We start from the raw sequence: 936,958 nt of genomic DNA on the forward strand, positions 1-936,958 counted from the left end.
TCTGGTGGTTTCCTTTGAGTCATTGCACCCTCAAAGGCCATATTACCAACACAGTATTGCTGCTTTGCTGTTTATTCATTCATATTTTTGGTGTCTGGCTAGCTCAAAATGCCCATATTTTTCCCCCTTTTAATGAGCTGTTTTTTTTCTAATTTTGAGTGATCATTTTCAGTTTTACCCTTTCTAATCTTTCTCTAATAAGTATTTCATTTTGACTAGTCTGCATGTTTAAAAGAAGACCGTTTGAGCCAAGAATCTGTCGGTAATGATATTATTATTTATGCAGAGGAGAGTTGGGATAATCTTAGAGATTGACATTTCCTTAAGCACCCTCCTAGCCATTAAAAATAGCAGAACTGTTGCTGATGATATCTGCCAGACTTGAGTTTAGGAAGAGTGTTTCCCAGTGAAGACCTAACCTTTCATTTTAATTCTCCCCTTAGGTTCATTCACTGTGTAGTCAGAGATGCCAAAATTCCTCTGCTAGTTTTGATCTCCACTTAGGGGATGTAAGCAGCTACCTACCATAACTGACTTGAGATATATGTCAAATCTTTCATCCAGGAGCCACTTTGTCTCAAATCTCACCATTAGTATTTAACTCCTTTGTGTTCATTCCCTCTTTTGGTATGCTTTTAAAAAATAAGCATTCCTTCCATGGATGAGATATTAGGCTAAGATCACTAGAAGATGTTAGTGATTCTCATATTCATGTTTCCTCTAAGAGGCCAGGTAACAAAGGATGTTCACCCTGTATGTGCTGTGTGTGTGCTGGGTTGGGGGGAGTTGTTGGTGGCAGTAGAAGTGATACATCTTTATATTTTTCTTATATTCATTATGAAAACTACTTCAAGAATAGGTACAAAGTCATTCATGGTAAGATGTTAATGTACCAAACGAAATGTGTTAGCCCTTCAAAGACTTTTGCAATGGAATAAGTGCCCCCAAACCCTTAGCCTGAAGGACAGAATCCCTAGCTGGAGTTCCAAGTTTATAGCAAGAGTGTGGGGGCAGTGTATTTTGTTCTCTGGGGTCTTCTGATGGTCGCTTCAGTCACCCTACACAGGTGGTCACTTACCTTGCCTAGGAATAAAGCAATGGGCTGTGAAGTTGCTGCTCCCCCACCACTCCCTGCGCCAGTGACAGGCAATGGGGGCCCTAGCTGCAGAGGAATTACTGAGCTTGCTCTATGGTTCTCTAGTGTCACATGGCCCCACTGGGTCCTTGTGCAGAGAAAGGAATCGAAGCTGACACAGTTCAATAAGGTTTCACTATTTTAAAAATAATTTTGACATCTTATTTGGACTTTGGATTCTTCCAACAGTGTTCAGGGAGGGCCACTATTTTTTGCTGTTTTACGAATAAAGAAACTGAGGGTGAATGAGGCATGCCCTGTTTGGTTGTTGAGACTGGGTCTGCTGGCTCTTTGTCCAGTTCTCTTGGCACTACCTCCTGCTACCTCCATAAAGGATCGTGTCCAGTAATAAAGAACACGACCATAAAACATGTCCTAAAATATCCGCTACCAAGTGGCTCAGATAACTTAATAAATAAAACTGTCACACATACTTCCTAGTTGTAGGTATAGCATTTTCTGTTTACCCGGAACAAATTTTCCTAGGAAAGTATGCTTCCTTTTCATGTGCAGAGAGACTTTTAGACTACGTTCCGATTTAAAAATGTAAAACATGGGGATCTTGCTTAAAATCAGCAAGGTTCATGTTGACTTTTTTTCCATTTAATTTTAAATTTCACATCAGCTTTTGCAGAGGGGTACGAGTGAGGGACTTAAAATGAGAAGAATCATAAGCCTGGTTTTAATTTACTTGTGTACATTTTCAAAATTACTGTGCTTGGAGTCTTCCAAGACTGATGGTTTTAATAAGTGGAATGTCATGTTATCGGGATTTGTGGGGTCTGGCTATCATTTGTCAGATATTTTTCTTTTTTTATGTGTGTGCCGTTTTGTGGTTCCTTTTTGTCTCTGAGCTCTTTTCAAGAAAACCTTGTTGCATCCTGATGGCTTTGTCTCTCCTTTGAGAGGGTCCATAATTCTCTTTCATGCTCCTTTCCTTGTAAACATAAACATATTTTCCCGTGTCAGAACCCCAAGCAGCTTTCTAAATGTCAGTATGTTATTGTTCTTATGAATTGTTTATTTTGCTTGGGAGCTTTTGTTTTTTAAGTACTTCCTGTGACTGACTTTTTCTTTAAACAGAGAGCACATGAAACAAACCTCAGTTTAAGGATTATAGAAAATTTTACCTGGTTTATCTACATGTGAGCGATGCCTTATTGTAGCAGTTGTTGGATGTTCTCACAACCAAAACGATCCTGTTTCTCAAAATCAAAAGTGCCTCTCTTTATGTTCAATGACACTTAACATTGGTTTATTTAGATTTAAGATGATACAACACAATGCAGCGATTCCTAATAAGAGTTACCGAAGGTAACTCTTATTAGGGAAAATTTATGACTTCTGAAAATAAAATAATATGACATTTTCTTTTTGTTACTTGATTCAAATTGAACTTCTGTTCAGTTTAATTCACAGAACTGTATTTTTATAAAGAGTCCCAGCAACCCCCCGCCCCCTGGCCTTTTATGAAGAAAAGTGCCAGCAAATGATTTCCTGTATGGAACAGAGAAAAGGTCCCTGACCCTTTTATCTTCCTCACGCTCTCATCCCTTTCAACATTATCCCAAGGAGGAGAGAATGGGGAAGCCTATTAGTTGTTTTGCAATAGCTTCAAGAGTTCCAGATTCAGGCACTTCTCAACACATTTTGTCAATCACTGGGCCATGCCCTTTCTTCATTTGTTTCCTTTCCTTTTTCTCACACTCTCTCCTGATTCCATGAGTCCAATTTTCACATCTCTGTTTTCAAGAGAAATATTCTGTTGCTGACTCTGCTTGTCTAATTGCTATTTTTCTTTTTAAAGCATGTCTATTTTATTTCTAGCTCTTCTCTCCATGTTTAAGCAGGAACTGTAATCAGCCAGCTAATATAGCACTATTGATAATCTGCTATGTTACAGACTGGGCTGGGCTTTTAATTTATGCCTTTAACCCTTCTGGTGAACTTTCATTTGGTTCTGACTTTTTGGTTCAAGGTTTGTGCTTTGGCTGTTTGGTTTTTGTTTGGTTTACTCCACTACTTACTTATGTGATCTTGGCCAAGTCACTTAACTTTACTGAACCTTAGAAAATAAGGAGCTTTGGCTACATCCATCTTTAAAATTATCTCCTCTTCTTCTAGCTCTGTGTGTGTGTGTGTGTGTGTGTGTGTGTGTGTGTGTGTGTGTGTGTGTGTATTGACCCAAATCCCTTTTAGTAATCCTCTCCTTCACATGTGAATATAATTAATTCTCTACCTAATAATAATTTTTGATGAACATTAAATATCAAAGTTTGTTTAGTGCTTCATATCATTTACTAGGTGCTTTCATATGTTCTATTTGGACCCTCATCTCAGTCCTAAAATGGACATTGATAGATATTTGACTATAATTTTATGTGTTGGGAAACTAAGGTGCAGAGGTTAATGGATCACTCAAGGGTAACCAGCATATCAACAGCAGAATTAGGAATCAAACCCAGATTTTTATGAGTCTTAGGTGCCATGACTCCCTATTTTATTATGAATGTGCATATTTATTTGTTATTTTTATCTGTCTTAGAATTAATTTTTACTTTTCAATCAATCAAAGAGTACTAAAAGCCTTATAACAAAATGTACATCTCCTGCCCTTCTTTCCTATGCCCCAGAGTAAGAAGCTTTCAAATCTTTTCTTCAATGTAGTGTGATTATACTGCTATTTCTGGATTTATCAATTTGGACATATAATGACTTCTTACTAAAAAATTAGGATTTAACATTACTGTTTCCCTGCTTCTATCTTTTAAAAATAGGTAATTCTAATTTTTGGTTAAATCGATGGTCAGTGTTTACCTTATTATGACTATGTAAGGAAGTATTGATCACATCTTGCACATTTTTTTCTAGTCACAATTGCCTTATTTTGTTCATTTTCTCAAATTCTTATATGTTTATTCTATTTCTTCCCCCAATACTCCAAGATCTGTCACATCTTGTTAATCTTCTTTCCAAAAATCCAAACATTCCAAATACTCCTGTATTAATCAGTTCTCACATTGCTATAAAGAAATATGTGAGACTGGATAAATTACAAAGAATAAGGTTTAATTGGCTTACAGTTCTGTAGGCTGAACAGGAAGCACAGTGGCTTCTGCTTCTGGGGAGGCCTCAGACAACTTAACAATTGTGGCAGAAGGGGAAGCAGGCATGTCTTACATGGCTGAAGCAAGAGGAAGAGAGGAGGCAGGGAGGTGCCACACACTTTTAAACAACCAGATCTCATGATAACTCACTCACTCACAATCACAAGAATAGCACTGTTGGGATGGTACTAACCCATTTATGATACCTCCACCCCCATGATCCAATCACCTCCCACTGGTCCCCAACTCCAACACTGGGGATTATAATTCAACATGAGATTTGGTGGGGACAGAGATCCAAATCATATCAACTCATATCTATGATCTTCATGGATACCTTTCTCCCTAGCCCTCTGTTCCAGGTTAGACTGGTTATTCTGTTGGCCTGGGGCACAGCTGTATGTCATCCTGAGATGTCCCTGCACAATTCTCTTCTGTTTTTTGTCTCTTCCTTTATTCTATTTTCTAGTAGTAGCCTAAAAAAGGGCACACTGGGAGATAAATTTTATAAATGCTTGTGTGTCTTTATCCGCATATCTTGCTGATAAATGTCTTTATCCTCATACTTTACTGATAGCTTGGCTGGGTATAGAATTCTAGGTTAAAAATAATTTTCCCTCATATATCTACTTTTTCCCTTATATCTCAGGTTTGTTGTTGAGAATTTTAATGCTATTCTTACATCCAATACATTGCATTTGTCTTTTTCCCCTCAATTTGTGAGTCTTTACTCAGTGTTTTAGGTTGCAGTGGGCCTTTCATCTGAAGGTTCAGTTTAGTTCTGGGAAATTTCCTTATGTTAATACTAGGATGAACTGATATAAACAAATTTTGTCTGCTCCTATATATTTTGTGTATTCTTGAACTTTCACATTAATACATGTATTCATAGTATAAATGCTTAATTTAAAATAGTATATATTAATGAATTCTCTAATTTTCTTAGTTTTTCCTTCATGATAAAGGAGAAACTTTCTTTACCCTTTCTTTATAATGTCTAGGAAATTTCCTACACTTTATTTTCCCAAATTTTATTGCATTTTAAGTTTGGTTACTGTTTATTTATATTTTTATTTCCTGATTGTTCCTTTATCATTTTTTTTTAAAGAATATCCACTTTTGTTTCATGGTGCACAATCTCTCTGTATCATTTGACTTTGTTTCCTTTAATTTCCTTTTCTTTGTTTTTTTTTTTGTTTGTTTATATCTTTTATGTCTAGTGAACATTTATTGACCTTATTTAGGAGGAAATTATGGAAAAAGGGATTGGGCAAAGCTTATTGACTATCAGGCTTCACTGTACAGTGATCCAGAAGCTGGATTTTCATGTGGTTGGAAGACGCCAAATGACAGTATCTTTTGTCTTGGAACCATTAAACTTCTGCAGATAAATATCCTTCAGTTTTCTGTCTGAGGGTTATTCACTTGATTACTGATGTTCTGGGAACAGGAGGAAAAGATGGCAGGGAAATTTTACCATTCAATAGGTAGATTTTCACTCAGTCTCTCAAGTTATACCTGTGTGCCTCACTCCCTCCTTCTACTGTGCCTGGTGCTCCAAGTCTAGAGCCTCCAATTCAATTTCCCAAGAGATTAAACCTCTGTCAGGGCTGGGTTTGGGGTAGTGTTTAGCTTCTTGGGATGAGAGGGAGACTATGGGGTCCTTATTCTGCTCTCAACCCCTCCCCTTGTTTTTATCCTAGAGCCCCACCTCTGGTAGGTGGGGTAACTCTTGCATCTGAGTCCTGAGGCTTTCTGGGTATCTTTTCTGGTAACTCTTGCATCTGAGTCCTGAGGCTTTCTGGGTATCTTTGGGAGAAACAGATTTGTTCCTTGTTGTTACTCATCTTGATGGTGTGTATGTTTTAGTTATTACTTCTCCATTCACTTTCCTCCTTCATTGACACTTCCAAATGCCTTGTCACCTCTCATCTACAAGTTGGCTGTTTTCTCCTTTTCTTTATCATTGTGAGTTTATAACTGAAAAACAAAAAAACAAAAAACAAAAAAACAAAACCTTTCCTGTCATGTTGGTAGAGTTTGCAGAGGGAGCAGAGGTAAATACCCATACTTGATCTACTTTATCAGGAAGTCCTAGCCCATATTTTTATTGTATTAGATTTCACAAAAGACAAGTTTCTGCAATTGGCTATTAGCAATCAACTTTTTTTTAGTGACAAGACTGAATATTTAGGATTAAAACTTTAAGGATGTTCATTTTATTTCCCAGCTTAAAAAAAAAAAAAGTAGTAGCCCAGCATAGTGAATTTATAATCCTTGGATTTATTTCCTTGGATTTACTTATAACAATATGTTTGAAATGTGTTAAGTAGAAAAATTGGCAGAAGTGTATGTGTGTGTTTGCAACTGTGACAGCAAGGGAAACCGATGGAAGAAAAGAATGAATCCAAGAGAAAGCAGAATGTTAGATTTTGATTGGGGGGGTGGTGGTGGTTCAGATCCATAGCCATATAAACATTTTAAATATCATCAATAATTTTTTAATAAGTACCTAAATTTGATTTTTTTTTTTAACTGTCTAATGTTACAGACCATTCATCATCTGTTAGTGTCGTAAGAATACTGCCCCAGTTTCGCTGCGGGTCCCTTTGAGTGAATGCATTTCTAGCTCTTGAGGCCAGGCTATCTGCAGCTCTCATTATCTTGGTTGCTTTCAGAAGCCTCATATAAGCCAAAGGGCGAACAGTAACCAGAGAGCAGAGATTCTTAAATTAAGCAACTGAGAAGAGTCTGCTTTGGTTCATTAACCCAAATAAGATCTTTTACTTTTTGAGTAGCAATCAAAAGATATTGAATCTATCATTTCTCTTGTTCTTTTAAAAAATTATTTAAATTTCCTTTAACAGTCTGGTGATATCAGATTTTTGCCCATCATATTATAACACCATCATTGAGTAGTATGAATGGAAATGAAACATACACCTCAAAATATCTAACGATCCTGATATAAGGCCAAAGAAAACAAATATTTTCTTATCTTTCCCCTTGGATAAATTTAAATAGATAATTCTTAACAGTTTCATCCACTTCAGTAGAATGAATTTTCCCCCACTATGTCTTTGGAGTAAATGTTCACCTTTTTGCTAGATTTATGACTGCTATTACAAATACTATGAATTATTTTAGTGTGATATAGCGCTTCTAGGAGGCTGACTCTACTTTATTGGAAAAAAAGAAAATATCATGTTGGAGCTTTAAAATTTCTTTATCATGGAAGGTACTGAAATATAAGTCATGATTCTAGGCAAGCTTTGCCATTGAGTTTTTGTGTGGCCATTTTAAATCATTTAAGTTTTCTGTGTCTACATTTGTAAAGTATATGACACTCAACTGTATAATGAGCTCACAGTCTAGTGAGCTTGATAGAAGATAAGCTAATCTGGGGTAGAAATCATGCTTTATTCACACTTGTTTTCTCTCGCTTAAATTCATAATAGTAAATGTTGACTAAAAGTGTTTGAGAGAGAAACACAATACAGGGTGAGTGAAAATTCTGAGATCCTTGTGAGAATAATTCATATAAATTTAATATATTCAGCTCGATTCTAAAGGCAATGTTGAGAGGAGGCCTGTGGGGCTGCATGTTCTTCAGTGTAATGTGAAGTACTGAGCTGATTATAGTGGTTATTCAATTAAAAGATATGTATTTTTAAATTGTTATTATACTTTAAGTTCTGGGATACATGTGCAGAACGTGTAGGTTTGTTACATAGGTATACACATGCCATGGTGGTTTGCTGCACCCATCATCCCGTCATCTATATTAGTTATTTCTCCGAATGCTATCTCTCCCCTAGCCCCCCACCCAACAGGCCCTGGTGTGTGATGTTCCCCTCCCTGTGTCCATGTGTTCTCATTGTTCAACTCCCACTTATGAGTATATTTTTAATGGGACAGCTCTGCTCAAATACAGGCTACAGTCTGTGACTGAGCTGTGATCTCTCTTGTCAAAGGGACTACAGCGCACCCTTTGAATTACCTTCACACTCACTGACGGTTTTAAGAGCTTGGTCACTTTCCCCACGCCTGAAAGCAACTCTACCTTAGATGTGAGAAAGATGCGGCTGACTTTGGCTGGCAGATGGAGAAGAATGGAAAAGCAGCAGACAATGTTCATGCATGGCTGACACTAGAAAGAATTCTTCTGGATTTCACAGTCATTGAAATGAAAAGATGTGATCCAGAACAGGATCTTCCTTTTAACTGGTGTCTGCAGTGTTCTCTCCTCTGCTTCTTCACTCATTTCAGGAAGTCTCTAAGGGGCAGCCTGATGTGGAAAAGATGTTAAGGGAAGAAGGGGGCATCCTAATTCTAGGTTTGATAAGGACATTTTTGGTACTGGTAAAACCCTGAAATTATGGAAATTATAATTTGTTCTGTATGCCAATGAGAATCATGGTTTTCCTTTTGCTGTTTTCCTTGCGAAGGAGCCAACTCCTTCTGGATCTTTGTTTTTATTTTTTCCTCCTTAAGTCACTGCTGAGGTATTTGTAAACCAAGCCAGCACGTATATTTTATTCACCAAAGGAAGAACAAAGCATCTGCTAACAGAAGCAGTGGAAAAAGCAAAGCAGTCAGAGGCCTCGTGTCTAAAGCTCAGTTCATTACTCCTAATCTGCCATTGGCCAATATTTCAACCTTTCTGAGTTGCTCTTTTTTATCTGCAAAATGGGGTTAATGGAGGATTTCATCTGCAAGTGGGGATAAGAGACATGAAAAGAACTGACGCGAAATAAACACGAGTTGAATCCTAACAATAATATTTTGACTGTGTAGTTACAACAAACTTTTCTTTCTTTTTTTTTTTTTTCCTGTGAGAAATGCCTTTGGTGGATTTCGAGTTCTTTTTTCATACTGCCTGTTCTTTGGTGGGACTCCAGCAACATTGCTGTAACTCGAGGATATATGGCTACAATGTGTGTTTGGCTTCCTTTCTCAAGGGGGTCAAATAAAAAGGCAACTGTTTAGAGAAGGTACAAAAAGTACAAAACAAAAATCTCAGAATATGCCAGCCAATCTTGGAAAGTCATCTGAAAAAAAAAAGTGCTGCTGAGGAAGGAAAACGGCTCTTTCCTGGTCATCACTTCTGCTCTTCTGAAAAAAAAGCCCCGATGCTGCAATATTTTTCAAGGCAGAATATCGTCCCAGATGGAGGAGAGAGCACTGACAAGCAGAAAAGGAGAGACGTGGGGTTTTGAGGCAGCATCTGCAAGGGGTGGGGAGCGCGGGGCTCGGAGCCTCGCAGTTCTTTGTTGGGGGCGGGGGCCTCGTTATTTCCGAGGCAGCAATGGCTCCCCCTCGGAGGTCCCTCCGCGGAGACCGCCTCGCGCCTCTCGCCGTCCCCAATCCCCGCCCCTCCCAGCCCTCGCTGACCCCACAACGTGGTCGGACTGCGGTGCCTTTAAGGCTTTTGCCTGCTGCACATGCTCAGCTCTTTGTGTGTTGTTGGAGTTTTTCTCTCTTAAGAGAAAAAGAAGAAATAGGCAGGAGGATGGGGCGGAAGAAGGGGGAAGCGCTAGGGAAAAAGCGCTGCACTTTTGCAGCTGCAGACGGCGGACAGGAAGGGCTTCTTTTCTGCTGAAGCTGCGAAGCCCGTGTCGATCTCTCATTTGTGGGACTCCGGGGACGCGGGGTGCGAGTGGGGCCAGGGTGCCCGCACGGGCCGGGGGGACGGGCACGCGGGCCACACCTGGGGGGCCTGTCTCCCGTCAGCGCGCGGGCCAGGCGGGGTGGGCGCGCGCGGGGGGAGTCCCCGGTCCCTGTCAGGGGCGGGGCGAGACCAAGGCGCCGGGCCTGTGGGGGGGAGTGTAGGCGCGCGCGAGGGCGGGGGGCGGCCCCACGCATCGCCGGCTCCAGGCGCTGCCGCCGCTGCGGGCTCGAGGCACCGGAGACAGAATGACTGCTGGGGCGCCGCTGGCCGCCGGGCGGGCGAGGCGGGGCTGACCGCCACCTCCCCGATCGCCCCCTTCCGCGTTGGGCGCGCCCACTTCGGGGCTCCCGCTCGGCCCCCGCCCTCCCGGGCGCGCGGCGCTCGGAGCCGAGGCAGTTGGCGCGGGCCGCGGGCGAGGCGGGGCCGCTCGCGGGGTCCCCTCCTCCTCCTGGTCAGGTCCCCTCAGGAGCGCCGGGCGCAGTGTGCGCCTCCCGCTCCCAGTCTCCGGCCCGGCCCGGGACGCCGCGGGTGTGGGGCCGGCCCGCTAAGGACAAGGTCAGGATACTGGGTGGCGGCGATGCCCGAGTGCGACTGGAGGCAGCCGAGCGGAGGCGACGGCGGTTGGGATCTGTCCCTCTTGACCGGGGAGCGGGACTGGGACGGGCGCCGGTGAGGAGGAGGAGAAGCGGCGGCGGAGAGGTTTTCTGCGGCCGGAATTTCCCTCAACTGCATCCCTGTCGGCGCCCGCGAGCGCAGTCTCGCCGGGCAGGGGCGCCGGGGAAGATGGAGACTGGGGGCCGGGCCCGCACTGGTGCCCCGCAGCCGGCGACCCCGGGGCTGTGGAGGGCTCGGCCGGCGGGCGGCGGCGGGGGCGCCTCCTCCTGGCTGCTGGACGGGAACAGCTGGCTGCTGTGCTATGGCTTCCTCTACCTGGCGCTCTACGCGCAGGTGTCCCAGTCCAAGCCGTGCGAGAGGACCGGCTCCTGCTTCTCTGGCCGCTGTGTCAACTCCACCTGCCTCTGCGACCCGGGCTGGGTGGGGGACCAGTGCCAGCACTGCCAGGGCAGGTTCAAGTAAGTGCCTTCGCCAGACCCCGAACCTCCAGCCCTGCCTCGCTCCCGTCGCGGCCTACCCCGCCCCCGTCGCGGCCTCGGATCCCCTGGCAGGGAGTGAACCGCAGCGCGCGGCGGTAGCGGGCGGGAGTGGGGCCCGCGCCGCGCCCCCTCCAGCCCCGGGGCGCCCCGGGAGCGCTCGGGCCCGTGCGGGAGTCCTGACCGACGGGAGCTAAGCCTTTCTCGAGCGTTCCAGATGTCCACAGCGACTTCTGATCCGCTGCTCAGCACGAACATTTTCACAATCTGTTACGATGCCCAGCACCATTTTCTTAGGAGTATATTTTAAAATCGGAAATTATCTAAGTTACTCATGAAATACACGCGCATTGTGAAAAATTCACAAAAGTGTAAAGGTTCAGTTATGATCCACCAGTACCTCTGTCTTCCCCTATCCTCCTCTTCTCTCTGGAGGTGACCCCTTCTAACATTTATTTAGTCATCATAGTGATCTTAATAAGTAGAGTTTATGATGGGCTTGCTAAGTGCCAGACACTCTTCTAAGCGCTTCATGTCGATTTTCTCATTCATTCCTTACAACTCTATGACTTGCTGAATTATTATGCTGGATTTACGGAGAGAAATCGAGGCGATACATTTAAGTAACTTGGCCAGGATTACACAGTAGTAAGGGCCGAGGTATGATTCCAAATCAGCTGGCACATTCTGGAGCCAGTACACACCCCAGAATGTGTACTTTTAACGAATTTGCTGTGTTGAATTTGCTGGGACAATCTTGAATTGAGAAATACAAAGGTTACTTTAGGTTAGATAGAAGGATGAAATACTCGGACGTTTTTATGTGGTGAGGATAATGGATTTTTTTCTAATCGGTTAATTTACTATCAGCTTTTGTGCGGGAACATCGCTTTGGCTTATCTGAAGCTCAAGGAGCCTAAGAAGTTTGCTTCGCTAAGGTGAAGGTACTTTCTTCGTACTGGTTGATGTTTATTACATTCTTGCCTGATAAAAAAAGCAGTGGGTCAGTGTAGGGGAGTAGCAAAAGTCAGTTAACGTTGGGGCAGGATTCTAACAACATGCGGGTAACAGTCATTAAGAAAGTCAACTTCTTAGTCTTCTAGATACTTAATATGAAGTTTGCTGGCTCGTTTGTGGCTCTTGAATATTGTAGATTACTGATACTGTTAGGCTGATAGCCAAAATCTAGGTGAAATTTCTCTTGGGCTCTAGGGCAAAGGTAAGACTGGTTCACCTTATTAATGTATTCTAGGACTATTTCCTGGAGTTGTAAACACAGCATATTTCCTTTTTTTTTTTTTTTTAAAAAAAACTTACTGTTGCTGATTAAAATAAATGTTCCTTAAAACTCAATGTAAAAATGTATATTTTTAAAATGGCACTTTAAAATTTTAGGTAGTCTATGATTTAAATTAACTAGTAGGTTTTGGAAGTGAAATCTTAAAGTGAAGTTTTATGAAATTTATGCAATAGGTTGAAATTTTTCTAGGGTTTATACTTTAAAGTTAGTATGTAATGTAGTTTTAAAAATACTTTTTAAAAAATTAGGAGAGATGCTGATTAAAAGTTTAAAAAGTGTTTCAAGATGAGGAAAGAGATACTAAATTCTGCTTGTTAGTTGCTTTTTTTTTGCTTGTGTTCTTAAACGTTTGCTATGACACAGTAGCATTCAGCGTCTTTTCCTAGCAAGAGAGAATTTTGAACATAAAAAATGGTCATCAGCAGTGAAAAAGCCTCATCCATTTTTTACATTTTTTTTTACATAAATAGGGAGAGTGCCTGATTTATATGTAATTTAGGGATATTGGCCTTTGTGTGGGTGGGTTTGCTCCGTTTGTCTAGAGAGGACAAAAATTCCTGCAGTCCTGAGAAGCTTCATATTTAGAATACATTTTAAAGTAGCAGAACTTGTTAATCAGCTGGATCAGCAGCCTGTGACCTCACTAGCAGATGTCATCCCAGTTAAAAAGATCACAGATCAAGTTAAAACTAGCTTAAATAACATTGAGAGGTGGTATTCATAAACAAAATACATTAGTGAGTAGAAGAATAGATATTTGATGTAGATATTGTTAAATAATGATAAATCTTGAGCTAATCATTTGAGTATTCGTCATTTCCTTGGAAGCTATTATTTCCTAGGACTCATTGTACTCTACTGGGTAAATGCTTTTGCATTTCTCTGTGGAATACAAGCTATTAATTAGAATAAATATAACTGGTGTAACTATCTGTGTTTTATTATGTATACTCTTAGGGATAAAGAACGCATTGGTATTTAATGTTAAAGCGAAGGATTATATTTAGTAGAAAATAATTCTTCTTGGTAAAGTACATACAAATAAACCTATGAAAGGTTTATTTGAAGATAGTAGCTTGTTTTACCTGGCATTTGAAGTAATAACACAGTGGGAAAGACTTTAACTAGAAAATCTCACTTCACTAATTATCTTGAAAATCTTTTTCTAAACTAAAGTATAGCAACCTTACAAACAGACATCAAAAATGATTGATCAATCTTGGTAAGCAGGTGTCAAAATTAATTGGTTGGCTCCATGGTAACTTAGCTTTTTTTCTACTATAGGGATTTCGCCAGGGAATAAAAGTGTTCTTCAAATGCTTTTTGAGGATAGAAGATTGATAGTTGGGGGAAGAAATACAGAAGCAAATATAGTATCAAAAGTGGTACTTCAGTTCTCTTAGCATTGATTCCAGTCTTCTGTTTTCATTTGAAAAGAATAAAGTACTCAGAATAACAAGTCATTTCTTCCTTACACAGGTAAAACAAAAGGAACATTGATTTTTCAGTCAAAGCTAGACTAAAGGATTTGGGATTGAGAATAGGAAAATATATTTGAAGTATAATAAAGATACAGACTGTAATTCAAATCGTATTTATTTGAATAGTTCAGTGTAATGTTAAGCAAGAAAATATTTTGCTATAATCTATTTGAATGACATTCTCTATTAGAAGGCAGTTCTTGAGAATTAATTTTGTAGAGTAGTTGAGATTTATGTAAATTTATATAAATATAAAGAGTATTGCTCTTTATATTAGTCAAATATTAAGGGGTATATTTTTACCCCTCTTAGGTTAGTCAAATTTGGATACTTCATTTCACACATTTAAAATGGAAGTATGCTGGGTGCTGTGGCTCAGGCCTGTAATCCCAGCACTTTGGGAGGCCAAGATGGGAGGATCCTTTGAGCCCAGAAGTTTGAGACCAGCCTGGGCAAGATAGTGAGACCTCATCTCTACAAAAAATGTTAAAAAAGTAGCTGGGCATGGTGGCACACATCTGTGGTCACAGCTACAAGAGAGAGTGAGGCGGGAGGATTACTTGAACCCAGGAGGTTGAGGCTGCAGTGAGCTGTAATCGTGCCACTGCGCTGCAGCCTGGGTATCAGAGCAAGACTTCTCAAAATTTTATATATACATATATGAAGCATTCTATTTGTAGCTGCAGCAAAATGAAGATATAATGATATAATGTCAGGAATTAGGTTGTTATTGTAAACAAAAAGGGGCAGAATTAAGTGTGTGAACTCTTCCCCCAAGCTGTTAAAAATATATGCATATGGCCTGGCGTGGTGTCTCATGCCTGTAATCCCAATGCTTTGGGAGGCCGAGGCGGCTGGATCCTGAGGTAGGAGATCGAGACCATCCTAGCTAACATGGTGAAACCCCATCTCTACTAAACCTACAGAAATTAGCGGGGTGTGATGGCATGCGTCTGTAGTCCCAGTTACTCAGGAGGCTGAGGCAGGAGAATCACTTGGACCCAGGAGGTGGAGGTTGCAGTGAGCATCGATCGTGCCACTGCACTTCAGCCTGGGCAACAGAGTGAGACTCTGTCTCAAAACAAAAAAACAAAAAACAAAAACAAAACAAAACATATATATGCATATGTAAATACATATATACTTGGAATCCTTTTTACTTGTAAGGAAACTGACAGTAACTATAAACTTAAACTGAATGTTCCCTGTCCCTAAGACTTCCTTATTTCAAAGTTTTATACTAATGGATAATTTATATCCATGGCTTATATTTACATTATTAAAGTATATAATCATACAGTAGGAATTTAAAATAATTTAAATTGAGTGTTTCTTAGATTCTAAATTGATAAGGTAAGTTACTTGTAGTAGCATGGTTTTCAAGAACACGTGTCTGCATGATTTGGCCCCTTTAGCTGATTCGACTCAGGCTTCCCTGCCCTGACTGGTCTTTTAAAGTTCCTTGAAAGTGTCACATTCTTTTTGGCCTCAGTGCATTTTATACACAGTTACTTCTGTGAACTCTTTCCTCTCTGGTCTTTGCTTGGATGATTATTGATCATCCTTCTAATCTTACCTTAAATACTAGTTTCTAAAGGAGGCTTGTCTGACTCTTCACACTGGGTTACCCCTTATATACTGCCCTGATAACACTATTTTTCCATCTTAGTATTGTCAAAAATGAGGTGTTTAATTATAATGTTGATAGTTATTTCAACAAAATTTTTAAGAGATTGAGGTATAATTGTCAAAATAAACAGCACAATTTAAAATGTACAACTTATTTATTTAAATTGTACAATTTGATAAGTTTTGTCATATGTATTTGCATTTGAAACTATCACCACAATCAAAATCATAAAAATATCAATCACACTAGAAAGTTTCCATATGTTTCCCTTGTAAACCCTCCCTTTTCCAGTTGCCTATGCCTGTCCCCGGGCAACTATTGATCTGCTTTCTCTCACTATAGATTTGTTGGCATTTTCTAGAACTTTTTGTAAATAGAATCATACATTATATACTTCTTTTTTGTCTGACTTCTTTTACACAGCATGTTTATTTTGAGAGTCAATCACGGTGTATTAGTAGTTTATTCTACTGCTAAATAGTGTTCCAGTGTCTGGATACACCATAATTTGTTTATCCATTCAACTGCAGAGGGACATTTGGATTGTTTCAAATTTTTGGCTGTTCCTTTTAAAGCTGCTATGAAGTTTCATGTGGAAGTCTATCTTTGTATGGATATATGCTTTCCTTTCTCTTGGGGAAATACCTGAGAATGGCTGGATCATATGGCAAATATATATGTAACCGTTAAAGAAACTGACAAACTGTTTTCCAAAGTAGTTGTATCATTTATGTTCCCATCAGCTGTGAGTCTGTTCTATCTAGTTAATTTCACATCCATACCAATACTTGGTATGGTCTTTTAAATTTTTGTGATTCTAATAAGTGAATGGTATGTTATTGGGTTTTAATTTGCATTTCCCTAATGACTAATGATATTGAGTATCTTCTCATGTGCTTACTTGCCATCTGTATATCTTCTTTAATAGGCATCTATTCAAATCTTTTGCATGTTAAAAAATTTTCTTATTGATTTTTGTGAGTTCTTTACATTTTCTGGATTACTAGCTTCTTATGAGCTATATCATTTGCATATATTTTCTACCAGTCTGGGGCTTGTCTATGAAAACACAATGAAAAGAGAATGAAGTCTCTTGACAGTATTTTTCAAAGAATCTAAGTTTTAAATTGATTAATTCCAGTTTACCATTTTTTTCTTTTATGGATTATGCTTTTCATGTTGTGCCTAAGAAAACTTTGCCTAGGCTGGGTATTGTGGCTTGTGTGTGTAATCCCAGCACTTTGGGAGCCTGAGACAGGAGGATCACTTGAGTCTAGGAGTTTGAGACCAGCATGGGAAACAACGCAAGACTATGCCTCTACAAAAACATTTGAAAAATTAGCTTGTGTGGCGGTGTGCCTATTTAGCCTAGCTACTTGGAAGGCTGAGATGGGAGGATCACTTGAACACAGGAATTGGAGGCTGCAGTGAGCTGAGCTGGGATTGTGTCACCATACTCCAGCCTGGGCAACACAGCAAGACCCTGTCTTTAAAAAATAAAAAAAATAAAAATAAAAATTAAAAAAATAAAAAAGAAAACTGCCTAAACCAAGTTGATAAAGATTTTATTTATTTTTCTTTTCTCTAGAAGTTTTGTAGTTTTAGATTTTACATTTAGATTTATGGTCCATTTTAAGTTAATTTCTATATATGGGGAGAGGTATGGAACTAATTTCAGTTTTTTGACATATAGGTATTTGTTTTAGCACTATTTGTTGAAAAGAGTATTCTTTCTCTGTTAAAGTAGCTTTGTACCTTTGTTGAAACCATTCATATATTTGTGTTTCTATTTCTGAGCTCTGCTTTGTTTCTTGATCTCTTTGTCTGTTTGTATATCAGTACAACAATGTCTTGATTATTGTTTCTTTGTAAGTTTTGAATTCAGGGAGTGTTTTTCAGTTTTGTTATTTTCCAGTTATTTTGGCTACTCTGAGTCCTTTGTATTTCCATATGAATTTTAGAATCAGCTTGTCAGTTTCTATAAAAAACCTACTAGGATTTTGTTTGTAATTATGTTGAGTCTATAGATCAGTTTTGGGGAAAATGAATACCTTGTCAATATTGAGTTTCCTAACATGGTAGATCTGTTTATTTCTTTAGTTCTTTAATCTGTCAGCAGTGTTTTTAAATTTTCAGTGAATAGGTGTTGCAGCTCTTTTGTCAGATTTTTCCCTAAGTACTTAATATTTTTGGATACTATTGTAAATGGCATTTTTTAAACTTTCAGTTTCGATGGTTGCTCTCATACTGAAATACAACTGATTTTTGTATGTTTGATTTTTTATCTTGCAATCTTGCCAAACTTACTTGTAGATTTTTGTAGATTCCTCATGGTTTTCTACTTAGGTGGTTATATTGTTTACAGATAAAGATATGTTGACTCCTTTTTTTGCAGTCTAGATGCCTTTTTTTTTTTCTTGCCTTATTTCACTGGCCAGAACCTCTATTACAGTGGTGAATAGAGGTGATGAGAGTAGTCAATCTTACTCATGATTTAGGGGGAGATATTTGATCTTTAACCATGAAGTATGATGTTATCTGTAAGTTTTTTTTTTTTTAGATGCCTTTTATCACATTGAGAAAGTTCCCTTCTATTCCTAGTTTGCCAAGAGTTTTTACCAGTGATGGAAACTGGATTGTATTAAATGCATTTTCTGTGTCTGTTGAGATAATCATATGATTTTTTCAAGTTTGTTAACATGGTGAATTATGTATATACCTTTTGAATGTTAAACCAACCTTACATTCCTATAAACTTCCTCTGACACAATATGCTTTCCTTTTTGTTTTAGGTTGGATTTGGTTTGTTAAAGTTTTATTTATAATTTTTGTATCTGTGTTCATGAGAGATATTAGTCTGCACTTGTCTTATAATATATGACTAGTTTTGGTGACAAGATAATGCTGGCCTCCTATAACGAACCCCATGGGACTCTTGATCATTTGCTGGAAGAGTTTTTATGGAATTGGGATTATTTTTTCATTAGTGTTTGGTGGAATTCACCATTGAAGCCCTCTAGGCCTAAAGTTTTCTTTAACTCCAAATTTGACTTTTATTAATATAAATTCAACTTATTTAATATACAGAGGCTATATGACTAGAATCCTTTAAAATTTATTGGCCAGAATATTGTCTATCTTGGTATTTTTTTGTGCGTGTGAAAAGATGGAGTGTTGTATACATTTCAGTTAGTTCAACTTGGTTGATAGTCTTGTTCAAGTCTTCTACAACCATTCTGATTTTCTGTCTGTTTTTACCACTTATTGAGAGAAAGGTATCTTCAGTTATAGTTTTGTATTTACCTGTTTGTCCCTACAGTCTTATCTGTTTATCCTTCATGTATTTTGAAACTATGTTATTAGGTGCATAAAATTTTGGATTATGTCCTCCTGATAAACAGAGCCTTTATCATTATCCAATGACCATTTGTTGAAAAGACTATCCTTTTTTCATTAATGTCTTTGCACCTTTATTGAAAGTTAATTGGACATCTTTATGTATATTTATTGTTTGACTCTTTTCTGTTCCATTGATCCATATCTCTATCCTTTTGCAAATTCCTCACTTACTTTATTAGTGTATGTGTGTGTGTATATGTATATATATTTGAGACGGAGTCTCACTCTGTTGCCCAGGCTGGAGTGCAGTGGTGTGATATCGGCTCACTGCCATCTCGCTTCCCGAGTTCAAGTGGTTCTCCTGCCTCAGCCTCCTGAGCAGCTGGGATTACAAGTACGTGCCACCACACCTGGCTAATTTTTGTATTTTTGGTAGAGATGAGGTTTTGCCATGTTGGCCAGGCTGGTCTCTAACTCTTGACCTCAGGTAATCCACCCACCTTGGCCTCCCAAAATGCTGGGATTAGTATATTTTTACAGTAAATCTTGAAGTTAGATAACGAGATTCCCCCAACTTTATTTTTATTTTTGAAAATTTACTTGGTTCATTTTGTTTTTCATACACGTTTTAGAACAATTTGTCAATTAAAAAAGTCTTGCTGGGATTTTTATTGAGATTGTGTTGACTCAGTAAGTCATTTTGAGGAGAATTGACGTGTAAACAATATCGAATTATCTCATTCTTCATTGCAGTATGTTTTTTCATCTATTTGGGTTTTCATTGATTTTTTTACAACATTTTTTGTAGTTATCAGATACAGATTCTGGGTATATATTTTTAGTTAGGTTTTTTTTTTTTTGTTTGTTTTTTTTTTTTTTTTTTTTTTTTGAGATGGAGTTGTGCTCTGTCACTCAGACTGGAGTGCAATGGCATGATCTTGGCTCGCTGCAACCTCCGTCTCCTGGGTTCAAGCGATTCTTGTGTCTCAACCTCCTGAGTAGCTGGGATTATAGGTGCCTGTCATCACGCCTGGCTAATTTTTTGTATTTTTAGTAGAGATGGGATTTCACCATGTTGGCCAGGCTGGTCTTGAACTTCTGACCTCAGGCAATCTGCCTGCCTCAGCCTCCCAAAGTGCTGGGATTACAGATGTGAGCCACTGCGCCTGGCCATATTTTTCGATTTTATACCAAAGTATTTTATGTTCTTTGAGGCTGTTGTAGTTGGCAGTATTTCTTTTAATTTCAATTTCCAGTTTGTAGACTTTAAAAACATAATAAGGGAAGATTATACATGACTTTATGCCCATAAATTTGAAATAAATGAAATGGACCAATTCCCTGTATCATACAGATTAACAAAAGTCACTCATGAGGAGGTAAATGAAAAGAATATTTCTATGTCTGTTGCGTAAATTGAATTCAAATTGCAAAACTTCATACAAGGAAAATGTCAGGCTCAGATGGCATCACTGGTAAATTTTACCAAATGTTTAAGAAACAAGTAATACTAATTCTAGGCAAGTTTTTCTAGAAAACAGAATAAGAGAGAATACTTTGTAACTTATTTTGCAAGGCTGGCATTACCATGATAAGAAAACCAAAAAAAGATATTACCGGGAAAGAGCAGTAACTCTTATGAACACAGAGGCAAAAATCTTTTAACAAAGTATTAGCAAATCATATCCAGCAATACATAAAAAACATAATACATTGTGACCAAGTATGGCTTATCCCAGTAGTACAAGGCTGACTAAACATTTGGAAATCTTTCTTTGGTGATATTTCCTCTCTCATATCTCTTTATTTTTTATATTTGTGGTTACATTATAGCTGTATGTATTTATGGGATACATGAGATATTTTGATACAGGTATACAATGCCTAATAACCACATCAGGGTAAATAGGGTATTCATCACCTCAAGCATTTATCCTTTCTTTGTGTTATACACAATTCATACTAATTATACTTTTTACCCATTAACCATCCCCATTTCCCCCGCCCCAATACCTTTCCCAGCCTCAGGTAACATCCTTCTACTCTCTATCTCCATGAATTCAATTGTTTTAATTTTTAGCTCCCAGAAATAACTGAGAACATGTAATGTTTGTCTTTCTGTGCCTGGCTTATTTCATGTAATGACCTCCACTTCCATCCATGTTGTTGTGAATGGCAGGATATCATTCTTTTTTATGGCTGAATAGTACTCCCTTGTGTATATGTACCACATTTTATTTATCCATTCATTTGTTGATGGACACTTAGGTTGCTTCCAAATTTTGACTATTGTGAATACAGCTGCAGCAAACATTGAAGTACAGCTGTCTCTTCAATATACTGATTTCCTTTCTTTTAGGTATATACTTAGCAGTGGGATTGCTGAATCATGTGGTAGCTCTATTTTTAATTTTTTGAGGAACCTGCAAACTGCTCTCTATAGTAGTTATACTAATTTACCTTCCCACCAATAGTGTAAGAGGGTTCCCTTTTCTCTATATCCTTGCCAGCATTTGTTTTTGCCTGCCTTTTGGATATGAGCTATTTAACTGGAGTGAGATGATATCTCAGTGTAGTTTTGATTTTCATTTCTCTGATGATCAGTGATGTTGAGCACCTTTTAATATACTTTTTGACATTGGTATGTCTTCTTTTGAGAAATGTCTATTCAGATCCTTTGCATATTTTTGAATTGGATTACTAGATTTTTTTTCTTATAGTGTTGTTTGAGCTTATTATATATTCTGGTTATTAATCCCTTGTCAGAATGATAGTTTGCAAATATTTTCTTCCCTTCTGTGGATTGTCTCTTCATGTTGTTGAGTGTTTCCTTTGCTGTGCAGAAACGTTTTAACTCGATGTGATCCCATTTATCCCTTTTTGCTTTGGTTGCCTGTGCTTGTGGGGTACTACTCAATAAATCTTTGCCTAGTCTCCAGGTGTCCTGGAGAGTTTTCCCGATGTTGTAGTAGTTTCATAGTTTGAGGTCTTAGATTTCTAAGTCTTTAATTGTTTATTGTATATGGTGAGATATAGGGGTCCAGCTTCATTATTCTTCATATAGATATCCAGTATTCCCAGCAGAATTTATTGAGGAGACTATTACTTCCCCAGTATATGTGCTTGACACTTTTGTCAAAAATAAGTTCACTGTAAGTATGTATTTATTCTGGGTCACCTATTCTGTAATTGTTCTATGTATCTTTTTTTGCTGCTTTGGTTACTATAGCTCTGTGGTATAATTTAAAGTCAGGTAATATGATAGTTCCAGTATTGTTCTTTTTGCTCAGAATGGCTTTGGCTATTCTGGGTCTTTTTGGTTCCGCATAAATTTTAGGATTTTTTTTTCTATTTCTGTGAAAAATGTCTTTGGCATTTTGATAGGGATTGCATTGAATCTGTAGATTGCTTTGGATAGTATGGACATTTTAACAATATTGATTCTTCCAATCCATGAGCATGAAATACTCCATTTTTTTGGTGTCTTCTTCAATTTCTTTGATTTTTCCCCAGCCTAGAGATTTGTGGAACTTGGAACTTCAGAGAGATGATTTAAGGTATCTGGTAGAATAAATTTCTAAGCAGCAAAGCATTCAAGATGTGACTTGGGTGCTGTTAAAGGCATTCCATTCTAAAAGGGAAACAGAGCATAAAAGTTTGGAAAATGTGCAGCCTGACAATAAGATAGAAAAGAAAATCCCATTTTCTGAGGAGAGATTTAAGCCAGCTGCAGAAATTTGCGCGAGTAATGAGAAGCCAAATATTAATTCCCAAGACAATGGGGAAAATGTCCCCAGGGCATGTCAGAGGCCTTCAGGGCAGCCCCTCTCATCACAGGCCTTGAGGCATAGGAGGAAAAAATGGTTTTGTGGGCCGGGCCTAGGGTTCCTATGCTGTATGCAGCCTAGGGACTTGGTGTCCTGTGTCCCAACTGCTCTAGCTATGACTAAAAGGGGCCAAGGTGTAGTTCAGGCTGTGGCTTCAGAGGGTGCAAGCCCCAAGCCTTGGCAGCTTCCACGTGATATTGAGCCTGTGAGTGCACAGGAGTCAAGAATTGAGGTTTGGGAACCTCTGTCTACATTTCAGAAGATGTGTGGAAATGCCTGGATGTCCAGGTAAAAGTTTGCTTTGGGGTGGGACTCTCATGGAGAACCTCTGTAGGTCAGTGTGGAAGGGAAATGTGGAGTTGGAACCCCCACACAGAGTCCCTACTGGAACATCGCCTGGTGGAGCTGTGAGAAGAGGGCCACTGTCCTGCAGACCCCAGAACCATAAATGCGCCTACAGCTTGCACTGTGTGCCTGGAAAAGCCACAGATGTTCAATGCCAGCCCATGAAAGCAGCCAGGATGAGGCTGTACTCTGCAAAGCCACAGGGTCGGAGCTGCCCAAGACCATGGGAACCCACCTCTTGCATCAGCGTGACCTAGATGTGAGACCTGGAGTCAGAGGAGATCATTTTGAGGCTTTAAAATTTGACTACCCTGTTGGATTTTGGACTTGCATGGGCCCTATAACCCCTTGTTTTGGCCAATTTCTCCCATTTGGAATGGCTGTATTTATCCAATACCTATACCCCCGTTGTATCTAGGAAGTAACTAGCTTGCTTTTGATTTTACAGGCTCATAGATGGAAAAAACTTGCCTTGTTTCAGATGAGACCTTGGAGGTGCTGAAATGAGTTAAGACTTTGGGAAAGCATCATTTGTTTTGAAATGTGAGGATATGAGATTTGGAGGGGCCAGGGGCAGAATGATATGGTTTGGCTGTGTTCCCTTTCAAATCTCAATTTGAATTGTATCTCCTAGAATTCCGATGTGTTATGTGAAGGAATTACCCAGCAGGAGGTAATTGAATCATGGGGAGTGGTCTTTCCCGTGGTATTCTCGTGATAGTGAATAAGTCTCACAAGACCTGATGGGTTTATCAGGGGTTTCTACTTTTGCTTCTTCCTCATTTTTCTCTTGCTGCCACCATGTAAAAAGTGCCTTTCGCCTCCCACCATGATTCTGAGGCCTCTCCAGCCACGTCTGGTTAAATCTCGTGTTCTTCCCAGTTTTGGGTGTGTCTTTATCAGCAGTGTGAAAATGGACTAATACACTTGGTAATTTATAATTATAGAGATATATTGGCTCATGATTCTGGAGGCTGGGAAATCTAAGAGGCTGACATCTTGTAAGGGCTTTCTTGCTGTATCATCCTGTGGCAGAGGGTAAATAGAGGGTCAAGGGGTAGGCAAAAGCATTCAAATCTCATCCTTTTATAAGGAACCCATTCCCCTGATAATGAACTCACTCTTGGGGTAGCAGCGTTAGTGCCCTCGTGGTCTAATCACCTCCTATTATGCCCCACCTCTCAACACTAATCCAGAGTCTTAACTCAGTCCAGCACCAACTCAAAAGTCTGAAGTCTAGGGTCTCTTCTAAATCAGATATGGGTGAGATTCAAGACACAGTTCATCCTGGGGCAAATTCCCTTCTAGCTGTGAGCCTGTGAAATCAAAACAAGTTGCCTACTTCCAGAGTACAATGGTGAGACAGGTATAGGGTATACATTCCTGTTCCAAAAGAAAAAAAAGGAGTAACAGACCCCAAATAAGTCCAGAACCCAACAGAACAAACAATGTTAAATCTGAAAGCTAGAGAATAATCTTTTTATGACTTCATATTTTACCTTCTGGGCACACTGGGATGAGGATTGGGCCCCCAAGACCTCAGGCAGCCCAGCCCTTAGGCTTTGCTGGGTTGAGCCTACATAGCCGCTCTCATGGGTTGGAGGCTTATGCCTGTCGCTCTCTAGTCTGAGGCTGCACATGGGTGACTCTGTAGTTCTGAGGTCTCAGAGGCAGCCCTGCTCCCATGGCCCTATTAGGCATTGCTCTAGCAAGTACTTTATGATGACTCTTGCTGTAGCATCGTTTCAAATCTACATTGAGGTAGCCACACCTCCACAACTTGTGCAGTCGGTGCACCTGCAGAATTGGCACCACATGGATGGAAACCACCAAGGCGTATTTCCTATACTTCCCAGAGCTGCAGCCAGAGACACACCCTGGTTTGCTTGAGCAGTGACTGGGGAGGTTAAGGGGAGCTGTGCCAGAATGCAGGGAGCAGATACTTGAGGCAGCACAGAGCAGTGAATGCTGAGGTCCCATAGATGCCTTTCTGGAAACTTTGATCTCAGGATCCTAGATGGGAGGGGCAGCCCAGAAGACCTCTGAAATGCCTTCAAGATCTCTTTCTATCTTGATGACTAGCACTTGACTTCCTTTTATCCATGCTAATGTCTTTATGCAAGGGTTACTTGGCCACACCCTTGCATGCTTCGCTTTTTTCTTTACATATGCAAACTATGACTTTTCCAAATCCATACTTTCTGCTTCCCTTTTAATAATATGTTTTGTTTTTAAATCATTCTACCCTCTCGCATCTTTACTATATGCAGTTAAAAGTAGCCACGTAGCTCTTTCAATATTTTGCTTAGAAATTTCTTCCACCAGATATCTTAGTGAAGCAGTTACGTTTTCTGGGGCATATACCCTGGGGTTCATCATCATGCACCAGGAAAATTTAGGGCATGGACACATACAAGGGGTTTAGGAGTAGAGGTTTAATTGATAGAAGAGAAGAGAAAGAGAAACAGCTTCCTTTATAAAGGGAGGGGTCTCTGATTGGAAAGGACTGGCTGGTGGCAAATGTGCTGAGTTTTATAGTCCAGTTTGAGGAGGCGGTGTCTGATTTACGTAGGGGTCACAGATTGGTTCTATCAGGTATGACGTTTACTTAGTGCATGGGGAAGGCTGATTGCCCCACCCAAATCTTCTCATGCAAATGGACTTTGCAACTGATCAGGGCCATCTTGTCTGCTCCTTACAATACACGTGGCTGGCAGAGAAGAGAGGATGGAGCCGCCATTTTGAAAATGTCTAGTCCTTGGTTCCTGTCAGCATTCACGCATGCAAGTTCCCAGCTTGCAGGCTGCTCCTTGTTAGAAAATGATTTGGGGCTGCTTTTCATTGAAAAGGAAAGCCTTACCAAGGACTCCCATGCCCTTGTTATCTAAGTAATTCCTTTCTAACTCCCATTATACTAGCTTATTGCTCTTAAATTCTGCCTTCCATGAAGCACTCAGATATGGGCACAATTCAGCTAAGTTATTTGCTGCTTCATATCAAGGATGGCTGTTACTCCAGTTTGCAATATCGCTTTCCTCATTTCTGTCTGAGGTCGCCTCAGAATTGCCTTTACTCTCCGCATTTCTACCAATATTCTGATCACAAGCACTAATGTAATCTCTACGAAGTTTTAGACTTTCCCTGAAGTTCTCTTCTGAGCCCTCATCAGAATCATCCTTAATGTTCTTTTCATGGCAATACAAGCTTTTTCTAGCCTTTTTCTCCAAAGTCTCCCAGCCTCTACTTATTACTGAGTTTCAAAGTGGCTTCCCTATTTTCAGATATTTGATAAAGTGACGTTCTATGCTTCAATACCAGTTTTTTGTCTTACTCAGTTTTGTGCTGCTATAACAGAATACTTGAGACCTAGTGATTTATAATGAAAAAAATTTATTGGCTTATGATTCTCTTGGGAAGTCCAAGATTGAGGGGCCAGAATTTGGCAAGAGCTTTCTCGTTGCATCATTTCATGACAGAAGAGCAAAGAGAGGGTGAAGAGAGAAAGAGAGGAGGGCAAGAGGGGGTGAACTTACCCTTTTATAAGGAATTAATTCCTGCAATAACAAAAGGCATTAATCCATTCATGAGGGCTATGCCCTTATGGCGTAATCACCTCTCATTTATCCCCACATCCCCACACTGTTGCACTGGGGATTAAGTTTTCAACACTTTTTTTGGGGGGCGGGCACATTCAAACCATAGCAGAGACTCTGGTTCATAATTAAATATTCTGTTTTAGGAGGCAATCAACTTGTTTTGGTTCAGCACACATGACCTAGCTCACTTTTCAAAAAACAATTAGAGCTTTACTGAGTTACAATTTACACCTCACCATATTCACCTTTTAAAGATGTACAGTTCACTTATGTTTAGCATATTCAGAGAGTGATACAGCCATCACCATTACCTAATTTTAGGCTGAAGAGCCAAATTATATAAACAAATTGGTATCTGTGACTTGTTAAAAAATAATTTCCAGGGTATCTTATATAGTCAGTATGAAATCAAACTAATCTATACTTTAGATGTATAAAAATGAATTTTTATAATGATGTTTTATTATAACATCATTATTATATCAGTATTTTACCATCCTGAGTTATCAAAGCATATTATAATTTCCAAAAATGTGGAAATAAATTGAGGTAGGCAAAACTTTAAGATGGCCCTTTTGACTTTTATCCCTGGTATTACTGTTATGAGTATGTTATGTCATTTGTCAAAAGGGAGATTATCTGGGTTTTCTTACTCTAATCACATGAGCCCTTTAAAAGCAGAGCGTTTCCCCTGGGTGCTAGCAGAAGAGGAAGCTAAAGACTCAAAGCGTAAACTGGATTTGACATGCTAATGCTGGTTTGAAGATGGAGGGAGCCATGCCTGAAAGTACTAGAGAAAGTGGCCACTGGGTGCTGAGAGCAAGCCCTGGTCAGCAACTGGCAAGAAAGTTGGGACCTCATTCATACAACTGGAAGGAACTGAATTCTACCAGCCGTGAATAAGCCTGGAAGTGGATGCTTTTCTGGAGCCTCGGGATAACAGCCTAGCTCGGCTAACACCCATCTGAGTCTGTAGGGACTTCTGTCCTATAGAACTGTGAGATAATAAATGGATGTTCTTTTAAATTTCTATGTTTATGGTAATTTGTTACCAGCAGTAAAAACAAATTTAGGGGCATATTTAGCAACAAATCATTGAGAAAAGTTATTCTGGCTGAATTTCAGTCAATGATATTAAGTTACCAGAAAATTAATTATTTAAACGTGATGGTCAATTGAGTTTTATTATCTTTTACAGTAATAATACAAGGTGATTGTGATTTATTAATTTAAGCTTTTTATAACACCTTGTGTACCTGTCTTTGATTTCTTTGGTCTGCCATGAATGATTAGAATTAATGCTCAAAATGTTTGGTATAAGGTTACTAATTGCTGTCTGGATCCATGAAAGGAAGATGCTCTGGCATTTTAGATAGTGATTTATTTGACCCTATCTGATGCACAGTATACTCCCAGTCTACCATTTGAGCCAAAAAGGGAAAAGGAGAAATATTTTACAGATAGCATAAAGTTATGAAATGATCAGTAGATGTGATGCAGTTTAGCCAAAAGGGGAAGAGACTGATCTTGTCATTAGATAGTAGATTAATTTGAAAATAATGATTACCATGTGCAAGAGAAGTACTCCATGATTAAAAAATGTTCGAGTTGTATAGTTATCTCAGTAGCTTAAGGGAATGTTGAGGAAAAATGTATTAATGAGCTGGAATCTTATTTGGAAATGTCCTAGTTAGAATTATAGAGCTCAGAATTAGCTGATGTTTTAGTCCATTTGTATTACTATGAAGGAATACTTGAGGCTGGATACTGGATAATGTGTAAAGTAAAAAGATTCGTTTGGCTCATGATTCTTCAGCATGTACAAGAAGTATGGCACCGGCATCTGCTTGTATTGCAGGGCTCAGGCTGCGTCTACTCGTGGCAGAAAGCAAATGGGAACTGGTGTCTGCAGAGATCATATGGCAGGAGAGGAAGCAAGGGGTGGGAGGGGCCAGGCTCTTTTTAATAACCAACTCTCTCAGGAACTAATAGAGCGAGAGCTCACTCTTTACTGTGAGGATGGCACCAAGCCATTCATGAAGGATCTGCCTGAATGATTCAAACACTTCTGGGTAGGCCTCACCTCTGACATTGGGGATCAAATTTCAGTGTAAGGTTTGGAGGAGTCATGTATTCAAACCATAGCAGTTGAGAATTAGACCTCAAAGTCAGATAGATAATGGTTAAAATGTCAGCTATATCAATACTGAATTGGAGAACATGATTTTCTTGTGTGGCCGTAATGGGCTAATACTTCACCTCAAAATTAAATTACCCACTCATTTATGGGCCAAGTTAGGCAACTGCTGGTCTGTATTGCGGGTAGGACAGCAGTAGTGGAATATAGTAGTCAGAATGCATTTCCTGTGCCTAGAATAGTCTGAATGACTATTCAGTGAATGATCTGATAAAGAAGTTAGGAAAAACAGTCCCATTTACAGTAGCATCAAAACAAACAAACAAAACCTTACGATAAGTTTAACCAAAGAGGTAAAAGATCTATATGTAGAAAACTAGAAAACATTAATGAAAGAAATTGAAGATGACACAAATAGATACTTTGTGTATTCATGAAGTGAAAGAATATTGTTAAAATGTCCACATTACCCAAAGTGATACACAGATTCTATGCAATCCTATCAAAATAGAAATATAAAAAAAAGCTATAATTTGTTTGAAACCACAAAAGACCCCAAATAGCTAAAGCAGTGTTGAGCAAAAAGAACAAAGCTAGAGGCATTACACTACCTGATTTGTCTTTAAAAAGTTAATGGAGGCCGGGCGCGGTGGCTCAAGCCTGTAATCCCAGCACTTTGGGAGGCCGAGACGGGCGGATCACGAGGTCAGGAGATCGAGACCATGCTGGTTAACACGGTGAAACCCCGTCTCTACTAAAAAATACAAAAAATTAGCCGGGAGAGGTGGCGGGCGCCTGTAGTCCCAGCTACTCGGGAGGCTGAGGCAGGAGAATGGCGTGAACCCGGGAGGCGGAGCGTGCAGTGAGCTGAGATCCGGCCACTGCACTCCAGCCTGGGTGACAGCGCGAGACTCCGTCTCAAAAAAAAAAAAAAAAAAAAAAAAAAAGTTAATGGAAAATGTGTATTATGAAAAATCTGCATGGATTTCAAATTTTTTTTTGCACCAAAATAAACTCATACCAAATTGTTGTAACAATGGGATCAAGTTTGAGACACTAAGGAGGATAAGACATTGGTTTGAAAAGAGCCCCTGTCAGAGCAACATAAATTCTGCTAAAGTTGAAGCGAGAGCAAACATCAAATTATTTGGTGAAGCTTGGGTGGAAGAAGGTGAAATCATTGATGCTTTGTGAAAAGTTTATGAGGACAGTGCCCGAAAGAAATCAGCAGTTTACAAATGGGTAACTCATTTTAAGAAGGGATGATACGATGTTGAAGATGAAGCCTGCAGCAGCAGACTATTCACATCAGTTTGTGAGGAAAAAATCATCTTGTTCATTCTCTAATTGAAGAGGACTGATGTTTGACAGCAGAAACAATAGCCAACACCATAGACATCTCAATTAATTCAACTTAATTCTGAATGCAAATTAAAGTTGACCAAACTTTCCACTCTATTGGTGCCAAAACCACTCGGACCAGATTAGTTACAGATAAGAGCAGAGGTTTCAGTGGAAATTATAAACAAGTGGGATCAAGATCCTGAAGTATTTCTTTGAAGAATTGTAATAGGTGAAACATGACTTTACCACTACAATTCTGAAGACAAAGCACAATCAAAGCAATGGCTATCAGGAGGTAGAAGGGGTTCAGTCAGAGCAAAAGTAGACTTGGCCCCATGATTGTGGTTTGGCTGTGTCCCTACCCAAATCTCATCTTGAATTCTCGCGTGTTATGGGAGGGATCTGGTGGGAGGTAATTGAATCATGGGGCCAAGTGTTTCCCATGTGGTTCTCATGATAGTGAATAAGTCTCATGAGATCTGATGGTTTTATAAAGAGGAGTTCCCCTGCACAAGCTCTCTCTGCCTGCTGCCATCCATGTAAGACATGACCTGCTCATTCTTGCCTTCCACCATGATTGTGAGTCCTCCCCAGCCATGTGTAACTGTAAGTCCATTAAACCTCTTTCTTTTGTAAATTGCCCAGTCTCGGGTATGTCTTTATCAGCAGTATGAAAATGGACGCTAATACACTAATCTTAAAATGTTTTCTCAGGGCACCTGTTTTTCTTCAGTTAATAATGTAAACAAGACTGCATTGACATGGTTAAATTCACAGGACCTTCAGCTCTTTAGGGATGGACTAAATGACTGATATCATTGCTTACAAAAGCTTCTTGACTTTGATGGAACTTATGTTGAGAAATAAAGTTTATATTTTTTATTTTTATCCATTTATTTTTTCATGAACTTTTAAAGTCATCTCATAGTTATTAAAACGGCATGATACCTACATAAAAACAGACAAATTGTCCAATGGAACAGGATAGAGAGCCCAGAAATAAATTCATACATGTACAGTCCACTGATTTTCAGCAGAGGCTCGAGGAATACACATTGGGGAAAGGACAGTCTTGTCAATAAATGATTCTAAAAAACTAGGTATCCAAATGTACAAGAATGAAATTGAACCCTTATCCTTTATACAAGAATCAACTCAAAATGGATTAAAGATATAAATGGAAGATCTGAAACTAAAACTACTAGAAGGAAGTATAGGAGAAAAGCTATGACTTGGGTCTGAGCAATGACTTCTTGCATGATTCGAAAAGCACAGGCAGCAAAAGCAAAAATAGACAAATGGTATTGAATCAAAAAGCTTCTATACACCAAAGGAAATAACAGAGTGAAGAGACAACCCACACACTGAGAGAAAATATTTGCAAATCATACATCAGATAAGGGACTCATACCCAAGACATAAAAGGAACTCAAATCAATAGCAAGAAAACAAATTATCGTATTTAAACATGGGCAAAGAATCTGAATAGATATTTTTCAAAAGAAAACATACAAAAGGCCAACACATATATGAAAAAATGCTCAACATTATCGATCATCAGGGAAATGCAGATCAAAACCACAATGGGATGTCATCTCATACTTCTTAAAATGGCTCTTATAAAAAAGATGAAAGATAACAAGTGTTGGTGAGGATATGGCAAAAAGGGAACTTTTGTACACTGTTGGCAGGAAGTAAATTAGTACAACCATTTTGAAAAACAGTATGGAGGTTCGTCAAAAAACTGAAAATAGAATTACCATATGATCCAACAGTCTGGGTATATATCCAAAGGAATTGAAATCAGTATGTTGGAGAGATGTTTGTGTTCGCATGTTCATTGCAGCATTATTCATAATAGCCAATATTGGGAAACAACCTAAGTGCCCACCAAGGGATCAATGGATTAAAAAAAGAGGTATATATACATAATGAAATAGTATTCAGCCTATAAAGGGACAAAATCCTGTCATTTGTGACAACATAAATGAAACTAGAGGCCATTAGGCTATGCAAAATAAGCTAGGCTTAGAAAGACAATTATTACCTGATCTCACTTAAATGTGAAATCCAAAAATTTGAATCAATCGAAGTAGAGAGTAGAATGGTGGTTACCAGAAGCTGCGGGTGGTGGTCGGTTGGGCAGGGAAAGGAAAAATATTGGTCAAAGGGTGCAAAGTTTCAATTAGGAAGAATAAGTGTTCTGTTATTCTGTTGTTTTATTGTACAATGAAATGACTAATGTTACTAATTATGCATTGTGTATTTCATATACTACATTGCTAATAGAGTGGATTTTAAATATTTTTGCTGCAAAAAATATGTGTGTGAGGTGATGGGTACGTTAATTAGCCTGATCTGCTCAATCTGCAATATATACATGTATTGAAGCATCACATTTTACCCCATGAATATATACAATTATTATTTGTCAATAAAGATGAAATAAAAAATAAAAAGGAATAAGCTGATAAATAGTATTTTAACTAGAAAGCCTGTTTTAAAAAAGATTTTTGTGTGAAAAAGGCTTACAAAAGCCGCCCTGCATAAAGACTATCCCTGAGTGGATCTGACTATTCCTTCTAGGCTGGTTATGCCAGGACTAAACCTATATTCTGTGATAAACAGGATTTATTGTTTCAGAGATTTTGTAATATTAAAACTGTCACACTTTCTTATTTTTATAATGTGTTAAATTATATATCCATAGTCAGGATACACAACAACATCCCACTAGATTTAATTTTAGTACTGTCTAATATTTGTGCTGGTTTTCCTGCATTTATTAATGGCAAACCTTGTATTATAAACAGCCCAGCATGCTTTTAATTAAGGACTCTGCATTAGGCACTTTCAGCTAGAAAGAGATATTGACAAGGCATATGGATATGTGGCAGGCATCTAGACAAGTGATTGGCAAACTTTTTCTGTAAAGGGCCAGATAGGAGATATTTTAGGCTTTGTTGGCCAGATGGTCTCTGTTGCCAGTACTAAACTCTGTCCTTGTAGTATGTTAGCAATCTTAGATAATATTTAAACAAACTAGTGTAGTTGTGTTCCAATAAAACTTCATTTACACAAACAGACAGTAGGCTAGTAGTGTATGTAGTACTGATCTAGATGAATAAGTCAATATGGTTCTCAGTTCAAGAGGAATGATAGAAAGTTTTAAAACAGTTGTTTGAAACTTAGAATGCATTTTAGAAATAATATTAGAAATAGTAGTTATGTAAGAGCCTATTTTACTTTTTGTAGGGAGTTGAACTATGTGCTACCTAATTTCTGGAGAGCGCCACACAATTGGAATGTAAGGGTATTAGGAGTAAGAAGTAAAAAAAGGAAATAGAAAACTAGGTGTTTATTGTTAGAGTATGGTCCTGGAGTGCAAGACTTATGAATTTTAGAAGGACAGTTCTAGATTGTGAAGAGGTCCAACTTATGTAATGGGAATGCTTTGCCCAAGTGGCATGCAGGCGAAGGTTCTTGGAGTTTAAGAAGAGATCATGAAACTGCAGGAGGAGAATTGTTATTTATTACAGAAGTAGCAGGAGATTTTTCCCCTTTACACATGTCTTGGTGGTGAGAAGGAATTTTCCATTTCTTTTACCTTGATTGGTGACATCCTCCCATGCTTCCAGTGGACTGGAATTGGCAAAGAGGAAACCTTTTTGTAGTAAGTGGAGGAAAAGGTGGGCTCTTGGTAGGATCTTTAGTGCTAAGGATGAGGAATTCGGGGATTGTACTGAGTAGTTTCCTTTTAAGTTTGGGAAATTGTACTACTGAAGTTGAATAGGATGGGACAGGGAGTGTAGTTTTCAGGTACTCCTATTGTTTAGCTTAGGTGGGGAGGCATAACAGTTCCTTCACATCACTTCTTATAAGAGGAGATAAGGATTACTGTGGTAACTCCTACAATATATGTTTCTTTGGAGGAGTGGGGATATGTATTTTTAATTTTTGTGGGTACAGAGTAGGTGTATATGTTTATGGGGTATGTGGGATATTTTGATACAGTCATGCAACACATAATGATCACATCATGGAAGGTAGGGTATTTATCTCAAGCATTTAACCTTTGTGTTACAAATAATCCAATTATACTATCAGTTATTTTAAAATGTACAATTAAATTATTATTGACTATAGTCACCCTGTTGAGCTTTCAAATACTAGTCTTATTCATTCATTCATTCTATTTTTTTTGTACCTCTTAACCATCCCTACCTCCTCCTCACTTTACCACTACCCTTCCCAGCCTGTGATAACCATCTTCCTACTCTGTATCTCCATGGATTCAATTGTTTTGCTTTTAGATCCCACAAATCAGTGAGAACATACAATGTTTTTCTTTCTGTGCCTGGCTTATTTCACGAAACATAATGACATCCAGTTCCATCCATTTTGTTGCAAATGACTGAATCACACTATTTTTATGACTGAATAGTAATTGATTGTGTATATGTACCACATTTCTTTATCTGTTCATCTGTTGATGGACCCATGGGTTGCTTCCAAATCTTGGCTATTGTGAACAGAGCTAGAACAAACATGGGAGTGCATATATTTCAGTATATTGATTTCCTTTCTTTCAAGTATATACCCAAAAGTGGATTGCTGAATTGTATGTTAGTTAAATTTTAACTTTTATGAGGAACCTCCAAAGTGTTCTCCATAGTGGTTGTACTGATTTACATTCCCACCAACAGTGTAAGAGGGTTCCCTTTTCTCCATATCCTCGCCAGCATTTCTTATTACCCGTCTTTTGGATATAAGCCATTTTAACTGGGGTCAGATGGTATCTCAATTGTAGTGTTGCTTTTCATTTCTGTGATGATCAGTGATGTTGAGCACCTTTTCATACATGTGTTTGAAATTTGTATGTCTTCTTTTGAGAAATGTCTATTCAAACTTTAGCCCATTTTTAAAATTGGATTGTTGGTTTTTTTTTTCCTGTTGAGTTGTTTTGAGCACCCTATATATTCTGGTTATTAATCCTTTGTCAGATGGGTAGTTTGTAAATATTTTCTTCCATTCTGTGGGTTGTCTCTTCATGTTGCTGTTTCCTTTGCTGTGCAGAAGCTTTTTAACTTTATGTGATCCCATTTGTCCATTTTTGCTTTGGTTGTCTGTGCTTGTGGGTTATTCCTCAAGAAATCTTTGCCCAGTCCAATATCCTGGAGAGTTTCCCCAGTGTTTTCTTGTCGTAGTTTCATATGCTTAATTGTCTTTTATTATGCTAGACATTTTATTTCAAAATTACTGATAGAAATAATTTGAGGCCCAGGATAATGTTATCTTTCTTTAGAGAGTATCATGTATCTTCTGTTAGGATACTTGGCATATTGGCAGTTCTAGCAGCACCATAAGCCGATTTTAAGACTTGGGAGTTTTCTGTTGCTCAGTTGACTCATAGCTAACCTATAGTTGAGGTAAAGGCTGGTTAACTTCTGGTATACCATTTTTTAATAGCAAGTCATTATGTCCCAAGTCAAAGTGCCCTGTTGTTTCTTTGAGCCCCTATGTTTTGTGGGTTGTTGCTTCCAACTTTTGTCCTCCTCTCTCCTTGAGGCTACCAAGTGCACTCTCAATCTTTTGGCAGTCTCTTCTAAATAAGCAGATCTCTCAGAACAAAAGCATCTCTGAATGCCTGCCTCCTCTTAAAGAATTTGCAACTTCTGGATCTTGGCTTCGTACATTTTATCATTTTTTTACTTGTAAGATTTAAAAATTGTCCTTTAACTTTCAGTGGAGAGTTTTTCTGAATTACTGTACTTGGTATTAATATTATTGGAAGTGAAAAATCAGGGCAAGTTATTTAACTTGTTACTTAAAATGTGCTTCAGACTTCTCATCTATAACATGGAGTTACTAATTACTTACTATCTTATAGGGTTTTTGAGATTCTTAAATGGGACAACACATTGTGTGTTTATAGTGGTACCTGACATGTAGAAAATGCTCGTTATTATTACGTTTATTTGAGAATATAGGAATTTGTTTGTTGCTCTTCAAAGATTTTCTAAGCATCAATTAGCTACTTTATTACTGAAGTAATTTGCAGGGATTATGAAAGACATGCAGATGACATTAACACTGACATTTCTGTCAACCCTGATTTAGGTAAATTAAAGTTTTTCCCCCCTAATGTATTTAAGGCTCTATACTATAAGGCACATTTAATTTTATCTAAAAGTTGATAATGGTCCTGATATATATATGTGTGTGTGTATAGGTATGTTTATGTGAATATGTAAAAACTGATTAGCTGTGATGTGTGTGTATATGCATATATAAGTATAGTATATAAATGTTAAATGGGAAGACATTTTAATTACTTAAAATATGGTCTCTTGATAAAATAATTGGGCTAGAAGTAAGAAAAACAATGAAATAGAATTGAGATTTTTGTTTTAAATATTTTTAATTTCTGAAAATCGAGAGTTTTTCCAAATATCTTTTTCTTTTTATCCATAAAATAGAAGATACAATTTTTTTTTTATTTGTCCTGTTTTAAAAATTGAGTTCTTGGACTAGATGTAATGTAGACAGGAGAAAATGATAATAAAAAATATATTTATAGCAGAACTCTTTTTAAAGTTTGGTGACACCTAGTTTAGCAATACCAGTGCATGAGGAAAAATATAGCTTACATGGTAATTCCCCAAAATGGGACATATGTATACTGTTTCTCTATTCTGTAGGTTTGTATTTGATATTCTTTCTTCTGCCTCAACCTAATTTTTGTGCAGATGAAGTTTAACTTATTCTGTTTTGCATCAACATTGAATCCTTCAGTACCATGTTCAGTCTTTCAGTGCCTTTTTTCGCTTCGTAAATTGAAATGGTCATGATATATTAAGGTTTAAAGAAATCCAAAATAAGTATCTTTTGAGATGCAGAGAAAAATACAGCACTTTGAAATTTTCCAAAGTTGTAAATAAATCCTCCTTTTTGAAAATTGTTATGTCCCATTCCTTTGCCTTAATGACTTTTAAATTTTCTTATCCTGCTATATGTCTTACAGTTAGTTTAAGGTAATTATTTTCATTATTTTGTTTTCTCTTCCAGGTTAACAGAACCTTCTGGATATTTAACAGATGGCCCAATTAACTATAAATATAAAACTAAATGTACATGGCTCATTGAAGGCTAGTAAGTATATAGTCTGGGTCAAATTAATGTATTTTATTCTTAAATGATAAAGGTGATCATATTAATGTCAAAGCATTAAAGTATAATTACTTTGTCATTTAGTTTATTTGTTTATTATTAGATAATATTTACAACTTCTAGACATCACATTTAATGTAAATTAGACTACCTCTTCACTTGTGACAATAGTTTAATTTTTATATATATTTTGTTTTTGAGTTATACTACTGTGGTATTAAATTAAGTAGGCATTTTTTGGGTTTATTTTGAACATCTTGTTATGAAATTTGAAGACTTCATAGAAATTATAAAAATATTTCATGCTGAGTTATGCTATTGATATAATTTAGCATTTTAGTTTTTTTTTTTTTTTTTTTTTTTTTTTGAGACGGAGTCTCGCTCTGTCGCCCAGGCTGGAGTGCAGTGGCCGGATCTCAGCTCACTACAAGCTCCGCCTCCCGAGTTTACGCCATTCTCCTACCTCAGCCTCCTGAGTAGCTGGGACTACATTAGCTGGGACTACGCCCGGCTAGTTTTTTGTATTTTTTAGTAGAGGCGGGGTTTCACCGTGTTAGCCAGGATGATCTCGGTCTCCTGACCTCGTGATCCGCCCGTCTCGGCCTTCCAAAGTGCTGGGATTACAGGCTTGAGCCACCGCGCCCGGCCGCATTTTAGTTCTAAGAGTATTTTTAAAAGAACATTTTGTAGAAGAGAGAGTTAATTATTCATTTAGAGGTATTTTCAGTAATTAGGGCTTGAAACAGAATCTATCTATTTAAGTGTATTGTGAGTGGAGCATAAAAGAATAGATATGAATTATTTTTGAACTGTTTTATAATTTCTAAAGAGTATATTTGGAAAATTTTTTATTTAAATTTTTCTAACTTAAACGCTGTTCATTCTCTGCTGTGCACCTATAGTTAAATTTTATTTGTCAACATTATATCACATTGAGAATTTTGATTAAAATTTAAATAGTTTTTTAGTGCCTCCATTTAAGGGTTCTGTAAAAATAAGAATAGTGGCTTCTTGAGTGTTGATTTTTAAAAATCAACTTTATTTAAGTACCATCTGCATACAACAAAATGCACCCATTTTAAGTGTACAGTTCCACAAGGTTTCAGTGATGTATACAGTTCTATGTAACCTCTACCTTAAATCAAGACATAGAATTTTTTCTTATTTTTTGAGACAGAGTCTCACTCTGTTACCCAAGCTGGAGTGCAGTGTTGTGATCTCGGCTCACTGCAGCCTCTGCCTCCTGAGTTCAAACAGTTCTCCTGCCTCAGCCTCCCGAGTAGCTGGGACTTCTGGCGTGTGCTGCCATGCCCAGCTAATTTTTGTATTTTCAGTAGAGACAGGTTTACCATGTTGGCCAGGATGGTCTTGATCTCCTGACCTCGTGATCCACCTGCCTTGGCCTCCCAAAGTGCTGGGATTGCAGGCAAGAGCCACCGCGCTTGGCTGAACATTTTTTATTGACTACATTTTAAGAAAATAATGATACATACATATGTCCTGTTAATAGATTTTGAAAGTTACATTTTATTTGTACAAATTAGATATGATGGCTTATCAATCTTTCACCCTGATGATATAAGGATTTATAGCAAAATTATCTGTAAACATTTCTAATAAAATAGCGTATCTAAAGTTTCTTCACTTTGTGCTTTGTATATTTATATAATAAATATTATGTATTTATTCACTCTGTGCTTTGTATATTTTTATTTTAAAAATATTTCATATTCATTTTCAGTCCAAATGCAGTGTTAAGATTAAGATTCAATCATTTTGCTACAGAATGTAGCTGGGATCATATGTATGTTTATGATGGAGATTCAATATATGCACCTTTAATAGCTGTACTTAGGTGAGTAATTATATTTAATCAGTTGCAGAAAAGTGACTGTATAATTCCTTAACTTTAAATATATATTGATATGTACTGCAAAATAAATTTAGTAAAGGTATTGATAGTTACATTTCACAGATGATTATAATACTTTGTTATTTGCTGTAACTGTCAATTTAGGTAATAATTATGTAAATATTGATATAACACATAAGTACTATATTGGAAATATAGATTTCTTTCTAAATATTTTTTATTCTCATTGTATTTAGTTTATTCTTTTAAAGTGGATTGAATATGTTTTCAGAACTATCTATTTGGATATATTAGAGTGAGTTCCAGCTGACAAATGAATAGACGTTTTTTTTTTTCAATAGTTGTCTTTTTATTTTAGTGAAATGGTAAAATTTTAAATTCTGCATAAAAGAGTTAAGTTACGCTTTGTGCAATGGTTAATAAAGATGGAGTTTCTACCAATTCTGAAAATACGAGAATTTTGTTTGCTTCAAAATATTTTATTGTTAGTAGTATGGTAGATTATTAATTTTAAAATTATAGCATTGTATCAATTTAAAAATCTTATGTATGTTTACATTATTATAAAAAGTTTCATGAATAGGAGAAAATCTATTAGACACAGAAAAAATTATGAACATGTAGTATAGATTTTGTATACAATTTAACATGATTGTTAAGTTACTCATATTATTTACTTTTGCTATTTATACAATATCTCTTATATGTTCTGTCGTTGAAAATTTAAGTATGGATAAAAGCTTATTGGTCCCTTCAAAATTTTTTCTTTCCAATTTTTCTTTTTACTTTTCATGTGGCAAATGTTCTATTTCATTCCATTCTAATACCTTTTATTTTGTTCTATTTTATCAGGAATGTGAATTATTATTTTGGACAAAAATGTAAGGACTTGTATTTCCTTAGGAGCTTAGGTACTTTTTCTGTGATATTGCTATTGCTTAAATTTTTGAGTTGTTTGAACATTAGAAAAGGGATAGCCATAAGCAGTCCTTCATCTAAGGACAATAGAGAGAAAATAGAGTGGAGCCTTGCAAATAATTAGGTTGTAAGACAATTTATTGTAACAATTAAATTTGATCCTCAGTTCATACATTTATTTTTAGCAATTTAAACATCACTTTGCTATCTTAACTCTATTTTTATGATACCGTTGGCTGACCATCATTTAGGTGTGTGCCTGTTCATTTGTTTATCTAGTAATTCTAATTACTTTGTATTAATACTCATCCATTAGCATTCTTACCAACACTTTCTTGTTACTAAAGGAAGATAATTAGCAGGTGGGATTTAGTATATGGCTGTGAAGATGGAATTAGTGATTTCTCATTAGCAAGTGTTCTTGTTAGCCCTCCTAAGGGAAATGGAAAACTCATGTTTATTGATATTGAATATCCACTTGATGTTAAGCACTAGGCTAGGCAGTTTAAATGTCATCTAATCCTCACAAAGATCTTGTTGGGGAAGTACTAAGTACTATTATCCCCATTTTACAGTTGAGAAAATTGACATTCGAGAAGTTATTTGCTTCTAATAGATGGTAGAGCTAGGATTAGGACTTGAATTTCAATCTCCTGATTTAAAAGCGTATGCTGTTTGTACTCATCTTGCTAAGAATTCAGAATCTAATATGTTTGAATTATTTCAATTGTATAAATATTTATTACTCAACACTTAATTCCAGAGACTGTCACAGGCTTAGAGTACATAGTAAGGAAGAAGGCATAGCTATTGCAGTGACCTTAGATACCAACTACCTGCAGTTGGGCTAGAACAGATTTCCGAGGTTAAGAGCACAGTCCTCTACAACAAGGGTCTCCTCTCCACCCCAGATCCCCTTACCAGTCCTTGGCCTGTTACGAACAGGGCTACACAGTAGGAAGTGAGTGGCAGGCAAGTGAGCAAAGCTTCATCTTTATTTACAGCTGCCCTCATTGCTTGCATTACTGCCTGAGCTCCGCCTCCTGTCAGATCAGCGGCGGCATCAGATTCTCATAGGAGTACAGGCCCTGTTGTGAACTGCGCATGTGAGGGATCTAGGTTGCTCATTCCTTGTGAGGATCTAATGCCTGATGATCTGTCACTGTCTCCCATCACCCCTAGATGGGATCATCTAGTTGCAGGAAATCAAGCTCAGGGCTTCCACTGATTCTACATTATGGTGGGTTGTATAATTATTTCATTACATATTACAATGTAATAATAATAGAAATAAAGTGCATAATAAACGTAATGTGCTTGAATTATCCCAAAATCATCCTCCCCCTGGTCTGTGCAAATTTTGTCTTCCATTAAACTGGTCCCTGGTTCCAAAAAGGTTGGGGACTGCTGCTCTATAACACTGCTGTCGTTTCAGACAATAGCTGCAAGCTTGGTGGTCCCCACCTACCATGACCATCTGGCTACATATTTAGGGGCTCCTACTCTCTCCAAAAATTTTGTAATTCACTAGAATTATCATAGACCTCAGGAAAGTTCTACACTTATGACTATAGTTTTATCATAAAGGATAGAAATCAGAGCCAGCCAAATAAAGAGATGCATAGAGTGAGGTCTAGGAGGATCATAAATGCAAAGCTTCTGGGTCCTCAGAATGTGTTAGCCACCCAGTACATCAACATGTATCACCAACAAGGAAGCTCATCTGAGCTTCAGGTGTCCAGAGTTTTATTGAAGTTTCATTATGTACCCATGAGTGATTGAATCATTGGCCATGAGACTGAACTCAAATCTCTAGCCCCTCCCATCCCCTTCTCTCTTGGGAAGTTAGGCTAATACCATATGGCGCCAACACTTCCATCACATGGTTAGTGTTTCTGGAGTGGCCATCCCCTATTCTCAATTATATCTTTAGCTTAAATTAATTAGGGGCCCACCATGAGTGACCTCATTAGCATAAATTTTCAGGGCTCACCGTGAATAGGAAGATACTCCTATCACTCAGGAAATTTCAAGAATTTAGAGGTTATATCCCAAGAACTGGGGACAAAAGCCAGCCAATTCTTTAGTATGCAGTAGTCCTGCATTAGTGGGGGTATGTAAACAGATTTTTCACACAGCCTAGTTAATGTTACAGTCAGGTTATGAAAGTACTACATAATTTCAAAATAATCCTTCATGTTGACTTTCATCATAAGTAAAAGAATGAAGTAGGAGGGTCAAGTAGGACATTCTAGAGAGAGAAAAGCATATATACAAAGGTATAGACACATTAAAGAGCATTATATTTTAGTGCAATAGTAAAAAGTTTTGAGTAACTTTATTGTAGGAAATGTGAAGGATACGTAGGAGTCTCATTCCTCCAAAACAGCAATCAGTGACATTTACTTAGTGCTCCTTTTGTGCCAGACAATGTGCAGGAGTTCTTTATGAGCATTAGTTTATTTAATCCTCAAAGTAACCTTTAGGTAGGTATTAATATTGCAATTTTACAAATGCAGAATTGAGACAGAATTGAGATTTTCTGTGAGTGGCCCAAAGGTTGCCTAGCTAGTAAGTCAGAAAATGAATCTAGGTTATGTAATTGTAGATCCTAATCCCTTAATCACTCTAATACTGCTTTCTTGTACACCACACTAAAGAAGTTGGACTTTTATTCTGTAGGCAAGACTTTTTAGAATGTGGAGAATGAATGGGAATGGAGAAGTGTTATTTTTTTTCACTGTGTGCCGGACAATTGTGTGTTGGATGTTGTGTTTGGAAAATCATATACAGTAATAATTTGAGGCCTAGAAAGATTATATTCTTGCAGAGACTACCTGGGGACAATAGCAATCCATATTCAATTCAATCCAAACTCAGATATTGGGGTGATTCATACCTCAGCTGCAGTGCAGTCCTTTGGAGGGCCTAACTTTAGGTAGTTTGCTTTTACTTCCAACCATTGAAATCTCAGTTCAACATGAAGGCCCTGGGTTTCACTTGTTGTTTCCCTTACTCTGTGAAATCCTTGAAATCCTTACCACGCAGTTTTTTTTTAGCCCCTCAAGTCTTACCTCCAGCCTTGAAATCAGCAAATGCCAATAGTGTAAGTGGCCTCAATGCCTGGGCAGGCCTTCAAGCTGATTTTTTTGTTTTTATATAATTTGTCATTTTACTAGACTTCAGTTGGTCCAAATTTCCTGGTGTATTATACAATAAGTAGAAACTCTCTTTTATTTATTGTTTTTAAAATATTTGTAAAAAAAAAAAAAAAAACCAAACAGATCTATTCTTTTTTGTTTGTTTGTTTGTTTTTTTGAGATGGAGTCTTGCTTTTCACCAGGCTGGAGTGCAGTGGTGTGATCTTGGCTCACTGCAACCCCCTCCTCTCGGGTTCAAGCGATTCTCCTGCCCCAGCCTCCCCAGTAGCTGGTACTACAGGCGTGTGCCACTACGCCCACCTGATTTTTTTTTGTATTTTTAGTAGAGATGGGGTTTCATTGTGTTGGCCAGGATGGTCTCAATCTCTTGACCTCATGATCTGCCCGCCTCCGCCTCCGCCTCCCAGAGTGCTGGGATTACAAGCGTAAGCCACTGCACCCAGCCCAGACCTATTCTTTTTATCACTTTCAGAGAGCTCTCAGAGACTAGCTGTATCTATTATAAAGATCTATTATTTTTAGTAATACCTTTATATAATTTTATTACAATGAACAATATGTATGTATAACGAAGACTGGTGTCATAGGGTTTGTATTATTTTGAGAGTCTCATTTTAAAATCATTTGTTGCTTCACAAACATAACCTAGTAGATGTAATAATAATTACTAAAGCGTTAAATCAAGAATTGATTACTTTTTAACTTGTCTTTGAGAATGTATTTTCCAAATAAATTATTTGACTATAGTATTTCATTTATGTGTCAAATATGATTTGAATGGGGGAATTCAGTTCTTAGCGGTACCTAGACATAATTTTAACTCTTTCTAAAGGAATTCACTGTGTCGAGTTATGTAATTTGTTTGTTAGCAGCCTCTTTTCTTTCACCTATTGCATGTTTTCATAGATTTAGAGAGGCTAGAACATAAAACTAAATGAAGATAGGTAATTTTTCTCATGAACAAGTAGTCTTAAAACGAAGTACAAGTTACTAGTTTAAAACTATTTTGTACATTTATATCTCCCCCACCCCAAATTTTTGTTTGTGTGCTTATGGGCTTATGTGAGCAATATTCGTTTTGGAATAGTAATATAATAGTAATATATTAATGCAATTTGCATAGGTATGCAAAATTAGAAAAACATAAAAGCATGTATTTTTAAATTTTTAAAAATATTTAATTTTAAATCACCTAGATAAATGTATTGGAAATGTACAGCTATAATTAGAATGTAATTGTAATTGCTTACCTGATGTAGAGTGTCTTCAGCTTCATCGGATTTTTAAACCAATCAGAATAAGTAAAGGTACAGGGTCACTTATTAGAGTAGCCAGGTGACTTTAAGTGAAGTTTTATATGAATTAAGGGAAAGAGTACCCTGTAGTGTTATGACAGGATGGATAGCAGGACAAAAAGGAGAAAGGAGACATTGCCTTACAAATAATGAGAAGAAAAAAAATGGGGTACAGTGGCATGAGAGTAGATTTTAGTGTATTGGCAGCAGTAGTAGAACTAATTTAATGAGAAATGGAGAGGAACTTCTTTCAGATTTATTCTGCTTTTAGTTGCCCATTCTGATGTACAAGCATTTCTGATCCTGGTAAGAATATTTCTGAGTAAATTTTATGTGCTTAACAGTCTTATGTATATCTATACATACAATACTCAGTTTTGTTCTCTTTTAGTGGTTTGATAGTCCCTGAAATAAGGGGCAATGAAACTGTGCCTGAAGTTGTTACTACATCTGGCTATGCACTGTTACATTTTTTTAGCGATGCTGCATATAATCTAACTGGTTTCAACATTTTCTATTCGTAAGTATTTTTTTAAAAATTCTATGTTTTAATGATTCTTGTAATTCAATGTAAAAGAGTTTTTTTTGGTTTATTTTTGTTAATGTCTTATATACCAGAAGCAGACTACTGTGTAAAATTTCAAATTAGTATGTAGGATCCCTTCTTAAGTGACATAAAATCTTAATAGTATGCCACAAAATGTGATCTAAGCCTTTAAGTTTGGTTGAAAATTAATTATGAAATTTACAATTGTTTGTTGGCAAGTGATTAAGTAAACAAATACTAGTGTAACTTTACTGGTAGTAACAGATGTGTGAGACTGCACAGAGTTGTGAAGTGCCTTTCAGTGCTTTAAGGCATATCACTTGTAATTTGAAGAGGATTATGGGAGCTAAGTTTTTGTAGTCTCTATTGCAGAGACTGTACTGAATGCTGTACATACATTATGTCATTTAATTACCTTCAGTTCTGTCAGGTGGGTATATTTCCCATTTACACATGGGGAAATTGTGGCTTAAGAGATACATGGCTGTATACCACTATCTCCTCTAAAATAAGAAAAGTAATATTCATTGTGAATCTATTATATGCCTGACACTTTATAAACATTTTTATATCTAGAAGATTGAGGGTAAAGTAATGAGAGATGCTTTCAGATGCTTTCACAGGAATGGCTAGAGAGGAAGTCTATATATTATTTTTTTTCTTCAGAATGTAAAAATTGATAACCAGAGAATTTTTCACCAGAAATATTCTAAATATCTTTGAATTAACAATTTATTATGGAATTATTTATCTTACAATGTATCCAAGTATGTATGCAAGGGATAACAAATATATAGTAGAATATAATCAGTTAAAGAGTCTTAAAACTAAATATGATAAACATCCCTTTCCTTCCATAAGAGTGTACAGGGGATAGCATGCTCTTTAAATATTATACAGCCAAGTTATGTCTTGACTTCTCATATAGTTTTGAATATTCATGAATTTAATTTTTTTTATGTAAAATATACATTCAAAACATTTGAGTACTTAAGTCTTTACAAAACATTTTGCTTGGAACTGTACAGATCCTGCAGATGTTGAGCATGTAGTCATTAGACATTTGGAGTCTTGGTATCAAAGTAAATCTGTTGAATAAACTAAGACCAACTGCAAATAAATACTAACAATTTCATAAGAGTAAGAGGATACAGAGTAAAGAATTACATTGTGAAATTGTGTTACATTTATAAGTACATAGGACACAGTATAAAAATTATGAAGTTTCTGATGTATCAACCGAAATTCTTTTTCAATTTGAATATATATGAATTATATTTTACAGAATCAATTCTTGTCCTAACAATTGCTCTGGTCATGGGAAGTGTACAACTAGTATCTCTGTTCCAAGTCAAGTATATTGTGATTGTGATAAATACTGGAAGGGTGAAGCTTGTGATATTCCTTACTGTAAAGCCAATTGCGGTAGTCCAGATCATGGTTACTGTGACCTAACGGGAGAAAAATTGTGTGTCTGCAATGATAGTTGGCAAGGTAAGCACATGTGGTGTGATGGCTTTTGAAACATTGATTCATATGTGTAATAGATTAATACAAATTCCACATTTATTTGTTTCGTTATAGTTTGCACACCCAAACCTCATGTATTTACTTTTATTTTTAGAATGTTCAGATTAATAATCAACTTCTTAATTTTTTTGTCACAAATAGAATTAATTGGCAGAGATTTTGTCTCCATACTACTTTGAAGACTAAACGAAGTGATATATGAAACTGAATTGTTAGGTGTGTGATCATTATGGTCTTCTGTAATTTGTTGTTGACTCTCCCCAAATTTGGTGACTTCACTGAATTTAATGTGGTGCATTCAAATTTGATTTATAAGGGTAATATAAATAGTATATTACAAAAATAAATGCCCATCTTACAAGGTACTGCAGTATATGAAACTTATTTCTTAGGAAAGGCTGACATCTTGTGGCTATTTTAAAAAGAACTGGAATATTTTATAAAGTATTTTAGCTGCCTATTGCAAAAGTCAGATTCCTAGGAAAGAATATCTAAGTATTTTTTATAAATATCTATCATCAAAGATTAAGTTTACACTATACTGAAGAATGTTGGCTTACTTGTTTATCTGGACATAAAATAATAAATATTGTCATTATGAAATTAAGAGATATACTTAGTTATACATACACCTGCCCACCTAGAGTTTACTTTTTGCTAGTTGCATTTACATATGAAGAGCTTCCTTTGTGCCAACATATTAATCCTGTTGAAATAGGGAAATTTGACTCAATAATTATATAACCTGAAGTACTTGATTATGTGTTGTTATAATACAGTGTAATAAATAGTAGCAATAGTTCCCAAGTTAAAAACCAAAGAGAACATACTCTTCATGTAGTTGTATTCATTATTGCTGAGATGATGTTTTCAAAAAAGTGTTGTTAAGTATGTTCAGTACTTAGAGGAATTATTTTAGGCTTTGTATAAATTATGCCTGTCTTAAGCTCATGTTAGGTCATAAAAAATATTAGGTATGTCAACTGCACAAAAGATCTATGATATCTTATTAAATCAAATTTGGTTACCAATTACAATTATGACAGATACAAATTTCTAAATGTTCTATAATTACAGGGACATGTATTTTAAGTGACTCTTTTAATCATTTGTGACTTTTCTTCCCCCCAAAAGTGCCTTGAGTTGTAATTTTATTTTCATTTCTGATGTGAAACTAAAATAATTGTCTTTTCTATAGAGACAATGGTCTATCCGTATTATATTTAATTTAAGGCCTGATAAATAGAGATATAGCTCATACACACAGTATTTTTCAAACTGGTCTTCAATTGCCATTAGTCTGCACCTCATTTCAGCAGTCTTAAAAGCAAATGAGGGATACATTTGTATAACATTCTCTGAACAGTTCTGTCCCCTTTTCTGTTTTTTATTTACTTTCATTAGTCCTTCTTTGAAATGCTTTATTTTGTGAGTCTTGTAATATAGATCTGATTCAAAGCGTTATGAGTTTTTTCTGGCCTTTGATTTTTGGCCTTTTCATATCCCATTATTCTCATCAGTAATGTCCCAAATCATAAGAATTCCTGAATCTAATAAGCAAATGGAAATGGGGAAGCAAATACTGGGTATGTTCACTTTAAAAGCAAAGTTATAATAGCAATAATCTAAGAAATGCATCTCTATGTATGTGTATGTGTGAGTGTGTATGCATATATACACATTTATTTATAAATACATATACATTTTTTATGGAGAATAGTGTGAAAGTCCTTTGTAAATTATAAAATGCAGAAATAAGACCAATTTTTATACCATTTTCTTAATAATTAAGGAAATGATTTCTCAATTTATATGTTTGAAGGTAGAGGGCTGGTAAATGAGATAGTATGGTGTTTTCGAGACAAATTATGTGCAGACTGGTTACTTTGTGCCTCAAACCTGATCCTGATTCTGTATTTAAGGAAACATAGCTCCAAAGTAGGTAGGATTGTGAGCAAAATCATTTAGGGGAAAATGATGTTTTTATTTCGGATATATAGAATGGGAAGGAATCAGTGAGGTAAGAAGAGATAGATTTGCTTCTAGGCCAAATGGGGAATGATCAAAGAATGAGAGACATTTGAAAATGCGTACTGCCAAGGCGATCTTTATGAGGTTCAAAATCTGGTAGTTTTATATAAGGTGTTATTTGGAACTGGATTCTTTAGGTTAGAGTAACAGATTGTTGTTATCTCCATTATATTTTATCCCTTGTTGTTGCTTGACTTATTCTGTTTGCCTCTATGCTAATGTATATTTTTAAAAAATGAGTTACCCTCTAGAAACTTGGGTTTTATTAAGATAACACAGAGAAAAAACCTAGCTTTATACTAAGTCTTGAGTTCCTTCCTATCATTTCTCTTTTGCTTAACCTACCTGGTCTCTGTGTGTCATTTTTTTCTTTGGTTTTTCTTTTTCTTTGAGATAGGATCTCACTCTGTGGCTCAGGCTAGAGTGCAGTGGCATGATCACAGCTCTTTGCAGCCTTGACCTTCCATGCTGAAATGATCCTCCCAACTCAGCCTCCTGAGTAGCTGGCACCACAAGTTGCACACCACCATTCCCAGCTAATTAAAATTTTTTTTTTTTTTTTGGTAGATATGAGGTCTTTCTGTGTTGCTCAGGCTGGTCTCAAACTCTTGGGCTCCAGTGATCCTCCCACCTTGGCCTTTAAAGTAGCTGGGACTACTTGAGGGCACACAAGTTTGTTGTATAATATTTAATTTTGTCATAATGTATAGTTGTCAAAGATAATGATATATACATATTAAATATATGACTAAAAGTACAGGGACCTGTGTAGACTCGTCTGCTTCTATGACAGTAAAATAGAAAAAATAGACTTCATTTTTAAGAGTAGTTTTACGTTCACAGGAAGATTGAGCAGAAGGTACAGAGAATTCCCATTTACCTCCTGCCCCAAAGCATACACAGCTTCTCTCATTATCACTATCTCCCACCAGAGTGTATATTTGTTACAGTTCATGAGCTCACATTGACAAATCATTATTAACCAAAGTCATAGTTTACATTAGGGTTCACTGTCAGTGTTGGACGTTCTGTGGGTTTGAACAAATGTATCATTACATGTATCCACCATTATAGTATCATCAACATAATAGTTTTTTTAACCTAAAAATCCCCTATGCTCTGCCTATTCATTCTTTCCTCCCCCTACCCCTGCCAACCACTGATCTTTTTACTGTCTCCATACTATTGCCTTTTCCCAAATATCATATAGTTGTAATCATATAGTATGTAGCTTTTTGTGATTGGTCTTTTTGACTTGACAGGATACATTTAACTTTCCTCCATGTCTTTTTATGGATTGATAGCTAATTCCTTTTCAGCACTGAATAATATTCCATAGTATGGATGTACCAGTTTATCCATTCACCTACTGAAGGACATCTTGGTTGCTTCTGTAAAATTTGTTTAAATTTTAATAAGTCACCTGAGGGAAAAAGGCAACTTTGAAAAGCACTGATCTCTTAAAATGGCTTCCAAACATTGGGATAGATGATCAATTTTTGTAAGACATCAAAAGCAACATATAACAAATTGAATTCATGTTCATGTGTAAAGAATACAATAGAACAGTAGTTTTCAAAGTAGATTCCAAGGTATGATGTTCCTCCCACCAACTGCCTTCCGAGTAGTTGTATGTTTCTCTGTTTTATATAACTTTAAAAAAATTTGAGGAGGCTGAGGCAGGAGAATCACTTGAACCCGGGAGGTGGAGGTTGTGATGAACCAAGATTGTGCCATTGCACTCCAGCCTGGGCAACAAGGTCTTCCTCATCTCCATCTGAGACCACCTCAGCCTGGATTTCATTGTCCATATCATTATCAGCATTTTTGTCAAAGTCATTCAACAAGTCTCTAGGGGGTCCACACTTTCCCACATTTTTCTGTCTTCTTCTGAGCCCTTCAAACTGTTCCAACCGCTGCCTGTTTACCCAGTTCCAAAGTCACTTCTACATTTTCGGGTATCTTTTCAGCAGCGCGCCACTCTACTAGTACCAATTACTGTATTAGTCTGTTTTCACACTGCTGATAAAGACATACTAGAGACCAGGCAATTTACAAAACAAAGAGATTTAATGGATTTACAGTTTCACATGGTTGCGGAGGCCTCACAATCATGGCAGAAGGTGGAAGGCATGTCTCACATGGCAGTAGACAAGATAAAAGAGATTGTGGAGGGAAACTCCCTGTTTTAAAACCATCAGATCTTGTGAGACTTACTTGCTATCACGAGAACAGCACAGGAAAGACCTGCCCCCATGTTTCAGTTACCTCCTGCGGGTCCCTTCCATAACACGTGGGAATTCAAGATGAGATTTGGGTGAGGACACAACCAAACCATATCAGTTACTAAGTTTAGATTGGATAAAATCTGTATGCAAATATTAGATCATTCAGATATTTTCCTGTGGCTGATAAATGACATAAACTATAATAAGTAGCACTGGCCCATTCACCTCTAGAATGTTCATTAGAGAGAAATAAGCTTTCACCTTATTTCAACAACTTAGTTTTGCTTCTCTCAACCTGTTCTCTAAATAATACAAAAGGATATTGAGTAGCTCACAGGAGAAATGAGAAGACTGGATAAACTATTGTTGGAAATAGGCCAGATACAAAGAAAGGCTAGGCCTACAGTAAAGATGAAGCCAAAGGAAAGTTTGAGTAGGACATTCCTGTCATTGCCACAGGATCCTGGGTTACTACCAGTGGCACCCTTAAAGTAGATACTGCATGCTACAGGAATGGAGAGAAAGAATTGTAAATTGTCTTTACAGTTAAGAATGATTATGTTTTGATCATCCTCGCGTTTCCAGAACCTAATATAGTGCATGGCATGTACTAGCCACTGGAATTTGTTTGTTGTTGAATGAATGAATTAGAAATGTATTAGTTTACTAGTATAGTGATATGTAGACATTCAATTAGAGATATTTTATAAGATTATTTCTCTAATAAATTATGTTATTTGCTTCCTGTATAATTACTTCTGAACATTGAGGGAAGCTATTGAATTTGAACATTTAAAATGTTACTTTATCAAGCATTAGTTCTTGGAATCTTGGTCTTATTTTGTTTCAATCTTTTGGCTTTAGATTTTAACATTTGCCATTGGGTGGCAGTATTGACTACCAGAAAACGCAGTTAAACTCTGGCATTCAAATTGTAAAAACTTGGTAGTTTTGTTTGACTTAGAAAAATGTAAAATCTTTCAACTCACATTTATGAATATTTTATCTGAGGTATTTTATCTTGGTTAGTCATATAACATATAAGGACATATTTAGTTATTTTAGGATAGTATGTAAGTACACATGAGATTATAGGTTGCCTTGAAATTCACAAAGTAGCTTACATTTTCCTTTAGAAATATAATAATAATGAACACGGTCAATCTATTTCTTCTCTTTTAACTTTGAGGAGGGAGAAGTGACAGGTAATGCATTTAATTCCAATAAATTCTTCCCACTTAACAAAAACAGCAGATCTGACTTTTTTTGTGAGAGCTAATTAAATTTTTACTCTTAACCTACTAAGAAAGTTGACTGTTTAAAAATAAAAGTAGCATTAAAATGTGTATATGACAGCCCTCTTTCATGAATTCATTTATTTATTTATTTCATTTATTAATGTAAAAAAATTTTTTTTGAGCTCTATTAAGTGCTAGGCACTGCTCTAGGTCCTTGGGATACATCACGGAACAAAGAAGACAAAGATCCTTGTGGAACTTACATGCAAGCTAGAAGAGACAGACCCTAAATAATAAATATAAATTATATAGTATGTTAGATGGTGATAAGTACAATGGAAAATTAAAGTTGAACAGAGAAAGAGGAATAGAAAGATCTGGGGGTTACATTTAAAATGTGATGATATGCTTAGGTTTTATTGAAAAGATGACATGTGAGAAAAGACTTCAAGCAAGTGAGACAGTTCGACCATATAGATATCAAGGGGAAGAACATTCTAGGCAGAGAGAACTGTCAGTTCAAAGACCCTAAGGTAGGAGCAAGCCAGGTGTGCATGAGGACCAGTATAAAGGCCATTGTGGCTAGAATTGAATTACTGATGGGGAGATTAGTCAGATATGAACTCAGAGAAGTTACACAACAAGGGAGATGGTTGGGGATGTGGAATTAAGGGGTTGCTGGAGGGGATGGAGATCAGTGAAGGATGGAGCTATATCAGCTAAATATTCTTAGCTTTGTAGACCATTGTAAGGATTTTGACTCTTACCCTAAGTGAAATGAGGGAGCCATTGAAGGATTTTGAGCAGAAGATTAATATTATATGGCTTAGTTTTATAAAGCTCCTATTAGTTTCTACCAGAGAATAGACTGTAGTAGCAGTGTACCAGTTCAGAGGCTACTACTATAATCTAGGTGAGAGATGATGATGATGGTAGCTTGGACAAGTTGATAGCTGTGGAGGTGGTGACAATTGCTTGAATACTGAATGTGATTTTAAATGCAGGATTAATAGGATTTGCTGATGGTCTAGATGTGGGGGGTGAGGGAAAGAGGAGTCAAAGATGACTAAGGTTTTTTGGTTTGAGCAGATGGAAAGACAGAGTTGTCATCAACTAATATGAGGAAGATTTTAGGAAGAATATTTGGTTATGGTATGCCAAGTTAGAGATGTCTTTGAGATATCAGAAAGGAGACAGTGAGGAGTCAGTTGGATATATGGATCTGGAAATTGATGGAGAGAGATCTGTACTGTAGATATAAATTTGGAGGTTAGTTGGCTTAAATATTAAGTTGGAAACCATTGAGGAAATTGGATGAGATTACCAGGGAAGTTGGCATAGAGAGAGAGAATAGAACCAATGACTGAACTATGGGTCACAACAAAATTCAGAGTATTCTGTGCTAGGCATATAAATTCCTTTCTTAGATAAGTTTGCCTTAGGTTGAACTATTTATAGCCACTTATTTTGTTGCCTCTGACTTTATAAGATTTTGTTGCCTCTGACTGTGTAGGACAATGTAAAATGAGCAAATCCTCCTCTCAATATAGCTAATTCTACGTTTGTCGTTTTCAGCTGATCAGAACCAAGGTCTTAAATCTTTCTTGCAGTTGCTTTTTAAATGCTGTGTATTGCCCTGTCCATATTCTTAACATGGTTTATCAATTTTCTTCAAAGCATAATGTCTTAGCTCAGGCTGTTATAACAAAATACCACAGATTAGGTCACTTAAACAATTGGCATTTATTTCTCACAGTTCTGGAGACCGGAAGTCCAATACCAGGGTGCCATCATGGTGAGGGCCATCTTCCTGGCCCTCTCTCTCTGCCACATAAAGATAGAACAAGATGACTGCCTTTTTGTTCTATCCTTATATGGCAGAGAGAAGGGGAGGAGGAGAGAGCAAGAGCAAGAGAGAGCCAGGGAGAGAGAGAGCGCACGCGAGAGTGCGAACATGTGAGAGCTGGAGCGAGCAGGCTCTCTGGTCTCTCTTCTTAAGGCAATGATCTCACCATGAGGATCCTATCCTGATAATCCTACCCTTATCTAAATCTAATTACCTGTCCACAGCCCCACCTACTAATACTATCACATTGGGAGTCAGGGTTTCAACATGTAAATTTTGAAGGGACACAAGCATTCAGTCCATAACATGAGAAATCTTTTTTTTTTTTTTTTTCTTTGAGACAGAGTCTTGCAATGCTGCCTGGGCTGGAGTGCAGTGGCGCTGTCTCTGCTCACTGCAACTTCCACCTCCCAGGTTCAAGCGATTCTCCTGCCTCAGCCTCCCAAGTAGCTGGGATTACAGGCGCCCGCCACCATGCCCAGCTAATTTTTTGTATTTTCAGTAGACACGAGGTTTCACTACATTGACCAGGCTGGTCTCAATCTCCTGACCTCGTGGTCCGCCCGCCTCAGCCGCCCAAAGTGTTGGGATAACAGATGTGAGCCACCGTGCCCGGGTCATGAAAATTCTTAGAATGAATGTTTCTTAATGTTATTTCAATTTATGGAGGAACTCTTCTCTATTCACAATTAAAGTTATCTTGGGAAAGTCAATTAACTATCTGGTTATAAATTTCATTATTTATACAAAGAGATTATTTGCGCTTGTCTGAGTCTTGGGATGCTAACTGGATCAAAGTGAATTGAAATAGTGTCTTGCTGTATACGCTTGACTGGCTGATATTACAGTAGCAGTTTCCTTTTTAGTAAGTAGACATTTTGTAATAGTTCAATTTAGTAAAATCTTCTCTCTGCAGTGGGGTTCAGTACATTTTATTAATAAAGATTTGAATTTGTAAATAATATTTATACATTAGGCAACCGTTTAGATATTCTGTGAGCATTATACATTCACCAGTCTAATAAAATGGGCAGTTTAACTTTTGTACCTAGAAGAAATTTTGGCATACATGCTTTCATTATTTTATAATTTATTATTTTAGATGTTTTTGAAATATAATTTTGACAGTTATGATTATTCAAAAAAATTGGTCTTCAAAATTTTTGAAGTTAGTCTTTTCTAAGCAGACATATTTTGATAATACCAGGAGTTTTCAAAATGTGTGCTGCAAGGGTTATATAAGGAGATGGGTGGGGATAGGATGGAAGATAAGTGACTCTTTCCTGCCTCATCACTTTGCAATATTTTAAATATTGAGATTCCTTGTAAAACTTTGTTTTAATTCTTCCACAGCCCAAAAAGAGTAAATTGGAAACCACTGATCTTTAAACAAGAGGGCAATTTGTTTCTGTGCTACAATAGCATCATTGACCTAAACTCTAAGAACCAAGTATTCTTGGAACAGATCTAGTATAATGATTACCACTCATACAATTCATTGTCTTATAAAATTAACAGATTGTCAGAATAGTTGTGGATATTTAAAATAGACAAAAGTTAATACCTGGCCTTTGGAGATTGATTTTATGGGTCTAGAACATGTGTAGAATACTTTGGATACTGTAACAAAATCAAAATTTTTAAATGATGTTAGAAGAGAGAACTCTTGCATTGAAATCTGGTTTTGATTTTTATTGGAGAACTTCAGTTTCAGTACACACTAAATCATAAGACTATTTCTTGAATGATTACAATAAGCTACATTTACCCGTCTTGCTCTTTTTTTTTTTTTTTTTTTTTTTTTTTGAGACGGGATTACAGGCTTGAGCCACCGCGCCTGGCCCGTCTTGCTCTTAAAGTCTTTCTTTCCAGCATATCTTCCCCTTCTTATTAATAATCCAGTTTCTTTTGGGAAATTGCCTTTTGCTAACGTAGCATAGTCTTGCTGGGATGAAAAAATCCAGGTACCTGTCTATTCTAAGCGTGATTTTCCTCTTTGAAAAACTCTCTGAATTTCTACATATTTTTTCAATACAGTCCCATTTTCCCTTAAGCTAGCCTAATTAATTTCTGTGACTCGCATGTAAGAAAACTAACTGAAGTACCACCTTAGAGATACTGTTAGAGTATGGTTGTTTTTTTTTTTTCTGGTTATTAGACTTATTTAAAATACCCAAAATCATATCAACAACCTGCATTTGATATAGTTCAAAGTTAGCAATTTATTTAATGTGTTCAGTTGAAAACTGCAAAAAGAAAATATAGTTGGCTCTTTCAACATGTACCACTTTAACAGTAAAATAAATGCTTTTTCATGATAGTATAGATTAAATATAAATTAAGGGTATGAGCCAAAACTGCGCCAAAAAGTCTAAAATCCTGGAGTAAGATTAGTTTTTGCTTACTTTGCCTTTTACTTATTTTTTATCGATACATAATACTTTACATATTTATGGGGTATATGTGAGTATTTGTTATCCGCATAGAATATGTAATGATGACGTCAGGGTATTTGGAGTATTCTTCACTTTGAGTATTTATCATTTCTGTGTTGGGAGTATTTCAAATGCTCTTTTCTAACTACTTAGAAATACACAATACATTGTTGCCAACTATAGTTACCTTACACTGCCATTGAATATTATAATTTGTATCTTCTAACTATATGTTTATATCCATTAGCCAATGTCTGTCCTCCCCACCTACCCACACACACACACCCTGTCCAGCCTCTGGTATCCATCATTCTGTTCTATACCTCTATGAGATCAACTCTTTCAGCTCCCACATGTGAGTGAGAATTTATGATACTTGTCTTTTTGTGGCTGGCTTATTTCACTTAATGACCTCCCGTTCTATCCATGTTACTACAAATGACAGGATTTCATTCTCTTTTTTTGTGTGTCTGAGTAGCATTCCATTATGTATATATACTATATTTTCATTATCCTTTTGTCTGTTGAGGGACACTTAGGTTGATTCCATATCTTTGCTATTGTGAATAGTGCTGCAACAAATATGCAAGTGCAGGTATCTCTCTGTTGTAGTGATTTCGTCTCCTTTGGGTAAATACCCAGTAGTGGGATTGCTGGATCATATGATAGTTCTATTTTAAGTTTTTTGAGACGTTTCCATACTGTTTACCATAGTGGTTGTACTAATTTAAATCCCTACCAACACTGTATTAAGAATTCCCTTTTCTCTGAATCCTTGCCAGCATCTGTTATTTTTAGTCTTTTTAATAATAACCATTTTAACTAAGATAATATCTCATTGTGGTTTTGATTGGCAAATTCCCTGATGATTGGTGATGTTAAACTATTTTTCATGTACCTGTTGGCCATTTGTAAGTCTTTTTTTGAGAAATGACTTCATGACCTTTGCCCACTTTTAAATAGGATTATTTGTTTACTGTTCAGTTGTTTGAGTTCCTTGTATATTCTGGATTTTAGGTCCCTGTCAGTAACATAGTTTTCAAATATTTTCTCCCATCCTGCAGGTTGTCTGTTCACTTTGTGGATTGTTTCCTTTGCTGTGCAGAAGCTTTTTGGTTGAATGTAGTCTCATTTGTCTATTTTTGTTTTTGTTGACTGTGCTTTTGAGGTCTTAGCCAAAATATCTTTGCCTAGATCAATGTCTCGAAGCGTTTTGCCTATGTGTTCTTCTAGTAGTTTGATAGTTCTAAGTCTTTAATCCATTTTGAGTTTATTTTTGTATATGGTGAGAGATAAGGGGTGTAGTCTCATTCTTCTGCATGTGAGTATCCAGTATTCCCAGCAAAATTTATTGAAGAGACTGTGCTTTCTCTAATGTATGTTCTTGGTGTCTTTGAAATCAGTGAGTATAAATTTATAGATTTATTCTTTCACTATTATGTTTCATTGATCTATGTGTCTGTTTTTGTACCAGTACCATGCTGTTTTGGTTACTATAGCCTTATAATATATTTTGAAGTCTGGTGGTATGATACCTTCAGCCTTATTCTTCTTGCTCAGGATTTCTTTGGCTATTGTCCTCCTTTTTGATTCCATGTGAATTTTAGAATTGTTTTTTCTAATTATGTGAAAAATGACTATGGTAGTTTGCATTGACTCTGTAGATTGCTTTGGGTAGTATGGTCATTTTAACAATATTAATTCTCCCAATCCATGTACATGGGATGTCTTTCCATTTGTTTGTGTCCTCTTCAATTTCTTTCTTCTGTGTTTTGTAGTTTTCCTGTAGAGATTGTCCACATGCTTAGTTAAATATATTTCATGGTATTTTATTTTTTTGTAGCTATTGTATTGCCTTCTTGATTTCTTTCTCAGCTAGTTCATTATTTGTGTATAGAAATGCTACAGATTTTTGTACGTTGGTTTTGTAACCTGCAACTTTACTGAATTCATTTATTAGATCTAAGAGTTTTTTGGTGAAGTCTATAGGTTTTCTAGATATAAAATTATATCATCAGCAAGGAGTGGCAATTGACTTCGTCTTTTCCAGTTTGGATGCCTTTTCTTTCTTTCTCTCGCCTAATTTATCTGGCTAGGACTTGAAGTAGGATATTGATTAGGGGGGAAAGTGGACGTCCTTGTCTTCCTCCAGTTCTTAGAGAAAAAGCTTTCAGTTTTTCCCCATTTGGTATTGAAGCGATCTGGGGAAATAGCCGAGGTTTGTTGTCTTGCGCTAAGGAAATCAAAGACGTGGACACACAATGAGTGGGTTTAAGAGTAGAAAGTTTAATAGGCAAAGTAAAGAAGAGAAAAGTTTTACTTCTCCTGAGCAGAGAGAGTGGGGTTCCGAATGGATCTTCCGCTTTGAGGCCAGATGCAGTATTTTTTTTTTTTTTTTTGCAGTCTGACTTTGTCACCTAGACTGGAGTGCAGTAACGTGATCTTGGCTCACTGCGATCTCCGCCTCCCAGGTTCAAGTGATTCTCCTGCCTCAGCCTCCTGAGTAGCTGGGACTACAGGTGGGCGCCACCACACCCAGCTAATTTTTGTATTTTTAGTAGAGACGAGGTTTCGCCATGTTGGCCAGGCTGGTCTCGACCTCATGACCTCAGGTGAACCACCTGCCTTGGCCTCCCAAAGTGCTGGGATTACAGGCGTAAGCCACTGTGCCTGGCTATGGTTGGTTTTATAGAGGGGCTTTCGGAGGCGGTGTCTGATTTACATAGGGCCCAGAGGATTGGTTGGACCAGGTGTGCCATTTACATAGTGCACTAAGAGGCTGGCCATCCCACCCTAATCTTTATTATGCAGTTGGGGTATCTACCTGGCTAGTGTAGACGCCTGCACGCATGGCGACAAAAGGGAAGAGAAAATCTCCATGTTGAATATACCCGGCTTCCAGGTATCCCTTTTCTGTTGGCACAGCTTCCAGCATTCCAGCTTGCTTATCTGTGCTTGCAGCTTGATTTTTCAGGCTGCTTTTTGTTAGAAAGGAAGTGATTTTGGGGCTTTTTATTACAAGGAAATTCCACTGAGAACTCTTTTATCTTTACTAACTGCCTATAAATACTTTCTTTTTAACTCCTGTAACAGTATGATATTAACTGTGGGTTTGTCATATATGGCCTTTTTTATATCTTGGTATGTCCCTTTCATGCTTAGTTTGTTGAGACATTTTTTTGTGAAGGGATGTTGAACTTTATCAAATGCTTTTTCTGCATCTCTTGAGATGATAATACGGTTTTTGTTCTTCATCTTGCTGATATGATATATCACTTTTATTGATTTGCATATATTGAGCCATCATTGCATCCCTGGGATAAATCTTACTTGATCAGGGTTTATTATTTTTTTAATATGCTGCTGGATTTGGTATTTTTTGAGTATCTTTGCATCTGTGTTCATCAGGGATGTTGGCCTGTAGTTTTCCTTTTTTTGTTGCTTTCTTATTTGGGTTTGGTGTTAGGTTAATCCTGGCCATGTAAAATGAATTAGGGAGAATTGTCTCCTTTTCCATGTTTTTTTTTGGACTAACTTGAAGAGAATTGGCATTAATTCTTCTTTGAAAGTTTGGTAGACTTTGGCAGTGAAGCCGTCCTGTCCTGGACTTTCCTTTGTTGGGAGACTTTTTATTACTACTTTGAATCTCTTCAGTTGTTATTGGTCTGTTTCAGTTTTCTAAATATTTCTTCTTGATTCAATCTTGGTAGGATGTGTGTGTCTAGGAATTTGTGGATTTTCTCTATGTTTTCCGGTTTGTTAGTGTGTAGTTATTTATAATAGTCTTTGATAATCTTTTGAATTTCTCTGGTATCAGTTGTAATGTGTCCTTTTTCATTTGTGATTTTGTTGATTTCGGTTTTCTTAATTTTTTTGGTTGTTATTGCTTAATCTAGCAAGTGGTTTATTGGTTTTGTTTATTTTTTAAAAACCTGTCTTTTCATGTTGATCCTTTATATTTTTTTTTCTGCCTCTATTTCATTTAGTTCTGCTTTGATCTTTATTATTTATCTTCTAGTAATTTTGGGTTTGGTTTCTTCTTACTTTTCTAGTTCTTTGAGGTGCACCATTAGTTCATTTTAAACCTTTCTGCTTTTTTGACATGGGTACTTACTGCTGTAAACTTCCTTTTTAGCATTGCTTTTGCTGTATCCCATAGCTTTTAGTTTTTGATTTTCATTCGTTTCAAAATTTTTTTTAATTTTCTCTTTATTCTTTAATCCTTTGATCATTTAGGAACATGTTTTTAAATTTGCATATATTTATACAGTTTCCAAAGTTCTTCTTTTCATTGATTTCTAGTTTTATTTCATTGTGGTTTCACAAGGCATGATTTTGACTTTTAAAATTTTTTTGAGTTTTCTTTTGTGTCCTAACCTATAGTCTATCCTGGAGAACATTTTATGGCTGTTAAGAAGAATGTGTATTTTGTAGCTGTTGATTGAAATGTTCTATAAATGTCTGCTAGGTCCATTGGTCTAATGTGCAGTTTAAATCCAATATTTCTTTTTCTGTCTAGATGATCTGTCTAATGCTGAGAGTAGAGTGTTGAAGCCCCCAACTGTTATTTTATTGGATCAGATAACACTGGTGCCAAGAAACGGTGCCAGGGAGCCCAAGACAGGCACTCTTAGACTGCCACTGTCACTCCGAGACCCAAAGATTGGCCCAGGGCCAATTTCTCCCTTTAAATTTCTACCTTTAAAATTATTAATTTCTCCCTTTAAATTTAATAATATTTACATTATATGTGTATGTGCTCCAGTGATGGCTATGTATTTGTTTAGAATTGTTATATCCTTTTGCTGAATTGATCCCTCTATCATTATAAAATGACCTTTTTTGTCTCTCTCTGTCGTTTTTGACTTAACACCTGTTTTATTTAAGTAGAGTTACTCTTGCTAGTTTCTAGTTTCTGTTTCAATGGATTTTTTTTGTATCCCTTTATTTTCAGCCTCTATACCTTGTTACAGGTGATACAAGTTTCCTGCAGTTGGATCATGTTTTTCTTTGTTTTTCTTTTTTAAAAATCCATTCAGCCAGTCTGTGTCTTTTAAGTGGAAGGTTTAATTTGTTTACAATCAAGGTTAGTATTTATGTATGGGACTTAATTATACTTAATTTCTTTGTATATAAAATGAGAAGGTTGTCTTAATAATAACGATAAAGTTACTATTATGAAGCATTTGTTATAGTATTACATATTAAGCATTTTACATAGAATCTCATTTTATCTTTAGAAAAATTGTATATTCTAGGTGGAAGTTCCACAATTAAACTGAAGCTTAGAGAAATTAAGTAACTTTGTCCAAGGTTTCACAGCTAGTAAGTAGGAAAGCTAGATTTGACTGCATAGCTCATGCTGTTACTCCTTTACAGCTTAAGGTGCTTTTCATTCATCCATCCATTGATTGATTGATTCCGTAAGTGTATACTGAGGCTAATCATGTAGTAATTATTGACTATGTTAAGTACTTTTCATTGTATTTTAATATGATGGGAAGTCACTGAAGGATTATTAGTAGGGGAATGATAGGAGTAGAATTATGTTTTTAATCATTCTGGTTGTATTCTGGATAGTTGAATGTTATAGGAAAGGGATAAGAATGGAAATAAGAAGACCAGTTTGTAGACTATTGCAGTAGTCCAGGTGAGAGTGGATGGTGGCTTGGACTGAAATGGTAGTTGTAGAGAAAGGGATCAGTGGTTGGGGTATGGTGGGGTGCTAGAATTTAAAAATGCTTATAATTAGTAAGGTACAGACCAGACATCAATCAAAATGGATTGTGGCCATTGGACTAGAGTAAGATCTTGATGAGCCATGTTGTGCCAACATTACCCCTCTAGTTATCTATTGTAGGGAGGTCTGAATTATCTCAAGTGAGGAGTCAGGGGAACTAGGACAGCAAGGCTGATACTTGGGTTGCTGAGGTACATCTACTTACCAACAATCATTGAAACATTTATACTTTAACATGTGGAAAGACTGTAATCCCTGCATACCTACTTAATATTCAGTCTGTTTGTGGGTTGCTTGTATGGGGTGTTGGAGAAAGAGGCAACTTAAGAACGGCACCAAAGTTTTTGCCCTGAGCAGCTGGATGAATGGAAGTGCCGTTTATTCAAATGGCAAACACTGGTGAAGGAATCGGTTTGGAAGGAAACTTCCTGATCAAGGTTTTAGTTTTACATATGTAAAGTTTGAGATGACCCTCTATGGATATCCAAGTGGAAATGGCAAGTAGTAGTTTGAATTCATGAGAGATCGTGGGGCTGGACATATACATTTGCGATATATCAGAGTACATTTCTACTCTGATTATGTAGTAGCTTTTTCCCTTCAAAAATCTCTCAGCAGCCCGACACTAACGCTTAAAGTTATAGTGTTAGAAATTCATTTATCCTCTTTGGTTTTTTAAAACTATACATAACCTGTGGAGAATATTCTTTATGAAAAGGGACTATAAGGTGAATTTATTACACCCTTTAAAAAACAGCTGAGATATACTACCTTGAGAAGTTGCCATATTGATTGAGAAAAGTAATGCAAAGAGAGTTATGGGGAGATGTTGCATGAGATACTAAAGTATGAAGTGGTAGAAGATTTTTCATGGATATATTTTTATAAAAAAAGAGTCTTGCACACATGGCATGTTCTCATTCATATGTGGGAGCTAAAAAAGTTGATGTCACGGAGATAGAGTAGAATGATGGTTACCAGAGGCTGGGAAAGGTTTCGGGGAGAGAGGGATGACAAGAGGTTGGTTAATGGGTACAAAAATATAGTCAGACAGAGGGAATACGTTCTAGTGTTCAATAACACAGTAGGGTGACTATAGTTAATAATTTATTATATATTTCATAGCTAGAATATTTGGAATGTTTACAGCACAAGTGTGTTTGTGGCAATAGATATCCTAATTACCTTGTTTTGGTCATTACACATTGTTATAACGTGTATCAAAATATCACATGTAGACCATAAATGTGTATAATTGTTCAGTAGCAGAAATAAAATTAAAAGAAGAGGAGTCTTGCTTAGATGGCCTTAGTGTAGATATTAGTGTTAGATATTTAACACTAAGTGTAGTTGTTTGTGTTTTAAATTAATATTCAGTTTATTAATTTACATTTTAAGTCATTTTGGTTATAGAATACAGAAAGCTTCAAATTAAGACATTTAATTTTTAAAAATGTTTGAGTTATATTTATAAATCTTGTCATTCTATTTATAAACGGATTAATTTAGAGTAAAATAACGACAACATGTAGATTGGGCTACAGACCATTTCTTCTAGTAGTTTCCACAAGTTACATAAAATTTACTAGTAACAAAGATAGGAAGAATTTTGATTATTTTCTTTTTTTGTGTGGAAAATTAAGTATTTTAGAGTACAGAATTGAAATCATTAGAAGCTTATTTTCTGTATTAAATAGCAATATTTTGTTAAATTAAATAAATTTAATTATTAGTGTTAGTATTTTACAGATGCTGTAACAAATTATCACAAATTTGGTATCTTAAAACAAAATACATTTGTTAATCCCTTACCATTCTGGAGGTCACAAATCGGAAATCAGTTTCACTGGGCCAAAATAAAGGTCTTAGCAGGGTTGTACCTCCTTTGGAAGGTAAAGGAGATTATCTGTGTCTTTGATTTTTTTTCCAGCTCCTGGAACTACATTCCCTGCATTCTTTGTCTCCTTGCCTCTTCCTCTATCTTCAAATCCAGGAGTACAACATCTTGCTTTGATAGTCACATTGCTTCCTTCTGCAGTCAAATCTCCCTCTCTTATAAGGACACCTGTAATTATATTTAGAGCCAATTTAGATAATCCATGATAATCTCTCCCAAATTTCAAAATCCTTAATTTAATACATCTGTAAAATTCCTTTTGCCATATAAGGTAAAATCCAAAGCTTCAGGTGATTAAGACCTGGATACCTTTATTCAGCCTACTGGAAACTTGCTCTGCAGTATTTTGCTTTAATGCAGGTTTGATAAATATATTGGTGATTTAAAAATATACCCAATTTTCAAGATTTTTTCATGCCATCGTTCTCTATCAAACTCTTTTCCAAGTAATACCCGTATATTACTTGACTGCTTTCAACTCTGTGCCTTTGGTTGGTGGCCTGTTTTTAATGTTTTATGTAGAAATAATTTTAAAGTTTTAGAAAACTTATTATACAAGAATAAGAATAGTACAGACTATCTGAATGCCCTTTCCCAGATTCACCTATTAACATGTTACTCTATTTGCTTTGTGTGACTTACATGTTAAAATCTATATTTCCTTTTATGAAAATAGATACAAAATTTATACCAATAGATGCATTATATATAATTTCTATATGATTTCATGTCTTTTCAGTTAAATTATAGATTGGCAAACTTTTCTGTAAAAGGCCAGGTAGTAAATATTTTTTACTTTGCAAGTTACATGGCTCTGTTGCAGCCACTCAGCTCTGCTAAAGCAGCCATAGACAATACTTAACTGAATGACCATGGCTGTGTTTTAATAAAACCATTAAATGATTTCTAAGTTATAGTAGTTAAATTAAAAAAGAAGTTCCTTTAATATTTCTAATTACTAAGGAATAGTTCACAGTCTTTTCTCACTCAGAAATAATAGTTTTCTATAGCTGATTTAAAATATTATCATTATCAAAGACATAATCTGAGATACTTCCTAGTTTGTACCTGAAAAATACAGATCCATACAATGTAAGCATTGAAAAAAATCTTGAAGATGAATCAACTAATACCTGGGTGAGTGAACAAATGAAGAAATGAAAACTTTATGGGCCAATATTTCTTAAATCAGACTCTGCTTGGGAGTTTTAAAATTTTGTTATTAAATGATAATCTAAAACTTTTGATATAAGCAAATTGAAGATTCACTGTCTGATCTCATAATTGAGTAGTGCCACTGTATTGTAATGCCAGCAGTTGTGTTGATAATTTAAAGTTGGGATTAAGTATCACTTTAATTATTGTAGGCTAAAAACAATACAACTGAAGTGTACTAATACTTTTGTGACAAGTGAAGAGTAAATGATTATATGCCATAGTATATGAATTTAAAAGATTTGTAAAAAGTGGGTTGAAGAAAAATGGTGGGAGAGTTATGTTGTCAAAATAACATAGGTATGCTAAAATTATATTAAAAGGGCGCTGTGAGAATTAGTATCATTTTTAACTTGGGACCCATTATTTACTTTAAGCAAAACAGTATCATTTATCATATTCAGTAAATATTAGTTTTATAAATTTGCTTATATATAATTTATAAATGTATGTTGGTTTTGTGCTTATAAAAGAAATTTAACCATAGGAATTTATGTCTAGTATTTGAGAATTTTTTAGTTTCATCACGATTAAAATAATTTGTGAGCCCTAAAGTTTGATGAAAATATATTCCTTTAGCAAGCCGGGCACGGTGGCTTACGCCTGTAATCCCAGCACTTTGGGAGGCCGAGGTGGGCGGATCACAAGGTCAGGAGATCGAGACCACGGTGAAACCCCGTCTCTACTAAAAATACAAAAAATTAGCTGGGCGCGGTGGCGGGTGCCTGTAGTCCCAGCTACTCAGGAGGCTGAGGCAGGAGAATGGCGTGAACCTGGTAGGCGGAGCTTGCAGTGAGCCGAGATCGCGCCACTGCACTCCAGCCTGGGCGACAGAGCCAGACTCCGTCTCAAAAAAAAAAAAAAAAAGAAAATATATTCCTTTTAGGAGGATTCCTTCTATTATGTTTGAGAAACACTGATGAGGAAACCAAGACTTATAAGTAACATCATGAATATGGATAGGAAAAAGGCTGTGTTTTCAATTTCATAGGATTTGAAATTATTCTGCACTGATTTAATAATTTTTATCTCATGCATAATTTTTATTTTATGATGGATAATATTTTTTTCTTTTTGAGGACTCTACTGAAGCAGACTTTGGCTGTTCTTAAAAATAATGCTAAGAAAAATTTAATCGTTTTTATATTTGTTTAATAGTTAATAATTTTTAAACTTTAATTTTTAAATGCTTTTACTTCCACTATTTAAAAAAAATAAATATTTATTATAACCCTTGGTAGTAGATTATCATATCCATTTCTGTAGATGGAGGCTTGATGATGAAAGAGGTAAACATACTTGCCTGACAGAACTGATATTTGAGTACACTGTTTTCTATTTTAATACTCTTGTAGCATGCTAAAGTAAATCTGACATTTTATATTATTTAAATAATTCTTTAAAATTGTGAAATTTATTTGAACATCCAAGTTCGATTGTGAGTATATGACTTTTTTTGCCTCCAAGCATTACATTTGCTGTATTACTCTTGTACATTATATTTCAGATAATTTATTATATATATGTTATATTTGTTAATATGATAAACATTGAATTCTTAAATTCTCTTAATCCATATATTGTATTTCTATAATCTGAGGGCTTTGTTTAATCTAGTGTGTTGTTTGATTTTTTTTTAATAGGTCCTGATTGTTCTTTGAATGTTCCCTCTACTGAGTCTTACTGGATTCTGCCAAATGTTAAACCCTTCAGTCCTTCTGTAGGTCGGGCTTCACATAAAGCAGTTTTACATGGGAAATTTATGTGGGTGATTGGTGGATATACTTTTAACTACAGTTCTTTTCAAATGGTCCTAAAGTAAGTATTTATTTTCAGATTCTCGCTATTTTTTAAGCTGGATTTTTATCCAAAATGTCTTTTTTAAAAAAATTGTTGTCCAAGTGTAAAAGTGGTTATTTTTGTGGTAGTATCTATTTGCTAATGAGACTGATTTGTGAATATATGAACTCAATATGTCCATAGCTAAAGATTTGTCATTGTACATAGAAGTTTGCTTCATATAGAAATGTTATTACCTCTCTAGAGTGCTTTTAATAAATTCTGAGTAGAAAATATTAACTTCAAATACAGGCCGGCCTTGCCTATAATGGATAAAATGAATCATGCCATCTTTTTTTTTTAATCAAGTATAATCACATATAAAAAAATCCTCTCAATTTGTTCTGTAAATTTTACTTTACCGGAACTTTTACTTTGTATGTACTTTACAAGCTTTCACTGGGAGAACAGTTCTGGTATTATGAGAGAGATGATTGATTTACTGTTGGCTCAACAGATTGTTCTCTGCATGATTGAATAAGGGGAATCATATAGATGGTAGCTTTATCTAATTTCTTTTTCAGCTAATGATTATTTTTTATGAACTGTTTAGTAATAGAATAAAAAAGGTAATAGGGAGAATCATTTGATGTTTAATGTTCTTTCCGGGGTGGTGTTCGTATTATGTAACAACTGAATAGCTTGGGCAACAAACAATCAAAACTTGCCCTGGACAGTATACCGTAATGGTGTATACCCAATAGGATTGCCAGATTTAGCAGATAAATATACAGGATACCCAGTTAAACTTGAATTTCAGATAAAAAAACAAGTACATTTTTAGTATAAGAAGGCCCTTTTGCTGTATGTATATTTTTGTTTTTTACAAATTTTGCATGGGTCATGCTTCAACAAAAAAATTGTTTGTTGTTTGTCTGAATTCAAATTTAACTGGGTATCTTGTATTTTATCTGCCAACCCTAACCACTGAATATATTAACCCTTGTAATTAGGAAAATTTCAGAAATTCTCTAAGAGGAGATTGCTTTAAAACTATGATTGAATGTGACTGGAATTAAATTAGAAAATCGAATAAATTCTGGAGAGAAGGAGGGAGTTTTATGTAAGTATTTAAGTGACAAATTAGAATTTTTTAACATATGAAGAATAAAATACAGAAGGAAGAATTGAAAGAGAGTTAGTGGGATTAAAATGAATTGTTAAGATAAAAACCTGAAGAAATAATGATATTTAAATGTGAAAATTAAAAGGAAATTAACTATGTTTAAAGAAAATGAAAAGTCTGTGAAAGTAGAGTTGAACTTTGAATTAAATTGTGATTTTCCAAAGCTGAGTTTGTGAAGACAAAGAGCAAAATTGTCAACAAGGAAGTTTGTAAATTTTAAGTTTATGTTCTTTGCAAGATGAGTAGCATATTGAAAATTAAATGATGAATGTTATTTGATATTCTTTTAAATTTGTATATTTTCCACTGGAACCAGATAAACTATTTAAGCCAACCTTTTTTTTGGTCTGAAATCTGGGTATTTTGGTTACAGTGTTTATATAGATTTGTTTATATAAACAAATGAGGTATCAGAGTAGAATAATTGTGTTGCTGTTTTCACAGGTTAGAGAATACTTTTCATCATTCTGAATGTAGTTCAATTGTAGGTAAGGATAACAGCTTTCAGAAGTGATAGGATCAGTCATAACTTGATTTAATCATCTTCTATAGTGGAATTTAATTGGGGTGGAAATGTTACATTTTAAGACAAATTGTTCACTAAATATAAAAGGTCTGTGCTAGTGTCTATTAAATTAGAAAGACTTTTACAGAATATGTATACATTAACATTAATGAAAATTAACATGTATTCATGAGGATAGCAAACTTTTGAAAACACTACCTGCTTGATGCTTGGGATATATCATTGGATATAACAAATGCCCCTGTTTTTGTAAAGTTAGTGAGGAAAGGCTGGCAATGACCAAAAAAAAACCCATAATTACCAAAATAATTTATAGATATGAACATATATACATATAGAGACATAGATGGGATGGATGAATGGATAGATATAGATAGATAGTAGGGGTAGGTAAAGCAGGAGGGCCAAAGAAGAGGGAGTTGCAATTATCAATGTAATAGTTAAGGTAGGCTTCATAACAAAGGTGAGAACTGAGCAAAAACTTGAAGGAGATCAGGGGATTGCAGTTATTTGTAGGCACAGAAAAGAGCCAGATCAAAGACTTAAGATAGGAACTCCTTGAGTTGTTTGAGGAACAACAATCAGGCCCATGCAATTTGCATGGAATATATGAGAGGGATACATTAAATTAGAGTGATAACAGAGGAGAGATACAGATCATGTAGGATGTTGTAGATCTTTTGGGAGTTGTGGGAGGGTTTTGAGCATGTGTTGATCCCTACTTTAAAAGTGTTACCATGGCTGTTTATTGATGATATACTGGGGATTAGGAGGAAGAGTAGAAACAGAATTTGAGTTAAGATGAAATTATCAAGGGAATGCATTCTAGGTAGAGAAAAGGACCAGGAACTGAGCCTGAGGCACCACATCACTAAGAGGTTGTGGAGAACAGGGGAAGCCATCAAAGGAGACTGAAAAAGAATGACTGGTGAGATAGGAAAACCTGGAGTACAGTATCTTCAAAGGCAAGGAAAGACAGTATGTGAGGATTAAGGAATAATTAATAATGTCAAATGCTGACGATTATCCAGGTCAAGGAAAATGAAGACTGAAAACTGGTCATAGATTTAGCTTGGGGAAATTGACCTTAACAAAAGCAGTTTTACTGGAGTGGTGGGGTTAAAAGCATGTCTGGAGTTAGTTTAAGACAGAATGGAAAGTGGGGTGGGGTTGGAGGTAATAAAGAAATGGGGGAGTAGCTTAAGGGAGACTGTGGTCAAGAGTTTTTTCTTTTATTATTAATGGTTTATAACACCATGTTTGTGTGCTGATGGCAAAGATCTAGTAAGACAAAACATGGTGATGTAGGAAAGAGATCTTGTGCTCAAGGAAGAAGAATCACTTGCTATTCTTGGGCTCATCAAACTGCAGAGTAGGGGCTCAGGGCCTGGAAGCTAAGAATTTTTTCTTAGCATTTTTAGTTTTTGCTTTTTTTCTTTTATTTGAGACAGGGTCTTGCTCTGTCATCCAGGTTGGAGTGCAGTGGTGTGATCATGGCTCACTGTAGCCTTGACCTCCTGGGCTCAGGTGATCCTCCCACCTCAGCCTCCTGAGTAGCTGGGATTACAGGCACGCGCCATCATGCCTGGCTGATTTTTAAATTTTTTTTGTAGAGGCAGGGTCTCCCTATATTGCCCTGGCTAGTCTCTAACTCCAGTGCTCAAGTGATCCTCCCACCTTGGCTTCCCAAAATGCTGCGATTTCAGGTGTGAGCTACCATGCCTGGCCTGGATTTTGTACTTTTAATGGGCTGTGAAAAAAATGAAGAATATGTGAGACCATTGTAGCCCACAAAGCCTAAAATATTTGCTGTCTGGCCCTTTACAGAAGTAGTTTGTACAGCCCTAATTTATGATAACTTGGAAAGCAGGATGTTGGCTGCAGATACTGGTAGATGAGTGGACTAGTGGTGTGAATCTGTGGAAGTTATGTTCTGATTATATTTCCTCATTTGTATCATACACATTTATTTTACAACTCCAAGGTAGGAAATAAACAATGCTGCAGACAAATTGATAACCCTTACCTTTCTTGTCAAGGGGCACTTGGGCACTTCCTTGCCTTTCCTAATTCATTGAAGGAAGAAAGAGAAGTGGGGAGATAACAATTGATAGCAAGCTTCTTAACTTAAAACAGACCCCTATTTCTTGGCTGGATGCTTGCTTTTGTATATTTTAGCAAATGGAGGAGATTTGAGCATAGAGTATAAGCATTTGAGATTCATAGTTTGGGACTTCTGTTTTCATATGTATTACACCAGTAGAAAAAAACACAAATTTTCTTTTTATGTTACATAATCCAACAGTAACTTATTTTTATGGAAGCTTCTATACTACCAAATTCATTTTATACAATCTTAAAAAAATCAGTAAACAAGCTATATTTGTGCATAGGCAATAGATGCTTATTGATTAATTTATATAATGCTAAGATAAGTGTGTGGGTATGTAAAGTAGCACAGTCATTATGGTAAACAGTGCAGAGGTTCCTCAAACTGAAAATAGAATTACTATATGATCCAGCAAACCCACTGCTAGATATGTAGCCAAAAGAAAGTAAATCAGTATATCAAAGCGATATATCATGTTTATTGCAGCACTATTTACAATAGCCATAATATGGAATCAACATGTGTCCATCAACTGATAAATTGATAAAGAAAATGTGGTATATATACACAGTGGAATATTATTTAGCCCCCTCCAAATGAAATCTCATATTTGCGGCAATATGGATGGAACTGGAAGTCATTTTAAGTGAAATAAACCAGGCACAGAGAGACAAATATTGTGTGTCTTCACTCAAATGTCAGAGCTAGAAAAGTTGATTTCATATAGGTGGAGAGTAGAATGGTGGTTACCACAGCATGAGAAGGGAAGCGGGGAGAAGGAGACAGAGAAGTTGGTTAATAAGTACCAAAAAGCAATTAGATAGAAGGAATAAGTTCTAGTATATGATAGTAACGTAGGGAAATTATAGTTAACAATTTATTATATATTTCAAAATAGCTAGAAGAGAAGAAATGTTATGCTCCCAACACAAAGAAGAGATAAATGTTTGAGGTAATAGATATTCTAATTACCCTGATTTGATCATTATACATTCTATACATATATCAAAATATCATATGTATAACATATACGTACAACTTAAATTTGTCATTAAAAAATTTATATAAGTATCAGGCCGACTAAAAAAAAAAAGGAATAAAAATAAATACCTAAAACAAATGGAGAGAATTTTCAGCTGTTTCCAAGAAGGAAACCTGGCTTTAAGAAAAAATTAAAAAATACAGTCAGTTCACTATTGTTTAGCTTAATCAATTGATTGAAATTATTAAAGGCAGTTGGACAATTAATTCCAGTAATAAATATCCTAGTCAAGTTAATGTATATTACACATTTAGGAGATTGAATCCTAATTTAGTGTAGGTACATCTTGAATGAGTCTTTATTAAAAATTTCTAATATGGCACATAAATTATGAATCTATTAGTTGTAACTCTTTGAATTTAATGAGTACTTGGACACAAGTGAATAAAAAGCATGTGAAAATTAAAAAAACAAAAATGAATCTTAGCTTATGAAGTTATTTTCTTTTCTTGCTTTTAGTTACGATTTAGAAAGCAGTATATGGAATGTAGGAACTCTATCAAGGGGACCTCTCCAGAGATATGGACACTCTCTTGCTTTATATCAGGTATGGCTCCTGCTTTTTAAATTTTAATCAGATTTTGTTTTTGATAGTTTACTACAGGGTAAAAATTACTAAATCTCAGATTTATTTCAAACATTAAATGAGAACAATAGATTATATGGGTCATAATAACTTGAGATACCACATACTCTTATGCTTTTAGTAAAAGAGTAGATTTTAGAACAATCCCCCATATGACATGTAAAGAAATGAAGACTGAGTTTTTGTCTATTACTTTATGCCTAGTCAATCACTTAAAGAATTATGGCAAAATACATGTAACATAAAATTTATCATTTTAACTATTTTTAAGTATAGAGTTCAGTGGCATTAAGTACATTGACATTGTTGTGTAACCATGGCCACCATTATCTTCAGAACACTTTTCATCTTGCAAAACTGAAGCAATAACTTCTCATTCCGCTCTTCCCTTATCCTCTTGAAACGACCAATCTACTTTTCGGTCTCTGTGAATTTAACTGCTCTAGGTACCTCATGTAAATGGGATCGTACATTATTTGTCCTTTTATGACTGATTTGTTTCCCTTAGCACACTATCTTCAAGGATCATCCATGTTGTATCATGTGTCAGAATGTCCTTCCTTTTAAAGCTGAATAAATATTCCATTATGTGTATATACCACATTCTGTTTATCCATCCATCTGTTGATGGACACTTAGATAGCTTCCATCTTTTGGCCATTGTGAATAATGTTTCTATGAACTTGTGTGTACAACTATCTGAGTCTCTCTTTTCATTTTTTTTTTTTTTTTGGTGTATACCCAGAAGTGGAATTTCTAAATCATATGGTAATTCTATATTTAATTTTTTTTTTTAGCACTGCCATAGTGTGTTTCACTATGACAGCATCATCTTACATTTCCATCAGTAGTGCACAAGGGTTGCAGTTTGTCCACAGCCTTGTCAACACTTGTTATTTTCTGTTTTTGTTTTTTTGATAATCGACCTAACGAGTATCTCACTGTGATTTTGACTTGCATTTCTCTGTTGATTAATGATGTTAAACATGTTTTCAAGTGCTTATTGGCTATTTGTATATCCTCTTTGGAGAAATGTCTATTCAGGTCTTCTGCTAGTTTTGAATTGGGTTGTTTTGTTTGGCTGTTGAGTTGGAGGAGCTCTTTATATATTATGGTATTAACACTTTATCAGAATATGATTTCAAGATATTTTCCCCCTTTATGGGCTGTCTTTTCACTTTGTTGAGAGTGTCCTCTGATGCACAAAATTTTTAATTTTGATATAGTTTAATTTATCTATTTTTTCTTTTGTTACCTATGCTTTTGTGTCATGTACAAGAAATCATTGCTAGATCCAATGTCATGAAGCTTTTCCTCTATATTTTCGCTTAAGAGTTTTAAAGTTTTAGTTCTTAGGTTTAGGTTTTTGTTGTATTTTGAGTTAATTGTGTCTGATGTAAGGGTCTATTTTCATTCCTTTGCATGTGGATAGCCAGTTTCCCCAACATCATTTGTTTAAAAAAAACTGCCTTTTTCGATTAAATGGTCTTGGCACCCTAGCTGAAAGTCATTTGACCATATATATGAGGTTTTTTTTTTTTTTCTGGACTCTCTATTTTATTCTACTGATCTATATGTCTGTCTTTATGCTAGTACCATACTATTTTGATTACTGTAGCTTTTTAATAAGTTTTGAAGTTAAGAAGTGTAATACTTCCTACTTTGTTTTTATTTTTCAAGATTGTTTTGGCTATTCAGGGCCCCTTGAAAGTCTATATGAATTTTAGGGTTGAGTTTTCTATTTCTGCAAAAATGTTGGGATTTTGACAGGGATTGTATTGACATTAGTTATTTTTATGTATTTGTGGGATTCATAAATTTAGCATGATTAAAATGACAGGACCCTTAATTGGTGTTCATTTTGAATCAATAAAAATTCATGTATTTTGTGGCCTTTGGCTAGGCTGTCTAAATATGAATTTATATGTTTTCTGTGCTGTTTTAAAAAAATTGGAAAGCATGGGAGCAGTATAAAGAACAAACTGCTACCTGTTTATCCATACATTTGTGTGTTTTAAAAGTAAAATAAAAATATTTCTACATATGAAAACATATAGATACATTTTTTCTTGTTTTATTTTTTCTTTATTTCCCTTTACTGAGATATAATTGATATACCACACAGTTCACTCATTTAAAGTGTACAATTCAGTGGTTTTTAGTATATTCAGAGTTGTGCAACCATTTGTTGCATATTTGTGTAAGATTGCAGAGTTGTGTAATCATTTTTAGAATATTTTCACCACTTCATGAAGAAACTTTGTACCCTTTAGGTATCACCTCAGACTTCCTCATCTTCCCTAGCCTTAAGCAGTCACAAAGCTACTTTCTTTCTCTATATATTGGTCGATGCTGGACATTTCATATAAATGAAGTCATATACTATGTATTTTATGATTACCATATTTCACTTAGCGTAATTTCAAGGTTTATCCGTGTTGTAGAATGTATCAATACTTCTTCATTTCTTTTTATGGCTAAATAATATTACATTGTATGGATATATAACATGTTTATTTATCGGTTGAGGACATTTGACTTGTTTCCACCTTTTGGCTATTATGAATAATGCTACTAACAACATTTCTGTGTAAGATTTTGTCTGGACATATGTTTTCATTTCTTTGAGTATATACATAGGGGTGGACTTACTGGGTCAAATTAGCTTTTTGAAGAACTGACAGAATGTTTCCCAAAGCTGCTGCATCATTTTACATTCCCACCAGCCATATATGAAGGTTTCTATTTCTATACATCCTTGCCAACACTTAATAGTATCTTCTTTTTTGATTATTGCCATCCTAGTGGGGTGAGGTGTTATCTCATTGTGGTTTTGATTTGTATTTCCCTGTTAACTAATGATGTTGGGCATCTTTTTGTGTGCTTTTTGGCCATTTGTATATTGTCTTTGGAGAAATGTCTATTCAAGTCCTTTGCTCATTTTAAAATTAGGTTGTCTTTTTATTATTGAGTTGTAAGAATTCTTTATATGTTCTAGATGCAAGCCATTATCAGGTATATAATTTGCAAATATTTTCACCCATTTCGTGTGCTGTTTTCACTTTCTTGATGTTATCTCTTTAAACACAAAAAATTAGACTTTATTTTGATAAAGTCCAATTTAGCTTTTTTCCTTTTATTGCTTGTGTTTTGGTGTCATATTTAATAATTCACTGCCAAATCTCAGGTCATAAAGACTTAACCCAATTTTTTTCTTTTAAGAGTTTTATAGCTTTGATTCTTGCATTTAGTTGTTTGACCTATTTTGAGTTAAGTTTTGTATATAGTATGCAGTAAGGGTGCAAGTTCTTTTTTTTTTTTTTGCATGTGACTATCCAGTTCTAGCACCATTTGTTCACAAGACCTGTTCTTTTAATCTTTGAATGGTCTTGGTACTCTTGTCAAAAATCAATTGGCCTTAGATGTATGGGTTTATTTCTGGACTCGCAGTTCTATTCCATTGATTTATCCCAGTATCACTCTGTCTTGATTACTTTTTTTTTTTTTTTTTTTTTGAGACAGAGTCTTGCTCTATCACCTAGGCTGGAGTGCAGTGGTGTAATCTTGGCTCACTGCAACCTCCGCCTCCTGGGTTCAAGCGATTGTCCTGCCTCAGCCTCCTGAGTAGCTGGGATTATAGGTGCCTGCTACCACGCCCAGCTAATTTTTTTGTAGTTTTAGTAGAGATGGGGTTTCACCATGTTGGCCAGGCTGGTTTTGAACTCCTGACCTCAAGTGATCCACTTGCCTCAGACTTTCAAAGTGCTGGGATTATAGTCGTGAGCCACCATGCCCAGCCTATCTTGATTACTTTTGCTTTGCAGTAAGTTTTTGAGAAGTGTGAGTACTCCAGTTTTGTTCTTTTACAAGAATGTTCTGATGTTCTGCATCCCTTGCAATTTCATATCAATTTTGGAATCAATTTGTCAGTTTCTACAAAGAAGCCAGCTGAGATTTTGATAGGGATATGTTGAATCTGAGATCAATTTGGAGAGTATTATCCTCTTAATCAATTTAGAGAGTATTATCTTAACACTGTTAAGTCTTCAGACCCATAAACATGGGATGTCTTTTCATTTATTTATATCTTTAAAAAATTTATTTAAACAGTGTTTTGTAATTTTCAGAGTATAAGTTTTGGACTTCCTTTATTAAATTTATTCATAAATATTTTATTCTTTTGGATGCTTTTGTCAATGTAATTATTTTCCCAGTTTCATTTTGGGTTGTTCATTGCAAGTGTATAGAAATGCAATTTACTTTTTGTACGTTGATCTTATGTTCTGTAATATTGCTGATTCATTTATTAGCTCTAAGTGGTTTTTTTTAATTTTTAAGGACTTTTCTATATACAAGATCAGATCATCTGCAAATAGAAATATTTTACTTCTTCTTTCCAAGCTGGATGTCTTTATTTAGTTTTTGCTCTAGCTGGAACATCCAGTATAAAGTTGAATATAAATGGCAAAAGCAGGCATGCTTATCTTGTTCCTGACCTTAGGGAAATGTATCTAGTCTTTCACTGTTAGGTATAATGTTAGCTGTGGGTTTCCTTAAATATCTTTTGTCAGGTTGGAAATTTTTTTTTCTATTTCTAATTTGTTGAAATAATGATAATTTACATCATTTATTTCCATCATATACATTTGAAATAATTTGTATAATTTAAAAGTTCTACAAGGATTTACCAAAGGTGAACTGAAGGCATGTGGTGTCTGTCCACAGCCATTAGAAATGGTAACAGAGGTGTACTCTATGTGATGCACAAATGTGATATGCCTTTTTGGTGAAGAGCACTTGACGAAAACAGTGCATAACTGAGAATAGCACAAAGCAGTACAAGGAGATGGTAAAATTCAAACGTAACCACTGGGGACTCAGATGATTCGAATATTGAAAAGACTATGAGTAACATTAATCAGCAACTTAGTTTGTTACTTTTCAGTTATATGGGAGGAGTACATTATTCTTTGTTATAGGACTACCTCACCCATAAATTTTAAGTTCTTGATTAGCTTATTGTGTTTTCCATTCTTAAAGCCGTAGTTTAGTGTTCTCTTCCTGTATGATAATTAAAAGTATACTTAATTGAGTATATAAAGTAATAGTTAAAAAATATATTTTAAAGTAGCTTTTTGAAAGCTTTGCTCTTCCCCCCTTTTTGTATATAAAAGCATTAGTTGTCATTATTCATGTGTTCTTATTACTTTTTACAAATAAGAACAATGCCTTATGCATGTTGTGAGCAATTACTAAAATTTTATGTAAATTTAACCTTTATTTTTAATTAATATGTGTTAAGATATAACATTATTTTGTCTATTAATATATGTATTTTAATTTACAGGAAAACATCTTTATGTATGGAGGCAGAATTGAAACACATGATGGCAATGTCACAGATGAATTATGGGTTTTTAACATACATAGTCAGTCATGGAGTACAAAAACTCCTACTGTTCTTGGACATGGTCAGCAGTATGCTGTGGAGGGACATTCAGCACATATTATGGAGTTGGATAGTAGAGATGTTGTCATGATCATAATATTTGGATATTCTGCAATATATGGTTATACAAGCAGCATACAGGAATACCATATCTGTGAGTTACTTAAAAATTGTAATTTCTTTATTGATTGGGAATGTTTTTCTCTTTAATAAAATCTTCATATTAATTTAGTCAAAATGGTGAGTTATTTGAGATTGAAATTATAAGCTGAGAATTGGTAATTTTTAATATAAACTTTTTTGATTATGTTATATTTTGTTCTTTAACATTTAAGGTTACCTTTCTAACCAAATGAGGGGAAATATTACATAATAGTCTCATTTTCTAAGATTTGTGAATTTTTAAAAAAATATGTGAAATTCCAGTAGGTGGTGCTATTTCTTTGGATTTTATTTATGAACCAAGCAATGAAACTATCCCAATCTCTTTACTATGCATTGCATGATTTCAAGATTTTTCATTTTGAGCATTCTATTTCTAATCTTACTGCTATATCTTTATGTATGTATTACTTCTTTAAAGTCAGCTTCTCAAGGATAGTCTGCTGGCTTCTACAAGAGATTATTATCTGTTACGTGAAGGTGACTAGGGCAATCTGCATGTGAGTTTCTGTACTATACCTTTACTCCTTTTTGTTTTTCTGGTACTTAATTTTTTTGAATTATTTATAACATTTTTTAAAACACTGGTAACCTTTTTTTATTGTTTTTAGTTTGTTTACAAATATATACCCCATGGTGGTTATTCAGATTCAAGAAAATAATTCTTTTCTGGCTCTGGCCAGTATTATGAACTCAAATTCTTGGCTCTTTTGTGTATGGACAACTATATATACAACTATTTAGAGTCCTTGTTCAGACTTAATGAGAAAACTCGTTTCCTGACCGAGACTCCCCTTCAAAATATTCCACTGTTTCCCTTGCCGTCCTTTCAAGTGATGGCTGTTTTTGTTTACATATTCTCAGTACAGCTGGGTTGAAGGTGGGTTACATATCCCCTTTACTTCTTGTTGCCATTTTCACTCTATTCTCAATTCCTCCTCCTTTAAATTGCCTGGCTTTGACTCTTACATCATCAGAATATAACACCTATTACTTCACCTTCCTGCACTCATCTTTTGCTCTCAGATGGCTGTGTTTTATTTCTTGAGGATTTTAGTTTCTGGCTTACTGTCACTGTGTCCAGAATACATAAGGCAGATATTTTTATGTTGTAAATATGCACTTAAGTACTTCTCCTACCTGGCTTTTCAATTTCTTGATCTAACAAAAGATTTTGTTTTCCATCCTCCTTGAGCCACTCTCTCCATTGTTACGTTCCAGACCTTGTTATTCCAGTACAATGAGTCCATAATTTCCATTTGAAATATCTTACTTTTCAAGTACCACTGATCTCTCCAGCTTACTATTTCTAGTGCCCACACTCTGATAATTCTTTGACCTTACCAGAGCCTTTAGTCTGTTGAGACTATCAGTTCTTCCACTCTCTCACTCTTTTTTGTCCATATTTCTAACCCTACCTTTTATATCTGTACTTCTAACCCTACCCATACTTCTAAACCTACCCAGCTTTAAATTTCGTAATTACCATTCTCAAGTTGTTTTTTTTTAAATGATGTCTGGTACTTACTTAGCTGTAAGTTTATAATTACTCATGTCAAGTTGGCCCTTAATGACATCTGAAACTTTTGCCAGTCTAGCTTGGTCTCTCTCCCAGCTCTCCTGGATGACTATTTCATACCTTTTCCTCTCTCCTCAAGTTTCAGACACTTCCTTCTCTATCATCACTCTCAATTGATGACCTTAGTTCTTATTTTACTGAGAAAATAGAAGTAATGAGAGGAGAATGGCTATTGATGGGAACACATTGGAGGGTAATGGTTAATAAGGAATGCTACGTTGAATACGCTTGCTTACATACATTATTGTCATAACAAACTTACGATAATGTTGAGGCAGACGTGTGGCTGAGTTATTCCAACTTTTGAATCAGTTAACAGATATTCTATGTAGAAAGACAATTTTCTGATTTTGCTATTAATTTTTGGTTTTATAGTGCTGAGGAAATGTTGTTGGTATTATTTCTACTTTTTAAATTTATTGAAATTTTCTTTGTGGCTCAGTTTTCATAAATATTTGATAGGCACTTGAGAAGAAGATAAATCCAATAATATCAAGGTATGGAGTTTGATATTATTTATTTATAATATTGACTTTAGTGATTATATTGTTAGGCCTTCTATTACTGACTTAGTATTTTTTGTTCTTGATCTATCTTGCTGTGAAAGTTGAAGTAAAATTTTAAAGTGTTAGTCTGTTTTTCCTATTTCTCCATATATATTCTGGAATTTATGTTTTATAGAAGTTGCTATTACAGATATTAATAACTGTTATGTGTTTATTGTAAATTGTATTACTTAATATTATAAAGTGATTTGTTGTTTAATGTTTTCTTGACCTGAATTCTACCTCATCCATTATTAATATTGCCGTTGTTTTGTTTTTTTGTTCAGTCTTTTCCTAGTATACTTTTGCTCATCCCTTTATGGTTATGATTGTTTAGTGTTTTAGAATCACTTTAAAAAAAATGTATTTCTTGCATACGAGAGAGTTGAATTTTGCTTTGTGATTCCTTTTTTTTTGGTAAATTTCCTGTGCATGTCTTGTATTTTCAAAAGTAATTCTTGCCTTTTTTGTTGATTTGTTTTTAATTATACCTCTTCACACGTTTAGGGCTCCCCTTCCCCTTACTTTGTTTTATTTTTTTGTGGGATGGGTATGGTAAGTTTTGAGATCTGCTTCCATTAGTTTCTTCTATGCTACTTGTTTCTCATCACCCTTTCAGCAATTTTGTGGCTGCTTCTGTTTAGCTCTTTTGGTTGCACTTGATGTTTGTACATTCATATCTAATCTGGACTTTATGAGGAATTTTTTTTTTTTTTTTACCCTTATAATTTCTCTGGAAATGTAATTTTCTTTTCCTTTCACTTCATCCACTTTCCCCATGTTTTCCTTTTGTTATCTATTTCTTTTTCCAGGGAGGATGGGGGAGATTCAGAACTAAACTGTCACCATGTTTGTCCTTGAAACACAGGTTTTGACTTTTGAAATTTTAAAATGAGTACTTAACTTAGTCTAAAGTTAAGCAATACTCTTATTCTTTGATTAGCCTCCAATTTATAGGATACTGTTTTCCAGTGTTTTAATTATTTTTGTTTTGTTTCAAACAGGATGATATAATGATAATTATATCATTTTATATTATAAATAAATTAAACAGTAAGTATTACATTTATTTACAGGGGTCAGCAAAAGGCGTCTATAAAGGACCAGATAGTAAATTTCTTAGGCTTTATTGGTCATACAATCTCTGTCACAACTAATTAACTCTGCCTTGTAGCATGAAAGTTGCCATAGGCAATACATAAACAAATGGGCATGGTTATGTTCAATAAAAATTTATTTACAAAAACAGGTGGTGGGCTAGATTTAGCCTTTGGGCCTTACTTTGCCTACACCTGCTCTTAAGAGAGAGAGAGTATGCTTCTAGGGCCCTAGCAACCCTGATCCAACTTAAATTGAAATTTGGCATATAATTTTTTTTTGGACATTTTATATAGGGAAAATTCATGCCCCAAAGTAGCGTGATATCTAGTAAATGGCCCAAAGTTCCTAGGGGGAACAGTTGTTTTGTTTATGTGGAACCAAGGCTGAAATAGATGCTATCTGTCTGCCTCCACGGAGCATATTTTTAAAAACTCACTTTTTCATTGAGGATGTACATCTTCAAGGATCTTGACTTTATGTATATAGATACTCTCTAATCTTATACCTACATGGGCCCACCTTCAGTGTTGGCCATTAAAATGGAATCTCTAGGCCACCTGATTAGTATATGTCATCCTTACTGAATATAGTTTATAATTCACAGTTTGCCGAATATATTTCATGTACTTCATAGTTTCCTTTATTGAATGTTCATCCCATTCAGCCATCAGATGTAATGGTGGTTATGCTTTCCGAGGGTGGCCAGGAAAGCACGATGGGTTTATTCTGATCAACTATTAGTGATAAATATTAATATAGGTTGTTAGCTGATATATTCATCTGCTGGTAGATTTTTGTTTGATTTGGGATAATCTGATTACAGAATGCCAATTCTGTTTTAGATAATCTAAACATATTTTTATATTGAGTTTCTTTTGGCTTATTCTACAACCAAAATACTGTGTCTAAATAAATTTATCAGCAGGATATTTTTGGCTTGATTTTTGTCTTACTAACTGTGTTACTTGTCAGGCATACTTAAGAATGTAGTGTAAGATGAAAATGGGAAGAATACATTATTGATGAGTTTTATAAGAATAATAGATAAACCATGAGCAGTTTAACATTCTGTGAATTATCGAAGTACAAAGCAAAACCCAACAAATTTTTTGTAAAATTATTTCTTAGTAGAAAAATTAATATATTACTTTACTTATCCCTAATGCATTTTGAATTTGCTGCTTACATGTTGAAAGTATGTGGTGTCATAAGATAATCTATAGCACTTTCAAAGAAAAGAGTACAAAAGGATGGGTAAATGTAGTTTAAAGATGCTGTCAGAATAATTAAGTTCACTACAGAAAAGTGCTACTTTAGGGAATGATACTATATTAAGTAGGGCTGCTTTGAATATAAGGAGGGGGTGATTTATTATCTTAGTTATAAGGTAAATGCTTGTTATCTCCACAGAGACTAGTTTTTTGTGTTTTTTTTTTTTTTTTTTTTTTTTTTTTTTTTTAGAACTACTATGCTGTGATGCTAGTTTAGCCTCTTTTTCCTGACTGATTTTAATGGTATCAGCTACCCAAATGCAGGTTGGATTTACTTTAAATATCCTTACATGTTTGAAGTTTCTAGAAAATTAAGAACCTGAATGTTTTTGTATTAAAAAACAGATTATCTTTTTAACTAGTATTGTGGGGAAGGTAACTGAAAAGTAAGCCAAAAATATAGCAGGGTAATTCATGAAAACAGGGTATTTTACTAGATTAAAAATTTACTCTGAAATATATTCTGATGAAGGATATTGATTTCACCATAATGTGGACATTTTAAAAAGAGATAAACTTTCACTTAACATACCTCAAAATGATCACTTATTCAACTTTTAATAATATTGCAAATAGTTGTGAGGTATTGCTGGTTCTATACTAGTACTATGAAGTCTCCTTGGAGATTTTGTCATAATCTCATCTAGAACAAAGAAACCATCTGATTTACTTATCTTTAATTATGTTAGTTTGAGCATTACACATTAACATTAAAATAATCTAAGATACTAGAGAATACTTTCTAACTGTTGAGACTGTAGATATCTATAGCTGTTTATGGCATTGACATCACTGTTTCATGTGTTTTAGGGTATCTGTTGAGCTAAGGAGTACCTCCAAACATTGGATTGAGTTTGTGGCTTATAGGAGTACATTTCTGGTTCTGTTTGATTCTAGGAACATGCAGTAATGGATATCAGCAAATGGTGCGTCAGGCATTTAGCGTTATCTTTGCAGGACTTATTTCTAGCACAGGCATACATATAATAAACATAATAAGCATGCATATGATTTGTTGGTAGATAATACGTTTTTTAGAAATAGAGCAAGGTAAGGCAGTTGAAACTACTGGGGGTGGGAGGTGGCTACATTTTAAAATAGGAAGGCCGGGATAGGCCTCAATGAGAAAGTGAATTTTGAGCAAAGACTTAAAGGAATGAAGGAGTTTGCTGTGTAGATATCTGGGAGAATGGTGTTCCTTGGAAGTGGGAACAGCTAGTACAAAGACTGTAAGGTGAGAAAATGTTTGGCATGTTTAAGGGATAATATGGAGTCTAGAGAAGAGTGAGAGCAGGAGAATAAAACTTAAGCGATGAGATTAGAAAAGTAATAAGGAGCTAGATCACCAGGTTTTTGTATGGCCTTTGTCTTTCATCTGAGTGAAATGGGGAAACACTGCAAGATTTTGATCAGAGCAAATGAGATAATTTTTATGTGAATTGTTTTGGCTGCATGTTGTAAATAAACTTTATGGAAGAAAGAACAGGAAGAGGATAGTTAGGAAGTTGTTAACGGTAATCTGGTCCAAAAATGATGGTAAGAATTAGTTGATTTGTTTGATGTTTTAGAAAAGTAGAGCCAATAGTATTTGCTGAGGGTTTAGGTGTAGAGTATGAGATAAAAGAGAGAAACCAAGGGTGATTGCAAAATTTTTGGCCTGAGCAGCTGGAAAGATGAAATTGCCATCAACTGATATGTAGAAGATTGTGAAGCAGGTTTGGGGCGAAGGTGTTTTGAAGATGAGAAGTTGAATTTGGACACGTTGTATGTGAGATAGCCACTAGATGTCAGAGAGAAAATGTCAAGCAGACAGTTGGATGTATATGCTGCTACAGGTGCTCTTTTTTTTTTTTTTTAATTTATATTCTTTTTCTAAGAAGTTTTAGAGCAGGAATTCTGCAGTATACCTCCTTGTGTGTATACTTTTTAGTAAAGTACCATATTCTTACTGGAGTCCTAGAGAGAACGGTTTGGGCTGAAGGTGTACATTTGGGAGTCCTTGGGAGTTCTTAAAGCCAAGAGACTAGATCAGATCACTAATGAAGTGGTTGTAAATAAAAAGGAGAATAAAAGGATTGAGCTATAGGGTCCCCAAATAATAAGAGGTAGGGGAGAAAAGGAAGATAAGCAAGGAACAGTACGGTGAAGTGTAAGCCAAGTGCAGAAATAATATGAAGTGGGAAAGTAATCAACGGAGCCACATTCTGCTGATGCTTCAAGCACGATGATTACTAAGGACTGATCATTGAATTTAGCACTGTGCAGTCATTGGTGATCTTGACAGGAACAGTTTCGGTGTATTGGTGGGGTGAAAGTCTCACAATATTGGATTTAATAGGGAATGAGAGGAGTAGAAGTGGAAATGATGGGTGGAGCCAGCTCTTTCAAGGAAATGTGTTTGAAAAGGAAAGCACAAAGTGAGCAGAAACTGTCAAGAAATGTAGGATCCTTTTTAGCTTGGATTTTTACAGAAGCAGACAATGAGACAAAGATTTCAGTGAAATAATTTTATTTGAGAAAGTGTAGGTAACACTGTTAGGGAAGTTGAGAAGTGATACAAGGATGAGAAGGCAGCCATTTAAGGGTCTAGGCTATAATTGACACATAATCTCTGAAATTTTCTTCTTTAACTTTTAACCCTGTCAGTTGATGTGTCCCATGGACTATGTCTCCAAAACCCACCCATTCTTAGTAGAGAACCCACCCATTTTTAGTAGAAATGGGGTTTTTCCATGCCTGTCTCGCACTCCTGAGCTCAAGTGATCTGCCTGTTTTGACATCCCAAAGTTCTGAGATTACAAAGTACTGTGTCATCCAGTGTGGCTTGATTAATATGAAAATGTTTATAGAGGTAAGACAACAGAATACTTAAGAAAATAGCTTGTGTGAAGCATACACAAATAAATCTGGAAGGGAGCTGTGCCTTTTTTTTTTTTTTTGAGACAGAGTCTGACTCTGTCACAGGGGCTGGAATGCAGTGGCACTATCTCAGCTCACTGCAGCCTCTGCCTCCTGGGTTCAAGTGATCCTCCCACCTCAGCCTCCCGAGTCGTTGGGATTATAGGCATGCACCACTACACCCAGCTAATTTTTGTATTTTTAGTAGAGATGGGGTTTCGCCATGCCTGTCTCGAACTCCTGAGCTGAAGTGATCTGCCTGCTTCGACCTCCCGAAGTGCTGGGAGTACAGGCATGAGCCACTGTGCCTGGCCAAGGAAGGGAACTTTTTTGTGAGAGCATCCTAGAGTACAGCTTCTAAAAGTGATGTCGGGTTATCACGTGCTTAGGTGTGACAGTGACAACAAGATTTATGTTCAAAATTATTGGAAAAATCCAGAAAATGTATAATGAAGGAATCAGCTTGCAGTAAAGGTTCTACATGCTTTTGTTTGTCACAGAGTGGAAGTGGCCTTCATAATTGTATAGTGATGAAAAGACTTGTTAATCCACAGCTTTATTTCCTGCATTTTTCATTTTCTGGAAGATGTTTTATTTTCCTCTAAGCTCCTGTGTCCTTTTGTTTTTAAATGAATATGACATGTTACAGTTTGAGTATGTCCCCTCCAAAATTCATGTTGAAACCTAATCCCCAGTGTGGTAGTATTAAGAGGTGGGGCTTTTTGGGATGTAATTAAGTCAGGATGACTCTGCTGTCATGAATGGATTAGTGCCTTACAAAAAGTGCTGGAGGGAGCTAGCTGGGTCCTTTTTGTCTTCCATCCTTCTATCATGTGAGGACACAGCATTCTTCCCCTCTGGAGGACATAGCAAACAAGGCACCATCTTGAAGCAGAGTGTAGCTCTCAGCAGACACCAAATCTGCCAGCACCTTGATTTTGAAATTCCTAGTTTCTGGACTGTTAGAAATAAATTTCCATTGTTTATTAATTACATATATGCTGTTTTATATGGGTACTCTCTTTTTTTCTAAAAAAAATTATATTCTTTTTCTAAGAAGTTTTAGAGCAGGAATTCTGCAACATACCTCCTGTGTGTATACTTTCCAGTAAAGGGCCATATATTAAATGCTTGATAAATATTTGTGGATGAATAAATAGGGTTTTCAGCATACTTTCCTTAAAAGTGTGAATCTGTGTTTCACACTTTGTTTTTAGTATATTAACCAACTTATTTAAATTGTGTACTATACATAATTATTATTCTCCTTCTAGTGGTAACTCATAATATGCTGTGCTTGATGTTCTCCATTTGTCTCTCCACATCCACCTTTTATTTTTTTCCATCCTGTTTCCATGCCCTCTGGCTTCCAGGTAGGCTGAGCCAGTGATGGTAGATCTGATGGTGGGAGATGAGTGGGGTTGAGGTATTTTATTCCACCAACTTTCTCCCTGCTGGATAACCTTGGGTTAGTTGTGTTGCTCTATTGAAGGCCGAACTGTCAGGTGTCTTCATATAGCTATTCTCTAGGAATTCTGGAAACACTCCCTCCTCTTGCTTTTTTAAGGCCAACGGGTGGTAAAGGCTTCCTGTTGTGGTAGGTCTCAGGATATTGCCCTGGTCATACCTTTATAAATAGCCTTTTATTAGATACTTTATAATTATTTTGAGCACATTATTTATTTCCTGTCAGAACCCTGGCTGATATAGTAGCTACTATTGACTTTTTAGAGATTCAAATATAACTTTTGACCAAAATGATCCTTAATATGTTCTTATTCTGGAAGTTGAGAGGAAGAAGTGTCTTGTGAGAGGATTTCACACTTTATAAGTGGAGAAAAATGTTGGCAGAAGTATAAACATTTCAGAATAGCACGGAATTAGGTCCTTCACTCCATTTCTACTATGCTTATTCTTGAATTTTTAAATTTTAATATCACATGGTCATCTTTAATGTTGCATTTTCTCTTAATGCTAAAGATTGATATATTTATCATCTTTCAAGAGTAGCTGTTCTAATTTTTTAATACGCAGCACCCTTATTTATGTATGTCTTCCTGTTTATTAAAGAAAATCTTTTTGTTGTATATTCTTTTAAATTTCTTTTTGAATTATGCTAACTCAGACTCAACTTTTGTTGGTTATTATGCTATCAACGTAGAAGTAATTGTATCTTACTAGCAAAATACCCCTGAAGTGTATTTGATGGGAGAATATTTATTTTTTAAAAAGCCCATTTGCTGTATTCCTTTAAGTTTTCTCTTTAAAATCATGTTCATTTAAAAAATATGTTGAATTTTTTGTTTTCAACTTTCCATTATTCTGAAATCCAGAAATTCTTATTGTATATTTGTTTTTAAAAGTAGCTTTATCACATATACATGCGCATATCATCCGGTTTGCTTGTATTTGACCTTTATAAAAAGGTCGTATTTATGCCATTTTCTCAGGCTTTCTTTGATTTTGTTTACTACGATTATTACCAAGATTCATCTATGTCATTATATATTGCTGCAATTAACTTCTTTATATTTAGTATTTTATTCGTTGTATAACTCTACCACAATGTATTTACCCATTTCCTTGCTTTTGAGCTTTTGGGTTTGATACCTGGTAAAATATATCCACTGTAGCCATTTTGAGACATATCCTGATAAACTGTTGCATTTTAAGAGGTGAAGAAAAGAATCCTTAGGATTTTCCAGCAGAAAGATGAAATATCTTACAAGCAAGAGATTAGACTAGTATCAGATTTTTCAAAAACAACATACAGATCAAAGCAACCATGGAACAAAATTTTCAAGGGACTTAAGAAAGCATAGACCAAGGGTTTTAGGTCTTGCCAAATTGTACCTCAGGTGTCAAGGCTATCAAAAATAATTTTGAACATAGAAAAACTCAGTTAATACTGTATGTGTGTGCCCTTACCTGAGAAATTTATATACTAGGGTAGAGGTGTGCAGATGTTTTTAGGTAAGGGTTCAGATAGTAAGTAATTTAGGCTTTGTACCCTGCTAAGTTCTGTTGACTCTGTTGTCACTACTCAGTTCTTCCACTGAAACTGTATACAAACAGTATAAATTGCATAAAAGGGTGAGTGTGGCTATGTCCAATAAAACCTGATTTACAAAAGCAATTGGTGGAGTTAATGGGCTGTAATTTTCCAATCCCTGTCCTGGAGAATGAGCTTCATCTAATGAACAGATAATTGGGAACACTTCAGGTAAAAGATTGTTGGAAAACATTTCACATACTTAATTTTAGAGCTAAGACTAAAATAACGGTGGGAATATGGGTAGACAACTAAGTGTGTAAATGTTACACGTTCTGTCCAAGTAGAAACAATGCAGTTAAAAATGAGAGAAGGGAGAGGAAAGGGGAAATCAAAGATAAGAACATTGACAGCTGCATATGTAATAGATAGGAATCAAAAGATGCCATTTAACACTTGATATCCCATCAAGGTCTGTTGGACCCAATTTTAGTTTTTAGTTTGTTTTCTGAGCAGGCCTACCTATTTGTGAAGACTATTATTTTATACATTTTATTTTTTCTTAGAAGTCTTTCAAAGAACAAAGAGAACATTTACTTGTTAAAAAAATCAGAATAAAATGTTCTGTCTGTAATTACCGGATGGGTCTGTTGCATTCTTTTAAAAATCTAAGATACACTGTAGAATTTAAATGTTGTTATTTTCTATGTTCTGAAGCATTTTGCTATTTATCATTTTAGGGACTAATTCATTGCTTATCAGTTATTTCCAACTATGCTAAAAATTAACAATAAAACAGAAGCTTTTTAGAAAGATGATGCCACAGTGAAAAAAACTGTCATCCTTTAGTTGTATTATTTTAGTGCCCAAAGTATTTTATTACCTTTAAAGAAGGCATACAAGAAGACAAAGTACCATCATTGTAGCCCACTTTTATTTTTTGTTGAACACAGTTGAGAATTTAGAATTTTTCATTTTCTGCCCATACTAGTAAAAAGTTGAAAGATCTTTCACAGTTATTAGACAAAGAAGAAGATGAATGCAAAGAGACAAATAACAATGCAAAGAGACAGATAGCACACTGTAAACTCTGGTGATAGTGTAATTGATCATTTACTTAAATCTCAGACTATGGATCTTCAGGAAATGATATCCTAAATGAATTTTTTGAAATTCAAAGATTCAATGAGTGAACAATATGGTTTCATTTTTTATTATATTTATATGCCCCAACACTTCTTTAATACAAAGAGGTTTGCTATATTTAAATTCTTTTTGGAATCTGCAAAAGGTAGTTTTTGACTGACACTTTTTTATTGTGTAAATTCCTTATAACATGATGTGATAAAGCAACTAAAAGGAACCATTGAACCATGATAAATGCTGATGACTATTGTTCTAGGTATACTGAGGATTAAAACTGACAGAACAGATAATAAAATTAGGTAAGAAAGATGAGAATTAAGGGCACTATGCAAGGTATATACACAAAGGAAAACACTGTAACAAAGATATAAATGTTCTTACATACCAAAAGAAATAAAAGCAAATATCAAATAGGAAAAAAACTCAGAAAAATGCGTTATAATACACACAGTAATTGTAACATAAAATTCTGTGACAGAGTTGAGATTCACCATAATATCAGTACATGGGAATGGGATTAACTTGCTTATTAAAACAAAACATTTCAACTTGCTGCATAAAACAAAACCCAAATCTATGCATTATTTAGGAGACATTTATAACATATTGATTCAGAAACGATGAAAATGAACAGATAAGGATTTCATAGGTGAATGATTACAATAAGACAGTAGGGAATATCGAAACATTATACGAGACAAGAATACCTTATAATTACTAAAACCCACAATTCACCAAATTGATATCATATGTATTAGAAGAATTTACCTATATACCAGACAACCCAGCAACCACCTATAGAAAACAGAAACCACAGGCAGTGAAGAGAAACAGTGTCACTTCAGTACAAAACAGGTCCATCATTATTGTCAATACATGACAAGATAAAAATAAGAAAATACCTAAAAAAATCTAAACAATGTAACTAATAAAGTTGAAGTTAAGGATGTATATCGAACAATACAGCCTGATTATAGAGAATGTTATCTTTTCAAGTGCACATGGAAAACCCACAAAAATTGACTGATTATATAAAAAATTAGTCGTTTCCCAAGAATGGAAGTATTGAAAATGAACACCTGAATATTAAATAAAATCTTTCTGTTGGGTGAATGGGGAAATACAAGGAAAAATTACAGAATTTCTGAAAAATAGTGATGGTAAAAGCAACACATATAAAAATTTATGGGATACATTTAGAGCAGTTATCAGAAGTATATTTATAATATTAAACAACTATATTACTATGAATGAAAGTAAATGCACCACATTCCCAATTCAAAAAGCTAGAAAAAAAATAGCTAAAACAACAAATACTTTTGCGTACCTTTTTACATAACTAGGAAAATAAAAATAAGAGCTGAAATTAATGATGTAAGAACAGAAAAATAGATTAATTTTTTTGAAAAAAAAAAAAAATAGACAAGCCAGCAGTTCATTTAATCAAGAAACGAGAGAGCAAGCACAAATGCACAAAAGAAGAAATGACAAGGGAGAATGAATATTGATAGGATATTAAAATAATAAACTATCTTGTACACCAATGCAGTTAAATCTGAAAATGTTGAAGAAATGAATTATTTCATAGAAAGTAGCAATTTTCCAAATTGAACCCAATAAATATAGAAAGTTTACATAAAACACTTTCCATAGAAAAAGTGGAGAAAGCACCAGGCCTAGATGATACCACAGAATAAATTTAGCAAAATCTTAATAGCAGGATAGTCTCAATGGTGTGTAGGTTTTTTCAGAGAATAAAAAAGGAAGGAAAACTTCCAAATTTGTTTTACAAGGGAAGTATAACATTACCACTTAAACCCACTACACAGAAATAGAAAATTTACATATCTATATGATTACAAATTAAATAAAACCTTTCCCCCTCAAATATCAACACAAAATTCTAAATAAAATGAATACTCCAACACATTCTTGTCTTAATGTGTGTGGAGTTTTATTAATATATTTTATAATAACCATCCTTGGATGCCTGGTTATATATCCCACTTAATAATAAAATACACATTAATTGATAAGGATCATTAATTAAGTGGGATATATAACCAGGCATCCAAGGATTACTATTATGAAATATATTAATAAAACTCACTGTACTAGTAGGTCAAAGAAGAAAAATGATGTGATTATTTCTATTGTTATTAAATCACATTTCTAATAAAAACACTTGAGAAAATGGGAATAGATGGCTACTATATGAACATAATAAATATGTTTCAATCCCAAAGCTAGCATCTTATACTTCATAATGGAAAAAAGCATTTCTATTGACTTCAAGAGCAAAACAAGGGTGCGCACTATCTCCAGTGCAAGGTTTTATACACACACACACACAAAACTATGCATATAACTATATATACACAACTATATATATATACACTATGAAGTAGTAATATATATACATGTGCTACTTTTTGTGTAAGGGAAGTAAAATATAGTTATGCATGCTTATTTGAGCAAAAATGAACACAGGAAAGATAAACCAGAAAACAAATATGTTGGTTATTTACAAGTGGTGGTAGAGAATGGTATGGTAAATATATTATATGAAAGTATATTTACCTGTGTTTACTCTTTTAAAAAATAGTCTTGACTTTTAGAAGCATTGATTTTTAGAAGCATATTAATCATTTACATATTGAACAATTAAATAAAAAAGGAAGAAAAAAATAAAACAATGTAAGCTGAAACAAATGAACCCAACTGTGTTTCAAATGAATAGGATAATCATTCTGAAAGTGGGTGAACAGAACTAATGCAAGTGATTTTTGAACACAGTATTTGACTATATGCTCTCAGACTAGGTGTAGATGTGAGGAACGACTGTAAACAAATCTTTCAGGTTTGTTTTTTGAAGGTGTAGGTGAAGCAATTCTGAAATTGTTTTAGATATATTTTTAGACTGAAAAATAAGTAAATGTATTGTTTTTGGGAACCAGAGTTCTCCATGTGGAAGATGAGACCGGCAGATATGAAATGGGGAAGTCAAGGAAGAATCCTGCCCTGGATGGATTGCAATAGGAGGTATCAGTATGAGTTTATGGTTACTTAGATAAATAGATACATAGATGTGTAGATGCATAAATAAATAGGTTAATACATAGTTGTAGATTCTTCTGAAAGGGCCCAGAAGCTAAGACACTCCAGTAGTCATGAGTACACAGAACACTCATATTCCCAGATCTGGTTTGTAATATTTCCTATGAAAAGGAAGCAGGGCTCCTTGGTGGACTTGCTTATTCTATGAGTGACAGAAGGAAAGTAAAGATAAGCTGAGTATATCTTGTTATATCAAATTAAGGAAGGGCTCAAGAAAATGATGGGTCATGTCAAAAGAACACAGGAGTCACCTTCTAAGGGATCCCATTGGTAAAACATGGGACAATTTGAGCATTAAAATAATTTAGGAAGGAAGTGCATTAAAAACTATTGAAAAAATAGGAATGCATAAACTTACACTGAGAGCAGACAGGTACAAATACAGAGAAGGGAAGCCTCTACACAGAATGCAGACTGTCATAGCTGGAGTTGAAAAATCATTTTGCAAAAGTCGTAGTAAAAGTTGGTATGGGAAAGAATCATCAATGGATGTTAATTCTGTGGGAGTGGGTATGAAGTTTTTTAATGAGATGTGCATGGCATTTAAGTCTCCCCTATAGATTGCTGATAAGGTGCAGGAGAAAAATCATAACTACACAGTAGAGAAACCTGTCAATAACTTGTCTGAGTGATCAAAATTAACATCACAAACTAAGGGGAATTGGACACTATGTGCCTTTGCATATAATACCTACAGAAAGAGACATTACATGTGGTAGAGTTCTGAAAACCAGTTCTGTAAAATTTCAAATAGTAAATATTTTGAACTTGGTAGACTATGCAGTTTCTGTCTCATCTATTCAATTCTGCCATTATAGGGTGACAGCAAGCCATAGATAAGTAACTGAGTGAACAGAACAAAGAGGCGTTTTATGGAAAGGGGGAAAATGTTCACAAATTAAACATCTGATAAGAGGTTAATATCCAAAATATATAAACAACTTAAAACAACCTGATTAAAAAATTGGCAAATGATCTAGGTAGACATTTCTCAAAGAAGACATACAAATGATAAGAAACGCTGGCAAGGTTGTGGAGAAAAGGGAGCCCTCATACATTATTGGTGGGAACGTAAATTAGTACAACCACGATGGAGAACAGTTTGGAGGTTCCTCAAAAAACTAAAAACAGAGTTACTAAATGACCCAGAAATCTCACTGCTAGATACATACCCAAAAGAAAGAAGATCATTATAGTGAAGAGATACCTACACTCCCATGTTTGTTGCAGTACTATTCATCATAGCCAAGATTTGGAAGCAACGTAAGTGTCCATCAACAGAGGAATGGATAAAGAAAAAATGGTACATATATACAATGGAGTACCATTCAGCCATAAAAAAGAATGCAACCCTGTCATTTGCAACATGGATGGAACTGGAAATCATTAAGTGAAATAAGCCAGGCACAGAAAGAAAACTGCATGTTCTCACTTATTTGTGGGAGCTACAAATAAAAAACTCATGGAGATAGTAGAATGATGGTTGCTAGAGGCTGGGAAGGGTCGTTGGTGGGGATGTGAGGATGATTAATGGGTGAAAAAATATATATAGAATGAGTAAAGTCTAGTATTTGATAGCACAACAGTAACTAGTCAACAAGTTTATTGTACATTTTAAAATAATACAGTAGAATTGGATTGTTTGTAACAAAGAAATGAATAAATGTTTGATGTGATTATTATGCAATGTATGTTTGTTTCAAAACATCTCATGTAACCCATAAATATATACATCTGTGTAACCATAAAAATTAAAAATAAAAAAATTTATAAAGCAAAAGATAAAAATGGCCAACAGGTGTATGAAAAAAATGCTCAATATTACTAGTCATCAGGGAAATGCATATTAAAACTACAATTATCTATGACCTATCCCCTCACACCTGTTAGAATGGCTATAAAAGAGACAAAAGATAGCAGGTATTGGTGAGGATGTGGAAAACAGGGAGTCCTTGTACACTATTGGTGGGAATAATTTTTTTTTCTTTTTTTTTGCTTTTTAAAAAAATGAGCGGCAGAGTAGGTTTGACCCCACAGGACATAGCTTGCCAACCCCCACCTTACAGTATTGTGACTAGGAATGCCTAACCTGAAGCTAATCGTGAAGCAATATCACAAACTTCAGATAAAGAATATGCCATCTAAAAAGAGGGATGGTTGGCTTTATTCTTCAAAAATATCCATGTTTTGGGAGAGAAAGAAGGGTTGAAAAATTGTTCCGGATTAAAGGAAGCTTACAAGACATGACAACTGGTTGTTGACCACTGGTGCACAACATGGTGACAACAAATGCATGAGAACTGGTGATTCCAGACTGGATTCTGTGCTGGATGAAAAATTAAAAAACGCTATGAAGGACATTATATACTCAGTTCACAAAATTAAAATGTATAGATACATTAAAGTATTGTACAAATGTTAACTTTCTTAAAGGTGATAACTGCAATATGGTTATGTATAATAGAAAGGGTGCTTTTTTTTTTTTTGGGGGGGGGAGAGAGAGTCTTCCTCCGTAGCCTAGGCTGGAGTGATCTTGGCTCACTGCAGCCTTCGCTTCCCGGGTTCAAGTGATTCTCCTGCCTCAGTCTCCTGAGTAGCTGGGACTACAGACGTGCGCCAGCACGCCCGGTTTATTTTTTTTAATTTTTAGTAGAGATGGGGTTTCACCATGCTAACTAGGATGGTCTTGGTCTCCTGACCTTGAGATCCACCCACCTCGGTCTCCCAAAGTGCTGGGATTATAGGCAGTGGAGCCACCGCACCCAGCCTGTTCTTAAGAAATACATACCAAAGTATTAGGGGCAATAAGAATGATGTATACAACTGGGAGAGAGGGAGAGGCAAAGGGCGGGGAAGGGGGAGGAGAGGGGAAGGGGAAGGGGGGGAGAGGGAGAAAGGGAGAGGAAGGAAGAGAGAGAGGGAGAATGAACTAATGATAAACGGGAAAAATGTTGACACTTAGGGAATCTGAATGACAGGTATATGTGTATGGGGAGTTCTTTGGCTATTCTTGCACTTTTGAAATTATTTGCAAATAAAATGCAAAAATAGAAGAAGTCGATACATGTTTTTTGATATTTGGTTATGTGGAATATATATTTAAGTGAAGATTTTCAGAATTCCCTTGAATTTGCTGTGGCAGTAAAGGAAATGTCAGTTTGTCCTTTTTTGTTATACTTAGAATTATGGCTTTTAGGGAATCTACAAATCTCAGAGGGGAATTATGTGGATGGTTTTACTAACTTGGACCATAAAGCTCTTCTGGGTTGGTCCTGAGGGAAATTTATTTCACTTTAGGTTAGCAATACCTCATAAACTTTCTAAGAATCTCAATGTGAGTCTCAAGGTGAGTATAATATTAATGTTTTGCTTTAGTATTTTTCATGTTTTAAGAATTTTGGAGGTATAGTTGGGAAGCCATTATTAATGTCATTTAATGTTAACTTTTTTCCTTTTGATCTAAAAATCATTAGATTTTTTCAGAAAGGTATTTTTTAAATTAAATTTAGTGATACTATGAGTTTCTCCTCTGCTCTTAATATCACATGTTTTTAAAAATTCTGTGGTGAATTTTAAGTGTAGATTGGGCATTGATTTTTAGCACACTGGTGTCTGAAAATAGATCCATAGAACAGATGTATTAAGTGATGGGAAATCGGAGTTTTTAATAGGAGAAATCTCCAGTTTAAAAACAGTTCAATCATAGGAATCACAAAAAGCAAAATTTTGTTGTGTGTTGCAATTAGGCTTGGCATTTGTGGTAGAGTTTCATTTGTGCAGACCTTTTTAGGTATAATTAAGTAAAATAAAACAGTATCAATATAATGAGTAAAATACAGTTATGCCATGCATAATATTTCAGTTAATCACAGACTGAATATATGATGGAGGTCTCATAAGATTATGCTGGAACTGAAAAATTCCTATCCCTGGAGATGATGTAGCTGTCAAAATGTGATAGTGCAATGCACTACTCATGTGTTTGAGGTGATGTTGGTGTAAAGAAACCTATTTCACTGCCAGTCATACAGAAGTATGGCACATACAATTATCTATAGTACATAATATTTGATGCTGATAATAACTACGTTAGTGATTTATGTGTTTGCTTTTTATTGTTACTTTAGAGAGTACTCCTTCTACTTACAAGAAAAAAAAAACCTGTAAAATAGCCTTAGGCAGGAAGTATTCCAGAAGAAGGCATTATTATCATAGGAGATGAGAGCTCCATGCATATGAATGCCCCTGAAGACCTCCCAGTGGGACAAGATGTGGAGGTGGAAGACAGTGATGTTGATGATCCTGACTTTGTGTAGGCCTATGCTAATGTGTGTGTGTCTTTGTTTTTAGCAAAAAACTCAAAAATATAAAATACAAAATTAAAAAATAGGAAAAAGCTTATATAATAAGGATATAAGGGAAAAATTTTTATAGCTGTAAAATATGTTTGTGTTTTAGGCTGTTATTACAGAAGGATCAAAAAGTTAAAACATTAAAAAGTTTATAAGTAAAAATTTATAGTAAGCTAAGGTTAATTTATTATTGAAAGGAGAAAAATATTTTAAAAATAAATTTAGTGTTGACTAAGTATACAGTGCTTATAAATTCTATAGTAGTATACAGTAATGTCCTAGGCCTTCACATTCACTCACCACTTACCCACTGACTCATCCAGAGCAACTTCTAGTCCTGCAAGCTTCATTCATGGTAAGTGTCCTATACAGGTATACCATTTTTAATTTTTTGCACCATGCTTTTACTATAGCTTTTCTATATGTTTAGCTACAGGTATACCATTTTTAATTTTTTGCACCATGCTTTTACTATAGCTTTTCTATATGTTTAGCTACACGAATACCATTGTGTTCTAATTAGCTACAGTATTCAGTACAACAACATGCTATACGGGTTTTTCGTTCAGGAGCAATAGGCTATACCACACAGCCTATGTATGTAGTAGGCTATACCATTTAGGTTTGTAGAAGTATACTCTGTGATGTTCACATAGTGATGAAATTGCTTAACAGTGCATTTCTCAGAACGTATCCTTGTTGTTAAGGAACACATGACTGTATCATTTTAGCAAACTGTTTTGCCAGTGTGACAAAGGCTCCAATTAAAATTGTATACATTTTTTTTTTTTACTTACTAAATGTTTTTAGTTTTACTAAGTGAATTATTAAACCATATGCTTTTAAACTATTCAGGAACTATAAAATACATATCTTTGAAAATTTGCATTGACTATATTAAAAAGTTTTAATGTGCATTCATATTCAGAAAATTCTCATTTTTCTGTATCTGCTTAATATTCTTTCATTGATGGACATATCAGTGCCTTAAAAAGCAGCCATTCTTTTATTTTATATATTTTAAACATTTTATTTGTTTGGAAGAAATATGCACTCCCTGTAATTTGTACTTATTTTACAACATTTTTTTTTTGATTATTATGGGCACATAATAGTTGTATATGTTTATGAGATACATGTGATGTTTTGATAGAGGCATACAATGTGTAATGATCACATCAGGGTAATTGGGATATCTATCACTTCACCCGTTATTATTTCTTTGTGTTAGGAACATTTCAGTTCTACTTCTTTAGTTATTTACTGCTTTTGCACCAACCTAATAAAAATATACAATAAATTATTGTTAACTGTAGTCACCCTATTTTGCTACCAAATACTAGCTCTTATTCATTCTGTCTGTATTTTTGTACACATTAACCAGCCTCACCTTGTCCCCTGCTCTCTGCTACCTTTCCTAGCTTCTAGTAACTATCATTCCACTCTTTATATCCGTAAATTCAACTATTTTTAGCTTCCACATATAAGTGAGAACGTGTGATATTTGTCTTTCTGTGTCTGGTTTATTTCACTTAACAGTGCCCTTCAGTTTCATCCGTGTGGTTGCAGATGACAGGATTTCATTAATTTTTTATGGTTAAATAATGTTCCATTGTGTATATGTACAGCATTTTCTTTATCTGTTCATCTGTTGATGGACGCTTAGGTTGCTTTCATAGCTTTGCTATTGTGAATAGTGCTGCAATAAACATGGGAATGCAGATATCTCTTTGATATACAGATTTTCTTTCTTTTGGATATATATCCAGCAGTGGTATTGCTGGATCATGTGGTAGTTCTATTTTTAGTTTTTTAGGAACCCCAAACTGTTCTTCATAGTGGTTGTACTAATTTATATTATCACCCGCAGTGTATGAGGATTCTCCTTTCTCCACATCCTTACCAGCATTATTGCCTGTCTTTTGGATAAAAGCCATTTTAACTGGAGTGAGATGATATCTCATTATAATTTTGATTTGTATTTATCTGATGATTAGTAAGTATTTTTTCATATACCTGTTTGCCACTTTTATATTGATATGATTAGGCTTTGTGTCCCTACCGAAATCTCAATTGAATTGTAATCCCTATATTCTCCACAATCCCCACGTATCAAGGGAGAGACCAGGTAGAGGTAATTACATCATGGGAGCAGCTTCCCGCATGCTGTTCTCATTATATATATCATGAGTGAGTTCTCATGAGATCTGATGGTTTTGTAAGTATTTCGTAGTTCCTCCTGTGTTCATTATTCTCCCCGCCACCATTTGAAGAAGGTGCCTTCCTTCCCCTTCACCTTCCACCATGATTGCAAGTTCCCTGAGGCCTCCTCAGCCATGCTGAACTGTGAGTCAATTAAACCCCTTTCCTTTATAAATTACTCAGTCTTGGGCAGTTCTTAATAGCAGTGTGAAAACGGGCTAATAACATATGTTGTCTTTTGAGAAAAGTTCCATTCAGATCTTTTGTCTATTTAAAAATAAGATCCTTTTCCCCTTTTCAGTTGTTTGACAATTTTGTATATTCTGGTTATTAATCCCTTGTCAGAGGGTACTTTGAAAATATTTTCCCTCATTCTGTGGGTTGTCCCTTCACTGTGTTGATTGTTTCCTTTGCTGTGCAGAAGCCTTTTTTAGCTTGATTCAATGCATTTGCCCATTTTTTGCTTTGGTTACCTGTGCCTTTGAGGTCCTACTCAAGAAATCTGCCCAGACCAATGTCCTGGAGTGTTTCTCCAGTGTTTTCTTCTAGTATTTTCATAGTTTCACATGTTAAATGTAAGTCTTTAATCCATTTTGATTTTATTTTCATATATGGTGAGAGAGAGGGGTCTAGCTTCATTCTTCTGCATACGGATATCCAGTTTTCCCAGAACCATTTATTGAAGAGACTGTCCTTTCCCCAATGTATGTTCTTGACACCCTTGTAAAAAACAAGTTGACTGTAAATGTGTGAATTTATTTCTGGAGTCTCTATTCTGTTCCATTGGTCTATATTTCTGTTTTTATGCCAGTACAATGCTGTTTTGACTGCTATGGCTTTGTAATATAATTTCAAGTCCGGTAATGTGATGCCTCCTGTTTTGTTCTTTTTGCTCAGGATGGCTTTGGCTATTCTGGGTCTTTTGTGGTTTCATAAAAATTTTAGGATTATTCTATTTCTGTGAAGAATGTCGTTAGTATTTTGATAGGCAATAATGCTGTTAATGTTTAATCTATAGATCCTTTGGGTAGTTTGGACATTTTAACAATATTTTTCCAATCCGTGAACGTGGGATATTTCCATTTTTGTGTGTTCTCTTCAATTTCTTTCCTCAGTGTCTTATAATTTTAATTGTAGAGATCTTTCACTTCTTTGGTTAATTCCCAGACATTTTATTTTAATTGTAGCTATTTTAAATGGGATTACTTTTTTTTGGTTTCTTTTTTAGATTGTTCACTGATGCCATATAGGAATGCTACTGTTTTTTTGTCTCTTGATTTTGTATCCCTGCAACATTACTGGATATGTTTATCAGTTCCAATAGTTTTTGGAGTCTTTAGGTTTTCTAAATATAAGATCATATAATCTACAAACAAGGAAAAACTCGATTTCTTCCTTTCTAATTAGGATGTCCTTTATTTCTTTCTCTTGTCTAATTGCTGTAGCTAGGACATCCAGTACTATGTTGAATAAAAGTGATGAAAGGATCCTGTCATATTCCAGATATTAGAGGAAAGGCTTTCAGTTTTTCCCCATTTATTATGATACTATCTGTGGATTTGTTGTATATGGCTTTTAATCTGTTGAAGTATGTTTCTTCTGTACCCAGTTTTTTAGTTTTTGTAGTGATGGGATTTTGAATTATTGAATACATTTTGGCATCAATTGAAATGGTCATATGATTTTTGCTCTTCATTCTGTTGACACCTTCAGGTACTAGGTTTTTGTTTGATGGGAGACGTTTCATCAGTGCTTCCATCTTGCTATGTGTTATTGACCTACTCAGGTTTTGAATTTCTCCATGGTTTAATCTTGGTATGTTGCAAGTAATTTATCTGTTTCTTCTGTTTTACAGTTCATTGGCACTTTGTCTCCTAATAGTCTCTCATGATTCTTTGATTTTCTGTGGTATCCCTTGTAATGTCTCCTTTTTCATCTCTGATTTTCTTTATTTAGTTCTCCTTTCTTTTTTCTTTGTCTGATAAAAGATTTGTCTATATTATTTATCTTTTCAAAGTAAACTTTTCATTTTATTGACCTTTTGTATTTTTTTATTATTGATTTAATTTCTGCTCTGATCTTTATTTTGTTTCTTCTACTAATTTTGGTTTGCTCTTGCTCTTTGAGTTCTTTAAGATGTATGATTAGGTTGTTTATTTGAAGTTTTTCTATTTTTTTAAAGTAAGCATTTATTGCCATAAAATTCCCTCTTAGAACTGCTTTTGCTGTATTCTTTAGATTTTGGTATGTTTGTTTACATTTTCATTTGTTCTGGAAATTTTAAAATTTTCTTCTGAATTTCTTCATTGACCGAAGTGGTTTAAGAAGCATTTCCATGAGTTTCTATAGTTTTCAAAGTTCCTCTTGCTACTGATTTCTAGTTTTATTCTGTTGTGATCAGAAGAGATACTTGATACTTGATATGATTTAAATTGTTTTGAATTTTTGAGACATGTTTTGTGTCCTAATGAATGGTCTGTCTTGGAGAATATTCTATGTGCTGAGGAGAAGAATATGTATTCTGCAGCTATTAGATGAAATGGTCTGTAAATGTCCATGTGGTCTGTAGTGCAGATTAAGGTCTGATCTGATGTTTCTTTGTTTATTTTCTGTCTGGATGATCTGTCCAATCCTGATAATGTGCTGTTAAAGTCCCAAGATATTATTGTTTTGTGGTCTGTCTCTCTTTTTAGATCTAATAATATTTGCATTATATTTTTAGTGCTCCAGTGTTGGGTACATACAGATTTACAATTGTTATAGCCTCTTGCTGAAGAGACTCCTTTATCATTATGTAATAACCTTGTCTCTTTTTACAGTTTTTTCCTCTTGAAATCTATTTATGAGATAGAAGTATAGCTACTCCTTCTTGCTTTGTTTTTGTTTGTTTGTTCCCACTGGCATGGAATATCTTTTTTCATCCCTTTATTTTTGGTCTATGTGTCTTTATGGGTGAAATATTTCTTCTAGGCAGCATGTAGTTGGGTCTTATTTTTTATCCATTCTTCTATGTCTTTTGCTTGGATAATGTAGTCCGTGTACCTTCAATATTATTACTGATACATAAGAAATTACTACTGCCATTTTATTATTTGTTTTCTGGTCATTTTGTTGGTCTTTCTTTTTTCCTTCTGTCTTCCTTTGTATAAAAGTGATTTTTTTTTCTGGTAGTATATTTTAATTTTTTGCTTTTTATTTTTTGTATATCTGTTTTAGATTTTTGTTTTTTTGGTTACCATGAGGTTTGCAAATAAAATCTTATGACCAGTTATTTTAAGCTTATGACAAGTTAATTTTGATTACAAGGAAAAGAAAAAAACAAAAGAAATAAGCAAATAAAAAACTAAAAAAAAACTCTATACATTCTCTTTGGCTTTTGACTTTTTATTGTCTATATTTGTATCTTTTTATACAGTCTACTTTAAAAAGTTGTGGTAGTTTTTAGTTTCGATTGGTTTGTTTTTTAGTTTTTCTACTACAGATATGAGTGCTTTATGTATTTCAGTTATAGTATTAGAGTATTCTATGTATGTTTGTATACTTACTATTGCAAGTGGGTTTTATACCTTCAGATGATTTCTTGTTGTTTGTTAATATCCTCTTCTTTCACATTGAAGAACTCCCTTAACATTTCTTGTAAGACAGACACGTTGTTGATGAAATTCCTTGGTTTTTATTTTTCTGAGAAAGTATTTCTCCTTTATGTTTGAAGGATAATTTTGCTGGATATATATAACATTCTAAGTTGGATGTTTTCTTTCCTTCAACACTTTGAAAATGTCATCCCACTCTTCTGGCCTGTAAGTTTCCTACTGAGAAGTCTGTTGCCAGATATGTCATGGATTCTTTTTACGTTATTTGCCTCTTTTCTCTGCTGCTTTTGGATCTGTTCCTTACCCTTGACCTTTGAGAGTCTGACTATTATATACCTTGAAGTAGTCTTATTTGAGGTATCTGTTAGTGTTTTATAACCTTCTTGTATCTGGATGTGTATATCTTTCTACAAGTTTGGAAAGTTCTCAGTTATTATTTCTTTGAGTAAACTTTTCTAGCTCAATCTTTATTTCTATATACTAATTAAAGCCAGTAACTCTTTAGGATAACTTTTCATCTTCTTTATAAACCAGAGGTTGTAAATTTTGATGAATTATAACTTATTATTTTAAAAAATGTCTGTACTTTTTGTATTGTATCTAAAAGACCTTTGCCAAGCTCAAGGTCACAAAGCTTTTTCTCATGTGTTTTCTAGTAGATGTTTTATAATTTTGGCTCTTGTCCTCAGATATTTGTGATCCATTTGAGTGAATTTTCATATATCGTGTGAAGTAAGGGCTGAGATTTTTATAAAAATAGGCTGTGTCCAGTGGCTCTCACCTATAACCCCAACTGCTCAGAAACCTGAGGTGGGAAGATTGCTTGAGCCCACGAGTTCAAGGCTACAGTGAGCTATGATTGTGCCACTGCACTCCAGCCTGTTATTTAGAGACAGGCAAAACCCTGTGCCTAAATGAATGAATGAATGAATAAATAAATATCCAATTGTTCCAGCTTTTTCCATTGAATTACCCTAGTATCTGTGTTGAAAAATCAATTGGCCATATATGTGTGAGCCAATTTTTGGACTGTATTCTGGTCCGTGATGTGTATTATGGTTATTCTAGTATCACACTCTATTGATTACCATAGCTCTCTAAATCTGGCAATGTAAGTCTTCCATCTTTTTGTCCATTTTAAAAAGTTTTGAGCGATTCTAGGTCCTTCATATTGCAGTATAAAATTTAGAATCAACTTGTCAATTTTTGAAAGAAGGCTGCAAGGATTTTAATTGAAATTGCATTGGATCTAGAGAGGGGAAAATTGAGTATTTAACAATATTGAGTCTTCTAATGCATAGACATGGTATATCACTTATTTATTTAGGTCTCTTTTGTTTCAGTAGTATTTTATATTTTTCAGTGTATTGGTGTTGTACATAGTTTGCTAGATTCCTAAATATTTCATATTTTTAATATTACTGAATGGTATTTAAAAATTTTAAATTTATAATAGTCAATTGCTAGTCTATGGAAAAAATTCATTTTCAAATATGGGTTTGGTATCATTACACCTTGCTAAACACATTTATTAATCCCTGTAGCCCACTGGTCAACGACTTATTTTCTACATAGATGCTTATGTGGTGTGGTAATAAACATTGTTTTACTCTTTCTTTTTCAATGTATATGCCTTTTACTAATTGTCTTGTATAATTAGGATCATTAGTACACTACTGAGTAGAAGTAGTGACAGCAGATATTCCTGCCTTTTCCCTTATTTTAGTAGGGAAATAGGCAGTCTTACCAATGTGTTTAACATGACTCTTATCAGGTTGAGGAAATTTACTTTTATTTCTAGTTTGTTTAGTTTTTTTTGTGAACAGTGTTGAATTTCCTCAAAATAGTTTTTTTTTCATATCTTTTGAGAAAAACTTTTGTTTTTAATTTTTCCTATATTTTAATATGGTGAATGATATTGATTGACTTTTACATGTTAAACTGCCATTGCATTCTTGGATAAAGCTTACTTGGTCATAATGTGTTATCCTTTTCATATATTGCTGAATTTCATTTGCTAATATCTTAAAGACTTCTATGTCTATATTCATAAGAGATACTAGAGTATGTATTTTTCTTGTAATATCTTTATATGGTTTTGTAATCTTAAATGATTTAAAGCATGTTTCATCTTTTTAAAGAGTTTATGTAGAATTGATATTATTTCTGTTTTAAACGGTTGATAGAATTCGATCAGGGAAACTATCTGTTCCAGGACTTTGTGAGAATGATTTTAACTGTGTGTATATTTTCTTTAATAGATGTAGAGATATCCAACTTCATCTTGGCACAAATGACAGGGTTTTCTCCCTTTTTAAGGTCAAATAAGATTACACTGTGTATGTACAGTTGTCCCTCAGTACACATGGGGGATTGGTTCCAGAACCCCATACCTAAGTCAGTGCAGTCGACCTGGGGAACCCACATGTAGGAAAAATTGGCCCTCTCTGTGTAGGAAAAGTTGGCTCCCCCTAAACACAAGTTTTGTATCTTGCAAATATTGTATTTTCTATTTGCATTTGGTTGAAAGAATCTACATATAAGTGAGCCCACACATAAGTGGACTCATGAAGTTCAAACCCATGTTATTCAAGCATCATCAATATGCCACATGTTCTTCATCTATTCATTCCATTGGATGGACCCTTAGGTTGATGGGCCCTTAGGTTGATTCCGTATCTTGGCTATTGAGACTAATGTTATAATGAACATGGAAATGCAGATATCTTTTTGACATGCTGATTTCATATTCTTTCGATATATACCCAATAGTGAAATTGCTGGGCCATATGGTAGTTTCTACTTTTAATTTTTTGAAGAAGCTTCATATTGTTTTCCATAATGGGTGTACTTAGTTACATTCCCACCAACAGGATACAAAGATTCCCTTTTCTCCACATTCCTGCCAACACTTGTTCTCTTTTGTCTTTTTGATAATAACGATTCTGACAGATGTGAAATGATATATCATTTTGGTTTTAATTTGCATTTTTCTTATGGTGAGTAACGTTAAACATTTTTTCATATACCTGTTGGGCATTTGTATATCTTCTTTTGAGAAATGTTCACTCATGTCCTTTGCCCATGTTTTAATTTGGTTATTTGTTTTCTTGCTGTTGAGTTCCTTATATATTTTGGATATTAACCCTTTAACAGATACATGATTTGCAAGTGTTCTTCCCATTTCATAGGTTATCTCTTCAGTTTGTTGATTGTCTCCTTGCTATGCAGTAGCTTTTTAGTTTGATGTAATATTATTTGTCTACTTTTGCTTTTGTTACCTGTGCTTTTGGCATCATATCTAATAAATCTTTACCCAATGAATGTTATTAACTTTTCCACTATGTTTTTTTCTTCTTCTTCTTTTTTTTTTTTTTTGAGACAGAGTCTTGCTCTGTTGCCCAGGCTGGAGTGCAGTGGCCCGATCTCAGCTCACTGCAAGCTCCGCCTCCCGGGTTCACGCCATTCTCCTGCCTCAGCCTCCCGTGTAGCTGGGACTACAGGCACCCGCCACCACGCCCGGCTAATTTTTTGTATTTTTAGTAGAGACGGGGTTTCACAGTGTGAGCCAGGATGGTCTCGATCTCCTGACCTCGTGATCCGCCCGTCTCGGCCTCCCAAAGTGCAGGGATTACAGGCGTGAGCCACCGCGCCCGGCCTCCACTATGTTTTTTTCTAGTAGTTTTACCATTTCATGTCTTTAAGTCTTTAATCCATTTTAGTTGATTTTTATGTATGGTGTGAAATGAGGGTCTGATTTTATTCTTCTGCAGTTTTCCTAGAATCATTAATTGAAGAGACTTTCCTTTTCCTGTTTTGTGTTTAGGCATCTTCATCAAAAGTTAATTGACTATAAATGTGTGAATATATTTTCAGACCTCCTGTCCTGTTCCACTGGTCTTGTGTTAGTACCATACCTGTACAATGTTGTTTTCATTACTACAGTTTTATAGTAGATTTTGAAATCAACTAATGGGAGGCCTCTGGATTTGTTCTTTTTGCTTAAGGTTGCCTTAGCTCTTTGGGGCTTTTTGTGGTTTCATACTGATTTTAGGATTTTTAAAAAAATTTTTGTGAGGAATGTCATTGAGAGTGTGGTAGGGATTGCTCTTAATCTGTAGATCACTTTGGGTATTATGGACATTATAACAATATTAATTTTTCCACCCTGTGAATGTGAGATCTTTCCATTTATTTGTGTCTTTTTCAATTTATTTCATCAGTGTTTTATAGTTTTCATTGTGCAGATCTTTCACCTCATTGGTTACATTTATTTATTTATTTCAATGATTTTCAGTTTTTTAAATGAGCAATAAAAGAAAATGTTTCGGTCAGGTGTGGTGGCTCCTGTAATCCCAGCACTTTGGGAGGCCAAGATGGGTGGATCACGAGATCAAGACCTCGAGACCATCCTGGCCAACATGGTGAAATCCCGTCTCTACTAAAAACACAAAAATTAGCTGGGCGTAGTGGTGCGTGCCGGTAGTCCCAGCTATTTAGGAAGCTGAGGCAGGAGAATAGCTTGAACCTGGGCGGTGGGGGTTGTAGTGAGCTGAGATTGCACCACGTCACTTCAGCCTGGCGACAGAGCGAGACTCCATCTCAAAAAAAAAAAAAAAGTTTCAATAGTTAAGTATGACTGAAACTTGATTATATCTGCTTTTTATAAAAATATCCTGATATCTGTGTAGATAATGTAGTAGGGTTGGGATTAGGTACATGAATAGCAGCGGAGTTGTGGAGACTTCTTAGCAAGCTAAAGTGGTAGTAATTATGAGACATTGTGGAAATTTAGCTATACTGGCATTAGTGGGAAAATGTAAACTTGTTTGTTTGCTTTTTCAGTAAACTATTTTCAAGAATTAACAGGACTAGAACATGAGAAAAAAATGTTTGAATGCTTCTATTCAGAATGCTTCTATTCTTTCTACATTAAAGCAAAGAGACATCTAGAAGTCGTCTCTATAGACAGGTGAACAGTTACATTACTTAATTTCCTCTGAATCAGATTTGTGCTTAATTGCTGAGAGGGCACCATCCGGGAGGGAATTCAGACTAATGTTTGCATGGCGTGTTCAGTAGACCAGAGTATATTTTTCTGTGTTAGCAAGAATAATGAACTAATCTAGTGATTAAAAAAAAACCATTAAAGTAAGATACAAAGAACAAGTACAGTTCAGTTTTATCACATTTATTTCATTTCTGCTGAATTTAGATAATACCAACAATTTGGGGTTAGCCACAAATTTTTAAAAATTGATTTTTTTGTTACTTGTTTATTAGAATCAGAGAATAGCTTGGTTATTGTGGAATTTTGAAATGGTTGTATTTTAATACAAAGCTACTCTGTTATTACAACCAGAGGCAGGGTTCAAAAGCCCTAACAACAATGAGTTTCTTTTATTATGGCATCTATAAGTATAAAAGTTTTCAAAAAAGTGGTTGTACTCCACCAACAAATGTAAACAAGTGAAACTTCAAACCTAGAGCAGTAATAGAGATTGGTGTTTGCCATGTAAGCTGTTGAAGGGAATCTTTTGAAGACATCTACCATGACTTCTTAGAGAAAAAACACACCCTATGTCAGGTTCACAGTAAATAATAGCCCCCTAGTGTCTTAACTGTCTAACTGAATGCTTATGGAAAGGCAAGCTAGGAAATAAGCCCATGATCTGGTCATTTCTTGGTACGTGATATAGTATAAAATGTACTCTTCTTGAGCATTTAATTTACTTTTGAGCCTCTTAGGATTCTTAAAAGTATAAAACTAGATTGGGCCAACTTTTTTTTTTTTTTTTGAGATGGAGTCTTGCACTGTCATTCCAGGCTGGAGTGTAGTGGCACGATCTTGGCTCATTGCAACCTATATCTCCTGAAGTCAAGCGATTCTTGTGCCTCAGCCTCCTGAGAAGCTGGGACTACAGATGTGCACCACCATGCCCGGCAATTTTTTTTTTTTTTTTGTATTTTTAGTAGAGACAGGTTTCACTATGTTGACTAGGCTGCTCTTGAACTCCTGGCCTCAAGTGATCCTCCTGTCTTGACCTCCCAAAGTGCTGGGATTACAGGAATAAGCCACTGCACCCAGCCTAGATTGGGTCAACTTTAAAATTTATCTTATGGTTGAAATTACTATATTTCTAAATTTAAAAATATAGACATAATCAAGTAAAGAATATATAGTCTTATTGGTAAATAATATCTTGGAGATATAATCCTTACTTATTTTTAAGTATTTTATTTTAGTTTTTAATGTTATAAGTGGGATCTTTTTTTGGTTTCTTTTTCAGATAATTCATTGTTAGCACATAGAAATGCTACTGATTTTTGTATGTTTATTCATATCCTGCAACTTTACTGAATTTGTTTATTTTTTTTTACAGTTTTTTGGTGGAGCCTTTAGGGTTTTCTACATATAACATCATGTGATCTGCAAACAGAGGCAACACTTCTTTCCAATTTGGATGTCTTTTATTTCTTTCTTTTGTCTAATTTCTCTGGCTAGGGCTTCTTGTACTATGTTGAATAGAAGTGGTGGGAATGAGCATCCTTGTCTTTTTCTTAATATTAGAGGAAAAGCCTTAAACTTTTCACCACTGTAGTGTTGGATGTGGACTTGTCACATATGGCCTTTATTATGTTGAAGTACATTCCTTTGATACCTAATTTGCTGAGAGCTTTTATCATGAAAAGATGTTGAATTCTGTCAAATGCATTTTTTGCATCTATTGAGATGATCATAGAATTTTTGTCCTTCATTCTGTTAATGTGGTGTATCACATTATTTGATTTTTTGCATGTTAACCCATCATTGCTTCCTTGGGATAAATCCCATTTTATCACAGTGAATGATTCTTTTACTGTGATCTTGATTTTTATTTGCTAGTATTTTGTTGAAGATTTTTCCTTCCATATTTATCAGGAATATTGGCCTTCATTTTTCTTTTCTTATGGTGTCATTGTCTGGGTTTGGTATTAGGGTAATGCTGGCCTTGAGAAATGAGTCTGGAAGTGTTCCCTCCTCTTCTATTTTGTGGAAAAGTTTGAAAAGGATTGTTGTCAATTCTTCTTTAGATATTTGGTAAAATTCATTAGCGAAGCTCATTTTTTCCTGGGCTTTTTTTGTTGGGGGATTTTTGATTAATGATTCTAAAACTTTTGATTAGTGATTCAATCTTATAGTTGTAACGCTCTTTTAAGCTGATAACATCTTAACTTAGATCACATAAAATAACTCTACACTTTTATGCCAACTCTGCCCCTCACATTTTATGTTTTTGATGTCATGATTTATATATTTTATTGTATATTCCTTAGCAAATTATTGTAGCTATTATTTTTAACACTTTTGTCTATTAACCTTTATACTACGGATAATAGTGATTCACACACCACCATTACAGTATTAGAATATTTTGAATTGTGTCCTTACTTTTAATAGTGAGTTTTATACTTTCATATATTTTAGTCTCTTGGATAGCTGATAGGACTTTACCTATTTTTTTTCAATGTGACAGATGTTGCCTTCTAATTGACAGCTTTAGACTATTTATATTTAATGTAATTATCAATATGCTTGGGTTTAATCATACTGTTTTGATTTTTGCCCTCTGATTATTCTATTAGTTTCTTTTTCCTCTTATGATTTCATTTTTTCTCCATTGTTAACTTCTTGAATGTAATTGTTGATATATTTAAACTTAGGTCTACTATGTTATTATTCAGTTCTTTGTGTTTCCTGATTTTTATTCTTGTTTCCTTTTTCCTGTATTCATTTGGAGTATTTGAACATTTTTTAGTATTCCATTTTAATCGTTTTTTCATATTAAACATCTTTATTGAAAAATTTTCTTTTTTTTTCTTTTTTATTATACTTTAAATTCTAGGGTACATGTGCACAACGTGAAGGTTTGTTACATATGTATACATGTGCCATGTTGGTGTGCTGCACCCATTAACTCGTCATTTACATTAGGTATATCTCCTAGTGCTATCCCTCCCCCCTCCCCCCACCCGACAACAGGCCCCAGTGTGTGATGTTCCTCTTCCTGTGTCCAAGTGTTCTCATTGTTCAGTTCCCACCTATGAGTGAGAACATATGGTGTTTGCTTTTCTGTTCTTGCAATCGTTTGCTGAGAATGATGGTTTCCAGCTTCATCCATGTCCCTACAAAGGACATGAACTCATCCTTTTTTATGGCTGCATAGTATTCCATGATGTATATGTGCCACATTTTCTTAATCCAGCCTGTCATTGATGGACAATTGGGTGGTCTTAATGTGATATTTACTATTATCTCTTTGTAATTTTTAAGTGATTGCTCCATAAATTAAAAAGTAATAGTTTTTAGAGTGTACTAAGAATCAATATTTTGTCACGTGGTTTGGAATGCTGAAACCTTACCACATTACAGGTACCTTTACCTTTTACTTTCATATACTACCATTTCTTATATATTTCGTCTACAAACATTGAAAATCCCATAAGGCCATGTTAATATTTTTGCTTTCAACCATCAAGCGTACTTTAAAGAACTCAAAAAGGGAAGAGCAGTGAATTGCATTTACCCAGAAATTTACAATTTCTATTGTTATTTCCTCATTCCAAGTTGCCTTCTGCTTCATATCCCTTCTATCTGAAGAGCCTCGTTTAGCATTGCTTTTAGAGCAGCTACACTGACTGTATAGATTATCTTAGTTTTTCTGCATCTGAGAATGCCTTTATGTCACACTTATACATGTAGGATGTTTCTGTTGCATATAGAATTCTGAGTTGTAGTTATTAGCACTTCAGAAATGTTGGGCCACTTCTTTCTGGCCTTTCTGATTTCTTATGATAAACCATAGTCATTTAAATTGTTGTTCTCTTATATAATTTGTTATTTTTCTGTAGCAGCTTCCAAGATGATTTCTTCATTTTTATTTTTCAACAGTTTAATTGTTATATGCTTGGTGTGGATTTTTTAAAAATGCCTTGTTTGTGGTTTGCTCAGGTTCCTGAATCTGTAGGACTATTATTAACTACATCTTTTTTTTCAAATGGTTGCTGTATTATTTACAATATACATCTTTAGCTTATCAGATTCTACCTTAATCTCTTCATATATAGTGTCAGAACCTTAAAATAATATACCTTATTTTTTAAATTATTTCTCTTGAGCTAATATCATATCTATATATGTTATAAACAACATAATTGTTACAATGTTTGTTTCTAACAGTAAATTATCATTTTAGAGAGATAAAAATGAGAGATGATTTATATTTATCCAAATATTAACTTTTTCCTATTCTCTTTATTCATCTGTATAAATCCAAATTCTGTATAATAGCAGGTATAATTTTCTTTTCTTTAATTATACATTAAGTTCTAGGGTACATGTGCACAACGTACAGGCTTGTTACATAGGTATACATGAGCCACGTTGGTTTGCTGCACCCATCAACTCATCATTTACATTCGGTATTTCTCCTAATGCTATCCCTCCTCCAGCCCCTCACTCCCCGATAGGCCCCAGTGTGTGATGTTCCCCATCCTGTGTCCATGTGTACTCGTTGTTTAACTCCCACCTATGAGTGAAAACATGCAATATTTGGTTGTCTGTCCTTGTGATAGTTTGTTGAAAATGATGGTTTCCTGCTTCATCCATGTCCCTGCAAAGGACACGAACTCATCCTTTTTTATGGCTGCCTAGTATTCCATGGTGTATATGTGCCACATTTTCTTAATCCAGTCGATCATTGATGGACATTTGGGTTGGTTCCAAGTCTTTGCTATGTTGAATAGTGCCACAATAAACATACGTGTGCATGTGTCTTTATCGTAACATGATTTATAATCCTTTGGTATATACCCAGTAATGGGATTGCTGGGTCAAATGGTATTTCTAGTTCTAGATCCTTGAGGAATCACCACACTGTCTTCCATAATGGTTGAACTAATTTACAATCCCACCAACAGTGTAAAAGCATTCTTATTTCTCCACATCCTCTCCAGCATCTGTTGTTTCCTGACTTTTTAATGATCGCCATTCTAACTGGCATGAGATGGTATCTCATTGTGGTTTTGATTTGCATTTCTCTGATGACCAGTGAGCATGAGCATTTTTTTCATGTGTCTCTTGGCAATAGCAGGTATAATTTTCATTCAGTCCAAGGAATTTTATTGTCATCTCTTGTAGGGCAAGTCTCTGATTTTTTTTTTTCTTTTAGTCTGAAAATTTTTGTTTCACTTTCATTTTTGAAAAAAAATTTTGCTTAGTGCAGAATTCTGTTTTGATAGTTTTCCTTTGTTTTTAATATAGAATTATCTGTTGCCATTTCCTTCCCATGCCCCCACTGCCCCGACATTTTACTAGCTTAAAAAGATGACTCCACTGTCCTCTGACTTGCAAGTGGTTTCTGATGAAAAGTCAGCTGTCATTCTTATCTTTGTTCTTCTGCTTTTTTGTCTTCATCACTTCATGAAATTCTTGGTGTGAATTTCTTTATATTTCCCGCCTGCCCCCCACCCCACAATCTTGTGTGTATTTCTTTGAGTTTCTCGGTTTTGTGGAATTACAGATTTTGTTAAGTTTTGGAAACTATTTCTTCAAATAATATTTCTGTCCACCACATCACCATCACTTATCTCAAAAACTCTTATCACTCTAGATTAGGCTGCTTGATATTGTCATACAGGTTTTCAATCTTTTTTGTTTATGTGCTTCATTTTGGATAGTTTCTATTTCTATATAAGTTTACTATTCTTCTATACTCTCTAATCTTGTGCTAATTCTGTTAAATGTATTTTTCATTTGAGGCATTCATTTATAGGCATTTTATTTCATTTATAGGCATTCTATTTTAGTTTCTAAAAAATTTTCTATTACTCTTCATCATATTCATGTTTTCTGCAACATTATTAAACATATTTGAGTATATTTCTAATCATTTTTTAAAACATTCTGTTCTACGACTTCTATCTTTTGTTTTATTTCTGGGTCTCTTTCTATTGAATGATATTCTTTTTGTTATGAATTATATTTTCTTTGCCTTCTATACTTGTTAATTTTTTCATACATTTTAGACATGCATATTTTAAACTTGTTGGCTATTAGGTTTTGTTGTGTTCTCTTAGGAAGTGTTGGACTTTGTACTGACACGCAGTTAAGTTGCCTTTTACCAGTTTGAACATTCTGGGAGTTTGTTCCTTAGTCTTGTTAGAGTAGATCCAGAGCAACTTTCACTTTATTGCTGATTTATTTTGGTACTACAGCCCTTCTCAGGACTCTACCTAATGCCTCCTGTAGTATGAGGTCATTTTTCTGTTGTTGCTTGGAGCGCAAACTGTTCCCAGCGCTGTGTAAGACTCAAGAGTTGTTTACTAGCTTTTTCTTGGTCCTTTCCATAGCCTTAAGTAGTTTTTCCCCCTTTGTATTTGCAGATCAGTACTCAGCTAAAGACATTTGGGACTTTTCTGCAGATCTCTGAGTTTTCTCGGTGTGTGAGCTAATTTGATTTCTTTCTTTTTTTTATGATTATACTTTAAGTTCTAGGGTACATGATTTCTTTAAACTCTAATCTTTGTTTTCTCAAGTTAGTGAGATCACCACTCTATTTGGGATCTCACTGAGTTTCTGTTCACCTTACAAGTAATCTGGGTAATTCATTATGAAATATAGTATTTCACTTAAAATACTATAAAAGCAAAAACTACTGTAAAAGTAAAAAGTAAAAATGACTCACATATACCAAGAGTTCTTCATTAGGCTGTGATGGAGTAATTTGGAAAGGATTTCCTGCCATAAACAACTCAAAAACCAGAAAAAATATATGAAAAATGCTTCACAGATGTTGGATAACAAGCCGAAGTAAAATATTTATTTATTTCTCTTTAAAGAAGAGAAATATTTATTTCACACTAAAAAGTTTATTTATTTCTCTTACTTCCCCTATCTTGTGTCATGGCCAGGGTATTGCCTACAAGCAGTATGCTCTGGCAATCATAGAGCCTGCATTGTTTCTGTTTCTTTTAGAGTCGTAGTCCTATGCTGTCACAGAATAACAGTCTTATGCTACTTGGTATCCAGTATCCGTAAAGCAATTTTTTCTTTTTCTTTTTATTTTTTTTCTGGTTTTTGAGTTGTTTGTGGCAGGAAATGCTTTCCAGATTACTCCATCATGGCCTAATGAAGAATTCTTGATATATTTGAGTCATTTTTGCTTTTTACTTTTGCAGTATTATCCTGAGTTCATGTATTCATGCATCTGTTTTCACCACTGTCTTTTCTCGTTAATGACCTACTTCTGAACCAGTGATTTACTTTTTTATAAATGGAGAATATAATAAAGCACACTACCAAACTGAAAAAAATTCATGCATATTCAAGTAACAACAGAGGATAAGAAAATACTTTTTCTGAGGTGATCTATATTTTGTTACCTTGCATGTTTATTGAGACCAGCTGGTTCCTTAGAGTATATACACATTTCCAAATGCAAAACATAAGAAGAATATGATAATGTGAATCAAATTAATCTTACTTTTAAAATTTGTCTCCTGTATGGGAACACAATTGTGTCCTTAATTTTTCATCTGAAACTACTATACCACTTATGAATTCCTTGCCTGAACTGCTAGTAACTGAACCTAGAGAAACATTGAGGTAGTACTTAAGAATGCACATTTTGGTGTTAGACCCGTATCTTGGCTCTTACAATTCCAAAAGTTTTTAAAAAAATGTTTGTCAAGTAGTTAAGTGAAATACTTTATTTCATAATGAATTATGCTGATTACTAGTAGGGTGAACATTATATTTTTAAAATAAACTTTTTGTTTTGAGATAAATGTAGTTACAGGTATATAATTGTAAGAAATAATAAGAGAGTGATTCTGTATACCCTTTACACAGTTTTCTCTCATGGTAACATCTTGCACAAATGTGTAACATTTTAAGTCTAGATACTGACATGGATATAATCCTATGATTTTACTCAGATATCCCCAGTTTTATTTGTATTCATTTGTGTGTGTGTGTGCATATTTCATTCTGTGCAGTTTTATCACACATGTTGTTTCATGTATCTGCCATCACAGTTAAGAAATAGAGTAGTTCTTCACCCCAAAGATCCTTCTCATTGCCCCTTTAACCACACCTACCTCCTTTCTACCCTGGCTCCTCAGAACCACCAGTTTGTTCTCCATCTTTATAATTTTGTAATTCCAGGAATGTTTTATAAATGGATCATTTACAATTAAGGTAATTTTGATATGTTAGTGACCTAGTCTGCTATTTTATTACTTGTTTTCTGTTTGTTTCATTTTCTCGTGCCTCTTTTTCTCTTTACTTGCTTCCTGTGAGTTATGTGAATAATTTTTAGGATTCCATTTTGATGCACTTGTATAGTGTTCTTTATAGTATCTCTTTGTGTAATTTTGGTAGTATCTTTTGTATAATTTTCTTAGTGGTTGTTCTGGGTATTAAAATACACATATTTGACTTATCACAGTCTACTGGCATCAATGATTTACCACCTCAGGTGAGACGTAGAAACCTTGCTTTCATCTACATCACTTTACCTTTACTTTTCTCACTTTTAAATATCATTATCTTGAGTATCAGATGGTGTTATAATTTTTTTCCATCATATATTATTAATAAACATCCATGAGAAGGATAATCTGTTGTTTGTACTCATATTTCTGCTCTATTTGTAATTCTGACTTCTTTTCTGATGCTCCAGGCTTCCTTCCTTTATCTTTCTGTTTGAAGAAATTCCTTTAACCATTATTTAAGGAGAGACTGCTAATGACAAATTCTTTTAGTTTTTTTAAATTTAAGAATTTTTTTCCTTCTTAATTTCTGAAGGATAGTTTCACTGGAAATAGAATTCATACTTTACAGTTCTTTTTCTCTCCAGCATTTGAAAACAGTTGTGTTACTTCTTTTGGGCCTCCATAGTTTCACATGAGAAGTCCACTATTATTAAAATTATTGTTTTCCTAGGTAATTTGTCATTTCACTCTGGCTACTTTCAATATTTTTTTCCTTGTCTTTGGTTTTTAGAAGTTTAATTATGAGGTGTCTTGGCATGGATTTCTTTGGGTTTAACCTATTTAAGATTTACTTAGTTTCTTGAATCTGTAGGTTTATGTCTTACAAAATTTGGAAGTATTTGGCCATCATTTCTTTAAAAACTCTGTAAGCCCCATTTCTTTTTCTTCTACTTCTGGGTTTATGGTGCTACAAATGTGGGATCATTTGTTATTGTCCTAAGGGTCTCTGAGACTCTGTTCACTTTTTCCCCCCCATCTGTTTTCTCTATTTTTCATATTGGATAAATTTTATTTATTTAATTTATTTTTATTTTTAATTTTTTGTTTAATTTTATAATTTTTACTTTTATTTTAAATTCAGGGGGGTGAATATAAATGCAGGTTTGTTGCTATATTGCATGATGCTGAGGTTTGGACTATGATTGATCCTGTCACACAGGTATTGAGCCTAGTACCCAATAGTTACTTTTTCACCCCTTGTCCCACTCCCTCTCTTGATAAATTTTATTGTTCCATCCTCAGGTTTAACAATTCTTTCCTTTGTCATTTCCACTCTGGTATTGAGCCTATGCAGTTAGTTTTTATTTGTTATTGTAGTTTTTAAAAAAATTTTTTTTTTTTTTTGCTGAGATATTTTTGTTTGTTTCAAGATAATTTGTAATAGTACTGAGGTTGCAGAGAAAAAGGAATACTTATACACTGTTGGTGGGAGTGTAAGTTAGTTCAACCATTGTGGAAGACACTGTGGTATTTCTTAAAAACCTAAAGACAGAAATACCATTTAACTCAGCAATCCCATTACTAGGTATATATCCAGAGAAATATATTAATAAATTATTCCATTATAAAGACACATGCACACATATGTTCATTGCAGCACTATTCACAATAGCAAAGAATCAACCTAAATGCCCATCAGTGATAGACGGAATAAAGAAAATGTAGTACATATACACAATGGAATATTATGCAGCCACGAAAAACATTGAAATCATGTCTTTTGCAGGGACATGGTTGGAGCTGCAGGCCATTATTCTTCGCAGATTAACACAGGAACAGAAAACCAAATACTGCATGTTCTCACTTATAAGTGGGAGCTAAATGATGAGAACACATGGACGCATAGAGGTGAAAAACACGCACTGGGGCCTGTTGGAGGTGAATCATGGAAGGAGGGAGAGGATCACGAAAAATAACTAATGGGTACTAGGCTTAATACTTGGGTGATGAAATAATCTATACAACAAACTCCCATGACATAGATTTATCTATGTAACAAACCTGCACTTGTACCCTAGAACTCAAAAGTTGAAAATATAAATTTATAATTACTTGTTGGAGTATTTTTATCATAGCTACTTTAAAATTCTTTTTAGATAATTTTAACATCGGATCCATTCATCTCAGTATTACTTGATTGTCTTTTCTCATTCAAGTTGTGATTTTTCTTGTTGTCGGTATGACAAGGAATTTTTGATTGTATCTTGACATTTTGGGTTTTATAATGGAAGTTTCTGGGTCCTATTTTAAATCTTTTATCTTAGCAGGTAGTCACCTAGTTTGGGTTTTGCATTCAGCTCTCGTGGTGAGATCTCCCTTTCCAGTCTTAGGCCTTGTGGGGAAGGGGAGTGCTTTCCCTGCGTACTTACTATAAGTAGTATTTGGTGGGTCCCTCTTGCTAGTGCTGTTTGGGTCATCTGGTGTTGTCCATGGGACTCTTGTTCAATTTGGGTAAGGAATAAGCCTACCCAAGTAACCTTTTATTGTAAGGATGCGGGTTGAGAAATGCTGGGCCTGAGTAACCTTCTTCTGTTGGGTGAGTGAGTGTCATGCGACGCACATCCTCCAGCCCCTAGCCAGTCTGCCTTCCTCTTTACACTTTTTAGATTTTTTCTTTGGTTGTCTCTTATACAATTTCTAAGGTCTGTGGGGAGGAGCAGGGAAAAATCAGTCTACACTATCTTGTTCCACTTATTAACTTTTAAACTTTTGATGTGTTACTCAGTTTTTCTAGCTTTGAATTTCGTAAGTTGTAAAGAAGAGATAACAATAATATAACCCTCCAAAGGTTATTATTAAATGAGATAATGAGATAATTACTGAGAACTGTGCTGTATTAGAGAATGATGCTGCTGTTGATTCCAGGGTTGTTTATTGCACCATTGTTTCTAAGGGCAAATTGAAACCCAAATGAGTAACAACGTAGAGTTATTTAAATAAATTATATATTATCAACACAATGGAATTTAGCTGTTAAAAAAGTAATAAATGGGACACAGAATGATGCCCCAAATATCTTGTTAAGTGAAACAGTAGTTGCAACATAGTACTTTTTAGGGGTACAAATATATGTATACACACACACACACACACATAAACATATCTGTGTACATCATATACATGTGATTTATGTATACTAAAATATTCAGAACTGTAGTTTGAAAATAGTCTGTACATAACAAATTGTGGAAAGTACCTCTAGGTAGTGGGTTGGGGGAAAGGGTAACTTTTTTACATTTTATACCTCTTAATATTTTTTTGTAAGGATCCAGTTCATCTTTATTAAAAGAAAATGAATAAAAATATGAAAATCTTTTAGTTCAAATTTATATGTATAGCTATAATAAGTGGTTAAAGCATATTAATCAAATTATTTATGATAAGTTGTCTTTTACATCATTTTTTGGAAATTAACTCCAAAATGTAATGCCCGTTAGTTACGTATGAGTACCACAAAGTTTCTTAACAGGTAAAGTACCAGTGGCTTGGATGACTTTTTTTGATATTTGTATTTTTTATGACCATTGTAGAATCATTTTCTTTACTACCTTAGAATTTTGTAAATGCAAAGAGTTTTTAAGCATTATCATTTTCTATTAGTTGATTTGGGTATTTTCAATGAGCTGACTAGGAAGCCACATTTTAGGTGGCTGGTTAGAGGAAGGATGGATATATGATCTATATGCATAATTAAAAACAAATAACATATTTTTATATAGCTGCTTTTTAGAGTAAATTTTCTAAGGCCAAGAAATTGTGGATTTTTCATATGCATTTCTTAAGAGCATCCCTTGCATATGATTGGTGTTTTTATTAGTGAAACTGCATTGGGAAATGAATCTCTTGTAGATACAGCAAGCAGAGTGGGATTTTAATATCGGACATTAGTTACAAAAGTGTTAGAAGGACTAGAGATACCAAAGGGAAGGGATCACCCAGAAATCCAGAAGTGCTACATACCAAGGCTGGAGCCTATGATCACATTTGCCAGTGAGCAACTAAACGTACCAGTTTTGCTAATGAACAGGGAATACCTATTAAGCCAGCACTGCCATTACCTACTGTAATTGCCTTCCTGTTCCTGCTGCTAGAGGCAAAATCAGAATCTTTCCTCTTGCCCTTTAATCTCATACTGGTACTCCCATTGATGGAACCTAATAGTAACACAATTGTCAAGAGAGTCTTGGAAATTTTATTGTTTAGATTTTCATCCTCCGCAATACAAAGGACTTTATAAAAAGGAAAATGGGGCTTATATCCAACAAATAAAGGACCAGCACAGTACTAAAAATGTGTTCAATTAATTTAATTTTAGATTGCTAAGGGTAGGGATCTCATCATTTTATCTTTGTAATATCAGTGACTAACTCACATGGTAGGCTCTCATAAAATATTTGTTAAAATTTTTTTTCAGAGCTATTTATGTAATATAAGAATAAAGTTTTCTTTTTTCTCTTGCAAACACACAAAATGTTCTTTTTAGTATTTCAGAGTTTAACTTCATCTATGGAAAGACCAGTGTTACTCAGCTTCAACCCCAGCACCTAACCTGGCACATATTTAATAAGTGTTTCTTGATTAAATTAATATTAACTCTGTGATATTTACTCATAAAAATATGTCATTAGAATTAACTTGTTGGTATTTCTGGTGATATATTAGTTATATTTAAAAATACTACTTGAAATTTACAATGCATTTTCTTTCTGTTACAGCATCAAACACTTGGCTTGTTCCAGAAACTAAAGGAGCTATTGTACAAGGTGGATATGGCCATACCAGTGTGTATGATGAAATAACAAAGTCCATTTATGTTCATGGAGGGTATAAAGCATTGCCAGGCAACAAATATGGATTGGTTGATGATCTTTATAAATATGAAGTTAACACTAAGACTTGGTGAGTACACAAGATAACACATTTTCTATGTTGCCATTATTATTATGAATGATTGACTTTAAAATGGTTTCTGACATAGAATTACTTTATATGCATTCATTATAAATGCTGATACTGTCTTAATTTCAGATGAGTAATTTTGTTTACCAGTATGACTTCAATATCATCTGTTCAGGGGATTTGCTCTTCTTTGCACTCACGTTTTATTGTCATCTGTATTTTTTAAAAAGCATTTATTTAGTTTCATCATCTAACTTCCTGTGAACTACAGAGCTTATGGCATTTAGGTAAATTTTCACCTTTTGTTGTTATAAACAATGCTGCACTGCACTTCTTGTACTGGTCTTTTCATGTACATATTTAAGAGTTGCTCTAGGGTGCATACTTAAAAGTGAGATTGTTGTATCTGAGAGTATTTATATCCTCAACTTTATCACATGCTGCTGAAGTGCTTTTCAAGTCACTGTGGTAATGTATATATACTTCCACCAACAGGGTATGTGTCCCTGATTCTTCATGTTCTCACCAACACTTGAAAATTTTGAGAATTTTTACTTTTGCCAAGGTGACGGGAGTGAATAGTATTTTAATGTGCATTTTCCTGATTACTATTGTAAACATCTTTTTATGTGTGCACTTACTATTGTTTCCTGTTTAGTGAATTGCCAATTAATATCCATAATATTCTCTTTGTGACTGAAATATTATTAATTTTTCATTTATTGATTTTTTGGGTATAGAAGTTTTAAAATAAAATTTTTGTTATCCTAATTTTTCTTTGTAAAATCTGGGAAATGACTTTTTTTTTCTTTTAAGGCACTATACATTCTTTTAAACATACAGCATGAAGTTACTTTATGTGATCTAAGAAAATACAAAGGTTTCTACCAAATCACGATTTCTTCTACCCCCTTCACTTTCATACATATATCCTAATTTCTACTTTTTTAAAAAAATATGGAATTATAACACCTTTTTTTCTTTTGGTAATTTCGTTAATTCTTATTTTTTTGTCTAATGCAGTTTTATTCTTTATATTTTTATTTTCATTTTTATTTTGTGTAACTCATAAATAACATCTTACTTCGTTACATTTAATATTTGTACATTTTTCTCTGACATTTTGCTATGTTAGCAAGTGGAATTGTGGTATAGTGATTAAGGTACTATCAGTCTGTTTCACATTTTAAACATGTATTTTACTTTATTTTATTTATTTATTTGAGACGGAGTTTTTACTCTTGTTGCCCAGGCTGGAGTGCAGTGGCATGATCTCAGCTCACTGCCACCTCCACCTGCCAAGTTCAAGTGATTCTCCTGCCTCAGCCTCCTGAGTAGCTGGGATTACATGCACGCACCACCATGCCCGGCTAATTTTGTATTTTTAGTACAGATGGGGTTTCACGATGTTGGTCAGCCTGGTCTTGAACTCCTCACCTCAGGTGATCCACTCGCCTCGACCTCCCAGAGTGCCGGGATTATAGGTGTGAGCAACCGTGCCTGGCCCTAAAAATATATTTTAAATGCTAAATCATACCAAAAGGGAAGAATAACTTCTGTGTGAAGGAGGCAGTGTAGTTCATAGTAATAATAATGGATATAGCAATGCTCAGGTAAGAAGAATCTTAATAAAACTGAATGGATAAGAGAGCAGAATTGGATGTTATTTGTGTAAAGTCAAAATGAGAGATTTAGTTGTTGCTTACTACTTGAATGAAATTTTCTCAAATTTTCCACGCTTTTCTACTGGAAAACTTTACGTAGTGAAAGTTTTGCCTAGATGAATATATTTATCAGCCTTGGCAATTTTAGTATGTGCACAAATGGCAGTAGATATTTATATTGTAAAACAATTTACTAAAACAATTTGTAAATTAATTTAAATACCTCATTAAAAATATGTTGTAGATGTATGATGCTTTAATATTTTAATGTGTCTTAAATTTCTTAAGCACACACGGTTATCAGTGTGCACTAATTGATTTTTTCATTATCCTTAAAGTTTGTAGTATTCTTTAAGTTTTGATCTTTTTTTAGCTTATTTGTCAAGTTTGCTATTATATATGGATTATATCATCGGTCCCCAACCTTTTTGGCATCAGGAACTGGTTTTGTGGAGACAATTTTTCCACGGACACAGGGAGGGGAGATGGTTTGTTAATGATTGACGTGCATTATATTTATTGTGCACTTTATTTCTATTGTTATTACATTATAATATATAATGAAACAATTATTCAACTCACCATAATGTAGAGTAAGGGCTTGTTTTCCTGCAACTAGATGGTCCCATTCTGGGGGTGATGGGAGACAGTGACACCTCAAGTGTTTTGCCTATGTTCAGTCTACTCTGTAATCTCGTTATGGTTGCTGTCACTGCAGAAAAACTCTGCTTCACAAAGACAGGATGCTGGAAATAGAAGCAGGCTTTTTGGTGCTTTTGTGGCAATCTCATGATATTCTGCCTTGACTTTAATTCACAATGTATAGTGATTTGAAGTTGTCTCAAACATACTTTTAAGGCTACTGTCATTTGCGATCTCCTGCAGTTGATCCTCTTCTAGCATGGACAAAGTCGATTCACCTGGCTTACTTGCAGATGGGGCGTGAATCCATTCCTTCCCAGTATGGGGGCCTTTTGTAGTTAGAAAGTAATGCTGAAATTCTTTTGTAAGCTGTAATAGTTGTTCATGCATCAGCTGGAAGAAAGAAGGTGCTGGGAGAAAGAATCTCTTCTAATGTTTGAAACATGTCGGAAATTCCAGTGTTTACTTGTCGCCCCATAATCCCAGTTTGGCATTGAATGCAGCCACTTCACCTGCCAGCTTGAATGCAGTTGTTACTCTCTCCTGAAGTGACAGAATGAGTTTCTTGAGCAGGTTGAATATGTCACATAAGTAAGCAAGTTTTGCGACCCATTCTGTGTCACTGAAATGTGCTGCCAGTTTTTCTAAAAGAAATCTCTGCAGTAGCCCTTGTAAGTCAAAAACTCTGACCAGTGACCCACCTTTAGAAAGCCATCTCACTTCTGTGTATAAGAGAAGACATGTGGGTTGGGTGCGGTGGCTCGTGCCTGTAATCCCAACACTTTGGGAGGCCGAGGTGGGCGGATCGTGGGGTCAGGAGTTTGAGACAAGCGTAGCCAATATGGCGAAACCCTGTCTGTACTAAAAAATGCAAAAATTAGTTGGGCATGGTGGGGCACGCCTGTAGTCCTAGGTACTCAGGAGACTGAGGCAGAAGAATTACTTGAACCCGGGAGGCGGAGGTTGCAGTGAGCCGAGATCGTGCCACTGCACTCCAGCCTGGGTGACAGAGTGAGATTCCATCTCAAAACGAAAAAAAAAAAAAAAGAAAGAAAAGAAAAAAAAAGAGAGAAGACATGTGTGCTGTGTACCCATCTCCTCACAGAGCTGTGTGAACAGATGTGAGTTGAGGGTGCATACTTTAATGTGGTTGATAATTTTCATCACATCTTGCAAAACATTGTTAAGTTCAGGTGACATTTTTCGCCTAGCCAGCATTTCTTTATTGACGATACAGTGAGTAGACTGACATTCAGAAGCAACCTCTTTGACCCAAGCAGTAAAACCAGAAAGCTGTCCAGTCATGGCAGCCACTCCACTTGTACATATATTGACACAAAATGACCAATTCAGTTTTCCTGATATGTAATCATTCAAAGATTTGAATACTTCTGCAGCTGTTGTGTTGGTTGTCAACAAAAGTGCACATAATAGTCTGGGCATGGTGGCTCATGCCTGTGATGCCGGCACTTTGTTTGGCAGAGGCGGGTGGATTGCTTGAGTTTAGGAGTTTGAGACGAGCCTGGCTAACATGGTGAAACACCATCTCTACTAAAAATACAAAAGTTAGTCAGGCATGATGGCACATGCCTGTAGTCCCAGCTACTTGAGAGACTGAGGTGGGAGGATTGCTTGAACCTGTGAGATGGAGGCTGTGGTGAGCCGAGATCGTGCCACTGTCCTCCAGCCTGGGTGACAGAGTGAGACCCTGTCTCAAAGAAAAAAAAAAAAAAGAGAGGGAGAGAGAGAAATGTGCACATAACTTATCCTCATGCACATCCTCCTGAAAAATATATTGCACAAAAACAAACGTTGTTGTTTTATTGTCACCGTCGGTCGACTCATCAACCTGGATTGCTTACCTAGGTGACTCATTAATTCTCTCTAACAATTGTGCCTCAGTATCCTCTGCTGTTTCGTCAGTTCATCTAGTTATGGTGCTAGCTGAAAGAGGAACACGTGCTACCTTTTGAACTGTAGCCTCTTCTAAAAGACTACAAATGTCTTTAGCAGTAGGCAGGATCAACTCTTCATCAATAGTAAAGGGCTTCTAAGGTTTAGCAATGCTGTTAGCTACTAAGAATGATGCTCTCAGTACAGACCATTTGATGAATGGTGGCTTTCAATAATTGCTTTGGCTCTTTGTGTTCACTTTTTTTTTTTTCTTTTGAAAAACTCCAAAGGCTTATTTTTTTAATGCAGAGTGCTTGGTCTCCTTGTGGTGAAGCAGTTTTGAAGGTTTCATGGTTTCATTGGATGGCTGGTTGCCATGTATTATACAAAGTGGACTTGGAGAATGTGAATCACCTGTTGTAATGAACCTATAATTTAAGTAGGATTCTTAGTATTTTCTTTGAAATGCAGCTTTCTTTTTGTAGGCAGTCTGAGAGTCTTCTGCTGTCTCATCATTCCCTCTTTTCAAAGAAGCTCTCCATTGACGTTTGTTTTTTACTCAGTTTGTCTGAGGTTTGTTTGTGGACTTACTAAAACTGTAACTGACACAAGTGTGCAGTGTGGGAAAGAGGTGTGGACAGAAATGGTAAATAAAATAATGGGGGGGGGGTGCGCAGTGCCCGCATGGACAAAAATAAGTATTAGATTCTGCCTTCAAGCCTGCTACCAGATGCAACTGTACAATTGAAGCACATCACCTCACTTGCCACTATAAAGCCTGCTACCAGATGCAGCTTTATTATCATTTGCCACTCACTCACTGATAGGGTTTTGATATGAGTCTGCAAGCAATTGATTTATTGTGGTCCCTGTGCAGTCAAACCTCTCTGCTAACATTAATCTATATTTACAGCCACTCCCCAGCCCTAGCATTACTACTTCAGCTCCACCTCAGACCATCAAGCATTAGATTCTCATAGGGGCATGCAACGTAGATCCCTCACATGTGCAGTTTACCATAGGGTTTGCACTCCTATGATAATCTAATGTTGCTGCTGATCTGACAGGAGGTGGAGCTCAGGCAGTTATGTGAGTGATGGGGAATGGCTGTAAAGACAGATTAAGCTGTGTTCCCTCACCTGCTACTCACCTCCTGCTCTGCGGCCTGGTTCCTAACAGGGTGTTGAGAACCCCTGGATTATATTGTATGTGATGTCACCATTATGTACCTATTATGTATCAGCATTGTGTATCCACTGTATAGACCTATATTTACTTTTTACCACCTCAGAACTGGTTTCAGTTTTTAGTAGATACGGTTACACAGATAGGGCACTTTGTTGAGATACTAGGAAATGTGTTTTGAGGACTTATTCTTTTTCAGTGGTGAAATGAATTCTTTTGGACTGTTACTTCCCCTGAGAAAAATCAGGAATTTTATTTGCCTAAAACTTGAGAGAACTATCAAAACCGTGAGAATTTGTCAAAGATTTAGGAGAGGTACAATGTCAAGGGATACAAGACTGGCATTTTGTGTAATTTTAACCTTGAGACAGTTAGAAATCCTGGAAACTTCTTGAGACACTGAGCAGTCCTTGTGTCAGTCATTATGGAGGAACAAAATTAGATTTCCAGGTGTGCCAAGGAAGAGGAGCCTTGGTACATACTTAAGGATTTAGTCTGGCCCCTGAGGTTCTAAAGCTTACTCGTGATAATTAGCTTACCTTTGAATCATCACAATCTTTTATTAGATTTTGGTGAAATGCTCATAATGTAGTTAGATGGCAATATAAAAAGTAAGTACTTTATTGAGTGAGATAACATCATACAGAGCCTTAAAGTATTTCTTCTATATATCATATACAATATCTGGCACAAACTAAAAAAAAGCTTAGAAGAAGATATGATATGAAAAAAAAAATCCATTAGAAACATACATATAGGATAATGGAGTGTTTTAGACACAAACTTTAAAATAATTATTGTATGTTCAAGGAATTAAAATGTAAGGGAGAAAATAGTAGCACAGGACTGGATACTCAATCAAATGGAAATTCTAGAACTGAAAAATACATTGAGTAAATTAAGAATTCCTTGGATAGAATTAACAGCAGATTAGACACAGCTGAAGGGGGAAATATGAAATGGAAGAGAGATCAGAAGGAAACATTCAAGATAAAGTAAAGAAAGACAAAATGATGACCAAAAAAGGACAGAAATAAATACAAGGAAGATGTGGAAATTGTCTAACCCACATGTGTAATCAGTATCCTAAAAAGAGAAGAGTGAAGACAAATGTAGAACATTATTTGAAGTGATAATGAATAAGAAATTTTCAAAAGTGACAAAGACATTAAGCCACAGATTAAAGAAGTTCTTGGCCGGGCGCGGTGGCTCAAGCCTGTAATCCCAGCACTTTGGGAGGCCGAGACGGGCGGATCACGAGGTCAGGAGATCGAGACCATCCTGGCTAATACGGTGAAACCCCGTCTCTACTAAAAATACAAAAAACTAGCCGGGCGAGGTGGCGGGCGCCTGTGGTCCCAGGTACTCGGGAGGCTAAGGCAGGAGAATGGCGGGAACCCGGGAGGCGGAGCTTGCAGTGAGCTGAGGTCCGGCCAGTGCACTCCAGCCCGGCGACAGAGCGAGACTCCGTCTCAAAAAAAAAAAAAAAAAAAAGAAGTTCTGTGAGCACCAAGGGGCATAAGTACAAAGAAACTCGGAAATATTATAGTAAAACTGCTGAAAGTCAAAACATGAAGACAAAAATTTCAAAGCAGATAGAGGAAAAAGGGCATATTTCCTTTAAAGGAAGAGCATGAAGAATGACAACTAATTTTTTAACTGAGGAAATGGAATCCAGAATACATGTTTTCAAATAGCTTAAAGACAATAATCATCCATCTAAAATTCTACATAATTAAATATTCTTTAAAATGTAAGCAAAATAAGAGCATTTTTAGAAAAACAACTGAGAGAATTTGACAGTAGTAGGCTTTCAATAAAGGAAATACTAATTACAATAAGTGCCATTGAAGTAGAAGAAAAATGATCCCAGATACTGGATGGAATGTAATGAAATTATAGAGATGATTCTAAATAACTATCATATAAAGCCACAGTAATAATAGTGGCTTGCATATACACAAAATTTAAATACATGGCCCTAATAGCACATAAGTCAGAAAGAGGGGTAAATCAGTGTTAAAAAGTCCGAAAGTTGGCCGGGCACGGTGACTCATGCCTGTAATCTTAGCACTTTGGAAGGCTGAGGCGATCAGATCACTTGAGGTCAGGGGTTTGATACCATCCTGGCCAACATGCAGAAATCCCATCTCCACTAAACATATAAAAAATTAACCAGGCATGGTGGCATGTGCTTGTAGTCCCAGCTACTTGAGAGGCTAAGGCACGAGAATCACTTGAACCCAGGAGGCAGAGGCTGCAGTGAACTGAGATTGCATCGCTGAACTCCAGCCTGGGTGACAGAGACTCTATCTCAAAAAACAAACAAACAAAAATTCCAATTATACTAAATGTGAGAGACTAAATATTCCAGTTAAAAGCAAAGAATTTTTGAATTGGATATGAAAACAAAACAGCCATTTGCTGCTTAGAAAAGATAAACCTTAAATAAAAATATTTAGAAAAGTTGAAAGTAAAAGGAAGGCATAATAGTTCTTAATTTATGTATAATTCATAACACAGTGTTGAAATAATGTAAAATTGACCAAACAAAAGAGGACAAAACATAGTGCGATGTTTTTAACCCAATTTTCTTGGTAAGTGGTAGTACCAGGGGACCCAAAAAAACCCAGCAAGAATATAAAACATTTGAATAGCACAATGAACAATTTTGTCTCATTTGATATTTGAGAACATAATACGTTATAATTGAGGCATATACATTGTTTCCAAGAACAAAGGAACTTTCCCAGAATTTACTGTATTCTGGGTTTTAATGCAAGTCTTAACAAATTTAAAAGGATTGAAATAATACAAATTAATAGACCACGGTGAAATAAACACAAAAGTAACTTTTGGTGATTCCATAAAAATAATAAGAAAAACCATTTTTTTATACATATACACACACACATATATATATTATTTTATTTTATTTATTTATTTTTAGACAGAATCTCACTCTGTCACCCAGTCTGGAGTGCAGTGATATAATCTCGGCTCACTGCAACCTCTGCCTCTCGGGTTCAAGCAATTCTCCTGCCTCAGCCTCCTGAGTAGCTGGGACTACAGGCGTGTGCCACTACACCTGGCTAATTTTTTGTATTTTTAGTAGAGGTGGGGTTTCTCCCTGTTAGCCAGGATGGTCTTGATCTCTTGACCTCATGATCCGCCCGCCTTGGCCTCCCAAAGTGCTGGGTTTACAGGCATGAGTCACCGTGCCTGGGCAAAAAACCCTAGTATAATTTTCATACTGAAAATTTTCATACTTAAAATTACTGAACGATGACACATCAAAATGCATGTGATTCAGCTAAGGAAGGACACTTGTAGCTCTAAATGCATTTATTAGAAGTGATTTTCTAAAAGTCTGAAAATCAATAGTGTAAGAATCCCCTTGAGAAGTTAGAAAAAGAACAGCAGACTGATCCCAAAGAAAGGATAAAGAAAATAAAGACATGATAAAGGAAAGGAACATGAGATAAGAGCATGAATTGATGAAATAGGAAACATGTGATAGAAATGATCCATAAAGCCACCAAAACTCAACAAAGTTGGTTGTTTTTAAAAGTAATAAAATAGGTAAATCCCCACAGAGACATAGAAACAAAGATTACTGAAATAATCCATGCCAAGAACGAAAAGGGATGTCATGACAGATCATATAGAGTTTAAAAGTTAGTAAGAACATATGATAAGCAACTGTATGACAGTAAATGTGAAAAAGTAGATGAACTATGGCAAATTTCTAGAAAAACAAAACTTACCAGAATTGACACATGAACATTGAAATAATCTTATGTCAAATAACCAGAATTTTTAATTGAAACCTTGTTGCCTCGAAATACAGAAGCATACATACAGATGAACAAATAAAAACAAAACAAAACAAATTCTCCAGGCCCTGATCACTTTACTGGTGAATTTTCCCAAATATTTAAGAGATAAGCATTTAAGAAATAAATAACATCAATCTTTTGCAAACTTTCTGGAAACAGAAATAATTATGTTGAGATTTATGAGGCCAGCATAACCTTGATATAAAAATATGAAAAGGATGTTACAGGTAAGAAAAATTTTAGTATCTTTTCCATGAAGACGATTCCAGCAATTTAGAAAGAAAATAATAGATTTTTTTGGTTCATTCAAAGAATATAAGGTTAGCTAAAATTTACAAAATTAGAATAAGAAAATAGAGAAGTAATGATCTGTAATCTTCTTGAAAGATGCAGAAAAAAGTATAGATACAATTTAACATGTATTTATGATAAAACCTCTGGTGAACTAGGAATGGAAGCAAATCATTTATGTGGTAAAATGTACAAAGACACATGAAAACTTTACTGCAAACATTATGGTGAAATATAGAAAGCTTTCCCTCTAAGATTGGGAATGGGTTAAGGGTGCTCACTGTCACCACTTTTATTCAACATTGTATTGGAATTTCCAGCCACTGTAATAAGGCAGATATATAATATAATATAATATGTATGTAGGTAATCAGTTGCTGCAAATAACATCAATATAAAAAAATTAATCCAGAGTAATTCTGTATACCAGGAACAGTTTAAACTGATAATTTAAAAGTAATATAATTTATGTTACTGTCAGAACATTAATAACCTAAGGAATAAATCTAATGACTTATATGCAAGATCTTTACACAGAAAACTATAAAATCTTATTGTGAGAAATTAAATAAAATTTAAATATATCTCAGACCAAATTATGACAATTGTTTGAAAAACTCAATGTTATGCAGATGTCTATTGTGCCCAAATTGATCTGTAGATTTAATGTGATCCCAAACAAAATTTTAGCAGGTGTTTTTCTTTTGGAAATTGACATGGTGATTCTAAAATTTACACAAAAATGTGAAGGGTCATTTTCGTATAAATTTTAGAGTCTCCATGTCAATTTCCAAAAGAAAAGCTTTACAAGAACAGAGCTAGAGGACTTTTCTATCCAAATTTTAGAAGAACAAAGCTGGAGGACTTCTCTATCAGATCTCATCACTTATGAAGGTACAATAATTAAGTGTTGTTGCAAAGATAGGGAAATAGACTAATGCAGCAAATAGGAATTCCACAGACAGACCTATACATGTATGGGTACTTAATCTATGGCAAAGGTGGAACTACAGAGAGCAATTTTTCTTAATAAATTGTTCTGGGCCAATTGGGTGTACAATTGCAAAAAATGAATATTGAGCCCTACCTCACATCATCATAAACAAAGATCTGTTTCAGATCAATTTTAGATCTAAATGTGGAAGTACAATAATATTCTAGAATATAACAGAGGCAAATATCTTCATATTCATGAATAAACAAAGATTTTTAAAATGGAATTTGAGTAGTAGTATTAATAAAAGAAAAATGATAGACTGAGCTGTATTTATAAGTCTAAAAAATCAGTAAGAACATAAAAATTCCATGCTCATGGATCGGAAAAATCAATATTGTAAAAATGTTCATACTGGCCAAAGCAATGTACAGAATTAGTGCTATTCCTATCAAACTACCAGTGTCATTCATCCCAAAATTAGAAAAAGAAAACTATCCTAAAATTCATATATAACTAAAAAAAAGCCCGAGTAACCAAAGCAATCCTAAGCAAAAAGAACAAACCTGGAGGCATCACACTACCTGACTTCAAACTGTACTATAAAGCTACAGTAACCAAAACAGCATGGTACTGGTAGAAAAATGGACATGTAAACCAGTGGAACCGAATAGAAAATTTGAACATAAAGCCACACACTTACAACCATCTGATCTTTCACAAGGCTGACAAAAACAAGCAATGAGGAAAGGACTCCCTATTCAATAAATGATGCTGGATAACTGGCTAGCCATATGCCAAAGATTGAAGCCAGACCCCTACATTTCAACATATACAAAATCAACTCAAAATGGATCAAAGATTGAAATGTAAGACCTCAAACGATACAAATCCTGAAAGACAACCAAGGAAATAACTCTTTTTGACATTGGCCTTGATAAATAATTTTTGGCTAAGTCCCCAAAAGCAATTGCAACAGAAACAAAAATTGACAAGTAGAACCTAATCAAACTAAAGAGCTCTTCACAGCAAAAGAAACCATTAGCAGAGTAAACAGACAACCTACAAAATGGGAGAAGATATTCTCAAACTGTGCGTCTGACAGAGGCCTAATATCCGGAATCTATAGAGAACTTAAGTCCACAGGCAAAAGACAAATAACCCCATTAAAAAATGGGCAAAGGACGTGAACAGACACTTCTCAAAAGAAGACATACAAGCGCCCAACAAACATGAAAAAATGGTCAACATCACTGATCAGAGAAATGCAAATGAGATATCACACCAGTCAGAATGGCTATTTTTAAAAGGTCAAAAAAAATAAAAATAAATAAAAAGCCAGCAGTTTCTGTTGAGACTGCAGAGAAAAGGGAATGCTTAGACACTGGTTGGTGGGAATGTAAATTATTTCAGCCACTATGGAAAATAGTCTGGAGATTTCTTAAAGAACTTAAAACTGAACTACCATTTGACCCAGCAATCCCATTACTGGGTATGTGCCCAAAGGAAAATGAATCATTCTACCAAAGAGACATATGTACTTGTTTGTTCATTTTTGTGCTATTCACAGTAGCAAAGACATGGAATCAATCCAGGTGCCCATCAGTGGAAGATTAGATCAAGAAAATGTGGTACATACATACCATGGAACATTATGCAGTCATAAAGAAGAGAGAAATCTTCTCTTTTGCAGCAACATAGATGGAGTTGGAGGCCATAATCCTAAGCGAATCAATGCAGGAACAAAAAATAAAATAAACCAGACATAAAATTAAATATAGTATATTCTGTTGATATAAAGTTCAGCACCAGGAAAAACAGAATTATGGGCTTAGAAGTTATGATAGGGATTGCCTATGATTGTGTAGTGATTTGAACGAGTAGCAGCAAAGCTTCAGGAGTGGTTATGTGTTCACTTTGTGATAATTCATTGAACTTAAGATTTTTATACTTTTGGCATATATATTATACTTCATAAAATTTATTTAAAAAATGTAAATCTGTTTGATTTGACTTATATGCTAAAAGATTATAATAATTTGACATATGAAAAGAGGGTCAATTTATTATGTAAAGTTAGCAAAATACAATTTTATTTTCAGTGTTAGAAAAGGATGGAGACATAAAAGTTCAGTCATTTCTGCTGTCCTACTCCTTTAGGAGTAGTTGCATCTGGTTTATTTACATTTAGTAAGTAAGAGAAATAAACATCTTGAACTTATAGGAATTCCTGATGCTCAAAATGATTCCTTTTATGTTTTTGGTATGTTTTGCTGATTAATATTATCTTTGCTCAAGGACTTTAACTTTGGTGTAATGATTTTGAGTATTGGGGTCACTGTGATCTTGATTTTATAGCTTTGTTAAATGAGGCATCTCATAACTTTCTTTACATATGTTTGTACAACTGATAATAGGAGCCTACATCTTCATTATTTTACTATGTGAAGACATTTCTCTGATAGTGGAGACCTCAGATTTTCTTGGCCTATTGTTTAGGTCCTTTCCTCAATTGTTGTGCCTGTGAAAAAGCACAGTAAGTTTTAACACATAAAGAATATATTAAACTTTACCATTTATAACTTTCAGCTGTAATTATCAACTTGTGTTTTAAAAAATTTTTTTTTCCAGTGAGGGAAAAACGACTTCAATTATATTTCTTTTTTTGAGATGAAGTTTTGCTCTTGTTTCCCAGGCTAGAGTGCAGAGATAATTTAAATAAGTACTTATCTCTGTAGCTTTGCTTTTCACAGTGATTAAAAAATTTGTAGTACTTATTTTTTACTAGTTCTCTTTTGTAGATTGGGAAATATTACATATGGACAAAAGACTGTATGATAGTATGTATATATAGTTTCAAAACCATAATAAAATGAATTCCCTGCCTACCTATGCTAAGAAAGAGGACATTACAATACACTAGAAGCCCCCATGTGTTCCTTTATGATTGTACCCCTTATATTATCCCCCTCCATTATTCTTAATATTGTGTTATTTCCTTGCTTTTCATTGCACGTTTTTACCCTCCATATATGTATTTGGCTGCAAACCTTTCATTTAGTTTTTCTGTTTTTAAATTTTGCATATATTGTTTATCATTGTATGCTTTCTTCAGAGATCTTTAAAAAGTAAACTCTATGCTCTGGAGATATATTTTAATGGAGAGAGGCAGACAATAAATATGGAAATAAGTAAAATGTATTTTAAATGATAATATGGGCTATGAAGAAAAAAGAAAGCATGAAAGGAGGATAGGGAGTTTCAGATTGTTGCATTTAAAACGAGTGGCCAGAGAAGACCTCATAAAGCATCTTAATAAAACCTGAAGGTGATTAGGCAGTGAGCCATGCAAATAGCTGGGGGACAGGTGTTTTAGGAGGAGGTCCAGCTAGTGCAAAAGACTTGAGATGGGAACATCCTTGTCATTTGGAACAGCAAAGGGGCTAGTGTAGTTAAGTGTCTTGGAGTAGGATGGAAATTATCTTCCCTTAGAGAAATAATTGGAAACCCAATCATGTAGGGCCTTAGAAAACATTATAGAGCTTTTGTTTTGGTATGGGTAGACTTTGAGGGTTTTGAACAGATATGTGACATATCTGACATATGTGACATGCTCTGACTTAGATTTTTACAGGAGCAGTGTTATAATTATGATGCAAGAGCAGAAGCAGGAAGACCATTTAGGAGGCTATTTTAATGATTTAAGAAAGAGATGACAGTATCTGGAACCATAGAGGCCAATGTGAAGGTAGTGAGAATTGGTTGGATTCCGAATATATTTTCAAGGTAGAAGCAACAGGAATTGAAAAAACTAGGGGACTGGATATAGAGTGGATGAGAGAGAGAGAGAGAGAAAGAGAACAATGAAAGATGAAGCAGGCGTTTGGCTTGAAGACCTGAAAGCAGGGAGTTGGCATTAGTTGGGATGATGAATTTTGTGGGAGAAGTAGGTTTGGTGTCAGGAAGAATGGAAACTTGGTTTTAGACATGTTTAATTTGAGATACATATTATACAGTTTGTGGATATGTTAAATAGGTGGCTGAATGTAGGAATTTCAGGATCTGGACACTCTAATTTTCTGGTCAAAGAGATGAGGAGAAACAACCAGAAAAGGAGACTGAGAATGAGCAGTTAATGAGTTAGGAGGAAAACTGGGAGAATATAGTATTCTAGAAGCCAAGAGCATATTTCAAAGGAGAGAGAATTTGTCAGAAGCTGCTGATTGGTAAACTAATATGAGGATTGAGTAATGGTCATGGAATCTGGCAAACCAGTGCTTTTTGCTGAACTTGACAAGAGAAGTTTCAGTGGGTGGTGAAGTGAAGTCTTGACTGGCATGTGTCAAATAAAGATAGGAGAAGAGGAATTAAAGAAACATACTAACATCTTTTTTGAGGAGTTATAAGGAAAGGAAAGAAACAGGGTAACAAGTGGTAAGGGATTTGGGACAAGAGTTTTTTTTTTAAGTTTGGAGAAATAATTATGTTTGTAGCTTAACAGGAAAGATTAAGAAGATGTAAGAAATAATGCAAAAAATAAAGGGAATAATTTGCTAGAGGGGTGTACTTAAGAAAACAAGTAGCAATGGGATCTAATGAACAAATAGAGTGGTAAACCTTACCTAGGAAGAGCATGGGCACTTTATTCATAGGAACAGATATGAAGTCAGGTTATTTGAATACAAATACAGGTAAATAAGTAGAGGTGGGGAGAACTGTTGAAAATTTTGATTCTTTTTATTTTCTCAGTGAAGTAGGAAGTAGAGTCATCAGTTGAGGGTGAGAAGATAGTGGAAGCTTGAGATTTGAAAAGAGAAGTATGAAATGATCATTTAGGAGGGAGGAAGGAAGAGTGAATGAGTTAGGGAAGTGTAGTAGGACCCTTGGCAGAATTTTCCCATGTGAGAGACCTTAATGTGCGAACACAGATCCTTTTTATATTTTCTGCTCCACTGTGGATGCATACTGGAACTGTCCTCAGTTTTCACTATTATGAGCAATTGTAGCAAAAATGTTCTTATTTTGTCTTCTATTGTTTCACGACAAGTTTGCCTAAGCTATTTACTTAATAGTATAAATGCTTGGTCATGCTCTACTTTACCCAACTATACACCAACCTCATCTTACTAATTCGCACTTCTACCAGTGGTGAATGAGAGTTCCCATTTCTTCTCAACAATCTCATTAAGATTTGATGTTTTTTCATTTTTGAATATTTTTTTGCCAATATGGTGAATATAAAATGGTGTCCTATTTTGGTTTTTGTGTTTCCTTAATTGCCAATGAGGTATAACATCTTTTTATGTTTATTGGCCAAACAACTACTCTTTGAAATTTTCACCCATTTTGTCATATGTAGTTGTTTGTGTACACTTTTTTAATAATAACTTTTTGTTAGTTTTACATTTTGCAAACATTTTATCTCCCAGATTGTGGATCATCTTTCTACTCTTTGTGTGATATTTGATAAACAAAATTTATTAATTTTAATAGCAGAAGTTGTCAGTATTTTATGGATTTTGCTTGTGTCTTGCTTAAATAATACTTACCTTAGCGTTTTCAATATTGCCTTCCACACATTTAGTCTTTAACCCAACTGGATAAGGATCCTTTCTTTTTTTTTTTTTTTTTTTTTTTTTTTTTTTATGTGCACGACCAGTGCTCATAGAACTATTTATTGAAAAGTCCATTCCATTAGTGGTCTGCAATGCTAATAGTTATTTTGGTTGGAATTACTTCCAAGTGATTAATATTTTGTATGCTTTTTAAAGTGAAATCTGTATTCATTTCCTACTGCTACTATAATAAACTGTCATAGACTTGGAGGCTTAAAACAACAGAAATTTCTCTTCCCACAGTTCTGTTGTCTAAAAGTTTGAAATCCAGGTGTCAACAAGGCCACGCCCTCTTGAAAGCCTGCAGGGAAGAATCCTTCCAGCCTTTTCCAGCGTTTGGCAGCTCCAGGCATTCCTGGGCATACTTCGGTTGTAGCTGCATTACTCCAGTCTAAAAGTCTTGGACTGCATATGGACTACTTCTTGTATGTTTGTATGTGTCTGAACGTGGCCTTCTTAAAAGGACAACAGTCACTGGATTTAGGACCCATACTGGTTTAATATTAGATCTATATGATCTTATTTTAACTTAACTATCTGCAAAGACCCTATTTTCAAACTAAGGTCACATTCCAAGGTTCCAGGTGAGCAATTTTGGGAGGACAGTATTCATTCAACCAGTACAATATCTTTTAGTTTCTTTTTCTGTTTGTGATTTGATAGACTGAAAGACAATTGAATTTTTTTTTTTTTTGAGACGGAGTCTCACTCTGTCGCCCAGGCTGGAGTGTAGTGGTGCGATCTCGGGCTCACTGCAAGCTCCGCCTCCCAGGTTCACGCCATTCTCCTGCCTCAGCCTCCCGAGTAGCTGGGACTACAGGCGCCCGCCACCACGCCTGGCTAATTTTGTTTTGTATTTTTTAGTAGAGACGGGGTTTTACAGTGTTAGCCAGGATGGCCTCGATCTCCTGACCTCGTGATCCACTCGCCTCGGCCTCCCAAAGTGCTGGGATTACAGGTGTGAGGTGACTGATTTTTATATTACTCGTATGTCTAACAGTTTGCTGTATTTTTGTAATTTATGTGTAGATTTTTTTAATTTTTTTTTTTTTTTACAATAGTTGATCAGATTATATACAAATAATGACAGTTTCGTTTCTTCCTTTCTGGGTCTTACAGCTTTATATTTTTCTTGTCTTATCATTTCTGCTATAACCTTCAGCTCATTGTTGAACAGAAGTGTGATAACAGGCATCTGTTTTATTCCTGAGCTTTTAAAAAATGCTTTCAGTGTTTCTTCACTAAGAATGATGTTCATTCTGGGTGTTTTAGATATCACTATAAAGAAAGGTCTCTTTTTTCCTGGTTTGATAAGGGTTTATATTATGAATGGATGCTGGATTTTGCCAAAAGCTGTTTTAGGAATTACTTACTTGATTTTTCTACTAAATAATTTAATGTGGAATATTATTTTAATTTACTTTATTATTAACTCAACTTGGGTTAAATCAAACTTAGTCATAATGTATTATGTGTGTTTTTAGTTTGCTAGTTATTTTTATAAGGATTTTTACATTGATGTTAATATGTGAGATTTGCACATGGTTTTTTCGCGTTATTCATATCAGCTCTTTGGTGGTGTTATTTTGGGCTTTTAAAATGAGTTGGGGAGTATTCTTTTTAATACTTTGGAACATTTAAAACATATATAAATGTATATATGATTGGAATTTTTTTACCTATTTTAAAATAATAAACTTTGGGCCAACTAGGTCTGACCTTTTCTTCAGTGTATAGAATTTTGACTACTGAATTCAATATAATAGTCATAAGAATATTCAGATATTCTATTTGTTGTTGAGTCTGTTTTGGTAAGATATATTTAAGGGAATTTATCCATGAAACTGATATCTTCAGTTAAATTGTTATAAAGATGTTCATATATTCTATCTGGATCTTTTAATATCTGCAATATCTGTAGTTGTGTTCCCTTTTAATTATTTTTAATACATTTATTTATATCTATATAGCTATGTATTGTTTTTGAACAGAGTTGCTTACATGATGCCCTCTTAAGCATATATATTTTTAAATGTATTTACTAAAAAACAAAGATATTCTCTTACATGGGATCAAATTTAGAAAATAACATGGATAGACTATTATAATCTAACACTTATTTAATTTTTTAATTGTACCAATATTTTTTACAAATTATAACTTATTAAAGTTGCTGGATTCGATTTTTTTCTTTTTCTTTTTTTTTTTTGAGACAGGATCTCACTCTGTTGCCTATGTTTGAGAGCAGTGGTGTGATGTAGGCTCACTGCAACCTCTGTGTCCCAGGTTCAAGCGATACTCTCACTTTAGACTCCTGAGTCACTGGGACCCCAGATGGGTGCCAACAGGGCCGACTAATTTTTGTATTTATTAGGGACTGGGTTTTGCCGTGTTGCCCTGGCTGGTCTCGAACTCCTGAGGTCAAGCCATCTGCCCACCTTGGCCTCCTGAATTGCTGGGATTACTGGTATGAGCCAGATTTGATTTCTTAATAAATTTTCATGAATGTTCACTAATGTGATTGGCCTGTGGTTTTCACTTTTTATACTCTCCTTCTCAGATTTTGATACTTTTTTCCTTACCGAGTTTGGGTATCTTTTCCTGATCCAGGATTATATCCACGAGCACGCAGACATTTAGTTGTCATGTCTTTTTAGTCTCTTTTAATTTGGAATAGTCGTGCTCTTTCATTTGAAGTATGTGCCTGGTTTGGGTTTATCTGATGCTTCTACATGATTAGATACACATTTTGTATTTTTGTTAGGAATACCAAAATGTCATATTCTTCTCCCATGGCTGGTGAAGTTAAATTGTTTGTGAAAAAACCTTTTTTATTGAGATAAAAGTCATAACATAAACTTGTTAATTTTGATCATTTAAAACAGTAAAATTTAGTGGTTTTCAGTATATTCATAATATTGTGCAACTATTACCACTACTTCCAGAATATTTCCATCAGCCTCAAAAGGAACCCTATACCTGTCTATTCTCCCTATCTCCATCTTCTGGCAACCACTAATTTAATTTCTCTTTCTCTATGGATTTGTCCAATCTGGATATTTTGTATATATGGAATTGTACAAACATGGCCTTTTGTGTGTGGCTTCTTTCACTTATTGTAATTTTTTTCCAGAGTTCATCCATATTATACCATGTATTAGTGCTTCATTGTTTTTGTTATGTCTGAATAATATTCCGTTATCTCAATATACCATATTTTAAAAATCTATTTGTCAATTAATAGACGTTTGGGTTGTTTTCACTTTTGACTATTAAAAATGAGGCTGCTGTGAATATTTCTGTAAAGATTAAGTTTTATATCTTGGTAAAAGTGGTATATTTTAGTTTTCTCAATGGTAAAGATACTATTTTTCCTTTTAAATTAATAACTGCCTTATTGGGAGATACTTTCAGATTATGCAAATATTTTATTTCTTATTAAACCTTTACATAATAGTTTTAATACCCATTGATGATTCTCACTAGAAAGAGTTATTACTATGATGGTTACTAAGTGGTTATATTTCATTATTCCTTCTTAGTCTCCCCAGCCTGTATATTCATTTATATCAGTATGAATTCATGTATTTTTATTTTATTTAATGTTTTATAATCAATTGCTATTCTCTATTCTTTTTGCTTATATTGTCCCAGATTTGCCCAGTGAGCTCCTTTCAGTCAGGCGTCTGTATTCTTTAGATATGTCCCCATCATTCTCTGTGCACTCCTTTACCTTCTGCACAAAAATTTGATTCACATCTTGTACTCTCCCTGCCCCAGTGCTGGAATAAGTCATTTCCCCCAAGGAACCTAGGTTCCTTTTAGTGGAGAATGTTATTTAAAAACTAAGATTAGAGAACTAGACATGCTTATTGCTGTTTTGATGTAATTTTTCCCCAGACCGTTTCAGCAGATATAGCTAGAAAATACACACACACACACACACACACACACACACACCCCTCTATATCCATTTATCCATTTATAGATCTGGGCATATATCTGTAGCTCTACATATGTATCTGTGCTTAAATGCTGTCTGTCTAAATTGCATAATGAGCCATACATCATTACAGGGATCATTTTTGCCTTCCCCTCTTTCACATTTGTAAATCTCTTCTGCCAGTGAGAAACTTGGTTTCCATTTTACGCTTCATGCATTACAAAATATTTTTGTATATTTTTCATGAAGTATGAGGAATAAGATTTACTTTTTCCATTTAATATACCATATCTGGTAAAGCAGATGTAATTTTAATCCCCACCTTTTTTTTTTTAACAATAGACTTTATGTTTTAGAGCAGTTTTAGTTTAATGGATAAATGAGCAGAAAGTACAGAATGTTTCCAAATACTCCCTTATCACCCCATCCCTAGGTCCTCTGTTATAAGTGTCTTGCGTGAATATGGTACATTTGTTACAATCAATGAGTCAGTGTTGATAAATTACTCATTAACTAAAGTCCATAGTTTATGTTAGGGTTCACTTTTGTGCTGTATATTCTATGGATTTTCACAAATGTATAGTGACATGTATCTACCATGATCATTTCATACAGAATATTTTAATTTTCCTAAAAATAACCTGTGCTCTTCTTGCTTATCTCTTCCTCCCTCCAAACTCTTGGCAACCACTGATATTTTTACTGTCTCCGTAGTTTTTCCTTTTCTAGAATGTCATAAAGCTGGAATCATGTACTACGTAGGCTTTTAATTTTGGCTTCTTTCACTTAGCAATAAGCATGTAAAGTTCCTTTATGTCTCTTCATGACATAATAGCCTATGCCTTTTATTGCTGAATTATGTTCCATTGTATGGAAACCATCTTTTGTTTATCCACTTACCTATTGAAGAACATCTTGATTGCCTCCAAATTTTGACAATTATGAATAAAGCTGCTATAAACATCTGTGTGCAGGTTTTTGTGTGTACATATTTTCAGCTCATTCAGGTAAATACCTTGGAGCGCAATTCCTGGATGGTAAGATAAAGTTATGTTTAGTTTTGTGAGAAACTGCCAAAGTGGCTGGCTGTATCATTTTTCATTCCCAGCAGCAATGAATTAGAGTTCCTGTTGTTCTAGATCCTTGCCATCTTTTGTCAGCATTTTAGATTTTAGCTATTCTAATATGTGTGTAGTGGTATCCCATTGTTATTTTAATCTGCATTTCCCTGTGACATGTAATGTGGGACATCTTTTAACGTGTTTATTTGACATCTATATGTCTTCTTTGGAAAGGTGTCTGTTCATATCTTTTGCCTTTTTAAAAATTGAGCTTGTCGTTGACTTTTCAGGGATCCTTGCATATTTTGGATACCAGTCCTTTATCAGCTTTATGTTACAAATATGTTCTCCCAAGCTGTGGCTTGTTGTTTCATTCTCATAACAATGCCTTTCACTGAGGAGAGGTTTTCAATTTTAATAGAGTCCAAATTATGACTTTTTTTTGCATCATTTATGCTTTTGTTGCTGTATCTAAAATGTCATCACCAAACCCAAGGTCACCTAGATTTTCTCCTATGTTATCTTCTAGGAGTTTTATATTAAATAATTTTGGTCTTACATTTTTTACATTTAGGTCTGTGATCTATTTTGAGTTAATTTTTGTAAAAGATGTAAGGTCTGTATCTAGATGATTATTTCTATTATTGCTACTGTGATGCCCTGTTGTTCCAGCAATATTTGTCCAATAGACAATCCTTTCATTGTTGAATTGTTTTTTCTATTTTGTCAAAGATCAGTTGACTATATTTGTATGTGTCTATTTCTGAGCTCTCAATTCTGTTTCCTTGATTTATTCGTCTATTGTTTTGCCAGTCCCAGGGACTGACTTGATTACTGTAGCTTTATAGTAAGTCCCAAAGCCAGGTAGTGTCAATCTTTGACTTTGTTCTTCTTCAATATTGTGCTGGCTATTTTAGGTCTTTTGCATTTACATATAAATTTAGTAAATTTATTACTAAAAATCTTACTGGTTTGGATTTGTATTACACTGAATCTGTATATCAAGTTGGGAAGAACTGGCATATTGCCAGTATTAGTTTTCCTATCTGTGTTCATGTACTATCTCTTTATTTATTTAGATTTTTGGTTTCTTTTATTGTTTGTAGCTTTCCTCATACCAGTCTTGTACATATTTTGTTAGGTTTATACCTCAGTATTTGTCTTCTTTTGGTTCTAATGTAAATGGTATTGTGTTTTTCTACTTGTTCACTGCTGGTGTATAAAAAAATCAATTGTGTGTTACCCTTGTGTCCTGCAACCTTGCTATACTAGCTTATTAGTTCTAGAGGGCTTTTTGTTGTTGTTGTTGTTGTTGATTCTTTGGGATTTACTTCGTAGACAGTCATATCATTTGTGAAAAAAGACAGTTTTATTTCTTCCTTCCCAATCTGTATAACTTTTATTTCCTTCTCTTATTGCAGTAGCAGGGACTTCAACGAAAATGTTGAATAGAAATGGTGAGATGAAACATCCTTACTTTATTCCTTTTCTTGGAAGGAAAACATTGTTTCTCACCATTAAATATGATGTTTTTATAGATGTTTATCAAGCTGAAGTATTTTCCCTCTATTTCTAGTTTGCTGAGTTTTTATCATGACTGAATGTTGAATTTTGTCAATGCTTTTTCTCCATCTATTGATATGATCATATGATTTTCTTTGTTAGCTTATCAACATGATGGATTGAATCAATTGACTTTGAATGTTGAACCAGCCTACCATACTTGGAATGAGTTCTACCTGCTTCATTATTGTATTTAAATTATCTTAGCTTAGCTTAAATATTGCTCTAGTAGAGAATATTTTGTTCTTTGATCCATATTATTAATTTACTGTTCACTAGATTATAGTTTTTCTTGTTTGTTTTATAAAGAAAAATTAGAGACCAGAGACTATTTTATTTTATTTTATTTTATTTTTGTGATGGAGTCTCACTCCGTCACCTGAGCTAGAGTGCAGTGGTGCGATCTCAGCTCGCTGGAACCTCCGCCTCCCGGGTTCAAACGATTCTTCTGCCTCAGCCTCCTGACTAGCTGGGACTACAGGTGTGCACTACCACGCCCAGCTAATTTTTTGTATTTTTAGTAGAGACGGGATTTCACCATGTTGGCCACCCTGGTCTAGAACTCCTGACCTCGTGATTTGCCCACCTCGGCCTCCCAAAGTGCTGGGATTGCAGTCGTGAGCACCATGCCCGGCCGGGGCTGTATTTTTTCTTAGCTTACCTCTCCTCCTGGGGAAAAGTTCTGAGCTACTGCTTTGGAGTTGTAGGTTGGTGGGCTTAGTGGCCTGGTCCTCTTAGAGTGACACCACTACTTTATGTGCAGAGCGCTAGATGGAGATAGTAGTCTCTGAAGTCTTCTCAGCTTGGGTCTTTTGGCATGCAACCCTCTGCCTCATGAGTGAGGTGGGATGAAGACTTTTGGGTCCCATGTTGTTAATCTGCAGGAATTGGTGTATAGCTACCACCCTATGAGTGGCCACTGGGCAGAGGAAGAGCACCCAGACCTCTCATGATCTTTCCCAGAACAGAGCTTCTGTAACCCAGAGCTGGAGGGAATGAGAAGTGCTGGTATCCTGCCACTCCTAGTGAGATATCGCTGGCCTGGAGTGGGAGTTGAGGGATGAAGGGGCCTTATGTTCTTGGCTTTACTTGCCTGTGGTAGAATTTCTATCATGCTGAACTGATTGTGTGTGTGTGAGGCAGGGGTGAGGGGGTTGGGGTAAGTAATGTATCTATTGCCATAGACTATTGCTGTTCTTTTTGAGTAAATGTTTCTTTATTTGGTGTTGCTCTTAGTAATATTTTCTGAGAAGGTTAATGGTTGCTTTTTATAATTTTTACCAATTATAATTCTTTTCCTAGTGGGAGTGTTTGTGGAACTCCTCATGTTACCATTCTGTAACTGAGCTTCATATTCTTTTTCCTTCTTTTTTTTTTTTTTTTGAGACAGAGTCTCACTCTGTTGCCCAGGCTGGAGTGCAGTGGTGCGATCTTGGCTCACTGCAACCTCTGCCTCCTGGGTTCAAGCGATTCTCCTGCCTCAGCCTCCCGAGTAGCTGGGACTATAGGCGTGTGCCACCATGCTCGGGTAATTTTTTGTATTTTTAGTAGAGACAGGGTTTCACCGTGTTAGCCAGGATGGTCTGGATCTCCTGACCTCGTGATCCACCTGCCTTGGCCTCTCAAAGTGCTGGGGTTACAGGCGTGAGACAACACCACGCCTGGCTGAGCTTCATATTCTTTAGGAATTAATTGGTATTATAATCATGGTTTTAGAGCTATTACATATACTATACTAGCTATACTTTACATATTAGCTATGTTTATGTATATAATAATTCTAACTTCTAATTGTTTGTATCAGGGTGTTAGAGTAGTTATTTAGTATTTATTTATATTGCCATGCACCTTTACTACATATCCATTCATTCAGATCAGTTATAATTGTGAGCATATATTTATAATACTTTCTCTCAGAATTATACTTTAATTAAAAAATTTTATATTAATTTTAATGTTTCACAAGATGCATTGCAATTGTAATTTTTGATTACACACAAAATATTTATCTCAAATATATATATCTTGAGCAAATGTACCTATTCATAAATGAGTACAATCTATAGACTCCACTTAGGTAAGGTACAAAAACAGCAAATGAATTTATGCTGTTAGAATAGTGGTAATATTCTTATAGTTTTTTAGGTGAGTGCTGATTACTTAGTTGTGTTCATGTTGTGAAAAATCATTGAGTTTTAGACTTCTGTTATGTGCAGTTTTATGCATGTTATACTTAAATAAAAACTTAACATTTTATTATGGGGTCTGTATGAGTTACACAGTTTTAAACAAATACAGTTTAGACTAAATTTACTACATTTAACATTTTACTTATTTGGTATTTTAAAATTATGTTTTGAGCCTCTAGTTTTAAGATGGCTTGTTTCCTATCTTTGTAACTGAAAAAATAATTTATAACATAAATTATTATGAGTATTAAAAATTCTTTTTGATATTGTGTCTCCTCAAAGCATTTTAAGATGCTATGAACCTCAAAATATTTTTTTTGAAATATTGAAGTTTAGAGGTCATTTATAAATTGTTAAAAAATATGTTTTTCCCACCACAATTCCAGGGAAAACTCTATATGCAAAGTACACCCTTTATATAACATATATAAAATCAGGGAGGTCATTTTATCCTTTGTAATACATTTTTAAATTTTATTCTGTAGGACTATTTTGAAAGAAAGTGGGTTTGCCAGATACCTTCATTCAGCTGTTCTTATCAATGGAGCTATGCTTATTTTTGGAGGAAATACCCATAATGACACTTCCTTGAGTAACGGTGCAAAATGTTTTTCTGCCGATTTCCTGGCATATGACATAGGTATGTATCTGTTAGGATTGTACAAAGTAGGAAATATCAGAAATTTTCCATATAGATATTCTCAAATACATTAATTGATAGCATGTGTATATGTCATTTTAGAGATAAGTGATAGAATATGAATGGAATTCTTTCTAATTTCAGCATAGTAGTATTATAGTAATAGAGCCATGAGAACAGAAGTACTGAGCAGAAGTAGTGGTAGATACAGAGGAGTACAAAAAGCTAGATTTGGATGTCCTTTTTGATGACTTTTTATGTTGTTTCCCTTTGTGAACACTATTATCAGTTTATTGTGTTTGCTACATATTAATTTTGATAATGGGTAGATATGGAATACTGTCAAATTATGTAAATTTTTATACATAGTAGGAATGTAAACATTTTAGATTTTAAGGGATAAGCAAAAATATATTTTATATTAAACATTTCAGATATACTTACTAAGTATAGGAATCTGATAGAACTGGAGAAAGGAATAGAGATAGTAGAGCTAAAGAAATAAGACTTTGAGACGAAATGGAAACCCAGATGTATCTGGGAAACAACTACATAAGCATGTTTTCCCAAAGAACCAAAAACAGAATGCATTTATACGACTCACCAGTTTTAGTTATGCAATGTAGTCCTATCAATTTCTGAATATTTACGTGAATGTATTTATTGAAATACTAAATTTAGGTATCCAGTAGACCCTTGTAGTGAAAACATTGTTTTTCTATGTATCAAACTATATATAAAACCTAGCTGATATTTAAAATATACTTATCAGTACTTAAGAGCACCTTTTATCGAGGCTATAAAGTATTATACCAATTTGAAGCAATTAGGAAACATTTTTATAAGTAAAAATAAAAGAATAACACATTTAATAGATGTAAGAAGTATACTTTTTCTCTTAAACCTCGTAAAGGCACATAATCTGCTTTGGTAAATTATTTCAAGTAGAATCATGTAAAGAAAACTATGACTATTAATAAGCACTTTAATCTTTTTACTATTACGGTTGTTTCAAAGGAAATTCCTAGTAATAAAGTTAAGCATGGTTTTTAAATCTAAGTAATGAATGTCATTCTGTGATTAATCATTCCATACTAATAATTTAATCTTTTTCGTTTTGAAATAATAATTTGAAGTGATAACTCCTGATGAATATGGGATTGTCTTAGCTTTTAGGAGGCTCATTAATCATTGTTTGAAATTAATCAAATGAGTTGAATGAAGTACTGAATCTAGGCTGGCAGTGACTTTATCTCATTGCTAGGTTGGGCCTGTCAATATGTATTTGTTTTGGCTATGGTGATAAGACACTGGGCTTATTTTTATGGAAGTTGATGAAAGTTTTGTTTGTTTTTCTTCTGGGGAAAAAGTCCCACAAAAAGTATAGATTGTTGTTGTTATTGTTAAAAATCCATGAAGTGGAATTTTGAACTTTTGCAAAAGGTTCTTCAAGGAGCTTCCACACAACGTCTGTACTTCGATGAAGAATTTAAGGTTGAGCTATTTTCTGGCTGACATAATGAGAATGTATTTTTATTTTTTCATATTGTTGAAGATTATGATATATCAAGTTTTATGTGTCAAAAAACTTAGGTGAAAAAATTTGGAGAATTTTGTTTCAGAAATAGAAAGATGTCAGATTATGATGATTCTAATTATTACTCTTATTTAATTTCCTTCTATGTGCTAGGTACTGTGTTAAGTAATTTATATACAAAATTTTTAACCTACCTTGTAGTATGATATTATTATCCTAATTTTCAGAAGATTAAACAGATGACAGTAACAGGAACTTGCCAAAGCCATGCAGGTAGTAGGTGGTAGATATAACTTTTTTAACTCCTGAAACTTGTGGTAGTCTTTCTATTTGACTACATCATGCTGATTAGTTGGGCCCATTGTATGTTCTTAATTATGGCAACAAATTACCTTATTCTTAGTAATGCTTGTTTCTTAATGCTGTGGAAATATAGAAGCAAATATGAGTTCCATTTTTTCAAGCAAGTTGTTCAGACTGGAGGAAGGAATAGCGTATTTTAAACAATTTTATATTTTAACAAAGTTTTTTTTTTTCCCTGTGCTAACGCTGACAACAAAAACATAAAGACAGTTCCACAATTCAACATAGATTAAAACTGTTTGGCTTTATCTCATTTGATTATTTGTAGGTAGTTCTCAAAAAGGTTCTCTAAGATAATCTGTATTTATCCTCCTGGGTTTGTAGTATGAAATGTTGGACTATTTTCCTGGGAAAAGGTATTTTTCATGTTATTCTTTATACTTCAACAAATGTCTTTCAAAATAATTGTTTTGCTTATAGAGTATGTTTTTGTGGAAATAGATATAAGCGTTGTATAATAAACCAATTAGGAAACAGAAAAAATGTCATGTTGCTAATTTTTCTTTTCACTGTGGTGCATTAGGACTTTTTTGGTGCATTTATGGAAGGCACTTAAAAACTTAGCTGATTGCTTTGTGTTATATGATGTTTAAAGAAATAGGAATATTTGTACCATTTCTAATTTTTTATTGTTGCGAAATGTATTATGTCAACCTTACTGCCATAGTAAATTTTACCCAGTCAATATCGCTAATCTTTGGGTATATAACCTTGCCTTCACAGTTCCCATTCTATTATTGCATAATGGATGTAGAAGGCATATGCTGGTGATTTCCAAACATGGCCATACCTTGGCATCCTCTTTGGAGGTTGGTTGGAAAAAAAAAAATAACTTATATAATCAGATTCTTTGAGATTAGATACTGGGCCTCTATGTTTTTAAAAAGTGACTAAAGTGCAGCTGATAATACAGCTAGGGTGGTGAATAAGATAGGTTGAATATAACACATAGCATGACACATTTCTTAATTTGACTGTAACATATGACGTGACACACTTCCTAATGTTCTAGTTTGTAAATCTAGTTTGAGGTCAGATTTAATTTTTTTTGTTATTGTTAGCGCTGTTATTATTACTTTCAGAAAGCCACCATGACACCTTCTTCAAGGTTAACAAGAACTTTCTGGTTAAGATAACCTTCTATTTAGAATTCACACAGAATTCTGAAACAAGATGAAAAACAACTTATTGACCATATTTTTCTTCATCAAAAAGATAATAGAGGATAATATAAACATGAAAATGTAATTTCCTGAGTTAAATTATTTAAGAATGGGTAGGGAATAGGATTTGTATAAGAACTATATCTTGCAGAAAGCAGAATAGCCAAAATTTCAAATGAGATTGAAAGAATAATCGAGTTTCAGAATAAATTCCCTGAACATAGTGGTTTAGTTATGACATTAATTTCCTTATAGGTGATTATTTAAAAACTAAATCAGTAAAAACTGAAAAGTAATTTTGTATTTGAGAAAGTAATATTTTAATTGGCAGTATATAATAATGTATATTCTTAACCATTTTATTATACAGTGAAATTGCAGTTCTGTGTACTCTTAAAAGATCACTTAACTGGCCGGGCATGGAGGCTCACTCCTGTAATCCCACCACTTTGGGAGGTTGAGGCAGGCTGATCGCCTGAGGTCGGGAGTTTGAGACCAGCCTGACCAACATGGAGAAACCCCATCTCTACTAAAAATACAAAAATTAGCTGGTTGTGGTGGTGCATGCCTTTAATCCCAGCTACTCAGGAGGCTGAGGCAGGAGAATCGCTTTTACCCTGGAGGCAGAGGTTGTGGTGAGCCAAGATCGCGCCGTTGCACTTTAGCCTGGGCAACAAGACCGAAACTCCGTCTCAAAAAAAAAAAAAAAATTCACTTAGCTTATTAATGAAGCCTAGGATACTTGATTTTGCCCAACTCTTTGGAGTGATATATATGTATACATATATAATAGATATAGTTTGGTAAGGCATATAATTTCATAGCAAAATCATATTCAAATTAAGTCATCTAGTTATTTAATTTTTTGGAATACTCAGGCAAGATTATGAAAATTCCAATCTGCTTGCTCTTCATGTTTATAGTTATTTTTATTTTCTGGAGGTTATTTTATTAGTTCCTCTCTCTGTTTATCAGTATTTCTCTATGCACTTTGTTACATTCTTAGGGCTTTTTCTTGATGAAAGTGGTACCACTTAGCTGGCCACCTGAAAGAAACAGTTTCTTTGTAGATCAGGAAAATCCTTAGAATCATTCGCACATTTTTTTCAATGAATTTAGCCAACTGTTGACTGTTTTAAGCTTCATTATATCCTTTGCTTAAGGTGTTCGCTTTCTTTTTTGGGGGATTCTATACAAGAAATAGTAGTTTATTCTTTTTTAAAAAGAGGCCACTCAGTAAAAGAAAAAATAACCTTTTATTTTGAGGAAAGGATGAACTAACATTTATCTAATGTTTTCAATAGTGCTTGGCATGTCACACATGATTTATAATATAATTATTATTACATCTGTGTAGTGTACATTAGTATATTTAATTTGTAGAAGACAACACTGATTTACCATGGTTAAACCCAAAGTCACACAGGCTATAAGATGTTGTATTCAGAATTTAAAGTTAAGTGTACATTCAGAGTCCTTTTGATACCAACACTATACACTATGATATTTTTTTTTCTGGTTTAACAGGAGAAAAATGGAATTTTAGTTGGAAAGAATTTGTTAGTGTAATAAGACATTCAAAAATAGTTTTTATCAATAGATTTAATCATATTTCTGAGATGTATTTGAATTTCACTCTACCTGTCCCCCTACCATAAGTTGATTGGAAAATAGTGACCTCAAGATAGAAAATCTAGGAGAAAAAAAAGGATAATGGGTAATGAATCTCTCTCATTCTTAACAAGTCTACATCCATTTTGAGAGACTGTATTGAATACAAAAATTACTGAATAAAGATTAATGAAAAAATGCTCTGAAAAAGCAGACTCTTTAATAAATAGTGCTGGGAAAAGTTGACATTCATTTGCAGGAATATGAAACCACACCCTCCCCTCTAAACTAAAAATGGATCGAAACAATAAAACAACAGAAAACTGGAAAAATGCTTCAAGACATGGGTCTGGAGAAGATTTTATGAAAAAGGCCACAACAGCACAGGCAACAAAAGCAAAAGTAAACAAATGCTATCATATAAAAATAAAAAGCTTCTGCAAAGCAAAGGACAATCAACAGAGTGAAAAGACAACCTACAGAAGGGGAGAAAATATTTGCAAACAAATCTGACAGGGGATTAACATCCAGAATATATAAAGAACCAAGAAAATCTCAACAGTAAAGAAAACCACACCAAACAATTACACCATTTTGTAAATATTTTTTTGTGTAAACACAAAACCACACCATTTTGTAAGTATTTAACAAAAATAGGCAAATGATCTCAACAGACATTTCTCAGAAGAAGACATACAAATAACCAATAATATATGACAGCGTGCTCAACATCAGTGATCATCAGAGAAATACAAATCAAAACACAATGAAGTATCATCTCTCACCATTTAGGATATTTATTATCAAAAAGACAAAAAATAGCAAATGCTGGTGAGGATGCAGAACAAAGGGGAAATGTTTTTGGTGGAAATGTAAGCTAGTACAGCCACTATGGAGAACAGTATGGAGGTTCTTCAAAAAACTACAAATAGAACTATTACATACCACTACTGGACATGTATCCAAAGGAAAGAAAATCAGTATATTAAAGAGACACCTGCACCTCCAGGTTTATTGCAGTACACATCACAACATCCAAGATATGGATAGGGTAAATTGTGCTTATTTTAGAATATTAAAATATTCTAAACTAAATTTAAAGTATTAAAATATTCTAAAGTTGGTTCCAAGATATGGAGTATTCCAAGATATGGAACCAACTAGGTTTCTAACAAGAGATGAATGAATTTGAAAAATGTCGTATATATACATGCTGAAATACTATTCAGCCATAAAAATAATGAAGTCCTGTCATTGTGGCAACATGATGGAACTGGAAGACATTATGCTAAGCGAAATAAGCCAGGAACAGAAAGTTAAACACTGTATGTTTTCACTCATATGTGGAAGCTAAAACAGGTTGATCTAGAGGAAAAAGGTAGAACAGAGGATACTAGAGTCTGAGGAGCGTAGGGAGAAGTGGTAGGTTACACAGAGAGATTTGTTAAAGAATACAAAATTACAGCTAGATAGGAGGAATACATTGTAGTGTTCTATAACACTGTAAGATGACTATAGTTAGCTACTATGTATAGTTTCAAATATCTAGAATGAGGATATTGAATATTTCTAACAAAAAGAAATGATAAATGTTCGAGATGATTGATAGGCCAATTACCCTGATCTGATCACTATACATTATATGTATTGAAGTATCACTATCTACTCCATTAATATGTACAATTATTAGTTCTTAGTTAAAAAATGTAAAAAAGGAAAAAAGTTTTAAAAAAATCTTACCTCTTGAGGGAAGAAGGAGGAAGGACAAAGAAGTCATGAATGTAGAATGAAAAATTTAAAATAAAATATTAACATGTAGGATCCAAACATATTTCAAAAGTTGAATAAACTATGATCAAATAGGGTTCATTCTAGGAATTCAACTGTGATTCATTATCTGGGAATCTATAATTATAATTTATTAGTTCAAAACTATTAAGGCAACAGGACATATAATTGTATATCAAAACATTATAAAATCATTTCAATTAAGATTAGGTGTCAAACAGTAATGCCTACTTTGCCTGGCAGAAAGTAAAAAACTAAATACATATGTATTTAATGTCTTAGGGGACAAATCCTAAGAGAAGGTATGGGTATGAATGAGTTTTTTTAACCGAGAATGAGATAACCTAGGGTAAATTGTGCTTATTTCAGAATATTAAAAGAAGTTTTGAAGTAAGGAGCCAAAAAACAGAACCCCAGTAAAGTACCATCATTTCAGAGGCAGGTGGGAGAAGATATTTGGCAACATCCAGAATGTAATTTTCTATTATAGAAGTATTGAAATGGCTAATATAGGTTTTTCTTTATATTCATCTTGTTATGAGCCCTTTACATACAACCTGTGTGTACGTTCTGTCTTATTTCAAATTTGCAATTAAGACTGACTTATGAATTGGCATTCTAAGTGAAACAGTAAAAGATTTTTTGTTTTTTTGAGATGGAGTGCAATGGCACGACCTCGACTCACTGTAACCTCTGCCTTCCATGTTCAAGTGACTCTCCTGCCTCAGCCTCCTGAGTAGCTGAGATTACAGGCGCCCGCCACCATCCCCGGCTAATTTTTGTATTTTTCAGTAGAGACAGGATTTCACCATGTTGGCCAGGCTGGTCTTCAACTCCTGACCTCAGGTGATCTGCCTGCCTGGCCTCCCAAAGTGCTGGGATTGCATGCATTAGCCACCGCACCTGGCCAAAAGATTTTTTAAAGTGTCTTTACAGTAATACAGATTATATATATATATACACACACACACACACACACATATACACACACACGTATGTATATGTATATATATTATGAAAAAACATGAGCATTTATGGAAAAATTAGCCAGTGAATTTACATTTTCCACTTGCATTTTTTTGGTATAATAGTTAAAATAAATCAGTCTCCCTTCAGCTTGAGTTTTAATATAATTATCTATCCCTCATGTGTAAATAGTTTTGATGGTATAGTACTGTTTGCTCAAATTTGGGTTTGAGAGAATAGTAACTCTAAGTTTTTGATCTTATGTGTATTGAGTATATGGTTCATAACTAATAGTTAGTACCTTAAATAATGAGTAAGTTAACAGGTGTGTTATTTTATTTTTTATTTTTTTAAGCCTGTATTCCAGAGAGTGTATATTACCTTGGTCTTCATTCTTTTCATTGTAGCTGTTTTGTTGGTATAGAATATTATTTCTGTAATTTTCATGATGTCAGTAACTATGGAATTTGCTTTAATTTGTTTGGCCTTGAACTGTTTATGAAGTGATAATAATCTAAGTACTCCAGAAATATATTTTCTTCTTGGCAAGAAATATAAATTGTAGTCAGACAGATTAAAAATGTAAGAGACTTTTTAGTGTAAGAATTGGTTTAGACTACATGTAAACACATTATATTTGTTTAGTATTGAGCCTTAAGGCATTTGATTTATGCCCACATATCAAGCTGACATATTTGTGTTTTCTTCCTCTTGTTATCTGGACGGCAGAGAATTCCCCATATGGCCATAGGGAGGGGTGTTGATGTAACAGTGGTGGATGACATAGGGATTTGAGCTACATACTTAAACAGATTGCTTGTGCCCTGTGTTCCTGCTCGTACTTGATCAGGGGTACCACTTCCATTTCATATTCTTAGGGTTATTGGTAACAATATAGCTCATGATTGCAAACTCTCAACACATAGTCATTTGATTACCTGTGCTTAAGCATTCTATTTTTATCTGGACCCAATGGCAAGGCAGTAATAGAGGTATATAACTTTCCACCGCAGATGGTATGGCCTTTGACATGTGTGTGAAGACTGCATTGTGATTCTTTCACTGGGGCTTGCCATAAATTCCATATACTACTTTTTCCAGCAGTGACACTACCAAGAACTGTAGTATGTACTGGGTCATATGTCCCTAGCTGTGGAGTTGCATGCAGGGTAGACTTCACTGACAGCAGAGCTATTTCCTACCCTGGCTGGAAAAAGCTGGCAGCCTTTAATGTCTTGCAGTATATGGGCTGAAGCAGTATTCCTAGGATCGGAATGTGCTGCCTTTAGAACACAAAGAGGCCTACCAGATGGTTTGCTTTCTTCTTTGTAATGGGAGTTGCAAGATACGTGATTGGTCTTTTAATTCGGATGAGCTGTCTAAGAATGTTCTTGTCCACTGGACCACTAAATATTTTACCAACATGAAAGTCTCTGAATCTTTGTAGATTTTATTTTCCACCCTTTGAAGCATATGTCTTAAGAAGGTCTCTGTTGCATTATTCTTGCCCATCTGGCCCAATTAGCATAATGGTGTTAATGTAGTAGAACAACGTAATGTTCTGCAAAATATCCAACAGGATAAGGCAAAAGTGTGAAGGTATACTAGTTTCCCTTCCATGAGAATGCAAATGATTTTTGATCCTCTTTTTTGATAGTTAGCAAAGAACACATTTGCCAACTCCATGGCCATGTTAATTTGCTCTAATAAAACATATACATCTTGCATAACACAATTTTAGTTCTACTTGGTGGTAGGTGACTGCTATCCTTTAAGCTTTGTTTAGTTTGCAGGGGCCAAACTGATGATTTAGATGGAGATTTGATGGGGTCCATTATCCTGGCATTATTTTGGTTCTTAAGGGTGATACTAATTGCTTCTATCCACTCTCTCTGGAATGTGATAGTATTTTAACATTTATTGTGTTACCCAGGGCATAAAAGCTCCCAGAGGCCTCCACTGTGATAACCAAGGACCAAATATGGTAGGTGTTGTGCCATTTACTAAGTCTGTTTATTCCAATTCTATATCCAGCGACTGAAGACATGATCACTGGGTGAGTCTGTGACCCAGTGGACCCATTTTGAGCTGGACCTTGTCCAGGATTCCTTTTGTTTCCTCATCCCCATATATCCTTACTATAAAAAGAGGCAATAATGATACTTTGTATCTGCAGGTGTCAGTGTCAACTCAGACTCTGTGTTCAATAGTACTTGAAATGTTTGTGATGCCTTTCTTTCTAGACTACAATTTAACCAAAAAGATTATTATGGATGTTTTTGAGGAATAGCTGGGGAAATTAATAACACATACACTTGCTGTGGTATTTCAGAGTCCTTCTTCCTGCACCCCAGAATTTAAAATTTATCATCTCTGGATTTCCAAAATGGCTCATGTCCAGAAATTGAGCAATGCATTGTGACTTTTTAATTGCAGCATCTACAATTAGCCTCCTGATCATCCATCTTGGTTTTCTTTCTTTTTTTTTTTTTTGAGACTGTCGCCGCTGCTGGAGTGCAGTGGCCGGATCTCAGCTCACTGCAAGCTCCACCTCCCGGGTTTACGCCATTCTCCTGCCTCAGCCTCTCCAGTAGCTGGGACTACAGGCGCCCGCCACCTCGCCCGGCTAGTTTTTTGTATTTTTTAGTAGAGACGGGGTTTCACCGTGTTAGCCAGGATGGTCTTGATCTTCTGACCTCGTGATCTGCCCGTCTCGGCCTCCCAAAGTGCTGGGATTACAGGCTTGAGCCACCGCGCCCGGCCCTTGTTTTCTTTTGATAATGTAAGTTGGGAATACCCTTGTTGACTATCTGTTTTGCCTCTAGGGATACTATGTTCTGTTAAATATAATTCTTTATAAGTTAATTCCCTTGATTGACACTTTTGACCTTGCTGCTCATTACAATAATTGCCCTCTACTTGCACTGGCTTCTGTTACTTCAGTGTTACCAGCTGGCCTCTGTTGTCCTGTTGTTTCCCATCATTGGGCTCAGTTCTGTTACAGTTTCTCTTACCATCAGCTTTGGTCTATGGAGGAGACCCACGAAATTCTTAGTGGTGCTTCTTAGTGTCTCTCCCACCATCATATTCTTCATGGCTTTGGTAATTGTCATATCATCTGGCCCTTTCCGTAGATAAAATGGCCTGGTGGGTTTTCTGGCATTACAATGTATATTGGTTTCAGCATGTGCACATTTTTAGACTTTTAATCACTGCCTTTACTGTTTGCTATGGCAGTTCCGGCATTTTGACCTTACTTAGCATGGGGTATATTTTTCATGTTTTACATGTTTCTAGGACTCATCCAGACAGCAAGTTAACATCACCTCTTGTGGCATCCTTGTCAGAAAGGTAAATCCTGCATCTTGGGAGAAGGCTTTCAAATCAATAAACTCTCCCTAATCCAATGATAAGGTTCTGGCCTGCTTGATCAAGCTCCCCTCTGAACCTCATACCACCTGTACTCTCCCACCTCCTTCCAACATGTACTGTCTATCTGTCTAGGTTTTTTTGTTTGTTTGTTTGTTTGTTTTGTTTTGTTTTGTTTTGAGACAAGAGTCTTGTTCTGTCGCCCAGGCTGGAGTGCAGTGGTGTGACCTCGGCTCACTGCAACCTCCGTCTCCTGGGTTCAAGCAATTCTCCTGCCTCAGCCTCCTGAGTAGCTGGGACTACAGGCACCTGCCACCACACCCGGCTAATTTTTTTGTACTTTTAGTAGAGACGGGGGTTTCACTATGTTGGCCAGGCTGGTCTTGAACTCTTGACCTTGTGATCCGCCCACCTCTGCCTCCCAAAGTGGTGGGATTACAGGCGTGAGCCACTGCGACCGGCGAAGGTCTTACAGATTCTTTGGTGGTATATTCTCTTTCTTTCCTTAGCAGTCCCAACATGTACCTGGATGAGTTATGTTGATACCCAACCCAAGTTATAGGCCCTCTGGCCAGTACTGAAGATGTGAGCAGATCCTGACCTGGGCCACAGGTCTTGCTGGAGAGTAACCTCTACATGGTGTTTAAGCAAAGGCAGAGTGCTATCTGTGTTTTAGGAGGGTAGGGTGGATCATTTCTGCAGTGTCAGATGATTCAGGAAAATCTGAGAATTCAAAATTTGGGGAGATTTTAAGGAGCATCAACTTCTGATACTCCCATGTTGTGTGTCAGAGTCCTTTTTCTTCTGGGGCTTGACCTTCTTTAATTGGCAGATCTTCTATAATTGGCAGTCTTTTTATATGGTACTGAGGAGACCCTCTGGCTTTATCAGCCTTTCATTATCTTTTTTTAGAGCACACTGGGGCTAAGCAGTAGACATGCAATTCTAATATCTTAATAGTTACCCTTCCTCATGTTTTTCAAGCATCTAGTACTTCCTCCTGCTACACTATTCCCTTCTATTGGTATGCCGTCCTAATTTACCACTAGTTTAAGTTTTTGCAGTTGCTTGATGGCCACTTTGTGCCAAGAGCTGTCTGTGCTCCACCTACCACCAATGATGAGTTTTTCATTGCTAGCCTGGCAATGTATGATCCAGCTCTCAAACTCCAACTTATTTCTTACTTTCTTATACCATTCCTGAAACAAGTCAAAGTTTGAGTCCTCTGGAAAGCAGACTCTGAGGTAGAGTTTAGTATTCATGATGTTAATTGGGAGTACCCTTACAATCAATGCCTTTGCAAGAGGTAGGGGGATGAAGCAGAATTGGACAAAGGGAGAAGCTGAGTTGTGATGTGGACAGATAACCTTAGTCAACCCTGTAAGGATTGACTGAAGGCAAAATAATTGGTCATACTTCTCCCATGTTGGGCCGGAATGGCCAGGCCTTTTTACCACCACATTTATCAGTCATTGGATATGGGTCATTCTAAGAAGGGTGTGCCCTTGAGCAAAGTGGGCCTGTGTTCCTCAGGCAGTTTGTGAGGTAGCTTGCAACTGACTATTCACTGACAGCACTACTAACAACCCAGACAACAAATTTGTTTTTTTGAATGATGATCTGGGCAGCATATATCCATGTCTACCAGAAATATCCAAACTTCAGATGATTAACACCGAATAAAAATTTATTTTTCACCTATTATACATGTTCATCATTGGTTGGCAGGGGAGTTTTTTTTTTTTAAATTATTATACCTTAAGTTCTAGGTACATGTGCACAATGTGCAAGTTTGATGCATAGATACACATGTGCCATATTGGTTTGCTGCACCCATTACCTCATCATATACATTAGGTATTTCTCCTAATGCTATCCCTTCCCCAGCCCTCCACCCAACAACGGGCCCTGGTGTGTGATGTTCCCCGCCCTGTGTCCAAGTGATCTCATTGTTCAATTCCCACCTATGAGTGCGAACATGCAGTGTTTGGTTTTCTGTCCTTGCGATAGTGTCCTGAGAATGATGGTTTCCAGCTTCATCCATGGCCCTGCGAAGGACATGAACTCATCCTTTTTATGGCTGCATAGTATTCCATGGTGTGTATGTGCCACATTTTCTTAATCCGGTCTATCATTGATGGACATTTGGGTTGGTTCCAAGTCTTTGCTATTGTGAATAGTGCCACAATAAACATACGTGTGCATGTGTCTTTATAGTAGCATGATTTATAATCCTTTGGGTATATACCCAGTAATGGGATGGCTGGGTCAAATGGTAATTCTAGTTCTAGATCCTTGAGGAATCACCACACTGTCTTCCACAATGGTTGAACTAATTTATACTCCCACCAATAGTGTAAAAGCATTTCTATTTCTCCACATCCTCTCCAGCATCTGTTGTTTCCTGAATTTTTAATGATTGCCATTCTAACTAGCATGAGATGTTATCTCATTGTGTTTTTGATTTGCATTTCTCTGATGACCAGTGTTGATGAGCATTTTTTCATGTGTCTGTTGTCTGCATAAATGTCTTCTTTTGGGAAGTGTCTGTTCATATTCTTTGCCCACTTTTTGATGGGGTTGCTGTTTTCTTGTAAATTTGTTTGAGTTCTTTGTAAATTCTGTATATTAGTCCTTTGTCAGATGGGTAGATTGCAAAAATTTTCTCCCATTCTGTAGGTTGCCTGTTCACTCTGATGGTAGTTTCTTTTGCTTTGTAGAAGCTCTTTAGTTTAATTAGATCCCATTTGTCTATTTTGGCTTTTGTTGCCATTGCTTTGGTGTTTTAGTCATGAAGTCCTTGCCCATGCCTATGTCCTGAACGGAATTGCCTAGGTTTTCTTCTAGGGTTTTTATGGTTTTAGGTCTAACATTTAAGTCTTTAATCCATCTTGAATCAATTTTTGTATAAGGTGTAAGGAAGGAATCCAGTTTCAGCTTTTTACATATGGCTAACTAGTTTTGCCTGCACCATTTATTAAATAGGGAATCCTTTCCTCATTTCTTGTTTTTGTCAGGTTTGTCAAAGATCAGATGGTTATAGACGTGTTGTGTTATTTCTGAGGCCTCTTTTCTTTTCCATTGGTCTATATCTCTGTTTTGGTACCAGTACCATGCTGTTTTGGTTACTGTAGCCTTGTAGTATAGTTTGAAGTCAGGTAGCGTGTAGTATAGTTTGAAGTTATTTAAGAATAAATATGTATTATGCTACCTGGCTTATCTGTAAATAATATCACAGATATATACTATTAGAAATAGTGAAAACTGAACTTTAGCTAAGTGCGGTGGTGTGCACCTGTAATTCAGAAACTCTGGAGGCTGAGGCAGGAGGATTGCTTGAGACCAGGAATTAATTTAGACCAGCCTAGGCAATATAGCAAGACCCCATCTCCAAAAAACAAATAAGAAACTGAATATTGCTCTAAAAAAATTATAATATAAAGGTATAAAGAATGGAGGGAGAGAAAGTATGTGTGTGTAAGTCTATGTAAGAGCTTCTATGAAGAAGGAAGTCAGACATATTATCTGAAACTGGGAATGAGGCATGCTGTTTAGGACAGATGAAAATACAAAAAAACAAAAACAAACTCTTTCTAGCTGTTTATTTAGAATTAAAAGTGCTTACCTCTGTGATTCTGGAATATGCTTTGGGAAGATAGGGGGCAGTGGATTTTTTTTTTTGATAAGCCTTGTAGAAATATTGGACGTTTGAGCTTCACATATGTATATATTTAAAAATAATAAAAGCAAACCATAACAGTACAGAAATTAAATGATGCACAAGTTAGTGGGTCAAGGATAAATGTTCAAAAATTGGGAAAATTAGTGCATGGACATATACTTGGAAATTTTCCATCTGGAAAATATATATGGGAAAAATTAAGTTTGATGCTTACCAGATATACAAAAATAAGTTCCAAAAAGATTGAAGACCAAAATAGTAAAAGCCAACTGAAAACCTTTACTAGAAAGTTAGAGATTATTTTTAAAATCTGAGTTTACTGAATAAACAAGCACAGATCATAAGGTAACCTAAAAGTAAGACCAACTTTCTGTGAAACCAGATTTCATAAACTAAGTGAAAAAAAGATGCTGTAGCATGGAAGAATAAATGGTAATACATATAGCCAGCAAAGGATTAGTATCCGGAGTATTTAATCAAGAATTCTTTAAATTATTAAGAAAAAGACAAAAAGCAAATAGAAAAATGTGCAAGTCTTGAGCAGTGATTTCATAGAAGACTAAAACAAATAACCTATACATGTGAAAATAAGTTGACTCACCAGTAACTGGAAAAATGCAAAATCGAGCCATTTATCAGGTTGGTAAAAGTTTATAGTCTGATAGAGCTACATGTTGTAGAGAATATAAAACAAGAGGAACTGTTGTACACTGCTAATGTGGGTCAACACAACTACTTTGGGGAGCAAACTGGGAAAATCTAGTAAAATCAAAGTTGTGTATTTTCTTATACCTCTTGGAAATCTGGAGAAACCTTCAAAATATGCACAAGATACATATAACAGTGAATATACCAACATGACCTGTAATAGGAAAAAATCTTAAAAAAGGCTAATCACTGACAGTTTAATGGGTGAATATTTCATATAGTCATAACATGGAAAACTCTAACATGGTTACAATGATTGCACAGTACCACTTAATATCTATAAATTTAAATGAGCTGTGTAATTGACATTTCTCCAAAGATATACAAATGTCCAATGAGCACATGGAAAGACGCTCAACATCACTAATCATTAGGGAATGTGAGTCAAAACCACAGTGGTATACTTATTCATACTCATTAAGATGGCTATGATACAAAAAACAGAAAATAGCAAGGGTTGACGAGGACATGGAGACATATTTGTTCCTTTTGCATTAGTGGTAAAAACGTAAAATGATCCAGCTACTATGGAAAACAGAACGACAGTTTCTTAAAAAATTACACACAGAATTACTATATGATCCATTAATCTAATGGACCTCATACAAGTTATTTACCTTCCCATAGGTCTGATTCTTCATTTCTAACATAGGGTAATACCTGCTTAATCAATTTCACTGGATTCTTATAAAGAGCATTTTAAGATATGCAGATGAAAACACTTTGAAACTTTTATATATACTTTATATATACAAGTATACAATTTATACTTTATATAATTTATTTTGTACCAACTTAACAGTACTACACACATATAATGTACATTTCTTAAATTAACTCTAACATGTAAAATTGGCAGTCTGTTATTCTTTATCATAGGCCTCTATAATAATATTTTCTAAAATGTGATCTTCAGAGCATTGACTCTTGAGGATCTTAATAGGCATTATGTGAAAAGTGCTCCTTTGGACAACACATTGGGAAAACACTGTTACATAAAGTTAGGTTAGGTTTTGTACCTTTACGCTCTCTGTTTAGAGAGTATTTAATAGGCAGATATACCTTGTGGACTTAAAAGACAGATTATACAAACTAAATGAACACACTTTTTCGGGGGAGATTTGTGTTTCCTGGAGTATACTTTAGCATATACAAGTCAACATGTATTTTATTGTTCTCAGTCTTTCAACATCATTTTCTAAACTTACAGTTTTGGTTTTTATAACTTTTTGATATTCATTAATAAAATATTGAGTTGAAACCAAATTTATTTTATTATTATTATAGATATAATTACTTAAATAAGAAAACAAGTAATTCATTACTTTAACTTTTACAACTAACTATACTTAAGATTATTTTCTTGTTCCATAAAGGCTTTTACCTAAACAAAATTAATTTGTTTTAAAATATCTTGTTATATCTATATGCTTTTATGAAATACCAAGGCATGTCTTTATAGATATGGCATTTCTAAGAAGGTGAAATCTAAAACACTGTATTGACAATGTTACTAGTCATTGAATGATGAATTATTTTAAATCTCAAATTTATGTTAGTATATATGTCAATTTTGAGTTTATATTGAAATACACGTTTTTCTTAACCACTTTCCATAGTTTTTATATAGTTCATAGATTATTTATGATTTTCATTTTTTATCTAGAAATTTTGCAGTTAAAATAATTCCCTTCTACATAAAAAAGCTTTTCTTTTGAAATATCAAATCATTAAAGTGATTTAAATGTTTTATCCTGATGATTATATTTTTAGGTATTCTTTCAGCGGACATTATATATGCCATTTACTTTTGTATGCATACATGTAATATTTGATTCAGTATTAAACTTTCAAATAGGCGTGCCCTATACTGACATTCATAAGTTTTACCTGGTATATTTAATAAAGATATCTCTTCGAAATTATCTTCCAATATAAAATACCTCTACGTTCATTCCTTTCATTTTCTTATTCTCATATGCTTAAAATTATTTATGGGAATTCTTGGCAAGAGTTATTTTTATTTAAGGAATAGTGCTAGTTGAGTAATTATGCTAAATTGAAGGTCATGGAAAATTAGTGAGAATTTTTTTTTTGGCTTCCTGCTTGTGCATAGTATATCTTTAATTTGGCCAATGATGTTTTTATGTTATTTGTCTTAGTTTATTATTTTATTTCATTTTTTGGTTTTCTGTTCTCTTTTTTCTAGCTTGTGATGAATGGAAAATACTACCAAAACCAAATCTTCATAGAGACGTCAACAGATTTGGACACTCTGCAGTAGTCATTAATGGGTAAAAGAAGCACATTTCCAATTTTTAGAGGGTCACCGATATCAGTCATACTATCCTCATATTCTGGTATTCTTTTTGAAAATTATCATTGGTACTTAGTGGTATTGGATTTTATGCATCTCTGCTCTACCATAGAATACATTTTGATTTGTTAATCATATCTTTTTTCCTTTCTTGTTTAATATATTTAAGGGACATGGGAGTAGGTAAAAGAAAGGTGCTGAGATAAAACATCAGATACCCTTCTATGTCATCCTGCCTTCTTTTCTTTTTCCAGAGATCAGATAAGGAATGACTCTTCTTTTAAAAAGATGGAACTGAAATGATAGAGAGGCTAGCCCCATATTTCTATCAAGGAGAACAAGGAAAGTGAGAAGAATTAGATTCTCATTTTAGTTCTGTCATTTACGAAATGGGTGATTTTTGACAAGTCTCTTAACCTCTCTGGACCTTACAATCCTTATATCCATTGAGAAATTGGACTCGATGGTCATTACATTGCCTTCCCCATTTAAGTTAATATAATTTTTGTATTTCTATCTCAAAATTTTGGTAATTTGGAATCCAGTGATATGTAACAATCTGCTAGCTCATTTAGTAGCTTAACATTTGTAAATCAGAATGACCTTTTTATAAGCTCATTTTTATTACTGCCTTATCCTAAATATGTAAAAATTCTCCACTATTGCCACAAAATGACTTGACCACAATGAAACTGTGTAACTGATATCAATTGGCTGTCCAAACAGTAATAAATGAAAACTGTGAAACATAAAACCTCTCGGGTTCTCTGGTTGATTTTTATTTTACCTTTTTAAATTATAAAATACATTTTGGAAGCCTTTTTTAACTGATTCAATTTATTATGTTAATAATATTTTTGACATGAAAAATATGCTATTTTAAGGGCATCTCAACCTTTTTTGGCACTGGTTAGAATTTAGTATTGTCTAGGCATCTCTTTCCAGACTGAAATTTTAAAAATCTTTTTGATTATTTTACTCTTAGTTTTCTTATTTTAAAAGAATGAAACACCATAAGAAAAACTCTGTGTCTAGTTTCAGAATTCTATGTCTATATTGAAAATTTATAATTCTAAATAGCAGTTCTAAAGTGTGTCTTGTCTATGTACAGCTATTATCTTTTTTAAAAAATATTGTTTACTACCTTATTAAAAACAACACTTATTTTTCTGACAAACAGATGTTGTATATAATCCTTGTTTTTTTTTCCTTTCTTGTATTAACAATAAAACACGTTTTGAAGACTTAGTGTTTTCTTAATATATTAAGATTTATAGAATATTTCATATTTTGTCTGGAAAGTCTTCAAGAAATTATATAGTACTTCCTCTGGTGTTTTTATATCATATTGTATGCTAGAAATATGATCTTAAAGAAGTACTTAAAATAGTATAAAATGTATATTTAAATATATGCTTATTTTTATAAATAACATTAGATACAGACTTTTAACAGTGTTTCTTTAAGATTCTTGTTTTGTTTTTAATAGGTCCATGTATATATTTGGGGGATTTTCTAGTGTACTCCTTAATGATATCCTTGTATACAAGCCTCCAAATTGCAAGGCTTTCAGAGATGAAGAACTTTGTAAAAATGCTGGTCCAGGGATAAAATGTGTTTGGAATAAAAATCACTGTGAATCTTGGGAATCTGGGAATACTAATAATATTGTTAGAGCAAAGTGCCCTCCTAAAACAGGTAAATTTCTTTTTCTTTTCCTCTCTCTGGCAGCAAAATTTCTCTTCTCGAGAAGTAGAAATATCTTCTGCTTATAAGAATTACTTTAGTAGCTACAGAAATGAAAAATTTATAATACCCTAATTAGGAATTCTAATATTTGAATCTAGTGATTAATAATTTAATATCTTTATTAGCTATTTTTAGTTTTATTTTTGAAATCTGTATATATAGTATATATATATCAATATTTTATATATGACATGGTCATATATATGAATTTTCTAATATAATTTTAAAATACTTTCCAATACATCATTTCTAAGATATACTGTTAGATTTAAAGAAATAAAATGAAATAATTTATTTTCCATGTGGTATTTTTTTTTCCTGAATTATTGCTAAACCACACCATAAAGTAAAAAAATTTTCTAGCATTTCATGACTAATGTTCTGGTATTATATTTCTTATAGAATGGTGAATAAATAAATGAGACTTATGAAAAGTTACCAGTCAATTATTCATCAGTTAGCTAATTAACTATTTGGATAAATATTGTTTGGTGTTTTAAATGATGGGCGTTGTTAAACATTTTTGAGGCTATAATTAATAAATGTATTTTTAAGTTTTACTAATGTGTATTAATTCAGATGTCTTTTGATATCTTTAAAAAGGATGATAAACTGTATTTGTTATGATGTTTTCTTTTGTGTGTATAGTAATACCCTTTGTTCAGTAAAATGTCTGTAAATCCTTTGACCTTCTCTAAAATATGTGAATTTATTTATTTTATTTTATTTTTTGAGACAGAGTCTCACTCTGTCAACCAAGCTGGAGTGCAGTGGTGTGATCAAACTCCATCTCCTGGGTTTAAGCAATTCTGCTGCCTCAGCTTTCCGAGTAGCTGGAATTACAGGCATGTGCCACCACGCCTGGCTAATTTTTGTATTTCTAGTGGAGATGGGTCTCGTGATGCTGGCCAGGCTTGTCTTCAAATCCTGACCTCAAGTGATCCGCCTGCCTTGGCTTTTCAAAGTTCTGGGATTGCAGACATGAGCTACTGCGCCTGGCCCAAATGTGTGAATTTAAAGTGACTGTAGGATCCTTGTATATTGAATAATTAAAATGGGGGTAAAAGGTCTCGAAAATCCTGTAAACACAATTGAACTACGAATGTTGTCTTAATCTTTAGGAAACTTACTTTGAAACTGAAGGTCATTTCTTTGGTTAAAAAATGTCTTAGTGATTCTTAATGATTCTTAAATAGATATTGTAAATTAAGAAGAGTAAGATTTTCTTTTTTGTGCTGATGTATTGTTTCCCATTTGTATTATAGCTGCTTCTGATGACAGATGTTACAGATATGCAGATTGTGCCAGCTGTACTGCCAATACAAATGGGTGCCAATGGTGTGATGACAAGAAATGCATTTCGGCAAATAGCAACTGTAGTATGGTCAGTATTTATGGGTAAATGGTGCTGTAGTTATAACACACTGCTGCTTTATGATCATTAGCTTACCATTTAATAGCACTGTAGAAAAAACGCACTTTACACATTAAGACATTTAGAAAGTATATAGGGAATCATTCACTTCTTAGTAAATTGTAAAGTTAGACTGGTTTGTTGTTCAAATTTGTCAGTCTAGATTCCATTTTGGATCCATCAACTTTACTTCTTTTCGTGGATGAGACTGGGAACATTTTTTAAAAACTGATATTAAAAAAGACTATAACTGTAAATATTATCTTCTGTCCTAATGAAAATAAGATTATATAGGTAGGTATTGAAATAATTCCCAGTGGATTCCTGTCAGACATGCATTAGTGGTCGTGTGGTCTAGTGCTTTGTTTTCACACTTTGTGTGTAAGTTTAGCCTCAGCTGTTGGTAGTAGTAGTTTCTCTTTTAACTGTCTATATATTAGTGGTTCTCAAATTGAGGCAATTTTGTCTCACAGGGGACATTTCACAGAGACATTTTGGTTGTCACAAATGTGGAGCTGCTATTGTCATCTAATAGGTAGAAGCAAGGGATGCTGCTAAACATTCTATAATTTTTATAAGATTTTTAAAAGGCCTTTTACATCTAAAATAGAGTTTTAGCACTATTGACATTTTAAGCCCTATATTTGTTTATTTGTTGTGGGAGAGCTGTTCTATATATTGCAGAATTTAAAAAAAAACTTATAAAATATTTATGGCAGATGAAAATGGATTAAGAGCAGCAAAAATTAAGATTTTAAGTGGTCGCATCTAAACATTCTATGTTTCATAGAAGATATCAACAAATTGAAAGGAAAAATTTAAAAAAGTAGTATTTAGTAGGATTAAAGATTGTTTTTTTTTTCTTTGAGACAGAGTCTTGCTCCATCACCCAGGCTGGAATGCAGTGGCATGATCTTGGCTCACTGCAACCTCCACCTCCTGGGTTCAAGTGATTCTTATGCCTCAGCCTCCTGAGTAGCTGGGATTATAGGCAAGCACCACCATGCCTGGCTAATTTATATTTTACTAGAGACAGGGTTTCACCATGTTGGCCAGGCTGGTCTTGAACTCCTGGCCTCAAGTGATGTGCCCACCTCAGCCTCCCAAAGTGCTGGGATTACAGGCATGAGGCACTGTACCCAGCCTAAAGATTCTTTTATGGGCCTATAGCTTGAGTAAAAATAAATAGTGTGGATACATATTTCCAACTGAATATAATGTATTATTTTTTATTTTTTGGAATTTTTATTAATGAAAGTATCTACTTGTTTTTCAAGATAGCAGGCAGAGCTAAAAGGCAAAGAAAAGGGAGTTGAAACTAAGTAAAAAATTTGATTGTATAATTAAAAAAATTTCTCCACTAATTAATAATTCAAAATATGTAAGTTTTATGATTTTAATCTAATATTCAAAACTTAAAATGGAGGGAAATTTGCAGTCACTGACTCATTAGATTGAACCCTTTTGTTTTCATACATATTCTGTTGTTGTGTATGAAGTTGTTTTAATAACAAGATATACTTCAATTTTATTTGAGTTTTAACATTAATATAACATGGTTATGTTTTGCAAATTTAAATTACATTTTAAGATATCCACTAATATTCATCTAATGGGAGTTATTTTAGTAGAAGTGGGAGTTGAATAAAATAAGACATGGGAATCAGGGACTTGTATTACAGTTCTTCAGAGAAACAGAATCTGTCTATATATATACACATATACACAGTTTGTAGATATATAAATATATATTTGTTTATATATAATATATAAATATATAATATGTATGTACATAATGAGATTTATTATAAGAAATTGACTCATGTGGTTATAAAGGTTGAAAAGTCCCAGGATCTGCCATCTGCAAACTGAAGACCCAGGAAAGTTGATGATGTAAATTCCACTCCACGTATGGAGGCTTGAGAACCAGGAGTGCAGATGGTGTAAGTCTCAGTCCAAGAGCAAGAAAAGGCAGAGAGAGGAAATTCTTCCTCCCTCTACTTTTTCGTTCTTTTAGGCCCTCAGTGGATTGGATGATGCCCACCATAGGCAGAGCATTTTACTTTACCTGGCTTACCAATTTAGTCTTATCCAGAACTCCCCACAGACATATCCAGAAATAATGCTTAGCCTAATATGTGACCACCCCATGTCTTGGAAAAGTTGACACATAAAATTAACCATTGCAAGTCTACCCTTTGTCAACTTGGCACCTATACATAGCTACATAAACATACTTAATTTTCAAATGAAGATAATAACTAGGTCATATTCTACCTAACATGATACAAGTATCCTGTGTACAACTGGAAAACACATCAATCTCTTTCCCAGAAAAGGAGGTAAAGTCCTTGAGTGATATTTACTCCTCTCCTTGATATTCTATAACTTAAATACTATGATGTAAAATCAACAGTGCTTAAATTCTGATATGAGCATCTTATGTTACATGATGAGGGAATAAGAGGGGAATGAAAACAAAGATATTACACACACACAAACACACACATAGATGTATTCTTAGCAAAATGAGGAGGAAATACAATTACTGTCCTTATTTCTGTAACCGATTGCGTGTTTGTAGCTAGTATTTATACGTATATTCTTTTTTAAAATTATACTTTAAGTTCTAGGGTACATGTGCACAATGTGCAGGTTTGTTACATATGTATACATGTGCTATGTTGGTGTGCTGCACCCATTAACTTGTCATTTATGTTAGGTATATCTCCTAATGCTATCCCTCCCCCCTTCCCCCACCCCACGACAGGCCCCGGCGATTCCTCAAGGATCTAGAACTAGAAATACCATTTGACCCAGCCATCCCATTACTGGGTATATACACAAAGGATTATAAATCATGCTGCTATAAAGACACATGCATACGTATGTTTATTGTGGCACTATTCACAATAGCAAAGACTTGGAACCAACCCAAATGTCCATCAGTGACAGACTGGATTATATGTATATTCTTACCTAACCATTCTGTATTTCCTTTACCTTCAGCAAGCACCTTACCTGCTTGTGGTTTTTTACCTGTTAGGGTGACTCAAACCTTTATTCTTGAAGGGTCATTCTTCATTAGTAGTCCTGCTTGAATTGGATTGCTGTAGTTTTCCACTGATCTCAATCACAGGGTAATATAATTTGGATATTTGTCCCTGTCCAACTTTATGTTGAAATGTAATCCCCAGTCTTGGAGGTGGAGCTTGGTGGGAGGTGTTTGGATCACAGGAGTGGATCCCTCATGAATGGCTTGGGCCATCCGCTTGTTGATAAGTGAACTCTCGCTCTGGGTTCACTTGAGATCTGGTCGTTTAAAAGTGTGTGGCATCTCCACCTCCACTCTCACTCTTGCTCCTGTTGATTTAGAGGTGTAAGGAACCTAAAGTGGCCAAGTGGCCATCTTAATTTCCAATTCTATGGAATCAGTGTTGTGTTTTCTGGAAAAAAATATTCCTTCCTCTGGAATTAAGACATCTAGGTCAGCAAAGAGTAAGGTCACAAGAACAGGAAGAAACGTTTTGCTAATGAATTACTAGGGACAATAGTGAGTAGTACCACTCCCATTTCCAACCCTTGATTCTTGGTCCCATAAATGCTGGCTGTGAGAAAAAGAGCACCATGTACTGGATGCCGACTCAGAGCTTATATGGCTTTCTGGAGAACCCTTCTCTCAGCCTTGCAAGGTATTACTACTTAGCTGGCACTATAACTGAATCATCAAAAGCCCATTCCACTGTTTTATGAAACAAGTTGCTTGATGATTGTAGGGAACATGATAAGACCAGTGAGCCTAGGCCCACTGCTGTCCTTCATGTGCTGTGATGTGAGTTCCTTGGTCAGAAGCAATGCTGTGTGGAATACCAAGATAGTAGAAAAAGAATTCTGTAAGTTTACTGATGGGAGTTTTGGCAGAAGCATTGTGAGCAAGGAAGGCAAATCTGTAGCCAGAATAAATGTCTGTTTCGGTAAAAACAAATGCTTCCCTTTCCCTGATGGAAGCTCTGTTAACCTGCCTCCAGGTAGCTGGCTGATTACCTAGGGGGATGGCGCAATATCAGGAGCTCAGTGTTGGTTTCTGCTACTGGCATATGGGGTACCTTGTGGTCATGGCCCTGGTGGATGGAAGTCCATTTTGCTGAGCCCATGCATAATCTCCATCCCTGCCACCATGGCCAGTTTGTCCATGATGTTGGGTGATGACACAGGTGGCTAGGGAAGAAGGTATCCATAGAACTGGTCATCTTATCCATGTGATTATTAAAATACTCTTTTGCTGATGTCACCTTTTGGTGAACATTTACACTGGATACAAGTATCTTCACTTATTTGCCATTCAGCGAGATCTGTCCACATCCCTTTTCCACAAATTATTTTTTTTGTCACCAATTTTCCATTCATGTTCCTTCCAAGTTCCTGACCATACAGGCAAACCATTGGCCACAGCCCATGAATCTGTACACAGTTGCACATCTGGCCATTTCTTCTTCCAAACAGAATGAACAATGAGGTGCACTGCTTGATTTTGCTCACTGGGAAGATTTCCTTTCACTACTGTACTTCAGGGAGGTCCCAGGAAGGGGCAGCAGAGCTTCAGCAGTCCGTTTTTGGGTAGAGGCTGCATATTGTGCAGAACCATCTTTAAATGAAATCAGTCTTCTCTTCCTCTGTCAAGTGATCTAGGGAACTTTTCATGAAGTGATAGGTGCAGACTAGGAGAGAGAAGGCACTGTGGCAGACGTGGGGATTATGGGCATTTGGGCCTCTTTTTCATGTAACTTAGTTGCTTCTTCAGGGCCTGCTTGAGCCTGGTCATGTATATACCACTTTTATTTGATGATAGAGTGCCACTGTGCACACCCAACCTCATGGGTTGGTGGGTCAGATAACACCCAGTTCATGATGGGCCGAAATCACCATGGTGGCCCATGGTTAAACATTCAGTTTCTATTAATGCCCAGTAGCAGACTAAGAGCTGTTTCTGTTAAAGGAGAATAGTTATCTGCAGAGGATGGTGATGTTTTGCTACGAAATCCTGAGTCTGCACTGTTATTTTCCTATAGAGGCCTGCCAAAGGCTCCAAAGAGCATCCTGTCTGCCACTGATATTTGAGACACCATTGCATCTGCAGGATCATGTAGCCCAACTGGCAGAGCTTGCATAGTAGTCTGGACCTGCAGAACCCTCTCTTATTCTGAGATCTATTTGGAATTAGCAGCTTTTTGGATCACTTGGTAAATGGGTCAAAGTAACATACCCCAATGAGGAATGTGTTACCTCCAAAATCCAAAGAGGCCTATTAGACATTCTCCCTCTTTTTTCTGTTGGTTATAGGAGGGGCCAGAGGCAACAACTTAACATTCACCTTTGAAAGGGATATCTTGACATGCCCCATACTGCTAGACCCCTAGAAATTTCACTGAGTTAGAAGGTCCCTGAATTTCAGATGAATTTATTTCCCAACCTCTGACACACAAATATCTTGCCAATAAGTCCAGACTAGTTGCTACATCTTACTCACTAGGTCCAATCTGTGTGATGTTTTCAATATTATGGACCAGTGTGATGTCTTGTGGAGTGAAAAGGCAGTTAAATGCCTGAGAACTAAATTATTACATAGGAGCATAGAGTTGGTATACTCCTGAGGTAGAGCAGTGAAGGTGTATTGCTACCATTGCCAGCTGAAAACAAACTGCTTCTAGTGATTTTTACTAACAAGTTTCAAGAAAGAAGCATTTGTCAGATGTTTAGCTACTTGCCAGTTGCCAGGAAATGTGTTAACTGCCCAAGCAATGAAACCACATCTGATAAGGCAATTACAATTGGTATTACCACCTGGTTAAGCTTATGATAATTCATTGTTACTCTCCAAGATCCATCTGTCTTCTACATAGACTAAATAGACAAATTTCATGGGAATATAGTGGGAATTACCACCCCTGCATCCTTTAAGTCCTTTATGGTGGCACTAATCTTTGCAGTCCTTCCAGGAATGGAGTATTGCTTTTGGCTTACCATTTTTCTACATAGAGGCTGTTCTAGTGGCTTCTTCTTGGCTTTTCCCTCCATAATTGTCTTCACTCCACAGGTCAAGGAACCAGTGTGAGTTTTCTTTCAGCTGCTGAGTATGTCTATTCCAATTATGCATTCTGGAACTGGGAAATAGCCACAGGATGGGTTTCGGACCCAGTGGGCCCACTGTGAGAGGGACCTGAACTCCACTGATCATCTGGCAGTCATAAGTCTCTGACGGGTGGCCCACAGTGATGTTTTGGGTCTCCTGGAATTAATGTCAGTTCAGAACCAGCATCTAGTACTGACACTGATTATTTCCCTTTCCTCAGTGCATAGTTACTCTGGTAAACACCGTAAATCCCTTTGAGAAAGGCAAGGAGAAAGATGAACAATATACCTTTTTGGTAGTATGTTGAGGTCCTTCCTTAAGGGGACGCAGCATCCCCTTCATTCAAGGCCTTTGGGTCTGTAAACTGGCTCAGTTTTGGAGCTTAATTGAAGAACTCTGACTCTCTGTATTTGTGATTCAGGTTAGAGTTTTCTTTACTTAGAACTTTTCTGCTTATAGAAATCTATTAGGAATTTAGTAGGATTTCTATATATTTTACTTCTAGGAACAACCTCATGCTCAACTCACCAGTGCCATAGATGTGAGCAAGTCAGACTATTCCAATTGCTGCTTTAACTCTGCTGTTCATCATAGTAACCACACCCACCTTGCCTTTGGTAGTTGAGTGCTGCTACCTGGCCCCTGCCAACCTAGATCCATTTATTCCTATTGCATTTATATTTCCCAATTCAGTGGCTGCACTTCCCACTGCAAGGCAGGGCATATGGAGAAGAGCAGTCATGGAGCTCTTCAAGGATGCCAGTGCTCCCCTCTCAAGGTTATTCCTTTCAATATTGGTGAAAGGTGTGTCTTCTAGATCCTCTCACGGAGGGTGAGCAGATCTTAAAGGACAAATCCACTCTAACATTCCAATCTCCCTAAGCCATTAAATGTCTTCTATGTTAAACCAAGGCAGATCCAGCATTTCCAAATCATTCACTGTAGGCCACCTTTTGGTCTATGTTTTAGCTAACTAACAGGAAGAGCCCTTTCTGACTCTCCAACCTATAACATTAAATGTATAATGTCTGCTTAGCCTATATCAATAAATTTTGCCTGATCCAACTTTATGTTTTGTCTATCATTTTGCCATACTTTACCATTCTGGAGGCTGGGAAGTCCAAGATCTTGGTGCTAGTAGATTTGGTATCTGGTGATGGCCTACTTTCTGATTCACAGAAGATGTCTTTTCACTGCTTCCTCCCCTGGTAGAAGGGGAGCTCTTGTGTCTTCAGCACTTTATAATGGTGTTAATCCCACATATGAGGACTCCACCATTATGATTAAATTACCTCCCAAAAGTTGCACCTCCTAATAACATCACATTGGGATTGGGTTTCAAAATACAAATTTTGGGAGATGCAAACATTCAGTCCATGACAGACATTTACATATGAAAATACAACATATCTGAGTGAAAACAGATATTCTTAAAAATTGTATTATGTAAATTGCTATCAAGTATTTATAAAGTGGCATTTTGCTTTATATTTTATTTTTGATGATGATGTGTTAACAAGGAAAGAATTGGGTGAGGTAGCATAAGAGAGCAGATGGTACTCACTTGAAATTTAGAATTTGATGTCATGTGTCCTTTAGACAGTTTTATCAGAATGTCTTGTGATTAAGTGAAACCAAATGTTAATGGATACAGAGAGGTCTTTGGGATTTCAGTCTAGATTATGTGCATTGATATCCTATTTCATATAGGTCAAACAATGTGCTTTATTCTCACATATTTTCATTTAAAATGTACATCTCAGTATATTAGAGTGAAGATCAGTAGAATAGTGGTTACTATTCATAATGTGTGTCTGGTTCATTAGGCCAGAAATGCCAGCTATGTTTCAGAATAACAGCTTTCTTTTACCATTGATTAACTTGGCTCCATGTATGCTTGAAACATAATTTCATTTTTTGTACTTGTTTAGTATCAATAAATGACTATAATTTTCCTTTTTTTTTTGTTATACTTTATGTTCTAGGGTACATGTGCACAACATGCAGATTTGTTACATATGTATGCAAGTGCCACGTTGGTGTGCTGCATCCATTAACTCATCATTTACATTAGGTATATATCCTAATGCTATCCCTCCCACCCCCACCCCAAAACAGGCCCCGGTGTGTGATGTTCCCCTTCCTGTGTCCATGTGTTCTTATTGTTCAGTTCCCACCTATGAGTGAGAACATGCGGTATTTGGTTTTCTATCCTTATGATAGTGTCCTGAGAATGATTGTTTCCAGCTGCATCCATGTCCCTACAAAGGACAAGAACTCATCCTTTTTATGGCTGCATAGTATTCCATGGTGTATATGTGCCATATTTTCTTAATCCAGTCTATCATTGATGGACTTTTGGGTTGGTTCCAAGTCTTTGCTATTGTGAATAGTGCTGCAATAAACATACAAGTGCATGTGTCTTTATAGTAGAATGGTTTATAATCCTTTGGGTATGTACCCAGTAATAGGATGGCTGGGTCAAATGGTATTTTTAGTTCTAGATCCTTGAGAAATCGCCACACTGTCTCCCACAATGGTTGAACTAGTTTACAGTCCCACCAACAGTGTAAAAGTGTTCCTATTTCTCCACATTCTCTCCAGCACCTGTTGTTTCCTGACTTTTTAATGATTGCCATTCTAACTGGTGTGAGATGGTATCTCATTGTGGGTATGATTTGCATTTCTGTGATGACTAGTGATGATGAGCATTTTTCCATGTGTCTGTTGGCTGCATGAATATCTTCTTTTGAGAAGTGTCTGTTCATATCCTTTGCCCACTTTTTGATGGGGTTGTTTTTTTCTTGTAAATTTGTTTAAGTTCTTTGTAGGTTCTGCATATTAGCCTTTTGTCAGATGAGTAGATTGCAAAAATTTTCTCCCGTTCTGTAGGTTGCCTGTTCACTCTGATGGTAGTTTCTTTTGCTGTGTAGAAGCTCTTTAGTTTAATTAGATCCCATTTGTCAATTTTGACTTTTGTTGCCATTGCTTTTGGTGTTTTAGACATGAAGTCCTTGCCTATGCCTATGTCCTGAATAGTATTGCCTAGGTTTTCTAGGGTTTTTATGGTATTAGGTCTAACATTTAAGTCTCTAATCCATCGTGAATTAAGTTTTGTATAAGGTGTAAGGAAGGGATCCAGTTTCAGCTTTCTACATATGGCTAGCCAGTTTTCCCAGCACCATTTATTAAATAGGGAATCCTTTCCCCATTTCTTTTTTTTGTCAGGTTTGTCAAAGATCAGATGGTTGTAAATGTGTGGTATTATTTCTGAGGACTCTGTTCTGTTCCATTGGTCTACATCTCTGTTTTGGTACCAGTACCATGCTGTTTTGGTTACTGTAGCCCTGTAGTATAGTTTGAAGTCAGGTAGCATAATGCCTCCAGCTTTGTTCTTTTGACTTAGGATTGTCTTGGCAATGCGGGCTCTTTTTTGGTTCCGTATGAACTTTAAAGTAGTTTTTTCCAATTATGTGAAGAAAGCCATTGGTAGCTTAATGGGGATGGCATTGAATCTATAAATTACTTTGGGCAGTATGGTCATTTTCAGGATATTGATTCTTCCTGTCCATGAGCATGGAATGTTCTTCCATTTGTTTGTATCCTCTTTTATTTCACTCAGCAGTGGTTTGTAGTTCTCCTTGAAGAGGTCCTTCACATCCCTTGTAAGTTGGATTCCTAGGTATTTTATTCTTTTTGAAACAAGTATGAATGGGAGTTCACTCATGATTTGGCTCTCTGTTTGTCTGTTATTGGTGTATAGGAATGCTTGTGATTTTTGCACATTGATTTTGTATCCTGAGACTTTGCTGAAGTTGCTTATGAGCCTAAGGAGGTTTTGGACTGAGACGATGGGGTTTTCTAAATATGTAATCATGTCATCTGCAAACAGGGACAATTTGACTTCCTCTTTTCCTAAATGAATACCATTTATTTCTTTCTCTTGCCTGATTGCCCTGGCCAGAACTTCCAACACTATGTTGAATAGGAGTGGTGAGAGAGTGCATCCCTGTCTTGTGTCAGTTTTCAACGGGAATGCTTCCAGTTTTTGCCCATTCAGTATGATATTGACTGTGGGTTGTCATAAATAGCTCTTATTGAGATATGTTCCATCAATACCGAATTTATTGTGAGTTTTTATTATGAAGGGCTGTTGAATTTTGTCAAAGGCCTTTTCTGCATCTATTGGGATAATCGTGTGGTTTTTGTCTTTGGTTCTGTTTATATGCTGGATTACGTTCATTGATTTGCGTATATTGAACCAGCCTTGCATCCCAGGGATGAATCCCACTTGATCATGGTGGATAAGCTTTTTGATGTGCTGCTGGATTCGGTTTGCCAGCATTTTATTGACGATTTTTGCATTGATGTTCATCGGAATATTGGTCTATAATTCTCTTTTTTTTTGTGTGTGTCTCTGCCAGGCTTTGGTATCAGGATGATGTTGGCTTCATAAAATGAGTTAGGGAGGATTCCCTCTTTTTCTATTGATTGGAATAGTTTCAGAAGGAATGGTACCAGCTCCTCTTTGTACCTCTGGTGGAATTCGGCTGTGAATCCATCTGGTCCTGGACATTTATTTTGGTTGGTAGGCTATTAATTATTGCCTCAATTTCAGAGCCTGTTATTGGTCTATTCAGGGATTCAGCTTCTTCCTGGTTTAGTCTTGGGAGGTTGTATGTGTCCAGGAATTTATCCATGTCTTCTTGGTTTTCTAGTTTATTTGCGTAGAGGTGTTTATAAGTATTTTCTGATGGTAGTTTGTATTTCTGTGGGGTCGGTGGTGATATCCCCTTTATCATTTTTTTATTGCGTCTATTTGATTCTTCTCTCTTTTCTTCTTTATTAGTCTTGCTAGTAGTCTATCAGTTTTGTTGCTCTTTTCAAAAAACCAGCTCCTGGATTCATTGATTTTTTTGAAGGTTTTTTTTATGTCTCTCTCTCCTTCAGTTCTGCTCTGATCTTAGTTTTTTCTTAATGAAGAGCAGTAGAGTTATTTGGATGGAGACTCTGTTACCATTGTTATTCTAAAGATTCACATAAAACTATTATTCTTTTTCTTATTCTAACATGTTAGCCATTCTCGTGTCATTTTTATAGGTTATTTATCTGATAATTCATGTAAATTTAATTATTTTAATTAGCTATCGAATGTTTAGAACTATACTGTAATGATTATATAGGATAATGCTAATATTTATATACTATATGAAAGCCAAAAATTATGAATCAGAAAAAATAACAATAAGAAAATTTGTTTCTAATGAAATTGGAATGGTTGAAAAAGTCATAAAGTGATTTGAAATTTACAAAAATGTATCTTCTGTAATGTTTTAGGATGAATAAAGATAAAAATTATATCTGGGTATTTTTTATCTGTTAGTTTACAGTAAATGTAATATGCTCTAATAGAAATTAACACCTTTGGAATGGAGGTGATGGCAATGTATTTTATGAAGGAAGTGACTTATAAATAAATACTTGGTGAATGACATTTAAAGTCTCTAAGTAGTTAAAAATTGCTTCAGTAAGTTTTATCTATGGGATAGGTATAACTTAATTTTAACTCTGAACTTTACTGAGTGAAAACAAATATTTAGCTCCCTTACATGAGAAGGCCTCAGGTGTTTATAACTATAGTCAAAACAAAACAAAAAGATTGAGGTGGGGGCTCAGTGTTTAGCATTAAATACTTTGTATTTTTTTTCTTATAAAAATTTTAATATCTAATTTTCATGAGGTAGGTTTTATTATAGGTATTGATAATATGTCAATTATCTGAACCTGGGTATATGTGAGGAACCACCATTAAAGTTTGTATATTGTCTTATTTTTTTTCTTACTTCGAAATTAACTTTTAATTTCTCAATGCCAGGATTAGTTGAAATATGATTATATTATGGAGATTTGGAAATAAAATAAAACTTTTGCAGATTCTTTGAAGACTCAATGAAGGAAATGTGACAGATATATACAGAAGAAATCTCAATTAACCAAAACCATTTAGTGTCTGTGGAAGTAAAATTAGTTTGAGTTATTGTGACAGTCATTTATCTTTTTATATTGTATTGGATTTTGATAAAGCATCTCTTTACCTTTTACTACTTTTAATTTCTGCCTCATTCCCAAGGGTCTGCATGATACTTTTATTAAGACGAGAACCATTTCATTTCATCATTAATGGAAATGACTTTGTGCATGATTTTATTTTTTGAATTGGAAGACTGTTTTCGAATTCACTGGAAAAAGTTTTCATTAGATGGTGCCTGTTTCAAATTATGTAATTTACACACTTTATTTTTTAATAAACATTCATTCCAATTCCAAGAACAGTAATTTAACTTGTTAAAAGAAAAACTTAAGACAAAATAAATTTAGCAGAGCTTATTTGATCAAAGACTGATTCATGAATTAAGCAGCACTTTGAAAGAAGAGCTTCAGACACCTCCAGCTATCAATGTGGGCAGGAAGTATTTTTAGACAGAAAAAGGAAGTGACATTTAGGAACATCTTGATTGGCTACAGCTCACCATTTGCCCTATTTGGGCATGGTGAGATGAGGCATTTGCCTTTTATGGAAATAGTCTAATCAGTTGGCAGCATGTGTTTGGCTGAAGCTCAGCTGATGTGATTAGCTGAGACTAAGCTATCTGTTTTAAGAATACACTCATAAATTAGGTTGCAGTTTGTTTACATACTAAATTAGGCCAAATTTAATTCAATCTCCCCTTTTGGTCAACTGTCATTTTTGAGAAATTGACCACAAACCTTAGGCACTAATACTACTTTCTGTCACCATCATAATGGACTTGTTTGGTCTGAATATGGAATTTACAATTACCAATGTCAAGTCAGTTGGATGATTTTTTATATTATCTTTGTGTTTTTATTATTTTAACTATAGTGAGACCATCTGATGTATAACAGATGGCTGCATATGAACATTTAAGACTTGAGAGGGCCCAGGTGCGGTAGCTCACGCCTGTAATCCCAGCACTTTTGGGAGGCCGAGGTGGGCGGGTCACAAGGTCAGGAGATTGAGACTGTCTTGGCTAACACGGTGAAACCCCATCTCTACTAAAAATACAAAAAATTAGCTGGGCGTGGTGGTGGGCGCCTGTAGTCCCAGCTGCTTGGGAGGCTGAGGCAGGAGAATGGTGTGAACCTGGGAGGTGGAGCTTGTAGTGAGCTGAGATCACGTCACTTCACTTGAGCCTGGGCAACAGTGCGAGTCTCTGTCTCAAAAAAAAAAAAAGGCATCGAGAGGATATGGCATACTAAGGAGACTATTTATAATGACTATCAGGAGGGTAATATTAAGAGACTGAAGTATACTTCTTAGTAGGTGCTCCCATGAATCAAACTGGTCAAAATCAAATATATCAACAACAAGCCAGAAGAGGAATCTACTTGTTTTAATCAATCATCTTGTTTGTTGATTTCTTAAAACTGACTTTCTATCATGTCAGACATAATTTTCCAAGGGCAATAGGAGGTGTTATCTGTTGCACACACTCTTCCCTCATCAGTCAACGGATAGGCCAAAGCAATCATGTTATCTAAAACAACTGTAGCAGGAGAATTTAAAGATGTTTGACGGGCGACTGTAGCCCATTTCTGCTATAGTAGCTAATGTTTGAGACAGATTTCTAATCGTAGTCTCGTTACATTTATGCCAAGCCAGGGAAGGAGCATTCTACCAAAAGATGCCCATTTATGGATACTTAGACTTGCTGGCAAACTCCTCTTTATTCTTTAGTGTAAATTAAGAGGTGTGGACCAATGTTCAATTTCCAGTTGGCTATTGGAAATAATCATGACAATTCTAACAGTATTACTGTTAAAATCCCTAATCGACATTTTCCACTTACTGAGACATGGAGTTGCTCATATATATGGTTGGTTGTTAAATCCTATACAGATAAAAATATACTCTGGAGAGGTACGACAGATGGTTCCTTGCTGTGTGTGTTAGGGGCTACAGTAGAGAAGCACTAGTAATATTTCTCCAAGGCTCCATTATGAAATCATTGCATGGTTGAAGGATCTTGACAATTAAAGGGATTAGGGTGATAAATTTCTTGACAAACTGTTGAATTATCTTTCTTTTGGTTATCCTATTCAATTTCTGGCATAATGTAACTGCAAATCCCTCATTATAGGTTTTGACTAAGATTTAAACAAAGAACCTAATGTATGAATCTAAAAGCCTAACCCTATACAAAGGACCAGATATTGCTCTTAGAACATCAGAGAAATTTGTTAGAAGGTGAAGCAGAGAATCTCTAAGATCATTTAAGGATTTAGGTTCAACATAACATATCCAACATTCAGTTACTTTCCCTGCAAAAGCTATTGATTATGAAATCATAATAAGCATGTTATCTTCCTGGGTATACATAAAAAATAAAAACAGAGAAAAGAGGAAAAGAACCATAGTTTCATGGTGACTAAGGAAAGAAGTCTTGATCTGTCATCTTGGGAAAGCTGTTCATGTCTGGGATGTCATTTGTTTCTGAGGAGAAATGTCCCTGGTCAATTTTGCCTTGAAGTTTCCAGTGGGTGTACTGGCCCGAGGCTGGACGGGTCCTCTTAAATTGAGAAATGTGGATCCAAGGCTCAGGCTCAAGGCCCTGAAGTTTTGCTGCAGAGAAGAACTTAGTGTAGTCCCTTGCAGCTGAGTTCAAGGGCAGTCTTCCTCTGGTGTCTCTTTTGAAATGAGCCAGTCTCCAGGGTGTAGACCATGAAAGGTCTGGTTGTCATCAGTTCGTGGGGGCTTCTTCTATCTGGTGAAAATATACTTTGGCAAAATACATTAAAGCCTTGCAATATCAAGTCATGTCAGAGTTTGTAAAAGCAGGAGATACATAAGTTCTATTATTAGGAGCATAGGCCTTCCAGTAACCATTTTATAAGGGATCAATCTATGTTTTCCAGTGGGAGTGAATATGATTGCCATTTTAATTTGTAATAACTTTGAACAAGGCAGTGTAGTTAGCTTTGCCTATTGCCATTGTGTTTATAATACCTTATTTGACTATTTTGCAGTTTGTCCATTGAAACATATGCCTCTATTGCTATGATTGGCCGAGACTCAACTATCTGTTACAAGAATATGCTTGTAAGTTAGAGTGCAGTTTGTTTACATCCTAAATTAGGTTGTAGTTCACCACTTATAGAGGCAACTTTAGGCCAAATTTAATCTAATTTAATAAACTAATGAAATAAATAAGAGAGAGCCTGATTCAGTTGAATTGTATTTGGAGTTAGAAGTGTTTAAAGTTCACTAGAGGATTTAAATATACACTGAAGTTTAAGAATCATTGCTGTACAAAGGTGAAAAATAACATGCTTTTTAAATTTTCTAGTCTGTCAAGAACTACACCAAATGTCATGTGAGAAATGAGCAGATTTGTAACAAACTTACCAGCTGTAAAAGCTGTTCACTAAACTTGAATTGCCAGTGGGATCAGAGACAGCAAGAATGCCAGGCTTTACCAGGTAAAGATTTCAAAATTTAGTGAATGAGTTTCTGGTATACAGATAAATACTGACATAGAAAAGTACATTTCGTAAGGACACTACATTTTCTAAAATTAAAGTCATAACAAATATCAACCTATAACATTGTAGTACTAATAGCACTGTTTCTACAAGAAAAGTTTTTTGATTGCATATTTGCTTCCAATTATTTTAAGGTGTTCATATGTTTACTATACTGTTGAATTGATTAGATACCTTTTCATTGAAAAAAATCTTAAAAATGTAGATAATAATAAGCACTCAGACTTGATATTCAGATTTAACAAATATTAACATTTTGTCATATTTTATTTAAGTGCCCTTTATTTTCCAAACTCAGTGCATATTTTCATTATATATTATAACATTTATAAAAAATATTTTAAGGAAATAATAATATAGCACATATTTATTATATATTATATATTTGCCTTCTCTGTATCCCAGGGTTTTAAAAATATTATATATAATATGTTAAAAATAAATACATAAATATATTACTTATATGATATGTAACATAGTATATTTATTAAAATTATATATCTAGTAATTTTAATGATATAAATATATAATTTATATGTTTAATAAATTTAAACCATAAATTTATATGTTCATTATATTTTATAACATATAATACAATATAAATTGTTTTTATATAACATATCCTATATATAATATACTTTTATAATAAATAAATTTCTTATAATAAATATTATCTGCTTTTATGAGAATCCAAATTTTACAAACTACAGCAAAGCTCATTTTTAAAAGTAATTTCATGTTTTCACAGTTAACATTGCTAGTGGATGCTAAGTACTCTTCCTTTGAAATATAAAAGATAAAATGAGAAAATTGAAAGGTAATACAGGCATTTAACCAGTTCTGCTTCTTATACAGATAAACTGAGATCCATGCTGGTTAAGTGATATGCTCAAAATTATGTGGCTGGTAAATGACAGAGTTGTAGCTATTAACTAGGTGTTTTATTTGTGTTTAGTATTTTGCCTCTCTTAATCCCAGGGTTTTTTTTTTTAAAGAAAAGTTTCTGAGCCTATGTAATTCTAAAACATATTGGAAAATTCCATCACAGAATTTGTCTAAAAGAGAATCTTTCTTACAAGTTCATGTAATAAAATCAAAATTATTTTGCCTTTAAAAATACCATCGAGGCCAGGTGTGGTGGCTCACACCTGTAACTCTGGCACTTTGGGAGGCTGAGGTGGGCGGATCACTTGAGGTCAGGAGTTCAATACCAGCTTGGCCATCATGGTAAAACCCTGTCTCTACTAAAAATACAAAAATTAGCTGGGTGTGGTGGTGGGCACCTGTAATTCCAGCTACTTGGGAGGCTGAGGGAGGAGAATCACTTGAACCCAGGAGGTGGAGGTTGCAGTGAGCAGAGATCACGCCACTGCACCCCAACCTGGGTGACAGAGTGAGACTCTGTCTCAAAAACAAGCAAACAAACACACCATTGAGGCATTGGAATGTCATTCATACTTTGAATTTTGTTTACATACTGGCCTTTAAAGCTTTTAAACAGTGTGATGTGCATGTGTGCTCATTTTGAGAAAGATAGTATTAATAATGCAGTAGGCAGGATTTAAGAAGCAACAGTGAGATGATGCTAAGAAGTTGAAAGTGGTGTTGATCTCTAAGAATTAAACTATAAAATGAAAATGTAGATCAATGAAAATATTTACAAAGTTTCCTTAAAATGACAAGGTTAGTCTTGGACCAAAACAAGATTTGAATGAAGGAATGTATATATTTAAAGGAATATTACTTTGATAAGAATGGAAATTAGTTGCCAGTGGAAGTTTGGAAAAATGACAGTAAAGTTACTTTTGGTAGTACTCATCTATTCATTCCCTGGGAAAAAAATGTTGCTTTGTTATAAAGGCTGCACTTGACCAGGCTGTTAGTTTGGAGATACAATGAAATGTATTATACACAAATTCCCTTTTCTTAATTCATATTTACTAAGCAGCCAACTGGCTATATATCGTTTGATTTCCATTCAGCTTATCTCAAGGAACTGAATGCTCTAAATAGAGGGCCCAGTCTGTACAGCAGTTGTACAGTTCCATGACAATTGGTGTATTGCATTTTTTTACATTGATCTCATATGAGCTTGGCAATTTGAATTTATCTCACTAAACTCATTATAAATTAATTGCCTTCCTTTAAACCCCACTGCCAAGTTGATGCTCAATACTACAAAAGCCTGAAGTATAAAAATATTTGGTTTGGTAATATAATTTAGTTTAGCCACAAAGGCCCATGCATTTGTTTTTATTTGAATGATTTGTCAATTAACTATTTTTGTTCTCACTAAAAAATAAATGAGGAGACAGGCAATAATAATCTAAATTCTTCCTTGAGTCAGTAAGGTGAGAAAAAAAACATAATTTAAGAAAACTTTTGCATTGTAAGGAGAACTTTTTTGGTATTTTGGATTTAAAATGACTGGAATAATTGAAACACATATAGCCTCAAACTGAAAACCAGGAAATGGTACACAGTCTTATTAAATGATAATTATAGTTTATTTAGGGATTACTATGTTCCAGCTGCTGTGAGTTATTCATGGTACCCAATTTAATCCTTAGAGCAGCAACCATGAACGAACAGAAGTCCCCAACGTGGTTTTGAGTGGGTCTATTTGGTGAAGACTAGTAGTACTGAGACATTATTTGCTTTTAAAATTCTCCATTTGTTATGGGTTTACCATGGAGTTTTATAAAGGCTATCTGATGTATGCTATTCCTATAAAATGAATGTAGAAGAAGGTATGAGAATATAGCTGTCAAATGCCAAATATTAAAGACATTTACAGAAACATAAAACAATAAAAATAAAATATTCTATTAAGTTGTAATGTTCCCCTTCAACATTTTGTTCTGAAATATTTCAAATATTGAAAAACAGAAATAATTGTGGAGAGTACACCGAACGCCTACATTCTAGATTCTACAATTAACATATTGCTCTCTTTGTGTTATCCCTGATCTCTCTGCCTCTCCATCCTCTATTCATTCATTAATCCTTCTTTATTTTTTGATGCTGAGGTCTAATTTGAATTGTCAGCTACTTTCCCTAAGGAAGAGAATTTGAGGATATATTTCCTTTGGGCCTATTTGTATACCATAGGGAGCAAGACATCTCAGCAGCTGAAGAGTGAATTTATAGTGGGGTTTAAAATTATTATTTTAAATAAGTACATGTATTTGTTAAAGTTACCATTTTTAATTTTAAAACCATTTTTCATTTTAAAATGCTCCAAATCAGTAGATATAGCATGCATAAAGAAAAGTTCTGTGGGACCCTCAATAATTTTTAAGACTTAAAGACCAAAAATTTGAAAACAGCTGCTTTAAAACAATTTTATAAGAGTTGCAGCAATATATCCAAGGTCCTTCACACAGGGCCAGAGGTGCGAATACATTTCATGTGATATAGAAACTAAAATGTAGTCTAACTTTATAGATCAGTATATTAATGAAACACTATTGTTAATTAGCACACGCTAAAGTTTAGCCTTATTAATGTATTTATTATATAAACTTGTGTTTTAGAAAACTGTTTCAAGTTCAATTTGGATTCTATAGATAAACCACTATTACTGAATAATATGTTTCATCTTTAGAAAGACATGAATATTGTATAAAAATAAACATTAGTAAGGAAAGATCATAGCTCCTTTACTAATCATAAGTGAAATGAGACTTCTCTACCCATACTTATGAAAGAATCAGAGAACCCAACTTATATCACAACGATATACCTGAGCTATGGAAATTAGATTTAGAGGTCAATTAGCTTCACTTATAGGAGAAACTTTGAAACTGCTTTTGGTATAAGCTTGTTGTTCTTCTATTAAAGTAATCTTGTCTTATGTAAACTAGACCTTGGGACATAAATATAGTAGTGATTTTACTTATTGAAATACCATATGCCAATATACCAGACGTTACACAGAAAACCTAGCAGTCAACACATTTAACAGATGTCATAGAGCCATGATTTATCTCATATTTAAGATTTACAGAAAAAATTGGGATGTTCTGCTTTCATTCTCTACCAAACTATTAGAAAAAATTTATTTGAAATATTATATGGAGATATTTAATATGTTTTATTTCAAAAATAATTTAAACAAATACAGAAGTATTCTGAAATGATTGAAAAATACATTTGCTTTTTGGTCATCTAAAACTGAGACATATTTTTTTTACTAGCTCATCTTTGTGGAGAAGGATGGAGTCATATTGGGGATGCTTGTCTTAGAATCAATGCCAGTAGAGAAAACTATGACAATGCAAAACTTTATTGCTATAATCTTAGTGGAAATCTTGCTTCATTAACAACCTCAAAAGAAGTAGAATTTGTTCTGGATGAAATACAGAAGTATACACAACAGGTAACATTTCTACTTTTTTACATTATGGAAATATGCTATGATAATCTCATAATTATTTGAAATGATTTTTTTTGTTTTTAATACATTATTTTGCTAATTTTGGAAATAAAAGTAAAATTGATTCCTCAAGTGAATTGACAGAAGACTTATTTTGTATAAGTAATAAGGTAATAATGGTTTATAAATTATCACTTTTTGCAGAGCACACCACTGTATTACCTTACCAGAGTCATCTTATATGAATAAATACACTTAAAGAGTATGTATAATTTAAGAATTATAACTCCACTTGGTATAGTGTGGCAGAAAGAATTTTTGCTTGAAAACTTTTCAGAGCAATTATAGTCAATCCTCTGTATCTATGAGTTCCTCATTCATGGAGTCAGCCAACTGCAAATGAAAAATATTTTTAAAAAGTATGGTTGTGTCTGTACTGAACATGTACAGACTTTTTTTTCTTGCCATTAGTCCCTAAACAATACAGCATAACAGCTATTCAATAGCATTTATGTTGTATTCAGTAATAATCTAGAGATGATTTAAAGTATATGGGAGGATATGGATAGGTTACTTGGAATACTATGCCATTTTATATCACGTAAGGGACGTGATATTTATGGATGTTAGAATTCACAAGGGACCTGGAACTAATCCTCCATGGATAGAGAGAGATGACTATGTTACCAATTACTTGCTATATAGAAACAAATAATGCTTGCTTGGTACAGCTTACTTTAAAGAAGCATTGTAGATAGCCTATCAAAATGGTGGAGAGCATAAAATCTGGACATACGCTTATTTCTACAACTTAGTAGCAAGTGTACTTCAAGATGGTAATTCAAGATAAGATATGGATGGGGACACAGCCAAACCATATAATCTCCCTTTCTGTAGGTTGTCTTTTCACTGTGTTGATTGTTTCCTTTGCTGTGCAGAAGTTTTTTATTTTTATATAATCCCATTTGTTTATTTTTGCTTTTGTTTCCTGTGCTTTTGAAGTCTTGTTCATAAAATCTTTTCATAAACCCATTCCTGGAGATTTTCCTATGGTTTCTTCTAGTAGTTTTATTGCTTTGGGCCTTAAATTTAGTTCTTTGATCCATTTTTCTTTTTTTTTTTTTGTATAGGGTAAGAGGTGGGGGTCTAGTTTAATTCTAATGCATATAGAGGTTCAGTTTTTCTAACACCATTTATTGAAGATATTGTCTTTTCCCCTATGCATGTTCTTGGTGTAATTGTCAAAAATCAGCTGGCTGCAGCTATGTGAATTATTTATGGCTTCTCTATTCTCTTCCATTGGTGTATGTGTTTGTTTTTATACCAGTACCATGCTGTTTTGTTTACTACAACTTAGTAGTGTATTTTGAAGCCTGGTAGTTTGATTAGCTCTAGCTTTGTTCATTTTGCTCAGGATTGCTTTGGCTATTAGGGCTCTTTTTTGTTCCATACAATTTTAGGATTGCTTTTCCTATTTCAGTGAACAATGTCATTGGTATTTTATAGGTAGTGCATTGAGTCTGTAGATTGCTTTGAGTAGCATGGTTGTTTTAACAATATTAAGTCTTCTGATCCATTTGCATGGAATGTTGTTCCATTTGTTTGGATCCTCTTCAATTTCTTTTTTTCTTTTCTTTTCTTTTTTTTTTTTTTGAGATGGAGTCTCACTCTGTTGCCCAGGCTGGAGTGCAGTGGCGCCATCTCAGCTCACTGCAAGCTCCGCCTCCTGGGCTCACGCCATTCTCTTGCCTCAGCCTCCCGACTAGCTGGGACTACAGGTGCCCGCCACCACGTCTGGCTAATTTTTTGTTTGTGTGTTTTTAGTGGAGACGGGGTTTCACCGTGTTAGCCAGGATGGTCTTGATCTCCTGACCTCGTGATCCGCCCGTCTCGGCCTCCCAAAGTGTTGGGATTACAGGCGTGAGCCACAGCGCCCGGCCTCAATTTCTTTAATTAGTGTTTTGTAGTTTTTTTTTTTTTTTTTTTTTTTTTTTGTAGAGGTCTTTTACCTCCTTGGTTAAATTAATTCTAAGTATTTTAATTTTTTATAGTATTGTAAATGGTGTTACCTTCTTGATTTATTTTCCACGTAGTTTGTTGTTTGTGTATAGAAGTGCTACTGATTTTTGTGTGTTGATTTTGTATCCTGAAACTTCGCTGAATTACTTTATCAGTAGTACTAAGGGTTTTCTGGTAGAGTTGAAGTGGTGTCATTCCTCTATGGTAATACCCTAAGCTCTTTGCCTCACACCAAGGAAATCAAGGACGGGGACACACAAGGAGTGAAATTAAGAGCAGAGGTTGCCAGGCATGGTGGCTCACGCCTGTAATCCCAGCACTTTGGGAGGCTGAGGCGGGTGGATCACCTGAGATCAGGAGTTTGAGACCAGCCTGACCAACAAGGTGAAACGCCATCTCTTAGCTGGGCCTGGTGGCGGGGGCCTGTAATGCCAGCCACTCCAGAGGCTGAGGCAGGAGAATTGCTTGAATCTGGGAGGCGGAGGTTACAGTGAGCCAAGGTCGCGCCACTGTACCCCAGCCTGGGGGACAAGAGTGAAACTGCAATCCCCTAGCCAAAAAAGAGCAGAGGTTTAATAGGTGAAGGAAAGAGAAAACGGGCTCCGGAATGGGTCTTCTGGTTCTGTGGTGAAATGCATGGGGTTTTATAGAAAAGCTTAAGGAGGTGGTGTCTGATTTACATAGAGCCCAAAAGATTGATCTGACCAGATGTGCCATTTACATAGTGAGTGAAGAAGCTGGCTGCCCTACCCTAATCTTTTATTATGCAGATGGGTTCTCTACTGCGCCAGTGCCATGTTGCCTGTTCCTTTACTGTACACATGGTTGACAAAGAAAAGGGAAGATGGAGTCTCCATGATGAACATGCCTGGCCCCCAGGTAGCCTTTACAAACTATTGGCACAGCTGCCGGCATTCACCCGTGTAAGCGTCCAGCTTTCTTATCTGTGTCTGCAGCTCAATTTCACAGGCTGCTCTTTGTTAGAAAAATAATGATTTTGGAGCTGCTTTTTGTTAAAAGGGAAGGCTTGCTGAGGAGTCTCTTACTCTCACTATCTGCCTAAATAATTTCTTTCTGGCTCTTGTATAAGAGTCTTACCGTTTTTCTCTGTATAAGATCATGCCATCTATAAACAGGGACACTTTGACTTCTTCTATTTCAATTTGAATGTCTTCTATTTCTTCTGTTGCCTAACTGCCCTGACCATGAACTTATACTGCCATGTTAAATAATTGTGGTGAGAATGGGCATCCTTGTCTTGTTCCAATTCTTAGAAGAAAGGCTTTTAGCTTTTCCTGTTCAGTATGATGTTAGCTGTGGGTTTGTCATATATGGCCTTTATTATTTTCAGGTACATTCCTTCCTAAATAAAGGTATTTATTTATTTATTTCCTTCCTAAATTAGATAATTCCTATGTAAATACCTAATTTAAGTTTTTATCTTGATGAGATGTTGAATTCTGTTGATTGCTTTTGCTGCATCTATTGAGATGATCGTATGGTTTTTGTCCTTCTATTGATGTGATATTTGATGTTCATTAATTTGTGTAGGTTGAATCATCCTTGTAGCCCTTGGATAAATTCTTCTGGGTCGTGGTGTGTATTGTTCTGATGTTGTTGGATTCATTTTGCTATTTTGCTAATATTTTGTTGAGCATTGTTGCATATGTTCATTAGAGATTTTTGGCCTCTAGGTTTTTTTTTTTAATGTCCTTGTCTGGTTTTGGTGTCAGTGTTATGCTGACCTCATAGAATGAGTTAAGAAAATCCCCTCTCCTTCAGTTCTTTGAAATAATTTGAGAAGAATTGGTTTTAATTGTTTTTGAAAGGTTTGGTAGAATTCAGCAGTGACACCATCTGGTCCTGGACTTTTCTTTATTGTGAGACTTTTCATCACTCATTCAAAATCATGAATTTTGTTGGTATTTTCAATTTTTCTGTTTCTTTTTGGTTCAGTTTCTAAGTTGCATGTGTCCAGAAATTTATTCATTTCCTGTGAGTTTTCAATTTCTTGAAATATAGTTGTTCATAGTGGTCTCTAATGACCCTTTATGTTTCTGTGTTATTTTAATGTCTCCTTTTTCACTTCTGGTTTTATTTATTTGGGTCTTCTCTCTTTCTTTATTATTTAGTCTAGCAAATGGTTTATCAGTTTTCTTTATTTTTTGAACAAGACCGACATTTTCTGTCATTGATCTTCTGTGTTATTTTAGTCCTGATTTCATTTCAATAAAGATCGTGATTGCTGTGATCTTTATTTTTTTCCTTCTTCTAATTTTGGATTTGGTTTTTCTCTTACTTTGCTAATTCTTTGTGATGCAACATTAGGGTGTTTATTTGAAATTGCTCTTTTTTTGATGTATATATTTATTACTATAAACTTCCTTCTTAGTACGGCTTTTGCTATATTCTATAGGCTTTGGTATGTTGTGTTTCTATTTTCAGCTGTCTCAAGTAATTTTTAAATTTCATTCTTAATTTCTTTCTTCACCCAGTGTTAATTGAGGGCTATATTGTTTAATTTTCATTTATTCATATTGTTTTGAGTGTTCCTCTTTTTATTAAAGTCTATTTTTATTCCATTGGGGTCATGTAAGATACTTGGTATGATTTTGATTTTTAAAAATTTGTTGATATTTGTTTTGTGTTCTACCATATGTGGTCATTCCTGGAGAATGTTCCACGTGCTGATGAAAAGTATGTGTATTCTGCAGTACAATGTTCTGTAAATGTCTGTTAGGTCCATTTGGTTTATGCTGCAGTTTAAATCTGATGTTTCTTTGTTGATTTTCTATCTAGATCATCTGTCCAGTACTGAGAGCATGGTGTTGAAGTATCCAAGTATTATTGTTTTGGGGCATATTTCTCTTTTTATATCTAATAGTATTTTCCTTACATATCTAAGTGCTCCAGCGTTGGGTGCATGTATATTTACAATTTATTGTCTCTTACTGAATTAATCCCTTTCTTATTGTATAATATGCTTCTTTATCTCTTTTACAGCTTTTGACTTAAAGTCTGCTTTGTCTGATATAAGTGTAGCTACTCTCGCTCACTTTTGCTTTCTGTTTGCATGGAATGTCTTTTTTCATCCCTTCACTTTTAGTTTATGTGTGTCTTTACAGGTGAGATAAGTTTCTTGTAGGCAGCATATTGTTAGTTATTTTTTAAAAAAATACCTTCAGACAGTCTATATCTTTTACGTAAGGGAATTTATTAACTTTCAAGGTTATTATTGGAAGATGAAAAATATTCCTGTCGATTTGTTGGTTGTTTTCTGATTTTCGTACATCTTTTCTTCCTTTGTATATCCTTTCTATTCTTTGTTCCTTTCTTCCTGTCTTATTGTTTATTTTTGTATTTACATGGCTTTCTGTAGTGATACAGTTTTATTTCTTTTCTCTTTCTCCTTAGTATATTTGCTCTACCAGTGAGTTTTATAATTTTGTATGTGTTCATGATGGTGGTTATCATCATTTCGGTTCTAGATGTTAGGCTCCTTTGAGCATTTATTATAAGGCTAGTCTATTGGTGATGAATTTCATTAGATTTTGTCTGTGAAAGATATTATTTCTCCTTAATTTCTGAAGGATAGCTTTGCTGGGTATAATATTTGTGGTTGACAGTTTTATTTTTCTTCTCAATAGTTTGAATATATCTTTCCATTCCTCTTGGCCTTTATGGTTTCTGCTAAGAAATTTACTATTGCTGTAGTGGGGATTTTCCTGTATCTGACTTTATGCTTTTCTCTTGCTGCTTTTAGAATTCTTTCTTTGTGTTTGATTTTTGATGATTTGAGGATTGTGTACATTGGAGAGGACCTGTATAGCCTGAATCTATTTGTTGTTCTTTAAGCTTCCTCCACCTGGATGTCCATTTCTTTCTGAAGACTTGGAAAGTTTTCAAGTGATTTATTAAATATTTCTAGACACCTGTTTCCTTCTGTTCTCTTTTTGTAGTGCCTGTAATACAAATAGGTTTTCACTAAATGGTTTCTTATAAATGTAGGCCTTCTTCACTCCATATTCTATTTTATTTTTGTTGCCTGTGTTATTTGCTTTTAAGTCCAGTAATTCTTCTAGCTGGGCATGGTGGTGTGAACCTGTAGTCCCAGCTACTTGGGACGCTGAGGTAGGAGGACCGCTTGTAAGCCCAGGAGATCGAGGCTAGCCTAGGCAACATAGCAAGAACCCACCTCTATTAAAAATAAGAAAGAGTAATTATTTTTTTCTGCTTAGTCAAGTCTGTGGTTGAAGCTCTCTTTTGCATTTTAAAACTTTTATTCATTGAATTCTTCAGATCTAGGATTTATTTTGTTCTTTTTTTCCTGATATCTCTGTTGTTGAATTTTTCATTCAAATTATGAATTGTTTTCCTTATTTTGTTGAATTGTCTATCTGTATTCTCCTATATCTCACTGAAGTTCCTTCAGATTATTTTGAATTTTCTTTCTGATATTTCATATGTTTACTTATGTTGGGTTCTATTACTGGAGAAATATTGTTTTCCTTTGGAGATACCTTTTTTTTTTTCCTTTTTCTTGTTTGATATATTCCTACATTTTATGTAGGAATTCCTACATAAAATTCTTCCAATTTTATGGAGTAGGTTTTGTATGGAAAGAGTTATTAGTATGAATGGGTCTTGGCGTATTAGTTCAATGGGGTGTATTGGTATTGGTTCTAGGTAGATGCAGTAGTGTAGTCTCCATGTAGTTTCTTTAGCTCTAGTCCACACTAGTGACATTTTCAAGTGTCTTAGTAGCCTTAGCAAAGACAGTTTGTAGCAGTGGTGGTGTGGCTCTGTTGGAGAGTGTGCTCACCTTGCTGTTTCTCAGGTCATGGGCATGTGAGTACCCACAGTGGGTAGGGCAACTTGCATTCTGGCTTGCTGGGGTTGAGGCCACAGGACTCTCGCTCTGGGAGTATAGGCATGTAGTCACTTGGCTGACCTGGGGGCTGGCCTGCCAGGAACAACCTATGAGATTGTTTTTCAAGCTTAAGATATGAGTGTATAGCTGCTCGGTTGGCCTGGAAACATGTTTTCTAGGGATGGCCTTTGGGCCTGTTTTTCAGGCCCAGGAGACAGGTTCAAGGCTCCTTGGCTGTCCTGGGGGCTTGCTTGCCAGGAACAACCCACAGGACTATTTCTTAATCCCGGGATGTAGGTGCATTGCTGCTCGGCTGGCTTGGGGGAATATCTGCTGGGAATGCCTCATGGGGGTGTCTCAGGCCCAGGATATGCTTATATGGCTTCCTGGCTAGCCTGTGGGTGTGCCTGCCAGGGGTGGCCTGTAGGGCTGTTTCTCAGGTGCTGGATGTGGACTTCTGGCTGCTTGTATTGCATGGAGGCATGCCCAACAGTGGCAGCCTGTGGAACTGTTTCTAGGCCCTGATTGCCAGTGTAGGGCTGTTAGGCAGGCCAAGGGCCTGCCTGGAGAGGTTGCAGTGTGGCTGTTTCTCAGGCCCTGAGTGCAGGCATGTAGCTGCTTCTCCAGCCTAAGGGCGTATTAGCTGCACAGAGGCTCAAGGGCCTCTCCTGCTTCGGGGAGGGCATGCAGTGGTTTGGCTGGCTGGGCTGGCTCAAGGACCGCATTGTCCTGTGTGGGACTGCCAGACCATTCCTTTGGCTCAAAAGTGCAGTGGTGGGGATTGATTTCCCTGCTGTGTAGGACCAGAGTCACAGCCAATCCTGGACCTAGGCTTCATTCAGCTGGGGTTGTGGCATTCAGCCACCTGTGTGGGCTTGGTGGAATGAAAATGAACTGCAGTACTTTTTCAAAAGACAATTGCTGTTCTCAAAGAGCTTAGTGGAGAGAGAAAGAAACACAATTATACTGAAATGTGATAATTGCAATGACAGATGCACATAGGGTGATATATGAAGATAAAGGGTAGGCATCTAACCAGTAATGTGGACCTAAGAATAATTTCCTAGAGGAGTGCCCTAACTATGTCTTACAGGATTCAGAGTTGGCCAGCACATGAAAATATTGGTAAAGAGTCCAGAGAAATGCCTATGTCTTTTCTCTCAACTTGTCTTGAGAGCTGCCGGCTTCATGGCTAGAGGATAAGATATATGAGGTAGCATGTAGGAGAGACCTATCAGTTTTATAATATTTTTGAAGAATGTGACAAGGTGTATTTGTAAAGTTTTACTTTAGCATATGGGACAAACAACATGAGTTAAAATCTGTCTATATTCTTGTGATGCCAATTTATTTCTTTTACTACAAAAAATAAGGGGCTATTACCAATGAACATGTGAAAATTAGTTCTCACTACCTACCACTTATGCAGAGCTTATTATTGGCAGATTCAAATTTCCTGATATTTAGAAAGTACTGGTATTTGATATTATAATTCTGTTGCTTTTTTTCTTGCTTAAGACATATTATTTTTAGGTCTTACAATATAACCTTGAAATGTACTTTTTTGAGATTGCATATTTCAAGATTCTTATGTTAGTGTTCATTTTTTCTTTCCTATTATTATGAATAATAATGATTGAACTAATAATTATTTTGAATGCGTGATGAACTTAGACACATTCAAAAGTTCCATTTGCTAAGGAATGTGATGCTAAGTAGCATGCCCTGTAAATGAAGAATGTTTTGCTTTATCAGAAAGCTGAGCTTTAGCAAGATTTCAAAGGTGGAGACTTCTGCAAGGTGACATTCAATTATGCATATCTTTATATAAAATGAATTCTGAGTCATTGCAGTTATATAAACTTAAGACAACCTTTCTTTGGCAAATAAAGATCGACAAATTCATTCACTTTATAGAGATATCTTGGGTCAAATGATCATTTACTTATCGGAAATGGCTAATGAAATGTTACAGTGATTTATGGTGTGCTGCAGGAAATTTTCATGATATAGTTATTTATCTTACATAAGATAATGAACTGCCTATCCAGTTCATTTACTGAGTAATAGTTACTTTAAATGTTTTATCAGCAGCTTCGTTTTTCTGTTTTCCTCCTCTTCCTCTCAGATTTTTATCATGATGAGTTAGGGAGTAATATTTCATTTTAAATGACTTGTCTTGACTATAGATAGTTCAGGGATATAGGCAGAATTGCTGTCATGTGAAACACAGTTGTTAATCTGAAATATCTATGTTGAATTGACTCCTGCTGTTATTATCAAGAGCTGTAAGAATGTTTTAGCTTTTTGCTTATCAAAATATTTTTCAGAATAATATATGAAATATACGCTGATCACAGTGTGAAGCAGCATGTGTATTTTTATAATTAGAAACATTATTTATTAAGTACCATCTTTGTTTCAGGCACTGTGCAGATGATGGAAGATAGCAATCTTTAATGAATTTTGTTTAGCAAAATTTATTGATTACCTACTATGTGTACAGTACTTGGGCAATATGAGATTTATTTTCATAACAAGAATTTATATTTAAATTTTATTCAAGAAACATTTGTCGAGTGTTTACTATGTGAACTTTATTGTATTTGTACACTGCACACATTTCTAGGTGTATGGCTATCTTTTAAGATCTCTAGGACCATGTACACATCATAATTAGAACATATACTGGATACAAATATCTTATTTCCGTGTTGCTAATGTGCAAGGTGGAGAAACATTTTTCTCTGTCCTGATACTCTGTAATGTTAAAAAAAAAAAAAAAGAACGATGGGGAGTTTTGAAATCATTTCACATTGTAATATAATATTGGTAGCTTAGTATTTTGGAAAATATGTGTATATATATATATTAAAATAGAGGTGTTTATAATCTAAAAAAATTTGTAAAGGTTAGTAATTTGGATCATGAATATATCACTTTTTAATATAAGAATAACATTTTAAAATTGAGTAATTATTAAGGTTATAAATATGCTAAAGATGTTTATTTCAAGCTAATTTTGAAATATTACTTACAGCATTAATAATAGTTATGTGGTATTTGTCAATTTTAGTTAAATTTTAGGCCCAAGCATCATATTTTATTATTTTTGTTTTTATTAATAAAATTATATGACATTAATTTATCTAAAAATCATATAGAAGCCCAAATTTATATGTAGAGGTCTAAGCTAAGAGAGAGGCAGTTACTCTTCTCTAAGTCTTTTTGCTAAGTCTTGTTATGAAGACTTCACTCAGACTCTATATACTGTTTGTTGATTTTATTTTCTATTTTCACAGTGCAGATAATGGCAATTTATCTTTAGAATCTTAATCTTTCAACTGATTACACTGATAGTAGTAATAGTAATAGAAGCAGCAGCAGAAATAACAGTATGTTAAGTTTTTAAATAATCCTGCCTTATCAGATAGATAATTATATCTCCATTTTATAGGAGAGGAAACTGAGGTTCGCGAAGGCTAAATAAATGATGCCAATCATGTAGCTAAACATAAAACCTGTGTTTTAAAAACAGTGTTCTGTTCTACATCATTCTCCAAACTATGCTATAATTGTTAATTATTCTTAGTACTAAAACTCATTAGAAAGGCAGTTTTATATATATCTTCAAATATAATTTTTAATAATAATGAACCATTTGCTAAGGAACATGGCATATTTTTACATCTAACTTTCTTTGAATGCCCCTTTTCCTGTTGTTTACAGAAAGTATCACCTTGGGTAGGCTTGCGCAAGATCAATATATCCTACTGGGGATGGGAAGACATGTCTCCTTTTACAAACACAACACTACAGTGGCTTCCTGGTGAACCCAATGATTCTGGGTTTTGTGCATATCTAGAAAGGGCTGCAGTGGCAGGCTTAAAAGCTAATCCTTGTACATCTATGGCAAATGGCCTTGTCTGTGAAAAACCTGTTGGTAAGTAGTCCAGTAAATTAGCATTCCTTTAAAAGTATGTTTCCATCCCATCTTCTCATTCCTTCCTTCTAGGGTGTAGTCTGATTCTCTGATATTTATGTAAATTTTATTTTTATACACATTCTTCCCCACTTACTATTAGTGATCTCAGCATTAACTTGTGAAAATAACATAATATTATTATTTTATGCAATCTCTGTTGGTTCAAATAGTGAAATTATGAATATATGGTTGTAGTTACTTACAATATAGCAATAATCTATTCTTAATTCATTAATGTCTTTCACTTATGATAGTGTTTGGGAAGATTTGTTTAATTGGGACTCCTTTTACTCTTGTAGACATATTATTTCAGTTATCAAGTTAAAAGAAACATTTTTGTTACATCTTCTGAAATGGATTTTTGTTAAGTGAGAAAGGAATATGAAATTATTTTCTTTTAAATGTTATATTTTTATCATGGTAAAATATGCTTAAAACTTACCACTTTAACCATTTTAAATGTATTTTAATGCCAATTCAATAGCATTAAGTACTTTCACACTGTTGTACAAACATCATCACCGTTTATCTCCAGAACTTTTTACATTTTGCAAAACTAAAAATATGTACCCATTAAACAATAACTCTCTGTTTCCTCCACCCCACCCCCTACAGTCCCTAGCAACTACTATTCTACTTTCTGTCTCTATGAATTTACTACTTCAGGTACCTCATATGGTGGAATCATATAGTATACGTCCTATGTGACTGGCTTATTCCCTTAGCATAATGTCTTTAGTGTTTCACCATGTTGTAGGATGTATGAGAATTTCCTTCCTTTTTAAGGTTAAGCAGTATTACATTATATGTATCTACTACATTTTGTTCATCCCTTCATCTATCAGTGGATACTTGGGTTGCTTCTACCTTTTGGCTCTTGTGAGTAATGCTGCTATGAATGTGGGTGTATGAACATCTGTTCAGCTTCTTGCTTTCACTTCTTTGGGGTATATAGCCAGAAGCAGAATTGCAAAATCATGTGGCAATTCTATGTTGAAATTTTTGACGAATCACCATACTGTTTTTCTCAGAGGCTGTATACATTCCCACCAGCAGTGAACAAAGGTTTCAATTTCTCTGCATCCTTGCCAATATTTATTTCCTATTATTTTAAAATAATAGTCATCCTAAAGGCTGTGATAAATATTGTATCTTGTGTAATATTTTATGATAAGCTGTATTTTTATTCTTTGTTTATATCAGAGACATGTTCACTTATGGGACATTTACTTTGTAAGATGTGGAATGTTATGGAAAACATTGTGGCTGGGAAAACATTGTGGCTGGGAAAGTAAACACTGCTAGTATACAAACTAGGTCATAGATTACATTACTACTTATAATATTTAAAATTATACAACTTTACTTTGTAAATAATTAAAAATATCAAAGAAGTTGTACATTTTCAAATTTAATAAAAAATTTAAGAAGTATTGATATATCACCTTTGTTTTTATTTACCTCATCATATTATAATGCCAAAGTTGGCTTAATTGAAACATGCTCTGAACAGCAAAGCAAAGAAAACCCATACAATTGTGTTAACATGAAGTTAAAAATGAAATTATTGTATTTGTTTATTTATTCCAGTTAGTCCAAATCAAAATGCGAGGCCATGCAAAAAGCCATGCTCTCTAAGGACATCATGTTCCAACTGTACAAGCAATGGCATGGAGTGTATGTGGTGCAGCAGTACGAAACGATGTGTTGACTCTAATGCCTATATCATCTCTTTTCCCTATGGACAATGTCTAGAGTGGCAAACTGCCACCTGCTCTCGTGAGTATTTATCTAGAGTACTTTTCATTTGACAGCAACATAAATTACTATTCTATGATGTAAAGAAGAATTAAATTTTGAAGGAGTTTCAGAAAATGAGAAAAAATATTGCTACAGCTACTTTTGAAACCAACTGGTACTGTTAACCTCTGATTTTTATTATATCATCATTTTGCATTCCACTATCTTACCCTAACTATTAACATATTGCCACATATGTACAGCCCCTTTTCCCTGAACTGTGTGTATGTTGCAGACAGCATAACACTTCATGAGGGTGTTCACCTCAAACATCACAGATTGCTTTGGTGAGCCTTTTTAGTGTATTTTAATCTAATACAGTTCCCATGTCTTTTCCTTACAGGACTTTGATATTTTTGAATAACCTATACCAGTTGTTTTGGAGGTTTCTCAATTTGGATTGTCTAATTTTTCCCTCATGATTAGATCCAGGAAAGCATTTTGGGGCAAGAATATCGTATCAATGTTGGTATATCTGCTACAAGTATAGAATGCACAGTCTTGACATCACATAGAGTTATGTCAGCAGTACTGGACTTGCTATGAGTTGTACTCCAGGAGACAAATCTTGCCCCTTACTGGTCTCTCATGTTTTCTAAGTACTATAGGATAAGGCTGCACCTGAATGAATATTTATTTATTTATTTTATTTATTTTCTTTTAGGTGTCTTTTTAAAATTATTATTATACTTTAAGTTCTAGGGTACATGTGCGCAACGTGCAGGTTTGTTACATATGTATACATGTGCCATGTTGGTGTGCTGCACCCATCAACTCGTCAGCACCCATCAACTCGTCACTTACATCAGTTATAACTCCCAATGCCATCCCTTCCCCCTCTCCCCTCCCCATAATAGGCCCCGGTGTGTGATGTTCCCTTTCCCATGTCCAAGTGATCTCATTGTTCAATTCCCACCTATGAGTGAGAACATGCGGTTGTTTGGTTTTCTGTTCTTGCGAAAGTTTGCTGAGAATGATGGTTTCCAGCTGCATCCATGTCCCTACAAAGGACACGAACTCATCCTTTTTTATGGCTGCATAGTATTCCATGGTGTATATGTGCCACATTTTCTTAATCCAGTCTGTCACTGATGGACATTTGGGTTGATTCCAAGTCTTTGCTATTGTGAATAGTGCCGCAATAAACATACGTGTGCATGTGTCTTTATAGCAGCATGATTTATAATCCTTTGGGTATATACCCAGTAATGTGATGGCTGGGTCATATGGTATTTCTAGTTCTAGATCCTTGAGGAATCGCCATACTGTTTTCCACAATGGTTGAACTAGTTTACAATCCCACCAACAGTGTAAAAGTGTTCGTATTTCTCCACATCCTCTCCAGCACCTGTTGTTTCCTGACTTTTTAATGATCGCCATTCTAACTGGTGTGAGATGGTATCTCATTGTGGTTTTGATTTGCATTTCTCTGATGGCCAGTGATGACGAGCAGTTTTTCATGTGTCTGTTGGTTGTATGCATGTCTTTTTTGACAAATGTCTGTTCATATCCTTTGCCCACTTTTTGATGGGGTTGTTTGTTTTTTTCTTGTAAATTTGTTTGAGTTCTTTGTAGGTTCTGGATATTAGCCCTTTGTCAGGTGAGTAGATTGCAAAAATTTTCTCCCGTTCTGTAGGTTGCCTTTTCACTCTGATGGTAGTTTCTTTTGCTGTGCAGAAGCTCTTTAGTTTAATTAGATCCCATTTGTCAATTTTGGCTTTTGTTGTCATTGCTTTTGGTGTTTTAGTCATGAAGTCCTTATCCATGCCTATATCCTGAGTGGTATTACCTAGGTTTTCTTCTAGGGTTTTTATGGTATTAGGTCTAACATTTAAGTCTCTAATCCATCTTGAATTAATTTTCGTATAAGGAGTAAGGAAAGGATCCAGTTTCAGTTTTCTGCTTATGGCTAGCCAATTTTCACAGCACCATTTATTAAATAGGGAATCCTTTCCCCATTTCTTGTTTTTCTCAGATTTGTCAAAGATCAGATGGCTGTAGATGTGTGGTATTATTTCTGAGGCCTCTGTTCTGTTCCATTGGTCTATATCTCTGTTTTGGTACCAGCACCATGCTGTTTTGGTTACTGTAGCCTTGTAGTATAGTTTGAAGTCAGGTAGCGTGATGCCTCCAGCTTTGTTCTTTTGACTTAGGATGGTCTTGGCAATGTGGGCTCTTTTTTGGTTCCATATGAACTTTAAAGCAGTTTTTTTCCAATTCTGTGAAGAAACTCATTGGTAGCTTAATGGGGATGGCATTGAATCTATAAATTACCTTTTCACGATATTGATTTCTTTCACGATATTGATTCTTCCTATCCATGAGCATGGTATGTTCTTCCATTTGTTTGTGTCCTCTTTTATTTCATTGAGCAGTGGTTTGTAGTTCTCCTTGAAGAGGTCCTTTACATCCCTTGTAAGTTGGATTCGTAGGTATTTTATTCTCTTTGAAGCAATTGTGAATGGAAGTTCATTCATGATTTGGCTCTCTGTTTGTCTGTTACTGGTGTATAAGAATGCTTGTGATTTTTGCACATTGATTTTGTATCCTGAGACTTTGCTGAAATTGTTTATCAGCTTAAGGAGATTTTGGGCTGAGATGATGGGATTTTCTAACTATACAATCATGTCATCTGCAAAGAGGGACAATTTGACTTCTTCATTTCCTAACTGAATACCCTTGATTTCTTTCTCTTGCCTGATTGCCCCAGCCAGAACTTCCAACACTATGTTGAATAGGAGTGGTGAGAGAGGGCATCCCTGTCTTGTGCCAGTTTTCAAAGGGAATGCTTCCAGTTTTTGCCCATTCAGTATGATATTGGCTGTGGGTTTGTCATAAATAGCTCTTATTATTTTGAGGTACATTCCATCAATACCGAATTTATTGAGAGTTTTTATCATGAAGGGCTGTTGAATTTTGTCAAAGGCCTTTTCTGCATCTATTGGGATAATCGTGTGGTTTTGTCTTTGGTTCTGTTTATATGCTGGATTACGTTTATTGATTTGCATATGTTGAACCAGCCTTGCATCCCAGGGATGAAACCTACTTGATCATGGTGGATAAGCTTTTTGATGTGCTGCTGGATTCGGTTTGCCTGAATGAATATTTAATACTGGATACTATGTGGTGAGAGTGTCCTTGCTTACAAACACAAATGGCATCAGAATATAGGTGCCAAGGGAATTGCATAATGCTACTGGTAGCACATGGTAGCCTTGTGGGAACTTGAGACCATGTGAAACTCTTTCTGCTTGGGAGAAGAAAGTACTGATCTTAGCTAGCTTCTTCATAGCAGAGAATATGGTTTATCTTTCCACAGTCCACTCTTTGACACTGCTGCTTATCAAAAATACACCTTTTCAGCTGAATTAATTGGAATTTCAGATTTGGAACAAAAAAGTAGAGAGTAGTATTTATTGCTGCTGCTCTCATGACCTGTTCTCAATGTTGGTTGCATTCATTCATATCCCACTTATTGGTATCTGTCCATCTTGTAATTAATCCAGACTTTATGTCCTTTTTTTGGGAATAATATACTTTTCAGGGGCCCAGTAGTTACCGTTCTACCACCAGAGAAAGCTGTAGAATCACCTGAGATAAAGTTGGTATCTAGGTTTTTTTTTTTTTTTTTTTTTTTTTGAGATGGAGTCTCGCTCTGTGGCCCAGGCTGGAGTGTAGTGGCCCAATTTCAGCTCACTGCAACCTCCACCTCCCTGGTTCAAGCGATTCTCTTGCCTTAGCCTCCGAAGTAGCTGGGTCTACAGGCATGCGCCACCATGCCCGGCTAATTTTTGTACTTTCTTTAGAGATGGAGTTTCACTGTTGGCCAGGCTGATCTCGAACTCCTGACCTCATGATCTGCCCGGCTCGGCCTCCCAAAGTGCTGGGATTACAGGCGTGAGCCACCGCACCTGGCTGGTATCCAAGTTTATGTCCATTGAGGATGCTTTGATTTGAACAAAGCAAAATATCAGTTACTTGTTAAAGTCCAAACAGACAAATAAAATGAGAAGTTCTTTTGGTTCTTTTTCAATTCCCTTCTTCTCAACATCTGAGTGTCTAGGAAGCTCACAAAGAAAATAGGAGCAAAAGTCCTTAGATTTTTTTTTTTCTTCCAATACTTTAACCTGCAGTAAACAGGATTTGAAATGAGTGAATCTAACATGTTGGTATGTTTTTTCGAGGTTCCAAAGAAATTGTAGTTACACTTCAGTCAAAGGAGACAAAATAACAGCCACTTGCAGTCCAGTGTATCTATTAAACTCAGGAATATGTTGTGGTTGAAATGTATTCAATGAGATAGGGAAAGCAACAGTTTCCATCTCTACACAGGAATTCTCTCCAGGGGATCTTTATCGCAATTCTAATTCCTTTCTCCTAACAGTCCTAAGTTCTCCACTATGATCATCTCTCTTCTTTTGTCATATTTGAAACTTTTAAAGGTGAAAGGTCCATTTTAGGTTTTTGTATCCGTCCAGTGGTTTCCCTGTGTCCCTTTCTCTCCAGGAAACAGTCACTTGGAGTTTTCCTAGGAGTGCAGGCCATAACACAGCTTGTTTCTATAACCTTCCTAAGTATCTTCAGGACTTTCTTACTAGATCATTGACTTTGTTGCAGTCCCTCCGTAGGAGCAGCCACTGGCAGCCTGACTGATGAAAATACAAACAACTATCCCAGCAGCAATATTTGTTTTCTGCCTGTCCACTCTTCCTTCCCTCCTTTTGAGCTTTCTTGTTTTTCCTCTGAGAGGCAACCCATTCTAGTTAGCAATTGTAGTAATGATATGGCTCCCATGAGTGGAGGAACACCAGGGCTCTTGTCTCACGTTGAATTAGATTAAACAACACAGACACACGTGGAGTGGTTTTAAGGCGCGGAGAGTTTAATAGGCAAGAAAGAAAAGAGAAGGCAGAAGGAAGAGGCTCGCCCTTACAGAGACAGAGGGATGGGGGCTCCACAGCTCAAAGAGGAAACCCCAGGTGTGGTGCGTACCAGGCAGGTATATGTAGAGGCTGGAGGAGTCCGTGTCTGATTTGCATAGGGCTTAGGGGATTGGTTTGACCAGGCATTCATTCACGTAGCCCTGGGAAAAAAACTGGCCTTCCCACCCTCGCCTTTTAATATGCAAATGCAGGGCACCATGATGTTCTACACACGCGGGGATATGTGGAGCAAGGGCAAGAGGACAAAGGTAGGAATCGCCATGTTGAGTGGACCCAGTTTCTAATGGCTTGCGTATGCATACTAAAGGTTGCGGCTTGGCTCTAAGAGCCCGGACTTTTCTGTTAGACAAGCAACGCTTTTGGAGGTGTTTTAAAAAGAAATGAAAACTTTCCAAGGATCCCTTTTCTCTCTATCTACCTAAAATAATTTCTTAATAACTGCTATCACAGTAACTTCATAATTCTGAGATCCTTGTTGGTGGTAAGTCTACTATGTTGAAGCCTATAAGTGTATGGCCCTTACACAACATGGTCACCCAGTTGATACTAGTCCTTCTTGCCCAGATGAGTCATCTTCCCATTTAGAGGTAGCCACTACTTGAGGCAATGCACGTAGAGACCCACTGACTTTCTAGGCCTTTCATCACTCCCAGCGGTCCAGTCAAATACGTATTTGGTCCATAGTGGGCACCACTGTTGCTTGAAGAGCTAAGGCAAAACAGTAACACAATGCAGGCTAGAATCCCAGCTGCAGCTGTTGTGTTCATTTGTTCCTTCAGGCTCTTGGCATCAAGTGGAGAGATATGCCTGGGATGGGCATGGTTGGATGTATTATGGGTTGAGCTCACCGTTGATATCCCTTTTTAGGGATTGTGATAAGGAATGGGGGTGTTGTACCTGATCAAGTGTGCAGCAGTGTAGTGGTTTCAGGCATAAAATGGCCTTTTTAGCACAGCAGAACATTTCAAAACTGGGAGCCAGCTGCCCAGGAGAGTTGAATACAAGAGTTGAAGACTTGTGGGGAATGAGACAATGAGCACCTTCTCCTGCCTCGATAGTCATGGTTGTCTCTCCACAAATATTATTGTTCAATGAATGAAGCTAGCATGAAAGATTACATACTGTTTGACTACATTTAGGTATAAAGTTCAAAAATAGTCAAAACTACACTATGTTGTTTAGAAATGTGTGTTTAGGTGGTAAAACTATAGAGTAAGGCAAAAGTTTATTCTCAAAAATGTCAGCTAGAGGATGTTGCTGGGAGAAGTTTAGGGGTGCCGATTAGGAAATGAGACAAGAGAGGCAGTGATCCACTGCTAGGCTTTGTGCAGGTCCAGAGTGTGTGTATAATAATTTATTAATCTTATATTTTTCTTTATGTAATTGTATATGTGTTATATTTCACAATAAAAAAGGCTAAAAAGTAGGGAAAAAGTGGTTTGTGAAAGTCTAAGCTCTTATTCTCTTAACAACTTTCTAAAAATTATTTAGAATTAAGCTTATGTTCTCACAAGTTTTTCTTACATCCCATTCCTTCTCATTTGTTCTACTTTTTTGTTTTCTCACAATTTTTTTGGTGGTATAACACACATAACGTAAATTTTACCATTTTAACCATTGGTAAACAATCTTTAGTAAATTTTTTCAAATAAATTTGTGACAAACTTTTGAGTCTTTGCATGTCTAAAAGTATACTTTTCATTTTCACTTGAATGATAAAATGGCTAAATGTAGTATACTAAGTAATTTTTTCCTTGGAACCTCTTTAGCATTCAGTGTTGTGGATGAGAATGCCAATGCCAATCTAATTTTCATTCCTTTGTGGAACATCTTTTTTATCCCTGCTTTGGGAGCTTTTAAGATTTTTTTCTTTCTTGTTGGCATTCTAAAATTTTTCATGGTTTTAATTCAGTTTTTCAGTGATTGATGTGGTTCTTTAAAATTAATTTTTTTTTACAGTTTTTCATTGAAGAAAATCATTTTTAGATTTTTTAGATTTTTTCATTGGCTCTTTAAATCTGAAGAGTGGTTTGTTTCTTCATCTGCTAAAAATGTTCTGTAATGTCTTAAAATACATGTTTTCTTATCTTTACTCTTGTTGCAAATATTAAAATAGTTGCTAGAATGTCTAGATATATCTTAATATCTCAACTCTATTCGTATTTTTTGTATTTTTGTTTGCTAATATTTAGCTATTTTTCCTTTTATAATCCTTTACTTGGGACTTTTTATTTAGTTGAAATAAGTTTTTTGAAAACACTGTAATTATATAGTACAAATAAAAATATTGTTGTAACTGATTTTTTTTGAGAAGGTTAGTGAAACATAATTCACTATTTTAACACAGGTATGAATTAAATTTCTACCACTGACAAATCAAATAATGATAACTATATACTGCTGGTGGAATTGTCAGCTAGGCAAGCATACATCAGATCTTCAGGTCTGTCATTGTGTCTCTTGTTTTTGATCTTTTGCTTCTTTTGTTTTCTTGATTATTATAGAGGCTTCATTGTCTACTTCTACCATTTGTTCCTTGAGCAGGTAGTCTAGTTTGCTATTTTTTCTTCTCTGTAGTTCCGTTCTCTGTTCTGTTGTCAAGTTCGCCTTTCCGGAAGCTGTGTATAGATCATTTGTGCTGATAATGTCCAGGACTACTCTAACAGTTATTTCTATTCCGCAGGGTTTGTTTGTTTGGTTTTGTGTTTTAGAGACAGGGTCTTGCTCTGTCACCCAGGCTGGAGTGCAGTGGCACAGTCTTGGCTCAGTGCAATCTCCGCCTCCTGGGTTCAAGCAATTCTCCTGCCGCAGCCTCCCGAGTAGCTGGGACTACAGGCGCCTACCCCCATGCCTGGATGATTTTAGTGTTTTTAGTAGAGATGGGGTTTCACCATGTTGGCCAGGTGGTCTTGAACTCCTGACTTCAAGTAATCTGCCCACCTTGGCCTCCCAACATGCTGGGATTACAGGTGTGAGCAACTGCGCCTGGCCTCCACAGATTTTTTATTATACACCTGTGTGTCGTTGTGGGGAAGAAGGGCATTGGACATTGCCTTAAGGAGACTTTGTATTTCTGGAAGTAGTAGTTACCTGGCAGTGATCCACTATGTGTGAATAACGAACTCCTTCATTGTTTAATTTTTCCCATGTTTTTAACCAACAAACATTTGTAGTGAAGAAATGCCAGGAAATACAATAGGGACTAGGAGTACAATGACATTCTTGTTCAAAATACAATTTAAAAGTAGCTGAGTGTTACTCTTTCGTAGGTGTCAGCTTCTCAGCAATGGTTTTAGTATGCTGTTGACTTTAACTTTTTAACTTTTCAGGATAAATTATATATATTTACATTATCGTTTTCTACTACACATGTCTATTCATTTAACATTTGAGTCTTTAAAATACTTTTATATGTATCAACAAAACTTTGTATTGGAAGTGGTCTTTTAGTTGCCTTCAGGAAGTTGCCTCAATGTTCATTTGAGGTTTACTAGTAAATAGAAATTAAGGGAAATTTTTCTTTGGAAAGGAGAAACAAATAGGATTTTGCAATATTTTCCAGTATTTTTCAGTTATAATATTGTGATATCATTGTTTAAAATTCACAAATTGAAGAGAGGAAATATATATTAAGACAATTTTTGACTAATGGTTTCTGAGAAAGCTTTGCTAATATTTGGCATTATTAATAATTGATATATTTTGGATAGTCAGATATTCTACTTGTGAAAATGAATTCCAGGGCAATGTTTAAAGCAATAGTAGGAGATTTAGTCCTAAATGTATAGAGGTTCAAATGAAAATGCAATTAAATTGATATAGTAAAATAGAATAATACACAACTTGAGGATAAGGTATTATCTCACAAATCTATATTTTTTTCAGTATTTGTAAGTTTCAATTTAAACACTTTCACAATTAAGGAAGGTAATCATTTTTAAAATTTGATGACAATTTCTTACAGGTTGGTTTTTTAATATTCTTACCCGTTTGAAAAACCATATTGGATATTTTACAACTTGATCTTTTGAAAAGCCAAAAATAAATAAAATAAAAAGGATTGCTCCAATTACCCATATTTCATACAAGTCCTTATACCACACGTAACTTTAGGAACAATAGCATAGCCTGCATAAGGTTTCTCGTATCTTATTTTCTATAAGAAAGAGAAGAAAAATTAGCATATGTCAGTTTTTGAGTCCCTGCTAAATAGTAATTAACTTTCTGTTAAAATGCATGTTGCTTTCTACTCTTGAAAAACAAAATCAGCATTACCTTATTTAATATCTTTATATCTGAAATGAAATCCAAGAGAATTATGATGTTGCTCTGAACTTGACATTTTTGAACTTATTATTAAAGGCTAAATCTAATAGATAAGCAGAACTAGAGGATTAATAGTTTCTCGTTGTCAGTACGGAAAACCCAGGATTCTGTATGTAAGCTAAGGTTTCCCCAGCTGTTTGGAAACATGAATAAGAATGTTGTATTGAGAACAGTTCAGATTTAATTTGTCCATAATGCACCTTAAGATATTTTAATGATTGTCTTTTCTATTTTTTGGTTTTGAAATTTTAGTCCTATAAGGACTATTTATTTATTTATTTATTTAATTTTATTTTAAACGGAGTCTCGCTCTGTCGCCCAGGCTGCAGTGAAGTGGTGCCATCTCGGCTCACTGCAAACTCCACCTCCTGGGTTCACACCATTCTCCTGCCTCAGCCTCCTGAGTAGCTAGGTCTACAGGAGCCCACCACCACACCCGGCTAATTTTTTTTGTATTTTTAGTAGAGACGGGGTTTCACCATGTTAGCCAGGATGGTCTTGATCTTCTGACCTCGTGATCTGTCCGCCTCGATCTCCCTAAGTGCTGGGATTACAGTCATGAGCCACCGCGCCTGGTCTTATTTATTTTTTAAATTAAATTTAATTTTTAAAATTTTAGTGGCTGTAGGGGTACAATTGTTTTTTAGTTATATGGATGAATTGTATACTGGTGAAGTCTGAGATTTTAGTGCACCTGTCACCTGAGTAGTGTACATTGTACCCAACATATAGGTTTTTTTTTTTTATCCCTCGTCTCCCTCCTTTGCTCTTCTGAGTCTTCATTGTCAATTATACCACTCTGTATGGCTCTGTGAACCCATAGCTTAGCTCCCACTTATAAGTGACAACACATACTATTTGTTTTTCCATTCTTGAGTTATTTCACTTAGAACAATGCTGTTGGCTCCATCCAAGTTGCTGCAAAAGACATTATTTTCTTCTTTTTAATGGCTCAGTAACATTCCCTGGTGTACGTATAGCACATTTTCTTTATCCACTTGTCACTAGATTGTCACTTAGGTTGGTTCCATATCTTTGCAGTTGTGAATTGTGCTGTGATAAACACATGTATGCAGGTATCTTTTTGATATAATGACTTATTTTCCTTTGGGTAGACACCCAGCAGTAGGATTACTGGATTGAATGGTAGATCTACTTTTAGTTTTTCAGGAAACCTTCATACTGTTTTTCATAGAGGTTGTAATAATTTACATTACCACCAGCAGTGTATAAGCTTTCCCTTTTCACCGTACCCATGCCAACATCTATTGTTTTTTGACCCTTTAATAATGTCCATTTTGTCTGGGGTAAGGTGATATCTCATTGTGGTTTAAATTTACATTTCCCTGATGATTAGTGATGTGGAACATTTTTCACTTTTGTTGGCCATTTGTGTATCATCTTTCGACAAGTATCTATTCATGTCATTTGTCTACTTTTTGATGGGATTATTTGTTTTCTTGTTGCTGGTATGTTTGAGTTCCTTGTAGATTCTGGATAGTAGTCCTCTGTCAGATGCATAGTTTGCAAATATTTTCTCCTGTCTTGTGTGTTGTCTGCTTACTTGGATAATTATCTATTTTGCTGTGTAGAAGCTTTTGAGTTTAATTAGGTTCCTTTTATGTATTTTTGTTTTTGTTGCATTTGATTTTGGGGTCTTAGTCAAAATCGCTTATGCCAGTGTCCAGAAGAGTTTTCCTTAGGTTTCTTCCAGAATTTTTATGGTTTCAGGTGTTAGATTTAAATCTTTAATCCATCTTGAGTTGATTTTTGTATATGGCGAGAGACATAGATCCAGTTTCATTCTTCTACGTGTGTTGACCCAGTTATCTCAGCACCATTTATTGAATAGGGTGTCTTTTCCCCAATTTATGTTTTTGTATAATTTGCCAAAAAATCAGTTGGTTGTAAGTGTTTGGCTCTATATCTGGGTTCTCTATTCTGTTCCATTTTTCTGTGTATCTCCATTTTTCTATGTATCTTTTGATTACCATAGTCTTATAATACAATTTGAAGTCAGGTAATATGATGCCTCCAGATTTGTTATTTTTACTTAGGATTGGTTTGGCTATTTAGGCTCTTTTTTGGTTCTATATGAATTTTAGGATTATTTTTTCTAATACTGTGAAAAATGATGTTGGTGATTTGACTGGAATTGCATTGAACCTGTAGATTATTTTGGGCAGTGTGATTATTCTCATGATATCATTTCTTCCAACCTATGAGTGTGGGATGTGTTTCTATTTGTTTTTGTCATCTATGATTTCTTTCAGCAGTGTTTTGTAGTTCTCCTTGTAGGGATATTTTACCTCCTTGGTTAAGTATATTCCTAGATATTTTATTTGTTGTAAAAGGGGTTGAGTTCTTGATTTGATTCTCAGGGTGGTCAGTTTTGGTGTATAGCAGTGCTACTGATTTGTGTACATTGTTTTACTGAATTGATTTATCAAATCTAGGAGTCTTTTGGACAAGGATTCCTTAGGGTTTTCTAGGTATATGATCATATCAAAGTCTTTAGGGTTTTCTAGGTATACAGTATAAAATCACATCATAGTCTTTAGGGTTTTCTAGGTATACAGTCATATCATTGGCAAAAAAGGATAGTTTGACTTCCTTGTTTCCTATTTGGATGCCCTTTATTTCTTTCTCTTGCCTGATTGCTCTGGGTAGGATTTCCAGTACTATGTTAAATAGAAGTGATGAAAGTGGGCCTACCTATCTTCTTCTAGTACTTGGAGGTAATGCTTTCAACATTTTCCCATTCACTATGATGTTTGCTGTGGGTTTGTCATATATGGCTTTTATTATTGTGTGGTATGTTCCTTCTCTGCCTAGTTTGTTGAGGGTTTTTAATTATAAAGATATGCTGGATTTTAATGAGTGCTTTTCCTGTAATTATTTGAGATTATCATATCACTTTTGTTTTTAATTCATTTATATGATGAATCATAATTATTGACTTATTGACTTGCATATGTTGAACCATCCCTGGGATGAAACCTACTTAATCATGATGAATTATCTTTTTGATGTGCCATTGGATTCAGCTTGCTAGTATTTTGTTGAGGATTTTTTCATTTATGTTCATCAGGGATATTAGTCTGTGGTTTTCTTATTTTCTTCCCTGATTTTGCTATCAGGGTGATACTGGCTTCATAGAATGAGTTAGGAAAAATTTCCTTTCTCAGTCTTTTGCAACAGTTTCAGTAGGATTGGTACCAATTCTTTGAATATCTAGTAGAATTCGGCTGTGAATCCTCCGACCCTTGACTTTTTGGCTGGCAAATTTATATTACTGATTCAGTCCCACTGCTTGTTATCGATCTGTTCAGGGTTTTGATTTCTTCCTGATTTAAGTTAGGAGAGTTGTATGTTTCTAGGAATTTTTCCATTTCCACTAGATATTCTAGTTTGTATGCATAGAAGTGTTCAGAGTTGTCTCAAATGATATTTTGTATTTGTGATGTTGTTTGTAATGTCTCAATTTTCATTTCTAATTAAACTTATTTGAATCCTCTCTTATTTGTTAATCTAACTAATGATCTATCAATTTTATCTTTTCAAAAAGACAACGTTTCATTTCATTGGTCTTTTGTATTTTCTTGGTTTCAATTTTATTTAGTTCTGGTCTGATATTTGTCATTTATTTTATTCTGCTAGCTTTGGGTTTGTTTTGTTCTTATTTCTCTAGTTCCTTGAGATGTGACATTAGGTTGTCAGTGTGTGATCTAGCAGACTTTTTGATGCAGGCACTTAGTGCTATAAACTTTTCTCTTAGCACAGCTTTTGCTATATTCAAGGTTTAGATAACTTGTATCACAGTTATTGTTCTTTTTGCACAATTTAAAACTTTCCATCTTGATTTAATGTTAACCCCAAAATCATTCAGGAGCAGATTGTTAAATTTCCATGTATTTACATAGCTTTGAAGGTTCCTTTTGGGATTGATTTCTAGTTTCATTCTGCTATGGTCTGAGAAGATACTTGATATGATTTTGATTTTTTTTGTTTGTTTGTTTTTGAGACAGAATGTTGCTCTGTGGCCCAGGCTGGAGTGCCGTGGCACAATCTCGGCTCACTGCAACCTCCGCCTCCCGGATTCAAGCAATTTTTCTACCTCAGCCTCCTGAGTAGCTGGGGTTACGGGCACATGCCACCACACCCGGCTAATTTTTGTATTTTTAGTAGAGCGAGGTTTCACCATGTTTGTCAGGCTGGTCTCAAACTCCTGACCTCATGATCCACCCACCTTGGCCTCCCAAAGTGCTGGGATTACAGGCATGAGTCACCATGCCTGGCTGATTTTTATTTTTTAGAACTTATTGAGACTTGTTTTGTCGCCTGTCATATGGTCTATCTTGGAAAATGTTCCATATGCTGATGAGAAGAATGCATATTCTGCAGTTCTTGGGTAGAATGTTCTGTTAATATCTGTTAGGTCCATTTGTTCTAGAGTGTAATTTAAATCCAGTGTTTCTTTGATGACTTTCTGCTTTGATGATCTGTGTAGTGAAGTGTTGAAGTCCTCCACCATTATTGTGCTGCTGTCTATCTCTTTCTTAGGTCTACTAGTGATTGTTTTATGATCTGGGGAGCTCTAGTGTTAGATGAATATATATTTTAGATTGTAATATCTTCTTGTTGCATTGATACTTTTATCATTATATAATGAACTTCTTTGTTTTTTTCTTTACTGTTGTTCCTTTAAAGTCTGTTTTATCTGATACAAGAATAGCTACTCCTGCTTGCTTTCGGTTTCCATTTGGATTGAATATCTTTTTCCACCCCTTTACCTGAGTCTATAAGAATCTTTAAATGTTAGATGGGTCTCTTGAAGATAGCAGATATTTCGTTTGTGGTTTTTCATCCATTCTACCAATCTATGTCTTTTATGTGGAGCATTTATACCATTTACATGTAACATTAATATTGAGATGTGGGGTACATTTCTAGTCATCATGTTGATTGTTACCTAGTTACTTTGTTTTCCTCATTGTGTTATTACTTTATAGGCCCTGTGAGTTTTATACTTTCAAGAGGTTCTGTTCTGGTGCATATTGACCTTTCATTTTCAGATTTAGAACTCCTTTTAGCTTTTCTTGTAGGGCTGGTCTGTTAGTGACAAAATCCTTAGCATTTGCTTGTCTCAAAAGGACTTTATTTCTCCTTCATTTATGAAAGTTAGTTTTGCTGGATACAAAATTATTGGCTGGCAGTTATTCTGCTTAGGGAGGGTAAATAGAGAACCTTGATCCCTTCTGGCTTGTAAGGTTTCTGCTGAGAAATCTACTATTAGTCTGATAGGTGTTTCTTTATGGATTATCTGATACTTTTGTCTTAGTGCTCTTAGAATTCTTTTATTCATGTTGACTTCAGATAGAATGATGACTATATACATTGGTAATGTCATTTGCGCACTGAATCTCTCAGGAGCTCTTTGAGCTTCTTGTATTTGGGTGTCCAAATCTCTAGGAAGGCCAGGGATGTCTTTCTCAAGTTATTCCCTCAAATAAGTTTTTCAAATGTTTTTCTTTTTCTTTTCCCTCAGGAACACCAGTGATTCTTAGGTTTGCCTGTTTTACCTAATCTCATATTTCTTGGATACTTTGTTCCTTTTTAAAATTATTTTTTCTTTATTTTTGTTTGATTGGTATAATTCAAAAGCTTTGTCTATGAGGTCTGAAATTATTTCTTCTACTTTGTCTTAGAGTAGTATTTGTCTAAGACAAAGTATTGTTAAAACTTTCCACTTGGATTTTGCAATTTTCTAAATGTGCCTTTCATTTCCAGAAGTTTTTTTTTTGAATGTTTTGTTAATATTTTTACTTATATCCTGAATTGTTTTTTTAAATTTTCTTATGTTGGTTTTCACCTTTCTCTTTTATCTTCTTGAGTAACATAGTAGTTCTGAATTCTTCATCTGGCAAATCAAGGATTTCATCTTGGTTTGGATCTATGCTGAAGAGCTAGTTTGATCTTTTGGCGATATTATAAAACTCCAGTTTTTCGTATTGCCAGAATTATTTTTCTGGTCCCTTCTTACTTCTGTGGGCTCTTATAATTATTTTTGAATTTAGTTTTGATTCAACTGTGCTTTTTTCATTTCTTTTTTTCCCCTTGAGGATGTGACTTTAATGTTTGTAGTTTATTTTAATCTAATTTGGCTCTTGTTGCTTTTAGTCGTGAGGACTCTGTATGAGTTCCTTGGTTATAGAGGGCCTTTTCATGGTGGCTTTCTCAGATGCTGGATGTAGTAGTGATGTGCTCCATTTATAAGCAGGTTCACTGTCTCCTGTGGGGTTGGAATGGCAGAGGTATCATGAAGCTTATTTCATTTGCCAGTGGTGTGACTTTTTTATTTATTTATTTTTTCTTTCCCCAGTGTTTTATTCGCTGGGTTGAACAATTCAGACTTTAAGGTCAATAGGTGGTGTCCACAGGTAAAATCTGGCTGTTGCTAAAGCAGGTATCATGATCCTTTCTTAAAAAAAGATAGTTTTAAAATAAAACTTACTGTCTTAGGAAATACCTGTATAACAATATTAAAAAATTTGATTTATTAAGGGTGAGTCTCACTAAAGATTTACTTTCTCCTCACATGATATATGATACAAATCATTACATGATAGTAAATAATTGGAATGCCAAGCCAATATTACTAATTAGATATTTTCCCTTGTGTCCTATTGATAGCATAGTAACCCAATATACTTTTGAAAACAATTAGAATAAACTAGTTAGCAATACTGTGGGTTAACTAACCATAGATATATGATAAGTATTTTAAACCAACAAAACTAAGGAGGGATATGGTAAATAGTAAATGTTCAGTTATCTAAGGATTTAAAAAATTGTGTTATTTAGCACTGTGTACTGTTGAAAAAATGTAAGATTTTAAAGGAAGACTCTGTGTCAATGAATTATTTATCTACAAATTTAACATTAGCCACTTTTATTTAATGACTCAAAGAGTATTCTTCCTTTTTTATTTCTTATTAAGAAAATACAGGAGATGGTACTTAGTCTCTACCTTCCTATGAAGGTATGAGATCCTTACCCCTCAAAGGATTGACAACTACAAATAATGTTATAATTGGTAAATTTTTAAATCCAATATTCTATTATCTGTGCACAGTCAACGATATTAAGTTCCTGATGTTCACTGAGAAATTTGTGCCATTGTTGTTTGTAGTTTTTCTTAGGAATGTTTTTGTTTCCAGTAGCATTAAACACTGAGTGGCAGCTAAGCCATTAACATACAATGAAATTGAGTCTGCCAGAAATCTACCATTTTTTTCTTCCATTGTTTTTCCTTTCATGTGACCAGAAGACATCATTCATATGTCTTGTATGTCTGTCACTATCTTCTATTTATAAATAATCCCCAAGACAAAATATACTATTCCTAGCTAAATAATAGTAAAAGTAACTATGTAAATATGAAAAGTCTCTCAGCTTAATGTAAGATGCTTTGGTTGTTAAGTCAAAGTTTAAAGTATTTCATAGCAATGGCTATGACTGTGATGTTTTGACTGTAATGTCTGCTTATCTTTGACAAACATTACCATATTCATAGGCTTTGTTGAGTCTCATAGGTTATACCTGAATCAAAAAACAAAAAGACAAAAAACCAACAACAACAAAGGTTGAGTATCAGCAAATGAGTCATGGAGTGTTTTATAGCCCTGAAAATTAGAATGTGTGCTCTGGTTGCCTGGCTGAAGGAGAGTACCAGGTTTTCATGTTCCCACCCAGCTTGGGTTTTTGGATGAGATTAAGTTTATTCATCACATAGTAGCCAAATACTAGTATCTCGGACCCTTGTGAGGAGCATTATCTGTAACAGGTAGTCCAAATATAGCCCAGCAATCTCAGGAAATGGGCAGACATCACTTACACTGGATGTCCACAGGCAGAATACAGAGAGTTCTTTTGTTGAAGGTTCTTACGAGGCAAAACAAGAACAGCTAACATGGCTTTATATCACAGACAATAATAAAGGTGGTCTGTAGGGCCCTAGATGAGCTCCCCAAAAATTCTAGTACTGCCAAAATTTTCAGGAGTCTTCAATACTGATTTTATTTTTCTCCATGTCATGGTTAACCACACCTTTTTTCACTCCTATGGCGGCCTGTTTATCTCCTCTTTGTTTTATGTTTTATTTGCTTTTAGTAATTGCTGTCTTGTAAGTATTATTGCAAAAATGTTTATATTAACTATAGATGACCCTTCATTGTTTTTATCATGATCATATTTATTTTTTTATTAGCCTATAATTCTGTTTGAATGTATAGTCAGGTTAACATATTTGTCAATGTTCCTGTCACGCAGCTCAAAATTGTTCTGGATTGAGAACCTGTGGACAGTGTTTGGAACAGCCTGGATGTGGCTGGTGCAATGATCCTAGTAATACAGGAAGAGGACATTGCATTGAAGGTTCTTCACGGGGACCAATGAAGCTTATTGGAATGCACCACAATGAGATGGTTCTTGACACCAATCTTTGCCCCAAAGAAAAGAGCTATGAGTGGTCCTTTATCCAGTGTCCAGGTAATAATAATGTGATGGAAACAATTTCAGTTTCTGCTTAAGGGATCCTAGAAGGAGTTTTCCATTCTTATAATAAAGGAAATTTAGCTTTAGGAGAAAAGAACAATGAAAATGAGACTAAAATGTCAAAGATAAAAAATTTTTCCATAGACTATATCTATCTCAGTTATACAGCTGGTATTCTGTTTAGAATCATTAGATAGGCTAAATGAATTAATGGAATATCATGATTAGCTTTCATTTCTTTTTAAATATTTTGTTATTTAGTTTAAGTTCTGGGGTACATGTGCAGAACATGCAGGTTCCATAGGTATATGTACGACATGGTGGTTTGCTGCTCCTATTGAGCCATCCTCTGAGTTCCCTCCCCTCACCCACAACCCCGCAACAGGCCCTGGTCATGTTGTTCCCCTCCCTGTGTCCATGTGTTCTCATTGTTCAACTCCCACTTAGGAGTGAGAACATGTAGTGTTTCGTTTTCTGTTCCTGTGTTAGTTGGCTGAGGATGATGACTTCCAGGTTCATCCATGTCCCTGCAGAGGACATGATCTCATTACTTTATGGCTATGCAGTATTCCATGGTGTATATGAACCACATTTTCTGTATCTAGTCTATCATTAATGGGCGTTTTGGTTGGTTCCATGACTTTGCTATTGCAAGTAGTTCTATAATAAACATACCTGTGCATGTGTCTTTATAGTAGAATGATTTATATTCCTTTATGTATATACCCAGTAATGGGACTGCTTGGTCAAATGGTATTTCTGGTTCTAGATCCTTGAGGAATCACAGTGTAAAAACGAGCCTATTTCTCCACAGTCTCGCCAGCATCTATTGTTTCTTGACTTTTTAATAATCTCATTGTGGTTTTGATTTGCATTTCTCTAATGATCAGTGATGTTGAGCTTTTATTCATATGTTTGTTGGCTGTGTAAATGTCTTCTTTTGAGAAGTGGCTGTTCATATCCTTTGCCAGTTTTTTATGGAGTTGTTCATTTTTCTTCTTGTAAATTTGTTTAAGTTCCTTGTAAATTATCGATATTAGACCTATGTCAGATGGGTAGATGGCAAAAATTTCCTCCTATTCTGTAGGTCGCCTGTTCATGCTGATGATAGTTTCTTTTGCTGTGCAGAAGCTCTTTAGTTTAATTAGATATTATTTGTCAATTTTGACTTTTGTTGCAGCTGCTTTTGGGGTTTTCGTTATGAAGTCTTTGCCCATGCCTGTGTCCTGAATGTTATTGTCTAGGTTTTCTTCTAGGTTTTTTTTTATGGTTTTGGGTTTTACATTTAACTCTTTAATCCATCTTGAGTTAATTTTTATACAAGGTGTAAGGAATGGTTCCAGTTTCAGTTTTCTGCATATGGCAAGCCAGTTTTCCCAGCACCATTTATTGAGTAGGATATCCTTTCCCCATTGCTTGTTTTTGTCAGGTTTGTTGAAGATCAGATGGTTGTAGATGTGTGGTGGTATTTCTGAGGTCTCTGTTCCGTTCCATTGGTCTATGTCTGTTTTGGTTATTGTAGTCTTGTAGTATAGTTTGAAGTCAGGTAGCATGATGCCTCTAGCTTTGTTCTTTTTGCTTAGGATCATCTTGCCTATACGGGGGTCTTCTTTGATTCCATATGAAATTTAAAGTAGTTTTTTCTAATTCTGTGAAGAATGTCAATGGTAGGTTGATGGGAATAGCATTTAATGTATAAATTACTTTGGGCAGTGTGGCCATTTTTACGATGTTGATTCTTCCTATCCATGAGGATAGAATGTTTTTCCATTTGTTTATGTCCTATCTTATTTCATTGAGCAGTGCTTTGTAGTTCTCCTTGAAGATGTCCTTCATATCCCTTGTTAACTGTATTCCTAGGTATTTTATTCTCTTTGTAACAATTGTGAATGGGAGTTCATTCATGATTTGGCTGTCTCCTTGTGTATTGTTGGTGTAAAGGAATGCTTGGGATGTTTGCAAACTGATTTTGTATCCTGAGACTTTGCTGAAGTTGATTATCGGTTTAAGTAGTTTTTGGGCTGAGATGATGGGGTTTTCTAAACATAAAATCATGTTGTCTGCAAACAGAGGAAACTTGACTTCTTCTTTTCCTGTTTGAATACCCTTTATTTCTTTCTCTTGCCTGATAGCCCTTGCCAGAACTTCCAGTACCGTGATGGATAGGGGTGGTGAGAGAGAGCATTCTTGCCTTATACTGGTTTTCAAAGCAAATGCTTCCAGCTTTTGCCCATTTAATATGATATTGGCTGTGGGATTGTCATAAGAAGCTCCTATTATTGAGCTATGTTCCATCAATACCTAGTTTAGTGAGAGTTTTAACATGAAAGGATGTTGAATTTTATCAAAGGCCTTTTCTGCATCTATTGAGATAATCATGTACTTTTTGGCTTTGGTTCTGTTTATGTGAGGAGTTATGTTTACTGATTTATATATGTTGAACTAGCCTTGCATCCCAGGGATGAAGTTGACTTCTGGTGGATAAGTTTTCTGATGTGCTGCTGGATTCAGTTTACCAGTATTTTATTGAGGATTTTCACATTGATGTTCATCAGGGAAATCGGCCAGAATTTTCTTTTTTTGTTGTGTCTCTTCCTGGTTTTGGTATCAGGTTGATGCTGGCGTCATAAAATTAGTTAGAGAAGAGTCTGTCACTTTCAGTTGTATGGAATAGTTTCAGTAGGAATGGTACCAGCTCCTGTTTGTACCTCTGGTAGAATTTGGCTGTGAATCTGTCTGGTCCTGGGCTTTTTTTGGTTGGTAGGCTATTAATTACTCCCTCAATTTCAGAACTGTTACTGTTCTCTTCAGGGATTCAACATCTTCCTGGTTTACTCTTGGGAGGGTGTATGTGTCCAAGAATTTATCCATTTCTTCTAGGTTTTCTAGTTTATTTGCATAGGTGTGTTTATAGTATTCTCTGATGGTAGTCTGTATTTCTGTGGGGTCAGTGGTCATATCCCCTTTATCATTTTTTTATTGTGTCTATTTGTTGCTTTTTTCTTTCCTTCTTTATTAGTTTAGCTAGCATACTATTTTGTTAATTTTTCAAAAAACTATCCTGGATTCATTGATTTTTTTGGAGGGTTTTTCATGTTTCCATCTCTTTTAGTTCTGCTCTGATCTCAGTTATTTCTTGTCTTCTGCTAGCTTTTGGATTTGTTTGCTGTTGCTTCTTTAGTTCTTTTAGTTGTGATATTAGGGTGTCAATTTGAGATCTTTCCAGCTTTCTCATGTGGGTATTTAGTGCTATAAATTTCTCTCTGAACAATCCTTTAGCTGTGTCCCAGAGATTCTGGTATTTTGTCTCTTTGTTCTCATTGTTTTCAAATAACTTCTTACTTTCTGCATTAATTTCATTATTTACCCAAGAGTCATTCAGGAGCAGGTTGTTCAGTTTCCATGTAAGTGTGTGGTTTTGAGTGAATTTCTTAATCCTGAGTTCTAATTTGATTGCCCTGTTGTCTGAGAGACTGTTTATGATTTCACTTCTTTTCCATTTGTTGAGGAGTGTTTTACTTCCAATTATGTGGTCAATTTTAGGATCAGTGCCATATGGCACTGAGAAGAATGTATATTCTATTGGTTTAGGGTGGAGAGTTTTGTAGATGTCTATTAGGTCCACTTGATCCAGAGCTGAGTTCAAGTCCTGAATATCCTTCTTAATTTTTTGTCTCGATCTGTCTAATATTGACAGTGGAGTGTTAAAGTGTGCCACTATTACTGTGTGGGAGTCTAAGTCTCTTTACAGGTCTCTACGAACTTGTTTTATGAATCAGGGTGCTCCTGTAATTGGGTGCATATATATTTAGAATAGTTGAACTCTCTTGTTGAATTGTTCTCTTTACTATTATGTAATGCTTTTTTTTTTCTTTTTTGATCTTTGTTGGTTTAAAGTCTGTTTGTCGGAGACTAGTATTGCACCCCCTGCTTTTTTTTTTTTTTTTAACTTTTCATTTGCTTGGTAAATTTTTCTCCATCCCTTTATTTTGAGCCTGTGTGTGTCTTTGCCTATGAGATGGGTCTCCTGAATATAGCACACTGATTGGTCTTGACTCTTTATCCAGTTTGTAAGTCTGTGTCTTTTAATTGGGGGATTTAGCTCATTTATATTTAAGATTAATACTGTTATATGTGAATTTGATCCTGTTATCATGATGCTCTCTGGTTATTTTGCACACTAGTTGATGCAGTTTCTTCATAGTGTCATCGATCTTTATATCTCGGTGTGTTTTAGTAGTAGTTGGTACCGGCTTTTCCTTTCCATATTTAGTGCTTCTTTTAGGATCTCTTGCAAGGCAGGCCTGGCGGTAACAAAATTCCTTAGCATTTGCTTGTCTGGAAAATATTTTATTTCTCCTCTTATTAAGCTTAGTTTGGCTGGATATGAAATTCTGGGTTGAAAATTATTTTCTTTAAGAATGCTGAATATTGGTCCCTAGTCTCCTCTGGCTTGTAGAGTTTCTGCTGAGAGGTCCACTGTTAGTCTGTTGGGCTTCCCTTTGTAGGTGACCTGGTCTTTTTGTCTGGCTGCCATTAACATTTTTGCCTTCATTTCACCCTTAGAGAATCTGATGATTATGTGTCTTTGCTTGATCTTCTCATGGAGTATCTTAGTGGTGTTCTCTGTATTTCCTGAATTTGAATATTGGCCTGTCTTGCTAGGTTGGGGAAATTCTCCTGGATAATATTCTGAAGTGTGTTTTCCAGCTTGTTTGCATTCTCCCTGTCTACTTCAGGTACACCAATCAATTGCAGGTTTGTTCTCTTTACAAGGTCCCATGTTTCTTGGAAGCTTTGTTTCTTTTCATTCTTTTTTTCTGTAGTCTTGTCTGCATGCCTTATTTCAGCAAGGTGATTTTCAAACTCTTACATTTTTTCTTTCGCATTGTGACTTTGGCTATTGATACTTGTGTTTGCTTCGTGAAGTTCTTGTGCTGTTTTTTTCAGCTCCATCAGATCATTTATGTTTCTCTCTAAACTGGTTATCGTAGTTAGCAGCTCCTGTAATGTTTTATCAAGGTTCTTAGCTTCCCTTAGCTCAGTGTAGTTTTTTATTACCTGCCTTCTGAAGCCCACTTCTGTGAATTCGTCCATCTCATTGTCTGTCCAGTTCTGTGCCCTTGCTGGAGAGATGTTGTGATCATTCGGAGGAGAATAGGCACTTTGGCCTTTGCGTTTTTGGCATTTTTGTTGTTGTTGTTGTTGATTCTTTCTCATCTTCTTGAGTTTGTCTAGTTTTGAGTTTGAGTTTCAGTTTGTCTGTTTCTTTGAGGCTGTTTACCCTTGGATAGGGTTTTTTGTGGGGACTTTTTTGTTGTTGTTGCTTTCTGTTTGTTTTTCTTTCAATGATCAGGTCCCTCTTATGTAGGACTGCTGTGGTTTGCTGGGGGTTCACTTCAGCCCCTATTCATCTGCTTCGCTCCTGCATCTGGAGATATCACTCAAGGAGACTGGAGAACAGCACAGATGGGTGCCTGCTCCTTCTTCTGGGATCTCTAAACTTGAGGGTTAGCAAGTCTGTGTCTTTTAAGTGGAAAGTTTAATTCATTTACATAAAAAATTACTATTGATATGTGAGGGCTTATTTATGGCATTTTGTTAATGATTTATCGTTGTTTTATATATCCTTTGTTCCTTTCTCTCTTGTTTATCATTGTGGCTTTTTAGTTTTCTGTAGTGGTAGCATTTGAGTCCTTTCTCTTTCTTATTTGTGTCATTGCTTCATCAGGGAGTTTTATACTTTCATTTGTTTTTATAATGGCAAATATTGTCCTTTCACTTCCTGAAGTGTCTGTTTCGGGACTTGGCTAGTGGTGATGAATTCCCTGTTTTTGCTTGTCTGAACATAGCTATCATAATACCGAAGAGGGAAAGCCAAAAGCTTTTTTTTTAAAGAACTGGAACAACACAGGGATGCCCACTTGCACCACTCTTGTTTAACATAGTCATGAAAGTTTTCAGACTGAGCAATTAGGCAAAAGCAAGAAATTAAATGGATCTAAATTGGAAAGAAGGGAGTCAAATTGTACCTGTCTGCAGGTTACATGATCTTATATGTAGAAAAGCATAAAGATTCTATCAAGAAACTGTTAGTACTGACAGATGAATTCGGTAAAGTTACAGAATGCCCAATGAACACACAAAAATCAGTAGCATTTTTACACATGAACAATGACTAGGAGAAAAGGAAATCAAGAAGGTAATACCATTTATAGTAGCTACAAATAATTAAAATACTTAGGAATAAATTTAACCAAGGAGATGAAAGACCTAGAAACCTTTAACATATACATTTTAACTTGTTAAAATATTTTTCAGATTTATATTAATACCAGTAAGATATAATAATGCTATTCATATAGGTCTATTCTTTTTCTTCATTTTTGTCTTATTTTTACTACTACATCCATATATGTTGTGGACCCAACAGTACTTTATTAAAATTATTACTTTATATAATTTTATATCTTTTAAAGAATTTGAATGATGAAAGGAGGGCAAGCATATATTTATAGCTCATATTATATTAATCTTTTTACCATTTCTGATTTTCTTTATTTGTTCCTGTGGCTCCAAACCATCATATCGTATCTTTAGCCCAACACAGGTTTTCTTGACTCACCTATTTTGTGCTTTTATTGGTAAAGATGTTGCATTTTTATGGTTATAGGACAAATAATACCATTATATACATATATTAAAAAATAATTCTTTAAAATATCAGGTAATAGAAAAAAGGAAAATAAATATGCATTTCCTGGTTTTATTATTACACAATAGTTACCACTACTGTTTTTCTTTTTGCATGGAGTTGAATTACCATCTGGGTCACTTGCTTTCCTGTGAACAACCTCCTTTAGTATTTCTTGTATGACTAGCCTTCCAGCATCTAATTCTCCTAATGTTTTAATATTTAGGAATGTCATTATTTCTCTAATTTTTTAAATGTAGCTTTGCTTGATTGAGGATTCTTGGTTGGCATTGTCCTTTTGAGTATATATTATTGTACTGCTTACTGGTCTCTATTATTTCTGATTTAAAATCAGTTGTTAATATTACTGGGCTTTTTTGTAAGTGAGAAATGATTTTATCTCTTTCTTCTTTCAAGATTTTGTCCTTGTTGTTGCTTTCGTCATTTTAATTATAATGGGTCTTTTTGTAGATTATACAATCTACTGTGTTTGTCCTATTTAGAGTTTTTTAGGTTTCTTGCATGTGTAAGTTAATGTTTTTCATCAAATTTGAGTTTTCAGAAACTGTGTTTTCAAATACTTTTTAGTTTCTTTTCTCTTTCTCCCTTCTCTCTTTCCAATGTTTCTATTATTCATATGATAGTAAAATTAATGATGTCCCATATGTTTTTCCAAGGTCTGCTTACTTTTCTTCATTCCTAGTTCTGTCTGTATTTTAGATTACATAATCTGTCAGTCTATCTTTAATCTTGCTGATTATTTTTCTACCAGTTCAGATCTTCTGTTGAATTCTTATAGTGTATTTTTTGTTATTGTACATTTCTTCACAATTCTTATTTCTTTGTTGATATTCTCTATTTGATGAGACATTGTCATCATACCTTTCTTCTTCAGGCATGATTTATTTCCTTCCTTCCTTCCTTCCTTCCTTCCTTCCTTCCTTCCTTTCCCTCCCTCCCTCCCTCCCTCCTTCCTTCCCTCCTTCCCTCCTTCCCTCCTTCCCTCCTTCCCTCCTTCCCTCCTTCCCTCCTTCCCCCTCCTTCCCTCCTTCCCTCCCCCTCCCTCCTTCCTTCCTTCCTTCCTTCCTTCCTTCCTTCCTTCCTTCCTTCCTTCCTTCCTTCCTTCCTTCCTTCCATCCTTCCGGCATGATTTATTTCCTTCCTTCTTTCCTTCCTTCCTTCCTTCCTTCCTTCCTTCCTTCCTTCCTTCCTTCCTTCCTTCCTTCCTTCCTTCCTTCCTTCCTTCCTTCCTTCCTTCCTTCCTTCTTTCCCTCCCTCCCTCCCTCCCTCCCTCCCTCCCTCTGTCTTTATTTATTTATTTATTTATTTATTTATTGAGACAGAGTTTCACTCTTGTTGCCCTGACTGGAGTGCAATGGCACGATCTCAGCTCACTGCAACCTCTGCCTCCTGGGTTCAAGCAATTCTCCTGCCTCAGCCTCCTGAGTAGCTGGGATTATAGGCGCATGCCACCACACCTGACTAATTTTGTATTTTTAGTAGAGACAGGGTTTTGCTGTGTTGGCCAGGCTGATTTTCAACTCCTGACCTCAGGTGATCCACCCACCTCGGCCTCCCAGAGTGCTGGGATTACAGGCGTGAGCCACTGTGCCTGGCCCCTTATTTTTTATATCTTTAATTATTTTTGAATATTTTTATCTTTTTTTTTTTTTTGAGACAGAGTCTTGCTCTGTCGCCCAGACTGGAGTGCAGTGGTGCGATCTCGGCTCACTGCAAGCTCCGCCTCCCAGGTTCATGCCATTCTCCTGCCTCAACCTCCCTAGTAGCTGGGACTACAGGCGCCTGCCACCACGCCCGGCTAAATTTTTTGTATTTTTAGTGGAGACAGTGTTTCACCGTGTTAGCCAGGATGGTCTCAATCTCCTGACCTCGTGATCTGCCGGACTCGGCCTCCCAAAGTGCTAGGATTACAGGCATGAGCCACTGTGCCCAACCTATTTTTATCTTTTATGTGTATTATTTGTTTTAATCAGCTCTCTCTCTCTCTTTTTTTTAATCTCCTGGTTTTTATGGTGTTTTTGAATTTTTTTTTTTTGAGATTTAATTTAGAATTTTTTTTTCTCTTCCTTGTCAGGGTTTGAAAAACCAAGGTTGGTAGGCCAAATCTGGTCTGCTGCAGATTTATGTAAAGAAACTTTTATCAAAGTACGACTTTACCTAGTTATTTGTGTATTATGTTTGTTTGCTTTTGCACTACAGTTGCAGAAAGGAATAGTTGTAACAGAGGGTGGCCTGCAAAGCATAAAACGCTGTCTAGTCCTTTATGTAAAAAAAGTTTTATCAATTCCTTTCTTGTAGTATATTTGTATGACCTGGGTTGTGGATGTATCTACAAGGGCCATTTACATCTGCTTTTACAATATCTGTGGGGTTTTTTTTTGTTTGCAGCGCAGGTTTATATTAATGTTTTACTTGGTGGGTTGTTCACCAAATGTATGATGTGAATTTAAAATTACCATATAAGCCTGACATAGCCTTTAAGTTCTCACAAGTGATGTTTTTCTTTCATACGCATATCCCAGGCGACTTAAAATTATTTTCTGCTTTTTGCAGAGCTTGTAAAGTATTTTAATACCTTTTTCATAAATAGTATCTCCAGTTGATAGGATCACTTTATGAACATGGTTCAGTTTAACTTGCTTCCTTTAGGATGCCAAGAATTATATCTTCTTGGTCTGCTGGATTTTGGAACCCATGCCTCCTAGTTCTTATTAGTCTATTCCATGTATAGTAAAAGTTGGTCACTAGCTCAAACTTAGCTTTACTATTCTTACTTTGAATCTCTTCTGCATTTCTAGCATCTGATAATTCCCATTTCTTTTAAAGTGGTATATGTATTGAAAAAATGCTTTGGGTAAATTTTTGTCTTAAATTTCTGTGTATATTTTTAAAATTTATTAAGATTGTCACAAAGATATTTTTAAATGTTGCGCATCTGTTGCAGAGCAACTATTTTTCAAAACTATGTACTTATTTGCATATCAAATGCTGAGTTGTCATTATATTTTATTTTGACTTTTTCCTGTTTGTGCGTCCATAAATGAGGAGCCATCTGGAGTGGTTTTAAAATTTAGAGAAAATAGAATGGATGACTTCTCTTTAGTTTTATTCGTATTCCGTAGCTACTGAGATATTAGATGATATTAGAACCTTTCAAGCAACAATGTAACCTCAACAGACTCTTATGTACAAGCTTAAATTTCCTGTCGATCTAACACTCTTTTGGTAGTGGGGAATATAACATAATCATAGGCTTACTAATATATCATTTTCTTGTTCGTATTTGATACAGCCATTATGCCTGGGTCCCTTTCCTATAATATACTTTCTCCTTTGCCATTGCTACCATACTAGTTATAAGGTGTGACAATTACCAGACTTTTTTCACCAGGTATTTTTTCTGCAGTTAGGTCTAAAGTATACTGGCTTTCTGCATCATATATAGACCATGTCAGGCTTCCTTGGTTTACACTTTCCGCCAGATGGATGAAAGAATACCAGTGATATGCTTCTTGACTGCCCTATGAGTAACCTTTGTTTTCAGAATTTTTCTTATTCAGAAAGGAGGGTTGAGTGGCATTTTGCCAGGGAACCTCTTTTATCATCAAGAGGTATTGTAGATTAATACCTTCTAGGTTTGTTCATGTAGGTCACCCTAATGCCTATCATTGCTGGTACCTTTACTTTCTATTTTACTGTTAATCTGTGAGGGAGATGTTAGATATGAGTGCTAAATTTAGCTGTCTCATTCAGATGTGAAAACTTTTTTTTTTAAATGATTCTTCCAAATGCCCAGAAATTTCATGAAGTTGTTACAGCAACCCATTTCTTACTTTAAATCTTCTGTTAAGTCTTTACATGTAGTGGGCACTCAATACATTTGGTTTTTACCTGAGTGAATTAATTAGTGGTGTCACAGAGTAAATTTTCTGTGAAACAATACCTTAAGCTTTTAAGGATAATGTTATAAAATTAAAGTTTTTAATAGCATTATTGTATAATATTAATTTATTATAGACAATTGGTAATACAGAAAAATCTTACTGTAGTAAGATACCCATCAGCTTTTCCATAAGCATATTTATACATTTCATCACAAAATTGTCATCATTATGTTAAATTGAAACAAAATATGCAAATGTTTTATGGGGTTCAATGTGATGTTTTAATACAGGTATATGTTGTATAATGGTCGAATCATGGTAATTAACATATCTATTACCTTAAACATTTATAATGTCTTTGTTGTGAGAACATTCAGAATCCTCTCTTCTAGCTATTTGAAATGCATTATTGTTAGCTATAATCACCTTGCTACTGTTCTTGTATTCTATTGCATAGTAGGTATTCCTCCTATCTGTAACATTGTATGCATTAAACAACCTCTCCATATCTCCCCCCCCCATTCTCTCCAGTTTCTTGTAATCATCATTATACTCTTAATGTCTATGAGATCTTTTTTTAAAAGATACCACATATGACTGAGATCATGTGGTATTTGTCTTTCTGTGCCTGGCTTATTTCGCTTAAGAAAATGTCATCTAAACTCATCCATGTTGTCCCAAATGATGGGATTTTATTTTTTTATGGCCTTTTTCATGGCTGAAACATATTTCATTATGTGTGTGTGTGTGTGTTTATTTATTTATTTATTCACACTTTATCCATTCATCCATGTTTGGTATTTAGGTTGATTCTATATTTTGGCTATTGTGTGTAGTGCTGCAATATATTAATACATTGGAGTGCTGATGTCTCTTCAGCGTACTGATTTTATTTCCTTTGGATGTACACCTGATAGTGGGATTGCTGGATCATATAGTATTATATTTTTATTGTTTTGAGAAACCTCCAACTGTTTTTGATATAGCAATTTACATTCCCTTAAAAAATGTCTAGAGTTCCCCTTTCTCCACATACATGCCAGCATTTGTTTTTTTCACTGTCAATTTTGTAATTTACTCATGGCTGTTTAGGAGCATGTTCTTTAATTTCTATCTATTTGTACAGTGTTTGAAGTTCCTTCTCTTTTCTTCTAGTTGCATTTCATTATGGTCAGAAAAGATACATCATATGATTTTGATATATTTAATTCATTAAGACTTTTTTCCCTGACATATTAGCTATCCTGAAGAATGTTCCATATGCATTTGAGAAGAATGTGAATTCTGCAGCTTTTGGATGGAGTATTTTGCATATGTGAAGTCATTTTTGTCTTAAATTCAGTTTATGTCCAGTGTTTCCTCATTTATTTTCTGTGCCGATGATCTGTCCATTGCTGAAAGTTGGGTGTTAACATTCCCCTACTACTATTGTTTTACTTTCTATACCTCCCTTTTGATCTATTAATGTTTGCTTTCTCTATTAAGTTACTCCAATGTGGGTTACATATAAATTCTTAATTGTTCTATCCTTTTGTATTGATCCCTTTATCAGTAAATATTGACCTCATTTATCTCTTTTTATAGTTTTTGACTTGAAGTCTATTTTGTCTAATAGAAGTATAGCTAATCCTACCTACTTTTGTTTTCCATTTGCATGCAATATGTTTTTGCATCTCATTATTTTAAGTCTATGCATATTCTTAAAAGTGAATTGAATTTTTGGTTGGCAGTATGTAGTTGGGTCTTGTTTCTTTATTCATTGACCCACTGTTTGTCTTTTATTTGGAGAATTTAAGCCCTTTACATTCAAGGTAGTTATTGGTAGGTAAGGATTTTGTACTACCATATTGTTACTTGTTTTCTAGTTGTTTTGTAGAACATTTCTTTCTTTCTTCTTCTCTTACTGCCACCCTTTGTGTTGAGTGATTTTTCTCTATCAATATGATTTGATTTCTTGCTTTTTATTTTTAGTGTATATATTATAGCCTTTTGGTTTTTGCTTACCTTGAGCCTAACAAAAAAAAACTTATGATTTTAAAAGGCTATTTTGAATTGATAAGTTAATTTTGGTCTGAAGAAAAGGAAAAACCCACTCTATTCTTTAACTTCATTACTCTTCTACATTTTGCATTTTTGAGGTCATAATTTATATCTTATTTTGCTTATCCCTTAACCAAATCATTTTAGTTGTTATTATTTTTATTTGCTTTGTTTTTTAACCTTCCTAATAGGGATATAAGTATTTCTTGACCCATGATTACCATGTTAGAGTATTCTGAATTTGTTTAGGTATTTATTTTTACCTGTCAGTTTTATAGTTTTGAACTTTTTCTGTTACACATTAAGATTATTATTTTTTTCTTCTAGTTTGAACAACTCCTTTCAGTGTTTTTTGTAATGTAGTTCTAGTTGCAAAGGTTTTCTTCAGCTTTTGTTTATCTGGGAATGTCTTTATTTCTAATGAATAAATTTGCTCTATACAGTATTCTTGGCAGGCAGTTTTGTTGTCTTTGAATATGTCATCCCACTCTCTCTTGGCCTGTGGGGTTTCTCCTGGTAACTCTCCTGTCAGGCATATTGGAATTCTTTTATGTGTTATGTGCTTTTTTTTTCTCATGCTGCTTTCAGTGTTCTCCATCTTTGACTTTTGAGAGAGTGGTTATATATGTCTTAGGGTTATCTTATTTGGATTGAATCTGTTTTGTTACCTTTCACCTTTCTGTACTTGAATATTTATATCTTTCTTCAGGTTGGGACATTTTCTGTTATTATTTCTCTAAATAAGCTTTCTTCCCCATTTTCATTTTTTATTCTCTTGAACACTAGTGATACACAGATTTGCTCTTTTGACACTGTTTCATAGAACCTCTGTGTTTTTCTCATTGCTTGTCTTTTTTCTTCTCTGAATGTATATTTTCTGATAGCTCGTTTTTGAAATCAATGATTCTTCTGCTTTGTCATTCTGCTATTGATGCACTTTACTGCATTTTTTCTTCCTTTCTTTCTTTCTTTTTTTTTTTTGAGATGGAGTCTTGCTCTGTCACCCAGGCTAGAGTGCAGTGGCGCAATCTTGGCTCGCTGCAACCTCCGCCTCCTGGGTTCACGCCATTCTCCTGCCTCAACCTCCCAATTAGCTGGGACTACAGGTGCCCCCCACCATGCCTGTTTAATTTTTTATATTTTTAGTAGAGACAGGGTTTCACCATGTTAGCCAGTATGGTCTCGATCTCCTGACCTTGTGATCCGCCTGCCTCGGCCTCCCAGAGTGCTGGGATTACAGGCGTGAGCCACTGCGCCAAGTCTTCATTTTTCATTTCGTTTATTATTCTTTTTAGCTCCTGGATTACTGTTTGATTTTTAAAATTATTTCAATTTGTTGAATTTCTTTAACAAATTCTTCATTTGTTCCACTGTGTTGTATTGACATTGCTGATTTTTCTTAAAGCAGCTATATTTTAATTCTTTGATTGCCTATGATTTATGTGCATATGTTTAGGATTAGTAATTGCCACCTTGTTTTGGGCATTTCATGAGGCCATCTTTTCCAAGCTAATCTTTCTTCTTCTTTACATGTGTCTCTGTATGTGTTTTGATGAATTAGGTATTTTTTTTCCAGTCATTGCAGTCTGAATTTGTTTGTGACTGTTCTATTTCGGTGGCCTTGTTGATATATTCTGAGCAGACCCTTGTATTTCATTTTAGTGCTAGAAGGTGCCCTGAGCCCAGCTTTGACATGATTGTCTAATGCAGGGTCCAAACTCATTGTGATCGTGGGAGATCCACATTGGGTGCCCAGGCCATGTAAGAGATCAGGGTCAGACCCTCACATATGAAGGATTGTAGACCATCCATCTGACATTGTGGCACTCACAAACATCCTCTGTGGTGTGGCATCCTCTCCGCTAGGGATGGTAAGCCATACCAAGTTCTCTGTGCTGCCTGTTACTAGCCCTACTCTCTTTTTTTTCCATAGGTGGCCTCAGGTGGTTCAACCCCATTGTACTTGTGGTGCTCTTTATGGGATGATGCAGAAGCAAATCTCCCATGGAGGGGTTCAGGATGGTAGAGAAGCATAATGCCTACCTCCAGCTTCTTCTTTTGAGTGTGGAATCCCTGAGTCCTGGAGGCCTTTCTGCATATAGTACTCTAAGGGCTTGGGGATGGGGTGCTGTGGTCACAGAAAACTGATTCTCTTAACTATCAACCATAGTTTTACTAGTCTGTAGTCCAGAGAGGCTTCACAGCCTTACTTGTGCATTCTGGGTTGTTTTTTTAGCCCTTGTGAAAGCAATTGTATGTGTAGGTGGTTATTCAAATTGATGTTTCTTCATGGGTATGATTGTTGGAGAAACCTATTTTGCTGTTTGCTCTGCTTCCTTGAGTTTAACATTGTGATCTTTGTAAATATAATGCTATGTATTAATTGCTTCTCTTGATTTGTCGTGAACATTATTCCTTGTTATTAAATTTTCTCGTAATTGTTTCATAATGTAATACGAAGTTTAAAAACATATTATAATTTTTCTCAGTTTCATAAAGATGATGATGAGCATTTTTTTCATAACTGCATATTATTTCTATAATGCATTGCAATAGAGTTGTACCTCTAAGAATTTGTGTGAAGTATTTGGTTTTACTCTTTTGTATGTCTGTTTCTTCACATGCTAATTTATTTTGATGATCCTATGCTAGCCTCCTGGGAATTCCTCTCACTTTCAGATTTTCTGAATATAAGAGGCCATTTTGCATGCTAATTAATATCCTTTTTTTTTTTTTTAAATTCAGAGTTCCATGTATGTATTTGTTTCTGTGATTGATTAGCTGTGTCACTTTGTGTAGTTGCTTAACCTAGATTTTCCCATCTTAGAATCAGTCCTAAACACAGCAACTTTCACATAGCATTGTTTTGAAGATTAAATAATAAAATTCATGTGTACCATTTGGTCCTCTTTCTGGCCAAGGCATGGTGTTTACAATGTTTAAAAATTGATACTTATGTGCACTTACCAATCAGAACAGATACCAACTACAAACAATTGGCATCAGCAGAATATTGGCTTTCCTCATGGAGTGAGAGAGAGCTCTATTAAATGCTAGTTGCTATCATAGTTGTAATAAGTGAAAATAATCATGAGGTTGACAAGATGATTTTTGGCCAAGCAGTTACCAGACTAAGTTAATCTTATGTCCCAAATAGGCACAAAAAGCAGGAGCTTTCATATATGAACTTTATTCTGAAATTTTTGTAGTCTGCTGTAATATTAAAATCAAAACATAGAAGTCTCAGTTATACAGATATAGAAACAATCTCATACTTTATATTTCATTCTGTGTAGTTCAAACTTAAATAGACTTTTAGTTAAGCCTTGAAGTTTTTCTTACCTAAAGAAGATACACATTTATGCAAATTAATTCAAAAGTACCTTTTTTTTTTTAAGAAGGAGTCTTGCTCTGTTGCCCAGGCTGGAGTGTAGTGGCACAATCTTGGCTCACTGCAACTTCCATCTCCCAGGTTCATACGATTCTCCTGCCTCAGCCTTCCGAGTAGCTAAGATTACAGGCATGCACCACCATGCCTGGCCAGCTTTTTGTATTTTTAGTAGAGATGGAGTTTCACCAAGTTGGCCATGCTGGTCTTGAACTCCTGACCTCAAGTGATCTGTCCACCTCGGCCTCCCAAAGTGCTGGGATTACAGGTGTGAGCCACTGTGCCTGGCTCAAAAGTACTGTTTTTAATAATTTTACTATAAGTTTACTTTATTCTAGTAAGAATCTGTTGGCACACAATTTTCTATATTGATTGATTCTTTATTATATGTTAATATAAAAGATGAATTTTAGCATTCTTTATCAAAGTTATAGTATTTAGCCTTGTGTTTATATAACTTAGCAGACATACCATTATTACGAATTTTTAAGGATTATGCTAAAGATTATTCCCTCTTTAGCTATAACTTTTATGTTCCAGGTCATCTTTAACCACAGCATTGTAAAGAGGTTAAGGTAAAATATCAACACATGATTTATGGTACACATTATCTTGCATAAAACTCTGAGCTATATGTGTTATTAATTTTTAAGCAAAACTTGGAAGATGCCTTTTGGACATTTTTACAATCCAGCTATTTAAGATACGTTCTTTGTTTTGATAACTATTATACTTGATATTATGTTAGATATTTGTAATACTTTTTACTGTTTCCTTTAGCTTGCCAGTGTAATGGACATAGCACTTGCATCAATAATAATGTGTGCGAACAGTGTAAAAATCTCACCACAGGAAAGCAGTGTCAAGATTGTATGCCAGGTTATTATGGAGATCCAACCAATGGAGGACAGTGTACAGGTAAGTTTCTTTTAAGCAAATTTTAGTGTATTTTTACTAAGGAAAAGATAATTAAGAAAGCAGCGCCTGTTGTGGAGAATATATATTACTACAGAAAAGTTTTTATTCAGTTTTGATATGTTTTCTAAAGTAATATATATTAGAAACTGCGAACTGTAAAAATTCTGTAATATACTTGCTTCAAAAATATTCCTTTTTCTTATTTCAAGATGAAGGCATGTTTCTTATTGTAATTTATCAAATACAGATAAAAGAAAAAAACTACTATCTCACTATTCAAAAATAATCATTGCTGATAGTTTTTAAATAAGTAGTAGTTTATTGTTTTGACTTTAGAAATAATAATTAAAAGTTAAATGTGTTTAACTTACATCAGGTAAGATTTTTATTGCACAAGATGATAGTATGGAATAGTATTTAGGAGAGTATGGGTTTGGAACCAATTCTGGGCTGAAATCCCAACTCTGTTACTGTTCAAATGTATGACCTTGTTTCATTAACCTCTCACTGTCTTATTTTTCCCATATGTAAAATGCAGATGATGATAATTCACTGAGTTGTTGTAAAGATCGAATGAGATTATATGTAATATAGGCCTTAGGAATTGAAGCACATAAAAAAGAGCATTATAAATGCTAGCCATAATCATCACATTCTTGTTTACTAAACCCTGCTTTCCTCCATCTTCCTCTCTATTCTGCCACTTCTTTCTCCTACGGTAAATGATATTTGACTTTTAAATATAATTTCCTTTTAAAGTAGAATTTAATAGAAATCCTTCATTATCTCTAGATTGGAACTTGTGTTTTAAATTTTTAATCTACCGTCTCTAAATGGAGTTTGCCTACATAGCACCCACAGAAATACATCATTGACTGTCAAAATGTGAGGTATTTGAGGGAGTGGAGCCTGACTTTGGTTAGATAATTTTTTTTTTTTTTTAACACTAGCTGCATATTAGAACCAGCTGGAAAGCTTTTAAAAATATGGATGTCTGGGCCACTTTCTAAAACAATTAAATCATTATCTGGGTTGTGGTTCTAGGGTGATTCTTGGGTAATTGTTCTTTTTAAATGTTTCCCAAGTGACTCTAATATGCACTCAGAGTATGAGATGTTTTCATTCACATTACAATTTGTATGTCTCTGTAAACTGTCATGTATTTAATATAAAATTGGGTATGTTTTATTTTAATTTTATGACAATTATTTTAGATATATTTTTCAACGTATTTTCATACCCATATGTAATTAGTTCATTCTGTAATTTACTTAATATATTTGTTGGCATTTATATAATGCTTCTAACCATAACTCCAATTCTAGAGAATGACTTTTTAACAAAGTGAAACCCACAACAGACACTTAACTATGTACAGTGTTGTGCAACTATCTGATTTTTTTTCTATTTTTTTTAGACAGAGTCTCGCTGTGTTGCCCAGGCTGGAGTGCAGTGATGTGATCTTGGCTCACTGCAACCTCTGCGTCCTGGGTTCAAGCGATTCTCCTGCCTCAGCCTCCCGAGTAGCTGGGACTACAGACGCCCACCACCACACCCGGCTAATTTGTTTTTGTATTTTTGGTAGAGATGGAGTTTCACTGTATTGGCCAGGCTTGTCTTGAATTCCTAACCTCGTGATCCATTTGCCTCAGCCTCTCAAAGTGCTGGGGTTACAGGTGTGAGCTACCATGTCTGGCCATTTTTTAAAGTTTTTAATTAAAAAAAAATTCAAATTTTAATTTTGTGGGTATATGGTAGGTCTACATATTTATGGGGTACATGACATGTCTTGATACAGGCATGCAATGTGAAATAATCACTTCATGGAGAATGGGGTAACCATCTGCTCAAGCATTTATCCTTTGTGTTATAAACAATCTAATTACACTCTTTATTTCAAGTTATTTTAAAATGTACAGTTAAGTTATATTGACTATAGTCACCTTATTGTTCTATCGAATAGTAGGTCTTCTTCATTCTTCCTATTTTTTGTACTCCTTAACTATACCCCCTGCCCTCCAGCCCTCTAACTATTGTTTTTGTACCCATTAAGCATCCCTACCTTCTCCCCAGCACCCCATTACCCTTCCCAGCCTCTGGTAACCATCATTTTACTCTCTGTGTTCATGAATTCAATTGTTTTGAATTTTAGATTCCACAAATAAGTGAGAACATGCAATGTTTGTCTTTCTGCGCCTGTCTTATTTCTCTTAACATAGTGATCTCCAGTTCTGTCCATGTTGTCGCAAATGACAGGATCTCATTCTTTTTTATGGGTGAATGCCATAAAAAATATATACCACATTTTCTTTATCAATTCATCTGTTAATACAGCAGTCCCCAACACTTTTGGCATCAGGGAGTGGTTTTGGGGAGGACGGTTTTTCCACGGATGGGATGGTGATGGGGTATAGTTTGTGGATGAAACTATTCTACCTCAGTCATCAGGCATTAGTTAGATTCTCATAAGGAGTGTGCAGCCTAGATTCCTCACATGTGCAGTTCACAACAGGGTTTGAGCTCCTGTGAGAATCTAATGACGCCCCTGATCTGACAGGAGGCAGAGCTCTGGCCTTAATACTTGTTCACCTGCTGATCACCTCCTGCTGTGCAGCCGGTTCTTAACAGGAAGTAGACTGGTACCAGTCCATACCCAGGGGTTGGGGACCCCTGTGTTAATGGACACTTAGGTTGCTTCCAAATCTTATCTATTGAAAACAGTGTTGCAACATAGGAGTGCAGGTATCTCTTTGATATACCAATGTCCTAGTTTTAAGGTTTATATCCAGCCAAGGGATTGCTGGATCATGATTGCTCAATTTTTAGTTTTTTGAGGAACTCAAAACTTTTCTCCATAGTACTTGTGCTAATTTACATTCTCACCAAAGTGTACAAGGGTTCTGTTTTCTCCACATCCTCACAAACATTTGTTATTGCCTGTCTTTGGATATAAGCCATTTTAACTGGGGTGATATCTCATTACAGTTCTGATTTGCATTTATCTGATGATCCATGATTTTGAACACCTTTGCATATGCCTTTTTGTCATTCGTATGTCTTCTTTTGAGAAATATCTATTCAAATATTTTGCCCAGTTTTTGATTGGATTATTAGATGTTTTTTTTCTGTGGCATTGTTTCAACTCCTTATATATTTGGGTTACTAATCCTTTGTCAGATGGGTAGTTTGCAAATATTGTCTCCCATTCTGTGGGTTTTCTCTTCACTTTGTTAGTTGTATCCTTTGCTGTGCAGAAGCTGTTTAACTTGTTGTAATCCCATTTGTCTGTTTTTGCTTTAGTTGCCTGTGCTTACAGGGTATTGTCCAAGAAATTTTGGCCCAGACCAATGTTCTGGAGATTTTCCCCAATGTTTTGTTCTGGCAGTTTCATAGTTTGAGGTCTTAGATTTAAGTCTTTATACCATATGCTTTTTATATATGGCAAGATATAGGGTCTAGTTTCATTGTTCTGCATATGGATCTCCAGTTTTCCCAGCACCTTTTATTGAAGAATCTGTCTTTTCCCCAGTATATGTTTTTGGCACCTTTGTCGAAAATGAATTCACCGTAGCTGTGTCGATTTGTTTCTGATTTCTCTGTTCTGTTGCATTGGACTGTGTGTCTGTTTTTATGCCAGTATTATGCTGTTTTGGTTACTATAGCTCCTTAGTATAACTTGAAGTCAGATGATGTCATTCCTTCAGTTCTTTTTGCTTTGGATAGCTTTGGCTATTCTGGGTCTTTTGTGGTTCCATATATATTGTAATATATATTTTTTCTATTTCTGTGACAAATGCTATTGTTATTTTGAGAGGGATTGCATTGTATCTGTAGACTGCCTTGGGTAATATGGACATTTTAACAATATTGATTCTTCCAATCCATGAATTGATTCTTCCAATGCATTTTTGGCGTCCTCTTCAATTTCTTTAATTAGTATTTTATAGTTTTCATTATAGAGATCTTTCACTTCTTTGGTTAATTCCCAGGTATTTAATTTTATGTGAGGCTATTATAAATGGGATTAATTTCTTAATTTCTTTTTTATGTTGTTCACTATTGGCATATAGAAATGCTACTGATTTTTGTATGTTGATTTTGTATCCTGCAATTTTACTGATATCCGTTCTAATAGGTTTTTATGGAGTCTTTAGGTTTTTCCAAATATAAGATCATATTATCTGGAAAAAAGGATAATTTGGCTTCTTCCTTTCCAATTTGGATGCCCTTTATATCTTTCTCTTTTCTTATTGCTCTAGCTAGGACGTCCAGTACTATGTTCAATAACAGTGGTGAAAGTGGGCATCCTTACTTTGTTCCAGATTTTAGAAGAAAGCTTCTCAATTGTTCCCCCTTCAGTATGATACTAGCTGTGGGTCTGTCATATATGGCTTTTATTAGGTTGAGTTGTGTTCCTTCAGTCCGCAATTTTTTGAGGGTTTTTATCATGAAGGGATGTTGAATTTTTATCAAATGCTTTTTCACTGTCGATTGAAATGATTAGATCTTTTTTATTCTTCATTCTGTTGATATGACACATCACATGGATTGATTTGCATATGTTCAACCATTCTTGCATTCTAGAGGGATAAATCCCACTTGGTTATGAATGATCTTTCTGATGTATTGTTGAATTTTGTTTTCTAGTATTTTACACCAACATTCACTAGAGATATTTGCCTATAGTTTTCTTTGTTTATTTGTTGTTGAGAGTCTCACTCTGTTGCCCAGGCTGAAATGCAGTGGTGTGATCTCGGCTCACTGCAACCTCCACCTTCTGGGTTCAGGTGATTCTCCTGCCTCAGCCTCCCGAGTAGCTGGGACTATAGGCACATGCCATCGTGCCTGGTTAATTTTTTTTTATTTTTGGTAGAGATGGGGTTTCACTGTGTTAGCCAGGATGGTCTAGATCTCCTGACTCGGGATCCGCCTGCCTTGGCCTCCCAAAGTGCTGGCTTTACAGGCGTGAGCCACCGCGCCTGACCAGTATTCTTTCTTTTCCCCTTCCTCCCTCCCTCCCTCCCTCCCTCCCTGCCTCCCTTCCTTCCTTCCTTCCTTCCTTCCTTCCTTCCTTCCTTCCTTCCTTCCTTCCTTCCTTCCTTCCTTCCTTCCTTCCTTCCTTCCTTCCTTCCTTCCTTCCTTCCTTTTGTGTGTGTCGTGTGTGTCTTTGCTTTTAATATCAGGGTAATATTGGCCTTGTAGAATGAGTTTGGAAGTATTTCCTCCTCCTCTATTTTCCAGAATATTTTGAGTAGGATTGGTATTAGTTCTGCTTTAAATGTTTGGTAGAATTCAGTTGTGAAGCCATCGGATCCCAGGCTTTTCTTTATTGGGAGAATTTTTATTATACCTTCAATAACTTTACTTGTTATTGGTCTTTTCAGGTTTTGGATTTCTTCCTAGTTCAATCTTGATAGGTTGTATCTGTGTAGGCATTTTTTATTTCTTCTAGATATTCCAATTTTTGGCATGTAGTTGTTCATAGTAGCCACTAGTGATCCTTTGAATTTTTGCAGTATCATTTGAAATGTCTCCTTTTCATTTCTGATTGTATTTTGTGTGTGTGTGTCTTCTCTGTTTTTTCTTAGTTTGTCTGGCTAAAGGCTTTTCTATTTAACCTTTCAAAAATCAACCTTTTGTTTCATCAGTCTTTTTTTTATTGTTTTCTTCACTTCAATTTTATTATTTCTGCTTTGATCTTTCTTATTTTCTGCTACTAATTTTGGATTTGGTTTGCTCTTCTTTTTCTAGTTCTTTAAGATGCATCATTAGATTATTTGAAGCTTTTCCTCTTTTTTTTGATGTAGGCACTTATAGCTAGATACTTCCCTCTTAGTACTTCTTTTGCTGTATTACATAGGTTTTAGTATGTTATGTTTCTATTATCATGTTTGAAGAAAATTTTCAGTTTCATTCTTAATTTCTTCATTGAATCTCTGGTGATTCAGGAGCACATTGTTTAATTTCCATGTATTTGTAAATTCCTCTTGTTATTAATTTCTAGTTTTATTCCATTGTGGTCAGAGATGATGCTTTATGTTATTTCAGTTTTTTAAAGATGTTTTACAACTTATTTTGTGACCTAATATATGGTCTATACTTGAGAATGATCCATGTGGTGAGGAAAATAATGTGTATTCTGCAGCTGTTGGATGAAATTTTCTGTAAATATCTGTTAGATCTATTTGGTCTATAGTGCAGATTAAGTCCCGTGTTTCTTTGTTGGTTTTCTTCAAAGAAAGATCTGTCCATAGCTGAAAGGGCAGTGTTGAAATCTCCAGCTATTACTTTATTGAGGCCTATCTCTCTCTTTACCTCTAATAATATTTGCTTCATATATCTGGGTGCTTCATTGTTGGGGGTGTGTGTGTATATATATATATTTAAAATTTTTTTATCTTCTTGCTGAATTGACCCCTTTATCATTATATAGTGACCTTCTTTGTCTATTCTTTTGTTTTTCATCTTGAAATCTATTTTGTTTGATGTAAGTATAGCTACTCCTATTCTTTTTTGGTTTCTATTTGCATGGGATATCTTTTTCTATTCCTTTATTCATAGCCTACATGTGTCTTTATTTGTAAAGTATGTTTCTTGTAGGCAACAGATTATTGAGTGTTCTTTTTTCCATCCGTTCAGCCACTCTCTCTCTTTTGATTGAAGAGTTTAGTCTATTTACATTCAAAGCTATTATTGATAAGTAAGGACTTACTTCTGCCATTTTATTATTTGTTTTCTGGTTGTTTTATGTTCTTCTCTTCCTTCTTTCTTTCTGTCTTCCTTTAGTGTAGGTGATTTTTTCTAGTGATATAATTTAGTTTCTTGTTTTTCATTTCTTGTGTATCCATTGTATGTTTTATTTTTGTTTTGAGGTTACCATGAGATTTGGAAATAGTACCTTATAACCCATTATATTAAGCTGATAACAACTTGACACTTTTTGTGGTCCTCTCTTCCTTCTTTCTTTCCCTTCTGTCTTCCTTTAGTGAAGGTGATTTTTTTCCTGGTGATACGATATAGTTTCTTAGTTTTTATTTTTTTGTGTATCCATTGTATGTTTTTTGGTTTGAGGTTACCATGAGTCTTCTAAAAAGTATCTTATAGCCCGTTATTTTAACCTAATAACAACTTGACACTGTTTGCATAAACAAACAAGCAAAAAGAAAACTAATAAAAACTCTATGCCTTAACTTCATCCATCTGCTTTTTAACTTGTTGTTGTTTGTATTTATATCTTATTTTACTGTCAAGTCTTGAAAAGTTGTTATTATTTTTGAGTTGTTCATTGTTTAGTCTTTCTATGTAGGATAAGAGCAGTTTACTCACCACAGTTACACTGTTATAATATTCTGTGTTTTTATGTGTACTCACTGTTACCAGTGCATTTTGTGTTTTCAGGTGATTACTTATTGCTGATGAATGTCATTTTTTTTTTTCTGTTTGAAGTACTCCCTTTAGCATTTCTTTTAGGACAGGTCTGGTGATTATGAAATCACTCAGCTTTTGTTTGTCTGGGAAGCTCTTTAGTTCTCCCTCATGTTTGTAGGATGTATGTATACTTCAAATATATACATTTTAGGATATATATATATACACATTTCAAATATAAAAGTTGTCTTCCTTCAGCACTTTAAATATGTCACGCCACTGTCTCCTGGCCTGTAAGGTTTCCACTGAACAGTCTGTGGCCAGATGTATTGGAGCTCCACTGTATGTCATTTGTTGCTTTTCCCTTGCTGCTTTTAGGATCCTTTCTTTATTCTTGATCTTTGGGAGTTTGACTGTTTAAATGCCTTGATGTAGTCTTTTTTGGATTTAATTCTGTTTGGTGTTCTATAACCTTCTTGTATTTTGATATTGATATTTTTCTCTAGTTTGGGAAGTTTTATGTTGTTATCCCTTTGAAAAAACTTTCTACCCCCATCTCTTTCACTTCTTCCTTTTCAAGGCCACGAGCTCTTAGATTTGCACTTTTGTAGCTATTCTCTAAATTCTGTAGATGTGCTTCATTGGTTTTAATTTTTTTCTTTTGTCTTTTCTGACAGCATATTTTCAAACACCCTGTCTTTAAGCTCACTAACTTTTTCTTCTGCTTGATTAATTCTGCTATTAAAAGACTGATGCATTCTTCCATATGCCAGTTACATCCCTCAGCTACAGAATTTCTCCTTGATACTTTTTAATTATTTCAATCTCTTCATTACATTCATCTAATAAAATTCTCAATTTCTTCTCTTTGTTATCTTGCATTTCTTTGAGTTTCCTGAACACAGGTATTTTAAATTCTCTGTTTGAAAGGTCACATATCTTTGTTTCTCCAAGATTGGTCCCTGGTGGCTTATCTACTTCATTTGATGAGGTTATGTTTTCCTGGATGGTGTCGATGCTTGTAGATGTTCTTCATTATCTGGGCATTGATCAGTTAGGTATTTATTGTAGCCATCACTGTCTGGGCTTGTTTGTACCTGTCCTTCTTGGGAAGGCTTTCTAGATATTTGAAAGGACTGGGATATTATGGTATTAGTTGTATCTGCTATAGAGGGGACCCTAAGCCCAGTAACACTTTACTTACAAACTCATAGAGGGACTGCCTTGATGGTCTTGGATAAGATCTGGGAGAATTCTGTATCACTAGGCAGAGACTGTTGTTCTCTTCCCTTATTTTCTCCCAAACAATCAGACTTTCTCCCTCTGTTCTGGGCCACTTAAAGCTGGGGGTGGGTGGAGTGACAAAAGTACCCCTGTGGCCATCACCAGTATGACTGTGCTGGTTGGACATGAAGCCAGCACAACACTGGATCTTGCCAACAGCCTGCTGTATCCACTCACTGGTTGCTTCCTGTGTTTGCCTAAGGTCCTGGGGCTCTACAATCAACAGGTAGCAAAGCCAGCCAGGCCTGTGTTCTTCCCTTCTGGATGATGAGTTCCCTCAGGCCCCTGGTGGGTTCAGAGGTGCTATACAGGAGTTAGGGACTAGAGTTAAAAACCTTAGAAGTCTACTTAGTGTTCTGTTGTACTTTGGCTGAGCTGGCACTCAAACCACAATATGCAGTCCTGCCCACTCTTCCCTCCCCTTTCCAAAGGGAGAGGAGCCTCACCTCGTAGCCACTGCCATCGAAGGCCATGTGGAGTACCGCTAGACTACAGCTGATGATCCCTTAAGGCCCAAGGGCTCTTAAGTAAGCTTAAGGTGAATGCTGCCTGGCTTGGGACTCACCTTTCAGGGGAGTGGGCTACCCTCCGGCCTAGGGTAGGTTCAGAAATACCATCCAAAAGTCAAGTCCTAAAATTGGGGACCTCAAAACCCCACTTGGTGCTCCATCCACCTGTGACTGTGTTAGTTCCTATGGTGCAAGGCAAAGTCTCATTTACTTTTCCCTGGGCTTTTCTCAAGTAGAAGAGTTTTGCTCTGTAACCACTACAGCTGGTAATGTGCTGAGTTTTACCTGAAGCCAGCAAGTCTCAGAGGCTCACCTAAGACCCTCAATATAGAATGTGGTATTGCTGCTGGTTATTCAGGACCCAAGTACTCCTCAGTTAACCAGGTGATGAATGCTTCCAGGACTGGGTCCTTTCCTTCAAGTCAGTGGGTTCCTTTCTGGCCCAGTATGTGTGTGGAAATGTCATCTGGAAGCTAAGACTTGGAAGGAGGGCCTCATCATTCTGACTGGTGCCAAGACAAAGTCCTCTCCACTTTTCCCATGCCTCTCCTCAGGTGGAAGTTAGGGGTCTCTTTTGGAACCACAATTTGTGCAGTCTGGGGTTAGAGGAGAAGTGATGCGAGTACTCCCTTAGTCACCCCATCTGCTGTCCCAGCAGGTCCTGTGCCCTGCCAGTTCACTGTTTCTGGGCCCAGTTCAGCACTAGGACTTGCCTAAGAGTTGTAGTCCTTATGGCCCAGACTGCCTTTCAGGTTTACTTAGAGATGCAGAGCATTTTAGCCCTTGGTGGTGAGGTCACTGGGAACTGAAGTTCAGACTGCTACGATTGGCAATTTTCCTTTTTCTCATGTTGGTTTACATGCGCCCTCTATAGGCGGGTGTCCCCTGAGTTTTGTTCAGTTCTCTCCTTTCTACTATAATAATAGGACATCAGTGAGTTCAGTCCCTCAGGATTGCTGTTTTCTCCCTCCTTTAGTGCCCAGAGATACTCTCTGCACCGTATGATGCCACTGCAGGGAGGTGGGAGAGGGCTGATGTTGGCAATTGGAGACTTTTTAAAAAAATCACTTCAGTGCCTCTTTCACTGATAGAAGTTAACGCCAGGTAGTATGAGGGCTCACCTAATTTTTGGTTTTATGAAGGTGTTTTTTCTTTTAGATAGTTGTAAATTGATGTCCCTGTTGGGGGGGACGATTGATGGAACCTTCTATTCCGCTATCTTGCTCTGCCTCTCTATCACCTTTATCTATTTCTTAAACATTTTTTATCATCCTAAAAGGAAACTGTGTACTCATTAAGGAGTCACCCCAGCCCCTGTCAACCACTGATCTGCTATCTGTCTTTATGAATTTACTTATATTCTAAATATTTCACATAAATGGAATCACACAATATGTAACATCTCGGTACTTCCTTCTTTCACTAAATGTAATGTTTTTGATGTTCATTCTCATTGTAGCAAGTGCCAGTCCTAATACCTTTTTACAGCTGAATAATACTGTGGTTTTGATTGCCATTTCCTTAATGATTAAATATTAAGTATCTTTTGATGTGCTTGCTGGCCATTGTATCTTAATTTGGAGAAATACTTATTCAAGTACTTTGCCTGTTTAAAATAATTTGTTTTCTTAAATTTTGGAAAAATATACACAATATAAAATTTATCATTTTAAGCATTTTTAAGTATACAGTTTAGTGGCATTAAGGACATGTGCATTGTTTTGCCACCACAATTTTCATTCCTCTGTAAAACTTTTTATTCTTGTAAATCTGAAACTCTATACCCATTAAAAAATAGCTACCCACTCCCCCTACCTCCTTCCAGACCCTGAGAACTGCCATTCTACTTCTGTTTCTGTGAATTTGATGGCTATAGATACCTCATGTAAGTGGAATCATGCAGTTTTTGTCCTTTGGTGGCTGACTTATTTCTCTTAGCATAATGCCTTTATGGTTCATTTGTGTTATAGCATGTATCAGACTGTCTTTCCTTTCTAAGGTTGAATAATGTTTCATTATGTATTAGAACATTCACAATGTTGTACAGCTGTCACCTTTATCTAGTTCTTACACACATGATATTTTGTCTGTCTATTTATTCATTGATGGACACTTGAGTTGCTTCCACCTTTTGGCTGTTGTAAACAATGCTGCTAAGAATATAGCTTACACATATCTTTTTGAGTATTTGTGTCTTTTCATTAGCCATTTCTTTATCTTCCTTGGAGAAATGTCTATTCAAATCTTTTGCTTATTTTTAAATTTTTTTTGTTGAATTGTAAAAGTTCTATATATCTTCTAGATACGAGGCTCGCATCAGATACATGATTTGTGTTTTCCACCATTCTGTAGGTTGTCTTCACTTTTTTGATGGTATCCTTTAAAACGTAAAAGTTTCAATTTTAATAGTTTATCTATTTTTTTAATTTTGTTGCTTATATTTTTGGTGCCATGTCTACAAATCCATCGCCATATGTAACATCACAATGATTTTTTTTTTGCCAACATAGGCAAAAGGAATATATAAAAGGCTCTATTAGCTACAAAATGTCTTAAATTATTATTGTTAGTTTTATTATTCTAACAGGCAGAGTGCTTTTAGGAATATGTTCCCTTTTAAGGATGATACTTCTCTGCTAGGTTGGAGACTAGTTTAGTTATTTCACATTAATTTTTGTTACTGACATTATACATTTGACAAGCCAAAGTACAAGGCAATGAAAAATTAAATAGAGTGAATAATAGATGCCTATTATATTCACTGTTATACTTTCTCTGGTGGTTTATAAAGTTTTTAAAATAATTCTTTAAGAGTTTCTATGTTTCTTAAAGTTGGCAGGAAATATTTTGCTCTCTATGACTTCTTTTTTCAATGAATAAAAAAGGCATTAAATTTTTTATTTAATATTACTAAAGGTTAAAAGACGGCTTAGAACCAAAATAGTAACTACTGTTTTGTTTTTTTTTATTATACTTTAAGTTCTAGGGTACATGTGCATAACGTGCAGGTTTGTTACATATGTATACTTGTACAATGTTGGTGTGCTGCACCCATCAACTCGTCAGCACCCATCAACTCGTCATTTACATCAGGTATAACTCCCAATGCAATCTCTCCCCCCTCCCCCCTCCCCGTGATAGGCCCCTGTGTGTGATGTTCCCCTTCCCGAGTCCAAGTGATCTCATTGTTCAGTTCCCACCTATGAGTGAGAACATGCAGTGTTTGGTTTTCTGTTCTTGCGATAGTTTGCTAAGAATGATGGTTTCCAGCTGCATCCATGTCCCTACAAAGGACACGAACTCATCCTTTTTTATGGCTGCATAGTATTCCATGGTGTATATGTGCCACATTTTCTTAATCCAGTCTGTCACTGATGGACATTTGTGTTGATTCCAAGTCTTTGCTATTGTGAATAGTGCCGCAATAAACATACGTGTGCATGTGTCTTTATAGCAGCATGATTTATAATCCTTTGGGTATATACCCAGTAATGGGATGGCTGAGTCATATGGTACTTCTAGTTCTAGATGCTTGAGGAGTCGCCATACTGTATTCCATAATGGTTGAAGTAGTTTACAATCCCACCAACAGTGTAAAAGTGTTCCTATTTCTCCACATCTTCTCCAGCACCCGTTGTTTCCTGACTTTTTAATGATCGCCATTCTAACTGGTGTGAGATTGGTATCTCATTGTGGTTTTGATTTGCATTTCTCAATGGCCAGTGATGATGAGCATTTTTTCATGTGTCTGTTGTCTGTATGAATGTCCTCTTTTGAGAAATGTCTGTTCATATCCTTTGCCCACTTTTTGATGGGGTTCTTTGTTTTTTTTCTTGTAAATTTGTTTGAGTTCTTTGTAGGTTCTGGATATTAGCCCTTTGTCTGATGAGTAGATTGCAAAAATTTTCTCCCATTCTGTAGGTTGCCTTTTCACTCTGATGGTAGTTTCTTTTGCTGTGCAGAAGCTCTTTAGTTTAATTAGATCCCATTTGTCAATTTTGGCTTTTGTTGCCGTTGATTTTGGTGTTTTAGACATGAAGTCCTTGCCCATGCCTATGTCCTGAATGGTATTACCTAGGTTTTCTTCTAGGGTTTTTATGGTATTAGGTCTAACATTTAAGTCTCTAATCCATCTTGAATTAATTTTTGTATAAGGAGTAAGGAAAGGATCCAGTTTCAGCTTTCTACTTATGGCTAGCCAATTATCCCAGCACCATTTATTAAATAGGGAATCCTTTCCCCATTTCTTGTTTTTGTCAGGTTTATCAAAGATCAGATGGCTGTAGATGTGTGGTATTATTTCTGAGGACTCTGTTCTGTTCCAATGGTCTATATCTCTGTTTTGGTACCAGTACCATGCTGTTTTGGTTACTGTAGCCTTGTAGTATAGTTTGAAGTCAGGTAGCGTGATGCCTCCAGCTTTGTTCTTTTGACTTAGGATTGTCTTGGAGATGAGGGCTCTTTTTTGGTTCCATATGAACTTTAAAGCAGTTTTTTCCAATTCTGTGAAGAAACTCATTGGTAGCTTGATGGGGATGGCATTGAATCTATAAATTACCTTGGGCAGTATGGCCATTTTCACGATATTGATTCTTCCTATCCATGAGCATGGTATGTTCTTCCATTTGTTTGTGTCCTCTTTTATTTCACTGAGCAGTGGTTTGTAGTTCTCCTTGAAGAGGTCCTTTACATCCCTTGTAAGTTGGATTCCTAGGTATTTTATTCTCTTTGAAGCAATTGTGAATGGAAGTTCATTCATGATTTGGCTCTCTGTTTGTCTGTTACTGGTGTATAAGAATGCTTGTGATTTTTGCACATTAATTTTGTATCCTGAGACTTTGCTGAAGTTTCTTATCAGCTTAAGGAGATTTTGGGCTGAGACAATGGGGTTTTCTAAATATACAATCATGTCATCTGCAAAGAGGGACAATTTGACTTCCTCTTTTCCTAATTGAATACCCTTTATTTCCTTCTCTTGCCTGATTGCCCTAGCCAGAACTTCCAACACTATGTTGAATAGGAGTGGTGAGAGAGGGCATCCCTGTCTTGTGCCAGTTTTCAAAGGGAATTTTTCCAGTTTTTGCCCATTCAGTATGATATTGGCTGTGGGTTTGTCATAAATAGCTCTTATGATTTTGAGATACGTTCCATCAATACCGAATTTATTGAGAGTTTTTATCATGAAGGGCTGTTGAATTTTGTCAAAGGCCTTTTCTGCACCTATTGGGATAATCATGTGGTTTTTGTCTTTGGTTCTGTTTATATGCTGGATTACGTTTATTGATCTGCGTATGTTGAACCAGCCTTGCATCCCATACTCTGGTTTCTCTATGACTTTTATATTGTGGTGTGAGATGTAAAAGTCATTTTTTTTTGGGGGGGCCACATTAGCTACCTAATAATAAACAATATGTCACATATAATGAATTATTTTAATGTAGTAATATCTAAAATCAATTTATAAGGCATGGAAATTAAACATTTATTACTATTCTTTCATTTTTAGTTCACTTTATTGGAAAAGCTCATTTTTAAAACTAGTAAACATACTTATTAAAATTCAAAGTCCATGCCGATATTAAGGGAAAGTAGAAAATGAATTTATGTTTGATTGGGAAAACTTTAAATATACTACAGCATATATATTATTTCAAAAATCCAACCTAATAAAGCCAATCTAACATGACTGTCAATTATATTATGGTTAGTCAGTTATTATAATTTACTCTTAAAATGTTTTATTATTAAAATTTTATTTATAATGTTCAGGAAGATTCTCTGATTAAAAACTTGCTTTGGAGATATATATATATATAATATTTATGTGTGTGTATATGTATACTGTATATATATGTATATGTAATCTTTGTGGCTGTGGAAAAATATAACAATGTTAAATGCTTGGGCTTTGGAATCATACTGCTTGAGATTACATGCTGGCAATGCCACTGTCACCTTGGATAAATTATTTAACTTGTAACTTAGTTTTATTTTTTGAGATGCAGTCTTGCTCTGTGGCCCAGGCTGGAGTTTAGTGGTGTGATCTTGGTTCACTGCAACCTCAGCCTCCCAGGTTCAAGGGATTCTCCTGCGTCAGCCTTCCTAGTAGCTGGGACGACAGGCGCGTGCATCCGCACCCAGCTAATTTTTCTATTTTTAGTAGAGACTGGGTTTCGCCACGTTGGCCAGGCTGGTCTCGGACTCCTGACCTTAGGTGATCTGCCTGCCTTGACCTCCCAAAGTGGTAGGATTACAGGCGTGAGGCACCGCGCCTGGCCTACTTAACTTTTTAGTGTCTTAGTTTTCTCATCTGCAAAATGCAGCTAATTTAATTTATAGTATAATAGTAAGTCGTAAATGTGGTACTTTATATGTTGTATAATATATGTTCCTGGCAAATGTTAACTCCCTAATCCTAGCTATTATTTTAATATTATTATTACTATTCATAACATCAATAAGTTTTGCATTTTGATTAAAATGTATGATTCAAACCTTTCTGGCAGTATTATTTTTGTCATATTATTTTCAAGCTGATTTATAAACTGTAGTAAAAGAAACGAATGTTTAGCTGAATAGAAGAATGGCTCAATACACTACAAATTATGTTATTTGCAATGAAGGAATATCCTTGAACTCCATAAATACTTATTGAATGCCTAATAAATGCAAAGAAGAATGTTAGGACTTAAATTTATATACATTGCGTGGGTGCTATTATAGTGTGACGAAGAAATTGAGTGATAGAATTAGTGGCAAAGAGATTCTCATTGAAGAATCTGGTCTTGGAAGGTCTTTCTTTAATATTTAATAAAACCTTAATTAAATATATAATCGTTGTACATATTTGGGGGTATATGTGATATTTTAATACAAATAGATAATGTGTAATGATCAAATCTGGGTAATTGAGATATCCATCACCTTAAACATTTCTTTGTGTTGTGAACATTCCAAGTCTACTCTTCTGGATATTTTGAAATATACCACAAATTATTTTACACTATAGTACTTTATCATGCTGTGGAACACTAGATCTTATTCTTACTTTCTAACTGTGTTTTTATATCCATTAACCATTCTTATTTATCCTCACCTCCTCACGAGTGTTCACAGCCTCTAGTAACCACCATTTCATTCACTACCTCCAGGAGATCAATTGTTTTAGCTCCCACATGTGAATGAGAACATGTGACATTTGTTTTCTGTATCTGACTTATTTCACTTAACATAATGTTCTCTAGTTCCATCAATGTCATTGCAAATGACAGGATTTCATTCTTTTTAATGGTGGAACAATGTTCCATTTTTGTATATATACCACATTTTCTTTCATTGTTCATCTGTTGATGGACACCTACATGGATTCCAAATCTTGCCTATTGCAAATAATGCTGCAATAAACATGAATATGCAGATATTTCTCTGATATACTGATTTTCCTTCTTTTGGATATATGCCCAGTAGTGGAATTTCTGGGTCATACGTAGTTCTGTTTGTAGCTTTTTGAGGAACTTCCATAAACCTCCAAAATGTTTTCCATAGTGGTTGTACTAATTTACATCCTGACCAACAGTGTGTGAGAGCATGCCCCTTTTTTCTGCATCCTCACCAGCATTTGTTATGTTCTGTCTTTTGGATAAAAGCCATTTTAACTGTGGTAAGGTGATGTCTCATTGTGGTTTTGGTTTGCATTTCCCTGATTATTACTGATGTTGAGCATTTTTTCATAAACCTGTTGGCCATTTCTAAGTCTTCTTTTGAGAAATGTCTATTCAGGTCTTTAGCCCAATTTTTAATTGTATTATTATTATTATTATTATTATTATTATTATTATTATTATTTTGCTATTGAGTTGTTTGAGCTCCTTATGTGTTCTGGTTATTAATCCATTGTCATATGAGTTGTTTGCAAATACTTTCTCTCGATTCTGTAGGTTTTCTCTTTACTTTGTTGATTGTTTGCTTTGCAGAAGCATTTTAGCTTGATGTGATTTCATTTTTTCAATATTGCTTTCATTACCTGTGATTTAGAGGTCTTACTCTTGAGATCTTTGCCCAGACCAATGTTCTGTAGAATTTCCTTAATGTTGGCCAGGCGCAGTGGCTCATGCCTGTAATCCCAGCACTTTGGGTGGCCGAAGTGGGTGGATCACGAGGTCAAGAGATTGAGATGATCCTGGCCAACATGGTGAAAGCCCGTCTCTACTAAAAATACAAAAATTAGCTGGGTGTGGTAGTGCACACCTGCAGTCCCCCCTAGTTGGGAGGCTGAGGCAGGAGAATTGCTTGAACCCGGGAGACAGAGGTTGCGGTGAGCCAAGATCGCACCACTGCACTCCAGCCTGGTGACAGAGCGAGACTCCATCTCACAAGAAAAAAAAAAAAAAAAGAAAAGAAAAAAGAATTTCCTCAATGTTTTCTTCTAGTAGTTTCAAAGTTTCAGGTCTTGCATCTAAGTTTTAAATATATTTTGTTTTAATTTATATATATCTTGAGAGTTTGGTGGTCTAGTTTCGTTCTTCTGTATATGGATATTGTTTTCCAAGCACCATTTATTGAGATACTGTTCTTGCCCCAGCATATGTTCTTGGCACCTTCTTTGAAAATGAGTTGTTCATAAGTGTGTGGGTTTATTTCTGGGCTCTCTATTCTATTGGACTATTTGTCCATCTTTATGCCAGTATCATGCTGTTTTGTTTACTGTATAGCTGTATACCATAATTTGAAGTCAGATAATATGCTGCCTACAGCTTTGTTCTTTTTGGTCAAGATTGCTTTGGCTATTCTGAACCTTTTATGGTTCAATATGAATTTTAGGACTTTTTTTGGTTTTCTGAGAAGAATGTCATTGGTATTTTGATAAGGAGTGCATTTAATCTGTGGATACCTTTGGGTTGTATGGATATTTTAACAATATTTATTCTTCCAATTTATGAACATGATATATGTTTTCTTTTTTATGCCCTTTTCAATTTATTTCATCAATGTTTTATATTTTTAATTGTACAGATCTTTTACTACTTTGATTCCATTTATTTTATTTGTAGCTATTTTAAATGGGATTAGTTTTTTGTTTTTTTAGATTGTTCTCTGTTGCCATACAGAAATGCTACTGAATTTATATGTCAGTTTTGTATCCTGCAGCTCTACTGAATTTTTAAATCAGTTCTAATCGGTTTTCGGTGGAGTCTTTCGGTTTTTTGAAATATGAGATCGTATCATCTGTAGACAAGGATAATTTTACTTCCTCCTTTTCTGTTTGGATGCTCTTTATTTCTTTCTCTTGTCTAATTGCTCTGAGTGGGACTTCCAGTACTATGTTTAATAAAAGTGGTGAAAGTGGGCATCTTTGTCGTGTACCAGATCTTAGAGAAAAGGCTTTCAGTGTTTCCCTAGTGAGTATAATGCCACTGGTGGGTTTGTTGTATATGACCTTTAGTGTTTTGAGTTATATTTCTTATATCCCTAGTTTTTTGAGAGTTTTTTTTTTTTTATCATTAAAGGATGTTGAATTTCATTGAATGCTTTTTCAACCATTGAAATGATTTTTGACCTTTATTTTGTTATATGTTATGGCAAAATATGCTATATTTTGTTAAATGCGATATGATATATCACATTTATTGATTTGTATGTTGAACTATCCTTGCACCCCTGGGATGAATCTTACTTCATTACAATGAATGGTCTTTTTAATATGTTGTTGAAATCAGTTTGCTGAATTTTGTTACAGATTTTTGCATCTTGTTCATGAATGATATTGGCCTGTAGTTTTCTTTTCTTTTTTTAAAATTGAGTCTTTGTCCAGTTTTGGTATCAGGATAATGCTGGCCAGATAGGATGAATTGGAGAGTATTCTCTCATCCTTGACTTTGTAGAATATAATAAGTAGAATTTGTTAGTTCTTCTGTAAATGATTTATAGAATTCAGCAGTGAAACTATCTGATATTGGGCTTTTCTTTGATGGGAGTCTTTATTATTGCTTCTATTTCATAACTTGCTGTTGGTCTGTTTAGTTTTTGTATTTCTTCATGGTTCAATTTTGGTAGTTTGTATGTATTTGGGAATTTATACATGTCTCCCAGATGTTACAATTTATTGGGATCTAGTTGCTTATCATAGTCTCTAATGATTCTTTGAATGCCTGTGGTATCAATTGTAGTGTCTTCTTTTTCATTTCTTAATTATGTTCATCTTCTCTCTTTTTTTTCTTAGTGTAGCTAAAATTTTATAAATTTTAGTTATTTTTTCCCAAATAATTTATTTTGTTCTTTTATATATATTTTTTAGTCTATAACTTATTCATTTGTGCTCTAGTCTTTATTAGTTCTTCCCTTCTCCTAATTTTGGGTTTAGTTTATTCTTACTTTTTTATTTTCTAAGGTATACTATTAAGTGTTTTTATTTGAAATCTTTCTTCTTTTTTGATGTAGGCAGTATTGTTTTTGTGGTGTCCCATAGGTTTTGGTATGTTGTGATTCTATTTTTATTTGTTTCAAGCCATTTTAAAGTTTTATTGTTAATTGCTTCATTGAAATTTAATGTTTTAATTCCTTCAGCAGCATATTGTTTCATTTCTATATATTTGTATAGTTTCCAATATGTCATTATTCATTTCTAGTCAATTCCACTGTCGTTAGAAAAAGTACTTGATACCCTCTTTGGGAGGCCGAGGCAGCTGGATCACCTGAGTTTGGGAGTTTGAGACCAGCCTGATCAAAATGGAGAAACTCTGTCTCTACTAAAAATACAAAAAAATTAGTTGGGCGTGGTGGCGTATGCCTGTAGTCCCAGCTACTCGGGAGGCTGAGGCAGGAGAATCGCTTAAATCCGGGAGGTGGAGGTTGTGGTGAGCTGAGATCATGCCATTGCCCTCCAGCCTGGGAAAAAAGAGCAAAACTTGTCTTGAAACAAACAAACAAAAAAAAAAAAACAGAAAAAAAAACTTGATATTATTTTGACATGTAATAATTTGTTGAAACTATTTTCCTGACCTAAGAGATAGTCTGTTCTCAAGAATATTCCATGTGCTGATGAGAAGAATGTATAATTTTTTACCTGTTGGATGAAATTTTCTCTTAATGATCATTAGGTCCATCTGGTTTATAGTGCATAGTAAGTATAGTGTTGCTTTGTTGATTTTCTATTTAAAATATATGTTCAGTGTTGAAAGTGGGTGTTGAAGTCCCCAGGTATTATATTGGAGTCTGTCTTTCTCTTTAGGTCTAGTAATGTTTGCTTTATATTACCTGGATGCTCCAGTGTTTTGTGCAAGAAGTATTTGCAATTTTAATATTCTTTGGCTCAATTTGACCATTTTATTATTATATAATGACCTTCTTTGACTCTTCTTACAGTTTATGCCTTGACATCTATTTTATCTGACATAGGTATAGCTATTCTTGTTGTTTTTTGTTTCCATTTGCATGGAATATTTCGTTTCATTTCCTTCATTTTTAGTATATGTGTGTTTTTATAGCTAAAGTATATTTCTTGTGGGCAGCATATATTTGAGTCTTATTTTAATCCATTCAGCCACTCTCTGTCTTTTATTTGAAGAATTTAGTCCATTTACATTCAGTGTTATGGTTAAAAAGTTATGACTTAACTACTTCCATTTTGTCATTTTTCTTCTGGTTGTTTTGTAAATTTTCTCTTCCTTTCTTCCTGTCTTCCTTTTTAGATTAGTGATTTTCTCTGGCTGTTTGTTTTAATTCCTTGCCTTTTATTTTTTTGATTTCATTGTAGGTTTTTGCTTTGTCATTACTATGAGGCTTGGAAAAATATTTTATAGCCAACAATGTTAAGTTGATAAAAACTCTTAGTCTCAAAGAAGAGGAAAAAAAAAAAGGAAAACAAGCAAAGAAAAAAACTAAAAAAAATCTGTGCTCTAACTTTTCCTCTAATTCCCTCCTGCTTTTTGACTTTTTGTTGTCTCTATTTATATCTTTTTATATTGTCTATCTTTCAAAAATTGTTGTAGTTATTATTTTTGATAGATTTTTCTTTTGGTCCTCATGCTGAAAATATAAGTCGTTTACATACCACAATTGTTGTACTAGTGCAAGCTTGTCTAACCCGCAGCTTGTGGGCCATATGCAGCCCAGGACAGTTTTGAATATGGCCCAACACAAACTGGTAAACTTTCTCAAAACATTATAAAATTGTTTTTAGCTCATCAGCTATCATTAGTGATAGTGTATTTTATATGTGGCCTATGACAATTCTTCTTCTAATGTTGAACTCTCCTGTTAGAGTATTCTGAATTTCTCTTTGTTCTTACCTTTTCCACTGAATTTCATACCAGATGTTTTCTTGTTATATGTTAGCAGCCTTTACTTTCAGACTGATAAAATCTCTTCAGCATTTTTGGTAAAATCTCTTCAGCATTCATCTGGTGATGATGAATTTACTCAGTTATTGTTTGTCTGGGAAAGTCTTTATTTCTCCTCCGTATTGAAGGATATCTTTCCTGTATGCGGTATTCTAGGTTGGAAGTTTTTTCCCTTTAGCACTTTTAATATGCTATCTTGCTCATTCTGGGCTGTAAACTTCTTGCTGAGAAGGCTGCTGCCAGAAATATCAGAGCTCCTTTGTATGTTTTTTGCTTTTTTCTTCGTGTTGCTTTTAGGATGATTCTTTCATCTTTGATCTTTAATATTTTGATTATTATATGCCTAGTGGTAGTCTTATTTTAATTGAATCTTCTTGGTGTTCTTTCACCTTCTTTACCTAAATATTCATATCTTTTTCTAGGTTTGAAAAGTTCTCTTATTCCTTTCTTTGAATAAACTTTCTACCCCTGTCTTTTTCTTTGTATCCTCTTTAAGACCAGTAACTCTTAAGATTTTACCTTTTGAGGCTCTTTTTTAGATCCTGTAATCATACTTTATTCTTTTTGATTCTTTTAAATCTATTTTCATATAGCATGTCTTGAACTAAATATTTCCTTTTCCTGCTTGATGAATTTTGTTTTTGAGAGATTTTGATGAAGTTTTCAGTCAGTTGAATTTTTCAGCTCGAGTGATTTTTTTATTGTTTATTTCAGTGTATTTGTTAAATTTATCTGTTTTATTTTGACATGCATCATGTTTTCTCAAAACAAGTATTTTGAATTCTTTGAGAGTATATATATCTGCCACTCTAGAATTGGTCATGGGTAACTCATTTACTCCGTGTGATGAGGTAACATTTTCCTGGATGTTCTTGATGCTTGTGGACATTTGATGATGTATGAGAGTTAAAAATGAAGCTATTTATTCCAGTCTTTGCAGTCTGGCATGGTTTATACCTGTCCTTGAGAAAGTTTTCTGAGAATTCAAATGGGATTGAGTGTTAAATTACTTAATTCTGTCCCTGCAGTTATTTTAGCACTAGAGGGAGCCCTAAGCCCAGGTATGCTGAACTCTTGCAGACTCCTACGTAAATAGCCTGGGTAGACTTCTGAAAGTGAAGGGAGAATTCCTTTTGTTATCAGGCAAAGTCCCTTTCTGTCTTTTCCACAAGCATAAGGAGCCCTTCTCTACCCTGGACTGTCAGGAGTTGGGGAAGTGGTGACCCGGGCACTTTTTATCTACATTATTTTTGTATCCAATTATTTGTAAAACAAAAAATGTACTGTAAGAAAAATACGTCTTCAAATCATGAAATATACAGACATTTAAAAAAAAAATTCCAATCCTGTATAACTAATAGTTTCCTCCATTTAGGTCTTACTCTTTTTGGTTAAGTTTATTGCAAGGTGCTTAATAGGTTTTGTTGGTATTAGGAATACATTTTTTTCCATTTAACATTACATTTGAATTTGGTAATGTCTGTTTTTATATATATTATGTTTTAGTTCATTTTGTTGATCTTTTTATAGGTTTTTGAATAGTAGGCATATCTGATTTTCTTAATTTCTCTATATATTTTAAGTTTTTAACAGTGATAAACTCTTTAATTTTGGGGTTTTGGGAAAAAATAGTTATTTCAACATACTGACAATTCTGTTTTTACCTTTTTTTCTTATCAGCAAACTTTATGTTTCTCTTTTTGGCATACTATGACTATCTCTTCATAGCAGAGTTTTACAGAAGTATTTAATACTTTAATTAACAAACTAGGATGTGACCCAACCACTCTCTGAGATTCGAGGGTAGTAAAAAGGAAGATGAATTAACTTTTTTTCTCTCTTCTAAGATGAGGAAATTTTTCATTTGAAACCATTCTCACGCATTGTAGATTATTCAGAGAAGCAGAAAATTTATTACCAAATGAGGTTGATCATTTCTTAAAATAAGTGTAGGAAGTTTAATTTTCTCAAATTAGGAACATTGACCTGAAAAATCTCAAGCTGCAGATAAATGAAAATCACTTCAGATGGAAATATTGGTTCTATTTATCCTTTTGACACAACAGTGTTAAAAGTTTGTATTCTCTCAGTACATACTACATTCTGTGTAGCACAGGAAAGCCAACTTGAGATTTTGAATATTCCAAAGAGAGGCCATTACATGAATTATGTGGGCCAAAATATAACTATATATAGATGTTTAGTATGTGATATAGCCATAAAGTTACACTTTGATAAATAATCTCTACAGAAAAACATTTTTTAATAAAGTCAGTCATGTTGAGTAAAGCCAGAAAGTCTTTTCGCAAAGCAGAGCTGCTTACTTTCAACTGCATGATTAAAAAGATCCTCATTGCATAGCTTCTATGATGTTTTTAGCTAGTTTTTCTTCTTGCTAAACCAATTTTCAAAACCATTTGTTTCCTTTGGTTAAAGTGTCTCTAACTTCAATGCTTAGTAACCTTAGGTTATAAACATCTCCATCTTTTTGAGCTGTTTTCATTCTTTTTGTTTTTATAAAAGGAATTTCAAGAGTGAGGAGAACTGAGGCTATGAAAACTGTTTGGCCCTGATGTCATATATTTTAGCATGACTTCATTATGGGTTACTGGAAGATGAAGTTTATTACTTATTTCTGTTAGATGCTTTAAAAAAGAACTATCTGTGGGCTAATTACCAAAGTTCCTCTGGAGAACTTTGCCATGGCTTTATCAGACCTACTCCCTTCCTCAGAACCTCTTCTTCTAATTTTTATTTGCACAAAGTTTTATTTTCTACCTCTTCAGACTTTGACTAAGCATTACTTCAACTTTTGCTATTTGGATAGTGATTTTTAGGCCCTTAGATCTGATATTATAGAATATCTTCACCTCTGGTTTACAAGTTTTTGACAACGAAGTGTGTCATTTACATGCTTTCTTTTCAGGAAAAAGTGGACTAATATATCTCTATGGAATTTTGAAAACTATTCAATAGTTTTAGTTCTGTAGGTAGAATACTATTTGGGCCAGAGAGAAACTTTTATTTTGTCTAAGGGTTTAATATTTCTCTTTAATTTTATTTGTTGTGATGCTTAGCCCCTATAATGTATCACTTGAGGTTTGCATTACAAGAATATGGCACTATTTGGTTTTTTAAAAAGTGATGTAAGATATTATGATTTAACTTAATAATAAATATCTCTCTTATGCCAACTCACAAATATTGTAGAATTCCTACTGGCTTGAAATGACAGGCTTAGGGTGAAGAAAAGATAAATTTAAAGTGGGGCATAGTTCTACTTATATTCTAATACATATAAAACATTTATTTAGTACAGTTCAGAAGATTATAGGTTAACCTAAGAAACTTTTAACATACTTTTCGTTTTATTCTGATATTTGTACATTTTTTTCAAAAAGCAAAACCAAGCTAAATTCCAATTTGGACACACACTTTTGCATTGCTCAAATAGTGCGTGAATACTAATTGGTGGTGGTGGAGAAGTTAATTATATTTTAGTCATGCTTACAGCAGGTGTAGGAAAGCTTCAGCATAAATATCGTTTATAAATATTTCATAAACACATTAACATCCTCCTTAATATGTTATTTAGGAAGAAGTGCCTTTCTCTCAAAGATCCATTTTTATATGCCATAGGACATGGATCCAAATATTTACTTTTCTCTTAGTTACACATACTTTTATCTGTATCTTTTATCTTACCTTTACTTTATGGCCAATTTATTGATTTTATAGTAATAATCTACATTTTTATGCTTTAAAGGAAGTATGTAAACATTTAATTTTATATTTGCTGAACAGTACAGCCTATTGTATTAGGCAATTTAAAATTTTTAACGTTCTGCTGAACATTTCCAAAGAAGGCCCACTACTATACAAATTAATTAGTTAAGAAGTGGAATTCATTGTTGTTATTATTTTAAAAATGATACTGTCACCCTTTTAGGCTCAATTTTAATAGCATCTTCTGATTCCATCTTTTCTCTCTACCAGTATATTCAATTCCAAACTGATCCTGGCTCTGCACTATCTGTGATATTTATTCCCTTTTTGCAGTTCATTGCCCTTATTAGTTTAGGCCTCCATGATCCTGCTTCTCTTCTTGTTAGGTGTTACAGATTACCTGACATGGTATAAGTTCTCATTAAATATTTGTTGAACTAATGCATGAATGCTCTCACTATGTATATATAGACTCCATTTACAATCCACCTTTATACTTCCTGCATAGGTAAAGAAAAAAGAGACAATTTTCTTCCTAAAATCATTGAAAAAGTTGATTTTATTACCATTTCTAAAATATTTGTTGCCTGCAAATTATGAGGTACGTTTAAAACTCCTTTAAAAGGCTTGTAAATCCTTCTATGCTGAGTTCAGATAACTTTTCTTGCTTTATGTCTTACTATATTTTTCATATTCTATCATATCTTTATTTTTTATGTTTTGCAATTCACATTTTAGTCTATAATACTAACATTTTCCTTGTCAGTTAAGCTCCAAGCATTATATCTAAAAATGTGGATATTTATTGATTATGCCAGGCACATTGCTAAGAAGCTAATCTAAATGTTTTTCATTTAATTCTAAGCATTTAATAAATATTTTATTTATTAAATATTTATAGTTTTATATTTTATATTTATAATTTTATAATTTTATATTTAAATATTAAATAAAATAAATATTTTATTAAATACTTAGAATTATTTATTATACCTATTTTACAAATAAGTAAACCAAGGACATAAGCCTACACCCTTTTTGAAAGGTTAAGTCATTAAGTGCTATGATAATTGAAACCTTGAACTACCTGATTCTAACAGTGGTCTAAACCAGTATGTTGTTGTATTTTCTTTGAATCTCACATGCAACTAGTGGCCAACTTCTATCCATTTTAAGGCCATAATATTGCATATCCATTGTCCTACTTATGTCTATTATTATTTAGCCTTGACTGTTATATTAGCTTCTAAACAGATCTTTTAATCAGTGTTTTATTCTGTTTCCAGGACTTCCACAATATTGTATAGTTTTTACTTCATATCCAACCACTCCTCCATATAAACCCAGGTCTTTGCCCATTTAAATGAGTGTTATGTCCCTGCCTTTGAACTCAAATTACTTGTTTTTCAAATCTCAGCTCTGATAAAATTCCAGCCTAAAAACTTGTCATAATATCCCCCCTAACTTCAGGCAGGCTTGTGCCTCCATGATTGTTACCATCAGCGTTCTTGTTAAGTCATAATTTACTTGTCTTTCTATCTAGCAGGATGTGAACATCTTTATGAGAGAATTTTTGTCTTACTTGTTTTGTATTTTTTTTACATTCTTGTATCCTCACTACATGGGTAGTACTGTACTCGGTACATAGTTAGAATTTTGCTCTATTAATATTACTACAAAATAATATTTGTTTCATCTGTTTTAATCATTTTTATATTATCTAAAATAAAATATTATTTAGCCTTCCTAGCAAACTAGTTTTCTAGTTTCAACTAATATTTTTACTTCACAGGAAGAGGCAAAAAGTAGCTTCTTGTTTTTAAAAGTATTGATTATTCTGCTTGCTTTTATTTTCAGCAATTGAGCCAACAGTGAGATAACTCTGGTAGTTCCAATGTATATATTATATTTGCTCTGAATGAGTATTGGTTTTAATTATTACAGATGATTTCCCATTCTCATAATTCTTATTGAGCAATAATAATCCATATTGATTTGCTTCTTTTTTAAGGCTGAATATTTCATTTAAAAATATATATATTATTAATACTATGTATATAAATACTATGTATATAATGTGGAGAAAATGTGGGGGATGGGGGATTCTGTGATGAGGAGAGGGGTTGTGTGAGGGGGGTGAGGGGTTCTGTGAGGGGGATGGGGTAATTCTGTGAAGGGGATTGGGGTTCTGTGAGGGGGAAGAGGGTTCCATGAGGGGATGCGAGTTCTGTGAAGGGGATAGGATTCTGTGAATGGGATGGTACTCCATGAGAGGGATGAGGGATTCTGTGAGGGGGATTGGGGTTCTGTGAAAGGATGAGGCTTGAATGAGTAGATCATTTTGGGTAGTATGTATCCATTGATGGATATTTAAGTTGATTTTGTGTCTTTGCTATTGTGAATAATGCGGCAGTAAACACGGGGAGTGCATATATCTCTTTGAAAATTGATTTCATTTTCCTTGGATATATATACACAGAAGTGGGAATTTTTGGACCATATGAAAGGTCCATTTTCAGTTTTCTGAGAAACCTGCATACTATATTCCATAATGGCTGTATTAATTTACATTCCCACCAACAATGTACAAAGGTTCCCTTTTTCCACATCCTCTCTAACACTCATCAACAAGGTACAAAGGTTCCCTTTTTCCACATCCTCTCTAACACTTATTATCTTTTGTCTTTCTGATAACAGCCATTCTAACAGATGTGAGGTGGTATCTCACTATGGTTTTAATTTGCAATTCCCTGATGATAAATGATGTTGAGCATCTGTTCATGTATTTATTGACCATTTTTTAATCTTTTGAGAAGTGTCTTTTCATGTCCTGATATGGTTTGGCTGTGTCCCCACCCAAATCTCATCTTGAATTGTAGCTCCCGTAAATCCCAGGTGGGACCTTGTGGAAGATAATTGAATCATGGGGGTGGATCTTTCTCATGCTATTCTTGTCATAGTGAATAAGTCTCCCAAGATCTGATGGTTTTATAAAGGGGAGTTTCCCTGCACAAAATATTTTCTCTTGTCTGCCGCCATGTGAGATGTGCCTTTCACCTTCTGCCATGATTATGAGGCCTCCCCAGCCATGTGGAACTATAAGTCCATTAAACCTCTTTCTTTTGTAAATTGCCCAGTCTTAATATGTCTATCAGCAGTGTCAAAATGGACTAGTACAGTAAATTAGTACCAGAAGAGTGGGGCACTTCTGAAAAGATACCTGAAAATGTGGAAGCAACTTTGGAACTGGGTTACAGGCCGAGGTTGGAACAGTTTGGAGGGCTCAGAAGAAGACAGTGAGATGTGGGAAAGTGTGGAACTTCCTAGAGACTTGTTGAATGGCTTTGACTAAAATGCTGATAATGATGTGGACAGTGAAATCCAGGCTGAGGTGGTCTCAGATGGAGATGAGGAACTCGTTGGGAACTGGAGCAGAAGTGACTCTTGTTATGTTTTAGCAAAGAGACTGGTAGCATTTTTCCCCTGCCCTAGAGATTTGTGAAACTTTGAACTTGAGAGAGATGATTTAGGGTATCTGGCGGAAGAAATTTCTAAGCAGCAAAGCATTCAAGAAGTGATTTGGGTGCTATTAAAGGCATTCAGTTTTAAACGTTTGGAAAACAGCATAAAAGTTTGGAAAGTGTGCAGCCTGACAATATGATAGAGAAGAACATCCCATTTTTTGAGGAAAAATTCAAGCAAGCTACAAAGATTTGTATAAGTAATGAGGAGCTGAATGCTAATCACTAAGACAATGGGGGAAATGTCTCCAGGGCATGCCAGGGAACTTTCAGGCAGCCCTTCCAATCACAGGCCTGGAGGCCTAGGAGGAAAACTTTTTTGTGGGCCAGGCCCAGGGTCTCTCTGCTTGTCCAGTCTAGGGACTTGGTTCCCTGCATACCAGCCTCTCAAGCCATGAACAAAAGGGGCCAAGGTACAACTTGGGTCATGGGTTCAGAGGGTGCAAGCCCCAAACCGTGACAACTTTCATGTGGTGTTGAGTCTGCGGGTACACAGAAGTCAAGGATTGAGGTTTGGGAACCTCTGCCCAGATTTCAGAGGATGTATAGAAATGCCTGGATATCCAGGCAGAAGTTTGCTGCAGGGGTGGGGCATTCATGGAGAACCTCTGCTGGGGCAGTGCAGAAGGGAAATGTGGAGTGGGTGCCCCCACACAGAGTCCCTGCTGGGGCAACCGATGCCTAGTGGAGCTTTGAGAAGAGGGCCACCATTCTCCAGACCCCAGAATGGTATATTCACCAACAGCTGGCACCGTGCACTTGGAAAAGCCACAGTCACTCAATGCTGGCCTGTGAAAGCAGCCAGGAGGGAGGCTGTACCCTGTAAAGCCACAGGGCAGAGCTGCCCAATACCATGGGAACACACCTCTTGCATCAGCATAACCTGGATGTGAGACATGGAGTCAAAGGAGATCATTTTGGAGCTTTAAGATTTGACTGTCTTGCTGGAATTTGGAGTTACATGGGGCCTGTAGACCCTTTGTTTTGGCCAATTTATCCAATTTGGAACAACTGTATTTACTGAATGCCTGTACCCCCATTGTATCTAGGAAATAAATAACTTACTTTCGATTTTACAGGCTCGTAGGCAGAAGGGACTGTCCTTGTCTCAGATGAGACTCTGGACTGTGGACTTTTCAGTTAATGCTGAAATGAGTTATGACTTCAGGGGACTGTTGGGAAGGCATGATTGGTTTTGGAATGTGAAGACATGAGATTTGGTAGGGGCCAGGGGCAGAATGTTATGGTTTGGCTGTGTCCCCCCCCACCAATCTCATCTTGAATTGTAGCTCCCATAATTCCCATGTGTTGTGGGAAGGACCTGGTGGGAGATAAGGGAATCATGGGGACAGGTCCTTTCCATGCTATTTTTGATAGTGAATAAGTCTCACGAGATCTGATGGTTTGAAAAAGAGGAGTTTCTCTGCACAAGCTCTATTCTTTTGTCTGCTGCCATGTAAGACATACCTTTCACCTTCTGCCATGATTGTGTGGCCTCCCCAGCCACGTGGAACTGTGAGTCCATTAAACCTCTTTCTTTTGTAAATTGTGCCCAGTCTTGGGTATGTCTTTATCAGTAGCATGGAAACGGGCTAATATATGTTCTTTGCCCATTTTAAAAATCAAGTTACTTGTTTTCTTGCTATTGAGTTGTTTGAGTTCCTTTTATATTTTTTGATATTAACCCCTCATCCAGGTATAAGATCTGAAAATATTTTCAACAGTTTCATAAGTTGTTTCTTCACTGTGTGAATTGCTTCCTTGGCTCTGCAGAAGCTTCTTAATTGGAAACAATCCCATTTGTCTATTTTTTTGGTCTATTATTTTTAAGCTTTAATTGTCTGTGCTTTTGGGACCATGTTCAAAATATTTTTGCCAAGAGTGATGTCAAGAAGGCTTTCTATCTTTTTCTCCTATAATTTTCAGGGATTACCTTTAAGTTGTTAATCCATTTTGAGTTTATTTTTGAATATGGTATAAGATGAAATTTTCATTTTCATTGTTATGCATGTAAATATCCAGTGTTCCTAACAGTAGTCGTCGAAGAGGCTATCCTTTCCTTATTGTGTGTTCTTGCCACCTTTGTTGAAGATGAATTGACTGTATGTTTATGGATTTATTTCTAGTTCTTCTATTTTATTTCATCAGTCATATGTCTGTTTTTGTGCTGGTATCATGGAGTTTTGATTACTATAGCTTTGTACCTTATTTTGAGATAAGTTAGTGTGATGCCTACAGCTTTGTTCTTTTTGCTTATTATTGCTATGACTATATGAGCTATTTTGTGGTTCCATAATTTAGGATTGTGTTTTCTTTTTCTGCTAAAAATGCCAATGGCATTTTGATAGGGATTGTATTATATCAGTAGATCACTTTGGGTAATATGGGCATCTTGACAAAATTAATTCTTTTAGCCCCTTAATACAGGATATTGTTCCATTTAGTTGTGTCCTGTTCAACTTTTTTCAACAATGTTTTATAATTTTCAGTATATAGGTCATTCACCTCTTTGGTTAAATTTATTCCTAAGTATTTTATGTTTCATAACTATTATAAATGAGATTATTTCTTGATTTTGTTTTTAGATAGTTCACTGTTAGCATATAGAAATGCTGCTGATTTTTGTATGTTCATTTTGTATCCTGGAACTTTAATGAATTTGTTATTTCTAATGGCTTTTTGGTGGAGTCTTTGGGGTTTCCTGTAAGAACATGTCATCTGCAAACAGGGACAGTTTTACTTATTTCTTTAAAATTTGGATAGCTTTTCTTTCTCTTTTCTAATTTTTGTGGCTAGGACTTCCAGTATTATGTTGAATAGAAGTGGTGAGTGTGAGCAACCATGTCTTATTTATTTTCTAGAGGAAATGCTTTTGACTTTTTACTAATGAGTATGATGTTAGCCATGGGTTTTTATCTAAGTTCTTTATTATGTTGAAGTACATTCAATACTTAATTTGCTGAGCATTTTTTAAATCATGGAAGAATGTTATATTCTGTCAAATAGTTGTTCTCCATCTATTGATATTACGTGATTTTTAGTCTTTATTCTCTTAATGTAGTATATAACAGTTATTGATCTACGTATGTTGGACCATCCTTGCATCCCTGGGATAAATCTTACTTGATCTTGATGAATGATTTTTTTCATTAAAGGATTATTAAAGTGATTGAATTTGTTTCATAATATTTTGTTGATTATTTTTTCATCTATATTTATTAGAGATATTGATTGGTAATTTCTTTTAGTGTTCTTTTCTGGCTTTAGGGTTAGGGTAATGCTGGTCTTATAAAAATGAGTTTGGAAACATTTCCTATTTTAATGTTTTGGGAAAGGTTTCAGAAGCATTAATATTTATTCTTCTTTAAATGTTTGGCAGAATTCAGCAGCAAAGCCATCAGGATCTGAGCTTTTCTTTGATGGTAGACTTTTCAATATTTACTTAATCTTCTAAATTGTTTGATTCTGTTCATATTTTCTATTTCTTCATGATTCAGTTTTGGTAGATTGTATGTTTCTAGAAACTTACTCATTTCTTATAGGTGTTTCTATTTGTTGATGTAAAATTGCCTATAGTAGTCTCATAATCCTCAATGATATTAGTTGTAATCTTTCTTTAATTTTCTTCATATGAGTCTTGTGTTTTCTTAGTTTAGCTAATGGTTTGTCAATTTTGTTTATCTTTTCAAAGAAAAAAACTCTTAGTTTCATTGATCTTTTTTATGCTTTTTCTGGTTCCTATTTCATTTATTTATTTATTTATTTATTTTGCTGTGATTTTTATTATTTCCTCCTCCCTTCTGCTCACTTTGGACTCAACTTTCTTCTTCTTCTTCTTCTACTACTACTACTACTACTACTACTACTATTACTACTACTACTACTACTATTACTACTACTACTATTTCTTCTTCTTCTTCTTCTTCTTCTTCTTCTTCTTCTTCTTCTTCTTCTTCTTCTTCTTCTTCTTCTTCTTCTTCTTCTTCTTCTTCTTCTTCTTCTTCTTCTTCTTCTTCTTCTTCTTCTTCTTCTTCTTCTTCTTCTTCTTCTTCTTCTTCTTCTTCTTCTTCTTCTTCTTCTACTATTACTACTACTACTATTGCTGCTGCTGCTGCTGCTGCTGCTGCTGCTTCTTCTTCTTCTTCTTCTTCTTCTTCTTCTTCTTCTTCTTCTTCTTCTTCTTCTTCTTCTTCTTCTTCTCCTCCTCCTCCTCCTCCTCCTCCTCCTCCTCCTCCTCCTCCTCCTCCTCTTCCTCTTCCTTCTTTCTTCTGCCTTCTTCCTTCTTCCTTCCTCTTTCTTCTTCTCTCTTTTTCTTTCTTCTTCTTGGTTTCTTGAGATGTAAAGTTAGGCTCTTTATTTGAGAACTTTCTTCTTTTTTGAAGTAGACATTAATTGCATAAATTTCCCTATTAGAATTGTTTGTTCAACCCATAACTTTTGGTAGGTTATGATTCCACATTTATTTTTGTCAAGATGTATTTAAGTTTCTCATTTGAGTTATTCTTTATGTTTAGGAACAGGTAGTTTAATTTTTACATCTTTGTGAATTTTCAAGTTTTCCTCCTGTTACTGATTTCTAATTTACTACCATTGTGATTGACAAAGATGCTTGACATGATTTCAGTCTTCTTGAATTTTAAGACTTGTTTTATGGTCTAACATGTTATCTATCCTGAAGAAAGTTCCTTGTGTGTTTGAGAAGAATGTGTATTCTTTTGTTGTTGAATGGAATATTTTTTATATGTCTTTTAGGTTCATTGATATAAAGCATAGGTCTAATCCAATTTTTTTTTTTAAATAGAACTTTTGTCTGGATGATCTGTTCAGTGTCAAAAGCAAGGGTATTCAAGTACCTTACTACTATTTTATTGTAGTCTATCTGTCCCTTCAGAGCTATTAACATTTTCTTTATATATGTAGGTACTCTGGTTTCAATGCATATATATTTATAATTGTTATATCCATTTAATGAGTTGATCTTGTTTTTATTACCTAATGACCTTCTTTGTGTCTACCGATACATTAGGTTAAGGTCTATTTTGTCTGATATAGCCACCCTGATCTCATTTGGTTGTTCTTTACATGGAATATCATTTTCCATCCCTTCACTTTCTATGTATGCCTTTAATATTAAAATTTGTCTCTTTTAGGGAGTCTATTGTTGGATCATTAAAAAAAATCCAGTTAGCTAATCTGTGTCTTTTTATTTGAAAATTTAATCCATGTAAGTTTAAAGTAATTACTGATAAGTATTTAATCTTGCTATTTTGTTAATTGTTTGGTGACTGTTTTGTAGTTCTTTTGTTTCTTTCCTCCAACCTTGCTTTTTACTTTGTGATTTGTTATATTTTTATAGTGGTATGCTCTAATTCCTTTATCTTTTGTGCATGTACTAGAGGCTTTTATTTCATGATTACCATTGAGCATACATAAAATATAATATTCTGATTTAAGCTAATAATAACTTGAATTTAATCACATACAAAAACTATGCTTTTTCACCTTTCCATCACATTTTATGTAATTGATGTCAACTTATTTTTTATATTGTTTTTAGAAAATGTAGTATGACTATAGATATTTTAATACTTTTTTCTTTTAAATTTTATACTACAGTTAAAAGTGATTTATATACCACTGTTACTGTATGACAGTATTCTGAATTTGACTATATATTTACATTTACTAGTGAGTTTTATACTTTCATATTTTTAATGTTGTTACTTATCATACTTGCATTTCAAATTAAAGAACTTCTTTTAGTATTTATTGTAAATCAGGTCAAGTGGTGGTGGACTCTCTTAGCTTTTTGTGTGTCTTGAAATGTGTTTTTCTCTATTTCACTTCTGAAGGACACTTGCTGATGTAAAAGTCTTGGTGGTGTTTTTTTCCTGTAAGCACTTTGAATACATCATCCTTCTTCATCCTGTTTTGTAAGGTTGTTATTTTTTATAGAGGGGGTAGAGATTTCCATTAGTAGCCTTATGGAGAGTCCTTGATATGTGATGATTCTGTTATCTCTTACTGCTGAAGATTCTCTGTCTTTGACTTTATTTATTTCTTTATTTTCGAGACATGATCTTGCTTTGTTGCCCAGGCTAGAGTGCAATGGTGCAGTCATAGCTCATTGTAACCTTAAATTCTAGGTCAAGCAATCCTCCTGCCTTGGCCTCCCAATAGCCAGGAGTACAGATGCCTGCCGCCACTTTTTTACTTTTTGAAGATATGGAGTCTCGCTTTGTTGCCCAGGCTGATCTTGAACTCCTGGTCTCAAGTGATCCTTCTGCCTCAGGCTTTCAAAGTACTGTGATTATAGGCATGAACCACCCAGTCCTGTCTTGGACTTTTGACAATTTTTTTATATTATGTCACAGAGTATTCTTTTTTGGATTAATCTTACTTGAGATTTTTTAAGTTTGGAAATCTGGATGTCTGTTACCTTCTCAATATTTGGAAAGTTTTCAGCCAGTATTTCTATAAGTAAGCTTTTCCCCCCTTTGTCACGTCTTCTGGTGATCCCATAATTCATATGTTTGTATGTTTGATGGTGTCACGAAGATTCCTTATACTTTCTTCATGTTAAAAAGAATCAGTTTTTGCTTGTTTTTCTAACTGGTTAATTTCAAATGATCTATCTTTGAGTTCACTATTTTGTTTCTTGTGTATGATTGAGTCTGCTGTATAAGCTCTCTGTTGTGATTTTCATTTCTGTCATATTCTGTAGCTCTTGGATTTCTGTTTTTTTATTTTTATTGTTTCCATTTTCTTATTAAGCTTCTCATTTTGTTCATGCATTATTTTTATAATTTTATTTAATTGTTAGTATAGTTTGACTGTGTCCCCACCCAAATCTCATCTTAAATTGTAGTTCCCATAATTTCTCATGTTGTGGGAGGGACCCAGTGGGAGATAATTGAATCATGGGGGCGGATTTTCCCATACTGTTCTTGTGTTAGTGAATAAGTCCCGTGAGGTCTGATGGTACCCCATTCACTGGGCTCTCATTCTCTCTTGCTGCCACCGTGTAAAAAGTGCCTTTCACTTTCCACCATGATTGTGAGGCCTCCCCAGCCATGTGGAACTGTGAGTTCATTATACCTATTCTTCCTCCCAGTCTCGGGTATGTCTTTATCAGCAGCGTGAAAATGGATTAATACAGTTGTCTGTTTCCTTGCATCTCATAAAGCATCTTTAGCATTATTATTTTGAATTCTTTTTTAGGCAATTTTTATTTCTCCACTTTTGGGCATTAGTTACTGGAGCTTTATTACTTTCCTTTTGTGGTATCATATTTGTCTGATTTTTTTCTTAACAATATAGCCTTGTACCAGTGTCTGTGCAGTTAAGGAACAAACACCTCTTCCGATCCTTATAATATTTGACAGTCTGTATATGTCTTTATAAGTCCTTCTCCTATTGGGTCCTTGGGCTGAGGGAATTGCCTCTGGAATTATGGTTGAATGGAATTGTAGTTGGTTCATGTGGCTGATGCTATTTCTGCAGTAGGGACTGAGGTTGATGACCCTGCTACTGTGGTTCTAGCAAGTATGAATTCTCTCCGGTCCCTAGGTGGACTGCAGTCTCTCCAGGACCTTGGTTTGGAGGGCTGAGATGAGGGTTCAGAGTTAACAAAGATTTGGTTTGTTACACTGAGATGAGGGTTCAGAGTTAACAAACATTTGGTCTATGACCACATATATGGACTACTATGGCTTCTTCTGCATTCTTGTAAGGGCTGCTACTGGATTTCTGGGTGGGTCCTTTAGCAGACAGACAGCACTTCCCTGGTCTGTGTCCTAGATGGACTGGAACTGAGTCACAGAGCTGCTTCAGGATCTGTACCTGAGGCCAAGGTCTTCATATCTGTCTCTGGAGTATCATACATGTGTGTTTACCAGCACATTCTTGGGTAGTCACTTCTGCTCTCAGATTGTAGTAGGCAGGGGATACAACTGATTTATAGGGCCGTTTCAAGATTCACAGTGGGACTAATGTCAACAGGTTATCCTGTAGGGGCAGTAACAGGCATGCCCATCTGTAGGTCTGTGGGATGGCAGAACTGATTTCAGGCTGCAGTCAAGATGAGCCAGGCCCAAGATCTAGGGCCATTTCAGGTTCTACTGTGGAACTAAAGTTAATAAGCCTGTCCTGGGGACTCAGATGGGCTTGTTTCCCAGTGGGACCCTGACTAGGCAGAACTGTTTTACAACTGCAAATAAGAGATGCTGGGATCAAGATTCAAGACTGTACCAGGATGTGCTGTGGGACTGTCTGACAAGCTTCTCACAGTGGCAGAGGAATTAGTCTCCCAGCAGTTCCCTGTGTGTGTGGGATTGTTTCTAGACCACAGCAGAGAGGGGCTGGAGCAGAGATTGGGGAGCTGTTCAGGATCTGCCCTGGGATAAGGCCAAGAAACCTGTCACAGTGGCACTGATCAGCAAGTCTCCCAGTGTTTTTGAGGCACAGAATTTTAAATTATGGGCTATTTGAACTTTTGTCTTTGTTAGACGTCTTACTATTTTTGAAATCTAATCTATAACACATCTATTAAGTTTCTTGAAGTATAATTACGCTGTAAGGATACAAAGAAAATTAAATTTCATGATAGCCTAACCTCTAGGAGTTGTTACAGGTATATGACAGACAGGTGATGATGATGCAAGGAAGGCAATAATGATATAGCAAGAATGGGCATAGGAACATAAACTGATTTTGAAACAGGTACTACCAGTGGCTACTCTTCTGTTTTATGTTTCTAAAGTTTTTTTTTTTAAAAATATAAACAACTTGTTTGAATAACTTTTTTGCATCTTTTTTAAGCCTTATTCTTTGGTTTTGCTTATAAGTTGATACTACAACTTTATATTCTAGGGGGCAGAAATATGTGGCCTCATTATGTTCCTTTAGTGTATATCTAGACTGTAAAATCATCATCATACATAAAATTTTAAACAAAGGCCACTGTATAATGCCTTCATAGGTGCTGGTTCAGCATAAAAAGATAGCCACAAATGCTGACAACAACAGAATAATTTCAACACTGTCATGAAGTATAAATTTTAAACAATTGAATTTAAAGCGCATTTGTGCTATTTTACTCTGAAATACAGTGCCACAAGGGAATTCTCTCAAAATGAGTTCACAAAAAGGTACTGTCTGAGAAATTATTCAAGTTACTGTACAATGGTAATTCTTTTAAGAAATGCTGCAAGCATAACTAGTATCCAGTTTTGCCATAACAGATAAACAAAAGGTTTATCCAAGTTCAAAAATATTAATATGCATCATTTTTAGTGCAACTCTGAATATGAGACAGAATTAATATGAAACTGTGCAGATTAATATTAAAAGATGTCATAATATATTCATTATTTTTGAAGTTACATATTACTAATATATCACTGTGTGTCTTTACTACTTGGTGACGGTTTCCTTTATTCCCTGCAGTTCTCTGCCTTGTGTTTCACTCTGTAATTCTCATGTCTTATGTTCCCACAGTTAATTCTACAAACTTAATGAAAACACTCTAGGTTTATTTAAATATTCTTTATGAAGTAAACTTTATACCTTTTTTTTTGTTTTTTTGAGACAGAGTCTCGCTCTGTCGTCCAGGCTGGAGTGCAGTGGCATGATCTCGGCTCACTGCAAGCGTCGCTTCCCGGGTTCACACCATTCTGTCACCTCAGCCTCCCGAGAAGCTGGGACTACAGGTGCCTGCCACCACGCCCGGCTAATTTTGTTTTTGTATTTTTAGTAGAGATGGGGTTTCACCGTGTTAGCCAGGATGGTCTCGATCTCCTGACCTCATGATCTGCCCGCCTCGGCCTCCCAAAGTGCTGGGATTACAGGCGTGAGCCACTGTGCCTGGCCAACTTTATACCTTTATGAAATGTCTTCTAGTAGAAAAACAGGTTCTTAGAAACTTTTCTAGTATCAAAAGTAATTTTATGTATGCATATGGAGATGTGTGTATTTATTTTAATCATCTATTTTTTCATAAGTAATAATCATAAGCAATTAATAAGAAACTTAGTGTTCTACAGTATTTCATAATATGACAAGTGCTGATGATTTTTCAAACATCTCTTAAAATATAATTAATACATTTAAAAATTACCATTTGAAAGTGTACAATTCAGCTGTTTTTACTATATTCACAGGGTCATGCAAACATAATTACAATCTACCTTTAAAATGTTTTCATCACCCCCCTCTATAAAGCCCTCAGTCATTAGCAGCCATTCACCTTCTTCCCTTGTCCCCCAGCCCTGCCCCTGGTAGCCCTTGCAATTAATAATCTACTTTTTATTTCTATAGGTTTTATTCTTCTAGAAATTTCATATAAGTGAAATCATGAAATATGTGATCTATTATGTACCAGGACTTTACTAATTTTACTAATTTTTATTGCCAGACAATTCAATTATAATATCCAATTTAAATATGGCTATATCATATTTTGTTCATTCATTAGTTGATGGACTTTTGACCTATTTCCATTCTTTGGCTATTATGAATAATGCTGTTATGAACATTCTGTGTATGTTTTATTGTGGACATTTAAAAAAAATTTGGTATATATTTCTAGAAGTAGATTTGCTGGGTTATATGTAAATTTTATGTTTAATGTTTTCATGCACTACCAAACTGTTTCCAAGAATAGCTGCATCATTATACATCTTGACCAGCAGTTCATATGTGTTTCTATTTCTCCACATTCCACAAACTCTTATTATTATCTGTCTTTTTTGTTATAGCCATGCTAGTATGTGGGAAGTGATCTCATTGGAGTTTTGAGTTGCATTTCCCTAATGAGTAAAGATTTTCAGTATATTTTTCTGTGCTTATCAGTCATTTGTAAATCTTCTTTGGAATAATCTTCTTTGGAATATTCAGATATTTTGCTGGACTTTTTTTAGTTGGGCATTTATCTTTGTTTTTTGTTTATATTTATTATTATTATTTTTTGAGACGGAGTTTCACTCTGTTGCCCAAGCTGGAGTGCCATGGCACAATCTTGACTCACTGCAACCTCTGCCTCCCACGTTCAAGCGATTCTCCTGGCTCAGCCTCCTGGGTAGCTGGGACTACAGGCACATGCCACCATACCCGGCTGTTTTTTTTATTTTTTTATTTTTATTTTTAGTAGACATGGGGTTTCACCATGTTGGCCAGGTTGGTCTCGAACTCCTGACCTCAGGTGATCCACCTGCCTTGGCCTCCCAAACTGCTGGGATTACAGGTGCAAGCTACCATGCCCAGCCGTCTTTTTATTATTTAATAGAAGAGTTCTTTATATTCTGGATACAAATAAGAAATACAAATTGCAAAAAATTTTATTCCATTCTTTTTTTTTTTTTTTTAATTTATTTATTATTATTATACTTTAAGTTGTAGGGTACATGTGCATAACGTGCAGGTTTGTTACATATGTATACTTGTGCCATGTTGGTGTGCTGCACCCATCAACTCGTCATTTACATCAGGTATAACTCCCAATGCAATCCCTCCCCCCTACCCCCTCCCCATGATAGGCCCCGGTGTGTGATGTTCCCCTTCCCGAGTCCAAGTGATCTCATTGTTCAGTTCCCACCTATGAGTGAGAACATGCGGTGTTTGGTTTTCTGTTCTTGTGATAGTTTGCTAAGAATGATGGTTTCCAGCTGCATCCATGTCCCTACAAAGGACACAAACTCATCCTTTTTTATGGCTGCATAGTATTCCATGGTGTATATGTGCCACATTTTCTTAATCCAGTCTGTCACTGATGGACATTTGGGTTGATTCCAAGTCTTTGCTATTGTGAATAGTGCTGCAATAAACATACGTGTGCATGTGTCTTTATAGTAGCATAATTTATAATCCTTTGGGTATATACCCAGTAATGGGATGGCTGGGTCATATGGTATTTCTAGTTCTAGATCCTTGAGGAATCGCCATACTGTTTTCCATAATGATTGAACTAGTTTACAATCCCACCAACAGTGTAAAAGCGTTCCTATTTCTCCACATCCTCTCCAGCACCTGTTGTTTCCTGACTTTTTAATGATCGCCATTCTAACTGGTGTGAGATGGTATCTCATTGTGGTTTTGATTTGCATTTCTCTGATGGCCAGTGATGATGAGCATTTTTTCGTGTGTCTGTTGGCTGTATGAATGTCTTCTTTTGAGAAATGTCTGTTCATATCCTTTGCCCACTTTTTGATGGGGTTGTTTGTTTTTTTCTTGTAAATTTGTTTGAGTTCTTTGTAGGTTCTGGATATTAGCCCTTTGTCAGATGAGTAGATTGCAAAAATTTTCTCCCGTTCTGTAGGTTGCCTGTTCACTCTGATGGTAGTTTCTTTTGCTGTGCAGAAGCTCTTTAGTTTAATTAGATCCCATTTGTCAATTTTGGCTTTTGCTGCTGTTGCTTTTGGTGTTTTAGACATGAAGTCTTTGCGCATGCCTATGTCCTGAATGGTACTACCTAGGTTTTCCTCTAGGATTTTTATGGTATTAGGTCTAACATTTAAGTCTCTAATCCATCTTGAATTAATTTTCGTATAAGGAGTAAGGAAAGGATCCAGTTTCAGCTTTCTACTTACGGCTAGCCAATTTTCCCAGCACCATTTATTAAATAGGGAATCCTTTCCCCATTTCTTGTTTCTCTCAGGTTTGTCAAAGATCAGATGGCTGTAGATGTGTGGTATTATTTCTGAGGACTCTGTTCTGTTCCAATGGTCTATATCTCTGTTTTGGTACCAGTACCATGCTGTTTTGGTTACTGTAGCCTTGTAGTATAGTTTGAAGTCAGGTAGCGTGATGCCTCCAGCTTTGTTCTTTTGACTTAGGATTGTCTTGAAGATGCGGGCTCTTTTTTGGTTCCATATGAACTTTAAAGCAGTTTTTTCCAATTCTGTGAAGAAACTCATTGGTAGCTTGATGGGGATGGCATTGAATCTATAAATTACCTTGGGCAGTATGGCCATTTTCATGATATTGATTCTTCCTATCCATGAGCATGGTATGTTCTTCCATTTGTTTGTGTCCTCTTTTATTTCACTGAGCAGTGGTTTGTAGTTCTCCTTGAAGAGGTCCTTTACATCCCTTGTAAGTTGGATTCCTAGGTATTTTATTCTCTTTGAAGCAATTGTGAATGGAAGTTCATTCCTGATTTGGCTCTCTGTTTGTCTGTTACTGGTTTATAAGAATGCTTGTGATTTTTGCACATTAATTTTGTATCCTGAGACTTTGCTGAAGTTGCTTATCAGCTTAAGGAGATTTTGGGCTGAGACAATGGGGTTTTCTAAATATACAATCATGTCATCTGCAAACAGGGACAATTTGACTTCTTCTTTTCCTAACTGAATACCCTTGATTTCTTTCTCTTGCCTGATTGCCCTAGCCAGAACTTCCAACACTATGTTGAATAGGAGTGGTGAGAGAGGGCATCCCTGTCTTGTGCCAGTTTTCAAAGGGAATTTTTCCAGTTTTTGCCCATTCAGTATGATATTGGCTGTGGGTTTGTCATAAATAGCTCTTATTATTTTGAGGTACGTTCCATCAATACCGAATTTATTGAGCGTTTTTATCATGAAGGGCTGTTGAATTTTGTCGAAAGCCTTTTCTGCATCTATTGAGATAATCATGTGGTTCTTGTCTTTGGTTCTGTTTATATACTGGATTATGTTTCTTGATTTGCGAATGTTGAACCAGCCTTGCATCCCAGGGATGAAGCCCACTTGATCATGGTGGATAAGCTTTTTGATGTGTTGCTGAATCCGGTTTGCCAGTATTTTATTGAGGATTTTTGCATCGATGTTCATCAGGGATATTGGTCTAAAATTCTCTTTTTTTTTGTTGTGTCTCTGCCAGGCTTTGGTATCAGGATGATGTTGGCCTCATAAAATGAGTTAGGGAGGATTCCCTCTTTTTCTATTGATTGGAATAGTTTCAGAAGGAATGGTACCAACTCCTCCTTGTACCTCTGGTAGAATTCAGCTGTGAATCCATCTGGTCCTGGACTTTTTTTGGTTGGTAGGCTATTAATTATTGCCTCAATTTCAGAGCCTGCTATTGGTCTATTCAGGGATTCAACTTCTTCCTGGTTTAGTCTTGGAAGAGTGTAAGTGTCCAGGAAATTATCCATTTCTTCTAGATTTTCCAGTCTATTTGCGTAGAGGTGTTTATAGTATTCTCTGATGGTAGTTTGTATTTCTGTGGGTCGGTGGTGATATCCCATTTATCATTTTTAATTGCGTCAATTTGATTCTTCTCTCTTTTCTTCTTTATTAGTCTTGCTAGTGGTCTGTCAATTTTGTTGATCTTTTCAAAAAACCAACTCCTGGATTCATTGATTTTTTGGAGGGTTTTTTGTGTCTCTATCTCCTTCAGTTCTGCTCTGATCTTAGTTATTTCTTGCCTTCTGCTAGCTTTCGAATGTGTTTGCTCTTGCTTCTCTAATTCTTTTAATTGCGATGTTAGAGTGTCAATTTTAGATCTTTCCTGCTTTCTCTTGTGGGCATTTAGTGCTATAAATTTCCCTCTACACACTGCTTTAAATGTGTCCCAGAGATTCTGGTATGTTGTATCTTTGTTCTCATTGGTTTCAAAGAACATCTTTATTTCTGCCTTCATTTCGTTATGTACCCAGTAGTCATTCAGGAGCAGGTTGTTCAGTTTCCATGTAGTTGAGCGGTTTTGATTGAGTTTCTTAGTCCTGAGTTCTAGTTTGATTGCACTGTGGTCTGAGAGACAGTTTGCTATAATTTCTGTTCTTGTACATTTGCTGAGGAGTGCTTTACTTCCAATTACGTGGTCAATTTTGGAGTAAGTACGATGTGGTGCTGAGAAGAATGTATATTCTGTTGATTTGGGGTGGAGAGTTCTATAGATGTCTATTAGGTCTGCTTGCTGCAGAGATGAGTTCAATTCCTGGATATCCTTGTTAACTTTCTGTCTCGTTGATCTGTCTAATGTTGACAGTGGAGTGTTGAAGTCTCCCATTATTATTGTATGGGAGTCTAAGTCTCTTTGTAAGTCTCTAAGGACTTGCTTGATGAATCTGGGTACTCCTGTATTGGGTGCATATATATTTAGGATAGTTAGCTCTTCCTGTTGAATTGATCCCTTTACCATTATGTAATGGCCTTCTTTGTCTCTTTTGATCTTTGATGGTTTAAAGTCTGTTTTATCAGAGACTAGTATTGCAACCCCCGCTTTTTTTTGTTCTCCATTTGCTTGGTAAATCTTCCTCCATCCCTTTATTTTGAGCCTATATATGTCTCTGCGTGTGAGATGGGTCTCCTGAATACAGCAGACTGATGGGTCTTGACTCTTTATCCAGTTTGCCAGTCTGTGTCTTTTAATTGGACCATTTAGTCCATTTACATTTAAGGTTAATATTGTTATGTGTGAACTTGATCTTGCCATTATGATATTAACTGGTTATTTTGCTCATTAGTTGATGCAGTTTCTTCCTAGCCTCGATGGTCTTTACATTTTGGCATGTTTTTGCAATGGCTGGTACCGGTTGTTCCTTTCCATGTTTAGTGCTTCCTTCAGGGTCTCTTGTAAGGCAGGCCTAGTGGTGACAAAATCTCTAAGCATTTGCTTATCTGTAAAGGATTTTATTTCTCCTTCACTTATGAAACTTAGTTTGGCTGGATATGAAATTCTGGGTTTAAAATTCTTTCCTTTAAGAATGTTGAATATTGGCCCCCACTCTCTTCTGGGTTGTAGAGTTTCTGCCGAGAGATCTGCTGTTAGTCTGATGGGCTTCCCTTTGTGGGTAACCCGACCTTTCACTCTGGCTGCCCTTAAGATTTTTTCCTTCATTTCAACTTTGGTGAATCTGGCAATTATGTGTCTTGGAGTTGCTCTTCTCGAGGAGTATCTTTGTGGCGTTCTCTGTATTTCCTGGATTTGAATGTTGGCCTGCCCTACTAGGTTGGGGAAGTTCTCCTGGATGATATCCTGAAGAGTGTTTTCCAACTTGGTTCCATTTTCCCCCTCACTTTCAGGCACCCCAATCAGACGTAGATTTGGTCTTTTTACATAATCCCATACTTCTTGCAGGCTTTGTTCATTTCTTTTTCTTCTTTTTTCTTTTGGTTTCTCTTCTCGCTTCATTTCATTCATTTGATCCTCAATCGCAGATACTCTTTCTTCCAGTTGATGGAGTCGGTTACTGAAGCTTGTGCATTTGTCACGTATTTCTCGTGTCATGGTTTTCATCTCTTTCATTTCGTTTATGACCTTCTCTGCATTAATTACTCTAGCCATCAATTCTTCCACTTTTTTTTCAAGATTTTTAGTTTCTTTGCGCTGGGTACGTAATTCCTCCTTCAGCTCTGAGAAATTTGATGGACTGAAGCCTTCTTCTCTCATCTCGTCAAAGTCATTCTCCGTCCAGCTTTGATCCGTTGCTGGCGATGAGCTGCGCTCCTTTGCCGGGGGAGATGCGCTCTTATTTTTTGAATTTCCAGCTTTTCTGCCCTGCTTTTTCCCCATCTTTGTGGTTTTATCTGCCTCTGGTCTTGTTGATGGTGATGTACTGATGGGTTTTGGTGTAGGTGTCCTTCCTGTTTGATAGTTTTCCTTCTAACAGTCAGGACCCTCAGCTGTAGGTCTGTTGGAGATTGCTTGAGGTCCACTCCAGACCCTGTTTGCCTGGGTATCAGCAGCAGAGGCTGCAGAAGATAGAATATTTCTGAACAGCGAGTGTACCTGTCTGCTTCTTGCTTTGGAAGCTTCCTCTCAGGGGTGTACTCCACCCTGTGAGGTGTGGGGTGTCAGACTGCCCCTAGTGGGGGATGTCTCCCAGTTAGGCTACTCAGGGGTCAGGGACCCACTTGAGCAGGGAGTCTGTCCCTTCTCAGATCTCAGCCTCCGTGTTGGGGGATCCACTGCTCTCTTCAAAGCTGTCAGACAGAGTCGTTTGCGTCTGCAGAGGTTTCGGCTGTGTTTGTTATTGCCCTGTCCCCAGAGGTGGAGTCTACAGAGACAGGCAGGTTTCCTTGAGCTGCTGTGAGCTCCACCCAGTTCGAGCTTCCCAGCAGCTTTGTTTACCTACTTAAGCCTCAGCAATGGCGGGCGCCCCTCCCCCAGCCTCGCTGCTGCCTTGCCGGTAGATCACAGACTGCTGTGCTAGCAATGAGGGAGGCTCCGTGGGTGTGGGACCCTCCCGGCCAGGTGTGGGATATGATCTCCTGGTGTGCCTGTTTGCTTAAAGCGCAGTATTGGGGTGGGAGTTACCCGATTTTCCAGGTGTTGTGTGTCTCAGTTCCCCTGGCTAGGAAAAGGGATTCCCTTCCCCCTTGCGCTTCCCAGGTGAGGCGATGCCTCGCCCTGCTTCAGCTCTCGCTGGTCGGGCTGCAGCAGCTGACCAGCACCGATCGTCCGGCACTCCCCAGTGAGATGAACCCAGTACCTCAGTTGAAAATGCAGAAATCACCGGTCTTCTGTGTCACTCGCGCTGGGAGTTGGAGACTGGAGCTGTTCCTATTCGGCCATCTTGCTCCGCCCCCCCTATTCCATTGTTTATTGTCCTCTTATTTTTTTGATGGTATCATTTGTAGCACAATATTTTTAAAGACTGATCCAGTCCAATTTATACTTTTGTTTTTTGTGTGCTCCTAATAGTAAAACAATTACCTAACTCAAGGTTACAAAGTTTTATTTATACATTTTTACGGAGAGCTTTATAATTTTAACTCTTATGTTTAGATGTCTTACATATTTTGAGTGATGTTTAGGGCATGGTCTGATGTGTAGGAGTCCAACCCTATTTTTTTAAAACATGTGCATATCTAGTTGTCCTGCCATCATTTGTTGAAATGACTTATTCTTCCACCGTTTACTTATTTTGGCACCCTTGACAAGAATCAATTGGCCGTAAGTGTAATGGTTTATTTTTGGACTTTCAGTGTTCTTCCATTTATACACATTTTATATTTATACCAGTATTATGTAGTTTTAATACTGTCACTTTGTAGTAATGTTTGAAATTGGGATGGCTGAGTCCTCCAATTTTATTCTTAAAAATTTTTTTGGCTATATGAAACTCCCTGTAATTATATGTGTATTTTAGAATCAGCTTGTCATTTTCTACAAATAAGACAGCTCAGATTCTGGTAGGGATTACCTGAAATCTATAGATTAAATTTATAAGTCATCTTACCAATATTCTTCTTATCCATGAACATGGGCTGTCTTTCAATTTATTTATACCATCTTTAATTTTTAAACAATATTTTATAATTTTTCACAGTACATCTTGTACTTCTTTTATTAAATTATATCATGAGAATTTTGTTTTAATGCTATTTTATATTAAATTGTCTTTTTCATTTCATTTTCACATTGTTTATTGCTAGTATAAAGAAGTACAATAGACTTTATACATTGATTTTGTATCCTGCTTATACATTGATTTGGTATCCTTGCTTAACTAATCTATTAGTTCTAATAGACTTTTCGTGGATTCTTTAGGCTATCCAAGATCATGTCATATGTGAGTAGTGATAGCTTCACTTCTTCCTTTCCAGTCTGGATACATTTAGTTCTTTTCTTTGCTTTTTTTTTTAAAATAGCTATTTGATTTGATAAGAATCTCCAGTACAAGAATGAAACTAAGTGGCAAAAGCAAGCATCCATTTCTTGTTCCTAATTGCAGTGGGAGAAAAGATTCTGTTTTTTACTGTTAAGCATGAGGTTAGATGTGAGTTTTTAAAAAAACGCCCATGTTATTTATCAAGTACCCATATTTGTGTACCCTTGTCAAGAATCAATTGTCCATAAATGTAATGGTTTCTTTTGGGACTCTCAATTTCATTCGTTTGGTATGCATTGTATATTTATGCCAGTATCATGTGGGTTCAATAGAAATAGAGAGGAAGTTCTTTTTATTTCTGGTTGGGTATTTTTAATGATGAAAGAATGTTGGATTTTTCAAAATAATTTTTCTGTATTTATTGGGTTATTGTTTTTTTTTTCTTTTTATTTTCTCTACTGGTCTTTTTTCTTTTAGTGTGGTACATTGTGTTTACTGATTTTTGTATGTGAAACCAACTTTATTTTCCTAGGATAAAGCCCACTGGATCATGGCGGGAATCTTTCAATATGTTTGCCTAAATTTGCTTTGCTAATAATTTGTTGAAGATTTCTGTAAAGTTGGTAGTGATGTCTCCTCTTTCATTCCTGATTAAAACATACGTTTTCCAACACTATGTTGAATAGGAGTGGTGAGAGAGGGCATCCCTGTCTTGTGCCAGTTTTCAAAGGGAATGCTTCCAGTTTTTGACCATTCAGTATGATATTGGCTGTGGGTTTGTCATAAATAGCTCTTATTATTTTGAGATATGTCCCATCAATACCTAATTTATTGAGAGTTTTTAGCATGAAGGGCTGTTGAATTTTGTCGAAGGCCTTTTCTGCATCTATTGAGATAATCATGTGGTTTTTGTCTTTGGTTCTGTTTATATGATGGATTACGTTTTTTGATTTGCGTATGTTGAACCAGCCTTGCATCCCAAGGATGAATCCCACTTGATCATGGTGGATAAGCTTTTTGATGTGCTGCTGGATTCAGTTTGCCAGTATTTTATTGAGGATTTTGGCATCGATGTTCATCAGGGATATGATGAAGTTCTGGCCAGGGAAATCAGGCAGGAGAAAGAAATAAAGGGTATTCAGTTAGGAAAAGAGGAAGTCAAATTGTCCCTCTTTGCAGATGACATGATTGTATATTTAGAAAACGCCATCGTCTCAGCCCAAAATCTCCTTAAGCTGATAAGCAACTTCAGCAAAGTCTCAGGATACAAAATCAATGTGCAAAACCCACAAGCATTCCTCTATACCAATAACAGACAAACAGAGAGCCAAATCGTGAGTGAACCCCCATTCACAATTGCTTCAAAGAGAATAAAATACCTAGGAATCCAACTTACAGGGGATGTGAAGGACCTCTTCAAGGAGAACTACAAACCACAGCACAACAAAATAAAAGAGGACACAAACAAATGGAAGCACATACAATGCTCATGGATAGGAGGAATCAATATTGTGAAAATGGCCATACTGCCCAAGGTAATTTATAGATTCAGTGCCATCCTCATCAAGCTGCCAATGACTTTCTTCACAGAATTGGAAAAAACTACTTTAAAGTTCATATGGAACCAAAAAGAGCCCGCACTGCCAACACAATGCGAAGCCAAAAGAACAAAGCTGGAAGCATCACGCTACCTGACTTCAAACTATACTACAAGGCTACAGTAACCAAAACAGCATGGTACTGGTACCAAAACAAAGATATAGACCAATGGAACAGAACAGAGTCCTCAGAAATAATACCACACATCTCCAACCATCTGATTTTGACAAACCTGAGAAAAACAAGAAATGGGGAAAGGATTCCCTATTTAATAAACGGTGCTGGGAAAACTGGCTAGCCATAAGTAGAAAGTTGAAACTGGATCCCTTCCTTACACTTTATACAAAAATTAATTCAGGATGGATTAAAGACTTAAATGTTAGACCTAAAACCATAAAACCGAGGCAATACCATTCAGGTCATAGGCATGGGCAAGGATTTCATGTCTAAAACACCAAAAGCGATGGCAACAAAAGCCAAAATTAACAAGTGGGATCTAATTAAACTAAAGAGCTTCTGCACAGCAAAAGAAACTACCATCAGAGTGAACAGGCAACCAATAGAATGGGAGAAATTTTTTTTTTTTTTTGAAATGGAGTCTCACTTGGCCGCCCAGGCTGGAGTGCAGTGGTGCGATTTCTGCTCACTGCAAGCTCCACCTCTCAGGTTCACGCCATGCAATGGGAGAAAATTTTTGCAATCTACCCATCTGACAAAGGGCTAATATACAGAATCTACAAAGAACTTAAACAAATTTACAAGAAGAAAACAACCCCATCAAAAAGTAGGCAAAGGATATGAACAGACACTTCTCAAAAGGAGACATTTACGCAGCCAACAGACACAGGAAAAAATGCTCATCATCACTGGCCATCAGAGAAATTCAAATCAAAATGAGAATGAGATACCATCTTACACCAGTTAGAATGGCAATCATTAAAAAGTCAGGAAACAACAGGTGCTGGAGAGGATGTGGAGAAATAGGAACACTTTTACACTGTTGGTGGGACTGTAAGCTAGTTCAACCATTGTGGAAGACACTGTGACGATTCCTCAAGGATCTAGAACTAGAAATACCATATGACCTAGCCATCCCATTACTGGGCATATACCCAGAGGATTATAAATCATGCTGCTATAAAGACACATGCGCACATATGTTTATTACGACACTATTCACAATAGCAAAGACTTGGAACCAACCCAGATGTCCATCAGTGATAGACTGGATTAAGAAAATGTGGCACATATACACCATGGAATACTATGCAGCCATAAAAAAGGATGAGTTTGTGTCCTTTGTAGGGACATGGATCCACCTGGAAACCATCATTCTCAGCAAAGTATTGCAAGGAAAGAAAACCAAATACCGCATGTTCTCGCTCATAGGTGGAAATTGAACAATGAGAACACTTGGACACAGGAAGGGGAACATCACACACGGGGCCTGTCGTGGGGTAGGGGGAGGGGGGAGGGATAGCATTAGGAGATATACCTAATGTAAATGACAAGTTAATGGGTGCAGCACACCATCATGACACATGTATACATGTGTAACAAACCTGCACATTGTGCACATATACCCTAGAACTTAAAGTATAATAAAAAAATTTTAAAAAAATAATAATTATGACTGGGTGAGAAAATCTTCATATCTTTGTGTGTCTGTATGGTTTGTGTCTGTATGTAATTTCAGAAAAGTAATATGCATGCTAGATTAACTATTTGTATAGTTAGATATTTATATATGTGTAGAAGACTTGCAGACATTTTCTCCTTACTGCATTTATGTTTGTAAGTTTATATTTATAAAATTGAGTATGTTATCAATGAAAAATTTCCAGTTGTGCTATAGGCATAAGATTGATACCTTTCCAAATCAAGGGTCACATAAGAAAATTGCAAAATTCAGCATTGAATATATCATACTTGGTACTGCTTCCAAAAATATACAAATATTCAGAAATATATTTTAAATTGGATATGTGAGACATCTATCATAAAATGTTATTTATAACAAATTATGCTACTTTTAAAATTAAGATAATAAATATTTGTTGACAAAATAAATGAAGTAAAGACAGCATGATGTATGTTCAAATACTTTAAAATTTAGTTACCTTTTCCAAATATAGACTTATAAAAATGCAGTTTTGTTTATTTTATGTAAGTTTCACTTTCTTTGATGCCCTTTAATTAATTGTACTTTAGCTGACTTGGTATCGACTGAGAAGCAAGGAAAATATCAAAAAGTAACCTAATTTAAAATATATTATTTTGCATTTATAAATAGGCACAATCTAACAGTACAGGTCTTAAAATTAAAATTTTTTAATTAGTATTATCTTCATTTCATATTTGAAAAAATGTGACTTTATGTTATTAAAGGACTAAATGATGCAAAACCTATGCAATCGAATGAACGTAAATATATTAACTTCTCTCAATTCCCTACCAAGGAACATCATGTTGTCATAACTATATATATTTTATCTTCATAGAATTAGTTATAAATATTAAGTGCATGTTCTTTAAAAGTACCCTTAGGTAAATGTTGTCAAATTCTGTATACCTAAGGAACCACTACCACAATCAAGAAAAACATTTTTCACCCCAAAAGTTTCCATTGTATCTCCCCCCCATCACTTCCTCACCTGCCCCAAGGTTCAGCCAAATACTGCCTGCTTTTTAATTTTTTTTGGTCACAAATATAGGTATTTTTTTCTTTTAAGAAAATATTTTATGCTTTATGGGCCATTTGGTCTGTGTGTAGCAGCTCTACTCTGCTTCTATAAAATGAAAGCAGTCATGTGTATTATCTAAACAAATGAATGTGGCTATATTCCAGTAGAACTTATTTCATATACACTGAAATTTGAATTTCATGAAATTTTCATGTTATGCATTTTTCTTCATTTTTTTCTTCAACCATTAAACATTTAAAAAATCTACCCTAAGCTTGTGGGTCATACAAAAATATGAGACAAGCTAGATTTGGCTCATGTATAGTTTGATGATCCTTGCTAGTGACTGTATTTGTTACTTCTAAAGTTTTGCATACATAAAATAAAATAGACACTTTTGTTTCTGATTTCTTTCACTCAGCATTTTAATTTCTTTTTTTTTTGCTGAGTAGTATCTTATTGTCTGGATATACCACGTTTTGTTTATTCCATCACGCCTGGTTTGTTTCTAGTTTTTAGTAAGTTGCAGTACAACTACTCTTAATATTTATGTGTAAGTGTATGTGTGCACGTCTTGCATTTCTCTTGGGTAAATACCTTAGAGTGGAATTGCTCTTTGTACTATCATAAATTTGTATAGGTATGCTTCACCTTATAGGAAATTGTCAAACTGTTTTTCAAAGTAATTGTATCATTGCATATTTCTGCCAGCAGTTTATGAGGATTTTAGTGTTTCATTTTATTGTCAACATTTAGTATTATCAATCTTTTACATTTTAGCCATTATAATATGTGTTTGATGATATGTCTTGTTGATTTACAATTATATTTGTCTGATGGCTAAGGACATTAAATATCTTTTCTTGTGTTTATTAGCAAGTTGTCTGTCTTTTCTGCTTGTGTGTGTGAAGTATTTATTCAGATTTTTTGTCTCCTTTTAAAAACTGGTCGAGTTTTCTGTTAAATTTTAAGAGATCTTATAATACTTCAGATAAAAGATCTCCCTCAGATATATGGATTGTGAATATCTCCCTCAGCCTATGACTTCACTTTTCATTTTATTAAGAGTATCCTCTTATAAAATGAAGATATTTTAAAGTCGATAAATTATAATATATGATTTTTTCTTTGATATTTTATACTTTTTGTATCACATGCATGAAATTGTTACCTACCCCAAGGATGCAAATTTTTTTTCTCTGTTTTTTCTTCCAGAGATTGTTTAGTGTTAACTCTTACATGTAAATTTGTGATTAATTCTGAGTAAAATTTGTGTGTAATGTGAGGTTGTGATACTGGTTCCTTTTTTCCCATACAGATATCCAGTTGTTCCAGCACCATTTGTTGAAATGGCAATTCTTTTCTCATTGAATTACCTTAGCACATTTGTTGAAAACTAAATTGATGGAATATGTGTAGGATTTTTTCTGTCTTCTCTATTCTGGTCCTTTGATCACTCTCTTTGGCCTAATGTCATTACCAAACTTTCTTAATTGCTATGGTTTTAAAGCACATCTTGAAATTATGTCTTTCAAGGCTTCTGTCTTCGTCTTTTTTAAATGCTTTTTTTCCCTTCATGTTTTAAGATGTATATAGGTTTTAGAAGTAGCTTGCAAGTCTCTACAAAAAAGCTGGCTGGAATTTTATTGAAATTTTATAGAATTTATTATATAAATTTCGGGAGAAATGATACTTTATCAATATATAATTTTCCAATTCATGTGCATGGTATATCCACTTATTTAGATATTTAGATATCACTTTCAGTAGATATGGTTGTCAGTGTATAGAGCTTGCTCATATTTTGTTAAATTTTTCTCTAAATATTTCACAACTTGTTGCTAATAAATGACATTAATGTTTGAGGCAGCGCTCCTTTCACAGGGGTACCAGCTGCGGGGGGGGCTGTCCCTTGTAGACCCCTGACTGGGTGACGGATGAATAACATATACTTGACACAGAGATATTCTGCTTTGCCAATCCAGCTGAGGGTGTTCAAGCTGCTTACACACTCCCCACCGAGTACTGTAAACAGTTGCAACTGCCTTGATCAGCTAGTGAGACTTGCATTTATTCAGTAAGACTGATTAACAAAGGCTTGAGTCATCACCAGTAGAAGGTAATTGACACTGTGGACTTCTCCAGTAAAAAGCACTTAAGCACCCAAGGTACATGAAAGGTTAGTCTTAAGATCACATGAGTAAACAAGCTAGCTAGGTAAACTAGGATGCCTTCCTTTGTTGCTACTTTAATTTGTTTAACAGTAAAGAGACTAGGTCACCTTTAGCCAGCCAGTTCTATTACCGAAGCTATGCAAACTTCTTGGCCTTTCAAGATTTGTGTCTATCTCTATCTCTAATATTTTATAGAGATAGATAAATTTTATCTATATAAAATCTCTAATATTTTTTCCACAGCCTGATTGAGCCCCAACAAATGTTAATTTCAATTTCTAGTTGCATGTTATTACTCTATTAATATAATTGTTTTCTATTGAGGTACAATTCAGGTAACACAAAATTAACTATTACAAAGTCTACAATCCAGTGGTGTTTAGGACATTCACAGTGTTGTGCAGGCAACACCTGTATCAATTTCCAACCATTTCCATCACTGCAAAAGAAAATCCATGATCATTAAACAACCCAGCCCTGGGCAGCTACAAATCTGCTTTCAGACTTTATGGATTTACTTGTTTTAAATATCTCCTATAAATTGAGTCATGCAATATGTAATCTTTTGTGTTTGGCTTTTCTTCACTGCATTTTGTTTTTAGATTCATTTATGTAGCATGTATTAGTACTTTATTTCTTTTCATTACTGAGTTATATTCCATTGTATGTATATTTTATCATCATAAGTTGATGGGCCTTTTGGTTGTTTCCACTTACTGACTATTGACTATTGTGAATCTGATCACTCATATCACTACTATAAATCTACTACTTACATTATGATATATAGTATCGTCATCATCACACATCAAATCTGTGTTTATTGTACGTTTTTAGTTTTACTGTGTGATGAAGCGTCATTACCACTTTGTGTAAGGTACTGATGTTTTCCTGTGACATAATACATGATTATGTTTTGTGAATGTTTTATGTGTAGTTGGGAAGAAGGCATATTGTTTAGTATCAAGGCATAAGCTTGAAATCTGTTCGGCTATCTTGTTATAATATCTAACTTAGTGATTATTTTCTTTAGGCCTTTTACAGTTTTTCATATTTTGTATCTACTGTTTTGTACTAAGAGTGGTGTGCTGGTTTCTACTTGGTGTGGTGTGCTAAAGTCTTTTTATTTGTCTCCTTACTCCTTATATCTTCTATGATTTTGCTTGTAAACATAGTTGCTTTGTTATCTGTCACTGAAATATTCATAACTGTTATATATTCATGGTGACTTTTAGCTTTGGTACTAAAAAGGTCTTTGTCATATTTAATGCCTTTTTGGGTTAAGTTTTATTTTAATTTAATTGACACCAGGTTTGTAATCTCTGCATTCTTATTGTTTCCGTTTGCCTGGCAAACCTTTTCTATCTCTTATTCTTAGTTTTTCTGAGTCACTTGGTTCTAAATGTGGGTCTACTTTAGAGCATGTAGTTGGTTGTTCTTTATGAGATAAAATATATAAGTTAAGCCTATTCATCTTCATTGTTATTATTGATAGGTTATTTTTTCTCATGTATGTTATATATACACATTATTTATAATGAGTATCATATTTGTTGTGGTTATTTCTCTGTGATGTGTTTCTCTGCTCTTTAATTAAAAAATAATATTTAGATTTATGGAGATTTGTATTTGTGTTCCATTACTCACCTTTGTTCTTTATGTTTTGAATTTAATTTTAAATTTTTAATTGACAAATAATAATTATATGTATTATATATTTGTGGGGTAAAATGTGGCATTTTGATATATGTTTTCATTTTGGAAGGATGAAACTAAACTAATTATTTTTGTGTTAATAACATTTAAAATCTACTCTTAGTAATTTTGAAACATACATTTTGTCCAGTAGATTACTAAAGCATATTCCCCCTAACTGAAATTTTGTGCTCTTTGATCAGCCTTTCCTCTTTCCCCTTCCATGTCTCCTAACCCTGGCTTGTGGTAATCATCATTCTACTCTCTTCTTCTATGAATTTGATATTTTTTAGATCCCACATATAATTCAGATCATGTAGTATTTGTCTTTTTGTGCCTGGTTTATTTCATTTAGCATTAATTCATCTTGTCTTTTTAAAAGCTGAAGCCAGGTGCAGTGGCTCACACCTGTAATCCCAGCACTTTGGGAGGCCAAGGAGGGCAGATCACGAGGTCAGGAGTTCAAGACCAGCCTGGCCAATATAGTGAAACCCTGTCTCTACTAAAAATACAAAAATTAGCCAGACGGGCATTAGCGATGGCGGGTGCTTGTAATCCCAGCTACTCGGGAGGCTGAGGCAGGAGAATCGCTTGAACCGGGGAGGTGGAGGTTTCAGTGAGCCAAGATTGCATCATTGCACTTCAGCCCAAGACGCCATCTCAAAAAAAAAAAAAAAAAAAAAAAAAAAAAAAAAAAAAAAAAAGAAAGAAAAAAGCTGAATAGTATTCAAATGTGTGTGTGTGTGTGTGTGTGTGTATATATATATATTTCATCCAATGATGGACACCTAGGTTGCATCTATATCTTAGCTATTGTGAATAGTACTACAATGAACACAGGAGTATAACTATCTCTCTGGCATACTGATTTCATTTCCTTTGGATATATACCCAGAAGAGGAGTTACTGGACCATATGGTAATTGTAATTTTACTCTTCGGATGACTCTCCAAACCCTTTTCATATTGATGGTTATTTTAAATTTTCACCAACAGTGCACGTGGTTTCTTTTTCTGCTCATCCCTGCCAGCATTTGTTAAATTTCATCATTTTGATAATAGCCATTTTAAACAGGTGTGAGGCGATAACTCATTGTCATTTTAATTTACATTTTCCTAATGATTAGTGATAGTGCACATTTTTTCATATACCTATTGGCCATTTGTATGTCTGCTTTTACAAAAAAGTTTATTTAGGTCCTTTGTCCATTTTAAAATTGTGTTCTTTGTTTTCTTGCTGTTGAGTTGCTTGAATTTCTTATGTATTTTGAATATTAGCCTCTTACCAGATGTGTGGGTTGTAAATATTTTCTCCCAATATGTGGATTGTCTCTTTATTAATTATTTCCTTTGTTGTGCTTAAGATTTTTAGTTTGATGCAGTTTCATTTGTTTATTTTTGCTTTTGTTTTGCATGTGCTTTTGGGAAAACCAAGAAATTTTTGCCCAGATCAATGTCATGTAGCATTTCTCTTATGTTTTCTTCTACAGTTTCGGGTCTTAGCTTTAAGTCTTTAGTGCATTTTGAGTTGATTTTTGTGTATCAAATAAGGGTCTAATTTCTTTATTTTGCATGTGAATATCTAGTTTTCCCTGCATAATTTATTCAGGAATCTGTCTTTTCTCCATTGTGTGTTCTTGACACTTTTGTCAAAAATCAGTAGATTGTCAGTACTTGGGTTTATTGCTGGGCTCTATATTCTGTTCCTTTGGTTGATGTTCCTTTTTTTTTATGTTGATACTATGCTGTTTTGTTTAACATAGGTTTGTAGTATATTTTGAGATCAAATAGTTTGATGCCTTCAGTTTTATTCTTGCTCAAGATTGCTTTGGCTACTGGGCATCTTTTTAATTTCCATATGAATTTTAAAATTGCTTTTTCTCTTTCAGTGAAAAATGCCATTGGCATTTTGTCAGAAATTGCATTGAATCAGTAGATTACTTTTGGTATCATGGGCATTTTAACAATATTAATTATTCCAATCCATGAACATGGGCTACCTTTCCATTTATATAAGTCACTCACTATTTCTTTCCTTAATGCTTTGTGGTTTTCAGTATTTAGATCTTTTAAGTCCTTGGTTAAATTTACTTCAAAGTATTTTTTATGCTATCATGAATGGTAGTGATGTCTTAATTTCTTTTTCAGTTAGTTCATTGTTAGAGTGAAGGAATATTACTGATTTTTGTATGTGGATTTTGTTTTCTGCAACTTTACTGAACTTCTTTATCAGTTCTAACATATTTTTGGTGGAATCTTTAGGGTTTTCTGTAGACAAGATCATGTCATCGGCAAACAGAAGCCATTTAACTTTTTAATTTCCTATTAGGATGCCCTTTATTTCTTCTTTTTATCTGTTTGCTATGGCTAGAACTTTTAGTACTACATTGAACAGAAGTGGTAAGGGGGGACATCCTTCTCTTCTTTTTGATTATAGAAAAAAACTTAAAACTTTTTACCTTTCAGTATGATGTTAGCTGTGGGCATATCATAGGTTGATGCAAAAGTAATTGTGGAATATGTGACCTTTATTGTGTTACGGCCTGGAGCCTGACAATGCAGGGACTAGTCTGGTAGTGGGATGAGTCTGGATTCTGATACTGCATTGGCCAGCATGGAGCTTGGGACTGTGGGGTCATGCCTGGCCCTGGGTTCAGAGAGGCAGGCCTGGTACTGCCGTCCAGTGAAAAGCTGAGTGCTTATTTCATTCTTCTTCCCTGACTTGCGGATATCTTGCTTGGTGTTATGCTGCTTGGGCTTTTGGGAGAGGTAATATGGATAATGTTAAACTGGCTTTTCTACCCTCTTCAATGCATTTTTTTTTCTTTTGGACTTCAGTAAGCCTGGATTCCTTAGCTTTTGGGAAGGTATTTTCATGCATGGATAGTTTTTCAAATGGATGTTTCTATAAGAGATGAACACTAGAAAGTCTTATTCCACTATCTTCCTAAAGTCACTCCTCTAGAGTTTTTTTTTTTTTTTTTTTTTTTTAACCCAGATATATGGGGGTTTTAGTAGAGTTTTATTTGTTTATTATTAACTTTTGACTTAATTGTATTGTAATCAGGACCCATTTTTTGGTACTATTTTTAGGAATTTGTTGCAGTAACCTTCATTTGCTAATGGCAAGTTAAATATTATAAATGATTTATATATTCTGGTTTTTAAAAACAAAGAATTGATGAACATAAAATTTAGGCTAGTGGCTACTTCAGGTAGGAAGAGGCAGTAAGATAGGTTAAGGGAGCAACACACAGATCGATACAAGTGGTAGCATTAGAAATCTAGTCCTTAAATTAGATAGTTTAATTATCCCATTATATAAATTACCAACAGTTTTATAAGCAGAAAATGTACATGCCACTTAAAATCACCACCATAATCTTTTGTCTTCACAAAAATAATAAGCAATATTTGTTTTTTTCAGATTTTTCTTATATAGATGCAATCTATATCATTCCCAAGCCAGACATAGAGTATAATCAAAATACAATAGTTTTTTCTGTCACTGACCTTTTAAAATGTATTCAGTGCAATACATTTTTCCCTTAATCTTGTATGAAATCTCAGACTCACTCTTAGTTAATATAAGGAACTCCAGAGAAATTAATTTGCAAACGTGTGTAAATAAATAATTAAAATTATCTAGATCAGATAAAAGTAAGAATTCTGAACATATTTTGAAGCCAAATTTTCTCTTTTCCTCTATTCTATATGTTCTTTCATTCTTAACCTAGGATTTTCCTCCTTTCCTGGCTCAATAATTTTTTTATCTTTCTAGGGGAGAGGAGAAAATTACAGTCTTATGTGTGAAGAATAGTTGTCATATTTAGTTAAGGTCCTCTATGTGAGAGATGCACAATGGCTGATCCATTCTCACGTAGGTGTCTTTGGGTTCTCTTCTGAGTTTTGACCTTTCTAGAGGCAATTCTCATGATGTGTGGGAGACACATACTTTCTTCCTGTTCTAGCAACTTTTACTTTGGTTTTCATTTGAAGTCCTCCAGTGCTTCCAGACAATCCTCTTGGTCAGAATATTAAGTAGATGCTGGCTAGATGGAAGAAATATACTTTCTTTTTCTTGACTTCAGTGTTAGTACAAATGCTTCCTAAAAGTAACTGTTTCTATTTGTCCTTCTACCTCAGTTAAATAGCCATAGTTGGTCACACCTAATTCAAAATTTCCTCTAATATACAACCTCGATTTTAAGGGGACCCACAGCAGACTCTTCAAAAACTTCTGTGAAGTCCCACTCATTAGGCTTGTGTAAGAGGACAGACAGCCACTTCCTTGGCAGGCAGAAAACTGGATTACTAACACTGAAGTGGGCGTTTCTGATAATCCTCATCCAGTCTTTCTGCCTTTCACTCTTTTTGCCTCTTTTATTGACTCTATCTGATTCAAAGATTACTGGTTTTGACCTTTGTTTTAGTCTCTTCTTTTGAAAATGTTCATATTGGTCTTATACGTCACTTAGGTATACAGTATCTGTTTTCTTTCAGAGACTCAATTGAATTAGCAATATAATTATCTGGTTACATTTGTTTGCATTTATTAATTCATTAGCATATATGTTAGAGTTACTATTGATACTGGAAGAAAAATAATGAAAAAGTTGAACATTGGGAAATTTTGACTCATTCACTTAATTTTATGTGTCTATACAATTCAGGAAAAGATCATATCATTTCATTTTTGTCAATAGAATGGTTTAGCTAACTGGCAGTGTACAAGAACAGCAGTAGTTCTCATTAGGTGTTTTTGAAAGGGTTAGTGACACCATCAGCCTTGTCTCTTTAGAATGTGTTATTGGATTGGAGAATGAATTGTAACCTAGAAATACTGAAGGCAAAGATATCTGCTATGTGATTATATTGTTGTCAGTAAAAGAAAGTGGATGAAAATACTTTGTGGTGGCTGTTAGAATGAAAAGGAGGGGTCAGATACAAGAGAGATTATACATGTAGAAATTAAAATCTACCAATTGACTGGATGTTGTACACAATAAAGTGTGAGGTTTATGTCCTAAATAATTGAACAGTGCTCTTTAAGAAAGGATTGCAAAGTGAGAGAAGGAGACAAGTTTATATGTATCAAATTAATCATGCAACTTTTACAAAATGGAAAGTTTCATCTAGTACTCTAAAAGGATGATCTAAAAGGATCTAAAAGGATACTCTAAAAGGGTGAGGATGTTCTCAGAAGCTTAAAAGGGTGAATTTAAAGGAAATACATAGATGTTCTTTTTTAAAACACAATTTGTAGCTATATTCGTATTATTCTTAGCAGTATCTTAGCAGTAGTAATAACAGTAGAAGTAATACCTGCCAATTATTAAGTGCTCAATATGTGTTAGGTGTCTTAAATTACATTACCTCATTTAATTTTCACATCAATCCTGAAAGCTAAGTGCTGTTATTCTTCTTTTACAGATGAAGAAATTTAGCATAAACAGATTAAGTAAATTGTCCAAGGTCATATAGTGATTTTAGATGTAAATTTTGAAGTCAAGCTGTTTGAGTCCAAAGCTCTTGCACTAACGCTTTGAAACTCACTTTATTAAAGAAATATACCAAAGTGAAAATGGAGAGAAGCCCAAAGAAGAATTAGATAAATACTTAGATTCATAGTAGACTTCAGGATATCCCCAAAAGACTTTAAGGAATTTCACAAAATTTTCAGAAAAGTGAATTTACTTCCATTTAATTAAAAATAATTTATATTATCTGGTAACCTTAGTTTTTGGATGGCATGAGGAAGTTACAGGACATAAAAATAAGGTAATAATAATACTTGAAATGTGAAATGTGCATGTTTGTGATGCAGAATATTCAATATCATTTTGGTTTTGACTTACAGCTTGTACATGCAGTGGCCATGCAAATATCTGTCATCTGCATACAGGAAAATGTTTCTGCACAACTAAAGGAATAAAAGGTGACCAATGTCAATTGTAAGTAAGAATGACATTTTAGAACTTTTGTGGATTGAATTTGTGTTGTTGAAGTAATTTTTATGTTTTACTTTTTAATTTAGTGTTGTGCTAGTTAGGCATACCTTTATTACAAATTTTAACTTTTATTTTAGATTTGAGGGTACATGTGCAGGTTTTTAACATGGGTATATTGCATGATGCTGAGGTTTGGGATATGATTGATCCCATCATCGAGATAATGTGCATAGTACCCAATAGATAATTCTAAACTGCTTTCTCCCCTTCCTGCCTCTCTCTCTCTAGTAGTTCCCAGTGTCTGTTGGTCCCATCTTTATGTCCATATGTACCAATATTTAGCTCCCACTTAGAAACAAAAACATGTGGTATTTGGTTTTCTGTTCCTACGTTAATTTGCTTAGGATAATGTATCCATGTTGCAGAGGATATGATTTCATGTTTTATGGCTGTATAGTATTCTGTAGTATATGTGGACCACGTTTTCTTTATCCAGTCCACTGTTGATGGGCTTTTAGGTTGATTCCCTGTCCTTGCTATTGTGAATAGTGCTGCAGTGAACATGTAGGTGCATGTGTCTTTTTGGTAGAATGATTTATTTTCCTTTGAGAATTTACTTGCATCTAATGAATTCTCTTTAAAAATTAAACCTTTTAAATAACAATTTTGTGGAGACTTTAAAACAAACCCATAGAACGTGTTATCTTTTGCATTTCTAGAAAAAGAAGCATTCTTAATCTTATGTATCAAATCTACATTGTTATCTTTACAGTTTTCTTTCATATTATACCTAATATAATGTCTCTATGTACTTTTTTCAGTCATTTATTATTAATTCTGATAATTCTTGTCCTTTAACCCTTTCAGCTGGTTCCTTATGTTCATCTTCCTCTCTTTTCTCTGTTCTTTCAGTATGCAGGAACCCACTATTGCTACTCTCCTCTCTGTACTTACATGAATGATTTTTGTCTTAGCATGTAGTTGTTATTCTAAAATTTTATTTTCCTTCAAAAATTAACTTTAAAAGGCAACATTTTAGGCTATTTAAATTGTTATTTATTTTTCTGGTTTATGTATATTATTAAAATTAAATTTTTATGGTTTTGAATTATATGTGTACAAATACATGTTTATATTAGCTATATATGTACTGTATTTAACACAAATAATAAATCTCAACTATAATAATTACAGAAACATAGGGAAAGTTTAATAAAGAATTCTTCAAAACTATAAATATATAAAAACTTATATCTAGAGTCTATTAAGCATGGAAAATGATCCTTTTGTTTTTATTTAAAATAAATATATTACTTGTTGCAGAGTTATCCTAAATATTTCAAGTTAGGTGATTATGTCTTTGCCTAGCTAGCCACCTAAGTATTACAGATTTTCAAATTCAGACAAGGTAAGCACAATCAGTTTATATTTCTTCTCTATAGTCTGAAGTTAAATACAAGTTCACAGCAAAAGATCTTGGCGAAATTCCCATTAAGGAAGGCCATTTTGGTCTTAAAACCAATGAAATTAAATCATAATCTTCTGTTCTAAGATCAAGGATGCTGCTAATACTTTGCAACACTAAAGCTTGATTATAAGTAAGGCCAACTTCATGGGCGTATGGCCTGTGAATTTATACAGGTTCCCACACTTACAAGGACAACACACTTCGTTTAGTGCTCTGCTATCATGGTCTTGAAATTCTTAATAACTTTTAAAGAGGAACTCTACATTCTTCTTTCGCGCAATCCTCTCCTATTCCCTCAAATTATGTAATAATAGCAGGTTCTGGTTATAAGTAATGTAGTTTCTCTTGATTAACTTCTATTAAATATGTTGGTTGGATACCAGTGTGCAGCAATGAAAATATTTTTTATAGACCATAGTGGCAGTATTACAGATAAAAATAATATATGAGATTCTACCATGATAGTAAACACTGACAATCTTCTTAGTATAATTTTACATAACTAGTATAGCCATATAACTATCCATAATAATTATTTCTGTGATACAGTATTACAGTAACATATTTTTGTTTACAGACAAAAGAAAGTAGAATTTTAATTCATTAAAATAGTGAGCTTGTAAGCTTAGCTAAAATAGAATTATAAGATTTGGCATATGTGCAAAATATGAGAAAATCAATTATGTAGTTCTTAATGATAAAAGTACATTTTCCCCATTCTCATTTATGGTTTTTTATGAGGAGGATAATAATGGAATACTAATTTGTAAAGAGTATTTTGTTGGTGGTATTTGTACACAGAATTCCATTCATTTACTTTTTTGTTTATTTGGCTTTTGAGTATGAAACAGTAAAGAATAGGCTCATTATACTTAGAGCAATTAATTGCTATAATGTGCTTATACCTGAAAAAAAAAAAAAAAGGTTAGGAAGGAGAGCTAGTCCTTCAAATCAGTAAACAATTTTGCTGAAAGTATCTCAGACTAGCAGTGAAGACACTGACCAAAATACACTATATCAATTACTTACATTAGTGATTTGATATGCTTATGAACCCCTTCCACTTTTTTTTTTTTTTTTTTTTTTTGAGGCAGAGTCTTGCTCTGTCGCCCAGGCTGGGGTGCAGTGGCCGGATCTCAGCTCACTGCAAGCTCCGCCTCCCGGGTTTAGACCATTCTCCTGCCTCAGCCTCCCGAGTAGCTGGGACTACAGGCGCCCGCCACCTCGCCCGGCTAGTTTTTTGTATTTTTTAGTAGAGACGGGGTTTCACCGTGTTAGCCAGGATGGTCTCGATCTCCTGACCTCGTGATCCACCCGTCTCGGCCTCCCAAAGTGCTGGGATTACAGGCTTGAGCCACCGCGCCCGGCCCCCTTCCACGTCTTAGGATAATTTCTGTTTGGTTTTAAGTATTTAGTCAGATGTCATATCTTACATATTCTTAATAACCATCCTAAACTGAAATTGGTTCTCTTCATATCTGTTCATTTCTTTTCTTGCATTATTTGTGTACTTGTCTGTATCCTTTACTAGAGTGAAGTTTTGGGGGGACCACTGCAACAATACCACAGTGTAAGTGTTCAATAAATTTGTTTAATAGAATAGAATGAAGAAAGTATTGATGTAGCATTGAAAAGGGAAGTATTAATTTATTTTGGCAGGATAAGGAAAATTTAAGCAGAGGATGTTCAAACTGGAACCTGAAGGAGTAATAAAATCAACTTTCTGGGAAAAGAAAATAGGAAACAAGGGGAAACGGCATCAATAAAAGCAAAGAAGTAAAAATGAACATGACCATAGCATTTCCGGTCTTTGCTCAAGAATATTTAGAGCTGGAAAAATATCGCTTCTACCCTTACAATGAAAGGAAAACAATCTGGATAAACTGCAAATTCATGAGTTTTCTTGAAACCATTGGAGAACTGAGAAAACAGGGTAATCAAATGGCCACAAATCTAAAGAGAGACAATAGACTGCAGACAGATGAGGCATGAACATTGGCTTACCTGGAGTGAAATCATCTGGAAACTGATAAGATGAGATCAGCTAGGGTGGTTGATATTTGGCAGGGATTAGGTATATACTGTCAATAGTGTGAAGCTCCTGGGAGCCACAGAAATTGGAAGAGTATGGAGAAGCATACTCTTTGTAGAGTTTTCAAGCCACCTATTGTGGCTGCCATTCCCTTCCACCAGTTGCTTAGGGGAAAAAAGTGAACATTTCAAGAGAGCATTCCCTGTGTTGTACCTTGTGGAAGGGATTGGCAGCCACAGTGGGCAGGACATCAGTAGTACAGTCAAAATATTCATTTAGATGAGCACCAAATTATTCATTTTGCCATAGCAATGATAATTCTCAATCTTGTTTTGCCCCAAAACACAGCTGATCATCAAAAATTGTAACTTAAAAATGAATTTCTGTTTGTGTCAGCTCTGATTTTTTTGAGCAGTGGTTTTTCGTTTTCCTTGTAGAGATCTTTCTCTTGCCTGGGTGTTTTCCTAGGCACACATAATTGTGTGGCAGTTATGAATGGAAGTTCTTTCCTGATTTGGCTCTCAGCTTGATTGTTGTTGGTGTATAGAAATGCTATTGATTTTTGCATATTGTATCCTGATACTTTGCTGAAGTTGTTTATCAGCTGAAGAAGCTTTTGGGCCGAAACTATGGGGTTTTCTAGATATAAGATCATGTTGTCTGCAAACAGGGATAGTTTGACTTCCCTTCTTTTTATTTGGATGCGCTTTGTTTATCTCTTTTGCCTGACTGCCCTGGTCAGAGCTTCAGATACTATGTTGAATGGGGGTGGTGAGAGAGGGCATCCTTGTCTTGTGCTGGTTTTCAAGGAGAATTCTTCTAGCTTTTGTGCATTCAGTATGATGTTGGCTGGGGTTTGGTATAGATGGCTCTTAACATTTTGAGGTATGTTCCTTCAATACCTAATTTACTCAGAGTTTTTAACATGAATAGATGTTGAATTTTATAGAAAGCCCTTTCTGCATCTATTGAGATAATCATGTGCTTTTTGTCTTTAGTTCTATTTATATTATAAATCACATTTACTGATTTGCTTATGTTGAACCAACCTTGCATCCCAGGGATAAAGCCTACTTGATCATGGTAGATAAGCTTTTTGATGTGCTGCTGAATTGTTTGCCAGTGTTTTGTTGAGGATTTTTGCATCAATGTTCATCCAGGATATCCACCTGTAATTTTCTTTTTTTTGTTATGTCTCTGCCAGGTTTTGATATCAAGATGAGGCTCTCTTCATGGATTGAGTTAGGGAGGAGTCCCTTTTCCTCAATTTTTTATTGAGGAGAGTGTATCTGGTAGAATTCGTCTGTGAACTCATCATATCTTGGGTTTCTTTGGTTGGTAGGCTATTTATTACTGCCTCAATTTCAGAGCTGATTATTGGTCTGTTCAGGAATTCTGTTTCATCCTGGTTCAGTCTTAGGAGGGTTTATGTGTCCAGAAATTTATCCTTTTTTTTTTTATTTTCTAGTTTATGTGCATGGAAGCGTTCATAATATTCTCTCGTGGTTGTTTGTATTTATGTGGGGTCAGTGGTAATGCCCTTCTTGTCATTTCTGATTGTGTTCATTTGAATCTTCTCTTTCTCCTTTGTTAGTCTAGCTAGTGGTCTATGTATTTTATTATTTTCTTCAAAAAACCAGCTCCTGGATGCATTGATCTTTTTATTGTATTTTTGTGTGTGTGTGTGTGTGTGTGTGTGTGTGTGTGTGTTTATCTCCTTCATTTCATCTCTGATTTTGTTTATTTCTTGTCTTCTGCTAGCTCTGGGATTTGTTTGCTCTTGGTTCTCTAGTTCTTTAGTTATGATGTTAGGTTAACTTGAGAGCTTTCTAACTTTTTGATGTGGACATTTAGTGCTATAAATTTCTCTCTTAACACTTCCTGGAAGACAACCTAGGCAACACCATTCAGGACATAGGCCTGGACAAATATTTCATGATGAAGACACCAAAAGCAATTGCAACAAAAGCAAAAATTGGCAAATGGGATCTAATTAAAGAGCTTCTGCACAGCAAAATAAAGCATCAACAGAGTAAACAGCCTACAGAATTGGAGAAAATTTTTGCAAACTATACATCTGACAAAAGTCTAATTTCTGTCATCTATAAGGAACTTAAATTTACAAGAAAAAACCAACCCCATAAAAAGTGGGCAAAGGACACAGGCACTTGTCAAAAGAATACATACATGTGGCCAAAACTCATGAAAAAAGTTCAACATCACTGATCATTAGAGAGAATTAAAACTGGACCTCTTCCTTACACTGTTAATACAAAAATTAACTCAAGATGGATTAAAGACTTAAATGTAAAACTATATAATTTGATTGTGCTGTGGTCTAAGAGACTGTATGATTTCAGTTCTTTTGCATTTCTTGAAAAGTGTTTTAATTCTAAATATGTGATTGATTTTAGAGTATATGCCATGCAGTGATGAGAAGAATGTATATTCTGTTGTTTTCAAGTGGAGAGTCCTGCATATATCTATGAGGTCCGTTTGGTTTGATCCAGTGCTGAGTTCAGGTCCTGAATATCTTTGTTAATTTTCTGTCTCAGTGATCTAATATTGTCAGTGGAGTGTTAGTGTCTCCCACTATGATTATATGGGAGCTTAAGTCTCTTTAAAGGTCTCTGAGAACTTTCTTTATGAATCTGGATACTCCTGTATAGGTGCATATATATTTAGGATAGTTAGATTTTCTTGTTGAATTGAACCCTTTACCATCATGTAATGCTCTTCTTTGCATTTTTGATTTTTGTTAATTTAAAATGTGTTTTGTCAGAAACTAGGATTACAACTCCGCTTTTTTCTCTTTTTCATTTGCTAGGTAGATTTTTCTCCATTCCTTTGTTTTGAGGCTATGTGTGTCATTGCATGTGAATTGGGTTTCTTGAAGACAGCATAGCAATGGGTCTTGGATCTTTATCCAGTTTGCCACTCTATGTCTTTTAATTGGGGGCATTTAACCCATTTACATTTAAGGTTACCATAAAATATTTAATTTCCAACAGAATTTAGCAAAAACATTGTTGTGTCTTATACACAGTAAGTGTGCTAACTAAATGTATTTTGGATGGAAAAAGATAAACATCAATTTATTAGGTTAATGGTTCTTGGTGGAGATGGAATAACACCCCCTAGAACTTCATGGATTTTCATAATTAATTATTCTAATAATTGGGGAGTGCTACTGGCATAAGAGGATGAATAGTCACAGTCCCTTATTAGAATGGGCACTTATGGAGACCAGGAAATAAATAAAATCTAAGTCCAAATATGTTTCATTGAGGACAGTAAATCTACAGACTCACTCTGTAGTCATTTTCCCTGTTCCTTAGTTCATAATTAAAATGGATGTATGTAGCAGCCAGCAGATCTCTCATATTGGCTTCCTGACCTGTGGAGAAAGAGCCAGTAAGGTAGAGGGGGGCCAAGAGAAAGAAACCCTTGAAACTAATTCCATTCATTCTGGACCCAGTCAAGATGGCAAATCAGAAATCTTATGTCAAGACAAATAGCAGGCTGTTGAAATGGAGAAAATGAGGGATTATAATATTCTCAAATATGAGCTGGATCCTATTTATAAGTGTAGTGCCAAAATAATTCCCTAGCTTAAAATATGGACAGAATTGTGATAAAATCTAACAGAAAATATATTTTCTTTCTTGAAATCCTACCACATGTCAATGTATACGTTCTGTTTCTGCTATGTAAAAAGACTGTAGAGACTACATCATGTCTTAGGAAACAGGGGACATATTTGAAAAGGAAATAATAATATAAGAGCCAGTCAAGTCATGTTGTAGACCTCTGGAACATTATCAGAGTCCCCTGTTTAAAAACAATTGCAATCTACCCCACAGTAATTTTACCATGTAGTTTCTACTGCATACATTTTATATTATAGCACTATGAAATTTTAACAAATATGTAGGACAGGAATAATATGATAATTTTAATTCCTATATTATGAAATTCAGTAGTACTCACAATTTGGCACTAACTTAATATGTTTTTGTTTTTAGTCTCTTAAGAGGTGTCTCAAATATTCTCCACACACATTGTATACTCACAGATGTGTGTGAGCAGGATAGCTATTGGTGATGAGATTTTCTTAAATGAAAATCTTGGTCAAATTCTGAATAGTATTATAAAAGGTAGATTTTCAATTTACATGATAGTTGCAGTCTTAGAAAATTCAATATGTGTTATAAATATGCAAAACTATTTTGTGTTTATATGTAAAATGGAGTTAGATTCCAGGCTCAAATATTTATGAGCACATTTTTCACCTACTTAAACATCTGCCATGTTATTCTAAAGTTATATGAGATTTTGATCACTTTTTTATTTTGTGGAATTACTTTGTGTGTTTATAGGATATCTGCACCCCTGGTTTCTCTTTCATTCCTTTCAGTAAATCCCAGTGGAACTCCATAATTATGGAAATAATGAATTGTTACTCACAAATTTATCCCCACTCAGAACAACTGGCCTTAAAAATTAGTGTTTTCTCTAGCCAAAAAAAGTTTATTGTTTCACTGTTTAATATAAGATCTGAGATCATTTTATTGATTTCTGATGAAAAGTACTCTAAATGGCACTCTTAGATATTTTGTTGGTAGATTAGTCAAAATTGATAAGTTGATTCAAAATTGTTTTACGTTCTGTTCACAGTCAATTGAAGATAAACTTGTCAAAGGCATTTGGAATTAAAAATACAATTCCCTAAGATATATAGCAATATTATTAATCAGGATCTTAATTGTGTTAATTAACTTATAACTGGCTCCCCTTTTCTGTTCCTTATACCTTTGCCATTTACTGATCTTACAACTTCTTCATAACTACTTATTTCAGGCTTAAGACCCTGGTTCTCAAAATTAGGGCACAGAAAAATCTGGGATATGGTGACTAAACTCCTGGGATGGGAACCAAAATTCTACTAATAGGTAAATAGTGAAATAAAAATTCTTGATACATTTTGAGAAATGTTGCCATAGGAGGATCTTCCTGAACGTTTTTTTCCTCCTTGGCTTACCTTTAGGCCAGTAATATCTAAGATTATTACCCATTTTTCTCCATCTTTTATCAAGTCTCTTTTGTTTGTTTGTTTTGTGAAATTGCCTTGATGATCATGCCAATGAATTCCTTTCCATTTTAGGAAGATCAAAGTTGTACCTTCTTTTCTAGAACAGATTCTGGCACATAGTAGGGACTTTATATTTTAAAAAATAATATCTCTTGGATCTTTATTTTTCCTAATTACTCTCATCTTTTTTTTTTTGTCTACTATATGGGGAATGGGGATAAAAAGTACATCTTTTTTCTATGTGACTTAATCTACATTGTTATAATAGAGACTACAGAGGGAGAATAATTTGCTGTACAGCCTGCTTACACATAGATTATCACCTTTATAAGCACAATTGGATAAGTAGTGACTATAGTCTTCAAATACTGACACTAATTTTTTTTTGTTTTGAGACAAAGTCTAGCTCTGTCACCCAGGCTGGAGTGCAGTGGCACAATCTTGGCTCACTGCAACCTCCACATTCTGGGTTCAAGCGATTCTCATGCCTCAGCCTCCCGAGTAGCTGGGACTACAGGTACCTACCACCACACTTGGCTAACTTTTGTATTTTTATTAGAGATGGGATTTCATGTTGGCCAGGCTGGTCTCAAATTCCTGACCTCAAGTGATCCGCCCACCTCAGCCTACCAAAGTGCTGGGAATACAGGCATGAGCCACTGCACCCGGCCTCCAACACTAAATATTGTTAAGATTTTTCTAGGTTGTTTTGTTGCTGTATTTGCAACTGCTGATAAGACTAATGGTTTCCTTGTGATAATGAGTTAAGCAGCCTTGATGTCTAATATATAAGATACTTGAGGAACTCTTATGCTTGCTTTATTCTGTAAACATTTATTCACTGAGAGGCTATGAGACAGTAGCAAAAGCCATACATCTGAAAATATCAGTTCAGAAAGCATGTTACTAATCTTAAGCTTGCCCAGTGTGAAACCATATATGGTTTTGTCCAATTTCTACCCTTGAGGAATATGTTCTGGTAACAAGTCTAACTTGAGCATATAACTTCCTATGTCAGGTAAATGTTTGGGTTCTTTTGGAGGATGACTTATTGAATTTGAAGCTCTTGGATTTTAGGAATGTACTTTTGAAGTTAAATGTTCTCTCATCAGTCTTTCTATACCAACACCTTGTCCCTCAAAACTGTACTAGATTGAATGTCATTTCATCACCAATTTTGAAAACGTTGTGGACACAACCCAGCTGTATTTCCCAGCCTACATTGCAGTTAGGTTGGAAGTCATGTTATTGGGCTCTGTCCAGTGGACAGAAGTAACACCCAGCACTTCTAGGCCTGGCTCTTAAAAACCTCATGTGCCATACACCCTCTGTTTCCCCATTCAACAGTGCAGTGGAGAGGAAGATGAGGATCTGACAGATTGCAGAGGCTAGGAATAGCCCAGATCCTGGAAGATGGCACGGAGCAAGACCTTTTCTCCAACTCCATTCCACACTGGACAGTGTCTTCAGCTGGAATTAAACTTCTTATATAGAACTACTGAGATTTTAAGGTTGCTTACTGGAGTTGCCTATCTTTTCATGATTAATTAGTATTCCCTTAGCATCTAGCTTGACATCCTTAATTACTGTACTTTCACTGAAATAACCTTAAGGGTCCTGTTCATTAAGTGTGACTGCTGGAGTAAGTTATTGAACAGTGTGGGGGTATTTAGGGTTAATTTGTTCTTTAATCCCCATTCATCTCTTAAAACTTGCAAAAACCTCCCAGCTTTTTTTTTTTTTTTAAATCAAAGCTGTTCTCATTTAAAGCTTTTTTTTTTTTTTTTTTTTTTTTTTTTTGAGACTAGCAGAGTCCATGATTTCCCACTTGATTATTACATTCACATAAGGCATAAAAGTTAAATGACTTTATTTAACTCTAGGTGGTCAGAATGGTTCCTAATACATTATAGAATTGTTGGAATTGCTAATAAAAAAGAAAAGTGCACAGTAAAGAACAGGGTATCAAGTTAAGATTTAGGATATACTACCTACAAGTTGGAAGAACTTAGAAAAAGAAGGAGATGTGTGTGTCAAAGAAAGAGACAGCACTTTAAGCATTTATTTTACTTTGATCAGTCTTCTATATATTTATTATTAAGTTATCTTGAAATATCAGGGGATGAAATAAATAGCCAAATATGTCCCAACTTAATGTTGTATGAAGAAATAAAGTTTTAACATTTAAGTGCAGAATATATCTGGTATATGTGTACGTGTTTTATCAAAATATGGACTCATGTCAAATGCGTGTGTGTTATAACATGAACTACTGCTATACACTAGTACGTCCTTTTGATTTATTTCTGGGGGCTCCAGTGTAGTGGCTGTGTTGTATAGTTTAGCACTTTTAGTTTTATGGAAAAATGGTAAGTGACTGAACATATTTCAGTGTAATCTCTTTTTAAAACGATTTTCTATTTTGTCTTGTTTTGGCAATTTGCAGGTGCAAATATGATATCCTTTCTTTATTGTTAATAATGTTTGTCCTCTCACCTCAACATAATGTTTTGAGATTTATCCAAGTTGCTGCATTCAGATAGCTGTAATATGGTCCTATTCAGTGTTGTAGAATATTTCATTATATAATTATAACACTCTTCATTCATTCGTTTGCCTGTTTTCTTTTTTGATAATTCCAGTTTTGTTTTTCTTTTTCACCATTACTGTTAATGTTTTATCAGTATTCTTATATGTTTCCTGGCTTACAAATGCATACATTTTGTTGAGTGTGTATTCATTATTCATATTTTCAACTTTAGAAAATTAACTATTTTGTAAAGTGATTATATTAAATTATACCCATTCCAAGTCTCTATGAATTTTATTAATGCTCCACATCTTTGCTGAGAGTTGTTATTCCAAGGCATTTTAATTTTGACATTTCTGATGGATGTGTAATTGCTATGTTCTTTAGCTTAAAAAATTCCTTAGTTCTTAAAAGTTTATTATGTTTAATCTTTAAAAGTTTCATCTATTTAATCACCAGTGGGATTTTCTCTTTTTGTGAAGCAGTGTTCTCTCAAGTTTCTTGTGATTTTTCTGCTGGATTATCCTTTTCTTAATCATTTTTAGTAATATTTTATACATGCTATGTACACATCTTTGGTTGGTGATATGTTTAGTAAATGTCACTCTGTGGTTGGACTTTCATACCAATTTATATATCTATAATGAGACATTCTTAATTTTAGTATAATCCAATATATCCATCTTTTCCATATGGTTAGTGCTTTTTTAGGTTCTGTTTAAAAATTCTTTCTCTTCTCCATTATCAAGTAGTATTCAGGTAGCCAGTTGGTCATAGAATTCATTTTTGGCCTGAAGGTTTTAACTTTCATCTAGTTTCTTTGAAAGAGATAAACTAGTCAGATTTTTGTTTCTTCTAGAGTCTGTTTTGTTCTTTTCCTTTAAAATATTTTCATTTATTTAAATTTGATTTTATTTTTAAATTGACATATAATAATGATACATATTTATGGTGTTCATAATGATGTTTCAGTACATACAGTGCATAATGATCAGATAGGGCAATTAGCATTTATAATCTCTTTGTGTTGGGGACATTCACACAAATTATCTTTCCAGCTATTTGAGCTATATAATGTATTATTGTTAACTATAGTCCTCTTAAAGTAGTGTAGAATATTAGAACTTATTCCTCCTATCAAGTTGTAATTTAATATGCTTTAGCAAATCTCTCCTTATTCCTCTTTCCCCACACCCTTCCCAGTCACTAGTACCTTCTGTTCTACGTTTTACTCTATGAGATCAACTATTTTTTAGTTTCCACATGAGTAAAGACATGCAGTGTTTGACTTTCTATTCCTGGCTTATTTCACTTCATGTAATGTCTTCCAGTTCCATCCATGTTGCCATGAACGACAGGATTTCCTTCTTTTTAATGGCCAAATAATATTCCATTGTGTATATACACTACATTTCCTTTGTCTGTTCATCTATTGATATACACTTAGGTGGATTACATATCTTTGCTGTTGCAAATAGCATTGCAATAAATACGAGGATGCAAGTATGCCTTTGACATACTAATTTATTTTCCTTTGTATAAATACCCAGTAGTGGGAAGGCTGCATCATGTATATGGTAGTTCTATTTTTAGTATTTTGAGAAATTTCCATACTGTTCTCCATACTGGCTATACTAGTTTACATTCTTATCAACAATGTATAAGAGTTCCTTTTTACCACATCCCCACCAGCATCTTATATTTTTGTCTTTTTAACACAGCCATTTTAACTGGGGTCAGATGATATCTCATTGTGATTTTGATTTGCATTTCTCTGATGATTAGTGATGTTGGCCATTCTTTCGTAGACTTGCTGGCGATTTTGTATGTTTTCTTTTGAGAAATGTCTGCTCAGATTGTTTGCCCATTTTACAATTAGATTGTTTGTTTTCTTGCTGTTGCAATGTTTGAAGTCCTTATGTATTCTGCCTCTTAATATCCTGTCAGATGAATAGTTTGCAACCCATTCTGTGGATTGTCTTTTTACTCTGTTGATTGTTTCCTTTGCTGTGCAGAAGTTTTTTATCTTGATATAGTTATATTTGTTAATTTTTGCCTTTGTAAACCTGGGCTTTTGAAGTCTTATTCATAAAATCTTTTCCCAGATCCATGTCCTGAGGCATTCCCGTGGTGTTTTTTTCTAGTAGTTTTATTGTTTCTGGCCTTACATTTAGATATTTGATCCATTTTTCAGTTGTTTTTTATATAGGGCAAAAGGTGAGGGGTCTAGTTTAATTCTAATGCATATGGATATCTGGTTTTCCCAGAACCATTTATTGAAGAGATGATTTTTTTCTCCAAGTCATCTTTGTTCTTGGCATCTTTGTCAAAAATCAGTTGGCTGTTGATATGTAATTTCTATGTTCTCCATTATGTTTCATTGATCTATGTGTCTGTTTTTATGCCAGGACCTGTCATTTTGGTTGGTACCACTTTGTGGTATATTTTGAAGTCTGGTAGTATGATACCTCCAGCTTTGTTCTTTTTGCTCAGGATTGCTTTGCCTACTAAAGGTCTTCTGAGGTTCTATACAAATTTTATTTTATTTTTTTCTATTTCTGTGAACAATGTCATTGGTAGTTTGAAAGGAATTGCATTCAATCTGTATAGCTTTGTGTAATATGGCCATTTTAACAATATTGTGATTCATGGGCATGAGATGTCTTTTTATTTGTTTGCATTCTCCTCATTTTGTTTTATCAGTTTCTTTTGTAGTTTTCCTTGTAGAATTCTTTCACCTCCTTGGTTGTCTTTATTTCTAGGTACTTTTTTGTTAGTTATTCTAGATGAGATTTTCTTCTTGATTTCTTTTTCAGCTACTTTGTTGTTTGTGTATTGAAATGCTACTGATTTTTTAATGTTAATTTTGTAACCTACAAGTTTAATGAATTCATTCAACAGTTCAATTAAATAATAGTGTTTTGGCAGATTCTTTAGGATTTTCTGTACACAAGATCATGTGATCTGCAAACAGGACAATTTCACTTCCTCTTTTCCAGTTTGGATGCCTCTTATGTCTTTTTCTTGCCCAATTGCTCCGGCTAGGACTTTCAACACTATGTTGAATAAGCATGGTGAGAGTGGGAATTTTTGTCTTGTTTTAGTTCTTACTGAAAAACAAAAACAAAAACAAAAAAAAACCCAAGAGCATCATAGTAAAACAGGAGTAGATTAACCCTGATACCCAAACCAGATAAGGATACAACAACAAAAAGAAAACTATAGGCTAATATCTCTGATGAACATGTATGCAAAAATCCTGAACAAAACAAAAGCATTCAGCTTTTCCCTATTCGAATTAGTGTTTGGTGTAGTATGTCATGTATGGCCTGTGTTGTGTTGAGGTACTTTCATTCTATACCTAATTTATGGGAAGTTTTTTTTTTTTAATCATGGAGAGATGTTGAATTTTGTTGAATGCTCTTTCTGCATCTTTTGAGATTACCATATGGCTTTTTTCCTTCATTTTGTTGATGTGATATGTCACATTTATTGATTTGCATTATGTTGAACCATCCTTACATTCCAGGGATAAACCCCACTTGATCTTGGTGTATTATCTTTTTATATATCATTGGATTTGATTTGCAGTATTCTGTTCAGGATATTTGAAAATGTTCATCAGGGATATTAGCCTATAGTTTTCTTTTTGTTGTGTTCTTACCTGGTTTTGGTATCAGGGTTAACCTACTCCTGTTTTACTATGATGCTCTTGTTTGCTGCTATTTTTTCATTTATCATTTTGGGGATTTCAGAAAGTTTAGCCATTTCTCTGCAAAAATTGCTACTTCTCCTTTCTCCCCCCACCCTTTTTTTTTTTTTTTTAACAGAGTCTTTCTCTGTTGCTAGGCTGAAGTGCAGTGGCACAATTTTGGCTCACTGGAACCTCCGTCTCCCGGGTTCAAGCAATTCTACCTTAGCCTCCCAAGTAGCAGGGACTACAGGTGCGCACCACATGCCCAGCTAATTTTTGTATTTTTAGTAGAGATGCGGTTTCACCATGTTGGCCAGGATGGTCTCGATCTCTTGACCTCATGATCTGCCTGCCTTGGCCTCCCAAAGTTCTGGGATTACAGGTGTGAGCCACCACACCTGGCCTTTCTCTCTCTCTGTTTTAAAAATATTATATGATAGCATTTTGATGGGTTTCTTTAGGGAAAAAAGCAAAATAAGTGTGTTTTACCTTTTATATCTTTATACCTTCATTTAAAAAGAAATATTTTATTTTATTTATTTTATTTTATTTTCAGAGACAGAGTCTCACTCAACCTGTCACCCAGGCTGGATTTCAGTGACATGATCTTGGCTCACTGCAACCTCCGCCTTGTGGGTTCAAGTGATTCTTCTGTCTCAGCCTCCTGAGCAGATGGGATTACAGGTGTGCGCCACCATGCCCTGCTCATTTTTGTATTTTTAGTAGAGACAGGGTTTTACCATGTTGGCCAGGCTGATCTCGAACTCCTGACCTCGTGATCCACCCACCTCAGTATCCCAAAGTACTGGGACTACAGCATGAGTCATCACACTTGGCCTATCCCTTCATATTTAATCATAAAAATGCAAAATTATTTGGCACATTTTTGCTGTTTTAAATAATCTGTCATATTTTAAAATTATGGCTGTTACATGCCCCTTATTTTAGTCTCTGAGTAAAAAAATTATATCTTTTGACAAGGTATATGTATATATTTAAACATTTAGATATATATTTAAATTTTTAAATCTAAATATTTGTATTATAAATCAAATATTTAAATAAATTAAATATTTAAATTTTAAAATTTTAATTTAAACATTTAAATTGAAAATATTTTAAAACTTATAAATGTAGAATTATTTTATATCTTGTTTTATACAAAATGTGTATTACGTAATGTTAGCATTTATATAAATGATAATTGTTATTTAGGTGACATTTAATGAGATTATTTACTTCTTCAAAGTCCGTTATATATACTTCAGCCTAAATCTGTTTTCCATAAAAGTCCAGCTGCTTGATTAGTTTGCTTAGTGGAAAAGGAGTATGATTATCTCTTTCCTTAGATACAGAAATCTTTTGAAGTTACATTTTTAATTAAGCCATACAGAAGATTTCTAAAGGCTTTTAATGTTTGTATCAGTCTTGAAGGGTTCTGAGTTTTTAAAATATTATTTAGCTCAAATATCAGAAATATTAACATGATTTATGTTGTACAGTATCAATTTAAGAAATTATTTATATTTAAACGTTTTACATTTTATTTACCTTTGTAATCTGAAGTTGAACTTGCTAAAATAATGTCTCAATTTGCTTTTTTATTTTGTGAATTAGATTAGTGGTTCATGTTCATATCTCAAGTAAATATACTGAAATATTTTACATTATAAAATTCTATCTATAACAAAAATATTACATTGGGCAGATCCTATACTGACCATTAATTATCTATGACTTCTGATATTCATACCATTGTGTAATTCCATTTCCTTTCTTGAGTGTGTGCAGGACCTGTGCTCACTTCTAAACCAGAAAATAATGCAAAGTTAATGGGATATTACTACCATTATTTTGTTACATTACATGGTAAAAGTGATGGTTTTCACTCTGTGAATATGCTGTGAAGTCTGTGCTTGCCAGAAAACTTGCTCTAGTGATTTTTTTCTTTTGCTGGCTCTGAGAAAAATGTAGCTGAAAGTATCCTCTAGCAGCTGAGGATAGCCACCAGCCAATAGCAAGTAAGAAACCAAGGCCCTCAGTCCTGTAGTGGTAAGGAAATAAATTTTGCCAATAACCTGAGGGAAAATAGAAGCAGGCATATCCCTAGTTAGTCCTCTGATTAAAACCAATTCCAGCTGACACGTGATTGCAGGATTACAGTGGACCCTAGGTCCAGCCAATGTCTTGATTGCAGTCTGCTGTGACTCTGAATCAGAGAACCTAGTTATGCCATGCTCAGACTCCTGATCCACAGAAACTGTGATATAATAAATGTGTGTTGATTAAAGTTACCAAATTTATGTATTTTTACTGAGCAATAGATAACTAGTACAAATATTATACCAAGTACTCTGGTATTTTATTTACCGAATTATACAATTCTATATTAGATATTTACGTAATATATTCCTTAAGTGTTTTCAGACTATGAAGGAGATTTCTAGTCTTTGATAGATATTTTCTTGAATGAGTAAAATAATTTCAACAATGCAGATTAAGACTTTTCCTAAAACAGAGCGTTTCTGAAGAAATTTTACCTTTGTGTAAATAAACACAGTAGACTGTTATAGAATAAATGATTTAAACTATTTTAATTGATCTGAGTAATTTACATTTTATATGCAAAATTGCCTTAATAAGGTATTTATACTTTTGTTATATTGTTTTCTTCTTATGTTGAAAATAGTTGTTAGATCCTCCATTCTGATTTCTTAATTTGCGTTTCTTTGGGAGATCTACAGTGAAATTGATGGATTATGATAATCTTGATTCTGGATCATATTGTTATTAGGTTACATCATAATCCATAAGAGATATGCCAAACATTTTAACATCAGCTATTATATTTATAACAGATTAGCATAGTTTTTATCAATTTATTTTTGGCATGTGAGAAATGATGTGGGGGGTATTACATAGCATTGCATTGTGTATAAGTAATACTTTATACATTTGTTTAGGATTTCATCTGTTTTATCCTTTGTAATGAGATATTTTCCCACGAGTGATGACTCTCCTATTAGAATGAATTTGCTAGCCTGTGAGGATCTTGGATTTTGAGTGTAGGTATGACCAGTAGGTGTGCATTCTTTTTTCTCTTTTGTCTTTTTTAAGTGAATTAAACATGGAATAAATTTATCTGACAGGACATGACATTAACGAAAAGAAAAATTTGTTTATTCTTGCTAATCTTAATTTTTTATGATGATGTTTACCAACTCCTATGGTAGACCCCTTCACATTTACCAGATAGACCTCAACATTTTTCTAGAAGCAAGAGTCCTCCTTTCTTCCCCCATTTGTTTATCTATTATTGGAATGGACTCATGAATTCCTATTTTTTTCCCAATGATTTATAATTCACTACTGTTTTTAACCACTTTGGCACTCACATTGTCCAAGATTTGGCCAGTAGGAGAGGCTTCAAGCTAGCTCTTTTGTTTTTGTGACACACCTGTAATTTTGTGAATACTTCCTTACTTTCTGGTGTAAGAAGATATTTCAGGCTTATCTTATTCCTCTTCTGCCTCAGTTGTGGGATCAGCTGTATGTCCTTTTGGAGCTCTAGTTGCTTGTAATGGAATAGCATATTAGAGACCAAGATCTTGGTGCTAGGTATGCTCTTTGCTCTTTGAGGTATCTTTACTTAGTGGGTTGTTTGGTGAACAAAGTTAGGAAATAATAAGTTATTCATGTGCACATATACACACACATATGTGCACATACATGCATACATATGCATGTATATACACACATATAAATATTTTATAAAACATTTCTTCATACTAAAACTTCCAATTCAGATCTATTTCTACAAGGCCTTTGTACCTTCTCCAGCTCAATATTTGTTCCTTCTTCTACAGTAAATGAACACTAACTTCCAATGACATCAACATATTTCCTTATTTGCTCAATTCTATATTATAATCTAAAATAGTTTCAGATTTGCTTTGCTTATATCACTTCAGTAATAAAACCTACATAAAAGATTTGGAATCTGATTTCAAGCTTCCTTCCTCCACCTTGCCCTGCACCAATTCAGAGTATGTAGCCAAATTTTGGATTCATAAGTTACTTTGAATCTTGCTTCCCTCCCCCTTTCTTACTCCCTCCCTTCCTTTTTTCTTTCTTTCTTTTTTCCCTCTTCTCTTCTTCCCCTTACCTCTCCTCCTATTTCCCTCCTTTTTTACTTTCTTTTTCCATCAATATGGAAATAGGATTCACTTGAAGTTTATTAGGCTCATTTATTTCTACTTACTTCTCATTTTATGAATTTTTTCCTTTTCCATTCTTATTGTATTAAAGTAGTTAATTAAATATGTTGAACATTAATAAGCTGAAACTACTTAAAGTATACTCAGAGAGATTATTGCGCATTTCTTTCTCCCTCTTCCAGTAGGTAACCAATTTTATTGTTTTCTGGTTTATCCTTCCTGTGTTTCCTTTCATAAAAGTAAAGCTGTATGAGCTATGTGTGTTTCTGTCTTTGTGTGTATCTTATATTAGAGAAATAGTTATTATTTCACCTTCTTACACAAAAGCCGACATATTATTAGATGTATTTTAGATACTCTTTTGAATTTTACATTTTTTTCTTCTTTATAATACTTCCTGGAGCTCAGTTAATATCAGTTCATAAAGATGTTCATTTTTTTGGTTCTGTTTTGTTTACAGATGTATAGTACTCCATTATGTATATGTACCATAGGTTAACAAATCTATTCGGGGACATTTAGACATTTTTCTAGTATCTTGCAATTAAAACTATGCTACACTGAATAAATTTGTATGTGTGTAATTTTAAATATTGGAGGTTTTTCTCAAGAGTAAATTCCTTTCAGTGGGATTGTTGGGTCAAAGAATACATGCATATGTAGTTTTTTAGATATTGTCAAGTCGTCCTCCATAGGAATTTTCTCATTTTCTATCCCCATCAGCCATATATGGGGCGGCCTATTTATCTACAGGCTCATAAGCAGGATGTATTGCTATGCATTTGAAATTTTGCCAATCTTGTGGAGAATAGTTTGTGTAGTTTTAATTTATATTTCCATTATTATAAGTGAAGTTGAATATTTTTTCATGTGGTTAAAAGCCATTTTTATATCATTTTTGTGAATTGTCTCTTCATGTCTTTTGCCAGTTTTTCTATAAAATTATTTGTTTCCCCATTATTTTTAAAGAGTTCTTTATGAATTACTGATTATAGCTCTTTTTCAGTGAGACATAAGTTGCAAATATTTCCTCCCAGTTGGTCATGTTTCTTGACTGTACTAATTGTACTTTTTTTTTGCTGTGCCGCTTTCTTAATGTACTCATATTTCCTAGTCTTTTAAAAATTACATTTGGAATTTTATTCATGGTTAGGAAGCCTTTTATTGTGTAATTAACCTATCCTTTTTTACTGTATCAAAATGTTATTTTTTACATTTATATTGATGCTTCATTTAGAGTTTTATTTTGTTTATAGTATGAGGATTGGATCTGATTTGATAGTTTTACAATAGCTATCAAGTTGTTTTAATTTATTACGAGGACTGTCTTACTCCAGTCATTTAAGACAACTTTTATCATTTACTAGATTTTTAGTATGCAATAGTTGAGCCTGTTTCTGGAATTTCTATTGTATACATTTTGTCTATTTATGTGCTAGTACAATATTATTTAATGATAGAGACTTTGAGTATATTTCAATGTCTTTTAGGTCTACCTCTCTTCAAAGCTCTTCTTTTTCAGTGTTTTTCTAACTATTCTTGTATGTTTACTTTTGTCCCTGAACATTGAGATCAACTTTTCTGGCTCCTATAAAATCTCATTGGCATTTTCATGGAATCACATTAAAGATTATCTTTGAAATTAGTTGCTATTCTGATGATATCGAGGGGTCCTATTAAAGAATAAATAATGTCTTTCCATTTATTTACATCTACTTTTGTCTTTTTCAAGCTGAGTTTCATGCCCAAAATCATATTGTTATGTTTTTATTGAAAGTATTTATTTCATTAACTTTTTGGAGGTACCTGTGTTTCCTTAAATGACACATGGAATTAAACTACCAAAAATTTGTGTTTAAATTTAACTCATAAAATTTGAAAACCCTTTTAATATATTCAAAATTATTTCAAAAATTATTATTTGTTAATATAAACCACTTTAGATAATATATGTTTCTCATTTGGTTTTTTGAGCTATAAATATTTAATAGAGAATGTAGTTCTTGTATTGGACACCTTCCAAAACTCTGCAAAGCCTTTCAGTTTAATTCTTAACAAGGTGGTGTTGATTTGTTATTTCTGTTAATTTTCTGTGGTTGACTATTGAAAGCTTAAAATTGGGATGCCAAAGTTACTTCCTACACAAGAACATATAATATCATCCTTTCAAGAAATTCGTAGTTTAGAGAAAATAAAATTTCAACCACTCCTTTGTAAAACTTATACTGTGTTGAAGGTAAATCTATTATAGTAATTTTCAGTTCAATATAAGATTATATAATTTGAATAAACCCAATATTGTTAACAAAAAAGAAAATATTATAACTTGCATATTAGAGAAATGAGTTTGTATCCTTGAGCTTTTAAAGTCGGTATTATCACTTTGAAAACACTTGAGGGAGAGTGATGCCAGCAAGATGGCAGAATAGGAGATAACCTGCTAATATTTCCTCACAACGACAAGAACTCTGCACCCATCTACTGACAAAAGTCACTGGCAGGAGCCTCAGGAGTCAGGCAGGAGGGTGTGAAAGCCCAGTGGAGTCCAAGGCTCAAGAGGGTTGTTTTGAGAATGCAGACTGGCACCCAGGTGACAGATGCATTAATTTTGCTTCAAGGTTCAAGCCCAGAAATGGCCCTAATCCCCAAGGGATTTGACTACAGCCCTGGCCTTGAACCCGCAACTAAAATCATCTTCTAAGGGATCTAGGAGGAATCGTGTATACTAGTGTAAGAGGCCACTGATATCAGTCTCAGCAGTGAACCTAGAAGTAGTCCTGTGGCTTGACTCCTGCCCTCTTCAGTTGAGTTCCCAACACAGAACTGCTCACACAAAACCCCAGAGGGACACTTGCCCATATCCTGCAGACTGTGAGTCTGAGCCTCCTTGATAGGCTTGCCAAACTTATCTTTCAGCAGATCCCAGGTTGTCATCTCACAGCATATCCTGAGGGATCCAGTCTCACCCCCAGTTCTCCCACTGTAGTCAGGTAACTATCATATCTGTCCAGTGACCTGCTAGGAGATGTGCAACCATCTGAGGAATTGAGGTGGACTCTCCAGCCTTTGTCCCACAGTAGATCCTGAGGGGACCCAGCCTCAGATTTGGCCCCTCCTGCTGCAGTTGGTGACATATCTAACCTGTTCAGAGACCTCCTGGGAGGCATGATTGTCTGGGGCACTGGGATAGTCTTCTGGTCTAGGTTTCCTGGCCAGCTTTCCCATACAGCCCAGTTACCCTCCTTGGATCTTCCCTGGGTCCATCTGCCCTGGAGAGCCCTGCCAACATTGGAGCCCTCCTGAGACTTGTGGCAGCTCTGGGCTTAGACTGCCCTCTGGTGTTTAGGGAGTTGCAGTGGTCATGGGCTCAGGGAAGACAACAGTCAGTCCCCTTAGAAACTCTGGAAGGCCCTGAAGAAGGATGAGCAAAAACAAAGCTAGACTGGGAAGACTAGAATAAACACCTGATCTCTCAGTGCACACACGTTGTTGCATGTCCTTAAGCATCAAGATCATTCAGGGAAATCTGATCTCACCAAACAGACAAAATAAGGTTGTGCCAGAGATTGGCCTTAAGGTGATGGAGACATGTGGTCTTTCAGACAAATAATTCAAAATAGCTGTTTTTAGAAAGTTAATAAATTTACTGAAGCTCAAACTTCAGTAAAATTCAGAGAAGCAATCAGAAATACATGAAAGAAACTTAAGAGATTGAAATATTAATAATAAAAAGCAAATGGAGATCCTGGAGGTGAATGAAATGAATGAGTGAAATAAAATACAATGAATGAAATAAAAATGGAATAGAGAGCATCTTCAGCACAATAGATCAAACAAAAGAAAGAATTAGTGAGTTCAGATGTAGGCTATTTGAGAACATAGTCAGAGGTGAAAGAACCAAAAGAATGAAAATGGCCAAAGAAAGCTTACCAGATCTATGGGACAACATCAAAACAACACATTTGTGTTATTAGAATTCAAGAAGGAGTTGAGAGACAAAGGGGCCAAAAGCTTATTAAAAATAATAACAGGAAACTTTTCAAGCCTGGGGAAAGATGTGAATACCCAATTATAGCATGGTCAAAGGTCACCAGATTCAATCCAAATAAGAATACCACAAGGCATGTCACAATTAAACTCACAAAGATCAATGACTAAGAGAGGGTCTAGAGAGAAGTGAGAAAAAAGAAGCAAAAAACACAAAAGAGAGATCTAATGTAACTGGCAGCTAATTTTTCAGCAGAAACGTTTCAGGGCAGTAGGAAATGTGACAGTGACAATGTATTCAGAATGTGGAAGGAAAATACCTGCCAACCACGAATACTATAGGCAGAAAAGGTGTATTTTAAAAATGAAGGAGAGAAAGACTTCTGCAGGCAAACAAAAGCTGAGGGACTTAATGGCTACCAGACCAGTTCTGCAAGAAATGCTAAAGAGAGCTCTTCAAACTTAAAGAAAAGAATACTTACATTGATTGTTAGGCTAATACTGTAATTGTGTTGTATGAACCACATTTATCTTTGTATAAAGAATAAACAACAAAACTATAAAAACTACGATAATTTGTAAAGAGATAGGCAATATGAAAAATGTAAGCTGTGACGTCAAAATTCAAAACATGGAGGGATAATGAGTTAAAATATACCATTTTTTGTTGTTTTCTTCTTTCCTTTGCAATCAAAGTTAAGTTTTTATTGGTTTAAAATAACTTATTATGACTATAAGATGTTTTTGTGAGTCTCATGGTAATGAAAAAGCTAAAAGCTATAATAGATAACACTAAAAAAGTGAGGAATAAAACACATTACTAGAGAGAATCACATAACCCCAAAGGAAGCCTTTAAGAGAGGAAAAAAGGAAAAATATATCTAGACAACTAGAAAACAAGTTACACAATCGTGATAGTCATCCCTTATCTATCAATAACTACCTTGAATGTAAATGGTTTAAATTATTCAGTTAAAAGAGAGGCTGAATGGATAGAAAAATATGACCAAACTATGCTGCCTACAGGAGACTTACTTTACTTATAAAACAACATGCATAGATTGAAAGTAAACGGATGGGAAAAGCTATTTCATGGAAATGGAACCCCAAAAAGAACAGAAGTAGCTGTAATTATAGGAAAAAAAATAGTCTTTAAGTTAAAAACTGTAAAAAGAGACAAGGCCATTATATAATAATAGCGGGGTCAATGCAGCAAGCAGATACAATTATAAACATATGTGTACCCACTAGCAGAGGACCTATATATATAAAGCAAATATTAATAGATTTAAAGGGAGAGATAGACTGTAATACAATAATAGTAGGGGACTTCAACACTGCACTTTCAGCAATGTGTAGATCATCCAGACAGAAAATCAACAAAGAAACTTCAGTGTCTGACAACACGCTTGACCAAATGGACCTAACAGATATTTATAGAGCATTCCGTCTAACAGCCGCAGAAGGCACAGTCTTCTCAACAGCACATATAACATTCTTTAGGATAGATTATATGTAAGGCCACAAAACATGTCTTACCATTTTTTTTTTTTTGAGACGGAGTCTCACTGTTGTCACCCAGGCTGGAATGCAGTGGTGTGATCTCGGCTCAGTGCAACCTCCGCCTCCCAGGTTCCAGCAATTCTCCTGCCTCAGCCTCCTGAGTTGCTGTGATTACAGGTGCCTGCTACCATGCCTCGCTAATTTTTGTATTTTTAGTAGAGATGGGGTTTCACCATTTTGGCCAGGCTGGTCTTGAACTCCTGATCTCAGGTGATCCACCTGCTTCAGCCTCCCAAAGTGCTGGGATTACAGGCATGAGCCATGGCTCCTGGCCTCAAATTTTTAAAAATCAAAGTATATCAAGTATTTTTTTTCTGACCACTGTGGAATAAAACTAAAACCAATAACAGGAGGAACTTCGGAAACTGTATATGTACATGGAGATTACACAAGTCAATGAAGAAATTAAAAAGCAAATTAAAACATTTCTTGAGAAAAATCAAAATGGAAATACAACATACCAAAACTTATGGGATATAGCAAAAACAGTTTTTAGAGGAAAGTTTGTAGCAATAATCACCTATTTGAAAAAGTAGAAATATCTCAAACAGCCTAATGTTGTATCTCAAAGACCTAGAAAACAAGAATGATCTAAGCCCAAAATTATGAGAAGGAAAGAAATAATAAATAACAGAGAAGAAATGAAGGAAATAGAGAATAAAAAAATACAAAGCATCAGGAAAATGACGAGTTGGTTTTTGAAATAAGAAACGAAATTGACAAACCTTTAGCTAGCCTAAGGAAAAAAGAGGAATGACTCAAATAAATAAAATCAAAGATGAAAAAGGAGACATCACAACTGATACCACAGCAATACAAAGGATTATTAGAGACTATAATGAGCAATGATAGACGAACAAATTTGAAAACTTAGAAGAAATGAATAAATTTCCTATAGCTTATCTTACCAAGATTGGATCATGAAGAAATAGAAAACCTGGACAGGCCAATAATGAGAAACATGATTGAATTAGTAAAAGAAAGACTCCTATCAAAAAAAATCCAGGACCTGATTACTTCATTGCTAAATTCTAGCAAATATTTAAAAATGAACTCATACCAATTCTTATCAAACTATTCCAAAAAATTGAAGTAGAGGACATTTTTCCAAACTCATTCTATGAGGCCAGCATTACCCTGATAACAAAACCAGACAAGGACAAAAGTGTAAAATAAAACTACAGGCCAATATCCCTGATGGATATAGATGCAAAAACCCATAATACGGTACTCCAAACTGAATCCAACAACATATCATAATATCATTGACCATGATTAAGTGAAATTCATTCCAGTAATGCAAGTATAGTTCAACACACAAAAATCAATACATGTGTTGCATTCCATTACTAGGATGAAGGACAAAAACCATAGGATCATGTCAATAGATGCCAAAAAAGAATTTGATAAAATTTAACATTCCTCCATGATAAAACCCCTGAAAAATTAGGCTTAGAGGGAACACACCTCAACATATATGCACATATATGCATCCACAGCTAACATCATACCAAACAGGGAAAAGTTGAAAGCTTTCCCTTTGAATGCTGAAGCAATACAATGATGCCTACTTTAACTACTTCTATTCAACATAGCACTAGAATTCCTAGCAAGGGCAATTAGGAAAGAGAAAGAAAGAAAGGACATCCAAATTAGAAAGGAGAAATTCAGTGTTCATGTTTGTTTACTGTTGACATGATCTTATATATAGAAAACTATACAAATTTCATGACTTATAACTGACACATGAATTCAGTGAAGTTGCAGGATACAAAATACATGTGCAGAATTTAGTAGCATTTCTTTTTCTTTCTTTTTTTTTTTTTTTTTTGAGACAGAGTCTCACTCTATCGCCCAGGCTGGAGTGCAGTGGTGTGATCTCGGCTCACTGCAAACTCTGCCTCCTGGGTTCATGGCATTCTCCTGCCTCAGCCTCCCCGGTAGCTGGGACTAATTTAGTAGCATTTCTATATGTCAATAGAAAACTATTTGAAAAAGAAATTAAGAGAGCTATTCCACCTAAAATATCTAAAAAAATTCCAAAATACTTAAAAAATTACCTAGGCATAAATTTAGTCAGGGAGGTGAAAGATCTCTACAATGAAAACTGTAAAACATTGATTAAAAGAATTGAAGATGAGACAAATTAGTGGAAAGACATTCTGTGTTCAAAGATTGAAAGAAGTAATGTTTTAAAAATATAAACACTACCCAAAGATTCTATAGAATCAGTGCAATTTCTATAATAATATCAGTGACATTCTTCACAGAAATAGAAAAAACAATTCTGAAATTCATATGGAACCAAAAAAGACCCCAAATGGCCAAAACAATCTTCAGCTGAAGGAACAAACTGGAGGCATTACACTACATGACTTCAAAATATACTACAAGGCAAGAGTAACCAAGACAGGATGATGGCATTCCTATCAAACTATGACATTCTTTACATAATTAGAAAAACTATTTTAAAATTCATATGGAATCAGAAAAGAGCTCGAGTAGCCAACATAATCATAAACAAAAAGAATAAAGCTGGGGGTATCATGTTAATTGACTTCAAACTATATAACAAGGCTGTGGTAACCAAAACAGGATGGTATGTATACAAAGACAGACACATAGACCAATGGATCAGAATAGAGAGCCAATAAATAATACTGTGCATGTGCAACTATCTAGTCTTCAGTGAGGCTGACAAAAACAAGTAGTGATGAAGGACTCCCTATTCAATAAATGGTGCTGTAATAACCTGGCTAGCCATATGCAGAAGATTGAAACTGGACCCCTTTCTTACACCATATAAAAAGTCAACTTAAGATGGATTAAAGACTTAAATGTAAGACCCCAAACTATAAAATCCCTGAAAGATAACCTAGATACCATTCTGGATGTAGGACCCGGCAAAGATTTCATGACGAATATGCTAAAAGCAATGGCAACAACAAAGAAAATTGACAAATGGCGCCTAATTAAGCAGAAGAGCTTCTGCATGGCAAAAGCAACTACCAGCAGAGTAAACAGACACCCTACAAAATAGGAGAAAATATTTGCAAACTATGCATCCCACAAAGATCTAATATCTAGAATCTGTATGGAAGTTAAATCAACAAGCAAAAAATGACCCACCCCATTAAAAAGTGAGCAAAGTACATGAACACACACTTTTTGGAAGAAGCCATACATGTGTCCAACAAGCAGGTGAAAAAATGCTCAACATCACTAACCATTAGAGAAATGCAAATCAAAATCAGAATATGATACTATCTCACACCAGTCAGAATGGGAATTATTAAAAAAAAAATAACAGATGCTGGCAAGGTTGCAGAGAAAAGGGAACCTTATACATTGCTGGTGGGAATGTAAATTAGTTTGGCCACTGTGGAAAGCAGTTTAGCAATTTCTCAAAGAACTCAGAGCAGAGTTACCATTTGACCCAGCAATGGAATACTATGCAGCTATGAAAAAGAACAAGATCATGTTTTTGGCAGCAACGTGGATGGAGCTTGAGGCCATTATCTTAAGTGAACTAACACTGAAACACAAAACCAAGTACTACTGCATGTTCTCACTTTTTAGTTGGAGCTAAACATTGTGTACATATGAACATAAAGAAGGGAACAACAGACACCAGGGCCTACTAGGGGGTGGAGGAAGGGAGGAGGGTGAAGTTAGAGAAAACACCTATCAAGTATTATGCTTATTACCTGGGTGGTGAAATAATCTGTACCCCAAACCTCTGTGACACGCAATTTACCTATGTAACAAACCTGCGCACGTACCTCTAATATAACCTAAAATAAAAGTTAAGAAAAATGATATGAAACAATAATTTATAGTACATTTTACAGTAACTAAGACAGTGTAATTGCAAAGTTTGTGACAAAAAGAAATAACTCCTTGAGGTGATGGATGTCCCTCTTACCCTAATGTCATTATTATACAATGTATGCCTGTATCAAAATATCTCATGTACCCCATACATAAACACACTTACTATGTACCCATAAACATTAAAAGGTAAAAATTGGCCAGGTGCGGTGGCTCAAAATGTAATCCCAGCACTTTGGGAGTCTGAGGTGGGTGAATTGCTTGAGTTCATGAGTTCGAGACCAGCCTGGCCAACACTGCAAAACCCTATCTCTAATAAAAATACAAAAAGCTAGCTGGGCATGGTGGTGTGTAGCTCCAGCTACTAGGGAGGCTAAGGTGGGAGAATCACCTGAGCTCAGGAGGTAAAGGCTGCAGTGAGCTGAGACTGCACCACTGTATTCCAGCTTGGGCAACAGAACAAGACTCTGTCTCAAAAACAAAATTAAAAATTTAAAAAGACACATAAACTAATGAAACAGAATAAAGAACACAGAAATAAATACATGCATATATAGCCATCTGATTTTTGGCAAAAGTGCAAGAATACACATTAGGGAGATAATAGTTTCTTTAATAAATGATGCTGGGGAAAAGTTTCATTAAGGAGAATGAAATTAGACCCCATCTGTCACCGCTTAAAAAAATCAAATCAAAATGGATTAAAGATTTAAATGTAAGTCCTCAAACTGTGAGACTACTAGAAGAGAACATGGAGGTAACACTTTATTACATTTCTCTGGGGAAGGTTTTTGTTTGTTTGTTTTGGAAAAGACCTCAAAAGCACAGGCAACAAAAGCAAAAATAGAGAAATGGGATTACATCAAAATAAAAGCTGCTGTGCAGCAAAGGAAATAATCAGCAGAGCAAAGAGACAACCTATAGAATGGGAGAAAATATTTGCAAACTATGCATCTGACAAGGGATTAATATCCCTTATGTTAGGAACCCAAACAACTCAATAGCAAAAAAACCCACAAATATAAAGAGTAGACAAAAGATCTGAATAGACATTTCTCAAAAGAAGACATAACAATGGCCCACTGATATAAGAAGAAAAAACTCAGCATCCCTGATCACTAGGAAAATGCACATCAAAATCATGATGCGTTATCACCTCACGCTAGTTAGAATGGCTATTATGAAAAAGACAAAAAATAACAAAACTGGCGAGGTTATGGAGAAAGAGGATCTTCTATCCACCGTTGATGGAAATGCACATTAATACAGCTGTTTGTGGACAACAGTATGGAAGTTTCTCAAAAAATTAAAAATAGAATGAAAATATGATCCAATAATCTCACGACTGGATATTTATCCAAAGGAATTGAAATTCGTATTTTGGAGATATATCTGTACTCTTTTTATTGCAGCACTATGCACAGTAGCCAAGATATGGAATCAGTCTAAGTCTTATCAAGAGATAAATGGATAAATATATGTGATATATTTTTGGAATGTATTTTGTCCATAAAAAATAACGAAATCCTGTCATTTGGGACACAACATGGACAAACCTAGAGGACATTATATTATGTGAAATAAGTCAATCACAGAACAAATACTGCATGATCTCACTTATATGTAGAATCTAAAAAGACTGATCTCATAGAAGTTGAGAGTAGAAATGTGGTTATAAGATCTCACAGAAGTTGAATGTAGAATTGTGGTTATGAGAATTGTGGTTATGAGAGGCTGTGGAGGATTTTGAAAGGCTTAGGAGGGTATGGGGAGGGCGGAATGGGGAGGGATTGGTCATCAATTTATACAAAGTTACAGTTCGATAGGAATCACACTTTCTGGTGCACTATTGCTTATTTCTAAAACTAGAAAACTACCATCAATGACAAAATCTTAAAAGTAGTGTTCGGAAATGTCACAGAAAACCTAACACCCAAACTTCCTTTGTTTCATAGAGTCCTTTTTTTCCAAGTTAGTGTTTTAAAGGATTATCATATTTTGACTTTAATTTTATAATTAATATACAGTAAAATTTACTCTTCAACTCATTTTTTTTTCCATGAATGTAAAAACTAGCTAGCACATGGTTGAAAAATGCATTGGGAATGTAATCTGATTATTTAGCCTCTAATTTTTCACTGTTTGACTCTTCATTATATATATGTATTCTACTATTCCTCTGTTCTTATGAACTCTTCTGAAAAACTGAAGACATTTTAGACTTTTACCTCTTTAAACTTAACTAGAGTTGAAATATATGTAACATATTTATATATAATATTTATGAAATAATTAAACTATATGCAAATATAATTTTTATTATTTAAATATTAAGTCACTTTATTAAGTTACCCTGGTGCATAAATTTTATAATAATTTATTTTGGAGGATGTTCCAAGAAATACCATTATGTAAAACCATGCTATATCTGTATTAGACATTGTCAATTTTATTTGGCAAACAAGGTTTTGTGAACTTGAAAAATTTTGAAAATACTTATGATTTTCTCCCACCACTATAGTTAACTATATTTTTATGTATTAAACATAAGAGTACCTGAGTATGAATGCTCATATGTTCTTTCACTTTTTAAAAATGTGTTTATGTGAATTCAAAGTTTGAGCTCATGAATTTAATCTATATTAGTCAATTTTGTTTGGATTAATTAGGGAAACCTTTTTTTCCCATTATTTACTGGAGGAGATCTGTTTTTAAAAATACAGATTGGCCAGGCGCGGTGACTCAAGCCTGTAATCCCAGCACTTTGGGAGGCCGAGACGGGCGGATCACAAGGTCAGGAAATCGAGACCATCCTGGCTAACACGGTGAAACTCCGTCTCTACTAAAAAATACAAAAAACTAGCCGGGCGAGGTGGCGGGCGCCTGTAGTCCCAGCTACTCCAGAGGCTGAGGCAGGAGAATGGCGTGAACCCGGGAGGCGGAGCTTGCAGTGAGCCGAGATCCGGCCACTGCACTCCAGCCTGGGTGACAGAGCGAGACTCCGTCTCAAAAAAAAAAAAAAAAAATACAGATTAATTGGTGGAGAAACTGGAGAAAATATGTTAATTTCAAAAAAAAAAAAAAAAAAATCACAAGTGTGAAAATAATGTGGATTTATGAATTCCCTGAATTTTCTTCTACCTAAAAATATCTCTGTATCTTATTTCAGACTTTCACTTCTTCTCTTTATTAAGGCAGGATACATATCCCAAAGCTCATAATTATATTTCATCTGCCTTTTAACATTCCTTATATGCCTATCATGTATGCTTTTCTTTTTCTTCACTATTTCATCTCTCACTTTTTCTCATATATAAAGCTTTCTACAATTAATTCAGATTTCACACACATCTTTCGAAGATGTGTTTTTGAAATTTCAAATAATGGTATAGTTTTAAGTATGTTTTGATGTAGAATATAAATACTTTTTTGCTTGTAGTAAAACATGAGGCTTTTGAATTGCATTGTTTAATAGTAAATGAGTTTTTGTGTTTCTGCAGATGTGACTCTGAAAATCGCTATGTTGGTAATCCACTTAGAGGAACATGTTATTGTAAGTATTTGTATATTCTTCATTTTAAATAATTGGTACATACTATTAGTTTCAAATAATAAAGGTCATCTTAAATAACTAAAATTGTCATTAATATCTTGCAATTTCTGTTTCTTAAATTTTATAATATAACTTCATGTATATGGCTAAGAAATATATTATCTTAATTATATTTGGTGCATTTTTTTTTACTCTGAACAGTGAAATAGCAATAGATTTTATTCTGAACATAGAACAAAGTATAGAACTTGAGTAAACTCATGTGATTTTAATGTAATCTTTTTCATTATGATGGATTTTTGAAGAACTTGAATTTTATAATAGATATTTTGCAGAATTTTGGGCATTACTAAAAGGCTGCACTGATTTTGTACCAACAGATACTTTCATTGGGTACTGATTATATGATAGGTATACATTTAACTTTTGTTTTGTTTTCTGAGACGGAGTCTTGCTTTTGTGGCCCAGGCTGGAGTGCAATGGCACGATCTCAGCTCACTGCAACCTCTGCCTCTCAGGTTCAAGTGATTCTCCTGCCTTAGCCTCCCAAGTAGCTGGCATTAAATGAGCCTGCCACCACGGCCAGCTAAATTTTGTATTTTTAGTAGAGATGGGGTTTTGCCATGTTGGTCAGGCTGGTCTCGAACTCCTGACCTCATGATCTGCCTGCCTCGGCCTCCCAAAGTGTTGGGATTACAGATGCGAGCCTCTGCGCCCAGCCTATCTTTAACTTTTAAAGAAACAGCCAAATGCTGTTTCCCAAATGGTTGTACCATTTTACATTCCCATCAGCAGTGTATGAGAGTTTCAGTTCTTCCACATTTCACAGCCTTTTTCAGAGTTAGTCCAAGTTTTAGCCATTCTAATAGGTGTGGAATGGTATGTAACTCTCATTTTAATTTGCATTTTCCTAATTACTAATGATGTTCAGCATCTTTTCATAGGATTGTTTGCCATCTGTATATTTTATTAGATGAAGGGTCTGTTGAAATCCATTGCCCACTTTTTAGATTGTTTTTATATTAATGAATTTTCCACATACTTCATTCTAGATACAAGTCCTTTATCAAATATATGACTTGCAAATATTTTTTACTAGTGGTAACTTGTCTTTTTACCCTATTAACACTGTTTTCTTGAAGAACAGATTTTAATTTAGATGAATCTTGACTTATCAGTTTGTTCTTTTGTGAAATCTTAGCCTAACAGGTGACTATGATTTTCCCAAGGTTTTGGTAGAAATATTACATTTTTAAGTTTTCTATTTAAGTATATGGTCCATTTTGAATTAATATTTGTATATATAGTAGGTGATGGATTGAAGTTCTTTTTCTCCACGTAAATATTTAAATATTCAAGCACACTTTATATAAAGACTATACTTAGCAATGAATTCCTATGCATCTTTGCTGAAAAACACTTGTTTGTAAATATGCCGCATTAGCATAAAAATAAGCAAATAGATTAATGAAACAGAAAAGCGTCTGGACATTACAATTAATGTGATTTTATAAGTTTGGAAATTGGTTAGTATTTATTCTCCAACTTTGTTCTTCCTTTTCAAACTTGTTTTGACTACTCCTTTTTTTTTTTGCATTTGCAAGTGAATTTTAGAATCTGCCTTTCAGTTTTCAAAAAAATGCTATAATTTGTTTTGTGATTTTGTTTAACTTATGATGAATTTGGGGAGAATTGGCATGTTAACTGTAGTGAGTCTGGAATTATCATATTTTTCATTTTTTCTCAATTCTTTAATTTTTATTATTAATATTTTATAATTATAACTACACATTTCACATTTTTGTCAGATTTATCCTTCTGTATTTTAAATTTGTGATGCTATTGATAATGATAGCTTAAATATTTCATTTCTGATTGTTTCTGGCATTTATAATTGATTTTATATTGGTTTTACATCCTGTAGCTTTGCAAAAGTCACATTTTACTTCTAGTACCATTTTTTGTTGATTCTCTCAGAATTTCTACACATACAATGTTTTCTGCAAATAATGGCAGTTGGATTTCTTCTTTTCCTATCTTGATGGTTTTATTTCTTTTTTCTGCCTTATTGCTATAGCTAACACCTTTAATAATGTGTTTAGAAGATGTGAACATGCAAGTATTTATTCTTGTCTTGTTTCTGATCTAAGAGGGAAAGCATTCAGTCTTTTATCATTAAGTATCTTGCAGGTTTTTGCTAACTGTCTTTATCAGGTTAAGGAAATTGCCTTCTATTCCAACTTTGGTGTACATTTTTTATCAGAAAAGGGTGTTTATGTCCAGTGCATTTCCTGCCTTAATTTATATGATTTTCAGAAATTTCTATTTTACTTTGTTAGTATCGCGATTTTAGTATTTTTAGTTTAGTTAATGGTATATATTGTGTGAATATACTATCTTTTTTGTCCATACGTAAGTTCATGGACTTTGGGATTGTTTCTAGGTTTTGTCTATTAAGAAAAATGCTGCAGTGAATGAACATTCATAGGGTCTTTATGTGAACATATGTTTTTATTTTCCTTGGATATATTCCTAGCAGTGTATAGTTTGGTTGTATGATAAGTTTTTGCTTAATTATTTTAGAAACTGCCAAATGGCTTTCCAGAACGTTGGTAACATTTTAAAATTTATACTAGAAAATTTTGATACTAGAAATTTCATTCCTTGATGTCCTCATCAATACAACATTGTCTGTCTCTTTGATCATAGACATTCTAGAGTGTGTGTAGTGGCATTTTGTGGTTTTGTTTTGTATTTCTGAAATGACTAATAATGTTGAACTTGATTTTATGTGTTCATGCCTTGAAAATGATTTGTTGGGTGTGCAAAATTTATCTTTTTTTTCAGTTTTTTGTTGCTATTTTAAATTGTATTTTTCAAACTTTTGTTATCTACTCTGACATATAAAAATAAAATTCATTTTAGTATATTGATCTTACATTCATTCACTTTGGTGAATGCTTACTAAATTCTGTTTGTAGATTTGCTTGGATTTTAAATGCAGTTAATTATATTACATGCAAATAAGCACAGTTTTATTCCTTTTTCAATATTTTTCCCCCTTATTGGGATGTTGAGACCTCTATTTCTGGGCTGAATCACAGTGATGATAATAGATATCCTTATCAGGTAGGATGTTTATTATAATTTATGGAATATTCCTTGAATCAAATTAAGCAAATTCCTATTGTATTTTGTGACAAGGTTATATCATGAATAACTTTATTTTACCTTATTAAATACTAAGTTACATTAGTAGATTTTCTCATGTTAAACATCTTTTCATTCTGGGCTAAACCAAACTTAGTCATGGCATATTAGTATTTGGATACTGCTAAATATTAGTTGTTTATATTTTAATTTAGAATATTTTTAGTATGAATGAAGATGGTCTGTCTTTTTTGTATGTTATTTTTTCTAAATAAATGACCTATGACTGCAGTTTTTAAAAATTATTTTCTGGCCGAGCACGGTGGCTCACACCTGTAATCCCAGCACTTTGGGAGGCCAAGAAGGGTGGATCACGAGGTCAGGAGATGGAGACCATCCTGGCTAATGCGGTGAAACCCCATCTCTACTAAAAATAAAAAACAAAAACAAAATTAGCCGGGTGTGGTGGCAGGCACCTGTAGTCCCAGCTACTCAGGAGACTGAGGTGGGAGAATATCATGAACCTGGGAGGCAGAGCTTGCAGTGAGCCAAGACTGCACCACTGCAGTCCAGCCTGGGTGACAGAGCGAGACTCCATCTAAAAAAAAAAAAAGAAAATTTCCATTCTATTTGCAATTGTGGTAATAGCTTTTAAAAATGAATTTGGAACAATGCTATATCTCCTTTTAAAACGGGAATAGTTAAATCTTTAAATAAAAATTAAGTATTTCAACAAAAATTTTTGGGTCTAGTGCTTTTTAATTGGTGGTTATTTTTATTTATGTTTTGCTATTTCATAACATCAGCTTTTGGTTTTATTTATCTTTTCTGTGGATCATGTTTTTTAGTTCATCAATTTCAGATTTTGTGTTTAATAATTTCCTTCTCTTATATACTGTTTGCTGTTGTTTTGACCACATTTGCTAGAAGATTTTTAAATTATCATTATTTTTTACAGAATTTATGAATTCCGGTTTTATCTTTAAAAACGTAATTATGTTCTTAGTTGCTTTTTAAAGTAATTTTTATTTTTTAACTTTAATTTTAGGTTCAGGGTTGCATGTGCAGCCTGTTATATAGGTAAATTGCATGTTGTGGGGGTTTGGTGAGCAGATTATTTCATCTTCCAGGTAATAAGCATAGTACTTGATAGGTAGTTTTCAGATCCTCACCCTCCTCCAATCCACAAAACGTTTTTTAGCTATTCTTAATTTTAAAAAATTTTATTGAGAATGTGGCAAATAAAATCCCAAATTTTGTTAAGGCATTTTTACCCTTTATGACACATTTGACAGTGTTTGGAGGCATTTTTGTTTGTCACAACTGGGGAGTGGGACGTGGGTGCCATGGGCACCTCAGGGGTAGAGGCTAGGGATGCTGGTAAATACCCTGCAATGAAAAGGACAACCTTCCCAGAACAAAGACTTATGTGGCCAAAAATATCAACACTATTGAGGTTGAGAAACCCTGATTTAGAGGCTTAATCAAATTTGTATTTGATTTTGGAGAAAATAATAATTGTAGATGGTTTGGTTTTCTTTGTCTAGAAGAGCCATATCATGTCTATTGGTGTCTCTTATGTTCTTGGCACACACTGATGCTCAATGTTTAGATTTTAATTGATGAAGATTGAAAAGATATAATATTCCACTGGGTACAGTGGCTCACACCTGTAATCCCAACACTTTGGGAGGCTGAGGCGGGTGAATCACCTGAGGTGGGGAGTTCGAGACCAGCCTGACCAACATGGAGAAACCCTGTCTCTACTAAGAATGCAAAATTAGCTGGGCGTGGTAGTGCATGCCTGTAATCCCAGCTACATGGGAGGCTGAGGCAGGAGAATTGCTTGAACCTGGGAGGTGGAGGTTGTGGAGAGCCGAGATTGCGCCATTGCACTCCAGCCTGGGCAACAAGAGTGAAACTCAAAAAAAAAAAAAAAAAAAAAAAAAAGGAAAGAAAAAAGAAAAGCAAAGAAAAGTTATAATATTCCAATTTCTTCTTCATGTTTTGTTTTGAATACTTAGGTAAAAACAAATTTTCTTTCATCAGCTGTTTGGTTACTTATTGCTACTGTTCGCATAGGAAAGGCATAATAAAAGCTATAGTTTTTCCCTGTATATTTTATTTCCTTTACTTACTTTTATGCATGTATGTATTTATTTAAAATAAAAAGTTCATTCAATATCTTTCAAAAATGACAATTAGTTTTTGTCACTAATGAGCTTATAGATTCATACATGTTTTAATCCATGTGCAATTATTATTCCCACTGATGCTCAGACTGTCCAATTACTATGTCATTTAAATTGTCTTCATTCTCTAGCTTTTCCACATGATTTTTGTTTTTCTTATTTAAAATATCCTGGATTTATTTTATAGGAATATATTTTTTTGTTTGATTTTTTAAAATTAGAAATTCCTCTTCTATATTTTTGAGCCTTTAGTTTCTTTTATTTGCCAAAGGAGTAACTAGTTACCATTATGAACACATTATATAATCTCTGTTTATTACAAATATACTAATGTATAACACTTTTATATTGAAGACTAACATAAGTTTTCTCCTATATCAATGTTGTCCAATACAAATATGATGTGAGCCACATATGTAATTTAAAATTTTCTAGTAGCTTCCTTTAAAAAGTTATAGAAAATGAGTAAAATAAATGTTAATAAAAGTTTTTTTAGCTTAACATATCTAAAATTTTTTCATTTTAATGTGTAATCAGTTTTAAAAGTCATTAAATCATTAATGAGATATCTTTCTTTTTTTGTACTGCTGTTTGAAACAAAGTTTACATTCCATACTTACATCACATTTTAATTCAAATCAGTCACTTTTCAACTAGTCAATAGCCACATATGGTAGTGGTGACCTTATTGGACAACTCTTCTCTAGATTATATAGGACCCCTGTGTTCTTTTAGAAATATCAAAAGCATAACCATAAAACACTAGGTGGCACTCTTGGGATTGTTGTGAGACCTTTAAAGCTTAATATTTGAAAGGAAATGATGCTTAAAAAAGAAAAGGACAATAACTCTTGTAATAATGTTAATAGAAACTATTCTAATTTTCAAGATTAGATCGAAATTTAAGATGCAAGTCCACATTGTAACTTAAAGCAATTGAGTGCAATGTGGTATTAACTTAACTGAAAGCAATATGTCACCAGTTGTACTCTATTTACTTAGTAGTTTTTCAAAGTTCAGTTTAAAACCAAAAACCAAAGCATGCCTCACAAAAGAGGAAAAACATTCAGTGTTAACTAATTTGGCCCTTGTAAACATTGAATTACTCAATATATTCTTAGTAAATACAAAAAGTAGTAGTCACAAAGTACTACTGTTTTTTTTTTTTTTTTTCTTAAATGCTTTCTTTTAATTGTAATAACAATTTTAACACAGAAAACCTTAAAATGAAAGACTAGACTATGGAAATGCTATATAGATGATATATTTCAAAATGTAGAATTTGCTAATTCTTTAAATACGTGTAATTTGCAATGCTCACACCACTAATTATTGTGTTTTAATATAGTTCCAAGTAATTGAACACATTTTATTTCATCTTTTACTCTTTAAAAAATTACTGTTTTATATTGAATTTCTTTTTTTAGAGTTTCTTTCATTTAGAGTTCATGGTGGAATTTTGTAGTAATAATAAAACTACCTATTTTGAGAGTAGGAAATTTAAGTTGAAAAAGATGACTTAAAATAGTATGTCAGTTTAATTACTTACAATAATATGTAATAGAAAACAATGAAACTAATTATTATCCTGGTTTTCTACAACTGAATAAAATATTTTTCAGGTTTTAAACTGAACATATTGTTAGTGAATGTTTTATATTACTTTTTAACCATTGGATATAAATTGCTATTTAAGTAGGATCTGGCTGTTTCCTTTGCAAATGGGGCAGAGTGACCTTAATAAAAACCAAGAATCTAAATTCTTATATTTAACAGATTGCAGACACGATGGGTTGAACAGTATCTGACAAGACATAAATGAGTCACATTTTTGGCATTTTGACCTTGTTTTTTGATTCATCACTGTTTTTATTAAATTTTCTGAAGCCTATATCCCCGTACTTTTAGATTTTTATTTCAGAATTATTTACTCTTTTAGCATATCCAAAATGAAGGATAATAAACATGATTCTAAGAAAATTTAAAATAGCTAAAAGGAAAAAAAAATCATAGACTCACTGTAAAAATAATACAAGAAAAAGTTTAAGGAAGGAAATAAAATGTCCATAAACCTCCTACCGGGTCCCCCAAGTTGAGTTGTGTAGTGTGTATGCTTTGTAAGGGTACTCAGCTGAGAGCAAGATTGAGAGCTGATATGCTGTACTTACTTTTCTTACTAAGCCATGTACCCTAGTGTGGGGCTGTGTCTGCCTTGAGCCAGAGGTAAATAGTTCTTTATTTGTGTATAAAATGTTGAATGGCCTACTGAAAGGACTGCCTGCCTTCTAAATAAATCTCTGCATCATGTCCTGAGAATGATTTTATGTCATAGAGGTCATAACATGCATAGTATTCTTACTGTGAATTTTTTTCTTATAGATATATAGCTCATTATTAGCATTTAGTAAAAAAAACATAATTTTTCCCAAACTGGTAAAGAACAACCACCAGAATTTAAAATAACGATCATACTAGTTAACACTTATGGAGAACTTACTGTACTAGACTGTTCTCAGCTTTTTATATGTATTAGCTTATGTAATACTCAAATGGGAAGGGTGTGCTTATTATTCCCATTTTATAGATAAGAAAACAGAGATAGAGAAAGCTGAGCTAATTTGTATAAGATCACACAGGAAATAGTAAAGGCAGGTTTCAACCCTCTTAACCATTAAAGAAGTGGAAATTAGTGGTATGGGTAAGCAAAAAGTTTTTATATGAATAGAATAAAAACATTATGCTGAAGGAAATAAGAGGATCTAAACAATTAAAAAATCGTACCATTTTTTCAAATAAGAAATCTTCATCCAAAGATATCGTAACTTCCCAAAATTGATATAAAAATTTTATGTAATTCCATTATAGAATTTCATTCAACTGAGTTTTTCTGAAAGGCATTCATTCCAATAAATTACCTTAAGGTTCAAATTTAAAAATACACTTTTAGAATATTCACTTAGATTACAAACAGGAAGAATAGTAAGAAATTCCTACTTTAATAGATATCCAAACAAGCTGTAACTCTAACTGCATCCACTGGCTCCCATACTTGTATTAGAATATGCCACTAAATGTATGAACAAGATGGAGTATAAGATTAAGTTCCTGATAATTTGGGAATTTATATGGTACTATGGTTTGAATGCTTGTTGCCTCCAAAACTCATGCTGAAATTTAATTGACATTTTAACAGTATTAAGACATGGGACCTTTTTTTTGTTTTTGTTTTTGTTTTTGTTTTGAGATGGAGTCTTGCTCTGTTGCCCAGGCTGGAGTGCAGTGGCCCTATCTGCAAGCTTCGCCCCCGGGTTCACGCCATTCTCCTGCCTCAGCCTCCTGAGTAGCTGGGACTACAGGTGCCTGCCACCATGCCCGGCTTATTTTGTTTTTGTATTTTTAGTAGAGACGGGGTTTCACCGTGTTAGCCAGGATGGACTTGATTTCCTGACCTCATGATCTGCCCTTCTTGGCCTCCCAAAGTGCTGGGATCGGGACTTTTAAGAGGTGACTAGGCCTTGAAAACTCCACCCTCATAGGTGAGATTTGTGCTGTTATTGAAAGGCAAGTTCAGTCCCCTCTTGTTCTCTCTTGCCCTTTGGCCTTCTGCCGTGGGATGACACAGCAAGAAGGCCCTCACCAGATGCCAGCTGTTTGGTCTTTTACTTCCCAGCCTTCAAAACTGTGACCCCATACATTTATATTTATTGTAAATTGTCCAGTATGTGATATTTTGTAGCATTCTGTTATAGCAGCACAAAACAGACTAAGACATATGGCAAGTCATTTTATTTGTATGTCTTTAATTACTTAATTTACTTTTCCTTAGATATCTCAAACTTTACGATAGATTATAGAATTTACTACTTTTTTCTCTCAAGTACTCTATCCCCAGCTAATATTCCAACCCTAACAAAAGTGACTTCTCCAGATATCACAAACCTTTTATTTCCATCCTAACACTTACATAGTATACAATTATCTCGGTTGTTTTCTGTTTTTAATTTGAATTTAGGTTTTTAAGTAAAATGAAATTTTACTAGAAAGAAATTCTTTGAACACAGGACCTTGTTTTATTGGATTTCCATACTTAGAAATCTGTATGACTCATAACAGACCTTCAGTTATGTTTAATGCTAGTAGACTCATATAAATTATTAATAAATAAGTGAATATACATTTATTGTAGCTGTATGTGCAAGCATTTTTATTGTTAGGGTACTTGAGCAAAAATGTCTGGAGATCATATTGTAGATTATCAAGTAAAAGTTGCTTTAAGTTTATTATGGACATAAGGTAATACTATTATATCATTGAAAAACTTTAAGCATCAGTCTTTTCTTTGAAGAAAAATGAATTTCAAGGTTTGTTTTCTTAACCTGTTGAACATTTCTTTCAAATGAAACTAAATAGATGACCATTCATCATTGAAGGATAATTGAAAGTTTAGTGATTTTGAGCTACTATGAAGTAAAAAAAAAAGGTGACTTCTGATAGGTCATGGCATATTATTAAAAATCCCATAAATTAGAAGAATTAATGTATGGCATTGGTGATAATCATCTATTCTTTTTTATCTATTTATGTAAAAATTTATTTGTAAGACTGAATGAATTTAAATGTGTATTTAGGTCAGACAATTAGTAGTTTTCAGAGTCTGGATTACAACTGTGTTTTTTGCTATGATATGATATCCAGCAAATGTTGAACCTGCAAAATTTGTGCAATAGATTTTATTTTTGAAATTGTTTTAAATGTTTCAGGTTCAGTAATTTTAAACATGGATAGTACAGTTGAGCAAACAAGGAAAAATTAGTATTTATTAAATATTTACATACAAAACAATTTTATATAATAATTTCTAATAATTTCAGTATTCCCAAGTGTGACATATTTTTTCTCATTAAATTACTTTCTGGAGGATTTGACTGTTAGAGCTTGGAGAGACTGTCATTTACTTGCATTTACTGACTTGTGTTTATTCATTCTACATATATTTATTGACTAGCTACTTTGTTAGACTCTGGATAACAAAGTGAACAAAATGGTTTTTCCTCTATTGAAGCTTATACACTACTAGAGAAAATAAATATTAAACCAGTTATATGATTTTCTTAGGTGTGATTTTCATAAGAACTCTGAATGAGAATTGTAGAGTTTTGGGAATGTATTCCCGAACTTTATAGAGCTTAGGGAATATATTACAAGAGGGCCTGACCTAATTTGTGGGATAGGGAGTAGTTGAGGTAAGGGAATGATTGAGTTTTGATTTGAAGAAATGACTTGATAAGATGTGATAGTATGAGGATAGATAGGAAGAAGTGAAACCAAAAGGGACAGCATGTACAAAGATTTGTGGCTAGAAAGAACATGGAATGTTTGAGTTACTAAAAGAAAACCAACACTGAAACACCTAGAATATACAAAGCAAAAATAGGAAGCTTACGAGATCTGCAAGATCCAAACAATGCTGTGCTTTATAGAACATGTAAGATATGGTCTTTATCATAAGAAAAATAGGATGCCATTGAAGGATATTTAGAGGAGATAAAAATGTTACATTTTGCTTTTAAAATAATCAGCCTGCTTTCAGTATGTAAAGCAGCTTGGTGGGGGCAATAGAGCATAAAAGAGACCATTTTTGGTTTATTTTTTGAGGTATGTTCCTAGAGCTATCTGTAAAATATCACTACAGCACACTGAGACTATTAAAATACTTGTGCTTTTATTCACATGGGTTTTTATCATTTACTAAACAATAGTCTAAGTTTTCAGATACTTATATTTATAATCGTACCATTGTTTAAACGTTTTTGGACTCTTGATATTGTTGTCAAAGTCTGTATGTATCCTTTACAGACTCCTCAGGATGGCTGACTGTAAGATCATAAACATATGTTTATTAACAAACATATGAATATAAATATACATACGAGAATCTAACTTTTGAAATCCTTCAGAATTCATTCAGAAATCACTACAGTGAATAAGGAAGTAAAATAACTTTATCGAATGCCTTTATTTTATCAGACAGTCTTCTCTAAGCCAAATACACACTCACATAATTATGTTTAATTCACAGAGTAATCCTATGACATAGGTGGTTTTATCCCTGTTGTACCACTGGGTCTCATTGAACTTAATTAACTTGCATAAAATAACTTAGTTGTTACATGGGAGATTACAACCAAGATCTCCTTAAATGGTATAGATGATGCTAAATTAAAACGGAAACAGTAACTCAGTGAAAAAGCAAATTATTAAGCTGCAGTTTGTTTCTCAAAAACTTCAAATATAAAATTTCAGAAACAATTCAAAATTTATATCTAAGATTCTTGTTTCCAATTAGTTGAAATTTACATGAGTAGTGCCATTGATATAGCATATGCAAATCAGGCTTATTTTTATTTGTTATCCTAACATGCCTGCCATCTTGCATCTCAGATATAAAGATATTTCCAATATATACCTTGATGATTTTTTATCACTGGTTACTATCTTCTTAAAAAATACATTATTTCCTGCAGATTTTGTTGCAAGAGTAAAGCAAATCTTAAATATTCGCTACTTGCTGTTCATCATTCCAAGCATATAATGTACTCAGAAACTTTCTTCTTAGTTTAAGTTCTCTTTCAAAATGTCTTTTTATGCATATACATTTTTAGTCATCACTTTCCAGCTCATCATTAGTTTTTAATATCTGACTTCTTTAAACATCTTGTATACGTTAAAAGCCTTTTCTCTTTATATATATACTTTTTTGCTTAAACTCCTTTTTCATGCAATGTGTTTTACTCATCAGCTTAATTTAGTATATAATTTGTTCTTGTAGTAAATAGCAGACACTTTTTTGCACTATGGCTGTTAGACCAGTATTGACTAAACAACCTTAAAAAAATCAACTTCTGCACGTTGAAACTTAACCCTGGGCATATTCTGGTCATGTAAGACTAGGATGAGAGACTGATTATCTTGTATGTTTTTGTTAGCCTATATCTGAGAAGTTTGTGTATTAGGAATGAAATATGCCATTTTTGGAGAGAAACATAAATACAGTTGACCCTTGAACCCCATGGGGTATAGAGGCACCAACCCTGCATGTAGTCGAAAATCTGCATATATCTTTTTACTCTCCCTGAACTTAACTGCTAATAGGATACTATTGGCCAGAAACCTTAACCAATAACATAAACAGTTGATTCACATATATTTTGTATGTTATATGCATTATATACTGTATTCTTATAGTCAAGTAAGCTAGAGAAAAGAAAATATATTAAGAAAGTCATAAGGAAGAGAAACTATGTTTACTATAAGTAGAAGTGGAAATGGATCGTCATAAAGGTCTTCATTCTCAGCATCATCATGTTGAGTAGACTGAGGATGAGGAAGAGGAGGGGTTGGTTTTCCTGTCTCAGAGGTGGCACATGTGGAAGAAAATTCACATATGAGTGGACTTGCATAGTTCAAACCTGTGTTGTATAGGGTCATCTGTATATCAATCTATTTAATATGTAGGTATACATCATGTGAAAAACATGTTGAAGATCAAGGATTAAAACAAAGAAACTCTCTGAACACTGGTTTACATTTTTTTTTGACCCAATAGTAGAAATACTGCATGTTCCTTCTAGAAAAGAGATAAATAAAAATAAAAATTACTAATTTCTCTACCTAGAGAAAATGGTTACTAAATTGTATTAGTTTTCCAGTCATTTATTTATCTACTGATACTCTGTGTTAGGGTGAGTAATGCATCCCCAAAGATGTCTACATCCTCCCAAGAACCTGTGATACATACTTACCTTAAAAGATAAGAGGAAGTTAGCATATATGCTTAAACTAAGGATTTTGAGAGAGACTATTCTGGACTATTCTGGTGTACTCAGTGTAATAACAAGTATTCTTATGAAAGGGAAGCGGAGGAAATTTGACTACAGTAGTAGAAGATGTGATGATGGAAGCAAGTGGAGAGATGTGAGGGAAGGGACCATGAACCAACAAATGAGGACAGGCTTTGGAAGCTGGAAAAGGCAACTTTTACCATACATTGATTATTCTTATATGAAAGAATTATTATTAATGTATTTACCAAATGATGATTTTCTATTTCATAATTTCTTTTACATCTGTTAACTGTAAGGGAGAGCTGTTCCTTCTCCCTCCTCATTAATTTGTTTAATTATTTATTTATATCAGTATGGACTCATGGATATCTATTTAATTTTATGATATATATGAAATTACTTTCATTATTTATTTTATAGCTCAAATTGTTCCAGATCTGGTCATTAAGACTCCCCCTCAATTTGGCTTCTGTGTTTTTTAACATGACTGCATCATTTGTTGAGTGCATCCTTATTTTCTGGCACTACAAGATATTTCAGGCTTACCTTGTACTTTCCGTCTTCCAGCCCTGGTATCAACTAGTTCCCATTTCCACAAGATGCCATGGTTTCTTATGTTGGAGAATAATATTTAGAAACCAAAATTGGGAATTATATATGCTCATTGATTCTGGGGTTTTATTCTTTCTTTCCTTTAAAAATTTTATGGGTTTCCTGACCCGTGCACTAGGGTATAACAATGGTATTATCCTATACCTTGTCATTAATAATATTACCTATGAAATATCAAATTCAAATATCTTACCACCTTTAGTCCTTCTTGCTCACTGAGTACCCATGCCATAATTATTCAAACTCATTGAAATTTGTTATTCATTAACCCTACTTGTTTTCTCATTTTCACCCTTTCCTAGTGCCCTGCTGTCTTCTTTTATACCCTTACCCACGTGAGGTTTTATGGTCCGTTATAGTTATCAGTCCTTAGCTAATACTGCATATTTTCTTCCCACTCCCGTTTCTTCTATTTGTGTAGCAAAACTCAGACTCTGGTTAACCCAACTCTTCACTACTCTGTGTCTGACTTTCTTCACCCTCACATTGCTGGGGGGAAAAATCATATAGCTGTGTTGACTGGTTGGTCTTGAACTTTATCAAAGGAAAATGCAAAACTACCTGGTAGTTTTCCTGCATTGCCCTTTTAATACTCTCCAAATAAGTGTTTTAAAATTTCATCTCTATTCTCAAACCTTTATCTGCACTAGCTAATAATTTTACCTCCTACTTCATTGAGAAAATATAAGCAAATAGATGGGAATATCCCCATTTTTTTTCACCACCACAATCAACAAACTTTTTTGCACTCATACTTATTTTCTCTGCCTTTATTATCAAGGAAAGAATGCCTCTGTTCCTAAAAAAAGCCTATTTTTAAATTGTTTTGCTCTAAATTTTATTCCTTTAACACTATAAGGGCCTTTGCTTTTCCATTTCTCCCTTATCAACAATTGCTTAGACTCTACTGGACCAATTTCCTTAGCACACATATACATGTTTTAATATATCTTATGTTAAAAATAAAATTTTTCTACTCCCCTTGTACTTCTCCAACTATAGCACCATTTCTGTATTTTCTTTCAGATCAACCCTTCCCAAAATAGTTGCCTAAACTCGTCACCAAATCTGTACCACCCATTTCCTCTTCAATCCCCACAACTCCATAGACATTGCTTTTCTAAGGAAGCATCCCACAGAATCGAACAGTTGAAACAGTCTATTTCTTGACTTTCCTATCATACTTTCCAATTTTTCCTACTCTGTCACTGACTGCACCGTTTTAGTCTTTTTACTTTTTTCCCCACTTGACCTTATCAGTTCCCATAGTTTTAAGTAGCATCTAAATTTTGATGTTCCAAAATGTGTAGTTTTGATCACTTTTCTGAGCTGCAGACTGATTTCTCTGACTTTGTTTGATATCATCATTTAGATATTTTATTAGAAAGTCATATTCAATATTTTCAAAACAGAACTCTTGATTTTTCCTCATTTTCCAAAATTTCATTCTTTACTCGACTTCCTCATTTCAGTAAATGTACATAATGCCTATATACTTACTTTTGTCAAATATCTGAAAGCCTTTGATTCCTGATTGGAAAACCTTCTTTGAGTCCCATTCTCTGATACCTTTCTTTCCTCCCCTTACTTTGTGAGGGTGTTTAGTAGTTCAGTTGGATTTCCTTATACAATATATCCCAAAGATATTTATCTTTGTTCTACTTCTCCCACCCTGTCCAAGGCACTGTCATTTTGAGTCTGGTCCTTTTTAGACGCCTCCTTGAGTAGTTTTCCCATTTTCAGTTTTGATTTTCTTCAGACTTTTTCCAATCTGCCACCAGGGTGACATTTAAAAATTAAAAATCAGACCATCTCACTCCCCAGCTTGAGGTCTTCTCATGGTTTTCCATGATGTGGCCCTTACCTACTTTCTGACTTTGTCTCTTACAACCCTCCAAAAATCATTCTAAGCACAGTGGAATTCTTTTTTTTTCCTCAAACAGCGCAACCTCATTTTCATTTGTCTTTGCACTTGCTCTCAGTCTCTGTCTCTGTCGCTGTCTCTGTTTCTGTCTCTGTCTCTCTCTCTGTGTGTGTGTGTGTGTGTGTGTGTGTGTGTGTGTGTGTGTGTGTTTGGCCAGGAACTTTTTCACTGATTGTTTACATGACTTGCTTCTCATTTTTCATTTATAATTTCAGATGTTATTTCCTTTTGTGTGCCTTTTGTAAAGCAACCTTCTTTGAACCTATAATACGGATTGGTAAGCTTTGCTGTAAAGGGCCAAATAATAGGTATTTTAGGCATGACAGGCCAGATGGTCTCTATTGTTCCTACTAAACTCTGCCAATGTAGCAGACAGGCAACCATAGACAATTTGTAAATGATTGGTGGTAGCTGTGTTATCATAAACTATCTACAAAAACAGACTGTGGACCAGATTTGGTCTGCGGGCAGCAATTTGTAACACCTATTCCAAAACATTACCTTGCTATCTTCATAGCATATACCACTCTCTTAAAATGTCTTATTTGTGTGATTATTATTGGTTTTCTCATCTATTAATAGAATGCAAACTCCATTGGAACAAGGTCTTTGATTCCTCACTTCTCTCTTCTATGTGTCTATAATTCTGATTGGAGTTTTGTTAATTTAAAAGATTATTCTGAGGAGAACATATATTTTTTTTTAAGTGTTAAAATTTAGAATGTTCCTTAGCAATCTATTTATCATGTATAGTTACATCTTCTTTTATGACCTAAAATAGATTTTGTAGTTTTGTAAATTAAAGATTTATTTAGTTTATTTCTGGTTGGAAATTTTTATTAGTTTGTTATTCAGAATGGTATTTTTCAACCATTACATTTTCTGTTGAATGTAAAACCTCTATTGATGTAAAAGAAAAGCTATTGATGATTATATGTGTTTAAGTTTTTGCATTTTTTGGGTGATTTGACATCACCAAATTATTATATTGATGATTTATAGTGATGTCATTAATGACACATTTTTGGTCTCAAAGTCTATAACTGATATAAATATAATTACACCTGTTTCATTTGATTAGCATTTGCCTGATGTGTCTTCCTTCATCCTTACAGTCTTTGTGGGCTCTATTATTATAGGCATATCTCTTAAAAATAGAAGACTTTGATTTTGCTTTTTCCTAATCTGTAAATTTTTGTGATTAATGATGAGTTGAATCCATTTATTTTTGGTATTATTATTCATATCTTTGAATCAATTTCTACTATTTTAATTTTTTATTTTATATTTTTACTTTTTATATGTTTGTTTTTAAGCCTTTTATAGTTTTTTTGGAGGTGGAAACATACTGATATCCCCCTCCTATAAGATAAGCATTTTAGCATTCTGTAACTTTTTTTTTTGAATTCTTGTATAAAACCACAGTGTTTTGATATTCTCTAGACTTTCTATTCTTGGTTATTATGGATATGCATTTTTCTTTGGTCATTGCAATTTTTACAAAGATAACAAATTCACCAAGGTATTTTATCAGCCCCATGTCCGTATCTCTTGATATACTTTTTGCTACACATTCTATATTTATCTCTTCTCTTTTTAAGTCTTTAATCAAAAATTGTTTTAACGGAAGTCTGCATGTCAAAGCTTCTGAAGTCTGTATGCCTCAGAGTATTTATTATTCCTTCATATTTGAGTGTATGCAACTAATAAAGTAGACTTAATATGTGGAGCAAAAATTGATTAAGCTACAATAAAAAATTAAACATACCTCTTCAGAGTATTAATAGATCAAGCAGACAAAATTCAGAAAGAATATCAAAGATCTGAAGAACACAGTTAATAGAAATATGAATTATAGCCATAAAGATTAAAAAGAGGATTTCAATTTGCATTTATTTTACAGATGATATAATTGTTTCCGTAAGAAATGGAAGTGTCTACAGGCAGATTATCAGAAATAACAGGAATGTTTGTCAGGTTGTTGGAGACAAGATTAATATTAAAGTGCCTTCTTAGACATGTTGCTCTACCAGCTGTTAGGGCTAACTAGAGAGTTACAGTAATTAAGGCAGTGTAGAGTTGTTTTCGTTTTGTATTTTAGTCGCAGGGATAGGCATAGTCACTGATGTAATAAGATAGTCTCCAAATAAAAGCTGTAGGTATTTATATATTGACATTTAAATCTTATCTGGCTACATTACTGAATTGTTTATTATTTAATAGCTTCTTAGTTGTTTTATATTAATTTCTTGGTAAACACTGATTCTAGGCAGAAAGAGACAACTTTGTTTTCTTTTTAAAAATATTCATATTTCTGTGTAATTATATTTTTGTAATTTACCTCTGTCATCTATTCACCTTTTGTCTTTGCCATTTTCATATTTGTATTTGTCTCTTAGTTGTAATGTGTGTGAGTTTTTCTTTTTCAAAGTTGATATGTAGGTTATGTCCTTTTGGGACATCTGTTTACTTGAAATTTTTATTTTATTTTATTATTTTATTTTATTTTATTTTATTTTATTTTATTTTATTTTATATTTTTGAGATGAGTCTTGCTCTGTCACCCAGGATGCAATGCAGTGGTGCCATCTTGGCTCACTGCAACCTCCGCCTCCCGGATTCATGCAATTCTCCTGTCTTAGCCTCCCGAGAAGCTGGGCTTACAGGCGTGTGCCACCGTGCCAGCCTATTTTTGTATTTTTAGTAGAGATGGGGTTTCACTATGTTGGCCAGGCTGGTCTCGAACTCCTGACCTCAGGTGATTTGCCTACCTTGGCCTCCCAAAGAGCTGGGATTACAGGCTTGAGCCACTGCACCCAGCCCTGAAATTATTATTATGTTGTTTATGAATGGGGATAGCATTGCTGAGTATGTATTTTCCAAAAATATTACTTCATTGTTTTTCTTTTGACATTTATTTCTGCTTAAGAGCACTTGGCTGCTGGGCACAGTGACTTACGCCTGTAATCCCAGCACTTTGGGAGACTGAGACGGGTAGATCATCTGAGGTCAGGAGTTTGAGACCAGCCTGGCCAACATGGCAAAACCCCATCTCTACTAAAAATACACAAACAATTAGCGGGATGTGTGGGCACACGCCTGTAATCCCAGTTACTCAGGAGCTGAGGCACGAGAATCGCTTGAACCCGGGAGGCGGAGGTTGCAGTGAGCCAAAATTGTGCCATTGCACTCCAGCCTGGGTGACAGAGCGAGATTTCGTCTCAAAAAAAAAAGTACACTTGGCATGTTGCCTAATCTTACTCTGTAAATAACTCATTTGTCTCAGTGTGTGTGTGTGTGTGTGTGTGTGTGCCTGCACATACCTACATGGACATGCTTGGATTTCTGTAGTTTTTTTTTTTTTTTAACAATAACTTCATAGAGATATTTTCAAAAAACCATGACAGTCGCCATTTTAAAGTGTACAATTCAGTAACTTTTAATATATACACAGTTGTGCAACCATCTGCACTGATTTTGGAACATTTTTATCACTCCAAAAAGAAACCTGTACGTATCGGCAGTCACTTATCATTCTTTTTTCACTAGCTAGTGGCTACCATTTATCTTCTGTATGGGATTTGTCTATTTTGGACATAACAAATGAAATTATGGAATATGTGGTCTTTTGTGACTGATTTCTTTCATTAGCACAGTATTTTTGAAGTTTATTCATGTTATAGCAGATATCATTACATTATTTCTTTTCATGACAAAATAACATTTTATGTGTGAACATATCACATTTTGTTTACCATTCAGTTGATGGACATAGGTTGTTTTTACATTTTGTCTATTATGAATAATATTGGTATAATATAATATGCTTTTTATATTTATACAAGATACTTCCTTTAAATATTTAGGTTTTCTTCATCATCAGATTTTTTTCTTTATTTAATATATTATATGTGCTACCCTTCATCTCATTATGATCTCTGCTCTAACTGCATTAGTCATGCATACAGTGAATTTTTCTGTGTATCATTTCTCTTGAGTGATTTTCATCTCTATTTCTATTTTGGGAGGCTTTTTCATATTTGACCTACATAACACTATTTCGGTCTTATGATGTATTAATTATTCTGTTTTCTGATTCTCATATTAACTTTTTAAATTTTGCCATTACATTATTAATTTTTTGTTTTTCCTTTTGTAATTTATTCAGCTCTCTTTTTATTGTAATCTTTGGTGTTATTATCTCATTTTTCATCTTTAATTTCGTGGAGTCAATGTTTTTTAGATTTTATCTTTCTCTTGACATGTTTCCCATGGGTATTTTAAATAACTAAAAAAACACTGTACTTAATTAATTGTATCTACTTCATCTATTAGTATCAAAATGAGATTTTGCTCTTTTTCTCTTCTTACCATTGCAAGTCAAAATAATGTAAGAAAAGCAAAAATGTTAACTTTTCGTATCTTTTTGTTTTTATGATTAAAAAAAACTGTGCAATTGGAATTTGGAGCCTGAAGTGTGAATGACTTTGTATTCTCCTGAAGTTCTACCAAGCTCATACAAAAAGGGAAAGGGGTAAAGAAGAGAGGTCCTTCTTTCTATCAATTTTACCTATTTTTTATAAACTCTATTTTTATATAAAATTGGGAAATTAATTGTGGATCTCTGTTTTTTTGGAATTAAGAGAGGTGGTTTGCTGATTGTTTGCCAAAATATTTAAAAACGAGTTACATATATCATTTAAAGTGGTTCAAAACTCTGGGTTCTTTAAAATCAAAAGGTTGATTTATAGATACTTATAGCTTTGATTCTTCAAGCTTTGAAATACAGCTATTCAATATTTTTTTCTATTCACAAAGTTTTCCATTAAGTGTTCCCAGCATATTTAAACATAAAGAATAGTTTATCTATTTTTAAGTTATGGAAATTTAAAATGTGTTAAAAATTATAGTATATATACTTTTATTTATGTAGTATATATATTTTATGGTATATACAATATACTTAAAAATCATGTACCTGTTACCAAGCTTTAATAAAGCTTAGCACCTTGCTATATTTCCTTTAGATTTTTTAAAAAGAAAGTAAACATCACCAATAGAGTTGAATTTTTTTGTGTCTTTTTTTAGATGGAGCCACCAAATTGTATTTTGTTTTGTCCTTATTATGCTAATGTTATTTATTTGCAATATATATAATCAATATTTATTGAGTACTTTAGTATATGTCAAACACTGTTATAAGTACCTTTTATTTATTAGCTCACTTAATCATCCATAAAAAGTAATACTATACCACATTATTTAAAAAACATAAAAATTATATACGCTGTGAATCCTACAAATTACTTTTATGTGCAACATATTTGAGATTTATCAATGCTAATATATGCAGCTGTAGTGCATTTATTTTACTTATGTAGAATATTTCTACAGATATAACATTTATTCATTCTATTTTTGATGCGCATCTAAGTTGTACTTAATTTTTCAAAATAATACATAATTCTGGAATTAAAATTCTTTTTTTTTTTTTTTTTTTTTTTGAGACGGAGTCTCGCTGTGTCGCCCAGGCTGGAGTGCAGTGGCATGATCTCAGCTCACTGCAAGCTCCGCCTCCCGGGTTTACGCCATTCTCCTGCCTCAGCCTCCCGAGTAGCCGGGACTACAGGCGCCCGCCACCTCGCCCGGCTAGTTTTTTGTACTTTTTAGTAGAGACGGGGTTTCACCGTGTTAGCCAGGATGGTCTCGAACTCCTGACCTCGTGATCCGCCCGTCTCGGCCTCCCAAAGTGCTGGGATTACAGGCTTGAGCCACCGCGCCCGGCCTGGAGTTAAAATTCTTATACATTTCTACTTGAACTGGAAGTTCCTTGAGGTATACAATTAGGAGTGGAATTGCAGATTTATAAGATTTTTCCCAGATTACACTGCAAATATTTATATTAATTTATGCTCCACTAAGGTATGCAATACTTTTCTTCCACTTCCTCATCATCATTTTGTATTTTTATTCTCTTTAATATTTGCCAATTGGATGGTTTTGAATATCTATCTTGTTTTTACTTGCATTTTATTTATGACTTGTTGAAACTTAATATCATTTTACATATTTATTGTGTATTTAAGTTTCTCTTCTTTGAATTGTTGGTCTTATTCTTTGTCTTTTTCTTATTTTGTAGTTTGTCTTTTTCATATTGTTGGCATTTTCTTGATTTGTACTAGTTTTAATTTAATAGCTTCTGGATATTAATTTTTTGTACATTATATATACAGCAAATATCTTCTCATAGCCTATGAGTTGGCTCTTGATCTTTGTTAAAAAGGACCTTTATACATTCTTCTCTTTGCTACATGGCACCTACCCTAAAATTGAATATTGACCGCATAATTGGATATAAAAGAATACTTGGCAAATGCAAAAGAACTGAAATCATAACAAACACACTCTTGGACCATGTAAAAATAGAAGTCAAGATGAAGAAAATTGCTCATGAAATTAATCAACATGCTCCGGAATGACTTTTGGATAAATAATGAAATTAAGGCAGAAATCAAGAAGTTATTTGAAAATAGGGAGAACAGAGCTAAAATATACCAGAATCTCTGGGACATAGCTAAGGCAGTGTTAAGAGGGAAATTCATAGGGCTAAATGCCCACATCAAAAAGTTAGAAAGATCTCAAATTAACAACTAACATCACAACTGAAAGAATTAGAGAAGCAAGAAAAAATCAACCCTAAAGTTAGGAGAAGACAAGAAATAACTGAAATTACAGCTGAACTGAAGGAAATCAAGACACACAAAAAAACCATTTAAAAGATAAACAAATCCAGGAGTTGGTTTTTTGAAAATATTAATAAGATATGTTGCAAGCTAGACTATTAAAGTAGAAAAGAGAGAAGATCCAAATAAATGTAATCAGAAATGATGAAGGGAATACTACCACTGACCCCACAGAAATAAAAACAACCATCAGTAATTGCTATGATCACCTCAATGCACACAAACTAGAAAACCTAGAAGAGACAGATAAATTCCTAGAGACATGCAACCTCCCAAGACTGAGCCAGGAAGAAATTGATTCCCTGAACACTCCAATAATGAGCTCTGAAATCGAATTAGTAATGAATATCAGGTTAATTGCAGTTTTTGCCATTGAATGTAATGGCAAAAACTGCAATTACTTTTGCTCCAGTCTAATAGCCTGCCAACCAACCGGAAAAAAAAAAAAAAAAAAAAAAAAAAAAAAAAAGGCATAGCACTTGATGAATTCACAGCTGAATTCTACCAAATGTACAAAGAAGAGCTGGTACTATTCCTACAGAAACTATTCCAAAAAATTGAGGGGAAGGGACCCCTCTCCAAATCATTCTATGATACTCATATGGACAGGAGGCAGGAAAACACTGGGTAGAAGAGGGCAGTCCCTGGGAGGGCCCCATCATCAAGCCTCGAACAGTCTCCCAAAGTGAGAAATTTCTATCCCCATTTTTCTGCTCCAATGTTGCCTTTTCCAAAATCACCCTGGTCCGCCCTACCCTCCCATTCTGTACCTATAAAAACCACAGGCTCCACTGGCAGATGAGCTGCAGAAAAGGAGAGAAGAGAAGCAGCAGCCAGACATTGGAGAGAAGCAGCTTGACTTCAGAGGGATGGCTTGACGGGGAATATCAGAGAAGAGTTTGGCTGGGGAGAGCAAGACTCTAGGGAAAGACCACCTTCTCACCTCATATCCTTTCCACCTCCCCTTCCCACTACAAGCCACTTTCATTGGCAATAAAATCCTCCATATTCACCACCCTCCAATTTGTTCATGCAACCTGATTCTTCCTGGATGCTGAACAAGAGCTCAGGAGCCATGGGTGTGGACACTGGAGCTATTTAACACTTAAGCCTTCCAAGGATGGCAAAGCTAAAAAGACACTGTAACACATGCCCTCTGGGGCTTCAGGGGTTTTGAGTACTCCCCAGACCCAAAACCATGGGACTGCACAGAGTTTTGCTTCTGCCGGCACCCAGAAGCATTCATCCCGGTTCCTGCACCTGCTCACTTGCATGCTCCCCCTCCCACACGGGGTTATTTAAGAGCTGTGTGCTGAGTGAGGCACCCCTTTTCTGAGACCCATGAAGGGGTCAGGGAAAATGTTCTGTTTCAATGCCAGCATCATCCTGATACCAAAACCTGGCAGAGACACAACAAAAAAAGAAAACTTCAGGCCAGTATCTTGGATGAACATAGATGCAAAAATCCCCAACAAAATACTTGCAGAACAAATCCAGCAGCACAGCAAAAAGCTAATACACCAGAATCAAGTAAGTAGGCTTCATCCCCAGGATGCAAGTTTGGCTTGACACAAGCAAATCAATAAATGTGATTCATCACAAAAACAGGACTAAAGACAAAAACAACATGGTTATCTCAATAGGTGCAGAAAAAGCTTTCTATAAAATTTAATATCCCTTCATGTTATAAACTCTGTAACTTAGGTATTAAAGGAACATACCCCAAAATAATAAGAGCTATATATGACAGACCCACAGCCAATAATGTACTGAATGGACAACAGCTGGAATAATTCCCCTTGAAAACTGGCACAAGACAAGGATGCCCTCTCTCACCACTCTTGTTCAACATAGTATTAGAAGTCCTAGCCAGAGCAATCATGCAAGAGAAAGAAATAAAGAGCATCCAAAGGAATGCTATCCTTCTTTCCAAGAGACATGATCCTATATCTAGAAAATCCTATAGTCTCAGCCCAAAAGCTCCTTCAACTTTTAAACAACTGCAGTGAAGTTGTCAGATACAAAGTCAATGTACAAAAATTACTAGTGTTCCTATACATCAGCAACAGCCAAGCTGAAAGCCAAATCAGAAAGGCAATCCCATTCACAATTGCTACAAAAGGAATAAAATACCTTAGAATGCAGCTAACCAGGGAGGTGAAAGATTTCTACAGTCAGAATTACAAACCATTGCTCAAAGAGAAGACACAGGCAAATGGAAAAACATCCAGACTCATGGATAGGAGCTGTCAATATTGTTAAAATGGCTATACTGCCCAAAGCAATTTACAGATTCAATGCTATTCCTATAAAACTACCAGCAGCATTCTTCACAGAACTAGAACAAAACTATTTTAAAATTCATATGGAACCCAAATAGAGCCCGAATAACCAAGGCAATTCTAAGCAAAAAGAATAAAGCTGGGGGCATCAAGTTACCAGCTTCAAACTATATTACAGGGCTACAGTAACCAAACCAGCATGATACTGGTACAAAAACAGGCACGTAGACCAATGGAACAAAATGGAGAGCCAGAAATTAGGCCACACACCTATGACCATCTGATCTTCAACAAAGCTCACAAAAACAAGCAATGAAGACTCCCTTTTCAATCAATAGTGCTGGGATAACTGGCTATCCATATGCAGAAGATTGAAGTTGGACCCCTTCCTTTCGCCATATATAAAAATTAAGATGGATTAAAAACTTAAATGTAAAACACAAAGCTATAAAAATCCTGGAAGACAAGCTAGGCAATGCCATCCTAGACAAAGGAACAGGCAAAGATTTCGTGACATAGATACCAAAAGCAATTACAACAAAAGCAAAAATTGACAAGTTGGATCTACTTAAGGAGCTTCTTCACAGCAAAGAAACTATCAACAGAAACTATATACTATCCTATACAATGGGAGAAAATATTTGCAAACTGCGCATCTATCAAAGATATAATATCCAGTATGTATATGGAACTTAAATTTTCAAGAAAGAAACAAGCAACCTCGTTAAGAAGTGGGCAAAGGACGTGAACAGAAACTTTTCAAAAGAAGACGTATATGTGGCCAAGAAGCATATGAAACAAAGCTCAGTATCGCTGATCATTAGAGAAATGCAAATCAAAACCACATAGAGATACCATCTCATGCCAGTCAGAATGGATATTATTAAAATGTCAAAAAATAACAGATGCTGGTGAGGTTGTAGAGAAAAGGGAGCACTTATACACTCTTAGTTGGAGTGTAAATTAGTTCACCCATTGTGGAATGCAGTATGACAATTCCTCAAAGAGCCAAAAGCAGAACTACCATTCAACCCACTATTCCCATTACTTGGTATATGCCCAGAGGAATATAAATCATTCTGCCATAAAGACATGTGCACACAAATGTCCACTGCAGCACTGTTCACGATAGCAAAAACATGGAATCAACCCAAATGTCCATCAGTGACAGATTGGATAAAGAAAATATGGTATGCATATACTGTGGAATACTATGTAGCTGTAAAAAATGAGATCATGTTTTTTGTGGGAACATGGATAGGGTTAGAGACTATTATCCTTAGCAAACCAGTGCAGGTACAGAAAACCAAATACTGCATGTTCTCACTTACAAGTGGTAGCTAAATGATGAGAACTAAAGAACACAAAGAAGGGTACAACAGACTCTGGGGGCTACTTGAAGGTGGAGGATGGGAAACAGGAGAGACAACTCTTGGATACTGGGTTTAATACCTGGGTGATAAAAAAATCTGTATGGCAAATCCCTGTAACATAAGTTTATCTATGTAATAAATCTCCACATATTTCTGAACCTAAAATAAAAGTTTTTTGAAAACAATATTTATTGTGCAGGGGATTTAAACTTTATTAATTTTTTCCTTTATGGTTTAGATCTTAATGACATGCTTTCTTAAGGTCATAACAGATGCTCTCTTGTATTTTTGAAAGGCTATAAAAGTTTGCTTTTAATATTTAGGTCTTTAATTAGCTGAAATTGATTTTTATGTTTGATATTTTTATGTTTGATATTTTATGTTTGATATAGGATATAAATGCATACTTTCGTTTTTTATTTTTATTGTTTGTTCCTGTGCCATTTATTGCAGTCTCCCTTTCACCACAGATTTTTCTAGCATACTTTATTGGGATACAATTGGCAAAGAAATACTGTACACAATAAATATGCACAGTTTGATGAATTAGGAAATAATTAAACATCCATGAAACCATCATCACAATCAAGACTATAAATATATCCATCCAACACCTTAAGTTATTTATTTATTTAACTAATTTATTTTCTTAACACTTAGTATAAGACCTAACTTGTTAGCAAATTTTAAAAATACACAATATAGTATTGTTAACTGTAATTACTATCCTGTATAGTAGATCACCAGAGCTTAATCAGTTTGCATAACTGAAGCTTTGTACCCTTTGAGTAACACTTCCCCTTTTCTTTCTTCCTATCCCAACACATGGTAACCCCCATACTACTGTCTGCATGTATGAATTTGATTATTTTAGATTTCTTGTAAATGTGGAATAATACAGTATTTGTTCTTCTGGTCAGGCTTATTTCGCTTAGCATCATGTTCTCCAGGTCTGTCTATGTTGTTGCAAATGGCAGAATTTCCATCCTTTTTGATGCTGAACAATATTTAATTGTATGTATATACTATAGTTTCTTTATCTGTCATCTGTCAACAAACACTAAGGTTGCTTCCATGTCTTGGCTATTGAGAATAATGCTATAAGGAACATAGAAGTGCAGATATCACTTTGAGATCCTGAATTCAGTTTCTTTTTATCTACATGTACCTAGAAGTGAGATTGCTGGAACAGATGGTAGTTCTATTTTTATACCGTTTTTCATAATGGCAGCACCAATTTGCGTTCCCATAAACAGTATACAAGAGTTCTTTAGAGAAATGTCTATTCAGACTCTTTGCCCAATTTTAATTGGGTTATTTGTTTACTTGCTATATAGCTGTTTGATTTCCTTTTATGTTTTGGATATTTACCCCTTGTCCAATGCATGATTTGCAAATATTTTCTCTCATTTTATACCATTTTCTTTTGTCGATTGTTGCTTTTGCTGTGCAGAAACTTTTTAGTTTGATGTAATTTCAGTTGTCAATTTTTGCTTTTGTTGCTTGTGCTTTTGGTATTACGTTCAAGAAATCATTGTGAAGTTCTCTGTTGATAAGGATTATTTCTGTTTCCTTATAAGAGTTTGATGATTTCAGGTTTTACATGTAAATCTTTAGTCCACTTTGAGTTGATTTCTGTGTATGGTCTAAGGGTCCAATTTCATTCTTTTACATGTGAATATGCAGTTTTCCTAAAACTGTTTAATGAAGAGACTGTCCCTTCCCCATTGTGTTCTTGGCATCCTTGTTAAAGCTCAGTTAACTATACATGCATGGGTTTATTTCTGGGTTCTTTACCCTGTTACATTTATCTATATATCTTTTTTCATGCCAGTATGGAACTGTTTTGATTATTATAGCCTTGTAATATATTTTGAAATCAGGGGTATGATACCTCCAGCCTTTTTGCTTCTACTCAGAATCGTTTTGACTATTTGGGTTATTTGGTGGTTCCATATGAATTTTAGGAGTTTTTTCTATTTATGTAAAAGAAAGGCACTGGGATTTTGATAGAGTTTGCAGTGAATCTGTAGATCACTTTGGCTAGCATGGACATTTTAACAATATTAATTTTTCCAGTCCATGAACATGGGATGTCATTTATTTGTGTTTAATTTCTTTTGTCAATGTTTTATAGTTTTTAATGTTCAAGTCTTTATTCTCTTTGGTTAAGTTTATTTCTAAGTATTTTATTTCTTTTGATGCCATTGTAAGAATGTTTTCTTTAATTTCTTTTTCAGATAGTTCGTTGCTAGTGTATAGCAATGCAACAGATTTTTGTATGTTGATTTTGTATCCTGCAACACTGTTGAATTTATTTGTTCTAACAGATTTTTGTGTTTGTGTGTGTGTATGTGTGGAGCCTTTAGTCTTTTATCTATATAATATCAGCAAACAGAGATTACTACTTCTTTCTGATTTAGATACCTTTTCTTTTCCTTGCCTAATTGCTCTGGACCTTACTTCCAATACCGTCTTGAATAGAAATGGTGAGAGTGGGCATCCCTTCCTTGTTCTGGAACATAGAAGGAATACTTACAGCTTTTTATCATTGAATATGGTGTTAGCTGTGGGCTATTCACATATGGTCTCTATTGTGTTAAGTTTCTCCTATACCTAGTTGTTCAGTATTTTTATCATGAAAGGGTGTTGAACTTTGTCAAATGTTTTTCTGCATCTGTTAATGATAACATAATTTTTATCCTTCATTCTGTTAATGTAGTGTATCATATTTATTGGTGTGTATATGTTGAACCATCGTTGTATCTCAGAGATAAAGCCTGCTTGATCATGGGGTGTGGTCCTTTTAATGTGTTGTTGAACTTGGCTTGTAGCATTTTGTTGAGGATTTTTGCTCTCACCACTCCTATTCAACATAGTAGTGGAAGTTCTGGCAAGGGCAATCAGGCAAGAAAAAGAAATAAAGGGCATGCAAATAGGAAGTGAGGAAGTAAAATTATCTCTGTTTTCAGATGATATGATTGTATATTTAGAAAACCCCATCATCTCAGCCCCAAAACTCCTTAAGCTGATAAGCAACTTCAGCAAAGTCTCAGGATACAAAACCAAAGTGCAAAAATCACAAGCATTCCTATACACCAATAATAGACAAACAGAGACAAATCATGAGCAAATTCCCATACAGTTGCTACAAAGAGAATAAAATACCTACGAATACAACGTAGAAGGGATGTGAAGGACCTGTTCAAGGAGAACTACAAACCACTGCTCAAGGAAATAAGACAAGACACAAACAAATGGAAAAACCTTCCATGCTCATGGATAGTAAGAATCAATATTGTGAAAATGGCCATGCTGGCCAAAGTTATTTATACATTCAGTGCTATTCTTATCAAGCTACCATTGACATTCTTCACAGAATTAGAAAAAAACTACTTTAAATTATATGGAACCAAAAAAGAGCCTGCATAGTCAAGACAATCCTAAGCAAAAAGAGCAAAGCTGGGGGCATCACACTACCTGACTTCAAACTGTACTATAAGGCTACAGTAACCAAAATAGCACGGTACTGGTACCAAAACAGACATATAGACCAGTAGCACAGAACAGAGGCCTCAGAAATAATACCACACATCTACAACCATCCGATCTTTGACAAACCTGACAAAAACAGCAATGAGGAAAGGATTCCCTATGTAATAAATGGTGTTGGGGAAACTGGCTAGCCATCAGCAGAAAACTGAAACTGGACCCCTTCCTTACACCTTATGCAAAAATTAACTCAGGATGGATGAAATATTTAAAGTAAGACCTGAAACCATAAAATCCCTAGAAGAAAACGTAGGCAATACCATTCAGGACATAGGCATGGGCAAAGAGTTCATGACTAAAACACCAAAAGCATGGCAACAAAAGCCCAAATTGACAAATGGGATTTAATTAAGCCAAAGAGCTTCTGCACAGCAAAATAAACTGTCATCAGAGTGAATAGGCAACTTACAGAATGGGAGAAAATTTTTGCAATCTATCCATCTGACAAAGGGTTAATATCCAGAATCTACAAGGAATTTAAATAAATTTACAATAAAAGAACAACCCCATCAAAAAGTGGGCAAATGATATGAACAGACACTTCTAAAAGAAGATATTTCTGTGGCCAACAAAAATATGAAAAAAAGCTCATCATTACTGGTGAGTAGAGAAATGCGAATCAAAACCACAATGAGACACCATCTCACACCAGTTAGAATGGCAATCATTAAAAAGTCAGGAAACAACAGATGCTGGAGTGAATGTGGAGAAATAGGAATGCTTTTACACTGTTGGTGGGAGTGTAAATTAGTTAAACCATTGTGGAAGACAGTGTGACGATTCCTTGATGATCAAAAACTAGAAATACCATTTGACCCAGCAATCCCATTACTGGGTATACACCCCCAAAATTATAAATCATACTACTATAAAGACACATGCATACATATGTTTATTGCAGCATTTTTCACAATAGCAAAGACTTGAAACCAACCCAAATGCCCATTATGTTAGACTGGATAAAGAAGATGTGGCACATATACACCATGGAATATTATGCAGCCATAATAAAGAATGAGTTCATGTCCTTTGGAGGGACATGGATGAAGCTGGAAACCATCATTCTTAGCAAACTAACACAAGAACAGAAAACCAAACACCACATGTTCTCACTCATAAGTGGGAGTTGAACAATAAGAACATATGGGCACAGGGAGGGGAACATCACACATTGGGGCCTGTCGGGGTGACAGGCAAGGTGAGGGATAGCATTAGGAGAAATACCTAATGCAGATGACAGCATCTGCAGCTGATGGGTGCAGCAAACTACCATGGCACATGTATACCTGTGTTATAAACCTGCACGTTCTGTACATGTATCCCAGAACTTAAAGTATAATAATAATGAAAATAAATTTTTGAATAGTAATATATATATAATACTCTCTTATGAATATATTCTCAACTTCATTGCCCTGTTTTTACTTCATCCTCTATCAACAGACAATACTCTAATGCAATATCAACTAACTTCGAAGCTTTTTTTGAACACTTTGCTGTAGAAAAACATACAAATATACTAACCAGTCTCACTTTAAATGCATACTCACCAATCTCATACTGTTTCAGCTTCTTCATTCCTGTAGTTCAGTGAGTGGGAGGGAGTGGAACCCAGTGTCTTTTTTGCTCCCATTGCTTGGCGAGCAGGAAGGAATGGTGTGCAATGACTTTTTTTGCTCCCATTGTTCAGCAAGTGGAATGAAGGGTTACAGCTCTTTTGTTCCTACCACCTACGGCTTGGTGAATGGGAGGGTTACAGGTCTTTTTTTTCCATCACCCACAGCTTAGTGAGTTCTGGGTTCTTGTCTCGTGACCAAGAGGAATAAGGTATGTGGACACTGGAGAGTGAGTAAGGCAGAGAAGAATTTTGTTGAGCAACAGAAGGAAAGCTCTCAAGCTCTCAGTGGACAGAGGGGACCCTGAAAGTGGGTAGCTCTCTGTGAGGCTGAGTCTTGGGTTTTTATGGGCTTAAAATCGGCAGGAAGAGGGTGGTACTTTCTAATTGGTCCATGGGTGGTCTTGGAAAAAGCAGCATTCAATTAGTTAAAAGGCATCATACAGAAGGAATCAAGAGAGAATTGGTGGGTTGGGGATAGAAGTATCTCTCCAGTTGTGGACTCTATCTGGAACTGGCAGTTCAATTTTCAGGCTTTAGGCTGTCTTTGGCTTGAAGGTTGGCTTTCACCAGGGACCTGTCCATGTCTACCTAGGAATTTGTCTGTCTCCTGTCACTATAAATACTATATTTCCTCCGTCTATTTACTTTCCCTCTTTTTGATGACTATTTTAGATGTTTCCTCTGCCCTCATATTTCCCATCCCCTCATCCTCCATTCTCTTTCTCAGCTGATGGCCTTTCTGATTTTATTGAGAAAATGCAAGCAATCAAAAGGGCACTTCCATATGATCCCACCACCACGTTTCCCTTCCTGCTCTGTTCAATATGATCTCCTCTCTGCATGTTGTGTTTATTCCGTCTTTATGTTTTTTTCACAAGATCTCATCACCTTTTACCTACCTCAGGAAATAGTTCCAAAAGTCCTCCTCCCTGTCTTCTCTTAGCAATTTTTCCTTTTCTAGTAATTTTTTTCCAATCAGCATAAATTGTGTTATTTCCCCAATCTAAAGCTGAAGTTTTCTTACGTGTCTTGATCATAGTTATTCTTCATGCTAATTTGTCATTTATCTGTATTTATCAATAAAGCAATAAATTATTTGAATTGATTTACAGTCAATCATGTTGTCATTTCTTTATGCCATAATAGAGTAGTTCATTAAGGCGGCATAAAAATTTATTTTCAAGTTATGTACATTTATGGATAAATTTGAGACATATTTTAAATTTTAATGTTTTATATCCTGTACCTACTTCGCTAAGAAGTTCAGAGCATATTTCAGCATTAAGTTACATGTTTAAGTGCCAGGTAAATTATTCATTCATAACCAAATACACCATCATGATTTTTGAAATTCTGAGGAGAAATATATAATCTCCTAGTTAAGTGGAAAATTGTGTAGTTGCCTTCTGGAGGACTTTCATTCTAAGCAGCTTTAAAAGGAAACATTTTGTGTAGAAGTCTAAATTTTCTTTCTTTATGGTAATTCACATTCATTGATTGGTATTCTTATTAGACACTTGAATTGATTAATACTCATACTAATTTTGTTCTAGATTTCAGCTTTATATTTTTAGCCCAATTGACATTAGGATTGATCATTACCATACACAAGATACTTCATGCTGATCTAGTATTTTCAACTCTATTAAATATAAGAAGAGAGAAAATCGTGCTTGAATGCCTGGACAAGAATTTGGTTGGGCATATTTGTGGCAGATGCTGGAGTCTATATAGGCAGAAAAATGTCTGTAGGTCTGGGGCATTGCAGCCTTTACTCAGGACTGCTCCAGGTTCTGAAGTCTCCCAGTTCCTACCTCCTAAAGGGCATTCATTTCCTGACTTCTTAATGCTTAGTTGCAGTCTTGAAAAAATAAAGATGCTTGAGTGGATGAATTTGTGGAAATAGTTTTGAAGTGCTTGCTTTTCCTTAGTGATATTTTTTTCTCCATTCTAAATACATATTCTCTTTCTCAAGACTGCAGCCGTACTTTTGAATCTACTCAGCTGCATTTGCCCAAGATGATCACTACTTGGTCTTTTAAACATTGCATTTGCTTGATGTCCATAGCACTAAATTCTGGGTTTCTTTTTCTCTCCTGGAGTAGCCATTTCTCAGTCTCCTTTGCCAGTTTCTCTTCAGGCTCTGATTATTTAACATTGGTGGGCCTCAGGGCTAATCTCTCAGACCTCTTGTCTGTCTGCAAAGACTATTTCCTGCCTTCATGGCTTTCAATCCCATGTAATTTCTGATAACTTACAAATTGTTATCTACTACAGATGCTCCTGAGCCTGACTCAACATCTGGCTATTCAATAAATTTCTCAAACTTAATATCTCTTTTTTTTTTTTTAGTCCATTTTCTTTTTTTTTTTTTTTTTAATTATACTTTAAGTTCTAGGGTACATGTGCATAACATGCAGGTTTGTTACATATGTATACTTGTGCCATGTTGGTGTGCTGCACCCATCAACTCGTCAGCACCCATCAACTCATCATTTACATCAGGTATAACTCCCAATGCAATCCCTCCCCGCTCCCCCCTCCCCGTGATAGGCCCCGGTGTGTGATGTTCCCCTTCCCAAGTCCAAGTGATCTCATTGTTCAGTTCCCACCTATGAGTGAGAACATGCGGTGTTTGGTTTTCTGTTCTTGCGATAGTTTGCTGAGAATGGTGGTTTCCAGCTGCATCCATGTCCCTACAAAGGACACAAACTCATCCTTTTTTATGGCTGCATAGTATTCCATGGTGTATATGTGCCACATTTCCTTAATCCAGTCTGTCACTGATGGACAGACAGTCAGGAATATCTTTAAAATTAAGCTCCTAATTATTCCCCCAAGTTCCATCGCAGTCAAACTATTCTCCGTTTAAGTTAATGGTGATTTTTGCTTGGTCTTAGGAAAAAAATTAAAAAAAAAAAACTTTGCCTTTCTTTCTTACAAAGGCTACGTTCTTTTATTTAGCTAATCCTGTTTGCTGTATCTTAAAAATGCATTCCCTGTATTTAACCACTTCCTGTGACCTTCACTGCTGTTACCCTGGCCTCTATTACTTCCTGCCTGTATTACTGGCACAGCCTTTATGAGAATCACAGTTAAGGCTTGCTCTTCATTTGAGGTTTTTGTACTTGTCCTCTGTGCCTGGAATATTTTTTTCTGGTAAACTCCATATTCATTTACTATCTCAATTCTCTAAATGTTTCTTCTCAAAGCTGGAGGCATACTCCTACCTAACAGTATCTCCCTCCTCTTTACTGGTTTATTCTTCTCCAAAAGACTGATGTTCATTCAGTAGAGTATAAGTTGCTAGAGGACAGAAATTTTTATTTTTTTATTGTATCTGCAGTGCCTAGAACACTGGCACATTGAATTTTCCTCTGCAATTTTTTGGCAGTCAGATGAAAATTGGAACTATGACCTATTGCATAATTCTCGTTATCAGGTATAAGGACACCTATAAATTCTTAGACAAAATGTTGCCTTACACTGAATTATACAATAAATATATAGGGTGAATCTTATGAAGTATACAAGTAAGCATATGAATAATGCCTTAATAGTTTTAAAAATAAATTCATTTAATGTAATTCAATCTGTACATTCTATATTAATACTTTTTAATGGTTAAGGGTATAATATGAAAGGTATGCATCCAAAAGATAGAAGTAATCTGTATTTACTTAAAATAATTTGAAATAATTTTTATAAATGTAGCAGTTTAATGTTATTAGCAATACGTCACCCTCATGTAATATGCATAGCCACTCATGTCCTATAACATTTAAATGTTTCACCTTGGTTTCAGCATTATGTGTGGACAAAATTAAGAATATCTTTTCCCAGAATTCCTTGTATCATTGTGAATAAATGTCATATCTGTAAAATGATGTTTATCAGAGAATCATTTAAAAATTACTAAAAGTAGAAGTGAACACAATTGAAAAACAAGTAAATACATTACAGTATATGATAAATATTATTTAGCTATCAAACTTCATGTTTTCAAAGAATTTTGAGTTTATGAAAGTTATGAAGTTTTATGAAAATGTCTATCTTTATGGCTACAGAATTCTAACTGGAATAAAATGTACCAAAATGTTAACTGTATTTCCCTCTAGTTATAAAATTATAGATAATTTTTATTTTATTCTCTTTTGTATAGTTTCCAGAATGTCTATAATGTTTGTTTTAACTTTATAATAGCATCAGAAATAATAAATATAATTCTTACTTCTTCCATAACTATGTTTTGCTTTTTGTTGATTGAGGACGAAGATTTGTATTTTGTTATACTTAAATATACCACTAGTATTTAACGATAATCATTTTTAATATCAGTGTACAATATATTGTAACCTAAATTTTGCTTTTTAGACAGTTTTTAAAGTACATATCAGGATTGTACTTTTTTTCCTCCCTACAGACAGCCTTTTGATTGATTATCAGTTTACCTTCAGCTTATTACAGGAAGATGATCGCCACCATACTGCCATAAACTTTATAGCAAACCCAGAACAGGTGAGGAAAGATTGTGATCTTTTAAAGTATGATTATCCTAGTGTCAATGGATACAACTTTTTTTTTCATATTTCATTGTGATTTTACCTCTTCTCAGAATTATCACATTGTAGGGACTTTGTAGAAACTACTAATCCTGTTAATTTTTTCTGTCTTCGTGATTCAATAATTTGTGATTTTGATATTTCAGATTTTGCAAATAGCCCTACATTTTAAATTATATATAATTTCTCCCTTTATATATTCTTGTAACAAAATTTATGCCTATAATTATGCAAACACAGACTGTTCTTATTTAAAAATAAATCTCTGTCAGGTGCGGTGGCTCACGCCTGTAATCCCAGCACTTTGGGAGGCTGAGGTGGGCGGATCATGGGGCCCAGAGATCGAGGCCATCCTGGCCAATGTAGTGAATCCCCGTCTCTACTAAAAATACAAAAATTAGGTGGGCATGATGGCGTGCGCCTGTAGTCACAGCTACTCAGGAGGCTGAGGCAGGAGATTTGTTTGAACCCAGGAGGCGGAGGTTGCAGTGAGCTGAGATCATACCACTGCACTCCAGCCTGACGACAGAGTGAGACTCCATCTCAATAAATAAATAAATAAATAAATAAAACTAATGAATTCAAAGCATACTATATTAAGTATATTTTCCTTTCCTTTATACCATTCCATAGTAATGGGTTTTCACTGTCCTTTTTTTAAGTCAGTAGTTTGTCTGAGTTATATGAATGATGGCTTCTTTAATGAAATGACTACATCATTGATATCATTGTATAAGCTTTTGAAGTTTAAATATATGAAAGATTAATTGTGAATTTTAATTTCAATCCATCAATTCAGGTAAAGACTCCTAGGTTGTCTTGAAATAATACACATATTTTGCTATCCATCTGAGACTTTATTAAGTTGAAAATCCTGAGAATGGAAATATCAAACATAGGGTTTATTTGGGTTGAATTTTAGTTCTTTTAAAACTAACATTCATACATTTGAAATGAAGTTATGTTAAATATATATATAATTATTTTTATAAATTAATCCATATTGTTAAATCCATATCATATATTTAATGTTTTTTCAAGTAGGTGGAACCTCTAAATATATTATTACCTTGACATTTTCCAGCTTCTTTCCTTTTAATGTAGTTCATTGGACTTGCTGACAACTAATATAATTTCTTAAATTTTTCTTTTCCAGTAAAATAGCATTCTGCCTCCCCCATCACCAAAAAAAAGGAACAGTTTATTTTACATTTTATGTTACTCTTTATTCCCTAGAGTTTAAGAATGACTATATTCTTGGGAAATGCATTTAAAGTTTTGACTTTTAAATAAGAATTTAAAAGATATTTTGTTTCAAATGAAGCCATCCTTCACTGATTATCTGTTTATATATAGATACATTAATAATCTCAGAAACTACATTTATCAATGTGATAAAGTTCTTATACTTGCATTATAATTACCATTGACTTTTTATTGTAGTAAAATAGCCATAAAATAAAATTTATTTTAATAATTTCAGGTATATAATTCAATGGCATTAAGTATATTTATAGTGTGGTGCAATCATCACCATCATCCACATTTTCATTATCCCTAACAGAAACTCTGTGTTTATTAAGCAATAATGCCTCATTCCACACTTCTTTGCAGCCCCTGGTATCTTTATTCTACTCTCTGCCTTTATGAATTGACTCACACTAGGCACTTCATATAAGTGTAATCATTTGTCCTTTTGTATCTGGCTTATTTCACTTAGCATAGTGTTTCCAAGATTCATCCATGTTGTAGCAGGTGTCAGAGGTCATTCTTTACCTTTGGCTTCTTGATTATTTAATAGTAATTCCAAACCTGTGGGGTTCTTTGAAGATCTACGAAATTTAATGTAAGAGGTATGTCTGACTCACAATTTGAGAGTGAATAATATTCCTCCACAGTATTGTCCATAGTGTCATACACTTATGTCCAGATTAGCCACAATTCTAGTTTGCTTCTCTTTTTCTCCTTCAATTTCTCCTTCAATTTCTAGCAATCCCAAGTGCTTTCCAATGTCCCAGCTTTGTTTTACTTTCTACTATCTTGTCCACTTGAAGTCAAGAAACGAGAAAAGTGTTCTGTGAAGCTTAAGGATGCAAAACTGTCATGAGAGGCATCACTAAGAATGCTTATAGTGTCGTTTTGTGTAACCCTCTTTAATTAAAGATATATTCACATGGGAATAATCTCTGAAATTATTATGTATTATTGGGCAAGGCTTATTCTATACGAAAATAATAATAAAAAGTAGATACCTTAACTACTTATACATTTCCTACATTTTGAAAAATAGATTTAATTTTAACTCACTATCCATCACTTCTAGCCAGTGCTTTCATGTGAACAATTTCTGAACAGGTTTCTCTATAACAGTATTTGCCAAACTTATCCATATCTAACAAACAATGTTCTAAATCACTGATTTTATCACTTACTGGAATAACTACCATGTCACTTTTTCAGTACAGCTTTTTAAACCCTAAATGCTTTTTATATGGCTTTAGTTATGGTACCATATATTCAGCATTGCCTAAACTTGGAATTGATAGAGAATGAACTAGAAGTTTAAAAAGAGTTTTATAGTTTTTTTTTATATCAATTGGAAATTTTGTGTGACGTTTTAGCAACAACAGTTATGCTCATATTAATCTCATCCCGCATAAGGTGCACATAATTAAGAAGAGGCAATTTCAAGAGAAAATAAAGATTTAAGCCTCCTCAAGGATATACTGTTTTCACCATGCTTTACTTTAATTAAAAAGTGACTTTTTGGATCCATTTCATTCATAGTAAAAAAAAAAATCCACTCCTCAGTCCATGTCCTTTTTTTGAGTTCCCAATCCTCTGAGTGAAGATGAAGATGAAGAAAAAGAAGAAAAAGAATATACCCTGTACTATACCTAATAATGACAGCAACACTATAATTATAAGCACTATGGGCTGAAACCAAAGTTTTTTTCCAGAAATTACTTCATTTAATGCTCACATGAACTTCTTGAGGGAAGTAATTACATCCCCATTTTAGAGATTAGAAAAGTGATTTTTGGAAAGGAAAAGTAATTTCCCCCTAATCAATCAGTCTGTACATTAAAGACCTACTATTTCAATCTAAGGTTATCTGACTCTTCACTAATTCTTTTCATTGCTTCATGAAAATGATTTACTGTATATGAAACCGTTATTGGATTCAAATATGGTTTGTTTATTATGATGACATAAATCAACATTTGCTACCAGATATCTGCCTTTAATATCCAGATTTTCCTTAGGAATACATTGTGTATATTTGGAAGTATATTTTGTATACCACAACTGAACAATATAATGTATTGAATAGTCCCTATCTGCATGCTGATATAAAAGCATTCTGCATTTATTGCTACAGTCAAAGAGTTACTCAGTTTTTTTTCTGGCCTTCCATTTAATTTATGCCAACTCTGTGTTCACTTATATCTTAAGAGAAATAGGAAAATCTCAATATATTTGACAGTTTTGTGGCATGTACTGCAGAAGGGTTCTTAACAGCTTGTCAATAGAATTCAGTATTATTTGATAATCAATAGAAAATAAGAAGGAAGTTAACTTCCTTCTTATATTCATGGCCTTTTTTGAATATCACTATGATGCCTAATGTAATAGCCTTCTGATTTACTCTATGTATTTAAAATCCAAGGTTTTAGTTTTCTTTGACTACTTCAAATTCTCAAATGCTTTCCTCACAATATTACTGTGCACTACTCTAAAAAAATGCATGACAATCACTCAACCTTATTATAACAAATTTTATTTTACATGCTCTTTCAAGATGATCATTCTTCTTGAAATCTTATTTGCCTCCTGGAAACTGTGACAATATCATTTGATGGATACGGAACACTGTTAAGAGTTCTTCATAGAGACTAAGCTGTTCTTCCATGTAGGGAAATCATTAAGAGTAGATGTTATTTGGAGGTATAAGATTGGGGCTTATATGTCTGTCAAATGGAATGGCCATCACACATCATCCAGCAGCCTTTGCTTTTTATGATGTTCCTTATTTCTCCTGCTATTCATCAGGGAAAGGCCATTTCCTTGTCAGTTTTCCCCTAAGACTGTTATATCAGAAAAGGGGAATTTAGTTGCTTCCATATTTACTTTCTCCTAGGAGCCACTCAGAAAATTGGTAATATATTTTCTATTAGCTTAACTGCTTTATCATATTTAGAAAAATGGTAAAACTAAGGAATTAATATATTCTCTATCTCTCTTACTGCGTTTCACTAGCTAGAACTTAGCAGTATAGATTTTTCTACAAGTCTTTGTAGAGAATATTTAAAATAAGCATAATACACTCAGTATCTGAAGCTAAACTTACCCATTGTGACCATCATTCTTTGCCTTTCCACAGGAACAAATAGTTGTAAATATACAACTATTGAAACTATTTGAAAATCACAAATAACATTTAAAGAAATCTCTTAGGCATATTTCCCTGAAATTAAATGGAAAGAGTCTGTACTCCATTAATGAATGACAAGAAGTGGGTTGACTGACATAAAATTAAATACTCAGTGTTTCTGTTGTATAACTGTGTAAACAATATGATCTGCTGGTTTTTTTTTTTTTTTTTTGGAATAGGTTCATCATTTTTACCTGAAAGTTTTAGTTTATGTAGTTTTTCCCACTTGAAAATATGGGTGTAATAATAAAAATATACACCTAAGAAGAAGTCTTTCCACAAAATAATCTTACATTGTTATAAAATAGCTTGGGACTAATCCAAACCTGTATCATTTAAACCTAGCAAAAAGAATCAAAATACAAATATCAAATTTAAAGTAAGCTTAGTCTACAACTAATTAAAGAGGATCCAAATAAAAATATTAAATTATAGGAGCCTCTGGCTTACATACAAAAGACCAAATTACAATAGAGAAGATAAATGTGGAACTTGATATCTACCTTTGAATTTATTACACATTTTCTTCATTAAAATGTATAAATGGCATCTACATATATTCAGTTGAATATTTGCAAAATGTATAGAGTTTAAGGAATAAAGCAGCCGTAATTAAATCAGAGTGTAATTTTTATTTTTTAACGTTAATATTTTCTTTTCTGGTAGTCGAACAAAAATCTGGATATATCAATTAATGCATCAAACAACTTTAATCTCAACATTACGTGGTCTGTCGGTTCAACAGGTAAAAAAATGTTGATGTCATATCTCTTTTACATGTGTTCCTATTTGGAAGTTGTTCTAACATGATCTACTGTTAAATAAATGAAATTTAAAAAATATTATATGCCGTAATTATTTTGCTGTTACTGATAAAAATAATAAGTAGAAAAATGAATAGAGCTTCATTATTTTGCTAACTTTCTCCTTTATTCAATTAAAATTAGATTAGTAACAAATACTAGACACTAAATTAAATTTTTAAATGGCAGTGTTATAAAATGTGATTTTAATTTAGATAAATTGTTTCTTTAATGACTAAGAGACTGAAATTTCAATTGTTTGATTTGCTACTGAAACTATAAATTTTAATTATTAACCTTAATATTTATATAAAACAATGAAATTCTTCTGTACATACTGATTAAAGTAAACATCTATTATTGTCAAGCTTAGAAAATATAATCCCTCTTGTCAGCTTCAGTGCTCAGAGGAGTTAAAAAACTGATACATAATATGTGTTTCATAATAAGGCTAGTAAATTTAAATTACTGGCTTAAAAAGTATATCTGAGAAGCTGTTCAAATTTTTATGTTGAATTATGAAATGTATTCTTACCTTAATTTAATTTTTACTTTTATTCTAAAAATTTTATTGGCATCTATTTTCTATATCAAAGGTATACTGTTGCATAGATGTGCTGGAAATTGTTTCCTTTTTATAGAGAATTTAGGGATTCTTAGAAATTTATATTTGACTTCTGAAAATTAAGTCATTATGCTATTTTAATATGTAGAATATTATAATTGAATATGTAGAATATTAATTCAAGAATTAAGAGATCTTTTGCAATTCCAGAATTTATATATTACATTCAAAAAATGAAAATTCAGGCAAATAGGCATTTTGTTACTATTAGTGCCAAACATATAGTAAAATGTTGGCACTATAGGTTTCATTAAGGAAAAAATTCATAATAACCTGTCCTGTTAATTTGAAAGTTATTTCTGACCAGTAAAAAACTATAAGGGTTTAAAAATATGTCTACAAAAATGTCTATAATACATTTCTAATCACTTTAGAACAATAATTTTAGTATGCAAGAAATCACATGTTCTTTCAGATTCTCAGTCCAAATCTCAGAAATTTTTATTTATCAGATTTGGAGATGAAGTCATGGAATCTGCATTTTATAAAAGCACACAAGGTGATTATGTAATAAGTGGTTAGTTAATTTAATTACGCAGTATACTAATTCTACTTATTTTTACTATTCATTAAGGTGAAAGTTTGCTAAGATTGTTGGAAATGCTTTGTTCTATTTTACTAACTTCAGTAAATATTTACTGAGCACTCAATATGTGTTTAACTAATTGAGCATTTAGCTCATGTTTTAAATTGTGGCCTCCACCCAATTTATTTAAAGCAGTGATGGTTCAATTTGTGGTAAGACAAATAAATTGATTTTTTTCCCATTTTTAAATTGGATCGAGACACACGAAAATATGGTCTGATTTCTTTTGAAATGCTCTGTAGCATTGTAAACAGAATGAGCTCAGTTTCTAGAGCCACATATACCTGAGTTCCAAAGAGGAGTTTACTGCTTAGTAGCTATAAACTTGGGGCAAGTGCTTTAATCTTTCTGAGGCTCAGGTTGAAATCTGAAAAATGGAGGTGATGATACTTCTGGGATATTATTGGTTTTAAAAAAGAATATAAAGTCTTTAAGCCAGTGCCTAGTACATTGCACTTAATCAGTGGTAGCATTTTTAAAAATAATTTTTATACTAAATTTATTTCCATTATATTTATGGCAAACCTATTTTCTTTAATTCAAAATTATAAGCCTGAGTATATTTTGATAGTTGTATTTTTATAAGAGCAATTATAAAAACTAAGTATAATATGCATTTTTAAATTCATAAAGATATTTCCTAATATTAATAATTTAAATTATTTACATTTTAGCTGGAACAATATCTGGGGAAGAGACTCCTATAGTTTCCAAGAATAATATAAAGGAATACAGAGATAGTTTTTCCTATGAAAAATTTAACTTTAGAAGCAATCCTAACATTACATTCTATGTGTACGTCAGCAACTTTTCCTGGCCTATTAAAATACAGGTAAGTGTTAAGAGTATTTACTTCTAATGACCATTATATCATTAAGAAAAGAATGATGATTTTGTCCAAAGTGATGATATATATATATTTCTTGACTAATACAAAAACATGTATTGACCTTTGATAAATAAAGGTCTGCGAATGTCTGTGATGATGAATTTCTCCATAAAAACCCTCATGGAACCAACAAACTCTATACTTAAAATTTTCAATGATTATTATATACTAAGCTGTGCATCCAACTGAAATATTTTGATTTTCTGATTAATTCTATACTTTAACTGAGGGTTAAATAAATACTGTTCTCATATAACGCCACTTGAAATTATTTTCTGTGTTTGAGTAATCTTCTTTTTACTTTAGCATATTCTGAAAATAATCTGATCTTTCATTAAAGATTTTGAGTTAGCAGTATTTAAGTTACCTCTTTAAGTAATTACCTCTCATCATTAATTTCCTAATCTATACTATATATGTGTTTTACTTTTCATTTTTGTTATGGTTAGAGGTAGCCTACTGAAGACTTCAGATTTACTACTAGGAAAGAATTGGAATATTCTTTCTATCTTGTAGTCAAGGTTTGTGTTCTTAATTTATGTTTTCATGAAAGAAAACCTATCTATTGGGATGTTGGGATTTGTTCATTCCTTTACAACTGATTGATTAGATTGAATTTACATTAGTTATTTGAATAGCTTATATATATCAATCCTTGTTCATGGCTTTTATGTTTTAAAAATCTTTTAAAGATTTTCAGATCATCCCTTCCCTATATATTAGTAAATTACAGCATATGCTCTGTAACTAGAAATGTTTGCAGGTTTTATTTATATCAATTTCTTTCTTTTTTTTTTTTTTGAGACGGAGTCTCACGCTGTTGCCCAGGCTGGAGTGCAGTGGCGCGATCTCGGCTCACTGCAAGCTCTGCCTCCTGGGTTCACGCCATTCTCCTGCCTCAGCCTCCTGAGTAGCTAGGACTACAGGCGCCCGCCACCGCGCCTGGCTAATTTTTTGTATTTTTAGTAGAGACGGGGTTTCACTGTGGTCTCGATCTCCTGACCTTGTGATCCGCCCGCCTCGGCCTCCCAAAGTGCTGGGATTACAGGCTTGAGCCACCGCGCCTGGCCTGTTTATATCAATTTCTATGTGATTCGTGGAAAGAATGAGTGATTTTAAAAATAATATGTTTACTGGAAAAATTTTTTCTTTTTATTTTTAAGGTTGATGTAACACTTAAATTATGGTAATTATTCAACTGTTCAAGAAATATGAGTATAAATTACTATTCAGTACATGTTTGAGAATTAATTTGAGAAATTTACTTCTTCATTGTATAGTGATTTAGAAGATGATACAGTCAGAAAAATGCCATAAATATTTGTTTTTAAATTTTTAACGTTGAGGATGTATAATTTTATTTCCTAAAATTCATAGAGAAATATTTATCAAATTTCACTTCATTTATTCAGTTATGATTGAAATGGAAAAGGGTTCATCTATAGAACTTACTAATTAGTTATTAAAATTGACATGATTATATTTTAAATTGCTTCCTGTCCTTTATTTCTTGTTTATATAATTTTGAAAAAACCATTACATAGTTATTTTAGAATGTTCTTGAATACTTAATGGCTAGGAATTAACTTTCTACATTGGGTTTTTTTGAGAACTTACTCTTCTGAAGCGAAATCAAAATTTGTGTAACGAGGTTGAAATACTCCACTCTCTCAAAATAATACAGTGTGGAAAATAATTGAGATGGACAAGATACGTGCTCCTGATTTCTCCTCTTTATTAAACTCATTATATTATGCCTAAGGAATATGTTACATTAAAGCATAGAAGTATTAATATATGTGTTTATTTATAAGACTATAATAAACTTTAAATTACAATATTAAACAAAACACAGTAAAATTATTTTAATTATGATTTTAAATACTGGCAGCCATCATTGTACTCCCTTTCAGTAAGTTCGTAAGTTTTTTGGATTCCACCTATAAGTGATATCATGCAATATTTGTCTTTTTGTGACTGACTTGTTTATTTAGCATAATGTCCTTCAGTTTCTTCTGTGTTGTCACTAATAGCAAGATTTTCTACTTTTTAAAGGCTGAATAATATTCCATTGTTATGTGTGTGTATGTATGCTTATAAATATATACATATTATGTATATGAAACATATAGATATAAATCACAATTTCTTTATGCTTTCATCTGTCTATCCATGGACACAGCTTGTTTCTATATCTTGGCTATTGGAAATAATGTTGCAAAGAATGTGAGAGTTCAGCTATATCTCTGACATACTGATTTCATTTACTTTGAACATATCCCCAGTAGTGGGATTGCTGGATCATTGGTAGTTTTCTTTTTAATTTTTTGGGGAATCTTCATACAGCTTTACATAATGGGTATACCAATTTACATTCCATCAATTGTGTGTAAGAATTTCCCTTGCTCCACATCCATTCTAACACTTGTTAGCTTTTGTATTTTTGATAATGGCCATCATAACAGCTGTGAGGTGATATGTCATTGTGGTTTTGATTTGCATTTCTTTGATGATTAGCAATGCTGAGCACCATTTCATATGCCTATTGGTCATTTGTATGTCTTCTTTGGAGAAAGTGCAATCAGGTCCTTTGCCCATTTTTTACATTAGGTATTTGTTTTCTTGCTATTGAGTTCCATGAGTTTCTTCCATATTTTGGATGTTAACTTCTTATTGAATAGATCATTTGCAAATATTTTTTTTTCTATTCCGTAGGTTGCCTTTTCAGTTTGTTGTTTCTTTTCCTGTGCAAGGAAGCTTTTTTTAGTTTGATGCAGTCCCACTTGTTTATTTTTGCTTTTGTTGCCTCCACTTTTGGTATTATATCCAAAAAAAATGATTGATAAGGCCAATGTCAAGGAGTTTAGTCCCTTTATTCTGTTTAGGATTTTTATAATTACAGGTCTTTTATTTACATCTTTAATCCATTTTGAGTTGATTTTTGTATATGGTATAAAGTAAGAATCCAATTTCATCTTCTGCATATAGATATCCCAGTGTTACCAATACCATTTATTGAAGAGACTGTGTTTCCCTCACTGTTTATTCCTGGCACTGAGTCAAATATCAGTTGACCCTGTCTATGGGTTTATTTCTAGGCTCTCTATTCTGCTCCACTGGTATTAGTGTATTTTTATGTCAGCAACTTCCTGTTTTGATTACTATAGATTCATTATATAGTTTGAAATCAGTATGTATGATGCCTCCAGCTTTGTTCTTCTTTCATAAAATTTCTTAGACAATTTGCAGTCATTTGTGGTTCTTTTTGAATTTTAGAATTTTTTCTATTTCTGTGAAAAATGTCATTGGAATTTTGATAGCAATTGTATTGACTCTGTAGAACACTTTGGGTATTGTGGCCATTTAAACAATGTTAATTCTTCCAATCAATGAACATAGGATATTTTTCCATTTATTTTTGATGTTTTCAATTTCTTTCATAAAATTACTTTATAATTTTCAGTGTACAGGCCTTTCATTTCCTTGGTTAAACTTATTCTTAAGTATTTTATTCTTTTTGTTGCTCTTGTAAATATGATTATTTACTTAACTTCTGATTTGGAGAGTTCATTGTTAATGTATAGAATTGCAACAGATTTTTGTATGTTGATTTTGTATCCTGCAACTTGACTGAGTTTTTTATTTTTTTAACAGTTTATTGATGGAGTGTCTAGGGTTTCTTGTATATAAGAACATGTCTCTGCAAACAGAGACAGGTTTTCTTCTTCTTTTCCAATTTGGATGCCTTTTATTTTTCCTTGTCTAATTGCTTTGTCTAGGACTACTAGTCCTATGTTGAATAGAAGTAGTGAAACTGGGCATTCTTTTTTCTTTCCTAAAATTAGAGGAAAAACCTTCTGCATCTTGCCGTTGTGTAGGATGTTAGTTATTGGCTTGGTGTGTATGTTCTTTATTGTGTTGACGTACATTCTGCTTAAACCTAATTTGTTGGAAGTTTTTATCATGAAACAGTGTTAAACTTTGTCAAATGATTTTTCAGCATCTATTGAGATGATCATATAATTTTTGTCCTTCATTCTGTTAATGTGGTATATCACATTTTGATTCACATATGTTGAGCCATCCATGTACTTCTGGGATAAATCCCACTAGATTATGTTTTATGATACTTACAATGTACTGTTGAATCAAATGTGGTTGGCTAGCATTTTGTTGAGGATATTTGCATTTATGTTCAACAAGGACATTTGCCTGTAATTTTTCTTTTTTTTCCATCTTCCCTGTGGTAAGCTGTGGTACAATAGTATTCATTTTTATTTATTTGTTTGTTTTCCCTCTTACTGTTACTATTTTATTTATTTTTTAAAGAACAGGATACAGCATTATTAACTATAGTCACCATGTCCTACAATAGAAATTTTCAATTTAATCCACCTATTTAACTAAAATTTTGTGTCCTTTTACCAACATCTCTGAAATGCCATTGATTTTCTTTTCTTGTAGTTTCCTTGTCTGACTTGGGTGTCAGGGAAATGCTGGCCTTACAGCATAAGTTTGGAAGTGTTCGCTCTACTTCATCTTTTCGGAAGAGTTTGAGATGACTTGGTGTTAATGCTTTAAATGTTTGTTAGAATTCACCAGTGAAGCTATCTATTTCTGGGCTTTTCTTTGTTGGAAAGCTTTTTATAACTGATGCAATCATCTTAGTTATTTTTGGTGTGATCAAGTTTTCTGTTTTTACATGATTCAGTCTTGGCAAGTTGTAGTTTTCTAGGAATTTATTCATTTTTTTCTAAGTTATATAATTTTTTGGCATACAATTCCCTACAGTCATTTCTTATGACCTTTTGGTATCTATGGTGTCAGTTGTAATGAGTCCTAATATATTTATAATTTGTTTAAGTCATGTCTCTTTATTCTTCGTTAGTCCTGTGCAAGGTTTGTCAATTTTTTAAATTGTTTTAAAAACCAACTGCTTGTTTACCTTTTCTATTGTTTTTCTATTCTGTATTTCATTTATTTCTGCCATGATCTTTATTATTTCCTTCCTTCTGCTAACTTTGGGCTTCATGGTTTAACAATTCTATTGCCATTTATTGTAAGGTAGATCTAGTGGTCATGAACTTCTTCAGCCTTATCAGTTTTTATGTCTCCTTCTTTTCTGAAGGGCAGTATTGCCAGGTAAGGTATTCTTGGTTGGCAGTACTTTTTTTTCAGCACTTTAAATATATCGTCTCACTCCTCACCTGTGAGGTTTCTGCTGAGAAATCTGTTGATATCCTTAGAAGTATTATCTTACATGCGATGGGTCACCTTTATCTTCTTCTGCAATTTTCTTTTTTAGTTTTTACTATCGGATTATGATGTGTCTTAGTGAAGTCCTTTTTAGATTTAATGTGTTCAGTGATGTTCAGCTTCATGGATTTAGTCATCTGTATTTCTCATCAGATTTGGGAAGTTTTGAGCCATTATTTTCAAGTTAATAGATGCCTCGAGTTTAGGGACTGTTGTGGGTGAAATAGAGCAGGTATGGAAAGGAGATATAGAGGTTTTTAAGAGTATCACCAGGGATCTTGGTAGTGTTAGGACTCTTCAGTGTCTTGAGTCTGGTGGTGGATGCATACATTTTTAAAGCATCCACTAAGTAAAATCAAGTGCTATATAAACACAAAGTAATTATGGACAGTTTTCAGCACATTTTTTTTTTAACAAGAAAAAAGCGAACACATTTTATTAGTTTTCCATGAATGTGGAGATCTTTCTTTCTTTTTTTTTTTTTGTCATTCTACTGGGTTTTTTTTTTTATTATTATTATACTTTAAGTTCTAGGGTACATGTGCATAACGTGCAGGTTTGTTACATATGTATACTTGTGCCATGTTGGTGTGCTGCACCCATCAACTCGTCAGCACCCATCAACTCATCTTTTACATCAGGTATAACTCCCAATGCAATCCCTCCCCCGTCCCTGCTCCCCATAATAGGCCCTGGTGTGTGATGTTCCCCTTCCCGAGTCCAAGTGATCTCATTGTTCAGTTCCCACCTATGAGTGAGAATATACGGTGTTTGGTTTTCTGTTCTTGCGATAGTTTGCTGAGAATGGTGGTTTCCAGCTGCATCCATGTCCCTACAAAGGACACAAACTCATCGTTAAAGAACTGTTTATTTTGTAATTATTCAAAAAGGGCTATTTTAGAAATTCTTGATTGTATCCCCAATATTTATTTATTTGATTGTTATTTTTGATTTGATTGGATATTTATTTGATTGTTATTCAATGTTGAGATTATTGCTGATTTTCTTTCTACTTTTTCTATCAATTACTGAGAATATTTTGAAAATTTCCAACTATTTTTGGTGATGTGTTTCTTTTTTGTAATATTGTCAGATTTTCTTCTTGTTTTTTGAAATTGTAGTAGTTTGTGCATATACATTTACAGAAAAGGTCCCTTTACTGACCCCTTTATTTTTATGAAATGTTCTTTTTTGTCTTTATTAAATCTATATACCAAACTACTTTCTACTCTCCAAATATCTGTCTTCTCTCATTGATTTCTTTTTGCTGGTTATTTTTACATTCTATATTATTTTTCTTTCAAATGACCTTTATGGTCTTAACCTTGTATTCAACTCTTGCTTAGCCTTTGTCTAATTGTGAATGTAACCTCCCTTATACCTAACTACTAGAAATTACTCTTTTCTTACAACTGGCATATTCTTCAGCTTATCACAGTTTATTTATATTTATTGTTTCCACTTATTTATCCCCTATTAGCCCTTAAACTCCTTTACAGAAGAAACTATATAATTTTTTGTATTTTTAGTACTTAGCTGAGGTAGCTAAAGGAATAGTTTTTAAATTAAGAGATGAGTAGTATATTTCTCTGGAGAAAGGAATGTACAGATAAAATATGCTTTCTTATACTCTTAAAAAAGTTTAACTTGCAATGTAGTTTATTAGTACAATAAGAGATTTCTCCCTTATATTTACAAAAGTCACATAGGTTTCTTATTTAATAATAACCCAAATTCTTTCTTTTCCCAAAATGAAATTTTATAGTAAGTTGTTTTGTTAGTTAATATTTTTTATAAGAAACAGAAATCGTGCATGACTAACAAACAGAAGGAAATGTATTCTTAGCATAAGGTGTTGCTAACAATATGAAAGGGAAGAATAAATCATCAGGTTTTCAATAAGCAGAAAGCTTTCATTCCAGCAGTTTTCACCTATGTGCATTAGTTAACATTCTTAACTGGGCATGCCTGCTGTATTGAATGAAATCTCATGATTTCTCTAACCCATCCTATAAATATTCACTCAAGATCTAAAATCTTAAGTGAATAAATCCAACTGGCAAATTTAGGACACCTGTCTAACTTCCTCCTGACCCATAATGGTGCAAGAAAAAAAAATTGTCCTGGAAAGTAGTTTTTAGGCTTCTATGCTAGAAGATATGGGACTTGGATTCACAACCCCAATAGGGAAAAAATCTGAAGAAATAATTCTTTGTTTGGTCAGGAGATATTTGGTGATCAAAAGTCAACAAATACTTGTTATCATGGATAACCTTGGTAGAAGCATATATCTTATTTATCTAATAAATAAGAATATCTTTCTGAAATCAGTGTTTCCTTATTCTAGGGAAATAATGCACACTTGACTATAAAATAATGTAATTGATATTAAAGAAAGAAGGCTTCAGTTACTGTGATTTTTAAAAATATGCAATTAATCTGCTGCAAAGTGAATTATATGTAACATTTTCATCAATGCCAGTTCTAATGTAGATATTCTTATCTTGCTTCCAGGTTACAATTGTTTGCCTTCTCATTGTCAGTAAGCAGTAGGTATTAAGAACACGGGTTCTAAGTCAGACTACTACCTCAATTTGAAATTCTTAAATTATAAGTGATACGATTGAGAGGAAGGTTTTTGTTTGTTTTTTAAGTCACAGTCTTTCCATTTCTTCCTTTGTCAAATGGGAGATGATAATATTGCCTACCTTTATTAGTTTCTCTTGCTGTGTAGCAAGTTATCACAAGCTTATTAGGTTAAAACAAGAACTATTTATTATTTTATAGTGTCTGTTGGTCAGGAATCTGGGCATGAATTAACTGCCCTGTGTTAAACCCTGTCCTCAGGGTTTCACAAGGCTGAAATTACGGTCTGTTGAGGTACCGACTTGTCTGAGGCAGAAGGACTTCTTCCAAGGTCACTAGTTGTTGGCAGAGTTCAGTGCATTGAAGTTGTAGGTCTCAGGTTTTTCTAGTTACTGTTAGCCAGGGGCTCTTCTTAGCCCCTAGAAGATGGCCACTGTTCCCTGCCACATGGCCCTCTCTACAATATGACACTGTGCTTCTTTTAGACCAGTTATACAATCTCTTTTCCTTTAAATCTCTTTGTTCAGTCTGTTATAATGGAGACTGATAAAATTCAATAATCATAGGAGTGACCATTCTACCACCTTTGGCGTATAATGTAACCTAATCAAGGGAGTGAATTTTCCATTGTGTTCACATATTCCACTTATACTTAAGGGAAAGGCTTTAACATATATTGAATTAAAATATTAGAAATGTGTATATGTTTATCTTTCAAATTAGGGTAAAAAATGGAAAGTTATTTAAAGTAATATGAAAATACAGTAAAGATATTGACTGAAATAATAGTATTATAGTTTTATCAAAATAGTTCTTTTTATATAAAATAAATTTTCTTACAATTTATATTATCAAATATGTTTTCACTCCTACTACCTACTTCCTGTCCTTTCTTCTGTAAACCCTTTAGATTTTAATTTTATTTTTATTAATTTATTACTTTATAAAACATTTTAGTGTGAATTACATGCCAATCAAGCAATTATTATGGTATAAAGACTGCATGTGGGTAAAGACAGTGATAATAACTGTTTAATTAAAAGGCAAGTTTTATCTTCTCGGTCTAGTAGCATCATTGTTGCCAAAATTCACTGGTTCTATTTTTCTTTATACAGATGTTTGAGAAATAAATATCCTTGTTAAGGATTTTTATCATATTTTTGTTAATACTATACCAAGTTTTTGATAACTAATTAGAAGTTTTTTCTTTTACTGTTCCTAAATTATATGTGTTGTAAACATTTCTTCTAGTACCATAGTCTTTTATATCTGAATGGAATTCTAGAAATCAAGACATGTTTTAAAATGTCAAATGCATAATATACTTACTAGAGTAGGAAATTTTAAGTTGGCAGCTATTTGTACAGAATTAATCAGACATTAATTTAACCATTGAGATCTTCTACCATTTAAACATATTATTTGGTTAATTTATGTACTTTGGAAAGCTGTTTTGATCTAATGTAAATCAAAAGTTTTCTTCATTGTCTTCTAACTTCAATAGAATGTTTATGTTTTAGGTTGCCAATCTCTTTAGCATTTAAATATCCTTAAGATCCTTTAGAAATTTTAATTGTAACTGTGAGACATATAGCAGTGTTATGTGATAAATGTTCCAATAATATAGTAATTAAACAGGGAAAAAACCTTTTTGTTTTGAAATGCTGGGAATCCTGCCATTGAGTTCATTTGCATGTTTGTAATATGAGATTTTATTTTGGTAGCACTTGTTCTTCATGATTTATAATGCCATGCAATTAAATCTTGACAATAAACAATAGAAAAAAATTACTACTATAGCGGTTGTGCTAATAACTTCAAAAAAAGTGTATTGAACTTCAGTACTTTGTATTCTCCTACAATGGTGCTGTTCATCAACATTTATATAGCACAGTTTAAATTAAATTAAATTGACTCTAAATTACCTGTTTCTGAGCAAACTGGTTTTGACAATTCACTATTATGTCAATCTGCAAAGTGATGTCATAATGTAGATTAGATTTTTTTAATGAGAATGATGCTGGGAATTATTCTTCAATTTGCAATTCTAATTTCCGTTCTGTACTGGTTAATTTCCTTACTAATATTGGTTAAGTTATACAGAAGAAAATCGAAAAAGGAATGAATCCTAATGCTGATGTCTATAAAATTTTATCGCAAATAAATTAGCATTTTCAACATAGATGAGTCATTTGAACACACACACACACGAAACAGAAAACTACTGGTGAAGTAGGTATTAAAGAGGATGTTTTAACTTATACATATGATTTGAAAAGTAAGGCTATCATAAATATGTGCTGATGAAGTTGCCCTTGTATATATATATTTTTCAAATTGAGGACACTTAGAAGAATTATATTGCTATTTGTGGTTCTTGTCTTTTAAATTGTTATATGCTTCAATAAGTTATCGTATATATTTTCAAATATGCTTTTTTCTTTTCTAAAAAGGTTTCAATTCTTTTTGTCATTAAACCAACCAAGGTGACATAAATTCAAAAGGTAGTATTAGAAATTGTTAATTTTATCAGTTAAAAATATATTAACTATACTAATTAGAAATATAAATGTGGGCCAGGCGCGGTGGCTCAAGCCTGTAATCCCAGCACTTTGGGAGGCCGAGACGGGTGGATCACGAGGTCAAGAGATTGAGACCATCCTGGCTAACACGGTGAAACCCCGTCTGTACTAAAAAATACAAAAAACTAGCCAGGTGAAGTGGCGGGAGCCTGTAGTCCCAGCTACTTGGGAGGCTGAGGCAGGAGAATGGCGTAAACCTGGGAGGCGGAGCCTGCAGTGAGCTGAGATCTGGCCACTGCACTCCAGCCCGGACGACAGAGCGAGACTCTGTCTCAAAAAAAAAGAAATATAAATGTGAATGATATAACAAATATGTAAGAAACACATATAGAGGAGAATGGAGGATTTTCTAATAGCTATAAAATAATACTGGCTATGATAGGTACAAGTGTTCAGAAAATTCACACAAGGAAGATGTATTACATTTACACTACGTTAACAGAATTGAGTGGTGAAACCAGAGACCATATTGCCCACAGAGCGGAAAACATTTACTGTTTGGTTCTTTACAGAAAAAGTTCGTTGACTTTTTATCCAAAATGCTCTTATCTAATGCCTTATCCAGAGCTATCTTTACAAACAATAAAATTGCTTGAATTAGGTGAGATGGTATAAGTGTAACATCTGCTTTTCTGAGAAAATGTCGTATGACAAACATTTTCAACTTTTCCAGTGGTAAAATAAATTTGAGTAAAGAAGATTTTTATTTCTTTAAATTATTAATTTTTAAAAAGTCATTAATTATATTTTGAAATCTAATGAAACTCTTCTAAAAATTGTAATGCAGTTTTGTTAAATATTCATAATAATCCCATAGATATTTTTAGATGGTTGCCCTCGTAATATAATATTCTTTTCTAAAATACCCTGCTTTTTATATAACATACTGTAAACAATTTTAGTTTTAATATAATAATCATTAATATTTTTAATACTATGAGAATTTTTTCAGATCATATACTTCCATAGTCTCTTACTGGAAATTTGGAGTTATTTTTGTTTTAAAAAACAACAAGATGATGAATACCTTTGTGTGCATTTTATTTTGGAAAATTATTTCTTTTGCACATATGTCCCCAAATTAAATTATTGGGTTAAAGTATATAAACAAATTTATGATTGGATATTATGCACTAGGCATTATTCAAAGTATTTTACATGATTTAGTGCTGTTATTCCTAACTTATAACATATTTTTATTATCTAAATTTTTATAAATGAACAAAATAACTTGTTCAATTTCATACAGTAGGTAATTGAATTGAGATATGAGACTGGTAAATTTGACACCAGATCCCATTCTACAACTATTAATTCACACTTGCTTTATTTTACTATAATTTTATTAGTATTAATATTAAGGCTAAACATTTTTCCATTTATAAAATATTTACTGAGGAGAATTTATAAACAAACATATTTATAATCTTACGTTGTATTTATATCTCAGGACAACTTCCTGAGGATATTTTATTTTAGCTCTAGACACTCTTCCATTTTAAACCCAAACTGGAAGTGTGTAAAAGTTAGTCATTTGAAAAAAATATAACTATACTTGATTTGTTTGCAATTACAATTAAATATTACCTCTTGAGGTTTGTAAAGAACTTCTACTTCAGAAATTTAAAAAAAGAATGACTTAATTTTTGGCAAAGATATTAAAGTATGAGTATTATATTTTGGGTTTGATTTGTGAACTACTGCATATCTTTAAGAATTCATCAGTATCCATAATCTCAGAAAGCAGTATGTTTACAATAATGGATCAAATAAAATATTAATATAATTGTACTTCTACTTCTACTCTGGACTCTTGTTTCATATTGTTATGTAATGTTACCAGAATCCCTAAATAAATATTGAATTAATACAGAATAGAGGATTACAACAATTCTTTAAATATTGCCTTGCAAATGAATATTCAGCACGCAGTGGCTTCTATGTAGAAAGATGTAGGTTGAAATTTAGAATTTTTACTAATGTCTTTATTTTTGTAATTGCTCTACAAGAGTTGCTCATTCAAATGGCAAAGTAAATGATTATATAAGATAATGTAAATTGTAGTAGTTTTGAAATTTCCATGTCTCTTAACTTTTATGTAATTTGATAAAAATGTTTCTTTTATTAATAGATTTATAATACTGAATCATATATTTCTCCTTATTTGTACATTGATGATTGGATAAACAAATACAATAATTTTAATTAATTATGTAGTAATGAATTTCTTCATTAATAAGCATTTATTGAGTTATTCACTTTGCGTAGTCTAATAAATTATAGTAAAAATACATATAAAAAATTAAAAAAGAATAAAGTTTGAATCTGTCCCAAGAATTAGAGCTTTATTTAAGAATCATACTTTGTTGCCTCATATAGGAAGCTCAGAGAACTGTAAAGTAGAATCCAAAATGTATACAAAAGCAGACTTTATTCCCTACTGAATATTGTTAGTAACTAAAATTTAGGCATAAAAGAAGTTAGCGGTGAAGGTCTTAGATGTTCTTTGTTTTAGCATATACCCAGATGTTGAGTAATTTGTTTACATATTCTTTACTTAGGTTCCCAGTTCTATACTAACTATAAGGTAAGAAAGAGTAACTGATAATCTGTTTGCTAATAAAAGAGCATATATTTTATTTGTTAAATAAATACAATGGTATATTTTAACATTTCTGGACAGTTTTTGCTTTTCCTAAAACATTTCAGTCCTATCAAATTATAAATGAAAATTGTTCTTTATAATTATTAATTTACTAACCCGAGTGCTAATGGAAAAAAAAAACTCATTGCATGTTGATCTCCTATAAAAAGACATCTGCATCTTACAAGTCAGATATGAAATTAGTTCCATCATTTATTTCATATGCCTTCATAAATCAACAATAGTTTTTTAGATAGTGAAAGAAGTCACCAGAAACTTGTATTACATAAAGAACTGTTCTCTAACGTTCATGCTGGAAAAAAATTGTTTAGAAAGAGAGGGCATCTTGATTGAAGTTGTAAGCAACTTTCAGCATACATTTTATGGGTCATTTGTGCATATACAATTTTGGCTTATTGCCAAATATATTTAATATAATTTGATGTAACAAAAAATATAGAAATGAAGACATATACCACCTGAATATATGTACAGACCTAATTTATAAATTGTAACTCAGTTATTTCTTTAGATTTATCAATTTTATCATACTTAATTTTCACAAAATCTAGATGGTAGAAGAAATTGTGTAAACTATTATATGTATATGTTGTTTTAATTATTTACACATTGTACTTTAAAATTTAATACAAATATGATTAACTAAATGTAAGTGTTATGATTCTGTTTTGCTTATGATTTTTAAAACATTTTGTATGCTAGGTCAATGTTTTTGATAGAGTCCAGATGAAATAAACGTATTGAAATATTCATTATTTTTGGCACACTCTAAGAAGGAATCATTCTCATATTTGCCCATGTTTTTAGAGTTTGACATGCTTTTAGGCTAATTGTTTGTGAGACTGTAAAGAAGGAGAGAGAGGGCCACCACTCAAGTGAAATATTCAGGTAGCATTTGTAAGAATTTGTAAGAATACAGTTGAATAATCCTACACTAGGTCTCTCAAAAGCAGAGTGCCTTATACTCCCTTTCTTGGGATAATGGTAATAATTTTGAACTGCCATTGAAGAGACTCTGTTTCTGATTATCTTTTTTTTTTCACTAAATGTCAAATCTTAGATCTTTTTGATATCTTTTAAAATTCTAAATCTATATCTCCTTGATTTTAGGTTATGAAGTATTCTGCAAATTACTGAATGGTGTTCCTAAATATGTTTTTTCATTTTGTTTTATCGTACTTTGAATAATCCAATCTTCCAATTCACTCTCTACTTACAGATTATGCTATTTTATATTTTAATCTTGAGATTTTATCTCAGGTCTTGTTTGTGCTCACTCTTTTACAATTTAAAAAAACCAAGAATCAATGTATTCATATATATAAACGGCGGTGGCAGAATATTTAATTTATCTTAATAGGATAATGTATCAAGTTATAGTCTTCATACTTTTATTATATACAGTATACTTTTTAGGATGTATTTAAATAAGTCATACAATTTTTAAGAGTCATCTTATTTTCCCAATGAGTGCTTCTTTAACACCACTTTCATTGATATTTGCCTTCGTTGAATTCCCATGGCATCTTAGCTTATATTTATTTTTATAGTATTTGAACATAAACTCTATGTTTAATATTTGAATATACAATACGTGAACTGCCTGTAGTTGTCTGCTGAGGAAGACTACAAATTTCTGTCAGTGTTAACCATATTTTATAGTTCAAAAATCTTTCAGTTTTTAGACTGTTCAAATAATACGTTTGTTTTAGTGCTTTAAATTTGCTCTATCTGTGCTAATTATGTGGGGGAGACTAAGAAGAAATATAAGGTATTTATTGACCTAAAGAATTTAAATTAGGTAAAAATCAGGAGCATGCAATAGGGAGAATATTAATCATGAAATTGAGAGAAGGAGTTGGCAAGAATCACTATGTGAGCAAAAATGAGTGTAAGCTATTAATGAGCCATCACTTGATCATGGTCTGTTTTTTGTGTGGTGTTGCTAATATTTAGTAGGTGTGCATTGATATTAATAAGTGATATTGGTAACTTTTTTTTCCTGTACTGTCTATGTCAGATGTGGCATCTGTGTTATAATTTCTTTATAGAAAGAATTAAAAAGTGTTCCTTCATTTTTATTGTTTTATAAAAATATGTAGAACATTTAAACTACCTGGTCTTTGAAACCATACTAGAATTTCCCTATGAAACCTCTGGTACTGGTATTTTTTGTAGAGTAATTTATTTATAACTTCCTCTATTTCGTCTATGGAATCTTTTCCATTTAAGCTATTGTTTTCTAAATTTATTTATTACTAATTGACAGATAAAATTGTATTTATCATGTAAACATGATATTTTGAAGTATATATACATTTTGGAATGGTTAAATCTAGCTAATTAAAATATGCATTACCTCACATAGTTGTCATTTTTGTGGTGCAAGTATTTAACATCCACTCTCTTAACATTTTTTGAGAATACAGCATATTATCATTGACTTTAGTCACCATTCTATACAATAAATCTGTTAAATTTATTCTTCCTATGTAACTTTAATTTTGTATCCTTTAACCAATGTCCCTCCAAACCCCCTCCTCAATCACTCAACCTCTCTATTTTTTTAAAGGCTTAGTTTATAAATTATTTTATTGTAAGCATTGCTACAATTATTTGAATCTTCTAGTGTTACACATTAGAAATGAAGATCTCTCTTTTTTTATTATACTTTAATTTCTGGGATACATGTGCAGAATGTGCAGATATGTTACATAGGTATACACGTGCCATGGTGGTTTGCTGCACCCAGCAACCTGTTACCTACATTAGGTATTTGTCATAATGCTATCCCTACCGCAGCCCCCCACCCCCCAATAGTCCCTAGTGTGTGATCCCCGCCCCCACCCGTGTCCATGTGTTCTCATTGTTCAACTCCCAATTATGAGTGAGAACATGCGGTGTTTGCTTTTTCTGTTCTTGTGTTACTTTGCTGAGAATTGAGAATGATGGTTTCCAGCTTCATCCAGGTCCCTGCAAAGGACATGAACTCATCATTTTTTATGGCTGCATAGTATTCCATGGTATATATGTGCCACATTTTCTTTATCCAGTCTATCATTGATGAGCATTTGGGTTGGTTCCAAGTCTTTGCTATTGTGAACAGTGCCACGATAAACATATGTGTTCATGTGTCTTTGTAATAGAATGATTTGTAATCCTTGGGGTATATACCCAGTAACGGGATTGCCGGGTCAAATGTTATTTCTAGTTCTAGATCCTTGAGGAATCGCCACACTGTCTACCACAATGGTTGAACTAATTTACACTCCCACCAACAGTGTAAAAATGTTCCTATTTCTGCATATCCTCTCCATATCTGTTGTTTCCTGACTTTTTAATGATTGCCATTCTAACTGGTGTGAAATGGTATCTCATTGTGGTTTTGATTTGCATTTCTCTAATGACCAGTGATGATGAGCTTTTTTTCATATTTTTGTTGGCCACAGAAATGTCTTCTTTTGAGATGTGTCTCTTCATAGCCTTTGCCCACTTTTTGATGGGGTTGTTTTTTTTCCTTGTAAATTTGTTTAAATTCCTTATAGTCTGGAGATTAGCCCTTTGTCAGATGGGTAGGTTGCAAAAATTTTCTCCCATTCTGTAGGTTGCCTGTTCACTCTGATGACAGTTTCTTTTGCTGTGCAGAAGCTCTTTAGTTTAGTTAGATTCCCATTTGTCAGTTTTGGCTTTTGTTGCAATTGCTTTTGGTATTTTAGTCATGAGTCTTTGCCCATGCCTATGTCCTGAATGGTATTGCCCAGGTTTTCTTCTAGGGTTTGTATGGTTTTAGGTCTTACATTTAAGTCTTTAATCTACCTTGAGTTAATTTTTGTATAAGGTGTAAGGAAGGGATCCAGTTTCAGCTTTCTGCATATGGCTAGCCAGTTTTCCCAACATTTATTAAATAAGGAATCCTTTCCCCATTTCTTGTTTTTGTCAGGTTTGTCAAAGATCAGGTGGTTGTAGATATGTGCTATTATTTCTGAGGCCTCTGTTCTGTTCCATTGGTCTATGTATCTGCTTTGGTACCAGTACCATGCTGTTTGGATTACTGTAGCCTTGTAGTATAGTTTGAAGTCAGGTAGCGTGATGCCTCCAGCTCTATTCTTTTTGCTTTGGACTGTCTGGGATATGCAGGCTCTCTTTTGGTCCCATATGAAATTTAAAGTAGTTTCTTTCCAATTCTGTTTAGAAAGTCAATGTCAGGTTGATGGGGATAGCATTGACTCTATAAATTACTTTGAGCAGAGCACTATGTCCATTTTCACAAGACTGATTCTTCCTATCCATGACCATGAAATGTTTTTCCCTTTGTTTGTGTCCTGTCTTATTTCCTTGAGCAGTGGTTTGTAGTTCTCCTTGAGGAGGTCCTTCACATCCCTTGTAAGTTGTATTCCTAGGTATTTTATTCTCTTTGTAGCGATTGTGAATGGGAGTTTCCCAGCTTGGTTCCATTCTCCTTGTCACTTTCTGCTATACCAATCAAATGTCGATTTTGTTTTTTCACATAATCCCTTATTTCTTGGAGCCTTTGTTAGTTTCTTTTCACTCTTTTTTCTCTAATCTTGTCTTCTCGCTTTATTTCTTTGAACTGATCTTCAATCTTTTATATCCTTTCTGCCCCTTGATCGATTCAGCTGTTGATAGTTGTGTATGCTTCATGAAGTTCTCGTGCTGTGTTTTTTTAGCTCCATCAGGTCATTTATGTTTTTCTCTTAATTGGTTATTCTAGTTAGCAATTCCTCTAACCTTCTTTCAAGGTTCTTATCTTCCTTGCATTGGGTTAGAATATGCTCCTTTAGCTTGGAGGAATTAGTTATTACCCACCTTCCGAAGCCTACTTCTGTCAATTTGTCAAACTCATTCTCCATCCAGTTTTGTTCCCTTGCTGGTAAGGAGTTGTAATCTTTTGGAGGAGAAGAGGTGTTCTGGTTTTTGGAAGTTTCAGCCTTTTTGCACTGGTTTCTCCCCATCTTCGTGGATTTATCTACCTTTGGTCTTTGACATTGGTGACCTTCAGATGGGGTCTCTGAGTGGACGTCCTTTTTGTTGATGTTGCTGCTATTCCTTTCTGTTTGTTAGTTTTCTTTCTAACAGTCAGGCCCCTCTGCTACAGGTCTCCTGGAGTTTGCTGGAGGTCCACTCCAGACTCTTTTTGCCTGGGTATCACCAGCGGAGCCAGCAAAACAGGAAAGATTGCTGCCTGTTCCTTTCTCAGTAAGCTTCGTTCCAGAGGGGCACCTGCCAGATGCCAGCCAGAGCTCTCCTGTATGAGGGATCTGTCGGCCCCTACTGCAAGGTGTCTCCCAGTCAGGATACACCGGCGGTCAGGGACCCACTTGAGGCCGTCTGTTCCTTATCAGAGCTTGAACGCTGTGCTGGGAGATCTGCTACTTTCTTCAGAGCTGTCAGGCAGGGATATTTGTGTCTGCTGAAGCTGCGCCCATAGCCACCCCTTCCTGCAGGTGCTCTGTCCCAGGGAGATGGGGGTTTTATCTTTAAGTCCCTGACTGGGGCTGCTTCCTTTTTTTCAGAGATGTCCTGCACAGAGAGGAGGAATCTAGAAAGGCAGTCTGGTCGCAGTGGCCTTGCTGAGCTGCAGTGGGCTCAGCTCAGTTTGAACTTCCCAGTGGCTTTGTTTGTTAACACTCTGAGGGCAAAATCACCTACTCAAACCTCAGCAATGGTGGATGCCACTCCCCTACCAAACTGGAGCATCCCAGTTCGACCTCAGACTGCTGTGCTGGCAGCGAGAATTTCAAGCCAGTGGATCTTAGCTTGTTGGGCTCTGTCAGGGTAGGACCAGCTGAGCCAGACCACTCCCTGGCTTCAGGGAGTGAACGGTTCTTCCTGGCTGGCATTCCAGGTGCCACTGGGATATGAGAAAGAACTCCTGCACCTAGCTTGGTGTCTGTCCAAATGGCTGCCCAGTTTTTTGCTTGAAACCCAGGGCCCTAGTGGCATAGACACAGAGGGGAATCTCCTGGTCTGCTGGTTACGCAGACCGAGGGAAACGCGCAGTATCTGGCCTGGAGTGCATTGTTCCTCCTGGGCTTCCTTTCTCTTGCCTGATTGCTGTGGCCAGGACTTCCAGTACTATGTTGAACAGGAGTGGTGAGAGTAGGCATCCTTGTTTTGTCCAAGTTCTCCAGGGGAATGCTGCTATTAATAGCTTTTGCCCATTTAGTATGATGTTGGCTGTGGGTTTGTCCTAGATGGCTCTTATTATTTCAAGGTATGTTCCTTCAATGCCTAGTTTGTTGAAGGTTTTAACGTAAAGGAATGTTTGGCTTTATTGAAAGCTTTTTCTCCATATATTCAGATGCTTATGTGGTTTTTGTTTTTAGCTCTGTTTATGTGATAAATCACATTTATTGATCTAGGTGTGTTGAACCAACCTTGCATCCCAAAGATAAAGCCTACTTAATTGTGGTGGATTGGATTTTTGATATGCTGCTGGATTCACTGTGCTAGTATTTTTTTGAGAATTCTTGTATCAATGTTGATCAAGGATATTAGCCTGAAGTTTCCTTTTTTCATTGTGTCTTTGCTAGGTTTTGGTTTCAGAGTGACACTGGCCTTGTAGAATGAGTTAGGGAGGAGTCCCTCCTTCTAAAATTTTGGAATGGTTTCAGTAGGAATGGTGCCAGCTCTTTATACAAGTGATATATTTTGTTTGTGAATCTGTCTGGTCTTGGGTTTTTTCTGGTTGGTAGACTTTTTATTTCTGACTCCATTTTGGAACTCATTATTTGTTCAGTAGTCAATTTCTTCCTCGTTCAATCTTGGGACGTTGTGTGTTTCAAGGAGTTTATTCTAGGTTTTCTAGTTTGTGTATATAGAAGCGTTCATAGTAGTCTCTATGGGTGTTTTGTATTTCTGTGGGAATGGTTGTAATGTTGTGTTTGTCATTTATGATTGTATTCATTTGGATCTTCTGTCTTTTCTTCTTTAGTAGTATAGCTAGTGGTCTATCAGCCTTATTTATATTTCAAAGAATGAACTCCTGGATTTGTTAATTTTTTGTATGATTTTGTATCTCAATATCCTTCAGTTGAGTTCTGATTTTGGTTACTTCTTGTCTTCTGCTAGCTTTGGATTTTGTATGCCCTTGAATACCTAGTTCCACTAGGTGTGATGTTAGGTTGTTAATTTGAGATCATTCTAACTTTCTGATGTGAATGTTTAGCACTATAAACTTTCCTCTTAACACTGCTTTAGCTGTGCTCCAGAGATTCTGGTGTTTTGCCTCTTTGTTCTCATTGGTTTCAAAGAATTATCTGATTTCTGCCTTAATTTCATTGATTACCCCAAAGTCACTCAGGAGTAGGTTGTTTAATTTCCATGTGATTTTATAATTTTGAGTGATCTTCTAAGTATTGATTTTTATTTTTATTGCACTACTGTCTGAGAATGTGGTTGGCATGATTTCAGTTTTTTTTTTTTTTTTTTAATTTGCTGAGAATTGTTTTATGGCCAATTGTGTGATCAATATCAGAGTATGTGCCATTTGCAGATGAGAAGAATATATTGTTTTGTTTTTGCGTGGAAAGTTCTGTAGGTGTATGTTAGGTCCAGTTGATAAAATGTCGAGTTCAGGTTCTGAATATTTTTGTTAGTTTTCTGCCTTGATGATCTAATATTGCCATTGGGATGTTGACATTACCCACTATTATTGTGTGGTTATGTATGTCTGTTTATATGTCTCTAATAACTCGTTTTATGAATTGGGTATTTTTGTATTGGGTGAATATCTATTTAGGATAGTTAGTTGTTCTTTAATTGTAACCATTACCATTGTGTAATACCCATCTTTGTCTTTTTTGATCATTACTGGCTCAATGTCTGCAACTATAATAGCAACCCTTGCTGTTTTCTGTTTTTCATTTGCTTGGTAGATTTTTCTCCATCCTTTTACTTTGAGCCTATGGATGTCATTGCCCGTAAGATGGGTCAGCATGTAAGCTGGTTATTATGCAGACTTGTTTGTGCAGTTTCTTTATAGTTTCAGTTATCTATGTACTTAAGTGTCTTTTTGTGGTGGACAGTAGTGGTCTTTTTTCTCCACATTTAGCACTCTTTAAGGACCTTTTATAAGGCAGGTAATGAATTCTGTTATTTACTTGTCTGAAAAGTATCTTCTTTTCCCTTCTCTTATGAAGCTTAGTTTGGTTGGATATGAAGTTCTTGGTTTGAGTTTTTATTCTTTAAAATTGCTGAGTATCAGCTCCCAATCTGTTCTGGCTTTTAACGCATCTGCTCAAAGGTCCACTGTTAGCCTGACCATCCCTTTGTAGATGATCTGCTCCTTCTCTCTAGCTCCATTTAACATTTTTTCTTTCATTTCTACCTTGGAGAATCTGATGACTCCATGTCTTCGGGATGGTCTTCTTGTGAGGTATCTCTTGGGATTTCCTGCATTTCCTGAATATGAATGTTGGCCTCTCTAGCAAGGATAGGGAAGAAAGTTACTGGCTTTCTCTCCCTGTCTTTCAGGGGCACCAATGAGTTGTAGATTTGGTTTCTTTACATAATCCCGTATTTCTCAGAGGATTTGTTCATTTTTTAAATTCTTTAAATTTTTTTTTTTTTTCTGATTGAGTTACTTTGGAGAACCATCCTAAAAGCTCTAATATTTGTTCCTCAGCATGGTCTGTTCTACTGTGAATACTTGTGATTGCATTATGAAATTTTTGTAGTGTATTTTGTAGCTCTATCAGATCAGTTTCATTCTTTCTTATAATGGCCATTTTATCTGTCAGCTCCTGTATTATTTTATTGAAATTCGTAAAGTCTATGGATGGGTTTCATCTTTCTCCTGAATCTCCTTAATCTTTATGATCTTCGTAGGGGATCTAAGTGCAGGGTGCAAAAGTCTGTGGCACATATGTGAGTCCATGGGGACTATCACTCACTTATCATTTCCCCATGGTGGAGGACATCCCTTGGATCAATGCCACTTTTGGGTGGGCAGTTGTTCTGTCTCACTCTTTTCTGTTCTCCATGGGTCACATGTTTTCCCTGATGAATCCCAATGTGTCCACCTAGATGTTCTATTTGAAGGGCTGGTGTTACTTACCACTCTTCTCTCCATCAAAGTGGTACAAACTAATTGGTTCTAATTAGCTATCTTGTAAAGTCTCAGTGTAAGTTAAGTTTACTTTTTTTTTTCTTTTTATTTGAGATGGAGTCTTGCTCTGTTGCCAGGCTGGAGTACAGTGGTGCAATCTCGGCTCACCGCAACCTCCGACTCCCTGGTTCAAGCAATTCTCCTGCTTCAGCCTCCTGAGTAGCTGGGATTACAGGCGTGTGCCACCATGTCCAGCTAATGTTTATATTTTTAGTAGAGGCGGGGTTTTGCCATGTTGTCCTGACCTCGTGATCCACCCACCTCGGCCTCCCAAAGTGCTGAGATTATAGGCGTGAGGCATCGCGCCTGGCCTAGTTTACTTTTGAAACATCAGCAAAGCATGAAATTATCTATGAGTGAATGAAAACTCATTAGAAAGAATCTTCTCAAAGAATAAGTTACTTTATGCCATTAAATTGATACCAAATCTGAATTTCACTAGTCCTCAGCAACATCTTATTTCCAACATTATATTTAACTTAAATATAATAATTACCCATGACTTAAGAAAATAATATTTTAAATATTAAATATATGTCTGATACTTATTTTCTTTGCCTCTTATTATTTTGCCTTATATACTCTGGTATAAAAGGCATTCCAAATACCACAGAATAGAGAAGATTTTTTTAAAGTTACAAATAAATTACTGTAAACTAAATATGGCATTACATGACTTTACATACATTACATGACTTTCAACTTTGTTTTTAGCTATATTGGATAATCGTAAGATTTCATTTTTAAAAAAATCAAAAAGCCATGATCTTTCAACGTGGTTTTTAAAAATTTATCATGTTTTGATTATAATGAGTCTTAAGCTCTATGATGCAATTGTTTTGGATGTAGTTTATTAATGGAAACTTATGCCTCAGGGAAAAATATCAGCAGTTGTGGGGTACCTAATAAATCATCTCTGTAAGATTTTTCTTCTTACAGAGAAAGCACCTCACTTTTACTACATTCTGTTTCATTAGTCTAACAGTCACAACAGAATAGCGACTCTCTCTTAAAAATTATATACTTTCTATATATAAGTATATACTTTAATATACAAAATATAAATATGGATATCAATATTTTAAAATTTTAATAGTTTTGTTTCCTTAACAACTATTAATGTATTTTTGTAATACAAATGTTTTATTACTCATTTAATAGGAATACATATTCATTAAAAAGTTGATGTTTTGGTTAGTAGAACATGCTTTACTCTTAGACTGTTGGATATACTTGCTACTTTCAGCTTTTAGACATAACCCAGATTTCTAAAGTTTTAGAGACAAGACTGAATGATAAAGTCGATTTAGTGCATTTCCTTTACAAAATGAGTACCTTCGGCTACTTAACACAGTATGCAGGAAAAGATAGGTTATGAAAAAATTATAATTTCTATAAAATGGTGTTAAAAGTATGAATTGCTATTATGAATCTTTGATTTGTGAATTGAAATCTGAGAATCTTTAAGAAATCTCATAAATATGTAAATACTATAATTAAATACAGGTAGCATTATAATTACTAATTTTTATCTTGTCATTTTAAAGGTTCTGTTTTATTTTTTAACATTTATAACAATATTGTTTTTGACAAAAATAACATTTATCTTCAAGAAATTATACTCTTCAAGAAACTAACTCAAGAGATTGGGCACAATTTTAATGCAGATATAAAATTCTACATATTTTAACTGATATAATCTTTGTGAAAAAGTAGTGCTTGTTTTCTAGTACAGCTTGACCTTTAGCTAAAATGAAACCATTTTAAGAGTTTTTACTTTGAACATTGAGTGTGTGAACACTGAAAAGATGACACAGGTGTCAGATAATTTAGAAAGCTTATTTGCCAAGGTTGAGGACATGCACCTGTGACACAGCCTCAGGAGGTTTTGATGACACGTGCCTAAGGTGGTTAGAGCACAGTTTGGTTTTATACATTTTAGGGAGACATGAGACGTTAACATATGTAAGATGAACATTGATTCAGTCTGGAAAGGCAGGACAGCTGGAAGTAAAGGCGGGAAGACTTGAAGGAGGGAGAGGGCTTCTAGGTTCTAGGTAGATAAGAGACAAATGGTTGCATTCATTTGAGTTTCTGATTAACCTCTCCAAAGGAGGCAGTCAGATATGCATTTATCTTAGTGAGCCGAGGGACGACGTTGAATGAAATGGGAGGCTGGTTGGCCCTAAGCAGTTCCCAGCTTGATTTTTCCCTTTAGCTTAGTGATTTGGAGGAACCAAGGTTTATTTTCCTTTAACGTTTGCTCTCTTTTCCTTTAAATAATCTTTTGGAGAAAGCATTTCAGAAGAAAATAAGTTTCTGGTCTGAGGTTTTGTCTGATCTCTTATGGCTTGGATGGTTTATTCCTAGACAGGTAGGTTCCAAGTATTAGGAAAGCTTATTTTTTGCAGGTTTTGAAGACTTACGTTTATGAAGAGAAAGTAGGGGGAGGAAGGGAGAAAAACTACGACCTCAAACAAAGAAAAAGTCCTGGATAACTGACATAGGCCACAGTACTTTGAAGTCCATATATCAGTAGGCAGGTATGAATGTGGCTTATGTATGTAAATAGATTGCTGTTACTTTTTTCTGAAGTTTAAGTTGTTTAGCTTTAGTTTGCAGGGCTTCACAAAAGCACAGCTTGGTTTTTGGTGACTCCAAATTAGGAAAAATGGGGAAAAAATAAGGAAAACAAATTGAAAACTTTAGTTTGCAGATTTGTAGTCAATAAAAATTAGAATTTGGTCCAAATCTTAGAAAATAATAAAAATTGAAAAACATTAGGCAAGACTAGAATCTAACATCAGGTGTCCTATAGTTTTTGAAATATATTTTTTTTTCCAGTTTCCCATTTTTATTACAGACAAATCATGGTAGGACTGATTTGCTTTATTATACTTGGCCTGATCATTCGTATAAAGTGCAGCAAGAATAAGCTTTTTTTTTTTTTTTTTTTTTTTGAGATGGAGTTTCGCTCTTGCTGCTCAGGCTGGAGTGCAATGCTATGATCTCGGCTCACTGCAAACTCTGCCTCCCAGGTTGAAGCAATTCCCAGCCCCAGCCTCCTGAATAGCTGGGATTACAGGCATGTGCCACCACGCCCGGCTAATTTTGTATTTTTAGTGGAGACGGGATTTCTCCATGTTGATTAGGCTGGTCTTGAACTCCCGACATCAGGTGATCTGCCTGCCTCAGCCTCCCAGAGTGCTGGGATTACAGGCGTGAACCACCCTGCCTGACCCAAATAATAATATTTTTACATAGGCTTTTAAATTGGCTTTGATGGAACTTTGTTTCATAGAAGGTATTTCAGGTAAGACATTTTTTTTTTTGAGATAGTACTTTCAACCAAAGTGATAACTCAAGGATTTTTAATAAGAGGCAAAGACCTGTATTCTTTGAGAGAGGAGACTTAATTTTCCAAACAAGAAGCCCTAATAAAAATAGCATGAAGCCAATTAAATTTGTTCTTTAAAATTTTATAAACAATTTATAAAATTTTAATCTTGACCATAGGATATAACTTCCATAATCCTTTTATAACCTTTATTAAGGAGTCAGTTAATGCTTTAAGAAAACCTTGTTAATCTGACACAGCTGCAGTGGTGGTATTGCCTTTGTGTGCCTTTGACATTAATGATTGATTTATAGAGAACCTGAACTTTATCTTTTAAAAATGCCTCTATAGCATTAGGAGAAATACCAAATGTAGATGATGGGTTGATGAGTGCAGCAAACCATCATGGCACGTGTATACCTATGTAACAAAACTGCACATTCTGCACATGTTCCCCAGAACTTAAAGTATAATTTTTTTTAAAAAGCCCTAACAGTCTCACATCCCCACCTCCTCTGTGATAGTTCTTGGGCCTTGAGGAGTTGAATAGCTTTAATTTCTGGCCCTGTGTCTCAGGAATGCAATTTATTTTGACTGGCATCTTTTACTGGGCCTGAAGATGAGGCTTTAACTGTTTTTAGTGTTTATGCTTTAGCAGGACTTGGTGTCCTTTTTAGACTCAGGAGTTAAAACCATGTAACTTAATATTACAAGGACTTTAAAAGCACATAAAGAAGGATACGCGTATGTAATAACCTTAATTTAAAAATTAATTTTAGTTATTTTCCTAAGCAAACCAAAACTTAATAATAATGGCATAGGAATCATTTCAATAATCTGTAAAATCTTTTAGGACAGTTACCAAAGGGAAAAGAAAAGGCCTTTTGCACTGCATACAACATTATGTTGGAAGAAAACATTGTCTTTAAAACATTATTAGCCTTAGGCAATAACAAACAGAACATGAGTGAAAAAACTTATATGAGCTGAAAATGTGTTGAAGGAGAATTTTTGATATTTTACACCCTTAAAAGGGGAGACAAAACCTAAAAAGCTGAGATGCAATAAAAGTTAAACATTGTGTTAAAAACAAGTTCCAATCTCATATAATTTATTGAGTAAATCAATCCCTTAAGAAAATTTCATTGTTTTAACCAATTATGTAGTGTATGAATGTTTTTGTATATATCAAGCCCAGTCTTTAGAAAGACCATTACAATTTCCCTTTAATTATAGACAACTTTATTATGTAAAAGTTTTTATTTTTTTTTAAACAAATTCTCTTCTTGTGACTCACACAGACTATTACTGACATACTTGGACTTTCTGGTTTGTCCTGATCATCCCCTTTTCTTAAACAACCAGTTATTTTATTGTAGAACTAAATCTACCCTACAGGATTTTTTTTCATATTAAATTATTTTTCGTTAAGCTTTTTTTTTTTTTTTTTTTAAACCAAAAGAACCCTTTTTATTTTTACAACTTCCTTTACATCTTTCTTATTTCCTGGTTCCTTGTACCTTCTTATAATACAACCTTTAAATTAGACAAAATTTGTTCACGTTTTCAAAAAGGACACAATTTTTTTTTTAGAAAGAATGTTTTCATACAAATATGTTATTGGAAAATGCCCAAATAATGAAATATCTATTATTTAATTTAATATAACTTTAGATTTTAAATTATGACACTTTTGTTTACAAGTATTTATCTCATTACATTTACCTAATTATTTTCTTTTTATCATTTACCTAGATTGTTTTTGAAAACTACAATAGTCATTATTTAAAGTTATTGAACTGTCATTGCAAAATTATACCTGAGACAGAAAAAACATTTGACCTAACTGACTTCATCTTGATTCTTGTTTATTCCTGGATGTTGGCTGAACAGACTTTAGGAGGAATTTAATTTATAGTTTAGCTTTGAATCAAAGACGAAGATAACAGTGCCTTCCTGAAACAAACCGTATTGCCTGTGGACTAGTCCACCTAAAGCCACAGAATTAGAAGTTTTGGTAATTTTACTAAATTTAAGATATATCTATTTTTATTAAATCCATATTAATGTCTTATTTACCAAAGATTACAGAAGCAAAGATTAATTTGTCTTGGGCTGGGCTTATAGTTTTGTAAACCCTATGCCAAATTTTGACACTGTATAGTATTTGGCAGGAATAAGTATGAAATTGCTTGATTAATAAATGCAAAGAAAAATGTATGCTGGCAACTCTTAAGACATTTTAAATATTACTTTACCAATAAAGCTGGCTTATTTATTAAAGATTCTACTTAAGTTAAATAAACTTGAAAAAGTATTTGACTAGCCTTTTCTTTTTTCATGATAAAGTATTTGATTTCAGCACTTTTATTTTCCTAAGCCAATTAGAGATCTTTTATATATTTTCAGTAGTGAAACATTGTATACACAACACAAACATACATAGATGTATTGGGCATGCCGATACAAGTACATCTTTAGATTTATAGATTTATAAAGACTTTTTTTCTATCTTAGACTTTTAGATTCTTGATAACCTGTTTTATAACCCAGAGGAGTTTTCAACTAAATAGCCGTAAATTTGCATATTAAAGGAAACAACTCAAGTGAAAATCAAATAGCAAAATTTACATAATAAGGTACTGAAACAAAAAGTCTGGTGATGCTAGCGGAAGATTAAAGATGGATGCCAAATTACATATAAAATTATAGAAATCTATCACAGAATTGTATAAGGAGACCAATTTTATTTAGATACAGACTACCTATATTTAAACTGGATCTTTGAGCTCTGGGCAGAGCCCACACTGAATCCTGGGTCTCCAAAAAGGGAGAATAATTATGATCTTAGACTATGTGATGCTTTTACAGTGCTCTTAAAATAATTTTTTTTGAACAAAGACATTTCTAAGTGTCTGAACTGCACGCTTCCTTAAAACCCCAAAGTAGCCTCTGTTGTAATAGGTATTTTAATTTTAAAAATCAGGTTACAAAATACAAAAGCCAGCAGTTTAAGAGCCAAGACAAACTTGTCTGTTTATTCTCTTGGTATTCCATAAAACAAACAAACAAACAAAGAGAGACGTTTCTCCCCAAAAGGGAACCTGGTACCTTCTTTGATTTCTTTTAAGGACCCCCAAGCTATTTTAAACTATTTTAGGTCCCTCAAGCAGTAGATGGTGCAAGAGAAAGGAGAGGGAGCAGAAGTAAATGAAGAAAACAGAATTCAGTTAACTGAGAAGAAAAAATCTTTTTTTTTTTTTTTTTTTTTTTTTTTTGGAGACAGAGTCTCGCTGTGTCTCCCAGGCTGGAGTGCAGTGGCGTGATCTCTGCTCACTGCAAGCTCCGCCTCCCGGGTTCACGCCATTCTCCGGCCTCAGCCTCCCAAGTAGCTGAGACTACAGGCGCCCGCCACCACGCCCGGCTAGTTTTTTGTATTTTTAGTAGAGACGGGGTTTCACCATGTTAGCCAGGATAGTCTCGATCTCCTGACCTCGTGATCCACCTGCCTCGGCCTCCCAAAGTGCTGGGATTACAGGCTTGAGCCACCGCGCCCGGCCGAAAAAATATTTTGCTCAAAAAAAGGCAATGTTCTAGGAGAGAAAAAAACATGAATGCCTTTTAAATACAAACAGGCACACACACACACACACACACACACACACATATCTTGGTTGTTAACTTTTAATTAAGCTTAACCATTGAGTTCCTTTAAAAAAAATTTAAAATCTTATTGTCATATTTCAGCTAGGACAAATTGCTGCTATTTCAGAAGTACCAAGTATCAAACCATAAAGGGTTGGATTCAGGAACCAAATCCAGCATGTCATGGTGGAAAATAAAAAAAGAAGGCAGAACCTTATTCTTTCAGTTTGACCTGGCTAGCAAAAAGGTGGCCTTGTTATGTAAATAAAACCCCTTTAGTAGTTAAAATTTAAAAAAAAAATCATTTTTTTTCTTTTGCTGTCCATTTTCTCCCCCACCACTCCACCTTTGTGTGTGTGTGCAGGGAGGGGTGGGCATCGGGGTGGTGGGGGGAATTTAGCCGCTTCAGAGGCCTTGTTCCCCATAATTTGGAATTTTCCTTCAAATTTTATCAAGTCCAATAGAGTTGGTTAAAACCAATGGGAAAAAGACCTAAGGAAGAACAAAAACAGGAAAAACATACAACAACAAAAAAGCAGTTAAACGAACAAATGACAACAAACAAACAAGTTATATGATTACTGAATATTGTAATGGTAAGGAGAAATTAAGACCAGCTGGTTGTTAAACTTAGCCAAGACAAAACCCCAATTTAGCTCCTTACCTAGGGATAGGTCTCAGGCTGAAGACTGTACTCTGCCATCCTAGAAGCTGGGGAAAAAAACAACTAAAAAACAAAAACCTGAATTCATCTTCCCTGCTGCAACTGAGCTCAAACTCCATAAAGGAGTTATCTGCCTTTCATCATCATGGAAACAGAAAATCTTGCCTTCCTTATTGGAAGCAAGTAAAACTCCAAAAAAGGGAAGTTGTGCAGCAAAGTAAACTTTAGATCTCAACCAAATTTTGGGAGATCAGGGATTCTCTGGACAGTATGCTCCCAGACCTCAGCAAATTGTCCTATTTTTTTGAGCCCTAATGTTCACTCATGCTGATATCAAGCACCGGTAGGAGATTTGTGAAAGGTCAGAGACATCTCCAGTCAGAATCCCTTTGTGGTTACCAAAATATGAACCCCCAAAATCTGAGGCAGGTCTCAGTTAATTTAGAAAATTTGCATAGATTGAAGATATGCGCCTGTGACACAGCCTCAGGAGGTTTTGATGACATGCGCCCAAGGTGCTTAGAACACAGTTTAGTTGTATACATTTTAGGGAGACATGATACATTAATTAACATACGTAAGATGAACATTGGTTCAGTCTGGAAAGGCAGGACAGCTTGAAGCAAAGGCGGGAAGACTTGAAGTAGGGAGGGGACTTCCAGGTTATAGGTACATAAGAGACAAATAGTTGCATTCCTTTGAGTTTCTGATTAACCTCTCCAAAGGAGGAAATCAGATACGCATTTATCTTAGTGAGCAGAGGGGTGACTTTGAATGAAATGGGAGGCAGGTTTGCCCTAAGCAGTTCCTTACTTGATTTTTCCCTTTAGCTTAGTGATTTGGGGGCCCTCAGATTTATTCTCCTTTCTCAAGTGTTACATCTCTAGTAGATATTGCAATTCAATAAGTAAAAATGCTAGGATTTTTTGCTAGTTACTAGAAATGTAATAATAGTCGAATGCGTGATTGCAAATATTATAAAGTCAAATGAAGAAAAAGGACAGATAAGCTAATAATGATAGTACACTGTGAGTAATTGTTGTTAGGAAAGTGTAGTACTTGAGAACTAGAGTCCGAATGCACAAATTTTCATTTCAGTTTCACTGCTTATTGACTGAGTAATCTTCTAAGCCTTGATTAATCATCTATAAAATGAAATTAATGACATTACCTAATTGATGAGGTAATTCAGGGTAATAAGTCAGTTAATGTACAAAAAGTACTTAGCACAGTGCCTGGGAAATAGTAAACACTTTATGAATATCAGCTCTTTTTAGTAGTAGTGTTGTAGAAGTGTATGTAGAGAAATCAGGAGTAAGATGAGGATTGCCATTTAGACAAGATCTAGAACTGGTAGGCAATGATTCTAGACTAAGAGTTACCCATGGGTGGAAGGTGTAAGGGGATGAGGGAAAATTTTGTGCCAAACAGAGTTACAGAGGTTTGCTAATGTATGTCAAGGTTTTGAAACTACCAGTATAGGCATACCTTGTATTTTACTTCACAGTATTGCACTTCAGAGATGTAGTAGTTTTTTTGCTAATTGAAGTTTTGTGGTAACCGTAGGTTAAGCAAATCTGTTTGTACAGTTTTTCTGACATCATGTACTCACTTTGTGTCTCTGTACCACATTTTGGTTATTTTAAAAACATATTTTTAAAATTATTATCATATAGATTATGGCAATTTGTGATCAGTGCTCTTTGATGTTACATTTGTAATTGTTTTGGGGTGCCACAAACTGTACCTATATAAGACAAGTCGGCTTAATTAATGTGGTATTTGTTCTGAGTGCTCCATTGACTGGGCATTCTCTTGTCTCCATCTCCTTAGGCCTCCTTTTCATTGAGACACAGCAATATTGAAATTAAGCCATTTAATAATGCTACAGTTGCTTCCCAGTGTTCAAATGAAAAGAATTGTTGCATGTCTTGTCACTTTAAATCAAATGCTACATGTGATTAAGTTAGTGAGGAGGGCATGTCGAACGCCAGTACAGCCAAAATCTAGGCCTCTTGTCCGAAGAATTAGCTGAACTGTGAATGCAAAGGAAAAATTCTTGAAGGAAATGAATGCTACTTTAGTGAACACACAAATCATTAGAAAATGAAATAACTTTATTAATGATGTGGAGAAAGTTTGAGTGTCTGGATATAAGATCAAAACCAATATAACATTACTGTAAACCTAAGCTTAATTTAGAGTAGAGCCTAACTTTCTTCAATTCTACAAAGTCTGAGAGAGTTGAGGAAGATGCAGAAGAAAATTTGGAAGCCCACAGAAGGTGGTTTATGAGGTTTAAGTAAGGAAGCCATCTCCATAACAAAAGTGCAAGGTGAAGCTGTAAGTGCTGATACAGAAGATACATGTCTAACTTAATTGATACAGTAGCTACACTAAAGAACAGATTCTCAATTTATATGAAACAGCTTTCTAAAAGAAGATACCACCTAGGAATTTTATAGCAAAGAAGACATGTAAATGCTTGACATCAGAATTCAAAAGATAAGATGACTTTCTTGTTAGGAGCTAATGCATCTGGTGATTATGAGCCTTGGTAATGAGCCAGTGCTCATTTACCCTTCTGAAAATCCTACAGCCCTTAAGAATTATGCTAAATATGTTCTGCCTTTGCTCTGTAAATGGAACAATAAAGCCAGCATGACAGTATATCTATTTACAGCATGGTTAACTGAATATTTTAGGCCCACTGTTGAGGCCTACTGCTTAGAGAAAAAAGACTTCTTTCAAAATATTACAGCTCATTCACAATGTACCTAGTCACTCAAGAACTTTGATGGTGATGTACACGGAGATTAATGTTGTTTTCTTGCCTGCTGACACAATAACTGATAGGGTTTGGGTCTGCGTCCCCACCAAAATCTCATGTTCAATTGTAATCCCCAATGTTGGAGGTGGGGGCCTAGTGGGAGGTGATTGGATCATGGGGATGGATCCTTCATGAATGGTTTAGCACCATCCCCTTTGTGCTTCTCTTGGTGCTGATAGTGAGTGAGTTCCTGAGAGATCTGGTTGTTTAAAATTGTGTAGCACCTCCTCCTTCACTCTCTCATTCCTGCTCCTGTGCCTGCTCTGCCTTCACCTTTCACCATGATTCTGAGGCCTCCCCAGAAGCCTTGCAGATGCGAGCATCATGCTTCCTGTACAACCTGTGGATCTATGAGCCAATTAAGCCCCTTTTCTTTATAAATTACCCGGTCTTGGATATTTCTTTATAGTAATGCAAGAATGGTCTAATTACAGTAACCATTTGGCAGCCTGTGGATCAAGGAGTAATTTTGATTTTTTTGTACTATTTTTATTTAAATCCATTTTGTAAGGCTATAGCTGACATAGATAATGATTCCTCTGATGAATCTAGGCAAAGAAAAATCTCTGGAAAGAATCCGTCATTCTAGTTGCCTTTGATAACATACATGATTCATGGGAGTAGATCAAAATATCAACATTAACAGGAATTTGGAAGAAGTTGATTCCCACCCTCATGGATGACTTTGAGGGGTTCTAGATATTAGTGGAAGACGTAACTGCACTTGTGGTAGAGGTAGCATGAGTAATATTAATAGAATTAGAAGTGGAGTTTGAAGATGTACTGAATTGCTGCAATGTAATGATAAAACTTTATTCATGAGATGTTGGTTTTTATGGATGAGTAAAGAAAGTATTTTCTGGAGATGGAAACTTGTCTTGGTGAAGATACTGTGAACATTGTTGAAATGACAATGAGTTAGAATATCACATAAACTTGATAAAGCAGCAGCTGGATTTGAGGATTCGATCCAATTGCAAAAGAAGTTCTGTTGGTCAATTTTTATGAAACAGCATTGCATGCTGCAGAGAAATCTTTCCTGAAAGGTGGAATCAGTCAATGTGGCAAATATCATTGTTGTCTTATTTTAAGAAATTGCCACAGTCACTCCAACCCTCAGCAGCCACTGCCCTGATCAGGCAGAAGCCGTCAACATTGAAGCAAGACCCTCCACTAGCAAAAAGATAACATGCTAAAGGCTCAGGTGATCATTAGCATTTTTTAGCAATGAAGTATTTTATGTACATTTTCTTTTAGACATAATATTATTGCACATTTAATAGGCTACAGCATTGTGTAAACATTACTGTTATATGCACTGGGAAACCAAAAAAAAATTTGGGACCCACTTTATTGTGATATTAACTTTATTGCGGTGGTCTGGAACTAAATTTGCAACATCTCTAACATATGCCTGTACTGTGATCTGACTGCAGTGTTAACGCTATTAGCAGAGAAAGAATCAAGGGCCAAGTTTCTAAGATTGGTATATGATATGTTAATGTGATTGGACGTCAAACTAAAAGTGAAGGAGAAACACTGAGGAAATTTCAGCAAGGGAATTAAGAAGTGTTTGGAGGATAATCACAGAAACATCTTTTGGGATTAAAGAGAGCATTTTGTCAGTTAAGTTTGTGTATTAAACCATGAGGAAAGTTATGAGTGCCTTCATTCATTAGGCATGTGTTTGCTATAGAAAGAACTTAAACTATTTAATATTTATAAACAATATCCAAGGATTTATCATCAGAATAATATGCTATGATACTTAGGCAGAACTGTCTGGTATATTTATTCCTTATGTTTTATTTCAGAAATATGTTTTATTTTGTCTTTTGAAATTGTCTATTTTTTGTGTAACCATATTTTAAAAAATATTACCTTGTCTGAATTATACATATTATTATATCATTATGTTAATTATATGTTGCAATTTTATATGGAATAGATTATCATAGTGGATCTTAGTAACAGCTAATTTAATCTCCAATTTGAATTTATTTATATTTTTTAAAAGAACAAGTAAGAATATAACCTAATAAGATCTCAGGTTACTTGCCTGAAGCAGTCCGATTGTCTTTAAGATATGACTAGTTAACTAGCTTCCTTTATGTAACTATGCTTTTTAATCCAAACAGTGATTTGCAAGACCCTCTCTTTCCCTTCAATTTATTAGATGAACTTGATAATTTTAGCACATTCTTTTATATTATATTTTCATTTTTGTTTATCTTAAATATATCAGAGCTTATTATGTATGGCAAGCTGACATTTTGCACAAAAACATCAATTTATGTTTCATAAAATAAGAATTTTTCTCTTACAAATTTTGACATTTTGTAATAAATATCGAGCTATTAATCTACTTCTCTGTCCAAATGCATTTAATGTAACTTTTTCATAAAATCAGAAAATTTAAAATATTCATCATTATTGTTAATTCATGAAAAATATAGCATATCTTAAATTCAAGTTTTAGATTCTGGACATGTTTTCAATATGAATTTACATTTACATTTGAATTGACAAAATGTATTATCAGGGTTACTGTAGTTTCAGCTAACTTAGTTTTTAGCATGTTGTCTTATCAATTATTTTGGGGTTCTTTAAACATATGGGGGAGATAAGAATATGAAATTGTATCATTGATCAGTTTTTATTTTGATTATATTTTTTTGAATAATCACTGGATAATGAATGAAATTATTACAGAAGACAGAATTACAAAGGTGCAGTTATACTGGCTTAAGTTTTAAAACTAACTTTAAATGTAACTTGTGTAAACATATATTTTTCATGGGAATACCACAGAACTAAAATGGAAAACGTTATTTGCAAGAGTCATGTTCTAGCCATGGCATCAACAAATAGGAATCTTCCTAATTAGACCATAATAGATTTTACAATCATAAATATCCCATACCCTGAGAAGCTATACTTTCATAGAAAATACATATTTAGAATATTGTGCCGTTATTGATTTGTCTCACTGTTTTTTAAAAGCAGTTGGCTAAATAAACATTCTTTTAAAATGGTATCATTTTTAATACATTAAGAAATGATATTTCATGTAATGCTACCTAATTGAGACACAATAACATCTGTACCTTCTTCCTTTCATAGCTCTTAATAAGGATATATGAAGTCCTAAGAATACTCCTGTGCTAAATCTTGCTATTGAATCTATTTAATTCAATAGATTTCTTGAAGTTATTTATTTATACATATTTGTAAATTATATTCATTTATTTATAATAACTTATTCAATAGTTTTATTGAATTCTTTCTATTTACTGTCTACCAACTACTGTTCTAGTCATTGAAAGAGTGCTGTGAACAGTATGAACAAGGCTACTATTCTCAAGGAGCTTGTATTTTAGTGGGAAAAAGACATTTTAACTAATCATCAACCAGTAACATAAAATAATTTTAGATTGTAGTTTGAGAAACATAGTTTTGGCCGGGTGCGGTGGCTCAAGCCTGTAATCCCAGCACTTTGGGAGGCCGAGACGGGCGGATCACGAGGTCAGGAGATCAAGACCATCCTGGCTAACACAGTGAAACCCCATCTCTACTAAAAAATACAAAATACTAGCCGGGCGAGGTGGCGGGCACCTGTAGTCCCAGCTACTTGGGAGGCTGAGGCAGGAGAATGGCGTGAACCCAGGAGGCGGAGCTTGCAGTGAGCTGAGATCCGGCCACTGCACTCCAGCCTGTGCGACAGAGCGAGACTCTGTCTCAAAAAAAAAAAAAAAAAAAAAACATAGTTTTATACAATACTATAGAGTAAGGGAGCAGTAAACTACTTTACATGAGTGTCTTTAAGAAGTATAATATTTATGGTGAGACCTACATGATACAGAGCAAACCATGTGAAGACCAGTTGCCCAACATCACTTAAGAATGATTCTCTTTTGTCTGTGCTTATTCCTTTTCCTAGAAAACAGGCTTGCCCAACCTGTAGCCCACGGGCCACATGTGGCACAGGACGGCTTTGAATGCAGTGCAACACAAACTTGTAAACTTTCTTAAAACATGATGAGATTTTTTTGCAATTTGCTTTTTGTTTTTAGCTCATCAGCTATCGTTAGTGTTACTGTGTTTTATGTGTGGCCTAAGACAATTCTTTTTCTTCTAGTGTGGCCCAGGGAAGCCAAAAGATTGGGCACCCCTGCACCCTCCAGTTTTATTAGAAGGGTACTGGAATTGCTGTATGCTATTATAGACAGAGAAAAACTGAGAATAGCCAGATACACTTGAACCTAATGCTGTGCTTCATTTCTTTCTGCTGCTCTCTATATCTAATTTTTCTGCTTGATCTCAGCACTTCTGCATATTTTTAGACGTTAAAGAGCGATTTCTTGTCCCACCCATGTGAATAGTAAGAAGACAGGATATTTTTCATGTTCTTTTTTCTCATAGCACGTACTGAGTTCCAACACATTATATAATTTATTATTATCACCATTTATTATCTGCTCTCCCAGTAAGAATTTTTTCACTGCTAGCTTTTTTTTTTTTCCCTGATACATCCAAGGACCTGGTACAATGCCCAGAACATAATAGATACTTAGTGATTTATTTGATATATGCATAAATGTATACCCCATAAGAGGGAATCTTGAAAGAGAATCTGAGTTAGTGTCTGCTTGGTATTGCTTTCTAATTTTACCAAATCATCCTTGGATCTGCCTTCCATTTCCATAATCAATTACATCTTATTTTTAAAGTATGTACCTGACAATGGACTGCAACAGTATTTCCCATAGGCAATTTCCTGTGGAATTTTCTATGGAAAGTCTCGGGTGGAGGAACATTTTGAAATATTTGTACAACAAATTGTAGTGCTGACTCTTCTGTTGAATAGCCAGTATGGAATATATTCAACCTTAGCCTGTAGCCCCCAGATGGGACTCCAAGTACAAAAACTGCTTGTGCTGAGTCTACATTTACTTTTCAGTGCCATTTATTTTAACAGATTAGTTACTCTGAGTGTCCCTTGCATCAGTTTTTAAGAAAGTCCGTATTTCAGATGGTACTTTTTATAGAGACTTTACCCATAAACTTCATCCCACCATTAATAGTCCTTATTGTAAAAGGTAGGAGAGTATTATCTGTAGCAGGAGTTGGTTGAGGTCTTCAATCAGTACTTTACTTAATGTTCAAGTATCATGTGTAACCTAATTTGAACTGCAGCTATTATTTTTGATAATTTAAAAAATAGTGTTAATTTTGGGAGGTCCAAGTGTCTCATCACCCCCCCAGAAGTGGTATTTCACCTTATTCTCTGAAAACAAGCTGGAATCAAAATAACATTCATATTTCTTTACATTTGTCTTTATTATATTTATTAATAGGTAGAGATAGATAATATAATTATTTCAAGGTTTAGAATGTTTTGGTTCTTTACTTTATGACTTTTACTTGAAGAAGTAGTCATTTTTCCCCTGGCTACTTTATTTATTCAAATATTCTTTGGACAGATGTAAAAAAATATATAGAGATGTTTCATGTGTGTGTATGTCTTGCTTACTTGCCTGAAATTATGATCTTTCTTATAAGGTACTTAGTTATATGGATCCACAGATGGCAGGTAAACCATAATAAAATTCTGCCATTCCAGCCTGAATCGTGTGCTTCACCAATTTAAGTATATTGTTACTCTGTTGGTTACTCCCACTACTTACTTACTGTTTAAATTAAAGAAATGCAAAATCTTTTTATATGTTAAAGAATGGCAGATATTTGGGAGTGATAATAATGAGTTAAATAGGGATTGCACAAATGGATTAGTGAAGGCCCATATTTGAATATCATATATGTTAATAATCAATACTTTTTTTCCCCTGCAAATGTGCCACTTACTCTTTGAAAATTTTCCATCTCAGTTCCTTTCCCCACTTTTGTTGGACCTTCTTTGTTTTGTCTATATTTACTTTGTTCTGCTTAATTTTCATTTTCACTTTTAGCAGTTTCTCCTCATTATGAGACCTGCCCTGGGATAGAGATTTGACTGGTTGCTTTTGAAAATTCATGTACTCCAACTGTTCCAGGCTTCTTTAGAACTTCCTCAGGATCCCTTTGAACTAACCTACTCTTGTATTGAGCAATTCTACACTTCTGCTTTCACTTTCTTATTCAAATTGGACTGGCCTAGTTCTAGTTAATACCTTTTTGAAACTTTTGAGTTTTCCTGTTGATTCCCTCTTTTTCCTGCCTCATAGACACTGGTAGCATATACACCTTGGGTTTGTCATTTACCCATACCGGTTTATGTTTTGGCATTTAAGGGGATAATCTGCCACTTACTTTTGTTAGAATTGTTGTTGTTGTTGTTGTTGTTGTTGTTGTTGTTTTTGGCTTTTCAATTTAGCTGCTGTATGTTTTAATATTGGCAGTCAAGGATATCAAAAACTATCCTGCTACTCCCACTGCCCACTCAGAACTCTGTCTCATGGATTGCATTTGTTAATTTCTAAGTAGTTAAGCTTGTTTTGGCCATATTTGAAATTACAGTTTTAATTTTATTTTATTGGAATATGTTAATACAGCTCATAAAAGCTACCATTTAGATTTTTAAAAATACTTTCTCTGTACAGTGTTTATTGTCTTCTTTTTAAAATGTTCTATGGATTAAAATACATATTTTAAATCGTCTGTGTTCTTGTTGATTTCTGCTCTGTTTTGTAACATAAATTCTTGAAAGTTCAGCCTGTAGTTTGTTTCTACTTTGTCAGGTTCCACATTCTCCGTATATTATTCTGTTTATATTAACATCCCCACCACTCTGTTGAAAGTTCATTTGTGTAAATTACTCATGAAGTTTATGTTGTTAAATCCAGTAGCCATATTTTCATCCTCATCTTAACCAACAAAATCAACCACTACTTTCTTATTGCAACATTTCTGTTATTTGACCGCCTTGACACAACCCTTTCCTGGTTTCCTCCCACCTACCTTTCCAGTTCTTCTTTTAAGCGCTAATGATGGGGTGGCCCTGAATATCCTCTTAGAGATAATTTCTTCTGCATCTATTCTGTTTCCTAGGGACTATCATTACAAGTACATGATTTTAAAATGACATTTATGTTCCTTTGATTTCCAAATTTTTAAATCTAACCTTTCCTCTGAACTTCAAGCTAGTAGCTACTGTCTACTCTTGAACATTTAATAGGTATTTCACATTTAGCATATTCTAAGTAAGTTTTTCTTTTCTTATTTCTCCCTTGATCCTCATGGCCCTTTTCTATTCTCAGTAAGTAGAAATATCTTTTCACTTGTTCTTGTGAGAGCAAACTGCAATAGTCATGATTGATTCTTCTCCTTCATTCACCTGTCATATCTAATCCTTCAGCATGTCTCCTCACTTCTCTCTCTAAATTATGTTCCCAACTACTTATTTTTGTCTTGATGACTACTACTCTTCTGCAAGCTACTGTCACCTTATGACTAGAAAAATCAAATATCCTCCTCTCTTGTCTTCTGGATCCCCTCAGTTATTTCTTTCTCACCCAACAGCCAGAATGATATTTTTCTTGAGAGTTAGATCATGTCATTCCGATAGCTCAAAACTTTCCATGGGTTCCCATTGCCCTTATAATATGTTCTGAACTCTTTGTCATGGCCAATAACCTATGTGACTTGCTTTTTGCTTTCTAGTCCGAATTTATTTACAACTACTCTGTCCTTTGCTCACAATACTCCAGATCTTATGACTTTTCATAAACATGTCTAACCTAATCATCATCTTTACACTTGAGAAACCTCTACCAACAGACATTTTTGTGGTTTTAAACATCTTATTTGGATAAAAGCTCATATATCACCCCTTTAGTGTGGCCAACAGCTCTAACCACCTGATCCAAATTAGCCGCAAATCCTCCTAGCCCATATCTTTTTTTTCCCACTAAAAACACCACTGTCAACAATTATGATATCCCGCTACAAGTTTACCTGGTTATTTTCTCCCTCTTGCTATTAGAAAATAAACACCAAAATAATAGGAGCTTTGTCTTAGTACAATGGTGTCACTAGCACCTAGAACAGAACTTGTTTAGTGACTATTTCTTGAATATTTTTACATGATTTAAATGATTTAAATAGATTAATTTTGTGTCTTTTTGATCAGATAACTTTTAAAAGAGATATGCATCTTAATAATTTCTTCCAAAATTTTGTCATTATCAAATTCCCCTTATATGTCCAGGCATTGTGTTTTTACTTATTTGGCCTGTATTTTTGGTGTATATTGTTTTATTGTTATATTTTCTTTGTCTCAGTGTTTTATTTGATCAGGTTTTGACTTTGAATTTCACTTTGCCATTAATATTGGTTTACATGTTTTCTTGTTTTTAAGGGCCTATTATATCTTCTTACAGTATTTTATATTTTGAATAAAAATGTGTCACTGTTCTATATGTGTTTTCTGCTAAAAACATAAAGCTGAATTGTATATTTTAATCTACTGCAAAAATGTCTGTCTTTCAATGTGGATTCAGCCTGTTGATATTTACTGCAATTGTACTTTATCTTATTTTGTTAATTTTATGTTATATTTATTATTTTGTTATTTCATCTGTTCTCTTTTTTATATATTTGCTAATTTATTTAAGCCTTTGTTCAAGCTCCTCATACCCCCTTTTCATTTATATTTATCAACACTGCATAAGGTTTCCTCCTATTGCTTAATTAAACTAATTTTCTTTATTATGATTTCAAAATATTATCATTTTGAAGATTTTCCTGTTAGTTCTTAATTATTGTTTCCAGAATTCTGTTACCATGGATTTAAGTTCTTGTTGACAATATTCTTTGATAAGCTTCATTTCTATGACATTCTTATGGACAATCACCTAGGAAGAAAATTCAGTATTTTAAACTTTAAAAGATGTTTTTTCTTTAATCTTTTATGATATTTTCACCTATAACCAATCTCCTATGCCAGTATCTTTCTTCAGCCTTTGTATAAGTGTTTCATAATTCAATAGCTTAGAAGCTCGTAGGAAATGAATATTACTATATTTAAGCTTACATGTACATGCCAAAGAATCATTTTCTCAACTTACTGTAATTCTTTACATAAGAAATACTGACATCCCTTATTTTAGAATGCCATTTAAATTCCTTAGTGTTCTTTCCTTGCACTGAAAGCTGGGACAATTATAGGATTCATTTCCTTTGTTTTTCTTCACTTAGGGATCATAATCTCCGGCCACTTGTCCAATTCCTGAAATTGGTTGTTTCATATACTTCACCTGGTTTTCCAGCTGTTTACAGCAGGAGAGAAAACTCATTCCTTTTCAGTAGAAATTCTATTATGTTTTTGAAAGATTTTCATAAAATATTATTAAAAGAAAAAGATTTTAATACCTGAATGGTTTAGCTTCAGCAATGTGAGAAAACTCACTTATACTGACATCTCATTTATACATGATACAGAAGTTTAATAATGTTTATATTGTAACTTTTACATGCCAGAAATTATGGTAATCATTAAATTTGTATTAATTCAGTTAGATTTTCTATAACATTATAAGGTAGATGCTTTTATTATTACCATTCGCATATGGGGAAACTGATAAATAAGACTAGTTTTTCAAAATATACAGGGCTAGTAAGTGAAAAGCCACATTACACCATCAGTTATTCTCTATCCAGATGCTATATTGTTGAATGATACACTATAATACTCTTCCTCAAGGCAGATGTTATAGTATGATCTCTATAATGTTAACAGAAATGGAGAATGATTTTAACTTTTTTGGCTAGTTTCACCTTTTAAAATTAACTTCTTATTAACATTAACAAGTTTTAAAATGATGTGACATATTTTATTATTTGAATGGTGTGAAACAAAACATTTGTGTGTGTGTGTGTGTGTGTGTGTGTATATATATGTGTGTATATATATATATATGAAGCTTCTCCAGATGAAGATATATAGGGAGAAAATTCCCTATTTTCTTAACTGAGTTGAAAATTTGGGTGTTTTGGTTAGGCATATTTAATCTGTCGTAGTATTTCACATGAAACTCTTAGCATATATCCTTAAAGTAATTTTCTAATCGTTTTTAAAATATTTCATGTCATATTCTATGCTATGACCATCATTAGCAGTTGGATATATTAGGTATTCTAGATGAAGTTTTGATTCCATCACATATTTGATTTATAATATGACAATCCAAATGTCTTGGTGATTTAGAAAAACTATATTTACAAATGTCACAAAGTATCACCACAGGTTTTAGAGAAGAACATACTTTCAATTTTTTTTATTTTGATTTTTCAGATTGCATTCTCACAACACAATACAATCATGGACCTTGTGCAGTTTTTTGTCACCTTCTTCAGGTAAAAGTTTGCTTTGACTGACTTTGAACTTGTCAAGCCTATATTCTGATATATGTGCTGTCAATCTGTTAGATAATTGACCAATTCTGTAACCTTAAAGTATCATAGAGTGTGTCTTGAATAGCTTTATATGCTTAAACATATCCCACAGAGCAGAGGGAACATAGCTGAAATGTACTTGTGCAAGATTATTTTGCTGTTAACACTATTTAATGGCTAATGGATTCAGTGGAAAGAGGATAACTTTGTGTCCCCCATCACATAAATAATTATAGCCTGTTTTAATTAATGAAATTAACAATGCATGCATCACATGGATTAGTTACATCTACAAGAACTAAACCAATTTGTTTATTTATTCGATAATTTTGTTAATTGTGTGACATATTCATTGTAGGTTCATAAAAAGGGTTCCACAGTGAAGCAACTTTGTAAAATGCTATGTGTCCTAAAGTTAAATAGCGCTCTTTTGGTTGGTTTTCAACTGGCAATCTTTCTCAGAGCTTTTAAAATGCTAATTTGCAATGTGTCATTCTGCAGTAGAGGTTATAGTTTGTAGCATTTGTCAAAACATGAAAACTGTTTTCAGGGAACATTTATTTTCGTTTCCATGGGATGTAAATATAGAGACTCTGGGTTAGGAGTTAAAGTTATAGAATGTCTGTGTTATGAGATCGTAGATCCTCTGGATTGGAAGAGATCTTATTTTTGTTAACATTGTTATTCATGTTTGAATTTTATGCTGGTCATTTGGGTGGCTTTGTGCAAATTAGACAAGTATGACTTCTCTTTCTGGCAGATAAAGCCCCACATCATGGCACACAACTTTGAAAATAGTGCAGTATGAATTTTAACCAACACTCATCAACTTGGCTGGGTTGCCATACAGTAAAGACCTGCACAACTCAGTCCTTAGCACAGATGATGTATTTGGAACTTTTCTAAGCACAAAGTAACATCATCTTGTTGATTGTCTTGTCCAGACATCCATAAAGTATTTGAATTTCTAATACCTTATTCACTGGAGTCTGCAAAGATTTTCCATTAAGGGCCAGATAGTAAATATTTTAAAATTTGTGGGCTGTATTGTCTTCATTGCATCTATGCAACTTTTCTTCTATAGTGTTAAAGTGGACAAAGCCAATATGGAAACAAATGGGAGTGGCTGTGTTCCAATAAAACTTTATTATAAAAACACCTGGTGTATTGAATTCAGCCTGTGGACATAATTTGCCCAACCACTGATCAGTTTTATGCCTGAATGCCTTTAATGACCGGAAGCTCACCAGCTCCTCAGATAGCATTTTCTATCATCAGATAACAAATTGTTCTTTATAACTGAGCTGAAATCTGTCTCCCTCTGATATCTCTCCTAATTCCTCCATATGGGCCCATATATAACAATTTCAATTTCTCATTTCCATTTACAGCCCTTCAGATTTGTAAACTATTTTCTACAATTCACACATTCCTTGTTCATTTTTCTACTTCTCTTGATAAGAGAAACCTTTGCCATATTGGTCAGTTTACTCTGAAAACAATCATGTTCGTCTATGCACCTTAAAATACTATAATTTCTATAATGTATTTTGATAAACTTATTTATCACTAATATGTGTAAAAAGTTCATTCATACTTTAAATTTGTTCCTTAAAATGAAATTTGAGGAAACATCTCAAATATGTTTAATATTTTATAACTTTTTACTTCAGAAAACAAATGAATTTTAAGGCTATTAACAAAGTTACAATATGGTTTTAGAAAGTACTAGAAGTTACAATTGAACAAGCATTATTGAATGCATTAAAACAACTTTTGTTGTTGTTGTTGTTGTTGTTGTTGTTGTTGTTGTTGTTGTTGAGACAGGTCTCACCCTGTTACCCAGGCTGCTGTGCAGTGGTGCTATTTCGGCTCACTGCAACCTCCACCTCCTGGGTTCAAGCAATTCTCCTGCCTCAGCCTCCTGAGTAGCTGGGATTACAGGCACCTGCCAACACGCCCAGCTAATTTTTGTATTTTTAGTAGATATGGGGTTTCACCATGTTGGCCAAGCTGGTCTTGGTCTCCTGACCTCAGATGATCTGCCCACCTCGGCCTCCCAAAGTGCTGGGATTACAAGTGTGAGCCACCACGTCTCGCCTAAAAAAAACTTTTTGATGCAGAATAGTCTTGATGGAAATTCACTGGAAGTTTGGTTAAGTGCAAAATTTCACATAGTTGAATATGTATGTAAATTATTTGAATCTTGAGGTTTTTTATTTTAAGCTTTTGAATTTGTGTGCATATTTAAATTCAATAGCTCTTTTGTTAAGTAAAAGAAAATTACTGTTAATGTGTACCATGTCTTAGAGATGATCCTATTTATTATGTTGTCATCATGGACAATGTAAAATAAAATATTCTAATCTTTGTGTGTGATAAAATATATTTGATGGGTTTTTTGTCATTTAAATTCTTCCAGTAGTGAAATGTAAATTAGATCACTTAAAAATGCGTCACTGTTAAGAAAAATATGCACAGGATATTTTGAAGCTTATTAATTATTAAGTTTTATAAAGTTACTGCTAAACTTTAAGAGATTTTAAAACAGGTTAACATTTATGGAGACTCCTCAATCAGGCCATTTTTACTGTTATTGCTGTTATTTTGGTAAAAGAGCTGAGTGTGTCAGCTTTGCAGTTTAGCCATAGTTCTGTAGGGGCCAGTTCTCAAACTCTTTGTTAGATTTTACCTCTATGTTGTGTGTAGTTCAACGTAATTGGGCCAGTACTAGGGAGATCACTTCCAGACATAGCCTGGCTCTGTTCTTAATGTTTTGTGCCATCTTAAGTAGGTCACTATTTTAGTCTGTTTGTGTTGCTGAAAAGGAATACCTGAGGCTGGGCAATTTATAAAAAGAGGTTTATTTGGCTCATGGTTGTGCTGGCTGTACAAGAAGTAGGGTGCCAGCATGTGCATCTGGTAAGGGTATCAAACTGCTTCCACTCATGGCAGAAGAGGAAGGGGAGCTGGCATGTGTAGCAATCACATGGGGAGAGAAGAGGTGAGAGCCAGAGACTCTTTTAAACAGCCAGCTCTCATGGGAACTCATAGAGTGAGAACTCTATGAGTTCATTACCATAGGGACACCACCAAGTCATTCACGAGGGATCTGCCCCTGCAACTCAAACACCTTTCATTAGGCTCAACCTCTGACATTGGGCATCAAATTTCAATATGTGGCTTGGAGGTTCAAATATTAAAATTATAGCATTCTATCCCTGGCCCCTCAAATCCCTCATGTCCTTCTCACATATAAATTATAATCATTTAATCCCAATACTTCCCAGAAGTCTTAACTTGTTTCAGCATCAACTCAGAAGTCCAGGGTCCAAACTCTCACCTGAGACTCAAAGCAAGTTCCTTTCAGCTGTGAGCCTGTAAAATCAAAATCAAGTTATTTATCTCCAAGATACAATGGTGGAACAGATATTGAGTAAACATCTCATTTCAAAAGGGAGAAATTGGTCAAAATATAGTGATAACATGCTGCATGAAAACCCAAAATCTAGCAGGGAAGACATCAAATATTAAAGCTCCAAAATTATCTCCCTTGGTTCCACGTCCTGTACCCTGGGAACATGGATGCACCATGGCCCTGCTCTACTAGGCATTTCCCTGGTGGGTACTCTATTCAGGCCCTCCAACCCCATATTTCTGCTCAGCATTGCCTCACTAGCATCTGTCTGCAGCGTCTCCACTCCTATGGCAGGCTTGTGGCTGGGCACTCAGGCTTTTCAGTACATCCCCTGGAATCTCAGTGGAAGCTGCCAAGCCTCTACTACTCATACTTTCTAGCCTCCTTCAGTGGCAGCAGGAGCAATACCTGCGGCCATTTGAGCAGTGAGATTTGGGGAACACTTTCTAGAGATGGGACATGACAATGTTGTCCCAAGCCTGTCATCCAAAACCATACCATCTTCTTTGGTCTCTTGGTCTGTGATGGGAAGCCCAGAATTGTGACAGATTTGTGACATGCCTTCAGGGTCTTTCCCCCATTGTCTTTATGAATAGTACCTGACTCCTTTTATTCATGCTACTTTCTTTAACAAGTGTTTGCTACCCCAGCGCTCTTGGTGTCCTCTTCTGAAAACACTCTTTGCTTCTCTGCCACATGGCCAGGTTGAAGATTCTACAAACTTTTATTCCTTTTGATTATAAATTCCAACTCTAGGTTATTCATTTGCTCCCACATGTGAACATAAGCTGTTAAAAGCAGCCACATCACTTCTTGAGCACTGCTGCTTGGCATGGACACAATGTAGCAAAGTTATTTGACAGGGTATAACAAAGGTTATCTTTGCTTCAGTTCTGAATTATTTCCTCCTTTCAGTCTGAGACCCTCAACATGGCCTTTACTGTCTATATTTCAATCAGCATTTTGGTCACAGCCACTTAACCAATCTCTAAGATGTCCCAAACTTTCCCTCATTTTCCTATCTTATGAGCACTCCAGTTCCAAACCCACTTTGACATTTTTAGGTATCTTTACAGCAACATGCCACTTCCTGGTACCAGTTTTCTGTCTTAGTCCATTTGTGTTGCTATAAAAGAATACCTGAGGCTGAGTAACCCTATATAAAGGAAAGAGGTTTACTTGGCTCATGGTTCTGCAGATTGTGCAAGAAGTATGGTGTTGGCATTTGCATCTGGTGAGGGCTTCAAGCTGTTTCCATTCATGGTGGAAAAGGAAGGGGAGCTCGTATGTGTAGAGATCACATGGTGAGAAAGTAGGCAAGAGAGAGAGGAGAGAAGTTCCAGACTCTTAAATTACCAGCTCTCATGGGAACATGAGAAACAATGATGGCACCAATCCATTCATGATGGATCTACCCCCATGAACCAAACACCTCCCATTAGGCCCCACCTCTAACATGGGGTGTCAAATTTTAACATTTTATTTGGAGGGTCAAATATCCAAACTATGGCAGTCACCTAGCTTCTCTAAATCTCAGTCCTTTTATTTATTGAACTAAAGGATTTTGTTGTTGTTGTTGTTGCTGTGAAGTAATATAGTAAATGATTCAAAAATTGAAAAGAATTATTTTTTAAATTTGTAAAATGGAAAAGTAGATGTATCTGAGTCAGGAAAGTCTGAATTATTTATTGTAAAAAAATAAATGGAGATTTGGTAGAGACTACTATCCCTGTACCTTTCAGACTTTTAATGGTGGCATTAGTTTTCTATATCACTGGATGACATAACATTTTGCATTTATTAACTTGTCCAGTTGGGGGTAGTTTCAGAGATTACCAGTTGGTCTTTTCCACTATGACTGATCTTATCCTATAACCCTGGACACAGTGTAGGGGTTATTCCAGCTACCTTGTACATCAGGTCTATTTATACACTTAAAGAGTGGGGAAATGACCAAAGGGTGGCTCCATTGACATAGTGGGCACACTGTGAGCAAGAATTTAGTCAGAATTTGTTATGTGCCCCCACCCCCTGAACACCCCAACTCTAATAAGAGGCCAGGATGATATTTTGAATGCCTGGCTGTCTGTGTCGCTTCTACCCTCATGTCCAATAGAAGTCAAAATGTCTGCTTATTCCTCCTGTACTGTCTATATATTCTCATGCATATGCCTGTGTATATAATTAAGTATATGGTGTAGGTATTTTCAGGGATCATTTTACCCACTTTTCAAAATGTTTCAAGGACCTTCCTTCTATAGACTCAATCACCTGATTAGTTCATGGGTTTTGAATTTGAAAATTAGCTGAAATCTGGGAACTGTGAAGAGAAACATGGCCCTCCATTGAAGCAACAACCCTCAGTCTCCTGTTCCTTCATTCTCACTTAAAATGAAACCAGATGTTAAATAGTACCACTGTTAGCTGCCCACCTATTTTGCCCTTCAGAATACCATGCTTTATTAATAATTCCTACAACTCTTTGTGAGCCAACCCTCTTGGCAGTTCATCCAGTCTTGTTGATCTAATTATGGTAATTGTGGTTTCTGGATTCTGGCAGTTAAGCACTGACACCTGTCCTCTAACTCTGGGTCTCCATCTTTTTATGGCAGTTAACAAACCTAGCCCTGTGACTATCTCTCCTATTTTCAGGCATGCTCTGTAGAGGAGAGCCAACTCTAAGCCTCCTTATAATACTGGTGCCTCTCTCATCAGCATATTCATAACAGCCTTAATGCATAGGGTGTCCTCTCAGTCCTCCCATGGAACACAACCTGGTAGTTCTTCTGGCCTCATATAATATGAACCATTCCAGCATATCCCCTTCTCTCAGTGTTTTTATAACTTTCTCTTCCATAAACCAGGACAACTCAGGCATTTCAATTTCACTTGTACTGGACATTGCATTTGTCAGGCTTCTACGAGTCACTCTAGCAACAACTTTGCTCCATTCCCTGGAATCCTCAGTAGGATATTACATCTCTGTGGTCCCTAAAATGTGCACCAAAATCAATGAATTTTTATTTATCCAGTCTTAACATTTCATTGCCCTTTATCAAATACTTAAATCTAGTCATACTTCCACAGCCCCTGCCAGTACATGCTCCCTAAATCTTGCACCTGCTTCAATTGTGCAATCCATTTTCTTTCTTATCAGGCTCAGTTGGGTCATGCTGTGATTTAATCCCACTTATCAGTCTGGCAGCCAAGAAAAGAAGTGGTGACAGCTTGTGAGGGGGCACCTGTTACCTAAGAGAGAAAAGAACTCTTTAGTGTCTTCCAGCATAACAAAATGCTAAGTATTACTAGGAAAGCGGGCAGTAAAACCAACATCTTCAGAAGCATTCATTCAGATATTCCTATCCCATATTTCAGGTTCCTAGGTCTCCTGAACCATGGCCCTTTCGTATAACACAACTTCTTTGACTTAGCATTCTGTCATCTCCGGAACTCTGCAATTCTATAACAATTAGATCATCATCCTGCTGGTCATTCATGTTGGCATTTCTACTGTCAGTCATCAGGGCCTCATTTAAAGCTATGAAAGAGACCCACTGGCTCTTTTATTTAGCCAGTAAGGTTTTTTAATGGCCTTCAGTCTCTCATTATCCCTCTGCAGGTATCAGTACAACGTAATGATAATCAGTCTACTCCACTCTCTTTTGAAGGTGTTTTCCCCATCTTCCAAATGCCTGAATTGCTGTACCTTCAAGTTTTTTCTCTATCAGGGCATTTTCTTAGGTCACTACCGGTGAAATCTAGCAATTTAAGTCTTCTGCCAGGAACTGTGTTCCACCCACCAACATGGATGTTGTCCTCTTAGCCTGCCAGTCAGTGAGTGAATCAGTTCCTCATCTCCATCTTACCTTTTGTTTTCTTGGACCATAAGTCCTCTCAGACACAGAAGCCAAGATGAGATAAGATAAGCAATAAATGTGTTAGGGGAACTCCTGTAAGGGGAAATTGGGAGAGAGGAGGGGAGATAATAGGAAACCTTTAGACCACAATGCCTACCTGCCTTTGTGAGGGAGAGAAGGAAGAAAGGGAAGGTGAGTGAAAGAGCCTGAGAATGCAAGGCACTTCTAAGAATGTTTAATGCCAGTGGTGCAGCCTTGAGCAAGAGTCACCCATCAGAGGAGTGTTCCATCTCCCAGGAACAGGCCTGCCTTGGTATCTCTGCCATATTTAGTCCTTGACTAAGGACAGCCCTTGGGAAGCATGGGCTCAGTGTGAATAAAATGATGGATTTCAGAGTGCAGTAGCTGGGGCCACCAGTCAGTTATGCTCTCTGCCATCAGCGATCAAAGAAGTACTTTTTTTTTTTTCTCTCTGAGATGGGGTCTCACTCTGCCTCCCAGGCTGGAGTGTAGTGACACAATCTCAGTTCACTCAATCTCTGCCTCCCAGGCTCAAGCGATCCTCCCACCTCAGCCTCCCGAGTAGCTGGGACCACAGGTGCATGCCACCACGCCTAATTTTTTTTTTTTTTGTATTTTTGGTGGAGACAGGGTTTCGCCATGTTGCCCAGGCCGGTCTCAAACTCCTGAGCTCAAGTGATCTGCTCACCTCGGCCTCCCAAAGTGCTGAGATTACAGGTGTGAGCCACCATGCCCGGCCAGAGAAGTATATATCTTAGTGGTTGGCACAATAGTTATTTGTTGTGTGTGATGGTTGATAGAACTGACGTATAAAACCTGTAAAAAATGATTTTGGTAATGTGTTTGTATTTTTTTTTGTAGTTTATATTTTTGAGGGTAGATTTTTAAATTTAACTAACTTTCAGTAATATTTATGTCTATGCAGGTTTTTAATTTTTTCTTGACCTAGTTGGTAATTGACTTTTTAATGGAAATTGTCCTCTTTGTTTCATTTTACAAATTCATTGACATATTTACAATATTAATACTCTGAAGTTTTTTCTATATTAGAATTGTGCCTACCCTTTTATTGAGAATTTTGCCTATTTTTCCTTCCTTCCTTCCCTCCCTCCCTCCCTCCCTCCCCTCCTTCTCCTCTTCTCCTTCCTTCCTTCTCCTCTTCTCCTTCCTTCCTTCTCCTCTTCTCCTTCCTTCCCCTTCCTTCCTTCCTTCTCCTTCCGTTCTTTTCCTTCATTCCTTCCTTCCTTTCTTCCTTCTTTCCCCTCCCTCCTTCCCTCCCTTCCCTTTCCTTCCTTCCTTCCTTCCTTCCTTCCTTCCTTCCTTCCTTCCTTCCCTCCCCTCATTCCCTCCCTCCCTTCCTCCCTTCCTCCCTCCCTCCCTCCCTTCCTTTCTTCCTTCCTTCCTTCCCCTCCTTCCCTTCCTTCCTTCCTTCCTTCCTTCCTTCCTTCCTTCCTTCCTTCCTTCCTTCCTTCCTTCCTTCCTTCCTTCCTTCCTTCCTTCCTTCCTTCCTTCCTTCCCTCCCTCCCTCCCTCCCTCCCTTCCTTCCTTCCTTCCTTCCTTCCTTCCTTAAAAATAATCTGCTTCAGCTGCTTTCTGTAGACATTAATATGTAGTATGCTGGCCTTATAGAATGATTTAGGAATTGTTCCTTCCTCTTCACTTTTTGGGAAAAGTTTGAGCATTGGTATTAGTTATTTATTAAATGATTGGGTGGAATTTATCAGTGAAGCCATTGAGTTCAGGGCTTCTTTGTTGTGGTATTTTTGATTACTGATTCAATCTCCTTACTGGTTATAGATCTATTCCATTTTCTATTCCTTGGTAGATTTTATGTTTCTGGGGATTTGTCCATTTCACCTAGCTTATCCAATTTATTAGTGTACAGTTGTTCATCATACTCTTCTATAATCATTTTTATTTCTGTAGAATTGGCAATAATGACCCCACTTTCATTTCTAAATTTAGTAATTTGAGTTTTCTTTCTCTTTTATTTTTTTTAGTCAGTCTAACTAAAGGTTTGCCAATTTTGTTGCTCTTTTTCAAGAATCAACTTTTGGTATTGTTGATTTTCTCTATTGTTTTTCTATTTTCTTTATTGTTTATCTTGCTCTAATATTTATGATTTCCTTCATTCTGCTACCTTTGAATTTAGTTTGTTCTTTTTCTAGTCCTTTAAGTTGTAAAGTTAAGTTGTGTATTTGAGATCTTTCTTCTTTTTTAGTATATTTATAGTTAAAAATTTCCCTTTTATCACTGCTTTGCAGGGTTCCATGAGTTTTGGTATGTTGTGTTTTAATTTTCACATTTCTCTAAATATTTTCTAATTTCATTGTGATTTTGTCTTTCATCCATTGATCAAGTGTGTGTTGGTAATTTCCATATATTTTTTAATGTTCAAGTTTTTCTTCTGTTACTGATTTCTAACTTTATCCCGCTGTGGGTGGCAAAGACACTTTGTACATTTATAATTTATATTTTAAAATCTTTCAAGATATAATTTATTACCTAACATATATTCTGTCCTGGAGAATGTCTCCTGTGCCCTTCAGGAGAATATGTATTCTGTTGTTTTTATATAGAGTATCCTGTATATATCTATTAGATCTTGGTGGTTTATTGCATTGCTCTAGACCTCTGTTTCTTTTTTTTATCTTCTGTCTGATTGTTCTATCCTTTACTGAGAGTGGAGTTGAATTATTGTTTTAATCGTTTGGATTTCTCTTTGTTCCTATTGTTACTTTTTGCATTAAAGAACATTTTTAGCATCAATATAGTATTTCTTTATTAGAATGTGTCTGTGTCTTTTTGCATATCTTTTAACATTTTTTCTGTTGTTATATTTTGTGTGTGTTTCTTTTATACCAAAAATATCTGGATGTTTTTGTTTTGTTTTAATAATCTGAGAATCTCTTAATTTTATGTGACAGGGAAATAAATGGAAATTTTCTTTTTTCTTCTCTCTGATTTTTATTAATTGAGTGAGCTTCCAATATTCTTTTATTTTCCTTTTAGCAGTTTAGGAATTATAGTTTTATATTTTTTATTTAATGATTACTCTTAAATTTTAACAAGCGTATTTCCCTAACTAACAATAATATTAATCGGTATCTCTTTTATCCTCCTGAATCGTATAGGAGAACTAAAAATCTTTAACATTTTTACTTTTACTTATCATTGTCTAATTTTTAAACATATTTTCCAATTTCTAATTTTAATTTGTGTTTTATTTGGTGATACAATTCATATATAATAGAATCCACCAATTGAAAGTGCACAGTTATTCTTCACCCATTATCGCAATCAATTTTAGAACATGTCATCATCCCCAAAAGAAGCCATGTACTCATCGGTAGTCACTCCTCTCCCTCTCACATACCCCTAGTTCTGAAAAATCACTAATCTACTCTCTGTCCATAGATTTGCCTATTCTGGACATCTTATGTAAATGGAATCATACAATAAATACGTGTTCTTTTGTGACTGGTTACTTTCATTTAGCACAATGTTTCTTATCCATAACATAGTATGGATCAGTACTTCGTTTCTTTTTATTGCTGAATAGTAATTCATCTTATGTGTATAACACATTTTATTTCTCTATTTATTAGTTGATTGTTATTTGGGTTCTTTCTTCTTTATTCACTGTTGTGAATAATACTACTATGAACATTTGTGTATAAGTTTTTATGTGGATGTATGTTTTCATTTCTCTTAAGTATATAATTAGGAGTAGAACTGTTGATCACATGGTAACTCTAGGTTAAACATTGTGATAAACTGCCAAGCTTTTTCTAAAGAAGACGTATCATTTTATAATCTTACCAGCAAGGGTCAGACATTCATTTTTTCCACATTCTTACTAAAGTTTGTATTAACTGCCTTTCTTATAGCCATCTTGGTGGGCATAAAGTGGTGAGAGATGATGCATATTTAGATGAATTAAAAATGAAAGATTAGAAGAATCTAAAGAATACAACAGGCAAAGAAATAATAAGAGTTAAGCACTTGAAAAAAACAATCAAAGATGGCTACATGGAAGCAAGCATGCACGTGGGCAAAATAATGCAAAGCTAAGTATGGTGTTCATGATTCGGGAAAAATAAGACATTTAATCATGTTGTACATAAAGATATTCTGAAAGAGAAAAAAGAAGAAAATGTAACTCCCTAGAGAAAAAAGTAAACCTAATTTAGTCACAGAATCTCTATATCAAAGTGGTATAATCCTGGTATATTTGCCAGAAAGTTTTTTAAAAATGGGTAAAGGCACTGTGAAGAATTACAAATACATGTAAGTCCCCGTTTAAAAAAATGAGATTATAATGATGGATATGTTAATGGAAATGAGACCTGAAGATATGGATTTTGCTAAGTAGAAATAATACATGATTTCTTACAGTATTGGAAGTTTACTTAGGAATTTTCTCCATGGTTTTGTTGTGGAATAAAGTAGATATTTAGGACCGAACTGTTCTTATAAAGCAAAATATTTAATGCACTGGGACTAAACTAGTGACGGTACGTTTTCTTGCAACTTAGTCAAACCGGTGTTCACCATCTAGTTTACAAAGTTGAGGTTTAGTGTACTAGATGCTGAAATAGATTTCTCCAAGAGTCATGTCAGTAACTTCACACTTTGACTTAAATATTGCTTTACACCTCAAACTTAACATGCTTTAAATTGAATTTACTGTACTGGCAAACTTTCTTTTTTTCCAGTTTTCTGTAGCTCAGTTATAGGTGTCACTCTTTAACTCACTTGAATACTTGGGACTCATTGAAATCCTCTTTCCTTAATACTCTACATGAACCCCAGTTCTACCTTCTTTCTATCAATATATTGTATGTAAATTAGCCAAAGTGGTTATTTTAAACATACATTATTAACTCCACTGTTTAAAAGCTTCCTTTTACCTGTATAATTCAAAGCATAAGTATTCTCATACTTAAATATACCAGTCACTTTTTCATTGTTAGACGGGGCAGTGGTTAATTACTTGCCTTTTTTTCCAGCATATTTTTGGTCCTTATTGTGTGTTTGTTTTTTACTTCTGTTGGAAGCATTTAAAAATTTCTGTGCAGTAAAATTCCTTTTGAGGGGAGTACAGTTGTGTGAGTTTTAACACATGGATCATTTATTATAATTACCGGCTGTCCCAGGATACAGAATAATTCCAAAGCCCCAGTGAATACCCCATACCTTCTTTGCAGTTAGACTTTCTCCCCACCCATACACCCTGGCAACCATTGACCTGATCTCTGTTCTCACAGTTTTGCCTTTTCCCGAATGTCATTCAAATGGCTTCTTTCCCTTAGCCTACTGCATTTAAGATTCATCCAAGGCAGTTTTTTGTATCAATAGTCCATTTCATTTCACTGCTAAGTAGTATTTCATTATACGGATATATCACACTTTGTTTATCCATTCACCCATTGAGAGATATGGATTGTTACATTTTTTGGTATTTATGAATAATGCTGCATGATCAACATACATACAAGTTTTACACAAACATAAGTTTTCATTTCTCTAGCATAAATACCTGGAAGTAGGGTTGCTGGATCACAGGGTGGATATGTATTCATCTTTATAATTACTGCCACTGTTTTTCAGAGAGTGACTGCACAATTTTGTGTTGCAACCAGCAAAGCTCAGGGTTCCAGTTGTTGCACATTCTCACCAGTGCTTGGTCCTGTCAACATTTTTTATTTTAGCCATTCTGATAGATGTGCAGTGGTATCTTGTGGTAATTTTAATTTGCATTTCCTTAATGGCTAATGACATTGAATATGTTTTCGTGTGCTTATTAGTTATACTTTCATTTTCTTTGGTGAAGTATTTTTCAAATCTTTTGCCTATTTTTAATTGCTTTTTAGTTTTGCTTTTTATTTTTGAATATTGAATGTTTTTTGTATATTCTGGATACAACTCTTTTTGCCAGATGTGATTTGCAAATATTTTCCCTCAGTCTTTGAATTGTCTTTTCATTCTCTTAATGGTATCTTTAATGTAGTGAAAAGTTTTAGTTTTTATAAAATTCAATTTAATGCATTTTTAAAAAATTGATTATGCTGTTGATGTCATATCCAAGGACTCTCCCTAACTCAAGTTTACATAGATTTCTTTCTAAGAGTTTTATACAATTATGCACTACATAACATTTTGGCCAAAGACCACATATATGATAGTACTTATAAGATTATATTACTGTATGTTTACTGTACCTTTTCTATGTTTAGATATGTTTAGATACACAAAAACCATTGTGTTATAATTACCTACAGTATTCAATACAGTAACATGCTATATAGGTTTTTACCCTAGTAACAATAAGCTATACCAATGGCTTTCATGTGTAGTAGGGTATACCATCAATGTTTTTGTTTGTTTGTTTGTTTGTTTGTTGACACAGAGTCTCGCTCTGTCACCCAGGCTGGAGTGCAGTGGCGCAGTCTTGGCTCACTGCAAGCTCCCCCTCCTGGGTTCACACCGTTCTCCTGCCTCAGCCTCCCAAGTAGCTGGGATTATAGGTGCCCACCACCACACCCAGCTAGTGTTTTGTATTTTTAGTAGAGAAGGGGTTTCACTGTGTTAGCCAGGATGGTCTCCATCTCCTGACCTCGTGATCCTCCCGCCTTGGCCTCCCAAAGTGCTGGGATTACAGGCATGAGCCACCGCGCCTGGCCACCATCAGTGTTTGTTTAAGCACACTCTAAGATGTTTGCACAGCGATGAAATTTGTCTAATGATGCATTTCTTAGAACATATCCCCATTGTTAAGTGACACGTGACCTGTATTTTTATGTTGTATATTTAGATCTGTGATCTGTTTCAGTTATTTTTTGTTTATGTTGAGGTGTAATTCAATGCTGATTATTCCATATGTGGATATCCAGTTGTTCCACCATGATTTGTTATAAAACTATCCTTTCCATTTTGAAATGCTTTTGCAACTTTGTCAAACATTCACCATAGGGTTCCAGTCCCGGGTAAGAGTGTGTAAACACACGTCTCTTTTTCTCTAACTGAACTAAACCATAAAACCTGGACAAAATTCATGAGCAGCTATTTGGTATATGATATCAGCAGGCAGAGCAGAGAACACCTGAATTCAAAGTACTGTTGAACTGTCTAGAAGTTTGCCATTTTTCCCCTTTAGTGCCCCCTGACCTGAAGTCAATGCAATTTGAAACTTGAAAGTAACTACTATAGTTTGGACAGGGAAAAGTCCTCTAGTTCTGGCCCATGATGTGGAAAAGGGAACTCTTAAACTCAGAGAGAATGAGGGAGACCTCCCTTCCATTTTTCCCTTTCCTGAATTCACTCACCCATACCCCAGTCAGTTGAAGCAGGAACATGGGCAGCAGCAAAATGGCTCACAGCAGGAAGCTGTAAGAACCAAAATCCCAAGGGAAAGGAATATTCTTCTAATCATAGGGGAGCTCTGGTCACAGAGAGCCAAGATAAACCCTGTTGATTTCCTTCTTATCTGTCCTCCCAGCACAAAACGTGGCGCAATAGGAAAAGGGTGTAGTTTCTGGCCATATGATGGAAAAGTAGAGCCCACAAAACCAGAAAGGACCTGAGAGATAATGGAGATAGAAAAGCCTTCCCATCAAATGCTTTATAAACTTCTGGGATCACCCCTGAGCTGCCTGTGTGCTAATCTGATCCTAATTAACATTATCATACCAAAGAATTTGAGAACTGAGCTCTGCTTTGAACTCAGGTAGAACTCTGCTTTGGCCCTGGACTGAACAGTGGGTGACCCTCCTGCTGGACAGACTCAAGAAGCACTTCGAAAGCTTTGGATACATCGTGACCATAGCCTCCAGATGGATAAAACAAAATATCTCTGTAGAGAATATCAACATTATCTATAGAGTATAAACAAGACCTCAATCCCTTTTAAAGTCAAGGTAGTACAAGAGAGATGGATTAAAGGGTACAGCAGAGGCCAGGCGTGGTGCCTCACACCTGTAATCCCAGCACTTTGGGAGGGTGAGGCAGGTGGATCACGAGGTCAGGAGTTCGAGATGAGCCTGGCCAAGATAGTGAAACCCCATCTCTACTAAAAATACAAAAATTAGCCAGGAGCGATGGCACGTGCCTATAATCCTAGCTACTCAGGAGGCTGAGGCAGAAGAATCGCTTGAACCCGGGAGGCTGAGGTTGCAGTGATCATGCAATTGCACTCCAGCCTGGGCAACAAGAACAAAGCTCCATCTAGAAAAAAAAAAAAAGAAATAACAGTGGAGAGGGCTCTAATGGAAGTAGTCATTCTTAATTACCAAGTCAAGGACTATCTCTCAATGTTTAGTGCTTTAAGAAAACTTTCATCAGGTACTAGATCTATTACCTATGCATATGGGAAAAGTGACATTTGATCCCTGCTTCAAATATAAAATAAATTCTAGGAGGAAAGGTAAAAGCAATGAAGCATCTAGAAGGTAATGTAGGAATTATTCTTCATAACATTAGAATATAGAATGGATTCTTAAACAGGACACATAAAATACTATAACAAAATTACACTACAAAAAAAAGAACACTTTTTCTTATCAAAAGACACCATTCACATTATAATGAGTCAAGTCACACAGTGGTATGAAATATTTGCAAACTGTATAAAAGGCAAAGGCCTTATATTCACACTATGTAACTCATATAAATCAATTAAAAATAGTCTGAAAACTCCTCCAAAAATGACAATAAACTGACATACACGTCACAAAAGAAGACATCCAAGTGTCCAACAAAATACGCAAGTGCACTCGACTTAATTTTTATCTGGGACTTCAAGTTAAAACCACAATGTGATACTACTATATACCTACTACAGTGAATAAAAAGAAAAAGACAAATAATACCAAGTGTTGGAGAGGATGTGGAACTATTAATACTTTTAGTACACTAGAAATTGATGCGATGGCTTTGAAAACAAGTAGACATTATATTCTAAAGTTGAATTTACATATACTCTATGGCCCAACAATTCCATGTCATCAAAGCCATGTGAACCATATTTATAGAAGCATGTTTTACATGCCCCAAACTGGGAATAATCAAAATACCCAAAAATAATAGGATGGAAAAATATACTTATATAATGTGGAGCAATGGGGGGAAAAAAAAACGAATGCCAAAGGGTCAAAATAGGTAACACAAACATAGTGTTGAATGACAGAGGCAGAAACAAAAAAATAAATATGATAGTGTTATATTTGTAAAAAATTTAGGAATAGACAAAACTAAAATATAGCATTAAAAATAAATATGATAGTTCTTTTTGAGAAGGAGAGATTGAATTAAGTTCTGTTTTTTCAAGCTGGTGGTTTCAAGGGTATATTGTCTTTGTGATAGTTGATTGAGCTATATATTTAGGGTTTCTCTATTGTGTTATACACTAATGATTTAGAAAAGGTTTTCAAAATAATTAAAACTTTTGTCCTAACTATATGGTTTTAAAAGATGTGTTTCAAAACACATTTAATGTAGGAAGAAACACTGTATACATTGTCCTTTGTCACTTTTTGTTACAAGTTTGAAAGAATAAGGTATTATCCAGGTAGGCTACTTGTAACAGGACTTACCCAGGAAGATTTTCCTTATTAGATATGAGTCTCTCTAATACTCCATCAGATGAGGCTTGAGACTACTCTATTTTCTGTAGAGGTTTAGGAAAATATTTAAGAGTTACTAAAGATGCTCTGTAGACTCAAAATCTGTTACAGAGCCGTGGCAGAGAGGTTAATATAGGTAGTCTTCTATAAATTTTTCATAAATGATATCTAGTGGATTGTATTCTTTTCCAGCCTTCATTTAACTCCCTCCATGTGGCTGTGTAGCAAACCATCTAATTTGAATGGGGTTTATCTCTCACCAGCTTCATGGTTGTACCAATGCCATTTATTGCATTGTCAGTGTTTGGTAAGGAGTGGGCGTGTATAATAGTGTATTATATAAACCCTGGAACTGCTGCAGTCATTTTTGTTCCTAAGAGTTAAACAAGCCTGAAAATAAAGTTGGTGTGTAGTGTTATGCATAGTCCAGAGAATCATAAGAAAATGTATCTAGGACCCTGATCAGACCAAACCTGGAACTTTTCTTCCTTTGGACTTTGGGAAGTGTCTTAGTCTGCTTGGGCTGCCATAACCAAACAACACAGACTAAGTGGGTTAAACAATAGAAATGTATTATCTCCCAGTTCTGGAGGGTAGGCAGTTCAAGATCAGGGTGCCAATTATTGGTCTCTGGTAAAACCTCTCTTCCTGGCTCTGCAAATGCCTGCCTTCACACTGTGTACTCACATGGCCTTTCCTCCATGCATGCAGGAAGAGAGGGAGAGTATGCAAGTTCTTTGGTGCCTCTCCTTTAAGGACATTAATTATATCAGATCAGGATCCCATGTTTATTAACTTCATTTAAACCTAAATGTATCCTAAAGGCCCTCTCTCCAAGTACAGCCACACTGGGGGTTAGGGCTTCAACATATGAATTTGAGAACACAATTCAGTTCATACCAGAGAGTGTAAACTTCATGTAGATCTCTTCTTTGTACCAGTTCGAGTTAGGTGTTCTGTTACTTGCATTTGAAATAATCTTAACTGATAGTGCTCCTAAGGTTCAGTAACTCTTGCTTAACAACCCTCAGAAGTTTGTACCAATTTTTTCTATGAGTGTATTATTTACCACATTCAACCACTGGGCTTTTTTGATTTTTCATCTTTTTTCAAACTGATGACTTGAACATATAAGCAATTTTTTTTCTTTTTAATATTCATAGCTCTTATTGCATTTTAAGTTAGAAGTGTATTCTGTTAATATTTTAGTTGGCAAGAAAAAAATCCATTAAATGTTGTGAAGGTATGAAATTTAAAGATATTTTGTGGAATAACAGTTATTAGGAGGTAAATTTCTTCATTTTCTAACATTTTTCAGTGAAATAAAATAATATGTCCAAACCATCTTTTAAAATATGTACTTAAGACTTGACATTTATGATCAGTTAACCTCAAATTGCTATAAAATAGCAACAATATTATCTCTTTTTGCAATTGGCCAACTAGATTACCACCAGAGGGTATTTATTTGTCACTAGCAACCTGCATTACAATGTAACCTTACAGCACACTATGTTACTTATATTGAATTCTTTTAATTTTACCTAAATAAGATTACCTAATAAGTTCCATATTCTATTACATTAACAATTAACAATCCTTTTTTTTACATTAACAATGTAATTGTTTTACATTAACAATCCTTTCAAAGTGACCATTTTATGAATAATAAAATCAAATCGTTGAAATATCTCTCCCTAAGTTTTTATGCTTCCCTTTTTTATTACTGTAGCTGATGTACTTTCTTTTTAATGTTTGTTTTCTTTCTTTCTTTCTTTGTTCTTTTTACTCCCTATTTCCTTTGGGCGGATTGTACTGAGGGGTGTTGAACCTTTCAGATCTTTTGATATTATTATCATACAACATATTATTTTTTAAAAAAAGAAAGCCCAGTTATCCCACCAATATCTATATCATGGAGCATAAAAACTTTTGCATAATATAATAGAAAAAGAAGACCTGAAAGAAAGCCGTAAATACTTATTTTTTTCTGACAAATTTGCCACAATACCAAATTAAAAGATACTAATGTTCAATGTTACCCATTAAACCCTTTGATTTAAGAGATAGAGAAAAGCTAACTAGGATACACAAACCTACAAATCTGTCATTTAACATAATAAAAGTTTGCAAAGCTTCTCTGTCCCATCAATCATAGTAGAAGGCGAAGAGGGGACAGGCTTGTCACATGGTGAAAGCAGGAGCAAGCAAGAGAGTTAGGGGAGGAGAAGTGCCACACATTTTTAAATGACCAGATCTTAGGAGAATTCACTCACTATTGTGAAGTCAGCATCAAGCCATGAAGGATCTGTTCCCCTGACCCGAATACCAGGCCCCACCTCCAACACTGGTGATTACCATTCAACCTGAGATTTGAGTCGGGACAAATATCCAAACTATATCAGAAGGGATAGCATGGAATACGGGACACTGCTTCACATGGTCATTCAAGAAATTCAGATGGTGGAAATTCTGTCATTCTTCAGGTGTCCAAGATTGTCAATAAAGACAGAGACTCTCTAGTAGTCACCAAAGGAAGAATGTGACTTTTTAACTATGCTGAATAAATATGACAAATATTTATTGTTTGTTTGTTTGCTTCTTTGTTTTGCTTTTTAACAAAGCAAGTGTTCTTAATAAACTGGTTTTTGTTTGTATGTATATTTTTTAAGAGAACTGTCACTTTTGTTTGCAATGTAATTTATTAGAAATCAAGAACATTGATAAAGTATTACCCTATATAAAGATAATAATGCCAAATGAGACATTCAGTATTAGAAAAAATGATGTTATTCAAATCAATTAAAAAACCAATTTCACGAGGCTGAGGCAGGAGAATGGCATGAACCCGGGAGGCGGAGCTTGCACTGAGCTGAGATGGCACCACTGCACTCCAGCCTAGGCGACAGAGCGAGATTCTGTCTCAAAAAAATAAAATAAAATAAAAATTTCATTTATTTAGCAAAAATGTATTGACAACTATTGTATGCCAAGTAGTAAGATATATTTTACTGGATTTTTGATATTTATTGGAAATTATGAGAATATTATTTTAAAAGTATTTTCTTACACTGTTTATTGATTTTAGCAGCCAAGTTTTTACATCATGTTAGCTCTTTTACTGCTAACCTAATAGGAATTAGCATAGAAAGCATCTGATACGAAACCTTAAAGTATATAACTCCTTGTTTCAACGAAGTGAAATTATGAAAGTTGTATATTTTATGCTATCCTTGAATATCATTACAAAAATGATGTTTACTTGAGTCATAAAGTTTAGATAAGAAAGAATTTAAGCTCCTCATGAGAAATTCAACTAGTATTCCTGTCTCAAACTGAATCTTTATTATGTAACTCTTAAGGAAGAGGAATGCTGTGAATTATTAATCAAATAAAAATACATTTTGGTATTTAAGTTGGGTTTACTGAATATAAGTAACTTTTCTATATATACTATTTTTACTGCAACAGATATTCTGAAAGAAACAGTTGACAGGATCTGGTAATCTGGGTGTAAGGGATGATATAATTGAAATGTAAATTGTTTTTAACATTTTAGCTGGAAAGTAATGGTGAAACAGAGGAGTGAGAGCAAAGGGAACAACTTGCAATTTAATACTTTGAATCTTAGAGGATTTACTTCAACTCTCTGTGACTTAGCTTTCCCATGTTTTCAATGACCACATGACAGTATAGATCTATCATCTGCAATTATAGGAATTAAAGAGATAATTCATGTAAAATACTCAGCATAGTGCTTTGTACATATTACTCAATAGATGTTAGTTGCTTTTCTAATCATGAACATTATTAATGGTTAAGCTTGGATATGGTAGGTTTGAGGTGATATTAATATTTTTGTCATAATTCTTAAGGGTATCATGGTCTGACTGAAATTCAGATAAATGAACCCTCAGACCATATCTACAGTGTCCATTCTCAGTACCACATCTTAAGAGTTACATTGGCTGGGCGCGGTGGCTCATGCCTGTAATCTCAGCACTTTGGGAGGCCAAGGCAGGCAGATCATGAGGTCAGGAGATCGAGACCATCCTGGCCAACATGGTGAAACCCCGTCTCTACTAAAAATACAAAACAAATTAGCCAGGCGTGGTGGTACACGTCTGTAGTCCCAGCTACTCAGGAGGCTGAGGCAGGAGAATTGCTTGAACCTGGGAGGCAGAGGCTGCAGTGAGCTGAGATCACGCCACTGCACTCCAGCCTGGGCAACAGAGTGAGATTCTGTCTCAAAAAAAAAAAAAAAAAAAGGTACACTATTAATCCAGGTATAACAACAGAATTATAACCACTATGATGATAATTCAGACTAGAGAAGGGTTCCTCAACCTTGGCAATATTGGCATTCTGGGCTGGGAAAATGCTGTTGGAAAGCCGACCTATATATCGTATGATATTTATGTAGCATCCCACTAGATGCCTGTCAAGTGGTGAAACCCAAAAATGTCTCTGGACACTGCCAGATATCGCCTGGAGAACAAAAACATTCCTTGTTGAGAGACACTGGACTTGAGGCAATCCTCCGTACAAAAAAACCTGTCTATTCTTTAAATATATAAAGAAGTTTTAGCATACAGCGGACTGATTTTGTTTAACCTAGAAGGCAGACACAGCACTGATTGATAGAAGTTAGAATATTGGCCAGGCATGGTGGCTCATGCCTGTAATTTCAGCACTTTGGGAGGCCAAGGCCAGCGGATCACCTGAGGTCAGGAGTTCGAGGCCAGTGTGGCCAACATGGTGAAACCCCGTCTCTACTAAAATACAAAAAATTTAGCCAGGGTGGTGGCCTATGCCTGTAATCCTAGCTACTCAGGAGGCCGAGGTGGGAGAATTGCTGGAATCCGGGAGCAGAGGTTCAGAGGTTGCAGTGAGCCAAGATTGTGCCACTGCACTTCAGCCTGGGTGACAAAGCGAGACTTCATCTCAAAAAAAAAAAAAAGAATATTTTCAAAATTTGAATTAACTAGAAATAGAATGCACTAAGTTGTGAGTCAGCAACTTCTCAACTTCTCAGCTACAATGAGTATTTAATTAGGTGCTGTATCACTATCAGAGCTGTACTGGGAACTTCCTTCCTGGGAGGGACTTGGAACTAAGAAATCTTTTATATCCCTTTCAAGGATAAGATGCTCTCATTTTGACAGATGTAAAGATGCAGATTTGGAAATCATTTTAATTGAGGTCATAGTTGAAATCATGAAAATAACTGTGCTTTCTCTTTGAGGGCAAGAGAAAAGAAGAGCACAATTGCATGAAGTGAATTTTAAGGAATGTCCATAATTTAAAAGAGGGAATTTGGAATGTAACCTATATTCATTGAACCTATATTGAGTTAGGAAGTATTGAGCAAAACAAAACAAAACAAAATGAAAGAAAGTATTCAGGAGAGAGTTTTAAAGAATGAATGATTAGTATTGTCAGTTGAGAAGTTGAAGTCTGATAGTAGAGAAAACACCAGTTTATATAATTTCTAGAAAATCATGGTGACTTTCTGTTGAAAACAAATTCTGAGAAAAGTGTCCCCTAAAATGTTGAATATTACATAAAGGGTACCTATGTTAAAATCACTTCTATGGTTGGAAAGGTTAGTATCACTGACTTTTAAAAAAATAGATTTCCTTTGATTCTGCAGGCAGGATTAGAGAACGGATATTGAAACAGAATGATTATGAGATAGTGGGCACACTCAGAGCTGCCAGCATATGGAAAGGAAAAAACTTTGAGGCTTAAGTAGCTGGATTTGTATTTGGGTACTACGACTTACTCCATGTGTGACTATAAGCAATGAACTTCAAAATCTCTGAGGACTGGATTCCTCTTTTCTCAAATAACAATAATATATGCTATCTTGAAGGATTTCTAAGACTAAATCCAATCATCGGTATGACGTATCCAGCACAGCATCTGGAATGTGTGCAGCACTCAATGGATAGATGTTAAAATTGACATTGTTGTTATCATTGTCATTGAAGGATATTCTAAGGTCTTCTGCTTCAAATGAGGCATAGGCAAGGAGAAAAAATATATTGAAGACTTGACAAGAGTGGAAAGTGTCAAAAATTGTCACTGCTTATGAGTGACTCAAGTGATGAACACAGTGATTATCAATTAAGGATGAGTACCAGGTTTTACTTGTGGTGTCCAGTGACCAGTGGATCTGTAATGGCCCAGTTCTGTTCACTTCTGGGTCTTCTCATAGCATAATCTATGACTACAGAGCAAATAAGGGGAAAATAAACAGTGATACAGGGTTGCAATTGATTAATGAGAATCATGTAAATCTCTGTCATTTTGAGATTTGTTAGGCTTGAGTTCCTTCTAACAAAGTACCCTGCATTATCATAGTTTATTGCATATAGTACCTAATATATTAGACCACATGTATGAACATTGTAACTGACTTATTTCTTAATGTAAACATTAGCATATGCCAGGGTTTCTCAGCCTTGGTACTACTGATATTTCGTATTGCTGATCCTTTGCTGCTGGGGACAGTCTTCAGCGTTGTAGAATTCTTGCAACACCCCTGCACTCCTCTCCCAGTTCTGACAAACAAAAATGGCTGCAGACATTGCCAAATGATCCCTAGGGGGAGGGAGCAAAATAATCTTTGGTTGGGAACCACTGGAATATGTTCATATATAAAATAGTGATAAAAATAATATAAATGTACATGTGTAACATTTGGTTTTATAAAATTTCCGTATTTTATGACTCATAATAGCAATTCTAAATAGATTTTGGTTGTGATTTCTGTTGCTTCATAAGACCAATGGAATTATAAATTTACATTCCTTCTGACAGAGAAAATTCTAAATATTGACCATAATCTATAGCAAGAAATGTAAATATTTTTTCTACCTGTACATTTTTATTATATTTGAGAGAACATTTTAAACATTGGAAATTTATCCTATTTTTGATTGTTTATCTAGACAAAGTAATTACTTACATATATTTTTGAGTCTTTCATGTACTTTTTTTTCATTACATAGTTCAAATAAGTTTTGAGCAAAAATTATTTGTGTTTTATTCTCCAGTTGTTTCCTGTCCTTATTGCTGGTGGCTGCTGTGGTATGGAAGATCAAACAAACTTGTTGGGCTTCTCGACGGAGAGAGGTATCAGTAATATTATTTAATCTTTTGTTTAAAGATTTAAGCAAATAAGTGAATCTCTATTGTCTGTTAATTAACATGCTGTCTTAGAATACAGAATTTCAAATCATTTTTACATACTAATATTCAAAAATCACTCTAGTATTTTTTAAGCTTTAGAGCAAACTTTATCACTGTAATTTTAAGTTAGTATTTGTAAAGGCATTGGTGTGTTGCAAACTAGTTTCTAAAAATGGTATTGGAATTTATAGTGAATACAATTATTTATTATGTTTAAATGATTTTGTAATATATTTAACTTAGGCATTTAGTTATGCTATAAAGACATAATTTATTTTTCTTAAGTGTCTGTTGAAATTTAAAATTCTGAGTGATAAATAGTTTTGGTTTTAAAAAAGATTTTATAGCCTAGAAATTTATTATAACATTCTCTTTTTGGGAATCAAATCTTCTCCATTTTTTGATTATCTAATAATCCAACTATGTTTAAAGAGCACATCCATTGGATAAATTTCTGTATTAGAATTGATTATTTTTCTTATAATCCTAAAATTGATGAAAACAATAATATTCTTACAAAATAACAACTGATTATGTAAATTGTGTATATTCGTTAATTGAAAGGAATGAAGAAACAAAATCATCTGAGGAGCAAAAGTATGCAGTAGATTTATTCTTCTATATCTCATTTATTCAGAAAGCTAGTTTCTGTTTTTATCAGTATTCTTTTATTATACTATATTCTATTAGTATTAATCTTAGTATTTTATTTGCTATTGCACTTCTCCATATATTTCTATATGGGGTTTTTTTTTGGTAACAATATAAAACAACAGTATAATTGCTTACCTTCTTTTTTCCACTTAAAAAAATGTAATATTTAAAGATGTAAAAATAATCCAGGGTGTTCTAAGCTGTAGAATTAGTAAGTGACATGAGTTCTTCTTAGTCTATTTTTAAGCACCCATCAAAGATCAGTACCTATGTATAATATATTTGTAAACTGGAGTCCCTCCCTGCCTTCAAATAAATCATTCATCTTAATATTCTCTGCCTCTCTGATTTTCTGTATCTGGCCAGTGCAACATCAGTGAGGGTTTACTTGGAATGACTGCATGTTAAAAAGTAATCCAATTGAAAAAGCTTATTAAATATAAATATATAAATATTTGGCAAGAAGTCAAATTCTCTGCAGAGGTAAACAATCATCTAGACATGTTAGATGATCTATTACAGTAAAATTATAGATTTGGGAAGGAAAAATCAAAATTATAGGCAGGTAGTGTGAAGGCCTTCCTTCCATAATGGAATAGGGCAAGTGACAATTTATGTCCTTAATCATTAGAAGAGAAGGCTGAATCAATCAGGGATCCTCGGTTCCCATTGCATCGTGAGGAGCACTATTTAAATATCTGATCTCTAAACTTTATAAAATGTGTCTATGTAAATATAGCATTGTGAAAATATCGAATTGTAACTCTACCATTAATTGGCAGCTAAATATAAGTAAGTGGTCTAGTTAAATTTCCTTACCTCTTAAAAGAAGGATTTGTACCCTAGAGTTAATTCTCAGTTGTGGTCTATTCTTTCAAGCCCTATAAATGTCTACATGTAACTAAAGTTTAAAAATGATATTTAATATTTGTTAAAACTAATATGAATAGTTTAGCTATAAAACTTTCATACTTCTCAAAATGACAAAGTGATTTTGGCTAATATTGTATTATCTCAGTGTAGTAATGCTGTTTATTACATAGTAAACAGGTGCTCTGGCAAGCTGATACTACTTTAATTTTTAAAATATTAATATAAATTTATCTTTTGGAAGTCAGAATCGTTCAATATATGTGGTAGATGTGGAAAGGATAAAAGAGAAATAGTAGAGGGGAGCTAGATTAGGATCACTTTCCAGTTTATATCTGTATTATTAATATTACTATGTCCTCTGGAAATTCCTTTAATATAATGCCCTTCTTTCCAAAACTCATCCAGGTAGTGCTTCTTTCTATTAAAGTGTATAATAGTGTTTGCATTTAATTTGCTACCGCTTCCAAAAAAGAAAACGTGTCTTGAGAGTTTATGTTATGCTATAGCATTACACGTTAAAAATATTGTGAAGAGTTTTCTCAAATATAGTTTTAATAAATTCCTTTAAATGTAAAATCCTAAATATTTTAGAAACTATTCATATATTGATGTCCAAAATAAAGATGACATTGACTTTGATGAGTATTAGAGAGCTGCTATTAGCTAGTAATGTTTATATTGCAGTCGTCCCCCCTTATCCATAGTTTTAGTTACTCACAGACGATTGGAGTCCAAAAACATTAAAATACTTTGAGAGAAAGAAATGTTGGGGGGAGGTGGGAAGTGACAGTGGGAGAGACCACATTTACATAAATTTTAGTACAGCATATTATTATAATTGTTCTATTTCATTGTTATTGTGGTTAATCTCTTGCTGTACCTAATTTATAAATGAAAATTTATCATTGGTTTTTTATATATATGGAAAAACATAGTCTGTATAGGGCTTAGTAGTATTTACAGTTTTAGGCATCCCCTGGGTGTGTTGAAACATATTTAAGGGGGAACTACTATGTTAAGAAATTGGTTTTCATTTTGGTCTTAAGAGACCTGGAGATTTTTAACCACACTAGTTGTAGTTATGTGATAATTCCATTTATAGACTTCATGTGAGTGGAGGTAAAAATATGTTTATGTCTAATCCTCTCTTTATTCAGTTTTAAATATTAGATTAACTGTAGTATTTCCAAAAGGAAAATAACCCACTATTATTTCTTTATGTGAATGTTACTGTCTCTTCAAAACATTGAAGAGATCAATTATTGTAAAGCTCAGAGGACACCTTTGATTAGTAAAATGACAGTTTATGTGTTACAGTAAATGAAAGTTACTTAAAGGATTCTTTCTTTTTAGAATTTATTTAGTTTTATTACAGCAGTTGTACTAGTTGCGTTTCCAAATGTAATGAAACTTTAAAATGAAAATAATATTTGGAAATGTTTCAACATATTGTGTTCCTTCAACTAGGTGTGTTACTTTTTTAACTAAAGTTTTGTTTTCTCATAAACACAGATATACTTATTGTGGCATAATTTTAAATTCAGAGGACAGTCATGTTATGACTTTTGAATAACACCCTTGAGAATTCAGGGGCTCTTAAACACACATTAAAAAAAATGAAACTACAAAAGGCTTCAATTTTGATATGACCCCTTCATACACTAACCCCAAACAAATTTCTATGGTAACCCTGTTAAAAAGATGAAAACTTTCTTTTGGGATGCGCTAATGAATGGAAACAATAAGTGTATATTGATAAGTGGAAATATTACAATACACTAGAAAGATGAATTCATTTATATAGCTTGTCCTTTTTACAGAGGTGTTAAAAACATTTAGCTTCAGTGGCACATTCAGTTATAGTCATCACATTATTAAAATATTTGTCAGGAGCAAGTATATGTAAAAAGGAGTCTATTGAGCTGTTTTTATGCTTGATAATCTTCATTCTTAATCTGAAATTTGAATTTTAATAGGTATCATACGGTGTAAAGATATTTAATTGTTGAAGATATTTAATTGTTCACTGCAATGAAGAGATTTGATCAAAAATTTGACTATGATGTGTGCAAATATGATGCTTATTTTAATAGTTACAAGAAGCTAATTTTTTCCATTTTGAGTTGTTTAACTGTAGCATGTCTCAGTGAAACTTTAACTGCAAAATCTGTAGAATAAAAGATCCATAGGCAAAGGAAGGGTTATTTTTACATTAACTTCATATTACTAGTGAGTCTATTTGAATGATCACTACATTTCATGTGATAGCAATTTTTTCCTTTTTAATTCTTGTAAATTTACAGTTTTTTTAAAGTTTAAAAATATTTTAATGTAGAATTTTACCACACTACTTTTTTTTTTTTTTTTTTTTTTTTTTTTTTTTTTTTCTGATATGGAGTCTTGCTCTGTCGCCCAGGCTGGAATGCGGTGGTGCAATTTTGGCTCACTGCAGGCTTCACCTCCCGGGTTCACACCATTCTCCTGCCTCAGCCTCCAGAGTAGCTGGGACTACAGGCGCCCACCATCATGCCCGGTTAATTTTTTTGTATTTTTAGTAGAGACGGGGTTTCACCGTGTTAGCCAGAATGCTCTCGATCTCCTGACCTGGTGATCCACCCACCTTGGCCTCCCAAAGTGCTGGTATTACAGGCGTGAGCCACTGCGCCGGGCGACCACACTACTTTTTACTATTTCTCACATATTAGACTTCTCTTCTGCTTCAAAATCAATACAGGAGAATTTGGAGGATAAGACATGTCCAATGAGGGATTGAATTTATGTTCATAATACCCTATCTCCCTGCACAGTTTGTAATCATGAAGCATAAACCTAGATTTGTATTTTTTATTATCACCCTTAAATTTGAGTGAAAAATAATAAACCAATATCCACAAGTAGAGTTTTAGTAGCTTTGAGTAACAAACTAGTTTTCCAGAGGCAAATATGTTAGTTCTTTCCTTCTATACCTGTTTTATTGTTACAAAACCAGACATAAGTAATAATATTAAACTATACTTTAATAATGACATTTTATGGGTATATAAACCAATTAGTTATAAAATATTCTCTGACGTGGTAAATAGTGATAAATAGACTCTCATCTAAGTAATATTAATGCAATGTAGCCGTGTTTTACAAATTGAACTACTCTTTTCTCCTGAGACACTAAATATATTTACAGAAAGAGGACTGGGCACAGAATAAAAACATTAAGGAAACAATGAAAGTGTTATTTTAGGTGGATAAATTCAAATTAACTGATTACGTACTGCCTGCAACCTTTTGTAGAATTTCATAGCACTTCAAAGCTCTGTAGTTTGTAAATGTTTAAACATTTTAACATATAGATAAAGCTTTCCATTAAACACATACTTTTTAAAACTCATTAGTAAATATTTCACTCAAATAAATGTCTTTGCAGTTAATGGCCACAATGTCAGCTTACTGTTGCTTGTCATTTGCTTTTTATTGAATTGCAAACTAAAATGATTATTATTGTATTAATTTTCTTCCTTTATCCTGTGAGACTAGAAATTACAGGTCTTCAGCATGCCTATTGCGTTATCATACTTTGAAAATTTTAACATAAATTTACTTTAAAATAACTTGAATTGAGAAGTCAAATATGTATGGGGCTGAGATTTGAAAAATAACTGATATATGCCTTTTAAACCTGTTTCCAAAGACCTTATGGTAAATATAGTGCTTCCATTTTGCTCTGTTCAACAAAGGTATATCAGTTTCTTGCTATATTATAAGCAAATTGATAAATACTGAGGATATAAAGAAAAAGATATTGACCCCATTATTGGGGAATTTGTAGTTTTAAAACATTTCAGTGAGGCAGACAGACACACACACATACACGTACAGAGTTCTTAGGGGAGCACCTGGATTTACTTTATTGTGATGTCATGCATAGGGAGATAGAATATATTGAAAAGTTTTCTGGAAATCAGATTAGTAATGGAAGTAAATGTGAACTGTTTCATAATTATACACAGGATTAATTTAAAAAAAAAACCCTAAACCAAAAAACTTTGGACACTGTTTTTACTATATGTGCAATATAACAGATTTGTCTCAAATCACTTTTTCTTTATTATATGCTATTATCTTTATATTTAGACCCAGTCACTTAGACTAAAACATTATATTGATTTATTCTAAAAACTGTAGTCTCACTAACCGCAACATCTTATCTGTCTTATATACTCAAACGAATGTATATCTCGATATATGTGTCTGATGTTTATGTGTATATATGTGTTTTTATGCTAAAAAGTTCATTTTTTATCTAAAATTCAAACTTAACCAAGTGTTCTGTATTTTTATTTGCTCAATCTGGCAACCTTATTTTCAACACAAATGCTCACCCTGGAGCTCAGGGGTGGGTTCAACCTCATAAAATCCACAGGAACTCAGAGAGAAGTAAAAAGGAATAATTCTCTAAAGTAGAATCTTGATTTGTTTTCAAAATAAGGGAGAGTTATACTGGGCAAGCAAAAATAAAAGATGTTTACTCCATATATTATTTATCAAAATTAAAAACTCTTTGGCTCACTAGTTAGATTTCTGAAAATATATCTTAAATATATGTACCTGCCTACCTTTTCAAAGTATACTCATTTATAGATACTTACAGAGAGATTTTTGTATATCAAAACTATTTCATATCATTCAAAAAGATTCTAGAAAGAAGTTCTGTGTTCTTATTAGGTAACTGAAAAAAAGAATGAGACATATTTGTGTTAATATTAAATTAGTTTATTCCTTCCTTCAACAAATATTTATTGAACCACTATTGTTGTTTCAAGCACATTTTTAGACAAGTACAGCAATGAACAAGCCAAATAAAATCCCAGCCCTCAAAAATGTTTACAGATCTGAAAATCTATATTATTAACTGGAAAATACATGACATAGTTTTTTTGATGTTGCTATTTGTATCAATCACACATGCACAAGCATAACGTGCATGGAAATTATGGGTCTGTTGGTATTTGATAAAGAAGAATGACTATGTTATTTGATAACTATAATGCAAACAAATAGTCAAATAATGGGCAAGTTGAGAGAACATGACCTAACATTTTAAGTTAGGCACTTAATAAAAATAGTATTTAATTTTCACACTAAAAATATGTATATTTGCCCTTTACCTAGATAAGGAATTTGAGGAGACAGAGTGCAATGCTCAAAGCTTACAACTAGTAAAAGAAGAAGCTGTAACTTAAAACCAAGTCTGTCAGACTGAACCATACAGAGAACTTTACAGATAGCCTGAGTTTGAACAAGTTGGTTTCATAATGGACCACTTATAATGTAACTTATGCATCTGTTTGTTGTACAGGAAATATGTTGTATTTCATCTAATATTATGACACAATCAATCATTATTTGATGTACCAGTTACAAAGAAAACATGACACTTATTCAACTATTGCACAATGTTCACTTCCCACTGAGAATATTTATTTTCTACATATTGAAAGAGCTCTTATATAATTATTTAGATATAGTTTTGTTGTATGTCATTCATATTTATACAGAGAGGAGAATAAAAGCAAAATAAATTGGGTAAAGTTTTGCTACAGCTTATTCACCTTCATAGTCCAAGTTTTTAAAAATTACTTTTTGAGTTAAGCTAAATATATTGTATGTTTCACATAGTATCATTGACTACAATAATCAAGTTTATGTCTGTGCAGGCAATGAGAACTACATCACAACTGTCATCTGGCCAGCAGTGATTATACAATGTCATTGATTTTAAAACACATTAGAGTTTAGAGATATTAAAATGTGAAATAATGTTTCTTAGAGTCAATCTAAAATGGGAGAACCTTCTTTATAAGGTGTTTAAGACTAAGCGAATTAATGCATAACCCCACTGCATTTTACCTAACAGACTTCAATAAATGTTAGCTGTTATTGATATGTCATACAAAGAATGATCAGCATTATACATTAATATTACTAACAACAACTCCTGTGTATCTTGGACTCCTCCTCCATTTCTACTGTAATGTGATGGTTCTCAATCTAGTAGACCCTTGAGAATCACCTGTGGATCTTTAAAACGTGTGTGTGTGTGTGTGTGTGTGTGTGTGTGTATTTGCATGCCATTTTACTGTTCCATCCCCGTCAGATATACAAAATCAGAATTTCTATGTGTGAGGCTCAGCCAAGTGTGTTTATTTTTAAAGCCCTCAAATGTTCTAATATGCACTATTGGCCTAGAAACACTGCTTTAGCTTCTACTCTGACAGAGCTGGGAAACTATTGAAGGGTTTCCAACAAACTTGTAAAGATATCTAAGTTAAAAGGATCTGATTTTAAGCTGATCACTGTGCTTCTGTGGTTAGTCCAAGTAAAATTGGTTTAGGGAAAGGAGTTTAATTTTTAATGTTAAGTTTGGTACATCTACTAGACATCTAATTAGATCTATCGAGGAGGCAGGAGTTGCATCTGGCATGAGGAAACAGAGCTGAGTAGGAAGTTAAATTTGGGAATCTCAGCATGTAGATGGCATTTGAAACTCTGGGACTAGATAAATTTACACAGAGAGGAGGATTAAGCCCTGAGGCATTCAAATTTAAGAAGTCAGAGAGAAGACAAGCAACCAGCATGAATACTGGAAAGCAGCTACCAATGAAGGTGGAAAAAAACCCTGAGCTTCTGGAAGCCAAGGAAACACTGTATAAAAAGGAACAGAGTTATCAGTTGTCCAAAAACTTCTGGTGGTTCAAGTGAAATAACTGAAAATTGACCATTGTATTTAGCTACTTAGAAATAATTGCTGACCCCAACAACAGCAATTTTAGTGGACTGATAGATGAAAAAGTTTGATTGAAGTTTGATGAGAAAGAATAGAACAAGATGACTTCTAGAGTGACAGCAAGAGGAGCCCCTGAGACCTATTCCCCAGACAAACATCATTAACTAGTGAAAAATCTTTAAAAAACAAACAACCGGCTGGTTTCAGTGGCTCACACCTGTAATTCCAGCACTTTGGGAGGCCGAGGACTGGCGGATCATGAGGTCAAGAGATCGAGACCATCCTGACCAACATGGTGAAACCCTCTCTACTAAAAATACAGGAATTAGCTGGGTGTGGTGGTACGTGCCTGTAGTCCCACATACTCGGGAGGCTGAGGCAGGAGAATCACTTGAACCTGGGAGGCAGAGGTTGCAGTGAGCCAAGATCCAGGCTGCACTCCAGCCTGGCGACAGAGCAAGACTCCATCTCAAAAAAAAGAAAATAAAAACCATTTAAAATATCTGGAAATAGTTTTAAGTGCATACGGAAAACAAACACTTGTTACGGGTGGAGGGTCTTGACTACGAGTTGCCCAGGTCCTTGGAGATTTGGACAAAGAACTGAGCAAAACGCACAAAGTAGCAGAGGAATGAAATGCAGGAAAGAAGCAGCAAAAGCAGAAACTTGTTAAAGAGAGAAAACATTCCACAGAGTGGGAGCAGGCCTGAGCAAGCTGCTCAAGGGCCTGGGTGCAAAGTTTTCTGGACTTTAAGTACCCAATTTGAGGTTCTTATTGGCTACCCCTTATCTGGAAGAAGGTTTTGGTTTGTGACTAGTTAAAGGCTGAGGTGAACTGGCACCCCATGTGGATAAAGGGATGGTCCCTGCTTGGTCTGTGGCCTATCCAAGGCACTCTCCTTTTCTGTCTGAGATGTGGTGGAAGGGGGAGGGCTGTAGGGAGAGTAGCTTTTGATCCTTTGTTACTCAGCTTGGGGAGAGAGGTTTTTTTTTCCCTTTTGGTTTAGTTTTAGGAAGTTGGTGTTAATTGGCCTCAGGTTCCCTGCCCCCAAACCCAGGCGTTTTCCTTTTGATCCAGTTTTGGGAAGTCATCATGAATTGGCCCTAGATTTTCTGCCCCTAGACCTTGGTGTTTTCTCTTTTAGAAGTTTGCTCAAATTGACCTTAAGTTCCCTGTCTGCAGACCTATTTTCCTGCCTCACACTTGTTTAAGAAAATCTACTAATTCTCAGTAAGAACAGCAAATCTAAAGCATTTGAGCCTCAACTTGCTCCCTTCCTACCCGCTCCTAGCTCACTGTGACTAGCATTTCTTATCCCCCCAGCTCCCTTTTGCAGACGCTGTATTCCAGACAAAATCAGCTGAGGCCTGAGGCTCTCTCATTCTAATGAGCCCCACTTGTATGGCAAGAAACTCTTCTCAAGGCATAGCAGCCTGATAATAACAGGGCCCAAGTCTCCCTCTCTCCACCTTTCTTATAGGGTAGAGATTTCGTGACTGGGGAGATAATATGAGAATACAAAAAAGTAACACCTCTGCTGGACACCCTGCTCCTGAAGCAGGAAAATTATTTAAGAGAGTTATGGGCCACTGTCCCCATCATTAGCTCTAGAGCTTGCACAAACTAGCAAAACCAATTCAAAAAGATATAAAATCTAAATAAACCTATAGCAAGCACAGAGATTGCATTTGTTATTTTTAAATTTCCAATTAGATACATCAACATTCTGTTTACAGCAAGCACATCTAGCACCCAGATTTTGTTTTCTAATATTAGAGAACTCTTTCCAACGGTTCCTCCATTCCTAACATACTCTCATTCTTGGTGTGTGTGTGTGTGTGTGTGTGTGTGTGTGTGTGTGTGTGTGAGGGTGCATGCACGCCCCTTCTTACATTTTGGTACTATAAGAAACTTCAAGTTTAGCTTGTATACTTCTTGCCCCAGTCCTAGAATTATCCATTTCTCCAAGGATCTCTGGTTCCCTTTCTTGTAGCATACATATTGCCTAGATTTTGATTTCTAAATACCATTCACCAATAAAAGGAGTTTGGATGCAAATCACACGAGAATCTCAATAGATACAGAAAAAGCATTTGACAAAGTCCAACAACCTTTAACCATAACAACACCCAGCTAGTTAGGAACAAAAAGGAAATCCTCAACCTGATAAAAGGCGTCTACCAATAACCCACATCTGGCATCGTACTTAACTTTTTTAAAATCACTTATATCAGGAACAAATCAAGGATATCCACTCTCTAATTCTATTCAGCATTTTACTGTATATTGTAGTCAGGGCATTTAGGCAAGGAAATGACATAAGCGCCATCTAGATTGGGAAGAAAGAAGTAAAGCTGTCTCTATTTGCAAATAACATGTTTTGTAAATAAAATTCCTTAGAAATCCACTAAAAAAACTGTTAGAACTAATACACAATTTTAGCAAGGTTCAGGATGCTAGAGCAATATAAAAATCAGTTGTATTTCTATACATTAGCAATTAAGAATCTGAAAATAAAACTAAACAATTCAATTCAAAATAGCATCAATAAGAACAAAATACATAGGAACAAATTTAACAAAATCTGTAGAAAACATATACTATGTATATTAGTCCATATTCACACTGTTAATAAAGACATACCCAAGACTGGGTAATTTGTAAAGAAAAGAGGCTTAATTGACTCTCAGTTCCACATGGCTGGGTAGGCCTCACAATCATGGCAGAAGGTGAATGAGGAGAAAAGTCACATCTTACATGGTGGCAGGCAAGAGAGTTTGTGTAGGGGAGCTCCCCTTTCTAAAATCACCAGATCTCATGAAACTCATTCACTATCATGAGAACAGCATGGGAGAGACCCTCCCCATGATTCAGTTACCTCCCACTGGGTACCTGCTATGACAGGTGGGAATTATGGGAGCTACAATGCAAGATGAGATTTGGGTGGAGACACAGCCAAACCCTCTGAAAACTATAAAACATTGTTGGAAGAAATTAAAGAAGACCTAAATAAATGGAAAGATACTATATGTTGATGGATTCAAAGACTTTATATTGTTAAGATGACAGTACTCCCAAACTGATCTACAAATTCAACATAATACTTACCCAAATACTAGGTAGCTTGTTTGTAGAAATTGACAAGTATATCCTAAAATACACAGGGAGATGCAAAGGGCCCTAAACAACAATACCATTCTTGAAAAAGAACAAAGCTTACACTTCATAAATTCAAACTTACTGTACAACTATAGTAATCAAGATGGTGTGATATGGGCATAAGACTGGATATTTGGATCCATAGAATGTCACTGAGAATCTAGAAAGAAACTCTTACATTTATAGTTGATTGGTTTTTTACAAGAGTACCAAGACAATTAAATGGAAGAAAGATTCATCTTTGCAACAAATGGAGCTAGGCAACTGGGTAGCCACATGCAAAAGAATGAAGTTGGACCCATAACTCATATCACCATACCCAAATAAAGTCAACAGGAATCGATACACCAATATGTAAGACCTAAACTATAAAACTCTTAGAAGAAAATACAGAAGAAAATCTTCTTGATCTTTCAGAATCTTCTTAGACATGACATCAAAAGAAAAGATGATTAAAGAAAAAAAAATTGGAATTCATTGAAATTAAAATCTTTCTGCTTAAAAGACACCATGAAGAAAATGAAAATACCACCTCCAGAATGGGAGAAAACTTTTGCATATCATATATCTGATAAGATACTTGTATCTAAATATGCAAAGGACTCTTCCAAGTCAGTAATCAAAAGGCAAATTACGCACTTAAAATGAATATAGAATTTGAATAGGCATCTCTCCATATAATAAATGCAGTTTGCCTTTTGTAGTCATGGTTTCCGCATCTGTGGATTCACCCAATCAAGGATTGAAAATATTCTGAAAAAATGTTGAAAAATATAACAATAAATATAAAATAAAAATACATTATAACAACTATTTACATAATATTTGCATTGTATTGGGCACTATAAGTAATCTAGAGATGCTGTAAGGGCTTGGCATTGATTGTTAGTGGTGTAGTTGGTTGCAACAAATGGGAAAATGTGCATAGGTTATACGCCACTATGACACCATTTTTAAGTAAGTTACTTGAGCATCTGTGGATTCTGGTATTCTTGCAGAGATCCTGGAACCAATCTCCTGCAGATACCGAGGGACAACTGTGTGTGTGTGTGTGTGTGTGTGTGTGTGTGTGTATGGTCAGCAACTCATGAAAATGAAAAGATGCTCAACAACATTAGCATTAGCAGAAATAGAAATCAAACCTATAATAAGATACCACTAAATGCTTGTGATTGATAATACTGTTGTTATTATTCACCAATAATCATCACCAGTTATCACCAAAATGTTGGTGAGGCTATGGAGAAATTAGATCCCTCCTACATTGTTGTTGGATATTTAAAACTGCCACTTTGTAGTGTAATACAGTCTGACAATTCCTTGCAATGTTAAAGTTTCCATATGACCCAGCAATTCCACTCTTAGGTGAATACTGAAGAAAAATGAAAACATAGATCTACATAAAACTTTTACATTAATGTTCATAGCACCATTATTCATTACAGCTTTAAAGTAGAAATATCCCAAATGCCCAGCAACTGATGAATGGACAAATAAAAGGTGATATATGTGTAAATGGAATATTATTCTACATTAAAAGGGAGTGAAGTACTGATGCATGTTATAACAGTGAAAGAGCCTTGAAAACATTAGGCAAATCTAAAGAGACAGTAAGTAAATTCACGGTTGCCTTGGGCTGTGCTTGGGTATTTGATGGAATGTGGGGCCAGATGGAGAATGATTGTTAATGGGTACGTGGGTTCTTTCTGGGATGATGAAAATGTTTTAAAATTAGACTGTGGTAATTGTTGTACAGCTTTATGAAAAATTTAAATATTATTGAATCTTATGCTCTAAATGGGTGATTTACAAATTTCTTTGTAGAAATTGACAAGCTTCTTTGTTGAAATGGTTTGTCTGTGTCCCACCCAAATTTCATTTTGAATTGTAGTTCCCATAATCCCCACATGACATGGGAGGGACCAGATGGAGATAATTGAATCATGAGTGCGGTTTCCCCCATCCTGTTCTCATGACAGTGAGTTAGTTCTCTTGAGATAAGATGGTGGGTTTTTTTTTTCTTTTCTTTTCTTTTCTTTTTTTTTTTCAATACAGAGTTTCACCTTTGTTGCCCAGGCTGGAGTGCAATGGCGTGATCTAGGCTCACTGCAACCTCCGCCTCCTGGGTTCAAGTGATTCTCCTGCCTCAGCCTCCCAAGTAACTGGGATTACAGGCACACACCACCATGCCCAGTTAATTTTTTGTGTTTTTAGTAGAGATGGGGTTTCACCATGGCCAGGCTGGTCTTGAACTCCTGACCTCAGGTGATCCACCCTCTCGGCCTCCCAGAGTGCTGGGATTACAGGCATGAGCCACTGCGCCCAGCTGAGATCAGATGGTTTTATACGGGTAGTCCCCCTTCACTGGGCACTCATTCTCTGTCCTGTCCCCATGTGAATAAGGACGTGTTTGGTTCCCCTTCTGCCATGATTGTAAGTTTCCCGAGGCCTCCCTAGCCATGCTGACCTGTAAGTCTATTAAGCCTCTACCAGTCTCAGGTATGTCTTGCACAAATTGGGCTTAAGTTCATAACCAGTGTGAGAATGGGCTAATACATTTCTAGAAATTGACAGGTAGATTCAAAAACTTATATGGAAATACAAAGGACCCTAACTAGCAGAAACATTTTCGAAAAAGAACAAATTTACAGTTCCTGAATTCAAACTTACTACAAAATTATAGTAATCAAGATGGTATTATTATACTACACAGTATATTTCTTAGTTCTTTTGTGTTGCTATGAAGGACCATACCTAAAGGAAGAAGGTTTATTTGCCTCATGGTTCCACAGGCTGTACAAGAAGCATGGGACCAGTATCTGCTTCTGGTGAGCGCCTGTTAAAGCAACAGTGTTAAGATTCTTTATATTGCATAAATTATTGTGGAATGATAGTAATATAGTTTCCCTGAATTTTGTTGACAGGATTTGACATGTTAAAAGTTGAGTTTGCAGGTGATAATGCTACCTACATTCCATATTAACTTCAGTCATCATTCTGTAAATTGTTGCTTAAAATATAGAATTTCCTTCATTTAAAGAATTATGCCATAATTCGCACATCCGTGTTGAGCAATTCTCTTCCTACCACCACCTACCTCCCCTTGCAGGGGAATTTGTTTGCTAGGTATATACTGTTAACAGTTAGGCATTTATATACAGATTTAAACCTAATACAGAATTCAGCAGTATGTATTATTTATGAACTAAAGTTTCTTGTCATGTGAGCTTTTAAAATATATTCTACTGGTTCTAATTTAAGGAAAAAAAACCTTAAACAAAATAATTTTATTGTGATTTGAACATAGTTATTATAATACTTTATTAATTTTCTGAAAATAAATTTAGTCATTTAACAATACATAGTTGTCTTAGTAACTATTTTGTATTTTATCTCAGAATAAAAATATGTTTGCAATAATAGCATCCTGGATAATTGGCTTTCACAATAATTCAACCACATTATAAGGAACATGGAAATAGGTAATATACTGAATGATAGATATTGTGCATACTCCATCACTAGTAGTGGTTCACTATAACAGTGGTTCTCAACCAAAGAGGATGTCTTAAAATATAATTAGAAAAAGAGGCCTAGTCTGGTTGATTTTGATATCCCCATTAGATAAGTAATCCTGTTCTCCTCATGTCCAAGAATCACATCTGTACTGGAAATCATGCTGAACTGGTGTTCAGCCTGTACTGTCCTTATCTATAAATTACCGGGTATTCCTGCTGTATAGTATATTTATTTATTTTTAAATCATTTTGATGCCAGCATAATTATGGTCTAATTTAGTTTATTGTCATTCACTGAAATGATTCATTTACTTTAGTCATGATATTTAGGTAAAGCATTATTAGAGTATATTGAATGAACATGGTATTAGATTCATGCATGAATGTAATATTGAAAATGTTAACTATTATAGGATATTAATTATTTCAAGTCTGAAATCCACTGTTATTATATTGTAACAATTATGAAGCGTTGTAACCAATACTTTGAACAAGGGCAGTCAATCAGAGCTTGATTCTGTATTCCCACAGCCCATTCAAACTCATTTGCTGTGGCCAATTTGTTCTAGTTCCTAGAGTAGCTAGAATTGAAGATAATTTTTTTCTTATATCTCTTTTTAATAGATTTATGTATTTCCTTTCCTTGGCAATTTGGTATTATAAAATTTTATTCTATTAATGGAAGAGATTTTTAGAAGTCATCTCCTCTTTATTGGAAATAAACATGGACAGTTTGCTATCAAATCAAGCATTATTTTTATACCTTGTACATGTTTTCATATCTATTTTTAATAGGTGATATGTCTGTAGGTTTCAGAGTTCAACATTTCCACCAGCATTACCCACCCACTCAATTATTCCCTCCCCTCTATAGCCAATCAGTGTTATCAGGGTTTTTTTGTGTGTGTATATTCTTCTGAAGTTATTTTATACATACCGAAGCAATATGAATACACATCTTTTTCTACATTACTTACACTAATAATAGCATATTCTTTATACCCTGTTTTTGTATATTTTTAATGTAACTGTAAAGTTCTAATAAATTGTTATAATTCTGAATTATTTAGCAACATAAAAATATTTCACATCTATTGATGAGAAGTCAAAAATGTATTTTTTCCATTATAGTCACATTTTGACCACTTTATATCTTTATTTCTCTTTACTATTTATTTCTACAGTGGAGCATTTCTAATGCACTTAGAATATTCTTTTAGAGAGATATTTTTAAGAATTCCAGGATACCAATCCAGCTATGTAATTCTGAGAAATAATTTTTAGAACCACACTACAGTGGAGTACTCTCAAAAACTACATGGCTCTAACTCAAGTTTATAACAGTAATATAAGGAAAATGACTGAGAATTTCAGTAGGAAATTTAAGACACAGCAAGCTAAATTACAGTCTTAGAGAATTAAATTAAAATGTTGGCAAACTGCTTTAGATTATGTTATAAATTCTATGAAATATGACTAATATAAAATAATAAAGGCTTCTGCTACTTTTTCCTTCATTTAAATGAATGTGTGTGTGAGTTTGTGTGTGTGTGTGTGTGTAACTGCTTTTTATATTAGTGTAGAAGGACCATGTAATTGCATGGTTATTGTATTATGCAAGTATAAATTTTGTATCGTATTATTGTGTTAAGTAATGGTACAGACTTACAGCCTTCAAGTTCTAGCTTTCCACCTATGCATTTACAGCAATTAATATTTACTACTTTGATCCTAATGGCTTGCTTTGGAAATTGACTTAGAATGGCTTAGAAGCACACACTCATCAACTAGTAATAGCTTATGGTACAATAGCATCCAAATTTCAAATCTATACATGGTAAGTATTTTCAATCAAACTATATAAGATTATAATTAAAAACTTTAAAAATCATTATATATTTTGCAAATTTACCATTTGATTATTTTTATTATTTATTATTGCCATCCTAAATTTTTCTACTAGTATAAAAGTATATTTTGTTCCTAAAAATGCCAGGTTATTACCATAAATAACATTAATTTCCTTAAACATACAAGTTAGCAAGATTCTACTCAGTCTATTTCTCTAAAATTGTTTGAGTAAAAATGTTAACTTCTTATTTCTTATTTCTATTCATGCTGAAGTACTGACATTGTGAACTCCAATGAGGTCTATAATTGGTAAACTATCTTTGACTTTCAGAAAACACATAATTGTTTAAACAATTCTATATGATAGCTATAGTTTTCTTTTTTCTTCTTCTTCTTTTTTGTTATTATTAGAGATGGTATCTTGCTGTATGGCCCAGGCTGATCTTGAACGCCTAGGGTTAAGCAGTCCTACTACCTCAGCTTCCCAAATTGTTGGGATTACAGGTGTAAATCATTGCACCTGGGCAAGAGCCATAGTTTTCTAATCATAGTGCAAGAAATATGCTATTCTTAGAAGCTGGTTTTGTATTATATTGTTTAATATGAAACACGTATCTCCTGTAGATGTGGACAATTTATTATTACTTTCAGAATGGTTATTTGCCTAACAGATGAGCTAACATAAATTAAGCAGCAAATCAGTTTTGCTTCCTTTAGATAATTAGTAATTTACATATAACCTTTGGCTATTCTTTTATCTTAGGGTATTGATATAAGTTGCATAAAATTGTTTTCTATGTAGAATGTGCTTTGAAATGCAAAATCTAATTAAAATGCACTATTTTAGGACAGTTGAGTTGCTAAATGATACTATGGAGACTATTATAAATATTTTAGGAATCTGAGTGGAGTATATAAGAAAGCTAAATTATAACCTCTATGGACTACTTTAGGTTACTTTATCAGTCAGCTGAAACAAGAAAAACTGCCTAGATACTTAGATTATTGATTTTTTTTTACATATACTATATTTAGAAATAATGCAATTGTTACTGTATTATGATACCTAGACAATTTCCATTAAGGTACATATTAAAATAATATTTGCAAGATACACTAAGGTTAGTAGAGGAGGCTGATTGTGGCTGTAGGTATTCCACCCAGGGGCTTTCACACACACCCCAGGAGGCTGCTCAAGAACAATGAGTATCAACACATTTATAATCACTTAATGGCACACTTGTTAATGAATCATATTCCAATTACTAGCAACTGAAATTCAGTTTTGTAGAAGGCGTGGTAAATGATATACCTGTTTGTCCAGCCGGGACAAACAATAAGTATTTGTCAAGAACCTCCTATTTGCTTAACACACTTGTTCAGCAAGTACCCAATATTGGGTAAACTGTGGCATTTAGTTTTAAAACTGAAAATTTCCTAATTTTATAATAAAGATTGAGTGTAGAATCTTATGGTAGCTGTGAAATGTTATGTAGGTAGTTGATTATTATCCAGAATCTTAATGTATTAAATCACAGTTTAGTGAGGTCAATACTTTACAAATTCAAAGTAATGCTTTTTTAGATTACTGTCCTTCTTTTCCTTTTAATATGTGTGGTAAAGTGAACTACTGTGTTTTAGCTACTCTTTCATGTGTATTGGAATAAGTTTTTCTAAATGAAAATGTATCTCATTTTGTCCTGAAGATGAATTCAAAATTAGAGTTTGCCTGGTGAAAACTGTTTTCCACTTAATTTTGCAGATCTATTTTATAAAAAAATTTATATTAATTAAAAGTACATATCACATGATTTAGCCAGGGATGCCATGCATGCTGGCAGCCTATTAAAAAATGAAGAATTTTAAGATTCATTTCACTTTTGCTGTCATTGTTGATAGTTTTAGTCTATTTTTAATCCAAAATTTTAATCATATACTGATTCAAATTCTATGTTGAGATGTAATTTTAGAATAATGCAGGAACATTTTTATTTTGTTAAAATGTACTTATTTTTAATGTTTCCTAATTAGTGAATTACCTGCTCATTAGTGAACAACTAGGAGGTATTTTAATAACAGTTAGTTTAATGAGAATGGTGAAAACTAAATACACTCTCCAGAAAAATCTTGGCAAGGAGAATAATGCATAATAAGCAACAGTCACAATGTCTATGATCTCTTTTTGTTTAACCTTTATAAAACCTGTATAGTTTTGCTACCTAATGAGTGAAATATTTGGTGGCAGTCTGAGTACTGTCATCCTTTATCTAGTTGTTATTCTACTTAATATGTCTAATTATTGTGCTTAGAATTACTTCCTATTTTTTCTTAATATAAATGTTTGTTGGATTTCAAGTGAAGGTGACTTTGTTGCTGAAAGCTGGCAGTTAACGATAACAGTGGAATAAAACATTTGATGAATGTGAGTACATAGAAACACGCCTGGCAGAAGTTGTTGTCATACATAGTAAGTGGCCAGTGCACTTTTGTTCAGGCTATGGAATCATGGTGATATTCAATATAAAGAGAAGGAAAAAGAGAAGTCCTTACTCAATATTGAAATTCACAAGAAACAGAATAAATTATAATTGGCTTCATCTTTTTATGTTAAAAATTTAATATTTAACGTTAATTTAATTACCTGAATACAGGATTGCTAAACAATTTAAGTATAGCCATTGAAAATAGGATGCCCAATTACTAAAGCTATGTTCTTTTTGCTTTATTAAAGATTTTAAATGCCAGCAACATCACTTTGGTAGTAATATTTTCAGGTAATATTGATTATAAAGCACATATGTTCGTGTCTACGTGAACTGGATATTATCTTAAATATCTTTGCCAGAATTTAGATTCTAAATATAAAGCTCTCAGCAAGTTCTTAATGCTTGGAAAAAACTCAGCTTTCATCTTAGCTAGAATATGAGGTAGTACGTAAAAAACAAATGTAGGTTCTTCTATACTAGATTTCTAAAAACAAAATTTGATTTTGGAGTGTTAGGTTTTATTTCAATTTAATTTAATTTTTAAAATAAGTAATATATTAACATAATTCAAATGTAGGAAAAAATAAAAAGTTATAAATTTAAAAGTTTTACATTTATCTATAACCTAGTCTACACTTTCCCTCCCTGCCTTCATAGATAAACACTTGTTTATTATGTATCCTTCCAGGTTTCCTTTATCATGATATTGCATATTCCAACATCAACATATGCAAATATGTAAACTTGTATCCCTCCTTTCTTATACAAAAATAATATATTTCCATATTTCATTAAACCTGAGTTCAATTTGCACATTTTTATGTAACACCAAGAAAGAAAAAATCTTGGCAATTAAAGGGTGACAACATTGATTATAAAGTACATTGCAATGTTAGAAATATTAAAATGTGAAAAACCTCATCTGTTAGAGTTGAAGAAATATGGTATGTATCCTCTACTACACATTCCTCTTGTCACTTACCAATATAACTGGATATCTTTCCATTGCCAACCTCTTTTGTTTCTTTTATTATAAATGCATTCTATTTTGCAGTATGATTATACCCCAACTTATTTAGTCCCTATAAACAGACTCTTGATGTTTTTCTTTTTCATTGTTATGAACTTTGTACATTGTTCATTTTGTATGTGTGCAGATATAATTATAGGATAAATTGCAAATGGAATTGCTTGCTTAATGGAAAATATATTTGTAATTTTTATAGCTATTAGCAGATTGCCCTCTATAGGGTTTTACCACATTATTTTCCTACCAACTGCATGAAGAGTATTTTGTCAAACTTTGGATTTTTGCCATCTGATAAGTGAGAAATGATGTTTTAAAGTGGTTCTAATTTGCACATCCTGAAGAAGAGCAAAGCCAAAAATATTTTCCAGTGTTCAAGGGCAGTATTTTCTTTCTCTGCAAACTATTCATGTCCTTTACTCATTTTTCTTTTAGATTGTTGATCTTTTTATTCTTTATTTCTAGAAGCTCTTTAACCTTGAGTAGGATAACTGTTTGTCTCTGGTATGAGTTGTAAATATTTTTTCTCAGTTTACCATTTAATTCTTTAAATACTTTTTTTTTAAAAAAACAATGTATTACTCTATTAAGGTTGCTGTAAAAAAATACCATAAACTGGGTAGCTTATAAAAACAGAAGTGTATTTCATACAGTTCTGGAGGGCGGGACGTCTAAGATCTAGGCATCAGCAGATTTGGTGTCTGGCGAGGGGCTATTTCCTGGTTGATAGATGGCACCTTACAGCTGTATCATCACATGGTGAAAGCAGCTAGCTAGCTTTCTGCTGGAGTGCAGTGGTGCGATCTCAGCTCACTGCAACCTCCGCCTCCCGGGTTCAAGCAATTCTCCTGCCTCAGCCTCCTGAGTATCTGGAATTGCAGGTGCACGCCACCATGCCCGGCTAATTTTTGTATTCTTTTTTATTAGTAGAGATGGGGGTTTCATCATGTTGCCCAGGCTGGTCTCGAACTCCTGACCTTGTGATCCCCAACCTCGGTCTCCCAAAGTGCTGGGATTTCAGGCATGAGCCACCGCACCTGGCCTCTGCCATCTCTTTTATTAAAGCAGAGCCCTCATGATCGAAACACCTCCCCAAAGACCCCACCTCCCAACACCATCATGCTGGGGATAAAGATTTCAGCATGTGAAATTTTGAAGGATACAAACTTCCTGACCATAGCAAACATGAAGATATATTTATACTTGATTTCAAATTTTGTAAACTTCTTTTATGGTTTCTGGAATTTGAATCATAGGTAGAAATACTCAGCTTACTTCAAGTTTACACAGGATTTTACCCAGTTATGGCTTCATTTTTACATTTTGTGTACACTGTTAGTTTGGTCACCCCCAAGTGACCTCAATATCCAGATTTTCATGCCCATCTGTACTATGTTGACTGTAGATGGGGGCTATGAGTGCATTGACCAGTCAACTGTGGTTGGAGTGATGTGTTGGTAGTTTTACGTTTAGCCCTTAATTATACTGACAATCCTTTTTCTTCCTCTTCGGAGCTTACTAATGAGATGCTCCTTTTTGGAATCTGGCTACCATGTATGAAGGCTTCCTCAGTGAAGAGGCCTATATCCAGAGAGCTGACACTACTAGAGAGTGACCTCAACTGAGCCCTCAGTTAGGACTCCACATGAGCTCTCATTTGAGCCTTCAGTTGATTTCAGCCATCCTGAGCAACCCAAGCATAGGGTTTGTTCATAATTTGAGCAGTGCTCAGCAGGGATAGCTTATCTCTCCCCAACATGACATCAGCTGGGTCACCTTCACTGGGGTTGGAGAATCTTCTACCCCCATTAACTAAGAGTTTAGCTCAGGCTGTTGGCTAAGGGCCTCCATTTTCCTCCATATGGGTCTATCCATATAGCTGCTGGCTTTTCTTATACCATGGCAGCTGTTTTAAGAGGAGGGAAGTGGCAGCTTATAGTCCTTTTATAGACTAGACCTCTAATTTCCACAGTGTCACCTGTACCTGTATTATATTGGCAAAATCAGTATAGGACCAGCTCAGACATAAAAGTGTGGAAAAATGGATTGTCCTATTTTTTCATGGACGGAAGCAGTGATGAAGAATTTCTATCTTTGATCCATCACACATTTAAATATTTGCTTCAACTTATTGTTTTCCAGATAGCTATTAGGTCATTCCAACACTATTTATTTATTAATACATTCTTTACCCCTGTATTTTGAGATGCTGTTATTACTGCATATTATATTCCTATATATTTTGGGGCTGTTAGCTTCTATTGGATTACCCATCCAGGCACTACTACAACATTGTTGTAAGTATTGAGACCTTACAATATATTTTCTCTCTAGTAGACTGGCTCCTTCTCATTTTTTGCTTGCATAATTTTATTATGTATTATTTTCTATAACTATTCTGCTAAATAGATTTTATAAGGAGTTTGTGACTTTCTGGAGAAAATAGCTTGTCGGTATATTTATTGTTAGAGTTAAAATTATAAATTAATTTATTTTCAACTATTACCTTTATGATATTGAACCTTCTAATTCATATTCATGTATTTCTATTACTATTCATAATAATAAACTAATATTTCTATTATAAAATGTTATTTATAAAGTTATAAAATATTCCTATTCATATAAGACGTGTTTCTATGTCTTACCATCTGTTCTACTTTTGTGACTTTAGGGAATTTAAAAATGTTTTCCTCAAGTAGGTTTTGTATATTCTCTTTCAAGTTTATATAGACACATAGAAAAAGCCATGTATTGTATGATACTGTTTATATGAAATGTGCAGAAAAAGGGAAATATAAAGAGACTACCTAGAGATGGATGTTGGAATGAAGAATTACTGCAAATGGACAGAAGTTTGGTTTTGGGGGTGATGGAAATGTTCTAAAATTAGATTGTGTAATGACAGTTATATGACTCTAAATATACTAAAATTCATTTAATTGTACATCACAGTAAATTTTACCCTAGATATGGTATTACAGTAAAATTGTTAAAAGAAAATCATAGCTCTGGCTGCGGTATGGAGAATGGATTATAGGGGAACAAGGGAAGAAGTAGAACAATTTGGAGGCTAGGGTATAAGAGAAAATAGTTGTTTGGACTACATAGGTGGTAATAGAGGTGGAGAGACAGAGGAAAATTTAGGATTTGTTTTTGAGGTAGAATATATTGTCACTGCTGATAGACTGGATGCAATCGGTGGGAAAAAGAAGACTAATTCTCACTCTACAATCTAGGGTTTTGAATTAAACAACTAGATACGTAGTGGTACCTTAACCTAAACCATAAGAACTGGGAAAGACAAAAATGTGAGGGAAGTTAGACAGCAGCCAAGAGCATTATTTGAGGTTAAGTTTGAAATGCCTAAAAGAGATGCAGGGGGAGAAGGTTCACATAGCAGTTGGACATACAGACATTTGGATATACAAGTCTGGGTTTCCAGAGAGAGGTCTGGGCTGAATCTATAACTTTCCTAATTAATACCATAAAATTGATATTCAAGGTCTAAGTCTTGGTTAATGTTAAATACTGTTTGTCAGGGGTTGTTTTGGAAATGGGAGAGTTCCCTGATTCCCTTTGCAGGATGTATAACTGGAGTGTGGCTTGCCTGTTTGGTCGCCCTGCAGCTCAGACCCCTTGAAGGAAGGGGAGCGTGCAGATGGGCAGATGCAGAGGCCAGGTGAGTGCTTTGGGCTCCAGCTCCACTGTAGTGTCTAGGGGGTTGTGTCTGCAACCCCATTGTCACCAAGCTCTTTCAGCTTTGCCTTCCGCAGAAGGCTTGAGTGTTAATCAGTTCAACGGACCTTCTGCCCTATTGCCAGGGTAAAGAGCCAGTGTGACAGATTTCTGTATCCTGAGTTCTTGCCAGGCATCTTGGAAGAATTGGATGACCTGTGGGCTCAAAGGTGAATGCAAGGTTTTATTGAGTGGTAGAGGTGGCTCTCAGTGATAAGGATGGGGAGCCGGAAACAGAGATGGAGTGGGAAGGTGATCTTCCTCTGGAGTTGGGCCACCCAGTGGCCGAACTCTTTCCTGACTTCCCCCAGCCAAATTCTTCTCAGTGTTCAGATGTCCCTCTTCTCTTTTTCTCCCTCACATTGTTCCACTGTCTGTCTGCTTGCCTCCTCATCTCCTCACCTGCTGGTCTGCTCTGGAGCTTGGGGTTCAGGGTTTATATAGGAGCAGGATGGGGGGCATGGCTAGGGGTAGGATAGGGAGTGTGGCAGGCCAAAAGTGACTTTTGGGGCACAGAAACAGAAATACCTGTTCTCATTTAGGGCCACGGGTATCCAGGCTTCAGGGTAGGGTCTTTGTCGGAAAACCGCCCTCTTCTACCCAGTATTTCCCTGTCTCCTGTCTATCATTTTCAGAGCAGAAGTCACAGTGTCCTTGGGAATGTTACAACTCAGTGACCAAGATAAATGAGTAACACAAAGTGTTAAATTCCAACACCAGGTGAAGGCAGATGGTTAGAATAGCCCTCATCAAATAGGTGCCATTTGAGCTATCAAGAATATGTAGCCCTTTGCTCGATGGATAAATTGGTTAGGATGTTATTAAAAGTCAGTATGGGCACAGAGAAGGTCCATGGAAAATACTAGCATTTATGACAGTACCATTGTTTTCAAAATACTGAATGATCAAATGCCAGGTATGTAATTAAGAAAAGAGTTGAAAGACAAAGCTGAAAAGATACTTCTGTGTCTGATTGTAGGAGAACCTGTGACAGGAAAGAAATGGGTAACCTAAACTTGTGTAAACCACTTAAAGCAGAACATTCTTTGGGAAGTGGTTATCTCAATTATTTCTTGCAAAATCATGATTCCATTTGTCTTGCTTATGATAAAAAGCAAACTAGCAAACTACAGCTGCAGTTTTATATGTATAACTACAGCCATTATATATAATTATATATAAGACATATATTGTGTATCTATATATACATATATAATGAAAGCTATATATAACACTACAGCTATATACACATAACTACATATGTACATGTATATCTATATCTATATGCAGATATATATATCTACATATGTACATGTAGTTTTATATATAACTACATATATAAAAATGTATATATATACACACATGAAGCATGAATGAAATTATTCAAGAAAAAAGACTGTAGTTGCCAATGCTATTCCACTAAAACTAATTCCTTCAAATTTACTTCACTTGTTTTTAGGAACTTATATCAAAAGACAGTAACTAGTATTTCATTATCAAAAATATTTAATATCAAATCTACCATGTATCTTAATCTTTTATATTTGCCGCAACTTGTACTGAATATTTGGCTGAAATTCCTTGCTAAATGTGTTCCCATCTACTTCCGTCTCAATCACATTTAAATCCTATGTTACTTGGGCACCAGATGCTCCTTAGTTGATTTCTGCATGCTGATTTCAGGAGCCCTAGAAATTCTCTGGCCATTGCTGATACCAAAGGCAGTTAAGGTTTGCTCAGCCCTGTTATTGACTACCAATTTCCTACACATAGGGTGCTGGCACAAAACTTTCCACCTCTCTGCCTTTTTGCTTATTAATGTTAAACCTAGCCTATTTTCTTTGTAAAATATTAGAAACATCTCTTAATTAAATAAAATTGCTAATAGACAAATGTAAATCACTTTGAAATGGTTATAACCTGTGGAAATTGGTTGAGACAATATTTCAAAACAGGTTATGGCATTTTAGGTCTGACTCAATGTGCATAATATGATGTAACTGAACTTATAGATATTTTAAAATAGAATTTATTTTTATAAATAAATATATATAATAAATATAAATATATATATAATTATAAATATATATATAATAAATATAAATATATATATATTTTATAAATTCTTGGGATAAAGAGTGTTTAAGCACTTTCCATTATAACAACGAGTTTAAAAGGTGCAAGGAAAAAGCAACGATGTTTACTGTAATCCCAGCACTTTGGGAGGCCGAGACGGGTGGATCACGAGGTCAGGAGATCGAGACCATCCTGGCTAACACGGTGAAACCCCGTCTCTACTAAAAAATACAAAAAACTAGCCGGGCGAGGTGGCGGGCGCCTGTAGTCCCAGCTACTCGGGAGGCTGAGGCAGGAGAATGGCGGAAACCTGGGAGGCGGAGCTTGCAGTGAGCTGAGATTCGGCCACTGCACTCCAGCCCGGTCGACAGAGCAAGACTCCGTCTCAAAAAAAAAAAAAAAAATCATATTTTAAAAATGATTTAAGTAGAGCATGTAATATATATTCATCTTTTACCACTTAATGTTGAGTTTTAGAAAATATGTGTTGTTAATGGACCATCGACTTTCAAGTCATTTTGTTTACTAAGCTAGAACTGAGATTTGAGCAATTATGTGTGTAGTAAAACCTTTAAAACAGAATGCATTGCATTAAAGAATGTTCATGCTCATTTGCAATGAAGCAGAGAATAGTGTCAGAATTCTGCCCTAACTAGGATTAAGTTGAGAAGTAAACTCTGTATACTTTCTTGCATTTATTATCTGAATGTCTGAAGTTTTAGTGTTGTTGACATCTGGAGTGTTTTTCAACATGTTTTATAATGTGTTTTACTTTCATTTCATTGTTCATCACATAGTCATTTGCCATTTCTGTTAGTGTTTCCCAAGTGTTAGAAACCTTTTTCTTTCTGCATGCTAATGTCACCTACTTGCCACAATTGCATTTTTGCAAATATTATTTTTTATTTTTTATTTATTTTTCATTGCATATATTTAAGGTGTACAAGATAATGTTTTGATATACATATACATAGTGAAATGATTATTATAAGTAAGCTCTCACCTTTTTTGTGGTAAGAGCACCTGAAATCTACTCTCTTAGCAAATTTTCAATATACAATACAGTATTTTTAGCTATAATTTTTCAACTATACATCAGATCTCTATAATTAGTCATCCTATGTAACTTCAGGTTTGTACTTTGATGAATATCTCTCCTTTTGCTCTGCCTCTCTCCCCCTGAAAACCACTGTTATTCTCCCTATTTGTATATATTTGAACTGTTTTTAGATTTCACATATAGGTGAGATCATGCAGTACTTTTCTTTCTGTGTCTGGTTCATTTCACGCAGCATAATATCCTCCTGGCTCATCTATGTTGCCACAAATGCCAGTATCTCTTTTTTTAAGACTAAATATATTCCGTGGTATATACACCACAATTTCTTTATCCATTCATGCATTGATGGACAGCTGAGTTGTTTCCATATCCAGGCTGTTGTGGATAATGCCGCAGTGAACGTGGATCACAGATAGCTCTGTGAAGTGCTGATTTCGTTTCCTTTGGATGTACATATACAAAGTAGAGAGATTTCTGAGCCATATGGTATTTCTTTTTTTCATTTTTTGAGGAATCTCGATACAGTTTTCAGTAATAGCTGTGCTAATTTACATTTCAATTAATAGTGTACAGGGTTCACTTTCCTCCAAATCTTTGCCAACATTTTTTATCTCTTGTCTTTTTTGTAATAACCATCATAACATGTGTCAGGTGATATCTCATTATGGTTTTGATTTGCATTTCCCTGATGATTAGTGTTGTTGAGCACCTTTCCATATATCCGTTAGCCATTTCTATGTCTTATTTGGAGAAATGTCTATTTATGTTCTTTCCCCTTTTTAAAATTAGGTTTTTTTTTTTTTACTATTGAGTTGTATGAATTTCTTACATATTTTGGATATGAACCCCTTACACATACATGGTTTGCAAATGTTTTCTCCCAGTCCTTAGCTGCCTTTTCTTTTGTTGATTGTTTATTTTGCTATGCAGAAGTAACTTAGTATGATAGAATCTCATTTCTTAATTTTGGTTTTGTTGCCTGAGCTTTTGCTGTGATACCCCAAAAAATTATTTCCCAGATTTATATCTGAGAGCTTTTCCTTATATTTTCATCTAAGAGTTTTTCAGTTTGAGGTCTTGTATTTAGGTCTTTAATTCATTTTAAGTTGATTTTTGTGAATGCTGTAAGATAATGGTCATTTTCATTTCTTTGCATGTTGATATTCAGTTTTCCCACCACCATTTATGGAAGAGACTATCCATTCCCTATTGTGTCCTCTTGGTGGCCTTCTGGAAAATAACTTACTATATGTGCTCGGATTTATTTCTGAAGCTCTCTTTTTGGTTCCGTTGGTCTGTGTGTTTTAATGCCGGTATCATAATATTTAATCACTATGGTTTCATAATATAATTTGAAATCAGAAAGTGGTATGTTTCCAACTTTGTTTTTCTTTCTAAGATTGTTTTGGCTATTTAGAGTCTGTGGTTCTAGTCAAACTTTGATATTGTTTTTTCTATTTCTATGAAAAATATCATTGGAATTTTAATAGGGATTCTGTTGAATCTGCAGAGTTCTTTGGGTAGTATGGATAGTTTGACAATATTAATTCTTTAGTCCATTAACACAGAACTTTCCATTTATTATTCAGTTTCTTTAATCAATATTTTATAGTTTTTATTGTTCAGATCTTTTACTTTCTTGGTTAAATTTATTCCTAAGTAGTTTATTCTTTTTGATGACATTATAAATGGAATTGTTTTCTTAATTGTGTGTCTAATAGATCATTGTTGATATAAAGAAATGCAACTGATCTTACCATGTTAATTTCGTACGCTACTACTTTACTGAATTTGTTAGTTTTGTTAGTTCTAACAGGTTGTGTGTGTGTGTGTGTGCGTGTGTGTGTGTAGTCTTATAGGGTATTTTACATGTATAATCATGATCAGTCTATAAGCAGTTATAATTTTATTCTTCCTTTTCAATTTTGATACCTTTAATTTCTTTTTCTTGTCTGATTGCTCCTGCTAGTACTATCAGTACTATGTTTAATAGAAGCAGAGACAGTGGAAATCCTTACATTGTACCATATATTAGAGGCAAAGCTTTCAGTTTTTTCCCATTGATTATGATATTAGTTTTGGGCTTTTCATCAATGACTTTTATTATGTTCAAGACATTTCCTTCTGTACCTAATTTTTTAAGATTTAAAAAAATCATGAACAGATATTGACTTTGTCAAATGCTTTTATTGTATCTTTGACTTGATCCTGTTGTTTTTATCTTTCATCCTTTAATGTGGTATGTCACATGTATTGATTCATGTATGTTAAAGCAAACTTGCTTCCCAAGAATAAATTCCACTTAGTCATGGTGAATAATCTTTTTGATGTGTTGTTGTATTTAGTTTGCGAGTTTTTTGTTGAAGATTTTTGCATCTATGTTCAGCAGCAACATTGGCGTATAGTTTTCTTTTCTCGTGGTGTCTCTATCAGCTTTGATGTGAGGGTGATACTAGTTTCATAAAATGAGTTTGGAGGTATTCCCTCTATTTTCATTTTTGGAGGTGTTTAGGAATTACTGATATTAATTCTTCTTTTAATAATTGGCAGAATTCTGCTGTAAATTCTGATTTGAGGCTTTTGTTGTTGTTAGGAGGATTTCGATTACCACTTCAATCACTTTTTTTTGTCATTGGTCTTTTCAGGCTATTTCTTCTCTCTTCAGTCTTTATATGTTGTATGTTTCCAGGAATTTATTTCCTCTAGATTATCCAATTTTTGGCAAGTAATTGTTCATAATATTTCTTATGATCCTTTATTGTTTCTGAGGTATCCCTTATAGTGTTTCCTCTTTCATATCTAATTTTAATGTCATCCTCTCTCTTTCTTCTTCTGGCTGAGGGTTTATTGGTTTTGTTTATATTTTCAAAAAATTTTTAGTTTTGTTAATATTTTCTATAGTTTTTCAATTTTCTATTTGATTCCTATGCTGGTCTTTATTAGTGTCTTCATTCTGCTAACTTTTGGTTCAATTTGTTCTTTTTCTAGTTTCTTGATGTGAGGTGTGTTGAGATCTTTCTTCTGTTTTAAAGTAAACATTTTTCACTTTGAGCTTTCTTGTTAGATTGCTTTTGCTGCGTCCTATAAGTTTTCTTATGTTGTATTTCCATTTTCATTTGTCTCAACATACTTTTGAGTTTTTTTCTTGACTGCATTTTCAGAAGCATTTGGTTTCATTTACACATATTTGTGAATTTTCCATTTTTCTACTCTCATTGATTTCTATTTTCATACCATTGTTGTCAGTAAAGATTCTTGATATGATTTTGATCTTCTTAAATTTGTTAAGAATTGTTTTGTGGTCTAACGTGATCTATCCTAGAGACTATTACATGTGTACTTAATAGGAATGTGTATTCCATTACTGTTGAATAGAATGTCCTATATGTGTTGATTAAGTCTAAGGTATAGCTTAAGTTTAATGTTCCTTTACTGAATTTTCATCTGGATGATCTATCCATTATTGAAAGTGTAGTATCAAAGTTCTCTATCATTATTGCTGTCTATTTCTCTCTTTAGTTGTTAATGTTAGCTTTATATGTTTATATTCTCTGATCTAAGATGCATATATGTGTATAATATGTCTTCTTGATGGAATAATCTCTTTATTATTATATTGACCTTCTATAATTATATTGACTTTCTGTAATTATCATTGACCTTCTTTGTCACTTGCTGCAGTTTGTGACTTAGAATCTATTGTCAGATATTAGCTTAGCTTCCCTGCTTTCCTTTGGTTTCCATTTGCGTGAAACGTCTTTTTCCATCCCTTCACTTTCAGCCAATGTGTGTTCTTGAATCAAAAGTGAGTGTCTTATAGATGAATATAGTTGAATCTTGGATTTTAAAATTCATACGGCCAGTCTATATCTTTTTATTGGGTAGCTTAAACCATTTATATTTAAAGTGATAATTAACAAGGAATGATTTACTATTGCCATTTTGTTGACTGTTTTCTTTTTGTGTTGTGGTTCTTTTGTTCCTCTTTTTCTTACTTCCTGCCTCTTTTTTGTTTTATTGTTCATATTGCTAGGTTTTAATTGCAGTTCCTTTTTCTTTTGTGTAACTTTTATAGGTATTTTCTTTGTGGTTATCAAGGGGCTTAAATATCTAGTAGTTATAACAGTCTGTGCTTAGCTGATAACAACTTAACTTCACTTGCATGCCAGAATTCATGGATTTTACTTTTCTTTTCCTCACATTATACACTGCTGATGTCACAATTTACAACTACTTATATTGTAGAACCATTCACCCAATTTAGTTATAGTTGTATTTGAAACTTTTCTCTTTTACTTTTTATAGCAAATTACCATATATCTATCTACCACTCTTACAGTAATACAATATTCTTTCTGTTCCTATATATTTACCTTTGCTAATAAGTTTCATACTTTGGTGTTCATTCATGTTGCTGTTCAGCATTGTGCTGTTTCAACTTCAGTGACTTCCTACAGCATTTCTCATAAGACATGTCTACTGGTGATAAACTCCCTCAGCTTTTGTGTGTCTGTGGAAGTCTTTATCTTCCCTTTGTTTTTGAAAGGCTGTTTGCTGGGTATAGAATTCTTAGTTGGCAATTTGTTTCTTTTAGCATTTTGAATATATTATTCTGCTCCCTTCTGGCCTGCAATATTTCTACTGAAAAATCAACTGATAATCTGATGGCATTTTCTGAGTAACAAGCCTTTTTTCTCTCACTGCTTTCAAAATTCTGTCTGTCTTTAACTTTTGTCGAATCAAAAGTTCCACACTTGTGTTTTAGTGTGGAACTCTTTGGATTCATATTATGTGGTGTGCCTTAGGTTTCCTGAATCTGGATTTCTGTTTTCTTTCCCTGGTTTGGAAAGTTTTCAGCCATTATTTCTTTGAATACTCTTTTTGTCCCTTTTTCTTTTTTTTCTCCTTCTCATCCTCCTATAATTTATATAATTGTTTCCCATAAGCTGTCTTCAGTCTTTTTCATTATTTTCTACTTAGATTAATTTCCAATGACCTGTCTTCAGTTTTGCTGATCAATAGATTCCTCTATTGATTTTTTCAGTTCAGTTATTGTAATCTTCAACTCTATGATTTCTGTTTGGTGCGTTTTAATATTTTCTATCATTTTGTTGAAATTCTCAGGTTGTCATGCATTGTTTTCCTGACCTTGGTGTGAACACCCTTATGACTGTTTCTTTGAATTTTCTCTTGGGTAAATCACATAGCTTTATTTCATTAAGGCTGGTTTCTGGAGATTTATCTTGGTTTTTTATTTGGAGCATATTTCTTTGTTTCTTCACTTTTATTGACACTCTGTTGGTTTCTGCACATTTGCTAAGACAACTGTCTCTCCCTGTGTTATCGGACTAGTGTCTTGTAAGAGATGTACCTCACTAATCAGCAAGAGATTCTAGGTGCCCCAACTTTTATGCTTATCTTAATCTCTATCTTTTTTTTAGTGATACCTGATTAATATGTGCCAAGTTTTGTCAGTGCCCCAAGACAGACAAGATAGAAGCCAGTCCCTTGAGATGTATCTGGAAAAATTGGCATGTTAGATGTGTATTCTCAGGGAGAAGCTGAGGACAGGAGTTTACCCCTTACTCACTCTGCACTGAGCCAGGAAGAGGATCTGTGGGAAATTCCTGCATCTCATTTGAACTACACACTCTGACCTAGCGGCATAGCTATTGGAAGTGCACCCATTCAAAAATCACATGCATTAAAACTCATAGAAACATAAAAATTAAATATGAAAAGTCTAGTTTGATATATATAAATTAAAATATATATGTGTGTATGTATGATAATTTCAAACTGTTGTAAAAAGGATATAGCTAAAGTAGTGGATAATAATCAGATGTAAGTCAGGACAGAGATTGATCCAAGGTAAACAGGTCTTCCATTCTTACAAAGTTTGGAAGGTATGTAAAGAAACCATTGACACTAAACTTTTAAAGTAGATGTAAAAAATATCCATTTTAACCAATAAAATAACAAAGTTTATCTTCCAAACCAGTAGAGAAAAGAAATAGAATAGAAGAAGTAATGGAGAAAGGAGAGGAATTTATTAATTCAAATGAAATGAAAAAAAAAGAGAAAGGATTAAGAAATGAAAAGCAAATTCAAGCATAATATAAACATGATAAATGCAAATTCACTAGGTCACACAGGGACTATCAGACTGGGTAATAAATGGAAATTTGCCTCTTTTTTTTACTAAAACACCCCTAAAACATAAAGAGACAGTACTGTTGAAAATGAAAGGATGGAAAATGTTAAACCCAATATGTAGGATCAGTTTGGCTCTCCAGAACCATTCTAGACCATCCTCCCTTCCCATACCTCTCCTACCCCCAACTCTGACCTCAGCTCTGTGCCATGGATGGTGATTTATCTGTGGACTACATCAATGAGCCTCTTTTGCCCTGCAGCTTCTGATGGTCTCAACCAGTGGGGGACACAATCTGGAGCTTAGACAATTGGCAGATAGAGAGGTCAGAGCATTGTTCTCCCAAGTCCCTTCCTGAGAGACACAGAATGGCAGTATCTGTGTTCTTCTGTCAAAGCCACAAATTTAGTAAGATGGCCTTCCACAGTATTCTGTGCCTAGGAAGACTTATGAATGCAAAGTTCTTTCTGCTTTCAAAGCTAAGTGTTTTAGGAACCAAACCCTTTGGGAGAAACAACTAAAATTGGGGTGCTGTATGTGTGGTTTAAGCCCTTTACTACTCACGGAAAAGCTGGGAGTTCAGGATTCCTTCCCAGTCATAAAGTACTAACTATCCCTAGGTAAGGTTTGTGTGTGAGTGTGTCCCAGATTTTCCTACCTGTATTGATGTGGGTATATTCTTATTTTCCCAGTATGTAGAAGTCTCTCAACTAGTTTCTGGTTTTCTCCTAGAGGGATTGACCAATGTGTAGATATTTATTTGGTGCATCTATGGAAGGAGGGAAAATCAAGAGCTTCCTATTCTTCCATCTTGCAGATATTACCACTGCAAATGTCCTTGGAACAGAATGGTAGATATAAAACAAGTATAAGTAATTTCCTTGCAGTTGTTGCATTTTCCATGTTTAGCATTTTTTTCAGAGGATTAGACTGAATTTTCAGTGCTAAATAAGTTATGACTATCATTCCAGCTGGTAATATATTGATCAGTAGTGGTTGTGAGAATGGCAAATAGATAAGATACAGAGATTTGATAAGAAATATAATAAAAATGCATATCTCAATGATTTGTGATGGTAGATACTGGAAAGAAAGAATAATTTAGGATATAATTAGACTTTGACTATAACATATTAAGATATTTTTGAGGCCGGGCGCGGTGGCTCACACCTGTAATCCCAGCACTTTGGGAGGCCGAGATGGGCGGATCATGAGGACAGGGGATTGAGACCATCCTGGCTAACATGGTGAAACCCCGTCTCTACTAAAAATACAAAAAATTACCTGGGCATGGTGGTGGGCGCCTGTAGTCCCAGCAACTTGGGAGGCTGAGGCAGGAGAATGGCATGAACCCAGGAGGCGGAGCTTGCAGTGAGCCGAAGTCGCACCACTGCACTCCAGCCTGGGCAACAAAGCGAGACTGTCTCAAAAAACAAAACAAAACAAAACAAAAAAAAACATAAACTAACTTCTGCCAATAATTTCAGGGGATTATGTGCAATGGTTATTACTTATATAAAGCTGGAGGAATATTTAAATAACCTATTTAAAATTAATTACTCTTTGATCAATAATCTTGGTCAAAAAGTTCTTAGGCCTTACTATATCAGTATGGAAAATATTGTATTTATTCACAGTATTTTATAATTATCCTTGCTTTGTCATTGGATTCTCATTTACTTAATGAAGAAAACACATTAAATTGTTATAGGAACTATATTTTGATATCTGTTCCTTTGACAGTAATTGTGTTAAGAGTTCCAGACCTCACAAAGCTTAAATTCTCAGTGTACAAAGTCTACTTTCAAATGCTTCCAAAAACACAAATAAAATTTCCCTCACCCCCTTATTGTTTGAGTGTTAGGATGATATGTTTCCTTGGCCTAGATCATGATACACAGTTATGTCTGTCTTTTTAGCGATAATTTTTGACAAAAATTTAGCAAATCTCATTAATTTTGATTGTAACTTTGAATTACATTGCTTTGATTTAAAATTATTTATATAACACATAATTTTTCCCAAAAGTCTTTTCATGAGAAATGTCAAATTGGTTATTAACGATAGGTTACTGTTAGTCTTCCACAAGAAAGGTCAGGAGCTCATCATGGTTAGTACCATTTTGTCAGACAGTTCTGCTGGTGAGAGGGCATCTTCGTTGCTCTTGTTTATTATTTTCTGTGTGAAACTGAATTCTATCTGACACACCTTTGTGATGGTTCTCTGTAAGTTAGCTTTAATATAGCAGTTTGTTTTAGCATTGTCAGATTCACAATGCAAAATATACTGCCGCAAAATAATACAATGTAGTGTTAGTTACATTAAAAGCATTGACTCCTCCAGCCTTAAGAATAAATCTGAATTGTAGAGCCTGATCGTTAAAAGATAACGATCATTTACTGCCATAGGCCACAGAAATTTAAAAGGTCTGAGTGCTTCTTTCAGATAGAGATGCAGAAATTTTAACGAATTTTAAACGAATACATAGCCTAAGAAGATGAGTAGGCTTATTAAGCACATGACTTACTTTTGTTCTTCATGTTGAAGAGGCTTGAATCTTTAGTGTCACCCTGTTTTTAATCATCATCTTAAAAGTTATTTTCTTTAGCAGTTTGCTTTCTTTCTGTGTGTTAACCTTTGGTTGTCTAGTTATTGTTTGCTTTGGTACACGTTTAATATTTTTTTCTGCTTGTGCTCTTTATTATTTGTGTTCTAGGTCCATTGCTTGTCCAGTAAATAAATGTATGAAAACATACTACTACTATGGAGTAGAGGAAGGGAAGAGGAATATTTATGAATATTAATAAATCTACTACAGTCTATTTTATCATACGTACTTCCCTTCCTTTTGTATATAGAATATAGTCACTTCCCACTGCCTCCTCTAGGAAGAAACTCAAAATCTCATCTAATTGTCTAATCTTAATAGCCTTGAAGTAAAAATGCAAGTTATCTGGCTCCTTACTCACCACATTCAACATTCAATGGGGAAACAGAAGAAGATAATCATAATAAACACTTTAATTGGAAATAGAAGGATGGATGCATATAGTAGTCCCTGAATACTAGCATTTCTGAACTTCCGTTGGTCAGAGGTTTCACCATCCCCCTTCCTGTGTGAGTGGGAAATCTTTGCTTAGGTTTTCTGGGAACAACTCCCTAGTTATAGTTCATGACTCTTGGCTCTGGCCTCTGGCAAATCCGTCTGTTTCAATTATCTCACTTCCTTATATCTGAACAGGGCATCTGAGAATCTGCCTTTTTTGGATCTGAGCACTGAGTCTGAAACCATGAAAGGTTCTAGGTACCACTGTACTTGCACATATAAGATATGCACGTATACGTGTATATATTAATACATATTTTGTATACACACACTAGCATATATGAATACACAAAAATACACACACACATATTAGCAATATCTTGAGACCTCTGGTTTGGAGCTAGACATTTTACTCACAAAGTAACCTGTGTCACTTCCCTATACCTCAGTTTCCCACAAGATAACATAGTACCAGATATATCGTGCACAGAAAATGGGGTTTATGACACAGGAGAGGAACTCTGAAGTTATGAATCTTGGAGCTTATATAGGGTACTTGGCACATGTGGCCCTACTGCCTCTAGAGAGAGGGACATACTCCCTCTAGAGAGAGGGAACCTTCTCTAGAATGTAAGCAAGTCCTCTCTGGGGAGAAGATGGAGAGATCTCTACTTCACCACTCTGGAATGTAAATAAAACTCTCTGAGGGAGATGTCCATAAATTTTCTTGGAAATTTCTATCTTTATTGTACAAGACTTATTTGCTGTTCAATCATTTTTAACCCATGTTACTTGGAATTTTTGTTCAGGAAACTCTGACCATGCAGAAACATGAAATATTCATGGAACATTGTCTCCTGGCACTGTGTAGTTTCTCAACCTTTCTTCTACCTATAACATTGGTCCAAAGAAGGTCCAAAATGCTTATATACTTTGGTGGGAATCTCAATTATTTCAACTACATGGAAAGTAGCTGATTACTCAAATAACTTGTAACTACCATTTGATGATTGGGTATATATCCCATTACTGCACATGTATCCAAAAGAAAATAAATTGTTCTACCAAAAAGACACATGCACTCTTATTTTCATCACAGTACTATTCACAATAGCAAAGACATAGTAGCAACCTAAGTGCACATCAAAATTAGAGTAGATAAAGAAAATGTAGTACATATACAGCATGGAATACTATGCAGCCATAAAAAAGAAAAAATCATACCCTTTGCAGCAGCATGTATGTAGCTGGTGGCCATTTTCCTAAGCTCATTAGCACAGGAACAGAAACCAAATACTGGATAGTCTCACTTCTAAGTGGGAGCTAAACATTTGATACACAAGGTCATAAAGATGGCAACAGTAGATACTGGGGACTGCCAGGGGTGGAGTGAGGGATGGAGAGACAAGGTTTGAAAAACTGTTGGGTATTATGCTCACTGCCTGGATGATGGGATCAGTATACCCCAAACCTTAGCGTTGTGCAATATATCCATGTAACAATCCTGCACATGTATCTCCTGTATCTAAAAGTTGAAACAAACAAACAAGAGATTGCCAATGATGGTGTTTCTTAAAATATAATTTATACACCATACATTTTATTCATTTAGTGTACGATTCAGCAGCTTTTACTGTAGTCACAAAGTTCTACAACTCTACAACTGTCACTACAGTTTCAGAACATCTTCATCATCCTAAAAAGAAACAATGTAACCATTAGCAGACCCACCCATCTCTACTTTGATCCATCCCGCTAAGTCCTAGGTAGCCACCTCTACTTTTTGCCTCTATGGGTTTGCCTATTCTGGACGTTTCATGTTAGTGAACTCATATAATATGTGGTCCTTTATGACTAGCGGTATTCACTTGGTATAATATTTTCAACATTCATCCAAGTACATTTTATTGCCAAATAATACTACAAATCATCTGTTTTCTTTCTCTAGCAATCAGTTTCTATTTATCCAGGATGGTGGCACTTTTAACAGCACAGCTTCCTCAAAACATAATTGCTTTTGTTGTTGAAACTCTATATATTTGATTATAGTCAGCCACATGTGCCTACTTGCAATTCTTTTTAGGGAATGTGAGTTCCTGATTTCTCTGTTTCTCTCTGTCCCTCTTTCTTATCTATCTATCTATCTATCTATCTATCTATCTATCTATCTATCTGAGTCCATTTTGTGTCACTATAACGCAGACTGGGTAATTTGTAATGAGTAGAAATGTATTTCTTAGAGTTCTAGAGCCTGAAAAGTTCAAGGTTGAGGGGCGTGCATCTAGCGAGGGCTTTATTGCTGCATCATCCCATAGCAGAAGGCAGAAGGGCAAAATAATGCAAGCATAAGGGAGCCAGAAGGGGCTGAACTTCCTTTTATAATAAGCCCATTCTCATGGCAACTAGCCCACTCCCTTGATGTCAACATCAATCCATTTATGGGGCCAGGGACCTCATGACCTAATCACCACAAAAGATGCTAAATAGCCAAAGCGATCTTGAGCAAAAAGAGCAAAGCTGAGGCATCTCACATCCTAATTCCAAAATCTATACAAAGCTACAATAATGAAAACAACATGATATTGGTACAAAAGCAGACTTATAGACCAATGGAACAGAATAGAGATCCCATAAGTAAATCTGCACATCTATGGTCAACTGATCTTTGGCAAAGGTGACAAGAACACACAATGGGGGAAGGACAGTCTCTTCACTAGTTGGTGCTGAGAAAACTTGATGCCCAAATGGAGAAGAAAGAAATTGGACTCTTATTTTATCACTTTACCACAAATGCCTACACTTAGATGTATGTACCTCATAATACATTGTTGAGATCATTGTATGTGTGGATATTATAGTATTTTTTCAATTAAAACTATATCATAAACATTCTCAATTCATCTCTATTTTAATGATATAATTGAACAATTATATCTAAAATTTGCATTGAAACAAAATTGGTGTAGACAGTTCCTTGTAATAATTCTGAGATGGTTGTCAAATGGGTAGTTTTGTTGTTTAAATAAAAATTTTGCTTACACTTATTATCATTATCCTGTTTTAAAATGAAAATTTAATTATCTTGTTTTTTCTACAGGTAGCGTACAATTATTTTCTTCCAAATATATATACTTTAATATATTTAAATGACCCAAGAGAGATGAGTTTTCATACCTTGCTAGAAAATAAACTCTAAAACATATTAATACGTCAGTACAATTTCAGATATCTTTATATTTGATCTATTTCTATCAGCTGTGACATAATTCATATTTCTTTTATTGATTCAGAAGAAATAAAACTATACTTTCGTATACCTATGAGTGATTTAGAATTCTTCTTGGAAGAGGGAGAAACACTTATTATTCTTTGATATCCAAAAGCAATAATACTTCAAGAATTCTAAGTACTATGATCTATACATATATATGCGTGATATCATATGTGACTTCTATATTATAAATCATTACCTAATATTTTATATTTCTCACATATTACAGATTATATAATTGATGTGTTTTTAAGCTAAATTTAAGCAGATTTTATGAGCTTTCCTTTTTTGATCTGGGAAATTTCATCTTTGCTTTAATAAACTTGCTCAAGGACTCAAAATTTGAGTTAGGTATAGTGTGACTATGGGTGGGTCTTAATTTGCATATCCTAATGAGGAACTCTAGGATAAGAAAATAATTCTTCACTAATACTTGTTTTTTGTTTTGTTTTGTTTTTCTGAGACTGTGTCTCACTCTTTCACCCAGGCTGGAGTGCAGTGGCACAATCATGGCTCACTGCAACCTCTGCCTCGGGGTTCAAGTGATTCTCCTGTATCAGCCTACCAAATAGCTGGGATTACAGACGTACACAACCACCTGGCTAATTTTTGTATATTTCATGGAGACAAGGTTTCCCCATGTTGGCCAGGCTGGTCTTAAACTCCTGACTTCAACTGATCAGCCTGCCTCGTCCTCCCAAAGTGCTGGAATCACAGACGTGAGCCACCGCACCAGGCCAGTAACACTATTTCAACTAAATTCTCTGTGTCTCTAAAGAGATCAGGTGTTTTGTGGCTCCAAGTCAAATAGAGCTCTTAGAGGTACATGACATCCTTCTTGAGCCTTCTTTTCAAGTCTCTAGTCATAAATTTTTCATTAGATAAACATTGAGGTGTAATTTGCATACAGAACAGTAAACAAATCAGAAATATATAGCTTGATGAATTTTCACAGAATGGACACTTCTGTGTAACCATCATCCATAAACATTCATGTAAATCAATAGAAACTTACTGGCACCATGGAAGATCCAGTAAGTCTCCTCCCAATCACAGGCCTGTCCAAAACGATAGCCGTTCTGACATTTTAATTAAAGTCTTCTATGGGTTACTTTGGGTGTTTGAATTTTTTTCCTTCCTCCCCCGCTTCCTTTCTTCCTTCATATTCTTCCTTCCTTCCCTTTTTCCTTACTTCTCTTTAGCTTTAAAAGGGGTCAAGTGTGAGACACTGATATAATCTATATAAAATTACTAGTTTTCAACTGGAAAATATCAAGCACACATGAATTATATTTCTACTTTGAGTATAGACTGCCATGAGATTTGTAATATTATATACTAACTAGTGAAAATAGTTATTAAAAGCTGTTGTGCTTTCACTTTGAGTTTGGTAATTTATTTTCCATTTACATTTTTATCTTAATATGTTAAATGTATTAAGGCAGTAGTTAAGAGCTTAATTGTTGTGCAAAAAGAAAAACAGGGATTTTCATTTCCTTGTTTGCTCATATATTACACTCACACTTACTTTGAGTGGCTGGAACTATTTATTATCTTTTCCTTTTAAGATCTGAGTGCACAATAATATTTGATTCATTTGAATCTTTTTATACATGAAAATGGCAATATGGCAGTTGTTCAGTTTTTTATATTTATGACTCAGTATTTTATAGATTGATTATTCTTCACTTGAAATGTTACAATTTGGTCTCAATTTGAAAGGTTAGGATTAATTATAATGAAGCATTAGCAATTAATCATTAGAACTTAAAATCAAAATATCATTATATTTATTGTGAAATTGCTTGAATGGGCTGATAATTTCACTAATATATCACCAGTCATAACTACTTCATCTCAAGTCAAAATATAACAACTTTTAAAGGTATGTTCCAAGTTTTCATCTCCATGGTTTCGTAACTAGAAAACAGGTATGAGCTATAATAAGTGTTATTAGTAAAAGTTACATAATGGTTTGTATGTATATTGTGTTGGTGTTTGGAAATGTTACTCCCAAATTATGTCATTATTCTTTTTTTTTTTTTTTTTTTTTTGAGACTGAGTTTTGCTCTTGTCACCCAAGCAGGAGTGCAATGACATGATCTTGGCTCACTGCAACCTCCGCCTCCTGGGTTCAAGCGATTCTCCTGCCTCAGCCTCCTGAGTAGCTGGAATTACAGGCACCTGCCACTACACCTAGCTAATTTTTGTACTTTTAGTAGATGCGGGGTTTCACCATGTTGTCAAGGCTGGTCTTGAACTCCTGACCTCAAATGATCCACCTGCCTCGGCCTCCCAAAATACTGGGATTACAGGCATGAGCCACCACGCCGGCCCAGTCATTATTCTCATTTGAATCAGTTGGCATAAATTATCATTTAAATAAATATATGACTACATACAATTTTCAACTTACGGTAAACACAATGACATTCATGGATTATCATGAACAAGTTAAAGTAGTCACAAATGGAAAGGAAGGTCTTTGTGCTTTTATCTTAGTAATTTCACCTGACATTTTACAGTAGGGAAAATGGGCAAATATCAGTGAGCTGAAGGGGTGTTTAGTTGGAATTGGCTAACAGGTAGAGCTAGGACAGTATTGGAAACCCGTGACAGTCAGATTAATTGACATTTAACATGGTAGACTATGGGAAGATTGTATGTGAAAATGTACTTTGTTAAGCCTTAAGGTAATATACGAGTATTACTTATTGTTATAAATCCATTTATTTTTAGGAATATTAGTTTAAGAATATTATTTATAAATCTGAGACATCAATCTTTATCAAATAGGACTAATTATTGGTATCCTAAAATCAAGTGAAATTTATTGTTGCTACAATAATTGATTTATAATGTTACATTTATTTCCTATTTATTTTGGTTGCCAATAAGTATGAACAACCAAAAAGGTTAAAAAAAATCCTTCACTATATTGTTAATTTCCTTTGGTATTCACAACTCGCATTTAACAAAATATGTCAGTCCTAAATGAGTTTCTTCTAGTTTAAATAGTCTGGTAAAACATTTTGATTATATTTACTCCAAAGGATACATCATTAAATTATTTTAAATGTAAGGTAATAATTTTTCTCTATGTTTACTAAAATTTTTTCCTCAGTAGAGAAATGAAATTAGTTCTTCTCTTCCGTAATACCAAAATAATTCAAGGCTGTAGTGAATCATGTAAGTTCTGTAACAAATATTCATATGTAAATTTAAAAACTAGTTCAAATTATAATTTATTCATAATTACACAAAATTCTTAATTTTATGAAAGGTTGAGAAATAAAGTAAATGTAATATACAATAGTGTCTATCTATGTACCTGTTTATGTTGATGACACAATTTTAGAGAATTGTATTTTTAGGTTTACTAAATATCTGTTGTGTGAATTAAAATGGCAATTGAATACAAGTGTGGGTTAATAATGATGAAATTTTAATTATAAAATATTAGAAAAAACTTTGTAAACATTACATGAAACACTTCATTTATGCAAGTTTTTTTTTTTTTTTTTGAGACGGAGTAACACTCTTGTCACCCAGGCTGGCATGCAGTGTGGAGATCTCAGCTCACTGCAACCTCCGCATCCTGGGTCAAGCAATTCTCCATTACAGGCGCCCACCACCACACTCAGCTAATTTTTGTATTTTTTAGTAGAGACGGGGTTTCACCATGTTGGCCAGACTGGACCTCAGGTGATCTGCCCACCTCGGCCTCCCAAAGTGCTGGGATTACAGGCGTGAGCCACCGTGCTGGGCCACTATGTGAACTCTTTAGATTAAGACGTTTTCAACAACATTGCTGTTCATTTCTGTGGTAAATTGAGGTGTGTTCATATAACTGAACTTCTCAACTCATGATACGTAGATTATTTTTGGCCTAAACAGTGTTTTAAAAATTTAAAATCTTCACATACAAATCCAGATATTTAGCTGCTATTGAAAAATTGTAAGACGTAAGAGCAATAGACCTAATTTGAACATAGTAAGTTACCTAGAGGTGAATAGTTATATAATCGTTGCATCATAGGTGAGGAAGGAAGAAATGGGGAAGCAGGCTGAGAGCAAGCCCAGGCAAGCAGTAAGCAATAGCATCAGCATATTAACAGCAATATTCCTTTATCCAGTATAGCAGCTCTCAGACTGTTTGGTCTGAGGGTATAACTGTAGATATTTACTACTTTAGAAATATAGAAATTTACATTTAGAAATTTAGAAATTTACTATTTTGGAAATTTAAATTGAGAACATTTTACATTATTTATTTTAAACATTTATTATTATTATTATTTGTGACGGAATCTCTCTCTGTCACCCTGGCTGGGGTGCAGAAGTGTGATCTCGGCTCACGGCAACCTCCACCTCCCAGGCTGAAGCTATTCTCCTGCCTCAGCCTCTTGAGTAGCCAGTACTACAGGCACACACCACCATGCCTGGCTACTTTTTGTATTTTTAGTAGAAACGGGGTTTCACCCTGTTGACCAGGATGGTCTCGATTTGCTGACCTCGTGATCCACCTGCCTCAACCTCTCAATGTAAAAATCAGTTTTAAAATAATGAAAAACTCATATCTGTTATAATAAATAACATATTCTTTATAAAAGTAACTGTATATTTTTTTAAAGCTAGAAGAGTGGTTTTGTTTCACTCTTTACAAGTTTCTTTAATACCTGGCTCAATAGAAGTCAGCTAAATTCTCATACCTGATTCTCACATTTAATCTGTTTTAATACATTCGTCGGGTTGAGGTGTATAAAGAAAATCCAGCCTCACACAGATACATAGTTAGAAAAGAGAGGAGTATTTTTAAAGTATTTACACATACTTGCGGATACTTTTCTGTTATACTTTATTGAAAGTTGACAAGTGGTAATTTCTTGAAGTTTATTTCCATATTTTTGTACCCATGCAAGATTTGCTAGCATCATGCATTGGTTCTCTGGAAAATATTGATTCACTAAGTTATGCAGGTCTTCTGAATATTGACCCATTTCATTTTGTAATACCAAGAAATCACTACCAATATAATAAGAACAAGCTGTAAGTACTGTATTGGAAAGCTATCAAGCTCACAGTGTACTATACAATTTTTCCCAAACTGTGATTTTTGCTTTACCTTCCTATTTTATCATTGCCGACAAATACAGTCAGTTATTTTTCTTCAAGTGACAGACTTTATTCATTTTTGTGAAAATATCTGTAAAATATCTAGTGTGAATGGTTTGTGTCACCTGTGCTTTCAACTAAAAATGGTGCTTCACAAAAGGCAGCTAAATCAGCATGCAACTCAGTCTCATAAATGCATTTCCAGGAGACACTTCATTAGTTACAGAAGTGCTGTATTTGTACTTCCCATTTGGTGTACTTGAGTCAAGATTTAATAAAATTAATAATGTTACTGATGCATCAAGGATATTTTTAAGTAAAGTAAACCTGGATTTTTTTGTTATTCTACAAGGGCTTAGCAGTGAAAATTCAGTGACTACTAGTAGTTTGCTAACACTGCTTTGATTTGTGCTAAGGTTCCAGCAGTTTTACCCATCATTGCTTTTTCACCATCATGGCAAACGTCATCACTGTGCAAAAGGCAAATGGAAATTTGGAATGACTATTAAAATAGTTTTGACTTAGTTGTAACCTCAAAAAGATTCTTTAGAACTCCCCAACACCCACTGTCTACACTATGAAAACTGTCGCTCTATAGCAATGTGCTAACTTCAAAAATCAGTATTATAAAAATATAACTTATATACGATAAAGCAATTAATTTTAACTGTATAGCTTAATGAATTTGGACAAAAGTATGTATCCAATTAACCACCAACACAATCGAGATAAAGAACATTTTCATAATCCCAAAAGGTTCCCTCATGACCCTTTTCATTCACTCCTCACTCCCATCTCCATCCAGGCAACCATGCATGTGCTTTCTATCACTAAGGATTTTATTTTGTCTTTCCCAGAGTTTCATTTAAATAGAACCATGCAGCATGTATGTGTGTGTGTGTTTTTCCTGTCTCCCTTCTTGGACCCACCTTAACGATATTGAGATATATAAGTAATTTTATGTGTTATACCACTTCATTCATTTATTTCACCACGTTCTATTCCAAAACTTTTATAAATGTTTGTTTAGAAGCTTTTGTGAAATTTTTAAAAATTTAACTTGAGTAAATGCCTAATAGTAGAATTTATGGATTTTACTGTAAATATGTGTTTGATTTTATTAGAAATGCCAAACTCTCTTCCAAAAGGATTGCATAATACCCCATTTCACCTACTCCATGTGAGAGTTCCCATTTCTCCACATCCTTGCCAGCATGTAGTATTCTCAGTATTTTTCATTGTAACTATTCTAGTAGTTTTACTCTAGTATCTCATGGTTATAATTTCCAGTTTTTGTTGTCTAATGATATTGAATATCTTTTCATCTGTTTCTCTTTTGTCATATATGTCTTCAATTTTCTTGCTCATTTTTAAAATTGGCGAAGTATTCTTATTATTGAGATGTAAAGGGTTCTTATATGGTATGTTCTGGGTTATAAATCCCTTGTCAGTTTTATGCAATGCAAGTGTTTTCCCCCAGGTCTGTATGCTTGCTTTGTATATTTTTACTACCTGTCAAAGTGCAGGTGTTTTAATTTTGATGAATTTGACAAAATATTCTGTGGTTTGTGTTTTCTTTGTTCTACTTAAGGAAACGTCTATTTGATGGTTACAAAAATGTTTCTCCCATTTTTAAAAATTTATGGTTTTAGCTTTTATATTTGAGTATATGATTAGTTCAAGTTAATTTCAGAGTCTGGTGTAAGGTAAGGATTGAGGTTATTTATTTATTTATTTATTTTGCTCTGTATGGATGTCCACATTTTCCAGAACCATTGTGGAAAACATTATCCTTTCCGCATTGCATTTCCTACAGTCTGCTCTTTTTCTGCTTTTGTAGCATCTCACAATTTTGATATGTTGCCTTTTCATTTTTTTCATTTCAAAATAAGTTATATTTGCCCTTTTAATGTCTTCTTTGGCTCATGATTTATTTACTTAAAAGTATTTTGTATAATTTCCAAATATTTGACATTGTTTCCCAAATATATTTCTGCTTTTGAATTCTAATTAGTTCTGTATTAGACCGCATACGTAGACTACATACGTAGACCATATACATATCATTGCATTGCTATTGGAAACGTGTTTTGTGGCTCAGAATATGATCTACATTCATGCATGTCCCATATATGTTAGAAAAAATTGCAATTATTGGGTTAATTATTGTAATGTCAATTAGATTAGACAATGTTTGCTTGTAGTTTCGTGTCTTCTATATTCTGGCTAATGTTCTGTCTGCTTATTCTATAATGTGACAGAGAAGTGTTGAAACATCCATCTATAATTGTGGATGTATCTATTGCTCCTTTCAGTTCTGTCAGTTTTGCTTCATGTACTTTGAAGTTTTGTTACTGCATGCATGCAGTTTTAGGATTGGTATGACTTGTTTATGATTTGACATCTTATTATGATGAATATCCCTTTTTATTTGTAGTATTAACTCATGTTCTGAAGTCTATTTTTATGATATTAGAGTAACCAACTAGCTTTTTATGCTAGTTGCACAACATATCATTTTTCTTTCTTTCTAACTTGTCTGTTTATTTAATTTAAAAGTAGTTTCTTATGGACAGCATATAATTGTATCTCTTTCGTTACTCCAGCACAGTAATTTCTACCTGCATTTCTAATTGCAGTGTTTAGACTACATCACTTTAATGTAATTATCAATACTATGTGTCTCCCATCTGAATTTTTTCTCTATATTTTCATTGTTCACTTTTTCCTCATTTCCCTCCTTTTTTCAGGCTAATTAAGTACTGTTTGGATTTTTTCTTTTTTTTTTTTTTTTTTACTATTTTCTTACTAGATCTACTTTTCTTTTTGACAGTGGCTCTAGAGTTTACAACATGCATTTTGAACTTATTGAAGTAAAAGGAGGCCTGGCTCAGTGGCTCACACCTGTAACCCTAGCACTTTGGGAGCCTGAGGCAGGTGGTCAACTAGGGTCAGGAGTTCGAGACCAGCCTGGCCAATATGGCGAAACCCCGTCTCTACTACAGATGCAAAAATTAACTGGGCATGGTGGTGGGCACCTATAATCCCACCTACTTGGGAGGCTGAGGCAGGAGAATCTCTTGAACCCTGGGGTCAGAGGTTGCAGTGAGCCGAGATCGTGCCACTTCACTCCAGCCTGGGCAAAAGAGCAAAACTCAGTCTCAAATAAATAAATAAAGTAAAAGGAAAACTGTTTCTTTACTCACAATACTTCTGACACTAAATGTTTGGGATTTTTTGTTTACACACACAAAGAAATCAACTCTCTGGACACCAACTTAGTGTCTTATATGCTTACTCAATTCTGACGCTGACTATTCAGCATTAGTGTCAGACTCGACAAGGTTAGAGGCTCTGTCCTACAGGCCTGCCCCTCACTTGAAATAGCAATCATGGCTGGGTGCGGTGGCTCACGCCTGTAATCCAAGCACTTTGGGAGGCCGAGGTGGGTGGATCACAAGGTCAGGAGATCAAGACCATCCTGGCTAACACAGTGAAACCCCATCTCTATTAAATATACAAAAAATTATCCAGGCGTGGTGGCGGGCGCCTGTAGTCCCAGCTACTGAGGCAGGAGAATGGCGTGAACCCAGGGGGTGAAGTTTGCAGTGAGCAGAGATCGCACCACTGCACTCCAGCCTGGGTGCCAGAGTAAGACTCTGTCTCAAAAAAAAAAAGAAAAATAGCAATCATAAGTCCAGTCCCAAATGGCTGTAAATTGGGACTTCCTATAGCCCCTTCGTATCATCTGATAATTTGCTAGAATGACTCACATAACTCAGGGATACACTTTACTTAAATTTACTGGTTTATTATAAGGAATATTAAAACAGATACAAATGAACAGCCAGATGAAGAGGTACATAGGGCAAGGTCTGAAAAGTTCCTGAGTGGAGTAGCTTCTGTCTCCATGTAGTGGGGGTGTGCCACTCTCCCAGCGCGTGGATGTTCGCCAAACTGGAAGCTCTTTAAACTGCAGTTTTGAGACTTAATGGAGGTTTCATTTCATAGGCATAATGAATTAACTCAGTCTTCAGCCCTGCTGCCCTCCCTGGAGGACAGGGGATAGGACTGAAAATTACAAGCTAATGATAAGTTAGTCATTCTCATGACCAGCCCTCCTGAAGTTACCCAAAAGCCCACCAAGAATTACTTCATTAGAACAAAAGATGCTAATATCACCTGGGAAATACCAAGGGATTTAGGAGCTTTACATTAAGACACTCCCGCACCCCATCAATCAGGAAATTATAAGGAAGCTGTTTTAGGTACTATAGCTAAAGACCAAACATTAGAGCAAGCGATGCTTCTAGTACCCATATCACTTAAAAAATTACAAGAGTTTTATGGTGTAATGTAAATATGTGTAAAAAATTTAACACATATTTATTATTATATCACTAGAGTCTACCCTCATATTTAAAATTTTAAGAAACTTATAATTTATTTACATTTCCATGTATTAAACTTCTGACAATTTATTTCGCCCACCTGTACTTTATACCATTGTGTCGTACGTTTAACTTATATATGTGTTACAAGCATCATAATAAACAGGCATCAAATCTCATTCAAGTGAAATTTTGAGATGAAAAAGTTTTTACATTTATCTAAATATTTACCCTATCCTTTGCTCTCCATTGCTTTGTCCAGCTAAAAATGACTTTAGCTAGAATCATTTTCCTTACTCGTGAAAAAGTTTCTTTGGTGTTTTCATTAGTTCAGATAGGTTGGCAACAGATTCTTTCCACTTAATATGGAAAATATTTTATTTTGCCTTCAGTTTTCAAAGATATTTTTATTATTATAGAATTCTAGGCAGACCTCTTGGAGGTCCTTAAAAATGTCTTTTCTTTTTCATCTTTGTCTAGTTTTTCTTGAAAAATGTCTTCTATCTTGTATCTGTTCATCTGCATATAATATGTCATTCTTTAGATGTCATTTCTGGGTCTATTTTTTTTTTACTGACTTATTTTTCCCTCATTATAGTCAATTTCCTGCTTCTTGGTCAAAGAAACTTTTATTTGATTCAAGACATTCTATATTTTTACATTATTTTTGTAAATTTACATTACTGAGTGTATGATTTTGGTTGTATTTTTAGTAAGCATTGAGTTTTATTCTGCTAGACAGTGAAGTTACTTGTGATTAGGTTTAATTCTTTTGCGGCTTGTTTTTGAAAGCCTTGACTGTCCTTTTTTCCTAGATTTCAGCCTACTATTGAGGTATATCCTTTTTGAATTTTCTGAATGATCAGCAAAAGTACTCTATTGAGTACTCTGAATGATCAGCAAAGACTTCACTGTGGCTAGTTGGAGCTCCACTGTCTTCCTGCCCTTTCTGAGCTCAGAAACTGTGCAAGTCACCATTTTTTGGTCACCCTTTGTCTGCCTTTGTGTCTTTTAGGATTCGGTAAAAATTCAAAGAGAGATTTAGAGCTGTTTTTCAGCATATATCCCTCCTCTTCTGATTGACACCCTACAACTCAGCCTTTCTGCACTTAGACCTTTTTACTCCTTAAGTCAGTTCCCATTTAGGCTACCCTTCCTACATCACAGGCTATACCATGCTGTGAGACAGAGAACTAGGCCAATTGTTGACTCACTTTATTTGTTTCCCTTCTCTAAAGAATCACTGTGCTTCTCTGCCTATTGTCTAATACCTGGAAGCAAGCCTTTCATAGATTCTCTCCACTTTTCTAGTTATTTATGGCAGGAGGTTAAATCTGATCTCTGTTACTCAATTAAGGCCAGATGTGGAGATCTTATTTTGCTTCATTTTTGTATTTGCAATTTTCTTCCTTTCTTAAATGAGTACTTGAAATATATGTTACCAAAGATATTTATCTCAATTATGAGCTTTATACAGGTCCTAAGTAATAGAGGATTGTAACATTTTGTATTATTTAAAATATTAAATTTTAACGTAAATTAACATGAGAGACATATTAGAAGATGGCTAATTATGCATAACAACTATGTACCAAATATAGATTATATATATTTAGTGTCATTTTTACAAAGTTTATAGGCATACATCAATTTAAATGTTTTTACTACAGTTATCTCCTTATAATACCTCGAATGCCAAAGTTTTTCTGCGTCCAATGTTGCTATCATCTTTTGTTCACGAGGAGCAATCTGTTTTGATCCCTGGAAATGGAGCAGGATTTTTGGTTTCGCTCTCCATCTGATGTTAGTAATTTGTCTTTCTTACTTACAAATAATATACTAGATCTTGATGATGGAATAAGCTTACTTCTTGAGGAATGTGCAAACATGACAACTAATAATAGAAATTTCTGTAACTACAGTTAGCATACATATTTTAATACTACACCTTTGCATAGATTACTTACATTTATTTTCATGTTTATACATATGACCCCTAACTTATGATAGTTTGATTTCTGATTTTTTCAACTTTGCAAAGGGTTTATGAGGGCATTAAATATATTTCAACTTACAATATTTTCAATTTACAGCAGGTTTATTGGGAAATAACCTCATTGTAAGTCGAAGATCATCTTATATTTCAGCGTGTTTTATTATACAACAGTGAATAATTAAATAGACATGTGCCTTTTAGTATGCACATACAGAAATTGATCGAAAAAATATCAGTGACTCTCATTCATCAAAATATTCAAGACATGATTGCACCACTGTATTCACCTAGGCAACAGAGTACAATCAGTCTCAAAATAATGATAATAATAATAATTCAATCTGTTTATCCTATGCTAAGTATTTCCAACATTTGTAATCCTAATTCCTACAGACTGAGTTACTATATAACTTAGCTTTTGGAAACAAAAATATGAGTGAGATGATCTTTACTATATCAGTAAGAAAGATGCATGCATAATGAACAAAAAATGTGGGGATAGGGAGAAAAAGAAGAAAATTAAGGATATTTTTATCTGAGTTTATTGTATTCCTACGTATCAGAAGCCTAAGATTCATTTTCTGACAATGTTCTGACATGAATTGAAATGTATTAGGGATGATTTGGATTGTTATTTTTGCAAATGTACACTGTTGTATATTTTGCAAATATTTTTCATATAGACGCTTTAATTGAGAGGCAAAAGTTCAGATAGCAATTGTACACATTAGGCTTGCATATTTGATTCTAGGAATGTACATTTTCAGCAACACACTCATAGAAAAATAATGCACAGATGCCAAGCTGTTAATGGGAGCTGCATGCTGGATTTATTGGTACATTGAAAATATATCCCTTCTTGTTCAACATATTCAATCAATAATGTTCATTAAGAAGTAGTCTTATCTGCTTTTCATTTTCAAGGTATAACACAAGAATATTATATTCCATTAAAAGTGAATGTTTAAGTAACAAATTTCAGAAATATAATAATGAGGTTTTGAAGTGCTTTTTGGGAAAATTTAATTTATGAAAAAGAAAACTCTTAGAATACAGTTGTAGCATTTCAATCTTTTCTTCCTTGCTTGCAATTATTATGCAAATATTATTGCTACTGCAAAAGATCTTTGTCATGAATTGCTTTGTAATGGGGCAAGGTTATTGAGCACTACTTTTTAAAAAGATGTTTCCATGACAGTATTATACATAAGACTTGAAAATAAATTGCTGATGGTAAAAGACAAAACAAATGCACCCACCATTTTTATTTCTACAGTGCCAGAATTAAAAACGTTTATCCAAATGCTTTAAATCAGTTTATTTTATATTTTCTAGCCATGCCTGTTCTAGTAAATATGAAACAATGATTGTACTCAGTTTTCTTCTTCAGCTGTCACTAAGATGGTGTCATAATGTTTAGAGATATGCTCTCTAACTGTCAGCGCTTGTTACAGTTCAGTGATGCATGATAAAGTATGAGGGACATTGTCTTCTTGCACTGCTAAATGTATTAATGCAGTGATGATATTTCTCAATGACTTTCTACTCAAGGTCAAAATGATGAAATTCATCTGTATTTTTCAATAATTTGTTTATTAATCAATATCTTGTCATCTTAGCCTGTTCCTTCAAGTTTTTTAGGTACATTTTTAAATTCGAGACTAATGTATATTAAAATTTAAAGAAGACGCTGTCATATTTTTACATTTAATTGTATTTTAAATAACCAACTATTATTTTTCAATTCATCTTTTAAAATAAATAAAATAGCATCTAGTTACTGTTCTTTTTGTTGCTACCTATGAAAATATAACTTGAGATAGACTCTAGATTTATCTGATCTATTTGAATTCTCTTTCTGTTTATGATCTCTGGATATAAAACTTACTTAAAAATGATAATCATTATATGATAACCATTCATGCTATGTATTTAGTAATTGTGTCCTATTCATATAATCCTTTAACGTTTACAACTTTAAATTGCTTGATTTCACAAGCAATAGTTATGTTTGCCCTAATACCAATTCTATATGGTAGAGAGTTTAGGAAATATAACCCTCTTTTTACAGTTAAGGAAATTGAGCTCATTGTTGTTAGTACCCTAAGGTCACAGATATTGAACTGAAATCTAGACTTTTGGACCCCAATTCCAGTATCTTTACTTCAATTCCATTCTTATTTGTTCATATTTATAGAGATTCTGCAGATTGCATATCACTGATATAAATATTGCAGTGTGTTATAGAATAACGAAGTTACTGCTAATATAATTAAATATTCACTGCTTTTGGATTAGCATTTCTAAGTCACCATTCTAGTGATGTAATTTCATTATTCACAAAACTTCATGGTTCATTGCCAACCCTATTCCTTCTTCATATATGGAAATCACCATCTTCTTCCACTGGATATATTTTCTCAGGTTAGAGATGCCATTGTTCATAGATTTTCAATTACTGTAGTTGATCTAATTTTACCTAGGAGGGTACATACTGATTGTAAATGTTTACATGGGATAATTACATTTTATTGGTCAAATAGGAACCAGTATATATGCTATTGGTTTAGTAGCAACTGCCTTTCCAATTGGAGCCCACCTTTATATGTCATAAATTGTCTTTATTCTTTCCCCTTAGCATTTTCAGAGTTTTTAAGGACATGGTAATTTGCAATGAAAGTTACACTACTCAGTGATATTTTTCAAGAAGACTCTGCAAATCTTTTAAATTCTGTGTTACTAGCAATGTGATATACATCAGTTCACATCCATAACCGATAGCTACTCATCTACAAAGAGTCTTAAAGAGTAAAATGTACAGTTCAGAAATCTGAACTCTGGTGTTCAGAAATTCTCCAGATTATTAGAGCTACTACCATTTGAAAAACAGATCTGAACTATGAAGTTCTGTATCAGAATTTTGATTTTGAAAAATTTCTATAGGTCAAATAAGAAGAATCAAAAACATCGCATACCATACTTTTGGACAAAAGTTTATTATAACCACATGTTATAGTAGGCCAAATATATCACAGTGGATTCATGGTTATTACTAAAAGTATGCATTCATATTTTCGGTCACTTTAATTATCATACATGGACAATCACTAGATTTTTTATTATTAAGGATATGTAAAGTAAAATACATAATATATCAAGAATATACATCACTGCCACTAAATAGAAGTGTTTTCATTGTTGGAAAATTAAAATTATTTACCTATTATGAAAACGTTAGTTCTTAAAAGGATTAGGTTCAGCAGGAGTACCCACAGGTTAAAGCTAGACAACTTTGGCTTTTCTCTGTTCTCACTGTCAAAAATACGCTTTGGACTTTTATTTGGAAACAATAAGTTCCTCAAGAGTTATAACTCCTAGTAGACAAAATTGAAAAAAAAAAAATCGCTTCAAGCTTTTGTTTACTTTGCTGTATTCAAATTGTAATAGTTACTGGGGATTATTTTTAAATTTCCAATTGTTTGGATAGCATGAGCTTACTGATTATGTATATCTAAATACTATACTTGTATTATTAATATAAAATATTTTATTGCTAATAAATATCTTTAAATAAAATACGTAAGTTAAGTTGAAATGTTTATCTATTTTAATGTTATTAAAATGGGTTAACACTAATTCATGTGAGTTATGGTTGGTGAAAATTCCCAATTATTTGTTAAAGATATAATTGTAATAGGGCTGTAGAGTCTTCACTCGGTCAAAATTAACAGAGCTGTCTCCAGAAGCATCACCGTTTCTTTAGTTCTCCCGCACCCTGCCGACATGATGTGGAGTACACTGAGTATTTGTCAGTGGAGTAGCCAGGATGGGTGCAGTTGAGAGCACTGCTGAGGAACTTTCAAGGAAAGACACTCTGCTGTGAAGCACCGGAAGTTACACCCACAGGGAACTTTACCCTGACTCCTGAGTTTAAGTAATATAGGCCATTATTATAAATTAAGAATGCTTAATTTAGAGTTAGAGTTAAAAATATTAAATAACAAAATAAATCTTTGTTTTTATGAATCACTATTTTGTAATAATCATTAAAATGGTGTCAGTCCTTTAAGAACTCACATTTTGTTTTTCTATGTTCTGAAATATACACAAATGTATTTAATTACACTTACTCTGCACAAGTGTGATTATTTTGCCTGCTTTCTCCTATTCATTTTTTTTTTAACACAGTGCCTGAAAATAGGGAAATGGGCAGTGTGTTGTGGGGGGAAGCAGGGGATAAAATCTCAAATTTTGGCACTGTTAATATGAGACAGAAAGGAGTGAATCTGAGATTCAAATAGTTGGTTACACTGAGGAGAGGTAAAGGGTAAAAGATCTGGCATCTATAGATCCCTCAACATAAGTGGAAGGAGGATAGATTTGTTCTTACAATATCTGTGGCCCACTCTGTACATTTGGGACAAGTAGGTTTATGGATGCTGATTTTGTGAGATGTATTTTTTCTGAGTATAATCATATGGACATAAGATAACTGACCATAGAAATAGATAACTGACAATAGAAATAAACTTACTCTTACCTTGTATTATGCTATATTCTATGCTAAATACTTTCTAAAATAAACTTTCATTTTTCTTTCAACTTTCTGAAACTTTCAGTTTGTGAGATGAATAAAATTATTATCCTCATTTTATAAATGAAGCTTGTAGAGGTTATGTAACTATCAAGATAACATAGGTAGTAATGGAGCAACCACAATGCAAACCCAGGGTGTCACTATTTTAGAAACTATGCTCTTAACTGCTACACTCTCATACAGTCTGTGGCCTTTCCAAACTTGCAGTAAAACCAAATTTTAGTAGCAAATAGAGGAAATTTAATAAACAAATGACAGCAATTGATTTCTATGATAATAGTTTTGCATTATCAAATCTATATGACTACAAAAAAAAACCTTTGTTTTTTCTCTTGGTAGCTTATTTCTATAGAAGTGATGAGTCAGTGCCTCATCAAGAATTTTTCATTTCTTGCCTGAGCACTCCCCAGAATGATACTTGCAGCTATTTATAATTTTATTCTTATGAGTGAATTAATTTTGGTTATGATTAACCTTTAATAGAGACAGAATAGCATGGTGGCTTAGAGCCAGTTTTTCAATCATGTTATTAAATGTCTTTTATGCCCATTTTTTAAGTCTATGAATCAGGGAAAATAATAGTACCTCAGTTATAAAGTTGTGTCAACAATAAATAAATTGTTGTATGTAGAGGTCTTAGAACAGTGCTTACCTTGTCTAAGCACATGATAAATGTTATTTAGCAATTATTGTTAAATCGGATTGCATGTCAAAGCTAGGGAAACCAAAGTTGATTCTTTTTTATTGAAGTTCAACTAAATATCATCGACTTGAGTTATATACTTAAGGAACCTTCAAAATGGCAGAATGAAGACTATTATCATTATAACTTTTTAAATTAATAGAGATTACCCTGAAGGGAAAATAACAAATATAAACATTAATTTGTTCTAAAATTTTAAACATGTACATGATATATTACACAAATTTAGAGTTTCAAAATATGAATCTTTTCCAGCCAACACAGTAATTTTCAAAGGGCTTTTCTTTTTTTAACTATATACCTCTTGATAAAATTAGTGAAAGAACAGCTTAAAATGGAACTGACTGGACTGGACATTTGTATACCTCTGTGGGTATTGTTTAACTGCCCATGAAATTGAGTTGTTAAATAAGCAGATTAATACATGTGACATAAATAAGGTAAATCATAAGAACAATGGAAAAATAATTTTATATCTAATGTGCAATCCTTAATTATAAGGAGTATTTCAGGGTTACACAATACATACATTTCCTTTGGAGAGCAATTTTTGTTTAATTTATCTTGGGTTGTTTAGATTCTACTTCAGATATTATTGGTTGGGTATTGTCAAAATAGAACATTTAAAGTTAAACAGAGTTAGATATTTTAGAAAACATAAATCGATAGAATAGTTATTTTGTTTCCCCTTAGGATGATATAATTCAATAGGTTTAGCATATGTATTAAGTAAACTTATAAATTATTTATTAACTACTGTCTTTCAGGTGTTTATATTCTACTGTGAAGATATTTGTAGTGAGGAAATAAGTATTTTTTATAACTCATTTTTAATTGATTTAAAAAGCCAATTTTAATAGTTAAATGGTGTGATATATTTCCTTAAATGCTATCAGTTGTCATCTAATGCATATAGACATGAAAGGTTATTAATATTAAGATGATTAATATTCTTTGAAACATAATTTATAATTTAGGATAATATTTCATCCCAAAAAATCAAGGCCAGTAATGTAGGGAATTTTATTGATGGGATATGTTAATCAGAGCAACCTTTCCAGTAAATTTTAAAATACTGTATGCAATTTTAAAAAATTTATTAATAGCATCAAAGAACTAAATTGACAAGAGAGAGTAATTACAAGGCCAAAAACTAAGAGGAAGGGGGAATTGGAAAATAAGAAAACAACTGAGAGCTGGTCACGGTGGCCCACACCTGTAATTCCAGCACTTTGGGAGGCCGAGGCAAGTGGATCACCTGAGGTTAGGAGTTCGAGACCAGCCTGACCAACATGGTGAAACCCCATCTCTACTAAAAATACAAAAAATTAGCCAGGTGTTGTGGTGGACACCTGTAATCCCAGCTACTTGGGAGGCTGAGGCAGGAGAATCGCTTGAACCTGGGAGGCAGAGGTTGAGTGAGCTGAGATTATGTCATTGCACTCTAGCCAGGGCAACAAGAGTGAAACTCCATCTCAAAAGAAAAAAAAAAAAAAGACAACCAAGGAAGTTCGGCCTTTGTTAAAACTGTTCTTTCAATAAACTCACCATAAAAACCAGTTTTAGTGTGCAACTTCTTTCTTGCCGCAATGTTTACTAACATACTGTCAACCTAAATAACAGAGATTATCTAAAGATACTCATTCCATTCCGGAGTGTGCAGTATAGATACTAATCCAGGATATGTGAACTATGGGGAATCATAGGCATAGCCAAAGAGTTTGAGACAAGAGGAAGCTTTCTAAGGAAAAAGTGAACATAATTTGTTTTAAAACAAAGAAAATATTGATGACAGTGGCTTATCACAGGAGTTGATGCCAGGTCACTGTGGAGACAGTGTGTTAGGCAAGTCTTCTTATGTATTCAGCTAGCTGTCCTTGTGACTCATATAGCAAGATGCAGTTTGAAAAGTCCTTGGCAAAAGTTCTTGTTACAGGCATATGTACAAGGAAGAGACTTTCAGATGTTATTTGTAATAGTTCTTATCACAGGCATGCGTGCATGAGGGCCCTCCCTTCCTAACCTACCAGCTTGATTTTTGACACAAATTACTCCATTTGTGGAGTCCAAGTTTGACACAAATGACTCCATTTTGATCCTGACAACTTTCACATTTCCTCATTTGATCAAGGTCTTTCTCTAAAAGTGTTGCTGATCAACCATCTCAAGCATCTCATAGTTAGGTTTTATTTCTCAGTGCTGGGATGATCTTGTCCTGATTGTTCATCTTGTCTCACATCAGTGAGGATGGTCAGCAAATTTTGAGTCAGTTTTAAAAACATTTTAGCAAATTAGAGCAACAAGGATGTTTGAAAGCCGTGGATCTCTGGTAAAATTTTGCCTGAAGTCTATTGGTAAGTACTATTTTGTCAGTTCCAAAGGTGTTGGCTATCATTTTAACAAAACTGGACCAATATTATTCTATTAGGAGCCTTGCTGTTGCAGACGTTAGACAGGCAATAAAGATATATCTTTATCAAATGTTTTGCCTATGTCTGTTGAGATTATCGTGTTGTTTGTTCTTTATTCTCTGATGTGATGTTCCATGTTTAATTATTTGCACATGTTGAAACACCCCTACATCCCTCATATGAATCCCACTGTATTATTGTGTATAATCTTGTTGATGTTGTGTTACATTCACTTTGCTAGTATTTCTGTTGATTTTTGCATCTGTATTCATCAGGGGGTTTTGCCTATAGTTTTCTTATTTTGTTGTATTCTTGTTTATTTTTAGTTTCAGGCTAATGCTAGCCTCATAAAATGAATTAGAAAAAATTCCTTCTTCATCAGTTTTTTGGAATAGTTAGAGAAGAATTTGTGTTAGTTATTTTTTAAAGGTTGTTTAGAATTCAGCAGTGAACCCATCAGGTACTGAGTATTTTGTTATTAGAAGACTATTACTGGTTCAATCCAGTTACTGATTTTATATATGTTCAGGTTTTCTATTTCTTCTTGGTTCAATCTTGGTAAGTTTTATGTGTCCCAGAATTTATTCATTTTCTTGAGGTTTTCTAGTTCATATTTTTTTCTACAGGATGTTTTTGCAATTCTATGATATCAGTTGTAATATCTCCTGTTTCATTTCTGATTGTATTTATTTGGATCTCCACTGTTTTTTTCTTACTCTGGCTAATAATTTATTGATTTTTGTTTATCTTTTCAAATAACCAGATTTTTGTTTTGCTGATCTTGTATTATGTGGTTTTTTTTTTTTTTTTTTTTTGTCTTTTGTTTAGTTCTGTTCTGATCTTTATTATTTATTTTTTTCTACTAATTTGGGGTTTGGTTTCTTCTTGCTTTTTTCGTTCCTTGAGGTGTATCTCTACATCATTTATTTAAAATCTTTCTACTTTTATGATGTAGGTTTCTATTGCTATGAACATCCCTCATAGTACTGCTTTTGCTGTATCCTCTAGGTTTTGGGATGTTGTTTTCTATTTTCACTTGTTTCAAGATTTTTTTTTCTCCTTAATGTCTTCCATGACCCATCAGTCATTCTGGAGCATGTCGTTTAATTTCAGTGTATTTCTACAATTTCCAGAGTTCTTCATGTTATTCGTTTCCAGTTTTACTCCTTTGTGATCTAAGAAAATATGTGATGTGATTTTGATTTTTGATTTTTCAATATTTGTTGTTGCTTGTTTCATGGCCTAACATATGTTCTCTCCTGGAGAATGTTTGATGCACTGAAGAGAAGATTGTTTTCTGCAGCTCTTGGCTAAAATATTCTGTATATGTCTGTTAGGTTTATTTGGTCTATAATGCAGTTTAAGTCTGATGATTATTTTTTGATTTTCTGTCTAGATAATCTGTACAATGCTGAAAGTAGAGTGTTCAAGTTCCCAACTGTTACTATATTGCTGTCTATATCTGTCTTTGATTCTAATAATATTTGCTTTATACATCTGTGTGCTCCTGTGTGTGTGTGTGTGCATTTACAATTGTTGTATTTTCTTGCCAAACTGATCTCTTTATCATTATATGATTACCTTATTTGTCCCTTTTGTTCTTTGACTTAAAATATCTATTTTGTATGATGTAAGTATAGTACTTCTGCATGCTTTTGTTTTCCATTTGCCTGGAATATCTTTTTTTCATCTCTTCACTTTAAGTCTATGTGTGCCTTTGGAGGTGAAGTGAGTTCCTTATAGCTATAATATTGTTGGGTCTTGTTTTTTTTTAAGTCAATTCAGCAGTTCTGTTGGGAATTTAAAGTGTTTACATTCAAGGTTTTTACTTTTCTGTTGAAACATATTCTCGTCATTTTGTTAATCATTTTCTGATTATTGTGTATATCCTTTGTTTTTTTCTTCCTTTTATTATTTTTGTGGTTTGGTGGTTTTCTGCAATGATAACATTTGATTCCTTTTTCTTTCTCATTTGGGTATCTGCTATACCAGTATTTTTTATGCTTTTTGCGTGTTTTTATAATAATATATATTGTCTTCTTGCTTCCAGATATAGGATTTTTAAAATAATTTCTTGTAGGGCTGGTCCAGTTGTGATGAATTCCCTCAGTTTTTGCTTGTCTGAGATATCAACAAGCAAATCTCTGCACATTTCTGAAGAGACAGCTTTGTCAGGTATAATATTCTTGGTTGAATGCTTTTCTTTTCTTTTGAATATAATATATAATTATATATGTAATATATAATCTCATTCTCTTCTGGAGTGTGCAGTTTCTGTTGAGAAATCTGCTATTAGTCTGATAGAGATTCCTTTAGATATGACTTGATACTTGATATGGTTTGGATCTGTGTCCCCATCCAAATCTAATGTTGAAATGTAATCCCCATTGTTGGAGGTAGGGCCTGGTTGGAAGTGATTGGAGCATGGAGGTAGATTTCCTCATCAGTGCCATACTCATGATAGTGAGTGCTCACGAGATCTTGTCATTTAAAAATGTGTAGGACCTCCTCTCTGTCTTTCTTCCTCCTGTTTCAGCTTTGCAAGGCACCAGTTCCCCTTCAGCTTTTGCTATGATTGTAGCCAAGCAGATGCTGCCAATCTTCCTGTACAACCTGCAGAACTGTGAGCCAAGTAACCCCATTTACTTTATAAATTACCCAGTCACAGGTATTTCTTTATAGCAATATGAGAATGGACTAATACAGAAAATTGGTATCAAAGGAGGCATTGCTATAAAGATACCTGAAAATGTGGAAGGAACTTTGGGACTGGGTAATGGGCAGTGGTTGAAAGAGTGTGGAGGCCTCAGAAGACAGGAAGTTGAAGGAAAGTTTGGAACTTCCTAGAGACTTGTTAAACTGTTATGACCAAAATGATGATAGTGATATGGACAGTAAAGGTGAGAAAGATGAGATCTCAGTTGGAAATGAGAAACTCATTGAGAACTGGAGCAAAGTTCACTTTTGTTCCTTAGCAAAGAAATTAACTGCATTGTGTTGCTGCCCTAGTGATCTGTGGAACTTTGAACTTTGTAATGATGATTTAGGTTATCTGGTGGGAGAAATTTCTAAGCAACAAAGCATTCAAGTTGTGGCCTGGCTGCAGCTAATCGCCTACACTCATATGCATAAACAAATAAATGACTTGAAACTGGAAGTTATATTTACAAAGAAAGCAGGGCATACAATTTGGGAAAATTTACCGCCCAACCATGTAGTAGAAAAGAAAACCCATTTTGGGGCAGGTAGGGGGATTCAAGCAGACTACAGGAATTTGCAGAAGTAAAGAGGAGCCACGTACTAGTAGCCAAGACTATGGGGAAAATGCCTCAAAGGCATTTCAGAGACCTTCATGGAAACCCCTCCTATCACAGGCCTAGAGGCCTTAGAGGAAAGTGTGCTTCTATGGATGAGGCCCAGGCTTATAGCCTTGTGCAACCTTGGGACACTGCTCCCCACATCCTAGTCACTCCAGCTCTAGCCATGGCTAAAAGGACCCAAGTACAGCTCATGCCACTGCCACAAAGGGTGCAAGCCATAAGCCTTGGTGGCTTCCACATGGTTTCAAGCCTGTAGATGCACACAGTGCAAGATTTGAGGCTTGGGAGCCTCTGCCTAGATTTCAGAGGATGTGTGAGAAAGCTTGGATGTCCAGGCAGAAGCTGGCTGGACTGCAGGTTGGAGCCCTCATGTAGAAACTCTCCTAGGGCACTGCAGAGGGGATATGTCAGGTTGGAGCTCCTACACAGAGTCCTCACTGGGGCACTGCCTAGTGGAGCTGTGAGAAGAGGGCCATCATCCTTCAGACCCCAGAATGTTAGGGCCGACTGTAACTTGCACCATGTGCTTGGAAAAGCCACAAACACTCAACAGCAGCCCATGAGATCAGTCATGTGGACTAACTCCTGCAAAGCCACCTTGGGAGCTCACCTCTTGTACCAGTGTGCTCTGGATGTGAGACATGCAGTCAAGGGATATTATTTTGAAGTCTTATGATTTAATGACTGCCCTACTTGGCTTCAGACTGGCATGGGGCTTGTAACCACTTTCTTTTGGCCCATTTCTCCATTTTGGAATGGGAGTATTTACTCAGTGCCTATAATCCCATTGTGTCTTGGAAGTAACTAACTTGTTTTTTGGTTTTTTGTTTTGTTTTGTTTTTAAATGGAGTCTTGCTCTGTCACCAGGCTGGAGTGCAATGATGCGATCTCGGCTCACTGCAACCTCCGCCTCCTGGGTTCAAGCAATTCTCGTGCCTCAGCCTCCCAAGCAGCTGGGATTACAGGCATGTGCTACCACACCCAGCTAATTTTTGTATTTTTTGTAGAGACGGGGTTTTACCATGTTGGCCGAGATGGTCTCAATTTCCTCACCTCATGATCCACCTGCCTCGGCCTCCCAAGATGCTAGGATTACAGGCATGAGCCACCACACCCAGTCAACTATCTTGTTTTTATTTTACACACTCGTAGGCAGAAGGGACAAACCTTATCTCAGATGAGACTGGACTGTGGGCTTTTGAGTTAGTGCTGGAATGAGTTAAAGCATGGAGATAATTGGAAAGGCATTACTATATTTTGAAATGTGAGAAGGACGTAAGATTTGGGAGGGCCTGGGGTGGACTTACTTTGTTTGAATCTGTGTTCCTACCCAAATCTCATCTTGAAAACTACTTCCTAATATTATAGGTGGGGTCTTATGGAAGGTTATTGGATCATAGGGTAGATTTCCTCATTGTTGCCACTCTTGTGATAGTGAGTTCTCATGAGATCTGGTCTTTTAAAAGTGTATAGCACCTCCCCTATCTCTCTTTCTCCTGTTTTGGCTTTGTAAAGTTTCGGCTTCCCCTTTGTCTTCTGCCATGATTGTCTATGTCTTTTCCAAGACTTGGAAAGTACTCAGTTGTTACTGTATTAAATAAGAACTTTTTATGCAGCTTTCCATTTCTTCCCTTTCTGGAACTCACTTAATGCAAATATTTGAACTTATTTGAATAATGGTATCTCATATGTTACACTGGCCTTTTTTAAATTTTTTTTTCCTTTTCCTTTTTCTTTTTTCAGACTGGTTTATTTCAAAATACCTTTCTTCAAGATAGTAAATTCTTTCTTCTGCTTGATCTACACTGTTGTTGAAGCTATCTTTTGTATTTTTTATTTTGTTCATTAAATTCTTCATTTTCAAGATTTGGATTTTTATAATGATATCTATTATTTTGTTGAATTATTTAGATCATCAATTTTTCCTTGATTTCTATTTATTGGATAATATTCTGCTCTTTTATCTCACTGAGGTTTCTTAAGATTGTTATTTTGGTTTTCATGCGTTTAAGACATTTTCTTCTGTGGTTCTTGGAGTAATATTATGTTCCTTGGGTGATGCAATGTTTCTTTGCCCTTTAATGTTTCTTGTGTTCATACCTAGATATCTATGCATCTGGTGTAACTGTTGTTTCTTCTAGTGTTATGAAATAGCTTTCATAGGATGTATTTTTCCTTTACATGTATTTATAGTGTCAGTTGAATAGGGTACTTTGGCTTTGGTTCTGTGACCGTACAGTAAGGTACTCTTCATATGATTTCTTTGGCTGTAATCAACATCAGTTATGCCTGTGTATTCCTCATGGTTTAGGTTGTGGTTGTTTGTGTAGGTCGTGGAGTGGTTTTGCTGGGGACAGGGACATCAGGCAGGCCAATCCTTGGGTCTCTGGAGTTATGTGTAAGTACATGGTTGCCCCTCTACAGAAGAGGGTGGGTTTGCTGGTAGCAGCAGTGGTGAGTCCCACATGTGGTGAGCCATTCCATGGGGCCATCAATGGCACATGTGAACACTGAAAGGTCCACTGTGAGCCCTGTGCAGGCTGGCCCCACAGCCTCTAGTACCACAGGTGCATAGCAGCTCCACCAGTGAAGTGGACTGTGTGCCCTGAGCAAACTGATTCTCAGGCCCCTGGTGAGTACACATGAGCTTTGATTGTGTCAGGGGTGGGTGCTGGGTGGGCCAGTCTTCAGGCCCCTAGGCCACACTTGCAGGCATCCATAGTGCTATTGACAGACTCCAGGCAGTCTGATCCTGAGGCCTCTGGGCAGCATGCATGGGTGCTGTGATACTTTTGTAATATGAATTTAAAAGTATAGAAATTTAAACTTTGTGTTTAACCATTTATTTTTCAGTATTTTATTTCATTTGGATATGACCCAGACTTTTGATGAATATCTGTTGCTTAATTTAATATAACTTTACTTTTTAAATTACATAAAAATTTCATTTATAAAGTTTATCTCATTTATATTTACCTGATGTATTTATTTTTAACAACTATACCTGGATTACTTATAAAAACTGAGATATTAGACAAAGATAGTCATCATTTCTAATTATCTTTTTGTTACAGCCTGTCAAGATCAGGTGTTTATCACCCAAATATGAATCTTAAGGTTTAATGTATTGGTATTTTGCTGATAATTAATAAGATAGAGGTGTTTTCATTAAGCCGGCAATATTTAATTAGTCTTTTTGTTAATCCATTTTATGTTATGGAAGAATACCTAAGTCTGGATAACTTATAAATAAAAGAGGTTTATTTCACTCACAGTTCTGCAGTCTGTAGAAGCATGACAGTAGCATCTGCTTCTGGTAAAGCCTCAGGAGGCTTACAATCATGGCAGAAGAGGAAAGGGAAGCATACCTGTCACATAGGTAAGATGTGAGTGGGAGAGGTCTCAAACTCTTTTCAAGAACCAGATCTCATGGTAATTCATTACCTCAGGAAAGACACCAAGTCATTCATGAAGGATCCACCCTCATGACCCAAGTACCTCTCACCAGGCCCCACTTCCAACGCTGGAAAATCACATTTCACCAGAGAATTGGAGGGACAGATATCCAAAATATGTCAGTCTTGCTTATCAAGGAGTTGCATAAAGGATGATCATTTTGCTTTTAAGCTGCTTATATAATTTTATGACCTTAAAACATTTTAGAGACAAATATAAAACTGTCTGGCCATTACACCCAGGCTAAAAAATATATGCTAACAATTCTAAAGATAATTTTATTTTTATTTTACCAAAAATTTTAAAGCCACCTTATTTATTATTTACTCAAAGCATGTGAACTAAAAGCCTTTTGGGTAAATTAGTAAATATTTTAACAGTCTTAAGTATTAAATTATATGAGTTCTCATTTATTAAAACCTATCTTAATAGAATTTCTTAATTTTACCTGTAGATTTTACCCTGTAGACACAACATAGCACATGTGTAAAACACACATGAACACACATATACACACAAAGATATTATAGCTTTCATTTTAGAATTTTAGACATGAGACATTAATATGTCCTGATCTGTAATCTTATCATGGCTGTAAACCAAATTTTGGGTAAAGCAGTTTTCATAGAAATTCTTTTCTAAAAAATGCATATTTTACTCCATTTCCCCTTTTTTTCATTTTCAAATGAGTTAGGGGTTAATTCCTTGCCGCCTTCTATCATTGGAATGCCATTAGAAAAACAATCTTTGAGTGAGATTTTCCTTGTTTTTATTTAAATTTGTAACTACAAAGATTGTTGAAGCATTCAGTTTTTATTTTAATACAAGCAAAAAAAAATCAGATTCAGAGGAGGCAGAAGAAAATCAATACATAGAGGACTTGAAAGCCTGTACATGTAAATGGTATAGGTGCAGTTTTCTTATAGAGTTCAAATAATGGCCATTGAGCTCTGAAAAAAAAAAAAAAAATATATATATATATATATAGAGAGAGAGAGAGAGAGAGAGAGAGTCAGGGTCTTACTCTGTCACCCAGGCTGGAGTGAAGTAGCATAATCATGGCTCACTGCAGCCTTGGCCTCCTGGGCTCAGGGAATCCTTCTCCTGTGTGCTGAGTAACTGAGGCCACAGGCCCATACCACCCTGCCTGGCTAATTTTTGAATTTTTTGTAGAGATGGGGTTTTGTCATATTGCCCAGGCTGGTCTTGAACTCCTGGGCTCAAGCAATCCACCCACCTCAGCTTCCCATAGTGCTGGGTTTAAATGTGTGAGCCACTGCTCCTGGACAAGCTCTGATTTTTTTGTGTAATTTCCTCATCAGTTTAAAAATGTGTACAAGAATGTGCTATAATATAGCCCTCCTAGAATCCCTGAAGGAAGGTTGTTCTGGAATGCCTTTAGAATTTGAATATCTTTATTAATCTTTCAGAGCAAAGAAAATCATTTTCCCTGCTGTATGAAAATTTAAAGTGTATACTTACCAGAAACTCAAAATGTCCTTGTAATAGACAGGACTTGTTTTAAAAATGCAAAAAGTCTTTTGTCATCCTAGGAGAAATGCAGGTTCCTTATTCAAGTGGGCTTATCTAAGTCAGATCTCAAATAAAGTCAGTAGGAAACATCTACCAAAAATAGGGCATCTTGGCCTGAGAGGAGACTCACCAGACACTAACGGTGAGGTGTGGAAGGGGAGAGCAGAGGGCTCAGGTGACTGCTGCATACTGTTTTTAAGAATTACTGCTTTTTTCCAAAGGTAATAATTGCGGGATCTGGCCAGCAGCCTGCAATGCAATGGGGCTCTCTCTTTGCTCCCAGGCGAATCGGCAGATCGAGAAATAATAGACACACACAAGATAGTGAAAGCTGGGTCCAGGGGGGTCACCGCCTTCTGGTTCCGTGATGCCAACAATGCACTGGATATGCCAGCATTTATTATTAAGTTTAGTGAGGGCAGGGGTTGGTTAGTGAGGGATTTAGGATCATTTGATTATGAGGTGAGATGGTCACATGGGGATGAAGTAGTTCTTTAACATAACATCTGTATGCAGAAGTACAGTATACAGAGGTAAGAATTTACAATATAGTGTGTACATCAGTAATTTCTAACAGAGCCTTAAAACAGAAACACAGTCTTTCCATAACCTATGATTAGCAAGATATTAATCAGCAGTAAAAGTTGCAGCAAAAGCTGGTTACAAACAATCCATAGTAACAGGACATGAAGCTAGACAACTGGTTAGACCAGAAATTCTCAGAAGGAAGTATGTCTTAACCCTAAAGAGGCCTAGAAGAGCCGTGGCAAGATGAGGGCGTTTATAGCCCTGTCTTATCCATATGGACAGACGCCCCCCATGCGTCCGTTTATAGGCTCTCCTCAAGGGTCGCATTCCATTCCCAGAGCTATGAACATCTGCTTTTCTGGGATAGGAATATTGGTGATGTGAAACCTCCCTGACTGTACGTCCATTTGTAGGCTCTCTGCAGGGGGAAGCACATCACGCACTGTTGGCTCATTCTGGCAGTCCAACCTGGCATTGTCTTTACACAATCCTACATGCAATTTTGTACTTACAATAATCAGGAGCATTTCATCTTTTATCCCATAGCAATAGTTTCAAGGGGTCTCCTTGCAGGTAATCTTGCTCCACTTCTGATTCTAGATATGTCAACCTAAATAAAAGACAAAGAGAGAGTCTCCAAAAACACTGAGTTTATTCAGGAGTGTGCAAGGAATTTGCACTTCCAGGATATGCAGGCTGTAGGATTCATAGACCTATCCAAAGACATTGAGGGAAGGATAAACTTTTAAAGACAAAAGGAAAAAGAACATGTAGTTTGTTTTGAAGCAAAGAGAGTATTGGTGATAAGGGCTTATCTCAGGAGTTGATACCAGTTCATTAGGGAGACAGTGTTAGGCAAGTGTTCTTATACATCCAGCTAGCTGTCCTTTAACTCATGTGGCAAGCTCAAGTTTGAAAAGTCATTGGCAAAAGTTTTTGTTACAGGCATTTGTAATTGTTCTGATCATAAGCATGTATGTGTGAGGGTCCTTCCTTCTTAACCTCTTATCTTTATGTTTTGTTGGGGTTTGACCCAAGCATCTCCATTTTGAGTTTGATAACTTTTACAATATCAAACAAATTCTAAGCAAAAGAAAATGGATGTAGTGGTATTAATATTATGTAAAATAGAATTTACAACAGAAAGCAAAGATAGAAGATCTTCACTGCTAAAAGGTTGTCTTTATCACAAAGGTGTAATAAATTATAATTTATAATTCCCTAATAGCATAGCCTCATTGTATTTTTAAAAATGACAAAATTAGATCTACCATCAGTGAGAAATTTTAATATAACTTTCTCAGTAAATGATAGGTCAAGCATATAAAAATCATTTAAAAATTGTACAATGTAATGAATCACCTTGATTTATGAGGTATATGGAACCCTGATCAAAAAGGGAACAAAAAAAGTATGTGCACATACAACATTTGTGAATATTAACTATATATGACACCAAAAGGCAAGTTTCTGAATGTTTTAAACAATCAGTTTCAGACAGACCACATTCTGTTAGTGTAATGCAAAAAGTTTCAAACTGACATTAAAAAATTTAACTTGAAATGCCAGGAATTAGCAGATTTTAAAATGCAAGCACTATCTAATATGACAAAGAGGTAATTCAGGTAGAAATTAGAAAATACTTGGAGTTGAATAATATTAGAAATATTACTTACCAAACCTTCTGAAATATGGAAAAAGCAGTACCAGTACTTAAAGAAAACTCTATAGTCTTAACTGTTCATATTTAAAACAAATAACAGAAGCTGAACATTAATGAGCTGTATATCTCACATAAGAAATTTAAGAACAACAAAATAAACCCAAATAAATTACAAAGAAAAAATAATGAAGTAACAAAAATTTTAAAAAAATTAAATAGAGAGGGTAAACAAATACTACAATCAGTTTTTTAAAAAATACTAATATATGAGAGAGACTGGCTGGATTATTAAAGAGATGGAAGAGAAGGTATACATAATTAATGATAGGTTTGAAAAGGTAAACATAGTAAAATACTATGCATTTTCTTGATTCTTATAATATAAAAATATAGATATTTAATAAAATAATGTGTTTACAAATTTGCTGCATTTCGACAGGGCCAAGCAGTCTATTAGTCATAGTGGGTACAGGGCCTAGGGCTCACGATATTTTTACGGACTCATGAAAGGATTTAATTTTACTTTTCAAATTGTAAAAAAAAAATGAATATGATCATAATGAATATCTAATAATGAATCCAGGCAGGATTATATTTGTTTCTATACCTACAAAGTCATGAAATATAATTTTTCTATATCGCTTGTTGAATTTATGTATTTATTTTTAATATATGTTTAGGAAAGAAGGAGCTAACAAAGGCAAAAGTGCTTTGGGCCTACTAAAGTCATGATACAGCCCTGAATTCAATAGCATACAATAATCAATTTTAAAATACCTCATTATATTAAGTACAATATATATTATGTGATCTTCTAATAATATAATTATGCCTCGTAGTATGCTTTGCAACTACACGTTTAAATTATGTTTTCTAAAGATAGAAAAATATTAAACAATATTTTATTAAGGTCCTCTTAAGAATCAGTTTTTAATTTTTACAGCAAAACAAATTGTCAGCAATAAGCATATATGTTATATAGTTGTAAATATAAGACTTGAATATTAACATTATTGGAATGACATAATTGTTTTGGAAAAGCTAAGCAATATCATCTTCTATTATAAAATTTAACAATAAGATATAAAAGCAATGTGAGAGTGGTATGCAGAAGCTGCATGGAGCTGATTTGTAGGAGTCTATTGTGTGCAACTCTTCCCAACTCTGTGTTCAGTGTCATCACCTTGATATTTTGAAGTAGGCCATAATGAGAGGGTTTACAACATAGGAACCTGCAAACCCAGCAAATCAGGACCCCTACCCCACTGTTTGGACAGCTGACTGTTAAACATTTACTACCACACCACGGTGTGGACTATATGATACATAAAAGTAGTGTTTATAATGCTCCTATATAAAATAATTAGGGGGTGATAGGAGATTATCTTTGTATAGCTTATACTCCTCGTTACAGGATATATTTCCTTTTCTTTAAGTTTCTAAGTTGGATCTGCAGTATCTTTAGAATTTGTAACCAGAACTACTTTTTAATTCCGCTTAGATGATTTCAGATGTTTTCAGGCAATATTATTTTACTATCACAATACTAAATTAAAACCAAAACAGGTGTGGCCTTTAAAATTCAGTGTGATACTTTGTGGAAGGGAGATTGGAAAACAAGCAGTGTAGACTGGCAGAAACAAAAATTATATACCTTCCCTAAAAGCTGAATAAGATCTTGAGTTTTATAACAGTGTCTTATTTGATATTTCACAGTGTTAATGGATGCTGCCTTTAATAAGGAAAATATAAATATATCTGGAACAGTACATTTTGTTTTTCAGTACAAGGGTCTTTGGTAGCCACAAACATTGATTATTAGAATTTCATTCGAAATTGTGTGGGTGAAATTCAAAATGGAAGAATTGTCACTGTAAATTTCTTGAGCTTATAGAAATTTCTGATTGAATTTTTTACTTCAGAAATTTTCAAAAATACTAAGAAGCAAATAATAATTTGTATTTCCACACTCATAATTTAATGCTATTACTTTCTTGGCATAGTTGCTTGTAATTTTATACCTTTTTTGTTAAGAAAAATCACTATTGTTACTGAAAAGTATTATACATGTTTATTGAAAATATTCAAACAAAAAAGTTTAGAAAAGAAAGAAAAAATATAACCCAAATATTCTATCTGGAAATTTTTATACATAACATTCTGGAAACACCTTTGCAGGCGTTTATCTGTACATAAATACAGAAAAATGAGGGTTGAAAGAAAGGAAACCTTACACATTCAGTCCCTGAGTTCCCAGAACTCCATTCATGCAATTTAATCAAGAACCTATTTCCAGAACTCCATTCATGCAATTTAATCAAGAACCTAGAATTGGATGCCAAGGTGCATAGGAATGACCCTATATGCCTATATTTCCAATCTCATTGAACAAACTCTTCTTTCTCTAGATGACATTTCCAAGCCCGTGAATCTAAGCCCCTCAAGCAGCCCCAACTTGTTCGTTCCTCTGTCAGTATGAAGATTCTCCTTGAATCTATACCCTTACTTAATCAATCCTCACACTTTGCCCATCATCTCCTGAATTTTCTCCAGCCTGCCTTGCAGAGTAAATATTTTTCTAATAATAATTTCTACCACATGGTATATCTCTGTGACCCCTAAGACTGGTATTGACCTGAAACAAAATACTCCAAAATATTAAACCCTTCTTAGATAGTTTGGTTACTTATCATTCACCATTTTTATTTTTTTTTATTTTTTATTTTTTAAATTTATTTATTATTATTATACTTTAAGTTATAGGGTACATGTGCATAACGTGCAGGTTTGTTACATAAGTATACTTGTGCCATGTTGGTGTGCTGCACCCATCAACTCGTCATTTACATCAGGTATAACTCCCAATGCAATCCCTCCCCCCTCCCCCCTCCCCATGATAGGCCCCGGTGTGTGATGTTCCCCTTCCCGAGTCCAAGTGATCTCATTGTTCAGTTCCCACCTATGAGTGAGAACATGCGGTGTTTGGTTTTCTGTTCTTGTGATAGTTTGCTAAGAATGATGGTTTCCAGCTGCATCCATGTCCCTACAAAGGACACGAACTCATCCTTTTTTATGGCTGCATAGTATTCCATGGTGTATATGTGCCACATTTTCATAATCCAGTCTGTCACTGATGGACATTTGGGTTGATTCCAAGTCTTTGCTATTGTGAATAGTGCCGCAATAAACATACGTGTGCATGTGTCTTTATAGCAGCATAATTTATAATCCTTTGGGTATATACCCAGTAATGGGATGGCTGGGTCATATGGTACATCTAGTTCTAGATCCTTGAGGAATCGCCATACTGTTTTCCATAATGGTTGAACTAGTTTACAATCCCACCAACAGTGTAAAAGTGTTCCTATTTCTCCACATCCTCTCCAGCACCTGTTGTTTCCTGACTTTTTAATGATCGCCATTCTAACTGGTGTGAGATGGTATCTCATTGTGGTTTTGATTTGCATTTCTCTGATGGCCAGTGATGATGAGCATTTTTTCATGTGTCTGTTGGCTGTATGAATGTCTTCTTTTGAGAAATGTCTGTTCATATCCTTTGCCCACTTTTTGATGGGGTGGTTTGTTTTTTTCTTGTAAATTTGTTTGAGTTCTTTGTAGGTTCTGGATATTAGCCCTTTGTCAGATGAGTAGATTGCAAAAATTTTCTCCCATTCTGTAGGTTGCCTGTTCACTCTGATGGTAGTTTCTTTTGCTGTGCAGAAGCTCTTTAGTTTAATGAGATCCCATTTGTCAATTTTGGCTTTTGCTGCCATTGCTTTTGGTGTTTTAGACATGAAGTCTTTGTGCATGCCTATGTCCTGAATGGTACTACCTAGGTTTTCCTCTAGGATTTTTATGGTATTAGGTCTAACATTTAAGTCTCTAATCCATCTTGAATTAATTTTCGTATAAGGAGTAAGGAAAGGATCCAGTTTCAGCTTTCTACTTATGGCTAGCCAATTTTCCCAGCACCATTTATTAAATAGGGAATCCTTTCCCCATTTCTTGTTTCTCTCAGGTTTGTCAAAGATCAGATGGCTGTAGATGTGTGATATTATTTCTGAGGACTCTGTTCTGTTCCATTGGTCTATATCTCTGTTTTGGTACCAGTACCATGCTGTTTTGGTTACTGTAGCCTTGTAGTATAGTTTGAAGTCAGGTAGCGTGATGCCTCCAGCTTTGTTCTTTTGACTTAGGATTGTCTTGGAGATGCGGGCTCTTTTTTGGTTCCATATGAACTTTAAAGCAGTTTTTTCCAATTCTGTGAAGAAACTCATTGGTAGCTTGATGGGGATGGCATTGAATCTATAAATTACCTTGGGCAGTATGGCCATTTTCACGATATTGATTCTTCCTATCCATGAGCATGGTATGTTCTTCCATTTGTTTGTGTCCTCTTTTATTTCACTGAGCAGTGGTTTGTAGTTCTCCTTGAAGAGGTCCTTTACATCCCTTGTAAGTTGGATTCCTAGGTATTTTATTCTCTTTGAAGCACTTGTGAATGGAAGTTCATTCCTGATTTGGCTCTCTGTTTGTCTGTTACTGGTGTATAAGAATGCTTGTGATTTTTGCACATTAATTTTGTATCCTGAGACTTTGCTGAAGTTGCTTATCAGCTTAAGGAGATTTTGGGCTGAGACAATAGGGTTTTCTAAATATACAATCATGTCATCTGCAAACAGGGACAATTTGACTTCTTCTTTTCCTAACTGAATACCCTTGATTTCTTTCTCTTGCCTAATTGCCCTAGCCAGAACTTCCAACACTATGTTGAATAGGAGTGGTGAGCGAGGGCATCCCTGTCTTGTGCCAGTTTTCAAAGGGAATTTTTCCAGTTTTTACCCATTCAGTATGATATTGGCTGTGGGTTTGTCATAAATAGCTCTTATTATTTTGAGGTATGTTCCATCAATACCGAATTTATTGAGCGTTTTTAGCATGAAGGGCTGTTGAATTTTGTCAAAAGCTTTTTCTGCATCTATTGAGATAATCATGTAGTTCTTGTCTTTGGTTCTGTTTATATGCTGGATTATGTTTATTGATTTGCCAATGTTGAACCAGCCTTGCATCCCAGGGATGAAGCCCACTTGATCATGGTGGATAAGCTTTTTGATGTGTTGCTGAATCCGGTTTGCCAGTATTTTATTGAGGATTTTTGCATCGATGTTCATCAGGGATATTGGTCTAAAATTCTCTTTTTTTGTTGTGTCTCTGCCAGGCTTTGGTATCAGGATGATGTTGGCCTCATAAAATGAGTTAGGGAGGATTTCCTCTTTTTCTATTGATTGGAATAGTTTCAGAAGGAATGGTACCAACTCCTCCTTGTACCTCTGGTAGAATTCAGCTGTGAATCCATCTGGCCCTGGACTTTTTTTGGTTGGTAGGCTATTAATTATTGCCTCAATTTCAGAGCCTGCTATTGGTCTATTCAGGGATTCAACTTCTTCCTGGTTTAGTCTTGGAAGAGTGTAAGTGTCCAGGAAATTATCCATTTCTTCTAGATTTTCCAGTTTATTTGCATAGAGGTGTTTATAGTATTCTCTGATGGTAGTTTGTATTTCTGTGGGGTCGGTGGTAATATCCCCTTTATCATTTTTAATTGCGTCGATTTGATTCTTCTCTCTTTTCTTCTTTAATAGTCTTGCTAGTGGTCTGTCAATTTTGTTGATCTTTTCAAAAAACCAACTCCTGGATTCATTGATTTTTTGGAGGGTTTTTTGTGTCTCTATCTCCTTCAGTTCTGCTCTGATCTTAGTTATTTCTTGCCTTCTGCTAGCTTTCGAATGTGTTTGCTCTTGCTTCTCTAGTTCTTTTAATTGCGATGTTAGAGTGTCAATTTTAGATCTTTCCTGCTTTCTCTTGTGGGCATTTAGTGGTATAAATTTCCCTCTACACACTGCTTTAAATGTGTCCCAAAGATTCTGGTATGTTGTATCTTTGTTCTCATTGGTTTCAAAGAACATCTTTATTTCTGCCTTCATTTCGTTATGTACCCAGTAGTCATTCAGGAGCAGGTTGTTCAGTTTCCATGTAGTTGAGCGGTTTTGATTGAGTTTCTTAGTCCTGAGTTCTAGTTTGATTGCACTGTGGTCTGAGAGACAGTTTGTTATAATTTCTGTTCTTGTACATTTGCTGAGGAGTGCTTTACTTCCAATTACGTGGTCGATTTTGGAGTAAGTACGATGTGGTGCTGAGAAGAATGTATATTCTGTTGATTTGGGGTGGAGAGTTCTATAGATGTCTATTAGGTCTGCTTGCTGCAGAGATGAGTTCAATTCCTGGATATCCTTGTTAACTTTCTGTCTCGTTGATCTGTCTAATGTTGACAGTGGAGTGTTGAAGTCTCCCATTATTATTGTATGGGAGTCTAAGTCTCTTTGCAAGTCTCTAAGGACTTGCTTGATGAATCTGGGTGCTCCTGTATTGGGTGCATATATATTTAGGATAGTTAGCTCTTCCTGTTGAATTGATCCCTTTACCATTATGTAATGGTCTTCTTTGTCTCTTTTGATCTTTGATGGTTTAAAGTCTGTTTTATCAGAGACTAGTATTGCAACCCCCGCTTTTTTTTGTTCTCCATTTGCTTGGTAAATCTTCCTCCATCCCTTTATTTTGAGCCTATGTATGTCTCTGCGTGTGAGATGGGTCTCCTGAATACAGCAGACTGATGGGTCTTGACTCTTTATCCAGTTTGCCAGTCGGTGTCTTTTAATTGGACCATTTAGTCCATTTACATTTAAGGTTAAGATTGATATGTGTGAACTTGATCCTGCCATTATGTTATTAACTGGTTATTTTGCTCATTAGTTGATGCAATTTCTTCCTAGCCTCGATGGTCTTTACATTTTGGCATGTTTTTGCAATGGCTGGTACCGGTTGTTCCTTTCCATGTTTAGTGCTTCCTTCAGGGTCTCTTGTAAGGCAGGCCTAGTGGTGACAAAATCTCTAAGCATTTGCTTATCTGTAAAGGATTTTATTTCTCCTTCACTTATGAAACTTAGTTTGGCTGGATATGAAATTCTGGGTTTAAAATTCTTTTCTTTAAGAATGTTGAATATTGGCCCCCACTCTCTTCTGGCTTGGAGAGTTTCTGCCGAGAGATCTGCTGTTAGTCTGATGGGCTTCCCTTTGTGGGTAACCCGACCTTTCTCTCTGGCTGCCCTTAAGATTTTTTCCTTCATTTCAACTTTGGTGAATCTGGCAATTATGTGTCTTGGAGTTGCTCTTCTCGAGGAGTATCTTTGTGGCGTTCTCTGTATTTCCTGGATTTGAATGTTGGCCTGCCCTACTAGGTTGAGGAAGTTCTCCTGGATGATATCCTGAAGAGTGTTTTCCAACTTGGTTCCATTTTCCCCCTCACTTTCAGGCACCCCAATCAGACGTAGATTTGGTCTTTTTACATAATCCCATACTTCTTGCAGGCTTTGTTCATTTCTTTTTCTTCTTTTTTCTTTTGGTTTCTCTTCTCGCTTCATTTCATTCATTTGATCCTCAATCGCTGATACTCTTTCTTCCAGTTGATCGAGTCGGTTACTGAAGCTTGTGCATTTGTCACGTATTTCTCGTGTCATGGTTTTCATCTCTTTCATTTCGTTTATGACCTTCTCTGCATTAATTACTCTAGCCATCAATTCTTCCACTTTTTTTTCAAGATTTTTAGTTTCTTTGCGCTGGGTACGTAATTCCTCCTTCAGCTCTGAGAAATTTGATGGACTGAAGCCTTCTTCTCTCATCTCGTCAAAGTCATTCTCCGTCCAGCTTTGATCCGTTGCTGGCGATGAGCTGCGCTCCTTTGCCGGGGGAGATGCGCTCTTATTTTTTGAATTTCCAGCTTTTCTGCCCTGCTTTTTCCCCATCTTTGTGGTTTTATCTGCCTCTGGTCTTTGATGATGGTGATGTACTGATGGGGTTTTGGTTGGTGTAGGTGTCCTTCCTGTTTGATAGTTTTCCTTCTAACAGTCAGGACCCTCAGCTGTAGGTCTGTTGGAGATTGCTTGAGGTCCACTCCAGACCCTGTTTGCCTGGGTATCAGCAGCAGAGGCTGCAGAAGATAGAATATTTCTGAACAGCGAGTGTATGTGTCTGATTCTTGCTTTGGAAGCTTCCTCTCAGGGGTGTACTCCACCCTGTGAGGTGTGGGGTGTCAGACTGCCCCTAGTGGGGGATGTCTCCCAGTTAGGCTACTCAGGGGTCAGGGACCCACTTGAGCAGGGAGTCTGTCCCTTCTCAGATCTCAACCTCCGTGTTGGGAGATCCACTGCTCTCTTCAAAGCTGTCAGACAGAGTCGTTTGCGTCTGCAGAGGTTTCGGCTGAGTTTGTTATTGTTTACTGTGCCCTGTCCCCAGAGGTGGAGTCTACAGAGACAGGCAGGTTTCCTTGAGCTGCTGTGAGCTCCACCCAGTTCGAGCTTCCCAGCAGCTTTGTTTACCTACTTAAGCCTCAGCAATGGCGGGCGCCCCTCCCCCAGCCTCGCTGCTGCCTTGCCGGTAGATCACAGACTGCTGTGCTAGCAATGAGGGAGGCTCCGTGGGTGTGGGACCCTCCCGGCCAGGTGTGGGATATGATCTCCTGGTGTGCCTGTTTGCTTAAAGCGCAGTATTGGGGTGGGAGTTACCCGATTTTCCAGGTGTTGTGTGTCTCAGTTCCCCTGGCTAGGAAAAGGGATTCCCTTCCCCCTTGCGCTTCCCAGGTGAGGCAATGCCTCGCCCTGCTTCAGCTCTTGCTGGTCAGGGTGCAGCAGCTGACCAGCACCAATCGCCTGGCACTCCCCAGTGAGATGAACCCAGTACCTCAGTTGAAAATGCAGAAATCACCGGTCTTCTGTGTCGCTCGCGCTGGGAGTTGGAGACTGGAGCTGTTCCTATTCCCATTCACCATTTTTATAACACACACACACTCATATACATACACTCACTTTGTTGAGAATACAGAGAACTTAAAAACAATGGCATACGTAATCTATAAATTGTCAGATGAAGTATTTGTTTTCGTTTCCCATGTCAGTTGTTGTTTCTGGAAGGTGGAAGAGGGAATTAGGAGTAATTATTCTTTATTTTATATGTTGCTCAGTGGCCAAATCAGCATAGGTTCATTTTAAACATCAGCTGTTCTGGTAATTATCATACTTAACTGTAATAGTAATTTGGCTCAAATACTTCATTTTTGGTCTCTATATTGCTTAAGCATCTGTCCATGAATTAGCTTTTGTAATGTTTCAATATGTTCTGGTTCATGTTGGGTATATTTGGTTCTGTTACAGTAAGTTAATACCATAGATTTTCAAAGTAGTCCTTGGATAATGTTTAATATGTTTCCTTAGACAGGCAGCAATTTAAATCGTTTTAAGTGCTTCTTAATCTACTTTTCATCTTATTCAAATTCGATACTAGCAATGAACTTGCAAATGATTTTCTCGTATTTAACGGAATACATTAGGTTAGATTTGAAAGAAAAATAGGTGAATTGTCACAGAAAAGAAAATATTTATTACTTATTCATATAGATATATAAAATTTATTTTTCTAACTCAAGTTATTATATTATTGTTGATTTACATATGAATTCCAGAGTAGCATCTGCATACGAACCGTTTCCTCATGCAGAAATCATCAACAGAGAGGCTATGCTGTTGATTAGCCTTTTGAATATCCTCAGCACATATATATTTCTGTCTCCTAATATTTGACATGGTTTTTGCCTGCATATAACCTCCATATTTTATGATTAGATGATAGAAATATAATTAGGCACATAAATGAGGTAATTTTTACAAAATATTTTTTAGTGAGATAAAATTCACAAAACTTTAAATCAACCATTTTAAACAGCCCAGTGTCATTTTGTGTATTCACAAAGATGGGCATCCACCGCTTCCATCTAGTTTCAAAACATTTCAGCACCACAAAGTAAAACCCTCTACCCACTAAGCAGTTGCTCCTCATTCTCTCCTTGGCCAGATCCCTGGCAGTCACCAACCTGAAGTGTATCTTTGTATTTACCTATTCTGCATATTTCAAATAAATAGAATTACACAATATGTGACCTTTTGTGTTTGGCTTCTTTCCCTTATCTTTATGTTTTTGAAGTTTTTTCAGATTATGTCATGTATTAGTACTTCTGTTTTTTTGAGACAGTCTTACTCTGTCTCTAAGAGTGGAGTGCAGTGGTAAGATCTCAGCTCATTGCAACCTCTGCCTCCTGGGTTCTAGCTATTCTCTTGCCTCAGCCTCCCGAGTAACTGAGATTACAGGCACACACAACTGTGCCTGGCTAATTTTTTTATTTTTAGTAGAGAAAGGGTTTCACCAACTTGGCCAGGCTGGTCTGGAACTCCTAACCTCAAGTGATGCACTCCCCTCAGCCTCCCAAAGTGTTGGGATTCAGGCATGAGCCACCACACCCCACCTCATTGTATTTTCGTAACACAATTTATTTGTCACTTCATCTCTTGATTGATATTTGGGCTGTTTCTATCTTTTGACAATTGTGAATAGTGCTGCTAAGAACACGAGTGTATTTGTTTGATAACCTGTTTTCACTTCTTTTGGGTATACTCCTAGGAGTGGAATTGCCGGTTAATATGGTTGTTCTATTTTTAACTTTTTGAGACACCACCAAAATGTTTTCCACAGTTTGAAATGAATCATGTTGGCTGAGGTAGGTAGATCGCAAGGTCAGGAGTTTGAGACCAGGCTAGCCAACATGGTGAAACCCAGTCTCTACTAAAAAAAAATACAAAAATTATCTGGGCATGGTGGTGTGTACCTGTAATTCCAGCTACTTGGGAGGCTGAGGCAGGAGAATTGCATGAACCCGGGAGGCGGAGGTTCAGTGAGCCGAGATCGCACCACTGTATTCCAGCCTGGGCAACAGAGCAAGACTCTGTCTTAAACAAAAAAAAGAAAAGAAAAGAATCATTTTATAGTATTTCCACCAGCAATGTATGCGAGTTTCGATCTCTTCACATTTTTGCCATCACTTATTTTTGATTTTTAAAATTTTACAGCCATCCTCATGGGTGTGAAGGCGTATCTCATTTTGGTTATCCCTAATAACTAATAATGTTGAACATCTTTTCATATGGTTCTGGCCATTTGTGTATCTTTTTCGCAGAAACGTCTATTTGAGTTCTTTGCCCATTTCTTAGTTGGATTGATGATTTGTTGTTGTTGCATTGTAAGGGTTCTTTATATAGTCTAGATGCTAGATCCCTATCAGATAAATAATTTGCAAGTATTTTCTCCCATTCGGTAGATTGTCTTTTCACTTTTTTAAACATATTGTTTAATGCACAAAGGTTTTAAATTTTGATGAAGTTCAGTTTATACTTTTTTTCTTTTGTTGCTTGTACTTTTGGTGCCATGTCTACGAATTGATTGCCAAGTCCAACATCATAAAGATTTACCCCTCTGTTTTCTTCTAACAGTTTTGCTTTAGCTCTTGTAATCAGGTTTTTGATCAACTTTGAGGTAATTTTTATATATGGTGTGAGTCCAACTTCATTTTACTTTTGCATTAGTATTCGGTTGGTGCAAAAGTAATGGTGGTTTTGGTATTACTTTTATGGCAAAAACTGCAGTTTTTTTTTTTTTTTTTTTTTTTTTTTTTTGAGACGGAGTCTTGCTCTGTGCCCCAGGCTGGAGTGCAGTGGCGCGATCTCGGCTCACTGCAAGCTCCGCCCCCCCGGGTTCACGCCATTCTCCTGCCTCAGCCTCCCGAGTAGCTGGGACTACAGGCGCCTGCCACCTCGCCCGTCTAATTTTCTTGTATTTTTAGTAGAGACGGGGTTTCACCGTGTTAGCCAGGATGGTCTCGATCTCCTGACCTCGTGATCCGCCCGTCTCGGCCTCCCAAAGTGCTAGGATTACAGGCTTGAGCCACCGCGCCCGGCCAACTGCAGTTATTTTTGCAGCAATCTAATATATCCAGTTGTCCCAGTACAATTTTTTTGAAGAGTCTATTCTTTCCCGATTGAATATTCTTGGCCCTGATGTCTAAAATCAATTGGCTGTAGATGTATGGGTTTATCTCTGGACTCTCACTTTTATTCCATTACTCTATATGTTTATCTTTACAAACATTTCAAAGCTAAATAAGCTAGGAATTGGGCATTATCCAAAATGTTTTTAAATGATTAATCTGGAATTTTAAATTAAGATATAATTATGTAGATAATATGTTGTAGGCACTGTGCTAGGTAGAACAAACATATGATACTGAATATGATACTGTCCCTACTCTCAAAAAAGAGCTTAATGTTTAGTGTAGGTCCAACATTAGTAAATCAACAATTTAAGTTCAGTCTGATAAATGCTCAAATAGAATACGGGATGTTATAGGAGTGTAGGGGACATAGCTGGTACTCACCAGTGTCTGTTCTACTCCAAGTAATTAGTCTGAAGTAATCATGAACCCTATTCTCCTTGCCAGGCATGATTTTTTCAAGGATAGGTATGCCTAAGTCAATTTAAGCCATGAGAGTCCGCAGGAGAGGTTACTGAGGAGTTCTGGATATTTTTATTGCTCTTAAGAGAAAGCGATAGGAAGCTTCTCTCTTGCCAGTGAAAATAAATGAGAAAATGTGTTCCAAAATGGTAATTGTTGTATGAAGCCACACTGGAGACTGCAGAGAGTCAAGACTGAACTATCTTCTGATGGCATCACTGAATCTTTGGCTGACCCAACTCTGAAGTCAGAACCATCTTTAGTCTTCCTTTTATGTGAGCTTATCATATCCTTAACTCTTTATTATAGTTTAAACATGGAATTCTGTTTCCTGAAGATAAAAAATCCTGTAAGGAACACAGTACTAGAAGTACATCTAAATGAGATCAAGGAATACTTAAACGGCTTCTCAGAGAAGATGGTATTTGAGTTAAATGTTGACTTTTGAATTGAATATTAAAGAACAAGTAATAGTTAGCTAATCAAAGACAGAAGGAGGTACTGTAAGAAGCAGCATGATTTTTAAAATATTTTCTCTCAACTTACAGGTGGCCTTTTCATTTTGTTTGTTTCCTGTACTGTGCAAAAGCCTTTTCGTCTGGTACAGTTCCACTTATTTATTTTTACTTTTGTTGACTGTGTTTGGTGTCATATCCAAAATATCTTTACCAAGACTAGTGTCAAGGAGCTTTTTCCCTTTGTTTAATTATCAGAATTTTATGGTTTCAATTCTCATACAACTTAATACAAAAACAATTTAAAAATGGACAAAAGACTTGAATAGGCATTTTCCCAAAGAAAACATACAAAAGGACAATAGGTATATGAAAAGGTTCTCAACATTACTAAGCATCAGGGAAATGAAAATTAAAACCACAATGAGATATTATCTTATATATGATGGGATGCCTGTTATCAAAAAATAAAAAGTACAAGTGTTGGCGAGGATGTGGAGAAAAGGGAAACTTGAAGCACTGTTAGTGAGAGTGTCAGTTGGTACAGCCATTATAGGAAACAATATGGAGATTCCCCAGAAAATTAGAAATAAAAATATCATATGATCCAACAAATCTACTTCTGGGTATGTATTCAAAGGAACTGAAATAAGGCTTTCCAAGAGATATCTGCACTCCCATTACAGCGTTATTCCCAATGGTCAAAATATGCAAACAACCCGTTTGTCTATTGATAGATGAATGGATAAAGAAATAATATATATTTAAATATTTAAATATGTATTTATAAATTTAGTATTTATATGTGTATTATATATCCATATTGAATAGATATTTAATAGATATTATATATCTATATTTAATAGATATTTACTATATTTAATAGATCTGTATTTTATATATATTTAATAGATATATAGTATACATCTATATTTCATAGATATATAACATATATATTATACACACACACACCCCCATTGGAAATTTTTCAGCCTTGAAAAAGGAGATCCTGTCATTTGCAACAACCTGGATGAACCTAGAGTATATTACGCTAAGTGAAATAAGCCAGATACCAAAGAAAAATATTGCAGGATCTTACTTATATGTGGAAAGAAAAAAGGTCTAATTAATAGAAGAAGAAGGTAAAACTGTGCTCCCCAGGGGTGTGGAGGGGGTGTGTATGGGAAATGGGGAGATGTTGGTCAATGTGCAGATCTAATGTGCAGCATGGAGAGTATAGTTACTAATATTTTATACTTGAAACTTACTGAGAGGCTAGATCCTAAATGTTCCCACCACATCAAAAAAATGGTAACTACATGAAAGGATAGATTTATTAATTAGCGTGACTGTAGTTCACTATGTATATCAAAATATGTTACATACCTTAAACACATATAAATTTTATAAAAATAAATTAACAGTAATTAAATAGGAAGCACAAATGGTAAAAAGAGCCTTAAGATATTACACATGGTAACAAAGATTTTACAGTATAAATAGGATAATAGAATATAGAAATAGAAAGACAATGTATGCTGTCATATGTAATGTGTTTTCTAGGTTTCACATCAATCCTCTTAGGAAGATAATTGAATATAGGGGAATAGATGGAAGAGACATTTGGAAATGCTGTAACTCAACAGCAACATGATTTTAAAAGCACATAAATGTTGAGGCCAGATGTGTTGATACCACACCTTGAGGAGTTTTCAAAGGATCAAAGTTATAATAAAGAGATCATGATATGGTCTAGTTAATTACTGCCTATAGTAGCATATTAAATCTGTAAACTACAGTGCTGTTACCAAATCTAAGATATTGATACCTTCTGATATTATCAAGATCACAAGGAAGAGAATGCCTAGAGACCATTTTCAGTGGTTTTCTAGGACTGAGCTGTGAATAGTGGTAATCTGAAAACAATGGCAAGTGGAGTCTATATTCCAACCCATATTTAGGGGGAAATAAGTTTTGGCACTTTGGAAATTCATCTATCAAGAATATATATCAATAGTTGTACTCATCACTGTGTTCATACTCTGCTGACCAAAATTTAAATGCTAGCTAAAAAGGATTCTGGGAAGCATGGGTTTTAGTTTTGCATCCTTGTACCTGTCTAAAACTCAGGATGTTTTATTACTAAAAAGAAGGAAGGAAGAATTATTTCTGGATAACAATTAACTGTGGAATTATATAAATCCCCAACAGTAAGTTATTTAGCCTAGGAACTAGGCAGAGGCAAGGAGATCATATAGGCAAGTAATCTAGTTATCTAGATGTGAAGTAATAAATAATGCTACGAGACTTATGAGGTTGGAGCTGAAAAGGATTGGGTGGATCCAATAAATGTTGCAAGCAAAGCAGCACTATAACTTCATGACTGGAAAAAAAAGAAATAAATAAAAATCAATGCGTGATTATTTTTATATGATCTTCAGTGAATAATCAAGTTGGTTATAAATAAGAACTCCTGTTATATTAACAGTAATAATAGGGATCAGAAAGAGGATGGTTCTTTTTAAAAATACATGGTTTAGAGTTTTAAAGAATCTATTTTGTAAAGGACAAGAACTGTCTTTCTCTTACGAATTTCACTCAAATACGTAGCATATTTTGATTATCTTGACAAGCAACCTAATTTTACATGTCGTGATATACTTGATATTCTGTGAGAGGTCTAAAGAACTGATAATAGAAAGGGAAAATGCATCAGGCGAATGAATGTGCTCCATTATTTATTTGTTACTCATCATACTGGAAAATCCTAGAGGGTAGAGACTGGTGAGATTATCACACACACACACACAGAATTTTTTGCTAAGTCACAATACACGAATAATGTAAAACTAACTTAAAAAAAAAGAGTCAATATTACAAATACAAATTCTAGGACCTAACATTAACTTTCTTTTTTTTTTTCCTCTCTTTTTTTTTTTTTTGAGACAGAGTCTTACTCTGTCTCCCAGGCTGGTGTGCAGTGGCGCAATCCCAGCTCACTGCAACCTCTGCCTCCCGGGTTTAAATGGTTCTCATGCCTCAGTCTCCCAAGTATCTGAGATTACAGACATGCACTGCCACACCCAGCTTATTGGGGGTGTGTGTGTGTGTGTGTGTAAATATATATATATATATTTTTTCCTTTAGTAGAGACAGGGTTTTACCATGTTGGCCAGGCTGGCCTCGTACTCCTCACCTCAAGTGATCCTCCCACCTCGGCCACCCAAAGTGCTGGGATTACAGGCCACTGCGCCTGGCCTAAAGTTAGCATTTTAAGAGACAATCTTCTTGCCCATTTGTCATTGCAAAAATGCACATACCTCTAATGGGATAACCATTTCTATCATGAAATAAAGGTATGTGAGTCTTGATTCTGTCTGTGCTAATGTAAGTATTTTTATCACTGTAAGTTTGTACATTTGATTGTTTGGGACTTGTCTTGGACAGTTTCTTACTGTGTGTTTGAATTTTGTCTATAGATTTACACTATAAGGAAACAAGTTTATTATTTTCTTTTGTAAGAATTTATAGTAATTTCAAAGTTATGAGTTGAAATGTTTTGATAGAAGATTACATAACCATGGGTTCTGATTCAAAAATAAGTCCAGTCAGTAATACTCGTAGTTACTTGCTATGAGTTGTTAATTAACTTGTCGTTAATTTTTTGCAAGATAAATGCAATTAGTAATGGGTTATCATTATTGACTCCCAAACCATCCTATTTGGATATGTGACATGTGCATTTTAAGAGTTACAGATACTGAAAGCAAGATCTAATATGGAATTTTGAAACACGTTTAGCTATCTAACAAGTCCTTTGATCATAGATTATTTCTAAGAATAATAAAACGTAGATATCCCAAACTATTTTGACACCAATGATTTCTTGGAAAGTGAGCAATTTGATATTTCCCTTGACGGACATATTAGCAGGGCTATGTTTGCTCATAACTGTAAGTAAATTCCTTTATTATAAAATAAATTTACCTTTATTATAATTATTATGTTTTATTATCTTCAAGTGAATTGCCAGTACTATCATAGGGAAAAGAGGGTTCTTGAGTCTGAGAACTTTGAAATTTTGCTTCCTCTTAAAAATAAAAAAGCAAGTTTTATATGTAACATCTTGATAAGGAACTATTGATACCAGGCTCTGAAAATTAAAATTAGTATCTATGGAAAAAGTAAGCCAAACTAATGTTATTCACTAAAACATCTAAAATCAACTTGTGATATATACAACATACCGTGGTTATTATGCACTTTTATATCTTTGCCAAATTATCCTTACGATTTTCCAGGTCACTACAATGAAACAGATTTTCCACTTCATGCTACACAGTGGCAATTCATTAGTGTCTATAATGGCACTTGAATTCAATCAACCATATTAAGAACTGACCTATTTACAGGATGATTCAAAGAATGGTGATACATATATTTAGATATTGATAGCCTTAGATTCTGGTAAAAGGTAATGTATTTTATGACTGATGAAATTAATACTGGAACAATGAGTTTAATTGACCACCAGACAGTATGCAAATAAAATGTCAAAAATTCATATAATTTAGTAGTCCATTAAGCCTAATGGAGTTATATCCCACATAAACCAAAGGATTCAAGTAGAATTCTATTTTGGATAATCATCCATTACTATTTGAATATAATTTAGAAAAATGCTTAGTTCTTTACTGTTTGAATGTAACTTAGAAAAATGCTTAATCTAAAATGTTTAAAATATTTATATGATATTTTACTAGATAAAAATAAACATGCTCAAGAGTTTAAAAATAGATGCACTTTATCACTTCTAAAGAGGTTGTAAGTCTACAATGCAAATATTGTCAGTCTCTAGATGTGCCGGCAAGATGGCATCTGGTCTGCCACCAGCTGATAGTGTAGTTCCTAGAAAACCTGGAATTTTCAAAAGCTGTGTTATAACAATTGCTGTATCCATGAGAATAAAAGGGCCTTAGGGCCTAAAGAGTTTGAAAAAAATTACAAAAATAAAGTTATATTTTCCTGTAGAAATTTTAATAAATGCTATCTTAGATTCTCTAAAAGACTTTGTAAATCTAAATGTGAAAGCAAAATATTTATTAACATATATTTTCATGATCTTGGAATAGGCAAAGTTTTCTAAATGAGACTTTTCAAATCATTAATCATAAAAGAAAAAACTAATAACCTGGACCATATTAAAGTAAGAACATATCTTTGTCAAAGTACATTATTAAATTAGTGATAATTAGGTATTGATGGGATGTATCTCAAAATAATAAGAGCTACTTATGACAAACCCACAGCCAATATCATACTGAATGGGCAAAAACTGGAAGCATTCCCTTTGAAAACTGGCACAAGACAGGGATGCCCTCTCTCACCACTCCTGTTCAACATAGTGTTGGAAGTTCTGGCCAGGGCAATCAAGCAGGAGAAAGAAATAAAGGGTATTCAATTAGGAAAAGAGGAAATCAAATTGTCCCTGTTTGCAGATGACATGATTGTATATTTAGAAAACTCAGCCCAAAATCTCCTTAAGCTGATAAGCAACTTCAGCAAAGTCTCAGGATACAAAATCAATGTGCAAAAATCACAAGCATTCTTATACACCAATAACAGACAAACAGAGAGCCAAATCTTGAGTGAACTCCCATTCACAATTGCTTCAAAGAGAATAAAATACCTAGGAATCCAACTTACAGGGGATGTGAAGGACCTCTTCAAGGAGAACTACAAACCACTGCTCAACGAAATAAAAGAGGACACAAACAAATGGAAGAACATTCCATACTCGTGGATAGGAAGATTCAATATCATGAAAATGGCCATACTGCCCAAGGTAATTTATAGATTCAATGCCATCCCCATCAAGCTACCAATGACTTTCTTCACAGAATTGGAAAAAACTACTTTAAAGTTCATATGGAACCAAAAAATAGCCTGCATTGCCAAGTCAGTCCTAAGCCAAAAGAACAAAGCTGGAGGCATCATGCTACCTGACTTCAAACTATACTACAAGGCTACAGTAACTAAAACAGCATGGTACTGGTACCAAAACAGAGATATAGACCAATGGAACAGAACAGAGCCCTCAGAAATAATACCACACATCTCCAACCATCTGATCTTTGACAAACCTGACAAAAACAAGAAATGGGGAACATATTCCCTATTTAATAAATGATGCTGGGAAAACTGGCTAGCCATATGTAGAAAGCTGAAACTGGATCCCTTCCTTTACATTGCTTTTAAAGGTAGGAACAAAATGCAGTTCCTTACAACCACTATTGTTATTTTGCCCTGGTCTGGAAGATGAGCCAATGCAAGCAGATAAGAAGTATATTTATTAGAAATGCAATCATATCTATTGAAGAAACAGCAAAACAATAATATAATTCATTATTGTACATAGTTATAACATTATATAAAAACTTTTAAAATTCTTTGACTGTGGAATAATTATAGCCTCCTTTCTAAGTCTGATTTCAACTTGATAGTGTAATCATTTGATGACTTCTCTGTACCCTTCCAGACTGGAATATAATAGGAGCTACCATTTACTTGTTTGAGAGTCTCTACTTCTGTCATGCTTTCATAGGAGAAGCTTTTACTCTAAGGAAGTCACACATTGCCCTAGTTAAACTGTCCAGTTAAGTTCCTGAAATATTGTTACAGTGCCAAAACCAATCATCTTTGTAGATATGGTTCTTAATATTTGAGAAAACAAATCAGGTTGTTTAAGAGGAAGATCTTCCTAGATAAAAAAACTAGACTCCACAGATGGAGGATTGTTTGCACCTATGTGATATTACTACTCTACTAAATTCTGTATTATTTCATTTAACTATTTACATAATTTTCCCATAAAGCATTAGCTAACAACATGCTTATTTAAACCTTTTATGTTAAAATTGTTTTAATTTTGCACTGTTCTGTAAGATAAGCCAATGCAACTAGATAAGAAACATATTTATTAGATATTCAATCATATCTATTGAAGGGACAGAAAAACAAGGAAATTCATTATTGTAGATAATTATAAAATTATTATATATAAAATATTTTAATATTCTTTGCCCATGTAATAATCATAGACTCCTTTCTCAATCTGATTTCAACTTGATTATTATAATCATTTCATGAGCTCTCTATAGAATATTTGAAAAGTATGTAATTAATTACTTAAACAGGTGAACTACAATGTAAGCTGGCACTATTATAAAATAAACACACAGAGAAATAGAGTTATTACTATATATTTGAACCTAGAGATTTTAGTATCATAATATTACTAATATTTTAAGTTACATTGTACAGCATAATAACAAAAGTTTTCAAACTCAATGATGTTAGCAAGGGTAGCAAATACAAGGCCAAAATATAAAATCAAGGGTATTTCCATATATTCACAATGAACAGTAAGAAATTGAAATCAATAGAGTACAATTCCTAATACCTCCTAACATAGGAAACACATATGAATTTAACAAAGTGTTCTGAAAACTACAAAACACTGAGGAAAGAAATCAAAGAATACCTAACTAATGAAAAAATAGGCATTTTTTGAATTAGAAGAATTAATGTTGTCAATCTTCCTCAAATTGATCAATAGATTCAACATACTCCTAATAAAATTTCTAGTGCAATTTTTTTTTTTTTTTTTTGAGATGAGTTTTGCTCTTGTTGCCCAGGCTAGAGTGTAATGGCACAATCTTGGCTCACTGCAACCTCCGCCTCCCAGGTTCAAGTGATTCTCTTGTCTCAGCCTCCCTAGTAGTTGGGATTACAGGTGCCCGCCGATATGCCAGGCTAACTATTTGTATTTTTAGTAGAGATGGGGTTTTGCCATGCTGAGCACGCTGGTCTCGAACTCCTGACCTCAGGTGTTCCACCCTCCTTGGCCTCCCAAAGTGCTGGGATTACAGTGCACCCGGCCAACTTACAAAAGATGTGAAGGACCTCTTTTTTATGAATTAGTAGGCTGATAAAATGTATATGGAAATACAAAGGAATGAAAATAGCCTGAACAATTTTGAGAAAGAATGAAGTTGGAGGATTCGTAACACTTGATTTCGAGGCTTATTCTAAAGCAGTGGCTCTCAACAGGGGACTCTTTTGCACCATCAGGAAACATTTGGCAATGTCTGGGGACAGTTTGCTTCTCATAGCTTCGAGGTTTCTACTGGCATCTGGTGGATAGAGGGTAGGGAATCTGATAAACATTTGCAATGTAAAGTGTGGCACTCAAACAAATTATCCAGCCCAAAATGTTAATATTGGCAAAGTTGAAAAAGCCTGGTCTAAGCTCCAGTAATCAAGACAGTGCAGCATGCATTAAAGGGTAGGTCCATATATCAATAAAACATAAATATACCCACATATATATTATCAACTGATTTTTAACCAAGATGCAAAGGTGTTTCAATGGAGAATAGATAAACCCTTCAAGATAGTGCTGGAACAATTGTGTATAAATATGCAAAAAAAATTATAACTTTAACCTCATGCTTGACATTCATATCCAATAATTAACTCAAAATTGATTATAAACCTAAACATACAACTGAAAATCATAAAATACCTAAACAAAACACAGGAGAAAATCTTTGTGACCTGGGCCAGGCAAAGACTTTCTAGAGACGATGTCAAAACCATGATCCTTGTAAGAACATATTGATAAATTAGAATTACAAAGTAAAAGTGAATAAATAAGCCACAGACAGGGATAAAAATGTGTGGAGCACATACCTGACAAAGAACTTGAATCTAAAATATATAAAGGATTCTCAAATCTCAAGAAAACAAAAATGATGCAGTTTTTAAAAAGGGCAAAAGATTTGAGTAGACACTTTAACAAAGAAGATACATGGATGACCAATAAGAATAGGATGATACTCACTATCATTAGTCTTAGACAAATACAAATTAAGAATGCAGTATCACACCACTGCTGCTCCCAATTCTACTACTACTACACACACACACATGCACACCTTGAAACAAACAAGCAAACAAAAACCCCTTAAAATACCAGATGAGAACACAGAACTTCTACAATTTCTGTACCTTGCTGTTGAGAATACAAAATGGTACAGTCACTTTGAAAAAAAAGGCAGTTTTTTGTTTTTTGTTTTTTTTGAGACGGAGTCTCTCTCTGCCGCCCAGGCTGGAGTGCAGTGGCGCGATCTCAGCTCACTGCAAGCTCCGCCTCCCAGGTTCACGCCATTCTCCTGCCTCAGCCTCCCGAGTAGCTGGGACTACAGGAACAGGCAGTTTTTAAGTATAGTTAAGCATATACATACCAATGACATAATCTCATTTCTTCTTTACCCCAAGCAAGCAAGAACTTTTGTGCACACAAAAGCTGTATGTGAACATTTAGAGTGGCTTTATTCATAAACACCAAAACCTGGGAACAATCTAATATTCATCACCTGGTGAATATATAAACGAAGTGTGGTACATCTACATACTGGAACACTACCTGGTACTAAAATGAACTAAACTACTGATAATAGCATGGATGAATCTCAAATGCATTATGCTAAACAAAAGAAGCAAAATTTCAAAAACTCAGAAGATTTTATTTGATTCCTTTTATGTGAAAATTTGGAAAAGACAAACTATGGCCACAAAAATAGATAGTCAATACATAGTCATTACCAGGGACTCATATAGAGACATATTAGCTAAAAATGGTCCCTGAGAGAGAGAATATTTGATGGAAGAAAACTTTTCTGTTTCTTGATTATGGTTGTTGTTACACAACTGTATATGTGTATCAAAATTCAGAAATCTATAATTTAAAGAGTGAATGTTACAGTGTGTTAGTTTTACCTGAAAACCAACCCTAATATTTAAATAACAAAAATTACACCTCGTCCAACGTCCTCTATTTTATAAAAATAAAAATGAAATAAATAAGTAAAATCTTTCCTCCCCTTTACAGCTACATGTCTGTGTGTCTCTGAATTTTATTCATCTATTTCAATTAAAACATTTCATAACCAATTGAAAGTAGAAAGAGATATGAGAATTCAATCATCCTTTATTCAGCTAGACATTAAAGAGATTTGCAAACATAAAACAATGCCATTCTTGACACAAATTTTTGGTTCTGTTAAATATAGTTTTTCATTAGAAATTATTGTTATTCTAAATGAATTAATATTTTTAAATGCTCATTTTTAATGTTTTTTATTTAAACTTTTATTTTTTATTGACAAGTAATTGTATATATTTACAGGGTACAATGTGATGTCTTTATATATGTATACATTGTGGAATGATTTATCAAGCTATGGCAATAACCTACGTTTTTTAAAAAGCTCTTTTGGGATCCTCTGTGTATTTTAAGAGGAAAAAGGGATTCTGATACCAAAAAGTTTGAGAAACATTGCTCAAGGAAGTGAAAGAGCAAGAACTTGGAAAGAAACTGGGATCCTGAATGATCACAAGAGCTGCCCTAGCAGCCTGAACCAATCACATTGAGCTTGTTTTGTGTTACAGAAAAACGTTTTTTTGCTCTTTAGTCTGTGTGTTCTTGGAGGCCTCTGTTACAATGGCCAACTTTACCTTAACTACGCACAATGTATACCAAACACTGCTGCACTCTCACATTTAGTTCTCACGACAATATTGTATGTAGGCATTTTAAACTCATTTTTACAGAAGAGAATGAATCTCAAAGAGGGAGAGTAACTTGCTCAAGGTCGCATAGCCCAAACGTTTTGTATTCAGATCAATTCCAAAGTCTGTATACTTTTGCCATATATAGGGTTGTGAGTCAGACAGACCTGGGTTCAAATCCTCGTTTAGCTATTTACTCCTCTTAAGATTTGATAGATGTTAAAGATAAATTTGGATATGGCTATTTCACAGTGCTGTGAGAATTTAAGAAATAAAAGGATATACAATTTGGTCCAAAGTAAACACTAAATAAATGCTGACTGTTATTATGCCTCAATGCCTCTCCTCATCTGTATACATAGTAGAGATTTTGCAGTAATTATAAAACTAGATATAAGGTGCTTAGAAGCAATGTATCTGGGATGTTGTTAGCTTTAATTATTATTATTTTACTTGTTATACATGCTTAATTGGGGAAACCGCTTTGATTCCAGTAAGTTCATTCTCAAAATGTGCTTTGCATTCTATCTAAAATTTCTCGTGAAACAGTTCCATTTGTGAACCAGTCACTTGAAAGATAGAATGGCATATATCACTTCTGACATTCATTCTCAGTTGAGTTTGGAGCATATATGATCAGAGATGCTATCAAGATACCAAGATTTTGCTTCATTACTTAAGACTAATGGACAAGCTGAAATAGTTTATTTTTCGAAGAGACTGAAGCACACTTAAGGTTTTCATTGTTTACTGTCTGTTCTGTGTTCAAAAATAGAAGGGTATATATCAAGCTTGTCCAGTTCATTCCCTTACATGACATTTTATCATATAAATGAGAAACTGTATGGGATACTTCTGTTTAAGCCCATAACTCATTTTTTAAAAACATGTATTGTTTTCATTTAAATACACTGTCTTTCTTGAAAAAAAATTTCCAAAAACGAATGCAGTGAAAATTGTTCTTTTTCCTTTGTTCCTCATCTACACTGTTCCTATTCCATTCTCAATGGGTTTTCTATATATATAAAATATATATAGGGGACATATATGTGTGTGTGTATATATATATACACACATATATACATATGTGTGTGTGTATACATATATACACATGTGTGTATATACATGTATACACATATGTGTGTGTATATATACACATGTATACACGTATATACACATATATACACGTATATACGTGTATACATGTGTATATATACACGTATGTGTGTGTGTATATATATCTCCCTCTGAATATTTCTTCTTTTTTGAATGCATATAAAAGCACTACAGAATTTGCCAAGAATTTTGTCATTTAACCAAACTGAGTTCTTGGCACACCATTTAGATGAAAAGATGTGTTTGTTCCATGTGGATCCCTAGTATGTCTGCTAAGAGGATTGACAATAACAGACGTCAGAAACATACTCTGAATGTTTACTAGTTTTACTTAATCTGTTTGTCTCTGGCAGTGATTCAGAATGGAGTTAGTCTGGAGCTGTTGTTGAACTTCATTGTTACTGTTCTTGAAGCTCCACTCATTTCCTGCCACGCCATCCCTATTGTGTTTGAAGTAGAAAGCTAAAGTGTTATAAGATGGTGAAGAGGAACGCAGACATGTTTTAGTCCTTGGCATCTCAAGGCAAAATTGGTACTTGAAACCAGATATCAGCCTTTAGATCACATATTCTTTCACCTATACCTTGCTCTAGTCCATTTCATCATCTTTGGTATGTTTTTACAAAATTTTAAAATTTACACACACACACACACACACACACACACACACACGCCCATTTAAGCCAAGGGAATACTAGAAGTTATGGATGATCTGTATAAAGGAGATGATCTTTATTGAAAGAGCCTTAAAATTATACTGATTTTTTTTAACGAAGAATAACTTTATTCTAATATTCATTTAACACTGCGCATTGATATTAGTTTATAATAATGGCTGCTGTAGTGTGAACATTTTGTCCATAAGGTCTGCTTTGGACCCTTTATTAGATACTATAGTAATACTGAATATAATGACCAAAGAAATGTGTTTACTTCTCATGGACCAGTTTAATGCGGATATTCGCACCAGTAAGATGTTTTCCTCCATAGAGTGAGTTAAAGACCCCTTTTCTTTCCATTTTATGACTGTCTCATTTTCTAGACTCTGTGACTAGCAGAATGTTAAAGAGACAGCGGAGAAGGCATCTGGCTCTATGGCTTCATAAAAACTATGGCCTTGAACTGGTTCATAACCACATCTGCTACATTTCAGCAACAAGAAATAGTTGCATGTGATCATACCTAGTTGGAAGAGGACTGAGATATGTAGTCCTTTTCTTTTTCTTTTTTTTTTGAGATAACTATTGTTAATATTTTATTATAAGGCCTCCCATACTTTTCCCTATGGACTAAAATAAATAAATACATATATATATATATATCCATGCATGTGTATTAGGTAGGGCATAATACTATTCATACTATAATCTGCTTTATTTTTCACTGAATAGCATGTTATGAATTTTTTTATTATTATACTTTAAGTTCTAGGGTACATGTACACAATGTGCAGGTTTGTTACATATGTATACATGTGCCATGTTGGTGTGCTACGCCCATTAACTCGTCATTTACATTGGGTATATCTCCTAATGCTATCCCTCCCCCCTCCCCCCATCCCACAACAGGCCCCGGTGTGTGATGTTCCCCACCCTGTGTCCAAGTGTTTTCATTGTTCAGTTCCCACCTATGAGTGAGAACATGCAGTGTTTGGTTTTCTGTCCTTGCAATAGTTTGCTGAGAATGATGGTTTCCAGCTTCATCCATGTCCCTACAAAGGACATGAACTCATCCTTTTTTATGGCTGCATAGTATTCCATGGTGTACATGTATCACATTTTCTTAATCCAGTCTATCATTGATGGACATTTGGGTTGGTCCCAAGTCTTTGCTATTGTGAAGAGTCCCGCAATAAACATACGTATGCATGTGTCTTTATAGCAGCATGATTTATAATCCTTGGGTATATACCCAGTAATGCGATGGCTGGGTCAAATGGTATTTCTAGTTCTAGATCCTTGAGGAATCGCCACACTGTCTTCCACAATGGTTAAACTAGTTTATGGTCCCACCAACAGTGTAAAAGTGTTCCTATTTCTCCACATCCTCTCCAGCATCTGTTGTTTCCTGACTTTTTAATGATCATCCTTCTAAATGTTGTGAGATGGTATCTCATTGTGGTTTTGATTTGCATTTCTCTGATGGCCAGTGATGATGAGCATTTTTTCATGTGTCTCTTGGCTGCATGAATGTCTTCTTTTGAGAAGCGTCTATTCATATCATTTGCCCACTTTTTGATGGGGTTGTTTTTTTCTTGTAAAGTTGATTGAGTTCTTTATAGGTTCTGGATATTAGCCCTTTGTCAGGTGAGTAGATTGCAAAATTTTTTGATGGAGTTGTTTGATTTTTTCTTGCAAATTTAAGTTCTTTGTAGATTCTGGATATTAGCCCTTTGTCAGATGGGTATATTGTAAAATTTTTCTCCCATTCTGTAGTTTACCTGTTCACTCTAATGGTAGTTTTTTTTTGCTGTGCAGAAGTTCTTTCGTTTAATTAGATCCCATTTGTCAACTTTGGCTTTTGTTGCAATTGCTTTTGGTGTTTTAGTCATGAAGTCCTTGCCCATGCCTATGTCCTGAATAGTAATTGCTGAGGTTTTCTTCTAGAGTTTTTATGGTTTTAGGTCTAACATTTAAGTCTTTAATCCATCTTGAATTAATTTTTGTATCAGGTGTAAGGAAGGGATCCAGTTTCAGCTTTCTACATATGGCTAGCCAATTTTCCCAGCACCATTTATTTAATAGGAAATCCTTTCCCATTTCTTGTTTTTATTAGATGGTTGTAGATGTTCAGGATACAAAATCGATGTGCCAAAATCACAAGTGTTCCTATACACCAATAATAGACAGAGAGCCAAATCATGAGTGAACTCCCATTCACAATTGCTTCAAAGAGAATAAAATACCTAGGAATCCAACTTACAGGGGATGTGAAGGACCTCTTCAAGGAGAACTGCAAACCACTGCTCAACGAAATAAAAGAGTACACAAACAAATGGAAGAACAATCCATACTCGTGGATAGGAAGACTCAATATCGTGAAAATGGCCATACTGCCCAAGGTAATTTATAGATTCAATGCCATCCCCATCAAGCTACCAATGACTTTCTTCACAGAATTGGAAAAAACTACTTTAAAGTTCATATGGAACCAAAAAGGAGCCCACATTGCCAAGACAATCCTAAACCAAAAGAACAAAGCTGGAGGCATCACACTACCTGACTTCAAACTATACTACAAGGCTACAGTAACTAAAACAGCATGGTACTGGTACCAAAATGGAGATAATAGACCAATGGAACAGAAAAGAGCCCTCAGTGATATGTAGTCCTTTTCTAGGCAACTACTTCCTACCATTAACTCCTCCCCAAAGAAAGGGAACCATTGATAAATAGCTATTCATCTCTGCACAAACTCCATTTAAGGTAGTTTATTACTTTTGGTGGTGTTTCATTATGTGGCCCTGAAATTTAATATATTGGCAGGTTTTGTGAAAATTTTATTTTAATTCACTGAAGTGGCAAAATAACCACCACACTTTGTTGTGTGCCATTTTGCGGTAGAACATTTGTGTGTGAATTCTCATTGCAATGCAGAGTATTTCTTGAGTGAGAATCAGGTCTGTGTTCACCTCTAGCCTCTGTAACTCTCTAGTTGTGAGGCCTTAGGGAATCACTTAATTTCTCTGAGCCTGTCTTTCCTCATCCAGAAATCAAGGAGGTTAGATAATGGGTTATGATCCCCAAAGGACCTTTCAATGTTAAAATTATATGATATTTGAGTTATATAAATTATAAAATTTGTAGTGACATTTTGTTTTATTTATTTGTTGCTTTAATTACTGTGGTTAAGAAATATGTTATCATTTTGAGTCAACAGTCTTCACTAAAAGAGTAAAAATTTGCTATTTGTATTTATTCAGGCCTAGTTAAATTTAATAGCAACATGAAATAAATGATTACCTGTTTTAGATATAATTTCATAATAAGGCCTCTGAAGGTCATTTGAAATACTGCACTAATTAATGTTTTATTTCCAGCCTTCCTTAATTATTCTAGCCAGATGGTCCTTTATTTATGTTATTGCTAGAGGTTTCCAGCTGAGGTTGTTTGGTTGTTGAAGAAAAATATGTGATGGCACCATAAGATAACTGTAATTGAATTGTTAGGTATGTTAGAGCATTTGAGCCTTCTGTCCTTGTTCTATCTGCATCTGGGAAATAAGTTTGTTAACAAAGCACTTTGACACCTCATCTGATGCTTAAGTGAGATTCTGAACTGTCTAGATGGAATTCAGATGGGAAAATGACTGTGCATTTTATTGTAAAAGGCACTTTGCAAATATCTCTCTGTGCAAAATTCATTTTGTGAATGAAAAGAAAACCTTTAAAATAAGTACACTTTTAAGGATATGATCTGTTTTCCCAGTGTCCTAATAACTTCAGAAATAAGCTGTTGCATTAAGGTCAACTTTAAAATTTGCGCAGATTAACCACCGTTTAGGAAGCATCTAAGTGGAGTTTTTATGGCATGTAACTTCAAAAGTCTAAATGAATTATCAGTTGAATAGATAGTCCAATAAAAGAAACAGACTTAAAGTGGAAGATAAAAGTGATAAAGTGACAGTAAATTAGAGAATAGAACTAAAAGCTCTATTGTTATAAAGAACAACAATAGACCTGAATTATCTATGTTTCTTTACAAAGTATCTTTTCTCATTTCTGTGCTTATGAGTTTTACAATTACTAAATAAATAGTATTGGATCTGGAAGCTTCTATCAGCCAAGTTAGGTAGAAAGCCTTATTAACATGGCCACTGGCAACTTAACACTGGGCAATTTTCTTCCACGCAAACGTGATTTCATTATTGTAGTACTTAAGCTATGCACATGCAGGATAAATCAGTTCAATGACCTTCTTCCCAATATGTTCAAAGATGTCGAAATCTCAGTGTATGCAGAGCTGACACGATTGGACATGATTGCTCAACATGTTGGTAATTCAGATGCTGTTTGTTCAAATCATGGAGGCATTGTTTATCTTATATTGTTTATCATGATTTAAATATAAATAAAATTTTATTGGTCAGAAGACTTTCATAAGTCAAATTGCTGGTTGAGTAGAAGGCACTAATATAATTATTAATGATTATGGAGGTATCAAATCTGGATGATAATTTGATACCTAATGAAATGGTAAAGCAAAACAAACAAGTAACTTCCAATGAAATGCACACACATGCACACAGATACGTTTGTTTGAATAGAAAAACTGATCATGTCGATTTTAAAAGATTTTCAAAAGAAACTGGAGAGGAAGGGGATTGGATTTGTTGTTTTGTCTTCTTTTTTTATTTCTTCTATCACTTTGCTTTCTTTTGCCAATAAAAATTAAATGGTATACTTAAGTCAACAATTTTAGAAGCACTGACTTCTGCTAAATAAGAGAAAGAGCTTATAGAATGTTGTGTTGTTCATTTTTTTGTGTTTTTTATGTTTTATTTTTTCCTTATTGACTTGTCCCAAAGGCATTTCTGTGTTTTGGTTCATTGATTATTCCCACTTGAATAATTTCTCTCTGCAGGAGGGTTTTTGTACCAATCACTAAAGTAAGTCTCCTAATTTATAACTCTGAATATATTTTAATTTGCCCCTTGTGGAATATGTGCTGCTAAGAATATCTACACGTGCTTCAATACATATACTTAGTTCTAGGCAGAATGAGAGTCAGATTGAATGTTCTGCTGACTTGCTTTGGAAACACACACAACTACAAGCCCTATTCAGCTACTGGCCACCACTTAATTTATAAGGGGTGATCAGTGTTCCTAGACTCTGCATGAATTAAAAGACAGTGTATGTTTGAAAATGTGATCCAGTCTTTTTATTCATGCTACTAGACGGTGAGTGAGAGAAGAGGAAAAGGGCTGAATAACTACCTATTGGGTACGATGCTCACTACCTGGGTGACGGGATCATTTGTACCCTAAACTTCAGCGTCCCGAATTAGCCTATGTAACAAAAACTTGCACATATGCCCCTTAAATCTAAAATAAAAGTTGAAATTATTTTAAAAATAAATAAATACTAATATCAAAAAGAGGAAATTAGTCATTAATACTGTTGGGTTTCACTTGTAACTGACAAGTCATTTCCTTTTACTGCTTTCAAGATTTTCTCCTTTTCTTTCTTTGACTTTCAGCAATTTAATCATGATGTGTCTATATGTGGATCTCTATGCATTTATCCTACTTCATGTTTGTTTAGCTTCCTGGATGTGTAGATTAACGTTTTTCAATAAATTTGGAAATTTAAAGAAAATAAAAATGTGAGCAAGGCATTCGTGACACTAATACAACTTATGAGAAATTAGAGAGGGCGATCTTTACATAAGCATCTTGCTAGAAGTTATTAAATGTGTTTCTATTGGGATTAATAAGAAGATGCAATGGCATGTTTGGTTAGTTTGCTTTAATTATGTATTTTGAAGTTGGCTTTTTGTTTACCGATGATTGGTTAGTGATGAATTTATCATCCTCCTATATGGCAACAGTAAATAAATATGATATGGAGAATTTGTAATCGGCCAACGAAAAGATACTTGTAGAAAATATATGTTAGAATGAACTGTTTAGTTAACTACTATTATGATCATGAAAACAACTGTAGTTTCCTTGTTTAAAGGATTTATAAAATAGGTTATAAGAATTGTTCTAGGCCGGGCGCGGTCACTCACGCCTGTAATCCCAGCACTTTGGGAGGCCGAGGCGGGCGGATCACGAGGTCAGGAGATCGAGACCATCCTGGCTAACACGGTGAAACCCCGTTCTCTACTAAAAATACAAAAAATTAGCTGGGCGTGGTGGCGGGCGCCTGTAGTCCCAGCTACTCCGAGGCTGAGGCAGGAGAATGGCGTGAACCCGGGAGGCGGAGCTTGCAGTGAGCTGAGATCGCGCCACTGCACTCCAGCCTGGGCGACAAAGCGAGACTCCATCTCAAAAAAAAAAAAAAAAAAAAAAAAAAAAAAAAAGAATTGTTCTATACATCAAATGACCATTTTGTTCACAAATTTGTTATGGATTGTAGTAAATTTATGCTGCAAAGTAGAATCCTAAATAATTGTTAGTAAAGATTTATGCAGTTTTAATTTTGTATATAATTTTTCCTATTTTTCATAGCTGTAAAGGGGATTGTTAGCATTTCTCTATCCAAATATACCTGCCAGAAATCAGGTTTTTTGTCCCCATTAGACTGACATAGTCTAAGGAAAGTTAGAAGTTTTTCTATTTTGTATTTTTCTCATTATATTTGAGATGACAAAATCATTCATCATTCTCAATTACTAGAAAGTAATTCACTGAATTCCATGTGAGTTAAAAGCCAGATACCTATAAATTCTTGCACTGACCAATAATAAGAAGTTCTGATGCACATTTTATCCCTAATATATTAATAACATACCTATTTTCTATTGAATTATTACTGAGATATACCAAACCAGTGTGAACATTAGCAGATGGCTTAAAGAATTGAGAACATATTTATGATAACTAGAAGAAATGGACATGTTAATAACCTTTACTATTAATTGATAAGAAAATGTCATTGATCTTTTTTGAGGGCAGCACCTTAAAGAAGCAGTATATATTTGAAGTCTCATATATTGTAAAAGCATCAGAATGAGCGCATACCATTCTGCATACATTTTACTTTTAAGAGAACATTATATATTATTAATCCTAAAAGCCATTAGACAAGAGAACATTTGCTATTTATTTAAATTTTACTTGGATAAAAATAATTTTTCTGAGGTTATCTTATTTTTTAACTAAATATTTGTCATTTATTATACATGAATTATTAAGAGATTTATAATGCATGTAGATTTTCCCTCAATTTAGTAAAAAGGAAAGTTTATTACTAATTTATATATTGTCAGTTATGTAGTTTCTAGTTAAAAACTAGAACTGAAGATTTTGATTTACTTTTTAAATAATAGTTTTTATTTGTCATTGCATAAAATAATTACAACACTAAAACTGTAAACTAAATCAATAGGTAATCTAATAAATGTAAGCAACTGAAAAGACACATTTGGCTGATAAGTAAAACCCTTCAGATTTATGACATTAAATGTAAAAGGCTTTCACATGCTTTTATTTTTAAGCTCTGATGTGTCACTTTTCAAAAGTGTTATATTGGCTGTTTACAAATAGCTTTTATATATGTAGCTGTGCACATGTAAGTATTCATCTGAAATTATCATGTACATTTATTTTGGTCATGAGTGCCTCCTCGTGGCTTTCAGTATGAAATCCATACTCATTAGCATCTAATACAAGGCACTAAATGATGTGATCACAGGAATCTCCCTAGGCCTATCTTTCAGTGTGACTTCTTGCCCCAGATTTTCTCTTCACCCCAACTGCCTTTGCCCTGAACCCACCATGATTTTTGTTTTCTAGATCTGTTTGCAAACTTTGCCTTTCTGTTTGGAATGTTTGCTAAGTCCTCTGTTACCAAAAACTGGCCCCTATTTTCAAACAACCATAACAATATTCTTCTGATGGACCTTTAGCACTCTGGTTTATCATTGTTTTCTGGAAGGTCTTCCAATGCATGTTAACCCTCAGTCCAGGCTAAGTATTTTCTCTGTGTTCTCTAGCAGCCTGTGTTTACCTCTGTGATGCGACTGGTCATGCTGTTAGGGAATTTCCTGTTTGTTCATTTCTCTCCCCAACACTCTAAGCTCCTTGTTTGCAAATACTGTGTTTTATTTATCTTTTTATCTCCAAAACAATCCTGCATAGTGCCCTGGCTCATAGCAGACACAAAATAAATGTTTGTTTCATTAGTGGTTGTCAAACAAAATCACTCATGAGGTTCACCTACAAATGAAATCTTAAATGTGCCTGTGATCACATCCTTTTTTGTGTGTAACTTCTGGAATTAACAATGTACCATGAATACTGATATTAAATATGATTATCTCAGGTATCTCCTGTGAGAATGTGAAATAACGCACCATATTTGTCTCTAAAACTGTATTTTATCCTCAGAACTAAATACAATATATGCAGTCTGAAATATATATTGAAATATATACAGTCTGAAAATATTCATTACTGACGTTTTCTCAAAACAGGAAGTGTTTTCCAGTTATTTGTTTGAGAGACTGGCATTGCTGTTGTAGACAGAATGAAAATCTGTGAATTTCCTTTTTTTTTTTTGAGATGGAGTCTGGCTCTGTCACCCAGACTGGAGTGTAATGGCGCGATCTCGGCTCACTGCAACCTCTGCCTCCCAGGGTCAAGTGATTCTCCTGCCTCAGCCTCCCAAGTAGCTGGGATTATAGGCACCGGCCACCACACCCGGCTCTTTTTTGTATTTTTAATAGAGACGGTGTTTCACCATGTTGGCCAGGCTGGTCTCCAACTCCTGATCTCAGGTGATCCACCCGCCTCAGCCTCCCAAAGTGCTGGGATTACAGACATGAGAGACTATCATTCCCATCATTCTTCTTTTCTCATTGACTAATTTAAAATGTTACCTCGGAAACTGATTGTTTAACTGTTAACGGTTGCATTTTACATTTTTTGAGTAAAAATTTTAATTCCTTTAGGAGACTGTGTTTTACATAGCCCCTTAACTGTACATGTTGTTGGTGTTCATGTTTAGATGAGTAATGAAAATTATTGATGGAAATAGAGTCATTTTTATTATTGCTGCAGACCAGATGTGATGGATTTGAGATGACCACAGATTATTTGACATTACTCTCAAAGAAAGGTGAGATTTATGTCCCCTACCCTTGAATCCTAAAGGACTCTAAGAAGGCTTTGTCCAGTCGTGTACAGTAGAAGTGATGCTGTGCCAGTTTCTTAGCCGAGACCTTGAGAGATTGACAATTTCCACTTATTGTCTCTTAGAGCTCTTGCTCTTAGAATGTTTGTTCTGGGTAAGCCAGCTACCATGTATTTAAGTCTGTCTTCCCTGAGTGAGGGGGAATGAAAGAGGGAAAAGAGAAGGGACAGAGAAAGATGGAGAGAGACCAAGGACACCAGGATACCAGATAAATGAATGAAGAATGTGAATCCATCTTGGGAGTGGATTTTCCAGTCCTCATTTCTCCAGCTGCCATGACATGAGTCAAAGATGAACCACCTATCCAAGTTCTTCCAAGATTCCTGACTCACAGTTGTGATTTAACTATGGGTATGGTTTGTTAAGCAATTGATAACCAGAAAAAAAGGGCAATCACTTTATACAAATACGGAAGTTTAACAAAGTTTAGTCTCTAATTTATGAATAGTACATATAAAGAGTGGATTGTGAATTATATCTTGAGCATCCTTGGTAATAGGCATATGTTGCCAAAATTTCTTTTCATATTCCTTATTAATTAATTATTCAAGTTATTTTTTGTTCATAGATTGACATGAAAATGTTTGAAGGACCCTAAGGAATAAAATTTTAGTAAATAAAGTAGAATTCAAGATGATCATATCATTCTGTGATAACTACTTCTTCTGAATTTTGTAAACAGTTTTTTTGATATGCGTGTTGATTTTTTAGGCTTACTTTTACCTTTTGGGCAAGCCCAGCTCACTTACGTGACAGCAAGAACAACAAGCCACGACAAAGAGCTAGGAATCCAAATCAGTTTAAGTTTTTCCATATATTAATGAATAAAACTTAAAAAAATTAATTCAAATGTGACTTAATGAAAGTTCTGTTTATTTATCCTACCAATGATCATGTCAGTAGGAGAAGCAAGAATACTTTGAGCTGTTAGGGTCAATATATTTTCTTTAATTTAATTTATAACTAAGATCTTTGCCCTGTGATTTTGTCCTTTGTCTACTGCAAAAATTTCCTCCCCAAACTCCTACTTGCACCATGCACTAAATAGGAAAATAAGCATGACCATATGTGCTGCTGCCCTTAAATACTCTTTATTTGCACATAAGTTTTCTCTTTATTATGTTATTAACATATATCAGGATCCCCATGACCAGGACAACTGAAATTAGCACCTCTGCTCTTTGATATTAGCCAGGCCTTCTGCTATACTTAATTGATCTCCAACAGTATTATTGGCTCGTTTCACTCTTGTGCTTCCATGAATGTAAACCAGTGATTCTGAATTACGTGCCATTATAACAAATACTTTGCAATGTCATGTTTATTAGCATGAAATGAAACTCACACCAGCATGACTTTTTTATATATATAGCTCCTCAAATTACTTCTTTTCATTCAATGTTGTTTTGATACAATATTAAAGAGAAAAAAATTACTTCCTGGATGAAGCCAGTATCTTTATAGAGTTTGCACATTCTCCCCATATCTGTATGGGTATGTATTGGCTACTCCAGTTTATTCCCACGTCCAAAAGATGTTCATGTTAGGTTCATTGGCCTGTCTAAATGGTCCCAATCTGAGTAAGTATGGGTGTGTGTGTGAGTGTCCCCTGCGAAGGGATAGCATCCTGTCCAGGGTGGGTACCTGCGTTGCTGTCCTGAGCTGGATAGGCTCTGGCCACCCACCACCCTGAACTTGAATAAGTTGGTTGGAATATGAATGAATGAATGAATGAATGCATGCATGAATGAATGAATAAAAAATATTGTAAAATAAAATTTCATAAAGTTTACTATAGTCATGCAAGTGTATGGCAGTACATGATGTGGTAGGAGAGTGTTCACTGACCCCCCAACTTGTGATCGTTTGTTTTTGAACTGAGTGGTGGTGGGAGGTTCTCCTTATAATTTTCACTTCACAAACATTTATTCCCTGATATATTCCGCCACCACTATGATTACTGTCACTCACTGACTCACGAAAAATTGGGTAAATCATTATCTTACTTGCTTTAATTACTCCTTCTTAAATATATATATAGCTCACATTTGTTTCAATGTTTAATATTAGAAGTGTTTGAGGTCTTTAGTTAGAATTGATGATGTTATGTAATTAGAAATATACCACAGGAACTTAACTCTTGTTTATATCAATTAGCCTACATTAAGGTTGGTTTCATTATACATCATTTTGCTTAAACTCAGTTTCTAAGAACCTATCAATAATGTTAGGTGAGGACTTAATATACATGATTTAAAAAAAAAACAGTAAAGTGCCCTAATGTGAAAGATACATAAAATGAAGGTAATTTATAATAAATCAATATATGTTTAATAGCTAAATGCTTATATGGCTGTGCTATAGACATAATGATGTAGTTAGATGCTTTCATCTATTCATAGAATTAGCAGAAATATGATGGCTACAGATGCTGACAAATGGATGCTTGTTGTTTTGATGACTCATCCACCACGGGCAGCATTGCAGTACAGTGACATTTTTTGAAAGGATAAATGACTCATGATAAATTTAGAAACAAAGTGAAGGGAAGTCTTCTTCTCTTAAAATGCACATGGCAGTTGCATTCTTCAAAAATTCACTGTTAATAACTGTGCAAAATGTACTTAGTGTTTACATAAAAATATCGTTAGGGATTGGATTTAGATAATTATGAATGGGTGAGTACTTGGTTAGACATTTGAATGTCATGCAGGAGTCAAGACAGTTCACGGTGGGGGAAGTATCTTGAGCATTGCAGGATCTTTAGAATTCCCAGCCCATTAAATGCCAGACCAGCTGTTTCCCTATTCATTGTCATAACGCCCTCACTGACACACACACACAAGAAATTTCCATAACATCCCTTTGGGATGTCACTTTCACCAATTAAAAATCTTTGCTTTAAACACTCTCGCTTTTCTTTTTTATCTTTTCTGTTTCTACCCCGGTATCTTGCTGACAGTACATGTTTCCTGAATTCTCTGGATTAATACATAAAATGTATCCTAACTAAACATACCACAAAATGTTATCAAACTGGTGTAATAACATAATCGTAACTCTTTCTTTATGAACTGTCTTACCAAATATATTCTATATACATAAATCTTGACATACAAATGTTAAACTATACCCTATTTTTAATTTTATACCCTTCAACTAATGTTACTCCTCATATTTTATAATTCTCAATTTATACTCTTAGTAATTTTTTTCCCTTTTCTATCTATATATGAGTCTACTCATTTGTAATCATACAAAGCCCCTTAAGGGAAAGAGCAGATTTTTGTCTTTAGGGATCTCTTACCCAAAATAGGTAGATATATGTATATGGTATTTGTTATATTTGTTGAATGAATGAAAAACAGACTATTCTATTAGTATCCTTCTTCTATGGATAATTATGAGTCTTGGAAGTTTCAGCCTTTTTTAATGGTAGGAATAATTTGATAAACTTTTAAGCAATTTGTTTCAAATTAGCAGCATTCTCCACTGAAGGAGGGAGAGTACCAGGGGGTATAATATCCTCCCTGTGTGCTCAGGAGGATATCAGGTCAGGCATCAGCTTGGAGTTTTGTAAAGCACACTAGTGAGATAAGGGTATTTATTACCTCTGCCTCTTCCCTGCAGGGTTGCCTCAAGCTGGCTGTGTCCTTTGCTGTAAGGTCAGAGTCTTTCTCAAGGTAGCCATCTGTATCAGTCCATTCTCATACTGCTAATAAAGACATACTCAAGACTGGGTAATTTATAAAGGAACAGGTTTAATTGACACACAGTTCAGCATGGCTGTGGAGGCCTCAGGAAACTTACGATCATGGCAGAAGGGGAAGAAAACACATTCTTCTTCATATGGCAGCAGCAAGGAGAAGTATGAGAGCTGAGCCATGGGGGAAGCCGCTTATAAAATCATAAGCTCTCATGAGAATGTACTCACTGTCGAGAATAACATAGGGGAAACTGCCCCATGATTTAATTACCTCCTGCGTGTCTTCCACCACACATGGGAATTATGGGAACTGCAATTTAAGATGAGATTTGGGTGGGGACACAGCCAGAACATATCACCATCTCTACACAATTTTCTCCCCTAGCTTCTAATAACCTCTCCCTCCTTTTTTTTTTTTGGCTTGTGAAGGGTCCTACACAATCCAATATAGTTTCCCTGCACTCTGCCCACACCTTTGTAAATAATCCTTTTGTGGACCTTCCTCAAATTATCCTAATTTGAATGTGTCATCTCTTTCCTCTTAGGCACTGACTGATATAACCCCCAAGCACAGTTAATTCTCTGCTTGGTGTTCCCATGATATTGTGCATATAGCTCCTTTATTCATTTGTTTATTACATAATTCAACATATATTTATTGTGCATCCACTAAGTGCCAGGCAGTCTCCTGGGCCCACATGGAAAATATATCCACATAAGTTATGCCAGCATTAGTTAGGCAGTTATATGCTATTGAGATAGGCAATTATTTAATGTAATGAGTCCTACACATACAGAAGTTTATAGTGCTATGGAACTTTATTAAAAAAAAAAAAAAAGGTTCCTAACTTACGCATAATCATTGGAGACATTGTCTCAAAGAATGTGAAATCTAAGCTGAGACCAGAAAGGTGAGTAAGAATTAGACCTGCAGAGAGGGCTGACAGTGAGAAGGCAGTGTTCCAGCTCAAGAAAAACATACTTATAAAACCAAAACAGGAAGACATGGCATATTGGAGTAATGGAAAGTAGCAGATGACTTGTTTATGATGAGTGAGGGTGTTTCAAGAGATCAGTCTGGAGAATATGGGTCAGATTATAAAGGACATTATAAACTGTGCTAAGAAGTTTACCTTTATTCTAATGAGGATCCCCTGAAGCAAGAAGCATGAAATGAACAGGTTGTAATTTTGGAAACGTTGTTCTGATTAGTTGTAGAACGTGGGTAAGAGGAGAATAAGAATGGAGGGAGGGAGACTGGATGTATGGCCATGATAGGGGATTGAACCAATGTATATTCACCTGGTGGGGAAGAATAAGACTGATCAGATTTCAGAGAGATTTTATAGGTAGCACCTACAAGACAGGGTAATTTACTGGTATTTGGGGCTCTGAATCCCTCATCCTACAGACAGTGGGAGATTTCAAGGCTAAACCTCCGAGTTTATGACCAGGCAACCAGTTGGCTGGTAGTGATCGTCAACAAAATAGAGAGGGTGAACTGTGAGCAAGTTTTGGAAGAGAAACCATGAAGGCAGCAATAGATAGAAATCTAAGTGGAGATGTCTGCTAATTATATAGATAAGTGGGCTTGAGTTTTATGAGAGAGATGAGGATTGGTAGTATGGTTTTAGAAGTCATCAACATAAGCTGACCATTAAAGCAAAGGAGATAAGATGAAGCAGTGGGGGCGGTAAGTCAGACTATAGTGTATCACATTCTAAGGCAAGGATATTTTAAGAATGCTTCAGGATGACACATAAGTAAGGACTGAGAAGGGCTCAAAGAAAGAAATGAACAAGGTGACAAAGAAACTTTAACTGAGACAGTTTCCATGGTGAAGTGGGGAAGAAAGCCTAGATTAGAGAAGTAAGAGATGAGAAAGTAGAGTGAGTATAAATAACTCTTTCAAGTATTTTTCTCCATGAAAGAAGAGAAAAGGTTGTAGTTTTGGTAAATATGGTGGTGGCTCAGAGGCATGGATTGCATGCATGCATGTGTTTACATATGTAAGTACACATATGAAGAATAGAATTATATGTATGTTAATGGGGGTATCTTAAAGTGGTTTAAATGCTGATGGAAACAGGCAGTAGGGAATGGATTAAAGGTATAGGGAAATGAGAATAATCATTAGATTTAGATTTATAGGAAGGTAGGATATGAGCAATATCATTATTATTAATGTATATTGTTCTTTCTTACTAGCTTGATCCCTAAAAAGGCAAAGACTATGTATTTCTTTGTATCCTCAGCATCCAAGACATTACCTAGGGAATACTGGGATCTTCCATATTTTAGTTTTAGGAAAAAGGAATAATAGCTTGCTAAAATAGTTAATTTACCTCAGAACTCTTCCAAGATCCTCAACCAACATTTGCATTATATCCTGCCTTCAAAAACTATCAAACATATGTTCTTTAGGTATTTTATCCATAGAAATGTTTTTTAAATGATCCCTTTTGGACATTAAATAACAGTTTTAATAATTTTGAATTAGTACTAAGTGCCATTTAAGTGCTCTCCTGATATATACTAAATGAAAACAGAAAATGATAAATGGGAGAGATGAGTTAGATCAATATGGTTAAACTTAATAAAATTCAAACTAAAGAATCTACATTATTTCTATGGTGATATCACTATGATATGTGATAATAACTCCCTCAATGTATAAGTTCCAGTCATAAGATGATTATGTGCAGAAAGTTTTTGCTTTTGTGACCCTATATCTCACCTGTTCTTTTTTATTGGTTGATTATATTTCAAGAGACTCGAATCTGTTTACATTAGATTAGACTATATACCAACCACATGGTTTTCTGTCATACTAAAATGTCAAACGTAAGATCAGAAGTAATCTAGATTCTGTAATAAAAGTCATGACATATGCTGTAGAGTTTGGCTGTGACTCAATTAACATTAAATTTTATCTAATTATGCTGGTGGTAGTCAGATGTGTACTCTTTGACCAGTCACCTGTAGCCAATTTGTCATACTTTATTTCTATAACTTATTGAATATTTTTTAAAAGATATTTTATCTTTTGAGAATTTTTGGTAGAATGCTTAGTTGGCAGTAACATCTGATTCATGAATTTATATGATAACTCTCATAATAGAATTTCAAAATACATTTTAAAAATTACTTTTTAATGATAGAAGATAAATTTCACCTATCTGATCATTCCAAAGGCAGCATTATTAATTTGATGGCAAATTGACTTTCATATATTATAAAAAATGATGCTCCAAATAGAAAAGTTTTACTTAAAATCATAATAATTTTGCCATTGATCTTATACAAACTTCAAAATTCATATGTTCAAAGTATTTAAGGGAAAAAGGAAATAGTTGATATATCCTTGACATCTGCTACTAAAAATTAGATTACTTTATATTAGCATCTAAAGTAAATAATGTTAAACATGAAAACTATCAAGTAAAGAAATATCTACTGTTATCTCTTCTGAAGAGTTATTCAAATTTTAATTGTAATGTAAATTAAAATTTAGTGTAATTTTAAAATCTGATTGTCTCTTTGTAACTGGTTAGTATATGCCAAGGCCTGTGTTAAGTACTCAATATACATTGTATTATTTAATTTATGCAATACTATGAATTATTATTATTTCCACTTATCCAGTGAGTAAACTGAGGTTCAAAGAACTTAGATAACTTGATATGCTCACAGGCTAGTAACTAGGCAAAACACGATTCAAATCTGGTTTTCTCTAACTTGAAAGCCCATGCACTAAACCCTTACTATGTATATTATAATCTAAGCCATTTGCTACTTTTTTACTATACTTTAAGTGTAATATTTGTGCATACATAATCAAATAGGCTATATCTGTTTATATATTTTAAATTCCTTAAAAGAATATGTGGTACCTGTTATTATGCCTAGAACAGCTATAGGAATTATGATTTACAAGCATATATAATATGCTATCTACCTTTCATTCTACTTGGAAAAGGATGACATATATGAATAAAATAGTGAGTCATATAATTCAAATTGTATGATATACTTTATCATATAATAGTATAATATACAAAAAGTGTGTGTTAGAGGCCGCAAATCCTATAGGAGTTTTGTTAAAAATGAGTTCAATGTAGGCATATGTCATCAAGTAGAGCTTCTTGGGGGAGATGAGGACTAAACATGGATAGATGCCAAATAATCACATTGGCTTATGTACACACAAACTGGACCTGCTGAGATCCATCTGCTTTAGGAGTAAGGTTCCTCTAAAGCTGAATAGCTCCATGAGTTTTCTGGTTCTGAAAATACCACAGTGTTATTTTCAGGCACAGTGGCCTCTGTGAATCTGTATGCCCTATGATTGCTTTATATTTCTCTGATGTAGCCAAAGAAGTTTACTTGGAATTCTAGCACCTGCCTTGGCTCACTGGCAAATCCCACTGTTTGACCCATACCATTTTCCCACAGCTCCCACTTTCCCTGAGTTTCATCCTGGGTGGTCTGTCCCACCATGCTCTCACCTAAATCCAGTCTTCCTACAATAGCATCCTTCCCTGATTCCTGTTCTCATTGAGACTACCTTCCTGGTCCCTTTGCCAGTGTTCTCCACTGAAGAGATGTTCCACACAGCTTCTGTGGCTGGCTTTTCCAGAACTTACTAACTCCCTGTACCAATCTGTAGGAAGCCTCACAGTCAGTATTATGCTGTGTTCTCCATGGCTGAGTCAGATATTCAGAACTTGTGTTTTAAAAGCAGTAACAGCTTCACCATAGCAAAAGCATAGCAAAGAAAGGCAGTAAATCGTGACACCATTATGAATCCCAAATGTATTCTTTCTTGCTGTGCTATTAGATATGAGCAATAATAGTTTATGAGGATATATGTAGGCTTTTGATAATTTCTATTTTTAATTTGCTATGAATAATATATATGTGAAAAGAAAATATTTGTGTTCAAGATAATGAGTCAGTATTTTGCTTATTAAATATATGTCATCACTGTGTATAGATAAGCATACCACTTTGAAACAATTGAATGTTTTGCAATAAAATAAAATTCAGATATAAAATAGTTATACATTTTTCAAGTTAGTCTATTTTTATCAAGGTTTATAATCACTTTCCAGTACACGAAAATTATCATATAAATACTTTAATAGAAGACTCTGCTCTTTTCACATTTTAAAGTTTAATTTTTAGATATAGAAAAACTTCAGTATTTTTTTTCTTATTTTCACTCCTAGAATTAGAATCCAAATCATTTGTAGGTATTTCTTTTAATGCTTACTTTTAAATTTACGTAACTGTAATTTTATCCAGCGGTGAAAATCTACAGGATCAGGGTCACCTTGCCCTATGTCAAGCTATTCCACTTCTTAACTGTTTCTGTACTTAAAAATCTATCATTTGATATTAAATTCTGAGTTTGTGTTTATTTAATTTTAAAGCCACAGATAAAATGGTTCAACATAGGAACATTATCCTAGAAATGTTGTTACTACCTGGTCATTTGGCCACTGAAACTGAAGACCAGATGGGAAAACATCTAACGGTTTCTCATTAATCCAGAGAATGTAGTTCAATAGAAGAGGCAATATGTTTGTTGTTGTGGCCAGCATTAAAATAAAAGTAATCAAGAAGGTAAAGTCTACTGATGTAGGTTGGGAGACAGGAGTTGGGGAGAGGACTTTAGGCACTATTTTTAATAGAAATATATAACAGAGTCATTGATTATTAAACTATGAAGATATTTAAAGATTACTAATACAAAGATCACTCCTCACTTTCCTAGAAAAAACTAAGGCAAAAAGAAAGTAAGTGACTTAACCCTATATAATCCAAAAAATTAATAATTAGCCAAGACTAGGATGTCATCTCATGACTTTCAGCCAGTACTCTTTTGGCCTTTGAAAGAATGCAAACCTACGTAAGTATTTATATGCACCAATATTTGGGAAAAATATGTAAGGAGGAAGAGGAGAGGGAGGAAGAGGCAGATGACGAGGAGGAGGAAGAAGAAATCCATGAAAAAGCTACTGAGAATCAGTGAAAACTTCTAATAAAAAATGGACACCAATTTAAATCTATTGCTATCTGGAAATTTTCTTTCTTCACCGCATATATTTAAGAATTACTAAATAAATGTTAAAAATCAAACAAAAACACAACTCGTGACCGCCCTTAAGTCATAGTTTGACCACTGTTGCTCATCCAGAGCAACCTGTACAGAGTCATACCTAGAAAGATTCAACCGAATAAGGCAGACTTTGGACCAAAGCAGCCCCACCCTGTGACTAGGACTCGATTTCAATAAGTTGTGCTTCCTGTATATTTTTGTTCAGAAAGTGGTACCTGGTCCTTACTGTCAGACTCATTAAATCTTAAGGATTCTTAAATGGGTTGTAACTTTGAGGCATCTTCTGTTTTGCAGTTTTGGTTTTATTTCCTTAGGTTTCGGGGTGAAAAGTTGGTGACAATAACATTGGTATGGTAATTTGATTGTGATAAATATAAATAAAGTTAAATGTTCTAAGACATAGTGAAATTCAGAGGACACCTATAAGAAAGTGGAAAGATAGCTGTAAAAAGTTGCGCTCACAAAAATATGGATTCTTAAGCCTCATCTTCAGAAATTCTGATGTAGGAATATACAATTTTAAAAGAAACTTCCAGAGTATTTTAAAGGTCATCCAAGGTTTGAAAAACACTGACTTATACTGTCTAAATATCAGCTATTATGAATAACTGATAAAGTTTATATTCAATTCATTGTATATCATGTTTTGAGTAGTTTGTTGTTGCTTTTATGTGTTTGTTTATGATTTTACTCTGTGTTTGGATTATTCATAGCTTCCTTGACTCCCATTACCCTAGTTTATTGAGAGTTGGCTCGGTTGCTTTGGAAAGCTATATTTCTGCAATTCTACAATTCCATACTTTTATAATTAAAATAGAGTTCAGACTTATTATTTGGAACTACCTTCAGGGGTAATTGGCAAAACACATAAAGAAATTAGCCTCACTGCTATAGCTATGCCTCATATTTTTCCCCAGAATGATATCTAGATCTGAGCCATCCAATATGACAGCCACTAGCAACATATGGCTATTTAAAGTTAGTTAAAATTAAATACAATTTAAAATCTAGTTTCCCAGTCATACCAGCGTCATATCAGATCCTCAGTAGGCACAGTAAATACTTGGTATTTAACCTCTCGATATTAAACAGCATAAATGTAAAGCAAAAAGTTCTATTGGACAGCACTCATCTAGAATGATCACCTACCCTATTCACAAGACTAGTCTGTAGAACTTTTAATTATTTTAATTATTTGCAATACTCACATCCACTTTTAAAGGGTAAAAGAATTTGCCAACACTAAAGATAGTCAAATAATTTTTCCTTAGGATCTAAGGGAAAGTACAGTGCTTGTATTTTGACCATTATCTCAAATACATGCAGTTTAGGGACTATGGATGACTATAGATGAATAGCACAGCTTTTATATGAATATGTACATTTTGGTAGTGTGCTAGGTATATTCTGCATGCCCCTCCAGGTCCACTCTTCACCCCTGTCTACCCTGCTTTCTGCCCCAGAAGCTGACTGTAGTGACTGTGCCAATAGACTTCCTTGTACTTTTTCTTCCAGTAGGTTTGGTATAGAGTATGAGATCGGGATATTATGTCTCCAACTCCCTTCTTAGCAAGGTCTCAAAGGCTGACTGTGCTGCACAACCCAAGGTATATCAGTTACCTATTGTGGTGTAATGAACCATCTCAAAATTTAGTGGCTTTAAACAATAATGTATTCGTTCTCACAATTTGATGGGTTTTCTGCATTAATAAATAATCTGAGAAGTTCCTCTTTTCTGTGTTGTGTTGGCTTATGCGATTACATTGAACTGGGAGGTCAGCTGAAGTCAGAACCTGTCTGGCATCTCAGTTGGAGTAGCTAGAAGAGCTCAGGGTGGCTGATCTTTTCTCTATATATTATTATAGTTGAATAACACTACATCATTGCTCAGGGGTTCAAGAAGAGGAAAGTACAAGTTTCTAGACCTCTGAAAGTCTAGGCCTGGAACTGATCCAGCATTACATCCACAACATTACATCCACTGCATCTTCTTTTTTTTTTTTTTTTTCTTTGAGACAGGGTCTTGCTCTGTCACCCAGGCTGGAGTGCAGTGGTGTGATCAAAACTCAGTGCAGCCTCAAACTACTGGGGGCTCAAGTTATCCTCCTACCTTAACCTCCCCAGTAGCTGGGACTACAGGTGTGTGCTACCATGACCAGCTAATTTTTTAAATTTTTTTTTTTTTTTTTTTTTTTTTTTTTGTAGAGGCGAGGTCTCACTATGTTGCGGGCTTGTCTCGAACCCCTGGGCTCAAGCAATCGACCTGCCTCTGCCTCCGAAAGTGCTGGGATTACAGGTGTGAGCCACCACACCTGGACCATCCACTGCATTTTATTAGCCAAAGCAAGTCATGAATCAACTTAGTTTCAAAGGATGGAGATGAGACTTGATGGGAGAAGTAGCATGTACCTACAAATACAGGAGGGATTGCTGGTAGCCATATCCACCATTCAAAGTCACGGATTCTGTCTAGGGACCTTTGTACGTGACTCTCTTGCTTTTGATTTCTTGGTAACCACTTGTTCCCATTACCCCTCCAAGCTTAGGGGTGGTGTGACTCCCCAGTTCTTACGAATCCCTACACTGAATTATACCTTGTGAATTTCCTGTGCCTGTCTACCCCAATGGTCAATAGTCCTTTCGTTAACTTCAAAATACCTGAATGGAGAATTATTTTCCTGTTTGATCTTATTTCATCTATTCTCAAAAATTAGTTATATTGCTTTATATTACTACCTTATGCCTGAAATTTTCCATAATATTCTATTAATTTTTTTTAGCAACCATAAAGCATTTAAAATTTTTCTTTACCCAGTTAGCTTTACATTTAGTCTTTATGATTTCTTACATTAGGATTTAATCTTGATGGAGAATGGAGAATGAATATTAAATTTAACTAACATATCTGTAAACCATTATTTCAGAATGAAATCTTCTGATTTTGGTAGCATCTGCAACCTCCAGTGACCAGAATAAGAATAACAATCTCTAATTGTATGACTCAATTCTGTGTTCAGTTTCAATGTCAGTAGTATTTTTAAATGTCCATTTTTTTCTAGGATTACATAAATCTTTTACATTTGTGTCTTAAACAGTTCACCAGGCATTTAACTTTAACCTTTTTATATAATTTATGTTCAATAGAATTCACTACTTTTGCTACTCTCATCAATGCTTCTCTTCTGACTTATTAATAAATTAATGAGCTTGTTTTAACAATTGAGATTTAAACCAGATGGTCATATGATTGCTCAGTCTTTTCAGGATTGAGGATTTTAAAAACTAAATTTCATTATTCCCCTCAGACATACTGATTTATTGATATTAAATTATTTTAAGGTTTATAGAACTAGATCCAGAAAAAAATGCTTCCTGTTCTAGAAGGAAGAGGGCTTTCCACCTTTAATTTACCTAAAATGGGTTTCCAAATGATTATTTGTAAATATCTGATACCATGTTGTTTTATTTTATAATTTGTTTTTGATTCTGCTTAAAGAAATAAAAGGCTTTAGCAAATTTAAAGTGGCCTACTACCCCGAGACTTAAGAAAATATTTATACTAAACAAATTTAATATGTCATATCATTGAAAATATGAATTTTTACTTTTTTACTTATTTTTCTGACAGAACATGATAGCTGTCTGAAGGATATGTAATATTTATAAATGGGAATATAGCAGATGCAACCCATTAATATGATACACCCTAGAGTTAGAGTGTATCTGATATAGAAATACTAGATTTCTAATATTGAGATCACATTACTGTGATATTTCATTGCAGCTATCATAAATTTTTATGACTTATCATAAGGTAAATGCCAACTTTGCAAAATTTATCTTTTTTTCTTTGCAGCTGACATTTTATGTTCAGGTTCATTGTGCTTCTGATATATTCCCATCATTTCCTTTCCTGGGAGAATCCCTTTCTTGTGAACTACAGTGACTTTTTTATTGACATACTGCAAGTGCAGAAGCTTTGCAACAGAGCATTACTTTGTAACAGTAGACCAGGTACATTCTGCCAAGCAATAAATCATGTATATATTCACTGGAGCACCAAAATATTTTGGTGATATACCAGGTAAAATTGGTATTCTAGTAGGGAGATTTTGATTAAATGCCCTTTCTTCTACAACTTTGATAAAATTTCAGGTGTTTAATTCCCATATATGATGGTGTTTGTGAACTTCAATATACATTGTTAGGTTTTTCACCTGAATTCCCAGCCGAATGTAAAAACTCAGAACAAGAAAAGGTGTTATTACTTAGAGGTGTTTTTAACAGCTCTCCAATTTCATAACTTGTCATCTCCCTTTTCTTTGATTTAGAAATGTGTTATACTCCTGGAACTTTTCACATTCGAGACATGTAAAAAATTGAATACTTTGAGAGGGATTATTCTAGCATAGTGGTTAAGAGCTCAGACTCTGGAGCCAGAGAACTGGGTTTTATATTTCATCTCTGTTTCTTACTTGCTTTTAACACTGTACATGTTGTCTCAATGCCTCAATTTCTTCATCTTTAAAATGGAAATAATATCCATATACATAGAGGTAATCATACTTTATAAAGTTATAGTGAGGATTAAGAGTTAATATATGTAAAGTGCTTAAAAAAATGATTCATATAATACATTCGATGTGTTTGCTATAATTATTGCTGTTGAAAGAAAATGAAAGCACATTTGCTCATTTAATTAGTTCCAATCATTGTTATTAATGTATTTCATTTAATTTTTCCTGCAGTGAAAAAGAATGCAATGGATCCTTTTGCCATTATTTGATATTTTAAGTTGCATTTTTAAGTTTATATATAACATATTCTACAATACTTCATAATATATGATATATTGGGACTTTAATAATAACTTTGGTGAGTAATGTCTCTAGTCTTAGAGACTCTAACACTTTCTTAACAAGACAAAGTAAATCACTCTTTTAAATACTAAGCAAGTAGTCTCTTTGCAATCAGCCCATTTTGTGGGTGCCATATACATGTTACTCTTTAAAGCATATAAGGTTGATACTTTACTGTTTCTTATATTGATTAGAGACTAAGACCTTGATTTGACTATAAAATATATTTCTTTAAGAGGGAGAAGGAGAGAGTGCCCTGTGTTTCAATAAGGTATGGAACACCTGAGTTCAGGTCAAGGTCACTGCCATTTACTTGCTATGTTGATCTCTTACCTTTGTGACTCACAGTTTCTTTGTCAGCTAATTCTGTGATTAGTATAAAAATCAAATACGAGAAATAATGATTAAACACTTTAGATGCTGAAAATATTACAGAAATAAAAAGCAGTATTATTGAAGCCACTCTACCTTTATCCTACTGAAGAGGTTAAGGATTCAATTGGTTTTGAATATGCATTCTGTGGTCGTGGGGTTGGAGTACTGCAGAACATGCTGATGTACATGCTTAGGGAGAGGGACGATGATTTCTAGCCAAGTCTCAGAAGGACTGTGTGGTCGTGAAACACAGGCTGCATTTGGCAGAAGTGATCCAACCTAGAGGTCACATCCATGGAGTCCAAAAGATGATTTAGAAGTCTTCTTTTTCTCCAATGCCTTTTGACAAATTTTCTATCAAGTATTTTTCTAAGAACTATTAATAAATGTCAAAATTAACAGATTTCAGTTGTATCTCCTTTTCATCCTTACTCTCCAAGATAGACTCCAGAATACAGCCTAAAGGAAAGAGAAGAAAAGAAAAAGCAATGGATAGAGTAGATGCTTCTAATATAAAAGATTTCCAATAGGCTGAGTGCTATATAAGAAAAAGGAAAAATATTTGATATTTTTAACTAACATTTATTGCGCTACACATTTTGATAGCATTCCAATCATGATTAGATCTGCCTTGTCTTTGAGATTCTTCAACTAGTTGAGGAAAGACATCTATCAAGGAAAGTATCTACATTTCTCCTCAAGCTATCTGAAAGAGTTCTACTGTTTCCCTAATCAGGTTGTTTGGTAAGGACAAAGATGACAGCATGAGTAATAGAATCTGTGGGATAGGTGAGGGCAGCCAGACCACTGCCTTGGCAGGGAACAATTAGGGCAGCCTCCAAAGGAAAGGGATCTTTGAGGCAAGAGATTTAAAGGTTTTTTATGAAGTTTGTTTGTAAGTAATGTACCCTTCTCTTCTTATCCCAAGAAAGCGTCTCTGAACTTCCGTATTTCATTTCAATCTATTTGAGTTGAAGTTGTGGGTATATAGAGTTATTTTTGGATATGATATTATCTTGACACTGCCCATAAGGTGAGAGAAACCAGATGTCCCAATAAATTTTGCATACACATTTATAAAGAAATGAACAAAATACAGGGATACTGCCACTAGATTTTTACATAATATTCACTTTAAATAACATTTTAATTGTAAATATTATTGGTCACAACCTCTAAACAAGTCAATAATTGAAAGAAAAACAAATAACATAATTGTATATACACATTATACTTTTAATGATAAAACCAATTACTACTAGCATTTATATATGCCCAGGCAGGAAATATTCTAAATGCATTTATATGATCTAACCCTGACAGTAACTTGAAACATGGTAGATATTGATAGCCTTACTTTTAATATTAGAAAAAGGAAGCTCAGGGGTTAAGTGACTTGCCCTAGATTAAACAACCTAGGAAGTTGCCAAGCTGGAATTTCAATTGAGGTTGCCTCCGAAGTCTATTCTTTTTCCAACTTATTGTATTCCTTTTGAAAGAACAAAACTTATTTTAGGAATTACTCATAGAAGCATCTTCTATTAATTCGATATTTATAGTCTCATAAGTTGAAACTTAAATTACAGTGTTTTAGAATATAATGTATAAAAAAGTGGAAAACATTTGGACTGGTGCAAAGAAAATGATTAAGAGGATAAAAATAGCCCAAGGCAATAGTATTAAGTTAGGCAAATGTAAGCTGAACATTGAGAAGTTAAGAATATAGGCTTCTTAGATTTAGATTTTCAAAATAATAACCTTTCTTATTACAGAAAGTGTTTTTTATGTATGATCCTTATTACTACAAAAAGATTAATTATCTGTCATTAATTTCACCAACTTACTAAGTTGTTACATTGGCCAATTTTTGTATTTCTTAAATTACTTTTAATCTTAATGTTTCTATCTCATTTGGGGGAAAAAAGAAAAAAGGCAAAAGAATTTCCTTTCTGAATCTCCATACACATTGAAGTTTTATGTTCATAGTAAACTAATAACTATGTCTTCAGTGTATGACGTTTTAGTATTTTTTCCTCCACCCTCACCACATCTTGTTTTAGCAACTTAGTTCATTGTCAAATCCTGCCACATTTCCCTTTATTCCACTCCCATATCCAATCCAGCTCATCTTTTATCATACTGATTTTAGGAATGAATATGGTCCCCTTATTTACTAAAACGTGTCCCAGAAGTTTGTGTTGTTTTCTAGTGTTCAGTAAAGCTTGTGGATATTGAAGTATTACCAGGACATTCTGATGGAGATACCCAGCAGGTGTTTGAGATTGTCCCTGGGAGGTCAGAATTTAGGATCCTATTTAAGACAGTAGTTTCAAATCTGAGTGAGATAGTGGCCCTCCTTTAAGGGAAGTAAAAATAAATGTGCAAAAGACATTATTTCATTCTTTTTTATGGCTGTGTAGTATTTTATGGTATATATGTACCACATTTCCTTCATCCAGTCTACCATTGATGGGCAACTGGCCCCATGAGCATCTTGCAAATCCCAGAGTCAGAAGCAACTACAGTAATAGCTGGCATGTAAGGGTTGCTGAACTGCAATATCAGATAGGCATCTGAGTCCCAGTGACAGCAGCATTTTCTAGAAAATAGTGGTACCTCCATTGGTAAAGATGATTGGAATGGTAGGAGAGACCCTTAATATGTACCAGTGATTTTTAAGTCAAGTACAGTTATGTTAAGATCAAGAACTATATGCAACCAAACACTAGGTAATATAAAAGTAAAGCAAATTAATATAACCAATTTCAACATCTGTGACAGTTTATGTTTTCCAGCAATGGCCACAATATCTCCTATCCCATATATTCTTCTGTAGTGTGACTTTGCTACTTCCCCATAAACAGGTAATCTTATTCCCCTCTTTTTGAATGTGGACTAACCAACTCACTTACAACCATTGGGATGCAAAAGAAGTCATCTGTGTTTCTTCCATGGCTAGATCAGAAGATGTGTAGCTTCGTCCTTGGTGTACTGTTCTGTAACACTGTCTCTCTGGAAAATTCCCCCTCAGCATGCTTCCTCGTGGGAGCTGCCATGTTGTCAGAACCCCAGGCTACATAAAAAGGCTACAAGCCAACACTACACTTAATATATCTAACTGGGCCCAGCCTCCAAGTCATCCCAACTCAGGTGCTAGACTTAGGAGTGAAGGTCTTTATGTGCAAAGGAGAAAGCAAAGAGATCTTCGATGACCAGAATAATATATTGCAGCAGAGACAATAATGAAATAATGCTTACCAAATATTCTATGCACACCCTCACATTTTTAGGCCCTTTGCAGTTATTTGAGACCAAGTAATTATTCTTGAAGAGTAAGCTATGAGCTTCATGATAAATTTCACTTCCCAACCATAACGGAGAAGATCAGGTATGAATAAACATGACATTTCTGATGTCAGAATTTTAGATAGCCTGGATCTTTAAGTCACTATGTGGAAGAGAAAGCCCTGCCCACCTATGTTAGACATCATGTAGTGTAAGTGAAAAATAGACATTCTTATGGCAAGCCACTGAGATTTTGGAGTTATTTTACTACCTGGCCTATTCTTGAATAATATACTTTCTTCATTTTTTAAAAATTCCATTTTACTTAATCATTGATTTATTACACTTACTGAGCTTCTACTGCATGTCAGCTACATCCTGGGAGTACAAAGATGAATAAGATGTAGTCCCAGTTCTCAAGGAGCTCCGAGTCTAGTGGTGAACTTTTTCTAAGTACTTGACTGTTTATTTGCCCATTTATAGACTTTCTCCGAAAGAGATATTCTTGGAAAATTCAGATTATTTAGCCTGGAATGCAAAGCCTTTCAAATCTGATTTTGCTTGTCATACATGTATTATTTTTCACAAGTTCCAACCACACCACAAATCTCACTTTTCTAAAAAAAATGGACTGTATTTCTAGACCACTGTGATTCTTGCATATGCTAGCAACTTTGCATAAAATGACGTAAATTATCTCCGTTCATCAAAATTCAACCCAGCCTTTACAACCCAGTTAAAATACCACCTCTTTATGAAATATGTCATGACTGTATCACCAAATATGATACATTTCTCTCTAAAACCTTAGTGATAGTTTGTGTTCATTTCTATTTACTCTCTCTCCATTAGACTGTGGGTTCCTTGAGAACACGAACTACTTACTTATTTCTGCTGAACCTACACACAGTTTAGAATGCATTTAAAATCTCATTTTGGGCTGCACATGCTGGCTCATGCCTGTAATTGCAACACTTTAGGAGGCCTAGGTGGGAGGATTGCTTGAAGCCAGGAATTGGAGACCAGCCTGGGCAAGATAGCAAAACCTAATCTATACAAAAACTGAAAAGATTAGCCTATAGTCCTAGCTAGTTGGGAGGCTGGGAGTGGAGGATCTCATGAGCCCAGGAGTTTAAGGTTGCAGTGAGCTATGATTGTGACACTGCACACTCCAACTCCAGCCTGGGCAACAGAGCAAGACCCTGTCTCTTAAGAAAGAAGAAGAAGGAGTAGAAGAAGAACAAGAAGTAGAAGAGGAAAAAGAGGAGGAAGAGGAAGAAGAAAAGAAGAAGAAGAAGAAAAGCTCATGTTCTGTCATGGTGTATATTATTTATTTGCTTAAGCCAAACAGACATTTTAGGAGCTTCTGTCTTGCCTTATGTTCCTGCTTCTCTAGAAATACATTGTAATGAAGGTCCTTTTAACAGCTATTTCTCTAGGCATGCTATCTTCCAAGGTTCAGTGTTCATTTTATTCACTGCAGTTATTTTTATTACAGCAAATAAGAATGGAAAAATGCAGAAGGCCATAGGACTTCTACTCGGGTACTCACTGTGATTACATACCTGGCAAGATGTTTTTAATAATGGTGTAATATTTAATGTTTGCTTACTGTGTGCCAGATAGTCTTTTATATACTTTACATATATTCAATTTAATTCTTATAACAACTTTATTAAATAGGTTATTATTATGCTCATATCTTAAAGATGAAGCATAAAGAAAGGTCAAAAAGCTAGTGAGCTAGAAAACAGTAAGTCAAGATCGCAGGATCCCAGGCTGTCTGTCTCCAGAGCTGTGCTGGCAATGCTCTCAGCAAGAAAGGAAGTTCCAAGCCCTTTGTAGTTGTTCCTAAATAACACGGGGCAAAGTTTTGCAAATCAATCTATCTGGAAAGAAAATCTAATAGTCGTTTCAGTGACTATTAACCAATAGTTAATAATAGTTAATTTTATATATATAGTTAACTATATATATACACACATATATACACATATATAATAGTTAACTATATTATATTATATATTTATATATGTGTGTATATATAATAGTTAACTATATATATAATAATAATATATATAGTTAATAGCCAAAAGTTAACAGTCCATTTAATTATAGTTTCCTAAGGATAATTCTTAATGTTAGACGAAATTTACTCTAGCATATGAAACCATATACAGTGACAATAAGGGAAGGATGTTGTGATGCACAAAACTTTAATCACAAAAACTAAAGAAAGCAAGTTTCTCAGTAATCATGGCAGGAGAAAACACAAAAACTGTTTCAAAGATGTTGTACATTTTACTAGAGATTGACCATAGCTTAACTCATTAAAGAAAACAGTCAATAATACTTCTGGAGAAGTGTATGTTTATTCAGCAATACCTTGGCATAACAGTCTGCAATATATATCTTATATGCAAAATTTAGTAGAATTATATACTCAGTTATCTAAGTAATTCTAATCCACATGCAACTTCACTTTCCAAATGAGAAAAAACAGCAGATTTGTTGTATATAATCTGGAGTGAGTGACTGAGATCTCTGTCTATATTCGGTATGTCTATCTGTATTATCTACAATTGTATCTGTTTATGTATTTATGATCCAGTAAGTATGAAGTTAAGAACACAGTTCTGAACTTTCTAACATCTAATGTCCAGTTTATGCTGTGTCAAATGTATTTTTTAAAAAAAGGATGAAGAAAAGGCAAACATAAGTCAGGGGGAAAGGAGCATATAGAGTGGAGGGGGAATGAAAATAAAGAGTAACAGTGGAGAAAGAGGGACAGGAAATGGATAAACAAGCAGACAGGATGGCTGATTACTTACAGCATCTGTTGAATGGAGACACTCACAGGGAACATCATGTCAGATATGCTTCAATACGGAACTTATTTCTGAGTTTGTGTTTTTTCTACAACACCCATGACCAACGTCTCAGTTAAAGAAAGAAGAGACAAAAGACAAACAAATGTTTAAGTTTCCTGATACAGGGCCGGGCGCGGTGGCTCACGCCTGTAATCCCAGCACTTTGGGAGGCCGAGGCGGGCGGATCACAAGGTCAGGAGATCGAGACCACGGTGAAACCCCGTCTCTACTAAAAATACAAAAAATTAGCCGGGCGCGGTGGCGGGCGCCTGTAGTCCCAGCTACTCAGGAGGCTGAGGCAGGAGAATGGCGTAAACCCAGGAGGCGGAGCTTGCAGTGAGCCGAGATCGCGCCACTGCACTCCAGCCTGGGCGACAGAGCGAGACTCCGTCTCAAAAAACAAAAAACAAACAAAAAAAAAGTTTCCTGATACATACCTCTTATTTACAGTACTTCTTCCATTGCTGTACTTGGTTTTATTTCTGGCAGCGTTACTTGCTTATTTCTGAGTACTCAGCATAGTGTCTTACATATAGTACACATTTGGTTAATATCTGTTGAATAAATGCATTTATGAAAGAATGAATAAAAGAAAACAAGTCACTAGAGGGCTGTTGATGTGTATATGTAGTCTCATGGGCTAAAAGCTCTAAATGGAAATATAAAGGGTTCCAGGAATTTCAGGGCTAGTCAATGAAAAAGATACGGCCACAGGTAGAGGTAGCATACATAAGCTTTATTTTGCTAGCACTTTGACAGGTTTGCATACAGAAAAGTCCCTCATAGCATGGAACTGTCCAGAAGTTACTGCATGGGAGCCACCATTCAGTAGGGGAGGATGGCAAGTGATATGGTTTGGCTGTGCCCTCACCCAAATTTCAACTTGAATTGTCTCCCCAGAATTCCCACGTGTTGTGGGAGGGACACAAGGAGTAATTGAATCATGGGAGCTTGTCTTTCCCATGCTAGTCTCATGATAGTGAACAAGTCTCACGAGATCTGATGGGTTTATTTTAGGGGTTTCTGCTTTTGCTTCTTCCTCATTTTTCTTTTGCTGCCGCCATATAAGAAGTGCCTTTTGCTTCCTGCCATGATTCTGAGGCCTCCCCAGCCATGTGGAACTGTGAGTCCAATTAAACCTCTTTTTCTTTCCAGTCTTGGGTATGACTTTATCAGCAACATGAAAACAGACTAATACAGCAAGGAAACTCCCAGAGGAGGGGGAGGATAGGGAGGGGGCTTACCTGTCTAAATGATTTTCCTCAGCAGCACTACATTGAGTCTCTTCGTCAGAGAGCTCCAAAGGGCATCAGTGGCTTGACATATTTATAGCCCAGGGCTTATCTATAGCCTGGGGCCAGGAGATATTGGGCACAGTTTCATGGGGTATGCAAAGTAGGCTACTTCTAACTACCTAAATATCTATTTATTTAGTCTATGTTGAAAACATAGTGAAACGAATGAAAATTTGAGTTTGGTACAGGTTTACTTTTGAACTACCAGGTCTCAGCCTACTGTGAAGAAATAAACAATCTATGGACCAATATACAGGAGCGGTCTTTGACTGATTTATGTAACAATAAATAAGCATGATATAAAAATAATAATTCAACAAAGAGAGGAAGTGAGTTTATTGGCTTTTACCAAGCATTATTTCATATACTAAATTTCTTCAGGCACATCAAGCTAAAACATTACATTAAGAAACAGGTGTACACCACTGTACATGTACAAAAATTAAGGATCATTTCTATGATTTAACTAATATAAGTACAACTGAACAATAAACACCAATCTCTATAGGGTAAGAAATAAACTACGAATCTTTTTATAAAATTGATTATGAAATGAACTCTCCCACTTTTGTTAATATTTTAAAAATTTATGTGGAGTAGTTAAAATGAATTAAACTCTGAAGAAAAGTAAATCATCATTACATTTTCTTTTATTACCACTCTGCTCATTAGGTAAACTCAGTTCTGGCTTCTGTTTTGGGAAACAGTTTGTAACTGTGTTTAATATCATTTGAATACCTATAATCATTCTTATGCACATAGCATAATAGTAAGTATTAGCATTAAAGACAAAAGTTTATATTTATCTTATATTATCTGTCTCCTTCCAAAAGGAACTTAAATATTAAGTCAAATGCTGTAAGTGCCTGTAGGTTATTTATATCATTTCTGTCACTAAAGATGTCATATGCATATCATAGATGCCAGCAAGGGAGAACAACCCAAAAGTCCCATCCAGTCACTGCAACTGGCTCAAGTTTAGAAATCTGGTCATATGATACAGTCTGCACAATATGTTCTGACTTGGCTTTCTTGGTCCCGAAACCTATGAACTGATAAAAGAAAGTATCTCCTCACTCCATACCCAATAGACAATGGTAGAAGAGGAATAGGTTAAACAGTGTAAAACCTCCATTCAAAAATGGGAAAAATGGCAGGCACCATTAGGTGCAGTAATTGTGAAAGTGAAGGATCCTGATGCCTGGGAGAAGGTCCTTCCCTTACTATTTCCTAGAGTCCCTGCATAGCATGTACTCTCTGGAAGGTACTTCTTTTCTATTATCCTCTTTGGCCATATCTGAAGTACATGTGGTGGAATATCCCTTACTTGGGGGCTTCATTGAAGGATTTTCTTCCTACTTCCTGCTTAAAGCAAGTTGGTAGCCCAAGTGTAATTTTAAGTCTTGAACAGTACTAGTTTTTGTTTGGTTGGTTGGTTGGTTTTGTTTTAATTACAAGTTTGTTGTTCCTTTTACAGTACAACCCTCTCTGAAATTCACTGAGTTTCTTATCTGTTTGGTTACAGTGAGTCCTATGTGCCAATTATCCTACCTGCAGGTTTTTTTTTAGAGATGTAATTCTCAGATCTGCTGTATTGCTTTGCTTTCCCTCCCCATGCTTCACTCTCTAGACTCAGTGAGAGTTACACTGAGACTATCTGACTTCTGTGGAAAGGTTAAACTTTCATTCTGATCTTTACCCTGAGTCATTTTATCCAGTTGAAATGTTTCGGGGTAATAACCCCTAATTTGGTATTTGCCCTGAGACATCATAATGAGTTCAACAATTTTAACAATAGGCATGAAGGCTATACCTTTAATAATATCTTTGGTACTGATTAAGTTTTAATGGGCCTCTGTCATTCAAAGTCTTTCTCAGCTACTGTTTAGGGTCTTCAGTAGTTAACTTTTCCAAAATTGCAAGGCCTCAAATTTTTAGACTCTCTGAATTCCATTTCATTTCTCTTTGCAAACTGACATTACTTTTTGATTAAAGGTCTTTCCTTAATACCCTGTTAAAAGTAGTCAACATACTCTACTAATATTCTGTTTTCCACTATCTTCTCCTAGAACTTAAACACATGAGATATGTGATCTGTCTCCCACTTCATCAAAGACAACATTTAACCAAATGTTTTTGTACTGCATAACATAGATTGCTAGCTGTTCAGCTTCCAGTATCAATTTTCTCATAATCTGCCTGCTAAGTCAATGCCACGTAGTTTAGGTTTTTGTAACAGCAGCACTCTACTCCTGATACCAATTTCTGGACTAGTCAAGGTAGACTTTGTTATGCCGTGATGGCAAATTAACCTTGAAATATCAATGGCTTTATATGACAAGGGTTTATATCTCACTTCTAAGGCATATGTAAGACAGATCAGCAAAGGTTCTCTCTTCCATCTAGTTACTCAGAGACCTAGGCTAACAGAAGAGCCACATCTAGATCCTCACTGATCACCAAAGCAGATGTAGAGAGAGTGCATGGAGAGTTGACATCTTCTCTGCTTTGACCCAGAATTAATAGATGTTATTTCCACTCACAGTTTATTGGCAAAATTAGTTACATGGCCCTGCCTAATTTGAAGATGCCTAGTAACTATAGGGGATCATATGAAATATTTGGTGAGCATTGCAGTCTCTTCTGCAGAGAAAACTCTTATTAAAGTATATGCAGTTATGAAAAGTCTATGTAAATTAACGGCTGTATGTATTTGCTAAGGCTATAGTTCCAGAGCTGTTAGGAATCCTGAGCTTTGAAGTCTTGGAAGACTAGATCAGATAAACAAAACTAATTCTTCTTTCAGTGGATTAATAATATATTTATCAAACACATTAAGGAATGATATGGACACAAATTTTAAAATACGTTCACGAAAGAGATGTATTCAAAGCAGTAGCTATATATATATATATTAAGTGGACTCTAGAAAACAAATGGTATCCTTGAAGTGTATCTTTGAGCTTTGGAAAGATAATCATGTGAATACCATACTCTTTAACAGGGAGACTCTTGGGACATTTATTAGACTGAATGATGGACTTGTGAGAACACTTGTCTGACCTCGCATAGCAGTTTTTGTGTTTCAGGAGAAATGATTTATACCTATAGTGTATCTGTATTTGAAGTCTAGTGTGGTTCTGCTTTAGTTGGCAGTCTATGAATAATATCCCTTTTTAAATTATCAAAATTTACATTGCATACCTCTTTCCAGACATGTGGAATGGGATTCTGCTATTACTAGGGAATGGATTATGATGAATACATCTTTCTCATATACAAAATAGAAGGATTTAAAATCTAGCTTTGAATGTCAATTAATAGGACTATTAAAAATAGATTTGTTTGGTCCTTCTATGTCATGTGTTAATTAGAGACTAAGTCCTTGAAAAGTTAATAGATCAAAATTAATACAGAGTAAGTATTGAACAAAGTGCTATAGTAATAATGCTGTTCATTGAGTTACCATGTAAGGACTTTTACCTGCATTATCTCATTTATTTCTCATAATAATCCAATGAGGCAGTAAAATTATTATCCCCACTTTAAAGATGTCAGAACTGATAGCAGTAGGTTCAGCAGCTGACCCAGTGTCACACAAAAAGTAGCAGGACTGGTATTCAAACCCAAGCAGTCTGACTCCAAAAGACCACATTCTTAATTCCAACTGTATACTAGTCTCCTTCCATATGATAGAAGGTTGTGTTTTTATTAGATCATCAAATTAAATCATCTTGAGAGTGTATTTGTGTTGTGAGACTGTAACTCAGTAGTTATCATGTCATAGTCAACTGAGGAGAATTCTCCAAGCTACATAGATCTTTTTCCTGCTCTTCTCCCTTGCCTCACAGTCGGTCATTCATTCTCACATATTTACCTGGGTGAATATATAACTAAAAAAGAACGTTCATGTAATTTTAATACGCCATCCCACCCACCACCTCTTTTCGAGAACCACTGCTCTTGGTTATATTGGTAACTGTTTTTACTGTGTAAGGAGAAAGGTGACATGTAAAAGAAATGTAGGTAATTTTTCTGAAACACATTACCATAAATTGATCCTGAAATACAATGCAGTGGTTAAAAGTAAAGGATTCATGGTCAAACAAGGTGTGAACTTGGTGTGCAGCCCTTTATTGTTGTAGTGATTTTTATTTTTAGACTGTTTTAGACTTGATAAATGTCTAACACCAGTTCTTACTCTAGCTGTGAAAATAAGTCTATTGGGTTTTCCTTTCTTGTTCCCTTTGATTAGCAGGATAGATAAACTGAACACAGGTCTCACCCTAGTTCCACAACTTACTGTGTAAATTTAGACAAATTACCTTATGATCCTGTGCCTTTGTTTCCTAATCTGTGAAATAGAAAAAAAAAAAGGAATGTGGACCGGGCATGGTGGCTCATGCCTGTAATCCCAGCACTTTGGGAGGCCAAGGCGGGTGAATCACTTGAGGTCAGGAGTTCGAAACCAGCCTGGCCAACATGGTGAAACCCCATCTCTACTAAAAATACAAAAATTAGCTGGCATGGTGGTAGGTTCCTGTAATCTCAGCTACTCAGGAGGCTGAGACAGGGGAATTGCTTGAAACCAGTGTGGAGGCAGAGGTTGCAGTGAGCCAAGATCACGCCACTGCACTCCACCCTGGGCAACAGAGTAGGATGCTGTCTCAAACGAAACAAACAAACAAAAAGGAATATATACTTCATATGTTGCTATGGTAACCAAATAATGCCTATTTGTAAACTGTATAGAAATGTGCCTATTTTATAGTAAACATTCAATAGATAATAATGCATATCTATGATGATGATGATGATGATAGGAGAAGAACCAGCCAGTTTCCTACCTGTATGCTCTTGTGCCTCCACCAGTGGAAATCTCCCTCTAAAGGAACCAAATAGTTGGCAACTGCTAGTTCTTAGAAGCTGTAGACCTTAAGTCACAGTTTCATCAAGAAACTACATTTTAAAGTATCACAACAGAAGCAGTATTAGGAAAGAGATTAAAAGCACAGAATCTAGACTGAGATTACTTGGATTTGAATTCTGGTTCTGCCTTTTCTAGCTATGTAACTTTAAGCAAGTTACGTATTCTCTCAGAGATTCGAGTTCATCTTCTGTAAAAGGGGAGTAGGGAAACATAAAACTTTCCTCATAAAGCTATTATTAAGTACATATTAGCATTACTAAAGTGTTTGTAAAATAATGACATTTGTAAAATAAATTGATAAAGTTTTTAATATATCTTAAATTATATGTAAGGATATAATGTATTAAGTTATATTTTAAATTTAAATATATTTGTCTACCAACACGTATGTTATTCCATATTAAAATATCTTTTCAATTATTTCATGGAATTCTGGACCAACAGAGGTGCAAATATTAAACTTTATATTTGACTCTGAGCTTCCTGGAAGACCAAACAAAAAGACACTGTCATTTATATAATTTTTATTATGATAAAGAAGCTTTCCAGTATTGAATTTATTGCCACTTAATTTCTCAAACATTAATTTCATTATCTGTAAGGAAAGGATTATTTCTATCTTCTATACCTAGAGAGTTTTTCTGAAGATCCTCTTAGATAATGAAAACGAATATGCTTTCTGTGTTGATAGAAACCCTACAAGCAAGATATATGGGAAGAAGAAGAGAACTAGCATTTTTTTTCTTTGCATGCCTAATATATTTAAACCTTTTGATATTAACCACACAGCAGCCTCACTGACTACATAACGTATCAATAAAATTACATGACTAAGATTTTATAACATAAATTGTAGTGCTGGAAAATTCAACCCAAACTTACCTCCAAAATCCAGAGAGTGCAAATAATTAAAATTCTGATGAATCACAGAGAATTACAGAACCATGTAAACAAACTCTTAAGTTGAAATTTGTATAAGCAAATTGAAATTTATTCCTCAAAGAATTGATATAATTTATGTAAGCTATTTCTTAAAGATTTAGTATAAATAGCATACACATTAATAAAAAGTGTATAAGCATAGACATAGCATATAAATAAGCTCTGCCTAAGAAAGTTTTCATTGATCCGTATTTGTTTTAGCCCAATTAGATTGTGAGATAATAATCTAGATATTTGATACACATATTTTTGTCTAATCATAAGCTCTTCTAGGAATAGTATCAGTATACTATTTATGGTAATTATTTCCATATCCAGAAATTATTGTTATTCTGTATTAATTATTACCTAGTAGTTGTTAATTGAAAGGAAAATTGTTTTAGATACCTGGTAATTTCTGTACAATTTATATTTTTTTCATTAGCAAGGGCTTATAATTTAAACTTTCTAGTTTTTTTTTTTTTTTAGTATATAGTATATAATATTTATGTTCTTTTTTTTTTTTTTTTTTTGAGATAAGAGTCTCGCTGTGTCACCCAGGCTGGAGTGCAGTGGTGTGATCTCGGCTCACTGCAAGCTCCGCTTCCCAGGTTCATGCCATTCTCCTGCCTCGGCCTCCCGAGTGGCTGGGACTACAGGTGCCCACCACCACACCTGGCTAATTTTTGTATTTTTAGTAGAAACGGGGTTTCATCGTGTTAGCCAGGATGGTCTCGATCTCCTGACCTCGTGATCTGCCCGCCTTGGCCTCCCAAAGTGCTGGGATTACAGGCGTGAGCCACTGCACCCGGCATATTTATGTTCTTAAAAAGATATTTCTGTAAATTTATCTTGGGTCCTCCAAAATCAATCAATGCATTTTGAGGGTATGTTACAACTTGAATATGAAGTATAGCAAGAAATATTTTTCTCTATGTGTCTAATGATCCACTGTGTTGCCTGTGTGTGTATAATGTTATTACAAGCATTTTTTGTAATAACATTTCTAATTATTTATTTATTATTACAAATTTAAAAAGTTTCTGGTTTCCCCCCCCCCAACAATTTTATATCTCTAAGGTTTTTTAAACAGCTTTGGTTCAGGATATTTACATTAAGAAATAGTATTACTGAGACTTTGTTCAAATAGAGCTCATTATTGTCCATAATGTAGCATAATTTAAAATAAATATGAGCTTTTGAGTAAAAGTTCCCTTAGAAAAGTTCCACTATGTACTATATCAATAAACTTGGGTTAATTATCTAACTTCCCTGAATCTTAGTATCCTTATTTCCAAAAACTAGAATGACTATATGTTCATTACAGAGTTGTTGGATAAATTGAATCAGGTAATTCAACCCAAATTGTGACTAAATAGTGTAATGCACATATAGTGTAATATCTGTATATTACACACTATATATCTAAATGGCTAGCATGTTATGATACTTAACAAATGTTAATCTTGCTCATTTTTATGTTAATTTAATTGATTTGTGGCTGTCATCACAGAATATAGTATATTCTAAAATAATGTTTCTTTTAGAATAATTTCAACATGTAAGAAGTAAGTAGTTATACACAGATAGAATTAGCAATTTGGAGTATGTCAGCCATTTCCAATCATAAATCCATGGATGGGTACTGGCCTATGACTACGTTTTTACTGTGCAATTAGAAAAATAAGGATAATAAAATTTTTTATTAAGCTAAGTTAATTTCAGTTAATTATTGTGGTCTAATTGTGTTGTGATTCAGATGTCTTCCACAAAATTATTATAAAATAGTGATGTTTGAGATTTTAAAAATACCCTTTTGTAGCAAAATCAAGAAGTTAGAACTCCTCTGTCAGTTATTCATCTTTATTTCTAAATTTATTTTAAATATCAACTCTGCCATGTACTACTTGTATGACTTAAGATAAGTTATTTGGCATCTTTATGATATCATTTTATCATCTATACAATGGAAATATCAATAATGACTACCTTGTGGATTGTTTTTTTTTTTTTTTTTTTTTTTTTTTGAGACGGAGTCTCACGCTGTTGCCCAGGCTGGAGTGCAGTGGCGCGATCTCGGCTCACTGCAAGCTCCGCCTCCCGGGTTCCCGCCATTCTCCTGCCTCAGCCTCCTGAGTAGCTGGGACTACAGGCGCCCGCCACCGCGCCCGGCTAATTTTTTGTATTTTTAGTAGAGACGGGGTTTCACTGTGGTCTCGATCTCCTGACCTTGTGATCCGCCCGCCTCGGCCTCCTTGTGGATTGTTAAGATAAAATTAGATAATACATGTAAGACTCACAGAGCAGTTCTGGCATATAGTAAGTATTCCATAAAGAGTTAAAGTTACTGTCATCATCACTAGTCTGTGAAATCCAAAATGTGTGAATCATCCACTTAGATCATTCATCTTATGCCAAAATTACTTTAAAAGTAGGAAAGCCTACGTTTATAGATGTTATAGTACCTCAAAGTCATAGACAGTCTTTGTAGACATGAAATTGTTATTGAATGTGAAGGTATTTTACAAAATATACCTATTTGCTACAATAGATTGAATATTGTCATTGAATATCATCTGTATTTTTATTTGATGGTTTTAAAAGGCCTATTTTTTAATATTAGACTAGGCTTTTGATGCTTTTGTTAAGTCCAAGAATACAATTGATGCCTATATTATATTTTGCATGTATTTTAAGTATCAAAATTTTTATTAAATTTTAAATATTTCTTAAAATAAAACTTCTTCATATACCAAATGCACAATGATGAGATTCTCGATAGTTCTGTTTCAAATAAAAATAAATAGTTGCTAAATATGAAATATTATTTCTAATTTTTGTTCACTTTTGAGTTACCATACATAGAACTCTAGAATCCTCTACAAACTTTATTTATAGATGTTTAGGAAAATTAGAACAATGTTTATAATTTATTTATTTATTTATTATTTATCCAATAATTGAATAACATTTTTAAAATAGCTTAGCATTTTATTTGAATATGAATAGTATTTATTCTCTTTTCTCAGAAGGAAGTGCTATTTTTATCTAAATTCTGAATTATTAATGACACACTGTAAGCAAAAAGTACATCCACGTTTAAATGGTTGAAGATGAAGCATTGCCTTTTGAGAAAGAAAACAGTACAGTACTGCAAATGGTTCCTTACAGCAAAAGACTCTGCTTCCTTAGATAGTTCTAGAGAATTCTAGCCTCACCATTTCTTGAGCTACACCTACTTAAAAACCTCAGTCTGACTTTTTCTAAGTGTGAAAGATTTACCCTTTGTCTTTATGGGAAAATGAGAGAGTTTGGTAGGACCTGCTATTAACCTTCATTTATCTGCGTTTTTAGAACACTAACAAAATCCCATTCCTAAAATGTAAAATCTAAGTGGCAGATACTCTATCTTATTTATCTTTTCATCACTATTACTTAGTATGACGTTTGCAAGGCACGTTAATAGGTGCTCAATGAGCATTTGTAAACTGAACAGATTTCAAGTCAGCTAACCAAACCAGCACATATCAAATATATGATTACTTTTAAGGAGTCATGTTTCAAATGAGTCACTTAATTCATGTTTCACACTCTTAGGCTTGATATCCAAGTTATCTTCCATCATTTTGCATTACACCTATTAAAAAACTGATAGAAACCTTGACTACTACATTTGGAGTAGAAGTTGGCTAAGCACCTTATTGAGTAATAATATAAAGTTTTGTTAAACCACTATATTTAAGGATGACATATTCAAAAAACTGTGCATATTTACAGCCATGGAACCATCAACAGAATCTATGCTATAAACCTATTCATTACCTCCAGAAATTTCCTTCCACCTTATTTATTTATTGATTTAGGTGATTGTGGTTTTGATTTGGATTTTCCTGATGGTTAGCAATTTTGATTTGGATTATGATGTTTTACATAACGCAATGTAAAATCTAGTCTCTTAGCAAAATGTTAAGTATATAATACTTTATCATTATACACATTATGCTATAATTATACATACAATTGTGTTGTATAGTAGATCTCTAGGACTTGTTCATCTTGCTTAACTGAAACTTTGTACACTTTGACTCACGCTTCTCCATTTCCATCTTCCCCCATTTCCTGGAAAATCACCATTCTACTCTCTTGCTGCTATGAGTTCGGCCATTTTAGATTTCTCATGTAAGTGGTACCATGTAGTATTTGTCCTTTGGTGTCTGGCTTATTTTACTTAGCATAATATCCTCTGGGTACATCTGTGTTGTTGCAAATTGCAAGATTGCCTTCTTTTTTGAGGCTAAGTAATATTCCATTGTGTGTATATACCACATTTTCTTTATCCATTCAAATTTAATGGACCTTTAGGTTGGACATGAACATGGTTGTTAGTATTGTTAGCAATGCTGAAATAAACATAGGAATATAGGTACCTCTTTGAGATACTAATTTCATTGCCCCTTTGGAAGCAGGATTGCTCTATCAAATGATAGTTCTATTTTTAATTTTTCCCTTTTCATTGATATATAATAATTTATATAGTTACAGAGTCCATGGAAGTGTTTTTTGCATGCAAAAATTGTGTGATGTTCAATTCAGGGTAATTGGGGTATCAGTCACCTTGAATGTTTATCATTTTTAGTGTATTGGTATTCTTTCAAGTTCTCTCTTGTACTTATTTCAAATATACATCATATTATTGCTAAGTATAGTCACCCTAGCCTGCTACCAAATATTAGATTAGAACTTATTTTATCTAACTGTATGTTTTTACCCCTAATCAACCTGTCTTCATTCACTCCCCCGGTCCCCATTGCAACCCTTCCCAGACTCTGGTATCTATGGTTTTATTCCCTCTGCCCATGAAATCAAGTCTTTTATCTTCCGTAAGTGAGAACATGCAGTATTTGTCTTTCTGTGCCTGGCTTGTTTCACTTAACATAATGTCCTCTAATTCCATCAATGTTGCTGCAAATGACATGATTTTGTTCCTTGTTATGGCTGAGTAGTATTCCATTGTGTATATATATTACATTTCCTTTATTCATTCATCCATTGATGAGCATGCAGGTTGATTCTATAGCTTTGCTATCATGAACAGTGCTGGCAGTAACCGTGAGAGTCCAGGTATCCCCTTGATATACTGATTTCCTTTGAATAGATACCCAGTAGCGGGATTGTTGGATTTAAGGTTGGACTACTTTAAGTTTTATGAGAAACCTCTATACTGTTTCCACAGTGGCTGTATTAATTTACATTCCCACCAACAACATATAAGTTACCTGTTCTCTGTATCCTCACCAGCATCTATTATTTTTTGTCTTTTTAGTCATAGCTATTCTAACTTGAGTGAGATGGTATCTGATTGTGGTTTTGATTTGGATTTTCCTAATGATTAGTGATGCTGGGGTATTTTTTTCATATACCCATTGGCCATCTTTATGTCTTTTTGTAGAAACAACTATTCATGTCCTTTTCTCATGTTTTAATGAGTTTTTTTTTTTTTTGAAACTGTTGAGTTGTTTGAATTCCTTATATATTCTGTATATTAGTCCCCTGTCAGTTAGTAATTTGCCAATATTTTCTTCCATTCAAAGGGTTGTCTATTCACTCTGCTGATTGTTTCCTTTGCTATGCAGAAACTTTTAAATTTAGGATGATCCCCCCGCCCCCTTTTTAATGCTTGTGCTTTTGAGGGCTTTGCCATAAAATCTTTGCCTATACCAATGTCCTAAAGATTTTTCTCTATGTTTCTTCTGGTAGTTTATAGTTTTGGGTCTTCATTTAAGTCATTAATCCAGCTTGAGTTTACTTTTGTGTATGAGGAGAGATAGGGGTGTAAGTTTCCTTCTTCTGCAGACAGTTATCCAGCTTTCCCAATACCATTTATTGAAGAGAGTATCCTTTCCCTAGTGTATGTTCTTGGTAGCTTTGTTGAGGATCAGTTGGCTGTAAATATTTCCATTTGTTTCTGGGTTCTCTATTCTGTTCTATGGGTCTGTGTGTCTGTTTTTATACCAATACCATGCTGCCTTGTTTACCATAGCCTTATAATGTGTTTTGAAGTCAAGTAATACGATGCCTCCAACTTGGCTCTTTCTTCTACAGATTTTTTGTGTGGTTTGTTCTTGCTTTTCTAGCTCCTTGAGATGCATCATTAGATTGTTGGGATGCATTATTAGATTGTTTATTTGAAATCTTTTTGGCTTTTTTATGTAGGCATTTATTGCTAAAAACTTGCCTCTTAGCACTGCTTTGTTTTTGTGTCCCACAAACAAAGTATGTTATGCTTTCATATGTTGTGTTTTCATTTGCGTTTGCTTAAAGAAATTTTCCTCTAAGAACTGTCCTCATCTTGCTATGCCCATATTGGCAGCAGTGGGACAAGCATGCTTGATCTTGGGCCACAGAGCAACATACACTGGCACCAGTATTAGCAGGACCAGACAGACTGATTTTTAGGCCTCTAAGTGGCTGCTTGCTTGGATGCTGGTAGTGGCAGCAGTGGGCCAGGAAAGTATGTATCTCTGGGTCTTGATCAGTGTGCACTGGTGTTGATAGTGGCTGTAGTGTGGGGTCACCATTCATAGCCCCAGACACATGTCTCTCAGGCTGTCCTGCTCTCTGCAGCAATGGTGCTGTAGAGGTGGAGAGGGACCCTGCGTGTCACACACTGTCCTGGACGCTGGGGCCACACCATCAGTGGGAGCACAGTTGCCATTCATAGCCCCACACAGGCAGCCTCTGTTCATGCACCTCAGCGTCCAGTGGCAGCAGCAGTGGCTGTACTTGTAACAGTGTGCAGAGGGAAAGAAGGTGTCCTACTCCCTACATATGAGCCCTAGCAGAGAGGTCACTTTGCTGGTGAGAGGGGATCTCACTCTCTGCTTGCAAGGCCAAGTACAAAATTTGCACTACTGCTGGAGACAGAGTCACTTCTCATAGTCCCAGACATAGAGGTCTTGACCTCTGAAAAGCATGTGCTTTGTTTCCTTTGCCCCAAGGATGGTATGCTGTACCATCCTTTCCCCAGGTAATAGTGCTCCCTGTGGACTACAGCAGCAGTCCCCAACCTTTTTGGAACCCGGGACATTTTTCCTGGAAGACATTTTTTCTACAGATGGGGATGAGTAGGTGGGGAGATACTTTCAGGATGAAACTATTCCACCTCAGATTATCAGGCATTAGTTAGATTCTCATAAGGAGCACACAACCTGGATACCTCAAAGGCACAGTTTGCAATAGCGTTCTCACTCCTGTGAGAATCTAATGCCCTTGCGGATCTGACAAGAAGTGGGGCTCAGGTGGTAATGCTCGCTCACCCACTGTTCATCTCTTGCTGTGTGGCCTGGTTTCTAACAAGCCATGATCAGGTACCAGTCTGTGGCCCAGAGGTTGGAGACCTCTGGACCAGAGTATTGGGGACTCTGCAGAATCTTTGGATCCAGCCAACACTGTGCCACTTTAGTTCTCTGGGTGGACACTGAGAGATGTCAGTTGGGGCTCATGGGATGTAGAGATATTGGGGCTATGATGCCCAGAGCAGGATGCAGTCCCATGGCAACTGTGCCCTCACAAGTGTGCTCAGCTGCTGCTGCTGCTTAGGTCTTGGCAGGGACAGGAATGAGTGACCATGTGCAAGTCCTCTTTCTGGAGCATTGCCCTGATGGACCCTGCAAATCACTCCCTATGCTAGTGTCAGGATTTGTGTGGGTATAAGAAATCTCCCATTGCTCAAATTGCAGCAGTCCACAGTAGAGATGTTCTATTCAAGGTATGACTATCTATTCATAATTTTGGTGCTTTCTTCTGGAGAGAACAGGTGTCCAATGTCTGTAGTTAGCCCACTTGAACCAGTGTTCTTATTTTTAACCTTAAGGAACTTCCATAGTGTTTTCCATAGTGCCTGTACCAATTTACATTCCCACAAACAAGGTACAAGGGTTCCTTTTTCTCCACTTCCTTACCAACATTGATTATCTTTTGCTTTTTGGGTAATAGGCATCCTAACAGGTATGAGGTGATAGTTCATTATTTTGATTTGTATTTCCCTGATGGGTACTTAAGTTGAGCACCTCTTCATATACATTTTGGCCATTTGTATACCTTCTTTGAAAAAATATCTATTCAGGCCAGGTGTGGTGGCTCACGCCTGTAATTCTAGCACTTTGGGAGGCCAAGGCAGGTGGATCACCTGAGTTCAGGAATTGGAGACCAGCCTGGGCAACATGGCAAAACTCCCTCTCTACAAAAAATACAAAAATTAGCTGGGCATGGTGGTGCATGCCTGTAGTCCCAGCTATTTGGGAGGCTGAGTTGAGAGGATGGCTTGAGCCCTGGAAGCAGAGGTTGCAGTGAGCTGACATCATCACGCTACTGCACTTCAGCCTGAGTGACATAGGCAGACCCTGTCTGGAAAAAAAATAAAAAATTGATTCAGTTCCTTTGTTCATTTTTTAATTTCTTTTCTTTTTTCTTATTTTTCATTTTTAAATTTTGTTGTTGTTTTTGTTATTAAGTTGTTGATTTTGTTTATATTTTGTGGATATTAGTCATTTACCAGATACATAGTTTGCAAATATTTTCTCCAAAACTATGCTTTTTCATTTTGCTGATTGTTTCCTTTGCTGTGCAGAAGTTTCTTAGTTTGATGTAATCCCACTTGACAATTTTAGTTTTGTTGCCAGTGCTCTTTTGTGTCATTTCCAAGAAATCATTGACAAAGCCAAATATAAAATTCTTCACCATTGAGGCAGTTTTGACGTGGTGAGGTTCTGAAACTTTTTCCTAGAGTTGAATCAAATAATACAATTTAAATCCCTAATTCTTTAACAAATTAAAGAAAAACTATTTCCTCCAACTATAGTAAGGCAAAGTTTTGGCTATTAAACAACTGAACTCTTGTTAATAATGTGTGAAGCTAATAGGTGCGTGATGGGACCCTATTGCTTTGAGGATCTAATTGCACACAGAACTATTTATTCTTTGACTTGTAAAGCAGGAGTTCAGGAATAATGATTAGCAAACAAGATTGTGCAGGAAGAATAAATTGACATATATCATTGAAAGTATACAAAGTTTCAGTCAGGAGCCATGAACCCAAAGCATATATTGTTCTAGGTACATTACAGGTGAAGGTCACTGTATTACATTTATGAGCCTATGGGCCCTGAAAAGTTTAACTTGACAACAGATGTTAGATTGTTCTAGTACTCTAAAAATGATCCCTTAACATATCTATGTCATACAATAGCACTTGTATTCCTAAATCCATAAAATAATTTTTTAAAAATTTGAAACAAAATGAAATATAATCCTATAAGAGATTCATAGAATGTATTTTTAAAACATTTTATTTACTTATTTAGAATGTATTTTTAACATACTGATATCCAGTATAAATAATATGTAGAAAATAGTTATAAAAAACAAGTCATAGTTGTAGAAGACGTTGATATTTTAGAACAGAATATTTCTAGCTTATTGTTCAACGTATGTGTGATGCTAAGATCATTATCATTTGGCCAAAGATATAACCTATGAGTAAAGAAGAGTCCTTGTTTTTTCAAAACCTCTTTTGAATGCAAAGTCCCTCTTTATAATAGGCGATATTGCTTCCAAGTTGCCATATCCTTAAAAAGGCACTGAGCAAGATCACTGATATTTGATATATTTATGTACTGAAGAGCATTTTTGTGGAAAATTCTTCCCTAAATTAATTAGATAAGTTTATATGTAACACAATAAAAAGGAAAGATTTCATTCAAATAAGGGCATTTCACCAGCCCCTTTATGATTATATATAGTAATAGTTTTGTTACTATTTAAATGGCTGAAAGGTAACCACTTTTTAAAAAATGTTTTTACATATATTTCTGTTTTAATATCCTATTATGGGCAGAAATGAAATGAGACTTAAATTCAGGTTGTTACCAATAGTCTAAGAGTTCTAAATGCATCACTATTTCATGTAAGCAAATATTGGCTGAGATTTAGCAGAGCTATTGAACCAGACAAATTTATTTATCCAATGGCTGTTCTACATTTCTTCTATAGAATATTGGCTTCATCTTTTTGTTAGCTTCCGTATCTTTTGTCCAAACCAAATTACTCACAAGCTGAAATGTAAGACAAGTTCAACATTAAAAATGCTATACAATCATGCATCACTTAATGAAAAGATACCTTCTGAGAAATGCCTCATTAGGCAAGTTCATCATAGTGTGAACATCATAGTTTCCTTGAAGAAACTCAGATGGGATAGCCTACTACACACCTAGGCTATACGGTATGGCCTATTGCTCTCGGGCTACAAACCTGTGTTGCGTGTCACTGTACTGAATACTGTAAACAACTAGAACACAATGATAAGTATTTGTGTATCTAAATATAAAAATTAAGTAGAGTAAAAATGCAATAATGCCTTATGTAAGATAAAAATTGGGCACACCTACATAGGGTAGCTCCATTATAATTTCATGGGAGCCCTATAATATATACAGTCCATCATTGACCAGAAACATAATTAAACATCACATGGCTGTCTTTGACAGCAGGGTGCTAGGCATAAGGGGCCAGAAGCTTACTGGCTTTTAATTCTCCTATGAATGGAAAATATAATGTTAGTCAAATGACTATCCATATAGTATGAAGTCATAATACCAAATGACTATCTGTATAGTAACCCCTGTATAATCCCTAAATCATAGTACTTGTTCCTTATCTATGCCTCTTTCTGTTTGCCATTTTCTGTTCCCAAACATAACTTCCCTATTTTTCACTTCTACTCCCACAGTCCATGCAGACGCACACACACACTCACTTCCCACTCTATATCGGTGTATACAAACTAGACCTGTCTGGTGATTGGTTGTGTTTACAAATATGTTCATATTTATAGTAATAAGTTACTGAAAAATATAGGCATATATGAATTCAAAAAATAAAAATATGTAAAAGCATGTTCTGAATACATACAATTTATTATAGAAAGGCTTTGGATGCTCTAATATGGAACTAATGTGGATGAGTTCTTAGGAAGTAAATACTAGACAAATATCTTGATTAAAGTAAAATCCAGGTAGCAGTGTTAAAACTTCTTATAATGTAAACAGCTATGCAAAGCATGACTTTTGAATTTATATATAAAATACATTTTCAAAGACACAGATACTGCTATATTCATTTTGTGTATACTGGATGTTATTTCTGACATCCTTTTAGATTCTTGATAGCAAATAAATGATATTTTGGAGAGTACTAAAGCTTATTTAAACATGATTTGATGTTCAATACAACTAACAAAATTGTGAGTGGAACACAATGATACTATAAAAATGAAGCTTCTTTTCCCCAGGTGGGAATAAGGCACTTTCTATGACTAGCCTAAATAATAGATTCACTTTTTCTTGCTTTATTTTGGGAGGGTGGAGGATGGTAGAAATGCAATTTCAAGTGATTGAGTGCCTTATATTTTTCCTGTTTTTTTTTTTTTTTTTTTTTTTTTTTTACAAATGTTATCACACACACACACACAATCTTCATCCATTTTTATGAATCCTTAGAGATAAAAGGGGTTGAGAAACATGGTTTGGATTTAGTTAATATTTCCTAAATATCGAAAGATTACTGATTTTCATGAAATAAGAGTGATACTTTCAAAACGGTGCTCAGAGAAAGATCAACTAACACATTTTTTTAAAGAAAAGAAAAACAAAAAAGAAAAATTCCAAACTCTTTATTAATTTAGAAAAGGACCATTGTCAATACCCTGAGTTCTCCCAAATTCAATTTTGGCTATATAGTACTAATCTGAAGGAGAATTTTTTATGCTCATCAGTCAGGTCCAAATTCAAGGAGCCATTATCAAAGTTAGGAATTTAAACAGCACTGGAATTCGATAATGTGATAATACTACTGCTTATTTTTATAGGAGTTTTATTCTGAAAAGTATGAAGTATTTATAAATAATATTTCAACATTCTTTTTTTTCAAAGATGGAAGGTGAAATTAGTAATGGGTAAAGTTATTATTTGAATGTCCTAGCATTCAGTCCAAGCTTTCGATATTTTAAACCTAACATGATGTCATTCTAAAACCCATGAAGAGTCAATGTGATTTGTATTGTAATCTACATTCAGTATGAATTGCACATTCATTATGTTGATAACTTTATATATTAGAACAATATCATCATTTTCTATACTATAAACAAAGAAAATGCTAAGGATATTAAATTGAATAAAAATAAAGAACATTTACCTGTTGATGCTTAGGTAATGATAAAGATTATAAAATAATAAGAAAGTCATTGACTATTCCCAGCCATTTAATGGTAACATCACAATAGTTGAAGAATGAATGCATTAGTTTAGTTTGCTACGGATAATGACCTGCAGCTCCATCCATGTTCCTGAAAGGATACAACTGTATTCAATTTTTATGGCTGCATGGTATTCCATGGTATATATGTACAACATTTTCTTTATCCAGTCTAGCATTGATGCTTATTTAGGTTGATTCCATGTCTTTGCTATTGTGAACAGTGCTGTGATAAGCATATGTGTGCATGGTTTTTATAATGGAATGATTTAATTAGCTGGGCCTGGTGGTATGTGCCTATAATCCCAGCTACTCAGGAAGCTGAAGTAGGAGGATTGCTTGAGCCTGGGTGGCAGAGGTTTCAGTGAGCCAAGATCGTGCCACTGCACTCCAGCCTGGTTGACAGAAAGAGACCCTGTCTCAAAAACCAAAACAAAACAATAGGACGATTTATGTTCCTTTGGGTATATGCCCAGCAGCAGGATTGCTGGATCAAATGATATTTTTACTTTTAGGTCTTTGAGGAGTCTCCATACTGTCTTCCACAATGGTTGAACTGTCTTACACTCCCAACAGTGTATAAGCATTCCTTTTTGTCCACAACCTTGCCAGCATCTGTTATTTTTTGACTTTCTAATAATAGCCTGTATCAGTCCACTTTCACACTGCTATAAAGAACTACTTGAGACTGGGTAATTTATGATGAAAAGAGGTTTAATTGACTCACAGTTCCACATGGCTGAGAGGCTTCAGGAAACTTATAATCATGGCAGAAGGCAAAGGGGAAGCAGGTACAGTCATCACATGTCAGAGCAAGAGAGAGAGAGAGCTGGGAGGGGAAATGCCACACTTTAAAACCATCAGATCTCATGAGAACACAGTCACTATCACGAGAACAGCAAGGGGGAAAATCCACCCCCATGATCCAGTCACTTCCCACCTGGCGCCTTCTCTGACATGTGGGGATTACAATTTGAGATAAGATTTGGATGGGAACACAAAGCCAAACTATGTCATAGCCATTCTGACTGGTGTGCGACGGTGTCTCATGGTGGTTTTGATTTGCATTTCTCTAATGATCAGTGATGTTGAGCTTTTTTTCATGTAATTGTTGACCACATGTATGTCTTTTGAAAAGTGTTCATGCCCTTTCCCCACTTTTTAGTGTGTTTTTTTCCTTGTAAATTTGTTTAAAGAACCAATGTATTCTGCCATGTTAACAGAATATCACAGTTGGAATTTATACTTTACATACAAGCATATTATGTGTTTTTTTGAGATAGGATCTTGCTCTGTTCCTCAGGCTGGAGTGATTATGGCTCACTGCAGCCTCCACCTTCTGGGCTAAAGTGATTCCGCCACCTCACCCTCCTGAGTAGCTGGGACTACAGATGCATACCACCACACCCAGCTAATTTTTGTATTTTTTGTAAAGACAAGGTTTCACCATGATGCCCAGGCTGGTCTCAAACTCCTGAGCTCAAGTGATGTATCTGCCTCAGCCTCCCAAAGTATTAGGATTACAGGCATAAACCACTGTACCTGGCCTATTTTTTTAATCAATAAAATATTTACGTGTGTTACATACAGAATTCTATTATAATTTACTTTTATTAATGTAAATATTATGACATATATGATATGCTATTTTGGAATGTCATTTGAGTTAGAGGTCTTTATCTTAATGCCTATCTTAATACTATAAAAACAAAGCATTTTTTATAACTAAGAAGACAGAGCCTGCATTTGACCGTGTCTTTGCTACTATCCTGTACTTGGCTGTCCTTTCTGTCGTAAATTAAAATAGATGAAGGCTGTCGAGCCAAGCCAATGATGGAGGCTAATTTAATGTGATATAATTGATGAACTCTAAATTGTTCCACTTTTCCCTTTTGAAGCACACTAAGTAGAGCTTAAAATGCCAGACAGAGTATTTTGATTTATACTCTTTGTCACATTAATACTGAAAAACTCATTGTAGTGATAGAGAAATGGGAATTAACTCTTTAGGGATACTTTCATAGTTTCTGTATGTATATTTGGTTGCACAACAATCAGAGAAATGGACCCAGTTTAAATATACTACCAGAATAAGCATTAAATAATAATAAGATGAAATGTAATGAAGAGGCTTACTAATTTAATGCTAATGCAACTAGTTAAATGATATGAAAACAAGCAACTCTAACAGAAAAAAAATCAAATTAAGTCCAAGTAAAATAGTGGATTTGTATCCACATGATTTTTGTGAATTTTGCTAAATCTGATGCCCTTGAACCAGAATACGTGGAGAATTTACAAGTAAGGACAGGGGAAATCATGGAGGCATTTTAACACAATGAATTTTCTTAACATATGTCACACTGATAGAGTTCAGTTGAACGTAAAGATGCTGCAGTTGTTACTAGTGTCAAGAAGAAATGTGGGCTGGGTGCAGTGCCTCAAGCCTGTAATCCCAGCACTTTCGGAGTCCGAGGCAGGCAGATCACGAGGTCAAGAGATCCAGACCATCCTGACCAACATGGTGAAACCCCATCTCTACCAAAAATACAAAAATTAGCTGGGCGTGGTGGTGCAGGCCTGTAGTCCCAGCTACTTGGGAGGCTGAGGCAGGAGAATCACTTGAACCTGGAAGGCAGAGGTTGCAGTGAGCCGAGGTGGTGACACTGCACTCCAGCCTGGCAACAGAGTGAGACTCCGTCTCATTTAAAAAAAAAAAAAAAAGAAGAAGAAGAAATGTGAGTAGACAAAAAAAAAAGAGCAGCTATCCAGAAATGGCCATTACTAGCAATATTCTTCTCAGTGCTTTTTGTATTAAGTTATTAAATTTTAGTAATATAAAAGTTAACAAAGTAGCCCGATAAACTAAATACATTAAAGGAAATTTCATATTTACATACACCAGCAACAAATAGTAAATGTGATTTTTTAAAAAAATATCTATGTTAGCAACAAAAATGGCTATTTAGGAATAATTTTAACAGATGCTCAAGATTGTTATGTAGAAAATTATGAAGTTATAAAATTATAAAGTTTTGTAAAGCTTTATTGAGAGGTATTAATGATGACTCAACCAAATGGAGAGGAATAGCAACTTTATGAATAAGAAGATCTAGTATAGTAAAGTTATCAATTCTACTGAATCTAAGAAGATTCAGTGTAGTAAAGTTATCAAACAGATCTATAGATTTAATAAAATTCCCATTGCAACAGGTTTTTATAAAATATAAAGATAGTTCTAAAATTTACATGGAAAAGCAAAGTATCAAGAATATCCAAGACACTCTTGACCAAGAAGTATAAGATTAGATGACTTGCCTTTCAAGATACCAATTTTTTTTTTAAATAAAACTAGAGTAATTAAGAAGTGTGATGTTTTTGTGTAAGGATAGGCAATTAGATCAAGAAACAGAATAAAGAGTTCAACAACAAACTCATACAATTAAAAACTTGATATGTGTCACTGTAAATTATTGGGAGTAAAATGAAAATGAATAAATGAGAGCTTCACACAGAAACATAAATGGATGTTAGAAACCTAAGGTGAAGTGAAAAAAGTAAGATATAAAGGATCATTCACAGTCAGAGAACATTGATTTGTTTGTTTATTTATGATTTATTTTGAATAATTACAGCTTTTATTCTAGATTCAAGGATACATGTGCAGGTTTCTTACGTGGGTACATTACATGACTCTGAGGTTTGGGGTACCATTGACCCCGTCATCCAGGTAGTGAGCATAGTATCCCATAGTTACTTTTTCAGCCCTTTCCTCCTCCCCTCTCATCTCTAGTAGCCTCCTGTGTCTGTTGCTGCCATCATTGTGTCCATGAGCGCTCAATGTTTAGCTCCCACTTTTAAATGAGACCATGTGGTATTTAGTTTTCTGTTCCTATGTTAATTTGCTTAATCTGTTCCTATGTTATTATTACTTAATAAGCTGATAACGACCTTTGGCTACATCCATGTTGCTGCAAAGGACAAGATTTCATTCATTTTTATGGCTATGTAGACTTCCATGATGTATATGTACCACATTTTCTTTATTCATCCATCATCGATGGACACTTAAGTTGACTCGATGTCTTTACCATTGTGAATTGTACTGGAATAAAAACACAAATGTGTGTACCTTTTTTGGTTAAATGATTTATTTCTTTTGGATATATACCCAGTAATGGGATTGCTGGGTCAAATTGTAGTTCTGTTTTAAATTCTTTGAGAAATCTTCAAACTGCTTTCCACAGTGGCTGAGCTAATTTACATTCCTACCAACATGGTATAAGTGTTTCTTTTTCTCTGCAGCCTCACCAGCATCTACTGTTGTTTGACTTTTTAAAAATATGCATTCTGGCTGGTGTGAGATGGTATCTCACTGTGGTTTTGATTTCCATTTCTCTGATGGTGAGTGATAGGAAGCATTTTTCATATGTATTTTAGCCACATATATGTCGTCTTTTGAGAAGTGTCTGTTCACCTCTTTTGCCCACTTTTTACTGGGGTTAGTTGACTTTTGTTTGTTGAATTGTTTAAATTCCTTAAAGATTCTGGATATTAGACCTTTATTGGATGCATAGCTTGTGAATATTTTCTCTCATGCTGTATGTTGTCTGTTATTCTTTGTTGATAGTTTCAGGCTTTAAACCAATAACAGTAAAGAAGGACAAAGAAGGGCACTATATATTGATAAAGAGTTCAATTCAACAAAAGACTTAACTATTCTACATATATATGCACCCAACATTGGGCACCCAGAGTCATAAAACAAGTCCTTCTAGACCTATGAAAATACATAGATAGCTGAACAATAATAGAGGGTGAGTGCAACACCCCACTGACAGGATTAGATAGATCATCAAGGCATAAGACTAACAAAGAATTTCTGGACTTAAATTCTATACTTGGCCATTTGGACCTAAAAGATATCTATAGAAAACTATACCTATTAACCACAGAATATACGTTCTTTTTATCTGCCCATGAAACGTACTCTAAGATCAACCCCATGCTTGTCCATAAAACAAGTCTCAATAAATTTTTTAAAATTGAAAATATAACAACCATGCTCTCAATCCACAGTAGAATAAAAGTAGAAATCAATAGCAATAAGATCTCTCAAAACCACACAATTACATGGAAATTTAAAAATTTGTCCTTGAATGACTTTTGGATAAACAACAAAATTAAGACAGGAATCAAAAAATTATTGGAAGTAAGTGAAAATATAGATACAACATACCAAAATTTCTGGGATGCAGCAAAAGCAGTATTCAGAGGAAGTTTATAGTGCTAAACACCTACCTCAAAAAATTAGAAATATCTCAAATTAATTATCTAACATCACAGCTAGAGGAACTAGAAAAACAAAAACTAACCCCAAAGCCAGAAGAAGAAAAGAAATAACTGAAATCAGAGCATAGCTGAATAAAGTTGAGACACAAAAATCCATACAAAGAATCAACGAAACCAAAAGTTGGTTATTTGGAAGGATAAAGAAGATTGATAGACTGCTAGATAGATTAGCAAACAAATTGAAGAAGATCCAAATAACCAAAATCAGAAATAACAAAGATGATATTACAGCCAATCCCACAAAAATATAAAAGTTCCTCAGAGAATATTATGAGCACCTCTATGCACACAAATTAGAAAATCTAGAGAAAATTGATAAATTTCTAGAAACACACAATTTCCCCAAGATTGTATCAGGAAGAAATGAAACCCTGAACAGACCAATATTGAGTTCTAAAACTGAATCACTAATAAAAACCTACCAACCAAAAAAAGCCCTGGGCTAGATGGATTCACAGCTGAATTCTACCAGACATACAAAGGAGACCTGGTATTCATTCTACTGAAACTATTCCAAAAAATACAGCAGGAGAGACTCTTCCCTAAGCATTCTATGAAGCCAGCATCACCCTGATACCAAAACCTGGAAAAGACACAACAAAAAAAGAAAGTTATTCAAAAGTCCTCAACAAAATACTAGCAAATTGAATCCAGCAGCGCATCAAAAAGTTAATTCACCACGATTGAGTACCTACATTCCTGGCATGCAAGGTTGGTTCAACATATGCAAATAAATAAATGTGATTCACCACGTAAACAGAATGAAAAACAAAAGTTTATGATCATCTCAACAGACACAGAAAAGTTTTCAATAAAGTCCAACTTCCCTTCATGATAAAAATCCTCAAAAATCTAGTCATCAAAGGAACGTACCTCAAAATAATAAGGGCCATCTGTGACAAATCCACAGCCAACATCATACTGAATGGGCAAAAGCTGGAAGCTTTTTCTTTGATAACTGGAATAAGACAAGGATGCCCACTCTCACCATTCCTATTCAACATAGTTCTGGAAGTCCTAGCCAGAGCAATCAGGCAAGGAAAAGAAATAAAAGGCATCTAAATAGTAAAAGAATAAGTCAAATCACCTTGCTTTGCTGATGATATAATTCTATACTTAGGAAACACTAATGACTCTATACTTAGAAAACACTAAAGACTCCACCAAAATGCTCCTGGAACTAATAAACAACTTCAGCAAGGTTCCAGGACACAAAATTAATGTATACAAATCAGCAGGATTTCTATACACCAATAACATTAAGCTGAGAGCCAAACCAAGAATAGAATCTTGTTTACAATAGTCACACAAAAAAATACCTAGGAATCCACGTAACCAAGGAGGTGAAAGATCTCTACAAGGAGAACTACAAAACACTGCTGGAAGAAGTCATAGATGACACAAACTAATGAAAAACATTCTGTACTCATGGATTGGAAGAATCAATATCTACTGCCCAAAATAATCTACAGATTCAACACTATTCCTATCAAACTACCAGTCATTTTTCACAGAATTAGAAAAAGCTGTTGTAAATTTCCTATGGAACCAAAAAAAAAAAAAAAAAAAAAAAAAAAAGCCCAAATAGGCAAGGCAATCCTAAGCAAAAAGAACAAACTATAGACTTCAAACTATACTACAAGAGTACAATAATCAAAACAGGATGGTACTGGTGCAAAGACTGACACATAGACCAGTGGAACAAGATAGAGATCACAGAAATAAAGCCACACACTATGGCCCTGTGGTCTTCAACGGAGTCAACAAAAATAAGCAATGAATAAATGACTCCCTATTCAATAAATGGTGCTGGCATAGCTGGCTAACCACATGCAGAAGAATGAAACTGGAACCCTGCCTTTCACCATGTACAAAAATTAATGCAAGATGAATTAAAGAGTTATATGTAAGACCTCAAACTGTAATAATCCTAGAAGACAACCTGGAAGACAGCCTAGGAAACACCATTCTAGACATTGACCTTGGGAAAGAATTTATGACTAAGTCTTCAAAAGCGATTGCAACAAAAACAAAAATTGACAAGTCAGATCTAGTTAAACTAAAGAGCTTCTGCACAGCAAAAGAGAACATTGTTAAAAATATCAAAAAGTACCAAAACTACTTATGACAGTGGTTATCTCTGGAGTGATAAGCAGGGAGATAAAATGAGGAAGTAGCACATAGGTTGACGAATGATCTAGTAACATTCTAGTTTTTAGGTTAAGTGGTAGGTTCATGGATATTCATTATATGGAAATTTGATCTATGGCTTGATTTTTTTTTTAAATAATAAAACTTTTTTTTTTATTATTATACTTTAAGTTCTAGGGTACATGTGCACAACATGCAGGTTTGTTACATATGTATACATGAGCCATGTTGGTGTGCTGCACCCATTAACTCGTCATTTACATTACATATATCTCCTAATGCTATCCCTCCCTGCACGCCCCTCCTCATAATAGGACCCAGTGTGTGATGTTCCCCTTCCTGTGTCCAAGTGATCTCATTGTTCAGTTCCCACCTATGAGTGAGAACATGCGGTATTTGGTTTTCTGTTCTTGCGATAGTTTGCCGAGAATGATGGTTTCCAGCTGCATCCATGTCCCTACAAAGGACACAAACTCATCCTTTTTTATGGCTGCATAGTATTCCATGGTGTATATGTCCCAGATTTTCTTAATCCAGTCTGTCACTGATGGACATTTGGGTTGATTCCAAATCTTTGCTATTGTGAATAGTGCCACAATAAACATACGTGTGCATGTGTCTTTATAGCAGCATGACTTATAATCCTTTGGGTATATACCCAGTAATGGGATGGCTGGGTCAAATGGTATTTCTAGTTCTAGATCCTTGAGGAATCGCCACACTGTTTTCCACAATGGTTGAACTAGTTTACAGTCCCACCAACAGTGTAAAAGTATTCTTATTTCTCCACATCCTCTTCAGCACCTGTTCTTTCCTGATTTTTTAATGATTGCCATTCTAACTGGTGTGAGATAGTATCTCATTGTGGTTTTGATTTGCATTTCTCTGATGGCGAGTGATGATGAGCATTTTTTCATGTGTCTGTTGGCTGTATGCATGTCTTCTTTTGAGAAGTGTCTGTTCATATCCTTTGCCCACTTTTTGATGGGTTGTTTTTTTCTTGTAAATTTGATTGAGTTCTTTATAGGTTCTGGGTATTAGCCCTTTGTCAGATGAGTAGATTGCAAAAATTTTCTCCCATTCTGTAGGTTGCCTCTTCACTCTGATGGTAGTTTCTTTTGCTGTGCAGAAGCTCTTTAGTTTAATTAGATCCCATTTGTCAATTTTGGCTTCTGTTGCCGTTGCTTTTGGTGTTTTAGACATGAAGTCCTTGCCCATGCCTATGTCCTGAATGGCATTACTTAGGTTTTCTTGATTTTTAAGTCAGTGGGAAAATGATAGAATATTTAATTAATGATGGTGGGACAACTCACTGTGGAAAAAATGAAATAGAATCCCAATTTGCACATGCACAAAAATGAATCCCAGATTTATTAAAGACAATCAGTTTTGACTTAAAAGAAAGAAAATTTTTAAACTTGAAAAAGTATAGGAGAATATTTGAGACAACAGAAATGTATTATTTTACAGTTCTGGAGACTGTAAGTCTAAGATCAAAATATCAGTAGGGTTGATTCCTTCTGAGAGCTGTGTGTGCCTCTTCCTAGCTTCTGGTGGGTTGCTGGCAATATTTGACATTTCTTGACTTACAAATGCATCCCTTTGATCTTTGCCTTCTTCTTCATATGGCATTCTCCCTATGTCTCTGTCTCTCTAGACTGAATTCTCTTCATAAAGAAACTGGTCACCTTGAATTAGGGGCCCACCCTATTTTATTGTGACCTTGTATTAACTAATTATATCTGCAATACCCCTATTACCAAATAAGGCCCCACTCTGACATACTAGGGTTTAGGACTTTAACATTACCTTTTTGGGAAGACGTATTTTCAACCCATGTAACCGTTATTTTTAAATTGTATGTATGAGTTATATGTACTATTTTCAGGATACATTTAATAATTTTATTTTTAGGAAAAATATTAAGCAGAATAAATATGAACAATAACTGTTTTGTGCCTTGAACTAAAATTTTTAAGATAAAAAATGAAAGCTAACACACCCACATTCACCATCCCTATAGAATACTTTTTGTGATATGGGGTATAAGGTCTTGCCTACCTATATAGCTTCATTCCCAATACATTTTCTTATATTCTAAGGAAAGTAAAATATTGACTGTTCTATGCTATTTTATAGAAATATTAGAAATATTGGTGTCTTTCCATTTCCTCTTATAGTCTTTCTGCTTATTATGTCCTCATCTTTCTTATTCTATCTCTCTTTCTCCTCCTTTCTTCTTCCATAACCCTCTTCTCGTTCTCTTTCTTCTCCTAGTTAACTCCTTCTTCTACCTCACGTTTCACGTGGAAGCCTTCCCGGCCCCACTGTCCAGTTGCTCTCATATGAGACAGCCCTCCTCTTTGGCTCCCATGGCTGCATGTGGATTTCTCTTTCATTGCCTGTTTGATTTATGTGTACTGAAGACAGAGAATCTCAATGCCTAGCATGGTCCCCGAAATCTGATCTGTACTCAGTAAATGTTAATTGAACCAAACCATATATATCTCATTTATGTTTTATCTATGCCTGACTATGACCTTGGCCATCACATTACCTGCGTCCTCTGGATCCTGAGAAGTAAAAATACTGTCTGTATGCTTCTGTTTTGCAAGCACAAGTACACATTATAGCAATTCAAATACTAACAGATATTTTAGCATTATATCTGGAAATTTTCTTCACTTCCCAGAAAACAAGGTTGGTTAAAATAATAGAGGTATTTATTTTTTTAAAAAGGAGGGAATATGCTGTATATTTATTACTTCCCAGATCAGTGGTATTTTTTCATTTCGTTATCCTTAGTGAATTTTATCTCAAGCCTCATTTTACTCTAAATCTGTTCTCTACTACAGGAGAGTTCCTTGCTTTGGTTAATATTTAACTTTTTAAAATATATCACATTACCTTGGTGAGCAAAATATTCATGTACTGTAAGATTACTGTCACTATAAAATTATGCATATACTATAAGATTACTGTCTTTTACTATAAGATTACTGTACTATAGATTACTATAAGACCACTGTCACAGTAAAATATGCATGTACTATAAGATTACTATCTCCCAAAAGATTTATAGAATAAAATACTTTTACTATTCTGTTCCTTTGAATTATCAGGTCGGACCACAGGGATTATGCAGAAAGTAGTTTATTTTTGTGCATTCTGTTTGATTTCTTTCTAAACAATCTTAACTTTTTCTAGGCTTAAAAAAATTAGTTTGTGTGCTAATGCATTACTTATTGACAGACATGGTCATATTTAGCATCTAATTAGTGGACAGAGTTAATGTTTTCATACTTCTTATATTTTCTTATATCATTCCGGCCTCAAGCTGTCTTCCGCTTAGCTGTCGTATTAGTTCCCTGTGACTAGTACAACACAATTACTGTAAACTCATTGGCTTAAAACAATTTATTCCCTTGCAGTTCTGAAGGTCAGAAGTCTGAAATTAGTCCTACCTTGCAGAAATCAAGGTCTCTGTAGCCACGCCCCTGCTAGAGGCTGTAGGGGAGAATTCATGATCTTGCCTTTTTTAGCTTCTAAAACTACATTTCTTGCATTCCTTGGCTCCTGGCCCTTTTCAAAACCAGTATTATCACATCTTGCTTTAGTGGTCACATTACCTTGACTTCTCTCTAGTTAAATCTCCCTATGCCTCTGTCTTATAAGGGCACTGTGATTACAGTTAGAGCCCTTCAGGATGATCCAGGAAAATATCCCCATCTTAAGACTTAATTTGATCACATCTGCAGAGTCTCTTTTGCCATATGAAGAAACTTTCACAGATTCTAGAGATTAGGACCTGGAGATTTTTGGGGGGCATTATTCAGCCCACCACAGCTACTATCTGACCAAATCACACAATGCACTTTTCTCTGCCACAGCTTTAATTTCACCCATGAATTTATTTAATACCGATATTGTCTTTACATTTTTACACTCAATTCAAAACTCTGAAATAGAAATATGTTAAGTGCAGACATCCGACTTGTATCACACTGACCACCAGATGGCAAACTTTGTCATTGTATTTTTAGTCCTAATCTAAATTAATTTGACAGCCTGAGTAGTTAAATATGCCAATTTAAAGTCCCATATAATGCCATGCAGTTTAGATCAACTGAAGTTTTGTCACACTAGGTCATTTTTTATGAGAACAACTACACACAATCAGATATTAATCTAAGCTACTTTAATGGTTTCTGAAAAAGATTACTTCCTTATCTAGCTCTAACATCAACAACTAAGCATGCTTCTATTTCACAGAAAATTCTTCCAACACTATCTCTCTTAGTTTTTGGGTAATTTCTTATAAATTCTAAATTTAATTGATATGATGAATTATTCATCTCAATTTTAATTACTTATATACAGGATTTCTCCTGGAACTTGTTTCATTAATGAATTCAACTCAGGCAGGTACTAATCCATGTCACTTTTATCCTGTAGTATCACATAATATGTAATATAAATAATGGGTACAAATAAGGCAGCTTTCTAAAATAGCAAAAATTATTATTTTATTGTTCTACTGTTTTCCAAAATCATTGCACTCTTATATTATCAGTCTAAACAATTCAGAGATATCAAAATAACAGCTAATATTCTTCTTCTTTCCCTCTTACAGAAACTTTTATAGAAAAGTTCAGAAAATGTATATTTAAGTAAATTAAAATTTGTATTCTAAAGATAACACTTTTTGTATTTCCCGGGCATAAAGTTATAGGTATAGATGTGGACATCAGTGATACAGAAATATAATTGGGATCATTCTTACAGTGAGTTTTTTCTTCTTTTGAACCTCATTCACAATATCATGTTAAGTTTGTTGGCCCTACCCTATTCCATCTCCCTGTATTCCTCAAGCCAAAGTAAACATTATTCCAAACCTTATTTTGATTATATATATATGTGATTATATATATATATCTGCATTTACATATACATATATATACACATTTATTCTGATTTTTTTCAAAAAATTATGTTCTTAACATTTTCCAATGTTATTAAAATTCCTTGAAAAATTTTTAATGGTCGTATGATATTTTATCTTTTTTGTATTCAAATTTAGCCAAATAGACCAAATTGTCTTCAATTTTTCACTATTATAAATGACACTTTCATAGAAACTTATAAATCTTGCTTATATCGCTCATTATGTATTTCATTAATATAGATTCCTAGCAGTGGAATTACTAGGTCAAATGATATGTGGACTTTTGATGTTTCTGATATCTGATAGCAAATAGTTTCCAGAAGGGCCAAACCAGTGGCATTCTCTTAATAATACTCTTGCCAAAGTGCTTCATTAATTTAATTTTTGCCAACTAGGTAAAAATATTCCTTGATGTGCTCCTGTTTACTAATTTATCTTATGAATCCCTTTCCTTTTAAGGTATGTAAATTATATATAATGAAATTTATATAAAATCATCATTATCCAGCCTACTGCACTAATACTAAAAAGGAACATAAACATTTGGGATGATGAATATAATTTCTAAAGGTGGCAGGAGTTACCGGATGGAATTCAGAGTCCTCTTTATCTTTTAAAATAGGGTTCTCTGGCTTTTTACTTCACATAGATTAGTGTTGTCAATACTGCAATAGAAAGATAATGAGAATAAAAGTAGCACTATTAACTAGAATATTTTGTGCCTTTAGCTTTTAGTAAGTCCCATATTTACTTTGTAGCTTCTTTTCCCTGAGAAAATTGGAGCCTGAACTCACAGGGTTCTTACGAAGATACAATCACTTTAAAAAGTGTGATTTTCCTAAAGGGAATTATTGTTTTAACAAAATCTACATACGTTGATAATTTTAAAACATATGAAAATGTATAAACTCTTTCTTCATTTTCTTTTTTTTTTTTTTTTTTTTTTGAGACGGAGTTTCGCTCTGTCGCCCGGGCTGAAGTGCAGTGGCGGGATCTCAGCTCACTGCAAGCTCCGCCTCCCGGGTTTACGCCATTCTCCTGCCTCAGCCTCCCAAGTAACTGGGACTACAGGCGCCCGCCACCTCGCCCGGCTAGGTTTTTGTATTTTTTAGTAGAGACGGGGTTTCGCCGGGTTAGCCAGGATGGTCTCGATCTCCTGACCTCGTGATCCGCCCGTCTCGGCCTCCCAAAGTGCTGGGATTACAGGCTTGAGCCACCGCGCCCGGCCTCTTTCTTCATTTTCAATACTGTTTATTGGAAACGGCTAAATTCTTTGCATAGGAAGGGGACATAATTTCCAGTGACATTATATTTGCTCTTCCTCTTTCGTTTGCACTAGAGAGAGCCTTGCCATATCTGATACATCATTCTCTAAAGGTATGCTTGCATCATTTCCAATTAAATATTTTAAGTTAGCAGTATACAGTAAATTATCATAAATGTTATTGTAAATTCAAGCTGAAGTGTTAGCAAGAAAATTGCTAAAGGATATCATTTAAGCTCTTGTTGGTTTTGTGTATTTGCTAATGTCTGTGGTGTATATTACTTTGACGAGCTTACAGTGACTTCTAACTTGAATTAAAATACGGTTTTGGTCAATCCTTTTAAGGTCAAGATAAGATTTAAATTAGAATATAATTTGCTTAGTTAGTCATCTCACTTTTTTTTTGAAGCAAGTAAGCAATGAATTGGGAAAATAAATTATAATTGTTTACTTAGGATTCTCAGAAAGGGAACACACGTGCTTTGTTGACAACAGTGGCATTCAGTAGATTGAATAATAATTTATCCTTTATTCATTACTTTTTTATTACTGATGGAAAGAAGAGCTGGTTAAAAGGTAGCAGAGACCAGTTAAATGTTCAGATCTATTTTAATAATATTTATACGAATTCATTCACTTTATAATAATTTGCATATTTATTTGAATTTTGACCTACTTGGCCTTAGAATTGTCAGTGAATATAAGGCAGTTTCTGAAGAAAACCCAGAACACTCACTACAGTGCTAGAATTCAATTGGTATTTGTTGGCATGTCACACATTCAGATACCTTGCATGTCTAACTATTACATACTGAAATATATGTAATGAAGAGCAAACATAGTGAGAAAAATATATATTAAGTGAGCAAAGTTTGTGTCAAGTAAATGATTGACACAAATGTAGTTCTGTTTTTTTTGAATTCTAGTATCACAAACTTATTCCAATATATCTGAAGAGTAAAATCTTGTTCCTGTGGTTACTGTAATTAAAAGGGAATGGGAAAGGCAGGCAGGAAAAGATTTATGGGATTCAGAGATGAGAAAATGTGAGAGATTTGAAGAAAAAGAAGTTAGAAAGGAAGAGCAATGTATAGACTTTGACAAATGAGAAGAAATAATGAACAGGAATTTGTAGTATAAAGAAGAAGGATAAAAGGGTACATTTAGTCTCACAAAACTAGAATTGTATAATGAAAGAATTATTTTAACCCAAATTATTATTTAATTATTACAATGTTGTTATTCAAATTCTACACATCCTTTGTCTCACAGACATCTAAGGCCTTTAGTACCAGTCCAGTCCATGACAATGTCTTTTCCTAAAATCTCATCACTTGTTTATGCCACTTATTTGACAACTGATTGCACATTTGCATTTCTGAATTGTTCTGTGATTACAATCTTCTATTATAAGTTAACATTTTATGCTTTAAATCTCAATTTTCTAAGTAGGATACAAATCTGGAAGACAAGCACTCTGTCCTATTTCTTGCTAGTTTCTGTAGTTTTAGCAAAGCATCTTGCATTGTAGAGGGATCTCAATTCTTTAATGACTTAGTATAATATACAGCATTTTTCAAACGAAAGAGTCATTTATCCTATACTCAAAGAAAACGATAAAATAACACTGAAAGCATGCAGAGACTTGGGTGAAATTTAGAAGCTTTGGAACATGTATTTCATCAGTAAGTTATTTACTTTGTTTATGTGATAGTCCTGACATGGAAGATCAGTGTAAGCCAAGATAGTATCGACAGAAAGAGTATAATAAATAGAAAAGGGGTACATGAATCAGATTATTTACATTTTGGAGATGGTGACTGCAGTGAGTACTGCACTTGAATTAATTCCAAAAGATCTCCCTTGAGCTGAAAGTGTGTGTAGTCATAATTGCATGACCTGTGACACATTGTCTTTGTCCCACAGACAGGTTACAAATTTGGCGCTGCATCAAGATAGAGTAATTATAGGGAAGCAGAAACTGTCTGGATATTCCACTGAAAGCTGAAGATGTGATCCATTCTTGATTTGCTTTGCTAATAGCTCTAACTTTGAGAAGACAGAGAGAATAGTAAGATGAACAACCAACAGGCGGGGGATGTAGGCGTCCCGGGAGAGAGAAAACCATCATGCCATTTGAGAGTATATAATAGAAAGGAAAGAGAATAGCAAAGAGAAGCATTTACATACCCCCAGATTTTAGCAACATTTATTCCAAAATGTTTACAGGAAAGCTATTTTGATTCTGTGGCAAGAGAGCTAAAATAAAATACCCCAATAAATTGTTCATTCATTTATTCAGTTTAAGTAATGGTATTAGAAAGTGTAAAGCTACAAGTGAGTTAAGGCTTCAAAATGAACTTTTGTTCTTTTTTGTAAGGATAACCTGACTGATACAGCAATGTTATGCTGCAGATATGATATATCTTAACTTTATAATGGCATTTATGAATATCTGGTGTTCTTTTGAAGTTGATCGAAAAATGGACACTGGGTAATAGCATAGTTGGTGGTGGTGGCTTCTGAGAGGGGCCAATAATTAGCACTCTTTGCTTTCTCTGGGTTCTAAACAAATAGGAATTAAACAGTTAATTTGAAAATACTGGTCAATATATCATTTTTATTATTGATAAAACTCATGCTGAAGGACATAACTTTGGGTCCATAAACCAAATTATTTTGCTAATTCTGAACTCCAGAATTAGGCAGATTTTGTCACCTGCCATGGATAATACATTAAGATATGCTGCCTCCTGTGGGTAGCCTTCCCAGATAAGTTATGAGAGAGAGGATCCAAATCAAATTCACATCATCTGCAGGCAGATTTGCTTCTAAAAGGAAGACAGGCAGATTCATCTGTAGAATTAATCATTTCACCTCCTTGGAGCACAATGAGTAAGAGCAGGAGACAAGCTAGGAGACTATGGAAAATACTTCTTCATCAAAATTAGGAAGGGCAAAAGGTTTTCTTTCCCCTCTAACTTTGCCTTGCATCTGTTCTCTTAGGCCACTGAGTTTAACCATAAAGCCTGTGGTCAACTATGTGAGAGAGGAGATCAGCAGTTTATTTGGGCAGGAGGCCAATTCTAAGGTCAGCTGCTTTGACCATTATCCTGAGATCCATGGTGGTCAGTTTTGATTCTACATTGAGAAGATTCTGAAATGGGTTGGAACAGGACATATATCAAATCAGCTTCAATGACACTCTGTATCCGAAGCTGGAAATTTACCGCCAACTTATTTCTTATCTTAAATTATATATAACTCTATGGCCATATTAAATAACTCTAATACTAGAATGCATAAAGATACATCAGTAATAAAATTCCAAAAACATAGAAATGCCCTAATTAAATAAAATCTCCTCACTTTATCAAATTCCCAGGGAACAATCATTAAAGTTTAAAAGATTTTATTTGTTGGCAAGTTAAAACCATAAGTAAAGTCTAAAATTATTTTGCCTTTGTGAGTTAAAAATTCTTCAAATAAATTCCAAAACCATTCTTCAATATTTCTTATTAAAATATTAAACATTCTTCAATATTAATCTCAGCCATAAGCATTCACCATTCACAGGAAGAGTTGGGATTGTCTGTTTCTCACCAGAATACATAAAGCTCCTTCAGCGTCAACACTGCTATATTAGTTCAATGCCAAGCCTTCCATGGACCTAATTTTAAATAATACAAATTATTAATAATATATGGAAAATGTTCAGAGCACTGGCCACGCAGTCATCAAATTTAGAAAACAGACCAATTCCTACCCTTTAAATGAGTTATCTCAGGCAAAATGATATACCTAAACCTAGTTCTTAGTGTGGCCAGACACCGTAACAGAGACTCAGTGGTGTCTAAGGAAAGAAGGGTAGATGGTGAAACCCTGATTTTCATCTTGCCATGATACCTATCAGTCTATACAAGTTGTCCAGAATTCGTGAGCTATGAGTTTAAATCTCAGTGGGAGAAATCCATAAGCAAATGGTTGATTTTGGTATTATGCATACTTATCTCTTAGAGAGACATTGCTGCCTTCTTGCAAAATTTAGAAATTTGTGTCTGGGCACAGTGGCTCATGCTTGTAATCCCAGCACTTTGGGAGGCCAAGGCAGATGGGTCACTTGAGGTCAGGAGTTTGAGACTAGCTTGGCCAACGTGGTGCAAACACTGTCTCTACTAAAAACACAAAAATAAGCTGGGCGTGGTGACATGCACCTGTAGTCCCAGCTACTTGGGAGGCTGAGGCACGAGAATCGCTTGAACCCAGGAGACGGAGGTTGCAGTGAGCCAAGATTGTGCCACTGCACTCCAGGCTGGGCAACAGAGCGAGACAGTGTTTCAAGAAAAAAAAGAAAAAAATTAGACATTTGTAATCATATCAGCCCCAAGCACATCTTATTCAAGCCTTCTCCTCCAAGACAGTATTTTAAGAATTTTTTAGTTTCCATATATCCCAACTCTAAATTGAGAGTGACTGTGTTTGGTGAATAGCACCCATGCTTTTGTGACTAACCAGAAGGCATTTCAGTCTTATTTTGCTGTGGCTGTTGCCACTATATGTCTCTATGACTTCACTTCCCAGGAAGTATTTGTCTCTCCTCTGTCATTAGCCAATTCAGAGACAATCTAAGACCACGTGGTAGAGAGTGACCTTGAGCTTGTGTTCAAACTAAATGGTTGTAAGTTTCATCCATAGGTCCTATCTTGGTCCTAAATTAATTTTTAAATTCAACAAATATTTGTTGAATATCTTCCATCTACCAACTACTTTCTAGATGCTGAGATTAACATATATAGAAATCCCAATACTATCAATAGAGACAAACTTTAAACAAATAAGTGAAATATATAGTATATTAGATGATAAAGAATAATGTGGAGAAAAACAAAATAAGGAAGAGGGAAAGTGGCAGTGTGTGTGTGTTTGTGTGTGTATCTGTGTGAAGATGATTGGCATTTTAATTGAGGTGGTCAGGGAAGAAGTAGAAAATGAAATTTTAGGTAAAGGAACTAGTGTTGGCTACTTAAGCCTAACACTAACCATTTAAAGCTCATTCACATTCTGTTTATATATACACACACAAATATCTATTTATATACACAGTAACCATTTAAAGCTCATTCGGGTTCTATTTTATATCTATCTATCTATCTATCTATCTATCTATCTATCTATCTATCTATCTATCAGCTCTCCATAAGAGATTGAATGAGCCAAGAAAGCTGTCTAGTCATCAGTTGCTGAGGGGCTGGCTAAGACAGAAATACACAGATACCTTTCTCAGTTGCCCCAAGTTGGGGACTCACTGCTCATATATATGTATACAAAGTACAAAAATTAAAATTCGAGTTCTATAAATTTAGAACTTGACTTCTTTGTAGTTTAATATGTTGAATAACAGCAAATATTCTGCTCAACAATTGCCAAAGCCTTTTTTTCCATATAATTAAGTCACTGCCTCAGCGAAGCTTAGGAATAGTTGCACTTGCATAGTAAACAGTACATTAAGGCCTTGGCCCTAGTTGAAGTCCAGTGATCTTCATTTTTGTTTTCTGGATTGCCCCGTTAATTCTTCTATCCTTAAGGAAATGGAGTGGCTTATTTGATTTCTAAATTTAAGTGAAATAAACAGCATCAGTAATAAAGATGATGTTGAAGGACTTTCTCCTTAGTTCAGCTAAAAATGGGATCCTTATCCCATGACCGTGAAAGATTAGGCTCACAGATACATTTAAGAGTGGGAAAAATGGAATTTATTGGGCAAAAAGAAAAAAAAAACTCAGCAAAGTGAGAGAATTTCCTGTTAACAGGCCCGCATCTCACCAATTGACTCCCAGGTACCACCCCAGAACAGGAGAGGCCAGGTTCCTCCAGCTGCAAATAGCAGGAACTTCCCAAGGCTCCACCCAGTGTGCACTCCTCCCATTGCGCAGGCCTATCAGAGGTTCTGCCAGGCGGCCTATTTTACGTGGCTGTCTCAATGATATTGTGTTGTCTATCTTCACTTTTTACTTTTTAACTTGTTCAGAATCTCAAGCAGATGAGAAGCGTCTACTTAATAATAGAAACTTTATCAGAGACCCCCAACAGTTCAATAAATTCATTATTGATTGCTAGGTAAGTGTCCATTTCTAGAGAAAGGGTAATGAAGCATTTATTTCTTTTCTCTGATCCACTTAAAATTTTCATCAACCGAGAAATAAATGGCCTGATTGTCAAATTTAGATATTTATGGGAAAATTCATAGAAAGGACATATATTAGAATAAAGGGAATTTGTAGATTAAGTGTGAAGTATATCGAATATATTTGGTGAAAGTTAAAATGCTTTTGGTAAAGGGAAGATAACTGTAGGTTTAGATGTGTCCTCTTAGCAGGAATATATCATAAGCCAATACATTCAGGAAAATGTACCAGTTGATTGGTGAAGCAGAGAAGACATAGAGGAAGAGGCTGCAAAGTTCTTGGGAGCATCATTGGACCATGAGAGGTTGAATGAGCCAAGAAATCTGTCTGGTCATCAGTTAGAGAGGGGCCAGCTAAGTCAGAAATACTCAGATGCCTTTCTCAGTTGCCCCAAGTTTAGAACCCACTCCTTATAAAAATGTATACAAAGTACAGAAATTAGAATTCAATAACATATGGTCCAAAAAGTTGTATTCCAGGACAAGGGCTAAGGAGTGTTAAGTTTTGGAGAAGTTTTGCAGTGGACAAAAGATGGTTTCATGAAGTTTGAAAATAAGGGAAAACATGCCCAGTCTGCTAGCTAGGGAACTTCTTGGGTATCATGTACCTATATACCTCTTGCCACCTTGAGTGGACATAGTGTTTGAAAATAAACTGAATTTTTCTAAATCCATATACCTTATCTGTCCTATCTTTTGATATACTACATGGAGGGAACCCTGGAATATGAAAAGGCAAAACTCATTCTTGTGGTGGCTTTTATGATTTGAGTTGAATTACTAGCAAGTATGGCAACTCACTATCTTGATTATTCTCTTTGCCCCCAAAGGGCATTGATCTGTTCAGGGAAATGGAATAGGGGTCAATGTGAAAGACCACATGCAGAGAGATAACTAACACATTGGAAGTTTAAAAGTTCAAAGAGAATTCTGCACTCAATAAAAAAAATAGGTTACAAGCAATCACAACAGTAAAACATGAAAAATTTATGATAAATACCAATGTGAAGTTCTGAATTTAGTTTCAAAAATTTACTTATAGACATGCTAAATAGAGAAGACTTGTCTTGATCAAAGTTCGTATCAGGGTATTCAAGGGCCCTAGATGACCATCTGTCAGGTAAGTCACAGCACTTCTGAGCCTGCTTTAATAGGAACATTGGACTAAGTAAGCTCCAGTATTGCTTCCAAATCTGAGAATGAGTTATTCCAATGAGTCTGTGACTTTCTCACATTTTGATTTTTGTGGTTTAACACATTGTTCCAAGTACATAAGAAAGCTGATTTATATCAGTCATGAGTAATCTGTGCTACATCAAACTGCCCTTCACATTAAAAAAATTCAAACAATTGAAATTCATTTTTTTAAAAAAATGCCTGTCATGTCTCCTTTCACAAAATATTGAAAACAAGTCAGATTGCCTATTCATTTATCACACCAGTTAGTCAATGGTCATTATAGGTATCTTCCACTGGAGACTTAAAAAATTATGTTTAGCAGATGTCTTCACAAAGGAGCTTTTTACTGAAGAACCATTTCTTAGCATTTTGCAATATTGAACTAAAAATGATTCCATTAGCTAATAGCAAAATAATCCCATTTCCTCAAAGAAAAAAATATGTATTGATTAAATGGAAAATGCCAGTGTTTGGGTCATTTACGTAGCCAGGAAGATTTAAGAACCTCTTGAAGAACTTCAAAATTATAGTCATAAACTACTGAAATGTTCAACACGAACTCCTTATACACTAAATGTAAAAGCTAACTGGATTATGTTGCATTTAGAATTTTTTAACCTAGAAACTAGCATGTTGTAGTTCAGAATTGAATCATTAGCTTTGCATTAATTCCCAGAATCAGGGAGAAAAGAAATCTTTCTTTAGTAAATTACTTCTTCGGGTGGGGAGAACTACTGAGAGATTGATCTGAGCTTTATTGTAGCAAGAGCCTCAAGTCATAAATTACTGGCACACAGCAGAAGTCAGTGTGTCATTTCTATTGTGGTCAGATGCTTTTATATTTCCACTTGTCAAGGTTGACTTGATCATATTGTGCACTTCCTGGATGTCAAAGACATAGCATTCATTTGTCCTTCTCTTTGAGAGCAGGACAGGTATTTCTTTCACAACTTAAACTTCTAAGTTTGAGAAGAAATATACTCCATAGTATGACTGTGGGGGTATTCTATGTGTGAAAATTTTTTTCAAGTGCAGATTTCAAAATCTGAAATTAACCAGGTTCTCATTTTTGCTCTTTGAGGAGTAATATGTATTAAAATCCATTCTGAGGATCTAGCTTTTAAATGACCTTTTCAGTACTCATCCTTTTGCTCATTTTGATTTGCTCAGATAAATTATAACCACCTGGCCTTTTGTATTAAAAAAGGTTACATACAAAATTGACCTTTCGATACTTATTGAGAGAGCTAGGTTCATTGTATTTGAGATTAACTGCTGTTGCTGTTTTCTGAATGATGTGTTAAATAACTTTAGTTGAGGATGGTAAAACCTATTTCTTGTGCCATTTTGTTCCAGGCTAATTCTAACACCATAGGAATGGACTGTCTGAGAAATACAAAGAAAATTATGTTTTAGAAAACAATGAATCGAATTTATTTAGCTCCTGTGTGCCTAATGATTTACAGATGTGATTTCAGTGTATCTTAATCTTGATAAACCCAATATTATCCTTTGGCCAGTCTGCCCTTCACCATCTTGCTTATTAAGATTCCGGCTTCTTTCTGTCTGTTTCTTGAATATTTTAAGCTCAGGCTTGCCTCAAAATGTGGCGCTTGCTTTTCCCTCTGCCTGAAATGTTCTTTTTTTGAATTGGAGTCTCGCTCTGTCACCTGGGCTGGAGTGCAGTGGCGCAATCCCAGCTTACTGCAATCTCTACATCCCGGGTTAAAGCGATTCTCCTGCCTCAGCCTCCCAAGTAGCTGGGACTACAGGTGTGTGCCACTACACCCAGCTAATTTTTGTATTTTTAGTAGAGATGGGATTTCACCATGTTGGTTGGCCAGGATGGTCTCGATCTCTTGACATCATGATCCGCCTGCCTCGGCCTCCCAAAGTGCTGGGATTACAGGTGTGAGCCCCTGGACCCTGCCTGAAAAGTTCTTTTCTAGCTTCCTTTGTTCCATTCACCTAACATTCCAATTGCCACCCTACATTTTCTGACTTCTGTGTAATTAGGTTGGACTGTGTGACTATTTCTGATAATGAAGTGTGTCACTTGTGGGCTGAAGCACTGAAAAGTCCATACACAATTCACTAGTCCCTTTTCTGCCATGATTCTTCGGGAAGTCTTGGGTTGAGATGGAAAGTGACAAGATTGAAGCAATCTATATTGCTGAATTACCAGATGGGAAGTTACCTAGACCAGAGGATTTTGTGTGAGCAAAAAATAAACTTTTCTATGTTCAACTACTGAGCTTTTGGGGATGTGTGCCTATTCTGATTAACTGTTTAGGGTTTCAGGGCAAATATCATTTCCCTTTTGTAACCACTCCATCTAAAGCACTTTCCTTCTGCACGGTACCTTTCCCCTGACCATTTTGTTTCCCACAGCAATTTTTTCTGTAATACTTTTATTTATTTGTTTATGTAAGTCAATGTCAAACAAACAAGACTTCCATGTGCTGTTAATTATGATTCTTAAGTGCCCAGAGTATTCTTTAAAGTTGTCAATAAGCATTCATTTTTCAACATTTCGTTTTAATGTAAACAAGTACAAAAAGCAAGGTAAAATATTACCTTGCAAAGGCCCATTGAATTTCCTGTTGGTCACCAGAAAGCATAGCCTGTATCAAGCCATAGCACAGTTTATAAGACTCTCCTACATAAATCCATTTTGCATTATTTCTTTTATCCTGAAATGAGATCATCTTTGGCAAAGTCTTTATCAGTGATGCTATCTGTGTCAACACAGAAAATATTTAGAGTCCATATTTTAATTTTAAAATTTCCCAGAGTCACCTTCAAAACTTCTGCAATATTTTTGCATATATGGACGTCTTCATCCACTAACGAATAGCTTTGTTGCTTTTAACTCCAGGCTACATAAATACTTCCTGCAATATCAGACTATACTATCTGCCAGTGTGCCAACTTCCAGTTTCCTGGCACATGGTTCAGAAGAGTCCCTGGTATTTTTTTTGCTGGCATGGAGAAGCTTGCTGAATAGAATCAAAAGGGTTACCCTATACATCAGTTCCTAGGAAAACGGCATGCAGTTAGAGCTCAGTAAAAATTCATTCAATTAATTATTACAAGCAAACTTATTCACCATGGAAATCTTGATATGAGCAAACTCTTATCAAATTTTTCTACAAATAGGCTTTTATTTATTTTATTTTATTTTTTTTAAAAAAAAAGGAAAAAAAGAATTTTTTTCCTAGAATTTTAGTCTAAACTATTCAAGATCATCCTTTGGAATTTGAAGTAAAGAACGTCATAATTTGCTTCCAGTCCTTAATGAAGTTTCTTGACAAGGCATTAAGACTTTACTGAAAATTATTTTCTTATTGCTAAAGCATGAAGAGATGTGCCACATGACATACAGAGCTTCATTTCTCATTAGGGAACAAAATGAGATATGTGATCAGGTATAAGATAAAAACAAGTATACACAGGTATATCATCTGCATAATCAAAGTTTTGCATGCAATATTAACTCTTCAGTATTATGAAGATTTAAGTGATTTTCTTTTGGAAAAGTGTTCACAAGTTGGAATTCTTTGTTAATGAGAAGTCAGCAAGCACACCGTTGAGAAAAACCAGGGATTGTCTATGCTGGATCATGTTAGTGTTTCACTTAGACTAAAAAGAAATGACGAAATTCTAATCCTTTCCTAATTTATTTCAAAATACTCAGTGTTAGCAAATATTAGAAATTTCTGGAATGGATGTGATAATCAGATAGGGATATTTCTTTGTTTGCTCCACACTGCAAATTAGCATGATCATACCCCTGACCAAAAAATGATTTTACCAAGGTCTATCCAAAGATATAAAGCTTAACCGATTTGCTTAACAACTTTGTGATATGCTTCAAGACACAGCTTTTGTGTTGAGAAAAATTCAAATTTTGGTAAAATTCTATCCCCCACCCCCCCTTTTTTTTTCTTTTCTTTTCTTTTCTTTTTTTTTTTTTTTTTTTTTTTTTTGAGATGGAGTCTTGCTCTGTTGTCCCAGGCTGGAGTGCAGTGGCGATCTTGGCTCACTGCAACCTCTGCCTCCCAGATTCAAGCCATTCTCCTACCTCAACCTCCTGAGTAGCTGGGATTACAGGTGTGTACCACCAGGCCTGGATACGTTTTTTGTATTTTTTAGTAGAGACAGAGTTTTGCCATGTTGGCTAGGCTAGGCTGGTCTTGAATGCCTGACCTCAGGTGGTCTGCCTGCCTTGGCCTCCCAAAGTGCTGGGATTATAGGCATGAGCCACTGTGTCTGGCTCTTATCCCTTTTAAATTAAACTTATTTTCATGAAGACTTATCAATGGACAGATGTCAGGCACCCCTTCCATTTTCTTGACTTCAAAACTTAATTACAAAGAATTGCCCCTGTAAGAAGTACTGTTTTGTCTCCCATGATGTGTAAGTAGGAATGGATAACATAGATATGTAAAGATAAGGAAGATTTGCTAATGAAGATTATTCATTTTCTTTGACATTTCCTAAATTAACCTAAACAATGACAGTCCATGCTTAAAAGGACCATACTTATAAAAGTAAGGTATATTTTATTTAATTCCTGCCAGTAGGAACCTTTTAAAAATACCTTATTACAAGGAAATGATGTTGATGCTATCAGGTCATATAGTTTGTAGCCCCCTGCTCTTGATGTTGATGCTATCAGGTCATATAGTTTGTAGCCCCCTGCTCTTGATGTTGATGCTATCAGGTCATATAGTTTGTAGCCCCCTGCTCTTGTTAATATTGACAATTTCCAGAGTTCCAGGAGACTAATTTTACATTGAAGTTATGATCTACAATCAGTATGTAAGGCTGATATCTTTAAGAAACAAGATCATTCAGTATAGAGTATGGGTGGCATTGCATATACGCCAAAGTTTACAGAAAAAACAAAGTTTGGGAACCACTGAGCTACATGAAGACAACAAATAAATGAAATGTTTCCAATTAAATGTCTGAGCTTTGAACTAATTCTGCCTTGAAGATAATTTTCAAATTCTTATCTAGCAAATAGGAATGTGTCAGTAAATCTAAAGTAGTTTTGCTGGCTTTTAGAATTTACTCCCTTTTGTTTTATTTTTAAGCATTAATATGAGTTGATTGATTTATTTCTTGAAAGAATTTAAGGAAGTAGAGTTACATTTTGGTTCAGGATGAGGGGCTGTTAACTTCTGAAGACAGCAGTAAGTTAATGATTTAATCCACTGAAATTGCAGGGAAAAAATTAAAAGTATCATCTATTAGTGACAGGTTCATAACTTTTCTAGTCCTCATCTATTTGCCCTTTAGAGGTCCGTGATCTGCAGGTTGAAGAATTTCCTGCCTAGAGGATCTGTGAGGTTCCTACCAGGTCTAAAAATCTGTGGAGACTGTGTCTTGGTCATATGAATTATATAATCAGTGTTATCCAGATGCCAACAGGACCCTCATTTGTTGACATCATTTAATCCCTTATTTTGGACTTTTTGTTTTAATTTTACTTTGAGTGATAATATATTTACTTTCAATAGTAATTTACTTAATGTATATGCATAGTCATGCTTATACTTTCTACATACATTGACATGCCCATGTACTATATATGCATGGGTATATACATATATATAAGATTATTGTATTAGTCTATTTTCACACTACTAATAAAGACATACTTGAGATTGGGAAGAAAAAGAGGTTTAATTGGACTTACAGTTCCACATGGCTGGGGAGGCCTCAGAATCATGGTGGGGGGCCAAAGGCACTTCTTACATGGTGGCGGTAGGAGAAAATGAGGAAGAAGCAGAAGCAGAAAGCCCTGATAAACCCATCCGTTTCATGAGACTTATTCACTGTCGTGAGAATAACATGGGAAAGACCAGCCTCCACGATTCAGTTACCTCCCACTGGGTCCCTCCCGCAACATGGGAGATTTCTGGGAGATACAATTCAAGTTGAAATTTGGGTGGGGACACAGTCAACCCATATCACTTATATATGCTATTAACATTTTAGAAGCCAATTGCAGGCAGAGTTAGTTACTGCTTTGTTTTTCATGTATGTGTAGTTTTAAGGATTATTATCCTAAAGTCATTCAAAGAGTTATATGTCTTGCGGTATTTGGAAAGGTAGCGAGTATGAAGTTTGGGGAATGATACCATATTTGAAGTAATAGTATTAAGTTGAAGAATTATCTGTATTCATGTTTGATAGAATCAGTGACTCTACCCGACTCTGCCTGGTAGTCAAATTTAAGCATAGATATTCTTTTCTTTTCTTTTCTTTTTTTCTTTTTTTTTTTTTTTTTTTTGAGATGGAGTTTCGCTCTTGTTGCTCAGGCTGGAGTGCAATGACGCAATCTCGGCTCACTGCAACCTCCACCTCCCGGGTTCAAGTGATTCTCATGCCTCAGCCTCCTGAGTAGCTGGGATTACAGGCATGTGCCACCATGCCTGGCTAATTTTATTTTATTTTTTTTTAGCAGAGACAAGATTTCACTATGTTGGTCAGGCTGGTCTTGAACTCCTGACCTCAGGTGATCCACCTGCCTCAGCCTCCCAAAGTTCTTACAGGCGTGAGCCGCTGCACCCAGCCTGATTTTCATATCATTTTTAATTCCATGGTTTGTTTTATATGAGATTTTGAATAGCAAAACAGTTACTATGTACAACTAATAAGATACTAACATCTCTTTAATTTTTAAATTTTCTTCACAACAATGTTTATGGCAGTATGATTATAATCTATTGTATTATGATCAATTTGTTCTCTTGGCTTTATTGTTCTGCTGAATAATTGGCAATAGCAGATTAGTTATAAAACAGACACATCTGCTATATGGCTTCTTATGGGTATACAAAATGTTAAACTTCGTTTTATATAAAACATAATCCTAGAAAATAGATTAATTTTCAAAATTTCTTAAGAAAATACTCTATATTTTTTCCTAATTTTCAGGTTGAGTTTTTATCACTCTTAGTCACAAATGGTGGAAGGCAGTTCCAAATCTAAATTCATTTTACCACAATAATGACATTTTCCAACTGTCTCATAAATTTGCAACATTTGTTAAAAGGGAGACTAGTAGAGGAAAATGTGTCACTATTGCTGAAGAAAATGGGCCTGTGGTAATTAGTGTGCCATCTTCGGAGATAAAAATAGTGCTTGAAATTTAACATTATAATTGTACCAATTAGCAGTTATTGAGTGCTCACAATGTGCCAGCCTGTGTGCAGAACAGCCCAAGTGTGTGATCTCTTTAGTCTCAACCTTATGACTTAAAGATATTATTGCTATTCCCATTTTATAGAGAGAAAGAATGAGTGAAAGGCCTCAGTAATGAGATTATGATCCAATTGCTAGTAAGTGCAACAGCTGGGCTTTAAAACAGGTCCTCTAAGGTATAGGCATAGTGTAGGTACTGTTATTATTTATAGATGAGAAAAATTGAGGCTTAGAGAGGTCCAAATAATTTGGTTAAGCTCAAACAGCTAAAAAGTGGAGAGACTGGTATTTAAAAGTAGGACAATTGTTAAGAATAGGGGAGGAGGGCAGAAATCATTTGCAAAGATCATCACAATTTACTCCATTTGATTATTTTAGGGCTATCACGCTAAAGCAAGAGTGTTACAGGGGAAAATGATTTTCTCTTCCTAAGTTTCACAGTAAGAACATTTGCATTAGTCTCCCAGAGGCAGAAACTCAGCTGTTTCAGCAAGGGCTCTCTCACCAGTCTTCCACTAGGTGACCCAGAATAAATTTATTTGTCTAATTCTTTATTTGTAACTTTACTAATACTCTATATTGTGCCCTAATTATTTCCATTTTACCAGACTTGCTTTACAAGCTGTAGTAGTAAAGTCCTGGGCAGGAAGAATATTTTTCTTGTTCTTTATATAAAGTAATTTAGTAGACATTCAGTTCCTAAAAAGTGATGGAAACACAAAGCTCAGAAAACAAACTAGAATTTTTAAATATACTTTTGCATTCTACAAATTTAAAAATTGAACAAAAGTATCAGTCACTGATTTTTTTAATGAGTTTTAGGAGGCACAGTAACATATTATAGTCCATGGCACTCTATTTTTTGTCAACGATTGTGAGTTTGGAATATTTGCTGATTTATATTACAATGTGTGATATTGAGTATTCATTAATTCTATTTTGTAGACTTTTTACTTTTAGATATAAGGAAAAGGCAAGATGAGGAAAAAGAAGCTGTTCATTTTTTCTAGCAATCACTTGTCATATGAGATGCCATTTGTATGCTGAGGAGAGCTAATACAAATGGAGAAAATTGATAATACAAATCTTAGAAAATTGTGTTCAAACACAAAGTGGAATTTACAATTTTCTCAAGACTATTTGTACATGATCATAGGAAGGGTAGATTGTATATTCGTGTGTGTGTTGTCTGGGCATGTTGGTGTATGTGTTGTTACCAAAGACAAAGAACCTGGTGTCTTCCGCATTTACTATCCCTCAGCATCTGAAATAACATTATGTTTGCATTTTGCATAGAAATACTATTCAGATCAATTACCCATTCCTATTGAGAGAGGCAGAAACAGATTCTATTTGCCAGGAACTGTATTTTTAATAATATAATTTTGAAGTTATATTGAAGTGAATAATTTGAAAATTTAGATCACATTCACTTTTTACTTTGAATATGTATTTTTAAAATGAATTTATTCAAAAAAATGTAATCTACAAACTTAAATTGTTACTCATTAACAGTTGCATTATTTCTATCCCATATTGTCATGTGACTGTTCTCTTTTAATAATAAAAACCAGCTATTAAAACAAAAATTTTAAATAATAAAGTGTGATGGCAGTTTATTATCTAAACTTCTGCTTAAATAAATAAACTTGTGTTTAAATAATTTGGCCCGTGTTCCTTTATCATCTACAAGGGAGTTTTATGAATGTTCACTCACAGGACTACATCCATTTACATTCAAAGATGAGTAGTTAACATTTTAAGTTAATAACAGAGAATCTTTAAAAATATCTGTGAATAATGAAGCCATTCGTTGTGTTCAAGAATTTTGCCTTTCTTCAATAATATAATTTTCTTCTCATTTTAAAGAGTATTTAATTGCATCACACGTCCTATTTTAATATTTAATAATAATTTTATTAGCTGTATAGAATGAGAAGGGCAAAAGTTGCAATATCTAGTGCTGGTCATCAATTTTTTTTTATCATGACTTAATGAATATTATAATTACAAAGAGAGGCAAAAAGATAAATTAGCTTAGTAGTTGGTTGGGACTTGCTAGTTTATTGGTTTTAGCTTGGGCAAAGCCCAGAATAGTCACAAAGAGAAAGAAACAAGTATGTGGGGGTGCTCTAGAAGTTCTTGCACACAATTTCTCAACTTACTAATCATGACTCATTTTGAATAATAAACAAAGGCTTTGACCAAAATTATAAACACTGCCAATAATAATTCCTTCTGGTTCCATAGCAGTTGACAGGGGATTCTAATGACTTACAAAACTTAGCCTTGTCAGGTATATGTTCCTTTAATTTCTATTAATGCATTTTGGCAACTTTTCATTATCTTTTCTTAAATATTTTTACTGTTTTTTTCTTTTTTAGCTAAGACAAAAGTATGAGTTATTTTGAGTAGGAAAATTTGGCACAGCCATCATTGTAATAACGCTTTTTACTCAAGTAGCACCTCTCACCTGAGACTTTCAAAGTGGTTTTGAGTACATTGTATTAGACCTACAGGATGGAGGTCAAGGGAAAAGTTATTTGTAGGCACCATACATTAAAAGCCTCTGTGGACATATAACCGAGGCCATGGGGAGAAAGTAATTTTCATCTTTAGTACTCGAGATATGGATATGTGTGTAACATGATTCCTAACTTTTCAATGCCACTTGTTAAAAAAGGGAACCAGATATTGTTGAATTTCATGAGCATTTAAACCTATTTTAAGACAAATCATTTTTAACCCCCTCCAGCAACTGCTTCGAGAACGACAACAGATGGCCAGCCGTCCCTTTGCTTCTGTTGATGTAGCTCTGGAAGTGGGAGCTGAACAAACAGAGTTTCTGCGAGGGCCATTAGAGGTAGGAACAGCAGTGCTGAAAGAGGACCACTGTGTTTGCATATTTATTATATTGCTTCTCTAATCTACATCTGCTTATGAAGCCAAACAGAGTCTGATTATCTAGAGTTGACAAGATTCAGCTACATATGTTATGCCATTTTCAAGGCACATAGTTTTAATAGTATGACATGAGCTGTAACCAAAGCCACTGGAGAATCTATTAGCCTAGGCAAGAGTGACAGACTGCTCACCTGGCAGCCGTTCTCTGACAGATAGGAGCTGAGGGAATTTAAGATATAGGTATGATCGGAGAAACAAAGCACCTATATTTAGTCTTTGGAGTACTCTGTGCCCCTAGTTAACAGTTCACATCTATCTTTATTAACAAAGTTTACTTAGAAAACGTGGGTGGAGATGAGTTGCATTTTAATTACATAGCTTCATTTTTGAATATTGAGAAGTGAATGTTTCTCACATATAAAATGAATATTTTTATTTGTGGTTAATTGCTGTATTATTACATTCCTTTATTGCAAAGGCAGAAATAGAGTATGATGAAACAGAAATCATATGCAACTAAATATGGTATTAGAATCCAAAAGTAATCCATGAAGTGGTTTCTGCAAATAATAACCCCTAAAGGTGCAAAATTCAAAGCATTATGATGCATACTAATTTAATTGTATGTTTATTACTTTTGTTTACATTTTATATGTGGTAAAATATATTTAAGTAGAAGGGTTAAGAAACTGTAGAATTGAAGCATTTTATTCTTTTTTAGATGCCTTTTTTTTTTTTTTAAGAGCTGGCCAATCCCTGCGTCACGCCATGACCAGAACGCAAAAAAAAGCCTTTATTTGACTAATTTTATGTTGCCATTTTCAGATTTTATTTTTTGTCAAGGGAAATAAGGAATGGAAAAATAGAATCCTTCAAAAACCTAGGTATACATATAATTGATTCTCTCTGTAGCATTTTTGGTTTTTCTGAAAAAATAAGAAAAAATCACAACTCATGGATGCTACTCAAAGGGTCAGTTTTTAGAGGAAATGAAATATTGGGTGCATGTTCCCCTATGATTTTTAAGACATTTTGATTTTTTACTACTCTAGATCACAGGTTGCCATGGAAGCTTAGAACATTAGGAAATGTATGTGTATATCTTCTTGGGGAAAAATTACAAAAGAGAATGATTAAATGAAAGGTACAGCAAGTGCTCTAATTTCATTTTGGTTCCTTGTTTCAGATAACTTTTGTAAAAAACCTTTCACACAGAGAAAACTTAGACTATTCTTGGACTATTATAAATTCTTTTTTTCCCCATCTGTTTAAAACATTCTCAAATACTGCTAAAAATCGAGTAACAAGAGAAAAAAATGTCTGTAATGCACAGACTAAAGAAGAAAAGAAATAATCAAAGAACTAGAAAATTCACAAACTTAAGGAACAAATATGACACAGACTGTGTCACCATAGTCTGTCAGTTGCACATTAATAGTGTTCAATAATGTATTGTTAGGTGCCCATGTGTTCATAATCATTACATCTTCATGTTCTATTTTTTCCAAATTTTGGTTCCTTCTTTATCATTGTGAATTTTTAACGTTAAATTTTATTTTGTAGAGTTAAAAAAAAGTCTAGCCCTACTTATTTTTAGTTCATATTCTCTGATATTCCTTATTTCATTCTTTCATTTCCGATTGCACTATATCCTTTTGTTTTACACCTGTACTTTCTGGAAAAAACTGTTAGCTTTTTTATTTTTTCATGTACTTTGTTTTTTGTTGTTGTTGTTCTTTTGAGACAGAGTCTTGCTCTGTCGCCCAGGCTGGAGTGCAGTGGCCAGATCTCAGCTCACTGAAGCTCCGCCTCCCGGGTTCCCGCCATTCTCCTGCCTCAGCCTCCCGAGTAGCTGGGACTACAGGCGCCCGGCACCTCGCCCGGCTAGTTTTTTTGTATTTTTTAGTAGAGACGGGGTTTCACTGTGTTAGCCAGGATGGTCTCGATCTCCTGACCTTGTGATCGCCCGTCTCGGCCTCCCAAAGTGCTGGGATTACAGGCTTGAGCCACCGCTCCCGGCCTGGTTTTTTTTTTTTTTTTTTTTTTTTTTTTTTTTTGATTGATTTGATATAAATCAAATCAATGTGTTTTTTTTTTTTTATTGATTTGGTATAAAAATCATTTGATATTGATTTTTAATTGATATTAACACTGACATGAACTACTGTTCTACCAAGGCTTATTTCAGCTACCCCATTTTGTGTGTGTGTGTGTATGTGTGTGTGTTGTTACCAGCCTTGCTTCTTTTTGGGTTTTTTTCCCCAGCTTCTGTCCATAAACCGATTTTCATCTACTAAACAGAATATTGCATATTCTATTTTTATGTTGCTGATAGCTACCCTTTCCTTATCAAGATTCATAGTGATTTTTCCCTAGCTATGCTTAAAGCTTTTTAAAACATATTCCTCCACTGCCCATCTCAAATAAAATTAATACTTTAACATGCTCTCAACTTCTTCTTGTTTCTCCTTCCGTATATTAATACCACCTGTAATTTTTATCCAAACATTATGGATGCACTTCTTTCTTTATTATGGCCTATGTAAAGAACAGTGAACTTTCTTTGTTCTCCTTTACTTTTGATATCTAGTTGTTTGCTCATGTATTTCTTTTATTTTTCACCAAGATAACCTCTCTAAAAGATTTTTTTCAAAGATATACTTTGGGTCCAGCACTGTGGCTTACTCCTGTAATCCCAGCACTTTGGGAGGCCGAGGCGAGTAGATCGTTTGAGGTTAGGAGTTCAAGACCTGCCTGGCCAATATGGTGAAATGCCATCTCTACAGAAAATACAAAAATTAGCTGGGCATGGTGGTGCACGCCTTTAATCCCAGTTACTCTGGAAAATGAGGCGGGAGAATTACTTGAACCCAGGAGATGGAAATTGCAGTGAGGCGAAGTTGCAGTGAGCCAAAATTGCAGTGAGCCACGGTTGCACCCCTGCACTCCAGCCTGAGCAACAGAGTAGGACTCCTCAAAAAAAAAGAGAGAGAGAAACTTTGTGTGACATTCTCTTTGAGAACTTATCTCCATGTTTAAAATCAGGAGAGGGAACAAATGACTCATTCCAATTTACTGTTTTGTTGTCTATGGGGCCGTTTTTGCAAATACTTGGTATAACATAAAGCATTATATTAATTGTTGGAATTCTTACTATTTTTATTTTTTACTCAGTTCTCTTAATAACTGGCATGCCTCTATTTCTTTTGTACCAGTTTTTTTCAGAAATTTCAATTGAGTATGTCAAAGGAAAAATAATTACATGTAAATTCTCATTTAGGAAAGGCCTTTATATTTGGGGATCAAGATCTAGTTATGAATATATGGTATTTTTATGGAAATAGCTTTATTGAAATATAGAACATATATCAATAGTTCATCAATTTAATATATATAATGCAGTGATTTTTGGTATACACAGTTATGTAACCACCACCAAAGTAAATTTTGGAAACTGTCATCACCTCTGAAAGAAATCCTATGCCTTTTAGCAGTCCCCGTACCCCACATTTTTCTTCAGCCCCTCCCCATGACACCCATCTCCTAGCCCTAGGCAAGAATTAATCTACTATCTTTATAGATTTTACTGTTTTGGACATTTCATACAAATAAAACTATATACAATGTGATCTTTTGTGATTAGCTTCTTTCACTTAGCATAATGTCTTTAAAGTTGATATATGTTGTAGCACGTGTCAGTGCTTCAGTCATTTCTATTGTCAAATGATAGTCCATTGTATGGATGTGGCACAGTTTGTTTATACATTAATTAGTTGGTGGTTACTTGAGTTGTTTCCACTTTTTGGATACTATGAATGATGCCACTGTGAACATTTGTGTAAAAACATTGTATAAACATGTTTACATTTCTTTTGGATATATGTCTAAGAGTGGAATTACTGGATTATATCTTGTTGAAAAGGACTTTCTTTCTCCATTGAATAGTCTAGAGACCCTTGTTGAAAATCAATTTACCATAACCATGAGGATTTATTTCTGGACTCTCAGTATTATTCCACCAATCTATTTATTCTTATGACAGTACCACACTGTCTTGATGACTCTACCTTTGTAGCGAGTTTTGGAATCTAACAGTGTAAGTCATCCAACTTTGTTTTTTTTTTTTTTCCCCCCCCGAGATGGAGTCTCACTCTGTCGCCCAGGCTGGAGTGCAGTGGCGCCGTCTCGGCTCACTGCAAGCTCCGCCTCCTGGGTTCATGCCATTCTCCTGCCTCAGCCTCTCCAGCAGCTGGGACTACAGGCGCCGCCACCACGCCCGGCTAGTTTTTTTGTGTTTTTGGTAGAGACGGGGTTTCACCCTGTTAGCCAGAATGGTCTCAATCTCCTGACCTCATGATCCGCCCACCTCGGCCTCCCAAAGTGCTGGGATTACAGCCAACTTTGTTCTTTTTAAAGATTGTTTTAGAGGTTGAATTTGAACTTGCTAGGTCTTGGGAACGATCGAAATGTTTAAATTGAGTTTAAAACATTATTTTTCAAAATTCCTTTACATACACTATCTCAATCTCATTTGAGTCTTAAGTCAATCATATAAAATAGGAAGAGCATATTTCATCTTTTTTTTTTCTGTTTACTATTGAGGAAATTGAGGCTCTGAGAGCTTCAGACCTATGCTGAAGATCACAATTTCGGTCACCTAGAGCAAGAACCAGGGTTCAAATCTCATATTGGCCCAAGGGTTTCTTTCCCACATTACTTTTTATATGTGCTGGTTTTAGTTCAAATTGAGAATACATCTTAGACCTCAATATATCTATAGAATTTTTTTGTAAAGAATAGAGTTCCTTAAAGCATAGAGTTAAAGTTCATATAGCATACTTTGATTCCAGGTGCTCAAATAGTCATAGATAATTGTGGATATTAAGGAAGAACTTTCACTTGGAAAGTTATAGGCTCTCTTAGTATATCAGAGTATTCCAGCAGTTATCCATTGTAATCTAAATTGCTATAAAGAAATCAAAGTGATTTACTAAATTGCAATAAACTCAGCACACAAGCTTTCTGTTATTTTTATATTAGAAGTTTCTTATAAAAATAACTTTTGTAGTTTTGCTATGCTAATGAAGTAACAGTTCTGTAGAAACAAAGTAATTTAAGATGGTTTTATTTGGTAATTATAGTCAAGTAGGCTAATTAATAATTTTAAAGACAATGTTTACAGCATGATTAATTTTTACCAGACTAATCATTTCATTAGTATTCTGTGTATATATTTAACTACTTTATACCAGAATTTTCATTTTACAAATTTGTAATGTTTTGATTCTCTCCACATATAAAGAGTGCTATAAAGTAGAGTTTTCAAAAAGGCATTGGACAATGGAGAAGCATACGTGAATTCAATACCCCCTAACCTAGAAAAAATTAATTTGGAGTCTACTTTCTATTTGGTAGTTTTAACTGCTAATTTTGACATCGCACTGAAGTTCATTCTCTGTTTATTGGGACAGTTCAACCTCGTATCTTATGTAAGAAACCTCTCTCCCAAGGTGAAAAACACATTGTTAAAGTCTAAGGCAGTCGAAGTGAAGCAGCTGTCCTGTTAAGAGCATTGCTGGCCTCATTCCTAGAGCAGGATGACCCCAGTCCTCTGCTCTTGGGCACAACCAGAGGTCCCCCTGGTTCCTCATTCTTGTCCTGCCATATCCATGGACAGTAGTTCCAGTGACTGGCCTAAGCTAGCTTATTTACTTTTCCCCAGGTTTCCTTTTTTCTTATAACTGATTTGTGATGTTTTATGTTTTTAATTATTATCATTTACTATCAATGTTCTGATTATGTAAAGAATACATCCTCATTATAGATAAATATTAATGCAGATACAATACAAATTAAAATATTTTGTTATCCCATTACCCATAAATATTCAGTGCCAGAACTTTTATTTCCTTCCAATAACATTTTCATTTTGCATATTTGTATTTTTACAAAATTAAGAGCATATTTTATATGTGATTTTGCATTCTGTTTTTGTCAGTATTAGAATAAGAACATTTTTCACTTCTAAGTTTGATTCAAAAATATGTTTTAATTATTTTGTGGTATATCATCATTTACTTGCCTATTTTATTTTCAATTAGCATTATTCTAATTTCACACTATTATAAAGACTGTACTTAATTTTTGTATATAACTCGACCTTAGTTTATGAAAAAAACCTACTGAATCAAAAGTTACTAACTTTTAGGATCTTGAGGTATATTGCTTATTTACTTTCTAGAAATGTCTCTGTTCACACTATCTTTAGCAAAGTATGAGAATTTCTATTTTCCCGCATCCTTGTCAAACATGATTGTTAGCATTGTTACAACTTTATTAATTTGATACAAGAAATGTTGCCTTCTTTCTTCTTTTAATCAAATTTTTATTGTTAGTAAAATTGAGTATTTTTGTATTGTCTGTAACCACTTGTATTTATCCTAGATGTTCATTTGTTGACCATTATTCTCTTATCCTTTTCTATTTTAAAAGCATTTATTGATAGTCATCTGATTATATAAGAAATACTGTATTAATTCTAGAAAAATTAGAAATGATAGAATAACTCATTTGATATCTTTCTTCATCCTTCTATTGGAACATTCCTTGCCTTTTTACTTCTAGATCAAATATATTGAGCATTTGTAAATTACCTGCTATAAATGTTTTCTCTTTAGATATTGATTTTAAATGCTATATTTTCTCTACTTTAATTAATCAGCTTATTGTGTCTTTTGGTAATATTTTCAGACCAAAGCAAAGACCATTTGCTTTCTTTTCATCCTGAATTTCCTATGACTTTTCCCTCTTTAAAAAATATTCCCTTTTTTCCTCAATTGATGCTATAAAATTGTATTTTTTTTTTTTTTTTTTTTTTTTTTTGAGACAGAGTTTTGCTCTGTTGCCCAGGCTGGAGTGCGGTGGCCGGATCTCAGCTCACTGCAAGCTCTGCCTCCCGGGTTCACGCCATTCTCCTGCCTCAGCCTCCTGAGTAGCTGGGACTACAGGCACCCGCCACCTCGCCTGGCTAGTTTTTTTTTTTTTTTTTTTTTTTTAGTAGAGACAGGGTTTCACTGTGTTACCCAGGATGGTCTCGATCTCCTGACCTCGTGATCTGCCTGTCTCGGCCTCCCAAAGTGCTGGGATTATAAAATTGTATTTCTTTTCTTTTGGTTGTTACTCTTAACGTTTTAACAGGCATAGTTTAAGTCAAAAATTAATGAACATTTTTCCCTCTTCCCAATGTAAGAACAATTTAAATCTTGCTTCCAATTTTCATTGTTTTAGTTACCTTTGTTAAGTTCTATGAGTTTTGTCATCCCTTGAATTAAATATTATTGTTGTTGTATTATATGATCAATGTGTGTTTAAATTTACTGACATACTGTCTATTTTATTTGTTTTTTAATCATTATTATTATGCTTTAAGTTCTAGGGTACATGTGCACAGCATGCAGGTTTGTTGCATGTGTACACATCTTTGCTCACAGTTGTTCTTTGCCTTCAGAGCTTCCTCTTAAAATGTTTCCACTTTCCTGCTCTGTGTCTTTAAGAAATCCCTTTAGCATATGTCTTTTGATAATAAACTCTTAGTCTTCTTATTCCCCTCTCCAGTTTCAGTATCCTCTTACTCTTTACAATCTAAGAAATTATTTAAAATACACTTTATCAAGCATTCTAGTTATCTTTCACTGGGAGAACCACACTCAAACATTGTGTTCATGTGAAAACAGTGGCTGGCTCCTGATTTCCATTGTTGCTATAGTAGGTCCCTTCCCCAGGGAATATGTTCCAAGAGCCCCTGTGGATGCCTGAAATATGGGATAGTACCAAACCGAGACATATATACCTACGATAAAGTGTAATTTATAAATTAGGCACAACAAGAGATTAACAGCCATAACTAATAATAAACTAGAACAATTATAATAACATGCCAGCATCACTGCTTTTGCACTTTGGGGCCATTATTAAATAAAATAAGGGTACTTGAACACAAGTACTGCGATTCTACAAAGCTGATGTGATAACCAAGACAGCTACTAGGTGATTAATAGGCAAGTAGTTTATACAGTGTAGATGCAGGCTGAATATGCTAGACAGAGATGATTCGCATCTTTTTCCAAGTCTGAATTATGTGCAATTTAATCTTTTTCTCCTGGAATTTTTCCATTTGATATTTTCAGACCACAGTTGACTACAAATAACTGAAACCATGGAAAGTGAACCCATGGATTAAGGGAAAACTACTGTACTAAAAACTTTCCTTCAGTATAATTGTCACTCCTTTACAATCTAGCTTTTCTCTCTAAAATCCCTGGGTTTGGTGTTCAGCAGTTTTATCACAACTGGACAAAGTATACATTTATTTATATTTAACCAGCTTGGCATATTTTGTGCTTCCTATATTTGAGAATCCAAGTCTTTGGTTATTTCTAAAAATTCTTGAGTCATTATCCCATTTGTATTTTCTTCTCCATTTTCTTTATTCTTCTCCTAAGACTCTTAGATGCACGTTAAACCTCTTTCCATCTTCACAATCTCTGAGTCTTTCTCTTCTGTTTTCTATTTACTTCTCTCTGCTGTTTCTTTTGGCTTATTCTGAACATTGTTCCAATTCACTAATTATTTTAAGTGTATAAAATCTGTTTTTGACCTGCTTTCTACTATATCCATTTGGATTACTTTCAACACATATTTGTATTACTTTTTAAAGTTATATTTTATGATTTATTTATTATTTTTTAAAGTTCTATTTGGTTCTTTTTTTAAGTCTGACAGTTTTTGAAAGTCTCTTCTTCCTTACTATTTTCATTACTTCATTTTTCATTCCAAACAAAATTATTTTTATGTTGTATCTGATCATTTCAATATCTGAAATCCTTGGAAATCTAAATCTGTTGATTATTTCTGCTGGCTCTCACTCATTATGACTGATTTCCTTGTGTATTTGGTGATCTTTATGAGCTCCTCTTTGATCTTACTTTGTGGTTTGCCAGTGACCTAAATAATGCTTTCCTTCATAGAAGACTGCTTCTGCCAAAAACCAAGGGCCTCTCCTTATTCTTTAGTCTCTTCTTCCAGGGTTTCTGGAATAGGGCAGGAATCTCAAACTCAGTTTTCCTTTTATTTATTTATTTATTTATTTATGAGCCGGAGTCTTGCTCTGTCACCCAGGATGACACGATTTCAGCTCACTACAACCTCTGCCTCCCAGGTTCAAGTGATTCTCCTGCCTCAGCCTCTCGAGTAGCTGGGACTACAGGTGTGCACCACCATGCCTGGCTAATTTTTGTATTTTCAAACTCAGTTTTCTTACCGTGTGAGTTGCTTATATTAGCTTTTACCCTCAGGGCCACTCTGTTGTCATGTTTGCTTGCTGCTCATTGCACCCTCTCCAGTTTTATCTGGTGCCTTGGAGCATTCCCTTACTGGCTGCATTCTCAGCAATGCATTACAAGGTATACTTCATTTGCTAGGCACGGTGGTTCATGCTTGCAATCCCAGCACTTTGGGAGGCCTGGGCAGGAGGATTCCTTAAGCTTAGGAGGTCAAAACCCACTTGGGCAACATGGCAAAACCCTGTCTCTACAAAAAATGCAAAAAAAAAAAAAAAATAGCCAGGCATGATGGCATTCATCTGTGGTTTCAGCTGCTCAGGAGCCTGAGGTGGAAGAAGTGCATGAGCCTGGGAGTTCGAGGCTGCAGTGAGCCATAATCGTAGACTGCCCTCCAGCCTGGTTGAACAGAGCAAGACCCTGTCTAAAAACAAAGAAAAAAGTATACTTCATTAATTAAGCATTTGGTTATTTTGAAGTGGGAAGGCCTTGCTTACACTATCTATAGCTGTCTCCTCTGGCAACTCTATTTTACTGAACACAGGTTTTCTTTGGATTGCCATTCCTCTTCCTGGCCTTGGCTCGCTATTTTCATTGTCACCAATTTGACTCAGGCTTTGGCAAGTCGAAAGGGGTGGGAAGGGAGGTCCGCTTCACTTGTTCATGTGCTAGTGGCATAGAAACAGTCACACCACCCATTTCCTACTGACCTTTTGGTACTCCCCCAGTTTCAGGGAAAAGGAGGATCCAGACCCTCAATTCTGCTTTTTTCTAAGCCTCTTGGGGACCAGAGAGTCCAGGTACAGTCTTTGAGGAATTATATTGACTTTTCTCTTGGTGTTTACAGTTCTCTCTAGACCAAGCCTCTGTAAAATTCTTACACTAAGTCTTGATGCTGGTTTCTATGCGCTTGGCCAGTCCAAAGGGGAGAAAGTAAGGCATAAGTTCCCTCCACCAGAATTTCTATAGGACCCAATCCCTAATTGCACATAGTTGCCTATAGGCCCCATGAGCCATTTTCCTTAAGAGAGGGAGCTGATTTTCAGTTGGTAGTAGACAGAAAGAAATTGTAAGGAAATTACCAAATTCTTCATAATAAATGATTTAGAAGATTTTTTTTTTTTTTTTTTTTTGAGATGGAGTGTTGCTCTGTCACCCAGACTGTGGAGTGCAGTGGCATGATCTCAGCTCACTGCAACCTCTGCCTCCCAGACTCAAGCAATTCTCCTGCCTCAGCCTCCTGAGTAGCTGGGATTACAGACATGCACCACCACACCCAGCTGATTTTTGTATTTTTGGTAGAGACAGGGTTTCACCATGCTGGTCAGTCTGGTCTGGAACTCCCGACCTCAGGTGATCCACCCATCACAGCCTCCCAAAGTGCTGGGATTACAGGTGTGAGCCACTGTGCCCAGCCATGATTTTTTATTTTAAGAAAATTATTGACAATAAATAAGAGAGTTTTATAGGCACATGTTTGGTTCTTGAAGTGAGGAAAGATCGAGTTTCCCAGCAGCACTTTGGAATTTTCTTCATCTTTCATTTAAAATTATAAAAAGACCTTTCTTCACCAAAACCATTTAGCAGACAATGTTTTGAAAAAAATTTTTTGAAAATGTCAGATTTGTAATAGTAACATAAATATCATGAGTTTCATGATTGATTGAAGCATGAAATAAGAATTAAGTAATGGTGCTTCTTCAATATTAACATGATATAAATAGAACTATTAAAATGGTATGAATATAATGTATTACTGAAATTATTGAAATTTACATGGCTTTAAGTTAATATAATCCAAAGTTTAAGCATGATAAAAGTCATGTGTTTACATTTTTAATAAATAATTTGATAAATGCCCTAGGTTAACTGTCCTTATAAAGTAAAATACTGCTAGCATCTTTCATTCAGAATTCACTGAGTCCAAAGCTAAATATATATATTTATAATTATTGTATACATCCCAAATTAAAATTTTACAAATGAAATTTTTCATTGTGCTATTGAAATTTTATTTTTATCTTAAATCATTTAAGATGCTATTGAAATATTATTTTTATCTTATCTTAAATCATTTAAGATGAATATAATCTATGATGGAGGAAAATGTAAAGATGAAAATGAACAATAGCAACAACAAAAAACTGGTTTCTCTTCACTGTGTCTGACATAATAAATAGAAACATTTGGATGTACAAAAGGCTGATCAACCTTATTCATACTGGCTGCCATTCAAGAGAATAATGTATTATTTAAGGTTATGGTCATATCACAGCTGAATCAATCTAGCATAAACTATTTTTATATAGCATCCTTGCAACTAATAAATGGCTATGTAAAGTAAGGTTATAATATCCTTTATTGGAAAGTTATGAATACAGTTTTAACAATGCTTGGGAACAGTGTTAATAGCTTTGGATAAACAAGACTGAATTGCCACACTGTCCTCCACCCTTCACCTACTCTCAGATAAAAGAGTTAACATATTGAATCCACCAAAAATAACTGCGCTCAACAGAATGGGCAGATTGTATCTCCTGCACCAAAGAACATTCCACAAGCTATGAAACACAGTAGGGTAAATTTGAGTATTGTCAACCCCTTTGAATACTCCTATGTATTTTTAAATGATTGTGTTTAAATCATTAACACGAAACTAGTATTAACATCTTAATTAATACAACTTTCTCAGTAACAGCAATCAGCTAGTCATATTTTTGGCTCCTTTTTCTAACTTTTTAGATTGTCTTAAAGTATTCATTGTATGTCTGGTAGTATGCAGTAGTTATTTCCTAGTTTTTGTTTAAATATTTTATTAGGCTATTGTTGCCTATAACAGTTACTTTTACACTAAATTTATGAGTTTGTTTAATATATTTTTTGCTCATGTTTCACATAAAATCAGTTACTAACTTAACTTGTATTTCCTTTTTTCTGTTACATGCAGTAGGAGATAATCTCATCAGGTTTATATCCTCAATGGAATACCTGACTGTAAGAATCCTATAAAATGCTGTTAAATCAAATAGAATGTTATGAAGTGAAATACCAGATATTAAAAATGTAAAGCTAGATATTTTATATGTAGAATCTAAGAAATCAATAATGTTATACTTTAGCTAAATAAATATTTTCATGTGTTCCCATATTTTACTTTCTTAGAAAATAAAATAGCAACTAGGTCAAAATTTAGAGTATTAAATATGCAAATTTACCTCAAATCTTAATATAGATTTTTTTCATCAAAGGTCATAGTTCTTACATATTTCATACCAGAGACCTTTTCTTATATTTACACTTGATAATTTTGTTTATATTATTATATGCCTTTTTAAATTTGCTTTGTAGAGAAAAGCTCTGGATTTACCATTAATGACATAGAAAAGCTCTGGATTTACCATTAATGACATAGAAAAGTGGGGCAGAAAGTTGTGTGCAGCGGCACACACCTGTAGTCCCAGCTACTTGTGAGACTGAGGTGGGAGAATCATATGAGGCCAGAAGTTCCAGGCCAGGCTGAGCAATAGCAAGATCCTATCTATCTGTCTGTCTGTCTATCTGTCTATCTATCTATCTATCTATCTATCTATCTATCTATCTATCTATCTATCTATCTATCTATCTATCTATCTTATTTTTTTGAGATGGAATCTTGCTCTGTCACCCAGGCTGGAGTACAATGGCACAATCTTGGCTCACTGCAACCTCCACTTCCCGGGTTCATGCAATTCTTCTGCCTCAGCCTCTTGATTGGCTGGAAATACAGGCACACACCACCATGCCTTGCTAATTTTTGTATTTTTAGTAGAGATGATGATTCACCATGTTGACCAGGCTGGTCTCAAACTCCTAACCTCAAGTCATCTACCTGCCTTAGCCTCCCGAAGTGCTGGGATTACAGGTGTGAGCCACCACACCCAGCCAATCCTATGTCTTTAAACACACACACACAACACACACACACACACACACACACACACACACACAATGTTATGGAACAGACTATCAAATATGTAAAGTTTAAGTGCAATTGTTTATGAAGGAGTTTTTATTTCTTGATTTTTCATTCATCCAAGCATATCTTAGAAAATAAAAGTTATAACAGCTCAGTTTTATTTTTCCATATTTTAAACTGGAAATTCTACCTTAAAACCAAACTCTATATACTATGAACAATTGGCTCCACAAATATTCACCTATATGCAAAGCAGTATGGGAGGTAGATATGGAAAATATGTTATCTTTACCTTTCAGAAACTTACAGACTAACGGGAAAGATATGTAACTGTAAAAATACCTCTAATAAAAATATGTTATTAATACCAAAAGGGCAATAAGCATGAAGAGGAAAAAGGAATACAATACTCAATGTATTGCTGAATGTTTCAGGAAAGGTTGTGGTCATTTATCTTGGCCTTTAAAGGTACATAAAATGTCAGTAGGCAGAGATACGAATAGGTGAGGATGGAGACAAGTAAGAAGCATGCCAAGTTGAGAGAGCAAGGTGAGCGAGGGACGGAGAGAGAAAACAGGGTGGTATGTGAGTGAGGCAGTGTGAAGGCCACATTCACCCAGTGAGGAAACAGCTGTGAGAGTTAAAGTAGCAAATGTAGGAGCACATCATGGAAGACAATTTAAACAAGATGCCGAGGATCACACAGACGGTTTTTGAGAAGAGTTTTATGATTAATTTTAGAAAGATTACACTGGCAGCATTTTGTAGCATCAATTGGATTGAAGAATAATTGAGGTAGAGAAACAATTTGAAAGGGCAGGCCCTGAACTAGTGATTGTCAAAATGTTAAGGTGCAAATATCACTGAAAACTTTGACAATGTAGAATATACAGAACGTAAGTAACTGAATATAGGGATAGTCTGGGTCAAAAAGAGGGAGGGGTCAGTAGGTTGGATCTTCTTCCTATGTACTTGAAGTCATGGGAATGAGAAAAGAGAATTGAAGGTAGAATCTAGGAAAATTGCTATAAGGAAACAAAGATTCAAATGACAGGCTGAGAAAGAGTGCAGAATTAAGAAGATTGAAGAGTTTTAGAACCATTAGAATTAAGAATAAGACAGCACGCCAAAAAGGATGGTGTGGTAAAATATGTCATCCATTTCAAAGCAGTCAGTGAAGACAAGCACTAGGAGAGAAGATGGAATTTGGTAATTATGCAGTCATCGGTGGCTTTTGAGGAAGTAGTTTGTATTGAATGGCAGAAGCCAGACCACAAGAGATGTGTGAAAATGAGAAAGTGGATGCAACAAGGATAGATGACCATCTCGAAACTGACAATATTTAAAGGAAGGAAGGACGTGAGATTGTAATTTAAGAAATTGGCAGTTTCAAGAGAAAGTTTTTTGGGGGAAGAAATATTCAAGGAAAAAGATGTGTAGTAGGATAAAGGGGAGGTGAAAGCAGAGAAGGTATCAAGAAGTCAAGTATAAGTATTAATTTTAGAAAGCTGAAAAAGGATAATAAAATGATGGGTAAAGATCAAAGGAAATTTTGAGCCGTTCTATTTGATAGGAGTTTACCTTCAATGATCTCCTAGTTTTTCATGATAATTTAGAAGTAAGGTCACTTGCAGAGAGTGAACTTGATGTATAAGGTTGAGGCTTAAGAGTAGTAAGAGATGTAGAACATTTGTTTCAAAGGCTGTGATGGTTAAAACAAAAACTGAGTTATCCATCTCCTTTTACTCGATTCTTCATTTTCTATCTGTCATTGAGCCCTGTCTGTTCTACAGCCTAAGTATATCTTAAATGAATCTCTTTATTCTCACTACTGCCCTATGTTTCAAGCCTTCATGATTTTTTTTCTGCTCTGTTACATTATCCTCCTTACTGGTTTCCCTGCCTTCACTCTTCCAGGCAATTTTCCACATTGCTACTAAAGTGATCTTTCTAGCATGCAAATCTTCTCATATCACCTTGCTCAAAATTCCCCAATGGCTTCTGTATTAGTCCATTCTCATGCTGCTAATAAAGACAACCAAGACCGGGTAATTTATAAAGGAAAGAGGTTTAATTGACTCACAGTTGAGCATGGCTGGGGAGGCTTCAGGAAAGTTACAATCAAAGAGGAAGGGGAAGCAAATATGTCCTTCTCCACATGGCAGCAGGAAGGAGAAGTGCCGAGTAAAAGGAGAAAAGTCCGTATAAAACCATCAGATCTCATGGTAACTCACTCACTATCATGAGAACAGCATGGAGGTAACCGTTCCCTGATTCAGTTACCTCCCACCAGGTCCCTCCCAGGACACCACACATGGGGATTATGGGAACTACAATTCAAGATGAGATTTAGGTGGGGACACAGCCAAACCATATTAGCTTCCTATCTCTTACAGTAAAAAAAAAAATGTGTATATATATAACTCCTCTATATAATGTACTATATACCCTACATGGATCTGATACCACCATTCCTATCCAGCCATTTCTTATTTCACCCCGATAAACTGACTCCACATAACATCCCTGCCCTTGCCTCTGAGTCAGTCTCTGTTGTTCTCTTGTCCTAGAGGAAATTGCCTAAAATAGTAGAGTTTAACTAATTATTGAAGTTTGAAACAAAAGAAAGAAATAATAAAGAAAAAATGAATGAGAAACATTATCTTAAGGTGATCAAAAGGATTGCTGAGCAACAGTGAAGTATTGAGGATATAGAAATTATGTAGGAGCACAGTCCCTACTCTTGTGAATAACAAATCAAGTAGAAGTGAGGGGGAAACTGATGTTTAAGATCTTAAAAAATATTTGAGTTACAAAGTAATTAGGACTGCCTGATTTTTCTTTATTTATTGATTATTCTCAATTAGGTAAATCTGTGTTTTCATTGCTCAATTTTGCAACTTATTGTATTTTAATGCAATAAAATACTATGTGTATTTTATTGCATATTTTATTGCATTAAAATACACATACTGTACCTCAGACTTAAAAAAAATAAAAAGAAATTTGTTTAGAAAAAATACACATTTTAAGTGAACAGGAAAAATCTTTTGGTAACCACATTGAAAGAAGTTGTTCAGCCAGTATATTGTACACATCTACACATATATTTTTATTCTAAGAGTAAATATAAATGAGTATGTATTCAACTTGAATAAATGTGAGTAAATATTGAGTATTAATAAACTTACATAAATTATAACTTCCTATTAGAAGAATCATTCTTTCAAAACTTTTAAAAATGTATTGCATATGTGGCCTCTTGAATCTCTTTGAAGGATACATTATAACATCTATGTGTTTGGAGGAATTTTAGAAATTTTTAGAAACTACATTCACAAAATAGAATAATTATGCCTATATAAATTGAATTTCAAACAGTTCCAAATAACATTTTATTAAAAGTACATTAAATTTTGATGACCATGTCATTCCTTAAGCAAAAAAATGTACAGTGCACTATACTAGACATTCCAGATAGCACAAAGGTGCTTATGACATAATTGATACTCTAGAATATGTTAGAATCTGCTGTTAAGAATGACATTAATTATATCACTCCTTGAATCATCTCTTTCTTCTTCTACTACTGCTTCTTATTTCATTCTCTTTCAGTCTAGTTCTCTTACTACACACTATTTCTCATGTGTTATATTAATGTGCATATAATGATAAACCCAAAGCACCATAGGATCTTAGAATACTTTTGATTCATCTAAGTAAGTTTAATGTTAGTATAATTAGTAATAAAGATACTTCATTATATTTATATTAATATATAAACCCTCTTTTCACCAAAATATTTGATTAACTAGATACCTCCAATCAGCCTCCCACTGTATTGAATGTAATGTGAGTGTATGAATATGTAAATGCACACATAATACATATACACAGTTTTCATCAAGCAATGAAGGACAATGTGATTGTCGCAATAATTATTTTCCTACATATTCTTGAATTATGAGCCAATATAGTTATAACATCAGTTATTAATTTTTAAATAATGTTAGCTATTTCTCTAAGAAAATTAATATATCTTAATTGTAAAATTTTGTAAAATACAGAAAAATATATTATACAAATGAAAAGCCTCATTCATACTCCATCACTCTTTGTTCTACAAGTGTGTGCAGTCATATAGTGATCACACCAATCAAGATATACAATGTGCTCATCACCATGGAAAGCAAGGCCCGTCCCTCTGCCCATAGACCCTTACAACCACTTATTTGTGTCTTTATAGTTTGGCCTTTCCCCAGAACATCATGAAAATGGAACTTTTTTTTTTTTGTGACAGAGTCTCACTCTGTTGCCAGGCTGGAGGGCAGTGGCATGATCTTGGCTCACTGCAACCTCTGCCTCCTGGGGAACCACATTTTATGCAGACTTCTATGTCTTGTTTCTTTCACTTAGCACAGACTTTCAATGAGCTCCAACCATGCCATTAAATATATCAGTAGTTTATTCCATTGCTAAGTTTATTCCATTGGATATGCACCACAGTTTGTTTATCCAGTCACCAGATAGTAGACATTTGTATTTTTCCCAGCCTGGAGCTACTGTAAATAAAGCCATCATTAATGTTTGCATACAGGTCTTTCTAATAAAATATATTTTTGTTTCTCTCAGGTGAAAAGCTATCAATAGGATTTCTGGGCCATGTGGTAAAAGTATGTTTAACTTTAGCAATTTTCCAAAGTGTATATGCCGTTTTGTATTTCTCTCTACAACGCATGAGAGTTCCAGTTGCTTCACAGCCTCACCAGCACTAGGTATTGTTGAGATTTGGTCTTTTGTTTTGTTATTCTAATGACTGTGTGATGGTATCTTGTAGTAGATTGGTGCAGAAGTAATGTCAAAAACTGCAATTACTTTTGCACCAACCCAAAATTTGATTTTGAAGAGACCTAAATTAATTTCCAACATTGGTGAGGTCTGGCTACCCATTTATAGGTATGCATATCTTCAAATGTTAATTTTCCCATAGCTATATATGCATAGATATTAACTGAGGAATATTCTTTAATGAAAGACAAGGGGTAGGGGGTATATAATATGTACTTATAAAACAAGAATCCAAAAATTGAATTTTGGAAAATATCTTCATAAAATAAACGGCTGTATTTTCCAGTTCTTATGAGGCCTTCTTAGTGAAATAACTCCATTAAATAAGAAAAGAAATATTAATATCAAAGGTTAATTTTTAACTTTTATAAGAAAGAAAACTGAGCATACATAGAAATAGAGAGATAAATCATATCACTCAACTTCAAGAATTGCTGACTCATGGCCAATCTTGTTTCATCTTTATGCTCTCTTACCCCGAGCTTCAGCATTGATTATTTTGAAGCAAATCCCAGGCATCAAAGATTAACTTTTAATTGAATCTCAGATATTTTGATTTATCATATTAATATTGGAAATAATTATCTTAAAATGTTTGAATTTTTAAACTTTTAGTATTAATCCCTAAGGTTTTAGTAGTCTTTTGATTTGACCTGTTTACATGTGAAGTATTTGCTAGTCCAGGCATTTATTCAATAAGCAATAGGAAAATCATTATACCTCAATGGGAATAAAAGCTCATTAAGTGAGATTGTTTTGCTTATTAGCATACTGTGTATATAGTTTCTTTAATAGCACTTAATAAACATTAAATTATATGAACTGTAGGTTTTGCTTAATAGAAGTTGCCACTTAACAATATTGGCCCCTATTTTTTATTCACTATGTTATATTTTTGAGTTACACATTGACTATAATCCTAGGAGTACTTTCTTAATTCTTATAATACTGATCTAGTTTTTCTTACTGGGAAGCTCAGCTGAAGTGCATAACAGGTTTTAATTAAGAATAAAAAAAGGAAAGAAAACAAAACTTCACATCATTAGGAATTCTGATTTTTGCTGCTCTAACAAAAAAGACCACAAGCAATATGAAATTAGTCAGATGTGAGAAATGATAACTAACCATGTTAGGGGTCACCTATAACAAATTACAATAATTGAGAAAGTAACCTTGACACATTTCAGTTGAAGTACGAGTATCTGTAGTTTATTATATTCCAGACAGTATACATTACCAAAGATGTAGGGCCAAATTAACTTTAATGTTGCACTCTTCACAAGACATTCCATAGCTAGCAATAACATTAAGATAATGCTGTTAAAATAAGAATTTCAATTATAAGGCAGATGAGACTGTGAAAACATGACAGCTTTAATGAGCAATAGGAGTTGGGATTCACTTTGATAAGGAACATAGTTATCATAGATAGAAAAGAAACAAAATACAGCCTGCAGCCTTTTCTTATTGTGTCATATCACCCTCTATTGATAACAGCTTTGGGTTCCAATTCATTTCTATTCATTCTCCCAACCTGTGCTAGAATGATGATCCTGTTATCTTACATATACTGTTAGAACACCTTCAAATTCTACATTGCTTCATTCTTCCAAATAGCTGACAGCATGTTATCTTACTTGCTCTCATCACATCTTGGTTAAGAGAGAAAGGCAATCAAGATATTGGCCGCATCTTGCAGGTAAAACTGGGTCAATAATTCAGTGGTAATACTGGGAACAGATTCAGATTACTTGAAAGATCAACCAAATGCTTATTCAGGAGGCTGATTTTAACCAAGGAATATGTAATGAATAGAACGCAAATACGGTATCATTCATTGTGGTTGTATGAGACATGCTCTTGTTTTTGAATCTAGAGTGGTAGAGAGACATGATCTTGTTTTTGACTCTGGAATGACAGCCTTCTTTTCCTCTGATCTTATTGTTCCCACTAGTGATCTTCACTATTCCAACTAGTGAGAGGTGTGTTATTCCATTTGGACTGCTACAACAAAAATACCGTAAACTTCTGTTGACTTATAAACAACAGAAATTTATTTCTCACAGTTCCAGGGACTGATAAGTTCAAGATCAAGGCACTGGCACATTCAGTATTTGGTGAGGGCCCCACTTTCTGGTTCATAAATAGTGCCTTCTTGCTGTATCCTCTTATGGTGAAAGGTGCAAACACTCCGTTGGCCTTCTTTCATAAGGACAGTAATCTCATTCTTGAGAGTCTGGCTCTTATAAGCTAATTACATCCCAAAGACTTCACCTGGTAGGTAACACCAGCACTTGGTGGATTAGATTTCATATGAATTTGGGGGAGGACACAAACATTCAGACTATAGCAGGAGCTACATATTCTTTGTTGCCTCTAAGCATGTAACCATTCCTACAGTGGCTGTATCTACTGGCCTTGCTAGTGAAGCCTGTAAGTCATGTAGAATGTACTGCTATTGCTTTTCTGATATTATTTAACAAAGACACCTACTCCCAAGGCAGCCAGCAATGTTGATAACAATTTGACCTCTCCTGAAGCTTCCAGGCTGTTTTATACAATGAAGGAAGGATAACAGGCCATCATGCTTACCTGATCTATAATTCATTTGATTAATGTTAGTGGTCAGCTGCATATTTTTTGCCTCTCTGTTGTAAATTGGTAGGGATTGTAGTTTCTTGTTCACTTTGGATTTTTCCATTACACATGCAAATGGAGATTGTTCTTTACATAAATAAATCTTTATGATCATTGTGGTTATTTTTAAAAGTCGAACTTTTCTCTGTCTCTGAAAGCCCTGGAGACCATTTTGATTTCAATCACCCTTTGCTGTATATCACTATTTACTCACCATTTATATCATTAATATAAATATTTTTCCTCAATTTCTTTATAAGCACATTTCTCATAAAACATTTTCACCCATATTGCTTGCTATAGAGCATGACCAATGTTCATAGTCTTTGCTACAATATGTTGTAGAATACCATAATGTTTGTGCTGTCTACTCTCATATTTACTTAATCTGTCATCAAAGGGAGCATGGCTGATGCCTTTTAGTGAAGCAATCGATTATAGAGCATTATGTTTAGCTTCCAGAGCAGCAATTTTGTTTTCTCCCTTAGGAATCTTAATTCTGGAAATGAACATTTTATCTAGATTCAGAATGCTAATTTATTAAATGCAAATGTATTTAGTTTAAATAATATATTTTTAATGATCCAGAGTAACAATGAAATGTGTAAGACATTTTACTAGGGTCTATGATGATTTTCAATATAATCACAATGAAATGTATTTAAATTAAAAATATTACTGTAAATCTTTCAAGATGAACCACAGAGCTCAAGTACAAAATTGATGTTCTTAAGTTAATCAGTTAGTTAATATATTGCCAAACAAACTAGAATATAATACTATATTATCAGAGCAATTTTGTTAAATAGGTATTCAACTTTTTAAGTATAAGAACATAGTGGATTTCAACCATCTTTTTATAATAATTTTATGTATTTTTATTGTATTTATTTTGTTTTCTCTCTTTATCATTAGAAACAATAAACCAATACTTGCAAAACAAAGAAAACTTACTAATTCTTTTTATTCTTGTTCATTCCTTTTTGTCCTGTTAATTGTACTTAGAAATACAGTATTGACATTTCCTGGGCTGCTTTTGTGTAGAGCCTTGTGCTGATATCTGAACATATAAATTTATACATAGTTTTCATTATATATTAGTAAAAAAATAAGTAAAGTAGAAAAACGGGTAAAAGACGTGTACAGTAAAGATGATGAACAAAAACGCACATGTTTTTATTATTTAATACCACCCTCAGGCATGTAATTAATATTATCCTCAGAATAATGTTTAAAACTGATCTTTTATAGCTGTTATTTCAGCTCTCATGCATTCTTTTTGGTGGAGAATAATTGATTCATCTCATTATTAGTCAGCTTTAGACCTTAGTAACATGTACATCCCTATGATGAAAATTATTTTAGAATGGAAAGAGAGATATCTAAAAAGGGATGAAATCATGCCAAACATCTTATCTCTAACATAAAAAAAATTAAATTTGTAGTCACAATTTCAGTTCCAGTTCTACTTTTAGCTTATGTGACCTTGAGAAAGTTACTTAAGCATTTCTGAGCTTCAAGTTTCTCATTTATAAAGTCAAGGCAAGAAATACCTTCCATGCCTAGCACTCAGAGTTCTTGTTGGATCAAACAAGATTTGTACATTTAGTTGGAAAACTCAGCATTGTTATCTAAACATAAAGTATTCCAGCAGGGAATTACTGTCCACCATTTTCATTTGTACATTTTAAATAGTGATTTATTGATTATCTTCAATATGCAAAGAGCACTGCTAGACACTAGGGAAATAAAAGGGAATTAAGGTAGTACCCAAACACTTCAAATCCTCATGGGCAAGAACACGTGAACACATAATAAAATACTTTAATTTCAGTTACAGTCACTAACGGGCAGGTTGTTAATAGAATGTTTGCCAACTCTGAGTAGTTGTTTTATAATAAAATATAATAGTTTTAAAGAATGATCTATTAATAAAAACAGAATTAAAATATATATAGATCAAATTAAGTGTGGAAATGTAGTAAATGAAAAAATTGGCATTAATCAGTAGGAAAAAGATGGGCTTCTCAGCAAGTGGTATTGGGATAGCTGAACAGCTCTACAGGAAAAGAGAAAACTGAATCTGTTCCAAATGTAACAGAATCAAATTCTAAAAAGATCAAACATTTAAATTCAGAAACTGTTACGTTACTAGAAGAAAACAAAGGTGAATTACTCTGTAACCTCATGATTCTAAATCCAGAAGCAATAAAGGAAAAGGCTAATAAAGGTGACAATATGAAAATTTAGAAAAAAATTTTTGGTACTAAAAGAATTGCAAATATTTTCCACTTGTTAATGCAAAATAACAAATGGAAAATATTTGCAATTTTTGTCATAAACAAAGCATTGTTATCCCTAAAATATAAAACACTTTTAAAATTAAAAGGAGAGCAACAACTCTATAAAAATGGGCAAGAGACATCAAAAGATAGTTTGCATAACATAAATGCAAAGGGCCCTTAAATATAGGTAAAGATGTTCCAATTCATTCATAAAAGTGCTAATTGAAATCACTGAAATTACTATTGTTTATCAATAAGATTGGCAAAAGTAAAAAAAGATTGAAAACATACTTGTGGTCAGCAGAAAAATGACCCCCAAAGATACGTACATCCTAGTTCCCAGAACTTCACATGGCAAAAGAGATTTTGAAGATATTAAATTCAGGATTATGAGAGACGAAGATTATCCTGGATTACTCAGATGGGACCAAAGTAATCACAAAGGTCCTTACCAGTGAAAGAGGAGTCAGTCAGAGGAGAAGATGTATCTGGTGATGGAAGCAGAGGTCAGAGTGGTGTGGTCAGTGCCTTTGAAGGTAGAAGGGGGCTGCAAGCCAAGGAATGTGGGCAACCTCTACAAGCTGGAAAAGGCAATGAAATGGATTTTCTCCTGGAGCCTCTGAAAGGAGTACAAATCTGCTGTTGCCCTGATTTTAGCTCTGTGAGAACCATTTTTGACTTCTGATTCCCACAATTGTAATATAATTTTTGTGTGGTTTTTTTTATTTATTTTATTTATTTTTATTTTATTATTATTATTATACTTTGAGTTCTAGGGTACATGTGCATAACGTGCAGGTTTGTTACATATGTATACTGGTGCCATGTTGGTGTGCTGCAACCATCAACTCGTCAGCACCCATCAACTCGTCATTTACATCAGGTATAACTCCCAATGCAATCCCTCTCCCCTCCCCCCTCCCCATGATAGGCCCCGGTGTGTGATGTTCCTCTCCCAGAGTCCAAGTGATCTCATTGTTCAGTTCCCACCTATGAGTGAGAACATGCGGTGTTTGGTTTTCTGTTCTTGTGATAGTTTGCTAAGAATGATGGTTTCCAGCTGCATCCATGTCCCTACAAAGGACACAAACTCATCCTTTTTGATGGCTGCATAGTATTCCATGGTGTATATGTGCCACATTTTCTTAATCCAGTCTGTCACTGATGGACATTTGGGTTGATTCCAAGTCTTTGCTATTGTGAATAGTGCCGCAATAAACATACGTGTGCATGTGTCTTTATAGCAGCATGATTTATAATCCTTTGGGTATATACCCAGTAATGGGATGGCTGGGTCATATGGTACCTCTAGTTCTAGATCCTTGAGGAATCGCCATACTGTTTTCCATAATGGTTGAACTAATTTACAATCCCACCAACTGTGTAAAAGTGTTCTTATTTCTCCACATCCTCTCCAGCACCTGTTGTTTCCTGACTTTTTAATGATCGCCATTCTAACTGGTGTGAGATGGTATCTCGTTGTGGTTTTGATTTGCATTTCTCTGATGGCCAGTGATGATGAGCATTTTTTCATGTGTCTATTGGCTGTATGAATGTCTTCTTTTGAGAAATGTCTGTTCATATCCTTTGCCCACTTTTTGATGGCGTTGTTTGTTTTTTTCTTGGCTTCATCCCTGGGATGCAAGGCTGGTTCAACATTCGCAAATCAATAAACATAATCCAGCATATAAACAGAACCAAAGACAAGAACCACATGATTATCTCAATAGATGCAGAAAAGGCTTTTGACAAAATTCAACAGCCCTTCATGCTAAAAACGCTCAATAAATTCGGTATTGATGGAACGTACCTCAAAATAATAAGAGCTATTTATGACAAACCCACAGCCAATATCATACTGAATGGGCAAAAACTGGAAAAATTCCCTTTGAAAACTGGCACAAGACAGGGATGCCCTCTCTCACCACTCCTATTCAACATAGTGTTGGAAGTTCTGGCTAGGGCAATCAGGCAAGAGAAAGAAATAAAGCATATTCAGTTAGGGAAAGAAGAAGTCAAATTGTCCCTCTTTGCAGATGACATGATTGTATATTTAGAAAACCCCATTGTCTCAGCCCAAAATCTCCTTAAGCTGATAAGCAACTTCAGCAAAGTCTCAGGATACAAAATCAATATGCAAAAATCACAAGCATTCTTATACACCAGTAACAGACAAACAGAGAGCCAAATCATGAATGAACTTCCATTCACAAGTGCTTCAAAGAGAATAAAATACCTAGGAATCCAACTTACAAGGGATGTAAAGGACCTCTTCAAGGAGAACTACAAACCACTGCTCAGTGAAATAAAAGAGGACACAAACAAATGGAAGAACATACCATGCTCATGGATAGGAAGAATCAATATCGTGAAAATGGCCATACTGCCCCAAGGTTATTTATAGATTCAATGCCATCGCCATCAAGCTACCAATGAGTTTCTTCACAGAATTGGAAAAAACTGCTTCAAAGTTCATATGGAACCAAAAAAGAGCCCGCATCTCCAAGACAATCCTAAGTCAAAAGAACAAAGCTGGAGGCATCACGCTACCTGACTTCAAACTATACTACAAGGCTACAGTAACCAAAACAGCATGGTACTGGTACCAAAACAGAGATATAGACCAATGGAACAGAACAGAGTCCTCAGAAATAATACCACACATTTACAGCCATCTGATCTTTGACAAACCTGAGAGAAACAAGAAATGGGGAAAGGATTCCCTATTTAATAAATGGTGCTGGGAAAATTGGCTAGCCATAAGTAGAAAGCTGAAACTGGATCCTTTCCTTACTCCTTATACGAAAATTAATTCAAGATGGATTAGAGACTTAAATGTTAGACCTAATACCATAAAAATCCTAGAGGAAAACCTAGGTAGTACCATTCAGGACATAGGCATGGGCAAAGACTTCATGTCTAAAACACCAAAAGCAATGGCAGCAAAAGCCAAAATTGACAAATGGGATCTAATTAAACTAAAGGGCTTCTGCACAGCAAAAGAAACTACCATCAGAGTGAACAGGCAACCTACAGAATGGGAGAAACTTTTTGCAATCTACTCATCTGACAAAGGGCTAATATCCAGAACCTACAAAGAACTCAAACAAATTTACAAGAAATTTGTGTTTTTAATCTACTAAATGTGTGGTAACTTGTTGCTATAGCACTAGACGACAAATACAATACTCTTAAGAGGAAGGTTGTGAGAAAACAGGCACTTTCATTTATTGTTGGGAATGCAAACTGTACAGCCTCTATGGAGGAAATTTTTACTGTGTTTACATATACGTGAGTGTATATGTAAATACTTAGATCCCACAAACTCATCTCTGTCACTGTCAAATATTGTAAAAAGATTTTTCAGCCATGTTTGTAATAGCAAAAAATACTGAGAACAACCCAAATATGTATTAATAGAAATTGGTTGAATGAAGTGTGGCATTATGTTGTACTATGCAGTTGTAAAAATATTAAAGTTTTCATATTTTGCTGTGGAATGATCTCAGGCAATATTGTTAAGTGAAAGTGGCAAGTTGAAAACAAATATATATTACTATTTGACGAAGAAGAGGGAGACTATAAGTAGACATTTACTTATATATATGTTTTTTAACAATAAAATGATAAACTAAAAAGTATTATTTAGGTTTTCTTTTCTTTTTTGGTGGTTATTCATAGGACTGAGAAGAACAGCATAAAGGAAGGAGGGATGGTAGGTAGATCTAAGTGTACTTTACTTTGTAGATCTGACCCTATAGCCCTATGAATGTATTACAGCTATAAAGTTTTACTGATTTAGGAAGTCAAAATATTTCAAATGTGTGAAAGTTAGAATTAATATGTGAATGAATATAAATATGAATGACTGAATCTTACGAGAATTTCCTAATTTACAGAAAGCAGTTTTCAAAACTGATAGAGGATGGAGTTCATTAAAAATATTTATTCAGAATTCATTATGGCCTCATCATCAAGTAGGGGAATCAGATGATATATAATTACACTGCAAGGAAGATGGTGAAACATCTGAAAGAGAGATTTAAAGGGATTTCAGAGAAATGAGAGCGTACTTCCACCTAGGAGACTAAGAAAGATTTTGTGCTTATTGAGTTAGTTATGTATTCAACAAATATGTACTGAGCACTTACTATGAGCAAACTCTGTTATAGGCAGTAGGGTTCAGTGATTTTTAAAACAGTCAAAAACTCTTACCTTCATAGAGCTTACATTCTTATAAGAACGAGGGTAACAGACAATAAATAAAAGATGAGAAGAACTGAGAATTGACCATTACATTTGGTGTAGTGAAGATAGGTGTTGACCATGGCAAGAGCGTGCACATTCCTATCACCAGGACATTCATAGTCCCCCTAGATGAAGACAGACATTTACATAAGCAAGTACTATGCTGTATGATATATCATACCTATTTTAAAGAAGCCTCTATAGAGCTTACAGTATATTGTGCACTTTAATAGACAGTGAGTGCTCCATAAATAGACAAGAAAATGATAGAGTTATGCAAACTAATGTTAGCAATTATTTTGTACTTAGACTGTCCAGCCTCTGATATATTTATGCCTAGTATTTTAAGTAAGTAGCATTCTTTCATTTTATTTACTTTACCAGTGAAATTCCATAGAAACAAAGTATTTCCAACACTTTTGTCAATTAAGCTGTCCTGTATTGCGTGAGGACTGTTCTGCGTGAGTTTGGTCAAGGGCTAAGGTCAAATTTGGGAGACTCCCTTCACTATTACATACTATGTAATAGTGGCATAACACTAGGTGAATTAGTTTACCTACAGCTCAATTTCTCCATCTAGAAGATAGGAATAATAATACCTGTGTTCAGTGATGTTGTAAACATGAAATGGGATGCAAATGTGGAATATTTGATGTTATTCACATATTTTTCATATTTTTGATAATAAAAATTCTCTTTAACTAGAAGTCCTTTGTTTGTTTTTGTTTTTTGTTTTTTTTTATTGAGACGGAGTCTCACACTGTCGCCCAGGCTGGAGTGCAGTGGCACAATCTCAGCTCACTGCAAGCTCCACCTCCCAGGTTCATGCCATTCTGCTGCCTCAGCCTCCCAAGTAGCTGGGACTACAGGTGCCCGCCACCATACCTGGTTAATTTTTGTATTTTTAGCAGAGACGGGGTTTCATCGTGTTAGCCAGATGGTCTTGATCTCCTGACCTCATGATCCACCCGCCTCGGTCCCCCAAAGTGCTAGGATTACAGGCGTAAGCCACCTCACCCGGCCAGAAGTGTCTTTTTTATTATACTTTAAGTTCTGGGGTACATGTGCAGAATGTGCAGGTTTGTTACATAGGTATACATGTGCCATAGTGGTTTGTTGCACCCATCAACCTGTCATCTACATTAGGTATTTCTCCTGATGCTATCCCTCTCCTAACCCCTCACCCCCAACAGGCCCCAGTGTGCAATGTTCTGCTCCCTGTGTCCATGTGTTCTCATTGTTCAGCTCCCACTTAGGAGTGAGAACATGCAGTGTTTGCTTTTCTGTTCTTGTGTTAGTTTGCTGAGAATAATGGTTTCCCGTTTCATCCATGTCCCTGCAAAGGACATGAACTTATCCTTTTTTAGGGCTGCATAGTATTCCATGGTGTGTATCTGCCACATTTTCTTTATCCAGTCTATCATTGATGGGCATTTGGGTTGGTTCCAAATCTTTGCTACTGTGAACAGTGCTGTAATAAACATAGGTGTGCACATGTCTTTATAGTCGAATGACTTATAATCCTTTGGGTATATACCCAGTAATGGGATTGCTGGGTCAAATGGTATTTCTGGTTCTAGATCCTTGAGGAATTACCACACTGTCTTCCACATTGGTTGAACTAATTTACACTCCCACCAACAGTGTAAAAGCATTCCTCTTTCTCCACATCCTCTCCAGCATCTTGTGTTTCCTCACTTTTTAATGATTGCCATTCTAACTGGTGTGAGATGGCATCTCATTGTGGTTTTGATTTGCATTTCTCTAATGACCAGTAATGATAACCATTTTTTCATATGTTTGTGTTAGTTCTGAGGCCTCTGGTTCTGTTACATTGGTTTATATATCTGTTTTGGTACCACTACCATGCTGTTTTGCTTTGCCTTGTAGTATAGTTTGAAGTCAGGTAGCGTGATACTTCCATCTTTGTTCTTTTTGATTAGGATTGTCTTAGCAGTGCGGGCACTTTTTTGGTTTCATCTGAACTTCAAAGTAGTGTTTTCCAATTCTGTGAAGAAAATCATTGGTAGCTTGATGGGGATGACATTGAATCTATAAATTGCCTTGGGCAGTATGGCCATTTTCAGAATATTGATTCTTCCTATCCATGAGCATGGAATGTTTTTCCATTTGTTTGTGTCCTCTCTTATTTCCTTGAGCAGTGGTTTGTCATTCTCCTTGAAGAGGTCCTTCACATCCCTTGTAAGTTGGATTCCTAGGTATTTTATTCTCTTTGTAGCAGTTGTGAATGGGAATTCACTCATGATTTGGCTCTCTGTTTGTCTGTTATTGGTGTATAGGAATGCTTGTGATTTTTGCATATTGATTTTGTATCCTGAGACTTTGCTGAAGTTGCTTATCAGCTTAAGGAGATTTTGGGCTGAGACGATGGGGTTTTCTAAATATACAATCATGTCATCTGCAAACGGAGACAATTTGACTTTCTCTTTTCCTGATTGAATACCCTTTATTTCTTTCTCTTGCCTGATTGCCCTGGCCAGAACTTCCAATACTATGTTGAAGAGGAGTGGTGAGAGAGAGCATCCTTGTCTTCTGCCAGTTTTCAGAGGGAATGCTTCCAGTTTTTGCCCATTCAGTATGATATTGGCTGTGGGCTTGTCATAAATAGCTCTTATTATTTTGAGATACGTTCCATCAATACCTAGTTTATTGAGAGTTTTTAGCATAAAGGGCTGTTGAATTTTGTCAAAGGCCTTTTCTGCATCTATTGAGATAATCATGTGGTTTTTGAAATTGGTTGTGTTTATGTGATGGATTACCTTTATTGATTAGTGTATGTTGAACTACCCTTGCATCCCAGGGTTGAAGCCGATTTCATTGTGGTGGATAAGCTTTACGATGTGCTGCTAGATTCAGTTTGCCAGTATTTTATTGAGGATTTTTGCATCAATGTTCATCTTGGATATTGGCCTGAAATTTTCTTTTTTTGTTGTGTCTCTGCCAGGTTTTGGTATCTGGATGATGCTGGCCTCATAAAATGAGTTAGGGAGGATTCCCTCTTTTTCTATTTTTTGGAATAGTTTCAAAAGGAAACTATTCTTTGTTCCTCTGGTAGAATTCGGCTGTGAATCTGTCTGGTCCTGGACGTTTTTGTTGGTAGGCTATTAATTACTGCCTCAATTTCAAAACTTGTTATTGGTCTATTCAGGGATTTGACTTCTTCCTGGTTTTGTCTTGGGAGGGTGTATGTGTCCAGGAATTTATCCATTTCTTCTAGATTTTCTAGTTTATTTGCATAGAGGTGATTATAGTATTCTCTGATGGTAGTTTGTATTTCTGTGGGGTCAGTGGTGATATCCTCTTTATCATTTTTTATTGTGTCTATTTGATCCTTCTCTCTTTTCTTCTTTATTAGTCTGGCTAGAGGTCTGTCTATTTTATTGATCTTTTCAAAAAAACCAACTCCTGGATTCATTGATTTTTTTGAAGGGTTTTTCATGTCTCTGTCTCCTTCAATTCTGCTCTGATCTTATTTCTTGTCTTCTGCTAGCTTTTGAATTTGTTTGCTCTTGCTTCTCTAGTTCTTTTAATTGTGATGTTAGGGTGTCAATTTTAGATCTTTCCTGCTTTCTCTTGTGGGTATTTAGTGCTATAAATTTCCCTCTACACACTGCTTTTGCTGTGTCCCAGAGATTCTGGTATGTTGTGTCTCTGTTCTCATTGGTTTCAAAGAATATCTTTATTTCTGCCTTAATTTCGTTACTTACCCAGTAGTCATTCAGGAGCAGATTGTTCAGTTTACATGTGGTTGTGCGGTTTTGAGTGAGTTTCTTAATCTTGAGTTCTAATTTGATTGCACTGTGGTCTCAGAAACTGTTTGTTATGATTTCTGATCTTTTGTATCTGCTGAGGAGTGTTTTACTTCCAATTATGTGGTCAATTTTAGAATAAGTTCAATGTGGTGCTGAGAAGAATGTGTATTCTGTTGATTTGAGGTGGAGAGTTCTGTAGATGTCTGTTAGGTCTGCTTGGTCCAGAGCTGAGTTCAAGTCCTGTATATCCATGTTAATTATCTGTCTCATTGATGTGTCTAATATTGATAGTGGGGTGTTAAAGTGTCCCGCTATTATTGTGTGGGAGTCTAAGTCTCTTTGTAGGTCTCTAAGAACTTGCTTTATGAATCTGGGTGCTCCTATATTGTGTGTATATATATTTAGGATAGTTAGCTCTTCTTGTTGCATTGATCCCTTTACCATTATGTAATGCTCTTCTTTGTCTCTTTTCATCTTTGTTGGTTTAACGTCTGTTTTATTAGAGACTGGTATTGCAACTCCTGCTTTTTTTTTTTTTTTTTTTTTTTTTTGCTTTCCATTTGTTTGGTAAATCTTCCTCCATCCCTTTATTTTGAGCCTATGTGTGTCCCTACACATGAGATGAGTCTCCTGAATACAGCACACTGATGGTTCCTGACTCTTTATCCAATTTGCCAGTCTGTGTCTTTTAATTGGGGCGTTTAGCCTGTTTACATTTAAGTTTAATATTGTTATGTGTGAATTTGATCCTGTCATTGTGATGCTAGCTGGTTATTTTGCCCATTGGTTCATGCAGTTTCTTCATAGTGTTGATGTTCTTTATAATTTGGTATGTTTTTGCAGTGGCTGGTACCAGTTGTTTCTTTCCATGTGTAGTGCTTCCTTCAGGAGCTCTTGTAAGGCAGGTGTGGTGGGGACAAAATCTCTCAGCGTTTGCTTGTCTGTAAAAGATTTTATTTCTCCTTCACTTATGAAGCTTAGTTTGGCTGGATATGAAATTCTGGGTTGAAAATTCTTTCCTTGAAGAATGTTGAATATTGGCCCCCACTCTCTTCTGGCTTGTAGGGTTTCTGTCAAGAGATCCGCTGATAGTCTGATGGGCTTTCCTTTGTGGGTAACCCAACCTTTCTCTCTGGCTGCCCTTAACATTTTTTCCTTCATTTCAACTTTGGTAAATCTGACAATTATGTGTCTTGGGGTTGCTCTTCTCGAGGAATATCTTTGTGGTGTTCTCTGTATTTCCTGAATTTGAATGCTGGCCTGCCTTGCTAGGGTGGGGAAGGTCTCTTGGATAATATCCTGAAGGGTGTTTTCCAACTTGGGTCCATTCTCCCCGTCATTCTCAGGTACAACAATCAAATGTAGATTTGGTCTTTTCACATAGTCCCATGTTTCTTGGAGGCTTTGTTCGTTTCTTTTCTCTTTTTTCTCTAATCTTTTCTTCTTGCTTAATTTCTTTGGGTTGATCTTCAATCTCTGATATCCTTTCTTCCACCTGCAATTTGGTTATTGATACTTGTGTATGCGTCACGAAGTTCTCATGCTGTGTTTTTCAGCTCCATCAGGTCATTTATGTTCTTCTCTAAGCTGGTTATTCTAGTTAGCAATTTGTCTAACCTTTTTTTTACAGGTTCTTAGCTTCCTTGCATTGGGTTAGAACGTGCTCCTTTAGCTCAAAGGAATTTGTTATTACCCACCTTCTGAAGCCTACTTCTGCAATTCGTCAGACTCATTCTCCATCCCGTTTTGTTCCCGTGCTGGCGAAAAGTTGTGATCCTTTGGTGTAGGAGAGGCATTTTGGTTTTCGGAATTTTCAGCCTTTTTGCACTGGTTTCTCCCCATGTTCGTGGATTTATCTACCTTTGGTCTTTGATGTTGGTGATTTTGATACTATTCCTTTCTGTTTGATAGTTTTCCTTCTAACAGTCAGGCCCCTCTGCTACAGGTCTGCTGGAGTTTGCTGGAGGTCCACTCCAGACTCTGTTTGCCTGGGTATCACCAGTGGAGGCTGCAGAACAACAAAGATTGCTACCTGTTCCTACCTCTGGAAGCTTCATCCCAGAGGGGCACCCACCAGATGCCAGCCAGAGCTCTCCTCTATGAGGTGTCTGTCAGCTCTTACTGGGAGGTGTCTCCCAGTCTGGATACATGGAGGAGGCAGTCAGGGACCCACTTGAGGCGGCAGTCTGTCCCTTATCAGAGCTCGAACGCTCTTCTGGGAGAACTGCTGCTCTCTTCAGAGCTGCCAGGCAGGGACGTTTAAATCTGCCAAAGCTGCACCCACAGCCGCACCTTTCCCCAGGTGCTTTGTCCCAGGGAGCTAAAGTGGGCTCCACCCAGTCCGAACTTCCTGGGGCTTTGTCCGCACTGTAAGGGTAAAATCACATACTCAAGCCTCAGCAATGGCAGAATACTTTTAATTCTAATGGTTGTACATAAATGTTAAAATACATTAGCTTATTTTTGTACTTTACTATGTAGAGCAGATGCAACAGAATCAATTTTGTTTTTATAAAAACACTTTTTGTTATGTAATAGTATCAATAACAAAATATTTGTATTACAATTTTAAAATCATTCAGTCTTTGTAACAGCCCATTAGTATAGGCATTTATACTACCTTAATCATATAGAGCAATAAAAGGAGCTCAGAAATACAAAAATTAGTGCTGATTATATTATATTATTGTGTTTACGCGGATGCAGGAAGTCTGGGTTAGACTGAATGTATTTTGTCTTGAGGAAACTGGCATTTTTAAATAAATTTCTGTTTTGATTTACCTTTCTCTTTAAATCAGGGTTTCTCAGCTAGTGACACTAGTGACAGTTGGCACTAGTGAATACATATTTGGGTTGTTCTATGAGAAAACATAGGCACTAGTGACATTTTGCACTGGTGATCTATTGTTGTGGAGGGCCGATCTGTGAATCGTAGGATGTTTAGCACCCTCTCTGGCCACGACCCACTAGATGCCAGTAACCCACTTGCTCCATTTGTGATAACCAAAAATGTCTCCTACACATATTGTCAGACGGCCCCTGGGGAAGTGACCAGGGTACATTTGTGAGAACAAGTGAGTGAGGAAAAAGTGAGAATTAGTGAGATGTGTTAAACTACAGTAGAGCAAAATTTTAATTAGTTAGGTTTTGACTGATGTTTTCTTTTGTATTAAAAAGTAAAGATGATAATTTTAAAGCATTTTATGGTATAGTCACTAAATATTTGAGTAAGTAAAACTTTTTTTTTTCTTTTTTTTTTTTTTAAGACAGAGTCTCTCCCTGTCACCCAGGCTGGAGTGCAGTGGCGCGATCTCGGCTCACTGCAACCTCCGCCTCCCAGGTTCAAGTGATTCTCCTGCCTCAGCCTCCTGAGTAACTAGGATTACAGGCATGCATCACCACACCTGGCTAATTTTTTTTTTGAATTTTAATAGAGACCGGGTTTCACATTGTTGGTCAGACTGATCTCAAACTCCTGACATTGTGATCTGCCCACCCTGGCCTCCCAAAGTGCTGGGATTACAGGCATGAGCCACTGCATCCGACCTGAGTAAATAAAAGTTTCTAATTGTGAACATTTTACATTGATCTGATAAAATTTACAGAAAGAAAAATGTGAATTTTAGTCAGAACAAAGAGAATGATATATAATATATATATTTCCATATAGCTCATTACATATGATTTCAATTAACACTTTCTACAAAACACTGTTCATTACTCCCCTTTCCAGAAAAAAAAAAAAGACTAAACTCGTACTAAATATATTTGTGGTTTTGGTTTTAATGGTTGTGGTTTTGGTTTTACAAATACTGATTAAATGTTAGTAGGGAAGAAGTTAGTTTTATTTTTTACTATAGTACATGTAATATTCTATAAATTTTATTGTGATGACATTTTCCTCCTTCAAAAAGACAGCAGATGAATGAAAAATATATTTTTTTATATTCACTGGTACTGAATTTTAAATAAAAATGATTTATAACTAATTTTAAACATTCCTAAATGGTATGTCTAGCAGACTTTTAAAAATTGAATAAAACAGTTTAGAGTTTAATTATATGACTTAGTAGAACACATTATTTCCTATTATCCTATTACCTGATTGAAAGATAAATATAAATGTTGGGTTATTATTGGTATAATTAAACCATTGAATTTTAAACATCTTTCTTCTGAAACAATACACACACACATATATAACACAATATTCTTTTTATCAGTTATGAATAAATACATTAGTACATATACACAGGATATCAGATGACAAAAACAGATAGCAGATAGTGTCCAGTATTTTTGTTCTACTTGTCTGAAAGGTTGTCAAGTAGTAAGTAATGCCAGCAGAGCATGAAAATGACCAGTAATTTAAAAGTAAATCAGACAAGGTATAGTTTGTTGTATTTTTAACTACAGAAGGCTGGTCAATAGCTGCACTCAATTTGCTGTTATTTCCCCATGGAAAGCCCAGTTTGCTAGCTTTAGGATAGGCTCAGTCAATAGATTCTTTTTTACTAAGAGAAATGATCCATGGGAGGTCTCCTGAGGAGTAAAGTCATGAGAAAACACAGGCAGCCTTTCATGCTGCACAACACAACTAGGGAAGTCAGACTCTGACCTATTTGAGGTAGAGTTTCAAAGACTGCACTGTTGGAGCCCTTTTTTAAAAAATCAAATCACGTTATCAAAAGAAAGCTGAAAATAATAGCAAAAGGCTGGTTTTATTAGAAAACTTTTGTTCTATTATAATAATGCATTATGTGAAGTGCTTGGAATTGGCCTCAAATACTGTTAAAACACATATTAAAGAAGCCAATAATTGCACTTTGTAAGTTTGCCTCTTTGTAGGCACTCTGTCATCTCGTTGTGGAATAATTTGAGAGGTGGAGGAGACGCATAGACATTGGGCGAGATAAGCAAAAAGTTAGAACACACATTCTAGTGCTCTAAGACCTCATTGGACTACCTACTGATCCAGATATGTGGATGGTGGAGACACAAAAATCATAAATAACTTCCCCCCGGTTAAATATTGCTGCAATTAAATTCTTCATTTGAGAAAACAGGATTGAAGAGTGATGCCCTTGTTGACAGCATTTATTATTATGGCCTCACCTACTTCCAAAAAAGAATTGAGATGACATACAATTAAAAGAAAGGACAAAATAACAGCACATTTGTTGTTGCTGGTGGTGTTGGTGTTGGGTTTTGTGAGTGGTGTGTTAGAATAAACTTTGGAGTCAAACCAGCTTGGATAAAAATCCTAGCTTTTTCTCTTATAAGATGTTGACTTGGGTAGGTTAATTCAGTTCTTTGAACTTTGTTTACTTAAATAAAATCAGGCACAATAATGACTAATTCAGGATTGTTGTGAGAAATAAATGAGCTAAAATAGGTACAACACCTAGCATACTACCCGAAACAAAGTCGGGGCTCAGCAATAACCACTAATTTCCCTCTGGTTTTTCCTCCCTTAAGAAATTGGTGATTTTAAGGAAGCTTATCCACAAGGGCTCTTTTCTCTTTCTCTGTCAACTTATTGTCTTTTAAGTATCTAAGATCACAATAAAAGTATCCAAATTATGTAAAAAAGGAATTGGCCATTGTCAGAATTCATTATTCACCAAAGCTGCTTTGAGCACTTGCTCCACGTATGACACGTCACACATGAACTCTGGGGAAGAGGAGAAGTAGCTGGCACGCCCCAGCCCCAGTAGAAGGCTCTTTGCTGCTTGGAAAAAGGAATTCAAAAAACTAAGTTTCCTTCTTTCTTCCTGTTTCAAAACCTATTAATAGGTATGTCAGTAAGCCTGAACGTTTTATTCCTCCTGGCTCAGACTGCACTGATGACTTCTTCAGAAAGCCTGCCTGGTCTTTTGGCAGATTTGTTAGGATTTGTATGACCTCATCTATGATAGCTAAAAGTATATAGAAGGGTCAGATTAATTTAATGCAGAAAATCTAGTACATCCTAGAAAATAATGAAAAGTTCAAAATTAAGAATTCATTGATAGAACAGACATTTAATGTGAAAAGAAACAACACAGTAATATAGAACTCAGTATTTAAAAAATAATCAGAACTTATGAATTATTTTCTTAAGGATTAACTTAAAGAACTGAAATCTGCCATGTGATTTATCTAGATTGTAACATGATTTGGGGAGAAAGGGTACATTTACATCCCACCTAAAATTAACCTCCCAAAAATAGTATATAACATTATATAAATTATAATAATACAAATTACTCCATGCTTTAGAAAGTTACTATCAATAATTTATATTGACAGATTCTAATGACATAAAGTTTTACGTGTAACTAGTTAATGATTAACATAATTATTCTTTTTTTTTTTTTTTTGAGACGAAGTCTCGCTCTGTTGCCCAGGCTGGCATACAGTGGCGCAGTCTCAGCTCACTGCAACCTCCACCTTCCGGGTTCAAGCTATTCTCCTGCCTCAGCCTCCCGAGTAGCTGGGACTACAGGTGCGCACTACCACACCCGGCTAATTTTTTGCATTTTTAGTAGAGACGGGGTTTCACTGTGTTAGCCAGGATGGTCTCGATCTCCTGACCTTGTGATCCGCCCGCCTCGGCCTCCCAAAGTGCTGGGATTACAGGTGTGAGCCACCGCACCCGGCTTAATTATTCTTTCATAACTTTACTTTTGAATTTCTTCGGTGGCTTAGAAAATGAAAGCATATAATTTTTCTAACTGTTGAAGTATCTTTACTCATTTTTGTTTAAATTTTTGAAATGTTCTCTCTTAACTTAAATGGAAATTATTTAGAAACACTAATAGATAAAATATAAAGGTCTATTAAAATGTGATCATCACTTTTTATGGCATTTGTATAATATTTCATAAAATTTCAGGTGGATTGGGAAGGTTTAAATAATTTATGTAAGTTATAAAAGTTATCATGCAATAAATATACTCAAATTCTTATCAGTGAGTTTTTTTGTTTTGCATATATATTTTAATCCTATTACTCTATGCAGTTTGTATCAAAGGTTAAGATTAATCCATGAATTAATGTATTTATTTATTCATTCATTTATCCATCATTCAAAAATATTTATTGAACAACTCTTTTAGACCAAGTTCTATGTTAAATCTGGAATTGCAAACATGATTATAACACAGGCCTTCCCCCGAGACTCTCATAGTCTACTAAGGGAGAGACACAAATACTAGACCACGTGACATAGTACATACATTGAGAATGTACGTATTCTCGTGAACAAAAAGAAAATAGAAACTATGCTCAGAATAAGTGGGGTAATTATTCAATAAGAGGACAGTATTTGAGCAGAATCTTGAGAAAAAAAAAAAAAGATAAATTTCCCTAGTGAGCAGAGGGCATTCCATTCAAGAGGGAACATGTTCTAGTTGGCCTAGTTGTGACACGGAGCCTGAGGAAAATGAGAGGCAAGGGAGGGGAGTCGGGGATGGACACACAGATTCTGAATCATGTAGACAGTGGAGAACTGGAGAAGACTTCTAAGCACAATCAATATGTGTTTTGAATAAAACTCTCTGGAGATATTATGGGGAATATATTGGAAGAAAAAGAAGGCAGAGAAAAATGGTAGGATGCTATGAGTTAGGTCAGAGAAGAAATAGGAGTAACCAATGACTATTCATTTATTAATTATTTAATTCAACAAATATTTGCTTAGAGTTTGAAAAAGCAGACACAATTTCTGTGCTCGTGGATTTTTATATCCTAAGCATGAAAGGCCTCAGGGACTCTTTTCCCACCTGACCTCAGTCATGTATTCAGGATAAGGGTGGTTCCTAGGGAAATCGTTGTGTCAGGTTGTGTTTTTAATAAATTAAGAAAATGTGTGTGTATCTGTTACATGTATTTAGAAAGATGTCTGTGTATGTGCTTGTATACACACAATATCCATTAATGTATATATACAGACATATACATATTTATGTACATTTTTAAAAATTCTATAGCATGAAAACACTTTTAGAAAAAATACTGAATTGTTTTAGTAGATATTAAATGCCTACTACATAACATTTACATTCAAAGTTCAAAAGAAACAGAAGAAGATACAGTGAAAATGAAAACTAAGCCATTCTTCCACCTCAATTTTCTAGCCACCTACTTGCTTTCCTAGAGGCAATCACTGTTTTTGGGATTTGTGTTCCTTTGAGGTATTGTATATAGGTATTAGTATTTGTGTTATCTCCTTTATAGATACAGTGTTCTCATCTTGCTAGATAATTCCATATCAGCAATTATGGAACTACTACATTTTTTAAAAATTAAATACTATTTTTTTAGAGCAGTTTTAGGTTCATAGCAAAATTCAGAGGTAGGTACTGAGATTTCCTGTATACGTCCTGCCTCTACAGGCACAGCCTTCATCATTGTCAGCATCCCCACCAGAGTGATACAGTTGTTAGAGTTGATGAATCCACATTGACACATCACAATCATCCAAAGTCCATTGTTTACACTAGAGTTCACTCTTTGTGTTTTACATTCTGTGGGTTTGGGCAAATGTTTAATGACATGTATTTACCATTATAATATACAGAGTATGTCCAATGCTCTAAAAATCCTCTGTGCTCTGCCTATGCATCATGCCCACACCCATTCCTGTCCCCACTCCCACCAACCCCTGGCAAACACTGATCTTTTTACTGTCTCCATAATTTTGCCTTTTCCAGAATGTAATATAGTTTGAATCATACATTTCTATGATTATTGTGATGGTATGTAGACTTTTCAGACTGTGAAATGTATATTCACACAGAAATATGCATTTAAGTTTCCTCCATTTTTTTTTTTTTTTTTTTTTTTTTGAGATGGAGTCTCGCTCTGTTGCCCAGCCTGGAGTGCAGTGGTGCAATCTTGGCTCACTGCAACCTCCGCCTCCTGTGTGCAAGTGATTCTCCCTGCCTCAGCCTCCTGAGTAGCTGGGATTACAAGTGCCTGCCAACACACCCAGCTGATTTTTTGTATTTTTAGTAGAGACGGGGTTTCGCCATGTTGGCCCGACTGGTCTCGAGCTCCTGACCTCAGGCAATCCGCCTGCCTTGGCCTCTCGACGTGCTGGGATTATAGGTGTGAGCCACCGTGCCCAGTCTCCTCCATGTTTTTTTTGTGTCTTGATAGCTAATTTCTTCTTAGAGCTAAATAATATCCCATTGTCTGGATATATCACAGTTTACTTATTCATTCACCTACTAAAAGGAGTCTTGGTTGCTTCCAAGTTTTGGCAATTATGAATTATGCTGCTACAAACATCCACGTGCAGATTTTTGTATGGCCAGAAGTTTTCAGCTCCTTTCGGTAGGTATCAGGGAGCACAACTGCTGGATAATAGGGTCAAGGTAGTTTAGTTTTGTAAGAAACTGCCAAACTGCCTTCCAAAATGACTTTACCATTTTGCATTCCCATGAGCAAAGAAAGAATGAGAGTTCCTGTTATTTTATGCATTTGCCAGGATTTGGTGTTGTCAGTGTTTTGGATTTTGGTCAGTTTAAGAGATGTGAAATAGTATCTCATTGCTGTTTTACTTTGCATTTCTCTGATCTGTAGAACATCATCTCATATGCTTCTTTGCCATGTGTGTATCGTCTTTAGTAAGGTATCTGTTAACAGTCTTTCACCCACTGTTTCTTATTGTTGAGTTTTAAGAGTTCTTCATATGTTTTGGATAACATGCCTTTATCAGATGTCCTTTGCAAATATTTTCTCCCAGTCTGTAACTTAATCTTCTTATTCTCTTACATTGTCTTTCACAGAGCACAAGTCTTTAATTTTAATAAAGTCTAATTTATCAATAATTTCTTTCATGAATTAGGCCTTTGGTGTTTTATGTAGAAAGTTATTACAGTATCCCAGGTCATCTAGGTTTTCTCCTATGTTATCTTCTACAGGTTGTATCATTTTGCATTTTACACTTAGGTCCACAATTCATTTTGAGTTAATTTTTGTGGAGGGTACTACCTCATTTTTAATGACTGCATAGTGTTCCACAGTACTATATTCAACTAGTCTCCCATTGATGTACAATTAGACATTTTCCAATCTTTAGCTATTGCAAACAATGCAACAGTGAATATTTTTGTCCAGCTCTCCTTATTAACCATCCTTTCCCCTCTTGCTCACTAAAGGTCTTATCATCATCTAACATACTATGTATTTTCTTTATTGCTTTCATTATCAAACTTCATTCCTGTCACATACTAGCATGTTAGATCCAAAAAGCAGAGATATTTTTTATTTGTTTCCTACTGTAATCCTAGCTCATAGAATAAATGTTTAATGAATATTTGTTGATTGAATGCCTCTTACACAAGTATATCTAGAGGAAAAAATCATAGAAGTCAAATTGCTAGTTCAAAAGGGATAGGCATTTGTAATTTTGACAGATATTGCCAAATTGATCTTTATAGAACAGAGTATTTCAACCTTGACACTACTGACATTTTGGCCTGATAATTCTTTATTGTGTGAAGGTATGTGCTGTAGGCTGTTTAACAGATCCTCCAGTTGTGACAATCAAAAATGTTTCCAGACATTACTAAATGTCCCTTGTTAAGAAGCACTGATTGTTACATAACTTTTGACTCTTACTGACAATTATGAAAATGTCCCCACAGCCTTGCCAATATCATCTTTTAGGAAACAATTCACTCTGAAAATCTAATGGAGAAAAGTAGTATCTCATAGTTTTAACTAGTATATGAATTCACATTTTGATGGAACTTTGCTGTAAAAAATCCCCAGCACTGCACATTGTAATGACGGACGTAAGTTTGATTTTCCATCGTAGAGGGAAGGGGATAGAGTGAAGATATGAAATCCACAATCAAGTGTAGAAAAAGTGCTTTCTGCCCTTATTTTTCTTTGTTAAAATATCTGTTTTATAAATCCTTTCTTATCTTCAGACCATTATGCATTCATGGGTTGAATCTTCTCTAGAATTATATAAACTGGCCTTGATTAATGAACAGAATTTGGAGTCAAAAGCCTTGGAATTTGAGTGCAGGCTCTCCTAATTACCAGTTGTGTTACCTTGGGGAAGTCATATAAACTCTGAGCTGCAATTTACCCATCTGAAAATTGTGGATAATAACATTCGCTCTCTCTACATCACTGGGTTATTGTAAGAATTATTTTTTTAGACTGCAAAGCCTTTCACAATTGCAAGGGTTTATGATAATTATTATGAAGGTTTTATGACCCACTGCTTTATCTCATGACTCACAGTGTCCCGAGAGTTTATCTCTTCTCAGTGCTTCTACCATCACCTCAAACTGTTCTCACTCATTTATTTATTAAACACAGGCATTGTACACCCTTACCATATCTTCACCTCTGTAGCCTAAATAATTTCAGAACAATTCTCCTCCTAACTGAACAAGTCCCAGGTAGACTCATCATTCATTCAACATTCCTTAAATAAGTACCATTGTCTTCCCCCAAACTGCCTTTTCCTCCCAACAGCCCCATTTTTGTCAATGCCATCATTATTCTAGTCTTAAGGGTGGGAACTTTGCAGTCATTGACTGTGCTTGTGCTCCCTGTCCCATGGATCCTGCATACCACAACCAGATTAGTTACAGAAGACTAGTGTAGACTACAGGTCCCTTCTTGTGATTATAAGCTGAGAGTCCCCTGTTGAGTGCCACATCAAATCCAAATTATTTTTCAGTAGCACTCCTTATTACCCATATTCTCCTAACTACTTTTTCTTTCCTTGCACCAGACTCATTCTTGCACCTACGTTTTTGTTCATCATGTATTTCTCCCTAGAATTTTCTTCACCTGTTCCTTTACCTATCAACCAGCACCAACTTTCAAGACCTTTATCATCCCTATTACTCTATGTTTCTCTTTTTCTTAATAGTTTAGCTTACTCTAATCTCTTTTGTCACCTCACTCATTGTTATTGGTCAGTTTAACTTAATGTATCAAAGTGAATCCCAATCCTGACTGCATATCAGAAACACCTCAGTAGAGTTTTCTTTGTTGTCTTAATATAATCCCAGGACCGTGATTGAGGATTCTAATTCTAGACAGAGCTTTGTCATTATAATTTTAATACTGAGTGATTTGAACATCTTCATGGATATTTTAAGCAGGTCATTTTTCTCTTCCAGACCACAGATTTATAAATTTACTGGTAGTAAGAATGTCGAAGACATCAATATACCCATTGCTCAATAATTGATTAACTGATAGTGTGATATAAAAGTATTTCTTATTCATTTCTTGCACAGCCTGTAAGTTGTGTCCTGCCTCTTCCAGTTTCTGGCTCTGTGACTTCATATAAATTGCTGAATCTCTTTCACGCTCATGTTTCTTCATATGTAAAGTGAGAATAATAACATATATGTTGCTAATTATTATGAGAAGTAGAGCTAATGTAAATAAATCATCAGAGCTACATGGTGGCCGTTTTTATTACTATTAATATTATATAGTCTCTCTGCTCTTGCAGAGATTCTTTAAAAAACCCTTTTCTTTCTTGCTTTATGATTTGCTATTTTATGACTTAGTAGATTTACTTATTTATATTACTGTTGGAATTAAGAAGACAGGATATCAAGGCTCTGTCAAATCACTATGTAATTTTTATGTCTTTGAAACCTAATTACATTTTCATATTTTAAGGAGCAAATGAGTATTCTATTTTTTGATCATCGTTCTACTGACTGTTTTCTTGGTTATAAGAGAATATGCACCATTACAGTTTTTTCTTGTCAGCAGCAACTCCAAGCCGTGAACACACTAAGTTTATGTATCTCCTTTATTTTACCTGACATTGCCAAGTAGGTGTTTCTTCCTCCTAACTGTACTTTAAAAGAATATTTATTTTTAACTTAGCTAATTTTAATTTCATAGTTTATAACTATCCCATTTAATTTTAAAATTAAAGGAATAGAATACTATCCTATTAAATTTAGACTCATAGATTGTGCTCCTGTGATCAGCAAGAAAACATAAAGTACTTTGTTTCCACAAAAGACACTTCCTATATAAATTATTTTTATTATTAAGTTCTGTATCTTTAAATGAGTCACTTTTAAATCTTTTTCTTTTCTTACTAGTGAAAAAATTTTAATTGTATTATTAAATGAAAACATAGACATATGAACGAGAAAGTATTAATTAATAACTTATCTTCATTAAGTTAGATGAAAACAATAAAAAAGGAGTTAACCAAAGTGGCACATTGTCAATCATAAGACCGGAGAAAGTTTCCAGAGCAATTAAAGGAAAGAAATTATTTGTTTAACCATGGACATTTATACTGTTTTTTCAGTTTCGAAGTTGTAAAAGTAATGCATGGAGGCTATCTTCTCCTGCACTAAAACAAGAAACTGTATAGGTTTCTTTGAAATGCCTATTAATCATGCTAGTTGCTCCCATAAATTAGTCAAAGCTAAAGAAAAAGTGTTGCTAATTAGTGCACATTTTCCGTTCCCTGAATATTTGTAGCTGCAATTTATACAGATATCAACAATACTGTGGGCTCAGAATTAAAATGAAAGTGCTTGAGACCTTGTGTGAATTACCTTTCTTACAGTATATTTATGGAGGCAAAAAGACATATGTTTGATTCTCATTTCATCCGTAACATAAATATATTGATACTTACTTTATAAAATTATTGAAAGGATTACATGCATTTACCATGGTGCCTGGCACATAGTGCTCAGTACATCGTAGTAATGGGCTGTGCTGTTTTGAGAAGATTGTGTGGAGACAGGATATCACTGACTTTGGAGTTATTCATGCCTGGTTTTATATTCCAGATCTATCATCTGATAACCAGCTGATTTGGACCAAATTACTTCTCTGAACTTAGTTTCCTTGACAATAAGCTAAAGTGAAATAATAACAACCTCATAGGGTGGTTCTGAGGATTTAATAAGATCATACATGTAAAGGGCTTCCAATGCCTGTTACATAGCATAAGCATTCAATAAGTAGTAGCTCTTATTACTCTTATTCTTACTGCTAAAAACTGTGTCTTAGGTTCTTGACTTCTTTATAAATATGCCTTTGAACAATGTGGAAGGGTCAAACAACTATTACCCCAGGCGTATATTGACTTTGAAGCTAATGCAGCTTAAGCCTAAGGGCCCCTCATTTGCACAAGTCCCTTCCAGACTGACACTTCATACTCTTCTTAATTTTATATTCTCTTTCTTAAAGAAGACCTCCGAAGCTCCAAAAATTTCAGGTTCCAGAAAACCTGGGTCTAGGTTATACTACTATTTGAAGGGCTTTTTTTTTTTTTTTTAAACTAAAAAAATCAAGGGAAAGTCTATAAAGAAGCACAAAAATGTATACCATCTAATGAATATATTGAGAGCAATATTTATTTTAAATTGCTATTTTAAGCCTAAATCCTGTAAGTTCTATTTTGTACATTCAGCTTCAAAATGATTCTACCAGTAATACAAATGGCATACTAAACAATGAAAATAAGAGAGAACTTGAGTACAGCAATAAAACTCAAAGGAAATGTAATCAGTGATATAGAATTATGTAATTTTGTATACTCAATATTTTCTAAGCTACTTTTCAGAAGAAAAAAAATAGTTTTAACCAATCAGTGAGAAAGGTAACTGATTAAGTTTATTCAAAATAAATATCTGTCTTCCTCAAGGCAGACTGTGTCAAAAGCATATTGAGGCATAAATCTTCCAACAAATTATAAATTAAATGTCCATTACTCACACATGCAAAAATTGAAGTTGAGAAAATTACATAATTGAAATCAATAAAACAAACTCTGGTATTATATATATGCACTGTAATCCACAGAAGATATATTCATATTTAAAATGGTTAGCTTCAAATTTTTGAGAAAAAAATACTTCAAGGTTTTTCTGGTAACATCAGTTGGTAAGTTTGAATAAAACCTTAATAAAACCAGTAAAAATACTTTGTAATTTGCATTGCTTATCTCATTCTTTAAAAGAATTTATTGATTTTCTCATTATAACTACATGTTCAGTATAAAATATGAAAAATATCCAAAGCATTTTTAAGTCAGGTGCTTTTAAAATATGTGGCTTCCAGCCAGGCATGGTGGCTCACACCTGTAATCCCAGCACTTTGGGAGGCCGACGCGGGCGGATCACAAGGTCAGGAGATCAAGACCATCCTGGCTAACATGAGGAAACCCCATCCCTACTAAAAATACAAAAAATTAGCCAAGCGTGGTGGCAGGCACCTGTAGTCCCAGCTACTCAGGAGGCTGAGGCAGGAGAATGGCATAAACCCAGGAGACGGAGCTTGCGGTGAGCGGAGATCGCACCACTGCACTCCAGCCTGGGCGACAGAGCGAGACGCCGTCTCAAAAAAAAAAAAAAAAAAAAAAAAAAAATGTGGCTTCCCCTTGAAAAGTATATATCTACTCAAAATATATAAAGTATATTAACATTGTTTCATCTTAAAACAAAATTGCAATTTTATGAAACAATATTAACTTTTGAGGAAGTCAAATGTAGAAATTGAAGCTCACTGTTAATAACAGAAAGGATTTGCTACCATTTATCAAATATGTTTCCCTGGCATTATGATAAGAAACATCATTCCCATTTTACAGACAAAGAAATATCAGAGCAACCAGGGTTAAATGACTTTACCAAAGTTACTATTACAACCAGGACTAGAATTCATAGAATTCTTACTTCTTCTCTGCCTCTTAATCCTGTTAGGTCAAAATCTCTCAGCATTTTTAGAAAATGCTTTTTGAATTATAGCAGATTGTGAATCTAATATACCAGCGTTACCCTTTTCTATGCTTTCCTTCCTTGAGAACGCTTTCAGGAGAGAAATCAGTTATAGTTTTCTGTCTCTTCCCAATAGTTAAAAACATAAGAGATCACAGATGTGGTAAATCAGTTTAGAAGCTCAATGACTTGATTGGGATGCTCAATTTTACTATAATAGCCTAATCTGAAATGTTATCCGAAATGCTTACTTCTTCACATTCTTTTCTACACCACAAAAATTGCTCATAACAAGAACAATCTTGGGGGAAAAATAAGATGAGATGTTTTAGACAGCTTAATGGGGCTGCCACTGTCTTGGATAACCATTGTTTAGAGCTGTCTTGGATTAGCTGAAGGCTAGTGTTGACTGAACATATTGAACACCATCTTAAGTTGTGCTTTAAGTCAGGATAGACAGTCCCTACAAGAAACGAAAGCTGCTCCTTTGACCATTATAGGTGTTCTGTGGCTAGAGATGAAGTGCCACACTACAGAACAAAGCTTGCAATTTGTGGAATTGAATTCCAAGGTGAAAAAGAAGGTTAGCAATTTGTGTAAAATCCTTCTCCCTCAAGAACAGAAATTCCAAAATTATTGATTACAATATTCACAATGGCATTTCACACTGTGCCTGGTGCTTTTAAATAGGAGTCAGAGAAAATATCATGTTGCTTAATACTTTGGCAACTAATCACAAAATTCTCGATTAACAAGTCTCACTGAAGTGTTCCCTTACGAAAACGTGAACTTTATTAGGTATCAACTCATTGACATGGTCCATCAGAAGAAGCAATTTATTAGTCTAATGGTTAACACCTATTAGATGAAGCTCAAAAGTGAAAAAGATTTTAATTAAAAGCAAATGCAGTAAATGCTAGCTTTTATCTGGTTTCATAAAAGATTGAATATATATTCAATATTCTGTATATATACTGTATAAATATACAAAATATATACTCCGTGTGTGTGTGTGTGTGTGTATGTGTATTACACAAACTCCTTTTCCCTGGACAATTTAAGTACATTTTCCCTATAAGCTAAAAGCTGTAAGTATCCCTACAGATATTTTTTGCAAGTGAAATTGCTTTTCATTTGGCAAAAACTAAACCTGTGATTCATAGCAGCTTAGAGCACTCAAGGCCAAAGAGTACATCTTGCTTGCTTTGACTGACATTTTTGCAGGCTAAATCAGACCTGCATGATTCAGCTGTATTGAGATTCATAATGCTGTGAGCAGAGAAATTTGGGGGTGGTATAAAAGAGCATGGAGGGAAATGGTCTTGGAAATTGTGGCTACTGACTGAGGTAAAAATCAACCACAGCCAATAGGCGGTTTCAACTGATATTTGACTGGGGAGGTGTTTTCTTGCTACCCTCTTTATACAAAGAACATTAGAGAAATTTTAGTGAAGAAAACTACTAGGGAAGCAGAAAAAGAGGGACTTTGCTATGAGAAATGAAATTGCAGTAGGGAGCAAGAGCAGGGAGAATGGCTCTTTTTAACAGCTGTCAGCTCAAATATTGAAGGGAAGTGCACATTGTATATAAAAGGAAAAGTGGCAAAAAATCCATTCCCAAAAACTTTCTCCTAAATATCTACCATTAGCAATTCATTCCTTTTAGATTTCTTCATTGAGTTCATTCCTCAGTTGCCCTTAAAATTCATACGCCCAGAGGAGTAAAAATCTTCCTACGTGAAGTTATTTCCTATCTGGACTACAAAGGGAGCACAAGAAAATTGCTTTGGGAAGATCGGGCCTCAGGAAAATAAGGTGTTTAAAAAAGATTACTATACAGCTTATGCTAGCCAACACCTCATTTTTGCTTAGTATTTATTTTATTCTGTCTCACTAGTAATATATAAGATATAGCCCAGTCACAGTGGATCTTATTCAGGTGTGGCTGTGTTATCTATGGTACAAAATGTAAGTAGGAGCCACTTGTTAAACAAATTATTAAGAATTTCAGCAGAGCGTTCAGCCAAGCTTATAGCCCTTCTAAGACTGGGGACCCCTGCACCTGTACAGATCACATGCTCATGAAATCAGCCTTCATTTTATTTGATAGTAGTGGACTGAGTGAATTCCAAACTTAGTTAACGCAAGTGTTTCCTTACGGATTACCTAAATATTTTGGCTTGTAAATGGTCAACACTAATATTAATACCGGAAATTCAAACCCAAATTCTTTTTGGGTTAATTAGAGGCTTTGCGAATCATTAAATTTAACTATTTTTTCCTGTATGCCTCCCTTTTCGTGTGATCTTCTATGGGAAGGTATAGGATTTATGAGGTTCCACATTATCGTTTCAGATTTGGACCTCGTCCCCTCTCCCTTAACCCTGAGGTTCAAGAGCCTAATCTTCACTTTCTATTCCTAACTCATGAACCGTCTAGCTGAAAATAGCCAAAGACTGATCTCTAACAGACACCCCAAACCAGCACTCATCCTAGAATAACCAATAATTTCCCCATCCAGGGTTTGGAGTTAGGATGAGTGTGGATAATACCTGGTTATGCCAAACACTAAAGGTAGATTCACTTTGGGAGGCTGAGGCTGGCAGATCACCTGAGGTCAGGAGTTTGAGACCAGCCTGGCCAATGTGGCAAAACCCCGTCTCTACTAAAAGTACAAAAATCAGCCAGGCATGATGGCAGGCACCTGTAATCCCAGCTACTCAAGAGGCTGAGGCAGGAGAAGCTTAAACCCGGGCCTTGAAAGTTGCAGTGAGCTGAGATCACACCACTGCACTCCATTCTGGGCAACAAGAGCGAGACTCCGTCTCAAAAAAAAAAAAAAAAAAAAAAAAAAAAAAAAATAGATTAATGAAAGCTAGGGGTAGCTTTGGGCAAGGTGCTTTAAGGGCCCATATAATAGGGTAATTAAGCCTATAAGAGTCTTGGTCACCTAAACTATAAAAATCACTTCTGGGTAGAAGAGGTTTTTATATTCCAATTCAATCTTGAGTATGCTGTGGTTTAAGCCAAGATTTATTTTCTCTTAGCATATATTTCAACTTTAGTACAGTCCAACAATAAGATACATATTCTCTATTAAAATCTCCCTCTTCATCTTTTGTTCACACAGCACTATAATCAGTATCACATAATTCCTACCACTGACAGAATATTTTCTCTATTTTTTTTTCAAGATCAGGTAGCACTGATAACACTTCTTGCTAATATTTCACTGAGTTATATTTGGAGTAAATGAAGTCATGTTTTTTTTTTTTTTTTTATTTAATGAAAAGCTATCTTCTTCCCACCACCATCCCACAGGCATCAAAGGAAGTTAAATAAAAGAATGGCTATTGTGACATTGACTAATAGTCATAAGACGTTAGCTAAGAAATGAATACCATTGAGGTTCTGAATGATCAGCTGTTAATTTTTAAGATTATACTTTAGAAAATAATAATAAATCCTGCTTTTCATGAGTTGTTCATTAAAAAACTTATTTTAAAAGTAATATATTTTGAGTAACTACATTCTGTCCAATGTAATTCTCACTGCATACTTCTGAAATGTTTACCCCCGAATGATCCCTTCTAAAACATACAGCTTTAGCTTGTCAGTTTACTGGCATTGAATTTCAATACTTAAGTTAAAATGTGTTGAATCAGCTTTGCAATACTTGGCCAGATTTTTTAGAATAGTATTATTGTTTCATCTTACTTATAGAAAACACCTAAGTAAAATAGTATTCATTTTCAAACCTCAATTTATTGTATACAAAGCTTTCTTTCTTAATAGATTACTTTGACTTCAAGAAACAACATTTTTCCTTCAATTAGAAAATATTGGGTTATTCCTCTGAATTGAATCTTTGTAAGATTTAAAGCCTTCCAATTATTACCCAATATAACAAAATTAACATGAAACCAAAGCTCTATAGCAAAAGTTGTAATATTTGAACTTAAAAAGACAAATATCCTATATGGACTTCAAAATATGTAATATATCTTAAGGAGTCAGTGCAATAATTTTTTAAAAGCACAATTTTATTTAAGGTATGATAAGTGTTTAAGAAGGAGAAAATGGGCCAGGCACGGTGGCTCATACCTGTAATCCCAGCACTTTGGGAGGCTGAGCTGGGCAGATCACAAGGTTAGGGGTTCAAGACCAGCCTGGCCAACATGGTGAAATCGTGACTCTACTAAAAGAAATGTAAAAATTAGCCAGGCATGGTGGCATGCACCTGTAATCCCAGCTACTCAGGAGGCTAAGGCAGGAGAATTGCTTTAACCCGGGAGATGGAGGTTGCAGTGAGCCGAGATCATGCCATGGCACTCCAGCCTGGGCAACGAGAATGGAACTCCATCTCAAAAAAAAAAAAAAAAGGAGAAAATGAATTTACAGAAAAGTTAAATACTCTTTTATTAAAGCAGCTCCATTATACAAGAGGTAACACTGTTATAGGCTGTCTGCTTTCTTGATGACATAGCCAATTAGTTTGTAATCTAGGCAGGTATCAAGCTTAATCACAAATGGAAGATGATACATATTTAAAATAAATGAGATAGTTCAGGAATAAGTGGTATATTATCTAGCAAGTAAATTCAGTACCAAAATCAGTCGCTAGGATCTTCTCCAAAGTATGTAAAGCATATGTTAATCTGGACATGGAGTATCTGTAGCTAGATAGTATATGCCACTACCAAGTGCCATTTGGCCTCCCTGGAAAAACGTGACCTGATGAAGAATAAAGAACCTTTCATAATAATGTACAGTTGCTAGATAATCTTACCTCTTTTGGCAGATTAAAGGTGGTTTCAGATTCTTTGACACTTCTTCTGTTAAGAGGTGGGGTCCAGGTCTCTTCCTCTTGAATCTGGGTGGGATCTGACTGTCTGACTAATAGAATATAGTGGAAGTGAAGTTTATCAGTTTTGGGGTCCAGGCTTGAAGACAATGGCAGATTCCCCTCCTGTCTCTTGTAATATTCATTCTTGAAACTAAGCTATCATGCTGTAAGGAAGCTCATGTTTGAAGAGACCCATGTGGAAAGGAACCAATGTCCCTGCTGACAGCCCTTGATGAGCTGACAGCTGACAGCCAGCACCACCATTCTAGGCATAGGAATATCTTGGAAAAGATCTTGAGAGATGAGCCACACCTCCAAGCCCTACTCAAATTAGATTCAGTTTATTGGGAATTCTGGGACTGAATGCCGCCGTTTGCAGCAGTGGTTAGCATCTTAAGAGCGCATGAGAAGGGCCAGGCGCAGTGGCTCACGCCTGTAATCCCAGCACTTTGGGAGGCTGAGGCGGGCAGATCACTTGAGGCCAGGAGTTCTTCTCAGTACAGATAAGCATAAACATTAATTGTAATACATGCTGAAGGTTTTAAGGATGAAATGTGCTTGTCTCAAAAGAAAAGGTGGATTAATAAAGGAACAAACTGATCTGTGATGAGGCTGTGATAGAGCCAATGTAGCAAAATATTAAGAATTGTAGAATTGAGGTGACAGGCATATGGTAGTTAATATACAATTCTACGTTTTTGCATGCTTGAACATTTTCTTTATGAAATGTTGCGAAAAACAAAGATGTGAGGTGTTTGACACCTAGTAAACATGCAAAAAGTGCAAAGTTTTTAAAATTGTTACTAGTTTTATATTTACTAGTAACCGAATGAAATATTTATACAGCTTCATTTTCTTGAAAAATTCTTCTAAAATATTAATTTTAGTATACCAATTTTGACTTTGTTATATCAAGAAATGTAAAGTCTTGCTGAGCAAATAGTATATTTCCTATAGTAGATCTTGAAATTCAGTAATAATCCTGTGGCACTAAGAAAAATTAATTGACCCAAATTCTATGATATTAGATGTATTTTAAGATGAGTTTTACTAAATTTAAATTTAACTCTAGTTTAACACAAGAAAGAAGATATCCAGCATACAATTCTAACTGAATATACTGTTTTCAAATAAACAGTTCATTTAACAAAAACTGGCCCTGTGCTAAATGCTGTGGGAGGGAAAATTGAGCTGCTTAACACAAGGCCCTCACCCACAAAAGACTCTCAGTGTGGTTAGGAAGAAATATGCAACCCTTGGGGAAAAAAGGAACAATGCATGAGTTAAAAATATTAAACATAACAAAGAAGTAAATGATTAAGAATCAAGTGAATAATATAGATAATATGAGCTGAGAGTTCAGAAGATGAAAAAAATCATTATGGCCTTGAAATGAAAATTTTGGGAGTTTCACTGCCTATTTAAGCCCTTTGGAACATGAAAGAAACTTATTGGGAACATGTGGTTTTGATGGAAGACAAAATCCAATTGAATAAAGAATAATGTTCAGAGGCAGGACTTTCTTTGAGAATTGTGGAGAGAGGGAAGAATAAAAACAGAAGTTTGAGCCACAGTCAGCTAGAAATTGTAGCTGAATATTATAACCTTTCTTCCTTTCAAGAGGTGCTTGTTTATTGTCTGGTTCATATAAAGCATTGAGATAGGTGCTGAGGGTTACTCTGAATGAAATTTGACCCTAACTTCAAGAGGTTTAAGAGTGACAATAACAAGAGCTATCTACTAGATGACAAGAGTATGCTGGGCTAGTTGAAGTTTATGGCCTATTAGAAGAGGTAAGGAAAAAAAACTGTAATATACAAAGTATAAAATGTCAAATGTCATTTTAAAAGACCAGATAAAATGCAAAGTGAATTCAGAGAAGAGTTTTCTTATAGTTGTATAAAGGAGGATAAGTATTTATGCAGGAGGTAGCACTGAGTTGGTCTTTAAAGAGGAATGAGTAGATTGTGAACAGAGATACAGTAAAAGAGTAAGGAAAGGGATAAGAATGATCCAGTGAATGAAACTAAATCTTAGGCATTACATCGAATACGGGATTCTTTCCAGCTACAGTGCAGACTGTATGGAGAGGATGATTGAAAGGAAAATTGGGCCAGATCACCTAGGCCTTGAATACCATGCTGAGTGTCTTGGGCTTTATTCTGCTGGCAACAGGAAGCCATTAAAAGATTATTACCTGAGGAATGAAAAGTTGAGAGCTTTTTTGTTTTTTTTTTTGTTTGGTGTTAGTCTGGTAGCTTATGTAGGAGGAACTGGAGGAAGAAAAATCTAGAGGCAAAATGACCTCAAGGCAATGAGGACCTGAACCAAGGACATACAAGGAGCTATTTCAGAGGAGCTGGAAACCATCATTCTTAGCAAACTATCACAAGAACAGAAAACCAAACACCGCATGTTCTCACTCATAGGTGGGAACTGAACAATGAGATCACTTGGACTCGGGAAGGGGAACATCACACACCGGGGCCTATCATGGGGAGGGGGGAGGAGGGAGGGATTGCAATGGGAGTTATACCTGATGTAAATGACGAGTTGATGGGTGCTGACGAGTTGATGGGTGCAGCACAGCAACATGGCACAAGTATACATATGTAACAAACCTGCACGTTATGCACATGTACCCTAGAACTTAAAGTATTATAATAATAAAAAAATATATATAAAAAATAAATAAAATAAAATTAAAAAAAAAAGGATATAACCTTGCAACCAATTCAGTATCAAGAGCAACAGGACAGCAGAGTGTACCAAAGTGGGTCATATTGAATTTCCTTCCTTTAGGCTCCTGCCAAAAATACAGTTGAGATAATTGGCACTTAAAAGCTAAATATTAGGAGGATTGTGCATATATCCTTTTTTATTTTTTCTACATTCTATCACTACAACTTAATTATTTGTGTCCAAATAACCATAAATATCAGAAAATAGATTACACTGAATACATTAGAACTTAGCTTTTACAGGAAATACGCTCAATGATTTACAAGGTAATGTTCTGCCTTAGCCTTCCTCGAGGGTTGGTATAAAACATTTAGAAAATGCCAATGTAGTCTATAAAACTAGTATGAAACATATTGTCTTATACACACATTGATATGTCCTGGAAAAATGATTCTTTGAAAGGGGCAAAGCAAAATGGCCATTGATGATCCCTACTGCAGGAACACCAAATTTAACTACTTTCTACACACAAGAAGAGCACCCTTTTAAGTACCAGAAATCAGGTGAGCAATCACGTTTGCTGGTTTTAACTTCATATTGCTGAAAGAGGCACTGAAGAGAGTAGGAAATACAGTCTTAAATTGCCACTGCCACTCCTCCTTCATCAGCAGCCACATGCATGGAGAATCTGTTTGATGGGGAGAAGGAGAGCGCAGTGATTGAACTCAGTGCTGCTCTGTCACAGGATGCAGAAAAACCAGCACCCACAGAGGGAGCATTTAGACCAGCCCTAGCCAGAGGGGAATCACCTGTTCCAGTGGTCAGAACTTGAGTATTAGCAAGCCTCAACACCACAGGCTGAAGTGCTCTGGGCTTCCAACAAACTTGAAACATAGTCTAGGCTGCGAGGACGGCAATTCCTAGGCAAGTCCTAGTGTTGTGCTGGGCCAGTAGACCTTGGCTAGGGGCACAGGACCTAGTGAGACACTAGTCGGGGCTGCTGAGGAAGCGCTTGTGCCATCCCTCCCCAAACCCCAGGCTGCACAGCTCATGGCAATGAAAGTGATTCCTTTCTTAAAAACCAGCAGTGATGCTGTGGGCTTTGGGTAGAATGCTACGGGCTTTGAGTGAGACTCAGATGTACTGGCTTCAGGTGAGACCCAGCACATTCCCAGCTGTGGCGGCTACAGTGTGAGATTTCCGCTTCAGAAAAGTGGAGGGAGACCGGAAGAGGGAATATGTATGCGAGTTCTCATATACATCTATATATGTAAACTCCAAATCAATTTTTAAAAGGCACAGTCAACTCGATAGAGAAATGGCAATATACTTGAGGAGACACTTCGCAAGAGGATCTGCAAATAGCCAATGAGCATATATAAAGGTGCTCGACTTCGGTTAGTCATCAGAGAAAAACAAATTGAAACCACAAGGCAATGTCATTACACATCCACAAGAATGGCTAAAAGTAAAGACAGGCATCACCAAATCCTAGCAAGGATGTGAAACAACCATAAATCTCACACATTACTTTTGGGAATATCCATTGGTACAACCATTTGGAGAAACAATTTGGTCGTATATTCTAAAGCTAAACATATACATACTCTATGACCAAGCAATTCTCCTAGATATAAGCCTAACAGAAATGAGTACAAGTGCTCACCAAAAAAAAAAAAAAAAAAAACATGTACGAGATGGTTTCTGGCAGCACTCTGTATGACAGTCAAAAGTCAATCAAGATTAGGAAAAATATATTTTAGTATAGTCACATAATGGAATACTGAAGTGAACAAATCACAACTATATGCAACCATATGGGCAAATCCCACAAACATAATGTTGAACGAAAGAAGCCAGACACTAAAAGAGTATCCTACTTATATCAAATTCAGTAACAGGAAAGACTAATCTATGATAATACAAGCTAGCATAGTGGTTACCCTGGGGAATGTGGGGCAAGTGCCTGGAAGAGGGAATAAGGCAAGTTTCTGGGATGATGAAAATCTTTTATTTTTCTCCTTTAATATGGGTAACAGTTATGTAGGTCTGTTCCCTTCATAAAAATTCACCAAGCTATACATTTAATATTTTTACAGTTTTCCGTATAAGCTATATTTCAATAATAACCCATCCATTTAAAGAAAAGTAATCTTTCTCCACTGGCTGAAATCAGCCAGATTGGGTAATTATGGTCAGCTGTTATATAGTATCAACTCTTATCCACCATGTTTTTTATTCTCTTCGCTTTTTGCCCTGAATGGTAATTCCTGTAGCTCCATGGATATATTTAGATAATTTAGGATATTTGTTCCAAATGATGACCCATGAACCCAAGAAAGGATTAAAGAAAGAGTTAATATCACTATGCTTTTGAAAATGGGAAGACTGCAAATGTCTCAGTTTAAGTGTCTTTACACTGTTTTAACTCATATAAAGTGGTATGTAAGGAGGCCATATGCCACAGAGTCCAGATGTTCTTGAACCAGTAAACATTCTTCAATCTGAAGCAGGTAAGATCTTTAGCTTTTCTTAACTGCTTCAAACCTTAACCACCTCAACTTTATGGTTTATTTAACCAAGCTCCTTAGAAACTAACAGCAGGCACAGCAAAATCTGTTTTTAAAGAAATAAACAGGGCAAAATGAAATTGAACTTTTACATTCAATTATCATTATTTTATCCCTAATGTTGATTGTAGTTTCTGTTAAATAATTATGATGAAAAGAAAAACGGTTGATGTAATCACAACTTGACATTTTGGTAATTGTTAAGCCTCCTCATTTTGTTAAACCGCCTCACATCATCTAATTGATTATTAAGTGGCTGATTTCATTCACCTGGCCATAGTAGGCCACCTGTAAAGCAGCTGTGCCTATCCTACAGCATGACTCTTCAGTGCTCTGAAAAGAGAAAAGGGCTGAGAAGTTGAAACTGGGAGTCTGTCATGTTCTTGATTCTATTGGTCACTCTATTGGATCTTTTAGGAAAATCATTTTACCTCTCTGACCTTCAGAGTTTCAATCTGTAACTTAATAATAACCCTTGGCAGTGAAATGTCTTGAATGGTGACTTTTAACATAGCAGCAGTCATAAAAAGATAAGATGATAACTATATAAAAGAGTTTCTAGGAGCTTACTCTTGGGGCAAATCGTTTTGCCACATAATATTTTTTAAACGGACAGGACAGTTACGAAAGATTCTGGAGAGCGTTGTCATGTTTATTGATCAAGTATATTTGTTAGGGGCATTTTTATTAATCAGTACACATGACTCAGCCTCTTTTAAAGAATGTCTTCAAATCTTAAATACTTCATTTAAGGATATTAAAAGGGCTTGGTGATCTGGTCAGTATTATTCAGCATGGATTAATTTTTTTCTAAAAGCAGACAATAAATATAATGTATTGTGGACATCTAAAGTCTAATAGCACTGCAGAGGTGATGGTGAATTGTTAGCCCCTCTCAATAGTTTATGAACAGGATGAAAAACTAGAGGCTATGGATTCATATTTGTCTATATGATGCCAAACACACACACACACATTTAAGTGTGTATTAAGGGCCTGTAGTAAAGAGACAAAAAATGCTTTTCAAGTTCTAAATTAGACTGATAAAAATCCATAGACATATGAGCCTCTGTCATGATCAAATAAAAAGAGTTCAATTTTGGAGATGGAAGTAGAGGTTCAAGTCCCTTAGACTTACTAGCTAAATAACTATGAACATGTCATTTAACTTCCATTCACCTCAGCAGGTTCATTTGGAAAAATAGAACAATAATGCCTAAGAGCTTACTGTGACTATTAAGTATGATAATAAATGTTAAAATATGTATAAATTGCAAAGTACCTACACATTTAAGATATTATTGAGATAACCTTTGGGTTTTCACATTCAAATAGAATGTCATTTAGGCTCATAGGGTAGTTACTCTTTCTCTGATTCTTGTAAGTGAATTACAGGAGATCGGCAGGAATTCTTTAGCTCAGATAGTAAGGAGAAAGAAGTATAAAGTGATTTGGGGCCGGGCACAGTGGCTTATGCCTGTAATCCCAGCACTTTGGGAGGCCGAGGCAGGCAGATCACGAGGTCAAGAGATTGAGACCATCCTGGCCAACATGGTGAAACCCCGTCTCTACTAAAAGTACAAAAATTAGCCGAGCGTGGTGGTAGGCGCCTGTAGTCCCAGCTACTTGGGAGGCTGAGGCAAGAGAATCACTTGAACCCAGGAGGCTGAGGTTGCAGTGAGCGGAGATCGTGCCACTCTGCAGTCTGGTGACAGAGTGAGACTCCATCTCAAAAAAAAAAAAAAAAAAAGATTCTGAGTCAGAACTGTGTTGAAGACCTAGCTTTATCTCTTGTTTTGTGAACTAAAACAAGAGATTAAACTTTCTGAATGTTACTTTTCTTTTCTGTAAAATTGGAATAATATGCCTTATAGAGTGTTGTAAAACTTCAAAGAGACTATATAATCACTACACGCAGGGCTTATTGGCTCTTAGGATTAAGATTTATTTTGTATGCCAGGCATAGTCCTAGATGCTGTGGATACATAGGAAAAGACATGAGTCTTGCCTTCAAATCCATAAACTATCGTGGGGGGAATCACATATTAAGACATAATGTCAATAAAAAATGATAATTCCCATGATACAGGTATGCCCAAGGTTCATAGAGTAGTAGTAGAATCCAAAAAGATTTCCACAGGTAAAACAAATGAGTTAGATGTGTATCATTTGCAAGGCGGATTCTGTGTTAGTTTTCTAGAACTGCCATAACAGATTGGCTTAAACTTGGTGACTTTAAACAATAAAAATGTGTCCTGTCTCAGTCCTGGAAGCCAAAATCAAGATGTCAACAGGGTTGGTTTCTTTTGGAGGCTCTGAGGGAGAAACCATCCCATGCCTCTGTCTTAGATGTTGGTGGTTTCTGGGCATCCTTGGTGTTCCCTAGCTTACAGTTGCAGTTTCTGCATCAGTCCTCGCATGGCCTTCTTCCCTGTGTGTTTTCACACAGCCTTCGTATAAAGATAGCAGTCATTGGATTAGGCCCACCCTAATCTGGTATGACCTCATTTTAACTAATTATATTTGCAAAGGACCTCTTTCCAAGTAAGGTCACATTTTGGGTGGGCATGAAATTTGGAGGCACACTATTCAACCTCTGGTTCCCCCAAGTTAAGTTCTATTTCATGTGCAGAATACATTTGCCCCATTTCAACATCTCCCAAAGTCTTAACCCATTCCAGCACTAAATCTAAATCCAAATTCTCATCTAAAAATTCAAAAAGTCCCAAATCTCATCATCTAAATCAGGTATAGGTAAGACTGTGAGTATGATCTATCCTGGGGCAAAACCCCTCTCCATCGGTGGATATGTGAAACTAGAAAACAAAGTATCTGCTTTCAAAATACAATGGTGAGAGAGGCATAGATTTAGACATTCCCATTCCAAAAGGGAGAAAATGAAAGGAATGAAGAGATCACTGGTTCCAAGCAAATCTGAAACCAAGCACAGAAAGTTGCATCAGGTTTCAAGGCTTGGGAATAATCCTCTCTTACAATATTCTATCTTGTGGGCCCTTGTTGGGGCATCCCCACCCTGTATGGCCTCTTCATCCGTGGCTCCACCCTTAGAGTCATTCCTCCTCCGTTTTCTCTCATCTGTGTCCCTTTCAGTCCAAGCCTAGCAGTGCTTGTTGGTATAAAATTCTCAAAAACCATGTTGGTTGCTCATGCAATGCATGGGAATCTATGCCATTACGCAAGAAGGTCCTCCACAGATCTTTTCTAGATGACCTCATGTCTATTGCTGGCTTCTGCTGAGATTGGTTATTAGATCTGTTAACCACACACCTAATCTCTTCAACAAAACATCCAGCTACAGCCTTCACATTCTCTCCAGAGCATGTTTTCTCATCTTTTGCTATCCAAATACACTGAGAATTTCCCAAATCATAAAGTGCTGGTTTGTTTTTGCTTAACAGTTTGTGCCTCAATTTACCTCTTCCCTCTCGCATTTTACTATAAGCAACAAGAAGAAAGCAGGCCAGACTTCTCATACTTTGCTTCAAAATCTCCTCAGCTGAGTATCCAAATTCATCCTGTACATGTTTACCTTCCATACAACACAATTGAGTTGAACACAACTCATTTCTTTGTAACAAGTACTGACTTACCTCCAGTTTCCCATAATATGTTCTTCATTTTATATGAGACCTCATCAGAGGCACCTCTAATGTTCTTATTTCTAGAAACGTTCTCTTCATGACTCTCTCTCTCTCTCTCTCTCTCTCTCTATATATATATATATATATATATATATACTCTTTAAGCTCATAGAAGCTTTCTCTACAGCTTCCCTCATTCCTTTTTGAACCCTCACCAAAATCACTTTTAACATTTTTATTTCTACTAATATTCTTTTTAAGTCATCAAGGCTTTTCCAGTTATGTGCTTCATAATTTTTCTAGCCTCCACCCATTACCCAATTCCAAATTCCAGAGCCATTTGCAGATTTTTTTAAAGTATTATTACCCCTTACTTGATACCAAAATGTGTGTTAGTTTCCTAGGGCTGCCATAACCAATTACCACAGACTACGTGGCTTATACCAACAGAAATGTGTGGTTTAACTATTCTGGAGGCCAGAAGTCTGAAATCTAGGTGTCAGCCATGCTTCCTTGGAAGGCTCTAGGGAAGAATCACTGCCTCTTTCTACCTTCGGGTGGTTCCTGGCAATCCTAGCATTCTTTGGCTTGTAGTTATATCACTCCCATCTCTGCCTTCATCATCACATGTGCTTCCTCTTCCTCCTTATGTGTCTTCATATGGCCTTTTTACAAAGATGTAAGTCATTGGATTTAAGGCTCACCCTAACACAATTGAACCTCATCTTAATGAATTATATCTGCAAAGACTGTATTTCCAAGTGAGGTCACATTCTGAAGTTCTAGATGGACAAGAATTTTAAAGGGGACACTATTCAACCCAGTCTGAGTTCTTATAGACCTCTAATTCTTCCTCATCTTCTCTTTTTGGTGACAAGACACTAATATTAAGTTGCTATGGTGATAGTTTATTTATTTGACCTACTATCTGCATTCTATTTCTTTTCCAAATGTGTTTCTTATATGTTAAACTTTTACTATGTCAGACTGCGGCAACACCCACAGAAATCTAAACATTATGTTTTTGCCATTTTGTTTTTTGTCAGAAACAGTAAAACATTGTATTTATGTTATTGGATTAATATGTCTGCCTGCTACTAACTGTGGTTAAATAATAATGTTTGTTTTTATTCATAGTTAATTACATGCTCAAGTTGAAAATATCAAAAGTTCTTTAACTGATTCTGTGAATTGATATTTAATACATGGTCTGCCATGGTTACCCAGCCTGGGATTTGTTACTTTAACACATCAATCAATGGCAAAGTCAATGTGTAAGCTGCTAGTGATTTTGGAAGCATCTTTGTATTCAATAGTCTTGTACCTTATTTGTGATTGAAGGTCATTCTTTAAGAAAAGAATGATATCTAAGACTGTAAATTCATTGTACTTTCTAAGCTCTTGAGAGTAGAGATTTGCAACATCAATACATAGCCAGGCTTTACCCATTCGGGCCACTAAGCCTGATACTCATAGCTTTAATTATTTTCACTTGATGAAGCTAATTCCAGGAATACTATTCTTTACTTACTTGGCTGTTAGAAGATATGTCTATTTTATCATTTTGAAACTTATGAAACAATATCCTTTTGGTTTTTGTGCAGGCTTTTTTCTCATCATATACTTGTAAGATTTTACTTGTCTTACCTTCATAGTAATCCACATACTAGGGATATTGTATTCAGAAACTTCATGTCCCACTACTTATTAACTGTATTGGAGTGTTATTTCTTGAAGTTTATTTTGAAAATATGATCCAAGCTCCTATTTCATTTGGGTTTGTTGTTGGCTAAAAAAATCCTCTTCAGCACCCCCATTTGCCCCAAAAGATATCATGTCCTAATCCCTGGGACCTGTGAATATTATCTTACTTGGTAAAAGAATCTTTGCACATGTGATTAGGTTAAGGACCTTGAGATGGAAGATTACCCTGGATTATTACATAAACCCTCAATGCAATCACCAGTGTCCTTATGAAGAAGAGTTAGGGGAAGATTTGAAAACAGACAGAAAAGAAAAAGGCAATATGATAGTAGATGCAGAGATTTGAGCAGTTTAGACACAAACTGATTTCTAATCACTGGCCTCCAAAATTGTGAGAAAATCCATTTCTATTGTTTTAAGCCACCAAATTTGTGTAATCTGTTACAGTAGTCTCAGTAAAATGATACAGGTATGTAACATTTTCCCTTGGAAAATATGAGATACACCATGCTCCCAACAAAAATGTAATAGGCTGCTGGATTTATATGTAGTAGTTATGTTTCTCAGTAGTTCTATGCAGAAAGCGCATCCTCTGAGTTAATACTGGGTTTCGGGTAACATTCCTCCACTTTGTTCTTAAGTGAAATACTTAACCTGTCAAATTAATTCTGAACTTCCCCATAGAATAGATTTTTAAATTGGGAGACTATTTCAGTGATGTCTTTTAAAACGAGGCACATCTTTTCCTATCTAAATAGTGTATTTCTGATTTGCCCCCTCTGTAAACATTCATATTTCTTTATAAAGACTCAACGTTCTGTTCAGTTTTCATTTCACATCATAAATTACAGATTAAACCAAAGCTTCCCTCCTTTATGGGTGCAAAATTGATGGTACAACAAATTGTTCTCTCAAATGGTTAATTATATTTCTAGTTGCCTACTTGAAGGTCTAATTAGCCAATTGCATATGCTTTTGTGGGGGCAAGGAGATAATTGGCATTCTCAAGCAGGTAATTAGTAAAGCAATTAGTAGTGCCCACAGCTAATTACAAGAATGAAAATTGTCCCCACCAAAATGGTACCAGTGTCTACTGGGCAGAAAACCAGTCTCTGGAAAGTGACAGGAGACTTAATGCATCTGGCAGTGTTAGAATGGCAGGCAGTAAAACAAATCATCAACTAGACCTACATAATCTATAAGCAACCTCCTGTGAGAGGGCTGTCAGAAGCCTTCCTAACTGTGGCAAAGGGCGGCAGCTGGGGCAGTTTCCCTATTGCCAGTAATAACCTGCACATGAACTTGTATCCCTGTCAGGAGCATTGTGATCTTCAAAGTTCTTTCATTCCTAGAAATAACATATTATGAAATCCATTCTCGAGTGGCCATTTTTTATGATGTTGTGTTATCAGTATCTATTTTTCACATGTTATAAAATAAAGGATTCTGTGGGGAACACCGCTCGTTTTTAGTTGCTTTTCAACTGCATCTGACCAGTTCTTTAAGTAACAGAACTTCAGTTAAATGTTTCAGTGAATTCATCTTTGCAGAACGCTTCCTGTGGTTAGCAGGTTTTGTTGTCTAAATCCCTGCAGGTTTTATGCCCGATTAAGCTTCTGATTGGGCTCTTTGTTCTTTATTACCCAACTATTTATCCCATGTAAATGAGAAAGGGTAGAAATAGGAAAATTTGTTTTATCTGACAGCAAGTCAAACAATTTAGCTCTCAAGAAAAAAGAAAATAAAACTTGTTGAGAAAGTTGGTACTCTGTCTGAAAAATTTAAATCTGCTGTCAAGAAAAATGAAAAAGCCTGAATCGCTGCATCTCCTGACACATTTCAAAATGGGGATACATAGCACAAATTATAGTGTGCTTGATGGTGCTGGTGATAACAGCACCCAGCGCTCCTCCCAGGGCAGCAAGCACTACTGCTAAAAGGGTTCAACTGTGGGGGTTGTGCACAGATAGTTGCCTGGGAGAGCAAAGGACTGTTAGGTCAGAGTTTCCAAGAACAGAGCAAATATGCCAGAAGAATTAATGATTTCACTGGGAAAATGCTTTTGTCATTTTTTCCTATTTTAAAATTTCTTTGCCCTACTCTGTATTTTCCCATCATTCCTCCTGCTCAGTCTTAGTCATTTACTTTAATCAGGACCCCCTGCTTCCTAAGCCAGGACAAAATGTCTAGAACTATGGGAAAATTTTGCCTCGAAGTAAAAGTCAAAACAAATGCAAATCTGCTATTAGAGTTGAGCAGTTTAAATGCTCCAGCACAAGTGAGGATTAAATTCTGGAAAAGGGTATCCAACATAAACATACAACCAAGAGGTTATTTTTTTAATGAACCATGATTGAAGGATAGTGCAGAAGAAGGATTAAAGGCATTAATTATACAAGAGACAAAGAATGAGCAGACTTTTCTTAAAATGTAGTATAAAACAGTTTTGTTAGCCAGAGAATAAAGATATGTTTGTTCCATTAAATATTCCATGCTTGTATTTTTTTCAAACACATTTTCTTGTGCGTTCTGGGAAAACACATTTGGGATGTGTTTCCCAAATTGGTTCTGAGATCACAGACTGCGTGGTCTGTCATTTACCCTGCCTCTCCAGAGCAGGACAATCTGACAAGTGGGCACCCAGCCTCTACCCAGCGGTGGCCCCCAAAGCAGCCTTGTTAGTTTAAAAAGAAAAAAAAATCTCTTATTATTTGAAAGAGCCTTCTTTCCTTGAATTGACTTGCTCATTGTAACTTCCACCCACAGTTTCTGTTCCCCAAAACTGCCACAGGGAGGTTCTGACCCTGAAAAAATGGCAACCTCTCAGATATCAAAAGGTTCATATACTAAATCTTTCCTCCAAATCCCCAAGGCCTCTATGGCCTTTCTGTTACGATTGAATTTTAGCTGATTTAATATCTGTTCCTAAACAGTGTCCAAACAATAATTCAGTTAAGCTTATGTCCAACCAGAGGAGCATTATTCAAATTTGAGTGAGGATAGAGAGAGGGAAGGAAAATGAAATATTCTGCCTCATTTAGCTTTAAAAACTTGTAATTTGACTTAAAAAAAAAACCTTTTAAACTGAATATATTGGTGTCAGAGAGATCTAGACCAGAATGCTTTTAGAAATTCCATACCTAAGGTAATATTTCGTCTGCTTTTCTAGCTTTATTCTCCTTTTTCTATCTTCTACTACTTTATTTTAATTTTTCTATCTTCTACTACTTTATTTTAATAAGCTTAAATAGAAAGAATTAAAAGGTGCCTATTTTCTTTACTCAGTTTCTTACACATACTTCGAGCTTCGTGTAGATGCTTGTTAGCATTAAAAATGTTCGGGGGTTTTGAACTGAACACATTTTCTCTTACTCTACCATCTGCCAAACCAATGCAGTTTCTATACGATTTACATGAGATAACCCAGAAGAGTCAGAGACATAAATAAAAACTAAAATTCCATCAATGGTAATTAGAATCTGTCTAATGACAATGGTGATGTTTGGAAGAATATATTATGACATGTTCCTGTCTCAGGACTTTTTAATATCCTTCTCTTTTTTGCTGAAAATCTTTTCTCCCAGAGGTCCACATAGCTTACTTCCTTACCTGCTTCAAGTCTTTACTCAAATATCACCTTTTCAGTGAGGCCTTGAAGAGCCAGACCCTTTAAAATTGTATTTTCCCTTTCCTCATGCCAACATACTAACCACCAAGATTTCCTGCCTTATTTTTCTCCGTAACATCTATCATCATCTTACCTATGCTTTTTCTCATTATCATTTGTGAAATATATCATGTGTATAGGAGAGTGTACAAAACACATATGTACAGTTTAGAACAAACACCTGAGTAAGCAAACATCTGTCTAATCACCACCCAGGTTAAAGGTTAAGAAATAAGAAGCTCCCTAGGTGTTCTGAAAGGTAACCACTATTCCAACTTTTATGATAGTCATTCCCTTATGTTTTCTTATTGTTTTTTCAATTATGTATATTTGCAAATAATAATATATAATTTAGTCATTTATTCTAGTAGAAACAACAGGCTAAGATATCTGGCACTCTTTATATATAGATGAGTTCCTAGACCTATTCCAGAATACTCCAAAACTTATTCTCAGCCCAATCAACTTGCCTCTTCCTTCACCAACCCTCTTAGCTCTGTCTGTTTCACCCCCAACCTTCCATCTCTTTCCAACCTTCCTTACCTAGTTTGGCATACCCCTACTAGATTTTTAGGTTCTTCTCCAACTCTCTTAACAGGACAGTCTTCACTTTTGACATAAGTCAAAATCAACTGACCAAGGTAATCGAATTTTACTAAAAATAGCAGATAATTTCTTTCATTCCTGAAACAAATTTAAATGGTTATAGAGTTTCTGCTATTTGTTACCTATTCTGGTAACAGAAAGCCTCATGCTTATCCGGACAGCCAAACTTTTTGTTCTCTGGTACAATCCTCAGAGTGACTTTGGTTTGCTTAGAATTATCCCATGTACAATTTCCATTTAGATTTATTCCAAAGACTTCAGCAAGCATACTGCTTCACAGATGATCTCATTTTGTTTTGATAATGTGCTCAATCATTTCATATACAATCAAAATGAGTAATCAGAGGTTATGCAAATGAAACTTTATCATCATTGGGACTGCTGCCTATTTGCAAGTATCCTTCATCCTCATCTAGTTGAAGTTAGCTATTATTCTCTTCTACAGAATTTTCAGTGGAACAATGTCCACCTTTCTTTTGTATGCTACAGAGTCCAAAGAACTGTACTCATTTTCTTTTTATGTTGTTAGAACTAGATGTATCATTCAGCTATAATCTGAGTTCTACAATAGCTGTAATCACTGTGTCACTGGCCCCTGAAATGAATTCTTAGATTGGACAATCACTAAACTATCAACATATATTAGGTGTAGCATCTAAATCTTCTGTTGAGAATATTGCCATTTTACTTATCTAAAGCAGTATGCAGTTAAGTGTAGCAGTATATATCTAAATTAATGTCTTTTGTAGCATTTTATCAGTGTTCTGCCTTTTCTCTACACTGACTGCATTTTACCAGAAACAAAAGTTGTGGAGCAATGAATTATCCATACATAGTCTAGAAGCTCTTTTGATAAAGGATATTCAAAATGTTATGTGAAAAACTATAACTTTTTCTGTAGTTTTTTCACTTATTAGCTTCAGCATTTTTCATTTCTTTCTTCAAACAGGTTTTTAACTGATAGCTAAATCTACTATATCCTCTGCTCAATAAGGCTAAGTTTAAATAGACAAAAATATACACAAAATTCTACTTCTAAAAATATAATTGAAATATCTATTTTCAGTTTGAAAAAAAAATCATTCTTTCTAGAGGGTACCTAGCTTCAGTGTCAAACTGATCCAGTTCTTTGAGAGACATGTTATTGCCAGGTATTTAGAATAAGTAGTATCTGGAAGAATACAAATATACAAATGATTATTTCCATATAAGTAGTAAAACTTTAAGGAGATACTTTAAAGAAGAGGCTCAAACGCTTTTTCATCACTACCACAAAATAATAATTTCACCATTTTTAAGGGTTCTGCACTGAACTGATTATGAAAAGAAAGTCTTGTTGCAAGACTTCAATGAAAATAAAATACAGTTTTTTAAAAAATAATTGTATGGTTAGTCATTATCTGTGCCCCTACTGATTTTTGGTCATAAGGTTATATTTGAAGAAATATCTTCTTTTATATATTCGACTTCAACTCAATCATGTAATAAATTTATCCAGCCTGTGAAGAATTTTATGTAGTCTCTCATCATAGAAAATGATGGTAGGTTGCCCATGTGGCAAAGGCTGTAAGTTTAGATATGCTGATGATTATTATCTGTGTTAAAGTGACCTCAACACTTTCCAAAATACATTGATATAATAGGAGCGCATCATCTATATTCTATTAAACCACAATAAAGTTAATATTAATACCATTGATTTTATAAAATAACTTTGAAGAAGCTGAAAGCTTCATTTAATTTAGTAATAAGATGCTTGAGGACCACTTTGGTTTTAATAAAAACATGGAAAGTAGCAGATGAGAAAGAACCATAAAGATGCCAGTCGAATAGCTGTAATACCAGTTAGTTGGCAATTGATTCATTCATCAAATATTTATTGACTACCAACTATATTTATGTACCATCACACCTTGGACCAGTAGAAACTGAATTAAGTTTTAAAAATACAATGAATAAGGGTGCAAATGAGGAATAACTGATTGATAATCCCAATGAGTGTGGGATTTTTCTTTGTGGTGAGTGATGAAAATGTTCTATAATTAGATGACAATAATGGTTGCACAATTCTGTGACTGTACTAAAAATCAATGAACTATGTGCATCCACTCTAAACACGTTGATTTTTATGGTATGTGAATTAAATCTCAGTAAAGCTACTTAGCAAAACAAAGCTTTATTGATGGAAGACAACAATGTCATAATGATATTGATCATAAAGTTATTGGCTCTCAGTCAGTGTTGAACAAGTAGGCAAGTGTGCATCAAACAGTTTATGAGACAATCCTAAAGAAGTCGGACTGTTTGGATTTGGGATTAACATTTGCTGTCCTTTGCATGCACAAGAAAACTCAGGCTTTGTGACACAATATGCATGCTTGTTTTTAAACAATCACAAATTTACAAAAAAGTATTTATAAGTATATATAAATAATATTTTTCCTCACACCATTTCAGAGTAATTTGCCACTTGACACACTTTTATCTCCTAATACTTTAATGGGCATGTCCTAAAAAAACATTTTTCTGTGTAACCAAAATGTAGCCATCAAAATGGAGAAATTAACAATAATGTGTGACTACACCTAGTCCTCAGACTCCATTCAAGTTACAGCAATTTTTCCATTTACAGCAAAATTATAGCAAAAGAATCCAGTTTAGAATCATGCACTGCATTTAGTTTCCTCAGTATAGAACAGTTTCTTGGTCTTTCCTTGACTTTCATGGGCTTGATAATTTTGAATAATTATTTTATAATGGATTTTAGAATGTCCTTCAATTTGGATTTGTTCAGTGTTTCCTCATGATTATATCCAGGTAATGTAATCTTTAGTGGTGACATTCACTTCAGCAAAAGTGATTCTATATTCTTTTCATTGCATCCTGTTGGGATGTGCCCAGTTTCATCTTGTGCATTGCTGATGATGTTTGCTTTAATCATTGCATAAGGTAGTGTTTTCTTCAATATAAAATTATTATTTTCCTTTGTACAATTAATAAGTACTTTATGGGAAGTACTATTAAACTATGTAAACCTCCCATTCCTTATCAAACTTTCAATTTAATATTTCCTTATTTATATGACACCTTCCTATTTTATTCACTGAAAAATAATCTGTTACTATCATTATTTTGATGCTCAAATTGTCCCAGATCTGAGAGGCCCATTTAAGATGGCTTCTGGGTCCTTTTGAAAAGTCTCTATATTCTTTGAGGCCACATCTCACATCTGCCCTCATCTGCCCTCTTTACTTTCTGGCACAAGATATTCCACTTTCATCTTGTACTTCTATGCCTCAGTGATTTCTCCAGAAAGTCCTGGTTTCTTTTAGTGGAAAATGGTATTTAGAAGCCACAATCTGACATTAGGTGTGCTCATTGCTATTGAGATATTGCTGCTCCCAGGCCTCTCTGTAGACAGAGCTGGAAAACATATGTATATATACATTTATATGTATATTTATTTCTCTGTCTATATACTGAACACCATGAGTATATATAAATGGCTAAAATTCTGATCCAGAATCCAAGGTTCATTTATCTGTTCCCATATTTATAACTCCTTTACCTAACTAGGTGATGAACCTGGTTTCCATTATCCTTAATGTATGGAGTCAAAAATAAAGCCTCCTTTGATGTGACCAGTCTCCTGGTCTCAGCTTTCCTCCCCTCCCCAGTACAGATTCCAGTCTCCCATGTATTAGTCCATTCTTACACTGCTATAAAGACATCCTGGGACTGTGTAATTTATAAAGAAAAGAAGTTTAATTGGCTCATGGTTCTGTGTGCTATACAGACTTCTGCTTCTGGGGAGGCCTCAGGAAACTTACAATCATGGTGGAAGGCTAAGGGGAAGCAAGCACATCTTTACGTGACTGGCAGGAGAGGGAGAGAGACAGCAAAGGAGGAGGTGCTAAATACTTTGAAACAACCAGGTCTCTTGCAAACTCTATCATGAGACAGCACTAGAGGGATGATGCAAAGTGCTAAACCACTGGAAACCACCCCCATGATCCAATCACCTTCCACCAGGCCCCACCTTTAACACTCGGGATCATAATTCAACATGAGATTTGGGTGGGGACACAGAGCCAACCATATCATCCCCCATTCAATCTCCAGCACCCATGCTGGGCTGGCTTCTGCCCCACACAGATTCCTCCTTATCCTACTAATGCCCTTGTGCTGAGTGCCAGATCACTCCCACATCTAGATTCCCTCCTCACTCTACCTGGGCACCTGAACTCCAAATCCCTGTGCAGAGATGTCCCCCTGAATGCGCACATGTCTCACCTCACTCAGGCTTTGGATCCCCACATGGGCCACAACATGCTGCACTCTGCTGGCTCTCAGATACTTCATGCCAGGCTGCCTCTCTGTGGAGATGCCATCATCACCCTGCTTGGGACAGCTTTAAACCAGGCAACTACCACATGTGGATGCCTTTTTCACCCCACTCATGTTCTGATGCCACATCTGCCCTCCTTCACGAGCACCTCCTCACTCCATTGGCACTCTGATGCCCTGTTCTGGCACACCATGGTTTCCCCTTCCCCCCTAATATGGACACCTACCTTGCTCTGCTGCCCCTAATGGCTTTAGGACTAAATTGTTGAAACAGGTAAGCAAAAGGGAAGAAGAAGGGGAAAAGCTCACACAATATTTTAACTTAATATGTCTTTCTCACCCACTAGACTGAAGTTCATGGCAGAAGGAACCACATTTTTTCCATCTTTTTATTCTCAGCTCTTAACAAAATATCTGATACATAGAGGTAGGTAGCAATGCGATAAATGCTTGTTAAATTAACCTCATTCAAGTGGAAAGCTGAGAACTTAAGCAATTCCAGTCTTTGTCTCTTATCAGTGATCTCAGTCAAACTCTTTGAGCATTATTATAGAAAGGAAAGTAAATCATAAGCAGTTTGGCCAGTTGTCCTCCAAAGAGGATCTTTCTGAAAAAAGTATAACAAAATGAAGCTTTTTCATGGGGGCTAACCCTTCTATATACAATTTGCTAATAATATAAATTAAATCTATTGATTTATTTTGAAATCATAAACTTAAAAAGAGCAATGTTCATTAAATGTAGAGTTTTTATTCTTAATTAGTATCAAAAATCATTGACCAGAATTATGCCTTGTTTCTTCCATTTTCATAATACAGGCAAGTGAATTAGTTTCTATTTAGTTTCAACTTTATAGGTAATTCAAGAAATATAATAAATGAAAAGAGAATTAAATGATATTTGGACTGAAGCATTACATAGGAATAACAAACATAAAGGCTTTATTCTAAAATATAGGGACCTGGACTTTTAGTTCCTGTTAATGGCAGGAATAAGCTTTTATTTGTGTCTTTTCTGGGAAGTTTGTTCATTTATTCCAAATGTAATTACTAGACAACTAAGGCCAACAACAAAATTTGTGGGGCCCAGTACAAAATGAAAATGCAGGGCCTCTTGTTCAAAAAGTAAAATGTAACACCTTTTCCTTTTTTCCGTGGTCTCTCAGCCTGAATAGTGTTTTTTAATTTGTAATTCAATTTTACACTCAGGCACTGGGATACTCACCAAGCAGATATCAACTTTTATAGGCACCTGGAGGCTCACCTGGGGCAGAAGAAGGGGCTGGCGTGCAGGCCTATGCAGCCCATCAAGTGCAAGGCTTCTTCTGCCAGTTTTTGGACTGACACTGGGGATATTAGAATGAACAAAACAAACAGAAAGTCCCTGCATCATGGAATGTACATGTCAGCAGAAGACTCAGGTAAAAAAAAAAAAAAAAAAAAATTGTATGTGTGCACGTGCCTGTAGTATCTGTTAGGCAGTGATAAATCCTGTGACAATCAAGAAACAAAGCAAGAAAGTGGGGTTTAGAGTACTCAGTGTAGTGGATAGAAATGAGCTCCAATTTAAAGTAGGTTAGGAAAGTCTTCACTAATAAGATGACATTCAAGCAAAGATCTGGGAGAAGTGCAGTAGCCAACCAGAGGGCTCTCTGGGCCAGCATGTTGCAAGCAGAGGGAGGAACAAATGCAAATTCTTCTCAGTCAATGCTGCAAATACTTCAGTGAGACAGTCCAATTTCCTCAGAGACTTTTTTTTTACTCCACCCCCATCCCCCCACCCCCCACCTACCTTTCCCCATGTCACTAATCTTGTTTCTGGAATTTGTTCCATCTTCTCTTTTCCAAATTTAGTTAGCCTAGGTGAGATTCCTGCTATCTGTCACCTGTTACAGGAGGCTTCTAACTTCCTGCCTCAAAGCTGTCTGCTCCCCATACCGCTGCCTGTTGCCCTCATCACTGCTGGAGCTCAAGTCTCAAACGTAGCTGACTGTGTGTTCTCACTCAGAAGACCCGTTGTGTGGCTTTCTTGTACCATACCAAAATGCAGAAGTATTAAGACCCTATGTTATGTTCAGAAATGCCATAAAATGATCTGCCCCATATGCTGACCAAACTGGTTTTGTCCTGATACGGACCACCAACTGGTCATCTACACCTCCATGCCTTTGCTCATCCTGGAGGATATTTGTTCAGTTGCAGAACTATTGAGTCTTCTCCTTGAAATGTTTCTTGATCTCTCCAGTTAGAATAAACTACTTACCTAGTTTTAGTTTTACTTAAATACCTCTTTGCCCACCAGGTAATACGCTTTTTTTTTTTTTTTCTTGAGTTGGAGCCTCGCTCTGTTGCCCAGGCCAGAGTGCAGTGGCATGATCTCAGCTCACCACAACCTCCGCCTCCCGAGCTCAAGCGATTCTCCTGTCTCAGCCTCCCGAGTAGCTGGGACGACAGGCGCATGCCACCGTGCCTGGCTAATTTTTTTATTTTTAGCAGAGATGGGATTTCGCTGTGTTGGCCAGGCTGGTCTTGAACTCCTGACGTTGTGATCCGCCCGCCTCAGCCTTCCAAAGTGCTGGGATTATAGGCATGAACCACCAGTAACAAGCTTTCTTTAAGTCAGAGATCCTGTCAATACCTGTCTCTTTGCTTTGCACACAATATGGACTTAATACATGCTTGTTGAATTTAATGTTATGAATGCAACTCATATTAATTGTAATAGTAGTAAATTCTACAGTAACACACCTGGCAATGATGCAAATTAGAATAGCTTGAATTCAAACACAGAATGATTGACCAGCAGCTTTCTGTCCTCTACCAGATTCCTTTTCTCAGGAAGGAGAGAAGGGAACATGAAGGCCTCTCCCTCATGGTGGTGCTGGACGGGGAAAAATCAGACAATCCTATTTCAGGAAGCAGAGAGGTGGGGGTTGGTCCCCCGTATTCTCCCAGCCCATTCTCTCTGGATCAGGCCAACAAAACATTCACCAGTTAACGAAGAGATTCCTGGAATCACAGTTGCTCTCCCAGAAGTCCCAGCCAGGCCCCAGAATTCTCCCCATCAATTTTTATGTTAGAGCAGCCACCACTAGGTGGCGCCGAACTTCAGCCCAGGGTAGGTGAAATTTGCATCAAATAGACTCAGAACTTCAGACGGCCAGTTGCACAGGCTGACCTTTACCATTTAGCTAATCTCATAATAACACAACCCTACATTTTACACAGCTGAATTTCTGGGGCACTACTTATTGCATTATGGCAGAATTTTGTTATATCATTTTCTAAAATCTTACAATACAGATACTCTGCCAGCCACTTTAGAGGCTTTATCTTTAATGCTCACAGTAACCTGTAAGGTAATAGGTACTGATACTTTTCTTCTTTTAGCAAAGAATCTGGGCCAGGCACGGTGGCTCACACCTGTAATCCCAACACTTTGGGAGGCCGAGACGGGTGGATCACCTGAGGTCGGGAGTTCCAGACCAGCCTGACCAACACGGAGAAACCCTATCTCTACTAAAAATACAAAATTAGCTGGGCATGGTGGTACATGCCTGTAATCCCAGCTACTCAGGGGCTGAGGCAGGAGAATCGCTTGAACCCCAGGAGGCAGAAGTTGCGGTGAGCCAAGATGGCTCCATTGCACTCCAGCTTGGGCAACAAGAGCAAAACTCCGTCTCAAAAAAAATCTGATGCCAAGAGAAGAAATGTCTCTTGCCCAAGAGCTGTCTCTTGTACAGCTAAGTTACAAGTGACAGACCTAAGAATTACATTCAAGCCTGTCTGACTTTAATGCCGTGCTTGTCATATTTCCACTCTACTTCAATTTAATGATCAAAGAAAGGAAGGAAAGAGACAGTTGAGAAGATGATTAGGGAAAGAAACAGAAAGAGAAGGGGAGAAATATATGTTTGAAAGAGAAGTAAATGAAGTATGTTACCATCTGTTTTTTTCAACCCCAGAGGTCTGACTCCCCCCCAGGAAAGAGCTGCTTCTAGCCTGTCCTTTATCTCTACACCTGCCCTGCTTATCTCCAGCACCAGAGGCTCTTACCATGACCATTAATGGACTGAGTTTTTGTGTCCCCACAAAATGCATAGCTTGAAGCTCTAATCCCCAATGTGATGGTATTAAGAAGTGGGGCTTCGGGAAGGTAATTAGGTTTAGATGAGGTCATGAGGGTGAATTTTCTCTCTCTCTTTCTGCCATGTGAGGACACAGCAAGAAGGCAGCCATCTGCAAGCCAGGAAGAGAGTCATCACCAGACCCTAGCCACACAGGTTCCCTGACCTAGGACTTCCCAGCCTCCAGAACTGCGAGAAATAAATATCTGTTGTTTAAGCCACCCCAGTCTATGACATTGTGTTATAGCAGTCAGAGCAGGTGAAGACTGTTAACTTGTTATTCTCTAAGGAAAATAGAGGTCTTCTTCTCAAACCTGTCTTCAGAAACAGGTTCACATCCCCATCTTGCAGTCATTGACCTAAATGGAAAAGTTTTGTCTTCCTAGTCATTATCTGCACCTAAACACAGGCTTGCCCATCGTAGTCCTAGTCTGTTCCTTTTCTTTGGTGAGGATAACCCTTCCTCTCTTGCTTTAACACCCTGTATTTTCCATTCATTAGTGACTCAGACCTCTGGTAATGGTATGCTAGTTAACCCCCTGTCTCATCTGACTTTAAATGATTGCTTGTTTTGACCTTGAGGAAATATGAGTCCACTAGGAACTACAATCTTTATGGCCACTTGAAAAACCTTAAGGTGGAATAGGGTACCTTGCCACAGAGGAAACAAATGAGGAGAGAAAGAGAATAAAGATCAGTGAGAGGAAGAGAAAAATCAAACTAGTAGTATACAAAGTTCTCAAATTTCAGCAAATTATTTTGCTTCCAACTATATTTAATAAACCAACAAACCATTCTGCCCTTTATTTGCAATAAAAATATTGGGGTATTATTATCTTTGAAATGCAAATTATGTGGTTAACTATTGTTCATTTTCTAAACTCTGTAAGTATTTAAATTGTGGATGGGGAATATTGTTTAGGACTATATTGGTTACAAACCAAAATGATCTACACTCACACAACTTAGTGTCAACATTAACATGACTTTACTTTTTAGCTGTCTTTGTTAACATGACTTTACTGTTCTACTGTCTTCATCAACATGATTTTACTATTCGGAGAAACTCTTGCCTAGGAAGATAAAAAGTGCAAATGATTTTCTTGTCCCTTTCAGAAACTTTTTGAAAATTCATTTAAAGGAATATTAAATAATTCAACTTTCACAGTTAGCATCAGATGAATGTTTATGCTCCAAAATTCATTGTGAAACCTTCATCTTGTGTGTCTTCCAATCTTAAATTATTATGTAATGTCTTAACCAACGTTAAGACATTAGTGTCAACATTAGTGACACACAATCAAATGCTCCCGTATGGAAAAACCTGCCTAAAAAAATAAAAAAAAAAAAAAACAGAATGTCTGCCTTCCGCCCCCACCACCACACACACACCCCCAAACCCAAATTCTCTCAAATATCCCCACTTTGCCTTCCTCTTCCCAGAGAGTACTAAGGCCATGTCAAGGAAGCTGTCTCCCCTATGGTGGTAAACAATGGACTCAGCTTTGTCATATGGTAGGCTATAAAAAGCTGATTTTGTTGATATTTTGGGAAAGCTACCATTCAGCAGGCAAGTGATTGAAGCCATTTCCTCTCAAACTTATGAAAGTAAACTAAAGGTCTGATTCTGCCCAGGGAGGAATTTTCTCTGCTTTATCATATAGAATCCATATGTCCATCATACTTTTCTTTGAAAAGAAGGGATGCTAACTCTCAGAAGCTTATAATAGTAAGCACAGAAGTGGAAAAAAAGAATTGATCATTTTTGTCAGGGAAAACTTAGTGAAAAAAATTACAAAATCATTATAAATACAATTCATTTGAAGTTCTGTTTTGAGATTACATTATTTTCTCTCTGGCATTTAGACACCTAAAATTCACTTTAAAATATGTTGGTGAACAAATCTCATTCTCCAGAAGTACATTTTAAAAATGACAATATTTCATAATAACAGTATAAAATGAAAATAATTGACTATCTCTTGCCTTGTGGGACTTGGCTTTTAATCTAAATAGATATGAAACAAAATGACATTCATCTATATGAGACGTTTATTAACGTAAGAGAAATTAAGTCAGAAGCCTATAAGGCTAATCTATAAATCAGCAAATCAGATAAATTAGTAAAACTTTTCCAGAATACTATCCAGGGGCTCCTTACTCCTTTGCAATTTGTTACCTGTTTTATATGTCCTTTTAGGAAGAGTTCATCTCCCATTGACAGGCAAAAAGAATATATGAAATTAGAATTTTCAAGAGCTTACAACATTTATGTCATTTTTGATTTAACAATTTTAGAAGACTTGTTCCAAAATTACACCTGATTTTCATTTTCTTTGTAGTTTTCTAAAATGCTGCTGTTATCAGGACATAATAAAAGCTATACAGCCAATACTAAAAAATGCTGTCATGTAACCACTAAGACCACACTAAAAGGCAAAATGCTGCAGCTGAAAGTATTTTTAATGACTTGAAATTGCTTGGAATGCTTTCTAGAAGTAAAAGGGTGCTGATTTATTTACCTAGTATACTTACCTAAATTAATTTGGCAAGATTATTTTGGTTCAAATCCTCATTCAATAAAATTTATATGTTAATATTTTTAAATGGTGCATTTTTTTTTTCCTGAAGGATATAATATATTGCATTAACACAAATTTACAACAGCCATGAAAGTAAAAGGTAAATTAAGCCATTTCTGAAATATGAATAAGGACTGCATTTTATATAGACTACATTTATGATTTTATGTGACCTTGCAGGTAAACATCACTATGTAAACTGTTAATGAGAACAAGTAGAATCACATTCTATTTTTAGTTTCTCCCGATGTATAGTTTCCGCTAGAGATATGGAGGGAAGTTTATTCTTGCATAATTTTTGTTTTAGTAGTTTGGGTTTTTTTCTCTCTTTTTTTTTTGTTTTGTTTTACATTTTAAGCAAATGGGCATTTTATATATCTTTTTGATTAGGTACATTCTTTACTACAGATTGAATCCTAGTGAAATTCTCACTATAGGCCATTTTTGCATGTTTTTTTCTTTTATGGAAATTTTAACCATGGTTACTAACATATAAATAAACTCTTTTAACTGCAAAGTCAGAATGGGTATACTTTGTTATGAACATATTAACTTATTCCATTTTTATGTCTTGTGTTTTTCTGCACTCCTTAACATCTCCTTGGTACTTGGGATCATGGCCTGACCAATACACATAAAGATGACGAGATATCTATGGACTAGGGTACATCTGTTTAATAATTAGTAATTGTTATGCATTGTAAATGATTTTGACTCATACCACTGACATTTAATTAGTTTTTACTATGTTCCAGGTACATACGAGAATGTCGCATAATTACCTTCTTTAATTTTTACAGTAACTGTTATCAGTACTTCAGAAAGGAACAAAACTACATTTAGAGAGGTTAAATAGAAGGTCCAAAACATGTAGCAAGTGAAAAATATCCAGGACTTAGATGCAAGTTTGTATACTACTCCCCAATTGGGGCTCTTAACTACTTTGATGCATTGCCTTTTAAACTTGCTTTTTTGATTATCTATTTGATTAACCTCTCCCCAGGACACACAAAATACCTGAATTCATGCTACCATGGCCTGAATGTTTGTGTCCCTTTACAGTGTATGTGTTGAAATCCTAACCCTCGATGTGATAGCATTAGGAATCAGGGCCTTTGGGAGGTGGTTAGGTCATGAGGTAGGGGACCTCATAAATGGCATTAGTGCCCTTACTAATAGAGACAGAGACCTTGCTCCTGCTCTTTGCTCTTTGCCACGTGAAGAAACAATGAGAAGACAGCCATGTGCAAAGTAGGACAAGTGCCCTTGCAAGACACCGAACCTACTGGTGCTTTGATCTTGGTCTTCTCAGCCTCTAAAACTGTGAAAAATAGATGTTTGTTGTTTAAGCCACCCAGTTTATGGTAAATTGTTATGATAGCCTGAACTGACGGAGACACATGCGTACCACAAACAACAAAGGCTCAAGGATCCTTAATAAAAACCAAGACTTTGAGTGGGTTGTAACATCATGTAGTGGAGGTAGGTTTCCTCTCATCTATACCTCTCCCAAGTGGGAAACATATTAAGATTACAGGGGAGTCAACTTGGAACTATTATTTCATATGTAAATAATTTATTCTTTATAACTTCTTGGGAATATATCTTAATTTCTTTTTAAGAAGATTAGTCTAAATTATAGTTTAGTCTATAGTTTTGTAGGTTAGTCTAACAACATTTTGGTTAAGTCTAAAGAGTAATTTGCAAACTGTGTGTATGTGTTACATTTGTGTGTTGAGTGGGTGAAGATCGAGTTCAGCACAGCATGCGTCTTAGGTAAATATGTAAAATTCTAGGAGTTATTTTTCAAGGGGTACAATTCTATACCCAAACATTCCCCGTCTACCTCCTAATCATAGAAGAAGAAGCCCCTTGGTTATTTAGCCCAAGAATCCAATGTGGCCTTATCTGTAATCATATTAGTCCATCTGTTCCCTTGACACTGGAAAGTTTTGCCTGTCCCCAAAGACGCCATTCTGAGGTTATTCTTGGATGATTCACTCACTTGTGAAAGCAAATTGTGTTGATTTCAAGATGATACATTTTTTAAAACAATGCCATGACTTTTTCATTTCTTTACATCTTGGAGTGACCCACTTGTGCAGGTCCATTCTCTGTCTGTCACCATTTAGAATTATGTAAGGTAAGTTTTCATAAACCCATAAAACAATGGTTACATAAATTGGAACTTCCTACCACTCATATCTTACTTGTATTAAATCAAACATTTACTACTATTTCCATCTGTTTCACTCCATGGCAGCATCACCTACTTGACTCTGTTATGCTAAGAGTTCAGTGAGAGGGCATCAGGGAGCTTTAGTTCTATGTAATATCACAGAACCAAAAAGCACCTTAAACTTGTCAGGGTCCTGTTTCTTCAGCTGTAGAAGAAACCAGGGTTAGGGTTGGGGGCTGTGGGGAAGATAATACAAGCACAAGTAGACAGCCTGTGTGACTAAAAGTCGTATCTGGCATGTTTGTCACTTAGGGACTTTTATGGAACTAGATTCTAAAAATCATCCCAATAATAACCTCAAATCATGTCAGAAAACTCTACAATGGAATAGATTTTTGCATTCAGAAATTACGTGCATTTTCCCCAGCATGGTATCCACTTACCTAACACTTTATGCCACATAAAACGATAAATTATCTAGTGTGATCTAAAGCCATCAGAAACATTTAAAAGTTTTATAGTACAGTATTTTAAAGTTTACTAACCATTATATAAAATTAATAAGATAGTTTATACAGTTCCTTGCTTTATTGATTGTGGGTAATAACCTGTAGATGGGAATATAGTGGAATAATGTGCCTAACTGCCTTTAAAAGAACTTATTTAAACTTCAGTAATGTATTTCTGTGTTTCTTGGATTCCTTTTACTTCTGAAGTCTTAGTGAGGAACGGTCAGATATTGAGTTGCTGTATTCACTAAATATTTTGTGGAGAATTTCTTTAAGGGAAGATGTGAATTTTAATGCATAAATTTTTTAGACAGACTATTGAAGTTGAAATTTCATTTCAAGAGGCAGTCAGCTTTGTTTAACTCTATATTTTTAGTATCCAAAGTTACTGAACCAGACTTTGCTTTAATTAATAACTATAGGATGTGAGGCAGTTCCAGTGCTGCTTTTTCTATTAACTTGCAATTTCCTGTAGGAAATTAATAAAATGAAAGAGGGGGTGGCCGGCAAGAATAAATATATGCTACAGTTGCAAGTCACTAAAATTCATCAGAATAAATTAAACTGCACAGGTTTCCTTTTTTTAATTCTATAAAGCTTCTCAATTCTTAAGGTAAGTTTGACAAAGAAACAGGGCTATCTAAAAATGATCAACTTTTATATAATATACAGACATTAATTAATTGTTTAGAATATGAAATTTGTCAGATCAGTGTTGTTTAATGGTTAAGAAGGTAGATTCTAGAAACAGACTGCCTGAGTTTAAAATCTGGCTCTTCCATTACTAGCATGAGACTGAACAATTTACTTAACGTGCTATACCTCTTTATGTTTAAAATGCAAATTATAATAACACTTATGGGGTTGGTATGAGGATTAAATGAGTTAATATGCATAGTACCTGGTATATAGAAAGTACTACACAGGCGTTGATGGCAATTAGCGTCTATTTTTCCCTCAGTATTAAAATTTAAGAAAAATCACCTTACTTTAGCTATTCCCTTCTACAACCTCTGGAGTCAAATCTTAAGATGACAAATTTAAGTTTTTAAAATATTCGCAAATTTTGCTTCATTTTTCTGAGTCCTTTTTAAGTGAGTTACCATAAACTCCTATGGACACATGTAGTTGTACTCAGGTACTTTTATTTTTTTTCTTTGAGATGGAGTCTCGCTCTGTTGCCCAGGTTGGAGTGCAGTGGTGTAGTGGCATGATCTCAGCTCACTGCAAACTCTGCCTCCGGGGTTCAAGTGATTCTCATACCTCAGCCTCCTGAGTAGCTGGGATTACAAGTGTGTGTCACCACACCTGACTAATTTTTGTAATTGTAGCAGAGACGGGGCTTCATCATGTTAGCCAGGTTGTTCTCGAACTCCTGGCCTCAAGCAGTCCGTCCGCCTCAGCCCCCAAAGTGCTGGGATTACAGGTGTGAGCCATTGCACCTGGCCTACTCAATATACTTTTAAGTGAATATTATGGGTACCAAATTCCAAGTGTCTGATAATTTTACCACATGAGTAAAAGGATTTCTCTTGCTGAGATTTCAGAAATTATTGAGAAAATATTTGGAAGAATATTAGTAATTGACCAGGATATAAAAAGAAACACAGAAATTACTCACATTTAGATCTGCACCTCAACCACATTGAAAGGGTGGCAGGCTTTTCAGAATGTGGTTGCCTCTTCATTGTCATGCTTATGTTCATTCTACAATCAATATGTATTGCCACTTAAATAAAGACATAATGCAAGATAGAATTAAGGCCCACTACTTTGACTCTATTGTTTATCTAGTTAATAGCATTAACAAATTTTAGTTCTAGCTTCCTTTGAACTCCATGTAAATGCCACCTAGTCGATGACATACCTGAAATAGCTTCTTGTTCTTTATTATGTGTTTATGTGCTCATCTGAGCATGTCTTGTTACTAGGACTGCCTTATAAAAGTCGTTTTTAATTTCCCAAGTTAATTAAAGGTTTCCCTTACAATTACAGGCTCCCTAGTTTTCAGAGGTTTGTTCTTTTTGTGTGTATGTGAAGTTGGAGAGAAGACAGTTGGAAGAGTACTACTTTTTATCATTCCACCTTATATAATTTATCTTTGCTGTGTGTATTATTCAGCTATTATTTTTCATAAAGTAACAATAAGTGATTGAAACAAATGTTAATAAAATGATTAAAATATATTTGGTAACAAATTTATCTGTTTTTTCCCCCTTTGTAGTACTGGTTTAAGTGGACTACAGTGAGAAAGACATTATTAAAATGATGTTGCAAATTTATGTTTTCATGTTGGAAATGACATAAATGACTTTTTCCAAATGATGTCTTTTTCAGTGTAGAATACTTAAACCAGTGCTAGGAAGAAATTTTTTTATTGTAAGAAAGTAGATTTCTTTTTATTATAAGTAAACAAAAATATCCTGATTATGAATATTTCATCATTCATTCATCAGTTTATGGACTTTTGGCTTGTTTCTAGTTTGGAGCTATTATGAATAAAAGCTGCTATGAACATGTGTTTATAGGTCTTTTTGTAGGCACATGTTTTCATTTCTCTTGGGTAAAAGTCCAGGAATAGTACTGCTAGATTGTATGGCTAGGTATACGTATAACTTTATGAGAAACTGCCAAACTGTTCTCACAGGGGCGGCACCACTACGCGTTCCCACTAGCAATGTGCAAAATGTCCAGCTGTTCCACACACCTTTAACTCTTGAACTAGTCAGCATTCTTAATGTTAGCCATTCTATTGGGTACCTTACCGTGGTTTGTTTTTCTGTTTCCCTCATGACTTCCGAGGTTGAGCATCTTTTCATTTGCTTATTGACCACTGATACAACTTTGGCAATGTGTCTGTTAATTTTAATGATGTTCAGTTTATTGACTTTTTCTCCTTTTATGAATCATGCTTTGATGTCAAATTGAATAATTTTTTGCCTAACTCAAGGTACCAAGGATTTTCTTATGCTTCCTTCCAGGAGTTTTATTACTTTTATTTTTACGTTTAGATCTGTATTGTATTTTGACACGTGTTTTGTCTGTTTGTTTTTCTTAATGTTGTATGTGATAAGGGCTGAAGGTTTTTTTCATAAGAATTCCTCATTGTTCCAGCATTTATTTTGCCCCCATTAGGTTACCTTAACCACTTTGTTGCAAATCAATCAACTATATATGTATGATTCTATTTGTTGACTTTATTCTGTTTCATCAATTTATAGGTTTATCCTAACACCACTCCCACAGTGTCTTAGTTATTGTAACTTTATATTCGGTCTTAAAGTAGTGTGAAGCCTCCAATTTGTACTTCTTTTCCAAATTTGTTTTGGCTATTCTAGATCCTCTGCATTTCCATACAAATTTTAGAATCAACTTTTCAATTTATAAAAAAAACCAGATTATGATTGAGATTGGGTTGAATGTATGGATCAATATGGGGGAATTGATATCTGCAGTCTTGTGTCTCTTCTAATCTACAAGTTAAATAATGTTACTTCTTTTATTTAGATTTTCTTTAACTTCTGTCAGTAATGGATTTTTAGTGAACTACTTTAATAAATTTGTACCTATTTAAATTTTTGATACCACTATAAATGGTAGCTTTTTTCGTCTCAATTTCCAATTGTTACTACTCAATACTGAATTGCAATTAATTTTTGTGTATTTATCTTTTTATCTTGTGACACTGCAACACTCAAGTTATTAATTTTAATAGCTTTTTTGTAGATTCCTTAGGGTTTCCTATGAAACAACATTGTCATCTTCAAATAAACAGAATTTTAGTTCTTCCTTTTCCATCTGTATGCCTATTATTTCTTTTACTTGCCTTGTTGCACTGACTAGGACGTCTAGTACACTGTGGAGTTGCAACGATTCAAACAAATGCCCTTATCTTATTTCATACATTGGGGGGAAACATTCAGTCTTTTACCATTAAGTATGATGTTAACTTTAGGTTTTGTAAGATGGTCTTTATCAGAGTTTAGGAAATTTTCTATTCTTAGTTTGCTGCAAATTTTTTCCAGGAATGAATATTGACTTTTAACATTATTTTTCTTATTTTTGAGAAAATCTTACGGTTTTTACTTCGTATCGTTTGTTGTTATGGTAAATTTAATTGATTGGTTTTTCCAATGACATTGCCTTTTTAGGGTGAACCTCACTTGTCATGACATATCTTTTTTGTTCATGGCTAGATTCAATTTGCCAATTTGTAAAAGGATTTTTACTGAGATGTTCATAAAGTATACTAGTCAGTAATTTTTATTACTTGCCATTTCTTTTGCAACTTTAATATCAGAAGAATGCTGGTTTCATGAAATGACTGGGGACATATTTCCTCCTCATCTGTTTTCTGGAGAGTTTGCATAGAATTGGTATTATATCATCCTCAAATGTATTTGGTAGAAATTGCCCACTGAAGCTGCCTAGTCCTTGGGGTTTTCTGTGAAACAGTTTTAACAACATATTCTTTTATTTTTCCATAAAAGAACTTGATGGCTTTTATTTGACATATTAACCTTCGGCGAGGGTGATTTTGACAGTGTTTGTAAGATAATAAAGTGGCAATTATAGTAATAAGCTTGATTTAAAGCACCTTTAACATAAAAAAGAATACTTGTTAATTCTTGGAAGTAAAAACACAAGTGTTTATATATGTGACTATATATAATATTCTTTAATAAATTCTATTTCTTTAGTAGATATATGGCTGTTCAAGTTATATAGTTCTTGAATGAGTTTTGGTAGTTTTAGATTTTCCAGGAATTTATTGTTTTATCTAAGTTGTCAAATTTATTGGCAGTCTCTTATCTTTTAAATATTCCCTTATTATTTTTTAAATGTCTATAGGAACTATAGTGATGTCTTCTCTTTCATTCTTGATATATGTTGTTTCTTTTTCTTGGTCTGTCTGGCTAGAGATTTATCATATTTATTGATATTGTCTGAGAAATAGCTTTTGGGCTTTATGGATTTTTTTTCCTTTGTTTTTCTATTTTGCATGTTATCGATATTTGTATCTTTATTATTTCCTTTTCTCTGTTTAGGTTTAATTTACTATTTGTTAGTGTCCTGGGAGGGAAGCTTGGAACATTGATTGGAGACATTTTTTCTTTCTTAACATAAGCATTTGAAGCTATAAATTTCCCTTCAAGCACCCTTTAGCTGCATTGCATAAATTTTGACTTGTTATATTTTCATTTTTATTCAATTCAAAACTTTTTTCAATTTTTTTCAATTCAAAACTATTTCTTTGATCTGTGCATTATTTACAAGTATGTTGTTTCTAAACGTTTCACAATTTTCCAGATTTTTAAATTCATTTTTAGTTTATTTCTATTATGGTCAGCGAATACTATTGTATGGTTTTTATCTTTTTTAATTTGTTAAGGTTTGTTTTATGGCTGAGAGTATGGACTGTTTGGTGAAAAATTCATGTAGATTTGAATCGAAGGTGTCTGCTCTTGTATGGAGTTCTAGAATTGTCAGATTAGTTTCATTGATAATGCCATTATGTGTTCCACATACTTAGTTCTACATTCTTACTGATTCTTCTTCAGAGAGAAGTGTTAAAAATCTCCAACTATAATTGTAGTCTTACTTATTTCTGCTTTATATTCTATCCGTTTTTGCTTCATGTGTTTTGAAGCTCTGTTATCTTTAAGCACATACACATTTAGCTGTCTACTGTTAGCTAGAAGCTGATAGGTCTTCTTGATGAATTGACTTCATTATCATTATATAATGTTATATATTTTCTGGTACTATTCCTGGATCTGAAGTTGTCTCTTTGTGCCTTTAAAATAGCCACTGTAGCTTTGTTTCTTTAATTAAAAATTTTTAGATTTCTTTTTTATTATACAGGTAACAAACATTTAATTATAAAAATATGTGAAATTTGAAAATACTGATAATCAAAAATAGGAAGATAAAATCAGCCATAAGCTCACTAACCAAAAGTAATCACTGTTAACAACTTGGTATATATACTTATTTTTAAAAGTATTATTTTTATGATAAAATACACATGACTTAAAATTTGCTATCTTAATTCTATTTTAGTATACAGTTCAGTGGTATTAAATACATTCATAATGTTGCACATCCATCACTCCAGCTTTCTTTTGTGTTTGCATGAAATTTCTCTTTTACCTTTTTATTTTTAATCTATGTTACATATTTTTATTTAAAATGGGTTTCATATGGACAACTATAATTGGCTTTTACTTTTGTATCCAAAATGACAATCTCTACCTTTTAATTCATCTGTTGAGACCATTTGCATTTAGTGTAACTATCAGTATAGTTGGGATAAAATCTATTACATTATTATTTGTTTACAAGGTTCTCATTTGGATCTTGTTGCTACCTCTATAGTCTCATACATATTTCACACTTCTTTTCTTCTACTCTATATGTAGCCTTCATAAGCTTATTCTAATACCTTCACAGGGCCAACTTTTTATACCCCACTGATATTTTCACAAGCTATTCTCTGCCTGCTTAAGCAGACGGAGTTTCCCTCTTGTTACCCAAGCTGGAGTGCGATGGCATGATCTCGGCTCACTGTAATCTCTGTCTCCTGAGTTCAAGCGATTCTCCTGCCTCAGCCTCCCAAGTAACTGGGATTACAGGTGCACACCACCACACCCAGCTAATTTTTTTGTATTTTTAGTATAAATGGGGTTTCACCATGCTAACCAGGCTGGTCTCAAACTCCTGACCTCAGGTGATCCACCCACCTTGGCCTCTCAAAGTGCTGGGATTATGGGCGTGAACCACCGTGCCCGGCCTTTCCCCTTGTTCTCAACCACACTTAACTAATTATTGCTCATCCTTCAGATCTCAGTAAGACTGTATTCCTCTAAGAAGCTTTTCTTATATTTCAAGTCTAGAGTAAGTGCCTTTCCCTACTTTTGCTTCACCATCCCTAGAATTAATAGAATTAATATCAATATTAATTATTAAGTTTAAACTGTGAATAGAAGAAAGTATGCTAGAGGGTGAATGTGGATGTCTTCTCTTCCTCTTTAAATGGAGAACGCCCTAGCCAAATTGCCGTGACAGCAAACCATTCTTTCACACTGTTAGAATGTCATTTTGAAGTGCCTCTGTGGGGTTCTTTTGCCCACCCTGCCTGGGATCATCTCACTTGAAAATATGAGAGAGGTCCCTGACATCCCTGCAGGGATGTAAGTTATTATGTATAGTCTGTTCAACTATAATGTTGCATTTTTGTTTCATTGTTTCTTAGAGATTAATACCCAAAAGAGGGGTCTATTTCACGTAATTTCTATATTTATCAAACTAAAAAAGCATGTCCATAAGTTTAGAAAACTGAAGCTGAGATGGTGAAAATACCGTGCTGTTGTTTTTCACTAATAGTTGCCGGATTATATCACTGGCAGAATATCAAAAACTGATTTTATGCTATTGCAATAAGATAGCTGCTGGTTGTACTTGGTATCCTTATGAAACATTCTTTTGGCATTAGATTATCACTAACATTTAAATAACCTTCTCTAAATTAATTTTTAAATTTCCACAACAAAGTTCATCACCATTAAAATATCAAGTTAGTGGCAATTATAAAATGGTATTAAATAATAGAATAGATGCCTGAATAATAATATGTAGTTTTTGTAAATCCTTAAAAGATAAACAGTAATGGGTATTGATGAAAAATGTGGTTGGTCTATTTATAGAAAAGCTAACTATAGCAGACATTTTAAAGTAGTATTTTTCATTTCTCCTTTAATGAAGTTTATTCGGACATTCATAGATCATCTTGTACCTACAAAAAGATATTATTTGACAACCAAGTACACGCTGAAAAGAAGAACCTTATAAGTTATCTTTTTTCATTTTCCTTTGTTGACATAATGACAGTGAATCTCATTATGTTGGTGTTAAGAATCTACCATTGTGTTTTGTTTTGTGGAAAGAAAATTAAAATTATGTCTTGTTTAAAAAATGAGTAAATTAGGTCAACACCCAGCTCACTCCCTGACATCACATAAATGTAAGATTAAGTAAGTGAATGACCTAATGTTCAGCCTTCTAAATATTCCTGTATTTCAATTTAAGGAGCACATATAAAAGTAAAATTAATGAATCAGTTCATACTTTTAACCTTGAGTCATGATAATAACCGTATTGAAGAAAATATCATGATCTTGATATGGTCGGCAATGGCAAGTTACTTGTCCCACAAAATGTTTTTAAGTAAAAAACAATTTCCAAAGAGAATTTTCAAGACTCATTCTTGGCTGAAGATCAGAATATTCCAGTGGTTCCTTTAACAATGATACTTTTATACACTCATTATAATCAAATGATAGAGTTCAACTTTTGAAAGCGAAAGTTTAAATTTTGAAAATAAATTTTTGAAGTACAAGAAGAATTTCAGTTATAGAGACACATGTGATAGTAAGTTACCAGTCCCACAGAGATCCAAGTATTAAAATGAGCAATTGCTTACTGGACAAGGCAGACGAAATGTTTTCTTCCTAAGAGTTTCTTCTTAACGTTCATGTCTCAGGAAGGGCTTCAGTTGAGAGGGTAAGGCAGAAAGACCGAGAGGAAGAAGCAGCACTGGTTTGGCCATTGACAAAGCACTTTCATTTTATGCAGCCCATCTTACTGTCCAGCTTGGTCAGAAAACACAAAAAATTAGTCATGGGACCTGAGTTTGAGTTCCAGCTCTTGTACCTACTTGGTAGAAAATCTGTGGCAAGTTACCAAGTTTCTCTGGGCCCCAGTGGCTTAATCCATTAAAAAGATGATTGTAATGTCTACACCACAGAATTACTATGCTACCTAAATTCCATAATTATGTGAAATGAACGTTTTCAAATGGCAAAGAATATTACATATCTTAGTTTCAGTTAACATACCCGATCAAGTTAGAAGAAAATCTGAGGAGCACATTTCCAAGATAACCCACCTACAGATTTCTGATATGAATAGACAGTGGCTATTAAACAAATAAACAAACACCACAAAATTAGTCCCAGGTGATGGTAATATGAAATGCATAGTTTATTTCTATACTTATTTCAGGGTTAACTTATTCTCACTTTTAACTGAATATAATAGAGACTCACAAGCTAAGACTTGGGGCTAAGGATCTCCTCCCGTATTGTGAGAGCTCTACATTGTAGAAAAGTCAGGTTTTATTATTTGAGAGTAATAGACCTCTTCTGTTCATGTATTAATACTTGAATTAAAGTACCTAAAATGAAGTTGCTATTGAGTTTTACCACCACAGATCCAGATGCTGGGGCGGGTGTGTGTGTGTGTGTGTGTGTGTGTGTGTGTGTGTGTGTGTATTCTAATATAGAATATGCTACATTCGTAAGTTTCCATTGTGTTTTTTTTTCAGTACTTTTCTTAAATCACAAATTATGCAAAGCTTAACAGATATCCAAAAACACTAACCTAGCTGCAAAATACTCTACCATCTTTAGGTCAATGTTAGTGGACTATCTTCAAGTGGAGGTTGACTTCAGAACACAGGCTTTGGTTTTTCCTTTTTTAATCTATCTTTCCTCTTTGGTCTTTTATCAGGAAAGATGTAACAAAAGTATATGTATCCAGGAGTAGAAATGTGTGCAAAGAATAAGTGGCAGTAGTGGGAGAAGCCTCTAGATCTGCGTCTGTTTAGAAAGGCTGGAAAATAAGAAAATAGTAGAACCCTGAATAGGTACTATGTATTTTATCTTCTCAGTGATTTCCTGCCTTACTATGTATTTTATCTTCTCAGTGATTTCCTGCCTTATACTTGTTTGAAAAAATCACCTTATAGCCTCAAATTGCCAAGTAAGAGGAGAATAAGCAGGAAACCAGTCTGATTTCATAAACCTTTAGTTTATGAACTTTAAGCATGCATTTGGGGCCTGATTATGTTCTCTGCAAACACTGTCCAGAAACAGATTCAGTGAATTACGGTCTTAGGACTAACCAAGACAATTTCAAGCAAAAAAAAAAAAAAACACCCTCTCTAATGTGACAGTAGAACATAAGAAACGTCAATCTTATCACTGAAATTCAGCAAGTGCGGATGTTAATCACTGCACATCTAGCTCTACCTGCCAAATTGGTCAGATTCTTTGAGTCTGTGGTCACACAATGTGATCTGCCAACCACAGTTTCTCACAGCCGGCCACTTTGTTCTGCAAGGAAAGTCTGCCCACATTGTTTCACTAAGTTCTTTTAGCTGTTACTCCACGTGAATGTTGCTAAACAATGAGAAATCCAGTGAAACATTCCATTGGCTTAAGAATCAGATATTGTATAAGTCATTCATTCATTAGTTCATTAATTCAACAAATACTTAGGGAGAAGTTACTCTGTGCCAGATACTGGGGCACTCATAAGAATTTCTATAGATTTAACATCATTAGTAATGTATATATACCTAACAAGTAAGGCCATATATTGTCATTAGCCAGTGTCTTATCATCAGGGATAGACACATACATACATTACAGAAGGACATGAAGAAGAGTAAGCAACCTGTTTACACTTATAGACACACACACACACACACACACACACACGAAGGAAGAAAACAGCCTTACCTGTTAAGTTTCTGTCCTCTACTAGGCACTTTAACTACTTTCCTATTTTTTAGTAGAACCACCTTACAAGATGTTAAGGTGTTGCTTGACGTAATGCCTGTCTCTTTCATCTGTATCATATGCCCTCATCACTGTGAGGAATCGAAGAAAGAAAACTGGTAACTCTGATCCATACTATGCCTCTGAAATCTTTTAGCAACAATTGGAATACAATCATGTCTGGAGCTACATGTGGGTTAGAATAGGTATTTACCAAACCTTATTTTTCTATTTCATCAAATAGAAATTCTACTTTTTAACCTAACTGTTCCTTTTCCTACTGCGTTGCTGGATAATTTGCAAGAAAATTGATTTCCTAAACCCAACTCTCAGGCTAGATTGGAAATAAAGAGCTTTTAGACCCTTCAGAATCCCCACGCCTTTAGAATCCCTAGGCCTCCATCTGCGTGTTTACTTACACAATTTTGGCCCTAGAGCCAGTGAAACATAGAGATATAAAAACATCCTCATTAAAACCAAGAATTTAAGCTCCAACTCCTGGTCTGATTTGAATAACCAAGAACATAGGTTTTCCTTGACTCTTTGAATTGAGGATCAATATGATTATCCTGTACTACCACTATTTTAAAATTTTTCATTAAAAAATCATGAAATTATTTTTGAGGTCATGATAAACATGGTTTATATTCCCAGCATGAGTTTCATGAGACTAAATTCTCTGAGGACTTCTAGCACCTGAAAGACCATAATTTATTTAACCAATATTTATTAAGCACTAAATATAAAATATGGCACTAGGGCTCAGGCAAAAAAGGAAAAAGAGACACAGCCTTTTACCTGAAAGTTATTTACAATATAATAAAGCCAGATGCATCCATATATGATAGAAGGACATGAAAGAAGAGTGAGCCACCTGTGTGGACCCACTGAGAAACACTTAAGGGTGATTATGTTGAGGTATAGCTTAGCAATCTTAATTTTCCTTCTTCTACCTTTTTGTTTCACTAGGAAAAATAAATCATCTCTTATACAAGAAGGAAAAGAAACTGTCAAGATGTTTCATGTGCTGAATTAACACTTAGCAATAAATGTCTACGCTAACTGGCCCATAAAAAAGTAGATTTTTGTTGTGTTTGTTTTTAATTGAGAGCTATTTTAATAGAGCCTGTGACATCGGCTACTCTCCCAAATACAAAATTTTAACATATGGCTTTGATTTTATGCTGTGTTTTTTTTTTTTTTTTTTTTTTTTTTTTTTTTTCTGTTTTCATGTTTAGTCACACAAACTTGAAGTTATCATGGCTCCAATAGAAAATTCTAGATGTCATTAGCCAGTGTTTTATCATCAGGGAGAGACTATTTTACAGCAAAATTCCAAAACAAAACTTTTCCTTTATTACACAGTACTCATTCTCCACTCCCTCCTCTTTTAGCTGCTCCATTAGTCTGTGCAAATTGCCTTTCATTTTATTGCTTTCCAGGGCTTCTAAGTGCTTGTTTGGAAACAAATTTTCTGAAGTCCAAGCTAAAGTCCACGGTTTGTTTGATTCAGTTTGTTTGTTTGTTTGTTTGTTTTTTGGACAGTCAGCCAATACTGTACTCACTAGTTTCAGTTTCTGTGAATAAGTACCAGAAGCATGGAGCTGTTGAGCTTTATGAAAAGGAATAGACTTCTCTTACCATGAAGCCACACTGCAAGCAAGGCTTGCCTGTTCTGTCCCTAAACTGCTTTCGGGTTAAGCAACAGTTGGAACTCATTTGGCTTGTTGTGTTATTCAGGATTTTAAAATGACTTGGCATTATACTGATGGCTTAATGCCCTATTTAAAAATGTTTAATACTTTTATTATAAGGATTTTAATCTGCATCCTTCTCTCATGTTAGTCTAGCAATCAGCAGTCGTTAATATGACGCGACTCCATTGTAGTTAAACTGTTGTCAGAAAAAAAGGTTATTTTCTAGAAACTATGTTGGCTGTGCCCTTCCTAACAGTTCTTCACATCTCTAATGTTTTAAAAGCCAGTGATATTTATGATGTTATTTTCCCTCTAATCACTTAAATTCCACTTTCCTCGCACTACCAGGAATCTCCTAATTGGCAAATCCGGAAGAGGCTTTCCAGTCCTTATCTGACTTGACCGACTGTAGCATTTTGTACTTCCAGTTCCTCCTTCACTAAGTCATTCAAAAATATATATTGAGTCCTACCCTTGTACCAGATGCCATGCTAGTCACTGGGAAGACAAGGTGAGCAAGAGAGCCATGGTCGTCGCCCACACAGAGTCTATTGTCCAGTGACAGATTCAAAGAAAACAGGCAATTACACCCCGCAAAACTCTCTTCCCTTTCATGTCATGATTATATCCAATCCAGATTTTATCTACCTTATCAGACTTCTCTATCACAGTATCATTTGCTGGCTGCTTGTCCCTTGTGTTAAGGATGACTGTTGCATCCCTCCTAGGCTCTCTTTTCACCCCACCTGTTCTCTACAGATAATTTCAGCTCCTCTTCAGATATCAGCCACACTCCATATGCCTGTGATGCCGGTTCTCTGAATCTACAAGCCCATCAGCCACCAGCTCACTAGACATCTCCCATTCAGTGTCCCTTTGGCATCTTAAATGAAGCATGTTCAAAATTGAACTCATTAACTTTAATATGTGTACTCTTTTTTTTTTGGTTTTTTTTTTTTTTTTTTTTGAGACGGAGTCTCGCTCTGTCGCCCAGGCTGGAGTGCAGTGGCCGGATCTCAGCTCACTGCAAGCTCCGCCTCCTGGGTTCACGCCATTCTCCTGCCTCAGCCTCCCGAGTAGCTGGGACCACAGGCGCCCACCACCTCGCCCGGCTAGTTTTTTGTATTTTTTTTAGTAGAGACGGGGTTTCACCGTGTTAGCCAGGATGGTCTCGATCTCCTGACCTCGTGATCCGCCCGTCTCGGCCTCCCAAAGTGCTGGGATTACAGGCTTGAGCCACCGCGCCCGGCCCAATATGTGTACTCTTTATACTGTTTTCCCCCTACAGTAATACTTGATATCTTGGTTAATTGCGTTACTATCTACCTAGAATATTTTCACTACCAAGTTCTGTGAGGATAGAGAACTTTTCTGATCAGGCCTGTATCTCTAGGTTTTAAGAAATTTAGGAATTCAAAATGTCTGTGAAGTAAATTAAGAGGTTTTCTTGACTCTTCTGACTTCCTCACCACTAGTATGATTTATTCAAGTGATCCCCTAGTCCTGCAAATTATACCACCAAATTCTCTCACCAAATCCATCCCTTTTTTATTATCACTCTTTCTAATTCAAGCCCTTTCATACTTTTGACATACTATTTCTGCCTCTCTATCACTGTTTCTATTTCTCTCTCTCAGTAGCACCCCATACTTTATATGAAAATTAAGTTTTACTTCATAAAATACCCAGTATAGATGCAAGTGCTTGAAATAGGCAGAGTTTTTCATGTTCTTCCACTCCAAGTCACTGGCCCTTGCCACTAAACACTAAACTAAACCTGAAACATTGCCTTATCTCAAAGCAGGTCTTTTTCTCCTCACCCCCTTCATTCATTTATAAACTAGAATTCTATTTCCAAGAAATAAGTCAAAAAAAATCCTAACACCTGGCTAAAGTGGAGGAATAGGACTAGGTGGGAGAGGTGGCAGTGAGGGTGTTTCCTTGGAGATGAAACCAGGAAATGCTCTAACACTGCTATGTTACTACAGCCCCAAATCCACCTGTGAAAATGGCCTCAAAATACAGCTCAATATTAGGTTGCTCTCTTTTTATCATTTATGTACATCCTCTTTCAAAGAATGAGTAGGACACAGCTTTTTCTCTGAGCCTTACTCTAAAAATCACTGAAGTTTTGACATTGCCAGAAATTTCATAATTTATTGGAACATGATATTCATTTTCCCCTTCATCATTTCATTCTGTCACACATAAGTAAATGTCATCTTCATGCCCATCAAGTTTATTACTTATTACTGATTAATAAGTTTCTGTTACAATAGAGTATATTGGTTGTCTTCCCTAGTTGTGCATATCTCCAGCTTTACATGGTGTTTATGGCAGGAAACCCCATTACCTGTGTGGTCCAGAACTGTAATGCTTCAAGTAAGTCCTCCATCAGGATACAGAAAGGAGATGGAACCATCTTTGGGGGAAATTACTAAGCACGGTTTTGCAACATATCTCAAGGCTTTGGATATTCATGATTTAAAAACTGATCTCTGACAGTTTGTTTTTTCCTAATGAAGACAGGTCGGCCTGCACTATATCACATCCAGTGACTACAGCCTGTCAGACAAAGGGCTCTGGTTCCAGTGTTTTCTCTATTCAGTCCATTTCTCACAGTCTCTAGAGCACCCGTTCAGATCCTCATCTGAGAGGCAGTACAAAGACGTGGTAAAGAGTGCATACTCTGAAGTCGCACTGACTTGGCTCTATCGTAGACTAACTTTGTCACTTCTGTCTCACCCCTCTGTGCCTCCGTTTCCTCATTTTATAATGGGGAGATGATATGGTTTGGCTCTGTGTCCCCACCCAAATCTCATCTTGAATTGTAATCCCCATAATCCCCAGTGTCTAGAGCAGGACCTGGTGGGAGGTGACGGGATCGTGGGGGTGGTTTGCCCATGCTGTTCTGATGATGGTGGGTGAGTCCTCATGAGATCCCATGGTTTTATAAGGGGCTCTTTCCCCTTTGCTCAGTCACTTTCCCAAGTCTGCTGCCATGTAATACATGGCTTTGCCTCTCTCTCACCTTCCAGAATGATTATAAATTTCCTGAGGCCTCCCTAGCCATGTAGAACTGTGAGTCAGTTAAACCTCTTTCCTTTATAAATTATCCAGTCTCAGGTATATCTTTATAGCAGTGTGTGAACAGACTAATACAGGAGATAAAAGCACCTACCTCATAAATATTTGCAAAGATTAAATATGTGTTATTCAATCTTTCTTAGAAAAGTACCTAGTATGAATTTGATCCTGTCATTATGATGCTACCCGGTCATTTTGCCTGTTAGTTGATGCAGTTTCTCCATAGTATCAATGGTCTTTACAATTTGTATGTTTTTGCAGTGGTTGGTACCAGTTTTTGCTTTCCATTTTTAGTGCTTCCATATAACCATATTAACCTTAAATGTAAATGGGCTAAATGCTCCCAATTCAAAGATACAGACTGGCAAGTTGGATGAAGACTCAAGACCCATTGGTGTGCAAAGACACACATAGGCTCAAAATAAAGGGATGGAGGAAGATTTATCAAGCTGGAAAGCCAAAAAAAAAAAAAAAAAAGCAGGGGTTGCAATCCTAGCCTCTGATAAAACAGACTTTAAACCAACAAAGATCAAAAAAGACAAAGAAGGGCATTACATAATGGTAAAGGGATTGATGCAACAAGAAGAAGTAACTATCCTAAATAAATATGCACCCAATACAGAGTGCCCAGATACATAAAGCAAGTTCTTAGAGACCTATAAAGGGACTTAGACTCTCACACAATAATAGTGGGACACTTTAACACCCCACTGCTAATACTAGACAGATTAACAAGACAGAAAATTAATAAGGTTATTCAGGACTTGAACTCAGCTCTGGACCAAGTGGAGATAATAGAAATCTACAGAACTCCCCACCCCAAATCAACAGAATATACATTCTACTCAGCACTACATCACATTTATTCTAAAGTTGACTGCATAATTGGAAGTAAAACACTCCTCAGCAAATGCAAAAGAATGGAAATCATAACAAACAGTGTCTCAGACCACAGTGCAATCAAATAAGAACTCAGTATTAAGGAACTCACTCAAAACCACTCAAAACCACACAACTACATAGAAACTGAGCAACCTGCTCTTGAGTGACTACTGGGTAAATAACAAAATGAAGGCAGAAATAAATAAGTTCTTTGAAACCAATGAGAACAAAGACACAGCATACCAGAATCTCTGGAACACAGCTAAAGCAGTGTTTAGAGGGAAATTTATAACACTAAATGCCCACAAGAGAAAGCAGGGAAGATCTAAAATCAACACACTAACATCACAAGTAAAAGAACTAGAGAAGCAAGAGCAAACAAATTCAAAAGCTAGGAAAAGATAAGAAATAACTAAGATCAGAGCAGAACTGAAGGAGATAGAGACAAGAAAAACCCTTCAAAAAATCAATGAATCCAGGAGCTTGTTTTTTGAAAAGATTAACAAAATAGATAGACCACTAGCCAGACTAATAAAGAAGAAAGGAAAGAAGAATCAAATAGACACAATAAAAAATGATAAAGGGAATATCACCACTGATTGCACAAAAATACAAACTACCAACAGAGAATACTATAAACACCTCTATGCAAATAAACTAGAAAATCTAGAAGAAATGGATAAATTCCTGGGCACATACACTCTTCCAAGACTAAACCAGGAAGAAGTCGAATCCCTGAATAGACCAATAACAAGTTCTGAAATTGAGGCAGTAACTAATAGCCTACCAACCAAAAAAAAAAAAAAAAACCCGGAACAGATGGATTCATAGCCGAATTCTACCAGAGGTACAAAAAGGATCTGGTACCATTCCTTCTGAAACTATTTCAAACAACAGAAAAAGGGGACTCCTCCCTAATTCATTTTTTGAGGCCAGCATCATCCTGATGCCAAAACCTAGCAGAGACACAACAAGAAAAGAAAATTTCAGGCTAATATCCCTGATGAATATCAATGTGAAAATCCTCAATAAAATACTGGCAAACCAAATCCAGCAGCACATCAGAAAGCTTATTCACCACGATCAAGTCAGCTTCATACCTGGGATGCAAGACTGGTTCTACATACGCTAATCAATAAACGTAACCCATCACATAAACAGAGCAAATGACAAAAACAACATGATTATCTTTATCTCAATAGATGCAGAAAAGGCCTTTGACAAAATTCAACATCCCTTTATGCTAAAAACTCTCAATAAAGTAGGTATTGATAGAACGTATCTCAAAATAATAAGAGCTATTTATGACAGACCCACTGCCAGTATCATACTGAAATGGGCAAAAGCTGGAAGCATTCCCTTTGAAAACTGGTTACAAGACAAGGATGTCTTCTCGTACCACTCCTCTTCAACACAGTATTGGAAGTTCTGGCCAGGGCAATCAGGCAAGAGAAAGAAAGAAAGGGTATTCATTTCAGAAGAGAGGAAGTCATATTTTCTGTGTTTGCAGATGACATGATTATATATTTAGAAAACCCCAGTCTCAGCCCCAAATCACTTTAAGCTGATAAGCAACTTCAGCAAAGTCTCAGGATACAAAATCAATGTGCCAAACTCACAAGCATTCCATACACCAATAACAGACAAACAGAGAGCCAAATCATGAGTGAATTCCCATTCACAATTGCTACAAAGAGAATGAAATACCTAGGCATACAACTTACAAAGGATGTGAAGGACCTCTTCAAGGAGAATGACAAACCACTGCTCAAGGAAATAAGAGAGGACACAAATGAATGGAAAAACATTCCATGCTCATGGATAGGAAGAATCAATATTGTGAATATGGTCATACTGCCCAAAGTAATTTATAGATTAATGCCAGCCACATCAAGTTACCATTGACTTTCTTCACTTAATTAGAAAAAACTACTTTAAATCTCATATGGAATGAAAAAAGAGCCCGTATGGCCAAGACAATCCTAGTCAAAAAGAACAAAGCTAGAGGCATCACGCTACCTGACTTTAAACTATACTACAAGGCTACAGTAACCAAACAGCATGATGCTGGTACCAAAACCAATATATAGACCAATGGAACAGAACAGAGGCCTCAGAAATAACGCCACACCTCTACAACCATCTGATGTTTGACAAACCGGACAAAAACAAGCAATGGGGAAAGGATTCCCTATTTAATAAATGTTGTTGGGAAAACTGGCTAGTCATATGCAGAAAACTGAAACTGGACCCCTTCCTTACACCTTATACAGAAATTAACTCAAGATGGATTAAAGACTTAAACATAAGACCTAAACCCATAGAAACCCTAGAAGAAAACGTAGGGGATACCATTTAGGACATAGGCATGGGCAAAGACTTCATGACTAAAACACCAAAAGCAATGGCAACAAAAGCCAAAATTGAAAAATGGGATCTAATTAAACCAAAGAGTTTCTGCACAGCAAAAGAAACCATCATCAGAGTGAATAGACAATCTACAAAATGGGAGAACATTTTTGCACTCTATCCATCTGACAAAGGGCTAATATCCAAAATCTACAAGGAACTTAAAGCAATTTACAAGAAGAAAACAACCCCATCAAAAAGTGGGCAAAGGATATGAACAGACTTCTCAAAAGAAGACATTTATGCTGCCAACAAACATATGAAAAAAAGCTCATCATCAATGGTGATTAGAGAAATGCAAATCGAAACCACCATGAGATACCATCTCACGCCAGTTAGAATGGCAATCATTAAAAAGTCAGGAAACAACAGATGCTGGAGAAGATGTGGAGAAATAGGAACACTTTTACACTGTTGGTGGGTGTGTAAATTAGTTCAACCATTGTGGAAGACAGTGTGGTGATTCCTCAAGGATCTAGAGCCAGCAATCTCATTACTGGGTATATTCCCAAAGGAGTTTAAATCATTCTGCTATAAAGACACATGCAAATGCATGTTTATTGCAGCACTATTCACAATAGCAAAGACTTGGAACCAACACAAATGTCCATCAATGATAAACTGTATAAAAAAATGTGGCACATGTACACCATGGAATACTATGCAGCCACAAAAAAGGGTGAGTTCTTGTCCTTTTCAGGGACACGGATGAAGCTGGAAACCATCATTCTCAACAAACTAACACAGGAACAGAAAACCAAACGCCGCATGTTCTCATTCATGAGTGGGAGTTGAACAATGAGAACACATGGATATAGAGAGGGGAACATCTCACACCAGGGCCTGTTGATGGGTGGCGGACTATGGGAGGGATAGCATTAGGAGAAATACCTAATGTAGATGACGGGTTGATGACGGGTTGATGACGGGTTGATGGGTACAGCAAACCGCATGACACGTATATACCTATGTAACAAACCTGCACGTTCTGCACATGCATCCCAGAACTTAACATATAATAATAATAAAGGACCTAGCATATAGTAGACTTTCTATGTATTTAGATATTATTAACTTGGTACACCCGTGCTTGAAGTTGCCCTAATCTGCCACCCCCACCCCCAACATGGCATCTCACTACCTACAATATGCTTAAAGTTACAAATCCTTTACCGACAAATAGCACACAGGCCCTTTGAGATCTGTCCACACTGTTCCTCTCTGTCTGAATCTCTCAACTTTTTCCTGTTAATTGTCAGTGTGTTTTAACCATGTCAAGCTGCATGACAGACTCTCTCTGGACTTCCCAAACAATAATAAATGCTAATCCTTTGTGACCCAGCTTTCTGGCCAAATGCTGTCTTCTCCTGGAAGATTCCTAGCTCTAGCAGTTAGTCAACTTCGTATACTTAATCAAGCTGTGCAAGCTTGTACAGCCTATGTATCATTGCATTGTGACCTTTTCTTTTCCTTAGTGTCTTTCCCACGTGAACTATTCCAGCTGTTAAGCTCAGTGCCTAGCACAATGGTGCACTGCTGAATGAATGAGTGCTATAAACAGAAATTGGTATTATATATGTAGACATGGGATTTTAGCTTTTATTAATTAAGCTTTTGGTCATTTAGTGTTATACATCTTGAAGTTTTTGCAAGGGTGAACTCACATGAAATATACACCTATGATAAAAACTACCTCCTTGGAGAGCTGTTTCCTGGGGAATCTATAGATGGTCATGCTAGCTATGACGGTTCTCCAGTATATTTTTGGAAATGGATCAAACAATATACTATCCCATTTTTTTTTCAAATCTATTTCCCTCTGAATTTCTCTTGAGTTGCTGGACACTGGCACCCTCTGTCGCAGCTTTCTTGCTCCCACAGTTTGGCAAGCAGGAAGGAGTGGCTTCCCTTCTTCACTCCCATAGCTCGGCAGAAGGGAGTGGCACCCGGTGGCATCTTCTCTTCCATTGTTCAGCAAGCAAGAGGGAGGGTTACAGCTTTTTTATTCCCGCTGCCTACAGCTCGGTGACCTGGAGGGAGTGGCACCCAGCAGCTTTTTAACTCCCATGGTTTGGCGTATGGGAAACAATGTTACAACCCTTTTACTCTCACCTCCTGCAGCTTGGTGAGCAGGGGTGTTACAGCTCTTTTTGCTCCCACCGTTCAGCAAGTTCTGGGTTCTTGTCCCATGACTAAGAGGAATGAGGTCATGGATGCCAGAGAGTGAGTAAGGCAGAATAGAATTTTATTGAGCAAAAGAAAAGCTCTCGTCAGTGAGTGGGCACCTAAAAATGGGTAGCCATCTGTGAAGCTGAGTCTGGGGTTTTATATGCATTTGGAATGAGGAAGTGCAGGCTGTAGGTAATCTTGGAAAAGGCAACATTCGATTGATTAAAAAGCATTATTCAGAAAGAACCAACTGGGAAAGAGTGGGTAACAGGAATAGAAGTTCTCACTCTAGTCCATGGACTCTATCCAGAATTGGTGGTTTGGTTTTCAGACTTCAGAGGATCCTTGGCTTATAGGTCAAGTTTCACCAGGGACCCATCCCTGTCTGCCTAGAAATCTGTCTCCTGTCTCTATCACCTCCCATACATCAAAAAGCTACATATTATCAAAGTGTGTTTCCCCACAGACAGATTCCTTTGCAAAACTGGATGGGAGTGAACATCATGACTGGCCCTCTTGTGCTGTGTGACAGACCATTAACATGCCCAAAGACAGAGCTCTCGACGACAGTGTCCCTGCCATAGAGGGAGCCTCCAACGTCTGAAAGTCCGACAGCATTGACTCTAACTCATTGCTTTATAAAAACTATAAACAACAAGCCCATGAGGCAAGAGCCAAAGTATTACAGGTCAGTCAGGCCACACCCCCTGCAAACTGTTTCTGGATAAAACAGTCATAACATTGGCTTGTGTGCTAAGATTTCACAGTTTATAATATGCATGATTAGTGCCTATGATTAATGTGTTATCTAAGGAAGCCTATACCAGTTTAGCAGATAATGCTGGCAGGACATAAGGTGTCTCAGACAATTTCCCATGTTGTGTTGCATCAGTCTAAATCCCTTTGAGGTCACAGGCAGGATATTGGTCGATTTTAATGTTGATGATTATCCAGAAGAATGACCACATCATGAACATATTACACAGTGTGGTGGGGGTTTCACTCTTCATATGGACAAAAGAATTCTAATAACATCCTAACGACTGTACCAAACTTCTGCCTGCGATAGATATGAAATTTAGAGAAGAGATGAGAGCTGCCTTGTCAACAGATTGGCTCCACGTGTCACATGTTGGCATAGGTAAGAGATGACATAAGAACAAAGGCAGTTGTTGAATACTGACCCAAGGGAGCTTTCCTGGACTCAGTGAGCATGAAATAGACTAGCCTTAAGCAGTGATCACAATGAAATCATGGCTAAAGAATGTTTCCATGGGGCTGTCTCTGAAGGAAGTACCCCAGAGCTCTTTCTTGCTCAGCACCCGAGACAAGTGGACCACAGAGAACTGCAGCAGCCCAAATGGAGCCAAGGGCAGATCCATTAACAAAGGCCCCAACTCACATGGAATGGAATGAATGCTTCAAGAAACACCAAGCCTGAGGCTAGGTGCAGTGGCTCATGCCTGTAATCCCAGCACTTTGGGAGACCAAGGTGGGCGGATCACCTGAGGTCAGGAGTTCAATACCAACCTGACCAACATGGAGAAACCCTGTCTCTACTAAAAATACAAAATTAGCTGGGCGTGGTGGCACATGCCTGTAATCCCAGCTACTCGGGAGGCTGAGGCAGGAGAATCGCTTGAACCCAGGAGGCAGAGGTTGCGGTAAGCCAAGATCACGCCACTGCACTCCAGCCTGGGCAACAAGAGTGAAACTCTGTCTCAAAAAAAAAGAAAAGAAAAGAAAGAAAGAAAAGAAAAGAAACGCCAAGCCTGGTGCAAGGCTTGGAAGAGCAGACTGCCTGCAGCTGTTAAAGCTGTGTGGAAAGGCACTGTGGAAAATGGAAATCAAGGAAATAAAGCAGAGCTTCTTCATGGCTTGTCAGTTATTGTACTCTAAAGGATATTTCAATTGCAATGAAAGGTTTAAATAGACAGGTAGCTACAGTATGATGTTTGCTTCTCACTCTGGTACACAGCATGGTGGCAGTTGTCTACCTGTTTTTGTTGTTGTTGTTTTCTAATTCCTCAGGATTTAATTAATGTTTTATATTCAGTATTATTTAGACAAGCTCAAATTATAATCATTATACTTACCTCCCTAAATTTTATTACTATTTCAGTGGACTAGGGGGAGTTGTTTGCAAATCTAACCTTCTTAATAGTCTATTAAATGGCTGCCAAGTTTCACCTTGATCTAGTCTGTGCAAGTAGTGAAATAAGTATGCATTTCTCAGCCTGTGCAGGACAAATCTAAGAGTCTCCTAATAAATTTAAAAGAGCATTATAAATAAATTTAAAATATAAATAAATGTAAAATAAATTTAAAAGAGCATTACTAAATTCCTCTTTAAAAAATGTAATGTCCCATTATTAGCCCTCTCCAAATTCCCAATGTCATTAGAAACCTCAAGGTTTCTACATGCTGATAGCATTTTTAGGGGAAAGGGCCTTGGATTCAAGATAAAGAGTCCTAACGTCTGCAGATGGGCACTATTTTATAATCATCCTTTTCTTCAGTTTTCCTATCTGTAGAATTTCCCTCCATAAATATCACATGAAGACCCAAAGCCATAAGTGATGATTTATAAAATATTTTGATCATAAGAGTGATATGCCACATAGCATTTGAAGGAAAAAAAATGCACTGAATGACCAGACCTACAGGAAGATAATCCTTTATCTCTACAGAGTATTTCTACTTTAGGAAAAGAAAAGGGAAATGTATGGCAGATAGGAGTTGAGAGCATCAGAGGTGTCAGGAGGAAGACCAGTAGAGCAGATCAGCCATGACTGGGTTGGAGTTTATGTAGAGAAGAGAGCAAAGAGATTTTAAGCAGGTAAGACACATAGGTAGATAAAAACAACTTTTTAGGAAGATTAATTCTGTATTACATGATCAAGCTTATGTTGATTTCCACTTTGCAGTCTCTTCAGGAAATTTCAGTAGGCTTTCTTTTTAAATTTTCTTTTTCAAAAAGAAAAAAAAAATAGAAAGTAAAGTGTTCCTTATCTGCCATGCGAGCTGAGCAGCACAGCGCTCCTTGGTATTTATAACTCATTTCCCTTCCTGAGCTAGCATATTCTTTTAAGCCAAAAAAAAGCTATACCCTTTTCCAAGACCTTCTCTGTCTTAGGCCACCAAGGAATTCCACTTCAGTAGTTGCAGCATCAAGGGATTTTCTTTTCGTTTTGGTTTTGGAGACTCCCCAAGAGCTAAACCAGAAAAAAATCAACACTAGATGGCCCCAGAAGATGTACTCTTAATGGTTTTATCTCTCGTCTGACTGCCCTGAGAGAGTTCCTCAGGCATTTACAAACACAGCAATGCCACCTTTTAGCCCCACTTTTTCAGGATTTTACGTGACTAATGTCTCATAAATGTAATTACATAATAGGAACTCACCTTTATATTGGTCTATGCAGTGCAAAACACTTACTGTAGGGGCTGACTCTATTCTACAGTAAGTGCAGTAGGTGTTAGCTACTATTACTTAATCAGCAGACCTGCAACAAGAGAGTCCTTTGTTACTACAAAATTCTCCTGCCCTAATACTGCCTAAAGTCTGCAGTCCTAGCTGCATATATGCAGTTCGTGGTGTATTGGCGGATCTCAATATTACTTTGTTTGTGGATATACAAATGAACAAAGGGCTTTGGTTTTGTTTTTTTGTTTTTGTTTTTGTTTTTGTTTAAGCAGAAACTAATTCATCTGGCTAAATAACCTAAGAATATGTAGGAGAAAAGTTACAACCAGGATAAATTCTTGTTTGCTCTTTATAAATGGATCATTGGCAACGTTTGAGGTAAGATTTGATGTATTTCTTCATTAGAAATTCAGCAAGATCAACCTTCTCATTATATGGAGCAGCACACTGAGTAATAAGAAATCTGGCATGGCTACAGTATCTTGCACATAGGCCATGCTCAATAAACATTTAGTGAATGACTGTCTTGTTACCAAGACTTTGTAGCAATAAGCTTTAGGGGTTTTAGTCAGACCATCTGTTTGGCTGGGGTGAGTCGTGATGATAGTTCACATTGAACTTGTGTTCACCAATTCCTAAAATTCAAGTGTGTTCAGATGTAGACCCTCTGTTAGAAAAAATAGCATTATCTGAAAATGTATTGCTTTTCAAATAAAAGGTGCAGAGGTGTGACTGTTTTTGCACTGTGGGTTTCTGATGGAACCACAAGCACTTGGCGGCATATTGAAGAAGCTGTCACAGTTGAGCTTTGCCTCTTGGGGAACCTCGACCAAAGCTCCGTGGTCATTTCCCATGGAAAACTATGTGCCTTTGGCCAGTTGTGCAAAGATAACTTCTTGGCCTCTCTGATGTCAGCTAATTTCTGTGCATCAGTCCTCAGTGCCTGAGTGACTTTTCTCCAATTCATATGAAAATAAGCAGAAGGAAAGTTTTACAGCTTTACAGCACAGAGCAGGCCTTGCCTTTTTATCCCCCGGCTGTGGGCACCAGTCCTTAGCCACATACATTCTCTTGTGTTCTGCTCCCTTCCCTGTCCCACATTCTTCATAGATTTTTCCACGTTTTCTGAAAAAAAAAAAAAAAATCAAGAAAAGCAATTTCCTGAGATAAATACTCCCACCTGCCCTTCTTCTTCCAGAAACACAGATGGCCTGGTTGGTTTGTTGGTATTGGCCAGTTTGCTTCCCTTGTCCCTAAGTGCATCGCTGACTCTTTGCTCCCAGGAGAGAATGAGCATGTGAAAGCCAGAGGAGGCCTGTTCACACCCCTCTCCCCTCCTAGCACCTCCTGGCCTCCTTCCTTGTATGTGTTTCCCTTTAATCTCTCAATCTTACATCTTTCATATTTGCAAGAGTGTACAGAACTCTCAAATATGAGGAGAGAGAACTGGAGATCTAGAACTTTTTTCAACAGATTATATTTGTCATAGTTCCTTAATAAAGAGGAATGAGCATCTCATAGATGAGTGCATATGGATGAGCACGCTACAGCCCAGAGCCCACCTGAGCTCATGAGAAAATCCCCCCAGTGAAAATCACACTGGGGTGAGGGTGGAGTGGAGCATGGAAAGCAAACCAATTGGAAAGATGTTCCCTGTATTACGAAGAGCCCAGGAGTCAGTGTTTAGATGTTCACTTCTTGCACCAGCTAACATGACATAGCTACTTTGTGTCCTCAAGCGAGTTTGTTAACTCACAAAACCTTAGTTTTATCATTTGTAAAGGTTGGGTAGTAAAGGCTGCTCTCACTACCTCACATAGTAGCTACAACAGTCAAGTGAGACCTTTTTTTTTTCCAAGTGAGACCTTTTTTTTTTTTCCAAGTGAGATTTTTAAAGAGTATTGTCAATTGTTAGGTGCTTTAAAAAAGCCAACAGAGAGTGTTATAACTGAAAGAGATACTTTAAAATTGCTATAGCTACCTGCTATTAACTAAAGGCATTAAGAAACTCGAAAACCAACACCAAGAAAAAGAGTATGATTAAATTCCCTGACAAATAGTAATTTCATCTTACTCAAATAGTCTTCTTCTGAGGTGATCTCTGAAAGTATGGAGCTATTTACAGAGATTAATATGTCCTAACTTCCCTTTTATGAGGTAAATAAAGGGGGAAAAAGCTAAGGTCATAGAAAATTTGAGGGTTAGTGGTTGCCAGGATTGGCAAAATTAATTTATATTTCTGCTTTGAAAACTGTTTAGTTTCTGTGGAAGGGGGAACTTTTCAAATTAACTGTAGTCTGGGTCAGAAAGCTATCAAATAGTCAAGGTAAAATAGGGAGGAATCTAGGATTTTCCCACCATTCACTCGTGCTGTTGACTCCTGCTTTGTGGGCCTCATCTTGGTCAGGAGCTGCCACTCACCTTTTCTCACCTGCAGAGCCTCCACCAACCTATGTAGGAAGATTGACTTCTGTTACCAAGAAGCAGAGCAGAATGCTAAGGGAAGGATAGAAAACCGTTTCTGTTGTATTTCTTCTATACTTGCTCATCATTTGATATTGTGTTTGCTCTCACTTCATTCCTTCAAATCTCATAGACTCTGGATTCTGAGTCTCAGACCTTGAACTATGATACATGTGTCTGTCTGTCTCCCGTGGCATCTCATTACTGCTAGATGCTAGTATGGAAATTGGGGAAGAATTAGGCATCAGAATTATAAGTCTGAGTCCAAGTCTCAACTCTTCCACTTTCCTTGCACAGGTAAAGGAAACATTAGGTATTCAAAAATGGCCATTATTATTATGTATGTCACTTCTAAACCCACAACTGATTTATCCATTTTCTAACCCTTTACTTTTGCCGTCCTTGCTTGCTTGCTTTCTTCAAAGCCACCCCTTCTTGATCCTGCATCTCTGTCTGAATCTTTTATCTGATACTCACCCCTGAATCCCCTGCCCCAGCTCTGACAAGATCGTGAATTACAGTTTCATTGTAGAAAGATCTATGGCGAAGAGATGCAGTGAAGTATCAAGGTAATTCCTTTCTAAATGGAAAATGACCATCACAAGTATTTTTATGTCTCAGTATTTCTTTTTAGTGATATTTTAAAAAATTCCTTCAGGACATATAAGAGGAGAAAAAAAGAAATTGAAATAGCAAACTAAGAATGTATGGTGTTCATTTGTAATAAGCAGGAAAGTTAAATATATTTTTAAGGCGATAAAGGAGCTAAATCATAATATAGCTGCCATTTATTGAATGCCTACTCTATGCAATGCAATATACCAGGTGCTTTAAATAAGTTATTGAGTTTACTCGTTGCAAAAACCTTATGAGTGATTAGCACTATTATTATTCTCTTTTACAGGTGAAGAAACCTGGGCCTAGAAAGATTAGTCTAGTTACCTAAAGTCACGTGATCTGTATGTGGTAGAGCCAAGATTCAAACTTGATTTTACTTTTCATGGCATAATGTATTGAATGTAGAACCTGCCTGCAAGAGTTTCCTCAAAGTCTGTGTCACACGAGGGCCACATATAAGCTCCTGGGCTATTCTAACATGAATCAGAAGATATAGGCTAAGTTATAAGAATAAGTTATTATTATAGTAAAAATGTATGCTAAGTTAAACAGACCATTAAAAATGATAAAATTAAATGATAATTGCTGACATTTATTGAACACTTGCCCTATGCCAGGCAGTATTCTAAATGCTTTGTAAGTATCAATTTAGTTTATCCTTACAACAATCCAGTGAAGTACATATTATAATTATTGCCATTTTACAGATGAGGAAATTGAGCACAGAGAGTTAAGAAACATGCTCAAGTAAGTGGCAGTTAAGAATTAATTCTAGGTGGTATTGTACCAGAGCCCACATGTTTACCCTCTATCCAATACAAACTGCCTAATTTAATCCTGTGTTGTAATTCTTTTGAATTCTAATATAAAGTACATTATCTTGTAAAGTTTTAGTTTAAAGGTCTACCTCATAAGCAACAGGGCCTGCTCTTCACCATATGTGTTCATAGTCTGGGTAATTCCCTGATGGGGATCCTTTGGAGCAAACATTTCTTATGGAATGTTTTCCATGACTGTGCTATGCGCAACCGCTGGAGCACTTCACTGCTCTACCTCAATGGGATGCCGGCGACTGACTGTCTTTCTATCTACAGTTAATTTGGTGGCTACTGCTATGCTCTCAGGAGCCAGTTGTCTATCATATCCCTGCATTCCCCACACCTTTAGTCCACTCTAAGAACTTGCTCCCCACAGTAGGCCTGTGAGTTTGAGGTTGTATACTCTTTTTTTTTGGAGACGGAGTCTCACTCTGTCACCCAGGCTGGAGTGCAGTGTCGCTATCTCGGCTCACTGCAAGCTCCGCCTCCCAGGTTCACACCATTCTCCTGCCTCAGCCTCCTGAGTAGCTGGGACTACAGGTATCCGCCACCATGCCTGGCTAATTTTTTGTATTTTTAGTAGAGACAGGGTTTCGCTGTGGTCTCCATCTCCTGACCTTGTGATCCGCCCACCTCGGCCTCCCAAAGTGTTGGGATTACAGGCGTGAGCCACCATGTCCAGCCTGTATACTCTTATGTGTTAATCTTCAAGATAATGAATTCTCCTCTGCTGTGTATTTTCTTGCCTTAGTATGATAAGGACCAATATTGATCTTCAAAGTATTGTTGTAAATGTTCCATCCAAAGGGTTTAATTTGCTTTGTTGCAGCAGTTTTTACAACTAATATGACATATTCATGTTCTGGGTTCAAAAACCTTGTAATGTTGCTAATACTTGGAACATGTATTAGTAATTAGTACAGTGTCCTGCAACTGCTTTTAGTTCACCTTCCACTTCTCAAGGGAGTGTTCAGTAAATAATACATGCTCAATTAATAATAGTTGACATTATTATTATTATTATTATTAGAGAAAAGACATATAAACTTGCAGTTTTACAAGACAGAATATGACTTCACAGGCAAACAGAGGATATTGGCGTCTTCTCTGCCATCCCTTTTGACATCTTACAGAACCTTGGTAAGATTAATTAATTACTCATCTTCCACCGTCCCTGAATGCAAAATAAGGGTGACCTTATTTCAGAGGAAAGGTGACCTCTTCCTCTGAAAGCTTCATGACTTAACAAAAAGTAAGATACATTGAATCATTTGAATACCAACTGTGAAGAATAAAATATTGAGTAATGCTTACTCAGTTCTTTAGACTATTGACCTAGCCATGGAGTTAGCACCAGATCATACTTTCTGCCCTTTCTTGAAGATAAAAATCACCATCAGAGTTGCCAGCCAAGGTAGGAAAATTGAAGAGGAAGGTTACAGTCCTGAAGAGCAAGCACTCATATGGGAGAATTAGGAAGGGCAATATAGAGCGGCCTCAGAAGCTTGGTGAGGAACAAAAGTATAAATGACCAATAACCTTATCTAGACCATAACATATTAAATCTGGCCTTGGCCCAGTCACTCTTAGCTAATAAGGAAATTTCTCTTCAGAACTGTGAATATTATAGTACGACTGAGATGTGCTGCCTGCATTCCCACTTCGAGGCTGAGCCTCTCATTTTCCCAGCTCTGAGCCCAGTCCTTCTCCAGGAATCACCCGCTGCTGACAGAAGCTGCCTCTCACAATGGTCATTCCCCGCCCCCTGAGGACAGCCTCCATCCATGGATAGGTTCAAAGGCTTAGCCTCTTGTCTTGATGTGAGACAACTCTAAAGGACCACCCACTCGGGCAGAGGCTGCCACACCACAGGTGAACTTCACCCTCTGCCACGCTCTGCTCTGTCACCCCACACCGATGTTGTTCCTGTGGCTACTTACCAATGAACCTCCTGCACACATGTCTCAGAATCTCAGAATCTATTTCTTGGGGAATTCAGCATACAACATATACTATCTTTGCGTTCTAAGGAGCAATTACCACCATTTTCCATTTTAGGAATATCATCAATCATACAATGATCACAAAATTCCCATAACTAAGTGAATTTCCCCATTGACCTTTGTGTGAGCTGCATTTGCCATGCTAGTGATATGTAGCTAACTTCTGAAGTGAAAGTGGCTTGAATCGCCCCCAAATAGGGGAAATATTCTGAGGTGTTGAGACTGGTAAGTTACCGTATTATACTTATGATCGTTTCCAAAACAAAAGAAAAATATGGCAAGCAATCAATACTCCTTGGCCATTCTGTTAAAGATTGGTTTGTGACTAGGGAGACTGTATTAGCTCCTGAGGGCTAAATGGCCACAAAGTTGGTGGCTTAAAAAAACAGTCTGGGGGCCAGAAATCTGGAATGAAGGTGTTGGCAGAGTTGATTCCTCTGAGACCCTGAAGGAGAGTGTTTTTCTGTGCCCCTCCCCTCGCTTCTGGCATTGCCTGCAAACCTTGGTGCTCCTTGGCTTGTAGATGCATCACTGCAGTCTCTGCCTCTGTCTTCATATGGTGAACTCTTCAGTGACTCTCCCGTGTGGCATCTCCTTGTATCAAAAGTAGGCCAGGCCTACCCTAATGGAGTACGACCTCTCACCTAATCTTAACTAATTACATTGGCAAAGGACCTATTTCCACAAGAGGTCACATTCTGAGGTTCTGGATGAACATGAACTTTTAGGAGATGCTATTCAACCCTCTGCAGAGAACAACTGAGGAAACAACCAAGATCTGCTTCCCAGTTGATACCTGCATTTGTGCTGTGGCTCTTTTAATTAACTGTTGTCCTTTTAAAAGAAAATACAGTGAGCCAGATGTGTGCAGTGGGCGCCACCCAATGATAGAAGGCTCCTTGAAGGCTTAATCAATTAGATAATTAGTAGGACCAACAGGGAGTTGGTAAAGCAGCATAAGTAAAACCAGGGAGAGGATCATTACACAGACTCTGACCATTAATTTTTAGTCATACTGAAAAAGGAGCTTTGGGGAAAAGACAGATTTGAAGAGATATTTTATTCACTCTCATATACTTCATTTTCTAAAGCAACCTCTCATGTGGTAGATGAGTTCACACAATCACATATTAGATAATTTGAGGAAAAGACCTAAAGGAATGCTACACAAGTGTATTTAGTTTGGCCACACAAGGACTCTACATATCTCAGGTCATACGCAAGGGTAGCAAGTCCTGTATTGTGAGTTCCAGAGAACCTAGAAATAACTTTGATCCCTGCAGGAAGACCCCAGAAACCTGCAAAAAGCATCCTCTGTCTACTACCATCCTTTCTCTCATTTTTCCCTCTGACCTGACTTGATTATAAAATTAGGGATATTTAAATTTAGGAAATAATGAGGAGACAGCCAGTGAGCAAAGAGGCTTCCCAAGCCACACACAGATACACCAGAACACCCTTAGGGGGCGTTTCTATGCCTATCCATCCATAAAATATTCTTCTGTTTGCTGTGTGAGCTGAAAGGTTTGCGGAGAATATGTCCTTTTTAATGGCTTTGGCCTCTGAGCTTTCTAACACTAGCATTGATCAAATATCATCTTCTCCACAATAGACTAATGTTTGAACTTGGAACTCAGTTCTAGACCAGACACTAGAATACTGGAGCCATACTTTCGGACCAATCCTGAGAGAATGACATCACCCAGGAGAGAAAGATAAGAAAAGATCTTGATGTGTAAGCCTCCTTTATTTACCTGCCATCAATCACCAAAGCAAAGTGGAAGGAAGGGAAAGGGAACTATTAACATTGATCCATATAAAATTGCTGATATTCAATTGGTTTTGACTTTTAAAAATTGCATTTGCAAGTGATTTGACCTAATATAAAATTGTATTTAAACAACTACTTTTTGCCAGGCTCTATACTAAGTGCCTTAATCTTATATTATTCTTTATAATCCTCAATGTAAACTTGCAAGATTGGCGTTATAACCTCTATTTTCTATATAGAAAAGCTGTGGCACAGAAAAGTTCAGTAATTTATTCAAAATCCCATAATATTTGAACCCCCACCCACTTCATGTCAAGTAAAGTCATTTGGGTCTGCTGAAGTATTTCTAGACTTTGTAGTAAGATTATTTCCAAACTCTATTGTCAAAATTCTTGAAATTGCAAAGGCTACTCTGTCTACGAACTTCAAGGGACATAGGAGGATGGTTACAGACTGTCAAGAGGATGTCTGTGGTACATGGGATTGGTAATGTAGAAATTAGGCAGTACTTTGAATGTTACTGACAGGTCACAGCACACTGACAGCAACAGGGAAGAAGATATTGTGGAAAATAAGACAACCTCTTGAGAAGGTCATTTCAGTATTTGTATCACTGATGGGGTTTACAGAAAAGCAGTCACTTTATCCAGTGGCAGCTGCAAAGGTTGCATTTATGTAAAGAAACAAATATGTAACAAGCAAGCTGGCATTGGTGGTTTCTGGGACTGGGGAAGAGGAGGGAAAAGAAACCCCTAGGGCTATAGCTGTAACATACTTATTCATTCACACATTTGCAACTCTATGTGTCTTTAGCATTCTGTGAAAACTGATGTTCACAATGTTGATCATGGAACATCAAGACAATATTAAATTATGTTTAATATATTACAGACTTGTTGAGAAGCAGAGAAAATGCTATTTATTTCAAGCAACTTTGCAGTATTTTTTAACACCCTAAAACGGCAAAGCTTTAGCTCTTGTAGAGTTAATGTTCAGCTTTCTGGGAAAACTCTGCAATCCAGAATGACTTATTCTCTGAGAAATCCAGGTAATTACACACATGCTTTTGTACCAAGTCATATTAAACTCTTTCATTCAAAGTTTCGTCCATGCTTTTGTACTTATAATAGGTTGCGACTGGTATGATAATTACAGTAGAAAGTCATTTATTATGTGAATCTATGAACATCTGATTCTTCATTAAGAATATTGCCAAATCTGCACTTTTATTCTTTCTGCTGACAGTTAGTTTTCACAGTGCTTCTTGATTTACTTTTATGATTGAAGTTTCAGGAATAAATGTTTTAATTTAATGTTCCCTCAGTATAACAGATTTGACTAATAGTTTAATAAAGGGACACCGCAAGTTCCTAATAGGGAGAGGTTTGCTCGTGTTCATGAGGGATGATGCACACCACGTCTTGATGAAGGCTGCCCATGACCCACCGTGTGCTGCACACGTCAGGTTCTGTCTTAGCATCTCAGCACGTTTTAAGCAGGTAGTGAGAATTCCAGCCATGGTCAGGAAGGATGAGAAGGGCTAACGGGAGACCTGGATATTTTGAAGGGCCTCAGTCTTCCTCTATTGCCTCTTCTCATCCCTCGTTACAGAATATTTCCTAACACTTAACCTCCCCAATGAACTTCTATCAGTTTCCAATACAACCCATATGTCTTTGCACCTCTGTGTGCATGCCTTTACTTCTGCCAGAAATCCTCCTTCATCATTCTCCTGGTGAACTCCTAGTCATCTTCTGCAAGGTAAAGTCCTTCTCCAGAACTTCACATACCCTCTCCTGCCTGCCTCCCTCCGCTATTACCCCCAGGACTCTGTGCATAACTCTTCCAGTGCATTTGGCTCTCAATTAGTCAGACTTGCATTTAGCTTAAAATGATGCTTCACCAGAGTGGGTACTGTGCCTATGTAGCACTCGACCACCAGTAATGAGCACATTTACATTTTAAAAAGAATTTATCTATCAGCTGTATTCTTATGGTGGCATTTGACATTAATGAATGGCATAATGTGTGTTAGAATGGACTAGCCTGGGAAATAATACCAAGATCTTGATTTTTCTAACTTTCCTGCTGGTTTACATCTATCTATTCTAGATTGAGATTTTGTTTATATCTTTGAGAGTTACCTTGTGCACAATTTGGAAAAGGGAAAACAAATATCCATTTATTCATAAAATATTTCTTAAATGCCTCAGTCTTAGGTGCCAGGGAAAGTCTATTCTCTGCAACATATAATGCTTGCAGTCAGGTCAGATTCCTTGATAAAAGCAGGGAACAAAAATGGGAAGAACAGGCAGGCATTCAGGGGCAGTGTTGATGTGGAAGTGTGGGAAGTTTGGCATTGGGATTAGATTTTTCCTACCCTGAAAACCATCAATAAAAAATCTCTCCTCAAGGCTGAATTTCTTAATTAATTCATATCAAGCCATTAACAGAGACTTTAAAAAATATGGTCTGTGTCCTCAGATATCTATCTTTTGAGTTGAGCATATTCTTCATACGGAACAAAGAACAACTCTAAAGCAAAGTGAAAACTGGACAGAATGGTGTAATAATAATCAATGACTTAGTACTTACTGTGTGCTATACTTCATGTATATATATATTACTCGTTTAATCATTATGATAACAATATGAGTAAGGTATTTTTAGCTCTATTTTACAGATGAAGAACTTGAGGCACAGGAAGGTTAAGTGCTTTAACCAAACTCATGCTTGGATGAGAGCATGGCCTTGAACCCAGGAAGTTGGGTGCTAAAGGTTGTTCTCATAGCCACCACGTTGCACTTCTTCTCAATGGTTAGAAAGGAAAAGTTATTTACTCAGAAGTATTGAGAGAGAGTAGAGCAAAGAGGTCCTGGAGTGGCCTAGCATGACCTGGCATAGCTTCTTGCAGGTAGAGAGGTTTAAGCCAATATGGCAGGAATGGTAGATGTTGGCAAGAAGTCTATGTGAATGGAGGGGCCTGAAAAAAAGCCTAAGTCTGGGCATGAGCAAGATGAGAAGTGACTGATTTGGCAGGCACAGTTGTCTCTCACACTTAACAGTACTTTTCAAGGCCAGAAAGGATGTTCTCAATTTTGAAATTCATACGTAAAGTATAGTGTGGTTAGGTTGCTTTTTGCAATGAGTTGTGGAGAAAAGTACAGGTTGTTACAAAGCTAATTAAGATAATGATTTAATAGAAAATCTATTTTAAAGTTTTGAAAAATGCTAACAGGAATCAACTTTTAAGGATAATCTATTCAAAGTCACCTCCTATTAACATTCATATTATTAACCAACTCAGGGCAAAGCATGATTGTATAATAGCTCAAGAAGAGGTAGTGTTGTCTCATTTTACTTTCTGGTACCTAAACACCTAGGGGAAAATAGGTGATAAAACTGAAGCTGTCACAATCCAACCATTTTATTCCCAAAGTCAGTGCCACACAATTAAAATAACTACAAAACTCAGTTTATCTAGATAGTATACTATAAAGATAATCCTTAAATATGGGTATATATGAGTGTCTGTGTTTGTGTGCATGCGTGTGTTTAGTTAGAAATTTTGAACACAGATTGAACGTGGAGGCATTTTAGCAAGGAGAGATATTTAGTAGGATATGAAAACGAAGTTTATGGTTGGAATACCTTCAGAACCTCAAGTGCAGCATCCTGATTCCGTGAAGATTATGTTTTATTCCTTTACCTATTCCCACATGTAATACTTTATTCTCTTTGAATTGGCTTCTAATGCAATTTAACCCTGTTTTTGAGAGTGTCTATCAGCTTAATTTCTTTTATTAATATGAATTCTTCTCCTTCCTACTGAGTAAACCCAGCTAATGTGTTTTTTCTCCTTCATCATTTCATGCAAAACAAAAAGTAAATAAGGAAAGATGTGATTTTTGCTTTCATTTTTTTCCCCAAGCCTAAACAATGGAATCAGAGAATCCGTTTTTGAAATCTGGAATCTTAGTATTTGCTGATCCTATGGAATCAGCACGCTTGATTAGCTGCGAGCCAAAAGCCATCGGGCTCACTTAATACAATACTCAGTAAATTCATTTAGTTTTACTAATGTGACTAAAAACTAAATTTCGTATCCATATAAACACTCATTAAACCGCAAATACCAAGTCATGCAAGCTGTTGAAAAAGACTCATTTTTATTTATAGATGAATTCTGATAAGAATAACATTAAAAGTATTTTAGTAGGGAAATGTTAGAGTGATTAATGTGTAGTTGTTTGCATTTTTAATATTTCACTCATCTATCAGATTAGTATTTGTGCATACTGTCAGAATTTATTCTGTTCTTGTCAAAATACTTATTACTGCTGACAGGTATAACATACCCACATTAATCCTTAATTCCTTGATTCAATTTTCTAATTGCTTTTTTGGCATGCGATGGTGGCCATTTAGTCTTATGTGATGTATTCATCATATGGTATAAAACTGTACTTTAAAAATTAGATGTGCCATTTAAAGTAACTGAGCAGGAAGAAAAAAATACTAAGGATTGGAAATTTTAAATTTCACCACACTTACACAAACTGTTAGATATTGGTATGTCACAGATTCTGGAGGTTGTCCATAAACCATAGTCACAGAATGAAGAGGAAAGGGACCTTAAAAATCATCCAACCTACCTGTTGGGGAAAACTGACTTAGTTTTCCAACTGGGCAAACTGACTTAGTAACAAGCCCAGGATCACACAGCTAGATAGTGGGAGAGCTGGTCTGAGGACTCATATGTTCTGATCACTAGTCAGAAATGGGGTAAGTATCTGCATATAATTGTTATAACTGGTATTCTAAATTGATTTTTACTATTAATAGTCAGGCCGAGAGAATGAGAGACTCCTTAGCTTCTTAAGCTATATTTTTTAGTAATATTGTACAGTGGCTGAAAGCCTAGATTGTAGAATCAGAGTTTCAATCCTGGATCTGCCCCTCACTAGCTGTCTTACCCTGAGAATACCATCTGACCTCTCTGAATTTCAATTACTTCATCTGTAGGAAATGGAAAATAACAGTATCCTGCTAATAGGGTTGCTATTTAGATTACATACAATAATCCATGTAAAAACTTAGCATAGCACTAGGCATCTAGTAAGCACTCAGAAAATGTTACATATTATTATTTTTAGTGTTTTATTATCCCTTTAATATCCAAATTTGGAGAGAAACTTGGTCATGCCTTATCGCTTATTTCACCATGTGACCTCTGTGACAACTTGATTTACTCATTCATTGACTCTTTCACTTACCATGTGCAATGCACTCTAGTAGATGCTATAGGTAAGAGAAACAAAAATCTAACATAATATATGCCTTGCAGAAGCAGAGCTATACAACATGTATATCAATAAGTACAATAAAACATTGGTAGACATAGGTCCCAAAAAGGCGGCACAAGCACCATGCTTGGACATTTCAAAGAGAGGAAGTGAGCACAGGGGATATAGGGATGAATAAGGAACAAGACCTGTTTTCAAGGAGCTTGATGCAATGGGAAATAGACATTTACCCAGCTGTTATTCAAAGTAGAAAATAAAGAGGGCCACAAAAAGTAAAGTTAAAGAACTAAAGAGGGAGAAACTAAATATCTCAGATCAGAGAAGGCTTTATAGATGAAGTGACACGAGTTGGCTTTGAGGGATGCATAAGATCAGGAACATTGGAGACCTGTGGGAAAGATGCCTTAGACAGTAGGAAGACTAAGAGTGAAGAAGGCACAGATGACTCTGAAAATCCTGGGAACAGTTGAACAGTTACTAATAGCACTTAATTTGACTAAAACATAGAGCTTGTGCAGAATAAAGGATGTGATTAGATGAGTATGTAGGGAATGTCATTTTGGACTCAAGCCTCTTTTGACCCACAGACATGTTCTGTTGGTCAGCACACATTTTAAGAGTTAATGTCTTTAAAAAAGTTATACTTTCTAGTTAGTACCCGCTACGTTTTATTGTCTTACTCTAGAGGATAAGTCAGTCTTCCTACCTATTACAGGTAATATAGCATAAAGTTAAGCATACAAGCTCAGAAGATAGACTGCATTGGTCCAAATCCTGGTTATACCACCTATTAGGTCTACAACTTTATTTATGTCACTTGAACTCTTAGACCTTCAGTTTCATCATCTGTAAAATGGAAATAGTCAATGCCTCATTGGGTAGGTATTGATACCAGGCATATAGTAAGTGCTTAATAAATGTTAACTATTATTACTCTGTTACCCGCCTGTGCCTTGAAGTGAGTTAGTTTACAAGTTCTACTTTGGAACTACTGAAAACGTTTTTGAGAAAGGATGTGACATCTTTTTAATCTTGAGTCCTTGAATGTTCTACTAAACCCCACTTAAATTATAATGACTGGTCCAAGGACATCAGATAATTCTGTTAAGCCCTCAGCTGCTGGAATACGGTTTCTAGTGATGGGTCTCAGTGTGATTTACAGAAGTGAATCCCTCACTCACCATTGGAGAGGGCCAGTGGAAGAAGAAACAAGTAACCAGCTTTACCCATTGATGTTTTCCAAACGTGCAGTGATTCACGTAGCAGCAGTTTCCCAGGATTGATCCTGAGCTCAAATGAAGGCCTCATTTTCAGAACAAAGTATTATGAGTTTTAAGAACTATAATCTTGAAAATCTCCATGATTCTAGAAGCTTCTCTGGTAATTTTTTTTCTGTTTGTAAGAGCTGAAAAATGGAAAGCATTTAATATAGAATTTTTGCCCCTAAAACAGCAACTTGAAAATAAGAGTACAATAGCTTTAAAAACACTACAGTGAACAAAACAAGTCTTTTTAAAAGTGCTGTGGGCTTAATACACAAGGACTGCTAATTACATAACTGTCAGTGATGTTTTCTGGTAGAGCCTAATACCAACTTCTTGCAGTACAACAAATATGAAAATGCCTTGAAGTAAATCACAGTTGCTGAGTGCTGTGGGCAAACAAACCCAGGCTTTATCTCTTTGAAAGGCAGCAATGGAAAGTACATGATAAATTGCACAGCTCAGTGAACATGTTATGTCATTGTGAAATGATTTTGATTCATGGTTATGTAGTTATCACGAAACAACTGACAAACCTCAGGGTATCAGAAACATTATCATTCGTGGGGTTTTGCTATTTTCTGTTGTAAAATTCAAGTGCTATAAAGTGATTTGTCTGGTTTTTTTGTATATAAAATTCTGTATTGAAAGTGATATTTGCCACACACTCTTCTGGAAATAATTTTTAAATTATGTGAATTTCTTCCAGAAGTTATCAAAGAGCTGAGCTAGTAACTAATATTTTAAAAAGGATGAATAATTCATATTTTTGTTAATATCCTTTTATTAAAATTCTTTTACCTAAAAATAGACCAAGTTGTAAGTCAATTTGATTTTTTTAAATAGAAGTATAATCTCCTTTTATATAGTTTATCAATATACAGAAATTTCTGAATGTTTTCTTTACAATAGCAGTAGAACTAAGAATGAGAGAGTAATTTTTTAAAGGAAGATTTTGTAGAAGTAGCTTTTATGCAGGCATAATTTCCTTTCCACTTTTGAGATATTCTACTACACTGTCCTTATTTGTTGCTAAGTCTCTGAAGTTTAAAGTGTTAATTAGGCCATATTCCACCTGAAGATTACTTATTTTTTATTAATTTTTTTCTCCATTGATGCTGTTGATGTTTAAACACCAGTAGTTGATGTTTTAAAATGTTTTCTGCTTGTGTTAAAAGCAGCAGAAAGATAGCCAGGCAAAAAGATCAAAGTGATGTACTACTGAACCATTTGTTGTTTTGCTCAGTCTCCTAAAGCAAGACCCACTGTTTCTCAACTTTTTAATATAAATATATAATTCTACTGTTCTAATTTTTGCAGTCAAGTTTTTTTTTTTTTTAACATGCCTTTGGATATGCTGAAGAGTATCAGTTAATATGTTGAGAGTTTAAAAAGAAAAACAAAGAAAAGCTTGCCCGTTGGTAGAAATGATTGATTGTTTCTTAGGTATGGTTTTTCCAATATATCACTCTCATTTAAACCCTGAGTTTATTTTATGTTCTGTTAGTATATTTTAATCAATTGACCTTTATATATTGTTTGCATTTATTAAATTAAAATAACTTTTAGTAGCCTGTAAATATGATTTGAAACATTTCATAGTATTTTTCTTTTAGCCTTGGAATATGACAAACCTATTCTCTAAATATTTACATCATTGGAGAATATCTATGTACTTATGCTAATTTTGACTTAACATTTTCAAAAATAAGTCTGTTAAATTAAATGTAAGCTTTAAAGTGTAAAACCATAGATCATGTAACTTGATACAAGTATTGCAACATGGCTTACAGCATTTTCTTGGAACATTTTTATGCCCTTTACTTCCACCACCATGTCCACTTTCACCTTTATATTGAATACTCCCAAAATGTTATCTATATGAGGATAATTTTAAAACATGAGATTTATGTTGCTATAAAGGAGAAATCCTTTATAACCACATAAAACCATTGTCACCAGAAATTTCAGTCTAAGTTTTACATGAAAGCAGACATATTTTATCTTTAATGCCTCATTAAACTTTCTAGAAACGGCAGTATTCTAGAATATTCTAGGTGAATGACTGCATATGTCTGTATTTCTTCTGAAAAGTTTAAATATCATCAATGAAAAAAACCTGGACAAATCATTTGTTCTAATAATTAAAGCCATGGTACTTATTCTTCCATTTAATTTTGCCTTTACTCAGAAATGTTGCTTTGATATATCAACCATGTCTCTTCTACAGCTCTTTAAATAATGGCCAAAACTAACATTCCTAGGCTAAATTGATAGCCTCACTATTCCAAAGATCACATTGTGTTTCATTCCAAATTTCATATGTGGATTTGTATACACATGTGTGTACTTGTGCATACGTTTATGTATACTTGTGTGGAGGTGCATGTTTGCATATGCACACATGTCATAGGCATGCATTGTGTGATTAAGAATGTGAACTCAGGAGGCAGCCTGCCTGAGCTTAAATGCTAGCCCAACTACTTCTTCCTAGCTATACAAGTCCTAGCAAGCTTTTTTAACCTCTTGCTTCAGTGTTCTCATGTTACAGAGTTGTTGTGAGTTTAAATAAGTCAATATATGTAATGCACTTTGAACACCTAATCCATAGTAACAACTTAATAAAATACTAGCTATTGCTATTATTATTATTATTATTATTATTATATATTTACTCTATGTTATTTCTAAAGTTATTTATACAAGTGCATTGGTGGGTGATTAGTAAGTAGGTATTTCAATAAAACAGTATTAAAGATATGCCAGCCTGATCTCACTTTTACATGTGGATTCTTAAAAAAAGTCAAAGACATAGAAACAGAGAATAGAACAATAGTCACCAGGGACAGGGAGCGGGAGGATATGAGGAGATGTAGGTCAAAGGGTACAAACTTGCACTTATGTGGGATTAATAAGTCTATAGATCTAATGTAAGCAGGAGGACTATAGTTAATACTGTTGTATTGTATACTGAAAATTTGCTAAGAGAGTGTATTTTAGGTGCTCTTCCCACCAAAAAATAGGTAACTGTATCAGGTGATGAATATGTTACTTAGATTGACTGTAGTAATAATTTCACTATGTATACATATATCAAAACATCATGTTGTACACTCTGTAGACAGTAAAAATAAGAAAATTAAGATAAGCCAACAGAATATTTTGAATTGTGATCACTTAATTGGATAAACTACACTGTGTTGTACATCATTGGTGAGAGGAAAAAATTGGGAAAAAGGAACAAAAGTTGCATAACTTTGTGGCTCACAAGCTGCTCGTCAAATATAGTGAAATTTGTTGATTTATTCAAATGTAGGCCACGTGCACATCTATAGTGTGCAAGGAGCTAGTGTTAAAATAACACATGGTGTGTCCTGAACAAGTAGGAATGTACAGCACAGCTACCTAAAGGATAGATAAGATGAAAATTAAAATAGCAATGCTATGTCAATTGTGCAAACTTAAAGTGGGTTTTCTTTTTCAGGGGGCACCCAAGCCAATCGCCATTGAACCTTGTGCTGGGAACAGAGCTGCTGTTCTGACTGTGTTTCTTTGTCTACCACGAGGATCATCAGGTGCCCCTCCCCCTGGGCAGTCAGGTATGATAAATGAGGAGCCTTCAGCAGTTAAGCAGAACTTGTAGACTGAACAGAAGAAATAAACAATGCTACTAAGTAGCACAGTAAGGATCTTTGCAAGGTTCTAATTTAGAGCATGGTAAAATTTTATGAGAATACAAACTTTTACCCAACTATCTAGATAGCTGCATTGTTATAAATGGAGATTTCCCAGTGTTTCTCTGAAAAACACATGTTGAATATGTGTGTATTTCTGTATAATACACACATGTATGAATGTTCACAGATACACCTGCATTAATTGCTGGTATTACAATGAGAAATCTCATTAGCAGGGCCACCGTGTTCTAGACCCTTCCAGCCAGCTTCCTTTCTTCCGGTACGTGTGGCATGTTGGAAACCAAATTATAAATATGATTAGAAATTTGCTTTGTGAATATGGAACCAAACTAGGGAACATGTATGTTTGGAATGTTGAGTGGCATCAGAGGATGACAGCTTCATGCAATCATCTCAGTAGGTTTAAGATATGCCCTTGCTTTCAGCACCAACTGGAGTTCATGGGCCAGGGGAACCCTCTGTCTTAGGTGGGCACAGCCAGCCTTTGTTCTGAGCCTTTTCCTGTAGGAAAAGCATGTTTTTGATTTGAGGATAATTATACCTGTCCTCTTAGACGTCTGCTCATTGCGGTGGTGTTGTCCACATTCTAAGCATGCTCAATGTGGGATATAAATCATACTTAAATTGCAGACCACACTTATTTCTTCTCTCTTTTTGCATATACTATTCCATCTTTATAATTTTGAATTTTTCTGTCTCCTGATTATTTTCTCTCTCCAACCACTCTGGAATGAATGCTTTTTGAGGGCAAGGGTGATTTCAAATCTGTTTTTCTCTTCAATTCCCCTTAAGCATAAAATAAAATGCCAGCAATCTGGCAAGTTCTCAATAACAGTAACTGATGATGAACTGGCCTCCTTGCTTATTTTATCTTTTCTTACTTCCCTACTTGGCTTTGAATTTGTTCCTCGCTTTCTTGACTTGTGTCCAACCAGACACAAAAAATGGAAAATGTACTACTTTATGCCTTGTAAACGTTAGGTTTACAGAATTTTTCCCATATATGGGAGCAAAGAGTTTCCAACACCTTCGGATTCATCATTCATGGTACCTGATGATATCTTATTGCAGGAATTTCTATACAAAGTTCATTTATGGATGTTTATTCAAAGAAATAAACATTTTCTGCACCTTTTCATACATTGAATGAATGTCTTGTTCTTTTCCTTTCAGCACCTCTGAGGTAAATGGGATGCAATAAGTAAAATAGTTTGGCACTGGTCAGATAAGATGGATAATTATAGGTACTTGCACAGCTAATGGAAGTATTGTTTTAAAACTGGGATGATTTCCAAAACAAACACTTCACTAATGAAAACAAGTCTGTATGATATACATCAAGGTTTTTCTCGATCCTTCACGAGATGGGCAGACTGAAGGCAACTGCCAATTCTCTGTCCCTTTAACCTTTGAAGTCCTTTTTGACTTATATGAAAGAGACAAGTAGCAGTGTGAACCATTACCTCAGCTGTGTTTTCTAACAACTGGATTATGATTACTAATGGTAATGTTATCTTAGATATGCATAGTACTTTACTCTTTCTAAAATGTTCTTCTATTTTTCACATGTGATCCTCATGACAGGGCTGTGAGATAGATGTTGTAAGAGGGGAGTGAGATGTAGAAAGCACTGTATATCTGCACTCAAGGAATAATTGGGAGAGGGGATACTAGAGTGTAGAGCAAAAGAATAAAAATTACTTATTGCTAGCATTCCAGGTAATTTTTCCTGATGATCTGTAGCAGAGAGCCTGTCTATAATAAACAACCCATGTCTTTACAAAAGCAAGCATTTGGATGAATACTGAAAATGTCAACAGGGTTGATAGAGCTAGAAAAAAGATTGAAATAGCTTACCATACTTTTTACAGAGCCTGAGGATTAAACTATGATGAGTATCTGTGTACATAATTCAGGATGAGCTTGTTCTTTGTTTTCTAAAAACAATCTAGTAGATTTTTCAAGCTCTTACAGAAATAAGACAGTGGTTCTACTCTTTAAATTGCAGCATTATCTGTTATCTCCATCAATTTGGAAGATGGGTAAGATGGGTAGATGGACTGATATGTCATAAAGCAAGTAAAGTAAAATGTTAATGGTAGGATCTAGGTGCTAGGAATACTGGTATTCATTATAAAATTCTTTTAACTTTGATACATGTTTAAATATTTAATAATAAAATGTTGGGAAACAATAAAATAAAATATCTTGACTTCACTGCAAGAAAAAAGGCAATATCTGTAGAGAAAATTTTTTCCAATATCATCATCTAGGTTTTCCCTGAACAAGAAAAATACTGACACCGATCTATGAACTAAATGACTATTTTTTTCACTCCTCATCCAAATATTTAGTGTATACACAGCCAATTAAAACTTAACACATTTGAGAGGAAATATATTCCAATGATTATTTGGGAACCATATTGGCTCTTGGGAACCAAATGCTGACACTGGTTATCTCATTGTTGAAGTTTAGTTTATTCTATATCTTTACAGAAAGTCCTTATATATGCCTGTGCTCATCCCAGTGCCCTACACATAGAAATCAGTTCATAAGTTATTTTGGTGATGATGATGACAATGATAGTAGGCTGGAAATGTGACCTTTAGCAACCACTTGACTCTATGAGCTTCAGTTAATTTCAGTAAAATGAGCAACTGGGTTCAAATTAACCCTTTCCCAGATTCCTCTCCTAGAAGCCCTGTGTTCTCTTGAACCTCCTCCACTATTTGTGCAGGGTGACAGGTTGGGGGAGTTGAGGAGGAGGTAGAGGCGGAGCTTCATTGGCAGGCTCCTGACCCCACCCCCACTGTGTGAAGGACAGGGTGCCAGGGGTCTTCTCTTGGCTGTTGAGCTATTTATTTCTCCAAATGTTAGTGTTTCTGTTCAGTTATTAAATTAGCATTCATTAAGAGTCTTCTTATAGCTTAAAAGTCTTCTTGTAGTACTTTGCATAATCTCAAATTTTTTTTATCAGGCTCCTTGTTTGAAATGTAGCTTACTAAATTTTTTTTATCAGACTCTTTGTTTGAAATGTAACTTACTAAATGTCAGTGTCATGTGTACTCTCCGTTGGCATGAATAAGAGCATTTAAGGAGGTTGAGCCTGAGGATCGGCAAAGGCAGAAGCATCCTATGAGCATGGTGGATTTCTCTCATACAGTGGATTTCAACCCTGAAAATGAGTGACAGAAATGCACAGGAACTACTTTGGCCATCTCTTTTCAGGAGCAGCTAGTGATTTTTTTTTTTAATTTAAAAAATAGCATTATCTTTGGATTTGATTTTCTTTCCACCAGCAATTGCTTCAGCAATATGTGGCAAGTAATACTTAGACGTGGCCATTTTAGTTTCTTTCTGAAATGTGTGAACTCTCTTCTTTATGGCTTTTGTCTTAACCAGAGGTCAAAAGAAAAACTGTGCCGACTCATCCCTTAGATTACCCATGCACTAATCTCTTTTTAATATAATAAATTTAGGTGCTTGGGAGAAATTCTCCCTTTAGGGGGCTTAGAATAGTAAGGCAAAAGATATTAAGTAGGCTTTTTGGCATTCCTAGAGCTGGACTAATTAGGTTTCCTGCTCCCCCGCCCAGTAAACCTGCTGCTTCATTTCTGTATTTTCTGTGAGCAGCCATGCCAGACTCTTTGGTTAAGGTGGGATTTATGCTGTTGTTTATGCCTATGTTCACTGTGCAGCCACTTTGTCTTCTGATCTCAAAGTGGTTGAAAGATTGACATCGCCATGAAAACAGGACACATTAAGTAACTCTCCTGCATGACACTAAACAACCAAGCATGTCTCCAGTCACCCCGGACAGCATGGTCCCTGAGCGTTTTAGAGGCACATTAAGATGAAATGTGGACGGAGTAAATAGAGCTCTTCAGAAGCATAAATTGAAAATGATAATGATTGCTGTCACTTTGTGATGGAAGATTATGGATTTCATAGTTTATGGATTCTTCCTAATGAGAAGCAGATTAACTTTTCTCACTGGATCAAAAATCCCAATGGCCCAAATCTCCACTGCTGAAAAGAAGCTATGTGCTACAACTGGAAGTAGAATTTTGCCATGATCCTGCCTCATAGATGATTGACTATACCATTACCAAAAGAATACTACTAGAAAGTCTAAGGTTTTGAAATTTTTAAGTTTTCTACATTAGCCTTAGAAGTTTGGGCAGGATGATTAGATTATTTTGAATAATCTAGAAATATTACATAATGTTTAAAATAATCATTTTCCCACAGTGTCATGGATGTCTTTCTTGTTTATAATGATAACAATAAGAGAACTTTGGTTTAATTTCATGAAAAGAGGAAAAGGAAAAAGAACCAGGCATTATATTAAGTGCTTTATATATTCATTGGTGTAACCCTCTTAATGATTCTGTGGAGATGATTATCCCACTTTTACTATTTAGAAAACCAAAACTCTAGAGAGATTAAATGACTTCCCAGGGTAAATACAGCTAGTGAGTGAGTGAGCCAGAATTCAAACCCAGGGACATTGGCTCCTCAGCCTGTGTGACTCTCCCTCATCACTGTGCTCCTGTGGATAAAGATAATGGAGCATAGCCCTTATTCCTAAAAAACCTTTAAACCCAAAGTCAAGGAGGAAGGCCCTAGAGGGTCTCTGCTAAGCAGTGGGCTTATGGTAGTAAGGACAATTTTATCTTTGCCGGTGACTTCAGAAATTTGGTGAAATGCAAATCTCTGCATGCCATGGCGCATCTACTAATGAAACTATGACTCAGCATATGTAATAGGAAGAAGCCCATGAACTCACAGGAAAAGAAATTAAACTCGTACATCTGAGCTCTGGACTTGGAGCCACAAGCCCTAAGATCTAGACCTAGCTCTGTCACTAACTAGCAATGGGACCATGGGCAAGTTTTTTAGTCTCTGGGTCTTCTGTTTTCCCATGCAAAAAATGATGGGGTTAGATTAGATTCCTAGGATGCGTTTCACTCTAACCCCATTGCACGGTTTAATACTGCAAATTATGCTAAGTCATGCCAGTTTGGGGTGGGGAGAGCAAATAACTCGCGTCTAAGTGGTACTTTAATTTATCTTTTCAGCTGCTCAGAGCCATTGGGAAACTATTTTCATATGTATTGATTATTAGTGACTAAAAATAGTTAGCATTGCTCCTTAAATTTAACAAAATCTTAAAATTGTGTTAATGAAATCTTCTTAGCATGTTTGAAAGAGGTAGGTGGTTTAGAGTGCCCCCATTTTCGAAGTGAGTAAAAAGAAGCTAACACTACCAGTGAGAGGTACATTTCCCGTAATCTCAGAGATGGATGGGAAATGGAGTCCAGGTCTGCTGGCTCACAGTGTAGTACTTTCTCCTCTGAAGACAGTTTTTTAAAGCAAATTTCCAGTTTCTAGCAGCCTCTGAAATTTCTATCCCTTCAGACTTTGTTTTTCTTTTATAATTCTGCCACCGTATCTTCACACTTGTAGAAATACATCTGTTGATATAATCTTAGCACTTTCTTTGTTAGAGGTGGCTAGAATAAGAAATAGAACTACTGAATTACATCAAAACTTCATTATAAAAATCTGGCATGTTAGTTGCCCTTTAACCTCAAATATAAATATTGTTTATAGCCAGTGTATGTGTCTTCACAAAGAAGAAAGAAAAAGTGGCATTCATGGTAAAATAAACTAGAAAATTAGGCAGATAGCCCAGGAAACAACAGAGATAAGAACAAATATCTGAGATTCTTGTTAATAAATATGACTCTGTGTCAAAAAATATCTGATATTAAAAGACCTTAAAATCAACAGAAGGAAATAATTTTCCCTTGTTTCCAAAATAGAGTTATTGTGAATCCTCCCTTGCTACTCTTACTCATTCAAGAAACGTGTAAACGTATCTATTATATGGCAGCACTGGATCTACTATAGTGAACCAAACAGAGTTCCTGCCCTCATAGAGGTTACAGCCTATGCAGAGACAAACATTCATGCAAATCAACGCATGCAAATCAACTCATACTTACAAGTTGTGTTAAAGTGCTATGAACAAAGAACAGAGAGGTGAAATAAAACAGATGTACAATTGCTAAGTTTAATATTTGTCCACAGCAGTAATCGAGTGATAAACATAGTCATTAAAATGCCCTTTCCTCAATTCTAACATCTCTGTAGTGTTTGACTGTCGATTATTCCCCACTTTACCTCCCCACGTTCTGGAAACTTTCCCTTCCTCTGTTGTTTTGTGCCTTGACCCATCACAGGTACCCACTTAGAATTCACTTAGCGGCAATGGCTGTAGAGCACCTCCTTTCTGTGCATCCTCAGCTTCGTCTGCCCCTTGCATACAGGCTTTCCCCCAGGTCTGATCCTTAGCCAGCTTCTTTTACCATTTCCACTCACTTAGGGAAAACTTCTCTGCAGCTAACTGCCAATCCTGTGGGTCTTCAGCCAACACCTCTCACATGCTGAGCACCGGCATCTCAACCTGGATTTCCTCCCGTTCAGATAAAAAGTCAGCCTTCCTTCCCCCTTTCCTCTATCACCTCCCACCATTCCCCAGACCAGCTCTTCTCCCCTGACTTGCCTGTTTTTGTAAAGTCTGTTTCGGAGTGGCTCAAGTTTGAAACCTTCAAATTAGCCTGTCTTCTCTCTCTCTGCCCTTTTACATCTCAGTAATCATGAAGCTCCATAGGTTTTACCCCTGGAGCAGACAGGGAAGACATCTTATTTTTTCCATTCTTATTCCCTCCATGCTTTGTTCTGGGAGTGGTTGCTTCTCACCTGGGTTGCTCCCAAAGTAAAGCACAGCTCTAATCATATCACTTCCTCATACTTTTGCAGACTTTTCATTGCCTGTTGAAATAGGTCCAGACGTTTACTCTGGCATGAAGGGTCCTCTCTGACCTCTCCTCAACTTCCCATCCGGGTTTAGCACCTCAGAGTCCTAAGCCTACCTGCGCAGCACCACTGGCTACATGGGGGTCCTTGGACAATTATTTTAAACTCTCAGGCCTTCAGTTTCTTCATCTACAACATGAGAAAAATGACTAGATAAATATCTTTGTGATGGCTGCTGGGCCTATCATTCCATACATATTTTTCTTATGATTCTCTGAGTGCAGGTGTGGTCTGCCATACTGTTGTTTCTTGTACCTGAAATCCTCTCTGTTAGCTGCTTGTTTTCAAAGCCTGGTTCAAATGGTATTTCCTCTTCCGTGAGACCTTTTCAGTCCCCTCCGTACAAATGTGACCTCACTGTCTTGAAATCCCATGCCTTCTAACATATATCTGCACCTTCTAACATATATCAAACTTGCTGTGTTCTTTTCATTATTCCCCAGTAGTAAGCTCTCTGAAGGCAGTGGCTGTATCTTATTTTATCTTTGAATCCCTAGCTGCTAACAAGTTTCTGGTACTTAATAGTTGCTTGATAAATATTTAATTGATGAATAAAATCATCTTACAATTTTGGAGACTCTTCACCATAAAAGATATGCAAAAGATGTATACTCCACAAATGTCTACTTTACAACGTAAAATTTCGCTTCAAGCCCATAACCCCTATAGACTGGATTTTGTGTTTTTATATTTCATGTAAGATGGATCAAGCTACATATCTCAGGGATAGAAATCAAGCCCCAAACTGTACTTTCAATGGAATACATCTATGAAAACTAACTTGTTTAGATTTAAGGTTCAATGAACATGAGAATATTAGGGAAAGATGACACAAAACAATAAAGCAATTTATATTTCCAATGTAGCATGTCTGAAACCAATCATAGAGACCTTCTGTTTTCATGATTTGAATACTGATTTATTCCTTGGATAGTAATTTTTTTAACTATTTTATTTAAGTTTGAAAGAGCCCAACTCAGTTCTACCCTTTATGACCAGAAAAATAAATTACTTTGAATTTTATGGAAATGTCCACATATTAGTTATACTCAGGACAGATAACCTCACAAAAGATAACTGGCAATTAAAAAGCATCAATTGTTGGTGGTGTCATTAAAACATACTGGTTGGAAGACCGGGCGTGGTAGCTCACGCCTGTAATCCCAGCACTTTGGGAGGCCAAGGCGGGTGGATCACCTGAGGTCAGGAGTTCAGGACTAGCCTGGCCAACATAGTGAAACCCATCTCTACTAAAAATACAAAAATTAGCCAGGCGTGGTGGCAGATGCCTATAATCCCAGCTACTGGGGAGGCTGAGGCAGGAGAAACACTTGAACCCAGGAGGCAGAGGTTGCAGTGAGCCAAGATTGTGCCATTGCACTGCAGCCTGGGCAACAAGAGCGAAACTCCGTCCCAAAAAACAAAACAAAACAAAACATAAAAACAAAAAAGCCATAAATACTGTTTGTTGTGAATCTATTCTTTGCACCATAGTGTTCTTTGAGTTACTATAACCCTACAGGGCAGTAGACCCCAACCTTTTGGCACCAGGGACGGGTTTCATGGAAGACAATTTTCCCACAGACCTGGGGATCAGCGGCAGGAGTGATGGTTTTGGGATTAAACTGTTCCACTTCAGGTCATCAGGCGTTAGTTACATTCTCATAAGGAGTTTGCAACCTAGATCCCTCACATGCGCAGCTCACAATAGGGTTCATGTTCCTATGAGAATCTAATGTCTCTGCTGATCCAACAGGAGGTGGAGCCCAGGCTATGATGCTCACTCACGCCCACCCATGGCTCACCTCCTGCTGTGAGGCCCAGTTCTCAATAGGCTACAGACTGGTACTGGCATGCAGCCTGGGGTTGGGGGTCCTTGCTATGAGGTATGTACAGTTGACCCTTGAACAACATGGGTTTGAACTGTGTGGGCTCATTCATATGCAGATTTTCTTCTGTCTCTGCCACCCTGAGACACCAAGACCAGCCTCTCCTTTTCCTCCTCCTCCACTTACTAAAAATGAAGACAATTAGGATAAAAATCTTTATAACGACCTATTTCCACGTAATGAATAGTAAGTATATTTTCTCTTCTTTATGATTTTCTTAATAACATTTTCCTTTTTCTAGTTTATTATAATAATACAATATATAACATATACAACATACAAAATGTGTGTTAATCAACTGTTTATATTATTCATAAGGCTTCTGGTCAACAGTAGGCTATTAGTAGTTAAGTGTTCAGGGAGTGAAAAGTTATACAGGGACTTTAACCTGAACATCTTGTTCAAAGATCAACTGTGTTACCACTTTTCTTTCACATATGAGAAAAATGAACTTGTGGATATTAAGTAACTTGCTTATAGCCACATAGTAAAGAATTATGGAGCAAGAATGTAAAACCAGAAAACTTTTACATCACAGTGCTTTTTTAGATGTTTTTGTTTTTGTTTTGCTTTTTCATTTCTTAGCTATAAGAAAGACCATTAGCTGTTTGTGTTTTGAGGATAGCACAAGGGTTTTCTTTTACTGACCACTGTCACTCTAAAATGACATGCTCATGGTCCTCCCATTTCAGACTTTTAAATTTATCTTTCTGTCACTTTTAATTGTGAGAAATTGATTAATATGTAAAGGAAACAAAGAGGAAAATAAGGATGAGAAGCTTAAAGAATAGTGAACATGGGCCCGGCGCAGTGGCTCCCACCTATAATCCCAGCACTTTGGGAGGCCATGGCAGCCGATCACAAAGTCAGGAAGATTGAGAACATCCTGGCTAATACAGTGAAACCCTGTCTCTACTAAAAATACAAAGCACTAGCCGGGCATGGTGCCTGGTACCTGTAGTCCCAGCTGCTTGGGAGGCTGAGGCAGGAGAATGACCTGAACCCAGAAGGCGGAGCTTGCAGTGAGCCGAGATCACGCCACTGCACTCCAACCTGGGCGACACAGCAAGACTCCTGTCTCAAAAAAAAAGAATAACGAACATGGCTAATTAAACATGCTGCAGAAATAAGTCAGTCCTAAAAGTTAACTCAAGAATACTTTCAAGGCTGAGCAATTAGAAACAAACTCACATGAAAAATCAGAATTCATGGAAATGAAAAATGAGACCGCCAGCACTGAAACATGACCAACACATTTTTCTTTTCTTTTTTCTTCTTTCCCACCTGCCACCTCTTTCTGGTATTGCTGGAATTGACTGGTAAATAATTAATGTGGTCAAAGAGAAAAATAGGAAAAAATTAAAACTCATCAAGACAACTTACAAAGCCAAAGAGGAAAATCAAAATGTGTTGCAATAACCAAGCTGCCTTTGAAGCAACAAAACAACACAACAAGAATGTTGTGGGTATGAATAAAATGTTAAAGGTCAACCATTGTGAAAGACAGCATGGCAATTCCTCAGAGATTTAGAACTGGAAATACCATTTAACCCAGCAATCCCATTACTGAGTGTTTATCCCAAGAAATATATATAATTCTGTTATAAAGATACATGCATGCATATGTTCATTGCAGCACTGTTCATAATAGCAAAGACATGGAATCAACCCAAATGCCCATCAATGATAGACTAGATAAAGAAAATGTGGTACATATACACCATGGAGTACTATATAGCCATAAAAAGGAATGAGATTATGTCCTTTTCAGGGATGTGGATGAAACTGGAAGCCATTATCCTCAGCAAACTAACATCAATTACTGCATATTCTTACCATGAAACCAATTACTGCATGTTCTTACTTATAACTGAGAGCTGAACAATGAGAACATATGGAAACAGTGAGGAGAACAACATATACTGGGGCCTGTTGGGGGAGGGAAAGAAGGGGGAAGAGCATTAGGAAAAATAGCTAATTCATGCTGGGCTTAAAACCTAGGTAATGGGTTGATAGGTTCAGCAAACCACCATGGCACACATTTACCTATGTAACAAACCTGCACATCTGCAACATGTACCCCAGAACTTAAAATAAAATAATATAAATGTTAAAGATAAGTTTGTGAGTTCCTTCATTATTTCTTGTGATAGCTAACACCTTGGTTTATATAAAACTGCCAATTAGTAAAAAAAAATTACTTTTAATTGGTTATGAATTAAATAGTCCTGCTTTACATAGGTTTGGGAGAATTTAAAAGAAGGTTGCTGCCTTCATTACATCAGGCTGCTTATAGACACTAATAAAATATTAGAGTCTAGGTGACTTAAACAACAAACATTTGTTTCCCACAGTTCTGGAGGCTGGAAAGTCCAAAACCAAGATGCCTGGCCAATTTGGTGTCTGGTAAGGGCCCTTTTCCTGGTTTGCAGATGACCACCTTCTAGCTATATCCTCACATAGCGGAGAGAAAGGACTCTGATTTCTTCTTATAAGGGCACTAATCTCATCATGAAGCTCCACCCTTTTGACCTGATCTAAACCTAATTAGTCCTCCCCAAAGACCCCCACCTCCAAATACCATTATATCAGGGATTAGTGCTTCAATGTATGAATTTGGTAGGAGGTGGGGCACAAACATTCAGGCCATAGCAGCCTCCTTCTGTAGTTAAAAAGAATGGATGGGTTCTGAGTCTCAGAATGACTAGAACCAAGGTATCTGGATCTCTCAAGCAGGGAGCGAGAGATCCAGAGACCTTGGTTCTAGTCCCTGCTCATATTACCCCTCCTTCATATTTATTGTAACATGTTGTACAAACCTAACCAGAAAAAGAAAATAATATAATTCACCAGCAGGCAGACAATTCTGCCACCCAGAGCCCTCAAAAGGCAGACAGAGGGGAACTCCTTAGATCCAAAAAGGAAAATTCAGTGACTTGAGAAAATATATAAAAGGTTAAGAGTGGGTAAGTGGCCCTGCAAATTCCTTCTAGTCACAGAAACATTTTTCTGGGGGTCACCTCATAGGGCCAGTGGTCCCTCAGCAAATCCAAAAGTGTGGTCAAATTTTGATCAAAACTTCATGTTATACTGATAGCTGGTTTAATCTCGGGTCCTGCCATAGACTATTTAATGGCGTCATAGTATCTACCAAAGGCATTTTTGAGTGTGGATGTCCCCTTACTCTTAATGAAAGTCCTGGTGGAGGAGCAAGCGCCAGCAGTAGAAATGTAATTCTATAAAAGGTAAATGTTGATTACAATTATATTAACTCCTTAAGGCCACAGTGATCATTCTCTAAGAGCTTGTAGGGAAAAAGTTAATGGCCCTCTGAAAAGAGAGTAATTTATCTCCTTTTATCTACTTTATAATTTGTAAGTGAGCATAGCCCATGCAAGTTGAGCAGGCTTCTCTCCCTGATGGGTGGCATATCCAAAGCTTTCATGCAGGTAAAAGCACTGGAGTAATCCTGAGAGAGCTCATCTTCTTCCTTAGGAGCTGGGACTGAAGCTGGTCCACAGGACTTCAGGGAGGTGGTTTGAGGAATCCTACATGGTCCCTGGGATCATCATTTAGAAGCCTTGAGGGAATAAATGGATTCTTGTTCTCTAAACCTGCTATCTGATATAATTTGAATGGAGCCTTGAAGCCCCTAAAAGTCTGGATGCAGTGACCATACATTCAGTTCCATTTATTCAACAAGCCAGGCAAGGATCATCAAATCAATAACATGACTGTGCCATCTGCCTTCCCTTTGCTCACCATCACAATGAAAAATGACTCCTTAAGTGTTCTGCGAGGCAATTAACTCTGAAGGAAGAGCTGTAATGGAGAGAGGCTGAGTTACATTTGTATTCAAAACTTTACTGGTAAAATGGAAAGGAAGCTGTTGTCCATATTAATAGATACATAAAATGTATAAATGGGGTAATTTGGTATTACTCTATTTATGCATAATATTATACAACTGCAGAAACACAGAGCTAGGAAGGGCACTGAAATGACATACGGCTCCTCCAACTGTGTGCAGTCACAGCTGGCGACCCTGTCCAGAATCATCTTGGACAGACAGACTGTTTCTAAAGACATTCCCAGAAGTCATGCTGATGACTTCCGGGACTAATTCATTCTGTTATTTAACAGTCTTCACTGCAATTTTATTCCATTTTCTTTTGTTCTCTTTCTTCTTGTTCTCATCTCTCTAGAAATAGAGAACAGCTAATTATACTTCCTATAATAATCCATCATGTGGTAGAAGGCAGTTTTGAAATCACCACCCAGCCTTCAGTTCAGGTTCAATACAGCACTCCCAGTCCTTCCATCTGGGCCTTTAAAGAGCCTGGCTTCTAGCTTGAGTCATCTGGTGACTCTCAGAATGCTTTTCAACCTTCCCAAATATTATCGATTCAAGAGACATGAAGTACAAAGGGATTCTGTCCATTTGTTTGACAGATGAGGAAACTGGGGCTTATCGGAAAAAATCTCCAAAGATATCCTCGGAGTCCACCATCTACTGTATGGAAGAGCCAATCCAAGAGCCCTCTTGGGCTTTCCTCTCCTTGTTTGTTTCTCAGTGCCTAACCTCTCTTTTCAACCAGCTGCCCTGACCTGTTGGCCGCTTCCCCACTTGCAGTTCGGTAGGACTCCTTTGTCCCTGCCTGACCTTTTATGCCATTCTGCATTGTGTATCTATGCCCAAAGTTTTTCTTGCACAAAAAAGGGAGCAGTTAGTTTGTTAGTTTCTCTTATGTTTCAAGGTCATATTTGAAGCTTAATCCTGTCCTTTTAAATGCCTTTCTAGTGCCCTGTGACCCATTTGATATTTTCTGAAAATATGATAATTTTAGGGAGATGTTTGATGCCTCACAGTGCTGGATTCCAAAGGGACTTTTAAAATGCCATTTGTTATGAATGCACCATACCTCTGTCCCTTTGCAGGTACCATTGCCTCTGCCTAGATTGTCCTACCCGTCAGCCCCTCTCCAATATACACACCTCCCCTTTTGCACCAAGAGTATTTCGAATTAAAAGGTCACCTCTTCATGAAACTTGTCCCTATGTCTACCCATCCTCTGTCCTCTGCTTTGTTTTTTTTTTTTCATTTACTGTTATAAAATTTTTCTTACACTGTCTCCATCCCACCCAGGTGAGCTAAGGGCAGGGATGTTTCCCGTATTATATCTGTAGGGGCTAAATGGTGCCTACAACATAGCAAAAGGCCAGTAGATTTGCTTAATTATTTCCTCCACTTCTCTTACTCACCTGTACATATTGGTGCTACCTTCCCAGAGTCCAACTCTTAAGCTAGCTGTAAATTCACACTTTCTACTGCCCTTTGTCATGTACCTTGCTATAAATTAATTACAAATGCTTCTCAGGTTTTAAAAATGATAAACCACCCTAATCTCTGGCCTGAAATTTGGTTTATGAAATAGAAATGAAAACTTTGTTGAGGTTAAATCAGTTCCTTACTACTAAGTAGGCCTGTTGTCTCAGCCCCATCCTTGTGACCTATTTGTCTCACGTCTTAGTAGTCATTTTGCAATACATGATTTTTTCTATGTTTAACAAATTTCTTTCAGTCTTTTGTTATTTTTTTCCAGATATAAAAATACCACTTTGATACTCTGGTCGTTCATAAGATCATTGTTTGATCATTTTTAACACCATTCTTTTTCTTTTTCTCAAAAATGAGGCCAGGCGCAGTAGCTCACACCTGTAATCCCAGTGCTTTGGGAGGCCAAGATATGAGGATGGCTTGAGGCCAGGAGTTTGAAACAAACCCAGGCAACATAGTGAGACACCCATCTATACAAAAATTAGAAAAGAAAAAAAATAATGTTTCATAGATTATTTATTATCAGTGCTTTAAGCAGGATCAGAGCTCCTACCACTTTTCTTGACGGCCTAGGTATGAGTCACCAGACTGTGCTTCTGCTGGTTGGATCATCCATTTATAGTTTCTGCTGATTCTTGCTAGGCTATCTGGCTCCTGTATCCTTTGTTGTGGATTTTTAGATCACAGTTGTTCTTTAAGACTGAAAATTTTCAAGCACTTTGAAAGTCTCTTTTAAGCATTATTTGTTATTAGTATTTTCTGTTACATATAAAAACAAGCCAAATTTTTAAACCTATTGCCTATTGCATTACAGGTTATATTCAATTTCCCTTTATGTTTCCAGTGGATCACTTCAGTTCTCTCATTATTGCTTTTCACCTTCCCTGATGCTTCAGAATCATCGTGTTTTGCTCGGCTTCTTAGGTGACTTATAGTCTTGTTAGAATACTCCTAAGTTCCATTTTAACTCTTTGTGCTGCTCTTGCCTGTCCATTTGAACTTTCCCTCAACCAGCTTTTTTCATCTGCGTTAAAAGTATTTCTCAGAAATGCAAATTAAAACACTACTGAAAGATTATTTCTTACCCATTATGTTGGTGAAATTTAAAAAGTGTGGCAACCTAGTGCTGGCAAGAATGCAAACTGGCACAGCAACGCTGCTGGAGAGGAATTTGACAAAACCTAACACAGCCTCACTTGTACTCTTTTGACCCAGCAGTCCCACTTCTAGGAATTTACCCTAAAATACATCTCCAGCAATATGAAACTACATATGCATGAGTTATTTATTTTAGTACTTTTTTGTAATCACAAAATGTTGGAAATAACCTGAATGACCATACATAGAGAAGCAGTAAAATGAAGTTGGTGCATGCATAAATGAAATACACTGTATCTGTATGAAAGAATGAGGAAGACCTTGAGACACTCATATGAAATTATTTCCAAAATGTATTAAGTGAGAAAAGTAAAGTGCATACAGATATCTAGAGTGTCTGTCCTTAATGTAAGAAATAGGGACTATAAGGAAATCTACAAATGTCTACTCATTTTGCAAAAGATGTATAGAAAGATAAGTTGGAAACCAACAAGACTGGTTACCTACAGGAAATAAAGCGAGATGGGGTATAAAAATTGAGCCATGAAAGGGGGAGTTGGAGGGACCCTTCTTTGAGTACACCTTTGTATATAACTCTGACCCTTTAAAAAACCTGACCTTTCACCTACCCAATCAGTTAGGATGTGGGAGAACCCAAATTAAATACAAACTGTAAAAAATGAACCTAAATGGATTCAAATGAATAAATAACTATGCTGGGGGTATAGAGAAGAAAAGAGCAACCTAAGTATCTTTAGAAAATGATTATTTTGACTATATACTGTAACATTAAAGGCAACCAAAAATATATATATGAATGTACTATAGTTGTATATTTGCTTCTACAAACAGGAGCATGGACCAGCAATTCTGATATTATTTAATGTCCATGCTAGGATTGAACAAAATAAATATTTTCTGGATGATGAGAGCTAGTTTTCTCACTGTCAGAGAAAAATGATACATATGAGGAAAGTGAGAAGACTAGAATGAACCCTGAGGCATTGGGTTGGAATTAGAGGGATCAGCATGAGTTTATTCACATATAGGTGGATGCACACAGAAATACAGATGTATGCATATGTGTTGGTATACAATTGTATGTTTCTTAATGCTGCCTGCTGAGAGGTCCTAGAAGCAATGATATCTCAGTTGCAATAAATGTACTTAGCACTCATCTCTTGGTTTCATAACACCATTCTCCAATAAAATGAACCAGGATTTTTGAGTTATATGGTCGATTCCAGGGCTAAGAAGGGCCAACACAAGATAAGCTTGGAATATCTAATGGTTCCAGAAAATAAGTACTCAAAAAATTATGAAGACATGTTAAAAGGACTTAGGAGCCAACCTGAAGGAGCAGCTAATGGCCAAAGTTGGAACAACTCGAACAAAATAAATAAGTATAGTATTGGATTAGTACTCAATAAATGTAAGATCCATGAGTCCACACTGAAAGATTGAATAGATAAGAATAGATAGTTCGAGACCAGCCTGGTCAGTATGATAAAAACCTGTCTCTACAAAAAATACAAAAATTAGCCAGCCATGGTGGTGTGTGCCTATAGTTACAGCTATTCAGGAGGCTGAGGTGGGAGGATCACTTGATCCCAAGAGATTGAGGCTGCAGTAAGCTGAGACTGCACCACTGCACTCCAGCCTCAGAGCCTTGGTAACAGAGTGAGGCCCAGTATCACAAGGAAAAAAAAAAAAAAAAGAAGAAGTGGGAGAGAAGAGAGCAGTACTTTCTTATAGTAGAATTCTAATTAATGGATGTGGAAGTAAGGGAAATAGAAAAATCGCCATTAGACAAATACCACAGTAGTAATTGTTAAAGGCAAGAACCACTGATGAAATCTAAAGTTAATAGGGCAAAATATGTTGTAAAACAACACATTTGTATAGTCAGAGTATCTTCCCACAAGACTTTTATTGATTACAAAGGGGAAAGCAGTAAATTTGTAATAACCCCAGCAGACACAACTTATCCAAGTGATCAAGGTCAATATAACTAGTAATAAAACATAGAGAAATCATATGCCCCCTGATATACTGCATGGAGAAGAGTAAAATATCACTTCTGTGGTATTCTTGTTAAATGTGTAACACCAATGTAATCATAAGAAAAGACCAGATGAATCCAAATTGAGGGACAGTTTACAAAACAAAACCACCAAAACTCTTCAAAAGTGCCAAGGTCATAAAAGACAAAGAAAGACTGAGGAAATAGCACATTAGAGTCTAATAACATGTACATGCAATGAAATCCTGAATTAAATCCTGGACCAAAAATGAGACATAACTGAGAAAACTGGTAAAATTCAAATAGGGTTTGTTGATTATTCAATAATAGTATATCAATGTTGATTTTCTGATTTTGATCATTGTACTCTGGTTATGTAAAATGTTTTTGTTTGGGGAAGCTGAATGAAGAGCAAATGAGATCTCTGTACTCATTTGCAGTGTTCCTGTATGTCTAAATTTATCTCAAAGTAAAAAGTTAATAGAAGTATTTTGTCAGGACTCTTTTATAAGTTGGTCATATTCCAAAGTTCAATCTATAGTTTACAGGCTCTATTTTTTCATAGAAATCATATTTATTTCATTGTATGGTTCCTGGGCCAGCCTCAAAAGCTTACTTAATCTACAATTTTTATATATGTATGTGTATCTCTATTTATTAAGTAGTCTCACTGTACTCTTAAACATAACGTAGTATAGCCATGTTCCCATTATAGAAAAATACCCCTATCTTACAGGTAAAGAAATTAGGTTACAGAAAGGTTTCTTTACTTGCCCCACATTTTTTATTTTAAGATTTTAGAGCAAGCGGGTTGCAGACCTGATTTTAGAGCCAGGTCTGTGTGATGCCGTATGCTGAGTTTCCATACTGAAGTATATGAGGCTTCGTCTGCTAGGCCACTCACTCACATATTAGCCGCTGAAAATGGGCAAATCTTATGGATGCTTCTGTGCTGTCCTCTGGAATCTTTCCCTTTATTCTTTTTCTTTTCCTGGATTGTTGAACAAAATGTTCATCTTTATTTTGTTTATGAGAATTGCCTTATTTTTAAAGTATTGACTTTTAAATAGTTTGTGGATTTTTTTCTCTAATTCTGCCTACCATTTTAAAACCATATTTTATAGATAAATCAAAAAGTATAGAACTCCTAATGCAACATTTGGAGCAAAGTTAATAAAATTATAAAACAAGATGATATATATTTACTAAATTACACTGTGCTTATAATGTGCTACCATATTTTTGTTAAAATTTTCTAAATGCTTTGGATAATTAAGCATCTCAAGACTATAATATTAGAGTAAGAAGCTCTTTCCTATTAAAACATTCATAAATTATGTTGACATGAACATGGTGTTCTGAACAATTATAAGGAGAGGGGCTCCTAATGCAAATGTCACTCCTATTATGACTTTTTCTGAACTTAGAAAATATATTCAAGTAGTCTATGAAACTGTCCAAAAGATACACACAAACCAAAATGAAAACAAACAAAAACCACCATTTATCACGTATTTACTGTTGTCAGTCACTATCATACGCATATTCTTATGTTTTCTCATTTAATCTTGGAGTAACTCTGTATACTGCTGTGTGTATTTTACAAATTAGCAAAATCAAAGGTCAAAAACCTACCAGTAGTTAGAGAGCTCATAACTGACAGGACCAAGATATGAACCTAGTTTTTGTGTCTACTCTACAGTTTATGCCTTTAATCCTTGTACAGTACTCTAGTGTTTCCTGACAGGAAAGCATTAAATACAGCATAGAAAACTAAGAAGGAAAAATGGCACCAACATGACATATGTTAAGCTTACATTTAATCTGCTGTTTTATGGGTTTTTTTTTTTTTTACGTAGCAAAAAGAAAAGCTACCAGGGATTTTAAAGAGTAATTCAAAGATCAAACATGATTTTATCTTTTGTCCCAGAGCACTTCAGATTCAAACCCAAGGCTTCACTGCTGCTGATGCGCATCCGCCTCTGAGTCTCGTAATTGGTAAATTTACATCATGTGTGTCACCAGCAGCTTAAGAAGGGAACAGAAATTCCTGGGAATTTCAGTCTTGCTCAGACTAATTGGTCCAATTGATAAAATGCTAATGAGAAAATAAATTCAAACCTTTACCATAATAAATCTGAATTCTGATCAGTAGAGATGAATGTAACTGCCTTTCTGAAATTCTTATTTTTCACAGAGTAAAAAAACATATTTTTTCTTTAAAAAATAAAACCATATTTGTCCTTTAAGAAAGTATTAATGTTAAACTGGTAATGTAAGAATTACCTAGAACTTTTAATTGAAAATATTAACTGTTTTATACAATTAAATTCAATTTTTGCATTTCTTTTTTTAGAGCAATAGAATTCCATGCTGTCACTGTGGGCTTTAATGTCATCTTGATAACACATCTAGGAATACCAAGCAACTAACTGCTTAAGCATTAATGTCTTTTCTATGTCGTATAATAAGTGGAAGTTTCCATTTACTTATACCATCTTCAGTAGAAAAGAATGGTACAAGCCAAGGTCAAAGTCTCCTTACTGGAAGCAGCAGCCTGGCAGGCTGCTTAGGGTTCCTCGGATGCTTTTTCCTCTCACTGAAGGGGTCCTCTTTCCTCTCTTCCAAGTTCAGTGTCATTAGCATAACAGGATCAGACAACTAGAGTTCATCTTGTTCAGCCCGCTGTCTTGCGCCACTTCCATCTTGTATTTTTTAACATAGCCACAGACTGAGAATACACAGTTTCTCACAGTAATAATTCCACATCTTAATTTCCTTTTAGTATTTGGAATGTGACCACCGTGTGAATTTCTTTTTTTAATTTTTTGAGACAAAGTCTCACTCTGTCACCCAGGCTGGAGTGCAATGGCACGATCTTGACTCACTGCAACCTCCACCTCCTGGTTCAAGTGATTTTCCTGCCTCAGCCTTTCAAGTAGCTGGGATCACAGACGTGCCACCACTCCCAGCTATTTATTTATTTATTTTTATTATATTATATATATATATATTTTTTTGTATTTTAGTAGTGATGGGGTTTCGTCATGTTATCCACCCTCTCAAGCTATCCACCCTCCTCAGCCTCCCAAAGTGCTGGGATTACAGGCTTGAGCCACCGTGCCCAGACCATCATGTGACTTTTATACAAACATAGAGCTTATACATTGAATTGGTTGCTGCCCTGTTCAAGACTGTTACCTTGGAAGTTTAAATGTACATATTCTAGTGATATGCACCTTAGTATTTTAGGTACAGAGAAGACTCTGGGACTTACAACTTATTTTAGCTCCTGTGCCTTCTCTTTCATCTTCTTCCAAAATTTCTTACATTAGCATCTATTATTGCCGTCTTCATTTATTCCCTAGCCCATTGTAATCTGACTTCAGCACTCACTTCTCTATTAAAACTCTCACCAATGAGGTTACCCGTGACCTCCATGTCTCTTAATAGGGACAATTGGGTGCACTCTCATTTTCTCCAGCCCACTCATTACACTAAGAGTTATCATCTGCCTCCCTAACTAAACTAGGAGCACCATGGAGATGAGGGCCATCTTTCTTTCTTTATCACAGTATTCTCTATGTCCAGCACACACCTGATATCACCTACCCTCAATGCTTCACTGAATGAATGAATGAATGAATGCATACTCTCCCCCTCTCATTTTACACATACAGACACAGAAGCCCTAAGGAAGGCATGCACTTCGCCCAGGGTTATACAGATGATTATTAGGAGAACCAGCATGAGACCTCAGGTCTCCTAACTCCCAGGCCAGTGTCAACTGGTTTCATATAATACTGATGTGTGTGCGCAAAAGACGTTTTGGGCCGCGCACGGTGGCTCAAGCCTGTAATCCCAGTACTTTGGGAGGCCGAGGCGGGCGGATCACAACGCCAGGAGATCGAGACCATCCTGGCTAACACGGTGAAACCCCGTCTCTACTAAAAATACAAGAAAATTAGACGGGCGAGGTGGCAGGCGCCTGTAGTCCCAGCTACTCGGGAGGCTGAGGCAGGAGAATGGCGTGAACCCGGGGGGACGGAGCTTGCAGTGAGCCGAGATTGCGCCACTGCACTCCAGCCTGGGGCACAGAGCAAGACTCCGTCTCAAAAAAAAAAAAAAAAAAAAAAAAAAAGACGTTTTGACTCCTTTTAAATTGTTTTCAAAGCCCACAGTATATTCTTTTGAATATATTTGGTGGCAAGTCTTTATTCTTTTAATTGGTGGGTTTTATTTTTGGAATTATCCTAAAGCTACCAGGACACACGTGTGTCACAACCTATAAGGCATTACAAACTCTGCAAAGGGGTATTAAAAGAGCTGTCCAGTCTACTTTTAGCCTAAATAATTTAAGACCTCATAGTGGGAGCATTATTAGCCAGAGCAATTTGCATAAAAATATACAATGGGAGGCTTTGACTCTCTTCTCATCTGTAGTAGCCAGGAATCCCCAACATGAGTGGGAAAGAGCCAGGCTTCTTGGGCAGTCAGATGTTTGTCTGTGTGTGTGCCTGTGAGTGCATGCCTGCATGCACAGGTCCTATGGATGGTGGAGGTAGAAGAGGGGCCAGGGGAGTTGGGATATTCCTTGTGGGAAAGGAGGACCCATTTCTCTTCTACTGTTCACTTCCACTCATCTCCCACCACCACACACAAACGTCTGCTAGTCTCCCCCATAGCTCATGGCTATTTATGTTTTATAGATTGATTTTCTGATTATAAAATTAATGTTTTCATTGTTTAAAATTTAGAAAACAGAAACAAAAATCCTACAACCCTGAGATAACCAATAAAACACATATTTTATTCAGGACTTTAGACATTTTTGGATTTCTTTTTACATAAGTGGCATCATTTTTTAATGAAGTTCTGTATTCTGCATTTTTGCTGAATGTTATAAAATGAGTATTTCTCCATGTCATTAAAAATTCTTCAGAAACATAATTTTAATGACTGCATATTGCATTTTATGGATGTATCATAAACTTCTTAATTATTCTCCTCTTCTTGGCTATTTATGTTGTTCCCAGACTTTTTTTTTTTTTTTTTTTTTTTTTTTTTGGTGTTATAAATAACACTGTGAAAAAGATTTCTGGGTAAAACTTTTGTCCACATCTCTGATTATTTCCTTGGGCAACATACTTGTTCGGAAGCTAGTATGTATGAACCATATTAAGTTTATCAATACATATTGCTAAATTGCTTTTCTGGAAAATTTTACCAAGTGTTTTCAGCCAACTGAGGTATTTTGAATGTCACAAAAACCACTATAGTAAATTGTGGTAATTGGCCATACTCTCTCCCTAAAGAAAATGGCAGTGGGACATAGAAAGGCAGTCAGATTTTCCAAATCAAGGGGTTGATCACAATTGACTAGCTATTGGCTCCTGCCTTTGGCAAACCAGAAGGCTGGCAGAGGCCTAATAGAGGAAGAGTCTAGCAGAAATCATCTGAAATTAAGACAAGGCCATCCTTTTGCATATGAAGGACCAGGTAGCAAATGGTACCAATATATAGCCAGTGCTTTTGGAATATGCAGTTCATTATTTGATGCATAACCTGCATCCTAAGAGCATTTGAGGTAAGCACTGCTTATCTGGGACCCAGCTGTTCCTGAAGGACTAACCCCTGAACTCCCCAGCCTGCATGACTAAGTAACCAGATTCCAAAGCAGAGATTATTATCCTCATATTCAGTGTGACCTAACCAATCCATCTTGACATTATTTCTGATAATATCATGGATATTTTTATACATCAATCAAGCTTTTATGAAAAGCAGGAAAACATTAAAATGGCTAAGAGCATAGACTCTGGAGCCAAGCTGTCTGAGATTTAATTCCTAGCTCTACAATTTAGTAGCTGTGTGATCTTAGGCAGGTTACTTAATCTATCTGTGCCTTAGTTTTCTCATCCATAAATTGAAGATAATAATAGTTCTTTTCTTTGTAGTTGTCATGAAGAATAAGTGAGTTAAAACATATAAAGTTCTAGGAACAATATCAGGCCCATAGTAAATGCTATATACAAATTTCCTACTATTATTATTTCAAGTTGCTAAGAATTAACTTCAGCAGAGAAACTAACATTGGATAATACAAATATTTTAAAGCTATTGCTTGAGCTTTGGGAATAAAAGGAATGCTTTTCTTCAACTAGGATCTCAAGTATATTTCAGTTCTGTCCTTTAAAAGTTTTTTTTTTTTTTTTTTTTTATGATGACTGTAGTTAGTAAACTTTTGAATCTCTCAGACATATTTGAAAGCAGTGTCTTATTCTGGGGACAAGGACCATTAGCATTACCACCCATCTGAAAGTAAAATGCCTTTACACTAAGGCATTTTTCCCATAATCTTACAACCCAGATGTGACAATGACAACAAAAGGCATATTTCCTTTTAGAACTTTTTTTTGGGGGGGCCATAGCCTTTCTCTTGGATTCATCTGGATAAATCTCACTAATAGGTTGAGGCTATCAGAGTGTGTCTAGAATTTGACAGTACCAGTCCTAAAAAGGCCTGTTCAGATTATATATATATATATGACTTTTGACAATGAACCATCTGAAATCTAATTCCACTGAATGATCCAGATAAATAAATAAGCTAAATGAAAAGCATCCAAGGAAAGGAACTACTCAAAGAAGCAGGAACTGCTTGACCAGCAGAAATTGGACCATGGACATGAGGGTCTATAAACTCTGGGCTATCATGGATAATTGAAAGTCATAGTTTTCCAAAGGGCTTAATTGAATATTTGAAAATTTGTATGAAAATAAACTGAGTCAACTAAATAAGAATAAACACAGCTAAACTAAACAATATAAATCTTCAAAAGAAGAACCCTAATTAAAAAGATAGATTGCACTTCCTGGACTTTGCCATTCTGGTTGTTTTCAATATTATGCCATTGGGAAAATACAACTGTTTCTAATCAAATAATTTAAACTCCCATGCTGTGGCTTAAGTGTGTGTTCTCCCATTTTTCTCTTGCTACTTGTTTTGGGGATGAAGCAGTGCAAATTATTCAGACACCAATCAGATTTATCATCCTGTGCCTTTTGATGACATCCATCTGTTTATCTAAGAAGCCATTAAAGACTTATTGAGTTACAGTGCTATGAAGAAAATTGGGTTATCATCTATGGTTAAATCCAATTCTTGCATCTGCCATCTTTTCAGCTTCTGTGGTATATTCTGAAATTACCCGGACTTGCAGACCTGCACTACAAGAATACATTTGCTTCCTAGCACTTCTATGTCATTTCTAGAGAATTTCTAATGTATGCACAATTTGTGGTTCAGGAAAATGTTGACAGAAAGATGTCAGTGCTTTCTGTTGTTAAAAGTTCAAAAGCCTAATAGGGACTATGTCAGCTTAAAGTCTTATTCAAAAGTGGGTACTGTCCAATTTCAACGTTTGTATTTGGATTCGCCTATTCAAAGAAAAATTTGACTCTAGGTCACAAAGGTAGAATTGTGTTAATCAGAAAATAAAGATAAATTAATATCAAGTCAAAATTCAAACGGACAAAAAAAGTGAGAGCTCATCACAAACGGTGTTAAATAAATACCAGCAGGTAAACTGATAAGACACAAAGGATCCAATCTTGCTAGGGAATGACTAGGTAGAAGTCCAGTGCTTATCTCACAAGTCAAGCAGCTTAAGCAAGGCTAAAAGTCATGTTTTCTGAGCTGGCTGAAGAAGGAGTGGACTGTGTGGAGAAAACTAATTGAAATAAAGTGAATATTTGCAGTTTCCGGGAGATACTGTTATATCCTGACTGCAGGAGCCCCAGAGAAAGAGCAACTGTAAATCAGGCAGATGCTTCAGTTTGCCAATTTTTCTAGCATTTGTCAGAGAAATAATGAAGAACCCATCAGGAAAACATTTCCTTGATTTGTTTATGTAAATCAGGCCAGAATTCTGGGAAACCCAGGTTTTCTGGGAATCTTCAAGAATTACAGCATAGCTGCTCCTTGTGAAATTCTAGCTGTACACACTATTTATTGAGCATTTAATTGGGGAAAGTCATGGTTGATGCCCTTCTGACAGCCTGCTGGAGAAGATCTGTTGCCTTTTCTGGCAGTCAGTGATGTCTTCTGCCACAACTGGGCTTTGCTCTGTGGCTTTCTTAGAAAGCAGCGTCCATAGCTGGAGGAGTCTTGAGCTCACTGGGCTGAGTCCTTTCAGCTTGAAGCTGACCTCCCTGATCGCCCTGCCTCTCCATTGCAGTTTCCATTCTCACACTGAGCAATACTAATTGAAGGAGATAGCATCACCTACTGGTAATCAGGTCCCTGCCTTGTCTTAGGTTGCCATCCAATAACAACTTGAGAATTTATAAAATGTTGTTTTTCTTTACAGGTGTTTCTTGAGTTTGTTTCTCAAGTACTAGGCACTATCAGAGAAAGAAATTAATGTTAATTATATACAAACCGTAGGAATACAAAAGAACATCTAGATAATCACTTCTCTGAAGGAAACTACAATCTCTTCAGGCAGATAACAGATAATATGGGTATCTTCCATTTCTACAAAAGATAAAAATGTAGGTGAAAGAGAAAGAACACTTACTAAAAGTTAAATGGAGTCAGCAGAACCTGAGATTTTCACGTGATGGAAACCTGGACAGGCAGCATAGAGGGACAATGACAATCTAAGTGGAGAGTCATATGAGCAAAGAAGACTCAGAAATCAGAGCTCTTTGGAAGTAGGAGGTTGCTGAGAAAGATTGAAGATGCTAGGAAGGCCCTTACTTCCAAGATGAGCTTGAATTTGATCTGGTAGGAATTGGGAAACCATTTTGGATTTTTGAGCAGGGACCCAAGCTTAAAATGCACAGTTTTAAGAAAATTTACTTTTCTGGAGTATACAAACTCAGCTGTAAAAGAGTGGGATCAGAAACTAAAGATTAGCTAGGAAAAATTACAGTAATCCAGGCAGGTGAGGGTCTAGATTGCAGCAGAAAAGGAGAGGCTCTGATGAATTCAAAAGTTATTGCAAAGTGGAAATTGATAGGACTTCGTGACAAATTGAATTAAATTGACTAATAAATCATTTATTGTTTTGCGCATCTCAGCATTCTACATCTCCACCAGTGAACTCATTAAAGAGATTTTTATATTAATAGCAAAGTTTTTAATGTAAGTTGATTTGAGAGCTCTTTTCTGGTTGAATTCAGTTGGCAGGCTGTTGGATTTACCCTAAATATGTTAGTAGGCAAGGCCACATTTATCTGGCATCATTACAATTAGGTAATCTGAATAAATAAAATATTTAGACAATTGAAGCTTGCTGTCATTGCCCAGTTTGGGGAGGCAGTCCAGAGGGACTGGCCAGATCAGATACCATTTTGTGGTTAAGTTATCCTGAGGGACAAATGGAGAAACAAATTCAGGGGCACTTTTTCTAAGAACAAGAGGGGGACTTCCAAAAGAAATTCCCCCAACTAAGACATCAGTCTCTGAGACAAAATGGAACATGAAATGAGGATACAGATTCAAGGATCTAAGTAGTCCATTCATTAATGAAATAATATTACTTATGTACATTGAGTACCTGCTTCCGTGCTGAAAGCTTTGCACAGGTCATTGGTTTTACTTGTATGTATTGAGCACTTACTAGGTATTGGCTGAGCAAAGAGCATAACAAGTATGTTCCCAGCCCTTATGGAGCTTATATTCTGGTATGGGAGATAGTCATCAAACAAATAATTATACAAATACATACCTAGTTACAAATTGTGACCATTGCAGTAAAGGGAAATATAGAGTGGCATGGGGGTATAACAAGGGTTCCCCACTTAGATTTCACAGTCAAAGATGGTGTTCCTGAGTAAATAATATTCTAGCAGAAACTTTGAAGGATGACTGGGAATTAGCCAGGCAAAGACTAAAAGGTTCAGTGTCAGGTACATTGAAAGGCAAAGTAGATCAAATACTGGGAATCTTGGAGTAGGAAGTGGGTGTTTGGCTTAAGCTTTGGAACAAGGTGAAACTGGAACTTGGAATGGATGTAATTACAAATTGTCCTCAGATTACCCAGCTCAGAACCTACAGACACACACTAAATGAAAAAGGCAGCATATTTAATGGTCAGAACATCACAACATTGGATTTGCAGTTAGATGAATGTGGACCCCTTCTTGGGTGTTTTATCCTGGAAAGACACTTACCCTTTCTTAGCTTTAATTTTTCAATCTGTACAATGGGACTAATACTACTTATCTCTTGGGGATTGTGAAAGGCTCAAAATGAGATAATGTCTATAATATACTTAATTCAGTACCTGACAGACAATATATGCTCTTCCTTCACATGTCACCAATCCTTTTGTTATTCTATTTAATTCATATTTATTTGGATCTCTGCATCTCTCTGCAGTATCCTCCCCTCTTAGGACGACTCCCAGATCAGAGGGGAGCAGCTCTGGTGGAAGTGGCCCAGGGCTAGGAGACCTAACAACATGAAGATACCCACATACCTAGTAAAACGTAGAAACTTTATAACAGGCATTTTCTTTGCTGCTCAGATGCTTATCTGAGTCTTTTCCACCTATTCCCTGGTTTGTAATTGTGTTTCATATCTTTGAGGTGCTCTGAAGTGAAGTCTCCAGATTGGGAAAGGGTTAAGGGATTCGTATGTAAATAGACATAGAATTCAGTGTGTGCTCAATTAAGATTTGATGAATGAATGATTACTGTATAATTATAGAGATTTGACAGTGATAAGCATAGTTAATTAATTGCTAAGATCGTGTACATTAAAAAATAATTTTAAAGCATTTTTTAGTAATTGGTGTTTTTAAGTTGTTAGTAAACTGAATTGCAACCTTTTGTTCTCTGAATATTCTCTTAACTATAAATCTTCCATGTTTTAATCAGAGAAATGTTCTGACAGTTCCAGGAAAGGAAACATTTTTTCTGTTTAAAACATTTCTAGCATTTCAGCCAAACAATTTATCTAGAATGGTTTTCCCTTTAAAAGGAATAGCAGACAATTAGAAGCATAGTACAGTAAATTTTCTGCCTTATGGATCCAAGCCAAAAACCATAGAACTTTTGTGCTTTATAAGCAATTGTAAACTAAAATGAGTAACTGGTATATTGTAATAGACTCTGCTTTGAGCTGCTATTACCATAGAATACTTTTCCGGCTTTCTTAGAAGCACGAGAACAAAATTGGGAAGAAGGCATTTATCTGATTGAAGCTAGGATGCTACTTGCATTGTACTTCACTTTAGGTAGAAAGGCAGTCATTTTATTTGCTATTAATGTGAAAAGAGATATCACTTCTCTTTCGTATGTAGCCTGCAAAAAAAATATCTATAGCCTATACACATGGCTAGAAACAAAGCTACCCATATAGCCTTAGACCTCCCTGAATCTGATCAGGCCCTGGGATACTGTTCTGGTCATCGCAGTGGGAAGCTACAGGTTTGCTCAAATCAAGTACATCTATGGGAGTTACTAAAACCTCTCCTTGCACTTCTCCAGAATATGGAAGTTTGGGAAAGCCCACTCCAGAGGGTCCCTACATTTACCTACATAAAAGCTTTACTTATTTGTATAAACAGGTAGATCAGAAATAGGTTAGTGACAATAAATGGGTAAAGTACACTGATGTTTAAATATTTCTCTTGCAATAATACCTGGATGAGATTATTTTATTTGGATTTTGGGAACAAAAGCATTGTTTGGCAATATTTAAATCCTAGTAAATACAAACAGTAAGCGAATTTTACAATTAACTTTAAATAGTTCAGCCAACCACATAACTATATAAATCCTATGTTCGTTTAATCTCTCTAGGGACTTGGCAATATTTCTTTCTTGATAGGTAGATTTCACATATATTTTATTCATTTACTCAAAAATTTTAACTAAGTCCAAGAAAATTCCTAAGCACTGTGCTAGGCACTAAAACGGCCCAGCACTAAATGGACACTTAGAGTCTTGTGTGGGATTCAGACAGGAACCAAATAGTGTCTCAGTATTCTGTCTGCAGTATCCTCCCCTCTTAGGACGACTCCCAGATCAGAGGGGAACAGCTCTGGTAGAAGTGGCCCAGGGCTAGAAGACCTGCCACTCCCCTTCTCCCCGCTGCGCTCTTAGCGCTCCTCTGTAGGGCTCTGCAGATCTAGTTTGAAGATTGCTTTACATATGATTCTGATGTGCAGAAAAATGGAAGAATCTTTGCTGAATCTATTTCATTTAGACTAAATCTGTTTCAGATCTTACTGGCCAGCCTTGCCATACTGGCCACACACATGCAAGAAAAAGCCTTCGTTCCAACCAACCTAAAGCCACACAATTTGCTCATTACAATGAAAGACATAATTTACTTGTTGCATGGCTTAGGCCAGAGAGAATGCCAGTAGGAAGACTCTTCTCCCAGGAAATAAATAGATTATAAGAAACCATAAGAAATAAATAGATGTGGACAAGAAGCCTCAATATGCTTACCTGTCTACACACACACACATCAGCCAAGGACTTTGAACCTCATGAAGGGTTCTGAACTTGCAGAGTATCAGATAATTAGACATATCAGTGCATCTCTAGTCTGGGTAGATTAATCCAGGGTACGAGTGTATTTTCTCTGTTTGTTGTTGTTGTTGTTGTTGTTGTTGTTGTTGTTGTTTCTACAAGCAGTTTCCTTTTGCATTTCCTCTGTGCAAAACAGGGACCTGGGGATCTGCTTCATTTATAATTAGAGCAAGAAAGTCCTGCTTGACGTTGTATTGGAGCCTTTCAGTTTCAAGACTCTGCTGCATAATGCATGTGTTTTGTTAATACCGTTAATACCATGTAATACTAGTGCCCCGATACTGTGTATAAATGAGGCATACAAGTAGCTTCTTCGCCCAGCAGCAACATGGTCTGTACATGTAGAAAAATTTACCTCCTGACCCCTTAAATATTGATTGTTTGATTGGAGAATTGAGAGATTCCAGTGGTGGGAACCAGAAAAGATGAAAATGTATAGGCATAAAAATAGTATAAGGAAGAGAAAAATTATAATGGCATCACATATGTGTTGCATATTCTATGGCAGGTAGTGTTAAAAAGGTTTATGTATATGCATTCACACACTCATCTAAATATTACAGCAGCCCCAGGGGATAAACATACTTACTGAAATTTCAGACTGTGCAACATAGCAAGATCCTGTTTCTACTAAAAATTACATTTAAAAAAAGTAGCTCGGCATGGTGATGCATGCCTGTAGTCCCAGCTATTCAGGAGGCTGAAGTTAGAGAATTGCTCAAACCCAGGAGCTCCACGTTGCACTGAGCCATGATCATGCCACTGCACTCCAGCCTGAGTGATGTGCAACACTCTATCTCAAAAGAAAAAAAAAAAGAAAGAAAAATAAATTTTATAGATTCCGGAAACCAAAGTAAAGTGCCTTGGCCAAGATGACATGGCTAACAAATGACAGAGTGAGGACTTCAACCCAGACAGTTCAGCTGTCAAGTCAATGCTCAAAGCCTGGGACTATGCAGCCATAGGAGAGCCCTACATGCAGATAGAGGGAAGATTTCTTTATAAACCAAAAGGTGGGTGTAGACTCAGTGAATCTGTATAATGGGGTAAAGGGAGTTGTGAGAAAGGGAACTGAGAATTTTGAAAGGAATAGAGGGCTGAATGGAAGCTGAACTGGGGAAGATGGAAGATCCTGACTGTGATGAATCAACAGAAAATAAAAACAATAGTAGTCACTTAGCCACGTTAAATCCCCTTTTAGCAATAGATTGTGGGATACAATGATAATCACTGTGAGTTTTTTTGAAGGGAATACTAGAGATTCTGGTCCAACTGTGGTTCGAGTGGCTGCAAGGAAAGCATTTCAACCAGCAGCAGAGGCTGCAGTCATTCGCAGGCATTAGGAAATCAGGGGAGCCTCGGAGAGGCTGTGGGTGATGGATGGGAACAAGTTGAAAGAACAGTATGCAGAAGCCTGGGGTCAGGGTGAAGCAGTAAAAGCTGAGCTCAGGAGCCAGGAAATGTTTCAGAAGCTAGAAATCAAAAGTCACCAGATGGTAAAAGCCAACACAGCAGAGATGATGCCAAAAGCACCTGGAAACAAGACAAAAACAGCTTCAGACAGGAGGAAGCAGCTTATATGCTGGACTAGGAACCGAAGTTATTTCCCAAGATAAAGTCATCCTGCTGGAGCCTTTCAATAGAGTGCTTCACCTCAACTGGCGCTGGCTGTCAGCCAAGGAGAAGCAGAAGCACTCTGTAGCTCTAACTGAAAAGCCTGCTTTTACAAGGACCCAGAGATCTGAGACACTGGGGTCAACCTGAGCCTGGCCATGGGAGAGGGTGAACTATGGAGAAAAGTGAAGGAATCCCAGGCTTTGGCTAGAGAAGATCTGTGATAAATAGAAAGGGGCCAGGTGCGGTGGCTCACGCCTGTAATCCTAACACTTTGGGAGGCCAAGGTGGGTGGATCACCTGAGGTCAGAAGTTCGAGACCGGCCTGGCCAACATGGTGAAACCCAGTCTCTACTAATAAAAATTAAAAAAATATAGCCAGGCATGGTGACGGGCACCTGTAATCCCAGCTACTTGGGAGGCTGAGGAGAATCGCTTGAACCTGGGGGGCAGAAGTTGCAGTGAGCCGAGATCTCACCACTGCACTCCAGCCTGGGTGACTGAGTGAGACTCCATCTCAAAAACAAAAGCAATTTAAAAAAAGAAAGAAAGAAAAGGACTGGTACTGTGGAACTGGAAGAGCCTGGAAGAATTTGATGGATGCTGTAGAACATCTAGGCCAATTGTGCCCCTGGCATTTACCTAATCAGTATTGGGTTTTTCATCCTGAGTCTTTTGTGCATGTAAAAGTAGTTAAACCCTTTATGCTCTTAAGTATTTACCTTGCTGCAATGTATGGTAATCAATGAGGTTTGAAAGGACTGCTTTAGAAAAGAAAGAGGAGAAGCAGGGAATCATAAGAGTTGTTTTCCCCTTGAGAAACCAAAAAGAACAAGCTTTGAATAGAGGTGCAATGCCACTTCCCACCTTAACATTCTATGAGTCTCTGAATGTCCTAATCCCCCCAGGGTGAAAATGACTCATAGAGGCAGGTGCTACCTACTGTATTTTTGTGGAGCTGTACTGGGGCATGTGCCCTCAATGCGTGGCCTGTCTTTTCTGGGACTTCAGGCTCTCGCTATGAAGGGCTTTCTCTGTTTTGTGCTCAGGGCATTGCCTAGCTAACATGAGCCTATCTCTGGGTACTTCCACTGAGGCTAGGCTGCGTACCCAGCGATACATGGGAGTACCATAGTTCCAGGGCCACCACTAGCTTTCGTTGCCTTTGAGCAAATGCTGTCCTGCTCCAGAGTTTATGGCTTGGCACAGAGTGGAATCTGCATTGCAGCCGGCACCCAGCCCTCAGCCGGGAGTCTTGTGCAGTGAGGAACTCGCACAGCCATTTGCAGTTTGCTGTGCCCCTGTGGATTGCTTCTGTTTTTGCCGGATGGTGATGAAGGGGTGCTCCAACACATCAACTCTGTAGCTCAATAGCTTTCAGCCACAAAGCTTTATTTCCTATACTCTCTCTGGCTTACCTAACCAAAATATTGAAGTCCTCTTTGACTCCTCCCTCAACCTTTACATTCAGTTAAATACTGGTGTTGATCCCCCCTCTGATTTCTCAAAGACTATTTCTGTAGTTCAAAAACCAAGAGAAGTAACATTGACAGAGCCCTGCCATATGCTAGGTACTTTAGTTCTCTTTTACTCATTATAGGCTATCTTCCTCATCCGTTGTGTTCATTTCATAAACATGGAAAGCGAGGCTGGGAGAGTTTAAGTATCATGGCCCCAAGTTAGTAAGTGCTGCCTACCCAGGTCTGTCTGCTTCTAAATTCCAGGCTCACCTGCACTGCATCACACTGTGCTCATCAATCTGCTCCAGGACCCACCATTAAATGGCTTTGCCAACCTCGCACTTCCCATCCACCAGCCTATCTCCACACTGGTGCTGGAGGTGGCTCCCTTAAATGCATACCACCTCTTCTGTCACCTGCAGATCTTTGAGGACTAGCCATTTCTGACAGGTAAAGTTCACCCTTCCCAGCCTGTCATATGCAGCCCTTACTTATTTCCCCAGCCTTGGTTCCTAACACTCTTGCCCCATCTCCAACACCATCAGACTGAGACCAACACATCCAGGCCCTGGGCATAAATGGTAATGGGAAGATGTTGCATGATTGACACTCAGCATTCAAAAACAGTTGCTGTCTCTGGGGAAGAGATTTGTGGGTGGGAAAGCTGAGCCACAAAAGGCCTTGAATAAACACTGAGAGCTGAGCAAATAAGCATGTGCATTAGAATGCCTGCAGGGTGCCCAGACTAGTTAGGGGTGTGGCAGGCTTTGGGAGAAAGGCCAGTGGTCAGGTCTGCCCCACTGAGGGCTGCTGAGAAGATTTTCACCGAACTGCCTAAGTGGCCTTAAGATGCCCCCATCCCAGGCTCTGACACCCACACTGCACTTCCTAGTCACATTGAGTTAGTTGTTCTTTCCCGTAGGTACCCTGTATTTTCGTACTTCCATTCCTGCACATGTGCTATGTTTTCAACCTGTAAGACTTGTCACCTGGAGAAATTTTCCACTCTCCAGTGTCACACATTATTGTCATCTTCTCTGTGAAGCCCTCCAGACTCCTTGTGGGCAGTGTTACAACTCTCCTTTGTGGTTTTATAGAGAAAGGGAGAATGTTTTGGTAAAGAAGGAGTCTGAGTTGGAGAGTGCGAAGCAGGATTAGGAGTAGAATGGCATCTATTCCCCCCAGGGCTCTTAGGTCTTTGCTCATTCTGCTGCAATGGCATTAGCCACTTTGTATGGTGACTAGTTTTGTAAAATAGACAGATGTCTACAGGTACTTCAGCCTTGCCTTAGTGCAAGCTTTTAGTGCTCCCTGCTCCCAGTGGGCCGCTAGTTATTTCTAGAAGGAATAAGCCAGTTACGATGTAATTCCAGCTGTTTGAACTTTCTGGCTCTAGCTATCCTTGCCCATGTTCTCTTCCCATAAAGCCTTTACAGATGCCTCACCACTGCCATGGTCTATCAGGGGAGCAGATGCCAGTAGCCATCCAAGCCTGCAGCCTCTTGATAATCCCAAACTCCTGTTCTCTAAGGCATCAGCGCTGGGCAGGGCTTTGCGCAGATGATAGGAGTGCACCTTCTGGACCCTAGACAACTCTCTTTACACCCATCCAAGAACAACAGCCATGCAAGAACCTCTTTACCCTTCCTGCACATCCAGTCTGCAAACTCCAATGGAGAATAGGTTCTATTTCTTCCCCCGCTATCCTTCCCACTCCATCTAAGACCTGTCCTTAATAAAACTCTTCTATTAGGAAAACAAAGCTCTTGTGCACATGAGTGAATGAGCTACAGCTGTTGGGAGTGAGCAGGACAATCCTATCTTTAGATAAACACCCCACAGAAATGGGTGGATATGTGTACCAAAGGAACGTTCATGGCAGCATAATTTTTATAGCTGAAAACTGGAAACAATCCAAATAACCATCAATAACAACATGGATAGATAAACTGTAGTGTACTGATACCCAGGTATGGTATATAGTAATGGAATGAACTACTGCTACATGCAGCAGTGCCGATGGATCCTGTGTGCATAAGGTTGAGCTAAAAAACCCAGCCACAAAAGACTATGAACTATATGGTTTCACATGAAGTTTTTTAAAAGGACAACTAATTAATAGTGCTAGGAGTCAGTTTAGTAGTTATATTTCAGGAGGAGAGAGCAGAGGGGATCTTCTAGAGCTTTGGTGTAGAAATGACTGATTTGGAGGTGAATGTTCTGACTAAGGCCTTCTGCCTGGGTAAGAATCTCTGAGCAGTTCAGAAATGGCCTACATTCATCAGATGCAGAGGCAGCCTTTTCAAACTGTCCGTTCAGCCTGCAGTGGGGGCATTGGGAGTGGATATGAAGAAGGATATTTTGAATAGCTTGGTGTCCACTCTGCTCATAGGAAGGGACTTAATGATTGATTCAGTAAGTAAAATTTCAGGAAGGAATGGCGTGCATTTAAATATGGGCTTCTGTGGCAACAGTGCTAGAGCTGAGGAAAAAGGGAACAAGCTGTCATAATAGCAGTTTCCATCTGGACCTTACCTTTACATGGCTGTTTTAGCCATCAGCATTCCAAAATGAATTTGAAATCACATTTTACCTCATTTCTCTTTATATCTGGCCCAATATTTCTTTTGGTAATCCATGGCTGTGAAGCCCTTATAAGCAGAATCCTGGCCTATTTTCAAGGATGGGAGATATGACACACCAATTAACTCGAGGAAGGTTTGAATATAGGGTGGTTTTATTTCACCATGCAGAATGTTGAAGCCATATATCCGCATAGCCAGCTACTGCAAATTCCAATACCGGAATCACATTGCTCCCATAGTGGATCATCTGACTGTTAGGAGATTCTCAGCAAACAACAACAACAACAAAAAGCATTAGGCCGCTTCTTCCTAATTATGTCTCTCTCTAAATATCTAATTATCATTGAGAACAAATTGCATGTTACAGAGATAATATTATGGGGAATCGTTAATCTGTTGGGCTTCTGCTTTCGAATTCCTGAGTCGGTACTGCAGCTGCTGGAGCAAAAAATTCTGCCACCTGGACACTTCATTATGATTTCATATTTAAATGCAAAAAAACTGCAGAAGAGAGGTTCTATTTGATGGACTTGGCTTCTTCAGGCATTTCATACTTAGATATGCATCACATGTACAGGTTTTCCAAATATCCCAGGTACCTGGGAATAGTGAATAATTGAGCATTTACAGGGACAGAATTACAAGGGAACAATGGGAATACAGTAATACCAATAAGGTGACAGTGGAATTGACTTCTCTAATTATACTTTCTTTTTATCCATGCACAAAGGTCTGCAGCTTTTTGTAGCATTCCTTGGTAACTGCATGGGACTTCCTTAATAAATGCTGATCCAAAAAGTACACATTCCCAAAGATTACCTGATAATTGCACCTACTGTAATATGCTTAAAGCTAATTAACATTCAGTCTTCACTTTAGAGAATAGAAATTACCAGGTACTTATCCCATAATTACATCTTTGTGCACTCACTATTGTAATCCGTGGCATTAGCTATGTAATTAAATGATGAACAGTGACTGTATAAGTAGAGAGTACTTATGTAAAATTTGTGTCTTATCAAAAATAAATAAATAAACAGATTCAAAGACTCATGTCTCATTTGAAATTCCATTGTTCTCAGGGAGATTGTATAGCATGTCAAGAATTGATAATAATACTGTTAGCTCCTTGAAGGTGGAAAGATGATAGTCCTGCCACTCTGTCAGGAAGATGCCCACTGTGGTTCATCTTACCACCAGGGATGAGCGGCACCAAGCAAGTCTCATGGCATTTTTCTCGGCGTGCATCAAATAACAAGTACTTAGACACTGTCTTACTAAATCTGACCTGTCTCTAAGCTATGAAATCCAGTAGTTTTATGTCAGATGCTTTGTGCAAGAATCCTTTTAAAAAACAATGGTTTCATCTGATCACAATGCTAATATATATTCATCATGGAAAGTTTGTAAAATATTGAAAAACACACAGAAGAAAATAGAAATCACTTGTAATTCCTTATCAATGTTAACTTTTGTCCCTATATGCTTTCATTCTCTCTTGTAGATGAATCTCACTGTATATACATATATATGTATACTTCTTGCAACCTGCTTTTTAGAAGCGGTATATTGTGAACATTCTAATGAAGTATTATTGTCTTTTATCATATTCCTCACAACTCCATTATATTCTGTAATATTGATAGTCCCTAAATTATTTAACCAGTTTTGATGGACATTTAGGCTAGTTTTTCAACATTAATTGCTATTATTTTACTATTCACCATGTGAGGGTTCTCTAAAAGAATTTTTAAATGTTGTTTTCATGAAAACATATTCATTCATTCTAAATTATTACCTTGTGACAATGTCAGTGCCTGCGTTCGTATCTGTATTCACAGTATGCTATGCTGTGTGTCGCTTTCATTGTTGTGAGCTGATGAGAAAGGACAGAGGTCTGCTTAATAAGTAAATGATCATATAGTTGGTTCCACCAAGTGAAACCAAATGACCTCATAGTATGCAGAACGAATGGAAGCTCAAATACCAAAAAGTAGTGATAGGACTGAGCCATCACATGGAGGTAGCAGAGATACATAAAACTCAAAACTAAAAAAGAAAATAGAAACCCAATAAATTGATACCATATTCACAGCAGACAGCAATCAAGGCTCTCATAAAAGTCATTAGTTTCGAGACTAACATGGAGAAACCCCATCTCTACTAAAAATGCAAAATTAGCCGGGTGTGGTGGCACATGCCTGTAATCCCAGCTACTCGGGAGGCTGAGGCAGGAGAATCGCTTGAACCCATGAGGCAGAGGTTGCAGTCAATCAAGATTGCACCATTGCACTCCAGCCTGGGCAACAAGAGCGAAACTCTGCCTCAAAAACAAGAACAAAAACAAGAACAAAAACATTAGTAACCCTAAATTAATGTTGTTGTTTTGAATGTCATGTGTTTTGTAAATGTTGTGTTTAATTTGTAGATTTGTTTTACATTTGTTTGGGTTGTACAGTTGTATAAGAACCATAATCCTAAACAGCTACTATGTAATTTCATATTTTCACACATCTAGGTAACAGTAAAATTAAGTCAAAAATGAGGGTCTGTAAGAAGTTTTCATTTTAAAACAGATCCATACATTTTCTCAATTTGGGTTACACTGTCCTCATAACTACATCATTATGCATATCCTTGGAATAAATTATTTCCTTAGGGAAATTTCTTAAACATAAAATTATTGTCAAATGTTATAAACATTCTAAGGCTTTTGATGTTTCTGTTAAATTTGAGTACAGACTGTTCAAGTTACTTTTCCCTTTAGTTTACCCTTCATTTGTAATACTTTCTGCAGTAGTACATTCACTCTAGTTTGCCAAATATTTATTGAGTGCTAACCATGTGCAGGCATCATGTATTGGCATTGACTAGTGAACATGTTAAAAATCCATCATCGTGGACCCCACACCAGACCCACTGAATCAGAATCTGCATTTTTACAAGATCCCTAGGTGATACGACTGCATATCCAAGTTTGAGATGCACTGTTTTAAGAACTGGACCTGGAGGTAGACTGTCTCTCTGACACTTCCTCTTGACCATCTCGAAGGTACCCCAAACACAATATGTTTGTCTTAGTTTTGGGAGCTGCTATTATAAAATATTACAAAATATCATAAACTGGGTAGCTTATAAACAACAAACATTTATTACCCTCAGTTCTGAGTTAGGAAGTGCAAGATCAAGGCACCAGCAGATTTGCTGTCTAGTGAGGGGCAGCTTCTTCCTAGACGGATGTCTCACTGTAACGACACACAGTAGAAGGTGCAAGACAGCTTTCTGGGGTCTCTTTTATAAGGGCCATTCATGAGGGCTCTGCCCTTGTGACCTAATTATCTCCTAAAGGCCTCATCTCCTAATACCATCACATTGGTGATTATGTTTCACTACATGAATTTAGGGGGTGGGGAAGGGCACAAACATTCAGACCATGACAATGCTCAACATAGAGTTCTTTTTTTTTTTTCCACCATACCTATTTATTTTTCCAGTTTTCCTCATCTCAGTGAGTGGCATCACCATCCACTCTCTCATGCAAACCAGAAACCTTCCTCTACTTTACCCCCATATCTAATTTATCACCAAGTTCACTATCTCTCACATCCCTCCTATTTTTTTGCTCTTTCTCTCCACTGGCACCATCCTTGTCTAAGCTACTCTTGTGTATTACCTGGACATTTTGCAGTATCTTCTGAACTGGTCCCCCTGCTTCCATTCTTATCCCCTCTAGTTTATTTTCCACAATAAGTTGTGGAAAAGAGTAATCTTTTGGGTAGGCATATTGGAACTTATCACCAGCTTGCTTAAAACATCCCAAGGACCTTCCATTGCTCTCATGATAAAGACAGAAATCTGTAAGGTGGTCCCACGAGATGGAGTCCTGCTTGCTCTCTGGACTTGTCCCATGCCGAGTTCTGTAAGGTAGCAGTCCTCTCTCACTTTCTGTTCTCCTCACCCTTCAGTTTACCTAGTGAACTTAGATTGTAGCTTAGTCATTTCTTCCTCAGAAAACCTTCCCTGATCTCCCTAATTAGATTCATTCCTCTTGTTCTGTGATCTCAAATTACACCACCTATTCCCCTGTGTTTTTATCACTGTTGTAACTCAGCATTCATTTTTGGTGTCTTTGATTAATATCTGGCACCCCATGAGAGTGCAAGCTCCATTAGGGCAGAGACCACATCTGTTTTTTCCAGGGCCTAGAGGATGACAGGTGATGTCTTACAGGTCCTTACCGCTCTGGCTGTCTTCATGAGTGGTTCTTCCACATGGAATGCCCTTTTCCTCCGTTGTCACTTAAATAAATAATACCTGTCTTTCAAGATTGAATTAAAGGAACAACTCCTCAATATGATCTTCCCGGCTGAAGTCCTCTTCAAATCCTCTTATAAGGTCCTTATTACCTTCTACAATAATTACTATGCATTTTTCTCTCTCTGTATCAATCAATGTAAGTGACCATTAGTTGCTGCAAAAGATAAACAGAAGTTGAATTTCAATCACACCCAGTTCAACATGGGCTAACTGAAGCACTCTTAGGCCCCCTTCATCTTATCAGGCCGTTTTCCTCGCATGTGGCTCACAAGGCAGCCACAAAGCATGGAGAGGACTCACAGTCTCTTAAATGACAGGGCACAGAAATGGCATGTCACTTGTGCTGACATTTCATCGGCTGGAACTAGTAATCTGACTCCTCCTAAATGAATGGTGCCATGGAATGTAGTCTCCTACATGCCCAGGAGGATGCACAGAGCCAGCTATGAGGGAAAACTCGTCATCTCTACCAAGCTGTATGTAAACTCTTGAAAGAGGACAAGATCTAAGCCCGAGTCACTTTCAGAACACTAAAGTACTCAACCTCTCCCATGTTTACCAATTAACACAAATTGCTGATTCAGTGAATGGCTCAGGATTTCAGAAGAGGGGAGACAAAAGCAGAGAGAAGTAGAAAGGCAGATACAGAGCAGTGCAAGAAGACAGCGTCTGTCTCTTAGTCCATTACTGTTCGTTTCAGCTACTGACACACTTTTGGGCAGTGTTAACTAAATTGACAAACAGCAGACCCCATCCCCACCCCCACCTCCCAAAGTCAGTTTTTTGGGGTTTTTGTTTGTTTTTGAGACAGAGTCTTGCTCTGTCACCCAGGCTGGAGTGCATTGGCGCTCACTGCAACCTCAGCCTCCTAGGTTCAAGCAATTCTCATGCCCTCAGCCACCCGAGTAGATAGGATAACAGGCATGTGCCACCATGCACGGCCCGAAGTCAGTTTTTGTTGTAATAGCGTGGCTTCCTATATGTGATATTACTGAAAAGTTTCAGAATAACGCCCTTGTGCTGGACAGTGCACAAGGTGTTTTTCATATACTGTTATACAGTAATTCTTTCAACAATTCTGCAGTGCAGGCGTTCTTATCACAGAACTCACAATTTTCTGCCTCAGAATGTGCTTTGAACTCTGTCTGCCTCTAAAACCTATGTTCTTAACCATGACACCACATTGAAGTTTATTAAACATCCGAGTATTTATCAACCATTTATCAAGAATGAGCACATGTAAGTAATGTGATTAATCTACCCATTATAATCCCTGTGACTTAGCCTTGGAAATGGACTCTAAGGAAACACTTGTAGAATTTTGCCAAGACAGTAACCAAATTCCAGAGAATATATGTGTATTTAATTAAGTTACATATTCTAAAGCTAGGGTGATGAGCAATTTGGATAATGTTTCTGTCGTGTGTGCGTTGAGGGAGTGGTGGTTTCCAGATGAGACAACGGCCACAAAGTACCTTGTCATTTCTTCCATTGATATATATGCTCATATATGTTTACACAAATAAGACTAGCTTTTGGCTTTATGCTTAGTTTTATGTACAGTACAAACATTAAATCGTGAAGGTGTTCATCACAGGAAAACCAAAGAAGCCCTCGTAAGCCTTATAAATCATTGTCTGTGCATCCAGCTCACTGTGGGTGGTAGACCATCAGAGCACATGGGGACCGAGTGGCAGTCTGTGTTATGTTAAGAATGTGGAACCTATTAAGCAGAGAATGAGAAGTTGAAGGATTCCATTTTTCACCAGCTCTAACATGGTTAATCTTTAAAGCTATTTATTGAACACAAAGACATTTGATTGAGCACTTAGTAGTATGAATCTTTCTCTGCCACTCTCATTCATCACCTATTTTCACCGAATCTTTGTTAAAATTTGCAGTAATGGTGCTGTATAAAAGGGCCTTTATGTGACTCACAGTCCCTATAAAATACGATTTTTTTTCTTCAGATCATCTTTTGAAAACTGCTGCTGCTTGTTATTTCACATATTTTTTTCCAAGTGCATTAAGTTTACCTGCAACGGGAAAAGATTATTTAGAGAAACATACACTTTCTATTTCCTTTAATAGCTTGTGTTGTGATATGTTTGATAGTTCATGAAGGACACTGTCAGATTTGGGGAATGAGCCAATAAACTTTAGGTACTAAGAAATATAGCCCCGAAATGATGCCTCCTCATATGCAGAGATATTTTATCAGCTTAATGGTACCTTTTAGTGTCTGACACCTTCAGTTTACAGGTCTGCTCGATGGCCTGTTTGCTTCTGTGCCAAATTAGTGTTGAGGGAGGTTTCCGATGAGAAGAATATTCAGTTTGGATATTAGAGTTATGGCTGTCAAGTTGGAGGCGGTCAGCCTGGTTTATCTCAGATGGTATCTTTTACTGCAGAGACTGACTGGGGACTCATGAAATGCCCAAGAAACTCTTGTTTGGCTGTGAGGGTGCAAATCAAGGTGTGTGGGCAGGTGGGTAGGCATCTCTTGCCTACAGCATTAACAGACATTTTATTTTGTAAAGTATGTTCTATCTTCCCCAGGTTAAAAAAAAATTCCTATGCTCATCTTATTCTAAACAGATTCTTTTAGTGGTAAATGAAAGCTTGTAACCTGTAAAATAGCATTTATCTTTATATTCAAAACTTGGGCAACCACAGAAGAAAATCGAGAGTGAGGACACTTATAAAAGGAGGAGAACGTGGGGTCAGGACGCAGAGAATGCAAAAGATAAGTGTTCTGGAAGGAAAAGGGAGGCCAATTGTTATCTCTAAACTGCCTGTGCCTGTGAACTTCATCTAAGAACAGAACATCGAAAAACCAGGCCCACTAGCCTTGTCTTTCTCTTTGGAAATACAGAGTTTGGCAAATAAATAAGGGGATACTTAATTATCTTCAAGCAAATATTTCATGTAAACAGTACAGCAAATTATATTGTGCATATATAATGCCATGTTTGGAGCAAATGACTGAGTTGCAAGGTAGAATGATCGTGAATCATCTGTCAGTTACTCCTCTGCCCTGGATCTAGTCATTATACATTTATTTTTCAATGTCTTCTGTTTTAAAATGACTCTTCTCCAAATACTAGAAGAGCACTTGGTTCCTTTTGGTAGAGAATTTGTATCTTTGAAATGGACAGGAACTTCAGATATAACAAGAAAGGGTAGCTTTAGTTTTCTTTTGTTTTACCAGTTAGATTATCTGGCTGAGGTTGATTTAACTCAGTCAGGTAAGCTAGTAAAAGTTTGTCTTTGCTTGATAAGACTGATTTTTTGTTGCATTAATCAAACAATCTTGTATATTCTAAATTTTGTGCAGTTTAAATAGGACATTGTTAATTCAGTTCCTCAATTCATTACAAAGGTGCAGTACAGATGCTCACACATTTACTCCCTGAATGATAGATGCAGGGTAAGAAAAGCAAAACCAGCTTCATGATATCTGTGGTCAAGACATATATTAAGGTGAATATGGAGAAGAGTCTACTGAGTCTGCTGAAACCCTTTCAAATATTTTGGGTTTTTGTTGTTGTTGTTATATTACTCTGTTTATTCTAAAATCAGGCATCTGAGGCTTTTTTCTCTCCTCAGAAAGATATTTCTGGAATTTCGTGACATTGTAATGGTGACTGTTATTAAAGCAAAATTTGATGGCTTTTGTTTATGAGACCTGCCAAACAGTGCAAACACAGTTACTATTTCCTTTAGAAGGAATATGGTAAATTTTTGTGTAAGACACTCTTTACCCAATAAGGGGGGATTTATAGTTTCCAAAAGTGTAATATAAAAACAATCTTCAGTTTCCCCATGTTATGTATACATCTAGTAATATACTTTCTGTCCTGTGTAGCTACCAGCAATTTTAATATATATAGTTGCTCTTAAAAACTTTTATATGATACACCACTTGTTGTTACCTTCTAATAAGAATAGTGGATTCTAGGCTAGCAATGTTTCATGCTGATGATACATATCTTGTAAGACTATGAACTTTTTGAAAGCAGGCATAGCAAGCATATAATTTAAACTCTACTGCATGCATTAGAGATTACAGAGGGCCTGAGTTTCCTCAAGCCACCCATCTTACTAAGTCATAGCACTGCATACTACATAATGGATTTGAATTCTGATTGAAATCATTCATGATCAGGGAATATTTACTCTAGATATAGAAAATTCAGGCAGCTGGGAAAAGAGAAGGGATCGAGTTGTTTCACAAGCCTGCTTATGCCCCAGTGTTTGTGATTGTAACTCTAATTATATTTGTACTGTATTAAATGAACTAATTTAACTAAATGTTCCATAAGTTGATAAAATATTAGCTCAAAAGTTGTTTCTATTAAAATTATATTAATACTTTAGAGAGACTCAAGACAAGTTGCTTTTAAAAACTGCTATTGAATTCTTTATAAACATATATGTCATGGAAACCTAGGGAGGAGCGAATTTCCATAAACAGACTATGCTCCACTGTGTGCCAGTGCCTCAAGAATAGGAGGAAAATAAAGAATGTGAAGAGGCCATGGGCTTGGCAACTCAGGAGCTACTGCTGACAGTGCAGGTTCAAGTTTCATCGTATAGATAAGGGCAAAGGCTGGATTTCAAGATTTTAGGCATGAGGTGGAGGGAAATGGGGACAGGACATGAAGATCATGATTGTGTGGCGTCATTCAGCAGCCAGGTGAGGTGGAGAGGAAGGAGTTATGGAGAAGTTGATAGTCTAACGCTGAGAAGGACTTTAAAAGAGTATGTATGAGAGAAAAGACTTTAAAAGAGCAAGAGGTGTTTAATGAGTATGATGCAGAGGAAAGAGCAAGGTTTTGGGTTTGCAATCTGTGTGCCTTTTAGTAATATATTTAACCTTTGAGCATCTAGCTGCTCCTTCTATAAGACTGAAATAATATAAGACTCAAAAGATTTTGGGTGAATAAAGTAAAATGTAGATGATATAGCACAATTTGTTCTTTTTCTTTATATCTTATCTTCTGTTGGAAGACTGTATTCTACTGAGCATGTTGATGGGTTAGCATAAGCACTTTGGGTGCAGGCCTGGGAAAAGCTGAATAGCCCTGGATTCAGAGAACAGAGATCCAGCCACTCCTCCTGATGATTCAGGAGCCTGCGGCTGGGCAGCAGAGGTGGCAGTGGGCAGTGAAGGGCTAGCAAATGAGACAGATGCCTGGCATGCAACGTGACTACTTCCACAGGGCCCCCACGCAAACAATAATTTCTGTTGAACTCACAAATGTTTGGTGTGGATATAGTGGGAGCCAAATAAGGACCTTTGTTTCACGCCAGGGTCAGTAGGTTAAAGAAAAGTTTCTCAGGGAAGACAAAATTCAAAAGACCATCACAACTTGTTATTCAAAAATGAACCAAAAAAAAAAAGTCTTTGGAAAGACTTTGTGCTTCTACAGGATGAGGAAAGAGGCAAGGGGAATAGATGGAAATTTCAACGAGACTTCAGGTGGCAAGGAAGCCCTGAGCTGACTCCTGGACCACATATAAAGCCAGGTGTCTTGAACATAACCGACATGGAATCGGTGATGCTAATTAGCATAATCTTTGATCGAAGATGCACCAGAGGTCATTGTTGTAGGTCCACTGTCCACAAAGTGGTTGGAGGAATGGGACTGAGATGATGGCTGAGTTTCTTTTCTTTATAGGACATGCAATTAATGACTGCAGCAGAATTTCGGCTCTTGTGTTGCGTTTCCCTAATTCCTGAGCATCGGTCATGAACTTGCTAGCCTTGCCAAAATTTATCCAGTAAGCAATGTTTTACTCTCACCTTTACAGAAATCTAAGAGCTTTGAAATTGGCTACATACAGGTGCAATGTATGTAAGGCAGGTAGCACCCAAGAGAATTTTTTTTCCTCTAAGATAACAAAATATTTACCAGACCTTTGAAAAAAAATTGCTGGAGTTATAACAGAAATGTGCTGGGAAGCACCAAAAAATCCCAAGGAACATTAGTTTCTGAAATTGATGCCAAGATATTGACCATTGTTGCATTCTTGTAAAGATCTAGAATATATTCTTATGAAAGACATTTTTATCATAATTGTTTAAGTTAGCAGCAAAATCGCGGGGTGTCTGTTATACTACCCACAATAACACTCCTGGACGGAGAGAATGACAATATCAGTTCTTTAAAAATCCAACACAAATATATCCCTCCTTCTGTTTGTACAAAGGCAACCATAATGGCTTTAGCTTCTGGCAGACTGAAATAACATGTGGGGTCTCTGTAGAAACACTTGGAGTCTACAAAATGAGCTTTTAGTTTATCCCCTGGTAGTTAATTACCATACCTCTAGGTTAATTACATGGCTCTCAATCGCTCAGTTGTAACTGTGGTTTCACTCACAAGCTGTGTGTGGTTATTCTAGTTTACTTGTTTTCTTAAGTAAAACTCAAATTGCCGTGTGCATGAGATCCAGAATAATGATCAAGACTGAAGTATGCTGAAGTGGGCTATGTAATTAAAACAATTTCATCAAAAGCTTCGTATTTTAAGTTGCCATTATATTGGTAATGTTCTCTTGGTTCCTCCAAAGACCATTTCTAAAAATAAAAAAATAAAATAAAAACAATATTTTACCTTCATAACTAGCACAAATAATCAGATATTTGCATGATTTACAATTAAACAAGAGGTACACAGTCCAAGGTGGTCGTGTGTGTTGAAGGAACAACACTGCACTGGTCCACCGGGGATACAGCTGAATAACCTGGAGGTATTTGTTGTCATTCAGTATTCTCGGGTGCAGTAGCAGTACCTTCTCAGCTGCCGCAGGGTTAGGCGTACAGCAGCGTGTTGCACACGGACTGTGCTCATCCTGCCGTTCTAGTGTGAATGCATTATTTCCAGCTTTGTGGAAGCTCCAGCACATTCATAATCACTTTCTACTCGCTCTTGACTATGACTCTTTCATCTGACAAACCCTCAGTGAAACATCTTCTACCTGTCACTGTCCCCCTCCACTCAGGAAAATCACAGACCTTGTTTGTGCATTCAGCAAACAGTTATGGAACATCCACTGAATACTGGACATTGCTGAATTCCAGCGATGTAAAAATGAGTAAGACGTGGGCCCTGTGTTCAAAGATGCTAATGTCCTGTGAAGACAGACATTTACACAAGTAATTACAATAAAGTGTAAGAACTCTTAATCAAAGAGGGAACGCCTAATTGTATCCAAGAGTGATGTACAGAAGAGGAATCAGGGAGGCCTTCACAGAGGAGCTGATGCTTGAACTGGGTCTAGAAAGATGCAAGGAATTTGCCAAGTGGTTCAAATGAGAAGTCAAGATAGTAGCAGACAGGGGAAAGAAAATATATGAATGTGGAAAGGATGGCTTTGTGTTTACTAATTTGATCTACCAGGTGAATGAGGTTGCCGTAAGGCAAGAAAAGGAATACAAAAGGAGAGAAGGGGAGCCCCGTTATCGTGTACAAGGAGCCCGTTATCGTTTTCTATATTGTTGTCGCTGTCATTATCATCATCATCATCATCATCACACCATGTTTGTAACATTCTTCTAACACGTTCAGCAGATTGATTTTATAAAAAAACCGTAAAACCGTATTGCCCATTCTATGAAGATTCAGTAATGTGCTGTCTTCCTAATATGTATTCTTTGATTATGGTTCTGCCTGTACTATTAAATTATAAAGTATGTAATGATTCACAAGTTGGAAAGCTGAAAGTGACCAATAATCACAAAATGATTTAAGGATATCACTTTTTTATATTTCAAAGAAATCAGTAATTCCTGTGCTAATTAAACAGTTTCACAGCATAGAGAAAAAACTCAGTGTTTTCCACAGCAAGTGTAAATAGTTACACTTTTATTACAGAATGCAAAACTTGACAAAGATAGCGCAGTAAAACGATGCCTTGAAAAAATGGTTATATAGTTTATTCAAGACAATAAAGGTATAAAAATATCTGGTAAAAGTCTGGAAAAAATAATAATGAAAAGTCTAATGGAGCATGAATAATTATCCCAGATATTAAAACATAAAACTATAGAGATTAAAACAATATGGGCCTTGGCCTCACTACACAAATTAGTTAAAAAGAAAAAGAATACAGAAATAGACTCAAATATATGTGGTAATTTAGCGCCATAATAAAGAATATAAAATAAATGGAGGAAGAATGACTTTTCAATAATAGTATGGGGAGAGTTGGCTAGAAGGTGTTCAAAAAATATGAATTCAACCATTACTCTTTATATTAATTTTTAAGTTCCAGATAGATAAAATAGTGTACTATAAAAAGGCATACATAAATACATAAGTTCGAAATATGAATAAATGTTTTTAGAAACTCGTAATAAGGAGGACCCACAAAGAAAAAGACTAATCGCTGGTGACTGCAACACTGACACATAAATCCTATAACCAAAACCTCAGTGAAAGACTAAATCAAACTAGCACACTATTTATATCACTTAGAATCAGTATCCCTAACATAAAGAGTCCTGATTAACTAATTTTTTTAATGTGCCAATAGGAAACTAGGCAAAGGAAGTGAATGGGCAGTTATACATGCATACATACATACATGCATACATACATACATACATCCCAAAGAAAGCAATAGGAATGGCCTATATGAACATAAAAATATATTCAATCTTTCTAATAATTGAAGAAATGCAAGTTATGAATATAGTGGATTATCATTTATGATTAAAGATGAAACAAATGCATAATATCGTATGTTGGCAGTGTCTGACAAAACGGGCATGCTCATGCATTGTTGCAGGGACAGTGGGGCAATTTTTAATCTAAATTTGGAAGGTACTTTATCTAGCAACCCCTCTTAGGAATTAAAGATATTTGAAGAAATATTCAAGAGTATTGATTTCAGCTTTTTTGATCCTAATGAAAATTGAAATATTTTAAATGTGAATCGGAAGCAGAGACAGTTGATCTATGCAGACATACAAGGCTTAAATGCTTGGGGATCATGGAGCTAGTTAAATGAAGGAATGGTTCAGGTGGAAGACAATAGGGAGGGATGGGATCATAGAGAATGGGAGAGTGAATAGGGAGGGATGGGATCATAGAGAATGGGAGAGTGAATAGGGAGGGATGGGATCATAGAGAATGGGAGAGTGAATAGGGAGGGATGGGATCATAGAGAATGGGAGAGTGAATAGGGAGGGATGGGATCATAGAGAATGGGAGAGTGAATAGGGAGGGATGGGATCATAGAGAATGGGAGAGCGTCCTCACAAAGGGACAGGCACTCTCTGCTCCAGCTATTTGTCACCAGTAGGGAGTGATGAGCCCAGGCTGCCAGATTTTTGTGGAAGAGAAGGTGAAAATCGAAATTTGAGGATGCAATCCCGAATTTTTAAACTAAAATGTAAAAGAAAGCACAATGTGGATCATATATATAACCAATACTTTTGCCAACTCTGGATATCATAAATTTGTTTCTTCTTTGTTTATCTAATACATCATAAGTGATTGTTCATGTTAGTCATAACTTGCATTTCTTTAAAATTATTAGCAACATTAAATATATTCTCAAATAGGTCGTTACTTTTTTTGTTTGTTTTTTTTGTGAGATGGAGTCTCACTCTGTTACCTGGCTGGAGTGCAACGGCGTGCTCTCAGCTCACTGCAACCTCCGCCTCCCAGGTTCAAGCGATTCTCCTGCCTCAGCCTCCCAAGTAGCTGGGACTACAGGCACACACCACCACGCCCAGCTAATTTTTGTATTTTTGGTAGAGATGGGGTTTCACCACGTTGGCCAGGATGTCTTGATCAAGACCATCGTTGGCCTCCCAAAGTGCTGGGATTACAGGCATCAACCACTATGCCTGGCCCCCTTTTTTTTCTTTGATAGGTATGTATGTATGTATGTGAATTGTCTATTCACTTCCTTTTCTTAGTTTCCTATTGACAAATTTACTTTAAAATTAATTAATCAAATACCAAATTTAGCTTTCAAAATCTAGTTCGCACCATGTGATTTCTGCAGTGAAAGACTTCCAGGCCATCATTGTGGCAGGCTGTTCTGCTGCCCCCGCATGGGCTTCTCCATCTCCGAGACAGGAGTGTCTACCCCTGTCTGGCAGTGCTGCTATATGAGCATTGCACTGGCCCAGCCTGTTAACGTGGGGCAGAGCATGTGTTTCCTTTTGGCCAAACACATATGAGTGGAGGTGACATACACCTTGTCTAGGAGACCTTAAGGCTATAACAGGTCTCCACTCTGCTGTTCCACACTCTGCCTCTGTCCTAAACAGGGATCACCTGAATCCTGGAATGAGACAGCACATGAAGCAGAACCGTAATGAATGACCAACCCCTGATATGTTGTGTAAACAAGAAATCAATACTTGTAGTTACAAGTCACTGAAACTGTTGGGTTTGTTATTGTAGCAAAGCTGACTAATTTTTAAAATTGTTTAAAATTTGGCAATTTTCACTGACATGAAAAGATCTCTACGTTGTGTGGCTGAGTGGAGGAAAACAATAAGCAGCCAAACAGAATACATAACTTGAAACTTTTTTTTTTTTTTTTAATTGAGACGGAGTTTCACTCTTATTGCCCAGACTGGAAGGCAATGGTGCGATCTCGGCTCACCGCAACCTCCACCTCCCAGGTTCAAGCAATTCTCCTGCCTCAGCCTACCAAGAAGCTGGGATTACAGGCACGCGACACCACGCCTGGCTAATTTTGTATTTTTAGTAGAGACAGGGTTTCTCCACGTTGGCCAGGCTGGTCTCGAACCTGCGACCTCAGGTGATCCGCTCACCTCAGCCTCCCTAAGTGTTGGGATTACAGGTGTGAGCCACTGTGCCAGGGTCATTATATAAAACTTTTAAAGTAAAATGTTGCATATTAATATACCTCCATATAGCTAGATGTATTAAAGAAAAGCCTGTTAGATATGCAAAATTGTTAATAGTGATTGTCTTGAGACGCTGGACTTGGGACAGATTTTACTCTAGTTTTTCCAGTTTCCTGTATTCTTGATTTCCTGTAACAAATCATCTTTGTAAAAAGAAATTAATATTTCTACATGACCGATGGTTAAAAGGATCTCAAGAGCCATATAGAACATAAAATGATTCCACCAGAATAATTTTTCACCCTCAAGAAAGTAAATATCTTCATCTCATAAAAACTTGATTATAGAGCCAAGACTAGCCAAGGCACTCCTGAAAATGAAGATCAAAGAGCAAAGATTTGCTTATCAGGATTTCAGGAATTATTGTAAAGCTATACTAATTAAGGCAATGTGCTACTGGCATAATACAAGTATATGAACCAATTTTAAAAAGTGGAGAGTCTACACATATCCAGAAACTTGATTCATGATGTAGTGGGCATTGTAGACAAGTTGGAAAGAAACAGTTTCCAATAAATTGTGCTGGAAAATTGGTTGTCCATATTTTTTAAAAAAGAGAAATTGGGCCCATACCTCCCATTATAACTCAAAAATTAATGCCTCTTGGCTTAAAATTTTAATATGAGAGGTGATGTCATAAAACATTTAGAAGACAGTCTACAAAAGATCTTAATGACTTTAAAGGAAGAGAAAGGTTTCTTTAATATAAATCTCAAACCATGAAAAAATTAATTCAACTACATTGAAGTTGAGAACTTCTGTTCATCAAAAGATTTCATTTAAAAAGTTTAGAAGATAAGCTACAAAACAGGAGATAATATTTTTAAAACCTGCAAAAGGCAAATAATAATATTTAGTTATTTTTGAGTGCTTATTATGTGTCAGATGCTATACTAAGCTTTTACATATATTAATGCAGCTAATTTCACAACAAACCCATGAGACAAGTAGTATTGTCATCCCCATTTTGTAGATAGCACTGAGGCACAAAGAAGTTAGGGAACTTGCTCATGCCCACGTAGTTAGGAAGTAGCAGAGCTGGAATTGGAACCCAGGCTGACTGGCTTCAAAGTCTGTTATTTTAATCACTCCAACATTACACTATACTGCCTCAGCTATATTAAACAAAGGATGATCATTCAAAATATATGCAGAGCACCTATAATCAACAATAAAAAAGACTAGCAGTACAGTGAAAAAATAGCAAAAGATTTAAGGGTCATTTTACAGAAGAAGCAAAATAAATGGTCAGTGAATATATGACTAGTAGTCAATTTCACTAGTAATCAGTGAAATGCAAATTATAGCTACAACTTTACATCCACCTGATTTACAATGATGTAGGAGAGTCCACTTCCTTGCCAGTATGAAATAATGGCACAGATATGGACTCCCCTACACTGCTGGAAGGAGCACAGATTGACGACTATATTAATGTCATCATTCTCTTAAGAGTTAATGAATTTATCTTTTGGTCCTACTATGTAAAAATTTTATGGAAAAAGTCATCTCTTTAGGTCATATTTTTCTCCCATATGGACACATGAAACAGTTCTATTAAAAATAGAAGCAAATATGTCTCAATTGATAAAATATGTATATGGAGTTTATTAAATGGTTTGTAAAATATAAAATTCATCTTTAAAACTTGAAGGAAAGTATGAGCCTCACTCGAGTCTATTTTGATTAAAAAGATAGTACATATTTGAGTGAAAAAAATTATTTAACTTGTTCTTAAGGGCCTATTTAAGACAGATTTTTATTCCATCTTGGAGATGTTGACAAATCAAAATGGTAACTGTTAATTGATGGCAGGATTTTAGGCAGTGGTTTTTTTTTTTTGTTTTTTTTTTTTCATTTAATATGGTGCCCTTTGTCTCATTTCTCACTATCCCTTGTATGCTTTTATCTTAAAACATTAAATCAGCAAGGAAAGTGTCAGAAGATTACAGATTAGTTCATTGCAAACCACAGCTTATCTTTACACTGACCGGCAGGACAGTCTTAGTGATGTTATTATAAAAACACCAGAGAGGAACAGAACTGAGAGGGGGGGAAAAAAAAAAAAGCTTTGCTTTTCTAGAACAGTTTCTAACATCAGTGCTAAAAACCATCATGCTTTGAACTATCATTTTTTGACTAGATAATCATGATAGCGAGAAAATGCCCTCTATCCCCTCAGTTCAGTCCTGAAGAATTAAGTCCTGCGAACAGCAGCTGTCCAGTTTGTTAGAGATTGACCTGTGAAAGATCTCAGTGCTACCAACACCTTATAGGGCCCAAAATGTAATAATAGCATAAATTATGTTTTCTTTTTCACATCTGCATGCTGAGATTGTTTTGGAGATCTTTTAACTTAGCTCATTATAATCAAGTTGTACAGCCTTTGTTTTAATAAGATTCTAATCCTGAGGTCTATCCTTCGCATCAATGACTTTACACTGTTAATTGCTTTCTTGTCCTCCATTAAATTGCGGTTGCAATTGCTTCATCTTAAAAGGCGCCTTGTGCTTTGTATTCTGCCCCATGCTCTGCAGACACACTTAGTAACATCATCTTCCTAAAGAACAAAATTACCTATTATCCCTTTAATCTTGATGTACTTTTTTATGTGTTTGGTTCCTAGCTAGTGTCCAACCAGGAAGCTACATATTATCTTCTTTTTTAAAAAAATGTTTTTTTAAAGGCAGCATAGTGTGGATGGCCAAAATTTATTTCTCGATAGAACTCACATAGTGCATTCATTTATTTTTTATAGGACTAATTAAAAAGACAAAGGAATCTATTCTCCCCTTGATACACCAGAGTGACTTCCATTAACATTAATGGAAGGGAAATACTTGCATGGAGATGAGTGGAGACCTCATATTAGAAAGTGAAAACAGCAGAGTCTGGAGTGAATGTCCCCACGTTTTTGACGACAGAAGCTACACAAAAAGCAAATAGCTCAATTCACGAATGTGTTTTCCCCCTACGCTTTCTGCTTGTTTGTATATTGAGGAAAATCAGCGAATAATTTGGAGGCAGTTCCTTCCTTCAAAAATCAATTGGATGTGAATTTGTTATTTTAACACGAATGACACAACTTACAGGAGGAACTCAGCAATGAAAAGCAACGGGGGGATTTGACAGGTCTTTGCTGCAGTGGAGTCCTGTGAGACCTGCTTTTGGAGGCAGAGGTGAGAGTAGAAATTGGATACCTGAAGAACGCTGTACACAGAAACTTAATTTTCAAGGAAGACCAGCTGTCCGTGTCAAGCTGATCTTTTGATACATCTTTCCAGAAATCTATCAAAATCTGGAGACTGCTTCTGACTTTTCAGGATAGCCTCTGAATCTGTGATCCCCTTGGCCCCCTTGTGTACCTTATGAAAGTTTTAAATTTTAAACATACATAATCTGACACAAACTGGGGAAGTTTCTCTTTTATCATATCATTCTTGGGTTAATTACCAGGGAATGAATTATTTAAAGTGTGACTAGCTCTCCATGCTGTATATTGTTTTAAAATATTGATATATTCATTTTGCATCTGGTGGGTGCTAAGTTCAAATTGCTTTTTACCCTTTGAAAATGTACTTCAAAAATACAAGCAGTCTTCTGAGCAACAAACCTCTCCGTAGTATCTTGCCGCTGTCCTCCATTTCCCTGGCCTGGACTTTGCTTTAGCTGCTTAAATCAGGCTCAGGAGCATTTTATTTTGCCTCCAGTCTCTCCCTCCCCCTGTCTGGTTAGCACTATCTCTGGAATGTTGTTACTATTCATACTGACCTGGAAAATGCTTCTGAGATACTTTCTCACTTTAATTGCTTCCTTTCTTAACTATGACAAACTCCCTGCTTCAGAACCTTACCTGCAACTTTCTTTGGAGCCAAAAGAGATTCAAATCCTTTAGCCAGAGTTCTTTGTTCAGCTTAAAGTGTGACTTTTCCTGTGTTATATTTATCACCTTTAATACCTTCTCCTGTCTTGGGGTCCAATTCAGCCTTCATCTCCTCTCGTCAGAATTTCCTAAAGAATCACCTATATTTTTCTTCTCACAGTAAAACCACATTTTCCTCCATACTTCCTATGTTGTGAAGTGGTTTGCAAAATGTATCCAGAGGAACTTGGGCTGGAGGAGAAGGAGAAGGTAATGGCGAGGAGATCCCATAAGCATTTCATTTTAACTTTGCATTTTAAAAATCCTTTCATCCCTCTAAGATTTTTTAGTGTGTTAGGTCAGGACCTCTGAGAAGCTGACACCAAGATGAGGTGAAATGTGCAAGAGGTTTATTGGGGGACATGCCTATGAAGGGTACAGGAAGGAAGCATGAGTAAGTAAGGACAGCCTCAGACCAGGATGTAAGTCTGGCACCTGTGGGAGGCAGTAGGGGGAAGGCTAAAGGAAGGAACAATGATTGGGTACCATGGTGCAGTCCTAAGAAAGTTTTGAAAAGACCGATGGAAGGTCCTCAAGCCAATACCTGCCAGTGAAGTTCCACATCAGGCAGGAATGGACCTGTACCATTACTCCCACCAAGCTCAGCACTGGCTGGGACCATCCTGGAAGAATTTGGCAGCACTGCACATGGTGCTGGATCCAGAGGGGTGGCATTTGGGTTTTGAGTCAACTATGTTCACCTTCACAGGAAATCTGATTAGCACCTTTTTAGGCCACCACTCTTAGCTGTTTGTTTTCCTACCTGCAGTGTGGCTGTTGCCCTCAGGAAAAGAGATCAGTAACCTGTCAAGGAGTAAGACTGTCTTCTACTGGCCCTTCTCCCAATGCCAACTAATGCTGCTTTGGAAGTCACCATGGGATCACTATAGACAGTGTAGATTTCCCCCTCGCAAGCTCTGAGATTAATGACACCTGTACATCCATGAAATTAGCTCCAAGACTATGCTGTGGCCAAGGCTCAAAATCTATTTCCTATTCCCCATTTCAAATTATATATAGTCATGTTTCTAAAAGACGGCATAACAGGTTGTAGAGATCAAACAACCTGAAAAAGCTAGGATACTTAATCGACTGTCAACATAAAGATGCCCTAAGTTTGAATACAAACTGCCTACCATTTTCAAAGTCCTGGAGAGAAATTTAAGTCCAAATATTCAATCACTTTACAAATTAAAGTCCAGAGAACATCAAGTCTGCCATCAGATTCTCTTGTCCTAGTGAGCTAAATTTTAAAAATATATATCCACAGTTTATTCTCTCCAATTTTTGATAATTGCTGAGTGCCAGGTACTGGAGTTATTGATACATAGAATGAGTTAGGATTGCTTGAGCAGCTTCAGCCTGGAGTTACTGTCACTCGCATGGATGTAGTCCCTTTAGTGCTTCATAAATTACAGTGAAGTCTGAAAGAGTTCAAAATAAATCCTTAAAAATCTCAAGATTATTATTGGCCTGGCACTTACCCAAACGAGAAAGTGAGCCAGTCCCCAGCTACTAAAGTAATTAGTCTAGTGCCCAGGGTTACTAAAACTGTAGCAGAGATTGAGTGCTAAGTGAGTGAAGGAGAGTAGAGGGAGAAAATATTGGTTTTAGTCTTTTTTTCCTTTGAAGACAGGGTCCTACTCTGTCACCCAGGCTAGAGTTCAGTGGTGCAATCATGGCTCACTGCAGCCTCAACCTGCCAGGCTCAAGTGATCCTCCTATCTCAGCCTCCCGAGTAGCTGGGACCATAGGCCTTTACCACCATACCCAGCTAATTTTTTTTAAGTTTTGTAGAGGCAGTGTCTTCCTATGTTGCCCAGGTTGGTCTCAAACTCCTGGGCTCAAGTGATCCACCCACCTCGACCTCCCAAAGTACGGGGATTACAGGCCCGAGCCACTGTGCCTGGCTGGTTTTAGTCTTCCAATGATTCCAGTCAGGCTGTACTTGATGCCAAGAATCTATGACCTGTGAATATAAATTCAAGTGAAAGAAATCTTTCCGTAAGAGGTTAGCTAGACCCTGTGTTTATATTTATGGGAAAAAGCCATCCGTGTAAATGGGCAACTCCAGTAAATGTTCTTGAAAATGGTCTACTCCAGTAAATGTTCTTGACCTGGTTATTCCTCTTTCAAGCACTTATCTGGAAGCCAAGAACCACATCTGTCATGAGCACCATGGAATCCCTGGCATCCAGCCCCATGCCTAACATAAAGGAGGGACTTGATAAATAATTGTTTTTATGAAATAGAATTTAATAGAAGTTAATTCCTACTCATGTCATTCAAGCCTCTATATCAGCTTAGTTGAAGAATAGCCTGGTTTATAGGGTGAACTCTTTTAAAATTTACAACTGTGTGATGCAGGGTTTTCTTAATACTATGTAACAATAACAAAAAAATAAATCAAGCTCTGAGACTAGCATAACTGCGACTAACTTCCATAACCTTTGATTTCCAATTTCTATGTTAATCACTATACCCACATTATTCTCATTGACTGACTTTACAACAAGTAAATATTTACTGTTATGACTGTGTTTTAAAAACTATAAACATAACTTATATTTACACTAATAAAATAATACACTTAACAATGCATGATTTTATTTTAAAGCTCGGTTTCTGCTAATAAAGTTTGAAAACACTGGCTTGGCGAAAGTAAATTCGGCTTTGAGGGTGAGAATTTTATCTGGATTCAGATTTCTCTCTGCCTTAACATATTTTAGACCCAGGTAACTATTTCGTAAAATGGGAATGATTATACGTACCTCAAAGTTTGTTGCAGGATTGAGAAAGTTCAGTAAGAAAATCTTAAAAGGCCCTGGCACAAAGCAGACCCTCTGTCTTGTTTTCCTCCTCTCTTAACAAATGCCTTTATTCCAAACAGTCACAGTAGATTACACAGGCCTACAGACAAAATAGACATTTAGTAAATCTGCTGATTAATTTCATTTTTCAATATTTGGATATATTTTAATTAAACAATGTTAACTATAAGTGGGTTAAACAGTTTTCATTATTAGAATTGACTACTTTCTTCAAAGTTTTCATATTACTTTATTCATACCTGGATTCCAGTACATGCCTCCCCCTAGAATTTCAGTGCCTAGAGTACAGGATTATATCTTAGACTTCATCTTTACAGTGAAGGCCATATAGTTGAACTTCGTAAATTTTGAACAAATACTTTTTTTAAAAAATCAGAAACATGTATATAAAACTACTTATGTACCAGTGCTTTGTAAATATTAACTCACTTAATCCTTATAATCCCCTGAGGTTGGTACAGGTTGAATATCCCTTATCAAGGAATTCAAAATCCGAAATGCTTCAATGTGCATTTCCTTTAAATATGATCTTTGAGTGTCAAGTCAGCGCTCAAAGGGTTTTAGATTTTGAAGCATTTTGGAGTTTGAATTTTCAGATTAGGGATGCTCAACCTGTACTGTTACTATCCCCATTTCCTAGATGAGGAATTTGAGGTCTAGAGAGTCCAGGTGACCTGGCCAAAGTTACACATCTTCTAAGTGGTAGAGTCCGGCTTGGAGCTCATCATTGCCTTGCTTTAATGTCCATTCTCTTGATCCTTATACCATTCTGCCTCCCGTTAATGACAATGCTTATCATCATCAAAAAGGAAGCTGCGGTAGCAAGCTGATTGGATTGGTAATAATTTAGCTCCAGAATTTTTGTATTACAGTTTCTATGGTAACCTTAACTCTTCCCTTTCAGTATGTGCTCATTCATACAGTTGAGCTCAGTTAGTTGCAGGTGTTGTTTTGCTATTTCATCTCACAGGGCTACTTTATCCATCAAGCACTATGAGCAAAAGGCCATGGGCCTATGAACATGTTTGACAATGAAAACAAAATTTTTACTCCAAAATAAGAAAGCAGCAAAATTAAAATTAAGAAATCCCTTAATTTACTAGCTACAACATGTAATATAATGCCCACATTATTGTTAAGTGTAGTTTTCATACACATTTCAATATACTTGTAGTCTGTATGTTTAATTGCTCACTTCATTAGAATTCCCAAGTAAGCAGGATCATTGCAGAATAATCGTAACCAATCATACATTATATAAGATACTTATAGCAAATATTTTAAAATAAAATTATAAAAAACTTTTAAAATATTTTATAATAAAATGTTATATTTAATGTGAGTACCTTTTACTCTGACATGACATGTGGAAGATCTGATGAAGGTCTTAAAGGCCTTGTTAGGATTTACTTCATTTAATCCTTGACAAACTAACCAGCAAGCTGCCTACCTACTTCTCTGTACGCACTAGGTATACTGAATAAGGCAAAGGAGAAAGCATACACTGTCTTATTTATGAGTTTTTTAAGTAATCAACTTTTTAAAAGTAATAGCTATTTTTCCTATCCATTACCATGCAAATTCCTGAATTATTTCCAATTCTCGTTTTTCTGATTTGGTCATTTTGAGCTCTACTTCCTACAAGAAACAGCAGAGAAGAGGAAATGTAGAGTCCGTGAACACATAAGACCAGAACCCTTTGGCTGCTTGCTTGATTTTGAATATTCCTTGACTCCTTCTCTCCATGGAGTACAATTCTGAGCATATAGGAAGCCCTAGCAAATTACCATGACCTAGGCAGCTTCAAACATAACACAAATGTATTACCTTACAGTTCTGAAGGTCAGAAGTCTAAAATGGATCTGCAAAGCTTCATTTTTTTTTCTGGGGACTCTGGGGAAGAATCTGTTTCCTTGCCTTTTTCCAGCTTTTCAAGGCTGCCTGCATTCCTTAGTTCATGCCCACCTTCCTGCATCTTCAAAACTAGCAGGATCTGGTTGGTCGATTTCTCACCCTGCACTCCTCTGACCTCCTCTTCTGCCTCCCTCTTCCACTTTGAAGAATGCTTATGATGACATTGGTCGCACCTAGGTAGTCCAGGATAATCTCTCCATCGGAAGGGCCTTCACTTTACTTTTGTAAAGTCCCTGTTGCCATGTAGAAATTCCAAGGCTTAGTACATGTGCATCCTTGAGGGGCCATTATTTTGCCTGCCACAGAGGCCCGTGGCAAAATCTAGAAGAACAGATTTCTCAGGGCACCTAAGCTGCTGCCTAGCACACGCTGTTAGTGATTCTCAGAGGTATATTCGGTTCATCTCACTCTGCTCCTGCTACTGGTTCCCTAATGCACCTTACATTCTGCTTCTAAAGTTGCTGCTGCCTCTCTTCCTACTCATTACTTTTTTCTTAAACCTAATAACAGGGAATGTGTGATTCACTACCTCCCTTTGATTCTCTTGGTAATAATGCCCTGTGCAGTAGACCCTTGGTGGGCAGAGCAGTGGATGTAGGCACACGTGCGCACGTCATGCCTGCACACCCCCGTCATTTTTATTTTCCATCTTTACCTCTGGGTTTTCACTACTGTTTATTCAGAAAATAGACATATATTCTTTAGAGAATTGCCACATGCAAGGAATTCATTCAAGACTTTGTGTGAAATAATAATTTACACGGCTGTAGTGAACTTGTTTTCTCTCTCTCCCTAGGCGCAATCCCCCTCCCCTTCCTCCTCGTGCCCTGTCAGTTAAAGGTATAAGAAGCAACAGTAGCATAGACTTGTCAGACTCAGATCTGCCACTTAGCAGCTGTGATATCCTCCTCCGCATATTCCTTAATCTCTGTATGCGTCAGTTTCTTTATAGATTAAATGCAAATAGTGGCAGCTTTTCCACTTCACACTGTACTCAGGATTCAGTATTTCATTTGAGGTTTAAACTGCCATCGAGGTTAAGACAAAGCCCCTATAAGATACAGGCTAAACTCCTCAGCATAGATACGGGGCTCTTCCAAATCAGATCCCATCCTGACCTTCCAGCTTCGTCTTCCGTTGCTTCTACTGCGTCTCACCCTCCCCAAACCAGATCTGCTTGCCAGGCGCCAGACATACTGAAGACAGGACACGACTTCAGGTTAGCTTCATGTTTTTTTTGTTTTTTTGTCTTTTTTCCACTTTGATAATGTGGTGGGAGGACAAATGCCAGCCAATGTTAGAGAGGGATTTTCTAGAACTCCCAAGGAGAATTATCATGCCTTGAAAAACGGGAGGACATATACTGAATATGTTTAAATTCAGATTAAATGTGCGTTTCCTTTTACAACATATAGTTAATCAGAGATAACTTTCTAGCAGTCAGTGATTCCTAGACAGAAGGATGTTTTTGGCATTATTAAATCTTATTTTCCCTAAATAAAGTAAATGGGATACCCACAAATAACTGAGTCCTCATTTTACTCAATGGACATTAGGAGTAACTAAATAAATTGAAAGTTGGCTGTTACTAGGGATGTTGCAACCTGATTTGGGGAGGAGTGGAGGAGGAGAAGACCATGAGAGCTCTCACCTCTGGACAGGGCTTGGCACTCCGGAAGGGTTCCACTTTTTATTCACCTGATCCCTTAGCACTACTAGGTGGTAAGAAAGCAACTGAAACCAACCTGAGAAGGGCCATTGACATTACATCCTCCCCAAGTCACCTCCATATGGAGGAAGAATGACTAAACCCACAGGACTGAAAGCCACAAGGTCAGCGGAGAGGCTGCTGTTACCACATTCTCAGCCGCACTCTTGGTCGTGATACCCTTTACATAGACCTCTTTTACTTCTTAAATGCTGTGTCAAGGGCACTCAATTTGACTATTCTGAGTGCATGAATTTTTGATAGGTGGTTTTTGTCAACATCTGTCTCCCCATCTCAGAGAAGCCTTCTGGGACCCAGGCCATGCCCTGTCACCCTGTCACACCTCCTGACCACTATACATGCTGTTCCAGTAACTGAGCCACCCCCCACCCTCCTTATGTGCTCACCAGGCAGTTCCTGCCCATTGTCCGTACTCAGCAGCCCATCTGTGAAGCTCTTCCTAGCGGCTGCCACGCCCAGCACAAGCGAGGAAAGGCCATTCATTAATATTTTATGCTAACCTTTAATGGACTATACAGGATATATATGTGTGTAGAGCAGAATTTTCCTGCAGACTTTTCATGAAAATATTTCAGTCACTGGGCTGTGCTGGTCACCATAGAAATCAAGTTAAATGACTACGGTGCCTGCCTTTTAGAGGCATTTGAATGTACACCATAGCAGGGAGACGGGCACACAAAGAAACAAGAGTAACCCTCTGAGAAAAATCCTAACTTCTCATCCTGCCTGCCAATATTTTTTTCCTATAAGATAGTAAATAACTACAGCAAAACTTCTACTAAAATGCATGACTGACATTTCCTTTTTTGCTTTCTAGTTTACAAGTTGTTTTCATATTCGTTATCTCAGTGGATCTTGGCAACAACCCAGTGTAAAACTCATTTTATTTGTATTTATTTATTTATTTATTTTGGAGACAGAGTCTCACTTTGTCGCCCAGGCTGGAGTGCAATGGTGCGATCTCAGCTCCTGCAACCTCCGCCTCCCGGGTTCCAACGATTCTCATGCCTCAGCCTTTGCTGGGACTACAGGCACTCACCACCATGCTCGGCTAATTTTTTGTATTTATAGTGGATACGGGGTTCTGCCATGTTGCCCGGGCTGGTCTCAAACTCCTGAGCTCAGGCAATCTGACTGCCTCAGCCTCAGAAAGTGCTAGGATTACAGACGTGAGCCACCATGCCCGGCCTAAAACCTATTTTATTTATTTATTTATTTATTCATTTATTTATTTATTTATTTATTCTCAAGATGGAGTTTCACTCTTGTTGCCCAGGCTGGAGGGCAATGGCTCAATCTTGGCTCACTGCAACCTCCTGTGTTCAAGCAATTCTCCTGACTCAGCCTCCCGAGCAGCTGGAATTACAGGTGCCCAGCACCACGCCCAGCAAATTTTTTGTATTTTTAGTAGAGATAGGATTTCACCGTGTTGGCCAGGCTGGTCCCGAACTCCTCGGGTGGTCCACCCACCTCGGCTTCCCAAAGTGCTGGGATTAAAGGCGTGAGCCACCGCACCTGGCTAAAACCCATTTTATAGATCATGAAATTGAGGCCCGATTTCATTAGTTGAGGCAATTGACTTGTCTAACGTTACAGAGCCAGTGGGCGTGGCAATCAGGAGAGAAGAGTGTGGTCATCCATCTATTCATCCTCCACCAAGCCCTTAGCAGGCAGCTGCCATTTTTGTATAAACACAAAAAACTAGCCGAGCATGGTGGTGCGTGCCTGTAGTCCCATTTGGAAGGTTTGAAGCCTGGAAAGTCATGATTTATGATTCATTTCCTGCGTCTGCATACCTTCATAGAACCCTGTATGGTGTGCTTCCTTTATGTACTATGTTTCTCACCACTACACCATGTGCTAACACAAGACTATTCAATGATTGAATCTCAGGCTTGTGGCTTAAACAGCTTCCCACACATTGGGACATCGAGAAGCATTTGGGGGGAAGAACTACAGGAGACAGGGCAGCCTAGTTCTAGAAGTCATCATCAATAATGAAGATACAACAATGCCGCCAAAGCAAGGGGGAAATCCAGGGAAATACTACAAACAAATGATAAACCGTTGATTGTTGATTATAGGAAAAGCTCACAGAAATCAATGAAGGAAATTAACATATCTATACAATGAAGGGACAAAATATAAACTTGATAAACAAACTAATGATTAATCAAAATGTAGTCTAACTAGTAGTCCATAAAATCGATATTAAAACAATAATCTTCACCTGTCAAATTAGTGATATACATATATATATATCTTTGTGTGTGTGTGTGTGCATGTGATGAAATAGGCACATTTTAAATACTGCTGGTGGAGGAACAGTGTGATAGGTCTTTTAGTAAAAGCAACTGGAGCTATGTATCAAGAGCTTCAAAAGAGTTCATATTCAGGTTCAGTAATTTCATTTTTAGGAATTTCCTTAAGGAAATAATTAGAAATTTCGTCAAATACTCAAAACAGAAATGCTCAACACAACATGATTTATAAAAGTAGAAAATTGACAGCTTAGATGAATGGTTTAAAAAAAAAATTCCATGAATTATCACAAAGCTCTGTGCTATATCATAGTAATGCAAAGAATATTTAAGGATGTCACAAAATGTCAACCACAATTAATTCTCCTGAAATCTTGGAAGAATGTCATCACTCTTCATATGGTAGCAATGGTGAAGTGACAAGGGTCTTCCTCCACACAAGTCAGGGAGGGAGCATGGGACTGAGGACCAGACCTGGCTGCCACCACTTACTAACCGTGTGGCCGTGGCAAAGTCACTAGACTGCCCGGAGCTCCCAATTCCCCCCAGTGTCCCCTAAACCTACCTCAGCAGACAAATTGTGAGATAATGTGTATGAAAACTTTGATGTGGTAAAGAAGCTGGAGCAGCTGCTGCTGGTAGCCTAGAATGCAGGCACTGGAGAGAAAAAACTATTAGTGGGATGGATAACAGACTGCAAAAGTACTTTATGAACTAAATTGCAATATGTGGCTAAAGCAATATTTTAACTGATTACAAATTTTCATTCTTTTTCACATACAGAACATTCATATCCCCAGCTGCCCTCAGTATCTTAAACATTCCAATTGCCTAATTATGCAGATGTCCTCCACCAACACAGTCCCGAGTCCTTTGATCATCCCCATCCACACCAGCCCCCAAAGGTGGCTCCAAAAATCACCCAGACCCCTGCAGGGTAGCTCTATGGCAAAGGACTAGCTCTAGGGCCAGAAGACCTGATTCAAAGCCCAGTTTTGTCACAGACCAGTTGCAAACCTTTAGCCAAAGTGCTTAACTACTGCAAATCTACAGTTTCCTCAACTATAAAATGGGGATAGCAGCTTCTACCTCCTGGGGTGGTAAGCTTTTATTTGGATTATTTCATTTAATCATCTGTGCAATACCTGGCACAGAGGAAACAGTACATGGTAGGTTTTATTACTACTACTGCCTCTAACTCATAGATGGCTTTCAGCTTCCAGTTACACAATGCTGTGCCTCCCAGCACTGCTCGCGTGTTTAGTTAAGGGCAATAGAAGCAGCCTCCAGAGTGTAGGACAATGTCAGCCGGTGCAGAAAGCATGGATGGAGTCACAATGCATGGCTCACAGCCTTTGGGGCTATCCAGACTGCTCATGGATGCCCCCAAACTGTGACTGGGGGCATCTCAGCCTACCCTGATGTAGGTTTTGGGAATAGGTACAAATTGGGAATGTAGTTAGCATTTGAAACACTTCATGAAGATATTGGGAGGGGTGGTGATATGACCTAGCCCTGTGTCCCCACCCAAATCTCATCTTGAATTGTAACACAAATTATAATCCCCACATTTTGGGGGAGGGACCTCGTGGGAGGTGATTGGATCATGGGGAAGTTCCCCCATGCTGTTCTCGTGATAGTAAGTGAGTTCTCAGGAGATCTGATGATTTTATAAGGGGTTTTCTCTGCTTCACTTGGCACTTCTCTCTCCTGCCACCATGTGAGGAAGAACGTGTTTGCTCCCCCTTCCACCGTGATTGTAAGTTTCTTGAGGCCTCCCAAGCCATGTAGAACTGTGAGTCAATTAAACCTCTTTTCTTTGTAATTTACCCAATCTCGGGTATTTCTTCATAGTGGTGTGAAAATGACCTAATACAGATGGTATATCAGGGAAGACAGAAATCACCGGAGAAGGATAGGATAGAGAGGAAGAAATCTGGTGTGGTCTATTACACCTGTGGAAATGATGGGATTCTGAGGTCACGTTGACCAAAGAACAGAGATTTGGTTGTATGGAATAGGCCACCAAATGAGTCAAGGCAGATGGAGATTGGTTTATGCCACATACGTACCCAGCTTGAGTGGTCTTGTCCTGAGCAGTGAGCAAGCAACCAGCAAGGACTTCCAGGTGCCTGGTGTATTTCTGCTGGTGAGGCAGTCCCAGACTTTTCCTTCCTGTCACTTCATTCCCTTTCAGCTTATCTGGACACCTACTTGGTACTTCCCCATACTGAAGGCCACTTCATAGTCATCACTGTTTCTTATGGTTGACTGGTGGAGACCTTTCCATTTTATAAGTATGTTTCTTTTCCCGATTGTTCAAATGTTAAGAAGTGAGATAAGGGAAATGAGTGTGGGCTTTGCAGTCAGAAGAGGATTCATCCTTCTACTGCTCTGTGTACTGACCCTTCCTAGTTCTGTGTCCTTGGCAAAGTTGTTTAATTTCTCTAAACCTCCATTTCTAAACTATTTGTAACAAAAATATAAAAATATGACATCACACTCCACTGTTGTTAAAATTTACTGAGAAAGAAAAGTATTTGGAAAGAAGCTAGAATACAGTATATGGTTAGTAAGTGATACTGTTTTTGTCTTTGGACAAAAAAAATTAAGAGAATTACTGAAATATTCTTCTTGTGGCATTACGAATATCTAGTCAAATATGTTTGTAAATGTCTCGATGATCAAAAATATTTGACAGTTACAGTGAAGCCAAGTGCTAAGGATATAATGATTAAATAAGACAAAGTTCTTGTCAGTTGGAGCTTTGATTCTAGTTGGGAAAAACATCAGATAATTAACATACAATATATAAATATATGTGTTGGTACAGATATAGATAAGATGCATAAACTAATATATGCATAGAAAAATAATATATCCACATGTGCTTAGCTGTACACTTTTAAATGAATGTCTTGCCTTTTGATTGATTCTCTTAGCTGGTGATAAGGACATGTGAATGAAATCCCAGACTCCAAGGTATCAGGTTCTAAAGAGATTAGAGTGAGGAGGTAGATTTTGAGCTAAGAAGGATCATGCGTTAATGTCTAAGAAAATGCATGCTATAAATTGTGACACCTCTGAAAGTGAAGTCAGCTGGCTTTCCTAGGCCAGCAAATTGCTGGTGACCCTAGAGGATTGTATAAGGCCACAATTTAATTGCAGAGGCTTTAAGAGATCTGCATTCCTTTATCCCATTAATTCAACCTGCAACTTTGTTCTCTGGTCCCTTTTGAATATTCAGTTCTCATTGATTTCAATGGGAGTTACAGACTCAGAGAAAGGGAAGAATTGGGCCAGTGATTTGTTCAAAGCAAAGCATCGTTTAAAGTATAGTTTGAAAGTGTTCGCAGGCACATTGGTGAGTCAACTCCTTCTCACAAATTTGTCTAGAAGGCTTTCCAGTTTGAATGGACCATCTTAAAGGGCAGTCATCTTCCCTAAAATTGCAGCATCATACTCATGCACCGCATACTGGACTGTGACTGCTGGAAGGCAGTGACTCCATGTTTTGGTCTCAACTTTACTGCCAAATTGCTTCAGATTTAAGCTGTAGCCTAATCATAATTACCAGCCCCAAATAACATTATAAATTCCTACAAGGCCTGTTGGGCTCTGACTGCTGTTCCACACATCAAGTCAAGTCTACATAGCCTTGGCCCTCAGAGACCTTTTGTTTGAAATAGTCTCGGTCTATTGGTCATGCACCAACGCAGAGGCAAAGAAGCAAAATGGCTGTAAATAGAACGTTTAAAGCAAGTGAACTTGCACAGACAGGGAACATCGTGCTATGATTTCAGCTCTCCCTCGCCTCACGGACTACATAGGTTATAGCACGTGGCTGCACGGTAAATTTCTGTAAAGCAAATCCTATTTTTGTACTGATTTTCATTGTGTAACCCCACATGCATTAGAATTCATGAAAGTCTTATTTGAATATTTTTTTTTTTTTTTTTTTTTTTTTTTTTTTTGAGACAGAGTCTGGCTCTGCCGCCCAGGCTGGAGTGCAGTGGCCGGATCTCAGCTCACTGCAAGCTCCGCCTCCCGGGTTCACGCCATTCTCCTGCCTCAGCCTCCCGAGTAGTTGGGACTACAAGCGCCCGCCACCGCGCCCGGCTAGTTTTCTGTATTTTTTAGCAGAGACGGGGTTTCACCGTGTTAGCCAGGATGGTCTCGATCTCCTGACCTCGTGATCCGCCCGTCTCGGCCTCCCAAAGTGCTGGGATTACAGGCTTGAGCCACCGCGCCCGGCCTTGAATATTTCTTTAGGAGAAAGATCCCGACAATGTAGACTGCCAGACATCCAACTCCCCAGCTACTCTGCGTCTGTCCAGACGTCTCAGCGCTGAGACAAGCTGCAGCCTTGGGAGCTCAGGGTCTTCCGTTTACTGGGAGCTCTTTCTCTGACCAAGAGAAAGTTATTTGTATCCCACTTTGAGATACCCTGAATCCGTGTTTCCAACATCTCCCTTTTCCTTCTGTCTGAGTATTTATTTTGCTTAGGAGGACCAGGCTCAGGATCGGCCCCCTGTCAGGAACTGCCTCTAGGTACAAAAATTAAGTTCCAAGTTTTCACTTTTGCAGTGCAAGTGAAGAGAGCTGCTATATACAACCATAGAGGTCGTACAGTCCGAATCACAAATGTGGCAACACTGCCAAAGCTGAACCTTGTCAGGGCTTTGAGATGGCGTCTAACTCTAACTGCCAGTTTAGTAGCTGTGCTACCTCGGGCACTCTCTGGATCCTGCCTTTCTTCCTCTGTAAAACAGGGCCATGATATTCACCTTTTAGAGTGATCATGTGGACTACATTAGACAAAGTAAGCAAAATGTCTGCTCACTATGTAGTGGTTTTTGGTTTTTTGTTTGTGTTGTTTTCAATGAGAGAGGTTATTTAAATATCCTTACCATGGAGTAAAAACTCATATGTGGTTAATATTTTGAAGGAAAAATTATTATTTACTTTTCTCATAGTTCATTTTGTAAGGAACAATGACCCCGTGAAAAAGCTCACCAGATATTTAAGATATTTATGCTAACCACATTTCGTTCATAATAATGCTCCAATGAAAATTTTCTGCAGGGCATGATTCTTACTACAGTATTTCAGGTCAGCTCAGCACTCCCTCACCTGGTATTTTCCATATTAACAAGTAACAAAATAAGTGGGGGCAACAAAAGTCACTGCTATTGTAATTATTAACAAGTATTCTTTGGTTGATTGGCTTTTCTTTTGTAAAATTCTATTTCTAATAATTGTTAAAATAGTAAATAAGAGGTCCCAGAAATAAGATTTATATCACGTTTAAACTCCATTTCAAAATGTTTATTGCCTTGCTGTAGAATAAAAAAAATCTCAGATTTGTGTGATATGTGTCCTAGCTTACAGCAATCTATTTTTTAGTGTCTTTTTGTGTGTGTGTGTGTGATGAAGTCTTGCTCTGTAGCCCAGGCTGGAGTGCAGTGGCACAATCTCGGCTCACCGCAACCTCCACCTCCCAGGTTCAAGCGATTCTCTTGCATCAGCCTCCCCAGTAACTGGGATTACAGGCATGCACCACTGTACCCGGCTAACTTTTTTGTATTTGTAGTAGAGACGGAGTTTCACCATGTTGACCAGACTGGTCTTGAACTCCTGACCTCAGGTAATCCGCCCGTCTTGGCCTCCCAAAGTCCTAGGATTACAGGTATGAGCCACTGCACCCTGCCTTTTTAGTGTCTTTTCTTTGCCTTCTAAGTAGTTGTACAGATCAAGAAGTAGTGCTAGCTACATTCCTTGTGGAATATAAGGTTAAGAAATTCCCAGGAAAAGTTTAAATAATTTCGAGGCAATTATTTCAGTAACTCTGAAGAAATAATTAGAATTTTTAGAATTAACCAATAAGTATTTATATAGTAGAGATGTAGTGGGGTTAGGGATTTGGGAATGGCAAAGGGGGATAAAACACACAGCCAGACCCTCTTCAGTGGTAACTGCTAAAACAGCAATAAACAACAAAACCACCAGAGGTCGAATTATGTAATATGGGCTTTAGGTGCTAAAGAAGTTCAGAAGGAGAGAAATTTTAGTGCAGTCTTTGATAATCAGAGAAGCTTGCTGGTGAAGCTGGGTCTTGATCTGGGTCTGAAGGGATGAACAGAATTTGGATAGGCAGAGGTAATAAATATTCCTTACTGTTTAATATCGCTGATCTGCAGTGGGAATCTGCAAATTCTTTCACATTATAAGGATGTAAAATATTTCCAAATAACTAGCAAACGTAAGAACTTGACTGTGACTGCCTAAAATGATTCAGCAATAAAACTTCTAGACATAAATAAAACCCATCTCAAATTCCTGACTCAGCAATAAAACTTCACAGACGTAACCCCATAGGAAGAAAAAATACCACCACTGAGGTCCACATTTCCAGCGGGAACCAGCATTGCCCTGAGTTTGTGCATCAGATCTTCAAAAGATAAGGGGTCAACAGATTGTGATTATGCAAAAGAGGTGTTCCAATTCTACTGATTGTGATTATGCAAAAGAGGTGTTCCAATTCTACTTGGGCACACAAGTAAATAAGTTAACAAGAGAACCTGAAAGTTAGCTAAATTGGAAAGCTGGCTGAAATGCTAAATGAAACATACTCAGTAAGAAGCAGTGTGTTCACTCAGCCTGGAGGAAGTGCAGCAGAATGGAGAATGTTTTCTAATACAGCTCTACTCATTATGATCTCAGCTCAAAGTTCCTCAGTGATAGGTGCAGAAGGCATATTGGAAACTTCCCACATGTCTAATTATTTCCCACTAAGTCTATCAAAAAGTGCAAACATTTAAAAATCACAGTGAATGTTGGCTGGTTTTCTTCAGATAAAATGATGATGAAGGTGTTAACATTCTGTGCTATAGATGCCATACTGAATGTGTATACATAATATTATGTATACATATATGTATACATATGTACATATGCATACACACACACACACACACACACATATATATATATAGTCTTAGTCCATGGGGCTGTTACAACAAAAATATCACTGGTGGCTTAAACAGCAAACATTTATTTCTCACAATTCTGGAGGCTGAGGCATCCAAGATCAAGGTGCTAGAAGATTTGGTGTCTGGTGAGGGCCTTCTTGCTGATTCATGGATACTGTCTTCTTGCTGTGTTGTCACGTGGTGGAAAGCAGTGAGAAAGCTCTCTGGAATCTCTTTTATAAGGGCACAAATCCTATACATGAGGGCTCCACCCTCATGACCTAATCACCACCAAAAGGCACCACCTACTAATATCATCACATGTGGGCTAAGATTGCAACATGTGGATTTGGGGGGGACATATTCACTCCATAACCCTATAAATTGAAATTTATCATTGTTTTAAGAGTCTGCTCACCTGCCTGTGTCCCCCAGTATCCTCTTGTCATTGAAGTCCAGTCTCATCCTTCCTAACAACTCAAAATTTAGACTCATGGACAGCAATCTTGTCACATTATTCTCCACTACCCCATGCCCATGTTATGTTAGACTAATGATTTTGTAAACAAACATATTTTGAGCTCTTTTTATTTTCACCTTCATGGATGTCCAGCAGGTCACCCCAAACTCTGCCTTACCAGTTTATTCTGATCATATCAGGCACGTGGAGTTGTGGTAAAATGTGTTCTGTCCTCACCTCTGTCATCTTTGCTGCTACTCATGGAACTCAGACCAGGAAAGCCAGAGCTAGTACAGGCACCTCCAAAGAAATGGCAAATGACTGGTTGTGAGCAAGAGGGAGTAATATGAAGACTGTAATTGTGAGACAGTCACCCATCCCCTGCTGGGGAATAATATAATTGTTTACCTGTGTTACAGACACCCAGAATCTAAGAGAGGCACAAGACCCCATCTAGCCAGATCTGGCTTGAGACTCATTTGCTAAAGGCCCCCAGGTGGAATCTGTATAAGGAGGAGGGGAGCCCAAAAGTGCATGGAATAGATTTAAGCTATCCCTTGAAATGACCTTGCCTGGTTAACCAAAATCTGGATTCATTTTTACTGTGTCTTTTACAACAGTCACCTTCACAGCATTAGATGGAACCATTAATGAAAGCAAGAGCTCTTCTAGTCAATACACATAAAAAGAAGTCGTTTAAACCCAATATTACATAGATATTAACACTAAAATTGCAAAAAAACAGTTTTTAAGAGAAAAAAGAAGTTAAGAAGTATCAAAATATCAGCACTTATTTCTATAACTAATGTATATATAGAAGATATTTAAATGGAAATTATCTGTGAACTAAAATGAGAAGTTAGAAATAGTACAATAACAGAAATAGTTATTGAAATCATCTGAAATTTCCTTCTCTTCTACAGTATCAAATAATGATATGACAGTCTGAGTTGCTCACAGAATAAGATAGCGTTAGGAAGATTTTAGAAGACATTTTTGGAGTTTCACAAAAGGAGGTCCCTGAAGAATAGAAGATGGTTTAGATAATGCTATTATTTAATCAAAAATGTCAAATACCAGCAATCACACCACCTGCTTTTGAAAGTAAAGGAAGCTTGGAACTAAAAGGGGTGGTTTAAAAAGAGACAGAGGAAGAATAAATGACAAAAAGAAGAGAAAAAATTAATTATAGATAGTCTAAAGGATATGGAGGTAGGTTGCATTTAAGCAGTATTTTTTGGTCTCAGAAGTTTATATATGAACTAAAATGTATTAAAGGATAAAGAAGCAATATGTACAACTTTTTGTATGTCAGTCATGCCTCAATAAAGCGGTTTTTTTGAAAAAGATAAAGAAGAAAACTCTAGGAATTAGCACGGTTTTTTTTATTATTATTATACTTTAAGTTCTAGGGTACATGTACATAACGTGCAGGTTTGTTACATATGTATACTTGTGCCATGTTGGTGTGCTGCACCCATCAACTCGTCAGCACCCATCAACTCGTCATTTACATCGGGTATAACTCCCAATGCAATCCCTCCCCCCTCCCCCCTCCCCATGATAGGCCCCGGTGTGTGATGTTCCCCTTCCCGAGTCCAAGTGATCTCATTGTTCAGTTCCCACCTATGAGTGAGAACATGCGGTGTTTGGTTTTCTGTTCTTGTGATAGTTTGCTAAGAATGATGGTTTCCAGCTGCATCCATGTCCCTACAAAGGACACAAACTCATCCTTTTTTATGGCTGCATAGTATTCCATGGTGTATATGTGCCACACAGGAGCACTTTTACTGTTGGTGGGATTGTAAACTAGTTCAACCATTATGGAAAACAGTATGGCGATTCCTCAAGGATCTAGAACTAGATGTACCATATGACCCAGCCATCCCATTACTGGGTATATACCCAAAGGATTATAAATCATGCTGCTATAAAGACACATGCACACATATGTTTATTGAGGCACTATTCACAATAGCAAAGACTTGGAATCAACCCAAATGTCCATCAGTGACAGACTGGATTAAGAAAATTAGCACCTTTTTTAAAGGATGAGAAAAGAGGCTCCAGTTATAATAACTGTTAAGGTTCTTACATTCTTTTACACCTCTTACCCCCATATTTCTGGTTTTCACTGTATTATAGTTTGATAATACAGCCCTAATTTACCTTTGAGCTATAGCTCTTCTTCCTTGTTAGGGCTTGATTCTTAAGGAGATTGCTCAGGTGTTGAGAACAATTAGTAGAGACACCTAAGTATACCCAGTATTAATCCCAGAAGAAATACCATGTTAGTCAATTTCACTTCATGCAGTAGCTAATCTTTTTTAAAAATTGTGGTAGCGTAAAGTGTTGGTGAATCCACTCATTTTTACATGGGATTATCCCAATTTACATAACCTTTTTATAACACCACATTTTCAAGTATTAGAAAATAAAAACAGATTAACTTAATATTGTGACTAATCGAGAGTTAACCAAAAATTATTGTATTTTAAACATATGACTGAAAATGTTTCTTAAACATTAGTTGGCTTCCCTGCCTTAGGGATTGTTGACTCACCTCCAGTTGTAGGATGAAGGATAGCTCAGCTATTGAGACTGCTGCCAGCCTCATTACCCAGGGCTGTAGGTCAAGGAGGTGCCAGACCAGGGCCTGAAACTGCTCTGAACCCTGCCCCCATGTTCACTGGTTTTCAGCACTAAGATCTGCTTGAAGTGAAGAAATTCTCTAAATACATATGGACAGTTTGACATTATCTGAGTATGGGAAAATATTTTGATTTTAATACTTGTCTTTTAGAAAAACCATTTGTCAACAGGGATCTGTATGTTTTAATAAAGAAAGCAGATAAAGGGTGGTTTGCATGTAGTCACTTAGCTAAAATTTCGTGTCATTTACATTTTCTGATTATGAGTAACCCAGAAAAATTAAATATACTTAACATAAAGTAATAAAATCCTTTCATATAAATAAATAAGCAACCAGGATAGTTTTCATTCTACCTACCTATTTATTTATTTATTGCCATTTTAACCATTTTAATTGTACAGTTCAGTGGCTTCATATTGTCACAATTGTGCAGTCATCAGCACTATATATTTCCATAACATTTTCATCACCCCAATCTTCAATCTCTTTTTATTAAAACTTATTATATTTTAATTTCTTTATTTAGAGACAGGTTTTTGCTCTGTCGCCCAGGATAGAGTGCAGTGGTACAATCATAAGCTCACTGCAGCCTCAAACTCTGGGCTCAAGGGATCCTCTCACCTTGGCCTCCCAAAGTGTTGGGATCACAGGCATGAGTCACTGTACCCAGCCTGGGAAGCCTGCGATAGTTTTCATTTTCATAAGTCAGTTAAGATTATCTTTAGCAGAAATACTCCATCAATGCTGAGTTTTCCCATCTGACATATGTAGTAGTATAAGAACATGTTTTAAGTTTTAAAATCTAATAAGAAAATAAGTAAGGCAAGTTCTTCATATAAAAACAATGTATAGAGGAAAGAACAATAGGTTAAGAGGAGAAGAAATAAATTTATTTCTACAGAAACAAAGACCCAATGGGATCAAAAGAATTTAGAATTTTTAGCACAAGGAAAATACCATGCATGGTGAGGTAGCAGATGGGTTATTCTCTTCCTATTCCTAAGATATCAGTGTTACTTTAGCCCACAGTAAAGGGGGAATATAAATAATTTCCATGAATCAATATAATGTATGAGTCTCCAAAAGATTTTTAATTTTTAAAAGATTATTCTGTAGTCCCTTACAGTATCTTCTTGTCCAGGCCTTAGCTGAAGGATTGAAGTGTTTCTAATAACAGTGAAGTGGCTCTAATGAAGTGATCTCCTGATTTAAATTATTGTATCAATATCTTCATGTAACCCAGCAACAAAATATATGTGGGTACACATATATACACAAAACATATATGTATATATGTATGTAGTAGATCAAAAATTAGAATTCTATTTTTTTTAAACTTTAAGTTCTGGGACACATATGCAGAATGTACAGGTTTATTACATAGATATACCTGTGCCATGGTGGTTTGCTGCACCTATTGACCCATCTCTAAGTTCCCTCCCTTCGCGCCCAACCCCTCACAACAGGCCCTGGTGTGTGTTGTTCCCCACTTTGTGTCCAAGTGTTCTCACTGTTCAACTCCCACTTATGGGTGGGAACATGTGGTGTTTGGTTTTCTGTTGCTGTGTTAGTTTGCTGAGGATGATGGCTTTCAGCTTCATCCATGTCCCTGCAAAGGACATGATCTCACTCTTTTTATGGCTGTGTAGTATCCCATGGTGTATATGTACCACATTTTCTTTATCCAGTCTATCATTAATAGACATTTGGGTTGGTTCCATGACTCTGCTGTTGTAAATAGTGCCACAATAAACATATGTGTGTCTTTATAGTAGAATGATATATATTACTTTGGGTATATTCCCAGTAATGGGATTTCTGGGTCAAATGGTATTTCTGGTTCCAGATTCTTGAGGAATCACCATACTGTCTTCCACAATGGTTGAACTAATGTACATTCCCACCAACAGTGTAAAAGCGTTCCTATTTCTCCACAGCCTCACCAGCATCTATTGTTTCTTGACTTTTTAATAATCACCATTCTGATTGGCGTGATATGGTATCTCATTGTGGTTTTGATTTGCATTTCTTTAATGATCATTGATGTTGAGCTTTTTTCACATATCTGTTGGCTGCGCAAATGTCTTCTTTTGAGAAGTGTTTGTTCATACCCTTTGCCACTTTTTTATGGGTTTTTTTTTTTTTCTTGTAAATTTGCTTAAGTTCCTTGTAAAATCTGGATATTAGATCTTTGTCATATGGGTAGATTGCAAAACTTTTCTCCCATTCTGTAGGTTGACTGTTCACTCTGATGATAGTTTATTTTGCTGTGCAGAAGCTCTTTAGTTTAATTAGATCCTATTTGTCAATTTTGGCTTTTGTTACAATTGCTTTTGACATTTCTGTCACGAAGTTTTTTCCCATGCCTATGTCCTGAATGTTATTGCCTAGGTTTTCTAGGGTTTTTGTATGGATTGGTTTTACATTTAAGTTTTTAATCATTCTTGAATTAATTTTTGCATAAGATGTAAGGAAGGGGTCCTGTTTCAGTTTTCTGCATATGGCTAACCAGTTTTTCCAGCACTGTTTATTGAATAGGAGATCCTTTCCCCATTGTTTCTTTTTGTCAGGTTTGTTGCAGATCAGATGGTTGTAGATGTGTGGCGTTATTTCTGAGGTCTCTGTTCTGTTCTGTTGGTCTATATGTCTGTTTGGGTACCAGTACCATGCTGTTTTGGTTACTGTAGCCTTGTAGTATAGTTTGAAGTCAGGTAGGGTGATGCTTCCAGCTTTGTTCTTTTGGCTTAGGATTGTCTTGGCAATGCGGGCTCTTTTTTAGTTCCATATGAAATTAAAGTAGTTTTTTCTAATTCTGTGAAAATGTCAATGTTAGTTTGATGGGAATAGCATTGACTCTGTAAATTACTTTGGGCAGTATGGCCATTTTCATGATATTGATTCTTCCTATCCATGGACATGGAATGTTTTTACATTTGCTTATGACCTCTTTTATTTCCTTGAGCAGTGGTTTGTAGTTCTCCTCAAAGAGATCCTTCACCTCCCTTGTTAGCTGTATTCCTAGGTATTTGATTCTCTTTGTAGCAATTGTGAATGAGAGTACATTCATGATTTGGTCTCCTGTTTCTCTGTTGTTGGTGTAAAGGAATGCTTGTGATTTTTTGCACATTTATTTTGTATCCTGAGACTTTGCTGAAGTTGCTTGTCAGTTTAAGATGTTTTGGGGCTGAGATGATGGGGCTTTCTGAGTATAAAATCATGTCCTCTGCAAACAGAGACAATTTTACTTCCTCTCTTCCTATTTGAATACCCTTTATTTCTTTCTCTTGCCTGATTGCCCTGGCCAGAACTTCCAATACTATGTTGCATAGGAGTGGTGAGAGAGGGCAAAATATAAAGATTAATGACACTATGAAGAAACTGAATCAACTAGTGTGCAAAATAACCGGATAGCATCATGATGACAGGATCAAGTTCACACATAACAATACTAACCTTAAATGTAAATGGGCTAAATGCCCCAATGAAAAGACACAGACTGGCAAATTGGATAAAGAGTCAAGAACCATCAGTGTGCTGTATTCAGGAGACCCATCTCATGTGCAAAGACACACATAGGCTCAGAATAAAGTGGTGCAGGAAATTTTACCAAACACATGGAAAGCAAAAAAAAAAAAGCAGGGGTTGCAATCCTAGTCTCTGATGAAACAGACTTTAAACCAACAAAGATCAAAAAAGACAAAGAAGGGCATTACATAATGGTAAAGGGATCAATGCAACAAGAAGAGCTAACTATTCTAAGTATATATGCACCCAATAAAGGAGCAGCCAGATTCATAAAACAAGTTCTCAGAAACCTGTAAAGAGACTTAAACTCCCACACAATAATAATGGGAGATTTTAACACACTTTCAATATTAGACAGAACAATGAGACAGAAAATTAGCAAGGATATTCAGGACCTGAATTCAGCTCTGGATCAAGTGGACCTAATAGACATCTGCAGAACTCTCCACCCCAAATCAACAGAATATACATTCTTCTCAGTGCCACATGGCACTTATTCTAAAATTGACCACATAATCGGAAGTAAAACACTCCTCAACAAATGCAAAAGAACTAAAATCATGACAGTCTCTCAAACCATAGTGCAATCAAATTAGAACTCAGGATTAAGAAACTCACTCAAAACTGCACAACTACACGGAAACTGAAGAACCTGCTCCTGAGTGACTGCTGGGTAAATAATGAAATTAAGGCAGAAATTAAGAAGTTCTTTGAAAACCAATGAGAACAAAGAGACATCATACCAGAATCTCTGAGACACAGCTAAAGCAGTGTTAACAGAGAAATTTATAGCACTAAATGCCCACATCAGAAAGCTATAAAGATCTCAAATTGAATTTATAGCACTAAATGCCCACATCAGAAAGCTATAAAGATCTCAACTCGACACCCTAACATCACAATTAAAAGAGCTAGAGAGTCAAGAGCAAACTAATCCAAAGCTAGCAGAAGACAAGAAATAACTAAGATCAGAGCAGAATTGAAGGAGATAGAGACACAAAAAACCCTCCAAAAAATCAATGAATCCAGAAGCTGATTTTTTGAAAAAATTAACAAAATAGATAGACCATAACTAAACTAATAAACAAGAAAAGAGAGAAGAATCAAATAGACACAATAAAAATGATAAAGGGAATATCACCACTAACCTCACAGACTGTACAAACTATCATCAGAGAATACTATAAACACCTCTATGCAAATAAACTAGAAAATCTAGAAGAAATGGATAAATTCCTGAACACATACACCTTCCCAATACTAAACCAGGAAGAAGTTGAATCCCTGAATAGACCAATAACAAGTTCTGAAACTGAGGCAGTAATTAATAGCCTACCAACCAGAAAAAAAAAAAAAAAAAAAAAAAAAAAAAAAAAAAAAAAAAGCCTAGGACCAGAAGGATTCACAGCCTGATTCTACCAGAGGTACGAAGAGGAGCCAGTACCATTCCTTCTGAAACTATTCCAAACAACTGAAAAGGAGGGACTCTCCCCTAACTCATTTTATGAAGCCAGCATCATCCTGATACCAAAGTCAGGCAGAGACACAACAAAAAAAGAAAACTTTAGGCCAATATCACTGATGAACATCGATGCAAAAATCCTCAATAAAATACTGGCAAACCAAATCCAGCAGCACATCAAAAAACGTATCCACCACGATCAAGTCACCTTCATCCCTGGGATGCAAGCTGGTTCAACATACACAAATCAATAAATATAATCCATCACATAAACAGAACTAAAGACAAAACCCACATGATTATCTCAATAGATACAGAAAAGGCCTTTGATAAAATTCAACATCCCTTCATGTTAAAAGCTCTCAGGTATTGATGGAACATATCTCAAAATCATAAGAGCTATTTATTACAAATCCACAGCCAGTATCATATTGAATGGGCAAAACCTGGAAGCATTCTCTTTGAAAACTGGTAGAAGTCTATTTCATTGAAAAATGATTAATAATGTTTGAACATTTGCTAAGAATACTGTGATTACTGTTGTTTTCAGTAACAGTACTGTGAGTACTGTTGCTTCCTTTGAATTTTCTCAATAATACCAAAAAATTAAATTTAAAAAAAAATTAGAAGATAACATGGGAGAATCTTGCTATGATCTAAGAGTAGGGAAGTCCTTTCCAAACACCATATAAACATTAAGATGATCTTCAGCTTGAACTATATATAAAAGCAAAAGTTTGAAGCTTAAAAAATAAGCATGAAATGACAACTAGCAAATAAGAGAAATATTTGCAATACAGTATATTGTTGTTAAATGCTTCTTTATCCAAACCTTTCACAGAGATACAAACTTGTAAATGTGTTTGATAATATTTTATTGACTTGTCAAGAGAATCAGTGCGCAGTGTAGGTGTTGGGAATCGTTTTAGTGCTGTTTTCATGCTATTTGTTAAAAAACCTATATTTTGCTGTAAGTTTTTCATGTTATGATTTAGCATAATCTATGAGCTCAAACTGTACTCTCAAAACTTTAGGGACAAGAAGTAGCACGGTTCAGGAAGAACCAAAGTAATTTCAAAGCCAAACTAGTCAGTACTTGAAAAAGTCTAACTTTTGTGGTGGTTTCCAATGGAGAAAATGAAAATAATCCCTCTTCAGAATTCGGCTCTATGGACTGTTTGGGAGACTGAATTGTTCTTTTCCCATTTGTTAAACCAGGAAATTTCTAAGGCTCCTTCCAGCTCTCCAATTCTCTAGTTCTATGAATATCCTCATTATTATCATTACATCTCATTTTGCTTAAAGAATGCTAACATCAGTAGTCTTGTATCTTACATCTATCTTTGTGAAAAAGAGTAAAGAAAACTGAATTTGGTTTCTTCATGATTAATGCATTTGTCAAATTCGTTCCAAGTAGCAAATTAATTTATTGTGTTTTTTCATGAATGCAAATTAAAGCTGTGCAAACTATTGTGGTAAAACTTAGCAGTCTTTTTTTATAAATTAAAGCTAACTGATTTAATGTTAATGAAAGGAACTATATTCAAACACAAATTTTAATAACTTGGGTGGAAAGAAAATCTTAGACTTCATAAGCTTTTCCTTACATAAAATTCATGTAATTTGAACAGAAAGTCATTAAAATGTAATTTTCTATAGTGAAGCTTGTATTAATTACCTTGTATGAAAGTCTGAAAAGTTACTGAATAAATGTCTGTTTCTATGCATTCCCTGGAGAGAAGAATTGTCTATTGATTAGTTAATTATCTCAAACCAAGGGTCCCAGGTTCAGTTTTTGGTGATCACTTTCTTATCTTTTTCCTGTTTGAATATTCTGATCAAAACCAGAAGTAAAACAGATTTTTTTAAAAAATAGAGACGTATTTTGCTTCTGTTCATATTGATAATACAAAGAGTACTAGTATACATATGATAAAATATTTTTCAACTTCTTGGTTCATAGGACTTAATCAGTGTTTCATGTATGTGGGTATGAAAAGCACCTTTATTACTGGGAATAAGATTTTAAGAATGATTTTAGAAACATGTCCTTTAAACTTGATTATCTCATACTTTTAAGATTGTTTAAGTTCACTTCAATGTGATTGTCCAAAACAAAGTTATTTTCAAACTCACTGAATCCTTATGTTCTTCTTTAGTGTAACTATTCACAAATCCCATTTTGAATACTGATCCTGGAAAACATGAGAGAATCGAAATCTGTGTTTTCTTTTGATTTTTGCATCATGATTGCATTTTTACTCATTTCAACAAGGGGAAATCTCAACTTTTTATATTGACTAAATAAACTGTAGGGGCTAATTTATGTTTTTAAAAAGGAAAAATTTATAGATGCTATGTTTGATTACACTTATTTCTTACTGGTATTTAGGAATTTGTGTAATAATAAACACTTCTCATTTTTAACATTAAAATTTGCAAGGTTCACCAAATTCTGAAGGTAATGCCTGATAGGAGTTAATGTTCACTTAATTCTGGGTCTAATCTTTGTAGTTGAAAAAGCGAAAACTAAAGCATACATCCTTTGACTCATTCTATCTTATATTTATGTCATATTAAAAGTCATAAAAATGGACAAAACAATAAAATTGAAACTGAAACATATCCAAAATGTTTTTGCCTTATCCTTTATCCATCCTCCAGACATGGTCACTTTCAGATTTTACTTTAAGAAAAAATAACTTCACGGAGGACCATTATAATTTTTGTGATGAACATGTGTAATATTTTTGTGTCCACTTTTTAGTTTTTATCTTGGTTGCCTTAACATCTTCCTTCAAAATGTCAGCAGTGATTAGGCTACATTATGGGATAATTCATATGAACTCTCAAAGCTAATTTTGACTAATACTAGAACAAAACATATGCCAATATGTTAAAGATGGGAAGTTGAACAGATTACTTTCCTATATAAAAATATTTTTTCTCTGCGTTCACCTTACTTTTCAAATACTAACCCAATCTCAATGTTTGAGGAAGGTTAAGCAACCTGTGAAAGAAGCACCATTTGAAATTTGATGGTGCAGTTCCTAAAATCTTTCCAAAGAATGTGGTATAGATGCTTACATATTAAAATATTGACATTCTAGGAAGTTTAGGAAATATTTCCTCTGAACTTGAACTCTGGGGCTGTAGCTATGGTTGATAAGCTACGCCCAGTTCACACTTTAATGCCAGTGTCTGTATTTTAACATTATTTTAATGTGACATTGTATGCCTTGTTTATTTCTTCAAGCCGTACTTTTCCCAAATTAGTTAAAATTACTAAACGATGTGTTTTTAACCACAGTCATTCTAGAGATTTATTTGGTTTTTTCCTTCCCCAGAAGTTGCTTCGGTCATTTTTGATTGCACATCTGAATAGAGACCATGCTCAGAGTTGAAGTGTAAACCTCTTCAGGTCGGATCATAAGCCTCAGAACGTGTCATACATCCCGTAAACTTCAGAACTAGCCATACATAAGCTTCAGAACTAGTCATACATCCCATGAAGAGCATCTTAACTGATACTGATCTGAACAGTTCAGTCCAACAGCCAGGCGATTCAGCTACCTACAATTCAACTATTGGTTTTATTTGAATGAAAATCAAATTTGGGGTATAATTGGCTTAGCTAAAATATTCACCTGGGTCAATTTTGGTCACATAAGTGATTCTGCACAAAGATATAACCACATTTTATCTCAGGCATCTCACTCAACATTTTTAAAGATAGCATTTTTTAAAATCTGCTACAAAGAGTGCATTAAATATACAACTAAGAGTCATACTGGTGGATGGTAAATGTCTGGGCATGAGCATTATGGGTTAATGTGTTTTTGTTCACTGACTTTTCATCTTTGCAGATTATTCTAACTCTCTAAAAGTAATGGGTAGCCCTTTGGCACTGTGGCTCACTGGCTCAGGGTCAGTATTTTTACTTTTCCATCCTCTTCTCAGTTAGCACTTGAACAAAGAAAGAAAAACAACTGGTCTGCTATTTCCAACTCCTGAAAGTGAAAGAGGGACAAAATATAATTAATTTAAATATGCAGTTATTCACAGAGGATTTGCTTTTGTTCTTATAATTAGGATCCCAATTTGTCAAATGCTTTAACAACAGTCTTACAGCCTTTTACTAAGGGAGGGGGGAGGGGTGAACATCCAGGTTAATTATAAGCCATATATTTGTCTTTTCAAGATTTGCTTTTACATTGCTTTAGGGCAAATGATAAATATCTTTGCAAATACAAATTGTAATCTGCATTTCTCCAATTTCAGTAAGTGAAAGTTGGGTTTAAGAGAATATGAAACTCAATCTGATTAAATTATACTTTTTGAAACCTGACAGTACCTTACTTCTGCTGCACTGCACTTTCTTAGATTTCATGCCTCTAAAGTGTCATGATAATATAAGTTTCTTTTCTTTATTTAAAAATAAAATGATTACTCTAATTATGGGAACTCATGTACCATTGGGCTGAAAGTCAGAGACAGCTGGATGGTGAACTGGCCCCTTGCCCAGACCTCAGAGGAAGATTAATTTGAAAACTCTTTACAGAACACAGCCCAGAGCCTACTGCTCAGATCATCTTGCTTTAATCAGCCATTGATCATAAGAGAGTCCCTCTATTGACCTGAAAGAAAGGTGTTTTCATCTTCATGCCAGCTAAGGCACTTACTGAAAGTAGGTACACGGCATCCAAAGTGAATATGCCTAATAAAGAGAATACAGTTTTCCATCTCTCCCCGCAAATGACATTCTGTAATGACATGTGCTAATAGTTTCTATCTCCATCCATCCCTTAACTCATCATGTTGCCATCTTATGGGGAACCTATGGTTAACAAGGGCCCCTTTCTGCAGATACACATGTCAAATGACCGAGGAAACATGCCAGCAGGGATTGTGGAACCAATCTATGAGAATTCTCTTTGTGTCTGAAAATACCATGGAGTGGATGCAGGGCAGTATTTACCCCCCTGAATATAACATCAGAAAGTTCCAGATCACTCTGAAGTCTGTTCTCTCTCTGATTTACCTGCCTGTGGAGTTTGAAAGGTCCTCACTAGTGCTGACTCTTTCTGACACTTCTCAATCTATAGTAGCTCAGAGGCCACTTTGATTGCTCCCAAAGGCAAAATGGGGAACCATGACACTTTTTTCACTCAAAAGGGCCAGCATTTATGGGATATACTCAGTCAGATTCTCAACATTGCTTCAGAGAATCCTCTGTTAGATTAAAGGAGGTCATTTAATCAAACAACTTTCCAAAAGTCCCCGTTTTGAATTACTGGAGAGCATGTGTACTCTCAGGGTCCCGGATCACTTAGCAGACATCAGAGGAAAGGTTTCAAGTCTGTTTTGAGAAATGTACTGTCCAAGTCTACTGCTTTTTCCTTCAGCAAAGGAGATTTATCAAGGATCAATTTGGCTACAGACATACCTGTTTTCGTTAAAATGCCTTTGGCCATTACATTATCTATAATAACTTTCAGTAAGGTCTAAGCAATTTATAATAATATTAATAGAAAAAAATCATGATTCTCTACAGCATTTTCCCTTCCATTTCATCTGAATGGCTACAAGTGAGTGTTTGCATAATTTTTTCTAGTTTTTTTTTCTCCCATTTTGCCATGATCTAGTTTTATATGGAAGTCATAAATTTGTTCTACCAATGGAGTTTGTTAAAACAATATTTTGACTTTGCAGAGATCATTGTGTATTTTCTATTTATTTTGATGTCAAACTTTTAAAAATATTGACTGCTAGGAACTTAAGAGAGCAGAAATATCACTTTGAAAAATACTAACATTCATTTTTTCTAGTTGATACCTTGTCTTTTAATATTCATTGTGGTATATCTGTGCTATGTAATATTATAAGCCTTGTATCTGTCTCCTATACTTTCCTATACCCTCACATAAATACTATGGAAAATTATTATGTGCATCACTACCCAACACTTTAGCCTTGACTTAAATTGTAATATAATTTCTTATAAATAGGTATCTGAGCTTAAAAAAACAACAAATAAAAACACATTCCTGTTGGTTCTAACTTTGCACAGATCCCTTGAAAGAGATCAGAACTCATATGGAAGGTGAACTGATTCTTCCATTTGGCAAGCAATTCCTTCAGGAACTGAGTTACGTTTATGGTGGGACTTCCAATTAGAAAAGGAAATTTTAAAACAAACAAACAACCAGGCTGTTCAGAGATGGCTAGACACAAGATCAAGTCCCAGCCAGGTGTTTGACATTGCCCAGTCTCTTTACTCTTGTAATGTGAAACTTAGAGTCAGCTTCTTCACTAGTGTTTTTGGCATCATAGAAACGGCACCTAACCATAAATGCAAACCATAGCTGATACTACCAGTGCAGTTCTCATTCTTGTAGAACTATGTTCAGTCCTTCTCAAGTCATTAACTAACAAGACCAAATGCACATTTCTAGCCAGGGAGTCCTTGAGCCCATCCAATCCCCTGACTTCACAGCAATGCTGTGGCAGCCCACTCTGCTGCCGCCTGCAAGCACACATGGAGGGGAAGCCAGCAGGGGTGGTCCTCGCCCATGGGCTGATGAAGAAAGGCAGCTGCAGTCATGAATTCGTAGAACCAGAAGTGACCTTAGCAGCCACCTACTCTAACTGCTTTCCAAGAGAAATTTCTCAAGAGACATGCTGAATTTCAAGTCAAGAGCAGCTTGGAAGCCACAAACTAAGCTGGCTTACAGTTGCCATGGAATTTTGGGACTATTTGCTGCAAACAGAAACAGGATCCACAGGTTATAACTAGCTACTGACCAGTGTTGTAGAGCTTGTGGACAATCTCATTCCTGGTTTCTCCTACCTCTCTTCATTTTCCTGTGTTCTTCACCATCAGCCCTCCTCTGGGTATTCTCCCTTTCTTACTCTATTCTTTCTACTAGGGAAGCCTCATCCACTCTCATGGCAGAGTGCTAGTTTTCCACCCAAGATTTGCACACACACACCCGCCCCAGCTGAATGGTGGAGAGGTGTTGCCCGGCAGCAGTTCTTGCTAATGGCATGGGAACAAAGTGTTTTAGAGTGGGGGTACCTTTTCCACCTGCTCATCTTCTGCCTACCATGTAGATGCCAACGCTCAACACATTGGTGGATGCCCTGGATTAAGGATGACAGAAGTGTCATCGGTCTGAGACCCTAAATAATGCCATAGACCAGAGCTAAGCTGTGTTCCTCTCTATCCCCTTCCAGACAGCCTGCCACCAATCAGGAACACTTTACGTCATGAGAAACAAACTTCGATTTTGTTAAACCCTTGAGATTTCAGGCTTTAACTATTGCAACAGCTAGCATTCCCCGCCTATATAATTATAAAATCTTCAGATTCCATCTATGCTAATTACTCCCAATTCTGCATCTCTGGCATAGATTTTATTCCTAAGCTTCACACCTGCATATTCAAGTAGACAGGTCCACTATAATGACCTGCAGGTTACCAAATTCAGTATGTCTGAAGCCAAACAAATGATCCACTGCTTTCCCACACACCCTGGCCATTCCTGTTCCATCATATGCTTGTGAATACCAATTGTATGCACCCAGGTACTCAAGAGTGCCCTATTTTATCTCCCATAGTACTCTCTCCTAAATATCTATCCTGTCCATCACCTTTATCTCTCCTTATTGCCATATTCTTATCTGGTTTCAATAATAGTAGCCTCACCCCCTACTCCAGTCTGTCCTCCATGCTACACTGTCTCTTTGAAATGAAAATCTGATTATGCCTCTCTACTCCTTAAAATCCTTCCATGGCTCTTTCTGCCTTGCAGATTAAAAATAAAAGTCCTAGTGTAACACCTAAGGCCGCTTTATGGACCCTTTGCTGCTGACCTCCTGTCTTCTCTCTTACCATTCTCCCATCGTTCTGTTTACAACGTATGTCCCGAAGTTTCTCAAATATTCCTTCTCTCCATGCTGCTGATTTTGCAGTTTCCAGTATCCAGAACACACTATACCCCTCCTGCCAGTGTACTTCTTCCTCTTCATCATTCAAGTCTCAGTTCAGAGATCATGTCTCTTGGGAATCGTCAACCTCCACATTCCCCTTAGAGATCACACCTCTATCTTTCTTTTCCTTGTGGCTTCTGCCTACTTCACAGAGTTGGTCTCTGCGCCATTGTCAGCAAATCTAGGAGCTCTTGCATCTTTGCCCTAGTTTGATGTTCTTTGAGAGCAGCCAGCTACAACACTGCCTGCAATATGCCCTCAATACGTGTTTCTCAATTTAACCTGTATCGTCACCCACTCCTAACTGCATATCCTGATAAAATAATGCATATATAGTGCTGACGGTAATGCCTGGCTTATTGCAAGCATTCAGTTGATGTTAACAGAATCAATCATGTTTTTTTGTATTATTATCATTACTGTTTTTATTACTATCAGCAATTACTCAATGTTTTTGACCATAGCTGATTTCACATCTCTACTAAGTTTTGTTTTTCTTTTTCTTCTGTTTCACAATCACGTGGGAGACATTTGCGCCAAAGTAGCGACTTCATTCTTCTGGCTGCAAATGAGCAGAGTGCAGGTCAAGGGATCTGGAGTCGTGGGTTCAGGTGCCACCACTGTCACCAGCTGTGTGGGCATGAACTAGTCATTTAACCGCTCCCTGCCTCATTTTGGCCATCTGTGACATCAGGACAAAAATAGCTTCCTGACCCACTTCAACAGAATAGTTTTGAGAAACAACCTAGATAATGAATGTAAAAGCATTTTGTAACTCTGAAAAATGATAAAAGTCCATTATTAGTAGTATTTCCAATGACATGAGCAATATTAGTATAAACAAATGCTTTCTCTGTTGAATGTTGTCATTCCTCTATTTTGCCATTATCACTTTCGGTTATTTTTGCATTTCCTAATGAATGGACAACACACGTAAGTCATGTATTTCCGCATGAGCAAATTCTCATTTTCATCATCCCAGGCATCACATAAATTCTGCTTTGAGGACTGTATACAGAATCACCTCATTGATGATGTTGCTGTAAATTGGCATTGTCTGTCTTTGAGTCTATCTTTCTAATAATTTTTTCCTTACACGGCATTTCAACCCATGGTAGACACACTGATTTTTGCATGAATGAATGCTTTTACAGATACAGGCAAAATCTTTGAGTGCCTAGAGTTTTGTCTACTATTTCCTATTTGACTTCAAGCTTCTCACTTGATGTTAATGAGAATGACGATGATGATGATGAAGATTGACATTTTTGAACTCTTATATACCAGGCATTTTTAAGCCCTTTTACATTTAATCCTCACAATGACTTGGTCAAAAGAATTCATGTGCTAGATCCACTATAATGTAAACTCCAAGAGGTACAGAATCTTTCATATATCATCGGTTTTTTTCACTGATAAATCCTTGGGGACTAAAGCAGTGCCTGGCATATAGCAGGTGCTCAGGGAACACTTGTCGAGTGAAGTTACTTGCTTCTCAAATGATTTTTTAATCCTCAAGTCTTTGGAGTTTTCTGAGCATTTATAGTTTGACTGTGATTGCTTATTGGTAGTAACAGATTATTATTGAAATTATTAACTAAATTTATATAATACATTATAGTTTATAAAACACTTTCACATACATAACCTCACTTAAAGCAGCCAACGACATTTTTCCACTAGAAACACTGAAATACAATGTCTCTACCAAATGAAAAATAAAACATAGCCATTATTACAATACCACCATCATTCCATTTCTTCAATGAGCAGTAAGCATTTAAATTAAGAATGACTAGGGTTTACAATAAGGATTGTCAAGTATCAGAATTGTTGGGGTTTTTTTTAATTACAAGAAGAAAATACTAGAAAATATTTCTCCACTTGGCTTAGAAAGAAGGAATTTCCATTTGAGTTCCAAATTTACTTAACCATCTGGAAAGGTAGCTGCAAGTCTGATTCTGGTAAGTATTTGTGTCTCCAAAATCAATGGCAACAAAATGTTTTAAATAAACCAAGTAAAGTTTTGAGTATGTAATTAGAAAATAGAACTGATGAGATCACTTGCCAAGAACAGTGAGGATTTGCATTAAAAACAATGATTTCAGACAGTCATGGTCATGATTTACTCAGCACATTCTACCCAATGAGAGAACAATTCGTATCAAAGTGAGGGAGTGCTCAGCAATGTTATAGAAAGTGTTGGATAAGGTGTCTATGGTGCTAGAGTAGGATAACATTTTCTATAACTTGAACAGTGTGTCTTTAAATGAAATTGTAAAATATTATGATATGTTAAAGGCCAAGCAAAATTTTATAACCAGAATACAATGACCATTTATATTTAAACATTGGCATCTGTAGTTGTCACTGGTTTTTAGTAGGTGAGGGGAAATAGCTCTTCAAATGATCAGACAAGTTTGACTAGAGCATTTGTCATTCCAGTGTCTTCGGCACTTGAAGTTTTTCCATTTTTGTTCAACAATGTAACCTTTGGAGTTTTGCCTAATAATGACTTCACTTGTGCTGGCCTTCCAACAGATAAATGAAAATGGAAATGCATATTTTCTAATTATGCATCCAGCCTTAGTTGCATATTGGCGAGGGTGGCCACACTGAATGTTAAATTAAGTCTGCACAATAGTTAGAGTCTATGTAACATCAAAGTTTCCCAAAGTCACTTTCTTAATCATGTGAAGGATAGCCAAGACTCTGATCAGTAGTATGCAGCTATATACGATCAGAGGAAAAACATTTAAACATCCCAGCATGGTATTTCCATTTAAATCTGATTACAGTGAAATAAAACTGTAGCCATTAAAGGTTTAGAAGAACTACAAATACAAGCAGTAAAAGAAGACAGATAGTAAATGAGGTAGTAAAACATTTCGGCAGGGCAAACAGTTTATAGCACTCATTCAGTCGTCCTGAAGCAGACTGTACAATTCACTACAGACCCGGCACCATTCCCTGAACTCCACTTAAACCTACAATTAACCTTTCACGCCTAATGAAGCTGTTTTCCTGGAAAATTAAAATATATAGTGGTGCCTGCTTTTACACAGACTTCAGAGGAGAGCATTTCAAAATGAATGACTTTTCTGAGGCTTTTGTTCAAATGTAAAATGGAAGTGCTCTGTTTGTATATAAAGCAGGAATGTTCTTTCCAAGGCAATTTCATTTGATGTGCAGTATTTTATTACTGTACTTATTAATTGTTCTGCATAATTGTAAAAAACACACATCAGTAATTTTATGATTAGATTGTTACTGCTGAAGTCTACTATTACCATTTCACTTCCATTAGGGAAAACTAGAGTTTTGCTAACAATGACTAAATTCCTGATGTTTCTCCTTGGTGGTTTTCATTGCAAATTTAGTGGTTTAAAAAGACATGTTTACCATTTAATTATTTAGCTGTTATTTACATTGCTGTCTCTTCAGGTCATGTTTTCACATGTTTAAAGATAAATAAAATTCTTAAATTTCAGGAGTTACATATTGTTTTTTCCTAAGGTTGCAAGTGCAGGTCTGATTTTGGTGTATGTTCTACTTATTTACAAAATAGCTGTGGGGTACTCCCACATTCATTTCAGCATTATTCACAATAGTCGAGATATAGAAGCAGCTATATGTCCATCAATGGATAAAGGGAAAAAATAAATAAAGAGAATGTGGTCTTTATAAACAATGGAATATTATACAGCCTTAAAAAGAAGGAAATTCCGTCATTTGCAACACATGAATGGAACTGGAGCATATTACGTTAAGTGAAATAAGCCAGGTACAGAAAGACAAATACTGTATGACTTCACTTATATGTAGAATCTAACAAAGGTGATCTCAGAAATTCAGAGTAGGAAGCTAATTACCAGAGGCTAGGGGAAGGGGGAGGGATGGTGAAAGGGAAGGTGTTGATCTAAGGGTACAAACTCCAGTTAGACTGGAGGAGTAAGTTTTAATGATCTGTTGCACTACATGGTGACCACAGTTAATAACAATGTATTATATATTTCAAAACTACTAAAAGAATAGATTTTTAACATTCTCACCACAAAAAAAGATGGTAAGTTGGAGAGGTGATGGATATGTTGATTAGCTTGATTGCATCTTTCCAAAATGTATACATAGGTCAAAACACCACATTGTATCACATAAATATCCACAATTATTTGTCAATTAAAAATAAGCTTTAAAAATAGCTGTGGTAACTCTTGGCATCCAGCCCAGGGACCACTGAGTTGTGCCCATTTTCTGAGGGAAATTACTATGGTCCTGAAGGAGCCTGCTTCCTTTTTTTTTTTTTTTTTTTTTTTTTTTTTTTTTTTTTGAGACGGAGTCTTGCTCTGTCGCCCAGGCTGGAGTGCAGTGGCCAGATCTCAGCTCACTGCAAGCTCCGCCTCCCGGGTTCGGGCCATTCTCCTGTCTCAGCCTCCTGAGTAGCTGGGACTACAGGCGCCCGCCACCTCGCCTGGCTAGTTTTTTGTATTTTTTAGTAGAGACGGGGGTTTCACCGTGTTAACCAGGATGGTCTCGATCTCCTGACCTAGTGATCCGCCCGTCTCGGCCTCCCAAAGTGCTGGGATTACAGGCTTGAGCCACCGCGCCCGGCTGGAGCCTGCTTCCTTTAGGGCTTGTCCTGCCCTGGGTGAACAAGAGCAGCCACTGAGGCTACTCTCTGTTAGCAAGGACCAGTTTGAAACACCAAGAGACCATGGATAATGGAACAGGAAACAGAGGGATGGTATGTTCCTTCCTATGCGGTTTATACTTCCTATTTTAATCATCTAAATGTCATAGTGTCTAGTGTTTAAGCACTAAAAGTACAAAAAGGTAAAGCTGATAATAACTATTGAAACCCCAGCATTTTTTTAAATCTACTGATATATTTTTATGTAAATCCTGCTAGCCTGCAGCATCTGTGCATCATCTTTACATGGTAAATGAAATTCCTTTAGACCACCAGTCTAAAATAATGAATTGTTCCCCCAGTTATTTGTATTGCTTTGATAACACGGAACTGTGCTAGGCCTAGAGAACACAGTAAGTGAATTTCATCAGATGATTTGTGTGACGTTTTGAAAAATGATCTTCTGGAGTGACCTGATTTTAATGGAACTCTAGCAGCATGCAGCATGGGCCGCTGCCCAGCATCCGACTAGGAGGAAGCACTTCCTCCTATGGCACAAGGAGTGCGGGATCATCCCCAGAGGACCTCTCACTGGGAAAAATTCTCAGGAAAGACAAGAGAAAGTGTGTGCCGAAAATGGCAACACAAAGAACCTATCGATAGGTTGCTTTTCTTTTATTGATACGTATCTTTTTTAAAACCCAGAAAAGATCGCAAACGACCCTTATGTCTTCACTGCCAGTGTGAAAATAAACCAAGACCAAGCAAATGAAAATAAGCAAAAGTTGTGTATTCAGAGCTTGCTATAGCAAGAGAGTCAAGCACTTTCACTTGTGTTTTGGCGGAGACTCAAAGACAGGCAGGAGTGGGAAAGCTTTATCGTGAAAAAAGGGAAGCTTCAGGTGTGCCATGATTAGAGGCTGTCGGCTTGTGGGAGCTGTAGACAGGCTAACTAGAAGTGGGGCATCCTATGTGGTTAGGGGTACATATTTGGCTTCCTCTGGCTGGAAGTGAGGACACAAATTAGGGAAGCTGTTATTTATTAATCAAGTCCTGGCCATTTGGAGCCATTCATGACAGGGATTACAGTTTAACTTCGTGAGTTATTACTAGAGATAGCAGTCTGACTTCTTACAAGTCGACATAGCAAGCTGGCTTCCTGGGCTGGTTATTGCAGATCATAGCTTGGTTTCCTGAGCAGGTTGCTGCAAGTTGTGGGTCAGAATTCTATTTATACATGGTCTGGGCATTATCTATATGTTCGGTCTCTTACCAGAATATAACTGCTACATTTAGGGGATGGGGGAGGTAATACTGTCTTTGTAAAAAAGCTATTGACTTGACTTTTCTTTTTATCAATTAAGAAAATTAGATTCCCTACAATAACAAAGTGTGCTGAAAGGCAATGACAGAGATTACTTTCTCTTTCTCTCTCTCTCTCTCTCTCTCTTTAGTGAGTCTTCCATACACACTATCGAATTCAATAAGATAGGGGCTTTGTCTCTTTTTTTTCATTCTTGTATCTAGGTTCTCTTGTAAGTTGAACAAGAACATAGCAACTTCTGATTTTTTTTTTAAGGTTCACCTTATATTTAACATGAAGAAATGCGAAAGTGGTAATAACTTGATATTTAAGGCACACACACATATAAATGCAGTTATTATGATTATTATCCTATTCATAATTAAATTACAAGATTTATAAAGAAGAGTAACTCATGATGGGCCACAAGCAGTGGGGTCCAGTAAAGGACCTAAGCCAAATGAAACGTCGTTTGGCCCATCAAATGGGCAGACAAGACTTTGGGCAAGTGGCCCTGAGTGTTCTCTGTGAGTGCACCATGGTGAACACTTAAATATCTCTGCCTAGAGAAGTGCAAGTCTTTCTACATACACATTGCCATTTACACGGATCTGAAAATGCAGTTGTTACATTTTCATAAGAAATGACAAAAAGCTGTCAAATTAAAAATAAGTATGATTTGCAATTTTATTTGTAAATTAAGAACTGAAATATGATTTACGATTTTCAACTGAATGTGTTTCCAAGTTTCAGAATCATTAGTAAACCCAGGACATGTTGTGAGAGACGCTGCTTCAATTAGGTTCTGGACTTCATGAAATACAGCGATACAGTGGCAGTTTTGAATTAGCATAGAATTTCCTGTTTTGGCAACTCAAACTGTTTACTCCTCTCCTGATGATATATCTTCTGTAACGAAAACATTTGCATTCACATGTAAATGGAAAGTATTATTTTTTCAGAGCTTATTTGGACTACATCATGCAGTAGTTTAATGAATAACATGATTTCATACTTGGATGTTGTGATCATTGAAATTAGTGTAAGTAGTCTCTGTCCACATTAAAGGAGACATATATTATTTGTCATGCTTGGCTGTCTCTGGATTAGTTGGTGCCAGGAATAAAATAGCAGGAAGTTGTAAATAATGACAGAAGTATGCCAGAAGATCAGCGGAAACTTATGGTCAGCTTGAACTCTTAGTTAGCACCACCACAATCTGTGATTTTAAAAATAACAACAAGGTCCTTCGGCTCCGTTAATTAAACAAATAATGAAATAATTATTAACTACCGCAGAATAAGTGTTTAAAACATCTATGTTAGACTCTTCAGAAGTTCCCATGTGCTCTTCAAAGGTCAAGAAAACAGTTTTTATTTAAACTTTGAACTTGTAATAACTCTAAAAAATTCAGGATGATATTTAATATCCTGAAAGAGCAAATTACCTAAGAGCAACCCTTACCAGGTGAATCTGTAAATTTATCAGGTTAGCCAGTGCTTATTGTAATTTTGTAATTTCTTTCCTTGCTAACACCATAAATTTCTCCTTCTCCACAAATCTCTTCTCTTCTGTTTTCAAATGTACCCAAGGCTCCCTTTTCCTTTAAATAATACACTTACATAATCCCATGCATCCACATGTATTCCATCTGACACTGCTACTTCCGTTATGTAGATAAGCTTACTTATCTCTTCCCATTGCTGAGCATCTTAAACATGGAACTTACGCCTGCTGGCCACACTTTCTGTCACTCCATTCCTTGCTTAACTTTCAGGCTTCTATCCTCAGTTAGATACAGAAATGACTCAAAGATCACCAGAATCTTCTCTAAGGAAGTCTAATGGCCTTTGCCATAGGCCTTACCCTGCTGGCCTGTTTGCCACTTTTTACAGACTCCTTGGGCTTGGCCCTCCCTTGACTCCCACAACACTGCATTAGGCTAGTTTGCTTTCCTCTTACCGTGCCCACGTCCCTTTACTGGCATTTCTTTCTGTCCATCAATCTCTGAATTCTGTTCCTGCCAGGAAATATGTGACTCTTACCTAGAATTAACCGACCCACAGGAACAAAATAATTCAATGATTTTCTATGTAGGATAAGATATGAAAATGATCTTCCTCTAAGAGTAACCTGTGGAGAAGAGGTCAGCTCAATTCAAAATCAGGTCTTGAAGATTTTGGAGAAAGGAAAATGAGCCAAAAGTCCTTTTGTGGCCTTTTCTTAAGCAAGGCCAAACAGTCTGGCCTCATGGTTTAGTATGGTGATTTGATACATTTGGTTTTACTCAAGAATTACATGGGACTCAACATATATGAAAATGATTCATATGTAGCTATGATAAGCCAAATTATCTGGTTGAGCTATTGCTTCCATAAATTTAAATATAAATTTACTGTCCCTGAGCATCTTACCAAGTGTTCCTGTCCATCATTGGACAAACAATGTAACAAAGCAGATCAACATAATTAAACAATATACTTTTTAAATTACCTGTGATAGCTACAGCTCTGCCTTTGTGGTCACTTTCTGTTAATAATACTCAAGGTCCGTTTCTAATACTTAAGACACGTGTCAGCTACATGTCAAGTGAGCTTTCTTCCATGTCCATTTGTACATAGCATAACTCTATCCATGGAATGCTTTTATACTTTTTAAAACAGTTTGTGAGAATGAAAAGACAAGCCATAGACTGGGAGAAAATATTTACAAAACACATATCTGGTAAAGAACTGTTATCCAAAATCTTCAAAGAACTCTTAAAACTCAACAGAAAGAAAACAAACAACCCAATGAAAAACAGGCAAAAGATCTGAACAGGCACCTCACTAAAGAAGATATACATTTGGCAAAGAAATATATCAAGAGTTGCTCAGCATCATATGTCATTAGAGAACTGCAAATTTAAACAGCCGTAAGATACTGCCACACACCTATTAGAACGGCTAACCCCGAAAACACTGACAACAACAAATGCTGGTGAGGTTGTGAAGCAATAAAAACTCATTCACTGCTGGTGGAAATACACAATGGCACAGCCACTGTGAAATACAGTTTGGCAATGTTTTTTTTACTAAACGAAAACATAAGCTTACCATATTATCCAGCAATCAGGCTCCTAGGTACTTATGAATTGAAATGTTATGTTCACATAAAAACCTGCACACAGATGTTTTTAACAGCTTTATTCACAATTACCAAAAATTGGAAGCAAGGACAATCAAGATGTCCTTCAGTAGGGAGTGCATAAACAAACTGTGGCACATCCGCACAATGGAATATAATTCAGCAATAAAAGGAAATGAGTTATCAAACCAAAAAAAGAGAGATGGAGCTATGTTAAATACATATTTGTAAGTGAAAGGAGACCATCTGAAAGGCTATGTACTGTGTCATTCCAACCATACAACATTCTGGAAAAGGCTAAACTACAGAGACATTAAAGAAAGATCAGTGGTTGCCAGAGACTTGGGAAAAGAGAAGAATAAATTGGTGAAGTGCCAGGGGTATTTTAGGGCAGTGAAACTATTTTGTATGATACTTTAATGGTGGATACCCTGCATTATGCAGTTGTCAAAACCAACGGAACTATGCAACAGAAAGAGTAAACCGTAATTTAAGTGATGGACGTTAGTTGGTAATTTTATCTCAATATTGGTTCAATTTTTCTGTAAACCTAAAACTGCTTGAAATATTTTTAAAAATCTTAACATGACTAGTTTTGTTCCAAAAAAAAAAAAAATAGTAACATTGAAAATTTCTAGTACCTCCACAGCAAACTTGTGTTCAGACATAGAGAGGAAGGCTTAGGGTCCTATGCACAACTAGATGTGATAATTTGTCAAACACTGATGTGACTGTTCCAGGTCAGAGTCAGTTAACCTTCTTAGACCTTTGTTCTTCTTCCTTCGTGCAGTTCACATGCCCAAGTCAAGAAACATTTTAGGTGAAGGGCAAACTACTTGAAAACCCAGTCACAGCCAAACGTGTGATGACTAAATGAAAAGCACTAACAAACGGGGTCCTTCACCACCACTGTTGCCATCCCAGAAATGTCTAAGCAAGCATTTAAATGCTTTTCTCTTTTCTTCCAGGCCTTGCCATTGCCAGTGCCCTAATAGATATTTCACAACAGAAAGCTTCAGATAGTAAAGATAAGACTTCTGGAGTCCGGAATCGAAAACACCTTTCAACACGTCAAGGAACTTGTGTCTGAGAAATGGAAACCGCTCCTGTATATTCTGTACTGTTTTACTCTGGGCTTCTGTTAAAGCTGTTCTATGGCCTCGGATTTTATGGAGGCAAATCTCTGTATCATCCCGAGCCTGAGTGCAGTTTCCTTCCAAATGGGCAGTGACCCAGGTGGCCAAAGAATGTTCATGAGTTTTATAAAAGTATTGATGGTCACAGGCGATAAAGTCCGTTTTTACCACTATCTTAGGCTTATTATAGCTAACATTAAACTACTCCGGAAAAAGATGTATATTGTTTCTTAATGAAGATGAAAAATATGTAATTCATATAAATCAACTGTTTATATCCCAAGACTTTAAAGAAAGACATTTTTTAATGCCTGAATGATAAGAATTGTACAGTTTTTGCCTCATAAGCCAACTTGAATCACCTGTATATGAATAGGGAATGAATACATTGCAATGGCTTTAAATGCTCTTTTATCTCATTGTAAATGTGAAGGCCAGACTTTGATGTAGTAGGATGTAGGTAATGTATTTAAATATTTCACATGACCATATCATGTCCAAACTCAGTCTGAGAATGTGACCGCTTTCCATCTAACTGGAATGCAGATCAGAATGAGTTCAACTCATTCTGTGCAACTTCACAGGAGGTTTATTAGAATGCTCAGTGTAGAGGACATTCCTGTCATCCATGCCAACTGCCTAACTCATTATCAGGGCTGATAGAGCATGGAAAAGCCTGTCCAGCAGTCAGTTGTTCCCCTCCTTCCAAAAACAGCCTCCAATGCCACGACCTGAAGAGAGCCGAAATGGTTATTTTACAGCATACAAGCTTCTGCTCCAGTATGATAATTTTTAGTTGCCTAAGAATCATTGGATCAGACCTAAATGATCCATCTGCATTTTTATAAGAATGGATCTTTCCTTGCCCTTCCTCTCCTAGCTGCTAGATTTTAACTACCTTTTACAAATGTTACAAAATGTATTTTAGAGGCAACGTCTCTCAAGATGACCTGAGTTCCTTCCTGCCAACTGTTCCACTTAGAATACAAGTAGAGAAGAGCACTGGCTGGCAAGCATCAACAGAGTCTTCTTCCTAACATGAGCACATCCCTGCCATGAGAAAAAATCTGTGGTTTAGAAAATATGATCATGGTTGCCCACAGTCAGCATACTCTTAATGACTCAAAATTCTGAATTATGGCAGAAAGGAAAAATAAAATAGACTTCACATTAGAACATAGAATCATTTACATCCTAATACTGACCACAGTTCACTAAAGCTCAGTAGCATTAACAGATGTAGTTTGGAATTGCACTTTCCTAACTTCAGGGTGACGACAAGATATGTATAACAGTGACAGAAATCTCCAAAGCTGCTGTATATGATATAGCTTTGTTAAATATGAAGGTCATTTAAATACAATTGATGTTTAGTACTATATATGTACTTTTCACATTCTTTGGATTTCTGGAAGGTAATGACACCTTACTGTTTACAGCTAATGCATAGTTACTTGCATGCCATGGTTGTACAGTAGCAGACTACGACCCTATCGTGATATTAAATGTTTATTTCATAATGCCATCTATACATAGCTTAATTTGATGAGGATTGAATGTAATATATAACAGGAATGATTATACAATATGTAGTTGCATCTTATATAAGATTGCTAGGTTGCATCTTACCATGACTATGTCATTATTTTGATAATTAGGCATTTATGAATTATAGTATATATTCCTCATGTTGGCATGATAATTTTGCTATTTTCCATGCATTAAAAATAAGACAAATTCTTAGAGTAATTTTAGTAATTTTATCTATAATCTGTGGGGGTTTTGGAGGGGGAGGCCACTGGTTGTTTCTACTTCCCTGTGATATTTTCTCTCTCACTAAAGGAATGAGCTAAGTTTGTAAATGTCTCCTAAAAACAATCAAGTAATTTTATTAGCTTCTTTTGGACCCTTTAAATGTTGACTTCTCCCATTAAAAAATAAATTGATATAACTAGTGATTACAAAGATATAATCATTTTATAAAAGTGATGGCCCAATGTATTTAATTCTCTAACAATTGTCACAAGAGAAAGCGTATGTAATAAAAATATAAAAACATACAGATTTAGATGTAAAATCTATATCAGCTATATTTTTAGGGAGGCTAAGCAGATGGTATTACTGTGGAAGAATTATCAAGTTTTATTCACCTCAAATCCCACTGGGTTCTTAAAACTTGAAAATTCAAATTGTAGAGGATTATGAGACACAATGCAATGTTAACTTAAAGTCATACTATACCTTTCTGGGCCAAATATTGCTAACTCTGTGGCTAATTATGCAATTAGTTCTCAACTTATCAAAGCTTTTTACTGGCAATAAATTCTTTGCCCTCAGGTGAAGTGGATTGAAAAGACATCAAGGATCAAGGATAATCACTTTGAGTCTGTGTCTTGGTTTTTCCCCCTACATTCCAGACAGTTTAAATTTGGATGTTTTCATTTTTTTTTAAATAAAACCACACAAATATGCAGATACTTTCCCAGAATTTCTCAGTTAAATGGCTGATTCTCTTGAAAACTAACCTTAATGGAATTGTAAACATTTCAGTTTAGAATGACTTTGAAAAATTCCTTAGATTTTAGGACGTTTTATTCTACCAAATATGAAAAAAAAAATTGGTTAAATACAGTGGAGTTTTAAAAATTAACCTGAGGATTCTATTTGAACTAGAAAATTCCTATTGGAAAAGAATTTGCACATACAGATTCAGCTAATAAATTTTAAGAGGATTAGGATTCTCATAATTGCTTTAAATGAAAATGCATTTTAGTGATACACAGAGATGCCATATACTATAGTGTTATGTTCAATAGGAAAACTTCAAATAGGACATGTTTAAAAAGGTAATTGATCCTTGCTTTACTTCCCAACATCTCATTTTCTTTTGGCTGCAGTAAGATAGAGGTGACTGTATGGCTGCAGTTCATGGCATAAGGTCATTTAGGGTGCACACTGGCACATAGGCTGGAAAACAGGCACTGGACCCAGCTTTCAGGTGTGTGGTGCTGGGTGCATTTCACCTTTGAAACTCAGGCTTCCATCTGTAAAGGGCGGCAATGTTGCCCACCTTTCGAGGCATTGGGAGGCTAGATGGTAACACACAAAAAGTTCCCACACTGGGACCTTGATGCAGCATAGCTGGCATTAACAACCGTGGGGACACCGGGCCACTCTTTTTCTACCAGTTGTTTTATGAATCCACCTATTAATTTTCATCCATCTTTTCATCATAGGTAAAGGTCAATCAGGTTTTTCAGAAAGACTCCCTGAATAACTCAAGTTCCTGTATTTCTAAGATACAGGGATTTCTACGAAACGAATTTGACATTGGGTCAATAAAGACTTAAACTCTTCTTAAATCTCTACAGTTTTAGGAGAGTATTTCATAAAATTACTGACTGATGACATTGAGACAAGAGCATCAATGGTCACCTTTCACATACAAATTAGGCAAGACAGGGTCAGTGCTTACATTTTGTGGTTATACATGATACATCTTTTTTCAGTGAAGATAAAACTATGATTTGAAAGGTGTCTTATATTTAAAAAAGATTTTAAAATCTTTTTTAAAAAATCTTTTTTAAAAAAAACTGATCAAAGGAACTATTTCTACCCGCCTATGCTCTTTTTAAATGTCAAGTTTCAAAACCCATTTTTCATACACTAGGGTGAGTTTGAAATTTACCTGATTACAGGAATTGCTTGGGTTCAGGCAGATTCCCACTTTCACCTCTAGAGATTTAGATTCAGAAACACTGGGGTAAGCCCTGGAGAGCAGTACTCTTAATAAGCTCCTCAGTGCTTCTTACCATTAGGCAAATTAGGGAAACGGCATTGGGTCAAAGTGCTGCCTTTATCGACCATTAGAGGGAGTTCTTTAAATAACGAAGTTATTGCTCTAATTCAAAATGCGTTAAAGAATTTTCCAAGGAATACAAGCCATCTGGTTGGTGTTACAGCAGTGTTTTCATTAGAATGTACATTTAACATTTTAGTTTTATCAAAATTTTTTGAAATTAAGAATTAGAACCAGAACTCCTATCAGTATATATGTACGCCGGTGTGCATGCCAGGGTTAAAAACAGATTGTGTAAAAGTTCAAGCCCATTTTAGAAAGCCAACATTTTATATTATAATGTGCTGTTAATCAGGACTTTATTGAAATAAAAACATTGGCTCTTCCAACCCCCACTGCCAAATGCAGTTTTTTTTTTTTTTTTTTCTCTTTTAATCCTTCCATGGTCGCACAGGAAAAAGCACTCTGAGAACTTGAAAAAGCCTCTCTCCATCGAAGAGGTGATCATAAAATTTGTTACTGAATTTTGACATTCAAAATACATTTTCCCCTCTTTTCCTCTTCACCAGATTTGCACTGACCTTTCCTGCATGTTCTCTGTGAAGGGCGTGCTGAGCACTTGGAATGTTCCTGAGAATTAAAGGCAAAACTCACAAGGCCTAGCAGCTGAGATTCTAGCTATAATGAGGGTCTACGCCACAGGACATGTGTTATTGAAATTGCTCTTACTTAGAGTAAAAGTCAGCTATCTGAGACAAGGGCAGCTCTGGCATAGCTGAGTCTTCTGGGGAAAGCCTGCACGTTCTCTGGCAAGCTCTGGGCTTGGTCCCCATGTGGTCATCTGGGGCCCAGCCTTCTTTCAGTGGCATGGCTCTGCCAGGCCTCCGTCAGGTCTCACCGAGAAGGAGAAAACCAAGGAGGATCTAAACTTCTCTCTTCTCTCCAGCCCCCTTCCCCCACAGCACCTGGGCCCAGCACGTGGGATACTTCCTGGGCTCAGGGCCTCAAATAGGCTCTGCCAAGAACCTGACCTGAGCCCTAACCCTGAAGCTGGCTCTGCCTGTGCTCCAGGGCATGGAATGGTGGTCTCCTCCCCATCCCACCTCCAAGAGGCCAGGCCAGGAAGGGGCTGGGAAGAAGAGGACCACCGAACCTTAAACACGCCCAGCCTGGCTGCCGTCTCCCAGGAACGTCCGAGAAGAAAGCAGCTTTTGGAGGGTCCTGGATGAAGATGCGCCCAAAGTAGGTAGGGTGATGGGTGGACTGGCAACAGAGAGCAGCAGCTGCTCTGTGAACATGTAAGCCTCACTCTCCTTTTCAGCTTTATGATGGTGGCTCAGTGGTTATAACGAGATTCGGAGAGTTGAGCTTAAAACTGACTTTTCTCTGGCCTAAAAGGATTTGCTCAGAGAAATCACCTGTGAGTGGCGGGTGTGTGTGATAAGCGTTCTTTCAGCTCCAACCTATAACCCTTTTGGTAAACACACAATTCCCTCTCCAGATTCTTACATGCTTCCTCAATTGTTTAGAATCAGGGTACCTGGCATGGCCATGGCAGCCAAGATAGTATCAAGCTTTACTTTCTCCAGCCCTACTATGAAAACAGCTAGTATTTTTTTGTTTTCCAAATATGAAACAACAGTATAATTTTAAATTAGCTTCTGTAAACTACACCCCCACCCACCCTCACTCCCATTCCAACCTTCTCACTCTTCAGGGATTAGGTGCAGAGTAGTTTTAGTTGAACAAGAAACCAAACCCTTGAAAGACCGTTCACAGGAACACTGTATTCTTCTCACCCTCAAAAGCTTTAACCTGTGTTATTTTTGGCAGAAGTGGTACTTTCTGGTATTTTTGGCAGAAGTGGTATCTGGCCTAAGTGGTATTTTCGCTCAGGGAAGATGGTTGTTTAAACATAAGTTTCTTTAACCTGGCTGTGTGCACAGTCAGAAAATCTCACTCTAGAAAATCTGCCTAGGAAAATAGCATTAGCGAGCACATTCTTTTATAATTCTTTGTGTTTCTATAGCCTCTATTGCCCAAAGATATTTTAAATTTTGTTCTTTCCAGTGACATATAAGTTTTCTTAGAACAGGTCCTGTGTGAAGAAATACTCGAATTTTAACTCAAATGCCGAGTTTTTTTTTTTTTTTTTTTTTTTAATGCCATGGGCCAGTTATCTAAATTTCTAAGATAAAAATGCTCACTACCTCATGTAGGCTTTGTGATGGGTTTTTGTTGTTGTTGAAATGGTAAGTAGATCATGGTTAAATGTTCTCTCCTTTTACTATGAAAAGGTCCACACACTTAAATTCAGTGAATCATGGGCGTTGATTTTTTCCCGTTTTTTTTTTTTTTTTTTTTTTTTTTTTTTTTTGTGGCAGTACCACTAAAGTGCATATATGTGCCAAAGTTCCCAAATAATTCAATTGCAATTGGAACCAATGGTATGTGTTTCCTGGTGATTTAGAGTTGTGTTTTTCAAGATTTTTACGATGTCTGTTACATATTTTAAATATTACCTTCCTCAACTTTAAATGACAGTTTTATAGTAAATACTAACAAATTGTGCTCGATGTTCTTTCTCATCTTCACACACCTCTCCTAACCCTTCACCAACTAGTCAGCTCATTCCCCCGGTGGCAGACTAGTTCTCTCATACCTCTACCAATGTTTTAAATATAAATAAATAACATCAAATAGGTCTTGCACATCTTCATTCCCTTGTTACAATGCACGTTGGCAGCAGTAATCTTTTTCCTTTAGATCAGCTTGTTTGAAATACGATGGCACTTAAAAGGGAAGGCCGACTGGAAGGACACCAATAAAAACACCAGCTCAGCTTAAAGCAATTTGATTTCAACCTGAAATGAATTACCTTGCAACACAAATAGATAATGGCAAACAGGATATGCTACTTATCAAGACTATTCCCTTCTGAGAGTCAGATCTCCAAGTTCCTTTGAAACTTGTTTCCATGTAAGGATAAAATAATATGATCTCCCCAAACATTTAGGGGCAGACGAACTAATCAGAAGAGGGAAAAAACTCTGAGAATCCAGTGTTCACTCATTGTTGATTTCTGAAGTGACAGCTCCAATTTGACCTTCCAAAGCCAAAAACAAAACAAAACCAAAACTCTACCAGTGCAGGCTGTTAACTGAAGCAGCTTTTTAGAAGGGAGAACTACAGAATAGTTTCTCGGGAGGCTGTGTCTATGATGAGCTTTACAAACTAGAAATTTTTAACGACGTAGAAGGATGCCTTGGTTGTGTTTTCATACATAATGTGCAATGTTTAAATGATTTTTCTTTTTATGTGCAATGTCTAGAAGACAGTTATGTGATGGCCTTTTTTTTTTTTAGTAATTCTTATAAGTGATAATATATCTGAACCATTTTCATTTTGCACATTACTGGATTGATCATTATTGTGGATATCCCAAAAAGCATATACCTTCCTGGGAACCCTTTGAGAAAAAACAATTTCCCTACTGTTTCAAAATATTACGACCATGTTTATAGTCCTCTTTACTGCATTAAGACAGTTAATAACATTCTCTTTTTTGGTGCAAATTACTTTGTGTACATATTCTTGATGGAGTCTTGATAATTGCCCTTATAATGTAGGCACTAAGGGACTATTTGAGATATTAGCAAAGATTGTAGCAACATCAAGTTTATTGTCTTGGTGGGATGCAAGACAAAGAATAGTGATTAATAATCTCTACAAAGTTTGAAATCTACTAAGACTGTTGGTAAAAAGTGTAATTCAACTTGTAAAATATGTCACTTCATGCCACTAAAAATTAAATGCAAATTCCCCAAATTGGGTCTTAATCACATTAATATAGATCTTCTATGGCAACATTGTTTGGGAAGTTTTGTGCTTTATTTTATCTGAATCAGTCTGTAAACTGTATGGTGAACCAAAATATCCAAAAAATAGAGATAGTTAAATCAATTCTGTCAATTTTTTTAAAGACTGCTGAGGAAGCATGATCTAGTGGTTAAAACGGAGGCCTGGGAAAACTAGAATAAAACCAAAATTCTACCCTCAGCTGAATAATTATATTTTACTATGCTTTATTTACCCCATGTAGAAAAATGATAACATTGCTATCTGCCAGGGTGCTTGGGAGGAATGTGCTTCTAGAATCTTCAGAGCCTCACACCCAGTGCCATGCCCCTCTTGTCAGAGGCCTCTCCATATGGCACTGTGTGTACAAGCATTCAGCAACCTTCTTTACCTTGTCATAATATCTGTAACAATTTGATTTTCTATTGACGTTCCCATGGGGTCTTCTGAAAGGTTTACCAGATTTTAAAGGTGGAGGGATGCATCATTTATCACTGACCTACCTAAGCTATCATAATCATTGTATTGGTATATAAAGGAAGGAAGAAATATGGTGCCCTATCATAATTTGAATTTCCATCTGTAGCTGGATTTTGTACAGTTTAACACTTTGGAGCTTTCCGTTCCACTGTTAAATGATAAAGTTTACACATCTGTACCTAAGAATCTGAAATCTTATCAGGTAATTGCATAAATGAAGTGTTTTACACAAAGCATTAAAATTTGTATCAGAAAGAGCAGCTCACATTCTTTCTCAATCAATACTGGCATCTGTAAAACACTTTTAAAGCTCTCGTTGAAATAACAGACTAAAACGTTTTCCTGTCTTCCGGTTAGTCATTACCTAGATAGATATTTTTCTTTTAGATAAACAATCTACAGTGTGTTTACTAAAGCTTGCATTGATATCCCCCAATAGTGTTTGCTGCTGGAGTTTTATTCCAGCAGCTACACGAAATGAGTCCACAGTGCAGAGCAGGCAGGGCCCTCTGGAACCTGAGATTATTTGTTCTCTCACTGTTCTAAAGGTAATTAAGGAGCATTGCATGTTTCTCAATTAATGATTTCTCATTCAACAGGGGATCTTTGATGCTAATTTGTTTTAATCAGGGCAGAGGCTTCTCAAAAACTCTAAACAATTCAGTGAAGAGGAACTAGGAATTTTTAATCAAGTGGAAGAGATTTAAATGCTATGAGGGATGCATCCATCATGCGCCTTCAATTCCTGTTCATTTAACTGTGTTCTTTTGAGTTTTCTAAACCGATGCGAGAATTAAGAAATAGAGTATGTTGTATTCCATAGTACACTTTTTCCTTATATATTTGTGTGTAAATATAATGGACTTCAATTTCTCCCATTTAAAGCCTGCTTACATTCAACCTTTATTTCTCTCTGTATATAGAATATGTTTATACATACATCTTAATCCTCCTAATTGTTATATACACTAGGAAAAGTAGGAAACATGTATGTAAGAGTATACGTATATATATGTAGCGAAAGAATGCTGGAGGATACATTACAAATAAGCATTACATTTAAAACATTCTTTTTATCCCTTGGACAACTGTCACTGAGTGGCTGTTCATATTTTGAGCAGCTAAAATCAAACCCTACAATGTACACAAACATTCATAAGTTCTGCAGCCGTTGCGCCTTGAAGAGGCATTGCAGCCTGATTAGATCCTAGTTTGTGTGAAAAATGACTTCACCAGGTGACTTTGCCTTTACGAAAGTAAATACTCAAAGTGGTGAAATTAGAATAACTGCTTTTCTTTTCTAATGATCAGCTTTTGTCTCACTCTGATGTTTTCGAATCATAGCTACTTTACAGAATGCCAATCATGTGAAAATGATGTTTATTTTTTTACCTTCCTCTAACTGAATGTAGAAAAATCTCAACAAATGTTTGGGAGGCCTAACTAGTTACAAACTTAGTGGGTCGCTGTATTGAAATAAGTGGGGAAATGGCCTGCTTTTTTGTTTTTCTGTTTTTTGTTTTGAGTCAGAGTCTTGCTCTGTTGCCCAGGTTGGGGTGCAATGGTGCAGTCTCGGCTCACTGCAACCTCCACCTCCCAGATTCAAGCGATTCTCCTGCCTCAGCCTACCCAGTAGCTGGGATTACAGGCACCTGCCACCACACCCAGCTAATTTTTTTTTTTTTTCTTAGTGGAGACAGTGAAACCATGTTGACCAGGCTGGTCTCAAACTCCTGACCTCAAATGATCTGCTTGCCTCGGCCTCCCAAAGTGCTAGGATTATAGGCATGAGCCACCATGCCCAGCCTGTTTGTCTGTTTTTTAACCAGTAGCTCTCAAACTTTAGAGTACGTTAGAATCTTCTGAAGGTGTGCTAAAACAGATTGCTGGGGCCCACTCCCAGAGTTTCTCATTCAGTAGGTCTGGGGTTGGGCCAGAATGTTTATTTCCAACAAATTCTCAAGTAATGCTGGAACTCGAGGATCGCCATGTGAGAACTGTTAGAAACAAATCAAAAATAAGGCGGGCGTGGTTTGAATGCAGCACTGAGCAAAGAATCTGCCTTCCTCATATATTTCAGCATATTTTCCACAGGGTCTCTGCCAGAAAGTAGGCAGTCCTCATATGTCTCTGAAGTGGCCTCCAGGGTGAATTTCTGGGCAGGGGCTAAGTGGTGGAGTTGGGTAAGTGGGATGACATTATTGTCTGTATTTTAATTCATGGAGTGCTCCTTGGAGGGCTTTGCTGGAATAACAAACACCTGAAAACAAACTTTTAAATGGAAATAGTGTCGTGGTACACCTGTGCAAATGGGCAATGCTAGCACCAAACTGACTTGTGAAAAGCTAGACCAGGGAGACATTTCTCAGCCCTGCTATTAATAAGAATGATCTGGTGTTCTGTTGGACATGAGTATTTTAAATAAGGCTGCAATTGATTCTTAACAGACAAGTTTGGGGAGCTCTATTTAAGGACGCAATCAGTTTTCCTTGGAACTATTCTTCACGGAGTTGCTAAATTGCTCATGGAGCTTCAGGGAGAAGGCCATTCACATCAAGCCTCTGTCTGGGGCACGTGCCCCCTTGCTGCCCACGCTGACCTCCTCTGCTGGGGCTTTCCCTGACGTGTGGCATAATTTCCTTGGTGGCTGTGAATTGGCCCAGTGTGCCTCTCAGTTGTATAATCTTCATGCACAGTGTGATACATTCAATTATGACTCGTTTTTGTTCTGTCAATGCTGGTTTATTTTTTTCTGACTCTCGTAAGGTAGTTTTACGAGAGTAAGAAGTGAGAAGATCCTCATACTGGTTTCATTGATTATTTAATTGCATTTACATTTGCCCTTAAAATTCATTAGTGGACATAAAATTAATTAGTAGACATGCAATCAAGTCAAAAGATGACCCTGTAGTGAAATGCATCTTCTGAAAGTTCGAGTATTTGGTAGCACCTACTATGGGCTACACACCATGCCATGTTATTTAATCCTCCCACAACCGGTAAAAGAAGAATATTAGAGTCCCCATTATACTGAGGCTTAGAGCATTGACCTGTCTAAGCTCACATGGCTAGCAAGTGCAGACAGGGGAAAAATCCACCATGTGTTGCTTCCCCCAAACCTGCTGTGATTAACATACAACCTTCATACAGTGTCAGAAAAAATGATGTCAGAAACTCTGACCACCATTCCTTTATCATATTTTCCAATGACAGAAACCTTTTTAATCCAAGACATAGTCTCCCTTTTCTAATGGGCACCCTTCATTTTTCAAGTTGTCCTCGGTCTCCCATGTGAAGGTAAATGAGCTCTAGCTCTCTCCAGCTTCAGGAAGTCTTAGACTTTCAGTTGCCCGTGACCCACCATGCCCATGAGTCAGCCTGGTGAATCACACAGTCATCACTGTGCGTGTTCCTGGGCTGGCTTCAGACCTAATCATGTCACATCATTGGGTCACAAGTGCTAGTGATCTAATCAAAAGTGACTTGCTATTACATCTTGATGCCATCATTTCGTCCGTATTCCACGTCGCTGGGATTTTCAGATCTCTAGGCTGTAGTTGCAATGCTTGTTTCAGTCCAGTGCAAAAAGTCATCAGCACAATAGTCCAATCTAGTGACACTTGTGCTTTGTTAGTACTTACCTTGGATAGTGTTAAGCACACCTCCCTTCTCTACTCCTTGGGCTTACTGAGCAGTGGACCGTGTCTTCTGCTGTCATTTACCCAGCTTTTCCCCGACTCTTAAGCTTTGGAGAAACAAAGCACCAGTTATCATGTGTCCTCTAGATAGTATATGTATCGGGTCAAGTCACAGTACAAGTTGTTATGAAAGGCATTAACATTCCTTCCTAGAACTCTAGTGTTGCTATCATAAACACTATCTAAGCATGGAGGTCTTCTTTATACAGATTGCATACTAACAGGAATTCACACACAGCACTTTTCAGTTAAAGCATGCTTGTGGGACTAGGTAGGTTACTTTTTTTTTTTTTTTTTTTTTTTGTCCCAACCTTGGTTTCCTCATTTGTCTAACAAGGGCCTTTTTCAGGACATACTGGCAGATTCTGTCTGAATTCTCAGCTGGTGATAATGCTATTGTGCTTACCTGCATTGCCATGGCTTTTATGAAATAGCTCTGAGAAGACTGTGAGGACCTGTCAGCTTCATTCAATTCCACAAGAAATACATGTTCTTAAAATGGCACATGAGTCATCCTAGGAATGTGATGTGCAAGGTCAAAAGGTTTCCTTCTGTAATATTTTTGGTCTCCTTTGGTTATGCTTGGGTTGGCATCCTAGCATATTGAAAGAACATGGGTATTGAAGACTCTTCTCAGAGATTTTATCTTTTCTCATACAGATCCTCTGCATCATACATACTTTAAATATTCTTTATCCACCAGCACCAAAATACTAAATTCTTATTTCTCAGTGAAGCTCAATTTGGGTAGCCAAAGGACTATATATTGTAACTTCATCATCTCAGCTTTGTGTTGAAACTTCGTTACCTCTAAAGGGATTTTATGAAACACATTCTTTCCACACAGAAGATAAAATGAGATGTGGAGGATTCATAAATTATTTGGGCATCAAACGATTCTGTATAAAAATTGCTAGTTAACAGAGACAGGAATGTTGATGCCCTGTAGAAACAGTCTTCTAAAAAGATTATTGGAAATATTTTGCGGTGGCCAACTTTCAGAAGAAATACCACAATTACTTTATGGTTATATTGAACAGGAACAACCATTTTTCCATCTGGGGCCAAAATAAAGGGTAATTCTCCATCAAGCATGGCCCTAACAGCCTAGAAACATGCAAATACTAAGTAACTAGCTGGTGTGTTTGTATGCAACATGCAGATAGATGTCTGACCTAGATACATTTCTAAAATTAATTTAACGGCGCTGTACTGGGTCTGGCTAATACTCTAACAAGTTTTTTTTTTCTTTAATGATGAGCATAAACCCTGAGGGCATTGTGTTTGATAGAAGTGACAGCTCTGCAAGATGCAGGCTTCTCTAAGAGTGAGTGTGCTGACTCAGAAAAAAGAAGGACAGAGTCGGATGGTCAGGGAGTTGTCAGACAAATTAGTAACCTCCTAGATTAAAAGTTATGTAGCTAATCAGTGGTACAGACATACTTTAACCATGTCCCAACAGAGGAGGTGACTTTTTAAAGGTGCATTCCTTAAAAGAAAAATCAGTATAGGACCTAGAATCTACATTGTGAAATGAGTCAGTGTCGTCCTCCTTAGATTATTCGACATAGCTTGAATTCTATTTCACCTGAATAAGGGAGTTTGGTTTATTTCTTCTTCTTTTTTCCCCCCACCTCAGCCTCAGTAAGATCCATCATGTGCCTGAAACCACACAGGGCATTGAAATCTTTGTCTTTCAAATACGCTCTGAAATAAAATCGCAGATGTTTGTGTATTTCTAAGATATTGCATAATTAAGTCTGATATCAATGAGGGAATTGAAACAAGCAATTCAGCAAGAAAGATAGGTATTTTATGTCTGTTTGCCTGGAATTTGCTTTAAAGTAGCTTAAGTTACACTCAAGATTAATTAATCGTGTGGTTGATTGCTGTGATGTGTGGAGCTGAGGGACATCCCTCTGATTTGGAAGGTACGTGCAGGAGACCTGATATAACCAGACTGAAATAAGTATCCCAAAAAGGACACGCCGGAGTATCTCTAAATGGAGGGGCTGAGGAAATGAGACTTACCTAGTTTAGTAGTTCAGTGTAAGCATCAGAGTCCTAACTATTATCGATAGCATCTACCCAATTCAGGTATCATGGCACTTGAAGGGAATGTTGAGTTTGTGACATTTGAAGATGATTAAAGGATTCTTAAGATTCTGTTACAAACTCAAGAGTGAGTGCTCTAGGCACATCGCCATATAGTAACTCCTCAGGAAGATGCTTAGTGATACACTGCCATGCACTGGGGTTCGGACAGCAATGTAAGGTTCCTCTTCGCTGGGAAGAATGGGGGTGGGTCTTTGGTATCCAGGAGGCTGCATCTGAACTCCAGTTTTCTGTGCCTTGTCCCTGTTTTGTTGGTTCCTTCTGAGGACCTTATGTTTGTTTCATCACTTAGGGTACATTGAGCTACAAATAACAGACAATTTGAGTAGTAGTGGAATGAGCCATAAGGAATTTATAGTTCACTTAACAAGACAGTATGGCAGTGGGCAGTCCTGAGATTGTTTTGATGTTTCAAAGGTGTTTCCCTGCTCTGCTTCTCACCCTCAGTGGATTGGCTTTTATCCACCAATGTGTGCATCTCAGTCACAAGATGGCCGCCATGGCTCCGGGCCTTACCTCCTCACATGACTGTGCAAAGCAAGAAGGCAGGGAAGGGGCGATCTTGCTTTCTCTTTAAAACCCTCTTGTGTTTCATCAGGAAGGGAAATCTTCAGAAGCCCACCTGCCCTTCAGCATATCCTCTCTCAGCTTTCATGAGCTGAGACTGAGCCACATGCTTACCCTAGACCAGTGAATCTTCTGGCAAGGGGGAATGGGATCAGTCTAGACCCTCTCTATTCAAAGTATGATCCAAAGGAGTTGTTTCCTGGGCTGAGCACACTGCAACTTGGGAAAATCAAGATTACGTTAGCAAGATAAGTGGAAATGGCTTTAGGGTGGGCAACCCATCAGTGTCTGTGCAGTCTTAAAATTCCTCATCACTTAGACTGGGAATGTCACCTGTTTTGGCGACCACTACTTTTCTCTCCAAAATGTTCTGCAAAATACTGGCTGTTTATATTACTGCTAACCCAGGGAATGGTTGTGGTGCACTTGGGTGACCCTGCAGCTATGTCCCCTGTCTACTGGCACTTTGACCATTTTAGTATTCTCTGGGTGCCGAGACAAAGGGCACATGTGTCTTCCACTCCCTTTGGCAGGAAGCATGACTTTCTGAATAGAGTCCAAGCTGAAACTGGCCCCTCACTATGACAGATGGAATATTAGGACAAATATTCATGTCCTAATCCCAGGAACCTGTGGATGTTAGCAGATATGGCAAAACAGACTTTGTAAATGTGATTAAGGTAAGGATATGAGGATGGGAAGGTTACCCTGGGTTATCCACTTGGGCCCTAAATGTGATCACAAGTGTCTTTGTGAGTGAAGCAGAGGAAGATTTGACTGACTACAGAGGAGGAGAAGGCAATGCGACAACAGAGGCAAAGACTGGAGTGAGGACAGTATCGGCCAAGAAATGTCATCAGCCACCAGAGAGGCTACAGGATGGATTCTCCTCTGGAGTTTCTAGAAGGAACCAGAATCAATTTTCCTCTGGAGTTTCTAGAAGGAACAAGACCTGCCAGTAATTTAATTTTAGCCATGTACCACTCATTTTGGACCTCTGGCCTCCAGAGCTATAAAAGAACACATCTCGGCAGAAGCCATATGACGAAGGGAACGTCATCGTTTGGAAAGTGTCGTAATAAGACGCACACATCGTGCCGCCGCTGTGGCTCTAAGGCCTACCACCTTCAGAAGTCGACCTGTGGCAAATGTGGCTACCCTGCCAAGCGCAAGAGAAAGTATAACTGGAGTGCCAAGGCTAAAAGACGAAATACCACCGCAACTGGTCGAATGAGGCACCTAAAAATTGTATACCGCAGATTCAGGCATGGATTCCGTGAAGGAACAACACCTAAACCCAAGAGGGCAGCTGTTGCAGCATCTAGTTCATCTTAAGAATGTCAGCGATTAGTCATGCAATAAATGTTCTGGTTTTAAAAAATAAAAAAAATAAAATAAAAATAAAAATAAGAACACATCTCTATTGTTTTAAGCCACTAGGTTTGTGATAATTTGTTACAGCAGCCACCAAGAAGTGAACATGCCCATGTGGCAGCCCTCGACATTCCCTGTTTGACAACTTTAAACCCAGCAATGTTATTTTTAATTATTTCAGTATAAATACAAATGACATTATAGATAGATTTTTTTTTTTTTTTTTTTTTTTTTTGACAAGACATTCAAAACCTGTTAGAATACAGTCCCAGTTGGGTTAGGATAAGATTTAGACTCCAGGAAGCTCACAGAGGCAGTTATCCTGCGCCATCTTACTTGCAGGTCATTGGTTACCATCATTACCTTGCCCACCTGCAAGACATGGTAACAGGAGGGTGGGCCTGAGATTCGCACCCCTCCTCCCTCACACACACACAGCTTCACTTCAGCTGCTCATAGAATAGAAAGGAAGGAGCACAATTAGTCAACCAACTTTACAGATGCTTTTCTGATTCCTTTCTACAGTGATTTGAGTAAATTGTACTTTGCTCCACCAAAACCATTTGACAGGACAATAAAGACAGAGAAAGGTCAAGGCGCCAGCTCTGAGGAGACTAAATGTGCTGCCGGAGTGAATAAAGGGCGGCCATTAGCAACCTTGAAGGGATGCGAGCTGACTCGGGAAAAGACTCAGAGGGGACGGGAAGGTCTCATGCACAGCCATGGCCATGGGCAAAGGCCACAGCTCAGGCCAGCCCGGGGGAGGCCATAATTCTGCAGACAGGAAGGCCTGACCTCCAAGAAGGAGAAGCAGCCATTCCTGGCGTTGGCACGTTTGTGCTGATGGAGGCTTTTAAAGAAGCTCTTTGGACTGTTCATCTCAGGCCATTTGGATAGAGATGGATGAGGGTCTGAACTGAGGGAGACTAATGTGAAGAATAATTGTTTTCACTGCTGGGAAGGAGGGGGAAGAAGCTGTCACAATCTTGCAAGCACAGCTTCTTCTCAGAAATGTGCTCGCAGACCTGCCGTCTGCTCCTAAGCTCATGTTCTTCTAAATGGTGCTCATTGCAACGCAGCCACCTTTGTGGCTCTTTCCACTGCTGGTGGGCCACCATGCTGCAGAGCCATCTTTTCCACCTCCAGGTCTGCTGGGTACAGAGCCTGATCCTCTGGCCCTTGACTTCTTTATTTGGAAATAAAGGAATATTCAGCACTGCCTCACTGGCACATCTGAGCCTTGTGGTGCAACCTTTTGCCAATGGCGAGGACTGATATATGAAGTTTAGAGTGGTTGTGTGTGTGTGTGTGTGAACACCTGCGTGCGTGTGTGCACATTAACATTCCCCTTATTTACATCATCTTGGTGGTGCCCCTCTGAAAATAAAACACATCCTCAAGAAAACCACAGCTTGGCTCCTTATCTTAAAAGAAAGAAGCCCCAAGTTAAAATACAAAAAGAAATAATACAGTAATATTCAATTCTGGATTTTGAGGTTACAAAGGCCCAAGTCCTAGCATAAGCAATAGGTTGAACAGAATATTCAGCCAAAGGCCACTCCTCTTAGTCATGGAAAGAGATGATGGTAGATGACCAGATGGAGGCAGGAAGAATGTATGGAAGGGAGTCCAGGCCCTGCCCCCTTGCCCCTCTCCTTGGACCAACACCAAAGGGGATACATATGTGTGTGTGCTTGATGTGTGTGTGCATGGTGTATGTGCACGTGCAAATTGGAGTGTCTTAAGGTCTTGGCTATTGGAAGTAGCCTGTAGATTCTGCAAGCCCATGGCCAGTGAAGGACCCAGCTGTCTCAACAGATACCAAAGGGGACAGAGGCTGATTATCAGAGCAAAACCATGCAGTGGCCCTCACCAGAGATGCCACTATGGTCAAAAGTTGGTGGGAACGGGAAACACCTTCCCAAATGACGTAGAGGCTCGACCCCCATCTCTGACATCACCCTGCCCCACAAGAACGTAGATGTGGCTTAGGGAAGAGAGGAGGGCTGAAACGACTGGAAACCTTCAGGGAAACCTTCAAGTGGCTGAGTTTTCTTTTCTTGCCTACTATCCTGCCACAGTTGGAGTGGAAGGTTGAGAAGAAAATGGTTCAATTAGAGAATATTTTCTTTTCACATTTGGGTATCTGGATTGTGAAATATAGCCAATATGCCAAATTGATTCAGCCTGCCATGAACTAGAAATACACCTTCAGCTCTGGATTTCAGCTCATTGTTTGGAGGGATTTAGCTTGGACGTTTTATTCACTACTACTTCCTTCTCTGTCATTCCCAGTGGAGCTGATCTGAACCGATGATGACTTCCTATGAATGATCTCACTCATCCCGCAGACTCATTGAATATGGTTCGTGCATGACTAAATTTATTTATGATACAAATAAACACCATCCAAAAAGGACTACCACTCATTAAATTCTTGCTGTGGTGCATTGTCCTAGGGATGTGGTATGTAGAACCTTACTCAACTCAGTTCCCTCCAGTCACCTGTGATGTGGCTGCCATATTCTCTACCTACAGAGGAGGAAGAAGTGCCTCCCCAAGGGTGCACTGGTCATACTGAACTGCCTCATCAAATAAACAAAGAAATACACTGAATACAAGACCTATAAGAGACCTAAGAGTTAGAAGGCAGAAAATGCTGGCTCTAAATGGATTTAACCTTTGACTACCACTTTCCCTGTGCCTCCGTTTCCTCCCTAAAAACATAGCCATCAAATTGCTTTGGCAAAGGCGGAGAGCTGATGTTGAAAGGGCACGTGGGCAACAGACCCTGGAGGGTGCAGGGACCACAGCACTCATTCCTGGACCCCCATTCTTCCTGGAGAAAAGAGGGTCTGGGCTTATTCCCTGGCACTGAAATCCTTGGCAGTCCTCAGATAGCATAGAAGTCCAGAGTGCTGGGCTGAACCCTCAGATTTGTCCAATCTGGGTCACTTAACCTGTTCTCTTTGAGGCACTGGAAGGCAGTGTGGCACAGCGGCTGCACTCATGACCTGTGGAACCAAGTAGTCTGGGTTCATGTCCTGGACTGACTGTGGGCAAGTGATTCAGCCTCTCTGTGCTTCAGTTGCTTGATCTGCAAAACACAGATAATAATGGTATCTACTTCAAGACTTCTCTACAATTGGAGATGAGCGCGTGAGTTACAGGCATAAAGTACTCAGGACAGGCCTGGCACATGGTGGTGCTGTGAAGACATTAGCTCTCATCATTATCCAAGCTGGGAAAGTTTCCCCAAGAATCCAGTTCATAGTCTAACTCCAAACCTAGTTTCCCCATTACTCTGATGTCTGGTGGTACAAGAAGGTCTCTTGAACAAAATGGGCCTCTAATGCATCCCTGGTTTGCTTCTTTGGAAACAGTATGGCAAGACCTCATTTGCTCTGACAAAGCCCATGAGATAATTATTCAAGAGGCTTTGGAGAACTGAGGCATTTTCCTGGCAATCAATCCACCTTCCAGGCTAATGGAGCCAAGGCTGGTAAATGGTGTCATCTGCTTTAACATGGAAGGCAGGGTGCCAGCTCAGTGAAACACCTACTACATGCCAGGCTCAGTTCTACTCACCCTCCTGACAACTCGGTGTGCAGAATCATTGGCCTCATTTGTATAAAGAAAGAAACAGAAACTTCAAAGGGGTTAAGTCACTCTCAAAGGCCACCTGCTGGTAAGTGGGGCTACATTCACACCCAGGTCTGCCAGATGGCAAAGCGTCAGGCCTTCCCCTGACTCCGTGGGTGTTTCTCCTTTCTCTGTGTCAGGGATGCTTACACCCCAGCCACTCCACACTTCACTGCCTGACCCTCTTTCCAGCTCTATTCCTCCTTCATTGTTCAGGACAGTCTCTCAGTTGTGCCTGGTGGTATTTGAGATCCCACTGTTAGCCAGCTTCTTTTCTTCCCACTCCTGAGAAAGCCGCTTCAAAAAAGTCACTCACAATAGTTTATGCAAGTAGGTAAAATATTAGACTCCCCAGAGACATTCGATATGCCTCCACCCGGGGAACTGCCTCTCCAGGGGCTTGAATTCAGTCTGGTAGATGTCAGTGGAGAAAATGATTTTAAATGAGGCATAATCAGTAAATAGCAGATTCCAGAGCACTGAATAGTCTGATTAAGTGGATGTCACATGGAAAATCAAGCCCACAGATAGTCAAGTAATCTAGTATTCTACTATGCATCTTATTCTTTGACTATCTATGAACCCAGAAATCCCAAAGAGGTGCTGTTTGCAGGAGAAAGAACCAGCCATGACCCAAGTGTCACTGACAGCTGACTTTCCTAACCATAGCCATTAAGGGATGCTGTGAGGGAGGGGGTTTGTGGGGTAAAGGGCAAGGCGGGAGGGCATCATTCCCTCAAATGACCTTTCCCTTACCCTGGTGGCCATCATTTGCATGCACCCACATTTGAATCACCTAGTATAGTTCTCAGGGTGCCAGCAGCTAGCTGTGTAATCATAAATTAGTTACTTCTGAGCAACTAGCTGTGTGATCAGGAATCAGTTACCTGTCCTCTCCTGTCTAACTCTGAAGAGGAGAGTCTTGGGAGAGCTGGGGCCACTCTTAGTCCTGAAACACTGTGATTCTTTGATTATAGCAGAGGGGGTTTATCCCCAGCAAGGAGAAGATTGTGACATCACTCTTGTGGAAATGCAATCAGTCTAAAGAGTTTGTCAGAGCCAGACCTACTTAGAAGAAATAGAATACTCCATGTCTATGTTCTTTCTATGACTCCCCAACCCCTGGGCATAGTAAGAGGGGAAACTGACATTTATTGCAAACCTAGTATATCCCAGACCCTTTTCACATCCACCATCATAGTCTCAGAAAAAGAGCTTGATCATCTTGTCCGCCGTAGGATAGGTGGCAGAGAAAGTTCCTTGAATTGCTTTTCCCTGGGGTTGGCTCATTTGCAATCCATTTGCTCAGATTTTGCCCTCCTTGATTCTGCACCCAGTCCTCTGCCCTACCTGCCAAAATGCAGCCGGTCTTTTAGGATCGCCTCAAAGGCCCCATGATGCATGTCCTGACAACATCCCTGTGGCCAGTGCTTTGGTTCTTTGGTCTGTGATGGTGTGATTTGGTTTAAACACTCATGTCCTGATGAGCTCTGGCTGAAGTCTCGTCTCTCACTGGAGAAAGCAGAGTGCAGGCTGGAGCCCAGCAGGCTAGTGCAAATCCCCATTCTACCATTTCCTGGCGCCAATAAATTGGGCAAGTCACTTAACCTCAGAAAGCCTCTTTGTAAAATTAGGATATAAAATTAGGAGATAGTAGTTTCTTGTGATGGTTTCAGTGATGATGTTTTGAGATAATACCAGTAATGCTTAAACCTTAAAAATGATTCTCATCCTTCATCATCTTTCATCATGGTGCCATTTAACCAGGGATCCTGCAACCAGCACAGCCTAGCACATAGTAGGTGCACCAATATTGTTTAGTGTGAATGAAAGAGTGAGCTGGCGCACCCAAATAAGAACACAGGGAGACTGGAGGCAGGGAATATTCAGGGAAATAAGCCTTTCCCCCTTTCTTTAGTCCTGATCTGACTTTAAACTTGGCTCGAGGAATTCCTACAACCGAGTTTTATTGACCAGGATGTTGCCTGCATTTCTAGTTTGCTTCACACCATATGGGATTCAAAGCAAGTTTTGTAAATTCATTAATTCCTTCACCCTTGCATTCATGGAATACTAAACTTCTGCTGTTGTGGGAAGTCAGGGAAGTCAGGGACCCCAAACGGAGGGACCAGCTGAAGCCATGGCAGGAGAACATAAATTGTGAAAGTTTCATGGACATTTATCACTTCCCCAGTCAATACTCTTGTGATTTCCTATGCCTGTCTTTACTTTAATCTCTTAATCCCATCATCTTCGCAAGCTGAGGATGTATGTCCCCTCAGGACCCTGTGATGATTGTGTTAACTGCACAAATTGTTTGTAGAGGATGTGTGTTTGAACAATATGAAATCTGGGCACCTTAAGAACAGGATAACACGATTTTCAGAGAACAAGGGAGATAGCCTTAAAGTCTGGCTGTGTGTGGGCTGGGCAGGACAGAGCCATATTTCTCTCATTACTGAATATGGGTAAGAGAAATATCGCTGAATTCTTTCCCCAGTAAGAAATATTAATAATTAACAGCCCTGGGAAAAGAATGCATTCCCAGGGTGGGGCCTCTAAAATGACCGCTCTGGGAGTGTCTGCCTTTATGCAAATGTAGATAGGGATGAAACACGCCCTAGTCTCCTGCAGCACCCCCAGGCTTCCTAGGATTAGGAAATTCCATCCTGGCAAATTCTAGTCAGACCGGTTCTCTGCTCTTGAACCCTGTTAAGATGACAATGTGTGCACCATGGGACATGGAAGTTCATTAGTGATTCTAGTTTCACCCTGACCTGTGATCTTGCCCTGACCTTCTGCCTTGTGATTTTTTGTTTCCCTTAAAGCATGTGATCTCTGTGACCCACACCCTATTTGTACACCCCCTCCCCTCTGAAAAGTGCTAATAAAAACTTGCTGGTTTTACGGCTCAGGGGGCATCCTGGAACCTCCCAACATATGATGTCTCCCGCGGACACCCAGCTTTAAAATTCCTCTCTTTTGTACTCTTTCCCTTTATTTCTCAGACCAGCCAACGCTTAGGGAAAATAGAAAAGGACTCACATTGAATCATCAGGGGTGGATTCCCCTGATAATTCTGCTACCTGCCAAGTCCTTTTCTAGGCACAAGGACATAAGCAGTGAACAAAATAGATGAAAATTCATTTATTCATGGAGTTACATTCTAATGGAAAGAAACAGATAATAAATATAAGTAACTAAATAATGTAGTGTAATGAAAGGTAAGTGCTATGAGGAGGAAAAGCAGAGGAGGGTGCGGATGGCTGGTGGTCAGGAAGGGACTCACAGAGACAGTGACTAATATGGTTTGGCTGTGTCCCCACCCAAATCTCATCTCAAATTATAATCCCCAGGTGTTGAGGGAGGGAGGTTATTGGATCATGGGGGTTGTTTCCCCCATGCTGTTCTCATGATAGTGAGTGAGTCCTCACCAAATCTGATGGTTTTATAAGGCAGTTTTCCCTGCTCTTGCTGGCTGTCTCTCACCTGCCACCAAGTATAAAAAGGCATGCCTGCTTCCCCTTCTGCCATGATTGTAAGTTTCCTGAGGCCTCCCCAGCCATGCAGAACTGTGAGTCAATTAAACCTCTTTTCTTTATAAATTACCCAGTCTCAGGAATGTCTTTATAGCAGTGTGAAAATGAACTAATATAGTGACATTTAAACAAAAATGGAAAAAGGTGAGGAAACAAAGCTTGCCTTCATCTGGAAGAATGTTCTAGAAGGACAGCCAGACGGCAAGGCAACTGGTACAAAGGCCCTGAGGTTACTGTACACCTGGTGTGCTGGAGTCTACTGTGCCCAAAGCCCAGTAAATAAGGGGAGGGCATGTCGGCCAAGCAGAGCTTTGTGGGCCTTGAGGACATTTTGCACTTAACTTTTGACTCTGAGATGGGACCATTGAAAGGTTTGGAAGATAACAGTTGTATCATCTGACCTGCTCCCCACTGTACCGGTGATATTTGGGATAAAGATATCCATAAGTTGGTCTTACTATACCCTCAATCGAATAGTATAAAACAGCCTCAAAAACTTACATTAAAAACTTTGTCTAGAATACAAGTACCAAATACCTTTGGTGAAAAAAATGGTGTGGAGATGGTAATATCAGTACCAATTTTCTTTTATAACCTTTAACGGCTCTAATTTAACAGTAATTCTTTCATATCACCAATACAAAGTACTCAAAATTTGCACTAAATGTTCTATGCCCATAGCATATAAAACAGTTCTCATGATCTTCATTACTGTCCATTCTTAAATCTCACTTTATGCAACTATCTGAAATGTTTTACATTTTACTAAAGTATAGCATAGAGAAAAGCATGCAATTAATTAAAGTACAGCTGGATGAAATTTCTCAAAGCGAGCCTCTTTAGCTAGGACCAGACCAAGAATCAGCATATTGGCCTCACCAGAGGAACCCTGTGACTTCTTCCTCCTTGTTGCTACTCTGCCTCCCACGCAAGGGTAACTACTTTCTTGACTTCTATCTCCATATTCTAGACTGGTCTACTTGTAAACTTCATGTAAATGGATGATGACATATTTTCTCTTTCCTGTCTGGCTTCTTTTGCTCAACATTATGTTCGTGAGATTCACCTATGTTGTGGCGAGGAGGGGTTTGTTCTCCGTGCTGTGTCATCATGCAGAAGGACTGTAGTGTGTGTATTAGTCCGTTCCCACGCTGCTAATAAAGACATACTTGAGACTGGGTGATTTATAAAGGAAAGAGGTTTAATTGACTCACAGTTTAGCATGGCTGGGGAGGTCTCAGGAAACTTACAATCATAGCAGAAGGGGAAGCAAACATGTCCTTCACATGGCAGCAGCAAGGAGAAGTGCAGAGCAAAGGAGGGGAAAAGCCCCTTATAAAACCATCAGATCTGGTGAAAACTCACTAGCACAAGAACAGCATGGTGGAAATCATCCCCATGATTCAGTTACCTCCCACTAGGTCCCTCCCATGACATGTGGAGATTATGGGAACTACAATTCCAGATGAGATGTGGAGCAAAACCACATCTGTGTGTGTATCCGTTCTGTTGTTAATGGGCTCTGTTGAGTGCTCTTGAATAGTGCTGCCATGAGCATCCTTACACAGGTTTTCAGGGGACTGTGCACACATTTCCAAGTGGTATCAAGAGATGTGCTGTTTAGCTTGAGTTCCGTTACATGGTTTAAGAGAACCACTCTGGCTTGCTGAGTTAAGTATGGATTAAAAAGTGCCAAAGAACAGGAATGGACATAGGACATGAATGACAAGGCTTGGGGACAATCTGGGGGAGGTGAGGGTTGATTGGATCAGAATGGAAGCAGTCTGGGTGGTAAAGGGTGGTTAGGTCTGGACGGATTTTGAAAGTCCCATGTGGTCGTGCTGGTGGGAAGTCACCAAGCATTTGGCCTGTGACATCAGAAGTGGTGCCTCCGGTGGTGAAGGAACGCAGTATCCTGTCAGGAGGGCACAGAAAAACATTCGCATGTGCTGTGCCATGTGCAAGGCCCATTCCTTCACATGGTAGCCACAATGACTGCAGCTGCCAACCTCCAGCCAAACAGGAAAATTACCCTGGAAGGCTCCAGAGACAGAGCAAGATTGGAGAGTACCTTTTTAAATGGTTTTCTTCCGAGAGAGCCTACTGCTTATGCACCACAACTGCCTTTCATAGTTACACATTTGTTTGTAAGATTATCTGCTCATGTCTGAAGTACCAACTTATAACTCTGTCCATGTTTAGCTCCTTGTCCTAGAGTTTTGTAAGCAACCAGAAACCCATTGTTCCCTAAAATACCTGACTCTTTAGAAGACGCCCTGGTTTTCCTCAAGGATGCTCCCTCTTTTGTATACACTAACATATCTCTTTGCCTGAGGATAAAAAGCCGTCTTTCTGGTTGAATCTCCAACTCCCTCCTGTGTTCCTGACAAGGTTTCAAATCTGCAGGCATCAAACACAAAACACATGGACCATTCTCTCTCTAACTCCCTGACTACCCATTACTTCCAGGCGCTTGGGTTCATTTTTCTCCACTTCTGGGTTTTATGAGAACGTCTCCCCCTCTTTGCAAACCATCATTTTGACATAATATTTCAGATTCTTCTGAATTGACTGAGAGCTTAGACAGTACTAGGTTTTGTTATTCTACTCCAACATTCTTTCTAATTTATGTTAGCAGAACTCTTTTTTAACCCATACACAGTTTCTTTCTCACAGCAAGACCTCTTTTTCTTCCAAGTAAACAAGGTTACCTACACCTGCTTAACTAAATCAATAAACAAATGGATCATCAAGCATCCTTCAGATAAATAGCCTACACTGCTTGACTGCCAACATGAGTGGTATCTTTGAACTAAATCTAATAGAGAAGGCCTGGAATAACTGATTCCTGTTGGTTTCTTCCCCCCTTGAAATGAAATAACCTGAGTCTTCAGACAACCCTGCCATCGATTTTTAGTCTTTTATCCTCCATGAAAGAAACCCCCTTGTTCCAGCTTTAGCATAATAGCAAACAGCTTTTGGTTCTATTTAAAGCTCCGTGCGCTCTCTCTTTTTCCTTTCTTTTGGGGTAGGGGGTTTATGTGGTCTATGGTGATGCGGGACTGTCAAGACACCAGCCTCTGAATTGGCCTGATGCACTGGACACCTTGTAACCCACTAAGACACAATGGGCTTGGGGAGACAGGAGTTGCTGCGAAGTGCTCCCAAATTCTGCTCACTCCAGCTCACTGGCACAGGCTGCTGAAGAGCAGAGCAGCCAAGCGTGGTGTTCAATGGGAGTTTAACACGTATACAAGATGTGCCAGGAGATGGGGAAACACTCAATTATTAAAGACCGATGACAGGAGCCTCCTACTAATGAGCTCACAGTACACCCAGCCACAACACTTGGAAGAGGAGTCAGAGGAGGTGACGGCTCTGTCGCCTGGGCTGGAGTGATCCTGCGGGACTTTTCATCCAAGCCTGCACCGGCTGGGCCGCCCCTTCTCCCCAGGCCTTCCTAGGAGCCTGGCTTCTCCTGGGGACCCTTGCAAAGGAGTAGCTAATTACTCTGCTTGGCCCTGGAGCGTGTCTCTAAATTGCTCAGATGCCGGCCTTCTTTGCTCGTCCTCCAGTGTCATCCATGATTCAGATGTTTTTTGGGCACTTGCGGAGAAGTCGGGCCTTTACCTAGGGTCGTAGAGAAGAGGAAACCATGACTTTATGCTTCTTCTTCTTTTTTTTTTTTGTTGTTGTATTGTTTTGTTTGTTTTGTTTTGTTTAAGACGGAGTCTCACTCTGTTGCCCAGGTTGGAATGCAATAGTGCAATCCTGGCTCACTGCAACCTCTGCCTCCTGGGTTCAAGCAATTCTCGTGCCTCAGCCTTCCCAAGTACCTAGGATTACAGGAGTGCACCACTGTGCCCAGCTTATTTTTTTATTATTATTATTTCTTTTTTATTTTTTTGAGATGGAGTCTTGCTCTGTCACCAGGCTGGAGTGCAGTGGCACCTCCCATGTTCAAGCGATTCTCCTGCCTCAGCCCCCGAGTAGCTGGGATTACAGGCACCTGCCACCATGCCTGGCTAATTGTTTGTATTTTAGTAGAGATGGGTTTTCACCATGTTGGCCAGGATGGTCTTAATCTCCTGACCTGGTCATCCTCCCACCTCAGCCTCCCAAAGTGCTGGGATTTCAGGCATGAGCCACCACGCCTGGCCTTTTTTAAGTTTTATTTTTAGTAAAGACAGTGTTTTGCCACGTTGGCCAGGCTGGTCTTAAACTTCTGACCTCAAGTGATCTGCTTACCTGGGCATCCCAAAGTGATGGGATTATAGGTCTGAGCCACTGTGCCTGGCCACTTCTTACTTTTTAATGAGGGAAGCTACTGTCTACAATACCACGAGAAAACAATTGAATTGAGGACCCAAATGCTCCCATCCATCAGGCACAGCACTGGGTGACTCCCTCGTACCCTTTATTCAGTGCCCACAGCAGCCTGCATGAGAATGGGACATGTAATGCAATTATACCCATTTCATGGATTTGGAAACTGAGATGAATCTTACGGGACTGCTCAAAGTTGCCGCTTTGTCTGCCAGTCATCAGGGCTGGAGTGCTCACCAATACAGAGCCAGAGGGAGCAGGATGGATTTTGAGGGCACTCTTGACAGTTTTTGCAGACTTTTCCAGACAAGTGGGGAGAAAGCTGTGTCTGAGTGAGAAGCGAGGTTGAGTTTAGCTGGGGAGGAAGAATGTCATTTCAAACAAAAGGAAAAACACAGCCCATGGGCACCAAGGCTGGCCTGAGGTGTCACTCGTCTGATGAGATGACCCTGTGAACATCATGTTGGGGCTAGAGGTGGGAAACAGGGCTGCATATGAGGCCAGAGCCAGGACCCCACATGTCCCAATGCGTGCCCGTTGTCACAGCGTGACTTCTAGTAGTGCCCTCTGCGCTCAGAAGTGGCCTGGTTTAGATGATAAATTCCATGATCACCCTGTGCCAGAAAGAGTCTGGGGGGGAGGGGGCAGTGGGTGCTTTCCAAAGAGCAAGGCTTTGGTCCTGCAGGTGGGGATGGCTGGAGCTTATAAGGAAGGCCCCGATAGCCATGTAAGCTTTGGAAAGGTTGTCCCAGTAGCGTGGAGGAGGAGGATGGAGAAGAAAATAAGGAGACAGGGAGACTCCAGTGGGGGCAGAGGAGGTCGTAGCCAGAGTCTAGGCAATGACAGTGGGAATGGCAGGAAGGAGCCAGGCTGTAGATGAGAGATGCCCAGAGGCCAGTTGAGGTGACAATGGAACTTTTCAGTGCAGGGGAGGCCCGAGGTGTCTAATGTGGGTTGAGTGGACACCCATCACAGAGAGGCACACCAGAAAAGACAACTGGCTTGGCTTTCAAACTCTTAAATGAGAGGCTCCAAGGAGCATCTTACAGGCAGAAGGAAATGCAAGGCAGCTGATAGGCAAGAAGCCAGACCAGTTTGAGAGTGGCCAATGGAGAGACAGACGTTTGAAATGGAAGGAAGGCATGGAATAGTGGAGAGACAGTGCAGCCAGAACAGAGGCCAGGCCAGGATGCTGGACAAAGCCCTTGGAGAGGCTCCAGCATGAGGGGTGTGGGAGCCGCAGGACAGAGAGCTGGCAGTGCAGTCAGAGGTGGTCTATGGCCCAGGGCTGCGCAGGAACCGCAGGCTGTGGGTGAGCCATGGGAGGAGGCAGAGGCAGAGGTGGAGACCTGGGGACAGAGGGGTTCCAAGCTTCCTTAGGGATTGTCAAGGGAGGGGAGCTGTGGAGCCAGGAGCCTGGGAATCCAGAGGCTTTCCCTGGGCTGCTGCAAAGGTAATTGTAGTACTTACCCTTACTTTCTGTGGCAAAAACCACAATTACTTTTGTACCAATCTAATATCTCATGGCCCCTTCTCTGAGTGTTTCTGACACCCAACTGGGCCCACTTGCCTCACTATTCAATTGACCCCAGATGCCCTTCTCTTGTATTTTCTCACAACTCATTGAGAATCAATTAGTAAATACTGTCTCTATCGCCCAAGCTGCCTCAAATGGAATTGCAGCTCAGGCCTTCACAGTCCCCTGCTGAGTGAAGCCAACATCACCCGCCACCTGGACATGGGCCATGGACACCTGCTGGCCTCCCGGCTTGCCCGTGTGCTCCACACTCCACACTTCAGCCAGGGCCAGCCTTGGCAGGTGTCCGTTAGATCAAGTTCTTCTCTTGCATAAAACCCTCTGGCATTCCCCAGCCACCTTCAAATCTAAAGTGTGTCCTGGGTTTCAGGCCCCATGATGTGCCTGCAGCACTGGTGTCCCCTCTCTCACCTCCCTGCAACACTTGTCCCCACCTCTATCCTGTGTCCCTCAGCCCAGAACAGTCTCCACTAGAGAGTCATATCCTCCCTAAATCAAATGTCTCTGATCTAATGTCATTTCCCAGTTCCTCTCTGGAAACCCAACTAAACTGTGCCCCCTGTATCTCTCTCCTCCTCTTTCCCCTGGATTATTTTCACTTTTTTTTCTGATTCAGCTCATTGCAACCTCCACCTCCCAGGTTCAAGTGATTCTCCTGTCTCAGCTTCCTGAGTAGCTGGATTACAGACACCCACCACCACACCCAGCTAATTTTTGTATGTTTAGTAGAGGTGAGGGTTTTACCATGTTGGCCAGGCTGGTCTCCAACTCCTGACCTCAAGTGGTCTGCCCACTTCGGCCTCCCAAAGTGCTGGGATTACAGGCGTAAGCCACCAAGCCTGGCCTCTGCATTGTTTTTTCTTCCGAGCAGTTATAACTTCCCATAATTATATTTTTTCCATCTTTTTGATATAACCTATGTACAATAAAATTTACTCTGGGTGTTGACAAAATCACACGGCCCTATAAGCACCACCACAATCAAGACAGAGAACAATTCCATCGCCCTCAAAATGCACTTGCCCCCCTTTGGACTCAGCCCCTTCCCAGCCCTTTAATAACCACTCTCTCTTCAGATTGCTTTTCTGTCCTTACAGTTTTGCCTTTTCCATAATATCATATAAATGGAATTGTATAGTATGTGGCATTTTGAATCTACCTTCTTTCACTTAGAATAATGCATTTGGGAAGTCAGGTGTGGTGGTGCATGCTTGTCGTCCCAGCTACTCAGGAGGCTGAGGTGGGAGTATCACTTGAGCCCAGGAGTTTGAGTCAGCCTGGGCAACACAGCAAGATTCCCATCTCCTTTTAAAAAGTTTTAATAATACATGCAGGATTCACGTTGCTGGGTATCAGTAGTTCATTCCTTTTGATTGCTGCATAGTATTCTGTTGCAAACATATACCACAGTTTGTATATCCATTCTCTGTTGAGGATATTTGGGTTGTTTCTAGTTTTGCGTGACTATGAATAAAGCTGCTATAACCCCTTGTGATCAAGTTTTTGTACACATACGTCCTCATTTCTCTTGGATAGGTATCTAGGAGTGGGCTAGTTGGGTTCCGACAATCTCTTTTCCAAGGTGGTCGTACCATTTGACATTCCCACCAGCAATAGATGCGAGCTGCAGTTGCTCCACCTGCTCATCAGCACTTCATGTTGTCACTTTTTGTTTCATTGTATTTGTTTAGCCATTCTAACCGGTGTGTAGTAGTATCTTATGGTCCCATCATTAGACATTGATTCCTAAGAGACTGAATATACAAATGGACAGTGACCAGACCATACATGACAATAGCACTCTGACCCACAGCCTCTGCAGCAACCTACTCAGGTTGGGCAGGACTTGGTCTGTGAGTGCAAACTTCAACTCAGGACCAACCAGAGACAGCCCAAAATACAGCCCTAATCAGGCATAGGATGCCTCTTTTCTAGGTGCCTCCAGCTTGCCCATACTAATAGCCTCCAATCCAAGCATGCCTTCCTCTTTTCTGCTGTAAAGCCTTCCCACTCCCCTGCCTGCCTTGGAGCCTCTGCCAAACACCAGTGTCAGTGGCTGACTCCCTTGCTATAGCAAGCTCTGCATGCCTCTGCCTGTTCTCATTTAAATGGTCTTCATTTATCTTACAAGTTTAAGTATTCAGTCTTACTCTGTCAGGACAGGGTGTCTGGAAAGGTCCCTGACATGCTAGTGCATGCTCCAAAAGTGCTTGTTGATGGACTGCAGGAGACTCCAGCCCTCAGTTCTCGCCCTTGACTAATTTCTTTTTAAGTCATGCAGCTGCCTGGGCAATGGGAGGCCTGGGGTTCTGGCAGGTCCCTGGGCTCCCCATCTCTGCTGGAGGAGGGGGCTTAGCTCTGCTTCCTCTCCACACTGACCCTTGCTGCCTCCTGCTTACCTGTTTCCCTGCCTGGTCTGAGCGGCCTCCCTCCACTCTGCAGAGAGAAGATCGGAGGGCTTGGGGCCACCACGGGGGCTGTAGGGTAAGGGCCTTCCAGTTCTTTCTAAGGATCCTGTCTACTGTGGAAGAATGTGGAGCCCAGGGGAGAGAAAGCCTACAGCAGGCCCTTTTAGAGGCAGCCAGAATCTTCCCTGCTTTTGGAAGCGGACTCGTGAGAAGCGGGACCTGTTAGACTAAACATTGCACTGTCCCAAATTGCACCAATTTTGGAAACACTTCTCAGGCTATGCCTCTCTCTGGGAAAAGGGCTTTATAAACCCTTACTGTGAAGCAGTCTCAAGCAGCTCTGAGTGCATCTCAGCTCGAGGGTTTTCAAAGGCCCTTCTTGGGGCCAGCGGTGGCACAAAAGCAGCTTCCCTGGGCAGGCTGGGGGCTCGGCCTTGGCCTTGGTGGGGAGGGGGGCGTTGAATCTCGGGAAGGTTGGTGAGGGCCAGGGATTAGGGCTACAGGGAGACCCCCCCCCTCAAAGCCCTGGAGACACTCACAAGGGCTGTGTTTTCTATCCAGTAAATCAAACATTAAAAACAAACAGCAGAATACAGTGTCCTCTCCATGCATGAGTGTATCTTGTTGTCACTATGGAGTCAGATTTATTTTTTGGAAAATGTCTGACTGTTGCTTTATTTGTTTAGAACATCTCCAATTCACCCCAGATTAAGTATTTAATGATCTGCAGACAGAGGTTTAAAGATGCAACAATGTGATCAGTTTCACCCTCTGTGTTGGAAACCAGTTGTGAAGTGCTATTGTTAAGGATGTGTTAAATAGGTGCTACTGGGAGAGAGAAAAGAATCCACCCCCAGTCTGACACTCCTGCATCCCTATAAGATGACTCTGCTCAGGGAGGCCAGAGCATTTGTGGGGCAGAGGAACCGCTGCAAAATCGGCTGTGAATCTGGGCTGCCGACTTCCTCATGGGGGGTGAGGTAGTGAATCTTCAAATTTTGCCCGTTCTGTTTCCCCATCAGTAACTGGCAGGCAACTCACAGGGCTTGGGGATCCATAGCTCGGGCAGCACTCGACGAACAGAAGCACTGCTTATTCTTTTTATGCTCAGCAACATATTAATTTCAGATATGCAAAATAGACAGGCTAAAGTCAGAAAAGAACTGGGGAGAATGGCGAAGTTCAAAGCAACCTCCACCTATTGCCTAAGATTTTGGCTGTGTTTTGGGAGGGAGGGTTTTGTATAAGGTTTGGTTTATTTCTAGTTGATTCGTTTTCTATCAATTTAACTTCTTTATTTGGCACCTTTGTGTGTAGAATGCACTGCAGGGTTCTATGAGTGAAATAAAGATGGTTAAGTTATTGACAAGGAATGGACATTGAATTCCTGGAAGGGACAGGTATTGGGTCAAGGGCTTTTGCATTTCCTCTTTTCATCTGTCCAGCAAAGATTGCTTGTAAGGAATCTTAACAGATGAGGAAACAGAGGTTTACAGAGCTTCAGTGGTCTCTCGGGGTTCCTCAGTGTGTGGCTAGGATGGCGTCTGATCCCTAGCTGGTAGGGCTTTTGTGGACAATGAGCTCCTCTGACTTGGGTGGAACCAGCGACTTCACTGCAGACTTCAGTGTGTGCATCCTGCCCTCGGGCTGCCCATCACAGGGGAAGAAGCGTCCCCCCGACTCGCACAGCTGGGCTGCTGAGCTACACCCACACCAGACGCCACAGGAGAGGTGGAGGAAGGTGGGGGGGTGTGCCAGTGAAGGGATCACACACCTCTTTCCCTCTGAGATTTTCCCAAGCTGTTCAGATGATATTCTGATCCCTGACACCTTCCATCTCCTGCCTCAGTAATGACCAGCAGCCTCCCAGCAGCTCTGCTGCTTCTCAGTCGCGTTTCCCTAATCCAGCACTTTTTGAAATTCCCCTTGGATGAGAATCAGACACTGAGCTCCACAAACTTGGAAAATTTTGAGTTATTAAAAAAAAAAATGTTCCTGTGACAACTTTTTTTTTTCTTTCCCCATGAATTCTCCTAACAAATGCAGTTTTCTCTTAATGCTGGGCTTTTTCTTGAATTTTGTTTCTTAAAGCTGACTCTGTGTCCCCAGGTTTTTTCTGCTCTCGTGGGCTTGGAGCCTGCTGTGTGGCTCTGGCTTTGACAGTCCCAGATCCTGGGAAAGACTTGCATTATGTCCCTTCTGATTTTCGGTCCTAATAGTCCTAATGGGTCACTGCAATTTAGAACATTGACGGTAAATGGAGAAAGAAAGAAGAAATGAGCCTTGCCTGCACTGGGGCTGCCCCAGCCAGGCTCTGTGTATAAACACTTTAATGTCCGAGCAGTAAAACAACAATAAAACCTTATGCCACCACGGAAAACTGTGGGTGCAACAGGCCAGCTCAAAAGTCAATTGATCCCAATTCTGCCCTGGGGTCTTCTTTGGGAGGGGCCGCTCCCTGTCACTGTGACACAGATGCAGGGAAGATGAAGGTCCCAGAGGAGAGGTGACCCTTTAAACTCAGTCCTTCCCACGCATCCAAGCCAATGCAAGTAGCCAAAAGAGATTTCTTCCTTCTCTCCCTCCTGTCTCACTCCCAGCACCAGAGATGAGCGTCAGGGAGGCAGTAAAAGAGTGGTGATTAAGAGGTAGCAAGAAGGGGCACAGACCTTTGATTGCCCACCTGTGTGCTGAGAATTCACTAGGTGTGGGGACATGACACAGGTGGGGGGCAGATGACACTTGGAGAAAGGCCCATAATCCTATCAGCATCATGAGCTGGAGTATAGAAAGAGAAACCAGAAGCACATTGAAATTGGGGGAGCGTAGGGGGCACCAGGAGACTGAAAGTCCAGGCAGCTTCTGCTCTCACTAGCTTGTGACCACAGCACATTTCTTAACCTCTCTGGGCCTCAGTTTCCACCTGTGTACAAGGGAGACTGCGTCCACTGCTCAGGTTTGTTCTAAGGACAACATGAAGGAACACACGTGTTTAACACGGAGCTTGGTGAATAGTGACTCTTGGCAGGTCCCGGCTATTATTTTTTACTATCATTCATTTTGATGCAGGCGAGTTGAAGGTTACTGTGACAGCAGAGACAGCATCCAGGAGCCCTGTCTCGGGGCTGAGATGGCTGTGTGTCTTCAGACACCTGATTGAACTCTCCAGGCCTCAGTTTTCTCTTCTGCAAAATTGGTATATGCACCATACTTACTCCACAGGACTGCAGCAAAGATGAAATGAGGTGACGCTGTGAGTGCTCTCAGTGGTCCTGACACATAGCAAAAGCTCTGTAAATATCGGCTCCGAGGGTGGTTCTTTAATGATATTCACAGGGTCCAAGTCAGGAACAGCCTTAGAATTATAAAGGCAAGTGGATGCGAACACCGACAATTCCCTGAGGACACACAGTGGGTGAGAAAGGGACCCTCTCTGCTTGAGTTGGTCGGAGGGGGGGAGTGAGGAAGGCCTTGAAAAGGGACCCTAACATCCACCCCCGGTTCTGAAGGACCATGTGTGCACTGCTCAGCATCAGAGCTGGGCAGGGCCAGAAGCTGGGGGCACAGGTGTGGACTGAATGTGAGGAAGGACTTGTTAACATTACATTTAATTTTTTTGGAGAAAGTGATATATTCACAAGGTTCAAAAAATCAAAGAGGACATAAGGAAGGATACACAGACAAATTGTGCTCACACCTGCTTTGTCTGTCACACGGGGTCTACCATACCCACACTGACTTTTATTAATTTATTAAGAATTCTCACAGTGCTACCTCATGCAAACACATGCAAACACAAATATGTATTATTTCCCCCTTTTAATGCAAAATGTAGCATGCATTATGTACTGTTTTACACATTTTTTTTCCTTTCATTTCTTAAAATATATCTGGAGAACTTTCCATGTGAGATTTTTGATTCTTCCTTAGCAATGTGGTAGATGCACTGGGCAAATGTGCCATGATTTCATTATTCTCTATAGACGAATTCTTTAGCTGTTTCCAGTCTTTTATGACTACAGATAATGCTTCATTGCCCAACCTTGACTTGCCGTGGACCCATTGCCTTGATTGTATGTGTGTGATTTTGTATCTGTTTGGAGAGGGTGGAGATTAGAAAGATTCGGACCCAAAAGTGGGGTTGCTGAATCACAAGTTAAAGCAATACTGTGATTTTAATAGATGTTGCCAGATTGACTACACATGGGTTGTGCCATTTTGTACTCCCATAAAAAATGCACTCAGGATGGGCATGGTGGCTCCTGCCTGCAATCCCAGCACTTTAGGAGGCTGAAGTGAGAGGATTGCTTGAAGCCAAAAGTTCAAGACCAGCCTTGGCACCGTAGTGAGACCCTGTCACTACAAAAAATGAAAACATTAGCTGAGTGTGGTGCATACCTGTAATCACAGCTACTGGTGAGGTTAAGGCAGGAGGATCACACGAAGCCAGGATTTTCAGGCTGCGGTGAGCTGTGATTGCGCCAATGCAGCAGAGCAAACCCTGTCTTTAAAAAAAAAAAAAAAAAAAAAAAAAAAGCCTTCAAATGTCTATTTTGCCACAGGTTCCCCAACTGCTTTCAGGGTCTGGGATTTCCTGGCCTATTAGGTAAGAAGAGGTTTCCCCGGCATGATGTCAATCTTTCTCTTATTCATAAGTGTACTGGCGCACAAGTCATTAGCACTTCTTTTGCTGTGATTTAGCTGTTCATGTATTTTGTCCATTTTCTAGTTGAGTGGTTGTTTTTAGTTTCCTTCTTGATTTCCAGAGGATGGTTTTCTATTAAGAAGATTATCTCTGTCTAATCAGAGGAAGAGGGAGGGAGAGAGCCACCTGTCAGCAGAGGTGTTGGCAGAGATGTAGGGGAGGGGAAATCCAACAGAGGCCCGGGGCTGGACAGGCAGGTGTTGTTAGTAATAACAAGTTGTTATTATCACTGCCTATGTGTCAAAGCTCAGCTCAGATCCCACCTCTGCCGAGAAACATTCCCAGATCTGCCCAGTTGGAATGATTGCTATCCATGGCCAGGGCACACCTCCGTGGACATCATAATCTTCCTGATGACCAGTGAGTGACCAGAAGGTACAGGAGAAAAAGCATTGCTGGGGATGCTGGGAGTGTGGATTCCTCATCCCAGCAGGGCTGCGGTTCACGCCAGAAATGGTCCTTCCCTAGTCTGGGCCTCAGTTTCATCAGGACAATGGGAGAATTAGACTAGGCTGGCTTCCAACTGATTCACCTGGGGAGCTTTTTAACAACACACGTGTCTGGTACCAGCCTCAGATTTGGTTGGATCAGAGGGAGAGGCAGCCTGTGTATTTTTTTTTTTTTTGAGACGGAGTCTTGCTCTGTCACCCATGCAGAGGCATGATCTCGGCTCACTGCAACCTCCTCCCCCTGGGTCCAAGTTATTCTCCTGCCTCAGCCTCCCGAGTAGCTGGGATTACATGTGTGCACCAGCACACCCAGGTAAGTTTTGTAGTTTTTAGTGGAGACGGGGTTGCACCATGTTGGCCAGGCTAGTCTCAAACTCCTGGGCTCAAGTGATCCACCTGCTCAGCCTCCCAAAGTGCTTGAACCACTGCACCCGGCCAGTCTGTGTGTTTTGGTGTGCAACCCTTAGTCTAGACAGTGATGACTGTTAGGACCCCTCTGATCCAGAAACCTGGTCACTGTGCATCTCCTGCCCAAGGGGCAAACCCCTAGGAGATTGTGTCTTCCTGGCGGTAGGCGTATGCCTCATCGGCATGTAGCAGGCACTCAGAAAACATCTGTGGAATCCAGCAGGTGAAGTTATCTCCTCCTTGAGTCTCATTTTCTTATTTCTGTGTATGAAAATGCACTGCAGGGAAGGGACTATTTTGTAACCTCTAAACTGTGTGGATTTGATCCATTTATAACACAAAGTTAATCTAGCCCAAATTAATCATCCTGAAGCTATTAGCCATTTGGAATCTCTCCCCAATGGGACGAGGGGTCGTGCATTTACAACGTGTGGACTTCATGAATAATTGTTTCCTCTTCAATGCTGAGCTTGTATTTTCTTGATGAAAAATCCATGGTTTTTTTCCCACCTGATTTGAGGCTGCTGTTCATACTGGAAGCCTTCTCAGCTCTTGCTTTAATAACTCTGGCTTCTCTGACCTTTCATCTCTGCTCCTCTACCCATGCCCCTAGATTTGATAGAAAAATCCAGAGTGTGTGTCCAGCAAATGACTTCCGGGGAAGTGAAGGGGGGCAGGCTTGTGGGCTCCCTGACTGCATTTTCTAGCACTTTCGCTTTTAAATGCTCCTAAACAAACAGCCAGCACTACTGGTCATTAGGGAGGCCTTTGATGGAGCCGGTGCATCAGCCCAATTACTGGGGCGCATCCAGGCTTTACACTGTGGGTTGGAGTCCACGGCACTTCAAGTGTAATCTGTGCTCTGGCAGCCTAAGAATTTGTTTTAGGCTTAATTGGCCCGAGGCTGGTACATGGTCCCTAGCTGTGTCCCCTAAAGCGATGCATGCCAAAATTCAGTCTGAGAGTGGATGAGCGGCTTCCTCAAGGCCTCTTTACAGTAGGGATAAAGCTGCATCAAAGGCATTCAGCAGAGACCACCCGCCCGCCACGCACCTCGGGCTTGCTGGGCAATGTGGCATGCCCGAGTACCTGAAATGACAAAAAACACGATTCTCTTTCATTCTCAGCTGTAACCATATGCTTTCCCACGATGCTTTTCTCCCATAAATCAGCCTCAAGAATAAAGCATGTGTACACAATCATTTCTTACCAGTCAGCCTTTCCTTTACTACTTTGTAGCAACATAAATGAAAGCGTTGTCCTCACCCCACTGCCTTGTTAGTGTTTAAGACGAGCCCTGGATGGGGGATCGCAAAGAATGGTCTGTGGCCCTGTCTCTGCTCCCTGTGACCTTGGGGTTAACATTGAACCTCTTCTAGCCTCAATTTGTGCATGAGAATAATGGAAATGCTACCCCCACTCCAGACTCTCTCACTGGGTAATTTTAAAAATTGAGTGAAAGCATCTCTGAGAAGTGCAAAATTATTCAAATTCATTGTGTTCCTAATTTCGCGATTCGAACTAGGTGTTTTTCCCCCCGCCTTTAAATCTTTGGTGGGCGAGTTTTCATCCACTACAGGAAGTTTCTTCAGAGCTGGTGTATCTGGCAGCAGAAGTACAGCTCACCTTCCTCATCTGTCACCATTTGTCACATTTTCTAAAGAATACCTCTGCAGATCATATGCCAATTTGTTGGGGGCAGCTATCCATCAAGGCAGAACCTGGATCATTTATCTTTAGACCTGGCTGCTGCCGCCGACACAAAGCAGATGCCGCCCTGAAGGGCTAAGAAATGACAGAAACAGCTCCTCTGAGAGGGAGCCACAGCACCCTGTGACTTGTTATGTGTGTGTTCCAGGAAGAAATTGCAAAGAGAAGGCACATTTGAAATTACTGCAAACCTCCACTCTGGTTCTGTGTATTTCTTTCCCAAGTCTAACACCCAAGAAGGAAAGAAAAGTCTCCGCAGACTCTGGTCCCATTCCCAGATAGCTTATAGTGTCGACATTATAATTCCTATTTGGTTCACAGAATTTATGGAAAGCTCAGGTAAGGCTTTGTGTGACTATTCAAACGTTGGGGAATTACACATCCTTTGTGCAGTGAAAATTTGAGCAAGTGCTCCACTCTGGGAGTACGATGGTGAACAAGCAAGACAGAGCCTTTGTTCCAGGGATCTGACAGCCCTAGGGGGGAGAGGACAGATGGCGGATGATAGCAATCACTGCAGAATGTGACAAGGAGATGTACAGGGGCTTTAGGAGCACCCAGAGGAGGCAACTAACCTGGTTATGAAGAATTGGAGAAGCTGATGAAATACTAACCAGGGCTGGGTGGCTGTGGGGGTAGAGGAGTGTTCAAGACAGAGGGGAGCAGGTGTAAGACTCACAGTAAAGGCAGAGCCTGCTGCATGAACAATGCTTCTCAGAGGGCAGTTCCCAGACCAGCATCACAAGCAAATTAAACTCGGTGAACCAGAAGCTCTAAGGGTAGGGCTCAGCAGTCAGTTTGAACAAGGCCTCAAGTGATTCTGATTCACACCTTAGTCTGAGAACCTCCGTGTTAGAGGAAGTTAGCGAAGAGGTCAGCCCATCTGAGCATCTTTCCTTCTGGAAGAGACATTCCCTCTATCCTGGCCACTGTAACAGGGCCCCTTCTTGTACTTTGGATTTTTTTTTTTTTTTTTTTTTTTTTTTTTTTTTTTTTGTCAAACTGCTGCCCTTCTCTGCTATGTTCAACTGTGATGCTTTGTTCTTAGCTCTTGGCCAGGGATAGCGCTCAGCCTCCTCACCTCCATACTCCCCCTACTCCAGAAAACTGCTGGAAACAGACATATCCACAGTTATTGGCAGAGATTTCATCAACCTTCTCTCAATAATTATTAGAAGAAGGGAAAAAAATCCAGAATATTAATGAAGATATAAAAGACAACAATATCACCCAACTTGACCCAGTTGACATTTATAGGACAGTTGAGCCCCAAATAGAAATATACAAATTATTTTCAAATATGCATGGAACATTTACCAAGATAAATTACATGCTGGGTTACAAAACAAGTCTCAATAAATATAAAAGGATTCAAGCCATACAAAGTATTTCTCTGATCACAATGGAATTAAATTAGAAATCAATTATAAAAAGAAATTTGGAAAATTCCCAAATATTTGGAAACTAACTAATACACCTCTAAATATCATACAGATCAAAGAAGAAATCAAATAGAAGCTAGAAAATACTTTGAACAGGATAAAAATGCAAAAAAAATCTGTGAAATACAACTAAAGCATTATTGAGAGGGACATTTGTAGCATGAAATACATAAAAAAAGAGAAGTCTAAAATAAATGACCTCAGTTTCCACCTTAAAAAATAGAAAAATAACAGCAAACTGAACAAAAAATAAGCAGAAGAAATGAAATAATAAAGATCAGAGTGACAATCAATGAGATAGGAAACAGATAAACAATAAAGCCAATAAAATAAAAGTCAAGTTATTTGAGAGTATCAATAAAATGAATATACTTCTAGCTAGACTAGGTGAAAGAGGGAGAGAGAGAGAAAGAGAGAACACAAATTACCAATATCAGGAATGAGAGAGATGATATTACCATAGATCCTACTAGATATTACAAAGATAAAATAATATTATGAACAAATTTATGCCAATAAACGTTAACACCTTTGATGAACAGAAAAAATTTTTGAAAGGCACAAACTACCAATGCTCACTCAGGAAAAAATATATTTTGAATAGTCCTTTATCTATTAAATAAATGTATAATAAGAAAGCAAATCAAAAGCTTCAGGCCCAGATGGTTTCACTAGTGAATTATAACCCAACATTTAAGGAACAAATTATATTAATTCTATGCAAACTCTTGCCGGTAATAAAAGAGGAGGAACTACTTCCCAAATCATTGTGTAAGACCACCATTACTCTGATACCAAAATTAGACAAAGACATTGCAAGCAAACTACTGACCAATATCCCTCATGAACATATAAGTAAAAGCTCTTAAGAAAACATTAACAAATAGAATTAATATATCAAAAGAATAATACATCATAGCAAGTGGGATTTATACTAGGAATACAAGATAGGTTTAACATTTGAAAATCAATCAATTTAATTCATCATATTAACAGACTGGAAAAGAAAACCAATCCTCTCAGTGGATGCAAAAAAAGAGACATTTGTCAAAATCCAGTATTCCTAATGAAAGATGTCAACAAACTAAGAATAACAGAGCATCTACAAAAAACCTATAGGTAACATCACACTAAATGGTGACAGAATGATTGTTTGCCCCTAACACTTGAACAAGGCAAAGATGACTGATCTCATTACTTTTATTAAACATTGTACTGGACATTGTAGCCAGTGCAATAACACAAGAAAGGTAGAGTATAAAAGGTATTCAGATTAGAAATGAAGCACTGAAACTGTCTTTATTCACAGTCGATATGATTATCTCCTTAAGAAATCTACCAGAAACAAAAACAAAAAACAAAAAATCTTGCTAGAATTAATGAGTGAGTATAGGAAGTTTGCAAGAGGCAAGGTCAATATAAAGTATTGATTAGATTTTTATTACTAGGAACAAATCATTAAAATTACAATAAAAATATCACTTATAACATCATCAAAACATGAAACACTTAGGAATAAATCTTACCAAAAGATGTGTGAGACCTGTATACTGAAAATATAAACATCGATGAGAGAAATTAAATCCTAAATAAATGGAGAATGATACTTTGTTAACGAATCAGATGACTCAGTCATTAAGAAGTCAATTCTCCCCGAATTGAAACATAGATTCGATGCAATCTTAATCAAAATCTTAACTAACAGGCTTTTCTTTTTAATTGAGTAGGCAGAATAACCCCTCAATAATGCCCATATCCCTAGATGAATATGTTATGTTGCATGCAATAGGGATTTTTTACATATAATTAAGGTTATGGGCCTTAACGTAGGGAAGTTATGGATTATTCAGGTAGACTTCTTGCCAGTTAAGGGTTTCCAGGTTCTTTGCACCTTGAACAAAGAACTGGCAAAACATACAAATAAAGCAAGGAAAGAATTAAGCAACAAACACAGAGATTTATTGAAAATGAAAGTACACTCCACAGGATGGGAGCAGGCCTGAGCATAGGGGCTCAAGAGCCCTGTTACAGAATTTTTTGGGGTTTAAACATCCTCTACAGGTTTCCACTGGTTACATGGTGTACGCCTTATGTAAATGAAGAGGGTGAAGTAAAGTTACAAGTCATTTACTTGGCAGACACCCTATGTAAATGGAGAGGATATTTCTTGTTATAGCTGAAGTGTTTCCATTTGATTTACTTCTAGGAAGTTCTTATATTCCCTGTCCCCAAACCCTCTTCTCCAGCCACAGGCCCATCTAAACTAATCACATGTGTTCCTAAAAGCAAATAACTGTCTTGAACTGAAAGAAGAGGCAGCAGTAGAAAGAGGTGGCAAAAGGAAAAGTCAGAGAGATTCCAGACATGAGAAAGCTTCAGTGTACCATTGCTGGCTCTGAGATGTAGAGGCCCGTGTGGAAAGAATGAGAGAGGCATAAAGAAGTTAAGGGCAGGCTCCAGATGACAGCCAACAAGGCAATGGGGAGCTTTTTCCTAATGCAGGGAACTGGATTCCACGAGCAGCTTGCATGATCTTAGAAGCAGAGCATTCCCTAGAGTCTCTAACAAGGAACACAGCCTGGCTGACACCTTGATTTTAGCCCAGTAGGATGCAGGTCAAGCTTTGGCAGAACTGTGAGATAATAAACTTAGGTTGGTATAAGCTGCTGATTTTGTGGTAATTTGTTACAGAAACAATAGAAAACTAATACAATTGGCAAACTGATTCTAAAATATGCATGGAAATTCAAAGGACCTTAGAATTGGAAAAAGGGAAAAACAAAACCCTAAAAAATAACAAAGAAGACATGTACTGTCTGTGTTCAAGACTTCACCAAGATAGTATGGTATTGGTGTAAAGATAGATAAATGGATCAATGAAACAGAGAAAGGAGTCCAGGAAAAGGCCCACATATTTATTGTCAATTGATTTTTGATAAAGATACAAAGGCAATTCAGTGGTAAAAGAATAGTCTTTTTAACAAATGTTGCAGAAACAATTTGATAGGCCCTTCCAAAAAATAAACTTGGATCCCTACCTCACACTATATAAAAAAATTAACTCCTGGTGGATCACAGACCAAAATGTAAAACCTGAAACTATAAAACTTCCAGAATGAAACACACAAGCAAATAATTGTTACCTTGGTTAGACAGAGCTATATGAATCACTGAAAAGATGACCCATAAAAGCAAAAATTGATAAATAAGGCTTCATAAAAATTAAGAACTACTGCTCTTCAAAAGACAGGGTAAAGAGAATGAAAAGACAAGTCACAGAGTGGTAGAAAATAGTATATATGTGTTAAAGGACTTTCATCCAGAATATATAAAGACACGTTAAAACTCAATACAAAAAGCAAGTAATCCAATTAAAAGGGCAAAAGACTTAACAGATGCTTCACCAAAGATGACGTACAGATGGCTGATAAAGATTAAAAGATGTTCAACATTATTAGTCAATAGGAAAATGCAAATTGAGCCTCAGTGAGATCCCACTTGTATTAGTCCATTTTCACGCTGTTATAAAGAATACCTGAGACTGTGTAATTTATAAAGAAAAGAGGTTTAATTGACTCACAGTTCCACAGGCTTAACAGGGAGCATAGCTAAGAGGCTTCAGAAAACTTACAATCATGGCAGAAGGCGAAGGGGAAGCCAGCACATCTTACATAGCAGCAGGTGAGAGACACACACATACACACACAGAGAGAGAGAGAGAGAGAGAGAAAGAGAGCAAGCACGGGTGAAACTGTACTTTATAAAACCATCAGATCTCATAAGAAAAGCATGGAGAAAAACACTCCCATGATCCTATCACCTCCTACCGGTTCTCTCCCTTTTTCCCTTGACGTATAGGGATTACGATTGAGATTACAATTCAAGTTGAGATTTGGGTGACACACAGAGTCAAACCATATCACCACAGCACACCTACTGGAAAGGCCTAAATTTAAAAGATCACCCAATGCAAGTGTTGGTAAGGATGTGGAGCAATTGGAACTTTCATACCTTGATGGAAATGTTAAATGATGCAATCACTTAAAAAATAGTTTGACTGTTTCTTAAAATGTGAAACATACACCCATCATGTGATCCAACTACTCCACTCATAGCTGTTTACCTCAGAGAAACGAAAGCACATGTCCATAGAAAGACTTGTACATGCACATTCATACCAGCTCTATTTATAATCACTAGAAATAACCCAAATGGCTTTCAACAGGTGAATACATGAAGAAATTGTGAAATAGTTATATATTGGAAAACTACTTAGCAATAAAAAGGAGTGGGTAAACCCAACAGCATGCATGCACCTCAAAATAAATATGCTGAGTGAAAGAAGACAAAGTACATACTGTATTATTCTACTTATTTAAAATTCTTGAAAATACAAACTAACCTATAGTGACAAAGTACATCAACAATTGCCTGGGAATGGGGGTTGAGGGGGCTGAAGAGTGGAATTTCATAAGGACACAAGTAACAGTTCCTTAATTCCACGTCTGAGTATATGCCTAAAATAATTGAAAGCAGAGTTGCAAACAGATATTTGTATAGCCACGTTCAGAGAAGCATTATTTACAATAGTCAAATGGTGGAAGTAGCACAAGTATCCATTGACAGATGAATGGATAAAGGAAATGTGGCATATACATAAGATAGACTATTACTCAGCCATAAAAATGAAGGACATTCTGACACAGGCTAAAACATGAATAAACCCTGAGGACATTATGCTAAGTGAAACAAGTCAGTCACGAAAGGTCAAATATTGTATGATTCTATGCATATGAAGTACCTATGGTAGTCAAGCTCATAGTGACAGAAGGTAGAATGGTGATTACTGGAGGCTAGAGGGGAGTAGGATGGAAGTGATATATTTAATGGGAACCGAGTTTCTGTTTTGGAAGATGCAAAAGTTCTGGAGATGTATGGTAGCAGTACAACAATGTGAATGTACTTAATGTCACTGAACTAGACACTGAAAAATAGTTAAGATGGTAAATATTATGTTATACAAATTTTATCACAATTTTTTAAACGGGCACAAGGAAACTTATGGGGTAATTTTTTTCATTATCTTGATTATAGTGATGATTTCATTGCTATATACAAATGTCAAAACATCAATTTGAATACCACTTTAAACACGTACATTTTCACTGGGCGTGGTGGCTCATGCCTGTAATCCCAGCCCTTTGGGATGGTGAGGTGGGTGAATGGCTTGAGCCCAGGAGTTCAAGACCAGCCTGGGCAACATGGCAAAACCCCATCTCTACTAAAAATACAAAAAATTATCTGGGCGTGGTTGGGTGCCCCTGTAGTCCAAGCTACTCAGAAGGCTAGGATGGGAGAATCACCTGAGCCTGGGAAGTCGAGGCTGCAATGAGCTGTGATCATGCCATCCCACTCCAGCCTGGGAAAAGGAAGTGGGGCCCTGTCCAAAAAAAACAAAAGTATAGTTTATGTGTTAATTATATCTCAAAATATCTCAAAGCTGTTTAGAAAAATTTAATAAAAAGAATACTTGAATACATAATATAAAGACAGGAATTCTTATGAAGTCCTCATGTATGTTTTTATGACTTTGAAATATTATCTTAAAGTTCACCTGGAAGAATAAACAAATGGGCATAGCCCTCCCCAGCTTGCTAACTGCCTCACAAATATGCCATTACCTTCTCCACAAAAGGAAGTCCAGTACAAACTTTTGTCAAGGAGTACATTCACTCATTCATTCTTCCATCTTTCCCTTAACATTTGAGATCCCACCATAGCCCATGGCCTATTGCATTGGGTGGCAGAGCACCAAAGAGGATGAGCACCAGGTTAGGGTTGTCTGATTCCCAGTCTAGGGGGAGACAGCTTGGAAAACCATCGTGCAAAGTACTCGTGAGACAAGTGGGCAGAGAATCCCTTCCAGGCCTTGTAGGGCTGCTTATGGTAACTTATCAGTTGAATTCCTAGAAATCTACAGATGTCAAAGGACAAGAGGTGAGAGAAGGGATTTTTGGAAATGTGGACCGAAGCATGGAGATGGGACAACAGAGAATAGTTTGTGGAAAGGCCCTATGTTGGTTTCCTTGGGCTGCCATGACGTAAACTAACTGTCTTGAAATAGTAGTAATTTAGCCTAGAGCACTAACTTCATAATTCTGGAATTTAGATGCGCAAAATCAAGGTGTTGGCAGGGCCGTAATCTCTCCGAAGCCTGTTGGGGAGGATTCTTTCTCGCTTATTGTAGCTTATGGTGGTTTTCAGCAGTCCTTAGTGTTCTTTAGCTTGTGGAAGCATAACTTTGACTTCTGCCCCCATTTGCACACAGTGTTTCCCTCTGTGTGTATCTGTGTCTCCACATGGCTTTTGTATAAAGGCACCAGTCTTTGGATTAAGACCCACTATAATCCAGTATGACCTCATCTTAACTAATTACATTTTCAAAGACCCTATTTTCAAATAAGGGAACATTCAGAGATTCTAGGTAGAAACAAATTTTGGGGGGATACAATTTAACCCAATCCAAGCTCTGTAAAATATGCATCAAGAAAACATGAGAATAGTGAGTCATAAGGCTGAAAATTGAATTTAGTGCTAGATCATGCTGATCCATGAACAGTGCACCAAAGTTGTGTAATTATTCTAAAGGCAATCAGTTGCCTTTTCATCTTTCTGAGCAGAGGGCAGAGGGAGTTAAATCAGTACCTTTAGAAATTGTGTGATATCCACATGGTAGATCAATTCAGAGGAAAGAGACTGTACAAAGCACCTAGGATCTGGAGCTTATATAATTATCCTCCTTATACTCAAGGAGGCAGATCCCACAGGCAGGGGCAGGAGCAAGACTGAATTATGAGAAAGGGCACTGGTTGGATAGCTTAGTGCAAGTGGTAGAATAAAGGAAAGGCAGAATTGAAGGTAAACCTGACATTTGCAGCCTGGTTTCAGGATAACTAGTGATGATATTAACCAACAGAGTTGGTAGGCAGGAGGAGCAGCTAACTACTTTAGGGGCTCAGGGCTCAGAAGGTTGGAGTCAAATTTGGTTGTAAAAATTGAATTTTACCTAGCATGAGTCATGTGGAACAACCCAATAAGTCAACAGTTTCAGAGGTCAGGGAACAACAGTTCTCCTGAATGCCTACCCAGGGCTTTACTCATGACACTCCACCGCACTGGGATTCCTGTGGGCAACTGGATACAGGGAGTTGGAGCTCAGGAAAGAAACAGACTAAAAATGTAGATTTGGACGGGGATATCTTGGCTGACCAGGGTGAAAACTTGGATGAATGTAGGGAAGAAACTGCTTCTTTCTAAGGCTTTCTCATCCCCTCAAATTTTGTTGTCTGATTGGGCTGCAAACCTGTTCTTGAACCAGTCAATAGCAAAGGGAATGAATTAGTATGACTTTCTTGGACCAATCATCGGGAAGGGGGATTGAGGCAGGGATGGAACAAATGTCTGGAAGTCAACCAATCTACCCAGAGCATGTATGTGCTGATGAATCTGGTGGGTCACAAAGAGAAAGCACAGAGATCTTCACTCTGATTTAAATACAGAATGATTTTTGTACACTCAGTTTTAGGCAGTATCTCAGTCTATTTGGGTTGCTATAACAAAACACTTCACACTGGGTAATTTCTAAACAATAGAAATTTCTTGCTCACTGCTCTGGAGGCTGGGAAGTCCAAGATGCAGGTGCCAGCAGCTTTGGTGTCAGATAAGGGCTGTCAAAGATGGCATCTTCTAGGCTCATCCTCACAAGGTGGAAAGGCGCACCTTTAAACCGCTTTTATAAGGGCACTAATCTGATTCATAAGGGCGGAGCCCTCATGACTTAATCACTTCCCCAAAGGCTCTACTTCTTAATATCACCACAAAGTGGACATGAATTCTGGAGGGACACATTCAGACTACAGTGGGTAAGCCGTGCTACCAAGGCAGTAACAAGTGAGTCTTCAGATAAAAATTGAGAAGGAATGGCTAGCGAGAGAGAAGAACAGGTGCCCACAACCATAGGCACATTAGGCCCACAGAAGTTAAGGAGGTGAACACTTCCTCTAAAAACTGTATTTTAACCTTCATCCAAAAGGTAATTTGCATGTGTTGGCCTCAAGTAATGAGCATCCACATTTTGAAAAGCCTGCTTCTTTTCCCCTCCTCTCACCTATGCCCCATATGTTTTGCTCTTAAGATTCCACAAGCCAAGAGATTCCACTTAGAGCATCATCTAGAAAGAGACCAGCACCCACAAACCAGTAAAGCAGATGTGTCTAATATGGTTTGGCTGTGTCCCCACCCAAATCTCATCTTGAATTGTGGTTCCTATAATCCCCACGTGTTGTGGGAGGGGCCCAGTGGGAGGTAACTGGGGGTTGCTTTCCCCCATGGTGTTCTCATGATAGTGAGTAAGTTCTCACGAGATCTGGTGGTTTGATAAGGGGCTTCCCCCTTTGCTCAGTTCTTTCTTCTCCTTCCTGCCACCATGTGAGGAAAGACATGTTTGCTTCCCCTTCTGTCGTGATTGTGAGTTTCCTAAGGCCTCTCCAACCCTGCAGAACTGTGAGGCAATTAAACCTCTTTTCTTTATAATTTACCCAGTCTTGGGCAGTTCTTTATAGCAGTGTGAGAATGGACTAATATAGTGTCCAAACCACTGAGAACCAAGTTCTGGAGTAGGGCCATGTGTGCTTGTACTTCCCATCACATATATAATTCTGCAGAACAGCAGAGAACAGAAATTGCCAACAAGAAAGTTAATGGCCAAGCCTGGTGCTATTCCCAGCCCCCATGGAGGGTGCCAGAACTCAGCAAAGTTCACAGATGGAGCCCACTTAAGGAAAATGGCACCTCCTAAAAACCAGTATGGCATCAGTATTAATTGCCAATAGGGAGGGGAAAACAGAGACCATTACACGCAGAAGGGAGCTGTGGTCGCCTGCTTCTGAAAAAAGGCTACTCGTCATACCACTCCACTCAACTGCAGACACTTGCTGAGGAGGAAAGTGCTCCCTGGGGCAGGCATTCAACAGAAAGCCCTTAGACCTGATGCATCCCATTCATTGAGCAATGACCCCGTGTCCTCCCCCAGACCACACCAACTGGCCCAGTTGCCGATCATAGGCTCATTTGTTTGCTCACCCAGCTGTCTGGTTTTAGAAACCTGAAGAGTTAATGATGGAAAAATAAACTTGGTGCATGCACTTCTAATAGGTGTAATGTCTGCTGCCTGCAGATACACAAGCTGCACTGTTGCTAGCTGGGTTTTTCTCCCAATGAGACAGATTAATTACAAGAGGTAAGCAAAGAACCCTATTCATGAATTTTGGACCATGCAATGGCAAAGACAGAGGCAAATTAGGGGTGTCTACACCCATGATGCCTGTCAGAGGACTCCAACAGATGGGCTTTCAATGCATGAACTTTAGAGAAGTGTTTCTTCCTCCATGGCAGGAAAAGCAAATCCACCAGGCTCTCTAAGGAGAGAATCTGGATACAGAACAATAATGCCTGCCATCTGCATTTCAAAGTCACTGCAGACATGGCTCAGGAATTGGAAGAGAAGTTTGAATAACTATCTCATGAAAGTCACTTTTACTCGTTGCTCTTACAGGCTGGCTAATCAGTCAAAGCAACAACTGTTACTGACATGCAGCATTCATAAATTTGGTACTAAACCATAGCCAGGAGACCCCTATCCCTTTGAACTTATGTCAGCCCTTTAAGCTACTCCCAGTGAGTGGAAACTGGTGACCTTGAGAAAGGAGAATGATGACACTAATGAAAGAACTGTGCTGACCTAGTAAAAGGTGGGACACTGAGTCTTTGGGGTTACAGGATCTTTCTGAGAGAACGTTCCTCTTTGGCAGATGGATGGGCATTCACAAAGTTCTACTCTTTTCCAAGATGTGTGTCTCTGAAATGTTCTAGTATTCTGGAGTCTGAGATTCCTGTTTACCCCAATGCCCACAGTAAGATGATGGAGGGTCTGAAGGGCCGTGCACACCCTCTGCTGCCTCCCCTGAGCAGGGTCTTAGCTCCAAGGGGCCACACGTGCCAGGTCTAGCCCTATGGCTTGGGAAGGCAGATCAGCTGTCATCTGGGGAGGAAGGATCCTACAATAAGAATAGATGGGGTAAGTGAGGAGAGGAAGGGAGTGTGGGAGGTAAGTTAGAAAGGGGAAACCTCTCCATTAAAGTTTAAGGCCTGCGTCTGGTTTGTTTGTCATTGTTTGCCCAGCACCTAGAACAGAGACTGGCCCATAGTAAGTTGTTGCCTGAGCAGTCTTGCATCTCTCCCCAAAATCTTTTGTAGAGTAATAGTTTTTATACCTTAGTGCTCATTCAGGGGCCTTACCACAGAGCTATCACATTGCAATCTGAGAGTGGAGTTTGGATGGGACCAAAATCTTCATTTTCACAGCTTCATAGGCTGGTCTGCAGACCCTACCTTTAGAAACATTGCATAGGATCTTAGGATGGGCTTTATTTCTGGAATGCAAATGTAATGAGACACTCAGGAGCCAGAACCTTCAGAGTCCTGCAAAGCATAGCATCTTGTTCTTGGTTTTGATCTGTCTCATCTGTAAGCCAGTCAATCACTATTTACTCATCAAAACAGACAGTTAGAAGGAAGGGAGGCATTCAGCTGTCTTTCTGTCTTGTACTATGAATAAGCTCTTGTATATTCTAATTTTGACAGTGAAATAGAAATTAATCAAAGACAGGATGTCCTATTTGATTATAGGGAGCCATCCTTGAATGAGATCCCTTGCATGAAACATTAACTTCAAGCAATGTTGTGTCTGAGCTAGCTCATACTGGCCAATTGTGTGCATTTCTTCTCAGCTCCCTGTTCAGTGAAGTCACATTGGTAGCTTGAAATTAACCATGATGGGAATATTTACACTACAGCAATTGGCAAGTGTTATAAACCAGAGCTTTTGTTAATCCTCTAGCAAAACACTATTGGCTTTGGCCTGACCAGTCACATCTGCTCTGAAGGTGCAAAGTCTTACTTTGCAGTTCCAGGGAGTGACAGCAGAAAGCTACCAGAACAAGGCCACATCATAACTGGGGCCAGGGCTAAATGCACAACCATATGGTCCCTGCAGGATGCCATGCTGGCAGGGCAAATGTGACCTTCTGCACTATACTGTAGAGCCTTATGGGCACACCTGGACACTTTTCTGCCTACAATCTTCCCCTCCTCTGACCTCATCTACATTTATCCTTGTATTTATTTTATTGATCAACCAACATACATTTCCTGAATGTTTATGTGCCTATCCTTGTGCCTGGCACTGAGGGGCTTGCAAAGGTGTTTGAGGCTTGTCTCTAATGGAATTGGGATGGGGGAAAACAGAGCTAATGCCTATGAACACATTCATGAACAATAAAATGAAAACTGGCAGCAACCTGATGTTCATAAATGACAGAAACCAGGGTATACTGGAGGCCTCCAAGGGAATTCCTTGCTCCTCTGTGATCCTGCAGATGCCTGCCCTCCATTCATTCCACCAGCAACCTCATTGTATTCTAATGTCCTGTTCACACTGTGTCTCCCCTGCACCTGCCCCTGGAGCTCCACAGGATAGCACTGTGGTCTGATTGTCTTTATAGCCACACTCTGTACATCACAGTTTGCAGCAGATGTCTGGTGGAGGGGTAAGTGGACACTGAAAAGTGAAAAGGACTCAAAAGTCAAGAAACAGAATCAGGAACATAGGTGGAGCTGGGGTGGTCACAGAGTAAACAAAACACTTGAAAAAGACTTAACACTGAACTTGAACCAGGATCCTTGAGAAGTTGATCTGCCTGAAGCTAGATGTGCCTGCTGCATGTTGGAGGAGCAAAAGAGAATGAGGTGGAAGGGGATGGTAAGACACAGAGGAGCTTGGATCTGGCTGAGTAGGTCAGAGATATTCTAATTATGTTCTTCCAAAGAAGCCCAGAGCACCACAGAGGCACTTCAGGAGTTCTGTAAATAATTTAAATTTAATTTTCCAAATTACATATTTTAAACAGTAATACAATTACATTGGCACATGCAAATTTGATTTACACTAAATTCTAACACATTGTTGACCTCCAGTGGGTTAACTTGTGCTACTAGAACAACTCTCTGAATAAAACTCTGGCCATAGCTGTTTAATGGAAGGCACTTCTGAGATTGTAGTATGTGCTATTAAACTGTAAATGGTCCCAGTTTTACTGGAGCGAATCAAGGTTTTTTCCATTTTGTACAATTTAAACCACATATACAAATAAACTTCATGTTGAGGCTGATATCAGATTGCCATTTTCTTCCATAGGCCCAGATTTCAAAGTTTTAGGTTCATTTTTCTCATTGACTGACTTCATTATATTCACAAACATTTAATCATTTGAACTCATGAAATAAATGTATATTAATATTGCACAGTACCTAAGCAGAAACACAGACATTAAAATTTTTGAAATCTTACTACGCTAAAGCTAAAAAAGCAAAGAAGGAAACACAATTTGCCTTTAAAAAGCCAGAACTTGCCATCTTATAAAAAGTGGTGATGGGCTAAATGGTTTCTTTGTTTTTGGAAAAACACCAAACTGGAGCCTTTAGTTATGGAAATGTCAACACAAAACTCTCTTCTGAAATGGAAATGCTTGAGATTCAAGCTGTGGCTTTAAGAGGCTAAAAACTGCTTTGGGAGCACAGAGGGAAGTTGGCCTGGGTTGGGTGGGCAGACACAAAGATGCTTCTGGGTAGATATTATGGATTAAATCATGTCCCCCAAAATATATGTTGAATTCCTAACCTCCTGTACTTTCAAATGGAATGAATTTGGAAATAGGGTCTTCACAGAGGTGTTACCAGACCCCACCACTTACCCAAAGTTAGCCTTTGGATTGGGGGTTTTCTCAGTATTGTACCTTTTGTGGTCACCAGAAAGATGTTACTGGAAAGGGGTCCTAATCCAGACCCCAAGAGAGGGCTCTTGGATCTTGTGCAGGAAAGAATTCGAGGCGAATCCATAGAGTAAAGTGAAGGCAAGTTTATTAGGAAAGTAAAGGAATAAAGAATGGCTACTCCATAGACAGCAGCCCCAAGGACTGCTGGTTGCCCATTTTTATAGTTTTTTTTATTATATGCTAAACAAGGAGTGGATTATTTATGCCTCCCCTTTTTCGACCATATAGGATAACTTCCTGATGTTGCCATGGCATTTGTAAACTCTCATAGTGCTGGTGGGAGTATAGCAGTGAGCACGACCAGAAGTCACTCTCATTGCCATCTTGGTTTTAGTGGGTTTTGGCTGGCTTCTTTACTGCAACCCATTTTATCAGCAAGGTCTTTATGACCTTTACCTTGTGCTAACCTCCTATCTCATCCTGTGACTTAGAATCCCTTAACCTAGGAATGCAGCCCAGCAGGTCTTAGCCTTATTTTACCCAGCCCCTATTCAAGATCGAGTTGCTCTGGTTTAGATGAGATTGTTAGGGTAGGTTCCATTCCAATATGATTGGCTTCTTCCTGAAAAGGGGAAATGTGGAGACAGAAATAAGACATACACACAGGGAGATCACCATGTAGAGATTACAATTATGTTGCCAAGCCAAGGAACTACCAGAAACTAAGACAGATACTATCCAAGAACCTTCAGAGGAAGCATCACCCTGTTGATACTTCAATTCAGGCTGCTGGCCTCCAACACATTTCTGTTAAGTTATTCAGTTTGTGGTGCTTGTTACAATAGCCCCAGGACACAAAAGAGTAGGCCAGGGCTGATTTTGTAATGATAGAGGTGTCATGGCATCTGTTGCTCACCTAGTCCATTAGATAGGATCTGAGGCCCTGTGGCTAGGAGATGGTCAGCCCATGAGGGAAAGTTCGGAGGGACTTGAGCACAAGGCTGGCGATTCAAGGTCCAAGTCCATAATCTATTGGGATTCTACAGGAAGTTGTTTGAAAAAGGAATTCTAATATTTAAAATAACTCTTATGGTAGAACATAGGAAAAATTTGAACTTCATAGTGGCAAAACAAAAGTATTTTAGGAAATCCATTTGTTGGTATTATACAGTGTGTTTAGCATGAGAAGAGATGGGGCAGAAATGAGCTCAGAAGCTCTGGGGACACGATCCTGAGCTCCCCATAGTTGATGTCCAGTAAATGCTCTTGGGTTGGACAGTCAATGCATAGATGAGTCAGGGAGGGTGAGAAGGACTGGGTTTTATAGTTGTTTAGGAGTTGCAGGGTAGACATGGTAGACATGCCAGGCAGCTCAAGTCACCCAACCCAGGCCATACATCTAGTCACTCAGGAGCCTGCCCTTGCTTAAAGCACAAAATTTCCTAGAAAAGTGATTTGGCCTCTGAGCAGGGATTACTCAGGAGCCCTGGGTTGTCATCATCTGGAGTCTAGCCTGTACCTTGCTGCTGAGCTCTCAAGGCCACTATGCACTCACCAATGAGATGAGGTGGTGACTGGACAGCACTTCTACTCAGGGCTCCTCTGGTTTTTCTATTCAATTTGTGGACCTTGTCAAAAGGAGACCTCACTGATCTAAGTGCCTTATTCCTAACTTAGTCTCTTCCCTTTAATTGACAAATAGAGAAGGGAAGAAAAGGGAATGCAGAGTAGGCCTGGAGATCTGTCAGAAGGGGCCTTTTGAAGACCTCTCCCCAAGGATTTGGGTCTGTGTGAGCTTCTGGCAATGGTTACCTTGACCTCGGCTCAGGAGAATCACCTTTTAACAACTTCATCTACCCCCAGTTATGAGATCACCTGACTCTTAGTGAGTGCTACTTGCTGGGCTGATGAGTCAGGCAGATGGTTATCTACTGCCCTGTGACATCCTGAACTGGTCTTACTGCATGACTATTATGGGAAAGTCCTGATTTTAGGTTATTCTCACTCTTCAATAAAGCTTATTATATGTATCATTCAATATAATTACACATGTATTTGACTCATGACTAGAGGACTGGAAGTCAGAGCCAGAAGACATGGGAGTTAAAAAGGTCCTCATTACCTGCCCCATTGTCAAACAAAGTGTTTGTGAGGCTCAAATAAAACCGATTGCAATTTACAAGATGCTGTGCACATATAAGGACTTGGTGGTTGGCAGAATACACCCTTACCAGGTAGCATCATCAATGGTCTACACTCTCTTCTTGTGTTGGCTGTCTCTCTTCACATTTGCCTGGTCATTGTGGTTGGCTGCTGGTAAGGCATCATTATTTGTTCAGGACTTACAGGAATTCAAGAGAGCATTGACCCCCATTGAAGGTGGTGCTTAACCTTCCAGGTGTGGAGGAAGATGCCTGCCTGCTGACCTACCTGGGCCTCTCAGAGTAGCAAACCATGGGACAGGATTGTAGCCTCTCCCTCACCCCAGACTTATCACCCACAGATTTGTAACAGGGACAGAATTCTCACTAACATGGTGAGATTTGGGGTTAATTAATGGGCTATCATGTTTGTGGAGAGGGACAAATATATGTTCTTATATTTGGGATAGTTGCTGAAGTCATTGGTCCTTCGCCATATAGTGCCAAGGCATGCCCCAGTATGAGGCTAGGATAGGTGAGTTTTGATGAAAGGAGAATCCATGTGCTCTCAACCTAAGTGACTTTTCCTGGCACAGCCTGCCCCTCTCCTCATGCCTCAAGAGTGAAATTTTCCAGAGTCTTACAGCCCTGTCTGACCTTACCCTCTCCGACTTACAGCCCTAAGCCTTTCACCAAGCACTTAATGAATTGATCGTTTCATACATTGGAGATCATTGGTCCTGGCTATTTTTGCTTCCTTAAGTTAGTCCCTTCCCCTGTCTAGCTCTATTTTTTCATCTTTAATGACATTTCTGTGATACTTTAACTCCTGTGATCAGCTCATCTGCAAGTTTCCTGGAGGCAGGAATGATGGATTTATTGGTTATGGGTATATTCACCCTGTAAGACCTAGCCAGGTGCAAAGCACACTAGATACACCACATGAGCCCTTGCTGGCTGACTTGTGAATGAACAAGCTTTAACTCAGTGCAGCCATGATGGAAGAAAGTTCTGACTTCCTCATCTACATTTTCCTAAGCAGATGTGTTAATAACAGTCATAGTGGCCAGCATTTGCTGAACGTTCTCTATGCATCTGGGCTTGTGCTGACTTATTTAACCCCCAGAGCTGAGCTATCCAATATGGTAGCCACTAACCACTTGTGACTACTGGTGAATCTGAATTGAGATGCACTTTTAGTGTAAAATAGACACTGGATTTCAAAGACTTGAAAGGCTACATTCTGGATCTGTTGGGTTAGATACAAATGTAATTTAATTCACCTGTTTTATTTTTACCTTCTAAAGTATTGTTTAGAAATATAGAAAAGTATAGAAAGTAATAGAAAATTAAAGTATAGAAAATTTAAAATTACATACATTGTTTACATTGGTGACTTTCAGTCTATTCTATTGGATAGAACTGCAGTATAGCAATAATCACAGGTGTTATTTTCATTTTCAGAGAGGTTAACAAATGACTCGAGGTCATATGGTCAGTATCTGCAGGAGCTAGCATTTGACCCTAGGCCCGTCTGGCTCTAGACACTATACATATGACCGCTGCATTTTACTGTCGCTCAAATTTATGACTAAGTGTACTTTCATTCCAAACAAGAGAGTAGAGCCACCCACGGGCTGATAGAGGAAGGTGTGTGTGCGTGTTTTGTCTACCAGGATCACATATATTGTAAAAACCTCAGCACTCCTTGGCCCGAGCTGGGAGCTCTTGGTGTCCAAGCTCAACCACCGGGGCCCCAGCATGTACACCCTGCACAGCCCACCCCACCACAGGAGGTTGGCTGGCTTGTTCGGTGTCTTCTTCCAGGAGCACAGTACACAGTTGTCACTCCGTGTGAGTTTGTTGGTTGATGGAGGATGGAGCTGAGCGAATTTTGCTCTGATATATTCTTGAGGTCAGACAGAGGTCAGAACGACAAGCTTCCTGAGCCGACAGAACGACCGGGCCAGGGACACACTCTGACTTGCGCATCCCATCAAGACCTTCCAATCTGTCACTTCTATTTATCAGCTTTTAATAAAAGGCATTTCCTTCTCCCCGGTGACTGGAACAGCAATATTATATATCTGTGGTTTGGGATGTGACGGGAAATTAGTAATGGACTCAGGGAAGCTGAGCAGGGGGAGGGAAGAGAGAACAGAAGCACCACCTGGAATTTGGGAGCATTTTCTAGACATGTTTTCGAGAACACCTTTGTTTTCAGAAACGGCAGGAACAAACCAGTCTTTGAAGACAGAGCCTTTCCTTTATTGCTTGTCTCAAAAATATCCAAACACAGTGGGGTTGTACAAGTGTCACACAAGAAATTAGGTTTCTCTTTTTCCCTGCAAGAGCAAATGTTTACAAGTGTGTCATTGGCTCGGTCTCATGGTGAGAAACATAAATAAACGATTTTGCTTTGCTTTGCACCCAGAGCAAAAACGAGTGAAAACCGTGTGTATGTTTTGGGGGTTGGAGCCTGGAGGCTGGAAGTTGCTTACAGCAGAACATTAGAAAAAATGTCTGTCCCCACCCCGCCCCCACTCCCCATTTCCCCCTTTGTCTCCCTGGCTGAAAAACCAATTAAAACTTTCCTGGCCATTTGTAGGGCTGCTGACAACAGGTTCCATGTCACTGAACTTTGGCTGCCGTCCTGTTCCCGGAATAACAATGTGAGACTTCTAAACTGGCCTCGATGTTAATCGTGGCCGCCGGGGACAGAGCTGTACAGATTGCTAGGGGCTCTGATCCAGTATGTTCATTCATTTATCTTGCTTTTCCCCGACATGGTTGCTGTCAGCTGCAGAGCTAAATACTGAGGCATTCTGAGGTGGTTAACTTCTGCTGAAGCTGAGAAAATAGCTTTCGGAGCCCCTTATCACCAAATCAATCTATCTGGTAAACCCCTGAAACAAGAATAATATGTTTTCGCAAATTCTCTTCTGTTGTTTGACAGCCCCGAGAAGTTATTTTTTTTTCAATTTAGTTTAATTTGACTCTTTTTTTTATTTTTGAAAATTGAGTTTTCATTTCCCTTGTTCATTATTCAAAATTCCTTCGGAGACAATGTTTGTGAGAGCCTCATGTGGATTTTTCTGGTTTTTAACCAGATGCTGCCCTGCCCCTTGCTCCCCTCTGGCTCTGAGTGCTGAGAAAACAGCTTCCAAGGGGACCTTAAGCCAAGCTGACCTGGAAGCTGCCCCTTAAAAGTGCTTTAGGTTAACTTCTTGGCCCTAGGGACCTGTCACCCTGAGCTGTCTGTCCCCTTGAACTCTCAGGGTAGAGGGCAAGGCTGTGACAACTGAGTCAGGTCTTCAAACACTCACCTGGCAGGAACTGGGAGCCAGGGCCGGTAGGGGGATGGTAGAGATGCCAAGGCTAATGTCACAGCTGCCCTGTTGAAAATTAATATCAACCACATATGAAATTAGCATTTTTTCACAGCTACTTAAAAAGGTAAAAAAAAAATCTGTGACATTATTTTAATAACATATGAAGCACAATATATTCAAAATATTATTTCAACATGAAAAAAATATAAACACATTATTAACATGATATTTTAATTTTTTTGTAGGAAGTCTGGAAACTTCTGTGCATTTATTACTGCTGGCACATCTCAAGTCAGCCTAACCACATTGCAAGTGCTCTTAAGCCACATGTGGCCAGTGGCTACCATGTTGGGCAGCCCATTTCTAAGTTAACAGGCCTGATATGGTTTGGCTGTGTGTCCCCACCCACGTCTCATCTTGAATTGTAATCCCATGTGTTGAGGGAGGGAGGTGATTGGATCCTGGGGGTGGTTTCCTCCATGCTGTTCTTGTGATAAGAGTGAGTTCTTACCAGATCTGATGGTTTTATAAGGCAGTTTCCCCTGCTCTCGCTCTCTCTTGCCTGCCACCATGTAAGATGTGCCTGCTGCAATGTAAGATGTGCCTGCTTCCCCTTCCACCATGATTGTAAGTTTCCTTAAGCCTCCCCAGCCATGAGGAACTGTGAGTCAATTACACCTGTTGCCTTTATAAATTATCCAGTCTCAGATATTTCTTTGTAGCAGTGTGAAAACAGACTAATACAAGGCCCCACCCGCTTAGCGTCTAGAACGGCCATGTGAGGGTTGAAGGAGGATTGTACTAAGTCAGCATGGGATGTAGACCACACATTAAGGCAATAGGGGTTGGCGACTAGAGTTACCAAAATAGTTCTAGAGGAGACAGGACATAGAAGATGCCATGATTTAATCACAGATAGAGGACAGAGGAAACTATAATCTAGGCTGGAAGCAGTAGCATCTCCAGTGCCAGAGAAATTGAGGTAGGACTCCCTCCCTCCCATACACTCTCAACCCTGAGTCAACTTCCCTGCAGCCCAGGGAATGCCTTGGGCACATGACAAGTAGTCAGGGGCAACCTCTCCATACAGGGAGATGCTGAGGACTTGGCCAGTGTGACCACAGCCCTTGGAGACATTGCTTGCATGCAGCACAGCATAGGGGTCACAGGCAGGGGCTTCACCTCCGGTCGTCTTTGGTATAAATTCTGGCTTTGCCACTTAGCATGTGTGGACTTTGTGTAAATGGTTTAAGTTCTCTGAGTAGGTTTGTCTCATCTGAAAGATGAGGACAATAGTGATACCTACGTCCTAAGGCAGTTGACAGGATTACATGGAGTCCTTGGCCCCCTAACTGTTGTTTATTGTTCAGAACCGGAAAAAAGAAGAGTTGGTTTCTGTTATAGGCAGCATTAACAGGTACGGTGCATGCTGCTTTCTGGTCATGGTCAGATGTTTTCAAACCTGAATTATATTAGAGAAGAGGAGAGAGCCAGGTCAGAGGTAGCTCCTGTTTGTTTGGGTGGAAAGGGTCACTGGGACTATTCAGCTGATACATGGCTTTCTTCCTTCCAGGCTTGTCCATTTTGTACCTCAACCATATTTCTGATCACCTCAGTCCTGATCAGGCCCTCCCTTTGTCATACTGCTGTCTTCAAAAATCAATAACCCAGCTAGAGAAATGTATGGCCTGCAATTCTTCTTTACTGAAAGGAAAAGGGGTGTTGGGAATGATCATTCTGGTATAATCACTGTGTGTGTGTGTATGTGTGTGTGTATGTGAGAGAGAGAGAGTGTGTGTGTGTATGTTTCTTTTCTTATTTTATTTTATTTTTTTTTTGAGACAGAGTCTCGCTCTGTCACCAGGTTGGAGTACAGTGTCGTGATCTCAGCTCACTGCAACCTCCGCCTCCTGGGTTCAAGTGATTCTTCTGCCTCAGCCTCCCAAGTAGCTAGGAATACCGGCATGTACCACCATGCCCAGCAAATTTGTCTGTGTGTGTGTGTGTGTGTGTGTTTTCAGTAGAAACAGGGCTTCACTATGTTGGCCAGGATGGCCTTGATCTCTTGACCTCATGATCCGCCCACCTCGTCCTCCCAAAGTGCTGGGATTACAGGTGTGAGCGACTACACCTGGCCATGTTTGTGTTTCTAAGACAGAAGCCGAGCCCTGGGGGTTATAATGTTTTTCACAATATTTGTATTTCTTCTGTATTTATTTGAATTTAGTTTTCCATTCACTTGTATGGCTATAATTGCATTGGAAGCTTGGTCCAACCTCCATGTCTCCATCCACAATGGCACCTATATGTAGCCCTGGGTGGGAGGGAGGAAGATTGAGGCAGACTCCTTCTCCCTATGGAAGATCCTTTCTATAGCTTGGCCCCTGCCCCAGGACATGAGGAAGTCTTGGCCAAACCCTTCAGAGCCAAGAGAGCTGGCCCGTTTCTCCAGGATCTCAGGCCACAAAGGCCTTTACCACTCCTTTGCCAAGTCCCTATAATCTTCATTGTCATTATCATCTCCACCATTGATTAAGCTATGTTCATTTTCTCTAGTCTTTATAATCGTTGCACAGGATTGTTATACCCATGACATAGGTCTTTGACTGCAGGAATGATCCGTTATATTCTGGGGCCACTCACTTCCAGCCTGAGTTGCACTTATCCACAGAGAAATAAGCTCTGTTAAGACACAATTCTGTAGGGGAATTGACTGCTTCCCTGTGTTTATCTGCTCTGGGCACTATAATTTTGACTGCAAAGTCAGGCAAGGTCTGCTCAGTTCAGATACTTATCTGTAACAGCAAGTAGAAATGTTCTTTCACTGGAGGCTTTACAAAGACAGCCCAACAAATTAGTTGAGAACAACTGAAACTACAGTGTGGAGGAAAACTATATATATTTTATCATAGTCAATTATAATATTTATTACCACTGCTATTTTTGATGTCTCTTCTCTCCATCTCCTCTTCCTCCTGTTTCTTTCCTTCTCCCTTCCCCTTCCTCATCCTCCTCCTCCTCTTTTCTCCTCCTCCTCTTTCTCTTCCTTCTTTTTTTATTTCTCCTCTTCTTTCTCTTTTTCCTCCTCCTTATTATTGTTACTAGCAGTAGTATATAACCAGGGTCTGATTAATTTCTAGTTCTTTTACACTAAAGAACTGGTAAATTTTTTTAACAAAAATGGCCAAAAAGAGAAGAGAGTTTATGATCAAAGCATGGTACATATTTTCAGGCACTGTCTGAGTTCTCAGATTCTCTCTTTATGCATTAATCTGCACTTATGTTTTCCTACCTAGCACTTGGATTTTACTTCATCATACTAAGCAGCTTACGCTCAGCCTCTGTGTTTGAACTTGCTCAAATTTAGGTATAGGATGATCAATTCCATTGCACAAGAAAGTAGATTTTCCTCAAAAACACCCTTCCAAAATGCCACTGCCTGCTTATCTCATTACCCCAGGCACAGCTTCTCACTCTCTTGGCTTGATACACAACTCTACCTAAGTCCCCTTGAGTTACCTTTGTTCTCTTTACATGGCCCAATGACACGATTGGTGGGATATGTTCAACAAATTTTGGGGTTTAGACTGAAAGAGAAATCTTCCACTGAAGAAAAACAAGAAGACCATGTGTGATATACTATAAAACACTTTTTCCTCATAGATATGAAAGCTCAGGCAAGTCTTCTCATATTATCAGCTCATGCTCATTTGAATATCACAGTGGCCAATGTGAATGGAGAAGTGAGCATATGGTCTCACTGTTGTTATCTGGTCACTTCGCTGCTGTCTTGTTACCATGCTCTGAGTATGGGTGAGACATAAGATGAGCTGGAGATGGAGACAAGAAAACAGTACAAAGTATTCTTGATCAAGAGCTCACCATCTAGAGAGAGGATCTAGACAAACCCAGAGGACGCCATTCTTCAAGAGCAGTTTCATTGAGCACCAGAGTAAGCACTGCAGATGGAGTCTCCAGGGAACTGAGCCAAGGAAAGCACTGTTGACCATCAGTGAAGCTTCCAGGAGAAGATATGATAAGGATTGGACATGGAGAAGGTTTTGATAGGTGAAAGAGAGCAAGAGGGGATATAGAGGAAAGGAATAAGCAAAGAATGAAAATCTTCAGTGACATAACCCATTCCAAAGAGAAAGAAGAGATCAGCCTGGCTGCAAAGGGAGTTCACACTGAAGACAAGTGGGAGAAAACATTAGAAGGAAAGACCAGTGTTCCTCAGATTGTCTAGGAGTGTGCTGTCCAAAATAAGAGTCAGAACTCACGTGTCATTATTTGAAGTCTCCTTAATTAAAACTAAATAAATAAAAATGCAGTTTCTTGATTGCACTAGTCACAGTGCAAGTGCTCAACAGTCACATGTATCTAGTGCCTGTTCTATTGAGCACTGCAGTAATAGACCATTTCCTTCACAGCAGAAAGTTCTAATGGACATCCCAGGATGCTGAATTCCAATCTGAGAAATATGGACTTTTTCATGAGGGTGTTGAAGAACCATTTACAGTATTTTATGCAGGTTGCATGAGGGTAAAGTAGCTTAATTTTTTTAATGAACACCTGTTCAAGATTTTATTTACTCATTAATTAATGAGGGAACTAGTAAGATGTTACAATGGGTCAGCAATTGATTTTTTAAAATTAAAGTGAATTCAAATAACATTGAGTTAACCATTTTTGAGTGAGTAGCTTCATTTTTAGTTGTGGCTGTGAAAAAGTTTTTAAAGTAGTAATCTGATGGCTGTGTGAAGGATATTGATAAGGCAAGAGATACGAGATAGGACGGCCAGTTGGAAGTCTGCTGTAGAGCACTGGGTTTGAGAGGGTGAGGCTTGTATCAGGGATGCAGTAGTGGGGTGAGGTGAGTGAGGAAGGGGCAGCCACATTTCTAGGAAGAGGCAGTCAGCCTTATCAACTGCATAGAAGAATAAGTGAGAATTAACAATCACAAATTGCTGAAAAGTGGAGAGGTGATCGGTTTGGAGGAGCAAATGAGTTCAGACAAGCTCCTGACTCTGAATTGGTGGTATGCCATCCAAGGAATGTTTTCTACAAAGCCTTGGAGGTAGGAGTTGGAGAAGAAGCAACAAATGAGACTATCGTATCAATGGCTGGGTAGGGGAAAGGTGTACACTGTGTCAACAGAGAGAAGAGCAGAAAGGCAAAGTGTGAGCATTGAAGAATGTGCTCAGCTAGGGAAAAAAAGAAGAGTCTGCAGAACAAAAGGAGTAAGTGGAGGACCAGTTCATTCAGGAAACATGCATTGAGCTCCTGGTGTGCGCCAGGTGTTGTGTAGTACCAAGGATAGGGCGGTGGTGATCAAGCAGCTCTTAGACTCATGGTGCTATGGTTTAGGGAGGGAAGAAGATAGAATTTGGGGACAGAGAAGCAATCAGCATTACTGAATACTGCCAGGAAGTCAGTGAGGAAAAGCAGCAGTGAGGAAAGCGTTTGAGTTAGGCAAGAAGGCAGTAGTTGCAGGGCATGGAGTGACAGCAGTCAGGGACAGCGAGAGGGCAGAAGACTGAGGAGTGATTGGCAGGCAAGAAAGCAGGGATGGCAGGCATCACCACCATTTCCAGAGGCTTATCAGGAAGAGGAAGAAGGGAGAAAGGATCTCTAGAGGAGGCAGCAGATTCGGAGGCAGCAGATTTGAGGAGAGGCTTTGAAGTGAGGAATAAGCTGGATAAGTTACTGAAGAGGGAGGAGCTCGGTGTGGGAGTGATGTTCACTGGAAGCTGCAAAAGGATGAAATCTTCTAGTGCGTAGGTGACCAGTTGTTTTAACAACTTTTTAAAATGAAAAAGTTATGCATGCTCATGGTAAAAATTCAGAGAATTAAAAGGTGTCTCTCTCACCCTTTCCAGAGGCAACTGTTGGTGCCAGTTCTTTATATATCTTTCCAGAAATACCCTATGCATATGCAACTGTGTGTATCTGGATGTGTGTGCATAATCCTAGCCCCTTCCTTCTTCCTTTTTATTTACACAATTGGGAGCACACACTGTTCTGTGTCTTGCTTATGTCTATTTTACAAATCAGCTTTGGGGAGCATCTCCTATATATAGGAAACCATCTAATTATTTTTAATAGCTACATTTAAAAAATGTGCTATAATTTTTATACCAGCCCCCAATCCACAGGTACTTAGATTGTTTTTGGTCGTTTTTCTATTACACACAACACTGCAAGGGATATCTTATATGAATAGCTTTTTCCTTTTCTTATTGTGGTGAAACAAACAGGCATTTTATATACTAATTTTTATACTCATTTTATTGTACTTTGCTGTTTTGCACATCACAGATATTGCATTTTCTAAAAATTAAAGGTTTGTAGTAACCTTGCATTGAACAAACCTATGGGTGCCATTTTTTTCCAACAGCATGTACTCACTTTGTGTCTCTGAGTCATATTTTGGTAATTCTTACAATATTTCGAACATTTTCATGATGATTATGTCTGTTATGGTTATTTGTGATCAGTTATCTTTAATTTTACTATTGTAATAGTTTTAGGGTGCCACAAACCATGCCCATATAACATGATAAACTTAATAGATAAATGTTGCATGTGTTCTGGCTGCTGTACTGACCAGCCATTTCCCTGTCTCTCGCCCTCTTCTCAGATCTCCCTATTCCCTGTAACACAACAATATTGAAATTGGGTCAACTAACAATGCACAAATACTTCTAAATGTTCAAGGGAAGAGTCATACATCTCTCACTTTAAATCAAAATTTAGAAATGATCAAGCTTAGTGAGTAAGGTATGTTGAATGCTGAGGTAGGCCAAATGCTAGGCCTCTTGCAGCAGTTAGCCAAGTTGTAAATTCAAAGTAAAAGTTCTTGAAGGGAATTGAAACTGCTACTCCAGTGAACACATGAATGATAAGAAAGTAAAATGACTTAATTGCTGATATAAAGTAGTCTGGAAAGAAGATCAAACCAGCCACAACATTCCCTTAAGCCAAAGCCTAATCCTGAGCAAGGCTCTAACTCTTTTCAATTCTGTGAAGGCTAAGACAGATGGTAAAGATGCAGAATAAAAGTTTTAAGCTAGCAGAGGTTGGTTTAGGGGGTTTAAGGAAAGAAGTCATCTTTATAACATTAAAGAGCAAGGTGAAGCAGCAAGTGCTAATGTAGAAGCTACATGAAGTCATTTGGAAGACCTAACTAAGATAATTGAAGAGGGTGACTACACCAAACAATAGATTTTCAGTGTAAACAAAACAACCTTCTTTTGGAGGAAGATGCCATCTAGGACTTTCATAGTTAGAGAGGAGAAGTCAATGTCTAGCTTCAAAGCTTCAAAGGACAAGCTAACTCTTCATTAGAAGCAAATGCAGCTGGTGACTTTCAGTTGAAGCCAATGCTCATTCACCATTCCAAAACTACTAGGACCCTTACCAATTATACTAAATCTACTCTGCCTGTGCTCTATAATGGGAACAACAAAGCCTGGATAGCAACACATCTGTTTATTGTACGGTTTTCTGAATAATTTGAGCCTAATGTTGAGAACTACTGCTCAGAAGGAAGGTTGCCTTTCAAAATATTAGTGTTCATTGACAATGCACCTAGCCACCCAAGAACTCTGATGGAGATGCACGAGGAAATTAATATTGTTTTTATGTCTGTTAACACGACATTCCTTCTGCAGCTCATGGGTCAAGGAGTAATTTTGACTTTCAGGTTTTGTTATCTAAGAAATAGATACTGGCAAGGCATGGTTGCACATACCTATAACCCTATCACTTTGGGTGGCTGAGGCAGGAAGATTGCTTGAGGCCAGGAGCTCAAGAGCAGCCTGAGCAACATAGTGAGACCTTCTCTCTAAAAAATGTAAGGACAAATTTTAAAAATCAGCCAGGCATGGTGGTGTGAGCCCATAGTCCCAGATACTTGGGAGGCTGAGGCAGGAGGATCATTTGAGCCCAGGAGTTTGAGGCTGCAGCAAGCCATTATTTTGCCACAATACTCCAGCATGGGTAATGGAGTCAGACCCTGTCTCTTAAAAAGAAAAAAGAAAAAGAAAAAGAAAAACATTTCATATGGCTGTAGCTGCCATAGCTAGTGATTCCTCTGATGGATCTGGGTAAATTTAAAACCTTCTAGAAAGGATTCACCATTCTGGATGCCATTGATAAAATTTGTGATTCATGAGAGGAGGTTGAAATATCAACATTAGCAGGAGTTGGAAGACGTTAATTCCAGCCTTTATGAATGACTTGTAGGAGTTCAAGACTTGGAAGTAATTGCAGATGTAGTGGAAATAGCAGCAAGGTTAACTAGAATTAGTAGTGAAGCCTGATGTGACTGAGTTGCTTCAATCTCATGATAAAGCTTTAGTGGAAGAGGAGATGCTTCTTATAAATGAGCCAAAAATAAATTTTCTTGAAATGAAATTGACTCCTACTGAAGATGCTATAAATATTGTTGAAATGACAACAAAAAATTTGGAATATTACATAAACATAGTAGATAATGGAGCAAAGTTTTGAAAGGATTGACACAAACCTTCAAAGAAGTTCTACAGTGGGTGAAATGCTATCAAATAGCATGGCATGCTGAAGAGAAAGATTTTCTGAAGGGAAGAGTCAATCAATGCAGCAAACTTCACTGCTGTCTTATTTTAAAAAGTTGTCGGCCAGGCGCAGTGGCACATGCCTGTAATCCCAGCTACTCGGGAGGCTGAGGCAGGAGAATCGCTTGAACCTGGGAGGCGGAGGTTGCGGTGAGCTGAGATGGCACCATTGTACTCCAGCCTGGGCAACAAGAGTGAAACTGTCTCAAACGAAAAAAAAAGTTAGAAGTTGTCATAGCCATTCCATCCTTCAGCAACTACTACCTTGATCAGTCAGCAGCCCTCAACATTGAGGCAAGATCCTCCACCAGCACAAAGATTATATAACTCCTTGAAGGTTCACATGATTGTTCGATTTTTTTTTTAGCAATAAAGTGCTTTTTAATTAAACTGTATCCTCTTACATTAATCTATATTTCCATTTTACACCAGTACTGAAGCAATGTCATTGTCTGGGGTAAATGCCCGAGGTTCGTCATCTCACACCAAGAAAATCAAGGATGCAGACACATAAGAATTGAGTTTAAGAGCACAGGCTTAATAGAGAAAGAGTTTTAATAGAGAGAAAGAGAAAAGCTCTCTCTCCTGCAGAGAGAGAGGAGTTTCCAAGTGGGTCTTCTGGTCCTGTGGTGAAGTGTGTGGGATTTTATAGACTGGCTTGAGGAGGCGGTGTCTGATTTACATAGAGCCCAAAGATTGGTTGGAGCAGGTGTGATGTGTATATAGCATGTGAAGAAGCTGGCCACCCTACCCTAATCTTTTATTATGCAAATGAGTTTTCTACCTGGTTGGCACCATGTTGTCTGCTTCTTATTGTACACATTGTTGTAAAAACTTTCCTTTAATTTCCTTTAGTTGACAAAGAAAAGGGAAGATGGGGCCGCCATGTTGAACATGCCCCCATGTAGCCTTTTCTTATGGTCATACCTGCAGACATTCACCCATACAGGCTTCCAGCTTGCTCATCAATGTCTGCAGCTCAATTTTACAGGCTGCTGTTTGTTAGAAAAGAAGTAATTTTGGGGCTGCTTTTTATTAAAAGGGAAACCTTACCGAGGACTTCCTTACCCTCACTATCTGCCTAGATCATTTCTTTTTAACTGTTACATGGTACCACACTGTTGTAATTATTGTAACTTTATAATAAGCCTTGAAATAATTTAGTGTGTCTTCCTACTTTGTTCTTGTTCAAAGTAATTTTGATTATTCTAGGTCCTTAGCATTTCTATATAAATTTTACAATCAACTTGTCAGTTCTGGACAACCAAATTAAATTATGAATCCAGAAAATGTGAGATGAAAAGCTGACTCAGCTTCTTGTTGTTATTTATGAATGATATTTTTGCTGGCTATAGAATTCTAGGTTGGGAGTTTGGAGCTTCCTTCCACCTGTTACTGGTGGGTCTTTGTTCTTAGAGCTCCCAAGATGGGGTGGGCTGCCCCAAGATGGCAGCAAGCCTTTTGTTTCTGACCTGGGTTTCTTGGCCTCATGGATTCCAAGGAATGGAACCTTGGGCCATGCAGTGAGTGTTATAGCTCTGTTAGAAGCTATAGGTCACAGAAGAGAACTGTGGAACCCAGCAACTAGTGTTCAGTTCAATTAGGACGAACCCAGGCACTTAGCCATGCAGGAACAATGACAAACCTCTAGCCCGATTGGGAGCAGCAATGGGTGCCTTGCTGGATCAGGAGCACAGTGCCCCTGCTGGATCTGTAGGGGTGGAAGTCAAAGTCGAGTCTGCAACAGCAGCAAACAGCAGTGGTAGACGGCGAGCAAAAGCTCTGCTTGAGCTGGAACAAACATGGACCAGAAGAGTGTGCAGTTGCAAGATTTAATAGAGTGAAAACAGAGCTCCCATACAATGGGAGGCAACCCAAAGGGCGTTGCCACTCCCTGCTCGAATGCCTGAGTTTATATCCCGATCATTGTCCCTCCCCCTGTGCTCTCAGATGATATATGATTTGCTATTTCTTTACTTCCTATTTTTGCCTAATTAGCATTTTAGTGAGCTCTCTTTACTACCTGATTGGTCGGGTGTGAACTAAGTTGCAAGCCCCATGTTTAAAGGTGGGTGTGGTCACCTTCCCCAGCTAGGCTTAGGAATTCTTAGTCCGCCTAGGAAATCCAGCTAGTTCTGTCTCTCACACGCACCCTCATCCAGGACTTTAAAGATGTGAATCCACTATCTTCTGTCTTACATTACTTAGACAAGAAATTTGCTATCAATCTTATTTTTGTTTCTCTGTACATAACGTATTTTTTTCCTCTGGCTGGTTTTAAGATTTTTCTTGGTATAACTCATTTTAAACAATCCGATTATGAAATATGTTGGTATATATTTTTATATACAGATGGGTCCCTGACTTATGCTGGATTGACTTATGATTTTTCAACTTCATGGCAGTGCAAAAGCAATACACATTTAGTTGAAACCATACTTTGAGAATCCATACAACCATTCTGTTTTTCACTTTCAGTATGGTATTCAATAAATTATATCAGATATTCAATACTTTGCTGAGACCAGCTCGTTCATGGAGACCTCACCCAGTGGAGCTAGAGGATTTAAAGACACACACACAGAAATATAGGGTGTGGAGTGGGAAATCAGGGGTCTCAGCCTTCAGAGCTGAGAGCCTTGAACAGAGATTTACCCACATATTTATTGACAGCAAGCCAGTCATAGTATTTACTAAAAGTATTCCTTACAGGAAATAAAGGGATGGGCCAAAATAAAGGGATGAGCTCTGGTTAGTTATCTGCAGCATGAACGTGTCCTTAAGGCACAGATAACTCATGCTATTGTTTGTGGTTTAAGAATGCCTTAAGCGATTTTCCGCCCTTAGTGGGCCAGGTGTTCCTTACTCTCATTCTGGTAAACCGACAACCTTTCAGCATGGGTGTCAAGGCCATCAAAAGCATGTCACAGTGCTGCAGAGATTTTGTTTATGGCCAGTTTTGGGGCCAGTTTATGGCCAGATTTGGGGGCCTGTTCCCAACAATACTTTATGATAAAATAGGCTTTGCATTAGATGATTTTGCCCAACTGTAAGCTAACGTAAATGTTCTGAGCATGTTTAAGGTAGGCTAGGCTAAGCTGTGATGTTCGGTAGATTAGGTGTATTAAATGTGTTTTTTACTTAAAATATTTTCAACTTGGGATGGGTTTATCAAGACATACCCCCACTATAAGTCAAAGATGATCTGCATATATCTTGGGCTTGGGGTTTCCTGAGCATCTTGGATCTGTGGATTTATAGTTGTCATCACATTCAGGGAAAATTGGTTATTATTTCTTCAAATATTTTATCCATCTCCCCCAATCCAGAGAATTTGATATTGTTCCACAGATCATTGCTTTTTGTTTTGTTTTTAATCTTTTTTCTCTCTCTGTGCTTCATTTTATGTATTCCCAATTGCTCTATCTAACCTGCTGTTAATATTATCTAGTGGGTTTTCCATCTCATGGTAGTTTTCATCTCTAGAAGCTTAGTTTGGGTCTTTTCTTTTTCCTTCCATGTCTTGCCTTGGCAAGGAATATCATTATAGCTGTTTTAATGTTCTTGCCTTTTAACTCAATCATCTGTGTCATTTGTGAGTCTGTTTTAATTGTTGATGTTTTTCAACATCATTATGGGTTACTTTTTTTGAATTCTTTACATGCTTGGTAATTTGTGAGTGGATGCTGGGCATTGTACATTTTACCAATTGTTTGGTGCTGGCTATTTTGTACTCCAATCACAGCATCCTGGTCCTAGCACTTTATGCCATCCATCATGGCTATAATTCCTTGTTCGAAGGTCATGGTTGTCTCTGATGCTGGAGGCTCCAAGGGAGAAAAAAACCAGGAATGTCACGTTCCTGCTGATTCCCCAGTAACTAGCAGAGTGCCGGGTCTATTGCAGAGAATCAGGCAAGTATTTGTTAAATGGACAAATAGATGAATAAATCAATACGTGGATGAAAAATACATTCAGATGCTTTTGTGTTGTAGTTATTCACTGTTATATAACCAATTACCCCGGAGTTTAGCTGTTTAAAACAACAAACATTTTCTTATATTGCACAGTTCTGGGGTTAGACTTGGTTCAACCTGGAAGTTATTTTGATCTTACTTGGATCTTTCTGCTAGTTGAAGTAAAATGGGGCAGAGTTGTCTGGAGGCCACCTGAGATGCTGGGATGTCTGGTCTTCTCTCACTCTCTGTGTGGTCTCAGGGCCTCTCTCTGCACAGTGTTTCTGCGTGTTCTCTCCAGCTGGACTATGTACATGGAAGCCCAGCTTCTCTCAAGCACACACATTGCAGGAGGAAAGAATCTGAAGATGCCAGCCCTACTGAAGGCTAGAAAGGGCTCAGGAGCTTCACCTCTATGCCTTCTGTTGGTTAAGCAGTCACAGGGCCCCAGTTCAGGCGAGGGAAACTGAACTCCACCTCTCAATGCAGCCCCTTAAATATACCTACCAAAAAGAGGTTTTGATGTCAGATGTGCTTTTCTTCTGAAGGATTCGTCTGCTTTAACTGCAATCTTGGTGGGAAGGCCAGGCGAACCTCTGGTCTCGGGTCTTACCCTTCCCTGTTGAAGGAATGTCCATAGCAAAGGATTCAGGTCTAGACATGGAGTTCCAGCTCAACATTCCAAACTGGTGCTGATGTCACCCAGTATTTTAGATGGAGTGCAGGTTTGCTACAAACCCTGGACAGTGATTAGTTTGCATGCCACCTTTTTGGTTCCATACCATCACTTTTTAGAACTCCTGGTACTTGCAGCTAACTTCTTTCTTTTTTGGCCTTTAAGCTGGCTCATGAACTTGCCTTGAATCTGGAATAGTACCCATGTTTGCCAAAAATGGTCTTGTTTTTCTTGACTACTGCTAGCTTCTTAGATCCTGACATGATTTGGATAGTTGGCCAGCCAGTTAAAAACAAACAAACAAAAACAAAGAGAAGTCTGAGACAAAAAGTCCTTCCCTAGCTCTTTGTGGAATCTTAATTCAGGGAAAAACAAACCACCAACGAAAACCTCAGTACATTTTTCTCTAACACTATAATCACCAAGACGGCAAAGATAAAAGCCATGAAGTACTGTTTTCACAGCACCTCCTACCGCAGGCATTTAAGAACTTGAGACCTGCGTGTCAGAGCTGATGTTAAACAGAAGCTTGACAACCTCCAGGAGTTTAGAGTCTTTGGTTTCATTTCCTCATGGCTGCCCCTGAAGACCACGGTTCCCTTAGACCTGGATGTTATGATGATCTGGGCCCGCTGGCTCTCTCTTTGAGGTCACCAGAAGTTCAACTAAATGGACTAAAAAATCACATGTTTCCAAGTTTTAGATTCCACAGAAGATATTCTTATGAGGAGGTGGACCTTTCAAGTTGCATTTCTCTACCTGGGACCTCAGAGTCCATATGTCAGTTATGGAAATGCATGCTTCTTTTCCATGACGAGGAAAAAGAAAGCTGCTTGTTCACATGTGCAGATTTACACACCATCAGTCAAGCCCTCTTCCCTGGAGACTATGTGTTGAATAAATTAGTCTTCTATAAATACGTATTGCAAGCACTCTTGTACCATTCAGAGCCATTATTATAATTCATCAAAGCGAATATGTAAATGGGACAACTGCATCAAGGAGGGAAGAATTGGGAAATAAAGATTTACCCACATGGGCTTCAATCCTTGCCTTCAGTTTGGTACTCTCAGTACTTGGACTTTACCTGTGTCCTTCGTAAACATAGCAGCCCCATACCTGGCCACCTTCCCATTTTCTTAACCTTTTTGCCTGGGATACAACACATTGCATCTATTGTCTGATATTTTCTGCTAGATAATGCTCTGGGCTATTTTTTAAACCAAGCACTTAAGCTGATAAGAGTCATATTTTTCCCATCTGTATTTCCAACATATCGCCAGAGGTTCTGGGCCATAGATATGTTTTTGAGTAAATAGAATACTAAATCGAGGCAATGGATCATAGGTTTAAGGCAACGAGGCTCTCTCTTCACCATCTAATAACAAAGGTCACCAGACTATGAGAAAGAAACAGAATGGTGAGAGATAGGAAGTTTTAATAATGCAGTCATCAGAAAGATCAGTCAAGCTTTTCTTCCTCCTCCTGGACCTGAGAAGATAAAGTCCTCATCAGAGCACAGGAAATATGACCATTTCCATCCCACACGATGCATGGTTCTGGGATATCGATCACAGCAGCTCCTGTTCTCATCTCCTGAAAATCCATCAAACTTGTCTCTCCCAGCCTCAGGGCTTGAGTCATTTTACTGAGGAGGTACAGGGAGGTGTCCATTCATTGGCCTTTTAATGCAAATTTTGAAAAAATAGGAGATACTTAATCTTTCCCAGGCAGACCAAGCTTTCCACCACCTGTGGAACCCTCACTTCCAGGCATTCTTGTGCTGTTGCTGGGGCAGTGGTGCACAACAGGGAATAAGTTCCCACACCTTGACTGGCTGCTTACGAAAGAGTGTGTAGGATTAAAGGAAGAGACTAGAAAACCTGGCCGGGCATGGTGGCTCACGCTTGTAATCCCAGCACTTTGGGAGGCTGAGGCGGGTGAATCGCGAGGTCAGGAGTTCAAGACCAGCCTGGCCAACATGGTGAAACCCTGTCTCTACTGAAAATACAAAAAAAAAAAAAAATTAGCTGGGTGTGGTGTAATCCCAGCTACTCGGGAGGCTGAGGGAGGAGAATCGTTTGAACCCAGGAGGCAGAGGTTGCAGTGACCCGAGATCATGCCACTGCACTCCAGCCTGGGCGACAGAGTGAGACTCTGTCTCAAAAAAAAAAAAAAAAAAAAAGACAACTTCCCCCACTTCCACCTGCACCCATGCCACCATCTTGGGGGTGGTGTGCATTTTAGCCTGCCAGGGTGGGCTTGGGTTAGGTAAACTCTGGCAGAAGAAGCCAATGGATTTGAAGGGGGGATTAAAGCCAGGGCTCTGCCCTTCCTGGCTAATTCTCTCTGAGCTGTCATGGTCACCCCACCTCACAAGCTGGAAATTCTGAACCCCAGTCTTGTTTTCTCAGTAGAAACTGACACAGGTTGATATATTTGAAATTTGTAATAAATTCAGCAATGGTGCCAAGCGATGTTGATTGTGAATTACCTCTTGCAGCGCAGATGCTGCTGTTAGAGTTCTGTTGATCAAATAAGCAAATCAGTTTTTCCTATAATAGTTGCTAGCTCTATGGTGGCTTAATTCCACTTGTTTATGCATTCCTTTTTAGAAGCAATAGGCTATAATACAGTGTTTTGGGAAGTTAGCTTCTGTCTTGGGTTTCACTGGCATCTGTGACTCTGCTAAATTTTTGCAAACTTTGTTCCCCTCTATCCTACTGCTTCTAAGCTTCATGTGATGTTTTATTTAATATGGCATGCAAGATATTGGTCTTCAGTTCGAATTGCAATTTTACATCAAAACTGATTCTCCTGACAGTTGGACGTGGATAGTCCATTTTTGAAGTGTACATGTTGCCCTGGTTCTTGAGAGAAAAATGGAACAGCTCACCTACCCTGAGACTTTTTCCACAACAACAAAAACAAAATTTCCCCAACCAATGTGATGTCATTTACTAGTCTCCTTCAAGTGCTTTAGTGCAATAGGGCTGTGTGAAAATTCTTCAGACATTTCCCAACAAAACAAGCCCATCAGCACTTTCAATCTACATTGGCATGCATCCCTAACGTTAGGAAGAATCTGGGGTTACTGAAGCAATTACCTGTGAATTTTTGAGTTTATCCTTCAGGAGATGTAGGCTCTGCCTGGCCTCCCATCTCTTTGTGAAAAATGCAACTTGATGACATGCTTTTATAGACCAGTCTTGTTAATGTCAGGCTCGCTGGTGCCAAAGCCAGTGAAAGAAAAATTTAAACTTATGTACTATGTATCTTCTTAGCTCCATCGAAGCTAAGCCAATGTGTTCCAAAGTGGTTGATAATGAAAAATAAGGTTGCAATTTACATAGTGCATTTATCATTGTTCTTAAGGTAAGAATGAACACAAACATGCCAATTCTTTTTTAAATATTTTAGTTTATTTTATTTTAGGTTCTGGGGTACGTGTGCAGGTTTGCTACATAGGTAAATGTGTGCCATGGTGGTTTGCTGCACCTATCAACTCATCACCTAGGTATTAAGTCCTGCGTGCATTAGCTATTTTTCCTGATGCTCCCCCACCCCCACAACCCTTTGGACAGGCCTCAGTGTGTGTTGTTTCCCTCCCTGTGTCCACGTGTTCTCATTGTTCAGCTCCCACTTATAAGCGAGAACATGGGGGAAACACACTAATTCTCTACGAATTCCTGTAGGATGGTATTCAGCTCTTTCTAAGGTATGATCTCAATTAGCCTTCCAGTTTTACCTCCCACTGCCTCGTTATTTGCTGATAATTTATTGCTTGTGTGACCAGGATTCACTGAGTAAATGCTATGTGCCCAGCACGTGCTGTGGAGTAAATAATCCTCCCCTGTTTCCCTACCTTTTTGAATTCTGCTATTCTTGAAGGCCAAGAGACATTTGCACCTCTTCTGCCTTCTCAGATGCTCCCTGGCCACAGAGATGCTCTGTGACTCCTCGACATTCCCCTTGCAGCTCATTTTGCTTCATTGTCTCTTGTTCTCCAAGTAATTCTTTCAGGTATCCTGAATCACCCATGGGATTATTACCTCCTTGAAGGCTGGGATTGCTTCTTTGTGTCTTCCCCGGGCCTGGTATCTCAGAGTGGGTTCTCAGTGTGTGTTCCACTAAATGAGTGGTTGTCAGATTCCCACTGCTCCCTGTCCCGTAAACCCAGTTGTTCTTTCCTGATGTTCCTCCAAGCACACCCATGCTCAGAGGCTTCCCTCACTGTCCCCGCTGTCTGGAATACTCTGCTCTCAGTGGTCTGCATGATTCTCTCCCTTGCTTCCTTCAGGTCTCTACTCAGTCCTCTCATCAGAGAGGACTTTCCTGACCATTTTGCATGAAATAACACCCTTCCAACACATAACACTGTGTTTCATTCTTCCCTAAAACTAACCACCGAAGTTCCTATTTGTTTATGGGTATGTCTGCCACCCCTCACTAGAATATACGCTCCTTAACTTACAGAGCTGATTTCTTTTGTTCACTGCTTTATTGGAGTGTCCAAAACAGGTCTGGATCATGGGAGGTGCTCATATATTTGCCAAATTAATGAATGAAAAGGCATGCTTTGCAGGGCAGCTTTACCCTTCGTGTGGGTCCCTCTCGAGGGACTTGTGCAGCAGAGTGGTCGTTGTCAGCATCAACTTCAGAGGCCCAGTTTCAGCTGGAGTTGAACTAGCCAGGATAGACAGCACGAGGTCTGGAGTCTGCAGCCTCACCCAGGGGCCAGGGCTGGTCTATCTACATGCCTTTTGGCCAGGTGGACCTCTCCCAGCCTCAGTTTTTTCACCTGCAAAATGAGAATCTTCACTGTCCAAAAGAAGACATAGCAGAGTTGCAAACACCGTGCGTGGCACACAGTAAGTGCCCAGTCACCATTAGTCATTCCTGAAGTGGACGGGATGGCTCTGGTAAGCTCTCAGCCTGCAATGTACACAGGGGGTTAGTGATGGCTCTTTGAATGATCTAGTTCATGACTCGGAGAATGTGGACGCCCGTGGTTTTTGTTGTTCTGAAACTCCAATGTGAATGGGACGGGAGATTGTAATGACTGGTCTGTAGGGTGTCAGTCAGGATTAGGGACAGGAATGTGGCCATGCCCTTCACTTAGGCCTGTCCTGTAGCTGGTTGTCCCCCAGATCCCAGCTGGAGTTGCAGATGGTGGTTCTGGGTTTGCCATTGGTTTTGGTGCTGGCCTAATGGAGATAATTGAAGAGAAAGAAAAAATGACAGTGTCAAAAGCTGCTTGGTTGAATTTTTGAGTGGTTTCATTTTGGGGATGTCCCTGTTAGGTTGTTTAACTACACAGTTTGCTTTTTTCAAGTGTTAAGTGTTCTTTTCGTGCCTTTGTTCAGACGTGGAGAAGGAGCTGGCACTTGCAGTGTTTGATGGTTTTCTGTCTTGTTCCCATGCTAAATATACATGTGTTTCTTGCAACCTAACTTAACAGGGTTTATTGTAACTGGAAAACACACTCAGGGCCTTTGACCTAGCAGCTTCCCCACATGTACGTCAGAAATTTGGCATTAAGTAGCATCGGCAAAAAAGCAGAAGAAACTCCACACCCGCACCCTGCCCATCTCAAATAATGTGTGTCTGTCTTCACACAGTGCATATTTTTCTCATTTTCTGAGTTTAGCATTTGATTAATTCTCATAATCACCCTAAAAGGGATTGGAGTTCTTTCGCTATTGCCTATCATTATGATGCCTAAAAGTAATTCTCCTTCAGTGATTCCAAATATTCTTCAAAGACTAATTTGACCTTGAGAAGAGGAGTCGTTCTCATAAGCAATTTGACAGTAGATTTGAAAAATCACCTCTGTGCATCCTAACAGGTGCTCTCTTTGGGAAAAACCAAGGAAAGCTGAGAAATGATGAGTAGACTATCTTCAATCATGTTTTCTCATAAGGCGTATCTGATCTTGAAGTGATGGAGCCTGGGAGAGAAGATCAAGTTTGAAAAAAGAAAAGGCTAAAAGTGTTTCATTTCTGTGATCAAGTTGAGATGTAGTGATCAGACTTTTTTCTACCATGCTATCACCGAACATTACATTTCTTTCTTACCAGAAATTTAAGTAAAAATGAAAGAAAGCAATTACCTATCAGTTTCTTACAAGCATCTCACTTTATAATGACAACACCTTTACTCTTTTCTCAAAAATAGATGGCAAGCTAGGGCCACAACCTTCAGGAGAGGGAGCAAGCAATTGGGTGAAGAGGTGATATTTCAGCAACCTCCATGTTCCCGGCTCAGTCTCTCTGGACTTGGTCTTTGATGTGACTCTTCATAGTCCAGAGTGTTTGATGATGGGATTGCACTGAGTGATAGAAAGTTCGAGGCAGTATAATATTTGTAACAGTTAAGAGGTCAGCCTCTGGACGTGGGCCCAAATCTAGCTTCTTGTGCTAGCTGTTAGTTCCTCACATCTCAGTTGCTTCGTGTATAAAGTGGGGATAATAATTCATCCCCCAGGAGTGTTAGAGGCTGAAATGGGACAATTTGGGTCAAGATCTTAGAACAGGACCTGACCATGGACAGTGCAGATGTTGTGGTCGTGGTTGTTGCAGATCCCAGTGGTATCTATAATTCCAAGTCTTTGGATCTGAGAGAACAGGTGTATTAGTCCATTTTCACACTATTGATAAAGACACACTCAAGACTGGATAATTTACAAAGAAAAAGATTTAATGAACTCACAGTTCCATTTGACTGGGAGGCCTCACAATCATGGTGGAAAGCAAAAGGCACATCTTACATGGTGGCAGGCAAGAGAGAATGAAAGATGAGCAAAAGGAGAAACCCCTTACAAAACCATCAGATCTTGTGAGACTTACTACCATGAGAACAGTATGGGAGAAGCTGCCCCCATGATTCATTTATCTCCCACCAGGTCCCTCCCACAACACATGGGGAATTATGGGAGCTACATTTCAAGATGAGATTTGGATAGGGACCATATCAGCCAAACCATATCAGCAGGATTCTTAAAAGCAGGGCTTGGGAGACTTTTAAGGCATAGAATTCAGAGATGTGCACATTGTTTAGCTTGTACCTTTCTTATTTCTGTGCCAAAGTTGAAGGCTGGATTGTAATTTTGAGGACCGCATGTGGAGAACCCTGGAAACATAAACTCGTGTTGTTTTTAAGCCCACTAGGGAGCATTGCTGTATCTGAATTCAATTTGAGTGTTGGACATATGCAGTCAAAACCCCCTCCCCTCATTCTGGACCTTTCTTCCAGTGAAAAGAGTCAGGGTTTCTGTCTTATCTGTGTAGGAAGAAATAAAATTTCACAGCCTGGTTTCCAAACCTTAGTCATTTGCAAACCATCTTCATGTCTCCTGCCATGTCAGAGCAATGCCTGCATTATAATTTACAGTTGACTCCTGAACAATGTGGGTTTGAACTGCACAGGTCCACTTATACATGGATTTTTTCACATATAATAATCAGGGGAGGCAAAATCCACATATATTGAAGGCCAACTTTTGCATATGCGGGGTCCACGGGGCTGACTGCAGGGCTTAAGTATGCACAGATTTGGGTATTCACGTGGGACCTGGAACCAATACCCCACGTATACCAAGGGCAGCTGTACTTATTGTTATTCTTTCCATGTACCTAAATACACTGGCTTCTGTTACTCTGCTTCATTCTAAGTAATCCTACCTCTGAAATTACATTTGAATGTGCTAATTGTATTTTTAATAATACACAAGAAAGGAACTACATAGTGATTAAAATAAATTCCACATCTATCTCACCTAAAATGAACTTACCTGCCCCCTTTGGGATACAAAGCACCCTTTGGGGGATCACAGCCCTAAGTCTGGTGGGAGATTGAATTTCTTAAGAAGGATTGATCTATTTGAGGCAGAACCATGACCGAACACCCTTACAAAACCACAGCCCTGAGCTTTTTACTTTTCCTATATTGTCAGCCCAGCCTAGGACTCCAGAAGGACTGACTCAGGGGGACCATTTTCCATCAGTGATAAGAGACTGTGTCTCAGACAGCTGTCACTGAACAATTAATCTTCAAAATGAGAGCTCAATTACCAAACGTGTTCTCACGAGCAAGGCCCTATTCTCATCATTCAGAGATGCTATTAGACACAAATAATATATATTTTTTCTTTCATAATTATCCCATCTTAATGCAGTCTTGATGATTATGATGTATGCTGTAACTATTGACTTCTCACTGTTGGAATTGTTAACATATTGTGAAAATACGCACAAAATCATTCTTTCCAAGCTGACTTTTGCTGTTAAAATTAGAAAGACCAATATGAGTTTGAACAGCATGAATAGGAAAAGTAGATGATCAATTCTTGTGCTTGGAAATGCAATTGCCTCCCTGGAACCAGGATTTCTTGCTTTCACATCTTCTATCTTCCGGTGCTTATTATAATAAAGACAATAAAGTAGAATGGAAGGGGGGTGAGGCTGAGAGAAAATAATGGAATCTTTTGGTATATAATGATTGTTATTTTAATATTTTTCTATTTGTATTAGCAAATAGATTTAGTTATTAGAGAGTTGACAAAAATAAAATGCATTCAGTTTTTCAAGGGGTTTTGTAGTGAATTTTTGATTCTAATATCTGTTGATTTTGTGCTCATTCTGAGGATAGAAAAAGCATTGAAAATTAAAAGGAATATCCGGACAGTATACATATTTTTTAAAATTGTCACTGAAGTTAAAAATTGTCATGTCAGTTGAAATGATGAAGACCAAACCCTTTTGTTCAGATCTGAAACATGGCAATTGTGCCTTTCCAGAGGCCAATGAATCCTTTGATTTTTAATAACAATCAGGTTGTCTGTTTTATCAATCATAACTGGATGAAAAATACTTTCTTGCCCCATTAGGAAAATAATGAATTTCCGTTCTTTCCCTCTACTCTTTGAGATCTTCAGTGGCTTCCTGCTCAGAATTAGTTTTCTTTCTGCCACTGTTCCATAGGCATTTTGTTCCCATGGAATCATTAGGAGAATGGGTCAGTCATTCACAGAAGCTGCAGATACCTGTGTTTCTGGCTTTTCACTTAGGGAACATTTTGGGATCCACAAGTCCCAGAACTGGGGTTCAAAAGCCACTCACCAGCCTCTCCCCTGCCACCATAGTGTCTCAGGTCATTTCTCCATGACCCTAAGAAGACCTTCCCTTATCAGGATGTCATCAGCCCTACTGCGGCCCCACGGTTTGTAGCAGAGCACCTTGTTGTGAGGGTCTGTTGGATCTAGCATCTAGAAATTGAAAGTCTGCCTTGGCAAACCCCCACAACTTGTTTTGAAATGTCTGCATGCTCCTTGTTTTTAATTGTAAGCAAAGATTTGATATACATCAGCGAAGAGCTGTCTGTCCTCCTTCCTCAAAGGAGCATTTTAAAACTTAAGTATTTTACTCATGCCCAACATAATGAGAACTGGAAGGTTATAGGAAGAGAGGACATTCCCATATGCACATTTTATAAAAAGTTAATATAATCCCAAATCAGACCACACACACACAGAAAAATGCCTCCTGTACTAAATGAGGGGTGGAGGAGACACTTCTAATTAAAGTTTCAGTACTCCATCCAGATCTGTGTGAAGGATTTGATTACTTTTTTTAACACTTGGTTTCACTATGGGTATTTTGTAAAGATAACATAATACCAGCATCTCCTTCAATATTTATTTCCACAAGGTCTAAGTTCAAGGGCCTGGAGCTCTTTACGAGAAAGGAGCTACCAAAATCCCACCTACAGTCATTGTCTAAGGATGACTTTTTAAATCGTACATAAGAGTATATGATCTAAATTGCACATACTGTCTTAAGGAAACACTTTTCCAGCTTAGGATACCTGATTACAAACATCGATAAAACTGCACAATTGTTTTTAAAAAACATACTTTTAAGGTTAAACCAACCTGATTATAAACACCTGTTTCTGTGTTTTATCAGAAATCTCAGGAGTTCAGGATTTTAGGGAGTTGGAGAAGTGAAGCTTTGGAACATTCTTGAGTGAGGCTTGCTCTGAGGTTGGAGTGTAAGTCTTCTTTGCTTAAGTACTTCCCTTGCTGCGGTATTGATCAGAAACTGCAAACATGTTTTTATTTGATGTCCTGACTGTTCCAATGAATTACATGTATTTCAAATAGATAAGCTAGAAGATGAGTTTTTAAATATGCAGAACAACAAAGCAGGAAGTCCATATGGCATAGAATAAAGCCACACACACTTCTGAAAACTTAAAAGGCTGTCATCCGCTAAGCCTGCCCGTAATAGCCACTCTCAAACATAATATCCACCCATGTGTCCTTGATGAAAAGTGCATCACGCTGCCCAGGAAATTGGCTTAAACTGCAACAAGAAAGATTGAGATTAGCTGAAGCAGAACTTCCTGCCTGAGCAACTCTTGTTGGTGAGGGTGAGGGGCTGGGGGTGCACCCTGAACGGGGCCTGTGTGTCTTCAGATTTTCATCCCTTCTTCTTCTCTTTGGGCCTTGAACTTCTCCTTGAGCTATAGAGTAGATGGGTCATTACTGTCTCCAGCATAATTAGACATGTGGGAAAATGAATTTGAAGGAGCTTGGTTGGCTTCCTCACTTCCTATTTGTGCAACTGCGATGGATTCTGAAGGAGTGACTGAGACCTTCTCCATGATGCAGGGCACTGGTCTGGGTACTGTGTGTCTGCCCTCAACATCTGGCCAAGGGGTCAAGCCGTGGGCAGCATAGCAACCTCACCCCCCAAGGCAGAGCTGCAGGAAAGCGCAAAGAAGGGGAAGGGCAGGCAGTGGGAACCAGGAAGAGATTTCACCCACAGAGTAAGACATCTTCAAAGACAGGTAGGCAGAGGACCAAGGAGTACCTGAAGCAAAGGGATGGGTGGGTGAATAGCCAGACTCCAGTTCAGAAGTTCCCAATCCGTGTTTGCGGGATGGAGGTCAGGAGACAGGAAGAGTCAATGAGGGAAACCGCCCAGCTAGGAACGCTTACATCCTGAGCATGGCGGGGCATTAACCGGATGCAGACCTAGGGAGACTGGGCTTACTAGGGAAACCAGCAATTTGCAATCTCAGGTCAAAATTTTGGACTCTTCAGTGTTTTCTCAAATCTCTTGAAACTCTGTAGTCAAGAACATCTTGGCCACCCATGGCCCGTTCTCTACACAGCTAATGTGCCATGAAACCTATTTCATTTCATTTCTTTTCTTTTTTAGAGAGGCGGGGTCTTGCTCTGTTGCCCAGGCTGGAGTGTAGTGGCATAATCATAGCTCACTGCAGCCTTCAACTACTGGACTCAAGCAATCCTCTCACCTCAGCCTCCTGAGTAACTGAGACTAAGGCACACACCACCACATCTGGCTAATTTTAAAATTTTTTTGTAGAAACTGGGTCTCACTATATTGCCCAGGCTGGTCTCAAACTCCTGGTCTCAAGTGATACTCTCGCCTTGGCCTCCAGCAATACTCTCACCTTGGCCTCCCAAAGCACTGGAATTCCAGGTATGAGCCATTGCACCCAGCCCCCTGTAAACCTATTCTGGGATCCCTTAAATATATGGCAGATGGGGCAAGTGCTGGTGACTTTGGCTGATGCTTCAGAGTCCATGTGTATGAGGTGGCTTCGGACCCTAGAGCACTTTCGTCTGACCCTGGTGCACTGTCATTGGCTCTGGAAGCTCACAGAGGGCTGAGGGGAGCATCTAGGGGAGGGAGAGAAGTCCAGCACCCAAACTTGGAGATCTAGAGCAGTCACAGAGGCCTGGCCTCCTCTCCTGAGCCACCTGGGTTTCCCAGGCTGAGTGTTCCTTGGTGCCAGCCCAGGTCTTCCAGGGTGAGGGTAGCCAGGGCAGCCACAGGATTACCCCTCCCCAGCCCAGGCAGGGAACGCAGATGGAGCCTGGGCAGTCCCTGGCCAGCAGGCGTCAGGATTCATGGTGCCATACATCCTTCTGTCTGTGTGTAGGGCTGGGTGCTGTTTGGGCATCCCTGGCAATTGCCCTTGAGCTGCTTAATTTGCACACCTGCTTCGGAGACCACAGTATTAGACAGAATTATCAGCATTCCTTTCTATGGATTCTGGGTTATTTTGGCTATTTGGGGTAATAATTCTCATTATGCTTTGTGGTCCTTTTTAATAAAAATGACATTCCCCTTATCTTTAAAGGTTGAAATCTCAGCCTAATGTATGACCCGCACTATCCTTGGAGAGTTATAAAAATTACGTTATATAACCTCACATTTCCTGTTAATGAACATGGTGATGCTTCGGCTCAATGAGAGGGAGACAAGCGATAGGGATTTATGCTTTAATAATCCTGCTTAGATTGGTGTGTGTGGCCGTGGGCAGCGGGCCTCCGACGGGTACAGCAGGCACTGCGGCTTTCCTGGCCAGCAGGGCAATATTTTTTATGGCAGTAAATCTCTCTCGAGTGAGGGTGTCTTACGCTGCACCAGGGAATAACTGTGGCAGTGGCTTCGTGTATGAAATTGCTCTGAATGTAAGAGTATTTGTGTCATCTAGACAAACACCACCTGGTACTGATATTCTTTGGGTCTTGCTGTGTAGATGCAAGCAGCAGGGGGGATCTGTCAGGTGTTCTGTGAAGCCCTGATGAGTAGGGGGAAGGCCAGGCCAGGCTTCTCTTTTGTCCCCAGACAATGGCAGCTGGGGATGAGGCATGGAGGGTGGGCTTAGCCAACCTTCATGGGTACCAGCTTCGGCTTCCCAGTTCTCCCGAATCCCACCGTGGACAGCAGGCCCACGGGGCTTCACACCTCACCTTTATAACTCTGTCTACTCCCAGAGACCAAGAAACCCACATCAACAAGATTAACCCAATATTCACCCATCCAGGGTAGTCAGACAGACTGGATTAGAATCTTGGCCCAACCAAAGATTGGTTCTAAAATTATTTAAAGTAATCGTCGCACAACTGTGAATCTGCTAAAAACTATTGAATCGTACACTTTAAACGGATGAATGGTAAGATATGTCTCTTTGTACACACTGTATGTAAATTATGCCCCAATAAAGCTGTTAAAAAAAGTTTCTCAGGTGATTCTCCTGTAGCCTAGATTAGATAAACACTAGCTACTCAAAGTGTGGTCCACAGAGCTGCAGCACTGGCCTCACAGGGGAGTCTGTTAGAAATGCAGGTTCTCAGGCACTGCCCCAGACCTACTGGATCAGCATCTGCATTTTAACAAGAGCTCCAGGTGCTTCCTGAGCACACTCACGTTTGAGAAGCAGCTTCTCTAATAGACCCCCACCGGGCCTCTGGAATTGTCTGTTGCCTCTGTCTGCCCTAAGAGCCTCATCCTCAGCAGCTGAATCTTCCAGATGTTTTAGGAAGCTTCCTCCCTCTTGGATGCTTCTCCAAGAGGGAGGAAGTCCAGCTTGGACCTGCTTCCCTGAGTATAATGTGCAGGAAACTTTATAGTGTACTTGGGTGACTTTAATTTGTAGAGATGATGCTTCCGCCAGTTTTTAACTCTTGGGGGATGAGCAGTAAGAGGGCAGAGGAGAAGCAGAGATGGCCTCATGGAAAGGCTCCATCTGCTCTTTCTGCTCCAGGAATGAGGGGAGCCCCTTGCCTGGTTACCATTCTGGGGTCTCTGAGGGTAAGGTGCTCTTATCTGCTTTGTAAATCATTCATTCATTCTGTTGAGTCCTTCAGGAGTAGGAGCCATTCTGATGCACCCCAAGCCCCCAATACCTGGCCCTCTGCAGATGTTCAGTGAGTGTTTGAATGATGACAATGACAAGGATACTTACTACGGGCGGGTTTACTCCGTGCTGGACCCTGTGCTGAGCATGTCACCTCTTCACCACAGCCCCAGGAGGTGGAGGGACTGCCATCTTCCAAGTCCTTTGGTGGATAAGAGAAACAGAACCTGAGAAGTAGCCTGCCCACTGTCACTCAGTTAATATCTGGTTGGGTCAAGATTCTAATCCAGTCTGTCTGACTCCAGGATGGGTGACTATTGGGTTAATTTTGTTGATGTGGGTTTCTTGGTGTCTGGGAGTGGGCGGAGTTGTAAAGAAGAGAAGTGAAGCCCCGGGGAGCTTGCTGTCCACAGGAGGATTTGGGAGAACTGGGAAATTAAGGCTGGTACCTGTGAAGGTTGGCTAAGCTCACCCTCTATCCCCCATCCCCAGCTGCCATTGTCTGGGGACAAACGAGAAGCCTGGCCTGTCCTTCCCCTTGCTCCTCGGGGCTTCCCAGAACTGACAGACCCCACCTGCTGTTTGCATTAGATCATAAACATGTTCCAGGTTCCACTTCTTCTTTGCAATCCTTTCTGTGGGAATGCTGTGCCCTGATAGGAGAAGCCAGGGCCAACAGATGGCACTTCAGAAGAGCACCTGCACAGGGCAGACCTCCTTCTTTGATCTTGCTGATTGTTAGTAGCACATTTCCATTCCACTAGTTTCAGGAAAAGCGCCCTTGAATGAGTGACGGGTGGCGTCCCTGGCCCCTGGCTCTCTGCAGCCTCTACTTAGCATATCCAGCAGGTCTTCCACCCAGGGTTGGAGCGGGGGGAGGTTAATCTGATAGAGTCTGCCTGCGGCACATCTGGAAAGTAGGAGTTGCTTCAGTCTTTGCCCGTCCATCTGCTTCTGCCATCCCATCCATATCCTCCCACTTCCCTGCCCTAAGCACTCTATTTCCTGAAGATTCCACATCAGCGTTAGAGTTGTTCTTGCGCACCTTGGAGAGGATATCAGATCCTTGCAGTCCATCCAGTTGGAAGAAAATTGACCCCAGACCCTGGGATTTTCCCCTTCTAATGCTTCCCACTGCAACCCACATTGCAGGGGCTGGGTCCTCAGCCTCCCACAGGGCCTCAGCCTCCCACAGGGCCTCAGTCTGTGCCTCATTTCCTGTTCTGTTCCTGCATATGCCCCCTTCCAAACCTTGTTCCTCACCAATGGGATCAAATAAATGTTTCTGTATTACACACCACACCCTACATGATTGCAGAAAACAATTACTATTAGCAGTTGGTAATTTGGGCTGGTCTCAACTGGATACTTCTTGTGGTGTTCGGTGGGCTCACTCATGCAGTCAGCTGATAGGCCAGCTGGGGTCTTACTAATCTAGAATGGCCTCAGCTGGAACAGCTGAACTCTACATGATCTGTCATCCCCCATCAGGCCAGCTGACCATGTGTGTGGGGCAGTTGGCAGACATCCAGGAGAGTGCTAAGGTGTTTGAGGCCACTGGAAGCCTGGGCTCAGAACTTTGAGCCACGAAGCTCTACTGGCTAAAGTGCATCACGAGACCACCTCTTGTGAGGAAGCAGATGCCATTTCTTGATGAAGAAGCTACAAAGTCACCTTACAAAGGACATACATGGGACACATGGCAAACTGGGGCCATGTTTGCAATTAATCTACCCCACCAAACCATAGGCTGAGCCTGCCCTAAAAGCTCAGAACTGATACAACCTTTCTGACCGCCACCTCCCCCTAAAGACTGAATTTATAATTACCTTCTGGCTCAGTCCACCTTAAGATGCCACTAACTGTGCCAGGGGTCCTTGCCCACACTCTCCCTGGGCCTCCTTAAGTGACATGGTCCTTGAAAAACAAAAAAGTAAATCTGACCCGGGCACAGTGGCTCATGCCTGTAATCCCAGCACTTTGGGACGCTGAGGTAGGTGAATCACTTGGCATCAGGAGTTCGAGACCAGCCTGGCCAATGTGGTGAAACCCCATCTCTACAAAAAGTACAAAAATTAGCTGGCTATGGTGGTGTGTGCCTATAATCCCCACTACTCTGGAGACTGAGGCAGGAGAATTGCTTGAATCCTAGAGGCAGAGGTTGCAGTGAGCGAGATCACACCACTACACTTCAGCCTGGGTGACAGAGCGAGACTCCATCTCAAAAAAAAAAAAAAAGAAGTAAACCTGAATAGGTAACAATTTAATATAGTCTTTAGGAATATTGCTAAGATTACAAAAACAAACCAAACCCTCAGCAGAGGAATCTGGAAACACAATCTTGCATAGTAAAATAGCAGGCACTGTGAAGAAGTGAAAAACATGGGCCCCAGAGTTAGTGTGTCTAGGTTTAGATCTCATATTTACCACTTTTTAGTTATGGGCATGTTACTTTTCCTCTTTGTGCCTCAATTTCCTCATGCATAAATGGGATAAGAATAATATCTAGCTCCTAGAGTTGTTTTGAGGATTGCATGAGTTGATATTTACAAATCTCCTAAGATAGTATGGAGCACATAGCATGTGTTCAAATGTGAGCTATGGTGAGGCTTAGGTTGGAAAGTTATTAGGGAAGGTCTGTCTGTGTAGGGGGAGGCAGTTTCCCCAGGAATCCTCAAATCTAACCTGACATTGCATTCATTTGGTAATTATTTCAACTAACCACAATGAGGAATACACTGGTGAAGAACCAGACCTGCCCAATGGGACCTTTTCTTACTGGAAGGTCAGATGCCTCCTGAAGTATACCCAATGTGGGCATTCCCTCTATGCAACCCCTGAAGACAGTGCACGGAGAACAGGTGAAGGAGTCTTATGGCTCTCCAGCTAGTCATCTGCTGGCAGTTCATCCCTGTGGACTGTGTGGCTCTGCTCTGGGTCTGCTGCCACATCCCTCATTACACATATTCACTCATTTAAAGTGTATAATTCAGTGACTTTTAGTGTGTTCACAAAGTTGTTCGACTACCATCACAATCACTTGTAGAATATTTTGTTACCTGCCAAAAGAAATTCTGTACCCATTAGCAATCACTCCTCACTTCTTCAGAGATTATACTTAACCACTACACTTCAATATACGGTATCTGAAAGATGGCTCATAACTCACTCAGGATGGCTGAGTCCCAGGATAAAAATGGGGAGTGATGGGAGATAATGTCGGTGAGGTCAGCAAAGGTCAGATTCTGAAGAGATTTGAATGACCTGGGAGTTTGGATTTTATCCTAAAAGCACTGAGGAGACACAGAAAGGCTGTAAACAGAGAAGTAACTCCATAATATTTTATTAATTTTCACTCTAATCTTTATTTTTTCTTTCCTCTTGTTTGCTATCAGTTTATTTGGCTCTTTTCTAGTGTCTCAGGGTAGTAAGTTAGATAATTGATTTGAAGTATTTCTCCTTTTTTCAAATATAGACATTTTAGAGCTATAAATTTTCCTGTAACCACTGATTTAGCTGCATCCCATAAATTTCAGTATGTTGTGTTTTCATTTTCATTCATTTCAAAGTATTCTCAGGTTTCTTTTGAGATTTATTTCTTTGATCAATTGGCTGTTTAGGAGTTTGTAGTTTGATTTATGCATACTTATAAATTTCCTGAGTTTATTTTTATCATTGCTTTTAAATTTCATTCCATTACAGTCAGAGAACATACTTTGTGTGATTGCAATCATTTTAAATTAATTGAGGTTTGTTTTATATCAGGGCTTGTGTTCTATCCTGAAGAATGTTCTATGTGCATTTGTGAAAAAAATGTATGTTCTACTATTTTGGGGTAGAATATTCTACAGATGCCTTTTATATCTAGTTTATCTATAGTGTTGTTCAAATCTTCTGTTTCCTCATTGATATTATGCCTAGAGGTTATCCATTGTTGAAAGTGGGGTAGTAAAGTCTCCAGCTATTGTTGTTGAACTGTCTATTCTCCCTTCATTATTGTCAGCTTTTGCTTCAGGTATTTTGGGGCTTTGTTGTCAAGTGCATATGTGTTTATAATTCTTATATCTTCGTGATGGATTGACTTTTTTACATTATAAAATGCCCCTTTTTATTACTAGTAACTTTTTTTTGTCTTAAATTCTACTTTGCCTGCTAGTAGTCTAGCAACCCCAGCTTTCCTGGAATTGTTGTTTACATTATATCTTTTTTGCCATCCTTTAACTTTCCATCTCTTTGTGTCTTTGAACCTAAAATGTGTCTTCTGTAGATAGACAGCAAATAGATCTTGTCTGTTTTATCCAGTCTGACAAACCTCTGCCTTTTGATTAGATTGTTTTATCTATTTTCATTTAATGTTACTGTTGACATAATTGGATATATGTCTGCCATTTAGATTTCTGTTCCTATATGTCTTATGCCTTTTTTATTCCTCTGTTCCACCTTTCTGATTTCTTTTGCATTAAGTGAATATTTTCTAGTGTATAATCTTAACTCTTTTTATGATTTATTTTACCATATTTTAAAGGTTATTTTATTAGCAGTTGTTCTAGGTCTTGCAATATACATCTTTTTATAATCTATGTCGTTATTATACTAACTAAATTCCAATGAGATATACAAATGTTGCTCCTAGATATCTCTATTCATTCCTCTGCTTTTTTGTACTGTTATTATTATGCATATTACATCTATCTATGTTACAAACCCAGCAATATACTGTAATAATTTTATAATTTTACAATATGTCCTTAAAAATAAGAGTGGATCACAAATATATATTTATAGAGTTGGTTATATTAACCTTCTTACTTACTATTTCTGGTTCTCTTTCTTTTTTCCTGTGGATTTGATTAACTGCTGTCATTTTCTTACTCTGATGCAGCTTTGTTTCCACTCACTTCTTTGAGCTGTTATTGTCAAATATTTTAGATTTCTTTATGTTGTAGCCCCAACAATGCAATTATGTACATGGTTTATGCAAGTATATTTTATATTAGTCAATAATAGAATGGAGAAAGTATATACAATTATACTGTCTTTTATAATTACATACATAATTACCTTTATTGACATTCTTTATTTTTTTCACATTAATTCTAATTACCATCTGAGGTCACTTGCTCTCAGCAAAGTTGAAGAACTAACTTCAGCATTTCTTATAAGGCAGTTCTGCTAGCAACAAATTATCTCCGTTTTTATTTATCTAGGAATGCATTTCCCCTTCATTTTTGCTAGATAGTTTTGCTAGACATAAAATCTTTGGTTGACAATTTAAACAATTTTTCAGCCTTTCAAATATGTCATATCACAGACTTCTGACCCCCATTGTTTCAGATGAGAAATTAGCCATTAATCTCATTGAGGTTCCTTTATATGTAACGAGTCTCTTTCCTCTTTCTGCTTTTAAGATTTGCCTTTGTGTTTTTATTTTAACATTTTATCTCTGATGTGTCTTTGGATCTCTTGGTCTTTGGATTGCTATCTATGACAACAGATGGATGTTAAGGCAAGAGATGTAAATTGATACTACCCTGAAACTACAATGTATCTTACCCTATTTATGGCTGAGTATGTGATCAAATTTTTAAATGTTTCATGTGCATTTGAAAAGAATACATTGGGAGGCTGAGACGGGCGGATCACGAGGTCAGGAGATCGAGACCATCCTGGCTAGCACAGTGAAACCCCATCTTTACTAAAAAATACAAAAAACTAGCCGGGCGAGGTGGCGGGCACCTGTAGTCCCAGCTACTCGGGAGGCTGAGGCAGGAGAATGGCGTAAATCCGGGAGGCGGAGCTTGCAGTGAGCTGAGATCCGGCCACTGCACTCCAGCCTGGGTGACAGAGTGAGACTCCATCTCAAAAAAAAAAAAAAAAGAATACATATTATGCATTTGCCTGGTGCAGTGCTTTATACACAAGCTTTCTTCAAGTAACTATTTGGTGACAGTTTAACCCTCAGGGCATTATTATTATTATTATCATCATCATTTTGAATAATCAAATTTTTTTCCCTCTATTTCTTCTTGGATCTCAGGCCTTCTATGTGGAATCTCTTTTCTTCTTCCTGAAGTATATCCCTCAGAATTTCCTTTATTGAAGGTCTGTAGTCAAAAAACTCCATTTTTGTTTATCTGAAAGTGCTTTTTCCCTCAATCTTGAAGTATATTTTCACGAGGTATGAAATTATAGTTGACAGTAAAATCTTTCTCTGAGTACATTGACAATATCATTCTATTGCGTTTTTGTTTTCATTTTTGCTGTTGAAAAGTTAGCTATCAGTTTTTTAAAGGTAGTCTGTCTTTGTTCTTTGGCTAGTCTTATAAAAAAAATTTTAACTTCTTAATATAGAAAATTTTTAAGAACATAGAATAGTATAAAGACCCCTAGTGTACTCTGGTTCTTAAAACATTTGCTCCTTCCCTTTGATGTATTAAAGTTTTATATGTGTATTTTTTATATATATCTTTTTGGGGGGGGATTCATTGGAATTGATTCTTTTAACGTCTTCAGATATTACTTTTTGCCCCATTTTCACTATACTTTAATACCAGAACTCCACGTGGACCACAATTTTTCAACCTCAGCACTATTGACATAATTCGTGTTTGTGCAGAGCTGTCCAAAATATTGTAGGATGTTTGGCAACATTCCTGGCCTCTGTTCACTGTATGCTAGTAGCACACACCCACCACCCCTGCCAGTTGTGACAACCAAAAATGTCTCCAGACATTGCCAAATGTTCCCTGGAAGGCAAAGTTGCCCCTGGTTGAACACCATTAATTTAGACATATGTTAAACTTTTTAATCCGTGTTTCCTGTTTCTTCATGTTTCATTCGTGTATTCCAAACCTTTGTCATCTCTGAACAGAAATTTGGATAATTTCTTCACTACTTCTGTCTTCAGCTTTATTAGTTTATTTTTATAGTTTATGTTTACAAAGTTTTATAGTTTTATATTTTTGTCAGTTTCGTTGTCTCTGCTTATATTCAAATTTACCTTTAATTTCTATGAACAATGATTTTATGTTCTGTGGCTAATTTCAGGATCTGAAGTCATAGTTACTGATTTTTGTTTGCTCTTGCTGATTCTTATTTATGGTCCTTTATTTTCCTGTGTGCTGAGCAAGACTTGCTCATTTTCCTTGGAACTTTGTGTGTGGCAATTCTTTATCTGTGAGATGAAGATGGTTTTCTTCAGAGAGGATTTCATTTAGCTTCTGCTGGATGCCTGGGATCACTACTACTGTAGAACCACTTAAATTGTTGGTTTCAGGATTTTCAGACTCCCAGGTCATAAGAATTTAGGCTGCAAACCTGAGTGAGGGCCAGCTTGTGGGTATCAGTTCTCAGGGACTGTTTTCCCTTTTTCCTCTGTTTTGAGGTTCAAGAATGGTAACATTTCTGGTAGCCCCATTGGTGGTAAGGAGGTAGTGGACTTACATATAATCCATTCTACTCTGAAAATCCTGCTTGTGGGATCCGGATTTTACTAATTAAGGTCTCTTATTTGACTTTCTCATCCCAGGTGGACCTTGTATTTTGTCTCTGGTGCCTCGTGAGGCTGTGAAACTCGAAGCTCAATATTCTTGCTTCTGCAAATGCCCCCAGGGTGAAAGCTAGTCCCTTTTCTGCCTAATTCTTGGGTTCAGACCTTCACTTTACTTTTTTTCTTAATGTTTCTTATTTCCTTGCCAGCTCATCAATGAAATTCAGAAGGTGTTTACCATTTTTGCCAGCATTTTTAGTTATTTTCAGTGAGAAAATTGGTCAAGGTACCTAGTTTGTTATTTTGCTAGCATAGATATTGAGTTACCTTTTTGTTCTTTTCCCAGTTACAAACAAATTAGTTTATTTGGTGTGCCATTTAAGACTCTATCTGTCTTATCCTCAGTACACAGCTAGCCTGAATTTCTTAGGTCAGTGTTTTACAGGAGTTTCAGATGGAGAAATAAACTGGAAGCACTATTAGATTGCTGTTTCCACAGACCTTTCCTTCGCCTTTGACTCTCTGGCTGGAACCAATTATAGGCTAATGTGTGTGAACATAATGTAGTCCCCCAGTTACTGAGGCTTGCACTGGGATAACCCCACGTAAATCACTGTCTCAGCACAAATCGTTGCTGGGCTGATCAGTTACTGATTTCAAAAATTGAGGAAACAGTTGTTAGCTTGTTTCTTGGTGATTGCATGCTACTTTTGAATGAGCTTGGAGTATGCCCACCTGTGATGAATAATATAAAAATTTGCCATGGAGATAGTTTGCTGTTACTAGCTGTGAATGACCAGTAACAGCAATAATAATAATCATAATGAGGATGATGACGACAGTGGTGTTCCTGTACTTTGTACCATTCACCATGCTCAGCACTTACTTGGATTAATGGATTCAGATGATCTCATCTAATTAATCTCATAAACAACTGCCCCTGCTATTTAATTATTGCCAGAATGAAAACTCATTAATAATTTCTTTATAGCTAATAAACACTTCAGCAATTCACCTCATTCAGTCCTCTTGGCATCAGTTTTGGCAAGTAGCTCCTGTAGGTGGGACCATCAGCCTTGTACTCCATGGGCCTTTCAATGGTGCGTTCCTATGGATAAGGTGGGTGTATAGTCTCTTACTACAAAAATGTTCTAAGATAAAATGATCATAATTATGCTCTATGACATGAAACTCATCAATATCTATATGTCTGTAAGAGAAGATCTTTTGGGGTGTACTCTAAGGAATTCTTCATTCTGCAATATGTCCACTCAGATGGTCATCTCTGAGTAGAGATGGGGTGACCTCCTTGTGTAGGTTTGGGACCTTGACATGTATCTTATCTGTTCTGCTACCTCAATGATTTTCAAATATTTTTGTGAATCAATTTCAAGCCTACTGAAAAGTTTGACAAATAAGTTTTTTTGGTCCTGAAGAGTTGAGAATAAGCTGCTGACGTGAATACCCCATCACTCCTGGATACCATTTTTGTGCACCTCCTATACATCAGGACATTCTTCCACATTCCTACAATATAACCAACAAGATCAGAAAGTTGGTTTTGCTAAATTCCTACCATCAAATCCTCAGGCCTCATTCACATTTTGTGAAGTGTCCCAATAATGTCTTTTATGCAAAAAGATTAAGTTCAGGAAGGCGTGTTGCATTTTGTTGTCCTGCCTTTTTGCTGTCTTTTAACTTAGTCTTTCTGAAGCTTTTATGACAATGAAGCTTCTGAAAATTACAGGTCAGATGTTTTGTGGAATGTATCTCAATTTGGGTTTGTTTGATATTTCCTTATGATTAGATTTAGGTGATGCATCTTCAGTGGGAATGTTACAGAAGCAACAATGAGTTCTTCCTAAGCCTCCAATCAGGTGACATCAAATGTTGACTCCTCCTATTTCTAACAGTGTTAAGTTAAATCACTAGATTAAGGTATCTGTCAAGCTTCTCTAGTATAAAGTTACTCCCTTGACACTTGCTTGTAATTAGAAAGTATTAATTTATGGAGACATTCTCTGAGACTATGTAAACACCCCACTCCGTATCAAATTTTGAATTTATTCCTGTAGTTATGTCAGTATGGGCCCATAGTTTCCTATTTTATTCCCATTTATATATTTTGACATCCAAATTTTCCAGATGTGACCAGTGGTTTGCCCTTTCATTTGACACATTCCCATTATTCTTTGACTATTTCCTAACTTTTGACATGACAAAATATTCCAGACTCCTCGCATTTCCAGCCCTAGAATCAGCTGTTTCTCCAGGGATCCCTGGTTTCTTTTAATAGAGGATGGTATTTCAAAAATGAGGTCTCACCAGTAGGTGTATTCACGGCTGTTGGGACATTGCTGTTCCCAGCCTTCTCATGGACAGGGCAAGGGGTTATATGTATGTGTAATACAGACACATGCATATTTACATTTTTATTTATTTCAACATTGTATGTTGAAAAACAAGAGTTTACAGTGACATTTCCAATTCTGATGTAATATCACAAAATTCCTTCTAATTGTCTCCCTTTATTTGTAACTCTCTGACAATAAGAAACTTGACTCTTATTATCCTTAGTATATCAACTTTTTTGACGAGTAACCTGTGTGCATCCAGTCTCCTGTCACTGGTGCCTACTGCACCCCTATCCCAAGCATGGCCTCCTCTCCAACTGGCCTCATCCTCCTCTCTAACTGCCCCCTTGCCATGGCGCCCTGCCATACAAAAGTCGTCCGCTGGGGTGCCCCTGCTCACCGTATGTAGGCTCTGACTCCCCATGCTGGCTGCACCCTTACACAGAAGCTCTCCTCAGTCACTCTGTTTGGCCTCTGCTTCCCCACACCAGGGTGCACCCCCATCCTGCCTGCTTGCATGGACGCTTTGCTCAACCCTCTTGAGCACTGACTCTCCATGCTGAGCCACCCCTGCACGTGAAAGCTCCCCTTGCTCCTCTCAGTTCTGACGTTCTGCATTGGGTAGCGTTTCTTCCCCACTTGGACCGGACTCCATGCACAAAGCTGCCCCCCTGTGTGAACATCCTCCTTACTCCAGCTGGCATTTGACACCCTGCCCATGTCCTGCACCACCCAGGCTCCCCCCACCACACTAGCAAGCTCACCTTCCTTGCTCAATTCCCTCTAATGTCTTTTGGACTAAATTATTGGTAAAGGGGAAGGACAATTTATCAAATTTATACCACAGAATCCTTTCTTCAAATGGAATCTTATATGGATCATTAATATATGAAACAGAGTCACATGGCATTGTAATATATTATGTAACCATGTTGTTAACTCAAATGTCTAATATGCTCTTACAAAGTTAATAAATGAAAACAATGAGAGTGTGTAAATTTTTTAAACTCTTTATTTTGCAATAATTTTAGATTTGCAAAGATAGTATAGAGAGAAGTATATTCTTTATCAATTTCTTTCAATGTTGACATCTTATATAACTGGTACACTTTCAAAACTGGCATTAATATTATTATAATAAAATTAACTAAACTATAGACTTTCTTTAGATTTTACTAGTATTTCCATTAATATTCTTTTTTGGCTCCAGGATCCGAGAACCACATAGCATTTAGTTATTATGTCTTCCTAGTCAAAGAGGTTGCTTTAATGACTCCAAAACTGAAATTAAGAGTTAAGGGGACAGCCGCGTTCTAACATTCACCTTCCCATCTAATTGGTAACTACATTAGGTTTTGTTCATGTGGGTTAAGAATGTCACAATTCACATAGATAAGAGGGTACACTTGGCAATATTTATTTCTTCCACAGTGTACCTGGCCATCTCAGAAAACTTTCCAATTAAACCAGTATGGTAAGGGCTTCATTGTCCGGGCTACAAAAGAACACATCAACCCAGATGCATGATTCATCAATTTAGTAGTTTCCAAAATGTTAGAATTTATTATATAGCACATTTGAGTTGAGGTAATATGATTATATTTATGATATGATTTGAAAGATTTATGATATTTAAAAGGTATTGAAGGTAAAATTTAAAATAAACATTTGCATACCTCCTGGGGTGCTATTGCTCAAGATACCCTAAAACCTGCATTAATTCAGACCACTAGTGAATAAAGGTCTTGGACCCAATCGCACGGCCCATTAGAATTTCCTTTCCTGAACAGTGTGTTGGAGCGATGCCTTTGGTCTGTTTCTGTAAGAGAATCCCCCTGAGAAGCATGGCTGACATAGAGTAGGGATGTTGTTGAGCACATTGATCATTCTTATGTCACCAAGTGTCATTTTTACCAGGTACTCTGCAACAAATACTTTCCCTTCATAGTCTTGGGAATAGTCATGCCTCTTCTAAGAAGCTTTCTCTTGATCTCAGGAGTGCTCTCCATCAGTGTAACTGCAATTAGTGTGCCTTTCTTTACTGTTGTCTGCTGCAGCCATGTTTACGGCCCAGTTGAAAGTGGCTAGGTCTTGTGTGGCCCATGTGCTGGGTTCACCTGCTATTTTACTTTGCCTCTTGTTTCTCACCCACTTCAAGTTTTTTTCTGGCTAAATTGTATGGAAGCTGTCAATATCCTTTTTGGAACTGATATAGTTTGGCTCTGTGTCCCACACAAATGTTGTCTCGAATTGTAATCTCCATGTGTCAAGGGAGGGACCTGGTAGAAGGTGATTGGATCATGGGGGTGGTTTCCCCATGCTGCTCTCATGATAGTGAGTGACTTCTCACAAGATCTGATGGTTTAAAACTGTGGCACTTCCTCCCTCACTCTCTCTCTCTCTCCTGCTCTGACATGCGAAAATTGTGCCTGCTTCCCCTTCGCCTTCTGTCGTGATTGTAAGTTTCCTGAGGCCTCCCAGCCATGTGGAACTGTGAGTCAATTAAACTTCTTTTCATCATAAATTACCAGGTCTCAGGAAGTTCTTTATAGCAGTGTGAAAACAGACTAATACAGGAACCAAGCAAGCGTTAGCTAAATAAATAGGACAATAGACTAATAGATGGAATAGGAAAGTAGCTGAAAGAGAACTTGGCAACTCCTGAGTGATTGTTCCAGGCTGTGCTGGAAGACCTAGGGCCCTTTTCTTAGTAGTTGTTCAGTGGTTCACGTTGATAGCAAAGCCTTACTCTCCTTATTATAGCTGACAAATTAATAGATTGGCACACTTTTAAAAAGTAGAGTTTGATGTGCTTTTCGTGGTGTAAACTAATTGTTCCATATTGAACATTTAAAATTTATGAAAAAGTAGAGAGAAATCGTCCAAGGTCCTGCCATCTGGAAAGAATCACTGTTAATATTGTGCCCTGGAGCCCTGGAGACTTCCAGGACTGACAAACCCAACAGAGGTCTTTGACACTGAGATCTGTGCAGTCTTCTCATTCTGAGAAACGTGGATCTACCTGGACCCTGCAGGTGCACCTTGCCTCAGAGGAGATGTACCCAGGAGCACTGAGCAGAGTTCTTGGTACGCAGTTAGTGCTCAACAAAAATTCGATATTCATTCTTGTTTTCACCATTTAAAATGAAACCAGTGACTACTCTAGGATAGTCCCTGGGGGCCAAGTTGTTACATACTTGAGCCAAGCTTTCCTGTGGTCAGAGAGGGGCAATTCCCACATCACAGGCAGTCCTACCCTGGAATCTGGGCAATGGGCCATCTTAACTTTTCTCTCTCTCTCTTTGGAAACATGTTTCCCTGGAACTATTTACAGATTACTGCATCTTTATTTTTGTTTCCACATTGGCCCTACCTTGTCTTCAAGTCACTTACCAATTTTTGCCTCCTGCCTGGGTAAAGGAGGATAAAAACTTAATAAAGTAAGGCTAAATGACGCTAGTCTTGCTAAGAATAAGGGTGATGACGCTGTGTGTGAAGAACACAGACAGTAGCATTGGCTTGGCTCTTACACTGATCTTGGCAAACCAGGACAAGCCTTCGGATGGGGCACCCATGGGGCAGAGGCACTGTGGTTCCGGTTGTGAGGTCTGAGACTTGTTAGGAGCTTGACAGAAAATTCTTGGAAGACTCGTGCTTCACGTTGACAATTGCAATGGTTAACAGAAAGAAACCTTTCCCACGTAACCTATTCAGTGTAATAAGGTGTTTGATGGGTAATAGGAAATGCCTTACCCAGTTTCTGACATATTTTGTATTCCTTCCCTCTTACTTTGACCACCTTGGGTGGGAGTTCTGCTTCTTGGACCCTTTTTGTCTATTTTTGAATTTAGACAAACTGCCTCTCCTTGCAGGAGGAGTGACCCCAAGCTCGGGCTGGCTTTGAAAAGTGTTTGCAAGGCTCAGCTGTGTAGTTGTGAATTAGCATAACTGGCAGGTCCCATCTGTCTGGGTTACATTGTATAACGGAAGCTGCCCTGTCTTTTGTTGTTTAATACCTAAGATAGATTCTGGTCTTATCAATGTCATCACAGGTGGAGAGAAAAGAACACAAGCTTTGGAACCTCACTTACCCACATGAGATACGTTTATTAGTCTCATCTTTAAAATGGAGGAAATAACTGTGTCTTCCTCCTGGGCTTTCCTGAGGAGAAAATGAGATGATATTTAAAGTGCACGGCACATGTGGGTGCTCAGTGAGGGTAGCTGCTGTGTCGATGGTGCAACCTTCTCTGCTGCAACTCAGTAAAGCCTCCTCTGCCAGGTGGGCACAGCATCCGCCCTAGGAGTGCAGACCTCCTAGGGCTAGTGATAGATTTTACCATCCCTGGCTAGTGATAGATAGTTTACCATCCCTGGCACGGTACCCAGAACGAACAGGCACTTGGGTCTTTCTCAGCCTCACTCAGAAACTGGCTGGCTGTGTTCCTTCTAGAATAAATTCCCTGGCCACAGATGACTCCAAAATAAATATCAAATCTTCCATCCCCAAACTCTGGACTTGTCTCTTGACTTCCAGATGAACTGTCTCACCAAACCCTGTGCCAGCAGGTTAAACAACCCAGGCCCAACTTCCAACTCAGTCTCATGGCCCCCACCTGTCCCATCCTGGAAGTATTTCTGAGCCTGCACTTCTACCTTCTGCCCCTTTCCTTGCGTGTCCCAAGCCAGGCGTTTTCAGACATGACAGCATTCTCCAACAGCAGATACAACATGTGAGCCGGGCACGGTGGCTCACGCCTGTAATCCCAGCACTTTGGGAGGCCGAAGTGGGCGGATCACAAGGTCAGGAGATCGAGACCACGGTGAAACCCCGTCTCTACTAAAAATACAAAAAATTAGCTGGGTGTGGTGGCGGGCGCCTGTAGTCCCAGCTACTCAGGAGGCTGAGGCGGGAGAATGGCGTGAACCCGGGAGGCGGAGCTTGCAGTGAGCCGAGATCACGCCACTGCACTCCAGCCTGGGTGACAGAGCGAGACTCTGTCTCAAAAAAAAAAAAAAAAATGTGAACAGGGGTGTCAAGGGGACAGCAAAAGGATAAGGAACTCTACTTAAACCTCCACCACAACATTGACCCTTGAACATACCCCAAAACTTCCAAGGCTCTGGGGAGCAGTTTGCAAACCACTGCCCTGGACAACTGAAACTGCTACCCAGGGTGCTCACCTGCATCCACCCCAGTCCCTGCTTCACAGTGCTGTCCCAGGAGACATTCCTAAGCCCTCTGGTTGTGTTTCTCCCCTATCTAAACATGTGCAGTTGCTGTCTACTGCCTGCATAATAGAGCCCACTTCTTAGCTTGGCATTGACCCTTGCTGGCTGCGTGACCTTGGGCAAGTTATGTAATCTCTCTGTGACTCAGTTTCCAGATTTGAAAAATGGGCTTGTGTTGAGGTCAAATCTGATTATGCATATAAAATACTCAGCTCTGTGTGTGGCACATTATAAGCAAATGCTCAAGAAATCTTAGATGATGATATATTTGTTTTTTACATACATATCCCTTTCTTACTAGATTGTAAACAATGTAGAAAATTCACAATCTTGTGCCTAATATGGGGCCTGGTACATTAGTGTTTGCGGTGAGGATTTTGACTCCTATATAGTTTTGAAGAATTGTGGTTTAGGCCTTCTAGATTATTATTTCTCAAAGTGTGTGCCAGAGACCACCTGTATCAGAATTGTCCTGAGTGTGTGCGGGCACCTAGGCCCTATTCCAGACTCACTGAACCAACATTTCTGGGGGCAGTGCCCAGGAATCTTCATTTTGACATAATCCTCTAGGGACTGTGATGTGTTCTGCAACGAGCTCTCAATGTAGGTGGTAAATCCTTGAGGCCTCTGTTTCTCTCCCAGGCTCACAGGAGGTCTCTCAGCCTTGAGATGCTAATTCCAAAGTACCATTCCCATCAATCCATCTGCATCAACATTTAATTTTACTTCAATTTTATTTCAAAATCCTCCTCCTGTCCCCTACTGTCATACAATCAGCCCCATGCCAGAAAAACTGACTTCAACCCAGAAGAATTCTTGCAGATATTTTTCCTCTGGCTTTAGTCAAATGTCATTTTTGAGGGATCAGGCCTTTTTGAGAGCCCAGGTCTCACTGTGTAACAGTTCACTAATAACAACAAAAGGCTCTTCATTTGTCATTCATTTGCTTTCACAGTGAAGGCTTATTTTGGTGCCACGGCAGCAACTAATTAATTATTTGCGGTTCTTTTGTATTTTACCAACACTGGGCCAAATTTACATCACGGAACAAGCCATCCATACAGTATGTGTCATAATTACTGTTTTGTAATTTCACACCAGCAAAAATTTATTAAAACTTCACGACTCATTAATAGTAAGTGATCATAATCACTTAATAGAAAAGGAAACTGTGTTAATGACAGCGGCTTTGATTAACATATTTGACCTTAAGTCATGAAGTCAAGTGAAATTAATATCACTGAGTGTTGAACATAAGGTTATTTACAGTGCACATCATTTCCATCACCATAAAAGGCAAATAAACTGCTTTTGAATTTGACTAGATTTGAAAGCCTTTTAACTCTTCATAGCAAATTAAGGCAATGTTAATGAACTCCTATACAATGACAATTAAGTGACAGGATGTGAGTAGATGCAGAAATGGATCTTCTCCACCAAATGCTGAAACAATGTCATTTAACTGGGTAAACACGCTGAGGCGTTATGAGTTACTAAAGCCTGTCTTGCAAGAATTTAGTAAATGGTAGCAGGCACTTGGCAATCTTTTGAAGACTTCAGTCTCTCCTAACAAAATCAATGAACAAGGGCACATGAGGCATCGTAACTCAGGAGAATCTTACTCCCACAAGATTGTTATTGTGTATTAGAAGAACCAGCTGTCTTTTGGGATGTCATAGGTTCTGTCGTACGTCCCCAGGGCAGATCAGATGGAATGACCTCCCTAGAGTGAGAGGCTCCCTCCATTCCCTGAAAAGTCTGAATTCTTCAAGGTCTGAACAGAGGGAAGAGAGAAAAGCACATAAACTTCCAGTAGGGCAGGAATCATATTTCTCTGTTTCCCAAAGATAGAGTCCATCACATGATAGGCCTCCAGCGAACTTGCTAATGGAGGAAGGAATGAGCCTGAGGGGAAACCAGTTCATCTATTCTTTCAAGAATAAGTCAGTGGCCAGGCGCAGTAGCTCACACCTATAATCCCAGCACTTTGGGAGGCTGAGGTAGGTGGATCGCTTGAACCCAGGAGTTCAAGACCAGCCTGGCCAACATGACGAAACCTTGTCTCTACAAAACATACAAAAATTAACTGTGTATGTGGCATGCACTTGTAGTCTCAGCTCAGGAGGCTGAGGCAGGAGGATCGCTTGAACCTGGGAGGTGGGGATTGCAGTGATCAGAGACAGCGCCACTGCACTCCAGCCTGGAAGACAGAGTAAGACCTGGTCTCAAAAAATGAAAAAGTGCACATTCAGACTCCTACTAAATGCCCTAAATGCCCTCCTGGGTCCCAGCATCACTTTCAGTTTTACTGTTAGTGTCACCGTCAGTTTTTGTTGTCATCTTCTTTACAACAGCAGCTGTTACCAACACAGTAACTTCACAGCAACTCCCTGAGGCAGGTTCTTGTATTTACTCCATTTGACAACATGCGGGAAACTGAGGCTCAGAGAAGTCAAGTCACTTCATCTCCAAAGTCTGTATCTTCAGAGTCTGTGGACTGGGAACACACAGAGAAGTCTGTCCTCTCTTTTGGGGGGTGTCTCTGAGGCAGGGGAATAGGGTCTGGAAGGCAGGGAACCTAAGGCCTATTCAGGCTGACTTCCTAGAACTAAATCAAAAGGAAAACTCCAACTTTCCACACCCAAGTAACAAAAGGGCCAGAGGCTACTCCCTTTGCAACCCCCCTCTTTTTCTGCATGGCAGATGAAACATTGAAAGTACCTCTGATTGGTCCCCTCCCACAACCAGTCAGGTTGGTTGCAGGCCAATTCTTCATTTGCATAGGAGTGTAACTTTGTAACTGCACTTTAGCGGTTGATTGGTTGCTTTTCCCAACCAACCAGACTGATTGCATGCCAGGACTTCACTTACATAGACTGTACACCAAGAAACAAATAGGAAACCACCAGAGGGTATTTAAACCTTGGAAAATTCTGTAACTGGGCCCTTGAGCTGCTTGCTCAGGCCTGTTCTCATCCTGTGGAGTGTGTTTTCATTTTCAATAAATCTCTGCTTTTGTTGCTTCATTCTTTCCTTGCTTTGTTTGTGTGTTTTGTCCAATTCTTTGTTCAAAGCGCCAAGAACCTGGACACCCTCCACTAGTAACATTTCCAGCCTTGCTGGGGAGGGGAGGCTCATGTTCACAGAACCACAGGTCACATGGGAGCATAGGAGCAAGCCCATGAAAAGTTGGGCTCCCAAAGATGGAAAACTCATTGTCAACTGGAGTGACTTGGAAGGCTTCCCAGAGAGGAGCTGAGGGATGGGTCGGTGAGCAGGGGAGGTGGATGGATGGGGCAGTGGAGAAAGTGGTGAGGAGATCTGCTTATTTGGGTGCAAGGGGAAAG

The 936,958-nt window shown here is 36.3% G+C and overlaps 2 protein-coding genes across 5 annotated transcripts; both read left to right on the plus strand.

Moving 5' to 3' along the window:
- Nucleotides 1-10,307: 10,307 nt before the first annotated feature.
- On the plus strand, nt 10,308-837,398 carry ATRNL1 (attractin like 1). 4 transcript variants are annotated; one of them, XM_050804667.1, is made up of 29 exons: nt 10,308-10,986; nt 37,072-37,155; nt 38,915-39,028; nt 44,812-44,940; nt 46,253-46,461; nt 66,771-66,945; nt 72,230-72,317; nt 77,704-77,959; nt 120,796-120,979; nt 146,284-146,438; nt 163,835-163,919; nt 165,432-165,640; nt 166,957-167,075; nt 182,604-182,736; nt 186,999-187,180; nt 197,796-198,009; nt 199,642-199,830; nt 217,452-217,670; nt 234,484-234,621; nt 295,911-296,004; nt 327,916-327,968; nt 363,682-363,776; nt 368,922-369,000; nt 370,944-371,101; nt 414,145-414,206; nt 438,226-438,304; nt 614,011-614,118; nt 736,412-736,526; nt 833,043-837,398. In XM_050804667.1, the coding sequence occupies exons 1-29, from the start codon at nt 10,697-10,699 to the stop codon at nt 833,162-833,164; spliced, it is 4,137 nt and encodes a 1,378-aa protein (XP_050660624.1). In that variant the 5' UTR covers nt 10,308-10,696; the 3' UTR covers nt 833,165-837,398. The 4 variants fall into 4 exon arrangements, with proteins under 4 accessions (XP_050660624.1, XP_050660625.1, XP_050660626.1 ...); XM_050804670.1 differs by lacking the exon at nt 10,308-10,986 and adding an exon at nt 13,180-13,783; XM_050804668.1 differs by lacking the exon at nt 614,011-614,118 and having other exon boundaries at nt 10,309-10,986.
- Nucleotides 837,399-848,735: 11,337 nt separating this feature from the next.
- LOC126962355 (60S ribosomal protein L37-like) lies at nt 848,736-849,117 on the plus strand. The gene has a single exon (XM_050803191.1). The coding sequence runs from the start codon at nt 848,769-848,771 to the stop codon at nt 849,060-849,062; it is 294 nt and encodes a 97-aa protein (XP_050659148.1). The 5' UTR covers nt 848,736-848,768; the 3' UTR covers nt 849,063-849,117.
- Nucleotides 849,118-936,958: the final 87,841 nt, after the last annotated feature.

This window comes from Macaca thibetana, chromosome 9, assembly GCF_024542745.1.
Source record: "Macaca thibetana thibetana isolate TM-01 chromosome 9, ASM2454274v1, whole genome shotgun sequence".
Lineage (NCBI taxonomy): Eukaryota > Metazoa > Chordata > Mammalia > Primates > Cercopithecidae > Macaca > Macaca thibetana.

Bases quoted from the DNA above. Each gene is read 5' to 3' on its own strand.
- LOC126962355 (XM_050803191.1), top strand. From the start codon at position 848,769: ATGACGAAGGGAACGTCATCGTTTGGAAAGTGTCGTAATAAGACGCAC.
- ATRNL1 (XM_050804667.1), top strand. From the start codon at position 10,697: ATGGAGACTGGGGGCCGGGCCCGCACTGGTGCCCCGCAGCCGGCGACC. The intron at 120,980-146,283 runs GTGAGTACACAA...TTTATTCTGTAG, and splicing joins GAAGTTAACACTAAGACTTG to GACTATTTTGAAAGAAAGTG. The intron at 199,831-217,451 runs GTGAGTATTTAT...CCTGTCACGCAG, and splicing joins GCAAACTGCCACCTGCTCTC to CTCAAAATTGTTCTGGATTG.